Source organism: Balaenoptera acutorostrata, chromosome 2, assembly GCF_949987535.1.
Source record: "Balaenoptera acutorostrata chromosome 2, mBalAcu1.1, whole genome shotgun sequence".
In the NCBI taxonomy this organism is placed as follows: Eukaryota; Metazoa; Chordata; class Mammalia; order Artiodactyla; family Balaenopteridae; genus Balaenoptera; species Balaenoptera acutorostrata.
The window spans coordinates 127,355,265-128,508,697 of NC_080065.1; the positions used below are offsets into that span (position 1 = coordinate 127,355,265).

The window sequence follows — 1,153,433 nt, forward strand, 5'->3', positions numbered from 1 at the left end:
TAGCTTGGGTGTCAAGGAAAGCCAGTGTTCAAATCCTGGCTCTTCCAGCGGTCGCCGTGTGAGGGGCACCTGGCCTCCCAGAGTCCAGCAGCCTTGCCTATACGGAGGGGGCCCTTGCTTCCACTGGCAGACCTGCGAGCCCAGGACCACGAGGTGCTTCGTCTTCTGGAGCATTGTGGGCACTCCTTCAACGTGTCTCCTTTCCTTCATTTCAGCAAATAGACTGTTCACTTCACACCATCTCTGCTTTTACCTGTAATCAAGGGGCTCACCAGCAGAACCCACACCACGCCCCCGTGCCTGGTTTGTCTCCCCAGCCAGACGGCCTGGCTTCGCCAGGGTGGGCCCCAGGCCTGCCTTGCTCATCCCAGATCCTGGCCTGACAAGCAGTCAGCGCTCAGTAAATATTTATTGGATGAATTAATTTTTGAAGAGAAGCCCTGAGTGCTGTTCTCAGTGTCCAGGAGGCATGTTTGAAACATGTGCTATGAATCTCAAAGGCCTCCGAAAGAAAACGCATGCTCCTAAGAGTATGTGAGTGAATTAGAATCAGCAGGTACCTTATGGCCACGGGCCCTGGATACTGTGTTTGCAATATGGAAGGGGATCCCCTTATGTGGGCGGCTTCCTCCGCTTGGCCCTGGCCCTCCTGGCTCGGGGTCCGCCTCCCTCTGGGGAAATGAACTACATGTGACAGTGCACCTGCTAGGTCCTCTGCCCTTGGCATTTTACAGCCCTCGTCCCTCTTAAGCCCAACAACAACTGTGTAAGGTGAGAATTATGATCCCCATTTTTACAGATGAGAAAACCAAGGCAAAGAAAGGACAAACAACCCATCCAGATTTCCCAATCAGTGGGTGGTAGAGTTGCGATCTGAACCCAAGGCCAGACCCCAAACCCATGTTCTCTGACTGACTATCCCATCCTTCCTGCATCGGCCAGGTTAGACTGCTGTGGCTTTCAAACTGTATGTCTATCACTTTTTTTCTTGGCACCCATTTCCCAAGCTAGCAGGACCACTTTTGAAAGACAAGACCAACCCATCAGAGTTTGTTCCCAGCTTCGGACAAGCCCATACTACTCTGTGTGCTGGGTGCTGGCAGCGCTCAGCTGCACGCTTCCGACCGTCCCCGAAGGGGGTTGAAACTCAGGGCAAGTGGAAACTTCCCCCAATGTGGTGTTCAGAGATGGAATTTTTTTTTTTTCTCTCTCTCTCTCCCAATTTTGAAACAGTCAGGGATCAGGGCTGCATTCTGGCCTGGGCTCCTCCGGGCTGGATGATTTATTCATCAGGTGGCTTTGGTACGTACATTCCCCCACAGGAATTTGCTGTAGAGGGAAGTGGAGATACAAGGAAACCCAGGGGCCTTGTGACCCCCCTGCCCCTCAACCCTCACCCAGAGGTGAACAATGACAATTCTCCGGCTCTGCATCCGAAGCCGGGTGCCTGATTGCTAAAGAGATAGCATCTGGGCAGCAGGAAACAGTTAGCTGCCATTGTATTATTTAGGCTGGAGCCAGAGCCAGGTTAGAGACTGGGTGAGAGATTTGCAAGTTTATTAGCTCTCTCCTTCCGTTTCACACACAAGTGTACACTAATCCCCTTGAGCTCTGAGTTGGCTAAGCCAATAGTAAGGTCAAGTTGATTTCCTTCCTTCCTTCCTTCCATCCTTCCTTCCTCTTTGAATAGAAGTAGTTGGTTTTACCACTTATTTGGGTGGCAATTTGCTTAAACCTTGAAAGCCTCAGTTTCCTTATCTGTAAAATGGCAAAATTTATAGTACCTCGTGAGTTTGTTGTGAGGCTCAGATGAGTTAATCCATTTTAAGTGTTTGGCACCTGGCCTGGCACATAAGAAGGACATACTGAATGTAAGCTTTCACTATTACTGTTGTTGACTTAGCAGACAGTGATTATTAGCCTACCATGTGCCGTGCCTTGTGCTGGGGGTTAGATAGGGTCCGTGCCTTCCAGTAACACCCAACTAGCAGGAGGAGATGGCCCGTTAAACAGCCAATTACAACACAGAATTGTGAGTGAAATGACAGATGAAACATGATATTAGGACTTAAATGCCAGGCAATTTTTGGGGGTCATTACTTATTTCATTTAATCTTCACAACAGTCTCATGAGGCGGGTACTATTCTTTTCTGCACTTTTTGGATGCAGGAACTGAAGTGCAGAGGAATGAAGTCACCCACCCAAGGCCATCCAACTGTTGGAAGTGGAGTGGGAAGCCAGGCAGACTCTACTGGGTGCCAGAGGGGTGCCTGGCCTGCCTGGGCAGGAGAGGCTGCATTGAAGAAGAGATGTCTGAGTTGACCTGGAAGGTCCATTAGGCCAGGAAGGCCGAGCAGGAGTGAGCAGGGGCAAGGGGAACAGCATCTGGGGCCCCTTCTGCTTGGGGCTCACCCTGCTGTGGAAGGTTCACTGCTTGGCCTGGTTTCCTTTGTCTTTAAAATGGGAGCCCCACTTAGTAGTATAATGATTTGAGGACTGAACAAAAGAGTGTGTAGTATGTAAAGTGCCTGCCACAGTGTCAGGGTGTATGAGTGCTCAGTCAATTCATTCATTCATTCATCCAGCCAACATTTTTTTTTTTTTTTGATGTGGACCCCTTTTAAAGTCTTAATTGAATTTGTTACAATATTGCTTCTGCTTTATGTTTTGGTTTTTTGGCCTCGAAGCATGTGGGATCTTAGCTCCCTGACCAGGGATTGAACCTGCACGCCCTGCATTGGAAGGTGAAGTCTTAACCACTTGACCGCCAGGGAAGTCCCCATCCAACATATTTTTATTAAGTACCTGCCATGAGTCAGGCATTGTCCTGGGCATTGGGAATATAGTGGTGAAAAGAACAATCTTCTCGTCCTCATAGAGCTTACAATCTAGTGGGCAAGACAGAAGATAAACAAGTAAACAAAAAATACATATGTAATATAAGAGCAGGTAATGGTGAAATATAAAACAGGCTAAGGGGAGGCAGGAGGTTGAAGGGGGGACTATTTGGGACAGGAAGGTCTAATAAGGCCTTTCTGAGGAGGTGACAACTAGGCAAAGACCTTAATGATGTGAGGGAATGAGCCATGCAAATACCTGGGCAAAGGGCTTTCTGGTCAAGGGACCAGCAAATGTAAAGGCCCTGAGGCAGAAGAGGCTTAGTGTGTTGGCTGAACCTCCGGAAGAAAGGCCACGTGGCAGGAAGGAAGTGAGTAAGAGGAAGGGGAGTTGGAGGACATACAGTCAGGGACAGATCACATGAAGTCTCATGGGCCACAGTGGGGCCTTTAGATACTGTTTTAAATGAATGAGAAGCCACTGGGGAGGGTTTGAGCAGAGGACTGACTTCTGGTGTTGTGCTGGGTAGTAGGTACAGTCCATGACTTCTGGTAACACCCAATCTAGTGGTTAGAGATGACTCTTAGAAAACTGGTTACCATACAGCATGATGAGGGAAATGACAGACAGATCATACAACTAAGACTTACTATGTGCCAGACACTCTTATTTCATTTAATCTTTACAACAGTCTCACAAGGCAGGTACGATTATTTTCTCTCTTGTTTAGATGCAGAGACTTAAGTGCAGAACAGTGAAATCACCTGCCCGAGGCCACCTAGCTGGTAAATGTTCTCAGTAAATTCGTTCTGGCCAACTGCACGGAGAATCAGTTAACTGTCGGGGCTACAGGAGACAGCTGGGAGACCAGTTAGGAAGCCGGTGCAATAATCCAGAGGAGAGAGATGGTGGGTGGCTTGTATGGTGGCCGTGGCAGTGGAGGTGGTGACAATAGATCAGATTCTGGATATATATGAATGTAAACCTATACGATTTGCTGCTGGATCAGATGTGAGGTGGGAAATCAAGAGAGAAGCCAAGAACGAGCCCAAGGTTTTTGGCTGGAGCTATTGGGTAAATTAAATATTTACTGAGATGGGGAAAGCTGCAGGAAGAGCAGGTCGGGAGAGAAAGTCAAGACTTTGGCTTGCTTAAAATGTGTAAAAATGTTTACTGAATGGAGGAAACTGGCTGCCAAATGTCCCATATCCACCCTTCCCACACTCTTTCGTTATAGTTGAGGGGCATCTGTAGTAGTTAAAATGGTTGAAAAGTGCTTTTCAGTCAAGTCCTTTTCAAACCTGCCACCACCCCAGGGTTCCAGAGAGAGGCCCATCCCTCTGTGACCTTCTCACTTTGTTTTTACACCTTTAACTTTGTTTTGGCAGCTTTGACCTGAAGAGAGCAGTTTCAGCTCAACTTGTGCTCGGGGTCAAGGGGAGGCATCCTGCCTTGAACTCTTTCCCCGGCTCCCCCTGGGCTCCCCCCACCCCCAGGCATTTTTTTGTCTGTAGATTATAGTCCTGGTGGCCTTGAGGGAAGGTGGAGGCGGCTTGGGGGCCTGCAGGGCAGGGAAGTGTGAAGTCCCCCCACCCCTGCAGCTGTCAGAAGAAGCCCTGGTGATTCCGTGAGCTGAGGCGTCAGCATGAGGAAGGAAAATAGCACACAGCGGGGGAATCTCTATCTGGGCCATTTGTCTGCTGCCCCCTCCCCGCCATGGAGGGTGTCCCTAGGGGCTGTCAGCCTCCCCCTGCTCATGCCCTGGGCGGGGCGGGCAACTGAGTTCTGAAGAACTGCCCATCCAGTTCGTCTCAGGCCTGTTTCATTTGGGCAGTTCCTGCAGATTTTTCTTTGACTTCTCTTTATGGTGTGTGTGTGTGTGTGTGTGTGTGTGTGTGTGTGTGTGTGTGTGTGTGTCCTGCGAGGGAAGACCATTTCTTTATCCTGAGGCTCAGACCTCAATTTCTCACTGGGTTTCAGCTCAAAACATGCCTCGCTCAGAGAGGCCTTCCCTGACCACTCTCTGGCTCATTCTCCACTAGGTCCCCCGATTTCTTTTCCCTGAAGCACTTGCCACTCTCTGAAAGGACCTTGACCATCTCTCTGTGACGTGGTCCTTGTCTGCCCTTCACTGTGCACTGTGATGGTGCTGCGGGTGACTAACCCTGGAGCCCAGGCCTGTGTCTGCACGTGTGCGGCCCTGGGTCCCCGCCGGGGCCGGCAGAGTCCTGGAGCAGGGCCGGTCAGCAGGCACTGCCCCCCACCCCCCTGTTGGAGCTCCACTTGCTGTGAGAGCCCACATGAGATACTCATTATTGTGCCCATCTTCTGGATGGGGAAATGTAGGCTCAGGGAGACTTGGTGACCTGTCTGTTGCCACAGCCAGTACGTGGTCCAGCCGGAATTGGAACCCAGGTTCTCTGAGGTTTATACTCTGTGCTACGACATGGTGCTGATGGATAACAAATGCTATTCCGTGAGAACATGGGGATCTCAGGTCCACCACTCCAACAGGCTTCTAAGCAGGGAAAGAGGACGAGTGAGGAAGATGAGGCGGGGCAGGCCGAGAGGGTGTCTGGATGCGTAGGCTGGGGGTCACACCCTGCGGTCACCCCCCACGCACACTCTGCCTCTCTGAGTCCTGCCCGAGGAGAGAAGTGGGGAGCCCCTTGGGTCTCAGGCCAGGTGCTGCCTGAAGGCCTGTTTGGTTTTTTTATAATCCCAAGGCCAGAGCAACTGGGGGAAGTTAGAGCTGGAAGGGGAGAGGCAGCTACAAACTGCCTCTACCAGTTCATCTGTGACAGATGTAAGTGAAAGGCTAAGTCCAGCAGATCCTTTTTTGGAAGTGGTGAGGACAGGAATAAAACTCTCTTCTTATTCAACCTAACAGAAATAGGAGCTCTTCAAACTTTCAGGAGGGTTGAAAGGCCAGGATAGGTCAACCTAAACCACCATCTCCCAGGCTGTATTTTCAAGAGGAGTTTGGGGCAGCCTTGGAAATAGCTACTCCCCAGCTCGCCTGGCAAGTAGAAATTATTGTTAGAGAGTAAGGGGAAAAAATGCACCTCATGCATTATGCTCCCGGCCTCACCCACTGAGTGGGCTGGTGATGGTTATTTACAAGGCTGGCTTATTCATGGCCACTGAAGCTAGGAGAGGGAGGATGGAGACAGAATCGAACAAACGAGTTATTTATATCTACATCCCAGACCTCAGAAGGAAAATTCCCATACTTAGACGTTCCTAGATGGCCTGTGACACAGGATATTTAAAGTAACAATGGGCCAAATTCTTGCTCACATTTTTGGCAGTGCGCCAGTCTGAAAGTCCACAGGAGAAAGACTTGTCGGGCTGTGTAGCTTTAGCGGGGTGGAGGGAGAAAAGACTGTTTCTAATTCGGGACTTATTTAAGATCTGACTTCCCCCCTCCTTCCTGGAATTGCAAGGAAAACATGATTTTGATTATAGAGACAACAATCCATGTAATCTACTTTGGAAGATTCTGGGGGATGTTAAAGAAACAAATAGGATACACTGTGAAAAACCCTTGAACTCCTACATTCTTTACCTGAGGGTGGAAATAGCCACTACCTGTGGGCAATCTAATAGCTAAACTCTGAATGCTGCAGACTACCGTACGGAGCTAGATGGACATGGCGCTACAAAACAGTCACTGGCCCACTTAAGACATGACTTTGTGGCATTTGTTCCAAGGAAAATCTCAGAAAGGATTGAAAATGGTGACTTCTTGTACTTACACAGTTGAGATTATAGTCAAGATGATGTCTTATGGCCCCCTCCCAAGCCTATGATATTTCTAAACAACAGTCTTGTAAAGAAGTAGAAAATCTACCAGCTCTATCAGTGAGGATGCCTTTGACTGCAACCTCAAACTGGTTTAAATTATACAAAAGATTTATTCAGATAGATAAAAGAAGTCTCCAGGTAGAATGACTTCAGGATTGGCTAACTAGGCAGCTCAGTGATGTCAAAAAGGACCCAGGTTCTTTCCCTGTTTTCTCCCTGCTATCCAACTTCTGGCCTTTATCCTCAGACCACCTCCGTTTATGGTACTAAGAAGACTGCTGTTCCAGTGTCATAAGACACTACAATGTGTTCCTTTCTTCTTGGTTTGTCATTTTAAGAATGAACAAACTTTTCCCAGAAGCCTCCAGCAGATTTCCCCTCACATTCTATTGGTCATTGCTGTATCACATGTCCATACATGAACCAATCACTAGCAAAGAGACTGGCGTCAACATAATTTGATTCCACTCCTTAGGGCTTATCCCTGCAGCTGTGAATAGTTACTTTTGCCTGAACTATATGGCAAAGGGATGAACCCTGGAAGAAATTTTGGGCCGCAAACAAAAACAGGGGATGGATATCAACCAAGGTGTCTGCCACATTAGCTATGAGAGCAAAAATTTGGAAGCAACTTAAATGTCCATCAATGGGGGATGGGTTCCTTTATAAAAAGGGAAAAATTATTGATAACTAGTATTAAGTTACTAGTGCAGCACTAGTAACAAGTGCTGTCTAGACCTGCAGATATAGCAGTGAATAAAACTGCCCTTGATGAGGGGGAGACAGATAGCAAATAAGTAAATGAACACCTATGTATATCATGGCAAATTAAAATAAGCGCAGCGAAGGGAAAGACCAGGAGGACAAGAGACAGCCCAGGAAGTCCTCTCTAAGGAGGTGACATTTCAACTGAGAGATGAGAGAAGTGAGCCATGCATAAAGGAGTGGAAGAATATTTTAGCAGGAGCAAGAGGCAGTGCAAGGGCTCGGAAGCAGGAAGGGGCTTCTTGGGGTTGGGGGCAGAGGGTCAACAAGATGAGGGTGGGAAGGCCAGATTAGGCAGGGTTTTGTGGGCTTTAGTAAGGAGCTTGATTTTCATTCTAAATTCAGTGGCAAGAAACTGAAGATTTAAAAAAATATATTTATTTTAAAAACCTTTTGTAAACATTTTAAAAATTTATTTTATTGAAGTATAATTGATTTACAATGATGTGTTAATTTCTGCTGTATAGCAAAGTGATTCAGCTATACATATATATATTCTTTTTCATGTTCCTTTCCATTACAGTTTATCACAGAATACTGAATACAGTTCCCTGTGCTATATATTAGGACCTTGTTGTTTATCCATTCTAAATATAATAGTTTGCATCTGCTAATCCCAAACTCTCAATCCATCCCCCCACTCCCCTCCTTCCCCCTTGGCAACCACAAGTCTGTTCTCTATGTCTGTGAGTCTGTTTCTGTTTTGTAGATAAGTTCGTTTGTGTCATATTTTAGATTCCACATATAAGTGATATCATATGGTATTTGTCTTTTTCTGGCTTACTTCACTTGGTATGATAATCTCTAGGTCCATCCGTGTTGCTGCAAATGGCATTATTTCATTCTCTTTTATGGCTGAGGAGTATTACATGGTATATACATACCACATTTTCTTTATCCATTCTTCTGCCATGGACAGGTTGTTTCCATGTCTTGGCTATTGTGAATAATGCTGCTATGAACATAGGAGTGCATGTATCTTTTTGAATTATATTTTTGTTGGGATATATGCCCAGGAGTGGGATTGCTGGATATACAGCAACTCTATTTTGAGAAAAAAACTTTTTATTTTGAAATAATTTTGGATTTACAGAAGAGTTACAAAGATAGTACAGAGAATTCCCTATATTCTTCACCCAGCTTCCCCTAATATTAACATCTTATATAACCATAAAATTAAGAAATTAATATTGGTATAATACTATACACACTTTACTCAGATTTCATGAGTTTTTCCACCATGTTGCATGTCTTCTGTCTTTCCTAGTATGTGACAATTTCTCACTCTTTCCTTCTTTTTCATGGCCTTGACATTTTGAAGAGTACTGATCAGGTATTTTGTAGAATCTCCCTCAATTTGAGTTTGTCTGCTGTTTTCTCATGCTTCAACAGAGGCTATGAATTTGGGGAAGAATAGGAGAGGTGACATGCCTTCTCGTCACATGATTTCAGGGAGTATATGACATCAACGTGACTTTACTGGTGCTGTTTAACCTGGATCACTTGGTCAAGATGGCATCTGCCAAATCTCTCCACTGCAAAGTTACTGATTTTCCCTTTCCATGCTCTATTCTTTGGAAGCAAATCGCTAAATGCAGCTTACACTCAAGAGGAGGGAGGAGCTGGAGCGTTTTAAGGGCAGTGACAATAAAGGACTGGATAAATAAACAATGGTCACTGTGGAATACACATCTCTAAGTAGTGCAGACCTGGAGCTGCCAGCCCAGTGAAAGCTGTGTATCTTAAAGACAATTGCCTTTCGCCTTCCCTCCTGTTCCCTCCTGTTTATTTTCATGGTCATCTTTAAGGTGAATGCTGCACTACCTAGGATTTTGCCCTATGTTGGAGATGTTCCACTTGGCAGTTCTTCTGGGGAGAGAAGACTTTCCTGTGTCCCCCAGTGATGGCCCCAATGGGCTGCCCTGTGTGCAGCCCTGCCACCCACCTTGCCCCATCACACACACAGTCACGGCCCAGCGAGGCTCCTGTTTTTGACCGATGACCTCCTTGGGCAGGGTGAGCAGAGGGTGTGTCTAGTGTGGTTTAGCTGAGGTTGGTGGCTCGGTGTGGAGAGCAGAGCATATCACAGGGGAGGTGGGAAGAGGAACCTACGAGGCATAAAACAAAATAACATGCAGCAGCAGCTATTAAAAAGGAGAAAATGGAGTGACGGAGGTATGGAAGAAAGTCCAGGTGTGTTGTCGAGTGAAAAAAGCATTTTGTAGAAACAGCTTTGTGCAGTGTGATTCCATGTATGGCTTTAAAGATGGAAGGACAGTCCCTAGCACATAGTAGACACTCACTATTTGTTAAATGAACGAATGGTATATAGCAAAATGTTAAACTGAGGCTGGGAATATGGTGGGGAGTTTTTTTTTTCCCCCTGTTGTTTTCTTTTTTGTAACATTCCTGTTATAATTTGACTTTTTAAATTATTTTAAAAAATTAAATACCACCCTGATTTTTTTTCCTGAAGCTGATCAGTAATAGCTCTCATGCTGGCCTGGTCTGAGTGGTGAATATTCAGTACTGACCCTTAATTAATGCTTCTGGTAACCATACCTCTTCTAGGAGGGCCAGGAGAACCAAATAACATATGTTCCTAAACTGACTTCCTTTTTTCCTCCTTGGGGATGTTGTGTCACAGGCAAGTGGTGAAGGGAGCAGAGGGCTGGGAATTTGCCAGATTCAGTTCTGCATACTCCTGGCCCCCAAGACCTTTGCATTCCACGAGTGCTTCTACAGCAATGCAGCCAGGTCTTCCTCCTCTGCAGCCAGGGCTCCGGTCTCTTCCCACACATCAGCCATCCCCATAATTGGCTGGCCAGACACCTTGCTTTGCCTCTTCCCAGTGTCCAGGGGTGGGAGCACAGGTAGGACAGCAGAGGCTCTGTAGTCAGGCCTGTGTGACCTTGGGCATATGACTTTGCCTTCTAGAGCCTCGGTTTCTTCATCTGTAAAATGGGGGTAATAAAAGTACAGCCACAGAGTGAGGATGAAAGGAAATAATGGATCAAAAGCACTCGGTTGGCACCAGGCTTTAAATACTCAAGTGCCAGTCACACGAGGTAGAAGCTGGTCCTATTGTTTACATCATTCTGATTACGTGGTAGAAATCCAACATCCTCTCACATGGCTAGCTTTAGGACAGAAATAAAGTCTGAGGCCACTTGTCCCTTCCCCTTTGACTCTCCTCTCGGTATATCATTATTTAATTAACACGTTTAACAAATATTTATTGACTGCCACTCATATGCCAGATGCCATGCTGGAAGCTTCCCAAGGGGTGTGGTGTATATGGAAATACTGATCCCCATGCTCAGGGCAGTGGGTGTGGCTGGGAGAAGACAGAGGCCCGGACCCTGGAGTGCTGCCCGTCACTGGCAAGTGACCTGCGGGTTTACTCCGGTGGAAAGCTTCTATGTGCGCTGTGACAAAGGCCAGGCAGCCCTGAAGTCATGAACAAGAAGCCTCAGAACAAGGGCTCATCTCTAGGGGGGAACAGACAGGCTGTGAACAGACAGGTGTGAACAGGTCATCACAACGAGTTGCAGGAGGGCAGGAAGAAGCCCAGTAAAGATCAGAGAGAATCGGGGCGAGACTGAGGGGGAAGGGGGGGTGCTGGTATCATCATTGCTCTTGATGTCACTTTTGGGGAATTTTTGGTAGGAGACACTAGATTGGCTCACAAGTGCTTGAAAACCACAGTTTCCTAGAGAGACAGAAAGCCTGGCTCCTCTTCTTGGCGTTGCAGCCAACCCATTGCGTGACTTGGACAAGCTGCTTTCAGGGCCTCACCTCCCCATCCATATGATGGAGGTGGGTGGATTGGACCAGTGATTCTTCACATTTTGATGGGTCACATACCCCTCTGAGAATCTGGAAAGTGTCTCTCAGACAAAAAGCACAAACACACAGAAATTTATCTACAGTGTCAAAGGGCTCCCTCTACCCCACCCCCCTACCCCCAAATCCTAGGCTAAGAACCACTGGCTTCCATGACTTCAGATGTCCTCTCTGGGATTATGACTCTGGCACCTGTGCCTGAGTGACATGCCTACAGGGTGGGCATCCTTAGGAAGCCCTCTAGATGGGGGTTGGGACATCTGTTTTGGGTTCAACTGCCCAAGGAGACCAGTCAGACTTGACACCAGCTGGTGTCAGGAGCAGAGAGCAGGCAGATGATGTAAAAAAGAGAAGCAGGCTGGGCTAAGGGACATCAAGGTACAAACACCATGATCAATGCCAGCTGGCGCTCAGCCCAGGGGACTCGGGCAGTGAACTGGGGTGGGGGGGATACTATGTGAGAGTGAGGGGCCCCTGCCCTGTTAGCAAAAGGCCGTTAGTTGCCTTTCAGCTCTGACCATTTGCTGCAATGGGGAGCCCAGAGTTGCCAGCGTTTTTTGTTTTTTTTTAAATTTATTTATTTATTATTTATTTATTTATTTACTTTTTTAGGCTGTGTTGGGTCTTTGTTGCTGCACGCAGCCTTTCTCTAGTTGCGGTGAGCGGGGATTCTCTTGTTGTGGAGCACAGGCTCTAGGCGCGCGGGCTTCAATCGTTGTGGCACACAGCCTCAGTAGTTGTGGCTCGAGAGCTCTAGAGTGCAGGCTCAGTAGTTGTGGCGCACGGGCTTAGTTGCTCCGCGGCATGTGGGATCTTCCGGGACCAGGGATTGAACCCATGTCCCCTGCATTGGCAGGCAGATTCTCAACCACTGCGCCACCAGGGAAGTCCCCTGCCAGCGCTTTTTATTTTTCATGAGAAGTTTTAGATCTGGGCTTGGAAACCTCTTCATTTTCAAAGAACAACCAACAGTTTTTGAAAACACTGTGGGCTGTAGTCTGTGATGTCCTGCCTACGTGGTCCACACTTCCAGGCTAAAGACGGAGAAACTGAGGCTAAGAGGAAAGGAGACTGAGTTCTATTCTCCGCTGTTCTATGAGACATGTTTTCACCTCTAAGATATTGGTAACAACGTTTATGAGTGCTGCACACAGCCGCTGTCGAATCCTCCAACTTCTTTTTATTTATTTATTTGTTTGTTTGTTTATTTATTTATTTATTTATGGCTGTGTTGGGTCTTCGTTTCTGTGCGAGGGCTTTCTCCAGTTGCGGAGACCAGGTGCCACTCTTCATCGCGGTGCGTGGGCCTCTCACCACCGCGGCCTCTCTTGTTGCGGAGCACAGGCTCCGGACGCGCAGGCTCAGTAATTGTGGCTCGCGGGCCTAGTTGCTCCGCGGCATGTGGGATCTTCCAAGACCAGGTCTCGAACCCGTGTGCCCCGCATTGGCGGGCAGATTCTCAACCACTGCGCCACCAGGGAAGCCCCCTCCAACTTCTGTTAGAAGGGCAGTGACCCTCCCGAGGTCACACTGGAGAAGGTGGCAGAGCAGGGCCCTGGGCATTGGGACCATAAGGCTCAGTTGCTCTTCCCAGCACGTGGCCCTAAGAGGAGGGGCCTGCGGAAGTGGCAGTCACTTCTCAGTGAGGCCCAAGGCCCTGGCTGTGCCCACTCTCTGGGAAACGGCTCCGTCTGGATGGACACTAGCTCTTTAATCCGATTAGATCCGGCACCTCAGAGAGCCTTGGTAATCCAGGGCTGGCTGGAGCATTGCCTGGAAACTGGTCAAGCCGTAGCCTGGGGGGTTGGGAGGAACTCAGCTTATAAACATGGGGGTCCCCAGACCCTAGCCCTGCTGCCTTCCACTCCACCCGGGCTGCTGTGGCCCTGGTCTGTGCCCTCTTTGTACTTTGCCCCTGGAAGCCCAGAGGGGGACCTTCTCCCTTAAACCCTGTGTGTGCGTCTCTCCCAGAGCAGCTCTGCCGCCCCACACACCCACAAGCCACCAGACTACACTTCTGAATTAGCTGGGCCGACTTACAGCTACCCCCCTCCCCTGTTAAGATTCTTGTCTCTGGCCACCACAGCCCAAATAATTCCACAGGTCTGGGGAAGCAATTCCTCTTTTAATTGCAGAGGAAATGAGGAAGGCTGGCCAAGAGCAACGTAGGGAGGGTTGTTACAATGTCATGTGGTAACACAGCATCCTTCCTGAGATCAGTTTGAGGATGGGGCCGCAATATTTCATATGGGGTGCTGTGAAGCGGTGCTTATACCCGGGGTCCAGTCCCATCCCAATCAGTCTATGTATTCTTGTTTAAAGATCACCTACTCTACTGACTTCTACAGAAGCACTAGGGGGCATCCCAGGGGAGGTGATCTTTGGATCGGGTCTGAAAGTTAGAATAGGACCTTAGCATGCAGTACCCAGGCTGTGGAGGAAGGTCCACCACTTATCAGCTGTGTGGCCTTGGGTGAGTGACTTACCCTCTCTGAGCCTCGGGGGTTTCTCCTCTATAAAATGAGACAGATTATATCAACCTAATTTGATTGTTTTCAAGACTGTAAATGATAATGCAGTGTCTTTGCTCAGAAGCAGTAGCTTTTGTAATGGTTTCCTAAGGTCACTTGACCTGTTACTCTGTGAAGGCTTTCTAGAATACTGCAGGTATTCCACCTACTGACTCCAATAGAGAATCACCTGAAGCTCTTCTCTTGCTTTGTCACTGGTGGATTTTCTGTTCAGAGTCTGAAGCCACTCCCTCCCTCACCACGCCCAGTGGGAGTGGAGCCAGTCAGGAGACTGGTTACATAGTCTCTTCAGGTACAGGAAAGAAAGAGGCCAGACCCAAGGGAGAAAGAAGGTGGGGGAGGAAGGGAGCAGGGAGGGTTCCAACCCTTGCAACAGTTAAATGTTAATATAGGTGTCGGCAGAGGAAGTGTCTTCTAATGACAGAAGGAAACTAGGGAGTTTTTCAATCATCTCCTGCTTAAAAGATACAGATGTATTCATAATTATCCCTTGCCTCCGGCCTTGAGGCCCAGGTGGGCTCCAGAAGGCCTGTGTTCCTGCCAGACAACAGTCCTTAAGGAACATCATGTAGACAATTGGAATGCCGTTTATCGTGCAAAACACAATAAAACCCTGAGCTCTCTTCCTGTCTCAGAGACCCATAAATTATGAAAATTATACCTGCCCCAGGCCATGGACATATTGTTTTATTAAAGTTCCGATGAATAAACTTAAGATTCTTAAAAACGTCCTCTCAGCTTTCACCTGGCACACACCTCCATCACAGAGCTGTCTGCCGGGGTGCATTCGATGAGCTCACAAACGAACTTTGGGAAGTTGAGCTCATTTCAAGGTGCAGGTTCAGCAGGATGCAGGGGCCAGCTGGGGAGCTGCAGGAGGGGCTGGGGGCCTCCTGGCCTGATGACAAAGTTGCCCAAGGGGTTCTGGTTGTCTGCCATCAGAGCTGGGACCTCCCCCCAGCTTGCCCCCACTATTCTCTCTTTGCTGGACGAGTGTCAGGCTTGTGGTGCTCTCATAGGAGGTGTGTGGTTATGGGTGTGGAGAGGGTTGAAATTCTTCTTCTTCCGTCTTTTTTTTTTTTTTAGTTCTATCACTGGGTAGTCTTTTTATTCCATCCTGTGCTTCTTCCCCAAATTAAGTTGCTAAACCTTCAACTTTCCATTTTCCCGTCTACCCTTCAACCATGTAACTAACAGGCATGTAACACCTTCTCTGACCCTCAATTTCTGCATCTCTAAGAGGTAACTAACAATGGTTTTCGGCCAAGTGTGTTCAGTGCCTGGCAAAAAGGAACCATTCACTACATGCTAAGCCACCTAAGTCATTTCATAACTGGGAACAAAGAGGAACAGGGCCAGTCAAAGAAAGAAAGACAATGGAGGCACATGTGGAACTTTTTCTCTGGACACTGTATTTTAGAAAACAAGCTCACGTTTGTTTAGCTCCCGTTTCCTCAAGAGTATTTGGGTGAGTCTAAGCAGTAGAAAAAAAATTAAACCAGGGGCAGGCCTGACCCATGTCCCCACCTATCAGGACACCCAAGACTTAAAGCCTGGTGCAGTATCTGGGACCGAGCCAAGGAAAAAAAAAACCACCTCCAAGTGTCAGTTACTTGTCAGTGAAGGAAGACGCCATCATGCAGGAGTGGGACAGGCCACAAGGTCGGGCCGAGAAGGAGCAGACAAGACCACAATGAGGAAGGACATCTTTTGTGCCTTCTTGGACAGTGACCAGGGAATCTTTGGAATGCAATGGGTTTGGAGGTCTCAAAGAGGACCCCGAGGCTTTCACAACGACTTGGAAGACGCCATAACCGGTGACCCCAGAGAAAACAAGAGCTGGACCTCCTGATCTCACCTCTCCCTCCAGACCCTTCTCCCCATCATTGTTGGCTGTCGGACCCCACTTACTGGTAACAGAAAAATGTCTTTATTTCTCAATTCCTCTTTCAGCAAACAAGAGGTATGTGTTCACATAAAAGTCAAACGTTCCTTGTGATCGGCATATGAATCGAAAGTAGATCATCTGAGAAGTGGCTGCGTGGTGGGGAGATGGAGGGATAGGTAGATGGAAGGTGCACTGGAAAGGCAGAGGCAAGTCATCTAATAGATGCAAGTCTTTAGAGGTCAAAGGGGATGGGTTTTGTGCAATATGCACCAATCTAGTGAAAATAAGGAAACTGCCAAGGGCTTGTGTGTTTGCCTTCTGTAAGCCTGTATGTGTATGTACATGAAAATCTGCTTGGGGGCACCAAGGCTAAATGGAGAGTGGCAGAATTTTTGTCAACTGGGCAGGTCAGATGAACCTCTCCCACTGCCCAGTTTTGCTGTCCATCTGTTATCAATGCACCCTCGTGTAGGGGAGGGCTTGCCAGAGGATTTAGCACCTGGCAGGATTCAGCTTCGTAAGAAAGTGAAGCTTTCCTCCACCGACTCTCAGGTCATCCTAGAGGCAGGACATGGGCCAGGAGCCTTCTTCCCCTGCCTTTGTCTGCCAGAGTTCGGCTACTCATTTCCATTTGTTCTTTGACAAACGTGGCACCTTGCTGGGTGAAGACGTTGGGAGTGTGAACACACAGACACACAGAGAAACGGCAGTCCTGTGTATATTTAACAATATATATTTATATATATTTTCTAGATCAGTACATTCAGTTTTTAACTTGCTTTTTCTTCACAAACAGAAGAACTCTTACAATAGTAGACTTTCTAAAATAAATACTATTAAAATAGAGCTTCAAAATAAATATTCTATACAAAGGAAACCTTCTGTGGTAACTTTTGATGTGGGGTGAGAAGGGGTTACAGTGAAGAGGGAAAATGTGCCAGGGTGGGACCCTTGAACAGCTTTTCTGTTTGTAACATGAAACCAAACCGTGGGGCAGTGAGAAGAGAAAGCAAGATAAGACACCACACAGAGTTACCCACAGCAAAAAATGGCAGCGTAAGATTTGTCATCACCTGTCACAGTAAGCAGAGGGCATGAAAATGCTTACCGAAGGCATGAAGCAGAAGGCCGGTGAAGTCTGCGGGATGCCCTGGTGACTTGCACAGTGCCAAGTTGTGCCGCCTACACCCCACCGGACATCTCCTGGGGCAGCACAGAGACCATGAAGGTGACGGGATCTGGATGCTGGTCCCAGCCCACACTTTCCACACTTGGGCTCATCATAATCTAACTGGGCCTCGCTCGATGCCCAACAGGGATGCACGCAGACTCCGGAACGTGGAAAGAACCAGGCACATCACGTGATAGTCTTCCATCTCTGTCAGCTGTGAAGGGCCCACATCAATAGCGGGGACTGGTATTGACTCCTCCCAGCCAGCGACCTTGAGGAGCCTTGGTTGTACCCCGTCATCTACCTGCGAGGGCTGGGCTTTCCTAGACCCAGTTCCCAGGATGCCGGCTGGAGTGTTGGGCCTTCACAAACCCACCCTTGAGGGGAAGCAGCCTTGGCCCCTTAGGACAAGCATCCTGGACCCAGGTTTGTGGATCCCACCCCCGGTTCCAGGCAGAACCACCAGCCACCCCAGGTTGAACGGAAGTGGGAAGCAGCTGGCACTTTTCAAAAAAAGGTCAACACGAGGCATAATCCAGCCAAGCAAGCCATTGGTGACAGGACACGCAACCACCAGAAGCAGCCACAGAAATGTGTCGTGTTTCTGAGAGCTAGGTCCCTCAGTGGTCCTTGACTGGCCCCCGGGGGCCATGGGCAAGCCAGTTTTCTTTTTGCCAAGGAAAACATGCTGAGGGATAGCTATGCAACAAAGCTGGGTGAACCGAAGTTGAGCACACAGGACACAGAGAGTTCTGCAGACATCCATCTAGCAGGCTAGATGCAAACCAAAAAGAACAAGCCAAAACAGGGGGAAGGGAAAAAAGAAAGCCAAAACCCAGAAAAATCCATGTTTATAGCTATATACACAAAAAGTCAGGGTTCAGGAGGCTGTTTGCCAGGTAACAGGGTCTATGTAGATAGAGACTGTGGGGTAGGGGTATATGTATGTATGTATGTGTGTGTGTGTATGCACAGCTTATGTAAATCAATTCTCCACAGAATGGGCGTGTAGAACTCCAAAGATCACCAAAGTGCAACTTGCCACTGGGTCAAGTTTCCCATGGAGACATTTGAGGGAGGGGCTTTGGGAAAAGTTCTGAGGTCTCACCAAGAGAGGACGTGTGCCCTCTCTTTTTTGGGGTAACCTCTGCACACCTGTTCTGAGGAAAACATCTCCAGTCCCTTCAGTACACATCTGATACATTCAATTAGGATAAGTGGTTGGCTGAATGTGTTTTTTCTACCATTCCCTCTGATTTGTGCAAGAATATCCATACATCCATCACGACTGTGGCAAAGGTAGCTACAGGAATCAGCCTTAGAAAACGCAGATGCAGTATTTCATATTTGCCTTTTACAAGCCAGCATATGTTATATAAATAAAGCCTAAAATAATAAGACCCTCCCCTCCTTTCCACCAGTCAATAAATACCTACGGTTACAATTAACTTATTCTAAATCATAAGATGTTACTACTAGTCTTCAAGAAGGAAAAAAAAAAAAAGTCCTTGAGAAGCACTGGGTGCATGACCATCAATCACAGCTACCTGCCTCCTTCCTGGAGGCTGTTCTGTTCCTACAGAACAAACTGGAAATGCTACAAACGCTGTGCCTAGTGCACTTCCAATATCAGCTGGGGTAGCTTTTCTGACCCAGACTACTTTCTCTCATGGGGGGAAAGAGAGGGAGGCACAAAATACCATACTAAGCAAAAACCCCGCACAATAGCTAGGGAGGAAGGACCGGACACACTACAGCTTTTGCATGCAACAAGTACCTACCCACCGGACGAGCTGCACTTTCTGAGTCCTTTAGCACCTTGAGAGAAAGAGTTGCTACGTCTTTGGGGGCTGTTGGGAGGGGCTCATGTAGCCTCGCACAGAAGCAGGGCTCAATCCCAAGAAGCCCCCGGAGAATCTTTCCCCCACCCGCATTCTTCTGACTCCCCCGCCAGGGCTTCCTAACACTAAAATAGACTCTTTTTTCATCATCTGTCTATTTACATTAAAGATACAGACACTGTACACAAAAGGCTATGACAGCAAGCAGCAGAATCAGGAGAGAAGAAACCCACACCCAGCTCGCCTCAACTCTCACTCTGCCAACGGGAGGTGCTGCCTCTCTTCTTTGCTGTTAAAATCCTCTTCTTGGTGAGGAGGGGGATTGTGTTCCTTGAGGTTGCTCGCCCCCCAGATTTTGAAATCAGCCCTTCCTGGGGGTGGCCCAAAAGGAAGCAAGTGTTTTATTATTATTTCTTAAAACACCGTTAGCATCTGGTTTAATGATTCTATAAAAACATGATGACTGGATCCAGAGACCACAGCCTCAGACTCATTGGCAAAATGCTATTTGGTCTCGAATTTGCCGCCCTGGCCTTCTCTACCCATAAAGTTTCTGGAAAAGATCTGGGTAGAGAGAACTTGGGACACGTAGCGGGCGGGTGAGTCTGTGACCCAGTAAGCGCCGAAGGACGGTGTTATGAGTGGAACACCCCCAAGAGTTAGTGAGGAAGCTGGAAGGGAGAAAAGGTACTGTGCAGTGGTTCCTAAATCCATCCGTGGCTCCAGGCAGAGCGAGGAACGAGGGGGGCTCCCAAGTATATACAACAGGGATCGCCAGGGTCTACACCTTCCCCAAGATGTCGGGGCAAACCGGGGTACAGGCTGGGAGAAGAAGGTATAGAAGGCAAAACTCCAAGGGTCTTCTTCCAAGGTCCCCTGGCCACTCAGTTACCGATTCCTCCCAGGCAGCCAGAGGGAATGCAAAAGAGCGGGGAGAGAGGGAGGGAGGAGGAGGGCTGGGAAGGCATTCAAGCAGCTGCAACTTCCGGATATGTGTCCACATCTGTGTTCCATCTTCTGAAAAAGAAAAATCGCCCCCAAACCACACCACGCCCCTGCCACTATCTGTTTCACACAAAGTTCCAGGACCCTGAAAAAAAAAAAAAACAAACCCAAAGTGCTTCTTCATCCTTTTGGGGAAGAGAAGGATGGGTGATTGTGGTCTCTGTTTCTTCAGAAGCTGGGAATAGGGAGTGGGCAGACTGGCAGGGTCCGCCTGAGGATGCTAAAACCTCTGGCCTCGCTGTGGTGGTCCTTCTCAGGTGTAAGCAGGGAACCAAGTTCCCAGGGGGAAGCGCCGGGACTCGACCCCAGGTGTCAGAAAGGCTTGTCGGGTCTGCTGGCCTTGGCGTCCCCGGCGGCTGCCTTGCAGATGACGCTGTTCGTGTGCTTGCAGCGGCATCCGGGGCGGCGCAGGCGGTCGTAGCCGCGCTGGGCCAGCTTCACGCAGCCGGTGGCAGGCAGGTAGCAGAGCAGGCAGGGCAGCACCAGGGAGAGGGCGCCCATGAAGGACCAGCGGGCGCAGCAGTTGGAGCGGGAGCAGGAGCAGGGGTGGTCGGCGCAGGAGCCCTCATCGTCCTCGTTGGTGCAGTGGTAGAAGACGCCCTGCACCAGGCACATGCAGGTGCCATAGTTGACCAGCGTCTGGGCGGAGCACAGGCACTCCTGGTTGCAGACCCAGCAGGAGGGCAACGTCCGGGGGGACGCGCACTCCTTGCACTTACACTTCCCGCAGGCCTCGCACAGCAAGAAGTGCTTGTCCAGCTCTGGGGGGACGGCCGGGCCCTTGAGGTCCAGGGGCTTGCAGTGGATGGCCTTGGGCTGGATGCGCACGGCCCTCGGGGAGGCCTGGTCGGCCACGGGCGGCGGGGCCATGTGGTCTAAGAGGCGCTGGTCAGAGGACGTGCTGCTGCTGCTGCTCACAGAGCTGGGGCGCCCGCTGAATGAGATCCAGTGGTGGGTGACGTCCTGGTCACAGCGGGCGGGGGTCAGGGCCAGCTCTGGGGCTGGTCCACCCCGGGTCCGCTTGGGGCCGGTGGGGGGTGCCAGGCCAGGATTGTCGATGTAGTCGTTCTCCACGTGGCTGGTCTTCATCTGGTCGATGGGGAGAATGGTGAGGGGGTGCTGGAGCCGGCCGTGGGCCATACGGCTGTCCAGAAGGGGCTGGACCATGACTGAGCTGGGAGTCAAGGGGACGCTCTGTGGGATCGGGGGCTCCATGGGGCCAGAGGTCCTGGGCTGTGCAGAGAAACAGGCTTCTAGGGGCCCTGGAGTCGGGGGCGGAAGAGAGAATGGATTCCAGGCATCAGTATGTGGCCTGTTAACACACCCACCCCACCCCCCGTCAGGTCCTTGGGAGCCCAAATGAAATGGGAACTGAAATTCCTTCGGTGGACTCTCCAGCATTATGGCTTAGATGATTAATAATGACAGCAACAACAACAATAGTAAGTGGTAGAAATAACTTATTTAGTACTTACTATGTGCCAGGGACTCTTCTAAGCACCATATTTATTACGTCATTGACGCTTCACAATAAACCTAAAATGTAACTACTATTATTATCCCTTTTCTAGTTACAGGAAACTAATGTTCAAAGTAACTTGTCCACAGTCACACAAAACCATCAGTAGGAGAACTAGGGCTCAAACCTGTGCCGTCCGAGCTCATTCTTATAACCCCCATGAAACATGCTCCTGATTTAAGACAGATACAGCTTAGCAGTTATAAACACAGGCTCTGGAATCAGATCCAAGTTCAAATTCTCACCTCTGCCTAGCAGTGTTACTGTGAATGAGGTTGTTTAACCTCTATGCCTTAGTAGTTTCATCTGTAAAATGGGTTCTTGTGAGGACTAAATGAGAAAATGCATATCTAGGACCTAGCATTTTGCCTGACACACAGCACATACTCTAATTTATCACCATCCCAGAGAGCAACAGTTTAGATTTCCTGAGCACTAATAAGCACGACTAATAAGTACCAAGCGTTGTGCTGAGTGCTGAGGATGTGGTGACCATGACAGACAGTCCCTGTATGCTCCCATGTAGTTTCTCAGCTGGATAAACAAAAGCCGTTATTTCAGATAATCACAAGAGAAGGAAGAGCTGTATCTGAGGCCTGCACATCCAGGATATTAACTTATTACCACTACTTCTAAGAGCAGCAACATCTAGTGGCGAATAACCCCTGGGTAGGTGCACCTCTGACAACTTGGATGGGAAATCCTCCCAAGGGGCACTCACATCACCCATTGCCAAGTGCTGAGCTGAACATTCAGCCTAAATGCTATTTACTAGAATAGCTAAGCCAACCCTGGATCAGTTTCTAATTTCACCGAGAGAGTGCAATTTTAAGTTGGAATCCGGCCAGAGATTCAACTGCAGTGCCTGACACGGAACCCCAGGAAGTCACTTAAATCAAAGAGCGGAAACGGCTTGGTTCAAATTTAGAAAGTGCACATTGTTTTCTATTAGAAGTGCCATTTCCTCGCCTGCTGACCTTTACATTCAGAATTCGGCTGGAGATCAATTTAAAGAAATAGCAACAGAGGCCAAGACCTCTGCCCAAGGGGCACGATTTGCAATCCCAGAGAAAGATTAGACTCTGGGAAGATTCCACCGGGCTTGGGAGTGGAGGACAGAACAGATAGCCAGGGTTCGGATAAAAGGGGAAGATAACCACCTTTGGGGGGGGGGGGAAAGAAAAAAAAGACCATTGGGTTAACGTGCTATGGGATGGGGTTTCGGTAAATGCTTTTTCAAGACGCTAATGATGTTCTAATTTGGAGAGCTGACCCTGTACCTCCGTTATTAGGTTCACCTTGCCTCAAAGGTGATGCCTAAGAAGGGGATGTGGATAGGTTTCCACTTCCAGTTCTAACCCTGTATCCCTCCAGACTTGGGACACAGCTGGTCAATCCAGTATTCCAATCATAGGAGAATGACACCTGCCCCGAGTGACACATCCATACTTATCAATGTCTATAGTAAAGAATGAAGAGAGAAAAAAAAGGCATTCAGGGCAACTCTGTATTATACTTCCCCTGCTTGGAAACAACAGTTTAATCAGAAATGGTTAAATTGGGGAAGGGCCTCCTTAGATGCTGTCCAGCCTGTCTGAAATAAAGAGCTAGGTCTAGATGTGAAGTTCATGAAGTGGATGAAAGGGAGCTTATCCACAAGGTTGTCACCTGTATACTGCAAAAAAAAAAGCATTAAGTCTTTTCTGCAAGGTTCATTGCTCAGTCAACTGATATTTCCCCTTTGCAAAGGCATGAACTATGGGCTCATGAACAAGGGCTTTGCTCCCACAGTCCTATCTACTTAAGTGAGATGTCTGTGCATAGTTTCTCCCATCTCAGAGCGTGTCTGCCTAGAGTAGCCTGCCTCCTGTCTCTGTGTTCCCTCCACATGTCAGGAGAGCACCGTCTTCAAAGAGGAGACTTCCCCATGGCAGAGTTAGACTTAAGTGTCTGGCAGGTCTGCCTCCAAGAAATAGTCATCTGCCAAGGCAGCCCTCCTTTGGGGATCCTGGGGTCAGGGCTGGATGGGGGATGTTAGTTAAGCATTCAGAGAGAGGAGTTTTTCCAAGGATCAAGATGGCCATGGGGCAGAACTTCAGGGGAATGCTACCTCAGCCCACTTTATTCTTTGCAGGCACTCCAAAGCCTTGCTTCTAGAATAAGTGGGTTTGGGGTCAAGAGAAGAAGGTTAGGAGCCCCGGGTCCCAGACTTTGCCTGGAGGAAAAGGTGTGACTAGGCAGAAGAATGGAAAATGCTGACAGAGGCACAGGAGACGACTCTGGCGCCAGTCAAGAGGTGCCTCAGCCGTTAGAACCCCCAACCAGGACAAAGACAACGCGATTCCCTTATTCCAGAAGCTCAGGTCACAAATACTCAGGGTCCTGCCAACAAAATGTCAGTGGTAGTCTGAAGGTTGTATTGCCCCATGTAGTTGGGCTTTTTGCCTCTTAGGACTAGGATTGGGACTGGCAATGCTGTGGGTACTCCCTCCCCTAAACAGTTTATCCACTCTCCTTCCCCTGATTCTATTCCTGGGGTTCTATAAGAACGGGCACACTTTCTATGGAGGAAGCAAAAGGCATGGGCAATGCTTGGGGATTTTAATAGGCCCTGGAATCACAAGGCAGATTCATGGAAAAAGTCCCACCAGGAAGCCAGGGTGGGAGCAGCGCCTGCAGGCGATGGGGATATTGGCATTAGCAGGCTCCCATCACCCTCCAGAGACAGCTGTCAACATCTGGGCCTGCACTCAGGGCCAGACATGGGGGTGGGGGTTCAGTCCACGATGACTCAGCTCTCTTGGGACATGCTGCATCCAAGATGGCTCCAGCAGGCATATTCTAAAATGCATCTTCCCTATCATAACCCTGATGGAAGATGCCTTCCGGCCACCAGGGGCTCAGAGTTGTACCACTCCAACCTTCTCAGGCTTCATGGCCTCACCTCCCAATTAGCCAGGACCCTCCGCAGGAGGGTGGAATTCATTTGGCTGACAAGAAAAACAACTTCCCGAGAGCCTGTTTGATAACCCCTCAACACAGCTAAATGGTGTCTCAAAACCCCCGCAAGTCCTCGGCTTAGAAGATTGATCTCTACTCACTGGGACACACCCACCCTCCAGTCTGCGCAACGCTGCCGAACTTAAGTGCAGTTTAATATGTACTCTGCTTCCCCTGCAAGGAAGGAAGAGATTTATAATACAAATAGGAGAGAGGAGGCTTTGCCTCATTTAGGCTGTTTGGGAGACTGATGGCCAATTTGGAAGACTGTGGACAGAGAAACAAAGCCAGCAGTCCACTTAGCCAGAGAAGCACCTCTATCGAATTTTAGGTGGCAGCCTTATTGATTAGCATGAGGAAAGCAAACTTTTACCTCCACTCCAACCTTCTAAAAATAATTAATAATTAGGGGAGCAGCAAGCATTTATGAAACATTTCTTGGTGTCAAGCTCTGTGCTAAATCCTCAATGATTTTCTCCTTCAATCCTCACCATCTCCTTGGAGGATAATACCCATTTTGCAGAGGAAGAAATGGAAGAACAAAGGGTCATAGAGCAGGCAAGTGGTCAGGGCAGGATTCGAACCCAGGTAGCAGAGGCTCCAGAGGCTGCAACTTCAGCCCTGAGACCCTGACTTGCAATAACTTCTGGGTATTCATGGAAGGGCACGGAAGCACCCTTCTCTCTTATAGCCATGAACTCCGCCAGTCTCCCAGGTCTGCCACCAGCCCTCAGGGAACCTCATCGGGCCATCTTCGGGTTCTTAACCAACCAGCCTGGAAATGAAGCCAGACAGGGCTGACATCAGACTGGCCCTCAGTTAGGGGAATTTTTAGTGTGGAAAGCAGAGGCTGGGGGTTTGAAATCTGTCATTAAAGGAAGGGTCAGAGCGCAAGACATCTTCACTTCCATTTTCTTTGGCATCCCTTTTGTCACCTCACACACCCCCATTTTTCTAGGTGTTTTCATTTTTAGTTTTCTTAAGGTTGAATGGGTCTCATTTGTAAGATCTCACCACAAAGCAGTCCCTAAAAGGAAAGCCTAGAGTGGGCGGGAATCCCGTCTCCTCCCACCTATGAAGCTGAACTTAAGGGTCCCTAGGGCACGTTCATGGATGTGGCTTCCTGGTCCAGGTCTGTGGGGAAGGGAAGGAGGAGCTAGGGTAAAAGGAAGGCAGAAGAAGAGAGTCCTAGAATACTGAATCAGCAGGATATCAAAAAGCCCAGAGCACACTGCCCTGTATTTGCGGCTTCGTCTGTGAGCCTGACATTGCATGTGTACCTGTGGGGAGGGGCTGAGCATCAAGGCAGCAGACAGCTCAATGCAGGCTGGCTGGAAAGAATCAAGAGGCATGTTAAATGTCTGTTCCACCCATCCCCCCCTTCCCCTGGACTTATCCCAGAGAGAGGAGTTGGGAAATATTAGGAAAACCTGACAGTTGTACTTTGAAAACTACAGGTCAGCTAATGCCAAACTGGCAAGGGGCTCTGAATGAAAGGGCAGTTTCTGCATTGCCCCATTCAGTCCCAGCAGGTGCTTTCAGGGAAGGCTGTTTAAGCCTTTAACAGCTCAGAGAAAAAGGTCTCTAGGCTTCATGAGAGCCCGCCCACCACTATCTACCACTCTCGCTTGGGTTCTTTGGGACAACACTCCAGTTTAGTTCATTAAGCTCCAACTAAATAATGACTTATTGCTTCGAAAAGACTTTTAAAGGGGGGGAAGGGGGATGAGGGAAGCCAGGGACTTGCCTTCCCTACACCCCACTGAGGGAGACAATCTGCTGCAAATAAAGCATTTAGGCAGCTGGATTTGCCTGAGAAACCTTGCTCCTCCCTGCCACCCACCACTAGCACTAAGGAGCTGACCTCTGGTCATAACCTGTCAGAGATCACAAAAAAAACAGCTGCTTTTCCTCACTTTGTCCCATCCCCAGTTATCAGTTCCCAACCCTTTTCTCTTCTTTTTCCACAACCAGCTGAGCTCCAAAGCCCCAGTGCTAGGGTGAGTGGGACGGGTCTTGCTGTACTTTGGCTCTGGGCTATTCTAACCGGCTACAAACTTTGGCTTCGATGTATTCCCCTCAGAATTGTTGTCTGCTCAGATCCCCTTAAAGAGGGATTAGAAGTCAAGAGTGAGAAAAGAATGGGGCTAGAAGAAGTCTGTTAACTACTGGTACAGTTGGGGAACCACTGGCCCACATCAAAGTTTGGGGGTGGGGGACCAGAAAGCTAAACCCCAGGGGAGGACCCCCCTCTCACTGACACCAAGATCATTTTATTTGTCTCACCACCCTCCACTAAGAATTGGACTTACAATAATAGACGTTAGCTTACTCCTGGGATGGGGCAGGAAATGACTCCCCCTTCCCCCCAACCAGAAAGAGACAAGGAAAACCACTTTTCTGCAAATGGCCACCTGCCCCAGAAGGGCCCCTTCCCTCCTCCGCGACATCCAGCACATCTGTGCTCCCTCCCCGGTGCCCTTGCTTCCTCCACCGACTGTCCTTGGAAAGAACAATCGTGATCACAGCTGAACGGTGGAGCCTCTTAAACCCAGCCACATGTCCCGGATACATCCCCAGCCTTGTCAGCTGTCCGGATCTGCAGGGTGGCCCCAGGCCCCCTCGAGAGCTAAGCATCCTCCGCCTCTTACATCACACAGCACCCCACATCTCCTGTGGAGGAAGGGGCTCCCTTACAACCAAGCCCTCCTTACTAGGCACCCAGTAGTAACAAGGGGCACAGCCCCAGCCCTGCACACTTGCTAGCTGCTCAGCTGGCCCTGGCCCCTCGGGAGGAGTTTCTTCTCCCCACTCTGCAGATGGGGAGACTGAGGCCCAAGCTTAGCACATTTCCTAGCCCCTCATCTGCTTTGACCCAGCCCCTACCTTGGTCTGGAAGAGGTAATACAGTCTTCGGTTATGTTGCCCTTCATCACCTTCTTCCTTTGGCTCTTTTGAGAGAGTAAAAATATATTCCAATGAGTCATTGCTTTCCCTTCTGTCAGGTAGATCCAAGTTGACCATGAGATGGAACCTTCTCCACTCTTGCCATGTCGACATCCTAAATCCAAAATTTTTCATTCTATTCCTAGATCCAGAGGTTTTCCTCACAAGGGAACTTCCACCTCAGTAGGGCCCAGGGGCAGACAACTCTGGATGCAGAACCAAATTGAATGCTGTAACTTTCTAAGAACACTGACCTTCTTCTCTGAAGAGAAGGGGCTCCTTTCTAAGCCTCCTGGTACCATCACCCGGGCCCTACCCAAGAGGATGGCCCGGGGAAAGAAAAATGCTCGTGGGGGCCCAAAAGTGGGGGCTGGAAGATGTCACATGAAGGGACTAATAGCATCAGAAATTGGAAGAGAATCCCACACAAAGTATTTATACTTTGATGATCCCAAAGTATTAAACCCCAGAGCAACACACCTCAAGGGCCATTTCTGGAGGTGTTAATGGGTGTTTTTTCCTCCCTTAGTTTTAAAATCACTGACTTTCAAATTCTGCACTGAAAAGCTGCCTTCATTTGTTTTTCAAGTCAGCCAAACCTCTGGGCAGAGGCAATGTCAGGTTTACCAGAGTTGGGGGGTGGAGAGTTCCAAAGAGCCTGTCTCTCCACCTATTCTGGAAGCATGAAGACAAAAATGACATCTGTGAGCTCCAAATGCCCCCAGCCTCTACCCTGCTTTAACCAGGAATCATACTATTCCATGGGATCAGTCTCTTCCCACCTCGCCCTACCAAAGCTTTAAGGAGATGCTGCCATTTCAGAGGGTAATTTGGTAAAGGTCATGGGAATGAGCAGGAAAGCACTTACTCTTGAGTTCAGAATCTAAAAAGGAAGATAACCAAGAGACGTCTTTAAAGTCTTCCTCATCAAGCTGACCAACATTTGTCCATCAAGGAGATTTTAGAAATCTGCCACCAAAATGCCCCCTACCCAGTACTGGCCACGCAGCTCAGTTGGTCAGGATGTGCACTGCTCATATTAGAATTCGTCTGGAGCCTTCTGGCAAGTGAGGACCCTCCCAAGGGCTAGGAAAGAGAGAAAATTTGATTTCACACTGGACACATCAACTTCTTTCCCACCCTTCTGCTGAACGAGAAGGAGACAGAGAAAGAGGGAGAGAGAGAGAGAGAGAGAGGGCTGGGGGGGTGGGGAGAGAGAGAGAGAGGTAGGTGTGGGGGGCATTGTCAATGGCTGTCCTCCCTTTCCTAGTCCTCCCCACACCCACACACTAAGGGAAAAACCGAAACTTTCAGATGTTTATGCTCCATTCGTATGAAGATCCGGGGGAACTCTAAACATTGTGAAATCACCAGTGCAATATTGGGTAGGGCCTCAGGCCAGACTGAGCTTATTAAGAGATTGATAAACCCACATTTCCTAAATGCTCTGGGCCTTCACCTGCCAGCTTTGTATCCCCCAGGAGGCTCAGAGAGACTGGAGAGCCTTGATCAGCTAACCAGACAGACATGCACTTGCTCTCACCCCTCCCCAAACTGGAGAGAATCATGCCACTGGTTTGGAAGCAGGAAAGGGGAGGTTCATACTGGGTCTGGGCACCCCACCGAACCCACAACCTTCCTTTCATCGCGAATCATGCTGGGGGGTTGGGGGGAAGTGGTCTCTGAGCCTTGATGGGCCAGAAGGCAGTCTTCTGCCCTCATCCAGGCCTGGCAATATGGATACCCATCCAGCAGCTGGTGCATGAGGCAGCCAGCAGCTCTTCCCTCTGCCCACCATCCAGCCCCTCCAGCCCAGTTCGCTTCTCCCGTCCATCGCGCAGCCCATCAAGCCATGCAACCATTTTCCGCCTCTCCTGCCTCCTCTGCCCACAACCCCCAGCCCCCAATCAAAGAAAATTGAGAAACCGTCTTCTTGCACAAGAGCAGCTACTGTCTAAATGCTTTTTGATCATCTGTATGGAGGAGAAACTGGGCAAAGCCCTGGTCCCAGTGATGGAGCCAAGCTCCAGCTGTCCTGGCTGGCCAAATTTGCCCTCACCCCCCTTCATTGCCCCCATAGGCTTGGCGATTCAGAATTTTCAGAACGTACCGTCTCTATCCTTCTCTCTTCTCGGTGATGTCAAGCCTGGTACCACCAAGAAGGAAAGAGAGAAAGCGGGAGCCTTATCTCTCCTACGCACGCAGCCTCTTCCTCCAGCTCCCACACGCCCGGCGTTATGGAAACGCACCTTCAGCCCCTACCACAGCCCCAGCGCGGCCCGGGGGCCCCGGGACCTGGCACAGCTCGGTGCCCGGGGATAGGGAGGCACGAGGAGGCCGAGGAGCCTCGGGCCCTGCAGAGGTCGGGGAAGGAAAAGGCAACTGCAAGGCAGCTGCACAGCATAAAATGTGGCAGCAGAGCAAAGGTCAGACGGCGAGGAACCGCCTCGCCAAAGAGAGAGAGAGAGCAGAAATGCCCAGTCCCGGCCAGCCCTGCGCTGACCATCGAGGGGGAGGCAGAAGGGAAGAAAACCCAGTCCCTCACGGCTCCGAAGGGGAAAGAAAAACCTACGTCGAGCATAGGCCGCTGCGGCGGGCTGGGGAGATCTACGGCAGAGCTGGCACCGTGGGCAGCGAGCCCGGGGTGGGCGAGCCGCCCAGGGCGAGGGCGCCCGCCGGACCCAAGAGGTGGCTCCTGACGGAGCCTAGAGCCGCCTGTTCCAGCGCCCGAGGCCGGTGGTGGCAGGAGGAAAAAGGCCAGGCCAGAAGCAAACTCCTGGGACACGCACGAAGCTTCCGAGTCGTAGAGAGTGGGGAAGCCGTGCTTGGCAATGCCCGGGGGTCGGGAACGCCGGTGCCAAGCTGTGAACACCCCCAGCGCCTCGCCGGCCCAGCCGAGGGCGTCAGGGAGCTGCGGCGCACCGCAGCGGCTCCAGGAGGCGCAGGGAGAGGGAAGGAACACTGAGGCGCGCCTAGAAATAGCGCACCATTTGCCCCAGCCCGAGGGGGAGTCGCGTCGCGACTCAGAGAGGGGCAGCTTCACATTCCGAAGCCGGTCGGGGACTTACTTTGAGGAGCCGCAGAGTCACAAGCATTGCTCCACGTCTGTGTGAATTCCCGAACCCGAGTGGGTCGGACGCCGCCGTCCTCGCAGACGCCGGCCGGAGGAACCGGCACTGCTCCCTGCGCTCCTCAGCGCCAACACCGCGCTGTCAGCCCCTCTCGCTGCCTCCGCGGCGATGTTGCAACCACTGCCTGGGAAAATGGCTTTTTTATGAATGGGAGGGCAGGGAGCTCCTGTGCGCACGCGCGCAGTTCGCGATTCTATGAATGGGTGGGCACAAGAGACCCCGCGCGCGCATGCGCCGCGCTCCTTTTTTTATGAATGGGGGGCCGGAAAAGAACTTAACCCGTGATTGCTGGGGCTGACTCTCGCTCCTCCAGGGGCCGTCGTTCTTTTACAAAGAGGGGTGGAGGTTGTTGGTGCCTTTTTTTTTTTTCTTTATGAATGGAGGGCGGCGGCGACTGCTGCAGCTGGCTCAGCTGCGCGGGCTGTACCCCCTCCCAGCCTGCGAGAGGAGGTAAAGGCCACCTTCACGCCACTGCGGGCCTGGGCTGGAACCGTCAGTGTTGCTGGGGGGCGGGGGGACACTGCGGCCTCAGGATCCTGGGCTGAGAGCTGGGTGGGGGAGGACACACCTAGATCTAGGGATTTCTACCCGCCGCAGGCAGTCGGGAGGGCGGGGGAACGGGAAGACCCCTGCTGAGGGCCTTCTCTTTCTGTAGACTAGGGGCGTCGGGGGGCGAGGGGTCTTGAAGCTGTGTTTACCAAAAATTAAGGAAATGTCAAACGTCCATATCAAAGAAGGGCGGAGTGGGTACAGCTGAGTGAATCTGGTTCCTTTCCTGAGGCTGAGTCTCCCTTGAGTAAGCGCAGACCACCCCTCCCCCCATTTCTTGGGTGTGGACAGCGACTGGGCCGAGGCCTCTTCCGGCTCTAGTACCCACCAGGGTGATGCTGGCTACTCAGCTAGAGACCTGGCTCTCGCCTGGCAGCGCCCCCCTTCCCCCCAACTCCAGGGTAATGTCCGCAGTGCCCCGGCGTCCGCCCGCCCTCAGCTGCCCTGGCTAGTGCTCCCCTCTCCGTGCGTTTCCCAGCCCTCACGGGACGCGGGCCTGAGGACCCTGTGTCCTCCGAAGGCCACAGCCCTTTGCTGCTGTAGGCGCCTCTCCCCAGCCACCCCTATTTGCGCCCCTCCGGGGAAGCGGGAGCGGCCGAAAATTGGCCAGGTGGATGGGTGGAGCCGTCCGCAACGAGGATGCTGCCGGGGTGGCCACGGGATTAAATAACAACAGAGCTCTTGAGCCGCAGAGGAAATGGAAATGGCCGGGATCTTTTCTTTGCAGTTAATGATGGGGCGGCGGGGGCGGGGGGAGCGCATCAGCCCTGGGCGGTGAAAAGAAAAGCCCCCGCCATTAGGCCTGACTCCGGGAAGGCGGGGAGACCTCGCAGCAGGCCCAGCTCCGCCCAGGAACGGAGGAGGCTGTAGCCTCCGGGGAGTCCGGAGTAGGGGGTAGCTTTGATGCGGGGATAAGAGCTGGGCCAGGGTCTGAATCCCCTGTAAGGTTTGTCTTGATGGTGTTTTCGCTTCACGGGGAGGTTGTGAAGCAGGTTTTTTCTTCCTACGCCACTAAAGATCTGCGCTTGGCTGTTGTCAAGGGAGCCGATGAAAGGCTTCCAGCCCAGGCCAGAGGTCTGGCCTTGGGCTGGATCTGGGGCTGGTGCTGGTGCTGGGGCTCTGAAGACAGGCAGCGGGAGAGACATTTTGCAAACCCAGACCAGAACCCAAGGTCACCGAGTCCAGGCTAAAATGGCTTCTCGCTACTCAAACGCACCTTTGCGGTGTGATTTCCATACTCAGCTCCTGGGGGCAGAGCAGGCTCTCCCCCTACGAAAGCTCAGTCTTCCTTTCAGGGCCAAGACCTTACTTAATGCCAAGAGAAAAACTCTTTACTAGGACAACGGAGTATTTTACAGTTGTTCAGGTCTTCCCTTTACAGGCATCCAAGTTCAATATCATTATGCCTATTTGTCAGATGTAGAAATTGGGGCCAAGGGTCCTGCACCTGATAAATGAAAGTTCTAATAAATGGTGGTGCTGATTTTCTAGATCTTTGCAACCCGGATCTTTCTACTTTGCCACCACCCCATCTTCATATCACAAGCCTAAAAACCTGTTTCTTGCAAGTCACTTAAGCATGTTAAACAAGGAAAGTTGGAGCAGTGATTTTCCAGCCAGTGGTTGCTCATGGGCCTTGCTGGAACAAGTAAAAGGATGGGAATAAGGAAATCCTTTCTTAACTATGGAAGAAAGTCAAGATGAGGTAGGGGGTGGCTGTCCTGTGTCTTTAATTAGAGGAATTAGCGAAGAGACAGTGTTCCTTCCATTCCTGGTCTGTTCTCAGCTTTCGTGAAGGAGAAGTGAGGAGACCCCAGCTCTGGTGGGATGGTGGGACCATGAAGGAGCCCCCAGTCCTGAGCTGGGAGGAGTTTCTGATGCCTGAGCAGACTGTGACTCGGCGTCTGGGAGGGTGCTGGGGACCATATTCCACTCTTCCTTGGAACCTAAAGAGAGAAGAGGTTTGGGGGTAACTGTTAATGAGAAATCCATCCATCCATCCATCCATTCGGTCAGTCAGTCATTCATATATTCTGCCCTGGGGCCTGCCCTGACTCTGAGGCCTTGGTGGTGAGAGACAGACACCCCTCCCTGCCCTTGTGAAGCTCACAATTTGGGGGGAAGACAGACCGTGCAATTTGAGTCTATGATAAGTGCTAGGAGGGAGACGTAAGCAGGATTTGAGGGTATGGGGAGAGCTGGGAAGGACCTGATTTTAATTGGGGCATCAGGGGGTCTCTTTCTGACAGGGGGCTGTGGTTGTGAGTTGAGACTTGGAGACTGGGAAGGCGTGACCTGAGGGAGGATGAGGAGACAGGTGGGACAGGTCTGCATGAGGAAAGTCTGACGTGAAGGTGCCTGTGGGGAGGCCTCTCTGTGGCCGACACACTCTCGTTTGTGTTTTAACCCTGTCTGCAGCCCAGGGGCCAGAGGCTGGGGGAGAGGAGACAGAGTGAAAGATGGTGGGGAATGCAAAGCATTTGTGCCTTCACAGTTTAACGGTACCACCTTCATTCTTTGGATTGAGTGGCTGGTAGGCCTGTGCTGGATTTTTTTTTTTTTTTCCTACTTCCTGTGACTTTGTTCATTCCAAAGCTGCCCTGTCTCTTCCCCAGGTATAACTCTTCTGCTGGAGGTGGACCCTAACAGCCCTGCATTCCTGCCCGTGCTAATTATAGTCGTTTCACCCTAACCCCGGTGTAAACGTCTTCACCCCTACCAGGTCGTGTACGGGGGGAGTCCAGTGGCTTCAGGTCTGGGCGTTGCCCTCTTATCAAGCTGGGAGCTGAGTGCAGTGGGAGTGAGGAGAGGCAGGAATTCTAATTCAGTGGCAGACATTTATGGAGCACTTACTGTGTGCCGTTCCTGTCCTCGGCCTGTTTTCATATGTCATGTAGCTTTAAAAAGCTGTGCTCTGGGTCTTATCTTCCCTCCTTTACAGATAAGAAGTCACAGGCTCTGTTTTAATTATTTACTAATTCCACAAAACATTATTATACACCTATGCATCAGGCACAGTGCCAGGTATTGGGTTTACTGTGATAGATAGATGCTATTTTTGTCCATATAGAGCTTACAGTCAGTGGTGACACCATGGTGTCACATATAATCTTCATCAGCAAACTTATTTATTCCTGTATTCAATTGACCTTTCTCACTCTTATATCAAATAGGAAGCACTGGAACCAAGCCCCCCAATACAAGTAGATGACCTGCCCCCACCTATATGGAAACTCTGGAACTGCTACTGTTTATATAGTCAGGAGGGGAGATAGATGTTAAACAAATGATGATTTATTTGTTTCAAAGAGTGATTTAATTACAGTTAACATCAGTGGTGCATTAGAGAGTACAGGAGAGCAAAGGAGGGGCCACAGCCTGGGAGCCCTGGAGAAGTTTCCCTGCATTTCGCATCTGCAGAATGCAGACTCAACCAGGCAAGGGGTGGCAGAAGGAACCTTGGGGAGTGCTAGTGCAAGCGAAGATAGCCAGGGCGATGTGTCAGGCCCGAGGTTAGAACTCTGTTCTGGCAGTAGCCCCTAGGCTTTCTGGCTCATTGTGTTCAGGTGTTTCAGCTTTGGAGCCTGGAGAACTTGAAAGACAGATGTACAAACACTGACCACAGACTGCTGGGGTTCAATCTCACCTTTACAAGCTCCACAGCCTTGGACAAGTTATCCAAACTTAATGTGCCTCAGTTTCCTCCTCTGTCATATGAAAACTAATAGTAGTACTTACCAAAAATGGCTGAGTGGACCTTGAATGGAATAATGCACATAAAGCCCTTAGAACAGCGTCTTAGTGCTGAATACACATTTCGATGATTATTCAACATACCCAGCCATTTTGATGAATGGGAATGAGTTAGAATTTTAAGAGAAGCCTATTTATCTGTGTGCGTCAAAACTTCAGAGAGAGAAAAACACTCTCAAATGCAAACAAAGTTTTCTTTATCAAGAAATAGTTCAATCATACTGTGCTGTCATTGATGCTTTAACTAGTACAGTTTTTGCAGGACAAAAGTTAATATTTTTAACGGTGTGGCTGGGTATCTTAAATAGTTCACCAAAGAGTTGATTTTAGATGCTTGGATTTCAGTGGTAGCAGATAGTGTGATATAAAGCTGGGAATGATGATTCTCTTGTATCAGTATTGGGAGGGACGGTTGTTAAACACTTGGTGACTTTACATAATTCTTAATCTCTTCAGATCTCTATTGTAAAAAGGGGGATAGTCATAGTATCTGCTTCAGGGGATTATCATGAGCCCTAAAGGACAAGATATTTTTCAGGTAATCTAGCTCAGAGCCAAGGGCACAGCTAGTTTTGAGGTCCCTCTAATTGCTCTGTGTAATAGGGAAATTTTGAAGATTTTAGTTTGGTTATGATAATATAGGTCACTAGCTTCCTCTTCCCCATTCTTCCTCCAAGACCCTTGGTTTTCACTCTTTGCTGAACAGGGCCGTGGAAGGTTATGCAAAAGAAGCTTTCCTGAAGACCTCACATAGTCCAGAGTGGTTTCCTCATAGGTGTGACTCTAAAGACAGATTTGCATTGTTTCAGTTTTGGCTACTGAACCAAGATTTTTATGAATATATTTAAATGGCACAGTTCAAATTTGCATTAGTTCAAATAAAATGAAGCACACTGCTCATTTCAGATGTGGGAGCTAAATCCAGAGCAACCCCTGAGAACAGTAGGAAGAGAAGGAGAAAAAATAAAAAAGATCAAGAGGAGCTCTTTTGGTCCTTGCTTGCAAATCACAGAAATTCCCTGGTAATCTTGAAAACTCCGCTGATGCAGTGATTGGTGAGCTATGACTTTGGGAATGGACATATTTAGACTTTGCCCAAAGACTGCCACTTAATTGTTGATGGATCTCAGGTGAGTTACTGATCCTTTAGACTCTCGATATTATATATTTAATGGGCATGATAATTCCACTCCATAGGGTGGTTCAATAAATACCTCATAAGTGTCTGTGTCCTTCATACAACAGAATGGGGACCCTGAGAGAAGCACAGGGATAAGGAAGGGATATGTGGACTCTGGAGGGGTCAGCACTCTTCTGGAGGCTGAACTTGGCTTTCACATTCCACGAGAGGGATGGGGGTTGTGCATTTCTTTCTGACTTGACTTGTGATTTGGGCCACCCTTTCTCCCTTGCCTCCATATGTGCCATTTCATTTGGTCAGTCATTCATTTGTTGATTCGTTCAGCCAATATTTAAGCAGCTTCTAGGTACTAGGAACCATCCCAGGCCCTGAGGGTACAACAGTGAACAAGTTATAGGAATCTCCTGCTCTCGTATACCTTAGTCCAATGAGGGAAGCAAATAATAAAAAGTAAACACCCAAATCATAACATAAATTCAGATGTTGGTCAAATCCATGAAGGGGATAATAAAGGGATGTGACAGTGATTGGGGAATGATCTTTAGGGAGGTCAGGAAGAGCCTCTCTGGGAAGTCTGAAGGCTGAGGAACGGGAACCTTGCAAATGTCCAGGAAGGAGGCCACAGTGAGGGCAAAGAGCAGGGCAGGTGTGACCTGGTGTGTTCCAGGACCACTGGCACCTTGGGCCCGAGGCTGGGGAGGCTCATCTCTGCTCGAGGACATTCAGGCCTCCTCCAGCTGACTTGCACTACACCAGGGCTGGCTGGACTCCGGACTCTGGGGTACCCGACCGAGTGCACCAGCCTCAGGCCCTGGGGGACAATTTACAACTATCCTGGGCCTGTTTACCACCTGCCAAAGAGCCCTTGGAAGGCACAGGCTCTTTCTCATAACTAGTTTTTTCAGAGCCACGTATAATACGAAGCAATTCAACTAGGCAGGATTTATTTTTTCTTAAGTAATCCTTTCATTGAAGTATAACATTTTAGTTGGACCATATGAAGTTGCTAATATGCAGCGACTTTTCATGGACAAAGTGGCATTTCATGTGATTCAACATAAATATATTGTTTTACAACATAAAAGTGTACAAATTAGAAATGTGTAACTGAATGAATTTTCATGAACTGAACACAACTGTACAACTAGTGTCCAGGTCAAGAAACAAAACATTACCCAATTCGGGAAGCCCCACTCATGCTCTTCCCATCCCAGACAACCACCATGCCCCACCTCCACCCACAAGGGTAGTCACTATTTTGACCTTTAGCAACATAGATGAACGTAGTCTATTTTTAAAAATCTTTCTTTAAAGGGAATTATACAGTAGATTTTTCTTGGTGAGATTCAGCCATGTTGTTGCATGTAGTTGTACTTTCTTTTTTGTTGCTGTATAATATTCCATTTTATGACTATACTACAATGTGTTTATTGTTTAATTTTTAAAAATGTTTTGGCCGTGCCACCCAGCATGTGGGATCTTAGTTCCCCAACCAGGGATCAAACCCATGCCCCCTGCATTGGAAGTGTGGAGTCTTAACCACTGGACCACCAGGGAAGTCCCTACAATGTATGTTTATTCATTTTACTCGATGGACATTTAGATTGTTCCAAGCATTTGGTTTTAAGAATGCTGCTTCTGTGAACATTCTTGTACATGGCTTTTGGTTGAACGCATGTTAATATATCTGTGGATATAAACTGAGGACTGGGTCAGTGTTAGTATTTCCAAACAGTTATCCAAAGCAGTTGTACCAGTTCACACTCTCTGCACTGCTTTATTCAATGCCTCCTTGCTGCCTAGCTCTTGGGCCAGGTTCAATGTAAAGAATGAATATGGGGGGCTTCCCTGGTGGCACAGTGGTTAAGAATCCACCTGCCAATGCAGAGGACATGGGTTCGAGCCCTGGTCTGGGAAGATCCCACATGCTGTGGAGCAACTAGACCCGTGCGCTGCAACTACTGAGCCTGCACTCTAGAACCCGCAAGCCACAACTACTGAAGCCCACATGCCTAGAGCCCGTGTTCCGCAACAGGAGAGGCCACCGCAATGAAAGGCCTGCGCACCGCAATGAAGAGTAGCCCCCACTCACCGCAACTAGAGAAAGCCCGCGCACAGCATGGAAGACCCAACACAGCCAAAAATAAATAAATTAATTAAATAAAAAAATTTTTTTAACTTAGCATTTCTTTGGGAAAAAAAAGAATGAATATTGGGGTAGTAGTGGGGAGGATACATGACAGGATTCATGGGATGAATCTCAGTTTGTGTAGTGATTAAGAGCACAAGTCCTGGAACAGCTAGGCCTGGGTATGATTGTTACTATTCTCTATTTACCCTCTGCCTCTGTGACCTTGGGCATGTCACCCAATGTCACTAGACCTGAGGTCCTTCATCTACAAAATGGCCTAAGTACAGTAGCTCTTATTGCACAGGGTCTGTCACCCATTTTTTTTACTTGAGAAATGTTTGTGGAAAGCCTGAAGTGTACTGGGCTCTGTTCTGGGCACTGAGAATTCAAGAGTGAACAAGATAGATGGGACTTTGCTCTCATGGAATGTATGTTCTAGTTAGGGGAGACAGATAATAATGGAGCTAACAAAAAATTAAGATAATTTCAGATAGCGATACATGCTATGGCAGCAGTAAAACAGGGTGCGGTGATGGAGCAATAGTGTGAGGGGGGTAGGGGAGTCAGGGAGGTAGTGACTGAGCTGAGACCCACGTGACCAGCAGGAGGCAGCCATGTGTGGATCTGAGGGATGAGCACTTCAGGCAGAAGGGCTAGCTGGTACAAAGGCCATGAGGTAGGAACAAGCTTGATGTCTGAGTTGCAGAAAGAAGGTTGATGCTGCTGGAGCTGACTGAGGGGAAAGGCCGTTTGAGATAAGACAGCAGAAATCATATTCCTGTAGGGCCTTGACTGCGGAGGTAAGGAGTTTACGTTTTATTTTAATATCAAGGGGAGTCATTGGAGAGTTTTAAGCAGGGGACCAACATGAGCTAATTGACATGAAGCTTGAGATACTATATATATGTATGTATGTATGTATAAAGAACTTAGCACGGAGTAGGGCATAGAGTGATGTTCAGTAAATGTTAGTTGCTGCTACTGCTATTATTGTTATTTATTGATGCTCTTAAACAACCTAAGAACTTTCATCCTTATTGAGGATGAGGAAGCCAAGGCATAGAGCCATTACCATCCACGTGTAAAGTCAATCAAATCAGAGAACAGGATGTAGATTTTAATAATCGAAGGAAATGCTTTTGGTCCCTTTCACAAATGGGAATTTTGAGGCAGAGGATTTTTCTCTGTGGTTAGCAATTATCTGGAGCCAACCAAATGCAGCTCCTTCAGCTCCACTTTGCCAAAATGGCCAGAGTTCCATCACTTGGGTACCATTGACTGTGGCCCTGGCCACCATTTAGGGCCCTGGGAAAGGCTCACGGTTGATCAATCCATCTGCCTTTGCTCTGGGTCTGATGGGCCAAGAATGGGGAGGCACTCCCTGTTCTCCACCTTGAGTGCCCACCAGGTTTACTGAGATGCCATCCACTGCCCTGGCTTGGAGGCTCTCCCACCACGTTCTTGCCATATGTTCATAAAAGGCTTGTGAAGGAAGCTGCCCTTTGTTATCTCTGACACAGAGAAATGGCAAGTAAATAATCTGTGAATGAATGAATGCAAATTGTGTAACGAAACTGGGTAAAGCTTCTTAGGGTATATAACACTCATTTCTGGGCAAAGTGTCCTTCTCTTAGTAAGGATGTTTTCATTCCTTCATTCATCAATATGTATTGAGCTTCTGCTAGATGCCAGGTGCCAGGCAGTGTACAGTAGTGAGCAAAAAGGGTGCCATTCTTGCCCTCATGAAGCTTCCAGTCTAGTGGGACACACCTTCGTCAAATAATTGTACAAATATGAATAGAGAATGACAATAGTGATAAGTGCTCTGCAGGAGATGTATTAATGTCCTGAAGGTATATAACGAAGGTGGGGCTTTGGGAAAGTTCCTCCAGTAAGTGACACTTGAGCTCAGCCCACAAAGATGAGTGGGGATAAGAGGGTTTAGAGGGTAGAGTGAGAAGTATTCTAGCCAGAGAACAGCATATGCCAAGGTCCTGAGGTGGGAAGGAACATGCATGGTGAATCCAAGAATATAAGAGAAGGCCACAGTGACTAAAAGGCTGAAAATGAGGTGGACTCTGGTCCCAGTAAAACCTGGTGATATGGCAGAGAAGACAGGTCACAAAAGGCTTTGAAGGCTATGTTAAGGCACTTTTAGCCATCTCAAGGACTATGGGATGCTCGTAAAAGACTTGAAGCTGTAGATGTGTATGAGTGAGTGTGTGTGTTAGGGAGTGTGTCATTCTAGCCACAATGTGGAAAATGGCTTGGAAGGAGCCAGAATGGGTTCTCGTAACTGCCCGGCCCTCCTTGGCCTTTCAGTGCTAGAGGTGGTAACAGAGCCCTGTTTTTCCCAGTTCCAGGGTGTTGTGCTTTCCCTGTGGTTTCCTTACACTCTGCCCACATGTTTGCAAATAGTTCCTTTATCAAACTCGTCACATGACCAAATTTGTTCTGGTTGACTTTATGGAAAAGTCACATATGGATAAAGCAGGAGAAAACTTTAGCAGCTCCTTAAAATAGCTCTTTTACTTTACTTATAATAAGCCCCTATTATTGGATTTTGTTTTCTAGCCATTCTGACAAGCTTTGTCTTTTCAATGCAGAGCAAAACATTTCAGTTAGAATGTATTTACATAAGAGCTAGAAATTACTGAATTAGTTAGATTTCTCTCTATCTTATTTTGTGCTGTTTGTCCTGGGTGCGTTTTTTTGTTTGTTTGTTTTTAAGACATAATTTTTTTAGAGCAGTTTTAGATTTATAACAAAATGGAAAGGAAGGTACAGAGAGTTCCCATGTACCCCCTGCACCTACACATAACTTCCCCTATGTCCTGGTTTATTTTTATTTTTTCCTTCCACTTTATCTTCTTATGGATTGAATTTTTTAATCACCCCATTTTTCTCCCCATTGATTGCCTTGGAAGTTATAGTCTCTCTGTCTATTTATTCTTTTAGTGGGTCCTCTAGATATTTAAAATTTAATCACAGGGACTTCCCTGGTGGTCCAGTAGCTAAGACGCTGCATTCCCAATGCAGGGGGCCCGGGTTCGATCCCTGGTCAGGGAACTAGATCCCACATGTTGCAACTAAAAAAGATCCCGCATGCCACAAGGAAGATCCCGTGTGCTGCAACTAAGACCTGGCACAGCCAAATAAATAAATTAATATTTTTTAAAAAATAAGTAAAATTTAATCACAATTTTTACCCTCTTAAACAAAACAATAAATGACCTTAAACTACTTTAACTGAAACTCCCCCCACCATTTATTTCCTGTTGTAGTCCAGTTTTTTCACTCTTTTTTTTTTTTTCAGGACAGATGAGACATCATTTTTTTTTTACACAATCAAATGTTGTTCATTGGTGGCTTACAGAATTACCAATCTCTTTGTTCACGGTTCCTTTTTATAAGAGTATCCATCTGAGATTGGCTTCCCTCTGCCTGAAATTCATCCTGTAGTATTTCCTTCAGCGAGAGTCTGTTGGTAGTATATTCTCTTGGTTTTTGTGAGTTTAAAAATGACTTTCTTTCACTATCATATTTAAATTCTTGGATGAAATTCTCAATCGCCAGTTATTTTATCTCAGCACATTGAAGATACCATTCTGACTTCCACTGTGGCTGCTGAGAAGTCTGTGGTCTGTCTAATTGTAGTTTCTTTGTTATTGATTTGTATTTGTCCCAGGCCCTCTGCACTTTCACTTTGATGTAAGTACACATGAATATGTTTTTCTTTATTCTTCTTGGGATTTCTGAATCCAGAGTTTGGTGTCTTACAACAATTTGGAAAAATTCTCAGCAGGGCGAGCACTAGTGTATAGCCAGTGAGGGCATCAGATTTAAAAAGATGCTCATTCTTGAGTTTGTGCGAATGCAGGATTGGCTCTGAGAGTGATTATCTAAAATAAGTTTTAGGCCCTAGGCCCCTCACTCACCTCACATTAGTCCTGGTGTTGACTCTACAAGTACCTCTTCTTCCTTATTCTTTCTTCTTATTTTCTTCTGTAAAGACAATTAAATATATATTAGACCATCTTATTCTATCCTCTAATGTCACATATGTAGTTCTTTTATTCTTTATCTCTTTGTATCCCTGGTCACTTTCTAGATTTCTTCAGGTCCATCTTCCAGTAAATTAATTCTGCCTTTAACAGTATCTAATCTGCTATGTAATCCATTCTAGTTCTTCCCTGCACACCCCCACACCCCCACCCAAATTGGGTTGGTTACTTTTTATAGTCTTTTAGTCTTTTGTTCCTGGCTCATATATTTAAGGCTCACATTTATTGTACTCGATAATTTCCACATCTCAAATTTTAGTGAGTCTAATTAGTTGTTTTTTGTTTCTGCTGGTTTTCTTTATGGTACCTTGTTTCCTTGTATGTTTTGTGAGTTTTAACTTTAGGCACAATTTATTAGAACTTCGTGGGCATTCTTTGAGGCATGAGTTGAAATTGTAGTCCTTCAGAGAGGCTTTGTATTTGCTCTTACCTGTTACTAGGATTCAGTTCCCACCTGAAAGCTCCTTAAATTAAATTTTATGCTTGACGTTTTTCAGATTATATAGGGCAGCGGTCTTCAACCTTTTGGGCACCAGGGACTGGTTTCGTGGAAGGCAATTTTTCCACGGACCTGGAGGTGGGAATGGTTCAGGTGGTAATGTGAGCGATGGGGAGCAGCAGATGAAGCTTTGCTTGCCTGCCACTCACCTCCTGCTGTGCAGCCCGGTTCCTAACAGGCCTTGGACCTGTACCAGTCCTTGGCCCGGGGGTTGGAGACCCCTGATATAGAGTACAGGTAATATGAATTTAGTTTATAAACTCATATGAAGGCTGGTTTGTAGTTATGAATTTTCAGGGAGATTTTGTTTTTCTTCAGTCATCCAATATCAATGTTGGTCAAACAAATTTCCTTGCAGTCCCTTCTGTGCCATGGATTTATTTCTCACTGACCCTTAAACAGAGGTTGTAACTCTTTGTGTACCCTTTTGAGGGGTTCTATTAGACTTCTTGCCCACAGGTTTAAGCTTTGTCTCCTGTCTTCCTCATCCCTTGTATTCATCAAAATGGAAGCTTTAAGTCACCCGGTTTTGGCAGATAGCTTTAGCCTAAATCTGTCTTGGACACTCACTTAGGTTCCAGAGTTCCCTTTTTATTTCTTTTTTGGCCTTTGCATATTTCTTACTTTTTTGCCAATTCAATGAATTTTTGGAAAAATTATACATTTTATTCAATGTTTGGAATTGTTTTTATTGGGAAGGTCACCCAGGGTACTTTGGTCATGACACTGTAAGAAACTGAACGAATTTTTTTTACATTTCCAGAGAAAGAGGTAATATGGTGTAGTACAAAGAGTTTTGATATCAGACTATACTGGGTTCAAATTCGCATTTAATTCTTGTAAGAACCCTATGATGTAGGTACTATTGTAATCTCCATTTTATAGGTCACAAACCTGCCTAAGGCCATACAATGAAACCAGGAACCAAAACGATGTGAAAAACTAGAGCTTGTGGTCTTACCCTCAACCTTTCTAACAAAATAGACTACTGAGGCCTAAACATTCAATACTTATCTAAATATAAATTCACTGAAATATTCAATCTATAAGGGGAAATCAAGATAAAACTAAAGCTCTGGACAAAATACACCATGATTTTGGAATCCACTGGAAGTTCCTTGCTTGGCTATGAGATGAAAGAGAGGAAGGAATAAAAGATGACTTGACATTTTTTTTTTTTTTTTTTTTTAAAGGATTTTCTTATTTATTTATTTATTTATTTATTTTTGGCTGTGTTGGGTCTTCGGTTCGTGCGAGGGCTTTCTCCAGTTGCGGCAAGCGGGGGCCACTCCTCATCGCGGTGCGGGGACCGCTCTTCATCGCGGTGCGCGGGCCTTTCTCTATCGCGGCCCCTCCCGTCGCGGGGCACAGGCTCCAGACGCGCAGGCTCAGCAATTGTGGCTCACGGGCCCAGCTGCTCCGCGGCATGTGGGATCTTCCCAGACCAGGGCTCGAACCCGTGTCCCCTGCATTAGCAGGCAGATTCTCAACCACTGCGCCACCAGGGAAGCCCAACTTGACATTTTTGAGTGGGGACCACCACATGGATGGTGCTTTTGGGAACAGGGTTAGTCAGGAAGAAAGCTGTTCGTTTTTCATTTGTTTTGTTTAGTGCCTCAGTTTCCTCAACTGTAAAGCAAGGTGGTTGGGCTGACCTTTAAGGATTCTGTAGTTCTAGACCTCTTGAAGTTTAAGGATTGGGGAAAAAAATCAGGAGGAATTGTCTGACAGGCCGTTGGAATTCAGAGCTGGGATGAAGTCCAGATCTCCATGTGTGGATGTGTTGACTTGAGTGGGAAACCGGGGAGAGTAGGGATGATACCTGAAGCCATGGAGGTGGATTAATAGAGGAGGATGGGATCTTTGTGGGTAATAACTGTCCTACAATACAGGGAGTGTATTTGCTAGGGCTGCAATAACAAAGGACCATAGACTGGGTGGATTACACAACAGAAATTAATTTTCTCACAATTCTGGAGAAGTCTAAGATCAAAATGTCAATAGGGTTGGTTTCTTCTGAGACCTCTCTGTTGTCACTTACAGATGGCCATCATCTCCCTATCTTCATATGGTCTGCCCTCTGTCTGTGTCCTAATTTCCTCTTATAAGGATACCAGTCAAATTGAATTAGGGTCTATCCTAATGACCTCATCAATTACTTTTTAAAGATCCTTTCTCTAAATATCATCATATTCTGAGGTAACAAGGGATTAGGACTTCAACATATGGATTGGGGGGAAGGGGGAGGGGACACAATTCAGTTCATGACAGAAGGCAAGAATCAGGCACTGAGAAGAGAGACAGGAGGATAACAGAAGAATATATTCTCCCAGAGAAACCCAGGGAGGAGAAAGGTGCTGAGAGAGACATAGTGAGGAACAAGAGTGGAGAAAGGGGGACTTCCCTGGTGGCACAGTGGTTAAGAATTCTCCTGCCAATGCAGGGGACACAGGTTTGAGCCCTGGTCTGGGAAGATCCCACATGCCGCGGAGCAACTAAGTCCCTGCGCTGCAACTACTGAGCCTGCGCTCTAGAGCCCACGAGCCACAACTACTGAGCCTGTGCACCTAGAGGCCGTGCTGTGCAACAAGAGAAGCCACTGCAATGAGAAGCCCGTGCACCGCAACGAAAAAGAGTAGCCCCCGCTCGCTGCAACCAGAGAAAGCCCGCGCACAGCAACGAAGACAACACAGCCAAAAATAAACAAATAAATAAGTAAATTTATTAAAAAAAAAAGAAAGAGTGGAGGAAGGGGTGCCTGGATTAACAGTGGGGTCTCCTGAGGACTACCTACAAGGAAGACATTCAGTAGAGAGGTGGGGGCAGCTTTGAGGGGGTGGGGTGGATGCTAGCATGGGAGGAGAGTGGAGGGGGCAGGCCCAAGAAGGACACTTTTGGTTTCACTCCCAGATACAGTAGATGCTCCTTATATGTATTTATTGAATGAATGAGTGAATTTCCTTTCCTCCTTCCTCTGATACTCCATGGTCCTGGGATGCAGTTTCTCTTTAGAAATTGAAGTGAGGCTGTATTCCAGGACCTTGGCCTTAAGCTCATTCTTTCTATTTGGCTGGGTCTTGTGGTCAAGTCAGGGAGAATAGGACATCTTTCCTCCTAGGAATAGAGGGAGAGAAAGAAGTGAGAATGGAGTGATGTGAGGTTGGAGAGACCTTGGGAGTCATTTTGCAATTTTCTTATCTGCCCATCAGAAATGAAGAGGTTATTCATTCATTGATTGAAAAAAAAATGTCTTAATTAATCACCTGCTTTGGACTGGGCACTGTGCTAGGCAAGGGGGACAAGTATCAGTGAAGCAAGTATCAGAGATTCATTGACTGCTTATGTAATGCCAGGCCCTGTGTTAAGTGCTTGGTGTACTTCCTGCTCTCAAGGGCGGTGTTAAGACAGGGACTGTTGATGTTGCTTTGGCTTTTTTTACAGGTAGGGGAATGGCCTAACTGAAGCTTAGGATGGTTTGGTAACTCACTGTGGGTCACAGACATATAAGTAAGCAACTTAGACCCAGGCCAGGGGTACTTTTTCCAGCCCTAGCTTCTCCCAGGCCCCTGGGGCTTCTATCAGGGTACAGTAAGTGGCTGGCTTAGGGTTCTGCATGAATCAGGCCAAGCTGGGGATAAGCAGTCCCAGTTCCTGCCATTCTATCCTGTCCTTGGCCTGAGAAAGGAGGCGGTGGAAAGGGACGGATGCGGGCTAGGATAATAATGCCGAGTCACTGCCGATGAAAGCCCTGTGTATTCCCCTCCTCCCAGCCACCACCTAAAGCCCGGCTCCGCTACTGTCTTTGTTGTCACACTCACATCCCTCCCGGCCCCACTGACAACAGCTGGGATTGTGTCTCACGAACCAAAAACGTGTTTCCTTCCTTCTCTGCAACTTCCTCAGAGCTACCAGAGAACACAGCCAGATTCTGAAATCCTATTCCCCATTGCCAGGGATTTCCCCTGTGGTCCCAGAGAGAGGGAGAAATGGGTTCTGTGACGCGTATTGCGTGAGATCCTGAGGAAACAGTCCAATGACCTCTTCTATTCTGAGGTGAGGAGGAAGGTGGTCCTGCTGCTGACCAGTGAGTTGGTGGGTATAGGGACTGAATGCTAGGTGTGAGTGGAGAACTCAGGAGGTAGGACCAAAGGTGAAGTATCACCCCCAGTCTGCTCTAATCTGGCAATCAGAGGCCTTAAAGACTTAAGGAGTCCACAGGTTTTATATATATATGTATAAAATACATATACATATGTATGTGTATATATATAATTTATATATTTATGTATTTATATATACATATATATATACACACACACACACATATATATTTATCACAATGTTTTAGTAGTGGCAACCTACCGGCCCATCTGTAGAGGACTCATGAAATCAATGAAGGTTGCTCTCTACAAAAGAAATCTAAGTTGCCATAAAATAGTGTGTGGTGTACCTATCAAGTGTGGCTATAGACTGTTAAGTGAGTAAAGCAAGCCACAGAACGGTGTATGTGTGTGTATATGTTTCAATAGCCATGGATGATTTCTAGAAATACTCGTGAGAAACTGCCAATTGGTTAATTCCGAAGAGTAGGAATGGAGCTTTGGATGGGAGGCAAGACATTTGCTCTTCACTTTACACTCTTATATACTTTAAAAAGATTTTTTTTATAATGAGCATGTATTGCTTTTATAATACAATGAGAATGAGAAAGGAAAAGTAGAATAAAGAAAGGCATAAGAAGGTTCACAAGCCAAAGACACCTAAAAAATTTCAGCGCTGAATCCAGAAGTGCTGAGGGCAGGAAGAAAAACAAAGTGGGGCCTGAGATGACCTTGCATGATGGAACTTGCCCCTGGCCACCGTTTGCAGGGATATGCTTTGACCAGCCAAGGGTGGATACAGAGGTAGGGACTGGCAGGAAATCCCTGTTTGCAAGGCTGACTCAGTGATAGAAAGTCTAAAATAAAATCAAGGCCAAAGTTCAACTTCAAGAACAGGGATTGGAGTCTCTTACAACCCTGGCTAACATATATTGAGTATTTACCATGTTTCAAAGCAATGTACAGATTGCTTTACTTAGTGTTATCTAATTTCTCTTCCTAACAACGCTATGAGTTAGCACTGTTATTATCCCAATTTTACAGATGAGGATACTGAGGCTCAGAGGGTCCAAATTTATTGCCCAAATACACACAGTCAGTAATTGGTTAGGCTGGGATTAACCCAGGTCTGTCTGTTGCAGAGGGCACCTCTCTTAACACCTCCTGAATACTACTATGTGTTGAACTCTAAGGGGCCCTTGGGTACAAGAACAGGACATCCTTACATCTTTGCCATCAAGGAGCAGCTGGGCTAGGTGGAAAAGGCCGCACTAATCTATGTAGACTGTATAGTGATTTATTTATTTATTTATATAAATTTATTTATTTATTAAGTTTTATTTTTGGCTGCATTAGATCTTCGTTGCTGCATGTGGGCTTCCTCTAGTTGTGGTGAGCGGGGGCTACTCTTCGTTGCGGTGTGCGGGCTTCTCATTGCAGTGGGTTCTCTTGTTGCAGAGCATGGGCTCTAGGTGCGCAGGCTTCAGTGGTTGTGGGACGTGGGCTCAGTAGTTGTGGCTCGCAGGCTCTAGAGCGCAGGCTCAGTAGTTGAGGCGCACGGGCTTAGTTGCTCTGCGGCATGTGGGATCTTCCCAGACCAGGGCTTGAACCCGTGTCCCCTGCATTGGCAGGTGGATTCTTAACCACTGTGCCACCAGGGAAGCCCTGTGTAGTGATTTATATAAGGCATCCATCCGGATTTAATTGTGCTGCAAAGATAATAAGCACTATTTGGATTTTAAAGTTGGAGAGATCAGCGAGACCTGAAGTTGTCGATGAAGGCATCTTGGAGGAGGAAAGATGTACATCAGGTCTGGAAGGATGGATGGAATTAAGAGAGGGGCAAGGAGAACATTCCAGAGAAGAGAATGTGCAAATTGTGCAGAAGCCTGCTCTGTTGTTTCTGAGACAGTGAAGCATCTTGCCTAATCAGAGTGAAAGTTGTATACGTGTGATAAGTGAGCTGGTGTGTGTAGGGAGGGAAAACAGAGCATTAGAAGTCATTCTGAAGGTTGAAAACTGGGAGAGGAGTCATGACTTAATGTGGAAAGAAATTAAGAGCCTCCGAAGGCGTTTTAGACAGTAAAGAGACACTATGAAAAGTGTTGCTTCAGAGAGGTTAATCCCATAGAGATGTCAAAGTGACAGAGTGAAAGAGGGGGCCATGTGAAAACCTAGGTGTGGGGTGATGGGGGCCTTGAGGGGGGTACCAGCAAGAGGAATGAAACAGGAGGGCTGGTGTGAAAGCTGCTTGTAAAGGGAGAGGAGGCAACCGGACTTGATGATTGAAAAGAAACAGACTATGAAGGAGCAAGTCTAAGCCTAATAATTCCAGGGCTTCAAATCCAGATGTCCAAGGAAGGGAACACCTATATCTGGAAAAAGGAATCGGGAGAGGGTTTTAGTTTGCTATTGGAAGTGTGGTGGGAGGAGATGATGAATTGTGTTTTCATTCCAAACCTCTGTTTTTCCCCCCAAGACTGTAAGACAGCTTAGGGACTTTTTTTCACTTCATTTTCTTGGTGGTATAATGCATAGGACTTCCTTTGTCTGGACTAGTTCATTCATTCAACAGCTGTTTATTAAGCTGTCTTATGATCTGGTTGTTGGGAACACAGCAGTGAGCAGGGCAGACCTGGTCCCTGTCCTCATGGAAGATAGATATTGAACAAGAAATTATAAGGGTTCTTTCTGTGCTCCTAATATCAAGGTGGCATTTCTTCCCCCAGACCAATTCTGTTCTATACCCGCAAAATCTGGGGGATGCATCAACTGGTAAGGGCATTTGTTAAACACTTTATTATAGATTGTATCTCATAATAAAGAAAAAAACATTGCAACCATTCATTTATTCCTTTGCTCTACAAATATTTATTGAGTGGCACTGTGGCTCTGTATTTTTAGCCCTTATGCTCACAAACTAGTGGAGGACATAAACAAGTAAACAGGTAATGATAATATGGTGTAATAAGTGTAGTGAGGGGGTAAACACCAGGTGTTGTGGGAGCATCTAGGAGGGGGATTTATCTGGCCTTGTGGGGGGCAGCTGGCTGGGCAGGGAATTTTCCCTGACAAGAATAATGAGATGTTAGCTACACAAGGGCATGGGGTGAGGGTGAGGGTATGTGTTCCATGCAAAAGTAACATCTAGTTCAAAGACCTGGGCACTGGAGAGGCCTACACTTGGTGGGGAATGATTTACAACCTAGAATTTTATACCTAGCAAAACTACCAATAAAAATGTGAAGAAAGAATGAAAGGAAAGGCATGATCGGATATGTAAGGTGTCAAAAAATTTATCTCCTGTGTGTCTTTTCCCAGGAAACTAGAGGAGGACCTGCCCCAACAAAACCAAGGCGTAAATCAAGAGAGTAGACACCGTGGAAATAACTGCATGGAGCTCAGGTAGGCAGAGGCTGGATAAAAAGTGTTCTATAGGCATAGTGAGGAGTTTGGACTTCATTATAATGACAAAATTACTTAAAGTAATAATAGAATGAGGGACTTCCCTGGCAGTCCAGTGGTTAAGACTCTACACTTCCACTGCAGGTGGCGTGGGTTCAATCCCTGGTCAGGGAACTAAAATCCTGTTTGCCACGTGGTCTGGCCAAAAAATGAAAACTAAAAAAAAAAAAAAAAAAAGAATGATATTCTAAAATAGTGCTTTTTTTCCCCCCAAACTTTGAATTCTAGGGACCATTTTAAGCAACATTGTGATTGGCTTCAACCAGGAACCATAGTTTTAATCTGTTTTTCATATTTTGTGTTCCTTTGAAAAGAATGCTGCTAAGTTTTAAAGAATTTGGAAGTCATTGTACTAGGAAAACCTAAACATGTGTGTAACTACTTCTTAAGCAGTCTTGGGCAATTTGGTGGGGCCCCCAGAAACTCCCAGGGTCAAGAGGTTGTAGAAATTTTATTTTATTTTTATTTATTTATTTTTTATAAATTTATTTTTGGCTGCGTTGGGTCTTCGTTGCTGCGCATGGGCTTTCTCTAGTTGCAGCGAGTGGGGGCTACTCTTCGTTGTGGTGTGCGGGCTTCTCATTGGGTGGCTTCTCTTGTTGCGGAGCGCGGGCTCATTAGCTGTGGCTTGCAGGCTCTAGAGGGCAGGCTCAGTAGTTGTGGTGCATGGGCTTAGTTGTTCTGCGACACGTGGGATCTTCCCGGACCAGGGCTCGAACCCGTGTCCCCCGCATTGGCAGGTGGACTCTTAACCACTGTGCCACCAGGGAAGCCCCAAGAGGTTGTAGAAATTTTTAGGCCTATGTAGGTGGCCATAGGGCTAGGAAAGTTCCTGGAGCAGTGCATTGTGGGAGAGGGGAGAGTGGTATAGGGAGGTGATAAGGGCCAGCTTCCAAATTCCAACAGGACTCTTCACTGGTCAGCCTTCCACAGCAGAGGAGATCCCTAGAAGAACATTTCTACTAGAACAGATCTGCTTACAAATTCAGTGCTGAAGCTGCCTTCCCCAGTGACTTTCAGACTGCCAAGAAATAAAATTTAAAAATGCAAACACGGGGTAGGGAAAACACTGCATGACCAAAGCTCCTTTCCTGCTGAACTTTGCCACAGCTGGACTAAGGCAGGGTATGATTGAGAGACAGAGAGAGAGAGAATGCATGTGTGTCTGCGGGCTCAGAAGAAATTTATGGCTATGTTATATTTTAGCAAATCATGGTCAAAGCCAGAGCAGGGATCCAGGTGTTCCCTAAATCTGAAGCCAAGGAGAACATTTTATTTATGGATTCAGCAGACAGACGTTTGTTTTCTTTCTCATATCCGCATTTCAAGTTTGGATGATAAAAGATTAGCACAGAAACCAAGCAGCATGCTGTGGTGTTTGCTGGTTTTACTGGCTATAACAAAGGTTGTTCCCCAGTTCCCCATCAGCTGGGAGAAATCCTTTCCCACCGTCTCCTGGTCAACCTTTCTCCCTCCCCCTAAGCAAGTGAATTTTAAACACCACTCTAAAGTTGTTGGCTGGTGACCAGGAAAATTCCTTTTGCTTTGTTCTGCTGTTAATGGGCCATCAGTTTAAACCTCCTACCCCCAGAAACTTTCTTTCTCATAACTAGACTGAGGAAGGAGGAAGCAGAATTAGGAAGGATGGAAGGAAGGAAGGAAAGGATGAAAGAAGGAAAAGAATCCCTATTTTTAAGGGCTTTGGGAAGATTCAAAGATGGCCTGGCCCGGATGAATGGAAGGAAGGAATTTCATTTGTCTTGGCCTATCTGTACAGCAGCCAACACAAGGGCGCACGTAAGTAGGGCCTTATTGAATGACTTTGGATGAAGGTGATAATTTTTGAATGCAGCAATAGCTCAACCATGTGGGATTTTAGTGGACACAGGTCTTCTGGAAGACTTCTAATTCTGGAGGCCAAGATTCGGACTTATGTTTGAGCAGTGTAAGCTAGTAAATGTGTGAACATCATTGAGCCACTAAGGTCAGTCACCTTCCTTATTCTCATTGTATCGTATTTAAAGATACAGTTAATAACTGCCTTGGATCTTGTTACTGTTAGTTATAAAACCAATAATTATCATTGACTGTGTGTGCCAGGTATAGGGCTCAGGACACTTCCTGTATTATCTCATTTAATTCTCACTGAATAACTCTATGAGGTAAGTACTATTATTATTTCCATTTTAAAGAAGAGGAAACTGAGGCTTAGTGAGGGTGGTAGAGCTGAGACTCCCACCTGGATTCTCTGTCTTTCTAGCTTATGATCTTAACCTTGACATTATTCTGTTTATAAAGTACAAAGATCTAAGAAAATATAAATAAGAGGAAGCATCGAGTGGCCATACAGTTCCTCCCTAGAGCATGACAGTTGGTCACCTAGGCCTTGAATTTGCTGAGTTATCACTGGCGGGGACAGTTCTGCATATAATGTTATAAGCAGATCCCTGTCCCTGGCCTTTCAGATTTCTGGAATAAGGTTCTGACCACAAATCTTTTTCAGGTCTTGGTCTGTCAGATTCCATTTCTCAGCTTCCAAAACAACACATAGACACACAGAGAAATCAGAGCCTTTGAACACCAGTGCCACTCCCTTCACCTACCTCCACTGCCAAGTAGCCCCTGTGGTGATTTTTCCCTCTCAAATGAGCTTTGTCATCTCTTACATCACTTGGAGCTGGCAGCTCTTTTTTTTTTTTTTTTTTAAAGAGGGAATTTTTTTTTTTTTTTTAAAGGATTTTCTTATTTATTTATTTATTTATTTTTATTTTTGGCTGTGTTGGGTCTTCGGTTCGTGCGAGGGCTTTCTCCAGTTGCGGCAAGCGGGGGCCACTCTTCATCGCGGTGCGGGGACCGCTCTTCATCGCGGTGCGCGGGCCTTTCTCTATCGCGGCCCCTCCCGTCGCGGGGCACAGGCTCCAGACGCGCAGGCTCAGCAATTGTGGCTCACGGGCCCAGCTGCTCCGCGGCATGTGGGATCTTCCCAGACCAGGGCTCGAACCCGTGTCCCCCGCATTAGCAGGCAGATTCTCAACCACTGCGCCACCAGGGAAGCCCGGAGCTGGCAGCTCTTAAATCCACCTTCTGTAACCCAGAAATGCTGTGGGACCCTCCCTGACTGGAGGGGAGGCAGCTGACCAGGTGAGAGACTGCTACTGACATGACACACTGAGGACAAAGCAACTGTGGAAGAGCAATGGGATCATTAACACCAGCTAGAAAGCTCTGCAAAGATGGCATTGCTGGGGGTGTACCCTGGATAGAATTCCCAAGGCCCAGGGTGGGCTTTTACGCTCCCCCTTCAATATTTATCTTTATTATATATAAATAGAAGTATTTTTATCTTTGAAAAATTAATACATGATTGTTGTCAACAATTTAAATAACGTGGAGATTAATACAGAGAAAGTATAAGTATACCATTAACAGGACACACTACCCCACTGCCCTCCCCTGACCCCCACCCCCCACCCCACCATGCATCTGCCCTGGCATCACTAATGACAGTTTGATGTCTGTCCTTCCAGAAGGTTCTGCTGGTTTCCTGTGTGTGGTGTTTACATAATTATCAGTGAGAAGATCCTATTCTGTACCTTGTACATCACAGGCGTATTTCTAGTCTATCCATACAGCTCTCTTCTCCTTTTTGATGGCAGCACAGTATTCCACTGTAAGAATGGATCAACTTCCTTTTTTTTCTAATCTCTGCTGTAACAGATCTTTTACTCTCCTGGGAACCTGTCTCAGCTCCCACCTACCATGCCCTCATCTGGCTTCTGCCTCAGGAAACTGCACAGATGGGAAGGTGGTCAAGAGGTAAAAGGGGCAGTGGTGGGCCCCATATGGGAGCCTGTAGGATGAGTGTAGTCTATCCTTGCCCTGCTGGGGTACTCAGGAAGTTCTCTCTTCCTCGCCCTGCCAAATGGTTCTTCTGTCTGGCTAAGACAAAGCTGCACGTTTTATGGGAATCATCTTTGAAAGGATCAAGAGGATCATTTCAATGAAACATAAAAGACTGTCTTCTTAGACTGTCACACTCTATCATTTGGGACCCCCACTCTGGGCATGCACACCTTGGGGCTGTCAGAATGACCAGAGATCATCCAGGCCAGTCTCCTGCCTCTGTCCAAGATGGATGAGCAGCCCCTTGATTAAAGCTCTTCTCTTGGTAGCTACTTTGTGTGATTAACAACTCCATTAGTTAGAAATGTGCTGTTCCTTTTCCCTGGAAAGGCACTCTAGCTTAAAGGATTCAGGTAAGACCACTTATTAGCTATGTGCTCTTGATCCAATTTCGTATTTTCCTGTATCTCAGTTTCCTCATCTGTGGAATGGGGATATCTAATTTGGTACAGCTTTTTTTTTTTTTTTGGTAACTTAAATTAAATATTGATATATACATAGCGTATTTGGTGTATTATATAGTAGATGTCAAGCACTCAATGATGGGAATGATTATACCCTGAGTATGAATAGTTCTCAATGTGCTTTAAACCCAGACTTCAGAGATCATCTAGATCACTGGTTCCTAACCCTGGCTGCACACTAAATTTACCTGGGGAGCCTTAAAAAAAAAGCCAGTGCCCAGGCTGGTCTGAGGTGGGATCAGGGAGAAGGGTCAGTGTTTTTTGAAAATCTCCCTAGGGAATTCTAATTTGTACCAGGGTTGAGAACTACTGAGTCTAGTCCGGTGATCTCATTTTCCAGATGAGGAAACGGTGAGGCCTAGAGTGGGGAAGGACTTGCCCTGGTTATAGAGCCCCAACCAGAAGGACCCAGGTCTCTCTTATCCTGGATGCCAACCTCCAAGACTTGTCCTTATGCAGGAAACCTGTCCTCTGGGTGCCCTTCAGGTGCTGCCCCAACTTTCAGTCTCTTTCCTGAGAATACTGTATGGACCCCTCAACTAATTCTTCCCAGGAATGGTGCTTTTTCACCCTTCTGGTCCCAGTCTGATGGTCACCTGCTCAAAGAGTTCTCTGGATTAAAAGCTGCTGTTCAAGAATATGACCCTTTAATCATAGCACTTAGAGCGTGTGAAATAATCCTGTTCAGTCATTTGTTCGTTCGTTCATTCATTCATTCAAAACTTTAAGCCCCCTGGGGGCAGGGGCTGATTCTGTCTTGTTCCTGCTGAACAGCCTAGAATGGTAACCAGCGCTTAGTGAAAAATACTCATTAAATGACTGAACGAAAGAAATCCCGGGAGGGCAGTTGAGTATATTTTATTTTTCTAGTCCTAGCCATCTGATTCTCATTACTCCTACAGCTTGGGAAGCCTCTCTGTGCTTTGGCGTTTTATAAACCTCGTGTGTGTACGTCGACATTTTAACCATAAATCCAGAGTTTAGGGGTGGAAAAATTCGAGGCCAGGGGTTTGGAAGAGGTGGATAAAAACTACCCGGAGGTCTGAAGCAGGGGCGGCGCTGCCCCAGGGTTGGGGGGGAAGAGGGGAACCGTCGGGCGGGCGCCCCTCCGCCCCCTCTGTGTCGCCTCGGCGGGTGTCCCCGGGCTGCGACATCTATCAGAGGGGTGCGCAGCTGCAAACTTCTCCTCGGGTCCCGGGATGGCGTGGGAGGCGGGGGAACGCCGCCGCCGTGGGGGAGGGCATGTGGCCCGGGGGCTGCTCGGGCAGCAGTCCCCGCATTCCGGCCGAGCGCGCGCCCCGGGAGGTGGCGCCTTGGGGAGGCTGTAATTTTTTTTTTTTTTTTGGAGCCGCAGGGGAGCGGTGCGTGGGAGGGAGGGGGGCCAGTGTGTGTCCCTTTAAGAGCCCGAGCGCTGCCCCCGCCTCACAGGCGCCCGGAGCCTCACAAAAGAACAGGATGTTGTTGATTTGTCACCAAACCACAGAGAGGAAATGATTGTAAATTTCCTTTAAACATCCCCACCGCGCTCCGGCCGCCCCCGCTTCCGCCTCCGCCGCCCCCGCCCGGCCGGGCGCAGCGGGGCCTCGGCGCTCCAGCGGGGCACCCGCGCCCCGGCCTCCCGGCCTCCCAGGCCAGGCCAGGCCAGGCCACAGGCCCGGGCCGGCTCCGGGGCGCCGGCGGGAGGAGCCCCCGCCCCCCCGCGCCCCCCGCTCGCGTTCCAGTTGCTTTCTTTTGATTATTTTTTCAGCAGCTGCCGAAGAGAAAGGGCCTCAGCTCGTGTGCAGCCGCGCGCGCCACCCTTCTCTCCTCGGCATTTTCCTTCTTGAACTGAGGAGACCCGCGCTGTCGCCCCGGGCCCTGCCCAGGAAGGGCCTGAGCGCTCCCCCGCCCCGTTGAGCCTCACGACTCCTTGCACAGGGAGTGATCATTAGTTCCCCAGGGGCGGGGGGCGGGGAACTAAGGCCCAGGGAAGTTACGTGATAGCTGAAAGTCACCAGCTCCTGGAACCCCTCCGGGGGACTCTTGGGACACCCTACCTAGGTTTGGGACACCCCAACCTTATGTTTGTAACCCCGCAGCCACACAGCCACCGGAACATCCCAGAAGTCCCAAGCCATCAAAGGTAGCAGTTTCCAGTGGGAAGTCCAATGTAACAGTTACATCAGACCAGGTTATTTCATGAGGCGCATCCCACCATTTACAGCCGGACACCCGTTTCAGGAGCTGCTTGGGCCTCTGTTACACCCGTGACTTTCTGCAGCCTTACCTGTCCTGACCCCGTCCCCATTGCTTGGTAAGATTTCTAGAGGCCTCTGGTGGAGTTCAAGTTTGCTCCCAACCTGCGGCCCGTGGTGGAGTGGTCGAGTCTGGTCTGTGGTCTAGGGAAGGGCTGCCTTTGCTGTACAGTGTTCTTTGGGTTCGGGAGCAATTAATGCTTGTGACTCCGGCACTGGCTGCACTGGGCTTCTTGGCTTGAATGTTTAAAGCACCAGCTAATATCCCACGCGCGGTGGTTAGTGCGTTCTCTCATTCCATCCTTACAATAGTCTCATGAGGTTGGCATTGCTATTCTCTTTATACAGATGAGGAAACTGAGGTTCAGGGAGGTGAGGAACCTGACCAGCTCACACAGAGTAAGGTGCAAGCGATGGGACTCATTTAGTCACCACTCTCTGGTTACTGGTGGTGTCCCTCTTTGGTACTTTAAATTTGATTATTTGGTTAGGGGGACCGGTAGTAAAAGGACGCAGGGAATTTTCGTTGGGTGTTTTGTCACCCCACCCTCCAGGGAGCTCTGGGCCAGATCCCACTTTCTGGGAAAAAAGAACCTGAGTGGCTGATACCTCAGGCTAGAATCTTCCCTTCTGGGGCTGTATGAGGTCCTGAGTGGTTTGGAGGAAGAGCGGCACTTGGTGTGGAGTCTACGTTCTTTCCACTCTACTTGAATGGGAAAATAGGATCCTTGGAAAAGATTGACCTGGTGCTGAATTCCTAAGGCCAAATAGCCCCCTTCATTTCAAGACCCTGGATTCTAAGGTCAGAGCTGGTGAGGTGGATGGGGGTGGGGGAGGGGGTGTGTTTGCCTCTGGCTAGCATCGGCATCCTGTAGAACAGTCAGTGGCATCGCGTGCCTGCTGTGTGCCCTGCACTGTGCCATGTGCTGTATCTGGGCTTTTCATTTGATCCTAAGAGATGAAAAGTGGGTTTCCAGGGAGGCTGTGCTCCTAGGAATGGTGGAGTGGGGGTTTCCATCCTTCCCCACAGGGTCCCCGTGTCTGTGTAAGAGGGAGCCATCCAGGCACCCCAGAAACAGGGCTGCAGTGCTTCCCTTCAGTCGGTGCGGAAAGCCAAGAGGGTCCTCGATGCTGGTGAATTTTGTGAGAGGAGTGCAGTGGCCTTTGGCTCCTTTGTGCTGCAGCTGTCTGCAGTTCCTCAGCACTGAGCACATTTGTTGATGGATTTCCAGAGCGGCTGCGGTATCTCCACCTGTCCTTTTTGCTTTTATAGATTGCCAGTCACTGAGGCATCCGGGTCCGGAGTACTTGGGAGGGAGAGCCATCTGCTTAATTGTTTCCAGTCCTCAGATGAGGAGCACTGGGTACCAGTATGCTGAGTTGTTGGTCTGAGCCGGCTGCCTTGAGGCAGGGCAAGACACCAGGAGTCAGGGTCCCCAGCCTCCACGGCCATGCAGTTCTAGACAAGCAGGAACCAGAGGCAGGTCATCTAATGTCTCTCGGCTTCAGTTTCCTAGCCTGTGAAGAACTCTGGCCTGTGTGGTCTCTGATGGCCCTTCTAGTCATCGTCATCAGAAAAATAGCTTCTGTTTATTCATTCAGCTAATATTTATTAAATACCCACTCTATGCCAGGCGCCTCTGTTGTAGGTGCTGGAGATACAGCAGTCAACCAAACAAAAGCTCTGCTTTCTTGGAGTTTATCTTTTAGGTGAAGGAGACAAAAGATACATATATATTTATTTTTATATGTAAATTTAAAAAATATATATATGTTTGAGCCTTTACCCAGGGGTTAGGATCTCCGACCCCCGCTCAGTTGAAAATCCACGTACTACTATCTCTGCCTCAAAAACAAAGGATTCGATAAATGACTCATCCAAGGGCAGGAAGCTGAAAGAGTTTGGATAAAATCAAGACTCAAACGCTCAACATGTTCTTTGAATTCCATATATTGTGATCTCTAATAAAACACAAACTTTTCCCCACACTTAAAGATCTGTAAAACGAAAATACAGGTGCTATATTTACTGAAAATATTTGCATATAAATGGACCTACACAGTTCAAACCCATGTTGTTCAAACTGTGCGTGTGTGTGTGTGTTTGTGTAATATGTCAGGTAGTGTTTTGTGCTGTGGACTAAAATGAAGGGGGGATGCAGGGTGTGTGTATGAGAGAGGGGAGTAGTATTTTATTTTATTTAAGGTGGTAAGGGAAGGCTTCCTGATAAGGTGACATTTGAGGTTTGAGATGGAGGGGAAAGACTGAGCCACACAGCTTTCTAGAAGTTTGCTTTAGCAGTTGGAATGGCAGCACTGAGGGCCACAGATGGGAACAGGTTGCATAGCACTTAGAGTGTGTTAGGTACGGTGCTAAGTGCTCTATGTTATACGTTTTTTTTTTTTTTAATTTTTTTTTTTTTATAGCTACTTTATTTATTTATTTATTTATTTTTGGCTGTGTTGGGTCTTCGGTTCGTGCGAGGGCTTTCTCTAGTTGCGGCAAGTGGGGGCCACTCTTCATCGCGGCGCGGGGACCGCTCTTCATCGCGGTGCGCGGGCATTTCACTATCGCGGCCCCTCCCGTTGCGGGGCACAGGCTCCAGACGCTCAGGCTCAGTAGTTGTGGCTCACGGGCCCAGCTGCTCCGTGGCATGTGGGATCTTCCCAGACCAGGGCTCGAACCCGTGTCCCCTGCATTAGCAGGCAGATTCTCAACCACTGCGCCACCAGGGAAGCCCTATACGTTTAATCCTGTTATCGATGTGTTTTATTTGAAGAAGCTGAGTTTCAGAGAGGTTAAGTGATTTGCCCAAGGCCACGCAGCTAGTAGGTAGTGGAGGTGAAATTCAAATGCTCATCTTAACCATCATGTTGCTTCCCACCCCAGGGACTCTCCTTATGGAGCTGGTGTTTAATTCATGACGTGTTTTTTGTTTTGTTTTGTTTTTGCCACGCTTCACGGCTTGTGGGATCTTAATTCCTGGACAGGGGACTGAACCTGGGCCATGGCAGTGAAAGCGCAGAGTCCTAACCACTGGACCGCCAGGGAATGCCCCATGACCTGGTTCTTATGATTTCTTGGGGAGTAAGTGTCAACAGTGGCCAAGGTGACTCCTGGCCCCTGAGTTGCATGGTTTTGGCGGGGGAGGAGCTCAGGGCCTGAGGTTCCTTTTTATGAGTGGAAGAAGGTAATCTGTTTGATGCTGGAAAACCCCATGTTGTGTTTATGGCCGAGGGAAAAACACCTTCAGATTAGTGTAAACAAGAGAAATGGGAGAACGGGGTAGCCTGAATCCCTCCGCCCCCCTCCTTGGTTTTAATTTCCCCATGATGGGCCCGACACAGCATGTTGTATGATACAGCGATAATGAAAACACTTGGATTAGTGAACTGAGATTTATAGGACAAACAGGAGCCAGAGGAGAAGACGGCAGTCATCTCTCTTATTTGCAGGCAGATATCCAAATTGCCACTTGCTTGCTTTTTCTTCCTGACACTATCACCTACTCTGCTTAATTAGATCCTTTTTCTCCCCCATATCATTTCCAACGCCTGCTCAGCCGGCTGCTCGGCAGAGTTTGTGAAGCTGCACGCAGAACGCGTTCCCAGAGCCCAGGGAAGATGAGTCAGAAACAGCACGTGAAAGCCAGGGACGGGACCTGTGCATCAGGCTGTGAGCCCGCCTGTCCACTGGCATCGTGGAGCAGGACGAGGAGGGCTGGACCCAGGGCCACAGAGAGGAAGCACCACGCATTTCCCAGCTCTCCTCAGTTTCCCCCTGAGCACCCTCTTTGTTGTGGGGAGCAGAGACAGTGAATTCCCCAGACAGCAGACCACTGCCAGCGCACATTCCAAAACCACATCGAAAGAGTTCAGTCCTGCCCCAAAGTATTTATGGAATATTTTACTATGTTCAAAATATCATTCTAGACTCCGAGAGGGATGAGAGGTAGCCGGGGACTGAGATAAACAAAACACTGCCAAAACCTACAGTAGAGTAGAAAGGACAGTCAAAACTAGCTCATGAGGATTTTTGGCCAAATTCATTTCTTTAATAAATATTTATTGAGTACCTACTATGTATCAGGCATTGTTCCAGGCACTGAGGGGACCCGGCAGTGGCAAGACATGCAAAAAAGTCCCTGCCCACGTGGATTTACAGTCTACCCGAATGGGGGAGGGGCAGGGCAGTAAGTTCATTACTAAACAGCCTAAGAACTATGCAGAAAAACCAAGTGGGGCAGGTGGTGAGAGAGCCCTCTGGCTTAGCATTTTAAAAGGAAGTAAGTGAAGGCAGGGTAGTATTGTGGAGACTGACAGATCTGATCTGGGACCTGGGCTTTGATGTCTACTAGCTGTGTGATCCACTGGTCGGAACCTTATTTCTCATCTGTAAAGTGGGGCTAGTCATAGACACTCCTAAAGGGATTAAGTGAGGAAAAAAATATATAAAATACATACTTAATTAGGGGTCCGTGACTGTTAGTTGTTCTTAGTATTGTGTGTGCTTGTAATAGGGTGATGGGGAACTGAAGTAGTGGCTAATTACGTTTGGAAATAAAGGGATTATTATCCGTGTCACCTTTCTTTTTTTTCTAGGCATCAGTTTGCCCTTAACACAAGGAGAAGGCAGGAGTACGGGTGAACTCTGGAAGCTAGAATTCAGATTGGAGGGGATTTAGATAAGGGTTTGGTATGTGGGATGTAGTTGGAAGTTGGATGAGTGTCGGTATTTTGCATTCTCTTTTTAAATTGATTTTCCGCATGCTTTGTGTTCACCCCAATATTCCAATAACAAGCCTGGCAGGGAGGCCGGGGCTGTCCATTAGACAAATGGGAAAACAGGCACAGGATGTGAGTGCCCGGCCAAGGTCACCTCCAGTCTCCAGAGGAGATCTCCTGCCGGCCTCGAGATGAGTCATCCTGGAGTATTGCTCCGGGGTGAAATCACAAAGGAAGGAAGGCTTGGATTTATTGCAGGCAGTCCAGGAAGTTTCCTGTTCTTGAGAAATCTCAGAAACAGTAACCCTCCACCCGAGGGGCCTTATTCTTTGGAGGTCTGCTTCCTGCGTAGCCCCAAACCCCCAGAAGGTATGGGATCTGACTTGGGGTGAGGGAGATGGTCTTAGAAGCCTTTGGTATAAACAGAGGAGAAAGAAAGGAGATGAAAAGAGGGAGAGGGTGCAGTGATTGAGAGCTTGGGATCTGAGTTTGGTGGTTCTGCCACTTACCGGCTTGGGCAAGTCCTAGAACCTTCTCTAAGCTTCATTTCCTCATTTGTAAGATGGAATAGTAACGGTCCCTAACTCCCAGGTTGTTGGCAAAGTGACATGCAATGGTGAGTGCCAAGGGTTTAGCACAGCGCCTGGCAGGAGGAGGCCCTTAGTAATGTGAGCTGTTATTACTGGAGAGGAAAATGGGGCCGCGCTGGGTAAAGGAGTGAGGGTGAGAGGGCCGCCAGGTTACTGCATCCCCCCTGATGCTGAGCCATTTAGATGAGGTCTTGATGAAGCTATTTCCACCTGGGGCACTTAGAGTCAGTCACACAGTGGATGCGATCTTGGCCCTCAAGGAGTGTCTGCTGGGACCAGCAGAGCAGGAACAGACAAGCGTCCCATGTCCTCTGGTCCTTGCTCACCCTCACTGCCGTCGTGATTCAGAGGGCACGGCGGGCCTGCCGGGGAGGGTTCCCCCTCAGTTACCTCTCTCCCCCTCACCTTAACCTTTGCTTCTCCGGCTCAGACCTATTATTTGTCCTGTGTCTGTTGGCTCCATAGAATGAAAATAATGAGCCTGTCACCACTGATAACTGTCTACAAACAAATCAAGTCCCACCCCAGTCATCTGCCTCTGGTTGAATACCCTCTGCCTGCTGCAAACCGTCCTGCTGGAGCCTGGTTCCCAAACCCAGGCGGCGGGAACCCACAGTCTAGATGCCCTTTCGAGGGTGGTGACACCCTACTGGGCAGCCTTGTGGTTTGCTGAGGGTGCGTAAGGGTTCTGCAACCAAGGTGGAAAGCTCTAAGAGTTTTTTTTATGAATCTGCCCTTCATCTTCCAGCCTTACTTCCTCGCCACTCCCTGTCCCCCTTGGATGTAGGTTTCCTTAAGAAAGCTGATTCCAGCCCATTCCTGTTGAGCTGGAGTTGCATGGGCTTGGGGTGGGAAAGCTCCAGAGGCTCCAGGTTTTTCTGTTTTTCATAAAAATTGTCCCAAGAGCAGACCTCTTAGGAATAGTACCCCCTAGCGTGAGTGAGAAGGGCAGGGTTTTTGGTCAGAAGAATCTTATTTAATTGTATTATTCTAGTCCTATTGGTGTTTGTGTATTTTGTTAAGATACAACAATCTTAAGTGGGAAAAAAAACCCCAAAACACCGTGTGTCTTCTGCTCTTTTTTTTTTTTAAATTAAATAATTAATTAATTTTTGGCTGTGTTGGGTCTTCATTTCTGTGCGAGGGCTTTCTCTAGTTGTGGCGAGCGGGGGCCACTCTTCATCGCGGTGCGTGGGCCTCTCACTGTCGCGGCCTCTCTTGTTGCGGAGCACGGGCTCCAGATGCGCAGGCTCAGCGGTTGTGGCTCACGGGCCTAGTTGCTCCGTGGCATGTGGGATCTTCCCAGACCAGGGCTTGAACCCGTGTCCCCTGCATTGGCAGGCAGATTCTCAACCACTGCGCCACTAGGGAAGCCCCTCTTCTGCTCTTTAATGCACCCTGCCCTTTTGCCTGGGATCCTTTCTCATCTTTATCCTCCCACATATGCACATAATGTGAAGTCTCTCACCAGGAGCCTGGATTGTGCTAAACCTTTTACATATATTCCACCAAATCTCGCAATAACTCTAGAAGGAAGGAATTATCATCCCTATTCCTTTGATGAAGGGACCGAGGCTCTGAGAGATCATGTCGTCATGGTTGGCAAAACTGGGATTCAAACCCAGGTCTGATTCCATCCAAAGCCTGCAAACTTAGCGATAGGTATGATTTCTGTGACTGTGTTTTTCATTCAGCATTATAGTATAGACCTTTCCCCCGTGTGCCTCTATAGCCTTCCTAATTACTGTTTAAAATGGGAACGTAGGATTCCCTGAACCATCATTGTGTAACCATTTTCTCCTTTTGGGCGTTTGTGGGCAACGTCATTGGCTAAGGGCTGCTGAGCAGTGGTGGTAGTAAAGGGACACAGCATGGGAAGGGGGAAAGTTTGGGCTGTTGGAAACAGGAGCACACTGCAGCTGAGAGGAACACATGGAATGCACACCCCCTCGCTCATTTTTACGTTAAGAACTTGAGTTGGCAACTCTGCACTACCTGGTCATTATTTCAGACATGGGAATTGGTGTGGGGCTGGGTCACGGTGGCAGCAGTTCTCAGCTCTAGTGAGGGAGGTAGGGAAGGACCCATCCTTTTGAGGTAGACAGGAGAGGAGTTTTTAAGTTCCATTTTACTGATAAGGAATCTGATCTCGGGGATGGTAGGCGACTTGCCAAAGCATAGGTCTGAAGTGGCGAGCTGAAGAATAGAGCATTGGCGTTCGGACTCCTGGTGCCCTTCTCCTCCATTGACCTAGTGTTTGTTTCTCCTCCTCTGGTCATCTCATCCAGGCCTCTTTTCTTCCTGATACATGGGGATGCTTCCCAGGTAAACCTTAGATGTACAAATGCAGATTAGATACAGATGTTACATGGGAATTCCCTGGCGGTCCAGTGGTTAGGACTCTATGCTCTCACTGCTAAGGGCTGGGGTTCAGTCCCTGGCTGGGGAACTAAGATCCCACAAGCCACATGGCATGACCAAAAAAAAAAAAAAAAAAAAGATACAGATGTTACAGAAGGGCTAGCCCCATGTGGATAAGCTGTTTCTAAAGAAGGGCACAGTGGTTAGCAGAGAAAATCAGAACTTGTTTCCTGTAAACTTCCAGGTAGAGGCGGGTTTTTGTCTTGTTGGCTCAGGATGGAGATGGTAGCTCAATTTCTCCTTTAAATCTTTAAGATTTAAAGAAGCCTCTCAGCCTCTGCCTGGAGCAGTACTATAAACATCTTTTTCGAGTCCAAGCAGTGGCCACTGCACATTTTTCTTTCACAGTAGAAAGACTGGAGTTCTTTACAGGGATGTTTGCAAACAGCATCAAGTTTATAGAATGACAAGCCAGATTTAAATGGAAAAAAAAATGTTGTTTATGTCAGCTCTGCAGCTTATCAATATAAAATGAAGATTAAGATTCATTTATATGAATAGACCATTTTGGTGAGGGGTGTTAAAAATTGATATGCCTTTGCTAATGGAACCATTTCCACATTCACAATGGGGGAAAAAAATAAACCAAAACAAAAAAATAAGGTTCATAAAAGCTTCCCTGGAACAACCAGAAAAAGGAGTGAGTTCCTGAAAATACAAATTGGCGGTATTATCTTTGCATATTAGCAAAATTCTTTAACCTTTCAAATAGTGTATTGTGGACCTAGTCTGCTGTTTCGTGAATTTAGCATCTTCTTTTAATTCAGAACTTCTCTAGACTGTGTTTCTCTGCACTCACTCTGAGCCAGCCTGTGCTAACCCATTTTATACTCACCATGGCCTTGCATCCTTACAACTCACCTTTCAGACAGGGATCCTGTGTGCCTCGCTCCATGAACACATTTTAAGAATAGGGCTTCCCTGGTGGCGCAGTGGTTGAGAGTCTGCCTGCTAATGCAGGGGACACGGGTTCGAGCCCTGGTCTGGGAGGATCCCACATGCCGTGGAGCAACTAGGCCCGTGAGCCACAACTACTGAGCCTGCGCGTCTGGAGCCTGTGCTCCGCAACGAGAGAGGCCACGATAGTGAGAGGCCTGCGCACTGCGATGAAGAGTGGGCCCCGCTTGCCTCAACTAGAGAAAGCCCTAGCACAGAAATGAAGATCCAACATAGCAATCAATCAATCAATTAATCAATCAATCAATAAATCTTTAAAAATAAAATAAAAAAAAAAGAAATCACACTCTAATTAAAAAAAAAAAAAAAAAGAATAGCTCCCTCTAGAGTTTTGCGATCTGGGACCCTGGAGGTGTAGTTATGAGTGATGACCGAACTCTGAAAGGTTTCCAATGGGAAGTGAGTGGCAGAGCATGATTTGAATCCAGGTCTGAATAGCCCATAACACACACTGTTTGCCACTACCCAATTCTGCCTTGAAATGGGCAAATCTGTGCTGAGCCTCTTCTGTGGAGTAAGACACCCTGTTAGGAAGGCACCTCAAAGGAAATGCCGAGGTGAGTTAGACTGTTCCCTCTCTTCAAGGTACCTTCAATCTAGCGTGTGTTGGAGGGTCATCCTTTATTGTAGAGAAACACTTATTACTTTGTAATCTTCGTTTTACGGATAAGGAAACGGTGAATCAAAGAGGGCAAGCGGCTTGCTCAAGGTCACATAGCTATGATGAGACGAGACTTTTATTAGGTAGGTGCCTGTTACTGTTAAGTGCTCAGCGGTCTGAGACACTTACGTGGACCACCTCATTCCTAGGTGCAGGGCCCGTGAAGCCCTTACAGGTCACACGGAGGCCGAGGTGCCAGGGCTTGAAGGGTCCATGCTCAGCGCTCCTGAATTGAGTGGAGAGTCTAAGACAGATTTATCCCCAAGGACGCCTCTAGGCTTCTGGGTCCATGGCTGTATGTGCAGCAGAACTCAGGGCTCACCCACCTCTCTCTCCCTGTGGGGAAGTGTCCCTGCTTTGGCAAGCCGACTCAGGAGACCTCCCGTCTCCAGAGCTTCCCTAGTAGGACAGAGGCCACTGAGGCCTGCTGAGCTGTGCAGTGTAGAAATATTTGCTTTGGGCTGTACACGCTGAGGAAAGCCTGGAGGGGCGGAGTGAGGAGGCGGGTCTGGGGGGATGCCCTTTGCTGTCAGAGAGCTGCGAGCCCCGGGGCCTAGGTTTTCCAGGTCCCACCACCTAGGAGCTTCGAGAACTCTCCTAGCCCACCTGCTCCGCTCAGAAGCGGGCATCAGGATAACATGGACTCCCTTGCCGAGTTGGGTGGATAGGTGAGAAATGGCTGACTCTGTCGGACACAGGAGTTGATACTTCACTCATGTTTCTTTCCCTCCTCTTTCCTTCTTGCCTCCCTTCCCTCTTAATCTCTAGCTGGTTAATAAGCCCTGTAGGGCTTTCTTGCTGCCTTCATATCTGCAGTGACAGCACTTTCCTGTCCTATATTCTAGGCTCCCCGGAAGCTGTCCTGCCGTACGTGAAGCTTGTTGGAGCGGCACAGAAGAAGAATGAAAAAATGCTGGGGTCTCAACATAACATACCAGGAGGGGGTCCAGTGAGTCTACATTTTAGAGGCACCCAGCCTGCGTGTTCATCCTAGCCTCTGCTGCGTTGGCTGTGTGACCTGGGGTATGTTATTTAACCTCTCTGTGCCTCTGTTTCCAAATTTGCAAAATGGGAATAAGAACAGTACTTAGAGATGCAGGGAGTATTAAATGCAATAGTGCATTAGAGCCGCTGGCACGGTGAGTGCTAGGAACTGTTATGTAAAACAGACACCAAATCCAGCTGGAAGGGACTTTAGACAGCAGGGCCTACCTCTCTCTTTTAAAAAATTAATATATGTATGTAATCAACAATAACAAGAACTAAGAGCAAAAGCTAACATTTATTGAGCACTTACCATGGGCCAGGCACTGTGCTAAGTACTTCTCATTAACTTGTTTAAAAATGTGAAGGTGCCGGGCTTCCCTAGTGGCACAGTGGTTAAGAATCCACCTGCCAATGCAGGAGACACGGGTTCGATCCCTGGTCCAGGAAGATTCCACATGCCGCGGAGCAACTAAGCCCGTGAGCCACAACTGCTGAGCCTGCGCTCTAGAGCCCGCGAGCCACAACTGCTGAGCCTCTGTGCTGCAACTACTGAAGCCCATGCGCCTAGAGCCCGTGCTCCGCAACAAGAGAAGCCACCGCAAGGAGAAGCCCGCGCACCTCAACAAAGAGTAGCCGCCCCCTGCTCGCCGCAACTAGAGAAAGCCCGCGCGCAGCAACGGAGACCCAACGCAGCCAAAAAAAAAAACACACAAAAAAATGTGAAGGTACAAGTGGGGTGTGTCTCCTTCCCACCCCCAGTTGCCCTCCACAGAGGCAGTCAGTCTTAGCAATACTCTGTGTATCTTTACTGATGTCCTCTGTGGACGTACAAAGATTTAAATCTCTTTTTACCCCTTCAACTTTAAATAGAGGAAACTTGGGCTCAGGGAGGAAACACAGCAATTTGTCGTAATAGTTCCTATTCTGTGTAGGGCCGCTGCTCCCTGTGCTGTGTGATTTTTTTTTTTTTTTTTTTTAATTATTTTCCCTTTATTTATTTTTTTATTTATTTATTTTTGGCTGTGTTGGGTCTTCGGTTCGTGCGAGGGCTTTCTCTGGTTACGGCAAGTGGGGGCCACTCCTCATCGCGGTGCGGGGACCGCTCTTCATCGCGGTGCGCGGGCCTTTCACTATCGCGGCCCCTCCCGCTGCGGGGCACAGGCTCCAGACGCGCAGGCTCAGTAGTTGTGGCTCACGGGCCCAGCCGCTCCGCGGCATGTGGGATCCTCCCAGACCAGGGCTCGAACCCGCGTCCCCTGCATTAGCAGGCAGATTCTCAACCACTGCGCCACCAGGGAAGCCCTGCTGTGTGATTTTGAATCCTTCCTTCAACCCTGCAGAAAAAGCTGTATTGTGTAGCATAAACGCTCCAAGCCTTCGTTTACCTCAGTGCGTTGCTCGAGGATTAAATTAGATAAGCCGCGCGGAGGGATTTATCAGCGTTCCTGGCACATCAGAACTGCTCAGGAGGTGGCGGCTGCAGGGGAGGATCAAGGTTTTATAGGGGCCCGAAGCTTGTCCAATTTGAGAGCTGTCTTTAAGAGAAATAATGCAAAATTATGAATCCGATATTGAGAATGTTTATTTAGAGTGAGAAAAGAGCTCCAACAGTTTACATATTTTAAAAGCCATCAAATACCTCCGGCACTATAAAATCCATAAGAATAAATAACAGAACATTTTTGCTAATTAACTGCCTGACACGCCTCTACTATACTTTTCATTCCTACATTTTCTGGCTTCATAGTCATTGTGATCACTTCTTCGTTTGATAACAATTTTCTAAAATAATTTTCTGAAGAGACAATAAAAGATAATTGAGCCTTTTCTCTGGCCTGGTTGATCAAACTTTGCTTTCTGTTCTTGACAATTTGTTTTATTTTTAAAATTTTTATGGAAGTATAGCTGACTTACAATGTTGTATTAGTTTTAGGTGAACAACAAAGTGATTCAGTTATACATATATCTATATATATCTATTATTTTTTAGATTCTTTTCCATTATTGATTATTATAAGATATTGAGTGGAGTTCCCTGTGCTATTCAGTAGGTCCTTGTTTATCTATTTTATATATAGCAGAGTGTATATGTTTATCCCAAACTCCTAATTTATCCCTCCCTCCCCCCCTTCCCACTTTGGTAACCATAAGTTTGTTTTCTATGTCTGTGAGCTTATTTCTGTTTTGTAAATAAGTTCATTTGTATAATTTTTTTTAGATTCCACATATAATTGATATTATATGATATTTGTCTTTCTCTGCCTGACTTACTTCACTTATAATGATAATCTCAAAGGTCCATCCCTGTTGCTGCGAATGGCAATATTTCATTCTTTTTTTTATGGCTGAGTAGTATTCCATTGTATATATGTAACACATCTTCTTTAGCCATTCCTCTGTTGATGGACACTTAGGTTGCTTCCATGTCTTAGCTATTGTGAATAGTGCTGCTGTGAACGTAGGGGTTGTTGTTGGCAGTTTAGATGTGGAAAATGAGTAATTTCATACAGATACACTCACTGTTTGTAGTATTACTACCCGTTTGTGTCTCATAAACAGAGGAATTTTGGTGAATTCTATTTTGTACAGTTCTCATCAAAAATGAAAAAGGGGCTTCCCTGGTGGCGCAGTGGTTGAGAATCTGCCTGCCAATGCAGGGGACACGGGTTCGAGCCCTGGTCTGGGAAGATCCCACATGCCGCGGAGCAACTAGGCCCGTGAGCCACAACTACTGAGCCTGCGCGTCTGGAGCCTGTGCTCCGCAACGGGAGAGGCCGCGATAGTGAGAGGCCCGCGCGCCGCGATGAAGAGTGGCTCCTGCTTGCCGCAACTAGAGAAAGCCCTCGCACAGAAACGAAGACCCAGCGCAGCCGAAAATTAAAAAAAAAAAAAAAAAAAGTACTGAACCGAGAAGGAAACAGCAGAGGGACAGCAGCCACTTACGTCCCAGACCATTTCCCGATTAAAAAAAAAAAAAAAAAAAATGAAAAAGAAGCTCTGGTGTGTTATAATTGAACGCATGGAGGATGTTTCTGACAGAAGAGAACTTCCCCCAACTAGGGGAACCGAATCCTCTACTTAGGATTTTACAGGTCTAGGAACTGGAAGCATTTCTCATGGGCTGGCGTCTGATGCTATACATTTTAAACCTTCCTCCTTCTTCCCTACCACACACGTCCATGTTGGGCTCTGTAGAACACGTTCATGTGGCGATTCCACCACTGATGTGGCGTCAGGAAGTGGCTGGTAGGCCCTGGGTTCAGGCGGACTCCTGGGAGCTGGGCCTGCACTGGACGTTAGCAGTAATTCAGCACATGTGGAGGTGATGGTGCACCACGTAAACATAGCCCACTAAACTCAATGTCCCACCCCCCGCCCCGGCTTTGACTCCTGCGTGGGGAGTCCCTGAATGCCCAAGGCCGCTGGAACATCACCCAGCACAAGGGCAGGAGTGACAGAGGGAAACTGGAGTGAGGAGAGACAGTGCTCTTTCCCGTCATGGTTAAGACTTGACTTTGGCAAAGCTTAGAGAAACCCAAGATCATGTGAACATGTTTCTTTCCAGGCCCCCTTCCAGGACCTTGGAAGGGGCTGTTATAAGCACGGGCTCTGAAGCTTCAGGTCTTTGAGCTCCGCCAAGCACCTGTTAATGCTGTTAATCGTGTTCTGGTTAAGAGCAGTGTCGTCTGAGAGAGAGCCGTGCGGCCCGCTTGGGAGCCGTGTGATCTTGGCTTACTGATTCCCTACGTGAACCTGCTTCCTCAGGAGTAAGCGTGACACTCTTCCTAGTATTTACCTCTCCGGGAATGTGAACTCCATGAGGCCAGACACTGGTCTGTTTATTGCCATGTCCGCAGTGTCCAGGACACATAGTCCACACCCAAACATCTGTTTTGTGGATTTAATGAAATGCAGGATGTTTGGGTGTTGAGCCCCAGGCTCTCAGAGAAAAGGAATCCAAGGCACAGTGAGCTTAATTCCCTTTCCTGTACTACACGCTGCCTCTAGTCAGACCTAAGGCAGACCCTGGGTCTCTGGGCCTCCTTTCCTTCCCACTGACCCTCCCACATGAGCTGAATAGGAAGGGGAAGCTTAACTCACTTCCGAGAGCCTGAGATAATCATCTGAGTTATTCCCTCTGTTATGGACCTGAGCCAGGGTCCTTGGGTCACATCCCTGGAATTTGCTCTGATCCATGGGATCCACTGTTCCAGAGGCTCGCCTGCCCTCTCCCCTTCCCTGACCTGACCTGCCCTGAGTCCCAGGGGATGGTGGGAAGCAAGGAGAGAGTTGGGAGAACCAAGGTGAATGGTTTTGAGCCATGAAATAGCCTGAAAATCAAGTCTGGAAGATGAATGGCTCTGGGGCTTGCAGGGCTTAGCAGGGGCAACACTGGGAATTATTGACATTCCTGCCTGAGGACTCCGGGAGGCCCCTACTTCACAGCTCCCCTGGATTCTGAGAGGTCCTTGAGCACAGCTGGAAGTCACAATGTGCAGCAGAACCTTGGAGATGAGGCCGGAAGGGCCACCTCAGTGAGTAGTCACCTTGTCACTGACAGGAGCTATGATCTAAAGAGCCAGGTGGCTGCAGGTGGGCACTCGGCCAGCCGTGCAGAGCAGGCAACAAAACTCCAGTCTGGGCCCTGCCGATGGAGCTCACCTGTTTGCCCTACTTCCCCTCTGCCTGGCGTAGATTTCCAGCCAAGCCCTGCACCAGCTTCCACCTCTGTTTTATGATAAGCTGTTCTGATGGGGAGGGCCTGTGCTAGGATGCTTCCCTTTCGACGTGGAGCTCAGGGAAAGGATGGGGGTACTCACCGCCCCCCTCCCCCCCCATGCCGCCCAAACCCTGCCCCATGAATAAGACAACTGGGATGTTGCAGCCTCTGCTTCCAGCCTGATTTGATTCTCTCTCCAGCCCTTGGATAATATTTATATACAAATGCTGGCTCTGATCTCCACCCAGGAAAACACCAGCTGCTATGGAACTCTTATTGCACGTTATAGAGAGCAGAGCCTCACGTGGGCCCCCGTGAGCTTCTCTGGAGGATGTCAGGGAATGTTCTATTTGTGTTTTACAAACTTATCCCAGGGCTGTGTCCAGGCAACGGAAGGTCTGTCAGAGCCGAGAAAACATCTGATTCCTTTTAGAAAAGACAAAGGGCTTAGGTGTCCCCGGGACGTTGATAAATGCATTGCTAGTGGTTTTGATTGAGCTTTCGTTTAGGGAAGGTTGAGTGCAGAAGTGAGAACGCCAAAGACCCAGGCTGCCAGTGCTGAGAAGATGCCTGGAGACGGGCACAGATACACCATTCGTTGGTAGGGATGGAAAGTACTGCAGCCTTTTGGAGGGAGATTTGGCACCATCTTTCAAATAAAATGAGAATGACCTTTGATGCAGCCATTCCATGCCTTGGAACCTACCCTAGAATGTGCTTGCCCATGTACACAAAGACCTATGTTCACAAATGCTCACTGCAGCAAAAGTAGGAAATCACTGTGTTTCTCAGCGGGGAGCTGGCTCAGTGAATTGCGGTTCATCCTAATAATGGAATACAGTTACCATTAAAGAAGAAGAACAGGGTAAATCACAACAATGGCCAACGCATAGAGGACTTACTCTATCCACTATTCTAAGTGCTTTATGTATTTTACAATGTTAACTCATTTAATCTTCACAGCAATCCTTTGATGACTATTGTTAGAATATTTTTATAGATGAGAATAGAGGTGTTAATTAACTTGTCCAGGGTCACACAGCTAGTAAGTTGGGGAGCTGGGCTCAAGCCTGCAGGCCCCAGGGTCTATAACTACCTCACAAACCCCTGCATGTCCAAATATGGAAAGATGCCTCTGACTTATTAGTAAGTGAAAAATTCAAGTAGCAGGGATATAGAGTGTGATTTTATTTATATAAAAAAATAGTGTGTGTGTGTGTGTATGTGCACATGTGAACACATCACATATATTTGTAAAGGTAAAGTAAAAGTAAAAGTTCTGGAAGAATACATATCCAATCGTCGGTTCCCTTCAGGGAGGGATGTAATAAGTAAAAAGAATTTTTTTTTTAAACTTTGAATATAGTTTAAAAAAGTTTTTTTAAATTGAGATATAGTTGATGTACAATATTATATAAGTTTCAGGTGTACTGCCTAGTGATTCACAATTTTTAAAGGTTATACTCCATTTATAGTTATTATAAAATATTGACTATATTCCCTGTGCTGTACAATATGTCCTTGTAGCTTATTTATTTTATACATAGTTAATTAGGTACAGTTTTATATTTTCTTGAACAAGTGCCTTTGGAATTTTAGAAAAAGTAAGCTTGAGCCCACCGTCAAGGTAATCATAATAAAATAATAATCATTTGGTTTCTATTTCTCAATAGCCCCTTAGAAAGGAGAGGCTTCCTACAGACATGGGCTCAGAGTAACCCTTATGATTAACTCCAAAGTATAAGACGTACAGTGAAGCCTAATAGACCTTGCCATAAATTAGATGAAGGTAGTCCAAGGAATTGTTCCTCTGATTGGCTGAAAGGCATTTGAGATAATTACTCTTTTTTTCATTACCCTCAGAAATCTCACCTCCTCCTGGAAGCCTTGGGCCAGACAGTGGAAGAATAATGGTGATTTTCTTGGCATACGACCCCTCTCCACTCCATCTTCACTCCCCCGCCCCCTGCATTTAATGAGTTCACTTAGTGCATTATTGCATCTCAGGTAAACACTCCATGTACTTGGGCTTTGTTTAATCACTGTCCCTTCAGGGTCATCCTGTAAAAATGGACTCATGATGCATTACATTTTTAGGTGCTTTACAGTTTGTAAATCTTGTCTTCATTCATGATGTCAGTGAACTGGGGCTGGTGCCTTGTCACTGTAAAGCCCTATGTACAGTATCTCAGAGTTAAACCAAGCAGGGGCCTAGGAGAGGGGCTGATGAGGAAAATGCGGGCTATCAAAAATTTAATCCCCATTTTACACCAAGGGGGAAAGGGGTGGGGTGGGAGGAATTGGGAGACTGGGGTTGACACATATACATTATTGATACTATGTATAAAGTAGACAACTGATGGGAACATACTGTATAGCACAGGGAACTCTACCTAATGCACTGTGGTAACCTAAATGGGAGGGAAGTCCAAAAGGGAGGGGATATCTGTATGTGTAGGGCTGATGCATTTTGCAGTGGAGGCTAACACAACATTGTAAAGCAACCATACTCCAATAAAAATTAATTTAAAAAAATTTAATCCCCATTTTAAAGTCCCCAGTATTTAAATATTGATTTGTGAAATGTGACCCAACAGAAAGAATATACAAAAATAGCTCTGCTTACTGTGTCAGGTCATAAAGTACCCCATGTTTCCATGTGCTTTCTTATTTTAATTCTCAAAGCAAGTTTAGGGGATAATTATTTCCATAAGGAAGCTGAGGCCCAGGGAGTTTACATAAAGTCCTCAGAGTTATACATGTGGACAGTGAGAGATGGATTTCTCACCCAGGCCTGTCTGCCTGCAAAATCCGAGTTGCTGAGCCTCTCAACAGAGGAAATAATAGAGAAAAAAGTATCACTCAAATACCACCTCCCTAAATACTGTTAGCAATTTAGGTTTATTTCCTTTGTTTAGCTATCTAAACAAAACTAAATTAAAAAAACACCACCTTGGTAACCAGAAGTAGTCATATCAACTGTTTATATCCTGTTTTCTTTTTTTCGCTATCTTTCTTATTGCTTCGTGACGTCATTTTAAAATGATTGCATACTTCTTCCAACTCAACAGTTAAAAAAGCTAATAACCTGGGACTTCCCTGACGGTGCAGTGGTTAAGACTCTACTTCCACTGCAGGCAGCACAGGTTCCACCACTGGTCAGGGAACTAAGATCCCACATGCTGCAGGGAGCAGCCAAAAAAAAACCCCCAAAACAAAAACTAATAACCTGATTAAGAGATGGTTTAAGAACTTGAACAGACATTTCTCCAAAGAGGGCATAGAAATGGCCAACTGGTATGTGAAAAAAAGGATCAACATACCAATCATCAGAGAAATGCAAATCAAACCACAATGAGATATAACCTTACATCTGTCAGGATGTCTATTATCAAAAACCAAAACACCATTGAGCACCTCAGAAAGTTAAGTGAAAATTATATTGGAAAACATTAAAGCCCTGTTTTGTGAGTGCTGTGAGTCTGAGCTACTCCAGTCGTTGACACCTGAGTCCTAAGGACAGTTGAAGTGAATCTTCTTTCCTCGCGGCCGATTTCTTCCGTTAACTCTGGAGCATTTATTCTACTCGATAGAGGAAAGCCATGTACCAATTTGTGCTGTTTGTCAATCGTTTGCTTTTTCTTAAATGTAATTGCTCCTCTGATGAAATGTTCAGACTTCCTTGGAAAAGAATAAATAGCTGTAAACACTTTAAAACAAAACAAACAAAAGAAAAACATTGGCAAGGATGTGGAGAAATTGGAACCCTTGGACACTGTTGGTGGGAATGCAAAATGGTGGAGCTGCTATGGAAAACAGTATGGAGGTTCCTCAAAAAATTCAAAATAGAATTATCATATGATCCAGCAATCTCACTTGTGGTAATTACCCAAAAGAATTGAAATCAGAGTCTTGGAGCCATATTAGTACTCCTATGTTCATAGCAGCATTATTCACAATAGCCAAGATGTGGAACCAACCTAAATATATATCAACAGATGACTGGATAAAGAAACTGTGGTATATGCACAAAATGGAATACTATTCTGCCCTTAAAAGGAATGAAATTCTGCGATATGTGACAACATGGATGAACCTTGAGGAGGTAATACTAAATGAAATAAGCCAACCACAGAAAGACAGATACTACATGATTCCACTTGACATGAGGTTTCTAAAGTAGTCAAATTCATAGAATCAAAGAGTTGGACAGTGGTTGACAGGGGCTGGGGGGAGGAGGAAGAGGGGAGTTACTAATCAGTGGGTATAAAATTTCAAACATGATGAACAAGCTCTAGAGACCTGTACAACACTGTCTAGAGTCAGCTATGAAGTACTATACGCTTAAAAATTTGTTAACAGGGTAGATCTCATTTTGTGTTCTTATCACAATTAAAAAAAAAAAAAAATTACATACTATTCCAGGAGAGTGATGTTCTTTGGAGAGATTCCTAGACATGGAATTTGTAGGTCCAAGAGTATGAATGTTTTTATGGGTTTTTAAAAAAATTTTTAATGAAAAAAATTGAGATATAATTGACATATAACATTATATAAGTTTAAGGTATACAAAATATTTTTATGGTTTTGGATACACGTTGCTAAATTGCTTTTCAAGAGGGCTGTATTAATTTGCACTTCAACTAACAACTTTGAGTGTCATTTTCATCACATTCTTGTAGGTATTAGTTATTGTTAAAAAATGAAAACAAAAGTCTGACGTGTTTGCTTAATATATACCAAATCGTTCTCAGTGGCTAGTTTGGAGAGTGGGTTGGGGCTGGTGGTGGTGGTGGGAGTGGTGAAGGGGGTGTCCCTTTTCCACTTTATGTCATGTGGCGCTACTACAGATATTTTACTATAGGCATATGTTACTTGTGTAATAAATATATTTTAAACTTTTGAAATAATTTGTCTTACAGACAAGTTACAAAAAGAATACAAAGAATTCCCTGTATTCCCTTTGTAATATGTTTTTAAAAGATGAAATAATTAAAAGAAATGTGCCCCGAATATCAGATGTCAGACCTTCTACCACCAAGACTCTGTAAGTCAGTTTCTTTTATTTATGTACTTATTTATTTATGGCTGCATTGGGTCTTGGTTGCTACACGCAGGCTTTCTCTAGTTGTGGTGAGCGGGGGGCTACTCTTGGTTGCAGTGTGCGGGCTTCTCATTGCGGTGGCTTCTCTTCTTGCAGAGCGTGGGCTCTAGGTGCGCGGGCTTCAGTAGTTGTGGCTCGTGGGCTCAGTAGTTGTGGCTCGCAGGCTCTAGAGCGCAGGCTTAGTAGTTGTGGCACACGGGCTTAGTTGCTTCACGGCATGTGGGATCTTCCCGGGCCAGGGCTCGAACCCGTGTCCCCTGCATTGGCAGGCGGATGCTCAACCACTGTGCCATCAGGGAAGTCCCCGGAGTTTCTTATTAGGTAGAGTAGAGCCTAACAGCAACTTGGGGAAATGCTCATTAAAATGCAGACTCCTAGGCTTTAGCAGGATCTATGAAATCAGACTGTTTGGGGGTGAGCCTGAAAATCTGCATTTTAAACAGGCCCCCCTCATCCACACTCCTTTGTGCTTCTGAGGCCCCTCAAGGGCTGAGAACTACTGTTAAAAAGGTTCCTCCTTTTGATTTTATTTCCTCTAGTAATATTGTGGCTTCCTTACTTGGAAAGCCCTCCAACGTGCAGGGCTGAAGAGAAAAGTGAGTGAAATCTGAGCATCTTTTTTGCAACTTTTCACACTTTGTGCTGCTACTGCTTAGCTGCAGCCAAGCTGTCTGTAATTTGTTTCCTCAAAAGCCTGCTGTCTCCCTCAAACTAGAAAAGACCGTTCCAGGGGAGGCCCGGTCCAAAAAGCCATGTGTTGTGGATGGTGGTGATCCTTCTCCCCATCGGCCCTCTCATCCTGGATGTTCCAGGGAGTGGCGGCCGGAGGCTTCTGGTCTCCTGCCTTGCAAGTGCAGCCAGGAGGCCCTGAAATGGGGAGGGAGCCCAGATTACAGCCCCAGGTCATTCTGCTGTTTCATTTGTCTAATGCTGATGCTTTTCCGTGCACAGTTTGTTTCCCTTGGCCACCCTGGCATGGCCTTTCCCCATGTGTGTTACCTGTATGTTACCTGTATATACATGTGTATACATTGCCAGGTCGGCTTCACGGGGGGCCACCCCCCGTTCAGTTCCTCACCTGCCCCCACCTTCTGCACCCCCTGCCTCCACCGTCCCACCTTCGTCTCCACTCCCAGAGCTGTTCTTTCCAGCTCATGGATCTGACCATGTCACCTAATAACTTATCTTGGGGACTGAACGACTATGAAAAAGAAATAGTGACCAGAAGGATAGCAGAAAGCCAAACCGTGGAGAATTGAATTCAAGATGAAAGAGAATTGTTGTCGTTTTAAACTTTGTTTGGTCATAAGTTCATTGTTTTCTACATTAAAAAAGTAATACGACTCACCAGGTGTTACATGCCTGTATGACCTTCGAAGTGGAAGGAAAAAGTTAAGAAAAAAATGTACTAATGGTTAATATAGACAATTTGGAAAATAAAAAATTAGAAAGTAGAGGGGCAACAAGTTGCCAGCCGTTCCACTAGCCAAATCAAGCTACTGTCTGCTTTTGGGTGTGGTATAGCTTGGAGGATAAGGGCACAGGCCCTGAATCGGGGAAATCTTGAGTTCAGATCCCTTCTCTCCCTCATCAGCTGTGGGCAACCATTGGGCAGCTTCATTATCCTCTTGTAGCTTCTGTTTTCTCCTTCGTTAAGTGAGGATAAAAATAGTTACTATCTTGCCGTGAAGATTAAATGAGATAAGAAGGTAAAGCAGTTAGCAGGATGCTTGGTGTTAGTTCCTTTTCATCTTGTTCACTTCCTTTTAGTCCTTTCACTGTAAGTAGTGTTTTTGTTTTCACATAGTTGTGATCACACTGTATGTATAATTTTATTTCCTGCAGGTATTGCTTAACATGACAGCCCAAGCATTTTCCATGCTGTTTTCAACTCCTCATAAACATACATTTTAGTGGTTGTGTAATATCCAGTTGAATGGATATATCAGATACATCATAGTTTTGTTAACCATTTCTTTATTGTTAGTCATGGGCATTATTCCAGGTTCGTTGTTCGACATAACCTTATGTATGAACACCTTTACGTGTAAAATGTCACCCTCCTTCCCCCAATCACTACCAGTTACAACCATTTCCTTGAGGAAAATTCTTAGAAGGGAGATTATAAAGTCAAGCGGCATGAACACTTAAGTTTTTTGACCTGTCCTGCCAAATTGGTTCCTGTAAAGTTGGCCTCCACTTAGAGTTTCAAGGCAATGGAGGAGACTCAGGCTGAGGGACCTAGATTTTGTTATGCAGGGCAGCTGTTGGGGGTGTCAGGGTTGGACACAATCAGTTGGAGTTTTTTTGTTTTGTTTTGTTTTGTTTTTATAAATTTATTTATTTATTTATCTATGGCTGTGTTGGGTCTTCGTTTCTGTGCGAGGGCTTTCTCCAGCTGCGGCGAGTGGGGGCCACTCTTCATCGCGGTGCGCGGGCCTCTCACCGTCGCGGCCTCTCCCGTTGCGGAGCACAGGCTCCAGACGCGCAGGCTCAGTAGTTGTGGCTCACGGGCCTAGCCGCTCCGCAGCATGTGGGATCTTCCCGGACCGGGGCACGAACCCGTGTCCCCTGCATTGGCAGGCGGATTCCTAACCACTGCGCCACCAGGGAAGCCCCATCAGTTGGAGTTTTAATGGATGCATCTAGCAGCCATTGGGAGTGTGGATGGGGGTAGGCCAATGTTAGGGGTTACGTGGTGAGACTCTGCACCAGGGCAGTGGTACCATAACTGTCTGTGAACCTGGCCCTCTCCTCATGGCAACTGTTGGTCCCACCTATAGGAGAACCTGTGGTCACAGTCTCACAATCCCGCTTTCTTTCTTTCTTTTTCGTAGGTTCCATACAATTTGTTTATTTATTTTTTCCCTTTAAAAAAATTGAAGTATAGTTGATGTACAATATTATATAAGTTACAGGTGTACAATAAAGTGGTTCACCATTTTTAAAGGTTGTAATCCATTTATAGTTATTATAAAATATTGGCTATCTTTCCCATGTTGTACAATATATCCTTGTAGCTTATTTTATACATAATAGTTTGTACCTCTTAGTCCCCTACCCCTATATTGGCCCTCCCCCTCCCCACTGGCAACCACTAGTTTATTCTCTATGAGTCTGCTTCTTTTCTATTATATTCACTAGTTTGTTGTATATTTTAGATTCCACGTATAAGTGATAGTATACAATTTTTGTCCTTCTCTGTCTGACTTATTTTACTTAGGGTAATACCCTCCAAGTCCAACCATGTTGCCGCAAATGGCAAAATTTCATTCCTTTTTATGGCTGAGTAATATTCCATTGTGTGTAATATATATATGTGTGTGTGTGTGTGTGTGTGTATATATATATATATATATATATACACACACATACACTATGTACATATAGTGTGTGATTGATATATATATATGTATATATATCACATCTTTTTTATCCATTCATCTTTTTTTTTAATTAATTAATTAATTAATTTATTTATTTTTGGCCGTGTTGGTTCTTCGCCTCTGTGCGTGGGCTCCCCCAAGCTGTGGCAAGTGGGGGCCACTCCTCATCGCGGTGCGCGGGCCTCTCACTGTCGCGGCCTCTCTCGTTGCGGAGCACAAGCTCCAGACGTGCGGGCTCAGTAGTTGTGGCTCACGGGCCCAGTCGCTCCGTGGCATGTGGGATCCTCCCAGACCAGGGCCCGAACCCGTGTCCCCTGCACCGGCAGGCAGACTCCCAACCACTGCGCCACCAGGGAAGCCCTCCATTCATCTGTTGATGAACACAGGTTGTCTCCATATCTTGGCAATTGTAAATAATGCTGCTATGAACGTTGGGGTGCATGTATCTTTTCTAATCTGTGTTTTTGTTTTTTTCAGATACATATCCAGGAGTGGAATTGCTGGGTCATATGGTAGTTCTATTTTTAGTTTTTTGAGAAATCTCCATACTGTTTTCCACAGTGGCTGTACTAGTTTACATTCCCACCAACAGTGTATGAAGGTTCCCTTTTCTCTCACAATCCTGTTTTCTTCGTGTGCTGCTCCACATATGTGAATTTATGCCCTTTCAGTCTCGCATAAGTAGCTTCACATTGTTTTCATCCTCTGTGATCAAAATGACAAGGATTCTTCATCTTTAGGGATCACAGATTAATATAGTGAATTAGTCTGTGAGCCCTGGTGTCACTGCCTGCATTGGAATGTCAATCCTACCACTTATCATCTGTGATCCTGAGTCTCAGTTTCCCAGTCTGGGAAACGGTACCAACCTCATAGGATTAATCGAACAAGGTATTGTATGTTCAGCAAAGTGCTGCGTGTCTGGTATTATTCTTATCTATTTTCCTTTTTCTAAGTTAAAAGACTCTGGTAGAAGGAAACTAATGCAACCTCTAGATTTACCACTTTCCTTTCCTCTAAGCCCAGCAAGGGCATCAGGATTAGGGAGCAATACCAGGAAGCCCACCTTGCCAAAATATGTGCCCTTGTGAAACTGTGGGGATGGGAGGGGAGAAGCTTGGGGAGGCCACAATGATAGGTGACCAACCATCCTGGGATGCAGTACTTTCAGTGCTAAAACCCGGACAGTCCCTGGCAACCTGGGTGGTTGGTCACCCTAGCATGATGGTAGTAGGTGACAGCATCTGGTAAAGTTGTCCAAGGGAGAGAGAACCAGAATCTGGAGTATTTGAGAAGGGTTTGCTGTTCCTTTAATTGCTGTTGGGCAAACCTATTTGGAAACTCATTTCACCTGGGAGTGAACTGGCTGCCAGAAATGAGGCCCACCTGGGGTACGGGGTGGGGGAGGGGAGATAATTGCCCTGCCCCCAGGAAGCCGGGCCAGGGCGATTCAATATCTTCTAGATTTGAAGGGTGTGAGTGGAGTGAAGGCTGTGTGCAGTCCTTGCTTTCCAATCCTGGCTGGTTTTCTGCTCTCATGAAGCCTTCTTTCTTGGCAGAAAGAGAGGTCAGTAGCCCTTAGTGGACGACTGAGTGGACGAGGGTTGGTTCCCGCTTCTGCCCAGGTACCTTCCGATTCTCTGGGTCTCAGTATGAACAGTACCCCCAAGACAGAGGCCGAGGGAGGGGAAAGTGGCCACGCTTAGGCTGCCGGCCAGTGCAGGGGGTGGTCAGTAGTTGGTATTTCCTCTTCCAGCCCTTTCAAAGCATTTTAAAATCGGATTAGCTTTTTGACAAACACTTGAAGGTTTGCTCTCCTCTGAGAGGCTCAAAGGGCTGAGGAAGAGCCTTCATCTGTTTACTTTTCCTTTATGTGGAAACTTACTTGGGCTGTTTCTATAACCAGCTTCCCCTCCCCCCAGACTCCCTCCCCGAAGCTTTGGAGCTGGTGGGAACTCACCAGCCACTAGGGCCCTGGCCCTCCCTCCGTGTTTTTCGGGCCTAATGAACTCTCATGCCTTCCAGGATTGCAGCCTTAAGCAGTAGGACCCGGGCGGCTCACTCTGCCCGGCACTGGCCTTGTAAATTTGCTGGGAGTGGAGAAGTGAGCTGAGAAGGGCTGGCCTGTGGACTCCATTGCCCTCTTGCAGGGCAGCCAACAGAAGTGGCATCTTTCCTCCCGGGTGTGGAGAAAGCCAGGAAGATGGGGGTGGGTAGCGGGGGGGGATGGCGGGGGCCAAGCTGGGCCTGGTTTTAGAGAGCAGAGAGCTGGCCCCATCAGGGCTCCTCTTCCTCTCTCTTTTTAATTAGCCCCCTGCTAGGGGGTCAGGCAATGTGTGCGTTGGGAAGAGCAGGGAGAGGAGACAGGTGACCAGGTGTGTGCATGGATGTACATAACAGAGAATCCAGGCTGGAGGTGGGTGCCGGAGCTGTGGAAGGGAAGGAGGGCAGGTGGTCAAGATAGACCTCTGTGTTTCATTTTGTTAGTATGTTATATAACAAGTTAAAAGTGCATATTAAGCCAGAGAAGTATCCCCTGTGATCAGTCTGATCACGGCTAGACGAAATACAGGGTCAGGAAGATTCAGGAACGGCTTCCCAGAGGAGGTGGCAGGTAAACTGAGACCAAGAGACAAGTGGGGGTCGCTAGATTTGTACATTCAGCGAAGATTTGGGGAGTGTCTGCTGCGTGTCAGATACTGCTCTAGAAGCTAGAAAGCTGGAGGAGAGCAAAACACATAGAGACCCTGCCCTCATGGAGCTTATAGCTTATAGCCCAGTGGAGGGAGACAGATGAACAGAAAGATCCTATGATGTCGGGTGGTGTTAAAGAAACAGTCCTCTGACACCTGTTGAAGTGGTAGGGAAGCCTTGATTGAAGGCGAGTGCAATAGGGAAAAGAGATTGAGTTCAACTCTGAGCATGGCAAAGACAGCTGGGGTTTAGAACCAATCAACAGACTGGGGGTCAGTGGATGAGGCAGACATCAAGGGGAGGCGATTCTTGCTAAACCAACTTAACAGGATTCTTGCAGAAGGCAGGCCAAGGACTTAGACATCAAAGGTGGGTAATGAGGACCTTGATCGGATCTCAAGGGTAGGGGAAGACTTAGCAGGATTCTTTGCTGAAGGCAGGCCAAGGGCAGGGCCTCATTGAGAAGAGGGCTCAGAGGAGCCTGATTAAAGTTTGGTCAAGGAGAGAGCCTTTGTGGGGAAAGGTGCTGTGAATGAAAATAAAGCAGGTGTGGGGTAGAGTGAGGAGAGAGTGATGGGGGTGCTTTTTAGGAGCAAGGCCCCTCTAGGGAGGTAATTTTCAGGCAGAAATTTATATCTCGTGAGGGAGCCAGAATTTCAAACACCCCAGAAGAAGGTGCTCTGGGTAGAGGAGACAGCAAGTGCAACGGCCCTGAGGTATGTTTGAGGAATAGCAAGGAGGAGGTAGTTTGTAAGGTCAGAGGAGGGGGTGGGTAAGGGTAGAGCACAAGGGCCTTGGAGGCTGTGAAGAGAAGGGGTGAGAGGGCAGGAAGGAAGGAGAATTTGGAGCCAGGGTAAGAGGAAGCCTGCAAGGGGTTCTGGGTTGCGCTGGCATAAAAAAGAAGTATGTGCCAAGGAGCATGCTTGGGGGTGGGGGAGGGAAGGCGGCAAGGAGTATTTCTGAAATCCTAGGTGTACAATGTAGGAAAAACAAATGAGGTGGCGGGGTGTGGGGTGGGGGCGGGCCTGGTGCAGAGGAGAGGAAGGTGAGGAGCCAAACGGGGAGGGGCAGATCAGGGGCGTCATTTGCCATCTTCTCAGTCAGGGTTTCTCAATCATTTAAATGAGAGCCTCTGTCCTTGCGTAAAAATCAGGCAATTCAGGGAGGAAGGCCTCTTCCTTTAATTTCAAGGAGAACTATAGAAGCCGGAAAGAAGGGTCGGTTGAAATAAAGTTGGAACTCGTCTAGTCCCTCCGGCTGCGCTTCTTGTAAATAGCGCCCTCCCAGTGTTGGAAAGGCATCATCAGTAGGGTCGTTGCAGCTGCTGGGGAACGTCCTTCCTGTTGAGATGCGCAGGACTTGGCTGTGCGTGTGCATCCGCGTGCGGAGTGCCTGGAAGTAGGGCGTGAGAGCGCAGGTCAAGAAGTTCAGGACCCCGCGCCCACTCATTTTACCCTCGGGGGGCGGCCCCACTTCCTCTGGGGGCCCTGGCTTCCCTCTGGCAGGTCTTCAGCTAAGAAGTCTGCAGAAGTCATTGGCCAGGCTTAGAACAGATCCTTTGTGCCAAAGGGGTTGGTGGTGTGGTGTGGAGGGGTGGGAGCCCCTTGGCTGAACCAGGATGCCCTTCACGAGCGGTGAGCCCTGCTGAGCACCGGGATTTTGGGGGGAGAGGGAGAAATGGGATTGGGCGGCCAGGGTAGTTTGGCCACATGTGAGTTAAAAAGCAGATGAAAACCCACAGAGTTAACCAGACATTCTTCTCTTTGCCTGCAAGATCCTGCCGAATGCTGGAAGAGGAAGGAGTATTTTTCTTGGTTTTTAGACATTACATCCTGTGAGGGGAAGATTTGGAACAGATGGGGGCCAGGGGGCCCCACTGTATTTGCTTATTTCCCCCTCCCCTCCTCCCACAACCAGAAATGTTTTTTTTTTTTTTTTTTAAACCTAGAGAAGTTAACTCAGGGGAAAAAAAAAAAGTCCTGTAGAGTAGGAAAGTAAGATTATCAGGGGTCAGGGAGAAAAATCCACAAGGTTCCAGAAAGAATTTACTTTACCTTGCAAAGCCTTCTTCTAAGTCCAAAGATAGATAATTAACTCAAAATTTCGTTTTAGGTTTAATGGCTCTTCCAGCGACATCTGCATTTATGAGGGGGGAAAGAAAAAGGATCCCTAACAGATGGAAAAAGAGGCCCTCTGGGTAAAGAAAGGTAAGGAGTGTTTCTGAAATCTTAGGCGCACAATGTGGGAAAAACAAAGTGGGTAATGTCTTGTGGGAGCTGCTCAAGTGTTGGCATGAGTTCCACCCCCACTTGTGTTCTGCTGGATGGGTTGCCTTAGAGAAGACCGTAGGAGAGGTGATGTAAAGTGGTCTGTGATGTATTTGATTGGCTGTGTGGGGTCCCTGGTAGAGTGATGTCCCTGGCATGGCTGTGGGCAGCTGGACGGCTGGTAGGATGTTTGCCCCCAAACTGCAGCTGGTCCTTTATGCTGATGAATGGCCAGAGCAAGATTCTCCTTCTTGTGAACCCGGAAGGGGGCTCTGCCCGTGGGGTCGGATGGCAGTAACTAGTCCGGGTGGACCAGCTGAACTGCCCACTGCTGTTTTATCTGACACCCCACCACCCGTCTCAGGGAATGTGGGCTGACTGCATGTGAGAAGGAGAGGGCAGGACCGAGAGAGCAGCCTTTGTGTTTTCCTTCTAACTGTCCTTTCTGGCTCCTTGAAGCCTGTGTTGGGCTGGTTTCTTCCTTCTAGGGAGGGGATTGTGTGCTCCGGGGTCTGGTCGAAGAGACAGATTACCAGCTCAGGTTCCCAGTTGCTATGGAGAGCCATGTCTGGGGGTGGAAGGGGCTAGGAAGTTGGGTTCCTCCTCATCCGGTGAGATACATGCAAGCTTCTGCAAGAAAGACACAGCCTAAAAATCACGTGACAAGAGAGAAATAAGGCCTAGTGCCTAGATAGGATGGGATCTCCTGTCTAGATTCTCAGTCTTAATTTCTAGCACTAGACATTGTAACTAGATACAGTGCAGCTGGAGTGCTAGGCTCTCCCTCCTTCTGTTGTTAAAATCCCCATAGACGTTATCTGGTCCTTGGAAAAGATGCTAGAAGCGCAGCAGACATTACTTACCGTTACCTACTGGGCACGGCATTTTGGACTTTAGGGGACATGTCAGTGAATGAAATAAAGGTCCCACTCCCACAGAGCCCAAATGCAAATGTAAGAGCATTTCACTCTGTAGTGGCATCACCAGGGCCAGACAAGCATACACACGAGAGACCAAATGAGTTCATTTAGCTGCAGGAATTGAGCGCCTGCTCTTTAGGAGACCCTGTGGATGCCTGCAGTGGAGGACAGGACACACCCAGACCCCACCTCCTTGGAGCTGCAGTCTGGTTGGGTATATGGACTCGTAAGAGGTTCTTGAGCTACAGGCTGTGAGCAGTGCTGCAGCAGAGAACCTAAAGGGTGCTGTGGGCCCTTCATGCAGATTTGGGGAATTGGGAACACCTTCCCGGAGAAGTGAATTGCAAGTTAATGCACGAGTAAGAAGAGGTAACGATAGTGTTGACTCTTAGTTGGCCCGGTAAGGTCTTCTGGTTCTGACATGATTTTTTTTTTATTTAAATAAATTTATTTTATTTTTATTTATTTTTGGCTGTGTTGGTTCTTTGTTGCTGTGAGCGGGCTTTCTCTAGTTGCGGCGAGTGGGGGCTACTCTTCATTGCGGTGCACAGGCTTCTCATTGCGGTGGCTTCTCTTGCTGCGAAGCACGGGCTCTAGGCGCATGGGCTTCAGTAGTTGTGGCACTCAGGCTCAATAGTTGTGGCTCACAGGCTCTAGAGCGCAGGCTCAGTAGTTGTGGCACACGGGCTTAGCTGCTCCACAGCATGTGGGATCTTCCCGGACCAGGGATCGAACCTGTGTCCCCTGCATTGGCAGGCGGATTCTTAACCACTGCACCATCAGGGAAGTCCCTGTGTACCCTCTTTTACTCTGAAAAGTGCTTAATTAAGATGTTGAATTGCATGGCACCCTACTGTGTGCCAAGCAGTGCTGCAGGAGCTCCGTGATTAGAATCGTGCTGGCTCATAGTTAAGTACTCAAAACTGAGCTGTTTGCTGGTCACTTACCTCAAGTCAAAGACTAACAGTGGCTTTAATCAGAATGGCATTTATTGTTGACTAAACAAGAAATCTGGGGTTGGTGGTCCTAAGGTTGGCAGCGGCCGACCAGTGACAAAAAGACGAAGATTCTTTCTGTTCTGCCATCAGGGCCAGCTATGTAATTTGTGGGGCCTGGTGCAAAAGGAAAAATGTGAGACCCCTTTTCAAAAAGCAGGAAAAAATTGCCATTTAAGGTACTAAAACATAAAGCTTTTTTTTTTTTTTTTTTTTTAATGAGGATCTTGAATCAGATGCGTATGTTTTGATTGATTGATTGATTGATTGATTTTGGCTGTGTTGGGTCTTCGTTTCTGTGCGAGGGCTTTCTCCAGTTGTGGCAAGCGGGGGCCACTCTTCATCGCGATGCGCGGGCCTCTCACCGTCGCGGCCTCTCTCGTTGCGGAGCACAGGCTCCAGACGCGCAGGCTCAGCAGTTGTGGCTCACGGGCCCAGCCGCTCCGCGGCATGTGGGATCTTCCCAGGCCAGGGCTCGAACCCGTGTCCCCTGCATTAGCAGGCAGATTCTCAACCACTGCGCCACCAGGGAAGCCCAAACATAAAGCTTTTAACTTTCTTTTATAGCTTCTTTTGACTTGTCATGATACATTTTTTTAATTTGCTGTTGAACATTCTAGGTAAAGAAAAATTAACGTATTAGCATGAATCTTACCATTTATTTTTATCATGCAGTCCCAGTTTTAGGTGCAAACATTAGAGCATTTACCTTGCCTGCAAAATTACCCAAATTACACAGTTATATTCACAATTATATTCAAATAAGCTAATAGTTAAGTGGTCTTTTTAAGAAGCTATTTTTCTTCTGAAATGCTCAAATTTATCTATTAGAAGTAGTAAGAGGCAGAATATAATTTATAATTAATACTAACATTTTAATCAAAATTAAGAGCTGAAAGTCATTTAATGTTTTGAAAATTAAATCTTAGCTTTGCTTTTTAAAAATGTAACGTCTGCAATTACAGTGCTCAATGTCCATTTCATTTCCAAAATAAAGAATTAGTATTACGCTTCATGCATGTTATATTTCATATATATGTGAGTTGTGTATCTGCATATATGACACATATGTGTGCAACATGATATAATTTTGCAGAAAGCTGCTCAGCCACCATGTACAACTGGTGCTAATATAGGACTGATTTGTGGAACCGTGAATAGGAACAGAAACAAGGAAAGGGGTGTTTAGCACTCCTGAGCTTCTGTACTTCATTTTGCAAGAATGTGTTGCATTTGTGCTGAGACGAAGTGTTGAGAAGCCCACTTGTCTGCTCTCTTTCCGGAGTTCTCCCCACACTCCGCAGCAGTGTTGGTCTCTGGGGCTGGCCAAAGCACGGTCCACACACCTCTGCTCGATGCAGTTACCTTTAGTTTTGAGAACCTAGGGCCAGAGGTGTGACGTGTTTCCCCGGGGCCCGAACCGTGTTAGTCATCATAGCGGATGTTGAGGGTTATGGGTCATGCTGTGTGACTCTGAGTGACAGGGGTGCCCGTGTGTTCTTTAACTTGTACGTGTGGTCTGTGATAGATGGGACCCTCTAGAGCCTGGGGCGCCGGGCAGGGGCTTCTCTTGCCTCGTTCCAAGAATAGTACTGTATTTTCTAGGAGCACTCTGTAGACTTCCTCTTCCACTTCATTGGCCGGAATTAATCACGGGCAAAAAGAAGGCAGGTTTCTATAAGTTATACCAATCACGATGGAGTCCCTGGAATGAACACATGGCCCCTGAACAAATTTGGGGTTCTGTTAGTGAGGAAGAAGGGAAAATTGTCTGCTACTCAACCAGTGATATCCCCACAGTTATTGCTCCCATTTTCCTGAAGGGGAAATTGAAGCATAGGAAGGTTGAAGTCATACACCTAGGACGTGGTGGGACTGTGGTTGGAATCCAGGAAACCTGAGTGTACAGTCACCCTCACCACTCTGCTTACTGCTTCCTGTGGCTGATGAGTAGGGGTTAACCACACTGGGGAGTGAGGACATAAAGCGGGGTGAAAAGAGTATTCCAAGCAGAGGAAAAGGCATGTGCAGAAGTCTAGAGAGAGGCAAGGGATGGCATGGTCTAGCTGAAGATTGAAATATATTGAGAGAACCTTGGATCTGTCCTTTGAGGGGGAGCCATTGAGGGATGGGGCTGGAGAGTGTTTGCCGCTGGGGTAGCTAGGTGGAGACGGGAGATGGCAAGACTGGAACTAGGCACAGGCTGGGAGGCTGTTGAAAGATTCCGGTAGAGGGGAGAGAGTGGTAACTGAAATAGGGGAGGGGGAAGGGAATGTAAGCAGTCAAGAGCTACTTAGAGAACAGAATCGATAGGATTTCTTTATCAGGGAGAAGGAGAAAGAAGAACCAGGGATGACACCTGGGCTTATGGCTTGGAAACGGGTTAGCGGACGCACCATTCGGATACAGAAAACAGGAGGTGGTGCAATGGGTGGGGGCGTATGAGTCTACTTTTTTCTGTTTGGTTTGATTTCGGACCTGTCGAGTTCACGGAGATAATAGTGGAGCTGCCGCCGTAGACATGAGAGTCTGAAACACTCAGGAGAGAAGTGTAGACTCCAGAGGGATGAGGGCTTCTTCAACATGTAGAACCTCTGGGTTCCACCGTGGGTGAACATGTAACGTGTGGAAAGAGACTCTAGGACAGAGCCTCAGAATCCCAGTGTATAAGGAAAAGGAGCAAACTGGGAAGGAGCTGCCTCCACTAGAAGAAGCCAGGAGAATTTGGTGTCACTAAAGCCAAGCAAAGGGAGCCTTAAGACGGAGAGAGAGATGGCGCTTGAGAAGTGAGTGCCAAGAAGGTCATGGATGATTGTAGCAGGAGCAGTGTCCCTGAGTTCAGGAGGAGACAGCGAGAATGCAGGGAGTTGACAGGACACTGGGAGGTGGGGAAGTTGAGGGAAGGTGATAACATCATTCAAGGTACCTGAAAGTGAAGGGACAGGTAATGGTATGGGAGGATCCAGGGAAGGTTTAAAAAACTGGGGAAGGCTGGAGCATGTTGAATTGTGGGTGAGAAGTAGACCTCTGAGAGACCAGAAGTTGAAGATGCAGAGAGGAGATGGGGAATGAATAGTACAAAGAACTGAGAAGGCAGGAGAGGGTGGGATCCAGGGCTGAGATTGAGACTCTGAGGGAGGGACGTGGCTCCCATCTGAATGGGTGAGGACGAGGCAAGGAGGATACAGATGTGGGAGAGTATGTGGGACTGAGAGGTTGATATTTGTTTCCTCTGTAAGGTAGCCGGAAGAGAGGTGGCGGTAGGTCCCATGCAATATATGGGACATACTTACATTAAAAGATATTCACTGTGTATCTGAAATTCAAATTTATTTTATCTGGCAGTCCTAGCTGGGACTGGCAAAGGATGTAGCTGGTCCTGTTGGGGAGACATAGGACGGTAGCAAGGAGGTGTCACAGGCTCTGAGGAGTTTTGCTCTGTGAAGTGTCTGAGCCGGCGAGGTGTTGGGTATGGAGACTGGGTTTGCCGTGGCTCTAACTTGGGAGATAGTCTCCAGCAGGACCCAGCATCCTGAGTGTCAATGTGGAGAAGGCAGATGGTGTGGGAGGTCTGGATTAGAGAGTTTGCCATCTCACTTGGGTGAAACCCAAAGGCGTCATCACCTTGGTTTGTTTGAGGCCCTGCCCTTCTCCCACCTCATCCCCACCCTCTCCCACCCTTGCCATGCTCCCTGCAGCCTCGGGGCAGCTTGCTGTTCCTCAGACACTCCAAGCTCATTTAGATCTCCGGCCTCTGCTCCAGTAGTTTCTTCTGCCCGAAATGCTCCTCCTCAAGGTAATTGCAAGGTGTATGGCCCTTGCTTGCTGTGAGTCCCTCAGAGGCTTGCCCAGATCCCTTTTTCACAACGTCACCACCCCCTCTGCCCGCCAGGCTGCTCTGTTTTGATTCACGTCATTTCTCACCTCCTGATATATTATGTATATTTATCCAATTTTTGTTTCTTCCCATTAAAATGAAAGCACCACCAGAATAAAGATATCTTGCTCTTGGACGTAACCCCTGTTCCTAGGTATGCAGAGGAAACTTAAGTATTTGGTGAACTGTTAAATAAAATAATGATAAATATAGGATACCTTATGAATATCTTAGATCATACTTTTATAGGTGAATTTTTAAAATCCCTATTTGTGTGTGTGTGTGTATGTATCAATGATCAGCAGTAAAAGGAGTGAACTACTTGGTACATGCACCAACATAGATAATCTCGAGTGCATTCTAAGTGAAAGAAGCCAGACTCAAAAGGCTACACACTGAAGAACTTCATGATATTCTGGAAATATAACTTCATGATACTCAGTTATAAGGCCATAAAGCAAATCAGTTGTTGCCAGGGGCTGGGAATGGGGGGCGGGGTTGGCACAGAGGAATTTTTGAGGGGTATGGAAATGTTCTGTATCTTGATTGTGGTGGTGGTCACACAGCTGTGTGCATTCACTAACATTGGTAGAACTCTACTAAAAAGGGTGAATCTTACTGTATGTAAGTCATACCTCAGTAAACGTGAGTAAAAAAACCACTTTCTCACCTAGATTTTGATTGTAGTATTTGGGCATTTCTTGTGACTGTTGGCTAATAATTCATTTTGCCTGGGTGGCAAAGTAACCCCAGCTCGATGGTGTCATTCATGCTTACCGCTGCCAGTGAATACCTGTGCCAAGAAACTAACTTGTTCTTAAAGTGGAAGAGATTTGTTAAGGTGGAACTCTGTTGGTTTCCTTTCCAGCATCTCCCACTTCCTTCTAGGAAGAGAACACCTTTTCCTGTGTGGCTAGAAGGGACTGACCTTTGCCCTGTGTCCCTAGGACTGGGCTGTTGAATGTAGCCAGTTGAGTCCTTCCTAGCACTTCTCTGCCAGAGCTCTTGGGGAAGATGATGTACTTTTGCTGGAATTGGTAGGATGTAAATGTGAGCCTGTTGGTGAATCTTCTTTTTTTTTTTTAAGATTTCTTCCACTGAAGGCAATTTATTGATTCTGTTGGTGAATATCTTGCTTGCTGAATGGAGAAAGAAAGACAAATAGAGCCCTGATGTTTGAGCACCTAGATCCAGCCGTGCCTGAAGCTGGATGTGCATGCACTCTGGACAACCCAGTAATATGAGCTAATGAATTCCACTCTTCTCCACTTAAGCCATGTCGACTTTGGTGGCTTCTATCAATCATAGCTGAGTTCTGACTCATACGTTGAAAATGAGAAGTTCTTGATCTATGAGGTGAGAGGATAGTAAAAGATTAGACAGTTAACTAAATTAATGAGTTGTGAGAGGAAGTTGTCCTAATTTCTCCTAGCCTTTTTATTATGGAAGCAGGAGCAGGGACAGAGGGTTGAGATGGGGATGAATGAGGGAGATTGAAGGGTGAGCAGACAGGTATACCCCTGGCCAAATGGGGCTGGGGATGCCAGGGCCCCATGCCCTACCAGCTGGGGGTCCCTGGCTGGCTGAAGAGGGTCTGGAGTCAGTGGGATTGGCGAGAGCTGGACTGTAAGCCAGCCCTGGGCTCCTGCCCTCAATTCCTGAGCCTCGCTTTCCTTCTCATAAACCCGGAGTGCTGCCTGCCTGCCTGCCTGCTTGCCCTCTTCAGGGTTTGTGAGAGAGGCTCCAAGGAGTTGACAGTCTCTGAAAACCATTGACACTCTGTGGCTTCATTTGGTTAAAGGTAGGAGGCTGGACGAGACAAGGACTAGATAGACCCTCGGTGTCTGAGGGACTTGGGCTGTGATCTACCTTCTTTGCGCGAAGTGTGGATGACAGATCTTTGGTGAAAGGAGGGTGAGAGGAAGCATGAAAGTAGGGCCCAGGGACTGAGAGTTCCTTAGGGGTCAGCGATGTGTTTGAGGAAGGAGTTTTCTGAAGGGTGTGCTGGGCAAGGGGCCTGTGGCAGTTTTCTGGCTGGAGTTGTTAGTTCAATGCCTTTTACGTATTAGAAAGGGGGAAAGACATCTTTTTTCCTTTCTACCTTTTAAAAAATGATGTAGAGTTTTTCCAAATACAAAAGAATCGCTTATTTAAGGATTTTGAAAATACAGAAAAGTAAACATGAGGAAATAATACCACCTATGATCATGCTACTTCCAGAGATAACACTGGTAATACTTTAAAAAAAAAAAATTTATTTATTTATTTATTTATTTATGGCTGCATTGGGTCTTTGTTGCTGCACGTGGGCTTTTCTCTAGTTGCGTAGAGTGGGGGCTACTCTTCATTGGGGAGCCATGGCTCTAGGTGTATGGGCTTCAGTAGTTGTGGCATGTGGGCTTAGTAGTTGTGGCTCATGAGCTCTAGAGTGCAGGCTCAGTAGTTGTGGCACACGGGCTTAGTTGCTCCGTGGCTTGTGGGATCTTCCCGGACCAGGGCTCGAGCCTGTATCCCCTGCATTGGCAGGTGGATTCTTATCCACTGTGCCACCAGGGAAGTCCCCAGCCCTGGTAATACTTTTGTATTTCCTTCCAGTATTTATTTGTGTGCCTACGTGTATTAGCGATGGCTTATGTGTAAGATTTGATTCTACTGTCTATATAGCTTTAGAATTTGTTTTTCACTTAATAGGTAACATAAACATTTTCCTATATCTTTGTGTTTTTGTAGCCTGATTTTTTAGTTTAGTTGTATTTCACCATATAGATGTATCTCTTTTATTGGACAGAAGGTCATTTCCCATTTTTTAGGATTATAAAATATTGTGGTTAAATCTTTAGATGTATTTTTTTTGTACACATCCTTGAATAATTTTGTAGGACAGAGCTTTAGAAGTGGAATTATTAGGTCACATGGGATGTCCACTTAAGAATTTTTGTCCTCATCTAGCCAGGTTGCCCCTGGTTAAGTCAGGCCACCTTGCTGTCTACTGGTGATGCACCAGCATTCAGATTTCTCTGATCCCTGGCCCTTGCTGGGTATTACTGGGTTTTTAGGAACTTGCTAATTGATATGTGGGAAAAGCTTTCTCGTTTTTATTTTAATTATGCCCTTTTCTGGTTACCAGTAAGGCTGCCCAATTTTTTCCCCATAGAGTTAAGTTATTTGTATGTTTTTGTGAATTGCTCTTCACGCCCTTCATTCATTTTCCAGTTGCGGTGCTTGTATGTTTCTTTCTGATTTATAATGACTCTGCTTACAGTGAGAATGTTAGCCCTTTGTGGGGATTGATACGTTTTTAAGAGTGCAATGAAGTATCTTAATAATGGATCTTTTATCAAAGTCAAGGCAGAAGTCTTGGTTCTGGCGGTGGTGATGGTGGAATCTGATGATGTCCACCCGCTTCCCTGCACACAAATCCAGAAATAGAGTATCTTATAATGTCTTAGAGTGCAGCCGGGCTGTTTACCTTTATTTCACAGACTGTTACCCTTAGCCTGGAAAGGGGTAACTGGCCCAACCCCACAGGCGGCTACAGGCAGAGCCGGGGCCCTGCACTTGTGCTCAGATGACCGCTTTGCACCGCCTGGAAGGCCTCCGTCTCTTCTCCCAGGCTTCCAGACCCTCCTCCCTGGAGGCTTTGGGGCCTAGATGATGCGTATTTTTATACTAGCCACTCTACTAGAAAACAAAATCTGTTCAAAGCCGTGTTACAGGTTTTTCCAGAACTTTTAGCTTTTCAGAATCCACCTACTTCCCTTGCCCCCAGCAGTTACCATTTGAATTTCCCAATCTGCAGCTTCCTTTGTAACCGCGCGTTCACTGGGTCCAAAGGGACCTTTCCCCCAAGGGATTTGGTTCCCTGGGACGGGGCTGGGCAGGTGGAGCCCTTCCACTGACCTGGGGCAGCCTCCCCAAGAGCGCTGCCCCTCCTCAGGCATTTCTGCAGGTCCGCGACGGATGTGGACTCTCTTTCCCTCTCTCTCAAAGGTTCTTTCATTTAAATATGTGCATACATTTTTCTCCTGCCGGTCTTCCCCTCGCCCCCCCCCCCCCCCCCCCCCCGCACTAAGAATGAAGTTAGAGGCTTCGTTTGCTAAATTTAGCTCCTGCTGACGCACCATCCCTCCCGCTAGCAGTCTCCTCCTGTCTCAGTGTTTCTCTCAGCCTCGCTTGGGGTAGATGAACACCATCACATCCTACATAATGTTTAGCTCGGAGGCATTTCCAGATGGGAAATAACGTTTCTGTACTTTCGTGTTCTCTGCGTGCATAGGTGGTTGGGAAGCGGGGGGCTGGCAGCCAGCCTGTTAGAAGCAAAGATCCACGGGGCGGTGGCAGGAGAACCAGTGCAGTGGTTGTTAGAGGTTTGCTTGTGCTGGGCAGGGGAGAGAGGTGGCTCTCAGGAGATCCGGGATGGGATTTGACTGGGATGTGACTGGAGAATTTTCAGGGAGAGGAGGCCCTCCTACTTGAAGCAAGCCTTAGGGCGGTTAAAGAAAAAATTATTCTGACACTCGTTAAAATGATAAGGAGGATTCTATTTAGGGCTATTGCAATAGGGGTACTGCAGTAGTGGGGAGAGATGGGGCTCAACTCTGAATACAAAGACAGGTGGGGATTTACCCCCAAGGAACAGGGTGAGGGCCTCAGTGGATGGAAAATTACTAAGAGGTGACATCAAGGGTAGGGGATTCTTGCTAAACTGATCTAACAGGATTCTTGCTAAAGGCAGGCCAAGGACTTGAGACATCAAAGGTGGGGGATTCTCTCTAAACTGACTTAGCAGGATTCTTGCTAAGACTGGGCTATGCAGGCCTGGCAAGGAAGGCCAAGGTCAAGGCCTCATTGAGAAGAGGGCTTGGGGCTCAGAGAAGCCTAATGACAGTTTGGTCAAGGAGAGAGTCTTTGTCAGTCTGTCCTCTTGTTCAAGGACAGAGGAGACATTCTCCTTTTGAACAATGTAAGTTCATTTCACATTCAGTCACCTTTTGTTCATTAAAGACCAGCTGAACCATCTGTTGGACTTGGCAGTGGAGGATGTTTACTGGATGGTGTGAACTATCAGGCATTTAAATGAGGGAGTTCATGATCTGTTGTGGTGATGAGTCTTTTGAAGTTTTTATCACATTGTAGTCTGGCTTCACCTTGCAAGGCTTCTTTAGATCTTGGCCGGAAAGGTCAGTCACGACCAGCCTGTACTTCCAGTAAGGAACTGGGCAGTCAGGTTGTAGGGCTCAGTGAATCCACGACAGGAGGGTGGGAGAAAATGGGAAACTAGAAGAATGGAGAATTTGGTAAGGACGGAAAATGTGCAAGATGGCAGGATCCAATACAATTTACAGGGAGGTAACAAAGTAAAAGGTAGAATGTAATTTACCAAGAGGTGAAAAACAGCTCAAAGACAATGAACAGGACCAGAATTGGATACCCATAAGGGCGTGCTGTAGTCTTTTATTGAAACATAACATTTCTCTCTTCAGTGTCCAATGTTGGTCACTGAGTGGGTGTGTTAATGTCCACATGGAAGTGGCCTGGGGTCAGGCAGGTTGGGGTCAAATCCCTGAACTAGGGGCTTCCCTGGTGGCGCAGTGGTTGAGAATCTGCCTGCCAATGCAGGGGACACGGGTTCGAGCCCTGGTCTGGGAAGATCCCACATGCCGCAGAGCAACTAAGCCCGTGCACCACAACTACTGAGCCTGCGCGTCTGGAGCTTGTGCTCCGCAACAAGAGAGGCCGCGATAGTGAGAGGCCCGCGCACCGCGATGAAGAGTGGCCCCCGCTTGCCGCAACTAGAGAAAGCCCTCGCACAGAAACGAAGACCCAACACAGCTAAAAATAAATAAATTAATTAAAAAAAAAAAGAGTCTCATTAGAAACCACATCAGGGCTACCTGATTCTCCCTTACTACTAATCTAACACTGACCCTCCACTATTAAAAAAAAAAAAAAAACAAAACAAAAAAATCCCTGAACTAACTGTGAGATGTCGAGCAAATTGGTTGCCTTCCTAGTATCTGTTTCCTGGGTTAGGAAATAAGATGCAATCATGAGCTAACATTTATTGTTTCTCATGGGTCAGGTGCTGCTATTAGCATTTGACATGCTTCACCTCTTTGAATAATTATTGGGTGCAGGTGAATGATCATCTCTTCTACAGAAAAGTAAACCAAGGCTTTGGTAAATCACGTTAACTTGTCCACAGATGATGCTGACGTGCAAGGAGAGATTGGTGCTCGTGTATTTAAAGTGAGTTGGGCACTTACTAGGTGCTGGCAGAGCCCCTGTCTTCTGCCTTCTGGGGGCGGCTCTCCTGTGAAGGACAGGGAGGCTCTGACCCAGCCCTTGGTGGCCACCGGGCAGGACCCAGCTGGGGGAAGTGGCAGGGCAGCTGCAGCCACTAGAGGCTTGTCCAGAGCCGCTTCTCACTGGCTGTGCGGGCCTGGCTGTGTACCGGTGGGCCTGTATCTCCATTGCTCCTCGCACCTCTGGGGTGGGCATCTCCCACCCTACCGTGCAGATGAAATCAAGGTTCTCAGAGGGTGACTACCTGCCCAAACACACAAGAAGTGGCGAGGCAGGGATTTGAGCCCAGGTCTGTCTGGCCCAGAGCCCTTGCTCTCTGCTCTGCTGTGCACCGTCAGTGACCAAGGAGGCTGACCCAGGCTAGGGGAGAACCCGTATGGGCAGTGTGGAGGCACTGGGGAAATAGTGGGTAATGGCATGGCCTTTGAAATCAGACAGACCGGGGTTCAGAGCCCTAGCTCTGCGACTTCTTAGCCGTGTGAGCATGAAAAGTGAGTTAACCTCTCTGACACTTGGTTCCCCCTCTAAAATGAGGTGGTCATAACTACGAAGGAGAGTGTGGGGAGGACATGAGAGAAAGTCTGTACGTAAGCATCCAGTAAATGGTGGCTGCTGTGGTTATGTGGGGCTTGCTGAGCCCTTTTAGATCCTTAGCGAGGGCAGACTCTGGAAGGCAAGCCTCTCAGATGTAGGAGAGGCCTTGGGCTTTACTTACTTGTCTTGGGATGTGTCCCTGGGAGCCATTTATCAGAAATATAGCCACTAAAGTTTGGAACGATGATGGGGGAGACTGGGGCTGGGTACGGTACCCCCACATCTGTCCAACTCCACTCTTCCTGGTGATGGTGCAACAGGAGAGGCCGGTAGGATGTGGTGAGGATTAAATGCTCACGTACATGACACTCTTAGCCTTGTGCTTCACATGTGGGGAGTCCCCCAGCTTCTAACTGTGGCTCATTAATTTGTTGATTCCAGCAGTGTTTTAGATTCAGAGGTCACAGTGATGAACAAAACAAAGTCCCCACCCTCACGGAGGTCACATTCTAGCGGAGAAGATGGATAATAAACACGTAGAAAAATAGATTTGAATGCAGTATTGGGGAGTGCAGAACAGTACAGCAGTGTGAGGGGACAGAAGTCTTTTGGGGTGACCAGGAAGGTGACATGCGAGCAGAGACCCTAATGAAGCAAGGGCGCCAATCATGAGAATGCCGGGGGGCTCATCCCAGGCAGAGGCCCCGAGGTGGGGCTGAACCTGATACAGAGGGAAGGCCCATAGGAGTGTGGGCGGCAGAAGGGTAGGTGGGAAATGAGGCCAGGGTGGAAGCTACCAGATGTCATCAGGCCTTAAATGATTTTAATATGTTTTAAACAATCATTATTTCCAGATTTCCCCAGGCAGGTTTAGCTCTCCTTCCCCGTCTGCATTGTGTGTGCGCGCACAGCCATTGCAGCAGTGGTCACATGGGGTTGGCTCTTTGACCCCCACCCTGTGAGCCCTTTAGGCCAGGGACCATTGTCTGTTTTGCTTATACCTAGCACCTAGCATGAGGTACGTGCTTCACACATTTAAAAATGAATTTGAGTGATAATGGGTCCTGTCTTTCAGGGGGTTTCTATGTGCTAGTCATGATGGTAAGAACTTACATATTTCATCATCCCATTAAGTCTTTCCAGTAGCCTCTCCCCAGGGTGTTGTCCCCATTTTATTTCATTTTTTTAAATTTATTTTTTTTAATTGCCTTCTTTTTAAAAATTAATTAATTTATTTATTTTTGGCTGCGCTGGGTCTTCGTTGCTGCGCGCCTGCTTTCTCTAGTTGCGGCGAGCAGGAGCCACTCTTCATTGCGGTGCACGGGCTTCTTATTGCGGTGGTTTCTCTTGTTGCAGAGCACGAGCTCTAGGCGCGCGGGCTCAGTAGTTGTGGCCTGCGGGCCCTAGAGCACGCAGGTGTCAGTAGTTGTGGCTCACGAGCTCAGTAGTTGTGGTGTACAGGCTTAGTTGCTCCACGGCATGTGGGATCATCCTGGACCAGAGATCGAACCTGTGTCCCCTGCATTGGCAGACGGATTCTTAACCACTGCACCACCAGGGAAGTCCCGTGTCCCCATTTTGTAGGTAAGGAAATAAGCTCCAAGGCTGGCCTGTGTCCCAAGGAAACACACCTAGGAATCTGCAGAACTGGGATTTGAAGCCAGGACTGTGTTGAAGCAGCCATGCTTTCAACTATGACAAAGCCAGGAGCAGTTGTGGTTTCTGCCCTTCCCAGGGTTGTGGTGTGCACTGCCGTGGGTCCCGGCATCCCTCAGTGTTCTCGGTCCCTAAGGGGTCACTTTGCATCCCTGTGTGCCTGTGGCATCCCGTGGGGCCGTCCCTCAGCCCTCCTCGCTGCTTCATAATCCACAAATGGAAAAGTGGCACTTAGAGCAAATTTATTCAGGTGGGAGCTGCGTAAGACGTGAAAATAAGGCTTTTGAGCTGCTGCACGTAAACTGGAGTGTAAGTGAAAAGGTTTTTATTTGGTTTCGGAGCCAGACTTTGAGCAGCCAGTGGGGCCGTGCGGTCTGGAAGCGTGCATTACAGGCAGTGGGTCGGAACGGGGGCACTTTGATGGCAAGGAGGGCGAATGGCTCTGGTGCAGCTGGACCAGCCAAGAGGCCAGGATGTCAATAAACGGGACACAGAAAGCCTTTTCCGAAAAGATGGAAGGCGGGGAGGAGAGGAAAGACCGTGCCTCGCTCCTGGCGTATTTGAGAAGGAACATGCTTGAGGTAACACATGTTGGCAGCTTTTATAGCTTCCTCCCACTAATGTGCTGGGCAGGCCCAGAACAGGCCGGTGTTTTATTTTCATGTAACGAAACCCAGTGGATCAGAGGCAGCTCTCCAGCAGTGGCTTGCCTGGGGCCCTGCCCGTGGAGGGAGGCGGGGCGCCTGGGTCCAGGGCAGTGAGACGACCCCGCACACCCCCACTCCCCGCCACTGCCTGCTGCCCATGCGAGCCTCAGGGAGGTGGGGGCGGGATGTGGGCTGGGACGCCCGGCCGCCTCTGGATGCTGGCTTGGCTTGTCGTGGTCCTTCAGTGTGGTCCCCTATGGCCAGTGCTGGTGAGGGAGGTGGTGGCGTTGTGAGAAGGTAGCCGTTCTGGAAGGCAGGCAAGCGCTGGTCGACGCTGAGTGTTGAGGGTTAGGACCTGCGTAGGAACCATAGCGCCAGGAACCTACAGAATGTTCTTTGTGCCTCTGGTTGCTGCTTGCCAAGGCGCTTTCCATGACTAGATGTAACTTGCATTTATAATCTCTTCTCTTTGGTAATATGTACATATGTATGTGAGGTGTATTTGGACATGGGATTACGTGCGTGGGTAAAAATACATCTCCATTATGTTTTTGACCCACATGGGTGTGTTCCGCAACATTTTTGAGAGCCATGGGCTCGGGGACACTCCCGACTAGCTACTTTGAGACACTAACAAAACTCAGACTTCCCTTGGATGAGGGTAGGATCTGCTGTTTTGTTTTTGTTGCAGACTCTTTCTCCCAGTTTTTTTTTTAAAAGCATGTTTTATCCTAAGAACTTTAGGTTTATTTTTAACCTGTATTAATTGTGGGAAAATGAGAATATCAACAAAAATAAGAAGCTAAAAGTGTTATATATAAAATAGCTAAAGAACAAGGACCTCCTGTATAGCACAGGGAAATATCAATATATTAAATATCTTGTAATAACCTATAATGGAAATGAATCTGAAAAAGAATAGATATATGTACAACTGAATCACTTGGCTGTATACCTGAAACACTGTAAATCAACTATACTTCCATTTAAAAAAAAAATCCTATTATTCAGGATGATGGCTGCTGCCGCTTTTGGTGTTTGTATGTGCTTCCAGACACTTTCCTAATGACTATAAATTAATGTGACATAAAATCTAATTGATGATGGCTAACACTTGAACGTTATTATTTGCCAGCACTTTACGTGTATGCACTGATTTAATCACTCAACAATCCAGTGGTTGGTTTTATGATTAAACCTATTGTACAGATGAAAAAGCTGGGCCCAGAATGGTTAAATACCTTGCTTAAGGTACTAAGCTGAGATTTGAACCCAGGCAACCTGGTTCCCTAGCCTATGCTTTTAGCTACTCACTACACTATCTTTAAAAAGAATAGGGTAAAACTATCCATTCTGACTTGTAACCTGCTTTTTTTCGCTTAACATATTATGAACCCATTTTTGTGTCAGTCAGTAGCCTTACATCTAGAGCATTATTCAAAATGGCTGTGGTGTGACCTATACAGGCTGAAAATGAAATTCTGATTTCCTCTGTGGCCATCTTGGGTAATAATTATTACTGCATTAAAAAATAGCAAACATCGAGGCTCTGAGCCTGGTGCTATGCTAAGAGCTGTATACATATTATCTAATTTAATCTTCATAGTAACTAGGGCTTCTGGCAGAAGAACAAGTTAGGGAGGATCAGGGGTAGACTTTCCAGGGTATCTCATTTACATAAAACCTCAAATTTAGATTTTTGACTTTATTTTCAAATAACATTATAGCTGCAGTAATATTTTTGTGTTTGTTAATTTTTAAAACAACTTGTTATTTTGAAATAGTTTGACTCAGAGGAAGTTGCAGAATAGTACAGAGGATTGCTGTGTACCCTTCACCTTGCTTCCCCCAATAATACCTTCTGTAACCATAGCAGACTGTCAAAACCAGAAAATTGACTTTCCTATTAGGTCAGGTTCTATGTTTGTTATTAATGTTAACATTTTTAAAAAAATAAATACTTAAAATGCATCATACCTGATAACCTAGTTCAGTACTTTTTGTTAAATATATAGAGTCTCCAAGTGGAGAGGCTTGAACTTCTCTCCTGCCTCAGAAAGGTGAACACTGTTATTAGCTCGACTCAACAGGTAAAGGGTGGAAGTCGAGAGATTCAGTCACTTGCATGAGGTCACACAGCTGTAGTGAGCTTCAGAGCTGGGACTTAAGCCCTCCGATTCTAAGATCTACACTGAGCCCCCAGACTCCCAGCATCTCTCCTGGTTTGTTGCTGTTCAGGGCAAGGCTCTGAGTATAAGGTGTGTGTTTATATGCATCCATGCGTGTGCGTGCACACACACGGGTACACACCACAGACGTTGCCCTGCACTCCAGAGCTGGAGCTGGCGAGGACCTGGAGTGGGGCGTTTAGCCTCACTCCTCACTTAACAGAGCAGTAAGGCTGGCATAGGGTCGCATCTGCTGTGTCCTGTGTTGGCCCATCCCCTAGGGTTCCAGGCCGAATTCTCCCATAAACCCTCTCATTTTCTAGGTTACCTTCTGCAGCTCTCCTCGGGTTGCTGGTTTCCGCGTTTGCTGGCTTCCAGCTGCCCGGCTCTCCGTGGGCTCCACTCCCTTCTGGAGGTGCCAGGGGAGCCTGGGCGGTCAGGGGCTGAGCCTCCTGGGTTTCTCCCCCCTCCCGTTGCTTCTCCCATCTGCCTGTCTCGTGCCTCTCAGCCAGCGGCCGGGACTGCAGTAAAGAGAAAAAGCCGTTTGTGTAGGGAAGATCCAGGAAATCACGTTTTGCTAAAGTCCTGTCAGTAGGAAGAGATGGTCACCCGCACCCCCGTCAGGCCCTCTCTTTTACTGCCTTCTCTTCCAGCTGCATTCAGAGCTTTAGCTGCCTTTTAGGTGACTTTTGTCACACCCAGAACAGACAAAATCCACCCCCTTCCCCTGCCTTCCCAGCCACAGTCATGGCCTGTCAGCAAAAGCAAGGCTGACGTGTGGGATTGAACACCTGTGTTTCTTGGAGAAATCAGGGTGCCCTCTAGTTGACCTCTGAAACAGCTCTGCCCAGACCGTTACTGGATTTTGCACATGGAGCCGTGGGTGTGCAGAGCAGGGTTGTTCCAGACCCTCACCCGCCCACTTCAGGAATCCCAGATGTGCCTGCCGCTCTCAGTTGACCTGTCCATTGTGTGTGTGTGTAGGTGTGGAAGAGCGTCTGGGGGCCTGCGTGGACCTCCTGAGCGGCTGGGACCAAGCCTTTGCTTGCTGAAGCTTCTGGCCACTCTGGGTGGAAGAGGGGTCCCAGTCCAGCGGCTGCACCTGGCTGGGCCGGGGTGGAGGATGGTAACTTACAGGAGCGCCGTCTGAGACAGCGGCGAGAGCTGGTCTGCCAGTTAAGCGAGGGTTGCTAAAGGGCATCGCCACCCTAACCTCATTATGTGCTGAGTCCCGTCCCTTGCCATCCTCTGAGGCACGCAGAGAGATGGGATTTCCTCACCGGAAGCCTCTCCAGGCTGACAGGACGGAAAGGAGAGGGGATTAACTTGCTCTCCCCTTGGACCTGCATTTCCTTAGCTCCACAAAGCCTAGTCTGAGGTTGACACCTCTGGTATGCAGGGGTGAACAGCTACCTTCCCTAAACCTAGGGGCGAGCTACCGGGAGAACATTCCAGGCCAACAGGTGACAGGTGCCTGCCAAAGAGGTTTCTTTCTGAAGAGCAGCTAAATGAGGGAAATAGCAGGAGTTCAGCTGCCCTAGTTTTTAAAGTAGTTTGCAGCATTTTAATATTCACTCATTCTTCCAACCTTGGACCATGCAATATATAATACAAACATGAGTAAGACTCGGTCTCTGCCCTCAGGGATGGTCCATGGTCCAGTAGCATCAGCAGCCCCAGGGAACCTGATAGAAACAGTTTCATCCCAAGTCTCATCCCAACTTGACTGTATTAGTTTGCTTTATCACAAGCTTATATTGTCCCAAGAGCCCCCTGTGTGTCACATGCCCATTCGAGCCCACATGTTCTGCCCCTGCCTTATTCCTTCACCTGTGACAGACAGCACTCGTCTGTCGAAGAATTTTTTCACTACTTACATATTTGAGTTGGCACAGGTGGTAAAGTCTCTTTGTCATCCCTGTTGAAAAAGGAGAGAATTCACTAAAAAATAATTAGAATGCAGTGTGATAATTGCACTAAGTGAGGTACAGGCTGTGGGCAGCTAGAGGAAGGTCCAGCCCTTTCTATGGGGAGTTAGGTATTGCATTATGTCCCCCCAAAAGATCAGGGAGTCTTAACCCCAGTACCTCAGAATGTGATCTCACTTGGAAGTAGAGTCATTGCAAATGTAACTGGTTAAGATGAGGTCATTCTGTAAAATAGATAGCTAATAAGGACCTACTGTATAGCACAGGGAACTCTACTCCATACTCTGTAATGGCCTATATGGGAAAAGAATCTAAAAAAGAGTGGATATATGTATATATATAACTGATTCACCTTGCTGTACACCTGAAACTAACACAACATTGTAAATCAACTATACCCCAATAAAAATTAAAAAAGAAAAAAAGAGAAAAAAGATGAGGTCATATTGGAGTAGGGTGGGCCCCTAATCCCACGTGACTAGTGTCCTTAGAAGAAGAGGAAATGGAAAGGCAGTAAGAAGGCCACGTGAAGATGGGGGCAGAGATAGGAGTTATGTAGCTTCAAGCTAAGACATGTCAAGGGTTGTTGGCAGACACCAGAAGTAGGGAGAAAGACATGGGACAGTTTCTTCCCTAGATTCTTCAGGGAGCATATGGCTCTATTGACGCCTTGACTTGGACTTCTAGCCTCCAGAACTGTGAGCATATATTTGTTGTTTTAAGCCCCCCAGTTGGCAGTACTTGGTTATGGCAGCCCTAGGAAACTAACACAGGGGGCATGGAAGACTCGACAAAGAAGGGCAGTTGAGTGGTTTAGCTGGGCACACCCAAGGGAAAGTCATCTCTGTAGAAACAAGGGAGGCCGAGACAGGGAGGGGAGAAGGAGCAGGGGCTTGTTCACATAGTCAGGGGGTGGGTGCTTGGATTTTAAATAGGGAAGGAACAGATTTTGCTGTTTGGAGAGAGGAGCTGGGGCTGAGACCAGCCTTGCTCCTAGTAGAAAAGCAGTGAGGTTGTGTAGAGCTGCCTCAGTATAAACATACAAATACCTTAAATGCTAAAGTAGAAAAAAAATTTAAGAGGAGCAGGAATCCTCATCTGTAGGACAGATAGGTAGTAGCACTTCCACAAAGCTTTTTCGTTCTCTTGATGAATATTTGTCGTGCATCAGTGCCTGGTGCTGTGATAGCAGAGGGGTGTAGTCAGACAGGGTTCCTGCCTGGAGGAGCTTAAATTGCACGTGGAGGGCAGATGATAAGCAGGAAAGAAACATGCAAACAAGATAACTATGGATGGTGATAAAATTCTTTGAAGGGAATAACCGGGGTGATAGGAGAGAGTGATCTCACATAGGGCAGTCAGGGAGTTGAGGATTGAATGAGATAACTCCCTACAGCACGTGATAGGCACTGGATAAGGTTATTATCCTTGCTTCAAGGGTGAACATTTACTCTTTTCAGGGGTTTTTAATTTGCAGCAGTAGATGATGAATTTCCACCCCCAAACAAAACCTCTCTTTCCTTGATATGTTTGGGGCAGCTTAACATTTGTCTTACTGCCATGATGGCCAAATGGGCTTCCCAACCTCTGATCACAGAGTTCACCTATGCTGTCTCCTCTGTCAAAAACAAGAGTCTAAACGGTGTAGAGAGGATTTCAGAGCTTTCTGCTGTTTGCTCCAGTCATGGTAGTCAGCTCTCTTAGAGTGGTCTCTGATGCCTGACCCAGTCCAGCTCTGCATTTTGGAGGAAGGCTTTTTCTATACTTACACTGCCTTCTCCTGTCTTCCCTTGGAAGCCAGATCCCATTCCCCCTTCTGAGTTGGATGCACGTCTCACCTCACCACTTTTACGGCTCTGCCTGCTCACACTAGTGCCTGTTAAGTCTTCCCTTCCCTGGTCTCCTACTTGTTTGTTGAGTGCTTGTTCTGTGCCAGGCCCTGCGCGAGGTGCAGTCTCTGAGTGAAGGGGCACGGTCCCTATCCCTGGAGTGCAGGCGTGTAGACTAAGACACTTCTCACGCTGTCAAACACACCAAAGGAAAATCCCCTGGGACCCATGCTGGCAATTAGATGGGTGCCTGCTACCATGAGAGTCTACAGTGGGGCATCTAGCCTGGTTGGGAGAGCTTCCCTGGGGAACTGAGATCAAGGGCACAGCATGTGCAGAGACGAGGTGGTGAGAGAGAAGCCGAGGAGGGGAAGGGTGGAAGCTTCCTGGGGGCAGCGAGAGAGCTCTGCCTACCTTGTCTGTGCCATACAGCTCCCCAAATAACCTGGCTGCCCACTCTTCTAGCATCTGTTGTCCAATCCAACAGTCACTCGTCATTTGACCTGTGAGGACTTCCTTGGTGGCGCAGTGGTTAAGAATCCGCCTGCCAACGCAGGGGACACGGGTTCAAGCCCTGGTCCGGGAAGATCCCACATGCCACGGAGCAACTTAGCCTGTGTACCACAACTACTTAGCCTGAGCTCTAGAGCCCGTGAGCCACAACTACTGAGCCCGCGTGCCTAGAGCCTGCGCTCTGCAACAAGAGAAGCCACCGCAATGAGAAGCCCGTGCACCGCAATGAAGAGTAGTCCCCGCTCACTGCAGCTAGAGAAAGCCCACGTGCAGCAACGAAGACCCAACACAGCCAAAAATAAATGAATTAATATTTGACCTGTGAGCAGCGTTGGGCATGATTGATCATTTCCTTCTCTTTGAAACAGTTTTTCCATGTGGCTCCCAGGACACCACACTCTGCTGGTGTTCTTCTTGCCACCTAGCAACTCCTTCTCAGACTGCCTCCTTGATCCTCTTCTTCCTTCAGGCCTCACCTGTTGAGCTGTCCCAGGGTTTTGTCTTGGACCTCTTCTACCTACCCTCACTCTCTTGGTGGCCTTCAACTCTGGCTTTAAATACCCTCTCTCAGTGGACCCTCTCCAGTTCTGACCTGACTCCTCAGTGTCAGACTCATATTATCCAACTACCCACTTAGCATCCCCACTCAGATATCCAATAGGCATCTTAAAATTAACAAGAAGCAGTTTTGTCTGCTCCTCCCCACAATTTTGTTCTTCCTACAGTCTTCCCCGACCCTGGGAAGTAATTATTCCACAGTGTACTCAAGCCACAACCCTTAGAGTCAACCTTGACCCCTCTCCCCGCCTCCACTGACACTGAGTGCTTCAGCAGACCCTGTCCACTCTGCCTTCAGTTTATCTGGAGGCAGTTCGGTGCTTTGCACCTCCATCACCACGCTGGCTCTAAGCCACCGCTGCCTCTTGCCTAGAATACTGTGATCAGCTCTTAACTGTGCTTCTGTTCCCGTCCCTACCATTCTCAACACACAGCCAGAAGGATCCTTCTGAAGTATAATCAGGTCATGGTCATGCCACTCTGCTCAAAATCCTTCAATGGCTGCACATGTCACCCAGAATAAAAGCCAAAGTCTGTTAAAATGACAGTGGCCTACAAAGCCCTACCGGAACTGGCCATCTGCTCTTTCTCTGATCTCATCTACTATTACCCTCCCCCTGCTCTCTCTGCCCTCCTTGTTGTTCTTAGAACATTCTAGGCTTGCTCCCATCTTACAGAATTTTTGTTATTTCCTCTGCCTAGAGTACTTTTCCCGCTAGGCATAGATAATCCTCCCTTCCACACTTTTATCAGGTCTTTAAGATGGCTCCACCCCATCTGAGTTTTCAGTTCCTTTCTCCTAGGCCATTCCTTATCCCCTTCCCCTGCATTGTTTTCCTGCCTAGCACTTATCACCATATGAAGTACATATTTTGTTTATTTTGTCTTTCCTGATTAAAATATAAGCCCTGCGGGGCAGGGATTTTTTTTCTCTTCCTCACTGCTATGTCTTTGGCGTTTAGAACAGTGTCTGGGACATAGGAGATGTTAAAACATATTCAAATGAATTAATAAATCCATACAGATGAATTATTTATAGATTCAACTTAAAAATAGTGAGTCTTCAAATCTGTGAACATGATAGACCTCTCTGTTAAGTTTGGTCTTTTTTCTCCCGGCAGTGGTTTGTAGTTTTCAGTGTATAGGCCATGCCTGTCTTTTGTTAAATTTATCTGTAAGCATTTTAAGTTTTTAAAATGCTGTTGTAAATGGCATTATTTTTTTAAAAAATTTATTTATTTTTTATTTTTAGGCTGTGTTGGGTCTTTGTTGCTGCACGCGGGCTTTCTCTGGTTGCGGCGAGCAGGGGCTACTCTTTGTTGCGGTGCGCGGGCCTCTCATTGCGGTGGCTTCTCTTGTTGAGGAGCGTGGGCTCTAGGCGCGCGGGCTTCAATAATTGTGGCTCGCCGTCTCAGTAGTTGTGGCTCGCGGGCTCTAGGGCGCAGGCTCAGTAATTGTGGCTCACGGGCCCAGTTGCTCCGCGGCATGTGGGACCTTCCCAGACCAGGGCTCGAACCCGTGTCCCCTGCATTGGCAGGCGGATTCTTAACCACTCCGCCACCAGGGAAGCCCAAATGGCATTATTTTTCTGGCTTTATTGCCCCGGCTAGGATTCTAGGACAATGTTGAATAGAAGTGCTGAGTGGACATTTTTGCCTTATTCCTGTATGTGGACAAGTTTCTTTCCTCTCTGCCTCTCTCCCTGCACATATCTGTATCTCTTCAGCAGTTTACAGTCCCCTCTCTACTGCCTCTGAGGACCCTCACACCAGAATCAGGTGTCATGTTAGTGGTTTGGGGACCCTGCCCTTCCTGGTGATGCTGGAATGTTGCAAGAGCAATGCCTGGCTCTCCTGCGCCGGCCATGAGGCCATCTGCATCGTTCATCTTCTTAGGTGTGTAACTATAAATGAGCCTTAGGGTAGGCGGGGGCCGTGGACAACTTAATATTTTAAAATGTTGTTTTGTTTTTTGGCTGGTCCTGCGGGGCAGGACACTGATCTCTCCATGTATGGTACAGCCTTGTCATGGTCTGTGCAAGGCGCCTGCCTCTCCTGTGATGCTGTTGTTTCCCGTTCCTCCTCCTCCCCTGCTTCCACTTCCTGCTTTCCTTAGGCCACCATGTGTAGAAGGTGTAGCCTTTTCTATGCACTTTCAGAAAATTTGTATAGTTAATTTATGGGCAAATTTCTAAACCCTTTATTAATTATCTAATTGTGATATTTTAACATCTAAGTGGTATTGCTATAGGTGTCATTCTGATTCTTCACTCAGTTCAGTGTCTTTAATCTCTTTATGTTGCTAATGTATGATAACATTACCAGCTACACACACAAGATGAAATATTAATGCCATAATTGAACTAAAAAGGAGAAATGAAAGAAATCAGTTTATAATAAAACACGTAGTTCGATATATAAATGCACAGGCACAAATGTACTAGAAGACATGATGAAATGGCTGCTTTTAAGGAAAAACTTTAGATTTAAGAGAAGGAAAGATTTGACTATGATTTTTGAAACTTTTCTTAAAGTTTTTAGTACTTTGAAATAAGAGCTAAATAGATATCCATGTGACTGTAAGCAGTTGGTCCACATGAATGTTTGGCAGGACATTTGAAAGTCCTGTGGGGCATGGTGTGTGTGTTTCCTGTGCATTGTAAGACCTCGAGCATCCCTGCCCACCAGTTGCTGGTTGAACCCCTCCCTCCAGTCACTATGACAAATAACAATGCCCCCACAGGTGTTCAGATTGCCCCCCTGGAGATGGACCATAAGCCTAAATCTAAAACCTAAACTATAGTACTTCTAGAAGAAAACATAGTAGAAAAATCTTTGTGATCTTTGCTTAGGCAAAAATTTCTTAGCTATGACACTAAAAGCATGACCCATCAAACAAAAAATGGATAAATTGGACTACATCAAAACTGAAAACTTTTGCTCTTCAAAAGATACTGTTAAGAGAATGAAAAGATAAGCCACAGACTGGGAGAAAATATTTGCAAAGCATTTTTCTGATAAGGGGTTTGTATCTAGGATTTATATAAAGAACTCTTAAAACTGAGTAATAAAACAACTCAATTAAAAAAAATGAGGAAACGATGTGAAAAGACACTTCATCAAAGAAGGTATATGGATAACAAATAAACAGATGAAAAGATGTTCAGCATCATTAGTCATTAGGGAAATGCAAATTAAAACCACAATGAGATAGCACTAGTACCTATTAAAATGGCTAAAATTGGAAAACTGACCATACTAAGTGTTGGCAAGGATGTGAGTACTGGAACTCTGCTACACTGCTGGTGGGAATGTAAAATAGTATGGCCACTTTGGAAAACAGTTTGGCTATTTCTTAAAAAGTTAAGCATACACCTCCTTTGTGATCTAGCCATTCCACTCCTAGTTATTTACCCAAGAGAAAAGAAAGGAGGCAAGATGACTGATATATGAATATTCATAGCACCTTTATTTGTATTAGTCAAAACCCAGAAACAACACAAGTGCATTTACAGGTGAATGGGTAAACAAATTGTGGTAGATCCAAAATGCTCCTGGAGTGGTATTTCTCCTCTGACAACCTCAAATCCAAATTTCTAAACTTCATAGTCAAGGCCCTTCAACCTCAATTTCCATTTCTCTTTCCATCCTTCTCTCCTGGCATTTCTCTTCTAGAAGCTCTCTATATTGAATGCTCTGAGTTCTCTGAACACACTGGGTGCTTTTACAAGATCTTGTAAAATAAGGTTGCCCTGGCCTTTATTCTGGCTTTCTTTTCCCAGCAAACTCCTACTGAAGGCACTTCTCAGCTGTTTCTTCTCAGGCACCTCCATCTCCTCCAGAGTTAGATGCTCCTTTACTTTAACCTAGAAGAGCTCTTAAACTTGATGCAGAATGCATTGATGAGTATGTCTGCCCACTGAATTCTTAGTTCCTCAAGGGCAGGAAGTGAGGCTTGGTCTCTTGTTTAACCTTTTGGGCTTAGCATAGAGCTTGGTAGATCACAAGTACTTGAATGTATAATTGAATGAATGAATGATTTGGTGTTCAGTTATATGTTTTACTGTTGAAAAGCTAGTAATCTCAGCAGCTGGGATGGTTTTATTTATGAGTTGGATCTTTTATTCAACTGAAGATATGCTCCATTTTAGCAACAATACCAAACATCGTAACCCTAATCAGCTGATGGGTCACTGGGACACATACTGTCAACTAAAGTTTCTTAAGATGTACAGGACTATTGTAACATGCAAAATAGTAATAACCCAAATGTTCTTCAAGTAACTGATTAAATTTCAGTTCTTGCACATAAGGCAGTTGTGTTGATTAAAAAGACTGAGGTAGGGGCTTCCCTGGTGGCGCAGTGGTTGGGAGTCTTCCTGCCAATGCAGGGGACATGGGTTCGAGCCCTGGTCTGGGAGGATCCCACATGCTGCGGAGCAGCTAGGCCTGTGAGCCACAACTGCTGAGCCTGCGCATCTGGAGCCTGTGCTCCGCAACAAGAGAGGCCGTGACAGTGAGAGGCCCGCGCACCGCGATGAAGAGTGGCCCCTGCTTGCCGCAACTAGAGAAAGCCCTCGCACAGAAACGAAGACCCAACACAGCCAAAAAAAAAGACTGAGGTAGTTTGGTACAAACTGATATGGAGATATGTAAATGAATACAGTATTGAATAAAAACTTCAAAACTATAGAATATGATCCTGAGTTTGAAAAAGAAAACTGTATATGCACATAGATCTATATGTATACTATGTTAGTATGTTCTTGGAAAAATCTTGAAAGATACCCAAGGAGTTGGAACATGGTGGGGAAAAGTTCTTTCTCACTTTGTCCCTTTATTAAAAAACTTTATATGCTTCAGTATTATTTGAATTTGTTATGAGCATGTTTTTGCTTTAGTAATTAAAAAACCCAAACAGATTTGAAAACATATGCCTGACCAGTAAGACTTATTATTATGAACTTATTTCAGGTACCTCCAAATAACATTAACATTTTTTTAAAATTAATTAATTAATTTATTTTTGGCTGTGTTGTGTCTTCGTTTCTGTGCGAGGGCTTTCTCTAGTTGCGGCAAGCAGGGGCCACTCTTCATCGCGGTGCGCGGGCCTCTCACTATCGCGGCCTCTCTTGTTGCGGAGCACAGGCTCCAGACGCGCAGGCTCAGTAGTTGTGGCTCACGGGCCCAGTTGCTCCGCGGCATGTGGGATCTTCCCAGACCAGGGCTCGAACCCATGTCCCCTGCATTGGCAGGAAGATTCTCAACCACTGCGCCACCAGTGAAGCCCAACATTAACATTTTAGGTTTATGTAGCGTCTGCCTATAATGCAAGCCACTTTGACCTTATGAACTGATTTTCTTTTTCTTTCTTTCTTTCTTTCTTCTTTCCTTCCTTCCTCCTTCCCTCCTTTCCTCTTTTCTTCTTTTTGGCTGCGTTGGGTCTTCGTTTCTGTGCGCGGGCTTTGTCTAGTTGTGGTGAGCGGGGTTACTCTTCAGTTGCGGTGCGTGGGCTTCTCATTGCGGTGGCTTCTCGTTGCGGAGCATGGTCTCTAGGCGCGCGGGCTTCAGTAGTTGTGGCTCGTGGACTCTAGAGCGCAGACTCAATAGTTGTGGCGCACGGGCTTATTTGCTCCGCAGCATGTGGGATCTTCCCTGACCAGGGCTCGAACCCGTGTCCCCTGCATTGGCAGGCGGATTCTTAATGACTGCGCCACCAGGGAAGCCCTGAACTGATTTTCATCTTCAGATATCTTTTGGGAGAGGTGGAGTGGGGAGGTGAAGGCCTGGAAGGGTGGCTGCTGTATCCAAGTTAGTGTCTGAGTGTAGAGTGTGTCTTTGTTCTCCTACTCCTAGGAAAGCTCAGCTACCACGTGACTGAAATAGGATGATCTTCTTTCTTCAGATGGGTAAGCACATGGGCTTTGCAGTCACAAACCTGTTTTTTGACCTCTTGCTTTACCACCTACTAGCTGCCTGACCTTAGCCAAGATTCTTATAGGCTGTGAGCTGGGTTTCCTCATCTGTAACATTAGGATCCTGGTGGTATCTGTGTCCTGGGGTTATTGTGAGGCTTGGATGTGAGGGTCTGAAATGAGTGTGGTGCTTAGTAAATGTTAGCTTTTGTTGTTACTATTGTGAAGGAAAACCAGCACGTGAAAGAAATGAGACCAGATTAAAGGAAATCAAAGGAAGAAAAGGACAATTTTTAATATGGGTTGAAGATACGACTTCAAATTGCTGTCTCCCCCCACTCCCCACCCCCCTCCTTTTTTTTAAACTAAGCCTTCTGTTGTTAAGTGCTAGCAGATACATCACTGTTAGCTCAGTAAGAATTGTAGGAAGGCCTGGAGAAAACACTTTTCAGTGTGAGGAGTGAGAGGATTGCCTGGGCCGGTGAAAAACATTTATAGGCAAGGGGCTTGGAAAACCTCTTTGCAATACTGCAGTGATCCAGGAAGCCAGGACTGCTGATATGTGCCTGGCAGTCCCCAGGGTGATGATCCGTCATACAAATATGGCGGAAGGACCAGTGCACTAGCCTTGTGCTAAAAGCTCCATGAATTGCCAAGCAGGACCAAGCTTTCCAGTGGGCTTTGTGCCCAGAACATCTCTGTGACTGAAGGTGCTGTCTGAGGAGGCATCCTCAGCTGTTCTGTCTGCCTAGCAGAGTGATCACCAGCCCACTCTCACCCCTGGGGAGTGAGGGGACCAATAAGGAGAGGTAACTGATGTGCATTAACGTGCAATGCCCAGAATCCTCCATGGGTCTAGCTGCATGGTGTCCCTGAGTCTCTGGGGATGGCTGGCAGGTGGAAGCAGAGAGCACCTTCTCACCAAACCTTCACAACTGTAGGAGGCTGAGGTCTGTGGCCCCATGAATGCATTAGGGGCTAATGTATCAGAACTAAGGTCTCAAAGTGTTGGCTTATACAGGAACTTTTATTTATTTATTTATTTATTTAGGCTGCACTGGGGTCTTCGTTGCTGTGCGCGGGCTTTCTCTAGTAGCGGCGAGTGGGGGCTACTCTTCATTGCGGTGCGTGGGCTTCTCACTGCAGTGGCGTCTCGTTGCAGAGCACGGGCTCTAGGCACGCGGGCTTCAGTAGTTGTGGCACGCAGGCTCAGTAGTTGTGGCTCACGGGCTTAGTTGCTCCGGGGCATATGGGATCCTCCCGGATCAGGGCTCAAACTCGTGTTTCCTGCATTGGCAGGCGGACTGTCGACCACTGTGCCACCAGGGAAGTCCCTACAGGAACTTCTTGAGAGAAGTTTCTTATTTGTTCTACACGGTGTTTGCCAAAGTAATAGTGGTACTAGCTAAAACTTGTATGGTGTTTGCTATGGGCCAGACTCTGTTCTAATCACATATATATTATATATTTATACATACATAAATTTATATATATAATCTACATATTTAAAATTGATATAGAGCCTTTATTCCTCGCACTAGCATTATGAAATAAGCACTGATACCTGTTTTTCAGGTGAGGAAAATGAGACACGAAGAGGTTAAGTAAGTTGTCCAAGGTCACATGCAGGTAAATGGCAGGACTGGGATTCAAAAACCCAGCTGATCTGGTTCTAGAGCCCAGGCTCCTAACGGTTGTATTACATTGTTTGCAGATTTGTTGAAGCCAGTTTTTTTTTTTTTTTAATTTTATTTAATTAATTTTTTTATTGGAGTATAGTTGCTTTACACTGCTGTGTCAGTTTCTGCTGTACAGCAAAGTGAATCAGCCATATGTATACATATATCCCCTGTTTTTTGGATTTCCTTCCCATTTAGGTCACCACATGGAGTCAGTATTTTTTAGTTGGGAGATTCCATATCAAAATCTAGAGCTGGCTTCTCTTGACAGATCAGAAGAACTGGGGACACTGGGCTGCACCCCCTTGTGGGAACAGTTGCCTGGTACCCAGTCAGGCCAGGCCCCTCAGTGGTCTCAGCTTCCCCCCGACCCCCACTTGTCCTTCTCATTCCTGACTCTGAGTCTCTGCTCACTTGACCCCATTCCCATACCTGTTTGTACCTGCAGACATTTCCATTTTCAACTCCTGGGTTAAAGTTAAATAATATTTGTGGATAGGAACACTTATAAAAATGTCAGGCACTTTTCCTCCGGGATGGGGAGTATCTTCAGCCCCGTTTTCCCTGTGAGGTTATCACGTAGAGTAACACAGACATGAGGTTTGCCCTGGCTCTGTGCTTTGGTTACTGTATTATTCCTCTTCGCCTTGGGACCTGGGGGTTCTTCCGACCCTGTTAGAGATTCTATGGAAAGGCTGATATTAGAGCAGAAGAAATTGCGATATTGAAGGAACTGAGTGTAAAAAAGCCAACAGCCCATGTCTGTTTTTGTCTGTGCACAGAGTAGACAGCTACAGAGCATGGTCGGCTCTCTAGAGCTATTGGTTGAGTGAAAAACAGACCAGAAAGAGTTATTCTTGAACAGAGGAGAGAAATCTGACAATATTTCAAAAAGTTAATCAGCACCTGGTATATAAGTTTTAAAATATTTTACTTACTGAACTTACCCCCCTTTATTACTAGAGGAAACACCCTGCTTTTTGTAGCCAGTATCACCCAGGATCTTTGTTTCTTTGGAAGGAAAATATACTGTGGCCCATTTCTCAGGCAAGTTTATTTTAAAATTGCCAGAGTTCTCTTGAAGCGGTTTGAGAGTTGGAGCACACGCTAACAAGAGCAGCTGAGAAAGGAGGTCTTGGCCTGGTTATTGTCTAACCAGGTGGGTTGGGGTCCTTGAACTTCAAGAAGCTTTTGTGTTTCCAGCTGTACAGGGGATTAGTGGCTTAGTCCTACCTCATGGGAGCAAGTTTTATTGTTACCTCTTTTAAAGCTGAAACCATAATGTTAGGGTTTTTTACACAACACCATGTGCTTCAGGAGCTCAATATGCTTAGTTAGTTTTCTCCCCCCTGCGACCCCCCTTCCAAATGTATCTGGAAGAGTGAATTCACTTTGAACGTAGCAACAGATGTGCTTGGTAATATGTAAAATTCAATCGGTTAGTTTTCAATCAGTTCCATGGTCGTTGACCATCTAACACAGGCAAGGCCGTGTGCCAGACTGCTGTGAAACAAAGCGGTTACCTTTGGAAACAGCGGTGACTCAGAGGCGGTCCCTGCCTTAAGGGACCCAGTTGGGGCATATAAGGCAAGAGCATACAAGAGTATAGTAGCTATAGGAAATTAAAAATGTAATAAGAAGCCAAAGGGAGAATATGCAGCCCATGATGAATTTCCAAATGAAGGCTGCAGATGTTTAGTACTAGAGGGAGTCTGAGTTCTCTTTGATAAGGTTCCTCCTTGAGAAGCAGCAGAGTCCAAAGTGAATGTGCACAGCGCAATTAGAGGGACACTTTGAAGGGGAACAAAGCTGCTTGTGTGAGAGCGAGGGGGAATGCTAGTCTCTTCAGCATGGTCCGGAAATTCATTTTGTAACAAAGAACTGTAATTCCAAGTCAATGACACCTTCTAAATCCTCTCAGACTATGCCCAAAATTACAGAGGAGGAATGGCGAGTCAATTCCTTTCAGCCAGAACTGGATAGTTGTGTACTTTGCTCAAATGCCTGGGATCTAATGGCGATGGGACAGCAGCCAGGAGATAAAGCAAGTCAATACAGGACTGGGAGGACTCTTGATGCTGGAGCAGATAATGAGGAAGGGGCCAGGATTTGAAAGCGTGACCTCTAAGTCTTCCTGTGTAATGAACAGAATGTAATGGAGGGCTGAGATCTGAGACCTCGGTGCACCTGTGTCTGGAGCTGCCCAGCCAGCAGCCTGGCTACGTCCCTGGATAACTTGGATGAGCTGTGTGGGAACTTGACAGCCTCGGGCTACCTTTACTGCTTATTGAAAAGAGCAGAAGATCAGAGATTTCCTCTGAAGGCGATAGGCATGTGGCTTCATGGTTCAGAACTCGAACTTAGGCATCAAGGCCTGGCTCTCCCATTTACTGGCTGTGTGGCCTTGAGCAAGTCACTTACCCTTCCTGAGCTTCAGATTCATCATCTGTAAAATGAAAGAAAAAAATGATAGTCACTACCTTACAGGGTTATTATGAAGACTAAGTAAGATAAGGGATTAAAAAACCAGGTGGCAGGGTTTATGGCCCATGTGAGTGCATGATAAATCTTATCTTTATTTTTAGTAAAGGAGATGATTATGAAGATGACTATTTAAAATTGCTTTTTCATTCTTTAAGTTCGGGACCTGGATTAGAGACAAAGTGGGAATTATTCCATTCTTCCCCTCAGTTTTCCATCTGTAGCTTTTGAGATGATCAAGAAATAACTCAAGCAATGGGTTGAGGACGGGAAAAGGATTTAGGGAAGGGTCCCCACTTTATAGCCTCAAAACCCAAACTTACTTAAAATTAAGAGGGCGGATCTCTGGAGGCACAGGTGGATACTGCTGCTGAGGGCCCACAGTACTGTTATTTCTCTCTCCTTAGAGAATCTTAGAGCAGTGCATCTTAAACACTGACATGCATAGGAGTCACCTGAGAGTCTGCGTTTCTAACAAGCTCCCCGGTGATTCTCCTGGTCCTCAGACCACGTTTTAAGTAGCAAGGTCCTGAAAGGCCTTGGCTCACTGAGTCCAGTGGCATGGTTGACCCTCTTTACTGCCTCCCTGAAAATGCTCTTCCGGTTTTTGTTTGAATACCTCCAATGAAGATAAGCTCTCTACTTGCCAGATAGCCCTTTCTGTTTCCAGATGGCAGGCATGGTAGAAACCTGTGTCTTTTTTTTTTTTTTTAATTAAAAACTTTATTTCTCTGAACAGTAATTCTCAACTTAAACTGTGTGTATTTGCATGCTTGTGTGTTTTTGTGTTTGTTTTTTATGGAAATACAGTTGATTTACAATGTTGTGTTAGTTTCTGGTATATAACAAAGTGATTCAGTTATACATATATACATATTCTTTTTCATATTCTTTTCCATTGTGGTTTAATACAGGATATTGAATATACTTCCCTGTGCTATGTAGTAGGACCTTGTTGTTTTATCTATTTTATATATAGTAGTGTGTATCTGCTAGTCCCAAACTTATTTGTCCCTCCTCCACCCCCTTTCCCCTTTGGTGACCATAAGTTTGTTTTCTATGTCTGTGAGTCTGTTTCTGTTTCGTAAATAAGTTCATTGGTGTCATATTTTAGATTCCACATATAAGTGATATCATATGGTATTTGTCTTCTTCTGACTGACTTCACTTAGTATGATAATCTCAACGCCATTCATAATGGCATGATTTCATTTTGTTTATGGCTGAGTAATATTCCATTGTGTATATATATACTACATCTTCTTTATCCATTCATCTGTTGATGGACATTTAGGTTGCTTCCATGTCTTGGCTATTGTAAGTAGTGCTGCAGTGAACATTGGGGTGCATGTATCATTTTGAATTATGGTTTGCTCTGGATATATGCCCAGGAGTGGGATTGCTGGATCATGTGGCAACACTATTTCTAGTTTTTTAAGGAACCTCCATACTGTTTTCCATAGCGGCTGCACCAGTTTACATTCCCACCAACAGTGTAGGAGGGGGAATGTGTGTCTTTTACTGAGCTGATGCTTGCCTCCTTATAATAGCACCCATTGCTACTAGTTTATTACTGCTGCAGGGGTGGGTGTGGGGATATCGCACAGGTAATGCCTAATCCTGATGAGGATTTAACCTGGTTTTGGTCTTCTATGGAGGAAGTCCATGGATGGGCTTCTATGGTAGTAATGGGGGTTGGGGGAGAAAAGCGATTCCCTGAAAATATTTGCAGAATTTTGTTAGCATGTACATTTTCCTGGGGAGAGCTTCCGTAGCTTTCAACAGTTTTTCAAGAGTGTCTGTTCCCTCTAGAAGATTAAGGAGCATTGGTTTCCTTCTTCATGGAATGCTGTGTCCCTCACAAATCTTCTGTTTGGAAGGCTAGACCCTCCCAAGTCTCTGTATCTCTTGTCTGTCTGTCTCTCTTTTTAAAATTTCTTTTACGTAATTCTTTGTGTAACATGGTTTGAGGCACCCTGTTCATCCTGCTAAATTTTCCTAGTTTGTCTGTGTCCCTCTAAGGTTAGCCCCCTAGAACCATGCACAAGCTAAACTCCAAGAGTCATCTGACCAGCCAGAAGGGTGAGACCTCTCTCCTTGATTTGAGACTTCTTTCATTTCTTCTTCTTCTTTTTTCTTTCTTCCCTCCTCCCTCCCTCCTTCCCTCCCTCCTTCCCTCCCTTCCTTCCTTCCATTTTTGTCTGTGTTGGGTCTTTGTTGCTGCTCGCGGGCTTTCTCTAGCTGCGGCGAGCGGGGGCTACTCTTCGTTGCGGTGCGCAGGCATCTCATTGTGGTGGCTTCTCTTGTTGTGGAGCGTGGGCTCTAGGCGTGCAGGCTTCAGTTGCTGTGGCACATGGGCTCAGTAGTTGTGGCACGTGGGCTCAGTAGTTGTGGCTCGCAGGCTCTAGAGCGCAGGCTCAGTAGTTGTGGCACATGGGCTTAGTTGCTCTGCGGCATGTGGGATCTTCCCGGACCAGGGCTCGAACCCGTGTCTCCTGCATTGGCAGGTGGATTCTTAACCACTGCACCACCAGGGAAGCCCTCATTTCTTCTTTAAAGTATATCACCTTTGGAAACCTTAGTATACTTGACAGTATTATCCATTTGGAATGTTTATGTTGCAGATCAAAAAAAAAAAGAAAGAAAGAAAGAAAGAAAATTCAATATTTAAAGAGAATTTGTTGATAAATGTAACAGGGCCCTGGGCTGGGGGTTGGCCCTGCTTTCAGGTGAAGCTTGATCAAAAGGTTCAGACACTTTCACCAAGGACCCACTTCTTGTTTTCCCTCTTCATAGTCAACAGAGTTCCCAGTCATTTATGCATGTACTACAGTGAGCCCCATCTTCCATCATCCTGAATGCTTCGTGTTGTTTTTGGACCATGTATGCAGGACCTGATATTTATCCCTTTTAAGTGTCTTGTTAGCCCATAGTCCTGGTTTTACCATCTCTCCTATCAGCTTCCCTGTCCAGCTTAGGATCATCTTCCAGTCTGATTGGCATGCCAACAAATTAATGATGTTGAACCAGACAGGGTCAAAAACAGAGCCATGGCTTACCCCCCAGACACTTCTGCCAGGGTTGATGTCACGTACCGTTTGGACATGAATGAACATTTCTCAAAGTGTATTCTGAAGGACACTAGATGGCAAGGTGGTTCTCAAAAATGGAACCCTATAATCAAATACATGGGGATAGGGCTATAGACCATAATCCTTTCTTGAAGACTCAACGATGCTTATGAGTTTATTAAAAAAATCTAATAAAAGAAATTGTTAAACATAGTTTTCTAAAAATACTTGACTATTAAATTCTGTTCCCTTGCCTGTGGATGTCTCCCTCCTGGTTTTCTGCTCTAGCTGTTCTCACAAATCCCCTCCTTGGTCTCCATCTCTCCCTCGTCCCCTTGGCCTCTGCATGTCCCCAGGGGAAACCACTAACCTCTTGGCTCCTCGGTTCTCGGTCAATGGCAAACTCCCAGCTGACATCCACAGCACTTGGAGGTGACCTAGTTTGAGTGAAGTGCTGGCTTTTCAGTTACATCTTCAATAGGCTGAACTGGCAGCTTGTCAGCAGGCTTATGTCACCTAACGACTGCGTTAGTTCCCTCCTTGTCTGGCTTCCTGTTGGTAAGTATTCTCAGGATGCTCTTGGAACCCAGAAGGTGTGAGAGGCCTGGTAAAGGAGCCAAAAAGAAAGGGGGAGAAAAGCAGAGAAGGCCTGCCTTTCCCTGAAAAAAAAAAAAAAAAGAAAAGAAAATTGTACACTAGGAGAAAAAAAAAACAACTCAGAATGGAGGGAGAGAAGCTTGCTGAGAGCTGTCTCCCTGCAGAACAGTTTTGCTCCAAGAAGGACATTTGTTTTTTTTTAATTTTTATTTTTTGGACCCGCTCTGATCTCCTTTATCCCCCACCATGCCCTTCCTTCCTGTTTGGCACTTTTAAAAAGGTATTACTTTTCTTCTACAATAGCGACCTGCTGGGAGTCATAGCAGAGACATTTCCTCTCCTGTGGCTCTAGTTGTCTTTTTAATAACGATCCTCTCCCCACCCACTTCCCCTCTGCTGCCCTTCGTAAGCACGTTCCCAAGGGTGTGGGTGGAAAAGCTTCAGGTGTGTGCGTCGTGTACCCCAAAGGTTAGCTGAGTTTGAGGCTTGAGTTCCACCCTCTCCGGGGCTGCAGCGCCCCAAGCTTTGCACCCTGACCTCCCCTTTGCACGGTGAACTGCAGCCTTGAGTTTAGATGGTATAGACTCAGAGGTTTGGCTCTCACATTTGAGGGTAATAGCAATTGTGTGAGCGCATTCCCAGAGGAGTGCCTCTAGGGATTCTAGGCCCTTCCAGCCGGTGTTCTTGGGGTAAAAGCTTCAAGCAGTGTTGAGGGTGCTTGCCTGTCCCGCCTTGCCCGGAGCCACACAGGGTCATCCTGGGCAGTTTCACGGTCCTCTCCAAGGACTGCCTCTTTAGAGGGCAAAGTTCATGTTCGCATGAGTCAGAACAGATGAATGGGTTGGAGTTATCTGTAGGTCACTTTCTCCAAAAGCATGGGTTCATAATCTTGGAGTCTAGTCTAAAGTTTTTCACCGAAATACCATTACTCTTAGTGAAAGCGTTATCTCCCAGAGTTGAAAGCCTAAGGTAACCGTTCCTCCTTTCCCGCAGCTCTCCCTTCCTTTGATTAATGAGTTCATTAATTCGTCCATCCGTTCGTTCGTTCGTTTAGTAAACCTGGCGCCAGGTGAACAAAACAGAAAGGTTCCTCGTGAGGTGTGCGGGGCAGTGGGGGAAACAGTGTCCAGATGTAGAAGGTGACCGTGTGGCCACCTGCTGGGAACGCTGCCATGCAGGGGATGGCAGGGGTGCTGGGCTGGAGAAGCAGGGGGAGACCTGGAAAGGGTCCTCAGGCAAGGCCTATCTGAGAGGGTGACATCTGAGCCCAGACGTGAAGGACAAGGGGCCGGCTGGGGGGAGAGCTGGCAGGGTCTGTGCAGCGTTCCCAGCAGAGGGTCACCACGTGTAAACAGTCCTTGTCGGAAGTGAACTTGGCACCTTCCAGAAACTGAGAAGAGGCCGGAGTGGAGAGAGGGAGGGGGGGAAAGAGCTTGGAAGAGTTAGCAAGCCCTGGGTTTTGGAAGTCCTGTATTTTATCTTAAAAACAAAAAAACCACAAAGACCATGAGATGTGCAGCTAACTCCATAACATCGCTCTCATTTTCTGTAAAGTGGTTTGAAGAAAGGCAGTGTAGTGTAGTGGTTAACAGTGGACTCGAGCTACACGCCTGAGTCTGAACTCCACTGCTGCTGCTTGCTGTCTGTATAACCTCAGACAGCTTATTTAACCTTCCTGGGCCTCGGTTTCTACATTGGAAAATGGGGGCAACTCATAGTACCCACTGTGTGGGACCATTCTGAAGATTAAATGAACTGACACACGTGCCTGGGACATAACAAGTACTCAATAAATGTTACCTGTTGAAAAAATGCTTTAAAGTATTAGACTGACTGTCCAGGAGGGTGTCCTTTCTTATCCTGTGGATTTGTGCATTCCTTAGCATAAGCACATGCCCTCAGATGTGCAAATCCCATTTTGAGATGGGCAGTCCCAAGACTGGCATGATTGGGACGGCTGCCCAGGCCCGAGGCAGCTTCCGAGTAATGCCGCTTCTCTCCTTAGGCAATACTTGGATGTCCTCCTGTTGCTCTGAGCGTCCAGGTCCCGGGTCTCCCAGGGCCGACTGTGGGCTCCATCAGTCCGGAAGCCTTCTGTTTCTTCCCTTCCTCAGACCCAGGGGGCTCTCTGTTCAACTGCCCATTGTGATTCTGTTTGGGAGTTGGAGGTTCATTTCAACTCAGCAAACATTTGTTTTGGTCATTGGCAGTGTTCAGGCACGGTGCTAGGTGCTGGGGAGTGTATGGGATCCAGCCCACTCATTACCTGGGGGAAGGTAATACCTAGTTGGGGAGTCAGGCTTGTGGACCTGTAATTCCAGTTTAAACTAGTTAAACTGGAGACCGTGGGACCAGAGGAAGGGTCTTTGGCCCCAACTTTGGCTTTAGAGAGCACATCTTAGAGGAAGTGCCCCGGTGAGTCATGAAGAGTGATAAGAGGTAGCCAAAGATGGGAAGGGCTTTCCGGGAGGTAGGAAGAGATAGCAAAGGCCCGGGGCGGGTGGGTTGGGGGGACAGCATGGAGGGTGAGGGGAAACTGAAAGCAGCTTGATAAGATGAAGCAGGAAAGGGCAGCGTGGAGGCTGAAGCTGCTGAATGAGGTGGGGCTTACCTGCCTTCCCGGGGATTGTGGGCCCCTGGAGGATCCTAGGAAGGGGCTTCTGTGGTCTGAGCGTTCTAGTCGGACCTTTCTGACTGCAGAGTGGAGGGTGGATTTGGGGAGGGGCGGGGCAGCAGCATGCCACATCTGGGAAGGCTGCGGGGAGGCTGTGGCTCTAGTCCAGGTGAGAGGTAATGAGGACAGAGGTGGGGCTATGGTGGTTGGTGTATGCGGGGCGGATTAGAGGGAAAGGAGGAGATACGGGCAGGCTGTGGTGGAGACATGGGGGACGGATCCACGGAAGGTGGCTTTCAGGGATGTTGGGACACAGGACAAAGATACTGTTCAGGGACCTGGGCACTGATTCTGCTTCCTGCTCCCCACCCGCACCCCCCAGGGTGATGATGTGTCCTGAATGCTGAGTTCCGTTCAAGGACCAGAAGATCCCCATGTGGGCGAACACTTCCCTAAACAGAAACACAGTGAATTTTGGGCTAAATTCTCAGTTGGTGCTGTATGTGTGCATGTGTGTACAAAATGTAAAAGACAGTGATGTATAAAAATTGTCTTCTCAACCCTCATGGGACCCTTGGGGGAAGAGTGTACCATGTCAAGTATTTGGCTTGTGAAAATCTGGGGCCCAGGAGTAGGGGGTGGGGTGAGGAATGAGAAAAAGGTATGCAGCATCTGTGCCTACTATGTGTATCCACATGGCCCCAGCAAGTTTTATAACCTTGACTGAGTACGTGATGAATTTCTAGCAGGTATCTGCGTGCTGTCTCTTCTAATTGAGTCTGTAACCCCCTGGCAAGCCTGCTCTTTCATACTCTCCCAATTCCTGCAGATCATCTGTTCAAGGGAGCAGTTTTCCTGAATCCTGTCACAGTTTTAGAGTACTCTGTACAAGGTATATCATTTACAGCATGCTGGGTTATCTGATTATCTTCTTCATTTCTGCTCACCGTCCCACGAGGAAGGTGTCGACCACCATTCATGGCGATTGGAACTGTGTTTCCAAGAGGTTAAGTAACCCGCCCAGCTCACAGGCTATTGGAGGGAGGGAGCTGGGAATCAAATCTGCATTGTCGGACTGTTTTTCCACCACGTGGAGTTGCAGTTACCGTCATGGATACCAGTAGGGTAGAGTTTCTGTTTGGAGTCTTCCTTGGAAGGATTAGAACGAGTGAAAAACTGCCCCATAGTCAAATCCACAGAACCCCCAAAATTTGCATCCTGCAAATTTGCCCCTCCTGCCACCCGTGAAGCCCATTCTGCTTGTCCCACCCTGGTGAGACTTTAAAGCTGGTCCCTGAGCTGAAATGACCAGATGGAGTGAGCAGTATGTATTATTATTTAATAAAGCATGTGTTGTTCCCTACTTGGCAATGCGGCCAAGTCGCTGTTCTAGCAGGTGGTGGGTAACTGGACCCAAGCCCCCTGATCCTGGCTCAGGAACTCCCTGGTCCAGCCTTTGATAACAGAACAAGAGGAGAAAACAGTGACACAGGACACTTCCTGTCCCAAAGGGGATGTGATATAGGACACCTGAAACAACAGGCAGAAGAAAAGCTTCACTAGAGCTGCTTGGGGAGAGCTGGCCCCAGGCTGCCCTCCACGGGTCATCTAAGATCTCGTGAAGAGTGGGATTGGGCCAGCTCTTTCAGTGGAGTTCCGCTCAGTGGATTATCACTTGTGCTCTGTGGGCTAGGCACAGGCTCACCACTGACATCCCAGCTCCTGCCCTTGTGAAGGGTGTGTTCCAGTGATGGGGACCAAGAAGCAACCAGGCAATAAAAATTAGAATGATGAGGTTTAATTTTTTTATACAGAGAGGAGAGGGCTTATGGGAGCCCAGATGAAGGGTTCCTAAATTATCCTGGAGAAATCAGGGAAGTCTTCCTGGAGGAAGAGGAATCTAGGTTGGGAGCCGAAGGGCGAGTAGGAGTCTGACCATGAACAGTTGCACAGGCTCCAAATGTCATAGGTGGAAAAGAAACAGGAAAGATTAAGCTGACTAATTTGAATAAAAATAGAAAATTAAAACTTCAGTGCTAGTCTTTCCCCCTCCACCAGTTCTGTAGCTCACTATTATTAGAGGTATAATCCACATACCATGTGGGGGCAGGCAGAACGGGTTTGGGCTTATGTTTGATTGATGGTCTCTGGGCTAGATGTATGCAAACGAGAGGGCTTTTATTTTGTAAGGTAAAATGTCTGGAAGCAAGAGTCCCAGATTAAGATCACCCAACATCATTTTGATTTTTTTTAAGCTGGTGCATATCCAACCAGTAGTTCAATTCAGGGCCCTAAAGTTACCTGTTTGAGACTGTCACGAGTCCAAGTGGGTTGTCTGATGCAGTGGAAATGGAAAAAGTCAGGGAGTTTGGGTATTTCAGTCATAATCTCGACCCTGCCACAGGCTGTTCATATGATCTTGGGGTAAATCACATCACTTCAACCAAAAATGAGAAGTAAAACTCTTTTTATTTGTTTATTTATACATCTATTAGTTTATTCCCTCCCACCCCCCACAGCTTTTTACTTTGAAAAACCTAAAACCTACAGAAAAATTGCAAGGATAGAACAAATGCAGTATGTGAGTGTGTGTAGACATAAACAACTATATTTATTTTTGCTGAACTTTCGAACGTAAGTTGCAGACATCATGGCACTTCCCTCCTAAGGTATTTCAGCCTGCATCTGTGTATTCTCCTAGCTTAGAATGGTGGAATTATCAAGCTCAGGAAATTTATCATTGATACAATACTCTTCTCTGATGTACAGTCTGTGTCACAAGTTCCCTTATGGGCTCAATCTTGTCCTTTATTATTATAAATTTTATTTCTGATCCAGTCTAATCAAAGACAGATGACATTCAGTTGTCGTTCTCTGGTGCGCTCTGATCAAGAATGGTTCCCCAGCCTTGTTTCTTGGCTGAGTGGACATTTTGGAGGTGTCCGCAACAGTCGTTTTGCAGAGTCCACAGTGTATTCATTCAGCAGTTGGCAGCGATTGGACATCTCCTGTGCGCTGGGCAGTGTGCTGGTGGTAGGAAAACATCTCCATCAGGGCCAGTGAGGTCTTTTTCCTTTCGGAGCTCACAGTCTAGTGGGAGAGCGTAACGAGAAATACGCAAATTGTAGAAAAGTGAAAAATGCCGGGAGGGACTGGAGAGAATTCCTGGTTGGGGCACGCATCTGAAAAAGAAAGAAAATAGGCCTAAGATGAGGGTGAGTGGGAAGAATATTACTTCTGATGATGCGACTAAGGAAGGCCTCTGAGGCGGTGATATTTAAGTTGAGATCCAAGAGATGAGAAAGTGCCAGCAGGAGGCAAGTGGTGATTTCATTCCTGGCGAGGGAACAGCACGTGCAAAGGCCTGGAGGCTGGGGCGTGTTTGGCCTGGTGGAGGAACTGAGCAGAAGGGCATTTTGACTGCAGAATGGTGAGCAGGGGGCAGGGGGGATGAGGTGAGCTTGATGCCTTGGGTAAGGGCCAGATCACGGAGTGGCTTTTCGACTTCATGTTAGATGCAGTGGGAGCATCAGCTTGGAGAGTTGATAACTGGGGCACCTCGTGAGCTGAGACATGTTTTATAAAGATCACTGGCTGCTGTTTGAAGCACCTCTGAGGGCGGTTGCCAGGTTGGAATGAAGTCTCTTACACAAATTGAAAATACTTATACATTGAAGGTATTGTTCGCAAGAACTTAGAGGTACCACAAAAGATGATTTTAAAAATTGTCAGTTATTTCTGTATTTGAAATTAGACCTGAGTAATACCTGACTTGGCCTTCCAGAGAGCTTGGTGGGGGAGCTTGGTGGGGACATGTCTTATTTCCTCATCTTGTCTTTGGTTTGTCACTGATGGGAGCTGACATCCTCACACCCTAGAAACAACCCAGTGGTCCTGTTGCCTCCCAGGCAGCTTTTAACTTGGTGGTGGGCTAGCGTCTCTGGGGAAACCTGCCTGCTCTGGCTGTGGGGCTCTTGCCTCCCACCTGCTCTTCTGCCAACCCCTTCCCAGAGCCCACCCAGCTTTGCTTCAGGTCCTTTAAGTGGACCACACTGGAACCAAACCAAAGCTTAAGAGGAAACAGGACAGCAGGCATAGTGAGGTACCAGCCTCCTTCTGGGCACTGGCTGTTCCCTCTGCTGGAATGCTTTTCCTGCCCCACTCTCTTGCTACCCTGGGAAGCCTTCCTTCCCTGACCATACTCCTATGCCTGATCACCTTATTACATGCATGCACGGGGCTATCTCTTTCCTTCAGAGTACATGATTCTGGTTTTTTAAAATTATTTATTTGTTTATTTGGCTGTGCCGGGTCTTAGTTGTGGCACGCGGGATCTTTAGTTGTGGCCTGCAAACTCTTAGTTGCGGCACGTGGGATCTAGTTTCCTGACCAGGGATCGAACCCGGGCCCCTTGCATTGCGAGCACGGAGTCTTAGCCACTGGACCACCAGGGAAGTCCCCATGGTTCTGTTTTGAATAATGCATGCATGAATGTATGTGATCATTTGATTACTGTTTCTCTCTCCTACTTGGCTATAAACTCTGTGAGGGGCGGGAACATGTCTGCGGTTGCTCTTCACATCACCCCAGTGTACCCCGTGCTTAACACTTTGGCGGTCGGGTTCTGCAGAGAACTGCTAGGCACAGACCGAAGCGTGGGAAGCCTGTGCGTGTGGGCGGCTCCCGAAGGCTGGAAGGCAAGGCTCTTTCTCCTGAGGGCCCGAGCTGGCCTGTTGTTGACAAATCCTCTGCAGACTTAAGAGAATCCAGTAAGATGGAAATGAGAGAGGGCTGGAATGCTGAACATTAGAGAGTGTTGGGAGATACTGGGCAGTTCCTGTCCTTCTAAACAGCAGGAACGCAGGACACCTGAAGTAATAGCCACCCTCTTACCTCCAGAGCAGGCCGCAGGGCACCTCCCTCTTCATTTCGCTGATCTCACTCCCACCTCTCACCTTTTACATCTTGGCTCCTATTCCCCCGTTGGGATTTTCTAGAGAGGAGCCGGGGTGTGTTTGGTTTTTCTGTTCTATGCCAAGTCTTGGCTAGGGAGAGGAAGCTCTGCAATCAGGAGTGTTTTCCCTCCTCGGCTCCTTTGTGAGGACGCTGCTCTGAAAGAATGTCCCGTTTTATTGAAGACCCGAGCCAGCCTCAGCATGAGCCCTTATTTCACTTGGATTGTATTTATTTCCAAACGGTGCTGGGCAAACGCTTCTGTGTCCCCACTTCCCTGGGATGTCCTGCTGGACAACCTTTGGAATGAAAGCTTAGAATCCACGTGGCAGTGGGTGAATAACTCAGGAGCTGTGTGGAGATGGGGTGGTGACAAGATGGCGGGAGGGTCTCTTCTTGGGTGGTCCCAGACTGGGATGCGAGCATGAGTACCCAAGTAGCCTTTCTCCTTGACCTCCCAATAAGAATAAAATAGCAACAGTCAGAGGTCAGAGTCTCAGATGTCTATGAAGATGAGGCAGGTGGAGCTCTCCTATAGTTGAAGGCTGTATTCTCTAGTTAGCCCCAGTCTCCACCACTCCCTTTTGCCCTGAAGATAAAAATGACTGCTAGTTTTAAAGGAACAGCCTTCTTAGGTGGTCACACAGCTTAGTTTCTGTTTTGGTTGTTAGGTGTTTTGGGTGGGGACTATGGTGAACCAGAAAGCTTGTGGCTACTCAGGAGGGCAGCTGCCTCAACTCAAGACAGTTGTTGCCTTGTGAGAAGGTGGACCCAATGTCACCAGATAAACTGGGTTTTCAAGAGAAGCTAGATATCTGGATTTGTATGTAAAATTTTCTAACTTTTAAATGTTGACCACAAACCCATGTTTTGGAGAATTGCGTGTGGGTCAAACAGAGCTTACCTGTGAGTTACCTTTTGACCAAGGGTTGGCAGTGTCCGGATCAACGCAAGGTGGGTCGTCAGGAGGGCTCCATTGCTTTGGATGGTAGAACCCAGGCAAATGGATGTAGATGAGAGAAGGATTTAAACCTAAAGAAGAGCTGCAGGGAAGCCACACAGGTAGTGGGGGGAGATGGGCTTTAGTCCAGGGAGGCCCCATCAGTCTACCTCACTGTGCGTCAGATTTCCGGTGTGTGAAACGCAACCAACGGCGTTTGTTTCTTAGAGCATTTCTGGGTGCTCTGTGCGGAGCTCAGTAGCTGTCACCCCCAGCAGGCGTTCCTTCAATGTGCTCAAACTGCACTTGGCATGGCCCCTGGGTCTTCCTGCTGGTTTTTAAACAGCCCCATGCTCCCAGTCCCCAGGTGGGGCTCGGCTTTCCCCCTTGATGCCTAGGCATCCTTACTGTCTTGTCCCTCCTCTCTCTGCTGACTCTTTGAATTCCTTCCTTCCTCTTTACTTCTCCTGCCTCCATCTCCTCCAGGTACTTGCCACCTTTCCCCTGGTTTATGTTGTTTCCGTACCACCAGCCCTGCTTCCTCCCTAATCTCCCGACTCCTGACTCCTGTCTCCAGATGACTGACCTTGGAGGTGTAGCTCTGCTTGTGGCAATGTCTGCTTCCCCCCAGACCTACTGGTGGAGGGAGGTTCCTCAGCCTGGCCTGTGAGCTCCCTGCAACCTGGCCTCCCATCACTTTCTCCATTTTCTCTGCTGCCGAGCTCTCCAGACTCCTCTCCTGTTCCCCACCTCCCTCACCTCACCCATGCACCCAAGTCTCTCCACTCTACATCATTTCCTCAAATTTGCCATGTTCTTTCCAGGGTCCTGATACTTGGCACGTTCACTCTTCACTCAGCTAACCCTTACAAGGGCCTGCCTCAGATTTCTCTAGTTGCCTCTCTTTGTCTACACGCATCACACCCTAAACTCCTCGTCTCGTGTCCTAGCAGTCATGAATATACACAGGTGATGTGCATAAACTTGTCCGTCTCTGGCTTTCTTACTAGACTGAAGCTCCGGAAAGGCGGTACCAGACCGGGCTGTTCTGTACATCTTTCATGTTCGTTGAACGAATGTCGACGCCCCCTCGTGTCTCTTTGTACACCTGCCGCTGCAGAGAAACGGAAGGACTTGCTGTTCCCCGTACACACTTCAGGTTCTTCTGTGCCTGGGCACTGGCATCGTCTGCCTAGCTTTAAGTCCTCCTTCTGCCCGCTATGGGCTGTACCACATTGGACAGGTCACTTGACCTCTCCATGTCTTAATTTCTTCATCTGTGAAATGGAGCTGATAATAGTACCTACTTCGCAGCCTCCCTGCCCCACCTCCAGTTAGCTGTGTTCCCCTGGGCCGCTTTGCCTCCCTGAGCTTGGGTCTCCCCATGAGTGAGATGCAGATGGGGATGACAGTGTCATCGTCCCCATGTTGGGAGGAGTAAACGAGGGAACACAAGGCGGTGCTGGCCTGCTGCCTGGCACGCGTCCTGCGCAGTAAGTGATTTTTGCTCTTCTGATGGTCATTAATCGAGCGGTGGTTCTGGCACAGATTAGAGAGACCTGTGTTTCTGCTAATGATTCAGGGCCATCTGTGGGAGGTGAATTCGATTCTCCTGGGTCCATCCTGCACTAACCTTTTCATGGTTTGGTGGTTGGGGAGGAGAGGATTAGGTGGGAAAGACCCTCAGTCTAGTACTTCTCCTTTAACTTGTTCTCAAGCACTTATTCCTCGGACCTGTTCATTGCCTTGAAAATAAAGAATTAGCTAGATAGACTTTTTTTTGGTCACTGGTGCAGTGTTGGGCCCCATATCCCCTTCCTCGGGGCGGCCTTCCCGGGCCACCCCCCCTGAGATCCTGTCCCTGATCACTCTCCACCTCCTGCATGGAAGGAAGTTTCTTTCCTTCAGAGGACTTTTCCTGATTGATGACGTTATGGTCTGTCATCTTCCTTCCTAGACTACAAGTTCCATGAGGTCAGACTGTATGGTTCACTGCGGGAAGGGAATTGCAAGGGACGGAAGAAAAGAAAACCCTGTAGAGGTTCTTAAATTTACTCTAAAGGTCTAGGATTTGGATCTGGTGTCAACTCTGGTCTGGAGGCTGGAAATGACAGGAAACAGGAAGGCATCTCCCTCCGAGTCAGTGCAGTGTGACCTGGCCACCGGTGGATTCTCTTAATTTCACACAGATCTTCCCTTCTGTGTAGCCTGTCAATTTCCAAGGAGGACGCAAAGCCTCCTCTCCCTGTTCCAGCCGAAGATGTTTTTCTCCTTTGTCAGCTCGTGCCTGTTTGGCGTCTGCTGGCCCAGCTGTCCCTGAGCCATCTCTGGATGACCTAGATCATGGTGGGAACAGAACAGGTAGTAGGAATAATAGCAACTAGCATTCACCTGTGGAACTTTTCCTTCATGCTCAGTAACTCAATAAGGATTCTTAACTGTCCCCATTTTATGGAGGAAGAAACTGAGGCTTAAAGAGCATAAGTTATTAGCCTAAAATCGTAAAATTTATAAGTAACAGGGCCAGCGTTTAAACCACATCATCTGTCTTAAAAGCAACTGCTCAGCTGCTGTGCTGCCGAGCTGCGGCAGACTTCAAATCACTGAAGTTTGGCTGTGGGATATGCTGTGGGCAGGGAGAGAGGGGGAGAAGGGGAAGTAAATGTTGCAGATTTATCTTCCTAATTTTCCTTGGCTTCGGCTAATATTAAAATTATTTCGAGCACTCCACTGACAAAGGCGGAAGAGAGAACCCAGTTCGATATTAAATATTTGCAATGGAAAATTCACAAAGTCTTTTTCAGTGGAAGATATTTCCGAGTAATTCCCATGGGACTAATTCGGCCAGTTGTTGCTTCTGCTGCGTGCTTCCTGTGGTTGCTTCACTGTTCTCAGAAATGAACATTCCTGACTTTGAAGTCCTGGGGTTACGCCGGGCTAGATGCTGAACTCTGCCTTGGTTTCCCCGGGCAATGCGTGAATAAAGGGGAGAGGGCTGTGCGGCGCACTTAGTTGCTGGCCTTGTAATTCGGGGCTTTACGAAAACCACATTAAGCCAGGCACCTCCAGGCAGGGAAGTGGGATCTGTCACAATCGTCATAGCCCCAGTAGCTGATGCTGAGTGCTGTGAAGGGTGCTCAAGTGCTTTACATGCCCCAGCTCTCCTAATTCTCACAACTACCCTGTGGTCAAGGTCCTAGTAACCCTTAACCCTCTTTTATAGACTAAGAAAGAGAGGCTCAGAGAGGGTAAAGCTCTGGGTCCAGTTGGCATGTGGAAGAGCTGGGATAAGAAGCCAGTTCTGTTTGACTCAAAAAATCCCATGCCGCACAAACCACTGTGCTCTGTGCCAGAACCGTCTTCAGGACTTAGAACTGGTTGATGGCGGGCCTGGAGATCATTCCAGACCCCTGGCCACAGTGGGCCAGAATTGCCAGCACAGGGGAATGGGTGCTCTCCTTGTCTGATTGGGTTGGCCTGTCCCCTGCTGCATTCCCATGGGTGATCTTGGTTTGGCGTCCATCCAAGCAGGGAAAAATGAGAGTAGCTGCTCACTTGAAGTTGGTGGCCCACGCTGTGAGCCCTTTGGATGAGAAAACCCTTGAGTGTATGAAGTAGCCCTGTCCATTGCTTCATCACGGCCAGGCAGCCTGAGTTACTGGTCACTCTGCTGGAGTCTGGTTTCCGACGAGGTAACATCTGGGAAGCAAACTCCAGGCGGACAGGGATTTTGTGAATTATGTTCACTGCCGTGTTCCTGGTACTGGGTACAGCATCTGGCATGTTGTGAGGCTTTGTACACATTGGTTGAATCTTCACTCCTCGCAGGTCTTTTGCTAACTGTGGACCCGTCCAGTCTGTCTCCCCTTCAGCCAGACTTTCTCATATGCTGCTCGCTTTGCATAAAATGCTGTTCCCTCTGCATAACATTCATACTATTCCCTACTCTGTGCCTGCCCAACTCCCTCTCCCCTTCAGCTTAAATGACACCCCTTTAGATTGGGCCCTCCCAGATCTCCATGTAGCCTGGCCCCCGTGTCCAAATGGTGTCTCTCTGTTAAATTCTCTCATAACACCCTATACTTTTTCTACAAGGCACGTGTCCCAATTTATAATTATGCATATATGAGTAAGTGGAAGTGTTGAACATCTGGCCTCTCAGTAAATCATTAGCTCCACGAGGGCAGAGATCTGTCTGTTTGGCTCACTCTTGTCCTGCCAGGGTGCGGTAGGCACTCACTAAACACTTGAGAATGAGTGGGGTCTTCACCCTCCCCTCTGACACCACATGCTTGCCTCCGGAGTGATGGGTTCTAATGTATTGAATGTTTACAGCTGGATGAAGGTTTTTACAGCCCCCACCAGCCACTTCATTAGCATGAATCAGACTCACTGCATCGTGAAAGGGAGTGGTTTCTTTTCCCTTTGGATCTGAGAACACTCAGGTTCGTGGAAAGCTCTCGTCATGACACCCTCATCATAGTTACCCATCCCTAGGCCAGGGGAGCCAAGGCTGCTGTTTTGAGGGCCACTGGCTATTTCCTGAGTATTTTAGCATTCTTAAGAGTCGTACGTAAAGAGTCTTAGTTCTCAGCCATTGAGTCAGTCGGAAGGTGAAAGAAGGCGTGTATCTGCAGACCTGCCGGGCTCCCCCCCACCCCTCTCCCTCTCTCCTTTCCCCACCTCATGGTGTCTTCCTAGCTTTGAAATGAATGAAACTTGCACTGGAAGACGATGAAGAGGTGGGGAAAAGTCAAAGCCCATCATCCTTCTCATCAGGTGGGAGCTGGGTTAGTGCAGTCTGGGGTGAGCAGAGACCTCTCCTGTGTGAGGCCAGAGCAGGAGGGAAGCATCGGAACAAAACCTTTAGCAGATGGGAGCTGTTGCTGGGCTCGGGTGCCCTTGGCCTCTCTCACAAGTGACCACTCTGAAGGGTAGGACCTGCAAGAGAGACCAGAAATCCTGCTCAGGCCCCTCCGGCCTGGCTGCATCCTCCCTTCCCCTTTCTTCTTATTGACGAGCGCCACTCAGGCTCATCCTCGCTTGGCCCTTCCTCATCGGTATTGGCTTTCAGCTTGCCCGGCCGACATCCTGTGGACGCTGCAGTTCAGACAAACAGCAAGATCATCAAAGAGCGGAGCATGAATGAAAAACTGCTTTATGACATGCCTTCAAAGTGTCCTTTTAGGAGTGCAAAGGATGTGGAGAGGAGGCAGGGGAATCAAAGGAGACGGGAGAGCAATGAACTCTCCAAGGAATCATTGGGTTTTTCATTGTATATTTTCTATGACGCTTGTGATGTAAAAATCAAAAGTAATCCCAGCCCTCAAGGGTTCTCTGTGTGCAGATCTGACGCAAAGAAGGAAACGACTCACCTTGCTGGTTGGAGGGCTTTGACCCCTGCCTTCTAAGTCACCTGTTTGGCATCTGCGTTTCCTGTTTGGACTTCAGTTGAATATTTTGATCTGGGAAGACTGTCCACAGATGAAGATTGAATGCTGCTTATGTCGTTCGATGGAGGTGAATAATTTAGTCTGTGCAGAAACTCCCCATTACCTTTTGCATTTAAAGCCAGGCCAGAGTCCAGCTATAGCAATGGATATGCAGAGCTCAGAAAAGATCTGGCATAGATTGTAAGATTCCAGAGACTTCTGTTCTGACAGATAGAAGGAGAATTGAGACTCTACTTGAGGCCGGAGCTGGACCTAATTAATAAACTCATGGGAACACCATTGATATTTTGATGCTGAAATGCCTTATGCCCAGTCCACTCAGAATGTTTTGGCAACTAACATAGTGCCATCCATGGAGGGTGCTTGAATGAAATGAATGAATGACCAAACAAATGGACAGCTCTGATTTGGTAACCCTAGAGTAGATTCTTTCATGGCGATGTTTTCTCTTCTTTTGGGGCCATTCAGGCTCAGAATACGAGGACAGTCTTGAGGATGAGAATTGAATTGCTATTTCAGTCAAGTTGCCAAAGGATTTCAACTGCAAGGGACAGATACCCCAGCTCAAACTGGATTGAAGTAGAGGAGTTTTGTTGGTTAATATTATTAAAAACTCCAAAGAGAGATTTGATTTCTGGCTTGTCTGGTCCAATAGACTGAATGTTCGTGTCCTCGCAAAATTCGTATGTTACAACACCTGTAACCCCCCAAGGTGATGGTATTAGGAGGTGAGGGCCTTTGGGAGATGATTAGGTCATGAGGGTGGAGCCATCAGGAATGGGATTAGTACCCTTATAGAGAAACTCCGGAAAGCTCTTTCACTCCTTCCACCATGTGAGGACACAGTGAGATGACAGTCACCAGATACTGAGTCTGCCAGCGCCTTGATCTTGGACTTGCCAGCCTCTAGAGCTGTGAGAAGTTTGTTGTTTATATACTACCTAGTCTATGGCATTTTTGTTACAGCAGCTGTGTAGAGTAAGACAACTGGTTCAAGGCTCCCTGAGAATGTCCTCAGGACTCTGTTTTACCCTCTCCACCTCTCAGCTCTGTTTTGTGTGTGTTATCTCTCTGTTTTCTGCAGATCAAGGTGATGCCCTAGGGCACAGGAAGTACTGTTTCATGGTTAAGAACACAGTCTCGGGAATTCTGTGGTGGTCCAGTGGTAAGGACTCCGTGCTTCCATTGCAGGGGGGCATGGGTTCAATCCCTGGTTGGGGAACTAAGATCCCACAAGCCACGCAGCGCGGCCAAAAGAACAAAACAAAACAAAAAAACATGGTCTCTATAGCCAGAAGCAGTCTTGATTCAAATCCCCAGGCCATCACCTACTAGTTGCACAACCGTAGACATGTTTCTTAACATCTCTGTGCCTTCGTTTCCTTGTCTTTAAATGGGACATGATGATGATGGTGATGGTGACAGTGATAGCTAAAATTTGTTGAGCACTTGCTGTTCTGCCTCGTGTTCCTCCAAGTACTCTATGTAAATAAATTCACTGATCTTCACAACCTATGATGTAGGTGCTCTTAGTAGCCCCATATTATAGATGAGGAAACTGAGGCACAGAAAGTTTAAATAACTTGCCTGTTACACGACTAGTAAATGATGGAGCCAGAAGTTAAATCCAGATAGTCTGGTTCCAGAGTCAGTACTATTCATCTCCAAACTATGCTGCCTCGTATAATAGAACTTATAAACTCATGGGGTTGATGGGAATTAAATGAGACAGTATACATAAAGATACTTAAGGCAGTTCTTGGCACATAAGGGTCATCTTAAAAAAGAAAAAAAGCTGCCAGTAACTTTTGGCCCATATTCTGTGCTCTCAGTAACCACAGCAGGGAATGATTTTCTCTTCTAAGAGTTCCACAGAACTCTCAGAACTGAGTCTTGTGGACTCTTTTTTGAGTCATGTGTCCATTGTTGAACCAGTCACTGTGGCCGGGTGATTGCGGTGTTCTGATGAGCCAGGCTGGTGCTAGGGGTGGAACTGACACCAGCTGAACTACATCAACTGAAAAGTGAAGGAGGGTTGTTTCATCAGAGTGAAGAAGCAGAGTTACTAGAGGTAGATGGGGAAATGAGAGAAGCCCTCTTATATCAAGTGTTCACATTGGCAGTAGAGGCTGTCTGGATTTCTCTGGGAAATCAGTTTGCAGCTGACAAACAAAAAGAGCGGGTGGTCAGAGGCCCTACCTCTAAGTCTACTGAATGCTCCAGCGGGGGGTAGTGAGGGAAGAGGGATGAGTAGCTTTGAAAAGAAGTACCATCTCTAAGGCTCAACTCACTGTACCACTCAGGGCAGCACGCAGGAGTTAAGTCAGGAGGTGAAGTGCTAGTTCATCTGGATCTGCAGGAGGGTAAAGAGGACGTAATTACTCAGATGGCGTGTGGGTAAGCCCCAAGGCCACCTTGTGAGAAGTGCTGGGCAAGCATTCGCAACCACTAATGATGCCCCTGAAAGGCTTGGTGCTGCTCAGAGATGGCGCCACTGGCCCCAGAGTGCCCATTCCCATGGTCCGGGGTGAGTCAGGCCACGCTGAAGCAGGGCCCCGGCCTGATTCACCAGTCCCACTTCCTCTACTTCCTGGTGGTCCCCACCTACACAGCCACCGCGCCCGGCTTAGCGTTGACCAGTGGGTCCAAAATTAGCATCTGAGGCCAAAGTGGGAATTGTGGCCCAAGGTCCTGTGGGTGGTGGATGAATTACAAAGGGGCCTAGAGGTACAGATATCAGTTTACCAGTTTCTACTTAAGTCCCTACCAACCTCCACTTCCTGGGCACTTCCTGTTGCTGGAGGCAGCGTGCAGGGACATTGCCTTCAGTGGCCAAGTCTAATAAGCAGCTGACTCCTGTCAACCATCTCAGGGTTACATCAGGAATGTGAGCGTGTGGTGGGTACCACTGCCGTAAAAAGAGCTTGATGATAAGATCCTCAGCTGCTTTCTCACAACTGCTTATTTATATGTGGGTCCACATCTAGTCAGTTCTGCACATTATTGCCCATGCTGCTTGCTCCAAAGTCTCCTCTCCTACCTTCTCTTCCCCCTTGCACTGAGGACCTTGCTTAATAATTCATTAAAGACAGCTTTCTCTCTCACAACTCTTTACTGAGGCCCCAGAACCATTTCCTTGTGCAGACCAGGTATTTCATCCGCAGTGTTTCCTTCTCTTCCCCCCGCCCCCCGACTTTATTAATGAACTATCTTTTCTGACTCCTTCCTTTAAACCTACGTTAAAATGACCCATCCTACATGTAATCACCTTCCCTCAACTCTCCACTCTGCCTCTAGCTGTACCCTTTCTCTTCACCCAGTGTCTTGAAAGAGAAGTGTGCTTGTTGCCCTCACCTGTCAGTAGCTACGACAATCTGGTTTCCGCTTCTCCCACCCCAACCAATTTGGAGGTCTCCACATGTTTTTTTATTTTTTTTAAAAATATCAATTTATTTATTTATTTATTTATTTTTGGCTGCGTTGGGTCTTCGTTGCTGCACGCGCGCTTTCTCTAGTTGCGGCGACCGGGGGCTACTCTTCGTTGCGGTGCGCGAGCTTCTCATTGCGGTGGCTTCTCTTGTTGCGGAGCACAGGCTGTAGGCACGCGGGCTTCAGTAGTTGTGGCACGCAGGCTCAGTAGTTGTGGCTCGCGGGCTCTAGAGCGCAGGATCAGTAGTTGTGGCGCACGGGCTTCGTTGCTCCGTGACATGTGGGATCTTCCTGGACCAGGGCTCGAACCCGTGTCCCCTGTACTGGCAGGCGGATTCTTAACCACTGTGCCACCAGGGAAACCCTCTCCACATGTTTTAAATGGTTCATCCCTATCAGTGAAAAAATATGGAGGATGTGCCTCAATGAATGAATATTCATTTGCAAATTACAGTTGACCCTTGAACAACATGGCTTTGAACTGTGCGGGTCTGCTTATACGCAGATTTTTTTCAATAAACATGAACCACAGTACTACACGATCTACAGTTGGTTCAATCTGTGGATACAGAGGGTCGACTGTAAAAGTATATGAGGATTTTCTACTGCGTGGGAGTCAGCACCCCTAACCCCTGCCTTGTTCAAGAGTCAACTGTGTATACATGTGCTAATGTACACATATATTGTCTATACTATAAAATAGAAACCAAAATCAGTATTTTAAAGGATGGTTTATAGAAGTTCAAATATTTTCCCTAGTGGATAGTCTCCTTCATGCTTGGGTCTAAATACTGAGTTCAAAGTTTTTTTTTTTTTCAGCTTTGAGATATAATTGAATACAATAAAACCAATTTTAAGTGTACAAGTCAGTGAGTTTAGATAAGTATATAAAGTCTTGTAACCACTACTCTAATCATGGTGTAAAACATTTCTATCACCCCAGAAAGATCTCTCATTCCTCTTTGCAGTTAATCCCTGACCTCTACCCCAGCCCCTGGAAACTACTGACTTGCTTTTAATTACTGTAATTTTGCCTTTTCTAGAATTTTATGTAAATTAAATCACATAGTGTGTAGTTTTTGTGTGTCTGGCTTCTTTCACTTACCATGATACTTTTCAGATTCATCCATGCTGCTGGTAGTTCATTCATTTTGATGAACTTGATACCAGTCTTTTAAATCGTGGACATTCAAATGGGTGTGTAGTGGTAGCTATTGTGATTTGCCATCGATATCTGCTCTTTGAAATATGTCTTCTGCCCATTTTATTTTTATCAGGTTCTTTCTTCTTACTGTGTTGTAAGAGTTCTTCGTATATTCTGTATACATTTCTTTTCTCAGATACATGTTTTGCAGATATTTTTTCCCAGTATGTAGCTTGCTTTTTTGTTTTCTTAAGTGTCCTTTGAAGAGCAAAAATGTTTAATTTTGATGAAATACAATGTATAAGTTTTTTTCTTTTATGGTTTATATCCTATTTTAAAAATCTTCGCCTAACCCAGTTGACTTAGATTTTATCCTATGCTTTCCTCTAGAGGTTTAATAATTTTAGCTTTTACATTGAAGTCTTTGATGATTTTGAGTTAAACTTTTTGTGGTGTGAAGCAAGGTTTTTAATCTGTTTTTTCGCTTGCTTATTTATTTATTATTTGCATAGGCGTATCCAGTGGCTTCAGTACCATTTGGTGAAGAGATGGTTTTTTTCCTCATTGAATTGCTTTGAGAAATTTAGTTGAAAATCAATTGACCATAAATACATGTATCTATGACTGGATTTTATTCTGTTTCATTTATTTGTATGGCTGTCTTTATGCCCATAACAGACTGTCATGATTTCTGTAGCTTTATAATAATTCTTGAAATCAGGTAGAGTAGTCCTTCAACTTTTTCTTTGTCAAAATTGTTTAGACCTTTCTACTTTTTAACGTGTTTTAAAATCTGTCATATTGCTATTTGGTTTTTTTTGGTCCCATCTGATTTTTGTTTTGTTTTTTCTTTCTGTATTCTTTTGGATTAAGTGTTTTTAATTTTTTAGCAACTTTATTGAGGTATAATTTAGATACCACAAATTTACCCATTTTAATACAGCTCAGTGATTTTTAGTAAATTTACAGGGTTGTACAACCATCACCACAGTCTAGTTTTAGAATATTTCTAACACCCTAAAAAGATACCTTGTGCCAATTTGCAGTCGATATGATTCCATTTTATCTCCTTTATTGGTTTAATAATTTTTTTAAAAAATTAGTTTATTTTTGGCTGTGTTCAGTCTTTGTTGTGGTGTGCGGGCTTCTCATTGGGGTGGCTTCTCTTTGTTGTGGAGCACAGGCTCTAGAGCTCAGGCTCAGTAGTTGTGGTGCATGGGCTTAGTTGCTCCGTGGCATGTGGGAACTTCCCTGACCAGGGCTCGAACCTGTGTCCCCTACCTTGGCAGGTGGATTCTTAACTACTGTGCCACCAGGGAAGTTTTCCTGTGTTGATTTAATTGACTGTACCTCTTTTTATTTCTTTTCAGAGGTTCCTATAGGTTTTACAGTATACATCTTTAACTAACCACAGTCTTTTTTTTTTTTTTTTTTAACATCTTTATTGGACTATAATTGCTTTACAATGGTGTGTTAGTTTCTGCTTTATAACAAAGTGAATCCACTATACATATATCCCCATATCTCCTCCCTCTTGCGTCTCCCTCCCACTCTCCCTATCCTACCCCTCTAGGTGTTACCAAAGCACCGAGCTGATCTCCCTGTGCTATGTAGCTGCTTCCCACTAGCTGTCTATTTTACATTTGGTAGTGTATATATGTCCATGCCACTCTCTCACTTCGTCCCAGCTTACCCTTCCCCCTCATTATGTCCTCAAGTCCATTCTCTACATTTGCGTCTTTATTCCTGTCCTGCCCCTAGGTTCTTCAGAACTTTTTTTTTTTTTAGATTCCATATATACGTGTTAGCATATGGTATTTGTTTTTCTCTTTCTGACTTACTTCACTCTGTATGACAGACTCTGGTTCCATCCACGTCACTACAAATAACTCAATTTCGTTTCTTTATATGGCTGAGTAATATTCCATTGTATATATGTGCCACATCTTCTTTATCCATTCATCTGTCGATGGACACTTAGGTTGCTTCCATGTCCTGGCTATTGTAAATAGTGCTGCAATGAACATTGTGCTACATGACTCTTTTTGAATTATGGTTTTCTCAGGGTATATGCGTAGTAGTGGAATTGCTGGGTCATATGGTAGTTCTATTTTTAGTTTTTCAGGACCCTCCATACTGTTCTCCATAGTGGCTGTATCAATTTACATTCCCACCAACAGTGCAAGAGGGTTCCCTTTTCTCCACACCCTCTCCAGCATTTACTGTTTGTAGACTTTTTGATGATGGCCATTCTGACTGGTGTGAGGTGATACCTCATTGTAGTTTTTTTTTTTTTAAAACATGGTTTTTTTTTGTTTTTTTTGTTTTTTTATTTTATTTATCTATTTATTATTTATGGCTGTGTTGGGTCTTCGTTTCTGTGCGAGGGCTTTCTCTAGTTGTGGCAAGTGGGGGCCACTCTTCATCGCGGTGCGCGGGCCTCTCATTATCGTGGCCTCTCTTGTTGCGGAGCACAGGATCCAGACGCGCAGGGTCAGTAATTGTGGCTCACGGGCCCAGTTGCTCCGCGGCATATGGGATCTTCCCAGACCAGGGCTCGAACCCGTGCCCCTGCATTGGCAGGCAGATTCTCAACCACTGCGCCACCAGGGAAGCCCCTCATTGTAGTTTTGATTTGTATTTCTCTAATGATTAGTGATGTTGGGCATCCTTTCATGTGTTTGTTGGCAATCTGTGTATCTTCTTTGGAGAAATGTCTATTTAGGTCTTCTGCCCATTTTTGGATTGGATTGTTTGTTTTTTTGATATTGAGCTTGCATGAGCTGCTTGTAAATTTTGGAGATTAATCCTCTGTCAGTTGCTTCATTTGCAAATATTTTCTCCCATTCTGAGGGTTGTCTTTTCGTCTTGCTTATGGTTTCCTTTGCTGTGCAAAAGCTTTTAAGTTTCATTAGGTCCCATTTGTTTATTTTTGTTTTTATTTCCATTTCTCTAGGAGGTGGGTCAAAAAGGATCTTGCTGTGATTTATGTCATAGAGTGTTCTGCCTATGTTTTCCTCTAAGAGTTTGATAGTGTCTGGCCTTACATTTAGGTCTTTAATCCATTTTGGGTTTATTTTTGTGTATGGTGTTAGGGAGTGTTCTAATTTCATTCGTTTACATGTAGCTGTCCAGTTTTCCCAGCACCACTTATTGAAGAGGCTGTCTTTTCTCCATTGTATATTCTTGCCTCCTTTATCAAAAATAAGGTGACCATATGTGTGCTAACCACAGTCTTTAAAGGAACATCATACCACTTCAGGTTTAGTATAAGAATCTTAGAACAGTTCATTTCCACCTTTCCCCCTTCCTCCTTTTGTGCCATTGTTATCATTCATTTTGTTTCTGCATGTGCTGTGAACCCCTCAAAGCATTGTTGTTAAATATATTTCCTTTAAACAATTGCTTCTCTTGTAAGGAGATTTTTTAAAGTAAGAAAAAAGTATTTTATATTTCCTTACATATTTTTCATTTCTGGTGCTCGCCATTCCTTTGTGTAGACCCAAATTTACATTCGCTGTCATTAACCCTCTGAAAGACTTCCTTTAGCATTTCTCGTAGTGGTGGTCTGTCCATGATGAGTTCTTTCATTCTTTGTTCAAAAATGTCTTTATTTGACCTGTGTTTTTGAGAAGTAGTTTTGCTGGGTATAGAATTCTAGGTTAACACTTGGTTTTCTTTCAGTACTTGAAAGATATTACTATCTTCTGGACTGCATTGTTTCTGAAGTGTGCTATCGATCTTTAGTCCTCTTTGTCTTTTTTTTTTTTTTTTCCTTTTCTAGCCATTCAGACTTCTTTCTCTTTGTCACTGGTTATAAGCAATGTGATTATTATGATACACCTTGGTGTGGTCATCTTTATGTTTTCTTATATTTGAGATTTGTTGAGCTTACTGCATTTTATAGGTTTCATTAAGTCTGGAAAATTTTGAGCCATTGTTTTTTCAAATACATTTTTATTCCCCCACTCACGTCCTCTTTTCTTGGACTCCACTTACAAGTATAATAGCCTACTTTATGTGTTCAGTAGCTCACTGATGACTCTTTTTATTTTGCAGTGATTTTTTTTTTTCCCCGTCCGTATTTCATTTTGGATGGTTTCTGTTGCTGTGTCTTTAAATTCATTAATTTTGTTTTTTCCCCTGCAATATCTAATCTGCTGTTAACACCATCAAGTTTATCTTACCTCTTGCATTGTATTTTTCATCTATAGAAATCTGACTTAAAACTTTTTTTCTATCTTTCATGTCTCTCCTTAACATGCTCTTGCTTTCCTTTAACTTTCTTAAGCTTATAGAGTATAGTTATAATACTGTCTTAATGTTTTTATGTACTGTTTCTATCATATGTGACATTTCTGCATCTGTTGTTTTTCCTTCTTATTATGGGCTTTATTTTTACTTCTTTGCATGAATTTTTGATTGTATTCCAGATATTGTAAATAATTTTGAGTGCTGGAACTTTTGGCGCTCCTATAAATGCTGTTGGGCTTTGTTGTTCTGGGGTGCTATTAAGGTCTTTGGGGTTAGTGTGATACTTCTGAGGCTTGCTTTTCTGCTTTGCTTGGGTGACTCCAGAACAAACTTTAGTGTAATCCAGAGGTTGGCAAACTGTGGCCCACAGGCCAGCTGCCTCTTTTGGGAAGTAAAATTGTTTTGGAACACAGCTACACCCGTTTGATGACATATTATCTGTGATATGTTTTATGTTGACATATTTTATGCTCCAACAGCAGAACTGGGTGATTGCAGCAGAGGCTGTATGGCCCACAGCCTAAAATACTTAGTATCTGATCCTTTAAGAAGTTTGCCAACATCTGGTTTAAGCTAATTGGGGCTCTGTATTGAAGCAACACCCTCCTGAGGACCTTCCTGATATTCCATGTATTAGGAATTCTTTCCTTTCTTGTCAGTTGGAATGTGAACTACTCTTGGCCCCATATGAGCCTCTGGGGGTTGTTCTATCTGCTTCATTAGCCCTTCCTGCACTGCAGCCTGGAAATGCTTTTCAGGCAGTGAGCTGGGGCACCCTTAGGGTTTAATCTATTTGTTTCCCTTCTCTCAGGGGATCATTATCTTGTGCTTTCTGTTGTCCAGTGTTTGAAAACTGTTGTCTCATAAATCTCGAGTGTTTTTCTATTTGTTGAAGGTAGAGTCAGTCTCTGTTGCTCCATCATTGCTGGAAGTCAACATCCCTCAACTTTCTCATTTTAACTTTTTCTTGCCTGATTGGAAGAGTAATGTGTTTATAACCTACTGATTTCTCTGCAACGTTGGATCTGATTTGCCACTCCTGACTTCTGTAATTTGTCTACTTTCACAAACGTATCTCCCCCATCTGTGATCTGTTTCTCCTCTTCTTTGCTGGCTCTGCCTCTTCTTCTGCCTTAAATATTAGGATAGCTGACAGTGCTAACCCTGGTCTGTCCCCCTTCCTTTATCCTCCTGTAACTTCAACCACCATGTGGATAGGGATGCAATAAATGCTTAGGGATTTAAAGTACAGCTTGGAGTTGTTCAGTCCTGGATTGAAATCTTGGTTCTACCGTTTGTTGTAATGTGGACAAACTCAAGTTCTCTGGGAGTTAATAAGAATAATGTCTATTTTTTTTTTTGGTGCCCTTAATATATACCTGGTGATGCACTAAGTATTTTGTTAATGTCATCTCTAACCCTTCACAACAATTCTATGAGGGAGATACTTTTGTTATACCCATTTATAAATGGGAAAGCCAAAGTTCCAAGAAGTTAAGTCACTTTTCCCAGGTGCACAAGCCAGAATTCGGACCCATATCTGTCTGACCAGACTAGGCTGACCACCTGCCCTGGTTTTGCTGAGATTCCCCTGGTGTTATAACTGAAAGTCCTCACTAGGAAACCCCTCAGTCAAGTGTGTTTGGCCACCCTAGTAAATTGCTCTGCTCTCCCTGGATCTCCTCTCTTCTCTATACCCGCTTAATACTTTTTGTGTAGTTTAAACTCTGTCAATGCATGTGAACCACTTTATGTAGCGCCTGACATATAGTAAGGGCTCAAAAGTGGGAGCTGTTACTACTATCTGCATTTCTAACCTTTCTGAATCTCTTGCAGCAGGCATTGGTTATTCTGATTGGAGGCCCACTAGCTGAGCATCATTCTTCTGTACAGGGAGTCTCCCCCCTTATGAGGCAGGACCCATTTCCGACTCCAGAGACTAACCCCCACTCCCTGTCCCCAGCCTGGTAGCTAGAGCACAGGCAGGTGGCCCAGGCCCTACTTGTGACCCCAGCTCTGATCAGAAACAGGGCCCATGCAGAATCCGTCCTTTTGAGGATGGCAGTGGCGGCCACATTCAGAATTCAGCAGTGTCCTGGAAGCAGAGTCCTGTGTCAGAGCTGTGAGGTACAGTCTGTTTCCAGTGGTTTCCACAAGGGGTTCCTCACTGGACCAGATTAGGACGAATTTAATGCTTGCTCCTGGCTGCAGAGGTTCCAATCTCAGTTCCGTGGCCGGTCTGGAAATTCTGTGAATTGCCAGATCTCCTTTAGTAATTTCCTTATCTACTTGAATTAGCCGGAGTTTAGCTTGCTTTTCTCTGCAGCTGAGAGCTCTCATTGATACCTGTACTGTCTGGATGTTGTAGGCGTTTCAAACTTAGTGGGTCCCAAACAGAACTCATTCGCTTCCCTCAGGGACCTACAGCATTTTACTCTGAATCTCGAGCACATTTCCTCAGTACATACTGGATTTATGGAATTAGAAACCATAGTCACCGTCAACTCCTCTTCCCTAACCCCAGCCCCCTCAGTGTTTACCAAGGGAGGGTCCACCTCCCCTGGCTTTTCCTCAGTCTTCGCTGCCGCTGTCTTCACCCAGGCCTTGGGGCCTCTTGCCTTGATCATGGCACGGCCTCGGATCTGGTCTTCTTTCTGCCATTCTCAGGGCAGGAAGCAGAGAACGTCCGGCATGGCTTGCGAGGGTGGAAGATGAGGCCAGAACGCAAGGGAGACCAAGGGGGATGAGGGTAGATTCAAACCCGAGAAATTCATGCCTGGAGTGGAAGAGGAAAAAAAACTTTCTTTAAGGGTTTGAAAGGAGAAGGAGTAAAACAGTTGTTTCTTATTATTCACAGATTCAGTAGTTGGAGTTTCACCTACTCAACTAAAATTTGCGACCCCCAATCAGTGCTGGTGATGCTTTCGTGGTCATTTGGGACGTGATCAGAGTGGAGAAAAATTTGAGTCCCCTGACGTGCACGTTCCCAGCAGAGGTGGGAGAAGGTGACACTTTGCCTTCTTTTCAGCTCATGTACAATAAATGTGTCCTTTTTGCATTCTGTTCTGTGTCACATTTTTGGTACTTTTTCTTGGTGATTACGCTGTGTAAAATAGACCCCCAGCATAGTGTGGAAGTGCCGGCTAGTGTTGCTAAGTGCAAGAAGGCTGTGATGTGCGTCATGGAGAAGAGAGGTGTGTCAGATGAGCTTCCTTCAGGTTTGCGTTGTGGTGCTGCTGACCCTGAGTTTAATGTTAATCAATCATACTTATTAAACAAGGTCTTAAACGGAAGCACACATAAAATAAAGAACGTATTGATCAGTTGATGAAATGTGACGAGAGGCTCACAGGAACCTAACCATCTATTTCCCTTAGGAACCGTGGTTCGCTTTCATTAATTCAGTGTTCGCGGTGACTGTATGGCACAGAACTCCTGTGAATAAAAAGAACCAACTGCATTCTTGCGCTCACATTCAGCCCCTTGATCCTTAACAGGGCTCGATATGGAAAATGGGAAGTGGCTCGTTGCATCCCCAAGTTTACCCTCTGGGAAATGATTATATCAGTCAGGATTCAACCAGAGAAGCATAAACCAGTAGGAGATACCTATTCTAATAGATGTATAACAAGGCTTATGTAATTGTGCAGGTTGGCTAAGTGAGCCCCAAATCCGTAGGGCAACCATCAGGAAGGGAAGATGACAAGCCAGCTAGAACCCCATGGGCATGGCAGAAGCTGTTGTCCATAGCAGTCAGAAAGGGAAAATCCAGCAAAGCAGTTGTAGATCCAGCTGCTGTTGAAGTCTCTTTCTCTGCGAAAAGCTCAGTCTCTCTTAAAGGCTCACCTGATTAGGTTGGACCCATTGAGGATAATCATCCCTCCTTGTTGTCAACTGAATAGAGCCTTTGATCACATCTGTAAAATCTCTTCACAGAAGTACCCACATTAGTGTCTGAATCATTGGGAGAAGGTGTGTGCACACCACAAGCTGGCCTCTGCCCTCTTCTGTCCGTGTCACTGAGTCTAGCCAAGTTAACACCTCTAAAGATCATCACCATGATGCGTCAAATATAAGTTCTGGTGCAGCTTATTTCTCAGAGTTGGGATGATGGGTTCTGTGTGAGTCAAGTCACGTGACTTCACTTGGCTATCTTCAAATCAATCCGAGTTTTATTCAACCTCCACCTCTCTCCTAGGACCAGGCACCATTCTAAGTGTTTTCCATAGAGAAAGGTACTTTGACAACATCCTTGTTTTATGTGTGGGGACACTTAGGCACAGAGGTTAGCTGACTCAGTTAAGTGATGGAGCCGGGATTCGATCCCAGGCAGTCCTGTGCTCTGCCCCTTCATGCTGTGCTGAATCTCAACATGGCATTGCAACAAGTCATTTCCATTCTGGACTCCAACTTGTTTTGGGAGGGCAGGGTCTGTACAGGACCATATGGGAACTTGTGGGCTTTGGTGGTCTGGTGGCAGAGGGGGAATGCTCTCTTGTTGGGGACATTAGTGTCCCTTGTAAGGGTTGGGCTGTTAGACTCTACTTGCAGAACTCTGGTCACTCTGGCTTTTCTCCTGGGGCGTGTGCCACCCAGAGTCCCTTGAATCATCTCAACCTCTGTTTTACAGATTCTCCATTTACCCCACACTCAGGCCTTATTCCACAGACACTGTCCCAGATGTTTCCTGAAGCTTCCACTGCATCTCCTGGCCAGGGTTAGACCCTCCCCATAACTTTCCTATAGGGCTCTGGCTATTCATGCACCCAAGAAGCCAGTATGGGGGCATTTACTGTGTGCCAGGCACCTTGCTAGGTTCTGGGGATACAGCTGTTCATAGGACAGACAAGCCCTCAATGCCTTCAAAGCCATTACATCCCCAGGTCCCAGAGAAAAGGCCTGGGGAGTAGGAATGCCTGTCAAACAGGAAAGCTGGACCCACTAAGCCTTGCATACTGCCTTTCTTCCTCATTCAGCAGTTAATTTGCAAGTTTGTGTGTTTCTCTTTTCATAGGTGAACACATTAAAACAATTTTACATCGTTAAGAGTTCTTCTTCTTCATCTTCCTTGCCCCTTTTCTCCCCTGCCACCCCAAAGGTGACCCTTATCCATTTAATGCCTATCTTTCCAGATCTTTCTTTCATGTGTTTATAAACAAATATGAATATATTATATTTGAAAGTGTTTATAATTGCACACAATAGTCATTCCATAAATGCTTATTGGTGAATGAATGGATGAGTTTCCACATGTGTTTCTCCCAATTTCCTTGCTGCCCTCCCTGATTTCTGTACCCTCTCTGGGCACAGTGGCTACACAAATGAGGAGAGTAAGAGCTCTGGATTCCTGGTTTTCCTTGTGAACCATGTTGTCTGGATGTGGACAAAAGAGCTTGCTGTCAGTGTTAATTAGCTCAGGCTGCCATAACGAAATATCACAGGCTGGGTGGCTTAAACAACAGAAGTTTATTTCTCATATCTCTGAATGCTAAGAAGTCCAAGATCAAGGTGCCAGCGTGGCTGATTTCCAGTGAGAACTCTTCTTGGCTTGTAGACGGCTGCTTTCTGGTTGTGTCCTCACATTGCTGGGGGAGATAGAGAGATTGAGAGATCTCTTCCTCTTCTTAGAAGGCCACAGTCCTATTGGATTAGGGCCCTACGCTATGGTTTCATTTAACCTTCATGACCTCCTAAGGACCCTTTCTCCAGATACAGTCGCATTGGGGTTTAAGGTTTCAACATAAGGATTTTTGGGGGCCACAAGTCAGTCCATAGCACTGTCTGTGATGTCTGCATATTCCTCAGGGCCACCACATACAGAGCTGGGCTGCTCCAGTGCCCTGGTTCAGGCTCTGCCCCCAGCGGGCATGCTCTAGGATGTTCGTTGATGCATGCATTTCTTAGAGTAGAACTACTTGCCCTGGGACCTGGGGGAAGCTGAGGCCCTCCCAATGGCCTCCATCCCTAGCATTCCATGTGAATTAGTGGAAATTTCAGCCACCACTTTGTGAATGGTTCCAGATGTGCACGCTTGGGGAGAGAGAAATGGCTGGGAAGCCAAGCTTGAATTAAAAGTTCAGTTAAGCTTGGGATGGTAGATAGCTTCTGTCTCCTAAGGATCCAAGAAGGGGGAACAGGAGTACCATGAGATGCCTCGGGCCTTTTGAAAATGGGGGGCTAGCTCGACGCCTTGATGAAACAAGTGGCATGCGAAAGCAAGATAATTAACTTTGTCCTTGGCTCAGGTCTTGGTCGGTTTTAAAGGCTCAGAAGGACAAAGAGGCAAGAGAAGGAAATAGAGTCCACACAGAGTTACTGAGAAGGGAGAAGAGTTCACTGGGAGATTGAGGGCTAGTTAGTTTTCGGAAGGCGGTTTCAAAGGAGAAACTGTCAAGTGTCCACAGAGATTCTGTCGTGGGGACTTGAGTCACTGGGGGTGGCTCTGAGACACATTTATGTAGTGGTTCGGATGCTAGGATGAAAGAGGGTGATGCAGGGTTTTAGGAGGATGGAGTGGATGACATTTGTGGAAGAATGTTGGGGGGAAAGGAGCTGCTGGCTCGACGTGGCAAGAATGCTTACAAGGCAAGCTGAACACGAAGACTGTGTGTTATCCAGAAATGAAATGTCTGCTTGATGTGGCCCAAACATGTGGCAAATGGGACTGAAAGTTAGATCAGGAAAAACCAAAGGGTTGATGGAGTAACAGGAGGACTGTGAAGCTGGTAACCAGCTGTCTGGGTGGGTCGACTTATAGCAGCTGTGAACTTGGACTTGGGGACAGTTGTTCAGTGTGGGGCATCCATTCCAGGTACCTGCAGTGGGGACAATCACCGTGCGTCGTCAGGTAGTGTAGAAAGAATGTACCAGGATGGTTAAGATCAGACAAACTCCAGCACTTTCTATGGGCAAGTTATAATCTCTGCAAGCCTCGGTTTCCTCACTGGTAAAGGTGGATAAAAATAGTACCTACCTATTAGGGCTGTTGAGAGGACAAACTAGGAAACGCCTGGTAAATGCATGGTAAATGCTTAACAAATGTTAGCTGTAATTTCACAGTTAAGCAATACAATTTGTGTCCTTGTGATAAGGAAGGACATTTTTACTTCACTTTCTTAACTCACAAAGAATAGGCACGTGGAGAAGGAAATAAACAGAACACAGGTGCAATCAAATGGATTTTAGCCAAAGTCAGGCCAAAGAGAGCAGAGGAGAGGGCTCAAGCTGTGGTAGAGTGTTTATCAGTTAGGAGAGGGAATTGAGTAACACAGGAATGGGAGGATCGAAAGGGAGAGAAAGGAGAAAAAGGAGGGAATGTTATCATTCTGTTACTCTGGCTGTCAGCAGCTTGGGTAGAGCACCCATTCTGTACAGCGTGCCCCGTTAGATAGGGGGTTACATGGGGATAGATGGACCGGCCCTGTCACATGGTCCTCACGGCCCACCTTGTCGTGATTGGCAGAGTGAGTGTAGCAATGACAGAAGAAGTAAATCCTGGACACGGGCAGAAGCACTAGTCCAGCAGAGGCCTGATGCTGCCTGACTGAAGGCCCGTGCCCTCAGGGACTCTCTGTGTATCCAGGACAGGACTGGAGTGCCCACTTCTGTACTGCAGTGTGCCAGGTGCTCTATGAAGCATGCAGCCTGACCTCTGATTTTAGTCCAAGTTCAGAAGAAAGTACGTGGAGAGAACATTCAGGAGGCTCTGATGAAATTCCAGGAGAAAGGGGATGAACCCCAAACAGGGGCCAGTGGGATTGAAAAAGAGAGGACAGATGCAGGAGCCATGGACACAGTGTTGGCAGATATCCGCAGGACTCAGCGAGAATGTGGGAGAAAGGGCACGAAGCCCAAGGGTCTGCCTTGGGCGACCAGAAAGTCCTTTTGGCAGAGCTGGGGACACTGGAGGAACTTGGACCAGTGGTCCTCATATTTTAGGGTGTTTGAGTCACCTGTAGGGCTTAATGCTACAGATTCCTAGCACCCCTCCCAGACCTACTGAGTCTGAATTTCTGCATTGGGCCCGGAATCTGCCTTTTTTAGCAGGTACCCCAGAGGCTTCTGATGTAGGTGGTCTGCAAGTCACGCCTTGAGAAATGCTGGATGAGAGAAGATAAACATCTTAGCCTGGCCCTGCAGAAAGCAGAGTCTGAGGCAAGGGCTAAGGCGCTTAAGCTTTATCAGGGAGGTGAAATCCCAGGAGTGGGAGGGGAAGCGGGGAAGATGCAGTAGGACACGTGGAATTTTCGTGCTGGCCACCATTGCAGAATAAGCCGTGAAGGATCAGGCGGCTGACTCGGCATGGGGGCTGCTGCAGGCAGCTTGCAGGAGGAGTCGCGCCTCAGCGTAGTTGCGGGGTGATGGATATAGGGGGGTCTGGTTCTCTCCCCGTCCCGCCTGACCCCTGTTTCCCGTGGGTGAAAGTCACTGCACCGGAGCTCACTCCCCTGCCTTTCAGAATTGTGTCAACTGTCCCCTAGGTGACTTCTCAGGAGGCCAGGTCCCATACCCCTGGCAGTAGAGGGGCAACCAGGGTGGGCAGGATGCTGGCCTAGAGAGAAAGGAAGAAGGAAGCAGTGAGAAGGGGCCCAGCTTTGTCTCCCAGTAGCGGAGGGAAGTCAGGCTGGGAAAGGTGGATTGCCAGTTCCCGTAATGAATTAGAGTTTTGAAGCTGGAGAGTAAGAAGAAAGATTTCTAGGGAAATGATCTAAATGGAATTACATTAAGAATGGCAATAAGAAAGGAAGAATTTGTATCCATAGTAAATGTCTTTAAATTCTTCTTTGTTTGTATTTCTTGCCTCAGAAAAACTTCCACTAAAAGAGGACACCAGTGGTCAAATGACACGTGTGAGTGGTGGCGAGTTTTGGCAAAAGGGAGGCGGCAGAAATTCAAGGTATCACCTGTGTATTTTTTTATCCTGAATTAAGTTTCTCCCTTCTCAGCCCAAAGTTCTAGTAAAAGGTTCCACTTGGATTAAAGAGCAAATGAGTTTGTGAATCTCATTCAAAATCCCACATCTTTTTTCCTCTGAAGACCTATAAGTTCCTAAGATGCTCTGAAAGGAATTTAAAACTAATAATTGTAATTCTTAAGGGCTGCCAGTGGCCTGTGGGATTCCAGAGAGTAATAACCTCATTTAACATTTACGTGAAGCTTTCTGTCTGTGTGTTACCAGAACTTGGTTAACAGTACGCACTGGCAAATGCATTAATCTGTCATAGAAGTAGGGGGGATTTAGTCACAGGAAGTTTAAATAACCGATTGTGTCGTGTAAGGAGCCAACAACGAATAGATGCTTAGATTTATTTTCTGCTGTCATCATGAACAGAAGTATTTTATCATCCTGAATAAAAGTATTTCAGATGGCTATGAGATCAGATCCTAGGAAGAAAATCAGATCAGATCTCTTGATAGTCATAAAGATGTTGGTAACTCAGTGGTGACAAGTTGATTTTAGTTTGTATGTGCGTGATGTCTGGGGGCAGGAGGTAAAAATTTGCAGCTGCTGTTTATTTATCTATTCATTTATATATCTAATTGAAGTATAGTTGATTTACAATGTTGTGTTAATTTCTGTGGTACAGCAAAGTGATTCCATGTATGTGTATATACACTCTTTTTCATATTCTTTTCCATTGTAGTTTATTACAGGATATTGAATGTAATTCCCTGTGCTATACAGTAGGACCATGTTGTTTATCTAGTCTCTTTATAATAGTTTGCACCTACTAATCCCAAACTCCCAATCCATCCCACCCCGCCGCCCCTCCTTCTTGACAACCACAAGTCTGTTCTCTGTCTGTAAGTCTGTTTTGTAGATAGGTTCATTTGTGTCATATTTTAGATTCCACATATAAGTGATATCATATGGTATTTGTCTTTCTCTTTCTGACTTCACTTAGTATCATAATTCTAGGTCCATCCATGTTGCTGCAAATGGCATTATTTCATTCTTTTTTATGGCTGAGTAATATTCCATTGTATATATGTACCACATCTTCTTTATTCATTCATCTGTGGATGGACATTTAGGTTGTTTCCATGTCTTTGCAATTGTGAGTAGTGCTTGCAGCTGTTTTAAATACAATCACGGTGCTTGTGAGTAGAGGTAAAGGATGGGTGAGGATGGGTAGATAACTCATGATTTGAGGTAGAAGTTAAAGGACAGACAAATGAATAAAGTGTGGATTATTAAGTGCCTGTAGTCAATGACATTACTTTGAATTAAGAAGTAAAGAAAAGGTTTTGAGCAACTAAAAGGGCAAAATGGGGAATAGGAGGAAATGCCACGCTAGCATCATGTAAAGAAAGAAAAGGACGAAGAAGAGAGAGGGATTATTGCAGGAAGTAAATGTAGTCCATTAAGGAATTTATTGCAAGAGATATTGGCCATACAGAAAGAAGACTCATGAGCTGCATGTTTTAGAGAGAGTAATTATTGGGGACTGGATCTATAATGCTCATGCAACAAAGTTTTACTGAGCAACAGGTACATACACGGCACTGAGACAGCAATGAGAAGAGTTTGTGTCTTGCTTCCTTGGTCACGTCTTTCCTCTCTGGACCATCAGGTACTACATACCTGTTTAGAAAAAGAAAGACAGAAAATATGGTTAAAAAGGATTCTTTGTCCACGAGGTCTCTTCTAGCTGTAGAATTCTTTGATTCTGGGCCAAGATACCTAGAGCTCCACAGAGGCTGTAGCAAGTATATTCTCTGCAGGCTGGATCCCTATAGGGTTAGATGGTTGTTGTTGTTATTGCTTTAACGTCCTGCCTCCCAATCGTATTTCTGCCAGATAGGTTCATTTATTTTTTTGCAAATTGATGGAAAGCCTAACCGAAGCCAGCTTAAGCATGAAAGTAATTTATTGGCTCCCAGTACTGAAAAGTCATGAGTGGATTTATTCAGGAATGGCCAGATCCAGGACCTCAAGTGCTATCACAGTATTCTGAGTTCCCTCGTTCTCTCTCTTGGTTCTGCTTCCCCTGGGTTCTTTCCATTTTCAGATCTGCTCTTCCCTGTGGCAGCAAGATGACTGCCACAGCTTCAGACTCATCACCTATACACCTCCAGCTTGGATAGGGAACATATCTACCCAAGCAGGAGCTCCCACGCACATCCTGTAAGTCATGCTGATTGTACTGGTTTGGGTCAGATGCCCATCCTGGAATCAAACGCTGTGGCCGGAGGGTTTAAATTGTGCTGATTGGTCAGAACTGGGCCAGTGCTCCTCCCGGCCAGCACCTTGTGGACTGGGAAGCTTGGGACAGCATAACCAGGAGACGAGGAAATGGATTCTGGTGAGCCAAAAATTAATACTGTGCCACCCCAGGCTCAGTGAAACCTAGGGAGAGAACCTGAGGTTCTGATCCAAAAACCAAGAAGAGGTCAGAGGGGCAAGAAAGACTTCCAATCCAGAAATGGCTCCGGGATGGAATGATGTGTCCCGGGTGGCGGCTCACTGCCCACTCAGCGTGCCGTTTGTTCCATGGGCTGACCAGGGATTCTGTGTAACCCTGGTGCATAGCTGCTTTCAGGCGATGACGGGGTGGTGTGTGTGGAGCGGGAATCCTCCACTTCCTGTTTAGGATCACACTCTTCACCCTCCCCTCCCACGCAGGCCATATGTTCATTCTAAGCCTCAGCATCCAGCCAGAAAAACCCTTTGTGTTTTCTTGGCAAAACTAGGGCCCAGTAATTAAAGTCCATATGCAAAGCTGCTCCCCCCAGCCCACACTGAGGGATTTTAATTAGTATGTAATTGGTCAGAGAGGTGCTATCAAATAGCTCCCAGTCTGGCCGGCTGGAAAGGCGGTATTTGAAAAGCCCCAGACCAGAGAGGGATAATAAATGCTTTAACTTCCATCTGTTGGAATGATTTGTTTAAGGTGGAAATTTCTGTTCTGTTACTATTTTTAACGATTCTGCTCATAGTGTTTCTTCAAATCGTGTAACAGCTACCAGAGTATTCACAGGAGGTAGGACTGTAAGTGAACCAGAAGAAGGCTTAGCAAATCCATGTTTCTCCCTTCAAAGAAATTCATAAAATTCGGTGGGGATGGGGATGGAAAGAGGTGAGCTGGGCATTTGGTTTGAGTAGCTGGGCAGGAACTTCGGCTTATGTCCATTCATGACAACGACCATCAGGGAAATCAGCCCGTTGGCAATTTGTGATCTTTGAAATGAAGAGCACCTGTGTCCTTTAGCGTTGCCTCCAAAGCACCGTGTGAGTGAGTCTGTCTCCGTGGGAGGAAGGACTTGGAATTCACCTTGGTGGACAAGGGTCATCAACAGAGGAGAAGCAGTGGGAGCAGGAAGCAGGGAGGCAGAGATCTCATTGCCCTGTGGAAGCGTGCAGGCTAGACTGAAACTGCAGTGATGAGAATGATGATGATGGGGCTTCCCTGGTGGCGCAGTGGTTGAGAGTCTGCCTGCCAATGCAGGGGACACGGGTTCGAGCCCTGGTCTGGGAAGATCCCACATGCCGCGGAGCAACTAAGCCCGTGAGCCACGACTACTGAGCCTGCGCGTCTGGAGCCTGTGCTCCGCAACAAGAGAGGCCGCGATAGTGAGAGGCCCGCGCACCGCGATGAAGAATGGCCCCCGCTTGCCGCAACTGGAGAAAGCCCTCGCACAGAAACGAAGACCCAACACAGCCAAAAATAAATAAATAAATAAATAAATTTATTAAAAAAAAAAAATGATGATGATGATAAGTATTACTGTCGTCGTAGTAATGCTGTCATCGCCATCGTCATCAGGGCAGCCAGCGTGTACTCTGTGCTCACTGCACACTTGGCACCGTGCTCAGCATCTTCTGTGAATCGTGATGTTCACACTGTCTGTGACGTTGCTCCTATCGCTCCCCTGTTGCGTGGATGAGGAACTGAAGACTCCGATGGCTTGGCCGGCTTGCTTGAGGTCACCAGCTAGTCAGTGGCCGAGCCGCGGTTTGAACCCCAGTGGTCTGACTCCAGAGTCCGGGCTCTCAACCACCAGGCTTGCTCCCTCCTCCCAAAAGCATCACCAAGTGCCTTGGTTTCGCTTGAAGAACATGTCCTGGAAACAGGAAGGTAGAATGAGGTCTGTCTCAGCTCCTGTGCTTTCCTACCCAGCTCTCAAGTATGGAAGTGAGGTGTTGGTACCTGCCAGGGCCACACCCAGAGGAGGGGTTGAGAACGTGTGTGGAAGGGATGGGGGCAGAGTATGGAGCGTTCAGGCCCCTAGAAGGCCCACCTAACCTCGGATGGGCCTCTCTGTCCCTTCATGTGGCCAGAACCCTAACGGTCCCAGCAGTGTTCCCTGCAAGGGACTTTCTCTCCTGTCTTCTCACTCTGCTACTTAGGGGCTAAAAGATGGGCCCTGCACCTGCCCTGTTTGCCCTTCTAGGTGGAAGTCGTCGAGATGCTTGTGCTCAGTCATTTGGCTTGAGGCCTGCGCCCACTGGGAGAAGGCCTGGCTTGTCTTTTTCCATCCTCTTCGTGTTCTCTTGTCTGTCTGTCCGTTCATCCATTCATTCAACCCTGGTCCTTCTCTCCAGTGCACTCATTTTCTCTCCCTTGGCTGGAGAAGGTCTGGGAAGGTGGCCTGGGTTTACTCCACTCTGGGCATGGAGTCCATCACCCCATTTCCCCTGCTTGCTGTTCTCCCTCGTGTGTCACAGTGGTGGCTGGCTCTTGTTGGAGTCTCAGAACTGGGCCTGGGAGTGAATGTTCTGGATCTTCCCTCATGCTCAGCTCGCTCTAGTAGGGAGTCCACAACCCAGCCAGTCTCGCTGGAGTTTTGCTCAGAACCCGAGGCCAACGCCCACCATAATAAAGTGTCATTTGGCCTTGCTTTGTTCTCTGTGTGCCCTTTTCCCCCAGGGGCCTTGTGGGGACAGTGGCTGGTTTGTGGCAGGACTTGGGGTTTTCTGTGTCCCGGCCAATCCCATCATGATGCCGTGTTGCTCTCACTCCTTCAGACGCTGTGTGCATATACCCTGTAGTTGCCCGCGGGCGCTAGACAGACTGTTGCCAACCAAGATGGGTCAATCTGGGTGAATGGGGTATGAATTGAAGGAGAGGGGAAGAATTTGTGCTTGTGTCATGGTGCCCTGAACAGAATTCAGGAGATGAAAGCATTTGTGTAAAGCAGCACAGAACCAGGAAATGGGGAAAAGGAAGGAAGGGGGGAAATGCGGAGGGGCAGTTGTTGGAAATGACAAGAAAGGAAAGTCAGGAAGTTTGGCTTCTAGATGGAAGTCTTTTTTGAAGAGAAAACTAGTGATTGTTTAAAATGCTGTATTTAACATAGAGGGGATTAAGGCTAGAATCTAGAGTCGATGTTATTTGTCTCACACTTAAATCCTTGCTTCTAGAATGCTTTTTTCTCACAAAATAACAGTATTCTGGGTTTGGGTCGTGATGCTGTATGAATAGATGTTGGTTTAGAAGAATAATTTTACTAGCTGCCCTATGAGAGCTATTTATAGTATCTTTCCTTTCTGTAACATCTAAAACAAAGGTTGGTTTAAAAAAATCTTTGTAGCATTCCTGGTAAAACTAAAGGCCTTGCCTGACACTGCATATGGTTTGGTTTATAATCTAGGGATGGTTCCAGCATGCAGAGATTCAAAGTGGGTTTCTTTGTGGCTTGTCTGCACCTGCCGGAGATCTGGTGCACCGATTAAAGTTACAAGGCAGCTATTAGCCACCAACTGACACCAAGATTATAGGTTAAAGTCTGAATTGGTTTAAACGGTGTCATGTGTCCACCAAGGCAGAGAGTGAGGTGGGTGACATGTGTTTGGCAAATGGTAAGAAGCCACTCCAGTCTGGGGAAGGAAGTCTTCTTATTAACAGTTACGTACCAAGAGAAGTGGGGTCGGGGTAGGTTTGTTGGAAAAGCCTTGAATCTGGAGTCAGGCAGACCTAAGTTCTGAGTCCTGACGGTGTGACTCCGGTGAGCCTCAGTTTGTCAACTTAAAAATGGGAATGATAGGGCTTCCCTGGTGGCGCAGTGGTTAAGAATCTGCCTGCCAATGCAGGGGACATGGGTTCGAGCCCTAGTCTGGGAAGATCCCACATGCCACGGAGCAACTAAGCCCGTGAGTCACAACTACTGAGCCTGCGCGTCTGGAGCCCGTGCTCCGCAACAAGAGAGGCCGCGATAGTGAGAGGCCCGCGCACCACGATGAAGAGTGGCCCCCGCTCGCCGCAACTGGAGAAAGCCCTCACACAGAAACGAAGACCCAACACAGCCAAAAATAAATATAAAATAAATAAATTAATTAAAGAAATGTTTAAAAAAAAATGGGAATGATAATCCCTGATTTATAAAAAGAATTCAGTGAATTGGAAATCACATCATTCTTGCTGGCATTAATGCAACAAAGTTACACTGAATTGCATTAATAGAAAATGAGCAGCGGGACTTCCCTGGTGGTCCAGTGGTTAAGACCCTGCGCTTCCAGCACTTCCTCTGCAGGGGCGCAGGTTCGATCCCTGGTCGGAGAACTAAGATCCCGCATGCCATGCGGCGTGGCCAAAAAATTAATAAAAAAAAAAAAAAGAAAAAGAAAATGAGCAGCAGCAGCTTTGGAAGGAGGAGAATGCTGTAGAAGCTTCGAGCCTGCTGGATTGGGGTACAGTGTGATGGAGAGAAAGGAGTCCTCCAGCCCTGGATTCAAGTCCTGACTCCAGAACTTGCTAGCTGCTTGACCTTGGGCAACTTGTCTGAGCCACGGTGTCCTCATCCGGACACTGGGGACAACACTGACAGAGACCTCACAGGGCTGTTGTGAGGAGTAGATGAAGTGGAAGAAGTAGATTCGCTCCAGGTCAGTGCTGGGCTCACGGGCTCCGGAAATGCTCGCAAATGTTAGTCATCTTCGCTGTTAGTCACCTTGCTCCATCAAGCAACACTTCTCCCTCCGGCATCACCACTATTTATTCTAAACTGGAATTTCTTTCTCTTCCTACAAGCATTGCTCAGACTTCAGTAATTGGAGGCCCCCTGCCCAATTTTTGCCACCTATGTATGCCTCCTCTCTTGTTATTTATTATTGTTTACTTCAAGTCAACTTTTTAATCCTTAAATGCATTTAAAGGAAACTTCACATCACAGTGGTAAGTGAAAATCTGTGTAGATCTTAAAATAGAATGTTTATGACTCACCTGAAATTTCTGTATGCACTGCCAGACACATACGTATTATACGTGGGGTAATATTGGTCTCATCCTTTGCTAGTCGAAGTGTGGTCCCTGAACCAGCAGCACCAGTATCCCCTGAGAGCTTGTTAGAAATGCAGACTCTCAGGCCTCACCCCAGACCTCCTGACACAGAATCTGCAATTTAAGAAGATCCTCAATGATCGGTATACTTTTGGGGGGGGGGGAACACTTATTCATTTTTTTATTGAGGTGAAATTCACATATATACTTTTAAGGTTTGAGAAGCAGTGGTCTAGGGGATCTTTAAAGTTCCTTCCAACTCTGAGAACTAATGCCAAATATTGATATTTCTCCCTCTTTCTGAGATCCAAGTCCCTATTTCCAACCTAGGTGTTCTACTCTCAGCCTAAACCCTATCTCTGGCCTCTCCTAAGTGCTCCCATTCCCCCAGATGGGCCTTGAAACCATCTTTAACTCCTTCCTCCCCCACCCGCACTTCAGTTGCTGCCAAGTAGACCCAACTCGATCTCCATCAAGACGTTCTCCTTGGACTTGCCTGGCGGTCCGGTGGTTCAGACGCCGCGCTTGCACTGTGGGGGGCACAGGTTCAGTCCCTGGTCGGGGAACTAGGATCCCGCGTGCTGCGCGGCATGGCCAAAAAAAAAAAAAAAAAAAGGATCTCCTCGATTCCTGTAGCTCCCCCTGCACTGCAGGCCCCTCATCTGAGTGCTGGCTATTGCCCTCTCCCTGTATTCTTTTTCCTCCAGGGGATCCTTGCTAGCTCCGTGTTCTCGAGGCACAAGTGTGGTCATATCATCCACTCTTCAGTCACCTTGTGTGATTCCCTATTACCTAGCATGGAGCGACCAGACTCCTCAGTCTGTCCTTTAAGGCTCTCCATTATTTTACTGATATCAGGCTCCCACCTACATATACCCTGAGCTGTAGACAAGTCGTACAAGGCATTGTTTTATACAAAGCTTTCCCTGCCTCTGCGTCCTTGCTTATGCTTTCCCATTTCTGAAATGCGTTTCTCTCCAGCCTCATGATTTCACATCTCCACCTCTCAAAACTCTTCCAGTCCAAGACCTCTGCTCACGTTTCACCTCCTTCCTGAAGCCTTCCAAGGCTCCCCAGCTCCATAGCTCTCCTTAATTTCCACCGCCTATGGTGACCTCTGCCTTTTAGCGTGGTTGTATTAGCACTAATCTTAACTCTTCAAGCCTGTACAGCAGGTATGACTCTTAGTGCCACCATGTCAACTTAACTCTCTTTAACTCAGTTTCTATTCTGAGCTCCCCATCTGCTTGCAAATATACCATCCCATTCTCCATTACACTCTCTTTGGCCCCAGGCCTCATTCTCAGTGCTAGAGGATTGGGGCCAAGGCACCTGCGAGGTGGTATATCGCGTCCTCAGATGCCATCTGTCCAGCTGGCATCTACTGGAGTGTACATCATTCTGTTAAGCCTTCTATCACTGGACATGTAGGTCACTGCTGCCTTATCTCATGTTTCCCTTTGCAAGGCCTCTTTAGGTCCTGCAGCTGTGCTCTCTTCACTGCACTGGTGTCTCTCTTGGACGCACAGGGCCCTTCTGCCCTGTGCCATGCTGGAGCCATGCAACTCTGCACAGCTGCCTGACATTTTAGTGTATCACGTAGCTCTACCACTTAGCTGAGGTCTGGGTGCTTCCCCAGGCATGGGTCAGCCCTGCGCTCAGAGCTTCCAAACCTATCTGGAATTTTTGTTGTTTCCTTCTTCCTTAGCGGTCACCCAGTTGGAAAGGTTGGAGTCAGGAAGCCTTATATGATCATGTATTTTCCCTCAAAGTGTTAATTACCAGAATCTGCTCCATTCCCTACAGGGTGTAGACTTCGAAGCTCAAAAGGAATTTTTTCTCTCTGCTTTCTCATTCCCGGACTAGCCTGTCAGACTGATTAGGGCAAGGGCCATGGATACAAAGAAACCTGGGGAAAAATCCACCATTAATATTATCAACTATTATCCTGCTACATGATTTGTAAACTGCTTGGGGACAGGGAACTCTGTTTAATTCATCCTAATATGTCCCTACAGTAACTGAAATAGTGCGTGCACAGAGAAGGCACTAAACACACGGTTATTAGGCAAGAATATAAATGATAGGTTACTTTAAAAAAAAATTATTTAATTTATTTATTTTTGGCTGCATTTGGTCTTTGTTGCTGCACGTGGGCTTTCTCCAGTTGCCGGGAGCGGGGGCTACTCTTCGTTGCGGTGCGTGGGCTTCTCATCGCGGTGGCTTCTCTTGTTGCGGAGCCCGGGCTCTAGGTGCGCAGGCTTCCGTAGTTGTAGCATGCAGGCTCAGTAGTTGTGGCTTGCAGGCTCTAGAGCGCAGGCTCAGTAGTTGTGGCGCACGGGCTTGGTTGCTCTGCAGCATGTGGGATCTTCCCAGACCAGGGCTCGAACCCGTGTCCCCTGCATTGGCAGGCGGATTCTTAACCACTGCGCCACCAGGGAAGCCCTAGGTTACTTTTTTTGATTTTGTATTATTAATGTCATATTCATGGTTTTTCATCTCACTGATGCTAGCAGATATCCATCTCTCTATATATGATGATAAAATAGGAAGAGAAAAAAAAAACCTAGTGATTGGGCTGACTGGATAAAATCTACTAAATAAATGAGAATAATGATATCTGACAGTCATTTATTCATTCAGCCTATTGAATGAGGACTTTCTGTGGGCCATACACTATTGTGGGGGACATTGGGAGATATTTGTGGATGAGACATTCAAGTCCCTGGTGGGTTTGTGAGGAAACAAATAATTGACACATGCTCAAATAAACAGGGTAACTTCATAAATAGACAAGTGCTGTGGAGATGATCACGCATGTAAATGTATAATTAAGCAGAAGGTAAGTAAGACACACAGAGAGACCTGGCAGGGATGCTTGTGCCAAGATCTGAAAAAGGGGTAGGAGTAACCAGCCAAAGGAGACAGTGAAGGTGAGGGAGAGGAGGAGGGGCAGGGCGTTTCAGGCAGAAGGAAGAGCACGTGCAATGGCCCTGTGGCAGGGAGAAGCATCATATGTATACTTAGTATATAGAGAATGAGGGGTGTGTGAACATGAGGAGGGAGGTGAGCAGAGGCAAGTTCTTCCTTTCATCTTCTCATCCAGTGGGCAGGTATTTGTTGAATGCCTGCTATGTGCCAGGCACACACTGAGGCGCAGTAGTGAACAAGATGGACATGGTCCTTGCCCTCGTGGCGCTCACGGCCAGTCAGTAGAGAGCATTCTCTCTATGCTATTATGGCAAGCTAATGGCTTGTTTAATTGCTGCCTTTTATTTATTTAGGAACTCTTATCTTGCTAAATGTAATTTCTTCCTTTTAAAGGAAATGACAGCATGTTCTTAGTGCATGCTGTTTTGGAATAATATATTCCTGATGAGAACATCACTTTTCAGCTAGGTAAGTCATGAGGTTGAGACCGAAAAGGCCAACATGGGTGTTGATTGTAGTTAGTCTGCTGATTGACTTTACTTACAACCTTTGATAAGGTCTTATGAAAACTCAGCATTTGCAGATGCCAAAAGTGAGGCTGTCTGGAGGAGATGGGTAAGATCTGAGCTGTGTATTAGTTCATGGAGCACCAGCTGCCGTGAACAGATACACACCAACATTTCAGTGGCTTATTATATACAGGTTTATTTCTCACCAGATGTCTCTGGTCAGCAGATGGATCTCCTCTAAGGGGTGCTTCAGGCTCCCAGGTTCCTTCCATCTCGTGGCTCCACCCTCTTCAAATTGTAGCTTCCAAGGTCACACAGAAGGGGAAAGAACATGGCAAATTACCCGTGGGAGGTTTTAATGGGACAGGCCTGAAATGGCATCTGTCACTTCTGCCCGTGCCACTGGCCAGAACTCAGTCACATGGTCACACTGACTGAAAGGGAGGTTGGGAAATGTAGTCTAGCTACGGGCCCCAGAAGAAATGGAAACTGTTTTAATGAATAATGAACCGGTCTCTGTATCATCTGCAATTTAATTAATCCTGGTGCCTTTTGTACTTGGGTTCACATTATTCTGTGGCCTTTGTCTATTCCTTAAAAAAAGAAAAGGCCCAAGTTGGAAATATTTGCATTTTTCTTTGTTGATATATGGTTTAAATAATGACACCCCTAAGAAAGTTTCATTACTTTCACTTTCTTTTCTCTTTTCTTCTTCCCCCGCCTTCCCTTCCTTCCTTCCCTTTCTTCCTTCTTTTCCTCCCTCCCTTCCTCCCTGTGTTGAGAGTTAGGAATTTCCATTAATTCTGATTTAGAATTCACAGGTTTGAATATAGTCAGCTTGCCTTTCATATATTTGTCAGTCTAAAAATGTCAGTGAACAATTAATAAAAATTTAGAAACCACTTATCTCCATTTGGAGGGGGAATTAGAGGGGTATAGTTAGCTTTGAGAGCATAAGATCATTTGGTTTTTGGGCCACCTTATCTGACCGCAGGAAAGGAGGGGAAGGAATTCAGGCTCTTCATGACCTAAACCCTCAGTATCTGTTTCCATCCTTAATAACAAATGGGAAGGGGAGCAGTCACGGGGGCCTGTTTCTGAGAGCTATTCATTTTCTCCCTGATCATACAGGGCTGTGAAATGTGAAAAGCATCAGGGACTCTGAGCACGGTTCCCCTAAATGCCCCGTTGCCCACAGGGAACCAGCCAAAGGCTGGGGTTGGCTTCAGATGGCTGGACAGGTGGCCTTGTAATTAAAACCTTTCCCTTCTAACTGCAGGCCTTGTTTTGCCAGGAATCTGAGGTGAAGAAAATGTTCTAGTTAGATTCCTACACCAGCTGCTTTGAAAGCTTCCTCACAGCTGTCCCCAGACCACAGCAGGCAATCACATCTCTGCTTTCAGAGTCTTGGGGACTTAGTGTTATTTGAGATGGGTTAAGCGGGCGTAGAGATGAGGGAAGATTCCTTCCTGATCTCAAAAGTTCGGAGCCTTTTGGAAGACTGGAACAGCACAAAAGAAAGTCTGGAATGTGTGCATTTCCTCTTTGTATCATCTTTGTGAGATAAGGGCCATTATTAGTCCTTATGTTGTGGGTGAGAACACGGAGGCACACAGGATTTAAGTAGCTTGATTGTGGTCAAGGGGTTAAGCATCAGTCAGGATTCACATCCGAGTAGTGTGGACTCCGGGCTCAGGCATTGGTAACCTCTACTCTTAAGCAGGTCCAAAATTTAATTCCTGAGCGTCCTCCCCATATAGTCTCCACCTTCACTCCTCCTCCATCCTAGTTCACGGGCCCTCTACCCTCCCAGTTCCTCAGGCCAAAAACCTGGGAGTCATCCTTGACTTCTCCTAATCTCATTCCCCCCAGTAGAATTTACCAGGAAACTCAATTGCTTGTGTTTACAATCTACATCCAGAATCTGGGTACATCTCACCATTTCCAGTGCTACCAATACCTTAGTCAAAGCTGTATCTATTCCGTCCTCTAGTCTACAATAGCCTTGACACTGATCTCTCTGTTTCTAGTCTTGCTGTCCTCTGGTCTCTTCCTGTGAAGAGCTCTCCACAAGATCATCATGGACCTGAGCCTCCTTTTCCCTCATTCACCTTCCCTAGGTGGCTGTGTTCATCTGTGTGGTCAGAGCCGCCTCAGCTCCTTGTCTCCCAAAAAGGGAATTAGAGAGGAAATCCTGGCAAACAGTTTCCTTTTAAACAAATGATGCACAATTTGTACACATCATTTCCACTCACATTTCACTGGCAAGGAAAGAGTCACATGGCCAACTTAGCTGCAGGGGGCATTTAGGAAATGTGGTCTGGGAGTGGACTGTCATATTCCCAACTCCTCAGGAAGAGGAGACTGGATTTGGACACAACTAGCCGTGTGCCAGAGTCCAAGAGGGGAAGCAGGTAGACCTGTCAGGAGGCTGTTCAGGACCCTTAGGTAAGTGTTGACAGTAGCTTGACCTAGAGAAGAGGCAGTGAGGATGGAGAGAGATGGACAGATTTGTGATGTATTTTGGAGGTAGAATTGGAGAGTGGGGGGTGTAGGGTTGAGGAAAAAGCGGGGATCAAGGATGCTTCCCAGATATTTCTGTCCTGAGAGACACAGTGATGCCATTTTCTGGGCCGAGGAAGCAGCGTGGAGTGGCCACCTAGGGACAGTGTGTGAGGCCTGTCGCTTAGAGGGCCCGTCTCACGTCATAGTGGAAGCAACCACGCCAGGTTGGAATGGCTCCGGGGTAGAGTCTGAGGGGTGGTCTGCCCTGTGGATCAAATGTGTTTTACCTTAAAATGCTTCAAAGGAAGGAGGAGGGCAGCCTATTTTTGGTGCATTGGTAGGCCAAGTTGCTGGCAAGGTAGAGGTTGATTCAAGAAGCCGGGTGCCGTGGAGCCCAGATGGCACGTGGTTGCAGCCCTGGGTTAGGCCAGCGGAGCCGCTTTCAGTTTGGGGGAAGGGAGGAGCTCGGTAGAGGCACTTATTTTCCAGCACCTGGGCCAGAAAAGGTCATGCTCCCAGCACCTTGATGCTCCTTGACATTGAGGGCTCCTAAGTGTTTTTCTGTCTCCTGTTTGCCTGAGTTGGAGCGTGGTGTAAGGACATGTGTTTGCAATTAGAGTAGTTAAGAGACGAGGGTCTGGAAGGATGACTAACTCACCCAGCTGGGCGGTTACAAGGCCTGCTCTGGCCATTTTGAGAGGCAGTGTGGACGGGGGCGGGGGTGGAAGGCTCAGGGGTCAGACCCAACTTGAGGCTCATCAATTCTGAAAGAACCTACAAAGCCAAGTTGCTCACTCTGAGTCTGGGGCCAAGACGCTCAGCCTGAGATGAGCCCAGCTGGTTCTGCCACCTCTGAGAGTGTGCCTGGGCCAGTGCTAGTTTTTATAAATGTTAGCTATTGTTTAGTATTAATTTCTAAATCACTCAGCATTGTGCCACGTGAGTTTTTTTTCACCTTTCTTTATTTTTGGCTGCGTTGGGTCTTCGTTGCTGTGCGCGGGCTTTCTCTAGTTGCGGCGAGCAGGGGCTACTGTTCGTTGCGGTGCGCGGGCTTCTCATTGCGGTGGCTTCTCTTGTTGCAGAGCATGGGCTCTAGGCACGCGGGCTTCAGTAGTTGTGGGTTCTGGGCTCTAGAGCGCAGGCTCAGTAGTTGTGGCGCACGGGCTTAGTTGCTTCGCAGCATGTGGGATCTTCCCGGACCAGGGATCAAACCCGTGTCCCCTGAATTGGCAGGCAGATTCTTAACCACTGTGCCACCAGGGAAGTCCCTTTTTCACCTTTCTATTTCACCACTGAGAGAGGTGAAGTTCAGTCTCTAGTACAGACTACCATGGTAAGGGTTTGAAACATTGCTTGTGAATACACTGGTGTGCAGCTCACAAACTGGCTCTTTTGGCATCCACAGGGTTAAGCGTCCTCAGGGCCAGGGTAGGTCATGGCCCCCATGGTCCTGCAGTTCAGGAAAAGGGCTCCAGGCATGAGGTCACAGGCCTGGGTTTGAAGCCAGCTCCCCCTTCTCTAACTCTGGGACCGTGGGCCTTGAGTAACTTGTGTGGCCTCCTGGGGTCTATTGCCTTTCCTTTAAAATGGGGAGTAACCATTTCCCTGCCTACCTTGAGGGCATTGTTGGGAGGATGCCACGAGATGGCCCTTGAAGGCACTTGGAAGTCCGCAAACCGCAGCACAGCACAAGATGTCTCTGTGATCTCAGAGAAGTGATCAGAATACGGACATGAGGGCTACAGTGCTTTTAATTTCTGCCTGTAGTTACCATTCATGAGGAGGGAAAGGTGGTTTGATGTTGGGAAACCCAACTTGTATTTATGGTAGAAGAAAAAAATACCTTTAGATCAGTGTTAATAAGAGAAGTAGGGAAAAGCCTTCATTTCCCTGTGATGACTGATTTAGTGATAACTGAGATTCTTGGATCAGTGAATTTGTTGTTATAGCCATACTCTCACCCAAGGGACAGAACCTGTGGGACAGAGGAGTGGTCATGATCCCATCCAATAGAGGTGGTGAAGGCAGACCTGGACCCACGCTGCCATGCAGCATCTGAGTCCAGGGCTCACTCTGACCTACCAGCTGGGGAACCCGTGTTAAATTCACCCGGGACTGAGCAGGCTTGGAGCTCCCGTACCAGCAGCAGAGCCTGACTTGTAAGCCCGAGTGCTAACTTAGCAATGTAGCTGGGAGGAGAAAACCTGTGATATGCTTCTGGGAATTGCATTGTCAGTATCAAAGAACTGGATTGGTCTTAGTAAGCATGAAATCAAAGCAAAGGAGTTAGTGAGACTTGGTGGACTATTTTATCTAACCTGTTCTGGATGAAGACCTTTTGAGCTTTATATTTGTCACTGACCTTTCAGGAGAGCAAAATTCTCCAGCCCACCATAGGCAGGGCCTCCTGAGTAAACTCTGATTCTGCTCAGCCTTTCCTTGGAGTCACCAAAAACTTCCGGCATCACCGCTCTGCCTCCCCTAATCATATGACCGTTCCTGAGGGCTGACCACCTCTGCCGCTTGCTGCATTGAAATCAGTGTCTTCCTTTTGAGTTACGCAGCCTAGGAGCCTTTAGAAGTCACACACTTAGACGTCTCATTTCTTAGGTAAATTTCTGGGGGAAAAAGTGCACATTCAGCTAACCTCCTGTCTTTGATGTTGGGTCTTTTTAGCTTCCGTACAAGAATCAGGCATCTTTTAACCTGCTCTCCAAATTCTAGGTTACACCGTCTTTGACCTTGCCCCCTCCTCTGCACTGAATATATTTGACTCCATCCGGTGACTGTTTGTCAGGGGCCTCCCATGTACGAGAATAATGCTTTAGTTAAAAGGCACAGGCCTTTGGATCAGACCTGGGTTCATATCCCAGCTCCACCACTGCTGGCTGAGTCACCGTGAGCAAGCTTTTCTAACTTCAGTTTCACCCCTTGTAAAATGCGGTTAAGAGTACCCACCTGAATAGGGTTTTCATGAGGATTAAATGCAATAGTGTGTATAAAGTGCTTAGTTCAGTGGTTGTACATAAGTGCATAATAAAAATAAACAAAACTTTGAAAATGTGTATAGTGCTCTATGCATTTATTCATATGTTTCTAAACAAATTTGTATGGAGTCCCCTGCATATGCCAGACTGGCTCTAGGCTCTAAGGAGCAGCAGTGGTGAAAACAAAGTCCACGTCCTCATAGAGCTCATTTCTAGTTGAGATGTAGGCAGTAAGCAGATAAACTCATAAATGTGATGTCAAAGAGCAAAAAATGCCTTGAAGAAAAATAAAACTGGGAAAGGGGACAGAATGACAAGGGTGGGGTAGAGGTTTCGTTCCTCAAACTTGCCCTTTGATGTAGGACCTTTGCATTGGCTGTGCCCTCTGCTGGGATGTCCCCCATGCCATCCCCCATCCTCTAGGATTGTTCTTATTTCTTTCAGGTGTCTGCCTAAGCATCACCTCATCAGAGAGCCACCTCTTATCTAAAAAATGATACACACACACTAAATACATAAAGAGATGCCATTCCTTGCTTTGAAGTTTATAGTCCTATAAAACTGACAAGTAGACAAATGACTGTCCTTCTAGATGAAGGTAGTTGCTTTAACGGAAGTACAAATAACATTCAGTTAAGGGAGTCAGGAAAGGCTATATTCAAGAATAGTACTTGAGATGTTGCTTGGCATAAAAAGAACAGGGACTTTGGAATTGGAGCAAGCTACCCTGGTGACCTGGGGCATCACTCAGGGCATGAAGATAAGGACACCTACCTCAGAGGGCTGTTGTGTTCATTGAGAAACAAGTGAAATCCCAAGCGCCCACGGTAGTACAGGAGGTCGGCTCTCAATGGTGCCCTCTTCCCACTAATAGATATTTCATAGTGGTGTTTGGGGTATGTACCCATCAGCATTCAACTCTCATAATGTGCTGTTGTCTTGTGATTGTTTATCTGGGCACCCGGCTCTAACAGGAGAAGGAGAGCCTCTTACAGACCTGCACGGCTGTGTCCTTGGCTTGGGTGGCACCATGCCTGTCATGCGGGGGCAGTTGATCAAGGACAACGAGTACATCATCTTGCAGAGGCAGAAGTGTTCTGCACAGGCAGGGACCTCAAGGGATGGTCTGTTCTATTCTTCATCTCTGTACCTCAGTACCCCCAAATTGTTTCTGACAGATGGGTGTTTAGCGTGTTCTTGAAAGAAGACTCCACTTCCTCTCTAGGGAAATGCATGCTGGGTTTAACCACGTAATTCAAAGCAAGTGAAATGATGCCAGCATGCCTCCCTCTTAGAGCCTTGATTCTATTTTAATGCCCCTGGTTTTTAGAAGGAATTAAAGAATATTGATTTTTCCAGTGCAAGGACTGTAAACAGATTATTGTTATTTTTAAGATCAGAGATAGTCTTTAAGACATGGAGGTTTTCAATATCAGCGAAATCTTAGTTATCCTGGAGATGCTGAATATCAAGATAGTGGCCTTTCCGGGCATATTTCTCTTCCTGTATTGTTTTTTTTTTTTTAAAAGAGCTTTCTGTTTGTTTTTGTCTCATAGCAACGCCACCATAAAATAAACAAGACACAGAAGAGAAACAATCCGAATAATCATGCTTAGGCCATTTCATTAAAATGTGGGAAAAAGGAGAGTGGATGCTGTAGTCTACTGGTGGGCTTGGGGGTTCCTCATTGATGGTACTCGGTCATCTTTCACCTCTGTCCTCAATCAACATAGTTTAAGGTGAAAGTCACTGAGAATTTGGAAGTCACATCTGGAGCTGGACGTCAAGGGGCTCGTTTGTGTTGTTGTGGGAAACTCTCCCTGCTGCTCAGAGCTTCCACTGCGATTGCGGAATGTGGACCACAGAGGCTGGTCTGGAGCTGAGGGCCTCGGGCAGCCCTGTAAGTGCTGCAGCCCCAAACCAGGAGGGGATTTGTTTGTCACAATGAAAGCCTTGACCCTAACCGTGGGCTGCCAGGGGAACCATTGCCTTAGAATCTGCCTGATTCCCCAGGATAGAAAGTTGCCTCAGAAAAATGCCATGGGGTGCCTTCTTCCTTCCTTCCTCCTTCCCTCCCTCCCTTTTAAAAATTTTATTTATTTATTTATTTATTTATTTGGTTCCACTGGCTCCTTAGTTGCGGCTTGCGGGCTCCTTAGTTGTGGCACGTGGGCTCGTTTTAGTTGCTTCAGGCGGGCTCCTTAGTTGTGGCGTGCATGTGGGATCTAGTTCCCTGGCCAGGGATCGAACTCAGGCTCCTTACATTGGGAGAGCAGAGTCTTAACCACTGTGCCACCAGGGAAGTCCCACGAGGTGCTTTCTAATCACCAAAAATTGCTTTGGCCAACATCTCCTCTAAAGGAAGCCCAAAGGCCTTGGGTAAAAGTGGCACCAACAGTTACTGGGCTTCAGAGTTGAGTGCAACATCAGGCAAACACACATTCGCTTTCTTCAGATAGATTGATGTACTCATGGGGGAGGGGTGAGTAGAGTTAGGTTTACCGTTGCCTTGGTTATGGCAGTTGCTTTTGAGGAGAGTTCAGCATAGGGGAGGGAGCAAGACATTCATCCAAACCAGGGTCCGCACCAGAGAGGACCCAGCGACTGTGTTGTGGCCAGCTCTCAAGCGGTGCGTGGTGCTATGAGCCTTCCCCTCCACCCGCAGAGCTGCTGCATCCCCCTCCCACAGAGACTCAATATCCAGGTCATCCAGCGTGCGCTTCCTTCCCTCTGCCCCAGGGCTTGAAAGCCAGCTCTGCCCTCCACCACTGCTGCCTGTAGTTCAGGGCATGTGGCGCTACGCGTCCCCAGGCTCCGCACCCCGGCCTTCGTACCTAATGGGAAAGGATGGACACCTGGGAGCATCCCTTTGAAAGGTTACTAAGCCCCCACCTTGTGAAGGTCCGTTAGTAGCTCTCGCATTTCTGAACATCCTCGTCTGTCGACAGGTTTATCTTCACCTCCAGTCCCCCAGCCTCGGAGTCCTTTTTGTGGTGAATCCAGGCACCTGTGCCTGACCATGGCGTCTCCCTGCTCCCACTCCCTCGTCTTGGACTCGGTTCTGTTGTTCATCCCTCTAGGTTAATTTCTGTGGCCTCCTCTCATCACTAGCTTCTTTCTTCCCTTTAAAATGTCCAGGTCTCTCTGATCCTACAAAGGGCCCATGCCTTGACCCCATAACCTCTCCAGCTTCTGTTCATCCTTTCTCCTCCCTTTCTCACCTGAGCCATCTATGTGCCCTGTGTCCGCTTATCTCTCATCCTCCATCCAGCCCATTGCCATCTGCCTTTTCCCTCGCCGTGCCACCAGGGCGGCTCCCAGGGCACCCACGACTCATCTCCCCAGCGCCGTGTTTTCTTTGGACCCTCCTCTCCCTGGACCTCCTGTTGCATCTGGCACAGGTGAGCACTGCCTCCACCTCCAGACTCTTAGCTCCTGAGACTTCAGGCTCACTTGCTCCATTCCAGTTTCTCTCTCCTACGTGAACTTCTCTTTCTCCATTTCTTAAAAAGTGATGGCTCCAGGGTGTTCTCCTTGACCCACTTCTCCTTCCACTTTGTCTTTGTGTGATGGCATCCACAGTCAGGGCTTTGACCACCACCTAAATGCTAGTGACTGCCAGATGTCTGTCTGCAGCTCTGACCTCTTCCCCCTCTCCCACAGCCCGCCGTTCTGAGCAGGGCATCAGATGGAAATGCCTTCAGGGGCCGGGTGGATAAAGTTAGTGAATGAAATGGATTGAGTGTGGCAGGCCAGAGAACCTCTTGTTCTAGCTGAAGGGAATGGCTGCCCCTGGGTTCCACCCAACTGTTGACATGTAGGAATTCAGGACCCGTGTTGCCAGATTTTCCAGTTTTCCCTGAGAAGCCAGAAATACATAATCCTGTTTGGACTCTCTCAGTGATTAAATGTTGATTCAAAAATGTCTGTATAGACCAAAGCCCATCTGAGAACCATGTCTGCGTATGGACCACCTGTCTGGGATAATGTTTTGACTCATATACTCCACTGACGGCCCAACACAATTATTTCAATGCCCACAGACCCTTCACATTGAACGTGCCCCAAACCAACTTTTCCCCAAACCCTCCCCTCCTTCTCTTGGATTCTTTTGCTCAGTTAGTGGCACTTGCTTCTACCCACTCACCCAAGCTGGAAATATGGAGGGGAGGGTGTCCTTTCTTCCTTCGTTTCCCTCCTCTTCCACATTCAATCCACCACCAAGTGCTACCAACATAACTTCCTAAAGAAATCTTGAATCCATTATCATCTCCCCATCTTTTTACCACCGTTATCATAGTTTAGGCTTCTAGCATCCTTTGCCTGGACCAGTAGCCTCCCAAGTGTTTCAGGTGATGATTCAGAGGAGTTGATTCCTCCTGTGTATAAATTACTATTCTAAGCCAAATATGTCATCTTATTTCCTTGATAGTGGTTGGTTTTGGAATGGGTTTGTGGCCCAATCTGGGACAGTGGGATGGGGAGGGAAGGTTTGCTGGGAAGCTTCTGGAAAAGTTTTCCTTGCTAAGAAGGAGACCAAAGAAGAGATGGCTCCCTTCTGTCTGTGGTCTTTGCTGTGTCCATATATCACTGGAGGAGCTGCTGCCGCCTCATCTTCTGAAGCTGAGGAAAGGCAGTCTGCATGCAGAGCCAACCACAGAAAATGGTAGAGTGGAGAGAGATGGCACCTGGGCCCATGGTGACGTTGCTGAGCCACTGAATCGACCACCTCTGCTGTCTGTCATCTCAAGGCTTGCAGCTGTGTTGGATAATGAGTCTCTTGATGAATTCAGCTGGTGAGAGCCAGGGCTTTGTGCAAAGGCAGCAAAGGCATCCTGACTGGTGCCCTTGTTTCCTGCCTCCAGGTCTGTGCTCCATCGCTCCACGTGCTACCTGACCGCCAGGGTGGTCCCTCTGGATGCTAATCTGACACATTACCTCCCGCTGTGGCTCCCATTGCCCACAGGATAAAGTCTCAGGACTTTAGCAGAATATACGAAGGCTTCTGCCACAGGCGCCCTGCCTCCACGGCCCAGTCAGCTCGCACTCCGTAACACAGACTCTGTGCATCCTTTAGTCTGATCTGCTTGCAGTTCCCTGCATAGTGATGCTGTTTAACTCCTTCATTCATTGGACAGATTTATACAAGTGCCAATTCTGGGCCAGGAGCAGTTCGATACATACCAGCTACTACCCACAAATCCTCTGCTCCAGCCATCTCCTCTCCCTGGAGTGCCTCCCTTCTGTCTTTATCTGACTCCCACTTTCCTTTTCCCAGTCCATTGTTCAGCCCTTGTAATATTTATTTACACACACACACACACACACACACACACACACACATGCATATCCAAGTGTATATGTATATTTAAGTTGTTTATCCAGTGGTTTTTGAGAATTTTTAAACATATAGTAAATTAAAAGAATAGTACAATGAACGTTCGTATACCTAGATTCACCAACACTTTGCTGTACTTGTTCTCTCTTCTCCCACCCCCTGTATGTGCATATGTTATACATACACAAATATGTCCTTTTCTGAACCATGTGAACGTAATTTAGAGATCTCATGATTCCTCGCTCGTAAATAGTTCAGCTTGTATCTCCTAAGAACAAGGAGATTCTCTTATGTAACTGCAATGCTGTTAACACATCTAAGAAATTTAACATCAATACAGTAACTTTATCTAATATGTAGTCCACATTCATATTTCCTCAATTGTCCCAAAAGTTTATGGCTTTTTTTTTCATCCAGAATCTTCTAGGCTAAATTCTCACCGTCTTCGGGAGCCTTCCTTGAACCCCTTCTGTTCCTCCATGCTCTCCGATGCCTTGTGCAGATTGCCGTCAGGGGGTTAACCGCTCTGTTTCTCTGTGCTCCCTCCTCTTCACATGGCGTCCCACTTCATTCTCATCTTCATATTCTCCATGCCTAGTGCAGTGTCTGGCACATAGTAGGTGCTCGGCATTTGTTGGCTGAGTGGGTGATTAAGTGGCAGAATTGGAGATAAAGCTGTTTTGTTCTTCCTTCTATATTTAACTGCTTTTTGCAGACAGTGATGTTAATAATGTAAGAGCAGAAAGACCCACCTGCCAAACGGTGAGGAGAGAGTTAATCCAGATAGAAAATTATGAACAATGGAAAAAGCCAACAGTTAACGATGGCCAAGGCCGTGCACATATAGAAGCATGTCCCAGAGAACTGAGAGCATCAATGGAGAAAAACACCAGCCTTCTAGCAGTTGTTGCAAAGCCCTCATTGTATTTGCAGGTCCATCTTATAAACAGAAACCAGGACCCCTTCCAAGTGAGATTACTGCAAAACCCCACATCTACCCAGAGCTGTCCTTTCTCCCAGAATGCATTTGTCGGCCATCAGGATGGGTCTGATCATACCAGGCAAGGGAAGTGTCTCTTAGCAGTGTTTCTTCCCTCTCAGTTTGACATTTATTTTTGAAGTCAGGTCTGAAAAGTTATCTAAGTTTATAACAGCTGTTACCATAATGAATATTTGGATCCAGAGACTCTAAATATGAACCCGAAGAACATTTCATTCTGCTGCTGCCACTTCCTCAGCCAAGAAGAATATGGAGTCAGGATCGGGACCAGCGAGGTCGCTAAGAAAGCTTCTGGCCGTTTGCAAGGAAGTGACCACTTGCTGTCTTCCTTGGAGGGCTTGTATTTCTTTCCTAACTGGCCACAGTGTTTTTTTGCTTGGCCTCTTAAGACCCTCCTGCATTCCCTGGGAGGGTTCACTGATGAATTAAAAAATAAATTCTTTATTTATTTATTTATATTTATTTTTGGCTGTGTTGGGTCTTCGTTTCTGTGCCAGGGTTTTCTCCATTTGCGGAGAGCAAGGGCCACTCTTCATCGCGGTGCGCGGGCCTCTCACCGTCGCGGCCTCTCCCGTTGCGGAGCACAGGCTCCAGACGCGCAGGCTCAGTAGTTGTGACTCACGGGCTTAGTCGCTCCGCGGCATGTGGGATCTTCCCAAACTAGGGCTCGAACCTGTGTCCCCTGCATTGGCAGGCAGATTCTTAACCACTGCGCCACCAGGGAAGCCCAAAAAATAAATTCTTCATAAGCCACTCAAATACATAGGGAGATAGTCTTCCCGGCTACCACAGGGACTGATCCAAAGTCAGGGCAATCCAACTGCCTTGCTCTCCTGCTGGACGACAGCTCTGGGCATCTACAAAGGGCCAGGCGTTGTGGGTACAAAGGTAAATAAGCAGCTGCCTTCAGGAGCTCATCGTCCACTGGGATGAGGAGACACACAGTCTCCACGTTTATGGGGAGCGTAATGGGGAGCTGTGTGGGCCACCAGCCCAGCTTGGGGAGGGCGAGGCAAGAAAGGGCCGGTAGGTGGAAGCAGGTATAGGATAGGTAGGAATTAGGTAGGCAGCTTGGGGGCGTTCAAGGGCAAGGGCAGGGGGCAATTAGGAAGACTTTGATCATCATGGTGAACACAGGGACAAAGCAGGCATTGCCTCTGTGTGCAGGTGATGCTCGGATTTTGCCATTTTTGATAATGTAAGTTGCCAACACCAAATCTAAAGGCTGCCTCTGAGCCGACTTGGGAAGACTTTGCCTCCTTGGCTCTGGGTGACCCTTTAATGTTACTCCCACTAAGGGTTAAAGGTAGGAGACCCCCCCGCCTTCCAAAATAAAAAAAGTCAGTGAAGGTAATTACACCGCCATCTATTTAGCTGCTGAAGAATTTACCATTCAAGGAGATAGGACCCTGCCTCACCAGAGGCGTTTAACAGTCCAACACTATCACATTACCCAGATTGTATAAAGAGTATGAATGATTTCCGCTCACAGACCTCTAATGGAGGTATCTCTTTACAAAGCCCCTACTTCAGGCCAGCTGAATGCCTCAGCAGTGCCTCCGAAATCCCGCAGCCCTAATCCCTTTAGCAACAAAGATCTGTTTCTTTGCTTAGCATGAAGTAGGCCTCAGAGGTCTGTGTGTGTCTTCGCCTGTAGACCAGAAGCCTCCTGTTTACAATTTCCCTATTCCTGTTTTTAATGTTGTTCTGAGAGCAGCCACAAAGGGCTAGTTTTGTCCAACAGGAACAAGGGAGCTATTAGAGAGAGACGGAGGAAGGAAGGAAGGGCGATCGCAGGGAGGACTCCTCGAGGGATTAGCAGACACAGCTGTTCCCGAAGGGAGAGGACCTTTAGGCTGTTTATAATTTCCGTCACATTTACATTTTTAAATATTTTATTTCCTTAAATTTTTTTCTTTTTCTGATCAGTTTCCCATCCACCATTTAAAGCGAGCATCTTGCTGCCATATTGATCGACTTAGGGACGTGTTTTAATATACTTAGTTGAGATCTGGCTCTTTACTTCAGTGCTGTGCGGCTCTGGTGCGGTGGTCTCTGCTTCCCGTGAGGTCACAGACCCCAGACCACCAGGTGCCTGAGGAAATCGCTGGAGGGGACCGGTTTCATTTCTTGTCCCATTTGTGCAAACTGTTGGAATTCTTTAGGCTGTATCTGATTCATTTGGATCCCGTATACCACCTTGTCCTCACCCACTTTTCAAACGCACCTCATTTTTGTCCTAATGTTAACATTTATAGCTCGTGTGTTATAAAGCGTGTGAAGTGCAGGTAGAGACTCTCTCATATTGCGTATTGGTAAAATGCACTGACTTTAAGAAAATTATTCATGGTTTCATCCCGAAAGCAAATAAGTTTCCTTTTTTTGTCACCTTCTAGTTCTGGTCTTTGTGCATATTCAATTTTTGCACATTTGTAATAAAACCATAGAATTTCAGTTTTAATTTTCCATACTATTAGACTGTGTATATTTTTTCTATCCAATGACAATCAGTCTGTCTCTCTCTTTTTAAAAACTCTTTTTCCCTCCTTTCTCTTACTCTCTTCTGTGTTACGAAGACTGGCATCTTGTATATCTTTTCACACCTAGTTCAGTGCTCAAACAATCATATGGAAAGAAACATTTTTATCCTGGATTGGGAGGATTACCGTTGATTTTATTAAAACGGGGTTATGTATTTCCCTACATCTTGCCTTCCTCTCTTAACAGCGTACAGAGGAAATCGCATTTAATATATTTTTAACCTAGCATGGTCTGTGCAGGTTCATTTTGCCTAAGACGACTCTGGCTCAAGTGGAGATTCCCATTTATGTGGCAATTTAATTTTCACTGTGTTTTTGTTAATTTTGACTTTTTCCTGGTGAGCTTTAGTCAAGAAGCAAGGGATTTTCTCAAATGTCCACTCAGCCCACTGCTGACCCTTTGGGCTCTTGCTGCCTCAGGGTACGTTTCCAGACTCGAGTGTCTTTTAGATCCGGCTGACCTGCTACTACTGTTACAGAAGTATTCCTGACGATTGTCTCAAAAGTTAAGTGTATGCGGTTTCCTTTTGCAGCGGCCTGGGATGTGAGCTAATCTTTTAAGTCCAGGAGAGAAGGGACAGTGATTAACATTCTCTCCCAACTCAACTCAGGGACAGCTGTTCCAAACCCTTCCTTCCTGCTCAAAGTAGTAACTAGTTTTTAAGAGGAACTTAACATTTTTTTTTCTTTAAAGAAGAATATGGAGTTCTTCCAGGATTGCTCCATTTTTTTCTTTCTCTAAAGTAAAATAGTACAAACCACGTGCCAATCCAAATGCACTGTCTGAATTCGGCCTCACTGGAAATGTGGACCATTAGGTAAGATGCATAGCCTCTGGGATATTGTTTTCCAGCACTGGCCAGGAGAAAGCCACAATTTCAGTTGCTTTGATTTCCCCCCCACGTCTTAGAGAGGAATGCTAAGGATATTTGAGGGAACACGAGCCTCCGCAGTCCCGTCATCTACTGCTCCTCCTCTTGTACAGGCTCCTTTGGCGGGATGACACTTGTGAGATGGTGATTATTGTTTTGGTGATAATATGCATTTTGGGAGATCACTTTCTGATGAAAAAAGTTTTTAAGATGTCTTCCCGTTCCAAGTATAAATTAAAGACCCTGTGAATTTTAATAAATGCTTTTATTAAAAAACATAGAATTACCTAATATACATATCCTGTAGGTTATGAGTGTTTTGATTTTAATAGCCTGTGCCAAAGACATGCCCTGGGAAGATGGACCTGCCTTGAAGGAGGATCTGTCTTTCTTCTTCTGGGAATGTGGTTTCTTTTTTCTTTTGTCTTTTAATTAATTTTTTTAAATTGGAGTATAGTTGATTTACAATGCTGTGTTAGTGTCTTCTGTACAGCAAAGTGAGTCAGTTATACATACACACGTATCCACTCTTTTTTAGATTCTATTTCCGTATAGGTCATTACAGAGTATCCAGAGAGTTCCCTGGGCTATTCAGTAGGTTCTTATTAGTTATCTATTCTATATATAGTAGTATGTGTATGTCAATCTGAATCTCCCAATTTATCCCTCCCCCTGGGAATGTGGTTTCTTTGATAAGAGGTAGTGGGTACATCCATAGGACCATGATGGTGGGGGAGGATTTCTTTCTAGCCATCTAAAGAAACAGAATCAACCCTGACCATCAGTGGGTGACAGACATCACAGTGCAAGCATCTTACATTCATAAAGACTATGTAAATGAAAATGTATAGGAGATAATGCACAGGACCCTTTTATAACTATATAGTGTATATCAACTTGAATAATTCCATAGACATGTGTAGTAGTTGGATCACATTATAGGTGAAGGAAAAGGAAGAAGGACTTTATTGCTTTTATTTTTTTTCATTTGCTGATAGGCAAACAATTGAAAAGAAGTATTAACCAAAAGACAAAAAGGAAACTTGGTAAGATATTACTTTTCTTCAAGAGATATTTTCTAAAGGGTAAAAACTGCTTTGGGGGAGGTAAATAATAAAAAAGCAAATGACACAGAATCGAGCAAAGTAAAAACAAAAATCTGCTTGCCCAAATTACACTCCCCAGTAATTTCTATTTATGTGAGCCATTAAAATTCATTGAGGAGACATCAGTTCATGCTCCTGTGGCCAAAATAAGGACTAGCTCTAAATGGTGCCAACCCACTTCATTGAAAAATGAAAAAACTGGGACTTCCCTGGTGGCGCAGTGGTTAAGAATCCACCTGCCAATGCCGGGGACATGGGTTTGAGCCCTGGTCTGGGAAGATCCCACATGCTGCGGAGCAACTAAGCCTGTGCACTACAACTACTGAGCCTGCGTTCTAGAGCCCACGAGCCACAACTACTGAGCCTGTGCGCCACAGCTACTGAAGCCCACACGCCTAGAGCCTGTGCTCCTCAGCAAGAGAAGCCACCGCAATGAGAAGCCCGCGCTCCGCAACAAAGAGTAGCCCCTGCTCGCCGCAACTAGAGAAAGCCCACACACAGCAACGAAGACCCAACGCAGCCAAAAATAAATTAATAAATAAATTTATTTTTAAAAAATGAAAAAACTCATTCTGAAACTATTTTTTTCGTGTATTTGTTTATCCAGACAGTCAGTAGAGGACAAAGAAGATTATTGGGTGGGGAGTAGGGGGAGAGGGCTTCTAGAACCACTGCTTTACTAGAGCAATTTCTGTTTTATCCGTTTTATATATTCATCTTCTGCCCAAGACACTGTGTGTGTTTTTATGGCGGGGGTGGAGGGCAGTGGCGGAAGGGGAGGTGGAAGGGGAAGCATTCTGTTGTTGCGAGAAATTACTTGAAAATGAGTTTTATCTAGAGGATAGCTCTTTTTTTTTTTTTTTTTTGCAGTTTTAAAAATTATTGCACTGTTGCACTAGTTTTAATGCTGCATCGATTAATAGTATTTTATTTGGGTCTCATGTGGCAAAGTCACAGTTATGGCTATGAATGGAGTTTTGAAAAGGTGCATACTTTAGAATAGTTCAGATTTTGAATCTTTCAGGGGTTGGAGTTGATTGGGAAATATTTTTCCATGTTGAATATCAAGAGAAAAAACAAACTCCAAATGCTCTAACATCTATCTATATTACAAATCTCCCAGACCTATGAGAATATTTTTCTGTAGGAAAAAATTCATGGTGGCCATCCACATAAAATGTTAACTTGGAGTTGTTGACAAACGCTGCTAGACCACAGTCATAGTTCAACAAATTAAGTTTGTGGAGGGAAGGAATCAGAGGTCTTCCTTCCTATTTTTGATGTTTCGCCTTTTCTCATTCTGATAAAATATTCTTTCCTTGGGACTTAACCAGTGACTGGGTACAGAATTAGATCCACATGTGCCTGCTGATTTTTCCATTCTCTTTATTTCCAGTTATTTTTTCTTAAATAAGTCTGAAGAAAAGGGGACAGAACATCAACCCTGGCCATTATAATCCTCGTTTTCCTTTGCTTCTCACTTTCCAATAAGGTATCCTTTTGGGCTGAAACTTTCCATGATTAGTTTCAGCTCAAAGGTGAATTTATTTTGGAAAGTTCACACTAATCTAATTCAGGGACTTGGAAGGGAATGTGAGAGTAAAAATATACCTTCTTCGATTCTACAAATAAATGTTAAGACTTCGGTCATAGATAACTCCAGAGCAGCCAAGTAGTGGAACAATAAACAGGTCTTGGAAAATCTCTGTTAAAGTAAAGCAGGTTGAAGTGATTAATCACAAATTTCCTGCATGCACTGAACAGCCTAGGCTTCCTTGAGGCTCCATGGTCCCTTCTGAAAGACGATGGCCGCAGCGGGGAATGTGGGGGTCTATTTGGAAGAGATGAAAGATTTAGTTTGGATCAGAGCAAACTATTTTATGGTCTACGAAGTTTTTTTTTTTTTTTTTTTTTTAATTTTATTTATTTTTTGCTGCATTGGGTCTTTGTTACTGTGTGTGGGCTTTCTCTAGTTGTGGTGAGCGGGGGCTACTCTTCGTTGCAGCGTGCGGGCTTCTCATTGCGGTGGCTTCTCTTGTTGCAGAGCACTGGCCCTAGAGCGCATGGGCTTCAGTAGTTGCAGTGTGTGGGCTCAGTAGTTGTGGCGCACGGGCTCTAGAGCGCGGGCTCAGTAGTTGTGGTGCACGGGCTTAGTTGCTCCGCAGCATGTGGGATCTTCCCGGACCAGGGCTCAAACCTGTGTCCCCTGCATTGGCAGGTGGATTCTTAACCACTGCACCACCAGGGAACTCCCTACAAGTTTTCTTCCTTCTCCAATGAAGCCTTTCCCTCAACCATGTTTCAGAATCTCCATCTTAGAAAAAAATTAGCTGCTCTCATTATTAGAATTTTTAACGTAAAGAAGAGCATTGACTCACCCTGTCAGCAAAAGGTAGCACTAACCACAGCTAGCATGTGTGCCTTTTCCACCTTGACAGTGTTACTCTGTGGTGGGTACTGTCCTATCCTCATCTTCTAGGTAAGGAACTAAGGCACAAGGAAGTGAATTAAGGGGTTCAAAATCACACAGATCCCCACATCTTTACAAGGCCTCCTTACTGTCATTTCAAGGCAAAGTTTTAAATATGCCTTTAAGAATCCAACAAATATTAAGTAAGACAAGGGCTTCATCCTGTACATTGGGTAATGCAATGATGAACACAATGTCATCCCTGCCCACAGGATGGCCAATAGTCAGAAGACGTAAACAGACGTGAACCTCAGAGAACAGTGCAAAATGCGAACTGTTACTATAATAAAAGTACAAGCCAAGGGCTATTGGAGTAGAGGCTGTAGAGGCTGTTAACCTGGAATGGGAGAAAATCAAGCATGCAGATCCCCTTGGGGTACAACACTGTAGTGCCTCCTATGAGACCCGCCGTATGGCAAGGACCGTACTAGGTGTGAGGGATGGTGCTTACAGTACATTGGAGTCTAGCAGATGTGAATCAGATGATCACATGCATTTAGGTGAGAGATTCTAGATTTGAAAGAGACATGGTACCATGAGAGTATCTGAGAGACTGGACCAACTTTAGATGGGGCAGGGGTCAGGGAAAGTTTTCCTGAGGAAATGGTGATTAACATGAGAGCTGAAGGATGAGGAGGCATTGGCCAATTGAGAGGAGTGTGTATATGTGTGCACACGTGCGTGTGTGTGTACAGATGTATGTATATATGCACGTTGTGGGGGTGGGGGATGAGCATGTTTGAGGCAAAGAACCAGCATGTGCAAAGGTCCTGGGGTTAAAGAGAACACAGGGAGCACAAGGCACTAGAGGAAGCCATTGAGACTGGAGGGCAGAGAGTGAGGGGGAGCAGGGGCCAGAGTCTGCAGAGCCTTGTGGGCCTTGATAAGGATTTTACTCTTTATTGGAAGAGCAGTGAACATCATTAAGGGATTTGAGGAAGATGGGTGACACATTATCTGATGTGAGTTTTCAAAAGATCCCTTGGGCTGCAGTGTAGAGAATGGATTGAAAGGAGCCAGGATAGATTTGGAGTCATTGTGGTAGTTCAGATGGAAGACCGCGGAACACGAAGGCCCGTAAGCATATTTGCTTTTGTTCTCTTTCATTGAAAGATTTTGCTCATTTAAAAGACAAAAAAAAAAAAAAATCCAATAGGATCCCATTCCTAGTCAGCTGGTTCCATGTCTCTCTCCTAGATTTGGTGATTGCTGACAATTTTTGGCATTCCTTGACTTGTAGATACATTGCTCCATGCTCTGCCTCTGTCTTCACATAGCGTTCTTCTCTGTGTGTTTGTGTCTCTGTGTCTCTCCTCTGCAAGGAAACCGGGTATTGGATTTAGGGTCCGCCCTAATCCAGTATGCCCTCGTCTTTATTTAACTAATCACATCTGCAAGGACCCTATTTCTTAATAAAGTCACATTTTGAGGTTCCAGGTAGACATGAATTTAGGGGGACATGATTCAGCCCACGACACAGACTATCCTGACAGTGTGTCAGGATATTGTGTATGAACTTACTTTCAATCAGAAGAGATCTGCAAAAAACTCTTCCAGAAAAGCATTCTGAAGTTACAGCTATTGACTAGAGGTGAGAGTAGCTTCTCTCTTTCTACAGGCAGGGTCCCCTCTGCTTGTCACTAGCCTGCTTCAGTCATTTATATTATCTGGCTGGCTCCCATAGATGTGTGAGTCTGCAATCCCTGATTTAGAGTAAAAAGTGAACAGTATCGTGATGCAGAGAGTAAGGGAGTCTTCTGGGTAGTGTGTAACAAGGGGACCCAATACCATAAACATCGCTGAATAAATGAATGGCTCTGTTGGAAGAATGCAGCGGGGCTGTTCTGGCGACTTCATCTCTGGAAGACCACAGATGATGTCTGTTATGTCCCCGTGCGGCAGCCATTACCTTGGAAACGGGCCGTTCTGACAGCGTGTCAAGGAAGTAGTTACAGGGAATTTTTTCAGCCAGAAGAGATCTCTGCAAAGCAATCTGTTCCAGCCTACTGTGTCATGGAGTGGTCCCCATGTCCCCGACTTTTTGCTGGAATTGCAGCAGCAACCAGCATGAAGCCTACACCTGTCATGATCTAATGTGCGATTCCTGCCAAGGTTTGCACTTGGGCTCCATTAACAGGGGAGAAGAGACCTTCCAGAGAAGTGTGTTAATATTTAACCCTTTACCCACAAGTTCTCTCTCCCTGAGAAACCTGCCACTTGCCAAACTACCCCCAGGCCTTTTGGGACTTTGCTTTTTAACATTTTTTGGTTTGGGAGGTAGACTGGAGAAAGGCAAGTTAATAGAAACTGACCTTCAAGTGCAAGGTCCATAGACCTTTTTAAAAAATCAAGGAAGAATGAAGCTGAGCCTTGGCCCGGAGAGTGTTCCTTGGCAGAAATGATATAAAGCTGAGATGAGAACCAAATCTCATTAGTGTCGGATGTCTCCTTTCCCTCCAGCTGCAGCCAGAGCAGAACCTGGATGTCTGGGAAGGAGGTCAGCAGATCCCAAACTTCAAAATAACAATCTGCTGTTTCTGTGTATAGCAGGGGGTGGGGGCAGTTTTCAGATGGGATCTGTGTTTCATTGTGGGGAGAGATTGGTGGGGAATATCCCTCCCCATTCCTAACCTTTGTAGACTTGGGAACGCTCCCCATCAGGTCAAGGGTGGAGTAAATGTAGTTACGTGGTACAGAGGTTAATGGTTACGTTAATATTTGTGGAGGAAGAGCTGAGTGCCTGGAAGGTCGGTTCCTGGGGTGGCTGTGGCTCAGGGTCAGAGTTTGGAAACCAGAGCTCAGGCGTTTGGGGGTCCCCAGGGGAAAGGGGCTTGGCCTTAGGAGATATGCTGTGGGGAGTATTAGGGAGTGAAGAAACTTGAAAGAGGGAGGCTCTGTGCTGAAGGAAGAGACTTGTTTACAGAACACGGCTCTGCACATAGTAGGCCCTCAGGAAACATTTGTTAAGAGGGAGAAATCACACGGGCAGTCTCCCGGGGTGGAGGAGAGGTACTTAATTTTGTTTCTTTTAGGTATGTTCAGGGGGGAGGGGCCCCATTGCTAGAAAAGACCTATCTGATTTATTTAAACATTTTAATATAATTTCTAATTATGTAAGTAATGCACAAATACATTGTTCTTATAAACAAAGTCAGAAAATTTCAGTGTAAGACTGAAGTCTCCTTTAACTACTAGTCCAAATCCCAGGGCCTATATTCTTTAGAGGACCTAAGGTTTTTCAAATTGGTCTGTAGCCTTGCAGATCTTGATATGCCTTTACGTGTGTGTGTGTGTGTCTGTGTGTCTGTGTGACTATATAAAACATATGAATTTATGGTGAGGAATGATGACATGTAAATCATATGGTAGGTATTATTCTGCCAGTTGCTTTTGTCACTCAACAAAATGCCGTAGAGCCTCTCCATGTTTGTCTATGTAGATATACCTCGTTCTTTCTACCTGCAGCGCTGTGTTCCTTGGATTGACTATATCATAGTTTATTGATCCACTCCCCCTAGGTAGTTTCCAACTTTATGCTGTGACCAACAGTGCTATGAGTAACTATCCCCATACATGCCTCCTTGTCAAGTATGTGGATTTTACTCAATTAATTACCCATCCGGAGTATGGCTGGCATCCTGAGATGGTTGGCATCCCATAGTAAAATAGTTTGTAAACTTTGACAATTGACTGTGTGCTCTACCATAAATGGATTTAATAGGGAAGGGACAAGACATGATAACTGATAAGAAAAAGATGGATACCCCTAAGCTAGGGTCTTTGGAGACAAATAATTTACCCCAGGCAGTGTCAGCAGAAAGTTCCTAGAGTCTGGGGGAACCATGTGTCATTGCAGGAACCCTTGAGGGGTCTGGAGCATAGATTCACTGTGAGCAAACCACAGAAGAAACTCTGTGGACTTGAGAGGCACAGTTCTCTATGTCTACTACTTCGGGGCAGGCTGCCTTCCAGCCCCAATCTGGCCCTTCATCCGCCATGGAAAACCATTGTTCTCTGGATGACACATGCAATGTATGTTTGCTGGCATGTGCTTAAGGGTATCTATACTTGGTAGTGTATATGTGTGAGTATGTGTATGTCACCCTGCAAACCCAGATCTGCCTGTCTGTCGTCACTACATACGTGTGGGGCATGTCCCGGCTGTAGGTGGGGAAAATTCCTGATGGCATTTGCGTCTGTCATGTGATGTGGGGTTGGTTGTCCCTTCCATCTGAGCTGAGGCTGGAGCCTCCATCAATGAGATTTAACCCACCTACTCTATTGAGCAACAAAGACTGTATATATTTTAGACACAGAAGGAGTCAGGTCTCTTTGGTCATCTCTTGTCAGGCTGAAGCTTTCTCTGTACTGTCCACCAAATTGCCTTAACCTCTTCGGTGCCTTATGCTGCCCAATGTTAGGTCTGCAAATCATTTGTGGACCAAGTTAATAATCCCATCACTAACATCCTCATAATCTTCAGAGCAGTCTGAAACATACGTCATCTCTGTAGATAACAAATAGGGATATCATAATTTCTTACCATTTTTGTGTATGCCAGGCTGCATACTCCTGATCCAGGGCTTGGTGCTAAAGAGACAGGGTAAAGAAGTTATTGGCAACGGGAATATTTTTCTTGCACTGGATCTTTCGAAAGACAAGGATAAATAAATGCAGGTTTGATTTTCTTTTCTTTTTTTTTTTACTATTAATGAAAACTCTTCTCTGATCACTTCTAACAGTACTACTTATAGATTCTTAAAAGTCCTCAAAGATGACACCAAAGGACACGTTCTTATCAGTTTTCCTGTCGTCTTTAGTCACCTTTGACAGACTTCTCTTAGGCAACTCAGTTTACTGAAAGAGAACTTGGACTTCCAGGGAAATCCTTTAACATGCCTCTCATATTTTAATTTGCCTTTCATATTCCTCCCGGCCAGACCCAGGAACCTTCAAAGGGAAAGCTTCCCAACATTATGTCCCTAAAGAAATCAATGGTTTTCTACCCTTTTTTTTTTTGATTCAAGAAATCTATTTACTCATACATTTCTCACCTGGTATACTGAAACCCCCTCAAATTGTAATAATAATTTTTGTACCACTGCATCTGGTTTGGCTTAGCTATAAATGAAAGTCAAGTCTTCAAACTTTTCTCTATTTTTTTTTTTTTTTCTGTCTTACTTCAGCGTGACCTTTACTGGGTAAATTGAGGTAACATCTCCTTTCTCTCTGTGCTGCTTCAGTGCACAGGTTTTGGAGTGACTTTGAGTCCTGGCTCCATTATTTGCCAGCTGTGACCTAGGTTGTCATTTAAAAATTTTGTGCCATGGATTTATCACCTGGAAATGCTGATAATGATGGTCTACATTGCACGTGTATTGTGAGAGTTAATGAGGCAATGTGTATAAAACATAATGCCAGGCACACAGTAAGGGCTCAAAAATGAGGATAGAGGATGATGAAGGTGACATTATTGAGTATTTTGGAGAAATCACCAGTCCAGAAGCTGAAAGAGGAGATTGGGGGCTGGGGGCTGTGGGCAATATGGGTGGAAAACAGTAGCTACTTTTCCCCTTCCCCAATTTTGCATAACTATGCTCTCTTTACATGTGGACAAGTGATGAGCCACAAACTTGTCCTTCTGATGCTTTTAGGTGGTTTTCTAGAAAGTTTCAAGACCAAGACCTAAATAAACAAGATTTTCTAAAAACTGAGAATTCCCATTATTAATTGGAAAGAATATACGTCAAACGCCTAACCCTCCCCTTGTTCTTGCTGAGAAACTACCTGTCCCGTTGTTGTTGTGTTTTTTTTTTTTTTTAAATTAAACCTTTCTTACAACACTTCTTAATTTTATTTATTTATTTATTTTTGCTGTGTTGGGTCTTCGTTTCTGTGCGAGGACTTTCTCTAGTTGTGGCAAGCGGGGGCCTCTCCTCATCGCGGTGCGTGGGCCTCTCACTATCGTGGCCTCTCTTGTTGCGGAGCACAGGCTCCAGACGCGCAGGCTCAGTAATTGTGGCTCACGGGCTTAGTTGCTCCGTGGCATGTGGGATCTTCCCGGACCAGGGCTCAAACCCTTGTCCCCTGCATTGGCAGGCGGATTCTCAACCACTGCGCCACCAGGGAAGCCCCATTGTTTTGTTTTGTTTTTAAATTTATTTATTTTATTTTATTTACTTATTTATTATTTTTTGGCTGTGTTGGGTCTTCGTTTCTGTGTGAGGGCTTTCTCTAGTTGCGGCAAGCGGGGGCCACTCTTCATCGCGGTGCACGGGCCTCTCACTATCGTGGCCTCTCTTGCTGTGGAGCACAGGCTCCAGACGCGCAGGCTCAGTAATTGTGGCACATGGGCTTAGTTGCTCCGTGGCATGTGGGATCTTCCCAGACCAGGGCTCGAACCCGTGTCCCCTGCATTGGCAGGCAGATTCTCAACCGCTGCGCCACCAGGGAAGCCCCATTGTTTTTTTTTTTTAAATTAATTTATCTTATTTTATTTACTTATTTATTATTTTTTGGCTGTGTTGGGTCTTCGTTGCTGCACGCGGGCTATTCTCTGGTTGCCGCGAGCAGGGGCTAGTCTTCGTTGCAGTGCATGGGCTTCTCAATGCGGTGGCTTCTCTGGTTGCGGAGCACGGGCTCTAGGTGCGCGGGCTTCAGTGGTTGTGGCACATGGGCTTAGTTGCTCTGCGGCATGTGGGATCTTCCCGGACCAGGGCTCGAACCCGTGTCTCCTGCATTGGCAGGCGGATTCTTAACCACTGCGCCACTGGGGAAGCCCCGCCTGTCCTGTTTTTAAGGGAGCTTCCTGGATCTGCTCCGATGGAGCAGATCCAAGAGTCCACCCACTGGCTGTCCACTGAAGGTTGATGTTGACAACAGGTCACAGAGACAGCCAACTAAGGCGGTTAGAAGTGATGATAGAACTCAAGACCTTCGAAGTGTCTAATTCAGCCTGAGATGCTAAAAATGCAGAGTCTCAGTCTTTGGAGGGCTTTCTTATTAAGTGTATCAGCTGCTGAGAGTTTCCTGAGAAATAGCTTATTATAAATAAAGAAAAGGGAAAGAGGGTGAAAAATGTCTCCCTGAAAAAGTCATTTCTCTAGCCCACTCCATGCTGGTCCAGATATCTGGCGACTGCCAGAGTCAACATAATCTCTTGCTAGATTTCAGGCCACATCGCTGATGTGGTCGATCGCGGTATTGAGGTTGAGTGATTTCCTCTTTTTTTCCATTTTTGTCTTGGCCCGAGCACCTGAAAACCCATGGAAACTATTGTGCTAGGCTAGTGGTTTTCAAGTTTTTGAATTTTTTGCTTGTTTGTTAAGTTTCTTGATCTGACACACTGATCTATAGTCAGGGCCTGGAGGTGGTGGGACAGACACATGGGGAGCACAAATGTAGAACAGAGTTTGAAAACCAGCGTGGTAGGTAGCCTTGTCCAAAATCCAAATGGGCAGAAATACGATAGCATTTGACTGTATGACCAATGGATTCTTTCCCAAGGCAGATTTGCTCTACGCCTCAACTGATGGCATGCCCAGCATCCCACCTCACAGGAAATAAGTTGTTTCTTACCAAGCAATGGAATTTTTAATAGTTATCAGACAGGGTTTCCTTCTGGTCCATTTCTCTCTTGTTTAAGTTGGATCAGCAGAGCTGAAACCACATTGCTGCCATCTCCGGAACCTTCCATGGTATGCACTGTGTGCTGGCGTTTTCTTTCAGAGGAAACCAGTGTTCCTCACAAGCCTGTTTTATGGTTGACGTGGAATTCTTGGAGAATTTTTCCCCTGTTTATTTGTAGAACTAAAATTCATGCAAAACTTGGGCAAGGAGTTTGTTCCATCCTCATTTGAAAGCTTCTGGTGGTTGAAAAGATTCAGGGAAGGAGGGCAGTGAAGGGCACTGTTGTGGAAAAGAGAAATGGAGACCGTGAACCTGGACAGGACAGTGACAGAATCCTGCGAACTCATGCAAAGTTAGAGGGAGATGGCGGAGGGCCACTGGAGGCCGACGGAGATGTCACAGAAAGATGGAAATCCACTGGGAATCTCAGGAATGAGTTCCTCTTCAGAGACGGAAATTGCTTCTCAGCTCACCAGGGCACTGATAAAGTGTATCAGCGTCTGTTCCCAAAACAGCAGAATATCTAGTCGGTGTTCCCTGAAGCAAGGTATTGGGATCTCACTTTGGGCTAGAATGTAATTCACAGCTACTGTGTTTCCTTTCTCATGGACCATGTTGATATAATGAGAAGAGAGGATGCACAGAATGGCCTCATGACCATCTGCAAAGTCCATTCCCTGCAGCTATCTCTGCCACTCTCTTCTTGTCACCTCGGAGCGAAGAATACAGGCTCAGAAACGTGTGTGAGAAATCCCTGGTCTCTGCAAGGGTCTCTCCAGCCAGCAGTGGACTTACTGCCTTGGCACAGACCTAAGCGGATTTATTTCTTCCTCACATGGCGTGAAGGGGGCTATGCTCTGTGTGTTCCAATCAAAGAACTAAATAAGGGCAATGTAGGGAGCTAAGAATTATTGGCAAATTTGATAAACGTGTTTTTGTTTATACATTTTTTTCCCACAGTAGATTGCCCAGAAAAGTGACAAGGTCTTGCTTGTGATTGTTAGTGTTTTCGTTTTCTCAAATATATTAATATTTTAGAAGCCCTGTGTTTCACACAAGGGAGCCAAACTCATCTTCTTCTGGACCTGTAGGAGCTTTTAGAGTCGAGTTATAGGGCCGTGTGTACACTGGCGCGTGTTTCCTTGCTGCAGCCGTTTTCAGTGTGAGCTCCAGGTTTTAGATTCCTTTAGCATTAAACGCAGCACCTCACGGGAAGGCTGTTATGGATGGAGACAGGGAGGAAAGATGGAAGGGTGGATGAGACAGAGGGAGGGCGAGCAGGAAGGGTTCCATAGACAGCATGTGACAGAAGAGTGGTTTTTCAAACATGGGAGTGGGAAAGGATCCCCAGCAGAGCTATTTTGTCAGTGTAGATTCCGGAGCCCGGTTCCCAAGAACTTCCAATTCGGCCATCTATGTTCTCGACAAGTCCCCCTGGTGATCTTGACGCAGGTAGGCCACTGGCCTCACGCTGAGTAACGTTGTTATAGAAACTGCGAATGTGACTAATCAGTTTTACCTTGTAGAGCATGACAGTGGGTGGATCAGCCGCTAGAAATGTTTCCCAGAGCTGCAGTCCTGACAATGGTTGGAGAAGGAGAGTCGTTTATAGAGTTTTGCAGCGTGCTGGTGAGGGGACAGGCTGATTTACCATTTCTACTTTCAGAGGGATGTAAGGATGTAGTAATCACTGAAAGGTCAGCGTCTTTTAATCCCACAGGTAAACTTATCACCGCACACCTAGCAATTCCCTTTTCCTGGGACTCTTTGCTTTCCTCGAGATTCAAGCCAGCTGCGTCACATGACTTTTATTCAGGGAATGAGAAAATGTAGGGTACCGTAAGTTTAAACTTTGGGGAAGTCTCCACGGCTGGAGTTGGTGTGGCTGCTTCCTCAAGATGGAGATGTTATATAACCGAGCCTCTGCTGTTTGCCCCGTGCCCCAGCTCTTCTCTGGAACTCGTATTTCTTGCAAAGTGGAACCTGCCAGTGACTAACAGGATTCTTTTCCAGACGTGTTGATCCCTTGTCTGACCTCTCTCTGCCCTCACCTCCCCATGTCAAATTGTACGGGGACCGCTATTGTGCACCGATATCCTGCCAGCCTGTGTGCTAGATGAGGTGGTATTTACTTGGTGCTGCATCAACCTTTGGAAGGGTTTTCTGTGAAAATAAAGAATTCTCCATCAGTTAAGTCACTTGTGCGCTGAACTGCCTTCCACGGACTGGCCTTTGGCAGACACAAAAGATCTTTCACCCCGCGCCATCCTCGGCTTCTGGACTGAAGCAGATGTCTGTTGCTTTTGGCTTTTATGTTTGTTGCTGGTAGAGAAGGCAGCAGAAGACTCCAAATAAGCCCTGTCATTGGTACATATAGGAAACCAAAGCGACTCCTGGGCAGTTGCATTTGGAGGTCTCTTCTGCTTTTGTGACCCTGCGATCAGTGGCACTGTCTTAGCGGTCTCTGATTTGGGAAGATTTCATTCAGGATGCCGGCCGTGGGATGTGGCCGGAGGAAGTCTGTGCTGCTTATCTTATTGGAAAGGCCAGATGGCAGTGAGCTCTAGAGTTCTCAGTCCCACTTTGCTCCAAGGTGCCTGAGGAATCGCAGCCCTCTGACAGCTTGAAGTATGGCGTGCTGGGTAATTGGCTTCCTCATTTAGTAATTTGTCTGCTTTCTTTCCTCTTCCTCTGCTTCCTCTCTTCTTGTAAACTGATAGCCTCCTGCCTCTTCAGTAGACTGAGAGAGAGTCCTCTGAGCGGTGGCGGAAGGGAGGGGGTGGCCAGAGCCCCAGGTGGAGGGTCATTTGGAAACTGACACTGAAAATCACCATCTTTCTTCCTTGCCTTTCCTCTGGCTACCCATCTTGATTCTGTCTCTCTTTCATTTTCTCCTTATCTTCCTCTGTCACTGTCCCCTCTTGCCACTTCACCCTCATATTTTTCTTTTCCTTTTATGGAAGGATTTCCCTATTTTGTCCCCCTCTTTTTACTTTGTCTGTCCTTCCCTTTTTCTTTCTTTCTTTGATTCCCCTCATTCTTTGCCTTCTTTGCTTTTGCAGTTGATCTAGTTAAAGTCAATTCAAAAAAGGAAATTGCACCACATTTATTCAGGCTAACCTACCTTTTTCTTTCATTTTTTTTTTCCTCCAAGGAAGAAAAAAAATTTGGAAACACATTTCCGGCCCTTTCTGGCACCTTCATCCTCTTCAGTGTGTTTGTCTTTAGGTGTCGGAAGTCCCAGAGCACAACATCTCTGCTTCATTGAAAGTACGGATGCACTGCTTCGAGCTTTTACCCCTGGACCTGGGGAATGATATCTGGTTTCACTTAATAAGTCGTTTTGTTCTCCAGGTGGAATTCAGATTATTTCGTTGCAAACTTAGGAGCAGACCTGACCCTGGTGCTGGGAGACTTAAGTCAAATGTCTTTGCCCCTCTAGATTGCAAGCAGGCTATGTTGATGTTAACCACCTCTTCAAGGTGTTTTCCCCAGAGGTTGGGCCATCCTGCTGGCAAAGATAGAAAAGGGTTACCATCTCTGCCTCATGGTAGACCAGTTGGCTCCACCATCACAAGGCAGCCTGAGTGAACCCTATGGACAGGGACTGCTCAGAGGTAAAGGGGACAGCTACTGCAGTTTGCCACACTTCCCCCTTTTTTGTCTTTAATTATAGTTCACAGATGGCCTAGGTCGGTGGCTCCCATTCTGTTTTATTTATTTATTTTTTAAAAACTTATTTATTTTATTTATTTTATTTTTGGCTGTGTTGGGTCTTTGTTGCTGCGACCGGGCTTTTTCTAGTTGCAGCAAGTGGGGACTACTCTTCGTTGCAGTGAGCGGGCTTCTCATTGCGGTGGCTTCTCTCGTTGTGGAGCGTGGGCTCTAGGCATGCAGTGTTCAGTAGTTGTGGCTCGCAGGCTCTAGAGCGCAGGCTCAGTAGTTGTGGCGCTCGGGCTTAGTTGCTCCGCGGCATGTGGGATCTTCCCGGACCAGGACTCGAACCTGTGTTCCCTGCACTGGCAGGCGGATTCTTAACCACTGCGCCACCAGGGAAGCCCCCCCACCCCCTCCCCGGCCCCCTTTCTGTTTTAGAGAGTAGAGGGCAGGCTCTGGAGTCAGGATGCTTGAGTTCACATTTCAATTCCACCAGCTGTGTGACCTTAGGCAAATAATTTGTCCTCTCAGAATCTCAGTTCCCACATAAGCTTCATGGGGAACTTTGTCTCTGTCTTTTTTTTAAGAGCTGTATCCCCAGCATCTAATACACACGACACATAGTAGATGTTCAGGAAATGAATTTCAGGCATGAAGGTAATGCTTAAGAGCAAGGACTTCATGCCAGACTCTCTGGGTTCAAATTCCAGTTCTGCCACTTACTGACTTTGTAAAGAATAGGATTTATGTTAGTTTCCTAGGACTGCCATAACAGTTTACCATAGGCTTGTTGGCTTCAAACAACAGGAATTTATTCTTTCACAGTTCTGGAGGCCAGAAGTCCAAAATCAAGGTGTCTAAGGGCTGCACTTCCTCCAAAGGCTCTAGGGGAGAATCCTGCCTTGCCTCTTCCAGCTTCTGGTGGCTCCAGCTGTCCTTGGCTTGTGGCTGCATCTCTGCAGTCTCTGCCTCTGTCGTCACTTGTCTTCCGCTCTTCCCTGTGTCTTCGCCTCTTGTGTCTTCTAATGACACTTGGCATTGGATTTAGGACCTGCCTGGATAATCCAAGAGGATTTCATCTCGAGATTTTTAACTTAATCAAATCTGCAAAGACCCTTTTTCCAAAACAAGGTTACGTCCGTAGTTTCTGGGGGTTAGACCATCGACATAACCTTTTTTAGGGCCACTCTTCAACTCACTCCATGGTGTCCTGAGGATCAGTTGAGTTACCACATGTAAAGTGCTTACATTAGTGCCTTGCAGGTGGTGAGAGTGAAATAAGTGATTTTTTCGACTTCAGTCATCCTCCAAGAAAAGCTGAGACAAGTGTGTATAAAGTAGTACAGTGTGTGGCACACGGTAAGAGGCCAGTGAATGGTATTAATTTAGTAAGTTGGTATCAGAGGCCTACTGTGTGCCAGGTGCCCTGTTCTAAGTATCAGGAAGGCAGTGATAATAAATCATATATAATAAGTAAATAATAATAAAGGGTAAAGAACACAGAAAAGGCTTTTCCCTCGACTGTGCTTACATTCCAGTAGTTTTCATCAGGACTGTCTCCATCACCACCACCATCATGGACGCAAGTCTCGTAATACCAAACCACCCTAACAAGATGCTGAAGAATGAGTTTCCTAGGTGGAAGAGGTCAAAGCCCACAGCAGGAACCAAATTTCAGCTTGTGGTTCTAGAGGCATGAAAGATCAATTTTAGTTTTAGCAAAACTGAGTTCAAAGGTTTGGGGTTTGGTTTTCTAGGGAGGTTTTGTTTGTTTGTTTGTTTTTGCTTTTGTTTTAATTTGTTGGGATCTGGTAGGTGAACAAAGGGCGTCAATCTTGTCTGAAAACTGCAGCCGGCTCTTGGTCTGGCAGTGGTGGCAGGCTGCTGGGGGGCAGGGCACTGCCGCATCCTGGCTCAGGGCGGGCAGGGCTGTTGGAGAGGAGGCTGAGGCCTGCGGGCAGTGGGCCACAGGGTGCATTAACCTCAGAGAACAGCCTTGCTGGTCCTCGTTGCCGTGACAACAGCGGGCTGTGCCAGCAGCCCCAAAGAACGAATTAAATGGAAGGAAATTGCTGGTGCCCTCAGAAGCAAAAAGAAATTAAAGCAGGCTTCTCAGGAATCCGTGGATGTCTCTTTGACCTCCATACTCATGTTGAACATGTCAGCAAGAGATGCTCTCGGGGGTGCGGGTTGGAGGGACCTGCCCTGCCCACAGGATGTCCTTCAGAGAAGAAAGGCAGATGGCACAGCTCACGGATGCTGACTTTCCCTGGCTGGCCCCGGAACAAGAACCCCACTCAGCGGTGGCAGCCTGGGCTCAGCATTGGCGGTGATGGCCTGTTTTATCTCCCAGCTCATCCCACATCTGTTGAGTTTGCCCTGATGGGACGCGGTGACCTGGAAACTCACACAGAGCTCTGTTTCGGAATAGACTATAGAAAATAAACATGTGGGATAAATAAAGCACAGGGCAGGAAGTAATGGTTTGAAAAAGTTACCAGGAAAACCACGGGTGAGGTCAGGTTCAGCAACCGAATGGCTTTCGGAGGCCCTTGGTCCTGACATCACTCAGATTGCTCAGTAGAGGACCTCCAAGTGGAGCGGTTGCTTTTGGAGTTTGCCCAGCGCTCAGTGTGCTAGCAGGCAGAAGAGCCCTGACCTACTTTCTTTTCTTTCTTTCGTTCTTTATTTTTAAAGAAAGTTTCTCTGCTTGTTGTGAGACCTCCAACAGGGCAGTGAACTTGAAGAAGTGGGTTTTTTTTGGGGGGGGTACTATTTAATATGTCAGGTTCCACATCTCCTTCGTGGAGAGGAGCCAGCCTCCCAAGTGGGCTGTGTGGGGATCGGACCAAAATGAGAGCCTCGGCATAGTGAAATCCCTCCCTCTGGCCCCCTCAGCTCAGGCTGCATCCCAGGGCACTGCGATCCGTGTTTAGGGCTCTGCCTCGCTGAGAAAGAGATAAAATGGCCTTTCTGAGCAGTCAGACCAGAGGGCAGGCTGCAATGAAACCTCCTGGTAATTGGATCATGGGTCGTCATGCCCTCCTGCACATGCACCAGTGGCTTCCCTCTGCACTTAGAATAACATCCAGGCTCCTTGCCGTGGTCTTCAAGGCCCTCCCTGACCTGGTTCCTGCAAACAGCTTCGATTTCAACCTCTGCCTCTCTCGCGTGCCTCTCCAGCTACTCACATGTTCTTTCTGCTCCCGATGCACCCCATGCTCATTTCCTCCCCAGGTCTTTGCATGTGGTCCTCACCTCTGCTTGAGAAATTGCCCCCAGATCCCCATGTGCTGGCTCCTTCTCTGATTGGCATGCAGATGTCACTTCCTCAGCAAGACCTGTGCCAGCACCTTGTCCTGAATGGTCCTGCGCCCCACCAATCACTCGCCATCCCAACACTATGCTTCCTTTCCTGCATGGCCCTATCACTCTCTGACGTCATCTGTTTACTTCTTTGTTGACTCATTTATCGTTGTTGCCCCTCATGCTTGAATGTCAGCTCCATGGAAACAGTGACTGCGTCATTCTTGGTCGCCACTATAATCCCCCACTTCTAAAAGAGTGCCTGGCTTATTGTTGGTACTCACAGTTTTGTTGAGTGCCCGAAGGCTTACCAAAATTGTGGGCTTTCTAAAATGCTACGCAGGAGAAGAGAGATTGGAAATCCTCAAGTGGCAAATGTCTCTTGGCCCAAATGACCCCTATTTTAAAAGATGTGGACAGTCTTCACAGAGATGCTTTTGGCCAAGAGCTCATGTAAGGGAATCTGGAAATCACAGTTTGGGGTTGGAGGTAACTGTTGGGATAGTTTCTGCTACAAGAAACAGAAAACCCACTTAAAAGCAACGTAAATATTTAGGACATTTTCTAGCTCACTTAACAAGCAATCCTAGGGTAGGGTTGTTCCAGGGTTGGTTAGTGATAGTGTCAGGTCCTTATCTTCCCTCTGTCTTCCATTCTGCCATTCTCCATGTATGGCTTTTGCACTTAGATTTGTCCCCATGTCACAGGATGGCTGCCGTCGCTAAGGGTATCATCTCACATAGTCAACTAGAAAAGTAGGAAAATGGAATGGTCCTGTCTTGTGACCTTCTTAGGGGCAAAATGAGTTACTGAGCAGACTTTCCTCCTATCTCTTGGTCAGAATGGTAGTCATGCTCATTCCTAAAATAGTCACTGGCAAGAGGAATCCTACTATGTTTGGCTTTGACTAATAAAAATTCATCACCTGGTACAGGGGAGGGGCCCAGCATCCCCTGGTGCACTTGGCTTATAGATCCCTGTGTTGGATAGGGGCTGCTGGGTTGACATCAACAAGTTCCTTTACCAAGCGAAAGGCCTTTTTAAAGCATATATCACTCCATCAGCAAGTGGCAGTCCTGGAGACATCCTTAAAAACCGGATTAAATGACTCCTGGGGCCAAGTTGACAAAAGCATAAGTAGAGGGAAACAGGAAAGTGGAGCAAAAGCAGAAGTAAAAGGGGAAAGAGAAAAGAAAGTTTACATGGTCCATGAGGATGGAATTTTACCGAGAGATGTATCACTTACCTTTGTCTAGTTGCCTCGGTTGTCTTCTATTTATGGAGGCAGTTCTACAAGTTCAACAAATGCTCACCAGGCATCTGTGATACACTAGATTCTGATCTGGAATTCCTTTTTTCCCCAAACAGTATGTCACTCAATCATGACCCTTGTGTCTTCTCAGAGATTTCCAGAAAAGGAGATGCTTTCACTAACCTACTAGCCCTTCGGCCGTGACTTCAAGGGAAACTTTTTGCCTAGGGTGCACCTAGGAGAAGAGCAAGCCCTCTGGGTCTTGGAATATGGTTTGTTTGGAGACCAACCTCTTCCAGTCTATGACCAAATGTATTTTTTCCGGATATCACAGAGGATACCTTCGTTTTCCGGATTTCACACTAACTAGGCCTTCTCATTTCTTTGGGTTCTTTGGTGCTATTTTTATGACAGATTTATTTAGTAAGAAAAAGTGTAACCACATTATCTCCTGTCTGTTAAAAACACTTGGTTTCAAGGCAGCATTTCACATGTGCAGTTATCAGTATCTCCTCTGCTCTATCCATGAGTAAATACTACTTCTCCAATTTTGCTTTAACCAAATCCTGTAGGAGTTAGCCCTTGCAAAAATCTTTTCGTTTCTGCTTCCCACCAGGCTTCTTTGAAAAAACTGGTGACCTAGACTCCCACCCACCTGGCCTCCTTCCATGTATTATGGGACTATAATGGACTGTATCGGTCTTACACAACCTGCTAACATCTTTGTGGTTGATTTTTGTTTTAATTTTTAAATTTTTTTCTTGTCATTATGAAACATTTCAGCCTACACAAATAATACAACAGACATCCATTTACTCACCACTCAGATGAACATGTTAACATTTTGTCATATTTGCTTCAGATCAATTTTTTAAGACGTGAAACGTGACAGCTAGTCCTTCCCCAGAAGAAACCATTAACTGAACATTGATGTGCATCATTTGCATGCATGCTTCATACTGTTCATTATATCTAATGGTTCACCTAACAGTATATCCTATTTGTATGTTAAGGATTTATTTAAATGGTATTCTGTGCATAGCCTTTTGGAATATGCTTTTCTTCTGACATTGTGTTTTGCAGATTTATCCCTGTTACTTCAATAGACCTACTTCATCTTAATTGCTGCTGGTGATCCGCTATATGGATATAGCACAGTTTGTTTATTCACTGCCCTGTTGATGGATATTTTGGCTTTTAAGGAAAACATTCCCCTTATTTTCCTTTTTTCTTAACGTATAATCTTAAACCGTGCCAGAATGAACATTCTTATACACATTTCCTTGTGCACATATAGGAAATTTTCTTCAGTGTTTATAAGTAGAATTGATGGGTCATAAGGTAACATACATTTTACAATTAAGTAGAGATTAAGAAATTGCTCTCCAAACTGATTCAATGAATTTGTAATACCGTTAGCAATGTACAAGAGCTGTCATTTCTTAAGAGTCTTGCAAACACTTAATATCATCAGATTTAAAGTATTTTTTCCAGTCTGATGGGTATGAAAATAGTATATAGTATATAATTTTTTTAAATGTTTGCATTTTCTGGAGTGTTAGTGAGATTAAGCATTGTTTTTCATTTGCTTGTTGGGTATTTCATTTGTTTATTTGTATATTGTGAATTGTCTGTATCCTTTGTCCATTTCTATATTGGGTTTTCTATTTCCCACTGATTTGTAGAGGTTCTTTATTAAGTATGACTAGTAGTCTTCTGTCAGCTCTGAGTGTTCCAAATATCTTCTCCTAGTTGGTTGCTTATCTTTTATATTTCAAATCTTATATATAAAGAATTTTTAAAATTTCATGTAGCCAAGTTGATAAATCATTCCTTTATAATTTGTTCTTCTTGCAACTTGTTCAAAAAAATCTTTCCCTATCACAAAATGAAAAAAAAAAATTCTCCTTTTGTTCCTTGTAAAGGGAAAGAATTGCTGATTTTTCACATTTATTTTTTAAAATTTACCTGGAATTAATTTTGTGTATGGTGTGAGGCAGGAGTCACTTTTATTTTTTCACATGGGAAAACAGGCCCGTTGTCCTGACTCCGTATTTTGAACAATCTTACCTTTATTATGTATGCAGTAACCTTGGCCTGTTTGAAAATAGGATGCAGGAAATCTGTTTGTTTTCTTCCACGAGGCTCAGCCCTGTAATAGTTCTTCCCATACCCTGTGCTAGTGATTCTCAAACTCTAGGGCACCTGAGAATCACTAGGGGAGTGTGTCGGGAATGCAGAGTTCTAGGACCCACCTCTGATCACTAAATGAGAATCTGTGAGGGCGGGAACCCAGGAATCTGTATTTTAAACAGATGCCACAGGTGAGTTTGATGCAGGTGGCCTGTAGAGCACAGTGAAAAATCCTGCCTTTAATTTAATACCAGGAAGTACAGTTTTCCCTCTCCAAACTGTACATCTTCCTGGGGACACAGCTGAAAATATTATGCTTTCTCTTTTATACACACATACTCTTACCCTCATCAATTAAAGGGCCCCAACCAACCCCTTTGATGAAAATGGAAAGGATTCCAATCTTCAATCTTCTGTAATTGCTGTGGTCATGTTAATTCTCCTAAGGAAGCCAGGTAATATTTGTTAGGCTGGTAAAAATGAAATGCTAGGAGTCCAGAGAGACTAGAGATCCACAGCATAGGCCAATTTCCTGTTCAGTTTGACCACCATGCATATTCTATACTATTAATTCCTCTCTCCATAATTTTGCTGTTTGCTGCAGAATCTGTGCTGTTCACTCTGGTTGGACCTGGAAGGAGTTTTACAATTTAAAATCATAATAATTCACCCACAAGCCTCCACCTTTGGTGGTGGTTTCCACTGCTGCTGTCATCAGGGCTTTCCCAGGGGAGGGACTGTGTAGCCTACGATCTAAGCCCTTTCTTGGGATACCTAGACTCCTCGGCACCATGGGGCCGAGGCAGCCTTTCATGCTTTAGAAGCAAGAAGATTGAGTTTCTCAGACTGGCGTGTATGTGTGTGGAAGGGGCAATGTGGATGAGTTGCTGGTGTTAACAGAGGCTTGTCTGCTCACTTCAAATGTTAAAGAGGCCAGAGAAGGAACATTTCTTTCTTTTTTTTTTTTTTTTTTTAAGGAACATTTCTTAATGCAAGAGTACAGGAGCTCCATTTGCTGGGACAGTATGTAAAACTAGATGAACACTCAAAAAGCCTTCCCCAAAATATTTATTTATTTTTTACTTGTAAACGAGTCAGTGTTTTCTCTCTTTCACTCTGAAGTGTACTATTAGTTTGATACTATAATGGTTTTGGCTGTCAGGGTAGCATAGCAAGTATATGCAAATCATTAGGAAACATCTATTCTTCCTGTCGCTTCATTTTCAGGAAAATTCCAGACCCTAAAATGAGAACAATGGGAAATCTAATCTTTGAATAAATGACTCTCAATATAATTTCTAGTGGTAACCACACGTTACCACTCTGAGATCTTTTCCTTTGACTTTATTTATTTATTTATTTATTTATTTATTTTTTTTTTAGCATTTTTTTTTTTTTTTTATAGCTACTTTATTTTTTATTTTTGGCTGTGTTGGGTCTTCGGTTCGTGCGAGGGCTTTCTCTAGTTGCGGCAAGTGGGGGCCACTCTTCATCGTGGCGCGGGGACCGCTCTTCATCGCGGTGCGCGGGCCTTTCACTATCGCGGCCCCTCCCGTTGCGGGGCACAGGCTCCAGACGCGCAGGCTCAGTAGTTGTGGCTCACGGGCCCAGCTGCTCCGTGGCATGTGGGATCTTCCCAGACCAGGGCTCGAACCCGTGTCCCCTGCATTAGCAGGCAGATTCTCAACCACTGCGCCACCAGGGAAGCCCTCCTTTGACTTTAGATGGGAAATCTGATCCTTTCCATTGATGTGGAGAGTGCCCTGTCTTTTAATAGGTTTCATGGGGGAAGTATTACTTTTGTCTTTGTTCTGAGTATTACTAATTCAGATAGAGGGGAAAAGAGTGACTTATGTGGACAAATATGACCAGTTGTTGGAAAACCAGTAGGAAATCCCAGGAAAAGCGTAATCTTTGTAACAGGTGCAGTTCTCTCTGACTTATCTCTCTGGATCTCTCTTGGGAAATGCTTTGTTGTGTGTTCGCCTGGTGTTGACAACACTGAGTCCACCTCCCTCGCCACAGATAAAATAAGTTGTTCATGATTAACCTCTTGGACTTTGCACGGACACCTGCTTATGCAATTTAGTGATCCCTGGTGGCCAGAAACTCTTGGGGGTGTGGACTATCTCACATCCGCAGTGCAAATACTGAGTGCAAGGATCAGGTCACTTAACACTCACAGGTTCCCAGTGCTGAGGTAGATTTTAAAGTGGTTGCAGGACATATCAACTACAGTTATATGTACAGGGCAGTCATTGAGTACAAGAATGGAAAGTCAGATATAGAAGTGAAGTCTAGGAGACACAGAAATAGTTGGTTAGTGATCTGTGTTTGTTGTTTTAAAAATAGATAGCGCATTAGGAAGAGGCAGAACCAGAACTTGAACTTAAATCTGAGTGATACCAAAGTCTGTATTCTCATCACTAACCTGTATTGCTCCTCTAGGGATTGTAGGAAAGGCCCATGTAACTCATCATTAAGAGGGCTGACTGACCACATCACCCAGAGAAAATTCTCTTATTATACAAAGATTTTCATATATATGTATTCAACATTTTACACAGGGTGTTAAATGTAGAGCTGTTAGAATTATTGACCACGAGGTCCCTGTTGATAATTAGATGGCAGTGGGATTCTGTATCCATTGATAACTGCATAGTGAAATGTACGCTTTTTCCCCTCTTTGGGGACATGTGGAGTAGGAGAAGGGAAGCCAAGAACATACAGGCTGCATTTGAATCCAGCTATGCCACACAGTAAAGGCAAGTGCATTTTCCCCATCAGTATACAAACATGTTCTCGTAACTCCAGTATTAAACTGAAAAAAGCTTTCTTTGACCCACATCCCCATTCAGCCACTAGCCAATTTCTTTCCCATTCACAGTGTAACTTCTACAAATATTCTCCATTATCACCAATATGACGTGCCCCTTCCCTCCGGTTTTCTCCTCAAGGATGACCCACATGGGCTTCAGACCCTCACTCACGGATGCCTTCCCACACAAAATCTAAAGGTTGTTCTCTGTCTTCATCTTCCTCAAATTCAGAGCAGAGTTCAATTCATGATTCCTTCTTTTTTAAAATAGAGTCCTAATTGACATAGCATTACACATTAGTTTCAGGTGTACAGCATAATGATTTGATGTTTGTATATATTGTGAAATGATCACACAAGTCTAGTTGACATCCGTTACCATACATAGTTACACAATTTTTTTTTTTGTGATGAGGACTTCTAAGATCTACTCTCTTGGCAACTTTCAGATATGCGATACCTTACTATTAGCTATAGTCACGGTGCTGTACATTACATCCCTGTGATTGACTTATTTTATAACTGGAAGTTTATACCTTTTGACCCTCTTCACCCATTTTGCCCACCCCCACCCCCTGCTCTGGCAACAACTCATCTGTCCTCTGTGTCTGTGAGCTTGGCGTGTAGGTGTTTTTGTTTGTTTGTTTGTTTCTTTAGATTCTACATACAAGTGAGATCATACTGTATTTGTTTTTCTTGGTCTGACTGACTTTATTTAGCATAATGCCTTCAAGGTCCATCCATGTTGTCACAATAGGCAGGATTTCATTCTTTTTTATGCCTGAATAATATTACCTTATAAATACATACACCACATCTTCTTTATTCATTCATCCATTGATGGAGACTTAGGTTATTTCCATATCTTGGCTGTTGTGCATAAAGCTGCAGTAAACATGGGGGTGTATATATCTTTTTGAGCTAGTGTTTTCATTTTCTTTGGATAAATACCCAGAAGTGGAATTACTGGATCATGAAGTAGGTCTATTTAAAAATTGTTGAGGAACCTCCGTACTGTTTTCCGTAGTGGCTGCGCCCGTTTACATTCCCATCAGCAGTGCACAAGGGATCCCTTTTTCCCACATCCTCACCAATACTTGCTATTTCTTGTCTTTTTGATAATAGTCATTCTAACAGGTGTGTCAGCATCTCTTCTTAAAGCGCTTTTTTTTTTCCTCTAGGATTTTTCTCCTAGCTTACTAGATACCTCTTTGATTTCTCTTCTGCTGGCCTCCTCTCCTCTGCGGAACCTCTAAATTTTGGTGAGTCTGAGGGCTTGTTCCTGCAGCCACCTCTCTTCACCTCCTCTTTCCCCAATCCCATTGTGTTACATACGTTACATAAACTGAAGACGTCAAATCTATACCTTCAGCTCTCGCCTCTGCTTTGAACTCCAGTGTCATATATCCGGCCACCTACCTGACACTTCTTCTTACATATCTCACAAGCACCTCAGGCTTGATATGTCTTAATATGCCCCACCCCACCTACTTCTTCCTGAGTCTTCTCTATCTCATGAAAAGACACCATTATCTACCCAAGAGCTCAGGCTATAAACCCACCAATTATCCAAGCGTTTTCTCTTTGTCTCACCCACCACATCTAATCCTTTAGCAAATCCTGTTGACTTTACATTTGCACATAAATCTGTCTGCTTCTCTCCATTTCTTCTGTTCCCACCGTGGTGTAAGCCACCCCAACTCTTTCCTGGACCATTAAAGTGGCCTCATAACAGGTTTCCTTGCTTCCACTATTGATTCGTGCTACAATTCATTCCCCCATGTAGCAGCCAAAATTATTTCTTTAAGAAGTAAATAAAAGCAGAAACTAGCACACCATTGTGAAGCAATTATACTCCAATAAAGATGTTAAAAAAAAAAAAGTAAGTAAGTTCTTGTCACTGTCTCATTTAGAAATTTACAATGGACTACTTCCAGTAATACCTAACTAACTCCTATCAGACCTGCTCTCACACAGATAACAACTATAAACTCAGGAAAGAATAGACAGACAACTACCTGGAGGGACTGGTGAGCCATCAAAAGCAGATACAATTGGGAAAGAGTCTATGCTTGAAAGTGGGATGGAGCAAAGAAGAGTTGCCCAGAGTCCTGGCTGATCTTTGAATTATGCTTGCATGGGGTAGACTCCCAACAGCCCAGAATAAGGCTTTTAGAACTCAACAGAGATATCAGCTGTCACCCATGGCAGGGGAAGCAGAACTTAGAGTTTCAAGTTAGTCAAGTCAATTGGCCTGCTAAAAGTGAACAAGATAATAATAATAACACTACTTGGAGAAATATAACAGAGTCCAGAGGTTCTATAGCATTTCATTCTCTCTGGTCAGGAAATAATACAAAATTACTAGACATGGAGAAACAGAATAACATGACTTACACTCAAGCAAAGACAGTCTTTGGATACCCACCACTAGATGACCTATTTGTTGTATTTAGCAGACAAAGATTTTTACAGCAGCTATTATAACTGTATTCAAGTACCTATAGGAAAATATTCTCACAGTGAATGAACAAACGGAAATCTCAGCAGAAAAAGAGAAACTACAAAAAGAACCAGATCAACATTCTGGAACTAAAAAATACAGTGTCTGGAAAAATTCACTGGATGAGATTAATGGAAGATTGGAGATAACAAAAAAGAGAGTTCATAAGCTTGGAAGTAGATCAGTAGAAATCATCCAAGCTGAGGAATAGAGAGGAAAAAGATTTTAGAACCTCATGACCTGTGAACAATATAAAAAGGTCTAACATGCATTTGATTGGAGTCCCAGAAATAGAGGAAAGAGAATGGAACAGAAAAATATTTGAAGACATAATGGCTGAAAATGTCCTATATTTAAAGTCATACATTTTAATAATTTATGAAACCAAATAAGCCCCAAGTGGAATAAGTAAAAAGAAAACTATACCCAAGACAAAATATCATACATCTGAAGAAAACCAAAGATGAAGAGCAAATCTTGAAAACAACCAGAGAGATGGAATATGAATGACTGGGGGCTTTGTTCCACTGTTTTCAGGCTTCTAGAGATTACAATAATTTTAAAATGCTGAAAGAAACAAAAACCAACCTAGAATTCTGTATGCAGCAAAAATACCCTGTAAGAAGGAAGGGGGCGGGCTTCCCTGGTGGCGCAGTGGTTGAGAATCTGCCTGCTAATTCAGGGGACACGGGTTCGAGCCCTGGTCTGGGAAGATCCCACATGCCACGGAGCAGCTGGGCCCGTGAGCCACAACTACTGAGCCTGTGCATCTGGAGCCTGTGCCCCGCAACGGGAGGGGCCGCGATAGTGAAAGGCCCGCGCACCGCGATGAAGAGCGGTCCCCACACCGCGATGAAGAGTGGCCCCCACTTGCCGCAACTAGAGAAAGCCCTCGCACGAACCAAAGACTCAACACAGCCAAAAATAAATAAATAAATAAATAAATAAAGTAGCTATTAAAAAAAAAATTTAAAAAAAAAGAAGGAAGGGGGCACAGAGGACTTTTTCAGATAAATAAAATTAAGAGAATTAATTGCCAGTTGACTGCACTACAAGACATGCTACAGGGAGTTCTCCAGGTTGAAGGGAAATGATACCAGTGGGAAATCTATAATATCAGGAAGGGATGAAGAGCCCTGGATATGGTAAATATGGAGATAAATAGGAAAGGCCATTTTTTCTTCTAATTCCTTTAAAGTACATATGACTGTTTAAAAGAAAAATTATAACATTGTGTTTTGGGATTTATTAACAGCTCACATCTATAAAAACTAACAGTATAAAGAATGGGAATGGAGAAAATGGGTATATCGTGTTGTAAGGTCCTTAAACTCACGTGAAATGGTATCATATTAACTCTAAGTAGACTGTGAAATGTTAAGGATATATATTGTAACCTCTAGAGCAACTGCTGAGTTAAAATAAAACAAAAAGGCAAAGAGGGTACCTAAAACGCTAATAGATAAATTAAAGTGGAATTCTAAAAAAAAATGTTTGATTAACTCAAAAGAAGGTAGACAAAGAACAAAAACAGAGAGGACAGGCAGAAAACAAAATAGTAAAATGTTAGACCTAAATCCAACCATATAAATAATCATTAAATGTAAATAGAATAAGCACTCCAGTTAAAAGCAGAGATTGACAAACTGCATGAAAATGCAAGATCCAACTAATATATGCTGTCTCTAGCCATTTTAAGTATCAAGACACAAACAGATTGAAAGTAAATGGATAGATTAAGTTATAACATGCAAATAGTAAGCATAAAATGGCTGGATTGGCTATATTAGTATCAGGTAAAGTAGACTTTAAGATAATGAGTTCAAGAGAGACATATAATGATAAAATGGTCAGTTCATAACTGATCAATCATAAGTATGCATGCTCCTAGTAACAGAGCTTCAAGATACACGAACAAAAGTTGACAGCATTAAAGGGAGAAATAGACATATCCATAGTCATTATTAGAAAATTAACACTACTCTGTCAGCAATTAATAGAACTACTAGACAAAAAGATAAGTAAAATCATAGAACGTATGAGTAGGGCTATCAACTGTTTTGATCTAATGGATATGTATGCAACAGTGTGTAACAACTGCAGGATACACATTTTTTTCAAGTGCACATGGTACATTCATCAAGATAGAACACATCCTGGGCCATAAAACATGTCTCAATAAATTTACAAGGATTAAAATTATATGGACAATATTTTCTGACTACAATGGAATTGCATTAGAAGTTTAAAACGTGAAAAGTCTAGGAAAACTCCAAATATTTGAAAGACAACACACTTCTGATCGGCTCCTTTTTCTCATTTGAGCCTCACCTTAAAATTTACCTCCTTTATGAGGCCTTCTCTGACTGCCAATTTAGGGTAAGGTCCCCAATGAAGTTTTACTGTATGGCTCTGCTTTCCTTTCACCATAGCACTATTTGCATTCCCAGATATTTTCTTCTTTGGCCGTTGGTTTAACTGTTTCCGCCCACTAGTACGTAAGTTCTAAGGAGGTAGGGATCTTTCTTTATTGTTCACTGCTAGAATGGTGACGAAACACAGTAAATGCTCAATAGGAATTCCTGAGTGTGTGAACAGTAAATACGGGTCCTCCACAATCCATCATAAGCCCATCTAGATGCTGATAATGAGAATTATGATAACATCGCCACTGATAATAATAAATAACATTCTACTGGTATTATTATTGCTCAGGCATTTTAAGTGCTATAATCCTCACAGCTGCCTGTGCAGTAGTACTTCTGTTATCCCCATTTAACAGAGGGAGAGACTGAGCTACCAAGTATTGTAATCAGTGTCACTTGGATAGTGAAGAGGGAGCTAGAAAACGTGGGTTTTCTGATTCCAGAGTGCTTGTTCTGAGCCATCAGTAGTTTGTGATGGGAGAGAGGAAGGCCGGTGGTTGTGCATGCACAATGATTGGTAAATGAGGCAGCACAAGCTCTGTCAAGTCTTAGAAACAAGGCTTTGGTCCTCTGCCTCAAAGGCACAGTCTACTTTCAACTAAAGATGTAGACGAGTCTTTTCAATATTAATGTCAGTTTCATGTTTCTGTGGACCGGTCTTGATAATGACAGTATTTTAAACCAGTGGAGAAAGGAAAGGTTAGTCAGTAAATGGTGTTGAAACAACTGACTAATATTTGGAAACAGATAAAATTAGATTACTGCTTTATGGAATAAATCTAAACAATTTCTAAAAGAATTAAAGATTTAAAATTAAAATATGAAATCATACCCAAGGATGTTAGGGACAAAATGTAGGTGAATATTTAAGCTTGGATGAAGTGGCCTTTCTAAGTGTGGTAGTATGCCCTAGTTGAGCCTGAACTGGGATTCACATTTAGTGACTTTTAGTGATCCAGTGGGCCAGCACAGAAGGTGCAGCATATATCTGAGGGTTGGGAAGGAATCCCTTCACCTGTCTTTTAACAGCTTTTAACAGCTGTTCCAGCCTTCCTCTGCCTCAGGAGAGGACTCATCTCCCACTATCCAGAGGAAAAAGAGACTAGGGGTTTTAAAGTATAAAGTGATAAACTCATTCATCCTTACCTTCTTGTCATGGGTTTCAGAGGAAGTGGTGTCCATCTTCTTGACCTAAGCCACTCCTTCTACAAATACTTTAAAATTTATTACTTTACAACAAGAAATTGTCAAGCACATAGGTGCCATCCTAAAACGTGTGAGGTGATATCTCATTGTGGTTTTGATTTGCGTTTCCCTAATGATTAGTGATGTTGAGTACCTTTCCGTGTACCTGTTGGCTATCTGTATGTCTTCTTTGGAAAAATGTCTGTTTAGATCCTCTGCCCTTTTAAAAATTGGATTGTTTGGGTTTTTGCTATTGAGTTGTATGAGTTCTTTATATATTTTGGATATTAATCCCTTATCAGATATATGATTTGTAAATATTTTCTCTTGTTCAATAGGTTGCCTTTTAATTTTGTTGATGATTTCCTTTCTTGTGTGGAAGCTTTTTAGTTTGTTGTAAACTAGTTTATTTTTGCTTTTGTTGCCTTTGCTTTTGGTGACAAATCCAAAAAAAAAAAAATCACGAAGAGTGTTGTCAAGGAGCTTACCACTTGTGTTTTCTTCTAGGAGTTGTATGATTTCAGGCCTTACATTTTGAGTTAATTTTTGTGTCTAGTGTAAGATAGTGATCCAGCTTCATTCTTTTGCATGTAGCTGCACCATTTATTGGAGAGATGTCCTTTCCGCATTGTATACTCTTGACTCCTTTGTCATAAATTAATTGACTATATATGCATGTGTTTGTTTTGGGGATGTCTCTTCTGTTCCACTGATCTATGTGTTTTTATGCCAGTACCATACTTTTTTGATTACTCTAGCTTTGTGATATAGTTTGAAGTCAGGGAGCATGATGCCTCCAGCTTTGTTCTGCTTTCTCAAGAATGCTTTAGCTATTTGGGGTCTTTCATGGTTTCATACAAATTTTAAGATTGTTTTTTCTGTTTCTGTGAAAAATACTGTTGGAATTTTGATAGGGATTATATTGAATCTGTAGATTGCATTGGCAGTATGGTCATTTTAATAATAATGCTTTCAATCCATGAGCACAGTGTATTTTTCCATTTATTTATGTCTTCTTCAATTTCTTTTATCAATATCTGAAAACTTTCAGTTTTTGGTACAAATCTTTCCCCTCCTTGATTAAATTTATTCCTAGGTATTTATTATTTTTGATGCAAATGTAAATGGGGTTTTCTTAATTTCTTTCCTGGTAGTTTGTTATTAGTATATAGGAATGGGCAGATTTTTATATATTGATTTTGTATCCTGCAACTTTACTGAATTTGCTTGTTACTTATAACAGTTCTTTGGTGGTCTTTAGGCTTTAAAGTATATATAGTTATCATGTTATCTGCAAATAGTAACAGTTGTATTTCCTCCATTCCGATTTGGATGCCTTTTATTTCATTTCCTGAATAATTGCTCTGGTTAGGACTTCCAATACTATGTTGAATAAAAATGGTGAGAGTGAGTATCCTTGTCTTGTTCCTGATCTTAGAGGAAATGCTTTTAGCTTTTCACCACTGAGTATGAGGCTAGCTGTGGGCTTGCCAGATATGGCCTTTATTATGTTGAGGTATGTTCCCTCTATACCCCATTTGTTGAGAGTTTTTATCACCAGTGGATGTTGAATTTTGTCAAATGCTTTTCCTGCATCTATTGAGATGATCTTATGATTTTTATCCGTCATTTTGTTAATATGGTGTATCATATTGATTGATTTGCAAATGCTGAAACATCCTTGCATCCCTGGGAGAAATCCCACTTGATCATGGTGTGTGATCCATTTAATGTACTGTTGAATTTACTTTGCTAATATTTTGTTGAGGATTTTTACATCTATATTAGTAAGGAAATGTAAATGTAAATTTTAAATTTAAACGTAAATTTTCTTGTGGTATCCTTGTTTGGTTTTGATATCAGGGTAATGCTAGCCTCGTAAAATAAGTCTGGATGTATTCCTTTCTTTTCTGTTTTTTGGAAGAGTTTGACAGGATTGGTATTAATTCTTCTTTAAATATTTGGTAGAATTCACCAGTGAATCTGTCTGGTCCTGGACTTTTGTTTGTTGGTGGGTGAGAATGTCTTATTTATCTTTATATTCCCAACCTCTAGGACAGTGCCTGTCTCATAGTGGATCATGGTAAATATTTAAGGATAAGTTAATAATATCAGCTAACATTTATTTAATATTTACTATTTTTTGAGCACATGCTAAACACTATAGATGCACTATCTCATTTATTCTTCACAAGAACCCTGTAAGATGTGTTCTGTTATTTTCTTCATTTAGCAAATGAGGAGACCAAGAAAACTGGCTCAGAGACTACAAGGCTAGATTGAGATCACACAGTATGTAGCAGAGCCAGCATCTGACTTCTGAGCTGGTGATCTTTACACTAGGCGGCAGTTACTGTGTGACCTTGGGCAAGTCACTTTCTTTCTCTGGTACTCCACTTCCTCATTGAAACTGATGGGGCAATCTAGACTATCTCTAAAGCCCCTTCCAGTTTTGCTACTCTATTACTCCATTAGAAGTAGAAGACAAAGTTATAACAAATTCCACGAAAATGAAAATCTCCTTAATAGAAAGACTTCCAAGTCCCAGTTAGTGCTCCATTTCTCTACAAACACTAATCATTACGTTGACCTTTCCATTGAATCAAAGAGCTTCTATGGTTTCTCGGAATTCATTGCCTTCCTATTTGGCCAACCCAGTGGACAGGGACCTTGGGCAGGTTCTTTGTCGCCAGCCCCAGAACCCACTCCGGCTCGTTGAAGCAGAAATGGAAATTTATTGAAGGATATTACGTGGTTCACAGGTTCTTCAGAGGGCTAAGCAGTATCAGACTGTGGCCAGGGACAAGGGCCAAGCCACACGGACATACTGTCCTGGAAAAGCTCCGGGTTTGCCACAGCGAGGCGCAGAGTGCAGTTCACACCATGATACTGGACCCTGGGTGCCTAAGATTCCCCTGGGCTGCCCCTCAAGCACCAGATGCTTGGGCCCCTGGCCTCCCTATAAAATGGATTCTGCATGTTACTCTTGAGAAGAGAAGACTCTCTGGCTCTGATTAGAGAACACCAGTCCCGCACCTGCACTCCATCTTTAAGGGAAGCCAGGAATGTGGGTAGGCACCTTCTACCTTCAGGAAGCAGGCCTTAGGATGTGGGCCACTCCCTAAACTGGAAAACACCCAGGGGGTGCTGGATGATCACACACACACTGACACAGTTGACCACTCTGTAGATTTATTACACTGCTCTAGGAAGGCAGCTGGACCTCATCATATAAGTATGTGTCTTAAAACTGAGAACCTGTTTGAATTCCGACATTGAGATAATAGCGGCTAACATGCACTCTTGGTCAGGCCTTGTGTTAAGCTATGTACACACATTTTCCACTTAGGCCTCGCAGCGCTCCCGTGAGGAGTACACTATTGTCCTCAGTGTGGATTACCTTCCTAATCTGACAGTTGAGGATACTGAGGCCCACACAGGAAGTACTGCGTCCTCTGTCACTCAGCTAGTAAGTGGTGGAGCCTGGACTCGAACTGGGTGAGCCCCTGCATCGTTTTGCCTCAGGCAAAGAGGTTTATTGGGTTGACGAACAAACCCTGGTGCTGGGTCACATCTAGCTCTGGCCATCCTCAGGTCTGAATCTGGGGTGTGCCCAAACCAAAGAGAATTTCCCGAGAAAATTAGGTTGACCAGATTTGTAAGAATCGTTATGCATCTTCCTCTTAATGTTTTCTTAATGTCAGTGAGTTTCAGACGCTAAGATGCTCTTACGTCTAGTTAAAATTGAAGCTTTGAAAACGCTTGGGATCTTTGTCTTTCACCCTAATGTTCTGGGAACTGGGTCCTGATGGAAAACTATCACATAAACTCAGTTCCCTGGGGTCCCCACTTAGTACTGTGCTGCTGCCTCAAGTTCACAGTTGCTGTAAAGTTCTGGAAACCTGGTCTAGGGGAGGAAAAGAATTTTTCTTGACCCTCTTAGTGTCCCTGGCTGGGTCCGAAAATTAACCTGACGAAGACAACTTAACAGGAGAAAAGAATACAAATTTTATATAAGTTTTACTTGACACAGGAGCCTTCAAAAGGAAATGAAGACCTGAAGAAACAGTTAAACCTGAGTGTTTTTACGCTGGGTTTGATGGAGAGCGGGCAACCATGTAGGAATATGGTAGAACAAAGAGCATGAAGAAATAAGGGTAGTAAACTGGGGGAAACTTAGCAAGTCCTGTTTGTTTGGTTTCTTTTCCATGTTTCTCTGACTTGAAGATAAAGATGCTTCTTTCCTCCAGATATCGAGAAAGTATCTCTTACAAGAGGGTCTAACGACCTGCTTCAGGGAAGAAGGGGAAGAGGAAGGTCAGAGAGACCTTCCTGCTTCTGCCATTTTTTCAAACTCCTTCAGCTTAAAATAGTCGATATGCCAAGGTGTTGTGCGCTGGGGTAGTATGTCCTGAACGCCATCACTTGATAGAAGTGGTTCCTGTTCTTACCCCTTCACATGTATTCTTGCAGCTTTTCCAGACAGAGTCAGCAGCCACTTTGGAGAAACAAATATTTAAAACAAAACAGCCCTGACTTCCACCTTGCCATAAATACACGAGCGTAAACTCTGGTTGTGAAATTCAATGCTTATTTGGCCTGAGGCAAAACCGTAAAGGAGTTTTACGGGCCCCATTCAGGATAGAGATAAATGCACCAGTGAAAATACACATAACTTGGGGAACACATGCAATTAATGATGACCCGAGGGAAGCACCCTCCCTCCCCAGGCAGACAGCTCTCCTGCATGGTACTGGTTAGAGAGACTTGGCAGGAGGCAGGAAGAGAGGACGCTGCTGCTTCAGCTCGAGATGACAAGTGAAGCCAGGAGGGGAAGGAAGTGGGAGGAGAGGCCAGAGCAGAGGGCCATAATTTCATTATGAATTCCTGCCTATTCAGAGCAGATTGTCCCCAAATTTGTCATTAAAAGTGCAATTTCCTCTGTGAAAACTTTCCAAGGACCCCAGGAAAGATGCTGAGAACAGGAAGTGGGGCATCCAGTTATTCATGTGGGTAATGAACTTTATTAATTATTTATGAATTCTGCGTTCTATCCAATCTTTGTTTAGTAATAAAGTTAGTATTACTTTTTGTTCCTTCATTTGTGCATTTGCCCAACAGACATTTATTGACTTTCCGCTATGTTGGGACACTGGGCATGCTGAAGAGGTCCTGGTTACTTACTGTCCTCTGATGCTTCCTCTCTATCAGGAGAGGCAGACATTAAGCATCTAATTACACACCGAAGTTAAATAGTTATCAGGTTGTTATGTGCTATGACGAATCAAAGGATGTGATGAGAGCAGGTAACAGGAGAGGCTGACTGTATCAGAGGGGCAGGAAAAGTGACATTTGAACCTAAGGAAGAAAAAGCAATCAGATGCAAGGAATGGGTGTGAAAAGATGTAAAAGTGGTTTCTAAGCATGGTTTTATCATCTCTTTTTCTTATTGTCTTTAATTACATGAGAGTTTTTCTAAGTGTGATCTTTGAGCTACCTGCATCAGAATCACTTGGAAGCGTGTTAAAAATTCAGATTCCCGGGCCCCACAGCAGGGCACTAAATCAGTATCTGTAGGAGCAGGGCCCGGCAAGCTGCACTTTAAATACAGCACACTCCCAAGCCCGCCAACCTCCCTGAGATGATTCTTACCCTCACTGTTTGATTTGAAAGCAACTTCCTTATAGTAGAGGAAGCTTTATAATTCTCACAAAGGTTTCTGCTTATGCCACTCTTTGATCCCCACTGCAACCTTATATAGTACACAAGCTAAATATCATTATTCCATGTTTACAGATGATGTATCTGAGACCTGGAAAAGAGAAGGGTTTACCCCCTCATCAGTGAGCCTTGTGCCCTTCTCCTTATACCACAGTGGATTACAGTGGCCATACCTGCTTTACAAATGTGATGTAATACACCCAGGAGTGGATTGCAAGCTTGAAGACATACTTATATTTCCTTCACAGTGGTTGTTATTGGCATAGTATCACCCAGTAGTTCAGCAGGTCTAAAGTCAGACAGACCTGAAGTCTAGTCCCAGCTCTGCCACTTAATAGCTGTGTGACCTTCACTCTCTACTTCAGTTATCTCGTTTGTTAAATAATGATAAATAATAACGCCTACACCATTGGGTTGTTTCAAAGATTAAGTGACGTACTGTGTGTGAAACACCAAGTATAAAGCTTTTGAGTACTTAGTAAGTACTAAAAAGATGACAGCTGTTGTACCTATAATATTTAGGATCCACTGAATGTGCAGTAGTGTTACCTACTAACTGAAACCCAGATAAAAATCACAAGAGATGTTACACATGGAAGGTTTAAGTAACTGTTACGAGTCATTCAGGCAAAAACATCGGAGACAACTCGGTAGCAATGAGCACATCCAGCACCCAAATCTTGGTTTCTAAATACCATCATTCACTAAAGAAACCAGGTCTTCTTGAAGAAATGCTGCTTTAAGTTCTGGAGAAGGGAAAATATGAGGTGATCTGGAACATTTTATTGTGTCACAAAGTATTGAAGTGCTTAAAGACTGATGGGGACATGTCAAAAAGAGATGAGCTGGCCCAAATTGGCTCCCTCTTCTCAAATTTGGAACAGTTTGAACATCAGGAAAAAAATGACAGCGATGTTGACTGTAACACATTGAGAAAAAAAATTTGTGAGTTTACAGTGGTGGTTAAAAAGGTGGAATAGAGCCAGGAAAGCTTTTTTTTTTTTTTTTTTTTTTAAACAAAATTCCAGCAACTGTATGTGGAAGGAATTAACAGAGTTAGAAAAGTCACAAAATTTCTGTTTTGTAACACTTATAATAATCGGATTCAGGCAAGGATCATCATTGGAGGCTAAAATCTTTTGTTAAAGGTTGTTGGGGGCTTCCCTGGTGGCACAGTGGTTAAGAATCCGCCTGCTAATGCAGGGGACACGGGTTCAAGCCGTAGTCCGGGAAGATCCCACATGCCGCAGAGCAACTAAGCCCGTGCGCCACAACTACTGAAGCCCACGCACCTAGAGCCCGTGCTCCGCAACAAGAGAAGCCACCGCAATGAGAAGCCCGCACACCGGAACAAAGAGTAGCCCCCGCTCACCGCAACCAGAGAAAGCCCGCGTGCAGCAATAAAGACCTAACGCAGCCAAAAACAAATAAATAAATAAATTTAAAAAAAAAGAAAAAAAGGTTGTTGGGAAAACATATTCACAGTCTTAAAGATTTCTTATATTAGTATTATTTATTTTACTGTTATACAAAGAGAAAAGTATATCTTTCCTATGGGGAGATCTGGTAAATACCAAATAATCAAATGATCAAATTTAGCATCACAAATTATGAGACAAACTGACATTATATTCCTTCTGATGTGATGCAACAAGAAATACACAACCTCACCCATGTGGCATTATTGCCAAAATTGTCTAACCCGAATCAAATTGTAGGAAACAATCAGACAAATCCACGAGGATATTCTACAAGACAACCAGTCTCTACTCTTCAAAGAATTTACTGTGGTAAAAGATAAAAAGAAAAAAAAGGGAAGAATGTTCTAGAATCTAGACTCATGTTCTAGAATTAATGTTGTAGAATGATTAGTGATTTGGACTTAAAGGAAACTATAAAGACCTGGCAATTAAATGCAGTGTGTAGTCCTTGATTGGATCCTGGCTTTTAAAAAGCTATAAAACAACCCAAATGTTCATCACCTAACAAAGGGATAAACAATATTTGGTATTTCTGTACAATGTGATATTTTTCAGCCAGGAAAGGAATGAAATAATAATACATGCTACAACATGAATGAACTTCAGAAGCATTATGCTAAGGGAACGAAGCCAGATATAAAAGACCACATATTTTATGATTTTATTTCTATGAAATTTCCAGAATAGGCAAATCCATAGAGACAGAAAATAGACTAGTGGTTGTCAAGGGCTGCGGGGGAGGGGAGAATGGGGAGTGACTGATAATTAGTTACTGGATTTCTGTCTGGGATGATGAAGATGTTCTGGAATTAGATACGGATGATGGTTACACAACCTTGTGAATATATTAAAACTCTGAGTTGAATGCTTGGAAAGAGTGAATTTTGGGGTACGTGGATTATATCTCGGTTAAAGTTGTAAGGACATTGATTGGGACAATTGGGGAGATTTGAATACGAGTTGTCAGATGATATTTTTTCAATTTTAAATTTCCGGGATGTGATAATGGTATTGTGGCTGTATAGGAGTATGTCCTACCTCATAGGAAATATTCAGGGATGTATTTAAGTATGAAGTACTGAGGGATAAAATTGTCATGATGTTTGTACTTTGCTTTGAAAGGAATCAGAAAAAAAGTATTGGGAGAAAGCAAATATGGTAATATTTGAACAATTGGTGATCTAGGTAAAAGATATACAGGAGTTCACTGAAGTATTCCTTTAACTTTTTTGTAGCTTGACATTTTTCAAAATAAAACGATTTGAAGGGGGCCCACTTTTGGGTGTCTATTACACACCAGAAAGGCGATGAAGACCCCTGCGGATTGTGACAAGGAAATTAAGAACGTGAAGGCACAGCCCTCCCTCCTTAGCGAATCCTCGAAGGAGAGTGAACTGTATGCCTCCCTTCAAAGCTTCTCTTGGTCCCACTGGCATCAGAGACAGATGGTCAGGCTGTGTTCCAGAAAGTCATTCTGTGCTTGGGCTTCTTAGGTAGAGTGGGCGCCCTGACCATGTTGTCTGATTTGATAGCACTGTCTAGGGGTGTTGAGATCTTCCAGAGATAAAGCGTTAACTGTATCAGTGAAATCGAAAGGGCAATGAGATGCAAGTAGGTTGGGGGTGAAGGCCTAAGGACAGGAAGGAAGAAGGAGGCGGCATGAGCACCTGTTAGAGGGAAGGCAAATGGTCCCGGCCAGCAACCAAGGCTTGGCCATTGTTTGAGTAACAAGCAGGAGGGGAGGTGAGCCAATGCCCCAGCCCCATTTGCAGACTCTGAGTAATAAAACTGATTCTCGGGTGCTTCCCTGTTCGGGTCCCAGCTACTCCTGGCTGGTGGTTAGAAAAGTCCCTCAATGTCCCACCTACTCAGGTTACCCCTTTCAACCAAGGAATTATTGTCATCTGCGGCCTCTTTTTTTGGCCTTTGCTCTATTATTTTTCCCTCAAGGATGCTAGGAGAGAGTCTGCTAGAGTTGAACTAACTGGTGTTTACTCTTGGACCAAGATGGGCTGGGAGGGGTCTCAACTTGGAAGAGGGGTCGGAGATGTGGAAATGGCTGGTCAGCAACGTAAGGAAAGTTTTGTGAGGCCTACCGGGGAGGGTGGGGAAGACTGGATTTCTGGTTCATCCCTGGCACTCAGGCCTTCTGTTTTTAAAACGGACGAGCTTCATCCTTCCCAGAGCTGGGGCCAACGATGGGAATTCAAAATGCAAAGTTGCAGCCGGGGAAAGATATTGACTGTTTCTTTTTTTAAGCTAATATTCCAAGTTTCTTATGAAAGTCAACTTAGACATCCAGGACACAGGAAACAAGGCAAGAGGCCGCAGCCAGCTGCCTCAGAGGACCCGGGACACTTTCTTAATAACATCCAGATGGTTCCACAGAAATTGTTAACAACTTGAAAAAAAAAAAAAAAAATCAACTGCAGGAGAAATGAGATTCAAGTGGTTTAGGAAGGACAGCCTGGAGGAGAGTCCCAAGGGATGAGAGTGGGTCTGAAATAGAAACCTCTGTGGTGGGATTACTGCTTCCTATGGCGAGGCTGGAGGGGAGTGGGTGTAAAAGTCCAGGGTTTTAGTAGAGCCTTTGGGTTGGAAGGGAGCCCCAACAGAACTGAACTGAACTTCTGGTCATGTTTATCTATTTGCTACCCTGGGTTTGCAATAACTTTTTACATTAATATTTTTTTGTTTGTTTTTGAGAGGATTATTTAACTCCCAGCTACATCTATTACGCTTGATAGGCCCAAGGCTTAGAGCCCGTGAGATTTTAAGGGCCTCAGGCAATATTTAACCCTGAAAAAATGCTATATAGAGAGAGTATTTTTGTAATATATATGTGTATATATGTATATATATATATATATATATGACATAGCATAATATAAATGTATTTTTCAACATATGAAAAGAAACCCAGGGACTTCCCTGGTGGTCCAGTGGGTAAGATTCCATGCTCCCAATGCAGGGGGCCCAGGTTCGATCCCGGGTCGGGGAACTAGATCACGCATGAGGCCACTAAGAAGCCTGCGTGCCGCAACGAAGATCCCGTGTGCCACAACTAAGACCCGGAGCAGCCTAAATAAATAAATATTGAAAAGAAAAGAAACCCGCAAAATTTAGATCAGTAAATGTGTAATTTAATGCCTGCAATAGCTAGCATCATGGCAACTGAATCAGCTTAAATTGTGTGCATTAGATACTTTCATTGGAAAATAATTTGTATGTTACATGTTTCCATTTCCCACTCATTGTTCAGACATTAGTTCCCTAGACCCAAATAATTTTTAAAGTGAAATTTTAAAATCCTTCCATAATTTTACCAGGGAAGAAACACACGTCTTTAAGAGGGGATATACGTGTTGTGTAATGTGTTTTCATCAAGTGGGGAGGAGAGTGGAGCCCTCAAATGAAGAGCCCAAGGGCGTAGGAAGGCCTTAACACGATTCCCCTTTTTCTAAAGAGGTGTGTGTTTCTTGTGCCCTCTCCTCTCAGTCGCCTTCGCCCAAGGAAGAGGAAATGGCTTGTTTGTGGAGTGTTAACTGTTTGCACGCAAATCACTTACTTACTTGGAAACAAAAGTCGGGGAGAGGGAAGTGGGGACCACAGACTCAGGGCTCAGTCGGCATTCAGCAAGTTGCCCCACGTCACGCCTCTCACCTGGGCCACTCAAAGCCTGTTAGAGGCACCTCCTGCCTCCCACCCTGTTTGAGTGTCCCCCCCACCATAATAGGATTGGCTTCTCTGTCTGACCGAGATAACAGGAGATAGAGCTGGAGCGACTGGTGAGGGCAGGTTGACTGGCCTTCCTTGCAATTCCCATATCCTAAATAGCATGTAGGAGTGGGGAATGAACAGTAAGAATATACACATCCTGGTACTGTTGGTCTGAAATGCCTAGGGTATTTAGTATGAAAAATCTGTGTATAATTGCAAAAACAACAAAACAAAACCAAACCCCAGAACACCTAATACAGGAATCGGAATTTTCTACACCAAGCAACATTACCAAAGAAAGACCAGCAAAGAGAGTCCAGAACTGGGTTATGGAGCTCTAAACAGGTAAACTCATTAGACGGAGGCATCTCTTTCCTTTGGGAGAACATTGACATTGAAACTTTGAAGCATTTGAAGCTTCTTGGGATTCAGCTGGAGGACTCTTTGGTGGAATGCAATGACTCCTTCCTTCCTCCCCAAACTGAAATCCGGGCTATTACAATTCCAAATGGACACAGAGTCCTGCCAAGTTTATAGGAAATTGGAATGACAGTGTAGGTTCCCACCGCTGGGGATACCAGAAGCTGAAGGCTGAGAATAAGTAACATTTCCCTTGTGATTCCCAAATGAATCTATTTTTATTTTAAGGGGCTCTGTGTTTTCGTTCAGTTTTGTGAACTGAGGAATCCATATGGAATTTTCACCAGCTCTACTAAAATAAAAGCATGCAGCTTCTCAGCAGTGTACTGAAATAGCCGCTATGATAGGTCAGAGAGAATTGCAGAATTCACCTCTCAAGATCTGTGAGAAATCATCAACTGATTTTCAATGGGTACCTTCTAAGCACGTGGCAGAGTACGTACAGTATCAACTGGTAAATTCATACACAAGAGATACTGTCTTTGACATGGTATAGTTCATCATTTAAAAGAAGTTATAAAGTAACTGCTCTGAGATGGACAGCTTGTATTAGTTTAATATATATGAAATACAAGTATATATATACTTTTAAGTGCAGGATTTTTTGTGGGGCGAGGGGGTCAAAAGAGACTCATAAGTAAGTCCCCATGTATAAAACAGGTATATTTTTATTGGTAACTTTTAGAAAGATTTCTTAAAAATATGCATTGTTAATAATTATTTAACAATCTTGTTTGCTGCTTGATGGTATTCTTTCCAGCTTCTTCAACTTGAACCTCTGCCTCCCTGTTCCCTCTGTAGCCTAAACTCCACAAAACAAGGAGCTTTCCTATCTTGACTCTATACTCCAGAACCAGAATAGTGCCTGAGACATAATAGGTGCTCAGTCAATGGTTTTCCCCCTCATTCAGTCAACAAATAGAAACTTTCCTTCTCCTTCGCTTTTTAATGGGTCCGTTATGGAAAAAATGAAAAGGTGAGTTGTGAAAAAAGGCATTACACGTTTTCATATAGATGACTGGGTTTTCTATTGTCCTTGGGGCTGTTTGTTTGGTCTTATGCCACCTGTGAGCTGAGCAGTGTGCGACATCATTTGTTTTTCAGGTGTTCGCTCCGTACCAAGCACTGTTCTAGGGAGGAAATATCCTGTATCCGTGGAACTTGTTTCAGTGGGGAGAGATGGACAGTAATCAATGAATAAATATTCTGTCAAGTGGGGATAAATACTACGAAGACAAGTAAAGTAGGGTAAAGGGGTAGTTGGGGAAGGTTTCTGATTGGGGGGCATGCAAGAGCACCTTGCAGGGAGTGTAGGAGCAGACTTGGCTGACGGCTGGAGGGAGAGCAATGTGGGCAGTAGTGGGCACTTGCCTGGCTTGTGGCGGGGGGAGGGGGCTGGAGCACAGCCAGGTAAAGGTGCGGGCGGTGAGGTGGGAGAGGAAGGCTTGGAGGCTGGTATGGATGTGGACTTTTACTCCTCATGAAACGGGGAGGCCCCCAGAGGGTCTAGAACCAAGGGGTGCCCTGATTCGGCTTAGGGTTTCCAAGGTGAAGAGAATGGGTGAAGGGGGTTGGTGAGAGGAGAGCAGCGAGTTAGGAGGCTTTATAGTAACTCAGGTGAGAGGGAGAGTCTCCTAGACCAGTGGGAGTGGTGAGAAGTGGTCAGGTTCCAGATGGGCTTTGAAGGCAGGGCCCAGGTGGATTGGCTGATGGTTTGGAGATGGGGTGTGAGAGAGGGAGCTTTCAGACTGAGCACTTGGCAGAAAACCCTGGTCGTTGAGTGAGATGGAGAAGACTGGGAGATGCAGGTTTGGGAAGAACTCAGGAGTCGATTTGGGTTTCAGCACCTAAATAGAACCTGTAGGGCCCAGGCCCAGTAGGCAGTGGGTAGAGTCCTAGCTTGACACATTCGCTGGCATGATGACCACTGAGTCCCAACTAGCCAAGGGCCTAAGAACATGGGCCAAACGTGGGGCCAGTGTCCAGCTACACAGATGCTGAAACGAAGTGGTCTCAGATCTGCAAGTCTGGAGCAATGCTCCTCCATTGTTACCAGAAAAGGGAGTCTCTGATTCCCACCTCTCTGAGTCATCCTCAGGGGGCTGGTTTAGTCTGTTGCCTTCATGTCACTGTTCTCTTCCTTTGTCTCTATGCTCTTACGCTATTTCTTGATCAAGGAACCATAAAGTGACTTGTTTTTAGCAAGACAGAAGGCCACAACATGGAGGTTCACTTTTGGGTTTGAACATTTGGCTTTTTACTGCTAACCGGTGGCCCGTAGGCTGGGACACACAAAAGCACCCTAATTGTAATTCCTAGTGAAGAGCTGTCCTGTGTGTGTCTGGGAACCTGCTGTAAGTGACAGGTACGACAGGGGCAGGGACGCTTCAGGTCCCTCGTGGCAGAGACTCCCTGAACCACCGGTCTTTGGTGACTCTGAAGATGGGTGTCCAATAGGAATGCCCAGAGAGCTGCCACTATCTTCTCTGCAAGAGGAATTAGTCCCTCTTAACCTTGGGCATCTCTGAAGTCCCAAGTCCTTTATGACTGTTAACACTACTATCTGTGGTCCCCAGGGATCCTGTTTAATCAGCTGATGAATTCCTCTTTCCTTGATTCTAAATCTGATGCCCCACGGGCTTTTCCCATAGTATAAATAGTATTCTATTCCAGTGCATATCATCTTATTCACAGGAAATAGTCTCTGAATTACATCACCAACCAGTTCTACTGTATTCTGTGGACATTTATTGTGGAAGTTTCATGGGAGTGACATCGTTTCTGTCCCCAAGAGTTAGTATATCCCATTCATGTTCAAGATTATAGAGCTGGGTTCAGAGATGGGAGAAACAGGTGAGTGAAACTCCAGCACATTTTGCTGTCCTTTCATTCTTAAAATATTAGCAAAACATTTTTTCTAAGCTTATAAAGGTAGGTATATGGCAAAGCACGGTACTTTTCCTTACCTATGCCATTCAGTGAGATGATATTTATCTTTGAAAAGCAGGTTAGGGGGCAAGGGAAAGTAGGTTAGATCAGGTTGGAGAAACCACTAACCATCTCCCAGGATCTACTCTTCCCTTCTTCTGTGGTAATAACATAGACACCCCTGTTTTAAGATGTGCGTATAGCTACTTGGCATTAAGATGACATTTCCCAGCTTCCCTTGCAGCTAAGTAGGCCATAAGAATGAGTTCTGGCCAATGTGAGTAGGTAAAAGTGCCTGGTGGCAGCTTCCAGAAATCCCACTTAGGAGGCATTATGTGTACATGCTTTGCCTCTTCTTCTTCATGTCTTCCTCCATCCTGCTCTCTGAAATATAGAAGCTGCCATCTTGCCCCATGAGGTTGAAGCCATGCACGATGAAGCAGCAAGAGAAAAGGCGTAGCCCACTGTGCCCTGTCTTTGAGACCTTTGTTTCAATTTAAAAATTTTAACTAATTAATTAATTAATTTTTAACTAATTAATTTTTTAACTAAGACCTTTGTTTCAATTTTAAATTTTTAACTAATTAATTTAACTAAGCCCCTACGTGGCTTGTGGGATCTCAATTCCCCAACCAGGGATTGAACCTGGGCCATGGCAGTGAAAGCTCTGCAGTGAAAGCCCAGAATCCTAACCACTAGGCTGCCAGGAAACTCCCCTGAGGCCTTTTATATGAGCAATAAAAGGACTTTTATCATATTTAAGGTGCTGCTACTTGAGACTTTCTGGTCCTCACAGCTGAGCCTAATCCCAACTCATACAACCATATCTAATCTTTCCTTGGACTAGCGGGCTCAGGGCGCAGTGTCATTCTCAGCTGAGGAGAACAATGTACCCGTTCCTGCCAAGTCACCAATCTTTAGTCTCCCCAAGATACTGCGTTATACCTTTAAGATCATTCTTCATAAGAGCCTCATGTAATGTGCATCACTTACTACCCGAGAACCAAAAAGTGAAAATAATGGTGTCCTACCTAATGCGATTTGAGCTCATGTCCCCTCAGCCACAGGAACTTGTCCATCCCACACCATTGTCCTCAGCTTTTGTGTTTCTGTCACTTGGTCTCTAGATATAGATGAATCAAGCCAACAGAGTCTCTAAAGGCAGGTGACAGGGGCGCCCACCACTCCTAGAGACTGGTTTTTATGATCATAGAAGTAACACATGTAAAAAAGTCAAAACCATCTATGAGAAAATGTGCCCCATGCCCCCAGTCCCACTACCTCAAAGCCACAAAAGCTTTGGGGACACCCTTATAGAACTTTTCCATATGTGTAGAGCCCTTCTTTTTTTTTAAAAAAGTGAATATATACATAAATGTATATATGTATAACATAAATGGGAACATATGACATACACCATAGTATACTTTGTTTTTTAAATTAAATAATAATTATAAACATCCTTCCAAATCAGCATCTACACATTGACTTCTGTCTGATGCATAGTATCCCATTGTACAGTAGGTGTCCCATAATTAATTTAAGCAGTCTCCTGTTAATGGCCATTTCTTCCAGAGTTTTTGCCATGATAAACGTTGGTGAACAGTTTCACTTGTATGTATATCTTTGTGCATATGGACCAATATATCTGTAGGTGTAAATCATAGACTTGGAGTTGCTAGGTGAATTGGTATGTTAAATATGTAAGCAGTGCCCTCTGCATTTATACTCCCACCAACAGGATCAAGCTTTTTAAACTCAGGTTCCCCTCAGGAGCCACAACTTAACATTCAGTTTATTTCCTGTTCACTTACTACTTTTTTAATTTGGGTTTCTGTTCAAGGCAGACATCTGCCTTGTCAAAAGACAGATGAGAAGCAGGTGAGTGATCTGCTTCAGTTTAATACTGTGTATTGTTTAAAGGGGATTATGAGCAAAAGTCCCACCTTATTGCTGAGAATATGCTAGCAGTGTTTCCTGTTTAAGGTCTGGGCCTCGTGAGCTGAAGGGCTTTGGGGAGAAAGGATCAGGGGTGCAACTAGGAACACAGAGGCCAGCCTTCTGGATCCCAGACTCCAGAGTAGTTATTCCACCACAAAGACAAAAGGGACTTTGAATATCATTGGAAATAGAAAGATACCTTATATAAGGGCTGGGAGAAGGTCCAAATTTAGGGTTTATTCAATATCCCATGATATCTACCCACCCCTACATTTAACACTTCCCTTCTTTTCTCAGGACCTTTTATTTATTCTATTAAAAAAATTTTTTTTAAATTTATTTATTTATTTATTTATTTTTGGCTGCGTTGGGTCTTCGTTTCTGTGCGAGGGCTTTCTGTAGTTGCGGCGAGTGGGGGCCACTCTTCATCGCGGTGCGCGGGCCTCTCACTGTCGCGGCCTCTCTTGTTGCGGAGTGCAGGCTCCAGACGCGCAGGCTCAGTAATTGTGGCTCACGGGCCTAGTTGCTCCGCGGCATGTGGGATCTTCCCAGACCAGGGCTCGAACCCGTGTCCCCTGCATTGGCAGGCGGACTCTCAACCACTGCGCCACCAGGGAAGCCCCAAAAAATTTTTTTTAAATTAAATTTAATTTAAAAAGTTTTTTGGTTGCGTTGGGTCTTCATTGCTGTGCACGGGCTTTCTCTAGTTGCGGCGAGTGGGGGCTACTCTTCATTGCGGTGTGCGGGCTTCTCATTGTGGTGGCTTCTCTTGTTGCTGAGCACGGGCTCTAGGCATGTGGGCTTCAGTATTTGCAGCATGCAGGCCCTAGAGCACATGGGTTTTGGTAGTTGTGGCACGCAGGCTCAGTAGTTATGATGCATGGGCTTAGTTGCTCCACGGCATGTGGGAATCTTCCCAGACCAGGGCTCAAACCCGTGTCCCCTGCATTGGCAGGCAGATTCTTAACCAGTGCACCACCAGGGAAGTCCTTCTCAGGGCCTTTTAAAAAACCCCCTTAGAGTATGTATTGGTGGTAGAGTGGTGATGGGTTTTTTAAAAATGTTACCCAGAGCCCAGTAAGCTGCTTGGATAAATGCTTGAACAAAAGGAGAAGCTTTGCGACTGTTTTGCTGATATGTTCATGCTCCCTAGACTCCTAGCTGTCGTCCAGTTTAGAAGAAGAGGTCCTTGTATCAGAGGAGGACACGGGGAGTCAGAGCATTCCCCCCCCCCCACCCCCGCCCCTGCACTGGTAAAAGGGCTGCTCAGAAGCCCAAACCCCAGCCTCACTTCAGGGGACAGGCCCTGCCCAGCGTTCTTGGCGAGGCTGTCTTAGAAGTAGGTAGCACCCTCTCCTGGGCTAAATCCAAATGTTTTCCGTTTGTCCTGAAGTCATCTAGGATAATAACCGGCATCTCCCTTTCTCTGGCAAGCTCTGCCCCATCACTGCCCCCTCCTGGCCCCTTCTAGTTTTTATTTGAGTGGTGCTCTGGACTGTTCGCAAACCAGTCAACATTGGACATTAGAGATTCCAGGTAAGATTTGTCAGGGAGTAAGAACTTATTTGCGTACTTACTATGGGCAGGATACCAGGGCAGGGGTGCGAATGAAAAGAAATAAAAGCTTATAGTTACTATAGATAAGGAATATGAAGAATGAATAATTAAATCACACAAAATACTATTTTAAACAATTATAAGACAACAAAAGCACTGAAGGGACTCTGCTTATGGCAGAAATTTTGGAGTGGTGAGGGGATATTTGTTACTTAGCAGTCTCTTTATGAAATGGCAGATGCTAAAGAAGGAGCTGCCCAAAGAAAGGGGGTAAATCCTCACCCCTAAGAAGTAGTCTCTGGAAATAGTTGCATTGGAAGTTCCTTTCACTGAACCAGTTAACATACAACTGCAAATTTTAAGCCTCTGGGAACCCTTTACCACCTACCACCATTTTCTACCTTCTTTTTTCTTCACTAGACATTAGTATCTCAATGAAATTTACAGAAAACGAAAAGATTTTAATGGTGCCTTCTCAATTCTGTGTTCTAGTTGCTTTTTCATCCAGACATTTATTCTAATTGGCATGTAGGTTCTGCTTTCTCTAACTCCGTCTGTGTGCTAAAGACCATGGGCATTGTTCATTTTATCTCATAAGTCACGTCTGTTTTGCATGTTCAGTTTTCAGTGCGGCAACACCAACAAACATGGCTGTCGCTTAGTGGATCCTTACCTGAAGCCAGGCACGAAAGACGCTACATTCTTTCATTTGATGCTCACAGTTACCCGATGGGATAAGAATTATCTCTATTATCCCTGTTTTTACAGATGAGGAGTTTAAAGTTCACAGACGTTCAGTAACTTGCCCAAGTGGCAGGGATGGGATCTGACCCCAGAAGTCTAGCTCTCGAGGCCTTGTTTTTTATCTACGGTGAATATTGTCCGCCTTAGCGTTTGCAAGTAATTAATAAGTGTGCGACTGAGGAAAGAATCATGTTACCAGGTGTAGTTCATTTCATAAAGATGCGATTTGGGTATGGTGCAGTTGAGCTAGGGAGGAAGTAAAGCATTTCTGTTGGCCTTTTCTCCTGTTTTGTAAGGGAGGAGGCTGCGGGAGCAGGACTGGCTGATCCCAGCACACCCAGCACACCCCCTCAGGGTCACAGCCAAGACTCAGTGAACGTTTACCACGTCCTGGGAAGCACTCCCGCTCAAACCCGGCATGTTGTTTCATTTAATCCTCATGACAGTCTCACTTTACAAGACAGGCTCAGAAAGGTGAAGCACCTTGCCCAGGGTCACACAGCTAGTGATTGGTGGAGTCAGGACACTTGATCGCTGCTCCCCTGAACTCCTCTTAGGTGCCGTGAAGGAGCTTCTAAGAGCCGCACTTTCTCAGCCCATGAGGGAAAGGTCAGACTGTCCACCCCACGCCCCTGGCCCCTGAACAAATGTCCTGCCACCTCCCAGAGCATCCCCTCTGAAATGGGGGCGGTGGGCAAGAGGCCAGAATCTGCCAGGACTCTGTCAAATGTGTGCGCTGGGAAAAGTTCCTGGTCCTGAGCCTTTGAAGGAATGTGTCTGCTCCAGGCAAACCCAGGATGGAACCGGAAGTATCGTATCGAGGCCCAGGAGAGGACTGCAAATATATTTGGACTCTTAAGTCTGTAAAATGTGTCTTCTCATTGTCTTCAGAAGCAGGAGTGCGTCTTGTACCTAACTCTGCTGGTAGGTCATACCATTGGTACTTAAAAGATATAAGGAAGGAAGAAAGAAAGGAATGAATAGATGGACGGATGGATGAATGAATGAATGATGGACAAGGAGAAGGCAGCACCTGTGTTTGGGTAGAAGTCTGCTTAGGAATCTCTTTCTACCAGTGGTTCCGGATGCTCTTATGAAAAAATACCTGTAACATATGTTGTCAACTGGATTTTGAGTGTGAGACTCTGGAGACAGAATACTGGGGTTCAGATCCTTGCTCTGCCACCCCTAGCTAGTTATCTGCGGCGGGTCAGGGAGCCTCTCTGGGTCTCAGTATCCCCTGGAGGGTTGTCGTGTGAGTTAATATAGGTGATGCGCCTGGCTCCAGTGAGCATTTGGTAAGTGCCGGGCATGGTCATCGCAGGCCCAGCGTGCCAGGCCAGCTGGAGTCAGTGTGGCCACCGTGCTTGACAAGGGCATCAGGGACTTGCGTCCCTCAGCACGTGAGTGTAACTGCTCAGTCCCAGGGTGAACCTGAACGTAGAGCAACAAACACCTGGCCCCAAATATAATTTCCTCTTGCAGCTCACTGCAGCCGTGAGGAAATCGCAGGGGGAGGGCCGGGGAGCGTGGCGCGGTAACCCCATAATTTCCAGAGCCCTTCTCCTAGACTGACACATAATTGTCAGATTGTTTTATGAGAGCAGCTTCCTGCCCCCCTTCCTGCCTCGCTTCCAAATGCGCTCATTCCCGAGGAAGCCTCACTTCTCCCTCTCGCCCTTAATCGCTCCTTTCCTGCCCACCCCGGGGCTGGGCCGATTTCCTAAATCACTCAGAATTGGCTTCCAGCGCTGGCGCCCAGGGTGGGCTGCAGGAGAGGGTGCGTTTGTTCTAAGTGGCTTGTGACCCAGAGGTCAGAGATGCTTCCATTCTGTTTGATGTCTTTCCCAGGGGGCCTTCCTTCACCCACCCCTTCTCCTTCCCTCCCGAGCTGACTTTAATTCTAAGGTCAGGAAGAGATTAAGGAACCAAGTCCTGCTGCTTTTCCTAACCAGTGTGGCACTGGAGACCCAGGTGGGCGAGGGGCCGGTGGGTTGGGGGGTAATAGGTGCTGGAGGGCAGAATCCCTGCCTCAGTTCCTCAGCCCTTTAGCCCCTTCCTCACCCACACTCAGGGGGTTTCAGAATATTCCATTTCAAATTGAGCTCTGAAAGATTCATCCAAGAGATTCCTCTCCTTCTGGGCATTTCCCTCTCTCACCAAAAGCCCACACTTAGGAGGAAGTGATAAGTCCTAACATTTTTAGCTTATTTTTTCCCATCTGAGGAATTTCAGAGGAAGCAACATGGGGCGTTTTGTATTTTCACTGTATTTTTTTTTATTGCTAAAGCAATACACAATCACGGTAGTAATTTCAAAAGAATCATTTCCAGACGTAACCACAGTTCACAGCATTTTGTGTATCCTTCCAGAAATGTTCTCGGCACATAGGAGCATACAAATCTATATGTATTTTTAACACAAATGAGAGCAAATTGGACATCTTGTTCTACAACTTGCTATTTTTCACTTAGCATGTTTTGGCTGTTTTTTACTTCAATAAATTCAGATTTACTCATTAAAAAAAATGCTATATAGCGTTCCATTGTGTGAATGTACTAACGTATTTAACAGCTTCCTGTTAATGAATATTTAGGTTGTTTTTGCTTTATTACAAACAATGCTACCTATATCCATATTCAAGTTAGAGTAACTTCCACTTAGAGGTGTATTTTTTGGATTAAAGGGTCTGGGAAGTTAACATTTTGACAGATGTCAAATTGTCCTTCAGAAAGGTCATACCAGTTTAAAGTCCAGAATTAATGTATGAGAATGCCTGATTACCTACACTGTCACAAATACCTGTAAAATCAAACTTTTTAACGCTGTCAATCTTAAAATAAGTGTATTTTATTATTATTTAAATTAATGTTTCCTTCAGAGTAGGCATCCAACCTTACTCCCAGATAAATGACCATTGTTTGGTGAACTTCCTGCTCATGTAAATTTGACCATTTTCCTATTATATTATTTATCTGCATCTTAATGAGTTGAGAATCTCATTATATATAAAGGAAAATAATCCTTTTCTGTCGCAAGTATTTATCAGTAATTCCCCTTTGTATCAATTGCCATTTGGTTTTGTTTGTTATTTTTTTCCAGCTAATATGTGAAAAATTATTTTAATGGCAAACTTGTCAATTCTCTCTCTCTCTCTTTTTTTTTTTCTTCTGGACATGCTCATAAACTCTAACATAAACTATGATTTTTTAAAAAATCACTCATGTTTTCTATTTGTTACATTTAAATCTTTAATCCTGCTAAAATTTGGGGGGGGGAAGAATAAATGATACTATAGAGGGCAACTTTATTTCTCACTCACATAACCAGTTGTTTCATACTATTCATTAACTAATGCATCTTTTCTTAGCACTTTAAAAAATGAAACTTCTTAACATAAGAACACTTACCATTCTGTAATGATGGCTTTCCCAGTATGTGAAGCTCTTTCGAGAAGAAAATAATTTGATCCCTGACTAACTTTAAGGACACTGAGACCCATCTTCACGAAAGAAGCACAAATTAATTGCTAGTATTGGCTAGGTCTTTGTGAAACGAATGAATCCTAAGATGGATTTCCAGAGGCTGTGTTTTCCATTCATTGAGTCCAGGAGCCCTCTGTTGCCACTTTGTGTAGTGGCCTATGGGATCACAGAAATGATTATCAACAGTATTTGCCCTCAGGAAGTTTATAATCTAATAGGGAAGTAGTGGGTCTTTCATTTTGTGGAGTGTGCCTGCATTCATATGTTTACAACTCATTGAGGGGGCTTCAGTTTCTGGGGCCTTGAAAATGTAAGAAAAGGAGATTTACATTTGTTGAATCCATTCTTTCAGGAAATGAGCTATTGAGTAAGTGAAAGTTGGAACAGAACAGAAAATATTGTAAGTTAGCTGCATTTTAGGAATAGGTACTCTGTGTGTTTTCATTTGCTGTAGAAACGAAGTCCTTTCTGAGGAGAGAATTTCAGAGTTGAGGGGTCCAAAGGAGAATAACTATAAATTATTATATCCATTTTACTGAACTCAAGCTCTGTGTCTTACTCATGGTCATGACTCAGTAGCACAGGTAATCCAACTCTTTCTACTCAAGAGTTGTGATAAATAATATTGTTAGTTGCCTACCCAGTAGCTACCACCACAACCCTTTATGCCTTCATGTGCTGGGAACACTGGTTTTGTACGGGGTGAGAGTGCCAGCCTAAGACAGTCATGCTGTCCCATTTCCTTTCCTAAGTCTCCCTTTTAGAGACCTTTTGCAGCTAGGGGACTGTGTTAGTTCATTCGGGCTGCCATAAAAAACACCACAGACTGGGTGGCGTAAACAACAGAAATTTATTTCTCCCAGCCTGGAGACGAGAAGGCCATGCTCAAGGTGCTGGCAGGATCACTTCCTCCTGAGGCCTCTCCCTGGGCTTGCAGATGGCTGCCTTCTTGCTGTGTCCATCCTCGTCTTTCCCCTGCGTGCAGCATCCTTGATACACCTCAGTGTGCCAAATCCCCTTGTCTTATAAGAGCACCAGTCAGACTGGATCGGGGCCTACCCTAATGGCCTTATTTTAACTTAATCACCTCTTTAAAGGCCATGTCTGGAGTACAGCCCCATTCTGAGATACTGGGGTTAGGGCTTCAACATATGAATTGAGGGCGGGGGCTGGGGGGTGCTGCATTCAGCCCATAAAAGGGACCAAACCTAGTTGGGCCATTGAGACCTAAAGAGGAGTCTACTGGGTGCTACTAGGTTGGATTTTGTTCCCAGATCAGTGGACCCTTGTGAAGAGAAAGCATGGGATGGTGATGTCTGGAGCAGTGGCAGCTATCTTGACATCATGAATTGAAAAATGTAAGCACAAAAAGCCTCTCTCTATGCTGGGTATGATTAAGCAGAAGGATGGAAAGACCTGCAACCTTCCCAAAATTGTTGAGTTGCTGAATGAACTCTGAGATCATCAATTTCCAAACTTCTTGTAAGTGAAGAATAAATGTCCCAACAGGGGTAATACCATTATTAGGTTTTCTGTTATTTGCAGCTGAAAAGATTCCTAACTAATATGTAACTTCATTATTTCTTCAGTGAACTTTACTGACTCCCAGGGGGAGCATGGCTCAGCTCTCTCATGATAATTTTGAAACATGGGGCTGCTGCTTCTCTCAACAGCCTGCAAGGGCTCATCAGCCAAGAATTCATCTTAAACCCTCCGGAGAGCTTTTACCTTTTCTGTTCATGCCAACTCCCCAGAGAGAGAGTTTTAGGAGTTCACTTTATGCTAAATCTGGCTTTTGTTTATTTATAAAATTACTCCTGTAAAGTTCTCAGGGCTACCAGGGTTCTCATATTCAAGGATTTGGTGAACAAATCTGTATTCTCTCTGTGCATGAACTCTTGTTTTTATGGACCTTAAACATACCCCTTCTTATGCTGATGATTAGAACTAGAGGTTGGGTGTTCAGGGAGGGTTTTGATTTCTATTTTAGATCCTTCTTTATAGCTTTACCGTGTTTAAATAATAACGTATTTACCGTGTTATTATTTAACGCATGAATACAAATTGTGGTAATTTGGAAGGGGGCAGGAAGGAAACAGAGCCCATCTCTTAATCTTCCTCTTTGTAATGAGAGCCCTCATATTTTTGTGCCTTTATTATATACTATTTTATCTCTTTGAGTTACCGTTCAAGGAAGTGTTTCCCCGTCTTGTGAAGGAAAGAGATGAAATGGGAGGTGCTGTGGCAATGGCAAGGAAGAAACAGTCTTTGGAGTTATTTTTCTAGGTCTGAATTGTGCCTCTGCCCCCTACCAGTTTTGTGACCTTGGGTTCATTACCTAACCTCTCTGAGCTTCAGTTCCCTCAGTTAGGAACAGGGGAGGAAATTAGGGTTCACGTCATGGAGTTGTTGAGAGGGTTCGGTACGTACTCTCGGTCAAGGGCACGGCTCGGTGCCCAGCATATCATGAACACTTGCGAGGCGTCTGCTATTGCTTTTGCTGCAAGGTTTCCATGCTGTGCCATCATCATGGATTTTACTTTCTCAGAATTGCATTTTTAAAACTTTTTATTTTGCTATAATTTTTTAGGTTTAAAGACAAGTTGCGAAGAGGTACAGAGGGTTTTCCTATACCCCTCACCCAGTTTCCCCCATGTTTAACATCTTATATTGCCATGGTGCATTTGTCAAAACTGAGAAACTAGGAGACATGGGTACATTACTATTAACTCAACTCCAGAATCCAACCCACATTGCATTCAGTTGTCCTGTCTCCCCAGGCACCTCTGGTCTTCCAGTGGCTCAGTCTTTCCTTGCTCTTCATGACCTTAACAGTCTCGAGGAGTGAGTCCTGGACATTTGAGCAAAAGTAGAAGAACCCATGCTACTTGCCCCAGCCTGTACCTTTTCTGTTCCAGAGTCTTCTGAGCCCACAGACAAGAGTAGAGGGCACTGTTCAAAGGAGGTGAACTGCATCCTTCTGTTCTGAGGGTGTATGTACATCTGCTTTTAGAGGAGATCCTTTTGGAAGACTCCACTTGCAACAGGGTTCTGTATATTGATGGAGGGCAGAGTGGAGTGTCCCAGGGGAAAGCTTTGATATATTTGTGGTCAGTTTGGTAATTGTAAGTCTTGCTTCTCATTTCTTTTTTTTTTTTTTTGGCTGTGCCACGCAGCCTGTGGGATCTTAGTTCCCTGACCAGGGATTGAACCCGGGCCCTCGGCAGTGAGAGCACAGAGTCCTAACCACTGGACCACCAGGGAACTCCCATGTCTTGCTTCCTGTTTCTGTTGAGAACTGGGTGACATCAGAAGCTCTCTCTCTCTACCCTCACCCTGATCCCTTCCCCTTGGCCCCATTGGATAGCCCTACAGCTACCCCTTCAAGCTTTAGGTGTCCAAGGGACAAAATTCATCTATAAAGGAAAGAGAAAGTCTCCAGTTGAGCAGATCCACAGCCGTGCACACTAATACCTTCTGGGGCTTAGTAATTTTCCATTCATGGTCATGTTCAGACAATCCCGAGGGTCATCTGAGGCTGATTAAGTCCAGATTTACGTTCTTCTCCAGCAAATGGCCGTGCTTCAAAAGTTTGTTTATTTAACATAAAGTGCAATGGAAAAAAGTTTTAGGTCCTAGAGTACAGGAGTTCATGTGACTTCATGCCTCTTTTTCTAGGGTAGAATAAACAAAACAGGAGAATGGCAAAGTCTATAGGGTTTTTCCTCCGTCCTCATGGATGGCTAGTTTTTTGTTTATAATACTGTGGGGCAAAACTCCTGTGTTAGAAGAAAAAAGGAAGGTTGTTTTCTCTTGAATGGAGTTGTTTGTATTCATATTCCTGGAAGCTGATTATTTTGGAAAACCTAACTCCTTCCTTATCATTTTTTAGTTAACTTTATTCTTTCTACTTCAATTTGGGAAATTAATCTCATTGCCTGTGTATGTTCGATATCTTGGGAGGGAGGTTGGACTTGGTGGAACTGAATTATTTAAAACTGTTCCTTATACAGATGTGTGTGTCTGTGTGCTTGCGTATGGCTCAACTGTCCTCCTTAGGGGTGTGTCATAGCCTGTGGGCTTGATAGGTCCCAGAAAAGCTTTTCAGCTAACCAAACCCAGAACCCAGAGTGAGGGGATATCCCTGGGGTCAGGCAGTCCTTCCCAAAGTGAATTTCAGAGATCCTAAAATAAAAAAAAATTTTTTAACAGGTTTATTGAGATATAATTTACATACCTTAAATTCACTTTTTTAAAAATTGAGGTTTAATTGACATATTAGTTTCAGGTATATGGCATAAATACTCAATATTTGTATACATCAAGTAATGGTCACCACAGGATGTCTAGTGAACATCTGCTACCCGGAGATCTTTTAAAGAGTCTTTGAGCCAAGAGATGCCACTTTGAGATGGAGCAGGTATCAAGATAGAGGGCACAGGGAAGGCAGGCTTGGGGAGATCAGAGTCAGAGGAACAGAGAGATGACATGTAAATGACAAATGGTCATAATGGTATTTGAGAGAGACATAGGTCTTGATATGAAACATCTCAAAGCTCTATACAATTGTCAGTCATTGGGAATAATTTGTAGAAAAAGTTAATCAATATTTGACTAAAGAGTTTTTCTCTTCAGTGTATTAATACATTCAACCTGAAAAAACTCCAAGGGATTATCAGACTCTTGGGTTGTCCTAGAGTTACATGGTATTAAATATTGCTAGAAATAAATGGGTCTTGGGGGGAGTTCGGAATTATTTTTTGTTGTAGTTATATTCACTGTAATGAGATTTGGTCTACCTGGAACCAAAAGTTCCTGCTAATACCGCTTTGTTAAGATTCCCACATCTATCACAGGTTTTAAGTGGCACTTAGAGTTGTTTTTTGGAATGCTATGAAAAATTGTCAGGTTCTCATTTCAGAGGTGAGGGACACAGATTGAGAGGCTGGGCATGAAGTCATACAGCACATGGTTGACACTCACGATTCCTGGCCGCAGGCCTTTTCATGGACTCTGGGAATCCGTGTTCTGAGCTTCTTTCCTGTTCTGCAAGCTGCTGCCCTTCACAAGTAGCACTAGGAGTGGGACTGAGGACTCAGGGGTCCTGGAGGATGAGCCAGTTTGTTCTTGGGATAAATAGTCCCTGGGCAGGCGAGGTACGCAGAGGTGAGGCCAGGTCCTCGTGTAAAAGTGGTCAGCCTGGAGGTGGGCCTGATGCTGACCATTGTTACCCCTTACTGCACACATGCCCCACCCCAAGGTGCCAGGCAAGCGTGTAAAAGAGACCCCACCCTTTAACTTCCTTCCCTTTGAGACTGTGTCTTATTTTCATGTGTTTTCTCCAGTCTTTCGTCATGATTCTAACGCCCATCCTGTCAACATGCTATCTTTGGGAGTCTCCAAAAAGGCTCCACTTTTGGAGAACCTGCCAGAGGAGAGCGAGGGTAGCTCTCCATCCTGCCCCTGTCCCTGTGGCTCCTTTCCCTCAATGAGCCTGTTTAATGAGTCAAGAATATTCCATTAACCAAATGGGTGCAGCTGCCAACAGGAGCGCTCCAAAGAAAATAAATGAAAACTTGTCTGCTTTGCACTGTTTTGATGGGCAGTCTCTTTTCTCAGTCATGGTTCCTGGGCTGTTTCTTCTCAGGTTGTAGCAGAGTAGAACAAACTCACACTGAAAGGCCTGGCAATGTTTTCATGCGGTGATAATTCACAGCTCCAAATTTACAGGACTCTGCACTGCTCTCTCCTCACTACCTAAGGCACTGCCTGGTAAGAAACTAAACATTGAAGGAGGCACATTAAGTCTTTGGAGCCATTGGCTTGCTGATCCAAACTCTGAATGCAGTTACAACAACAACAAAGCAATAACAACAGTTACTGTTATTTTAAAACGTAATCTATGAGCAAACCTCATTATGAATGCCCTTATATCTCTTCAAATGACAAGTCATTGTCAACTGAGTTTGAAGGAGTGAAGAGAACTCCCATCAAATGACCAATGCCATCTTTCTCCACTTTGCAAAATATGGAGTTCTCTTGGTAGACACTGAAGACTCCAAAGCTGGAATTTTGAAAGAGCTAATGCACATCCTCAAGCTCCAAATTCTCCGGCTTGTTATTATCCCCACTTTTCAGATGAACCTGCTTGTCTTTAGTTAACTAGTCAAGAGAAGCTACGTAGTAAAGTGGGTAAGAGTCTGACTTTGTCTCAGACAGGTTTGAGTTCAAGCCCCAGCTCTACCACTCATAGCCTGAGTGATCTTGGGTGTGTTCCCTAAGCTCTCTCAGCCTGTACTTCACCTACTCCAAGTCCATCTATGTTATTGCAAATGGCAAAATTTCATTCTCTTTTACGGCTGAGTAGTATTCCATTGTATGTATACTCCACATCTTCTTTATCTGTCACCTGTTGATGGACACTTAGGTTGCTTCCATGGCTTGGCAGTTGTAAATAATGCTGCTATGAACATTGGGATGCATGTATCTTTTCAAATTAGTGTTTTTTTTTTTTTTTTTGGATATATACCCAGGAGTGGAATTGCTGGGTCATATGGTAGTTCTATTTTTTTAGTTTTTTGAGAATCCTCTGTACTGTTTTCCACAATGGCTGCACCAATTTACATTCCCACCAACAGTGTACAAGGGTTCCCTTTTCCCCACATCCTTGCCAGTATTTGTTATGTGTGTTCTCTTTGTTGATAGCCATTCTGACCAGTGCAAGGTGATATTTCATTGTGGTTTTAATTTGCATTTTAAGCATAGTTATTTATTTATTTATTGGCCACGTGGTGTGGCATGTGGAATCTTAGTTCCCCGACCAGGGATCAAACCCATGCCCCCTGCAGTGGTTACAGAGTCTTAACCTCCAGGGAAGTCCCCAAGCACAGTTATTTTAAAGTACTTATCAGCTAGCTCTGAAATTGGAATCATCTGTGAATCTGATTCTCTTGTCTGCCTATGATTTTTATCCTTCATTTTATTATTGTGGTGTATCACATTTATTGATTTGCATATGTTGACCCATCCTTGTGTCCCGGGAATAAATCCCACTCTATCTTGGTGTATGATCCTTTTAAGGTACTGTTGAATTCAGTTTGCTAATATTTTGTTGAGAATTTTTGCATATATGTTCATCAGGGTTGTTGGCCTGTAATTTTCTTTTCTTGTCATGTCCTGATATGGCTTTGGTATTTAGATAGTACTGGCCTTGTAAAATGAATTTGAAAGTATTCCCTCCACTTCATTTTTTGGCAAGAGTTTGAGAAAGATTGGTATTAATTAATCTTTAAATGTTTTGTAGAATTCACCACTGAAGCCATCTGGTCCTGGACTTTTCTTTGTTGGGAGTTATTTTTTTATTACTGATTCAGTCTCCTTACTGATAATTGTTCTGTTCATATTTTCTGTTTCTTCTTGATTCAGTCTTGGTAGGTTGTATATTTCTAGGAACTTACCCATTTCTTCTAGGTTATCTAATTTGTTGGTATATAATTGTTCATAGTAGTTTTTTATGATCATTAGTATTTCTGTGTTATCAGTTATGATGTCTCCTTTTATTTCTGATTTTATTTATTTGAATTTTCTCTCCTTTTTTTTTTTTTTTTCTTAGTCTAGGTAAAACTTTTTCAATTTTGTTTATCTTTTCAAAAAAAACAGCTCTTAGTTTCATTGATCTTTTCTATTGTCTTTCTAGTCTCTATTTCATTTATTTCTGTTCTGATCTTTGTTATTTCCTTCCTTTACTAACTTTGGGCTTCATCCATTCTTTTTCTACTGCCATGAGGGGTAAAGTTAGGTCGTTTATTTGGGATCTTTTTTGTTTCTTAGTGTAGGTGTTTTTGCTGTAAACTTCCCTCTTAGAACTGCTTTTGCTGCAGCTCTTAAGTTTTGGTATGTCTTGTTACCACTTACATTTGTCTCAAGTTGTTTTTTAATTTCACTTTTCATTTCTTCTTTGACCCATTGGTTGTTCAGAAACATGTTGTTTAGTCATGTTTCTGTGAATTTTCCAGTTTTCCTATTGTAATTGATTTGTAGTTATATACTATTGTGGTCAGAAAATAATGCTTGATATGATTTCAGTCTTCTTAAATTTGTCCAGACTTGTGGCCTAACAAATGATCTGTCCTGGAGAACATTCCATGCATACTTGAGAAGGATGTGTATTCTGCTGCTGTTGGATGGAATGTTCTATATATGTCTACTAGGTTCCTCTGGTCTAACGTGTAAGTTAAGTCCAATATTTCCTTATTGATACTCTGTCTGTTGTGATTTATTCATTGTTGAAAGCGGGGTATTGAAGTCCCCTGTTATTATTGTATTGCTGTCTATTTTTCCCTTCAGATCTGTTGATATTTGCTTAATATATTTAGGTGCTCTGGTATTGTATACATAAATATTCACAATTATTATTTCCCCTTGATGAATTGACCCCTTTATCAATATAATGACCTTCTTTGTCTCCTGTTACATTTTTTGGCTTAAAGTCTATTTTTCCCAGTGTAGGTATGGTTACCCCTACGTTCTTTTGGTTTCCATTTGCATTAAATATCTCTTTCCATCCCTTTACTTTCAGTCTATGTGTGTCCTTAAAGATAAAGTGAGTCTCTCGTAGGTAGCATATAGTTGGGGTTGTTGTTGTTTTATCCAGTCAGGTGCTCTATGTCTTTTTATTGGAGAATTTAATCAATTTACATTTAAAGTAATTATTGGTAGGCATGGATTTACTATTACCATTTTGTTCATTATTTTCTGGCTGTTTTGTATTTTGTTTCTTTCCTCCTCTTTTGCTTTTTTCCTTTGTGATCTCATAATATTCTATGTTGGTATGCTTTTATTCCTTTCTTTTTATCTTCTGTGTATTTACTATAGTTTTTTAAATTTTGTAGTCACCATGAGGCTTACATTAAAACATCCTATAACAGTCTATTTTAAGCTGATAACAACTTAACTTCCATCACATACAAAAACTCTACATTTTTACACTCCCTACCACATTTTATGTTTCTGATGTCACAATTTATATCTTTTTATATTGTGCATCCATTAACAAATTAGTTTAGTTATAGTTATTTTAAGTACTTTAGTCTTTTAACCTTTATACTAGAGTTATAAGTTATTTATCTAGCACCGTTACAATTTAGAGTATTCTGAATTTATATATTTACCTTTACCAGTTTGTTTTATACTTTCATATGTTTCCATGTTACTAATTACTGTCCTTTTCTTTCAGCTTGAAGAACTCTCTGTAACATTTCTTGTCCAGCCAGTCTAGTGGTGATGAACTCCTTCAGTTTTTGTTTGTCTAGGGAACTCTCTCTCCTTCAATTCTGAAGGACAGCTTTGCTGGGTAGAGTATTCTTTTTTTTTTTTTTTTTTTCTGGCTGCGCTGGGTCTTCGTTGTTCTGCACGGGCTTTCTCTAGTTGCAGTGAGCAGGGTCTACTCTTTGTTGTGGTGCATGGGCTTCTCATTGCAGTGGCTTCTCTTGTTGTGGAGCACGGGCTCTAGGTGTGCGGGCTTCAGTAGTTGTGGCACGCGGGCTCAGTAGTTGTGGCGTGCAGGCTCAGTAGTTGTGGTGCACGGGCTTAGTTGCTCCACAGCATGTGGGATCTTCCCAGGCCAGGGATTGATCCCATGTCCCCTGCATTGGTGGGCGGATTCTTAACCACTGCGCCACCAGGGAAGTCCCGGGTAGAGTATTCTTGATTGGCAGGTTTTTTTCTTTCATCAGTTTGAATACATTGTCCACTCCTTCTGGCCTGAAATGTTTCTCTGCAAAATATGCTGAACAAGGGTTCCCTTGTACATAACAAGTAGCCTTTTTCAAGCTGCTTTTAAGATTCTCTGTCTTTAACATTTAACAATTTGATTATAACGTGTCCTATTGTGAATCTCTTTGGATTCTTTTTAGGTATGTTTTGGGCTGCCTGAATCTGGATGTCTGTTTCTTTCTCCAGGTAAGGGAAGTTTTCAGTCGTTATTTCTTTGGATAATCTTTCTGCTGCTCTCTCTCTCTTCTCTTTCTGAGACATCTGTATTATTTATATGCATTCACTTAATAGTACGTCATAAGTCTTTTGACCTATCTTCACTCTTTTTATTCTTTTTTCTTTTTGTTCTTTTGATAGGGTAGTGGAAATCACCAAATCTTCAAGTTTACTAATCTTTTCTTTTGCTTTAGCTAGTCTGTTGTTGAACCCCTCTATTGAATTTTTCAGTTTAGTTATTGTATTCTTTATCTCTGATTTCTCTTTGGCAATTTTTTATATTTTTAAATTTTTGTTGTTGAAATTCTCACTTTATGCATTGCTCTCCTGACCTTAGTGACCATTTTATGACCAGTATGTGGACCTATCAGATAAATCACTTATCTCCATTTCATTAAGATTGTTTCTAGAGATTTATCTTGTTCTTTTGTTTGGAACATATTCCCTTATTTCTTTATTTTCCTTGACTCTCTGTGTTGGTTTCTACACATTAGATAAAACAACCATCTCTCTTAGCCTTGACAGACTGGACTTGTGTAGGAGATGAGCCTAGTCAATCAGCCCACCTTGAGCTCCTAGTTGCCTCTCAAACCTTTGTGATTGTCCAAGCCATACGACTACATATATATATTTTTTTCAGATCCTTTTCAATCATAGGTTATTACAAGATACAAATGCTATGCTGTACAGTAGGTCTCGTTTATCTATTTTATATATAATAATGTGTATTTGTTAATCCCAGATTCCTAATTTATCCCTTACTCCTCCTTTCTCCTTTGGTAACCATAAGTTTGTTTTCTATGTCAGTCTGTTTCTGTTTTATAAATAAGTTCATTTGTATCTTTTTTTTAGATTCCACATATAAGCAATCTTTCTCTGTCTGACTGACTTCACTTAGGATGATAGTCTCTGGGTCCATCCATGTTGCTGCAAATGGCATTATTTCATTATTTTTATAGCTGAGTAATATTCCATTATATATATATATATATACATATATATATACACCCCACATCTTCTATATCCATTCCTCTGTTGATGGAGACTTAGGTTGCTTCCGTGTCTTGGCTATTGTAAATAGTGCTGCTATGAGCATGGGGGTGCACGTATCTTTTTGAATTAGAGTTTTCATCTTTTCTGGATGTATGCCCAGGAGTGGGATTGCTGGATCATATGGTAGCTCTATTTTTAGCTTTTTTTAAGGAACCTCCGAAGTGTTCTCCATAGTCAAGCCACCATCTTTGTTCTTAGTGTTTCCCAGTAGATGAGGATGTGCCAAGATCTGTCAGTGTATGAAAGACATGGGCAATGCCACGTGCCTGTTCAGGTTCCCAGAGGACTACTCATTGCTTCCCCTTTCAGCCCCCTATGCAGGCTAATTGGAAGCCTGACATTCAGGCAGCAGCTGGGAAAATCAGGACATTATACGTATAGTCTAGCACCTATCAGGAAGAAACTGGGATCTGGGTATTTTTGTTTACTCCCTCTGTGCTGAGCCAGAGAGAATATTTGGGCACACAAGCACTCCCACAGACTAGAACCACCTCTTTGTTTCATGTGGTCCTGGGGCACTCATGAATGCTGAGCCCCATCAGTTCCCAGAGCTAGGTAATTTGGGAACCTGTCCCTTGGGTAGCAGCCATAATAGTTGGGGTGCTAGAAGTATGGACAAGTTCCTTCCAGGGAGAAGCTGGTGACTTGGTTTTAGTATTGGAGTGAGCCATGGGGAGACAGTAGCGGATGTGCCCACCAGCTCTTTTGGGCTTCCAGGAGGATCCCTGTCAGTTCCCACATGCAGCCTGGTTAGAAGCCAGAACCTCAGAAAGCAGCTGGAGAAGTTTGCAGTCACATCACTTCCAGGGAGAAACTGAGGGATGGACATTTTTGTCTGATCTCTCTGAGCAGAGCTGGGAGTTGGGGGGTTGGTAATAGCCATGGAGAGTCCTCATGTACCCATTTAACAACTGCTTATTTACTTGCTATAGTTTTGTGGGATTTATGAATGCAAGCCCCATTGGCTCTCAGAGCTAGGTGATTTGGGGACCTGTACCTCAGGTGGCAGCCTTAAGAGTTGGGGCAGTAGATTTGTGATCCAGATTCTTTGTTCCCCTGGGCAAAGCTTGGAGTTAAGGGTTCCCTCCGAATTGTAAAGTGCTATGCCAGGGGCTGAGTTTATGGGGAGAGTGTTTCTCAGCCTTTCCTTCCCATCTTGATGTGGTTTTTTTCTCAGTCACCAGTGTGTAGGAGTTACTCAACTAGATTTTGGATTTCTCTGAGAGAAGATTGATTCACCTGTTCCTGTATACTCAGTGCATCCATGGGAGGGGGAGTCAGGAGCCTCTTATGTCACCGTTGTTTAATGGGTACAGAGTTTTAGTTTGTGCCCAACAATGTGAATGTACTTAATGCCCCTAAATTGCACCTTCAAAGAATGGTTAAAAAGACAAATTTCATGTATATTTTACCATGACAAAATTTTTAAAAATCCACAGTGAACAAAATATCAAAATTGCCCTTTCACATTACTAATAGTGTCTTTGGATGAACAAAGTAATTAATTTTGTATTAATAACAGAAGTGTGAATTTGTAGATCAATATAATCCAGTTGGTCAGTTTTTCCCCTCTGTGGTAGAATGCTTGTGTCCTGTATAAGAAATCTTTGCCTTCCCCCAAATCATGAAGATTTTCCACTTAGTTTTCTACTAAAAGCTATATTGTCTTATTTTTCACATTTAGATCTTCAGTCTATCTAAAATCTACTGATGTGTGGTTTGAAGTAGGGGGTCAAGGTTCTTTTTTTTCTATATGAATATCCAGTCAACTCAGACCATTTTATTGAAAAGACTATCTTGTCTCATAATAGTACACACTCAGGTGTGAGTCTGTTTCATTAGTCAGTTTGTTCATTTTTGCATGAATTAGTATAGCCAATGAATGCCTTAATTAATGTAGCTCGGTATTTGGTAGTTTTGTAGCTCGGTATTTGGTAGTTTTAAGTCCCTCAATTTTGTTCTCAATTCAAGATTGTCTATTTTATTCTAGCTCTTTGTTTTTCCATATGAATTTTAGAATCAGCTGGTCAATTTCCAGGAAAAAGAAGAAACAACTATGCTGAGATTTTATTTGTACTTGCATAGCATCGGTAGTTAAGTGTGGGGAAACTTGCAATAATTGAATATTGAACTTTCCTATCTATGAACATATTGTATCTCTTCCTTTTTTAGGTGTTATTTTTCGCAGTAGTGCTTTGTAGTTTTCAGTGCAGAGGTCTTACAAATCTTTAATTTATTTCCAGGTGTTTCATGCTTTTTGATCCTATTGTAAATGGCATCATTTTAATTTTCCTATTTGTTTGTTGCTTGCATATAGAAAAAAAGTTTTTAATATCAACCTTAAACCAGTGACCTTGTTAAATTTGCTTATTAAACCTAGTAGATTCTTCTATATTATTCACATATATACAATCATGTCATCTCCAAATAGTGACAGTTTTATTTTTTCCTTTCCAATCCTAAGCCTTTTTATTTATAGCTGTTACCTCTACTTCTTCTTTTTTATTATTATTATTATTATTATTATTATTATTATTATTATTATTATTATTATTCTGAGAATGGCCTCTGACAAAATGTCAAAGTCAGGTGTTTTGGTCTTACTCCATCTCTCAAGCAGAAAGCTTTCAATATTTTACTAATGTTTCAGTTAGCCTTTGCTGGGACAAGCCACTCCAAAACACAATGGCTTAATATAATAATGATCTATTCTTTCTCACCATTCTGTGAACTGGTTGGGTAGTTCTTCTGCTGGAATTCATGCAGGTTCACTCATGTGGCTGTGTGGCTGGTTGCATCTAGGCTGCAAGATCCAAGATGGCCTCACTCACATGTCTTGCAGTTGATGAGGGCTGCTGGCCTGGGCATCTCCTTTGTCCTCCAGGAGGCTTTTCATCCTCCAGTAGCTAAGACTGGCTTCCTTAAAGGTGTCCTAATGGCAGTGTTCCACGAGGCAGCTTGTCTTTTTAACAAACCATGGTTGACAATTGCAATTAGACATGGCAGCTAGAAAGAGGGAGAAAGCAAAGCTAAAGACCTGAAATTCTATAGATAATTAGCTTATAAATAATCTAGTGTAAGAATCCTTAAAAAAAATTAAATGTCTGGGTGCTTTGGAAATAATCCTAGGTGTGAAGAAGTGGATGGAAATGTAGGAAATATGAAGAGGCACTTCACTTTTGTACAGTGGAATTATCATCTGGAATTAAGGAAGAATAGGAACTTCCCAGCCACTAACCTTTTGAAAATATTTCTCCTAGTGAAGACAAAAAATACATCCCTGCCCCAGGCAAGCCCCTGACACAGTGATCAGTGGGCCTTCCTGGCACCATTTCCATTATTTCAGAAAGTTGGATATAAAATAAAAAAATTTTAAAAAGACCCTTTTAACTAATGCATTATAAAATCAAATAGTTTTAAAGGGAGCTTTTGGATTCGTATAAACTCCAGTGATTTCCAAGGAGCCACGTGTCAGTCTCACCTCTGCTTGGGTGTTATGCTACTCTAACGTCAGGTTTCTAAGCAAAATATTTTATTCAAAACTTTTTAAGGGGAAAAAAAGCGTATTTAGTAAGTTGCCACTGCTTAGTGAAGAATCAAGGGAGAGTATCTTACAGATTTCTAATAAACCATTTTGATTATACCTGGAAAATCCCATCTTTAAAAATGAAAGTCTTGCTTAACCTTGAGACTTTCTCGTGTACTCACAAGGTTGATATACTGAAAGTTGTGTGTCTGGGTTTTAAGAATAGTTTTGAAATCACAGCTAGTTCTGTATGTAGAGTAAAATGTTAAATATTCTTTCCTTCAGAAATCAAAGAAAGTCTCTTAGCAAAGTTCACCTCTGTACTGTAATGAAGAAAACCTCAAATCTTTTGATACAAACAGAAGGTCTACTGTAAAGATGTCATCTCTTCTATATGAAATTTCACTTCTTGGAATTATTCAGTTAAACCAAAGGGGAAATTGAAAGTTTAATGTTAGGGATATAGACCAATAGATAGACATATTTTAAGTTACTTTTATCATGAAATGTGAACAAAAAGAAAGACATTAGAATTGTGAGATTGATTCTCTCTTCTCTTTGGTTTTTTCGTCTAGTAAAATCAATAGTGGGACTTTTCGTGGCGGTCCACTGGTTAAGACTTCGCCTTCCAATGCCGGGGGTGCGAATGGGATCCCTGGTTGGGGAGCTAAGATCCCATGTGCCTCTCAGCCAAAAACCAAAAGATAAAACAGGAGCAGTATTGTAACAAATTCAGTAAAGACTTACAAATAAAATCTATAGCATTCCTGTACACGGTTATTGTTGTTGTAGCATGTGTTAAGTTTTCAATTGGTGCCATAACAAATTACCACAAACGTAGAGGCTTAAAATAGTAGAAATTTATTATCTCACAGTTTTGTAGGTCAGAAATCTGAATGAGCTTGGTCCTTTGTTCTTGGTCTCACAGACCGAAATCAAGGTGTGGGCAGGGCTGAGTTCCTTTTAGGAGGTTGGGGGGGAAGAATCCACTTCCAAGCTCATACAGGTTGTTGGCAGAATTCAGTTGCTTGTGGTTTCAGGACCTGAGGTTCCCATTTCTTTCTTTCTTTTTTTTTTTTTAATTTATTTGTTTATTTATTTATTTATGGCTGTGTTGGGTCTTCATTTCTGTGCAAGGGCTTTCTCTAGTTGCGGCAAGCGGGGGCCACTCTTCATCATGGTGCGCGGGCCTCTCACTATCGCGGCCTCTCTTGTTGCGGAGCACGGGCTCCAGACACGCAGGCTCAGTAGCTGTGGCCCACGGGCCCAGTTGCTCCGCGGCATGTGGGATCTTCCCAGACCAGGGCTCGAACCCGTGTCCCCTGCATTGGCAGGCAGACTCTCAACCACTGCGCCACCAGGGAATCCCGAGGTTCCCATTTCTTGATGGCTGTCATCTGGCACTGCCCTTAGCTCCTAAACACCTCTCATGAGAAAGCCTTGCCAAAAAAAACCCCCAAAAAACACAAAGGCTTTTAGGACTTGAAGGAAGGGTCTTAACCCCTTGTAAGCCTTGCAGCCTGAGCTCTCAGGGACTGTCAAGGGACATCAAGCCCATGGCTTTTTAGATGCAGTGTCTCTTCTAGTTAGTTATTGAGTAGTCAAGGGTTTTTAGGGTTGGGGTTGCTTATTTTATGCTGTTTCCACCGTCACCACCTTTCCCGAGACTACCGTGGTACCACTTCTAGGGAATCCTTGGTGCTGAAAGTCAGCGGTCCCCAACCTTTTTGGCACCAGGGACTGGTTTCGTGGAAGACAATTTTTCCACGGACAAGGGGTGGGGGATGGTTCAGGTGGTAACGCGAGCGATGGGGAGCGATGGGGAGCAATGGGGAGCGATGGGGCGCGATGGGGAGCGGTAGATGAAGCTTTGCTTGCTTGCCTGCTACTCACCTCCTGCTGTGCGGCCCGGTTCCTAACAGGCAGTGGACTGATACCGGTCCACAGCCCGGGGGTTGGGGACCCCTGCTGTAAGTGATTATAGTTCTTTTGGCCAACCCTTACCAAATGTTGTGGTCTTTTAAATATTAGAGCCTCTATTAGACAAGCTTGCTTTCTCAAATTTTTTAAAAGTGAAATTTATTGAACTGTATTTTACATAAAATAAAAAGTACCCATCTTAAGCGTACATCTTGATAAAGGTTTGAGAGAGTTATACATCCATGTAACAGTTACCACTGTCATGAAATACAGCATCTCCTTCAACCTAAAAGATTTCCTTGCACCCATTCCAGTAAATCCTCACCCCCCACCCCTCATCCTCCCTACCCTACTGCACCCCAGGCAACCACTGATCTGCTGTTTGTCACCATACAATTGATTCATCTTCTCTAGAGTTTTATATATATATACACACACATACATGATATATACACACACACTTTGTCTGGCTTCTTTTGCTTTGTGTAGTATTTTTGAGATTCATCCATGTTGTTGTGCATATCAGTAGTTTCTTCCTCTTTATTGTTGAGTAGTTTTCTGTTGTATAGATACACCCCAGTTATCCTTTTCTGTATCACTAGATTAAATCTGCTAATATTTTGTTAAGCACTTTTGTATTTATGTTCATGAGGGATATTGGTCTGTCATTCTCTTTTCTTATAATCTCTTTGTCTGGTTTTGGTATCAGAGTAATACTGGCCTCATAAATTGATTTGGGAAGTATTAGGGACATTTACTGCTATTTCCAGGTGGCTTTTCCTGGCCGTTTGTTGGGCATTACTTCTCCAAGAGGCCCAGAGATGTCCTTCAAAGAGCTCTTTTTATAGGCCCAGGGAAGACGCAGAAGCCCCTGGCACTGCCCTCAGGTTTTGTGGCTTAGCAGCAATCCCCATTCCTGTTCAGGGTGTGGTACATCAGCAGAGTACAGATGTTCAAGTACTATATACAGCAACTCCCAAACCCTGAACTTCCAAAGAATTTCAGCCACCCTCTTGAGTACAGCTGCTTCTGCTGCTTTGGTGCAAAGCGGAGGCCACACTCCTTCCCTCTGGGATGATCTAGTGTAATCCCCTAAATCAAAAATGCAGTTTTCTTCTAAGAGTAGAGGTGAGGGAGAGGGAAGAGGCGAAGAAGGGATGGTGAGAGGGGTACGGTGCTCAGGCCTTCCTTGAGAGTGGAATGGGAAAAGGAGGCACTTTATTGTTCCCTTGTAAGTACCCAGAAACAAAAGTTCAAGAAAAAATTTAGCTTTCCCCCTAAACACTCTCTAAAAGGCAAACCAAGGAATCTAAACACACATCATATAATGTCCGTCCTCAACCATTTATCTTTTACAAATGTGGAGACTGTCTCTCATCTCTATCCGCCAGAGATAGCCAAATGTTTGAAAACTATTATCTTATAAGGTTTTGGGGACCTGAAGCAAATATGATTGCTGCTGACCTAGGCTGATTCCTCAGATATCCTGAGTTGGCATGCAGATCAGGCTCTTAGAGTTCTGGCTAGCAAAATCAGGATAAGGAACACATTATGATGACTCCCAGCTCAGGACTGAGTTTACTGCATCATGCTATATAAAATCTCATGTTCTTCAAGTGCCTTTTTGTTGATATTTTGGGCTAAATGTCACAGCAAGAATAATCATCCTCAGTACATTTGTTATAATTCTTATTGTGTGAGTGTGTGTGTATATACACGAATATATACAAGTGAAGTTATTATAGTTATGATTAAGGCATTAATATATTGAAGATGTAATATATAACATTTGAGAGTCTGTTTCCCTGTGCTGTTTGGGAGACTCACTGTAGACTCCTAAATGGGCTGGAACAAGTTACCAGAACCACGGCCATTCACAGAGACTCAAGGATGTCAATCCCCATTCCCAGGTAACTACATTGTAAACCAGACTTGTTGCTTGGATGGGAAACCAGGACTGAGTGGAAGGTTTATAAGAAAAATGGTTGTTTTGTTGGAATGGTTGGAGTTTGACCTTGACTATAGAAAGATACTTGGGTGAACCAGTTCCCATGAGCCAAGGAACCAAGATGGTTCGGGGAGGCCATGTAGTAGAGGCAAGGAGGAGCGAACCTCAGGAGGGAGGAGGGAATCAAGACCTGTTTTAAAGAGTAGTATCGTAAGAGAATGAAAAGGACATAAGATGGAGAGGCAAGTCCCCAAATTCAGGTTCTGCCTCTACCACACCGTAGTTTTGTGGCCCTGGGCCCTTCACTTACTCTCTTTGGGCCTTAGTTTCTGCATTTATAAAAAGAAAGTTAAAGAGTTTGGTGATTAAATATGTCTAGATTTCAAATTCTAAAACTGTCTGTGAGGACATAAGTGTTCCTTATTTATGTTTTCTTGTTTGTTTGATAATGCTATTGGTAAAGTCATCAGCTGATCTGAGACATTATAAATGGAAACAAAGAAAGTTTATTTTGTCTCTGCTTCAACTAGAGGCAATGGTCAGGCACAGTAGAAGAACCTCAAGGAAGGGGCAAGAATCAGAGACTGCTCAACATTCATTCCTTCTAGAAGATTTTTCTCTCATTCTTTCAACGATTTTATGTTATTTAAGCACATGGTGACTTTGCTAAAGGAAGCTATAAAAGTCCTGATATCCCAAGATGTAAGCAAACCCCACAGAAATCTTGTCATTTTCCCTACTTATGAACAATAACGTAGGTCCTCTAAATGATTATACCGAGCATAAATATGGAAGCTCTTGGAGTTGGCAGTGGATTGTTTGACCAGCCTCTCCAACTTTCAAGGGACCACTTCTGTCTCCTGGGAAATGTTCCCCATGCATCCCCCCCATACCTCCCCACACCCATCCACCTAGCCTGCCCAGGGTGGACAGGTGTGTCTGTGTAACGTGGTCACCTTCTGGCTGCCTTCTCTTTGCTGGAACTCTGTTGATTTTGAGACTAAGAAAGCATCATGGGAATCACTTCGGAGTAATTTTTGCTTTGGAACTCTGAATTTTCGTGGGTTAATAAGGAGGAGGAATAGATTCGGGACTGAGCAGGGCAGAGCTAAAGACTTTCAAGGATTTTGCTGATCACCCAGCTGGCCACGTCCGGTGGGTCGTTGAACATACAGACCCACAGCTCCCCAAAGAAGGACAGACACAGGGTGGGGGGCGTCGGGGAAGAGGCTCTCTTTGAAGATGTAGGAACAGCTGTAGTCACCCAAGGAGAGTGGAAGAGGCCAAGAACAGACCCTTATGCAAAAAAAAGAGGAAAAAAAGGCAACCAAAAGAGATGGTGAAAGATGGTTAGGGCTGTGGGCCAGGCCTGTGTCACTGTCCTTTGCTCTCGGAGGAGAGAGCCGGTGGCTCATTCACGTGTCCTCTGTCTGTTCTACAAATCACCGGTTTGCGATATTTTGCGCCTAGGATGTCAACATTTCCGGAATATATTAGTGTTCCAGCTTGTCTAGCAATCTGTCCACATGCACCATTAATTCCTAAGTAGGAGAGAGAAAATATCTGGCCTTGCTGTGTCTGCCACATTTCCCATCCCTTCCATTCTGTTCAGATTGACGAAGGTACCCATTAGACCTTTTGGAGGGGATCCAAGAGGCTGGACAGCAGTGTCACAGCCCTGGTGACTTGCTCTAGGCCAAAGGAGATAGGTAAGTGTTAGAATTAATCTTCTGGCCTCTTGATTTCTTCTTCTTCTTTTTTTTGGCGGTGGTGGTGGGAATGGGCTCTGTAACTTTCCTCTTATAGGGGACCAAGAAAGGAAGGGCTTCTGGATCTTGTGGGCAAGAGAGAATGCCCAAGATTCAGATAAGACCTAGAGTTTTAGTTTCTTCCCTTGGGCTTCTCCCTAAGTCTCGCCAAATTCTCACCAGTAATGAGATGGAGTTGGGTGCTTTTGCTCCAGTAGAGCCTAGTAGCTTCCTCCCGTGTCCATGATACCAGACAGAGAAATATTTGTTTGGTTGAGTGAATGTTTTTATATTTCATTTTATCTGTTTCAGAAAATAAATGGACATAGTTTCAGTTTGAACTATATTCCTAGGCTTTATGTAGTTAAAACCTAAGTTTAGGGCTTCCCTGGTGGCGCAGTGGCTAAGAATCCACCTGTGCCAATGCAGGGGACACGGGTTCGAGCCCTGGTCCGAGAAGATCCCACATGCCGTGGAGCAACTAAGCCCGTGTGCCACAACTACTGAGCCTGTGTGCCACAACTGCTGAGCCCACGTGCCACAGCTACTGAAGCCCGTGTGCCTAGAGCCTGTGCTCCGCAACAAGAGAAGCCACCGCAATGAGAAGCACACACACTGCAACGGAGAGTAGTTCCTGATCACCACAACTAGAGAAAGCCTGCGCACAGACAGAATAAATAAATTAAACAAACAAACAAACAAAAACCCTAAGTTTAGTTTTGCCATTGAGAGGAAAAAAAAAAAGAAATACTTGGGCTCAGTTCAAAATTCACAAAACGTGCAGCTTTTTGGTACACAGTATGGTTCAAATCCCTGGCTATTTCTTCTCAGCTGTCTCCTTCAGAGAGAAGTGGGGTAACATCTTCCCCTTTACTAGAAAGGCCTATGAAAAGTTGGTTATGATTTATTATTCCTCCTCTATTTCTCTCTGGATAAAGATGAATATTCCTAAATTTAGTGAAGTCTGGGTAGATCTTCTTCTCCTTGTCATGTCCTTCCTGTTTTATTTGTGATCTGGCACAACTCTTCTGGTCACATGGGGGGGTTCTTTTTCGGGCAAAGTGTTGCTGTTGCTTTTTCTGCTTGAGTGTTCAGGACGGAACCTCTGTAGTAATTCCCGAGGTTCTTGCCCTCGACAGAAGAACAGTGACGAGGTTAATGAGGTGTCAGAAGATGGCAAAACCAGCTCCAGAGTTACGCTTTCCAACTTTTAAATTAGGAACCTGATGAATGGCTTGCTTGGAAAGTATTCTTTCACTGGGTGACACCCCCGCCCAGCGGGGAGAGGTGAGGGAGAACATGATGAGATCGAGCAGGCCAGTCCCTCTCTGTCCGCTTTCTCCCATCTGCCCAGCTCCCACCCAGAGCCTGTAGCTGTCTGTAGCCTCCATAAATAATGCCCCAGGGGCTTCCAGAGGCTTCCGAAGACCAGGGCTGCCAGTGTAGCATGAATTGCCACAGAAACATGAGCTAGCTGGGAGCTTTCTCTTCCCGTTTTTCTCCTGCAGACCATTGGTTTGGATCCAAAGTTTCCCACAGCTTTTTGGTGTGTTTGTTAGATGGAGCATTAGATGTGGGCTCCTGTGGGACTGGCTCCTTACAGGCACTCATAGTCCTGAAACCAGAAGGTTTGGGATGGGGGGGGACTGTCCTCGTTAAACAATCTAGGAAGCTCCACTGCGAGAACGCAAATTTGCCAAGTTTGGGCCGCAGAGGAAATGCTCTGAGCATTGTGTCGTGGTAGATGTGCGCTCTGGTACTCTCCAGGACCCTGTGGACGGTAGCACCTGGACACAGCCACATTTCTTTTACCAAGTGAATCAGGTTTTGTCCAGGAAAGGTATCAAGGCTAGGAAGACAAACAGTGTGATTATATGTGGATGGATGAGGTGCAGGGAAAAGAACTCCTTCTAGGAATAGCAATATGCACCCTTCATTATAATTTTACAAAGCATGTTTTCCAGACTGTGATCTTTGGGTATTTTAAGAGGTAGAGAAATCCATGGGAAATACAGGGAGGTGCAAGAGAGGAGGCGGTGATCAGAGGTTCCAAAGAGCAGTGACAGCAATTAGTGCTATTTCTCCTTTTACCCCACTGTTTTTTTAAACTTCACTTTGCAAACCTTTTGATGAGTAGTTCTGAATTTTAACGTATGCTTAGATTCATATGACTACCACCACAATCAGGTACAGAACTGCTTCATCACCCCCCAAGAAAACCACTGTGCTATCTCGTTATGAGCACACACTTCCCTTCATCCACAGCCCTTGGCAACCACTGGTCTGTCCTCCATTCCTCGAGTTTTTCTTTTTGAGAATGTCATTAAATGGAATCTTATAGTGTGTCACCTTTGGAAACTGGCTACTTTCACTCAGCATAATGCCCTTGGGATTAATCCCAGTTGTTGTGTGTATCCATAGTTTGTTCAATTGTATTACAATTTATGGATGTACCACCGTTTGTTGATCCAGGCACCTGCTGAAGGACATTTGGGTTGTTTTCAGTGACTTGAGTCTCTCATTTTTAAAAATTGTGGTAAAAAAAAATACATATAACACAAAACTTGCCACTTTAATCATTTTTAAGTGCATAGTTTTATGGTATTAATTACATTCACAGCGTTGTGCAACCATCACTACTATTTGTTTCCAAAACGTTTTCATCACTCCACACAGAAACTCTGTAACCATTAAGCAGTAACTCTCCATTCCCTCCAGCCCCTACTAACCTCTTGCCTACTTTATGTCTCTGTAAATTTGCCTATCCTAGATATCACAAATAAGTAGAATCATACAATATTTGTTCTTTTGTGTCTGGCTTATTTCATTTAGTACAGTGTTTTCAAGATTCATCTCTGTGGTGGCATGTATCAGCCCTTCATTCCTTTCTGTGGCTGAATAGTATTTCCTTGTATGTACCACATTTTGTTTATCCGTTCATCTGTTGATGGACACTTGGGTGGCTTCCACCTTTTGGCAATTGTGAATAGTGCAGTTGTGAACATGGGTGTACAAGTATCTGTTTGAGTCCTCGCTTTTAATTCTTTGGCCACTCCCATATTTTAGTTTAAATTGGCATCTGGTGCCATGGGGGGTATATGTGAGAATTCTGTTTTCTAAGAATCTGGTGTTTGATCTAAGTCTAGTCACTGTTCTTTGTACTTAGTGTTCTTAAAGGATTTGAGGAATTCCCCCAATTTTTTGTTCATTAGCTGCCTCAGGATTCTCGGAGGAGGAGGAAGGCAGTCACAATTTGGATACAGGGCAAGTGGAATCCAGGTGATGGGCTGGAGCCCACCAGTGGAGCCAGTCTCTGTGTGCAACTTTCTCAGGCCATGGTCTGATGGCTTGCTTGGGTCAAAGTGGTCTTTGTTAAGTATTTCATGTGATCTACTTTGTGTGGTCTTTGCTACATTTCACCAACGTTTGCCATGCCAGTAGGAGAGAGCGCTTAAAGATAGAGGCAGAAAGTGCCAAGTTTCTCACTCAGAAGAATCTGCTTTTATTTGTAAGATATGTCTGCACCTACCTAGACTCAGATAACTCAGCTAATTCCTTATCCGTTTAGAATAATTGGCAGTAGGGCCAACCTAAACTATAAGTATGGGGAATAGATTTTGATTACCTTCAAGATGTACCTTTGGGACCAAGAGCTTGATAGACTTTCCTTAATTAAGAGATAGCTATAATTTAAGTCACTGCATTTGCATACGATAGGAGCTAAAGTCATTTTTAAAAAATGGTTGTATTTTTAAGTAGTGAAAAGTTTCTCCTCCAACGTTGCTAGTTTGCTTATTAAATTTCCCTTGATAAACATTGTAGAGATGGTTCAGCCCAGCCTTTCTTATCATAAATTGCCATCCCATAAAGACTAAAATGATAAGATTTTGTTCTGCATGGTTGGGCTTGCCCTCTTGGTAGTCTGAGTTGGTTGTTGTTTGTATGTTTTTTGTTTGTTTGTTTTTTGTTTTTAACGTGTAAGCATTCTTTGCCCCTAAAGGATGACAAACCCTCCCTTTTCCAGCCTCCTGCTACAGCCTGTCACCAGGTCTAGGATTCTCACTCCTGGAGGGACTCCTTTGGCTTAAATCTCTTCATTTCCAGGAAGCTGTTAAATCTGAGAGTGGTGATGGTGGTAGTGTGTGTGTGTGTGTGTGTGTTTCTGTTTCTGGGAGGATCTTTAAAAAGGGCTGTAAACCTATTTTGGATCACCTGCATGATTACCCTGTGACTCAGTCTGGCCATATTCTTTCAGTTCCCAGGTTTGCATGGGAGTTTAAGGTCACAGTGGGACCGAAGGAAGGCCATTGACATCCTGTCACAGGGTAGACTGAAGAGAAAACAGGGTGTGTGAACTGAGTACTCAGGCGGCTCCCGCTAACAGAGGCTTTCCAATCTCAAAAGCCTGGTATAGTTGGTACCTTTTTCATCACAGGCAAAGATGCAGCAAAGAGCCAACTTTGTAAGTCCTACGTTCATTAGGATTTTTGTCCTTGAATGGAATTTTTTTGGTTTTGTATTTTAGGGTACCACATTAAATTGATTAGCCTTTCAAAATAATGGAGTAGACGATATAATGGGTTTATTATCAAAAAGAACAAATTACAACAACAACAATAGTAATTTATAAACCCCTTTTTGTGGGCTAAGTACTTTGCTCGTGTTGTTGCATTTAATCCTCACAACATCCCTCTGAGTAGGTACGCATCATCTTCATTTTACAGGGAGGGGTGGGGCTTAAAGAGATTAAGTCACTTGCCCGTATCACATGGTGGGAGTTCAGCCCAGGCAGCCTGACTCCAGACCCATCACACTGAACCTCCTTTGGTAAAAGAGAAGACACACGACTATATCTTCCTGCCATTAAACACAATTTCAGTTCTTTAATCTCAGCAGAATCGTATCTATCACATTTATGTCTGTATTTTGGATTTTACTTGCATTGCAATTTTTAAAAATTTCTTTAAAAATAAATCACATACGCTTCTTTATAATTTTTGGTTTAATAGTCGTGTAAGAAGAGTTTATACCCAGTTTTATATATTTGTGTGTATTTAAGTAATTTTATAATAAAAATGGCTTAAGTCAACACAGGCAGTCCACAGTATTAAATCATTAACACCCTCAGTGCATTAACACTGTTTACTTCAAATAAAATCCCTTAATAGCCTAAGAGACTGGGCATATTTTGATGGACTGGGAGTGAAGACGTAACAAGAAAGCTCACAACAGAAGGTGCTGTTCAGAAATGACTCCAGCTGGTTACGAGGTACCAGCAGGGAGTGGGTTATTTATTTTTTCACAGCATTTTGAAGACCAGATTCTACTCTTTCTTGGCCACTATTGTGCTGAAGAGTCTGCTGCCAGTATAAATGCCACTTTATAGGTAATCACTCTTTCCTCTAGCTGTTTTTGAGATATTCTCTATGGCATTCTCCATAATCACAACTGTGGTTCTAGATGTGGATATAGTTTTATTTATACTGCATAGGACTTCTTAGGTGTCCTAAACCTTAGGATTCATGTCTTTCATCAAAACTGGAAAATTCTCAGTGAAAATCGCTCCAAATACCATCAGTCCACATTTCCACTCATCTCTCATACCACAGCTCTTCCTTTCCTTCTATTTTCCTTGTCTCTTGACCTCTCATTGATCTCACCATGTTCTGGTTAATTTCTTCAGATTTATTTTTCTGTTTACCCATATTCTCTCTTTAGATGTGTCCGTAATATTTAACCCATCTGTAAGGATTTTTTTAGTGGACAGGAGAGGTGTATTTCATCATTTACATTTTTGAACTTTATTGAGATACAGCGTATGTGCAATAAAGCATATCTGTTTAAATTGTACGATCAGATGAGTGTTGGTAAAGGTATGCACACATGGAACTACCACCACAGTCAAAACACAGAACATTTCCATCACCCCTAAGAGTTTCCTTGTGCCCATTTGGGAAGTTTTCAACAATTATTTCTTCATATATTTTTCTCTGGCCCTTTGTCTTTCCCCTCATCCTTTGGAATTCCAATTTCATATGTATTGAACATTTGGACATTGTACCCTCAGATCTCTGGGATTCTCCTTAATTTTCCCCAGTCTTTATTCTTTCTGTTGTTTGGGCACTTCTATTTTTCTGTCTTCAAGTTCTCCGATTCTTTGTTCTGCCACCCCCAGATGTGGTTGAGCTCATCTAGTAAACTTTTAAAATTTCAGTTTTTTACTTTTCACCTCTAGAATTTCCATTTGTTTTGTTTTGTCTTAGTTTCCATTTCTCTATTGAGAATTCCTAGCTGTTCATTCGATATTATACCCCAATTTCCTTTAATTCTTTGAACATATTTATAATAACTGCTTGTCTGTGTTTACTAAACCCAACATCTGGAACCTTTCAGAGTCAGTTTCTGTTGGCTGCCCTTTCCCCTGAGTATAGAGTACACTTTAATATTTCTTTGCATGTGTAGTAACTTCTGGTTGAAAATTGGGCCTTGTAGATAGTACATTATGGCAACTGTAGATTCTGTTGTATTCATCTTATATATATTTCAGATGTATATATATAGATAGATAGATAGATAGATATAGATATATAATTGGTTCTAGTAGGCAATTAACTTGTCTGGACTCCAACTGCAAACTTTGTCGCCCTTCTGATATGCAGCAGCTAATATCTGTATTCTTATGGCTTTCCATTGCTACTTTTTTTCCTGGTCCTTTTGCTACCTTTTTTCCTGGTACCTGGTGATTTTTCCTGTTTCTTTATGATTTGCTGGTTAGTCAAGGATTTCAACAGAGATAGAGGTCATTCTTTTTTGATTTTCTTCTAGGGGTTCCCTTCTGCCTAATTTTTAGCTATTTGGCTGGTTTGGGGCTCTGTCCCTTATATTTCAAGCTTATAAGATCCAACTTTCTGGCACCTGACTTGTGCATGGTTGGAAAGTTTACTCAGTTTAAAAAAAAAAGGGGCTTCCCTGGTGGCGCAGTGGTTGAGAGTCTGCCTGCCAATGCAGGGGATACGGGTTCAAGCCCTGGTCTGGGAAGATCCCACATGCTGCGGAGCAACTAGGCCCGTGAGCCACAACTACTGAGCCTGCGCGTCTGGAGCTTGTGCTCCGCAACAAGAGAGGCTGCGACAGTGAGAGGCCCGCGCACCGTGATGAAGAGTGGCCCCCGCTTGCCGCAACTGGAGAAAACCCTCACACAGAAACGAAGACCCAACACAGCCAAAAATAAAAAATATATAAATAAATAAATTAATTAAATTTTTAAAAAAATTATAAGAAAAAAAGAAGTGAGTTAGCAGCAAAGTTTCTATCCAACCTTGCCTACAGGCTCCCTGGATCTTTTAAAAAAAAAAAAAAAAAAAAGGCAGCAGACTCACAGATAGGGCTGCACATAGCTCTGTTATTCAGGAGCAGATTTGTCTCTGGCTCCTGCTCACTTTTTCACCAGGCCGCTTAGGGCCTCCTCCTACACATGCATAGTTTAGCTCTTGGCCAGGGATTTGGGCAGAGTTTATACTCAGAGTTGTATACTCCTTCTGTGGTTTTTTTTTGCTGCCAGTATTTTTCCTGTAGACTTCTAGCTGCATTTTCAGCCTTGAACTCTGATCTCTGGCACCTTAGCTGGTAAGGCTGTGGTTTTCCACTGCTATTTTTCTTTTTACAGCTATAGCTGTAAGAGTTGGGCATTACCTCAGGCCAGGAAGACATAAACTCTCAATTCTTACCCTTTACTGTGACAATTTTTTTGAGAGTAAACTCTCATTCTTCTTCTTCTTTCAGACTCTCTCCAGGGTTGCTCTTTAAAAAAACTTCTTTAAAATCGTGTTTTTATCATTATTATCTGTGTGAGCATTTCACGATCACTTCAGTTGTCTGGAAGTAGTCCACCCATTTGGTTGTTAATTTCAATATCTCTATTTTTCATTTGAATTTCTATTTTATTCCTTTCTGAATTAAATCTGCCTAGGGCCCATGATAGTCTTCTTTTTTTTTTAAATTAATTAATTAATTAATATTTAGTTTTGGCTGTGTTGGGTCTTCGTTGCTGCGCGTGGGCTTTCTCTAGTTGTGGTGAGCAGGGGCTACTCTTCGTTGCGGTGCGCGGACTTCTCATTGCAGTGCCTTCTCTTGTTGTGGAGCACGGGCTCTAGGTGCGTGGGCTCAATAGTTATGGCATGCGGGCTTCAGTAGTTGCAGCATGTGGACTCAGTAGTTGTGGCTCGCAGGCTCTAGAGCGCAGGCTCAGTAGTTGTGGCGCACGGGCTTAGTTGCTCCGCAGCATGTGGGATCTTCCCGGACCAGGGCTCGAACCCGTGTCCCCTGCATTGGCAGGCAGATTCCTAACCACTGCATCACCAGGGAAGTCCGATAGTCTTTTTGTTTCTCACATTATAAGTCCCTTTTGAAAAATGTTTTTAACTATGCTTATTTTATGGTCTATATCCAATTAATATCTAGTATTTCCAGCACCTGAAGTTCTTGGGTGTTCAACAGTGCTGCTGAACAAGTAAGTTATTGTGTCTGCTGTCTCTGTCTCATTCAACTTTTTTTAAAATTAATTTTTATTGGAATATAGTTACTTTACAATGTTGTGTTAGTTTCTGCTGTACAGCAAAGTGAATCAGTTATACGTATACCTATATTCCCTCTTTTTTAGATTTCCTTCCCATTTAGGTCACCACAGAGCACTGAGTAGAGTTCCCTGTGCTACACAGTAGGTTCTCATTAGTTATCTATTTTATACATAGTAGCATATATATAGGTCAATCCCAATCTCCCAGTTCAAAAAATGTGGAACACTTCACGAATTTGTGTATCATCCTTGCGCAGGGGCCATGCTAATCTTCTCTGTATCGTTCCACTTTTAGTATATGTACTGCCGAAGTGAGCACTCTCATTCAGCTTTTTATAAGTAGTTTTTGGATTATGAACCAGTGATTGGGAGCGCATTAAACATGGAAAAATAGTACATCCTGATTTGGGGGTTTGAATCTGCAGAGAGGTTTTTGTTTGCTTTTCCTGGTGTCCAGGGAATATCATGGACCATTGTCTTATTTTAATTTCTGAGGCCAAGGGCTCTTAGGCCAGGCATGTAGTATAAATTTGTAGCCCATATCTACTTGAGCACAGGCTCATGATTATAAATTCTTAGAGGGAAACTCTTCTTTCTCATAATACAGAACTAGGGACACCCATATCCGTAGGCCAATGGATAGACTTTTTTTTATTGGTCCATCCCTTCACTGACAGTATAGCTCTCGAAACTCCTGGTGAGCAGTAGTCTTGATAATAGTTCTTGCCTACCTCCTGCTCAAGAGTCTCCTGTGGGAAAAAAAAAAAAAAAAAAAAGATTCCCCTGTGTAACCCACTTCTCTACAGAAGCTTTTAAAACTTCATCTACTTGATTACCAGAGGCATCAGATGAATCCCCAACACTGCCAGTTCCTACTTACTGCTCTGATTTTTCATTTTCTTATTTGATTTGACTTTCTATTCTGGGAAGTTTTGAACAGAAAAGTAAAGAGAATATAATAAAGACCCATACACTCATCACATGTATTTAGTAGTTAACATTTTGCCGTATTTGCTTTATCTGTGTGCGTGTGTTTATCTGAACCACTGTAAAGTAAATTATACACATCATGACATTTTACCCCTAGATACTTCAGCATGCATCTCCAAAAATTAGGCTTTTCTTTACAAAATCGTATTACCATTTTCATGCTTAACAAATTGTATTAATTAGGGGTCTCCAGAGAGATAGAACTGCGAGAGGTGAGGGTGGGGGTGGGGGGGAGAGTGTGTGTGTGTGTGTGTGTGCGCGTGTGTGAGAGAGAGAAAGAACTGAGTAAATGGGAAGAAGAAAATTAAGACGTTTTACCAGAAAATTCCTTAGTGCAAAAGGTCATGCATTTCTAGATTAAAAGGGTCCAGTGCACACCCAACACAATAAATAAAAAGATCCACACCAAGGCACATTATTATAACCTTTCAAACACTGGACGTATTTGAAAGAGGATATTGAAAACTTCCAGAAAGGAAAAGAGGTGATACTCAATTGATCAGGAATCAGAACGGCATCACACTTCCTCACATCAGCACTGTAAGCTTGGGGGACAAAAGAGCAATGCCTTCATGTTTCTGAGTGAGAATAATTTCCAGCTAAGACTTTCATACTCAGCTAGACTGTCAACCAAGTGTAAGGTTAGCATGAAGACATTTTCAGGCACAAAGTTCTTTTAAAATAACTTTTCACGTGACCGGTTGTAGAAAAGCTACTGGAGGAAATATTTGAAACTGGGGGACTAAATAAAAAAGAAGACTGTGTGAGATCCTGGAGCAGCAGAGCTAAAACAGGAGAGAGGCACAAGAAATCCCAGGAAAATAGTGGAGGAAGTCACAGGGAGATTGTCCCACAGGAGGCCCTGAGGGCAGCCTCACAGATTAGAGGGCTCCAGGAGGGACATCTCAGTGAAAATTGAACTGATAAATAATGTGGTTGATTGTATTGAGAGGCTTATTAGAGCTTTTGTCAGAAATTTTGGGGCTGAATTAGTGATGAGAAAGTTGAAAATGAAGGAAATGAAAAACATACTTGTATAAGAAAAGACATGCAATCATCCATGTGGCTTATCTGTAACTAATGGTTACATAGTTTTAGTAATGTATACATTGAATCTTGTACTGACCAGTAATGCCATGTGAATATATAGGGAAGATGGGAAGGTCACTGGGATGGGATGGAGGCTATAATATAGCTGGCTGGGGGCTAGGGTAAAAAGCTAAATCCTTATCTTCCATAGAATGAAACCAATAGATACTACTTAATATTGAAGAAAAATCAAGAAATGAAATATCAACATGTTGTTTAGAAAAACAAGGTTAAGTATCAGGAGAAATGTTTAGAAGGAATGAAAGTGGTTGCCTCTGGGGAGCAGGAACCAGGAGTACGATAGGAAGGGGGACAACTGTTTTTTGTTAAAAACCTGTAGTACCATATGACTTTTAAAACAATATACCTATGTTAGTTTGATTTTTTAAAATATTGTTTAAATACAAAAATAAAAAATTTATTAATTTCAGAATTTTAAATACTCTTTGTAACTAATTAACTGTGACACATTTCATGATGCATTGTAATATTGCCATGTTGGTAAAGGTCGAAGTCATCCTCACCTTCTTCAAGGGCAGGGTGTTCCAAATCTTTACTTCGCATTGTCCAATGGAGTGGCCAGTAGCCATGCATGGCTATTTAAATTAAAATTAGTTAAAATTAAATAAAATTCAGGCTTCAGTTTTTCAGTTGCACTGATCACATTTCCAAGTGCCCAGTAGCCACATATGGCTAGTGGCTACCATATTGGACAGCACTGTCCTAAACCACTCTCAGATTCATCCCTTCGTCCAAGCTCATTGCCATTCTCTCTGAGGCAGTATACAGCGGTGATTGAAGGTGTGGGCTTTGGAGTCAGACTACATCAGCTCAAGCATGGGCTTCATCACTTACTAGCTGTATGACTTTGAACATATCACATAACCTCTTGGTGCTTCAGTTTCCCCATCTATAAGATGGGGATACTAATAGCATCATCATGTTCTAGGGATTGTAAGAAAGACTGTGATATAATGCCTTTAAATGAAGTGCTTAGCACCATGCCCAGCCCATAGTGAGCACTCACAAGGCTACCTGCTGTTGCTAGTACCATCATCATCATCATGATCATGCCCTGCTGCATCTCTTCAGCCACTTCTGAGCTCGCGTGCAGTCCTGGTGGACAGTCCTCATACAGACTGACAGCTTCTTATTTCAGGGGCCTGCCTCCCTCTTTTTCTCTGCCCAAGGACTTCCTTGGGTGTTACGTGACTTTGCTCAGTCGGGAGGCAGAGAAGCCCAGAAATGCCGGGACTACACATCCAGTGGAAGCTCACAACCAGAGAAGGATGGCATCAATGGATAAGTACTCACTTTCCTTGTTGGGGCAATGCTGAGGTGTCTTCTCCACTATCTCTCAGAGGCTCCCAGGGAAACTGAGCCCGCCCCCAGTCCACAGCAGTGACCTGATCGGCGATGCACCTTCGTTGGTCCTTCTGCCATCTCTGTCTTACTTTCCCTCCCTCACTCGTGCTTCTTGGGGTCTGCTCCCAACCTGTACCCATGTCATGGTCTCAGGATCTGTTTTGGTGGAACCTGCACTAAGACAATCATCACCACCACCATCATCATCATCATCATCAGTTGAGGTTCTCATTATCTTAAGGTCAAGCTCCTACAGTAGCTTCCTGGCTTGTTTTCCCATCTTCTCTTCCATACTCCAACCAGACCTATCTCAGTTTAATATAAATGTGGAGTTATGACTTACCTGCTTGAAGTCTCCATTGCTTCCTTCTTGCCCAAAGGCAGAGACTGAACTTAGTCCTGCAATAAAGAACTTTTACAAATTCCCCAGAGCCTACCTTACTAGCCTCACCTCTTGCTAGTTCTGCTGCATGCCATCCTTTAAACATACCATTCTGCTTTGCACTTCTAGGTCCTAACACACGCTGTCTCCTCTGATTGTAGTAATAATAATTGCAGTGAATGGTTATTGACTACCTACCCTGTACCAAGCAGAGTTCTATGCAGTCTGCACGGATTAGTTCATTTAATCATTAACTTTATGAAGAAGGTTTTAATATTCTCCCTGTATTAGAGATGGAGAAACCCAGGCTTAGGGAAGTCATATACTTAATAGCAGAGTTGGATAATTCCAAGCTGATGCCCTATATTTGGCAGGAAAGTGACATCACACACACGTAGGTAACTTAGAAGAAACCAACTTTGCTCACCCAGGAGGGAGAGATGGGGGAATAAAGAGAGAAAGAGAGAGAAAAAAAAGGAGAAAGATAAATAGCGTGGGTGATCTGCCTGCCAGTCTACTCCATGCATATGTGCTTCCGGGGGGAGAGGGCAAGGCAGGACTCTGCTGTTACCCACGTTTTCTGGGCCCCTTGTACTGGGAGCACTTTGCTGGCTCAGCGTGATTACAGTGCTTACTTATTTACAACGTTCATATGACATAGCTGCCCAAACACGTGCCAGAGACTTCCTGGGAGATGGTGTATCCATCTCCCTGCAGGTTTTCAGGGCTGCCTTTGACTGTGTATAACTCACCCGTTACAAGCTAACTCTCCAGTGCCTGATCCATGAACGAGGTGAGACTCCGTGGTCCTGCTTCCTTTTCCCACTTTCCCACCTGGCAGACACCTGCTCATCTCTTCCAACACAGGTCACACACCACCTCTGGGAAGCTTTCCCCACCTCCCTTGGGAAGAACCTTTCCTCCCACCTGGGCTCCTGCTGCACCCTGTACACGTTTGTTTCAGCGCTCTCCCCTGTTGCCTTCTAATGATTTGTTCATAAATCATGTTCCCCAGCTGGGGAGCGGATTGCTCATTAGAGCCCTTTTCTCCCTTCTTTCTCCAGTATCTGCTACAATCCCTTCTCTGTAGCAGCAGGAACTTTCTTCTTTGTTTGGTTGTCAGGAAGGCAGGTCTCTGTGCCTTCTAGAAAAAGGAGTGAGGTAAATTCTGAATGGCTATTTTAATCAGTCATGTTCTTACAGAATCTGGAGGCAGAAAATAATCTATTATATCTAAATTCTCTTTCTGTCTCTTTCGTTTCTTTGTTCTTTCTTTGGGGTTACTATTTGATCATAGGTCTTTTAGAAGCCAGTTACTGCAAGGGTAATGTGGTCCGTTGAGTTTTCCTCATTAGATCTGTGTAAACATTTTAAAAAAATCTATTTTCATACCCAGATTAAGACGTCTCCATCAGGCAGCCAAATCCCCTCCACCCAAACCCTGAAACTGGCACCATGCCTGAAGAGTTTCTAAGTTATCCTTCTGTTTTTCTATCGTGTAAAGGATGTGGTTTTTGGTTGTGTGATTCTTTTTAAGCTGCTTCATTTGTTTTTGGACTGATTAATAACATAGCTACCCAAACTTGGACAGAAACGTTAAATTCAGAATCTCTGGAAGCAACAGCACGAAGACACTAATTAGTTCATGTTTTCCATATGAATGAAACTCAAACACACAATCACTGCTTTCTTGTTTTCTCTCTCACCCTTGACTATGCTGGCAAACCTTGCTTCCCTTTTGGATATAAGGGGATTTGTTGGGAACAAAAAACCTTTTCCTGTACTTCACCTGCTGGATGGAATGAATAAAAGCCTCAGGGGAAGATCTAAATATTTAACAAATATAACCTCAACCCCCAAAGCTTTAAGTCTGGAATACATTTTACAGTCCAGATTTGAACCCAGGCCAGAAACATGCATGCTGATACTGATTATTTGTGTTCTTTGGCAGAGGGTCTAGAGAAGTGATATAAATTCAGTTGTGTGGGGAAGGAAGGGGGGAGAGAGAATGATGGTGTAGATATATTTAGCTTCCACTTGGTTATCTACACGTGCTGGAGAGTGGAGTCCACCTACTCCTCTTCCATCACTGGCCTCTACCTTGCTGGCTGGCTCAGTTCACCCCATGCTTTCCACTCTTGAGCCTCACTGGCATTGTGCTCCCTCCTGCCACAGGGCCTTAGCACATGCTGGTGCCTCTATCTGGAATGTTCTTCACAGCACACACTCCACCTCTTTACCTAGTCAACTCTTACTCTTCTTGCAGATATCAGCTCACTTCCTCAGGGAAGCCCGCGAAGTTAAATCCCCCCATTATATATTCTGAGGGCACTGAATACTTCTCCTTTGTAAACACCTGTCACACTTGCAGTTTTACATTCCCCTGTATGATCCTTTGTGTGAGTAGTTTCCTAGGGTGCGGCATATGTATATGGGAAAGATGATGTGCAGGTGTTCATTTTTTTCTTTTAAAGTTCTATGTTTAGTAAATACTAAAAAAAAAAAATCTATATAGTAGTAGCTTATCCCTTTGTGAATATTTCTGCTTACAGTAGGCCTAAAGTAGATAAAACTGTGAATCCACCTTTCATAAGCCATATGAATAAGAAGTACCGTGATCAGGCAATGGGCACATAGGCAAAAATTTTGGAAGCAGTATGCAAATGACTGAAATTTGGGAAATAGTATGTTCATATGTTTCCCGTCACTAGAGCGTAAGCTCCAAAAGAGAGCCTCTTTGTGCGCTGTTGTACCCACCAGGCCTGGTGCATATTTGGGCCGTCATAAATATTTGTTGAAAGGTTGGACAAGTGATTGAATGAACAATTTAATGACTCAGCAGGTGCCCCTCCCAGTGACATCAGGCCAGCCACAGGTCAGATGATTAGAAAGAAGGCCGAGATTTCTCTTGAGGATCATCCATCATCCATGTGGATGCATGCAGTAGGTTGGAACTTTGTAGACTTAGAACATCCAGCTTTGGATACCCAAAGACTGTGTAGGGTCACGGGGCTGCGGGGGACCTTTGCAGTTATCCTGCTCAGAGCAGTGCCTCTAGCATCCGGGATAAGTGTTGTCACAGGCAAGCTTCTCTGATAGCAGACTCTGAGATGAAGATTAGCATGCCAGAAGTTTATTAGGGATCTTAGGATCAACACCTGTAGGAAGGGAGGAGGCAGGACAGGGCAGAAGGAGAAGTGGAGGCAGTCTCAACGTAGAAGCCTCAGCTGACTTTATGAGAAGGTCTGAAGCTGGAATGATCCTTCAGGGCTGCCCGAAGTTGGCCAGGCAGTTATGTACATATGCAGGCCACCTCAGAGGGGCGTGCTCTTGGGCAAGGCCGCTCTCCTCACCAAGGCCATCCATCTGCAGGTAATACTGTCAGCAGCTGGGAGGGTCATTTCTGACGGGAGACCTGGATGATGCCTCACAGAGGCAACCGTAGGTGCCCATCCAGGCTTCGAGGCAGGAGTGGCAGATGTCAGTCACTGTCTGTGGATGTGCTTCAACCATGGTTGGAATGGCTGTAGTTGTTAGAAATGTTTTTTGCTTTATACTGAACCAAAAATCACTTCCTCGTCAAGTTCCAAATACCTGTATTCGTTTTGGCTGTGAGCAAGAAAAACAAAATGACCCTTGAACGATCTGAAGAGAGCCATAATATCTCATTTTAAATCTTCCCTTGACTGAACTCACCTCATTTCTTCCACTGTTTTTTTGACATATGCTTTTCTGGCCCCTTACTCTTTGTCTTTTAGCCTCCACATAACATTTTTTTTAGTTTGCGAAACTTAATATGCAGCATCTAAAATGAGAGGCAGTAGCCCAGATGTGGCCTAACCAGCTCAAACTACAATAGGACAATTACGTAACATAATCTGTGCCTTACAGAAGTAAGCTGGGAGGCAATTAAGATTCTTTTGTCTTTTTCAAATGAATTGCTGTGAAGCAACCTCTCTCCAAATGTAAGTTCATAAAAACAATCACTGGGAACCTAAATGGAGACTCTAAAAGATCATTTTAAGCCCTATCGTATTACGTAGTGTGTATAATCATATTTTAATAAAAATAATAGCAAATGTTTATTCAGTCCTTATCATATGCCAGATATCGTGTTAAAAATTCTTGCATGCCTCCATCTCATTGGAACCTCCCAACAAGCCTGTGAGGTTGGTACTATGTGTATCCTCATTTTACAGAGGAGGAAACAGAGGACAGAGGATTAAGTAACCTGCCCCAAGTTACCAAGTCAGTAGATGGAAGAGCCAGGACTCCAACGCAGCCAGTCTGACCCCAGAGTTACCTTCTTCTGTATGTGGATAGTACATTGGTTTGGGTGATTTAAATTAGTGACTGACTTAATATCTAAAGGAAGTACCTTGAACATACAGAGAAGCTTAGAGGGCTTAGAAAGATGGCATTTTTTAAAGGGGACAAAGCTGAAAAAACTTGATGCTTTCATGTAGGGACTTTCTTCACTGCTGTCACAAGCTTTTTAAGAGCGAGGACCGCATTTGTTCGTCTTCTAATTGTGTCCAGCACGGTATTTAAATCATGTTTTGATACCGGAGCTGGACCCTGTAATCATTTCTCCTTTGCCAGCAACCAGCTTAAGGTTTGTCAGTAGAGGGCGCTGGAGGGCCACTGCGAGAGGAAGGGGCTTTTCTCTGCGGTTCTTGTGCTTTTCTTCTTGCTCCTCTGGCCCAGTGGCCACCGTGCAGCTTCCTGCTGGAGACCTAGTGGTACACGACCTCCAGTGAGTGTCACTGGCACCCCAGCAAGTTGCTTCTGGAGTTTCACCAGTGTTCCAGTGGGAAGCTCCCTGAAGCACCGTCGTGAGATACTCCATCCCCTGTGGGCCATAGCCCATGAAGTCTGAATCTCACTCTCCAGAGAAGGGCCCCTCACAGATTTGTTCCTTCCTTGAATACTTTCCTCAGCCTTGGGGATAGTAACTGCTCCCTACATCTGCTGTTCCACTTATCTTCAGAGATCGCTTTACCCCTTTGTAGTCAATCCCGTTAGACTAGTTAAAAATTCTTTCCATTAACATTTTCCTGTTTAAATTATTGCCATGGTTTCTGTTTCCTGATCAGACCCTGACTAACCCAGTGCTAGACGCTCAATAAGTGGTGCGTGCATTAGTGAGGAACTGAGGAAAGATGCTTCATTTTCAATTTATTGCCGCCGTTTATCTTGCGGACTGGATTGGATGGGCTAGGCTTCTGCCGTATCGAACTCTCCCCAGATGTTTAAGTTGCTTGGGAGTTACATATTTTCAAGCAATCTGTAAAACCATCTCTCTTCTTCACTCCAATTAAATATTATGTGACATGTTCTAGTAGCACCAAGGATAAAGAAACCAGTTTCTCTCTCATTTGTCCTCTCTGCACAACCACCCTGGATTGGGTTTTTATCCTGTATTATCAGAAATACTCTGGCCAGTTCTAAAACAAACACCATTTCCCAGGTCAGATTCAGGGATCCTAATGCAGGTGTTCCTATTTTGAGAATGCCATAGATTTTACCGTTCATTTCTATAGGAATTGACTGAACTCTGAATGCAGTTGACATTCCCAGGCTATGAGCAGTCCTGCTTCTACAATTTACACAAGACATGTTAATGCAGAATAACATTCCTATAACTTATTTTGGAGAAAATGTTTGGGGCTAAGGCAAATCAGTAAAATAATCTGACATCTTGCTCTTATGTATCTCTAGGTCAGACAAAAAATGTTTCTCCTAAGGCAGGAAAACATGAAATATGAAAATCACAATGACATGTGTTTCTGTGATGATTTGCACAAATTGCCTGCCTACAGCTACATCCCAAAAGCTGCAGCCAAGTGCACCAAATCCTGAAAATGAACACAGTTCCAAAGAGGGAATGCCCAACCCTTCATTAAGGCTGATAGAAAAGCACATCAAGGACATGGTGAGGTTTTGCTTGTTTATATAATAAAATAGACACCAGTGTTTAGCTGCTGAGTGTATAAATTTAGCCTGTGTGACAGTGGGAAGCTGAGAAGGAAGGAAGCAATTTGGGAAGTACGCCCTCCCCACATCACAAACATTCTCAGACCCCTCAGAAGACCCCAAAACACCAAAACAAGGTCCTACAATATATGCGTTTTTTTTAAAGCAAATCCACTGTCTAGCTTCAGGCTGCGTGTGACCTGGTTTCTCTCTTTAATTTTATAGCTATGGTGGAAAGCTAACAGTGTAGTATGTCATGGTCAATATGTCAACCGCAAAGTGAGTACCATGTTACAGAAAGATCCCAAGGGTCACTTAGTACATTTCCCTTGTAACCTGAGAGGATATTAGATGAATCCTTGGGGTCTGGAGCGCCCGATGTCAGATCCCCACGTCTCAGGTGCTGAGTTGTCTGCCTAGATCTTAGAGTAAATTTTATGTATGGTGGCAAAGAGAGGCTTTCTGGGGGTGAAGAGACGGTTTGGGGAGCCAAGTAGGAAGGAGGGGCAGTGTGCCACTTTTTATGAGCTATCATTTCAACTTTTAACGCTTGTCAAACAAATCCTTAGTAATTTTGAAATGGAAAGCATACACGTCCCACCGCCTAGCTGGGCTTCTTACTTTGCACTACTGCTCCTGAAAAGCATTTTTTTAATTTGTGAAAGTCGAGCTAAGGTCACATCTTTGTTTAGTGTGTCACTTTTACCATGCTTATTAATATCCTAACAACCCAAAAGCAATTAAGGGTTTGAGATTCCCCTCCCCTCTTTGCCACAGGGCAGACAGGACGTCACTCGGAGAAATATGAAAGGTGACTTCATTTACATTTTTCTCTTTGCAGTCCAGTTCACCCATAAGAGGCCAAATTCTCAGCCACCCTCACCCCCTCAAACATTTAGGGCATAGGGTTACACTGTTTGGTTGGTTCAGCAAAGATGGGAATTTTTGAATCTCTGAATAAGATGTAGTCTGGTAGCAATGATGTTTATCTTGTGACTGAGTCATGCATGGTATACTCTTTTTTTTTAAATTTTTTAAAAAATTTTATTTATTTATTTATGGCTGTGTTGGGTCTTCGTTTCTGTGCGAGGGCTTTCTCTAGTTGCGGCAAGTGGGGGCCACTCTTCATCACGGTGCGCAGGCCTCTCACTATCGCGGCCTCTCTTGTTGCGGAGCACAGGCTCCAGACGCGCAGGATCAGTACTTGTGGCTCACGGGCCTAGTTGCTCCGCGGCATGTGGGATCTCCCCAGACCAGGGCTCGAACCCGTGTCCCCTGCATTGGCAGGCAGATTCTCAACCACTGCGCCACCAGGGAAGCCCTTCTTTTTTTTTTAGGTAGATAAGAGCGTCATTTCCAAAAAGTGATGGGGGCTGGGGAGGATGCTTAGAGGCCCTGGGTTTCTAGCCTTTTCCCGGCTCAGTCCACTGTTCATGTATTGTTTAGAAATGGTTATGAAATAGGAATTGTCGGGGCTAGAGAGAGGAATGAAGTGAAGACTGTGGGAGTTAAGGAGGGAATGACCTCAAGCCCCAAAGTGATGAGAATTCCGTAGCAGGAGAGAGGGTCAAAGTCTCCAGGGCTCTGAGAGCAGAGCATTGGAGGCAGCAGTGGCTGCCCGTGGGGTCTGCATCATTGCATTCATGTTGCGTTAGTAGCAAACCAGGTAAAAGAATTCACGATGCCCTCAGAACAGATGGTTCGTGGGTAACAGGATGTCCCCTTGTATTGTTTATTCAAGAACAGGCCGTGCCTTTGAAAACACTAAAGTCATAATACAGGATCCTGGTAGGGTCTGGTCATCTTTGGGAAGAAGAATGGTTGCATTAAGCCAGTGTTTTTCAAACTGTGGTTGTGACTCTGAATGTCATGACCCCATTTAATTGATCTTTGACCAGCCTCTTTTAGGGGAGTGTAATAGAAAAATCTCAGAGCATTTCATATATATAATTTTGTGACATTTTTTGGTTTCAGTTGTGTGTATGTTGAAGGTAATATATGTGCTGGGTTAGAAAATGGGATAGAAAAAATGTAGTTCTTACGGTTGCTCAAGCTTCAAAAAGTAAAAAAATACTGCCTTAGGCAACTTTAAAAAGAAAAGGAGGGATTGATGGTGATATGTAATTCGTTGAGTGAGCAAACACCGCCCAACTTTTTTTTATAGATGAATGTGCATATGTGAGCGTGCATGCATGCATATGTAAGTGTGTGCATATGTTTGCATGTGTGTGAGTGTGCATGTGTGTGATCTGATTCTGCCCCAATGTCTAGGCAATAGTGTGCTTCCTCCTAAGAATAAGAAGTCATAAGATTCGGGAGTTTATTTGAGGAGATGTTTTTTAATGTGATAATAATTTCAGAAAATCTGATGGGCAAACCTGTAGCCCCACATCAGGGTTCTGGAGATGCAAGAGATGCACCCCTTGCCATTGACTTAAAATTGTAAATAAGTCCTTAAAATTCTTTTCAGGTGACTGTGTCTTTGCCGAAGCGCAAGCTGGTCAGCTTTACAATAGTAGCATAATTTCATAGGCTACGGATGAAGAAATAGTGTCAGCTGAGTTAGTTATGGCCCTTGGCTCTTCAGGGGGCAAGCTTCCTGAATATATTTCCCTAATGGATCCCTAGAAAAGCACCATGATTGCCTTAGGTTTCTAAACAGAATGAAAACTGTTCTTCCTATCAGCCTTCAAAATTTCCTATCTGGTAACAAGCTAAGTGTAGAAATCCAAGCAGCCACACCTCAGGGATGCTGGCTAAGTCCTTCAATAGGAAGATGAGACATGATGATGCTCAATAAGTCAGAGAGACATTATCCCCTATAAGTGGAACATTTATTAATATTTTTAAGGTGCAAAAAAGAGAGAGAGTGATGTAAAATGACAGGCATCTTCCTCTTCAGAGGTCTGCTTTGTAGCCCAGGAACTTGGTTGATTTGAGCAGTATGTTCTACAAGGCTGAGGGCCTGGGCTCCGTCTCCAACGCAAAGAAAGGACCCTGATCTTCAGTGACACGTGATGTTCCAGTCAGTTTTTTTGTAAGTCCACACTGTTGGCTGTAGGAGGCTTTAATGATCACCCCTTCCAAGGAAACAGATCTCCACCACCTCCACCACCACATTGAAAACGATCCAAAAGCATACACATAGTTCCTGATGCTTTGTACAGAATGTCAGGCAATTCATAACAGTGGGCCTGCAACTGCAGATGAATCCACACGAGAGGCATCTGATGGGCAGATGCCTCCAGGACTTTCTCAAGGGAGAGGGAGAGCAACAGGAATGCTCCGTGTTTGAGGAACGAGAACAGGTTCAAAACGGAGCAGGCAGCTGCCGCTGACTCCCTTCTCACGAGATCGGACAGCCTTTTCTTCCTGATTCGAAAGTGGTCCCCCTGAACTGACACGGTTCTGCAGTTGAAATGTTAGGTTTACCTTGCCGTGTCCTCTGACACTTCCATAGAGGTTTATCTTACGCTGGGGGTTGCTAATTCTTCCAAAACCTTGGTTTCTGGGACTTGCTGTTTATTCAGCAGGAACCTACAAAGTCTCTGTTTTTACTTGACTGAAAGAAATGAATCCTCAGCATCTTGCGTCATAAATATAATGCCCTGGGAGAGAATACAGCAGCAAACCAGACAGACAAGGTTCCCAGGAGCCCCAGGACCCAGTAAAACGCCTGGGACACCGTTGGCACTTAACGTATTCATTGAACAGATACACGAATAGCGACTGGGCTGAGGTTGTCAAGGTCACAGTAGTATTTCCTCTCAGTGCCTGGGGTCTCTGCAACCACAGACTTCCATCTCATCTGTTAGCCACAGCTTTCATTTTTTTTGGCCAATGTTATACTTGAATTTGATTCATACACTAAAAATTATGGACCATTATAAATATCTTGGATTTCCTCTGTGGGTACCTTTTTCTGGCCAAATCTTCATAGTCAAGAGATGTCAAGCCACACTGCACTATTCCCAACTTGCCTGCAAAGATTTACTAAAATAAAATCAAATTGTCTCATCCAAGTTACAGAAACAAAAAAAAGTTATGAAACGTTTTGCTGTACAAATGCAGAATGATATAACTGTCGCGTTAACTTGTTTCAGTTCCTCAGTTGTAGTATCACACTGAACTTTCACAAATTGTCATTTTTCTTCCATTCAAAATAGTTCAGTTACTAAGGAATTACCTTTCAATTAATAATTGCTGCAATTCATTATGAAACATGAGCTAGCATTCTCATCAGTTTTTATGCACAATTATATCATTGCTTAAGAATCCCCATTTGCAAAGGAAAATTTATAACAGCACAGTGGGAAACAAAGAAAAATCTCATTTTCTAAGGTAAATGTAGTCTTAAGTAGTAGATAATTGAGGAGCTTATATATCATATCCTATTATTATCATTCGCAGTGGCTGAATGCTAATCAGTTTAACTGCCTTTGAGCTATATATTTTTAAATGTGCCTAAAAGGTATAGTCTCACAGTAAATGGCTTATTAAAGGCCTTTACATGGCAACAGTATCATGTCAGAGATGAATGGTGTTTCTAATTTGCTAGCCACTTGGGTCAAGTTTACTTTAAGCAGGAAGCGTATTTATATAAGTAACCGTCACACAAATGGCGTCTTGGGAAAAGCTGTTTGTGAGGGTTTAACATTTTTGAAGTATGCTTTTGTATATCTTCTAAATGGGCATTTTACAGGCATTGGGCCAAAGTGCCTTAAACCCCGACTCCTTAACTCAGGCATAACTGCTGACGCTGGCTGAGTGTGGGAAGATCCATGGGACATGCGTTTTTTTAAGGGTGTGGCCAGGGAGGGTCGGGGTTTGAGCCCCCTTCATTTGAATAACGCTTTTAGGGACTTTGCTACTTAAAGTACGGGGGCTGGGGAGAGGCAGCAGCGTCTACAGCACCTGGGAGCTTGTAAGAAATGGGAAAACTCTACCGCAGACCCGCTGAACCAGAACCTGCAGTCAAACAAGATGCCCATATGATTTGTAAGCACTGCCCCAGGACCCCAAAGCCTCCGCTTTCTGGTGGCCAAGCACAGGTCATGGCGTCCCTTTCTCTTTCCTTCTAACTTCTAGAATCATCCTCTTTGGAGGATAATGTCCCCTCAGCCCATGTTTCCCTTTCTCATCACTCCCACACCCACTCCCCAGACCCAAGTGAATGTCCCAATACCCAGCGTCCTGGCTTTTATCAAGAACCTTGTTCTTTTCTCCTCCTATCATCATCCAGGGGCTTCCTGCTGCCCAATAACCTTGGGGAAGTCAAGGCGTCGTAACGACTCCCAAGGCCGTGCCTTCATTCTGCTCTCCTGTGCCTGAGCCTCTCAGCCTTCCTTCATTGCGCACTGAGATCCCATCCTTCTAAGCTGCCCACTAGAATCCAGTCAGTCTCCCCTTGCCATTTGAATCCCTTCTGTTCCTGAGAGGGGATGTATTCGTCCCTGTTTCCACTCAAGGAAAGCTGCCTTCTTCTAACGTAGCCATAGCTTCTCTGCTAATAATCGTGGGGGATTGAAAGGATGAAAGGGAGTCGTGCCAGATACTCAGGGGACTTGCGGGCAGGGTTTACTCTGTAGAGGGAATTGCATGCAGTTACAACCCACTTGGCAAGTCCTCTGCTCGCACTTCATTTGGCTCCACCCGTGCATTAAGAGGCTCAGCCTGCAGCAGATGCCCAGAGGCAACTGGACTTCCAAACCAGACCCAGACTGGCCAGCCAGTTGGCCCCTAAAAGCCATTTGGTCCCTCGGTTCCAAACTGTGCCAGGGTGAAGGGCTTTACAAAAAAAAGTGAACTGGGCGTTTAGAAGCACGTTACAAGTTTAGGCTCTGTGGGCCAGGGGTTAGCGCAGCCAATGGTCAAGGGTACAATTTGGGGTCAACCGGGTGAGGACCCCTTCGGGCTCCTCTGGAGTGATCAGTACCCAGAACAGATTTCTTTAATCAGAGGAGACTGGCAGGGGGAGAAACAAGATTGCTTTCTGGCCGTAGTGAGTCCGAGGACCGCGTTTGCAGCTTCCGTTCTTCTTGAGACCAACGAACCAATTCTTTTCTGCATGCTTCTTGGATGCGTAGGTGTTGTAATGGTTCTCCTCCAACCTTTCCAGGAACAAACATTCCTCATTGGGTGTCTGCTAAAAAAAATAAAACCAGGAAAGAGTAGAATAATTAGTGAGTGGTTTTAGATCGGGTTCCTCTGTTTACTGGCTGTGTGACCTTGGGCAAATTAGTGAGGCTCTCTGTGCTTCGGTTTCTTCTTCAGTGACATTGGGAAAATAACGGAACCTATCTCTGAGGATAGAAATGACGACTTGGAACAGGACCCAGTACATAATGAGCCTTCAAGGTACATCTGCTATTATGTAAGCTCCCCTCACATCTGCTCTGCTCAGGACCCTAGAGTCTCCCACTTGGGAAATCCTGAATGACTTTAAGTACCTTAAGGGCAGAGCTGGGTCTTTTGTCTCTGCGGAGGCCTGGTACCTAGGTTTGACCATGAAAAGCGTCCAAAATGGGTAGAACCAGACTGTGATGCAGTGGGGCATTCCTAAGTTTGGTCTTGAAGAATAAATGAAAACCTACCAATTATACTTTACACCCTGGTGATTTTCACCAACAGTATCAGGGTTTTACTTTAGTGTTGTTGTATGAACATAAATGCTTGCATAAAATGTGTCCTAAGCATAAAACATGTCCTGGAACTTAAAGGATTTTCTTTTCAGTGAGAATAGCTTTTTTTTTTTTTTTTTTTTTTTTTTGCTACTTATCAAAAGAATGGTACTTGTAAAAAAAAAAGTCACAACTTTACTTTAAAAAAAGAAAGAAAAAAGAAAAAAATCACCCCAAAGCGCACCCACCCAGATATAGGCACCTGTTAACAGTTGATCAACATCCTTCTGTACCTCTTTATGTATGAGCACACAGAGAGACATAGATAGGGCCATATCGATAGAAACTTAGGGTATTATCAAAATGGCATACTATGTAAACATAGTATAAACCTATGAAAACATATTTAATCTCACTAGCAAGAAGATGCAAATTCAAAAATGATTTAACATATGTTGGCTATAATATCTGCAAAGAGCAAAAAGATTTACAAGTCTTAGTATTGGGGAGAGTGTGGGAAATAGTCACTGTCAGACACTGTTGGTGAGATAAGTTGGTGGAAACTTTGTGAGGGGACTTTGGCAATATATATCAAAATTTAAAGTATGCATTACCCTTGACTCAGGGATTTCACTTCTAGGAACTGACCCTTATGAGATAGTGGTATTTTCAAGGATGTTCTTTGAAGTATTGGCTATAATGGTGACATATGGGAAACAATGTAAATACCCATGGAAAGGTGATTGGTTAAGTGGATAGCGGTACATCCATACAGTGGGATCCAATGCAACTGTAAATTTATTAAGTTGGATAGATAGTTAAAACATATTAAATAGTGCAATTACATTGAAAATATCTACCAACAGTTACTTTTTTACTAAAATTCATCTGTTAGAGTGGGAGGAATCCCAGTTCTTTGCCCTTTCTGTTTGTCAGGATTTTAGAATACATTTATTATATTTGGATATAAAACAGGAGTATTAAAATACATATGCTGTGTATGGACTTTGCTCCAATTCCAAGTCGTGTGATCTCTATATTTCCTCTTCACCCATAGTGGTTGGTGAGTCCCTTTCTGGTGGTTTCCAGTCCTATTGTTTATTCTCTATTTGTGGCATGTTTGTCTGTTAGACTGTCAGTCCTACTGAGGGAAGAGATGGAATCTTGTCAGCCTTGTATCTCCCCCCAAGACAAAGAATTTTGCAAATAATAGGTGCACACCAGCTAGGTGATGAATGTAATCTGATTCCTGAGTTCTTGTAAAGTATTCAAAATAGTTACCTTTGATTAGTAAGGAACTACGTAACAGGAAGTATTCTGCCCCTTTTTCATCTGTAGTCTAGTGCAGTGACAACTGGGTGAGACACTTCAGATCATTTTGGAACAAGATGGGACATAGATGTAACATTTAATTAGGTGACTCCGTTGCCTCTAGAGGAACTCATCCAGACATTGTTGTTCGATGCACGTTGTCAAGGGTGGGAGGAGGTAGGCAGTTTTGGACCTGGGTGGGTTGCCCACTCTCCTGCAGGGAGGACTCACCCCATGACACCGCTCAGTGGGCGTCAGGCCTGTGTTCTGTGACGAAGCTCGGGGCGGCCACGTCCCCCACCTAATGTGTCTATTACACTAGAGCAGTTGACACACAGAATGGCTGAGTCACAGGCTGAGTCAGCAGGCCAAATTGGAGATGCACTATCTGTGCCTCATCCAGGATTTGTCAGTGTTTACTGTGCACTTCGTGCAATGCCACGGTCCTGGGGATTAACAGTGGATTCATGCCTATTGTTTTAATTAATTTCTTTTTTATATTTAGCATGCTTTTTCCCAATTACATAGGTGACAGATACCAACTGTAAAAAATTTGGAAAATACAGAAAGGCATTCATGTATTATAAAATCAGCCATTTACCACTCCCAAAGATAAATGTATTAATGTTTTAGAGCCTTTCAAACTTATTTTTTTTTAATAAATATGTCCTTTCCACACACACGAATTTGTATCAGGATGGATGAATATCTAAAATCGGTAGAGCATGAGGCAGAGCCCTGAGATATTTTAGAACTTATCTTTATCAATGGGGGAATATAAAAATTCTTAGGCATAATATATTAAGATCACCCTACGAATATTTCAGGTGAATCAGTGACGTCCAGGACTATGGTGGGAGAAGGGGGTGTCTGGAGCCTAGACGTGTCTGGATTTAGGGGAGTCTTTATCAAATTTTTTTACAAGTAAGAGAAGGTTATAATAAACATCAGAATTGATTTAAAGGAGGAAAAGCAATAAAATTGTAACACATGATGCAAGAAATAATGAGGGTAAGGGATTTGTAAACCGACTGCCTTCTAGCTGCCATTGCTACACCAGTGGACGGGTTCTGTGTGTTGTCTCTCTGACTCTTCTTAAGTATGTTAGTATGTTAGTATGCGGTAATTACTATCCATTACTGTCCTCGTTTCACACAAGGTTCAGAGTAGGTGAGTAACGTGCCAAAGTGGCAGAGGCATGAGATTCATTTATGAGTCTGAGACTGGATGATTGATTGGCCTGTTGATTTTACTGCTGATTGGAAGGTCCGCCTGAAAAAAAAAGTCTACTCTCTATGTACCAGTCACTGCCTAGCTCCAAACCCTTTCAGGTTGTCCAAATCAATCCATATTTCAGCAAACAGCCTACAGGAACTACCTGTTCCTCTGATGGTCTCATCTCCTGAGCCCTAGTGGGCAGCATGAAAAAAAATAAACTTGTGTTCACATCCCAAACCCTGGCTGAGATTACAGCTTCAAGAGAGGGTTTCCTGTGCCCATTGCCACTTGGCAATTTGATGTAAGTTAAAGGGAGCCCCAAACTAAAATCCCACCTACTGGCTGCCTTTTGGTAGACATCTTCATAAAAGGGAAGAAGGGGGTTTGGTGAAGCCTTAATGTTCAGTTGTTAGGCTACAGAGAAAGGACCATTGAAATCCAGAAATAATTTCAAAACCTGCAGCCATTGGCTTCAGCTCTCTTTCCATTCAAATCGTTTATCAGAGATACCAATAGGGACAAAATCAGATTGCCCCTATTCTCTTCTTTTCTCACAAAGATCAATATGTACCGAGTCAAGCATATATAAAGCATTAACTAGGAGAGAGATGGAGCAGGATTTTAGCTACTGAATAAACTCTTGGACTTTGCTTCTCCAGGGCAAGGATGTGGCTTATTCATCTTTGCACCCGCTTAGTACCCAACTGTACTTGGACAACAGGAGGCGTTTGCTCAATGTTTGTTGAATTAAGTTATGAAACTTTTTATCCTTTTAGGTGACCCTTCCAGAATAAAAGGGCTATTTTCAAAGTTTTATGCATGAAATATCAACTGCTAGAGTCTGGGCTCTGCAATTTTTGTAAAAAGCCTTAAGAGACACACCTATATAGCCCATGGTAGATGCTCAAGAAGCATTTTTGGAATGAATAATGAAGTGGGATTGGGTATTCTGGAGCGAGTGACTGGATGAGTTACTAAAACTTCAATCAATGTTTTTTCTCTTTGTCTATGTGATAATACGTTGGAGTATTTTGAGAGAATCCCGCAAGAAACGCTTTTATGTTTGTGCCTAAAATAAGGCAGGGTGGAGGGTGGGAATCCTGCTGGAAAAAATAACAAACAGAGACTAATTGATGCTTTATAGTTTGCATCACTCCATGTAACAAGATTTCTGGAAACCTCAAACCTTGGCCGAGTCTGGAAGCATGTCAGCCTCATACTTACTGAGCCGTACAAAAGCCCGTCGGTGTCCATGGCCAAGTACTGGCCAGTCTCCGTACTCTTTATATACACCTCCCCCACGCTTTCCGCACTGAGCTGCAGCTGAACTGAAATAAAAATAACACGAGCAAAAGTAAATAAACACTAAGCTTTTGCCGATAGGGCCTGGCGGCCAAGACAGTTAGCCACGGAAAATTGTGCTCATTCATCTCACAGAACCCTCAAGGATGAGCCTCAAATTAATCAAAACATAGAAATACAGTTCCTTTTTCTTTGCCCTCCAAAGAAAGCTGTCCGTTGGGAATCATGTTCTCGAGGGAAGGAGAGATGATGGCGGGCTCGCCCACCCATCTGCCTTGTTCGTTACAACGTGACCCCACGTGCACTTTACAGGGCATGGTCACAGGAGGAAACGGCATTCACTTCCCGGGCTCCATCATCCCAGTGATCTTGGGGGTATCATAGAGTCGGCAGCCGGCCAGCCTGAGGGTGTTCAGCTTCAGTTATCAACCTGCTTTGGCAGGGGTACCTTTTTATGGCCCGGGCCTTCCTGGTGTGGGAGCTTCTCGTGGACAGATTGTTATTTTTCAAAATCTGATAGTGTTATTTTCCCAGATAGAAGAGGTTCCCAGGATGTCAGATTGCTTGGCACATAAGAAACTCAGGGAACTCACCCACAATGAAGTTCAGTCAACCCCCAACCTCTGTGGCAACCCCACTGGGATACAGGCAGAGGGGAAACCCTGGCGTTTGAAAGGGAGAATGAAGCAGCCACCTGGGATGGGAATGGTGCTTCTTACCTGGGGATCATTTTGTTCTAGAGGGGATAGTTAGCCATGTCTGGACACTTTTTTGGTTTTCCCAGCTGGGGTGGGATGGTGCTACTGGCATCTAGTGAGTAGAAGCCAGGGATGGTGCTAAATAAACATCCTACAGCGCCCAGGCAAGCCCTTCCCATCAAGGAATTATTCAGCTCAAAAAGTCAATAGTGCCGAGGTTGAGAAACATTGAGGTTGAGGGCGAGGACTGAGATACCCTGAGTTGCCCTCTTTCCATTTATACTGACTGATACTCCCATGGTGCCTTGCTCACTGCTGGATACCTCACTGGAGTCCCACTTGATAATTATTCATTTGTTCATCCTCCCCAGAGTGACTCTGGAGAGAGATACTTTGATGGTTCCCATTTGGGAATTGAAATTAATTCTGGATTCTTCTGGAAAATTTCTTTGGTCGTAGCCATTGTTATGATAAGGAGTGAAATCTAGACTGGGGACCAGTGAGCACCCAGTAGTTCTCTTGGAGTCAGCTGACCTCTCTAGGGGTTGACTTTGTCAAAGTTTGAGGTGCAAGGGGTGCTAGAAGGAATACAGGGCTTCGGTTGGCACCTCTAGACCCCTTATTGCTTTTCCTTGTTTTCATTTAATTTCTTAGAATCAGAAATATATTCCCATGTTTCAGACTTGGAAACATAGAAGAGGAGATGGTGAATGTCTTCTCCCACTCCTTCCAGCCTGCCACTCCCAACTGATGGGGGTACAGGACAGACAGGATCCTTGCCCTTCCTCTGGGGCACGTTCTCCTGGGGAGACAGAGACAAACAAGTAAACTCCTCTGAGACATATTTTGAGTAGATCCTACTAGAGAGATGTTACCCCTCCTGCCTTTTTTTTTTTTTTCCTACGCAAATGGTGAGATACCATACAGTTCTACACCTTGTGTTTTTCGCTGAACAACTGACTGGAAATCTTTCCACTTCAGTAGTGAAGGAGTTACCTTCTTTTTGCCAGTTGAATTGTGTTCCATTATGTGGCTGTACCGTAATCATTTCACCACTTCCTTATTAATATGTCTGTATTTTCTCATTTCCCTCTGTTTTCCTTATCTTCTGATTCATCCTAAGGGTGATACATAGTTACATCACCCTTATTGAAGATGCAGTTCTCTTGTCCTTGGAAGTCTTAGGCACAGAAACTCAAGGCCTCCTCTGGCAAGTGGCGTTTATTTAATTCACAGGAAGGACAGCGGAAGCCACAGTCTCCTTTCCCACTGGTCTTCCTAACTCCGCTTAGCTCTGAGAGGTAGTCATGAGAGCACAGACCAGAGGCCTCCCCTCTCCAGCCTCGGGTCACTCCACGTGCTTCCTGAGTCATTGCTCCACCCCCTCCACTCCTTCCACACACTGAGCTCTCTCCTGCCTAAGGCTCTTGCACACGCTCTGCCCTCTGTCTGGTATCTCCTCTCCCCTAATATTCACAAAGATGGTCCTTTTCCTTCTGGCCTCAGCCTAAAACTCCCTCCTCAGAGAGGCCTTCCCCACCCAAGTGCCCCTCCACACTCTGCACGACAAGTCCTTTCAGCCGGGACCCCTGCCACCCTAGTCCCTGCATCATTGTCTTTCTCGGTCCCTGTTTGTTTCCTTCACGGCATTTTATACGATGTGCACTTATTTTTATCGTTTAGGGCTTTACTCATTAATTTCTACCTCCCCAGGAGAATGCACACTTGGGAGAAAGGGCAGGAATCTTATCTATCCTGTTCATCCTTCAGTCTCCAGCGCCTCCCATAGTCCCCTGTGCTCCGGGTACAGACAGTATGCATTTGCTGAATGAATGATGTTAGGCTAATCGTTGCAGAGATGATTCTGTTGGCCCATCATCAGTAAGCTACGCATTTTGAATTGTGTTTCCAATAATGTTTTGTGGAGTGAAGTAAGATGGGGCCAAGTTGAGAGTTGTAAGGGTCAAGGCTGAGCTCTGCCACTGACCAGCAGGGTGACCTTGGCTAGGCTGTTTAACCTTCAGTCTACAGTCTCCTTGTTAGTAAAATGGGAGTGGTTTGGATTCAGCCTCTAGAGTTTTTTCAGCTCTAACAGTCTAGGAATCATGTAAATACATTTAATAACAATGCTGTATACAATAGAGTATTATTTGGCCATAAAAAGGAACAAAGTACCGATGCATGCTGCAACATGGCTGAACCTTGAAAACATGCTAAGTGAAGAAGCCACTCACAAAGGACTACATATTGTATGATTCCATTTAAAAGAAATGTCCAGAATAGGCAAACCCATAGAGACAGGAAGTAGGTTAGCAGTAGCCAGGGGCTGAGGAGGGGCTTAGAGAGAGAAGGGGAAACTATGGTTAAGAGGTATAGGGTTTCTTTTTGCGGTGATGAAAGTTGATTATAGAGATGGTTGCGCAAATCTCTGAATATAAAGAAACCACTGAACTGCATACTTTAAATGGGTGAATTGTAAGGTATGTGACTTTATCTCAATAAATTTTTTTTAATGCTCTGTATTTTCATTGGACTTCATGGTTTTCAGAGAACTTTCAAATGTATTTTGTATCAATTTCTCATCATAATCCTGTATATTTAAGAGAGACCAAAGGAAGGGAATAATCGTTTACTGATTACCTACAATGTGCCAGGCATCATGCTAGTTTCTATCTTGGTATAAAGAGTAAACAAAAGAGTTTGGACTCCAGAAGCAAACTGCATGAATTCAGATTTTGGCTTGGCTATGTATTAGCTGTGTGATGCTTGGGCACGGTATTTACCTCTATTTCCTTATCTATAATGATAGTATCTGCTTCATGGAATTGTGGGGTTTAATGATCTGATGCCTGGAAGTGTCCAGTACGATTATTGTCATTTTTACTGTGTTTAGGTGACTTCATCACTCTTCACAGCATCCCTGGAGGAAGGTGGCACCGGCTCTGTCCTACAGGTAAGGAAACTGAAGTTTGGTAAGAGCATGTTTTACCAAACATTACACTTATAATCAGGGGCAAAACCATGACCAGAACCCAGGCTCACCTATTTCAGGTATCCTACTTTTTCCTCTCTTTTCGTACAATACCTTGAGCTCCACTTATCAGGGAGATTGGTCCAAATCAAGCTCATATTCACTTCCCTCCTTGGTCCCCCTTGTGTTCAAGATCAGACGTGTACCAGATGGCAGATGACCATCCAGGATCCCATTTCATAGCCGTAGAATTGAGTGATGTTAGTTGCCTGGGACTTTCTTTCCACCTACCATCCATATAAGTAGGTATTTAGTCAGACACGTTATAGGTGCAACAGCAGTCCCAAAGGGCAAATCCTTTTGGGTAATCCAGGAAAATCTTCTTAAACAGACGTTATTTTGTAGAGCGGTTTTGGGTTCACAGCAAAAATAAGGGGCAGGTGTAGAAATTTACCATATGCCCTCTCCCCTGCATGGGCATAGCCTCCCCATTATCATCATCCCCCACCAGAGTGATGCAGTTGTTATAACTGATGAACCTACACTGACACACCATTATCACCAAGGAAGAGTTTTTTTTTTAAAGCTTTTCATTCTCTAGTCCATTTCTGTCCTATGCCTTAAATAGTGCCCGTTTGTCTCTCTGTGGGGCTAAGTAGAGTTGACTTTGCTGTCTGAGGAGTCCCGTCTTGGCTGTGTAAACGCCCCACGGAGGTAAACATGAAGCAGAGCTGCCTGGCACACGACTCAGTCCTCGGCCCTGAGCCCCAACACCAGGGCTGTGGCACTGGTGAGAGTTCGTCTCAAGAGTTTCCTCTGTAAATGTTATTTCTCCAGGATGTCCAAGTTTCATAGCTCATTTTCACTGTATTTCTTTCTGGCTGGGTTTCTTAAGCATATATCCTTCTGCAAGCAGAGCTGGCAGGAAGGAGTAACACCCAGCGCGTTGCTCGTGTAACTGACTAGGTGTCCAACTCCCTAGTGTGACTTCATTCCAGTTTTCCAAACCTACATCCTCCCGCGGCTGCTGCTGGGGGGTGGGAAGCAGAGCGAGTGAGAGAGGGGGGCTCAGAAAGAGAGGGAGGGCCTGGCCAGCAGCCTGGGCGGAAGCAGCAGCTCCTGCCTCCTGGAGCAAGCAGGGGGCTCGGGGAAAGCCACCCAGTCACCACGTTTTCATGCACCGGCCATTGTGTGCTGGACGCTGTGCTCAGTGCCGGCAAGGTCCCTGCCTTCAGGGGCTGACACCCAATTAGGGGTACAGACGACCCAGAGTGATCAAGCAGCACAGTAGCAAAAACCCCACTTGTTTTTGAGCTAAAAGCAAACTAAAGTGCAACTACAACAAAAACTCTCTTTTTTTCTCTCTCTCTGTTTTCCCGTTCAAAGAAAAGCAGAAAATAATGTGCAGTGAAAGAAAGCAAACTGCAAAAGAATATTTATGGTAAATCCTCGATGAAATTTTTGTAAAAAACATAGAACAATGCACATAGCTCATGAATAGATAGGGAGTAAAAGATAAAAAGGTGCACTCATTCAGACCAAATGCATAGCAGTGGCTGCTCTGGGGAGGATGAGAAGGATTGAGGCTGGGGAGGGGAGTGGAAGGAACTTCCCCTTCATCCTAACTCTTCATTTCTTTAAAAACACAATTCTGAGGTAAGAACAGCCAGGTGATAACAGTGGTTCACTTTGGATGGTGGGGCTGCTGCTGTTTTCGTACTTTTGGGGGGTGGGGGGGCTGGTGGGTAGTTGATGTGTAAAGCCTGGTTCTTGGTTGGTGGGCAGGCACTCGGTTTCTTGCTGCTGCAGACCCCTGCGGTGCTCTATGACCCAGTGCAGGCTTGGTCTCAGGTACCATGTAGACCTGAACATAGGTATCTGCAAAAGGTGCGTCTTCTTAAGGGCAGACAGGGAGCCAGGAAAGCTGGTGAAGGGCCACTAAAGCCACACCTGCTCTGTTCATTTTCTTCTTCCAGCACCTTCCACCAGGTTAGCACCCAGCGCACAGAGGGGGAGCACCTCTTCCCTCCCATACGGGGAATTTAGGACTTGCTCTCTATGAGCGGGAAGGTCAGTGGCTCTGTAGCATCCCAAGGATGAAGGAGCGAGTACTTCTTGAAAAACGAGACAAATCATTTAGCTCTCAGGGGACTCAGTGTCCCCTAGCTCTGAAATGCAGACAGCGAATTTTGACTGAGCAGAAGAAATGGAAAGCAATTTTTAAAACGGTATTCTAGTGATAGATACAAATTTCTTAGAGAAATTCAAACTTATAAAGCACTGCAGGAAGGCTGGAGGCGTTTGCCTGGTGGCTTTGTAACCATAGTGTCCCCAGTGGAATCCAGTCCTGCTCCGTGTCTAGGAATGCATTAGGCTGTGCTGGTTTGGGAATAGCTGATTTAGCAAAAGTAAATGTCAGATAACTGAAATGTACCAAATCGCCTCTGCAGACCCTGCTCCTGCTTCATCCTTTGGACCCTCATCCTTTGGACGCCTTCATGCGCCTTTACTCAGGGGAACCTATGTAAGGAGGAATCCAGGGCTTTGAGTGGATATGCTGGTCCCCGACTAGATGTTCTTCCTTTTTTTCCTGAGGAATTATAAGCCGGTATCTCTGGCTTTCTCTTCTGCTCCTCAAACCCTTCCGTTTGCTATTAATAGTAGTTTATTCACAGTAAGACACATGATCCCTTACTTTCCAAGGACAGAAAGAAGGAACAGGAGTTAGGAGGCTGCCAGTGGCAAGAGACATGAGCCTTGGGCACCATCCTAGTATCTTCCTGTGTCCTGCCCTAGGAATTTTTACAGATAAGATTACAGCGGGTGCGTTCAGCGGGATGAACGCCTGCGGACGGAGGTTCTGCTTCTGCAGCACGTTCCTCCGTGGCCTTTAGAGGAGGCCTGCTTTCCACCTCTGCTCTCCAAAGAGAAGCCAAGAGAGATTACGTGCCTGGTTTATTCTGGGTTGGAGACTTCCCGTCCTTTGCCGTGTTTACCCAAAATGAGGTCAGCCTCATTCAGAACTCCGTGAGGTTGTTTTATGTCAGTGGCATTTATAATTAAAACGTAGCCACAAGCCGGGCGCCGTAAAACATTAGAGAAAGACGGAGTAGAAATAAAATGGAGTTTGTGGGAAAAAAAAAAGTTCCAGTGGTTTGGAATAGGCACACACGCACATATATGTATACACACACACGCACACGAAAAAGACTTTTCTTAGAATGTGTGAAGGTGTCTGCTTCTCCTTTAGGGTCTGAAAAAGGTGCCTGGGAAATTTTGATATAGTCCATGGACTGTGTGATAGTTAAAAAAAAGTTTACCTGGAAAAACCCCTTCTGTATAAGCAGATAAGGGACGGGTGGGGAGGAGAGGGAGGGAGGCCTTTGGCATGGCATCCTGCGAGGAAGAGCGTTCCTGCCTGAAGACCAGCCCCTCTTTCTGATGCCTGACAGCCTGGCCCGGCTCTGCCCACCGTGGTCCTCTGAAAAGCTGTTTTAACTTTTGGCCCAAGCTGATGGGGAGCACAGCGCCTTCACCATTAGGTGCCGAGTGGTAGCAGAATGGGAGTCCGGACTGCCCCCCAGAACTAGGGGCAGGAGGGATTCACTGAAGGGAAGGAGCCTACCCTTTCTAAAGGGCTGCAGAGTAGGGTTCTTGGGACCAGTGAAGTCCTCTACTGCCTTTAGGATGTGGTTTGATTTATAAATATTTGATTGGCACACACTTTGCTCAGGAACATTTCCATTTGTGTGGTGAGCGGTGCCGGTAATCCTGCTCCCCGTGCAGCCCTCCTACGTGCCTGGCGAGGCGAGGGGGTGCGCGCCGCAGGAGGGGCTGCAGGTTTGGGGTGCTCGTGAGCATTTTCCTATCCCTCAGTTACTGTTCCGGTTATGAATCCCGTCCAGGAATAAGTCACGGCCCCCTTAGGCAGAGAGGGAACTCCAGCAGGAAGAGCAGAATCGGGCATGGAGCTCCTCCTTGCTTTGCCCAAGACAGCTTGCCGTGCGGAGAGGTCAGACAGGGCAGGGCTTGTGGGGCTGGCGCCTGGGCATGAGGTACCTACATGCCAGGCCTTGAGAGCTCCAAGCCTGGACAGTCCCAGAGACGCTGAGATGGAGGGAGCTAGTGTAGCATTTGCCTAACTCAACAGACTCCCAAGATCATATGGTTAGATAAGGAAGGCCGAGCAAGCCTCAGGATGATGATGATGATGATAAATTCCATGTTCCAAGCACTTATCATGTGCCTGGCAGGGTGTTACACACTTTCACAAACTACCACACTTAAAATTGCTACTTTTCTATGAGGGTGGGTACTGTTGGCCATCCTTGTTTTTAGAATGAGGAAGCTGAGGCACGTGGAGGAAAAGTAACTTCCCCGAGGTGACAGGAAACCAGTAAGCAACAGTGATGGGCCCCGCACCTACACCCATCTGACCCACACAGTGGACTGTGTGAATTCAGCAGGTTCATTTGATCAGTGTGCGGGATGCACGGCTGCGGTGTTGGTGTCGGGGGTGGTAGTGGGCTATGGAGAGAGTCCTGGAAGATGCAGCTGCGGGTCGGTGCCAGGTTTCCCAGTTGCTGGCTGGTGCCAGGCCCTGTGTTCACAGCGTTAGTTCCCAGGGCAATTAGTTATGAATGATAATTAATAACCTCACAGGATCGTGGCTAAGCGGAAATGAAAGAGTCCAGTGCAGTGCTTGGCGTATATCAGGTGCTCGATAGATATTTGTGGAATATATTGTTGAATTTGAATTTACCTGCCACCAACACAGTTCATTGACTCATCAAATTAATATTTCTTGAGCATGATCCCAGCTGCCAGGCAATGTGCTAGACACACAAATTGCAGTGTTGAGCTGTAGGAGACAAAGTCCTCAGGGAGCCCAGTGAGGGAGAGAACCATTAAATAATCGCACAAGTAAATGTGAAGTGATAACCCCACGGAGGGCTGCCTGGTCCACGAGGCACTCCTCAAACGCCCCGTGTCTGAGATGGAACAGGTCCTGTTTCCCTGCCGCTGTTCCTCTTCCAGGAGCCTCCCTCTCCTGGTGACACGACCATTTACTAGCCTCCCCAGGTCAAGCCCTAGGAGTCAGCATGCAGGTTCTCACACCCTGCCCCCAATGCCCCTTCTCGCAGTCTGCAGCTCTCCTCTGTCATCCTGCCTGGCCTTCCTGGTATGGCAAAGTAACAGACATCCACAGTCTGCATTGCTCATTTCCTACAGCAGTGATTTGAGCCATTATAAAGGGGTGAACCAAAAACATCTTCTCGGGCTTCCCTGGTGGCGCAGTGGTTGAGAGTCTGCCTGCCAATGCAGGGGACACCGGTTCGAGCCCTGGTCTGGGAAGATCCCACATGCCGTGGAGCGACTAGGCCCGAGAGCCACAACTACTGAGCCTGCGCGTCTGGAGCCTGTGCTCCGCAACAAGAGAGGCCGCAATAGTGAGAGGCCCGCACACCGCGATGAAGAGTGACCCCCAGCTCGCTGCAACTAGAGAAAGCCCTTGCACAGAAACGAAGACCCAACACAGCCATATAATAAATTAAAAAAAAAAAAGTTCAAAAACATTTTGTCTGCAGGCCAGAAATTCCCACCAGTGGAGACCTTTGACTCAGGTCTACATTACAGCAGCCCATACACAGTCATCCATCGTAGTTTATACCACTCCAAGCAAGGCCTTGTGTTAGGTTCTAGGAAACTGATTCTCTTGGAGGTAGGAAGAGGACAAATTTTTGAAAACTTCCCTATCTTGCCCAGGGCAGATCAACTGGCTGGGCACAAAGAAAAGCTGTGGGTAAGACCTTCAAGGTGGTGGAGGAGTAAGATGTGGAGATCGTCTTCCTCCCCACAAATATATCAAAAATGCATCTACATGTGGAACAACTCCTACAGAACACCTCCTGAACGCTGGCAGAAGACCTCAGACTCGTAAAAGAAGAAGTAAAACTGGGACTTCCCTAGTGGTACAGTGGTTAAGAATCCGCCTGTCAATGCAGGGGACACGGGTTCGATCCCTGGTCTGGGAAGATCCCACATGCCGTGGAGCAACTAAGCCCGTGTGCCACAGCTACTGAGCCTGTGCTCTAGATCCCATGTGCCACAACTACTGAAGCCCGCGCGCCTAAAGCCCATGCTCCAAAACAAGAGAAGCCACCACAATGAGAAGCCCGTGCACCGCAATGAAGAGTAGCCCCCGCTTGCTGCAACTAGAGAAAGCCTGCGCATGGCAATGAAGACCCAACGTAGCCAAAAAAAAAAAAGTAAAGCTGTCACTGTTTGCAGATGACATAGTACTATACATAGAGAATCCTAAACATGCTACCAGAAAACTACTAGAGCTAATCAATGAATTTGGTAGAGTAGCAGGATACAAAATTAATGCACAGAAATCTCTTACATTCCTATACACTAACGATGAAAAATCTGAAAGAGAAATTAAGGAAACACTCCCATTTACCTTTGCAACAAAAAGAGTAAAATACCTAGGAATAAACCTACGTAAGGAGACAAAAGACCTGTATGCAGAAAACTATAAGACACTGATGAAAGAAATTAAAGATGATACAGACAGATGGAGAGATATACCATGTTCTTGAATTGGAAGAATCAACATTGTGAAAATGATTATACAACCCAAAGCAATCCACGGATTCACTGCATTCCCTATCAAACTACCAGTGGCATTTTTCACAGAACTAGAACAAAAAATTGCACAATTTGTATGGAAACACAAAAGATCCCGAATAGCCAAAGCAATCTTGAGAAAGAAAAACAGAGCTGAAGGAATCAGGCTCCCGGACTTCAGACTATACAAAGCTACAGTAATCAAGACAGTATGGTACTGGCACAAAAACAGAAATATAGATCAATGGAACAGGATAGAAAGCCCAGAGATAAACCCACGCCCATACGGTCACTTTATCTTTGATAAAGAAGGCAAGAGTATACAATGGAGAAAAGACAGCCTCTTCAGTAAGTGGTACTGGGAAAACTGGACAGTTGCATCTAAAAGAAGGAAATTAGAGTACTCCCTGACACCATACACAAAAATAAACTCAAAATGGATTAAAGACCTAAATGTAAGGCCAGACACTATAAAACTCTTAGAGGAAAGCATAGGCAGAACACTCTATGACATAAATCACAGCAAGATCCTTTTTGACCCACCTCCTAGAGAAATGGAAATAACAAAAATAAATAAATGGGACATAATGAAACTTAAAAGCTTTTGCACAGCAAAGGAAACCATAAGCAAGACGAAAAGACAACCCTCAGAATGGGAGAAAATATTTGCAAATGAAGCAACTGACAAAGGATTAATCTCCAAAATACACAAGCAGCTTATGCAGCTCAATATCAAAAAAACAAACAACCCAATCCAAAAACGGGCAGAAGACCTAAACAGACATTTCTCCAAAGAAGATATACAGATTGCCAACAAACACATGAAAGGATGCTCAACATCACTAATCATTAGAGAAATGCAAATCAAAACTACAATGAGGTATCACCTCACATCAGTCAGAATGGGCATCATCAAAAAATCTACAAGCAGTAAATGCTGGAGAGGGTTTGGAGAAGAGGGAACCCTCTTGCACTGTTGGTGGGAATGTAAAATGATACAGCCACTATGAAGAACAGTATGGAGGTTCCTTAAAAAACTAGAAATAGAACTACCGTACGACCCAGCAATCCCACTACTGGGCATATACCCTAAGGAAACCATAGTTCAAAGAGAGTCATGTACTGCAATGTTCATTGCAGCTCTATTTACAATAGCCAGGACATGGAAGCAACCTCAGTGTCCATCGACAGATGAATGGATAAAGAAGATGTGGCACATATATACAATGGAATATCACTCAGCCATAAAAAGAAATGAAACTGAGTTATTTGTAGTGAGGTGGATGGACCTAGAGTCTGTCATACAGAGTGAAGTAAGTCAGAAAGAGAAAAACAAATACTGTATGCTAACACGTATATATGGAATCTAAAAAAAAAAAAAAGGTTCTGAAGAACCTAGGGGCAGGACAGGAATAAAGATGCAGACGCAGAGAATGGACTTGAGGACACGGGGAGGGGGAAGGGTAAGCTGGGACGAAGTGAGAGAGTGGCATGGACATATATACACTACCAAATGTAAAACCGATAGCTAGTGGGAAGCAGCCGCATAGCACAGGGAGATCAGCTCGTTGCTTTGTGACCACTTAGAGGGGTGGGATAGGGAGGGTGGGAGGGAAACCCAAGAGGGAGGAGATACGGGTATGTATGTATACGTACAGCTCTTTCACTTTGTTATACAGCAGAAACTAACACACCGTTGTAAAGCAGTTATACACCAATAAAGATGTTAAAAAAAATAAAGTAAAATTAAAAAAAAAAGGAAAAGCTGTGAAAGTAGGTTTTTTTGTTTTTTTGTGTTTTTGCCTTGTAGAGCTGGAAGGCGTACAGTTCTACCTTGCATAATTTATGTAGATTTACCTAAATATTTGATTGGCTTTTAGAAATATTCTTCCGGAAGGAAGTCTTGGAGTGTGGCTCTCTACTTGTCACCATGGTCTCCAGTGATGCTCAAACTAGTGATCAAAGAATAGAAACCATTCCCTCGCCAGGCTGTGCCAACCACTCAGGGATCATCCACTCCATGCCTGCCCAGGTTGATTCTGTTTCTGAAGAAACTTGAAATTCAGAAGGATTGTGGCAGTACCATCACTGGACAGTAGAGGGCAACAGAACCACATTTACAGGGCGCATCCATGGTAGGAAGGGAGTCCTCTCGGCTCGACTGCAGGATCTCATAAGAGTTTTCAGCTTTGTCAGGCACACACAGGTGAGGAAACTGAGCCTCAGTGTTTTCCCCCAAGATGAGATAGCTGGGAACACTGGAGACTTTTACATTGCTAGACAAGAGAGAATGATTGGAAGGGTCTTGGGGATGGGGGATGGGAAGCTGCTTTGGCAGAGCGCTTTATGCAAAATGGAGAGAATAGTAATTGTCTAGTGCTGCTCCAGTTAGAAAGTGGAAGCATAGGAATATGAAGTCAAGGTTTCTGTCTCTAAATCTAGGGCCCCTGACTCTGCAGGGGCTATGTGGATTATCCAGTTCTCCTGGCATTGACAGGTACAGGAATGTATTTCTGCTCATTCACCCGACTTTGATTTCTGTCCTCCTTGGCCCTTGTTCTTAGTTCTAGACTAAGTAAATAGGCCAACGCAACGACTCTGAATGTTGCCAGAGAGACCTTGAATCAAAACCTGAATCTAGACCCTTGGCCTTCATGGAGGGCAGTGTTATTGAAGAGAAGAGACTAGGCAAGGTCCTTAAGTGTTGTATTGTATCTCCATGTGCCGTGTTGAATACATGGAAGTCTTGGTGGTGGTGGTGGTGGTGACAGTGGTGGCAAGAATAGCCACAAATGCTGAGTTGTTGCTCTGGGTCAGGGGACTGTGTCAAGAACTTTCACTGTGTTATCTCATGGAACCCTCCCAAGGAGCCTGTGAGGCAAGTAATATCATTCTTATTTTACACGTGAGAAAAGTGAGGCCAAAACGGTTAAGTAACTAGCCCAAGTTCACTTGGAAAGTAATTAATCCAGCATCACTTGTGTGCAGACCGCCTCACACAAACTCCTACGCTACCGTATGCTGCCCTCCAGGGCTCCTGACATCTGAGGTTGGGCAGCTGAATTCGCAGCACTATGCAGAAGTTGTCCCGAAGTTCCATACCCAGAGTGCAGTCTATAATGTTAGCAGTGAAGTCATCTACCATTTGTACAGAAATTCCAGTACTTGGAATTGGAATTGTAGCTTCTTGTTACCCCAGAATTTAAGGTTTCCCAGAAGAGCCAGCTTAACGCCGTGGAACGCATCACCAAGGTTGTTTCTTCTCCTGGGACTCTAAGGACCAGAGAGCATTCCCGTTGGTTCAGAAAGCTAAGACTTATTAGAAATGTTTAAAACCTTTGAGAAATTACAGCTTGTTCCCTTTGTGTTGTATGAGGCAGATCACATGAATTGTGTAGCTTGTCTGACACAACACAACAGGCTGCAGTCTGAGTCCATTTATTTGCAGTAAACATTGCTTCTGTATGTGTTTGACCTACTCAGCAGTCTTTTTTTTTGCTTCACTCTGGTACCTGTTTTGCATCGGGTATAAGGCATTCAGCAGGCCCATCTGAAGACAAGCCATCAAAACCAAGCTGAAAAAATCTAACCCTGCAGCGTCCAGCCCCAACCTCAGTCTTCCTGCTCCTCATCTCAAGGGTCTGCTTGGTGGGCGGGAAGGACAGGACAGTGCCGCCTGGTTTGGTCAGCGCTGGCTTCCGTCCCCACCACCTGTGCATCTGAGGATGGAGAGTGAGCGCCACTGGGGTGGCGGTTTGTGCTTAGTGCCTGCAACCTTTGGTGCATATCCCGTGAACAAGAAAGACTACCTGATACATAAACCATCACATCAAAGCCAGTGTTCTGCATTCCATTTTAAAGCCATCCTGCAGCAACCTTAATTTCCACCCATGCTATTCTGTGTCTCCTGATTTCATCCACACATTCCTTCTCTTGGTGCGTGACACGTTTGACCCTTCAGACCCTCTTAGCAGGGACCAGATCTGACTTTTGGCTCCTCTCCAACATCTAATGCCTTGGTGGTGCTCAGGGATTCCTTGAGCACATCACAGTAGGACCCAGACACCTAACATCAAACATACACACCACCGCCGGAAGTACTAAAGCAGAACGAAGAGATTTTTGTTATTAGATACTCAAGGAGATTCTTTTCTCCAAGGTCGTACCTCCATTTATCAACACCATCTGGGAGCTGGGCTGGCAGGAAAGCCCGGAAGAGATAGTCAGCCTTTGGCTGGAATCGCTCTTGCCCTTTGGTTTCTATAAGGTCTGGAGAATGACTTCACTCCTCCCGGTTACCACAAACACATCTGCACGATATGCAGAGTGAGAGCAGCACAATTTATGATGTGTAAGACTATGATTATGAACTAGGATTTCACAAATCAAGCCCAGTGGAAAGATAACCTGGAGAGTCAGTTAACTTGAAATTGAGCCCATGTCTTTGTGGGGGGTTTACCAACCCTGCCCCATGTGGCCCTTCCTGTCATGGAGCGAGCGGGGCCCTGGGGACCAGACCTCTCACTAGTTACAGAAATCTGGAACAATTGAACATTGGTAACCAGTCTGATCTCACAGCAGTTGTGTTAGGTCAACAGAGAGTCCTCTTAAACTCTTGAAATAGGACCCCTTTAGGCAGGCTGTAGCCTCCACAACTCCCCCTTTTCCACACCTAGACCCTGTACAGCTTGTTCCCCCTGCCTCTGAGTGTGTCATGTCTGAACAGAACCTTGGGGAAGAGGGTACAGCCCGTCTTTAGCTGTCCTCCCTTCTTCTGTCCTTGACTAAGGAAGACACCAGAAAGGTCAGATGGGCGCTTACTGTGCTGGTCACTCCTGTCCCGTGTCCCATCCACTGTGCCGTCTGGAAGGATCCTCAGGAAGTGGCCCCCGTTGCTACAGTAGAGGAGTTTGGGCTTCTTGTAATTCCCTGGAGGCAGATTAAACTTCTCGGTCAGGGCTGTGAAGGTTGTGATTTCCCCTTCAGCCATGGCTGAGCAGCTCCTGGTTATGGCGCTTTCAAGGCTGTAAGAAATTAAACAACCCTGTAGAATGTTCTTCCAGCGAAGGTGCAGCGTGCACTTTCAAGAAGGGAAGGAGAGCCTCAGGGCACAGGCTCCTGGGCGGGTGGTAACCACAGACTGCCCAGGTGCTGTCCACAGTAAACAGGCCTGTGCCGTGGCCAGTGGTTAAGGAAGGATGGTCCCTGGTAGGGGAGGGATTTTCAGGCATGTCTCACTTCCCAATTGGACACAGCTCTGGACCAGGCTGTGTGTTTTTTAGAACATCAAATTTGATCATTTTGGCGGAGAGGAAAAAAAATAATGTTTTGGTCCCTCCTTCTGATCCACACACATCCTCAAATTAAACGCCGAAGTTGCACTAAAATAACACTCAAGGTCTGGCTGAAACCCACAAATGCCGAGAGGCCAGCACTGAGGTTGTGCCCTCCACCCTCCCACTGTTTTGGCCAGGTGCTGAGGCCCTTGTATGGAGATAACCCCGGGAGCTTGGGCATGGGAGACCCATGGGGAAGGCGGGGGCGGGGTAGGTGGTGGTGAGGGGCATTTCCGAGACAGCCAACAGTTAATTTGTAAAGGACGGTTCTGGGTTTACTGGTGGGAACAGAACCAGAGCTGGAGAAGAAGGCACGTGAAGGTGTTCAGTGGGGTTTTTAAAGGGCAGTCACTGCCAAAGGACATTTTATGGGGTGGAGCATTTTGAAGGTTCTGCTAGCTATTGCCTGGGTCCACAGCTTCCTGTATATCGTCAGATCACACAGGGAAGATGGTAGTCTGTTCCTGGGACTAAGGCCATCTTCCTCCTAATTATTTTCTAATGAGACATACTTACTGTTGACACAGAAACCACCATACTGCCTATTATAATCCTCTAATGTTGTATATACCCACTATATACAAATTTATATTTTTAGTGTAAAAATGCATCAATGACACCGCTGAGGACTAAAAAGCAAAGCCAATAAACTTTAGTATTTTAAAATATCTACTTACCCCACCATTTAGGAGAATGAATTGGTGCTGACTACAAGGACTGTACAAGAAAGAGGTGAAGAAGAGACTGGAAAACCAACATGAGAACTTCATCTTATAAGAGTGAGTAGGTGCTCATTGTACATGTTGATTATCAGGTGGCTTTATCATAATAATGATCATCATCATCGTTAACATATTGTGGGCTACGAGGTAACGCATGTCCTCCTCACCATAATTCTTTGAGGCAGATGCTCATGTTATCCTCATTTTTTTATAAAGTGACACCAAAGCTTACAGCTGCTCAGTGGCCTGTCCAAGGTCAACAGCTAGTAAGTGAGCCTCAAAAGGGATCTGTTGAAAGAAAGCCCTAACTTGCCTTTAATCTCCATGACAAGGTTAAGTGACTTCACTGGTACCGCAGTAGTATTACTAGAAGTGGGGATTTTACCCATTGCCTGGCACATACGTCTGCCCCCATGACCTGATCATTCATTAAGTTACTCATCTGTGACCCAGGTATTGGCTGTCACCACCAGCAGCCTCCGCTTTTGCCCCCATGCATCTCTTCATTTCCCAGAGAACCCAAGTCACCAGGTGTTAGGAGCCCTGTGAACTTGACGGAAGGCCAGCCAGCCTCCTGCATTTCTCACACTCCCCATCCACACATCCTTGGAGCGGCCTCACGGAGCTGCTTGCATAGAAGGTAGTTCCATCAGAAATCAAGGGAGCAATTTGGGTGATTTGTTCTGGTGACTTTGGAATTAGGGTTCATGTTGGAAGCCTCCTCGTGTTTCCTCTGGTCTAGGCATTTTAATGTGTCTAGTACATCTCTCCCAGTCTACAGCCACAAGGGCTGTGGTTTGAAGTCCCTCCAAGGACCCCCAAAGAGAGTTTTGCATACACCATATAAACTGTCTTTAAAGTCAGACCACTCCAAATATCCCCTTCACATATGGTGAAACTCTGTCTGGCCCTTTTCACAAAGTCCAATAACAGATGGAAAATTAACTTCATAGACATCAGTTTCATAGGGCAGACTGCAGAGTTCACCTTGCACAGCACTTTGCATTTCCTTCCCAAACCCTCACTCTCTCTTCCAAAGCCCTCTCTTTATCCACAAGCCTCTGAGTCTCTGTGCCCACCTCTGTCTCTCTCACTCTCTCTCATTGTCTCTGTAATCAGTCCTTTTCCGTCCCAGCCTTTCAATCTTCCTCTCCCTCCGCTTCCTCACTCTGCTCCATTCTGGATCCCCTCAATGTAAAGCAATTTAGTGCTTCCAGACATGGGCATCTTCACCCATCACCTCTCACTAGCATACAACAATGATCCTTCTTCCTTAAATTACAGCTAAGAGATAATCCATATTTTTTTGTTCCATCAGTTTTTTTTTTTTCAAGCACTTACTGAGTACTTAATTTGGTATAGGAGAAAATAATCATATACTGGTGGTGGCCATTTCACTGTACAAAGAGCCATTTGTGTTGTCCATCTTAGACGGGCAGAATTTTGTTTCTTGCTGTCCCTGGATTTTCTCAAATGGAGGTCCCCATTAACCCTGGTTGTGCAGCAATTGCGTGGTGAGGACAGCCTCCCTTCTAGATCCAGCACCCGTGGGGAGTCTCCATTAAGCTGGTTTCTATGTGTTGCATATGGATTTGGCTCTACCCATTTGCATTCTTTCTTCCATCCCACTGGGATGAAGGGAACAGATGCACCAAAAGACTGGCCGAGGTTGGAGGCATCATTTCTGGCCAAGAATTATACTGATGCTCACATTCATGTGTGTGTAAGCCATGAAGCTAAAGGCCCTCTGTCAGAGGCCGGTGGGCATCCCCTCCCCCTTGACTGCATTGCAGCCTGGGGTTATACAAGCCCATGCCTCTGTTCTCTGCCTTCTCCCCCCAGTAAGAGGAACAGTGATGGTGTGGCTGCACTGACTTCAGATTTCTCCCATCGCCCTTAAGTTCAGATCCATACCTGAAACCTGAAGGTGACTTGCTGATGCCTGAAAATAAGCCTTGTGTCAATGTGAATTCGATAGACTATATCAGTGGGATTATGAATCAGCCAAAACATACAAAAAAAAAATGAAATCTCTTTTTGCTGGTGAAGGGAACTGCAGAGGCACAAAATTCCCCTCCCCCCGTTTAGCTTTATTTACCATTTACCTATATTTTTAGCAGTGGTTGGTCCAGAGTTCCTTGCCAATCTAGTATTGTTAAAGGATAGGAATGAAGGAAGTATATGACGTGATAAAACCATTAGGCAGCAGCCTTACCAGGCCCTTGGGGATTTTCACAAATTGCTCTAACAAGTGAATCCATTAACTATGTGAAATCAGGCATTGAGCATAATTTATAAGCCCTGCTTGTGGTTAGTATTATCATTTTGTTGGCTGTCAGGGGAAGGGGTTATCTGTGTGTGTGTTGGGAGATGGAAAAGACCAAGCCCAATGGACTCCATGTCATCGTCGTGTGCTAAGCCCAGCCCTCTTGAGATTTGGGGCCCTTGGGAGATTTTTCTGGACTTACCAGTGACACTAAAGTGAGGGGGGAACACCAAGCCTATTCGAACGTCCATGTTCAGCCTGATATATTTTGTTAGCTGTAGCCTCTGGAAGAGATCCTGAACTCTGACACATGGACAGGATGTTAAGTATACGCTCTCACGCAGGAATACAAGAGTCACTTTTCAGTGTGGGTGAGTGAGCAACACTGTACAGCCCCAGCTGCACACACATTGGCTCTGGGAGCCTGGGCAAGTCATTTGTTCCTTCCGAGATGTTTCCTCTAATAATCCCCACCCTGCCTACCTCAGGGTTGTCTGAAGGATTAACTGGGCACAGTATTCATAACACTACTTGGAAAGCTTACAACTGTGACCTGGCCTCTAGGAGATAAGAGTAAGTGGTTTTGTTCAACTAGTTGAAGCCTGATATGGTCTAGGTCAGCTGTGATTGAACGCTTAATTTAAAATAACTTTTTCAGTTGGTATGGAAATAGAGTTTTTCCTTCCCTCTCATATTTGGCAGAAATTAGCTAAGCCCCTCCTCCATCATCATTTAAGCCACAAACATAGTAGAGAAGATGGAGGAGGCAAAGGTAAGCCATCATCATGTAAGAGAGAATCCAGGTCACTGTTTCAGACTCAGTTCTCAGCTTATCGACAGTTATCGAAGGAATGTTGGTGAAGCTTGCTGTTTCTAGGACACGTTAGTGTTCAGTTTGGCCCTGGTGACTAGGTCAGAATAGAAGATGTGGTTCTAAGAATCAAAGGAAGGCAAACAGTGATGTTTATTTTTTTAATTTTGTTTTTAACTCCTGTCACTGCTTAAGCAATGCAGAATACCCATGAAGGAGGATATTTTGCAAAGTATATTAAGCCACTGAAGGTAGATGTGTAGACATCCGTTAAGGTGATAATTGGGTATGTGTCCTCAAACCCAGCATATGTAAAACAGATCTCACCTTTGGTCTCAAATATGCCCTAAGTCCTTGATCCTGTATCTTTGAATGGAATCACCCAAAAGCCTTAACTCTGCCTTAGAGATATTAATTAACCTTAGAATTTGGTAAGTCAAATATGCATGTTTAAACGTTAAGGGTAACTACTAAAAGAAAAGAAATAAAATGCATTAATTCCAGTCAGCAACTGGTAGGGATAAGGGAAAAGAGGTGAAATAAATAAAATTGTACTTATCCAAAGGAATCTAGAAAAAAGAGAAAAATAATAGAAATGTTTTTAAAAATTGCTCATAATTAGGTGGCAGAAATAAATTCAAATACATTTATAATCACAATAAATGTAAATGGGCTAAATTTACTAGCTACTGGATTTTTAAAAAGTCCATCTACACTCTGATTACAAGAGACACATTTAAAACATGAGGACACAGAAAGGTTAAAAACAAAAGAATGAAAAACAGACACACACACACACAAATAGACACCAGATGTTAACAAAAAACTAAAAGTTGGTATGGCAATATTAATATCATATAAAGTAGGTCTAAGGCAAAAAGAATGATCAGGAATAAAAGGGATCACTGCATAATGGTAAGTGGATCAATTCAACAGAAAGATATAAAAATTCTAAACGTGTATACTTAATGACATAGCCTCAAACTATATAAAGTGAAAATTGACAAATACGTAAAGAGAAGTTGTTGACCAATTCACAATGATGGTGGGGGGTTTTAACACATTTCTGTCATAAATGATAGAGCAAACAGACAAAAAAAATATTAAGGATGTGGAAGATTGAAATACACAATTAACATGTTTAATGGAATGAACCATGTAAGAGAACCCTGCACCCCACAATTAGTCAACACCGTTCTTCCCAAGGACACATGGAGCATTTACAAAAATTGACCATGTACAAGGTCATAAGACAAGACTCAGCACAAATAGAATTCATTTTGTTGAGACTATTCTTTGGTTAGAATAGAAATCACTCCCACCCATCGCACTGGTGACAAAGCCCTTTCATCTGTCCCTCTTTAATGTCTCCTAGCATCACCCTCCCTACTCCATTCTCACTGTGCTGCCTGAGTGCAGGTGCAACACCTTCTCTCACCTGGGCTGCCGAGGCAGGTGGCAGCGGCCTCTCTTCTCCAGCACTGCTCTCTTCCAGTCCACTTTCCACCCTGCTGCCAGGGGCCCTTCTAACATGTGAAAATGAGCATCCCTCTCCTGCTGAAGATCTTTGACTGTGTCAATGGGTTCCCTGCTGCCGTCAGGATAAAACCCAGACCCCACCGTGACCTGTAAGGCTTTCCTCATCTGGTCCCCACCTAACCTTGTTGCCTTTTCTCTTATTGGCTTGCTCTTCTTCGAGTCCCCCCATACCCTCACACTCACCCAGCCACGTTCTCTCTCTCCCCCTTCCTCCAGCCTTCCACCATTGCCTTTCTAAGTCATACTCATCCTTCAGAAATTCGTCTCAGATATTTCCTCCTCCAGAAAGCCTGCTTGGACACATCCCCAGCCCTGACATCCCTACTCTTCCTCCATCCCACACACACCAGTTCAGATTAGTTGATTCCCTAATGCTCCCATAGCAGCATTCCATTTACTCTCTGTCACAGCACTGGGTGTAATGGCTGTGCATATTCCCTGCTTAAAGCCTTCATTGTTTTCCCCTTGCTCTGGGATAAAGACTAAGGCCAGAACAAGGCTTTTGGGGCTCTGGGAGGACCAGCCCATGCCTCTTCCTCTGCCTCATTCCTCACCTCTTCAAACTAGCCTTCCACTTCCTTGAAACCATGCATTCCCGCCTACCTGAGGACCTTTACCTACGCTGTTCCCTCTCTCTGGAGAACTGTTCCTCTCCTCCTCCTCTTTACCCCACTCACCTGGTTAACTCCTACTTTTTCTTCAAGTCTTAGTTCAGTTGTCAGTTCCTCAAGGAAGCCTTGCCTGACTTCCCTTAGTTGGATCAGGTTCCTCTAGTTCTCACGGGACCATTTAACATTTCCTCAGAGCTGTTATTTCAGTTTCTAATTATACCTTCATTCTTGTGATTATTTAATTCATGTCTCTCTTCATGACTGAGCTGTCAGCTCCATGACAGTACAAACCAATCTGCCTTGCTCACCATGGTATCCTAGTACCTGGTAAAATGCCTGGCACTGAATGGGCATTTGATAGATATTTGTTGGAAGCGTGAATGAATATAATTTAACTATATTTTCTTGATGGTCTCCTTCATTAGTCTCTGAGGCCCTGAACAGACACTGTGCCTTTTCTTTCTAGACCCAGCCCTTAGCAGGTGGCTGTACATCATCAGTGTCTTATTCACGTTTGTTGATCGAATACCAGGCCAATCCCATCTCGGGAGCTTCTCACGGAAACATATTATCAGGACACCTAATTAGAAGGTGATGTCCTACAGGTATTAACAGAGTAGCTAAGCCAAGAGCCCACATATATTTTAATTGGGTTCAAATTAGGGCTGGAATATCCTATCCTGGGTTAAAAGCAGGGCCAAACCTGGTTCCCATCTTGTAGAAGATACTTCCTTACTTCTTCAAAGGAAATATTAAGGAAATAAAGGATCTAAAGGAAGGGGTCAGACCCTTTGGTCTCAAGTCTGACCTCCTTATCTGACCAAGAGAAAGTTGGTAGGGTCTGGAAACAAGTTCCAGGTGTTATTATTTCTGCCAGGGAGTGTCAGGTTGGCAGGGACCCACTTCATTCCTCTGGTGAGGAAAGGGAGACAGTGTGTTCTTCTTTCTTTTTTTCCTGCTCCACCCTTGGTGATCTGCACCAGGTCTGAGGAAGGAATGGAGTCATGGCTGACTGTCTTGGGCTATCACTTCCGCATGCTTCTCCTAAGGCAGTTCTCTTCCATGAGCTGAAATCTCATCTTCCAAAGTTAGCAGTAAACTATGGACGTGGCCATGGGATGGACTTGACAGTGGTGTGTAGGAGATGGCTCCTACAAGTTTGTGAAAGCCAATTATTAAATATTCATGAATTTTGCGAGCCAGTTGTTGAACCATTAGTAGCTTGAAATTGGCCCCAGTGAGAGTATTTATACCACAGAAAGTGGCAAATGCTTTAAGTCAAGGCTTTTTTTTTTTTTCTTTCTCTCTCTATTCTTCCTTTTCTCTGCCTCCCTCCTTCCCTCTCTCCCTTCCTTCCTTCTTTTTTTCCTCTGACTGCTAAACTCAGGTTGGAGTCCTGGCTGGACACTCACTAGCAAATTACTCAGAGCCTCAGTTTCCTCATCTCCAGAATGGGGCCCCATAACTGTAGCTATTGCACAGAGTTCTATAAGTCTTAAAAGATAACACATGCAAAGCGCTGAGCCCAGCACTTGAAAACTTGTAAGCATTCAATAGACGTTAGCTTGATTATCAGCCTCTGTATATCTTATTGTTTAGTTTTGCCAATCATCCGTGCTATTGACTTAGGACTGAACAAACTTGATTTTTAACATTTAGTGGTATTTTAGCAATATTTGAAAATATCATTTTCTAAGTGATAGGGTAGAATTTTTCCTTATCACTGATATACAGTGAAGCTCTCTTCTCATTTGCTTAGGTGCTCTGATATACTAGTGACCAGTTCTCAGTATATTTCTTGGGTTTGTGTGTGTTACTGTCCAGGATGACAGAGAACCTGTGGGGTCAGTAGTCTTCGTCTCCTGTTCTTTAATTTAGGATCCTTCTGGGCTTCCCTGGTGGCGCAGTGGTTGAGAATCTGCCTGCCAATGCAGGGGACACGAGTTTGAGCCCTGGTCTGGGAAGATCCCACATGCCACGGAGCAACTGGGCCCGTGAGCCACAACTACTGAGCCTGAGCGTCTGGAGCCTCTGCTCCGCAACAAGAGAGGCCGCGATAGTGACAGGCCCGCGCACCGCGATGAAGAGTGGCCCCCACTCACCGCAACTGGAGAAAACCCTCACACAGAAACGAAGACCCAACACAGCCAAAAATAAAACATAATAAATAAATAATAAATAAAAATTAAAAAAAAAAATTTAGGATCCTTCTAATCCTTAAGAATCCCGAAGTCACTGAGAATAAACTATCCCCTGGCTTCCAGAATCAGGTATTATATCAGGGAGATCAAGATGTCATACTCGGGCTTCCCTGATGGCGCAGTGGTTAAGAATCCGCCTGCCAATGCAGGGGATACGGGTTTGAGCCCTGGTCTGGGAAGATCCCACATGCTGAGGAACAACTAAGCCCGTGCGCCACAACTACTGAGCCTGCACTCTAGAGCCTATGAGCCACAACTGCTGAGCGCGCGTGCCACAGCTACTGAAACCCGCGCACCTAGAGCCTGTGCTCCGCAACAAGAGAAGCCACCGCAATGAGAAGCCCGCGCACTGCAAAGAAGAGTAACCCCCGCTCGCCGCAACTAGAGAAAGCCCGTGCGCAGCAACGAAGACCCAACGCAGCCAATAAATAAATAAATAAATTTATATTAAAAAAAAAAAGATGTTATGCTCTGGTTGACAACTTCTACTCAGCACCTGCCAGGAACAGGATGCTGCAGATGTCCTGGAAATTTACAAAAGAAAAGAAGGGGAAAAAAAGGAAAAGAAAAAGAAAGGCCTGAAATCCCTAATCTGTAATTCTGAAATGCAAAAGACTCTGAAAACCAGAAGTCCTTTCATAACTCAAATGTGGCAAAACCTGACCCAAACTGTCCTGAGACTATTTAAAGTCTTTAATTATTCTACTTCATGTTAATATTTATATAATCTGGTGCAGAGGTACTGACATGCTTGATTATAGGCTACTAGACCAGCGTCTACTGGAGTTGTTCCATAATATTACAGTATACATACCATACTACCTTTCTAAAATCGCCCAAATTCTGGATTCTGAAACATATCTAGCGCCAAGTCTTTTCAAATAAGGGATTCTGGACCTGTAGTAGAAATCACAGTGTCTGCCTTTAAGGAGTTTACAGTTTGGCCCATACCAGACTCATCAAGCTGTGCTTCAGATAAGAGGGGCATAGATGCTTAGACAGAGTGTAGCCAACAGGAAGTAGGGGATGTTCATCTAATTGGGCTGTGTCACCCAACTGCTCAATCCCAGCCTTAGCTCTCATACTCCTCAAGGAAGAGTAGAAAATATGAGCAGACATATACATTCTGAAGACTCTCCTCCAATATCCTTCATTCCTTCCCTTGATTATGGATCTTTAATTCTCTGCAGTCTGGCTTCTCCACCCCTAAAACGCTTCCCCCATAGAGCCTCATTTAGTTGGAGGTCAGGAATTATTTTAAGTGCTTAGAGAAAACAGCCTCCACTCGAGAGGAAAAAGAGAGCGCTCCCTGGCGCAGTGGTGTGCTCTGCGGGCCCCAGTTCTGTCTGAACTTTAATGGTACACCCCAGGCCAGAGCATCCTGCAGGCACTTAGCTATCCTGAAGACCTGCACACATCTTCAACGGAAATATCCTTCCTGCAGGCTGACGCTTTAAAGCCCTGGGGCTTCGAGCCAAATGCAAAGTGATTCTGCAGGGCCTCTGGCAGCCCTTGCCCCCTTAGTCTAGCCTTCTCTTACTGATGTGTCTCCAAAAATCTTTTGAATCTGTTGTGCAAGTTACAGTCTCCAGAACCAGCCCAGCAAGGACATTCCTTTCTTGAAATCAGCAGACCTTCCAGCTCATAGAAAGAGAGTCTGTTTGCTGAGTCTTTTTTTTTTTTTTTTTTCCTTCTCTCCTGACCTAGAAAATTTGGCTTCTCCAGACTCAGTCTTTTGAAGCATGTGTTTGTTATCTCTTTGGAAATACTGAGGGCTTGCCCTACCATATGTTTCCCAATAGCCTCCTATGGACATACCCGTAAATAATAAAATGTGTCCATAAATAATAAAATTGTGACCTTTTCTCGAGCATTCACTGTGTACCAGGTACTTTCTTAAGTGCTTTACATACATTATTTTTCTTTTTTTAATTTAACAGCTTTACTGGAGTATAATTGCTTTACAATGTTGTGTTAGTTTCTGCTGTATAACAAAGTGAATCAGCTATATGTATACATATATCCCCATATCCCCTCCCTCTTGCGTCTCCCTCCCACCCTCCCTATCCCACCCCTCTAGGTGGTCACAAAGCACCGAGCTGATCTCTCTGTGCTACATACATTATTTTAATTAATCTCAAAGAAATTCTGTTAGGCAGGCACTGCTTTTTTTTCCTTCTTTGTTTTTATAGGCTGGGAGGTAAATGAATAGAGTAATATTTTCTATGCAGTGATCTACCCTAGCCAGTTTGATGTCCCAGAGTTTAATTAACAGAACAGGGGAGCTGCCCTGAGCTGAACTCAAGGTATTGCTTTTTTTATTCCGCATTTTGCAGTTGCGGACACCAAGGCTCAGAGAGCTGCAGATAATTTGTCTCAGGTCACACAGCTACATAAATGTGAAAGCTGAGAGCTGAAGGGAGGCTTTTCTGACTCCAGAGTCTGTGATTTGAATTGCCAAAGAAATGTGGGAGAGAGAAAAAAATGCCCCTTGGACTGAGTGTTCCTTAGCTTTTGTACTCGTTTTACTCCACCAGCCTCCATAGGTCACAAAGCCCCATGGCCTGGGTTCTGCAGGAGGTACTTCTTTTCCTTGAATGAAGGCTTTGCAAGTTTCTGCCTTGACACATGACTGTCATCTTCCACAGTGGTACAGTGGCCCCCACCAGCACTTTCCTGATTGTCACTGTGATGCTTCCCCAAAATGACCCAGTGTTGGCCAAGTTCGTCTTGGCTTTTGTCACGGCAGGGTCATTTACCTTTGCTTTTAAAGGGGCTGGGGTGAGGCCAGAGGCCACTGGGTAAACTGAGTAAAAGATCTTCCTTCTTGACTGGGTTGGAAAGGCCTTGAAAAAGGGAAGTTCTCATAGACACGGCTTTTGGTTTCTGCTGTGTCTTTAACTACTTGCATGACCAGGCAAGTCATTTAATCTCTCTGATCCTCATCTGTAAAAGGAAGCTGTTACGAGGACCGATCCCATCATGGGGCCATGAGGAAGGAATAGAGTGAGGCCTGGGAAGGGCCTTGCAATGTAGTGAGTGCTTTGGAAATAGAAGGTATCATGAATATTATTAATAAGAGCCTATGTTTTAGCATGTTGATTATTTACATTTTTATAACACTTGGGGTTTCACAAAGCATTTTATATGAGTAAACAAGCATCTTGGGGTGTCTGTTTTATAGACTCTACGTTAAGTACTTGATAATCATTTCGTATTTGCTCTTTCTGCTGTTATACCGGATGGATGAACGGCTCTCCTTTTTCTTTAGCCAAGAGGACCGGGGCGCCCAGAGGCTGAACGGCTTATCAAAGCAAATCTGTGGCTTAGCCAAGAATAAAACCCTCAGTCCCAAGACATCAGTTTATCCTGCTGCCTCTCCATGGGGCAGCCTCGTTTCCAAGGGCCCCATGCTCACTCAAAACATTCAAAAATAAAAAATACAAAACTCCCATTTCTGCCAGAGAGAGATATCCAAGCATCTCTGGAAAAAGAGTTAGCAGTCCTGGCGTGCGGTTTTGTGTTGTAAGGTGCTTGGATGCGAAAGAGGAACTGTAAACCCCATGGAACTCGTTTTACATGTCAGAGTCTATTCTGGATCTTGAAAGCGGGCCACGGAGGCCCCAGCTGTGCCCCAAGAGCTACATTCCTGCAGAGGCGTCCAGCGCCGTGCAGGAAGCGGGCGGGGGTGGGGGGCCCAGGATTCGCAAAGGGACCCAGTGGGTGTCACAGCCGAAGGGCAGGAAGAAAAGAATCCCCCACCCCAGCGCCAGCCTTCCAGGGCCTAGTTTTTGCAGAGCCTGCATCAGGACATATAAAACTTGTTTCCTTCTGCATTATTTCTTTTTAAGGACTTTGGCTATTTTTAGAGGTTCCTTTCCCTTGCCAATTCTCTTTGATCCCACATGAAAAGTCCAAAAGGGAACAGTCTTCAGTTTGCACTGTTTGCCCTGTTTCAGCACATCTGATAGCTCTCGGGTCCTGTGACCAGGTCACTGTCACTGGTATTCCACACACAGGTCCACACGCAGCTCGGCTATTGGCAGGAACCAGATGGGCTTTATGGGAAGGAGATGGAGCAAGAGAGCATCACGAAGGCCCCGGGAAATGACTGGTGTTTGATAAGGGATGAAAGAGCTTGGAAGTGAGTTGAAATCTTCTATCCAAGAAGCTCAACTAAGAGAGAAATCTGCCCCTGGTATCTAGCGTCTCCAGGGATGTGCACATTGCAGTCAAGATGCCATTTATCAGAAAAAATCACAATGATAGCCCGGGACCAATAATGAGGACAGTACACTCATACGTCAAACATGGCCTCACGGGAGTTGTCTTTAATTTTGGCAGGTAGCCGGAAGCATGGTTTGCCCTCCTCCCTTCCGCTCCTCATGGTTTCTCTCCTTGTTTCTTTCTTTTCTTCTAACTGACCTTTCAAAGCCATTAATATCCTCCACCATCCACTGCTCCTCTCTCATGTTTTAGAGATCAAAGCACCATTACGTTGGGTGGGGTGGTTTGAAAAATGGAGCACTTCTACGTTACTGGCCTTTGAAAGCAGATTAGGCAACAAGAAGTAAGGAGAAACGTCAGAGAGACTTCTTACTTCTCTGGGCTGCCATCTTTTTGAACATAATTCCTCTTGACTTTCAAGGAGCCTACATTCCTTGGCTCCTTGACATTGTCATGTTCAAGGGGCTCCTCTGGAATTCGATAAATCTAGACATTTAGGTGGGCCCATGGGGCGGGGCGGTCAGAAGGCAGAACACTTCCTAATGTTTTCATGATAATGTTTTCATGATATTGTATTCCTAAACCCTTGATGGTGTGAATAACTTTTCTATGGATTTGTTTATACAGAAAATAGATAAATAAACGGGTGTTGCTTTTCAAAACTGTTCTGCATAGGAGCAGGTCATCAGGTTGTCAAGCTTCACATTCTGTAGGGAGCTTGGTTGATCTGATTTGTAAAAATTCTTAACAGCATATTTGGCAGCACGACTGTTCGGAGCCTCCCTGTGTCTACTTATGTTGAGCCCACCCTGTCTAGGGGCGATCCCATCCCTTCCCTGTGTGTTTGACCCAAATGTGTTTATCGTGTAACACAGACCCAAATGTGTTTATTGTGTAACATTTATGATAATTTATGATTTTATTTATGTGTTTGCTTACTTGTTATTGTCTGTCTCACACACATTCTCTCTCTTTCTCTGTCTCTCTCTCTCTCTCTAATAGAAGCCTCAGGAGGGCCCAGATCAGGTTCCTTTGGCTCACTTGGTATTGTCAGCACCTAGATCTGTGCCTGATGCATAGTAATTGCTCAGTAAATATATGGGAATTAATGAATTCAAGAAATATATTCTGAGAAAAGCTGTTGGGAAAAGGTGTAAGAAAAACCCAACTTATCAAAAATATTCCCTGTGGAAGAAGGTGATATTTAAGGTTAGCTTCCTTGCTCTACCAATCCTTTTAAGCAAGATGAATAGCACTTTTTAGAGGATAGTGTTTGCCAGACTTGGAATCACTAGTTATTCCTATAGGACTTTGAAGAAACAGTGGAAGGCCCATCACTTTTTCTTTCTCTTATTTTCCTTTCTATCTATTCATCCTTCCTTTCTTCCTATATTTATTAAATGCCTATCAAGTATATGCCAAGCATGGTAAAACAGGGGTAATAATATACCTACCTTAGAATTGTTGTGAGAATTAAATGAGATAATTGTACTTAACAGTTTTTGGCAAGGTATCTAACATGTTAAGAGCCTGATAAATTTTAGCCATTAACACTACTGTCAGAAATATTTATGAAGCAACTATTTTGCATCTTCTGTCTGAATCTCCAGAGTAAGGAGAAGGGATACTGTCTAAACCATCGGGGAGCTTGTGATGATTTATGTCATTAGTTTTCTTTCCGTAATACCTACTTCAGAGCAGAGGGTTACATGGTGGCTTGTGTTACAGGTGGGGACGGTCAGCTAGACAGGACAAGAATGAGGAAATGAACAAAATGTCAAACTTTTGCGTAGAGACAGGATCAGTTACTGATTTTTCCCTTTTGCCTCAGCTTCCTTATATGGCTTAGCACAGCACGGTTACTGATCCTTTTTTTTTCAAAGAAATTTGATATTTTGTTCATCATGGACTTTTCTGCATTAAATTTGATTTTTTTTAAAACCTTGCATTAAAATAGTATTTCTCTTGATTTCTGAGTAAATTTTGCACCTGAAGCGAGTGCCTCCCTCGTCCCACCCTGGTCCCAGCCCTGTTAGCTAGTCAACGTCTCTAAGCTCTCATGATCAAGCCCTTTGACTCTAGTTAAGGGCTATTGAATTTATGTTCTTATCATCCACTGTCAATACCCAGTCCAGTGCACCCTCAGCTCCTGTCTTAACTTCTAAAGTAGCCCCCTCTTTTGTTCTTGGCCCCCTCCATTCATTTCTATACACAGAATCAGATCTTTTAAAACCTGTATCAGATGATCACTCCCTGGCTTAAAACCCTCTGTGGCTTTCTATTCCCATAAAGTAAAACCCAAACTCTTACCATGGCCGGAGACCCTATGACCTGGCCTGACCTCCCATTCCTCCCTCCCTTTGCCCGTTATGTTCCATCCACTCCTGTCTTCTCTTAGATCCTTGAGTCCACGGTGGTCTTTTGCACATGGCTGCCTTCGTACACATGGTTCTCTCTCCAAAAATGCCCTTCCCGACCTCTTTCCGCCTTGCAGATGGCGGCTGAAGTGCCACCTCCTCAGAGGTCTTCCCTGACTTCCTGGTCTTAAGTTCTGTCCCCCTCTGCCTCTCTTATTCTCTTCTGTTGCCTCTTGTTCTTTCCCTTTTCAACACTTCCCATCATTTGTAATTTCATTGTATGTCCATCCACGTGTTTACTTGCTTGATGTCTTTCTCCCCCGACTCGCCTGTAAGCTTCTGGAGGACAGAGTCATGCTTATTCACCACCTTCTCCCCAGCCTCTAAACCATGCCTGGCACAGAGGAGTGGCTCAATCCTTTCTTGAGTAAATGAGGGAGGGAAGGGAATGAGTGAGTAAATCAGTCTTCAGCTTGCAAAATCTTGACCTAAAGACTCTGCCACACACTAAGGAACGATGGGACACTTTTATGTCACAGTCTGCTCTCTTGTTGTCATGAACTTTGCTCTTCTAAAGCAAGTGTTTTTCCTCTGGATTATTTTTATAGAAAAAGAGAAGCAAATATAGAGATAATTATTGATTCTCACTCATCAAGTCCCTGTTCCCTATCACCAACATCCTCCTGAGAGCCTGCTGCAGAATTCCTGGGAACCACAGGAAATAAGTCCACTAACCACTTGAAATGCTCTTATAAAAATAGACCGGGCTTGACCTTCTTCCTGTGGAAGGGCCTCTTTCCTCAGGGCGAACATTACAGAGAAATTCTATCTGCTCTTAGGATCCTCCTTCATCCATCAGTCTTCCAGCAGGACTTAATCTGGACAAGCTTGGAATCCTGTTCTGAAGTCGTCCCCCATCTGCCTGGGTCACCATCTGAGCAAATTCCTCATTTATTATTTCCATGCTATTGTTTTTATATTGAAATAATAAGATAAACAGACAAAAATCAAAACCTGGGGGAGCTGTTGGGATATTCTGCTGTGCACCTGGGCTGCCATCAATGGTGGTTTTACCCTCCCCAGAGGTTACCACCACTGTCCTTGGGCTTCAGTACAGGGCTGCACCTACCTCACTCTGATCGTTATGCCCTTACCGAATTCCTTACTTTTAAATTTTGTTACTGAAGTGCAGTTTTACTTAAATTCAGTTTCCTTATTTAAAGGAAGCTTTATCTCTCTAGTATAATTGCAAAAACATCCCATAAATAGAAGGCAGTCATAAAGACAAATACAGTCAAAGGACAGCAGTCACTGGCTTCTGCTTAGGTGCTGTTTCCTGCCTGCTTAGCTCTTTTGGTTACACAGAGAGAACAACAATTCTTCTAGGGGAGTTGAAAGCAAAATTGTACCAAGCTAAAGCCTCCTCCTTGAACAGTGAAAATGATGGAAGGAGACTTCAAAGGGGGCACCCTTTCTCTCAGCAGTGGTCCTGAAAGGTGTCTTAGTACCACTCAGAACTTCTCCTGTATCAATAGGGGCACATGCCTCATACTTTGGGAAAGGAAGGGTTAATACTTGGGTTTTACTGTTATATCAGTTCAACAAATAAGCAGAGGATGCCAGTCAGTCCCCTTAGAAGTCCTGAAATATGAGGGAGTGATAGAAAAATTAGAAAATACAGATAAACAGCAATAAAAAGTTTTAAAAGATTGTCCATGATCCTATCAGCCAGAGATAATTTCTGTTAACATTTCCATTCATGGAGATGTAATAAGCATTTTACAAAGTGGAATCATATATGTGGTTAGATGTGGGTTTAGGCCAGATGTGGTGTCCGTTCTTCACAGCTGCCCGGCCAGTAGCCTTGGTTACACAGGCCCAGTAGCCTTCTCTGAGAGGGATGGCAGCATCCAGCCAGCGCATGGTACCAGGAGATGAGCTAAAGTTGGATTGAAAAGTCTCACCACCAGATATACCCGGAAATATAATTTCCACAGGAGAAGGTGCTGCTGGGAGAATGTGGGCTCATTGGTCTTCAGGAGCAGATTGGGAAGTGAGGCACCTTGGTGTCTCAGTAGGTGACACAGAATGCAGGGGAGCCAGAGGGACCTTGCTGCCTGACCTGCCAGCTGGGCGTTGAGGACTCTTGTTCTTGCTCTTTTCCATCCTGCTCTGACTCACCAGATGACTGGACAAATCGTCTGTCCCTCGGCTCTATGTGTATGACTTCAAGAAATGAATCTCCGAGTCATGCTGCTGCTAACTTTATAAAATCTACAAGATGGTGTCATCTCTGGCAGGTCTGAGGGCAGGTCAGACAGCCTGGAGGGGACAAAGTGGACCAGCTGGCTCTCGAGGTGCCTCTTGGTCTCATGATTCTGTGGGGCTTGGTGACACCAGGGGAGGTGGCTGAGGTCACCTTCAGGGCACTTCACTTGTTCACTCAGGAAATGGTTGTTAAGAGTCTACTATGTTGCTGGGCCCACCCTCAGACAGTGAATGAAGTGGCAGAGTCCTGCCCCTGTGGAGCTTACATTGCAGTCACTTCCTGAGGTGTAACTGGTGACCCACACTGCCTCCAAGCTCTCCTGGTCTTGGTATTGAGTAAGAAAGCCCAAGAGTTCCTGGCCTCGAATCCCTCGGTAGCCTCTAACAAGGGTAAATGTCTTTTGGTTCCAAGCTTGCTCTCACCTCTGGGCCTTTGAACTTGCTTCGCCTTGGCCTGCACCCCTCTTTGCCAACGTTCCCCACTGCCCGCTCTCACCCAGGGTGTTCCTACTTCCCCCTAAGAATTCCCCACAGGTGTTCCTCAGACAAGCCTTCCCTGACCGCTGGCCGCAGGTCCAGGCCCAGCCCCCCAGCGGGTGCCCTTGTCCCTCTGTATTTCACTGCAGCTGCTTACTGACAGTTCCTCCCCCTCGACTTTGCTCCATCACGGCAGAGCCCTCAATTTTGTTGCTCAGCTTTTTATCTCTAGTATCTTGCACCGACTGGCACATAATACACACATAGTAGTGTTTGTTGAAAGAAAGGAGGGTGGAGGGCGGGGATGATGGTACGGGTGTGCTGTGTATTGTATCAGTTTTCCTGAAAAGTCACGTGCTACGCTTAGAAGTCCCCTCATGAACCAAAGCCTGAGAAACTATACTGATTTGCCACTTGCCATACTGAACCCAAATATGAGTATTTTCAATAGATGAAATCAATGTGAAATTCATTCTATATGTTTTCTAAAACCATTGATCCCACACCACAAAAACTAACAAACCAACCAGGGAGATGAAGAGACTGCAGGAGGAGATGAGGTTGAATCAGTCTGTTATTATTCATTAATTCATTCAACTAAATGGTGTGATTTATTGGGCATTAAGGACACATAGGCAAACAAAACAAGCAAAGTCCCTGCATTCATTGTCTGTTTTTATTCCTATGGGGGAGATATTAAGTTTTTATCCATCGCACCACTGACCTCCCTGCAATATTAAGTTTTAAAAAAGTGAACAGGGACTTCCCTGGTGGTGCAGTGGTTAATAAGAATCTGCCTGCCTGTGCAGGGGACACGGGTTCGAGCCCTGGTCCGGGAAGATCCCACATGCCGCTGAACAAATAAGCCCGTGCGCCACAACTACTGAGCCTGCGCTCTAGAGCCTGTGAGCCACAACTACTGAGCCCATGTGCTGCAACGACTGAAGCCCGTGCGCCTAGAGCCCGTGCTCTGCAACAAGAGAAGACACCGCAATGAGAAGCCCGTGCACCGCAATGAAGAGTAGCCCCTGCTCGCTGCAACTAGAGAAAGCCCGCGCGCAGCAATGAAGACCCAACGCAGCCAAAAATAAATAGAAAAAAAAAATGAAAAAAAAGAAGTGAACAGCTGAATGAGAACATCTTATTACAGTGCCAGTGCGTGTATCTCCCTATTGAAATGAGATAGCCGTGACTGGAGGCGGAGAGGGTACCAGTAGATAAGAGAGTGGTCGGGATGTCTCCGGGGAAGTGACGTTGAGCTGAGACCTTGGAGGGTGGGCAGGAGTTCAGTGGGTGGGCCCAGGGATGTGTGCACAGCTGCATGTGTCCTAATCTGTTTCACCAACTGGAGGGGACTGCATAATCCTCCTGGGTAAGGAGCTGGCACGTTTCAGGAAAGAAATGTTAGGATGCTAAACCTTCTTGCGGTAGTTAGCCCAGCATAGGCAAGGGACTCAAGATAACCCACCAGTTGGGGGGTCACAGGAGTTCATATAATCTTTCAAAGGACAGATGCATCTCCGGGGGCCAGTGCTGCCTTGTGACTGAACCTGTCCTGAGCCTCACTAAGCTGAAATTCATTGTTTCCTCCTGCAGCATCCTGCAGCTTGTTGGCTGGAGCTGTTTGTGGCAGTTACTACATTCTACCCTGCAATTATAGTTATTTGCATCCTCCGGTTGGCCTCCCTAGTGAATTTTCACCTCCTCAAGGGCGGGGACTGGATCTTATGCACTCCCTTCCCCCATAGACACACACTCTTGGCTTGTACCTAATAGATGCTCGGTGCATATTTGTTGGCATTTATTAAACGGAATAACTAAAATTTGTGGCTAATGCTTTGGAAACGTACCTATTTTAAAGAGAGTTTGATTTGGGGAATGGGAATGATCATTTTGGAGCATGGAACTCTTGCAGGAGACACACCTGGATGGTTCTAGTGGAGACCATTGAATGCCTCAAGGCTTTGTGGGGGCGGGGGGGTGCCAGGATAAGAAAAGAAAGCTGTGAGGAGCACAAAAAAGGGCTGGGGGCCAATGAGGAATAACTGGCTGTTTTGCTGTTTTGATCTTGATGGTGGTAAAAAGCCATTGAAAATCATCTTGCATTGCTTCGTCCAACACTGTGCCACGCTTGTCCGTGTTGCTCTGAGATTGTGCTGCCTGATTGGCTAGCTGGTTGATTTGGGGTTTGATTGGGGTTTCATGTCTTCTTGTGCTCTCTTTGTCATTTCTTTTTTTGAGGGGGTTTATTTTCTATATATACAGAATGTATGGTCCAGAATAATCTAGATATACACAGCTACAATGTATTTTTGTTATAATTAGTATTTTTGAAGTTGAATCAGTGTTCAATCTGGAATTCATGTCAAATGGAAACTTCGTATCACTACTGAAAATATAAAACCAGTATCACTTGCCACAGGAGGTCATTATAAGAGTAAATATGATCAAAATAATCCACATTATGAAATTTTAAAGATCAAAATATATAACTAAATCTAATGTATTTGTACTGTCTTATTAAGTATTTCATAGATATCATCTCATGATTTCGTATAGGAGCTGAAGTAGCGTAAACATTGTTATTCTTGTTTTCACAGAGGAAAAATCTGAGATTTTGAGAAATTAAGTGGCTCCCAGAGTCAGGAGGTATTTTAATTTGAATTAGTGTTTAGTTTTTTGTTTTGTTTGCAAATGAGATATTGGAGCTGAAAGGTAGAATAGAGGTGGGCCTGGAGATGATTAACTTTTAAAATGGATACTACAGTATTGTTTAACTGTTTGCTTTTGTAACTAAAAATAAAATCTAATGAAGCATGGGAAAACAAAGCAAAAAAGCAAGAGTAGAAAAGAGCTCTGTACTAGGAGGGGTGAGGTAGAGCATCCACTGTTGTCAGGGGAGCCAGCTGGCCCTTGGCCTGCTGGGCCACCACGTGGATGTCCTTGGCAGTGACATTGCCTCAGTTCAGGATGAGGAATGGTGGTCCAGGAAGAATAGGGAAGGAACCAGGTGCTTTGCTTCCCTCTTGGCTGTTACTTATTAACTAAACTCCACTCCATTTTCTTTGTCCCCTTGGACTGGTGGCAAAGTCTGATGGAGGCCTGAGGGGATAGTTCTGTGGGGCCTTTTCAGGGTCAGAAAACTCACATGCAGGCAGCTTTGTTTACATCAGCAAATCCAGCTGCATCGTGCAAGCACTTGACCGGCCAGCGACTCCTAACACAAAACAGATGCCTGGGCTGCGCAGAGGGAGCGTGCAGGGCTCCTCAACTGGTAGGAGGACTTTGTCTTGATGAATTGGGAAAAGGACAGGAGACGGGTGGCACTGGGTGTGCCAGGAGTCGACAATAGCCGCGACCGAATAGACCTGGCTTTCTGCTGGCTTGAGCCACGTGGGCTCCGGAAGGAGATGCTCAGCGGGGGCTGTGAAGGCCAAACCGCATTCCTGCCTGAGAAGGCCACATCGCTGTGTGTGCTGGACTGTGGAGGTTTGAACTGCCTGTGACCAGGATGTGGGAAGGGATGGGGTCCCCTAGGCCAGAGGAGGGGAAGTGGGATCAGAACCAGGATTCCATTTGGTGCTCGGTTCTTCAGTTCTAAAAGCTACTCTTCTACTTTTCTATCCACATAACGTTGTTCAGTGTCATCCGCATGGTAGATTGTGCAATAACTCTCTCCTGATGAATAAATGATTACCTGATTAGGTTAATCATGACGTTAAATGTTTTTCAGGTAATGCTTACCAACTAGAAATATTAATAGATAATGAAAAACCAAATCCTCCTGAAAGGACCAGGCACACACACTAGATCCAGCGTACCCCGGGAGGCCCCCGTGTCTTCTGCCCACTCATTTGAACAAAGGACCTTGCATTCCATATCATGTTCTACTCTGTCTACTGATACTCGTTTAGTAGATTTGCCAGTTTGAATACTCCAATACAATTCTCCCTTGAGGAAAAAGGTGAAATCGAGGCAATAACAATTATTTAAGATATTAAGAACTATGATTTTAAAACACAATACCTATATATATGCATTGGAGAGAGAGGCTACAGATTACACACACACACACATACATACATACATACATACATACATACATACATACACACACAGAGACCCCAAAGTGTGACCATAGCCATTATTAGGTGGCAAGGTTACAGGTGATTTTTGTTTTCTTTTCCATAGTTCCCCAATTTTTTTACAAGTAGCATGTATTATTTGTATAGAGACATTTTTATTTTAAAAATTCTTTAAAGATACTATATATACCTCTTGCTGCAATCTAGAGGTTAACACCCCGAGTTACTGGTAAAAGTACCTCACTAAAGTATAAAATTTGAAAATTTCTCAGTAGGGAGCAATAACTGACCTTAAGATTCAAAATGGTACCCATGAGAGAGGTAATAGCTAAGGAATGAGGCTTCCAATCTCTTAGCATAGAAACGAAAAATGTTTTCTTCTGTGACCACTTTTCTTCATCTGATGCTCACTTCTTTGTGTCTTCTGTCAACAGACTCTCAGTTTAGTAAAGTAAATCTACATTTGCATCCCAGCTCCACAATTTGCTAACAATGGGACCTCGGCCAAGCCATTTATAATCTTTGTGCCTCCGTCTGTTGGTTTGCAAACTAATAGGCTTATAATGAGGATTAGATGAAATAATGCATGTAAGCGCATGATAGCACAAGCAGTAAAGGCCGGTTATTATCATTATCCCATTGGCTGGTCCAAACCATCTTTTCTAACTATTTTGCAGAGAATATTTTTCTGATTTAGCTGGGCTCTGTAATCTCAAGCATGTACTCAGAACTGTGACCTTCCAGAATGGCCCCAGGAACACCAAAAAAGAAAAAAGAAAAAAAAAAAAAAAAAAGGAAAGCTCAAAACATAGTTCCTACTTACCTGCTGGCAATAGGCTTTTTTCCCCACAGAGCCTCGAAGTCTTTGGTTGAGCAGCAAACTTCACTCATTAAGGAAGTGCCTGAGAGCCTGGCTGTGGCCCTAGTGCCTGCTCACCTCAGTTAAGTCAGTGCTTCTTTAAGCTGTTCCTTTTGGTTTTTCTGACTCATTATCTTAGGTCATTCTGAGACAGCCACTGCTCCCCATCTTCCCCACTTCTACCTGTTGTCCTGGACATTTGTCATCCTTTTTGACTGCCCAGCATCTAAAGCCCCGTCCTGTATTTGAGGGATACCCACCCCCAGACACACACACAGGTCTTGGTCTGGCTGGACCCTTCTTGCAGTGTGATTCAGGCCTACCACACCTTCCCAGTGATTCTGTGGGCAACCCCGGCTTCTCCAAATTCTCTTTCTGTTTATTATCAGTCAAAGTCATTTTTGGTTGCTTACAATTAAGGAACTTAGCCAGCTCTTGCTTGTCCTATGTTGACATAAATTCTTCAGCTGTTAGTTCCCCAAACTCTCTGAGCTTCCCATGGCATATTATTTATTACATTCTCCTGGTTATGACATTTTATTGGAATCACCTGCTTATTCTTCCCTAGACTTAGCTCCCTGAAGACAAGAACTAAAGCCATGTAGATCACTGCAGTAGCTCTATCATGGAACACAGTGCCTGGCACATAGTAGGCCCTCCACAAATGCCAAATGAATAAACAAGCAACCACCCAGGAGGGGACCAGAACAACCACAGTAGTTCCACTTGGAGAACCAGTTAACTTGCCGACTTTCTGATAACCTGGCACCATTCCTAGCCTGATTCCAGGAGAAACCAGATTTCCTTTAGGGTTTGGCAAGGAAGAGGATATTCCAGCAGCATCCTGAGTGGGAGGGTGAGATGTTGGCTGCATCCTACAGTGGGTGAGTAATCCCCCAGGCAGCGCTTAGCTTTCAACCCTGGCTTATAACGCGGTCATCTCCTGAAGCTCCCAGCTTAAAATGGAAAGTGGCGTTACTCATGGTGAAGAGCAGACAATAAAAAAACATTGAGGTGGGGCCTGACACAATGGAGTGAGTATTCCCTGATGACGGATGAGAGATCTCTGCTCCGAGGGCTCACGGACCCGACAGACAGCTCAGTCATGGCAGGGCTTTTGAAGTACACCTCCAAATTAGCTCATCACCCAGCACCTCACTCTTTGGGATGTTGGAAGACATTGCGTTTCTTAGCCTACACCAGGCATGGCGAGAGGAAATGCCCCTGAATCAATATCAGAAGGTGATAGAGAGCAGTGGTTATGAATTGAGGCTTTGACGCCCAACAGAGCTGGGCCTGAATCCTAGCTCTTCTAGTTGCTAGCTCTGTGACCCCAAGTGAATTTCTTAACCTCTCTGATTTTTACATCCCTCATCTGTAAAATGGGTTAAATGGTAGTACCTACTACAAGGTCATGAGAAAAGTAAGTCAGACAGTCTGTATAAAACCCTTATCACAGTGCCTGGCTTGTAACCAACACTCAGTAGGTGATGGCTGCTGGCGTTGAGAATGTTGTTCTTTTACCATCTTCCTCCAGCAGCTCCGTTACTTCCCCATCCTTTATGTTTTTATTCTCTTTTCATCTCACTCGACCTCCATACCCTTGCTCCTTCAGGAGTCCTCCTTTACCTCTCACACCCTTCTGAGCTGAGGCCACTGCCCAGCCTCCCTCTGTGGTCACTCCTCTCCATTTCTAGCTCATCTTTCTCTCACTTTCTCAGTGTCTGTCAGCTTGTGTGCCAAGATCCAGTGTCTGACCTGTTATGGTCTCTTTCCCACTTCAGAATCCATGACCTGGCACACGGTGAAGCAAAAGGCACTGGAATAAATCAATCTGACTTTAGTGACACCTCATGGACAGATTGGGCCTAAGGTCATAAAATGGTCAGGGCTCAACACCCGTTTCCAGTGCCCCAGCATGATGAACCTGTACCCACAGAAAGCAGAGTGGACCAAAGTCCAGTCTTATCACAGCTGGGCATGGAGCAGCCGTGGTGATGATTACAAATGCAGTATTTTTCTTAGGAAAGACCGTACCACCAGCTTTTCTAATAATAGGCTTCTTTAGCGAGTTCATAAATTAGATTCAGATATTTTTAAGGAGTACACTCTTGGCCTAAGCAGGTTACATGCATTACTATTGAGAGATAAACAATGATGTACATGTGCCGAGACTCTTAGCATTGTACTAGGTAGTTCTATACCAATGATCTGGGGAGTCAGCAAACATCAGTTCCTTCAGGGTTAAGAAAACCTCCCACCTTTGATCTCCGATGACTAGATTAACCACAGGCTATCATCCCAGGACGTGTCCTAATCATTCATTTATTCAACACGGTTAATGAATAGCCTTTTATGTGCTGGGCACATTTCTGGATGTCACGGCAGATAGGGTAAAAGAGTAGGATGCAAGCCCCGCCCTCCAGGAACTTACGCCCAGCATGGGAGGTAAATACACACCAATTGGGGGGAGAAAGTGACGAATGCTACAAATGAGCTATCACGTTTTAATGAGAGTTCCCGGGAGGCATAAATCACACGAATGACAGAGATATTAGGAAGGAGATATATATATATTCTTTTTCAGATTCTTTTCCATTATAGGTTATTACAGGATATTGTATATAGCTCCCTGTGCTGTACAGTAGGACCTTGCTGTTTGTGTGTTTTCTATATAGTAGTGTGTATCTGTTAATCCCAAACTCCTAATTTATCCCTCCCTCCCCCACCCCCCGCCTTTCCCCCTTTGATAACCATAGGTTTGTTTTCTATGTCTGTGTCTTGGAAACAGTACACTTTGAATTAAGGATGGCTCATATATAATGAGTTCATGGGGAAGGGGTAAGGCTGGAAAGGTAATTTATAGCCAGATCTTATAATCCACTTCCTGCTCAACATCTCTACTTGGATGTCCAATAATTATCTTAAACTTAAGATGGTCTAGACAGAGCTGTTAGTTCTCCCCACCCAATCCCCCGGCTTTTTTTTCTCAGGTATTTAAAAATCTTCCTAAGTGTCCCTAAAAAGGAGCAGTCATTGTTTCTCTGTCCTTCACCTAGCCCCATTCAGTTCATCAGCAAGCTCTATCTCCAAAATATATCCTCAGTCCAGCCTCTTCTGTCTTCTCCACTATGTTCCAATCCACCATCATTTCTTACCTGCTTCCTTGTTTCATTTCTTGCCCTCATATAGCAGCTTGCTTAAGTCAGATCATATCCCCTTGCTTGCTGAGAACCTCCTAGCGTCGGCTTCCCGTTGCTGTATCCATGGGAAGACCGTGTCCTCCAGGCTCATGACGAGGCCCCAGCCTCTTCCCAGCCTCACCCTCTCCTCTCCTCCCTTGCTTGTCCTGCTCCATTCACACGACTGGCTTTTCTTGTCTTCCTTGAGCTCACCAAGCATGGACCTGCCGTAGCATCTTTGCAGTTACTGATCCCTCTGTCTGAAACACTGTTCCCTCAGCCTGAAGTGCTCCTCTTTCCTTAGACCTTTGCTTGTCCACCTTCTCATGGCTCGTATCTCAGCTCGGATGTCACCTCTGCAGGTCACCCCTGACCATCCTAACTAAAGTAGCCCCTTCTCAGTTTTCCTCTACCTCAGAACTCCATTTTTTCCTTTATAGCACTTATCTGAAATGCTCTCCAGTATTTATTTTTCTCTTTTATCACCATCACTTCTACTAACTTGTAAGCTCCATAAGACTTTGTCTTATTTACCACTCTGTCTTTAGTCCTTAGCACAGTCCCAAGCACGTGCTCAGTAGTCATTTAAAAATGCAGATGCCTACGCCAGACACCCAGAAATTCTGATTCATTTGTCTGGGTTGGGGCCAGGCAAAAGAGGAGTTAATTTGAGTTTTTTTTACTGTATGCATAGTTTTAACTGTGTTATACCTAGTACAATTCCCAGGTGGTTCTGATTTTTAGACAGAGTTAAGAACCCCTGACCTAGAGAATGGAAATCTCTGTAGCATCTTGCTACTCAAAATGGGGTCCTTGGATCAGTATCACCCAGGTACTTGTTAGAAATGCAGATTGTCAGGCTTTACCCCAGCCTTAGAGAATCAGAATCTGCAGTTTAACAAGATGCCCCAGCTGACTTGTATGCATATTAAATTTGAGAAGCACCCACCTAGCAGAAATACAGAATTCCTGAGGAGTAAGTGCTTTGAATTTGGCAGGTCGAATTTGCTCTATCTGCAGGACAGTGAGGTGGGTGTATCCCTCAGACAGTTGGAAATGTGGTTCTGAGGTCATGGAAAGCGAACCCAAAAGGAAGTAAGCATCCTCACTAAAATGCTTTTTGAGGGTCAGAGTGTGGGGTGTGGTGAGGTCATGAGTGGAGAGAAGAGAAGACGAAAGCATTGGTGGACCGTGGGGACAGCCCTAGTATGGGTGGGAGAGAAGGGGAGCCGAGATGAGGAAGTGGGGAAAGAAAGAGACGGGTGGAGAACGATGGCACAAGTCAGGGCAGGAGGTGAGGTCAGGAATGGGGTGACCCAAAGCATCAGATTCTGCAGAAAAGTCAAGAGACATAGAGACCAAGAAGTGGCCATGAGTTCTTTCCCCACAGATGGATGGATGGAGGAACCAAGTGAGGGGAGGAGAGGCTTGAGTCAATGGTGAGCGGTCGGAAGCAGTGAGTCCACACCACCCGCGCAGGAAGGACTGTGGTCACACCAAGAGAATTGTGCCTTGAAGGAGCAGGAATGGAGAGAAGCTTTTCTCAAATGAGAAACCTGGGAATGTTTGTCAAGAAGAAACATTCAGGGAAAGGGATTGAATAGATTGGAGATTAAAAGATTTAAAAAACGATTAAAGATTAAAAGAGAATTTAATTGATGAGACTGGGTCCCGGATGGGGTAGGAGAGAATCACATTAGACTCGTATGCTTGTTAACACATAGACTGACCTAGACGGGTACAAAATAAACATCCGGCTGCCTTCAGGGAAGGAAACTGGGTGACTAGGGAGGCAGAGTAGCTTTCTTTTTTATTTAAGAAAAACAAACAAAAATAATTTAAAAAACACCTGTGTGTGCTCTACCCAGATTTAACAAATGTTAACATTTTCTGAAATTTACTTTAGTTTTTTTTTTTTGTATATGAAGGAAGTAATTGCAGGAGACTGTAGTTACTAGTTCAAAAATAAAAGATAATTTTTGATACCCACTGGAAAAAGAAAGAAACCATTAGAGAGAACGTTGAAGTTCCTCGTTTCCCTTTTTCTGAATATTTTTGTCCTCCCTCCTCTGAGGCAGCCACTATTATGGATTGTGTGTGTGTGTGTGTGTGTGTGCGCGCACACGTGTGTGTGAGAGAGAGAGAGAGAGAGAGAGAGTCTAATGCCCATCAACGGTGCACTTTGTATAGTTCTACGATTTGCGTTTATTCACGCAACATTATATCTGAGATCTATCCATTTTGATACCTTTTATCTGTAATGTTTAACAACAAATATCATATAAGTAAATTCTAGAAATAAGTTCTGATCTTACAGGTAGCCTTTACTGTATTTGCATATATTCTCCAGGGGTGGCCATTTACGTTACTTTTAGTTTTCCACCGTTATCCAAATTCCTGCCATGAACACCCTTGCACATGGAGAGATGTATTTACAACCATCTACTCTTTTAAGCTTTCTAAATTTTTTTAACCACATGCATTTTTAAGTAGTGTTTCAAATAAGAAAAATTGATTTTCTTAAAAAATTTCTCACTGTGATCCAGAGGGCACCCAAATCAGAATTACATGGGCCTTTTGTTACAAAATGCAAATTCCTGGGTCCCACATCAGACCTCCTGGATCCACATTATAATGAACCTCCCCAAGTGATTCTTAGGCGTCCTCTAGTTTGGGAAGCACCGAGTAGACAGCTCGTTCCTCTGAGAGGAGATGGGGGTGGGGGAGGGCAGGGGCAGATAGATGGTGGAGGAAGGGTATGCCTGGGGAGGGATGGAGAGTAACGTTGATCAACAGCTCCCCTGTGCCAGGCTATGTGCTAGGGCTTGACATTTAAAGTGGGAGGGAGAGGGGATCCATGGGGATTTATCAAGATGAAATGTGCAAAAGGTTCAAGAGGCCAGGAAATGTGAGTATGGCAGTTAAATACAGTCTGTGGAGTCCACTACTTACTTAGTGGCTGTGTGCCCTTGGGAAGTCACCTAACCTCTCTGAGCTTGAGCTGCTCCATCTGCAAAATGACAGTAGTAATACTACACACCTAAAAGGAGAAGATCAAATGACGTAAGGCACATAACCTGCTCAGAACTTGACACTTCTTACATGGCTAATAAATGATGACAGTGGTGGCAAGAAGGATGCTTACGACTGTGATTGTTCAATCCCCTTTATAGTCAATACATATATTTTATAGTTTGGGTTGTAAGCTCATTATTTGAAACTCTAACGGTGGTTGATAGTAGCTGGGTATTGCTTTACTATCTCATTATGGACAGAGAAATTAAATATATAGTCCTCCGTCACTCTGTTATTTTCATGGAAGGATATGATCAACACCTATAATCGGCTACAAGGTGCAGGTTCTAGAAATGTGTTACAGTGGAGAATGGGGAGTTCTTGTGTTGTTGGAGGTGAGGGCCTGAGTCGGAGGGGAAACATTTCAAACTGTAAGTATAGATACATCGCTCACACACACGCTCATTCCAGCATGCAGACACCCAAATTATCCCCCCAGGAGCTGAGTGTGTGTTAACAAGGGGAGGTGGTAACACAGCCGCATCCATGCCTCCATCCCGTGAACCACTGGCCCAGAGAGGCGAGCGTCGGGGATCCCCCCTGTAGACCAAGGAACACATAGAGATAACACAGAGGTGCCCGCTGTCCTTCCTCCTGAGCCTCAGCCCGCTTCTTTCCTGTGCCCTGCTTCAGCCCAGAGGAGCGCGAATCTACCACCACAGCCGAGGAAAGCGGGCGAGACCCCCGGCCTCCCGAGAGCTGTGTCACTTAACCTTTTTTTCTTTTAATTAATAGACTTTTTTTTTTTTTAGAGCAGTTTTAGGTTCACAGCAAAATTAAGAGGAAGGTGCAGAGATGTCCCGTGTGTCCCCTCCAGCACACAAGCAAGCCTCCTCCACTGTCAGCATCCCCACCGGACAGGTACATCTGTTACGATTGATTGACTGACCCTGACATATTAGAGTCGCCCCAAACCCATAGTCTGCATTAGAAGTCGCTCTCGGTAGTGTGCACTCTGTGAGTTGGGACAAATATATAATGACGTGTATCCACCATCGTAGTATCAGAATAATTTCACGCTCCTGAAAATTCTCTGTGCTCCACCTGTGCATCCCTGCCTTCCTCCCCCTGAAACCTTGGCAACCCCTGGTATTTTTACTGCCTCCGTAGTTTTGCCTTTTCCAGAATGTTGTGTAGTTGGAATCATACAGGATGTAGCCTTTTTTCACGTTGGCTTCTTTCTCAGTAATATGCATTAAGGTTCCTCCACGTCTTTTCATGGCTTGATGGCTTGTTTCCTTTTAGCTCTGAATGATGCTTCATCGTGTGGACACACAACCCTTTTTCAGCCTCACTTTCCTGGGCTGTCATAAGGGGTAATGGGTAGCATAGACCAAGGGAGTTCATAATGATGATAAGCGTGAAGGTTTAAGTGCTCAGTTCCAGGCTCTCTGCGCTACCTCGTCTAGTCCTTCCTGAACCCTATGACATAGGTATCATGAACACACCCGTTTTACAGATGAAGAAACTAAAGCCCAGGGAGGTTAAGTCACTGCCCAAGGCCACAGAGCCAGGAAAGCATTGGTCTGTTATTCGAACCCAGACATTCTGACTTCAGGTGTTAGTGTTGGTGCTGTAACCTCCCTGGAAAGTTCTTAACAGTGTTTGACACGTAGTGAAAACATACTAATGTTGCCTCTTATTATTGTAAATATTTCTGAAGCAGAGCCACTTAAATGGTCAGGTTGCAATTCTTTTTTTAAAATATAAATTTATTTATTTATTTATTTATTTTTGGCTGTGTTGGGTCTTCGCTGCAGCGCGCGGGGCTTTCTCTAGTTGTGGCGAGCGGGGGCTACTCTTCGTTGTGGTGCGCGGGCTTCTCATTGCGGTGGCTTCTCTTGTTGTGGAGCACGGGCTCTAGGCACATGGGATTCAGTAGTTGCAGCACATGGGCTCGGTAGTTGTGGCTCACGGGTTCTAGAGCACAGGCTTAGGAGTTGTGGCGCACGGGCTTAGTTGCTCTGAGGCATGTGGGATCTTCCCGGACCAGGGCTCAAACCCGTGTCCCCTGCATTGGGAGGTGGATTCTTAACCACTGCGCCACCAGAGAAGTCCCTGCAGTTCTTTTCTAATGAGACATACAAAGCACTGAGATGTTCGGAAATTCCCTAGTGCCATGCTGCCAAGGGGTTACAGAACTGGGATGAAAAGCCGTGGGTACTGGAGGCTCCAGGTTGCTCTGAAGAGAGTGCTAATTGATTTGTTAGCGGATGTTTACTGAGCACTTACCAGATAGGTTATCCCATTCCACACTACAACAACCCATTTTAGGAAACAGAGGTGCCCAGGGGCCCAGCCCTGCTCTCCCTACTCCTCTGAAGCTCCTTCCATGTTGCCCATTGTGCCCTACATCCCTTCTCCCCATCTCAGCCCGGGGATCAACATCTGCAGCCCGGGCACGTGTCAGAGCGCAGAAGCAGGCTGGGAGTGCCGGGGTCTGTCCCTAGGTGTGGGTGCCTTGGCAGGCAGCACAGTCCCTCGTCATCACCCTGGTCACAGTACATGCCGGTCCGCGGGCAGGCAGCCTCGGCCTGGGCACACCTGCTCACTCCCTGTCCCCTCCACTTCCTTCTGCCCTGCATTTCCAGACAGAGTCAAAAATGGGTTCACATCAAGTGCGATTTGTCTTCTTTCAGTGTAATTTTCTATTTATAGACAGCCTTCTCTCGGGAGGCACTGTCCTCCTTCCTCTGTCTCGGTTTTTTTCTGGGTAGTTGGGGATAAACTCTTGGTGGTTGTTTTTGAGTCCTGTGGTCAGCAGTCCAGCTGGTCATTCATTCAGGATGTCTCCAGAAAGCCAGCGGTTACCCTTATTGGAGTCTTTGCTGATTTCTGTGGCCTCTGAGACCTCTATGGAACTGTGCCCATGTAGCTAGTGTGAAGTGTTAAAAAGAAATACCTGACCTGGGCCAGCAGGGTCCTCATCCACAGGCTTATCCTGGTGAGATGATGACGATGATAATTACAACATTATAACAGCAGCTGATACTCACAGGCACTCCTCTAAGTGCTAAAAGGGATTCCCTCATTCCTTCGAGGTATATGCTGCTCTGATCCCCTTTACACAGATGAGGAGATAAGCGCACAGAAATGAAGGCCATGGCTGACCAGGGGATGCTTGGGATGCAGCCCTGCAGACCTCTCTGGCCCAGCCACCCCACCATCCCCCTCCAGCCCTGTGTTCTAGCCACACCAGCTTTGGTTTGGTCCCTTGGATACACTATGTGATCTCTTGCCACGGGTCCTTTGCACATGCTTTCCCACGCAGGACCACCGTTCCCTCCACTCTACAGCGAATTTACCCTGAACCATCTTTCACATCTCAACTGCGACTTCTTCAAGGGTGTCCTACTCAACCTTCCCTGACCACATGTCCCATTAAAGCTCTGATGGTGCCGCCTGTCTCTCCTCGATGGTGCTGGTCAAAGTTTAAACTCTACTTTTATTTGTGCAATTTTCCGATTAATGTCTGGCTCTCCCCTCAGACCATAACTCCATGAGAGGCTTGAAAGTGCTGCCTTGTACATAATTCTATCATTGCACCTACCGTGCTGGACTGAAATGATTTGTTTATTCATCTGTCTCATCCCTTGGTCTGTGAATTTCCTGAGGGCAGCGTTCAGGTCTTTTTCTAACACAGTGCTCGGCTCGATAAATATTTGGTGAGTTGAATTGAATGAACTGGGTCTAATTAAACAGTGTAACTTGGGAAAGGGCACCTGAAAGTTCAGAACTTTGGATGGAGCGAGCCCACAAAATACAGTCGTTCAGAATCACCCCTTGGAAATCTGGAGCGATTTTAGAGAGAAAGTTAGCTTTTTAAAAAAGCCAAGTTCACTTATCATTTGGATAGCAGACTAGAAGGATCCATGACTTTCCTAAAGAAGCATCGTATTGCGGTTACAAATCTAAGAGAAGTGAGGACAAAAGGATGTCTGCCTCTCCGAGGTTCATCTGAAGTTTAGTAAAAGTCAGAGCATAAATAACTAGTGGAATCTCATTGGAAGTTGTGTTGGGATTTGGTGCCTTAAGCCCTCGGCCTTGCGTCATTTCCTTATCTCTCCTGGATGACCTTGCTGGCTCACTCCCCAGTGCTGTTATTGCTGTCTTTGACTCCGTAAACATTGTGGTCCGGTTACAAGGGAGCATTCCCCTCTTTGGGGCTGGTCCTTTCCGGGACCTGATGCCGCTCAGTCTGGCAAATGGGCCCCAGGTCTTCCTTGAAGGAGAAAGAGAAAAAGGGGTTCTCTTCTGCCCAGAGGATGAGTGGGGCAGGGGGCAAGTCGCTGGTTAGAGGCTGGTGCTGACCCAGCAGGGTTCATGAAGAAAGTGCCAGGTAACTGTGGGCTCCCACATCCAAACGGGGCCCGGCCTCAGCTCTGGCCACCCTGGCTCCAAGGAAAACAGGCAGTTTTTCAGAAGAGCTGTTTCCTTTCATCCTGGCCCCTCCTTCCTGTCATAACAGATTATGAGCGTGTTCTTTGGAGGATTGCATAGCCCCTTTAAAGAAGTTAGAAGCCATTTCTGAGTTGAGAGGATTAACCTAGTTAAATTTAATAGTTGCAGCACATGATAGATTAACAGGTAATTGGAAAGAACTTTATTGAGGCTCCAGTAACCCATTATGACGCTCATAGATTTTCAGCTGTTTTGCCGTAAAAACACATGAGGGATTAAAGTGACACTATCCTCCTCTTGTCCCCCATTGTGAACACCCCTGGCACATAGTAGGTGCTTGGCAATATTTGTTAAAAGAATAGAGGAAATATGAGGCTGACCTAATGTTCTGACAACTTTTCTGGAATGAGACAAAAACCCACAGTCTTAAACAGACTTTGCTCAAGTGCATTGGGTAATGACACATACAACTGTTGGACATTCTCCGTGGGTTTCTAGACCTAGTTCCCACTTATCCAAAATTATGAATTTATTCCCGACAGTTAACAAACGTACAGGGAATCCCAGTGGCTTAGCTCAGATCTAAGGAGGGTATTTTTTTTTTAAAAAAGAGTCACCAAGGAATCATTCTTAAGAGGAGGCAGAGTCCTGTGTAACCTGAAAATGTAGCACAAATATTGAAAAAGAACATCTTGGGGTTTCAGTGGCTAAGGCAGAAGAAACTCAAAGATGTGTTGAAGCTAGAATTGGAGCCGCTTTCCAGACTGAAAATCAGACTTGTCCTGCCTTTGGTGGGCTGGGCCCAGGCTGGTGCAGTGGAGCCCAGGTCCAGAAGAGGGCGCTCTGAGCTAAGTGTGCCGACCGCAGCCGGGAAATCAGGGTCCTTGAAAGAGGCTGTTATGCTTCACCTTGTTTGTCCTGCCTGTTTTTGTGTTCTCTGTAGGACTGAGAGAGGGTTTTCTCTCCTCTGTGCCAAAGAATGATCTTCTGCAAATATAATTAAACTGATGATTTCACAGATTAAATACCAAATCCTAGGCGTTTAATTTTGTTTAAAAAATTTTTAATAGCCTTCAACCTTTGGTCTCCCTGAAATCCGTGATCAAATTTCCCACATGGTGGCTCCTTTAACGTATTTCAGTGGGCCCTCGGGAATCAGTATCTTCTTCAGATATTGACTCTAGTCCTAGAAGATGGATGTTCAAACCAAGAAGAGTAGAGTGTTATTTTCTCTGAAAGTTATTTGTATCTGTCCCATCTTTATCAGGTTAATGAATGCGTTACCTATGAATAAGTACCACCCTACTCACAGCATCCTGATTAAAAAGAAAGCTGTACAGTCATCAGATTGGGATACATTAAAGCCTTGTTTTCAATTGTAGAAGCTTCCTTGGAAATAAACCTTCTTCCCTGCATTGTTTTATACCCAGGCCCTGAGGAAGAAGCAGACAAATTGAACAAGTCCTTTGAGGAAGCCGCACACTGTGTGCGGACTCTGTGACCAGTGAGTCCAATATTAAGAGTTTGTCTTATGGAGGGACTCACCCCAGGGCCCAGAGATCAATGTATGAGGTTCACAGCCGCACTGTTTGCTGTAGCAAGAGCTTGGAAACCATGTTGCATGAGTAGTGAAATGATAAATTATACAGCCAAGCAAATCCCAGGCAGGTGGAAAAAAAAAAAGAGAGAGCTGGACATACAATATATGAACCTAGATAAGTGGGGAAGAGAAAGCTCTAGAACAATATGTGTGGAATTATCCCATAACTGATTTTTAAAATTATATGTGTATGTGTAGACGCATAGATAGAAACCTGAAAAAATGATTACCTCTGGAGAGTGGGATGGAGTCGGTGAAAATACATCACAGGTATTTTTCTAATATAAAGAGAAAACAGTAATACTTGTAAAGCCCTCTGAAAAGAGAGCCAGAATGCTGTGCTCTCAGCCTTTCCTTTCAGCCCCAAACTTGCTAAATGTCTTCCACCTAAAGGCTCCTTCCCACCGTCCCTGGGGCCCTCCTGCTCCCTCCTCACTATCAGCTTTCCCCACGGCCGAGCTTCCCCCGAAAATGTCACTGCCTCCACCCCCTCTCAGTCATCCCCAGCCCTCTGGAGTCCTCCTTCCACCAAAACTACCCTTGGCAAAGCTTGCCCATGAGGTTCTCCAAAACAGGGGTTGCAAACTGGTGACCCATGAGCCAGAGGTGGCCTGAGGCTGTGTGGCTTGCTGGAGCTGCACTTTGGTTGTAGTTGCTCTTAATCGATTCAACATGTACCAGTTGGGAGATTTCACCTGGACCCAGCGCTGTCTGCCCTCTCTTTAACCATCAGAAGATCGGACCCCATTGCACCCACTTTCAGGCTGAGGGGCAGCCTGACCCAGGGTCTCCACTGCTTCCTCTTATGGACTCTCCTGCCCCCAAGGGCCATAGAACTTTCAGTCCCATTCTAGACCATTCTCCTCTGTCTGGTTTCGACAGTTGCGCTGGCTTCCACGTCCTCCTCTTTAACGGCGCTTGCTCAGCGTCCTGTCCTGGCTTCTTGTCCGTTAGCCCCCCTTTGACGTCCAGCATCCCTCAGGGGTCTGTCCCAGCTGTCCTCTCTCAATCATGTGCGTGCTCTCCTCCTCTCCCTGCGTGTCCTTGTCTGCCTCAGCGACCACCTGTGTCTCCAAAATCCCAGACTGCCTCTGCCTTAATGAGTGACGGTACAGTGGTTACAGAGTAACCCAAACTACAGACCTTGGTCATATCCCCTTTCCCTCGCTACCCACAGGCATCTCCTAATGATTTAATGACCTAAATATTCCTTACATGTTCGTTCCTTTCCTTCACTACCATCAGTGTCTTGGGTCGGGCTAGCAACATCTTGACTCCTATCCAAGGCGATTGCTTCTAATTTTTCTCTCCGTAGCTTATTCCTCTTACCTCGCCCACAACACCTCCAGCCTTGTCCTCCCAAACCACAGATCTGATCATGCTGCATCCTCACTCACATAGCCTCCGCTCATTCTTCACTGCCTGCAGGCCAAAGCCCAAACTTCTTAGCTTGGCATTCAAGGCCTTTTATGATCTGGTTCCAACCTTCATTCATTCAGGCAACAAACCAAGCACCAAACAACAAACCAAGTATGTCAGGCCTTGGAGATACTTTTGTGAAAAAGGTAAATCATTGTCCCGGTCCTTATGGGACCACATTGTACCTGGGACTTCACGGATAATACACACACCCGCACACATGAATCAAAGGGCAAAGAAAGAAAAATTCAGTCTCAAGGAACCAAGGCAGAGAATAAAGGGTAAATCCAACTCTAGAATAGTCAGGCAAGACTCCTTGAGGAGGTAACATTTAAGCTGAGACCTGAAGGAAGAGAAGGTGCAGAGATCTGGGGGTAGCTCACCAGGCAAAGCCCCTCCTTCTCATGCCTGCCTCTCTTCACTCCCTTTTTTTTTTTTTTTTTTAATCTGTTCTATACTCCATGCCTGCTGAACCACCATCTGTACCTGTATACACTGTACTCTGGGGGTGCTTCTGCCCCAACTGTGAACTTCTCAAAGGAAGGAACTTCCTTGTTCATTTGGGTCCCTGGTGCTTTGTACATACTAGGCTCAATAATTGTGAGATGAAAAAGTGGATGGATCAATGGATGGGTGGTTGGATGCATGGATGGGTGGGTGGGTGGATGGAGGGATGGATGGGTAGGTAGGTGGATGGATGGGTGGATGGACAGATGGGTGGAAACACACATGCCTTGAGATGAGCTGGGTGTAGTGTCTTTTGGGTATAGTTACATAACCAACAAAGCTGAGGCCTTGAGTTTGCTGGAGTTGCCTTGTGCTGGGGGAAGAGTCACTGAAAAGAATTCTCACTCAGTTTGGTTACTTGTCATTTTTCTATTTAACCATCCTTATTGTTGTGAAATGGGCAAGTATTTTTTTTTTTTACAAATATGAAACAATAACATTAAAATGTTTTCTTTCATAAACAGCTCTTGCTTCAATTCTAAGGGGAATTTTTAGATAGAAAAATGAGAGGCCGTATACCCAGTGCTCCAGTCCCCGGCCTCTGCAGCCAGACCACTGTGTTCAAATACTGATCCACACACTTACCCGCAGTAGATCCTGGGAAACCTCACCAAGCCCCCAGTTCCCTTACCTATAAAACATAACTAATACTAGTCCCTACTTTCACAGTGTTGCTGGGAGCATTCAGTGGCATGTGTAAGTGTTAGCACAACACCTGAAACAAAGGAAGGGCTCAGAAAATGGGAGGAGTCACAGTTAGAGGAGTGAGGTTTTCTCCGCCTGGCCCATCCACATGCCTCCGAAAGCTTCTCAAAGACTCCTAGGCAAACATGTCAAAGGACATGCACTTGGAGCTGTTTTTCTGGTTCTGGTGGAGAGTTGCCCAGACGGTCCTTGACTCCAGAAGGGACCCCTGGAAGTGGCCACAGACACAGCCACAAGCAGACTTAGGTTGGATTCCAACCACATCCTGCGCCCACTGCCCATACGGGCCTGGCTCACTGCCGAGCGAATCAGCTCACCAGTTCTGTCACCAGTTTTGTCACACAACGTGACTGGAGCTGCTCTTCATTTGTCTGTGGCCTGGACTTCCTCCCAAGACCTCACCTGTTAGGTAGCTGAAGAGCGGCATCAGTCTTATCCAGTACAAGGATCTAAAAGGTCCTGCTGGGTGATGCCTTAGCCCCTAGAGTGTCCCCCATCTTTGGCCACCCTCCCTGCTCCTCTCAGAAACATCGTCTAGCTGTAAGGGGAGCAGAAGTCGCTCAGCCTCTCACTGGAAGAGTCGAGACCCTCACTCAGGGGCCTCTGGGGCCCAAGGTCTAGGTGTGGAGCTTTCTTCCTGCTCTGTTACTGCCCACCCGCGGCCTTCACGGCTCAAGTTGAGGCCCTGGTCTCTCTCGGCTTGGTCAGGGCCCAGGGCGGCTCCTTGGCTGACGAGCTCTTGCCGGCCAGTGGGCCCCTCTGGGTCTCTGCCTCCCAGCCCAGGAGGTCTGCCCCTGGCCCTGCTACAGGTCACCACACAATGGCCTCTGGCCCTCATCTCAGCGTCTGTATCACACAGGAACAGCAGGACATCTGGAGTACAGACTACGCCCACTTGCCATGGGCTCAGGCCTGTCCACCCTCTCAGTTCTCCAGGCCTCCCCATGTTGCAGGGCCAGGGTTACCCCCCAGCTCACTAGGATGTTGCCAGAGACACAGCCACCTCCACCCCCTACACACACACACAGTCATTTCATCTTCAAGGCTGACCCCCTGTGGCAGGTGGGCATCACCTTACTCAGTGGTAGAAGCGCCACAGTCTGTCTGCCAGGCCCAGCCCTTGCTGTGTTAAAAGGGAGCTCAAGCAGTTTCTCAAATCTTCTCTCTACAAATCTTGGCAGTTGAGCCAACTGCCCTCTTTATGTGGCGTTCCAGTTTCCTTCCCTGGCTCCAGGTGACAGGGCTCCTGACCTAGCCTCCGGGAAGGGAGGCTCCAAATGGAACATGGATTAAAGGCAGCAGGATGGGGTGAGGGGGATCAAAACACATGGCTTCACTTTTGCAAAATATTCTCCCTCATCCAAGTCCTCTTCCAGGCCTGCCGTAGCTCATGGAGCCGGTGTCCTTCAAGGCACTTTTCTTTGCTCCGTTCTTAGTTATGTTCATTCAGCAACGTTATTGAGCACCTGTGACGTGCACGCACTGTGCTGGGAATCAAATCAGTGGCTGCCTTGCAAACATAATACAGATATTCTCATCTCCACGTGCAAAGACACTCAACATCATTAGCCTTCAGGGACATGCGGATCAAAACCACAATGAGATACCATTCACATCTGCTAGGGTGGCTGTAATCAAAAGATGGATAATAACAAGTGTTGACAAGGATGTGGGGAAATTGGAGCTCCTGTACGTTGCTGGTGGGAATGTAAAGTTGGTGAGCCGCTTTGGAAAACAGTTTGACAGTTCCTCAAATGGTTATCCATAGGGTTACCATATGACCCAACAATCCCACTCCTAAGGATATACCCAAGATAAATGAAAACATATGTTCATACAAAAACGTATGTACTAATGTTCAGAGTAGCATTGTTTATAATAGCCAAAAAGTGGAAATAACCCAGATGTCCATCAAATCGTGAATGAATGGATAAATAAAATGTGGTATATCCATACAGTGGAGTGTATTATTTGGCTATAAAAAGGAGTGAAGTACTGATAACATGCTACAACATAGATGACCCTTGAAAACAATATGCTAGTGAAAGAAGCTGGTCACAAACACTGTATATTATACAGTTCATTTATATGAAATGTCCAGAATCGGCAAATCTATAGAAACAGAAAGTAGATTTGTGGTTGCCAGGGGCTGAGAGAGGAGGGACCGGGGAGTGATGGCTTAATGGGTGTGTGGGTTTTAGCACAATGAAAATGCCCTGAAGTTAGATAGTGGCAGTATTTACACAACTCTGTCAATATAGTAAAATACATTGAATTGTACACTTTAAAGGGGTGAATTGTATGGTATGTAAATTATATCTCAATAAAACTGTTAAAAAATGTCCTCATCTCATTCTCTACCTGACTCTCCCTTTCCCAGTTTCTTAGCTCTCCCAGGGCGAGCATGAGTTCAACTTGCGGTTGTTTCAAGACTTTCTCCAACACACTTATTAGAGTCCAGTATTTGGTGGCTAGACTCCAATTTAATGATTTTTAAACCATCCTTTTCCATTAGAAGTGAAGCTTCAAGAGAACAGGGACTCTTGTTCATGCTTAACACTGGGCCTGGCACATGGCAGGGTACCACAAAGATGTGTCGAATGAACAGATGCTTCACGGCGCTCACATCCTAAATGGATGCAGAAGCCCAGCAGTGGCTGTGAGTCGTTCATTCCCTCAGCACATATTTACTGTGTCCCCTTGATGCATGGATGGAGTGAATGTATGAAGCAGACAGGTCTCTGCCCTGGGGGAACTCAGAGCAAAGGAAACCTGTACTGAGCAGGGGTTAGCACTTTGATCAAACATGAAAACAAATAATATTGAACCTTCAATAAAAGTTTACATAGATGGAAAGTGGAAATTTTGTTGAACTGGGGCTTTGTGGGAAGTTAGGCTGAGTTGAGACAGTCATGCAGAAAAGAAGAGAGATTCTGAAGGACAGAGGCTGAGTGAGAAGAAGCTTTGTCAGGAAAAAAAAAGAACATGGGCATTTTCCAATAAAATGATTTTGCCATTAGGAGACGTGTCCAAGTTGTGATTTTAATTTCTCGTTGAAGTGGGGAGCAATATTGAGAAAGGGGAAAGTGCCAAGTACCCTCCTTCGTTTCCAGTGTCGGGAAAGCTCTGAGAAGAGATGTGCAGGGAAAGAGTGACTCATGGCCCGGAGGGGAGGGAACAAGGGTGTTTCAAAGAGATGGGGAAGATTTCTTGAAAGCACAATTGCCTCCTTCACTGTGGAAAATCGTGGGAAGGACAGCCAAGAGGTCACGACAGTGGGCAAGCAGATATATGATGATACACAGCTGGGAAACCAAGAGGCCATCTTGTAGCTACACAGCCCACGGTGGGTGATGGAGGTCTTGGCATCAAAAATTAAAACAAGGAAAGTTGTCCAGTTGGTTTTTTCCACACATACTACCTCCTCATTCCACATCTCTTTTCCCCGTGTGTTCATTTTGACACGCAGGGATTCTAGAAAGCCTTATATGAGAAGGGGGTATGAAACGGGGCTAGGAAGTGATTAAGATGTGAATAAGGCTCTTGAACAAGACAGGGTCAGGCCAAAGAGTTAGGACACTTGGAAAGATGGGAGGAGGCAAGGAAGATGTGGGAAGAATAAAGTTCAGGGTCAAGGCTGCTGCTGCAAAATCTGGCACAAATCACCAACTGGAGTTTGGGAAAAAGGAGAGATGGGTCAGAGAAAGACCCGGGACTGAGGAGGCTTATGAGCTACGCGAAGGAAGGGCAGAGCCGAAAGATCTTCTTAAATGGGTCACCTGACCTGGCAACCAGAGGATGACGCATCCCCAGAGTTCAGGGGGAGCTTGAGACTTGGAGTAAATCCAGGCATAGATGAGCCTGTGAAGATGAACAAGACAAGGTTTTCTTTTCTCTTGAAGTCAGTGCCTCTGTAGTGTTTTTGGTTTGCTTAGCTGGCTGCCCACCAGAAGGAACAAATGACAAAGATGACCCATCTCCTCCAGAGGCAGTGTTGCCTGATGGTTAGGGACAGGGATTTGGGGCACAGGAGGTTGCCAAGGACACATCCAGGCTCTCCAGCTCCATAGCGCTGTGTCACTGACCATGACACAGCCTCTGCTGTGTTCTCCTCGCTAACAGCAGGGGTGAGAAGAAAGGGCTATTTGTTGGCTTGAAGTAAGATAGCAGAGGCAAGGCTTTTAGCACATCATGGCACATAGAGAACATTTCCCCAAGCCTCAGATGCAGTTTTCTTTTGGTATTTTAGCATCTCTAATATTAAGATATGCATTGATTTCTTAATGGTCCCTAAAATGATGGCGTATCTTACAATTTATGGTGCCTTAGGTTTGATACAGAAGGAGCCATCCAGTAAGTGACAGTGGAGGTGTTTTGTGGCTGTTCTACCCGGGCTAGATTTGTGGCTGTGTCCACATCCTGGGTTTCCTTCTCTCTGGGCTGATTGAGCCTTTTCCCTGGGGGACAGGAACCTGGGCCCTGGAGTTAGCCCTGCAGAAGGCAAGCCTTGTCTTGGCTACTACTGGACGTGAGACCGAAGCTAAACAGTGTCACCTCTCTGGACCTCAGTTTCCTCTGCTCTACAAGGGGGATAACAATATTACCTACATTCATAGGGCTATTGTGAGGATAAGATGAGATAAGGGTATATAAAGTGCTTTCTTAGCACAGTGCTGCACTGTATCAATGTTAGATGATGATACAAATAAATAATGTTACCTTATGTAACAAGATTACATCTTGTTAGAAGTATCGATATTGTTATTATTATTCCTGAGTTACCTCAGGAGCCCCACCACGAGCATCCGTCTCAGACTCTCAGTGGGAACAGATCTCAGAACCCAAGTCAGGCCTCATGCTCTGTGACTGTGGCTGGGACTGTAGCCTCCCACCGTCTCACCTTGAACCCCTCCCCCTTCCCTGTTCTCCCCCTTCCCTCTGCCTGCCTCAGTACTCTGGACACATGACTTCAGGAACTGTTTTTCTTGGGAAGAGGGCTGGCTCGCTCCCCCTTGGAAAAGGCCACCCCAAACCCTGGCTGGGGTTTTCTCAAGCAATTAATGACCCAGGACCTCCCCCAACAAGGCTCTTCTCTGTCGCTTCATCTTCCCGTCTCCTCTTGTGCCCTTGCTCACTTCACCGAGCTATCTGCCTCTGTCCTTGCTGGCATCCCGTGCCCAAAATGTAAATGGCGTGTTTTCTCCAAGCTTCTTACCTCTACCTAACGTGTCTTATGTATCAGAATCAATCAAGCTTTACATTTTTAACATTAGTAACTCACACACGAAGAGCCTCCCCATGTCTTCAGATCCCCCCTTGGTCTCGCCCATCCAGAGCTCTCCGTGGTCCTGAGAGCATCACACAGCCTTCCTCTTCAAGTGCCACAAATGAGCTTTTCCTCAGGGGACGCTGCAGAGCCTCACGGGTAGACAGACTTGGCTAATCCCTTTGTTTTTTTTAAAAAAAAAACCGATTAATTAATTTTTGGCTGCCTTGGGTCTCTGTTGCTGCGCGCGGGCTTTCTCTAGTTGCGGCTAGCGGGGGCTACTCTTCAATGCAGTGTGCGGGCTTCTCATTGCGGTGGCTTCTCTTGTTGCAGAGCACGGGCTCTAGGTGCATGGGCTTCAGTAGTTGTGGCGCGCAGGCTCAGTAGTTGTGGCGCACTGATTTAGTTGCTCTGTGGCATGTGGGATCTTCCTGGACCAGGGCTCGAACCCGTGTCCCCTGCATTGGCAGGCAGATTCTTAACCACTGCGCCACCAGGGAAGCCCGACTAATCCCTTTCTTGAGCCCTAATCTTTCTCATTATTTCGTGAGCACAGAAGATGGAGCTAATGCCTTTTCCCCAGGTTGGCTCTCTGGCAAGCCTTTCTCTTTTGAGATGAGACACGCTCCCCAACCCCCACCCCCCCACCTCCGCCAACCCCTGCCTTGCAATCTGCCTTGTTCTGCCTTTTATAATTGGCCTGCCTTGCTGCACCTTGGCTGGGGGGATTCCATGTAACACAAGCCGCTCTAGTGCGGCATGGCATCTGATAAAAGTCTCAGGCTTTGTCAATGAAACAGCCACTGCCTCCCTGTCAAGGTCATTTTCAGGGGACTGGATCTGGAGCAGCATCGTGGGCCTGCCCCTCAGGGAAGCTTGGTGTTAGGAGTCTTCACTGCATTTGTAACAGAATGACTCTCGTGGTCTAAGGAGTGTGTTCAAAAGGTCCCAGCTCCTCAAAGCTTGTTTCTGCTCACTTAAAAATCTTCAGGATGAAAAAAAAAAAAAAAAAAAAGTTCAGGATGGGGGGTAATGTGCTGGAGGGTGTGGGATGGAAGATTTCACAAAATGCAGCAGCAGCAACACGGCATGGTTGAGTCAGAAAGTAGAAAGCACGGCATGTTAGACAAGATTCCCCACATTTACTTATTTACTAGTCTGTCTGCCTGTCTGTACATGCTCTGACATGTGCAGAGAAGGACATGTGGCATTTAAGCCAAGATACGGAGCCCAAAGTGGTGTATTAAGATGTCTACAGGTTAGTAAGACGAGCAGACTCAAGGCCAGTGAAGATGTAAAGCGAGGGAAGGCTCCCTGGAGCCCCTCCCAGGCCATTGCGGGGGGAGGCAGTAGGAAGGCAGGAGTGATGCTCTCCCACTACTGAATGTCCCACGCTGCAAATGTTTTCTTCTGGGGGCTGCTCTGAAAGGTCAAAGTGCCTGATGCTCTCAGGCTTTGGAGCCGGGGGCTCCATTCCTGCAGGCTCTCGGGGGGCGAGCTCCTGCCTCATTTATCCCAGAAACGAATGGAGGGGGCACCCGGCCGGCCTGGTGGCGGCTGCGTGTTCAGCCCTCTGGGAAAGCAGCCCTATTCCTTTCCCAGCCTTCCTGTTCCAGCTCTCCCCTCTGGCCCCGCTCCCAGGACGTGGGATGCCAAGGAGTGCCTCCCTGCCTGCCTGCCCGCCCTGCTCACAAAGGCAGGTCTGTCTGGAGCTGAGCAGGGCAGGCCTACGGGGAGGACTGGCGCTCCACACCATGCCCCATCCTTAAGGAAATGGACAGGTCTAGTCCCGTGATGGGGAGAGGGTATCCCCCTCGTGAAATACCTCCTCTCAGACTCAGTAGAGAGGCCGTGGATATGTGAAAGGAAAGTGCTTTGGATGCCTGGTCCAACAAGGGCTGGGAATGCAGCCTGTCGCCACCCAAATCCAATCAGATTAAATCCTCCTGGATTCAGTAAGCCTCCATCTAATCCTTTGCCCCTGGATCAGTCAAAAATGTTTAGCTTTGCTTTGAAAACTGGCTCCATTTCCTAGTTAACACATGTAAGAGGAGACGCGGCCGCTAAACATCCTGCATTTGCCCAGCCCAGCGATTGTGATTTGCCGGATGACCTTGAGGAGGCTGCGCTTGGCTTCACTGGGCCCATTCACTTAATTGAGCCACACCTACTAAGGGCCTGTTAAGCACAGGGACCTGACAAGACACAACAAGGGAATAAAGGTGGAGTTGAGGTCAAAGGCATGAGCTCTGAAGTCTGGCTTCCTGGATTTAAATCCAGAGAGTCAATTCACCTCTCTGAGCATCAGTTACTTGACCTGTAAAGTGAGGCCAGCGATAGCACCCACCCCACATGTTCATCATGAGGGTGCAAGGAGGTAATGCAGGTAAAAGCACTTAGCACAGCGCCTGGCACATCTAAAGCATCTCATAGTTTTAGCTATTATTTTGTTGTTCAAGATGAATAAGACAAGTTCCCTGTCCTTGATGGAGGATGAGAAGCTGAATCGTAAGCAAGACAGACTGTGATAAGTGCTGTGATGAAGGTGCCAAAGGCTGGAGGGAGAAGCGGTCCAGGAGGATTTAGTGGAAGCTGTGGCAGAGGAAAGGGATAGCTTGAACAAAGGCCTGGGCATGGGCAGGTAGAGGTGGTCTGGTCTCAGCCTGAGCGACTGGTGCTGTTGTGGGGGCAGGGGGGTGCGTGCAGGATGTGCAGGATGTGAAGGACCGTGCACCTAGTTTGGAGTCACACCACCGAGGACCCCTAATGATGCCACCCCAAAGAGTGTAGACTTTTATCTGCAAGCAGTGGGGAACCACTGGAGATTTTTGAGAAGGGAATTGGGAAGATGCTTCTGGTAACATTTTATAGGAAAATCTTGGTGGGGGTGGGGGAGGGCTGGGCAGAGGCAGAGCAGAGGCTGAGGGGCACTTGCTGTGCGTTTCCATCTCAGAAAAATTCATCAGTCTTCAAGTCCTTGCTTAATCTTCATCTTCTTTACTTGACTGCAAGCTCGTGTAGGACAGGGGCCGTGTGCTTCCTTCACACAGCTGTACCCCCAGCACAATCCCCAGTGCTTCATAAATAGTTGTTGAATTGAAATAGACAAAAGATGTGAAACTAGAGCTGTGAGAGTAGAAGGGAGGGAATGGGTCTAAAATCACATGGGGAGATTGGTTCAAGATGGAGGAGTAGAAGGACGTGCTCTCACTCCCTCTTGTGAGAGCACTGGAATCACAACTAACTGCTGAACAATCATCGACAGGAAGACACCAGAACTCACCGAAAAAGATACCCCACATCCAAAGACAAAGGAGAAGCCGCTATGAGACCGTAGGAGGGGCGCAATCACAATAAAATTAAATCCTATAACTGCTGGGTGGGTGACTCACAAACTGGAGAACACTTATACCACAGAAGTCCACCCACGGGAGTGAAGGTTCTGAGCCCCACGTCAGGCTTCCCAACCTGGGGGTCCAGCAATGGGAGGAGGAATTCCTAGAGAATCAGACCTTGAAGACTAGCGGGATTTGATTGCAGGACTTCGACAGGACTGGGGGAAAAAGGGACTCCACTCTTGGAGGGCACACACAAAGTAGTGTGTGCATCGGGACCCAGGGGAAGGAGCAGTGACCCTGGGGGAAACTGAACCAGATCTACCTTCTAGTGTTGGAGGGTCTCCTGCAGAGGCAGGGGGTGGCTGTGGCTCACCATGGGGACAAGGACACTGGCAACAGAAGTTCTGGGAAGTACTCCTTGGCGTGAGCCCTCCCAGAGTCTGCCATTAGCCCCACCAAAGAGCCCAGGTAGTCTCCAGTGTTGGGTCACCTCAGACCAAACAACCATCAGGGAGGGAACCCAGCCCCACCCATCAGCAGACAAGCAGATTAAAGTTTTACTGAGCTCTGCCCACCAGAGCAACACCCAGCTCTACCCACCACCAGTCCCTCCCATCAGGAAACTTGCACAAGCCTCTTAGATAGCCTCATCCACCAGAGGGCAGACAGCAGAAGCAAGAAGAACTACAGTCCTGCAGCCTGTGGAACAAAAACCACATTCACAGAAAGATAGACAAGATGAAAAGGCAGAGGTCTATGTACCAGATGAAGGAACAAGATAAAACCCCAGAAAAACAACTAAATGAAGTGGAGATAGGCAACTTTCCAGAAAAAGAATTCAGGATAATGATAGTGAAGATGATCCAGGACCTCGGAAAAAGAATGGAGGCAAAGATCGAGAAGATGCAAGAAATGTTTAAGAAAGACCTAGAAGAATTAAAGAACAAACAAACAGAGATGAACTATACAATAACTGAAATGAAAAATACACTGGAAGGAATCAATAGCACAATAACTGAGGCAGAAGAACAGATAAGTGACCTGGAAGACAGAATGGTGGAATTCACTGCTGCGGAAGAGAATAAAGAAAAAAGAATGAAAAGAAATGAAGACAGCCTAAGAGACCTCTGGGACAACATTAAATGCAACAACATTTGCATTATAGGGGTCCCAGAAGGAGAAGAGAGAGGGAAAGGACCCGAGAAAATATTTGAAGAGATTATAGTTGAAAACTTCCCTAACATGGGAAAGGAAATAGCCACCCAAGTCCAGGAAGCGCAGAGAGTCCCAGGCAGGACAAACCCAAGGAGAAACATGCCGAGACACATAGTAATCAAATTGATAAAAATTAAAGACAAAGAAAAATTATTGAAAGCAGCAAGGGAAAAATGACAAATAACATACAAGGGAACTCCCATAAGGTTAACAGCTGATTTCTCAGCAGAAACTCTACAAGCCAGAAGGGAGTGACATGATATACTTAAAGAGATGAAAGGGAAGAACCTACAACCAAGATTACTCTACCCAGCAAGGATCTCATTCAGATTCGATGGAGAAATCAAAAGCTTTACAGACAAGCAAAAGCTAAGAGAATTCAGCACCACCAAACCAGCCCTACAACAAATGCTAAAGGAACTTCTCTAAGTGGGAAACACCACAGAAGAAAAGGACCTACAAAAACAAACCCAAAACAATTAAGAAAATGATAATAGGACAGACATATCAATAATTACCTTAAATGTGAATGGATTAAATGCTCCAACCAAAAGACACAGGCTTGCTGAATGGATACAAAAACAAGACCCATATATATGGTGTCTACAAGAGATCCACTTCAGACCCAGAGACACATACAGACTGAAAGTGAGGGGATGGAAAGAGATATTCCATGCAAATGGAAATTAAAAGAAAGCTGGAGTAGCAATACTCATATCAGATAAAATAGACTTTAAAATAAAGAATGTTACAAGAGACAAGGAAGGACACTGCATAATGATCAAGGGATCAATCCAAGAAGAAGATATAACAATTATAAATATATATGCACCCAACACAGGAGCACTTCAATACATAAGGCAACTGCTAACAGCTGTCAAAGAGGAAATCAACAGTAACACAATAATAGTGGGGGACTTTAACACCTCACATACACCAATGGACAGATCATCCAAACAGAAAATTATTAAGGAAACACAAGCTTTAAATGACATAATAGACCAGATAGCTTTAATTGATATTTATGGGGTATTCCATCCAAAAACAGCAGATTACACTTTCTTCTCAAGTGCACATAGAACATTCTTCAGGATAGATCACATCTTGGGTCACAAATCAAGCCTCGGTAAATTTAAGAAAATTGAAATCATATCAAGCATCTTTTCTGACCACAACACTATGAGATTAGAAATCAGTTACAGGGGAAAAAAATGTAAAAAACACAAACACGTGGAGGCTAAACAATACATTATTAAATAACCAAGAGATCACTGAAGAAATCAAAGAGGAAATCAAAAAATACCTAGAGACAAATTATAATGAAAACACGACGATCCAAAACATATGGAATTCAGCAAAAGCAGTTCTAAGAGAGAAGTTTATAGCAATACTAGCCTACCTCAAGATACAAGAAAAATCTCAAATAAACAATCTAACCTTACACCTAAAGGAACTAGAGAAAGAAGAGCAAACAAAACCGAAAGTTAGTAGAAGGAAAGAAATCATAAAGATCAGAGCAGAAATAAATGAAATAGAAACAAAGAAAACAATAGCAAAGATCAGTAAAACTAAAAGCTGGGTCTTTGAGAAGATAAACAGAATAGATAAACCACTTGCCAGACTCATCAAGAAAAAGAGGGAGAGGACTCAAATCAATAAAATTAGAAATGAAAAAGGAGAAGTTACAACAGACACTGCAGATATACAAAGCATCCTAAGAGACTACTACAGGCAACTCTATGCCAATAAAATGGACAACCTGGAAGAAATGGACAAATTCTTAGAAGGTATAACCTTCCAAGACTGAACCAGGAAGAAATAGAAAATATGAACAGACCAATCACAAGCACTAAAATTGAAACTGTGATTTAAAATCTTCCAACAAACAAAAGTCCAGGACCAGATGGCTTCACAGGTGAATTCTATCAAACATTTAGAGAAGAGCTAACACCTATCCTCCTCAAACTCTTCCAAAGAATTTCAGAGGAAGGAACACTCCCAAACTCATTCTATGAGGCCACCATCACCCTGATACCAAAACCAGACAAAGATGCTACAAAAAAAGAAAATTACAGACCAATATCACTGATGAATATAGATGCAAAAATCCTCAACAAAATACTAGCAGGCAGAATCCAACAACATATTAAAAGGATCATACACCATGATCAAGTGGGATTTTTCCCAGAGATGCAAGGATTCTTCAATATATGCAAATCAATCAATGTGATACACCATATTAACAAATTGAAGAATAAAACCCATATGATCATCTCAGTAGATGCAGAAAAAGCTTTTGACAAAATTCAACACCCGTTTATGATAAAAACTCTCCAGAAATTGGGCATAGAGGGAGCCTACCTCAACATAATAAAGGACATATACGACAAACCCACAGCAAACATCATTCTCAATGGTGAAAAACTGAAAGCATTTTCTCTAAGATCAGGAACAAGACAAGGATGTCCACTCTTGCCATTATTATTCAACATAGTTTTGGAAGTCCTAGCCATGGCAATCAGAGAAGAAAAAGAAAAAAAAAGAATGCAAATTGGAAAAGAAGAAGTAAGTAAAACTGTCACTGTTTGCAGATGACATGACACTATACATGGAGAATCCTAAATATGCCACCAGAAAACTACTAGAGCTAATCAATGAATTTTGTAAAGTAGCAGGATATAAAATTAATGCACAGAAATCTCTTGTATTCCTATACACTAATGATGAAAAATCTGAAAGAGAAATTAAGGAAACACTCCCATTTACCATTGCAACAGAAAGAATAAAATACCTAGGAATACACCTACGTAAGGAGACAAAAGACCTGTATGCAGAAAACTATAAGACACTGATGAAAGAATTTAAAGATGATACAAACAGATGGAGAGATATACCATGTTCTTGGATTGGAACAATCAATATTGTGAAAATGACTGTACTACCCAAAGCAATTTACAGATTCAATGCAATCCCTATCAAATTACCAAGGACATTTTTTACAGAACTAGAACAAAAAATCTTAAAATTTGTATGGAGACACAAAAGACCCCGAATAGCCAAAGTAGTCTTGAGAACGAAAAACGGAGCTGGAGGAATCAGGCTTCTGGACTTCAAACTATACTACAAAGCTACAGTAATCAAGACAGTATGGTACTGGCACAAAAACAGAAATATAGCTCAATGGAATAGGATAGAAAGCCCAGAGATAAACCCACACACATATGGTCAACTTATCTTTGATAAAGGAGGCAAGGATATACAATGGAGAAAAGACAACCTCTTCAATAAGTGGTGCTGGGAAAACTGGGCAGCTACATGTAAAAGAAGGAAATTAGAACACTCCCTAACACCATACACAAAAGTAAACTCAAAGGATTAAAGACCTAAATGTAAGACCAGACACTATAAAACTCTTAGTGGAAAACATAGGAGGAACACTCCATGTCATAAATCACAGCAAGATCTTTTTTGAGCCACCTCCTAGAGAAATGGAAATACAAAGAAAAATAAATAAATGGGACCTAATTAAACTTAAAAGCTTTTGCACAGCAAAGGAAACCATAAACAAGACAAAAAGACAACCCTCAGAATGGGAGTAAATATTTGGAAATGAAGCAACTGACAAAGGGTTAATCTCCAAAATTTACAAGCAGCTCATGCAGCTCAATATCAAAAAAACAAACAACCCAATCAAAAAATGGGCAGTAGACCTAAACAGATATTTCTCCAAAGAAGACATACAGATGGCCAAGAAGCACATGAAAAGCTGCTCAGCATCACTAATTATTAGAGAAATGCAAATCAAAACTACAGTGAGGTATTGTATTCTCACCAGTTAGAATGGGCATCATCAGAAAATCTAGAAACAAGAAATGCTGGAGAGGGTGTGGAGAAAAGGGAACCCTCTTGCACTGTTGGTGGGAATGTAAATTGCTGTAGCCACTATGGAGAACAGTATGATGGTTCCTTAAAAAACTAAAAATAGAATTACCATATGACCCAGCAATCCCACTACTGGGCATATACCCAGAGAAAACCATAATTCAAAAAGACACATGCACCCCAGTGTTCATTGCAGCGCTATTTACAATAGCCAGGACATGGAAGCAACCTAAATGCCCAGCGACAGATGAATGGATAAAGAAGTTGTGGTACATACATACAATGGAATGTTACTCAGCCATAAAAAGGAACGAACTTAGGTCATTTGTAGAGACGTGGATGCATCTAGAGACTGTCATACAGAGTGAAGTAAGTCAGAAAGAGAAAAACAAATATCGTATATTAGTGCATATATGTGGAACCTAGAAAAATGGTACAGATGAACCAGTTTGCCTGGCAGAAATAGAGACACAGATGTGGACACCAAGGGGGGAAAGTGGCGGGGGGTAGTGGTGGTGTGATGAATTGGGAGATTGGGATTGACATGTATACACTGATGTGTATAAAATGGATAACTAATAAGAACCGGCTGTATAAAAAACTAAATAAAATAAAATTCAAAAATTCAAAAAAAAACCATACAAAATAATCTCAGCTATTTAAAAATGCATAGAAGAGATTATATTAAGAAAATATACCAGGCTTCCCTGGTGGCCCAGTGGTTAAGAATCTGCCTGCCAACACAGGGGACACGGGTTCGAGCCCTGCTCCGGGAAGATTCCACATGCTGCAAAGCAACTAAGCCCATGCGCCACAACTACTGAAGCCTGTGCACCTAGAGCTTGTGCTCTGCAACAAGAGAAGCCACTGCAATGAGAAGCCTGCGCACCGCAGCGAAGAGTAGCCCCCGCTCACCGCAGCTAGAGAAAGCCTGCATGCAGCAACGAAGACCCAACACAGCCAAAAATAAAATAAAATAAAATTAATTAATTAAAAAAAAATATATATATATATATACCAATTGCTAATGATGATCTTCATTAGGATTCTGGATGAGTTCTTTTTCTTCATTTAAATTTTCTGTATATCACAATATTGCTATAATAAGTATGCATTACCCTATAGTCAAATTATATTACTTAAAACTTAATTCATGCAGTTTTGTTCATGCAAGAAGTTGAAACTATATAAAACCAGCAGAAAGTCTGGAAGTACACCAAAATATTATCTATGCTTTTTTGTATTTTTAGTTTTCTATCAATATATAGAATATGTATTTCTTCTATAGTGGCTGCCACAGCAGTTTCAATAAATGTCTATGAATGAATAAAAAAATAAAAAAAAAAATAAAGTCACTTGGGGAGGAGCATGAAGAGGATTTGGCAAATGCTAGAAACTCAACAAAGGAATAGTCAGAGATAGCTCAGGGCACGAGTGGAGAGGATGGAGGAATGGATGGGAGAATGGACAGAACCAGAAGCCCGATCAGCAGGGCAGGTGCCGAGCGCACTGTGGAGTGGGCTGCATCCCAGGTGAGAGGCACCATCCGTACAGAGCTGAGTGTGAAGCGGGACCTGAAAATGGGACTCTGGAGAGAAGCCAGAGGTGGGAGCAGATGCGGGATGGTCGGGGCCAAGGGGAGACAGGGGATCTTCAAGGGAGAACGACCTGAAGAGAGAGGTGGACAGAGGCAGCCGCCCTGGGGGACACCCCACATTCTTAGAGACCCCCAGTGCAGACGGTGATCTCAGAGGAGAAGTCACAGGAGACTGGAGGCCCCAAGGTATAGGATCACAGAATTCAGAGGGGAAGCTGGCTCTGGGCCATGCTGCCCAAATCTGCTAAGAGGCTAAACAGAAAAGGAAAACGGAAGCCATGGCCTTGAGATTGGTCTCACAGCGTTGCTGTTCTAATCACTTCTCCACACGGCCACCCAGTCCCTCTTCTAGAGGAAGACGTGCGCTCTTCCATTATCAGAAACCTTCCATTGCTTTCCACTTCCCAGACATTAAGGCCCTAAGTCCTTGGCAGAGGATTTCCATGACCCCATATCTTGTCTGAAAACCTTACCTTCCACCCTGCCCTTCCCCATCTCAGCCACGTGGGGCCCTCCCCTCCTTGTTGCTTGTCCAGGCCTTCATGAGTTGGTTCATGCTGTTCCCTCAGCCTGGAAGGCCCTTCCCTTCCAATCTCTACCAGCTAAAATTCTTCTTATCCTTCAAGGCCTACATCACATTCTACATCCACTGCAAAGCCTTCCCTCATCTCTCCAGCAAGAAAGGTCCTTCCTTCCTTCCTTCCTTCAAGGACCCATGGTGCAGTGCTTTGCCTAGCAATGCTTTGATTCCTTCTAAGATTCCATCCATTTGTTGGTTTGTCTCTCCCCTCCACTGGCTTATGACATCATGAGAGCAGAAGACATATCTTGTCTTTGAATCTCCCCTAGCGTGATCTCCACCGACACCATCAAAGCATAGGAAGAAACGAATACCTAAGGGCAGTAGATGCTGGTAGTTCTACCACTTCCAGTGATTTACTTGGAAATTACAGGGTCTCAGAGTTATTCGACTTCAGGGCTTTGACCTGCAATTAAAATCTTGGCCCAGCATTGGGTTACCTTACAATCAGATGTGTTATCTGTGATCTCCAGAGCCATTTCGATATTGAGGATACACTATTATACGTACACTAAGATTTTTCTGAACATTTCGCATATTTAGACAAAAATGGAAAAACTTGGCCTGGTCATCAGAAGTGCTTTATCACATGTGCTCCCCTGATGGAGGTTTAGAGAAATCCCTACACAATTCCACCAGGATCATAAACATATTTCAAGAGCCATGAATTAGGAGGAGAAAGTTTCCCAACACTCAATTTACAAACTCAGAAAGCATCTGTTCATTTAATCATCTATCATCTTCTTCAGCTCCTCCGAATAGGCTCTGACAGTATTTAGATGAAATGAATATACTGATTTATTTTGTGATAGCTTGCTGTTTGTAAGGAAAACATATATTCAATAAATATATTCAACAGGGTTCAGTGAGCACCTACTATGTGCCAGTAGTGTGTCTTTGTTAAACAGTGTACGATAGATGAGTCAGGTTAATTCTTCCTGTGGTCTGTGTTTTAGGGGTTAGATATTCTCTGTTTTGTTATATAAAACTGAGAGCAATTTAGAACTGTTGTAGATAGTCCTGGTTTTTTTTGGTTTGCTTTGTTTTTATTTTAGGATAGACAGTTATAAAACACAGCTGGCAAAATGGAAAGAAAAGCTACATTCCTTATGCAGCTGTGAACAACAGAATTTAAATATATCTCTAATCTAACAGACCTGGTTCTTGGCAAGGAAGGGAAAATGAGTTCATTGTTTTTTTTAACACTTTAGACTTCACACTCACACACATGTGTGCGCGTGCATACACAAAGGGTAAAAGGGCAATATAGCCAGAGGGTATGTTGAATGATTTTTAAATTCATTTTCCTCAGATCCTGCAGTGTAGGTTGGGAGGGAGTTTCCCAAAGCCCTGAACTTGTGAGGAAAGTCTTCCTCTACCTTCGTAATAATAGAAATCACCATCTCCTGAGCACTTGTTCCATGCTGGACAGATGCTAGAAGAGCTTTACCTGGTTTACCTCATTACATCCTCTGAGATATGTGTCATTTACACACAGAAACTGAGGCTCAGAACAGTGAACCAGCTGAAGGTCACACAGGTGGTTAGGGATAGGACTGGAATTTAAATCTAGTTGTCTAACTTCAGGGCCCACATTTTAGCCACAACTGGGATTTTCCTTAACCCACCTCCATTGTGGCAGAATTGCAACAAAAACATACTTGAGAGGTGACAAGTGACCAGGCCTGGGAAAATGTGGAACATTCCAGATGACATCTCCCCATCTTTAAGTGATTCTGAAGGACAGATGCAAGAAATGTGGTTGGCCTACCCAAAAGAGCCCTAAAAATAGATGTCTTCCTCTCTTTTGTATGTCAGTATATAATGTTCTTTCCTCCTTAATAGTAATAGAGCTATGCTTAAATGTTTTTTATGGCATTATTAATAATGGTGACAATGAACTGAATATCCAATAATAGAGGACTCATTAGATTATAGAGGAATACACTGCCACCATTAAAAATTCTGTTCTAGAAGAATATTAATTGGAATGGAGAATGCCCATGATACTTTGCTAAATGAAAAAGTAAAAGTCTGTAAAGACAGTATGATCCCATTTTTGTTTCTCACGCACACAGGCAGGTAAGGAGACAGACACACAAATACAGACATACGTAAACACAGGAAAAGAACTGGAGGGTACCAATATTATCAGTATTTTAACTGTGATTATCTCTGGATGATGGGTAAATTTTTATTTTCTTAAATTGTATTTTCTAGTATGACTTAAATTTCCTATAATGAAATAAATTACTTAATTATCTAAAAATCAGTTTTTAAGTAATGCATACTCATTAACTCAACAACTTCATTATACAAAGTTTTTGAGAATCCACTATGTACCAGACTCTGTGTATTCAAAACATTAAAAGAAAAACCAAAACACAGAAAAAGAAAACAAAGTTACTCATATCCCTGTTCTACTGGCATTTTGGATGATATCCTTGAGGTCGTTTTCTGTGCTGCTTTTAAACACAGTGGTGACCAAAGCAGACAGCCACCAAGCCCTGGGACGAAGTCAGGAGTCCTGCCAATGGAGGCCGACCAGCCTCCGGGCCCTGACTCGGCTGCTTCTACCACCAAACATCATTTCCCTTCCCTCTAAGCCTCAGCTCCCTCATCAGTAAAAAGGATTAAGAGTATTACCTACCTCAACAGCCTTTCGGAGGATTAAATGAGTTACAAGTAAAGTGCCTTGAAGTACACAACAAATAGTAACTATTATTACTGTTATTCTATGTAGAATGGCTACATTGCTGTTCTGTTTTGTTTTCCATCTCCTTTCTTCCAAAGAGTATAACATAGCTGTATTTCTCTTGGAGAGCAGGGACCACTGTTTAGGTCATTCAGGCATATAAAGTCACCTTTGAGTTTTGCATGTAGATCAGGTCACTCAGTCAAAGCCATTCGACCTCATATCCCAGGCAAAGTTGTAATGGATAGAGAGACCTGACGTGGTTTAAAGAGAAGCCAGAATATTTCTACACCTTTCAGAAACTCTCGGGAGCCAATGTTGGACAAAGATCTTACTTAATTCTGTTTGGAAACCTAACAAACATGGTTAGGTATAGGCAATAGGATAGGTAAACTCTGTTGCTTATTCTGACCAAGTCCATGACTTTGGGGCTTGGTGTTCTGTTTTGTCTTATTAGCTCTGTTCTTTGAGCTCTTTGGAAGCAAGATGCTTAGCAGCCAGCTAATTCCTGGAAGAGACAGCCTGTTTCTAGTTGTGGCCCTGCCTCATTCTAGCCTCTGCCCCCATCATCTCCTTTCTGCATGGCTCCCAGGCCTCCTAACTCAGACCTTTGCCTTCCCTCCACCCCTCTTAGAGTTAAATCTCCACTCAGGATCAAATGAGGGTCTTAAAATGTCCACTGCTGCATGCCGCCTCTAATTCTAATCCCCCAGTGGCTTTCAGTGCATTCAGAATAAAGCCCCAACTCTCTGCATGACTCCAGGCTGTGCATGATCTGGTCCTTGCATGCCTCTCCAGCCTCATCTTTTTTTTTTTCCCAACCTCATCTTGACCCTTTCCTCCATTGTCTACTCTCCTTGACGTATCCTGGCCTCTGCTGGAGTCTGGAACACACAAGCTCTTGCCCACCTCGGGGCCTTATCGCATGCTCTTCCCTCCACAAAGGATAGTCTTCGCGCCTTCTCTTTGCATACCTGGAGCCCCTTATCCTTCTGGCCTTTGCTTCTATGTCACCTTCAAGAGGCTTTCCCTTTCTACTCAATTTGTAACAGCTTCTCTTGTTCCAGGACCTTGTTTGTTTCCTTTGTAGATCTTATCACAATTTCTACTTATTTCATTTCTTTATTTGTTGGCTTACTTGGTGTGTGTGTGTGTGTGTGTGTTTGTATATGCTCTGTCCCCCACTCCCCTGCCTCATTAGAACGTAAGCTCCTCAAGGGTAGGGACCATGTCTCTCTCTTCACTGTTGTATCCTTGGGGCAGGACCCCTCATGGACAAGGTATCCAATACATAGGGAAGGAAGGGAGGGAGGGAGTCTCCGAAAAAGGGGATGCTTTTCCAGGCAGCCCAGTTTCCCGTGAATGTGGGCAGTATGTCCTGCTCAGCCCTAACATTACCGTGCAAGTCTAAAAATAAAATCCCTGGGTGGAGTGAGAAGCCTTTAAAGAGGATGGGGGAGAGATAATGAGAAACAGGAGCTGGCCAACACAGGCCCAGCAGGATGTGGGACTGGCCAGGAAGAGAAAGGGACCTTGACTTCAAGAAAATACTGCAAGAGTCTGATGAAGGTAGGACTCCTCATTAGTCACCAGAGGTCTTCCTCTTGGTCTGCAGCAGATGAAAAGACTTTAAAGTCACCAACTCAGGATATGCTTCCATCCTAGAGCAAGACATGTTTAGAGTTTTTTTTTAAAGAGCTATTCTTTATAGTTCCTAAAAAAGAGGGCTCCACACCCCACATCTGACTGCCATGCTGTCAGAAGAAGAGGGAAAGGCGGGAGGTTACAGGGAGGCGATGAAGCCTGCTTTGGCTCACCCTCCCCCTGACCTTCCCCAGGGCCCATTCCAGTGTGGGATCCGAACCTCCCACCACAGTAGGGTCCCGGCCAGACATCCCAAGGTGTAGCCGCCTTCCACAATCTTGGCTCAGTTCTGGGGCAGCGCAAGGCGGGGAGGGTCGGGTCAGTGGGTCGCTAGAAACAACTTGGACATCGCCTTGGAAACGCTCTCCCCCAACTTGCGCTGTGTGCATTTGGACCCATCCTGAACCAGCTGTGTTTTAAATCCTCTGGCCGCGGTGGGAGGTAGGGAGGCATCTGCGGAAGGTCAGAGTGTGTCAGGAAGGGGTCCACCTCCATGATGGGAGACCATCGATCTTCAGGCCTTAGTGAAAGGTCTGAAGACCCAGGAGAGCCACGGGCTGAAAATCCATACTCTGGGCCTGGTCTCTGTGGTGCAAGAATGGGCTGGACCGAGGGTTGGGGCTGCCAGCATCCCCTCCTCCAGACTATGACCTGGACCCCTTCCCGTAATCCATCTCTCTGCGCTGCTCCAAAAGCCAAGTGATGTGGTCATGGTCACCTAGTGCAGGGGAATATTTGCAAGCCTCTACAACATTGATCACCTCTGGGTTTTTCCATATTCCCCACTATGTGACGGTCAGGAGGGCCACAAAGGAATGGGAAGGAAATTAGCAAGTATGGAGAGAGACAGCTGGAGCTGTCCACGTCCCCTTAATAACCTCCACAAACCCCTCTCTAGAGGAACTCTTGCAGAGAAGGAAAACAAAACACAGAGAGGACAAGTTCCTTACCCACAGTCACTCAGGAGGGTGGGGCAGGGCATCTGGCAGCCTGAATGCAGAATAACTGTGCAGTTCACAGCCTACAGCAGGCCATCAAGTTCACCCTGCGGTCAGGCTTCAAATAATTTAAACTCAAAGCCCAGGGTCAGGGGACACGGAGCAAAAGTTTGAAGGAATCCATGCCCCGAGGAACCGCACGCCCCCTGGAGGGGTGGGAATCCCAAAGCCTTTTAAGGAATTGCGCTAAAGGAACCTTGCTGAAGTCGAGGCTTATTTAATTGTTTGTTGCAAACGCCTGCAGCTTAAAACTGCTGAACAGGGAGGCTTGTCTGCTCTATGCTTGAACTCTTTAAGGGGGCTATTGCTTTCTTGGCTAGTTCTAGGTTCCTGACGTGTGGATTTTAAGTGCTGAAAGAGCATAGGGTGATAATTGTCCCTTGGAACAAAAAAGACTGACAGGGGAACAGCAGGGCAGCAGGTGACCTTCATGTTCCAAGATCATTTTTTAAAAAAATTTTTCTAATAGGAATTTTAATAATAATGATTTTTGTAAAAAACAAAAACCAAAATGACAACGCACAGTGCACACACGAGCACCACAAAAGCCTAACACAAGATCATTTTTTTAGTTCAAATACATTCTTAGGAAAACTTCCAAAAAACCTTAGCCAGACTGCGAAGATTGTCAGTAGCAATAATAATTATTTATTTATTTATTTAGGCTGTGTTGGGTCTTCATAGCTGTGTGCAGGCTTTCTCTGGTTGTGCCGAGCCGGGTGTGGGGGGGTACTCTTTGTTGCAGAGTACGGGCTCTAGCCGTGCCGGCTTCAGTAGTTGTGGCTCGCGGGCTCTAGAGCGCAGGCTCAGTAGTTGTGGCTCACGGGCTTAGTTGCTCCACGGCACGTGGGATCTTCCCAGACCAGGGCTTGAACCCATGTCCCCTGCATTGGCAGGCGGATTCTTAACCACTGCGCCACCAGGGAAGCCCAATAATTAATATTTTATTGAGCAAACACTGTGTGCTGTGCATTATGTACTAAAACATTTTTGTCTCACTGAAGTCTTAAGTCAGCCCTGTGAGGGAGTAACAGCTAATGCTGATAATATAACACACTTTCTCAGACTTCACCTGTATGAATTCACATAGTACTGTCAACAACCCTAGGGTATGGGCGCCGTTATTATGTCTCTTTTACAGAAGTGGAGAGGTTACGGAACTTGGCCAGGGCTGTGCAGCTATTGTGTGTCAGAGCCAGAATTCAAACCCAAGCGGTCCTGCCCCAACCGTTATACTCCCTAGCGTCACGCCCCGCAGACTGTCGCTCTGAAATAAGAAAAGGATGCTGAGAGAGACAGGGCAGAAGTGGAGCCATCAGGAGAATTCTTGGTCTCCCGTGTCAGCTCTCTTTCCAAGGAACTTAGGACACTGCCTCCCGAGCCCTCAGCAGAGATCCCAGGACTGACCTGGGAGAACGGCAGCAAGTTCTGTGAGGCCAATGGAGCGGGGATTTTATCCTTGTGAAGAAACCATCCTGAAGCCGACCTGCATCTCTGTCTCTAGAAACATCCCCATTAGCATTTCAAACACGAAAAACCAGTGGAGGCTTAAGGAGGAACATTTTGCTCCTTTAACGTAAACAGCACCCTAGCACTAAAGGCCAAGAAGCCGGGCTGAGCCAGCCTGGGACCCTGAACCAGGGACGCGCTCTCCCAGGGCTGCAGCTTGCCGTGTAGACTCCAAGGAGTGACTCTGAAGCGTTCATTCTCCGCTGTCCTCCGGGTGCCATTTCAAAATTCTGACGAAGATTCTGAGGAAGGACAAGCGCAGCCTGGTTTTGTAGCAGCTCTTTGTGTCCCTGAGGTACTGGGGCAGCACTGTGCACGCACTGATTTATCAGTGCAGACGCCGTTTCCGCTCCCATGGGACCTGGTGGCAAAGGCGAGGATGAGCGGCTCCACCCACCTCCCTGGGTGCGAGGGTTGGAACGCGCTGGATCGATGTCTCCCTTCTGGGTGCCTGACATCACTTGTTTGCCTTTGATGCCCATCAGCCCAAAGAAGTTATTCATCTTTGAGCATGAATAATACAACTAGGCTGGATTTTTCCAGGCTCCCAAAGTGAGTTCTCTGAAGAGCTGAGATTGCGCACACTAAGCCAGAGCAGCCGACGCAAAGTATGGGGTCCTGGGGACTGTGAGGGGGCCACCCACTCGAGTCAGGGTCAGGGGCCCCGATGCGCACTTGTCAGTGCTGCTTTCAGACGTTAACGTGCCCCCTTTCTAGAGCTGTGAGGAGCGACAGAGGCTGGGGGGTCCCACTGCTGTCCTTGGTCTTGGCTTTCCCACTCCCAAGATTGAAGCAGTCGCTCATTCACTCATTCATTGGACCAACATTTACTGAGCACCTACTATGTGCCTAGGCTCTGTCCTAGGCCCTGGAGATATAGCAGGGAACCGCACAGATGAGGTCCTGCCCTCCTGAGGCTTACGTTCTAGGGGGGAGAATGAATCGTAGCAAACTTAAAAAATTGACGAGATGGCTACAGACTGGCGTAAGTGCCATGAAGGAAACAGAGGTAGGATAGGGAATAACAGGAGGGAAAGCCTCTTCAAGGAGCTGACGAGAGGTCTGCTATGTGAAGAACTGCGGGGAAGGCACTCCAGGCAGATGGAACAGCAATTGCAAAGTCCCAGAGGCAGGAAAGGGCGTGGAACAGCAGAGGAACGGAAGAGAGGCTCGTGGGGATAGAGCCAGTGGGGAACGTGAGAGAAGTGGGAGGATCTTGTTCCCCATGAGGCCCCCTGGCTGCTCTCACCTTCCTGAAAGTCCCTTCTCTTCTCCACAGTGTGTTCCACTTGCCCCAAGGACTCATCCTTGCTAAGCCAAGTCCAGTCCCTCTGCTGGAAGGAAAAGGAAGGGAATTCTTTTTGTGGCCGGCAGGGCATATGGCAAAGGCGTGGCGTTCAGTGTGACGTCAGGACTCACTCATGGATTATGCCAACAACCGCTGGCGTCGATGAGGAGTTTCCCAGGGATGGGAATGGGGTGTGCGTCTCTGGTAGCAGGGGCACAGGAGAGGGCTGCAAACCCCAAGCTGGAATTCCCACAGCTGCGGGCCCGTCTTGCTGCTGCTTGTGTGAAATCACGAATAAGGCAAATTTTGGCGTCAAGTTCTTTGCGCTCCTCCTTTATATTCTCTGCCTCTTTTCAGACCTGTCTCTGCCCACGTTCACCCCTGGTGCCTCAGGGGGTCTGCCTGGGCTTCTTGCCCCTGCCTCTTTCCCCTTCACAACTTGAATCTCGACCTTTCTCCACAGGCATGCTGAATAATTGGCCTGCTGACTGCTGGCCCTCTCCCATAGCTTCAGGCAAAGTTCAGCAGGCAAAGGAGAGGTTATATTCACAAGGCCTCTCTGTGTCCTTCAAATGATACCAAAGAAGGGGCCACCTGGTCAACCCCAGTCTGAGCCTGGCCTGGCTGCCAAGCTCACAAATTAACCTTATCAGCAGGAGACAGCTGTCCCTATTTAAACCCTTTCCAGTGGGGCCATGTCCAGCACCTAGAGCATGCTCAGCTGAGGGGGACTGTGCTAGAACACTGTTTGGGAAGTGGCCTGGAACTTTATTCCCAAATCATGACGCAGCCAACCCTAGATTTGTGAGCTCAGGAAGCCTGCCATCTTGCTTCAGGGCTGACCCACTGCTGAACCACACCAGCAACTTCTTTGTCCTTTGTTGAAATCAGAGTTTACCCCATAGAGGATCTCCTCCTTCTCTGGCTTTCTGTGGCTCTTAGCAAAGGACCTAAATGCTCATTGTGGCCACTGTAGTCCAGCCCACACCTGCCCCTTTGACGCCAACTTGCCCCCCTGCTTCCCTGCCTTCCAGCTGCACTGGCCTCCCCTCCGCTCCTTGGTGAAGCCACACTTTTCACACCATGTGACCTTCACTCATGCTCTCCCTCCACCTGAAACGTTCAGCCCTCCCCCATCTGACCCCTGCTCATCCTCCAGATCTCAGCCCAAGCATCACCTCCCCGCCGAAGCTTTTCCGGAGCCCCTGACTGGGTCCAGCACTCTGCCCTGTGCCTTCAGGGGGAGTTCCTGCACGATGGATGTCGGTGGACCCACCTAGCCTCTAACATTCATGAAAGTAGGGACTGGTGGTCCCAGGCCCGGTGGCCTGCTCCTGGCATGCAGGAGGGGCCCCACGAATGAGCTGCATGACCTGAACTGGTCAGGGATGGCCTCCAGCGTGCCCATCCTGGTCTCCACTCTCTCTTTCTCTTTCTGCTGCTGCCTCCTTTTTTCTTTGCTTTCCCTTCCCTCCTTCCTCTTCATCCTTTCTATTCATTCCTTCTTCCTTCCTGGGCCTTGGGCCTACCTGTGGCTCCCAAGAACACTATTTAAGCCAACAGAAAAGCACTCAGAATTAAAGAAAAAGTTGCCACAGCCTGGCAGCATGTGTTGGCCTTCACCTAGATCAGCCCAGACCCAGGGCCTAGAGCGGAAATCTGATTCCTAGTGTAGTCGTTTCCTAAGGCTGCTGTAACGAGTACCACAGACTGGGTGGCTTACACAGCAGAAATTTCTTGTCTCAAAGTTCTGGAGGCCAGAAGTCCAGAATCACAGCATCTGCAGGGTTGGTTTCTCCTGAGGGCTTTGAGGGAAGGATCTGGCCCAGGCCTTTCTCCTTGACTTGTAGATGGCCGTCTTCTCCCTGTGTCTTGTCACATCATCTTCCCTCTGTATATGTCACTGTGTCTCAATTTCCCCTTTGTAAAAGGACACCACTCATACTGGATTAGGACCCACCCTAATGATCTCATTTAAACTTGATAACCGGGCTTCCCTGATGGCACAGTGGTTAAGAATCCTCCTGCCAATGCAGGGGACACGGGTTCGATCCCTGGTCCAGGAAGATCCCACATGCTGTGGAGCAACTAAGCCCGTGTGCCACAACTACTGAAGCCTGCGTGCCTAGAGCCCGTGCTCCGCAACAAGAGAAGCCACCGCAGTGAGAAGCCCGCGCACCGCAACAAAGAGTAACCCCTACTTGCCGCAACTAGAAGAAAGCCCGTGCACAGCATCGAAGACCCAATGCAGCCAAAAATAAACAAATAGATAAATTTATAAACAAAACAAAACAAAACTTAATGACCTCTGTCAGGACACTATCTCCAAATAAGGTCACATTCTGAAATACTGGAGGTTAGGAGTTCCACATATGGATTTGAGGGGGGAACACAATTTAACACATGACAACTACCTTCTACCCACCCATTGACCACACCCTTTTTGACTTATTGAATGAGATAAAAATAGGGAACCACAGGGACACATCATCTTCTGAAGAAATTATATGGGAGTCTTGGGATGGGGGAGGACAAGATCGGAATGTGAAGGGGAGAAAGACACCCAAGAGTGAGAAAGGAGGGTTGAACTGACAGAGAGCTAAAACTATGTTCATAGCCTTGCCCAGGGGTTCCGTGGCTGTGCTCTGGGGATCTGCGGGGCCTGGGTTCATATCTCAGATCTGCCCCATACTGGCAGTGGGGCCTTACCCCTCACTTGTCAAATGTGATAATAATGGCACCTAACTTACGGGATGGTTGTGAAGGTCTTAGTACTGTGCCCAGCACATGGTAACGCAGTACGCAGTAGGCAGGCTGTCGCTGCTATTACCAGCAGCGGAGGTCTAGCCTAAGTAAAATGGTGGTCCAGGAAGAAGCTGTGACAGAGAAGAGGCTAATTGCCACTGATTCAGGCCCCATGACTCTGTTCTCATTAACAGCAATGAAGACAAGGGAACCAGAGCAACGGTCAGCCCGAGGCTTCTTCAGCTGTAGCCTGTGGACCAAAGGCATCAGAACCAGCTGGGCCCCAGCCAGGAAATGCAGAATCCTGGGCCCCTCATGAACCCGGCTATGTCAGGACTTGTGTGGGTAGGTCCCAGGAACCTGAAGTTTAAAAAATCTTTTTAATTATTTTTTGAAGTATAGTTGATCTATAATGTGTTAATTTCTGCTGTACAGCAAAGTGATTCAGTTATACATATACATACATTTTTAAAATATTCTTTTCCATTATAGTTTATCACAGGGTATTGAATATAGTTTCCTGTGCTATATAGTAGGACCTTGTTGTTTATCCATTTTATATGTAATAGTTTGCATCTGCTAACCCCAGCCTCCCATTCTGTCCCTCCCCTCCTCTTCCCCTTGGCAACCACAAGCCTGTTCTTTATGAACCTGATGTTTTAAAGAAGCTCCCATGTGATTCTCATGCACATTAAAGTTTGAAAACACCTGGGCCAGGGCTTCCCTGGTGGCACAGTGGTTAAGAATCCGCTTGCCAATGCAGGGGACACGGGTTTGAGCCCTGGTCTGGGAAGATCCCACATGCTGCGGAGCAACTAAGCCCATGCGCCACAACTATTGAGCCTGCGCTCTAGAGCCCGCGAGCCACAACTACTGAGCCCGTGGGCCACAACTACTGAAGCCCATGCACCTAGAGCCCGTGCTCTGCAACAAGAGAAGCCACCGTAGTGAGAAGCCCACGCACCGCAGCAAAGCGTAGCCCCCGCTCGCCGCAACTAGAAGAAGGACCATGCACAGCAACGAAGACCCAACTCAGCCAAAAATAAATAAATTAAATAAATAAATTTTTAAAAAACAGAAAAAACAGAAACACCTGGGCCAGACCACAGGTTCTGGAGCGGCAAAGATGAGTCTTGTCCATCAGTAACCCCAAGATCTACACAGCCCTGGTGTGAGGTAGGCACACTCTCACACCTGTTCCTATCACCAGCATTCCTTAGGTGAAGTCAGAGAGGTGGGCTTGAGCAATTATGCATAAAACAAATCTCTGTGTGTCATGTTTTAAACATTCAATTTAGGGAAATTGCATTGGCAAATCAGGCCTTTTACATCACTATAAACTTCACTGAGCCCAGACACTACGTTCTGGATTGCCCATCCCTCCTCTCTTCACGGCTGGAGTCACCTAGTCTTGATCTCAGGCTTAGCTCAAGATGACCTCTGACCTTAGGCTAGAGGGGTGTCAGGATCTCTGGCCCAGCACCCTTGCTGTGTCCATCTCTGTACCATTTCCCCTCTTCTTGGGCACCATCCATTGCCTGCTGCAGGAAAGCCTGAGGCCCACCTTGTCCCCCAGGGCCTGCGTTCATGTCTTGTTCCCAAACACCAAGCCCCAAAGGTCATGGGTCCTCAAGGCTGAGATTCTGTCCGCAGGCCAATTTAGGGTCCTACTGTCTCTTGGCAAAGCTTCCAAATTCTGGTCTACTTTCTAGGGCCTTCAGATCTCATCTGTTGCTGAAGTCCATCTGTCACCAAACTCCATCTGCCTCTCAGGACATCTCCAGTGATCCCCCAAATCATAGACGGCATACCGGTTAGGAGCACAGCCTGGGTGTAAGCTTGGCTCTGCCACTTGGTAACTGTGTGACTGTAGGCAAATGGCCCAGCCCACCAAGCTCAATTCCTGCAGCCGTGACAGCCCTACTTCACAGGGTTGTTACGAAAATCCGGCGAGGTCACACACGTAAAGTCAGGCACGGTGCCTGGCTCATATAAGGGCTCAAGAAATGCTGGCCACCAGCACAGAAGCTCCTCTATTCTGAAAGCTTGGAAATGCAAGCAAAACTCCACACCAAGCAAAAGCACCTCCAGCTGCCCAGAAGGTGGCACTGATGGTCACTCAGAGAGTCACTTTGGACCTTGGAACAAATGGACTTGTGAGCAGCCTTTTCAGAGCTCACCTTTCAATGATAATAATAATAGTAATAACAGTAACAATAAGAACCAGGCACTGAGCTAAGACTGTTACTCATTTGATCCTTTCAGTAATAAGGCTGGTACTTTATTACCCCATTTTACAGATGAGGAGGCTGAGGCACAAGGTCACAGGACTAGTAAGTGTCAGAGTCCGAATTGAACCCCAGCTTCTTCCTGGCTGCAGAATCTATGTACTTAACCACTGTTCTGCTGCCTCTCTTAAGTAGTAACATTTAGGAATCAAAATAATTACTATTGGGCTTCCCTGGTGGCACAGTGGTTAATCCTCCTGCCAATGCAGGGGACACAGGTTCGAGCCCTGGTCCGGGAAGATCCCACATGCTGCGGAGCAACTAAGCCCGTGCGCCACAACTACTGAGACTGCACTCTAGAGCCCACGAGCCACATCTGCTGAAGCCAGTGCGCCTAGAGCCCGTACTCCACAGCAAGAGAAGCCACGCCAACAATGAGAAGCCCGCACACCACAACGAAGAGTAGCCTCCGCTCACCGCAACTAGAGAAAGCCTGTGTGCAGCAACGAAGACCCAACGCAGCCAAAATAAATAAATTAATTAATTAAATTAAAAAAAAAAAAAAAAAGACTTTGCGCTCCCAATGCAGGGGGCCGGGGTTCGATCCCTGGTTAGGGAACTAGATCCCACATGCATGCCACAGCTAAGAGTTTGCATGCCACAACTAAGGAGCCCGGGAGCCGCAACTAAGACCCAGGGCAACCAAAAAAATAAATAAATAAAATAATAATAATAATAATTACTATTCTCTCCCTCCCTCTTCTCTTGCTGTAGGCCACTGGCCCAGATGCTTGTCCTTGTTCCTCTACCTTGGACTCCTTTACCTCCCAGCTGAGTTGGACATCCTGTCAGCCCAGGTTCATTCTCTGTTACCTGCCCCCCAGGTAAGTCCCCACCTTTCTCTATGGCTGAATGGGCTGGATCCAGTCCCATCTTGAGGTGGGACACCTTGCCAGTATTTGATGAACTTGATGAGTGAATCCTTTCTTAAGGAAAAACAGTCATTCACTTACAATTTACGTGTCCTGGATAGTTGTTAGATTGACCTAAAACAGGGTATGTCTGTAGCACGACTGACTGCAGATTATTTTTCCAGTAGCTTAAATCAAGGAGTATTGCATTAGCCAAGTAGTGCCTATTTGATGAGGTGGAAGGGACGTGTCTTCCCCTCTGTATGGTCTCTGACTGCTGGAAGCTGGCACAGGGGGGCCAGCGGCTCCATGACCCGTAATCGTTTATTCAGGGTCCACATAATGCACGTCAGCAGAGTGAGCGAGCACATCTCTGTCCTGGCATCAGACATCCCTTTGCTAGGTGCAGATAGAACGCATGGATGTCTGTCCACTGTCACCGTGGAAATATCATCATCAGAGTTGGTGCTACCTGCCTGTAAAATCAAACCATTTAATGAACTGGATACTGCTTCCTTAAATCCTTTTTGGAACCTGGCAAGCCATGTATGTGTATGTGCACACCAGATTTGGGAGGAAGTTTACAAGTAACTCAGTGTCTTGTCCCTTAATTTTTCATGTATTAACTTGGCTTTTGATGAAGTTAATTTTACAAATCTGCATTTACAAATCCATTTCCTCGTGCTCAAAAGGTAGAATCAACAGAAGACAGTCATGTACATGATCTCAAAAGGGGAATTTCCTCGGAAGCCCTCAATGACCAACACAAAGAAAACAAAGGGAGTTTGCGACTGTGAATCACAGTCTCCACCAAAATCCACATTCATTCACCCAGACAGCCCTGGGAGGCAGCTGGCCAGCCCTTTGCTAGACACCACTCGGCAAAGCTGATTTCTCTCCAACCCTTTGCCACCGTTGGGCTGGCTTGCCCTCACTCAGAGTCCGGTTCACCCTCTGCCCGGATGCTTGCATCCGCCCACTGGTGTTCACGGAGCTAAATCATAAACAATTGCATCCCTATAGCGAATGAAAGGGAAAGTGCCAGTCACCAAAGCAGGAAAGTGGGGGTGGATTTAAACACCAGAGAGAGCACAGAGCATTTGTGTCTGCTGAGGCACAGAGCAAGCTCTTGCACCTGAGAGGCGAGATAAGTGGGTGCCCTCTTGGGTCTCTGAAAAATGGGTCCGTGATTAAATGCCTGAAATTCCCACCCCAGCGCCTGGAGGTCTGAATTTTTCGAGCGCTGCGTCTAGAAGCCTTGCATACTTCTGGCATATAATAGTGACATAGGTGTGGATAGCGTCAGTGCCAGAGAATGTGCCCAGTGGCTAGCCATTCCCATTCCCTCTCTGCCGGTGCCTATCTGGAGGGGCACTGAAATGAGGATGTGATTTTCAAAGAAGGTCAGAAGGACAGTAAGAAGTAATCCAGGTGACCAGCAGGGCCATCAGCATCCCACCCTCTCAAGCACACTCAGATAATCCGATGTTTCAGCCCAACTTTTATATCAAAAGATTGACCAAATCTAAGGTGCCCACCCAGTGGACAGGATTTCTAGGTGGCTGAATTTCCAGGCTACCTAAGGGGGTAAGTGTGGCCAGCAGGATGATGCCAGCCAGGCTCTCGGAGGCCACGGCGCCCTGCTGAACCACAAAGGCTTTAATGAATGAGAACCTTCCGCCCCCTCCAGCCCTCATGGCCCAGCAGTGCAGCGATGAAGATCAAGGGGGCAGCGGGTGCGTGATTATTCTCACAGTCTCTGCACTCCAGGTGCTATTTTTACATGTCTGTGCCATTAGCCAGCCCTTCTTTTTCTTCCAAGCAGCCTTATACTTGCACTCAGGGACACACACACACACACAAACACACACTCACTCACTCACTCACTCCACCTCAGCTCTGGATATACTATAACCTGCTCAGAACAGAAACCCTGATTCTTACCTGAACAGCCTGCTGGCTGAGGGCTTCTCTGGTCGAAGGGAAAGGGGATCCACTTGGTCTCGTCCGCTCTGTGGTGTCACTGTCACCGCGCTGCAGCTGCTTCCCCGGCAGCCCCAAGCCGACTCTCTGAACCTCCCGGTGGCTGCGGCTCTGTGTGGGGAGAGGGGACGGGCCGTGGTATGTACATCAGGTTGCTGGTCCGCCTGCAGACACCGTGCCACAGAGCCGGCTCCCGGTCCCGCAGGGCTGTGTGGGAAGCAGGGAGGCAGGCGGGGGACTGATAGTGCAGCCTCTAGGTCCCCCTCTGGCCTCGTTGATCCGCAGAGGGGACCTGCCTTAGCGACCCCGCCCACAGGGATGCACACGGAGCTCTAAGGGCCTGCACCCCTGGGCAGCCAGCGGCAGGCCCAGGGGCACAGAGCTGGTGGCCAGCAGGGAAGGGAGGCAGAGAGAGCAGACGGCAGTGGCAGCTCTCCTGGGTGTTATTTTAGCGTGGTTTGTCTTGGGGCAAATGGCTGAGCCGAATGGACTACTAGCCTGTCTGAGCAGATTCCTGTTTATTTTGAGGCCTCAGTTGGCAGGGAAACAGTGGGTCACGGCTCAGAGACACTCCTCTGCAATCAGAAGGCTGCTGGATGAAAGGGAATCCTTTTCGGTTCTGGCATCTGGCATCCCTGCACAGGGTGTAGATGTCTGTGTGTGGCAGTGTGTGTGTGTCTGTCTGTGCTGTTCCCATTTTTGCAAAGCTGCTCGAGGCAGTGGCCATGCAGTTTAGGGCTGGGGAGGGGCTGCAGAGAGAATATTTCTGCCCTTCCTCACCAGTGGTCAAGCCTGTCCGTGCTGAACTAGGCGAATCATCAGGTGGGGATTTCTTCAGTGGACCATGGGCATCATCTTTGTGCCCCTGGCCAGGATGGGGTAACGGAGAGAGGAAGCTGCCTGTACAAATAATAACTCTTTGGCTACAAGGTGAGGAATGAAACTGGACTGAAAGGATACAGCTCAGGAGGTGTCTTTGAAGAGACCAAATGGAAACATGATGAATAGTTGCCTGTAATTGATGAAGAGTCCTACCTGCTTATGCAGGGATCTGAGCCTGGGAGGTGTCCCAGAGTGTGTGCGCAAGCCTGCCCACCTGGTGATTCAGGTAGGAGGTACAGATGGACCTGTCGGAACTAGAAGTATGCTCACTGGTCTCTCCCTCCTCTGGGAAGGTGGGGGTGGAAAACTGTTCTCCAAACTCATCAGGGAGCCTTCATGTGCCTCTGAAGGGACAGGCTCAGAGAAGCTCACCTCCTGTGACAGAACTAGAGGCACAGACGTCACACAGCTCCGATAACGGCGGAGACACAGCTCTCCTAAAAGGGACTTGAGAGGTACAGGAAGAGTGGATTTCTCCAAACTTTATGAACGGGAACCTCCATGAATTGCCACTTCCACATATTCAAAGGTCCTAATAATTTGCTTTTTAAAAAATAGTAATTTTGGGCTTCCCTGGTGGCGCAGTGGTTGAGAATCTGCCGGCCAATGCAGGGGACACGGGTTCGAGCCCTGGTCTGGGAAGATCCCACATGCCGCGGAGCAAGTGGGCCCGTGAGCCACAATTACTGAGCCTGCGCGTCTGGAGCCTGTGCTCCGCAACAAGAGAGGCCGCGATAATGAAAGGCCCGCGCACTGCGATGAAGAGTGGCCCCCACTTGCCGCAACTAGAGAAAGTCCTCGCACAGAAACGAAGACCCAACACAGCCATAAATAAATAAATAAACCCAAAGTTTAAAAAAAAAAAAAAAAAAGCTGATGTTTAAAAAAAAAAAAAATAGTAATTTTCTTGAGCATCTGCACGATTCCCAAGGACCTCTGGATCATAGATGAAAATATTTTGGACAGTCATCTTCTCAGTATTGGAGAATTGCTTTGCTGCATGCAGGGGGCAGGTGAACTGTTTTTAACCACATGGAATGATAGATTGTAAAGTTAGGAAACACCCTAAAAACACCGAGGACAGAGATACAGCTCAGCGTCTCACCCAGGTTGCCCCCGTAGTTACTAAGTTCTCACCGGGTCTGAAACCCGGTCTCCCACCTCAGGCTGGCACCCTTGCACCTGCCCACACAGTGCTGTGGACCATTTCTGGGCTGCTCAGCATCTCAGGGCTCCGACTCCCTCCTTCCTGAAGGAGATTCACGAGGCTTTCCGAGCCACGTCTCTCTCACAAGCCAACACGATTATGGTGACAGTCACATGTGCCCAAGTATGTGACAGCACCTTGAACACCGGTAATGCAAGTGTAAGTCATTATTTTAGTGTTATTTCTCCATTACATCTAGTTGTGAAATGCTGTTAAAAAAAAAAAAAAAAGCCAAAAACCACACAGCTCTTAGGCAAATACAACCCCTAGCTACTGATATAAACCAATTTCTTTATTACATATCAGGTGTTGTTCGGCAAAGTTCCTGTCCAAATACTGGGAACTGATTCCTCAGTTCCTTAAAGTACTTTCTGTAATATAATTCTCCTCAATATTGAATTTTTTAATGTTTTGGTTTAACTTCCCTCAAGTTCCATGTTGAAATGGAAGTGTCTAGATTTATCTTTTTTAAAAAAATTATTTTATTGAAATACAGGTGATTTACGATATTGTGTTAATTTCTGCTGTACAGCAAGGTGATTCAGTTATACATATATATATTCTTTTTCATATTCCTTTCCATTATGGTTTATTACAGGATATTGAATATAGTTCCCTGTGCTGTACAGTGGGACCTTGTTGTTTACCCATTCTCTATGTAAGAGTTTGCATCTGCTAATCCCAAACTCCCACTCTATCCCTCTTCCACCTCCCCTCCCCCATAGCAACCACAAGTCTGTTCTCTATGTCTGTGAGTTTGTTTCTGTTTCATAGATAGGTTCATTTGTGTCGTATTTTAGATTCCACATATAAGTGATATCATGTGGTATTTGTCTTTCTCTTTCTGACTTATTTCACTTAGTATGATAATCTCTAGGTCCATCCATGTTGCTGCAAATGACATTATTTCATTCTTTTTTATGGCTGAGTAGTACTCCATTGTGTGTGTGTGTGTGTGTGTGTGTGTGTGTGTGTGTGTATGTATGTGTATACCACATCTAGATTTATCATTTAAATAATATATGTTCAGATGCTTGGAGTCATGAAACATGATAATGTTAATACTTCCTGGCCCCTCTGTTATTTAGCATGGGAAGGGACAGGACGTTTCCTAGTTTAAAAGTCTGGCCTCAGAATAGCCTTCCAGCTCTGGGCTAGGAAATAGTCCATGGAAATAATAGCTGTCGGAGCCACTTACTAAGCATTCACAAGATGCTAGATCCTATAGAGAGTGTGTAACAGAAACCATATCTTCCCTCAAAGTGCTTAGACCACTTTTAAAGCCATTAAAACTATTTAAGGTGTTTAAGTGATTAAAACTTTATATGCGTGCTTACTAGCACTGCAGAGGGTGGATCTGAGAAAGGAAGAAAATGACAGATTTGGAGGACCAACAAAAATCCTAGTAGAAAAAAAAAAAAAAAAAAAAAAATCCTAGTAGAAGCCGGGTAGGTTTATCCACAGAGGTGTGCCTTGGCCAGAGTCAGCCATGTCTAGAATGTTCTGGCCGGTGCTGGAGGTGAGATTTTTCCTTCCGTGTCCTAAGAGATTGACTCACTACTAAGCACTTCAGTGGCAGCTATTACAGAAAGTGGTTCTAAACTTCTTATAAGAGCTTTAGAAGGACGAGAAAGGTAGAATGGGGCGTTTCTTCGGTTTTTTCTTATTCTGTGCTCAGTGCCTCTGAAAAGCAGACGTAAAACTGTCACTTTTTAACTGCACCAACATGAAAAAGGAATCAGAGCGTGATAGATTCAGCAGGACTCCAAATGTCCCAGAAAATAAATTTTCTTTCTCTCCCGGCATAACACATAAGCCCTGGCTTCTTGTTCTTGAATCTTGAGGCTGACATTCAGTATTTGCTTTAAAATTTCCCCTTCATACATCCTGTTTACATAAACGGTACAGTTATGTGAAATGCATACCAGACACACTGCATTTTCTTTCTAATCTCATTTGACCTTGCTCGGACTCAACAAATCCTAATCAGCTGACAAGAGAAATCAGATACTGCCTGCCACTTTCTCCCCGAAGTAAAGTATTTCCTTCTGTTTATGCCCAATCATGCAATTAAATGAAGGGCATGCTGGCCTCCTGGCGAACCAGCTGCCAAGATGACAGAGGGGAGCAATTTGACAAATAGGGCACAGGGAACTACAGCAGACATTCACAGGAAATTGTATTCGTTGCCCAAGGAGACCCGACAGACACAAACATCACCAGAGCTACAGGACAGAAATGGGGTCCAGAGGTCCTCAAGTGAGAAGGTGCCTCGCTCTGATCCCACTCTAACCTGAGAACAGGAACTTGTCCCAGTTTGTCAGCCTGGCTCTCAGCGGCTTCAGGGGAGGATGCCTAATTAGAGAGGGTTACACCCATGAGAAGTAGGCTTCCTCTTTCTGATATTGGTCACCCATTGCCTATTGTATGTTTTCCTCGACCTCAGCTTTTCAATTTTTATTTTAAAATATTTTATCTTTAAATAAAAGTAATGCCTTGTGCACATGTTAAAAATGCACAATGTATAGAGAGGTATAAAATGACCCTCACTAACCCCCTTCTTCCCAAGATAACCACTATTTACTTTTTTTTCTGGATCCTTTGAGGGACAGAAATGTCTTTATACACCTGAATGTGTGTATGCTTAAAAGCAATTTACTAGGGACAGTGTCCTGCATTGTTTGTTTTTCACTTAATAATAGATCTTTGCACATTGGTCTGGTACATCCAAGTGCCAATATTCCTTGCCTGCGTTATTGCAATACCTCCTCGCCGACTTCCCTGCTTCTACCCTTACCCCCTACAGTTCATTCCAGAGGGATCCTGCTAAAAGGTAAATCAGATCATGTTTCTATTTGGTCAAAACTGCCCAGTGCCTTTCTCTGGCACTAAGAACAAAAGCTAAGCTTGCTGTCACCACCTGCCTCTCCAAATCCATCCCCGATGTATTCCTCCTTCTCACTGTGCTCCAGCCTCACTGTTCCTCATCCAGGCCAAGTGTGGTCCTACCTCAGGGCCTTTGTACTTACTGTTGCCTCTGCCTGAAGTGCATGCATTTCTTTTCTGCCCCTTGATTCTCTACATGGCTGGCCCTTCCTTATCATTCTGGTCTCATTTCAGACCTTCCTCCCTGACCACCTGTTCGAAATCAGCCCCTCATAGATCTTTTCTTTTTCTTCATAGATTCTTTTTACTAGTTGAGAATTATCATGTTCAGTTATTTGTTTACTTATATGTTGTCTGTCTTCTCCTACTGCACACACTAGAATGTAAAGTCCATGAGGAGAGCAGGGATTTTATCTGTCTTTTCACCCTTATATTCCCAGTACTTGGACCAATGGTTCTCAAACTTGAATGTGCATCAGAATCGCAGATGACTGTACCCCAACTCCAGAGTTTCTCATTCAATAGGTCTGGAGCGGGCCTGGGAATTTGCATGTCTAACAAGTTCCCAGGTGATACTGACGCTGCTGGTCCACGGACCAGACTTTGAGAACCACCAGTCTAGGCAGTGCCTGGCACACAGTGGGTGTTGCTTATACGTTTATTACGTGAACACATGAGTCTGCACGGAAGGGTCTGCTATTTTCTTTGGAATGGCAGTTTTATTTTCACTATATCATTTATTTATATTTATTGGACAGGAAACCTCCTCCAATTCTTTGTGACAGGAGGGCCCCAAGTTCTGTCAGCTAAAATGATGTATCAGCTCCATTGGTTTGTCAGCAAATGATCAGAAACCTCTAAAGTGTTATAGGCCCAGGGGAGCCAGTGAGAGGCACCCCTCGTTCTCTGCCTCAGTAACGCGTCAAAGCCAAAGGGGGTGGGGTTCTCCCTTCATATGTGACAGAGAACTTTCCCTATGGGTAATCACTCAGGCCTCCCCTGTAATTGTTTAACAACTGTCCTGTTGACTTGGATTAGGCCTTGGTGCGTTGGAATGTATACAACAAACACACACACTCACACACACACACACACACACACACACTTTTTCATACTGAATTTCAGGAAGTTACAAGATGCCCCAAGTCCATTTTAATCTCAAATTTTAAAACTCCTGATCTAATCATTGGCTATCTATTTGGCAAAACAAACAAAAACAACCTGGATCCCCAGTTTGTTATTTAAATTCCCAATTAAATAAGAGGTTTAAATGTAATAAGACAAACCTTGGAGGACAACATTAGAGAAGAGCATTAGAGGAAAGCATTAGGTAATGAGATTTACCATCAATGCTTTTTGAAGCATGATTTGAAACCCAGAAACAAAAATAGAATAGTGAGATTGATTCCATAAAATTTAAAATGATCTGTACAAGAAAGAAGAAAAAAGATCCTCCAGTTTAGACTCTGGGGAGAAATCTGTGGAGCCTATCTTTTCCGTCTATATTCTTTCCACTTGAATTGAATGGGTGGCCTGTGGCCAAGCGTGGTGGGATGAGACATAAGCTTATCAGAGCAGACGGGGTAAGACCACATCCTTCAGCAAAGCCCTGTCACTGGGTTCATTATTTCATTAGCCATGGTTTGGAGGTTTTCTGAGCAATTTTATTGAGATGTAATTCACATACCATGGAGTTCACCCATTTCAAGTATACAATTAAGTGGTTTTAGTATGTTCACAAAGTTGTGCAACCATCACCACTGTCTAATTTAAAACTTTTTTTGTCATCCCCAAAAGAAACCCCATACCCATTAGCAATCATTCCTCATCCCTGCCCTCCCGCCAGGCCTACCCAACCACCAGTCTACTTTCTGCCTCTGTAGATTTGCCTGTTCTGGCCATTTCATATAAATGGGATCATACAGTGTGGGTTTCTTTTCCTTATAAAGCATAATGTCTTTAAGGTTCATCCACAGTGTAGTTTGATCCATATTTATCAGAACATCATTCCTTTTTATTGCTGAATAATATTTCACTGGATGGGTATGCCATATTTTATTTGTTCATCAATTAATGGACATTTGGCTTATTTCCTCTGTTTAGATATCATGAGTAATGGTGCTGGAACATTTGTGTTGTATACAAGTTTTTGTGTGAATATTTGTTTTTATTTCTCTTGGATCTAGCGGTGGTTTTTCTCTTAAATATTTACCCAAAGCATATTACTTAGCCTATTTAATTCTTTTGGTTTTAGTTTTGTTCTATCATGACCGCGTGGGGAAGCAAGCAGGCTTGGATCCTAAAGACCTCAGAGGCCCGCTACCCGGAGTCTGGGCCCCTCCCTGTTTCTGTGTAATTGGGGATGTGTTTTCATCTCACTGTGCCTCACTCGTGCGGATGCCAGCTCTCTGAGCCTCTCAGGGATACTGTGAGGATTAATGGCATAAACCCAATAGGATCTGCTCTTGAAAAGGTGCTAACCCACAGGAGAGGGTTCATGTGCATCAGAGAAACAAGATACCCTCAGACCAAGGGCTCCCAGCACCACAGGTGATGGCATCAGCCAAGAGGCCAGTGGCTGGATGCAGAGGCACAGACGTTATTAAAAAAATACCGTTTACTTAAGATTTGGGTTTCCTTTGAGATCTGAATTTGGTGAATTTGGTTGCTTTCCAAATCCTGCAAGCTGCCCTCTGAGGGAGGCCTCTGGCCTGGTCACCCTGTTCAGGGGGCAGGAGAAAGGACAAGGCCATGCCTAGTGATGGGCAGCCAGACGGGCAGACAAATTCTAAAGCCCACCCTCCAGCTAACGTTTCCCCAAAGACCATTCTAATCTAAGAACTCATTTAATCAAAAAGCACTTCGCTCTCTGCAGAGCCCCAGAGGTACCTCCTTTTGTGAAATTCCCTTGCCCCTGACCTTCTTGTTGGCTCTGGGGTAGGGGTGTGACCTCTCATCCCTGGGCGAACCCCCTGTAGAGGCACTGGGAGCCCCGGAGGCAGAAGAGGGGCCTAAAATATCTGAACTTCCTCCTGCTCTCTGACCAATCACCTGTGCCCCTCGCTCTTTCAAATCAGGCAGCAGAAAGTACCACTGATAAACATGTAACTGAGGAATCTAATAGGAAAGGAGATGGTAGGCTTGCCTGGGTTCTAACTCCCAGGCTGCCACTTACTAGCTCTCTGATCTAGGACAAGTGACTTAAGTTCTCTGAGACTCAGTTTCCCCATCTGTTAAATGGGGGATAATAGTGGTATTTACCTCGTAGGGTCACTGTGAGGATTACCTGAGATGATGCCTGTTAGGGGCTCCAGTATACATTCAGAGCTCCATCGGTGTTTGTCATAGTTATTATATTACTTATACAATCAGAATTAAGGATCTCAAGTAATCTAGCCGTCCTCTCTAAGCTATTTAGGGAGGCTGTTTTTATTTTTATTTATTTTTATTGGTTGGAAGCACCTAATGCGTGTTAGACACCACAGGGAGGGCTGGGGATGGAACTTAATTTTCCCCAGGAATGTAAAATTCAAGCTGGGAGAGAAACTAAGATACACGCAGTTCTTAAAGAACAGGTAAACAGTGGACTGCAATGCCGAGGGGCAACGCTGTCCCAGTTTGGAGAGAACAGAAAAGGCTGGGTGGGCCAGATGCGGCCTCGGAGGGGAGGCAGCACAGAATCTGGCCCTTGAAAGGCAAGATGGGTTCACATCAGCAGAGCAGAGGGAGGAAGAAGTGGGCAAGGGTGGGTGAAGGGAAGGGGAGGCCCGTGGGAGTACAAGCAGGTTGGGGGCCCAGTGGGTCTGGGCATGGTGGGTAGTCTGGAGACTGAGCCAGAGACAAGCCTTCTGGTGTCTTTCCCACTCTCGGGTCTCTAGGGATGACATACCATGGGGTCTTTTAGTCACCTGTTCTACTAGTAATTATCCTTTCTATGAGACTTTCTGTCACGCATACATTTTTGTGCAGTGTAAGAGGGAGGAAAGAAGAGGGGTTATGTTGGAGGAGCTTTGGCTCTTAATCTAGACGATCACAAAAAAAGCAGTACAAAGTGACAACCAATGACCTTGGCCATCCTGCATGCAGCCCCCTTGATTGTCTTTGGGAACCCAGCCTTTCATTGCTTTCAGGCCATGTGGTTTTGGGTGGGGATGACTACACCCCCATGGCAGGGATGGCACAATACCCACGTTGGTTCAGTGAAATGTGACCCTGAGACTCTAGCTAGAACTGTTGGGAAAGGGAAACACCTATTCTTGTAGGATGGCTGGGCCAGTAGGACGTCAGCCCCCAGCTGCTGGCAGCCATCTTACCACCAGGATGAGTGAGTCTTCCTGGGAGTAGAATGACACAGGGATTCAAAGCAAGAAATGGAGAGAGACAGATTCACGATAACATCATCTGGGTACCTGGATCCCACCATATCAAAACCCTGGCTGTTTCAGTTACATGAGGAAAACATTTTCCCCTTGTTTTGTTTTGTTTTTGTCTAAGTCTCTTCAAACTGGATTTCAGTCCATTGTCACTAGAAGAATCTTGACTTATTCAAGGAGTTATCTTGTTCCCAGCAGTGTTCTGTTGGCTTACCCTTAGCATAGATATTTGTGGTCCTGAGCCGAGGGGTGGTGTGTGTCAAGGAATAACGGTATGCGTGTGCAAGCGATGGGGACACCTATCCATACCCTCCAGAGGCACAGGTACATGTCACCTGCTCGGGTGGCAGAGATGTTAGAAGGAGAACCCAAAACTCTGCAAAATGTCATTCTTCTTTACCCCTTGACTCTGCTTACAAGCAATTCTCCCCAAACCCTTGATTTTATTCTTCTTCTTCTCAGCCAAAGAGAGTTCTTGGATCTGTTAAGTATATTTTGCAGGGTTCCAAAGTCGTCAGGAAGAGATGGGGAAGGGGGGTGAGGGGAAAGGAAGCGCTGCAGATGCCATTTGTATTTTCTCCCTTTTGCCCAATTACAGGGAATCAGCTGGCATCCTTTTATTTATGTCCTATTCGATGCAGAGCTTTTAAAAAACTAAGCATTAGCATTACTGCAATGGGATTTGTCTAATGATTTTCTGGGAAATGTCTTCTTGGATCTCAGCAAAGATAATTCACTTTGTAGAAACCCTTTCCTGCTTCCCTGCTAAGAATTCGACTCACCCAGTTCTTTCGGGAAGCAAGCTGGCCTCCGAACGAGAGAAGGGAGTACAGGAATGCTTTAGTCTAGCATCCATCACACAGCCTCAAGCCTGCCACCGACTCAGATCAGGGAGAAGGCGGGGAGGGGGTGGGGGGGAGCGTTCATGCAGAGCGCAAGCCTGAAGCCAAGCGGAAAGTCCACAGCAATCGGAGCCCCTTGGAGAAACGGATGCACTCACCTCTGTACTTTGGCTCTGGGGCACTTTCTTTCTGGGGTGATGGCAGCTGTGCAGCCTACGGCATCCACACTGTCCTACCAGGACCGCTGCAGGCAGGTCACCGCAGGAGGAAGGGAGCTCCCATCCTCCATCAGAAGGGAGTGGCCTTCACCAAAGGAGGCAATGCCCTTATTCCCCTGGAGTCCAGGCTGTTGGAGCTGCTTGTTCTCTCTCTCCTGCTCCCTCTCTGATGTGTATGGAGCTCAGGGAGCCCCCAGAGAAGGGCTGTGTGCACACCACACACCACACCCGCCCTGATCCAGGTGGTCTCCCCAGCCTTGGGGAGCCTGGGGCGTGCGTTGTAAGGCCACCCTCATGGGGTCCCTACCAGTGCGGCTGGTGTACCCACAGAAAGCCCAAGGACAAGCACTTGTGTATTTATTTCTCCCCCTCTCATGTGATCTTATTTTTGGATCAAACACAAAAGCTATTTGGGGGCTGGACAGCTGCCAGGTGAAAGGGCAGTTATCTCATCCAAGTTGTCTCCGTGCCTCTCTCTGAACTAGTCCCTGTTACCTTTCCGGGTATAAGGCAGAAGGGGGGGAGGGGGGCTTGCTCTGAACCTTACTTTTAATGTATCTGAGCTATTAGTCCAAATTACTAACTTTATTTTAACCAGTTCGTCCCCATCCTTTGAGGTTTCACAGAAGATCAATCTAACGAACAAAGTCACAGCTTTTATATCTGAGGCTGGTGGGCATGTCCTACAGTCAACACGCATCTGGCCGTTGTCTACACACTGCTGTAGACACAGAGACCCTCTTACCCACCCCTGGAAGGCACTTGTGAGCGATGTGGAGGAGTGAGTCTCTAACACTGAATCACACTGATTCTGGCTGTTTCCCCTGGCTGTTTCGGATTCTAATTCCTAGGCTTGTAAAACTTAAAATATTTAAAAAGCTTGGGTTTTCGCCTCTGCTTCTTCCTCTTCAGACCTGAATGGGAAGCTTTGAAACCCTCATGCCTGACAAAATGCCAATTCCATATCATCATCTTCGCCATCACCACTGTTATTTCTTGAGCCCTTGCTAAATGCCGTTTTCATGCTGAGCTCTTTTCTTGCGTTGTCTCATTTATCCTTGCAACAGCTCTGTGGGGAAGGTAATCCTGTTCCCATCTGACAGCCAGAGAGGCAGAGGCTGGGGAAGGTGAGCTTGCCAAGGAGAGAGATCCCAGCCCCCATCGTCTGACTGAAGGGCAGGAACTTTCGGTCACTTTGCTCCCTGTCTCCTGAAGCTATAAATTATTGAGATTTCACTGTTGTTTTCATTTTATAAGAAGAATAACAAAAACCTCACATTAGATTCAGACCCATGACTTCAATCCTCAATTTCTTTTCCCAAACTCAGTTCTGAAGGGGAAAAAGAATAAGGTTTTCATCTGTTTACAGTCCCAGGCCCTGATTCTAGGTACAGGATGGAGAGTCTGTGGCCTCCATTCTCCGTGGAGCCAGTTTCCTATGAATAATTCACTGTGCAAACACACACACACCAGAGAGGACTGGGTGGGGCCGCCCAGGCTGTGGTCCCCACTGCATCCAAGGTGAATTGCCCTTTCTGTCTGCTACCTTGAGGGAGAGCCAGGGAGATGGAGCCCAATAGCTTGTCCAACACTGCCCTCTGCTGGCCGCTAGCATGCATTACCCCTAGGATGGTGGTCTTCAAGACTTTCCAGTGGGCACACCAGGGATTATTTTTAGAGAACCAATTTCCAGGTTCCCAGTTTCTTTAGGTACCTTTTCCTAAAACTGATTTGCCTGAGAACATGTCTGTGTTCATAATAATCCTACCTTTACTGGAAAGCATACCCCTCACTCTTCAAAAATCTTACTAAGGAGCCATATTCCTGAATGTAAAAATTTCCAGGTCCAGGTTCTCAAACTGGAAGCTTCCTTTAAAAATTTAATTCAACTTCCCTTAATAACTAATTAAGGCAGTTTTTAATTTAACAACTTTGTCTCTTCCATCCCTTGAATTTGAGGGAGAGTACCGTGAAAGTTGTAGAGAATATTAGAAATAAAAATAACAGATTAATAGGTACATTTAAAGAATATTGTCACAGCTTAATTTTTTTTTATTAATTAATTAATTTATTTTTGGCTGTGTTGGGTCTTTGTTTCTGTGTGAGGGCTTTCTCTAGTTGCGGCGAGCGGGGGCTACTCTTCATGGCGGTGCACGGGCCTCTCACTATCGCGGCCTCTCTTGTTGCGGAGCACAGGCTCCAGACGCGCAGGCTCAGTAATTGTGGCTCACGGGCCCAGCCGCTACGTGGCATGTGGGATCTTCCCAGACCAGGGCTCGAACCCGTGTCCCCTGCATTGGCAGGCAGATTCTCAACCGCTGCGCCACCAGGGAAGCCCACAGCTTAATTTTTTAATTCCAATATTTACAATATGCTGGAAGTTATTATCTTGAATCCATATGAACTTAGTGGTGAACATTTAACGTCAGTTTTTAAATGTGAGTATAAGTAACATTATTTTTCAAAATTGTTTTAGAAGGCACTAGGGCAAAAATGGGTGAAGACAGACTATTGCAGCCTAGGGGTGGCCCTTGTTGACTGATAATAGGCTCTTATCTATCCAACCATCCATCCATCCCTCCATCTTTCCACCCATCCAGCCAATACCCATTGAGCATCTGCTATCTGTCAGGCATTGTTTTGGGCACTAGATATAAAAATGGTGAGCAAAAACTGACATGTGACATGCCAAATTCTTACTTATGAGTCCCTCTCATAGGGAATTGGAATTGAGTGAAGGGAAACAGATTAATTGAGTACTTTCTCAAATAAATGTAAAAATTCACATTTGATAAGTACTTCCAAGGAGGGGTATTCAGTGATGAGAGAATGTATAATGAGGATTGTATGTTACAAAGATTGACCTAACTCATGGTGGAGATGTTAGGAATAAGGAAGGTCTGAAGCCAGAAAAAGGTATTCAGCAATCTCTGTGAAAGGACTGTGAAAACCCAGGAAGAAAGGCCATTTTAATGTGGGAGGATTGGGGAATAGGATCAACCTTTGCAGAGTCAGTTGTTTTTAGAAAGGGCCTTTGCCCTTACACAAATACAGTCCATATTAAAAAAATCACTGGGACCAAATTTTCCCCAGGGAACATTTGGCAATTTCTGGAGACATTTTTGGTTGCCGCAACTGGGGTTGTGCTCACAGCATCTAGTGGGTATGTGCAAGGGTTGCTGCTAAACATGCTGCAGTGTTCAGGATAGCGCCCTCCACAACAACGTATCCAGGCTGGCCCTAAAGTCAATAGTACTGGGGTTGAGAAAGCCTGTTATAGATGAGGGCAGGGCAGGCCTTGTCCAGCTGTCTACAGTGGATGTGGACCTATTCATCCATTCATTCATTCGACAGGTGCTTATTGAGTTCCCACTATGTTCAAGACACCATTCTGGGCATAATCGAGGCATACCAGGCACCCCCTAACCAAAACTGTCATCTCAAATGGCCTACCTGGGTGTGTTCCTGTTACCCAGCCCAAACTTTTCACCATTAAAATGGTGGCAAAACTGGTCTTGCTGTCTGTAGAAAAAGAGACAAAAATCTATGGATATGATTCACAATATGGTTGCTGCAACATTGCAAGAGTGAAAACAACCTAAATGTCTGTCAACAGGGGAATAGCTACATCATTTGGTACATCCATACAATGGTATACTGAGCAGCCAATAAAAAAAGAAAGAGGCAAATTTCTTTGAGATGACACAGAAAATAACCATGAAGATATTAACTGGAAAAAATTTTCAGAATAGCAGGTTAAATGTGATTGATCTGAGTTGTGTTTTTAAAATTGGTTTATGTGTGTGTGTGCTTGTGCATGCAATTGCTGGGAAAAGTAGCACCAAATTCTTAAAAATGGCTACCTCCAGGAAGTGGGGAAAAATGTGTAACATGTTCACTGGGAAAAGTCTCCCACCTAATTCCCTCCTTTCATAACAGTTAGATTCTCCCCAGTTCATCCTCTCAGTTACTACCGATATTCAGCCAGTCACCAACTTCTGGAGAACATTCAAAAAACTTCCAGGACAGTATCCATTCCTTATTAGTAACCCAGGGTCCTTCAAAACTTGCCTCCAGCCAGTCTTCATGGGCTCTTCTTGGGAGCCGCTCTTACTGCGACAGCCCTGTTCCCACCCCCACTCCCCAGAGCTTAAGTCATAGTGAACTCACCAGGACTTGTCACACCATACTCTTTCAAGACAGGCTCACCTCTGTGCCTGAAAAGCAGTCCTTTCTTTTTCTACTTGTATTAGTCAGGATAGACCAGGTTATACTACATTTATAAATAATCTCCAAATTTTAGTGACTTAAAGTAACAAAGGTCTATTTCTCATACATCAACATGGACATGTCCATGTGTAGGTTGGCTGGGCAGGTCTGCTCCATGTCGTCCTCAGTTGAGGGCCCAGACTGAGGGAGGTCCAGCCCTCTGCTTACAGGAAGGAAAGGAGAGAGATGTTTACTGTTACAGTAGCACCTGGCAGTTACTCCTACTCACACTTCATTGGCCAAAATGAGTCTTATGGCCACACCCAACATAAAATGAGGTAGAGAATTTTAGTCCTATTATTTGCTTGGAAGGTGAGGAGGTGAGGGTCATAAATATTTGGGGAACCTGAATTCTATAATTGCTGGGTGCAAAATACATATATATATATATATATATATATATATATATGTATATATCTCCACAAAGTCGAGTTTACTGATCACGTTCAAACAATCTATATCCTTACTTATTTATCTGGTCATTTCTTGTGATTTTTGTCCATCTTAGCTTCATATGTTTTGAAGCCACATCATAAAATGTATACAAATTTTATAATCACTCTATTTTCCTTGTGAATTGAAATTTTTATCATTATGATGTATCCTTCTTTAGCTGTAGTAATGCTTTTGGCCTGAAAATATGTTTTGTCTGATACTAATATATACTATAAATATTAATATAATTTTGCTTAATATTTATGTTTTGTCTACCCTTTACTTTCAGCATTTTAAAATTAATATTTTAGATGTGTTTCTTATAAACAGTATATAGATTTTTAAAATCCAGCTCAATACTCTTTGACTTCTAATTGAAGTATTTTGTTCATTTACATTTAATGAAATTACTGATATATTTGGATTCAAATCTACCATCTTATTAAATGTTTCCATTTTTCACATGCTCTATGTTCTTTTTATCCTCCTTTCTTTTTTGCTTTTGGAGTGACTAAATATTCTGTTTTACCCTCTCTTACGTTGAAAGTTATATACTGTTTTTTGCTATTCTTTTAGAAGTTATTCTAGAGATCACAATATGTATCTTTGATTTATCACAGTCTAATGTTAATTAACATCTTTATCTTCTTCCATAGTAATACAAGGACCTTAGAACATTTTAGTTCCATTTACCCCTCCCTCCTTACTTATGCGTACTTGTTATATATTTTAACTTTTTTTTTTTTTTTTTTTTTTTTTAATTTACCATCTTAACCATTTTTTTTTTCAAATTTTTATTTATTCATTTATTTATTCATTCATTCATGGCTGTGTTGGGTCTTCGCTTCTGTGCGAGGGCCCCCTCCAGTTGTGGCAAGTGGGGGCCACCCCTCATCACGGTGCGCGGGCCTCTCACTGTAGCGGCCTCTCTTGTTGCGGAGCACAGGCTCCAGACGCGCAGGCTCAGTAATTGTGGCTCACGGGCGTAGTTGCTCCGCGGCATGTGGGATCCTCCCAGACCAGGGCCCGAACCCGTGTCCCCTGCACTGGCAGGCAGACTCCCAACCACTGCGCCACCAGGGAAGCCCTATATTTTAACTTTTTAAATCCCCAGTGGAGATTGCCATGTTGTTTTGTACAGTCTACTTCATTTGGATTTCCTCAAATTAATCTCTGCATTGTTCTTCGTTTTTTCCTGCACCTGTAATCTATCATATTAAATCATCTTCCTTTCCCTTAAAGAACATGCTTTAGTATCTGCTGCTGGTAAAGAATCCTGAAAATGTCTTAATTTAACCTTTGTTATTAGAGGCTCTTTTCACTGGGCATGGAATTCTAGGTTGGCACTTCTTTTCTTTCAGCACTTGAAAGATATTTAAATTCTACTAATTTCTAGCTTCTATTGTTTCTGTCAAGAAGTAAGCTAACTTACTATTCCTTTTTTCAAGTAATGATAGCTGCTTTTAACATTTTCTTCTTCCCTTTGTCTTTGGTTTTCATATATTTTACTATGATGTACCTAGGTGTAGTTTTTATTTATCCTGCTTGGGGTTCCCAGGGATTCTGGAATCTGTGGCTTGTTTTTAGTCAATTTTGGCGATTTCTCAAATATTTTCTCTTCAAATTATTGCTACTGCCCTATTCTCTCTCTCGTCTCCTTCTAGAACTTCAATCTTCACTCTATCTTCCATATCTCTTATTCCCTCCACTGTATTTTCCATCCTTGTGTCTCTCCATGTTTCATCCTGATGTTTTCTTCTGACTTCCCAGTTCATCACTTCTCCCTTTGACTGTGTCTAATCTGCTTTAAACCCATCCACTCAGCTCTTTACTTTTGTTATTATATTTTCAACTCTAAATTACTGTTTGGTTATTTTTCAAATCATTATTGTCCCTTTTTTTTAAGCTTCCAGTTCTCTGCCATATTTTTAAATCTCATCTTTTATCTCCTTTGCACAAAGTCTGTGTCCAATAACTCCAAAAGTGGAATTCTCTGGGATTGTTTCTATTGTAGTTGTTCCTGTTGGATCTCATTCATGTTGTCTTGTTTCCTCATGTGTCTGGGTACCTTCAGACTGAATTGTATGTGAAAAATTGTTAGTAGAAGTAAAGTGAGACATTATGGTGTTGTCTTCCTCCAGAGAGTACTGTAAGTCCCCTACATATGAACAAGTTCCATTCTGAGAGTGCGTTCGTAAGTCCAATTTGTTTGTAAGTGCAACAAAGTTAGCCTAGGTACCCAACTAACACAATCGGCTATATAGTACTGTATTGTAATAGGTTTATAATACTTTTCACACAAATAATATATAACAAACACAAAAAATAAACATTTTTAATCTTATAGTATAGTACCTTGAAAAGTACAGTAGTACAGTACAACAGCTGGCATACAGGGGCTGGCATCGACTGAACAGGCAAGAAGAGTTACTGACTGGAGGAGGGAGAGGAGGTGGGAGATGGCAGAGCTGAAGGATCGTCAGCAATAGGAGACGGAGGGCAAGATGCAATTTCACTCACGTCCGATGTTGATGGCACAGGTTCTGGTTCCTTGCTGGATTCAGTTCTATCTACCCTCTTTAAAAATCGATCCAGTGATGTCTGGGTAGTAGCTCTTTTTTTTGTCATCGTAGATGACACAGTAGCACTGGATTGCATTCTGAACGGCTGCTGCAACCCTTGTGTACCGTTCTATGTTCACGTCCTGTGCCTCAAAAACTAGCAGTGCCTCCTCAAACAGAACTAAGTTAGGTGATTGGACACTGGAATGCACGTTCGCATCTTTGAAAATTTGCAACTTGAAGGTTCGTATGTAGAGGACTTACTGTACTTACGTTTGCTTCTGCTAGGCACCTGGGGATACTAGCAATCTGGTCTGGCCAATCTGGCCTTAATCCAGTTTGAAGAATTAAGCTCATTGGAAGCTGGGTTGGGACTCTGCAAAATCTGGTTATTTTCAGTTCACCTAGTCTTAAGGTGCAATCCTTCAGGGTCTTTGTCTAAAATGAGGAGTTACAGTGCCCCGGCTCCTTTGGTGGGCACTGGATCCCAACTTGTGTCCCCTTAGACATGCAGAGCTGCCTAGGTGCTGCTTAACCTCTCAGCTTCTTAGTTGTCTCTTCCTGAGGCAGCAAATATCCCGAGGGGGAAAGAGCCTCCAGTTGTTGGGCTTGTCTCCCTGAATGGCCATCTTTTCCCAGAACTTGGTTTGGCAATTCTTCATGATCTTATTAAGTTTTTGGTGCCTTCAGGCTGATCTTATTCTTATTTTGTCCAGCCTTTCTAATTGTCCCCAGCAGGAAAGCAGACCCCAATGATCTAGTCTGCCGTTACCAGATGGTAAGAAATATAAATGTAGGAAGTTGTCCAGGTGTTTGTGCACGTGCACACCTTATGTGAGTGGTGGGCACTGGGGTCAACCAGAGAGCATGTGCTTACTTTTGCCTTATGGGGATGAAAGTCTCATGTTGCCAGATTTTCCAGTTTTTTCAAGAGAAGTAGGAAATGTGGGCTTTTTAAATGTGAAATCCCAATTTTCAATGGTGGTTAAAAAAAATTAACTCTCAATGAGCCAAACAAGATCCATCTGGGGTCCAAACCGAGCCCACTGGATACCAGTTTGAAATAGCTGGACTACAGTCTGTGTTGATGGGAGAAGTGGGGTGAAGGGTGGCTCTCCTTTACCAGTAAATGCTAGCCTCCAGCGGTCCAGGCTGCCTTGAATAAACACCAGGCCCTCATACAAATAACTTTAAAACCACTTTATGTCTCTACGGAAATCTCTTAAAAATGCCAAGGGGGAGGATGGATTCCAGTCATAACACCAACAACATTTCTGAAAAGCCTTCTCCCATCTCTCTCCCAAATCCTCCTCGTGGCAGCTCAGCAGCTACTCCAGTCCCCCAGAATTCATCTCTTTAATTCCTCCCAATTCAGCCCATCCCTGGCTCTTATCTCTCTTGTCCCCCTTCTCACCTTCTGATCTGTTCTGCTTTTTCCATTAGGTGATTCTCCGCCTTTGGTTCGGTGAACCCATCAAGTCATCTGAGTCACAGCACCGCACAGTTCAGAACCCCTTCCCATAGTTTCCTACCTTCTGCACAAGAAAGGCTCCAAAACTTAGCGGGCCAAAGCTAAATCCTCCTTCACAGGAAGTGGGGACAGGGAGAAACGATGCTGTAAATATTCTAAAATATGTGTGTTTTCCTGTCCCATCAGCTACGCCATCTGGGATGGGGTGAAGCCAGGACAAGATGTCATTTTGCAAAGGAGGCAGAGCCCATATCAGGATGCTTTGGCACCAGGGTGAGTTTTCAGATGGCTGCCATCTCCTTGTCACTTACCTTCTACTGAAAGGACAGGGTCCCACCCAAACCACGACCCCTCCCACAAATGAGGAGGGAGAAGCCAGAAGGAAGCAAAATCAAATGTGGACTTTTTCTGATGTGTCTAAAAATAGAAAGTTGGCAAAGCATGTCACAGAATACAAAGTATTTGATAAAAATAGCATCTGTTGAGCTTGGAACTCAAGCTAGAGATGCATGGAAATGAAATTTATTTCTTCCTTTAGTGTTTCCATATTAGTGTAACAATTCTGTCTCTCTCATTGATGAGGGTTCAGATGCTGCTTTCTGTGGCCAAGTGGCTTCCTTTCCCAGGGTCTGATGGTGGAGGAGGTGCTGGCCGAATTAAAGAAAGCACTAGACTGAGAGGGTCATGGGTCATGGGTGTGGGTCCACCACTCTCACACCCATCCTTGACTTTGACACACAGTGTCAGGGCTCACTTACACCAGCTTGTGAGCTTTCTAAATAAGCCAGTGTTGCTGACTCACAGGAGCCTGAATAGTAATAATAACTGTGTAGTAGTATTACTCCCCCAGAGAGAGGCCACTTGCCATTTGGCAAGTCCACAGAGGCTGCTGTCTCCCTTCCCCTCCCGCAAGCAGCTACCCAAGGTGTCTGGGGCTCACATTCTCCTCCTGCTACTGAGGACCCCACAGGGCTGTCCCTCTCAGGTCAGGATGGGACTCAAGACCTGCCCTTTCTCAAAGCACATCCCATAGCCCAGGGAATTACTAGCCACAGGGACTGTTGCCTCTCACCAGCTCTTCCAGATCCCAGCTCCTCAAATGTCCTGCTCTCTGCTGAGTTTCCTTTACCGAGAAGCAAAGCTGAGCCAATCTAATAATAAATGAGAACAAGGGATCAAGTGGCCCCTTTTAAATGAGCTAGGTTTTTAAATTAGTTCTTTTAATTGTGGTACGATACACATGACATAAAGCTACCATCTTAACCATTTTTAAGTATACAGTTCAGTGGCTTTAAGTACATTCTCATTGTTGAGCAGCCATCACTGCCATCCATCTCCAGAACTCTTCTCATCTTCCCAAAATAAACTCCTTACCCAGCAGACAGCAACTCCACATTTCCCCCTCCCCCCAGCCCCTGGCAACCACCATTCTACTTTCTGTCTCTATGGATTTGACTACTCTAGATAGCACATATCGATGGAATCATACTGTATTTATTGTTTTGTGACTGGCTTATTTCACGGAGTATAATGTCCTCAAGGTTCATCCATGTTGTAGCATGTATCAGAATGTCCTTCCTTTTTAAAAAGGGCTGAATACTATTCCATTGTATGAACATACATACCACCTTTTGTTTATCCATTCATCCATTGATGGACACTTGGGTTGCTTCTACCTTTCGGCCATTGTGAATTATGCTACAGTGAATGTGGGTGCTCTTATCCTGCTTGTTTTGAGCCATTTGTATTTTAACAGGATTTTTAAGGAAGGTAATCCAAATGGTGCAATATTTCGGGGATCTGAGGCTGACCCCTTGAGAGCTGTTTTAGGTGGAGACAGATTTGGTGCTCTTGCATCAAACTATGTCACGTGCATATGGGGCTGCCTGGGGATATGTGTTCTGGTATCGTGTGTTGTGTGCTTTCCTCACTGACAAGGATAGGAACTTATGTCCAGTGGAAGGAAAATGTTTCTGACTATAAACACTTCTTAAGCTACTTGGCCATGGGAATCTTGACAGTGGTTGATTGGCAGACAGTGACAGTGGGAAGTGATGGGGTGATGCAGATGCAAGAAGGCTTTGATATCAAACCAGCAAACATGTGTCCCCCACATGGGCTTCAAACACCTGCCTTGTCCTGATTCTTTAGGGTCCTTGCTGATTCACATCCACCCCCTCCCCAAGATCTCCTGGATCTTTAACTCTTAATTTCCCCACCGTCAGCATTGCAACATGCTCAAGTGTAATGAAACAAAACTGCAAAGCAAATCATAACCTCCCTCCCCCCACCCCGACCCTGAGCCCTATCACACTTCTTCTCCCACCGTTTCTCCCTCTCTTCCTCCTGGAGACCTGTCTTCCCTCCTCACTTCCACATCCCCACCCCCACCCCCACTGACTCCTAAACCCATCACACTCTGGCGCCCATGCTCTCCTGGCTCTGGGTTCCGCTATGACCTTGCTGAGCCTCCTGATTTGAGCTCCTGACAGACCCGAGTCTCAGCCCCCTGTTCAAGGCAAGAGCCCTGCATCCTGAGTGGTCCTGGCATCTTGCTTCAGAGGCAGTCCCTAGAACACCAAGAATTTTATATTTTATTAATTTTTTAATTGTTATTTTTACACAGTTTTTAAAGGTTACACTCCATTTACAGTTATTACAAAATATTGGCTATATTCCCCGTGTCGTACAATACATCCTTGAGCCTGTCTTACTTCCCCACCCCTACAATGTCCCTCCCCACCCTTTCCACTGGTAGCCAGTAGTTTGTTCTCTGTATCTGTGAGTCTGCTTCTTTCTTGTTATACTCACTAGTTTGTTGTATTTTTTAGATTCCACATATAAGTGATATCATACAGTATGTCTTTCTCTGTCTGACTTATTTCACTTAGCATAATGCCCTCCAAGTTTTTGTAGCTTAGTAATATTAACTTGTATATATAAACCACATCTTCTTTTTTTTTTTTTTTTTTTTAAGGATTTTCTTATTTATTTATTTATTTATTTATTTATTTATTTATTTATTTATTTTTGGCTGTGTTGGGTCTTCGGTTCGTGCGAGGGCTTTCTCCAGTTGCGGCAAGCGGGGGCCACTCTTCATCGCGGTGCGGGGACCGCCCTTCATCGCGGTGCGCGGGCCTTTCTCTATCGCGGCCCCTCCCGTCGCGGGGCACAGGCTCCAGACGCGCAGGCTCAGCAATTGTGGCTCACGGGCCCAGCTGCTCCGTGGCATGTGGGATCTTCCCAGACCAGGGCTCGAACCCGTGTCCCCTGCATTAGCAGGCAGATTCTCAACCACTGCGCCACCAGGGAAGCCCAACCACATCTTCTTTATCCATTCATCTGTTGATGGACACTTAGGTTGCTTCCATATCTTGGCCATTGTCAATAATGCTGCTATTATTTATTTATTTATCTTCCCCATCAAGAGAAGGAGATGTAATCCAGAACCACACCCTTACAAACTCAGGAATAAAAGCAATATTTGCAAGTCACTTTTCAGACAGTGGAGTGTAGAGATGAGGCAATCACCTCTATCATTAAACAGACTTTGATACGACTCCCGGTTCTGCTAGTTGCTAGCTGGGAGACCTTGGGCAAGTTTCTTAAACGCTGTGCCTCCTCTCCTCACCTCGAGATGCAATTGTAGTTGCACCTACCTGGTAGGACTATTAGGAAAAGTAAATAAGAAAATGTGTGTCGACGGAGCAACTAAGCCTGTGTGCCGCAACTACTGAGCCTGCGCTCTAGAGCCCGTGAGCCACAACTATTGAGCCCATGTGCCACAACTACTGAGCCTACGTGCCTAGAGCCTGCGCTCCACAACAAGAGAAGCCACCGCAATGAGAAGCCCACGCACCTCAACGAAGAGTAGCCCCCACTCACCGCAACTAAAGAAAGCCGGTGTGCAGCAACAAAGACCCAACGCAGCCAAAAATAAATAAATAAATAAATTTTAAAAAAAAAAAGGAGAAAAGAAAATGTGTGTCAAGTGCTGAGCACAGCGCATGGCTTATAGAAAGCATTTCATAAGGATGAGCTCTTATTACTCCTTTTTAGTTGGTGTAAGTTGACCTTAGTACTTAAGTCTGTCTTGCTTTTCATACCTGTAAAATTTGAACGAACAAATGTGCTAAGACTAAGGGGTTTAATTGCAAAATTCTCTAGAGAATAAATGGTTTCCTAAGAGATCAGAAACATTTACTAAAGACTGCATGAGAACTGCAGGGAGAAACATCATCTAGAGGCTGCTGAAAGGCAGAGTCCCTGAATGAGGGTGAACATTCCTAGATGTTGGGAGATAAACCAAAAGACTCGAGAGTGTGATTGAACGTGTGCCTCGGTGATTAGCGTCAGATAAGATGAATGATCTCTATGATGCAAGTACAAACACAGACTGTGGGAAAACAGCCACTGGAAAAGCTATTGGAACTAAAATTAGATGATAGTCAACAGTCTGGCCACCAGATGACGAATCTACTGTTTGATAAATTTCACAAAACTGTAGCCCTCATTTTAAAATAAGTAGAGAGATTCCAAGAACAGATGGCAGGGTCCATGAATAGGTATAGCGATCTGATAAAACAGCTGAATTGTAGGCAGAAATTGAAGGACATTGAGGTAACACTGACACATGCTGTTCCACACATGGAGGCTGGAGGGCGGCTGGACTGAGGTGGAGGGTCTAGTCCTGTGTGGTGCTGTGTGGCAGCTGGGAGCATGTGTGGCTCTCCAGTCCCTGACCTGTGGCTGGTGGACACTGAGAGGTGCTGTGAGTGTAAAAGGCGCACAGCTTTCAAAGGCTGAGTAAAAAAAAACAATGTGAAATATATCAACAATGTAAAAAATATTAGTTGCATGTTAAAATAACAGTTTAGATGTAAATGTTGGGTGAAATAGAAGATATGAAAATTAATTTGACTGTTTATACTATTTTAATGTGGCTTCCAGAAAATGTAAAATTACACACGTGGCTCGTATTTGTGACTCGCTTTATATTTTTACTGGACTCTGCTAGTTGGTTCAGCTCCACACTCCCCTTGCTCCACCCAGATCCAGCTGGTATTAACTATGACCTTGGACAAGTTATTTAACCCATGGAAGCTTCAGTTTCCTCATCAGTAAAAGAGTAGTTGTAGGAATTAAAGGGGGTAATTAAAAAGCATTAACAGTGTGCCTTGTCCAGAGTAGGTAGTCAACAAATGTAAGCTATTTTTTTCTGTTGTTAGTTAAACCCATAGAGCTGGAAGTTTCCTATAGGTCAGTAGCATTACGTATTTAAGGCAATACTAGAGGATGCCGTCACAGTCTACCAAATGAAAGAGGAAAATCTGCCCACCTTTTAGAGCAGCGGTTCTCAACTGGGGACGTCACGTCTGGTGATGCCTGAGAGGGCTGCTACTGGCTGTCTAGTGGGTAGAGGCCAGGGATACTGCTAAACATCCTACAACATACAGAATAAACCCCACCCCCCAAAAACACACATGCACCAAATTATCAGGTCAAAATATCAATAGTGCCCAAGGTGAGAAACCCTGAATTAGAGGCTCTTAGTTATTTGCAACTTATACTGATTAATGGTCAAGGTCCAGAACATGTGTGACATAAAAACTACAAATGCCATCCAGGTGCATGGCCCCAAACCAGCAGCATCAGTATCGCCCAGGGAGTTATTAGAAATGCATATTCTCAGGCTCCATCCTAGTCCAGCTGAATCAGAATCTCTGGAGGTGGAGCCCAAAAATCTATGGTTTAACAAGCCCTCCAGCTGATTCTAATGTACTGTGAAGTCTGAGAAGCCTGCTCAGCTGACAGTTTCCTGGTTACCATCTCCTGCACATCCCAGGCCCGAGCAGCAGGTGGCAGCAAAGCCTATAAGGATGTTGTAACGCTTGCAAAAAGCCGAGAAGCTGCGTGCTTGCGACGAATCAGTTGGTAACCGAGCTGGGTGCCAGAGTGTTTTTACACTAGATCACAGTTAATAATGCCAGCTTTCTAATTTCAGGAAAGTCAGAGGAGAAATGGTTCATAGTCATCCTAAGGTCCCTTCTTAGTCGTATAGTGTTTGCAGGGCTTTGAGATTGTTCAGTTCTAACGTCTGTTACAAAGGCGTCTTCTCCAACAGAGAATTTAGTGAGTAATCCGGTTTGGACTATTCTCCTAAAATACTTCTCACCCTATGAAATCCCAAAGCCGTGAGAATAAATCATTTCTGCTGTCCCCAGGCAACTTTGGGCCAAGTATTCGACCCATCACCCGCCTTAATGGACCCTTGGCCCCTCCTCTACACGTGGACCAGATCTAGTGAATGATGAACATCTCACGTTCCCCAGGATATTTTGTCCAGCAGGTAAAACTAAATTTGTTCAGTAATCTTTATTAAGGGTAAGAGCGAGCAGGTTACAGTTCATGTAATTTTCCATTTGTGCCACATGGGGGCGCCCTCCACACTGCCATGGGCATCCATGGTCCAGGTGAAGGCGTTGAAGCAGAAGGTTGAGTGACCTGTTAGGCAGTGAAGGGCGGGGGGAGGGAACAGTTACTTTTCTTCTATAAAGCAGCTGAGTGATGTGGCTTCCGTTAGACCTCAGCCCTGCACTCTAGAGCTGGGTTTCTCAGAGGGTGATCCCGGGTCCAGCAGCATCAGCATCACCTGGGAAGTAGTTAGAAAAGCAGATTCTTGGCTCCATCCCAGACCAGCTGCATCAGACGCTCTGGAGGCGGGGCAGTGATCTCTTTTAATAAGTGGCTCCACCCCCTCCCTCCAGGTGATTGCGCTGCAGGCTCTAGCTTGAGCTCCACTGCTCTCTAGTCTGGAGCATCTCCCTCGTTACTGGCTGGGACGCAAAACCACGTTGCTATCTGATCTCATCACACTTCTGCCAGGAGGTGAAATCTAGGAGCCCACCTTCTTGATGCCCAACGTCTTCTTCAGGTCACTTACCTGAGAACACCTGAGGATACTGAGGTCAGTCACTCTGCATGAACCTGTGGAATCCCTGGGCTCTGAGGGATATAAAAGAGCGTTAAGTAGGGTTTCCGCCCTCACGGAGCTTCCACTCTTCTGTAGGAGATGGGATTGCCACTGGGAACCAAAGACCGAGAGGGGCCCGAAGGCTGTATTTCTGGCTACAGGGGGAGGCAGCGTGGAAGCACACACCTGCCAAGTTCCCTTCTCTGTCCTTGGCCTTCCATTCTCTCCCGTTGCTGCTGCAGCCCGTCCTTCTCTCCTTCCTGCTCAACTGCCTGCCCTAGGGTTGCCGTGGTTTTCTCTTCCTTTTCCCCCAACCTCACACATCTCTTGTCCTATTTCTCCCACTCCATTCTGGTTTTGTTTTAAATCCCAAAAGTCCAGGGATAGGTCCATCAGGGACGGGGACCCCAAGGGGCAGGGGGAAAGGAGAGAACCGAGTGGACAAGGGCAGATTTCCACGTGGGGTAAATCCCGAGAACCCCTGACTGCACTGGGATCGTGGTTGCTCTTGCCCCAAGCGCTGTGCAAGCCTGGGGGAGGGAGGGCACTCCAGGATGCAGAGCATGGGAGAAGCTTGGGGCGGGGTGTGGCTGGACCTGAGCTAAGCTTTGGCAGGGGCTTCGGGTGAGCAGAAGGGAGAGAGGGCCCGTGCCAGCCCAGTACCAGGAGGAGCTGGGGTGTGATGGGGAGTCATGGGAAGTGAGGCTGGATGGGTCCCCAGATTGAGGAGGTGACAGTTAAGGTTTGAGTTTAACGATGGAAGTACTAGGGAGATATACTAGATTCTTGGGCAAAGGAGAACCGTGCATAAGAATAAACTGTTATTGAGAAGGCATCACCTATGACAGGGGTTACAAACTCAAATGCCTATTTTGTGAAGCGGGCCAGGTAAGAAGCAGTAGGGCGTGGGGAGGGGGGGTGCTGGGGGAGCTAGAGAGCTGGTGTTTGCTCGTAATAAACGAGCAGTTATTACACAAATCCGGACAGTTATCACCATGGGGAAGTAGAAGCCCAGAGCTGCCAACTCTTCCTGCTTCTCAAGAGAAGTCAGAACTCTGGATTTTTTTCTTAACGTGAAGTTTCTTAATTTTTAGATATGGCAGCTAATTACAAACTTGAAAGTCTGGGCCTCTGGTTGGCCAATTCTCACCTGTATTTTTTTTCTAACTTGGTGGTTTGTACCACAGTCTCAAAATACTATCTCATTTCTTCCTAGTTTCCTCCCTCACTCTTACTATCAAATCCATATATTATGAACAAAAAATAAATATAACATTCACCAAACATTAACAATGTGCTCCTTTAAAGGCTTCACATGGATTATCTCATTTAATCCTCCCACAACCCTGTAAGATTAGTCCCATGTACAGATGGAACACAGTGTCAGAGAGGTGAAATCAGTGGTTTCAGATCACATAGTTACCAAGTGGAGGAGCTGGGACTCCAACCCAGGTGGTCAGATTCCTGAGTCATGTATTTAACCTGTGTGCCTTTCCTGTGTAGTTTTGTTACCATATTTCTGTCCTGTTTTTCTCTCTTCTGAGCATGAGTGATATTCGTGAGGTTACGTCTACCCTCTTGTATTAAAATATCAGGCCTGCTTCTTTTTATTGCCTATACCCTGATGCATAAGGCATGTGAGTCAGTTCTGGTCAGTTTGACAGACATTTATTGGGAACCCATCATGTGCCGTGTACAGGGATGGGCACCAGTACAACGTCACGAAGCCATTTTAATAGGGGATTCTGACAAATAGAAATGCCATCTGTCATACTATGGGATATCACACTGGGATAAAGGCATCCTCAGTATGCAGTGAGATCACACTGTGGAGTCGTGCATGTGGGGAGGGGGTGGGCCAGGGGTGTCTTCCTGGGAGAAAGGTTGTGGAGCTGAGTGTCAGAGAACTCTGAACAGCACTGGGGCTCAAGAGGCCAACCAGTGGGCGAGCCGCAGGGTGGAGGGAAGATCGAGAGAGTGGTGACAAGGCGTCAGGAGGAGCCAGGAGAATCTACCTAGGAGGGCTGGTAGATAGGAAGAAGGGCCAGTGCCAGAGGGGGCAGGGTGGATAGGCTGAGGGGCAGAATGCATAGAAAGAATAAAGGTTTGATTGTAAAGTGAACAGATCAGTGAATCCACCAAAAGGAAGGAAGAGGACATTGCCTCAGCTCAGCCCGGCACACAGGAAGGGCTGACCGTCCGGCAGCCTGCTGTATCTCTTATTGGTTGTGGCACCTTAGGCAAGCTGCTTTGCCTCTTTGCCCCAGTGTCCTCATCTGTAAAATGGAGTCCCTCGCTTATATAGTTTAGCGAGAATTGCATAAGACGCCCATGCCAGCTCTAGCCCAGTGCCTAGCCCAGGGCGATCACTTAAACAGTGTGAGTTAGATTATCATTGTAGGCGCTTGGTAAATGTTTGTTGAATGAATGAAAGAGAGAGCAGTGGCTTAAGCATCCCCAGTGATACCCGCTGGAGGTGGGAGATCAGGACAGGAGCTTAAGCTTAAGAATGACCCATGATTCTGCTTGTCTTTGACTGGCAGATGAGGGTTACATTCATTTGAATGAAACATCAGCTTTATCATAAACTCCAAATGAAGCCGTCTGGTCCCCTTGAGAAGCATCCCACCTAACAGGCAAGTCTGACCACAGATTCTGCAGTTGAATCGGCCATAATTCAGTGCTGAGGCTGCTGACTTTCCCCAGTGGACTTGTCTGCAGGCAGGCGAATCTGGCATTCCTGCAGGTTACATTGTTCCCACCAGGTGCAGTTAGCCCCTCCGACAGAGCACGCTCTCCAGGGCAGTTGCAGCAACCTGACACCTGACACCTGACACCGCAGAGCCAGCCCATCAGGTGCTGATGTGCAGCTGTTCAGGATGAGCGCCAGCCTCGCTGACTCTGGGTGATGGACAGATACAGCTACCGCCACTGCCTCCCTTGCTCCTGAATACCCTGGAGTGGCCAGTCTCCCAGCCAGGTGGGTGGCTCCAGGTGGCCGCTTTCACCTTGGGAATTCCCACGAGACCCAGGAAAAGACAGAAGAGCTCTGTAAAATGATCACAATCATGCTTTCCATTTCTGTAGTCATTTTTGTTAAGGATCGCGACTGCTGGGGCACATGGGACTTTTTCTCCAGGGTTTCTGTGCCGACAGCTGTCGTACCTTGATTTTCAGCGGGTGATGGGTGCCCCTGGACGAAGAGACCTCAAAAATGAAAGTCTGGCTGCTTTTTTCTGAATGAAATGCTTTCTGTGGCAGTGGAGCCCAAGCTGTGTGCTGGATTCCTCTGTGGAGAAGGACACACACAGAGCTGCAAGTTCTCAATCGGTAGGTGGGTGGCCACACCCAGACACTGAGATCGTTAACCAGCTCCTTAGGAGGCATTTCTCACAGTGTGGTCCGCAGGCTGCCTGCATCCAGTCTCCTGGGCACTTGTTCAAAAATGCAGGGTCCTTGGTCCCAGCCCAGACTCACTAAATAGACAGGGTGCAGATGGCTTCATGTTTAACAGGTGACTTTAACCACAGGTCCCTCAGCAATTTGAACACATTTCCATTTGAGAACTGCTGCATAAGTAATGCTGATGTACCAGGACACTTGGAAAGCCACTGTTCTACAACAATTAAGCTTGAATTTCTGTCCCACAGACCTTAGATTTTTTTTTCCTGACTCAACTAGACTTCCCTCAGCAACTTAGGCAAGTGTTGGCCAACAGAACACAAAGAAGCAAAGAAAGTAGAAAAATGATGTAATCTGAGGCCATGTTGAGTCTGAGGCCAAGAAATTGTGATGGAAAAACACCAGGGCTCCTCACCTGGCCTGTGACAGAGCCTTGGTGGGTGAAGGGGAGTGTGTGAGAACTTTCAGAAAATGATCCACACCACTCTGTTCTTTGTCTGAAGGAAGGAGTCTTGTGTTTTATTTTTATTTTTTTTAATTTTAATTTTATTGAAGTATAGTTGACTTACAGTGTTGTGTTTCAGGTGTACAGCAAAGTGATTCAGTTATACATATACATACATTCATTCTTTTTTAGATTCTTTTCTCATATAGGTTATCACAGAATATTGAGTAGAGTTCCCTGTGCTATACAGTAGATCCTTGTTGGTTATCTATCCTATATATAGTAGTGTGTGTATGTTCATTCCAAGCTCCTGATTTATCCCTCCCCCACCCCCCGTTTCCCCTTTGGTAACCATAAGTTTGTTTTCGATATCTGTAAGTCTGTTTCTGTTTTGTAAATAAGTTCATTTGTATCACTTTTTAAAATTAGATTCCACATATAAGTGATGTCATATATTTGTCTTTGTCTGACTTACTTCACTTAGTATGATAATCTCTAAGTCCATCCATGTTGCTGCAAATGGCATTATTTCATTCTTTTTTTTTATGTCTGAGTAATACTCCATTGTGTATATGTACCACATCTTTTTTTTTTAATTATCTCTATTTATTTTTACGTCTTTATTGGATTATAATTGCTTTCCAATGTTATGTTAGTTTCTGCTGTACAACAAAGTGAATCAGGTATATGTATACATATACCCCCTCCCTCTTGAGCCTCTCTCCCACCCTCCCCATCCCACCCTTCTAGGTTATCACAAAGCACTGAGCTGATCTCCCTGTGCTATGCAGCAGCTTCCCACTAGCTATCTGTTTTACACATGGTAGTATATATATGTCAATGCTACTCTCTCACTTCTTCCCAGCCTCCCCTTCCCCACCATGTCCTCAAGTCCATTTTCTATGTCTGCATCTCTATTCCTGCCCTGCCACTAGGTTTATCAGTACCATTTTTCTAGATTCCATATATATGTGTTAACATATGGTATTTGTTTTTCTCTTTCTGACTTACTTCACTCTGTATGACAGACTCTGGGTCCAGCCACCTCACTACAAATGACTCAGTTTCATTCCTTTTTATGGGTGAGTAATATTCCATTGTATATATATACCACATCTTCTTTATCCATTCATCTGTCGGTGGACATTTAGGTTGCTTCCATGTCTTGGCTATTGTAAATAGTGCTGCTGTGAACACTGGGGTGCATGTATCTTTTCAGATTATGGCTTTCTCCAGATATATGCCCAGGAGTGGGATTGCTGGATCATATGGTAGCTCTATTTTTAGTTTTTTAAGGACCCTCCATACTGTTCTCCATAGTGGTTGTACCAATTTACATTCCCACCAGCAGTGTAGGAGGTCTCCCTTTTCTTCACACCCTCTCCAGCATTTATTGTTTGTGGACTTTTTGATGATGGCCGTTCTGACCGGTGTGAACACCACCCAGTTCTTTGGTGAAGGGGCTCGTGGTAGCTGGCAGCCTCCTCTGGGAGAGGAAGCCGCTGCTGCTTCCAGACCTGAGTGGCTTTTTCCTCTGCCCACAGACTGGGGGCAGGACTGTGTGAGCAGAGAGATTAGGAACTTGGACCCCAGAGGTCAGAGCTCTGGCCTCAACCTGCAAGGTCCGACCTCCAGGGAACAGAGGGCGCAGTCCTCGTGTCTATGTAGCGTTTGGGGAGCCTTCACCCCGTGTTCCCTGTGCCCATGGTCAGTGTGAGCCCTATGAGTCTATGACAGCCAGTGCAGAGCATTCTCTAGGAACCTGGCAGACCAGACAATGGTAGCTCTGTCCCCGTGTTTGCTGGAACCCAGGCAGTTAACCCAGAAACTGCCCTTGCGCCCTTCGGGGCGGGCAAATTTAAAGGCTCTCCTTTCAAGTTTAGCCTGACATCTCATAGGCTGAGAAGATGCACTTTTCTCCCCCAGATCACAGTTTTTCCACACTCTTTAACCATCAGGCCTTCAAGAGGTCCCCTTTTCTTCTGCTGCAGCTCATAGTCCCTGGGAGAATTCATAGAACTTCAGAAGAGTTCCCGCAGGATCTCCTGAGGCCAGGGGACCCCATGTCCAGTGATTTGGGCTGGGAGCACTCCAGTGTCCTTCCCCACCGTCAGGACAGCCAGACGTCAAACAGCCATCCCAGAAGACCAGAAACTGGAGACATTTTAAAAATGTGTTCTTAGTTCATTTCATTATACTCAATGTCATTTCAGAAACTAAGGCAGCTTGCCAAAATGCACACGATATAGCTCAGTTAAAGGGATAAAACAAAGGGAAAACAAAGGAAGGGAAACAGACAAAACCAAGTTCTTGCGTGCATTCTCGACTATACTTACTAAAGACGGCACCCAGATTGGTTCCAAGCTTTCTAGCAAGGAAAAAAGCGATCAATCTTAAAGATGACCCAAATATCCTCAATTCCTTCACCCTTTCCTTTGTTAAAAATAATCTACTCTTTATTGAGCTTCTCTGTGCCAGGCACTGTCCCAGGAACTGAGGATAGAGCCATATGAACAAAATTAAGTCCCTGTCTTCCAGGAGCTTACTTGCTAGTTGAGAGAAATAAACAATATGCAAGGAAACAGTGAAACATATGATGGTAATATATCAGGCGCTGCTGAGTGCTAAAAGAGAAATGAAACCGTGTACAGAGGTCTATCTATTTTAGATAGAACAGTTAGGGACGTCCTCTTAGGGAATGATGTTTGAGCGGCAGCCTGAAGAGTGAGGAGGAGAACCACGTGGATGTGGGGGGAGAGTGCTTTGAGCACAGAGGGCAGCACGTGCAAAGGTCCTGACATGCAAGGGCAATTGGTGTGTCCGAGGAACTTCCGAGCAGTCAGAGGGGCTGGAGCACAGTGAGGGGGAAGGAAGGTAGGACGTACAGGATCCCCTAAGGAGTTGTGCAACCTGAGCCCTGGGAGGTGATGAGGGCAGAAGGAGAATGGGACCTTCCAGGCCACATGAGGAGTGTGACTCTTACTCTGAGTGAAATTGGCAGCAAATGAGAATGTTGAGCAGAGAGGTGATATGATTCTACAAGATCTCTCAGGCTGCTGTGTGAAAAATGCGTTGTAGAGGGGTGTTTTGCTAGTTGACTAAGATTACAATAACAAAATACCACAGACTGACTAGGTGACTTAAACAACAGAAATGTGTTTTCTTACAGTTCTGGAGGCTGGAAGTCCAAGATCAAGATGTCAGCAGGTGTAGTTTTTTCCGAGACCTCTCTCCTTTGGGTGCAGACTGCCTTTTCCATGTGTACTCATGTGGTTTTTCTCTGTGCATGTGTATCCCTGGTGTTTCTCTGTGGGTCCCCATTTCCTTCTCTTGTAAGGACATCGGTCAGACTGGATTAGAGCCCACCCTAATCACCTCTTTCAGGGCTCTGTCTCCAAATATAGCCACATTCTGTGGTATTGGGGGTTAAAACTTCAACACATAAATTTGGAGGGGGCACAGTTCAGCTCATATGGGGCAAGGGTGGAAGTGGGGAGACCAGTTAGGGGGCTAGCAAGAGATGATGGTGGCTTGGACCAGAGTGATAGATATGTAAATGTGAGAAGTAATCAGATTCCAAAAATATTCTAAGGGTAGAATAAGATTCATTGATGGATTGGATGGAGGGTGCAAAGAAGGACAAGAGTCAAGGATGGCTCCAAATATTTTGGCCTGGGCAACCGGAAGCATGGGGTTGGCATGAGATGGAAAAAACTGTGGGAAGAGCAAATCTGGGGAGATGCTGAGAGTTCAGTTTGGGACATGTTAAGTTTGAGATGCCCATTAGGTGTCCAAGCAGAAGTGTCAGGTAGTCATAGGATGTAACAATTTGGAGTTCAGGGGAGAGGTCAGGGCTTACTGACATATCATTATTCTTTCTCAGTTGTATGTTTTTTTTTCTTTTTTTATAACCGCTTTATTGAGAGCTAATTCACATACCATAAAATTCACCCTTCTAAAGTAAACAGTTTGGTAGATTTTAGTATATTCACATGATTGTGCAAACATCACCACTGTCTAATTTCAGAACATTTTTATCATCCCAAAAGAAACCCCATACCCATTAGCAGTCACTGCCCAGTACTCTGTCCCCTCAAGCCCTTGGCAATCAGTAATCTACTTCCTCTCTATATAGATTTGCCTATTCTGGACATTTCATAAAAATGAAATCATATAACTTATGGCCTTTTGTGTCTGGCTTCTTTCACTGAGCATGATGGTTTCAAGGTCCATCCATCAGTATCAGTATTTCATTATTATGACTGAATAATATTCCATTGTATGGATATGCCATAATTTGTTTATCCCTTTATCAGTTGATGGATAATTGGGTTGTTTCCGCTTTTTGGCTATTATGAATAATGCTGCTATGAACATTTCATGTACATGTTTTTGTGTGAACACATGTTTTAGTTCTCTTGAGTATATACTTTGGAGTGGAATCCTAGGTCATAGGGTAACTCTATGTTTAATTTTTTGAGGAACTTTAAAGCTGTTTTCTAAACTACCAATTTAAATTCTCACCAGCAATGTATGAGGCTTCCAATTTCTCCAGATACTCAACAACACTTGTTGTTGTCTGTCTTTTTGATTATAGCCATCCTAGTATCTCATTGAGTTTTGATTTGCAGTTCCCAGAAGATTAATGGTGTTGAGCATTTTTTCATGTGCTTATTGGTCACTTGTGTATCATTTTTAGAAAAATACCTATTCAAATTCTTTGCCCATTTTAAAAAACGTTTTATTTTATATTGGAGTTTAGCTGATTAACAATGTTGTGATGGTTTCAGGTGCACAGCAAAGCACCTCAGCCATGCATATACACGTATCCATTCTCCCCGAGACTACCCTCCCATCCAGGCTGCCACATAACATTGAGCAGAGTTCCCTGTGCTATACAGTAGGCCCTTGTTGGTTATCCTTTTTAAATATAGCAGTGTGTACATGTCAATCCCAGACTCCCTAACTATCCCTTCCCTCCACCCTTCCCCCCACCCCCCACCCGGCCCCGGTAACCATAAGTTCATTCTCTAAGTCTGTGAGTCTGTTTCTGTTCTGTAAGTACGTTCATTTGTATCATTTCTTTTTAGATTCCGCATATAAGCGATACCATACAATATTTCTCTTTCTCTATTTGACTTACTTCACTCAGTATGACAATCTCTAGGTCCATCCATGTTGCTGCAAGTGGCATTATTTCATTTTTTTTTATTCTTTGCCCATTTTTAATTGGATTATTTGTCCTTTTATTTTTGGGTTCTAAGAGTTCCTTGTGTATTCTGGATACAAGTCTCTCTCTGAAATATGATTTACAAATATTATTCTCTATTCTGTGGGTAGTCTTTTCCTTTCTTGATTATGTTCTTTGAAGGACAAAGTTTTTAATTTTGATGAACTGACATATAAATTTGGGAGCCATCGGCATACAGATGTTACTTTAAGCCACAAGACTCCATGACATCCTCTAAGACGTTAGTTTAATAAGGAATTAAAGGAATGGAAGAATCCAAGGACTTGCCCATCATTCACAGGTCCAAGATGTGAGAAGACACCAGCAAGGGAGAGTAAGAAGGACCCCACTCCCACTTTCCCTCTTCTGTCAGTTTTGGAGTGTTCATCTCTTTCCAAGGTGGCAACAGAAAATTCAGATTTCTTGTTCATTTGTTAGGCAGTGTCTCAATTCTCTCCTTTCAGGCCAGGTGCACTCCAGGAGCCTCTCCCATTCCAATAAGGAGCCCTTTTGCTTCCATGATGCTGATCAGATGACCTGATGGTTTCAGCCCATAAATCTCTATATATTCTCACCTCAGATTTCTTTTGCTTTCACACAAAATGGGTGACCACATGCATCACTTGCAGCTGTACCTATTGAGAAGATTTTCTGTCTCCTTCTCATCCATTCAAGACCACCCTCGAATGTGGCTATATTGCAGCCGCCATCCATTTTTGCCTTGTACCTGACAACCAGGCCAACTCATCTATAAAGCCAGCTAGGCCTCCTTCCTCTGCCTGCAGCTGATCTTAAGGACACCCAACATGGCATAGGTGTAAGCTGGAGAAGGGATGCTTGTGCAGCTGTGATAGGTGACCTGGGAGTCTGGATCCATGCAGCTTGGTCCCAAATACACCATTTCCAACTTACATTGTACTGCTGCTGGGCCCACCCAACTCTGTGACTTGGTGGATCTGACAGACCCCAGCTCATAATAGGCAGTTGTAGACTGTCTCTACTGGGACCCAGCAACACAGCACGAGTTGTTTCTCCAAAGGTGTATGCTTGTCTGCTGTGGATTGCTCGGCCCTGCCTTGGAATCCTGGAACTGCATCATGATTCTCCCACTGGGTCTGTCAGCAATTTGTCTCTTACTTTAGAGGGGATGTTCTGATACATCTCTGACCAGTGGACCCCTAAAAACTTCACAGTGGCTGTGGCTGGTCCCTGGATCTTCACAGCATTCGTATCCTGCTCTGTGTGATGCACTCGTCTTCCTAAGTCTTCCAGTGTCTTGCCCATCCTGCTCTGGCTCTTCCTGTCTTATCAGTCTGATGCCATCAGTGTAATGAATCAGTGTAATATTAGTTCCATGGGATGTCCAGGTGGTCCAGATCTCTTTGGACTGTATTATTACAGAAGGTGAGAGAGTTATAAGAGCATGGAAGCAAAACTAAATAAGTGTCAGTTTTATGATAATGTGAACTGTTTCTGATCTTCTTTTCTAACAAAAATAGAAAATGCATTTACCAAATCAAGAGCTGCATACCATGTACTTTAGGCCTTATTAATCTTCTAGAATAAAAATACCACTTCCAGCAGAGTAGCTGTAATCAGGGCTACTAATTGGTTGAGGTGCAATAATCTACAGTCATTTTCCAGATCCATCTGGTCTCTGCAGGGCTCTAACTGGCAAATTAAGTGAAGATACAAGAGGGACCGCCATCCCTGTATCCTTTAAGTTTTTAATGGTGATGTTAATCTTTTCCATCCATCCAGGATGTATTGATAGTATTTTTTATTTACATTCTTGGCCAGGAAGGAGGGGGCACCTTCAGAGGTTTCCATTTGACCTTCTTCACTATGATAGCTCCTATGCCAAAGGCCAAGGACCCAATACAGGTATCATACCAACTGCTGAACTTATCAATCCCAGTTTTACACTCGGGGATGGGGGAAATGATCACTGGGTGGTTTCACAGACCCAGTGGACCTACCATGAGCCAGACGTTATACCATGATTCCATTTATAACCTGATCCCTACAAGCCACTACTCTATAGGGGGACCATGGTAATGCTTTGTGTCTCTGGCTATCATTGTCACTTCAGATCTGCCCAAGGGTCTCTTAAATATCTGGATATTCCCATTTTCTTAGTGTACAATAACCTGAGTAAATGTTCTAGTGTATACTTGCCATGGTGTTGCTGGGTCCTTTCTGTTAAGGACCCATCTACCTCTTCAACCAGCAGGTTCTGGATCTGAAAACTGACTTGATCCGGAAACTGAGTGAGGGACCATGACTCTTTATTGGGCCAGTTGCCCCCCGTCTCCTGCTCCTCCACTCTTGCTTTGTTGTTGTTTTTATAAATGGTGTCACTCTGAGATGCCCACCTGTTCTGCATCTAGGAATGCCTTGCTCTGTCAACAATCTGCACAACCCCCTGTAGGTCTGTCTCCCTTGGCTGCCCCTGCAAACTTGCCAGTGGTCACGATGAAAGCCAGCAGAGCTGGCTTCTGACGATTGCTATCTGGCTTCTGTTACTTGAGAATGAGGGGTCATCCCCATGGATATTAGCAAGCCCAGCTCTGTGACTGCCCCTCTGGCCTGCAGAGGAGAGCCACCACTAAACTTCATAGTGACACTGAGTTAATAAGGTCCTGATGGTCTTAGTTAATGGTGTGTCATCTGGACCCTCCCATGGAATAGTATCCTGTGATCCGCTGGCCTCACATAGTGGATCCACTCCAGCATTCAGCTTCTTTACTCCTCTCTCTCCTGTCTTTTAGAGCAAATCAGGCATTTCCATTTTGTTCAGCGTGGCTCACTCACTCTCTCCAGCCTCCTAAGAGCTATTGGATTTGTTGTCTCTTGCTATGGAACAAACCCCCTAAAACTTGGTGGCTTCAAACAACAAATATACATTATTTCACAGTTGTTATGGGTCAGGTCGGAAGTGGCTTAGCTGAATGGTTCTGGCTCAGGGGCGCTCATGAGGTTGCAGTCAAGGTGTCAGCCGGGGCTGCATCGTCTGAAGCCTCGGTTGGCAGTGGAGGGGCTGTTCCCAAGAAGACTCACTCCCGTGGCTGGCAGTTGGTGCTGGCTGGGATGTCGTGGTTCTCTTCCACATGACCTCTCATCCTCCAGGACCTCCCTTCTCCATGTGGCTTCTCCTGCAAGACAGTCTGGACATCTTTACATGGTGGCTGGACTCTGTGAGAGAAGCAAAAAGTGTGTGTTCAGGAAGAAAGAAAGAGCACCAAAAGGAGAAAGAGAACCGGAAGGAGAGAGAGAAAGGCTAAGACTTAAGCCAACCTAATCATGGAAGTACCATCCCATCACTTCTGCCGTAGTCTACTTGGTAGAAGTGAGTCATAAGTCCAGCCTGTAGTCCAGCCTGTAGGGAAGGGATTACACAGGGGCATGAGTACTAGGAGGCAGGGGGCATGGGGGCCCTCTTGGAGGCTGCCTACTATAGCTACCCTAGCAGTAAGTTTGCCTTGACCCCTGGGGTACTGGACAGGAAGTATTAACTCCCATGTACCAAGAAAGTATCTCCAAGTCAAAATATTTAGAGTCCCACGTTCTTACCCTTTGGTCAGGAACCCTCCAATCGAATCCCTGAGGTCTCCAGCTCCTGCTGGCACATGGTAGCTAAGTCTTACAGCTCTCATCATACAGCCTCTTTCCTCCCTTATCAGGCCCAGCACATCCTGGAATTTAATCCTTATTAGCGAAAGGTGAGCGCAGCTCCCGAGAGGCTTTGTGGGGAGAAGCCTCTGCAAGACCATCCAGCACAGGGAAGTGCTAACTCTTACTAGGAAGAGAGGGGAGCTACCTCTGCGGAGGCACCTTCTAGAGCATCTGTCCAGATGTCCCCATCCCACCATTTCAGGGGCCAGATTTTCAAGCCAGGGTTTGACCTTAGCACAACAGCTAGCCTAGGCTGAGCTTTTGAATGCCTCTGGAACTCTGAAACTCAGACAATCAAGTCCTGCTTCAGTTCCTCGGCTCTGTTAGCTTTTCTACTGCAGGAAATAAGGGCCTCTTTGTAAACTACCAAATAAACCCTCTGGCTCTCACACTTAGCCTTTAACTGTTTGTTTAACTGTTTTTAAGGACCCTGGGTTTCTCTTCCCTGGCTGCCCTTCAAGACAACTTAGCAATAACCAGCTAACTCTGCCCTTCTTGTAGATACTAACCCTCCCCCCAGTATCATTCAAATTCCTCGACCTGTCAGGCTGTTCCCTTCCACCAGGACACCTCCCCAGGCCACCACCAGTGAAACTCAGGCACTAGGCTGCCACCTTGTGCCAGTGATTCTCTGTGCCCCCTATTCTACTCAGGATGATGTCCTCAGCCTTCCTGGTGGTGAGTGAGGCAGGCCCCAAGCTCCATCTTTCTGCCTGCCTTCTCAACCATTCCTGTGCTAGTTTGGGTTCTCTGAGAAGCAGATGCCAAGATGTGATGAAGTGCAAGAGATTATTTGCGGAAAAGGGAGGGAGCAGAATTGGGCAGGGAGTGTCTTCAGACTGTTCTGCTGGTCTGATAGCTGTTTAAGGAGACCTGGGGAAGGATGATTGTTAGGAATGAGACTCAGACCACAGTGTGGTTCTAAGAAAGCTTCAGCCAGGCCAATGGAGGGTCCTTCAGCCAGAGTTAAGAGTCGTGGGCTAGGACCCCACCATGCTCAGTCGTTGCTGGGAGCAGCTCTGGAAAGTGCCTGGGCACCAACCCTGGGGAGGATTCAGAGGGGCTGTCAGTCAACTCCACACCCGACCCCTCCCCAGCTTCTGGAAGCAGCAGCAGGGCTGAGCAGCCTTTTTTAAAAAAATTTTTATTGGGGTATAGTTGTTGATTTATAATGTTGTGTTAGTTTCAGGTATACAGCAGTGAATCAGTTATACATATATCCACTTTTTTTTTTAGATTCGTTTCCCATATAGGCCATTACAGAGTATTGAGTAGAGTTCCCTGTGCTATACAGTAGGATACTGAGCAGCCTTTTGATGGCCCCCAGTCCACAAGTGCCCCGACTACCAAGAACTCCATTGACTAAGCCTGTTAACTGAGCCTGGTGAGAATATGTAATTACCCTGAACTGCCAAGTATCTGACATTGAGGCCACTTCTGCCCTAGAAGCTCAGCCCGTCTTGTGCTGCCCCCACCCCTCCTCACTGGCCCTGGGCGCAGGCCTAGTTTCACGAATAAAAACTGGTAGCACATGGGATTGTGGAGAGGCGGGCAGAGACAGAGTGGGGCACATATGGCATCCTTGGAGAGTCTTCTCTAGGATTTACTGGTCAGGCCCAAAAAAAGCTGGGATGGGGAAGCTCCCTCAACGGCCAAGCCGATTCCTCAGGCCCCAGCCAGAGACTTGCGTTGTGATGTGATGGGGTCCCAGCTATTTCCTGCCCTGCCTTTGTGTCTGAACTTCCATCACTGGAGTCATTCCTTTGTCCAAAACATAATCTTCTCTAGGCTCCTCTTTTTAAATGCTATTCCTCACCCTCATCCCCATCCTGCCCTCACTTCCCAAGAAGGAAGTGATTAAATCTCAAATGCTCCCATATGAACTCATTTTCCTGGATCTTTCCTCCATCCAGGAAAAACCCTGGGCAGTAGGGCTGCACTGGGGGTGCAGTGAGGAGTGTGGTTAGGGCAGCAGATGGGAAGCCCCAATGATTTAAAAAAAAAAAAAAGATACACTGCGTAATAGATTGCTGTTCCTTGCTAGAAAGGTGCAAGTGATCATATTTCTTTCTATGTGTTATTTGCCCACTTCACCTGCCTCCAGGTATTCTAGGAAGAGATCTTTGTGTCTTTGAGGCAAGAAAACAACCTTTAATATCATGCAGTGGGTAGGGAGGAACTGCTAAGATCAGGCAGTGTTTCTGTCGCCTTTGGTGCCTCCAGCAGGTGCTGGGGGAGGGGAGGACTCGGGCCAGCTCACTCCACCTCAGTGCTTTCGTGTTGTAACCTCTTCAGGGTGAAAATTATCCCAGCCCAAACCTCTAGAGGAAAGCAATCCCCCACCCCCTTCCCTTGCCCTGCAGACGTGCGGGACTGAACACCTTGTTCCACCCGGAGAGCAGACTCGGGGATTGTTCTCATCCACAGACAGGCAGGCAGCCCGCTCTTGCTTGTTTCCAGAAGCAAGACAAAGAACTGATGCAGAAAGCCCTACCTAGCCAGGGGATTAGCTTTTGGTCAGGAGTTCACAAGCCTCGCAGGCAGAGGGGGAAAGGGCAGGGGTGCAGGTCTCAAGGGGACTGACCTCAAAGTGGAGCCGCCTCTGGGTGGTGAGGAGCAGAGAGCCCCCTACTCTGCCACGTACCCCAGAGGGACCTGGAGCTGGCTGCCAAGCATCTCTGGACCTCGGCTTCTAAATCTGTTAGTAGATGGATAGATAGATAGATAGATGATAGATTAAATAGATAATAGAAAATGATAGGTAGTAATGATAAATAATAATGATAACTATTAATAGATAGTGACAACTAGATAATGATGGTAGATAGATAGATAAATAGATAATAATAGCACCTCCCTCATAGCCTTGTTTTGAGGTTTAAGGGGAGTAAGGGTCAAAAAGTGCCCAGGCCAGGCCTGGCATTCTAAAGTCTTAATAAATGAAGGTTGCTGTAAGTGTGGGTATTTCTTTAGTAGGTATTGGAGCAACAAGTGGAGTGTTTCCAGAACTCACATGCATCTGAAATGTCCCATCGCTTCCTAATTTTTAAAAAATCAAATGAAATCCAACTCTAAGCCCCCATTCCATCAGACTTTCAGGAGACTCAGTGTCGGTTATTATTACGGGTTTCACAGGGTGCCCGGATGTGAGGGAGATGCCGATAGGGGACACAAGGACTGATGCATGCGTCTTGTCCAGGTTCAGGTGAGCATTTGACGTCTGCGGACCCTGCACTTCCATGCCTCTAGGGCACAGGGCCAGCCTTCACACCTGTCTCCAGGAGCCTACCACAAAGCTCTCCCCCCCCACCCCATCCTGCAACTCCCAGGTCTCCAGGTGACCCCAGGGAATGTCTCCAGGGCCTCATCACTCCCCAACCTGCGGTCCTGCTCCTCCTCTCCCCATCAAAGCCAGGCCGCTCACCCTTCCAGCCCCCTGAGTCCCCTACCATCTGCTCTTCAACGTGGTAAGATCTTCATGAAAGAGAAGGGCAGGCTGGCTTCAGGCAGCTTCTGCTTATAGCTCCACATCACAGATTCCCCAATGGCGGGGCAGTGGGGAGAGCGGAGGGTTTAAGAGACTGAGATGCACATTTATTGACTTATTTATTCAAGAAATCTTTTCCGTGTGCCAGGTGCCACTGTAGTCCCTGAGATTCGTTCGTGAACAAGTTTCCTCTCTCCAGAAGCTCAATCCTGGTGCAGGGAGGAGGAGTCAGATGATAAGTGTATAAACACACATAGACGGTGATTTTGCCCCGTGGTACCATGCTAGAAAGTGATAGAATAGAGAATGGGGCGGGAGGATGAACAGTTGGTTGGGTGGTTGAGGAAGGCCTCTCCAGGAAGGTGAGGTCTGAGCAGAGCCTCACATGCTAGGAAGCCAGCCAGGCACAGATGCGGGCAGGGGCGGTCCAGGTGGACGGAACAGCCCTGCAGCAGGATGATGGTGCAAAAGGGGGCCGGAGAAGCAACGGGAGGCCAGATCGTGACCTTTCAGGCCATGGCTGGGAGAGTGGATTTGACTTGAATTCCAGCAGGAAGTGCTAAGAGAAGATTTGAAGCAGAGCAGTAACATAATCTGATTTATAGTTTTAAAAGATAACTTTGGCTGCTGGGTGGAGGACAGTTTGTATGGGGGCCTAAGTGGGAGCAGAAAAGCATGAAGAAGCTGTCTGCGTGGTATCGGGGAGACCAGGGCTCCTGCAATAAAGCAGCGGAAGCAGTGTTCTCTGGCCACATGGCTGCCTCAGTGCTTTGATACTACAGCAGCATGGCTTTCTGTCCCCCTTCCAGTAGACATGTTAATTCTCCTCTTTTTTTTTTTTTTTTTGGCATTTTTTTTTTTTTTTAATTTATTTATCTTTGGCTGTGTTGGGTCTTCGTTTCTGTGCGAGGGCTTTCTCTAGCTGCGGTGAGCGGGGGCCACTCTTCATCGCGGTGCGCGGGCCTCGTATTATCGTGGCCTCTCTTGCTGCGGAGCACAGGCTCCAGACGCGCAGGCTCAGTAATTGTGGCTCACGGCCTAGTTGCTCCGCGGCATGTGGGATCTTCCCAGACCAGGGCTCGAACCCGTGTCCCCTGCATTAGCAGGCAGAGTGTCAACCACTGTGCCACCAGGGAAGCCCCTCCTCTTTTTATTTAGGAATAAACACATGAAGTTTCCTGCCAAGTTATTTTAAATGTTATCCTCTGTCACAGTCAAATGAATTTGTGCTTATGGGTAGACGTGTATTCTTACGCTGGGCTCTTTCTCTTCTCCATCTTCCATTCCTGTTTGGTGTTTCAGAGCCTTACTCATTCATCCTCCTCTTCTCTCTTCCTTTATCTCCTTATAAGGTATGGATTTGGTCAAATCTTGCCCCATTTCTGTGTCAGTTCCTCTTTGTACTGTTAAAATATAAATGGAGCCATATTAAAATTTTTGAGAGTTTATTTGAGCAAAAATCATTTCAGATCAGGCAGGGCCCATCCAGAAGTGGTTAGGAGCGCTCCTCTGACAGGGGCTAGGGAGAGACTTACGGAGAGAAAATGTGGAAGCAAAGAAAAGAAGTTCTTTGATTGGCTGTAGCTTAAAGCCTAGTTGGCTGTTTGTGATTGGTTGTCCTTAGGTTTTGATTTCGTAAGCTTGAGGTACTTCCAGGCTTAGATTTTGGTTTGCTTACGTAGGCCGTCACATCATGGCATTAGAACCATCTCAGTCGAATGGCCTCCTTGTTTAATTCATTTAATAGTATCTTTTGATGTTCTGCAGTGGGGAAGGACATCAAAGGTAGAATGAAGATTGCTACAATAAAAATCAGTCATACTTAGTTGTAATCATGCATTTCTTAAGCACTTACTGTGAATCAGGCACCAAGCTAAAAATTTGCTTCATTTAATTTCTCATGGCAACCTATGAAGTGGGTATTGGTTTTGTCCCCGTTTTACAGAAGAAGAAAAGCTCTGGAAAAGTAAGCACATTTCCCCCAGGGCTCGTACTAGAGTGAGTGGCGGGGCCAGCATTCAGACCCAGGCTATCTGATTCCAATGTGCCCTCTTGATTAAACATCTCACTCCTTCCTGCGCCGTGGTGGGTTGTTTTAGGCTTGGCTAATGAACCCAATTTGAAATTAGAAGGATGTGGGGCTATGTGAGCATAGAGTGCAGTTCCCTTCTCTGTACCTAAGTGAAATAAACAACATGCAAATTCAAGTCTGAATGCAAATAAGCACCTATTTGTTTTCCGAGTCAACCATTCAAGCATTTTCTGTAGCAAGTCTGTGGCTTTCTGGGTCAGACTAGGACTCGATTGAATGTGATGTTGCTGTCAGTCCAGATTTGTGCCTACACATGTGTGACGGTCCCCGGAGGCCACACAACACTTAGATGTAGCCCAGCAAAGCCTCTTGCCCACTGTACCTTCCCCCCAAGAGCACAGAGCTGGTGCAGCTGCCTAGCCCGTCCTAGCCTAATGACTCTCTTCATTTTCCTCCCTTTTGTTAATGATATTTGGCCATCACACACACACATACACACACTAAATAGAATTAGGATGTACTGGAAAATGTGACTTCTGTATAGGGAGTTAAAAATCCAAAATTGCCATCTGGATTTTATGTCTTCTTACACAGTAAGGCTGCCTCTCGAGACGGCACATTTTGGGGGCTGCTTGGCAGCGTCGTTGCAGCTAGCTTCCTCTCCATCCTTCCTGCTCCCAGCTGCTGAGTCCAGCTCTGTAGCTTGTGGGGTAGGAAATAGGTCAGTGGATACAGAATCCAAGGCTGTGCCTTCTTGTTCTCTGACTGTGACCGCTGATGGGCCAGGATGCTTCTCTCTGTCTTTGCTCAGGCTACCACGAAGGCTTCTTTTCTCTTCTTTGAAATCTTAATGAGGGACTTCCCTGGTGGCACAGTGGTTAAGGATCTGCCTGCCAGTGCAGGGGCCATGGGTTCGAGCCCTGGTCCAGGAAGATCCCACATGGCGCAGAGCAACTAAGCCCGCGTGCCACAACTACTGAGCCTGCGTGCTGCAACTACTGAAGCCTGCTTGCCTAGAGCCCATGCTGTGCAACAAGAGAAGCCACTGTAATGAGAAACCCGCACACCGCAACTAAGAGTAGCCCCCGCTTGCCACAACTAGAGAAAGCCCGGGCGCAGCAGCAAAGACCCAGTGCAGCCAAAAAAAAAAAAAAAAAACTTAATGAAACCATCCGCTAGCAAAGTCTGGCCCTCATTCTCTGAATAGACAGCCCTTAATTGTTTCACATATTTTATGAAAGCTGATACAGCTTCCCAGAGGAAGGCAAGCAAGGAGAGGGTAAGCATAAGCTCTCACTAAATGCTAACCATTACTACTACCACTGCTACCACTGGTAAAATCCCTGATGCAGGTTCCATGCCTTGTAAGTCTCTTATATTTCTAGAAGAGTGCTGGGTACACAATAGACATTTATTAAACACTTAGTGGCCTAGCTGTATGCTTCTGTGTCACTACCTGTAAAATAATCATCGGTGTTTCCCAAACTTCAGTCATTTCCTCATTACCTTTGCGTATTGGTATACCATCTGTATAATTGTTTTTTTCACTATTCTTCTTTAAATCCATGGATCACTTTAGTTTTACTTGATTTCTTTTACAATTTATTTATTACATCACTTTCACAAATGGAAAAGCAACATCTCATGCATTAAGTAAAAGGGAACTTTAAACCTAATTTATAACTATTTAAAAAAAAGTTTGTCCATTTGCCATCCAAAGACTTCTCCTATATCACCTACGAAATAGGATATTGATGTCTGAGCTTTACTTGAAGGAGGCTGTAGCAGAGGTTCATTGCCCTTTAGACCTTACTTCTTCCTTGTGCTCTAGACCTTTCTAACTGCCAGGATCTGCACCTGTGTACTTGAGGGCTTTGTCCAGGACCATAGAAGGCCACCCATGCCTCTGCCCTGCTCTGTGGGCTCTCAGGGAATTCACATCCCTGAGAGTAGCCTCAACCAATGATAATGGAAATTGGTATAAAAGTACCATAGCTCCCTCACCCCTCTGGTGGGCTACTTCTGAGGCATGGCTTTTATACTGTTTCTTAGAGTTTCTCTGTAGGGTTCAGTTCCAGTCACTTGCTGTAGTTGCTGACTGACCAGCACACCCCTTGTTGGCTGCTTTCCTTCCCTCTATCACCTTTACCTCCCACATCAACTAGTTGCTCTCAAATCCAGGTCTGCTTCTGGGGGAACCCAAACTCAGTCAGGGGTTGCTTGCAAATCAGGAGTCCATGGTCAAGTTTACACTCCCCAGCTGAGGTTTGCATGTGTGCTCTGCATGACTGTGCACTGTCTATGCAAATTTATTAAATCCTGAGTGGGAAGAAGTGTGACCACACTTTGACAAATATTTATCCAGGTAACATGTTTCTACCAAAGCAACAATTTGAAAATATTTTCCAGGAAAAAAGAAATTGAACGAAGTCTAAACAGTTGCTAGTAGTAATGGCTCTTTCCAACACACACAAGTAAACATGAGACAAAGTTTTATTTGGATAATGTCCTCCCATAGAGGAAAGTCAATATGCTAAAAGCCTGGGCGTTATTAAGCAGAGAAATTGGTTATAAATGTAAATAATTACTTTGAGAGAATAGTTGAAGGAGATGTTCACCAAATAGTAGTATCATCACCATAGTGACCATGGTTAATAATTCCAAAATTCTCACAGCTTTATCGTTTGTGCTCTCATTTAACTGAACCATCTGTATAAAAGCTGTGCCATTGTCTCCTGCAAAAACTTAGTCCAGGCGATGAAATAACAAGACAGCTTGGGTTAAAAGGGCAAGTTTATTCTGCTTTGTTGTTGATCTAGATGCTCGGCTTATTTTCTACTTTGTCTCTTCAGAGACTCCAACATTAGTGCAGTTCCTTTGAAGGACTCCTGTGTGCTTTCTTGACATTCAGACTGTTTTTTCAGTCATTGGTGGGGCCAATTAGCAATGGAATTCAATGGTCACCCCCAAAATCTAGTCCAGATTTCTAGGTGCTGGGAATATAACAGCGAGCAAAGGAGAATGAGTCCCAGACTTCCTGGAGCTTATAGACTATTAATCAAACAAGTAATTATAAAGCTGAAGTTCTGTGAAGGAAACGGACAGTATGTTTTGAGAGAGAAATCAAGAAAGTACTTATTTACTCGTGTGAGGATTATCAGTGGAGGTTTTATTCAGCTAGGAGTAACAGAAATCCAATGAACAGTAGCTTAAACAATTTAGGGTTTGTTTCTTCCCATTGGAGGATGAGAAGTCTGAAAGTAAATAGACCAGGGTTGGTATGGCAGCTCTTCAGTGTCATCAGAGTGTTAGGTTCCTTCTAACTTTCTGCCATCATCAGAGTATTGTCCTTGACCTCATGCTGAGTAGAAGGCTGCTGGAGTGCTGTTCGTCATGACAGAGGTCCAGGAGCAGGAAGGGTCAAATGCAAACAGGGCTAGCTTGCTTGCTGGTTGAATTGGCCTCCCTTTTAGGAAAATGTTCCAGAGGTACAATCTTAACAGCTTCTGTTCACACCTCATTGGCTTAAACTGTGTCACGTGGCTACCCCCAGTTGCAAGGGAGGCTGGGAAACGTAGTGTTTTACTGGTAACTTCACCACCAACAAAATCAGAAGGATGCACCTAACAAGAAAGAAGGGAGAATGAATCCTGGATAGGCAACTAGCAATCTCTGCTACAGAATAAAGGTTGGAGAAAGCTCCTTTGAGGAAGTAACATCTAAGCTAATATCTAAAAATGAAGAAGAGTATCCTGTACTAACAGCAATGGGAGAGGCATTGCAGGAAGAGAGACCAGCAATATAGGAGAGAGAGAAAGGAGTAGGAAAGAGCTTAGCTCTCCAGGTTGAGCATCCCATCATGAGCAAGGTGAGAGGATTCTAGCCCTTATCTGGCTTCCAATGAAAGGCACGAGGACTGTAGTCAAACAATAAAAGTATGCTGAGTAGGAATATATATATTTTTAAATTATTAGCACCTTCAATTATTATTTATTTATTTAATTTATTATTATTATTATTTTTGGCTGTGTTGGGTCTTCGTTTCTGTGCGAGGGCTTCCTCTAGTTGTGGCAAGCGGGGGCCACTCTTCATCACGGTGCGCGGGCCTCTCACTATCATGGCCTCTCTTGTTGCAGAGCACAGGCTCCAGACGCGCAGGCTCAGTAGTTGTGGCTCACAGGCCTAGTTGCTCCACGGCATGTGGGATCTTCCCAGACCAGGGCTCGAACCCGTGTCCCCTGCATTAGCAGGCAGATTCTCAACCACTGCGCCACCAGGGAAGCCCCTGAGTAGGAATATTAAACGACTGTTCTCAGAAAGAGAATATTATATATCATCACTCCTCCATGACTCATGCCTTCCCAAATATCTTCAGTTTTGAGCACTTAGTACTTTTTCCACCAGAAGTATGAAATGGTGGTCCCTCTTCCTGCCAAACTTCACGTCAGCTTTGTTCTGGGCGTAGGAAAAAAAGAAATCCTGTTTCCTGTCCTTTGTTTCCTGGCTGCAGCCTCTGGTTCCGCCCCCTTCTTGGTCTCACAGTATCTATTTCCGCCTGAGGCTCTCAAACAAGCCCACAGATCCCTTTTCTCTTCCACAGTTACTAGTTAGTCACACAGAATTATCAAAGTGGAAAATAACTTCTCTCTCTTTGTGAGGTTTTTTTTTTTTCCCCTTGGATCTTTTTGTTTTGCTTTATTCTTAGGTTAATTTCCCAGGCTCTTCTTTGCAAAGCCAGGAAGAAACTAAGCAGGTGTTGAGGGCCTGGTTCTCCTGGGGAATATACTGGAGCAACCGTTGGTTCAAGACCAGAAATGATATAATCAGGTCACTGGCAACAAAACGAAGACAAGGAAAACTCCAGGGTTTTCCATCTTGGGTGTGGAAATTGAGATCTAACACTATGGCCAGGAGGGAGAGTAAAGGGTACCTTGTCTAAGAGAACAGCTTCTGGGTTTGTATAAGTTTTCCCATGTCTAGGCTGGCCAACTTTCGATAAAGTTATTTGACTGTTCTAAAGTTTGTTTTTTGCATTCGTAGAAGAGGAGATAATAGTTCCTACCTAATCGAGTTGTTGTGAGGATTAAATAAAACAATGAAAGTAAAGTGCTTGTTGAGTGCCACATTGAAAGCACTCAACAAATGATCATCATTATTATTACTAGTGAGATTTAGATTGGGTGCATTTTTAATTAAAATAATAATGTTATTGATTCCAACAATGAGAAGAAAATATATGGAAGGTTACTGATTCCTTCATGGAGAGGCTGGCTTGGGAATCGAGGACATGTACAAGATTGGTATCACCCTGAGCCCTTTCTCTATCATGAACTCCTTAGAGTGCGGGTTACTTAGCCTGGATGATATATCCAAACGTGTTCTCAGTTTGAGGTCGGTCCCAGCTGTCCAACTCCCCCTGGGCAGTGCCAGAGGATGAGGGAGAGACAACCTGCTCTGGGTTCTCTCTAGGATGTCAGTGGACTAGTCTATAGGTAAATGAGAATTCCAGATTTAGGAATTGCGTTTCTCACTCTCACGATGGCAGAGAAATCTCTTTGATCTCTTTTGGAAAGGTCTCTTTGAATCTTTCCACTGGTCTGTTAAAACTCTTCTGACGTTGACTGATTTTCAGAGCTTCATTTCTCCATCCCACCAAACCACTAGCTTCTGGAAATTAACTGTTGACCAAGATGAGAGGATTTAAGCATGGCATCACGAGTATGCCTGTTTTCCATGTCACCCGCATTTAGATCTTTGCTGCGTCAGTTGGGATAAGCTAGGTTGTGCTCTAGAATCCAGTGGTTGTAAAATCTCTGTGGCTTCAAACGACAAAAGGTTATTTTGCTCACACTACACATCCAGATCAATCTCAGCTGACCCTGGCAGGGAGAAGGGGGACATATAAAATCATGTTCTGATTCTTAAAGAGTACTGCCCGCATTTCAGTAGCTCAAGTAGGTCCAGGTAACCCCACCTAACTTTAGAAAAGAGTTCTCTCGTCCCTGTGTTAGGATTTTTCCCATTCAAATGGGCCTACCTGTAGCCAGTGTGATCTAGTGGGTTTCTTGAACCTTTGAAATCATCTGGCTTGAAATTTTCAAGGACTGACCAGTGATCTAATGAAAATGAGGGAGGATAGGAGTTTCGAAATGCCCATTAAGAGTCCCTTTTGAGAAGGCAGTAATGTTTCATCTTTGCACTATGTTCAAAATCAAAACTGTTCCATGCCTCACATTTGAGCCTTGAAATAGAAACAAAGTTTGGGCCATAAAACAGTCAAGGTTTGTGCAATACCAATGGTTATTTTCCTTGAGAAATGATCAAAGCAATCTTTGTAAGGGTAATAGATTTAGTTTATTGAAACTTTTCCAAGGGAAAGTTCAGGACAGAAGTGTTATGATAAATATGTCCATGTAGCTTCATTGCCTTATTCCCAATTAATTCTGCTCATAATTTAGAAGTTGAGAAAGTAATCTACATGGTTAAAGGATGACTTCAGATCACACCTGCCACTTAAAACACCAAGAGCACACACTGGAGTTCTGGACTGTTTTGAATGAAATGTGTAAGTGGAGCCAGCAGAGATATCACTATTCCTAAGTCACAGTTTACTGCCTACCTATCACGTGCCTTGCACTGGGCAAATCATTCTGTACACATTATCACATTATCATTCTCCCAACAACAGGCAAGACTGCTGAAGCTTTGGGAGCTTACAGTGTTCTGCCCAAGGTCACTTGGCTGGTACAGGGCCCAGCCAAAGGCCTGAATCCAAAGGCCAAACTCTGAATTAATAGCAGGGAATGAACAAGACTCTACTGAGGGCACCGTATAGACTTGGTGGGAAATTTTAGTTGGTTGTTTATGTCCTTATTTGGCTGTTTTCCACATTTGAGGAACTGAGGCACAAAAGGATATAAATGGGTCTTATATCTACCAAAGATCAGCTCTAGTTCTGAAACTAATAAAATAACATTACACTCCCAGTCCTCAACAGAGAGCATGATAGCTGGATTTGAGCATTTTGTGCGCTAACCAGCCCTGGAAAAAGTGTGATTGATACTTCAGCCTTTAGCTTATACTTCCCCTTTCAGATTTTTAGAAACTTCCACTCCTCATAAACTCAAGCTGAAGCATGACTGTGCCTAAAAGATGGAAGAGAAAGAGCTTCCAAGGGTCCCAAGTTCAGAATCATCTGATGCTATTTAAAGGCTTAACCAAACTTTTACATTGGCTGAATTTTCTAGGGGTACCTGAATTTTCTATTTCCTGGGAAGGGGCTTCTTGACACTAGCCCTTCTTTCTCCTAACCCCGTGCTGGTCCCTAGGTCTGAAGACCCTACAAAATAGTTGTTGGTTCCACAATAATTTTTTGAGCACTTCCTCCATGCTAGACATGTGTGGTGAAACCGTGTTGGACAAAACATAGTTCCTATCTTCCAGTACTTTATAGTCAGGAAATAGAACATGACACAAACAGTGAGTTCAATTGCCATTGTATTTGAGATGCAGTGCCTCATTTAATACTCTTTCCAATGATGCTTTGGACTAAGCAGGCACCTTCCATTTAAGGCAATAGGGCACAGTGGAAGGAAGGCTTGGGGACAGATAGGGACACACAGATAATAAATGATTAAGTGATTCTATTGCCCACTAGCCCTATTGTTTAACGTTACTGAATTCAGTTTTCCCCTCTGTAAAATGGGGATAATAATATAACTATGAAGGGCCGTTACAAGGATTAAATGAGGTAATGCATGTAAAACATCCAGCATCATGCCTGGTTCACAGGAAGTGCTCAATAACTGTTAGCTAGAATCATAATAATGAAGATGTCAACAAAGGCAAGAGATAGTAATAACTGTAACAATGAGATGGGGTAGAAATAAAATAGAGGCTGCTGAGAGGAAAGGGTTCAACCACTAAACCGCTAAAGCTGTTTCCTCTGTGGTAGTTATGCCTTAAAATGCATATTTGGATGCAATTTCCAGCCTTCTTTTAAGTACTTAAAGTGTAGGCCTTTTCTTAAATTTGTGTGTAAAGGTTGAGATGCAGCTGAAGGAGAGATGGTTTAAATGGAAACCAAGCTCTTTTCCTTTTTCTCTTTTCTTTTCCTTCCCTGAGGTCCAGAACAATGAACCTCGTTTAGATAAAGAGTGTTTACCCAAAGCCTGTTTGCATTTAAGATATTTCAGCAAGACAGTGAATAATCTCTTATCTTATTGAGGAGGTTTTACTGTCATTACTGGAACAAAGATGTCATTATTAAAATAAACTCGACTTCCCATAGAATGGTCACTTTAGTTAAAAGAGGATTATTCATAATGGCTTTATAAGAATGGAAGCTATGACATCATTATCATATAGAGCACTATCAAAGATCTCGATTCTAAGAAACAGGATTCCTTGGTGGCAAGCAACAGAACCAACTGTGGCTCATTTAACCAAAAAAAAGAAAGAACTTATTAGAAGGGTATGGGGTTGCTCATAGATGCCAAGGAAAAGCTGGCGAACCAGGTTTCTGAAAGCACAGGAACCAGAATAGCTCAGGGAGCAGGGTCCTTGGTCACCCCTACCAGATGAATCAACTTCATTTATTTTCATTTGTCCCAAGATTTAATTCCCTGGGAAAGAAAGTCTGGTTGGCCAAACTTAGGTCTTGGGCCTACAGGTCAGCCAGGGGGCATAGGAACACCTTGATTGGTATTCCCACCAAGCCTACCTGCAGTGGGAGAGGGGTTGTTAGTCCCAGGAGAAACTGAGGTGCTGCCACCACAAGGGGGACTAGATTATGGGAAGGCAACTAGAGTTTTATGACACAGAGAGCCTCTGGGGAAGAGATGTTATGGAGGGATCATCACCACATGACTTAATGGGGAAACTGAGGCCCTGAATGAAAGTAGTTTGCCTGAGGGGTCACATGTAACAACAGAAATGAAACGTTCTGACTCCTGCCAGCCATATGGGAATTTCTTCCTTATTCTGTCCAGCTTGCTAAAGCAATGGTTCAGAGACCTGGCAGTGTCTCAGGATTACCTGTGGAACTTGTTAAAAATAGAGGAGCTGGGTTTGGCATGGGGCTGGTGCCTCTGTATTTTTAATAAGCTTCTCATCTGATTCTGTTTACAACCAACTTGGAGGCCCACTACCCCAAGTCTCCACAGGCTCCAGTATAGAAGAGGAACATTGTAGAACTAAAAATGGAAGAAAGTGATTTTAGGGAAAAGATTCAGGTTTGTTGATAAAAATGTTTGAGGTCCAGTGAGTGTTAGCTATCTTCATGGTTTGGGGTTTGGGGCATGTGAGGACAGGGAGGATTCTTCCGTGTTTATGACGAGCCTAGGCCAACTGGATCAGGAGGTTAGGCTGTTGTCCCAGGAAGCACTTGCAATCGAGCACCGGAGAGAGAGGGCTGGGGCCCCTTTGGGGCTGTCCTGACTATCTGTGGTGCTGCAGGAGAAGGATCAGATTATGTGGGTAGATTACCCAAGTGCTAAGATCTGGAGCGCAGAAAGGGGTTGGGAAAAAGGCCTGAGCTGGCACAGACAGGAAAGGGATCTGTTACCTTTATCTTTTTGTCTCATCACAACTGATGACAGGCCAACCTAAGTCTCTTAACCAACTTGGAACATGGAGGAGAAGGAGGAATGCTATTCTTCTGCTGGGAATCTGCATTCCTCCACTTTTCACCTGGCTACTCATATCCATCCTCCAGATCCATGCTTAAAGATGGTCCTCCTTCCTGGTCCCCCTAATCTAACTAGGCCCCCTGCTGTTCTCTCTTGTGGGCACCTGTTCTTTTCCGGGGCCAGTTTCTTGGCCGTGCAACCTGGGCAAACATACAGGGCCCTGTACTTAGAGGGACTCCATGCTTAGTTTAATGCTCTGCTGTTGCCATCTTGAAATTCTTCATAATTTTTGAACAAGGGGCTTTCCGTTTTCATTTTGACTGAGTTTTGCTGATTATATAGCTGGCCCTGTTCTTTCCTTTCCTTACACTTAGCACCATTTAATTGCAGTAGCTCTAACATCTAGCTCTATGCCTACCACTATAGTATAGGTTTGCTAAATATTAACTTTAACCATTCGAAATTATTGTTATTTATGTTTGACTTATTAAAAAAAACATTCATATGGTTCAACCTAAAATACTCTGGATGGATGAATAAATGAATGATAAGAAGAAGAAAGATACCTTGAACACAGTGGGTTGCTGACCCAATATCTACTTCCTTCCTTCCTACCTTTCTTCCACCAGTTTTGATCAAGTGTCCATCCTTTCCCTAGTGGCTCAGAGGAGGAGACTCCATCCCTAATTCCAGGGCAGATCCTGATCCGTCTACATATTCTTTCTCCTAATAACCATCTTTCTTCTTCCTCTAGACATTGTCAGGTTTGAAGGAGACTCCAGGAACTGCTACAGCCATCTGCCAGCCTAACAAGGAAACCAACTCAAAGCAGAGAGCAGAGGCCAAGGAATTTCAGGAAAGCAGGGCCAGGATATGTTGTGGATGGACCCTAATCTACCCCTGAACTTCTTATTACGTGAGGTAATAAAATTTCTGTATTGTTTGTTTTGGTCATCTATTGCTGTGAAACAATCATCCCAAAATGGAGTGGCTTACAACAGCACCCATTTTATTACAGTTCACAGTTTTGTGGGCCAGGAAGCCAAGGAGGTGAATCTTCGGTTCCATGTAGCATCAACTGAGGTCACTCAGTGGTGTTCAGCTGGCCGATGGCCTATCTGAAGAGTCTAGGATGGCTTCCCTCATATTTGGCATCTTGGTGTTGATGGCTCGAAGTTTAGGTTCAACTGGAACCTTCAACCAGAGCACGTCCACGTGGACTTTCCTGCGTGGCCATCCAAGGTGGTCAGACTTCTTGCACGAGATGCAGGGCTCCAAAAGTGTTGTAAGAGGCAGAAAGTGGAAGATGCCAGGCTCTTCAGGCCCAAGCCTGCACTGGCACAGGATCATTTCTATCATGTACTGTGGGTCCGAGCAGGCACAAAGCCCACCCAGCTTCAAAAAGAGATGACATAGCTTCTACCTCTTGATGGGAAAAGTACCAAAGAGTTTATGGCTATCGCTAATCCTCTGTGTTACATAAGTCAACTGGAAACAGGTTTTCTGTTATTTACAGTCAAAAGGATCAGAAATCATTAAAGAAATTCAAGGTTCTCTCAAGCCTGGGAAGGTATTTCTTCCTGTTCCTCTAATATAGCGGTCTGTAAACTTTTTCGCAAAGAGCCAGATAGTAAATGTTTTAAGTTTTACAGGGCACACAACCTCTGTTGCAACTACTTGGCTTTGCCAATGACATATGAAACCAGCCATGGAAAATATATAAATGAATGAGATGTGTTCCAAAAAATTTGTATTTATGATCACTGAAATTAGAATTTTGTATAATTTTCATGCGTCATGAAATTTTTTTTTCCAACCATTTAAAAATGTAAAAGCCATTCTTAGCTTTTGAGCTATACAAATAAAGAAGGCAGGCCGAATTAGGTCCCTGGACCATATTTTACCTACCCCTACTGTAATGCAGCAAGCTTGCTGCAAGCTCAGGGCCTTCGCATGTGCTGACCTTCTGTCTTGAGTACTCCTCTCCGAGGTCTTCATGTGGTTTGTACCTTCTCTTCATTTGGGTTTTTTTTTTTTTTTTTTAAATGAAAGCTTCTTTCTTTCTTTCTTTATTTTTGGCTGTGTTGGGTCTTTGTTTCTGTGCGAGGGCTTTCTCCAGTTGCGGCAAACGGGGACCACTCTTCATCGCGGTGCACGGGCCTCTCACTATCGCAGCCTCTCTTGTTGCGGAGCACAAGCTCCAGACGCGCAGGCTCAGTAGTTGTGGCTCACGGGCCCAGTTGCTCCGCGGCATGTGGGATCTTCCCAGACCAGGGCTCGAACCCGTGTCCCCTGCATTGGCAGGCAGATTCTCAACCACTGCGCCACCAGGGAAGCCCCATTTGGGTTTTAACTCAGATATTACCTCCTCAGAACAGCCTTCTCTGATCACTCTATCTAAAATAGTCCCCTAACTCTGAAACATATTATCCCCTTATATTTTCTTTTTTTTAATGTCTTTTTATTGTGGTGAAAGTCACATAATATAAAACATACTATTTTAACCATATTTAACTGTACAGTTCAGCGGCTCGAAGTACATTCACATTCACATTGTTGTGCAACTCTCATCATCATCCATCTCCCGAATTTTTCACCTTCCTAAACTGAAACTCTGTCCCCTTCAAACACTAACTCCCCATTCCCCCCCTCCACACCCCCCCTCACCCCCAGGCCCCTGGCATCTACCAGTGTACTTTCTGACTCTATGAATTTGACTATTCTAGGTACCTCGTATAAGTGGAATCAAACAGTATTTGTCTGCACTTAACGTATATTGGAATGCATTTTAAAAATTAATATATATCCTGCAAACAGATTGTACCTGTTTTTTTTCCCCCTGTGCTATACAGTAGGCACTCACCAGCCAACTACTTCATATATAGCAGTGTACATACATCAATCCCAATCTCCCAATCCATCCCACCCCTCCTCTCCCCTTGGTGTCCATACCCCTTATATTTTCTTGATAGCACGTCTCATTGTCTGACGTTTTGTTCATTTATTTGTTACACTTATGTGCTACCTCTTTTTAACCTTCACTGGAGTAGGACCTAGAAGCAGGCCTCTTGCCTGTCCTATTCTCTTCTGTACACCCCTTACCTAGCACAGTGCCTGGCATGTAATAGATGCTCAATTAAATATTTGTTGAATTTGAGTTGAATGGTTACAACGCAGTGCTCTGGGGCTTGACAAGAACATGGAAGGCTACTGAATTTATACTTATTGAATGAGAGAAAGATAATTAAAGCAGAAGAAGGAGATCACCTTGTCATCTGCACTCAGAGAAGCATTGGTCCCTTTGTTATTTCCCTGTGTTTCAGGAAAAAGCCAAAGGAAAAATTCTTATCCTCTTATATAATTCTGAAGAAAGTTATTTTCCATTCTTGGCAGGTGTCTCCAAACAGGTGCCTTGCCTGTTTGGAGGCAGGAAAAGGGGATACAACCTTATTTGAGGAGAGAGAGTGTCATCTTGGTAGTTGTGAAATAGTGTTTGGAAGCTAGATTCTTCTAGACCACTAAGGTATGATTTCCCAGAAATTCCCAAGATTCCTGAGGGAAAATGGCAAAGGTCCTGGGTGCCATGGCAACAGTAGAGATGACAGAGTTGGGAATCACATCAGGCTAAACTTGTCATCAGGAGAGAGGGGAAAAAAAGCAGCAGGTACGACATTTGAGACAAGAAGACTTGAGCTCAAACAGAGTGTACCGAGTGGTGTTGGGTGGTGGCCAGAACCCAACCATTTGGCAGTGGGCTTTCCAAGCCTGGGCACAGAAGTAGCTTCCATCCAGTCCTGCCTCTACTTATTAAAACAAACAATTGGCAGGGTAGAAAGAGCCTGTTGTAGGTGAATACAATAAACAGGAAGAGTCCGTGGGAAGCAGTGAGGGCCACAGCGGTGGATCTTAGAACTTAGGGCTTTGTAAGTTCAGTGAGTTCAAGTGGTGAATAGAGCTCTGGGACACAAAGTAGAGAAGTGGAGAGGGAGGCTGATGCAGGAGGTGACGAGAGGCTGACCTGAAAATGCCGAGTGTAGTGTGGATTGCATTCATAGGATGGCTGGCCGAAGGAAATGACTTTGACTTTAGACAGTTGATTTCCAGTTGGTGGGTGAAGCAGAAAGAAGAGAGGTGGTATTGTGTCTCTCATGTGGACTTTTTGGTTGCAAGTGGTGGAAAGGCTAACAAAATGTTGCCAAAGTTTAAAAAGGGAATTTTTTAGTTCACGTAATTGAGAAGTGTAGCTTCAGGTGTGGCCAGATCTGGGATTTCCAAGAATGCCTTTAGTACTTAGTCTCTCTCTCTTTCTTCATCTCTCAGCAATTCTTTCCTCTGTATTAGCTTCATTCTCAGACAGGCTCTCCCCATGATGAAGTGGTTCACGTTAGCTCCTGGTGTATACCCATCCAGCTTTAAGTTCAGTAAAGAATATCTTTGGCCTGGTCTCTCTAGCAAGTCCAAGAATACTATCTCATTGCCTGATTGGTCATGTGCCCGTTCTTTAGCCGGTCACTGGACCCAGGGGGTTGCAGTGTTTTATTGACCAACTCTGGGTCACATGCCCTCTCCTTGAAGCCCAGTGCAGTCAGCTCCACCCAAATGACCTGGACTAGAAATGGGGAAGAAAGTGGTTCCCCAAGAAAAACTCAGGTGCCGTTACCATAAAAATGGGTATGGATGCTGGGTAGGCAAAAAACAAAACAAAATGAAAACAATCAAAAACCAGATGATCAGATGTCTGCAACCAGTAATCACCACACTCACATAGAATTGACCAGAAGCCACCATCTCTATCACCAGCACATGAAAATAATACTAACTAAATGCTATCAGCAGGTCTTATACATTCAGTTCTCATACTGACAAAGTTATATCCTCTGGTTTAAATCAGCATTAGGGAGTTAACACCAAGAACAGAAACTAATCATTGTAAATGGAAAAAAAAAACAGTTATCCAAAGTGATTTAAAGCAAAAGCACAGAATAGCACAAACTTGGTAATTAAATTTGGTAACTAGAAATTCAACTATTGCCCAGTAGCCCTTGGATTTCAAGGTTCCAAAACTCTAGAAAAAAAGAAATGCTCATTTTTATCTAGATTTTTCTAGAGACCTATTTCACCTTCAACTTAGAAATCATTCATGAAGCCTTTCTAATACCTGATAATGTGTGTGTACTTGGGTCCTATGTGTACCTCACTTTATTTCCATGACACCACACCCTTCCAGTCCCCCACATTTCTGACTACTCCATTTCTGTATCCTTTGCCCAACCCTGAACCATTGATGTTTTCTAGAGCTTCATTGTCGATTCCCAGCTCTTCTCTTCTTACAAACTCTCACAGGGTAGCTCTTCATTCATTCTTTTCAACAGGTACCCAAGGAGAGCGTCCTTTGTGCCAGGTACTGTGCCAACCATCCTTGAAGGTTAACTCCTGACCATCCCATGTGCTAATGACACCCAACTCTCTGAAGTCCGGACCCCTCTCCCTTCAGATTCACGCTTGGACATTCACAAGGTAGGTACTTTATAAATAGTTCTTGAATGAATGGACAAATGAATGAATGCTTTTACCTTAATGTTTCAAGTTCAACATACCTAACAATGAAATCATCTTCCTGCCTGATCCTATTACTACTTGTACTTGGTAATACCCTCAAGGACAGAAACCTCGGTGTTATCCTTGTCTCCTCCTTCTTGTCTCCTTCACATCAAGTTCCACTAATTTTAACTCAATATTTTTTAAGTCTGTCTCCTTCTCCCCCATCTGCCCAGCTCCTGCCCTAATTCAGACCTGCAGCACCTTCTACCTGGACGCTGCCATAGCCTCCCTACTGGTCTGCCTGCCTCTAAGCGTGTTCGTGTAGCAGTCACACTCTCCTGCTTCAGTGGCTCTCTGTTGCCTATGAACAAAGATCATACTCCTTAAAATGCTAAATAAAGTTCCCTGTGTCCTGCTCTCTGACTTCCTTTCCAGACTCACCTGAAGAGTGGTTTGCCTCGAACGTTTGTGGTTTCCTACACACAGCACAGAGATTCCTGGCTTTGCTCATGCTGTACCTCCTGTTTGGAATATGACCTACCCTATACCCCCGTTTCTGCACATAATTTAAGCTTCAGCTGAGGTTCCATATCCTCTAGGAGGCCTTGCCAATCCTCTTCAGGCTGAGCTGGGTGTCCTCTGGTCGGCTTTCATAGCACACTGGGCATCCCTCTGTCATTGCACTATTAAGATCAGGTCCTCTTGCTGCCACCCGGTTTCTCTCGTGAGTTCCTTGAAGACATGGGCATGTCTTGTTCACCCTTGATTCCCCAATGCCTAGCCAGTACCTGAAACACAGTAGGATTTCCATAAATGTCTGTTGAAAGTCTATGTTTCCTCTTAAGTAGAGCAGGTGTTTTAGCCTTGGTACTTTTATAGTGTGAAAAAGGCACCCCTTAAAATACTGAAAGCTAAAGGGTATGTTATTCAAGACCAAGATCAAGATCGTCCAGGGTTATCAGCAGAAACTTGGAGGTAATCTAATTTCCATTTTCTGGCCCAAAAGATTAACTCCAGGCAAATGTTAAAGACCCTAAAATATTTATGCTGATCTGATGGGATCAGAGAATGACTAATTAAAAAAATCAGGCATTTCTCCAGCGTAAACAGTTTATTTACTTATAGTCAGATCTTTTAAGCCTTTTCCCAAATTTTCAGACTTATATTTTCTAAATTAATTTGAAGTCCATATGGATTGTCAACCAGTTGGAGCAGAGTGAGTTGGGGGAAAAGATGGAAATGAGATGAGAAGAGGTACCCTGGGTCAGATCATGCTTTTCCTTTACTTTGGAAAGATGGAAAACCATTGGAGGGTTCTGCTCAGAGGAGATTATTGATGCAATTTAATGTTTAATGTTCAATTTAAATCTGGCTGCTTGGAGGAGACTTAACTACAGGCAGCACAGGCAGAAGTAGAGAGACTAGTTTGGAGGCTGCCGTAATAATCTAGGCAAAAGAGGATGGTGGCTTGGACCAGCGTGGTAGCCAGGGGGTAGAAAAGTAGTCAGATTATAGGTGTATATTGAAGACTCAGTCAAGAGAATTTGGCAGTGATTAGATGTGGATTGTAGAGAGGGAAGAAAAGGACAGCTCTAAGGGTTTTGGCTTGAACAACTGCAAGGATGGATTTGCCATTGGGAAGAGCAGGTTTGGGGAGAAAATCAAGAGTTCAGTTCTGGTCTCTTTTTAAGTTTGAGATGTCTATTTAGATATGTAATACAAGGAGAGTATTGAGCATTCAAGTTGTGTGTACCTGCCTGGAGTTCAGAAGAGAGGTCAAAGTGAGGATAGATATTTGGAGGTTATTAGTGTGCAGATGGTATTTGCAGCCATGAGGCAGGTTGGGGTCATCTAGGAGGTGTGTATGGAGTGGAGGTTTGAGGATCAACCTGGAATGATCCAGTGTTCAGAAGTTGGGAAAATGAGGAGGAATCAGCAAAGGAAACTAAGGAGGAGAGGGACCAGTGAGAAAGGAGACCCAAGAGGCAGTGAGTGGGTGGTGACCCAGAGGCCAAGTAAAGAAAGATTATTGTGCCTGAAATAAGAAACAACCTACCAAGTTCTAATTTACCCCAAGTCTCACTGGATAGTGTATTTCTGTATGCATGCACACATGCGTGTGTGTGTGTATAATTTTTTTGGCCTGGGGTCGCCCAGCTACCATATATTTCCTTTGTTCCCTCCCCCTAGAAATTCTGAGTCCATGTGGTCCCAGACTTCATTACTGGGTCTGGGTGGTCGTGAATTTTACTAGTTCTCTTTTCCTCTTGTGGCCACTACAAGATCAGTTCACCTTCGTTTCTACACTTCTAAGGAAAGCCTGAAGCACTGAGCACCTGCCAGGGCTGCCCATTCATAAAATCATTCATTTATTCATTCGTTCATTCATTCACCAGATAGTTACTGGGAATTTACAATACACAGACACTGTCCTAGGCCCTGAGGTTACAGCCATGAACCACACAGTCGCAGCATCACCTTAGCCAACAGGGAGCTTACATTCTAGCAGAGTGGGGAGGAGTGGGAGAGAGGGAGACAATGTGTGTAGGGGGTCAACAAATAAACAAAATAACTTCAAATTGTTATGTCTACACTGAAGAAAACAATCAGGGGTCTGAGATGTAGAAGAACAATGAAGACTAAGACTGGGGACTAGTTTCCAGTAGGAGGACAGGGAAGCTTCTCTGAAGACTAAGATCCTGATGTCTCCAAAGTAACCAGCAAATCTTTTTCTTTTAGGTCCTGAAATGAACCTGGGCCTCTTATAGAACAAGGGCGGAAACCTACCTCCAGTTCCATCTTTACGTGAGCACCCGCCCTCGACAATTTATGGGATTATGCTGAAAAATCAATCTTTTACAATTTCACCTAACATCTGCCAGAGGAAACAAAAGATTATTAAAAGGGGACTTATCAGAGTTCATCTTCCAACAAAGTGGTTAGTTACCATTTAATTTAGCTAACATTTTTTTGGGAACACTTACTGCAGTGCAGACACTGGTCTAAGTAAGCTTTTTATATGCATCCTATCATTTAATCTTCACAAAATTCCTGTGAGGTAGGTACTGTTATTATCCCCATCTTACATTTAAAAATCTCGAGACTTAGATGGATTAACTCCAGGGTCACACGGCTAGCAAGTGGCAGGGCTCTGGTTAAAACCCACGTCTGTCTAACGTTCAAGATTTTGCTTTTGGCATTCCTTTGAAAAAGATGATTTGAGGACATTCTTAACTAGGTTTTAAGTACTACATTCCTTATCTTCACAAAATTTTGTCAGGTAAGAAACAAAAATACAAGTTTAGAGGTGCTAGGATTTCTCTGTAGTTGAATAATCTTTGGGGTATTTCACTGACAAACTTGTTTTAAGTGGTGTCAAGCAAATCCCTTCCTAAAGTGAAAGTATGTTGGTGATTTCAAGTTTGAAAACAGCCTTACGTTGTCTTCCAGGAATGCTATAAACAGAAATTCAAGGAAGTATTTCAACTAATAAAGATAAAAATATTTTTGGTAGAGCATCAAATGTTTAGGTCTTATTTCTTAGCTCAGCTTAAAAACCACAAATTTAATATTTTTTTTTTAGCAGGTGTGGTAAATTGTGAGATTTTAAACGTTCATATAATAGAAATTCAAGTTATAATTTATTGAGCATTTATTGTGTGCCTGACAGTGTACTGTGTATATTATTTTACTTGTTCTTAACTATAATTCTATGAGATATTAATTATCATTCCTGTTTTGAAGATGAAGACATTGAGACTCAGTTAAGTAACTGAGATTCAAAACCATGTGTCAAAGCCGGTGTTTAAACCTAGGAATGGAAACCCTATGTTCCTTTCATTATAAGACCTTATTTCTGATTCAGGCTTCAGAAGGTATCTTTTCTTATTAGACTATTTTCATTCTCTAAATAAGTGACCTTGGGGAAGTATCTTCCCTAGTATTCAGTTTCCTTGCCTTTAAAACAATGAGATTGCACTGGATGTTTCCCATAATCTCTTTTTGTTCTTCTTCTTTTTAAAATTATTTATTTATTTATTTATTTATTTATGGCTGTGCCAGGTCTTAGTTGCGGCATGTGGGATCTTCGTTGTGGCATGCAGGATCTTTTTTTTTTTTTTCTTTCTTTTTTAAATTGTGGCATGTGGACTTCACGTGGACTCTTAGTTGCAGCATGCAGACTTCTTAGTTGTGGCATGCAGACTCTTAGTTGCAGCATGTGGGCTTCTTAGTTGCAGCATGCGAACTCTTAGTTGCAGCATGCGTGTGGGGTCTAGTTCCTGAAACAGGGATCGAACCCAGGCCCCCTGCATTGGGAGCACAAAGTCTTACCCACTCTACCACCAGGGAAGTCCCTCTTTTTATTCTGAAGCTCCACGGTTCTGTAATTCCATAAATAGTTCAGTTCAAAGATAATTCATTGGCGTTCAGTGGGACTCCTGCTTTTATCATTTTTTAAAATTGAAAACAGTAGGAAATTAAATCTTTTAAATCAATTTAGTAGATCTATCTACTGTCAATATTTTCTCTTTTATATTCACGGATATATTATTTGATCCTTCTTAGTTGCAGAATGTTTCCCCACTGTCATTTATAATACTTATCAGTAACAGTAGCTCTAAGAAATAGATTTGAATTGCTTTCGCTAACTTAGAGCTGGGAAAACAGGTTATTCCAGTGCTTTAATTTGGTCATGGTTACTCAGTGCCAAGGAAGGATTGGGACCTACACCTCTGGAATTTCTAGCCTTACTCTGTGTTTGGTCACTCATTCTTTCATTTGGTTAGCCCAAGGGTCAGTATCCTATGGTCTGTGGGCCAAATCTAGCTCACTGCTTGTTTCTGTATGGTCTACAAACTAAGAATAGGTATTACATCTTTAAATGGGAAGAATAATAAAAAGAAGAATATTTTGTGACACATGGAAATTATGTGAAATTCTAATTTCACTGTCCAGAAGTAAAGATCTTTGGGACACCACCACCAAACTCCTTCATTGATGTAGTCTATGGCTGGTTTCCTGTCACGACAGCAGAGTCAGGTAGGTGCAGCAGACCCTGTGGGGCCCTTTATCGAAAAGTCTGCCAACCTCCGGTTAGTCTGTGTTAAAGAAATTAAACAAGGAGGCCAAGGAGGCCATCAAACTGAGGTGGCTCTAATGCCTTGGTGGCCTGTGTAACCAAAACCTAAACCAAGCCAGTCAGTGCACTGGAATCTGAGAAAATGAAACTTAAGAACAACCAATCACAAACAGCCAACGAGGCTTTCCCAAATAAGGCAACCACTTAAGCTATAGCCAATCAAATAGTTTCTTTGCTTTGCTTCCGAGTCATCGCTCCTCGCTCCTGTGGGTGGAGTGCTCTTAACCACTCCCAGTTTCATGCTGCCCAATTCTAATTGATGTTTGCTCAAATAAACTCTTGAAGATTTTAATGTGCCTCAAACTTTTAACATCTGTCAAACTGTGTTGATAGTCTACTATTGCTAGCCTCTCTGCAGGTCACAGGGAACACAGCAGCCAACAAGACACACAGGTTCCCTTGGACCAAGTCACTTTTTCTTAACCATCAAATAAAAGATAAAACAAACAATAAACAAAGTTGGAGGGACAGAGGACTTCCAAGTTTTAATTTGCCAAAGGATATTTAAAAAGACTACAGCTACTATCTTCACTCATCATCTTAAAAAAAAAAAGGAGTACGTTAATACCAAAAAATGAGTATACCAATACCAAATATGTAGGAAGGACATATCTCAAAAAGCACTCATTTAAGTGGAATACATGTAGCTTCATAAAAAACTCATTACACAGTCACTGGTGGTTTTTTTTTTTTTTTTTTCATTTCATGACAGATCAGAGAAAACTTCTTTCTGGGCAGGCCCAGGTCATCAGACCAGCTTTGGGAAGCATAGGGGTAGTTCACACTGTTACTTTTTAGACAACGCAACCTTTAAAATATGTCTAGTTTTTAAATTGGAAAATGTTAGTATTTTAGTTTGAGAGTATTACAGCCATGAGTTTTGTAATAAAATTTTTTTATAGATGAGTTTTGGGTAATAAAAATATAATGATGGGGAATTCTGGAAAAGAAATACAAAGGGAAGTAGGGAAGAAAATAAAAGAAATCTGGGACTTCCCTGGTGGTCCAGTGGTTAAGAATCCGCCTTCCAGTGCAGGGGATGCGGGTTCAATCCCTGGTTGGGGAACTAAGATCCCACATACCGCAGGGCAACTAAGCCCGCAGATTGCAACTACTGAGCCCGCGCGCTCTGGAACCTGTGCACCACAACTAGAGAGCCTGTGCAAAGCAACTAGAGAAGCCTGCACGCTGCAATGAAGAGCCCGTGCAACGCAACGAAAGATCCCACATGCCGCAATGAAGATCCCGTGTGCTGCAACTAAGACCCGACACAGCCAAATAAATAAATAATAAAATAAATTTTAAAAAAATAAATAAATCTGCCATCACCCACTGTTGTAGATACAGCAGATATTATATCCTCTTTGCCTAGTGTTCAGATGAAGGTAACCCATTTTAGTATTGATTTTTCATACTGGCTTCTCCCTAGAAGAAAGTGATGGAATAATTTCTCTTTTGAAATATTGCCCTCCTCTGCCCCCAACAGTGCCACCTTCAATAGACCCAGGCACCTACTAAAAACCACAGCATCACCTCAAAACCAGAGCCATCTAACAGAATATGAATTCCCATGGAAGAAAAGTTCATCCATTAATAAGTATTTAAAGTTGGATATGGTAGTTTTCTAGTTGCTTTAGAAAGTTTATTTCCCCATGACAAAATTTCTATTTTGTAACCACTGAAATGGCAACCAAAAGATTAACAATTAACCCTTTCTCCTTATGTCCCTATTCCTGTTGTCTGTGATATTGTTCATTTCCTGAATGTGTTTCCTAGAGCACTGTGTGGAATGTAACACTGGAGGAAAAACAGGATTCTGTGTTCCAAGAAATATGAGAAATACTGGGTTAAGCAAAATCTCACAGGATTATTTACTGCAGGACTTCTCAGGACCTCTAATATGCTAATGTGCATTTAAAGTATGCACATGTATGAGAAGATCCAGAGGCAAGAAAGAGAGCAAGGTGTACGGGCCTACTTTAGTTTAGGTTATTTTGTGTAAGTAAGCTGATTAATGGTCATTTCAGCAGCAACAATGGTAAGAAATAGGCCAGTTACTTTTATTGATCCAAGTGACCCTGAGGCTGTACTGAAATTGTCTTCTGACAATTTTCTGGTTTCATCTCAGCTTTTGAATAAGTTTATGTTTATTAATGGTTTATTGTTTTTCTTAAATATCTTTCCTCATTTAATACACATTCCTGCCCTGTAAATCAGATATTGTCTTTACTCTAAATGTTTAAGAAAACTTTCTTATAAACTTGACCAAGGAGGTGAAAGACTTATAGTCTGAGAACTATAAAACACTGATAAAGGATACTGAAGATGATTCAAAGAAATGGAAAGATGTCCCATGCTCTTGGATTAGAAGAACTAACATTGTTAAAATGGTCATGATCATATTACCCAAAGCAATTTACAGATTTAATGTGATCCCTATCAAATTACCCATGACATTTTTTCACAGAACTAGAACAAAGAATCTTAAAATTTATATGGAACCATAAAAGACCCAGAATGGCCAAAGCAATCCTGAGGAAAAAGAATAAAGCTGGAGCATCACACTCCCAGACTTCAGACAATACTACAAAGCTACAGTAATCAAAACAGTTTGGTATTGGCACAAAAACAGACATATGGATCAATGGAACAGAATAGAGAGCCCAGAAATAAACCCACACACCTACGGTCAATTAATCTTCCACAAAGGAGGCAAGGATATACAATGGGAAAAACACAGTCTCTTCAGCAAGTGGTGTTGGGAAAGCTGGACAGCTGCATGTAAATCAGTGAAGTTAGAACACATCCTCATACCATACACAAAAATAAACTCAAAATGGCTTAAATACTTAAATATATGACACCATAAAACTCCTAGAAGAGAACATAGGCAAAACATTCCCTCACGTAAATTGTACCAATGTTTTCTTAAGTCAGTCTTTCAAGGCAATAGAACTAAAAGCAAAATTAAACAAGTGAAATCTAATCAAACTTACAAGCTTTTGCACAACAAAGGAAACCATAAACAAAATGAAAAGACAACCTATGGACTGGGAGAAAATATTCGCAAACAATGCAACCGACAAGGGCTTAATTCCCAAAATATACAAACAGCTCACACAACTCAACAATGACAACAACAACAACAACTCAATCAAAAAATGGGCAGGAGACCTAAATAGACATTTCTCCAAAGAAGACATACAGATGGCCAACAGGCACATGAAAAGATGCTCAACATTGCTAATTATTAGAGAAATGCAAACAAAACTACAATGAGGTACCACCTCACAGTGGTCAGAATGGCCATCATTAAAAAGTCTACAAATAAAAAATGCTGGATAGGGTATGGAGAAAAGAGAACCCTCCTACACTGTTGGTGAAAATATTTATAAATTGGTGCAGCCACTATGAAAAACAGTATGGAGGTTCCTTAAAAAACTAAAAATAGAGTTGCCAGATGATCCAGCAATCCTACTCCAGGACGTATATCCAGGGGAAACTCCAATTCGAAAAGATGCATGGACCCCAGTGTTCATAGCAGCACTATTAACAATAGCCAAGACATGGAAGCAACCTAAATGTGTATTGACAGGTGAATGGATAAAGAAGATGTTGCATATATACATAATGAAATACTACTCAGCCATAAAAAAGAATGAAATAATGCCATTTGCAGCAACATGGAGGGACCTAGAGTTTATCATACTAAGTGAAGTTAAGTTAGAAAGAGAAAGACAAATACTATATGATATCACTTATATGTGGAATCTAAAGTATGACACAAATGAACTTATTTATGAAACAGAAACAGACTCACAGACATAGAAAACAAACTTACAGTTACCAAAGGGGAAAGGGGGTGGGGGGCAATAAATGGGGAGTTTGGGATTAGCAGATACAAACTACTCATATAAAATAGATAAACAATAAGGTCCTAATGTATAACAAAGGGAACTATATTCAATATTCTGTAATAAAGCATAATGGAAAAGAAAAAAAAAAGAAAACATCCTTAAAAGTAATAATTTTCCATTTTGGAAACTACCTAAGAACCACATATTAATGCAGATGACCAAATTTCAGGAGGAGGTAAAACAGTAGGTTTTGTGATTAGTGCATTTTATCAGTTAGGGGTGTGTTTGGCTTTGAGTAGCAGCAAACCCCATGAATGGAGCTTAAAGAGGTTATGTTTTTTCCCCCTCATGTGATGAGTAGTTGAGAGGTAGGCACTTTGGGGATAAGCGTTGTGGCTCACAGAAGTCACCAAGGCATCTGGCTCCCACTCTCTTCCTCCATCAGTCCTTAGCATGTGGCATTCCTTCTCATGATTGCCAGATGGCTGCTGTTCCTCCATGCATTGGACCCACATTCTAGGCAAAAAGAAGAGGGAAGGAAGGTGGGCAGAAGGTGTGTGTTAGTTGTCTCCTTATGAAAAAAAAAAAAAAACCTTTTCCAAAACCCTACCCAGTAGATTTCCAATCATATCTCAATGGCCAGTAAAGTGGCCCATGGCCACGAGCAGCTGTGTGAAAGCCGGAGGAATTGAAATCTTTAGCTGGGCACTTGAGGTTCTGCTAGTAACATAGCCTAAGTCTGGAGCTACACTACCAGTTAGAATCTCAGCTCTGTTGCTCAGTGGTTATGTGACTATAGGTGATTCATTTTCATTTTCCTCCCCTATAAAATGGAGATAAGCTAATAAGAGTGTTGTTATGAGGTGAAGTTTTATAAAGTGTTTAGAAGAGTATGTGAAACATAGTAAATGTTATATAAGTACTTCCTCAGTCTTTACTAAAGACGATGGGAGAATGGACATTGGGTAGAAAAGCAGCAGGCATAGAATAAATAAATTATTAAAAAATGGAGGGCTTCCCTGGTGGCGCAGAGGTTGAGAGTCTGCCTGCTAATGCAGGGGACACGGGTTCGAGCCCCGGTCTGGGAAGATCCCACATGCCACGGAGCAGCTGGGCCCGTGAGCCACAACTACTGAGCCTGCGCGTCTGGAGCCTGTGCCCCGCAACGGGAGGGGCCGCGATAGTGAAAGGCCCGCGCACCGCGATGAAGAGCGGTTCCCGCACCGCGATGAAGAGTGGCCCCCACTTGCCGTAACCAGAGAAAGCCCTCGCACGAACCGAAGACCCAACACAGCCAAAAATAAATAAATAAATAAATAAATAAATAAATAAAGTAGCTATAAAAAAAAAATGGAAATAAAAATATTGCTAACATATAAAACAGATTTGTGTAGTAGAAGTAATATGAGTTTCATTGATTTCTTGAGCCAAAGAATGTTAATTAAGTGCTGTTACCGCCCTTAAAGAACTGCAAGCCAGTGGTTTTATAAGGATAGATTACTCTTTTCTTTGGAGGAAAATGAGAATTTCATGTCTGCTTCAATCAGTTGCTACTACACGAATTGTAGGCCCTGGGATTTAAAGCCAAAACAAATTAGAGGCTAGTATAATGATTGATGTATTGGGGACATACTAGCAAAAGGTCCTGGAAAAACACATACAATTCTCCTCCTCTGTCATTCATGTGTGATTTTATTCCATTTTTAGGTATTTGGCTATTATTATCAATTTTTTAACATGTGTAAAATGTCTTTCTGATAGACACCTTGTATGGAGATAGTTATTGAAGGCAGATAGATTTGAGTAATAAGCCTAGTTCCACCACTAACTATGTGACCTTAGGCACCTTACATCTCGAAGCCTTAGCTGCTTTATCTATTGGGTGGGCCAAAAATTTCTTTCGGTTTTTTCCATAAGATGGCTCTGGTAGCACTTAGTTGTCTTTAACTTCATTTGAAACAATTTTGTTAGATTGTATGCGACAGCTGTCATATCAGCGTGCATTTAAAAATAGACTTAACAAAGTTGGTGAATTTTTGTGTAGCCATTTTAATATTGAAGATGGAAGAAAAAACCAGCATTTCGGCATATTATGCTTTATTATTTCAAGAAAGGTAAAAATGCAAATGAAACGCACAAAAAGATTTGTGCAGTGTATGGAGAAGGTGCTGTGACTGATCGAACGTGTCAAAAGTGGTTTGCAAAGTCTCGTGCTGGAGATTTCTTGCTGGATGAGGCTGCATGGTTGGGTTGACCAGTTGAAGTTGATAGTGATCAAATCGAAACAATAATTGAGAACAATCAACGTTGTACCATGCGGGAGATAGCCAACATACTCAAAATATCCAAATCAAGCTTTGAAAATCATCTGCACCAGCTTGGTTATGTGAATCGCTTTGATGTTTGGGTTCTACATAAGTTAAGTGAAAAAAACCTTCTTGACCATACTTCCACATGCGATTCTCTACTGAAACATAATGAAAACGTTCCGTATTTAAAATAAATTGTGACGGGCGATGAAAAGTGGATACTGTACAACAGTGTGGAATGGAAGAGATCGTGGGGCAAGCGAAATGAACCACCACCAACCACACCAAAGGCCAGTCTTCATCCAAAGAAGGTGATGTTGTGTATATGGTGGGATTAGAAGGGAGTCCTCTATTATGAGCTCTTTCTGGAAAACCAAACATTAATTCCAACAAGTACTGCTCCCAATTAGACCAACTGAAAGCAGCACTTGATGAAAAGCCTCCAGAATTAGTCAACAGAAAAACGCATAATCTTCCATCAGGATAACGCAAGACTGCATGTTTCTTTGATGACCAGGCAAAAACTGTTACAGATTGGCTGGGAAGTTCTGATTCATCCGTTGTATTCACTGGACATACCACCTTTGGATTTCCAGTTATTTCGATCTTTACAAAATTCTCTTAATGGAAAAAATTTCAATTGCCTGGAAGACTGTAAAAGGCACCTGGAACAGTTCTTTGCTCAAAACGATAAAAAATTTGGGGAAGATGGAATTATGAAGTTGCCTGAAAAATAGCAGAAGGTAGTGGAACAAAACAGTGAATACGTTGTTCAATAAAGTTCTTGGTGAAAATGAAAAATGTGTCTTTTATTTTTACTTAAAAAACCAAAGGCACTTTATGGCCCACCCAATATGAAGGGTATCAGTACCTATTTCCCAGGATTCTACTAAAGGTTAAGTGAGGAAATACAGTAAAGTGCTTAGCATGAATCCTACTACACAGCAAAAGCTTAGTAAATATCATCGTTAACATCACCACCATCATCATTTTTTAAAACCAACTTTATTGAGGTGCAGTTTATATACAATAAAATGCAGCCATGAATTTTGAAAAATGTTGATGCCTATGTACCACAATCGAGATATAGATTTTCCATTACCCCCAAATCAGTATTTTAAAATAGGAAAATTCATGTCTTATCCATTAAGAACACAAAGGTGAAGTCATGTGTAGAGAGACATATGGTATCAACTATACAAAAGAATGCATAAACGCTAACTAGAACTACAAAACCAGGAGAATGTAGCAGAAGGAGCACTCATCTTGAGGGGGGGTTGGGGGACCAGTCAGGTGTACTGCATATTATTGCTTCTGCCTATTCAGCAGCAATTAATTCTCTCTTCTGTTAACAGCACTTGGCTTGTCCTTTGCGGGAACAACTCCTCCCAACGCTTTATGGGTTAGGAGTGGGGCTGTTTCACCTCTGGTTTCAGTCTTGTAATTTCTGCTAGACTTCTTGGAAAGACAACTCTCTTACTGCTTAATAGTACTTGATGTAAGTTTGGAGAAGCAGAAAGAGCCACTGAAAATGAAGGCATCACAGAGGACGGTCAGCTGGAGTGATGGAGAGAGAGACCTTATACTGATGTCATCATCTAAACTGCCAGAAGCTGCCCTGAAGCTACACTATCCCTGGTCCTCAGTTACGTGAGGACTGATGAACTTTCATCATAGACCAGCTCCGTTCTCTAGCTTGTGTTCAGGAATCATGAGCCAGTGACCCTTGCCCACCTCCGATTGTGTGGGCTTGGAGATAACATATGTGAGAGTGCTTTCCTGTTTTCTACAAATGGGAGGTAATTGTATGGTAGATATAAAGTTAATTGGAGGGACTTCCCTGGTGGCGCAGTGGTTAAGAATCCACTTGCCAATGCAGGGCAGGGGACATGGGTTCGAGCCCTGGTCCGGGAAGATCCCACATGCCGTGGAGCAACTAAGCCCGTGCGCCACAACTACTGAGCCTGTGAGCCACAACTACTGAAGCCCACGCGCCTAGAGCCTGTGCTCCGCAACAAGAGAAGTGACCGCAATGAGAAGCCCATGCATCGCAACGAAGAGTAGCCCCTGCTCGCCACAACTAGAGAAAGCCCGTGCACAGCAAGGCAGACCCAATGCAGACAAAAAAAAAAAAAAAAAAAAAAAAAAGTTAATTGGACAATTGAAGGCAGAAATAATATGGATTTAAAATGCGTTGATATCAAAACTAGAAGTATTTGAACTAACTGGTTAATTTGAAGGAATTCAGATATTCATCCAAAGAAAGCAGGCCAAATCATTTTGCCTAAATAATTTCTCTATTTCATATGACAGTGATTTCTGGGCCTTAACTGCTCTGTTCTATTTGCATTCATGGCCACAACCTATGTTGTTACATGAGTCATTGTTTCTTCCTTATTAAACAGGTGCCCCTCCCTTTGGCATTGTGCAGTTTTGAAGTGCCCTTTGCTGTCCTAGGTGCTGGGGGTGTATAGTGAACACAGAATCTCTATCTCATGGAGCTAATTTTCTAGGGAGAGAGAGACAGCTGCACCTTCCAGGGGCCAGTTTCTGTACTCAGTACTTCTACATTCTGATTCTCTTCTGATAATATTGCAGAAAGTGTGGGAGGTCTTTGTGGAAATTCTGGATTAAATTCATAAGAAGTTACACACTTGTAAACAGGCATATTAAGGTATATGTTTGTGTATGTGTATGTGCCACACACTCTTCTTAGCTAGGTAACCTGGTTCAAGTTACAACTCTGGGCCTCAATTTCTCATCTGAAAAATGGGCATTATCCTAGTACCAGTCTTACCTTGTAGGGACTAAATGCATGTACGTAATTTTAGCATAGTGTCTGGCACAAACTAAGAGCTTAACAAATGATGGGTAATATTTCTTATTATTCTTACTAATACGTATATGTTTATGCACGTTTGCCCAATATTCCTCAATAGAATAAAAATAAATAATTGTGGACCTCATTTTGTTTCATTCATTTAACATGTATTGAATACTTTGCCTTGTGCTAGGTCTGCAGTGGCAGATTGGTTTTTTTCAGAGATGGCTGCATTAATATCTCCCTTTCTTTTTACTTCCCCATCTGGAGGTACAGTCTAATTACTCTCTCCTTAAATCTTGGCTTGTGACTTGCTTGTACCCAATGAAGGTGGAAGAAGTGTTTGACTTCCAAGGCTACGTCATAAAAGGTAATTCAGCTTTCCTCTTGTGAGCTGGGACGTTCACACTGGGGTGCTGAGGCTGCCATGCAGTGAGGAAACTCAACTAGACCACATTGAGAGACCACACAGTGAAGTCCTGAGCCCACCGAAGAGAGGGAGATGCTCCTGTTACCATATGACTGCAAACATATGCGAGACCCCAAGCCAGAATCACCCAGCCAGGCTCTCTCCCAAATTCCTGACCCACAGAGATTATGAGAGAAAATAAAGTGATCATAGTTGTTTTAATCCATTAAGTTTTGGTGTGATTTGTTATGTATCACTTAAGAGCCAGAACACCTACTTTTAAGTGCTCAAGATATTGCATTAAACAGATTTAGTTTCATGGGATTTCCATTCCACATCTTTCTCATTCTTGGCAGGTGAGGAACAACTATTTTCAGGGTTTTAATTATCCATCTGATAGCTGTTTGGGCCTGCTGTCAAGTCTGAATTTGTAGCTACAACTGGCAAATAGATCACATTCATTCATTTATGCATTTAATAAATCAGTACCTTGACATCGATGCCTTCTCTGGCCCCCTGAGCTAGCAATCCCTTCTCCACGTTCCCGAGCACCCAGGCCTTCTATCCTAACTTACCATGCAGCATTGCTATTGCTTGTCGCTTGTCTCTCCCACTAACCTGTAGCAGTCAGGTTCATTCTGTGTTATTCATCTTTGCATCTCTAGCATCTAGCCTAGTGCCTAAACATAGACCTATGTGAAAAACAACAGCAACAAAACACACACACACACACACACACACACACACACACAAAACCACCTAACTGGAGGGCTGCTAGTTCCTAGACATACAAATAGTTTATTCCAAGACAGTCCCTATCCTCTAGGAGTTCACAGTTCAGCACTAGACACTGTGGGATCCAGCCTGGCAAGTGCAGTGCGTGAGCTGCCTGGATTGATTCCTGTGGTGGAATCAAAGGGCTACAGGGCAACGCACTGGGGGTGGGGGTGGGGTAGGAGGTGGAGAGGGACACGGGAAAGGATCCATTCATTTATTCCACAAATATTTATCAATCGCCATAGCACACGTAGCACACGGTAAGCGCTCAATATCTGTTATTAGATGCCGGCCACTGTTCTAGGTGTTAGGGATGCCGCAGCGCACAAGAAAACTGCGGTGGCTCGTGTTCTTGAAGCTCACGGTGCAGCAAAGGACGACAGGCAGTGGACGCAATTATGTAAAATTGTGTTAGGTGCCCAGCAGTGAAACAACAGGCGGCTGAAATTCTCGTAAGGATGTTAGATCCTTCGGCTGAGAGCAGCCGTGGGCGGGTTTTGAGCAGGAGTGGCCGTGAGGGGGCAGGACTGTAGGGGGCGGGAAGACTGCAGGCAAGAAAAGCTGGTAATTTTAAGATGCAAATCTTTTCTGCTCGACTGGAAGAAGGAGCTTGTTCCTAGGGGAGATGTGGTCGCTTGGTGCGCTCGGGGTTCCTCTGGGGCAGGGGGCTGCATTTTGAGTGCAAGCTCGATTGCCCGAAGTGTGAGGGGGACTGCAGCCCTAAATTCCCAGATTTTTCATGTTCAGCACATCTAGGCTCTTCCGCTCCCCAGACCTTCAGACGCACCATCTCGGATGCGAGCCGGCAAGGTACGGGGCATTCCGCAGCGCTCACGCTCGGGGCTCCGGGTCTGCAACACCGCGCGGGCGGGTGCGGGCGGAGCTTGTGCTGCGGACCTAGGCAGTGGCGTGGGCCCCGCCCTCTGGCCCAGACCCCGCCTCCGGACCCCGCTGATTGGGTCATGGCCACGGAAGGGCCGGGCGTACCCGAGAGGCCCGGGGGTCGGGCTGAGGCGGGGCTCTGATTGGCTCGGCTGGGATTAGGTCATTGCTAGCAGGTTAGTGCGGCCTGAACGCCGGCGGAGCGGCCCAGGCTGCTGTGAGAGGGCGCTCGAGGCTGCTGGAGAGCGAACAGGCGAAGGAGGCGGGGAGGAGGCGGCTGCACTCGCTCGACTGCTCGTTCCCTTCCCGGCGCCGCTGCGGGTCCGCCGCTGCGCTTCCTGCTCCCCGGTCGCTCGGTTGCACGCCGCTGGAGCAGCCGCCCTTCGTTCGGGTCCCGGCTCGGTTCGGAAGTCGTGCGCGCCCGCGGACACCGCGCGCAGGGCTAGCCGGCGCCACACCTGTGGAGCCGGCGGCCGTCGCGGGTACCGGCCGGGGTCCCGCCGCGTGCGTGCTCGGGGCTGCGGGCCGCCGGGGCCCCGGGGGAGGCGCGCCCCCCGGCTGGGCGCCGCAGACACCATGGGGCTGCCCGCGCTCGAATTCAGCGACTGCTGCCTCGACAGCCCGCACTTCCGAGAGACGCTCAAGTCACACGAAGCGGAGCTGGACAAGACCAACAAATTCATCAAGGAGCTCATCAAGGACGGGAAGTCACTCGTCAGCGCGCTCAAGAGTGAGTGCCCCCGAGCCTGGCGGGGACGGAGTTCCGGGGCGGGAGGGGCCGTCGGGAGGCGCTCAGCCCTGGGGGTCGCGTGTCCGGCTGGTTTTCTGCCCCCGGGCGCTGAGGGACGGGTGTAGATGCTTGTAGTGGGGCGGGAAGGATACGTAAAATGGGCGAACTAGCAAGAAGACGGTGAGGGAAAAGATCCGTCGTCCGGCCGTTTGCGTTCCGGGGTAGCTGGGAGGAGAGCGAGCGCGAGTGGCGCTCCGGGGCGCCGCGGGCGGGTGTGCGCGGCACACAGGTGTCCTGGGAGTGGGACTGGAGTGCCTGGTGCGCCGCAGCCTGTTGGGAAACCCCTTCGCGTCCACGACTCCCGCTCCCTTGGGGAAGAGTTGCTCACCCCTGGGTGCCCAGCCTTGGGAATGGAGCGGGCCCCGCCAAGGGGGCGCTGCCTCCCCTCGGAAAAAGGCGGGTTGTGCCTGCTTCGCTCCCTGGGCGCAGTGCCAGCCTGCTCAGGGCCGCCGTGCTCTCCGAAAGGCACAGCCGCTGCCCAGAGAAGGGCTGGGTGGGATGGTCGGTCAGCTCGCGATTCTCTGGAGTACTGGCATCCTGTACCCCCCAGATCTAGAATCAGGGCCATGTACGTGTGCAGGTTCTGATTCTTGTGTTTAGCAGAAGGTGGTAGGGGTGGGAGTACAGAATCAGAGTGTTCCTTTACTCTAAACTGTGGGCGAGGGTTTAAAAATAGAACGAACATATCCTCTCCCTCTCCCGCTCCCTCGCTTCCCTTTTTACCTCTCCCAATATCCTTGAAAACTCAGAAGTCTGAGAAGGAATGTCCTCGGTCCTCACTCAGAAAGGAGAAGTTTAAACTCATAGATCCTCAAACCTTTTGTAAAACAATTTTTGCAAATTTCCCTTTGGCAGGGGAGAAATGAGTTTTGCATTCTGTGTATGATTTGCCTTGTCTTCTGCAGAGCAAGGGAATGTCTCCTGGCCAAACAGGAGTGCTCTAGGGAAGAGCGCCTTGGATTGTTGAGATCTTTTTATGGGTGCCTTTTCAGTCTACCCATTTAAAAATAGTTTGGTCCATCTTTTAGTTTTGAGAATCAGGAAAAAAGGCAGACAGTGGAATTGTCTTTGACTTTTCCTTCCTCTGTGATGGATTTCTTAATAGGTGGTATCTTTCAGCTAATAAAGCTTGCATTGGCAGAGTGGGGCCCTAGCTGTGAGAATTGTCCCCAAGCCTCTATAAAGGAGATGTAAAGTCAAGTGCCTGAGGTGTCATTTTGTGAGCCTGTTGCTTCTAAAAATGAAGAGGGAGACAGTGGAGCCCCAGGGCAGCAAGTGCCAGTGTTTTGGGGTGAAATAAACATGGAACTTTGATGTGATAAGGCTCCTCAGAGGCAGGGTCTCTGCTGGAGGCTGTGACCTGAAGCATATGAACAGACTCTTCTTTTGTCAATGACCAGGACCATCGTAGGTTCTGGAATATGTGACCCTGGTTTGGAGTAACTTAGGGGCCCACTTATAGGTTGGGCCCATGAGTCACCCTGAGTGACTCTCAGGCTGGCTTTAATTGGGCCTCTGCTTTATTCAGCAAACATTTGGAGTGCTTGCTGTGTGTTAGATATTGCCCCAGGCACTGAAGTAGTAGTGACAGTTCTGCTGCCCCTGTAGATGTAAAGACTTACTCCATGCCAGGCACTGCTTCACCCACAAATTATCTCATGTACTGTTACTCATTTTACAAATGAGAAAACAGACTTGGAGAAATCACTAGCCCAGAGCCGCACTGCTCTAACTGCAGGGCGGTTTCTGAGCCTCCACATGGTCTGAGCCAGAGATGGAGTTCCTGCTGATGCTGAGCTCTTAATTCTGCCCCATCCCTCTTGCCCAGAATGGACCCCCTGGACCAAGCCTGTTGGAATTTGGACTTGCATTTTGTATCTCAGCCTTGAGTTTGAGGAGGATGCATTTGTGTGACTGGCAGTTTATTTGCCTGCTACTATTTTTTGGAGGAGTGGGGAGGGCATGTAAGAATTCTTTGGGTAGGAGGAAACAGTGCAGTGATAAAATTAAAGAGTTATTCAAATTGTCTAGTGGAATGGACCAGCTCTGTAACTTGGGGGAGAACTAGGTGTTCTAATCTCTTAATATCCAGCTCTACTACTAACTGTACTCTTCTATTCTTACTACTGCTTGAACAGGTCATGTGACCTCTTAAAAAGGGTGGAGGTGATTACTATTTACCAGACTTCGGGCATTGTGTCGTCATTAGGTGCTTCTTGCATCGTATACCACTATATTAGTATTTGTGTATTCATTTTCTTTGGATCATCTTTATCACTACTGTAAATGTAAAGCCAGTGTTTTAAAAAATACATACGTAAAAATAAATACATAATTGTGTAAGTAACACTGGTTTAGATGATTTATAGGCTTTTCCAGCTCTAAAATTTTATGGTTTTATTTTGTAATTAATTTTCACAGATCTTTGGGTTAAGGTTTCCGTTGTGTGTTAATCTGAGACAATAAAACTGGGATTGCTGAAGTTCAGCTAGATCATTATTCTTGCTACTTCCACTTTATGAATGAGGAAACTGACGCTCAGAGAGATTAGTAACCTGCCCAAGGCATCACAGCAACTAAGCTGTCTGATTCCAGAGCCTGTGCACTTAACTCTGAAGCAAAGCTGTTGTGTAGGTCTGTTGTCTCTTGATTCCCCTTGATAATCTGATAAACAAATGAACTCCTTGAAGTCTTTCCCTGGAGTTCGAACCTCTGGGCTGGACACATGGAAGATAAGCAATAAAATAATTTGGGACCTACATTTCAAAAAATCCTGCTTTTGGAGAAAGTTCTTGTTTAATGTGGTGACTCCGAGTCACTTTTTTCTGTGCTGATTTGTCCAGGCCTTTTCTGTGGGCACTCTTTCCTTGATTCATCTGTGTCTCAGTCAAGAGGATTCTGTGTGTTTTAGTACTTTTTTCTTTCTGTAAAGATGATAGAGGCCAGTGATGAAGTTCAGACTTGTAGAATTAAGAGTTTTAGGATTTTCTGTGTTCCATTCTTGACACCATCACTTACTGATTGACTCTGGGTGAGTCACTAAGCCTGAGCTCCTCCTGTGTAAAATGGGAGTAGCCACTCTGACCTCCTAGGGTTGCTGTGAGCACAAAATGAAACAGTGTATGTAAAGAAAGCACTTAGCTTGAAGCCTGGTGCATAGCATTGCTCAATTAATGGTAGCTGTTATTATCTTCCAGCATTCAGGGTTGTCAAGACTCGGAGCAAGAGTCACTAAGAGCAGAATTGTCCATCCAAAAGAACATTTTTTGATGTGGATGCAAGGAGTAAGGCCCATGCCTTCTTCATGCCAGTTGTTGGTAACTTACACAGTTGTGTATGTATTAACCACTGGTGGGAAGAAGCCTGGTAATCCTATTTGTATAAAGTCATGGTTATGACAAAAAAAAGCCCCACAAGTTAAAGAGAAAAAAAAAAAGTCTCTCAACATCTGTTGTCCCTAATAACATTCTGGTAGCTTAAATTTTCCATCTTCTTGCTAGATGAACCCCTCTATCCCCCCACCCATCCAGTGGCTGAGCTGGCTGCCTCCCTTTGCCTTGCAGGAAAAGCTTGCAGAATGCACTGGACTTCATGTCTGGCTGTCTCATGGACTCGATAGCAAACCAAATGTGGTTTCCCAGAACTGAAAGTGAATTAGGCTGTTGGTTTTGAGAGGTGATGTGGGTTTTCAGGAACTGTGTTTCCACCTTCAGAGTTGGTTTATGGACTTGCTGCTGGGGATATACCCCTTTAAGTTTGACTTCTTTCTGAGATAGAGTGAGTTCTCTTATTTTGATAGTCTTAGGTGGGAGGAGTGGGGCAGGAATGCACATTTTAGAATATCTTTATTGAGATATAATTTGCCTTAGTATACTGTTCACTCATTTAAAGTATCCAGTTCAACGGTTTTTAGTACATTCGCAGAGCTGTACAGCTATCACCACAATCAGTCTTAGAACATTTTCATCGCCCCCAAAAGAAATCCCGTTCCCATAAGCAGTCATTCCCCACCATTTGCTCCCAACTCCTCCCTCCCCATCCTCCCGCCCTCCAGCCCTAGTCGACCACTAATGTATTTTCTGTCTCTATGGATTTGCCTATTCTGGATATCAGAAGTGTAATTTTAGTAGTTTTCTCTTAGATGGTGGTGAGCATCTTGAGGCACAGTTTTCTTGATTGGAATTTCAGGTGGGAAACTTTGAACCCATAAGCTGCTCTCCTTCAGTGGGGTTTAAGTAGAGGTGGAGTCCCAAAGACTGAACCATGTCCTAGGGAAAACCCAGGTGTCTCACGAGGGGGAGGGGATGGATTCATTCTCGTTCATGGTACTTTGAAGGATGCAGAGGAGTCTACCAAAACAAGACCAAGGATCCAACCCTTTCTGTCAGTGAGCTTTTCAGTCAAGTTGGGGCAGGGTGTGTGATACTGAAAAAAGCCTTACTCTGGGGTTGGTAGCCTGCCGGGAGACACTTTTTTTTTTTTTTTTTTTTTTACAAAAAAACTATGAGACCATAGTTTTTATGAGACTTTTTGGGGATGACATGCCTTTTTCATTGTATTCTCGGAGGTTAGTAATTCTGACCTGCATCACATCTCCAAGGCAACCACGGAGAATTTTAACAGAAATAAGTAGTTTTATAAGAATGCCAGCAAAAATCACAACAATAAATTTTAACTGCTATTTGTCTGTCAATAATCAAATCTTAAATTCAACGGACATTTATCTTTTAACAGAAATAGGGTTGTATAAATCTGTAGTCATAACTATATATACAAAGCAAAATTCTATATTTTGGAACTTGAACCCTAGGTGGAGAGACAGATAAAAAGTCTGATGTACTTAAGTGAGATCACACTTATAAGATTTTTTGCTAAGGCATGAAGAAAGAACATTTAGGTAGTGCATTACTTAAGGAAAAAAAAAGAATGAGATCTAAATAGTTTTAATAATATCTGCTAGAGGGCATTCATGAGGCTCAATAGGGACCCTAAACTCACAATACAGAAAAAAAAAAAAGTAAAAATTATATCTACATTCTTATATAGTGCAAGCTGTCATTAATTGCCATAATCTAAATGCCCAGTCTGACAGATGTGTTCCAGAAAAAGCATATCTGTCTTAAATGTTTCAGAAATCTTCTCTGGTCCTGGGTTGATAGCCACTCATCTCCACGGATAATGCCACATTTCAGAGTGGTCTGTATTCTGGACATTAGTAATTCTAGTGGGCATTGACATAACATTCTCTTTATAGCAGTCCTTCCACAAGATGCCTTCCAAGAATGCATTTATATATGGCTCCAGCCCTTTTATGTAGATAGGGAACACATCAGTATTGAGTTCATTTAAGAAGTGGACTCGGAGGAGTTAACTTGGAGCCCATAATATGCAGCCTGAGGAGACCCAGATCTGGGGAGCATAGCGCAATGCAAGGAGCCAGGCCTCTGTTATCAGGCAGACCTGATGTTTAGTCCAAGCTCTACCACATATACGCTGTAAAAACCTTGGGGGCACTGTCAGTTTCCTCAACAAACAAACAAGCAAACAGAAAACCTGAAACCTTGCCAGCAGCTCTTGTTTATTGAACACTCACCAAGGGCCCGGCCCTATGCTAAGTGCACACATTGTCTCGTGAGTCTTTATACCACTGTCTGGTGGGATGAATACTCTTATTTGTGTGCACGTTACAGTTTGGGTAACTTGTCTAAGGTCACACAGCTAGGAAGTTGTGCAACCAAGTTTTGAAGCTGACCACGGACTGCAGGGCCTTCTCTTGAACATGACCCTTCAGTGCTTCAGTAGACACGCTGGCAGTGAAGATGCAAATTGTTCGGAGATCTAGACGCTAGAAAGAAGAAACATGCAGCAGGTGCTAGATTAAGTGAGAATATTGTCCCCGTTGTTTTTCAGACTCTGAGTCCTGAGTAGCAAAGAATAGCTAAGATTCTGTATTGTGCTCTGAAGTTTTGTGTTTCTCTCTTCATCATATGATTAAAGAGCCATTGTAGGCTAGTGAGACAAATGAGGGTGTCTGATTATCTCTTGGCTTTTTGAAGCAGTAGAGTTGCTCTTTGGGGGTAGCACTGATTACCAATGAGTCTCTATCTTTTTTTTTAAACAGATGGAGAGAGCATGGCAAACCTTGTGTTTACATAGGGACACTGTGATGGGCATGGCATGTGGTATCATGTGATGTCTTTTTTTTTTTAATTAATTAATTAATTTATGGCTGTGTTGGGTCTTCGTTTCTGTGCGAGGGCTTTCCCTAGTTGCGGCAAGTGGGGGCCACTCCTCATCGTGGTGCGTGGGCCTCTCGCTATCGCGGCCTCTCCTGTTGCGGAGCACAGGCTCCAGACGCGCAGGCTCAGTAGTTGTGGCTCACGGGCCCAGCTGGTCCGCAGCATGTGGGATCCTCCCAGACCAGGGCTCGAACCCGTGTTCCCTGCATTAGCAGGCAGACTCTCAACCACTGTGCCACCAGGGAAGCCCCTCTCTTTTTTAATATTTTTTAGAAAATGCATACTTTCCTAGCATTCATTTACTTTTTTAATTAAAAAATTTAAAAATTGAGATGTAATTGACACAGAACATTTTTTAGTGTTAGGTGTACAACATAATGATCGCTATTTGTATATAATATGAAATGATCGCCACAGTATGTCTAGTTAACATCTGTCACCATACATAATTATGAATTTTTGTTCTTGTGATGAGAACTTTTAAGATCTACTCTCTTAGCAGCTTTCAAATATACAATTATAGTACTATTAACTATAGTCACCATGCTGTACATCACATCCCATGACTTATTTATTTTATAACTGAAAGTTATTCTCTTTTAACTGGGTAATAAAGCATTGAACATGGAGGCCAAAAACTTGTTCTTGAGTCTGATTTGTTAAGATAAATAGTTCATCCTCTTTGCTCATTAAAACAAGAGTAAAAAAAAAATCAACATCAAGAGTTGTGTGCTTAGAGCATGTCACCCTTTTATACTTCTTTAGGACTTGGTATAGGCTTTTTTACAGTAGTGAGGTGAGTCCTTCATTAATGGTATAAATTCCCAAAGGCTGTTCAGTGCCAACCTGCTTTGTTTAGGAGTAATTATATTACTCACAAAATCCTAATGGAACAAATGCTTATGGAGTTAGGTAGCAAAAAGTTTTTTCCCAGCTCCTTTGCTTTCGCACCTTTCAAATAAAAGAAAAAAAAAGGCATTTCCTAATTATTTGTAAATGGTGGTAATTTGCAGTACTGACATTTGGAGTATTTCTCATACAAATATAAACAACGGCAAATTATATCCAAACAAGATTTTGTAGTTTTTATATAACACTGGCTTTAAAAAAAGTCCTTCCACTTTAATCCAATTATTCTGTTCTCAGTTGGATTGAATAAATTGCATCTAATCTGTTGCGCTCAGTCCACTGATTGAGGCTTAAGTTCTCCCCTCCCTCCTTTTTTAAAAAATATAATTAATAGACTTTATTTTTTAGAGACGTTTTAGGTTTACAGAACAATTGAGTGGAATGTATAGAGAGTTCCCATAGAGTCCCTCACACCCTTTCTTCTCAGGTGGTACGTTTGTTACAAAAGTGATATAGTGTTATAACTAAAGTCCATTGTTTACATTAGGGTTCACTCTTTGTGTTGTACATTCTATGAGTTTTGACAAACGTATAATAACGTGTGTTGGCCATTACAGTATAATGCAGAATAATTTCAACCCTTGAAATACATGTCTTTGTGCGGACATGTGTTTTCATTTCTTATTTCATTTCCTACCTAGGAGTAGAATTGCTAGGATGTATGGATAAACTTATGTTTAATTTTTTAGAAAACCTGCCGAACTGTTTTCTGCAGCAGAGGCATCCTTTTAAATTCCCACCAGGATCATCTGAGGGTTTCAATCTCTCCACATCATCACCAGTACTTGTTACTGTCTGTCTTTTTGATTGTAGCCATCCTAGTGAGTGTGAAGTGATATCTCTTGGTTTTAATTTGCATTTCCACGATGACTAACGATGATGAGCATCTTTTCATATGATTAAGGGCCATTGGTGCATTTTCTTTGCTGACATGTCTATTCAGATCTTTTTGTTGGGCACTATTTTATACCTTGGATTTTTTTTTTTTATCCTTTTACTTTGTCCCATACAACTTTTTTTTTCTTTTGTCCCATAAAACTTTTGATGATTAAATGAACACCACTCCACTCGGTAGATTTTCTCCATTTGCCCTCATTTGGGGACTTTCTGCTTCCATTTGCTTCAACCTCAGATGCACTTGACTGATCAGTTTCACATCCCAGGGCTTGGAAGGTGATTCTGACACGGCTGTGGTTCAGATCTCTGCTCCAGCTAGGCCAGCCAGCATCCCTCTGGGCAGAGGCCTCAGGCTGAACTTCCTAGTGCTGGCCAGTGTAAGCTAATGATCACAAACCCCAAGAATTGACAACATGAGAATGGGTCAGGGAGGAACCGTTATCACCACCAAGCTATTGGGGAAAGCAATTCATGAAGGTGACTTTGCTACCCTGTTTAGGCCATTGCATTTTTAAAAGTTAGCCAAAGGAGGGATGCCGGTATGAAGCTAACAAAGTGGATTTTCTAGATTAAATTTCTGACTGACCCTAGTTGCAATTTTTAAGATTATAACCCAGTATGTTCCAAATTATATATCTTAGGCCACCAGAGGAAGGCTTTCATTTCAAATATGGAGCTTTGCTCCACTCTTACTGTGTCCTCCAAGCCCTAGCCTAGAGTAAGGGCTTTTGAGGTGGTGGTAACAGGTGCAGAATTCGTGAGGCGGGAGAGATCATGGGGTGTCTGAGGACTAGCAGGGAGGCCAGTGTAGCTGGAGCAGAGTGATGGCAAATGAACAGGGAGAGAGGTCGGGAGCCAGGTCCTAGAGGTCTTGAGTCCCAGAAAGGACTTTGGGTTTCATTCTAAGTGTGATGGGAAGCCAGGAGGAGGTTGTGACATCATCCTGCTTGTGTTTTTAAGAGATTATGGGGGCCACTGTGTGGAGAATAATTTAGTGGGGCAAGAATGGAGGCAAGGAGAGCTGTTAGAAGGCTGTTATAATAGGTGAAGTAAGAGGCAATGGCACCTTGGGCTAGGGTGGCAGCACTGGAGATGGTGGTCAGATTCTGGGTGTTTTTGGAAGTAGAGCCCACAGATTTGCTATTTGATTGGATTTGGGCTTTGAGAATAAAAGTCAAGAATGATTAGGGACTTCCCTGGCAGTCTAGTGGTTAATACTTCGCCTTCCAATGCAGGGGGTGTGGGTTCGATCCTTGGTTGGGGAGCTAAGATCTCACATGCCTCAGGGCCAAAAAACCAAAACATAAAACAGAAGCAATATTGTAACAAATTCAATAAAGACTTTAAAAATGGTCCACATCAAAAAATCTTAAAAAAAAAAAAAAAAGAATGATTCAAATGTTTTTAGCTGGAGCAATTATGTGAATGATGGCGCTATTTTCTGAAATAAAGATGACTTGGGAAGGATTAGGTTTGGGGGTAAAATTAACAGTATTAATGGATGACCTAATCTTACAGTGCAAAGACAAAAAAATTCATGTACGCAGTTCATGAATACGTTCTCATAAAAGAATCACAGAGTGTGGAACTATACAGAGTAAAGCACCCACTTGGCTGAGTTAACCACTGGTGTGCTTTTTTTCTTGTCCGTTTTCTGTGCATATTTGTTTTTTTCATAGGTGGGGTTATAGGATATGAATTATTCTGTGTTTTGCTTTTCTGGTTGAGACTCTCTTTTAGAGATCTTCCATGTCAGTACACTGTTTTAGAGATCTTCCATGTCAGTACACATACACAGTGTATTCTTTTTAATGCCTGCAGAGAGCTCTGCTATGTGGAGATACCATGGCTTATTTACCCCGTCTCCTGGTGAGGGATATTTGGATTGCCTCAGCATAGAAGGTGCTGCAGTGATTATTTGCACACCCACCTTTGTGTGTGGGTCCCAGGAGTTCCATGGGATAGATTCCTTAAAGTGGAGTTGTTGCCAGCCTCCATTTTTTAAAGCTCTTTGACATCGACTGTTTAGGTCCTTGCATCCCTGTAGCCAGTTGGTATTTTTCTGGCACTGTTTTGAGTGTGTTGTTAGATTATGTTTTGAAGCTTAACCTTTTGCTTAAATTGGAAGCATCCTTAACAGCACAAGCCCTTCTGTTAGGCACTGACACGGATTCTAAAGGAACCGGGGTGGGGGCGGGGGGAGAGAGAGAGAGAGAGAGAGATTACAATTAATTGGCTGTGTCCTAATTAGCCTTGGACCTGTCCGAAATCCTTTCTGAGCTGCAAGTTCTTACAGATAAAATGGGAGATGGGATGTGGCTTTGCCCATATATAATAGGCTATTCTGACCTCAAATTTCAGGGAAATCACATTTGGTAGGGTGAGGAAAACAGCCTTAGTGGCCAGAGGAATATTTACAAATTCTAGTCACTGGGGTTTACACATTTTTGTAGAAACCCAGAATGGAGAAAGAGAGGAAATAGTAAGGAAAACAGCTTGGCAGTGTGGGCCAGAAGCTGTCATGGTGTGTTTATATCTGGCTCATTTCACCTCTGTTGGAAGGCACAGAATGCTACAGAGGGTGAGCTTGGAGACTGGGCAGTGCTTACTATATTTAGAAAGAGGAGATTCCTGGGGCTGGGGGGGGGGTCTGTGTGTGTGTGTGTGTGTGTGTGTGTGTGTGTGTGTGTTTTCTTTGCCAGATGGACAAAAGGTTGAGGGGCTTGGGAATTCTGGATCAAATCTTGTTAACTGGCTGGCTTCTCTGGGCCAAGCCAGTAGCTAAGGTTTGACTCCTGCTGTTGCCACACAGGAAAAGCCAAGATAAACCCCATTTTACATGGTTTGTAAAAACACCACAGGTAGGTTTCAAAGCTCATCTGATCTTGCTATCAAATGTGCTTTTAAGTTTATTCCAGGCTGATTTGAACACTTTGAAAATATGAACTGGCTTCTCCCATGAGACTTTAGATAGATTTCCAGGCAGATTGAGTTGAACTTGAGGCTGTTTCTGTGCCACAGAGACTGTCAAGCAGATAGGACCCAAACTGTAACAGATTCCTGACTGCATAGCTCACTATTACACTTGTGGGTCAGGTGTAGAAGATGATTATCAGTTGAGCAAATGAAATAAAATTAAAAAAAACATTTTTATTTTAATTTATACCTATGTTTCTTTTTCGAAAGTTTATGTCAGTATGTAATACCTATAAATAGTACACAATTTAGAGGGGACAAGAAGGAATGTGAGCATCCTCAAATTTCTCCTGTCTCCAAATCCTTAGTTGTTCTACTGCAGGCAACATTTTACCCATTCTTGAATATTTTTCAGATATAATTTATGCATGTGCCAGCAAATACAGATTTATATATTTCTCCAGTAGCATACCATATGCACTGTTTTGCATATTTTTGCATTTTGCACGATTTTAATGTATTTTGAATATTATTCAGCATTGGTACGTATAGAGCAAATTCATTTTTAGCATTGCATTGTATTGCACTGTATGGACATAACATAGTTTATTTAATCAGTCCCCAAATAATAGACATTGAGATGATTTCCAACCTTTTACCATTATAAGCAATGCCGCTGTGAACCTCCTGGTACCTGTCATGGGCGTATGAGTGAGTAGATCTGTAGGATGCATTCTAGAAATGGAACTGCTGGGCCAGAGGGTATGTACATTTTTCATTTCAATGAATATCTCATAGGAGTGTTTCTGAAAAGCTCTGAGTGAACTGAATTTTATAAATCACATTTTAGAGTAGAAAGGAAACTCACTATTTGGTTTATTATAGGGTGGCGTCTGTAATAAAACAACACTTAAAATTTTCTCCATTTCCTACTCCCCAGTTTGTAGGTACTGTTCATTCTGGGATCAGAAGTCACAACAAAGTCATTCCCTAAAATGAGACAGAGCTGGACTGGGGATCACTTGCATGCGGGGCGCCAGAGAGCTTGTTTGTGGTTCTAGTGAGGGTGCTGTTGAGTTTTTCTCTTTGTGCAGTGTGCGCGTTATTTCGGAAGTTTGGGAGGTGTAAAGGAGGGCAGTCTCCCACCTTTGGTGACCGGAGACCGTGACTTTGGGCCAGTAGGCACACCTTGTCTGTCTGCGAAGCTTCTCTGGGGAGTGGCGAGGGAGTTGGGCGCTTTTGTCCGACTTGTCTCTTCTGGCTGCCTCTTCGGCAGAGCTTAGCACTTCCCCTGATGGAAGGCACGTGTTGGCTGTGGTCTCTATTCCAGTGCCTGGGACTGCTCACGTTGGGGTGGAAGGCTCCTGGTAGTGGAGTTCTGGGACAGGGCGGGCATAGTCCCTGCTCTTCAGGAGGCCAGGGAAGAACAGACAGTCCACAGTACAATGATTCCTATCAGTTTAAAAGGGTCTCTGGGGGAGGGATCAGAGAACTTGGGGAGAGGCAAGTGAAGACATCAAGTCCAAGGAAGCAGTGTTCCTGACCATCAGTCTTTTAAAACCACCTAGGTTATTTCTGCCCCACCTTTACCACATGTATTTATTTTGAAAAAGTCTACTCATTAAAAATTATGTTTATTTCAAAAGGGAACTTTATAGCATTCTGAAATCATAGGTTTGATGTGGTTAGCAATATATTTTTTTCTAGCATATCTTTATTATTTTTTTTTTTTTAGCATATCTTTAAATAGTCATTGAATCATAATCATTAAATTGAAAAGTATTTGTCATTGTGTCATCTAAAATAGTCCTATATTTTACCAGTGATTTGAGCTCCACTCTGCTTCGCACTGTCCTGAAGCAGAAGTGTGTGAGAGAACGGACATCATGTGGCCATCATGCCGGGAGGGGAGAGGAGGGAAGGGCAAAGATGTGCTTCTCAGACTAAGGTACAGGTGTCGGGGTAGGTGGCAGTGTGCCAGGGAGTATGCAGAGCAAGTGGCAGGGACTACACTCTACTGAAAATCTGTTTTGGTCAATGGAATCGTTATTTGAATATTCAAACAAACGCCTGTAAGTTATAGAGGAGAAATCAAGATTCCATGGCACTTTTCATGGGAGACCTGCTGGTGTGGCTGAAGAGGAGAACATAGTCAACAGTGGACAGAGGAGGGAGGAGCAGGGGTGTCCCCAGGGTTTCTGTCTTAGGGCTTGAGGCACTGGCTGAACTGTGCACCCCAGGAGAAGAACCACGGTGTGTGATGGGGGATACAGGGCTAAGTGTCCTTGCTGAGTTGTTTCCATGGGACCTACAGGTGGAGACACCTACCAGGTGGTGGGAAGCACAGGTCAGGTGCTCTGGAGAGAGATGGGGGTACTGCTGTAGGTTTGGGTTTCACCAGATGCTATTAGAGGTCCAGGCAGTGGTTCTCCACCTTAGCTGTCCATTGAAATGCCCTCCAGGTAGATGAGTCTGGGACTCATCCCCGGAGATTCTGATGTAATTTTGTCTGGGCTGCAGCCTGGGCCTGGGGAATTTTAAAGGTTCTCCAGGTACTGCTAATGTGCAGCATAGGTAGAGAACCACTGGCACGGAGTAAGAGGAGAGAGTGGGGGCTGAAATTGTGGGGAATATCCGCATTCCGCAGAATAGGTGGGTAGAATGGGGATGGAGAGATTTGTTCTGATTAAGTACGAGGTGTGTCATCCTGGCAGTCTGGGTGAGGGCTTGCTCGAAGGTCTTTGGATTTTCCCTTTGGAGGTGAAACTAGAGAAAGCAGTTTAAGTGCGAGGGTGATAAATATTCACCTTCCAATATTACTCTGAGGAATAAATGAGATTCTCGTAGGTATTGTGAATAGCAGGGTAAGCAGGCCCATGGTAAGTGCCCTGTAATCGGAATGTCATTATTGTCGTTTCTAGATGGTCCTTGTTATAAGGTAGTGGTTCTTAAATGTGAATGTGTGTAAGAATTTCCTTAATTGCAGATTCCTGGATTCCCCCCAAGGAGATTATGGTGCACAGGCTCTGGGGTGAGGTCCGGAAATCTGCATCCCTTGCAGGGACCTCCTCCGCAGGTGGTTTGCATGGAGGGGGTCCTTGGACCACACATGAAGTCGAATAGGCCTGAGGAGATTCTACATAAGCCTGTCTCAGATCCTTTGTCCCCCCCTTACGGTGCACAGCTGTGCCGGCCAGCCTCCGGTATCTGGAAGGGGACGTGATGGCAGGTCAAGGAATGATGGGGGGCTGGCTCCAAAGGGTGCGAGTTCTCCCGACTCCAGAATGTCTCAGCGTGTGGCTCCACGCCTGGGATCCAGTTGTCCCGCGAGCCTGGCCTGTGAGCCAGGACCCTCCTGTGGCACTGGGGGTCGGAGAAGCTCCTGAAGGGAAACTTCATGCTCGCGGGCGGTCACAGGGCACACATCTTCCCACAGTGAGTCCTGTCAGGGTTAAAGTCATTTGGGGTCAGAGCCTGTAATTACGTTGCACATTTTTTTTTCTCCGAAAACCTTGAGGAAGCATAATGAGCTGGCTGCGCCGTTGCACAGCTTGGGGGGTGGGAGCTCTGTCTTGGCGAGAGCAGTAGAGGGACTGGCGGATGGTCCCGGAGGGTGAGGTGCCCCAAACCCAGAGAAGGCTCATCTTCACCTGCTGCCTCAGAGCTGCCCTCGGGCAACTCATTTCTGGCAACAGCTCCCTCCTTATCTCTGTTCTGATCTCAGCTGGTTCTCAGCCTCTTTGGGAGGGCTGGGTGACAAAGCAGACCACAGCCACTGCTGGTGGAACCCCGGGGTGTTGGGCCGTGCAGCTTTCCTGCCGCCTGTTGTATCTGACTAGTGCCTTGAGATGTTTGACACAAATCCTGCCCTGGGCCAGTACCCAGCAGAGCATCAGTCTCACAACTCTGGCTGTGGGAGGTATGGAGGCCAGGCAAGCCCTGGGGATGGATGCCTCGCCCGGTCCCGGCTGCGCCCGAGGCATCTGGTCCTCTGACCAGGCCTTGGAGACTACAGATGGCTTTGCTTGCTGCCGTCTCCTGGCCCTCTGATCGAAGCCGCCCTGAGCTCAGTGTGCAAGGTCAGCAAGCTACCACTGTTGCCAGCTCTGTGTAGAGCTACAAGATGGTTCTGTCTCTGGAAAGAAATCCCATTTCCTCTTTACAGAGCCAGCATGCTTGGAATCAGTTTCCCAGCAGGGAAGCTCTGCTCCATTGCATAGAAAATTGGAGTGGAACTGAGAGCTTTTGGCCCCCATTTCTTTTGGGATCTGTCTTTGGCTTGCTTCCTTCTCCCCCACCTCTTCCGGCTGGCATGAGTTCACACCATACTGCAATGAAAAGACAACCCAACAGGCCTTGGGTTTTTTTTTTGAGGCACAGAGTTCAAGCGTAAAGATGGTCATCAACTGACAAGAACCCCAAATTGGCTTGTTTTCACAAGTTTCAGTTTTGAATGTTGGGGTCTCATCTTCCCCCTTCCCTCAAACCTGGAGAACTGAGTCTCTTTAAGAAAGAAGATTGAAATGTTTTTTGGTGGTTATCTTAAATGAAAGACTTGTGAAATGTTACAGAGGAGAAGGATGATGACTCATGTCTCTTACTGTGACACCTTAAGCAGCCAGATACTGAGCTCCTCAAATGTGCCAGCATGGGGTTAGGCAATGGTGGGCAGAGACCTTGGAGGTCCTGCCTCAGGATTTTTTAAAGCAGCTTAATGAGATATATAATTCACATACCACACAGTTCACTCATTTACAGTGTACAGTTCATGGCTCTTAGTATGTTCACAGAATTTTTCATCCATCTCCACAAGTAGTTATAGAATACGTTTGGTCATCATCCCCAAAAGAAACCCTGCACTCCTTAGCCATCTTCGCCATCCTTCCCATTCCCCCCAGCCCTAGGCAACCACTTCCTCAGGATTTTAACCCATGGTCCAAAGTGTGGTGCTCTCCTGTCTGCTTTGTCCTTAGATCGTGTTAAGCTACACATCCTTTTCCTTCAGTGCATTCAAACAATTTGCGCTTCTCCAGAATGCTGCAGTTTCAGTGCCAGGGTGTTTGGATCTGGAACTCACTTCTTCTCTATTCTGTTCACCCCCCTGACAAATGTGCTAGTGCGGCAGGACTAATTCATACTCATTCCTGAGTGCATGTAGGTCTCTGGTTAGGACTTCTTTTATCCTGTCTTTCTCTGGGTTTTGATCTTACTTTGGAGAGAGTACTCTCCTGGTGTTAAGTGGGAAGGAATACCCAATATCCAGTAGATAGATGCCTTTGTTTTGAGCGGAAGAGAGGAACATTTATTTCTACAGAGGAAAAACTTTCAGTGATACACTGATTTGGATAGTCACATTTGGAGGGTTTTAGCTTTATTTTAGGAACTGTTGGTAAAGAAGTAAGTTTCATATGTGCTGAAATGGCAGTGGTTTGGGGCTGTCTAAGGTGTTAACATGAAAGTCCTTCTTCCCTACAAAAGACCTTGTATTGTTCTAGGAAATGCCAGCCCAGATGTAGCTAACACATTTTCCACCATCTGTTTGTTTTCTCTTTCTCTCAGTTGCTTCTGTCCCTTCTTTTTCTTTCCCTTCTTTTTTTCCTCTCATTCTTTCACTGTGCCCTCCCCCCACTCCATTTTGCCTTGCTAAAGGGCCAAAAAAGTGACTGATCTCTAACCTCTTGATTTTGGGAAAAACAAAGCCTTTTGTAAAGGGAATGACCTGAAACCGATTTCCAGAGTTTTAGGGCTGTAGTTAAAAAGACTTCTAGATTTGAGGTGACTGTGAATCTGTAGAAGCAGGAAGAAATGTGGGCTATCAGTGGTCCCATCTTGTAGAAAACACTGTGTGGGGTCCCCTTTCCTGTTACACTTCCTGTGTTAGGTTCCAGAGGTGAAAGGATGCTCAGAACCAGAGAGGGTATAGAACGGCTGGCCAGCTGGTTAGCTGCTCTGATGGGGACCTTATTTTTTTCTTCTCTAATGGGAACTGATGGCAAGCCTCATTTTTTTATCATTGGGATGGGGGTGCTGTTAAGATTGTCTTCAACAAAAGTGGGTCAGTGATTTATATTTCACGAAGATAAATTTGGGGACGCTGAATGAGAGCGTGGTATTTGGGTTAGTTGAATAGGTCCAGATATAATTATGTATATTTATAATGCCAATTAGGGACCTAGAAACCTATTTAGGATAGGTCAGGAAAGTGGGTATGAAATCTGAGTCTTTACCGGTAGAATCTCTGGAAATAATTTATTTTGGACATATGTAAATGAGACCTGGATCAGATAGCTTACATCTCTCTCCCTCCAGCTGACAGCTCCATGGTTCACAAAGTCGTTAACATGAAAATAGCAGGATGCACCTTCTACCTTCTTCTGAGGTGTATATCCCTGGCCTTTTTCATCATGTAGGCTAATCATTAAAAAAAAAAAAAAACAAAAAAAACCAAGCATTCCAAAAACAAACTTGTATTTTTTTTTTCTGATTATACCAGTAATGCATGTTGATTAGAGATAACTTAGAAATTACAGATGAATAAAAGAAGAAAATGCAAATCATACCAATAGTACTGAATAGAGATACTCATTTTGGTTTTATCATCTTTTCTACTCAGGTTATGATCATCTTTCCATATCATTACCCACTCTCTAAGATTGTTTTTAGTGGCTGTGTAATATTCTATGTGTGCTGTTTCAAGACTTACTAATGACCTACTTTTGGACAGTTAGGTTGTTTCTCTCTTTTTTCCATGATCATTAACCAATCTATAATGAACTTTCTTTTAGCTATGCCATCATTAGCTTCTTAAGCAAATTTATATAGGCTGTCCCATTTCTTTCCATATCTTTAAGATTCAGCTCCCATCTCTCTACTTGTTCCCTTTTTTTCCTGCCGGTTGAGCAGAACCTTGGAGACAAAGAGAAGATGTCTTTTTAGAGTTCCACAAAATGAAGAGTCCCATATATTGAATGCATGTGATTACATTCATTTGAACAGTAATAATAGTAATAGCATGTTTGCCACCATGTAACTGTTTATTATATGTCAGAACCTTTTGTTACGTGTTTTACAAACTTTATTTCATTGCACCTTCACAACGGTATTATATGGTATGTACTAATACCCCAATTTATAGACTGGAAAACTTGAGACACAGAAAGCAAAAGTAACTCATCCAAGTAAAAAGTATTGGACTCAGGATTGGAACCTCTATCCACTGTGAACTCTTTTGCTCTCAACCAGTGCTATGCTGCTGACTGTAATCTTAGCCCATTCCCTTAAATCTTCTCTTTCTTCATTTAACAATTTTTTTCCCATTTATTTATTTATTTATTTTTGGCTGTGTTGGGTCTTTGTTTCTGTGCGAGGGCTTTCTCTAATTGTGGCGAGTGGGGGCCACTCTTCATCGCAGTGCGCGGGCCTCTCACTACCGCGGCCTCTCTTGTTGCAGAGCACAGGCTCCAGACGCGCAGGCTCAGCAATTGTGGGTCATGGGCCCAGCTGCTCCGCGGCACGCGGGATCTTCCCAGACCAGGGCTCGAACCCGTGTCCCCTGCATTAGCAGGCAGATTCTCAACCACTGCGCCACCAGGGAAGCCCCAAAAAGTTGCCTTTTAGATAAGTGTTGGTGTTAAGTGGAGGTTGGTGCTCTCCATCCTCTGGTCATGAGTTATTCCCGTTTCGAACTCCAGTCCTTTTATTCCCCCCCGCCCGCCACCTCCCCATCACTCTTGTCTCTCAGCAGACTTGAACTCTCTGGTGGTTCTGAGGAAAACAACAGCACGCGACATTCTGAGACCCTATCTAGGTTGGCTTCTCCAGGGATTCAGGACAAGGCACTTTCTAGCCATAGGACCTTTCCATTGCTTGGAACACCTTTGCTACAGCTCTTCATGGGGTCGGCTTCTTCTCCTCCTTCAGGTTTCAGCCAAAGGTCCCCTTAAAGAGTCCTCCCCTGACCACGTGACCCCCTCCTCTATGCCGTTACCCCATTTTATAGGTAAAGTACCTGTCCCACCCTTTAAACTCCCCAGTGCGTGTTGAATGAATGATATCAAGTGTCCCTTCAAAGAGCCCATCTCGACCATTTGACTGTGTGTTCTGAGAGCAACTCTAAGTGTTCATGGCCTCAAGCATCTCTTGGTTCTCTTTAGATTTTATTTTGTTTAAAGAGTCCTTCTTGGACAGATCAGATGTGACTGCTCTGATTGGATGGCAATCCAGTCTACCTTTGGGGTAGCACAGGAAATGATGATGAGTTAGAAAAAACAAGAATCAGAACGAAGAGTTGATTGATGCTTCACCCGCCTCCTCCTTGCTGCCCATCCCTCTGTCTCTGCTGTCTCTTTTTCTCTCTTAGATCTTTCTTTACCTCTTTATCTTTATGTTTATGAGGCAGAGGAAAGGAAAGAGAAATCTAACGTTTTAAAATCTGTGTCATAAGTAGCACCAAGCAAGAGGCCTAGGTCCTGCTGGTTGGGCCAGTTAACCTTCTATGAGGTGATTCTTTTCATAATCTTCACACCTAGAAGAAAGGGACTTACAGCTGATTCTTAAATCAACAAGGCTGTTTGTTCATGTCTTTTTCTTTAAAAAGAGAGATTTAAAAAAAAAAAAAAAAAGATTTTGAAAATTAGGGTAGTCTCTGTACCCTCTCACTTAAAGGTATTAAGTTTTTTTTTTTTTTTTTAATTTATTTATTGATTGATTGATTTTTGGGTGTGTTAGGTCCTCGTTTCTGTGCGAGGGCTTTCTCTAGTTGCGGCAAGCGGGGGCCACTCTTCATGGCGGTGCGCGGGCCTCTCACTATCGCGGCCTCTCCCGTTGCGGAGCACAGGCTCCAGATGCGCAGGCTCGGCAGTTGTGGCTCACGGGCCCAGTTGCTCCGCGGCATGTGGGATCCTCCCAGACCAGGGCTCGAACCCATGTCCCCTGCATTGGCAGGCAGACTCTCAACCACTGCGCCACCAGGGAAGCCCCAAAGGTGTTAAGTTTTAATAATCATTTTAGTTAAGTAGCACAAATGGGAAGGCATCCTTTATAAGCCTCATAATCAATTTTGAAAGACCTGTTTTTCATTTTCCTCTAAAAAGATTTAAAAAATATTTCTTTTGTTCATGTTGCAGGCTGTATGTTGTTTGCTGACAGCGTTTCTAGCTGCAACCACATTGTTCTCCCAGGGTATTACTCCCACCCAGGCATACTGTCTGTAGAAAATTTTTCTGAAACCTTGCAGTGACTTTTTTTATAAGATTTAATATCACTTCATTTGGATAGTTTTATGTGGACAAATGGGTCTTAACAGGAATCAGCCAACAAAAGACAGTGCTTCCCGTACAGTCCTTTACTTTCTAGGACTGCTGTCTTGCTAAATAGAATTTAAGCACGAGCATCAGTTTCTTGTCCCTGTCTCTCTTGGGCTCTGTCTCTGTTTTGTGTGGAAAGCCACCGTTCTTAGATATTTAATTTAGGAGTGGGCAGGGAGAGAGAAGAAACAGCATCACGTCTCTCTGTGTGCACACATATGCCCTGCTTGGCGACATCTGAGCACTAGAGACTCACTGACCCACATTCTTTCCCTCCCTCCCTTGCAGTGTACTGACTGTGCAGGGCTCTGGTGCCACAGTTACTTCTAAAGTGTGTTGCCAAATGCAGAAATCTCTGTCCCCACTGACTTCTCAGTTGTTGGAAATGAGCTCATGACCTAGAGTCACAGAGCATTGTGGCAGTGCTTTCGGCATCCAGATCCTTGGAGGTGGCCAGGGAATGCACAGGGTCATGGAGGATTCCAGAAAGTCCTGAACCTGAAACACCAGCTGGCCCGTGTTTTCCTGACTGTGCACCATGCCCTCCGCTCCCTGCTGATTTCTACTGTCTTCATAAATAATAACAGAGTTCTTTCCATGTCAGAACCTTTTCTCTGTTTTGCTAACAAGCTGTTTTTGGAAGTATTTTTAATCTGTTTTGGGGACACATCCACAGCTTACGTTCGTTGAAGGGGAACGTTTGAGGCTGGTGTGGGAGAGCCCCTGAAGACAGCAGGTGCTCTGTGGGCTGGATTTGGCCAGTTTTGTAGAACAGCATGAACCCACCCCTGCCCTGGAGTCTCGGGGCATAAACAGGACATGCTGCGTGACCTGGAGGTCTGACATTTGTTCCTTTGCTCTTCCACAGGAACGATAAGGCTGAGGCCGGTTGCCAAGCAACCTTGGACATAATAGAAGCAAGAGAACTCACCCACTGACTGTTAAATTCCCTTTGCCTTTTTTCTCTGTTTTCCCTTGGAGGCTTGAGGGATACTAGTTTTGGGTGGGAGGAGATCAAGTGTACTAATTTGAAAGACTGACTGTGAGAGTCTTACTGTTTTAGCCTCACTGGTCTCAGCTCTAATCAGATAACTCGGCCTTAAATGAGAAAGACAGCTCTCAGGGAGCCCCACATTCCGGGAGCAGTTGGGAGAAGAGAGGCGAGCTTCCCCTGCTGTCAGCATGGACGTGGAGTGTTGGTGAGGTGCTTTGCTGACTGTGAAGGCAGCTTTTGTTATCACCATCCTTGCAGTCGGTTTGCATAAAGCACATTGTAGACATGACGATTCCATTCCACTCTGACCGTGCCAGACAGGCCACTTTCTATCTCGAGGGAGGGAGGACCCAGTCCAGGCTGCTTACGCAGGAAGAGAATTGATTGTAGTCTGGAGCTGGAAAGCCCAGGGATGTTCTGACTTCCGAGCAGCCCGGGTCCCGTGGCTCACACGGTGTCTGCAGGCCCCAGTCTCTCTGCATCTCTCCATGCTGTTTTCCTATAGGTTGATGCCATTCTCAGCCTCTTCCCTCATGTTGGCAAGAGGACCTGTGGCCAAGAGTTCGAACCGAAGCCCTGAGTGTGGTTCTCATTGGCTTTTTGTTGAATCACGTGCACATCCTTGAGATAATCCTTGAAGCTCCCCTGGCCTGAGCCCAGAGTGGAGTCAACAGCATATGAGATACATGTTCCAAGTGTCAGGAATGGATGGTTTCCCAGAGGAATATTAGAGTGCTGTAAATACAGAAGAAGAGGGGATAGCTGCTGGGCTGCCAGGGCAATGAAATTCCTCCACCCTGGCCTGCATAGATTGAACGGAGTCATCCAGGGAAGAGAAAGGGCTCTGCTTCCCAAATATCTCATGGTTCTTGGCCATGTTTGGATAAGTTAATTTGGGCTATCAGGCTATTTTTAAGTAAAGTAACCCTGGAAATTCAGATTTGGAGGGCAAGAAATGAGACAGTTAGGAAGCCCTGGGGACCACCAGGATTGGGCAGACCATGGGCAGCCTGAGAATAGTGTTTGGGAGCCACGTGCCTAGTGAGCAGGGGATGGGGTGTCCGGTGGATAGGAGGGTGAGAGGGGACTGCCCCTGCTGGGACAAACTGTAAAAAACACAAAACTCTGTATGAGAACTATTAAGTAGTGTAGCAGATCCATAACCTCCCAGGCAACAGTTGATTATCTTACAGCCCAGCCAGTATGCGAAAATAGTTCTCCATTTTCCAGAGCCTGTTTCCCCTTGTGATATTTATGATTTGGGAAGCAGAATAAATATATCCTGTAGTGCTTGTTTTGAATCTGCTGATGGCTAGCGTAGTGGATTAGACAACAAGGATCAGTGAACATTTTCTGTAAAAAGCTAGATAGTAAACGTTTTAGGCTTTGTGGGCAACATACAGTCTCTGTTGCATAGTCTTCTTTTATGCCTTTTTTTTTTTTCTTTTACAACCATTTAATAAGGTAGAAACCATTGTGGCTCAAGGGCCACAGTTTGCTGAGCCCCAGTATGGGTTGTGGAGTCAGACCTGGGTTCCATTCCTATCCATGTTGCTTGTGAACTGTGTGGGCATTTTAACCTCTCAGAGACTCAGTTGTCTGAGTTTTCTCATCTGTAAAGTAAGTCTGATAGAAGTACCCACCTCATTGGGTTATTGTGAGGATGGCTCAGAAAGTATTGGCTCCTTGGAATCATGATGGTGACCCTTTGCCACTACACAGCATACTCTGGGGGGAAGATGGGGTTGAGCTCTAAGAGTTTTTGTAATTTCCATTGTTCTTCCTCTTTTGATGCCTGCTTTTTCTCTGTTCTGGACAACTCATCATCAGGTTTTGGGAACTTGGTGCCAATCTCAGTTTCATTTCTGGTCTGTTCAGGAAGCGACCCACATTTTAATCCATATTTGGCAGTAACCGAAATAAATTGTCTTGGTTCATTATCAAAATGCAGAATATGTACTTGTTTTGCTTCCAGCCTGAAATTCCCTCCTTATCCACTTTTTCACCAGTTCATCAGCCTATCAAGGCCTCTTATTAAAGCTGGAAGGAGAATTGTTTTTTTCTGTATATCAGAGAGAATGTTAGAATTGTGGATTTTTGTTTGTTGAACTTGGTGGATGGATGTCAACCTATTACCTGCACTTCGTACAGGCAAATTATGATGGAATGGATAGAAATCACATGACCTTTCAAATCCTCAGTATCCTGCAAGCTCCCACCTTCTTTAAGTCTTTGCTCAATTGATACTTTTTCTGTGAGGTCTAACCTGGCAGCTCCTCCCATCCTACTTCTCCATTCTACTTTTTCTTGTAGTACGTTTCTCATTCTAACATACTATATAATTTATTTATTATGGTTTCTTTTTTGTCTGTCTCTCCCTACTAGAATGAAAACTCTGTAAGGCCAAGGATATTTATCTTTGTTCACTTCTGTATTCCCCGTGCTTTTAATGGCATCTGGTACATAAATAAATATTTGTTGAACAAATGAATGAATGCTTTGATTCCTATATCGGAATGTTTACTGCATCCTGTTCTCCCTTGCCTAGAAATCCATGAGACTTGGGTTTGAATATTGACTCTGCCACAAATTGCCTCTGTCTTTGAGCAAATCATTTAATCTCTGGGGACTCTAGTTTTCTTATCTTTAAAATAAGGGTTTAGAGTAAATGATTGCTAAATTTTCTATTTGGTCTATAGTTCTGTGATTATAATCTCTGGTTAAAAGAGACGATGTACTACTATTAAAATTGCCACAGGGTTTCCCTGGTGGCACAGTGGTTGAGAATCTGCCTGCTAATGCAGGGGACATGGGTTCGAGCCCTGGTCTGGGAAGATCCCACATGTGGCGGAGCAACTAGGCCCGTGAGCCACAACTACTGAGCCTGCATGTCTGGAGCCTGTGCTCCGCAACAAGAGAGGCCGCAACAGTGAGAGGCCTGCGCACCGCGATGAAGAGTGGCCCCCGCTTGCCACAACTAGAGAAAGCCCTCGCACAGAAATGAAGACCCAACACAGCCAAAAATAAATAAATAAATAAATAAATAAAATTAAAAAAAAAAAAAGTAAATTGAAGTTGAGTTCTTTAACTCTTAAAAAAAGTCTGACATAGACAACATATCCCCCCATTGTCTCCACAGACTTGAAAAAAAAAAATTGCCACAGATATTTCCTGAAAACAGTTTGAATTTCTTTGGTGAGCACAGTGGGTTGAAAGAGATTCACAAGACGTTTTTAGAGGTACCTTCTGCCTTCCCTAAAACAGTTCTCAAGTATTATAGTCTGGTTGCTTTCAAGAACCTTTTCACTAGCCCTTTTAGGATAAAGTGCAGATGTCTTGATAGTACTTTCTGAGCCCTGTGTCCTCTGGCCCCTGCCTGCTCCTCCAGCTTCACATTGTCTTCATGTCTGTGCTCCAGTCCTCCTCAATTTATTTTGGTTTCTCCAATGGATGATGGGTTCAGCCCATTGAATATTCAGCCCATTGAATATTTCTGTTCTTTCTGCCTGGTATTCCTGCTGCCTTCCCCATCCCCTTTGGCCAACGCCTACACATACTTTGGATCTCAATACACGGTGGGTATGGATTTAAGAGGGATTGGCAATAGGGTTCCTAGTAGTAGTGAGATTCTACTAGGAATCTCACTAGCTAAAGCAGAGACTGAAAAGGCCTGAGTTTGCTCAGGAACCATAACCAGCCTGGGTTGGTTGGAGCATCTATGCAATAAGCATGCCAGGGTTTTGGGGATTATAGACTATAGAAGGCTTGGGTGCCACAGTGAAGAGACTGTCTTCATTTAGTGGATACTGGGAAGCCAGTGTAAGTGTTTTGAGTAGCACAGTGACATAATCAAAGCTATATGAACTAAATAGCACAGATGTACATCTAAGAGCATTGAAAACATCATTTCCCTAATCCCTAAAGCATACTTGGGAGCATAAATGCTAGGGTTCCTGTTTTGCAGTTGGGGAAAAGCTGGGACACATAATGATTAAGGGACTTATTTTAGGTGTCACAGAAAAGCAGTGATTGAGCCAACAAGTATCTTTATAATTAGATAGCATTGTAATCTGCAAGATTGATGAATGTTGCAAGTGGCTTCGTTCATTTTTCAAGTGGGTAGCAAGGTGAATAGTTGTGTGAGTGTCTCTCAAAGGTGACTGACTCATAGATGTTTCTGGAAGCTTTGGCAGAGGCTTGGATTCTGTTTAGGTGATAACTGGATCCTTTGAGGGTGGATAAAGGATGCTTCAGTGTGTCATAGCTGTTGTCGCCCTACGTGGTTGCTATATGTGTAGATTTAGCAAAGTCAAAGAGCAGATAGATGCCAATTTCCTCTCCTGGCTAGTTTAGGAAGAGTTCTTTCACAGCAAGCCTCGTCTGTGATTCCAGTTTACTTAAGCTTTAAGGGAGGTGTTGGGTTTTGCAGCTTTGTTACAGACTGGGTTTAAAAATACAAGACATCAGTGGTATAATTGATGATCTCCAAAGACTAATTCCCAGCCTGCGTTGGAACAGTGCTTCTCAACCTTCAATGTTCATCCAAGTTGCCTGGGGACCTTGTTAAAATCAGGTTCTGATATAGGGCTTGGAACTCTGTATTTCTCACAAGCTCCCAGTTGATGTTGATGCTGTCAAGTTGCAAGGGAAAGACCTGGATCTCCCTTCACCTGAACTTTCTTCCTTTCCTATCTTCCCCAGTCTTCCTCCTTCTTGGTCTCTCAGACACTTGTCTCCATTTTGTGGCTGCTAGTATTTGCCACCAAGACTCATTGTTTAGCTTGTGACTACCTCTGTAGCCAGAATGGTCTTTGCAAAGTGAAAATCTGATCATGTCACCTTACTGTTTAAATCCCTTTAGCGGCCCCCAGTGCACCCCCGTTTCCTGGTCTGGCCCATTTGCCTTTCCAGTTTCATCTTGTACCATCTTTGCATTTTCCAGCTGCGAGGTGCCTTTTCTGACCCCTTTGATGCTCACGTGCCTCCCATCACAGGGCCTTGGCACACAGTTCCCTCTGATGCTGCCCTCCTCTGCCTCCTTTCCCCTAACTACTACTCCTTCAAATCTCAGCTCAAGTGCTACTTCCTCTGGAAGCTGCCCCAGGCTTCCCTGTTCAGTGACCTTCTGCCTTGGCCTCTTAGGCCATTGCCAGGCCCCTTTGGTCTCTACCTGGGGTCAGCAGCAAGGAAGCGGGGGGTTTGGCTGGGGCCTAGCTGGATATTATGTTCCAATAGTCCACTCAGTTCAAGCATCATGCATCATTTTAGGAAGTTGTAGATTGCCCAAGAGCTGCCTTTCAAAAGCACTCTGCCTGGAAGGGTGGTGATGGCGAAAGTGTTCTTCGTAGTGTGAAGGAGGAAGAGGAAGAGCACAGAGTTTCCACTAGGAACCAAATCATGTCCTCTTAAGCTGGCTTTCAGGGCTGTTGTTTGTGTGCATGCACTCGGTGAAATGGTCCTGTGTCCCTCTCTCTGCTCCCATGCTTCTCCTTTTTCTGTTGTTCTTGCAGTTTTATAATTGCAGAAACTATATCCCAAAGAAAGCAATTGCCTAGCTCAGGGCTATAGGACATAAGGCTGAGCTGAGAGAAGAATCCAGGTGGGATTGCTCCTGGGCCTCTTCACCTGCTGGGCTGTGCTGCTCTGCATGGGTGGGGGGCTCTCCTTAAAGCCCAGCAGCACTTTGGCAGCTTCCTGGGCATGCACACAGCCCTGCTGAGGTGAGGCTCTTCCTTCCCAGCTGGCATGCCTTGAAGGGGTACCCGGAATGTGTTCTGCGGCAAACCTACCAAACCTCAGTAATGTGGTCACCTTTCCTGCTGTGTCACAACTCTAACAGCAGTGAATACTATCATGAGTAACAACTGTGGGTTTTTTTTTTTGAGGTAAGATCTATCATTTATTATCCCATTAAAAATTTTTTTTTATTTGTGTACAATTTTTAAAGGTTACTTTCTATTTACAGTTATTGTAAAAGTTTGGCTATATTCCCTGGGTTGTATGATACATCCTTGAGCCTATCTTACATCCAATAGTTTGTAACTCCTACTCCCCCGCCCCCCCCCATATTGCCACCCCCCACTGGTAGCCACTGGTTTGTTCTCTATATCTGTGAGTCTGCTTCTTTTTTGTTATATGCACTAGTTTGTTGTATTTTTTAGATTCCACATGTAAGTGATATCATTCAGTGTTTATCTTTCTCTGACTGACTTATTTCACTTAGACTAATGCCCTCCAACTTCTTCCACGTTGCTGCAAATGGCAAAATTTCGTTCTTTTTTATGGCTGAGTAGTATTTCATTGTATGTGTACCACATCTTCTTTATCCATTCATCTGTTGATGGACAGCAACTATGGGTTTTTTTGTTCTTTTAAAAAATTTATTTATTTATTTACTTATGGCTGTGTTGGGTCTTCATTGCTGTGCGCAGGCTTTCTCTAGTTGTGGCGAGTGGGGGCTACTCTTCCTTGCGGTGCGCGGGCTTCATTGTGGTGGCTACTCTTGTTGGGGAGCACGGGCTCTAGGCGTACAGGCTTCAGTAGTTGTGACACACAGGCTTCAGTAGATGTGGCACACAGGCTTAGTAGTTGTGGCACACAGGCTCAGTAGTTGTGACACATGGGCTTAGTTGCTCCACAGCATGTGGGATCTTCCCAGACCAGGGCTTGAACCCGTGTCCCCTGCATTGGCAGGCAGATTCTTAACCACTGTGCCACCAGGGAAGCCCACTATGGGTTTTTTTAGAGGCATATTTTAATGTGTTCCCCCTATCCCCTTTGGAGATTTGTCCTCTGTATTTTGGATCCTTCTCGTAACTTTTTACGACTTAGACTGAAGGGTGCACTTAGATTCTAAGCTCCATGAGGTCAAGGTCTGGGGCTCTATCCTCAGTTGTCTGCACAGTAACTGGCACATAATAGCCGCTCCACAAATGGTCATAAGGAGAAACTTATTAATTTGCAATATGGTGAGACTCCCAACCTCATCCGTCCCCCGCTGACCTGATCTTTCAGCAGCCCTACCAGTGATGCTTTGAGGCTGAGAGCATTCGTACCTGTGAATTCCTGCACAGGCTTTGTTCTGCCAGCTGTAGGGAATGACACGAGCCACAGGAGCATCGTTGTAATTGGCTTCACGGCTGCTTATTGTCTGGCTTGACCCACTGGCCTGATGCAGTGGGACGCACAGTATTAAATGAAATGGCTGATCCATCGGGGCAAATCTACAGGTGGTACCTTGTTATCTTCCTCCTATCCTTGAATGCGAGCTCTGAGAGGAGCCGTGCTTATCTTGCCTTTGTCTGGCATGGTGAATCAGAGAGCACTGGCTGCAGAATAAATAACTATAAAAAACCCAGACTAAGTGGATGAGTGATGAATACATTTGTCCTAACTTAAATGTTGGGGTGCAGAGCCGGGGAGGACCGTAGAGACACACAGCTTACTCACGTCTGTTCTTTATGACTCATCGGAATACCCCCGCTCCCCGGCCCTTTATTTTGGGCTTCTCATCCGTTGAACTACCTTCAGAAGGCCAAGCTCTTTTTCTCTTTTCTTGTCTAATTCCATTATTTGTGCTTCATTAATAGACCTGCTTGTGGTGGTAGTGCAGTGATTTCCTGACTTTCTGCAATTCTTCTTGGGAACCCAGCAGCGTGTTTCCAATGCTCACGTGTGCTTGGAACCTCCTAGTCATGTGGTGTCTGTCTGCTGGAAGGTCTTGGCATCAGGGTGGGAGGAAAGCAGGGGTGGTGGCAGTGCAGATCAAGATGATGAGCCAGGCTTATTTCTTGTTCCAGTCTAAGCAAGTGTCTAGGGAGTTCCCTGGCGGTCCAGTGGTTAGGATTTGGCACTTTCACTGTGGAGGCCTGGGTTCAATCCCTGGTTGGGAAACTGAGATCCCACAAGCTGCGTGGCGTGGCCAAAATGAAATTTAAAAAAAAAAAAAAAAAAAAAAAGCAAGTGTCCAGACCTCCCCATCCTATGAGGAACATCAGGGCACAGACAGGCTCCAGGTGGAACGTGTGTGTTTGTATGCATGGTTCAGTCATCAGCTCACTGTAGGTGCTGTTTCCTGTGCTTGAGGCACCTTTAATTGTGTGGTTTCGTTGGTTGGGGCCCAGGGCTGATTGCTTTTTCTTTGTTTTTAAAACTGTTTTCTGGACATGGCTTTAATTCACTTCTTTGGTCTTGAGCTGGGGAATTTGCGCAGGAACCTTTGAGTCGTGTCTTACACACCGTACAGTTCTACCTCCTGTCATCTCTAAGTTAACATCCATGCTCCTAGTGCCGTGCTGGGGAATAGTGACAGTCCTAACTAATACGTATCGATGACGCCCTGCGTGGCAGACTTCTGTAAATCCTGTACACGCTCTCAGTGAATCCTCAAAACAACCTTAGAAGGTAGTGATGCTATCACCCTTGCCACTGTCTCCATTTCATAGGTGAGGAAAGTCATGAGATCCACATGGAAAGATATTAGATGCCCTTTTTTGATTAAAAACAAACAAAACGAAACAAACTAAGCATCCCTTTGAGAAAAAGGAATGGGTATCTTGCCTGAATCACAGGCATATTTTCTAGGCTGCCAGCTAAGGTGTAAGATTTAGTAGAGGCTTTTTTTTTCTTCCCCTTTTTCTTTTTTAGAATTGTTACCAAGGAGATATATTGCCTCCGAAAGGCAAATATGATGAAGAAATCCCCTCCGCTTTTGTCTACTCCCGTGTTTGAAGAATGTCGCCATACCCAACTGTTTTCCTTATAGGGAATAAGGATGAAAAGGCCTTGTCCTGAACTCTGGTGGTTAGAGTATAGCCCACACGTCTCAGGGAAACACTGCATTCTTTAAAAATGATTTAAATCCATGCCATTCATGCTCATCTGTAATGCCAGCCATTGGTTAGAGTATCCATATAAGCAGTGGCCTTCAGTCTGGTGAGACTAGAGTGGGCGTGGGTCAGATTCAGTAACCTTGGAGAAAGTGGATAAAAACTGGACTGAAAAGAAGAACGTCAAAGAGGATCTGTTCCCTCTTAAACCCCTGGCAGCTCTAGAGACTGTGAGCCTTGGGATGAGAAAAACTGTTCTGTGGTACCTTCTGTAAGAATGAGGCATTTGTTTACAATGAATGTCCAAGGAATTTTCTTTTTTTTTTTTTTTAAATATTATTTATTTATTTATTTATTTATGGCTGCTACTCTTCGTTGCGGTGCGCGGGCTTCTCACTGAGGTGGCTTCTATTGTTGCAGAGCATGAGCTCTGGGCGCACGGGCTTCAGTAGTTGTGGCTCGCGTGCTCAGTAGTTGTGGCTTGCGGGCTCTAGAGCGGAGGCTCAGTAGTTGTGGCACACGGGCTTAGTTGCTCCGTGGCATGTGGTATCTTCCCGGACCAGGGCTCGAACCCGTGTCCCCTGCATTGGCAGGCGGATTCTCAACCACTGCGCCACCAGGGAAGTCCCCAGGGAATTTTCTTTTTTACAGTAATGGCTACAATTTTCTCAATTGTAGCCCAGCCCCATGATCACTGGTGATGATGGAGATAAATGGATGTGTTGAGTTGACATTTTTCAAATTTCATTTTGATTCTAGTCTTATTTTTAGAGCATCCTTTAACAGAGCTGTATCCGGTTAGAAGGATTTAACTCGTTTAAGGTTTGGTCACCTTTTTGTTTTTTCTGTCCTTAATTTTAGCGGAAAGGCTCATTAGAAGTGAAATTGCTGAGATCTGGCAGTAGAATGGCAGAGAGGAAAAGCAATTATAATCATCAGCCGAAGTGGCTCTAGAGTGTTTTGTGGATTGAAGTTTCTCAGTTTTATTGATAGAGAAGTAGATACTGGATAAACATTTTTTAACAGCTTTTATTGAGATATAATTCACTTACCAGAGCATTGGAAATGTGGAATTAGCTCAGGGACACCTGATAGATTATAGGCTGAGTCTGGGACTCTGGTGAGAGGCCTTGAGACTTAATAATTTTTAGGTTCAAATTGAGAGGCCCAAACTGGGGTTTGATTCTGTCTCCCCTAAGCCTCAGTTTCCTCACTTGTAAGATAGAGATAAAAGTACATGCTCCTCCCTCATAGGGCTAATTTGAGGATTCAGTGAGCTAATAGTGCATATAAAGTGCTTAGCAAAGTGCTGGTTACAACCTCAGTAAATGGTGGCTTGTATAGACCCCTTAATTCAGCTTCATACAGAGACTCTCACTAAATTTGGAAACCTTATCTTTCTGGCCTGCATAGTTTTTCTGTGGTTAAAGAACAGTTAATTGAATTGAAGATGCATTCTCCTGTGTCAGAGAAATAAAGTAGTTCTGTGGTACCAATTTAATCTAGAGTTACCAGATGAAATACAGGATACCCAGTTAAACTGGAATTTCAGATAAACAATGAAAATTTTGTAGTGTCGGGTCAGTCCCTAATATTTGCTGTTTACCTTAAATTTAACTGGTTGTCTTGTATTTTTATTTGCGAAATCTGGCAACCCTAATTTAATCCCACTGTTTCCCCTGTTTGGAATCATTGTCTAACTTTATGATTACTACAAATGAGTTGAGGAATTTTGAATAGGATGTAGGGATAGAATTTTATTTGCTTCTCCCCTGCAGCCACCATCCTTTGTTGTTGCCAGTAGAAACCCATCCTTTTCCGAATAGCCCCATCATCCACTGAAATGCTTGTTGCATAGCAGCCGGACGTCTTTATTGAGAAATAAGCCAGAAGGAAATCTCTCTGATGGCATTTCCTCTACTGCATGGTATTGCTGAGCTTGTGTTGAGGAGGATGTTGGGAATGGAATCGCAAGAGTCCTGCAGCGATGTTGGCAGTTCACCTTGGAGGAGTTGGGGGTCCGCAGGCAGGGACTCTGGTGGCATCCAGGGAACTGTGTTCTCAGGCTTCAGGAGCCATTTGGAAGCTTTCCCTGGGCAGGACTCCAGCAATGAGCGTCCTTTGTCTGCAGGTCTAGGGAACACAGAAATACAAAAAGTCCCAGTCCTTGATAACTGAGGAATGTATAGTTTCATAGAGAGATAGGATCAGCACGTACCAATAATTGCTGTAATTTACTGAGCACTTCCTTGGTGACTTTGCCTCAGCACTGGTAGGTGCTTTCCATGCATTGTCCCAGTAATCCTCACAGCATCCCTAGGAGCAAGGCCCTATGATTATCCCCATTTTTCTGCCAGAGGAAATTGAAGCTTCGAAAATGGGATGGAGCCCGGAGCCACACATAGGGTTGGTCTGACTTAAATGCCTCTGTTCTCTCTTGTCTCCTACATCAAAAATTGCATGTATAGGTTGAATCACATGACATTACCAATATTCTACCAACCATTTTTGACCTACAAAAATGACAATTTCATATAGTTCAACCTAATCCAAAGATTTAGATGATATAGGTACACACATATACATACACACATCTGCACACATATATGTAACACAATTCATTGTTATATAACTGTTACACATAACTTGCTGAGGCTGACAGGAGTGAATGAAGTATGTGGACCTGGTTCAGGTTGCTAGAGAGGGCTTCTGGGAAATTAGTTTTCATTTGTTCACTCATTCACTCACCCACTCACTCACGGGCTCCCTCACCAAATAGAAACTTACTGAATTCTGCCAAGCATCATATTAAGCATAGAATTGGGCAGGGACTTTTTTTTTTATTATTATGAAAAATGTCACTCTTGCCCATTTGTAGTCAATCCCGCTCTCATTTGTAGGCAACCACTGATCTGTTTTCTGTATGCTGGTCTTTTCTGGACATTTCGTAGAAATGGATTCATATTTATATAATATGTGGTCTTTGTGTCTGGTTTCTTTCACCTACCACATAATTTTCAGGTTCATCCGTGTTGTAGCATGTATCACTAGTTCATTCCGTTGTACAGATGGACACATTTTGTTTTTCCATTCACCAGTTCATAGATATTTGGATCATTTCTGTTGTTTGGCTATTATGTATATTGGTACTATGAACATTCTCTACTTTGTGTGGCTTTGTTTTCATTTCTCTTAGGTAGGTAACTAGGAGTGGAATTGCTGGGTCATATAGTACATTTCTCCTTGAGCAGATTTTTGAGGAAGGAGAGTAAAAAATGGGTTTACACGAAGGCTCAAAAGTGGAAATGAGGTTTGGATTAGCCAGCAAGGCAATGATGACTTGGAGTAAAATGCCAGAACCCAGAAGGGTGAGCTGGACAGATTTTAAATTAGGACAGTTAGGAAGGGCAGCTGGAGTTAGCCAGAAAGATCCTGATGTCCACAGAGGCTAATGCTGCTTCTCTTTTCATATTTGGCGGAGTGGGCAAAAGGCTTCTCTTTCCATTGCTGTTTTTGGACACAGGTATTGGAATACATTTTATAGTCTTCCCACAGTGATAGTCCTTTACAGAAAAGTAGCAATGTCTCCTTCTGGAGCGTCAGTTCTCAAATGCTGAGTCCCACAGTTTTTGCTGAGAAAAATACAGACAATAGAACGGGTTCTTCACAAAGCTAAATTTATATAGTGTGTCTTATTCTGAGAATGCATCTCTCCTATTATTTTGGAAGAGTTAAGACTGTTCTTTTTATATTCAGTGATAGTGATAAAAATTTTTTTTAATGGTTGTGCTTGGAATAGTAAAATTGGCACCCAAATGCACGCGTGTGTGTGTGTGTGCGTGCACGTGCACGTGTGCTTCTGTATTTAGTTTAAGTTGGTTGTTGAATCTGGGAACAACTTTTCCAAAGAAGGTTTTGGGAAAGAGTCTGTTGGCATCCATGGTGGCCCTTGTGTTTTGCCTCCTTCCTGATTTTCTTATATAATTGTGGATTGTGGGCATCTGGAGTGATGCCTGGGTGAGACCAAAATAGAAGATTAGTGAAACCAAGAAAGGACTCTCCTAAGCATGTCACCCGCTTCCTTCCTTAGCCGTCTGACTCTGTAAATATGTGCAGTGGATGGGCTCATGCCGTCTTCAGTCTCTTTGGTAGAGTGAGGAAGCCAGGCTAAGCTCAGGATGGATTTCTCAGGCATGTTTGGGGCTACCCGACAGTTGATTCTCTTCAGGGTAGGCGGTTGTTTTCTTTGCATCTTCTGCTGAGGCTGGAGGCTCTGTAGAAGAACTGTGGTGAGAGCTGTGGGACAGAATAGCAACCCTGGATCCAGAGGGGGAGGGGCGCCCCCAGTCTTGCTCTCCAGGGCCTACACTCTAGCCTGGGGTCAGGGAGTAGAATTTTTTCTGTAACATGATCCTTAAGTACACATAGCCATTTTTTCCAATTAATCACAAAAGTGTTGGTGCGATGCATGAAATTAACAAGAATGCGGTGCGTGGAGCCCAGCACAGGGCTAATAAGTGCGCTCAGGCATGGTGTAATTTGACCCTAGCAACAATTGTGTTAGAGAGGTGTGGTTATTCCATTTTTGTGTGAAGAAACTGCTGGTCAGGAATGCTTAGTAACTTGTTCATTTAACTTGCCACTGCATGAGAGATGAAGAGCCAGGATTCAAACCTAGCCTGTTCTCTTAAAAACCCGGGCCCCTCAGTTCAGCCATTTCTACCTCAAATCTCATTTCCAGAGGCCCAGCACTTTGGTCCCCCTTCACTGCGAAGGTCTCGTGTGTGAAAAGTTTGCTGAGGTTGGTTGCCGTGGGCCATGCTTAGCAAGTTCTCCCTGTGGCAGCCCACACAGCTCCGGTGTGTCTGACATACTCTGTTTGCTGCCCCTCTGTCTACAGATGGCTCTATTGATTCAGCCTTGGGAAGTCTTTGCCCTGGCTGCCCTCCTCACCCCTTTTGTTGATACATCCCCAGAACGTTCAAGTTCACACCCGAGGTGCAACCCTGGCTCCTGGGGCTGAGGGTAGGATATGAACGCCTGTCCCGGTGCTCATGGGTGTCTGCGGGACAGAGGGTTCTGCTGGGCCATGTGCAAGTGGCTCCCCCTTGCCTGCCCTTGGGAACCGGGGGCTTCTTATCCGCTGTCTTCATGCAGTTCTTACAGGCCACAGTTTAAATGCTTTGCCATTTCCTATGGCTAGAAAATGAGAAATTGCAAAGTTCTATCCATTTCTCTTCTAGTTTTAAGTTTAAGAATTCTGTATTTTAGGTAAACACTGGACCGAACAACAGCGTTGAATCTCTTTTCTGCTTGTTACACTTAAGCCATTGTGAGGTGGTGGAATCCCATCCATCTAACTGGTATCAAATTTTGCTTAGTGGTTCTTAAATAATTTCTCCCTTCCCTTCCCTTTCTTCCCCCTCCCAATTTAACATTTGCCTTGGTTTTTATGCTCAACAGCCTGTGAGATATGGCTGATGTTACTAACTTCTGGTAAAACGGAGTGACCAAGGCATGCAGTCGTTGAGTTGTGCAGGGTCTGGCTAGAACTGGACCTCGAAATTAGGTCTTTTGATGGCTAGATCAGCTGCTTTCCTTGTCACCACTTTGTGGAACAGACTGGCCATTGACAGTGAGGTCCGAGGACCGGGCAGAAACGGAGGCCCTTCTTAGCCGGTGGTTACGAGCTGCTTAGAGCATGGTCCATCTGTTTGGGACCGGGGTTGGACCCCCAAATGGACCAACCAGCCCCACGAAGAAAGGAAAGCTCTTCTATCACTACAGAGGGTACCCTGGCCCCTATTGGCTTCTGGAGGTTTCTGCCCCAGGAAAGGGTTGCTGCGCAGCTTTTCTTACTGTGGATGAATTAGAACATATGTTTTAACTATATATGGCATGTTACTTATTAAGCTTGTGTCCTTGTACTTGTCTAATCCTCTGGCACTTCGCCCAGCAGTTAGTTGCCCCTTTTATAAGATAAGTGCCTGTATGACTGGGTGTTCTGATTTTAAGTCATGAGCTTTGACTTTTATCAGAAATTTACAATTTGCTTTTCAAAGGACTTAGTTGAGTGCAATTGCATGACATGGCAGTGTTAAATTTTGTAATGTAGAAACGTTCAGGTGAAACTCTATAAAATATGCACTTTCAGTGTCCTTTTTGAATGGTCTTATTTGTGTGTTTCATCAGTCTGTGTTAGACATTTTTATAACTCAAGTAATCTATGTTCATTGTAAAAGGATTAAAAAATGCAGATAAGCAAAGAGAGAAAGAGGAAAAGGAAAGGAAAAAATTATATTCTCTAAATAAAAGTCCCTTGAGAGAAGCCAGGATGTGAAGGACTTTGAACTTTTCAGAAGGAGGAGTCAAGTCCGTTGGTGCAAGTCATTATCATTCTCAGGATTGCTCTTCTCTTCCTTGGTCCAGAGATCAAGACACAAGTTGGGAGTGTCTGAGCATGTCCTGGAGAAAGTCAAAGTTGCATTCGGTTTGCTGCATTCTGCTATAAGCCCAATTGGTTCAGGGGTCAAAGGTCCTGCTGTTAATCCACCACCTGCTGGGGGTGGCTGTGAAAAGGGAAAAGTAGCCCTTTGGGGTCTCCTGTTTATACAGTTGCTAGTTCTCAAGCAGAAAGGGAGAAAATAATCTTACAGTCATACTTTTTCACTTACTCCTTCCAGCACTGCTGGGGCCATCCATCCATCTATCTGTTCACTCACTCATTCACTCATTGACTGATTGACTGATGGATTCATAATACGTGTTTACCGTGCACCTCCTGAGCACCAGACACCGATTATGTTTGACTTTGGAGTCAGACAAGCCCCTGATCTTGTGGAGCTCATGTTGGATTAGAGCAGGTGGTGGTACCATTGCTTCCCTTTCAGCTTTTCCTTACATGGCCTTGAAGGCATTCTTCTCTCCCAGGAACTGGCCCGACTCCTAGGTTCCGTCCTGGAGCTCAGCTTGTCCTCCCACCCACAGCCGACCTGAAACTTGATTATCCCCAACAGGGAAGGTGAGGAGGAGAAGGCCGCATGTGGCTGGCAGAATTCTTCTCAAAATGGGACTTTACTTTTGTCTGGGAGGAGCAGGGGAGCAGATCACAGAGGGAGGCGTTCCTGGCTTTATCAGAGAGAGAAGGCCTCATTGTGTGTTGTTGTTGGAACAGGTCCCAGAGACCTCAGTACGATTCTTTGGACAGGGCTGAGCTCAGCTACCATGCAATAAAATAATAGCCGAAAGAATCGGTGTGGAATTCAGGATAGTATCAAAAGGAGCTCTGTGTTACAGCTCTCCCCAAGCAGAGGGCAGGGCTTTAGCCCCGGGTCAAGCCCTGTTGTTAACTTCATAATATCTTAATGAACATGCCTTTTGTGTTTGTGTCTGTGCTCTCTCTCTCTCTTTTTCTGTCTTTGTCTCTCTCAATCTCTCTGTCGCTGTCTGGGTCTCTCATGTGTAGTCATTTATTAAGGAATTTTGAAGGAAATTCAAAAATTTGGTTTCTGGAAATTCTCTTCCTTTTGAGCTGTGGCATGTCTGGGTGGATGCGTGAGGTGCAGGGATGGGAACATTTGACACAGAGAACTTAGAAAGTTCCAGGAAACCGCAGTTCCCAAACTTCAGTCACTCACGTACTTCCATGATGATTTTCTGTCACATAACGCCAACACCTATTGTTTACCTAATGTGTTTACATAAATGGGAGTACTGTTCTTTTTGAAAGGCCTCTCTTTGTTTGAAAAGGTTATTTTATAATTTGGCCATAAATAAAGTACCAGTATACTTTGGTCAATATAGAAAGTAACCTCAGAGATCAATATATCAGCTCTAATGTGTATTTATGTGCCACGTAAGATGATTTTGTACACTGCGAAGTTGGATGCTCACCGTACTTTGGGAAGTTCTGTCGTATGCTCTATTGAACATATTCCTGGTGAGTCAGATGAATCAACCTCTCTCCTTCCAGTCACTTTCCCTCCAGCTCCCCGTTCCGCACTCAGGTGAGTTACTGGATGTGACGCAAGTTGGTATGTGAGGCCTCAGGGAGCGTCACAGGTATGAGGGAAGGGCACGCTCTTGGCTGCCCCTTTTTCCGATCATCTATGGGCCCTGGCCCCTTGGGTGACTTTGCTGTGTACTCTGGGTGCAGAGTAACATTGCCTGTGCTAAGGAGCAGAAGGTGTAGACGCTGAAAAGTGCAGTGGACCAAGCTGTCTTCACACCAGGTGGTTTCCCCAGCTCTTTAGCAAGCTTTCTCCATCCTGTGTGGCAGAGCAGAAGCTGAGAGCGTGGGATCTGGCACCGACAGCATGGGTTCAAGTCCCGGGCCTGCTCCTTCTGTGACATTGACCTGTAACCTCTGTTTTCATTGATTCACCTAAAAAATACTGTGTGCCTGCTATGTCCCAGCCACTGTTCTAGGCGCTAGGAATATACTAGTGAACAAAATAGGGAAAAAACTCAGGCTTTCGCAGAGGTTATATTCTGGTCTTATTTTCATGTGTTGAATGGGGGGTAATGATAGTTGTCCCTCCTATGGTGGTTGTGAGGTTTCAGTGAGCCGGTGTGGGAAGTGTGCTTACACAGTGCCTGGCTCAGCAGTTGCCTCGTAAATGCCAGCTGTTTTGTTATGATACTTAGGTGCCCAGCATCGTACCAGGCTTTGAGCCCATTGAGCCCACTCCTGCCTGCCTTTGCTTCCGCAGCGCCCCACGGAAATATTCTCTCCTTGTTTCTTGGCCTTTGAGTAATTCTCGAAGCCCCAGAGCCTCTGGGAAACTTGCATGGCTTGGAGCCTCCTCACCTAATCATAGGACTCTGAGAGCTCCTGGCACCCCCTGAAATAAGCTTACTCATCACCTCACTGCCGTGGAGAGTTGACGTTCTCATTCCCTGGATGACGTCTTTTGCCCTTTCGTTAAGGCTCCCTCTCTCCTGCTTTTCCCCCAGAGCCGCCTCCTCTCTTCCTGTAGTAGGAAGGTTGTTTGGGCAGAAATCCTCCCCCTGCAGTGTGCTGTAAGGGACTGTTTAACACAATTCTTTATTATTGCATATGGGAAAAACTCACCATAGCATGGTTGGGCTAAAACGGAGGTATTGGAGCTGGGCCTTGGCACCTGTCCGTGGAGGAGTGTGACTGCATTTGAATTCCATTCATTTCCAGAAGGAAAAATTCTATTTATCACCTTTGTAATTAACTACGCAAACATAAATAGTTTTGTCCTGGGCTCCCAGTCCCAATGACAAAAGTCTCCATTGACTCAAGCACTCAGTACCTGTCTGATCATGACTTTTGTGCCCAGATGCCCTGCTGTATGTGCCCAGTGTCTGACTGCTTCAGAGGGGAAACCAGTCTGCCTGTGCCCTGCCAAGAGTGGGTGACGGGGAGTGACTTGGAGTTTGGAGCAACTCAGATAGTGTGCATATATAGTTTGCTGGGGCTGCCATAACCCAGTACCACAGACTGGGTGGTTTAAACCACAGAAATTAATTTTCTCACAGTTCCAGAGGTTCAGTGGCTGAGATCAAGGTCGGCAGGGTCGGTTTCTTCTGAGACCTCTTTCCTTGGCTTGTAGATGGCCGTCTTTCCTCTGTGTCTTCACATGGTCTGCCCTCTGTCATTGTCTAAATGCTAGTATCTTCTTATAAAGAAACAGTCGTATTGGATTAGGGCCACCCATATGACCTCATTTTACCCGTATCACCTCTTTAAAGGCCCTCTCTCCAAATACAGTCACACTTTGAGATACTAGGGGTTAGGACTCCAACATATGGATTTTGAGGGTGGGGGGGGGGGACACACTTCAGCCCATAACAGTGTGGTTCAGGAATGCAGGTCTAAAATACACTCCTATCACCTAGGCCTTGAGGTGCTCAGATGGGTCTTTGAGGGTGTTAGGCAGAATCATAAAGCCAGCCAGCTTCAGGCTTGGGCGTTGGCTCTTTGGGGGCCACCATTACTGATTTAATGAGATCCTGCTGGTGTCTTACTTAGGCCACCACCACCCTCCTCAGGAGGGTCAGCCAGGCCTCAAGTAGGTGGACAGTTTTACCCACAACAGGTAGGTAAACTTTGATCATTTACCCTGTGTCCTGGCTACTTCAGACAGGATTTGAGAGAGAGGAGTAGAAATAGATTGGGGAAGGATTTGTTGACAGGGAAAGCATGATATTGTCCTTCATAGACAAGACTCAGAACTTGTCAAGAGTTGGGAAAACCATGGCAAGAGCTTTCCAGTAATCTGAAACCCCCTTCTCCTTCCGGTTAGATGTACTGTAAACAGCGACTGCCTACGAGAGGGGTTTGTAGTCTGTTGACTTTGGCTGAGATGTGGCCTGAGAAGATTCATCGGTTTCCAATTCCTGTTCTCTCAGGATATTAAATATTGCAATGAACTGGAAAACTTTTCTTTATTAAAATTGGAGGAAGAGTTGGGGTGTTTTGAGGGAGACCTAGAACAGGAAGGGAGCTGACACTAGAAGTTTCATTGCATTCCTTCAGAAATTGTTTCATCTTGTTTGCAATGTCCGTGTTTAGTAGCTTAAATATGGGGGGAGGTAAAACAATAAATACAATTCCAGAAGTGCTGACATTATAGCTGGCTTGTGAGGCAGTGTAGCATGGTGGTTAAGGGTAAAGCTCTGGCGTCCCACTGATCCTGGTACCGTTCATCACCTTTGTGACCTTGGACCAGTTATAAATCTCTCTGAGCTTCAGTTTCCTTCTCTGTAAAATGGAAGTGACATTAGTACCTGCTTCATGGGATGTTGTGAAGATCAAATGAGAGAATGCAGGTAACACTCTTAGTTAATGCTCAACAGTTGTTAGCCAGTGGTTAGCCTCTATTCTTATTATTGATGCAGGATGATTCACGGGCTGTTTATTTTCCCAGTCCGGTGGCCAGCTTCATTCTATTACTTACGGAGTTATATGATTTTTATCAGGTTCCAGCCTTGCTTGCTTTTCCATTCCTAGCTAGGAGAGCTTTCTTTAATCTTTTTCTGGGAACAGCGCTCACGCTTAAGGAGGAAATTTCTTTCAAATGGGAAAGAAGCATATATATATATATTTCTTATCTTTAGTGTTCTGCTATAGAGCTAAGGTTAGTTGGTTTTACTGACTAAAAAAAGTATGCTGATTAGGTGTAGGTCATGTATTCATATTCACTCCACACATTTACTGAAATGCCCCAGTCACAGTGCATCCTCCTGTTTCCTTCACATTGTCCAATTGCAGTGGCCTGCCATTCTCACCCACCACAGGGCCTTTGCATATGCCACCATCGAAACCTGGAGCACTTTTGCCACTTCCCCTTCTCACCACTCCTCTTTCAGACTCGTCCCAGTCTCACTTCCCTGGCTGGCCTTCCTGGCTCCCCGTGCTTCTGTAGGACCCCGGTTCTTGCCTACTGCAGCACAGAGCCATGCTGACTGCACACTCATCTGGGTAAGCGCTGGTTAAAGTTTGTCTCTTCACTAATTGGGAAGCCCGTGAGGGTGGGAACCATGTCTTCTTTGGTTCACCATCATATACCGAGCACCCTGTAGCACCTTGGGACATAGTAGATACTGGGTAAATACGTGTTGAATGAACGAATGGATTATTGTTTTGGTGAAAAGAGCTGTGTTAGGTATGGTGGGGACTGCAGAGATAATCCTGTTCAGTCCCTGCTCCTAAGGCACGTCCAGTTTCATAGAGGAGGAGAAGGCAATTCAGTAGTGCCATCGGAGGAGTACACGAGGGACGCCCGAGTTCCCAGGAGGACACGGTCATTCTCCACAGGGGAATAAGCAAATGCATCTTCCAGGAGGTGCCATGCCTGCACCAGGCCAAGGAGAAAAGAGGAGGTGAGTCTGAAGAAATGGGAGAAAAAGGCACACTGGATGGCGGGAACTGTGTGCCCAGGCTTGGAAAGCACAGCCTGGCTTCAGGGACAGGAGTCACGTGGTTTGGTTGGAGCCCAGCAGGCTGGCGGGGAAGCAGTGAGCAGCAGTATGTTGGAAGGTATGTGAGAGCCAGTCTGTGGCAGGCCTCCAGGGCCAGACAAGGCAATTGGGGTTGGCATGGAGGAAAAGGGGAGGTGCCGTAGAAGGTCCTGGTGACGTGGGTGCTGTGCTTCAAGAAGATAGTGTCTAGTACGGTGTGTCTGCAGGCAAGACCGTGGTGGGGAGGCCAAGTGGGAGACACTCGGAGTGTCTTTTTTTTTTTTTTTTTCATGGGGACATGAAAGTGTTTTACTGTACCAGGAGTTCCCAAATCTGTGGGCAGCACACACCAGTGAGGATTGCATGTCACTGGGGAGGGCAGATGGGGTGGTGCTCAGGATTTGGACAGAGACAGGGACAGAGCCCTTGGACCCACTGTTCACACAGCTTCACATTGGGAAGGGTCAGGGGAGAAGGAACAGGCCGGGTCGGGTATAGCCCAGCTGTGGGTTTTGGAGAGAGATTGCATAGCTCGTTAAACCCGGTCCTTTTTTTTTTTTTTTTACTTTGCCCTGGGCAACCAGGGTGCCTGCCCAGCACTTGGACAGTGAGATGAGAGAGAACGCTGACGGGGCGGATCACTGATTAGCTGCCAGAGACAGAGGCAATGGTGGGAGGCTGTCATGATTCTTTTATAGCTGTAGGAGCGTGGAGAACACCCAGCACGGTGCCTGGCAAGTGCTGGAAGTTCAGTAAATGCTAGTTCTCTTCCCTGTGCCAGAAATAAGGAACTCAGGCAGAGAAACAGGTAGGAGGGGAGGGAGCAAGATGGAGGTGCCAACACAGCACTCAGGTGATGAAGCTCAGCAGGTGGCTGGAAAAGCAGGAGTGGAGTTGGCCAGGGAGAGAGGTGCGTGCCACCTTCGCAGAGTTATTGCTGCAGCCAAGGGAGGGAGAGGGGGTGTCTTAGTGCGTCTGGGCTGCTATGACAAAGCACCACAGACTGGGTGGCTCATAAACAACAGAGGTTGATCTCTCACAGTTTTGGAGGCCGGAAGTCCAAGATGAGAGTGCCGGCATGGTCTGGTTCTCGAGAGGGCCCTCTTCTGGGCTGCAGACTTCCCATTGTATCCTTACCTGGCAGAGAGCAGAGGGAGGGAGCAAGTGCTCTTGTGACTCTTTAGGGCACTAATCCCATCATGGGGCTCCACCCTCATGACCTCATCTAATCCTAATTACCTCCTGAAGGCCCCACCTCCTAAAACCATCACGTTGGGGAATAGGGTTTCAATATGTGAATTTTGGCAAGGACACAAACGTTCAGTCTATAGTAAGGGGTTTGGGCAGCACTTGGGGGACCATCTCCCTCTGAGGGTAAGAGAAGGAAGCAGGGAGCCGAGTGAGGAAGACCCAGAGATACAACAGGTGGGACCCTGAGGGGATGGTGCCTTGAAAGCCTTGGTTTATAAGATGGGTTTTCCTGTTGTCTACATGATGAAGACTAAGTGGACCTTAGGCAGTCTATGGGTGGCATTGGATCTTGGGTCGGCCACCGGGTCGGCCGCCATTTCAGCCAGCATCTTTGTTACTCAGGTTCCCTGACCATAGACTGCAATCCCAAATCCCGGCAGCCATCCAGTAAGTGCCCACCTCTTGTGAGCTGGTGAGGACAGCTTGGTGGGACTTCAGTCCTTGGCTCAGTGCCTTGCCCAGAACAGTCATGTCATCCAGCCTTGTCAAATCGCACTGTTCACTCCTCCCACAAAGATGGTGAGAAGTGGATGTGTCAGCACTGTTTTCATAGGAAAACTTGCTGCACAAACATTGAAAAGTTCAGGTGCCTTATTTAAAATTCCTGACCACACTTGAGATCTACTTGGAGTTTGGGGAACCTGTCACCTGAACTGTGACAGGTTAGCTGTCCGCTCTGGGTTTCAGGTTTTAGGAATGAGATATGAATAACAGGGGTATCAGAGCAGGCTCTGGGGTCCTGATTGAGGTTCTGCTTTCCCCCCCTTAGCATGTCATCCAGTCCCAAGCCCAGGAATATGATTTCTGTCCCAGTATTAGGAGCTCTGATAGCATGGCTCTTGGACAGTTTTGCTTAGATCTGCCTGACCTGGGAGTGTATCTTCCCTTCCACCCCATGTGGGACCACAGAGGAGATGCCAGGTACCAGTTACTGTTTTAAAAAAAAAAAAAAATCACTCTACTTTAACCCTGTGTCTATGATCTGGACCCAAGCCAGGCTCCACTGGGCCTTGTTTGGGCCAGCCAAACCACACCCCAGCCAGGTGGCACCCCTCTCCCGGCTTCTTACCTTTGCACACCCTTATTTTCTTGGTGCTGTGCCCACAGGTGTGGCACTGCTGGCTGGGGTCAGGGACTGGCACAGGAGGCAGGGCTGCTGGAGGGAAGACCCTTTGGTGGCTGCACCTTCTGCTGTCACTCAGACACGAGCTCTGCATGGGGTCTCTGTGCTGTCCTTTAATGTTGTTTCATAAAGCAACGTAGCATGATGGGTAAGAGCTCAGACTCTGGAGCTTTATCACCTTGGCAAGCACTCAGCTTTTCTGAGTCTGTTTCCTCATGTATAAAGTTGGGAACGTAACATTACCACCATCCTTGGGCTCTCGGGAAGAATAAATGAGATCATAATTGTAAAGAGCCTAGCTCATATGCCAACACTCAGTAAATGTCAGCTGTGTTTGTCATCTTTCTTATTCTTTGCCCACCTTCAGCAGGGGGAAGAGCTCCATGCTCCTTGTGTCAGCTCCTGCTTGTGAACCTCTCACCTGGAATGCTGTGGAGGGCACCCCCACAAGAATCCCCCTTCCGTGTGCCTATGATAGGGTTCCAGCCTCACCCTTTCTCTGGGTGTGTCTGGAAGGGTGCCTGCCCTGGCTCTTGCTCCTGGCTGTTGGCCCCTGGCCTTTCTTCCCCTCCACCTGGTCATCTGAGCCAGGGCTGTGCAGCACAAGGAGTCTTAGTTTAGCGGTGATTGGGTTGCAAGGAGCAACTGCCTGCTCAAACCAACTGAAGCCAAGAGGAGAAATTTATTGCTGGGATGCTGGCATGTCCCATGGACCCTGAGGGCAGGAAGTGCAGCTGGCCGGGAACCAGGAATTGGAAAGTCTGGAGCCGGGTTGCGTGTACTTTCTCTCTGGGGCTGCTGCTATCTCCTCTGACTTCCCTCCACAGACCAGCTTTCTCCGCTCAGTGTGTGCACTAGGGAGAAGGAGTCCGCCCCAGCCCAGTTCTGAATCACTCCCCAGTTTGAATGCTCAGCATCAATGAACAGGCTCACCTGTGCCCTAATTACAGATTCCCCAAAGAGAAGCAGGTTGGCCCTGCTAGCCCAGATGCCCACCTCTGTCCCTGCAGTGAGGAGGCAGGGCTGGGGACGGTATGGGCGTATCTCACCTCATTGATGGGGGCAGGCCGGTCACAGAAAGGGCATGTGGACAGGTCAGTGTGTCGTATCTCCTGGCCTTCTGGCAGGAAGGAAAGCCCTCTCTCCCAGAGCCGGCTCTGCCAGGCATACGCAGACTGAGGCTGTGAGGTTGTCTGGGGTTTGCCAGGATAGACAGCCCCTCACGCCACAAGCCACGAGTGCCTCGTAAAATCCCCCAGTGGGTCCGTATCTCTGGATGACACTAAAGTGTTTCCCGAAGAGGGGTCAAACTTATGTCACTTAGGTGACGTGGGAGATGGTTTTAGGATATGCAGTAACAATTTTTTTGGTATTGATAATTATATATTTTACCTGGAAAACTTACAGCTAAGGATCAAACCCACAATTTCACAGCTATTACACATAAAATTTCCTTTCAGAATACATGTAAGTAAAAATGAGTTTATTTAAAAAATTTAAACAGTATGGATTTGGAAAAAGAAAGCGAAGGTAGTATGTGAATGACTATTGTTGGGAAACAGTGATTGGTGATGTATAGACAAGGAAGGAGTTTTTACCTGTGAGGCCAAGGGAAGACTTCAGAAGGTCTGTGAATCCCTTGAAGTTGTAGGCAAAATTTTGGGTGTATTTATTTGTCTGCCTTTTTTCCTGGCGGGTAGGCCTTAGCTTGGTTTAAAATTTTAGTGTGAGTTGGAACTTTCTGGGGGTGATTTATTAAAAACTGGAGTTTCCTTCCCCAGAAATTTTGATGTAGCAGTTGGAGTGGAACCCAGGAGTGTGTATTTTCATAAGCATTTAGGTGACTAAAGCTGGTGATTCTTGGACCTTGCACTGAGGAACACTGGAGCTTAAAGAGCTCCAGGAGACCCCAAAGTTGAGTACCCAATTCTTACCCACCCCAGTGTCCTTAGGATTGTTGTGCAAACTAGTAAAACTTTCTTGTTAGAGTTTCTGAGGTCTGTGGACAAAAGGTTGCTGGATAAATTAACATCACAAATTATTAAGGGTTTCGTACCATTGTGGCTCTTTTTTTTTTTTTTTTTCTTTTTTTTTTCCTGAACAGCCATTTCGTGTTTGGGTTTGGCCTGGTTAGTTCAAGATGCTAATAAAAACTAAGGCTCGTATTGAACAATGCCAGCCTGGAGCTGGAAGCTTTGGATATGATCTTGATTCCGGTGGTAGAGAGACACAATGCCTGGCCACAGTGGTTGTTAAAAGACAATCACAGTGTATTTTACCACAATAAAAAAAAGAAGCAGAAAAGACAGCCACAGGGTTTGTGAGTGGCAGCAGCAGCCGCCAGCATGGTTCTCTGATGGCTGTGTGTATCTGTGCAGTGGCAGGACAGTGGGAGCTGGCCTTTGCCCCACAAGGTGCAGCATAGCATTTAAGTTCTTCCATTTAGAAAAGAAAGAACTCTTTCCTTGGGAATGGGTCTTGATCTCTGCAAGTTCATAAAGGGCGTAATAATCAAAACATAATAATAAGGAAACATTTTTAAAGCACTTGCAGTGTGCCAGGCCTATCCTGTATGCACTTTCTTATTTTTCCCCAGAATGCTATGAAATGGCATCTGTTCTTAATTGCATTTTACAGGTGAGGAAACTGAGACTTCAAGAGTAAGTAGGCTTTGTTATAAAGCAGAAACTAACACACCATTGTAAAACAGTTATACTCCAATAAAGATGTTTAAAAAAAAAAAAAAAAGAGTAAGTAGGGAGGAGAGTCTTCTACTCCTAGGTCTACACTAGAAATCTAATCATCTGGGAAGGCAATGCCACATAATGGTGGGATTCAGACAGCCTCTGCTCTGCTTAGGACAGACAGAATGCCAGAAAGGAAGGTTCCTTGAGGTGGAACTCAGGCTCAAGGTGAGTCAGCCATATCTTGGAGACAGATTATGGAGCTTGCTGATATTCTTTCTTTATTTCTCATTTATTATGCGTCATCTTTATGGTGTCTTAACTGTGTTACCTTCAACCAAGGGAGGAGCGCATGAATTGCTCACACATGGGCCACAGTGGTCAAGGGGATGGCATCCCTCTGCCCCACACCCAGCTTATCTGGTGTTGGCAACAGTAACCGGCAGGCTCCTGAGGCAGAGGTTCTTATCTTGGGTTCCATGGACCACCTCACAGAGGTGGGGAGGCTCCTTCAATTTTGCGTGTATGTGCCCATGCCTGCAAGTGCACACGTGCATTTTTCTAGGTAGTGGAGTCCTTGGCTTCCACTGTACTCTCTGAGCCATCTATAACCCTGCACAGATGCCTCACTGCAAGGGGGATGTTCATTGCTGGATCATGGCTGGCTGGTCTGGGTCCTTGCCTCTCCAGGTATGGCTTGTGGGCCAGTAGCTTCCGTATCTTCTGGGAATTTGTTTACAAATGCAGAATCTTGAGCCCCACCTGATACCTACAGAATTGGAATTGGCAGTTTAACAAGATACCCAGGTGATTTATATGAACATTAAAATTTGAGAAGCACTGGTCTGGGTAACTCTCTCCATATGGTGAGTGAATCAGTTTCCAATGTCAGCTCTGTGCTAGGAGGAATGTTTGTTAAAAAACCATATTTGCTTAGAATCTGTTTTTAGGAAATAGGGTTCCTTGATGTGTAATATTTCTCATCTTTGTCCTTTGCTCTTTAGTGCTCAGCTGATTATAAATTGAGTTAGATCTAGATAAAGGGATTTTTGACCTGCTTTGGTTAATTCACGTGAACTTTTATGTTGGCCATAAAGTGGCATCTGACCCAACCCTTTGAGGCAAATAAATTGGAGGTGATAAACTATTGATCTGCTGAACAAACTCCATTCCCCATAAGGAATTTCTTCAAAGAGTATCACCTTGGGCTTTAAAGAAATAATTGAATTGACTTCTCAGCTGGTCATCATTATCTTGGGGTGGTCTTTGCTCGTTCATTTTCTTCTAGAGTTGACTCACTCTTCATCTTTCTGTTGCACTAACTTTTTGATGAATTGTCCGTTTAGTCTTACATTTGCCTAGAGAGTTGCCTGATGACTCATACTCATAGTTAATAAATGCAGCCAGCTGGATGTCTATGAGTCTTTAGTCTTGTGATTGTGCGTTTTCTGGTGACATACACCCTGGACTCTGTTCATCTCTGAAGGGGGAGGCTATCTTCATTTTGGTGTATATTGATCTGGCAGCTCCTCCAGTTCGTGCTGAACTTTAGCCCACTGTTGAACATTAACTCTCTGTGGGTATGTTGGCAAAAGCAGTGCACGGTTGAATCTCAGTATAATTCCTGTGTAAGGAACAAATATCATATGGTACCTGATATGTATATATATTTTTTAAGGAATTCCTTTATTTTTATTATTTATTTATTTATTTATTTATTTTTGGCTGTGTTGGGTCTTCGTTTCTGTGCAAGGGCTTTCTCTAGTTGCGGCAAGCGGGGGCCACTCACTATCGCGGCCTCTCTCGTTGTGGAGCACAAGCTCCAGACGCGCAGGCTCGGTAGCTGTGGCTCACGGGCCCAGTTGCTCCGCGGCATGTGGGATCTTCCCAGACCAGGGCTCGAACCCGTGTCCCCTGTATTGGCAGGCAGATTCTCAACCACTGCGCCACCAGGAAAGCCCCTGATATGTATATTTTTGACCCATGTCACAAATAAAATTCATTCTAAATTATGAAAAGGCATTTGTACTGTTTTATTGTGTGGGTGTTTTTTGTTTTAATCTGGAACCTTGGCCACCGTACTGGTCATGTGCATGTCTCCCCAGCAGACTGGAGTTGCTGAAGTTTGAGCCGCACGCTACTCACTGTTGTATCTCTAACCTCTAGCACGGTGCCTGGCACTTGCGGGAGCAGTCAGTAAATACTTGCTAAATGACTGAGTGGATTAACTACCTTTGCTGCTCTGGTTCACAGGTGAGCCGCCGTTTATGGAAATACTGATGATGTTGCCAAGAGCAGCTGTCATTTATTGAGTGTTCTTGCTGAGACAGGCCCTGTGCTAAGCACTTCCAGTACATTCTGTCATGTAATTCTCTCAACAATCTTACAAGGCAGGTGGTATCACTATGCCCGTTTTACAGCTGTAGAAACTTATAAAGTAACTTGGCCAGCATCACGTGGCTCGTAAAGGTAGAGTGGGGACGGGACCCCGAGCCATCTGACTTTGAAGCTTGTGCTAAGTACACGAGCATTTAACCCTGTTCAGGTAAGGACACTGACCTGCAGAGAACGATGGGGTACGTGGGGCTGTGGCTTCTGCTTGGCTCCTTTAAAATGTAAACAGATACAGATAGAAAGTGTTGGCTGCCCAGGTGCTTGGTGGAAGTCCCCACTCGGCACGCTATTCCCCTTCCTCTCTGCAGAAGTAAAGCCACAGACTGGTAAGTGCGGCCCCAGTTCCCCCAGTGTCCACCCCGAAGCCTGGTTGGAGGGCCTCTGTGACCTTAGACACTGCTGTCTTTGTTTTTGGAATACACCGTGTCATCCTGCCATTATCTAGTGTTAGTGGCAAACCAATCTCAAAGTATTGGTCAGAAGCAAGTATTGTGATTTAAAAAAAAAAAAAAAAGAAGCCCGTTTTCTTTCTCAAGACATAGGATTAAGAGTCTGGTTTGGAACATTTTTTTAAATTAACCTAAAAATCTGTGCTCTGCTGTCTTTAATGTGAATGTCATAATGTGTGTGTTGACAAGTATTTGACAGCTGTAATTGCTTGTGACAGCTTGCTGATGGTTATTTAAAGGCAGTCTCTCCTTAGGTTAACTTCCCCCTACCACTGCAGTGAGCAAAACAGTTTGTCCTTTTGTAAGGTCTGTCATGGCATAATTGTCACTTTTTAAAAGTGGGCATCTTATTTGTCACCCTGAAAAGATCTTTTCTTTCAGTGGTTTATAGGTAAATGGCAAACACAATAAGTAAGTATTGTAAATAGTTTGAGAACCATTTCACTTATTTTCCTGTGGTCCTGGGCTGGCTGTGACTCATACATTTTGGAACAAGCTCCGCAGTTAGTTTCACATCACATATTTTGGTTGTTTGGTTGCGGAACTCTATTTAGGTTTCAAAATGTTTGTGGTGGATGCCGCTGCAGTTTGCTTTCCTCTCACTATGTCTTACAGGTGTGTGCTGGGATGTTCCTGCCATCCAGGTTTCTGGGAGTATGTGTTGTTGCTTCTTGAGGAGAGCTCTGTCTGTTAGTCGTGCATTTGGCTAAATAGGAGTATTTAAAAATCCCCAAGGAGCTAGGCATGGAGTAGGAAGTATAGACTCTGAGGGTCACCTCTTATCAAACACCTCACCTGGATATTCCTTGGCAGGACAGAGCTGGAAAGTGTGTGGGCCCCGAGACCCTGGTACCTGCCATCTACCTGCCATCCCGCAGGACTGCAGCCCTAGCATCAGCAGCTGTATAAGCTCCAGGGTGGGTGTCCTGGCAGGAGAGCCAGACAGGTGATTTGTTAAATTATTACCCATGTGCAGCTTCTGGCTTCTGGTGCCAGGCAGCACGGAGCTTGGCAGGATTAAAAGCAGGCTGATTATGCATCCAGCAAAGGTGGGAGGTGAGACTGCCGGCTGCCACCATGCTTAACTGTCAAGACGCCCACAGAAAGTGGTCCCAGCAGCTGTGTCTCTGTGGGACTTCAGAGCATGTAAGAAATGAGAGATCCAAGCGCAAAGCATTGACTAGAAAAGAATTTCCCAGGAGGCCTTACTAACGGAACATGGCATCAAGAGTACCACCGTAAGGTCTAGGCTTTCAGCAAAATGTCCAGGAACTGTTTTTTAGGAGTTAGGGGAGAATCTGGCTTATGTTAAACAAATACTGATTGAGGGTCTTCTGCCCTCTGCTACTCCAGGCAAAGAAGGGAAGAAGTGGGGTGATACCTTTTCCTGGGATAACTAGTGTGAACACAGGCTAAGAGCTCGTTTTATTCATTTATATTTATTCATTGCCTCCTGTATGTGAGACCTGTGTTCTGCCTTCCTTCCAACAAGAAAAAGAGGCTTCTTCCTCTCTCCTTCAAGCTTGGGAAGTGGGCTTGAGTGAAGAGTATGGTTCCCTAGTTGTGTGATCTTAGGTATAATAACATGGCCTCCTTCATAGGCTAGTTGTGAGAATTTAAATCAGCTAATACATTTAAAGTGCTTGCAACAATGTATTACACACAATGCTAACACACAGTGCATACTCTGTATTAGTAATAATAATTCTGTTATCAGAATTATTAATATCATAATATCATCATCATTATCGAGCGAGGAGGAGAAATTCTGGAGGAAGAGGGTGGTTAGATGCTTCCACCGACTGCCAAAGGGTCTGGCGGGGTGGGGGCGTCTCACTTCTTGTCCCGCCTGCTGGAAGTGGACATGAGGATGGGGATAAGGAGTCTGAGAGGGAGGACCCCGAAGCCTGGTCCCTCCCCATCGCCCAGCCCAGGAGGGGGCCCAGGTCAGCAGCCTCTTCCTGGAGACCGCCCCCCACCCCGCACCACAGCCTGCAGCAGTGTCACTGGCTCCTTTGATTTAATCTCTTCCCTGCCCCCAGGCCACCAAAAGTTCAAAGGGTTTTTATTTTTCTATTGTAATTCTTTAGAGGGACGATAAATTCCTCCTGGGACATTCAGGACAGTTTTTTCTTTTTTTGAAAAGCAAAATTGGCAACACTGACTGAAGGATAAAGCAAGAAGCACTTAGGAGCCAATATTCTAAGAAGGCCTTTCTGTCTAGCAGAGATTCTAGATCAGAGAGGAGGAAACTTTTCTTGAGCCAGAAAGTATCATTTATAGGTGTCCTTGATGGAATCAGTGCTCAGAACACGTTTTAAAATCTGCTTGTGACTTTAAGTGTTGCTTTTCCTCCTGTAGTTGGTCCGTCCGGCCTGGGATTTGTAGAATTCTGCACAGGATGCCTGTGGGTATTCAGTTTCCAGTGGCTGAGCAGAGATGACGAGGAGGAGGAAGCAGAGTCAGAAGGTCTAGATTTTGTTATCGACTTGCTAGTTAGCCCAGGGAAACTTACAGCTGTGCCCCGTGTCTTCATTTGTAAATTTTAGAACATCTTTCTAGCTCACAAGGGTATTAATGACCAGTGAGACAGTATTGAATTTGGGGATTATTTTTCGAGGAAGGGTGTAGATATTTACTCAAATTGCAGTTCATATATTTGAGAGGCTGGGGCACTTGTGCTTCCTCTGTCCATTTTCATAGGGGAATGGGGGCTCCTTCATAGGTCAGATTTCCAGGTAGCTGAAGATGAGCTATACAGATGTCACAGTACAGTAAGGCTCCTATGCAAGCTTTTACAGAATTAACTCGTTTAATCCTTACAATTCCATAATGTAGGAATTGTCACATCTACTTTGCAGTGCAGGAAAATGAAGTTCAGAAACAGTGAAGTAATTTATTCAAGATTGCATGGTTTCATTCAGTCACTGAATAATCATTTACTGGATTTCCTCTGTGTGCCAGGCACCAGGATTATCATCGTGAGCAAACCAGACACGAGTGGCCGGTGGGGTAGTTAGGACTCACCCTAGGATTGCCTGGCTCCAGAGCACATGACTGGTCACTGTACCGTGTTCTTTCTCATAGAGTTCTCGTGGTGGAAGGGAGAGGGAGGCCCACCCCCTTGCCGAGGCCCCTGAGGTGCGGTGATTTCCCTGGGTCCCTGGCCACAGAGCTGGGCGTGCTGCAGCTCTCAGCACTGAAGCCCAGGGCAATCCACTGTCCTCTATGCCTGTTTCCACCAAGCCCCTCTGCCTCTTACTATTTCAAATGCCAAGACTTGAAAAATTTGAAATACTTGATCAAAACCTGGTTTAAATGTTAGGCATTTGCCTGCCTTCAAAAACAGAGGATGCTTAAGCAGAGGCGAATTTTTTTCTTGGTGACTCAGGTCTGTTATTATGTGTTTCATTCATGTACCATGTAATTTTGTGTTTTCATTTTCAGTTTTTCATTTTCTTCCCCTTTCTCTGTCATTTGTCACCTCACCTGCAGTCACTGAGATTGTTACTAACTGCCTCTCACTCCCTTTGGGTTGATTGTTTCTAACCTGCTGTGAATGAGGGCACTGAGCTTCTGGGCTTTTTATTCTATTTGTGTGTGTGTGTGTGTGTGTGTGTGTGTGTGTGTGTGTGTGAGAAATAAAAAGCAGGAAGTTGCTGGGTGAGACTTGAAGAATACAAGCCAGTGACTGTGACAGCCAACTCTGGAGTTGGCCTCCTGGCCTCCGTGGTTGTTTGTATTCAGGTCCCCTGGCCTGTGGTCACGGTCTTGTTACAGCCCTGGTGTCTGCTGGAGGGATTGAGAGCTCAGCCTTTGGAGTCCAAGGGACCCAGCTCAAATCTGGGCTCCCATACATATTTGAGGTCTGAGTCAACTTAACGTCTCTAAGCCAAAGTTTTCTTATCCTGGCACGGCAAGCCTTCCATAAATGATGTCCTCTGTTATTAATGGTGATAGTAGAATTTATCCTATTGGTGGAGAATGGGGCAGCATGACCAGCGATAGCATTCAGGTAACTGTGTAGAGTCTGGGTTAAGAGCATGGCCTTTAGGGCCAGGAAGACCTGGGGTCCAGTCCTTGCCTCCCCTTCCGCCAGCTGGGTGACCAATAATAGAAGGATATATATAATGTAGAGGTCAACAGTGCGGGTACTTGAGTTAATGTGGGGGTCCATTTCTAGCTCTGCTGACCGAAATCTAGAGGTTGCTTCTGGTTTTTCACCTCCAAAATGAGGATGGTAGAAGAACCTGCCTCTCAGGATTGTTGGGGGATGAGCTTAGTGCATATAAGTGCTTCACTTAGTGCCTGGCACATTTAAGAGCTCAATAAATGTCAGTTGTTACCAGCTATGACTCCCCCTGGCATCCAGGAAGTGTTGATATGCTTTTTATTCCTTAAATGTTGTGGTTTATGTCCTCTTTTCCAGCGCTGTAATCAATTTCAAGATCACTCTTCCTGGTCTTTGTTCCCTTGGCTTTTCGCAGTCTAGCAAGGATTGAAGTAGGACTAGTAGATGGTTTGTTTTGGGAACAGTTGCACACCCTCTTCTGGGAGAATAGACGCTTTGCTTTGGGAAGTTCCTTCACGGGTAGGAATTACCTCCGTATTGGGGTCCTCAGCCTGGAACTGCCTGGAAAGCTCTGGCAGGTTGTATGAAATGCTGGAGATACTCAGGAGATAAGTAAGGAGATAAGTTAAAAAGGAAAGTGTTGTCCTCGTTGACATCTCTGCTCGTTCTTACAGAAAAAAATTGGAGTGCATTTTAATGGAAGGATTATTCCTGCACCTTGTACTTTTCTACTTTTACCGATTTAATTTTTCTTGTCACAGACTTTTCTTGGGCTTACAGAATATGTATCATAAAACAAGTCATTATGAATTAAGATTATTTTATTCCCTTTTTGTTCCTTTTAAGCCCAACACATAAACCAAGGTCCTTCCTGGCCAATTCTAAAATGGTTGTGAAATTGAAAATTAAAAAAATATATTATTCTTTTACCCAAAGGCTTTTGTTTTGACACGAATTTGCTTTCCTTTTCCTGATAATTAGTAACTAAAATACTATATGTCTTTGGGTTAGTTTAAGAAGAAAGGCTTTCCTCTCCTGTGCAGGGGACTGGTGATTGACAGCTGCTGTGAGGCTGGGGATGGTCTGATTTTACAAGGATTTGTCGTGTGGGTGATTCTCTGTATTTCAGGGGGTTGGCAGCACCCTTAGCACTCTCAGGGAGAGCTGCCACGTGGCTCTTATGTGGTGTTGCCCAAATCTGGTTTTTGCCTCTCCTACCAAGACTCGGACTGTTGTGCTAGGTGATTGTGACAAACAGAAGGTGCTTCTCGTTTCTCCGTCAGCCTGACCTTGTCCTCAGCCCAAACCAGCTAGTCTGACTGCATTTCTTCTTGACCTACCTAGGTGCTTCTGTGCTCAGGGTCCTCACTATTGCTGTTATTGGAAATGGGCCACTGTGTTCAAGGGAAAGGCACGGTTTGATGATGTAGTTTAGTAAGTGCTGGTTAGGCGTGTGCTTTTGTGGAGTCAGGGAAAGGCTGGTCCTGAAAGGGAGGGGAGGAGGCTTTGAGGTTACTGTAAGATTTCCTTGATTGAAACCTGGTAGAAGGGAGAGAGAAGGCTCTATACCCACTTCCTCCCTGCCGAGGACCCAGCCAGGATGGACTGTATGTTCTGGGTCACAGCTGCTGTCTCAGAATGATTATTCATAGTGCCCCTTTTCTCAAAACTGCCCTGGTTTGGATATGGTCACCCAATGTATGGATCACATCAGGTTCCTTTGAAACCTTTGTCGATAGGAATGAGCATCAGCTTCCAGTGGGGTTTTTCCCCAGTAGATGATGATAAGAGTGAGGCTGCCTCCTTGGCCTCCACCCGAGTCAGCAAGAAGGAATGGTTCTGGAAATGGTTGTTACAAGTTCCACCCTTATTAACTTGAAAAAGCTACAGATCTGCAGAGCAGTGAGCCCTTTAGATCCTCACAGTGGGAGAGAGGAAGGGACGACGTGATGGGATTGGGGTCTCTGGATTGAAAAAGCAAAACTTCAAGGCTAATTGGCTAAAATCAGATATGTTAATTGGGAAGAGTATGAAACCTAAAGGAAGTGAATGATGAGCTTACCCAGTATCACCCAGCCTAGTAGGTAAGGGTGAACCCAGAGTGGGTGCCCAGAGTGTCTGGCTCTCTCTGCTGTCCCTTGCTCTCTGCCATATCGGCCTAACGTCTTCAGTTCATGGCTCTGATATTCCCATCATGCAGGGGATGAAACTGATCCAGACCCTGAGCCACTGTTCCAGCTGGGAAGTGGCAGAGGCAACATTCAAACTCAGAGCTTTATACTGTTGTTGCCTTGGAGAGGTACAAATGATGGCTGTTTTTGGCCTGATGAGAATAGTAGGAAGGGGTGATTAGTGTTAGGATATATTGATCCATGGTGCACCTTTTTTGAGCCTATCTGTGTGCGTTAAGTCTTTCCCTAGAATGCTGGGCAAGCCTCAGGAACACAGCACGTGGGGATGTTATTCATGTTCAATAAATGTCAAACAGCATCCACAGATTTTTGGGTTTCTAAATCGAAAGAAGCTGCTATTACCGGGGCTTCTTGCAAGCCCTGAATTGCTAGCATTTTTTAAAAAACAGTTCTAACAGAACAGCTCATCACTTTCAAGTACGGTTTAAGTATCTGGCTGAGAAAAGCAAGGTGATTTTTGTATCTTTTAATTAGCGCAATTGAGGACAACTATGGTGATAATAAAAAATTATTTTCTGGTGGTAATGAGTTGTGGTAGAGGGTAAGAAGAAGAAGTGAAGGATTTCCAAAACCCCCAATTTTCCCATTTGTGTAAAATTTCCACGGGTTGGAAATATTTCTGAGAGTGTGTTGTACTCTGTTTTTCTGTAATTTTCTACTATATTTTTTTGTAGTTGTGTTGACCTATGAGTCATCACACTGATCTTTTTCAATGAATGGTCTGCTGAACTCAGACTTTTTAATTAGTATAGCTGTGAAGGTGGATAAGAAAAATCAGCCTTCAAAAATTGTTACTAGTAGTACAAGTTTGCACTGGGGCTAACTGACCACATCAGCATGGTTTTGTACGTTTTTCTCTCAAGCAGCTGCTGTGGGAGACAGAGAGACAGACAGACAGACACACACACACACACACACACACACACACACACGCACGCACGCACACACACGGAAGCCACTGGGAGTTAAATCCATTTGCCATTACAAACATTTTGATGGTTGTACTTAGTCCAGCCAGACCACTCCATACTCCACCCCCTCTCAGTTTGTATCATTTTCTTTGATAGTCTGTTTCCACCTACATGCCTGCTCTCAGATCTCCATAGCTACATCAAAATATGTATGAGGTTTGTTTTTTCAGACAGGCAAATGTGACCTTGTAGATATGCTCCTTTTATTAAGTTTTACACCAAATGCTCTGAATCCAAATTATAATAGCACCTACTTTTGAGGGATGTTTGTGAGGATTAAAGGTGATAATCCATACACAACTCCTGTCGCGATGCCTGGCACACCCATAGGTACTCAGCCTGTTAGCAGCTGCCTCTTTCTCGCTTTCTGGGGCTACCTGCTCTGCTCTCCCTGCTGTTTTTTTTTTTTTTTAAATGCTCAATTGTTGTTTTTTTTTTTTTTTTAACTTGATTTTATTTATTTATTTATTTATTTTTGGCTGTGTTGGGTCTTCGGTTCGTGCGAGGGCTTTCTCCAGTTGCGGCAAGCGGGGGCCACTCTTCATCGCGGTGCGGGGACCGCTCTTCATCGCGGTGCGCGGGCCTTTCTCTATCGCGGCCCCTCCCGTCGCGGGGCACAGGCTCCAGACGCGCAGGCTCAGCAATTGTGGCTCACGGGCCCAGCTGCTCCGTGGCATGTGGGATCTTCCCAGACCAGGGCTCGAACCCGTGTCCCCTGCATTAGCAGGCAGATTCTCAACCACTGCGCCACCAGGGAAGCCCCTCCCTGCTGTTTTGAAACAACTTGTCCAAGGGTCCCACTGATCACGTGGAAGCCAGATCCAAATGCTCCGTCTCAGCCATTCGATGTCTCTGTGCTCCTGCTGGTTCTGAACACTCTATCCAGCCTGGAGACATTGCTTTTCTGGTTCGTGGCACTGCGTCACCCTGATTCTCCTGCCGCTCTGACCTTTCCTTGTTTCCTTTCCTTGGTTCTTTGGCCTCTTTTTCTGTTGTTTGAAGATGATGGTCTCTGAGTTTCTGTGCTCAGTTCCCCTAAGTTTCCTTAGCTATCTTACTCACTTCTGTGGATGATGTTCAGGTATCCACCTCTGGCCTGACGTCTGGGGTTCATTGCATCCATTTCCAGCTGACTGACTAGCATCTCTACCTGGATTTCGCCTGGCAGCTCAGATTCAGCATGCCTCACATGCAAACCACCCGCCCATTCCTTCGGCAAAGCAGATTCTCCTCCTCCCATCGCTTGATGTTTGGAGGGATGGTCAGCTCTTCCCCAGCACCCCCACAACCCAGCCCTGACATCCTCCCTTCCCCTTATAACTATCTTTGTCGCTTTTTCCTTCTCTGTGTCTCTCATCCAGTTGGTAACAACTTCCTGTGGATCTGACCTGGGTGATACCCCTTGCATCTACTCTTTCCTCTCTCTCCCTGCTACTAGCACCATAGATATTCCTACTGTCAGCACCACAGCACTCAGTTGACTCCTGAAATGGCTTCTAACGGTAGTTCTCACCTCCTGTGTTTCACATCTGGATCCAGACTTACTGCTTCCTCATTAATTGTTCTAAAGCACAGGTTTGGATATATCACATCCAGGTTTAAATTCTTCCTTTCTTTAAAAATTAAAAAAAAATTTTTTTATACAATTATTTATTTATTTATTTAATTTTATATTTCTGGCTGTGTTGGGTCTTCGTTTCTGTGCGAGGGCTTTCTGTAGTTGCGGCAAGCGGGGGCCACTCTTCATCGCGGTGCGCGGGCCTCTCACTATCGCGGCCTCTCTTGTTGCGGAGCACAGGCTCCAGACGCGCAGGCTCAGTAATTGTGGCTCACGGGCCCAGCTGCTCCGTGGCATGTGGGATCTTCCCAGACCAGGGCTCGAACCTGTGTCTCCTGCATTGGCAGGCAGATTCTCAACCACTGCGCCACCAGGGAAGCCCCTGCGCCACCAGGGAAGCCCCTATACAATTTTTAAAAATATTTATTTATTTATTTATTTATTTATTTTTATTTATTTATTTATTTATTTATTTATTTATTTAGGTTGTGCCAGGTCTTAGTTGCGGCATGCAGGATCTTTAGTTGCAGCATGAGGACTTTCTTAGTTGCGGCATGCGAACTCGTAGTTACAGCATGCAGGCGGGATCTATTTCCTTGACCAGGGAACAACCCAGGCCCCCTGCATTGGGAGCGTGGAGTCTTGCCCACTGGACCACCAGGGAAGTCCCTTTTTTATATAATTTTTAAAGGTTACTTTCCATTTACAGTTATTGCAAAATACTGGCTATATTCCGTGTTGTAAATACATCCTTGAGCCTATCTTACAACCAATAGTTTGTATCTCCTACTCCTCCACCCCTATATTGCCCCTCCCCCCAGCCCACTGGTAACCACTAGTTTGTTCTCTGTATGTGTGTCTGCTTCTTTTTTGTTATATTCACTAGTTTGTTGTATTTTTTAGATTCCACATATAAGTGGTATCATACAGTATTTGTCTTTCTCTGTCTGACTTATTTCATTTAGCATAGTGCCCTCCAAGTCCATCCACGTCGCTGCAAACGGCAAAATTTTGTTCTTTTTTATGGCTGACTAGTATTCCATTGTATATATAAACCACATCTTCTATATCCATTCATCTGTTAATGGACACTGAGGCTGCTTTCATATCTTGGCAATTATAAATAGTGCTGCTATGAACACTGGGGTGCGTTTGTCTTTTTGAATTAGTGTTTTTGTTTTCTTTTGGATATATACCCAGGAGTGGGATTGCTGGGTCATATGGTAGTTCTATTTTTAGTTTTTGATAAACCTCCATACTGTTTTCCACAGTGGCTGCCCCAGTTTACATTCCCAGCAACAGTGTACGAGGGTTCCCTTTTCTTTACATCCTCGCCAACATTTGTTATTTGTGTTCTTTTTGATGACAGCCATTCTGACTGGTGTGAGATGATATCTCATTGTGGTCTTGATTTGCATTTCCCTGATGATTAGTGATGTCAAGCATCTTTTCATGTGCCTGTTGGCCATCTACATTTCCTCTTTGGAAAAATGTCTATTTGGTTCTTCTTCCCATTTTTTAATCAGGTTGTTTGTTTTTCTGATGTTGAGTAGTATGAGCTGTTTACATATGTTGGATATTAATCCTTTATTGGTAATATCATTTGCAGATATTTTCTCCCATTTGGTAGGTTGTGTTTATACTTTGTCGATGGTTTCCTTTGCTGTGCAAAAGCTTTTAAGTTTAATTCAGTCCCATTTTTTTTTTTTTTAGCATCTTCATTGGAGTATAATTGCTTTACAGTGGTGTGTTAGTTGCTTTATAACAAAGTGAATCAGCTATACACATACATATATCCCCATATCTCTTCCCTCTTGCATCTCCCTCCCTCCCACCCTCCCTATTCCACCCCTCTAGGTGGTCACAAAGCACAGAGCTGATCTCCCTGTGCTATGTGGCTGCTTCCCACTAGCTATCGGTTTTACATTTGGTAGTGTATATATGTCCATGACACTCTCTCACTTTGTCCCAGCTTACCCTTCCCCCTCCCCGTGTCCTCAAGTCCATTCTCTAGTAGGTCTGCGTCTTTATTCCCATCCTGCCTCTGGGTTCTTCATGACCTGTTTTTTTTTTTTTTTAAATTCCATATATATGTGTTAGCATACGGTATTTGTTTTTCTCTTTCTGACTTACTTCACTCTGTATGACAGACTCTAGGTCCCTCCACCTCACTACAAATAACTCAATTTCGTTTCTTTTTATGGCTGAGTAATATTCCATTGTACATATATGCCACATCTTCTTTATCCATTCATCTGTCAATGGACACTTAGGTTGCTTCCATGTCCTGGCTATTGCCAATAGAGCTGCAATGAGCATTGTGGCACATGTCTCTTTTCGAATTATGGTTTTCTCAGGGTATGTGCCCAGTAATGGGATTGCTGGGTTGTATGGTAGTTCTATTTTTAGTTTAGTTTTTTTTTTAAATTTTATTTACTTATTTATTTTTGGCTGTGTTCGGTCTTCGTTTCTGTGTGAGGGCTTTCTCTAGTTGCGGCAAGCGGGGGCCACTCTTCATTGCGGTGCACCGGCCTCTCGCTATCATGGCCTCTCTTGTTGCGGAGCACAGGCTCCAGACGCGCAGGCTCAGTAGTTGTGGCTCACGGGCCTAGTTGCTCCGCGGCATGTGGTATCTTCCCAAACCAGGGCTTGAACCCGTGTCCCCTGCATTGGCAGGCAGATTCTCAACCATTGCGCCACCAGGGAAGCCCTATTTTTAGTTTTTTAAGGAACCTCCATACTGTTCTCCATAGTGGCTGTATCAATTTACATTCCCACCAACAATGCAAGAGGGTTCCCTTTTCTCCACACCCTCTCCAACATTTATTGTTTGTAGATTTTTTGATGATGGCCATTCTGACCAGTGTGAGGTGATACCTCATTGTAGTTTTGATTTGCATTTCTCTAATGATTAGTGATGTTGAGCATTCTTTCATGTGTTTGTTGGCAATCTGTATATCTTCTTTGGAGAAATGTCTATTTAGGTTTTCTGCCCATTTTTGGATTGGGTTGTTTTATTTTTTGATATTAAGCTGCATGAGCTGCTTGTAAATTTTGGAGATTAATCCTTTGTCAGTTGCTTTATTTGCAAATATTTTCTCCCATTCTGAGGGTTGTCTTTTTGTCTTGTTTATGATTTCCTTTGCTGTGCAAAAGCTTTTAAGTTTCATTAGGTCCCATTTGTTTATTTTGTTTTTATTTCCCCTTCTCTAGGAGGTGGGTCAAAAAGGATCTTGCTGTGATTTATGTCATAGAGTGTTCCACCTATGTTTTCCTCTAGGAGTTTTATAGTATCCAGTCTTACATTTAGGTCTTTAATCCATTTTGAGTTTATTTTTGTATATGGTGTTAGGGAGTGTTCTAATTTCTTTCTTTGACATGTTAGCTGTCCAGTTTTCCCAGCATCACTTGTTGAAGAATCTGTCTTTTCTCCATTGTATATTCTTGCCTCCTTTGTTGTAGATTAATTGACCATAAGTGCATGGGTATATTCCTTCGCTCTCTATCCTGTTCCATTGATCTATATTTCTGTTTTTGTGCCAGTACCATACTTTTTTTTTTTGGCTGCGTCACATGGCATGTGGGATCTTAGTTTCCCAACCAGGGATTGAACCCGTGCCCCCTGCATTGGAAGTGTGGAGTCTTAACCACTGGACTGCCAGGGAAATCCAGTACCTACTGTTTTGATCACTGTAGCTTTGTAGTATAGGTTGAAGTCAGGGAGCATGATTCCTCCAGCTCTGTTCTTCTTTCTCAAGATTGCTTTGGCTATTTGGGGTCTTTTGTGTTTCCCCATATTCTTTCTTGACTTGCTGTTGTGCATGAAATTATGAAGACATACCAAAATCTTATACCTGTCTTTGGTGCACCTTATCAGAAGACACATAGGATGAAGTTTTTCAGCCATTGTTCTGGTCACAGGTAATAGTCTATGTTTGGTGTCACCTTAATGGTCCACCGGTGAGGTGAAATGTCAGTTTTCATTTAATAATGATATAGACTGAATTGTGCCCCCCCCAACTTATATATTGAAGCTTTTATACCCAATGTGACTCTATTTGATAGGGTCTATTAGGAGGTAATTAAGTTAAATGAGATCATAAGGGTGGGATTGGATAGGATTAGTGTCCTTATAGGAAGAGACATGCGTGTGCACGTGTACTCGCTTGTCTCCTCTCTCTTTCTCTTCCTCCCTCTCTCTCCTTCCCTCCCTCCCTCCCTCCCTCTCTCCCTCCCTCCTCCCCCCCCCCCCGCCCCCTCCATGCGTATGCACGAAGAAGAGGTCATGTGAGCACACAGCAAGGAGGTGACTGCCTGCAAGGCAGGAAGAGAGTCCTCCCCAGAACCCAACCATGCTGGCAGCCTGATCTCAGGCTTCCAGTCTTCAGAACTGTGAGAAATAAATATCCGTTGTTCAAGCCACCCAGTCTATGGTATTTTGTTATGGCAGCTTAAGCTAAGACGAATAACAAATACTTATTTTGGATTTTTTGTGTGCCCAGCATGGGACATATAGGAAAACATGGCCACTGCTGCCATGCAGTTTAGGTAAATCCTCTTGTCGTCACCCTGACATCCAGCAACTTTCAGTCAAAATATATTGAGTGCCCATTAAGAGCAAAACACTATGTTGAGCATTGGGTTTACAAAGAAAATGAAGAGCTCAGAGCCTAGAGGGAAAGAAAGATAGATAAATATATTATTGTGATTCAGTGGGAGTTGAGTCTGGTAAAATGTTCAAGATATGTAAACAGCTGAAGTGATGATTCCAGGCAAGGAATGTAAGTAATGGATGAAGTTATAAAGAGATACTAAAAGAGAAATAGATTATAATATTAATCACCTTTATTTCAACACGTTTTTCCAGTTTTTTACTTTCTTTTCTCTTTTGATTAAGTAAAAAGTGAAGGATACTTGTACCTTGTAGAAAATTTGAGAATTACAGAAAGTTATAAAGAAGTAGGAAGAAAGACACTCATAATCCTACCACAAAGAGAGAACCTCTTTTCTCTCTCTCTCTTTTTTTTTTTTTTTTTTTGGCCATGCCTTGTGGCTTGCGGGATCTTAGTTCTTAGATCTTAGAACAGGGATTTAACTGGGGCCGCGGCAGTGAAAGCACCGAGTCCTAACCACTGGACCACCACTGGACCACCAGGGAATTCCCTCTTTTCTCTTTTTAAATGTCATTTTTAAATGTCATTTTAAATGTTTGTGTATTTCTACTTTATGGATATAATATAATTTCCTTATCTAATCTCCTAACTTTAAACATTTAGAGTATTTCCATTCTTATTTCATACGTAAATCTTTGTCCCCATTTAATAAAATCATTTCCTTTGAATAGAGTCCTTGAAGAGGAATTATACTTAGTCAAGGGATATAAACATTGTTAAGGGCTTTGGGGATGTCCTACCAACCACAGACATTTGTTGAGTTCTTTCTGTGTGAACAAGTGACTCTGCTTGGCTTTGGCATGAGAGTGCTGGGACTGGGGGACAGAGAGGTGAGAAAGAGATGTGGCCTTATGGAGTTTGTGTGATCTCTTGCAGAATGTTTGGTCCATGCCAAAAAGTCCTTGAAATTTGGTCCTGTCCAAAACTTTCATTGAGACATTTGGTCCATGATTTGTTAAATGATATAAACATTTACTTAGTTAAAATTTTATTTACATTATTTTTATTGTAATTCATGATGAATTTTGGGTTTCACATTTATTCTTGTTCATCCTCATCATGAAGTTTGTCAGGGTTACTCTTAAGTCATTGAGCAATCTTTCAGGTATATATTGACCTGATTACTGGTTTTATATTCATTATATGCATAAACAATTTCAGTAATATGAATTTGATTTTGTTGGTATTGTGTAGTTGGTGGCTGTATTTGAATGTGACTGCCAAGAGCCTGGGTGCTAACTTGTTGATTGCTTTGCTGTTCATCTTTTAGTATGTCAGCAAATCTCCAGATTGAGGTATGGTGCACTACCATCAGCTCTTGAAATTTGCTACGTCAGCATAGCGTTGTTCATCCTGTGATTGCCATTCAGTACTGACATATATATATTCCGAGTTTCTGGTGGAAATATTGGAGCTTCTGGTCATCTTCTGCCATGCCTTCCATGGGCGTACATTTTCTCAACATAAGCCATAGGTCACCTAACTTTTCTTTTGCGTTCCTCACAGTGCTTAAAAGTTTCATTTACATCTTCTAAAGGCACAAATGGAAGTCCAAACAACATGGATGACACTTACGGGTGTTACTTTCCATTGTTGTATGCTCGAGTGTTAGACCCAAAGAAGGTATGTTTTGTCACAGTGATTGTGAAAAGTGAAACAAGCATCCTCTCACTTGTGCATTTGTTGGGAGTAGTCTAATCCCATTTATATTTGCAAATCTGAAATCCATCATGGGCAGTGAAGGGTTAATGTTGAGATTTCTTTCCCTTGCAAATGCAAGTACCTTCTCATAAGTAAATCTGTGTCTTACACCTTTTCATTGTTAGTGCATGAATCAATGGCATAGTCTAACCCAGTGCTACACTGTGCACAGTAAATAACTGAGTGAACTGTGTTGGTGCCCCCTTGAAGGTGCCATTATGGATAATGTGGGACTGGCACTTAAATATTGAATATTGTCATAAGTTATGTAAATAGGAATTCTGTCGTCATCTTGAGCACAGGGGTCATGCATAAGAAATGGTTTTCTGCGTCTGGTCACTTTATGATATTCCTCTGGAGTTTGAATTCCATGCATTGGGTTTGGGTTTGAAGTTGGGTTTAGAGGTTAAAGTCTGCTTTCAATTCTATTTACTTGCCTCTTTAACGAGTTTCTTTCTCCTAACATTAATAGGACCTCATCAACATGAATATCATGAAGAGTTCTTAGAAGTACCTGTGATAGTGTTGCATTTGGTTCCTCTTCTGTGTCCTTTTATCCTATTCAGGGTTTTCCTTCCTTCCCTTTAGCACCAATGTTGTGCTGCTGTTTTCCTGTCCCATCTTGACTGATTGTAATGTTATCCGAATCCTGACTAGTTGTACATCAGGCATTTTAAGTTCTCCTCTCCAAAGTGCCAGTGCCTTTTAGTCCTATCTCTTTTAAGGAAATGGAAATGGTAACAAAAACCATTATAATGCAGCATTGGCTTTTCTATTGTGAGTATACTATTTCTGCCATATTCTGGTGGAATTTTCAAATAAAGATGTTACATTGCCAAGCAGCAGAAGAAGGGTTATTATTGTTATTATTTTTTCTTTTGCAGCTGTCTGACCAATGGTCAGTGGTTTACTGGTAGGGGAAACCTTACTAATGTCTTATGGATTCGACACCTGATTTGGTCAGGCTGAGTCAGCCAGTAGGTAGGCACTAGCTGAGGGTGTGGTGGTCCCCACCAATTGACTGATAAGTGTGGGAGTCACACCCACTAAAACCTCTCTAAATGGTGTCAGACATTTTTGTGGGTACTGTGATCGTACCTCCATAGGGCACTGATTCAAGGTAAGTATTGCCTCTTAATCCTGGGTGATGGGGTAGTTGTATGGGAGTTAATTAGATGCCTGGTATCCCCCTCATGGTGACTCTCACACCCAGAGCTCTATGTGGTAGGAGACAAGCAAGGTACTTTGTAAAGTGTTTACATTACACTTGCCTCCCGTTTTACATAGCAGCTTGACCAAGCTCCTCTTTTCAAACTCAGCTCTTATTGAATGACCCAGCCATATCCAGCCAAATGCCCAGTACAACATATTAATGCACCATACATCACGAGATTCCATCCTCAACCTGTCAGTCATCCTCTGTTCATTTCTCTAACTGTAGGACTCTTCCTGGCTATGCATAGTTAATATAAATCCTGCTCTTTTGCAGGATTTGAACCCTGACCCATCTACCTCACCCCACGTGGCATTGCCAGCTAGACTACTGAGGCAAGAAGGGTTATCATTGGCAATACAGCCTCAGTACAATTATTGGACCAGTAAGACATGGTAGTATTTTTTTATGTATTAATCCTGTAAACCAAAAGTGTAAGTAAATGTTACGGGCTATTTGAACCCAGGGACATTTTCCAAGCATGGGTGTTTTTGGCCGGGCCAAACATCAAGGACCATGTAGCATGGACCAAATATACTCATGGATTCTTTTTTTTTTTAAATTAAAATATTTATTTATTTATTTTTGGCTGTGTTGGGTCTTTGTTGCTGCGTGCGGGCTTTCTCTAGTTGTGGTGAGCGGGGGCTACTCTCATTGCGGTGGCTTCTCTTGTTGCGGAGCACAGGCTCTAGGCGCGAGGGCTTCAGTAGTTGTGGCACACGGGCTCAGTAGTTGTGGCTCACGGGCTCTAGAGTGCAGGCTCAGTAGTTGTGACTCACGGGCTTAGTTGCTCCGCAGCATGTGGGATCTTCCTGGACCAGGGCTCGAATATCCCCTGCATTGGCAGGCGGATTCTTAACCACTGCGCCACCAGGGAAGCCCGACTCATGGATATTTTTGATAGCACCAAATTTCAAGGAACTTTTGGTGTGGACCAAATGTCTTAGTGGATGTTTTGGACAGGAGCAAATGTCCACTAATCATGTGACCTACCAAGGGAGACATACCTGTGAGTGCAGAAGCTCTGAGGACCTTTTACTTTGGAAATGATTTATACAATCTGAAATGACATGAACATTTCAGCACTTGAATATCTTGGCCTAGGCATTACAAAGTTTCCTGGGGTTTCAGGGATGTCTTTAGATTCATAAATGGGTCATGTTTTTGGCAAGGAAGAAACATGCTCATATTTAACAAGTGAGGTTCAGTTTTTAAAACTGGACTTGTGTGTGTTATATGCTTCTCTGAGGAAATTTTGATCAACAGATAAGAAATTGTGAGCATGATCATTTATTTCCTTTAGCTACATACCTTTTGCTTCTCAAAGAGACTTTGCCAAGAGACACTTATTTTAAACTTAAAAATGGAAGTTTAGTACATATCCAAAAAAGTCCACAGCTTCAGGATTGCACAGTTTGATTATCACAAAGTGAATGCGCCCGTGTAATCACTGCTCAGGCCAAGAAATAAAATTATCAGCATCCCATAAAGCTCCCATCCCATCCCTCCTCTCTTAAGGTAACCACTGTTGCTAAGTTCCAGCAACCTAGCTTTTGCCTGTTCTTGAGTTTGAGAAGTTTGAGATAATTTTTGAAATGAGTTTCCAAAACAAAGTAAACTCCGGTTAGTGTACCTGTATCCCTTATCTCTTGCTGTATGACCAATCACCCCAAACCTTTGAGACTGAAGGTGACCATGGTGTCTATCCCGGCAACTCAGTAGATTGGCTGGGTGCTTCTGTTAGCCTCTGCTGGGCTCACTCATGCAAGTGTGTCTGGCTGGGACCCAAGGCCTCTCCCATGTGGTCTTTCTTCCTGGGCTTCTCCATGGAATGGCAGTCTCAGGACAGTGTTCCAAGAGGGCAGAGGTGGAAGCTTCAGGTCCTCTTGAGGCCTGGGCTCTGGAATCCACGCGGCATCAGTTCCGCCGTGTTCTGCTGGCCAAAGCAAGTCACAGGGCCAGCCCAGATTCAAGGGAGTGGAGAAATGGACTCCACTTCTGTATAAGAGGAATGGCAAATTCACATTGCAGAGAAGCTTGCGTTAAAGGTCTGTGGCCGTTTAACAATGTGCCATGCTCCTGAAGAGTGCTAGTCCTACTGTGTAGACCAAGATTATTGTTAGTAACAGAACTTTACTTACGACATTGAGGCTCTGGTCCACCTGGTCCACAGGTGAACACTGTCACTTGTTAGAGCAAGGTAGCCTGGGGCAGGTGGGGCGTCAATTTTATCTTCCTCTGACAGAAAAGGATTGGATCAGAAATAGAAAGACGTGCTTTTAGGGATTGACTTTTTTTTTTTTTTTTTTTGAACCAAGTTTGAGCTTTATCACATCTTTTCTTTTCTTGGTATTTCTTTCATGGTTGAGGTGGCCTCTGCCTAGCTCCTGAAGTGATACAAAGCTAATGCTTTACCAGCACGCAAGCTTTTCTGGAGTTTAAATAGGTGTTCTCAAAGCGCATGGCATTTTGAACCATCAGAGGTAAGATTTGTGGTACAGAGACCCCTTCTCTTCTCTTCTGGCCATAGACTCCCAGTGTAAGAGAGTATCAAGGAGGCCTTATTCATTTAACTCCTGGGTCCTGGAATCTGAATTAAAATGAAATATTCAAGGTAATATCAAGGCTTGATACAACGAGAGGCTCTGACTCATAAAAATACCCAATTTATATGTTACCCAATAGATGCTAATGGGTGATTTTCTTTGAATTGTTTTTACCCAGGTGTCTTTTTAGAACTGAGTGAAGGGGTGTTTTGGGCTTGATTGAGTGATGATAGTAGCAAGAGTGGGTTCCCTTTGTTGAGCCTTTTCTATGTTCAGGGAGAGCATTGAGCTCAGTGCTTTACTCTCATTGACTTATGGAGCTTTGGGGGACTAAAGGAAGCAACCTATGGTTAGCACATGGTACAGAAGAAAACCCCAATAAGGGCTGGCTAATAACACAATGAGGTAGGCAGTAATAGCTTTCATTTAATTGAGCACTTGCTGTGATCAAGGCTCTTTATTTGTATTCACTCATACAGTCCTCACAAAACTCTTTAAGATTGGTTCTCTTATTATACCCATTTTGCAGATGAGGAAATCCAGGCACAGGGAGTTGAATTACAGAGCTAGTTAATGGCAGAGCCAGGATTTAAGCCCATGCTGAGTCCAGAGCCTTGGTAACCATGCATGCTTCTCTCAGGAATGGAACCCTTGCATTCCTTGACATGATGTCTGGATTGTTAGAGAGCAAAGGCAGGATAGCTGACCCTGTTTCCCAGACCCCAGCCTCCTCTGTTGTTGAATTCCAGGGCCAGGCACCCTAGGCAGTGGTTAAGTCACAAGGCCCTGAACTGACATGCCAAGTCACTGCCTCACTCGGTTAATGATCTCTCTGGGGTTTGGCTTCTCCCTGAATCTAGGGTTCATTCTTAGCCCCTGGAGAGAGGTGCTGGCTTCCTGAAAGCCTAACAGCCTTCTCCTCTGTGATGAATGAGTCCTATAGATCATTTACAACTTTAAAGAAGTTTTCCTTCCTCCCAGTACTGGAATTCAATATAACACCTGTAAAGCAAGAGCTAAATGCCCTTACCTGGGTGTGTTTATTAGGCCACCTTTTCTCTTTGCTCTGTTCTGGGCTTCAGATGATACTGAGTCTCTTATGCACCCAGTCTGAAGTAATCACCATGGTTTTCATTGGCATCAATGGGTGTTTTGACACATCTCAAAGGCATTTGTTTTCACTGGAGTTGTCCCTGGGTTACTTAGAAGAGTGAAGATTGGAAGAGAATTGCAGGGTGCCCCCATCTTTAGTCTCCCTGCTGAGTAGTTTGAAGATGTCTGAAACTGCACAAATATAAATAAGACTTTATGGCTCATTTTTTGCTTACCTCTTTCCCAATTTAGAAAAACTTTGGGTCAGATACCACGTTAGGTGTCTCATATACATTAGTCCATCTGTTCTTTAAAACAGGTCTATGATGTCGGTGTTATTGTGCCCATTTTACAGATGTGGAATCTGAAGGAAGATGATGTAACTTGACCCAGGTCAGATAGGACGTATCCCATGTGGTGCTGGGATCCGAACTTGGGGTTTTCCGATTTCAAGTCCTGTGCTTTTTCCTTGTGACTTACGCCAGGCTGCCTGTCCTTCAGACGCCCCTTTAAATCTCTCACAGAACAAATTTGGAAACCCAGTGTTTGTATAAACCCATTCTCTGGAACTTGCCATAGTGAATACTCTTTTTCCTCCTCCGCACCAGCTTTCCGTTTTCCCTCTGAGTCCCCAGGATGAAGTAATGAGGTTTGGAGGCGAGAGGCCTGGAATTAGGTTCCCTTTAAGTTACTTGGCAAGAGAAAACAAGAGTGGACATCATGAGAAACTTTCCCATTGTATCTCTAAGCACGGTAGAGGATACTCTGTTGGAAAGTCCTGTTCTTCCCATAAGAGGAATTAAGAAAGGGAGGGAAGATCTTGGTGAAATACTATTTGTTCACCCTCTCCCGCCGACCAACCTCAGTGCTTGTGTTCACTTCTTTGCTCTCCTCTTTTCCCACCTCCCTTGCAGTTCCTCCTACTAAAGACATCATTCTGACGTGGTATCTTGTTTTTTGAACTTCATTTGAGCTCTTTTGGGATGATAAGAAGACCCACTTTTTCTGCTGTGGTTCCCAGCTGGCCCACTTTCTCTCCTCCTCTGTCCTGTTCTTGTCCTTTAGTTCTTTGCAGAGCTGAGGAGTATAGGCATTTACCTTTAATTCTCAATGGAACAAAACAAAAAAGAAATGCAAAGAAATGAATTTTGCAGTGAGACAGCCAAAGGCATAATAAGAACACAGGTGTCGGGTCAGGTAAACCTGGGCTAGAATCAAGGCTCTGCCACTTACTGGCTGTGTCACCTCAGGCAGTTATTGAACCTCTGATGGTTGTGAACATTAAAAATAATTAAATGAATGAAGCATCCCAGGCAGTGGTCTTGCACACAGTGGGGCTTAATATATTAGAGCTCTTAGTTCATTTGCTACAAATGCACAAAACAAGGGGGTATCTGAGGGACTTGGTTCTAGTGGTCAGCTTGTGGGATCAATTTTGAGAAGGAGGCACCTTTGGGATTACCTAGTCTGAAGCCTGCATTTTATTGAGACCCGGAGAAGTTAAGGGACTGTGTCTCAGCTGTAGAACTAGTTAGAGGCAAAGCTGAGACTAGAAGCCAGAACTTCTGACTTTGAGCTTATGCTCTTTCTGTGGCATCCTGACTGATTTAGTCCAGATATTTACCCCAGCATCTCTAGGGTAGGGTTTGTTGGAGTCACCTGTGGGGGTGTTAAGAAAGCAACTTCCGGAGGCTTCCCGGGTAGCCCAGTGGTAAAGAATCCGCCTTACAATGCAGGGGACTCGGGTTCAAGCCCTGGTCAGGGAACTAAGATCCCACATGCCGCGGGGCAACTAAGCCTGCGTGCCACAACTACTGAGCTCGTGTGCCTCAACTAGAGCCCACGTGCCGCAAACTACGGAGCCCACGCGCTCTGGAACACTCGTGCCACAACTACGGAGCCCGCGCGCCCTGGAGCCTGCACACCACAGCTAGAGAAGAGGAAACTCGCACGCCACAACTAGAGAGAAGCCCGCACACCACAACGAAGAGCCTGCACACCGCAACGAAAGATCCCACATGCCTCAATGAAGATCCCGCAACTAAGACCCAATGCAGACAAAAGTAAATTAAAAAAAAGAAATAATAATAATAAAAAAAAAAGAAAGCAACTTCCTGGACTCCATCCCAGACTATTAAATCAAAATCTCTGGAGGTGTAGCCAGGGATCTTCGTTTTAACAGACACCTCTGATGATCCTTATACATCTTATGAGTTTACAGTTTTATGAGTTGACTATAAATTTGAGCCTCATGGTTCTTGTGCTGTAATAAGAGTTGATACTTACAGAGTTATCCCAAAGCATTATGGCTTCAGTCATAGGAAAAAATCGTCATCTACTGATGTTAACATTAGTAATAATGATGCTCATGGCAGCCGCTGCTTATGGAGTACCCACCCTGGGCCAGGTATGGTCTGAGTGCCTTTGGGCACTTAGAACAGTGTCTGGCATATGGTAAGCACTTTATAAGTGTTAGCTATACTCACTCACCCCTTTGAGGGTTATTATTATCTCCATCACAGGTACAATAAACTGATGTACAGAGAAGTTAAATATCGTGCCTGAGGTCACACAGCTGCTAATTGGTCGAGCTGGGATTTGAACTCATGTATGTCTGATGCTGACACCCATGTGGGATCATAGCCATATGCATGTGAAATGTTCTTTCAATAAATAGTGAAATTTAAAGGATTTTCCTCATTAGAAGAATATCCTTCCAAGTTTGGTTGGTTAAAGTCTGCCAAAACAGATCTAAGAGAGCTCTCACACAGGTAAATAATCCCTATTCTGGCTTATTCAAAACAAAAAAGTTCTGGAGTAAGGCTTTTCTGAGAGTGAACAAGCTGGTAAGAAGAGCTTGCTCAAAAGGGAAATGTTCTCACTTTCCATTCTGTTCGTGCGAATGAAATGGACAGTGAAGGGGGAAAATGGCAGCTGGCCGAAGAGCCGGACTCAGCTTCTTTGAGTCCAAAGAACTCAGAGACCGGAGAACTTGGAAAAGCTTTGTGTGCTGTGCGGTTCTGTATTTTTTCTGCTTCTTGTTTTATGACTTTCCTTGACCCAGAGATTTTGGGATTGTATATTTGTATGTAAATATACACTGCATGTGGACTGAAGTGTTGTTTCCCTCCCCCCCCCCCCCCCCATTAAGACATGGAGGTGAGAACTACAGATGAGGGACTGTTATTACTGATTTGGTATGTTGTTCCAGCTATGGTGGCTGAAAAACAAACTACCTCAAAACTCGATGGTTTTAAAGCAACGAGGTTTATTTTACTCATGGATCTGCAGTGTAGACAGGGCTCATTAGGGACACCTTGTTTCGGCTCTCCCCAGCGTCACCCAGGGTGACCTGAGGGCTGGGGCTGGAATCACCTGACTCATTGGCCCACTCACATGTCTGGCACCTGGGCTGGGAGGACCAGAACAGCTGGGGGTGGGAGCAACTGGTCATCCCTTTATGTGGTCTCTCCAGCTCCACAAGGTGGCTACGGGCTCCCAAGTCATGTGTCAAGGCCAGGAGGGAGTGCACACCGGGCAGATGCCATCTTGGCTCTTGATCTCGCCTCTGAAGTTGTGCAGTATCGCTTCCGCCATGTTCTTTTGGTTGAGGCTGTTGCAGTGGCCCATTTGGTTCAAGGGGAGGGGAATGTAGTCCCACTGCTTGATGGATGTCTGTGTCTCACTCATCGTAAGAATAGCATGTGGGTTGGGCTGTGTTGGTGTGGCCATCTTTGGAGAATATAATCTGCCACGTATATGTTGCCTCTACTCTTGCTAAATAGGCTCATTCAGGGCCTGGGTAGTTTATTGAGTCCCTGTATCATCATGGTTAGTGTGATTTATGAATTTGCAGTTGTTACAAAGGCTAAGCTTACACAGTTTTTGGGTAGAACCTGAACTGAGTTTACCCACAGCCATGTGAATATATGATGGGGAGGGGCTGGCAAAGCTTTACCTCATCATGGAGGAATAATCCATAGATTACTTTTTTCTTTCAGGAAGAAACAAGCCCATCGTCTTTGTTCAGAAGCCTAGGCAACCTCACAAAGCACGTAGTTACTGTTAAGTTCCTTTGACAATTGTTTAATGGGGCCAAAAATGTTCTACATGCTTGTGAACAAGGCAGACAAAGCTCTACTCTTATGAAACTCAGATTCACGTGGAAAAGACAGACGGTAAACAGATAAATGGATAGAAATTTCAGATAGTTATAAGGTTCCTAGGTAAACAGATGGGAGAGCCCGGGGTAAGTGGTAGTTGCCATGATGTTATTTCAGCCTCGTTAGTTGGCCAACAGAGTCAGCAGAAAAGATATCTGTGGAGTTTCACATAGCCTTCTTCTTGGGCTCCCCGTATACATACTACATTCATAAGCTGGGAGAAAATTTTCAAGGAATGGCTAGGGTAAGTGTGGGCTTGTTCACAAAATCCTAGAATAATAGTTGGATTAGCCACCCCTTTAACATCTATCCTGCAAGTATTTTCCCTTCTGTTTCCCCTCTAAGAAAAGGTTCAATAGAGATAATTTAGGAACATAAAAAGAAATGTTCCTTTCACACGGTAGATAGTAAACACATGTAATTCATTTATTTCCCCTGACACTGAAAGTGTGAAAAGTCGTAAGAACAGATTTTATAAATGTATGAAAACTGGATCCGTAACAGGTTATTTCGGGAGGTTAGTAACATTAGGATATATCTTTTACTGCATGAGGATCTACAAGGGCTTCTGTGTGGTTTTCCTCTCACCATCTTATCCCACCCATACAGTAAATATTAGTTATGTGCCTTCTCTGTGCCAGTCTCTGGGGGCTGAGGATAAAACAGGAAGCAGGGGCCTTGTGTTCATGGAGGCAAGCAAAAAGGAGGGCAACCAGGCAAAATAACTGTAAGTCACAAAAATTTCCAGGAAAGAAACGAATCATGGTTGATAGAGAGGGACCGACTTCAGGTGAGGCGTCAAGGAAGGGCTCTAAGGAGGTGGTGAGTGGTGTCAGTGGTGGTGCTAAGCCAGCCGCCTAGGCTGGAAGACGTATTGGGCCAAATCCGAGACCTCACTGGCGCTACGCTTACACTGTAACTGAGGACGGATTGGATGAGCACTGTGGGTGCTGTGGTTGCTGCAGTGTATTGAGTCCTTGAAGTTTAATAAGAACCCTTTGCCCTGACCTGGGTGGTCCGGGGTGACTCTTCAGTGACACCGAGTGAGGCCACCTTTGCAGAGCTTCTCTCACTCTGAGCCCAGGTCTGATGGAAACTATGGATTTCTTGGCTCTGCTTGAAGCTTGTCCCGTGAGTGCGCGGGAGCAAGAGCTGTCAAAAGTCTGACTTCATCTTGGCTTCCTAGTTGTGGTTTCCCAGTTTTCCTTAGTATTTTGTTGGAGAGTAGTTGCTAAGTGACAGACCTCTCCGGCTGGAGCAAAGGAGATGGCCAATTGAAGAGGGTGTGAGTCCTGTTGAAGGATGACCTAGGAACAGAAATCCAGAGAGAGAGAGAGTTTCATTTCCAGAGGGCGGTACTGTTGCAGAATTTCCCACGTTCATTGTGTCTACCTCTCCCCACTGCTCTTGTGATCTCTGCTCTCGGTTTTGGGATTCATAGACTTTTGCTGGCTTGGTCAGAGCCAAGCAAACCTCAAGTCTGGTGGTAATTACTGGAGTGAGGTGGCCTGGTGTATGAGAGTGCATTTACCCTGGTAGAACATTGTAGAACTCTTCAAGGGGGAAAGGGCCTTTAAATGGGAACATTTGGTTCAAATTATTTTGATTTGTGTTAATGGGTGGGTTCCAAAGTCATGACTTGCTTTGGGAAATTAATGGAGAACACTTGCGGGGTATTATATGTGCGCTTTTTTTTCAAGTGATATTTCCTCTCCATTCTTCTTTGGTCACCTTTCCTTATTCTAGAGACACTCTACTAACATTTTGGAGTTTTGTTCTCTTTGGAGAAGGCATCTTTTCTTGAAATTGTTCTTGAGAAGAGAGGAGTGTGGAATGTTCTGGGTATGTCGGTCTGTGTGACAGAAGGTTCATGGTCACATCCTCCTTTACCTCATCTGTTAATATCCTCACCTCACATATACTTTGTATTATTTAAGCCCCTGTCTTGTGTGCTTCTGAGCATAACTGATGCTTGGCTTAGTGGAGTTTATCTTGGGTTCAGTACCTAGCATAAAAAGTATTTTGGATTAGGATAGAGTGGAATAAGTAAGTTCCTCACTTTCTGGAAGGGCTAGGAGAAGTAGATGTCTAGAGGCCCCATGGGTAGAACCCAATATTTTATCTGAAAACACATAGTAGTAAGAGCAATCTCTTTTGTCACCTACTAGCCCTATGACTTTGGACAGGCTGCTTAAACTTTCCAAGGCTAATTTCCCATCTGTAAAACAGGGATGGGAATTCTCTCAAAATTCCATGCATTTTGAGGCTTAGATGAGATAATATATGTAAAGGACAGTGCAGAGTATAATTATTTAATAAACGCAGTTGTTATTGTTAATAGTTGTTTTATGTGTGGAGACGTCATCGATGGTGCTAGAGTTGGTATATTCTGGCTGTGAAGAGTGGGTCCAACTCATGAAAATTATCTTCCTTGAAGAATCACATCAGTTAGATGTGTTTCTTGTAGGGATGAAGGGGCTGTGAGTCAGTGGTCTCCCAAACCTTTGTTCTCCCAAGCCCTTGTCCACCAAAATCCTGGCTTTTTCACCTGTTGGCATATCTGGCTCAGAGGTGGACCTGCCCCACCTTTGAGAGCTTCCTATACTTATTTTCTGTTTTTCTTTTCAGTATCTGGAGAAGCCTGCCATGAATATTCCCTACCTCCTGTAATCACCCTGGAGGTTTCCAAGACCTCTCTGCACCTCAGATGATGTCGGAGAGTTGGCTCTGGGACCCAGGCTTGCTCCCAAGTCTTGCTGGCTGCCGCAGCTGGCTTCCCTAGCAGGCAGCTGGAGGGGAGGGTGTGATCACTGCTGGGAGCCAAAGTGAGGACTCTCTTTCAGCAGCATTTGAGCAGAGTTCAGGGACACAGGGAGGTGGGCTCATTGAAGCAAAGTGTGGGGTTCATTGACATAAAGATGGTACCTTCGATCACTAGGACATGCGATTTCACCAGATTTTAATAATTACAGTGGTGCCCTACCATTCATGAATGCTTACTGCATCCCAGATGTGCATGGAGTAGTCATTTATAATCCCCAATTTTCCAGCAAGGAAATTGAGGCTTTTGGTACTGATGTAACACACCCAGCTTTCTGTATACTTCCTTACGACTTCTTGTTTCTTTCCTGACATCTAGAAAATTTCTCAGTGTCAGTGTGTGAAGACAGGAAGGATGGGTGTAGTGGAAAGATTGTTGAACTGTAAGTCAGGTTCTAACCCCCGCCCACCCCACCCCCCTTCCCGTCTGCCCTTCCTTCCACCCTTCCTTCTAGTTTGTAAGATCTGGGGCTTGGCCTGGAGAAAGTGACACTATGATGTGGTGACGAGGATCCTGAGCCCTGGCCTCAGACACTCCTGGGATTGCATCCTGGTTCTGCCATTTGCTCATCCAGGGGCCTTGGGAAGTGGTATCCTCTTCTAAGCCTCAGTTTCCTCATCTGGGGATGGTGACGGTCATCTTCCACTGTCGTGGGGACTGAGTGACATGACACATGGTAAAGCACCTGGTAAGTATCATTACATGTGAACTAAAAATTAGAGATCATTTTATGTTATTCTCTTTTTCTCAGACATTCTTGTTTTCCCTTAATGAGTTGGTGGTTTTAAAGCCTTTTTCTGAGGGGAGTATCACAGACCGTGTTGAGAGTCTGATGGATGTTCTGGACTGTCTGCCAGGAAAGTACATGTTCACCCCAAATCATATTCAATTTCAGAGGACTCAGGCAGGACCTTCTAAAGCTCCTTGTCTGTGAACTCCAGAAGGAAACGCGCTCAGACGATTGTGGCCCCCTTTCCGGAGGGACCCTGCCTTATCTTCCCTCTGCCCCCTGGCCCTTAGCTGAGGCCGGGGTGCATGGAGCAGCCCTCCCTGGGGACCGGGGGAAGGGCTTCCTTTTCCCCCTCCACTCCATCTGCTAACAAGCAGCCTCCTGCTTGCTTGGCCCTGGCGTTGCTGCCCAGAACACACACCAGCAATGTCCTTCAGGAGTGAGCTGCCCGGGGAGCAGGGAAAATCAGTCTTGGTCTTCCTGGCTGGCTTATTTCAGGGATAAGAGAGGGGTGAAGGGAGAGGGAGACCCTGGGATTCCAGGAATGACCAAGCTCCTGTGTATTGACGGCCTGCTGTGTGCCAGGAACTGTCCTAGGTGCTTTGCAGTCTTTTTTAAAATAAATTTATTTATTTTATTTATTTTTGGCTGTGTTGGGTCTTCGTTGCTGCCCGCGGGCTTTCTCTAGTTGCGGCGAGTGGGGGCTACCCTTCCTTGCGGGTGCGCGGCCTTCTCATTGCGGTCGCTTCTCTTGTTGCAGAGCACGTGCCCTAGGCACACGGGCTTCAGTAGTTGTGGCATGCGGGCTCTAGAGCGCAGGCTCAGTAGTTGTGGCGCACGGGCTTAGTTGCTCCGTGGCATGTGGGATCTTCCCGGACCAGGGCTCGAACCCGTACCCCCTGTGTTGGCAGGCAGATTCTTATCCACTGTGCCACCAGGGAAGTCCCTTTGCAGTCATTTCTGATCCTCACAAGAACCCTACCAGGTGGATGCGGCTCTCACTCTCACTTTACAGATGAGGAAACTGAGGCTGAGAGAAGTTAACTGAGCAGGGCAAGTGGCAGAGGTGGGAGTTAGGTCCAGTCTGTCTCAGTAGCGGAGAACCTCTGTGCCGTGCTGTTCCCCGAGACAGAGTCATCCTCCGGGGTGAAGGGTAACTTCACACCCTTTGCTGTTGATAAAGGAAATGCTTTTCCTCCTGGGGCCCAGACATCTGCAGATGCCGGCTTTGTTATGGGCTCTAGATGGCCTTCTCAGTGCTGAACTGCAGATGTGTATTTTTAGAAAAGGAAGAGACTTCTGTGTCTACTGTTTATGTACAGAGACATATCAGTTTCTGAAGACTAAAACCAGCTAAAGCAGCCAAGTTGTCTGCCCTGGTTGATGTCCAAATGCTGGTGGCCGATCTCCCGGTTGGCTGATATTTGCTGTGATGGCTTGAGGGGCAGGACTGACACTCGGGTCTCTTTTGTTGATAGACTGAGCGCTGAGTCCCCGAAGGGATCTGTGTCTGCTTTCTCCTGAGTCTGGGCTTGCCACCAGCACAGCTCTTGGCATATCGGCAGCTGGTTAGGCGACATCCTTCTCTTCCGCTTCCCTGTTTGCATTTTCCCCTTTCGATCCCCACCCACTGGTCTTTCCCCCTCTGTAAGACCAGCTGCATTTTAAGTTCTTGTTATTGTCAAAGAGGTGTCGTTCATGTGCCACACTGAGATTGGCCACATAATTCCTGTAAAGAACCATGCACTGGTTGCTTGGAGTGCACGGGGCCAAGCTGCCATTCCTGGAAGCAAGGGCAGTGCACGGCGATGTTGGGGTCCCTCTGTGTCCCCACTGTCTGCCTACGTTTATAGCTGACAGACACCAAGCGCTCCTTATGTGCCAGGCACTCTGAGGGTAGTTCTGGGATTATCTGGATTTTCCAGATGAGAAGAATGAGGCTTGGATAGGCCTATGACCTGCCCAAGGTCACATGCTGGGATAGTGCCTGCACTCAGGTGGGAGCTGAGGTGCATGCATGTGTGAGGCGAGGATGAGTCAGCTCAGAGCAGGAGGAGGGTGGGGTGTGCCACCCTGAGGTGTCTTGCTCCCGGGAGGCTGTCCTTTGGTGTGGCACAGGTGAACCAGAATTCCAGGTCCTCTGGAGGATTAGTCTTGTTGACCTTCTCTGCCCTGACAAAGAGGATTTGGATGGGATTTCTCTCCGGTGGGGATTTTGTCTTAGGGAGGGCTGCAGAACTGGGCCTGCTGCTCCTGGGAGGTGCTGTGTCATTCCTGCTCACCCCGCTGCTGTCACCTCTCACACCGTTCCCCCTTAGAACAATGCATCGGAAAGACACTGGGGAGAAAGAGGCTACATTTTGTGCTGCCCTGTGAGGGTCTATATATAGAATGTTAAGTAACCACTTGTAAGACGCTTCCTTCTCTTATTTTGGTAGTTTAGCTGATGCCCTTCATTCTTTTCGTTTCATGCATTCATTTATTCATTCATCCATTATCTGTTGATTAGTATGATTAAAGCACGCACATATGCCAATAGCTCTCCCTTAAAGGATGCTACCTTTCTGGGGACAGAAAGACCCAGAACCAGTCAGTGTGCTAAGGCCTTTTCCTGTATTATCTCAGAACAGCCCGGTGAGGTAGGTAGGAAACTGAAGAAAAGAAGGGCAGTAGAGCCTAGTGATTAAGAGAGGTCCCGGGTGGAGGGCTGCCAGAGTGGGAACCTCTGCTCTGCTGCTTGGTGTCTGTGGACTTGGGCAAATCACTCAGCCTTTCTGATCTTCTGTTTTCTCATCTATGAAATGAGGATGACAGTGCCTGCCTCATAGGATTTTGAGGATCAAACGAGACAATGTTTGTAAATTTCACAACATTTCTCTGGTACATGGTAAGAACTCCCTAAAAGGTGGCTATTTTTCCTTTTATTATTTTTAGGTATTCTTATTTCCCTGTTTTAAAGATACAGAAACTGAGCCTTGGGGAGGCTGTCCCAGCCCAGCCCAAGCCCAGGTCACAGTGAATACTGCAATGGACAGTAACATATTAATTGCCACTACATGCACAAGTAGAGTGCCATGAAGAAGTTCAAGGGAGGGGAGTGACGCCTGCTTTGTGTGGGTGGAGGGAGAAGCTGCAGTCGGGCTGGTGTGGCATTGGGGTGGACTTCATGGAGGAGATGGCATTGGACGGATTGGTCCATCTGGAAGAGAGGAAACGGGGAAGTTAAACATTGTTGGTGGAGGGAACAGCAAGGGCAAATGCTCAGCCAGGAGGGTTGGGTGGTGGTGTGTGTGTTTGGGGACCCTGGGATCCCTCTGATTCAGAAGAGAGCAGGGCTGTGTAAGCCCCAGGAGGGTGGCGCCTGGGCTGGGTTTGTTCTCACCTAAAATAGTGCCTGCACCTGGGAGGGGCTTCATATAGAGTTGTTCAGCCCAGCTGAATGGCAGTGTCTGGAGGGGGTGGAGTTTCAGTTGGGGAAGGGGAGTGACTTGGGAGAAAGGAATTTTGAACTTCAGTTGGAGAAGTTGATTTCTGCCCACAGTGCGACCTGGGACTGTTTGTTTCTGCTGTAGAACGCCAGCCCTCTCAGCCGCCTTACTTAAACTGTAAGTCACTCTAGACACTAGTTTTGATTTTGCCTGGACCGTGAACAGATACTCCCTGAGCTTTTGGTCAGCATTCTGACGGTGATAGAACATTACAGGACTGCGTGGCCACCTCTCTTCCTGGGGTCATTTAAATTTGAGACCATAGGACCTTGAGCCAAGTAAAAACTTGTTTGAAGTAAAGGTCGTGGGTGGCCCTGTGGTTTTCCCAATCATGTTTCCCTCCTTTACTCTCTTCCAGTTTTTCCTTATATTTTGTGGTCAAGCTCTCACCATAGGTAGTTCTCAAGCCTTAGCTCATCAGCCAAGGTGAATGCTCCTTGCTTCATGTAACATGGGGTTAGAGAAAGGTCTATTGTGTATGTGGTGTGGTTGCTGCCTAGGTGAGCACTTTGTGAAAGAATCTTGCCTACAGTGATTTCTTTGAGAGGCAAAAAATTACTTTAGTTTTTTTTTTAAACATAGTTATTGGAGTATAATTGCTTTACAGTGGTGTGTTAGTTTCTGCTTTATAACAAAGTGAATCAGTTATACATATACATATGTCCCCATATCTCCGCCCTCTTGCATCTCCCTCCCTCCCACCCTCCCTATCCCACCCCTCTAGGTGGTCACAAAGCACGGAGCTGATCTCCCTGTGCTATGCGGCTGCTTCCCACTAACTATCTATTTTACATTTGGTAGTGTATATGAGTCCATGCCACCCTCTCACTTCATCCCAGCTTACCCTTCCTCCTCCCTGTGTCCTCAAGTGCATTCTCTACGTCTGTGTCTTTATCCCTGTCCTGCCCCTAGGTTCTTCAGAACCTTTTTGTTTTTGTTTTTTTTAGATTCCATATATATGTGTTAGCATACGGTATTTGTTTTTCTCTTTCTGACTTACTTCACTCTGTATGACAGACTCTAGGTCCGTCCACCTCACTACAAATAACTCAATTTCGTTTCTTTTTATGGCTGAGTAATATTCCATTGTACATATGTGCCACATCTTCTTTATCCATTCATCTGTCGATGGACACTTAGGTTGCTTCCACGTCCTGGCTATTGCCAATAGAGCTGCAATGAACATTGTGGTACATGAGTCTTTTTGAATTATGGTTTTCTCAGGGTATATGCCCAGTAGTGGGATTGCTGGGTCGTATGGTAGTTCTATTTTTAGTTTTTTAAGGAACCTCCATACTGTTCTCCATAGTGGCTGTATCAATTTACATTCCCACCAACAGTGCAAGAGGGTTCCCTTTTCTCCACACCCTCTCCAGCATTTACTGTTTGTAGATTTTTTGATGATGGCCATTCTGACTGGTGTGAGGTGATAGCTCATTGTAGTTTTGATTTGCATTTCTCTAATGATTAATGATGTTGAGCATTCTTTCATGTGTTTGTTGGCAATCTGTATATCTTCTTTGGAGAAATATCTATTTAGGTCTTCTGCCCATTTTTGGATTGGGTTGTTTGTTTTTTTTGATATTGAGCTTGCATGAGCTGCTTGTAAATTTTGGAGATTAATCCTTTGTCAGTTGCTTCATTTGCAAATATTTTCTCCCATCCTGAGGGTTGTCTTTTCGTCTTGTTTATGGTTTCCTTTGCTGTGCAAAAGCTTTGAAGTTTCATTAGGTCCCATTTGTTTATTTTTGTTTTCATTTCCCTTTCTCTAGGAGGTGAGTCAAAAAGGATCTTGTGATTTATGTCATAGAGTGTTCTGCCTGTGTTTTCCTCTAAGAGTTTTATAGTGTCTGACCTTACATTTAGGTCTTTAATCCATTTTGAGTTTATTTTTGTGTATTGTGTTAGGGAGTGTTCTAATTTCATTCTTTTACATGTAGCTGTCCAGTTTTCACAGCACCACTTATTGAAGAGGCTGTCTTTACTCCATTGTATATTCTTGCCTCCTTTGTCAAAAATAAGGTGACCATATGTGCGTGGGTTTATCTCTGGGCTTTCTATCCTGTCCTATTGATCTATATTTCTGTTTTTGTGCCAGTACCATACTGTCTTGATTACTGTAGCTTTGTAGTATAGTCTGAAGTCTGGGAGCCTGATTCCTCCAGCTCCGTGTTTCTTTGTCAAGATTGCTTTGGCTATTCAGGGTCTTTTGTGTTTCCATACAAATTGTGAAATTTTTTGTTCTAGTTCTGTGAAAAATGCCATTGGTAGTTTGATAGGGATTGCATTGAATCTGTAGATTGCTATGGGTAGTATAGTCATTTTCACAATGTTGATTCTTCCAGTCCAAGAATGTGGTATATCTCTCCATCTGTTTGTATCATCTTTAATTTCTTCCATCAGTGTCTTGTAGTTTTCTGCATACAGGTCTTTTGTCTCCTTAGGTAGGTTTATTCCTAGGTATTTTATTCTTTTTGTTGCAGTGGTAAGTGGGAGTGTTTCCTTAAATTCTCTTTCAGGTTTTTCATCATTAGTGTATAGGGATGCTAGAGATTTCTGTGCATTAATTTTGTATCCTGCTACTTTACCAAATTCATTGATTAGCTCTAGTAGTTTTCTGGTAGCATCTTTAGGATTCTCTGTTTATAGTATCATGTCATCTGCAGTGAGAGCTTTACTTCTTTTCCAATTTGGATTCCTTTTATTTCTTTTTCTTCTCTGATTGCTGTGGCTAAAACTTCCAAAACTATGTTGAATGATAGTGGTGAGAGTTGTCAACCTTGTCTTGTTCCTGATCTTAGTGGAAATGGTTTCTGTTGGCTCTGGGTTTGTCATATATGGCCTTTATTATGTTGAGGTAAGTTCCCTCTATGCCTACTTTCTGGAGGGTTATTACTTTAGTTTTGAACACCTGTGCCCTAACATATGATTCTTTGGGAAGTTTTCATCATTGGGTTTTCCAAGAGCAAGATTGGAAGCTCTTTAAAACAGGGATCTGCTCCCTCACTGTATGTGGTCCAGCCATGGCTTGTGGGAATTAACCAGTGGATTTCTGATCTCTGGGCCAAGCAGTCCTTCCTTCCTTCCTGTTTGGTTTCTTGGCCTTATTAAGAAGTGACTGTCAGAGGATAAATATTGGTTTGTTATAGATCCCAGGAGCAATTAGTTATCTTTGTACTAAATTGATTTTAAACTGGAGATAATGCTCCAGATCATCTTTTACTGACTGTCTCTGCTGTGATATTTATCCTTTCCATGCTGATTCCATTCCCAGCTCCAACTTGATTTAAAAAGAATGGTGGGGCTTCCCTGGTGGCGCAGTGGTTGAGAATCTGCCTGCCAGTGCAGGGGACATGGGTTCGAGCCCTGGTCTGGGAAGATCCCACATGCCGCGGAGCGACTGGGCCCGTGAGCCACAATTACTGAGCCTGTGCATCTGGAGCCTGTGCTCCGCAACAAGAGAGGCCGCGATAGTGAGAGGCCTGCGCACTGCGATGAGGAGTGGCCCCCGCTTGCCGCAACTAGGGAAAGCCCTCGCACAGAGACGAAGACCCAACACAGCCATAAATAAATAAATAAATAAATTAAAAAAAAAAGAGTCTCTTATTAAAAAAAAAAAAAAAGAAAAAAAGAATGGTGTTATCGGGACTTCCCTGGTGGGGCAGTGGATAGGACTCTGCACTCCAAATGCAGGGGGCCTGGGTTCCATCCCTGGTCAAGGAGCTATATCCCACACACATGCCACAAGTAAGGAGCCCTGGAGCCGCAACTAAGGAGCCTGCCTTCTGCAACTAAGACCCCATGCAACCAAAGAAATAAATAAATATTTTTTAAAAAAAGCTTTTATCACCATTTTCTCTGAACCACAAACAGCACTTTAAAGGGAGGCAAAGGATGGGAATGAAGATCTGCAGTTTTAAATAATGTTATGAAAGATTGAAACCATTAAGAAGACAGGATAACTTTCATTTTAGTGGAAGCAATTCAAGTAGGTTTTCATGGTGAGTAGGAGTGGACTCTCTCCACTCTAGTTTCCTCGTCCTTGAGCGAAACAGGTTCTCATACAAAACAAGAACAAAACCAACAACAAACACAATAACCAGAAATCACAAGACTTCAGAGCAGGTGAAGCAACTGCAGCCACATCTTTTCTCTTCCCTCCCAAAGCACTCATGTTTGTGTTGGCTTGTCTTCCAGAAAGATGAATGGTGCTCGGGAAGGAACGTGTGTTCGTTTTCAAATATTACCGCCATGTGGTTTCTGAATAGCATATGCTCTATGGTTGGAGATGCAGTTAATCAGTAGAGAAGATGGTCACCCTGCTGTCCAGGGAAAACCTACTGGTGCTCTTAAAACTCTCCCTCTTTCTTGCAATCCTCCTCCCTCTCTGGACACTTGCTCTGTTACTGTAGTGCTCAGTGCATGCTCCTTCCCCCCACAGTGCATCATTACACTCTCCTCCTTTTCCAGTGGCATATTTTCCTCCTTGTCTGCAAACATGCTGAAGTCTTTATTATCTTTTAAACAAGAGAGAACAAAAAAGCTAATCCCAACAAAACTTCCCTTTGTACCTCTCCCACTTATGTACCATCCTGGGCTGCTGCTGCTTTCATAGCTAGACTGCTTGAAAGAGTATTCCGTGTTTATTGCCTTTATGACCGAAAGCCCTGAAGTTTGGCTTCTGCCCATAGTTCTCTTTGACCCTGCTGTCTCAAAGGTCCCTAGGACCGCCCAGTTAATTAAACCAGTGATTGTTCTTGGTGTTCTTCTTCTTTCTCGAGACTCTCCTCCTTTGCGTTCATCGACAGTGTGCTCTCCAGCTTCCTTCACCCCTTCTGAACATCCCTTCCTAGCTCATTGTTTTTGTCCTGTGGCTCTTCCCAAGGTTCCTGGCTGCCTTTTCCTCCCAGACCAGAGGGTCTGTCTCTTTATGTTGTCGCTAACCTCTCCAGTCCCTGGCTTCAGCCATCACCACATGGACATGATTCCCAGACTTCTCTCCAGCAGCCCCCTCCCTTCCTCTGTTCTCCATCATCCTGAGGTCCAGAGAGGTCAGGAGGTCTGCCTGAGTGGTAGCAGGTTGTTCATAGGGTCTGTATATTTCTAGAGTCCTTTTTACATAGACACACGCCCCCCTCCCCAGCCTTGGAAAGACGGTTGACTGTGGCCAGAAAGATAGAAATGAAACTGAACTCTAGCAGTAGTTTGGATTTGCTAGTTGTCCTCCATCCAGAGCTTGATAAAGTTATGATAAGCACTTGTTCTAGAGGGTTCTGCAGGTTTTCTGTGCAGAGGCAGGTAATGCTGGGTTGAGAAATATAAATGAGAAACAAAAGGGTCTTGTGAGTGAGGTAAGCAGTAGGGCTAAGTGTTAGAGGACCATTTACCAGGTAGGGGCTCTGAGCAGCCGAGGTAGTTTGGAAGGGGCGGGTCTCAGATGGGAGGCACTTAGCCTTTGAGGCATTGTGGGATGTTCACAGGTGTTAGTGGGTATTATCGAGGGGACCCCATTGTCCTTTGGAGACATGGGACCAGCCCTTTGCACAGTCATTGCCGGACTCCTCTTGATCAATGTGTCTGCTGGCCAAGGTAAAAGGCCTTATTAGAAAAGAAAGTGTGGCAGGATCTGGATTCTTAAACCCATCCTTGTATCTCTCATGACATTCAGAGAGTTTGGTTTCTTCATGGAGGCTGTCTTAGAGCAGATTTATTTTATTTTTCCCTGAATGACTCTAATGATAGGAGTTGTGCTATTAATACAGATGCCTATGACTTGTCGTCACAGGGGTTTTTATCATTTCACACATGCATTCTCACACGTTGATGCATTTTTGGCTCCTTGCTGCGTGTGAACTGCCAGCAGTTGGATTGATTTTACACGATCTGGTTGAGCCCCTGGATGAGGGCTGATGGAGAGTTTCTCTGATCCAGAGGAGGTCTGTGCTCTGTGTTCCTCTGGACTCTCTGTCATCGTTATAACCATGATCTCTCCCAGTAAGTTTGTGTCTTACCTGTGCCTTTTTTTTTTTTTTTTTTTTAGTATTTATTTACTTGGTTGCATCGGGTCTTAGTTGTGGCATGCATGTGGGATCTAGTTCCCTGACTAGGGATCGAACCCGGGCCCCCTCACCTTGGGAGCGTGGAGTCTTATCCACTGCGCCACCAGGGAAGTCCCTTACTTGTGTCTTAAAAGACCAACAGAACAGAAAAGTTTACCAGCCAGAAGCCTTGGGTATCACTCTGCCTGCAGCCAAGGAATTGAACTGTTGTCTTTCCATGCACCATTGAGCCCTTCTTTTGGCACAGAGAGATGTCAGAGTCCATCTCTCTCTCGAAGAGTCTTGCTACTCTGAAACCTGTGACCTCCCTCACTTCTCAAAATTGCCTTTGTCAAGCTCCAGAGGTGGTGGAAGTACTAATGGGGGAGTGTCAGAGAATCTGCTCAGTAAAATTTGGACTGGAAGAATCGCTTAGACTATAAAGTGGCTTTCTGGGGCAGTTGATGGGCAACTTATCCTTTTGCTGCTATAGCTTAGATTTTATTTTTTTAAATAAATTTATTTATTTATTTTTGGCTGTGTTGGGTCTTCGTTTCTGTGCGAGGGCTTTCTCCAGTTGCGGCAAGCGGGGGCCACCCCTCATCGCGGTGCGTGGGCCTCTCACCATTGTGGCCTCTCCTGCCACGGAGCACAGGCTCCAGACGCGCAGGCCCAGCAGCTGTGGCTCACGGGCCCAGCTTCTCCGCGGCACGTGGGATCCTCCCAGACCAGGGCTCGAACCCACGTCCCCTGCACGGTCAGGCGGACTCCCAACCGCTGCACCACCAGGGAAGCCCTATAGCTTAGATTTTAAAATTGTGGGATCTAGAGCCTGACTCTGGGTTTATATCTTGGTTCTGCCACTTAACTGGCAATTTTCCCATTTGTAAAATGGATTTAAACAATAATACTTATCTTAAAGGATTGGGGGATATTAAATGACATAATACCTTTAAAGCACTTAGGGGCTGGGCACATAGTAAGCTTACAATAAGTTGTTGTCTTTCATGATGTTGAAAATTCTTCAGAGTAGCCTTAACTCCGTGTTCTGAGAATCTTGCAAGTCCTTCTCAGTATGTAGACAGCATTCTGCTTGGGTGTGCATTTGTAGGAAGCTACAAGCTCCAGGAGAGCTGGGTTATATATGCTTTTGTTTGTCATATAATGGAGAACACAGGGGACAGTATCTGACCTGTAGTAGGTGTTTAATAAATCCTTGTGGAATGAATGAATGAAGCTGTGAGCAGATCAAGAACAGGAATATGGCTGGGTGGGATGTTTGGGGTAGCTAAGTCATTTTTATTAGTTTGTAGCTACAGGAACCTTCATCATCCTGGAGATCATGAGAGGTAGGTAGCAAATTTGGGAGGAGCGGCGGAAATTCTTCTTTTTTTTTTCTTTTAAACAACTTAATTGGCATACAGAAAACTGCACGTGTTAAGTTGTACAATTTGATAAATTCTGACATCTGTATCCACCTGTGAAGCCATCACCACAATGTTAGGGGAATTCTCAATGCCTGTCTCAAAAGTCTTTTGTTTCTGAGTGGGTGATCAGCCACTTCCCCCTCTGCCTTGCATGTGGCTCTCTGCCTCATGGGGAGGGAGGGAGAGTCTGCTTTTCTCCTCTTTACATCATTCCTTCCCAGCTGCCATCCGCATTTTTACATTCTTGCCAGTGAACTTTTAGATGATTATAGTGTGTGTGTGTGTGTTTGTGTGTGTGTGTGTGTGTTGAGTGTCTATCCCCACCAGGTTGCAGTTTGGGGAGCACAAGGAGTATTATCAGTTTTGTTCAGTGTTTTATTCTCATTGCCTCCCACGGTCCCTGGCACAGTGGAGGCACTCAGTGGGGAGGTAAAGCATGAATGAATGAACTGTTGCTCCAGAAGATACATGTTGCTGTTGGGCCTGAATTGGGAGCAAAGGAAACAGTTGTTCTGAGACTCAAAAGTTATTCTTACCTTCAGCAGAGGGAAATCAAAGGGAAGAAAGGCCTCCTTGGGTCTGAATGACTTAAACTTCATTACTGACGGGAGACCAAGGAGAGCCTGGAAATGCAGGGAATCTAACCTGATACAAGCCAGACCCAAAGATGAGGTGCATGGGGATCTCGTCTGTTGTTCTGAGACTCAGCTGTTCTATACAAGGGTAAACATTTATGTTGGGGCTCTGTTAGTTGTGTTTTGTTTGTTTGTTTGTCTTACTGCAAACAGTTTCTCTACTACAGGCTGCCATAGAAGGGGGCTTTAACCAGACATGCAGTCAGCAGGAACCCCCCGACCCCATCCTTTTTCTCTCCAGCTTGTGGTATTTCTACCTGCCGCCCCACAGCCCCCCACCCCCAGGTGTAAATGGTAGTAAATTTTCAGAGCCAGCTCTGATTCCCTTAGAGAAAAGTCTCTCTTAGATACTTAAAGGAAGAATCACAAAAATAATAATTAAGAATGACACAACCAGGTAAGTGGTCTGTGGTGTGCATTTTGGCAAGAGTCAACATTTTAGAGCAGTAAATACTCACCGTGGTGGAGAAGAATGAACAAAACAGCCTTTTAAAACCCCCATTACAGAAAGAAAGGGGAGGGGTGGGAAGCAAGAGAGAACATATTTGTGCTGGTGAAGCTGATTTTCTAAATATTTGCAGAAGAGGTGGATACCAGATTCATTTAGAATTATTATTTCTTTCAGATGCTAGGAGGCAGCTGGTTGGTTTGGGATGAAATGAGGTGGTTCCAGAGGTACCACTTAAGAAGGTTCTGGAACTTTTTTGCACTATGAGGTTGTATTTTGTACAGGTTTCATCCCAGGTGCTTTGCTCCCTAGATATCCATCCATCCATCCTTCCATCTGTCCATCATTATTGACTGCCTGTTATGTATGAGGCTTATCCATACACTAATCTGTCCATCCATCCATCTGTGTATCCGTTTATCCTATTATTGAGTGCCTGTTACATACCAGGCACCGTCCCCACCCCTCCTTCCATCCATCTACCCATTCTCAACCTATTCGTCCTCCAGCCATTCAGAATTATTGATTGCCTGTTATGTGCCAGGTGCTGGTCTAGGCCTTAGGAACCCAGAGTAGGAAATAATTTAGCAGAGGAAACAGGCTCATGAACAAGATTGGTTTATTGTTTTTCAGCTTTGTTGTGAGGTTATTAATGACTGACTTACACCTCATCATCACCATTTGTAATGCTATGAAGTCACAGGCTGTGTCTGCTTTTTGCTTACATTTGTCTCTCCAGACTAGTGTATCAGGCACATGGATGCTCAAGACATAGTTTTTTGAATGAATAACAGAATAAATGAGTGATCTATATAGTGTGGGACACGCTGTAACAGGAGTATAATCACAGCTGTGAGAAGTCACACAAGGCAGAATTACTGACACCCATCCCATTTCTGGGCCGAGTAATGAAGAACGAGGGCTGGACACGCATGCCATTGCTGTTTGTGCATTGGCTTATGCACTTGCTGACATTTTTGAGCCGCTCCTCTGTAGTGACCTGTGGTGGGCAGTGGGCTGTCATTGAGTACAGGACTAGCAAGGTCTCTGACTTCTTGGAGCTGCCACACTGAGTAAGTGTGAAAGGTGCTCAGAGGGAGAAATCTGGGTGCCCTGGGCACACACGGGGGCCAGCCTGGGCCGGTGCAGGATGGCGGGGCAGAGTGTGTGCAGCTGGCCGGGATGGCAGGTGCTGGTAGTGTCGGGCGGGGTGGAAGAGGGCCTGGGAGTGCACTGATATCTGGGAGGGAAGCCGGGACTACCTGAATGTGGAGAGCTGCTCTCAGTGAGTCCAGGGCCAGGCCGGCTAGGGTATCTGAAGAGCAAGCATTCCTTTTTGTGTTGTTGCAGAAGCCCTAGATTTTGGCCACAATGTGACTTAAAGGCTTAGGTTTCCTAAGAAAGGAGGTGTATTAGCGTCCTGGGGCTGCCATAACAAATTACCACAAACTGGGTGGCCCAGAACAACAGAAATTTATTCTCTCATGGTTCTGGAGGCTAGAAGTCTGAAATCAGGGTGTTGACAGGACTGTGCTCCCACTGAAGGCTCTGTGAGAGGATCTTTTCTTGCCTCTTCCTAGCTTCAGTGGCTCCTGGCCATCCTTGGCGTTGCTTGGCTTTTAACTGCATCCCTCCAATCTCAGTCTCCTCCTTCCCAGTGTGTCTGTGTCCTCTCCTCTGCTTATGAGGACACCAGTCCTTGGATTTAGGTCCCATTCTAATCCAGTGTGACCTTATCTTAGCTAATTACATCTGCAAAGACTCTGTTTCCAGATAAAGTCATGCTCTGAGGGTTCCGGGTGAACATGAACTTGGGGGACATTATTCAGCCCACTGCAGGAGGGGATATTGAAGTTGGTGGAGGCGTGCTGAGAGGCTTCCTGTGGACCTTCTCATTCCTCAGGGCTTCTGGGTTGACAAGAGGCAGGAGACAGGTGGTGGGGACGGTGGGCCAGCAGTGGCTAGAATTCCAGTCTCTGGGGCGGGCTCCTGGCTATATAGGACCCTCCTCAGCCTAAAGGAAGCTGTGAGACCGCAAGAGGTGGCCCTGCTCGTGCATTCCCTGGCTCATGTTCACCCTGTCCTTCCTGCAGCGAGGGGGACAGATGTCAGGGTTCCTTACTGGCTGTCCCAGAGCACCTTGAAAGAGGAGGAAGTGTCCACAAGAATAAAATGGCCAGAGTAATTAATGACCCTAGCCGACAATGACCTAGGGTTTTTCCAGGCTCCTTTTCTTCTCTGGGAACAGTTTCCTGCTTCTTTCTTGGAGGCTTGTTGCCAGGGACTTTCCGGGTCCAGGACGGGACATCGCTTTCCTTTTCTTTCTTGTGTCCCTGCTTTCTCAGGTTCAGTGTCAGTAGTTTCCTCCAGTCCCCTGGCATTTAAACAAATGACTCAACAATGTCTTCCTATAATAGCGGTTCTTAAAGTTACTGTGATTTCCAAATTTGATTGCCGATCTGGAAATTTGATTTTCAGATCTGATTTCCAGATTTGATTCCCAGAATTTCTGATTCAAAAAGTCTGGGGCGATCTGGTTCAGGTGACCTTCCAAAGCCAAATCAAGAAACATTGCCCCCAAAGGTATGTTTCTGTGTGTGTGTGTTTTCCCTCAAGTGGTACCTGGTGTATTAGAAAGGATGGCTTCTGCATTTGCAAGATGTAATTTGTCACCAGATTATGTATTTTAAGTTCTGACCTAGATATGCTGTCTAGGTATACAAATGCAAATTCTTTGCCTATCATTTGCCTATAGGCAAAGTGATTTTAAGATAGAAATAGTGGTACCTTGAAAACATTGTAGGCATTCTGTTGGATGAGGAAGAAAGTGAGTGGGGAAAGTGTGTCTTGTGGCTTCAAGGCTAAACCTAGGAAATGGGGTTCCCATTGTTTGATTTCGTGAGTGTAATGGAGTGAATAAAGGGATGGTTGATCTTCATTTCAGTGATCCATCTTTCCCTTTATGTAAAAAGAGGGTTGCAGGGTTTGTCACTCTCTTGACTCAACTCTTAAAAAGAGTCACTTGAATTAATTTATTTATTTAAAAAAGTTATTGGGGGCTTACTTACTACATACTAGGATTGTGATAACTGTCCTTTTATGAACAAAACACATTGGCTACTGCCTGCTTGGTGTTTCTTATGTCATTGGTGGTACACATTAAACAGCCACGAAAATCAAAGGAAATTACCTATCGTGTAAAGGGATGGAAAGGGAAGTTCTAGGAGGCGGGAGAGCTTACCATTGAGAGTGGGTGGGGGATGAGAGGAGCCCACTTCCCTGAGGAAGTGACCCTCTGAGCGGAATCTGAACGGTGACAGCAACAAGGTGGAGAGGGTTGGGGGAGTGCTGTGGGCAGAGGGAACGTGCTGGGCTTTGTGGCTGGAGGGGTCCTGGCACATTAGAGGATCTGAGCTGGCCAGAGGGCCGAGGGAGGGCGAGGCCAGTGGCATGTGCCCTTGAGGCCAGTTTCCCCCACCCACAAACTCTAGTCAGATTTGTAGTTATTTTGAGGTGAAAGGGAAGAGTTACAGTTGGGAAGGGTTTGGAAGGGGCCGTGACAAGATCAGATCTGCTTTTTGAAAAGGTCATCTTGGGCAGCTGAGTGACACATGGTCTGGAGGGGAGCGGGAGGGGGTGGGCAGACCAGTGAGGAGTGCAGGCCAGAGACAGTGCCAGCCTGGGCCCCGTGATGCCACAACAGTGGAGCTCTTCCTCAGGGTGCCAGCTGGAGGAAAGGAGAAAGTTACTGCAGGTGGGAAAGCAGTCTAGGGCATGCCTGTGCCCAGGGCTGGCTACCTCATCTGTGGGGCCCCTTGTTCGTAAAGCCCGAATGAGTGCTGGTAAAGGTATTAAAATGTAAGGCCTTTTCTTTTATGGTCTCTCTCATAGGGTGTGTTTGTTTGTTTGTTTGTTTTTTAAATTATTTATTTATTTTAATTAATTAATTTATTTTTATTTTTGGCTGTGTTGGGTCTTTGTTTCTGTGCGAGGGCGGGCTTTCTCTAGTTGTGGCAAGCGGGGGCCACTCTTCATCACGGTGCGCAGGCCTCTCACCATCGCGGCCTCTCCCGTTGCGGCCTCTCCCGTTGCGGAGCACAGGCTCCAGACGCGCAGGCTCAGTAATTGTGGCTCACGGGCCCAGTTACTCCGTGGTATGTGGGATCTTCCCAGACCAGGGCTCGAACCCGTGTCCCCTGCATTGGCAGGCAGATTCTCAACCACTGCACCACCAGGGAAGCCCTGTTTGTTTGTTTTTTAATTTGTTATTTAATGCTATTTTAAAAAAAAGAACAATCGAAAATTTAAACTATTAGTCTGAATTTTACTGTTCATCTTGATATTGTGCAATGCCAGTTTTAAATGTAAATTTGAGATCAGCTGACTTGTAGGTAGAATCATTGAAATTATACAATTCGTATTGCGTAGCTCATATGCATATTAATTTTGCTCTGACCAGAACACTGCACAAAATGACTCAACTGGGTTTTTTTTGTAAATAGCTTTTCTATTGAGATATAACTGACATATGACATTATATTAGTTTCAAGTGTACATTGTAATGATTCAATAGTTGTATATATTGCAAAATGATCATCACAATAAATCTAGTTAAAATCTGTCACCATACATAGTTACAAATTTTCTTTTCCCTTGTGTTGAGAACTTTTAAGATGTACTCTCTTAAAAACGAAATTCAAGTATGCCACGCAGTATTTTTAAGCATAGTAACCATGCTGTACGTTACATCCCTATGACTTTATTTTATAATGGGAAGTTTGTGCCTTTTGACCACCTTCACCCATTTTGCCCGTCTGCCACCCCCTGCCTCTGGTAACCACCAGTCTGTTCTCTGTATCTATGAGGTAGTGATTTTTTGTTTTTTGTTTTTGTTTTTTTTTTCCCTTAGATTCTACATATAAGTGAAATCCCACATCATTTGTCTTTCTGTGACTTATTTCACTTAGCATAATGTTCTCAAGGTCCATCCAGTTTGCCACAAATAGCAAGATTCCATTCTTTTTTATGGATGAATAATACTCCAGCGTGCGCGCACACACCCCCACACACACCCACACACCCACATCACATTTTCTTTATTTATCCATTAATGGACACGTAGGTTGTTTCCATGTCTAGGGTATTGTAAATAATGCTGCAAAGAACATGGGGTCCATATATCTTTTTGCATTGCAGATCTTCCTTGACTTATGATGGGGTTATATCCTGATAAACCCCTTGTAAGTTGAAAATGTAAGTAAAAAATGCATTTAATACATCTTACCTACCGAATATCCTAGCTTAGCCTAGCCTACCTTAAGTATACTCAGAACACTTACATTAGCCTACAGTTGGGCAAAATTACCTAATGCAAAGCCTATTTTGTAAGTGTTGAATATCTCATGTAATTTATTGAATATTGTACTGAAAGTGAAAAACAGAATTGTTGTCAGTGTATCATTTGTTTACTCTTGTGATTGTGTGGCTGACTGGGAGCTATGGCTTCCTGCCACTGCCCAGCATCATGAGAGAGTCTCATATTGCATACTGCTAGCCTGAAAAAAAATCAAAATTCAAAATTTGAAGTACGGTTCCCACTGAGAGTGTTTTGCTTTTGCACCATTGTAAGTTGAACCATTGTAAGTCAGAGATTATCTGTAGTGTTTTTGTTTTCTTAAAATACATATCCAGAAGGGGAATTGCTGGATCATTTGGTAGTTCTGTTTTTAATTTTTTGAGGACCCTTCATACTGTTTGCATAGCGGCTGCGCCAGTTTACATTCCCGCCAATAATGCACAAGTGCTCCTTTTTCTCCATATCCTTGCCAAAACTTGTTTCTTGTCGTTTTGATAAACAGCTGTTTTAACAGATGTGAGATAATATCGTATTGTGGTTTTGATTTGCATTTCCCTGATGGTCAGTGATGTTGAGCTTCTTTTTATGTACTTGTTGGCTATCTGTTTGTCTTCTTTGGAAAATTGTCTATTCAGATCCTCTGCCCATTTTTAAATTAGACTGTTTGGATTTTTGCTGTTGAGTTGTATGTATTCTTTATATATTTTGGATATTAGCCCCTCTTCGGATATATGATTTGCAAATATTTTCTCCCATTCAGTAGGTTGCCATTTCATTTTGTTGATGGTTTCCTTTGCTGTGCAGAAGCTTTTTAGTTTGATGTAGTCCCACTTGTTTATTTTTACTTTTATTGCCTTTACTTTTGGTGTCAAATTCAAAAAATCACCTCCAAGACTGATGTCATGGGGCTTACCATGTATGATTTGTTCTAGGAGTTTTATGGTTTGGGGTCTTATAGTCAAGTCTTCAATCCATTTTGAGTTAATTTTTGTGTATGGTGTAAGACAGTGGTCCAGTTTCATTCTTTTGCATGTGGCTGTCCAGTTTTCCCAACACCATTTACTGAAGAAACTGTCCTTTCCCCATTGTATATTCTTAGCTCATTTTTAGTAGATTTATTGACCGTATATTGTGGGTTTATTTCTAGGCTCTCTATTCTGTTTCAGTGATCTGAGTGTCTTTTTTAATGTCAATACCACATTGTTTTGATTACTATAGCTTTGTAATATAGTTTGAAACCAGGGAGTATGATACCTCCATCTTTGCTCTTTCTAAAGATTGCTTTGGCTATTTGGGGTCTTTTGTGTTCCATACAAATTTTAGGATTGTTCTATTTCTGTGAAAAGTGCCCTAACGGAACTGTTTTTATTTCACTTCCTGATACTTGCACATTCTACCAACACTTTCTCCCTTTGGCTTCCTGATGAATAAACAAGGACTGAAAGTAAATGGGACTGTGTTTCTACATCCTTCCCTGCCCTATTATACTGACCTTGACTGCCCTGTCATGGACAGTATAATAGTTCACTTATCCAGGGAAATACTGTGAGTAAGGAAGGCCGTGGCAGGGTTCATCAGTCATTCATGTTTCTTAGGATGCTCTTGCCACCTTTTTGCATTTCGCGAATTCTGGTTTGAAAGGAAAGCGTGGCTTCTCAGGGCTGTCAGTGTTCCCGCTTATTCAGTTGTAGACATCACACACTTACCTTGTGCTCGCTCTTAGTCTGGCTCAACTCTCACACATTGTGGGTCCACCAAAGTCCTTTATTCAAGGGGCATCACACCCTATGCACATGGGGCCAAAAGGAACCCTGGCAGACATGCATGACACTCATGTTGTAGCTCTTGCCTCAGCTCATATACATGCTCTACCATCGTACCAGACTTCACTTAAAAAACTCAAGTTCAAAGATAAAAATTAAAGAATCTCAAGATGATGACAGGATAGCATTAAACCAAGCAGGCCCTTCCGAGTGTGGGTCCCTGAACGAGGTTGCACACCCCGGAAGTGCCTCAGGTACTCCTATCTCTCGGGCCCTGTGGGCCTGTATCCTGGATTCAGTGCAGTCTGTGTCAGGTTTACTGTTTGCAGGCTCAGAGAAGATTAACCAGGCAGAGCCTGTATTGGCAGCCCCAGCCCAGGCCTGGTCCAGGAGCACTTGGATCCCCAAGCGCTGAAGGTAGCTGCCACTTCTTTGGGAAGCCTGATTTCTGGATCGGTTTCTAGGCAGTCAGGGCCATTCTTCAGCTCCACGTGCCGTGAGCCTGGTCTGTACAAATCAAGTCCTAAATAGAGTGGCTTTCCTAGTTGGTTGTTTGGGCTTCACAGTAGGAGATGTGATTGGGAACATTCTTGGGAAAAGACTCAGGGTTCGGAATTTGTGGTTTTTAAATTGAAGTGTGGTTTTCCCTCCTCCCACCTCTACTGTCACTTTGGGAACATTTGTAAACCTTCTGCCAGAAGTCAGAAGTTCCGGCTTGCTCTTTGCAGAGGAGCTCCTTCATGATCTGGAGAGGTTCCATTATTGGTACGAGTACAAGATGTTCTGAGGGTTCAGGTGGTAGCAGTTTTCAAACTTCAGCATGTATGAAAACTTCTGGGGAGTCCAGATGCCTGGCCCCTAGCCCCAGAAGTTGAATCCAGGTAGCTGGCCTGGGCTCCCTAGGAGCGTCTGTCACAAGTGATGCTTCACTATATTTTGAGAAACACTACTCTTTGGTCCCTCAAATTCTGTGATGGTGTGGGGTGAGGGGGTACTCTGAGAACTAGATGAAGCCTGATTTCTTATGTGGACTGGGGGACAGCGTTGGGGAGGGGACAGTTGGGGAAGGAGGCAGTACAGCGGGGAATAGGGTTCCTGTGGAACCTGCGAGGAGGGTGGAATGGTGCCCACCTGGCCTTCCCTGCTTGGTCCGGGGGCACAGCCTCCCCTAAGGGGGCAAGCAGGGAAGTGGCTCATTAAACAGGGGATAAAAGAAAGTGAAACTAACTTCTGAGAACATTATCAGGTGTGGCTGTGTTCAGAATTGCTAGGTACTTTCTTTTTTCCCCTCAGGAAGCATGAATTTAATCCAGGGGCAACAGGCAGATTTTCCTTTTTTAATTGAACTTTTCTGGTGCTGAGGCGTGGTATTAGTGAGGAGGAGAGTCTGAGCTGTGCCCAGGGATTAGGTGGATTCTTTTTAGATCACAGGAATGGTGGGAGGTCAGCCGGGTGGTGGACGTAAAGGTGGGTGGAAGGAGGCCGAGTGGCTTGGCGGTCCTCTCATCTTTACCCAGAAATAAGTCAGCCTGACATTTGATTACGTTATTGCGTAAAACTCTATACTACAAATACCTATCATTTATTGCCTGCTGGCTTAGCCAGGCCTGGTGCTAAGCACTTCTGAGCATCATTTCTTTCTTCACAGAAATCCCCAGAGGCAGCTTTCCTTTCTTCTCCATTTCCTACAGGTGGAGACTCAGTACAGAGACCATGTAGGGGGCTGAGGTGGGCTTTTGAACCTTGTGAGTTTGTTCCCAAAGCCACAGCCCTTACCCACTATTCTAGGCTTATGTGGCTGGTGGAAAGCCTCGCTTTACTCACCGCGCCTTGTCTTGCCTTGACTACCCTTAAATTATCATAGTTGCTGATGAGAACCACCGGTGATATAGCTGATTTTGTGTTTCAGCTCCAGGTTTTGCTGCCCTGGACTTTCTGAGTTAATAACAGTTGAATGGAAGTTGAGCCCTGATTCTTTTGGTTTGTCTGTTGTTTTCTTTTTGTCCTTTGCTGGAAAGGGTTTGGGGGTTACAGGGAGGTGATGGGCCTTGGCTTCCCTTTTCCTGCTTTTCAAGTGAGGTTCTTGCTTGCCTGAATTTGTTCAGAGTGAACGTGATTTCACAGACCCGGGAAGAGGCAGGCCTGAGGGTGTGGAAAGACGGTAAATTATAGAACTTATAGATGCTGCATTTTCTTTTCCCAATTCCAACTCCAATCTAAAGACCTTGGAGCAGGAAGATCTGCATCCCAGTATGAGCTGTACCATCCCTAATTTACTATTTTGCAGTCGTCCTCTTTTTTATTTAAAAGCTTTACAGTTCTTTTGCTAAATCTCTTAGAAGCCTTTTCTGAGGGAGTAGTATTAGTGTCCTTTCATTATATGCATGAAGGAGGCATGGAGAGAGGACAGTTGCTTGCTAACTCCCTGGTAGAAGTGATGGCACTCAGATCTGCAGCTGTTTAACCAAGTTCTGGATACACATCTGGGTGATGGGCCGTGTCTGTGTGGACCTAGGATAGGGCGGCCCTGCTCCAGTTCCTCATCAACTCAGGTTTTCTGGCTCCCTGTCCCGTCTTTGTTTTATTGGCAAGGCCTCTCTTTTACTTATACACCTCTTCCAAGAAGGTCTGGCTTTCACTGTAAATTTATGACCATAAATTTTGAGATGGTACACGTCACTCTGTTAATCTAATTGAGCCAGCACATCATTGTGAAGACATCATTTTATTTGGGGGGTATTAGTTGCTATGGTTATTCGCCAAGACCAACAGAATCTGTGTTCTCTCAATTGGATTTTTGGAAACTGCTGTCTGAGAATGACAGAGGTGTGCCTTGCTGGAGGAATATCTAGTATATATCCTCACCATTAAAATGATTCTTTATAAAAGACACAGAAAAAAATATTTTGGGTGGAGTTTTAGAGCTAGAAGGCCTTAAAGATCAAGTGGTTCATCCTTCTGGTTTTCAAATGACTTTCCTAAGGCCGAGCACGTTAAGTAACTCTCCCTAGGTTCACATGCATGGTTGGTGGATAAGCAAGGATGCAGCCCATTTATGGTTCTTGTTTTAGATTCTATTCTGTCCTTTCTGCTACAGTTTAAGTCCTCTCAAGGAATCCATTCTTCCCATATATATATTGAAGTCCTGTATGCCCTAAGCACTGTCCTGGAAGGATAAAGACACTGTGATCTTTGCTCTCAGGGTCTCAGGTGGGAATCCCAACCCCTGGAGAGTGTGGTGCTTGGACCAGCAGCACTGGCATCACCTGGAAACTTGTTAGAAACGCAGTCTCAGATTCCCAGGCGTACTGAATCAGAATCAACATTTTGACAAGATCCCCGGGTGACTGGGTGCATCTTAAAGTTTGAGAAGCTCTGCTCTAAGAAGGGAGGACATTCTAGAAGCAAAGCTAAGTCTTGAGGCCCAAGCTGGGCCTAGTTGCACCTCCCCCAATCTGTTCCTCTGCTCAGTCTTGAGCATAATGCAGTGAGGTTGACCTAGAGGACACTCACCCTTCTCAGCCTGCACTCTAGCTCCGCCCCCCTGACCCCTCCTGGTCTTCCCAGTACTCCTCTGACTCACTCTCCCTGCCGGTCCTTTGGTCTGACTTGTGTGGTCTCTTCTTCATGTCCCCCTCCCACCGTTTTCTAAAACATGCCTGTTTTAGGGGCAAAGCACAAATTTCAGCTTCTCAGGAAGCTAGGCACTTCAGGCCTGTGAACCCTGAAAATCCCATTTAGCTTGATGTCATGTGAGCACGCTCACTCTTTTATCTGTTTCATCTGGGTCTGGGCTCCCTCCTTCCCCAGGCAATTGACATAAAGGGTTTGATGATACCACTCTTTCCCCAATACATTTAAAAGGTACCACTTGAGTTTAATAAACTTCTCAAGAAGAAACACATACTGCTTTGAGTTATAGGTCAGTTAAAAAACAGTGTTATTTAGTCCAGGATTTTTGCCTTTGCTTTCATCTGCAATGTGTGAAAGGAAAATTTTAATTTGTAGATGCATTAGGGTTTTCTAAGCATATGAGGAAAACCATTAAGGACTCAAATGTGTTTTTCATAGTTCACTAGAATGGGGTTCTTTGATTCGTTTGGTGAATCAGTGAGGCAAAAATTTCTTAACTCTTATCCTAATTAAGATTCTCCTTTTGTCGATTCTATTATCTCTAACCTGCAAGTAAACTTCCACTCAGCCTGTGCTGTGAGCATCTAAGCTACCAGCATCTAAGGGCTTCCCTGTGCTTTGCTCTTTCATAATATATTTTCTATTTCTCTCTTTCTTTCTCCCTTCCTTCCTTCCTTCCTTCCTTCCTTCCTTCCTTCCTTCCCACGACAACCCTGTGAGGTACATATTATCCTCATAGTTATCTGAACATTTGGGAAGGTTGAGTAATTTGCCCAAAGTCAGACATCTAGTAATTGGCAGATCCAGGGTTTGAACCCCTGTTCATGGCATCCATGCACTTCACACTCTTCTGAATTGCCCTTGACTTTGCTCTGTGCGTGTGTGTGTGTGTGTGTGTGTGTGTTTGTGTGCGCATATTTGTACTTGAATGGCCTGGAAATACCCTTTTTTATTCCTTTCACTTGATTAGTCCCTCTCAAAATGGATTTCTTTGTTTTAACTAAGCAAACCATCACTCTTTTCCTTCAGGGAGTTTTTCCTGTGCTGATCTGCTGTCTTATAAGGTCTCGGGGCATTATGTAAATGTAATTGTTCTGAATCCTGTACCTCAGTGTTCTGTGTCCTTGTTCTGCTTTGTGTCAGGGCTGAGCAATTCACATTTAAGGCTGGAGTCTTTAGAGGTTGAGTTTTCATCTGTTGACCTAAAACAAATAGACTGCCAGTTATTTTTCCAGCAAAAATGGGTTTATTCAGGATCAACAAAGAATTGCAATTTGGGTTCTGCAACCATGGTGAGCCACATGTGAGCCCCTGCCCAGCAAGGAGAGGTGAACTCTTTTAAAGAGGGGAAAAGGAAGTTGGAAGGGCTATAGTAAACAAAGAGTCCATTTGGAGGAATTGAGTGTTTAAAATATAGTGGCTTTTCATAGGCTGAGTTTTGACAGTGTCTCATAGTATGAGCTCTCACCAACAAGAAGAGGAAGTCTTTCTACTTCCTTTTGGGCTCTGCTATCACTGTAGGGTGTGAGAACTCCCCCTTCTGGCCTCCCAACTCTATTTTAATTGAGGTTTTGTTTATAAATTTTTTCATTTCCCCCTTTTGATCAAGATCCTTCTCTGAAAGCATCACTGGTCAAGAGTTAGGTTTTCTGGTTTTAGCAGCTTTTTGTCCCTCAATGTAAGGAAGGACCTTTTCTGAGTGTAGTGTTCCACATCGGAGGGAAAGTGCACAGAAACCTACTGAGGTCACATCCAAGTAGTAAGAAGGGGTAGGAGGGGGAACTCTCAGGCACTTTTATCTAAAGTCCATATGTTATCAAGATCATAGTCATTGGATACCATCTGAAATATTGTGTCATCATCAAAGGTTTGGCAGACAAACTTTCTGCAGTCCTGGTCCAGATATCTTGGAAAAGCTGTCTCATCAGATATTGTCTGCTTCAGTTCCGGGGAATCTTTACATTCAGGTCACCAGATGATGTGCAGATCCAGTTTGGTTTGCTGCTTTCTTTAGGTGTGTTATGTAAATACAAGAGTCTGTTCCCTGGATTTCGGCTGCACAAAGGTTAGTTAGTAGTACCTGATAGGGGCCTTTCCAGTGAAGTGAAGAGAGTCTTTCTGGAGGTGTCTTTGCCAGTAAATGAAACATCCAGGTTGCAAGGTGTGATACTTAAGGTATTCACCTCCTGAGAGTGCATTGTGAAAAGACTGCTCTACCAAAACAGTTTTTTTTTTGAATTTTATTTTATTTATTTTTTTATACAGCAGGTTCTTATTAGTTATCCAAAAATGGTTATTTTTAATAGAAGCAATTAGGCCTTTGCAATATTGAAGTAGCTCTCCTTTTACCATTTGTGAGTTAAAAGAAACATGAGCCAAGTGCATTGGGCATCTTGCGACTGTCTCAAAGGGTGAAAGTTTGAGTTTCAGAAGGGGTGGATCCCAGATTTAGAAAGGTCAACGGCAATGCTTTTTGCAAAGGTATTTGGAGGGCCTCTACAAATTTTTCCAGTTGAGTCTTAATAATGCCATTAGTGCATTCGACTAAAACAGAGAATTGAGGGTGATAAGCTCAGGGAAAGTGTTATAAAACCAGCCAAGCTCAGGGAAAGTGTTATAAAACCAGCCAAACAGTGCAGACTTGTTGAAGTACTTGATCAGTAAAGTGGGTTCCATGATCATTATGAAGGTTGAGAGGAGTTCCCCAGGTAGGGACAATCTTTTCCAAAAGAACTTTAGCTGCAGAAGAGGCAGTAGCCTGTCTGCAAGGGGAGGCTTCATTCAGTCCAGTATGAAAACATACAATGACTAAAATATATTTATATCAACAGGAGGGAGGAAGCTGTATGAAATCTATTTGCCAGACTTGAATGATCTATTAGGCAGTTTAAAATGTTGAAGAGCAGTACCCAGGCTTCCCTAGGTTGTACTTTGGACAAGTGGGACAAGTGAGGTAGGCACTTTTTGCAGTCTTGTTAATCTTTCCCACCAATATTGATTCACAAATGCTATCATTTTGTCAGTAGACCAATGGCTGAATGGATGTGCAGTGGTGAGGAGTGGGAATTTTAGAGTCTCCAGTAGGACTGGTTGTTATTTGGGATGAACCAGTGCTTTCTCTTTTTATCAAACCAACGATTGTTTAATTTTCAACCTTGTTTTTCCTTTTTTGAGGCCAGTTGTTAGGCTTCTCTAGCCAGCTTTTCTAAGTTACCATTTGGGGAACTATTTATTTGGACTATGACAGAGGTTTGGCTACTCTTGGTTTCTTTAAGGGCAGCATTCCTTGCAGAAATGTCAGCAGGTGATTTCCCATAGCTTCCGGAGAATCAAGTTTAGAATGCCCTGGAATCTTAATAATAACTAAAGTGGTGGGTTAAAGTATCACAACTGATAATTCCTGAACATAGGGGCCATTTAAAATTTTATTTCTCCTGGAAGTAAGGAAGCCATGTTGCTTCCACAGCATTCCAAAATCATGAGCTATTCTGAAAGCATATATACTATCAGTATAAATACTGGCAGTTTTGCCCTTGCCGAACGTATTGGCCTGTGTAAGAGCGTATAATTCAGCCTGTTGGGCTGAGGTAGCCATAGGTAAAGATGTTACCTCAACAATATCAAAAGGAGTTGAAATAGCACACCCAGCACAACGTTCGCATTGTCATCTTTTATTTATTTATTTTTTTAAAAAGAAATTCACGGTCTTTTATTTATTTATTTATTTATTTATTTATTTATTTATTTATTTATTTATGACTGTGTTGAGTCTTCGTTTCTGTGCAAGGGCTTTCTCTAGTTGCGGCAAGTGGGGACCACTCTTCATCACGGTGCGTGGGCCTCTCACCATCGCGGCCTCTCTTGTTGCGGAGCACAGGCTCCGGACGCGCAGGCTCAGTAATTGTGGCTCACGGGCCCAGTTGCTCCGTGGCATGTGGGATCTTCCCAGACCAGGGCTCGAACCCGTGTCCCCTGCATTGGCAGGCAGATTCTCAACCACTGTGCCACCAGGGAAGCCCTGTCATCTTTTAAATAAGAAGCATCAGTGAACCACGAGAAGTTAACCTTACACAAAGGAATTTACTACAGGTCATCACAAAGAGTCAGGAGGTGATCTATCAGCATTGAGCAGTTGTGAGGGACTTTTTCGGTGACATAGGGGAGAAGAGTAGCTAGGTGAAGTGTATTATAATGTAATAAGTGAGGAGCAGTTAACACAAGGACTTCATAGGAGGTGAGGTGGCTGACAGAAATGTTGAGTGTGATGAAAATTCGGGAGGGCTTCTACTGCATGAGGTACAAAAATGGTTAAAGGGGATCCCACAATGATTTTCTTGTTGGCCTTAACCAAAAGGGTAATGACAGTAATGGCTCTAAGGCAAGAGGGTTTTCCCTGTGCCATAGCGCCCAGTTGCTGGCTGTAATGCTATCTGGTCGATGGTGGTCCCCATGTTTTTGGGTGAGTACCCCAGGGATGTTCCCTTCCGTTCATTTCCCTATACAAAAAGGAAAAAGGGAATCTGATAAATGGGATGCCCAAAGGCAAGTGGGTTCACTAAATTCTCCTTTAAGGCTTTAAAAGGCTGTGTTGTCTGGTTCTTCCCATAAAATTAGGTCAGGGTGGTTGTTCTTCAGTAAAACACACAGAAGTTTGGCCATAAGAGAGAAATTTGGAATCCAGTTTCAGTAATAACCAACTAGCCTGAGAAAACCTCACAGTTGGTTGCTTAGTTTTGGGTTTTGGGAAACTTATGACACAATGAAGCCTATCTGGATCTAGGTGTAGCCTTTGTTCTGATATCAGATACCTTAAATATTGAACCTGGGTTTTGGCAAACTGCAGTTTTTTCTTGGTGACCTTATGTCCCTTTAAGGCTAAAAGCTTTAGCAAGTGTACGTTATCTTCCAGTGAGGAGGCTTGAGAAGAAGAACAAAGAAGTAAATCATCAACGTATAGCAACAAAATAGAACTTCCAGAGAACTTTTTATCATCCAAATCAGCCTTCAGGATTTGTGAGAAATAAATTTCTGAGGCATTACTGTTCAGGTGAATTGTTTTTTCTTCCCAAGTGAAGGCAAAGAGGTGCTGGCTAACTTCAACTGGAATACTAAATAATGCCCTGCATTCATCAATTACAGTAAAGAATTTGCTTCCGTGGGAATGGATGTTAGTAATGTATGAGGGTTAAGAACAGCAAGGTGTCGAGGGATAATGTTGTTTCTTGCTCAGAGGTCCTGGACAAACCTCTACCCTCGGCCCTTAGATCTTCTTACCATAAAAATAAGAGTATTACAGGAAATAGTGCCTAGTGCAAGGGATAATGAGGCCTTGAGACTTGTAATATTCTATTATGGGCTTTGTACCTTGAAGGGCTTCTTATAGGGTATTGATTAATTCTGGGGAGAGGTTTTGAGGGATCTATTTAATCTTGATGCGAGGTGCGCTATGAATTTTGTCAATATCAGTTGGAGATTTTGCCCCTAAGAAGGTTGGTAGCTGATTCAATAGGGACAAATGATCAGTGTTTCCAGAATCAGCCCTAGTATCATCAGAAATGGAACAAATATAAGATGTGAAAGAGTCATTTAATTCACCTGGTTAGCTGCTTTGATGACTACTGTCAACTTCTAGAGTTATTTTCCCCTTTAGGAGAAAGAAATTTCAGCATGATACTTTTCTAAGAAATCTAAGCCTAATAAATGGATGGGGCAGAGGAACTACAGAGAAAAGGGTGTTATCTCTCAAAGAGCCTACACAAAAGGGAGTAGGTTCAGAGACAGGAACCTTTTGAGGTTCATTAGAGATCCTCACTATTTGAACTCATTTAGTATCCTGAGGCTAGGGCTGTTTTGTCATAGTGGGGTTGGGCACCGAGAGTGTAGCTCCAATGTCAGGACTGGAAGAGATTCATCCATAATCTGGAGAAATATTTCTCCTAGCCGATTAAGAAGGAGGGTTGGGAAGAGCCTCTATAGTTCGTTGCAGCCCCGCCATTGAGAATTGGGAGGACGTTGGAAAGGCTGGTTTGAGAGCTGAAGGTAACTGAAGTGCTTAAATTTGTAGTAATCTCTTTTCCAATGTCCTGGCTCTTTACAGTAACAGCAGAAACTAGGAGGGTTTTGGTTTCATTTTGGGGCCTTCATTTGCTGTAGTTGAAGATTAAGAATTATAGCAGTCTTCCTTTTAGGTGACTCATCTACAGTGTGAGAGAGCTGGTTTGCCAGATTAACTAAATCTGGAGTGGACATAGTTTCCTATTCCATCCTGGTCCTTTTTACTAGAAGGGAAAGGTCCCAGTTTAGCCCATTAATAAACATAGAGTTAAGAGCTGTGTGAATGGAATCAGTATCTGAAGGAAGACCCGAATTTCTTTTAAAAATAATCTGAAGTTAGTTGTAATACTTATGAACAGGTTCATCAGATTTTTGTTTGAATGCCTGAATTTTGTTTTGATCAACAGACTTTGGAAAAGCCCTAGGAATTCCCTGATGAAGTTGCCTAGTGATTGCCTGAGCCTGTTAATACAGTAAGTCAGTGGGCTGGCCTCCCAGTTGTAATTCTAGGGACCTTCAGGATTTTCCCTATTAGCAGTTTTCATCCAATGCTGGGCCTGGCCTTCACCTACAAGCATATGACTAGCAGATATAAGTCAGAGCAATAAGGTTGATAAATTTGAATGGCTATATTAAATTCCCCAGCAAATCTGTGAGGATTTTTGGTTACTTTGGGAAGATCTTTGACTGTGGTTTGCAGTTCAACTTTAGTCCAGGGAATATAAGAAATTAAGTGTTTGGCCTCTGGATCCTCAGAAAACTTAATTAGAGGATCAGGTTCTGATAGGTTTAGAGGAACAGGCAGTGGTAAAGGGAAGTTCGACCAGAGACTTATTAATATGGGGGAATTGAGGGTATAGAGGTGTAGGTGGCATAGAAGGAAAGGAAGAAGATGGCACCAGAGGCAGAGCCTGGGACAAAGGAACCCGGGAAGAGGAGCTGGAGGCTTCAGAAGCCACTTTATCTTTCTTTAATCATTTGTTTGTCTCAGTTAATCTTAAGATCTTATTTTGCAGAAAGGCAATTTTAGGCTTCTGATAATGTTTAGAAGCCTCAAAATACCAATCAAAATAGGCATTTCATTCAGTTTTGGAAATTTTTGAGCTGTGGTTGTCCAATTCGGTTTTAAGAAAAGTTTGGGGATTTCAAAAGTTCCCCATAATGGCTTTGATAGTCTAAATTGCCTTTGGTTAGGTAGGTCCATTTAGTTAGAAATGCACCTGAGGAAGGATTGTGGTATTTAAAGAAAATTGGCTGGAATCCCGATGTGGGGAGTGCCCTCAAAATAGTCACAAAACTGGGCTCCCATCTCTCAGAGGTTTTTCTCTTGAGCAGAGAGTAATTTTCAAACAGCCTGAACAGCTCAAACAGCCTGCAGGCCGAATACCAGCCAGTGCTAAGGGAACAATCTGGTCCTGAAAGAGTTGGGCTGAAGGCCGCACAGCATAGCTCTAATGACACAGCCTAATTCTGAAGGAGTCAGGCCAAAGATATAACAGCACAGTTCCACTACAGCAGTTCAGTCCCCAAGGAGTTAGGCCAAAGGCTTAACAGCACAGTTCCAGTAGAACAGCCCCAGCCCCTACTTCAAAAGGAATCAGGCCAAAGGCTGAAGTGGCACACTTCCAATGAAACAGCCCCTATTCCAAAAGGAATGGACTGAAGGCTAGCACAGTTTGAGTTGGAACAGCCTGACTTCAAAAATCGGGCTGAAGTGCCAGGTGAGTGCTTGAATATAGAACAATGCCTTAACCAGAAAGGACAAAGTCTTAAAAATAGATCCCAAATAAGATCTGCAGAGGTTCAAAACGCAAAGAGGGCAGAAGCTTGGATTTGGAGAGAGGGAGAAAAACTTACCCTCAAACCCCAGGGTTGGTGAGAAAAGCAGTGAGCAATAATGGGCTTGAAGTGGGTGTCACACCTGTTTGCTCACCAGCCTTGGAGTCATTGGGGGCCTTCTATGGATCCCCATTTGGGCCACCAAAATCTTGAACTCAAACAAATAGACTGCCAGTTATTTCTCTAGTACAAAGTGGGTTTATTTGGAATCAACAAAGATTTTCCCTTTGGAGTCTACAATCATGGTGAGCCACATGCGAGTCCCTGCCCAGCAAGGAGAGGAGAACCCTTTCAAAGAGGGGAGAAGGAAGCTGGGAGGGCTATAGTAAACAAAGAATCCATTGGAGGAATTGAGAGTTCAAAGCATAGTGGCTTTTCATTGGCTGACTTGTGACAGTCTCTCATTGGCTAAGTTCTTGCCAGGCAAGAAGAGGAAGTCTTTCTTTTTCCTCCTGAGCACTAAATTTGTAGGGCATGAGAGCTTGCCCTCTGGCCTCCTGACACTATTTTAATTAGATTTTATTAATTTTTATACATTGTAGGTCTGATGCTGACTCACTTAACATAATGATCATTGATTAGCAAATGTTCATTAAGCACCTACTATGTGACATGCACTGTCATTCAGCTAGTCCTTGATTTCCTTATCTATAAAAGATCAAATGTAATCACTTAAACTCTCAATATTCTTATGAGGAAAAGCTAATATAGCACTTGGGAAATACAAATGTCTTTGTATACATCATTTGTATATACAGTTGACCCTTAAACAACGTGGGTTTGAGCTGGGTGGGTCCACTTATATGTGGATATTTTTCCATTGTAAATACTACAGTACTACATGGTCTGTGGTTGGTTGAATCTGCAGATGTGGAAGAACTGTGAATACGGAGGGCCAACTATAAGTTATATGTGATTGACCCCCGTGTTGTTCAAGGGTCAGCTGTAATTATGTATATACAGTGATGATGCTATTGATCACTCATAACTGGACCTGAACTTGGAGTTTTTAGTAGGGAGCAGAGTTTCTTTGAATCCCTCATGCTCTCCTTATCTCCAGGCTGAGTGGTGGGCACCATTGTCCAGGTTGAGAGGTGTCATCCCACAGGGAGAAAGCCCCTTGACTGTGGTTGTGTGTTCTTGGGTGAAGTGGGATGGAAAGTCAGAGTAGAAGTTCCCAAACTAAGTTCTGGGCTAGCTCCTTAGTGAAAGGCTTAATCAGTGTTTAAGTTGATCTAGTCTCTCTTCTGTATAAAAATCTGGTTTCCATTTCCTTGGGGATGAAGTTCAAATTCGTTAGCTTGGCATTCAATTCCTTTTAACTTCTCTTCCCAGTCTTATCTCCTATCCATCAAGCTGGGCTTCCTGCTATTTCTGGGTAGGTCCTCTCCTTTTGCATCTCTTTGCTTCCCATTCCTGCTTCTAGAATACCTTCCCATCCCTGCCTCCCTGCCCTGCACCTCCTCCCATTTCTAGATATCCAAATACTACTGAACTTTTAAGGTGCACTTCAAATGCCACTTCCTATTTTTTTTTTTTCCTGGGAAGCCTCCTTCAGTGGCCCCAGCTGAAATAGTATCCCTCTTACACTTCTGTGGCTACTTTTTTTTCTTTTAACTCTCAGATTGCCTTAGCATGCACTGCTTTAATTTATGTTTGTATACACAGATTGACCCTTCTAAATTGTGTTCTCCTCCAGGATATGGAATGTGTACGTGCCATCTTTTTATTCCTTTGAGCACACTGATATTAGATTCTCAAATATTTGAGTAAATTAGACAATATGGTATAATAGTTAAGAGTTTGGGGATCAGAGAGACCAGGTTTCTTAAACTACTAGTTATTAACTGTGTGGCTCTGACAGGTTGTTTAACCTCTTTGAGTCTGTTTACCGGTCTGCAAAATGGGAGTAATAATACGTGCTCAGTACGATGGTTGTAGGGACAAAATGATTTAAATTGCTTAATAGGTACATGTTACACAGTAAATATCCAATAAACTAATGCATGATATATTTAAAAGTTATTTTGATATAGATTAAGGTGGGTTTGGTCTCCCATATTATTCTTGAAGGATGTTTTCATGCAAATAGAATCAGAAACCTCATCTGGAAAAGGATGACACAACCTTTCTTTGTTCTCTATTTGATTTCATTTTAAAAATCAGCTCTGAAAATTTAATTACCCTTAGTGCTCTGGTTGAAAAAACAGATTCTCCGGAGTGAGTGCTGGCTATGGCCTCATTTAGGAAATGAAGTTCTAGGGGAAATGGCCTTAGGGAAAGCACGCAGATGTGTAATCAGAATGCACATTATATGTCGTGCTGTGGCTGTTGTGGTTGGTGGGCATATCACCCTTTGGAGAGATGAGAGGTTTTCCGAGTCTTCTCCAGCCAGATTTGAAAGAATGCAAGAGACACTTCGGTGGTGACTTCATCCCTCCAGCCCTTCTCCTCCATGTCTCAGGCTTGAATGGATAAGATCAACACAGCTTCTTGGAATGTATTAGGACACTTCTTCCCCGATGGAGGCCAGGGCCCCTCCCTCCATTGCTGATTGACAAATGTCCACTGGACATTTGCTTCTCCGATTGGTGTCTTCATCAGTGGGACAGGTTGAAGGTTGGCCCTGTTGTTTATCCTTGAGTCTTGGCACACCTTCTCTGATACAGCTGCTCGCCATCTAGAGGCCACAGGCAAGACTGCACATCACAGAAACTAGACAAATGTTAGTATTGTAAGATTTGGACATGGTCTGTTTCTTTTTGCTTATACAATATAGGGTTCAGGCGTTTAACAAGGGGACGTCGCTTGTTTTTCTTACAGTTACTCAGTTTAAAATGCCACCTGCAGACCTGGGGAAATGCCTCTCTCCAGGCACAGGTTTTGGTAGGATGTGTTCTCAGCTTGCCCAGATACGGGGAAAGAGAGAAGAGTCAACTGGGAATGCTCCTTACATCTGTTTTAGCTCCAGGCTTAGGGACGTGCTGGGGCTGAAAGGGGACACCTAGCTGTGACCAACAGTTGGCGTGTTTGTAGCTCATTTTCCCTGGTCACTTGGTGTAGAGAAGGTTTTACTTTACATGCATGCTGCCAGATCTTTCTTCAGCTCCGTGGGAATCTTCCTCAATGGAGAGCATCAGGGCAGGTGGTTGTATGTTAACAGCAAGCACATTCTTACATATGTAAGCTCCAGCCAGACTTACATAAGTTGGAAAGTTTCACCTAATGTACCTAATCTGCTGCTTTTCACTCATCAAGCATAAAATCGGGAATTTCACCTTTGAGTGTGATGAACTAGTGGAGTGCCTGACTTCCTCTCTCCCTTTGTTCTTTCCGTGACACCGCTCTCAGTCAGGCACTGCGCTAGGTTCTGAGGATACATGATCTGAGGATACAGTGGTGAGCATGAAGGGGCACAGTCCTCACTTTATGGAACTTACAGGTCAGGGAGATACTAATCAAATAATTATCTGAGCGATATAAAATTGCTGTGAGGAAGAGGTACATAGGATTCTGGGAGTGAAATTGGGGTGGGGTTTGGTCTGATTAGACGAGTCAGGGAAGGCTTCCTGGAGGAAGGAATTGTTGAGCTGAGGGCTGCCGGCAGGAGTCGGGCCTGTTCCAGGAACTGGCAGAGGCCAGGGTTTCTAGAGCCCACTGGGAGGTGGTGGCCCAGACCCTGCAGGACCTCTCAGGCCTTGGAAGGGACTTTGGTCTTTGTTCTTAGAGCTCTGGGAAACCGTTGCAGGGTTCACTGCTGGAGCCGACACGATTGGGTGGAGAACTGCCGGAGAGACAAAAGTGGTTGTGGGGAGACCAGGGAGGGGCAGCTGCAGTTATCCAGGCAATGGGGGTATTTGGTTTAGGGGTTGCTGGTAGTGATGGAGTGTGCAGAACCAAGATACTTAGGAGGCAAAATGGACAGACTTGGGAAGGACACCGTTGCCGTCAAGGACGACGCATGGGTGTCTGACTCTGACTTGTGTGGCCGGGTGAATGATGGTGCCCTTTGCCCAGTGAGGGACATAGGAAGGGGCCCTTGGTTGGCTCTCTGGGGAGCCGGTAGGAGGGGAGAGAGAATTTCATTTTGAGTGTGTTGAGTTTTACCTGGGAATGGGACTTGTGGGGAAAAGCTGCAACCTCTCGGGCTCACGTCCACCTCTCAGCTCTCATCGTGGGTCCTCTCATCTGGGGAATCTCAGACACTCCAGACAAGCCAAGTTGTGTTGCTGTGGCCAATCAGATGGATGCAACAGGTTTTGAGGGCTACCTTGTTCAGCCCTTTCCTAGGCACTCATTGTGCATTGTGATACAAAACCACTCATGAATAGTTCCAGAGTGCATTCCAAATGCAGGATGATGGGGCACAGAGTGTAAGTGTAACTGGCTTTCAGAGAAGGGAGAGATTAACAAGGCCTGGGGACTTTGGTGTTCTTGTGTTTTAAGCAGCCAGGAGGCTAATCCTGTTGCAAGTGCTTCTTTTGGCAGTTGGTCTTTATTAACTGTAATCAGTTTCTAAGTCCAGGAACATGTGACAGAATAGCAAAACGTTTTAAGGGTAGTTATATCCAATCTTGGTAACTTTGGAGGTCAGATGCACTGAAAATACATACAATTGTAAGGTTACCTTGAGTCCTTCATTATGTGCGTGTTCATGAGCCTGTGTGTTTGTGCACATGTGTGTTAAGTTTTACCAAAGGAAAAAAAGGAAGTGGCTTGACTTGTGCTATTACTGGTAAAGCTTGTGTAAATCAAGGTATATTCTAACTTAAAAAATTAGGATAAGCCAGCTGTTTTGGTGAAAGAAACGTTTACGCTTGGCTTACTCTCTTAAACTCTGCAGAATTAGTGTCTGCTGTGGCAGAGCATGGCATCTCCAGGAAGAGAAGGGCACTTTTCTCTGGTCCCTGAGTGAGCAGGCAGCTTTAGAAGCAGCCCGTCGTGGCCCAGACTTCCAGCTGCTTCCATATCCCTACCCGCCTGGTCTCCTCACTCAGCGGCAGAGCCTACTTACTCTGTAAAGCAGATCCTTGTCCTCCCTGGAGGCTGCCAGTCACGCCTTCTCTCTACTTTGGCCAGCATTCTGCCTTTCTAGCAACAGATGTTTCTGCAAAGTAAATATTATTGCCTCTGCTTGGCTCCTCGCTGTGTCTTGCACTGCCTGAACATGAAACAGTGGGGTTATATGAGCAGGGGGCCACGAAGCTTGGCATGCACCCAGCACCAGCCTCCCCGCCTTCTCCTCTCCTCTTACTGGAATGTGCGTGTGAGATTCCTGTGTGCATCGGAGTGAAAGGCTCCAGAAAGAAGTCTCTGTGCAGCTGCATATCCAACATGATCACCTACATAAGATGCCAGCACTCTTACTGGGTGGCAGTAGCCAAGAGGCAGTGGCTTTTGGGTGTTCTCTTTTTGATGTCCTCTCTGTTGTCCCAAGTAATGGAGAGGAGTTGATCTGAATGGGGTGAGGCAGCATGGTGTGCCCACAAAGACCTCAGTTCAGAGGACTTGGTCGAGTTGCAGATCCACTTCTTAGAGGTTGTGTGCTCTTATGTCAGTCCTTTAACTTCTCTGAGCTCTCAGTACAGGTAATCATGCTTCCCTTCCCTGGGTCCTGTTACTGGAGGACTTATGTATTAAGGAAGAGTAGCCCAGCCTTGCCTAGAACTGAAGCTGACAGCGTACAGAGTGCTTACCCCATGTGTCTCGCTGGCTCTCCTGACAGCCCCGCAGCTTAGGTAGGTCTCCTCACTCAGAGGCTGACAACTTCTGTGAGGTGAGTTGACAGAGACTTTATGACTAACCCAGGATTAGTTACATAGCTGGTAAATGGTGGAGCTGAAACTCGAACCCAGGGGCCAGTGGAGGTTGCGGTGAGGGCAAGGGGCTGGGGAAGGGGTTGACCAGTGTAGAACCAGGACCCCATGTAGCGCAAGTGGAGAAGGGAGGTTCTTCAGAGCAAGCTGGAGATGATGTTCCTAAGGCCGGGGAGTAGATGCTGAACAAGGAAACAGCAGGTGTCCACTGTACCTTTACCCAGAGAGTGCTGTGTCTGGCGTGTGTCGTTCAAGCCCATGGTGAGTTCTTTTTCAGATTCCAATAACTGGGCTTCTCACTCTACCCAGCTGTCCTCCTGGGCCCACAGCCCAGTATTGACTCCATACCAGGACTCGTTACCTAATCTCCCATCCAGGGCACCGGCCTCTTTATCGGCTTCGTGGGGCCTACAGCGCTTCTCGGGGTGTGCTGTGTGCCACCGCACAGGGAAATCAGGTTACCTTCTGGTTGTAAGCTAACAGGCCTGCTCCTGGTTCAGTGGGCCTCCTGTGGAAGGCCCCACAGAGGCCCCGTCGTGCAGTATTAGCCACTCCTTGATCCTGCCTGGCAGCTGCCCCCAGCAGCGCGGCTTTTCAGGTGTGCGCTGGGAGCTTTCCCAAGCCTGGCTGACTTTTCTCTCGTTTTCCACTTTGTTGAGAAGATGGTCCAACTTGAGTCCTGCTTGCCCCATTGGGGAGGCACAGGGGGGTTGCTGAATGGATAGAGAAGCAGTCCTGTTCTTGCTCTTTGCTCAGGTCTTTCTCTGTGAGTTCTGATCAGGGGAACATTCTGGCAAAGCCAAGACTGAGTACCACCTGCCCACATTCCATGCACCCCACACGTGGGGCCTCTTGGAGGGCTTTGTCTTTGTCTGGGAAAGATTATTCTCCCTCGTTTTCTTCCTGCCTGCCTGCCTGTGGCCGCCCCTGTCCTTCCTCCCCACAGTGTTCTGACTTTCAGATGCATCTGTTTCTTTCTTGACTTGCCAGGGAGTGATGTGTGTTCTCGGGGATCTCCTCAGCCTGGGTTGGCCAGTCTTAAGAGATGCCTGATTTCCCTGTCAGCATCTTTGGACTTCTGGCCAAGAACCATTCCATTAAATTGACCGAACCAGGGAGAGACCAGAGACTGCTGGCCGTTGGCTTCTGTGTTCTCCTCCACTCCAAGTGCCTTACTCTTCTGGTGTCGAGCCAGTGGAGGGCCTTGCACAAGCCACGGCTAGCTCGGGACCCGCGTCATCCGAGCTCAGGTTGGGAGGGGGGTGGTCCTGGAGCAGGAGCCCCTGGTATCCATACGGTGGTCTGAGCCTCAGACCTGAGAACGGCAGGACGGCCCTGCTTGGCTCTTCCACTGGCACCATTGCTTGGGATGAACACTGGGATCGGTGAACTCAACACCGGCAGCTGGATTTGTGTACAGTCCCCCAACCCCCTCCTCCATACACGCGCATTATTCATCATGTGCTGAGCAGGGTGCAGTGCCAGGTACCTGGAGAGGAAACAAACAGACCAGTAGATGGAAAACACGTGACCCCTAACCTCGAGGGACAAATCTAAGAGCTAAAGAGAAGGGCTGAGGATCATGGATGCTTATATTCCAAGAGGCTCTGTTGATCTGTGAAGCCAGAATCCCCGCCCTCCACTCCCCCCAGTACCTTATTAAAGCCAGACCTCGTTGCCAGTTATGCCTCATATTTCCGTCCTCTGGGAATTTGAACATAATGCCATTTCCCCTTCAATGAGGGAAACACGTCCGAGGGTAATTTGAATGATTAGCCTAATCTGCAGGAAGGCTGCACATGGAATTAAGTTAAGCACGTTTGTGCCGAGCAGCCTTGGCTGTCAGGCCACTTAAAGGTGCCTCGGTGGTTTATACCCTTAACAGAAGCTGAGGGTTCAGGAAGGATCATTGGCTTTTATTACTGTCTTAAACGAAAGCTTATTTGTTTAAATTTGACAACGACCTCCAAGAGGTTTCTTTATAGATACCATGTGTGGGGTGTGTTTTTACCCCAACTCAGAACATTGCCAGGGCTTTGTTCTCGGGGCAGCAGTGGAACGAGGTGACCCAGGAAACTGGTTCAGGTGGAGATTCGTCAGGTTGGCGGCTGCTCTGCTTTGAGTGGAGCCCAGAGGGTTCTGAGAACTCGGGCCTCCTGCGTCCTTGAGTTGGAAGGGGAGGTCCGGGTGCTCCTGTGAAGTTCCAAGCCCTTTGTGCCAGCTCCCTACCCAGTGCCGGTGCGTTGCGCTGGGGTGGGGAGTCTTGTTGAGTCTGATGTGAGGGCAGCTTCACTGACCCCCACTGGTGTCAGGTGGAGGCGGCAGGACTCGATGTGTGGCCTGAGGAATTAGAGAGTGAGGACCAGACTTGTTAAAGCAAATGTAGCAAAAATATTAACTTCTGAATTATTTCATGTTATAAACAACTATTCACTCTTTTGAATTTACATTCTTTTGTGCTCTGAGGTGGACTCAGGAACAGATCTGCTAGCTGCTGTATTAGTAAAAGGACTAAAAAATGCAGGAAACATGAAAGCAGGTTTATTTCAGTAATTCGTATTTTTTACTCTCTCTCTTTTTTTTTTTTTTGCTAGATTTGTCTTCAGCGAAGCGGAAATTTGCAGATTCCTTAAATGAATTTAAGTTTCAGTGCATAGGAGATGCAGAAACAGATGATGAAATGTGCATAGGTAAGTCATAACCACATGCAAGAGTTTAAAAAGTTCACTGTGTACCACAGCTTTCAATGTCCTCCCTGAGTCTTTCCCCTGGAATAGGGAGTATGTAAGAGTTGTAAATTAAGAAGTCAGTATTAAGAGTGGAGCGGGCAGAGTTGAGTGAGGGTCAGGGCCCGGGGCTCTCCAGGGCTTCTCCTCAGAGTCCTGGGATTGCAGTGGCTCTCACCCTGCGGCCTGAAGGAGAAAGCAGGAAGGTTCGCTGTGGGGCTCCTATCTCCGCCCTCTGTTAGCATTCTGCTTCTGGCTGGCTGTGCAACGTTCTTCCCCCCAACCACAGTACTTTAGAATTAGAGCAAAAGCAGAACACGGGTAGATGGGAGAAGAGTTAGATCAGAGGTTGCAGGTGATGGCTCATGGGCTGAGGTCCTAATGCAGCCATGTTTTCTTGGGCACTCATTTTTTAAAATTGTATTACCATATAAGTTGAATTTATGTAAAGTTCCAGTTTTCTAGCTTCTTTGAAAATTGGGGAGCCTGAGCAGCCGGCCCCTCATTCTGCCCTGGCAACAGTTGGCTAGAGCTATGTAGCTGTCGCTGCCTTCGGATGGGGAGAGGAGCTTCGTGTCTGGGTCACGGCCCCACCTCTCCCATGCATTTTCCTTAACAAGAGGCTGAGAGCGGAGGTTACCATTTGTTAGCTTGCTGCCCCATGTCGCTCTTCACCATCCCCTGTCCATCTTCTGTGGGCAACACTGAGCACAGAGGATTTGCAGTGTCAAGACACGTGTCTTTGTCAGGGCCTAGTCATTGCACCTTATTCTTCCATTGGGCATCTTGGTTGACTCCATTAAGTGAGCAAAAGTTGAGCAAGTTACATTGAATTAAGTCACCAAATGCTTATGGATTCCCTGTTAGCATCCAGAAAATCAGGATCTGGGGATGAGCAGAGGGAACTAGGAGACAGCTGAGAGCCGTGAAAACGTATCATTGTTGTAACTCCTGAATATACAGATGTTTTTCCCAGCATTACATGAATGTCTCGAATATCCTTAGGGCTATTGTATGCAATGCTTATTCCCTTTGGAATAATTCCAGCGAAAGAGACTGTCCACATCTGACTGCTGTGCTGCCAGCTGTGTTGCAATAATAAGGGGCTTGAGGGCTCAGAGAGGAGGAACCCAAGGAAAAGCCAGAGACATGGCTTCCAATGCCAGCAGTGTTGTTTGTTTAGCTCTGGTGCAAAGAAAAGGTTGGGTTCTGACGCAACCCCACAACAAAGGTTGAGGAGGTCCAATCCTGGGCAGGAAATCCTTGAACTCCGAAGAGGAACTCTGCCTGGTCCAGCCTGGAGCCTGGGAGCTGGCCAACATCCCATCAGTCCTGGGTTCTCTCAGGAACAGGCAGGTCTTTTCCTTGAAGGAAACCCTTCCCTAGCTAGAGTGCCCGGTAGATTATCCTGCATTTCTGGGTCATCCTTAATGGTTAATGATGAAAAGATAAGGGGAGCCTTGGGAAGAGTTGTCTTTAGGTCTCTGCATATGCCAAGGGATTTCAGTCCATAACACAATAGCTGTATCTGGAAGGGTTCCCAAAGGCCTGTCACTCTACTTCCACCTCATGGCCCCTTTCTCTTTTTCAGCAAGGTCTTTGCAGGAGTTTGCCACTGTCCTCAGGAATCTTGAAGATGAACGGATACGGATGGTGAGTATGGCTGGGCTGCCCTTGGTCCTGGACAGTGTGGTCACATCGAGGGAACACAGGATTTGCTGTCAGAAGAACAGGGTTTGAGTCCAGGCTCTGCCGCTTGAGTGCTCTGGGCTCACGAGCAAGCCTCATCTTCTCACCCTTGCTGGGTTTGAAACCTTTTGTAAATATTTAAAGGGTTACCCTGGATAACGTAGAACCACATTGTTGTCCTAAAGATTCACTATAAGGTGTATATATAAAGTATATGACTTAAGGTGGATCTTTTGAATTATTTAACTTTTGGGAGCCTGAGATTCCTTACTGGCAGAATGGGAATGAAGGTGCCCCACCCTGCTCCCCTCCTCCTCACCTTATTAAACCCATCCAAGAGCTCTCCTTCACTTTTAATTCCAGGGTACCTAACACAGTGCCTGCCATGTTGGTAGGCATCCAATCAAGGGGTACTTAGTAAATGATGGGAACTATAAGAAGTTCTTCAAAGACAGGCAGTGTGCAACTTCAAGAATCAAACACTGCCCTCCAGGTTCTTAAGAGAGATTTTCTGTACAAGGCTTTATTCTGATGTGGTTCAGCATTCACAGATGAGGGATTTTGGATCCACAGGAAGCTCTTTTGGGCCTCCCTCTTATTCCTGAGCCATCAGGAATGAAGCTGCATGCTGATTTGTCGCCAGGTGGGCTTGTCTCTAGGCAGCAGTGCTCCAGAGGCCCAGGGAAGAGTCATCAATGAGGATTTTCCTTCTCTTCCCATACTAACAGCCAGTGGTTTCAGGACTAAGTCTACTGTGTTAGTCTGCTCGGGTTGCCGTAACAAAGTTCCATAGGCTGGGTGGCTTAAACAACAAACATTTATTTTTCACAGTTGTGGAGACCGGGCAGTCCAAAATCGAGTTGCTGGCTGATTTGGTTCCTGCTGAGGGCCCTCTTCCTGGCTTGCAGACAGCCACCGCTTTGCTGTTTTCTCACAGGGCAGAGAAAGGGTTGGGGAAACTCTCCTGTCTCTTACAAGGTCACTAATCCCATCACGAGGATTCTCTCCTCATGACCTAATTATCTCCAAAGGCTCCATCTCCAGATATCAATACTATCACATTGGGGGTATTAAAAGATAAACTGAGGCATGTTTAATTTTTAAGTTTATTTAAACAAAAATTGATTCAAATTGGGCAGAACCAACCCGGAAGTGGTTAGGAGCACTCCATCAACAGGAGGTAGGGCAAAGACTTTTATATAGCAGATGTGGAAACAAAGCAAGGAAATTATTTGATTGGCTCTAGCTTAAGCGGTTGCCTTATTTGGGAAAGTCTAGTTGTTTGTGATTGGTTTCAGTTTCTTAGATTTCAGTTTCTTAACCTTGAGGTTTTGGTTTGCTTATGTAGGCTGCTAAGGCATTAGAGTCACCTCAATCTAATGGCCTCCTTGTTTAATTTAACAGGGGTTAGGGCTTCAATATATGAATTTTGGAGGGGATGCAATTCAGTTCACAGCCTCTACCAAGGCATGTAGCCATGCATTTTCTGTTTTAACCCTCATGATGACTCTGTTGAAGTGGGACCTTTATCATCACCGTTGTCCAGATGAAGATACCAAGGTTTACAGCTATTAAGTAACATTCCCAGGATCACACAGTTATTAAGTAGCACAGCCTGGATTCAAACCCAAGTGCATGTGATACCAAAGAAGCTGGCATTTCTTTAAAACTCTAACCAGAGCAGAAACCTCTCACTTTCTGCTCTGCAAAGAGAGACACTATTTGCCTTGATTGCTCACTGCTGGGTGCTTGAACCAGAATCAGGAGGGCGGCGGCAGCGGCAGCAGCAGGGATGGTAGTGGGTGGAGGCAGAGGAAGGCTTGTGTGTTTGTGCACGTGCTAGTGCCTCAGAAAGGGAAGTGATTCTTTTGAGTCTGATTCTTGGCAGAGTTATTATTTGGGGGTGGAGGGTATGGTGAGCAAATCACGATGAATACCCTGCAGGTTGCTAAGGTCTGGGGTAAGGGAACAATGACTGGATTATACTTTCCAGCTTGCCTCTGCAATTTTATTATTAATGTCAGTGAATCGAGTTTCTACTGTCTGCGTCTGAGTATCTGGCCATCGCAAGCCCCTTCCTTACCTCCTCACCCTGTGACGGCTTCATCATCAATTCACCTTAGCCTAGCAAAGCTGTACCTTCTTTGGGAAGCCTTCCCTGACTCCCCGGGATATTTGGCCATCCTTTGTGTTTTCTGAATGTCTAGTTCATGCCTCTGATTCTGCATGTACCACACTGTGTCCTGATAGTCACTGCACGTGTCTGTGTCCCATAGGAAATATGAGTTCTTGAAGGGCAGAGAACGGACTGCTGTGCCTCGAATATCAGCACAGTGCTTGGAACTGAGTGGAAATTACATAGTCATAGATTCTTAGACCCAGACAGACCTTATTCCTCACCGTGTGCAGTCCCTCGTTTGACAGCTAAGAAAAGTGAGGTCTCCTGAAGGCTGATAGCGTGCTGTAGCAGGACTGGGACAAGGACTTGGGTGTCCTGATTCCCAGGTAGGAAGTTAGGGCTTTTGTATATTTAGCATCTAGTTAGGGCTGGATTCTCCCCCATGGATGCCCACTGGAACAACTTGGGGAGTTTAAAAAACACTGATGCCTGGATTGAAGTACAGAGATTCTGATTTATTGGTCTGGAACGTGGCCTGGACATCGGGCATCTTAAAAGCTCCCCAGGTGAGCCTAACCTTCAGCTAATGTTGAGAACCAATGGCTTAGTGGCTCAGAGCTCCATTGTGAGTTTCAGAGACTTGCACTTTATTTGTGGAAAAGACTGAAATAAGTGAGCCAATAAAGCAACATCAAATGACAATAAAAATCAAGCAAGTTAAATAACATTGCAACACTCTAGAGTTAAAATGCTCTCTTTTAAAATAAGCGCTCTCGAAATTGAAGAAAAGGCAAATGGCAATAAATTTGGAGACCTGCCACCTTCTACCCCTCACATTGTCTAGTTAGTTCTTTGCTGTCTCCATCTATGGCTTCTGGCATTTACTCTGTTGGTTTCATTGCAATGGATAGGCATGTGATTTAGAAAAATAATGCTTTGTTGCGACGAGATTCCTGAAATAATTAGTTGAGTGATGAGTGAGCAATGAATGACTTAAGAGGAAAGATTGTAAAATATTGTGCTGTCTTAGAAAAGACCATAGAATCTTAGAGCTGGAACAATCCACCCCACTCATTTTGCAGATGAGGAAATTAGAGCCCAGAGAGGTTAAATGTTTTGCCTGTGGTCACACAGTTGGCAGCCAATCAAGAAATCATTCTTTCATTTAGTCATTGAAAAACGTTTGAGTGCTCCTTTGTTTCAGCACTCTTCTGTGTTTTGGGGATGGTGGTGGACAAGTGAACATTTACGAGAGAGTGGCATGTGTGTGTGCGCATGTGTGTGCATGTGTGTGCATGCATGTGCATGTCTTGTAATGCTGAACCAGAAAACTTCAGCTGGCTTACATCTTCTGAAGAAAACACTTGGTGGGGTAGTGGGAAGTTTCTTTGGATTGCATTGGTGGTCAGAGAAGACCTCTCTAAAGAGGTAACCTTTAAGGTGAAACCTGAATTACAATAAGTAATGAGTTGTGCACACAAGGATTTGGGGACAAAGCATCTGCGGGAACAGCCAAATGCAAAGGCTCAGAAGTGGGGCAGGTTTGGCCCATTTGAGGTGCGTTCGGGTGACCGTTTAGTTGAGGGCAGGACCTGAGAGGGTGAGTGCGGTGAGATGAAGTTGAAAAGCAGCCAGTGGCCAGGAGGCACAAGCATCCTGATCCCCGTCCAGAACTGGTAGGGCTACACAGAATCAGGCTTGGGTGGTTTTCATACCACCAAAAGTGGAGGTTTTTTTGGGGGGAGGGTTAACCTAGACTCAATGTTGACCTACTTTAAATATATCTACTTAAATATAACTTGGCTGAATGAGCATTTACAAGAAGATGTCACCTGAAGCTTGAAATTTAGACCCTACTCTGCCACCAGTTCCGCTCTGCCTTCAATGTGGTTGCTTACGTTTTTAGAGGTCCTCGTTTTTATTTTTAAAGAACCTCTCTTACTCATGCACAGGAAGAATGTCGTGTTTTGGACTGATGACTAGATTTCGATTTGGCATGCTGTTGGTTCAGGTGTAAGGAAGAGGTGACACGTGCACCATTGTGCTTACTGAGATCTTATACTGAAGCATGGGGAGGCCTTTTGTGCCAGGACTGCTGCAGTTCTTTACTGACCCTGCTTCTCTGTCCCCCTCCCTGACCCCTCTGCTTTTCCTCTCCAGATTGAGAATGCCAGCGAAGTGCTCATCACTCCCTTGGAGAAATTTCGAAAGGAGCAGATTGGGGCTGCCAAGGTGAGAATTTCGCAAGCCTTGTTCTTGGATTTTAGGGCAGGAGGTCTGGGAAACACAACACCTTCTTCAGAAAATCTAAGTCCACCATTTTCAGGGAATCCTGGGCGAATAAGCTTAGAGCCCAGCTCATTTGTTCTTCACAAGTGTCTGAAGTAAGACTGAGGGGTCAACCCCAGAGCTGTCATTCTAGTGTTTTGACATCTAATCGTGTTGTGCTAGTTCATAAATCATCCAAAGGTAGAAACCACGCCTCTTTTGTGTGAGTAGATACCTGGTGTGTTTGGACACCATGGAATCATATTGTTTGTGGAGGTCCAGGACTGGAGCCTAGGACAGGGGTTGCATATAGGCCCCTGTGGGCATGGGGACCCTCTTCTTAGCCCACTTTAGCTGTGTATGAAAAGGAGCCCTCTGTCGTTAGACCTTTACATTTTTTTCAAGAGAAACTGAAAAAGAGTTTCATATGAAATTTCCTGGCTTTAAAAAAATGCTGGCAAATAATTTAAAAATATATATTACACATTGTGCAAGTCAAAAAGCGGGACTGCTTCAACCCAGAGGTCACCATTTGTTATAGCTGACCTGGAGGGACTATAGCTGAAAGTTGGCTGACTCTAACCTGTTACTGAAAGACTGAGAAGGGAATTATATTCATTTATTAAAGGTGGATTCTCTGGGGTCCCCCGCCCTGTGATTAAATCACTAGACAACCCTAGCGAGATTGACCTTCAGTAGAGTGTTAGAGACCACCTGTGGGCAAGATGTTTTCATTGGAATCAATGAAAGCAAAAAGATTTTCAAGATTTTCTTCCTGTTTTTTTTTTTTTTTCCCCTGGAGCTGAGTCATTCGGCCGCAGTCCCTTGCGCCACCTGCAGGGGGTTTTGGGCAACATCACCCTCTTACTTGTGGAGAAGGTGTGGATTTTACTCAGTTGTGAAATGGCCTTGAGAGATGCCTGCCTGTAGGTGGGAAAAACATAGCTGAAGTGTAATGAAGTGGGCTCTCCCCTCAGCCCCCAACTAAGTGCATCTGCTTTCTAAAAATGAATATCATTAGGGCGTGACAGAGATGTTCGGTTCAGTCAGGGTTATTCAGAGGGAGGAATGGCCCTAGTTTGAAGGAGGGACCATGGCCAAGATTTTTCTTCCACTTTTACAGCACTTCCCTACCAATTTTACAGTTTTCATTTATGAAGATATTGGAGCTCGTTGGTCTTCTATCAGAGGTTAAGGAATGTATATATATATATATTTTTTAATTTTTTATTTATTTATTTACTTTTAGCTGTGTTGGGTCTTCGTTTCTGTGCGAGGGCTTTCTCTAGTTGTGGCAAGTGGGGGCCACTCTTCATTGCGGTGCGCGGGCCTTTCAGTGTCGCAGCCTCTCTTGTTGCGGAGCACGGGCTCCAGACGCGCAGGCTCAGCAGCTGTGGCTCACGGGCCTAGTTGCTCCGCGGCATGTGGGATCTTCCCAGCCCAGGGCTCAAACCCGTGTCCCCTGCATTGGCAGGCAGATTCTCAACCACTGCACCACCAGGGAAGCCCCAGGAATGTATAATTTAAAGGAAGTCTTATTCTGCTAAGATTTTGTCCGAGACTTTGAACAAACCCAGGGATGGATGGGAAAATGCCGAGTGCCCCTCCCTGAGTTCTCAGACCCAAGGAGCACCTTCTCTTTCGTGGCCTTGGGGCCTGTGATTTCCCCTCCCTCAAACACACAGTGGCTCTGCAGGTTCTGAAGAGCTTGGAGGCAGAGGCGGAGCAGACCCATTCACTGAGTTATCTTTCCAGAAGTCACTTCTCCAGTAGGCGTCTCCTGACGCCTCTCACTCCAGCCTCTTCCCTTGGCGGCGTGGGGGTTACCATAGTTACCACGGAGGAGGAGCGGAAGGCCCAGTGGGTTCCTTTGGGGTTAGTATCAGTGATCCGAGTGACAGGAGCAGGTACTTTTCTGGGGGCTATAGATGGTGAGGAACACAAGAATTAAACAATTTATATGAAATAGTCACTCACCAAAACATGTTTCCCCTCACACACATCCTCTTCTCTCTTTCCTGTTGAAGAATGAGGTGATGACGTTGGGGATGATTTCTCATCCCTCCCCCTTCGTTATTTTATTTTAGTTTTCAGTCTACCTGTTCCTCTTCCCCACCCCCCATCCCCGTACATGTATATCACAGTATTACATGTGTTTAAGAGAACACAAAGAGACAACCCCTCTACAAGGCCATCTAGGGAGCAGACTCAGGAATACCTCAAAGACCTTACTTCTGAAGTCTGCCCGTGTGATGCTAAAATTACCCTTCCTCCTCCTCCCAGCTCTGGTGCACTTCGGTTGCTATAACAACCTGTTGCTACTTGCAGGAAGCAGAAGTTAGAGTTCTGGGGGTGAAGGCTGCATGCGAGGAGCATTCTTGTGCTAATGTGGCTGCTCTGGGGTAGGGCAGACCCTGGGGCTTGGCATAGCTGTGGCCCTGCTTTTAGATTTCTGAGTTTGGGGGAGCTGATTTTTCCTGCAGCCGAAGCTGGGCTCTCCAGTGAAAGTAGAATAGACATCAGAGAGAGTGGCTAAGAGTGGGACTGCTTGAGTCCAAATCCCACTTGTGCCGCTTGCATGTAAACGTGGAGAGGTTACTGACCTTCTCCACACGTTTCCTGAGCTGAGAAGTGGGGATACTGAGAGTGCTTACCTTACAGAGTTATTATGAGGAAGAGATGAGTGAACTCCTATAAAGTGCCACTCAGAACACTGTCCTAAAATCATTTGACGTTAACCATTCTATTCGATACACACAGTTCATTCATAAAAAACAGGGGAGAGCCTGCTGTGTGCCTGGCACCGTGCTCCACACTACTGTTCGGTGCATGTAAATGCAGATGTGGTCACCATGCTCATGGTGTGCAGGGAGAAGGGCACTGGACAGAATGATATGAATAAGCGTATGATCGCAAGTTGTGGTGGGTGCTGTGACGGGTCGCCTTCGTGGACGTGGAACTTGGAAAGCAAGTGGTGTCCTAATAAGGAGGAGGTGGGGTTAGATGATGGACTGCATCATTGCCGCCACCACCATGACTGCCACCACCATCATCAGCACTGAATTCTATCGAGCACTTTCCATGTGCCAGGCACTCTGCCAAGCACTGGATATGGTTTATCTCATTTAGTCCTGACAGTCCTACGATGGGAGGAGTGTTCTTATGCTTTTCTTGTTAGACAGTCTCTGAGCTGAAAGGGGAGACTTGAGCCATTGTTTCGTCTAGTCATCCTCAGTTTATAGATGAGGGAACTGAGTCCCAGAGGGGCAGTGGTTTGTATGGAGTTGGGAATAATTTCCAGAATCCTAACTCTGTCCTGGATCCATTTCACCACCCACCGTGGACTCCCTGGAAGGGGAACACCATCTCGGTACCTGAGTGACTGAGTCTTACCACCCTCCCGTCTTAAGAACATGATCTCAATCCTAGAGGAGTTATTCCCCCAAAGGTCGAGTTGCCAGAAAGTCACAGAATGCCAGTGACTCATGTTGCTGAGCCCTTTCTCACCTCTGGCCCGCTGGACTGTGCTGGCGCAGGGTTCTCTTTTGGGGGTTGTCGACGAGGCTGGTGGGGTGCCTGTGCGAGCATCAGGCAGAGTTGGAACCCCAGCTCAAAGTCGCTGACTTCTGTGAAGGAAAAGCATTGCTTGAGTCAAGTGTCTTGCCTGTACCTCTCCTCGTTGGAAGGAGTAATGTCTCCTCCAGCTTTTGTCTTCACATGCTTCTGCATGTTTGTTTGTGTAGGTAAAACTTTCCAGCAAAATTCAGATTTGTAGAAATGGACACATACCAGCTCAGATGGGTACATGATGATTCTGCCCACTCTGTGAGGCTTAAGAGTCTTGCCGTTGACCAGATAAATGGTGTTCTGACGTCGCGGGTGCTGTTCAGAGCTTCCGGTGACGGCTTCTTGGTAATGCCTCCACGCTTAGGCCCAGTGTGTTCTGCCCAGAGCATCTGCACTTACCAGTCTGGAAGGCTCCACTCTGCCCCTCACGAGGTGAGCAGGTCTTGGATCATACTTCCCCTCCCCAGTGAGGCCTCTCTGGAGCACTTATCTGCAAGCATCTCTGGGACTGCACCCTGTTTGTTTCCTTCATGGCACCTGCGGCAGTCTGGAATCAGGCTGTTTGTTTACTGGTTAATTGTGTTTCTCCTTCTGCTGGAACATCCCCACCACGAGGGTGGGGCCGTTTCTGCCTTGTATTGTATTATATTTCCAGTGCCTGAAGGATCCTAACACAGAGTGCTTGCTTGTTATATTGTCATTAAATGAAGAGATGTATCTGAGCTTCCTTATCTGGCCGCAAATTTTTTTCCCCTCTTGTAAATGTAAGCCTTGGAGTTGCAGAAAAATATCTGCTGTGGGCTCCACGTGAGTCAAAAGCTGGAATGATGCACCCAGTTAGTACATTTGATCCTGTTTACCAGGCCGTGGTAGACCTTCTTTCAGCCCCCTTGCCCGCCATCCCCACTGAAATGTGGAGGGAAGAGAGACCGCCTATGACAGTGTTTCCAGGTGTGGCTGAGAATGTGGACTTGGAGGCAGCTTGTCCTGGGCTCGGACTCCAGCTCTGTCACTCTCTGTGACTTTTTACAGAAGTTAACTTCGCGCATCTAAGTTTTCTTATCTGTAAAATAGGGAATAGAAATAGAACTTCAGTGACTTTGGGGGAGCAGGGATTATTCTGTGTAATATGATATATATATATATTTTTTTAGTTTGAAAGCAATAATATAGGATAATAAACATTTCCCAAATGGAGGAAAAAAAAATCACCCATTATCCCATTTTCTTAACTCAGGTATTTTCACTGAAGTATCTTCCCATCTAATGTTTGTCTGTAGGTAGACGCATTCTCTGTAGGATGCACTGAGTTTGTATCATGCTAGCCTTCCTAGTTATGTTTATTGGATGCCCCATACTTTAATTATCCCAAATTCTATTCTTGGGCAGCAATGTTGCTGTTGCTGGTTTTTTTTGTTTTTTTTGTTTTTTTGCTATTATAAATGGTGCCACAGTGAACATATTTGGGAAGATAATGTCTTCTTTGTTTTGAATTATTCCTCAGCTTAAAGACCCATATGTGATATTATTGCATCAAGGAATATTTAGGTCTACAAATTAAGACATACTTTGTGAACACAGTTAAAGCTGGATCTACTCTTAGTCTAGACTTGTCCCACTTAAGGTGTAAGTAGATCTTCCTGTTTGGGGATTAGCTTCACAGGTAACTTCCCTTCTTCCCTTGGCTTTGAACATCCTTGTGAGTTAGAAACTAGAGATTTCTGTTTTACAACTGAAATTTTTAGAAGGTGGAATCCTGGCTCTGCCACTCTGAATATACTGGTATTTACCTCATTTCTGGCATAGTAGTGGCGCCTCTGTGATAGACCCTCAAAATGGTTGGGCTGTTGTTGATGGGTGGTTGCTTGGTTTCATGGCGTTATTGGAAGAGTAGGAGCTGGGTGGTCTGCCGCTGTTCTGGGTCTGAGGGAATGACCAAGCCATGAAGATGAGCAGGAAGAGTTTGACCCAGGTTGCTTTCATTCCTGCAACATTTTAGTCTTTTTCTCCTTTCCTCTTTTTTTTTTTTTTGCCAGGAAGCCAAAAAGAAGTATGACAAGGAGACAGAGAAGTATTGTGGCATCTTAGAAAAACACTTGAATTTGTCTTCCAAAAAGAAAGAATCTCAGCTTCAGGAGGTAAGAAACTTTACTCGTGTCTGAATAAAGTGTTTAATCTTTCCATGGTGCTGTGGATGTGTTCTGGTTACTCTCTGCTGGAGCTTCATTCTGATCCCTCATTCCACGCTTGCTGCCCGCATTGCCTTTGTCCCTTCCCGACGCAGCCACACTGTACGGCTGTCGCGCCTGTCCATGGCGAGGAACATGCAGCTGGTCAGGATCACCCTAATCACCAGACTGTGCTTCTTCCTTTCAAACTGAGATCTGTTTTCCTATTTCTCTCACCCTTGACCTTGATTCTGTAGTCTCTTGCCCTGCCTTTCGACGTCCTCCTCACATCACTGATTTGAAATGTTAGCATCTGAAGCACTTTGGTCATCCTTCCTTAATGTGAAATGAAAAAGAAATTATTCCAACCAGTACTTGACATTAGTCTTTTTTTTTTTTTAAGCAGTATTTTACTGTCTCATGTATTTTGTGCTTAGGTAACTTTGTTTCAAAAAAGTAAATTCTCTGGTCTGCCCCTGTTTTTTTTTTGGATTTGCATGGGGTCTTTTTTAAGAGTAGTTCTCTTGGAAAGAGAAGTCAGATTTGCGGCCTTGGAGCTGTGACCATTTTTATTTAGTTCATGGAGATTTGCATGGCTAGGGGGTTTATGTTTTGGGGAGACAGGGCAGTTTGCTAGTGGAACTCCAAACTTGGCTACATGAATATCATCTTATTTAGCTCTTAACAATTTGCTTGAACTGTCTCAGGTGTGTGCTAAAGCGAGGCTATGGCTTCCAAGCTAGCCCTCATTCTTCAGTTTCCTTTCTTTTTGAGCAAATTCCTTGCCAGTACTTCTGTTCATATGAAGATGGTAGGGTCAGAGGTTGAAAGATGAGGATTACTCAGGAGATGGTGGAGTCCAGGATTTGTTACACACCCTCAGTTAGGAAGTGTTGTGCTCAGAACTCTTTCTTTGAAATGAGTGTTTGAATCAGTTGTTTGAGTGATGGATTAGGCTTAGCAACAGAAGTGTTTATAGTGGGCTTTGCAGATCAGTTCTTGGCCAACCAACCAGCAGCAATTGTATTTGGGGTGAGCTGTAGGAAGTAGAAACTGCTAACCTTTCCTTGAAGATCTTTTGCTTGAGTTAGGGAGAAAGAAGCCAACGCAGGAGGAGGAGATTCTTGAAGTAGCAAAGCTGCTCGGGTAAATCTTGTCAAATGTGATTGAGAAGGTTAAGGAAATGCTGATTTTCATTGGATGATACATAAAAGGCTATTCCCAACTCTACATGGGGCTATGGGCACTAGGAGATACCCAAGGATATGTGAATTGTCCGTGATAAATACATAATTCCATTTAGGATCTGTCCTGATCGGTTATCATTCTTCTAGCATCATTTGGCATTTAGGGTTTGGAAACGATAGGGAAAGGCATTTTGGCTGCAGCTCCCAATGACCAGATCTGGCTAACTCTGCAGTTCCTAAGCAGTTAGGTGACCGTGCACCGTGAGTGCAAGTATTCACAGCTGAGCTAGTATGTGATTGTTATAGCACCTAATGGTACTGGGAGGCCTGCAGTACAGTTATCCTACCTGCACGGCTTCCCCAGAGTGAGGCTGCTTCTCCCGGTCTGCTCTCTCCATGCCTGGCTCCTGGTAAGTTGGTCTGGAATGAGTCCCACATTTTCTTTTAGGGCCGTGCCAATAGCGTCCCCCCTGAGATAGCAATATGGGGACCAGAACGCTGGACTGGCAGAGATACCTTCTTTTCAAGGCTTGCTCTGCTGTGTAGTTGACTGTGTGACCTGGGACAAGTACTTGGTCTCTGTGAGCTCTAGTTCCTTTGTAAAATACTCATAAAATACCTGTCCTGCCTACTTCATGTATGAGAAGGTAAATTACAGCTGCTACACAAATATAAAGTATTATCCCCATAACTGGCCTGTTCCTCCCCCTCCCCTGCTCCCAAATTGGATGGCATTCTTCCTGGCTGCCTTAGTCTGTTCAGGCTGCTATAACAGAATACCCTAGACTGGGTGGCTTATAAACAACAGAAATTTGTTTCTGACGGTTCTGGATATTGAGAAGTCCAGGATCAAGGCACTGGCATATTTGGTGTCTGGTGAGGCCTGCTTCCCGGTTTGTAGATGCTGTCTTCTAGCTGTCTCCTCACATGGCAGAAAGGGTGAGGGAGCCCCCCTGCCCTCTTTTTTAAGGACTCTATCCTCATGACCTAATCACCTCCCAAGGGCCCCACCCAAATGCTAATCACACTGGGGATTAGGTTTCATCATATGAACGTAGTGGTGAGGTGGGCAAACGTTCTGTCTGCAGCACTGACTGTCAGTATTTATCTTAGTGGAAACTTTTTCATTATGCTTTTTTGTTACGATCCTTGTCTTTTACCCATTCACACTTCCTAAATACTTTGAAGGCAAGGAGTGGGCTGCAGGTCTTTCTTGCAAGTCCTGGTCTGTTCTCAAGCATTGCTTTTTATACCTAAGCTGAATTAAATTGAATAAAAAAATCTCATAATAATAACAATAATAATGATAATATTTTTACTAACAACAACAACAATAATAGCGGCCAGTGATTATTGAATGCATATTTATGTACCAGGCGCCATGTTAAGCACTTTATGTGGAATCTGCTCAAATCCTCATAACCACCCTATGAAGTACAGATGGATTCCCTCTCTTTTACACAGGAGGAGACTGAGGCCCAAAGATGTTAAATAGCCTGCCTGTAGCTAGTCAGCAAGGATTTGAACCTTGGCTCCTGACTCTGGAGCCGTTTCCCTTAACCCAGTAAGCTCTTCTCTGTCCGTCTTGCAGGGAAGGATGTTGCTGGGCTGCCTGCCAGCCATTGTTATTCAATGCTGTCAAGCTAAGGGAATTGGAGAGCGGGAGGGACTTTGGTGATCCTCTGGTTAAACCTCTTAGAATTTCGTGTGCAGGACCTGAGTTCCTTGCAGAGGTCACGTGATTTACTCAAGGTCTTGCAGCTATTTAGTGATGATTTTCCTTACATTTATTAAAAGATCAACTTTTAACAATATTATGAATCACCTACTACACATTTAACGAAAGCTACTTCCTTTGATGGTCCAGAATTATTCCCTGATTGCAGGCCTGAATGCATACTTGTAAATTCTAACCCATCCTGGACCTCTGGTGGCTGAAATGACTGGGCAGCGATGTGGAGTGACACTGCCATCTAGTGGATGACTTTTTAAAAGTCAGTGTTTTCTTCAGTGGCTCAGAAGCTGGCCTCAAAGATAATAAATCATTCCTTGGACAAATTATTTATTGGACGCTCCTGTGAAAGTCCGTTCAGAAGTTGGGTGTATTGTGGGGAGTGAAATGAATGATCGAAACTTACAATCTAGGAGAATTTTTCTTTTCCAAGAAGCACGGAATAGTTGGTGGGTCTTGGACAAGCTGCTAGATTGACAGCTTCTTAAGTAACAGGGTAGGGGAACTGCCTGCCCAGGGGTTGGAATCCGGCTTCTGATTCCATCACAAGAGGAGCTGAGGATGTGGTGAATTCTATGGCCCAGATGAGAGGGGCATTGGCAGGAGCAACCTACCATTCTACTTGGGATTTCATCTTCCTTTTCCTTTGGAAATGCATTCTGTTATGCTTTTCTTCTCAGTGCTGGGCCACATAGAGATCAATTCATTTATTCCTCAAGCATCAATTGAATGTTTGCTGTGGGCCAGGCCCCGTTCCGGGATCTGGAATGGAAAAGTGAGGCAAGGTCTTTGCTGTCATCGACTTTATATTCTAGTAGGCAATACATGAGAAAAGAGAGGAGTAAGTAAGAATTTCATGTAGTGATAAGGAAATAAATTGGGAGATAGGATAGAGACTCCCTGGGGTAACATACCTAAAATAATGTCACTGCAGGCTTCTCTAAAGAGGTGACATTTGAATTGAGACCAGAAGGAAGAGAAAGAGCAAGCTGGGTGAAAAGCTAGGACAATGTTCTTTAAATTGTGGGTGTGTCATAAGATCTGAGTTACTGGGTCATGACATAGAGTAGGCTAGAATAGAGTGAAAAATATGAAAGTGTGTTGCACCTAATTATAAATGTATGTTTATTGGGTCATAATGTAAAAGGTATTTCTTGCTGTGCATTAAAGTTTAAAAAAATTGAGTATTTATCTAGGGGAAGAGGTTTTCAGGCAGAAGGAACAGCAAGTGCAAAGATTGCATGGCAAGAAAGAGTTTGGAGTGTCGGAGCCCCAGCTGGAGCTCAGTGGGAGAGGGGTAGGGAAGGAGGGCTGGGCCGGTTCCTCAGGGTCTTCAGACCATGATAGAGGCCAGGGTAAGGCGTTGAAGGAGCTGTGAGAACAGCTGATGGAGATTTTAGGAAAGGTATTCTGGCTGCTGGGTGGAGGCTGGATTGCGGGAGCAGAGAAAGAAAGCAGGGAGGCCAGTGAGGAGAGGGTTGGAACCGCCCAGAGAAGATGTGGCTGGCTTAGGGTAGGAGCAGGGATTACAGCCCATCTGCTTAGATGTCCCTGGTGATAACACCCAGTGTGCACAGAACACTTCCTGGTTTTCAAATGTTCACATCCTTTAGCTTACTTTCTCTTTGGAACAGCTCTACTCAGAGCAAGGGCAGATCATAGCGTCTCCAGCCTTCAGGTGTGGGGAAGAGACCCGGAGAGGATAAGTGACTGGAGCGGGTCCCACCAGCTAGAAAATGGTAGAACTGCAACTCCCACCCAGGTTGTTGCTCTCCTGGCTCTCCCACTGAGGCTGGGCTCTGCTCTTCTTCTCAGAGGACTTTGCTCCTGGCTCCTGCAGCCCTGCCTAACTTGCAGCTTTTCCGAATGACTTTTATTTCTGTTGTGTCTCACTTGGCAAGCTCAAGCAAGGAGGATGTATCGGGGGTGTGGGGGAGGTCAGGGAAATAGATGCGTCCCTAGGTGTAAGTGTGTTGGATTTGCACTGAGAAATGAAGCACTACAGGAACTTACGGGCCTTAGCCGGCAGGGGCCCAGGTGGAAGGTGTGTCAGGCACTGGTCCACCGGCTACACCTGGCAGGGGGCGTGGTGTATGCACTTTCTGAAACCTGGTCTCCAAATAAAGCTCTGTCAGTGCTCAGACATCAGCTCTCCTGCTTGGAGGCTTAGTTGATGCCCCCAGGCTTAGCCCTTCATTTTGGTTTTGTGCAGCTGTTACTTATGGGACTGCCTTCTGCATATTAATATGGAAGTTGCCCCGCGAGGGAGTTGCTAGCAGGAGACTTGAATGGAGTCTTTTGGGTTGTTTCATGGCACCTTGTGCTTTTCCAGAGTTTGTCATTTTCTTTTTATTTACATGATTATTTAATTATCTCTTTTCCTCGTCATGCTGTGAACTCCATGAATGAATGAATGATTTGCCAACTCCTTAAGATGTCAGGTTAGCAATACCATATTTGGTATAATGAAGTAAAAGGTCTGTCCCAATTTTGTTCTGCAGGAATCTTGACAAAGGAACACTGAAAGAAATACTCCTTTGGGGGCTTTGTCTTTGTAAAGTATGTTATCGAATGACATACTTCATTTCTAAAGAAAATAGTGTTTTGTTTCCTACTAGCAGGATATCCATTTTTGTTTAAAAGAATCACATTTATTCTTGTGTCACTGAAATGTGCTTTCAGTGTAATTATCTGCTTTAAAAGCGTGAGCTGACTTAGCCATGGTTGTGGAAAGGGTAAGAGCTTTATAGTGATAGTTGAGATACTTCCCAGCACAGGATCTTGCTACTCCACACATGCTCATTTTCTCCCCTGGGTTCTGGATCCCAGACCAGCAGCTTAATTGTAGCCAGGTGTGGGCCTTTACAGCCCACACACCTGCACAGAGAGGGAGGTGAGGTTCCGAGGCAGCAATGTAATTACTCTGCTTGGGGTAAACTAATAGTTCATCCTTGTCCAAAGAAAGTATGTGGGACGTGTGAAAATGTTCTTTTCTGAGGTCCCCTGCCCCCTATCAGCTTGTTTTGTTCATTTAAAAGGATGGAAGGAGGATGGCTCTGCATGTTTTCTTTTTCTCTTTAAAAAATCTGTCTTCCACGGAACCTAGGTCGGCCCTAGGGTGTGGGAAGGCAATAGAGTCTAGTGGTTTAAGAATGTGCAGGGGTCTTGGAGGCAGATCAGTCAGGACAGAAATCCCAGCTCTGCCTTGTACCAACTATGTCAGATTCCTTAATGTTAGCAGATTTCATTTACTTCCTGTAAATTAAGGGTAAGGATATCTTCTTTTTAGGAGCTTAATGAGGGTGAAATAACTGAAATTATAATGAGGATTGAATAAGATAATGATGTACAGTTTTATGGGCATGGTTCCTCGCACAAAATTAGCGCTCGGGTAACCATGATCATTGTTCTTATTTCTGCTTCATGCAACTGGATTTGTTTTTAAAAACCATCTCCAGAGATTTTTTTGCCTGCTTGCTGAATCCTCTCCTCAGATAGTGACCTGATTTTTCTCTGAAATTCCATCTTGTTTGTAGGCAGACAGCCAAGTGGACCTGGTCCGGCAGCATTTCTATGAAGTATCCCTGGAGTATGTCTTCAAGGTGCAAGAAGTCCAAGAGAGAAAGATGTTTGAGTTCGTGGAGCCTGTAAGTAGATGCTCAAGGTTTCATTGTGTACCCAGACTTTCATCCCCACCCCTCATTCCAACTACCTAGATGATGAAGTGCTCTAAGTTGTTAATGAAGAGATTGACCAGCCCTGATGCTGTGCCTTCTGCTGGAAACAGTGCTTGGTCAACTGGCTACCCTGGGTTCGTCCCAGTACAACCACGGGCATGGGTGTAGGGCATTCAGCAATGGTTCTGTCCTCTAGCTACCTTGCATTGTGCTGGTTGGTTTCCAAGTCAAAGTAGGGGAGGGGAGGAGTTTTCATCTTGCCAAACAATAGTGATGACACCTTAACTTTCCTCCTTCCTCCCCCCACTTCTTCTCTCCCTCAACCCAAATGTAGCAGTAACCCAAGGAAACCATTCTCTTTTTGTCTCCTAAGTTCAAAGCCCCTCCTTATCCCAGTCATGTATTAAAATGATGTGATATAAAGCAATTTCTCACTCTAAGTTTGTTATAACCAAGCAGCATGGAGATTGTTCTGAGTGAATCGTGATGGGATTTGGACTTGGACAGAATGTTCCAGTGGGCGTGAAGGGTTGCAATGTGGGGACACGTCTGGCTGTAGCTTAGGCCACCCCAGTGTGGTTGTGGTTTTGTGCAGATGTGGTATTGCTCTACTCCTCTGTGGCACTAGTGTTCAGAATCCATGGAAACACCAAATGAGCATGTGGGCCTCAATTTAAAACTCTTGCAGATCTTAAATTTTTCAGCTGAATGCAGCCTCTGATCTAGACCCAAGCCTGGGGTCTCTATACAAATGAGATTACCTACTTAGATTTAAGAAAGTGATTTTCTTAAGCAAATAACAAAACTATAAGAAACTGAAAGAAAATGACCGCTCTTTTTGGTCAAGAATGTTCTGTGCCCTGTTTCTAATTTATAAACTTTGGGGATGCTTTTTAGGCACGTAGACTTGCTGGTAGTTTCAAGACTCCATTTGGCCTTGGAATTTGATGCGTCCATCTTTTACTTTGCTGGAACTATTTTGATCTTGGGAGTCTACTCCCAGCCATCTCATCTGGCAGATTCTTCAAAGCTATTAATTACCTCAGTCTTATCTGAATAATGGAAACTTTAGAGCCAGCTTCCTTTCCAGCAGTGATCTCTGCCAAGATCTCAGGTCAAAATCCACATCTTTCTGCAGGGTCTGTGAGATGGGGAAAGCCATCTGTCAGAGAAAGCAAGCTTGTTGATTTCCCTGCTTGGGGCCCAGAGGTGTTAAAACCAGCCATTCAATCACAGGTTGACTAAAAAAAAGTCTCATCTCTCTCATGGCTGGAGCAGGAATTCAAATGCTGTCATGAAGAATTAGCCTTTGGCCTTTTTACTTGCTTTTACTAGAATTTCTAGAGGAACAAAAACTGTGATTCTCATAATCTTTATGTATACTTTGGTCGATATTATTCTATAAATACTTGATTTTGATGAATTGCATTTTAATTGACCCATCGTATTTTTGAGTTGTTTTTTTTTGTGTCCATTTTGATGTCTCCATATAGTGAATGAGATATTGTATCTGTTAGCTTTTGCTGACTAACAAATAACCATAAAACCTTATACAACAATAGACGTTTATTCCTTATGCATCTGTGGGGTTCATCCAGTCTAGGCTGGGCTCAGCTGGTTGACTCTGCTCATCTTGGTGGGCTTTCCTCTCCTCCTCCCCCACCGTCTCCTCCTCCTCCCTTTCTTCCTCCTCTTTTTTTTTTTTTTTTTTTTTAAAGAAATCTATAAGGATTTATCCTTCTGTTTCCTGGCATGCTATTGTAGTATATCAGTGTCTTAGGTGTTTTGAGAGGCAGTGTAGCATCATCGTCAAGGGCTCTGGAACCAGACTGCCTGCATTTAAATTCCAGCTCAGCCATTTTCCAGCTACGCATTCTGGGGGAAGTTATTTTTTGAGCCTTAGTTTTCTCCTCTGTGAAATAAGTATAATAATACCACTTATCTTATAAAGATGTTAGGAGGATTACCTGAGTTTATCCAGGTAAGATGCTTAGAATAGAGCTAACCTAAGTAACACCCAGTTATTATATAATTGCTTATTAGGACCCAGTTAGCGATTATTTTTTATTCTGAAGTAGAGGAATATATCAATTTTGGCTACCCAGGGTCTCCTCAAGTGAGCAAATGAGTCAAGTGCCAGTATTAACAGGGCCTATTTGGTTTAATATAGTCTTGGTAAATCCAAAAGCATTTATTTTCTGAATAGCATAGAAAATGCTGATCACCCAGCTGCTCTGGCTGAGGAGCTCACAGTCTCCTTGGGGAAGCAGTGTCTATGGTAAAGAGCTAGCCAAGGTAGCAAGCAGTTCAGTGCCAGCATGCATAGGATGGATGTACCAGAGGGATTTAAAAAGTAGAGAACCATTGTGGTTTGCAGATGTTTTTGAAGTCATAAAGTGAGGCACCTGGAGAGCTAATGAAAAAAAAGGTCTGGTCTCATGTTAGAGTGAAGAGAAAGTGGTAGGGGCTTGTCCTGAGTTAAGTTAAATGAGTTGGCGGAGAGGTTGGATGTAGATGTGTGACCTTCACTTTTCTATAGAAGTTCTTGTTTCTGAGCACACCAGTTGATAGGCAGGTGAGTGGCTGGAGCTATGGGTAGGGAGAAGAGAGTCACACAATGAAAAAGCTACTGACCAGATCACTGGTTCTCAAAGTCTTAGAAATACAAATTCTCAGGCTCTACCCTACACCTGAAATTTGGGAGTAGGGCCCAGTCATCTATATTTTTGCAAGCCTTCCAGGCGATTCTGCTGCACATTAAAGTTTAAGCTTCTGGCCTAGATAGTACAAAAGAAGAACGTGAAGTAACAGTCGATGATATCAGCTGAAACTCTGTCATGTTCTGTGTGACTAATAAGTGCTTTACCACATTATGTCATTCAATCCTTATATCATCTCTGAGGGTAGGTACCGTTTTTTGTTTTCAGATAAAGAAATGGAAGCACATTTATTTACTTCTGCAAGGTCACACCTAGTAAATAGCAGAGCTGTAGTGGTCTGACTCTTAATCTCTATGAAACAGCATTTGACTACTTAAGGGCGGAAAGGAAACAAGCAAAAAAATCGATTGAACTAAATTGTTGGGGTGCCTGGTGTGGATGGATAGTCATGTGTTGAGTTGGTTGCAGTCAAGGGAATCTTCCAGCCATTCAAGGAACCTTCATGCACATCGACTATGTTCATTTGTTTCTTAGAAAGTAACTTCAAGTGCCAGAAGTTATTGACCTTCAGAAAAAGAAACAAAATTTTAGTATGCTAAGGAAGAAAAATCAGACTTCTGGGATCTAAACCGTATATTTTTGTGTGCCCTGGAAACCTTAATTTTCTTGTTGAGGTACTAAATGTTCTGGAGATTGGGATCGCAGATAATGACATACTGGCTTCATGAAGGTGAGGCCATGTTCCGTCTGTTCCCTGGGTGTTCATAATTGAAGGTTACTTACTGCTGCAGAGAGCTCACTCTCTACATTCGTCATGCTCCACGGCCTCTGAGTTTCGCCTCCAGAGTATTTCTTGGTGCTGTGCCTTCTGGTCCTTTCTTACGGCTTCTGCCCCATTGCAGGTGGTCATTCTTTCGCTTTGGTCAGTGGCATCCTGTCCTGACCCTGTCAGCACAGTGCCTTTTCTGACACATCGGTCTGATTCTGTCCTTCTTGCTGAGCAGCCCCTGCCAGCACACCTGTGCTAATTAAGCCCATTACATGGATGATCTCAATCTCTACCATAATCCACTGCGGTAATAGGGTAAAGACGAGTTAAAGGGAGTTACCTGGCTTGCCCAGCCCAGCTTTTCATCCCTTTACTGTCTGCCCTTCTCTTCGTCGTGTGAATGAATGGTTCTTGGTAGCTGTATTCTTCTGCTAGGGATGCTGTAACAAAGTACCACAAACTGGGTGCCTCAGAACCACAGAAATGTATTGTCTCATAGTTCTAGAGGCGAAAGGTCTGAGATCAAGGTCAGCATGGCCCTGCTCCCCCTGAAACCTGTAAGGAAAAATCCTTCCTTTCCTCTTCCTAGCTTCTGGTGGTTTCCTGGCAGTATCTGGCATTCCTTGTTTTATAGATGCATCACTTCAATTCCTCATCTTCACAAGACTATCTTCTCTCTGTGTTTGTTACTGTGTCCAAATTTCCCCCCTTTCTAAGGACACCAGTCATTTTTGATTAGGGCCTAATGGATTCATTTTAACTCGATTACCTCTGTACAGACCGTATTGTCGCATAAAATCACATTCTGAAATACTGGGGTTTAGGACTTCATATCTTTTGGGTTTGGGGGAAAAAAATTGAACCCAAAACAGTAGCTCTAGTCTATAAATGGAAAAAACTTAAATTTATCATGTAGTCCAGAATGATGTAACCATCACTAATAACACAGTTACATTTTTGTTTATTATTTTTAAAAAAATCTGTGTTATCAGCTAGGAAATAGGAATAAATTTTTCTTACAGTTATTCTCAGAGGAAAACAAGGAAGGGGAAGAAGGCAAAGGAGGGTTGGGAAGGTCTTTCTCTGGCACTTCCTTTGTCATGCTGTGATTGCGTGTCTGGCTGTCCAGGGAGGAGCCTGGGTGGACGTGCTGGCTTCTCTTACCTGATAACCAGGTGAGGCTACAGCAAGCGCTTCCTCTGTGTGTGTGAGTAGAACCATTTCTTTGAGGCAGACAGATCCTTCCCTCTCGGGAGTCCTTCTATGGGCCTTGCCCAGCTCCCTGAGCAGTGGACTTTCATTTCCCCTGGGGTCATAGGTTCAAAGATTCATACAGTGTGTGGGAGGTAGGGGAGGGGACGAAAGATGCTGTGAGGGGAGAAGGAAGGAAGTGGCCCAAAGATAACAATACCTAAGGCATCATTTCCTGTAGAAAAAATGGACAATCAGCCATGATACCAGAGGAAGTGAAAACCAAAATAAACATTGGCAGCTCTCTGCCTTTAGAGTGCTTGTGTGTATACCCAGGTGGCATCTTAGCAAGCTGTTTGAGATAGTTAATTACCCTGAGTAAGAGAGGCCCTGTTGACTTTAAGTGAAGCATAAATCAGCGTTAATAGAAGGAATGACTCGAGAATCAGCTGCTTATCTTCTGCATTATTCTCCAATAGAGGGTGACTCAGTGCCCTGGAAAAGTGATGGGGCACAGCCTTCAAGGACAACAGGGAGGGAAGAGATAAGAAAGGACTGTTGTCCTTGTGAATACTGGCACTAGGTTTGGCATAAGAGCTCCTTCTTCTCCATTACTGGAGCCATTTGGAAGGAAAAGTGTGGGCCACATTCTCAAAAATGTATTTTACATAGAGGGCTTTGCAAAGACTTTGGTCATCTTTGAAGAAAAGAGTTCAGTGTTAGTCTTTGGTGACTCTCTGTGGCTTACCACCCATTCCTTAATTTAGGTGAAGGATGTATATATGGTGCCTCTAGATGTTTTTATAGCCAGAGGACCCAGCAGTGCCTGTTCCCTCTCCTCCTGTGAGGATCTAAGGGAACAGACGCTCCAGGGACAATGGCAGCAGGAAGTCAAGGGATCATATTGTTAAAGGTGGGGTTTTGACTGACTTCCAGTGCAGAGCTCTTTGATAAAGTGGGCTGGGCATGTGGCTTTGTCTGAAGACAGGTCATTATATACCTTGGTGCTTACCGTTCCTGCCACAAGCAAAGTGTGAGAGTTTCCTTTACTCTCATTATTAGGGCTGCTTCTCAAAAAAGGAAAGTAGGTGAAACAAAGTGAGATTGTGTTTAATAAGTAAAGGTATGTTCATTTAAGGACTAGAAGATTAAACACAACAATATAAAGTGATGCAGCTGTGTCTTGGTGTAACACGTATTTGAGGCAGGTCAGAGGGGACAACTCAGACAGTGTGGGTCGGCACTGAGAAGTTGAAGTTAGAATGGGGCTGGTCCCCAAATGTAGTAGAACTGAGCTTGTGATGGAGGTGAGGTTCTGGTTCTTCTGAACCTTGTTCAGGCTTTAACTATAATCCTGTCTTCAGGTTGAGATTTGGGACTGAGGCAGGGTATGTAGAGCTTGGGACGGGGCCAGGGAAGCATAACAGCAGTGAGGTTTACATATGGGCACTGAGAGGAGAGACGGCAGGAACGTTTACTTAGCTTGGAGAAGTGAAGGCTGGCAAGGGCTCAGGGTGGGGACATCAATGGTTTTTAAGTATATGAAGGCATGTTGTGAGAATTGTAGTGAACAGATGTTTTCACTCCTCGCTAAAGACAAGACTAAACAAGGAATGGGCTTACCTTTTAGGCTGTGACACTTTAAATGAGAATTTAGGGAAACCACCTAAATGAAAATGTGGGAACATGAGGTTATTTTAATAAAGGAATCCAGAGTGTTTACTTCTGCAGAGCTTCTGGAAAGTACAGAAACACATTTGAGCTGAAGTCTGATCTGGATGATTTTCTTTGATTTGACTTTGCCTGTTAGACTGCAGACTCAGGACACACCAGCTGCCTTTTCTCCCTTCCGTGTTGGTTATCAATATAACCACACCCTTCTGCATGATAACCTGATATTATGAATATACTAGAAGGAGACTGAGTGGGAGCCCTGGTCTTCAGGTTCTGAAGAAGTGATTTTCTTAGGAGGTGATGAGGCTCACAGGGTAAGAGCTTGGATGTTGGTGCCAGGAGACCTGGTTTCAAATCCTGGCTGCCACTTACTGTGTGTTTTGGGGCAAGTTAGTTAACCTCTTTGGATCTGCTCCCTTACTAATAAGTTGGAGATGTTAGTAGTGTTCATTTCATAGGTTGTTATGAATATTTAGTGAGACAGGGCATATGAAGTTACAGTGCCTGGCATATAAGAAGTGCTCAGTAAACGATAGCCATTATCATTACCTTATTCTAGACTTGCAAACCGGGGCTGGGAACTCAGATACAGCTCCATAATACCTTTTGAACCTGCTTATGTGAAGTTTGCCCTTCTGCCTTCATTACAGCTACTGGCATTCCTACAAGGACTCTTCACTTTCTATCACCATGGTTATGAACTGGCCAAGGACTTCAACGACTTCAAGACGCAGTTGACTATCAGCATACAGAACGTGAGTAGGCGAGGGGACAGGCTTCCTTTCCCTTGCTAAGGGAAGGAAAAACAAAATATGGGTCTGGTTGCATACAGATCACTTAAATGGACTGAGATGCAGGTGGGGAGGATGGGTCTTGCTCGGGTTCAAAGGGCAGCGGGAATCAGGCATCTCTAGGGTGCTTGATGGTCCCAGGTTAGAGCCTCATCCTCTCTGCCATCATTTCAAAGCACTATTTATGTTCTCGGAAGTGCTGCTGCTGATTATGTTTTAAATCTGTAGCGCCAGAATCAGGATTTCCTTTGGCAGTGGAAGTCCCAGCCCCACCCAGCCCAGCCTCCCTCTGTGCATCTAGCTGCCTGGCCCCATAAAACCATAGAGTGTGTGTGTTCAGGGGATGAGGATGGGGTACACATGCTGGCCTTGGGCTCAAAGGATGTGCTGCTGTTCAACTCTCAGTGAGGCTGCCAGGAAATCCAAGTAGGTGCGCCTTACTCCCAATCTCCTTTCCCAAATTGTAAGCAGCAGGACCTTTGGGTGCACAGAATCCTGCTTAGGACTCTGGTTAGCGGTCACTGGGGCTCGAACCCCCTTCTTCCCTGTGTGATGGGGTCACATTAGTCTGCATGTTGTCTTTGTCTCTGGATGATCCTGTGTCCAAATAAACCCAAGTGTGTCCGTGTGGGTTGGACTGCGGGTTGGACTGCATGCTTTTAGAAGCCTGAGCTTGCCCCCTCATGGTTCTCTGCAGTGCCTCAGAGAACAGGAAGTTGCAGGGTCTTGGATGAGATGTCACAAAGCATGGCTTCCCTTGGGCCGGGTCCCTCAGAAGGCAGGCTCTGAAGTGGAGATTTATACAGAGCAGGTCCCCAGGAGGCAGTGCTGGCAGAAGCACCTGTGACAGAATGAGGGCAGCAGACCCTGCCGGAGGAGAGGCTGAGTGGTGAGGACTCAGCCGACGCCCCGGGCCCCCTGGAGCTGGGATGGTCCCTTGACCCTCCCCCTTTGGCCCCTGGCTTCGCCTAGTTGCTGGGTGCAGGGTGCCCTGGGGGAGGGGTAACCTTAAGTGAAGCAGCTCCATTTGAGGAGGGAGCCATCAGCAAACAGCTGGAGAAAGAGCATCTCTGTCCTGGAGGGAGGTGGAGGGCGTACCCTGCTGTGGACCATCTGAGTCAGAGTGGCCTGGGATGCTTGTTAAAAATGCATATGTCTGGGTTGAGAGGCGCTAAACTTATCTTTCGGGGTGAGAACTGGTCATTTGCATTTCCTGCCGGTTCCCCAGGTGATTTTGATGGTCTCTAGAGTTTGAGAGTCATTCTGATGTAGGGCTTTAAGGCCAAAGTATATTTCTTAAAAGGGAACATTTTTGCCTGATTCCCAGATGGCTGAATGTTCCTTACCTGGTTTTAGATCTAAGAATTCTGTAGGTTGATGTTCTGAAGTGCTAGAGATGGGAACAGGGTTTCATTTCTTTGATTTGAATAAAATTCCTTTCATCCTAGACAAGAAATCGCTTTGAAGGCACCAGGTCAGAAGTGGAATCCCTGATGAAGAAGATGAAAGAGAATCCCCTCGAGCACAAGACCATCAGTCCCTACACCATGGAGGGGTACCTCTACGTCCAGGAGAAACGTGAGTGCTGGGTCGGCCAGCAGTGTGGGTGTACTCATGCCTTTTTCCCAGGAGCTGGGGTGTGTATCCAGTAGTGCCTGGCCTGGAGTATGTATTTGGATGAAGGAGAGTGATTTTATAGTTAGGTTTCCTAGGGGAGAGAGGCTGTCCACAAGGTCTTGTCTACCTCCCAGTGATGTGTTGTTTCCTTTGTAACTGGGAATTTCCTTGCAACCTGGAGTTTTTTGAGGCTCTGCGGTGCCACTTCTCTCCCTGGTGTCACTCTACTCTTGAGGTTCCTGTACCTTCAGTGTAGCTTTATATACCACACCCTTGGTGTAGAGGCCTTGGAAAGGTCTGGCTGGCTGGACCTTATTGTCATATCCTTCGGTAGACTTAATAGTTGGTGATTTTGTTTTCATTTGAGACTTGTTTCAGCAAGGCCCAAGCAATCATGACTTAGGCCCTTTCTCACTTCTCCTCAACCCCTGTCATTCCAACACTTAAATTTTATGAAAAGTAGAAACAAAAGCTCACTTCAAGAGCCAGGAAGAAGAGCCATTGACTTGCCCATCTGACATCAAGGAAAGAAATGCCAGGTGCTGCTAACCCAGAGTTTTCAACGATGACTCAGATTCGTGCACTGGGCTATAGCACTCCCAGACTTAATTCATGCGTGCGGTGCTAGAGGTTAAAGAAAGTGCATTGTTTTTCTTTAATGGATAGCTCTTCTTGTAGTCTCCCACCTGTGCTTTCTGACTGGGCACTGTTGATTTAGGATTAGTTAAATATCTTCACTCCTATCTGCTTCCTAATGGAACAAAACACTCAGTTTCAGTGATTATTCTATTTAGTGATTACTTGAAAATTTTCTTGGACTTAAAATTGTTCCCTGGTGACAAAGGTGTAGTAATGGGGTTGGAGGTTGGAGCATCGGTTGTGATGAGAGTTTTATGTCCCTTATTCTTGCAGGTATGAGCTTGTTAAGGCTTGTAAAAAACAGAAGCTACTTTAATTGTGTGTTATACCTGAATATATGGTCATATCTTCTTTGCCCAATGAGAAGACCACCCCCAAAAGTTTTAAGTCAACTTGAAAATAAAAATTTTTAGGACTATAAAAATACAGTTCAGTGTCCACTCATAATACTTAATTTATTAATATTGGTCACTCCAATATTAATATTTATACGTGTAAAGTCAGTATAAGGAGTCACATGACATTGTACAATTTTATTCAAACACTTCATGTGTTTTTTCAACACTAATGTCTTGATTATCATTAGAACCATATTTTGATTCTCCAACACAGTGGTCCAGAGCATATCATTAGAATACAGCTTTTTTTTTTTTTTTTAATTTGGAAGTTTTTGTAACTTATTATTTTGAAATAGTTTCAAACTTACAGAAAGTTGAAAGAATAGTATAAAGAACGACCATATGACCTTTACCCAGATTCACGAATTTTTACCATTTTTCCAGTTAGAAAAACTCTCTCTCTGTATGGGTGTGTGGGCACATCACAGTCACACACACACACACACACACACACACACACACACACTATAATTTTTTCTGAACTATTTGAGAACAGGTTGCATGTACCAGGCTTCTTGACTTCAGTGTGTATTTTCTCAAAACATTCGTTTATGTAACCACAGTTACAGATCCAGGAAATTTAACATTGATAAGAAATTTCATCTAAACAATATTTCATATTCCCATTTTGTCAGTTGTCCCAGTGATGCCCTTATAGAGCATTTTGTTTTCCTTCAGTACAGGAGCTTGTACAGCATTTAGTTGTCATATGACGACTTTAGTCTCCTTTACTCTAGAACAGTTCCTCTGGTGACATTGACGTTTTTGAAGAATATCGGCCAGTTCTTGTATAGAATTTTCTTCATTGTGGGTGTGTCTGATGTTTCCTCATGATTAGATTCAGGTCACGCATCCCTGGTCAAATCCTACATAAGTAATGCTGTGTTTTTCCTGGGTACCACATCCGGAGCAAAGGATGTTCCTCTGCCCTCCATGGTCTTGTTGATTTTGATCACCTAGTCAAGGTACTGTCTGCTTTCCCCACTGTGCTGTCACTGTGTTTCCCTTGTAACTGATAAGCGGTCTGTGGGGCGGACACCTTAAGACCATGCCCTTCCCTCATCAGACTTCGCCTCCCATGGAGTTAGCTTCCATTGAGAATCCTGGCCTGGACTGACCTTTACTGTGATGGTTGCAAAATGGTGATTTTGCAGTTCTGCCACTCCCTCCACATTTATTAGTTGCCTTTTGGTGTACTATAAGGAAGCGTCCTCCCCCTTTCTACCTCCCTCCTTCTCTCCTTTCCTTCCTTCCTTCCTCCCTCCCTCCCTCCCTCCCTCCCTTCCTTTCTTTCTTTCTCTCCTTCTCTCTTTCTTTCTCTCTCTCTCTCTCTTTCTTTCTTTCATCTGTCTATCCATCCATCTTTCTACTGTCAGTATGGACTTTTGAGTTCCCATTTTGTTCATTAGGCTAAATCCATTACTGTCCTTGTTTATTATGATGCTCAAAGTGTCCAAGATACAGCACTTTTGAAATCTTTGTGTTGTGCTGTCACTGGAATTTATTCTCTAAGCCACAGAAACACAGTTGAATGGTTGGTGTTTTCATTTGTCCTTGATGCTCCAATGTAGACACTCTTGCTTTTTAACTATACTAAGTGACATCCAACACTTGCAATGGGCATTCATACTCTGAAAAATAATTATTAAGTGTCTGCTAAATCTGTTTTCATGTTGTCATTATTGTTTTTAAATCATATCTGCTATGTGATCTCTATAAGCATCCAGAACTCGTATTGATTGAGGTCCTTGCAGGCTAATAATGCCAGTCATGCCTTCTTCCTCTAACAGTACTTTGTTGTTTGAAATAAAGTAATTGGCCAGGCATCTGATAAAATCAGATACTGTCAGAATTTGTCTGTAGGGCATCTGCCTCTTTCCTAAGGGATAATTTTGAGGGACAAACTCCTTAGATTACATTTGAGCATTTACAGTTACTTCTGTTCCACATGTCTGGTGTCTCTGGGTTTTCCTTGTCTGCTTTTCAGATCTTCTTGAGTTCTGCTAAAGTAAAAATTAGGGGTTTGGAAGTAGGTCAGAACCCCTGTACGTGCGTGCACATGGTCGCAGAGCAGGTGTGTGGGAAGCGTGAAGTCATCACACCAGATGGGAACGGTGACAAGCACTTTGAGGAGCTTTTCTGTGTTCCTTCTCAATCATCTTCCTCCTGTCAGGGGAGAGAAAGGAAACTTCAGATGGAGATTGATAATATGGGAAAGTGAATTAATTTCCCCAGGGAACCTCTACTTCCCTTATATTTTAAGACCCATCGGATGCAGCATTTAGTGACAAACAGTCTTCCTTGGTCCTTGGGGAAAGCCCTGGGTCGGTTCCATTTCCAGCTTGTGGAATCAGATTTCTGCCTGTTCATGTCTAGCTGGTGTGGAGAGTATATCGCCCCTAGAAACAGTTTAAGGATAGGTGAGCATTGTGAGTTACTGGTTGTGTGTTTTTCCAGCATGCAGTGGACGTGTAGAGATGTTTTATGGGGAATATTACCTTGCAGGTCATTTTGGAACTTCCTGGGTGAAGCACTACTGCACATATCAACGGGATTCCAAACAAATCACCATGGTACCATTTGACCAAAAGTCAGGAGGAAAGGGGGTGAGTTCATTTTTAAATTTCATGCTTGATTTGCTTGGTTAACATATGATGAGTATAATGCATGTTTGAAGTAACACCTCCAATTTTCACTGTAATTTTCTTAATTTTTATACAGTAGTTCCAGGAGGCATGGCACCTGAAAAAGTAAATAAAACAAGATGATTATTTTGAGCACTAAGTTACATTGGCAGCTGCAATTAAGAAAGCTTTTTGTATTTCACATATATACAGTGTTAAGTGTGTATAATGTGTTTAGATGCTAGAAATTCTTGGATGACCTCATCCTGTGAAACTGATTCTTGTCACTCTCACCCAATACCCAGAGGGCTGCCAGTTGGCAGTTTAGATGTCCCAATTATCTGTTGCTGTGTAACAGGTCACGCAAATATGTACCGACTTTGAAAACAACACCAGTCATTTTAGAATTTCCTACAGTTTCTATGGGTAAGGTCTTTGCGGAGCATTTGGATAGATGGTTTGGGCTCGGGGTTTCTTATGCTGTTTCAATCAGACAGTGACTGGAGCTGGACCATAAGGGTCTGAAGCAGCTCTGGGCTGGTCAGATATAGCTCTCTTCCTTTCTCCTGACCTCCTCTCCCATTCTCTTCCTTCTTTCCCTCTTGCTCTGTATAGTCTCAGGGCCTGTCCTCTGGCCTCTCTACGTGGGCTATTTTGGGTTTCCTCACAGCACGGCAGCCTCAGGGCAGCTAAAGGATTCAAGAGTGAATATTCCAGCAACAAAAGCAGACCCTGCAAAACCTTTTAATGACCGAGGCTTAGAAGTCATATTGCCTTAGGTTGGCCCCATGTGTTGGTTGAAACAGTCATAAAAGCCCACCCAATTTCACTGTGAGAGGACATAGGCCCTGCCTCTTGATGAGAGGAGTATCAAAGTCACATTACATTGAAGAGCATGTGGGATGGAAGATATTCTTGTGGCCATCCTTGGAGGAGATAGTCAGGCTGCATCTGCAGGGTCCCCACTGCTGGGAGCTCCTTGCTGTGCCCCAGTGGTTCTCCTTTCCTCTGGGAGCACTCTGTGTGTCTACATTTTCTTTTTAGGTGATCTGTCTTTTCTCTCTGGCTCCTCATAATATCTTCTTTTTTTTTTCTTTTGGTATTCTACATTTCATTATGATAGTCCTTTCTGTGAATTTTTTTCTTTTTTTTCCCAATCTGTTGTGCTTAGGCATTTTGGCGTTTCTGGATTTGAGGATTGGTGTCTTTCAGTAACTTTGGAAAATTCTCACCAATTATCATTTTGAATTTTGCCCCCCTCCCCATTCTTTCTATTATTCAATATCTCCTTCTGGAGATATTTAAATATTTTTTAACAAAAATATTTATATGTTTCATTTCTTTGAATCTCTGGACTCCGTTCTGGATAATTTCTTTTGTTCTATCTTTAGTTTAAATAATTTTTCGGCTGTGTCTAATCTGTTGATAAAGTAGTCCTCTGTAAGTATTCCAGTGCTGGCCCTCTTCTCTGTGGCAAATTTTTGTGCATTCTCTTGGGTTTGCATATGTGCGGGCATTACAGTGTAGAGGCTAAGAGCACTGGCCCTGAGGTTCGACTGCCCGGGTCAGTGATGTGACGCTGTTGTCATTACTGTTAGCTACTCCCCCGTCCTGTCCCCTTGCTCTCTGCCACTTCCAGTTTTTCTTCCTGGCTTTCTTTCTCTTAGACCACAATGCAGGAGTTGATCAGCATCTCTGTCCTTCCCTGTATCAAGGCAAAAAAAGCCAAGGCTCTCTTAATGTGTCTTGTTAGGGGTAGAGTTGACTTATAAATAATCTCAGGAAAGCAGATATGTGAAAATATCAAAACATAGAGAAATTACAGAGTTAGAAGGAGTATTAAAGATCTCTGTTAATAGGAGTTCCCTATTATTCATGAAATGGAAATAGAGTTAGGTCTGCCTTTCTTGGGTCAAGTCATAGTCCTTTTCTAACTCCTGGTCCTTCTAGAAATCAGATTCACTGAGTTATTCTCTCACACAGTCTTTATTTTGGGACTGTTTATCTTGTGCTTTCCTAAACCTGGAGTGAAGAACTCTCTTGTATTTTCTCTACTCCTTTCTTACCACGCTTGAAAGTGAAGGGCAGAGACGAATTATGGTGGGTGTTTGGGACTCCTTAGACTTTAGTGGGATAATAGGAAACACCTCACTGAGTTGTTAAGAGGCTTATATGCATTAGTGTATATAAACTTCTTGGGACTGAGCCTGACACATAATAGAGGCTGCCATATTAGGAGCTTGATATTATGTGAAATAATTTTTCTAGTAATAATTACTTATATTTAGATTTTTTTATATTTTTCTAAAATATTGTCCTTTATCATCCTGTTTTATCCATTTTTCCTACTTTACAAAAGAGGAGATTGTGGGTCAGAGAGAGAGAATGATTTCTAAGGATGTATGTTGAAAGAGTTACTTTGAACCAGTGCTCAAACCCTGATTCTGGAGCCTACATCTCCTGATTCTGAGGTTCATCATCATAATAAAAGAGAATAATACTGTATATGTGTAAAATAATAGTTTTGCATGACGCCACTCTGTTTCCTCATCCTCAGGGTGAGGAAATGTGAAGACTGGCTGTCCAGAGGTGATGTCTTCTCAATTTATACAGGAGAATCATGTGACGTCATTGTATGTGTGCTTGTACAAAGCTCTCCTAGGAGCTGGCGGCAGACTTAACGTAGAATATAGGGTGTTTTCTTTTCCTAACACGTTCTTTGTCCACCCTGTTTCTCCTTCCCTGTCCCTTTCATTTGGATTATTTTCCTTTGAAAGTACCTGCTTTTCTCTTAGCTTCAGTCCAGGAGATGTGAGCGGATTTTCTGCATCCTCTTGGAGATGAGGCCTGTGTGTGGTGAAAGACAGTTCCCCATGTTCTATCTTGTGAGATGAGGACGCTCTCTGCGGGAGCCCTGGAGCAGCCCAGAGCTGACCCCGTCCCTTTCCTGGCTTGAAACCCTTCATATGTTCCCACTGCTCACAGGATACAGACCACAGTCTGCATGATCTGGTCCCTGCTTCCCTCAAGCCCTTTCTCAGTCCAGTTTCCCTCTTGCATGGGGATTCCAGACACACTGGCTTCCCTTCAGTTCCTCCAGGGCTCCATGGACCCCCGCCACAGGGCCTTTCCACCTGCTGTTCTCCACCCCTGATCTGTGCTCCTTGTTTTTATCTCCTGTGGATCCTTCGGGTCTCAGCCCAAGAAAGCCTTTGCCGACCTTCCTGCCGAGGTCACATCCCCTTAATGTAGGCGTTTTAGCACAGCATGCCTCTTTTATTGTAGTGTTTGTTACGGTTGTAACTCTTCATTTATTTGTTTAAGTGATTGTTATCTCCATCCCCTGTTTTTTTAACCACGAGTACTTGAACAGATCTTCTTTATAGATTTTTCCTGATATGGAATGGTCGTCTTGGGAACAGCGTCTTATCTTCTTCTTATTTCTGCTTATATTTGACAATCTTTTATAGTTCCCCTGTTTTCTCCTATTTCTCAGGGACACCTCCCCCTAAGCTTTCAAAGTGACAGGTAGTCCAATGCCATTAAATCAGAAATAGAGTTAGACATTAACATGGTCAGAAGTCCATATGTTTGGGCATTTCCAGTCATACATTTACGTGTTGCAGAAGGAACAATTCTCAATCTGAGAAATTAATCTTAGCCATTCAGTAAAAGACAATAGATGTAAGACTTGTGAATATAAACTGTCTCTTCCTAGGTCTTCTGTGTTTTGTGTGCTATTCTGATATTAGTGGGTGGTTAAGTTTTACCATACGCAGTCACATTTCCTATTATTCAACAAACTAGGCAAGTTTGCTAATTTCCCCCCTAGTTTAGGAAGAAAGATTGGCAGATATAGGAGAAAAAGGAACCCTAAAAAATTCCTACGTGACAGGAAGAGAAGAAATCAGGGGCAGAAACCTCTATGTTTTTAGACAATAAATTAGTGTTGTGTGATAAAACTGTTGCATTCCATTTGTACAATGGAATACCACCCAGCAATAAAAAGAAATAAGCCCTTTTTTTTGTACCATGGATTTTAAAAATTGCCTTTATTGTTTTAATGTTTAATTTTTTTTTTAATTGAAGTATAGTAGATTTACAATATTACCTAAGTTTCAGGTGTAAAACATAGTGATTCACAATTTTTAAAAGTTATACTTGATTTATAGTTATTATAAAATATTGGCTATGTTCCCTGTGCTGTACAATATATCCTTGTAGTTTATTTATTTTATACATAGTAGTTTGTACCTCTTAATCCCTATTCCTATCTTGCCCCTCCCTCCTTCCCTAGCCCCACTGATAACCACTAGTTTGTTTTCTATGTCCATGAGTCTATTTCTTTTTTGTTCTATTCACATTTGTTTTATTTTTTAGATTCTACAGATAAGTGATATTGTACAGTATTTGTTTTTCTCTGTCTGACTTATTTCACTAAGCACAATACCCTCCAAGTCCATCCATGTTGTTGCAAATGGCAAAGTTTCTTTTTTAATGGCTGAGTAGCATTCCATTGTGTGTGTGTGTGTGTGTGTGTGTGTGTGTGTGTGTGTGTGTGTATGTATACACCACTACTTTTTCTTTTTTTTAACGTCTTTATTGGAGTATAATTGCTTTACAATGGTGTGTTAGTTTCTGCTGTATAACAAAGTGAATCAGCTATACATATACATATATACCCATATCCCCTCCCTCTTGTGTCTTCCTCCCACCCTCCCTATCCCACCCCTCTAGGTGGTCACAAAGCACTGAGCTGATCTCCCTGTGCTATGCGGCTGCTTCCCTCTAGCTATCTATTTTACATTTGGTAGTGTATATATGTCCATGCCCCTCTCTCACTTTGTCCCAACTTACCCTTCCCCCTCCCTGTGTCCTCAAGTCCATTCTCTACGTGTGTCTTTATTCCTGTCCTGCCCGTAGGTTCTTCAGAACCTTTTTTTTTTTTTTTTTTTTTTTTAGATTCCATATATATGTGTTAGCATACGGTATTTGTTTTTCTCTTTGTGACTTACTTCACTCTGTATGACAGACTCTAGGTCCATCCACCTCACTACAAATAACTCAATTTCATTTCTTTTTATGGCTGAGTAACATTCCATTGTATATATGTGCCACATCTTCTTTATCCATTCATCTGTTGATGAACACTCAGGTTGCTTCCATGTCCTGGCTCTTGTAAACAGAGCTGCAGTGAACATTGTACACCACTACTTCTTTATCCATTCATCTGTTGATGGGCACTTAGCTTGCTTTCATATCTTGGCAATTGTAAATAATGCTATGAACATTGGGGTTCATGTATCTTTTTGAATTAATGTTTCGTTTTCTTTGGATATATACTTAGGGGTGTAATTGCTGGATCATATGATAGTTCTATTTTTAGTTTTTTGAGGAACCTCCATACAGTTTTATGCAGTGGCTGCACCAATTTACATTCCCACCAACAGTGTACAAGGGTTCCCTTTTCTGTACATCCTCACTAACGTTTGTTATTTGTGGTCTTTTTGATGATAGCCATTCTGACAGGAGTGGGGTGATATCTCATTGTGGTTTTGATTTGTGTTTCTCTGATGTTGAGTGATGTTGAGCGTCTTTTCATGTGCCTGTTGGCCATCTGCGTTTCCTCTTTGGAAAAATGTCTATTCAGGTCTTCTGCCCATTTTTTAATTGGGGTGTTTGCTTTTTTTGTTGTTCAGTTGCATGAGCTGTTTTTATATTTTGGATATTAACCCCTTATTGGTCATATCATTTGCAAAAAGAAACTTGATTTGTACAACATGAGTGAATTGCAAACGAATTATGCTGAGTGAAAGAAGTCAGACGTAAAAGAGCATTCCATTTGTATAAAGTTACAGAATATGGAAACTAATTTGTGATGACAGAGAACAGATTCAGTGTTTGCCTGGGAATGGACTGGGTGGAGGGATGATGAATTACCAGGAACTTACCAGGAAACTTTTGGGGCTGATGGAAATGTTCACTACCTTGATTGTGGTGATGATTTCACAGATGTATACAGATGTCAACTCATAAGTTGTATGCTTGAACATGTACAATATATTATACATTTAAAAATTATACTTCAATAAAGCTGTTAAAACATAGTTATTGCACACCTACTCTGTTCCAGGGCCTTTTTGGTCTCTGGGGACACAAGGGTAAGCAAAAACAGACACAGTACAGTATGCCCTCAAGGAGCTTAGAGCCTAATGAGGAAAGAGACATTATTTGAATCATCACTTACAGCAACAGCAAATCTCACCTGTGATCAGTGCTGTGAGGGAAGGAGGGGTACATGGTGCTATGTGAACATGTCTGGGGGTGTTTGACCCAGTCCAGAAATGTTTTCCTGAGAAGTGACCTTTGAACCAAGGTCATAGAAGTCCAGAGTTGGAAGGAGACCTCAAGGTGATCTTGTTTCAACTCTTATCAAACCTATAAATTAAACTTATTTAAGCCAATATCAACAAGAATTTAACCTAGCATGGGTTGATGCTGTACCATCATGATCTATTAGTACTCAAGACATTGGGCTCTAAGTATTAAACATGGCTTACAGATTTTATTTGCATGAGGCTGTGGTCTGAGAAGGTTTATGACCAACCTTCCACCTCCTGTGGTCCTGAACACTCAGGTTTGAGAAGATGAAATGATCGCTTCTGTTTATGTGGCACGTTTGTCCTGGGGAGGAGCATGGCCCGAGTTCTGGCCTCATCTTGATAGTCTGTGTGTTCCCAACAGGGAGAAGATGAATCAGTCACCCTCAAATCCTGCACACGGCGGAAAACAGACTCTATTGAGAAGCGGTTTTGCTTTGATGTGGAAGCAGTAGACAGGTGAGTAGTTGTCACACTTTGTCTCAGGAACAAATATTGCTGAATTTGGATTTCTTTTCCATTCATTCAAAACTTTCTGGTTTTTTCCCCCTCTTTCCCTTCTCCATATAGACCTCAGGCCAGTTACTGATTTGCAAGAATCAGTATAGCCTCCCCATCCTATAGATTCAGCCCTGAGCCCCTGATTGGTTGGTTTAATTTTAATGTCAGGGCTTCCCTTCTTGGGAATATGTGTTATGTCTCAGGAGGATGAATATATGTTTAAAGAAAACTGACTGTTTAGCATGACTGTTTCAGCTATTTAAGATTTTTTACTTAAAAATTTTTATGTAATGATTCAAAAGGAGTTAGGTAAAGGGAAAAGTGGAAGAAGTTCTATCAATTAAAGAAAAAGCTTTTATGAGAGAGTAGCATTGACATGTATACACTACCAAATGTAAAATAGATAGCTAGTGGGAAGCAGCCACATAGCACAGGGAGATCAGCTCAGTGCTTTGTGACCACCTAGAGGGGTGGGATGGGGAGGGTGGGAGGGAGACGCAAGAGGGAAGAGATATGGGGATATGTGTATACGTATAGCTGATTCACTTTGCTATACAGCAGAAACTAACACAACATTGTAAAGCAATTATACTCCAATAAAGATGTTCAAAAAAAATTTTTTTTTTAGTTACAGTATTTCGCCTCCCACTGTGTGTGTGCATCCAGGAAAGAAAGCAAACCACTTTCGACATCAGTCTTAGGAGAGGGAGCTCTGTGTTGTGTTCCTCAAGATTTACAGTCTCATTAAGTTGTACCACTTCATGGTGTTAAGCTAGTTTGACAGCATTCCAGTTCTTTGAGACACTTTACTTGGCAACAGGTTAATTCTTTGAATGAAAGCCATGAGTTAAGCTTATTTGAGCTGTCTATTCAAGATCAGCAGTGCTAGCACAAAGATCCTTAAATCTCAGCATGATTGTCCTATAATGCTGTTAATTTATCCCCTTTGTTTAAAAAAACAAAAAAAGCTACACCACTTTGTCAAGCCAGTATCTACCCTCACTGGGACGTTTACCTGTGGCCACTTTACGGCAGCTCTAGAGGATCTGGAGCGCGAGTACCACCTGGCGTGTGCTGCTCCGTGTGCTGCCAGGTTTGAAATGCCTTCTTGTGGCATGATGTGTCCCTGTGTTGTGGCCCCTGAGGCTGCTAGAGCGCCCGTGGAGAGAGCATGCCTGTTTAGCGTAAATCAGACGTTCATGGAAACTAACCGTGTCTCATTAGCAGTCTAGTTATTACAGCTTTGGCTTTCAAGTCAGGCAACCCGGATCTAAATTTTGACTTTGCTGCTTAGTAGCCATGTGACTTTGGGCAAGTCACTTAATCTTGCAGGGCCTTGATTTCATTCTCTGGAAAATGGAGATGGTTATAGTACCTGCTTCCTAGCATTGTCAGGATTCAAGAAGAGAAGGCATATGAAACACTTTGCAGACTGGCAAATAATAAAAGCTCAACAGTTAGCCTTTATTATTTGTTAATTAGCATGTCCTGCATGTTTACCTGACTTGATATTTCAAAAGCTAGACTCTAAATGCAGAGAAGTCAATATCATTTGTAAAGAAAAGAGAGTACCCCAATCGTTCACCATGTGTGGGTTGTGAGAGGGGAAGGGAGTGGAGAAGGGCTGTATGGTGGGGTAGGTTGAATTGGGGTAGCAAAGGGGGATTGCACAAAGTGTGCCTCAAACTAAGATGATTCTTGACTTAAAGCATCCTGACTCAGGATTTGTTTAAAGCCCTTGTAGGCATCTCCTCTATTCTAAGCATGGAATTTACTGGAGTTCGTATTGTTGGAATCCATGAAAGATGGATTAGCAGATGTGTTTGTGTGGAAATGGAGCCAGTTGTTTGATGCTGGTCAGCCGAATAGTTTCCAGAGATGATTGTCTGTTTGCAGAACTACCTGGGTGAGGGCAGTGCCCTGCATTGCAGCTCTTGTTAGATTTGGAAATGAGGTCAATGATTCTTTCTGAAGCTGAATTGTTTTCTTCTTCAGAAGTTTCCCAGAAGTTGCTGAGAGTTGCTTTTTAGGCAATTAAAACTCACCATGGTTCCTCCATCTCATTTCCACCCTTGCCAACACTTCCTACCGCCTTCCCCCTGTATTATGCCCAGAAAAGCTTTGCACGTCCCAATTATAAGCTGAGAGCAAATGTGTCACATTCAGCATACTGAGTGGGTTTGGGAAGTCGATTTCTTCTAGGTCATCATCTCTGGTTCCCTTGGCATGAAGTGGAGGGGCTGCAGTTGTGGTGCAGAATGAGGCTGCTAAATCTCCTCTTAATAAGCAGGAGGGGAGTAGATAGTACTGTTGTATTATTTGTAGTTTTGATGTTCTGTGTATTGTGATGCTTTCTGCCTGGGGAGAGCCTGCCGACCAGTTCTTAGAGTCAGCCGAGGGCTCAGCATGGTGAGCGCCATTGATGTGTGGACTTCGGTCCAGAGCCACAGCGCCTCTACTGGCTCCAACAGCCCAAGAGGCAATATTCCTCTACCAGACACCTAGGGACCACTCCCACAGCCTATTAGCACCTGTGAAATTATTCAAACCAGCCACTCCTAAACGGTTTACCTATCCCCGCCTTGCCTTTGCTGCAGAAACTCTTAACAAAGGTCGTGGTCTAGGCTCTCCCCTCCGACCACTTCTGCCTCCTGGATGATGCTGGTGCTTTCCCACGTGGCCCTGTGTGGTGTGCCAAGTGTCCTGTTTCTAACACCTGTGAATATAAGAAACTTGGTTTGCCTGAGCCCCTTCTGTGTCTCCTCTTGTGGTCACACCTGACTGGCCATCACCCGAAATAACACAGAACATCAATGAAACCCCTTCTCTGCATTTTCTATACAGGTTGTCGTCTTTGGTCTCAAAGATTAGGTTACTGTTGGCAGTATTTTCTTTAGTGTCTTTCTGCATTTTCCGCCCACATCCAGGAAGGGACTGAGGTGAGAGGGAAAAGGCATTTCCATGCACTCAGGGGCGGCATCCCTGGGAACTCTGCCTGGAGTCCTGTTCTTTGGAAGACTCCTACGCCTTGGCGTTTTCACTAGCGTACTTTAGCAAGGAGGGCGTGCTGCTAGCTGTCGTGCTGTCTTTTCAACCTTCCACAGACTTCTCAGCTTCTACCTGCTGAGCTGGAGAGGCAGAGGGGCAAAATGCAAAGTTTAGCACCTAGGAAATGTGAAAGTAAAAGAGGGAATGGTTATATTTAACAGCATGAGGTTTTAGAATGTTCCCAGCGTATGTTAACTGTAGCATGTATAAGCATTATGTAGTATCTATTAATGTTTTATTCTATCAAAATATTAATACATGCTAAAGTGTGGATTATTTGAGTTAGAATATGTGATGTTGTGTGGTTTTAAGGTTGAATACTTTTATCCTTCAGGCTCAGTGATGGTGTTTCACGTTGCCCTGTAGCAGAAGCTGTAGCCTTTAGGAAGTGATGTTCGAGGAGGTCGGTGTTGCAAGCTGATGACATCAGTGTCTCTTACTGTGTGGTGAGAACCGCACACTCTCAGCCTCCACAGGGGTGCTTGTTAGAACTACAGCTATAGGCCCCAGACCTATATAATCTGACTTTCTGCAAGAGAGACCCTGAAATCCACTTTTTGAATAAGCTCTTCTGTTATCCTCTATTCTTAGTCATAATTGGTACATTCAACAGCAGGCATATCGCAGTACAGTTTTCTCAGAGCACATGAAAGCATTTTCCTTATTAGAAACATAACAAGCAACAGTAAAACAAAACAAAAATAAAAAACCCTCAGGCTTCTTTACTAAGGAGCTTAATTCTTAGCCTTGTGGAGGAGAATATAGCTAGTAGTAAAGGTGATCACCAGCCTCTGTTACAGATTACCAGGAAAAAAGCAACAACGATAACCACAGTAAAACCCACTTTTTTAGTTAACTATGGAGGTGGGGTGAGGGGACCAGCAGTAAGGGAGCACTTTCTGGAAGCTGAGCACTGTTCATGTATTTCATGTAATTCTCATGTAATCCTCACTACAGCCCAGGGTGGCTTGTGCTCCAAGTATCTCATGTTACTGAGGAGGAATCTACAGTTTAGAGGGTGAGTCTTACCCAAGTTTCAGGTGGGATTTGAACTGAGGGTCCTAGGACCTCACTGTAGGGCGCTTTGCTGCCTCAAAACTCAGGGTTTTTAGAAACGTTTCGGGTGATAAGGCCAGTGCTATCTGTACTTGGGTTTCAGGGCCACCACTGACAGTCACCTTGCTGACTGTGAAATCTGAGGAGGGCTTTCTCACTCTCATCATTGGCATTTGGTGCATAAACTAATGGTGGGTGAACTAAAGCAGCACACTTGCTTCTGTTCACATATTTCCTGCCCTGTACTCTTCAGAGAGCCCTCACGTGACTAACAGTTTAAAGAGGCACTGCAGAGAGAGCACGGGCCAAGCACAGGGCACATAGTTCCATAAATGCTATGTATTTTTTGTACATCTCTTCTTTTACCTTTTATTCTTAAGATGACACTCATTTCTGTTTATCTCAGGAGACTAGCATAAGTAAAAAATCAAAGCAATAGTGCCATTTATCAGTTGATTGTTTTCATTGTATCCCAGCGCATTGCCGTCAATTTGTTAATCCTCAAATCCTGCTGGAAAGGGGTTAATCCCTGACATTTCCGTCCTCTAGGAAGAACTGTTGTGACTCTGACCCATAAATGAGCTAGAAATCAAATTAAGGGTTAATCCAGAGCTTAGGGATTTAGATTTATAGCTCTTGAACTTCTTGTGTCAAAGATCCTCTTTAATACCGTGAATACATTTCAGAACGTTACTTTTAATTCTTACATCTAAGTTCTCTTACAACTTTGACATCACAAAACTAGACCTGTACTCCCTTCTCTGTATCCTCCATCCTTCCAGATTGACTTCCACATAATTATATAACTCTGCGTAATTACATCTCATCTATCCCTTTTCTCTAGTGTCTGCCTTTTCTTTTTCCTTTTTCACAGAACTAGTTTTGGGGGGAGGTTCAGACCTAAGAAGCTGCTGAAGACCACTGGACTCTTCTGAGCAAATGTTGCACAGGCTCATATTAGCTCTTCAGGCCTTTGGCTTTCTTTGAAGAGAATTTTATTGTTTGCAACATTGAAAAGTGAAAGTTAGTAGAAATTCTTGTGACTTCAGTTCCAAACTGAAAAATTGCTTAGATCGAGGTATCATGTCCATCAAATCAATGTGATGCTTCTTTGAATTTCCCTTCTGGTTTTGTTTTTCAATTCATTTTCAGGACTATAGCATTTAGAATATTACATGGCTTTAAATGAACATGTGTGGGTTGTAGTAGTTGTGGGTGTTGCTACAGCATTCTCCAAAGAAGAATATTTTCTTATTTTCCTAGAAGATATTTGTTATGGGTTGAGTCGTGTACCTCCCAAATTCATACGTGGAAATTCTAATCTTCACTATCTGACAACAAAAATTATTTGGAGATAGGGTCTTTGCAGAGGTAGTTAAGTTAGAATGAGGTGATTAGGGTGGGCCCTAATCTGGTATGACTAGTGTCCTTATAAAATGGGGTAATTTAGACACAGAGCCAGACAGGTACACAGGGAGAATGCCATGTGACCATGAAGGCAGAGATCAGGGTGATGTGTCTTCAAGCCAGAGAACGCCAGAGATTGCTAGCAGACCACCAGAAGCTAGGAGAAAGGGATGGAAAAGATTCTCCTTTCCATACTTCAAAAGGAACCCATCAGCTGACACCTTGCGCTGGAACTTCTAGCCTCTAGACCTGTGAGATAATACACTTCTGTTGTTTATGCCACTCAGTTTGTGGGTCTTTTTACAGCAGCCCTAGCAAACCAATACAGTATTGAATAAGAGGGCCTTTCTCACTGAAGCAGCCATAAAAGGGGCCTCCGACAGCCTTTTAGATGGATGGCCCAACACACACTCCTTAAACAATCCCATTGACAAGGAGCCCCACTTCACAAAGCAGCTCTTTCACGTAAATTATCTTCCTTATTCTGGATACTCTTTACAGTAGCCTAAGCTTTCATTAGCTTTTTAAAAAGTCATCCGTTCTTATCCCTTAATAAAGAAGTATTCTTTGGTGCCTTTGTATTACCTTACCATAGAACCAAACGTTTGAAAGTTTATATGTTATATTGGTTAATGGACTAAAGAATAGATTTATCATTTTTTCTTTAAAGTGTGTTAACTCTTTTTGAGGGAGCTTAGTGTAAAATTCCTGGGTAAAAATGGGACTTCATCTAAAAACAGCTGTTAGGGGTAGTGGCGTGTGATACTTGCCAATGTCTGTCTTCAGTCACTTTGAACAATTAACTCCACCGTACAGTAACTTATGGAAATGAATGAGCACATGTAGGGGAAATATTTGTTTAAGCTGAAGAATCATGGTGGTAGTCATCTCCCAGCATATCTGCATTTGTTTATCTTTAAGAGATGTCTCACAGATGTATGTGACACATGGGTATTTTCTCCCAAATGTCTTCCAGGAGGGACCACTAAACCATATGGAAAATAATAGAAACAAAAGGCTTCTTTTTGATGCACTGAATCAATGTAGTCTCTTGAGGGGTGGTGTTTATACTTGGGGAAAGGAAATAATTAGAATGCTTTATGTTTTCCAGGACTAGCTGACCCCAACAGAAGCCCATACATTCGAAGACGTTATGTAGAGTGTTGAGTGCCCCATTCCCACCCTTGGTACTCTCCAGAGGTGGACAGCAAAGGACAGCTTATTAGGATGACAGGGGTACTGGGTGCTAGTGGTGTCACGGGGACCAAGACAAGCATAGTCCTTGCCTTCATGGGTCTTACCATTGATTGTAGAATGGGCAGGCACATACACATACATTCGTGCAACTGAAGGTATAAATACTGGTATGTTGAGTGTTCCAGCAAACTTGGAGGACCAGAATGCTGTAGGGAAGATGTAACACACAGAAGGACTTCACCCTTCTACTCTTAACAGAGAATGATGGCATGACTAGAATGCCCTGAATTTTCATTCCCTCTCTCCTCCCCTCCCTTCCTCATTTATTAACCATAACTACATACTGGAGACTCTACTGACTGTGGAGATATAAAGTTTAATGAAGCATTAGGAATCTAATGGACTTTCCTTCTTAAAAGTCATCTGATTTTGCTTGCAAACCAAATCCAAAGTCCTCCTTCTGTGAGCTTTCCACGAATAGGTAAAGAGAGACAGCTTTCTTCTGAACCAGTCCCAGCCTGGCATGTCATACCCACTGTCAACTCTATCCTCGCGTCCCACCGTGTACTGTGTATTTGCACAGTGTACGAGCTTTTCTTTGTATTGGTTGGCTGGTTGTTTAATTAGGTATGTTTTATATAACTCTGTTCAATTCTAAATATCTGTCTCAGGTAATTTGCTCCCAGAGGCAGAATAACGTTATTTTATCCAGCTTTTAATCCAGTACTGTGTGCATGTGGTTATTCAGTTTTATTTTTTATGGTAATGCAATATTTGAGTTAGATTATTTTGTTCTTTCCTTTGGGACTTTGGTGAAGTACTGTGTAAGAGACTACAGGAGCTGAATCATGTTAGTTGATATTTAAACTAAAATTTGAGCGAGTACACACACAATCTACATTTCTGTATAGGTAGGACAAAAAAAAAAAACAGGAAAATGGGAGATAGGTAAGAATAGTGGCGGCTAGAAAGATTAATGGAAAATCTGAATAATCTGCCCCAACCCTCCAATGAGTCACCACTCTTATTTCAAGTCCCTTTTTATAGAAGGCTGCATGATGCTGGTAAAAGATCGAGCAGCCCTAAGTTTGAATTTGAGATCTGCTTCTTTACTAGCTGTGTGAGTCTGGGCTGGTGGTTTAACCACATCTGTAAGGTGGGGCTAATCATACCTACCTTGCAGGATTATTTTGTAGGTGGAATGCTTTAATATTCTTCCCTGATGTAGTTCTCTGTCGGAAGAGGTTGTTCCTTTGAAGTTTTTCGCTCTACCCTAAAACCTGGGACTTCCTTGTTCTTAATGGTGAACCATAGCTTTGGAGGGTATTTCTTTGAGCCCGTTTGTTTCATTTTGATGGCGTGCCTTTTTCCTATAGTGCCATGACTCTTCAAGTCATCTATAAGCTGAGGGTGAATACAGGTGCTTTAAGTATATATCCGCAAAGGGGCTGCCAGGGGAAGAATCTGTTTTCAAACTATATATGCGATAACCCGTTATTTATCTGTTTTTCCTATACAAGATAAAAGGTCTAAGCCCCTCCTTCCAAGTTATGGTCTACAAAAGGAAACCGTACTAATTTTAAGTTAAAATAATACTCTTTTAGTTTGGTATGTGGTGTGTGTGCATGTATTTGTTTGTGCGTCTTCGTGAGATTGTGTGAGTGTTAAGACTGTGTGTTTTCCAAAAAGGATCATCTTATGTAACAGACTTTGTTTCAGTGCTCAGCCTCTAGATGGCAGTTTTGTATATGTATTAGTAACTATTAGCTGGTCCCGTTGAAAATTAGCTGTCCTTTATACATTGACATTTAGTAGTCAGTGGTGTGTGTGTTTGTGTGTGTGTGTGTGTGTGTGTGTGTGTGTGTTTCTGTGGAAGAAATGATCATGTGAATATTACCTCTTAAAGGAAGCGTATTCTAAGTGACTCATTCTTTCTCTAGAAATTCCTTCCTCCCACCCTTTTGTGATAGATCATTTCATACCCAGTTTCCTGCAGAAGCAAGCATGCTCAGTTAATGTAACTTCTGTTTAAACGTTACATTTAACCTTGCTTTCTGAGCTCAAGTGTCGGGCTCCTTGCGTCAGGGACAGCTTATTTGAGGATGATGAAAACAGATGAGTGATTGGGACGGTCCAGTGTGTGTGCTGGGAACCAGCCAGTCGTGCTTTTCCCTCTTGGTGTGGCCTGTCTTTATCTTTTGCAACAGATGAATTCATTTTTCCTGGTTTCAAACTTCCCCTCCCCTCCCCTTCTCACCCCTTGTTTGAAATAATATTTGATTTTGCCTTCCTGCTGGTTGGTTAGAGTGCTGGTCTCAGTGCCATTGACATTTTGGAGAGGAAATGGCTTTTTCCTTCCTCAGAGGGTGTTCTCCTGCTCTGACTTCCATGATTTGGGTGGGGGTGTGTGGGGGGGAAATATTGTACTTTCTGAATTGCTCCTTGGCTGTTCTGTAAAATGAGCTAGTTAAGAAGTTCTTAGAATCTTTAGAATTCATGTATTTTTTAAATTACTGGGTTTTTTCCCTTTTAAAAAATTAAATGAGAAAGCATTCGCTGTTTGATTCCAGTTTAAGTAAGAGTGGGATGTGTTGGTTAATGGACGGTGGTGTGAAATAAGGCAACCTTATTTATATTATTTCTGTTACTTATTTCTGTTCTTATTACTGTTTCTATTCTTTAGCCTGCATAGTGAAATTTGGAGTTTTATTGATTGAGTATACCAGTTTATTTGCCAGTTTCTAAATATAGAATGAGTTTATTTTTTAAAAATCGAAACCAAAATTTTGCTATTACAGAAGTCCAAAGAAAGGAGGCGGTTCAAGCAGCAAACTCCACTTACCTGCATGTCTGATCATCATGAGATAGAATACTAACAAAGAAAAATTGATAAATGACCTAGATGATTTCTTGAATTAGAGTATTTTTCATAGTTTGTTATCAAAATAACAAGTGTTTGCATTCCCCCTGAGAGTTACTCATCCTGGCAATTAATAATGCTTTCTCCTGGTGCTGGGCGTTGAAATGTGCTTACTCCTATGTCCTCGGTGCCCATGGCATGCGCATCCCTGGCAGTCAATATGTTTCATTTAAGACCATGTAACTTAATGTGCCAAAGATGTCTTTGTCTGGGCTTCCTGATGTTTCATGACTTCAGTCTCCTTTAAAATAAAAATACAGGAAATTATCTGATGTGATTGGCAATATTACTCTTCAGACTATGATCATTGCTATGGTCCTAATTATTTTAGGACCTTTCCTCCCAGGACGTCACTGCTGTAGGTTATAATACGTTATGGTTCATTCATTCATTAGGATCAGATCCTTTCTATATAATTGATTAGAAGCCTGCTTCTGAAAACTTCTTAAGGGGTGTGTGTGTGTGTGTGTGTGTGTGTGAGAGTGTGTGTGTGTATATGTTTGTTTGGGGCGGGGGGCGGGGGAGAGGAAGTCCCTTCTTCCCTCTCCCCTTTCCTTCCTCCAGAGAGAGAGAGAATGAAAGAGAGAAGTGCCTTCTTCCCCCTCCCTCCCTCCTTCCTCCTAAGGAACTGGTCACCCTGGATCCCCAGGGCACAGACTCTGCCTGCACAAGGGGGCAGTACAGTGTTGTGCTTAAAGTATGGGCCTTGCTTTAGAGTCAGACAGACTGGGTTCAAGTTGAGGCTTTCCTGCTACCTAGCAGTGCAAGATTGTGCAAGTCATTTCTGAGTCTCAATTTTTAAAAGAAGTATAATGATAGTACTACTTCATTGCAAGGAACAAATGATAATGCAAGCAAAGTCCTTAGCCTGGTGCTTGGCCCATAATAAACACTCAGTAAACCTTAGCTGCAGTTGGTGGGCCACTGGTTTGCAATGTCTGGTTTCCCTCTCATGTTCTATTTCTCTCACCTGTACCCCACCCAGGTTACCATGCCATACGTATTCTTCTCATGTGCAAGGATATGTAATGCACAAGGATCGTCAATGGTTGATTATCTCAGAGCATGCATAGTTCTGCAGATTCATAAGTTTTTGTCTCCAGATAGTAGATGAATGTTGCCCTCCTGTGATGACACTGGGTCCTCAGTATTGGAAAAAATGGGAAAGTATCCCAGGTTCCCCCTTCATTGATGAACTGGAAAGGCTTCTGCTGAGTTGCACTGTGAGGTGCATCAAGAATACAGATATGCATCATTGTTGGTCCCGGTGCACGAGATGACGTTATAACATGTGATGGCCTGGGGTGGAGCTCAGGTAGGGAGAGGCAGAGAAGGATGAGCGCAGACCCCAGAAATCGCAGGCTGGTGGTCCACAGACATGTTTGGTTTGGCTTGAGTTGTTGAAGGCAACATTTTAAAATAGGAAAAATCTGTAAATGTTGATCGTGACTTCCCATGTGCCAGCTGTTTATACGGCTGAATGGCGGATGCCTCCTTTGGGTGGGGTGTGTGCTCGTCACTTAGCTGCAGTCTCCACCATGCCCTGTTGTCCCCCATCATGATGACAGGGGACAGCTGCCACTTTGCCTTGCATTTGCACTGTTATTTTTCTCATAGAGGGGAAACCCCCTTTGTTCCTATGACTCTATCAGAAAGCAAAAGTGCAGAAGAATAACAGGCTGCATGTTTTAAGGAAAATGAGACCAAGCCTATTTTCCTTGGGGCAGGGAAGAATCTTATCCAGTTTCACTCATTTTGCTTACTTGCCTGGTCACTATAGATGTTTGACTCTGTAATTTCATACACACACGGAAGAGATATCATTCTCCAGTATTATCCTGCGTTGGCCATATCTTTGTGTAAATGAAGATCTGCCATATGTTTGTGTAAATGAAGGTCTACTGAAACCTTGAACACTTAAAATTGCCAAGGAACGGCTAGGGACCAGTTTTCCAAGTAGCACTTTAAAAGCAAAGGACCACTTCCTTTGGCGCTTGCGTATCTCTTTTCACCTGTGGATGGCAGTCCATTCTCCAGACCTTCATTGTTTCCCTCTGTCTTCCTATCTAAACGTAGTGAGGTAGGTTTCATGTACAGGCTGTGAGTACATGTGTTTCTGTGGATGCCACAGTCCTTCTTTTACTCTGAACTTGACCCTTAAATGTGCCATAGTGTGGATAGAAGCTGGGGAATGAACTCTTGCCAGCAGAAGATTCATAGTCTTATGAATGAATAAACCCAAGATCTTTGGAGGTCGATTTAGAAAGAACAGTACTGTTAGATTCTGAGTGTGTTTGTTTCAGTGGGGTGGAGTGAGTTAGTAATAGCATTTCCTGGTCCAATAGGAAGTGGGTGAATTGCCAAGCCACTGAGCTCACCATTGTTGACTCAGATTCAGGAATAAGATTAGAGTAGGGAGGCTGTCGAGTAAGCCTGGAATCAGGGCTGGTTGTGATTCTGCTTGCTCCTGGCTGATGAGAAGGCTGTGTGCTGACATCAGTAGTCCCGGGTTCCTGGATGTGCTGATAAACTATGTATTGATTTTATGAGGGCCCTTTGTGGAGGCCAGAGTTGGAAGGAGATAGGGCGGTGGGTAGCAGTTTGCCCTGTGATAGGTGAATAACTATTTTCTGCATTGCCTATGTAGTGTGAGAGGTGAGGTGCTTAGAGAAAGTTGCAGATCCTTGTTCATGCTTCTCAAGCTGATCCAGATATAGCACTAACCAAGGACATATTCAAAGTGAACAGGAGGTACTGTATTTGATGTAGAATTTTAGGATTGAGCCACAGAAAGGATTGTAAATTATTTGTTCCTTCTCTCATCTGGTGGGTAGTGGGAGCACCCTGGCAGATTTTCTAGAATTTGCTGAAGACCTCTTCTTTGTCCTTATCAATTATCGGACATTAATTCCAAAAGGGGGAAGTAGGCCACTGTGATGCTTTATTCAGGAGGAAAAAAGGAAATGGCTGTGATGTCAGAACCTGTATGTCAGTCTTTGGCCTGGCTTGCTTTCTGGTAGAGGTGTGATTTTTCAGTGCTGTGTGACAGTGTTTTGGGGGTGAGGTCATGCGTATCAGAAGCACCCTGGCTCATTTCTTTTCCTTTTAACCTGCTCTTCTCCCTCCATAATTTTGACTGTACTGACACTTGCCGTCCATTCCTTCCACTGACCTGCCGCTCATTTGCCCCTGTGATAACAACTAATTTTTGGAGCATTTACTGTGTGTCTGACACTTTGAAATGCCTTATACGTATTTCACTTAACCTTCACAACAACCCCATGAGGTAGGCACTCATTATCTGCCTTTTAAAGAATAGCATAGAGTAGTTCAATTACTTGTCTGCTAGGAAGCACTAGAGTCAGGATAACTACTGAGCTTAGATGAGAAGTAGTATATCTTGGGTTTTTTAAAACTTCTTTATTTTTATTGAGGTGTAATCAGAGTGAAATGCATAAATCTTAAGTGTCTTAATGGCCACACACACACACACACACACACACCACCTGCATGACCACCCAGGTCAAGTTATAGGACATTTCTGTTACCCCAGAAGGTCTCCTTGGGCCGCTTCCCAATCACTGCCCCTACTCCTTCCGCAAGACAAAATCACTGTTCTGACTTCAGTCACCACAGATGACTTTCGTGAGTATTTACACATCATATAAATGGAATCACACCGTTGGTAGTCTTTTGTGCCTGGCTTCTTTCCCTCATTATTATATCTTTGAAATTCATTCATGTTGTTGCAGTAGTTGGCTCTTTTCTGTTGTCTGTTGTTCCATTGTTTAAATATACAACAGTTTATTCTCTTATGAATGGATATTTGGGTTTTTGTTGTTGCAAAATTTGGCCATTATGAATAAAACTGAGTATTCTCGAATGTGTCTTTTGGTGGACATATGCGCTCATTTCTCTAGGGGATAAATCTAGAGGTAGAATTGCTAGATCAGAAGGCAGGTGTCCATTTAGTTTTAGTAGATATTTCCAATGTGGTTTTATCACTGTATTCTCTTGCTAGCAATGTATGAGAGTTCCAGCAACTCTGCATTCTTGCCAATACTTGTTATTGGTGGTCTTTTGAATGCTCTCCATTCAGAAGGGCGTTTGTTTTATTTCATTGTGGTTTTAATTGCATTTTCCTGATGAGTCATCATGTTCACTCTGTTTCTTATGCTTGTGACCACTGGTGTGTCCTCTTTTATGAAATGCCTATTCAAGTCTTTTATCCATTTTATTAATTGGGTTGTTCATTTTTTTCCTATTTATTTGTTGGCATTCTTTGCATATTCTGGATATTCATCTCATTGGAGATAAAAATCACAAACATCTTCTCTTACTCTCTTAATAGTACCTTTTGATGACTGGAAGTTCTTTATTTTGGTGAAGTCCAATTTATCCTTATTTTTTGTGATTAGTGCTTTTTGTGTTCTTTTACAAAACTCATTGCCTTTCCATCTCTTGTGTATTTAGAGGCAGAAAAAATTGTGGAGAACCACTGCTGTAGAAAGTAAGCCACAGTCACACTGGCCATTATTGGATTCGTGTTTTTGGATTGGCTGTTTGCCTACAGTGGTGTTCTGAGCCCTCATATTTATGAAGCACTTTAGGTTTCACAGAGCTCTTTATCATTCACCCTCATTTGATCCCAGGCAGGAGCTCACTAAAGGCCTTGCAGGAGCGTCTAGTCCCTTTTGATGGCAAGGGACGTGGGTGGTCAACACGAGCTCTCTGGGGGCCGCAGTATCTCCACGTTTCCCGTGGCTTTGTGCTTGAGGGCAAAGCATTAGACTGCTTGGTTCAGATCCTGGCTCTGTAACTGTAGAAAAGGTACTTAACCTATTTGAGCCTTGATCTTCTCATCCGCTAAATGGGATAATGAGAGTATACCTCCCTCATGATGTAGTTGTGAAGATGAATTAATTAATAGATAATGCTTAGCACACTATCTGGCACACAGTGCTGGGTTATTATTGTAGTTGTTCTTTTATTATATTGTTTGATAGGGTCACAATTGTTTTTTTTAAATTGAAGTATAGTTGACTTAAAATATTAGTTTCAGGTGTACAACATAGTGATTTGATATTTTTATAGACTACACACCATACAAAGTTATTATAAAATATTGACTGTATTCCCTGTGCTGTACATTACATCCCTATGACTTATTTCGTGGTTTGTACCTCTTAATCCCCTTCACCTATTTTGTCCCCCCTCTCACTCTTCTCCCCCCTGGTACCCACTAGTTTGTTCTCTGTATCTGAGGGTCACAATTCTTTGCAGAGCTGGAAAGAGCTCTGATCATTTACTCCATTTCTCTTTTATTGTGTCATATTTTCCTTTTCTCATTCCACACTCCCACCTCATGAGTTCTGTCTCTTTCCCTCTCTATTTCTTTCCACTTTTGTTATGAAAAGCCAGATGCATTTCAGAAATGAACTAAATTGATACCCGAATGAAAGCATACTGTCTTACAGGGACTGACATGGAACGTGTAGGGCCATTGAGAGTTTTGCTTGTTCTCTTTTGTTTTGAGGGATGGTGGTTAGTAGGGGCATAGGGACGGTAAATATGGAAAGGAAGTTAACTGCTTGATTCCAAAATAAAGTTGACCCATTTACCTTGGTTCTAGGAATTACACACATAAGAGATTTATGTAATAGTGGTTTAAGTTGTAATAAAGGAAAAGAAATTTGAAGCTGAGTGTTTTCTAGATGCCTAGAAAGGATAGTACATACAGATCCAGATGTACATACACCAGGCTAAGAGAAAGTTTTCTGAACTTGGGGTGATAGGATTAGAATCAAGTGCGTTAAATCTACTTTATTCAGCTCTCCACCACCCCCTCCCACAATAAAAAAGGAGAACAAAACCACATGTGGAAAAGAATGTATATTTTGATATTTCTTCTCGAAATGAAAACAAATCCTGTTGACTTTCCTGGTTACTGAGGCCAAGTGGCCCACCCTTCACAGCCTCTGAGTTTGTCTGAACTTCCTCTTTGTGGCTCTGGGTAGAAATTTCACACTGTGTGCCATGAAGTTGCCTTGACATCTGCGAGGTCCCTGAGACCTTGGTCTGCTAGGCAGCTATTGTGGTCTCACTGTTTGCTGGTGAACACCTAGCAGGAAATGAACTGGAGACACGTTGGCATGTAGAGAGTAGCTCTACCCCAGCGGGGAGAGGAAGGTGTCTTTGCTCTCCAGTGTGGGGGGAACAGGAAGGAAAAAGGGGGGCGTCTGGGTGAGCAGAGGGGCCTCAGACCTAACTGTGCCTCAGGATCACCTGGGGAGATGGTTAAAATCCGAGTTCGCAGGCCCAGCCCCGAAGTTCAGGTTCAGTGAGGTGGGGCTGGGCTGGGCGCCTCTATGCTAAGGGCATGCATGATTCTGAAGCCAGGGGTCCAGGCACAACAACGTTTAGAGCAACACACAAAGGTCCAGGCCCAGGGACTAGAGAGTTCCACAGTGGACTGCAGCTTTGTAGACTTTTTATCTCAAAGCCGTTAAAGCTTTGTGCGTGGCTTTAAGGTGGAAGAGTAGAATCAGTCCACCCAGCCCCCAGCCGTAGGGCTGTGGCTGCCAGCAGTCTGCAGATACCCAGCGGGTCACGCACACTGGATGTGCTGATAGTGGTGGGAAATGGGCACTTGGGCCTGAGAATGAGAATTTCTGAGAAGAAGAGGGAGTGTCCTGGCCGGTGCAGGGAGTCACTGTGTCTTCTGAGTCACTGTGTCTGGGTGCCAGCACCCAGTGTGGCCTTCACAGGAGTGACTGCCCTCTCGGGAATCAGCGTCCATCCCATCACCTGCCTCTCATCCACCCTCTTACCTACCCTCCCACCCACACCCCCCCAACCCCCCCCTCTGCTGCTTCTCCCCCCGTCTCTCTGTCCCCCCCCCCGCCCCCCGCCTTGTTCACCACCTCATGCACTCACACCCGCACCCCAGTGCCCCTCATCCCCAGCCCCTCTCTACTTACATGTTCACATCTTTGAAAACTTTTTTTCTTCAGGGATGTTGAGGGATGATGACTGAAAGGAAACAAATGTGATATTTAAAATACATTCAACGTAAGTATTAATAGATCTAGCCTATTCATTGGAACTATGGAAATAAGCCAGGAACAGTGACTGTAGGTGGGTTGAGTGAACAGGCTTTGGTGCTTGTGGGCCCAGGCTTGTGCTGCACAGGGCATCGCGGAGCTTGTGTGTGTGTGTGTGTGTGTGTGTGTGCTCTTCTGTGATCCTGAGCAGTGCTGCAGTCTTAATTCTTGCTCAGTGGACTTCGGCCTCCCTTTTAGGCTTTCTCAAACTTTAAAGATGAGGATTTGAGTCATTAATTCTTAACTTTTTGTGGGTTGCAGTTTGAATTGTTTGTCCAGAAAAATACATATACATTTGGTGGGGGAGGGTGGCTTTTAGACTCTCTGGGGCCCATCTGTGGACCCTAAGTCAAGAACTCCTGCATTAATGAACATAGAGGACTTGTAGCCCCTTCTCCCAAGTTCATGTTTGTGGCACACACCTCTTCTTGTGTGACATCTGTAAGGGGTACGCAACAAACACCATTTGATACTGCGTGCATGCTTTCTGAAGGGTTTGTGCTCAATTTGAAAGAACAAGCAGATTTCAAGGAGAGAGTGAAAAGAGCTAATGCATGTAAAGACCTTAGCATCTGCCATGGTAAAGATTCACTTAAAAATGCTGTATACATTTAGTATAATCATAATTATAACGCCCATTACCCCCATAAGACTTTTTCATGTCAAAAGCAGTTTAGAAGCATTGGACTAGATATTAGACCAGGATGCCTCCAGCGTGGATGTTCCCCCTCTTTTTATTGAGTCCAGTAATTCTCTTCACTTCAGAATGTGTTTATTGTACTCCTACTGGGTGTAAAGTACCGTAGTAAGCATTTTGGAGAAGAGGAATGAATATGATCTCAAACGCCGAAGGGAATCACTTGACTCCTCTGTGTCCCTTACCTGTACGTAGAGTCCTGTCTTCTGTGTTTCCTCCCACCTCCCTGAGGGAGGTGGGCTTATTGAGAGGGATTTGGGGGTGATAGCTTTGCTTTCTGAGGCTGGAAGGTGGCTCTGAAGAGCTGAGGGGTGCTCTCTCTCTCTGTGCCGTCAACCCCAGCAGGCTCTCACTCGCTCACTTAGATGTTTCTTCAAGGCTCACCTTCATCAGGATCTCTCTACCTGTGGCGCTGGGTTCACATCCGTGTCCTCGTTTCTCCGCAGGCCCGGAGTTATCACCATGCAGGCATTGTCTGAAGAGGACCGGAGGCTCTGGATGGAAGCCATGGATGGAAGGGAACCTGTAAGTAACAATTCAGGGAACTAGAGCAAGAATAAAGGTCCCGAGTTGTTTGTTGTTTCCTTAGTGCAGTGATTTTTGCCGTTGCTCTAAATAAAGCCTTGGGCTCTTGAGACCAATGTACCAGAGGGACTTTTTTTAATTCCTGAACTGATGTTTGTGGATATTGATACTGCTTCTGTATAGATGCAACTCCTGAGCTTTGGCCTCTCAGTCTAAGGCATGGGTCCTGCACGATGCCACACCAGAGACCGCCCCCCTTCACTGAGGCAGTTGTAGTGCCCCGAGGACTCTTAGAGGAAGCACAGTCCAGTCTGGCTTACTGAATACCTATCGATGCCTCCACAAAGTGCAGCGCAAAGCGTTACCTCAGATCCATTTTAACAGGTTAGATGATGATAAAAGTGTATACAGATGGTGCAGAACCTTTACTCATTGCCCTCTGGTTCAGCCTCCCATTGCCGTAGTTGGCTCACATTCCATTCTAAGCAGTGGGATTACCCGGGCCCATGAAAGGAGTTAAGCCTAGTAATGTGATCCATGCTCCCATTTCAGAGATGCTGGTCTTTGCTGGGTGATGTAATCTTGTGGTTTTTCTGCATCTTGTGACTTGTGAAATCCACGGAAAAACCTTGGGGGAAGTCCCTAGAGTCACAGTAGTCATCTTAATTTGCGGCCAAGGATCTCAACTCCAGTATTCAGCAAATCTCAAGGTTACAGAAGTCGTAAGAGTACGGTCTAACCATGTCCTACCAGTAAAAGATAAAAAGAATCCACATTGTCAGAGGGCCAATAATTGGGCCAATAATGATCACTTATGAAGGCACTGTCAAAAGGGGGAAATATGTGCAAGGGACATGAGGCATGCATAGCCTCCATTGACTGTAGAACTCTGTGCATCAAGTGGGGTGTCCAGTATAGATGATTCCAGTTCATTTGTGTGTCTCTTTCTTAGCCTACCCTGGTTAGGTGTTCTGTATCGATTCATGTCATTTTCTACTCAGGTATTTTGTATCCAAACATGGAACTCAATACAGGCAACTAAGCATAAGCAAATAACTAGTGTTTGTATAACATTTAATAATACAGAGCAAGATTTAAAGAACTATTTAAAGATTTAAGTGCAGTTTGCTAAACTCTAGTTAATTAAACGTTATTTAATCTTAATCCTTCTGCTGGGCTAAAATACAGGATATCCCCTGATTTTCCCTGAATACTTTGTTACTGATAACTTTTGATAGCGCTCTCAAAAGCAGATACACGTTTCTACCTTCGGGGCTTTGTGGGCACAATAGCTGCTTGATGTCATAGGCCTTTGGAAGCAGTTTCCTAAGTAGTCCTTCATATCTTTGCTGTTGTCACCTACCGTTAGTTGTATGTAAGGCACCGATTTGGCACGTGACATCTCTTAACCCATTGATTACTCTTAGTGCCTTACAAAGTAAATGTTATGATTCCATTTCACGGATGAGGAAACCGAAACTTAGAAGAGGTTAAATAACTTGCCCCAAGTTACACAGATTGTAAGTGGCTATATTACTAGGGTACAGGCTAGGTCGCTGTAACAAAGAGACTTCAAAGTGCAGTGGCTTAAATAAGATAGAAGTTTATTTCTGTCTCAGAGTTCAGAAGTGAGCAGTCTGTGCCTAACAGGGTCATTGTGCTGAGACGGGCTGGGACCTGGGGCCCTTTGCTGCAGTGCTGCAGTGCTTGCACCTGGACACACCTCTCCTTGAGCAACAAAATACAAAGAAACTATAAGGGACTGAAAATAACTGGGTGCATGCGCAGTTGGGGCAAATTCTGGACAAAAGATACAAAGAGGACAAAAACCTCACTGCCACTTTTGAAGAACCCAGAGCAAAAACAGGGGGTCGGGAGCAAAAGCCCAGTACTGCGCATGCCCCCTGCACACAACACCACCTAAGGGGTGGGCAAACCACTTAAGCTACCCCTCCAGCCCGACCCCTGGACACACCCCTACCCTCACCCCATATAAGGAGCAATCTCGACCCCCCTCAGGGACCTGTTACTTGTTCTCGCTCCCCCTCACCTGCTGCAACAGTGGACCCAATAAAGCCTTGCCTGAATTTCTTGTCTGGCCTCTAGTCAATTTCTATTGATTGGGGAAGGCCAAGAATCCTGGTCGGCATCAGTGCCATCCTCAACCCATGGCTTTCCATGTTCCATTCATTTCCATTTTCCAGGCAGATAATGGAGATGAGAGCATCTGGGAGCCAGAAGATGCACACCTCACTTCTGTTGGCCCCCAAATAATTACACGGCCACATATATCTACCAAGGAGGATGGGAAAAGTAGGCTGAACATAGGCAGCCATGGGCCCAGCCGGAGCCCAGGGGATCTTATCACTTCAAGGAGGAAGAACAGAAGCTGTGGGGTGGTTCACAGTTTCCACCACAGTGGCAAAGCTAGAATTAGAACCCATATCTAGCCCTAAATGTCTTTGGTTTTCATCTTTAATAGAGGTAAAATGTCAAATTGCCTTCTAAGAGTCCTCAGTACATTTTTACAGTACTTTCTCTGACTCTCTTGAATGTTTCTTCAACTCATAGGGGAGAAAATGCCCAGGAAGAAAAATCCTGTCAGGGCATACTATTCTTCGTATGAGTGGAAAACCCACGTGTGTGTGTGTGTGTGTGTGTGTGTGTGTGTGTGTGTGTGTGTGTGTGTGTGTGTGTGTGTGTGTGTGTGTGTGTTCCCTCCAATAAGCTGGAGTTCTAAAACTGCTCCACTCACTGCATTTTAAGCCTCCCCACCTCCCTCTCCCACCACTTGATATTTGTTCTCTGTCTGCATATGCTTTCTTTTCTTACTAAGCACCTTAGTTTTCCCGTAGATTAACATCTGGCCTCTGCAGATGGAAAGTGTGCTGTTGAGAGAGACATCTCCTTGCTCCAGAATGTGCACATTAAAATAAGTTTAAGCACAAATAATTGTTTTCTAAACATAATATAAATTTATTTCCTCTCAGCAACATAGAGTTTGTGTTGAAAACCACACCTCCGTGTGCTTTTAAGTTTCCTAAAGAGAGAGAGAAATACAGACATGTGATGACAGTATAATTGGCAGGAACATTAGGCCTCATTTTGTCTCCTATTGCTGAGAGCCTCTAGGGAGCATTGCTGGCGATATATACCCAGTAGACAGTTAGCAGCTCCGGCTTTAATCACCATCTCCCTAATTAGTTAAGGCTGTCCCCTTGGGAGTTTTGGCTTTGCTAAGGGAGCAGAAACCTCTTTCTCTAGTTGATCTTAGAGTATTTCCCTTACTTCAGGGAGATGTTAATGGCAGCACCTATCTTTTGTTTTTATACTTACAGCTCGGTTGTTCTGTGATTGATTATTCAGTGTTGGATATTTTCTTTTTTTTTTTTTTTTGGGAGCTGTTGGTAATCTTGGTTTCCACCCTTTCTGTTCTTTCATTGTTCAATAACACCTCATGATGGTTGGTTGGAAAAAAAACCGTAAATGAACCCTGAATCAGTTGATTTTACAATGTTTTAGTTAACTGTTAAATAAATTATAGTTTTTAGCACCCAGTGACATTCTAGTCTAAAGAAAAGTCGAATGTCTTTATGTTATTGATGGATGTGTAATGGAGGAAGAAATTAGAGTTGTGTTTCTATGATGAGCATTATGGTTTTGATCCATGTGATGAATTTGAATTCAAATGAAGGAAACCCAATTCAAATTTGTCTGAGAAAAAGCTGGAATTATTGGCTTACATAACTGAAAAATATTGGGGTATAGTAGTTCTGGCCCATCTGAATCCAGGGGCTTCCATAATATTTGGAGTTGGTTTCTTCTTTTGTATTGGTTTCATTTCCAAGAGGTTCTTTCTGTGTAGTGGTGATATGCTTCCTAACTGTTTCAGGCTTACATCTTATTATCAAGAACAGGAGCCAGGAAACTTTTTCTGTAATGGGCCAGATAGTAAGTAGTTTAAGCTTTGGGGGCTGCATGGTCACTATGGCAGCTATTCAGCTTCGCTGTTGTAGCTCAAAAGCAACCATAGACAATATGTAAGTGAATGAGTGTGGCTGCATTTCAATAAAACTTTATTTATAAAAACCGGTAGAAGGCCAAATTTCCGTCATGGCCTGATATCCCTGGTCTATAAGTATAGTAGAAAGAGAGCTTTGCCTAACAATTCCAAAGAAGTCCCATATTTGAATTTTAGTGGACTAAATACTTGGACCAGAGGATGGGATAGGTGAATTGACCAGATGTGACTCACCTGCCCACTGCACTAGAACTGTATTAACGGTGGAGGAAGATTGGCTTCCCCTGAGGAGAAATCAAAGCATTGTTATGTGAGGAAGAGCAGTAGACATGAGGTAGGCAAAAATGACACAGTTTCTCCCAACTCTGATATCTATACTCCATTAAATTTTCAGTTCAGAGAGCTTGTTCTTTGATACTTGGCCAGGAGTGAAAACCGCAAGTTTACCCTGAACATCATACTTCATGGTGAAAGACTAGATACTTTCTCCCTAAGAATGGGAACCAGGCAAAGATGTCCACTCTTACCACTCTTATTCAGCATGGTACTGGAAGTCCTAGCTAGTGCAGTAGGGTAAGAAAAGAAAAAAGGCCTACAGATGTTGAAATGATTCTGCTGGATTTTCTTCATTTTCTACTAAATCTGGGTTGACAAGCTGTAGAGTCACCATTCCAGCCACATAAACTTTCATTTTAATATTCAGTGGCCACTGTCTCAGGCTTGAGAATAGACTTTCCATATTAAATGGGACACAGAACCTTAGTTCAAGCTGCATAAATACTGCAACCAGGAGAAATTTTAGAGACAGCAAATTTCCTTTCTCTTGGCTCCTTATAACTGAAGTTCTCTCCTTTTCTCTTTGTATATTGCTCATAAGCATGTTCATTAAATTAAACAAGCAGATTAGAATCAGTACCAGTCCACCGTCATTACCAACACATATACACCCAACCTGATGTATTTATTATTCTCTCTCCCCCATATGGAAAGATGACTCAGCATGTCAGTGGGACTAATAGGGTAACCTGGAGTCTCAGAACCTGGACCACTCTGATCTTTAAACTGTGTTCCCATATATTCCCGCAGCTGTGATTAGTGGTGTGTGTCTGGAAGTGCTTCTCTTACCTCCTTATTTTAGAGGTATTAGTCTTCCTTCCCACCCAAAGATTCTTTAGTAAGGTTAAATATTTCTCCACTTTGAGCCAGTACTTGAATCTCTTTTGACATCCAGAAAGTTAGAAAGTTGGCAGATGCCAGAATTATGTGGAATTAAATTAAGAGGGAAGAAACAGGTGGTGTAGCATCAAAGATTGTGTGTAAATACATATATACGTTTGAAGCTATGAAATTGCCACTTTTGTAAGTCAAAAATGGCCAGATATTGGCGAATTCATATGGCTCAACCTCCTAACTGTGCAGCAGAATGAAGCCCACAGCCAGGCCAGTATCACGCCCTTATTTATATAAGCAGGAACACTACCTAAAAAGGCCAGTCAGTGGTTGATCTTGGGTCAGTAATCCAGGTCTCCTAGCTTCCAGCTCTGTGCTCTTTTTACTACAACCTATGCACTGCTGAATTATTAGGAAGCCATAGTTGAATGGCATCTACCCATCCTTTTTTTTTTTTTTTAGAAATTCATGTTCTTTTATTTATTTATTTATTTATTTTTGGCTGTGTTGGGTCTTCGTTTCTGTGCGAGGGCTTTCTCTAGTTGCGGCAAGCGGAGGCCACTCTTCATCAGGGTGCGCGGGCCTCTCACCATCGCGGCCTCTCTTGTTGCAGAGCACAGGCTCCAGACGCGCAGGCTTAGCAATTGTGGCTCACGGGCCCAGTTGCTCCGTGGCATGTGGGATCCTCCCAGACCAGGGCTCGAACCCGTGTCCCCCGCATTGGCAGGCAGACCCTCAACCACTGCGCCACCAGGGAAGCCCAACACCCATCCTTTTTAAGTGGAGCTCCTCTGTTGTGGCTGTTGCTATGGAAGAAGGAAAAAACGGGGAGACTAAGGAAAAACCACTCCTCTAGCAAGTGGACAAGACAGCATGGCTTCCTACTGCTCACCTCCATTTTAAAGAAATCTTCCATTTTAGTCCTTGTGGACTTTGAGACTGAACAAAGTGTGCCCTTCTCTCAACCTTTTCTGCTAAGCCCAAGTTCCAGTCCATGAGTTCTTAAAGAACTCGTAGAATAAATGGTCAGTTGCATTGCATCTTACAGTCTGCACCTGATATCCAAAAGAGTGAGCTGGTTTTTAAAGGAAAAAATAAGATTGATGACTGTTCAGATGAGATCCCATGGTCAGAGGCAAAATGTCATGGTGGTTAAGAATGTGGGCTCGGGCAGCCTGGCTTTAAATCCCTGTTCACCACTAATAGCTCTCTAACACTGGAAAATGACCTAATCCCTCTGAGCATGTTTCTTTGCCTACAAAATGGTGATAATAATAGTATCTTTCTATAAGATTGTTTTGTAAGGACCAACATATAGGTCAAGTGCTTAGCACAAGGCCTCTACATGGTGAAGTGCTCTTTAAAAGTTAGTTTTTACTGTTATCTTTTTGGAGAACAGAGGCAGGGATACCTGGATTCTCCTTCTAGCTTGGTTTCTAAATTACTTGGCTCATTTGAGCACAGAATTTACTTACTCACCTTGCCCAGGCTCGCCAAAGTGTAGGGCAGGAACTGCTTTCACTAGTATGGAAAATGTGATTTCATTTAGCAGTCAGTCTGAACTTTCAGGCTATGAGTTGGACAAGCATGAAGTAATCTTTAGCCTCATTTGCTACGATGCGGCCCAGGCCTGGTAATTTGTAATCCCAGTTGTATGCCAGGCTCAGCTCATCACTCTACCGCTGATGCTTACATTTTCCTTTCTTAGTAAAATAAGCAATCAAAGGAGTATGGATGGTTAGGAAGGTGTGGGTGGAATTGCTAAGCTCCTGTGTGGTGATGCAGGTCTCACTTCTTTCTGAGTAGAAGGGTGGTTTGGAAGGATACTTCCACCCATTTTGTGAAAGCTCTCTTTGTAATGTCACATAGTGTGAACTGATGAAGCGTCTGAAAGCAAGGTTCCTAATTTACTTTCCATTTCCCCACCTCCCACCCCCACTCAGCCCCAAGCTGCTGGGAAATTGGATTATACCTACATGTTACTTGTTTGTGTTTCTTTTTCTCTTACTGAGTTAAGAAGCTGGTTGCAAGCTTCATCTTTGAATCATGTGTGTGTTTTTATATAGGTAGAATTCATAACAGTACATATACTATCACACCAGTGTGCTCAAGTCTTAAAAGAAATTTAGTAATATTCACATCTTTCCTTGTTCCCTTTGGTTAGATGAGATGTCCTTTAGAAGAACAGTTTCTCATGAAAATCATAGAATAGTTAATTGAGGAGCCTGAGCTACAAGTTGGGAGAAAAGAGGAGGAGGTTAGGTGAAATTGTTTTGTGATGGAGAGTTGATGAAACTCTTCTAAGAAATGGAAATGTTGATGGCCAGAAGATTTTGGCTTGAACCACACAATTCAGTAACACACTGGTGGTGCTTACTCAGGTCTTAAGCATTCTTATTTTAAACATTTAGCAAACATTTATAGATTGTCCACCAATTACCTTGATGAACAATGAGGATACCAAGATGAGGAAGGGCCACATTAATAGAAATTTCATTTGTTTGCTGCAGTTTCCCCATTGCCGAGCACAGCAGCTGGCCCAGCGTAAGCACTCAGCAAATACTTGTTGAAAAACTAGAGTCAAAACTAAGGGGAGGGGTTGAGGATGACTGAGGTTATTTTTCTTCGCAAACCATGTTGCTTCCATTACTTGAGACTGTGTGGGTGGATTTGAAGTTATTTGAATTTCTTGATTGTATAGTTCATTTAGATACATATCTACTTACTTGTACCAGAATTTAGCTGAGTGACCATTAATCTTTTTTTGTGCCATGGATGCATCTGGCAATCAGGTAAAGCCTTTAGATCCTTTCTCAGAGTAATTTTTTAAATGTATAAAATATATGGCTTACAAAGGAAAAAATATAGAAATATAGTTATCAAAATATTAAAACCAGTTGTGATATAATAAATATATACTTCTTTATTACCACAGTAAATAATAAGATATGAGGGCAGTCTGACAACTCCTATAAATGATATTTCAAGTTACCTGCAGCAACAGTAACATTATATGAAATATCTGTGATTTCTACTGGTGGCAAAGTTGCAGATACTGCTAACACTAATGTGGTTGTTGCCCACGTTCATATTTGAAGGAAATGCTAAATTTCAGTTAGAGGCTAATGTAGATAAAGGTTTATTTTCTTCCCCCTGCCATTGAAGTTCATGGACCCTTGTATGCTGTCTATGGACCCCATTTCTCCATTTCTTTGCAAAGATGTTTTCAAAGACTTTCTTTCTGACTTCCAAGCCCTTGTCCCAGCTTATAGTTGTACATCGATTAGTGTGATTATTTGATTAATATCGGTCCTCTTGCGTGGATAGTCATCTTCCAGAGGACAAGACCATTGTCACTTTTTTAAAAGGTTTTTGTATCTTTTATACATAGTGTCTGGCACAGAGTAAGTGTTTAGTATCCACTTGTCAGATAATCAGATGACTGAACCTAAGGAAAATGAAAGTATTGGTTTGGTATGATGTATTCTAAACTGAGGCTGTTTCTTGGTGATTCCCCACCTACCTTTATAGACCTGCACAGATCCACTGTTTAATTCTCACTTCTTTGTTCATTTTTTGGGTCTACATAGAACATAAAGGCCCTTTTGCTTGTCTTTAGCATTTTCTGCAAGCCTCAGATCACTGTCGGCTTCATCTCCACACTGCTGCCTTTCTAGGCTTGAGCCCCTGTTATAACGTGTCCTCCTTTACTCTCCTTTCATTATTTTTGTCTTTGTTATTTTCGTTTAACCTTAGAGGGTGTAGGATTGATTGTGAGAAGGACTTCTGAATTGTTTGAATTTTTCACAGTCCGCATGTGCTAATTTTGTTATTAAATAAAAGTAATAATGGAGAGGGTCCCTGTGAGTCACATTTATTCTTTCAGTCATCTCTCATTCTTCCTTTGTCACTGGCATTAGTTACTTGGGTTGTGGAACCTTTCATTCCTAGCCATATTTAACTCTAGAGAAGTCCCTCTCTAGACTTAAATGTGTAGTGTGTGTCCCTCTAGAATTTTCTCTGAGTATTTATTCCTGTACTTGTACATCTAGAAATAAAATTCTTCTATTTTGCAGAATTTTTGAGTTAGTATAGATTTAATATGGATTAGTAGACAGTCTTTGACATTTAGGTTGTTTTCAGCTTTTCATTACAAACAATGGTGTAATGAAATCCTCGTTATGTACTTTACTGTCTACCTATTTGAGCATTTTTCTAGGATACTTACCAAATGGAATTGCTGGTTGAATGGTATATGCACATTTAATGTTTTAATAGATATTGACAAATTACTCTCTCCACAGAAAAGTACTAAATTATGCTCCATCTTATGAGGGTACCCATTTTTTCCACACCTTTGCCAGTACTGTATTATTGTGAGTCTCTGTGTGTATGTACATGTATGTCAGTCTGACGGTGGAGAATTGTCTCATTTGCATTTCTCAGAATTACTAATGGGATTGAAAATCTTTTCTCATGTTTCCCAGCCGTACATATTTCTCCTTTTTTATACAGTAATGTATGTAAAGTACATAGAACAGTGGCACATGAGTCATGCTATATATAGTAGTAGTAGTAGTAGTATTTCTTTTTCAAATTTCTGGCCTTGGGATCACACCCATCATTTCTCTTAGTCCTGTTTTCTAAAGCCCATGGTAGAAACCTAACTTTTTCAGGTGTCCTTTCCTTGGTTGATAGGACTTTTTCACTTCATTCTTGTTGGCACCCAACTCCTGCTGCTCAGGTTCAGAGTGGTGAATATAAAGGGTACTTCTTAGGTCCACCTGAGCTGCTGCTCTCCAGGTCCACGAGGCTGCATGATCTGAATGGGGACCTCAGGATGCCTGCACCTCTGTCCTCCAGCAGCGGTCAGCAACCTGTCAGACGCCCCCAGGTGCTAACAAGGCCTGTCTAACTCCCAAGTTGAAAATCTTCCTTGTCTTCTCAAGGAGCCATGGGAGCTGCAGTCTCTAACAGCTACAAGGGCTCTCAGCCAAGAGCCCGGAGATAGTGTGCCCCTCCACCTGGCTAGTGTGTGAGTCCCTTTCAGCCCTTTTGCCTGTGGGTCCATCTCTGAGAAGAGATAGAAGATGCCTGCCGCTCTATATTCTAGAGGGCAGTCACTATTCTGCCTTCTCCCTATTTTGTTAACGCTACACATAATTTCATATTTTCTGGAAGTTCTTTCCTCCATTTTTGTGGCCTAGGTTAACTATTGCTTGACCTTCTCTGAAGAGGTTGGCATAGGCGAGGCTGTAACTCTGAAGGTTTGTCGCCAGTTAGTTTTTCATTTGTGCAGAATTAAGGCCAAATTAAAAGTTCCCTATTTTGTTTCCTCCATCTGCAAGGTAATGTTTTCGTAAGTCAAGAATTTATCAGAGGCTGTATGTGTGTGTGTATTAGCTTGTTTTTTTTTAACTTTTCATTTTAACATTGTTTCAGACTTATAAAAATGTCACAGAAATAGTACAAAGAATTCCAGAGTACCCTTTACACAGGTATCCCAAATGTTACATCTTACATAACCACAGTATAATTATCAAACCAGGAAATTAACATTGATGCAATATTATTATCTGTTTTACAGATCTCAAATTTTGCCAGTTGTCCCACTAAAATATTTTTTTCTAATCCAGCTTTTCACCATGTCACATCTCCTTAGTTTCGTTTAACCTGGAACAGTTTAGAGGTTTGGCTTTTTAAAGGAACATTACCATCAGCAGATGTCCAGATGGTTGAAATCAGGACATCATCCTTATGTCTGTTCCCATTTTGGGGTGGATTTGAGGACTGTTGTCAATATCCTCTCTCCACCTAGATAATAATTCATAACTTTTACTTATTTTTCTATCGTCTTCCAAAGATTCTATGATACATAGTCCGTCTCATGCTTGTAGATTTTCTTATAATACATTTATTTCTTTTGAACTTTTTGTCTTCTACCCTATCTGCTCACATCATATATTCTTCCTTGTGCGATTTACTGTGTTTATTATTTATATCATAGTTGTGGGTTTAGAGACATTGAGGCTGTAATATGGTCTTAATAGACATTCCGTAGAGGGACCCCCTGCATCTCACAGCAGCACCAATTACTGTTGGCCTTCTTTCAGATATCATGGCAGGGATTCATGGGAGTGGACATTATGGTTGGAGTAGTTTCAATTTTTTTTTCTTCTGCAGGAAAGGCAGTCGATAAAAGAGAGATCTTTTTTGAATGACTTTGTTCATTTGAAGAATGATTGAACTGTTCTTAGGTCTATTTCTGCAGCCTTCTCTTACACCCTAAAAGCCAGAAAGTGGTCATATTTCCTAGTGATTTAAGTCAAGGGTGGTATTTTTTAGAAATATATGGACAGAAGAAGGATTTGGAGGCATTTTGAATATTAGGAGATCTGTGAGTTAGGTTGTGGTGAGGTGTGGAACAAGATACGCATTTTTGGGAGATTATCTTTGGGTTTGCTGAATCGGGCTCCAGTGTGGTCAAGTTAGGAAGGCTCATGATACCATTGTGACTGCATTCTTTTTAGGTGTGTTCCCAAAAATCCTGGCCCACCATCTTGGAAGAAAACACCAGAACAAGTAAACAAATCTGAAAAGCAAAGCCATTTTTCTATTATGGTTTTAAAAATCTTTCCTTTTGGTCATTGGGAAAATAGCACAGACGTGTGGTCTAGTGGTTACAGCCAAAGGCCTAGCAGAAGGAGAGTGGCCCCGGCCAGGCCCCAGCCAGCTGCTAGGGCTCCCGCGTGCTGTGTGGTCTTGACCCAATGCCCAGAAAAGCAAGCTTCCCCCTATCTTTACCTCTATTTTTAAAGGCAAAAAGAGAAGGGGGTGAGGGGAACCAGAAGCTGAGCTAAGATTCCTCAGATTAGAAACATGCCCTCTTATAATTAATCATTGCTAATTAGTTTTGCTTTTACCATAAATCTTAAGAGAGCTTTACTTCTGCCAGACTAAGGAAATCATCAACATTCTTGGGGTAAACGGACGTGGATTTTTTGGTTTTGTCTTTTTATTTGTGGGGAGGGGATGCTTAGTGTTGAAATATGTTGGAGTACTTTTTAACTTTCCCTCTTGGAACTACTTCGCAGAAATGAATGCCATATTTCTCCTAGTGGTTGTTGGCTCTGCCAGACATCTGGATGGATTATGATACCTGGCTGTGGCAGTTTCTCCACCTAGTTCATACCTCTGTGTGTTGTCATCTCAGGAGGATGTTGACTTACTTATGGCAGAGAGCGATTATATTCTTTCTGTCTTTAATATTACTTACCTATAGTGCTTAGTGGTTGGAGTGCATAATAAGCCCTCATGACTCATTGAATTAACTTGGGGGCAGTGAGTTGAGTTGGGTTCTGTTATGTACTCTACAGTTGAATTCATTTGTTGAATGTCTTGGGTTCAGGTCACTATTGGGCCACTCTAAATAGAAATCCGTGAAGGCAAGGATCTTGGTGTTCTTGTTCTTCCCTATTATCTCTAGTACTAGAATAGCCCCAGGCCAAATATCACTGAGCATATTGATTGAGAACCCACATTAAATTAATATTTTTGGAATGAATGAATGAATGAATGAAGAAAAGAATACCCAGGAGTGTGTTCCTCTTTTTAGCCACAGGCTTTGAATTTAACTACATTTACTTCCACGCTGCTCAGGAGTTCTCCATTTCTTAGTGATTTTTTTTTTTTTTAACATCTTTATTGGAGTATAATTGCTTTACAATGGTGTGTTAGTTTCTGCTTTATAACAAAGTGAATCAGTTATACATATGTTCCCATATCTCTTCCCTCTTGCATCTCCTTCCCTCCCACCCTCCCTATCCCACCCCTCTAGGTGGTCACAAAGCACAGAGCTGATCTCCCTGTGCTATGCGGTTGCTTCCCACTAGCTATCTATTTTACGTTTGGTAGTGTATATATGTCCATGCCACTCTCTCACTTTGTCACATCTTACCCTTACCCCTCCCCATATCCTCAAGTCCATTCTCTAGTAGGTCTGTATCTTTATTCCCGTCTTGCCACTAGGTTCTTCATGACCTTTTTTTTTTTTTCCCTTAGATTCCATATATATGTGTTAGCATACTGTATTTGTTTTTCTCTTTCTGACTTACTTCACTCTGTATGACAGACTCTAACTCCATCCACCTCACTACAAATAACTCCACTTCGTTTCTTTTTATGGCTGAGTAATATTCCATTGTATATATGTGCCACATCTTCTTTATCCATTCATCCGATGATGGACATTTAGGTTACTTCCATGTCCTGGCTATTGTAAATAGAGCTTGGTATGTGGCAGAAGTCAGTGTCCTGAACCAGAGAAAGTCTCAGGTTAGAAGTCTTATTAGAGACCAAAGATCTGGAATTGGTTGAGAAGTTTGTAATATTCTAACTGTTGTATACTGTCTGTAGCACTAACAATAAAGTTAGGATTCATATGTGTATCTATCTATATAGAGATAGATATATACACACACACATATGTATATATAATATTAGTATATCCATGTACTTGTGTATGTATTGTGTGTGTGTGTGTGTGTGTGTGTGTGTATCTTCTTGCTGCTGGCTTTCCTTTAGTTTATGCAAAATGCATAATTATGCTCAGAGCTATGTTTTTTAGTGGTCAGGTTGCTATGTTGTAGGAGAACCTGTGACCACTAGCATCCTTGTGGCCATGCTGAAGAAGCTAAGAGTGATCGGTTAGGGCTGACCTTAGCCTTCCATTTCCTGAGATGATTTCTTTACTTTGGCCCTTTATTTATAACGTAAAAAATATATACCCTAAGAAAAAGTGTGTGCGTGTGTGTGTATATACACATGCACATGCGTGCATGCACACACATACCTGCAATGATAAGGTACAATAGAGATGTTGGCACTAGTCATTTATTGTAATTCCACAAATGGGTTTCACTCTGTATGCAAGTGGATTCCTATTGTCCTAGTTCACTTTACTGGTGGGAGGAAAAGTGTTAAATGCATGGGTTTTGGAGTCAGCCAATCTGAATTTGAATCCTGATTCTACCGTGGACCCTTAAGTAACTTACCTAACATCTCTGAACCTCAGTTTACCCAGCTGTAAACTGGGGAGAGTAATAGTACTTATGACGCTCGAGGAGATAACACACTGTTTCACATCAATTCTATAAAAATTAGCTGTCCACTTAAAAGTGAATTCTAGAGACTTTTAGATTTTATATATGCCTGCACATAGATTACATCATTGTCTAGAGACTTGCAAGATCTACCCCGACTCTAGACTGACTGCCTTTTGGGTTAGTTATAGTCAGTGGAACTATAATGATTTATAAAATCCTAAGTATGATGTGCTTTATTTTTATTTATTTTTTGGAGCAGAGTTTGGAATAGGATATAAAGCAAGAAAGCAAAAATAGTAATACTAAAAAGCAAACAAACAAACAAAAAACCTTGGGGCTAAAAATTGGAGGAAAATGTGATTCTCAAATTGTCAGGCTAGTTTTGTTCATTTATGTCAACACGGCAACAGTACATTAAGCAAGCACGGAAATGTCCTGAGGTTTAATTTCCACATACCATTGAAGTATCTTGGCAGACAGAATGATGGGGTACTCAGGGTGTACTACGGTCCAGTCTTTGTTGCAAAGGGCTCAGAGGCCTAGTGATTAATACCTTCCTCCGTGTGAGCGGGCTCAGGACCAGAGCCGTTATCACTCTCACCATAAACGGAATGTGTGCTATTTCTTTGGGTAGGTGTATCAGTCAGTATTCTTACTGGGTTGAACACTGTTCAGTAGATTGTTCTAAACTCCATCCACCATGTAGTTGACTTGGTCTGTGTACTCATCACAATCCACAGAGGATTGGTAAAAGCAAAGGAATTAGACACAGAAGGCAAGTTTGAAGTGTGAGGAGGTAGCTAGAACTTGAGTCACTTCCACTGATGCGGTGAACAGGGGCTGCTAACTCTGGGATCTGAGGATGGACTAGAGGAGGGGTGTAACGGTAATGTCTGTGAATCCTCTGAAGTGGCATGCAAGATATCGGTATGTGGGGTGCTAAGGAAGAACGCTCATAGCGTTTCTTAGTTTGTCAGGGGGCACTGTGGTCCACTGCCACCTGGTCATTTCATGTGGACCTGGTTGTTTCATGAGGATAAATATTTGGGGGAGGGCTCTCTCTCTCTCTCTCTTCTTTATTTTTTTCTTTTTGTTGCTGTTTTTGGCTGCACCACAAGGCTTGTGGGATCTTAGTTCCTTGACCAGGGATTGAACCTGGGCCCATGGCAGTGGAAGCGCTGAGTGTTAACCACTGGACCACCAGGGAAGTCTCAGCTCTCTCTTCTTAATACCCAGTGAAGGAATGGCATATTGTTTGGTCTGGGTCCATGAAGGAGACTTTGGAAGGCTTTACTGCTAAGTGCATTTGTCTACTGTCTGCTTGCATTTTGAGCTTGCCCAGAGATAAAATATAACCACATTTCTATTATAGATGAGTTATACAAAGGACAAACTTTGAAGAGTGAGTGAGTGTGTGTTTGTGTACGAGAGAAACAAAGAGGGAGGGAGGGTGACAGGCAGGGAACCGGAGGCAGAGGGAGAGAGGGCACACACATGCATTGGGGGGTAGTTTTCAGTCGCACCATTGGGCTTCTGTGTTAGGTCGGTACCGATATTTACCTCATTTTGGTTAGTGCTTGTATTTTCCTTTTTGTGGCTGCCACAATTAACAATTATGCTCGGGCTAGTGGTGTGATTTTTTTTTTTTTTTAATTTTTGAATAGCTTTAAAAAGTTTTGCTTGCAAGAAAACTAGAATCACCATTGCATTTTCTTTTTCCTGAACAACTCTGTTCCTTTCAGTTTCTATTCCCAGTTCAAACAAGAAATCCTTAAGGTGATTCTTTCTTTTCTGCATGTTATTTCTTGTTTGGATGCATTGTTCTTATCAAAGTGCTGTGTTTCTGGCACTGACAGCCAGTCTGAGTTATTGACCAAGGAAGTCAACTTCATGATTGTAAGGTCTGCAAATCTGCCCTTGTTTTAGTTCAACTTATCCTAGGCCGAGTTATGATAGAGATCCCGTTGGCACTTGGCAGTTACTGTACTTGCTTGTGTGTTTTTATTAAGATGGTAGCAGCCAGATGGCACGGAGAGGAGGATATAGCTTTTAACACCTTGCCCCAGCCAGTGCACTGAAGTTGTGCTGTGGTGTAACTTGATAAACTGAGCACCCCGTACCACCCAGGATGTCCCTCCCCACTGTCACTCTCCTTCATTGACACACGAGAGGATGTAAGCTGCCCTTCAACATTTTGAGCCTCTGGAGTTCACGTCAGTGAGCATGTATTGGGTATAAAGTATGTACAGCCACTGTGTAGGCATTGAGAGAATTAATTAACAAGCCAACAGGTTAGACACCTGCCCTTGTGCCATAAATAGTTCCCTTTTCCCATCTCTTGTCATACCTTTTTCCAGTCCTGTGCACTACAGTGGCTAGTTGTTTTAAACTTAACAACTTTTTTTGTTTTTAAAACCTCCATGCAAGAGAGTCTCTGTGCACCGAATGTTTATGGATGTGGTGTTTCATAGCTTCAGAGCCTCATTTCCCATAAGTTGGGAGCTTTTGCCAGCCTATTTCAAGCACCTGCTGGTTTCACCACCTCCGTCCTCTCTAACTGGCTGGCCCTTCAAGTCCTGACCTTGGGGGACGCTGTCTATGTCCTGCTAGTTCAGTATTTCAGGACTTGCCAAAATTGAGGCAGCCTGTCTTATATGGACAAGACTGTCCTTTTATTCTCTTTTTATTTTTTGTGAGGTGGGACTTATGATGGGGTACCAGTTGACAAGAGACCAGCCAAAAGAGTTTTGCTGTAAGATGCTGTGACTAGGTATTCCCTCTGCCTGAAGGTGAGCTTCAACTGTCCACCTGGGATGGGGCTACAGAGCTGTCTCAGTTTGGTACAGGAGATTCCTGCAGAACCTTCGGACCACTGAGGGGCAAGTTTCCACCTATCCTTTTACAGATGGTTACAAGGCCAGCAAGTGCCTAAACAAAGGGGCTTTTACAAGGGATTTGCGAACACTACCTGTTCTAGTTCTGCAGCCCATCTCTGGGAAGGGCCATCTAGACTTTGGGGTGGTTATTACAGACTACCAGACAGTAGTCAAGATCTGTTAATTACACTCTTCCTAGGAAGTAGAAGAATGTTACGCCCCATAAGTGGGATTTTTTTCTGAGGACTTATTATAATGTTCACCGATTTAGAGCTCAGATCAGGCTATGCTTTTTTTCCTCTGCTCCTGATGTCAGAGTCCCTACATCCACCTTCTTGGCTTCTAGTAGAGTCCCTTTGTTCTTATAATTGAAAATTCACAAGGATACCTCTCCTCTGTGTTATAATATGTTTTCTAACAAGTTGATGAATTACCCTCTATGCAACCTCAGCCCTTCTGGAGTCATTCATTTGGGCCTGTTTTCTCTCCAGGTCTCTTTTCTTTCTGTCCTAAAAACACTCAGCTTCCTTGTTAGTTCAGCCTACCAGCTTCCCTTTGGGATCTCTGTATCCTCCCTCTTAGGAACTTGTCAGGTCCTCCTGCCTAGATCAGTAACTTTTTCCAATAGCACAGTATCTGGGACGTAGTCCACTTAGGATACGTTGAGAAGGTGCTTGAAACTTGACTGGTGTCCAGTGGTGATAGGACATCAGCTCAGTTGTGTTTCAGGTGTTTTGATGCCCACCCTGTGTCCTCATGGGGACACTGAAGTATCCGTCTTAGGCTTTTTGTTTTTTTATTGTTTGTTTAGGAACATGCAATTTGCCTATTTACTGATATATTTGATACAGGGCTAATTCCTATATAGCTTAAATGACATCAATTCAGAGGCACACTATCAGTTTAATAATCACTTTCGGCGAGCCAGAAGGAAACATTTTATTAAATATAAACAAGGATTATGAGATGCGTTCCAATTTCAGGAAAAAAAGTGTTTAGAATTGAGGAAATATGGTCTATATGTAAACTCCTACTGATGTACTGGGATTGGCCTGGAGGAAAATTATGTAGACAGGAGGTATTGGAACAGAGGAGGGAGATGAGAGACTGTTTTAAAAATCCAGTGGATACTGTGGACTGTGTGAAAAATGAATATATCCAAATAAGAAGTTTTGGCATAATATTAATGGGCGTTGATGGATCCTCTGCAAACGCCCAGGTTCAAATCTCCAGCATCACACATTGTAGAATAGCATGTCCTCGTTTGACCCTGTTGGGGAAGCTGTCCAAGAAATGACTGAAGAAGACATCTTGCAATGTTTTGTGTCAGGAACCTTGTTTAGGTTAGTAACGCTAAACACTCTGTAGGCCTCTAAAAGGGAGAGTGGAAGTAGACGATGACCGGTTCCAGATGTTAGTGTCCTCGAAGCCTGTCTCTCTGGCCAGGACATGTCTCAGGCTGTCCCCATGCAATATGCAGCATGCTCAGAGTGAATCCTTGTAAAGCTTGTTGCTTCCTTGGCTTGGCTCACTCGGAATGCCAGAACCCTGGCTTTGGCAAGGAGTGGAATCCAGCCAGCCCAGTTATTTCTTTAGAACAGTCTCTGGAGGGCTTCTTGTACTTATTACTTTAGAAGACAACTGAGGATTAGTTGGGAATGCTTAAACCCACACTACGTAATGAAGCTAGGCACGGCTTTAGGCATAATTATGCAGGCAGGAGTATTTGTCTGTGTTTTCATTATGTGAGTCCCTGAAGTTAGGAGCTTACCTATAGAAGCAGAGGTTACGATTCATTGAAAACATTAACTGATGGCAGACCAGTAATAAAATTAGTCACAGCTTAACCCATTGTCCTCCTCCCTTCATACTTTTGTTTGTTTTGAGACATCTTGTCTGTGTCCTGGTCTCACTCTGAATGGCAGATAAAAATTCAAAAGCAGGGCACAGGGAAATTGTAAATCTCACAAAAGCTGCAGGATTTTATGAAGTCCACGGAAGTGGTATTGAGTCATATTGAGTGGTATTGAGACCTTTTTGAGTCTTGTGCCTGGTCATGGACAAAGGAGGACCTGGGGGTGTTAGACCAGTTAGCAGCTGATGAGGAGAAAACACCTGAGGATGGCAACTTGATAGACACTTGAAATGAGAATGATTTGAATCAAAGGATTAAGAATGGACCTTGGGAAAATTGATGAGGCTCTTAAATGCAATGATGACCATTTTTTTAATTGTGCAGTTAAAGTTGAACTTAAAGACTATCTTACGGCATTATCATAACATCTTGTCCGAAAAATTTTACTTTTCATCAACAGTTAGTCTGTTAAGATTTTGTGCACAGGTGAAATAAGTTAAATCTTGGAGCTTCCCTGGTGGTGCAGTGATTAAGAATCCGCCTACTAAAGCAGGGGACATGGGTTCAAGCCCTGGTCTGGGAAGATCCCGCATGCTGCGGAGCAACTAAGCCCGTGAGCCACAACTACTGAGCCTGCGTGCCACAACTACTGAGGCCCGTGCGCCTAGAGCCTGTGCTCCGCAACAAGAGAAGCCACTGCAATGAGAGGCCCGTGCACCACAGCGAAGGGTAGCCCCCGCTCGCCGCAACTAGAGAAAGCCCACGCACAGCAACGAAGACCCAACGCAGCCAAAAATAAAATAAATAAAAAGTAAAAAAATAAAATAAAATACAACTTTGTCATGAATGTAAAAGCTAATAAATCTGGGATTTTCTAAAAACTTCTTAAAAAAAAGTTAAATCTTATATAAAGAAAGCTTATTTTGATTATTTGTTATTTCATTTTTCTAGATAAAGTCATGATCAACCCCCTTACCCCCACCTAAGACCCCCATTTGATCATAAAATGTCGGTCCCCATGTTAGGGATATTCACCTTGTGGCTTTGATTTTGTACCAATTATCCCTCGTGATAACGAGGCCCTCCTTCTGATATATGCGCACAATGCACGCAGACAGGCAGGTCCTCCTCACTAAGAAGGGTCTCTTTTCTGGTTTGATCTAGATTTCTGTGCTGCCCTTTCTTATTCCCTGCTGCCCTGTATTGGGAAGTATCTTCTTTTATTGCAGCGCACGCTGCTTTTTATAAGAAGTCCTCCAGCACTCTTACGCGACAACTCAGAGTTCAGCTTGAAGTGCAGAGAATTTAGCAATTGAACTGCTTAGGAAACTTGTGCCTATCTAAACACAGCAAAACCCTCTCTCCCTTGCGCTCTCTCTCTCTCTCTCTGTCTTCTCCCCACAATAATTCCTCCCACTTTCACACAGTATCTTTTCATTCGCACATGCTCAGGTTTCCAATGTGGAAAAGTACTTGAACTGTGACATAAGCTCCACACAGCTTTTCTAGAGAGATTTTTATTTCATAGTGTTTCATTTCAGAATGACTTGCAACTTTAACATGGCATGAGCACATTTGAAATAAGAGTGGAATATATGTAAGGGCCCTTCTCTCTTTGTTTGTTTTAAAATATGAATCAGTAGTGATAAATTCAAAGGATAGATATGAGAATTTGAACAGAGGTCCCCAAACATGTACGGTCATTTTTTATTCAGGGAACATTTTTTAGGCTTTAAGTTGTGTATTTAGATATCTATCTTCCCTCCCCCCACCCCTAATTTGACATCCAGATTGTGTTTTAAATAAGTTTTAGGATTGTGTTGATTCAGCTTTTACACAAAGATGAGCCGTGTAGACTGCCTAAATATTTAGTTAACTATGAGATTGAAAGCCTCTGAGGTGCTCTTACAACCAGCACTAAAAATAAATGCAGCAGTCATATGTTGAATATATTTACAACAAGAAGTATTAGCAGATTTTTGTTCTGCAACCTTCTTTAAATATTGTGACCCGAGACACAGGTACACTAGTACGCAGGAAATGATGAGTATCATTTGAAAGTAAAATATATAGAGAAAAATGTGCACGTTTGTTTTTAGTTCACTTTTCTCGTGTAATAAGGAATGATTCATCTCACAGAATGTCAGAGCTGGAGGAGACCCTAACAGTCAGCTTGAACATTTCCCTCATTTGTAGAAGAAGAAAGGCCAAGAAGGAGAATGAATTCCATGCTGAATCCTGCAAGTACTTAGTGGCAGAGCCAGGACTAGACCCCAGGGCTGCTGGCTCCTAATTTTATGTGCTTTTCATTATGCTGTGCTCTTACATGGACATTTGTAGGAACGGTATAGTGAGAGCTCATCTATTTATTCATTTTATCATTATTTGGCAGACTGGATACCTGCTTCACCCAGTATATTAATTTTCTGTTGCTTGGTAACAGATCACCACAAACTGGGCTTAAAACAACCCCCATTTATCAGCTCATAGTTCTGAAGCCCAGAAATCCAGCATGGTGTGTCTGGGTTCTCTGCTCCAGCTGAAATCAAAGTGACGGCTGGCTGTGTTCTCCTCTGGATTCAGGGTCCTCTTCCAAACTCAACCCTGGGATGGCTGGAATTCAGTTTCTGTTGTTTGTAGGACTTGAGTCCACAATCCCCACGTTGCCATCAGCCGGGGCCCACTCGAGCATCCAGAGGCAGCCCCCCACTCCTCATCACGTGGCCTCTTCCATTTTCAAGTCTTCAGCGGCATGTGGAATCCTTCCTGTACTTTGACTCTCTCTTTTTCTTTTGCTACCAGCCTGAGAATACTCTCTGGTTTTAAGGGACTCGTGATTAGATTAAGCCCGTCCAGATCATCTCTGTTTCTTAAGGTCAGCTGACTTGGGACTTTAATTGGGAAAAAGTCCGTCACAGTTGTACGTAGACTAGCGTTTGAACAACCACAGGACCAAAGTCTTGGGGGAGCCGTCTTTAGAATTCTGCCTACCATATCCACTTGATCTGGTGGCCCCACTTTGGACAAACCCTGGCATCTGTGACACTTTTATGAACCTTGAAATAAAGGCAACTATATGGGGTTGATCTGTCCTTGTGTTCCAAGGGCCTAGTGATGGAAATAGCCTTTAGGCAGCAATAACTGTCACAAAATCTATGCATTTGATTGCATAGAAGAGGCAGTGTAATGCATGGCCCAGTGGTCATAGCTGAAGTTGTTTCCAGTAAGGCAGCTGGGACAACCTGGTGGAGTGAGAGTGACTTTTGGTAGCAGAGGAAGAAGAAAGAAGTTGGATTATAAAAGCCCAGTGATCTTGGTTCAAACGCCTCTGTTCTCCCTGTGGATGACAGCACTAAAGAGTAATGGATACTGAGCCCAAGTCAACAAGAAAAAGTTAAGCTCCGCATCCTCAGTTTCAGAAAAGAAAATCTGTGATCTAATGTGAAAGAAATTCCTGTCAAAAAATGGTTTCACATTTTGGTACCTAAAAAGGCTAAGCTTAACTTAATGAGAAAAGTAGTCCACTTTTCGTGGCACCCCAGTAGCTTCCTGCTCACTTAAAATAAAACCCAAACTCCTGATATGGCCAGAAAGGCCAGCTTCATTGGTCATCTTTCTGTTCCCAAGCACACCAATCTCTTTCCCTCCTCAGGACCTTTACGCAAACCATTCTGCCAATCAGCTTTCACGTTTTTTTTTTTACATAGCTCACTCTTTCATCATATCTCAGCCTAAATTGCACGTTCTTAGTTTCCTAATTGCCCTATTTATAGCATTACCATCTTGCCTCTTCCTAACCTCTGGTACCTTCTGTCCCATCACCCTGTGTATCTTTGGTACACTCTACTCCATTTGCTTGTTTATGATTTGTTTCCCACCTTTAGGATGACACTCCTTGAATTAGACCTTCTCTAACTCACCTTTGTCTCCCCAGTGTCTAGATCAGGGCCCAGCACGTGGTTGACACTCAGTCACTATTTGTTGAATGTTGAAGATGTCCCGAGACATTAAATGTTCCTTTGTCATAAAGGGAAATCATGGCGTAACAGGAGTAGCACTGTTAGTTTTAGGCAATTTCAGCCTGTCACTGGACCTGTTGGTATTCCTGATGACCAGTTTGGCAATCGGGGTAAGAATGGCTTGATGACTAGCCTGAGGTCATACAGTTAATCAGAGGAAGAGCTAAGATTAACCTCCCCAACGCTTGATATTTTCCATCCTCCCACAAGGAACTGGTCTGTGTTGAAAATATTCAACTTTTAGAGGTCTTGCCTTTCTTAAAATTCCATTACTGATAGTCTTCTAATGTCCGGTTTGAACTGTTTCAGTTCACCCTCCTTACTCTGTTCATATTTTTTCTGCTTGTAGATTCTCTTCCAGATTTGTTGTTTTCATTTTCAATGTCTATTAAACAAAAATGACGACAGATTCACCTCCCGGTGGAAATTACACATCTTTTGAACTCTGGCCAGTGTTCCTAACCCTCAGCACTCCTGGCTTTGTTAAAAATATCATTTACCCTTTAAGATACCTTTGTGGTTGGTATCGAGACTGAATTAATGAGTAACTTCAAATGTTCATGCAAAGCAGGAGAGATGCGGGTGGTGGAAAAGTACATGGAAATTATTTCCCAAATAAAACTTTCCTGTGCTTATCTTCTACAGATGATGCCAGATATTTCTTTCTCTACTGAAGCTTCTTTCATTTAGGCACCTCCGCATGAATTTTATCCTGACAAACGTGAAACTGCTTTCAGTTTTTTGTTTGTTTCGCTTTTTTGCATTCTTTAACCCCCCCTCACCTCTCCCCTCCGGAGTTTTCTTGAGTAAACAGGAATGTACTATTTGGGTGGGGTTGCTTTTGGCTCTTGCCTATGTAGAAGAATAGGGGGGGAAAAGAATAGGAAAAGCCAAGACCCTTTTTGCCAAGTTTCCAGATCATCTGCATTGTTGGGCAGTGATATGATGACTTATATTTGGTATCTTTATAGTCTTAATATATTCCCAGTTTAGGGGCTGCCAGCCAGAAGATCTGCAAGAATTTTCCTTGTTTGACTAACAAGACTGAATGGTGACAGTCTTTCTTCCTCTCTTTTCTTTTTTTTAAATCTCCGGTTGATAAATATCACTATTTATGTGCGAAGCATTGCTTCTACTTGAGTGGTAAGAGAAGCTTCATGAACCCCAAAACAAGCAAGCCAGATGAACTGAGGGTAGAACAGAGTGGGCACAACCTTTTACGTAACTACAGAGAATGCTTAATTAACCTTTAATGTCTGAATATCTTAGAAACATAAATTAGGGGCAAAACAACTTAAATGTCAAAAGGATTCCACATAGTCATACATTATAAAGGGATCACCTGTCTATTTTACTAGAATGTCTACAGTATCCATTACAGATGATCAAATAATTAACAAGGGGGAAACCTGAAAGCTGAAGGGTTCCAAGCCCTTAATGAGCAAAAAGCAATCAGAAGTCAAGATAAACAAAGTTAAATTATAATGATTTTTTAAATGGACAAAAAGATCAATGAGAAATCAAGATAACAAATATGAAGTTACAGTGTTTTCATTGGACTCACTATGTATAGTTTTAATTTTTTGTTTTAACTGACAGAAATTAGAAATGCTAGATGATTTGCTTCTATATAGGTTTCCTAGCAGTTGTAGTAAGACATGATATTAAAATATAACCCTTTCCACTTAAGGATATAACAGTTATGCTGAAGAGATGAAGACATACAAAAGGTGACAAGTATAAAATGTAAATAGGCCTAATGCAGTTTTCCAAACTTCAGTTTTTCTCTACATCCTTCTTCATTTTCGTCACATTCCCATAACACTTGTCCTATTGTCTTTGATTCGTTTCACCTTCTTTACTTAACAAAACTTCCTTTTAAAAAAGAAATATAGGGCTTCCCTGGTGGCGCAGTGATTGAGAATCTGCCTGCCAATGCAGGGGACACGGGTTCGAGCCCTGGTCTGGGAAGATCCCACATGCCGCGGAGCGACTAGGCCCGTGAGCCACAATTGCTGAGCCTGTGCGTCTGGAGCCTGTGCTCCACAACAAGAGAGGCCGCGATAATGAGAGGCCCCGCGCACTGCGATGAAGAGTGGCCCCCACTTGCCACAACTAGAGAAAGCCCTCGCACAGAAACGAAGACCCAATACAGCCATAAATGAATAAAAGAAATAAATAAAAATAGTGTTAAAGGTGAGGAAATCAATGGTGGAATTTTTTAAAAAAAAGAAAAAAAAAAAGAAATATATTTCTTACTAGGTGAACTAGTATCACTTCCTGTATAAGGGAACCCTAAAAATAAATAAAATGGAGACAAACCTATATTGTTAAATTTTAACTAGATACATTTACTTGCTAAAACCTCTTAGTTTATGCCCAGCTTTTCTCTCTGTTTAAAAAAAAAAAAGTGTTAACAACTGTTAAATGTTAAAGACATGCCAGTACCAGGTGGAGACTTCTTTTAGATGTACACAAAGCTTAAGAAAGAATAGCAAGGGAATATCTTTCTTACATTGTAACACAAGTGTTTTTCAAGGATGCACCCCTGGGCCAAATGAAATCGTCTTGCACAGGAGCATAGGTGCCACATGTGGGGATGCAGGCTGAGTGTAGGATACTGCTGAGATCCAGCCATGGTGATTTCGTCGGTTTTATGTGCACTTGGGAGTAGAGGCAAGCTTTTGAAAACCATCCAATGTAAATAGGAGGAGCATGGTGATTTAAAGGGCTTGTAAAAATTTGTAGTTTAGTTTAATCTTTAGTAGACAGTTTTAATATAAGACATTTATTTTATTTTATTTTCTCTCCCAGTCCTTTTCCCCTTACATTTTAGACAGTTTGGTTTCTGTTTTTAGTGATTTGCTTTGCAACATACAGAATGGCAATGATTCTGTATGGCTGGGCTGGTGTAGAAAAGAGTACAGAAGGGAGTCAAATATTGACACACACTTGCCTTTTTCTCTTCGAGGACTCAGAACCAAGTGGAGTCACAAATAGGAAAGCTATTCCAATGGCATTCACAGCATACCATAGGAGAGGGCGTGCGTGCGTACGTACACAGGCAGCTCTCAGGTATCTGTGTGTAGATGACTTCTGGCCTTCTTAGAATTCCGGGACTGATGTCCCCTTGCTCCCCAGCAGCATTCAAATTTGTATTGGTCTTTTAATATTTCAGAGTACTTTCGACATACCCGATCTCTTTTTATCTACGTGCCTTCTGTTGGCATGTGAAGTGTAATTAAGAAGATAAATAATCTGTAAAAGTATGTGTAAATATTTGACCTCCCAATTGTAAACAGAAATAAGTTGGATTATCCTCAACTCTGCTTCCTTCTGTTAGTGTGGATAATAGTGTTGATTGTAGGCACGTTTACTTGTTAAAACTCTTTAGTTTAATAGCCATATGGCTATTAAAAGCCTTATTTTTTTTTTCTTTCATAGCCTTGGTCTGCTAATCCCAGGGCTGGAAAAATTTATTCCAAGTCCATAATTGAAAAGAAGAAAAGGCATATATACAGGAAGATAACCCATCAATGAGTTATCTTTTAAAATGGAAGTCATCTATGTTTCCATCAGTAGGGCAATAAATATGTAACCTGTGGTATGACAACTCTTTGAATGTTTATACCGCTCTTAAAACCATAAATAATGAATGCAGAAAAGTGCTTACTCAATAAGTAGAAAAGTAATATGAGAGTTTGTGTTATGATTACAACTGTGTAAATTGACACACACACACACACACAACACATACAAAAGCACAGAGAAGATGCGAGAAAATGAAACAGCTGCTGTCAGGGTGGTGGCTTTTTAAAAAAATTATTCTTCTTGGGACTTCGCTGGTGGCGCAGTGGTTAAGAATCCACCTGCCAATGAAGGGGACATGGTTCGAGCCTTGGTCCGGGAAGATCCCACATGCCGTGAGGCAACTAAGCCCGCGCGCCCCAGCTACTGAGCCTGTGCTCTAGAGCCCGTGAGCCACAACTACTGAGCCCGTGTGTCACAACTACTGAAGCCCCCGCACCTAGAGCCCATGCTCCGCAACAAGAGAAGCCACCGCAATGAGAAGCCCGCGCACCACAACGAAGAGTAGCTCCCGCTCGCTGCAACTAGAGAAGGCCTGCACACAGCGACGAAAACCCAACGCAGCCAAAAATAAATTTAAAAAATTAAAACAAAACCCAAAAAACAAACAAAAAATATTCTTCTTAATGTTCTTTTAGTGCTATAATATTTTGTCCGGAATAAAATTCAGGAGAAGAAAAAAGAAAGATACAACTTGACCACATATGTATTAAAACAAGTGACACTAAGACAAAGTCAACTCCAGTTGTATAGGGTAGTCGAGTAATTGGAATCTTAATAGATCCATTAAACTACACGGTTGTGAGAAGTTGTGTGCAGTATCAATTTAACTTTTGATTCTGTGGCGGTACTTCCCAGTCTCAGTTGCCCACCCTGGCTTAGCACCCAGCACAATGCTTGTCTTACTATTGTTAATCACTAAAGGGTGGGTAGGTGAATGGATGGATGGCTGGCTGGATGGATGGAAGGGAAAATTGGAGTTTAAGGTTGAAGTGGTAGTGAAGAAGAATAATATGCCTCAAACATCAATATATTTAAAGACCAGTCTAGGCACTAAGATATGTAGAGTGGGAAGGGATAGAAAGGAAAGGAAAGGGAAGGAAAATAAAACAGTAATTAGAACCAGGAGGATCTACTTGGGTAAGGCTTAATGCACACCACAAAGACAAGGGAAGAACCCAGTTTGTTGGAGAACAGAGGAATTTCAAGGCTGGAGAAGTAACATACTTGTAGCTATGGAGGTAGGAGAAGGTAGTGCATGGATGTGGATTATACTGGCTGGGAGGGAGGTAAACTGATGGGGTTCATGATGAGCAGGAGTTTTCTAGAAGCTCCTGATACCCTTGGAGATGTGGACCTTGCTGCTATGAGAGGAATGGATCAAAGAAAGGCCGGAAGGGCTTGAGTCAGGCTTGTACTTAGAGATGTTTCAGACAGGGCTCCTTGTTCATGGGTAGTATGTCTGAGGCAGCTTGACCTCCTTCTTCTCCAACAGGATCATTATCACCTCCTCCCCCTTTGTTATTAATTCATCTAATCCTCACAGCAACTCTATGAGGTAGGTATTCTTACTAGCCTCAGTTTACAGTTTGGGGATCTGAGGCACAGAGAGATTAATTTACCTAAAAGCACATAGCTCATAAGTGACAAAGGTAAAATTTGAGCCCAGATCATCTGGTATGACAGCCCGTTCTCTTATATATTGTTATATGGGACCATAGCCCCTGGGGTGAGCAATTATTATTCAGTCATTAAAAATAAAGACCTACAGCTTCTCCTCAGCCTCTCTTTTCTCAAAAAAAAAATCACATTAGATCTCCAGCTTGGTTTTTTTGTGATACGTTTCAAAAAAATTTTTAACATGCAAATATTATATATATATGCTCACTCTTAAAAATCCTGATAATATGGTGGAAGTAATATGAAGAAGATAATAGTTACCCAAATTTCCACCTTCTAGAGGTGACCGCAAGTAACATCTGTTACATTTAGTGGCTGTCATTTCAGTCCTCTCTAAATACAGTTATACTTACTAATGGAATTGGACTCATCCACTGTTTTGTACATGTATCTTTACATGCATGTGATTGTGTGTGTGTGTGTGTGTGTGTGTGTATTAATTAATGGGATTGTGTTTCGTATGCTCTTTTGGTTTGTGTACTCTTTGAATGGCCGTCACAGAGATTTTACCATGTTAGTGAATTTAGATGTAGAGCTTTTATTTATTTACTTATTTATGTTTGGCTGCATTGGGTCTTCGTTGCTGCTCATGGGCTTTCTCTAGTTGCAGCGAGCGGGGGGTACTCTTCATTGCAGTGGCTTCTGTTGTGGCCGAGCACGGGCTCTAGGCCCATGGGCTTCAGTATTTGTAGCACGTGGACTCATTAGCTGTGGCTCTTGGGCTCTAGAGTGCAGGCTTAGTAGTTGTGGCGCACGGGCTTAGTTGCTCCGCGGCATGTGGGATCTTCTGGGACCAGGGCTTGAACCCGTGTCCCCTGCATTGGCAGGCGGATTCTTAACCACTGCACCACCAGGGAAGTCCAGATGTAGAGCTTTTAGATTTGCAGTTGTGTCTCTACTCCCCAACAGAGCGCTGGCACATAATAGATGTTCAGTAAATCTTTGTTTAATGAATCATGTTGATTGCACTGTCTTATGCTATAATGTTTAAATGACCTTCTTTCTAATGAACATTTAGTTTGTTTCCTATTTTCCACTATAATAAATGACACTATTCCCTCATTTCAGGTAGGCTGGCCATTTTGTGAAGAAACCTTTATAGGTTAGCAGGCTGGGCAGGGTGAGCATGAAGCTCTTTTCCAACTCCATCCAGCTGGACATTTGCAGGCTGCCACTGATCATTCCATTAGAGACAATTACTCTTGAGAAATTATTCCCTCTTCCACCAGAGGCCAGATTTAAACAAACACATAAATAAAGCTTGATTTTATGTTGGCCTCTTCCATGGAGACTCTTTATCTTTTGTGGGTAAAAGAGCTCCAGTTGAATTATTTCTTGTCTTTTTCCCTGAGTTACGGTCATTTTCACCTAACTGAATTAGCCAGGGAAGAGAAACAAAATGCCAGAAATGCCATTTGTATCCTTTAGAGCAGTGGTTCTCCACCTTTGTGGCATCTCAGACCCCAGTGAGAACGTAACCCAGTTGTGGATCATCTCTGTAGAAGATCGCAGACGTGATCAGAGCGGCGCTGCCCTGAGGGTGAGGCTTACAGGTTGAGAAGCGGGGCACCCAGCCAAGCTGTTCCCTCTGCTTTCGTTGCCTTCCTGCTGTGGTCGCTCTGCTCTTCTCATGTGATGGTGTTTCAGTGACACTGCTTTGGAAACTTTGTGGCTTTTGTTGTTGTTGTTGATAGTTTGAGGTTGGGATGTATATAGAGAGTTAATAAATGATGGCTCTTTTGTAGCAAAAAGGAAGAATGCAGCATTTTGTTTTCCATCAGTGTGTACAGACAGCCCCTAATCAGATCCCTTTTGTGCATTTTGTTAGTCACATTAAGCTAATGAACCGGGTGCATATGAAGCTTTTCTTGAATAGGATAGTTGGTTGTAGGAAAATCCCCCCTGAGCACAGTGCTGCCACACATATTGAGCCAGGCCTTCTGCTAATTATGGGCAGAGAAAGGCAGTAAGACATAGTTTCTGCCCTTCATGGGCTCGCAATCTTGTGGAGGGAGATGGGCATGTGAAGAAATCAGTGGAGCCAAGCTGTATTTGTGAGCATGTTTGCTTCCAAATACCAGCAACTGGCCCAAGGCAGAAAAGAGAAGTTTTGGGCATATGTACTGAAAATTCCAGGGGTAGACTTTGTCTGTTTCCGTTTTCCTCTCTATTGGTTTCATCTGTAGGTTGCACCTCTGCATGCGTGAACTAACAGCCATCCACTCCTGGTGGCCCAGTCTTGCGTCATCATCATCACCAGCAACCCTAGTGAGAAGACCTTATTTCCCCCATCTCCCCTGGAGTTCCAACAGAAGTCCTGAATTTGGATTCCATGCTCAGCCCTCAGCCAATCACTGTGACCACAGACAGGAAGGACAGAATATGTTGTCTGGCCAGATCTGGGTCGTGTGGGTAGGAAGGTCGGGAACCATCTACCTGACATTTGAGGACATTGAGGTGCCATTACGAGAAGTGGGAGTGATGTGGGGCAAGTCAGAACAAGGACCACAACAGTAATCTACTGTGAATGTTACTGGAAGTTATGGGTGGGCAAGGGAGGAAAGGCTTTCTGGGGAAGGTGGCACCTAAGTCTGCAATGAATGAATGAGTCAAAGACTAAATTAGCCAATTTTCAGGATAAGAATACTCTTACATGAAACTTTGTGTGATTCTCTTAGTTTAAATTCAAATTTCAGTCCCACTTTGGTGCAATCCAAGATTCTATAAGTTCTTTAGGTGACATTGGAGATTTGAGTTTGAATGAATTTGAGGACTGAAGTATAGACTTAAAAGTCATTTTTGTCAGAGATGTGCATTATAATGACACTTGGTATGGTGTTATGTGTGTTTGATACATATTCTAGGTAGAAGAAAGAAAGTTATAGGTGTTTCTCTTTAGCACCTCACATTTGCAAGGGACTGTGTTAGAAACTTTAAACTCTTGATTACTTAGCAGGGCAGAATTACCACGGTTAAATAAAATAAAATAAAAATAACATTTTTGTGGAGAAACCGAAATGGCAGAGGAAGGAAAGCATCTAAAAGGTTCCGATTGCCTGGAACTTGGCCGTAGTCAGTAAGTGTCACACACTATCTTTTGCACCATGGAGACACCCCGCCACACACCCCTTTTCTAGTCAACTGTGTCCTTGCCTCATTGCAGCCCTGGATTAGCTGCTATCTCCTGGGCTGAGGAGGCCCCAGGGTATAACTAATTAGCCGTACTGCAGGAAGCTTGAGCAGGTGTAATCATATCTCTAAGCAAAAATCTATTTCTTCTGGTAGTCAGAGCCAGAGCACTCTTTTCTGTGCCTGCTCATTTTTCAAAACTGAGACTGATGATGTCAAAAGTTGCCGACACCTTCTGAGCCCTTATTGCGTACCATTCTTTCCGCCAAGAGTGTCGCGCATGTGTTATCTCACGGTCCTGTGAGGTCAGTACAGTTATTGTCCCCATGTCGCATTTGAGGAAATTGAAGCCTAGAGAAGCCATATCCTGAAATGTTTCAGTTCAGCACCACGCTGATCTGGGGGAAGTTGTTGGGGGGGCGGTGCTCTCTGATGAGTGACATCTGAGACAAACAGATGTCTGTGTCCTGTCTGGGAGAAAGACATTCGAGGGAACTGGCATTAAGCAGGTTAACTTAGTTTCCTAACTATGTGATACCCGAGGTTTAGGATACTAAGCAGAGATAGATGGTGCTGAGGTCCCTTGATGGAGAAGAGCAAGTGAGAAGCAGTGAGGGCCACTGGCTGGCTCACCTTCAGTCATTGGAAGGCCTGCTCCCTCTCAGCCTCTGATGCCAGGTTGTTTCAAGAGAGTGGTTTGCTCAGAGACCAGCTGCAATCCCTAGGCTCCCTTCTAACACTGGAGGAAAAGAAAACTCACCTGAATAGGGGACTTAGAGACAACAGGGACTGCCTTAAAAGGTTGTTACCACTTTGGATCTTTTTTGTTTTTTTTTTAAAGTATTTGTTTATTCGTTTATTTATGGCTGTGTTGGGTCTTCGTTTCTGTGCGAGGGCTTTCTCTAGTTGTGGCAAGCAGGGGCCACTCTTCATCGCGGTGCGCGGGCCTCTCACTATCGTGGCCTCTCTTGTCGCGGAGCACAGGCTCCAGACGCGCAGGCTCAGTAATTGTGGCTCACGGGCCCAGCTGCTCCACGGCATGTGGGATCTTCCCAGACCAGGGCTCGAACCCGTGTCCCCTGCGTTGGCAGGCAGATTCTCAACCACTGCACCACCAGGGAAGCCCTGGATCTTTTTTTAAAAAGGCAAAGCTTGTTCCCAAATCTTTATATTGTATTGTTTTTATTTTTATTTTTCTATGATGATTTAAAAGTAGTAAATATTTCTATATATTGGATATCAGGTTATCCAAGTAAGTTTTCATTTATTCCATTTTACACCATAGTTCAGTAAGTTTTCACTGGTTTTAAGGATTGATTTTTGGGTTGTTTTAGAGAAGTATTTCCCGACCTTTTTAGTGCAGTTAGTTAACTGAGAGTTAACTGCAGGATGAAAACAGACCCTTACAGCTCAGAGTGGCTTAGAGCGAATGCTAGGGATGCAGATAAGGATGTTCATTGCAGCTTGTTTGAAAAAGCTAATAAATATAGTAGGTAGATGGATGGATGGATAGATAGATAGGCAGACAGATACATAGACAGATAGGCAGACAAAAAAGGAATTGCTCACATGCCTTACTAGCATGGGACTGGTTTATTCCGTTACAGTGCGTCCATACAGCGGATTACTGTGCAGTGCTTTTGACGTGATGCAGGCCTGCCTGTACTGATGGGAAAAGCAATGTGACAATGGTGACATCCAAAACATTTTGAGTAATATGATCTCCTTTGAGTAAATAAAACGATGTTTATGAGTATGCGCATGTGCCCTTCCTAGTATATAAATAATTCCTTTTCCAGGGATGATACTAAAAAATTTAAAGGTTACATCTTTTGTGAGAGAGTCTAGAGGACTTTAACTTTTCATTTTTTATTTTTCTGTGTAGTTTGATTTTAACCCATACATCAGTATTACTTTTATGTAAAAAATAACAGTATTGAAAATAATACCCGTTGGTTATGGCTGAGTAAAAGGGAGGTTTAAATAATAAAATAAGCCCCTTTGAACTCCTTAATGAAAACCATCAGTGTGTTTTGAAGGAGTGAGTTCTGTCACCTACCCTAAGACACAGGACATTTCTCTTCTTTTCTCTCCCTCCTCCCAGGCTTTATGAAACTATGCTTATTTATACCATGGATATTCAAAAGTAGGTCAGCAACAAAACCAAAAAAGACTCTCCTTTGGCTTTGGGTGGTGGTGGGGAGAGTGCTGGCAGAGGATGTGAAGTTTGCTTCCTTGACCTTCCTTGGCTTTTTGTGTTTATTGCTGGCTTCTAATTCCTTCCCTCTCCTTTTCCACCTACATTTTGAAGAGATTATTGTAGAGAAGGCAATTCCCTAACACTTTTAACTTTTCCCTTCTGTATCCTTACAGCATGTTTAGAGTCCATTTGTTGTCTTATTTCCTATTTGATCAATTACATTATTTTATATATAGTGTTTTATTCTTAACCTGATTGCTTCTGGTATATTTAGGGGGTGGGTCTGATTTTGGTACTCCCCTGGCTATCTTCTTCGTCTGTACTTAAGTGGTTGCTTTTTGAATATCTGGGTAGTTCAGTGTCTCTGACCCAAATAACCAGTGGAGCTTTTCTTGGCTTGCCGCGTTGCAATATCTGAAACAGTGTAACCAAGAACCCTCGGGCGGGTGGCCGGGCAGGCCTCTGGTTCTCTGTGTCTTGTTCTCCTGACTTCGGAATCTTGGCAGGCCGATGCCTACAAACGCCCTGTTAATGTTGGAGAATTGGAGGCAAGAGCCCTTTTGACATTGGCTTTTCATGGGAATGGATTAATTCACACGCAATGATTGCTTACTGTTTTGTTTTTAAATGCAGTAACTTTGTATACTGGTTTAACATTTGCAAAGTAGTTTTCTAAACATTAGCTCATTTAATTTGTTGGTAGTTATAATTGCACTCATCCTCTGTGGATGAGTTAGCAGAGCCTCCTCCTGCATCCAGGCCTTGTGATGCAGGCCCCAGGCCTGTGCTTTTCCCTCCAGACACACGCTGTCTCCTCTTGAGGACTGTTGAACGTGTCCGGCAGGCGTGTCTTCAGGGAAGCTGGTACGTCTTTTTGGAAATAGGTTTTCCTTAGCTATTTAGCATCCCTAACGTGTTCTCCTTCCGTTCCTTTCTCCTTCTCTCCCCTCCTGCTTTAGGTTCTGTCCCTTTCCAAGACCTTCCATTCAGTTTCACTTGCCACCCTTCTCCCAGACACACACATCTCCACTCTCACACTCTGCGTTTCACCTGAATGACTTTTTCCATTAGTTCAGTTCTGACTTACTTTGTAAGATCTAGCACCAAACAAAGTCTTGCCTGACCTGGTACAGCTGACCTTAGTCTTTCCAAATCTCCATTAGCCTTTTGCACACAGTTTTGAGATATCACATGTTATGGACGGGGGGTGGGGTAGTGGAGGGGCCGATTTGTCATGCATATGGTGGCACACTGAGTCAGGAAAGTCAGTGTCTTGCCCAGTGATGCATTAACTGCATGGCCTTGGAAAAGTTGCTTACCCTCCGTAGGCCTGCAATAATGAAAGGGGGGGGAGAATAATCTCTAGATCGGTAGTTTTTCAAAGTATGTTTCAGGAATCTCTGGGATTCTGTGGTTGTTGAGGTGAAAAGAAGGTTTTCTCCCAGCTTCTGCCAGAGCTGCCTCGCTTTCATCTTTTTAGTGTATGGAAGTTTCACATTCGATTGAACCAATGGATTGGTAGATTTTTGATAAAAAGAATTCTGTACTAATAGGTTGAAAACCACCAGATTAGATCGTCCTGATATGATCCCTGTCTCTTACACACAATTAATTACTACTCACAAAGTATTTTTAATTTGCCTTGGCTTTATTCCTTAGATGTTTCCCATGTACATAGCCCACCCCCCCACAGTGTATAACTTCATTATCCCTGGTACCTAAGATTGCTTAATAAAGGACTATATAGGGTGAAGGCAACTCCAGTCTTTGTGTTGTGGGTGACGTGGATAGTGTTAAGTGAAAGCATAATGAAATTAGTTGAGGTACATGCATTTATCTTAAGTAAATTCAACTGTAAGCATCCTGCAAGCAACACCACTTCATTGTGGCCTCTGAACACAAGCAACTGCTTTGACAGGTGCTCAGTGGAGGGAGCCACCAAATGGGGGAAAGCCTCTGTGGGACTGATTGATGGGCAGTACAGTACAGTTTAAACAAAGCAGAGTGCATCATGCTATGTGTGCAGCTTAAGGGCTTTGCAAGAGAAATTCTCACTCTATCTCGGTTTTGCCTTAAACGTTAGCTTTCGAACCTTATACCCAAGTTAAGATTTGATATCACCATATTCTATTTCACTTCACTGGCAGTCCTTTCCCATGAAGGATTCTGCAGATTTTTATTACATGGTGATAATTCCATAATACTGCTTTACTCCTTACAAGCATTTTTGAAAATCTGCCTGAAATAGGAATATGAAAACATTTAAAAAGCACCTCCTTTAAGGAAATCATAAGTTTATAAAAGAAATAAGTGAACTGATGTCATACTAGCAGTCTGTGCAGAGCAGCTCCTGTTTCTGAGGGGCAGGGGCTTTTGACTGAGGAAAGGACAGATCCTCTTGGTTTGTGCTTTTGCTGACCCTGAAAGTAACCCAAGGTTATGGTGTCTGTCATGCCAGGACGTTTGACCCAGTCATCATTACTATATTTTTGTATCATCTCCATGAAGTCTTTAACATCCATATGTAATAAATATATCCATTCAACATAAATTCAGCCAAGGAATAAAAGCACACCCAATAAGACTGTGTATTGAAAAATGCAGGGTTCAAAAGATATCCTGACAGGGAAAGAGATATTTTTGACATGCCAAAAATATAAATTGAGAACTTACTAAACTAGATTGGAAAGACAGTTCTGTAGAGACATCTGGTTCCCTGTAGGTGGAATTTCAACTCTTAAAAACAAGCTTATCAACTTAAGTAGTGTGTGAACTACAGAGGATTTAGAGTCTGAACCTGTCAGCTCCTGCTTTTCTTTGCTTGGCATTGTGCTCAGGTAGGTGCTTCTCACTGTGTCACACACACAGAGGCCCCTGTACACCAGCAGCTCCTGGTTTGCACTCTACCCACGTAGTACCCTCAGCACAGAAGAGCTGCAGTTCCAGCAGAAGTCCTGGGGCTGACCGTTTCGTTGGCTTGGACCAGGTCCATTCCCTGAAGTGGTCACTGTGACTGATGGGCCAGACCTGAGTCCTATGCGAGCCCAGGGGTTGGCTCCACCCGACCACATAGAGATGAGGGAAGGGGTAGTTCCCCAAAGGAAAATTGAGGAGTGTTAACAGTAGAAAGGGGACTAGATCCTGGGCAGGCTGAGGAACAGATAGATGGTCCCCTGAATGAGCAGCTGAAAGGGGTCATGTAGATGTGCTTCAGAGGGGGCTATGGGTGGTGATGGGTAAAGAAAGCTATATAAAAGTAACACGTAAGCCCTGGGTTCATCCTTGAGACTCTGGCTTTGCTTGGTTCGTGATCTGTGCCATTTGTTTTGTGGCATCGCTCAGCCAATAAAGGGAACTTAAAACAGATACACAACACTTCGTTACTGGTGCACAGTCATCAATTAACCTGATGCTGCAAAGAAAGGAGGCAAAGGAAGAATCCTCTTTAGATTTCTTGGTTTGTTTCAAAGGCACATAGAAGGTTGGCAAATTGTTTGTTGAATTGAGTGTACTGGAGGTCACAGGGCTGCCACAGGTCAGCCCAGGTGGGTTTTTTTTCCCCTGTATGATGCTGATCTTTGGACATTAGCCTCAGGTCTTTGTGCTGAATTCTGCAGTTTCCTGGGTTAGAAACTGACATTTGTGAGCTTGACTTTCTCCACTTGGCAGGGTCCAGTGCATCTGCCTCCAGAAGGCCTAGCCATCTCCTGGCTGGGGAAGAAGATGGAAGGTGGTAGGGAAAAGAAGCAGAAACAGTTCACATTTGGTCCCCCCCCAGAGACAGATCTGCTATCCTCCCCTGACCACAGAAATTCACTGAGGAAGTCGGTGAGTCAGAGACGCACCAGGCTGGACATCGTTAGCACAGTTCAGTGATCCTCTGGTATCCTGCGTTTTTCTGTTTTTACTGTTATTGCTTTCCTTCCAGGGTAAATTCACCAGCACAAAAAACATGAGTGTTACCTTGAAAGGTTTCCTCAGGCGCTTGGGCGGGTGGTTGATGGATCACCTGCAGAGGCATGGGAAGGTGACCCGGTTCCTCTTGACCACTCTGGCTTTATTTTCAATGATTCTGACATCTTGACAACATTTTCCATTTCATCCCTAGGCTCTTGCAGACCTTCCCATGAATGAGCACATTTGAGTCTTAAAATTTTCCTTTCTGTGTTAATTGCAGTGGGGTCAGGTTTTTGTCTCATTAGGTCTTAGCTGTATTCAGAGGGGCTATATGGCATGCCTGAGGTTCAAGGTCATCAGTGGGGGTACCTCAGTGGATGCAGTTTCCCTCAATAGCAGTTCTGCCCCAAATGTGTTTTCCCATTTCTTTGCCTCTCTTTCTCTCCAGTGATGAGGAGGTATGAGATAATGTCTGAGAAATCCTTGGTTCCCTTTGGAGAAAGGCGTGCTCTCCATTTACTTGTATCCCTGTCTACTGGCCAGGGTTAGCCAGTAGCCCCTGCCAACCTTGATCTAGGCTATTCAAACTCAAAATTGAAACACCAGTAGAGAATGATGATGAAATGTGTGGTCTGGTTTTAGACAACCTGAAGTTGAATTCGGGCCTCATCACGTATTATTTGAATTATCTTGTGTCCCAGACTCTTTTTTTTTTTTTTTTTTAATTTATTTATGGCTGTGTTGGGTCTTCGTTTCTTGTGCGAAGGCTTTCTCTAGTTATGGCAAGCGGGGGCCACTCTTCATCGCAGTGCGCAGGCCTCTCACTATCGCAGCCTCTCTTGTTGCGTAGCACAGGCTCCAGACGCACAGGCTCAGTAATGGTGGCTCATAGGCCCAGTTGCTCCGTGGCATGTGGGATCTTCCCAGACCAGGGCTCGAACCCGTGTCCCCTGCATTGGCAGGCAGATTCTCAACCACTGCGCCACCAGGGAAGCCTGTCCCAGACTCTTAACCTGTTAAGTGGGGATAATTACAACACTAACGTTTCTTCATACCCTCTCCATCATTTATTGTTTGTAGATTTTTTGACGATGGCCATTCTGACTGGTGTGAGGTGATACCTCATTGTACTTTTGATTTGCATTTCTCTAGTGATTAGTGATGTTGAGCCCCCTTTCATGCGTTTGTTGTCAATCTGTATATCTTCTTTGGAGAAATGTCTATTTAGGTCTTCTGCCCATTGGAAATGGAAATGTCTATTTACGTCTTCTGGTACTTGGATTGGGTTGTTTGTTTTTTTGATATTGAGCTGCATGAGCTTTTTGTGTATTTTGGAGATTAATCCTTCGTCAGTTGCTTCGTTTGCAAAGTTGCTTCGTTCTCCCATTTGGAGGGTTGTCTTTTCGTCTTGTTTATATTTTCCTTTACTGTGCAAAATCTTTTAAGTTTCATTAGGTCCCATTTGTTTATTTTGTTTTTATTTCCATTTCTCTAGGAGGTGGGTCAAAAAGGATCTTGCTGTGATTTATGTCCTAGAGTGTTCTGCCTATGTTTTCCTCTAAGAGTTTGATAGTGTCTGGCCTTACATTGAGGTCGTTAATCCATTTTGAGTTTATTTTTGTGTATGGTGTTAGGGAGTGTTCTAATCTCATTCTTTTACATGTAGCTGTCCAGTTTTCCTAGCACCACTTATTGAAGAGGCTGTCTTTTCTCCATTGTATATTCTTGCCTCCTTTATCAAAAATAAGGTGACCATATGTGCGTGGGTTTATCTCTGGGCTTTCTATCCTGTTTCATTGATCTGTATTTCCGTTTTTGTGCCAGTACCACACTGTCTTGATTACTGTAGCTTTGTAGTATACTCAGAAGTCAGGGAGCCTGATACCTCCAGCTCCGTTTTTCTTTCTCAAGATTGCTTTGGCTGTTCGGGGTCTTTTGTGTTTCCATACAAATTGTGAAATTTTTGTTCTAGTTCTGTGAAAAATGCCATTGGTAGTTTGATAGGGATTGCACGGAATCTGTAGTTTGCTTTGGGTAGTATAGTCATTTTCACAATGTTGATTCTTCCAATCCAAGAACATGGTATATCTCTCCAGCTGTTTGTGTCATCTTTAATTTCTTTCATCAGTGTCTTATAGTTTTCTGCATACAGGTCTTTTGTCTCCTTAGGTAGGTTTATTCCTAGGTATTTTATTCGTTTTGTTGCAATGGTAAATGGGAGTGTTTCCTTAATTTCTCTTTCAGATTTTTATCATTAGTGTATAGGAATGCAAGAGATTTCTGTGCATTAATTTTGTATCCTGCTACTTTACCAAATTCATTGATTAGCTCTAGCTAATTTTGGTAGCATCTTTAGGATTCTCTATGTATAGTATCATGTCATCTGCAGACAGTGACAGCTTTGCTTCTTCTTTTCCGATTTGTATTCCTTTTATTTCTTTTTCTTCTCTGATTGCTGTGGCTAAAACTTCCAAAACTATGTTGAGTAATAGTGGTGAGAGTGGGCAACCTTGTCTTGTTCCTGATCTTAGTGGAAATGGTTTCAGTTTTTCACCATTGAGAATGATGTTGACTGTGGGTTTGTTGTATATGGCCTTTATTATGTTGAGGTAGGTTCCCTCTGTGCCTACTTTCTGGAGAGTTTTTATCATAAATGGGTGTTGCATTTTATCGAAAGCTTTTTCTGCATCTATTGAGATGATCATATGGTTTTTATCCTTCAATTTGTTAATATGGTGTATCACATTGATTGATTTGCATATATTGAAGAATCCTTGCATTCCTGGGATAAACCCCACTTGATCATGGTGTATGATCCTTTTAATGTGCTGTTGGATTGTGTTTGCTAGTATTTTGCTGAGGATTTTTGCATCCATGTTCATCAGTGATATTGGCCTGTAGTTTTCTTTTTTGTGACATCTTTGTCTGGTTTTGGTATCAGGGTGGTGGTGGCCTCATAGAATGAGTTTGGGAGTGTTCCTCCCTCTGCTATATTTTGGACGAGTTTGAGAAGGATAGGTGTTATCTCTTCTCTAAATGTTTGATAGAATTCACCTGTGAAGCCATCTGGTCCTGGGCTTTTGTTTGTTGGAAGATTTTTAATCACAGTTTCAATTTCAGTGCTTGTGATTGGTCTGTTTATATTTTCTATTTCTTCCTGGTTCAGTCTTGGAAGGTTGTACTTTTGTAAGAATTTGTCCATTTCTTCCAGGTTGTCCGTTTTACTGGCATATAGTTGCTTGTAGTAATCCCTCATGATTCTTTGTATTTCTCCAGGATCAGTTGTTACTTCTCCTTTTTCAATTCTAATTCTGTTGATTTGAGTCTTCTCCCTTTTTTTCTTGATGAGTCTGGCTAGTGGTTTATCAATTTTGTTTATCTTCTCAAAGAACCAGCTTTTAGTTTTATTGATCTTTGCTATTGTTTCCTTCATTTCTTTTTCATTTATTTCTGCTCTGATGTTTATGATTTCTTTCCTTCTGCTAACTTTGGGGTTTTTTTCTTCTTCTTTCTCTAATTGCTTGAGATGTAAGGTTAGGTTGTTTATTTGAGATTTTTCTTGTTTCTTGAGGTAGGATTGTATTGCTATAAACTTCCCTCTTAGAACTCCTTTTGCTGCATCCTTGGGTCGTAGTGTTTTCCTTGTCATTTGTTTCTAGGTTTTTTGATTTCCTCTTTGATTTCTTCAGTGATCTCTTTGTTATTTAGTAACATATTGTTTAGCCTCCATGTGTTTGTATCTTTTACAGGTTTTTTCCCATAATTGATATCTAGTCTCATAGTGTTGTGGTCAGAAAAGATACTTGATACGATTTCAATTTTCTTAAACTTACCAAAGTTTGATTTGTGGCCCACGATATGATGTATCCTGGAGAATGTTCCATGTGCACTTGAGAACAAAGTGTATTCTGTTGTTTTTGGATGGAATGTCCTATAAATATCAATTAAGTCCATCTTGTTTAATGTGTCATTTAAAGCTGTGTTTCCTTACTTATTTTTATTTTGGATGATCTGTCCATTGGTGAAAGTGGGGTGTTAAAGTCCCCTACTATTATTGTGTTACTATCAATTTCCCCTTTTACGGCTGTTTTCATTTGCCTTATGTATTGTGGTGCTCCTATGTTGGGTGCATAAATATTTGCAATTGTTATAACTTCTTCTTGGACTGATCCCTTGATCATTATATAGTGTCCTTCTTTGTCTCTTGTAATAGTTTTTATTTTAAAGTCTATTTTATGTGATCTGAGTATCACTACTCCAGCTTTCTTTTGATTTCCATTTGCATGGAATATCTTTTTCCATCCCCTCACTTTCAGTCTGTATGTGTCCCTAGGTCTGAAGTCAGTCTCTCATAGACAGCATATATATGGGTCTTGTTTTTATATCCATTCAGCAAGTCTGTGTCTTTTGGTGGGAGCATTTAATCCATTTACATTTAAGGTAATTATCAATATGTATGTTCCTATTACCATTTTCCTAATTGTTTTGCGCTTGTTTTTGTAGGCCTTTTCCTTCTCATGTGTTTCGTGCTTAGAGAAGTTCCTTTAGCATTTGTTGTAAAGCTGGTTTGATGGTGCTGAATTCTCTTAACTTTTGCTTGTCTGTAAAGGTTTTCGTTTCTTCACCGAATCTGAATGAGATCCTTGCTGGGTAGAGTAATCTTGGTTGTAGGTTTTTCCCTTTCATCCCTTTAAATATGTCCTGCCACTCCCTTCTGGCTTGCAGAGTTCCTTCTGAAAGATCAGCTGTTAACCTTATGGGGTTTCCCTTGTATATTATTTGTTGCTTTTCCCTGCTGCTTTTAATATTTTTTCTTTGTATTTAATTTTTGATAGTATCATTAATATGTGTCTTGACATGTTTCTCCTTGGATTTATCCTGTATGGGACACTCTGCGCTTACTGGATTTGATTGACTATTTCCTTTCCCATGTTAGGGAAGTTTTCAACTATAATCTCTTCAAATATTTTCTCAGACCCCTTTCTTTTTCTCTTCTTCTTCTGGGAACCCTATAATTCGAATGTTGGTGCGTTTAGTGATGTCCCAGAGGTCTCTGAGACTGTCCTCAATTCTTTCATTCTTTTTTCTTTATTCTGCTCTGCGGTAGTTATTTCCACTGTTTTATCTTCCAGGTATTTATCCGTTCTTCTGCCTCAGTTATTCTGCTATTTATTCCTTCTAGAGAACTTTTAATTTCATTTATTGTGTTGTTCATCAGTGTTTGTTTGCTCTTTAGCTCTTCTAGGTCCTTGTTAAACGCTTCTTGTATTTTCTCCATTCTATTTCCAAGATTTTGGATCATCTTTACTATCATTACTCTGAATTCATTTTCGGGTAGACTGCCTGTTTCCTCTTCGTTTGTTTGGTCTGGTGGGTTTTTACCTTGCTCCTTCATCTGCTGCGTATTTCTCTGTCTTCTCATTTTGTTTAACTTACTGTGTTTTGGGTTTCCTTTTCACAGGCTGCAGGTTCGTAGTTCCCATTGTTACTGGTGTCTGCCCCCAGTGGGTGAGGTTGGTTCAGTGGGTTGTGTAGGCTTCCTGGTGGAGGGGACTGGTGCCTGTGTTCTGGTGGGTGGGCCTGGACCTTGTCTTTCTGGTGGGCAGGGCCATGTCCGGTGATGTGTTTTGGGGTGTCTGCGAACTTAGTATGATTTTAGGCAGCCTCTTTGCTAATGGGTGGGGTTGTGTTCCTGTCTTGCTAGTTGTTTGGCATGGGGTGTCCAGCAGTGGAGCTTGCTGGCTGTTGGGTGGAGCTGGGCCTTAGTGTTGAGACGGAGGTCTCTGGGAGAGCTCTCGCCGATTGATATTACGTGGGGCCGGGAGGTCTCTGGTGGTCCAGTGTCCTGGACTTGGCCCTCCCACCTTGGAGGCTCAGGCCTGATACCAGGCTGGAGCACCAAGACCCTGTCAGCCACATGGCTCAGAAGAAAAGGGAGAAAAAAAGGAAGAAAAAATAAATTTAAAAAAATTATTAAAATAAAAAATTTTTTGAATAATAATAGTAAAAAAAAAAAAAGAGAGAGAGCAAGCAAACCAATAAACTCCCCCTCCTCTCTTAAGTCTAGTAAATTCTGAGGTCCCAGCTGGTGTCTGGGTTTTGCTCCACTCCAGTTTTATCTGTGTCTCCAGCTTGAGTGAGTCTGCCCAGAAAGCAGATTCTTTCCTGCAGGGAATTGAGGTGCCTCCAGCAGGTACTGCGGTCTTCCTTTTGACTCAGTGTTTTCACTTAGGATTTAACCCACACAGATGTGCCTCTTGAGGACTAGGAATGCCACTGATGGGCTGCCCTGTCAAGCCCCGGAGAAGAACATAGCAGAAGCAGACTTATAGCTTTTCAAAGATATAAACATTTCTTCCATACACCATCAAAAGGAAAAGAAAAATTCAGGGACAAAGTCCCCAGATTTGATTCTGGCTACATTATTTATATGGGGGGGGCAAAGAGGGTATTTGTGTGAGAATTAAGGGAAACTGCCCCACTGTGAGCCCACTCCCAGGTGCTAATCCTACAGTCCCTGTGTTAGACATGTAGGAGGGGAAGGAAGAGAAGGGAGTGGGAGGTTGGCAGAGTCCTGTTTGCCTGACCAGTAGCTAGAAACTCCAGAATAAGGTCTTCTGGAGAGAAATATCAACTCAGGGGTCATGCTTTACTGTCACTTTCAAGCCAAATTTATAAATATCTATTCACCACCCAGATCAAGATATAAAATATGTCCACCACCCCAGAAGGCTCCCTAGTGCACCCAGTCAGTACCTCCCTTCATCCCCCACCCTCTAGGGAACCACTGTTTTGACTCCATAAGCATTGATTAGTTTCCCTATTGAGCTTCGTGTAAGCAGAATCATGTGGCATATACTCTCTTTTGTGACCTCTTTCCCTCAGTGTATGTCTGTGAAGTTCACCCATGCTTGCATGTAGTACTAGTTTGTTCTTTTTGTTGATATAAAGCATTTCATCATGGGCAATATATCACAAGTTTTTCATTCTTTTGTTGATGACCATTGGGTTGTTTCTAAATTTGAGCTTTTACGAGTAAAGCTTCTAGGAGTATTCTCGTACTTGTCTTTTGTTGGCCATAAGCACTCATTTTTCTTAAGTATATCCCTAGGAGTGGGATTGCTGGATCACAGGATAGACGTATGTTTACATTGGTAGATATTGCCAAAAAGTCTTGCAAAGGGTTGAACCCATTTCCCTATCCACCATCAGTGCACGAAGGTTCTAATTGTTCCGCATCCTCACCTACACTTGGAACTGACCATCTTTCTAATTGTAGCCAATCTGGTGTGTATATAGTAGTATCTCATTAGGTGTGTACTTGCATTTCCTTGATGAGTAATGATGTAGAGACCATTTGGATATCTTCTTTTGTGAAATGCCCATACAGTCTTTTGGCCATTTTTTTCCCAGTGCAAACTTGTCTTTTCTGTAAAGGCAAGTAGTCAACCAGGAAGAGAAAAATGCAGATAGAGAGGCTGCATGTGGAGGCAGTGTCACCTGGTTAGTGATAAAAGGCGTGGGTGTTGGTGTCTGACACCACCAATTCCAGTCCCAGCCTCACTAACCTGCAAGTTGGGTGGTTAAGTAACTTTCTAAACCTATTTCCTTACTTTAGAATGCGGATAATAACAGTACTGTCTCAGCAGTGTGTTGGGGGGATTAAATGAGATATGTGTCACTTAAGGTGTGATGCCTGGCACATACTAAGTGATCAATAGATATTATACGTGAGTAGCCATGCCAGTGGTGATGAGGGGGAGGCAGGGGAGGCTCCTTTGGGCGCTCGGGGTATTGTAAGTGTGTGAGCATTCAATCATTTTTAGCATCAGTGGTCGAGCAACTCCTTTCTCCCACTCTATCTGTCTGGTCGAGATCTAATAGTCCTGCTGTCCGTTTTTACCCTGGCCTGTCCCAGCCATTTATCGGCAGGGCCTTGGGCCATCACCCTAATTCTATGGACAGTTCAGCTCCTGAACTTCTCATTCTAGCTCTGACCCAACCTTTTTATTTTTCTTCCACTTTGAGTAAGGTGGATAATGCATTTATTAAGCACCTAGTTCTTAGACACTGTGCTAGAGTATTTCTAGGGAATCATAACCATAAAGTCCTGATTCCAGCTCTTAGGAAACTTCCCATCCAGTGAAGTAGTAATAATAAGTAGTTACTCCATCGTTTCAGCGTTCATTATATGCCAGACACATCTAGATTTGTTCATGTATTAGCACATTTAATTGTAACAGTATTCTGCAGAGATATGTACTATAATTATCTCTATTATCAATATGGGGGAATATTACCCAAGGTCACATAGCCAGTAAGTGTCAGAACTAACAGCTGAACTTAGATGCAAACCCATTCCCTTATTGCTATACTGCCTCTCTTAAAACATCTCTCCCTGAAGCAACTTGGGCCAAATTGACAAAACATTAACAACCCCAAACCACAAATATAGTCTAAATGTTCTACTGGTCTTTCGCTACTGGTGCATGCATATCCCAGAAGTGGAGAAACCATGGGCTACCCTCAAGATGAGATTTCCTAAATCTATAAAGTCTGTTTTATTAGGTAGGGTACAAGTTAATGTTTGGCAAGTTCTTTGAAGGACTGAGTGTGCTCCTGGTAATCATTATAAGCAGCGGGTTGGCTACTCTTCTCCAGGGCAGAATTATCTTCAATCACGTGATCTTTCTGTATACTTTCTACTTAAAAGGACTAATTGCTTCCTCCTCCTCCAGAGCTGCGGGCCAGAATCAAACTGGAGTTGCCTTTGTCCCTGGTTGGGGAGAAGGTGCTTGAATCACGTATGGTGTCAGCACACCCCAACCTGGCTTAGAGCTAATTCAGCACTTCCCCCTCCTTTTTAAACTTCAGAAGTTATTGACTAAGGGAAAGATTCCCATTTTCCTATCGTCTGTTACAGTTATGCATCTGCCTGTATTTTACTCTGTAGCCTGTTGACATAGAAAAGGCACTCTTGGAGGCTCTCATTGTATTAGCCCACTCAGAAGTCTTTTCTCCAATCCATTTGACCTGAGACTCCTTTTTTTGCTGTTGCTGCATGTAAGCTAGTTCGATCCAGTTCACCTTATGTTGCTTTCAAAGGCTAAAAAAGCCCTGTGAGCAAATGTTTAGCAGGCTGTTCAGACATGATGGACTGACAGCTCCATCTAAGTCCGTTTCCTGCCTTACACACTCCCCCTTATCCCCCAAGCCAAAGGTGGAAACCCAGCAAGTTACATAAGCTGTTGGAGCAGTGCAGATGGCTGGCTGCTGGCCCAGGCAAACTCAGCGTTGGAGCACTTGGGAATGCCTGCACTGGCAATAAGACATGGGCTCGTTTTTAATGAGAACAACCATTTCATTTAGCTGTGTAAATTAGAGTAGTAGAGCAGAATCAGGGCAGTGATCCCCTAAACATGGCTGCTGGCTCCCCTCTGGGGCAAGAGAGGGGATGTCTCTTGGTGGGATGGGTTTGTCACTACTGTTCAGACTTTACAGGGAAACTCTGCTGTTTAAACAGGGAAGAGTGGGCAGGACGGCAGGACAGGAGTAACGCGGTTATACAGCCTGGCGGACCCGTGGAGTCCCTTGGGGAATAGAAGGAAGGAATCTGAATTCATCTGAAAGGGAGATAATTGTGTTTGTCCTTGATGTCTGAGGCTGATCCTCCTTGCTACTCCATGGTGAATCAGGCTCAAAGATGCTAATCCTTTGTTTCTGTTGTTTTAAAAATGGTCAAATGTGTAAAATGACCAAAAGCATAAGGAGGAAAATGAATATCACTCATCTCACTCACAGGGAATAGGGGCTTCTTTTTGACGTTTGTGTTTTCAACGTTTTTTTCTATCGTAAACAAAATGGATCACTTTTACACATATTGTACTGTAAGTAGGATTTTCATTTAATATACTATATTTTTCTCATATGTACTAGTTTGGCCATGAGTTTTGCTGTCAACAACTGAAAATCCACCAATGAAATGGGGGATATTTAGGCTTTAAGACATAGGATAGGCAGTCTGGGACAGATGGGTGGCTCTGTGAAGCCTTCAGGGACCCAAATTCTTTCCATCTTTCTGCTTCTCCATCCTTAGGGTATAAGCTTTTGTCTTGTCGCCTCATGATTGCAAGATGGTTGCTGCACCTCCTTGCCTTGTGTCTGGGGTTCAAGCAGGGAGAAGGATGGAAAAAAGAAGAGTTGATGTGTGTGTCAGAGGAACAGAATTTTTCCAGAAATCCCCAGCTTGCATCTGCTTGTGTCTCATTGGCTGGACCTGACTCACATTCCTACCTAAGAGAATTGTAGTGTTTTCAGCTGAATGACATTTTGCTTCTACATAATCAGGGGTCAGTTCTTAAGGAAGAGGGGAAGAATGGACATTTTATAGACAGCTAGCAGTGTCCATCACACCTTGTTTCTAAAGATTATTCCACAACCAGAAGTTCTTGGGTGACTTACAAACTCCTTTGATGATATTAAAAAAATTGTGTGCACTCTCCTCAGAAAAGTGTATAAACACATAACACTTTACATATAATATCAGGAAGGTTTATGTACTCACTAAAATTCCTCTGTGGGCTTCTGTCTATGATTCTCTCCTTAGCATAAATTCATAGAAGTGTCATACTTGGTGAACACATGGATCCATTTTTGAAGCTTGTTCTTCAATGAAGACTGTCAATTTATACTTCTGTAAGTCACACACGGGAATGTCTGTTTCCCTGAGCCCACATCTATACTGTTACCGTTTTTAAAAAATCTTTTAATTTTTTCAAAAGCTAAAAAATAATATCATTGTTATAATTTCAGTTTGTTTTGTGTCAAATTTGAATATTCTCCATGTTTATTGAATACTTGTCCCCCTTTTGCAAATAGTTTATCCTTTGTTCCATTTGTTTTTCTATTTACTTTTCTCTTACAGATTATAAGAACTCTTTATATATTAAGGCTATGAGCCACTTTAAGTATTTTATCTTTGCTTGAATGCATCTCCATTCTAAGGTAAATATTCACCTGAGATTTGTTTTGGCATCAAAACAGTGTAAGGTAGAGACCTACCTTGATTTTTTTCTGTCCAGATGATTATTATTATCACAAAGCCTTTATTTCTGAACTGATTTGAAGTGCTCCAAGATGATTTAAGAAGAGTAGCAGTGATTTTTTAAAAATATTTATTTATTTGGCTGTGCCAGGTCTTAGTTGCGGCACAGGATCTTCGTTGCTGCATGCAGGATCTTTCAGTTGCAGCATGTGGGATCTTTAGTTGCTGCATGCAGACTCTTAGTTGTGGCATGTGGGATCTAGTTCCTTGATCAGGGATCAAACCCAGGCTCCCTGCGTTGGGAGCGTGGAGTCTTAGCCACTGAACCACCAGGGAAATCCCAGTAGCAGTGATTTTTAAGCACATGGAGTATGTAAAGTTTAGCTGCCATAGAAGAAACCGCGTGAGCTGCCACACGGCTTTAAGCGACCCTGTTTTTTTTCATGGCTGACACACTTCCTGGGAGTGAGGAAATTAGGTTCTGTGCCTTGCCCTGATGCTGACTGCTTAACTTTCTTGGTGTGACCAAAACTATAAGCGAGCAATTTGATACTTAAAATGCGGATACAGACGGCAATTTGCTCTTCCCAGATTTGAAGGGTTCTCTAAGTCCTAGATTCATTTTTAATTTTGTAACTTGTTTGGGTGATTGGATTGGCGCTTTTTAACTTAATGTAAACTGAGTCTAGGATGTGCATTGACAGAACTTTAAATGACTTTGGTTCATCATGTCATTCATCTGATGTTTATTGAATGCCAGCTGTGCACAAGGGCCTCTGGGATCTACAGGGATAAATCTGTTGCCTTGCCTTTATTTCAGAGTGGAAGTGATGCATGTGAGGTGTGAACACAGTGTTTTGAAATAGAAGAGATGATTTTAGACAAGGGAGTTGAGGACAGCTTAGGAGAAGAGGCACATATAAGTAGGGCTTTGAAGGCTATGCATAGGCAGGGATGAATAGAAGGGCTTTCTTGGCCAAAAATACAGGAACAAGGATTCTTAGACAGAACAGCCTGGGGCAGATGTAGGAAATAGCCAGTTGTTGTGTGTAGCTGGGGCATGAAGTCGGGGAAGAGAAAGTAGGAAGTAAGATAGAAATGTTGGGGCCAGCCTGCCAGAGGCCTCACATAGAAATTTGGACATTATACTGTCAGGGTGATCTGACCATAAAGGTTTTCGAGCAGAAGTGATTTCAGAGCTTTGGCTACATGAAGGACGTGTTGGCAGGGGGAGGGCAAAAGTCAAACCAGTTTGAAGACATTCCAAGTAAGAGGTACTAACTCCCCAAAAGTAGTCTTGGGATTAAAAAGGAAGGAATGGATATGGTCATCACTTTGAAAACAAAATATCGTTGTCACTTGATTAGATGTGGGACTAAAAAGACAGAATTTTCAGCTTTTAGGTCCAGGTTACTGAGATTAAAGTGATGCCATTAACCAAAACAATGATTATTAACTACTGAGCATTTTACTAACCATGTAATCTATGCTGGGCACTATGTCAGCAGCTTTCCTGCTGATGTCTCATCCTTCAGTTTGGGTGGAATAATCCCTATATAATAGGTGGGGCAGTGAGGCACAGAGAGGTGTCACAACTAGAAAGGAGCAGAGTTGCTGTGTGAAAATAGGTTTGTGTATTCTTCTTCCTGTTAAATGGCCTTGTATCAGCCAACTGAAAACAAGTTCTAATTTAGCTGCTTGTTCACAAGTTTTAAGGTGTCACTCCTCCCATTGTCTCAAGAAACCCTTCTTGGCGGTGGGAGGAGGAGCAGATGCTGGGTTTGAGGTTTAGGGAAATTCCGAGATGGAGACGACCAGCAAGCAGTGAGAAATGGAGATGTGCTCCTCAGAAAGCCAGGGCGAGGTTGGGGTTACATGTTTAGAGATGGGGAGCCATTTGCATAGAGGCATTTGTTAAAGCTGCGGAAACGGATGAAATTTCCAGGTGTTGTGTGTGGAAAGAGAGTGGGATAAGTAAAGACAGCCAAGGAAGGAGCTTTGGGAATTTTTAGAGTAAGCCAAGGAACTCTCAAAGTATGCTGCTGGTGGAGTATAAATTGGAAAATCCATCCAAAACTTAGTAAGGTTGAACATGCACATACCCTACAATGATCTGTGTTGGAACGACTCGGCCCTGCTGTCGTAGCACAAAAAGCAGCCACAGACAATCTGTGATTGAGCATAGCTGTTTTCAAAAAATCTTTACTTACAAAACACAGGGCTGACTGGATGTGACCCTCGGGCTGTAGTTTGCTGACTCTTTTGCCAAGAAACTCACACATGAGTACAAAAGGAGACACGGGAAAAGGTTGTTTACTGCAGCGTGGTTTGTAATAGTGAGAAATTGAGAATAACCTATATTGTTACGGATAAATATACGATGGCTTATTAGTGGCACACTTTACAGTGGATAAAATGAACAAACTTGATCTGCATGTATCAATGTGGATAAATCTTAAGAACATAATAGTAAGTGAAAAAGCAAGTTGCAAGATCAGATACATGTATGGTATAATCTATGTACATTTTAAAAACATAAAAATAATGTCTGTGGACATGTGCACATGTAGTAGAAGTATTGAAACACGTGTAGGAATGGTACATACCATCTTTGGGGTAGGGGAGGAAAGGGACAGAGATAAGGTTAAGGGGGTATGATATTCAGTTTCTTTAAGATCTCAATTAGAAACAAATTTAGAAAACTGCTAATATCTGTTAAATCTGTATCATGAGTCCCTGGGTGACTTTAGTCATTTTGTAGTTTTATTATGTATGCTCAAAATATTTCATGTGTATGTGTGTGTATGTACCTAACAGTTAATCCCTGTTATTCGCAGATTCTGTATGTGTGAATTCACCTACTTTCTAAAACTTCCTTGTACCCCAAGGTCAATGCTTGTGGTGCTTTCACAGTCATTTGCAGATATGTGCAGAGCAAAGAAAAACTTCAGTTGCTTAACACACATGTTCCCAGCTGAGGGTGGACAAGGTGACCCTCTGGCTTCTTGTTTCAACCCTCATACTGTAAATAAGTGTTCTTTTCGCTATTTAGTGCAACATATTTTGTGTTTTTGTGCTTTTTTGCTGGGGATTTCACTGTTTAAAATGGCCCCCTGCACAGCGCGGACGGTGCCAACTACTGTTCCTAAGCACAAGAAAACTATGATGTGCCTCACGGAGCAAACACGTGTTAGATGAGCTTCGTCCAGGCATCGGTTACAGCGCTGTAGCCATGAGTGCAATGGTGATGAATCAATGGTGTGTATTAGATAAGGTGTCTTGAAACGGAAACACGCATAAAACAGGGTTCTATATTGATCAGTTGATGACAGTATTGCGACCAGAGGCTCATAGGAACCTAACTCATGTCCCCTAGGAGCAGTGGTTCAGGTTTGCTAATGGTCGTGACTTTAAAGAACATAATTACTGTGAATAATGAGAATCAACTGTGTGTGTAAATATGTATGTATATTTTATATTTATAATTATTTTATGTTTATGATGACTGCATTTGTGATGATTTTATACGCATATATAATATTTATGTACAAATCCCTTTTTATCCAAGTTAAGAAAGATTAGCTCAGGGCAGAGGAACCCACAGAGTTGCCTGGGGAACTGGGCCGGAAAGGTTCAGGCAAAGTGAACATTTAAAGGACACGGGCTATCAAATGTATATCACCCATATCAAGAGCTGCAGGAAAGGGCCCAGAAGCGGCTTTTGATTTGTGTGTTCACCTGCCATGCTCTCAAATTCAGGTCAGAAGTAAGGCATGTCCTAATCTCTTACGTCCGCCACCCTAGGGAGGGGATCCCAGCGGGCTTACCCTCCCAGTTGACTTTGGTGGCTGGCTGTGCTCGTAACTGAGCTTCGTGGCTCTGTGCATGGCGTGCTTTGGCTCTCTCTGCAGAAGAAGCAAGAGAAGCTTGGGTTGGGCACTTTGTGCTTTTGATGTGAACACTGATAACAACCCCTTTCTTCCTGGTCAGCTTTAAACCATATTGTTCAGTAAGCTGAGCTGGCCTCTGATCAGCAGCCTTCCAACCCTGCCTCCTTTTCCTTTTCAGTCCTTACTCCCTGTTCCTCTAAACTTACAGGACCTCATTCTTAATTGTCAGCAAATTCCAATTTAACAGGTTGCTGATAAGATATAAGGTGCTACACTTCCACTGTAATGGGAAACCCTTAAAGTGAATGGGGTCTTGACATGACCCCTTCAGGCCCAAAGAAGTTTATTTTTGACGGTGGGCTATTAAAAAGGTTAGGAAGTAAGGGAGTCTGGAATTTTTAAGCAGGTCTATTTCCAGCCTCTCTTTTGGTGGATTAGGAAAATAAGATTCAGAAAGAGGGAGAGGCTTGATCAGGGTCACACAAGAAGTCAGTGGCTGGTCGAGAACACTCTACTTGTCGGCTCCCAGGCTCCCTGCCTATTCAGATCATAGCTTATAGGTAGCCATGTAGTTAGCTATGTCCCTGAATATTAGCCTTGAGCGTATATGTAGGTCTTTACAAAGTTCAGCATACTTGTCCTGAGCCGACTGGGTAGGGAGCACATATCAGTTAATAGTGTGCAGACCCCCAGAGGTGCTATGGATCAATTCCATGTGACAACTTTCTGGGGGGTGGGGAGAAGGGGAGCAAGGCTGGTTAGGGCTACTTGGTCCTAAATTTGTATTTTAAACCAGTGAGTTCCAAATCCGGGCTGTGACTCAAAAGCAGCTGTAAATTATGTTTACAAACTAGGGGAACTAGGGAAATTAATTCAAGATGAATCATAAACTTAAACATAAAAGCTAAAACTATAAAGCTTCCAGGAGAAAACACAGGACAAAATCTTTGCAATCTGGGGTTAGCATTGGTTTCTTAATAGGATACAGAAAGGAATAGGCCTACCCAAAAATGAAAAATTTGACTTTATTAAAATTACAAACATGTGCTTATCAAAAGGCACCATTGAGAATGTCAATTGGCAAGACACAGAAGGGGAGAAAATATTTGCAAAACATACATCTGACAAAGGACTTATGTCCAGAATGTAGAGAGAGCTCATAGAACTCAGTAATAAAAGGAACAACTCAATTAAAAGATGGGCAAAAAGCTTAAAGAGACACCTCATGAAAGAAGATTAAGAATGTCCAGTAAGCACAAGAAAAAGTACTCAACATCACTGGTCATCAGGGAAATGCAACTTAAAACCATAATGAGATACTACTACACACCCACCAGAATGGCTAAAATTAAAAGACTGACAATACCACATGTTGGTGAGTATGTGGAGTGCTCAGAACTCTCATACGTTATTGGTGAGAGTGTAAAATGAGCATTTGGGAAGAGCTTGGCTGTTTCTTATTTAATAACAAATTTAAAAAGCCTGCCCCATAATCCAGCAATTGCAGTCCTAGATATATACATGAAAGAAAATAAAAACATAGGGGTCCTCTAAAAGATTTACACAAAGACATTCAGAGCAGCTTTATTTATGATAGCCAAAGAGGGGGAACAGCCTAGGTGTCCATGAACAGGAGAATCAATAAACAGTGATATATTCAAATAATAAAATATTACTCAGCAATAAAAAAGCCCAAAAGTATTAATTTAGGCCACAACATGGATGAATCTCAAAAATTTTATGGTGAGTGAAATAAAGCAGCCATAGAGAGTACATTCAGTATTATGCCATTTGTACGATGTTCTAGAACAGGCAAAATAATGGTGGGAGCAAATGAAAATGCAACAGAACAATGGTTGTGCATGCGTGTGTGTGTTTGTGTGTGTGTATGGGGGTAAGATGAAAAGAGGCCTGAGAGAACTGTCCAAAGTGATGGAAAAGTCTCTACTTTTATAGGGGTTCAGGGAACATGCACATATGGCTTTGTCACAACTCCCTTAAGAATTGTGCATTTCGTTGTAGGTAACTTTTGCCTTACAAAGACTGATAAATGTTGAACCTTAGTAAATGATAAGCTTACTGAAGTGTTTAGATGAGAAGTCCTGATGTCTGCAACTTACTATAAAATTTTAAAATTTGTCGAAAAATAAGATGGATTGGTGGATGAGAGAGAGATGGCCAGATATGTGATAAGGCAAATGTAACAGTATGTTAACAATTGTAGAATGGAGGTCATTTTCCAAGGTCCCAACCTTACCCTTTACCCCCATCACTGTGTGGGAAGCCCCGTGGAATCTTGATAAACCTCCTCCCTTTCACACTGTGTGGAGATGAGGAAGGGCTCAGCCTAATAAGTTCTAACCTCTGTAAAACCAGAAAGAATTCTAGAATCTGCTCTTCTACTTTGCAAACCCCACTCTGTTCCTTGGAGATTGTAGGAAAATACAGAGATTCCTGATGTCATAGAGCTAGGGATCCCCTTTCTATGAGCTTCAGAGCAAGGAAATCAGAGTGACTATTCCCAGAAACCTTGCTGCATATGCATGGGTTGGCATCAGGATTATTCCTAGATTTAGGATAGGACCTGCATCTGAGGGAGCTCGGCTTTGAGTCATCTATCTAGAAATGCGGTACTCTGACCTCGCAGTTGTCTGTGGCAAAGAAAGAAGTCCCTTGTGTCTGTGTCGAATAAATTCACCTCCTGCTTCACAAAGGGACATTGTGAGGATTAATGAGATCAGTGTAAAGACACTTGCCTTAAGTCCTCTGGAGGACGGAGGAACTGGAAGTCGAAAGGAGTGGATTTTGTGCAGTGACTCACCCTCTGGCTGTCCTTCCTCCTGGGCAGGGCCCTGCTCCGGCAGCAGGACCTCACATGCTCCTACTTTGGGATCACGTATACTGGACCGAGGAGTTTCTCATTTGCAGTTTTCCAAAGCACAAAAGAACAAGGTTCCTTCTTCTGTTGATGGTGCTGTGTCACTATTTCCACAGACACACAGAGAGAGACAGAGAGAGAGGGAGGAGCTGGGGGAGAGAGGAACACAGAAAGACATCCTCTGTTTAAGATTGCAGTCTTTGTCTGGGAGATGGGGAGGTGATCCCTCCTCTCTGCATGGAAACACCATGCTGATGGGCTAGTGGGTTCACACCCTTTTTAATGTTACATGAGCATGAAGCCAGGAAATGTTAAAGCCAGAAGACGCCCCACATTATGAGCCAGCCACATTCCACACACATCAGCTCACACGCTGTCTATTTAACTGTCATGCATTTGATATCGAGTGAGCTTGTGTCCTTTCTGTTGCCTTTAAAATTTGCCTGCAGTATTTTTCTGTACGTTACTTTTTTCCTCTTTTGCGTCCAGTTTTTGTTTACACTGGCTGTGACTCCGATCTTGGGTTGAAAGTTAGGGAAGTTGCTTATATGGGTTTTCAGGATTTCTGAATATGAAATGCAAGGAAATTGCATAATGTTGCAGAGTTTCCTCTTCTTGTTGCTTGCTTGTTACCCAAAATACAGTAGTTCCTTCTAGAATCTTGAAGGAATTTGGCAGGTCTCACCCGCTGATGATCTATTGTGGTCTCGAGAGTCAGTGTTATCCTGATTTGAGGTTGATTTTTTTCTTGAGGTCAAACAGCAAAGCTTCCTGAATTGTAACTATGGCAACAGTGTTTATATAGCATGCAAATCGAAGTCCTGTGGGGTTAGGGGGAGCACTCACCCACAACATTCACTGTTAGTAACCCCAGAAACGTTTCGCTCGTGCTTAATTTACCAGGCCCGGAAATAGGTTAAAATAATTAGCCTAGACCTTCACTGGATATCTGAGTGGACCCCACCACCTGCATGCTCCAGGAGGGGCTGTTTCACCTTTTCCCTTGAAATTCTATCAGCTTCATTCGAGACTTCTCGCAGAGAAGGGCAGTAAGTGCCAGCAACACTCCAAGTAGAAAGCTATAAGGATAATCTGCTTATCAAGGTCATTATGACCGGCTTCTGACCCACGGAGGAAGACTCAGACAAGAGAGCGTGCATCCTGGGTCTTAAGCTCCTCTCCCTCAGTCAGGAGCGATTTCTTGGACTGAATATATGCCCAGCCCTGTGTTAGATGCTGGGTGGACCCCCATAGAAGTGTAAGACAGAACTGGCCACTGGGGATTTATTTGGAGATGAAAAATAATGGGAAATGAAAAGCTGTGTCCTGAAGCATTATATTCTATAGAGTGGCCTGTTAGAGCAGTGAGAGGTCAGAGAGAGGAGATGGCAGGGAGGTCTGCAGCCAGTAGGAACCCTTTGTGGAGGCAGAGGAAAGGGAAATTCCATTTTTGAGCACTTTCAGGCACTGTGAAACTATTTTTAAGTCTCCCAATACTCCCACAAAGTATTATTACTTAGCTCTCCTTCACCATAAGAAAACAGACTCAGAAATGTTAAATAACCACCCAAAGGCACACAGCTAAAAAGGCCCATGGAACCAGACCTGCATGCCAAGTCTCCAGGGCCCACAACACACTCTGTCTACCTGCTTTGCCTCAACCAACTCCATTTCCCCTTGTTCTGGAATCTATCCAAGTCTTGTACAGGTGAAAGGACAGGCTAACAATAATGAAACCTCAAATGAAGCTGAATGTGTCAGCCCAGGAATGCCTAGGGCTGCCTTCTGGACGAAATGGGGCTTAGCCCTTTGTGTGGGAATGACATTCAGTCAGTCTGCTTGCTTTAGTAGACCAGGAAGAGCTCTTAACTGTCGGATATTTTCATCCAGCTGAAATCTGCCTTCCTGGGACTCCACACTGACTTTCATCTCCATTCAGAGCAGTAAGTCTTCCCCTTCTTGGACATGACAGCCCTTCAGGTATTTGAAGACCAGTATTGTGATGTCTTGAAGGCTTCTCTTCTCCAGCCGGAGCTGTAGTTCAGGGCAACACATCTGGCGGGAGCTATGTGTCTGATAGATTAGAGCAGAGACAAGAGAGAGGGACCAGCGAGAACCGGGAGAAGGCCAATGTCGAGATCCAGATGAGAAGACAAAACCTGACCTCAGGCAGTAGGAAAAGAAATGGGGATGATGGATAGATTCAGGATACATGACGGTGAGAAATCTTGTTACTGGACAGATATGTGAGGTAGGCGGAAGGGGGGAACTCAAGGATGAATGAATTTACTTTCTTTCCGCCTCTACTTTGTTGTGTATTTTTCTTTGTTCTTCATTCTAGAGTTCCCTATGAAGCTTAACTAGGCTTTTCTCTCATGAGCTTTTTTGGTAATTGCCACGGCTCTTGGCTGCAAGCAAATAGAAACACAACTTAAAGAGAAAAAGATGTTTTGGTTCACTCATGGCAAGAGCAGGGATGACACTGAGCTGCATCCTGAGGTTCAGACAATGCCATCAGAATCTGGTCTCCCTTCCTATCACAGCTCCACTTTCCTTTGGCCTGTTTTACTCAGGCTTTGCCTCTGTGGTGGCAGGGGTTGGCCGCAAAAGCTCCAGGCATGTGTCCTATTCTCCTAGCAACATGACAAGGCCTCGTTCCCTACAGTTGTGATAAAAAACATTAAAAACAAGTCCTGTTCACTGCATTTGGCCTGGGGCGAATCACATGCACACTAGGATGCCAGGTCTCGATCCCCTGGCCAAACCTGAAGATGGAGTTGGACTCAGCCCCAGCCCCCGCCAATAGCGTGGTGGGGTGGCTCCCAAGGGAAGTGAGGGTGGAACCCCTGGAAGTAGAGGAACCTGGATGCTGAGCAGAGGGAGCTGGGAGCATGTATTCTGAGCACTTTGCCTCCCCGCACTGTTACTGAGGAATTGCACAAGGGGTAAGCCCTTTATAGTCTTAGGTGCAAAGCAGCAGGCAATGCTTGAACTAATAGAACAGAAAGTGTGTTTTTCTACCTATCGTCATTGTCATAATCATGAACAGCAAGTGGTCATTGTTACTCACTGGCTTGCTGGTGTGTTGGTGAGCAAGTCTTCAGGGGCCGTCAAGAGACTATCCAGCTGGCTTTGGGAGCACAGCCGCTTGTGCTGGGCCATTTTTCAAGAGACTGTCTTTGTCCTAAGGCGCCTCTGCTGCATGGGGGAGGGATCCTCGGTACCTTGCTCTACAGTGACCCCTTCCTGGTGATCCCATGGACTACTAGTAGCATTTGCTGTCAGTTTTTGGGTGTAGAGCTAGCATTCAGTGGTGTCCCATAGAAAATAAGTGGCTGTATGAGGGATTCTGACAGGCTTGAGTCAAACCAAATAAGATAAATGTACTTTATCTTGTCTCGTAATAAGACCTGAATTGTGTATTTCCCTTTCTCGCGAAGGTAAAGATTCCTAGAGAATTTGCCAGGTGTTTAGAAGAATGAGATATACCCACTTGGAAATGATAGACCTGGCTTACTTTTTCTGTCTGGTTGATGCATCAACGCATTGTCCTCCTTGCTTCAACATGAGGATTTTTTTTTTTTTAATTTCCATCTCTCTTTTATTCCTCTACCCACAAACTGTTCATCCAATCAGTACTTACTGAGTGGTCTGCTATATTCCAGTTAGTAAACCTCTTTGCATGTAATTCTGCAGGGCAAGAGCAAGGTCTTCATGTTTGTTCAGGAACAGGTCATTGGGAAGAGCCATCAGATATATTTTTATTGGTTTCACTTTCAAAAGAGCCTCCCTAAGACAGCAAATGCAATACCGGTAGCAGTGGAAGAGGCAAGCCAGAGGAAGCATTGCCAGGTGAGAATTAGAAAAGCAGCAGCAGCCATTTTACTTCCTTCTCTGGAGCACCTTCTGTCACTCGGGCTGTGGTGACAAGAGGCCTATTTCTAATGGGAGAAGGAGGAACCAATACCAGCTCCCCAGTTCTGGACCTTCGTGTTGAGACATATCCTCATTTACTCCAAGCTCTTCAAACTGGTTTTATCCCCACAGGCTGAAGATTCAAACAATTAATTTTTTTTCCATTATGGTTTATTACAGGATATTGAATATAGTTCCCTGTGCTATACAGTAGGACCTTGTTGTTTATCTGTTTTATATATAGTAGTTTGTATCTGCTCGTCACAAACTCCCAACTTATCCCCCTCACTCCCTTTCCCCTTTGGTAACTATAAGTTTGTTCTCTATGTCTGTGAGTCTATTTCTGTTTCGTCCATAAGTTCATTTGTTTCATATTTTAGGTTCCACATGTATGTGATATCACATGGTATTTGTTTCTGACTTACTTCACTTAGTATGATAATCTCTAGGTCCATCCGTGTTGCTACAAATGGCATTATTTCATTCTTTTTTTTTTTTTTTAAAGGGCAGTTTAATATGGATACATGGGAGCCATTTTTTTTTTTAAAGTATTTGTTTATTTATTTATGGCTGTGTTGGGTCTTCGTTTCTGTGCGAGGGCTTTCTCTAGTTGTGGCAAGCGGGGGCCACTCTTCATCGCGGTGCGCGGGCCTCTCACTATCGCAGCCTCTCTTGTTGCGGAGCACAGGCTCCAGAAGCGCAGGCTCAGTAATTGTGGCTCACGGGCCCAGTTGCTCCGCGGCATGTGGGATCTTCCCAGACCAGGGCTCGAACCCGTGTCCCCTGCATTATTGGCAGGCAGATTCTCAACCACTGCGCCACCAGGGAAGCCCCTATTTCATTCTTTTTTATGGCTGAGTAATATTCCATTGTATATATGTACCACATCTTCTTATCCATTCATCTGTCGATGGACATTAGGTTGCTTCCATGTCTTGGCTATTGTAAATAATGCTGCTATGAACCTTGGGGTGCAAGTATCTTTTCAAATTATAGTTTTGTCTGGATATATGCCCAGGAGTGGGATTGCTGTATCATATGGCAACTCCATTCTTAGTTTTTGAAGGAACTTGCATACTGTTTTCCATAGTGGCTACACCAATTTACATTCCCACCAACATGTCAGGAGGATTCGCCTTTCTCCACACCTTCCCCAGCGTTTGTTATTTGGGGGTTTTTAAATGATGGCCATTCTGATTGGTGTGAGTTGGTACCTCATTGTAGTTTTGATTTACATTTCTCTAATAATTAGTTATGTTAAGCACCTTTTCATGTGCCTATTGGCCATCTGTATGTCTTCTTTGGAGAAATGTCTGTTTAGGTCTTCTGCCCATTTTTTGATTGGGTTGTTTGTTTTTTTGTTATTGAGTTTGTATGAACTGTTTGTATATTTTGGAAATTAAGCCCTTGTTGGTCACAAATATTTTCTCTCAGTCCGTAGGTTGTCTTTTCATTTTGCTGATGGTTTCCTTTGCTGTGCAAAAGCTTATAAGTTTGATTAGGTCCCATTTGTTTATTTTTGCTTTTACTTCTTTTGCCTTGGGAGACTGACCTAAGAAAACATTGGTACAGTTTATGTCAGAGAATGTTTTCCCTATGTTCTCTTCTAGGAGTTGTATGGTGTCATGCCTTGTATTTCAAACAGTTCATTCTTTTTTTTTTTAAAGGCATTTTTTTTTTTTTTTAGAAATTCACGTTCTTTTATTTATTTATTTATTTATTTATTTATTTATGACTGTGTTGAGTCTTCGTTTCTGTGCGAGGGCTTTCTCTAGTTGCGGCAAGTGGGGACCACTCTTCATCGCGGTGCGCGGGCCTCTCACCATCCCGGCCTCTCTTGTTGCAGAGCACTGGCTCCAGACGCGCAGGCTCAGTAATTGTGGCTCACAGGCCCAGTTGCTCCGTGGCATGTGGGATCTTCCCAGACCAGGGCTCGAACCCATGTCCCCTGCATTGGTAGGCAGATTCTCAACCACTGCGCCACCAGGGAAGCCCCCCAAACAGTTCATTCTTGAAAGCTTTTCTAATTGTGGCCTGTGGACCACCATGAGAAGAGAGGGCCTCCTCGATCCAAAAATTCATGTCCGTTATTGGTTGGTGTTGCACAGGCCAAGGGTGTCTTACTGGTAACTTCTGGTGGGTGTTACTAAAAGTTCCTACATTAATCCTGTTTAATAGAGTTTGCTTAGTATTCGAATGTGGTGCTCTACTCAAAAATCTGCCTACCACATAGTCCTGGGCAAAGCTGTCAGTTCTCTCTGTCTGTACTCCTAGCTTTTTTTTTTTTTTGAATTTTATTTTATTTATTTTTTTATACAGCAGGTTCTTATTAGATATCCACTCTATACATATTAGTGTATATATGTCAATCCCAATCTCCTAGTTCATCACACCACCAACGCCCCCGCCACTTTACCACCTTGGTGTCCATATGTTTGTTCTCTACATCTGTGTCTGTTTCTGCCCTGCAAACTGGTTCATCTGTACCATTTTTCTAGGTTCCACATATAGGCGTTAATATACGATATTTGTTTTTCTCTTTCTGACTTACTTCACTCTGTATGACAATCTCTAGGTCCATCCACGTCTCTACAAATGACCCAATTTCGTTCCTTTTTATGGCTGAGTAATATTCCATTGTATATATGCACCACTTCTTCTTTATCTATTCGTCTGTTGATGAGCATTTAGGTTGCTTCCATGACCTGGCTAGTGCAAATAGTGCTGCAATGAACATTGGGGTGCGTGTGTCTTTTTGAATTATGGTTTTCTCTGGGTATATGCCCAGTAGTGGGATTGCTGGGTCACATGGTAATTCTATTTTTAGTTTTTTAAGGAACCTCCATACTGTTCTCCATAGTGGCTGCATCAATTTACATTCCCACCAACAGTTAAAGAGGGTTCTCTTTTCTCCACACCCTCTCCAGCATTTGTTGTTTGTAGATTTTCTGATGATGCCCATTCTGACTGGTGTGAGGTGATACCTCATTGTAGTTTTGATTTGCATTTCTCTAATGATTAGTGATGTTGAGCAGCTTTTCATGTGCTTCCTGGCCAACTGTATGTCTTCTTTGGAGAAAAGTCTGTTTAGGTCTTCTGCCCATTTTTGGATTGGGTTGTTTGTTTTTTTAATATTGAGCTGCATGAGCTGTGTATATATTTTGGGCATTAATCCTTTGTCCACTGATTCATTTGCAAATATTTTCTCCCATTCTGAGGGTTGTCTTTTCGTCTCGTTTGTGGTTTCCTTTGCTGTGCAAAAGCTTTTAAGTATCATTAGGTCCCATTTGTTTATTTTTGTTTTTGTTTCCATTACTATAGGAGGTGGATCAAAAAAGATCTTGCTGTGATTTATGTCAAAGATTGTTCTTCCTATGTTTTCCTCTAAGAGTTTTATAGTGTCCAGTCTTACATTTAGGTCTTTAATCCATTTTGAGTTTATTTTTGTGTATGGTGTTAGGGAGTGTTCTAATTTCATTCTTTTACATGTAGCTGTCCAGTTTTCCCAGCACCACTTATTGAAGAGACTGTCTTTTTTCCATTGTATATCCTTGCCTCCTTTGGCATAGATTAGTTGACCATAGGTGCGTGGGTTTATCTCTGGGCTTTCAATCCTGTTCCATTGATCTATATGTCTGTTTTTGTGCCAGTACCATATTGTCTTGATTACTGTAGCTTTGTAGTATAGTCTGAAGTCAGGGAGTCTGATTCCTCCAGCTCTGTTTTTTTCCCTCAGACTGCTTTGGCTATTCGGGGTCTTTTGTGTCCCCATACACATTTTAAGATTTTTTCTTCTAGTTCTGTAAAAAATGCCATTGGTAATTTGATAGGGATTGCATTGAATCTGTAGATTGCTTTGGGTAGTATAGTCATTTTCACAATATTGTTTCTTCCATTCCAAGAATGTGATATATCTCTCCCTCTGTTTGTGTCATCTTTGATTTCTTTCATCAGCATCTTATAGTTTTCTGAGTACAGGTCTTTTACCTCCTTAGGTAGGTTTATTCCCAGGTATTTTATTCTTTTTGTTGCAATGGTGAATTGGATTGTTTCCTTAATTTCTCTCTCTGATCTTTTGTTGTTACTGTATAGGAATGCAAGAGATTTCTGTGTATTAATTTTGTATCCTGCAACTTTACCAAATTCACTGATTAGCTCTAGTAGTTTTCTGTTGGCATATTTAGGATTCTTTATGTATAGTATCATGTCATCTGCAAACAGTGACAGTTTTACTTTTTCTTTTCCTATGTGTATTCCTTTTATTTCTTTTTCTTCTCTGATTGCCATGGCTAGGACTTCCAAAACTATGTTGAATAATAGTGGCAGGAATGGACATCCTTGCCTTCTTCCTGATCTTAGAGGAAATGCTTTCCGTTTTTAACCATTGAGAATGATGTTTGCTGTGGGTTTGTCGTGTATGGCCTTCATTATGTTGAGGTAGGTTCCCTCTATGCCCACTTTCTGGAGAGCTTTTATCATAAATAGGTGTTGAATCTTGTCAGAAGCTTTTTCTGCATCTATTGAGATGATCATATGGTTTTTGTTCTTCAGTTTGTTAATATGGTGTATCACATTGATTGATTTGCATATATTGAAGAATCCTTGCATCCCTGGGATAAATCCCACTTGATCATGGTGTATGATCCTTTTAATGTGTTGTTGGATTCTGTTTGCTAGTATTTTGTTGAGGGTTTTTGCATCTATATTCATCAGTGATATTGGTCTATAATTTTCTTGTTTTGTAATATCTTTATCTGGTTTTGGTATCAGGGTGATGGTGGCCTCATAGAATGAGTTTGGGAATGTTCCTTCCTCTGTAATTTTTTGGAAGAGTTTGAGAAGGATGGGTGTTAGCTCTTCTCTAAATGTTTGATAGAAGTCACCTGTGAAGCCATCTGTTCCTGGACTTTGTTTGTTGGAAGATTTTAAATCACAGTTTCAGTTTCATTACTTGTGATTTGTCTGTTGATATTTTCTATTTCTTCCTGGTTCAGTCTTGGAAGGTTATACCTTTCTAAGAATTTGTCTGTTTCTTCCAGGTTGTCCATTTTATTGGCATAGAGTTGCTTGTAGTAGTCTTAGGATGCGTTGTATTTCTGTGATGTCTGTTGTAACTTCTCCTTTTTGATTTCTAATTTCATTGAGTCCTCTCCCTCTTTTTCTTGATGAGTCTGGCTAATGCTTTATCAATTTTGCTTCTCTTCTCAAAGAACCAGCTTTTAGTTTTATTGATCCTTGCTATTGTTTTCTTTGTTTCTATTTCATTTATTTCTGCTCTGATCTTTATGATTTCTTTCCTTCTGCTAACTTTGGGTTTTGTTTTTTCTTCTTTCTCTAGTTCCTTTAGGTGTAAGGTTAGATTGTTTATTTGAGTTGTTTCTTGAGATAGGCTTGTATTGCTATAAACTTCTCTCTTAGAACTGCTTTTGCTGCATCCCATAGGTTTTGGATCATTGTGTTTTCGTTGTCATTTGTCTCTAGGTATTTTTTGATTTCTTCTTTGATTTCTTCAGTGATCTCTTGGTTATTTAGTAACGTATTGTTTAGCCTTCATGTGTTTGTGTTTCTTTACGTTTTTTTCCCTGTAATTGATTTCTGATCTCATAGCGTTGAGGTCGGAAAAGATGCTTGATATGATTTCAGTTTTCTTAAATTTAGTAAGGCTTGATTTGTGATCCATGTTGTGATCTATCCTGGAGAATGTTCCGTGTGCACTTGAGAAGAAGGTGTAATCTGCTGTTTTTGGATGGAATGTCCTATAAATACCAATTAAATCTAGCTGGTCTATTGTGTCATTTAAAGCTTCTGTTTCCTTATTAATTTTCTGTTTGGATGATCTATCCATTGGTGTAAGTGTGGTGTTAAAAAGTCCCCCACTATTATTGTGTTACTGTTGATTTTCTCTTTTATAGGTGTTAGCCGTTGCCTTATGTATTGAGGTGCTCCTATTTTGGGTGCATATATATTTATAATTGTTATATCTTCTTCTTAGATTGATCCCTTGATCATTATGTAGTGTCCTTCCTTGTCTCTTGTAACATTCTTTATTTTAAAGTCTATTTTATTTGATATGATTATTGCTATTCCAGCTTTCTTTTGATTTCCATTTGCATGGAATATCTTTTTCCATCCCCTCACTTTCAGTCTGTGTGTGTCCCTAGGTCTGAAGTGCTTCTCTTGTAGACAGCATATATATGGGTCTTGTTTTTGTCTCCATTCAGCGAGCCTGTGTCTTTTGGTTGGAGCATTTAATCCATTCACGTTTAAGGTAATTATCAATATGTCTGTTTCTGTTACCATTTTCTTAATTGTTACAGGTTTGTTTTTGTAGGTCCTTTTCTTCTATGGTGTTTCCCACTTAGAGAAGTTCCTTTAGCATTTGTTTTAGAGCTAGTTTGGTGGTGCTGAATTCTCTTAGCTTTTGCTTGTCTGTAAAGCTTTTGATTTCTCCGTAAAATCTGAATGAGATCCTTGCTGGGTAGAGTAATCATGGTTGTAGGTTCTTCCCCTTCATCACTTTCAGTATGTCTTGCCACTCCCTTCTGGCTTGTAGAGTTTGTGCTGAGAAATCAGCTGTTAACCTTATGGGAGTTCCCTTGTATATTATTTGTTGTTTTTCCCTTGTTGCTTTCAATAATTTTTCTTTGTCTTTATTTTTTGTCAATTTGATTACTATGTGTCTTGGCGTGTTTCTCCTTAGGTTTATCCTCCTGGGACTCTCTGCACATCCTGGACTTGGGTGGCTCTTTCCTTTCCCATATTAGGGAAGTTTTCGACTATAATCTCTTCACATATTTTCTCAGGTCCTTTCTCTCTCTCTTCTCCTTCTGGGACCCCTATAATGCAAATGTTGTTGCGTTTAATGTTGTCCCAGAGGTCTCTTAGGCTGTCTTCATTTCTTTTCATTCTTTTTTCTTTATTCTGTTCTGCGTCAGTGAATTCCACCATTCTGTCTTCCAGGTCACTTATCCATTCTTCTGCCTCAGTTATTCTGCTATTGATCCGTTCTAGTTTATTTTTCATTTCAGTTATTGTATAGTTCACTCTGTTTGTTCTTTAATTCTTCTAAGTGTTTGTTCTTTAATTCTTCTAGGTCTTTGTTAAACATTTCTTGCATCTTCTCAATCTTTGCCTCCATTCTTTTTCTGGGGTCCTGGATCATCTTCACTACCATTATTCTGAATTCTCTTTCTGGAAGGTTGCCTATCTCCACTTCATTTAGTTGTTTTTCATGTGTTTTATCTTGTCCCTTCATCTGGTAGATAGTCCTCTGCCTTTTCATTTTGTCTATTTTTCTGTGAATGTGGTTTCTGTTCCACAGGCTACAGGATTGTAGTTCTTCTTGCTTCTGCTGTCTGCCCTCTGTGTGCTCTTAGCTTTTTGAAGGATGTTTTTTGGGTATCCCAAAGTGTCTCAAGCTGGTTGTGGTTTTCAGTTACTGCTATACTTGTATGTATTAATGGAAATTTGTAGAATTACTGTTATGTTTAAATTGGGTGGAAATTCTGTTCTTACATAATGGTTGTGTTGTTGCGATTTTAATAACTGCTTAGCTTCTTTTGAGTTCTTTGTTGGTCACCAAGCTTTTTTTTCCTTTGGAAAGTGGGACTGGGTGGGGAAGTTCTATGAAGTTGTGGTTGAATACAGATCTAGTCTAGAAGACTCTGGCACTTGTTAGCTTTGTAACCTTTGAAAAGTTATTTAACCTACAAGATGGTGTAAAGTGGAGGCAGTGGTAGTACCCCATCAGCTGGAGGATGAAATAAAATAATTCATGTAAATGCTGAGTATGATGCCTGGCACATAATCGGTGGTGGAAAAGTGATTGTGGTGAGTAGTTACTTTTATATTTAACTGCCATTTAAAAAAACATTGAGAACTCTTGCTAAAGTTGACTTTAGATTTTATGCTTTCCGTTAGTCCTTTAATTAGTTTCATTTGGTTAAATTTCAATGCTAATGAGGCCAATGTCACTGTATCCCTCAAACCACATACCCATCCTTAGACATTTATCCCGTAGGGGATAAGTATTGATATGAAGAGACAGAAAGATGAGGATTTGGTGATGTCACATATGGCACTCGGTAAGTGCTGGGTAAACAAAGCCATTCCCACTTAGTGCTATTCCTACGCCAACATCTGGCCTGGTGATGGTGATGAAAGGTCATCTTTACAGAATGCTCTGTGGGCCACAGAATTTGTATTCTACTCTCTGTGTTAAATGTTTTCTATTTATTGTCTTATTTAATTTTCACAGTGACCCTAAGAGATAGGGAACATTAATGTCCCTATTTTACACTAGCAAAGACTGAGGTTTAGAATTGTGAAGTGATTGGACTGTATAGCCAGTAACTGGTAGATCTGGACTTTGAACCTAAGCAGCAGATAAGCACAAATCTGTTACCCCTGACAGACAGTTTAAAAGAGCAAGTCCTAGTGATGGTGGATCCATTGTGTCACACAGAGAGGAGGGTCAAAAATTATATCTGATGTTGTAGAACCAGCTTGGGCAGTGTTTTGGGGTGTGGGCACGTAGCTCTGTTTTGTGTGTCCCTACATGTGCGCGTCCAAGGAACAGGCAGGTGGGAGGGGTTTAGATGTTCCAGGCTACTTGGAAGAGACCTCTGGGAATGACAAAGCTTAGGTGTGAATTCAAGTGCAGTTGAAAAATGAGCAACAGATTTAAGTGAATTTGCCCGTGAATCTAGTTCTCCAACACTTTCATTTTGTGCTGATTTTGATCCAAAGTGTGATGTGGCCAAGTGCTGATGCAGCTGTGTGTCAGAGGGAAAAGTGAGATTGCTTTGTCTAATTATTGCTCTATTTATGCCTTTAATTTATAAGTTTAAAATAATTTCCTTTCTGTGCTTTCTTGGTAAGGCCTGGATAATGGTAATAAAGGACACCCGTGGAAAAATTCTGGGAACCCAAATGACTCTGTATTCTCTCTTAATTCTCTAGGGACACGTAAATTGAATTGGCTCAGCAGTGAACAGAATTGATTGCAAAATCACATCTTAGTGCAGAGGGAGCATATGAAAGCTTTGCTCACCCTCCTTTGATTTAATTAAATTGTACTCCCATCATAGCTTCTGGGTGAGGACTCATAGAATTACAATGCCCTGTGATTTGTATCAAAGACCTACTTTCCTGCCCTGGTGTTTATCTTCAGAATCGAGCCCTGTGGTTCAAAGAATATGAAGTGTTACTTCTGTGTTAGGTGCCAGCTGGTCACGTGGGTTAGTGGTGAATGCTTCAGGCTGGAATCAAAGGCCATTCCCAGTTTCATTTTCTCTCCGAGTCGTGGCAAATTCTTTCTAACAGTGACTCACCTTCCCTAGCTGCGCACGACATCTCATCACCTTTAGCGTCGTCATCATCATCATCATCATCATCATCATCATCATCATCATCATGATGTCTTATGTATCACGTGGTTAGTGGTTCAGAGCTTGGGCTTTGGAGACAGACTGTAGGAGTTTCTGTCTGGATTCTGCCCAATTCCAGCTGCCTGACCTTGGGCAAGTGACCTAACCTCTCTAATGCCTCAGTTTTCTCATCTATATGTCAGGAATAATTAGGTTGGTGTGAGGACTAAACAAGATAAATGCATATAGAGTGCTCAGAGTGGTGTCTGACACATAATAAGGCTTTTGTCACCATTGTTTGTATTAATCCGTTATTGCTGTTGTAATTATTTTATAATGAATCTCAGATGGACCCTGATAACATAAAGTAAACATATGTAATTTGTATTCTCTGGAAACATGCACTTGAAAACAAATGTTCATTGGTATGGATATGTAACAAATTCTCATACACAGTGTTCAGCAGAAACTAGTGCATCCCTGAATGAAAGTACTATAGAAAGTCAGAGGGCTCAGAGACTTGCATGTGGCCAGGTCTTAGAGTACTCTGGCTAAGCAGGATGGTTAGACTTTAGCTTAAGTTGGGTTGTTGAAACTGTGTATTAACTGATTTATTCTTCCTAGGAGCCATAATTCAGGAATTGTTGAGTGACTCATGTCCCCTTGAATTGATCCTGGACATTTGAGTTCTATCCTTTTAAGACAAAGGCTCTTGAGAGGCTTACTTGAAGGCATACAAACCTAAGATAACTCTACTAATCAATCCTAAGACAGAAGCCACTGCCAAAGAGACCTTTTATTTTAGGAAATTGCCCTTGTCTCTGAACCTCAGTCTGACATTAGTGGGCAACTATGAGATCTAAAGAAGGTTTCCCCAGAACAGACTGAGCATTTCTAAAGGGCGAATCGCATGCCCTCTGCTTCTGCCAGAATGGAAGGTATTTACAAACTATAGACTACTGGTATGGCTTGGTAGTTGTGTGCATTTGTCACTGCCTGGAAAAGTAAATGACAGTTGGAACATCCCTACAACGGCAAGATAGACTAGTACACCACCTTCCAGCTTTGTGTTCTTGGACAAACTATGTAACCTCTCTGGGCCTCAGGTTCCACACCTGTAAAATGGGAATAACACTAGTACCTAACCCACAAGGTTGTTAAAAAGATTTGATGACGTCACGTATGGCACTTGGTAAGTGCTGGGTAAACAAAGCCGTTCCCACTTAGTGCTGTTCCCACGCCAGCATCTGGCCCGGGTGATGGTGAAGCTGCCCCCCCCACCCTGGGCCTTCCTTGTTGGGCCATGTAGTCACGCAGTCCTGGCAGGCATGGTTTGTTAGCTTCATTTCAAACTCATTCTCCTTGGCTCATTTACCCAAACCAGACAGAGATTAATGGCCTGGCCTCAGAGGATCGGGCGGCACATGTTCTTGGTGCCTTTGGCTCACTGATATCGCCTCTCTGATTTGGGGAATGCCTGGGTGTTCCAGGCCTGGGCCTCCTGAGCCCCAGGAAACATTAAAAGAAAGTAATTTGGTACAAATTCACCTCCTAGTTAAGGAGGGCTGAAAGCCCTGTATTTTGTTGTTCCTTCTGGATTTTGCCATTTAGAAACAGGAGCAGGTTTCTCTGGGATAGGATGTTTGAATTTAATGGGAGATATGAAGTGAGCAAGGATGGCTGGAAAAAATACTTTCCCAAATATTGTCTCTTCCCCTGTGTTTCCATTACCTACCTGTCCGATTTTAGTGCATGCCATTGACCGTGAATGGCTCGTCCTCGCTATTACGAGGTTACCCACTTTGCTCTGCAGGATTGTGCCGCTGCCTCTCTCTTTGCCACGTCCTCATCTCCTGCCCTTCTCTTTCGTGCACTAGTTGCCAAGTGCACTGGCCTTCCTCCCTCCAAAAGGCCATACCAGGCTCACAGTCTTTTGACTCCTTTTATGCACATAAACTGATGCCTTTTCATTCATCAGACAATAATGCTTGAAGTACAGAAACCCCTTTATTCTCATCTTTCTGACCTTCAGTAAGTGCCTGTGTGTCTTTGTAGTCTTCTTCAGGAAATGAATAATGATCATAAAATGGAGTGGTTTGTTAAATTATCTGTTTGATAATTCAAAGACCTTCTTGGCTGACTCCTTGAGTTTATAGATGGGGCAGTAGAGACCCACAGAGGGTGAGAGACTTACCCAGTGACACAAGGCAATCGGGGGGCCATGTTGGAACTATCACCCAGCTCTTGACCAGCATCTCACCCATATTTCCTAGCAGGTAAAAAGTCCCCTTAGGGTGTCATGGCTCTTTTTTCAGAGATGCTTGGCTCTGTTCCTCAAAGGGTTAAATAAGTGGCTCTCAACCAACAGTGGCCATGACAATCATTTGGAATATCCTTTTTTTTTTTTTTTTTTTTTAAGTTATGACCAGTTTCATGCTATGCCTTTTCATACCTACAGAATCATAAGCACCAAAGAAAGATTTGGGCACTATGATTTTTTTTCTAAAGCAGAGGCTTTATTATCTTATTTAATAATGTCAGCATATCAGGGATTGGCAAACTATGGCCCACAGGCCAAATCCAGCTCACCACCTACTTTTGTATGGCCCATGAGCTCAACATGGTATTTACAGATGAACATTTGCAATTGACTTGATGATGAGAAACATTTTGAACTCTATTTAAGCTAAATGTTATCCTTCCTCTATAAAAAATGCTGTTCTTCTGATTAGTCAATCTGTATTTCAAAAAATTGTACTCCTTGGAAAAGATACTCCAAGTGGTTGTGCTGACCACTCTTGCCTGAGAACCAGTTCTTTAACCCCTGGATGAACCAAGCCAAGCATCTCTGAAAAGAGCCATGCAACCCTAAGATGGATTTTCACCTGCTAGGAATATTATACCTGTATTTTGAAAACTTACTATATTTTGAATTTTGTCAAGAAAAAATTGTGGGAATTTGTCTTCTCTCTTGTTTTACAAGTACCTGTATAATATCATTGATTTGACTTGCCTCCTGGCCTGCAAAACCTAAAATATTTACCAGCCTGTCCTTTATAAGAAAAAGCTTGCCGACTCTTTCAGTGTGTCATTGTTTTTTATTGGGGTACATTCCCTTTTATGAATTCTATAAATCATTAAAGGGTTTTCTATTGTAAAAGTAATATATTCTCCTTATAACATTCAAATTCACGGAAGTATATGAAGTAAAAAATGATTGGTCTCATCCCCCAGTGTTAGCACTTAAGAGTTTGTAATGTGTCTCTGTCCAGACTTTGCCACGTACTAGCTGTGAGACCTCAGTTAACCTCTCTAAGCCTCTCAAATTCTCCATCTGTAAAACAGTGATAATAACCGTTCCTACCCAACAGAATTGTTGCATAGATAATTTGAGATAATTCCTATAAATTGCTTAGCGTGTTGCCTGGTGTGCAGTTAATGCTTAATGATTTGTAACTAATTACATTTTTTTCTTCCTTTTTAGTTTATATACAAACATAAGTTTGGGGTTTTTTTAAAGGAGGAATATGATTTTTTTTTCTTTTTTTACAATAAAGTCCAGAGGTGATTCTGATGTGCACACACTTAAGCGCTGAAGTAAATACTGGGAAGTAGGTAATTATAGATGGGATTTCTATTTGGGGGCCAGAATTGCCTTCCATCGTCTAGCACAAACCAGGGAAGAGGAGAAGGTAATGGTTTTCTTCAGCGAACCTGTAGGGTAGTATAAAATTCACACAAGTAAATGTTATTTCTGTTTTCCAGGTCTACAACTCGAACAAGGACAGCCAGAGCGAAGGGAGTAAGTATGTTGCTTGGATACTTTTCTACAGGTGGGGGTGGGCCTGGTCCTGGAGAAGTTGCTATTCTGGGGAAGAACCACCAGGAGGTGCTGTGGGCATGTTGGGTCGCCCCATTCCCCCAGTGCAGCCAAGCTACTTCTGCTGCAGCTTACGGTGTCAGTGACTCCAGGATGGTCAGTAAGCCTGACTGGCAAGGCCGTGATGACATCTTTCACTGTATAACCCTTCACACTGTACAAAGAATTTTTATGTACATTATCTCAGTTAATCCTTTGTTGTCTTAAGAATGTAGCTCCAGTCACCACTTAAAAGTCACTTAATCCGATAACACCCAGCTCCCCCAGCGCTCTGTCCTGTGGGAAGCCAGAATTGACTTTTCCTCCCTCACAGTCTCGCTCCAAGGACTGGAGAGCCAGAACCATCTTAGTGATCGCTTAGTAACTAACTCTGTGTTCCTTGTTGCCACTTTGGGGAGTTAAGAGTGGAGACGAAGAACTCTGTCATAATATTCCTCTTTGCTGGGAGTGACCCTGGGCAGCCTCTGTAGAATATACAGCACATTTCCTCTGCTACTGGCTCTGAGCACTCTGGTTAATCATGATTTCCAAGGGCACCTGTAACCTTGTAAAGATGATGGGATTAAAATGAAACTGCTATTGCTAGAGTGTTTGGGCTGATTATCTCCTTGGTGCACAGGGGAAAAAACAAATTCCTGCCACGTTGCTACCAGAGTACAAAGGAAATTCTGTCCCCTTGCCTCAGATTTGCTTTGTAAAATCCTCTTGGAAAAATAATTCCAAGATAACCCTACCATGAATTCCAGTAGTGTCAGTAAAACAGTACCTCTTCATGTGGACAAAAGGCTGGGCTGTTTTATGTGTGTGTGAAATCCATTCTAGGACAGAGATTTTCTTTCTTTCATTCCTTCCAAAATACAGATTCTACCAGAAGTTTTAAATAAAATATTAAGTAATTTGGAATGGTTGCTATTGGTAGGTTAAGAGGCCTTTAGGAGAGGAAAAAATGTTTCTTTTTTTTCCTTCAGGAATTGAACAAGGGGAAATTTTTTTCAAGTAAATATTCAAGGAAAAAAGTCATTCCCCCCCCACCCCGTGTCAGGTGGGATTGTTTTAGAATATCTGAAATCAACTCTGGTTAACTTGGCCTAAAATAACAGTACAAAAATAATAATAATAATAATAATAATGAAAGAATACAGAAGCCTTCAGTGTAACTCACAGTAAGGTAGGAAGACCTGAAGAACCAAGGCTTGAAAACAGACCAGTTCTGGAGACCCAGGGACCAATGAGAAAGGGTCTTCTGGATGATATTTGCAGGATGGTAAAGCCCTTAAACGGTTTTTTAGTCCTTGCCTCACTCTTCTGAAGGTCCAGATTCCCAGGAAAGATAGCATCAAGGTGGTCTAGCTGTGGTCCACCCAGGGGAAGACAACACACCTTGATTGATGGTTTCAACAGTATTCATAAAATGGGAGCAGCGTGGTTTACCAAAGGGAGATCAGGGAAGCCACCGGGACAAGAGAGGATAGATGCCAAGCAGGCTGAAATAACAGATGCCCACACCATGCCCTAACCTGGGAGACACTTCTATCATGAAGGACCCAGGAACTGTGGGGGACGAGATGCATATGAATGGAGAGCCCCCCACTTCACCCCACACCAGAAGTTTGCCTGTAACTTTTGACCTTATGAACCTACTTCTCTCCCCTTGAGATAAGTGCCACTAGATTTGAAAGACGACCATGACTCTGCTGGTGGGCGTGGCAGGTGGTTGTACTGTTTTGTAAGGCCTTTGGGGCATATGTATCGGAAGCCTTTAAAAAGTAAATATCCTTTGACCCAGCGATTTGTCCTAAAGAATAGGCTGGAGTGCAAAGATGTTTCTGTAAAAAAGTTCACTGGAGCATCGGTAATAATAGTGAAGAATTGGAGACAATCTAAACGTTCAATAGGAAGTCCATTAAAAATATCATAAAGTACTATGTAGCCTTCAAAAAGAACAAGAGAGATCTTGGTATATTTGCAGAAATGGTATCCACAGTATACTGTTCATTGAGTTTTTTAAAATTCAGGTTGTGGAACCATGCATTTATTAAAATAAAATAGTTGACTCATCTAGATACATTGATAGGAAAGAAGTCTGGAAATACATTTATCATTAAACTCTTACTCAGGATAGAGGGCAGATTATTGCGAGACACTGACCTTCTACTTTAAATATTCTGTGTACTTTGCATTGTCGACAAAGAGTATGTATTTTACAATAATGGCGATTAATAGGTAGCGTTTATCGACTGCTTACTGTGTTTCAGTGTGTTTTATCCATATTAGCTCATTTAATGCTCACAGCACTGACTGAGGTAGGTGCTTTTGACCTACGTTGTAGATTAGGAAATTGAGGTTGGTGAACTCAAGAGATGTGATTTAATCTGAGTTCTGTCTGATTCTAACGTCTTTGCTGTTAACCACAAGAATATTCTACCTCCCTAGGAAAAGAACAATACAGAAAGTTCTATCTTGGGAAACACAGACACTTGCAACATTTTGCTTTCGGCGTCCCATTATCCACGGGGTGCAGAGAGTTGGCTGCCTCGAGTCTCTGATGATGCTTCAATGGCTTATTACCCTTTCATTTAGGAAGTGGGAAAGAAAAAGATGTGCTAAACATCTTGGCCACTTTTCCAGGAGTACTTTTGATAGAAACAGGTTTTCTAGGGTATTGCTATTCTTTTTTTTAAATAAATTTATTTATTTTTGGCTGTGTTGGGTCTTTGTTGCTGTGCGTAGGCTTTCTTTAGTTTCGGCAAGCTGGGGCTACTCTTCATTGCGGTGCACGGGCTTCTCATTGCGGTGGCTTCTCTGTTGCGGAGCACGGGCTCTAGGCTCACGGGCTTCAGTAGTTGTGGCATGCTGGCTCAGTAGTTGTGTCTTGCGGGCTCTAGAGCACAGGCTCAGTAGTTGTGGCGCACGGGCCTAGTTGCTCCGCGGCATGTGGGATCTTCCCGGACCAGGGCTCGAACCTGTGTCCCCTGCATTGGCAGGTGGATTCTTAACCACTGTGCCACCAGGGAAGTCCTGGGTATTACTATTCTAAAAGATGTTCTGTTCACTGATTTCCAAGCTGGCAAAATCAGAGGACTGTTCTGGGTTGGTGCTTCCTCCCGTCCTTTGGCGTTAGGAACCCCTGTTCACATCACACAAGCCTTAGGTTGTCTTCCCCTCCCCTCTCAGAGCGCTTGTCTCTTTCGTATTCCTCATGGCAGTGATTTGCAGTTTCACTGCGCTCATCGCCACAGGTGGCGCTATTGCCCAGGGTCTGATTGTTCTGCAACTCTGTTTATATGACAGTCAAAATTTTTTAAAGGTAAGAAGTCAATCTGATAGGAATTTAAGAGCAGGACATTGCACTTTTCGCCTTTAATAGCCATTTCCAAATGTCTAGCATTTTCCTTTCTAGAAAATATTTTGGTGGGAATTTGAATGCCAGCATTTTATCACAGAACCAGAATGTTTTCAAGAGACAGGTAGCAAAAGGGAATTCCTTTGGGGACACTTCTGAATTTGTTGCTTTTCTCTTGAAGTTTCTCTCAGGCCGTACAGTGCCTGTGGGGTATAAGACAGGGCCGTAAATAATGTCTGGCAGCTGCTGGTATTTTCCAAATGGCCCAGTTGCCAGGAGACGATGGCAGCAGATAAATGCATGCACATTTCTTTGCAGAGCCTTTTTCCCCCTCCTCTTTCTTCTCTGGATCTCAGGTATAGTGAGTGATTTAATCATAATCCCCGGTTTGTGGCACATGATCATCACAGGCCCCTCCCTTTCGCCCTTCATTCATTCATTTATTCATTCACTCACTCCCTTTTAGTTCTTTTCCCACCTCCTATTCCTGTCCTCCCCTTCACCGTTCTAATGTGTACCTTTAAAGTGTATTCTTGGACAATGAGTATCTTTTATCTCCCTGTGTTTTTAAGTTACATAAATGTTTGTCTTGTTCTGTTTCCTGCTGTGCCCCCTCAGCATTGTGTTAGGAGCCGTCCATATTCCCCTGTCTACCTCCAGACTGTGGCTTCCGTCTGCTGCACACTCCACGGTGTGTAACACTGTGCAGAGATGCACTCCACTGCACGTGCCTCCCAGTCCTCATCACCACTAACAATACCACAAGGAGCGTCTTTGTACATGTCCACCTGTGTGAGAATCTCTTTGGGGTTTACCCTCAAGGAGAGTTGCTGGTTAGCCAGAGGGTGTGTGTGTACTTAGTTTGAGGGAAGGCTCTCACCTTGTGACCTAGACTGGCCTTTCCCCAGTCCTCCCAGCCCGACAAGAGTATTTCCCCATTTCTGCCAACTCTTCTCATTATATTCAGCTTTCTAATTTTTTCCCAGTCTAATAGATATAAAATGGTAGCTCATTGTTGTCTTAATTTGTATTTCTCTAATAATTAACGTGTTTGAGTATCTCTTCATATGCCTGTTTACTGGGTGTCCTCTCCTGCTTTTTGCCTATTTGTGTCCTTTGCCCATTTTTCTATTGTAGTTACCATTTTTTTTTTTTTTACTGCTGATTTGTAAAGTTCCTTCTGTATTCTAGATATTAGTTCCTTGTTAATTGTAGATTTTTTTTAAAATTTATTTATTTTTGGCTGTGTTGGGTCTTCGTTGCTGCATGCGGGCTTTCTCTAGTTGCGGCGAGTGAGGGCTACTCTTCGTTGTGGTGCGCGGGCTTCTCACTGCGGTGGCTTCTCTTGTTGTGGAGCACAGGCTCTGGGTTCGCAGGCTTCAGTAGTTGTGGCATGTGGGCTCAGTAGTTGTGGCTCACGAGCTCTAGAGCGCAGGCTCAGTAGTTGTGGTGCCCGTGCATGTGGGCAGAGCTTGGTTGCTCTGCGGCATGTGGGATCTTCCCGGACCAGGGCTCGAACCCATGTCCCCTGCATTGGCAGGCAGACTCTCAACCACTGCGCCACCAGGGAAGCCCAATTGTAGATATTTTAAATATATCTTCCCATTTTGCCATCTGACAATTAATACTATGTGTGATATCTTTCCTTGAGTATAAAGTCTTACTTTTTATATATTCAAAAAACTTTTTGCCTTCTGGTTTACGATTTTCAAGTTGTGTTTTGAAAAAGGCCTTTCTGACCCATGTCACAAAGATATGCACCTACATTTTCTTTTATTGGCTTCATGATTTTGTCTTTCACACTTTGGTTTCTAATCCAACTGATATCTACCATTGTATATGGTGTTTCATGAAGATTCAGTTTAGTTTTTATCCACATGAAAAGCCAGTTTTCCCAACAACATCTACCAAGCTATCCATTCTCACCCTCTTTGACTTGTGATACCAGCTTTATTGTGTATTAAGTTTGCACATCTGAGCTCTGTCTCTGAGCTCTTTATTTCCTTGGTCTGTCTGTTCTTGTGCTAATACCTCTCCAGTTTTAATATGATGACTTTGAGGCAGGTCTTAATATCTAGTAGCTTAAGTCTCCTCTCTTTACTCTCCTTTTTAAGGGTTGACATAGCTGACTGTGGACCTTTATCCTTCTATATAAATTCTAGCTTAAGTTTGATAAGTTCCTCAAAAATTTAAAATTTTCATTTTGGATTGCATTGAAGTGTACAGGTTAATTTGTGGAAAAATGACACTTTAAAAAATATTAGTAATGGTTTAATCATTGAATGTTGTTTCTCACAGTATGCTTTACAAGTAACAAATATTTTTTAAAATAAAAAAATTTTATTGAAGTATAGTTGATTTACAGTATTGTGTTAGTTTCAGGTATACAGCAAATTGATTCAGTTATACATATATATTATTTTTCAGATTCTTTTCCATTATAGGTTATTACTAGATACTGGATATAGTTCCCTGTGCTATATAGTAAATCCTTGTTGCTTATCTATTTTATATATAGAAGTATCTGTTAATCACATACTCCTAATTTATCCCTCCCCCACCTTTCCCCTTTGGTGACCATAATTTTGTTTTCTGTGTCTGTGAGTCTGTTTCTGTTTTGTAAATAAGTTCATTTGTATTATTTTTTGGATTCCACATATAAGTGATATAATATTTGTCTTTCTCTGTCTGATTTATTTCACTTAGTATGAGTCTGATGGTCTCTAGGTCCTTTCATGTTGCTGCAAATGGCAATATTTTTTATGGCTGAGTAATATTCCATTGTGTATTTATACTCCTTCTTTATCCATTCATCTGTCAATTGACATTCAGGTTGCTTCCATGTCTTGGCTATTGTAAATAGTGCTGCTATGAACATTGGGGTGCATGTATCTTTTCAAATCAGAGTTTTTGTCTTTTCCAGATATATGCCCAGGAGTGAGATTCCTGGATCATACGGTAACTCTATTTTTAGTTTTTTAAGGAGGCTCCGTATTGTTCTCTATAGTGGCTACACCAATTTACATTCCCACCAGTAGTGTAGGAGGGTTCCCTTTTCTCCACACTCTCTCCAGCATTTATTATTATTATTATTATTTTTTAAAGGCATATTTTTCTTTTTTTTTTTTTTTTTTAATTTTTATTTATTTATGGCTGTGTTGGGTCTTCGTTTCTGTGCGAGGGCTTTCTCTAGTTGTGGCAAGCGGGGGCCACTCTTCATCGCGGTGCGCAGGCCTCTCACTATTGCGGCCTCTCTTGTTGCAGAGCACAGGCTCCAGACGCGCAGGCTCAGTAATTGTGGCTCACGGGCCCAGCCTCTCTGCGGCATGTGGGATCCTCCCAGACCAGGGCTCGAACCCATGTCCCCTGCATTGGCAGGCGGACTCTCAACCACTGCGCCACCAGGGAAGCCCCAGCATTTATTTTTTGTAGACTTTTCGATGATGGTCATTCTGACTGGTGTGAGGTGATAACGTCATTGTAGTTTTGATTTGTATTGTCTCTAATAATTAATGATGTGGAGCATCTTTTCATATGCCTGTTGGCTGTCTGTATGTCCTTTTAAAATTTTTTATTATTTATTTATTTTTATTTTTTATTTTTGGCTGCGTTGGGCCTTCGTTGCTGCACACGGGGGCTACTCTTTGTTGTGGTGCGCAGGTTTCTCATTGCAGTGGCTTCTCTTGTTGTGGAGCATGGGCTCTAGGCGCATGGGCTTCAGTAGTTGCGGCTCGCGGGCCCTAGAGCACAGGCTCAGTAGTTGTGGCACACGGGCTTAGTTGCTCCATGGCATGTGGGATCTTCCCAGACCAGTGATCAAACCTTTGTCCCCTGGATTGGCAGGCAGATTCTTAACTGCTGTGCCACCAGAGAAGTCCCTATCTGTATGTCTTGTTTGGAGAAATGTCTATTTAGAAATGTTCTAACTTCATTGGTTTACATACAGCTGGGAAAATTGACACTTTTATAATACTAAGTCACCTCCTCCAAGAGCTTTGAATGTCTTTCCATTTATTCAGACCTTTACTTTTCTGCCTAGAAGTCTTCTGTTTTCTTGGTTAAGTTAATCCCTACATACTAAATTCAAAAACCAATCTGCTATTTTTGGCAGTCGTATGAGCTGCTCAACGGTGGATCTGGCTGCCATCAGGAACCTTCCCTGGGTTTGTTCCTGGAATGTCAGGAATATACGTCAGTGACACTGAGTTTTCTCTAGTTGGTCAAATTCTTACCCAGTAGTGGAGGGAAGGGAAAAGATGGGAGTAAGAATAGATACAGAAGAAGGAAGTCTGGTTTGTTGCTTCCTAAGCTTCTTTACTGAGAAGGTGATCACACCAGTGTCAATCATTCTAAACGGCAAATGTCTGTCATTGATTTTCCCCTTTATTATTACAAAGAACAGGACTCTGCCCTGGGCAGGGACCCCTCCTCTTCCCATCTTACCCTTTGCCACCTTAATGTGTATCTCCTGAGTCTACATGTCCTGTTTCTTGCTTTACGTTGGCTGCAGTTGTGAGAATTACTCCCCAAAGGCTCTATGAGAATTGGTTCATTCTCCTTTGAAATGAGCCCAGGTCAGAAGTAGAAGGGGGAGCTAGGAAGGGACCTATTCTCAGCCCCGCTGCTGTTGTCCTGTAGTCCCACCTGAGAGACAGTTGGGAAGCCGAGAACTTGTCAGAGAGGGTACACAGTCCAGTGCATGAGAGCAAGGGAAAGGCAGGCTTTTCTAGTGTGAGCTCGTCTTTACCAAGTTTGAAGTTTTAAATAATAAATGTCACTGCCTACTTAGCTCTGAAAAGATTAGCTTGTTTACAGAAATGCTGCTCTCCCGCTGCTCTGCCAGCTGTTTGGAGACTGACAGACTGAGACAGAGAGGGATGTCTCCTAATCTTGGCTTCTAGTGCCACTTCCCTTACTGTGAGTATTAACTCGAATTCCATGGGTCAGTCGGGTCATTTAAAAAGAATATGCCTGAGTTGCCCTAGGTGTGCCTTGTCACACACTGTTGGCCCCAGCTGGCTTTTGAGAAGAATATTGCAGCCATTTTCTCTGCTTCCCACTCTTGTTGAACATGTTCTTTGCATCTACCTGAACCTCTCACTAGACGTAACTGTAGGAGTCCAGGCTTCATTCAACTAATACCTCTTGGAATTCTTAAGAGCCATGACCCAGGGGGACATGAGTACTGAGGGGTAAGGACACCAACCAGCAGTACAGTTGCCTCTACCTTTAAGGAGTATATGGTCTGCTGATGAAGTTAAGACCCCTGGGAGATGATAGACCGATGGCCCATCACACATGTGTGGGTGTGTAGTACCCGTGCTCTCTGCAGATGCACTCATGTGCAGACAGGTGCCCACAGCCAATTGGAATGGGCCTCCATCTAGGCTAGAAAGACTTAAAAAGTGCCCTCCCTTCTCTCCAGAAGAAGGAAATATAATTCTTCCTCTTTGCTTCCCAGTCTTAATCCCTTCATTCCTTCCAGTTTGTTTTTTATTTTTTTTTAATACAGCAGGTTCTTATTAGTTATCCATTTTGTACATATTTTATTTATTTTATTTTTAGCTGCGTTGGGTCTTCATTGCTGCGCTTGGGCTTTCTCTAGCTGCGGTGAGCGGGGGCCACTCTTCGTTGGGGTGCGCGGGCTTCTCATTGCAGTGGCTTCTCTTGTTGCGGAGCACAGGCTCTAGGTGCACAGGCTTCAGTAGTCGTGGCTCACAGGTTCTAGAGCACAAGCTCAGTAGTTGTGGCACACAAGCTTAGTTGCTTTGCAGCATGTGGGATCTTCCCGGACCAGGGCTGGAACCCTTGTCCCCTGCATTGGCAGGTGGATTCTTAACCACTGCGCCACCAGGGAAGCCCAGTATATTTTCTTAATATAATCTCTCCTATGCATTTTTAAATAGCTGAGATTATTTTGTATTTTTTTAAAATTTTTGAATGTTATTTTATTTATTTTTTATACAGCAGGTTCTTTTTTTTTTTAATTTTATTTATTTATTTTTGGCTGTGTTGGGTCTTCGTTTCTGTGCGAGGGCTTTCTCTAGTTGCGGCAAGTGGGGGCCACTCTTCATCGTGGTGCGCGGGCCTCTCACTATCGCGGCCTCTCGTTGCGGGGCACAGGCTTCAGACGCGAAGGCTCAGTAATTGTGGCTCACGGGCCTAGTTGCTCTGCGGCATGTGGAATCTTTCCAGACCAGGGCCTGAACCCGTGTCCCCTGCACTGGCAGGCAGACTCCCAACCACTGTGCCACCAGGCAAGCCCCCAGCAGGTTCTTACTAGTCATCCATTTTATACACATCAGTGTATACATGTCAATCCCAATCGCCCAATTCATCACACCACCACCACCCCCCGCCACTTTCTCCACTTGGTGTCCATACGTTTGTTCTCTACATCTGTGTCTCAATTTCTGCCCTGCAAACTGGTTCATCTGTACCATTTTTCTAGGTTCCACATATATGCGTTAATATACGATATTTGTTTTTCTCTTTCTGACTTACTTCACTCTGTATGACAGTCTCTAGATCCATCCATGTCTCTACAAATGACCCAATTTTGTTCCTTTTTATGGCTGAGTAATATTCCATTGTATATATGTACCACATATTCTTTATCCATTCATCTGTCAGTGGGCATTTAGGTGGCTTCCATGACCTGGCTATTGTAAATAGTGCTGCAGTGAACATTGGGGTGCATGTGTCTTTTTGAATTATGGTTTTCTCTGGGTATATGCCCAGTAGTGGGATTGCTGGGTCATATGGTAACTCTATTTTTAGTTTTTTAAGGAACCTCCATACCGTTCTCCATAGTGGCTGTATCAATTTACATTCCCACCAACAATGCAAGAGGGTTCCCTTTTCTCCACACCCTCTCCAGCATTTGTTGTTTGTAGATTTTCTGATGACGCCCATTCTAACTGGTGTGAGGTGATACCTCATTGTAGTTTTGATTTGCATTTCTCCAATAATTAGTGATGTTGAGCAGCTTTTCATGTGCTTCTTGGCCATCTGTATGTCTTCTTCGGAGAAACGTCTATTTAAGTCTCCTGCCCATTTTTTGATTGGGTTGTTTGCTTTTTTAATATTGAGCTGCATGAGCTGTGTATGCATTTTAGAGATTAATCCTTTGTCCGTTGATTCATTTGCAAATATTTTCTCCCATTCTGAGGGTTGTCTTTTCATCTTGTTTGTAGTTTCCTTTCCTTTGCAAAAGGTTTTAAGATTCATTAGGTCCCCTTTGTTTATTTTTGTTTTTATTTCCATTACTCTAGCAGGTGGATCAAAAAAGATCTTGTTGTGATTTATGTCAAACATTGTTCTTCCTATGTTTTCCCCTAAGAGTTTTAGAGTGTCCAGTCTTACATTTAGGTCTCTAATCCATTTTGAGTTTATTTTTGTGTATGGTGTTAGGGAGTGTTCTAATTTCATTCTTTTACATGTAGCTGTCCAGTTTTCCCAGCACCACTTATTGAAGAGACTGTCTTTTCTCCATTGTATAGCCTTGCCTCCTTTGGCATAGATTAGTTGACCATAGGTGCGTGGGTTTATCTCTGGGCTTTCAATCCTGTTCCATTGATCTATATTTCTGCTTTTGTGCCAGTACCATATTGTCTTGATTACTGTAGCTTTGTAGTATAGTCTGAAGTCAGGGAGTCTGATTCCTCCAGCTCTGATTTTTTCCCTCAAGACTGTGGCTATTTGGGGTCTTTTGTGTCCCCATACACATTTTAAGATTTTTTCTTCTAGTTCTGTAAAAAATGCCATTGGTAATTTGATAGGGATTGCATTGAATCTGTAGATTGCTTTGGGTAGTATAGTCATTTTCACAATATTGATTCTTCCAATCCAAGAACATGGTGTATCTCTCCATCTGTTGGTTACGTCTTTAATTTCTTTCAGCAGTGTCTTATAGTTTTCTGCATACAGGTCTATCTTTCGACTATAGTCTCTTCACATATTTTCTCGGGTCCTTTCTCTCTCTCTTCTCCTTCTGGGGCCCCTATAATGCAAATGTTGTTGTGTTTAATGTTGTCCCAGAGGTCTCTTAGGCTGTCTTCATTTCTTTTCATTCTTTATTCTGTTCCACGGCAGTGAATTCCACCATTCTGTCTTCCAGGTCACTTATCCGTTCTTCTGCCTCAGTTATTCTATTATTGATTCCTTCTAGTGTATTTTTCATTTCAGTTATTGTATTGTTCATCTCTGTTTGTTTGTTCTTTAATTCTTCTAGGTCTTTGTTAAACATTTCTTGCATCTTCTCGATCTTTGCCTCCATTCTTTTTCCGAGGTCCTGGATCATCTTCACTATCATTATTCTGAATTCTTTTTCTGGAAAGTTGCCTATCTCCACTTCATTTAGTTGTTTTTCCTGGGTTTTATTTTGTTCCTTCATCTGGTAGATAGCCCTCTGCCTTTTCATCTTGTCTGTCTTTCTGTGAATGTGTTTTTTGTTCCACAGACTGCAGGATTGTAGTCCTTCTTGCTTCTGCTGTCTGCCCTCTGGTGGATGAGGCTATCTAAAAGTCTTGTCCCTTCCAGTTTGTTTTTAACCTAGTACTTTGACAGAAATCCTTTGTATTTGCATAATGCTCAAGAACCCACTGCAGTTTACCAACTTGTCATTCACAGTGGCAATGAGGGGAAGAGCAGTGATAGGAGAAAGTTTGCAAAGTTGGAATAAGGATCTAGTTATCTGTAGGGTGCAGACATTGAATCTCTGAACCTCATTCCTAAGGGGGTTGACAAAGTTGTATTTTTGCTTATTATAAAAATATTATGAACTCATTGTGGAATATTAAGGAAATTGCAAGGATTTTCAAAAATTCAGTAAAACTCATCTATAATATCATCCCCAGAGATACTTCTTTTCTTCCTTGTCTTTTTTTTTCATGATGTCTTATATTTATTTTGCCAATATCAATATGTATTTTGACTTAACTGGCATTATACTGAATATGCTGTTGGCATTCTGCTTTTAAAAATTCTCAAGCATTTTCCCAGTTGATGAAAGCCATTTATAAATATTATTTGTAATGGTTGTTGAATGCTCTGTCATAATTTTACATCCTAATTTGTTGAACCATTTCCTGTCAGTGGTCTTGAATGTCCTTTCCAGAGTTTTTCTTTTACGAATGACATCAGACTGAGCATCCTTGTGCATCAGTCTTTGTACATATTTCAGGTTATTTCCTGTGGGAAGGTCCTGCTGGGTGGACTGGGAGAGCTTTTGTTTCCGTGAAGGGTAGTGTTTGAATGGTGCAGATTATCGTGCAGGCCCAGTGGCCATGGAACTGCAGGTCAGTGCTGGGCCTCTCTAAGCTTCTGTTTCATCGTCTGTAAATGGAGATAAATCACAACCCCTGCCTCATAGCCTTGCTGTGAGGATAACAGCTCAGCACATTATCTGGCATATTAGTGAATAAGTGCCTAATTACCGTTGTTGTTGTCCTTATTGTTATCTGGTCATGCCTCTCCCATATGAGGAGGAAAGAGCACACTGGATTGGCTAAACTGCTTCAGAGGGGAGCAGGGGAGGAGAACGAAGGGCAGCAGCCAACACCCGTGCTGATTCGGGCTTGATGCCTTATGTTAATTCACTGAATCCTCACGACTGCATTTTTCAAAGTGGGGTATGTGCACTGTTGGTGATACCCAAGATCATTTTGGATAGGACCGGACAAACATTTTCAGTTGCCATTTAAATTTATATATTTATTTAATGTGTATTGGGGGCAAGGAACACAAGTAAACATACCCTTCCCCACCCCCCCGCCCCAGTTTTCTAAATGTTACTGCTTAGCACAGGGGTTGGCTTTTTCAGGAAAGGGCCAGATTTTCAGATTTGCGGTACCGTTTAACTCTGCTATGGTGGTGTGAATGCAGCCGTAGACAATACGGAAACGCAGGGGGTGGCTTTATTTACAAAACAGGCAGTGGTGAAGTTGGCCCATGGGCTATAAGTTTGTTAACGCTTAGCGTAATACAAAAATAGGTTTTTAAATATTAGTCTATTCAAGACAGCATGAGGTTATGGCAGGGAGCGTGAGTGTGGTACATGGATGGGTACCTTTTGCAGAAATGCTTTTCCCAAGTGAGTTGCAAGTGAGCAAACTAGCTTAAAGAAGTCAAGGTACCAGAGTTGAGAAGTAGTGGAGCTGATGTTCAAACCAGAGTCTGCCTGATTGCCAGCACCATTTCCCCCACTATTCTTGATGTGCATGAGATCTTTGCTCTGCCATGCCATCTGTCATTGTGTGGCCAACCCCTTGGGGCTGGAAGGAGTTTCATCATCAGCCTCCAATACCTAACCCACCTGGCTCTTTGCCACCGAGGGGCCATCCCATGTTTCTTCTTAGTGGGCCTCCTCTTGAGAGCCATCTGTTGCTCCTCACATGTCACGCATGATGCTGGGAGAGCCAGAGTCACATGTTTCAGTGACTCGAGCTTCCCAGGTACAGAACTGTAACATGACCCACTACTCTCCCATGGGCCTTTGACAACACAACCAAAGCTGCTTTATATGTTGTTTCTGTTACATATGCTCGTTCTTTCGGCCATTATTCAGGTCAGACTCTCTGATGGTGCTGGGTCAAGGCTTTTCTTGTTTCATGAGGACAAGATTGAGCACTGGGAGAGGAGATGGGAAGGGCATCATTACCTTTGCTCTGCTTGCCCATTGCCCTGCCTGTGGTTTCTGCATTCCCTTCATCTCTCTGCCTCAGCTTCCCTTGATCTGTAAAACAGAAAAAGAGATTGAGTCTTGAAGCTCGCATGGGAAGGCTTGATGGGATCACATGGGTCACTCTTTTTAAAATGTTCTAAAGCCTTCAGCCATCACTAAAAGTCCAGCAGTCTCATGAAAGTAGCGAAGGGCAGGAAAGAGGCTTTTCTTTTGCCTTTTGCCTCCAGTTGCCTTCAGCCTTTTGCTGTGAGAACACCCACAGTTGAGAGGCCGGGGAAGGCAGCCACGGGTAACCAGGATCCCTATGGGATCAGAGCCATCCAGCGGCTGCCAGGTCTCCGCTGGTCGGTGCCTTATAAATAGAACATTTCCCCTCTTAAACCTGGGAAGGATAGACGGCATTAGTGGGCATGGCAGCCTGGCCTCCTGTGCGCTGGCCCACGAGGCAGTCAGCTGAGGGCACCTTCCCCTCCAGGTTTTTTTCCGCGCCTGCCAGGCCAGGCTGATAGAAGACAGGTGCTCACTCCTTCCCTGGCCTGTGTTCCCTTCCCGCTGCCCCCAGCCCCTCTCGGCCCTTCTTTCTCCTTTCCCCTCCATGGCAGGTTTCCGTCACCACCACTTTTCGTCTCCTGAGCCACAGTCAGGGGAGATGGCCTCTTTCTGTCTCTCCGCAAGTGCTGACCCCCTGCACCCTGCTTTTCCTTATGAGTTGTGTGCACGGCACAGCTGGTTGCTGTGGCCCTTGTGGCGCGGCAACACCCCAGCTTGAGTGTGCTGGGGTCTAGCAAGAGAGGAAGGAGAAGCAACGGGTAGTTGTCTCAGAGATACTATTCTTTGGGTTCCCGGCCCTTTTGTTGGGTGACACCCCATCCCCCAAGGACATGGCTGGCCGTGGTGCTCCTCAGACTCACCTGGACAGTCAGAAGCCTTTCTGCTTGTCCTAGATGACACTTCACAAATCCATCCTCTACTCAGCCAACTTTAGACTGACAGATGCAGCCAGTGTGTGACTTTGCTGTGGCCTAACATCCCCTTCCGCTCAGCGGGGTGGGCTCTGGACAGACAGCAGGCTGCCGCCTGGCAGGTGCCAGCTGCCCCTTGGCATCCCAGTTTGGGCTTCAGCCAAGCAACAGTGAGCAGGTCCCTGGTGGCATCTTTAACTCGTAAAGCCCAGTGTAAGGGCTGTTGAGACAGAGACTGAAAGATTTTCCCCACTGCCACCAAGTGCAGGCTCTTGATTAATGATATCATTAATGGTAAACATTATCATTAGCACATGCTATGTAGGGGGCAATGTGCTCAGTGTCTGACCTACATTATATTATTTGATCTCTGTAAGAACCCTATGAGACAGATGGTAGTATTGACCCCATTTTCACATGAGAAAACTGAGGCTTCATCCTAAATGCAAACTTGTGGTTACTCAAGATCATTCCTTCAGACCCTAATCAGTGTTCAGAGTGTGAAACTCCCATTCAACATGTAGGATTTAGCGGAGGCTATCAAGTACTGTTGCCCACAGCGGAGGGATGGGGGGGAGCAGTGAGTAATGGTTGGGAACCTTGGCTCTGGAGTATTATTACACGCGTGGGTTGGAATCCCAGCCTCGTGGCTTGCTGAGTGTGTGGCCTTGGGAAATTAATTTCTCCAGGCCTCGGTTTCTTTATCTGTAAAATGAGGATAGTTTTACTGCCTACATCATTGGTTTGTTGAGAGGATCAAATGGGATTAGAATGGAAATTCTTAAATCAGTGGTGCCTGGTATTCTAAGCAGTCATTAAATGTTGCCCTCTGCTGTTATTATCAATAACATCATCGTTATCTGAAACCAGAGGCTATTTTTTTTTTTTTTTTTAGTATTCAGGAAGAGTTTAATGATAAGTGACAAAGACTGTGGGTCGAAGATCTTGTTTCCAGTTGTAGCATAACCAAGGTTGGCTGGTGGAGATGGAGTGACAAAATCTCATCTCTTCAGGCTCTGTTTGCTCATTTTTGAAGTAAGAAGGGCAAGCTAGATGCATGCTAGGGTCTAATCCAATTCTAGGACCATTCTGGATTCGCTCTTCCCCTGGCCCACAAGATCCCTCATGATCTGGCTCCTGACAAACTTTCCAACCTCATCGTGTATCCCAACCTCACTCAGCTCCAGCCACGTGGGTCTCTCTTCTGTTTGTTCCAAAACACTAAGCTCCTTCCCAGCTTAGGGCCTTTCCACTAGCAGTTCCCTCCACAGGGAAGCCCTTTCCCTGCATCATCACCCGGTTGGCTCTTTTTTGTCATTCAAGTCACCGATTAACGTCTTTAGTTAGTCTGTCCCCAACATCTCAAGCTAAGTTATTCCCACACCCCAGCACTAACTCTCCATCAATCACCCTGATTTACTATCACCTATCACCATCTGATATTTTCTTGTCTATTTATTTGCTTATTTGTTCATAGTCTGTCTCCTCTCACTTGGTATAAAACCCCATGAGAGTGAGACATTGTCTTATTGTCTTATCTCCAGTGCCTACGTAAGAGCATAGCAGCCACTGAGCTCAGCAAATCCAGTGCTGACCATAGGGACAAAAACAGTGCCTTGGATCTAGACGCAGTAGGATTCCTTTCTGAGAGCCACATCATGGAGTAAAGAGCTCGATTAATGCTACATTTCCCCTTTTTTACTCAATTTAGTAGTTTCAGAGTAAACATCAGGGTGACTATGCACAGACCCCCATCACAAGAGGTATATTTGTACATCCTTTCTCTCCTGCTGACCTACTTCTCAATGACAAACCATGAATCTTCAGTGACATCTTCTCCATTTATATTGTCTGCCTAACAAGCAGAAAATAGCATATCCAGCTAAGGAGACCAGCCCCTCGCTGCTGTGGACAGCTGTGTAGTTCTGGTTCTGCAGATTCTGGGCTTCAGAATCTGAGTGAGGGAGGTTCAAGTCTAGTGGTCAGAGGGCCTAGAGAGTCTGGATTTGGAGCTCTACATGGTGTTCTGTGATGGCAAGAAAGGTTTCAGGGGTCCTGCTACATCAGTTAACTGAACATTAACTGAAGATGATTCAGTGCTGGTTGCTGCCCTGATGCAAGGGCATTCCTTCTCTCCTAATGGAAGAACAGGGTACCAAACAAGACCACAGCAAACATCTGTCTTGGGTCTCTGACCAGACAGAGAAAGCCACCAGAGGCTATTTTTATAAAAGCCTGACACTGGACAGTTTCTTTTAGAGTTCCTCAGAGTGCCTTCACAGACATTGCTTTATTTGATTTCTACCATGCCTGATCTTCGAGATGAGGAAAAGGGTCAGAGAGGTGATGTATGCCCACGTCATACAACTTCATGGTGACTCCAGGTGCAAATCTTAGGCCTCAGATTCTGAATGGCATCTCTTTCCCTGCCTTTTATTGCCTCAGAGTTTGTTGTGATCAAAAAATAGCTAAACCGTTCCTAGGGCAGATAAGATGGGAGGACGGTTAGGTAGAGGCCGGAAAGGGATCTAGCTTGACAGAGGCAATTGGTTTTCCACTTGAAACACTTCCACCTTCGGAAAGCTGGCGGTGATCTCTATTGGTTGAGAAATCAGTGCACAGCCCCCCAGGCCTCAAGGCAGAAAGGAATTGAGGCCACTGGACTGTAATTCGTTCTCAGGATGTCCAGAGTCCCAGGTAGGCGGCAAATGGTCCTGATTAAGATGGTTCGCATTACCCAGGCTTGTGTGAAGCTGTGCTCCTTCGCTGCTATCCTGATTAGGAATTTTAAGGGGGACTAGGAGATTGCAGATGTAAAAGCCCACAAGGAAACAGTCCTCCCTACCCCACCCCTCCAAGCTGATCTGCAGGCCTCAGCCTGTACTGTGCAAGAGCCCAGACGCAGCCACTTTGGCTGCCCGTGTCTGGCTGAGAACTGGAGCAATTTACAGCTGTCTTCGAACCTCCGTTGACTCAGGCTGAGAGCTGGCAGGTTTATTCCAAGCCAGGCAGGGATTTCATCTCTTCTCCTGCTACCTATTTTACTTGCTTTACTCTCAGTCCCTCTCAGCTTATTTTTTCTTTATGTATGTCCCCAGAAACCATGAAAAAGAAGATAGGCTCCTGTGTATGTGGTTGGCTAGGGAAGAAAGTTCTGATTGGTGGTGTTCATGTGTAGAGGCCGGGGGATGAATGAGGTCCCTGTCAGTCCTGCTGGTCTTGTGCTTCCCCCTGCAGAGCCCCTGAACTCTAGAAGGTACCAGTGTTCAGCCAGCGGCTCCCCATTGATGTTCCTAGGGTGTGAGGACTTCTTTACCTATTGATTTCTGGTGTCTCTGCTGGTGAAAATGTGGGTTGTATTTGTTGCTTCATTCAGGAAATGTGTATCGAAGCTACAGTAAAGCTGTCAGTCAGGGACTTTATCTGCCTTGTTGAGAGAAGCAGACAGCAAACAGTAAGCAAGCAAACAAAGGGAGGCTTCCAGGTGGAGAGAAGGGCCATGAAGAAGTAAGAGCAAAGGGATAGAGAGTAACAAGGGAAGGGTGGCTATTTTATTTTATTTTTAATTGAAGTATACGTGATTTACAATGTTGTGTTAATTTCTGCTGTACAGCAAAGTGGCTCAGTTATACATATATATACATTCTTTTTAAAATCTTTTCCATTATGGTTTATCCCAGGATATTGAACATCGTTCCCTGTGCTATACAGTAGGACCTTGTTGTTTATCCATTCCATATGTAATAGTTTGCATCTACTCATCCCAAACTCCCAGTCCATCCCTCCCCTGAAGAGTGGCTATTTTAGACACCAGGAGCAGAGGAGGCCTCCCCCAAGAGGTGACATTTGAGGAGAAACCTGAACAAACAGAGGGAGGGTGGCCTGTCAGGAGCTGGCAGAGGAGCCAGCACGTACAGAGGCCCCCGCGGCAGATGGGACGAACTAGCTGTGTTCAAGGAGTATCAGGAAGGACCCTTGTGACTGGATTGGCAGAGGCCGGAGGGAGCGTGGTCAGGTAGGCTGGACCATGTGAGGCTGTGGTCAGGAGATAGGATGGTGTTGTAAGTGTCATGAGAAGTCCCTGGAGAGTTGTGATCAGGCGAGTGACATGAGCCAATGTATATTTTTAAAAGATGATTCTGGCTGCCGGCAGAGAATAAACTGTAGGGGGCAAAAGGAGAAACAGTTGAGAGGCCATTGGAGCAGTCCAGGCAAAAGATGATGGTGGCTTGGACCAAGGTATTAGCAATGGAGATGGTGAGAAGTAGTTGGATTCTAGGTGTAAGTTATTACTGATGGGACTGGCTAACAGATTGGATATGGGGTATGAAAGACAGCAAGGAATCCAGGATGACTATTGAAATAAGACAGCTTGCTGGTAGAATGTGGTACCCTCCCGTCTTGTCCTTTCAGCTAAGTTGAAGGTGGTGTGTGGTACAAGTTAGGACAGTAGTTCCCAAATGTGTTGTTTGTCACCTTCATTATTTTTTTAACATATACATATGCCACCTGTAATATTATTTACTTACTATTTTTTTAAATCAATTCACTCTTTTTAGACTACATTTATTTAAAAAACATATCATGCTTTGTGTGATAAACCAATAAATTTATAATGCTTATTAAAATAAGTGTATAACTATCGCAAATATTTATTTGTGAACTACTTAGAATCATTTCATATACCCCAATGGCACAAGCCAACATTACATTTTGAGGTACATAGCACTGGTGAATCATTATTATCAGATGGGGACTGTGGAATAGATATTACCCATTAATTAATAGTCAGTAATCATTTGTATCTGTCTTTAGTGATAATAGTTTTAATTGCTTGGTGTACAGTGTACAGTACAGTGTTATCCGGTGTGATTCTCACACCTACTGAAGCATAGCCTCTGGGAGGGCACCCAGAATCTGCATTGCAACAAGCATGCCCCTGAGTCTGTGGTCCGCTAGATTTGGGAACTGCTATGGAGTAGAAAGGGCAGAATCCAGAAAATGTGACCCCTGCCCCAGTCCTTTTCTGACTAATTATGTGAACTTCAACGGAAGAGCAGGGAATAGAAGAGGATGAGCCGGGAATAGAAGAGGATGAGCCCTGGAGTCAGCCCGAGTTAGAATCCTGGTTCCACCACTCACTAATGCCATAATCACATAGAAGTTCCTTAGCCTTGTTTGAGCCAAGGTTTCCTGCCTACAAAATACGGATGGCGATGATGATAATATGATGCAATTAAGTGCTTAGCCCAGAGCAACGCTGTGTGCTTAGTAAGTGTTACTACTGCCATCATCATTGTTGGTACCACTTAACATCATGAGCCTGGCTTTTCTCATCATAAAAACTTAACAGATATACTGGAAAAATCAAGTAAGCTATAATTTATTAACTTATTCCATAAACGGTAATGTATTGTCCTTCATCATACTTATTTGTGTGGAAACACAGCAAGAAGTTATTAGTAAGAATAGTACTAATAGGTACCCCATGGGATTATTGTAAGGTTAACATGAACTTGGGTATGAAGAGTTTTTCATCAGCTGGAAAGTTTTTTTAATATTATTATTATTTTTTTAAATTTTTTATTTTATTTTATTTATTTATTTATGGCTGTGTTGGGTCTTCGTTTCTGTGTGAGGGCTTTCTCTAATTGCGGCAAGTGGGGGCCACTCTTCATCATGGTGCGCGGGCCTCTCACTATCGCGGCCTCTCTTGTTGCGGAGCACAGGCTCCAGACGCGCAGGCTCAGTAATTGTGGCTCACGGGCCTGTTTGCTCCGCGGCATGTGGGATCTTCCCAGACCAGGGCTCGAACCCGTGTCCCCTGCATTGGCAGGCAGATTCTCAACCACTGCTCCACCAGGGAAGCCCATCAGCTGGAAAGTTTGATTCAAATATTATTATGTACTGTAGTTACTACATCCTAATATTGTAGTACTGGTAATGACCATTATTGAATATCAAGTAAGTCTCAGTTGCTGTGCATTTCATTTGACCCTTGCAACACCTAGGTGAGTTCTCCCCACCAAACAGGTGAGGAAGGTGAAGCTTCTCGCCTAAGATCATATCCAGCCAGAGGTGGCAGAGACAGGATTCTAAGCCAGATCTGTCTGGCTTTAAAGCTCAGTGTTCTTTTTCCAGTACATACCGCTTCTGTCTGTGTGACTTCAGTTAATAATAAAGTTCATTCGTATTCCCTGAGTACCTAGCTGGCGAACAGAGTCTAGGGCAGTTGGCAGTGGAGTGGGATGGGACACAGGATTAGGGAGCTGATCTGGGATTAAAAACTGGCTCTGGGTAGTTGCCAAAGGAGAGAACTCACACCTTTCCTGGGCCAACTGGAAGCTTCATGAGGATGGTTTCCCAGGGGCCACAACCAGGGAGCCCTGGCAACTCTGGGGCTTCACATGCTGAGGAGAAAGGGTGTGAGCCCCTCTGAGTGTGTGAGCCAATTGGAAATCTCTTCTCCAGATGGAATTTTGTATTCAATTCAATGTGGGTGTTTTTCTTCATGGCTTTTAATGATGCTGAAATTGATTAAATTCAGAATGAGCGAGGCAGGTCGAGCTTTAAAGAGCAAATCACGTAGGGAAATTGAGTAAATTTCTGTGGTGAGAACATGCCCCGGGAACTGTCCATAAAATGTTGGGCCGCTCTCAGCAACTCCAGACAACCTCCTGTATCCATCCATGTTAAAAGTGCAGCAGTGACTTCCTTTACGTCTCAGTTCTCTTGTTTTTATTTCCAGCAAATTCCATTACTCCCATAAAACACACTTGAAAGGTGGTTTTTTGATCAAAGGAAAGTTGAATAAATTTCCTAGGGAAAGTTTTTCAGACTAGGAAAATCTTGTCGAATACCAGCTTTAGCAAAGTGGTATTTCCATCTAATTCATGCTGAGCCTAATTCAGGTAGGTCAGCTCCTCTCCTTTTGAGAAGGAGAGGTCTGAGGTCTGTTAGAATTCCTGGGATGCACATATGGGGTAACTTTGGGCATATCCCAAAGCATCGTTTTTTCAGACTATATGTCCATCAGTCAACCTATGATATGGAAAGGTCCCTTCTATTCAGAATTGGTGATTTGGCCACTTGTTGCCTATTTTCTGGGTGTTGTGAATACTAAGGATTTGGAGATAGGCAACAGCAGGTCAGTAATTTTTAGCAGAGGGGCTCCTGGACCTGATGAGTGGGTAGCACAAAATTCTAGAGGGGAATGCTCTTGTCTTCTAGAGCTTTCTTGATGCTCAGGCCTGTCTGACTGTTTAGATGGCTCAGTTAGTATGACGTGAAAGAAGTAGCCAGCCTAGTTTCATACCACATGCAGCACAGTGATAGTGATGCCTCAGTGGGCAAGCAAAAGATTTCTAAAAGTGTCCAGGAAACCTAAACTTGATTTTAGCTCTTCTATTCCATGTCTTGGCTTGCACAGCTTTCGTTTTTCCCTTCTCTCGGACTGATTCTTGGGGCTGTACTGCTTGGTGGTAATACCTCTTTGTACTGATACAGGAAGGAAGGAAGTGGTTAGATTAAGCCATTCATTTCTTTATTTAACCTCTATATCCTCACAAAAGATGGAATAGCTGAGGACCAGAAGCTTACTTAACTCATCTACTTTCATAGGGTTTACATCAGTTGAAGTTTGAAAGGTAATTTTGACTCTAAGACACTGCCCCTCAGCAACTCTTCCTGCCATTCAGTCACCAATTTACCTATCCTTGCATCTAAAATGAAAAATTACACCAAATGAAAAGTTACAGGCTTCCACTTCATTTCTAGCACTATAGGGGACAGTGAAAGACAGAGATATAGTAGTGAATAAAATAAATAAGTAAAGTTATACATGGACCATTGCCTTTATGAATGCATATCTAGTTTGGTAGACAGACATTTTTTGCAGGATCATACCATTTATTCATTCATTCATTCATTCATGCCATACCACGCAGCTTGTGGGATCTTAGTTCCCCAACCAGGGATTGAACCTGAGCCCTTGGCAGTGAAAGCACGGAGTTCTAACCACTGGACTGCCAGGGAATTCCCAGGATTATACTAATAAAGGTAAACCTGTAATTGTGCTGCATACTCTGAAGGAGAGGTTGATGGCATTATATTCAAGTGCATGATGGAGGCTTTAATCTAGGTGGAGGGGTCAGAGAAGCTTTTATGAGGAGATGATACTTGATGGGGGAGACCTGAGAATTCTGAGTTATTTGGGCCAAGGGGCTCCCAGGTGAAATCCACAGCTTGTGCAAAGGCTGAGGAGAAATCGTGGTCAGTTGGATACTTGGAGAGGAAGCCAGTGTGGGTGGGATGCTGAGACATGGGGGAGGGACTGAGATGAGGCTGGGGCCAGACCATGCAGGGCTGTGTGGGCCATGTTAAGGGCTTGGGTTATCGTCCCAAGAGCCGTGGGGTGTCACTGAGTGTTTAAGCAGAGAGGTGATGTGGTCTGGTTTTGTCAAGGTCATGGGGACTGCGGGGTGGAGGGCAGCTTGGAGGGAGCCAGAGGAGGTGTGAAGAGACCAGTTAGGAGGGCCTTGCAACCATCCTGGTAGCAGATGACCAGGACCTGGTCCAGGACCAGGGTGGGTGTGGTGAAGGCAGAGAGAACTAGATAAAATTAAGACTCAGTAGGAGGTAAAATTGAGGTGATGATTTGGATATGGGGGGTAAGAAAGAAGGGGAGTGCTGAGGGTTAGACTCATGATTTTACTGGAGTTCTCACCCTCTACCATCACCTACATACCTCTTTTGTTTTTTTTTTTTGTTTGTTTTGTTTTTTTTTTAAAGGCCAGGCAGTGTCAGATGAGGTAGTGTGAGGTACTAGAAGCTACAGAACAGGGCATTGAAGGTTATGCTAAAATCCTGTCTGTACCTGGCCCGCCAGCCTCCTTCTTTTAAACAATTTAACTGAACCTTACAGTATGTTGTTGTTTTAAGCCCATTGCAGTAAAACAGTCAGTTCCTGAATTTAACCTGCCTCCTTCCTCAGAGTTCATACCCTGGGCATGATAAGCATAAGCCCCAGTGGTCTGCCAGGCCTCCTCCTCCCACTTCAGCCCTAATATTCTCCAGGTTGGCTGAGAGTCAAACCACCTGTCTCATGTCCTCCTGTTCTCCAGAGAGCTTTGAGAAAATAGGTTTGTGTGACCCTGGCCCTTTCCTTTCTCTAAAAGCAGACAAATAATGCTTCCAAAGTTGACATGACAGTTAAGAGGATGACCCTTTTCTAACTTGGTGGGTCAGCCTGAGTGTTTGGTGCGAGCTCTGTGAACATTCATTATACGACAACTGTTTGGCGTGCCCCGTGCGTAAACCTGGGCAGAGGTGAGCTCGGAGGTGAGGCAGGAAGGTGAGCTGGTCCAAGCCTTAACTGCCAGACGGTGGGTGTCAGGCCTGGGAGCCACCGGCCCTGCAACAATTCATCACCAGTCAAATTAAGGGAATAATGCAAACCTAGTAGATATTTAATGAGAGATTATTTCTGGAGATTATAAGGATACAGCAATTGCAAATAAATCCCTGACCTTTTCTGAGCCTGGGCTCAGTAAAAGAGCTGAATCACCTGCTTGAAGGGATTAAGGACAGCCGCTTCCATCTGGCGGGCTGCTCAGACTTCTTCTGTCATTAGAAAACTCTGCTCGGTGGTGATGGTGTTCTAAACCTTTTAGTGGAAACTGGATTTTCCAAGTAGGAGATCTCAATTAACTTAGATTATGTACCTGCTGGACAGAGATCAGGACTAATGATCTGGTTATGGATGCACTGTAGTCCCTATCACATCGGTGGTACTCGGTACATGTTAAATAAGAAAGCAGTTGTTCATCATTAGTAACCTAATCATAACATCAGCAGGAAACTCAGGTTGATGAGAGTAGCAGTGAAACCTGTGTACGTGCGTGTGCATGCGTGCATGCGTGTGTGTGTGTGTGTGTGTGTGTGTGTGTGTGTGTGTGGTGGTGGGGGTACCAGAGACAGAGAGATACAGGGAAGTGCCAGTGCAGGGGGCAGTGTAATAATTTATACCAGTTCCAGTTCAGAGATTTGGAATAATGATAGGTAAACTGTATTTCATGAGTTCCTTATTGGGAACTGTTGTTTGCTATGAATTCCATTTCTTAACACAATTTTGTTTATAAAACTGCAATAATTATCAGTACGCAACTTGAACACATTAGAGGCTAATAGAGAGTTACCTTGCGCTCTTAGCATTTGACTTTGCAGTATGTGAATTTGTTATATGTATTTGGACTTAGACATCTAATATAGACTAATAAATACTGTTACATGTGTAATGTGGAAGGCCTTTATGTGTAGCATCTGTGTAAGATTTATTTCAAGAAAAGGCGTTTGCTGGTGTAAAACAAAATGGAGAACTTCTAATGTTGGGAAAACCAAAGAAGGAACATTTATTCAGAGATTTGGGGCGGGGGGACGAGGGGTTGCTTTGCCATTTTCCAAAATAAATAATTGTAGTTAATGTAGGTTAGTGGAATTTAGATTTTTTTCTGGATATACTTGGGAGGTTCCATTGTGTTCTCTTCCATTAGCTGTTACTTACCTAGAAAAGAATCCAGCTTCCCACAGTTCCATGAGAAAAGGTCAAGGACTGATTTGTCTCTACAGGGTTATATCTAGCTTTGTCCATATTTCTTCTGCTAGTTGGGCTGGTGGCTTTATGACCACATATCTTCTGGCCACTGGGGTCATCACTGTCAGCTGCCAGGTTATTTCCAATTTTTCAAAACTTTTATCCATGTTCACAGGGTAAGGAAGCAAAATACTCTTTGTCCAGAACAGAAGTTCATCAATGCCTAGAACAAGACCATGTTCACAAACCTACTCTTAAAATTTCCAAATTTGGGATCTGTCTCAGCAGCTCCCCAGAGCACTGTCCACAACTGCAGTTCTTAATCTCCCAAACTTCTTTGACTATCATTCCTAGGCAAGGATCCTCTTAAGCACATCTCAAAAGAAGAACCAAAAGGCTTCAACTGACTATTGAATCACATTATGGACATTTGGGAAACCTCCTTAAGTATAGAAAGTAATTTCCCCTCTAACAAATACTTGCCAGTAGGCTCTGTTCTGACTATTGTATAAAGGAATGAAAATTCTCCCCTACACGTGAAAAGGTGCCCAACATCATTAGTCATTAGGGAAATGCAAGTCAAAACCACAATGAGATACCATTTCACATGCACCAGAATGGCAATAATAAAAAAGACAATAACAAATGTTGACAAGGATGTGGAGAAATTAGAACCTTCATATGTCGCTGGCAGGAATGTAAAATGGTCCAGTGCTTTAGAAGGTGGTTTGGCATTTCCTCAAAAAGTTAAGCATAGAGTTACCATATAACCTAGCACTTCCACTCCTGGGTACATACTGAAGAGAAATGAAAATATACGTCCACACAAAGATTTGTACGCAGGTGTTCCTAGTAGCATTATTCATAATAGGCAAAAAGCAGAAACCAACAGCTGATGAATGGGTAAATGGAATGGGGTATATCCAAACAATGGAATATTATTTAGTCATAAAAAGGAATGAAGTGTATTAATGCTACAACATAGAGGAATCTGGAAAACATTATACTAAGTGAAAGAAACTAGATACAAAAGACAGTGTATCATATGGTTGCATTTATATGAAATGTCCAGAATAGGCGAGTCTATAGAGACAGAAGGTAGGTTTGTGGTTTCTAGGAGCTGAGGGAGTGGGGGAAATAGGGAGTTACTGCTAATATGTATGAGGTTTTTCATGGGGGATGATGAAAATGTTATGTAGAGAGTGGTGATCTATATATTTGTAAATATACTAGAAATTAATGAATTGTAAGCTTTAAATGAGTGAACCTTACAATATGTGAATTATATCTCAATAAGGTCGTTATTTTTTAAAAATCTTGCCTAGATTCCAACAGATATTTAGACTGTGTATTACAGTTTGTTACAAAATTTGGGAAAAGTCTGTGGTATGAGTTGAGTTTCATTTGGAAGAATGATCTCGATCTGAGTCAGAAAGCTTGATACAACACAATTTGCAGACTAAACACTTGGTTCATACTAGAAGAAGCAAGGGATTGAGTTAGTAGGCTCCTTATAGCTTTAAGGGAATAAGAACAATGGTTTGTGTAGCAGGTGGTCTCCAGGAAGAAGAACATTGTTTTCCTCCTTTTCTGGTACTTTACTTACTATCCTAGAGGCCAAGTATATTTATTAATAAGTACCACCAAGTGATAAGTACACATGTAAGAGCAAGAGCTGGATTCTCTTTGGGAAGAGAAGTTTGGGGAAATTAGAATTCCTTTTTAATTTGATTTGGGGAATTTTCAGTTATTTTTTTAAAGGATTTTTTTCTTCATTGGACCTACATTCACCCATATATATTAAGAATTGGAAAGATTCCATTTGGGTTAGATCCAAGCTGAGTTCAAGTTCAGCTCAGTTCTCATATTTTACAAGTTTATTTCTTGCCCTGGGATGATGACAAATGTTTATAAATACTCACCTTCCTCCTTTCTGCCATTCCCTTTTCCACTCGGAACACTGGTTTGTAGAATGTCTTGTCTTGATGTCCTAAGGAGGTCAAAGATGAACCCATTCTTAAAGATTACCACCCACATCTAATCATTGGGTAACCAAAGCATGGGGATGAATTTTGGTGTGTTTCCAGCCCTGTTGCCAGGTTGGCAGTTGGTTCTATGCTGTGGAAAAAGTTGCTGCTATTTGTCATTTATTTTCTTAGTGACATTAGGGGGTTTTGGAGCAGATGGAGAACGCTGTCACCACCTGCTGATTTACCACACAGAGGATGGCTCTTCTGCCTTATTGCTTTTTCCTTAGATAGCTTCTTTGTCCTTGGCTGTTTTAATTTTCTTCCTGGTCACTTTTCCTTTTTTCTAGTCATCTGAGCAGAATTTTATTCCTCTCTTTAACTCAGAGTCACTTTTTTTTTTTTAATGTTTACTTTTATTTTATTTTTCAGTCACTTTTAAGGCAGTTAAGGTTGTACAGGCTCTGGAGCGAGTCTCCCACATATTAACTCTGCAACTTTGGTCAAGATATTTAGCTTTGCCAAATCTCAGTTTCTTCATGTGTAATTTGGGACTCATGATAGTACCAACCTAGAGGACTTGCTAGGATTAAACAAGGTGAGCTCTGTGGAGCACTTACCTGACATTTATTGAGCATTTACTTTATGCTTTTTGAAGGAGACCAACAAGCAGTTAGTCCTACAGCTCCTGATAATAACAAAACAAGTTAAAGTTTGCTTAGTTACTCCTTCAGTCAAGTGCTCATCACTCTGTGCTGCAGTTTCGTCAGCTGTAAATAGAGGATAACCTTGCAGAGAGTTACCATGAAAATTAAATGAGATAGTATGTGCAAAATGGTACTTAGCACTGTACCTGGCATATGGTAAGCTCTCCATGAATGCCAGCAGTTTTACATTTTGAATCATTCCTGTACTTTCAGTGGAAAAAATGAAAAGGCTACATGGCCGCACCATGGGACTGAGCCATTCTGGGTTGGTCAGGCACTGTTCCGGGGTTGGTGTGCACGACTAGCAACTTGACTGCCCCTTTCTTCCTCTTTCAGCTGCACAGTTGGACAGCATTGGCTTCAACATCATCAGGAAATGCATCCACGCTGTGGAAACCAGAGGTAAAGTAGTTCAACAGATGGCATTGTTCTCAGTGAAGGTTACGCATCTGGTGAGGTGGCAGACCTGCTACCTGCTGTTTCCCAATTTCAAGTGACTCATTAACTCTCCAAATGCCATTGGCGGTGTGTTTCCACAAGTCCTGTTGCTCTGAAGCGCAGGGGCTCTCAACTGATTTAGTCGTCAGCCTCTTCGGCTGGTCAGAAGATTGTTTTAAATGCATGCATATCAAATACATAGGATTATAAGGAATCCAGTTACTGAAATTCAGTTAAAATACTAAAACCATGGTTGTGATATAATAATATATGTGTTTCTTTGTTAACACTTTCAGTTACAGCGGTGGGTCTGATAATTAGCATAATTCAGAAATAGTGATAGTTCAGGGTGTCTGTAACAACTGTAACGTGTTCAGAAAATATCTGTGGTTTCTGACCAAATTGCAGGTACTGCTAATGCTGTGATCTGTTGCTTATATCGCAGTGGAAGGAAATGTTTAATTTCACTTATAGGTTAGTGGAAATAAAGGTGTGGTTGTTTTCCTATGGAAGTTGATAGACACCCTGAATTCTCTAGTGGGCCTCTTGGGGTCTGTAGACCGCAGGTTAGGAACCCTGCCCTGGGCACTATCTGGGTAGGGAGAAGGAGTCAGGCCCCTGTTTTCCTGCCATGGTGCTGCAGTCAGGCCCTGCCTAGTCAAACATTGACCTTTCCTGGGGTCCATAGGAACAGCGCTTTGAGGTCAGGGAAGCTGGTTCATCCCCGTGATCTCCATCCCCTCCGCAAAGATCGCCGCAGAGGGGATTCCTCAGTTCTGGCAGTTTCGAGCTTTGAATGCACTGTCTGTTGTACGCAGAGAAAAGCTGATCACTGTCTTTCCACTGGATTTGATTTGAACCATTGTCAAAGATGGGAATCTTATTTATTCTACAGCCTCTCAACCCTCCAGCCCTTTTTATTTGTTTGAGGAAGTTCTGTCTTTTAAAACAGAAATATGCCAGTTCAGAAATATAAGCATGTTTATAAAGGCTATGAAGCACTGAGTAGAGGGGAAGAAAAAAAAATATCCTTATAAGTTCTATTCCTAGGTATCTAGTCAAAAAGTATTCTTTCCAAGGTAATTATTTTAACGTGTGCTAACATTCTTTTAGATGTTTCCTTATTTCTGCTATACCTTCCTTCAATGAAGAGTTAAGGTAGCTTGCAAAGATATGTAAAATATAGGCAGAGAATGTAAAGTAGTAGGTGAGATTTCTGGGAACTGATCTTGAGGAAATAAGGTCATGGGCCGACTTGAGCCACAAAGATGTTTATACAATGGTGTTAAGGTAAAAAAATCAGAAACTGGCCAAATGTCTCAAAAATTGGTTAAATCAACAGTGTGCTACATGCATGCAGTGAAACACTGAATCACTAAAAATGCAGTTATTGAAATCCAAGATTTTCATTATTATATATTAAGTGAAAAATGCAAGTTATGAAAGAGCCTGCCCACTCTGAACTGGTTCTGGGGATAGTGGGGAGGGGAGAGATCATACCTGCACAGGTTGTCAGTGGTTGTCTCTGCTGTTTTTCACTATCTTCCATGGATTTGTCTATTTTCCATAACTGCAGTTTCTACTTTTTTTTGAAGTGTGTATTACTAAGGTAATTTTTCAACAGCCATTTGATTTTTGCTCATCATTTTAAAAGAAAAGAATGAGAAATCAGAGGTGCAGGGTTAACAAAGGTAAAGGCATAAAAATGGAGCCAAAAATGAGTTCAAAACAGAAGTCCCCTCCCCTCTACAATGAAGTTCATGTACGTGCCAGAGGTGGGCCAACCACTTTGTCTCTCAGTTTTCAGCTGCCAAAACCAAAGGGCCACCTAATCATTTAAAATCCTTCCCAGAATCTGTGTGATAAATGCAAACCCATAGCTCAGGAGGATGACTTTTTCTGATATAAAACCAGAAAATATGTGCAATAAGCAGTAGAGGAAGAAGAGGGTCACCAGTTGGTCTGGTCTCTTAGCCTCTGCCTCCTTGTCCCCTCCCCCTCTAAAATGAGGATGAACATGATGTATTGTAACAGCTAGAGAAGTTTTCATTTAGCACAAAGAGGAATCAAGGACAGTGTGTGTTAAATGCCATTTTTGCATAAATGCTTGGAAGGAAGTAGGTTGTCTCCCTACTGCAGTACGTGTATGTACACACATATTGGTGGTGACCAGAGGTGAACAGACTTCCCATACTCTCTGAGGTCCGTTAATCATCCAGCAGGAGCTGGGAGTGTGTCAAGCTCCAGGAAAGCACAAGGACAAAAGAAGTAGAGATGTTTCAGAAAGGATAAGCCCTTCAAGCCACCACATGACTGAATAATGGTTCTGCTACTCAGTAACTTGGGGCCCATCCCTTAGGAGACCCGGGGTCTCCTAGCTGGTGAAGCAGGCAGGATGATGTACATGCTTTTTTTTTTTTTAGCTGCGTCAGGTCTTCGTTGCAGCACGCAGGCTTCTCTCTAGTTTCAGTGTGTGGACTTCTCTTTAGTTGTGGCATGTGGGTTCTCTCTCTAGTTGTGGTTCCCAGTCTCCAGGGTGCATGGGCTCTGTAGTTTGCGGCACATGGACTCTCTTGTTGAGGTGCGTGAGCTCAGTAGTTGTGGCGCAAGGGCTTAGTTGCCCCGCCACATGCGGGATCTTAGTTCCCCTACCAGGGATCGAACCCACGTCCCCTGCATTGGAAGGCAGATTCTTTACCACTGGACCACCAGGGAAGTCCTGATGTACATGCTTTTACAATCCATTTGAGCTGTAAAATCCTCTCATTCCAGACCACTTCCTTTTGTTTATCAGTTCCACTTTTGTAGAGGTCTTGTTGAAGACACTGCAGAATCAGCCTTTTCCCAAGTTTTTTCCAGGAAATTTTGTTTTGGCCCCAAACTGATGAATGTTTTATTCATTCTGTCCTGTATTGTAGACTAATCTAGGTGCTGGGGATATAATGGTAAAGAAGACAGAATCACTGTACTTAAAGTTTACATGGTAGTTGTGGGGGAAGACAAACAAGAAACCAAATAAGAAAGATGATTTCAGATACTGTTAATAACTACTATAAAGAAAAGAAAACTGGGTAAGGCAGTGGCCAATAGTGTTGGTCATTGGGATGCTGTCTATTGAAGAGGTTGCATGTAAGCTGAGACCTGAATGATGAAAAGATCTGGGAGAAGAGTGTTACAGGTAGAGGGAATCTTGTGCAGAGGCTGAGGTTTGGAGGCATGAGCTTTGTATATTGGAGTAATAGGAAGGCCATTGGTGCTGGAGCAGCATGAAGGTGGTTGATAAAGCAGTCAGAGGTGAGCCTGTGCTCAACCATGTAGGGCCTTACAGGCCATGGTAAGTTTTAATTGTGATCCAGATGCAATGGGAAGCCATTGGAAGGTTTTTAAGAAAAGAGATGGTTTGAACTGATTGACACTTTGAGAAGCTCATTTTGGGTACTGGGTGGAGAATGGACATCAGGGGAATAAGGGGCAGCAAGAGACCAGTTAGTTGAGAGGTGTCAGATATGATGGGCTTAGGACCAGCAGGAGAAAAGTCATTTCACATCACTTGGTCTGAATGTAAATGATACAGTGATGATCTAATCCTTGCAGTTAAATGAACAAAGTACTGAGGCGGGTTAGTTTTGGTTCTTTGTTTGGGTGTTTGAAGGTAAACCCCTTTTAGTCTATTTGAATGTTTTCTTGGGTTCAAGAAAGGTGATCCTCTTTTTTCTTTATGAAGAATGTTTGCACCACAAATGAATGGATTTTCTAATTTCTCAGTTTTGGCTAATAGTGTCCAAAATTAAAAATGCCCCAACACCTCAATATTTGCCTTCTCTATGTGAAAGTAATTTGTAAAGTGTTCATCCTTTTCTGTAGTACGAATTTTTTTTATCATTTCATTTTTGTCTTTTTAAATTAAAAAACTGGTTAAATATGACATGTTTAAAAGTATATATTTCGCATCTTTCAAAACTCTTCAGATGCTGCCTTGGCAAGAGAAGAGGGAGGTTTCCTGCCCCTCTGATGACTGAACTAATACGAGGGCTGAAGTGTGCAGCACATCCATGAAATCCTAGACAGTTGTACCAAATCCCACTCCTTCGCTAAGAGCAGAGCTGAGTGACAGGGAACTTTAATTAGAGCAGCTTTTAGAAGGCCCGAGAAAATGAAAAAAGTGCATTTGGCTGGGTTCGCCTGACTTGTGTTCTGACGTGCCTCTAATTAAATCATCACTGTTTCTCTTCTCAGGGATCAATGAGCAAGGGCTCTACCGAATCGTGGGGGTCAATTCCAGAGTGCAGAAGCTGCTGAGTATCCTGATGGGTGAGTGCAGTGGCTCTGCCAGGCAGTGCCCAATGGTTGAAGGGGGAGCCTCTTGAGAAGGAATCTGGGTGTCCAAGAGGTAAATCCCAGAAATCAGCTGACCCACTCACCAGCAGTCATGGCTACAGGCATTACTGGAAGAGACACTGAGTGGAATTGGACAAAACAAAAAATGGCCGGTCCAAAGCGCCACACCCTCTCTGTGGACTTGGTTGCCACCAGTCCAAGTAGCGCTCCACCACTCATGTGACCGCCACACCCTACTCTGTCTTTAATAGCTCATGACTCCCTCTGTCCTCTGGAGACCGGCATTTCATGGGGCACACCCATTGCCCAAGGAAGCTCATCCTTCTAGCCTGCAGAGGACCTCAGCTCTCATGTTCCCAGTGACTGAGGAGGTGCCATCCCATGACTCCCAGATAAAATGTGTAGAAGCAGATAAGTCTTCTGATCCTCTTTGCTGCTAGATTTCCGCTTAGTCTCTGTCATTTGAGCAGCAGAAGCTCCTTTGCAGCTGGCTGGTATAAATATAAAACTACTCTCTCTAAATGTGCAGCATTTGAATCAAAAACCCATGAGCCAATGAGCCAAATTTGCCTAGGCTGCAGATTTCCTGTATTTTTAGATATGAATGCAGATTTCCTGTATTTTTAGATATGAATGCAGACTCGGTGAGTCACGTGGCTCTAAATGGCAAACAGATCAGATTTCACAGACCCGTGGCTGTTACTCATCCCCATGGAAGCCTAGCTTGTGCACTCTTAAGAGATAGACTGTCGCTCAGGGTCCCCGCTCAGTGTTTTGGGCAGGGACGCTTCTCTTTGTTAGTATTTGTCATTTTTTTTTTTTTTTTTTGCCATCCCAGTTTCTGAAAATAATTTTTATATGTATAGAAATATCGTCTCTCATGTTGATCAGAAAAACTATCTCTTTTCGAGAGAGCTACTCGCCTCTTGTAAGCAAAAGTCTCATGTATGGTAGTTGCAGTGAGATCAGTTTGTTTAGCCATTCACCCTATGAAGGACAGCTGGGTTATTTCTAGTCTGGGGTGAATAATGCTGCTGTAAACACTGTGTACAGGTTTTTGTATGAAGATTAATTTGTTTCTGTGGGATAAATGCCCAAGAGTGCAGTTGCTGCGTTGTACGGTGATATGGTTAATTTTTTAAAAGTTCTAATGTAAGAAAGAATGAAGAGTCTAACAGGTATCAATCCTCAGTCTTTCATTTCCAATCAGAGCTGCAAACATTTGTGGAGTGTCTGCTCTCTGAAGCAGATTGTCAGGTGCTAGAGATGAAACTTTAGAAAGAGTCATTCTTTTTTTTTTTTTTTTTTTTAAACTTTTGTAGTTCATATATTTACTCATTCAAGTTTTCGTCACTTTTTTTTTTTTTCCTTATTTATTTACTTTTGGTTGTGTTGGGTCTTCGTTTCTGTACGAGGGCTTTCCCCAGTTGTGGCAAGTGGGGGCCACTCCTCATCGCGGCGCGCGGGCCCCTCACCACCGCAGCCTCTCCCACTGCGGAGCACAGGCTCCAGACGCGCAGGCTCAGCAATTGTGGCTCACGGGCCTAGTTGCTCCGCGGCATGTGGGATCCTCCCGGACCAGGGCTCGAACCCGTGTCCCCTGCATTGGCAGGCAGATTCTCAACCACTGCGCCACCAGGGAAGCCCCGAAAGAGTCATTCTTTGTTTGCAGAGTATCCAGGTAGGGGGAGTTATGCAGGTGTGTGAAAGCTGTAATGTAAAATACGATGCTGGCACCCAGTGGGAGCTGGATCTAGAAGATGGAGTAGTGAAGGAGAGAACAGAAGAATAATTCGGATTCAGGACATGTCATGAACCAAGAGTATTGATTTCACTAGTAGTAATATTATTATTATAATATTTCAAAGTACTTGAGGCTGGAACAGGAGAGTGAAAGCTGAAAAGCTGAAATGGCCCCTTTGGTTGAGGAACTTGAATATTATGCTAAGGAGTTTGGGGTTTTTTTTTCTCTGTAGGAAGTAAGATGCTATTAAAATTTCAAAGTAGTGGAGTTGTATGTGTTAGTACTCTTTTTACACAAAAGTGTCAAGAAGACAATTCAGAATAGTCATTTATTTGTTCACATTACTGGTGAGTCCAAGATGACAGAAGCATGGCAGGGTCTGGTGACTCCACGTTTGTTGGAGGCTTTCCCACTCCTTTCTTCTGGCTTCTCATTATTTGTAAGCTCTACTTGTCTTCATATTGACTATATTCTCTGTGGGAAGGTCCCAGATAATCCAGCCTCAGTGGTCCTTGAAGCTTGTATCACTGAAAGGAGAGTGTCTTTCTTGACGGTTTTGACAGAAGGTCCCAGGGCGGATTTTGATTGGTCCATATGGGGGCCATTCACATGATTCATTTCACAGTCTCAGGCCAATCACATGACGTACAGAAGATTGATCCCGATGGCCTGGATCCTGTGCCTGTCTCTGGTGATCCCATGCCACCTCTAGGAGGTTGGTGGTGGTGGGGCGAGTAGGGTGTGTGACGGGTTAGTCCATAGAACCCTGGGGACTGAGCAGGATTATTAATAGAATGATGGAGGAGTGCTTTTCTGAAATAATGCTACTGGGTGATTTTTTTAAAAAGTATGTCCAACATAGGTGTAACTCTATCAGATGCTAGTTTTAGGAGGGTAATGCTGGCAGCAATGTGGAGCACACATCTGATCATGGAATCACATGGAGGAAGAAGACAGTTGGGATAGATTAGGCAGAGCATACCTGATCAATGGCTGAACCAGATAGCTGCTCTGAGGTCAGGAAAAAAGGACAAGCTCAAAATGATTGGAGAAAGAGAATCAATGGGACTTTGTAACCAACTAGATACAGGGGAGTCAAAGGGGCAGAGAGATTTCAGAGGCAGCAGATGATTATGTAAGGTGACACTAATGAAAAGAAATACGACATTTTAGACGGGTTTGCTAATTTAAAAAAGAAGCATCTTAGCTCTTTTGTGCTAAGCAAAGAGTGGTATGAAAAGATGTTGTTTTTATCACTTCCCTTAGTGACCTTTGAACAAGATATTTGTCCTGTTCTCTTCCTCAGTTTTCCTAGGGACAGACAAAATAATCATGACCATCTCAGAAATGTCATGAGAAATAAAAACCAGCAGCTGAAAAGTCACAAGGCCAGCTGTCTCTGCCAGGAGGACATTACAGATAGACTGGATCCCAAACTGAGGTTCAACCAGAGCTGAGAGATGACCACAGTGCAAGATCTAATCAAAAGTGTTGAGAATGGTATCTGGGATTCTTACTATCAATTAAGTTAAACATGAGATAGTTAAACATGAGATCTTGAATTGAGGGATCAATTAAGTTAAACATGAGATCTTGGAATTGAGGGATCACCCATTAGGCCAGAGAAACTCCAGACCTGAAGGCAGAGCCCTGTCTCCCTTCCCCTTTGTGAACATGCTCTCATCTTCATCAGTTCTTGGTACTTGTACTATACTGGGTTAGCCAAGAGTGTAAAAAAATATGGCTCCTATACTCCAAAGCCTCTCCCTGACATGGCTGGGCTGAGTGTGAAGCATTCATTCCCTATTCTGGGTTCTATATTCACTGGATGCCCTATTATGTACCAGGTACTAAGATTTGGATTATTGGTCAGTCTCTCAGAAATGGAATAGTGCATTTTTATTACTGAAAATATGAGTTAGAATTAAGTAAAACCAGAGGCTTCCTTTGATCACTTGGAGTTGGCTTTGTGTACTCTTGATACATTGGGGGACTTTAGGTAGGAGGAAGAACAGAAGAGCCAGACTATGAGAACATCATATTTTGCTGATTAGGATTCCTTAAGAAAGCTTGCCAGAATTTCTCATAGCATATGCAGTGTGGCCTCCTGCTAGTGTCATACCAAGTGCTGCCCCTTATCCCTTCCTCCTGGCAACAGAGGTCGTTAGTCTTTGAAGAGTGAAGAGGAGGAAGACTTGTAGATTCCTAGAAATAGAGTGGCTTCCATGTGTGTACTGGTTGTTTGTTTACTTTTTCTCCCCCCGTATGTTAAGTAAAGATAAATCTTTCTAAGGTTTAGCTCAACATTTAAAAAATATAGACAGCTCTGTCTGTGCATGTTCAGTACATGTCTGTCTCTCCCTGTATAGTTTTTTATAAGAGATTTTTAAAAATATTTATTTATTTTTGGCTACATTGGGTCTTCGTTGCTGTGCGGGCTTTCTCTAGTTGCGGCAAGTGGGAGCCTCTCTTCTTTGCAATGGCTTCTCTTGTTGCGGAGCACAGGCTCTAGGCACGCGGACTTCAGTAGTTGTGGCACGTGGGCTCAGTAGTTGTGGCTCACGGGCCTAGTCGCTCCGCAGCATGTGGGATCCTCCCAGACCAGGGCTCAAACCCGTGTCCCCTGCATTGGCAGGCAGACCCCGAACCACTGCGCCACCGGGGAAGCCCCCCCTGTATAGATTTTAAATACCTTTTTCTGATTAAAAGTTATAAGTGGTCATAGTAGCAAATTTGGAGAAATAGAAAAAGTAGAAAAGAAGAAAAATAAAAGTTGGGCAGACCAGAGACAATCTTTACTGACCGTTTCATCATATGACTGTCACCTTTTAAATATAATATTCTATCATATAACATAAAAAATACAAATTGGAATCACACTGTGCATATATACTGCTTTTAGCAGTCTTCTGTCACATAACAATACAGTGTCTATTTTATGTTATTCAGGTTCCTCTAAAGTGCGACTTTTTTGGGTCATGTATTGTGTAGGTCAGCCCCCTATTCCCAGATCCATAGACTGATTTCAGTTCTTCATCATTCTAGAAAGCACTCAGGTGAACATCCCTATGGGACAGGATAGCAGAGGTTTAGAGTGTACATTTTGCAGTTAAGCAAGTTATAATTAAACGGCTTGTCCATTTGATTTTACACAAATTATTTAAGCCCGTCTAGTCTTCTATCTCATTATCTGTAGTAATAGCCTCTGCCTCTGTAATAGTGGGAGGATTAAATGAAAAGATGCATGTGGGTTGCTGAGTCCAGAGCCTCCACATGTTAGTCAATAAATGTTAGCTGCTGTTATTTTTAATTTTTTAAATAAATTTATTTATTTATTTATATTTATTTTTGGCTGCGTTGGGTCTTCGTTGCCGTGTGGGGGTTACTCTTTGTTGCAGTGCGCGGCCTTCTCTTTGAGGTGGCTTCTCTTGTTGCGGAGCATGGGCTCTAGGCGTGTGGGCTTCAATAGTTGTGGCTCACAGGCTCTAGAGCATGGGCTCAGTAGTTGTGGTGCACGGGCTTAGTTGCTCCACGGCATGTGGGATCTTCCCAGACCAGGGCTTGAACCCATGTCCCCTGCATTGGCAGGTGGATTCTTAACCACTGTGCCACTAGAGAAGTCCCTATTTTTAATTTTTATATGCATATTTAATTATTTCCTTAGGGTTTATTTTAAGATGTTGAATTGCTGGGTCAAGGTATGTACATGTTTTCAAGGCCTTTAATTGATATTCCCAAATTTGCTGTCAGCAAAGTCTGAGGTGAGTGTCCTTTACCACACACATCCTTGCCATACTCTATTACTTTTTTGCGTTTAAATTATAAGTATTTTTTAAAAGTAATTCTGGTGGAGGCTGGCCATTTTTCCTCTGTTTCTTGCCACTTTTTATTCTTTCATGAATTGCCTGTTTGTGTTCTTTCCCTATTTTTCTATTGATGTATTCATCTTTTGAATTTAAGACCTTTTTAGGTATGGAGGCTATGTTACCAATATTATTTTTCAGATTATCATCTTGAACTTTATTTATGGTACTTTTGTTTTTGTTTTGTCTTATGAATATTTAAAATTTTCATGAAGTCAAATCTTTTATGAAGTCAGTCTTTTTCATAGATGGATTATGCCCTAAAAGACCTTACCCGTTTCAGGACTACAAAAACTTTTTATTTTCCTTGAAATCCATCTGGAATATATTCATGCAAAAAGGAAACTTAACTCTCCTTTTCCTCAAATACTTATCTGATTGACAAATAACCATGTAAGGAGAAAATTTCTCCCTTTCCACTACTTTAAATATCACCATATAGTCATTCTCTTATACATGTTGGGGTCCAGTGAAGGAATTTTCACACGTATTTTTCTAAAGGAAAACAAATTCTTTTTCTGTTTGTTATTCTGCAATTCTCAGTCTTTAAAAAAATAAATCGTCTTCATTTTTCATCTTTTAATGTTTGTTCTTCTCTTGATTCTTTGCATTATAGCAAAATTCTAAAACTTGCACCCTATATCCATGCCATTTATTTAAATTTCTTTTGGGCTGATTTTTTTTTTGCTGCTTATAATGCAAATTTTAATTTCGTAATTGAATTTTCAGTGTTTTTACTAACTTATTTAGCTCTTTTCATTTCTACCTTTCAGCTATCACCTTTATTATTTCACTCTGTTCGTTTTTTTGCTTTGATTTCTTATTTCACAGCATCCATATTTTTCTGAATTTTATTTATAATACAGAACAGATGCTTTCTGACATGTTTTTAGAGTGCTCTGGTTTCTGTGTTTCATGAAAAGTATTTTATCAGCTTTTTTATCTTCTTTTTCATTAAACCTGAACACAGAGACGTTTATAAATCTTTGCAGTTAACTTCACTGTGGGTAGATTCTCCTCTCTCTGCTGCAGTTTTCCTGAGTCCTGTTAGAATCAGCCTCTCACCTGATATTAGAACACTGTTGTACATGGTTCCGTCCAACTTTCTGGCGCTCTTAAATCTTTCGTTTAGTGTGGACCTACCTGTACTCATGAAAAGATTTCTCCTGGTTCTGCTATTTGGTCATGGCTCTGGGAGAAGTGGAGTTACTTCCTGGTTAATCTGAAGTGTGCTGTGGTTCTTCACTTGTCACTCTCATGTTTCTTCTAGGACCTTCCCCTTCTGAATTCACTTCCCTTTATATAAGCAGACACCCCTCCACTTCTGTCCCAGTCTCATTCTCATTTCACTGCCCGGATCGTAATCTCAGGATACTGAGCTGTGCTCTGGTGGCTTCGGCTATACTTTAGGGTGGGCGGAAGGACGTCGCCTATCGCATTGTTCCCCCAGGTGGGTCTTCCTCCGGGCTTCACCTGAGCTTTGCCTGGTGGATATTCCTCTCGGGACAGGCAGAACGTTTACTGTGAGCCTCATTTTCTGTGCTGTTGAAACTTTCTGTCCCTTTGTGTGTGTATGTGTGTGTGTCTTTATTAGTTTCTCACAGTGGTGGTGAAGGAATGCAAGTTTAGTGTTGCTATTTTTTCTCTTCTTATCCTGTAACTTTTTCCGGTTTTGTTTTGATTTTGTTTTTTGTTTGTTTGTTTGTTTTACTAATGTTTAAAGTCAGGTTGGTGCTATAGAGAACACATGGAAGGTATTAAATTGTGATGCTTTAAAGCACCAAGTTACAGTAGCATGCCTCACCCACTGATATCTGATCCAGCCATGAACCATCCTTCTGACTCCTCTGGGACCTTCATTTCTCACACCCTTTCACAGCACGGCATAAATAAAAGCAAGCAAGAGCTTCTTCCCTAAGAAACCCTAAAGTAATAGATATTTTTCATGACAACTTCTAAGACCTAAAGGCTTGCAGAAACAGCCCCAAGGTTTGAAGACTAGCCTCATGGAAGCGGCAGAGTCATGCACGTTGTATACTTCCAATTTTAGCCACCAGTAAAGGGGAGCAGACAAATGATGACCAGGACTGGGAGAGAGTAGACTGCTTGGATGAAGGATTGATCCTTCTGGGAACTAGTAAGGTCTATTAACCACAGTCTGGACTTCCCAGAGAATGGAGACCACAGATGGATGCTCACCTTCCTGTCTGCTCCTCCCACTGTCGTCTTTGCTTATAGGGATGCTTCAGGCAGGTTCTCCTAAGACAGGGACTTGAGACAGCAGTAGCTTTTGGATCTCAGAACAGAAGTGGCTGTAAGTACTCTGGATTCTTAGGCACTAGATATGGAAGGTGTTTAAAGTTTTTCAGAGGTACAACTTTTATAATCAGAAAAAATTTGATAAGCAGATTTGCTTATCAAATTGCTAAGTATTAAATCTAGCCTTGCAAGAATTGCCTGTAGAAGAACAATTGCCTATAAGAATTGCCTGTAAGAATTGCCTTGCAAGAATTGCCTGTAAAAGAAGTCTTATTTTACACAGAGGATAGTATACTTACATGAACAACTTCCTCAAAGATGTAATGGAGATGGAGGATGTGAAAGGCTCAAGAAGAGTTTAGAAGAAGACAAACAAAATACAACTAATGTTTAAATGCAGGAAAGCAAGACGATATTTTCTTTGGAATGATATATAGGTCAGTGGAACAGACAGGAGAATCTAGAAATAGGACCCACTCATATATGGTCAATTGATCTGTGATAAAGGTGTCAGAGTAATTCAATAGGGAAAGGACATTTGTTTCAACAAATGGTACTAGTACAATTGGACATCCATATGAGAAAAAAATAAATTCAACCCTTATCTTAAACTATATACAAAAACTAACTCAAAATAGATTATAGTCCTAAACCTAAGGGATAAAACTATTAAACTTCAAGAAGAAAACACACAAAGCAGGAACCATAAAAGAAAAATCTCATAAACTGAACTTTACCCAAATAAAAAAAAGCTTCTGCTCCTAAAAATATATTAAGAAAGAGAAAAGCCAAGCTACAAGAGAAAATATTTGCAAAATATGTATCTGATAAGTGATTTGTATCCAGAATGTATTAAAAATAACTCCTGCAATTCAGTAGTCAGAATGTAACCACCCCAGTTTTTAAAATGGACACAAGATTTGAACAAACAGTTCACCAAAGAAAATACACAGATGGCCCAAAAGTACATGAAAAGATGACCAACATCAGTAGTCATTAAGGAAAAGCAAATTTTAACAATGAGTTATTTCTACACACCTACTAGAATAGCTAAAATTTCAAAATTAAACACATGACCATATCATGTGTTGATGAAGATGTGAAGCAACTAGAGTTCTCCTCTTGGCTGGTGGGAACGCAAAATGGCCCAACTGTTTTGGAAAACCATTTGGAAGTTTTGATAAAGTTAAACATATTTATCATATGACCCACTCCTACATATTTGTACCCAGTTCCACTCCTAGGTATTTACCCAAGAGATGAAAATGTAGTCCATAAGACCTGAATGCAAATATTTACAGCTGCTTTATTTGTAACAGCCAAAAACTGGAAACAACCCAAAGTCTACCAACTGGTCAGTGGATATGTCCATAAAATTGAATAGTGCTCAGTAATAAAAGGAACAAACTACTGGCCTATGTAACAACACGGATGGATTTCACAAGTATTATGCTATGGAAAGTGGTTGCCAGGGGCTAGAGATGGAGGGAGAGGGGATTGGCTATGGAGAAAGAGGCACAGGAGAATTTTGTGGGGGGGGGGCCTGATGACAATGACTTACATCTTGACTGTGGTGGTGGTTACCCCATGACTGTATATATATTTGTCAAAAATCATGGAAGTGTATACTTTAAAAGGTTGAGTATATCTCAGTAAACTTGACTTTAAAACACACACATAGGAGAGGATTCTCAATTTTCCTCCTCAGTAAAAAATGCAAATTAAAGCAGATGACTTTTTTTTTTTTAACCTATCAGATTGACTAAGATCAAAGTGTTTGATTATACATTGTTGTCAAGGATTTGAGGAAGGAGTCACACTCATGCTTAAATGTAATGGTACAACCTTTGAGAGGTTAATTGAGCAGTATCTTTCAAAATTAAAAATACACATACTTTCTGATCCAGAAATTCCACTTATAGGAATTTTTTCTCTAGGTAAGACATATACAAGGGAACAGGGGTTTATATCATTGTTTACCATAGCAACAACCAGTGAACAACCTTCATCTCCATGAATGGGGGCATTAACCATGGTACAGTGAAGTACTGTAAGGTAGTGTACTTATATGGAACAGTTTCTTAAGATATTGTTAAATGAAAATAGCAGTGCACAGAACGACATCTATAATGTGCTTCCATTTGTGTTTTTAGAAAACTGTACATATTTATAACTGCTTGTTTATGTACATACTGTTAGAGATTGCATACGTGCACAAAACCAGTATTGAGTCATCTCTAGCACAGGAAAGGGTTACCTTTTGATGTTTATCTACTTGTTTTGCTTGATTTTTTTTTTTTGGCAGTGTTCATATATTACCTTCACAATTGAAGAGAAAAAAAATTTTTTTTTTATTTTTGAATTATATATATATATTTTTTATACAGCACATTCTTATTAGTCATCAGTTTTATGCACATCAGTGTATACATGTCAATCCCAATCACCCAATTCAGCACACCACCCCCCTCACCCCCCCGCCACTTTCCACCCTTGGTGTCCATACCTTTGTTCTCTACATCTGTGTCTCAATTTCTGCCCTGCAAACCGGTTCATCTGTACCATTTTTCTAGGTTCCACATATATGTGTTAATATACGATATTTGTTTTCCTCTTTCTGACTTACTTCACTCTGTATGACAGTCTCTAGATCCATCCACGTCTCAACACCACCCAATTTCATTCCTTTTTATGGCTGAGTAATATTCCACTGTATATATGTACCACATCTTCTTTATCCATTCGTCTGTCAGTGGGCATTTAGGTGGCTTCCATGACCTGGCTATTGTAAATAGTACTGCAATGAACATTGGGGTGCATGTGTCTTTTTGAATTATGGTTTTCTCTGGGTATATGCCCAGTAGTGGGATTGCTGGATCATATGGTAATTTTATTTTTAGTTTTTTAAGGAAACTCCATACTGTTCTCCATAGTGGCTGTATCAATTTACATTCCCACCAACAATGCAAGAGGATTCCCTTTTCTCCACAACCTCTCCAGCATTTGTTGTTTGTAGATTTTCTGATGATGCCCATTCTAACTGGTGTGAGGTGGTACCTCATTGTAGTTTTGATTTGCATTTCTCTACTAATTAGTGATGTTGAGCATTTTTTCATGTGCTTCTTGGCCATCTGTTTGTCTTCTTTGGAGAAACGTCTATTTAGGTCTTCTGCCCATTTTTGGATTGGGTTATTTGTTTTTTTAATAGTGAGCTGCATGAGCTGTTTATATATTTTGGAGATTAATCCTTTGTCTGTTGATTTGTTTGCAAATATTTTCTCCCATTCTGAGGGTTGTCTTTTCGTCTTGTTTATGGTTTCCTTTGCTGTGCAAAAGCTTTGAGGTTTCATTAGATCCCCTTTGTTTATTTTTGTTTTTATTTCCATTACTCTAGGAGGTGGACCGAAAAAGATCTTGCTGTGATTTATGTCAAAGATTGTTCTTCCTATGTTTTCCTCTAAGAGTTTTATAGTGTCCAGTCTTACATTTAGGTCTCTAATCCATTTTGAGTTTATTTTTGTGTATGGTGTTAGGGAGTGTTCTAATTTCATTCTTTTACATGTAGCTGTCCTGTTTTCCCAGCACCGCTTATTGAAGAGACTGTCTTTTCTCCATTGCATATCATTGCCTCCTTTGTCATAGATTAGTTGACCATATGTGCGTGGGTTTATCTCTGGGCTTTCTACCCTGTTCCATTGATCTATGTTTCTGTTTTTGTGCCAGTACCATATTGTCTTGATTACTGTAGCTTTGTAGTATAGTCTGAAGTCAGGGAGTCTGATTCCTCAGCTCCGTTTCTTTCCCTCAAGACTGCTTTGGCTATTCGGGGTCTTTTGTGTCTCCATACACATTTTAAGATTTTTTCTTCTAGTTCTGTAAAAAATGCCATTGGTAGTGTCATAGGGATTGCATTGAATCTGTAGATTGCTTTGAGTAGTATAGTCATTTTCACAATATTGATTGTTCCAATCCAAGAACATGGTATATCTCTCCATCTGTTGGTATCATCTTTAATTTCTTTCATCAGTATCTTATAGTTTTCTGCATACAGGTCTTTTGTCTCCCTAGGTAGGTTTATTCCTAGGTATTTTATTCTTTTTGTTGCAATGGTAAATGGGAGTGTTTCCTTAATTTCTCTTTCAGATTTTTCATCATTAGTGTATAGGAATGCAAGAGATTTCTGTACATTAATTTTGTATCCTGCAACTTTACCAAATTCATTGATTAGCTCTAGTAGTTTTCTGGTACATCTTTAAGATTCTCTATGTATAGTATCATGTCATCTGCAAACAATGACAGTTTTACTTCTTCTTTTCCAATTTGTATTCCTTTTATTTCTTTTTCTTCTCTGATTGCCGTGGCTAGGGCTTCCAGAACTATGTTGAATAATAGTGGTGAGAGTGGGCATCCTTTTCTTGTTCCTGATCTTAGAGGAAATGCTTTCAGTTTTTCACCATTGAGAATGATGTTTGCTGTGGGTTTGTTGTATATGGCCTTTTTTTTTTTTTTTTTAAATAATTATTTATTTATTTATTTTGGCTGTGTTGGGTCTTTGTTTCTGTGCGAGGGCTTTCTCCAGTTGCTGCAAGCGGGGGCCACTCTTCATCGTGGTGAGCAGGCCTCTCACTATTACGACCTCTCTTGTTGCGGAGCACAGGCTCCAGACGCGCAGGCTCAGCAATTGTGGCTCATGGGCCTAGTCGCTCCGCGGCATGTGGGATCTTCCCAGACCAGGGCTCGAACCCGTGTCCGCTGCATTGGCAGGCAGACTCTCAACCACTGCGCCACCAGGGAAGCCCTTTTGTATATGGCCTTTATTATGTTGAGGTAGGTACCCACTACGCCCACTTTCTGAAGAGTTTTTATCGTAGATGGGTGTTGAATTTTGTCAAAAGCTTTTTCTGCATCTATTGAGATGGTCATATGGTTTTTCTTCTTCAATTTCTTAATATGGTGCATCACATTGATTAATTTGCATATATTGAAGAATCCTTGCATCCCTGGGATAAATCCCACTTGATCATGGTGTATGATCCTTTTAATGTGTTGTTGGATTCTGTTTGCTAGTATTTTGTTGAGGATTTTTACATCTTTATTCATCAGTGATATTGGTCTGTAATTTTCTTTTTTTGTGATATCTTTGTCTGGTTTTGGTATCAGGATGATGGTGGCCTCATAGAATGAGTTTGGGAGTATTCCTTCCTCTGTAATTTTTTGGAAGAGTTTGAGAAGGATGGGTGTTAGCTCATCTCTAAATGTTTGATAGAATTCACCTGTGAAGCCATCTGGTCCTGGGCTTTTGTTTGTTGGAAGAATTTTAATCACAGTTTCAATTTCATTACTTGTGATTAGTCTGTTCATATTTTCTATCTCTTCCTGGTTCTGTCTTGGAAGGTTGTACCTTTCTAAGAATTTGTCCGTTTCTTCCAGGTTGTCCATTTTATTGGCATAGAGGTGCTTGTAGTAGTCTCTTAGGATGGTTTGTATTTCTGTGGTGTCTGTTGTAACTCCTCCTTTTTCATTTCTAATTTCATTGATTTGAGTCCTCTCCCTCTTTTTCTTGATGAGTCTGGCTAATGCTTTATCAATTCTGTTTATCTTCTCAAAGAACGAGCTTTTAGTATTATTGATCTTTGTTATTGTTTTCTTTGTTTCTATTTCATTTATTTCTGCTCTGATCTTTATGATGTCGTTCCTTCTACTAACTTTGGGTTTTGTTTGTTCTTCTTTCTCTAATTCCTTTAGGTGTAAGGTTAGATTGTTTATTAGAGATTTTTCTTGTTCCTTGAGGTAGGCTTGTATAGCTATAAACTTCCCTCTTAGAACTGCTTTTGCTGCATCTCATAGGTTTTGGATAATCGTATTTTCATTGTCATTTGTCTCTAGGTTTTTTTTTTTTTAATGTAAAGCCTTTTTTTTTTTTAATATTTATTCATTTATTTATGGCTGTGTTGGGTCCTTGTTTCTGTGCGAGGGCTTCCCCTAGTTGCGGCAAGTGGGGACCACTCCTCATCGCAGTGCGCGGGCCTCCCACTATCGCGGCCTCTCCCGTTGCGGAGCACAGGCTCCAGACGCACAGGCTCAGCAATTGTGGCTCACGGGCCCAGCCGCTCCGCGGCATGTGGGATCTTCGCAGACCAGGGCCCGAACCCGTGCCCCCTGCATCGGCAGGCAGACTCTCAACCACTGCGCCACCAGGGAAGCCCTCTCTAGGTATTTTTTGATTTCCTCTTTGATTTCTTCAACGATCTCTTGGTTATTTAGTAACGTATTGTTTAACCTCTATGTGTTTCTATTTTTTACAGGTTTTTTCCTGTAATTGATATCTACTCTTATATCGTTGTGGTCAGAAAAGATGCTTGATATGATTTCAATTTTCTTAAATTTACTGGGGCTTGATTTGTGACCCAAGATGTCATCTATCCTGGATAATGTTCCGTGCGCACTTGAAAAGAAAGTGTAATTTGCTGTTTTTGGATGGAATGTCCTATAAATATCAATTAAATCTATCTGGTCTATTGTGTCATTTAAAGCTTCTGTTTCCTTATTTATTTTCATTTTGGATGATCTGTCCATTGGTGTAAGTGAGATGTTAAAGTCCCCCACTATTATTGTGTTACTGTCGATTTCCTCTTTTATAGCTGTTAGCAGTTGCCTTATGTATTGAGGTGCTCCTATGTTGGGTGCATACAAATTTATAATTGTTATATCTTCTTCTTGGATTGATCCCTTGATCATTATGTAGTGTCCTTCCTTGTCTCTTGTAACATTCTTTATTTTAATGTCTATTTTATCTGATATGAGTATTGCTACTCCAGCTTTCTTTTGATTTCCATTTGCATGGAATATCTTTTTCCATCCCCTCACTTTCAGTCTGTATGTGTCCCTAGGTCTGAAGTGGTTCTGTTGTAGACAGCATATATATGGGTCTTGTTTTTGTCTCCATTCAGCGAGCCTGTGTCTTTTGGTTGGAGCATTTACTCCATTCATGTTTAGGGTAATTATCGATATGTATGTTCCTGTGACCATTTTCTTAATTGTCTTGGGTTTGTTTTTGTAGGTCCTTTTCTTCTGTGGTGTTTCCCACTTAGAGAAGTTCCTTTAGCATTTGCTGTAGAGCTGGTTTGGTGGTGCTGAATTCTCTTAGCTTTTGCTTGTCTGTAAAGCTTTTGATTTCTCCATCAAGTCTGAATGACATCCTTGCTGGGTAGAGTAATCTTGGTTGTAGGTTCTTCCCTTTCATCACTTTAAGTGTATCATGCCACTCCCTTCTGGCTTGTAGAGTTTCTGTTGAGAAATCAGCTGCTAACCTTATGGGAGTTCCCTTGTGTGTTATTTGTCATTTTTCCCTTGCTGCTTTCAATAATTTTTCTTTGTGTTTAATTTTTGCCAATTTGATTACTATGTGTCTCAGCGTGTTATCCAGAATGGGACTCTCTGCGCTTCCTGGACTTGGATGGCTATTTCCTTTCCCATGTTAGGGAAGTTTTCGACTATAATCTCTTCAAATATTTTCTCAGGTCCTTTCTCTCTCTCTTCTCCTTCTGGGACCCCTATAATGTGAATGTTGTTGTGTTTAATGTTGTCCCAGAGGTCTCTTAGGCTGTCTTCATTTCTTTTCATTCTTTTTTCTTTATTCTGTTCCGCAGCAGTGAATTCCACCATTCTGTCTTCCAGGTCACTTATCCGTTCTTCTGCCTCAGTTATTCTGCTATTGATTCCTTCTAGTGTAGTTTTCATTTCAGTTATTGTATTCTTCATCTCTGTCTGTTTGTTCTTTATTTCTTCTAGGTCTTTCTTAAACATTTCTTGCATCTTCTCGATCTTTGCCTCCATTCTTTTTCTGAGGTCCTGGATCATCTTCACTATCATTATTCTGAATTCTTTTTCTGGAAAGTTGCCTATCTCCACTTCATTTAGTTGTTTTTCTAGGGTTTTATCTTGTTCCTTCATCTGGTAGATAGCCCTCTGCCTTTTCATCTTGTCTATCTTTCTGTGAATGTGGTTTTTGTTCCACAGGCTGCAGGACTGTAGTTCTTCTTGCTTCTGCTGTCTGCCCTCTGGTGGATGCGGCTATCTAAGAGGCTTGTGCAAGTTTCCTGATGGGAGGGACTGGTGGTGGGTAGAGTTGGGTGTTGCTCTGGTGGGCAGAGCTCAGTTAAACTTTAATCTGCTTGTCTGCTGATGGGTGGGGCTGGGTTCCCTCCCTGTTTGTTATTTGGCCCAAGGCAACCCAGCACTGGAGCCTATCTGGGCTCTTTGGTGGGGCTAATGGTGGACTCTGGGAGGGCTCATGCCAAGGAGTACTTCCCAGAAATTCTTCTGCCAGTGTCCTTGTCCCCACGGTGAGCCACAGCCACCCCCCGCCTCTGCAGGAGACCCTCCAACACTAGCAGGTAGGTCTGGTTGCGTCTCGCCTGCGGTCACTGCTCATTCCCCTGTGTCCCGATGCGCACACTACTTTGTGTGTGCCCTCCAAGAGTGGAGTCTGTTTCCCCCAGTCCTGTCGAAGTCCTGCAATCAAATCCCACTAGCCTTCAAAGTCTGATTCTCTAGGAATTCCTCCTCACATTGCCAGACCCCCAGGTTGGGAAGCCTGACGTGGGGCTCAGAACCTTCACTCCACTGGGTGGCATTTTGTGGCATAAGTGTTCTCCAGTTTGTGGGTCACCCACCCAGCAGTTATGGGATTTGATTTTACTCTGCGCCCCTCCTACCGTCTCATTGTGGCTTCTCCTTTGTCTTTGGATGTGGGGTATCTTTTTTGGTGAGTTCCAGTGTCCTCCTGTCAGAGATTGTCCAGCAGCTAGTTGTGATTCTGGTGTTCTCGCAAGGGGGAGTGAGAGCACATCCTTCTTCTCCGCCATATTGGTTCAGGGCACATCAACTTTAATTTTGATACATTATAGTGTGTCATTAGGAGATTAGGAGTACATAGGCGACTTTCCTACTCCCATCCTCCAGAAGGTCCTTAGTGTCTTTGTCAGGAGCACAGCAGTGGACCTGGGTCTTGTCTGATCCAGTGTGACATTTCTAAGACTACTTCCCCTTGTAACCACCACTTCCAGTCCACATCTCCTGGTTTTCTGAATTCACGTGGGAGTAGCTTGCAGAGGAAATGCACTCATTTGGCTGTATCCGCATGATGCCTTTTTGTACATTGGACTGCTCCTCTAGCTCTGGTCAGTGTTACTAAGTCCACAATGGTCAAGTGACCTGGTTAGGAGATATGTACTGAGTTCTGAAGAAAATTGTCAAATATGTCTCTGCATCATATGCCAGGAAGCTTCTGTAAGTGAAGGGAGCATCGATAGGGAGGGATGGCAATTGGCGACGGTGTCTGAAAACGGGGTAGCTTGGGAGGCTGTATTCAGTTTAGTTTGGACATTAAATGAATTGAAATGGACGTGCTCAAGTTATGAACCTTGCCTCATCAGTGCTATAAAAACCCCTTTAGCCGGGCTGTAATTTGACTCTCCTCTCTGTAATGTTATACAATATTCCTATGGTTACAGAGCCTGAATAAGTGGAAGCTAATCATTAGTTTGCTAAATGTGGTTCATGGAACAGTTCACAACTCCCAGACCTGCCAACTGCTGCTTGTTTAGTGTCCTGTTCGCTCTTCTTGGGTAGAAGTTGGTTTGTTCCACAGAAAAATGTACAGTAACATTTGTCTCGCGTCCAGGAACCACACACTATGGCAGCTCTCCATGCTTCTTGGAGATGTGGAGGGAAAAAGGTCACACTAAGCAAAGTTTTTTGGTGCATACACTTCCACAGGAAGAAACCATTAAAGGAGTGGGAGATGGCAAAGCAAGAAAAGAATTAAAGCTGGAGAGGTTTTGGATATTTGGAAAACCATACTTTGTTACTTTTCAGAAATTTGCTGTGATTGAACTCTGGAGTTTACAATTCTGTGGCCCTAGAAATAAAATCATGCTCTTTAGGTTCTTCCTTGTTTGTTTCATATGACAAGACAGGCTTCATTATTGACCAGGATCACCTGCAAATAAACAGCCGTGCTGCCATTAGGAGCCAAACACTTATTGAACCAGGGCCCTATCCTCTCATCTTGCATTGTGTGTTAGGGGAACACACTGAGAGCAGTAGGTACCAGCTGGATTTGTGTCCTTACTTGGGGATTAGGGCCTAAATCCTTAAGGCACTCGTGATTATTTGGCCTCTTCCTACTAGGATGAAAGTGGGTTCTTTCCCAGTTAATAGAAAATGTGTTGTGCCCACCTGTGACTCATTCCCCTTCCCAGCTGAAAGGCCGTGGGCCCTGCAGAAGGAACCTGTTTCTTCTCAGAGACTGTCCAGAAAGAGACAGTCTAGTGGCTGTCTCTACTATATCATTTAGACCTCTGAATTATAAGAAACAGAAAAGCTGACCTCAACTAGCTTAAGGAAAAAGGGAATTTATTGGCTTACGTGATTAAAAAGGCATGGCGAGACGCAAGGGCTCAAACCATGTCACCCAGACCTGCTCTCTCTGCCTCTCTCATCTTGGCTGTGTCGGTCAGGCTCTACTCTCAGGCTTCACGCAGTGGCACCTAGAGCAGCAGTATAACCTCCCAGTGCAAGCACAGCAGCAGACAGCAGGTATCTCTTACCCTGTCCTGGAAAAGTCCTGGATTTCATGCTGCCCAGTCCTGGACCATCCCTGAACCAGTCCCGGGGTCCAGAGACATCTCATTCCCCACCCCTGGAAGGGTGGGGCCTCACCTGAGTAGGTGTGAGAAAAGGGTAGCAGCCCAGCTGAAAACAGGAACGGGAGCTGGGAGGCAAATCGCCAGAAGCTGGATTCTCCCTTCAATGCACTGAGAGACTCTACTTCCAACCACCTCGCCAGCCAGAAGACGGAGGTCTGCTGGTTTGTGAAACAGTTCAGCCTCTGCCTCGTACTCTCACCTGCCTGTGTGCCGCTCAGAAAGACTACAAGAATTATTTCTTCTTTTACAGTACACATTTATCTGAAATACACACATTTGTTTGGAAGTCCACACAAGAGGAAACAAAGGAAGAAATGATCAGGAGTTGATATCATTATGGTGGTTTTGTTGCACGTCTTGGTTTAGGGCAATTTAAAATAGATAAGTAATGGAATCAAGTCATAGTTTAGAAAATATAAAAACCACAATTCTACCACTCTAACCTTACCACTCTTTTCATTGTAGAGTATTTCCTTTCAGCCTTTGTTCATTTGAGTTTCTCACAAACTTTTAAATCTTTTTTTTTTTTTGCTTGACATTACATGATAATTCAGGCATTTTCCATTTTGCTATATAGTTATCATTATCATGTAAATGCAACATGATATTCCATCAGGAATATACCATGATGAACTTAATCATTCTATCATGGGCTATTTAGGTTGTTCTTTTAAAATTTGTTCTGCTAAAAAAAAAAAATTGTTCTGCTGTTATCAAGAGCAATGTATGTTGAACATTTGGGATGTGTGTAACTTTCTCATGCCTTATCTTATTTCCTGAGGATGGGTTGTGAGAAGTGGGATTACTGCTTCAAAGTGTATAAACCTTTTTAGGACTTGATACGTATTGCCAAATTACTTTTCAAATCTGTTGCATTTATCTCATCTGCCTCCAGCAGTTTCTTAGAGGATCAGTTTCATTGCATTTTTGCCAGCAGTAGATATTTGGATTTTTAAACATTTTTCTAATTTAATGAGGAAAAAAATAGGTGTCCTTTTTTACTTTGGATTTCTTTGTTTAGTAGGGAGGTTGAATGCTTTTATGTATGCTTGTTTTTTAGCTGTATTTTCTGCTCTGTTTTACCCGTTGTCTTTTCTTCATTTTAGACCCCAAAACAGCTTCTGAAACAGAAACGGATATCTGTGCCGAGTGGGAGATAAAGACCATCACTAGCGCTTTGAAAACCTACCTAAGGTAGGGACTTTCCATTTGCGGGGCATGGTGCCAGCTTGTTATCACGCAATCAGGAAGAAAGTTTTATTTTCAGCCTCCAGAGAGCTGTTGGGTGGGTGTTTGAGATGTGGAAACAGCTTATGTGTGGGTACCATTAGCTCAGCTGGTCCAACCGATTATAAATCATCCCTAGTTGATGGGTTGCCATTGTGCAATGGTGCCATGAGTGATTTAGGAAGCTTTGCTGTTTTTGAGAAGCCACTATGACGATTAGCCTTTAACAGAACCTCAAATGTGGTATTCCCTGCAATCCCTGAATAATCTGCTAAGAAAACAAGGAATTGCGTATCCTATTCTGTTGAGAATGCGTGATTACATACCCTACGTATTTGGGGAGCTCTGCGCCTTGCACAGATAGAGTATACTGCTGGCCTTGCTCCTCAAAAATGAGAACTTAATGGCGCTCCTTTTTGACTCCTTCTGCTTAGATTGGAGAATATGACTTCATTGGAGAGGAGACTGCTTTCCTTGTAATAATACGTGTAATATTCCTGCTACCTCCCACCCCTCCCTTGGTTATTAAGGGAGTGGGTGATTGACCAGCTGCTCACATCTCAGTTTCCCGAGTAGACTGAAAGCCATGCTGGACGTGAAGTATAGGAGTATTATCGTTCTCCACTGTAGTTCTTCTCACACAGGAAAGTGGGGTCTAGTCTTAAACAGAGAGGAGAACTATAATCACGAATTGCATAAGCATTTGTACAGGTTTGTCAAGATTTAGTTGGCTCGAAAGCCACAGAAAAGGAATTGGTGATGCAGGTTTTATTGGCTGTTGGGGAATTGCTGGAAGGCTCTTGGAGTCAAGAGTAAGATGTCATGCACGTGATGACTAAGAGTTGAAGCAGGGGATCCGATGAGAATAAAATAAAATTCTGAACCAAGAATCATGGATCATCTGTTGAGAAGCTTATCATTTAGACTATCAGTAAAAAAACCCCTCAAGTTTACAGTTAAACATGTTCATAAAACATATTCATATCCCAAATACTACCATTGTAGTTTACACAAAACCAAATGGTAGAGGTTTGTATTTGGTACTTATTTGTGCATGTTGATATTGATTAGCTAATGGACAATAAGTATAAAATATAAATATATTTTAAATAACAGATAAAATTTGATCGTATCATGCCTAATATTAAGGGTTCTAGCCCTTTGGCATTCTGGAGCAACACTCCATAGTGAATTTGCCACAAAAACACCTACAAAAGTCTTGCATAGTGTATCCAGATGAAGTGACTAAGATGCCAGGAAGACGAGAGTTTAAGAGCAGGTGATTGCAAATGTTGGGTTAGTTGCCTGTTTCTCGGACACATCTTAAAATGCTCTTGTGGAGGGCAAGTCACTGACTGAAAAGGAAATCTCTCAGTTTGTGCTAGACTTTTGCATTAGCACTTTTCTGGTTGTGACTCTATGAGACCTAAGTTGTATCCATTCCCTTAAAAAGGAGAAAGAATGAACATTTCAGGTGAAATCTCAGGACCCTTTCAAAAGGGGAACTAAGTTGGACTAAACTGAGTTGCTGTTGTTTGCCCGTGATCTTTGTCTTTGAGAAATGTAATACGGTCTGGCTGTCTCTAGGCTGCTAGGTAGCGAGAATAGGATTGTTTTCATTAAGCTGACTAGTGTGTATCCTTTTATTTCAGAATGCTTCCAGGACCACTCATGATGTACCAGTTTCAAAGAAGTTTCATCAAAGCAGCAAGTAAGTTTTCTTTTCACCACAGTTTTAAGGGGAAAGGAATAGATTTTTCTATTTCAAAGAACAGTCAGTGTCCCAAAATAAGTATTACCTAATCCCTCGTATTCTGCATGTAAACTACCCACATAAACACTCATGAGACTGTCACAGAATAAAAGCGAAACCAAGTCAGATTGCTAAGGGCCTTGTTAGCATGTTGAATTTACAGTCGAGGGGAGAAACTTCAGAAGTGAGTTTGAGTGTGATGGAGAGGTGAGAAAAGCAAGTTCGCCTTTCTAATTTTGATTATTGGAGTTCTAACTCCTTGGGTTTTTTCCAGCCCTGGAGTAGGATTTTTTGGAATGAATCAGACTCTGCCCATTACCTAAATTGAGCATCGGACGTATTTCCCTGAATCTGGCACCATTTATATAACTTCCCAGTTCTCTTTCTATCACGGTTTGCATTTATAGCTTCTGATCATTCTTCAGCTATATCATCTAAGCCCTGAGTGTCCTATTACTGGTATTAAAATACATAGGGTTTAGGTGCAAGCCACCCTAAGTATACTGGACTCTGTCTACGTGGGGCAGGCCACCTGTAAGGGGCAGTAAGATTCTCTGTCAGATTTAAGTCTGGCATAAATCCCCACTGTGCTTTTATGTCCATAGCCTGTGCCTCTCCCTGTTTCCTTTAAGCCATCAGAGTTTGTTTACCCTGGTAGCTACTACTGGCCTAATTTAGGAGTACCTCTGTTCTGGTGGCCTTATCCACACATAGCCATCCCCGTAAAGCAGGAGAAAGATCTGGGAGAAAGCTGGAAGTGAAGATGCTGTTTATGTGATTTCTTTCTCTGAGAAATTCCAAACCCATAGCAACCATTCTCTAATTAAACCTCACCTCAGTCCTATAAATAGGTGTGATGAGTGCCATCAGTGTATTTCCCAGAGAAATGAAGCCACATACCCAAGTTCAACCAAGAGAACGTGGCAGTCCATGATTTAGGTTATAGGTTGGCAGAAACATTTCCTTACTCTATCTGCCATTCCTTTCTTCTCCCAGGCTGGTTGTCACACATGACTTGAGAATAACTGGACATTTCCCTTGATGTCTTTGATGCTGTCTCGAGGTGTTATTTTGACATTTGAGACCCTTGCAAGGCTGTTCACGTACAATTTGTTTATCCCTTGACGAGTGCATAAAGTTCCTTCCTTCCTTGAAACGAAGCTGCCACTCTGTATAGCCAGCTGCTCCCGAGTTTGTTCCTGCTCCAAGTACGCGGCTGACTGGCTTCATTTCATCACATCATCATTCTGGCGTGAACTTTTTGACGGTCATTTATTTTTCACAGTTGCTCGTTCACATGTTTATTTAGCAAACATTTATTGGGCACCAGCCACATACCTATCACCGTGTTAGGCACTGGCTAGAAGGGAAAATGGAGGCCCAGAAGTGTTAACTGACTTGCTAGAAGTCCCTTGCTGAGAACCTCAACTTTTTGATGCCTGTTGGTCTCAGAAGATAATTTCTGATTTTTTAAGGGAGATCAGTCATGTTGACAGACATCTTTTCTTAATGAACTCTGTTACGGAAAGCAGCATTAAAAGCACTTTTAGATCTAGTCGGTCTAGTCACAAGTACACAGAACAGGATCTTATACCTCTGAGAAATCCTCAGTCTCTTGTCCCAACATTTGGTTTCCTCTGATTTTTGTCTTGTAAACTGATTTAACTGTGGCCCTGATCCAGTATTGCCTCCCTCCTTCCTTCACAGAGCTGGAGAACCAGGAGTCACGGGTCTCTGAAATCCACAGCCTTGTTCATCGGCTCCCAGAGAAAAATAGGCAGATGTTACAGCTGCTCATGAACCACTTGGCAAAGTAGGTTTAAGACTGATTGCTGGCCTTTCTCTCAGCCCTGGAAAGTTCTTATCTTAGCACTAAAGCTGGTCTCAGTTCTGCTTATGTTTCCTTCTCCCACTGTTGCATCTGGTATGCTGGAGGCTCAGGAAAGAAATGTGGGAAATATTAACTGCAGTGGGTAACAGCAGCACATGCCAGATGGGCTTTGCAGCGGAGGCTGGGGAGGTGCCCATGCCACCAGGCCACCAGGCAGAGTTTGCAGGGGGGTTTGTGTTCTCGTGATGATCAAGGCCAATAGGAGTGTGTCCTCCATGATACCAGATCACCAAACAGATTTTTCAGGAGTTACATGTTCTTGTGATGATTAAGAGCAAACAGGAATATGTTACAAGTTTACAGACCTTGGATTTGGAATAAAGGGGCCTGGCTTCTAGAGTTGATTCTGTTCTTAACAAGCCACTTAACTAGCGCTGGACAAGCCACTGACCCCTCGATTCCTTAGTTTCTTCATCTGTCAAATATGGGTAGTAGGCTCCCCCTTCTCTATAATGTCATTGATTTTAAATGTTACGTGTATTAAAGCCTTTGAAGAAGTATAAAGAATAGAGGAATTGGCAAATGTCCATTTGCCCTCTGAGAGAATCAAAGAAAATCAGTGGGGGCCTGATTTTCCTGCTAGGAATATTTATACTCTTGGAATGGTTTGGATTTTTTTGTGTATTTACTGTTGCCTGAGCTGCTTTGGATTGGCCTTGCTGATACCCCTTGCTGTATCAGGCATGTGTGTATGTTCTAACCTTGTCTTAACTTTGATGGATGTTCTTTATTGGAGACTAGCGCATAAGAAAAGACAGACTATAACAGTTAACCTAAATTGTTGAACTCTACATGCTGTGGAACTGACGCGTTATAATTTCAGCTCTTACCCATACTTTGTTCTGGCATTAAGTCATGTCTTTGGGATAATTTGATACTCTGCCGAGGGAGATTATGATGATTTGTTTTCATGTTTCTACCAAGCATTTGATATTTTGGAGAGAGAGTATAGATGTTACCATAAAGATTTCCATAGGTCTTAATGATGAAGGAACAAGAGTTTTGCATGCTGGTGAGAAGCAGTTAGGCTGAGTAAAGGGTTGCTCCATTCCAGGTCACATAGTTTTTCTTGCCATGCCATCTCTGAACTGCATGTTTAGAAACAACTAAGTGTAGCTGAGAACATGCAAGTTTTCAAGGAGTATATGCACCTCCCCCCCAAATGTCAAAGAATCCTGATGAATGTGTTTAAAATAATGGGAACTGGGCTTTAAAAAGTAACTCCAGATGCTCTGACATGACGGTGTGGTGCCTATTCCACACAAACCCAGTCAGGCATTTGTGAAACGGGAAAGCTGGCTTAGATCTTAGTTGCACACTTGAAGGGCCTGCACCAACACAGAGGAAGTTCCAGGTACATCGTCCAGCCAAGCATGTGTGGCGATGCTCCTGACTGTTTTATGGCCGCTGGGTCTTAGGGAGGCCTCCATGCCTTCTGGGAGCCGCTAGAGAAGGGATAGGAAGCAGCTGAAGGCAGTCGGGCTGTTCAGGCTGTGCAGTGTGATGAGAGCTTAATTGGACTGAGAGAGAACAAGAGTCATTGGTGATCCAGTAAAGCCAGAACTGACTCTTCCCATTTTTAAAATGCCCTGAGGATTGTTAGGAATCCTTAAAGAAAAAGAAATAGAAACAAAAAATCCAAAACCCTTAAGGTGGGTATTGGGCCAATGAACCTGTTCATCTCCTGGTGGATGCTTCACTTTCTCCCTCTGGTTCCACCCTCTTCTCTCCCAACCTCATTTAGTCCAGTCTTTGTCCCTAAGCCGAGGAGAAGTACAGCTGGAATGTGCATGTTAAAGCTGTGGCCTTGACTTTTTGCCTTCTAAAGAATTTAAACCAATTTTGTTGCTGGAGTTATTTATTTTATAGCATTTCTGGAGCATTGTGTGTTATCTTTGACACTTAACAGTGATTTTCTTTGGTTCTGTGAGGTTAAGTGGCATTTCTTTGTTCATGTGACCATTAAGAAGTCTACATATAGACAAGCCCTCATGGCTGTAATGTGAGTTGGTCATGATGGTAGAACACACAGACTCCCGTTACCAGCGTGCTGTGTTCTTGGTCTCTGGAGCCTCTAGATTTAAAATGTCCTGGAGGAGATGAGTATAAATGAGCACTGCTGAATCCAGTAAGGAGTATTTACTTCAGTTTGAAAAAATGTTTTGGCACCCAGAGGAGTTCTAAGATTCTACGTAAACTCTCTATTCTCATTTACAGCACTGTCCTATTTTAAAATCGAACAGGAAGGGAAAGTTAACTTGGGACAAGGGGCTTGTCTGTTTCATTCCTGTTTTCTCAGGTTCAGACTTACCCAAGGATATGCCTGAGCTATTGTTCCTCTGGTCTACTTACTTAATGGTCAGCTTCCTTCCTAAGTTTTGGTTTCAGGGTTGGTTCTGCTGGAAAACCTGGTGTTTACTTCTCTCATTACTTACTGTGTTTGCCCTGTACATCCCAGGCATCTGGTTCAAAGGGAAGATATTTTGTGTATTTTTTAAAGTACTCTTTTGAAACACTTTACAAAATTGATTTCCTTTAGCTGTGGAGGAAGAGTTAAGACATTTTATATTTAATCCCAAGTAGAAACGCATTCAGAGGGGAAAGAATAAAAACTCCAGACCTCCACGCAAATGATTACCAGGATACATCCAAATCACAGAGCTCTTGGATTTGTTTCAGACCTCAGAGGGAACATAAAAATTATAGGCAACTCTGCACATATTTTTGTTGTCCCAGCTTAAATCTACTATGAAAATTAGATGTTTTCTATTTGGAACCTGGAATCTAGTATACAGTCTGGAGTCATGTGCCTCAAAGGATGGTTACACTCACCTGGGGTGCTTGTTTACATTGACATTTACATTGCTGGCCCCCCCGTTGATCTGCTGAATTGGACTCTGCCTGGGACTCTGCATTTTTAATTTACTTCCCAGGCAAACAGTCTTTTGAGAACCACTGGCCTAGAGAATGGGCCATATGCAGGGATTTTCTAGGAGGGAGAAATCGTATTGAGAGGAGTGGATTGGAATTTAGGAGGTTGTTAGAAATAGGGAAGAAGAAACTCAAAGCAGTGAGTTCAAAAAAGGAGATTTTATTTGCATAATTAAATTACTAAAAAAAATCGGTTGTGATTTCCCATGTCTCTACAATTATTTGCCTTTCATTAAATTGAGTGTTCAGCACATGACTTTGTTTTAAAATCACACACAAAGCATTTTTAATAATAAAGAAAATTGCCCCCAGCTGGCTTTGGGACCTTGTGGAAATCATTCAACATCTCTGAGCCTGGTTTTGTGACTTCCCTTCCAATCACGTGAGTCTGTGTTTTCATCAGATAGAAAGGGGGCAAAAAAAGAAACGAATTCCCAATCTTATAATTGTAGAAGGAAATAAGAGTAGATGAGTAATGAAGACTAATTTCGTGGTAGCTCCCCAATGTTTGCATACTATTATGACTCCAAGTATGTTGTATATCCCCACACATACCATTCACAGTGGCTCATTGGAACTTTATTACAGTGTTTATGCTGCATGGGAGGATTTCAAAGAGCTCTTCATACATCCGGAATGGCTAATAACAATACCTTTTCACAGCTGGTTTTCCCGAAACACTTACTGAGAAATAAATCTTAGTCTCTTTTCTTTTTTGAAGCAACTACTCCTTTGTTGCCTGTGTGTTGTCAGGAAGCCAGAGCCCTTTTCTTGCTTCTCCAAAGAAGAATTGTATCATTTTAGATGCTTCGGGCTGCAAGAAACAGAAAATCCAATTCACAGTGGCTTAAACAATAAGGGAATCTGTTGTGTCATTACACAAAATCAGTCCTGAGGGTTGGTTAATTTCTTGGCTCATGAAGTACTTGTGTTATTTCCACGGTCCTGCTCACAGCCAACTTCACTGGGTTGGCTAGCTCCTTTCAGGATCATAAGATGTTGTGTTGCATCTCTGCACATGAGCGGTTGTCCAGGGCAGAAAGGTATTACAGTTGATCCCTGAGCAGCACGGGTTTGCACTGTGGGGGTCCACTTATACATGGATTTCTTTTTTCACTAAATATGCACTGTTTATATGCCTAATGCAATATGGTTGGATCCATGGATGCGGAACCACGGATATGGAGGGCCGATATAAAGTTATATTAGGATTTGCAACTGTGTAGAAGTATGGTTCAGGGGTAACTGTATTTCTTCTCTGAGTCTCTTTTTAAGAGATGTGATGATACTTTTCCCAGAAGTTCTCCAATAGACTTCCTATCGCATCTCATTGGTTTGTAGCATTCACTAGCAAAGGGAATGGGACCACTGTGATATTTTACCCCAAACGGGATTTACCTGGGTCATTTGTGGGAGGCATGGATACCCATATAAAAGCAGGGCTCTGAGTAGGCAACCCATAGTGCCTACTGCAAGTAATCCAGGTAAAATAACATTTAACAAAGAGTATGAAGTCTCTTGAATGAGCTTTGCATGGTGTGCTAACTCGATCAGGACATGTGGGACAAGAAGGCCAATTTGGGAGGGGAGATGAATACACCTGCCATGTGGGCACATATACCGTGAAATACCAAGATTTGTGGGGATGGAGGGTGAGAGAGAGAAATGAAGAGGGCAAAATCAACTTTAGTCCGATTGCCACTTGCCGATTCTCTGTTGTTCTTTTCATTACCCAATTGCTTAATGTTTATTTGGGTAATCTGTTACGTGTGACTTTCCCAAAAGGACAAAATTCTATAGATGGCAAGGATCAGGAAGGAATATTGTGGGGCAAATGCTTGGCATACAAGTGAGACCTTATCAAAATAATATGTAGACTCCATTGCTGTAAGTTATCCATGGTTGAACATCCAGTGGCTTGGCTGTTTTCTCCTTCCTGTGACTGGAGTTTGAGTACTTCCAGGCATCCCTGCAAGTCAGGAAGGACGTATTCACATTTCCTTAATGTTCTAGATGCAGAGTGAATTGGGTTCATGTAAAGATGCCTGTGGTTATTAAAAAAAAAAAAAAATCATTGCTAGGCTTTGGCACCAAGGAGGATGGGCCCTGGTAGTTAACTAGCATCCCTTAAAGTTCTCAAGAAAGGGTCAAAATAAAAGGAAGTGACTACTTGGCATTAACATATATCTTATAGATACTCTACTATTCCTTCTTCCTCCATTCCAAGTCTAGACGATAAGATTTAGCTTACTGGAGAGCTGCTGAACATACGAGAAGCGCTTCTTATTTCCTTGCCATCAAGACTAGTCCAAACAAAATAGCCGTGGAATTTTACAAAGCACATTTAAAAGAAAACAGTACTTTTGAGATGATGTCTTTCTAAGATGGAAAGCTCCGGTGAACTTCTCTGGCAGCCTTCCCTCAGCCATACACCCTGGCTTCGGAACCTTTCTTTTCTCTAGTAACCACTAGACACCCACGGCTGCCGGCACAGAATTGCTTGGCTGCCGGGCCACGGGCGTTGTGGCCTGATAGCCCCCCAGAGCCACGTTGACCACATTCTCCAGGTCCATTTGGCTTCTGCCTCACTGACTCCTATCCTGAACCGATAGTTCTGGTGATTTTAACCCCTCACTGTCTTTTGAATCTGTCCACTTTCCTCCGTGTCCATCACTACGTCCCTAGTCCGAGCTGTCATCATCTCTTCCCCAGACTGTTTGCAAAGGCCTCTTGCTGGCTTGCTCTAGCTGGTGGAGCTCTGGCTCCCTGCCAGGCCGCAGAATGCATGCTCTGTAGCTGGGGAACTTGGAACACTGCGAATCCCAACTTGTGATTCCCCTGCTTAAAAAAACGTCAAAGGCAGCTTTCCCCTTGCTCTTAAGACAAAACTCTGGATATGGCCTCCACAGGACCTTTTCTGGTCTGGGCCCTTTCAGACTTTGCAACCTCGTCTGTGTCCCTCAAGATCACACTGCATCCCTACTGCATGGTGCACAGTGGATGCGCATGAGTATTTGTTGGGTAGAAGCATGAAGCATCTCTTAACCATCTCTCAACTATCCTCTTCCCCGCTCCCTCTCTTTTTTTTTTCCCTCTGTTTGGAATGGCCCCTCCCCACCTTCTGCCTGCCAAAGTCTACTTCATTCTTTAGCCTCAGCTCCAATGCCACTGCCTACAAGAATCCTTTCTGCTTCAGGTGCCCTCTTGCTTTCCTGAACTCGCATAGCCTTTGCTTATTCCTGTCTTTCAACGTGTATCACATTCCACCTGTGGGACAGTTTACAAGGTATGTATCTTCTCACTCCTACTAGGTCATAAGCTCCCGGGGGACAGGCAGTCTGTCTTCCTTTATCTTTGTGTCTTACCTAGAGGTTGCAAACAAGGGCCTCTACCAGAGCAGCCCACACATGTGCTCGATTTGGTATTGTCCCCCACATTGCTGTTTTTAAAATTTGGACAGGTTTCCAACATTTTTAACAGGGGTCATTTTACTTGGAAAAATTCAGATCTCCTTGCTAGCAATTGGCTGGAAGTAAGTGAGGTCCACACCCTATCCCCCTGGGCATACCTTCTTCAGTTTGCCTAGTTCCTAGTAGTCCCTAGTGCCTGGCCATGGCGTAGACATTAGGGTGTTCAGCCCTTGACCTATCTGTCTGCTGATCCCAGAAAAGGGACTTGATATTTGGTGATCACATAATGAACAAACAGAAATGGGCTGGGAGAATTATTTCCCTGACCAGCTCTGTTTTCTTCCTGAAAGATTTATTATTTTTGATAGATTGGAGATCCCTGGAAGAAGTGAGAGATACTGCTTCCAGGCCTGTTTATGTGTATGGGGCAGGGAGAAGAGTGTATTTTTTTAAGACTAAGAATGGGATTCTCAAAGGACCTTCTCTAGCTATTTTTGGCAGAGCCAAAGGAAAATCTATTTAAAGGGACACTGCAAAGAGGACAAGCACATATTTTAAAGCAAACAGGCAACTTAGCACTTTAAATTAATGGAAATGCAGAAGAAATCAGAGCTCAACCCTTATTCAGCCTACTTGCCAGACTTTCACTTACTTTCAACCCAGGAATTTCTCTCTTTTGTGGCCTTCCAGCCTTCAGGGTTAGGAGAAGGAAAGACACAAGTTCAGTTTAAATTCTTTGCTTTAAAAAAAAAAAACAACAAAATTCCTGAATTCAAGGAACTAAATCTTTCACATCACAAGAAATGCCCATCGTGAAAAGGGAAATGCTCGGCTTCAAGCTGTGAACACTCAGCAGTCTTAGAGCCCCTTTGATTTGGGTCTCTTGTTTGTTATGATTTGTTCTGCTTCTGTTTGGGTGAATTTTTTCAGTGACTTTCCTGGTTTTTGATACACCTCTGATACTTCCTTTTCTGAACCCATGGAGTCACCTATAGAGTTCCCTTTCAAATTCAGGGAGGAGCAAAGGAGAGGATGCTATGTTTTCCTCTCTTAGTGGCTGCCCCCTTTTACTTCAGGGTCTTATAGACGTTAGAGTATTAACAAGCATGGACACGACTTTGTTTCCTCTTTGCCAACCCTTATCAGAGCCAGATTTCTTTCCGTCCCTCCTTACCTCCCCTGCTCCTTCCCTCCCCACTTCCCTCCCTCTCTTCCTCTCTTCCTTTTCTGATTTTGAGTCCTCTCTCTTTTTTTCTTGGTGAGTCTAGCTAAAGGTTTGTCTGTTCTGTTTATCTTTTTAAAAACCAGTTCTTAGTTTCATCGATCTTTTCTTTGTCTTTTTTAGTCTCTCTTTCATTTATTTTTGCTCTTATGAGCCAGATTTCTTATGTGTTGGCCATGGGGGTGGTTTCATTAAATGTCTCTCTTTGGTGGAGTGTCAGTGACTAACTGATTCACTTGCACTTTTTTGAGCACTGAAGCCCTCTCTTGCCATATCCTCTTTGCATTGCATGGTGAACATTATCTGTGATATTTATTTTCTTACACTGACTGGTTTTCCAACCAACTCACAACTATTGTAGCTCAAATGTGGCAGCTGCAGCGAGGCAGCTGGCAGACTTCAGGGTAATTGCAGTTCATCTGTAGGTGCTCGAGAGTTCAGTGATAAAGAGAACATTCTGGAGCCAGACTGCCTAGTTTTGCTCGTCTCTTCTGAAACCTGTGTGAAGTACTTCAGTTCTTTATGCCTGAGTTTCCTCATCTGAATAAGGAGATATAATAATTGTATTAGAAACATTTAAATTAGCACATCAGATTCTCTTGGCTTCTCCTGTACGTATTTCAGCCACCAGTGTGGTGACCAGTTGTGTAGCCTCCAACTCATTTCACGCAGGTGCAGCCTGATAGCTTGTAGCCTCATGCCCTTACCATGTGCCTCCTGCCTCTTACCTCCCACCCAAGGGAGACATGACACAAAGTGCCGTCCACACGTGTACAACCTGGAAGCAAAGGAGTATTAAAAAGAGCAAAGGAGTATTAAAAAAATAAAACTTTGACTAATGGGAGGTGAGAGCTGGGCATACTGAATAGCAGTCATTAGGTAGCCTCTCAGAAGATGGTCCCAAGAGATGGAGCAGGTATTAGTGCTTGAAGCAGGTAAGGGTTAGCTTCTCTGCCTCATTCCTCCTGAGAACCCCCTAGTAGAATAGAATAGTGTCATATAAGCCTTCACCTCAGACTCTTCTTTCTGGGAAACCTAAAGACAACAATAGCACCTACCCTCTTAGAGTCATTGTGAGGATTAAGTTAATTCATCCACCTAAATCTCTTAGGAGAGCATCTGGCAAGCAGTATAATGTAGGCTTTCAGAAAAATCAGGGGATGGAGGAAGGAGGGTCATGGAGCTGTACCTGAAGGTGTGGGAAGATGGAGAAATTGTTCTAACAATTAAACCAAAACAAGGCATTCTTACTGAAGGGACGGGGCTTTCTTCACAGTTCTGTTCTTGGCAAGCAAAACCCTTAGGGCTGAATGCCGAAAACATAGCACACATGGCTCTTACCCACTTGGGAGATTTGCATGTGTGCATATGTTTACTTTTGCTTTGCTTTTGTTTTCTTGGCAGTTTGTGTGTGTTTGGGCCAAAGGGCTGAGCATCTATCTCAGTCTTCGTAGCAAAGGGTGAGCCAGCATTGGGTCAGCTGGGAGAAAGCCATTGATATCTGCTTTCAGGTCACACCTTACACCAAGCCTTACAGTTCCCTGTGAGTATTCGGAGCTTTTCATGAGTCACATGCCCTGTGGAGTGGTGCACCTGTTTGAAACAAGCTGTGTGGTGCTGATTTCCACGGGAGGTCAGTAGCTTCTCACCCTCGCCCTCCTGCTTCTTGGTGTCGCAAGGCTGATTTCATCTCAGAAGCAGCTGTCTTTGCTGCAGTTTAATAACTCTTAATTTCCTGGAGGGGGAACGACACGTTTTTATCATGAAGAGTCATCTTAGTCTGCATGATCTGGAAATTTCCACTCATCTTTGTGATCTTTGAAATGTTTCTCTTTGTGGAAGAGTCTGACTTGTCTTCTTTCTTACTCAGTGTGACTGCCTTTCAGATGCCATTCCCAGATTATAGAGTCTCATCCAGTGTGAGAACGGTTCTCTTTGCCTCCGGTTTACCCCTTAGTGTAGTCTTCATGTGGGTCTCCCTCCCTGAGTCACTGAAATCTGTAATGAAGGATTAATCTACGCTCTAAGAAGAGTTGTACATGTATTTGTCTTCATTCTGTCTTGGTAGACACTTTGGCAGTTTAACTCAAAAAGGGGGTTTGAAGAAATGTTAAGGCGATTTGAATTTTGGTGTCTGTCTTTTCTGCTTTCTCACATGTATTGAAATGCTTTTCTTTAAGCAGTTTAGCATGCTGATTTAGTGTTTCCACTTTAGTATTGTAAGTATAAATCATTATTTCTTGGTTCTGTGCAAGGTGGTAGAGGAACCCAACACGTCTGGCTTGTTGGTTTACTGCAAGACTCTTCCTGTTCACTTGGAGGTGCATAGGATTTGATAGAACAGAATCACTGTTTCATTAAAGTCAGGATTTCAGTGAGAAAATCGGGTAACCCTAAGGCCCCAAGGAAGAATTGGTGTATTAGGTCTTTGGTTGTAAGAAACAGACGTCAACTGTGGCTAATTTTAAAAAAAGAAGGGAATTTACTGACAGTCTTCTTGGAGTAATTGAAAGCAGAGTTGAACCATCAGACATTGGAATGCAACCTCAAGGGCCCTTATGTGCCTCACATCCTACTCCATGTCCCTACACCATTCACTCTTCTCTTCTAGATGATAGTCTCAGATTTTGCTTCCTGTTTCACTGAGAAAATAGATGTGACAGGAGAACGTCCACAAGCCACCACACCTGCGCCCATGTTCCTGTCTTCTCTCCATGGGTGATAGAAGAACACTCAGTGCTTCTACCTAAAGGCAGTCCCATCACTGGGGCACTAGAGCTGATCCCCGATTGCATCCAGCAGGATTTGTCTCCAATAGTTTTCCCCTCTGTCTCCTTACATCATTGACTTTGTAGTTTCTGCTGAATCTTTCTCATCAGCACTTATAATTTCTGTGATCCTTTACAAATGGAGAACAACAACAACGAAACAAAAATCCTTTCTAGATCTTGCATCCCTTTCTAGATACCATCCCTTTTCTCTGTGCTCTTCTCAGCAGAATGTCTTAAATAGTTGTCTGTGTCACCGTGTCCAAATCCTCTCTGAACCTACACCATTTGGGCTTTTTTTTTTGGCTGCACTGGGTCTTCGTTGCTGCGCGTGAGCTTTCTCTAGTTGCAGCAAGCGGGGGCCGCTCTTTGCTCCGGTGCATGGGCCTCTCATTGTGGTGGCTTCTCTTGTTATGAAGCACGGGCTCCAGGCGCACGGGCTCAGTAGTTGTGGCTCATGGGGTCTAGAGCGCAGGCTCAGCAGTTGTGGTGCACGGGCCCAGTTGCTTCACGGCATGTGGGATCTTCCCAGACCAGGGATCGAACCCATGTCCCCTGCATTCGCAGGTGGATCCTTAACCACTGCACCACCAGGGAAGTCCCACCACTCGGGCGTTTATACCTACTGCTCCACTGAAATGCCTCCTGTTGGTGATGCTAAGTCAGTTTCAACTTCCCTTCCCTGATGGTTCTGAAGGATTTAACACAGTTTCGCACTCTCTCCTCCTTGAAATACATTCTTCACTTGGTTTCCAGGTCATCATACTCTCCTGTTTTTTTCCGCTACCTCCTTGGTTGCTCCTTTTCAGTCTCATTTTCTATGCCCCAGGATTTTTTCAGTCCTTTGATCCTTAGACCTGCTCTGCCCACTTTCCCTCCTCTCTCTCCCCAGTGAGGTCTTGCTCTAGGATTGCAACCTCCAGCCCCAGTGCTCCCTACCCACAAGCATTGCTTAATTTTTTTCCATAGCATGTATCACCATCTAATATACTGTATATTTGACTTATGTATTTATTGTTTTCTTCTCACTGAAATGTAAGCTCTGTGAGGATGAAAATTTGTCTGTCTGTACACTGCCTGCAGCAAAGCTTTGCACATAGCAAGAGGCGCTCTCCATAAATATTTGTCGAATAATGAAGGAAATTAAGGGTGGAAAATATCCAGGGAACTAATGGGTGGCCCTGGAGCACTACCTTTTGAATGTCTCACCTCTGAACACCTTTGTCTTCTTATGATTCCACTACAGGTTAACGTTACTAATGAAGAGAGAATAATGGCCTCCCTTGGGTAATGCACTCACTTCTGTGGCGAGGCGGTAGCGGGGTACTCAGCTGACATTCTTGGTAGGACCACATCTAATGGGAGAGGGGCAATCCAAGGAAAAATTGGAGTATTTGTCTTTCTCTGTCTGACGTATTTCACTTAGCGTAATACCCTCTAGGTCCATCCATGTTGTCACAAATGGGAAAGATTTCATTATTTTTTATGGTTGAGTAAAAATTCCAGTGTGTGTGTATGTATCATATCTTCTTTATCCATTCATCCACCATTGAGCACTTAGGTTACTTCCATATCTTGTCTATTGTAAATAATGCTGCAGTGAACATTGAGATGCATATATCTTTTCAAATTAGTGTTTTTGTTGTCTTCGGCTAAATACCCAGAAGTAGAACTGCTGGATCATATGGTATTTCTGGTTTTTGAGGAACCTTCATACTATTTTCTGTAGTGGTTGTACCAACTTACATTCCCTACAACAGTTCACAAGGATTCCCTTTTCTCTCCATCATCACCAACACTTGTTTCTTATATTTTTGATAATAGCCATTCTCATAGGTGTGAGGTGATATATCACTGTGGTTTTGATTTGCATTTCCCTGATGATTAGTGATGTTGAGCATCTTTTCATGTGCCTGTTGGCTATCTGTATGTCTCCTTTGGAAAAATGTCTATTCAGGTCCTCTGCCCATATTTTAATCAGATTTTTTGGTTTTCGATATTGAGTTGTATGAATTCTTTATATATTTTGGATATTAATCCCTTATCAGACATATCGTTTGCAAATATCTTCTGCTGTTTAGTAGGTTGCCTTTTCATTTTGTTGAAGTTTTCTTTGCTGTGCAAAAGCTTTTTAGTTTGATGTAGTCCCATTTGTTTAGTTTTGTTTTTGTTACCCTTACCCAAAGAGACAGACCTAAAAAAGTATTGCTAAGACCGATGTCAAAGAGCTTACTGCCTGTTTTCTTCTAGGAGTTTTATGGTTTCAGGTCTTACATTTAAGTCTTTAATCCATTTTGAGGTTTTTTTGTTTTTGTTTTTGTGTTTTGTTTTTGTATATGGTCTAAGAAAGTGGACTAGTTTTATTCTTTTGCATGTAGCTGTCCAGTTTTCCTAGCAACATTCAATGAAGAGACTGTCTTTCCCCCATTGTATATTCTTGCCTCTTTTGTTGTAAATTAATTGACCATATAAGCATGGGTTTATTTCTGGGCTCTCTATTCTGTTCCATTGAGCTATGTGTCTGCTTTTGTTCCAGTACCATACTGTTTTGATTACTATAGCTTTGTATAGTATAGTTTGGAATCAGGGAGTGTAATACCTCCAGCCTTCTTCTTTCTCAAGATTGCTTTGCCTATTTGGGGTCTTCTGTGGTTCCATACAAATTTTAGGATTATATGTTCTAGTTCTGTGAAAAATGCCATGAGTATTTTGATAGGGATTGAATAGGTAAGTTTTTTGGGTAGTATGGACACTTTAACAATTTTAATTCTTCCAATCCATGAGCGTGGAATATCTTTCCATTTATTTGCATCATCTTCAATTTCTTTCATCAATGTCTTACACTTTTCAGAGTACAGGTCTTAATTTCTCTTTCTGATAGATCATTATTAGTATATAGCAACACTGTAGATTTCTGTAATATTGTATCCTGCAACTTTACTAAATTCACTTACTAATTCTAAAAGTTTTTTGGTGGAGTCTAGGGTTTTTTATATATAGTATCTTGTCATCTGCAAACAGTGACTATTTTACTTCTTCCTTTCTTATTTGGGTGTCTTCCTTTTTTTTTTTTTTCTTGTCTGATTGCTGTGGCTAGGACTTCCAATACTACATTGACTAAAAGTGGGAAGAGTGGGCATCCTTGTCTTATTCCTGATCTTAGAGGAAAAGCTTTCAGCTTTTCACTGTTGAGTATGATGTTAGCTGTGGGTTTGTCATATATGACCTTTATTATGTTGAGGTACATTCCCTCTATACCCACTTTGTTGAGAGTTTTTATCATAAATGCATGTTGGATTTTGTCAAATACCTTTTCTGAATCTACTGAGATGATCATATGATTTTTGTCCTTTATCTTGTTAATGTCATGTATCACATTGATTGATTTGTGGTTGTTAAATCATCCTTGCGTGCTTGGGTTAAATCCAACTTGGTCATGATGTATGATGTTCTTAATGTATTGTTGAATTCAGTTTGCTAGTATTTTGTTGAGGATTTTTGCATCTATGTGCATCAGGGATATTGGCCTGTAATTCTTTGTTTTTGTACTGTCTTTGTCTGGTTTTAGTATCATGGTAATGCTGGTGTTGTAGAATGAGTTCAGAAGCATTCCTTTCTCATCTATTGTTTGGAATAGTTTGAGAAGAATAGATATTAACTCTTCTAAATGTTTGGTAGAGTTTACCTGTGAAGCTGTCTGTTTGGTAGAGTTTACCTGTGAAGCTGTCTGGTCCTGGACTTTTGTTTCGTGGGTGTTTTTTGATGACTGATTGCTAGTGATTGGTCTGTTCAGATTTTCTGTTTCTTCCTGATTCAGTCTTGGGAGATAGAATGTTTCTAGGAATTTATCCATTTCTTCTAGTTGTCTGATTTGTTGGCATATAGTTGTTTTAGTAAGGTTATTATTCTTTGGTATCAGTTTTAAGTTCTCTTTGATTTCTGATTTTATTTATTTGGTTCTCCCCCTCACCCCCACCATGAGTCTGGCTAACATTTTGTCATTTAAAAAAAATCTTTTCAAAAACCAGCTCTTACTTTAATTGACCTTTTCTATTGGTTTTTTAGTTTTTATTTCATTTATTTCTGCTTTCATCTTTATTATTTCCTTCCTTCTGATAACTTTGGGTTTTGTTTGTTCTTTTATAGTTCTTTTAGGTGTAAAGTTAGGTTATTTGAGATTTTTCTCGTTTCTTGAGGTAGGCCTGGATCACTATGAACTTCTCTCTTAGAACTGCTTTTCCTGTCCTATAGATTTTGGAAAGTTGTTTCCATTTTCATTTGTCTCCAGGTATTTTTTAATTTTCTCTTTGATTTCTTTGTTGACCTATTGGTTGTCTAGCACCATGTTGTTTAGTCTCCATGTGTTAGTTTTCTTCTTGTAATGAATTTCTAGTTTCATACCACTGTGGTTGAAAAGATGCTTGATATGATTTCAGTTTTCTTAAATTTACTGAGACTTGTTCTGTGGCCTAACATGTGATCTATCCTGGAGAATGTTCCATGTGCACTTGAAAAAAAATGTGTATTCTGCTCTTTTGGAGTGGAATATTCTGTATATATCTGTGAAGTCAATTTGGATTAATGTGTCATTCAAAGCCAATGTTTCCTTATCGATTTTCTGTCTAAATGATCTATCCACTGATGTAAATGGAGTATTAAAGTCTCCTACTATTATTGTGTTACTGTCAGTTTCTTCCTCTGTTTCTGATAATATTTGCTTTATGTATTTAGGTGCTCCTATGTTGAGTGCATAAATATTTATGAATGTTATATCATCTTCTTGGGTTGACCCCTTTATCATTATGTAATGCCTTTATCTTTTGTTGTATACTGTCTTTTAAAGTCTGTTTTGTCTCATATGAGTATTGCTACCCCAGCTTTTTCTGTTTGTTTGTTTCCATTTGCATGGAATATGTTCTTCCATCCCTTAACTTTCAGTCTGTCTTTAGATCTGAAGTGAGTCTCTTGTAGGCAGCATATAGATGGGCCTTCATTCAGCCACCCTATGTCTTTTGATTGGAGCATTTAGTCCTTTGATTTTTAAAGTGATTATTGATAAGTATATACTTTTTGCCAGTTTGTTAATTGTTTTCTGGTTGTTTTTGTAGTTCTTCTGTGTTCATTTCTTTTCTTAGTCTCTTCCCTTGTGGTTTGATCATTTTCTTTTGCATTATATTTAGGTTTTGTTCTCTTTATTTTTTGTGTAGCTCTTGTAGGTTTTGGTCTGTAGTCACCATGAAGTTCATATATATCGACCTATATAGATGTAACAGTTTATTTGAAGCTAAGAGTTGCTTAAGTTTGAACACATTCTAAAAGCAGTAAATATTTCCTCCCCTCTCCATGTTTTGTTTTTTATGTCATATTTTAATTTTGTGTATTCCTCAACTACTTATTGTATTTACAGTTGACTTTACTGCTTTTGTCTTTTAACATTCATACTTGCTTTTTAAGTGCCTGATCCACTGCATTTACTATATATTTGCCTTTACCAGTGAGATTCTTTTTCTTTCATTTTTAAAAAATTTCTAGTTATGACCTTTTCTTTGCCACTTAAAGAAGACCCTTCAACATTTCTTGTGAAACCAGTTTAGTAGCGGTAAACTCCTTTAGATTTTGCTTGTCTAGGAAACTCTTTATCTCCCCTCAATTCTGAATGATATCCTTACTATGTAGAGTATTCTTGGTTGTAAATTTTCTCCTTTTAGCACTCCCTTCTGGCTTGTAAAGTTTCTGCTAAAAAATCAGCTGATAGCCTTATTGGGGGTGGGGGGTTCCCTTGTATGTGACTTGTTGTTTTTCTTTTGCTGCTTTTAAAAATTCAGTTTTTAACTTTTACCATTTAAATTATGATATGTCTTGGAGTGGATCTTTTTTGGTTTATCTTGTTTGGGACTCTCTGGACCTGGACCTGGATACCTATTTCTTTCCCCCAGGTTAAGGAAGTTTTTAGCCATTATTTCTTGAAATAAGTTTTCTGCTTCTTTTTCTCTCTTTTCTCTTTCTGGGACCCCTATAACATAAATGTTAGTACACTTGATGTTCTCACTGATGTCCCTTAAACAATCCTCATTTTTCAAAATTCTTTTTTCTTTTTGTCATTCTGATTGGGTGATTTCCACTATTTTGTCTTCCAGATTGCTGATGTGTTCTTCTGTATCATCTAATCTGCTGATTCATTTCAGTTATTGTATTCTTCAGCTGTGATTTGTTCTATCTTATATTTTCTAATTCATTCTTGAATTTCTGTGTTCTTCCATTCTTCTCCTGCATTCAGTGAGCATTTTAATAACCATTACTTTGAACTCTGTATCTGGTAAATTACTTATCTCCATTTAATTAAGTTTTTTTTTCCCCCCTGGGGTTTTATCTTGTTCTTTCATTTGGAACATATCCTTCTGCTTCTAGTTTTTTTTTTTCTTTCTTTCTGTGTTTGTTTCTAAGAGTTAGGCAAAACAGCAACCTCTCCCAGTCCTAAAGGCATGGCCTTGTGTAGGAGTGTTTCCTTTGCAGACTGCATGTGCTAGGTGGGTTTGGCAGGCTGGTTGGCACTGGAGTGGGCATGGACTTGGGTGGGATCCCAGGGCACACGGGCCACCCTGGCAGAACAGCTAGACCTGGAGTATGTAAGGTGTTATGATTCTTGACATGAATAGACCTATCAGGAATTGTTTTATTCATGGTTAAGTCTGATCTTACTCAGTTGAAATGTAAGGCAAACCTAATGCAAATGTCATGAGGCTTTCTGTTCTTTGTAATGCCCCCCCTTACGGCATGGGGAGAATCCAGAAATGAATGCTGGATAAACTAACCTACAAAAGACCCAGAATTGTGCCTCATTTTAAAGTAAAACCAAAAGAATATTCCAAAGTGAAGCACTTTCAGTAGCAAAGATTCTAAGCTCTATGTCAGTTCCTATTAAAGGAGGCTGTCCTTGTATCCCTGTGGTCTTTGGGATTTGGCAGCATGTTAAAAACTGTGTTCTCTGGTGTTACCGATAATTAGCAGCTTCTGTGATAAAGCTGGCTTGGACAGAGCTTAGATAAACAGGACAGCCCAGTTGGCATCATTCATGCCACCATGTATTAATTTATTGAGCACCTGTGCTAACAAGGCACTAACTTACCCAAGATGCTGATGATTTATTTCTATTAGGAGGTGGTATGAGAAAGCACTGGCCCAACAGGTAAAAGGTACAGATCTTGAGTTTTTACAAACTCATTTTATTCATGATCTTGAACAAGTATACCAGGGCTCAGGTTTCTCCATCTACAAAATAAAGAGGATTATATTTGCATTAAAAAAAAAAGCACACACACACACACACACACACACAGATATACATACACACAGTGCAGTTAAGGAAAACAGAGTCTAGAAGGATAGCCGGCAATATCTTAACTGTTGTTTTCTGTAGGTGCTTATGTTTTCTTCTCTTGCCTTCTTTATTTTTGAATTTTTATAAAATGACTATGTGTGCTATTTACAAAGTTATAATTATTTTTAATGGATGGAGCAGATTCTTTGATTCTGAGCCTCTTTTAACTTTGAAGACATCTATGATTTTATGCACAAGACTTGGTAAAACAGGACAGGACAGTCAATGCTTGGGCATTCTGAGACAGAATCCCTTTTGTCTGCTTTTACTCCCCATCTTTTGTCCACTTCCCTTCTCATTTGCATTTCTACCTGAGAGTGGGCATCAGAGAGAAAGGAGAATATATCTTAGCAATGCTTGAGATAGGGGTAAAACTTTAACCTGAAAAGCTTTTGTTTTTTTCCCAACTAGTCTCACTAATGACTTTTAACTATACCAATTTTTTTTTTCTGACTTCCTTAGCCATTAGTTCATTGAATGTGAGCTTGACTGTTATAGTAGAACTGGTTTAAAATAAAAGAACAGCAGCAAAAAAACTGCATTGTTTTTTGTTTCTGTATTGTATCTTTTTGTCCCATTTTTAGGTACTGTGAGGGTCCACTGGCTTTTCATTCAACATAGACCCCTTTCTTCTCTTCTTAGACTCAGTCTATTCCAGCCTATCTGGTATCTTGAGCTTCTTCCTCCTACCTATACTCCCAGATCTGCTAGAGCTGGGGTTGGAAAACCCTGCTGCTGGTTTTTGTGTGGCCCACAAGCTCAGAATGGTTGTGTACAGTTCTCAATAGTTGGAAATAGTCAAAAGAAGAAAAACAGTTCAGGACACATGAAAATTATAGGAAATTCAAATTTCAGTGTTCACAAAGTTGTATTGGAACAGAGGCACATTTCTTTATTTGTGTATTGTCTCTGGCAGCCTCCGAGTTACACTGGCTGGTTGAGAAGTTGCAAGAGAAACCATATGGCCCTCAAAGCCCGAAATATTTACCGTCTGGTTCTTTAGAGAACAGGTCTGCCAACTCTGTGCTGGAGCCTCCTTTTTCATTGGATGTCTTCAAGTCTAAGACCTGTTCAGACATGCTAACTCATTCAAGAGCTATTTGTTGAGTGCCTACAGCTTGCCAGGCACTATGCTAGACACTGTAGCAAAGAGAGCATGATGCCTTCCCTGTTAGGAGGAACTCACAACCTAGAGGGGAGCGTGGATATGACCACAGGTAAACTACAACATAGATCTGTGCACTAGTGCCAGGTGTGAGGTAAGGGCTATGGGAACCCTGAGGGGGTGCCCTAACTCTGCATGGGAAAGCAGGAAGAGAGGAGGTCATCAGTAGGTAATAGATAACAGAGTCTTGATAGCTTAAAACTGTGTTGTTCTACATTGGTGACTTTTATTTAGTTTTTTTTTTTTTTTAATTTTTATTTTATATTGGAGGATAGTTGATTAACAATGTTATGTTAGTTTCAGGTGTACACAGTGATTCAGTTATACACATACATGTATCTTATTGGGGGTAGCTGCTCCAGGTCTTAGTTGTAGCACATGGGAATTTTTTTTTTTCTTTAGTTGTGGCATGCGGGATCTTTAGTTTCAGCATGTGGGATCTTTTAGTTTTGGCATGTAGGATCTAGTTCCCTGACCAGGGATCAAACCTGGGCCCCCTGCACTGGGAGTGAGGAGTCTTAGCCACTGGACCACCAGGGAAGTCCCACACGTATGTATTCTTTTTCAAATTCTTTAATGAAAACACTGGAATTGTTCCGCTAAAGTTAATTGTTACCTAGAACAATGAGTTTTCATAATTTTAATGAGTGTGCCTTTAACATTTCAATTGTACATTGTACAATGTAATTATTGTCCTGTTACAGGATCAACATTTTATAGAGCTATGTAAATAAACATTGTATAGAATGACTTTAGGTTATCATCATCAAAATATAAAATTTTCTTTTAAGAGCCACTATTAGCTATCTACTTACGGGCGAAGGGGAATAGGCTTTTACATTAAAATTGCAGTTTTCATTTACTTCTTTATTTTTAAATGTTTCTCAGTACTAAAAGGCTTTATGGTACTAAGGATATATATATTTTTCTTAATGAAAAGGAGATTACTGGGCTCCATTCACGATTTCCTGATTCATAATGTTGGGGGCTGGGGTAGGGAGGTTACGGACTTCTATTTTTAATAAACTCCCAAGTGATTTCCATCTACACTAAAGTCTGGGAACTACTACTAAGGACAGTATTGATTAAACATGCATTTATAAAAGTTATTCTTAACTTCATTTTTTTTTAATGGTGTTTTTTTTTTAAAATTTATTTATTTATTCATTTATTTTTGGCTGTGTTGGGTCTTCGTTTCTGTGAGAGGGCTTTCTCTAGTTGCGGCAAGCGGGGGGCCACTCTTCATCGCGGTGCGCGGGCCTCTCACTATCGCGGCCTCTCTTGTTGCGGAGCACAGGCTCCAGACGTGCAGGTTCAGTAGTTGTGGCTCACGGGCCCAGTCAGTCCGTGGCATGTGGGATCCTCCCAGACCAGGGCTCGAACCCGTGTCCCCTGCATTGGCAGGCAGATTCTCAACCACTGCGCCATCGGAGAAGCCCTTAACTTCATTTTTTTAAAACTCTTTTCTCTTTCCTATCACCTTCTATCAGCCTTTGACATACACAGAGCTTTTTCAAGTTCCCTAAGACAAATGAAGGAATCCTTCTGATTTCCTAAAGCATGCCCTCTCTCCCTCTTCTCTTCCTTTTTTTTTTTTTTGAAAAAAAATAGAGCAAAATGTATATATTTGTAATATATATTTGGTATGTTTTGCTGTAATTTTTCATGTGTATATTTAGACATGTATATATATTGATGTGACAGTTAACATTTTTCTTATTTGTTCTCTCTCCCTCTCTCATGTTAACACTGAAATCCTCTTTGGGGTCCTCCCCAGTTTCATTCCCTTTGCCCTCCAGTGGAAAGTTAACATGAATTTTAATGTGTATCCTTTTGAACTCCGTTTTCATACTTAAAATTGATTTTTTGTGTCCACATACAACCATCTGGTATGTGTGTGTGTGTATGTATCATACTGTCCGTAAATGGTATCAGAGTGTACTCTCATTTTTCATGTGTTTTTCACTCAGTTTTATCTTTTTGAGATAAATGCTAGTTCAGTCCTGTAAATGCTGTGTAAAAATGACAGATTTATTTATCCCTTCCCCTACTGATAGACACTTAGAATTGTTTCTCATTTTTTACCATTGTAAGCAGTGCTGCAGTGAACATCTTTGCAGACATCCTTTTGCACATGTGTGAGTTTCGACATGATGTATACCTAGCACTGGAAGTGAAGGCATATACGCAGCTTTGCTTTTTTTAGATACTGCCAAATCATTCTCCACAGTGACTGAATCAGTTTATCTGCCTGACATAGTTTTCATTTGGAGCAGTAGGTTCATATAGATACAGAATACTGTACGTGGCATGTCTTGTGTCCCAGGCAGTGCTCTCAGTTCTTTGAATGCGTTCAGTGTGTGGGAGCCAGTATGTTACCATCTAACCTGAACTGTTAAAGATTTAAGCAGAAGTTAGCTAGGATATGGAGGTTGGAGTGGAGGTGGTGAAATGGAGGCCTAGAGTATCAGGAAAGAGAAAAGGACCAAAGGGATGAATCTCTTCATAGGCTGATGGACCAGCTGATGTTGAACCACCCAGAGATCTGACATAGAGATACCCCAGCACCTGCCTTTCTCATTGTCCTCACTGCAGCCTTGGCAGGTCCTGTTTATTCTACAATAACGAACTATAGAAATGATCCCTGAAAGTATAGTCTTAGGTCCTGTTTATTCTAAAATGTGAAGGCTTTTAACCTGTGCCACAGCCTCCATAAAATAGCCCTAGCACCCCTGAGACCAAGAAGCTACAAGTCATAAAGGCCTCACTGCAGGTGAGTGGACTCCAGGGGTTCCCGGCTTAAACAGGTCTCCATGGCTGTGGGGAGCTGTCTTTTCTGCTTGCAAAGATGATAAGGCCCTGCCAACTTCTTTGTGGAAGTCTCTTTTGAGGATGAGTCCAAAATTTCTAACTGGTACAAGGAATTTGTAACAGCAAACTGTGCAGACTTTGGGTCTGCTTAGCCATCTGGACCATCCAGAGAGGTCTAAGGCCAGGACTACTCATTGCTCTGTGGCTTCTCAGTGATGGGAGAGGGGCTCTAGCTGTTGGTCCCTGGCTCTCATCTTCTGGGGTACAGGCTGAGAACATCTCTCTTTCCCCAACCCTGGTTGCCAGGAATATCCTTAGGCCCCTGATTGCCAGCCTCTAAAGGCCAATTAATGTCTGCCTGCCTTGTTTATTCTACCACCATTAAAGTGAACCAACACATAACTACTCTGTTTCCTACTTTCTGTGAATGAACAGGAAGTGGAAGGAAGGAAGCAAGGAAGCTGATGAAGAGAGAAAGAGAAGTCTTAACAAAGACTTGGTTCCTGCATTAACCAGCCAATAACATTATGGTGACTCAATAAAAAATGTTTGCCAGTAGGTAAAGTAAGCCAGGACACCAAGATGATGTATCTAGCAGGGTTGGGACTAGGGTGAGGGAAGAGAGACACCTGGGATATACAATTTAAGGAGACGATGACCCTTAACAATCCTGAGAGGGAGAGCCTCTTTAAATTTAAGTAAGTGCTAAAGATGATTAATTTTTTTAAGTAAAAATATATGTGAATGAGTTTGTGTGTGTGTATAAGGAAAAGGGCCTGGAACATGCACCAAATTGTTAGTAACGGTGACCAGATTTTCACGGTGGTGACAATGGGGGAGATTATATTTCTCAAAAATGTGGCAAAATTATGGATGATTAGTATTACTTTTACTTTCACCTTTTTTATTTTTCAAATAACAAAGGTTAGAAGGAAAAAAATGAAAATATTTTAAAATAAAGTTTTAATCTTAACCTATTAAAAGAAATAAATAAGGAAGTGCTAAGGAGATACTCCCTCTCAGGCTGGTTGTAGGTCATCGCCTCCTAAAATCGTGCACCCCACCTGTCTCTCTTGCCTCACCTAGTCCTGGCCCTGGCTGGGTTTAACTTCCCATTCTGGGCGTTTTGTCAGCATACGGACCTGAGTCCTCCCTCTCATTTCCCTCATCTATGGGCCATGATTAACAAGGCTAAAGAATAGATGTTGGTTCAGTGTGTCATTAGTTTGCCATTTCAGATTACATCTGAAATTTTATAGCAGTCAACGGGAAAGGGGGGTTTCAGATACAGAATTTCAATTTAGAGAGAACTTTTCAGGAATGTGTATGTTGCAGCTTAGCATGGATAATTGAAAATTGTGCCCCCCCCACCCCATCCCTTCTATTAACATCAATAATCGAAAGCTGGCTCTGGGTACCACTGTGGCGAAATAGGAACAAGTGGGTTTGATTTGCTTAGGAACTAGAAAACCACGTTAGAGACTTCTGCAGCATCAGAGTTCTTTGGGCTTCTTAAGTACTTTGCCCATGGCTGGCTGGTGAAACAGGTAGTTGTGGTGGAGCCATTTAAGCGAATCAGTGGTAATAGAACAAATGAAATTTACATGACATTTTTGTTTCAAGGAACCAGTCCTCCAGTCACGCACATTATCTCCTCGCCATGCTCTGCAAATCTGGACCCCAAAGGCAATTTCCAGCTGAAGTAGGCAAGAATAACATTGGTCATGGAAAAGGTCCTGGGATTACCAAATTATCACAGTTTTAACTTTTCCTTTGGTTTCTCATAACCAGTCCTGCAGAAGACCTTCCCCTCCTTCAGCTTATGTTCTGTTGGGAGTACGGAGGAGCTTAGCCACATCTGAGTGCCAAGTCAACTTGGCAGGGGTAAAGGTGTGGGAGGGCACAAGGATTTATATAGTTGACAACAAAACAAGTTAGGTGGGGTGAGCCTGTAAAATTTTTAAAAAAATTATCCTGACACTCTGAAGTAAGCACCTTCTCCTTTGGGGACTGCTAGAGCAGAAACTCACCTCCCACCTTCTCTTTCCCCTCTCTCTTTCCACCCTGCATGCCTGTAAGCACCTCCGCTTGCTGCCCTTCACTTTAGCCTTTGTTCTTCGGTCTTTGCACTTAGCCTGGGAGTAAGGCATATGGGGAGATCACCCAGGAAGCTCCGTTTGCCATTTCAGAGTTAACTGTGCTGTGCAGCTAATTTGATTATCACATTTAACTGAAAACACCTGCAGGGGCTGTCAGAGTACAGCCAGCCTGGTAGTGTGGGCCCCATACAAACCCTTCTCACTGTCAGACTGAATTAAATGAACGTGTTTTTAAGCGTTTGGGCCTTGGAGCAAGTCCTTGCATCGTTTTGGTGGCTCCTTGGGGTAGAGCTAGGATGCCCAGAGAGCCTGTCTTACTTTTGGACTCATGTCCTTATAGCCTTATCAAGGTAGTGTTTGTGGGAACTGACCCAATGGTGCAACCTGTCTGGGGAAAATAAGCTTGTTTGATGCAGGCTTTGCAGGGCCTGGGCAGGATCTAGAGATAGGGGGTAAGATGCAGAATTCTCTTGATGCCCAAAACCTGGGCTCTTATTGCCTCATACTGTCTTCTCCCCTTTTGAATGACCAAGCCAGCTGTCACTCAGCTTCAGGACATCTGGGTGGGGAAGTTCTAATGTGAAGCCCCAGGATTGGGACCTAGCTCTATGTAACGGGGCATTTTGAACTACTCCATCATGAGTTCAGATGGCCATTCCAGTAAGGGAGTGCCTGTTAGGTGCACCTACTCACTATTATGTCCTGTGAACACAGCAGTGAGGTTTTTTTAAAATATGGTATAAAAATACAGACTAAATCTATTATAAAGATAATTTTAGAAAGTGTTAAGTGCTCTCAGGGAAGGGAATGCAGTTAGAATGATGGGAGTGGGCAAGGAGCTGTTAGATCAGATGGTCAGAGTGTGACATTTAAGTCACTACCTTAATAAAGTGGGAGAGCAAAGCCATGCGAAGAATTAGAGGGAGATTCTTCAAGGCAGAGGGAACGGTAAGTGCAAACTCCCTGAGAAAGGAACCTGCTTGACCTGGAAACATATGTGGCTTGTTCAAGGAATAATGTCAGTGTGTCACAAGCTGAATTTGGACAGCTAAGCAGGGGCCAGACCAGGTAGGGTTTGGGGAGCCATGGGAAGAAGTTTGAATTCCATTCCATTAGGAAGCCACTGGACGGTTCTCAGGAGTGAGTGACGTGATCTGTTTTTGTTGTTGTTCTTTTCTCCAGTGTTGGTCTGTTGATATCTAGAGAATAAGCTGAATTGGGGCAAGAGCGGAGTCAGGGAGACCAATTGGGAGGCTATTGCAGTAGTCCAGGTGGAAGATGCTGGAGGCCTGAGCTGGGATGTTGGTGGTGGAAGTGGTGAGAAGTAGTCAAATTGGGATCTACTTTGAAGATAGAGCCAATAGGATTGACTTAAGGGCTGGACGTGACATGTGAGAGGAATCAAGGATGATTCCTGGGGTTTTGGCCTTCTACAGGAAAGAAAGGGGGTTCTAGTTTTGTTGTATGGGTGTGGTGGGGCAGGCAGAGATCAGGGATGAACATACCCAAGGTTCTGTTGAGAGCTGTCAGCATTCGGACGCTTTTTCTTACATATATATCACTGTGGAACTGATGACATCACTGAGGACATCTGTAGAGGTAGAGGACAGGTCCCAGGACAGAGTCCCAGGCACTGTAGCATTTAGAAGTGGGGAGAGAAAGATCTAGCAACGAAGACTGGAAGGAGCAGCCTGTGATCAGAACAGAAGCTCCTGGATGTGTCCTAGTTAGGACTCACACCTTATAGAATGAACCAAAATCGAACTCACAAAGACTAAGCCTGTCTTTTGGGGAGTCGATTACTTACTTGGTTTATTTAAGGTAATGACCGTGTAATTGGTTTACCACTGATGTATTTGGAAATGGTGTGTCGTTTAAGAGTGAAGCCCTGGAGTCAGACAGACCTGAGTTCAAATTCCACTTACACCACTTACACCACTTACAGCTGGGGGCCTCCTACAATTATCTGACATCTGGGCCTCTGTGTCCTCATTTATAAAATGGGGGGAACAATAGGACCTACCTCAGAGTCATGTTGTGAAGATTGAGTTGATGCATGGAAAGTGCATCATGAAAGTTGATGCTTGCAAAGTACCTGTCTGGCATGGAGTCAGCGCTCAAAAATGGCAACTTTTACCTCATTAACTGTTGTCAGGGTCTTTTGCTGGGAATGTTTTAATGCTTTATGGAATACTGTATTTTCTACTTTGCATTTTTGGGTCTTCATTTGCTATTTATAATGGCTGTTTGGTATCTGTTGCTGGTTCTCAGCTTGTGTTAACGCCCCAGTTGCTTCAGCCTTGACACTTGCCCTGACCCCCGAGAGACAATAATGACATCACCCTGGAAGGGTTTGGAGAAATTCCTTCAGGGTGACCGAGCTGAGTGTCCTCTCTGGACTGTCTTAGGGATTTGGAGCTGCGTTGACTCTTCCCATCTAGGGAGAAAAGCTCCTATCACTATTTGTTCCTGCTTAAAAGTCAAGAGGGATCAGAATTCATGCTTAAGAATTTATGAACATAAAGAGTTGAATAGGAAAATTGCTTTGCATTTGTTGAAGATCTGCCATGTGTCAGGTGCTTTTACTATTCAGTATCTGCTATCATTGCAAAAATCCCCAAAAGCAGATACTGGGATTTTTAGTTTACAGAAGAGAACATTGAAATTCAAAGAGTCACACATCTTGCCCGAAGCTACACTGCTACCAAGTTTCAAAGTTAGGATTTGTATCCATGATCCTATCTGAGTTCCAAGCATGTTTTAGTCCTCACTACGTTCCACCTCCACATAAGCGTTAATTACGGATCTGAAACCAAGATGATGGGAATTGGTATAGAGCTCACTTTAAGCAGACCTTTCCTTCTAATGTATTTTATTTCCTTTTGAATTTCATAAAACAAGATTATTCCTTTTCAAACCAAAAAAGTCTTAGGTGATTTAGTTTTTCCCATGGTGGCTATTTAAATGATCTTTTTCTACAGAACTCCACGAATTTTGATGAGTGTGAAAAATGGAGGGAAAAGGTTGATGTTGCTTATCTTTATTTGGGTATTCGTAGCTAAGTATTTTATTGCATTCCTTAAGATAAAAGGTCATCACTGTTGAGCATATATTTTTCTTAACCACACCAATAGGTTATAGTCATGAAGAATCTCAGCAGAGTGTATTTACCAGTTGAGGGCAGTCCTTAATGCACCTTGAGTTTTTTTCTTTCTCCCCTAGTCCCAGGCTGCATTGTTTCCTAGATGTGGTCTAGTTTACATTATTAATGATCTAAGCCATGGGCAGTACTCACCTTCCTGAGGAAGCTGGTCTACCATTTAGAAATACATCTAAAATTCTGGCTTCATTTTCACCCCAACTGTACACTGTAATAGCTGGTCCAATGATCAGTTTTACTGTAGCCAAATTTACCTTTGTCTCCCTTTCTCCCCTTCATTCCACTTGGATGTTTCTTCTGGGTTGGGAGATCAAATCTTATTTGCCTGAATATCCCCAGTATCTAGTCTGTTGGCCACATTGTAGGTGCTCAGTAAAAATTTTTTGAATTGAGAAGAATCTCACCTTTATGTCCTCTACTTAACTTCTTACTTCGTTACTTCTTAACTCAGATTCAGTATGTCTTTATCCCATCTTGTATCTTGGGGCTTATCTCTCTCATAAGAAGTCCTTGAGATACTTCATTTGCAGAGGACCAGTTTTAAGTCATTACACATGATAAAAATTATAGCATGATTTTAGAGCAAATAAAGTTCTCCAAGACAAGACACTGTAGCTCTGCCCACGTTTAATTTATTGAAGGTATCTCGGCAGGATCCATCCATCCATGTTGTTGACATTTGTATCATGCCACCAGCCCAGTCTATCCATATGCATTCAAAGTATAGTGAAAACTATAATTCAGGGGGAATTTAACAGTCTGAAAAAGATTTTACTTTTAATCATATGAGTGTAGGGGATTGATTAATTTCCAAGGAGATTTGGGATTACAACCACGGTCACAGTATTCCTGTTGCTTAATCCCATGTTAAAAAATTTAAAAAGAAGTTTCTTTATCGTAAGCTATTAAAATAGAAAAAGAAAAGAAAATGAAATTGAAGCAGATTGGGCTGTCTGTGCCCCACTGTGGGCTCTGGATTCTCAGCTCCCTGTGCTGATTGATTTGTGATGGCTCATACAAGTGAATTTGGTTTGCAGGGAAAAGCTGCTCACTCCTTTTTGCTCCCTTGAGCAAAATGCATGGAGTGCTGCTGGGAAATCTGGCAGGAGAGCAGGGGAAGGAATACGGGCTGAATTTCCACAGATTTGGAGGGAGACATTTCTGTAAGCAAAAGAGAACCCTGCCCTTTTCACTGCCCTACTTAAAGCCACAGTCTGCACTCTGCAGCGTGGCATATGAAGGCAGGCTTCATCTGGAAACTGTTTTCCTTTTAGCTTCACTCCTGTCCGCTCCATGCCAAAGGCCTGACGCTCTGGGAACCATCAGCCGCTTGCAGTGCCCGCAGACTTGTGCACCTCTCTACCTTTGCTTATGCCCGTATCTCCATCAAACACTTTCTGCGCAGGTAAAATTTGCTGTCCCCCGCCTCGACCCTGTGCATTGTGCATGCTGTGGTCACAGCCTCTGAAACACTTAATTCACCAATTTTTATTCCTGTCTGTTATAGGACAAGCTCCTTGATGACAGACCCAGTGTCTGCCTCATCATTGGTCCCACTCTGCCTGGCCTGCTGTAGATGCTTCACAGAGCATCCTCTGGTGGGAGCGAGTGGGGGAGGCCTTCACCAGCTAGTGCCATATACACATGTAATGACAAACTGCGGCAGAGTTCACTCCCTTAGTGACAGGGAGTTGGGTGGCTTTGGGGTTGAGCTAAGAGCCAAAGGATTAGTAGAAGTTAGCTGGGTAAAGAAAAAGGACATGAGGGAAGAGGCTCCCAGATAATGGCATGTGAGCAGTGTAGTTGGAGCACAGAAGGGAAGAACCAAGGTGGAGATTAGCTTAGGAGAAGTAGGCAGGGGCAATAAGTGTGTATAACGAATAATTTCTAAGTGAAGTCATTAGTTTTGAGCTTTATAACTAGACAGGCAGCACTGAAAGCCAGATCCTGTTCAGGCAGTTCTAGACTTTAAGGTAGGTGATGGCAGATGCAGAGTGCTCCAAAGCATTTGTTCAGCTAAACCAAGTGTTGATCCCTTCCAGCTGGATTTGAGTGAGCGCCAAGTTAGCTGAGGAGCCCCAGCCCTGAGTGGCTGGTGAGGACAAGGAAGGAAGCAGACCTTTTAACCAAAAGAACGCCCTGAAATTCAAGTCCGGTGGAAATTGCCTTGGTTGTTGAGACTGTCTCTTAACTGTTTTTTATTATAATGTTTGTAATATTTAAATAATTTTGGCTGCATTGATCCCTTTTACGCAAGGGAACTTTCAGCCTCTTAGGGCTGATAGATTGTTCATCGGTGATTTTCACAAAGAAGCAAGAGAAAACTCCTGTTTTCATCCCAGTCTTTGTCAGAGCTGGCTATTTGGGGTTCCAGACAGTGGCTGCTAATGCAGCTTCCACTGACCGTACGTCAGGAAGTTGATCTTTGTTGGAAGAATCCTTTTCTCTCCAGAGTATCTGGAAAAAGAATTGTAAAGCTGGAGATAGCCATTCAACGAACTAGAAAACTTCCAGCCCCCTCTGGCATTGCTAAAATGACACAGACCCGTTGTCTGTCATTTATTTAGAATTTTGACTATGGAGGAAATGAACCTGGACCTCCATCTTTCTTTTTTATCATACAGGCAACTTTTGCCAATACACCTAAATCCCCAAAGTGATGAGAAAGTAAGAAATTACCTCAAAGAGCCATAAATTCTAACCTTGAGTTCTTTTCTTTTCACCTTGGACATTGCTTTAGGGTTTATTAGCTGGAGATTGAGCCAATCTTCCCTGTTTAAATCAAGATATTTCCTGCCCTTCCTAGCTCTTCAGGCTGCTGCTGAGATGCTTCCAGTGTAAATTCTCTTCTGCAGCCTAACTCCACATCGTGATTCTTCCCTCTCCCAGGGGCATCTTCATACCCAGGGATTGACTTCGTTTTAGTCAATACAGAGGGTACTGCTGGGCATAATTGGTTCCTTCCATGCTCAGACATCCATGAACACCTGGAGCTACAAAGCTGTGGATCCAGTTCTCTCTCTCTTCCTCTGTCTCTCTCTGTCTCTGTCTCTGTCTCTGTCTCTGTCTCTCTCTCTCAAATATTTATTGATCTCATCTCTTTGGTGCAGCTCCTGCAGAGCAGTCTCTGGAGTTTGGTAGGTTTGCTGGGTCGGGTTCCGTTCAGTTTCCCAAGCACTAGATAACAGTGTTCACCACGGTCAGTGGCATTGTGACCCACATTTATTATCAGGGGGCTCAAATACACCGAGCCTAAAGATTTATGCAGAATCCAGAGTACAGTCACTCGCTCTTGAGAGTTCTGACCTTCCTGGTAACGAGGGCCCTCCGAGGCATCAAGAAGTTAATAAGATCTCTTACACACGTTCAAATTAAGGCTTTGCAAAGCTGCCCTGTTGTTTCACTGTGGGGAACCAGAGCTGTTGCCACTTGTGCTATAAGAACTTGGTTCTTTCATTGGAATTAAAGGAATTTGCCCTTCAGCAACTATACAAGGATGAGTATCTAACTGTTGGGTTTGTTGTTTTGAAAGCAGTTTAGTGCCAGGAAGGCCTGCCTGATAGAGTTCAGGAGACTACAGTCCCTTCTAACCCCTCTGTTTACTCATGCCCAGATTTAGTGTCTGCCAGCCCCTGAGAGCCCCTGTACCGTCCCCCCAGGCTCTTCCTGTTCTGGCTACTATAGCTTTCTTCAGACATGCCCTCCTCTCTCTATCTGACCATAGGGTCTGGGTCTGTTACGCCTGCCAGAATACTCCTTCATCGAATGAACCCCTATGCATTCTTTAGAACAGTGAGTGCTTCTTAAAGGGGAATCACCTGGGAAACTTGTTAAAATGCAGATTCTCCTTCAGTAGCTCTTGGAAGGGTCTGGGATCTGGCTTTTCTGACAAGCTCCTGGGTGAAGCTGGTGCAACTGGTCCTCTGGGACTCCTCCTTCCTTCTGCAGTTTAGTCAAGTCTTCTATTTTACATGCTTCTGACGTTGTGCGCCTTTCCTTCATAGAGGACTCTTGACTACTGTATCATTTCTCTAATGCGTGCCGTTGTCTGATGAATGTTTTTCATCTACTAAAGTGTGAGCCCTACAAGAGTGCAGAGTGCAGGGACCACCTGTGGTTTTTGCTCACCCCTTTGTTCCCAGCACGTATCACAGTATGGTGTACAGGGTGCATTGTGTCCTTAGGATGGGCAGATAAATAGTTGACTATCGTACTGGCTTTTGACAGAATGGTTAAATTTATTGGTCTGAGATGAATGAGATTATAAAACCCAGGAGTTTGGGCCAAGTTGTAAAAACTCAGTCATGGTCTTCATTATTTTCAAGGAAAAGACCTCCTGGAATATTTAAATTTCATGTCAAGCAGAAAGAGCCTAAGGTAATTTCAGACTGAGGTAATCTCATGGTGGATAGTAAATGGCCCTTAGTATTCATTCTGTGAAAGGGGTTGTGCCAGACCAGCTGGACTCTTGTGGTTCCAAAGTACTATATTCTTTATTTTTTAACATTCTTTTTTTATTGAGGTAAAATTCATATAATATAAATATAACCATTTTAAAACATAGAATTCAGTGGCATTTAGTACATTGACCGTGTTATATAACCATCAACTTTATTTCCAAAGCATTTTCATCACCCCCAAAGGAAAACCACACCCAAGGTATTATCTTTTTAGCTCAACATTTCTAAAATTTTGTGGTCTCAGCACCCCTTTACACTCGTAAAAATTACTAAGGGCTCCAGCAGCCTTAGTTTTATATGGATTATATCTATCTGTATTTACAGTATTTGAAATTAAAACTGAAAAAAAATTTAAAGATTTACTTATAAATTCATTAAATGACATCTTACATTTTTGTAAATCTCGTTAATGTCTGACTTAGTAGAAGTTAACTAGATGATAGTATCTTCTTTATCCAACCTATTGCCGTACATTTTGTCGTTGAAGGATTTGGGGAAAAAATCACACCACACACATGTACGTAGTTTGAAAAGGAAGAAATATTTTTAAAAACCTTTTCAGGTGATACTGGATATTGTTTTTTGTTATTACACCAAAACTCAGCAAGTGGTAATTAAAGGTTTGTTGAAGTGTGGAAAATGAAATCATGTCAGTGAGCTTTTTACTCACAATTGCACTAAAACCTAGTGGGCTGCCTTGCACTTTGAATAGATCTTTTACCCATGCATGATTTTTTAAATGCACAGTGGTCGTTTGGAAAATATTGATTCACATCTTCCAATGTGGACATATTTCATCATATAATATTTTTTTAAAATCATATTTATTAGTATCACCACTAATCTCATTTTTTAAAAGGTCATTAAGTATTGCGAAGCTGTCAAGCTCATGGTGGCAAATCCAAGTTTTCTAAAATTATACTTACCGCTTGAAAGAATGAATTTTATCATTACACCAAATACTGTTAGTTGTTTTCCTTGAAGTGACAGACTTACTTGGTTCGTTTTTGAGAATATGTCTGCCAAATACCAAAGTCTGAATAACCACAGTTTCTCAGTTGTTCTTTGAAGCTAAAATGGTGTTTTATAAAAAAAGAGGTTTGGTTGCAGCTCAAATAATTGCACAACTGCTTTTCCTCAAGTCAGTTTTGGTATGCAGCAGAAGTGCTTTGTGCCGATTTCCTATTTCATTACAATGTAAAAAAGATGTGTGCTAAAAGGTCAAGACTTAATCAGATTAATAATTTTTACTACTTTAGGGTATTTTAAAGTAAAATTGTGTTTTTGTTTTTGTTTTTTTTTTAACATGTGGGTTTGTGGTAGTGAAGAATACAGTGACTGTTGGTGCAGCTTGGTGCCGCTGCCAGATTAGTGCTGAGGCATCAGCAGTTTTACCTACACTTTTTTTGCATCTCATAGAAGCCTTGAAGAGGTCTTGGGGATCTCTCAGGAGTCCGTGGACCACACTTTGAGAACCACTGTCCTAGCTAAAATAAAAATCACAAAATAGCCTTCCATTAGATCTGATTATTTCAGCCACTTCTTTACAGGAGTACAAGGTAAGAATTAGAAGAAATTTCCCTGTGAGTATGTTAAAGCAAATTTACTTAATTCTATAAAAAGTAGTACCCTGAGAATTTGACGAATTCTATCATTGCAGAACTAACCTGAAAATTCCCCTATGTTGCCTATTAATATCTAATATTTTTTGATTCAGATATATTCAGTATATTTTGTTTGATGACAGTTTCAGTGGGACATATTTCTTATAGATTACAGAAATCTGGAGATTCTCGAAAAATGATTTTTGCAGAATTTCAGTTTTTAAAAAGTAGCTCAAACTTGGATTCCTAACTTCTCAGAATTCTATACATTTTTTTTACTGTTGAGAAGAGGTAGTCCTTTACAGCTCTTTCTTGTTTTTTTGTTTTTTGTTTTTTTAATGTAAGAACCTGTCTAATTAAATAACTTAGACTTCGAAGTTTAGAATTCTTATTTTAAGTTTCCTTTAAACTCTTCTTGTTATAGAAATGTGCTTGGTATATTTGACCGTGAGGTATAATGTTAGAGTACAAACCATGTAGTCTTCCTTCATCTTTGTGTTAGATAGCATACCTGTTGTGACTTTTTTTTTTTTTAAACGTTTCTTTAATTTATTTATTTATTTATATTTATTTTTGGCTGCGTTGGGTCTTCGTTTCTGTGCGAGGGCTTTCTCCAGTTGCGGCGAGCGGGGGCCACTCTTCATCGCGGTGCGCGGGCCTCTCTCTGTCGCGGCCTCTCTTGTTGCAGAGCACAGGCTCCAGATGCGCAGGCTCAGTAGTTGTGGCTCAAGGGCCTAGTTGCTCCGCGGCATGTGGGATCTTCCCAGACCAGGGCTGGAACCCGTGTCCCCTGCATTGGCAGGCAGATTCCCAACCACTGCGCCACCAGGGAAGCCTGTTGTGACTTTTTTTAACTGTCAGTTTCTTCCAAGCATAAAATTTCCAGTCTGATTTTAACAATATCGTTAAGATACACTTTTATTTTTTAATTTTGTTACTGTTTTAATAATTATGTTATTTTGGTGTGAGTTCAAGTTTAACATAAAATCGGTTCATGGGAATAATCAATAGGAGGTTTAGTTGAGTGTAAGGTAAATGTGAAGCAACAGATTGAATTATCTACCTTGAAAGGCTAGTGTGATTTTACCATTGTAAGCAATTATACTCCAATAAAGATGTTAAAAAAAAAAAAAAGGTACAAGACTAAAGGCCATAAGGAAAGCAATTTGACAAAATTTAGTAAGAAAGTAGAGAAAAGAGGCTTAAGTATACGGTAATCATTGTTAACTATTGTAAATAACCAAATATTTAATATCAAAAGAAATAAATGTATGTTAAGTTGTGGGCTTTTGTAGACACACATGTCAAGAGCTGATATGTTAGACAGTCTTATTACCTTAGTGACTTGATAAATGTCCTCTATTTAAAATTTGAATAAACGTGTAATTGCTTAAAAATAAATAAATAAATAAATAAAAAGCTAGTGTGATTTTAATCTACATTAGCTGGAAGGTTTTGTCTTTAAAAGGGAAGGAACGACTCAGTATTAACAACAATGGGTAGATGTTATAGGAAAATAATATTCAGTTCATTATATTATGAAGAAAAAAGAACATGAGCATTGGATTTGAATGTGCCTTCATGGCTCAGTTCCTTCTTGGCTAGGTGACCTTGAACAGGTTACTCAGTTTCTCTGGGCCTCAGTTTCCTCATCTGTCAAAGTGGAATAATCACCCCTCCCTCATGGGAATTGAATTTAATAATATAGCATATTTAAAGAAGTTAACACATTGCCTTATACTTGATAGATTTTCAATAGAATTAATGTATAACTTTCAAAAAATTTTTTAAATATGACTTTTTAAAAAGTATAGAATGAGCACATACCAAAGATTTATGAGGCTACCAGTAGAAATATAAAGCTGACTCAAAAGAGGATAGGAGAAACTTATTTACATAGTTGATGAAAGAAAGAACACTGAAAATAACATGTGAGTTAGATTCAAAACTGTTAACTTGTTAATGTTCAGTAGGGCAATAAAACCTTAACTTTTGAGATTATCCTGTCTCCTGGACAGAAACTATTTACGTCTCTATCAGACAAAAATATTTACAAACATCAATTTTAACTCACATTGAAATCTATCTTTCCAGAGACTGAGTCTTCATCAGTAGTAAACAGTAAGACAAGCAAAAGTTACATTTCCCTAGAAAATTAATTAATAAGGGCCTGCTGACATTGCAGCTGTCCTAGGAAGGTAGAGATAGGGGTTGGGAGGTAGAGAAATGTCGGGTAATCAGTGTCAGTTACCTTGGGTTTTAAAATCATGTGGGGAAGGAGGTGAGACTTGGGGGCCACTTGAGGATGGAAGGAGTTAGAAATGAGACCCCCGCATTAATCAGGGATTCTGGACAGGCTTCACCCTCATTGAAAATGTGAACTTTACTTTTCTATCTCAAGCCTGGGATCTGTAAGGAAATTTGTGACCACATTCAAATGTATTCTACTAATAGGACTCAGTGATACTCCTTGAGTACTGGCTGAAGAGTGCCTGCTCGACCTGAAGTACCTAGGATTTCCATAACTAAAACTCCTCTGCAGATAAGTTCAGAATCATAAAGACACAAGGAAATAATCCCTTATCAACTAGAGTCAGTGGGAGTAATGTATCAAAGTGGGAGTATTGAAATTCACAAACTTCAAATAATGAAACAATAATAGAAAAATCCCACAGAGACCATAAAATAAATGTGTTTAATTAAAAACAGAGAAGAGATTAAACCCCAAAGAACAGGCAGCATTGGAAGAACCAAAAAAGAACTTATAGAAATAAATTTTAAAAATCATTAAAATTAAAAACTCCAAATAAATACCAGATTAAACAAAGCTCATGAGAGACTTAATGAACAGGAGTATAGACCTTAGAAGATTGCCAGAATGCAATCCAGAGAGATAATGAAATAGAAAATATTTGAAGAGCCCTGGAAGATAGAATGAGAATGTCTATAGGATGTGCTAGAAGGTGAGATATTTGAAGAGATTACGGCTGAGAATTTTCTTAACTTGAGAGACCTGAAACATCAGATTCAGTAATCATACCAACTTCCAAAAGGAGGAATAAAACTTAAGTCCACACAAATATGCATCCCAGTGAAGCTACAGAACACTCTAGACAAAGAGAAAATCTGTAAAGAATTCTTGAACAATAAAGAAGGGCCAAACGGCCATGGCACACATGGCATTAGGAAGTAGTGAATGAACTTCCTGTCACTAACCTTGCCTTTGGCACCGTAAGTCCTGGTACAGCTAAGTTCAGTGATGCTGGCTTTCTTCTCTTTGAACTTCTCTGTTGTGAAAATGGTTTTTGACTGCTATGCATTAGGCATGCCATTTTATAGCTGAACATTGTTTGTTCTATACTTACTGTCACCTCTAATTTTAGGCTTAATCACCTCCAGTGGTCTAAGTTGGGGGGGTTAACTTTCTTTCTTTCAGCTTTAGGTATTCTGGGCATCAAACCAGAATAGTTGCTGCTTGGCAGTCGCCTTGGGGACTCCCCTGGCTTTGTGGAGAGGAAAGGAAATCTCTGTCTTTGGTGTGGGCTTGACTTTGCTAAGCTTCTCCTTTGCTTCTTATTTCTGCATGTGAATCAATACACCTATCTCCATTTTCTGGACTTAATAGAGGTCTGAAGCTTTCCCTCACTTGGGAAGCATCCCCGGGAGGGAGTCACATGCCAGGACGGCTCACTCACGGACAATAACAAGAGAGTTAAGAGAGAATGAGAATGAGAATGAATGCTAGCCGGAGGGATGCCTTTTTAGAGATAAGGACAATATAGAAAGTTGCTCCCGTCATGGTATAACAGTCCTTATTTCTTTCTCATTATTTTTCGTTTTGCATTCCATGCTGGGTACCAACAAGTCGCATAATATAGGGTTGTGACTGATACATCACCCTTGATTTCTCTCCAGGGGACTAGTCCTTAAATGTGTCTTTGGCTGGGCTTCCAGACAGCTCTTACTCTTTCCTTTGGCTTCTGTTAACAAAAGGAGATTGTTTTCTCAGCCCTCTGGGGGACTCTTTCTCATCAGCCATTACCATTACTGGCTTTTCTCCCTCTCTTTTCCTCAACATCCGACCAGACAGTGCTTTGGTGTCTCTCAGATCTAATATTCTTCAGAGAATGTCTTTCTTTAATTACTTTTCATTCTTTTTTTTTTTCTCTTCCTAACCCAAACACACACACACACACACACACACACACACACACACAGACTGTTGCTTTGAACAGTTATTTTGTACTTTCCCTCTTTGTGGAAACGGGATTATTAATTTTTCTGTCATTGCTGTAATTGAAATGCCCACATTTCAATTTCTGCTGTGAGCACTACTCAGAATTTAACTGGACAAGACAGAGAGAGAAGCTGGAGGGGAGGTGAAACATAAAAGCTTTTTATTTTCATAATGGCTTGGAGTGTGCCCTTCCTGAGAGTGGGGAAAGCAGCTACCATGGCAACAGGTTCTAGTTTCCAGGAGGGCTCTAGTGGCTCTGGTAGTACAGGAGTCTGGAGGGTGTGGAACAGAAATCAGGAGCAGCAGTAGCCTTTCTAACAGGAGCTTGAAGTCGCAGGCTTCCTTCCAGTGATTACTGCCATGTTTCATAATTGAGTCTGTATGTTATATATACATGGCCAAGTTGTTAGTGGTTCTGCTTCGGAGCCGCATGGGGAGCTGGGAGACAGCAGGACCAGGAATCAAGGGCACGGGCCTTTAAGCCCCTCTCTGTCCCCATCTTGTAGGTGCCTGGGTGGAGAGACTGCTGTGCTCTTGGAGCAGGCCTGATCCCTTCCAGGCCATGCAAACCACCACCGCCTCTTCCTGCATCTCAGGCGTGGGGCTCCTGCCTGGTAAACTCCAATCTGCTTGATCAGGAATTACCAGAGTGTCGATCTTTCCTGTCAGCTCTTCCTAGAAATGCCACCTCAGTTGTTTTCAGAGGTTCACCTTCACCAAAGCCTGCTATGCTGGCCCCCGAACATGCAGAAACTGTATGCTTTTTTTTTTGACTCTTTCCTAGAGTAAGTTCTTATAGGGAATTTTTTTCTCTCCCAAGTCAGAATGCTGATCCTCATAAAACTTGCACAACAATGCTTAGTTCTGCTAATTGCTAACTTCCTGCTGGACCTTAAATTGAAAGATCTGAAACATCAGATTCAGTAGTCACAGCAAATTCCAAAAGGAGAAACAAAACTAAATCCACACACATACACATCCTAGAGAAGCTGCCGAACACTCTAGACGGAAAGAAAAATCTATAAAGAAGAACCCTTGAATAATCAGCAAGAGCCCAACAGCCATGGCCCACAATTAAAAGTTGGTTTTCAGGACTTGGTGGCCTGGTTACCCTCCCTGCCTCTTGTATCACCCTCCCAGGCTCCAGGGAGACAGGCTATGTCCGTGCACAGCTTACAGAATACCAGAGAAGAAAGCCTTGTTTCGTACCAAGGCCTGCTTCACTGTAACAGTGTCTGCGTGTGCTCATCAGTCCTGTCTCTTTGAGTCTTCTGTTTAAACTTGTTCTCTGCCTTCTCCTCCTCCTCCTCATCCCACTTTGCACAGCACCAAATAGTTTTCAGAACCCTTTTCACCTCTCTTGCTTTGTCCTTACAACCTCCCTGTGAAGTAGATCAGAGAGGTACGATGATCCTTTTTTGGCCTCTTTGGCATCCACAAACGTTTACATGCTGCCTTCCAAGTGCCCTGGTACACATTGGCATGGGTGGGATATATTGAAATCAGTGGGGCTGATACTCTGAAGCTCGGGTCCCTTCAAGTCCCTTGGCCATCAGCCTGAGGGTAGCCCACAAATATCTATTAAGTACATGTCCTGCCAGGTACTGGGCATACATTGATGAGCAAGGCAGATCACTACCCTCCTGTAGACACAGTTGTTCTCCTGCGCCAAATGCTGAGGCAGGGAAATTCACCTTTGCCTGGCTTCATAGAGAAGAATTTGATCTCAGGTTTTTTTTTCTTTTTTTCTTGCCCATAAAATTTCATGAAAAATAGATGAATTATAATTACAAGAATACTTTAATAGATGTAGAAATGTGTTTATTTTTAAAAACATAGAAATAAGGTTCCATCCTTGCCAGATACTTTTGGTCTTCTTTGCAGGAGACTAGTTGTTATGTCTGGACCCTTAATAAAGTCATTGGGTCTATAAACATTTGGAAAAAAATTCATATCCTAATTGATCAAAGAAATGCAACTTAATGAGGTGGATGGACCTAGAGACTGTCATACAGAGTGAAGTAAGTCAGAGAAAAAAAAATACCGTATGCTAACACATATATATGGAATCTAAAAAAAAAAAAAAAAAGGTTCTGAAGAACCTAGGGGCAGGGCAGGAATAAAGACGCAGACGTAGAGAATGGACTTGAGGACACGGGGAGGGGGGAGGGTAAGCTGGGACGAAGTGAGAGAGTGGCATGGACATATACACGCTACCAAATGTAAAATAGATAGCTAGTGGGAAGCAGCCGCATAGCACAGGGAGATCAGCTCGGTGCTTTGTGACCACCTAGAGGAATGGGATATGGAAGATGGGAGGGAGACGCAAGAGGGAGAAGATATGGGGATATATGTATACATGTAGGTGATTCACTTCGTTGTACAGCAAAAACTAACACACCATTGTAAAGCAATTGTACTCCAATAAAGATGTTAAAATATATATATATATATATATATATATATATATAAAGTAAAATTAATGGAAAAAAATGGGATAGGTACAATATTGTTTACTACTTATTATAAAAATTTCAAAATGGTATTGCCTTAGGGCTCAGAGAAATAGGCATGCTAAAGCGTTCTAGGTGAGAGTGTAAATTGATAGAAGTCTCCTAGGTGACAGTTTGGTAATGTGTATTAAAAGTGTTTATGCCCTTTCATCCAGAAATTCCATATCTGTGAATTTATTCTAGAGAAAGAGAGATGTGCCAGTACTGAAAACAATTGGATTGTCCAGTAAAAGGGGATTTCTTAAATTATGGAATATCCATACAGTAGAATACTGTAAACCTTAAGTATGTAGAACAGCACAATGAATGATACGTGAAAAATTCATAGTAGAGCAGTAAAAACAGGTTATAAAACTGTGTACATACAGTATGATTCCAGGTTGTTTTCAGATATGTGTGTCCATGTATGTGTGTGTGTCTAGGAAAAGCATAGGACATAACATGTAAACCTGAAAAACTAACTGCGTAAAATTTAGTTATTTCTGATTGGTAGAATTATGAGTGAGTTTTATTTTCTTTGTGTTTTTCTGTCTTTTTCAATTGTACCACAATGGATGCTTTTCACTTATAATACAGAAAAGCAGGGGGAGGGGCATAAGTCTTAGTTTTTTTCCCCTGATGATAACACCAAGAGAAAGAATAAAGGATAGCTATTTTTAAATGGCCACTACACCTTAAAGACCAAACTGACGTGTAATGACATTTACTGATTCTGTCTTATGGGAGATAGAAGCATTTTATTTCGTAAATAACACACTCTGTGTCTGTACTGAGAGTGGGGGAGTCATACATGGGGGTGTATATGTTTAAGGGAGTGTGCATCCAAGTAGGTGTGTGTGTGTGTGTATGTGTGTAGCCAGGTGTCAGAGCCTCACAAGGCCGTGGTCCTTGGGGGAGTCGCAGAGATCTGCATATCCAAAGATACTGCCTGTGCTGAGCTGACATTGTGGTTCACACCCCTGACTCATGGCCATGTGCTCTCTCATTTGATGCCCAAGGTGCACCTGCAGGCATCCTGCCTTCAATGGGTCAGGAGTCTAAAAAACTTTCAGCTGCACTGAGGCTTCATGAGACAGTCAAGTCTAGAACTGATGCACTCGTTTCTTGAAGCCATTTGCTGTTTGTTGTTTTAAGCACCAATACCAATGCCAATTCATAGAGAAGACTTGTTTTGGTAAGTTCAAGTGATTTTTTTGACATTTATATAGTGAACTCTCTGAATCCTACCTTCCGTAGAGTAGCAGGACTCCCTGAACCCTGCTACTTTCTCCCCTCAAATTTTCCAGACACACTTCATCTTTCTAAAGGTTCCTCTTTTGCTTGTTTCCCACTCTTGTTTAATGATTATTTAGCTTTTCACATAGCCCAACCACATGCTGGCACCTGTCGCCAAGATTGCAGTGTGGTTCTCTCCTTCTTGTAAGCTCCTGGAAGGTGGCCTTCTGTTTGCAAGACTGAGCAGTAGGTCTACTAGTGACACGTTTTCAGGAAGAGCCACTTCCGAACTGGGTTGGGGCCACAGAGGTGGATGGTGTGGGGTGAGCCGCTGAAAGCTGCGGGGCGTTCTCATCATTGTGTGGGAAACCATAGGGGTGGCAAGGATCCCAGGGCTTCGACTTGTGCTAAAGAACTGTTGACACAGACTTTGGAATTCCTGTGGAAAAGGAAGCGAACTCCTCTAGCATATAACTTTTAAAGAGGTCTCAGGCGGGCTCTGATGTTTGTGGTTGAAGATAGGACTTCTTACTTGCCTGTGTGTTTGCACGTGCACTTTGTATTCTCCTCATCTGTAGACTTCCAGACTGCACTCTGATGAATGGGCTCAGCTCACACATCTCCCCCTTAGAGGCCTTTCCCAGCCTGCCTAAGTTGGTTCTCCTCACTGCTTTTTTTTTTTTTTAACTTTTATTTTATTTATTTATTTTTTAAACATCTTTATTGGCATATAATTGCTTTAAAATGGTGTGTTAGTTTCTGCTTTATAACAAAGTGAATCAGCTATACATATACATATGTCCCCATATCTCTTCCTTCTTGCGTCTCCCTCCCTCCCTCCCGCCCTGCCTATCCCACCCCTCTAGGTGGTCACAAAGCTCCGAGCTGATCTCCCTGTGCTATGTGGCTGCTTCCCACTAGCTATCGGTTTTACATTTGGTAGTGTATATATGTCCATGCCACTCTTTCACTTTGTCCCAGCTTACCCTTCCCCCTCCCCATGTCCTCAAGTCCATTCTCTAGTAGGTCTGTGATTTATTTCTGTCCTGCCCCTAGGTTCTTCCTGACCACTTTTTTTTAGATTCCATATATATGTGTTAGCATACGGTATTTGTTTTTCTCTTTCTGACTTACTTCACTCTGTATGACAGACTCTAGGTCCATCCACCTCACTACAAATAACTCAGTTTCATTTCTTTTTATGGCTGAGTAATATTCCATTGTATGTATGTGCCACATTTTCTTTATCCATTCATCTGTTGATGGACACTTAGGTTGCTTCCATGTCCTGGCTATTGTAAATAGAGCTACAATGAACATTGTGGTACATGACTCTTTTTTGAATTATGGTTTTCTCAGGGTATATGCCCAGTAGTGGGATTGCTGGGTCGTATGGTAGTTCTATTGTTAGTTTTTTAAGGAACCTCCGTACTGTTCTCCATAGTGGTTGTATCAATTTACATTCCCACCAACAGTGCAAGAGGGTTCCCTTTTCTCCACACCCTCTCCAGCATTAATTGTTTGTAGATTTTTTGATGATGGCGATTCTGACCGGTTTGAGATGATATCTCATTGTAGTTTTGATTTGCATTTCTCTAATGATTAATGATGTTGAGCATTCTTTCATGTGTTTGTTGGCAATCTGTATATCTTCTTTGGAGAAATGTCTATTTAGGTCTTCTGCCCATTTTTGGATTGGGTTGTTTGTTTTTTTGATATTGAGCTTGCATGAGCTGCTTGTAAATTTTGGAGATTAATCCTTTGTCAGTTGCTTCACTTGCAAATATTTTCTCCCATTCTGAGGGTTGTCTTTTCATCTTGTTTATGGTTTCCTTTGCTGTGCAAAAGCTTTTAAGTTTCATTAGGTCCCATTTGTTTATTTTTGTTTTTATTTCCATTTCTCTAGGAGGTGGGTCAAAAAGGATCTTGCTGTGATTTATGTCATAGAGTGTTCTGCCTATGTTTTCCTCTAAGAGTTTGATAGTGTCTGGCCTTACATTTAGGTCTTTATAATCCATTTTGAGTTTATTTTTGTGTATGGTGTTATGAAGTGTTCTAATTTCATACTTTTACATGAAGCTGTCCAGTTTTCCCAGCACCACTTATTGAAGAGGCTGTCTTTTCTCCATTGTATATTCTTGCCTCCTTTATCAAAAATAAGGTGACCATATGTGCATGGGTTTATCTCTGGGCTTTCTATCTTGTTCCATTGATCTATATTTCTGTTTTTGTGCCAGTACCATACTGTCTTGATTACTGTAGCTTTGTAGTATAGTCTGAAGTCTGGGAGCCTGATTCCTCCAGCTCCGTTTGTTTTTCTCAAGATTGCTTTGGCTATTTGGGGTCTTTTGTGTTTCCATACAAATTGTGAAATTTTTTGTTCTAGTTCTGTGAAAAATGCCATTGGTAGATTGATGGGGATTGCACTGAATCTGTAGATTGCTTTGGGGAGTATAGTCATTTTCACAATGTTGATTCTTCCAATCCAAGGTCATGGTATATCTCTCCATCTGTTTGTATCATCTTTAATTTCTTTCATCATTGTCTTATAGTTTTCTGCATACAAGTCTTTTGTCTCCTTAGGTAGGTTTATTCCTAGGTATTTTATTCTTTTTGTTGCAGTGGTAAATGGAAGTGTTTTCTTAACTTCACTTTCAGATTTTTCATCATTAGTGTATAGGAATGCAAGAGATTTCTGTGCATTAATTTTGTATCCTGCTACTTTACCAAATTCATTGATTAGCTCTAGTATTTTTCTGGTAGCATCTTTAGGATTCTCTTTGTATAGTACCATGTCATCTGCAAACAGTGACAACTTCTTCTTTTCTGCTTTGGATTCCTTTCATTTCTTCTTCTTCTCTGATTGCTGTGGCTAAAACTTCCAAAACAATGTTAAATAATAGTGCTCCTCACTGCTTTTTATCACATGCTCCTGTTCATTTCTTCTGGCCACTTTCACAGTCAGATATTCTTACTGATGTATTTGTGTACTGTCTTCCCAATTGGAATATACTGCAAACATATTGAAAGCAGGGATCTTGCCTTTCTGGTTCCCTGCTGCAATGCCTAGAAGGGGATGTGGGATCTCATGGGTGTTCAGTCATAGTTGGGTATGAGCGGACGTGGTATTTGTAGGGGCCTGCAGAAGGCCAGGGAAGTTGGACCTTGAGAGTGAGGGCAGAACAGCATGACAAGAGGTTGGAGAGATAGGCAGGGTCAAATCACATGGGCCACAGTGAGGGGTTTGGAGTTACCTGAGAACCTGATGTTCATTAAGTTATTTCATCTCTGCGGGTTGACACATACCCAGATTGGTCTGCTAAAGTCACTTCTTGATGGCATTTCTCCTGGGCTTTGTGCACCACTGGGTCCTCAAAGTGTTTCTTCAGCCTGCGCTGCATTCTCTCCCCCGTCTCCACTGCCAGCAGCTTGGCATTCTTCACCCACCTTTCTGAAGAGCCCAGCAAAGCAAGATGACAAGAGCTAAGGTGTCGGGGTTTGATGCCTGCACAATTGGAAGCATTCCGGAAGCTGGTCATTAAACACCTTGACTTCCCCATTGAAAAGTATTGGGTTTGGGCTTTGCAGATGATACTCACCAAGAGTCTAAATGACGGGAGATCGGGACCCAGATCTCATCTGCACTGTTTGAATCATTTGTGTCTCTGTTTCTAGACATTATATGCTGTTCTCTGCCTAATGATATGTTGGTTTTCACACATTGGATCTGTAATTCGTGTTTGTCGACACTGTACTTTGTTTTATAATTTGCTCCCAAAGTAGCAGAATTCAGTGAGTTTCCAGTTTTGTGCTGCCTATGAGGAGGATAAATCAGGTTTTGCCTGGCATGCATTGAAAAAAGAACTCTCCTGGCATAATTCCCTGATGAATCTATTTTTGTGATTAAGGCAATAAATGTAACAGAAGGGTTTGTTTCTTCACTCTTATTCTAACATGTACCACTATATATAAACACAATTATTTTATATGTATAGATAAATAAGATGAGCTGCTGTTTCACTTAGGCTTGGACTACATTAAAATTTTGGGAGATAACAATTTAGGTGCAGCAAGGAGCTAGGAGATGTTGTATAGAACTTCAGGAATGGGGAGATGTAGTAAGATGTCATTCACTCAGATTTTTATTCTAATTTTTATGGGTTGTGAAATGTATGTTGTTGGGGTTTTTTTGTTTTTTTTTTAAGAATTCTATTCTTTAGCATCAGACATGTAAGCATAAATAAAAATGTGGATGTTCTGCCCACATAATTCTTCACGGATGTTAGAGATCTGGGGTTTCATCTTTCATGGTTAGTACTAATTGCTCTCCGGAACTTTTCCAAGGAGTGTCAGCTCTTGTACATGAACAGCCATGAACTTTTCAGGACACCTTGAAATAATTGTTTTCTCTATTAATTGCCTATCCACATGTAATTCAGAAGTTTGTTGATAGTACATATAGATTTATAAATTACAGTCATTTTGGTACATTGGCCCTTGAAATAAAGCCAGCTTTTTCAACCTAAGCCTCTTGATTTGTTTCAGACTCATGGCAAGGAATGTAATTTTCTGTCCCTGTTTCCTTTTTGAGGTGAAGGTACACTCCTTTTCAAAACTATGCCAGTCAGATGGGTTACTTCCCTTATTTGAAAAATCTTCATGAAAGGGGATAGATTACCCAGGGCATATGTGTGTGTACATGCTTGCATGTATGGATGCGTGTTTCTCTCTCTCTCTCTCAATCTGTCAGTTTCTCCCTCAGTAACATTTCCCATAATCCCATCAGTGGATTTGGAATCTTGATTCTACCTCCTGAAAGGATTATCGTCATTTCATAGAAGCAGCAATGAGGTTAGCATTTCATGGAAAGTGAGAACCCCTGACTGCTCAGTCTTAGAGCCATTATTCTTACTGGAGCTAAGTCACATGGTAAAGGGCCAATCCCTTAACCTTTGATGTAGCTCCTTTTGTCCCTGACCTTTCATCTGTAAAATGGGTCTAGTAATATGGATCTGTTCTTGTAATTAATTAAAGGTTGTTAAGATGGTTCAGTTCAATGGGCTTTATAAATGTTTACATAACATGTTTTATATTGGTGTTCTTTGTGGGTGACTATTAGCTAGGTAGCAGGTAACTAGCACCTAGAGGCTGTTACTTAGACTCTAGGCCTCCAGTTCATTGGCTAAACATTCTGTTCTTTTACAACCTCCCAGTGGGGAAGTCGGGGGAAGACTTAGCATGATGACAAAGGGAAAAATGTGGAACAACTTCAGAGACCTACCACGTTAACACAGACATAGATGCAAAGGCACGGTGCCTTACACATTTCAGTTACTCAAATAAATATGAAAAGTAGCATATGCTGGGTTTCGCGTGTCTTGAATTCTCTCACGGGGCCTTATGCTAGTTTGTGAAGTTCTTATATCTCTTGTGCCCGTGGAATTGGAACATTTAAGTCTTAGTAGGTGAGACCTTTCTGCGTCTGCAGAGAGGCATAACTAATTATGTTATCCCTCTGATCAGAATTTTCTCATGGCTTTTCATCTCGTTGAGTGGAGAGGGAGGCTCCTACAGTGGCCTGCAAGGATTTCCCGCCTCTGAGTCTGTGACCTGACTGCTCCTGATACCTTCCCCTTTGATGGCTCTGCGGCAGGTACTCTGGCTTTCACTGGTGCTGCCAGCGTGCCCCACAGGTTGCTCCCTGAGGCATCTGCATCTGCTCTTTGCTCCCCTGGAGCTCTCTTCCCAGAGATCCACGTGGCTTGCTTCCTTCCCTCCTTCAGGTCGCTAGCACATACCTCCCTCTCAGTGACCCCTTCCCTCACCACTGTGCCTAGAACTGCAGACAGTCCCCCAGTGCTCCCTTTCCACCCTAGATTTTATTTGCTTATTGTCTGTCCAACCCCAAAAGAACGTAAGCTTTTAAAGCAGGGAATTTGTGGGTTGGGGGTGACGGTTTTGCTCATGGCTGTATCCCCAGCACTTAAAGCAGTCCCTGGCACATAATAGGCAGTAGAAAGTCCTAAGGCAATTTCTCCATGGCCTGCCTTTTTGGACAGTGCTCACCTAAAGGTGAGAGGCTGAGCCATTGAAGGAAGTGTCACCACCAGCAGGAACTGATATATTTGCAGTGCTCCGTGACATCAGGGTGGCCTGCACCGGTGCAACTATTATGCCTCCTCTGTGCTCCAGCATCTTTCTAGAGACTGGAGAACATAAGCCTCAAAATCAATCAATCAACGATAATGTGAAAGGACTTTTAAAACTGTAAAATGCTTTGGAAATGACAGCTACACTGGACTTTATAATGGATTGTTATGTAATTTGAAATAGTTAAGTAATTTTCCAGGAAACGGAGTTCCCTGGACCAGTGCTGTGCTTCCCCATCTGGGCCTGTGGACTGGGTCCAAGAATACAGCTACAGGCCAGAGCCTGAACCAGCCAGGACCAGAGAGGGGAAGTCCATCCAGTAACCCCTCGACTGAAGGGATGTGCCTTCCATGTGCACAAAACTATTCAAATACCAAGCAGCTGAGACCATGTAGGGCAAGTAGAATTCAGGTTGGCCTGGTGTTAGTCTCTAAACAACTGTGACTAATTTAGAAAAATTAGGCAGCTTAGCAGCAAAAGTATAATTCTTATGGTTAATGAAACCTGGCCTGTTCCGGAGGGGGCCAGTAATTCCCATGACCCAGATTAGTTTTCTCCCAATAGAAAAGCTTAGGGGTTTTATACTGTTGATGGGCAGAGATGAACCTAATATCCTTGTTTGCTTTCAAATCCTCCTTTTAAAAATAATCCAGTTCTCCTTTTACCCATGTTCTCTTTAAGGCTAGGCTATGTAGAAAAGAAGAGAGCAAGTGAGATAAAAATGGCAGATTATATACTGTATATATTATATCTCACACATGTTTACACACACACACACACACACACACACACACACACACACTCACACGCACTGCATTGTACCAGAGAGCATCTAGGAGCAGTAGCTCTGGACTGCAGACTGCCTGACATCAAATTCCAGCCCTACCACTTGTTCAGTATGTGACCTGGGACAAATTTCTGGGTTTTCTGAGCCTTAGCCTCTTCATGTGGGATAGTATTGGAACTTACCTCATAGGGTTATTGTAAAGATCAAATGGGGTAATCACTGCAGTGCTTAATGCTTGTCTCACAGGAAGTGCTCGCTGGGTCAGTATCAGTTGCTGTTATTGTTGATGACGATGTTAATAATCTAAGGCAGGCAGGAAATAAAGGGATTTCAGAAAGGGATAAGAAAAGGAAAAGTGAGATGCAGGAGACACTATCCTAGAAGGTTTAAGTATATTGGAAAGAGACTGGTATAATATGGTAAGCTTATGCTGTATTTTATAATGCATATTAGATCACTCATGTGATAATGATAATTATACCCTATGAGTACTTTATGGCCTTCGTACCTTCCAGATTAGCACTGTGGCCAATGAGAGCTGCCTGGTTTATTCCACGCTGTCGGGGTCAGGGTGAACTGCTCTGGCCACTCCCCTGACTACTGTCCCACTTAGCAAAGGTGCTGAGACACCAGTAGATTATGTGGAAGTTTAAACCAGGCATTCAGTGCAGCTGAGCCTTGAGAACCTCAGAGGAAGGTGGCCTCCCAAAGCATGCACGTGTTCTTTTTTTTCCCCAACACCTGATAAGGGCAAACTCTGTGCTAGGCCCTGGCGATGGGACAGTAAGGGAGGATAATGCCATCCCAGTTTTCTTGGAACTTCTAGTAAGTGGAGGAGACAGACAATGACAATTCTGTGAATAGTGACACAATTCACCAAGTGCTAGGAAGGAGAATTGAGGAATTAGTTTTGTAATGAGGTATCTGACCTGGTATGGGGCGTCCAGAAAGACCTCTTTGGGAAGTGAGAGTGATAAGTTAGGAGAGAGCCAGTTCAAGAGGGGCTGCAGGGCTTCCCCGTCAGGGAGCATTAGCATTAGGAAGGAAGGCACCCAGGCCTAACGAGAGTTTTAGCCCAGTTTTAGCCAAGGGAGGCATGGTGGAGAAGGGTCTAGATCATGTGGGATCTTGCAGGCCAAGCGTTTTTAACCTGTAATTAAAAACAGTCAGAAGCCTTTGGTGGGTTTTAAACAGGTAGTGGTATTGGATTGGAGGAGACCAGAGGGGAAATAGAGCTGGTTGCACGCTCAGATTTTAGAACAATCTCCACTTTGACTGCAATCTATATGCCAAGAGGTACCTTGACTTTGCTGCATTTAACCAAATCCTTTTTCCTTTTCTCTGAAGAATTTTCAGTACCAAGTGGGCTTCTGTAAGCGGGCGTTAAAGTCGATGTATATGATACTTGTCAATACTTAACATCTTAGCAGTGATGTTTATCCGTCTGAAATATAGTTGACACATTTCACCAGAAACAGAGAAGACGTTGGTAGTTATTCACAGAGCTTTGAGACCCTTGGTTGAAAGCAGAGCAACCTGCAGGGATGCACATACGGCCATAATTGTCTTTTTGAGGGGGCTCTCGAAATCATCCATTTGGCCTGTCCTCCTTTCTTCCTTTTAATTCATTCTTCTCTCTCAGTCTTAAAGTGTTCACTCTTTCATTATTAGAAAGCAGCTCTCTGACTCTGCCAGCCAACTACAAATGGAATGCTGTCATATTTGAGGGATATTTCATCATATTCATGTTTTTGTCAAGCGTGAAGCCACTTCAGGAAGGGAGTAGAAATGATATTTAGTCCAGTATCACTCTCATAGGCATACATGCTTTTCCTTCCTCTCTCTTGCTTTTTCTTTCCTTCTTCCAGTTTAGTAATTTGGGTGGTGAATGAGGGAGCAGCTTTTTTTTTTCTCTGTTATAACCACTACTTTTTCTCCCACATGCCCAAGCATGTAACTGCTCCATGTATTCATTTGTGGTTGGATTTTCTGAGGAAACAAAATGCCTCTTTTAGCCTAGCTGAACTGACCCTTAGTTGTGTGGGAGCAGCAGAGTGCTAAGGTGAAGATTATGGGCTCTGCAGCCATCCTGAGTTCCTTTCCTGGCTCTGCCCTTCATTAGCTGTGTGACCTCAGGCAAATTACTTAACTTCTCAGTGCTTCAGCTTTCTCATCTGTAAAATGGTAGTGATAGTCTTACCTACTTGTCTCAAGGAGCTCTCTTGAAGATTATACTGGGTAAAAGTATCCATCATAAGCACTCAGTTATTCAAAGCTTCAAATCTGGCTTCTCCCTGGATAACCATTCCCAGAAAGATGTTAAATATGGTTGGTGAGCATGACCCCAGTAAGTACACGGAAAAATTTATTTTAAACTCTCATTCTGGTGCCAGCCATCAGGACAGCCCAGCAAAGCTGTATTTATGGCTCTGATGCATTTCCTTGGCAGAAGCCTCCTCAGCACCATCCAGACTGGTCCCGTCTCACCGAGTTCAGGTGGTATCCAGGCAACACACACACACACACACACACAGTCTGACTCGGTAGAAAACTCGCAGCCAGTGGTGGTGAGGATTCCCCCCACCATTTCCCCACTCTGTACTAAGGATGAAGTTGAAGTTGAAGTTGGTGGAAGGAGCCACACTGACAACCCTTGAAACTAAACTTGCCTTGGAAAGCCACAAAAAAAGTATAGTTCCAGCAGCTTCATTTCCAGCTAATCCTTCTTGGCCCCAGAGCTTGGAGCTTCTCTATCCCTGAGAGGGTAGTAGAGAGATAAGTGATATTTACTGCAGCTTAGGTGCCCACCCACTCAACTACTTTCCGAATTGGAAACCTGGGGCCTACCCAGTGCCTGCCTGTGTGCTGCAGGGGATGCACTCCAAGATCTGGATCCAGCCCCCAGTCCTGAGACACTCATGAGAAGAGAAGCAGTCAGGGTAGAAATGTCCCACGGGATTGATTGTGAACATAATCACTTAGAGCTCTGTGTGGCCTCCCGTCAGGGAGGTGTCTAGAACTGGGCTTTGCAGGCAGGTGGGCGGGCGGTTAGGGGAGGACTCGCCAGGCAGGCCAGGGGCAAATTGGTGCCCTTGAAGGCAAAGTGAGTGTGGTGGGTTTGCTGTAGCTTCCTAGGAGGCTCTCAGCCTGTTCATGTGAGGTGCTTATAGGGTCATGATAGAAAATAAGTAATAATATAGTTTGAATTTTTCTATGGATTTGAAGTATTTCATAATTTCTAAAAAAGAAGAAATGGAAAAAAAGGATAACCAGAAGAGAAAGATAGCCCTTGAAATACAGGTGGAAGAGACAGGGTTCCTTGTGCCAGGCAGAAGCAGGACACCAGGTGGCACCACCAATTTACAGTGTGACTTAAATTGGCACTTGCTGCTACTTTCACCACTGTCATCACCACTACCCTGACCACCACCATGAACAATACTAGCTGTCGTTTAGTAAGCCATTATTTCAGGCCAAGAGATTGACTCACCTAGTCTTATTAATCATCCTTCAACTTTATGAGGTAGGTACTGTTGCTTGTGTTTTATAGGTGAAGAAAGGGGTTTAGAGAAGCCAAGTGACCTGCCTCCTGTCATCCAGCTGGGAATCTCTGTATGACTCCACTCCCTGTGCTATCCTGTCTCCCTTAGCCTTTTTTTCCCCATATTTATAAATTGGAAATAATATTTGTACTCCATACCTATAGAATGGCGTTTTTCAAATTTTAAGTCATGACACATTAGTGGATTGTAAAATTGATTTAGTAGCAGAAAAATGACCAGAATAGAATAAAAAATAACAGAATTTATCACACGTACTGTTTCTGAAACTTGTGCTTCTAGTAACTTGTGTTTCTGATATGCAAGTATGTATGTGTGTGTACCTCTCTCTATGTGTGTATATATGTATATATGTACTAGTGAAGTGTTATATGGGAAAATATGTTTCCTACCATGGGTTATTGTCAGAAAGTTTGAGAGCTACTATTCTAGACTTATATGAAGTTCAAACAAACATTAAAAAGTGTTGCAGAGCTCCTATAAACTCTAAAACACCTTACAAGTCTAAGTTATCATTACTTAACACTGGAAGCTGAAACAAACAAATAAAGGATGGCAGATAAAAGTGTTGCTGTGCTGTAACCTCCACCCATCTGGTTCATCGCAGATAGTGCTAATCTGTCACCACATTGTGTCCAGTGGAGCCAGGATGCAACTTTGACACTCCTCGACATAGCACTGCAGGCCTCAAGATGAAACCTATTTGCAGACCTAGCAACAGGCTTAGGTATTGTTGGTACATCAGGACCAGTCTGTGGTTATAAAGTATTGCTCAGCACTTCCAGAGCTCTGACTCTCATTTAAATGCTAGGAAGACAGATGTGATCCCCAGAACAGCATGGGCATCTCTGCATTACAGGCCCCAAAAGAGTTGCCTCCACTCTCCTCCCCTCATAGTACTCCCCCACCACCATCTTCATCTGGAAGTAATTTACCTCCTTCTGCCTCTCAAAGGGTATCAGACCAATCCAGAGTCCCCATCCATTTTCCCTTGAAGCAAAGGTGGCAAGAGGCCCTTCTGCCATGGCCATTTTCCTTGGAACATGCTCTTTCCTCATGAACCGTAATTCACGAGGGAACCACAGGGAACATGGGGTGCCGATCCCCCACCAACTGCCCTGAAGGCATGCCCCTCAGGAGATGCCCTGCTTCTCAGCTGATGTGGCAAACTCTTAAGAGTCACAAAAGGAACCGGGCTTTCCCTTAAAATTGCATGTGGAAACTGTTTCTCTGCCGCCTGCAAAGGAAGCCTGTAGAATTGGCAGTTGTCTTAGAAGTCTCCACAGAAGAGTCCGCGTGGACCTAGGGAAGGCCTGTCAAAGACTCCCTCAGTGGAATATGCAATGATGCATAAGAGACTCTTGTGTGTGGATTTTAAGTCAAGACTCAACATGACATTCTGGGCTGTGTGGGGAAGAGCTCAAGCAGCCAGCTCAGTTACCAACCCGGAAAGCAAGTTCTCTGTGTTTTATAGACCTCACTAATGAATGAGCCCCGTGGCCTCGACTAGACCAGGCTTCCCAGTGCTCTGGCAGCCCTCCTCCCACACATGGGTAAATGCATCAAGTTATAATGGATGGCTGGTACCAGCAGAGACTGAGGTCTGCGCCTTTCTCTCTGGGATACATAGCAATCTCCAGCCGTTAATAATTCATTCTGGAGTAATGAACATAGCTGTACCAAGTTGTGAGCAGTAATAATCAAGCGATAGATCAATTTGTTACCTCAGTGTGCCAAAAGATAATGGTAGTTAGTCATGAAAGGTATAGCCTTTTTCCCCAAAAGTTTCATAAGACTGAGATCAATGTGTTTTTTTAAGTCCTAAAATAAAATGGATCATTAAAAAGGAAATGAGTTATGTTGGGTAGCCTCAAGCTTATTTATATTCAGAGATGCTTATCCACAATTACCATAGCTTTTTTCCAAATGCCTTTGGTCATTTGGGCCAGTAAATCGGAGTAATTATTGCTCATTAATTAAATCTAAGAAATGGAACACAGTTCCAGACTTTGAAAAGGGAGGTTGGGAGAGTTGAGATACATTCCCAAAAAATCATCAATAATAATTTGAGGTTTTCTGAGTAAGTAGCTGGGTTGAGAATTATTGTTTAATGTCTACTCAGAAACTCCCGTCATCTTTTAACACCTCATTGAACATTTGTTGTGTTTCTCCTGGGCCGGGCACTGCTCTCAGCGCTGGTGCTACCAACTAAAATAAGCACGGTCTCTATCCTAAGGCAGCAGTCGAGACCTTAATAACATGTAATAAACCCAGGGGCCAACACTCCTGCCTTCATTGAGGGGTGGAGGGCTGGGGAGAGACTAGACAGAGACTTCAGAAGGGAAGGGAGCCATTGGCGCTGTGCCTTGAAGACCAACAGTTTGCCAAGCAAAGAAAGAAGGGTAAGAGAACGTTCTAGGGAGAGGATTGACAAAGGCAGATAGATGTGAAAGTGGAAAGAGGATGGGTAGTGCATGATTATAATAATCATCACTGCATTTCCCACACGGGAACACATTTAACTGATACAACAACCTCATGAAGTAGATGTATTATTCCCCTCACCCCCTTTTTTAAAAGATGAGGAACCCAAAGCTTAAACATTGAGTCCCTTGCTCAGAGACCCAGAGCTGGGAGGTGACAGAAGGCTTAGAGGTGAGTTGGAAAAGCTGTGCTAGGTCATAGGAGTTTGACATTAGAAACAATGGAGCCCACCAATGGTTTATGGTCACCATTATCAGAACCTTCCAGCTGTGCAAGCATTGCTGAACACTGCACATACACTGTGTCACTGTGTTCTCTCTCAGCGACCCAGTGAGGTGTGAGGCCATTGTAGTTTTCAACAGAGGACTGCCTTGAGTGGAGCTAAGTTGTAGACAGTAGCTGGTGGTGGCAGGCAGGGTGCGGCCAAACCCAGAGAGTCTAGTCAGAGAGCCTCGTTAAGAGGCTGTTGCTTTAGTCAGATTGTTGTGTTGAGAAGCGTGATGGTGAAAGTGATCATCATCCAAACCCTATATTTTTATATTGGTCTACAATTTAAAAGTGCTTTCATACATAAATAGCTTGTTGATTCATTTACACAGGGACTTTTGTGACAAGAGGGTAAGTCTACTGACTTGGCTCATTTGGGAGGGGAAGTATAAAGGCATGGAATTCACTTCCTGCACAAAGGAACTGATGTTGAAAGTAGTGGTGTTACAAGCAGCTTGTAAATACGCAGACTTGCTGATTGACTGAGGCCCAGAACCAAAGCCTTTCCCCTTCACCAGCCTTTCCCCTTGCTTTAACGCTTTCAGACTAGAAACCTGATACAGTTTTGGGTAGAACGGAAAACTGTAAGTAACATCAGGAGATTCAGCTAGAACTCAGAAAATGTTTGTAAAATATTATTACGTGGACCAGAAACAGGCCAAGGCATCAGTGGCAACATCTCCTTGCTGCAGGTATTGTTTAGCAATCAGAAAGCAAGTTCCTTTCCTGACTGGGCTGTTCCACAGTTCATGTTTCATAGACCTAACCATCCCTTTCAGAGGAGGAGCTTTATATGAAATTAGACTTTTAGCCCTAGAAAATGAAAGAAAAATACACATCTGCTGATAAAATTGGTTAATGTAGTATTCAGTAAAGGCTGTTTCAAAACCAGCACTTAAAGCAGTAGAACCTCTTTTTCCTCCTACAAAATAGAAGTATCCAAGAGAAACAGTGCAAACATTTATAGAATTGTGTGAAAAACAAATACTCAGTATAAATAGCACTAAATGCCAGGGAGGTATGTCTGTGCAAACTGCCATCTCTGCCCAATTTCTCTCTAGTTTCTAGTAATGAATAGTTTCCTTCTTCGAACAGGTGGAAATATTAGGTGGAAGCCCCTAATATTTTCTTAACAATACTGAGTGGCCTTAACTTTTAACTTATTTGTTGTCAATAGATAATTTGTATATTTTTGTACATGGGACCAGCAAATGAACAATGAAATTTTATGGCTAGGTCATGGTGCCCTGGGTGTGGAGTTCAGATATATGTTTTGAGTAGTTGTTTATCCAGAAATATGCATATGTGTTTAGCAGTTTACTCAGCCCCAATACTCCTGACCCTGTGTGTTCCTTGGACTTTGAGAGTAAGTGACAATATAAACACGGCCATATACATGGATATACAGTAGTGCATTTTTATCTCTGTTTATGCAACATGTTTGGCTTAATGTAAGCCACGTGTCTAATATGATGGGGCTTTAATACTTTGAGCCTAAAGTGCTGAATTTCCTGACTGAGATCTACCCATTTAAAAAAATTAGGTCTATTTTGGGCCTATATTTGCAAATGTATTAAAGCCATCAGGAGTTTTTAATATTTGCACTAGAGAAAATGCTAATGATCACAGCGGTCTAAGCAGCAGCCAAGTATAAAAGTTGTAACTAAGAGGGATTAGCAGTTACCTGGATTTGCAGAATAGAGGTTCAAATGTGCAAAGGTTCACATTTTGGAAGGCAAGCTGCTTTGGTTGGTTGGTTGGTTGGTTGGTTGGTTGGTTGGTTGTTTTAGGCAAAATGGAAATTGTAAGGAGTGTCGTATCCTGAAATAGCAAAACAGCCCAAACACTGGAGATTTCTGAACCTTTGGTAGACGAAAATAGGAGTAGAAAAGTCTCTCTTTGGACTCCAGAGGCATCCGAACATGTCCCCAGACCTGGCTCCTACCAGATGAGGCGTCTGAAGATAGGAAGGGTACAGGAGGTCAGCTGTCCATTCATACACTATTCCTCTCATTTGTGCCATTTCTTTTCCTTCCTTCCAGCGTTGCTAACAACCACAAGCAGAATTTGATGACGGTGGCAAACCTTGGCGTGGTGTTTGGACCCACCCTGCTGCGTCCTCAGGAAGAAACGGTAGCAGCCATCATGGATATCAAGTTTCAGAACATTGTCATTGAGATCCTAATAGAAAATCATGAAAAGGTAATATATCATTGGTCACCACAAGTGGAGAATTTACTTGGGGGGGAGCTGAGTTAAAACTGGCCTACAGGGTTGACTCAGGTTCACATCCGTGGTGGCTTTTACACTGTGGTGATGATGACGAAGCTGCTGGTGGTGGTGATGGTGGCGGTGATAGTCATCTTGGGATTGCAGCAGTGGCAACGGTGGCGGTTGTGGTGACGGTAGTGGTGGACAACATATTGGGCATTGCTTTCGTAACAGGAACTGTGTGCTAAGCACTTTACATATGCTGTCCTTTTAACCTCATAACAATCCAGTGAAGGAGGTACTACTAGGAGCCTCATTTTGAAAATGCCCTTTACCCATTTTTTTTTTTACTTGGTTGTTTTCTTATGAATTTTTGAGTTTTTTAAAAATATTAGGAATAGTAAACTATTTTCATGTGTGTTTCAAATATTTTTCCTAATCTAGTTTCCTTATAGTTTTATAAATGGTATATTGTTTCATACCATGTGTGTGGTGGGGGGGGCGGGCGTGTCTGTCTTTTCCTTTAGGGCACTGGAGTTTCTGGTCTGTCTTAAGAAGGTTGCCCTCACCCCCACGTAATGAAGTATGTCAACACAGCTGCCCTTAAAAACTGGGGTAGGGGGACATGAAACTCCACCCATCTATCCCACCTCAGTTCCTGGTAGCACATCCCTCTGAAGCTTCTCAGAACCTGCAGGGCCCCCTAGGGCACCATTTGACAGCCCAAGGTGCTGGGATATGATAAAAATGCTGTTCCTCCTAAATAAAACCTTTACCTAGAAAGGTGAATGAATTGCACTAGGTCACCTGCCAAATAAATCTAGCATCTGACCGCTAACCACCTGCACTGATGACACTCCAAAATAAGCCATCATCAGCTCTTGTCTGGATTTTTACAGGAGCCTCCTAATTTGTTTCCCTGTTCCCACCCTTGGCCTGTCTATAAGCCACCAGAATGAGATTTTTTTTAGTGTTAGATCAAATAGTATCAGTTGTCTGCTAAGAACCATCCAGTGGCTTCGCATTTCACAGAGTGAGAGTCAGAGCTCTCCCAGGAGCCTTGAATGTCCTACAGGGTCTCTGCTCTCCCCTCTGTTACTTGCCTCATCTCACCTCCTACAGCCTTCTCCTTGAGTTCCCTCCTACGGCCACCTTGACTGCCTTGCTGGTCCTTGCACACGGCACACACTCCCGCCTCAAGGGCTTTGCAGTTGCCGTTCGCAGTACCCGGAACACTCTTCGTCCTGGCATACTTCTTCACCTCCTTCAAGCCTAAGTGAGGCCCACCGACATCTCTCTATTTTAAACTGCGGACAGTCTCAACCCCAGCATTCCCCCTCCCCTTGATCATGCTGTCTCTCTCCATAGCACTTATCACTTTCTGGCATACTATATAATTTACTTATTGATTACACCTATTGCCTTTCTGGCCTCTTCTAGAATGTGTGTATCATGAAAGCAGGGACTTTGGTCTGTTTTGTTCTGTGCTTTGTCCCCAGTTCCTCAATATGCGCTCAGTGCATATGTGTTGGATGAATGGATGGGCTCTTGTGATAGCTAACCTCCAAAGTGGCTCCCAGGAACCCCTGTCTCCTAGTAGTCGCTCGCTTTTGTATCTTCTTCCAACTGTGAATAAGCGATCGGCACTGATCCCAATGTGATCAGTAGGAATTGATCAATAGGAAATGGCAAAAACAATGGTCTGTGACTTTGCTGAGCAGTCCTAAGACCTCGTCGCATTTGCCTTGGTGTCTGGACTTGCTCACTCCGGGGCAAGCAAGCCTCCATGTCGTGATGGTGGTCACACAGCCCAGTGGAGAGAAAGTGAGGCTGCCTACTAACAACCAGACCAAGTTGCCAGCCATGTGTAAGTCAGCCACTTTGGAAGTGAATCCTCCAGCCCTAGTCATGCCTTCAGATGATATAGCCCCAACTGACACCTTGAGTGCAACCACATAAGAGACCACTGAGCTAAGCTTCTCCTGAATACCTGACTCACAGAAAATGGGAGAGGTATTAAATGTTTTAAGCCACTAAGTTTGGGGGATAATGTGTTACAGAGCATGAGTAATTACTAAAGAATCTCTGAATATAAACTTTCACAGAGTAACAGAGGTCTCCTGCAAAATTGTGTAAACAACATAGCCTTTTTCTTACATGGTTAATAAAGAGATATGAAATCAGATAATTTATTTGAAGAAATTATCTTCTCTTTCTCTCAAACTTTGGACTCTGTCCAACCACTTCCCACAAATATAGTAAATCAGGTATAAAAGAAGATTATGTTATGTATGATGAAAATGAACTTGGAAAAAGGGAATATAATCAAATAGCAGTTAATAACATATTTTCTAAAAACAAACCACTCGGATTTAAATCTGTTACCTCTTAATAGCTGTGTGACCATGAGCAGATTACTCAACCTCTCTATGCTCATAAAAGTACTTTCAGTACAGTGTAACTGCTGTGACAAATAACCCCAAAATATCAGTGACTCAGGACAATAGAAGTTTATCTCTTGCTCACATACCAGTTTACTGTGGGTATTCTGGGGGTGGGATACTGCACCATGATTCAGCAACCCAGGTTCCTTCCATCTCGTAGCTCTCTGCCTTCTGCTCTGCAGATCCCTGCAATCGACCAGTTGGTGGGGGAAATGAGAGAGCAAGGGGAAATGAGAGAGCAAGGAGAATTGAGTAAGATTATATGGGCCAAGCCTAGAAGATGCTTTCCTTATTTTCTCTGCCGTTCCATTGGCAGAACTCAGTCATGTGACCCCATCCAACTGCAAGGGAGGCTGGGAAAGCACCCAACTGTGCAGAGCAAAGGGAAGCAAGTTTGATGACCAGCTAGCCAGTGAGCCACCTCCCTTCATCTGGTTTGTTGTGAGGATTAGATAAGGTGATATACGCAAAAGACTTAGCCAAGAATCCAGCAAGGAGTAAGTGTCAATAACTGTAAACCATTGTTTTTAGCAGTCTCAACAGAATTCTCTGAAAATAGAGCATAAGTCCATCTCTGAGTGTCACATATGCCCCTTTCTCAAAATGATAATTTTTAAACTTAATCTTTTGTTAAATAAAATAATATTAAATGTTGAGACAGATTTCTAAGGAGTTTGATTATGTTTCACATCCCTAAGGGGTATATACGAGCTTATAGCAGGCAACATCTAATGATTTTTGAACCTTAACTATTTTTTGGTGTCCTTGGGCCTTTAAAGCCAGAAAACATTCAAAAGTAGTGTGATAGGAAAAAGACCGGATACTGCTAATAACAATATTGAAACTTGTGTAAACAAGCAGCCATCCCGCCTTGAGCACAGAGTATAGAAATAGAAATGAAATATGAAATGCATGGCCAGGCCTGCAAGTATATGGGCAGGAACTGGTGAAAATACTCATCTGGTTTGGTGGATTATAAATTATGTTCCTCTATGCTGTGTATCTGGTGAGGTACATATTAAAAGAGTATTACAGTGCTTCATTATATGTTCTTCTTCATTAGTCTCTGCGAGAGAGTGGGATGATTCACAGCGAGATTTATGTTCCTGTGGAAGCCAGTGCAGGAGTGTCAGTGGAAACATTCCTAGGATGAAGGCTGCAGCAGAGTGTATGTCTCCAGTCCTGAGGGAGCTAGTGTACCACCATGATAGAGGTTTTTAACCTGGGATCCATGATGGGCCAAAGTTATATGCAAGACCTGTGTATGTACATGATTCTGGGAAGAAAGTCGTTAATATTCATCAGGTTTGCCTTTCTGGTAAAAACAACTTAGAATAAGGCAGTTTGACTCCTTTTCAAATGTCGTTTCAGGCCTGATCTGGTATAAAGTCAGCAGATGCTGCCTTAGCCTCCTTTGGAAACCTGTGATGTTCACCTCACAGGAACCCAAAGCATACATGGCCACGTCCTGAGAGCCCCTGGCTTTCTGGAAGCAATGCTTTGGAGGAATTTCCTGCCAAGGGAATTTGACATTATCCATCAACAGAGCATGTTTTTGTCCTCAGGTGAATATTGTCATCTTCCTTTAAAATCCACAATATGAAGATCTTAGTTAACAGTATTTAATGAGCATTCCCTTAGGCTTGGCTGTAATTTTCTAGAGACATAAATGCACACACAAATGTCGTAAGTGACTGGTTCTCTAACTTTATTGTCAGAAGTTGGACAAAATCCTGAAACCTCTCTTGAAGAAATGCTTTCCAACAGCATCATTTCGTCTTGTCCCCCAACAAGCATTTGATAGCAAATGCCCTCTTGCTTGAACAAGCCCTAAAACAGGTGTTAACTGTATGTCTCCCGCAGTTAGTGGTATAATCCTCTCTCTCGTGTTGTTAAGAACATTTTACATAAGATGTGTACTTTGTGCCTTGGAATAAAATTGGGAGGGACCCAGGAATAAGTAGAAGACAGCACAGGAGGGTATAGAAACCCAGGCATGTAGCCTTTGGAGCCACTCAGAGAGAGAGAGAGAGAGAGAGATAGGGAACCATAAGATGTCTGTTTCAGTTATCTGTTGCTTCATAACAGATCATCTACAAACCTAGTGACGTAAAACAGCAATGACTTTTTTTGCTCACAAATCTGTGGACCAGAAATCAGGGGAGGGCTCATGTGTGTTCCAAGCTGCAGTGGTTTTACTGCAACTGGTGGATCCAAGATGACCTTACTCCACATGTCTGGGACCTTGGTACTAGCTGTTGGCTGGGACACCTTGGTCCTCCTCCACATGCCCTCTCTCTCCATGGGATCTCTCATCATTTAGTAGTCCAGGCCAAACTCAAGAGGGCAAACACAGAAGCCGCAAGACCTCTGAAATCCTAGGCCTAGAATAGACAGAGTGTCACTTCAGCTACATTCTGTTGGTCAAAGCAAGTCACAAGTCCAGCCAGACTGAAGCGGCAGGAAATGGACCCCACCTCTGGATGGGAGGAGCAGTGTGCATGCACAGGTGTGGGAGGAATTGTGGGCTGCCGTTTTTGCAGATGATCTCCCAGAATGCCTCACTCCCCATCACTGGCAGGTTTGCATGTAGTTCCCATTGGAGAGGCTTCCCTTTCTTATTAGTGGCTGCAACTGCTCAGCGTTTCTTTTTTCTTTTTTTTTTTTTTTAACATGTGAACATATTCCCCCCCCTCCTTTTCTTATTGGAGTATAATTGCTTTAAAATGTTGTGTTAGTTTCTGCTGTACAAGCGAAGTGAATCAGCTATATGTATACATATACCCCCTCCCTCTTGGACCTCCCTCCCAGCCCCCCGCATCCCACCCATCTAGGTCATCACAGAGCACCGAGCTGAGCTCCCTGCGCTATACAGTAGGTTCCCACTACCTATCTGTTTTACACATAGTAGTATATTTATGTCAAACCTAATCTCCCAATTCATCCCACCCTCCCCTTCCCCCGTGTCCACACGTCCATTCTCTATGTCTGTGTTTCTATTCCTGCCCTGCAAATAGGTTCATCTGTACCGTTGTTCTAGATTCCACATATATGCGTTAATATGTGATATTTGCTTTTCTCTTTCTGACTTACTTCACTTTGTATGACAGACGCTAGGTCCATCCACATCTCCACAAATGACCCAATTTCATTGCTTTTGATGGCTGAATAATATTACATTGTATGTATGTACCACATCTTCTTTATCCATTCATCTGTTGATGGACATTTAGGTTGCTTCCATGTCCTGGCTATTGTAAATAGTGCTGCAGTGAATATTGGGGTACATGTCTCTTTTTGAATTATGGTTTTCTCAGGGTAAAGGCCCAGTAGTAGGATTGCTGAGTCATATGGTAGTTCTATTGTTAGTTTTTTAAGGAAACTCCATACTGTTCTCCATAGTGTCTGTAGCAATTTACATTCCCACCAACAGTGCAAGAGGGTTCCCTTTTCTCCACACCCTCTCCAGCATTTATTGTTTGTAGATTTTTTGATGATGGCCATTCTGACTAGTGTGAGATGATATGTCATTGTAGTTTTGATTTGCATTTCTCTAATAGTGATGTTGAGCATCTTTTCATGTGCCTCTTGGCCATCTGTGTGTCTTCTTTGGAGAAATGTCTGTTTAGGTCTTCTGCCCATTTTTTGATTGGGTTGTTTGATTTTTTTTTTTTTTTTTGATATTGACCTTGCATGAGCTGCTTGTAAATTTTGGAGATTAATCCTTTGTCAGTTGCTTCATTTGCAAATATTTTCTCCCATTCTGAGGGTTGTCTTTTGGTCTTGTTTATGGTTTCCTTTGCTGTGCAAAAGCTTTTAAGTTTAATTAGGTCCCATTTGTTTATTTTTGTTTTTATTTCCATTTCTCTAGGAGGTGGATCCAAAAAGATATTGCTGTGATTTATGTCAAAGAGTGTTTTTCCTATGTTTTCCTCTAAGAGTTTTATAGTGTTCTGTCTTAAATTTAGGTCTTTAATCCATTTTGAGTTTATTTTCGTGTATGGTGTTAGGTAATGTTCTAATTTCATTCTTTTACATGTAGCTGTCCAGTTTTCCCAGCACCACTTATTGAAGAGACTGTCTTTTCTCCATTATATATTCTTGCCTGCTTCATCATAGATTAGTTGACCATAGGTGCGTGGGTTTATCTCTGGGCTTTCTACCCTGTTCCATTGATCTATTTTTCTGTTTTTGTGCCAGTACCATATTGTCTTGATTACTGTAGCATTGTAGTATACTCTGAAGTCAGGGAGTCTGATTCCTCCAGCTCCGTTTTTTTTTTCTCAAGATAGCTTTCGCTATTTGGGGTCTTTTGTGTCTCCATACACATTTTAAGATTTTTTTGGTTCTAGTTCTGTGAAAAATGCCACTGGTAATCTGGTAGGGATTGCATTGAATCTGTAGATTGCTTTGGGTAATATAGTCACTTTCACAATATTGATTCTTCCAGTCCATGAACATGGTATATCTCTCCATCTGTTTGTGTCTTCTTTGACACAGACAGGTCTTTTACCCCTTTAGGTAGGTTTATTCCTAGGTATTTTATTCTTTTTGTTGCAGTCGTAATTGGGATTGTTTCCTTAATTTCTCTTTCTGATCTTTCGTTTTCAGTGTATCAGAATGCAAGAGATTTCTGTGCATTAATTTTGTATCCTGCAACTTTACCAAATTCATTGATTAGCTCTAGTAGTTTTCTGGTGGCATCTTTAGGATTTTCTATGTATAGCATCATGTCATCTGCAAACAGTGACGGTTTTACTTCTTCTTTTCCAATTTGTATTTCTTTTATTTCTTTTTCCTCTATGATTGCCATGGCTAGGACTTCCAAAACTGTGTTGAATAATAGTGGTGAGAGTGGACATCCTTGTCTTTTTCCTCATCTTAGAGGAAATGCTTCCAGTTTTTCACCATTGAGAATGATGTTTGCTGTGGGTTTGTCATATATGGCCTTTATTATGTTGAGGTAGGTTCCCTCTTTGCCCACTTTCTGGAGAGTTTTTATCATAAATGGGTGTTGAATTTTGTCAAAAGCTTTTTCTGCATCGATTGAGATGATCATATGGTTTTTCTCCTTTAATTTGTTAATATGGTTAATCACATTGATTGATTTGCCTATATTGAAGAATCCTTGCATCCCTGGGATAAATCCCACGTGACCATGGTGTGTGATCCTTTTAATGTGTTGTTGGATTCTGTTTGCTGGTATTTTGTTGAGGATTTTTGCATCTAGGTTCATCAGTGATATTGGTCTGTAATTTTCTTTTTTTGTGGTATCTTTGTCTGGTTTTGGTATCAGGGTGATGGTGGCCTCACAGAATGAGCTTGGGAGTGTTCCTCCCTCTGCTATATTTTGGAAGAATTTGATAAGGATGGGTGTTAGCTCTTCTCTAAATGTTTGATAGAATTCACCTGTGAAGCCATCTGGTCCTGGACTTTTGTTTGTTGGAAGATTTTTAATTACAGTTTCAATTTCATTACTTGTGATTGGTCTGTTTATATTTTCTAAATCTTCTTGGTTCTGTCAATGGTCTTCTGTTTCTCCTCAGCACTGCCATTTTTTACATAACCAGGGGGCATGCAACATTTGGTGGTAGTGACAAGTTCAGTCCTCACATACCCTTTGTAAGCCTCAGTATGGAGAGCTAACTCATCAGTGTCTAAAACTGGGAAAACATCTTTGTGTTTAAAATTGACATTTAGAAGACAGTGAGTTTTCTCCTGGTGAGAAAATTCAGTTTCGTTTTCCTCATAAAACATCTTTTTTGAAGAGAAGGAAAAAGGCTTCTGTGCTTTAACTGGCTAAAGCATATGGCCTTTCCTCTCCACCCCTCCCTTTTCTCCTCCTCCCCCTCCTCCCTCTCCCTCATTGTTTACTGAGGATTAACACTAGACATTCAGACAAAGGGTTAAAAATGAAGATAACTCCTGAACTGCTTTATGTTGTCCCTGGCACATCCACACACCCTCAAGACAGCAGCTGTTTAGAAGCGAAAAGAGCCTGAACCAAGATGGCAGAGTAGAAGGACATGCTGTCACTCCCTCTTGTGAGAACACCAGAGTCACAACTAACTGCTGAACAATCACTGACAGGAAGACACTGGAACTCACCAAAAAAGAAACCCCACATCCAAAGACAAAGGAGAAGCCACAAAGAGGCAGTAGGAGGGGCGCAATCACAATAAAATCAAATCCCATAACTGCTGGGTGGGTGACTCACAAACTGGAGAACACTTATACCACAGAAGGCCACCCACTGGAGTGAAGGTTCTGAGCCCCACGTCAGGCTTCCGAACCTGGGGGTCTGGCAACGGGAGGAGGAATTCCTAGAGAATCAGACTTTGAAGGCTAGCGGGATTTGATTACAGAACTCTGACAGGACTGGGGGAAACAGAGACTCCATTCCTGGAGGGCACACACAAAGTAGTGTGCACACTGGAACCCAGGGGAAGGAGCAGTGACCCCAGGGGAGACTGAACCAGACCTACATGCTAGTGTTGGAGGGTCTCCTGCAGAGGCAGTGGGTGGCTGTGGCTCACCATGAGGACAGGGACACTGACAGCAGAAGTTCTGGGAAGTACTCCTTGGCGTGAGCCCTCCCAGAGTCCGCCATTAGCCCCGCCAAAGAGCCTGCAGGCTCCAGTGTTGGGTCGCCTCAGGCCAGACAACCAACAGGGAGGGAACCCAGCCCCACCCATCAGCAGTCAAGCGGATTAAAGTTTTACTGAGTTCTGCCTACCAGAGCAACAGCCAGCTCTACCCACCACCAGTCCCTCCCATCAGGAAACTTGCACAAGCCTCTTAGATAGCCTCATCCACCAGAGGACAGACAGCAGAAGCAAGAAGAACTACAATCCTGCAGCCGGTGGAACAAAAACCACATTCACAAAAAGACAGACAAGATGTAAAGGCACAGGGCTATGTACCAGATGAAGGAACAAGATAAAACCCTAGAAAAACAGCTAAATGAAGTGGAGATAGGCAACCTTCCAGAAAAAGAATTCAGAATAATGATAGTGAAGATGATCCAGGACCTCAGAAAAAGAATGGAGGCAAAGATCGAGAAGATGAAAGAAATGTTTAACAAAGACCTAGAAGAATTAAAGAACAAACAAACAGAGATGACCAATACAATAACTGAAATGAAAACTACACTAGAAGGAATCAATAGCAGAATAACTGAGGCAGAAGAACGGATAAGTGACCTGGAAGACAGAATAGTGGAATTCACTGCTGCAGAACAGAATAAAGAAAAAAGAATGAAAAGAAATGAAGACGGCCTAAGAGACCTCTGGGACAACATTAAACACAGCCACATTCACATTTTAGGGGTCCCAGAAGGAGAAGAGAGAGAGAAAGGACCCGAGAAAATATTTGAAGAGATTATAGTCAAAAACTTCCCTAACATGGGAAAGGAAATAGCCATCCAAGTCCAGGAAGCGCAGAGAGCCCCATACAGGATAAACCCAAGGAGAAACATGCCAAGACACATAATAATCAAATTGATAAAAATTAAAGACAAAGAAGAATTATTGAAAGCAGCAAGGGAAAAACGACAAATAACATACAAGGGAACTCCCATAAGGTTAACAGCTGATTTCTCAGCAGAAACTCTACAAGCCAGAAGGGAGTGGCATGATATACTTAAAGTGATGAAAGGGAAGAACCTACAACCAAGATTACTCTACCCGGCAAGGATCTCATTCAGATTCGATGGAGAAATCAAAAGCTTTACAGACAAGCAAAAGCTAAGAGAATTCAGCACTACCAAACCCGCTCTACAACAAATGCTAAAGGAACTTCTCTAAGTAGGAAACAGAGGAGAAGATAAGGACCTACAAAAACAAACCCAAAACAATTAAGAAAATGGTCATAGGAACATACATATTGATAATTACCTTAAAAGTGAATGGATTAAATGCTCCAACCAAAAGATACAGGCTTGCTAAATGGAGACAAGGACAAGACCCATATATATGCTGTCTACAACAGAACCACTTGAGACCTAGGGACACATACAGACTGAAAGTGAGGGGATGGAAAAAGATATTCCATGCAAGTGGAAATCAAAAGAAAGCTGGAGTAGCGATACTCATATCAGATAAAATAAACTTTAAAGAATGTTACAAGAGACAAGGAAGAATACTACGTAATGATCAAGGAATCAATCCAAGAGGAAGATATAACAGTTATAAATATATATGCACCCAACATAGGAGCACCTCAACATATAAGGCAACTGCTAACAGCTATAAAAGAGTAAATCAACAGTAACACAATAATCGTGAGGGACTTTAACATCTCACACCAGTGGACAGATCATCCAAAATGAAAATAAATAAGGAAACAAAAGCTTTAAATGATACATTAAACAAGATGGACTTAATTGACATTTATAGGACATTCCATCCAAAAACAACAGAATACACCTTCTTCTCAAGTGCTCATGGAACATTCTCCAGGATAGATCATAGCTTAGGTCACAAATCAAGCCTTGGTAAATATAAGAAAATTGAAATCATATCAAGTATCTTTTCCGACCACAACACTATAAGAGTAGATATCAATTACAGCAAAAAATCTGTAAAAATAGAAACACATGGAGGCTAAACAATACATTACTAAATAACCAAGAGATCACTGAAGAAATCAAAGAGGAAATCAAAAAATACCTAGAGACAAATTACAATGAAAACACGATGATCCAAAACCTATGGGATGTGGCAAAAGCAGTTCCAAGAGAGAAGTTTGTAGCAATACAAGCCTATCTCAAGAAACAAGAAAAATCTCAAATAAACAATCTAAGCTTACACCTAAAGGAACTAGAGGAAGAAGAATGAACAAAACCCAAAGTTAGCAGAAGGAAAGAAATCATAAAGATCAGAGCAGAAATAAATGAAATAGAAACAAAACAATAGCAAGGGTCAATAAAACTAAAAGCTTGTTCTTTGAGAAGATAAACAAAATTGATAAACCATTAGCCAGACTCATCAAGAAAAAGAGGGAGGGGACTCAAATCAATAAAATTAGAAATGAAAAAAGAGAAGTTACAACAGACACTGCAGAAATACAAACCATCCTAAGAGACTACTACAAGCAACTCTATTCCGATAAAATGGACAACCTGGAAGAAACGGACAAATTCTTAGACAGGTATAACCTTCCGAGACTAAACCAGGAAGAAATAGAAAATATGAACAGACCAATCACAAGTAATGAAATTGAAACTGTGATTAAAAATCTTCCAACAAACAAAAGTCCAGGACCAGATGGCTTCACAGGTGAATTCTATCAAACATTTAGAGAAGAGCTAACACCCATCCTTATCAAATTCTTCCAAAATATAGCAGAGGGAGGAACACTCCCAAGCTCATTCTGTGAGGCCACCATCACCCTGATACCAAAACCAGACAAAGATACCACAAAAAAAGAAAATTACAGACCAATATCACTGATGAATATAGATGCAAAAATCCTCAACAAAATACTAGCATACAGAATCCAACAATGCATTAAAAGGATCATACACCATGATCAAGTGGGATTTATCCCAGGGATGCAAGGATTCTTCAATATATGCAAATCAATCAATGTGATACACTATATTAACAAATTGAAGGAGAAAAACCATATGATCATCTCAATCGATGCAGAAAAAGCTTTTGACAAAATTCAACACCCATTTATGATAAAAACTCTCCAGAAAGTGGGCATAGATGGAACCTACCTCAACATAATAAAGGCCATATACGACAAACCCACAGCAAACATCATTCTCAATGTTGAAAAACTGAAAGCATTTCCTCTTAGATGAGGAACAAGACAAGGATGTCCACTCTCACCACTGTTATTCAACATAGTGTTGGAAGTCCTAGCCACAGCAATCAGAGAAGAAAAAGAAATAAAAGGAATACAAATTGGAAAGAAGTAAAACTGTCACTGTTTGCAGATGACATGGTACTATGCATAGAGAATCCTAAAGATGACACCAGAAAACTACTAGAGCTAATCGATGAATTTGGTTAAGTTGCAGGATACAAAATTAATGCACAGAAATCTCTTGCATTCCTATATACTAATGATGAAAAATCTGAAAGAGAAATTAAGGAAACACTCCCATTTACCATTGCAACAAAAAGAATAAAATATCTAGGAATAAACCTACCTAGTGAGACAAAAGACCTGTATGCAGAAAACTATAAGACACAGATGAAAGAAATTAAAGATGATACCAGCAGATGGAGAGACATACCATGTTCTTGGATTGGAAGAATCAGTAATATGAAAATGACTATACTACCCATAGCAATCTACAGATTCAATGCAATCCCTATCAAATTACCAATGGCATCTTTTACAGAACTAGAACAAAAAATCTTAAAATGTGTATGTAGACACAAAAGACCCCGAATAGCCAAAGCAATCTTGAGGGAAAAAAGTGGAGCTGGAGGAATCAGACTCCCTGACTTCAGACTATACTACAAAGCTACAGTAATCAAGACAATATGGTACTGGCACAAAAACAGACATATAGATCAATGGAACAAGATAGAAAGCCCAGAGATAAACCCATGCACCTATGGTCAGCTAATCTATGACAAAGGAGGCAAGGATATACAATGGAGAAAAGAGAGTCTCTTCAGTAAGTGGTGCTGGGAAAACTGGACAGCTACGTGTAAAAGAATGAAATTAGAACACTCCCTAACACCATACACAAAAATAAACTCAAAATGGATTAGAGACCTAAATGTAAGACTAGACACTATAAAACTCTTAGAGGAAAACATAGGAAGAACACTCTTTGACATAAATCACAGCAAGATATTTTTTGATTCACCTTCTAGAGTAATGGAAATAAAAGCAAAAATAAACAAATGGGACCTAATGAAACTTCAAAGCTTTTGCACAGCAAAGGAAACCATAAACAAGACAAAAAGACAACCCTCAGAATGGGAGAAAATATTTGCAAACCAATCAACGGACAAAGGATTAATCTCCAAAATATATAAACAGCTCATGCAGCTCACTATTAAAAAAACAAATAACCCAATCCAAAAATGAGCAGAAGACCTAAATAGACATTTTTCCAAAGAAGACATACAGATGGCCAAGAAGCACATGAAAAGCTGCTCAACATCAGTAATTATTAGAGAAATACAAATCAAAACTACAATGAGGTATCACCTCACACCACTTAGAATGGCCATCATCAGAAAATCTAGAAACAAGGAATGCTGGAGAGGGTGTGGAGAAAAGGGATCCCTCTTGCACTGTTGGTGGGACTGTAAATTGATACAGCCACTATGGAGAACAGTATGGAGATTCCTTGAAAAACTAAAAATAGAATTACTATATGATCCAGCAATCCCACTACTGGGCATATACCCAGAGAAAACCATAATTCAAAAAGACACATGCACCCCAATGTTCATTGCAGTACTATTTACAATAGCCAGGTCATGGAAGCCACCTAAATGCCCATCGACAGATGAATGGATAAAGAAGATGTGGTACATATATACAATGGAATATTACTCAGCCATAAAAAGGAACAAAATTGGGTCATTTGTTGATATGTGGATGGATCTAGAGACTGTCATACAGAGTGAAGTAAGTCAGAAAGAGAAAAACAAATATCATATATTAACGCATATATGTGGAACCTAGAAAAATGGTACAGCTGCACCAGTTTGCAGGGCAGAAATTGAGACACAGATGTAGAGAACAAACGTATGGACACCAAGGCGGGAAAGCGGCGGGGGGGATGGGGGGGGTGTGATGAATTGGGCGATTGGGATTAACATGTATACACTGATGTGTATAAAATTGATGACTAATGAGAACCTGCTGTATAAGAAAATAAATAAAATAAAATTCAAAAATTCAAAAAAAAAGGAGACAGAAGCTTTGTTTAGAAAAAGAAGAAAAAAGACAGCACCTGTTTGTCTAGAAACATCCCCTGCTGATCATCTCTTGTCACAGAGAACCCACCTGTTTCTCGTTCGTGGGAGCCTTAGTGATGTGTTTCTTAACGACATTCAGTTTGGTCAAATTAAATACACTAACCACATACTTACCCTGTTGTGATGCTTCTGAAACTTGGTCCTTCACCTCCTGCACAGCCTTGGGGAGGGGAGCAATGTTTGGACCAATTTGTACAAAATATATATCCCAAAGTAAGTGAAGGCAGAGAGGAAAAAGCCAGAAGATATGGATTTGCATGGGGGCTCCTGATAATTGTTCTTTTTCCATGTTGGTAATACATACTGATTTATTTACTCAGTTGAAGGTAATGGGTCTTTTTAATATACATAGTCTAGCAGTAATAATAATAATGATAGTAATAGCTAACTTTTACTTACAGCTTATTGTCTGCAAGGCATTGTGCTAAGCAGCCTTATATTCATCATTTCATTTATTTTTCACAGCAACACTATAAGGTCAGTATTTTTAGCTCTATTTTACAAATTTTGAACCTAGAGTCCAGAGAGTTGAAAAAACAGCTTGTTAGGAGAGGAACTAGGGTTGAACTTAGGACTCCTTTCATAACCCAAGCTATTAAATCTATTCTTGTTAATCTCTAGTGACTGCATTTATTGAGCACCTACTCTTGACCTAAGATAAATGAGACAGGACCTTTTTTTCCAAGGCCCTCCTGTTTTCTCAAGATATAACTAACCATAATATAGTGTGCTAAGTGACATCCAGTAAGATGAATGAAGTGTGTGGTACCACTGAGGAGAAATAATTTAATTCTGCTTGTACCTGGCTCTGACAGATAAATAGGCAATTTCTAGGCAGAGCAAGAGTGGAGATGGGGGGACAGCCTTCCAGAGGAACATTAATCAGTTAATCAACATCAATCAACTCGTGTGTATTAAAACGAAATGGTTGTGAAAGAACTTTGGGTTATGTTAGCAAGTGGTCAGAGATGATGCCAAAGATTGGATTGAGCCTATTTTTCAAGGGTCTTGAAAGCTATGGGAAAAGGTTGGCATTTACTTCTGAAAAATGGGAGCTCTCAGGGGATTCCAAGTAGAGAGGTAAAATGATTGTATCAGCACTTGAGAAAGACATCCCTGGAAGGTGAACCAGATTGTACTCTGGTTGCTGATATCAGAATCACTCATTAAATAAAAACAAAACCATAGAGTTTACCACACTGTAGTAAACTTGTGGCTATATATTTTTAAAGTCTTGCTTAGAGACTGTAACCTTTGACCTACAGCCTTTACTTATTATAGGACAGAGTAGGATCCTAACAGCTTTTATTTGGGTCTCTTTGCCAGACTTCCTAAAGGGAAATAGTAGCTCATGGCATCATTTCCCATCAACAGCTCCATACCCTGGACTCGACTTGGATTATCTGAAAGCTAAAGAACAGACTTGAGAGTCTGGCTCTTTTTATCTGTAGTCAGATTTCAGAGTTAAAAGTTCAGAGGGCAAAGACTTTGGCTCTTTCTCTGTTTGTTTTAAGGTAATAATTATTTTAAGTTACCATTTCTATATGCACAGAATCTTTACCCAGCTCACACCTTGTCACCCTGAGCCTTAAAACATCAATAAGCCCAATACTTGGGGTTATAGTGGAAGTTATCAATATTTATATGCATCTAGTTAAGATTTCAAAATACTGAACGCTGTCATTGTTCAAGATACCGAAAAGCCCAGAAATTCTGCGATTTCTTACAAGGTTTTCCTTTTATTTCTCTTTTTAAAGGTTAGCTTGCCAATGACTTTGAAAAATTTAAATGTCTAGGAAAAACAATCCTGTCAAGAATCAAACTGCCACCTTTTCATAGATTTGGTTAAAAATGAAATCTCAGATTATGTGTATGTCTTAACATCTTCCTGTTAAGTTCCAACATGTAATAGTAGGATTGTTTTGAACAGTCCACGATGTTTCTTTTGACTGTGGCATTCAAAAGGGTTTCTGCACATGAAGCAGGACATGGGTGTGTACATGTGCCCATGCACCATGTGCTTTTATCAGTATTGTTCCTTTTAATGGCTATTGATGTTTTACAAAATAAGTTATCATGATTCTTTTTCCAGTCTATCAGTAGGCTTTGGAAGAGGTAAGAGTGGTGATCTTTGAGTTGTTAATTCTTAGAAACGCCCAAAGATCAGTGCCCCTTTTTAATACATGTTAACTTTTAATCTTATATGTCAAGGAGAAGAGCGAGCAACGATGGATGTCCTTACTTAACAGCTAGTGTAAGCAGCAAGTCCTAAGCAAACTTGCGTTCCTGTTAAATTGGTAGTGTCTTTCAAGGTTGTCTTGATTTGAGTTGATTTGGGCCCACCAAACTGCCTTGATCTGCTTTTACCAAGATGTTGGTGGCTTTGGAATCCATTGTATCAGTGTTGGGGTTTGTACACAAAATGTGCATCAATTAATAGAATGCAATTGATTTGAACAGTTTCTGGCAACTGACAAGTGTTGGGCAGTTGTATTTCATTTCCTTGTTATTTCAAGCGGCTGTTGATATGCAAAATTGATGATGATGGTGATGGTGATGATGATGATGATGATGATGATGATGATGAAGAAGAAGAATGCCTGCACACTTTACTCCTGTTACTGTGGCCTGCTTGGGAAGCTAATCTTGTGCCTCATGACCATGGCTTTTTTCATTTGTTCGTTGATTTATTGTTGTTGTTGTTACCTTTCCTTACATTGGTTTCTGAGTATATTCTTTTCGGTCCTGTCCATGTTAGGTTTAGAAATAAGCTAGATTTACTTATATGCTCAGCTGGAATGCTTCTGTCACAGGCTTTTCTTCTATTTGCAGTGTCAAGTGCCGTGCAAACAGTTCTTCATTAGTGTCCAAGGTTGTGGATCTGAACATCTATATTCTGCAGTCCCCAGCCAATAAAGCCCCAGATAAACCAATCATTGTTTGAGCTCCTTTAATGGTTCTCAAATAAGGGTGGGGTTTTGTTATGTTTTAATCTACTCCTCTCTGTCAGCAAAGATAACAGGAAATAGAATCTTTCTGGAGATTAGGGAAATCACAGCATCCCATGGATTACCCAGGTTGACTATATATACTGCCAGTTACTAAATGGAATTGTTTCCTTTTGAGGGACTTTTAATAAAACTACTCAAACTGCTTTCTAAATTGTTGTTCCCTGGGCCAAAATGCTGATATCAACAAGACATCGGACTTCCAACTCTCCTTAAAAAAAAACCTCTTTGTGGCTGTAGCCTCTGAATTTGGCTTCTTAACTGGTATATTGAATTAGCCCTGCTAAGACTTGCCTGGCTTTCCAGCAGAAAGGTGCTGGGTTTATGGCTTCTCGTGCCCTGAGCAGTCCTGTTCTACAGCCTGTGGATAGAAAGAGTGGGCAGTGTGTGAGCCACGCTCCATAGGCTTAGTCCTCCACCTCCAAAGCAGATACTCCTCAGATTAACCAAGCCCATAACTTGTTATTATTTTCTGTTACTTGAAACCCTGAAACATTTATGTTTTAGGAAAATGCTTAGTCTCTTCTCTTATAGAAGCCTTTCTCTTTTGCCTTGTAATCCCAGGCCTCTGTCATTGATTTATTATCTCAGAGCTACTTTGCAGTTACAGACCAGGAACTCTTCATCATGACCTAATTTTCCTCCCATAAAAATCACAGCACGTAATAAAGAGTACACCACACATGTTACGGGAAGGCTTCTAATCCTTGTAAATTGCAGGAGCATGTTACAGATGGGATTGGGAAAGGTATAAAAATGTGTATGTGACATGGCTAAGAATAAATTCCACAAGTGTCAATGGTCTCCAATGTCAAGATGGGCCCAAGGGGGGGCCAGTGAAATTTGAATTTTGTAGGCAATGCAAGGGGAAAAGAACAGCAAATTCTAACGTTGTAAGCAGTTGAGATCGATGTTATACAAAGAGCAGTAATTAAATTTGCACTTATAAATTAAATCCTCATGTCCTGACTGCAGATAATTCATTGTTGAGTCTCCAGTTATTTCCCTTCTTATACTTTTTTGTTGAATGCAATCATGTCTTTTGAACACTGAGTGTCAAACAGTGTTAGGTGCTTCCGTCCTCGCCTCAGTCCCGGGAGTTTTTACAGATGTGACAGCTAAAGGTCAGAGTTATATAACTTGTTCAAAGTCACAGAGCTAGTGAGTGACTAAAATCAGATCCATCAGACTCCAGAACTTATGATCTTTGAATTTTGTCCTCTGTCTCTCAAATTACTAACACGTATAAAGGCCACAGGTGGTTAAGACCCAGACAGTCCAGCTAAGCTGTCTTAAGTCCCAGTCCAGCTGTACTCATTTATGTGACCTTGAACAAATCAGTTAGTCTCAGTGAGTCTCAGTTTCCTCACCTACAAGATGACAAGAATAATAGTAGAGTAAAATCCTGAGATAATCCATGTAAATTACAGCATGATAAACACTCAATAAACTTTGGATATTTTTATTGTCACTTATACCACCACTACCTCCTGCCCACTCTGTCAGGTTCTGTGCTCAGCATTTAATACGCATTAGCTTTTCAGTATCCCTGCAAGACAGGTGTTAGATCCCCATTTACACAGGGAAACAGTCTCAGAGGGGTTAAGGCTCTTACCCGAGTTGAACCCAAGTCTGTATGGCTCCAACACCTATTTGCTTTCTACCCATATAATGACTGTAAATTCCTTTCCTATATATATATATTTTTTTTTTGGATGGTGTTTAGGTTTATTTTTTAATTAATTTTTATTGGAGTATAGTTGATTTACAATGTTGTGCTAGTTTCTGCTGTACAGCAAAGTGAATCAGTTATACATATATTAGGTTCTCTTCCCATATAGGTCATTACAGAGTATTGAGCAGAGTTCCCTGTGCTATAAGGTAGGTTCTTATTAGTTATCTATTTTATATATAGTAGTGCGTCTATGTCAATCCCAATCTCCCAATTTATCCCTCCCTCCCTTTCCCCCTTGGTAACCATAGGCTTGTTTTCTACATCTGTGACTCTATTTCTGTTTTGTAAATAAGTTCATTTGTACCTTTTTTTTAGATTCCACATATAGGTGACATCCGTGACACGGCAACGATGCCAGTGTCTCTGACGGTGAAGTCAGTGTAGCTGTAGGTCCTGCCCCCTGAGCAGCTGGATCAGGCCTCAGCCCAGTTCTGTGTGACGGCAGAGGCCAAGCCACCCCTGACCACTCTGCCGCACAGCTTAAGGAGAAACTGCAGCTTGGTATTTACAGGTCTGCTAATTCCACTTATAGGAAGCTTGACACTGGGGATACTTGGGAGCGTTATCCAGAATCATATTTTTATTTTACAATCTTACTCCCCGGTAGCTTCCAGAAGGCTTCCAGCCTTCCTTGTAACTTTTATTTCTAAGGCATTCCTGACTAAGTCAGAATTCATTTGTAAGTTTGAACAGAATTAATGGGGCACTTGGGGCACAGAATAAATCCCCCCGTTTTGTGTTAAGTTGGAAAGTCTCTGTGAAATGAGTAGATTATTCCAGCCACATGGTAGAGCTCCATAAATCCATTGCTCAGAGATTACATGAGCTCATGCTTCCATCGTTCAGCAGAGACATTTGTACAGTGATTCTTCTCAACAGAATGAAGGGAACTTCATGGGATTCTCTTGAAGTCACCCCTTCCAAACAAAACAGGATTGGAACAACCAGCAAAACTGTGAATCATTCGGATTCTCATCAGAATTCAACTCAAGCTTTTTTCACAGAGGCATCTTTTGGCCTGGCTGAGAAGGTGGCCAGACAGTGAGCAGCCTTTTAACAACTTGCATGTATTCAAGTTTCAGAGTGAAAGGAACAAAAGTAATTTGGGGAATGATTGCCCAGACTCCTTAATGAAAGTCTGTGTCTTCTGCTCTGACTTGGTCTGATTTGCAGAGGTGCCCTTGTGCCTGGGAAAACCATGTGTAATAATAGTGGTGATAGTCCCGTGTCTGGCACTCCACATTTCGCAGCAGGCCCCACTTGCACTTTAGTGCATTTGATCTCAAGAATAGCCCTGTCGGAGTTCTTCAGAAGCCTGGGCCTGGCTCACACTGAGACCCAGAGAGCTGGCCTTCAGGACTATAGCTCTGGCCCATGGTGAAAATCTCCATCTCCTAGAACTGATTCTAGTATGCTCCAGTAGCTTTCCTTTTAGAGAAGACAGCCAATGAGCAGAATGTAATTCTCATGTGTTCCCGTGTCTCCTCCCATTTGCCTGTGTATAAACACTGTTTTGGAAGCAATTTTCCACGCATCTGTCTAAATCCATGGTCCTTCCTCACGACTCACTCGTCTTTGTTTCTCCAGCATCTACGACAGTTTTTAGGAAAGAAGAAATGCTCACATTTCTGGTGACAGTTGAAATGAAAATGCATATGCATTATCTTTGTTCACATTGTGGTTGAGTGAGGATCTCATTCTCAGTAGCTCTTTAGGAAAAGAGACAACCTAACACAACATTGTAAAGAAACTATACTCCAATAAAAAGTAATAAAAAATAAAAGAAACAAGACGAAAAAGAAAAAAAAAAAGGAAAAGAGAGACAAAATTTGGAGCCCAGACATAAAGAGGTGGGGGCCTATCAGTGTGTCTGAATTCATTTTCAGATGTTTTTTAGCTCAGATTGCCGAAAATGTTGTACTTAAGGCCAGAGGCAGAAGGGTGCTAAAGGATATCATTATTTGTTGAAATCTGTACTTGTGGGTTTGGGCACCGGCTTCTGTAGTGTAGATGAGCTGGAGAAGATGAGCTGAATGCTGAGGACTGCTGCAGAGGTGGGGAGTGGAGATGTTAGAAACTGCAGCCCTAGGGTCCCATCCCAGCCCCTCTCCTGCTAAGCCATGTGGCATTAGGAAATCTCTCCTTGTGGAATGGTCATCCTGCTTAGTACCTTTGACTTAGAGATAAGTCATGTAAAGGACCTTGCACAGTGGCTGGCAGGGGCAAACACTCCTATATAAGAGCAAGTGCCAGTGGTAATGGTGCACGGGGTGTCACTTAGGAGCAGCCCTGGCTCAGCGTTGTTGGAGGACAGAACAAAGGGGGAGAGAGCTTCTGAGAAGCTTAGTGGTCCTTGAGCTCAACAACAACCATAATTTCTCTTTTCTTCCCTTGAAGGTGCTCAGAAGGAGCCTGGTGACATGTGTAACACTGGTACTTATTTTTAGGGGTTCCAACTCCTCTGGAAGCCAGGAGGTTTTTGTTGTTTTTGTTTTAGGCCCCCTTCTCTCCTTACCTCCTCGCCCCAATTGAACTCAGCTATGTAGTGATTCAATTTATTTTGTTGAAAATTCAGTCCCCTAGGGAAAATATGATAATGCTGTTTTCAGACAGCTGTGTTTGGTTGCAAGACTGACTGAACCAGCTGGCTGGCATCATTGGAGCCCAAGGACCTGCCAACTCATAGAGAGCAGCTGTTTTGGCTGAAATTCTTATCATTCTTATGACTTTGCTTCCTATATCTCAGCTTCTGAGTTCTGCTTTCAAATGCACGCACAAAGGAGAGAAAGCCATGAGAAAGACCCTGATGTGTCTAGGGCCACCCATAGGTGAGGGGAGTAGAGGTGCCACCACTGTGCTCTCATTACTCGTGATTGTTGGGAAAGAGAAAATCCAGAAGGAGACCAGCTCCAGAGAGTAAAAGATGATAATAAGTGGATCAATAAATATTGATATCTTAATACAGTGGGTGTGTTACGCAACCAGGAAGAATCAGGTGTGAAGATTTTCTTCATGAAGGGGGAAATGTTACAATATAATGTTAGAGAAAGCATATAGGATACAAAACTGTATAAAGAATAGAATTCCAATTATGGAGAAGTGTGTTTTAACATTAAATGAGATAACTCATACAAAGCACTTGACGTGGTAGATACTCAGTAAATCACAGCTACTAGATGCAAATTCTCTAACCACGGGAGACATGTTGGCCTCAAGCACTGTTGTACCCAGAGTGCCTGGTATAAAGGAGATGCTGAAAAGATCTTTCTAGGTTGAATGAATTAGTGTTGTTGTTATTATATGCATTTTAAAAGGAATTGAGAAAATCTAGGGACATATGTTTCTATGTTATCATCTGTAAGTGTATCTATAATTGTGGCAGCTTAACCTCTCTGCCTCAGTCCTTCATTATAAATGGTGAGGACAGTACTTGAAGCTCAAGGTCACTCAGAACTGAGTGAGCTACATGGAAAATACACGCAGTGACTGGTCCCTAGGGAGCCGACCTTGCATGGCAGTGACTGTAATCATGGTAAGCGCCATGTAAGTGGTAGCTATTATAATAATTCTGTCGTACTTGGATCTGTAGGAAAAAAGACGAGCATTGTCATGATTTTTATCTATCATTTTCTCAATTTTTACCATGGACTTTTTTTTTTTTTTTTTGCAATGAAAGCTTAAAAGAAAAAACCTCATATGAAAATAAAACTCAAATGCTAACAGTGGTTACCTCTAAATAGTGGAATTGGGAGAATTTTTCTATTTTCTTCTTGATGCTTTTCTACATTTTCCAAACTGTTTGTAGTATGTATGTTACTTCTGTCATCAAGATTTGGGGGAAACAACATTTTTTCCCTTTTTTAAATAAGAAAAAGAATGCTCAGCATCAAAGATAACACAAAGCTGCTGAGCTAGACGCTCCATCTGGGGATGATTGAAGACTAGAAGATGCTGCCCTGTTCTGGGCTTCTTTTGGGGGATGTTATTTAAATGCATGTTTCGGGCTTCCCTGGTGGCGCAGTGGTTGAGAATCTGCCTGCTAATGCAGGGGACACGGGTTCGAGCCCTGGTCTGGGAAGATCCCACATGCCACGGAGCACCTGGGCCCGTGAGCCACAACTACTGAGCCTGCGCGTCTGGAGCCTGTGCCCCGCAATGGGAGGGGCCGCGATAGTGAAAGGCCCGCGCACCGCGATGAAGAGCGGTCCCCGCACCGCGATGAAGAGTGGCCCCCACTTGCCGCAACTAGAGAAAGCCCTCGCACGAACCGAAGACCCAACACAGCCAAAAATAAAAAAATAAATAAATGCATGTTTCACAGCCTCAGAAAGTTGTGAAGCAGTTGTTAAGAACTGGGAAACCGAACCAATGAGGAAAAGTAAAGTAGTTTTAGTTCATCCGTTCTGGACAAAGGTGGTCAAAAAACTTTAAGCCCTCTTCGCAGACAATGGCTTATATTTAGCACAGAAGCTTTCCATTGGCTCCGGAGAGAACAACAAAAAGCAGATCTCTGGAAATGCTAGCAGAAGGGGTGAGAAGTGGAAGTGAATGGTTCCCGAACCTTGGGACGCGCTTCCAAAGGAGGATGTTTCGTGCCAGTTCCTAGAGATGTTTAAAATAGAGTCCTGAGCAAATCCTGGTGGTCTTCTTCAGTCTTTTTCTTGCTGATTCTTAGACTCCATCAAGCTTTTCGGTCGTACTTGTCTGGACCTGTGCTGTCTCCCCAGTTCACAGTAGCGTGTAACCTTTTTATGAAACTATTTTGCAGATATTTAACACCGTGCCTGACGCGCCCCTCACCAATGCCCAGCTGCACCTGTCTCGGAAGAAGAGCAGTGACTCCAAGCCCCCGTCCTGCAGCGAGAGGCCCCTGACGCTCTTCCACACCATGCAGTCAACAGAGAAACGTGAGTCCCACTACTCAGGGCCAGCGTGGTCCCCGGGGGACATCCAGGCCTCCTTCCAGCTGCCCGGGGTGCTCACCTCCAGCCTCTCTGTGTGCGTTGCTGCCTTTTGTGTCCTTCAGGACACTGTATCGGCCATTGTACCCTCCCGGGTTCCGTGGCTGAGTAACCTCGACAGGACAGGAAGCAGGGGTGCTGAGGTTGAAAGGGAGGGCCGCGCCGCCCAGGATCCTCTTTCCCACTCCCCTGTGGGCAGACAGCTGAGCCCCTTTTCCTCCAGCAGCACAATCAGATCTAAGCTCAGGCGTCGCTTCTTCGGCCCCTCTTTTGTTAGCGGCTCCCCTAGAACCAGTTTCCCTTCCATTTCTCGGGTTGTAACTCAGTGCTTATTCGTGTGAGTCACACGCCCCACTGGAATGGGGCTCTCTCTGCACAGGGACCTGGTTTGGCTTGCTCGTCCTTCCCCTCCACCTCTCCTGGGCCTGACGCACAGTGGATGCTTAGTAAATGTGTGGAATTAATTCACAGATTAATAGGAGAGCATTGCCCTCCTTGTTCCAAGTAGCAGAGTGTTCTCACCACAACTGTATCGAATCTTGTTTTCACCTCTGGATTTCTGAGTTCTTTGCAGCAGTTGGGTTACTGGGCCCTCAAATCTCCAGTCTGGTTTCAGCCTTTGTAATGAGGGAGTCCAGTGGTGGAGGGTGGGAGTCGAGGGTCCCAGCTGTGCCCGAAGGCAGGCAGCCCTGGGTCCCTGTGCCGGCGACAGCATTCAGGCAAGCCTCCTATCTTCTCTCAGCCTCGCCTCCTACCTTCTCTCAGCCTCAGTTTACTTGTCTGTCAAGTAGTGATAATAGGGCCTACCTCAGAGGGAAGTGGTGCGGATTCAATGAACTTATGCAGCTAGGCAGCTGGCACAGGCCTAGACGTGGCAAGGGCCATCGACTGAGAGCTGCTGCTACTATTATTAGTTCCTGTTTAATCACACGCAGACACCAAGGAGTATAAAAAACGTGACCTCGTCTGTAAGGAGCTCACATTTGAGTAAAGGAAGTAGACAAGTGAATAGGTAATGGTGAGTCGGCAGGATAACTGCTCTCAGATGTGTGCATTCAGGGAGCCAGGAGAACGCGGTGGTTGAAAGCACTCATGGGCACCAGGCGCCTGGGTGAGAGCCCTCCTCGGCTGCTCTCTGGCTGTGTGACGTGGGCCAGTTATCTGCCATTGCGTGGCCTCAGTCTCCTCTTCTGGAAAACAGGGATAACAGTTTCCTTATAGGCTTGTTGTGAGGAATAAAGCACTTCAAATGGTTCCCAGTAAGTGCTGGGAGGTGTGGCGGTGGTATTATTATTATATACTTTTTATATTTTTTATGTATTTATATGTATTATATATGTTTATTTTATATATTTACATAAATATGGTATTTACTATATATATTATATATATATAATATTCTCTATGAGTTACAGTAAAGGCGCAAATCAGAAAAATGACCCTCTTTGCTTTGAAGAGGAAAGAGACTCCATATCTGGATTGGCATCTCCTCTTTGTTACGGAAAATGTTTTTTATCCCTTTGTCGTTCAGAAGCAATGGCCTTCCTTATCATTACTGCTGAACACAAATCTTCCCCACCCTTGGAGCATCACTGCTTTTAAAGAGGTCGTCATATCCCATAATATGGCTGCACGTTGGTGCAACCGCTGAGGTTGTTTCAGATATGTTGCTTTTTTGAGTAAAGCCACTATAATCATCCTCATAGCTAAATCTGTTCATGTTCATGATTATTTCCTTATGATCAATTCCTGGAAGAATTTCTGGGTCAGCAGATAGGCACAGTTTTAGGGCTTTGACCCGTACTGGGATTGGCTTCCCTTCGAACAATAGCCTGTGTTCCCCTTAAGTATCTGGCTGGGGTCGTTCTTGCTGTGGTCTGTAACAGAGAACACTTGGAACAGGCCTGGCCTCACCCACATATGCCACAAACACAGCATCGAGCTGTGGGGTGAGATGCTTCTCATGTTTCCACGACAGCCACGGTCACCTAAGGTTTTGTACTAAGCAATGTACAGTGCAGATCAGGACAGATCAGACGATATTGGTAAATTCCTCTAAGCTTGAAATAGTGCCGAGTTTATGGTTAGATGGAAACAGAGGCAGCTCTGGATCAGGTCTTAAAGCATATTCTGGGAGCATGTAAGAAAGAAGATGGCGATTAGGAGAAAATCAATTAGATCCTTGCCCAAGATTAATTTTATCACACGAGGCAGCAGGTGAAAGTTAAGGATGTGTGAAAGCAGACGTGCCTAAGCTGCAGATCAAGCCATCCCTGTCTGCACACAGGGGACAGGAGGATGGGAGACGGGAAGACAGTGAAGCACTACATCTTCTCTCTGAACACAAGGAGACGCTCCCTGGAAACAGGGCTGGAATCTCCATATGCGCAGATATTTGTGGGGTGCTCAATTTTCCTCCCTTTCTCTGGAGAAAAATTTTCATTGCCAAGCACATAGGGGTGCGTGTATACATATACTTTTTAGAGTTGATTTTAGAAACCCTTATTTTCCTGGGAAATTAGAGTAATGTCCAGGCTGGCCTGGAAAGGCACCATAGGAGGAGTGGGTGAGTTGGTGTTGTGAGGAAGACTGGCCAGAAGCTGGAAGGTTCTGCCAGCTCTCGTCCCTCCTAGGTTGCGGTGCAGCCAACTTACCACCATTAGATGAGCAGGTCACAGTGTACTGTTTTCACACGCGAACCCTCCCCTTTGTCTGGTCTATGGACAAAGATAGAAGACTATCAAAGCACTTCGCTGAGTTTACTCTTTGGAGTTAAAATGCTGGGGAAGACTCTGCAGGTAATTTGTGGGGGAAAAAAAAATGCTGTATTTCCATACAGTGATGTTTTTCACATTAAGGCCTCTTGCCATACCTAGCTCAGTACTTCCCAAACTTGAATCATTTACACAGGCCTTCATTCACTCTTTGGGCCATAACCACATAACTTTTGCACTGTTGTTTGTTTAATATATTTATATAAATCAATTTGAAAGCAGCTCACTTCTTTACACGGCCTCATCCTACTCAGTAAAATTTCTACAGCGTGAATTTTATTGTCTTACTGTATTACTCTCTAATATACGTTAAAATAAATATGAAACTGTTCAGCCAAAAAATGTTCATCCACATTTGACCTTAGAATTGTTGTGTGTCCACCTGTGGAATACGTACCACAGTTTGGAGTCCACAGAGCTTGCTCTAAATTTCTGACTGGCTCAGATCCTTCTTCTTAACATAAACACACAAACTCAAGATTCCTTTGTCTGCTCAACTGGAACTGGGCTCAGATGTTGTCCGTTAGCTGTTTATATCACTGTGAACACTCGCCATTCATCTGTCGATTTCACGTTGTGCACTCTGGGTTCGTTGTGACACCTCTCCAGGTTTCACATGACCTTACCTTTCTTCAGATTCTTGCCACAGAGTAGATATCTTGTTACAGGGATCGCACCTGTGAGAACACACATGCACACACAAACACGTACACCTACACAATATCTCCATGTACCTCCCTTCTACCTTCAGACTTCATATGATACTGTCAGAACCTCATTTCCTATTATATCTGTGTGCCTACTCTCTTTTGAGTTCAGTTATGTTTTTCCTCCTCATTGGCATACTTGCAGTTTAATATTTTTTCTGTGATCCATGGGTCAGCCCTCTCTTCAGCCCCTAGTTGACATGCTTGATGCGCCCGAAGCTCCCAGAGTAGTTCCCTTGTGTGCTTCCCATCAGCACACGTTTTCCCTTCACCTCGCTGCAGTGCCCCTGCCCTGTGCAGAAGTTGGAGCCCATTCTTATCTCTTAGAAGTGAATCTATGCCAACACTCTGGCCTCAGATTGTCATGGAAGTATCTGGCATGTTAGTTGATGCTCACTGATGTGTGTTTTATTTTCCAGAAGGAGTTTTTCATTCTGTGTGGGTAGACCAGTTGTGTGCCCAGGCACCTCCGTAAATCTCGTCCACTTTAATCTGAGAGTGGTAGTGGAGTCTTCTCCAGGTGGCTTTTTCCTTTTCCCAGTGTTATGTCATCCTTATAACTGGTAATCACCCCATGAGGTAGGTTCTCATCATCCACATTTTACAAACAAGTAAACCAGGGCTCGAAGGGTTAAGCAGTCACACAGCTGGCGAATGGCAGAGAAGGGATTTGTACCCAGGTCATACCCCTTCCCCATGCCATGTTGTCACTTCTTGAGCTGCCAAAGTGAAAACCTTGCTAGACTGAGTTAAGGAAGCAATAAAAACCATCTGTCCCAGAGTCCAGCGTTGCCACGGAGGCAGTTGAACCACATTGAATGGGCTCCTCAATACGTGTGGTGGCAAGCAGGAGCCGCACGACGACCCCCCCATGTCACCCCAGCTCTGCAGCGAGCAGTGTGCATTCAGCAGTCACTTAATATGCTGGGCCAGGGCAGTCTCTCTCATTTGTGATCACTTTAGAACAGATGGAAGGAGGTTTTTCAGCTGTGCTGCCAGATGAATGGTAGCAAAGGAGATTACTGTTTAATCTCCAAGTTAACACGCAGATACATCATGCAGCAGAGACTGGACTGGTATGTCTAGGTGAAAGCTATACTTTTTCCAGGCAACTGCAGAAGGTAGAGCCAGAGGATTAGAGGGGACCAAGCACCCAGGTCTTGTACTTTTTAAGATTTCTTCCAAAAGATTGCAAGGTGACACTTATCACTTATTTTGTCCCGAATTTTTAGTACTTAACACAAGCATACCTCTTTTTATTGCACTTTGCTTTTTTTCACTTCGCAGATACTGCGCTTTCCACAAATTGAAGGTTTGTGGCAACACTGCGATGTCAGGTGATGGTTAGCTTTTTTTGGCAATAAAGTTTTTTGTAATTAAAGTGTGTATATTGTTGTTTTAGACATAGTGCTATTACATACTTAATAGACAACAGTGTAGGGTGAACATAACTTTTATATGCACTGGGAAACCCAAAAATTCATGTGACTTGCCTTATTGCAATATTTGCTTTATTGCAGTGGTCTGGAACCAAACCCAAAATATCTCCAAAGTATAGCTGTCCCAAGGTGTTAAAATATGTTTCTTGGAAGTGCGGTTCTTAGACTTGGGTGTGCATTAGAATCATGTAAGGAGCTTGTTGAAAGATACAGATGCCTGGTCTCCTCCCCAGTACATTCTGAATCAGGTCATGCCTGGAGCTCAGGCCTCTGTAATTTTAAAAGCACCCTGGTGATGCTGATGCCAGCTAAAGTTAGAGAAGCACTGGCTTGGGGAAGGGAGGGATGGTCAAGGTTGCTTGTCTTCTGTCATTAGCAGAGTGTCTCTTAGACTCTCTGTTGGGGTTTGGGGCAGCCTGGTGGTGGTTGGAAGCAGGGGCTCTGTAGTTTCAATGCTTTTTTTCAATGCCATCTCTATCACCTACCAGCCCTGAGACCTAGAGTCCATTACTTTTCATTTCTGAACCTCCATTTGTTCATCTGTAAAATCAATCACTAATAATAGCTTCCTTGGAGGGAAATTACCGTGATTAAGTGAGCCAGTGCATGTGAAGTACTTGACAATGGGCCTGGAACATACTCAGAACCTAATAAATGTTAGCTCAGATTACGATGATTACCATCAGACTATAGTCTTACTTTATGTTTGACTAAGAAAATATTCCCCCTCTGGAGCCTGCAGAGTCCAAAGGAGAGGCCCATATGTGAGGGTGATGCAGAGTCTCCCTGGCCCCAGAGAGAGTCCATTTGATGCTGGAGTGCCAGTACTTCAGCAGCCTGGGATGAGTTGTGCAGCCTTGGTGGGGTGGGAATGGATTCTTGGGCTTTATTTTACATGGATCTTGTTAACTGGCAGCTGGGATTATCGCTCTGATTAATTCTTTTAGTTCAGTTAATTCATCCTGGACCCTCTCCCAGACAGGCCCAGGGAGAGGTTGAGAATTCAGCTCATGTACTTAACATGTGTGTCTTCCTTGCTGAAAAATAACTGGGAATCCGTACTGTTCAGAGCTTTACGTAATACCTCTCTCGGAGCCATCAAAGCTGCAGCATGTGTCTTTTCTCAGGTTGCCTCTGCAGATCCTGGGCGCTCTGGACACACCTGTTTGTTTTGGCAGACGACATGTTTATCCACAGGGATTCCTATTGTCACACAGACTGTAAGGTGTAATGTAGTTCTTATCTTAATTATGTATGGTTACCACGTGTGAGTGAGAACCGCGTAGTTGATGCGGCCCTTAAAAAATGATGCCGTGGAAAGCTCATGGCAGGAAAAAAGTTCAAGGTAGAGCATTAAATAAAAAAGAGCATATTCCAGCCTCTCATCTCTGGCATTATCACTATGTGAAACAGGTATTGTAGCATTAGGCATTATGTAATCCCACCTCGTTAAAAGAAAAAAATATGTGTCTGTTTCTACGTATAGAAAAACAACTGGACTTTTACACACCAAAATACATCTAGGATATTTGTATGCTATTCTGTACTTTTCAGTTGGAGAGGAATGCATATTTATTATGTATTGCCTAATTTTTACATGGTAAAAACAAAACTCTCTAATCATACACTCCATTTACTATCTCAAACCCATTTTGCAATGAGTCATGGCATAAAAATAAGTAAATATATCATTTTCTTCTTTCTCATGAGCATTGGTGTAAGCAGTCTGTATGTGGGCTTCCTCAGATACCGGGGAACCATAGACTAAAGGGAGAGTGTCCCTCCTGAAAAGTGAGTTCTCAGGGAAGAAGGAGGGCTGTGTTGTGAGTAGCAGAGTGTCTGCTTACCTGTGACCATTCAGTTCCCTGTCCAGCCGTTAATTAGAGGCGCATTCCTACACCGTGGTTTTTGAAATGCTGTTTCAGGAGAGGCTCCCCACTGTACCTCCATGTCTCATCCCTGTGAATCACTTCCGTCCTGGGCCAGCCACAATGACTTCCCCATTCTTTCGTGCACTCCATTCTCATTGGCATTCTTTCCCTTTGCAAAGCAGAGGGTTATTATGGGCACTATGGGGAGAGAATGTCAGTCAGTCCACAGGGGGCCAAAATCAGTGGTGGTTTTGCTGAAGACAACCTGCCAGAAGTTGTGATATCATGTCCTGCATCTAGGGTCCAAACAACCTTGACCACATTTTTCACTTATCACCTCCCTGTTTAGTCCATCATTGCCCCAACTACATTTTAAGATTATTTTTTAAAACATTGCCCAACCTGTTTTCATGTGCTCAAATATGCTGCCCAAACTACTTCTTAAGATTATTTTTATCCTAGGGACTGAGGCTGGGTCAGTATGAAATCAGACCAGCTCAGATTTTAGTGGGGCTTGGCACGCCACTCTTATCAGGAGCAAAAGCTACAGAGGAGAAAAATTGCTTTAGAAAGTCTGATTCCAAGCTTCCTGTGTACTTGGGTGTTTCCCAGAGATGGTAAACTCAGAAATTGCTGTGCACTCATTTTTTATTGCAAAATTCATTAAGCTGCTATGCTATTATCATTCTGTCTTGTCAAGATGATACATTACAGACTTCATTGCAAAACTTTAACGAGCAGGAGAAAGTACACCTCTCGCTCCACCATAGCCTGGGAAAGCCTCTGGGCGTTTTGCTTTTGCAAAACGTTTTGCTTTTAATATTTTTGGTGTAACGCCCTGGGTCTCTGCAGAACCTCCATCTGTCTTGCGATTCCCTTTTCTTCCTGTTTGATCATGTGGAGAGTGAGTTCCCTCCTTTGGGCTCTGTGAGGCATCAGGAGCTGCTGTTAAAGATCAGTCGCCTTCCCTCTTCTTTCTGACAGCTAGTCTGAGACCTCATGGAAAGCTGAGATATCAGCCTCTATGATGACAGACTTCTGTGCGTGGTGAGAAACCTCCCTCAAAGTGGCATCGAAGGTCTGTGTTTCCTATTTACCCTCCAGCTCTGAGTATTCGGTGGGCCAGACGTGTTCAGGCCTGCCGAGCCAGGCGGATTTGGCTGGGCTCTGCATGTGCGTTCCTGGCCTCGCCTCTGAGTTCTGTGATCAAGAGACCCTGCGTCTTGTATGTGGCACGCTTGTCATCAGAGCGAGCGGGAATCACTTGGTAAATATGGAAAGTGAAGGAGCTTAGCTCCCAGATTTCCATGGCAACCCCCAGAACAAGTACAATATCACCAAAATTATTCTGTGGTTGCTTTTTTTAGTTGCAGTGATTTGGTTGCATACTCATGTTTTTCCGCTCCTGATTTGTACAAAAAACACAGACTCTGCCCACTGTAACTAGTACTTTGGTTTCAAGGACGTAAGTGGTCCCTGCCCGAAGCACCTGAAAAATTCAGTCACACAAAACTGCCTCCTGTGTGCTAACAGAATACATTCTGATGGTTTGTGTTGCCTTATTTATGTTTATTATTTATGTCATGACTGTTGTGGAGCTTTAATCTCTACTGTGCATGGCCTGGGCACCAGGAATGTATGAGCTGACACTGACTCACCGGTCATCGTCATGGATGCTTGATGTAGTCTGTGAGGGCAGACGTGGCCCTGCCCTTCAGTAGTGTGCGTTTTTGAGGACCAAGTCCACATCCAGTTTGTCACTCCTTGGAGAACACATGTTCATGAAAGCATCCAACATGTTACCCATGCATGTTTACAATTGTTTGGGCTTTTATTTTATCATTTCTTTGTTTCTGGGCTCTTGTTTTCTGTGACTAATATGAAGAGAGATTCTTGTTGACAAACATGCCTGAGGAAAGCAAGCATTCTCACTGCCTTCAACCAGTTCCAGAAGACTCTTGTATTGGGGGCATTCTTTCTGTTTTGGCCATTTGATCTTGTCGATTTGACTCACAGCTGGTTGTTGTTTTCCTTTTTCAGCCCACTAGCCTGTAATTTTTTTTTCTTCAGCAATATAATTGCCATCAGTCCTTCTTTATACCTTCTAATGCGGATGCCAGAGCTGGTTTGAATCATCAGTGACTCAGAGAAGTCCAGCTCTGTATTTGAATGATTTGGTTAATTAAAAAAAAAAAAAAATCTTTTAGGCTGCCTGTTCTCATTCTGTTTTTCTGTCAGGAGCAAGTATTCATTTGCCCACCTGACAGAAGTCCTCCTGTTTTGAGTGACATTACTGAATCATTTTCTCTTTATTTCTTAATTGATTGCAAATGCTTTAGAATTTGTCGTAGTATAGTTTGCCTTAACCACTAAACATTTGATTTGCTATTGATTTTACTCCCCACTCCTTCTCTGGAATAATCACCTTCCTACTCACCCTCAGGAAGGATTGTCAGCATTTCAGCTTAGACATCTGTCTGCTTAGAAGCTCTCAGTCTCATTACGTGAGGTCTCCTGTCAAAGAAAACTGTAGTGATCTTGTAGTCAGAGAGTGCCAGGTTTCCAGATTTCCTTATCATATGGCCCATTGAGGGATATCAGTAAAGAGTCTGCATCTTAGGATGCATATTTGGCTATCTTGTCTGCAAAACTATGAAATATTATGGTTAATATTTTGGCTATTAATTAATTTTCTCTTTGGACAAAAAACTCCTTTCCCTGATCTTTTGTTTTTGTTGTTGTTTTGTTGTAGGTTACACCATATGTGACGGGTCCTAGATATCTAAATATAAGTCAAAATATAATCTCAAAAAGAATTTATTTCTTTAAAAAAGAATTCTGTGTCCTCCAGTAAATGAATACTAGAAATCCTCAGGCTCAGTTTGGGTGTAGCCACCTGTTTTATTCTATTGACTTTGCCAGTCCAGGGAGAGTCGAGTCCTCATTATCCACCCATATCCTCGTTCTCTTGTGGGTTTACAGGAGTTTGGGATTAACACACACTACTCTACATAAAACAGATCATTGACAGGAGCCCACTGTATAGCACAGGGAACTCTACTTAATATTCTGTAATAACCTACATGGGAAAAGAATCTGAAAAAGAATAGATATATGTATATATATAACTGAATCACTTTGCTGTACACCCGAAACTAACACAACATTGTAAATCAACTATACCCCAATATAAAATTTTTTAAAAGTAAACGAGAAAAAAAAAGAAAAAAACAAATATGTTCCACATGCTACAGCCTTCCTCATTAGCTCGTGGAGAGACCCAGTCTATAATACTGTAACGGGAGATATGTTCTTAAAACTTTTACCTAAGTCCATTTTTTAGAATCAGATCTTTTTATGAGCATTAGGATTCTGATAAAATATTTTATAAAGCAAAGCATCTTTATATAACTTTTTTTTATTGTGATTTCAAAGTGTTGTCTGTCACATGCGCAATCTTAGGTTGCCTATAGTCTACTGAGAAAGGTAGACCTATGAACAAGTGAATATGTGCAAGTTGACCAATACTCTAGTATACATCTGATTAAAATACCAACGAATTAGTGTCAGAGTCTGGTGTCTGGGGGCAGGGTTTGGTATCCAGGAGGAGCTCAATAAATATTTATTAAATAAATGAAAATCGAAGAAGGTTTCATTTCAGATACTCTGTTTTTCTAATGCATAGTAAGGCAGAAAAAAAAAAGTCCTGATAATATTTTAGAAAAGCTAATATTCTTTTAGTATGACATTATTTTTAATTCATAGAATTATAACCCTCTCATGGGCAAGTAAATGTAATCACAGAGAACTATGAGCTTTACTTATACTCTTCTGTTTCCTATGAATTCAGATTATTATGTCCTGCAAACTTGGCCTCAAACCAGAGTTAATAAAACTCTTCATCTCTCCTACCATATGAAGCAGAATACGTCGCCCCTTAACTTTTTATTTTCTGGAACATATTATCGTTAGTCACTAATAGTCTTTTTTTTTTTTTTTGCTGATAAGAATGAATAGCAGGAGCAGCATTTGTTAAACCAAATCTAATATGAAACTGACTCTTTCTTGTGAGTAAATTTGAATTTTGAAACAGTAAAACAATAAGGTTTAATATAAAGCAAAATAAATTTCTTATGTTTATGATCTGCCAATTTCCCAGAAAAAGTTTTGTGGTGACTTTAGTTATATACCAGATACATTAAAATCACCAATGGACAACACATCTTTTATTCAGGTGCCATCTGAAAGTTTTAAAAATTTGTTGACTTAATATCACTGAACTGTCCACTTTAAAATGGTTAAAATGATACATTTTCTGTTGTGTGTATTTTACCATAATTTTTTAAAATGTATTGTTTGAAGATTTTTAGGTTTTATAAAGGTATTGTATTAGCATAACAATGAAAAATTTAAAAGACCACCTCTAATCTCATTATCCTATCAAGCAATATTTACATTTTTATTTTCTCTTCCTGTTGTCTATAAACATAATTCCACATAGCTTCAATATAATTTGCCATTCTTATCTTTTCATACTAAATTTCAATTTTATGATTCATAGTTATACTTTTTAACATTGTATTCACAAGGTTTCATTGAGTTGGTCAATTTTTTAAATTGGTGAAAAATTGGAAATAACCTGAAATAAAGTATTGTAAACATCTTCATAAATACAGCTTTTTTTTTTCTACTTAAAAAAAAAAAAAAAAAGAATACGTCTCCACTGAGCCCCAACGAAGTGTCATCTTTACTCCCCTTGGAATGAAGGTAGTCCTGGGCTCCTCACACTTTTTCAGGAGTCTTGATATGAGTATTTCGTCCAAAGGAAAATTTTACTTATACTGATTCATACTGATAAATGGCATATCCATTCCCTCAATGATCCTCTAATTATGTAATTTTAGAGTTGTTTTTTTTCCTGGTAGCAAGTACCCATTTGCAGGCCCTGTTAGTCCTCCTACATCTTGGCTCAATGTAACTCTTTTGATTTCTCTTTCTTTGTTGTTTCTCTTTGGAACTCAAGCTTTTGAAATACGAATAGTTCTAAACCTCAGGAATCAATAATCTACTTTTTTCAAAATCTATTTAGAGTTCAGGAATCTCCCATAAGCCTCACGGGGTTTTTAAGTGTTCTGTAGGGCTTCAAACATGGCATTGAGAATTTGCCAAGATACTAGGTGGTATTGGTGTATACATGTGTGTTTGTGTGTTTCTGTATGTGTGTACCTAATGTGAAGATTACTCTAACATCATTTCATAAGCATATTATATTTTTACATACATGAGTAGTGCAAGGGAAGAGTATTTTTTATCATGACCTCACCCCCTTTATTGCCTAAAGAGAGCCAGGTTCACTTGTTGACCTCTAAACTACCATAGCAGCGAGCCTAGTCTTCTTCTTAGGGATATGGTATACCTCTGGCTCATTTCAGAAAGGTCCATTGAGGATTAACCCAGACATGACATTTCTTGATACGTAAACTGATTGCCCAAAACATCAGTTGATTCCAATATGGTGTATCTGTAAGGAATGTGGAACAAGAATGACATTGTATGTCTCTAATGTTTTGCTGCAGCAGTGGTGCCCATGCCATTTGGCTAAATCATCCCCAAAGTGTTTTCTTCAGTGCATGGTTCCAAGTTTTTAAAGATGTGAAGAAACAGAAAGTTCTTTTCTTTGAGCAAGGTTCTGAAGTTTACAAAACGCATTCTTGCATGTGATCCCACTTGATCCTCATGACAGCTCCCCGAGCTGTGTAAGGCATTTCTCATGCTCCCTATTTTATAGAAGCATTAACCAAGAAACAGAGAGTCAAGGGATATTCCCTGACTCCATACAGCCAGTCAGTGGTAGGAACTCAGGTTTTCTCCCTTCTGACTTGGTAATATTCTCCAAGCACTAATGTGACTGCTTGGAACATGGACTCAGTTTTGTATATGCAGACTACTCTGTAGTCCTTACAGATCTATTGATCAAAGAACTAACTGGAAGCTCAACATCAAATACTTGGAGCTAGAAGCAACCCAGAAGAGTCTATCTGGGGAGTGGTCAGGGGTTTAGACTGCAGAGCCATAAGGAAGTGGATGTCCAAAGAGTAGATATTTTATGGCATGGTACTATAGGGTCACAGGTAGGACATGGCTTAGGCAAGTAAGACCATGCTGGGGGCAGGAGTTTTAGAATAAAGGGTGAATGTCACCAAACCAAGAGGATATGATTGATTGCAAGGGGGCTTTGAAGGCTCTTTCTGTTCTGACCATCTGCCAGTCCAAAGAAGACACAATTCATGGTGTGGTGGTGGGTCCAGTCTTAGGAAAAGGCTGGTCATATGAAAGGGGAGATGTGTCCTGTCAAGGGAGATGTGTCCTGTCTGTCAAGGGAGATGTGTCCTGTCAAGCGGAGGACGGAGTTTTGCTCTAAAGTTTCAAGTCACCTGTCACTCTTGGGCTCTTCCTTTCCCACTTGTAATTCTTATCCTTTCCTATGTCCTTTTCGTAGCCTCATTGGCACCAGAGAGCTCCATCTAATCTCTTTATTTGTAAACTTTTGTATAGGTAGGAGCAGACTATCCCTATGGAATAATATTAATATGGGGTTTGTGGCTTTTTCTTCCCCCAGAGGAACAAAGAAACAGCCTCATCGACTCCAGTTTGGAATCTGTCGTCTCATCAAATGCAAACAGCATCCTTAATTCTAGCAGCAGCTTACAGCCCAACATGAACTCCAGTGACCCAGACCTGGACGTGCTCAAACCCACCCGGCCCAACTCGCTGTAAGTATGACGTCTGGCTGCCGGCCACAGGGCGCCCTTGGTCAGCCATTCTGCCCAGCATGTGCTCTCTGGCCCTATCTGACTTTGAGTATTGTCCCATGAACCTGGTTTAAACCTTCTCCCTCAACTTGGAAGCTTGGCTAAGTTTGTTTTGGATTTTTTAAGCATCATCACCTCAAAGGGGAATCATTATTTGTAACATACTGCTTCTTGGCCTTGGTGATGTTTGATTTACCATCCTGCTGAGATGGCTTTGGTGATGGCTCATTGCCTGTGCTGGCTGCTGGGCATGAAAAGCAATTTCTTTTAGTTTTACAAACATCCGGGCACTGTAGTAGCTCAGTAGATTGGTAGCTAAGTCTGCTTCACTCATTTGTGTTGTCACAGTTTCCCTTCTCCCTGACTATGTTGATTATGTTTAGTGCTATCTCTGTGTCCACTTCCAGAAAAAATAGCTCCCAGGTGCTCTTCGAGCCTTCAACTCCTCAAACCTTAGCATGACCGTGATCACAGAGCAAATTCTCTAAAGGAGAAGAACCTCTGTTGCTTCATTCTTGGGTGTTGAGCACCCACAGCTGAGACAGGCAGTTTTGAGGCTGGTTGTCCAACCCTCCACGGAAACTAGATCTACTCTGCTTGGGCCAGAAAGTTCTCTTTTGTGGTTACATCCCACATTACTTAGCCTGCTTCTTCAGACCACCCCATAAATCTTGTCCACTAGAGCCTTTGCATAAAGAATGTGAGGCCATGACAAAACAGCTGGACTCTCCGGCCACAGTTGTATAAGACTCAGGAAGAACAGAGTTGACTTTGCCTTTCTCTGGTGAAAATAGTTTGAGGTTCGGCCACAAATTGCCTTCAGGACAGTTGTTTCTCTTGGTGAGACCCCAGGATGTCAGAACCTTTTCCTGCCCCTCTCCCTGCTGTGGTTGTATGATCGCGCTCCGCCATTCTATCGTGCTAACATAGTTACAGATCTGCAAAATGGGTCTAACAATTTTTGCCTTAGAAGGGACTAAGGGATATTAAGGTTTGGAAGGAAAAATGACTCTAAAATGGATATGAGGCACTTAGAAAATGCAGCAACAGTGTAAGATGGAATTGTACATTGAGAAAATCAGGTCTCTTTTTAATTGTTGGCAGCTTTAAGTCCTACCTTGATATTCAAGAAATGTAATTACCTGTTATCAGGTAGATGATGTGTTTTTTTTTTACCAAGAACTAGCCTCAAATGCTCAGAATAATTTAACTTGTTCAGCTTGTGGGCGGTGAGTCCTTTCTGGTTCTCCACGGCCAAACTTGCCTGTGGAGCCTCCCTTCCTTGATGGATGGCTCTCTCGGGTACTCCTAGAGCCGTTTTCCTTGCAGTTGCTGAAGTTATGTGTTGCTCAGCATGAGCAAGGTTGAATTTCTAGCCCAAGTTGCTTAACACTCCCTGATTTTAGCCGGCGGCACCAACTAGTGGTCTTTAATCCTTGTTTTCAGCTGCTGGGGGGCTGGGAGCCCCCCAAGTCACCATTGAGTACAGTGTGTCCAAAGAGGCTGCTTTGGCAGCTATGTGGAAATGGGGGGTTAGGTCTTTTAAACAGGTCACGGAGGAGGGGGCTTGGGATTTTTTATTTTTCAGTTGTCTAGATGTGATTTGTTTTACATAAAACACTGGGGGTCACTTTGCCTGCTTCACACCATCCACCAGACGCCATCCCTACCTGGTGTATGTTTCGGGGGGCTTTCCAAGGAAGGGAGGATGAGGCCAGCAACCGTCCACTTGTTTGCCTCTGGTGGAGGTAGGAATGTGGGTGTGTTTCCCACAAGACTGTTGTCCTCCAAGCCGAGTGAATCGCTAACTGATACCTGGAAGTCTTGAGCTCCAGGAAGGCTGCTCTTGAGGTGGAAGCAGTGCTGACACCAGCGTTTGCCGTGGACCTGATGAGGGCCATGCCGTCAGCCCTGCACACTCTGCAGCTGGTTCTCCACCCATTGCTGAAACCCAGGCCAGGAGTTGTTGTCGCCCAGTTAGTGCCTACCAGATTTTTTCTGCCTGGGATTGGCCTGGCCTGGGATTGGACCACCGACAGATGGATGAGCGGTCATCCCGGCAAATGGAAGCCACAATACTTCCCTGAGTCAGTGAATTCTGAGGCACCCTCTGCCATGGTGCTTGGACTCAGTTGCAACCAGCCGAGACCACTTGGGTCTCAGCCTCGGTCCTGGACCCTTTCATTCCTTCCGTCGTTGTTCGCTTGGAGGTGCACAGAGCTCCTTGAATGGGGACACTTAATGACGCAGATGAAAACACGAGACCAAGTCAAGGGGTGGGGGATTACCGTTACCTTGACTGTAAATTAGGCACAACGTGGGGAAACCAGTCACCAGAAAACTGTCCGTTCTTTTTATTTCATTCATTTGTTTTTCATTGTTTTCATAATGACTGGAATGATCCTTCTGACCACATAACAATCATAATGAAAGAAACTTGTTTGTGACTCAGCACCCCTTGGTACTTTGGAGGCCACATTTTGCTGTCTCCTTGGTAAATCTTTCCTAATTCTCCAAGGAGATGAGGGTCCTCTTGTTTGTGTGGACATAATGATAAATCAGGCATCAGAATCAGAGATGCCACCATTTCAGGCTTGCCAGGGCAAGGCTGCAGGGATCCTATCTTTGGCAGGTCCTCAGCTGGACCTCTTGAGGTAGCCGTCTCTCCTAAAGATCAAAGGACACTTGGTGAGCTGAGACCAAAGTTTAGCTCATCTAAAATGGTCAGCAAACATTGCTGACCTGGTTTATGCTCAGAACTCTGCTGAGCTACCTGGGGTAAAGGAGAAAAAGAGGATTCCTGGCCTCCCCGGGAATTTACACTCTGGCTGAGGAGGAAAGATGGTGGTAAATGGCAGTGCTAAATGGGGCTTAGAGCTTATAAGTGCATTTAGAGTTCAACAACTCTTAACTGGGTATCTGTTAGGTACACAAACCGGTCGGTGTCGGGAAAAGTGGAGTAGATGAAGTGTGAGGTGGGCACCAGGTAAGATGATATGGGTGGATGAAGAGCATTTCAGGTAAGGGGGTGAGAGAGGCAGAGATAATCCAGGATGGAGAAAAACAGTCTACAGACGTGTGTTGGGGGAGGGGGAACTTAGTTCTTCCCCCACCACGACCACCAAAAAAAAAAAAAAAAAAGATTGAACCAACCGTTAAGGTTGATCAGGTCACTTCACACAAAAATCCAGATTTCATGCTGGAACCACTAGACATCCACACACACACACACAAAATAATGAATTTAGACACAGACCTTACAGCATTCACAAAAATTAACTCAAGATGGACCATAGACCTAAATGTAAAATGCAAAACTATAAAATTTCTAGAAGACAACATAGGAGAAAATCAAGGTGTCTTTGGGTTTGGCAAAGACTGTTTAAAGACAACACCAAAAGCATAATCCATGAAAGAAAAAATTGGTAAGTTGGACTTCATTTAGGCTAAAAGCTTCTGCTCTGCGAACGACATTATTAAGAGGATGAAAAGCCAAGCCACAGACTAGGAGAAAGTATTTGCAAAACACATATCTGACAAAGGACCAGTATACTAAATATATAAAGAACTCTTAAAATGCAACAGTAAGTAAACAAACCACCCAGTTAAAAGCTGAGCAAAGGATCTGGACAGACACCTCACCAAAGAAGGCACACAGATGCAAATAAGCATATGAAAAGATGCTCAAGATCTATGTCATTAGGGAACTGCAAATTAAAGCAATGAGATATCATTCCACACTTATTAGAATGGCTAACATCCAAAACACTGACATCAAATGCTGGTGAGGATGAGGAGCAACAGAAGTCTCATGCCTTGCTGGTAGGAATGCAAAATAAGAAAGCCACTTTGAAAGACAAGCTGACGGTTTCTTATAAAACTAAACATAGACTTATCACACAAAACGATCAAGCGATCACACCCTTAGGTGTTTACCCAAATGAGTTGAAAGCTTAGGCCCACAAAATCCTGCCCACAAATGTACATAGCAGCTTTATTCATAATTGCCAAAACTTGGAAGCAACCAAGTTGTTCTTCAGCAGGTGAACGGATAACCAAACTGTGGCACGTCCAGACAATGGAATATTATTTGGTGATATAAGGAAATGAGCTATCAAGTCATGAAAAGACTTGGATGAACCATAAATGCATATTGCTAAGAGAAAAAAGCCACTCTGAAGAGACCACAGTATGGTATGATACCAACTATATGACATTCTGGAAAAGGCAAAACTATAGAATCAGTAAAAAGATTAGTGGGCAGGAAGGACACAGGGCATTTTTAGGACAGTGATACTCTTCTGTATGATATCTAATAGCAGATATTACTAAATGCATAATGCAAGACATTATGCATTTGTTGAAACCCATAAAACCCATAGAAAAGAAAGAGTGAATCCTAATGTAAACTGTGGACTTTAGTTAATAGTTAATAATAATAGCAATAATAATAATGTATCAGTATTGGTTCACCAGTGGCAATAAACGTACCACACTACTGAAAGGTGTTAATAACAGGGGAAACTTAGGGAAAGGGGAGAGTTCTATGAAAACTCTAAGTTATTTTGAGCAATTTTTCTGTAAACCTAAAACTGCTCTAAAAAGTAGTCAATTAGTAAATTGTTTTTTAATCTAGATTTCCAGCTTCTTCTGAAAAGTTAAAAGATTTGGCCACACTAAATTCATATGTTGCTTGGTGACAGATGATACTCCTCTTTAGTCACTATCTTCTTACGGGCCCACTTCACTCTTTTCTGTCTCCAAGGCCTGTGATAAATTAAATACGGCCAAAGAATCTTTGCAGCCCCTCCCATTAAGAGGTGGAGTCCTTGAATCTAGGCCGGCCTTTACCCTCTGACTTGATTTGATCATTATGTGACTTCCAAGCCCAGGCCACAAGGCCTTGCAGCCTCCCATCTCCTCTTGGAACCCAGCCACCGTGTAAAAAGTACAGCCTAGCCTCCTTGAGGAGGAAGGACTGTTAGAGAGAGGAGGCCCGCTGTCCCAGCCAAGCCCAATGCCCAGGCCATCAGTCAGCTAATGCAGCCTCATGAGTGAGTCCAGGAAAGACCAACAGAAAAGCTGCCCAATTACCCCACAGATTCGTGAAAAATAATACATTGTGGTTGTTCTAAGGCACTGAATTTGGGCCAGTTGTTTCAGCAATAGTTAACTAACACAAGTCAGAGTCACGGGCAGCTTTCTTGGGATGGCGCTGGGCGGCCTGGGTCAGGTATGGCAGATTCTCACTGTAGCATAGTGGCACGTGGAGATTAGCCTTTCCATTTTCAGAATCTTCTTTGAAAGAAAATGACTCATAAATGAGATTCTAAGAAGTTCAGAAACAAAACAAAACCCATAGCTGATGGCTGAGGCATGGAAAGCAGGAAGCCCTAGGTTTTAACCTTGGCACCAACATTGACTGACTGGCTGGTGCTCTTCCTCAGCCCTGAACATGCCCCTGAACGTGCCCATTGCCCGCTCCCGGTGGTGGAAGGAGTGGGGCTGACCTGTCTCTAAGAACGGAGGTCATTCACTGGGTGCTTAGAAAGGACTGCAGAAATAAGTCACTCTCTCCTCTCCCAGTGACCAACAGAGATGGCCTCGTGCCACCGCTTTTCTGGGAGATAGTGATTTTTAAGGAGGAAGTAAACAAATGCTGAGAAAGAAGTCAGGGGACGTCCCACTAGGGACTTAAGATACTGCAGTAATTCCCCCAAATTAAGACCGACTAGGGGAATGCTTTATTCAAACCGCTGGGGTAGGGATGGAGGGGCTTGTTAGGATTGAAAGAAGGCCAGGAGAGCAGGGGAAGATTCCAGCAATGGAGGAACCCAACCTTGGAGTTCTCCCTGCTTAAGTGGTCCCCACCCCTAAAAAATAACTCACTGCCCAGTAGCCCCATCAATAAAACTAATTTTTCTCATCCTTTCCGCTTAACACACACACACATGCATTTCCAAGTTATTTCTGGTTACCTAAAAGATGTGTGCATGCCAGACGCCTTCAAATTCTGCCAGAGTCAACCGTCCTCTCTGGTTTTAGTGGCCAGTGAGAGGCGGCAAGAGAACAGTGCCTGGAATTCAGAGGATAAACAAGGCCTGCTTCCAGGCAGAGTTGTTTCTCTGAAGCACTGTTGGCTCCTGCTGCATTTGATTCAGCGGCTCTCATCTCATCTGAAACCTGGGGACAGCTTGCCTGGAGAGAGATCTCTAAAATTTTACTTCTGTTTTACTTATTCAGTCAAAATTCACTCAACAAATATTGTTGAACACTGACTGTGGGCCAGGTGTTATTCTGAGTGCTGAAGATAGAGTGATAGAAAGATTAGAGTTTCTGCTCTCATTGATTTTATATTCTAGTAAGGTAACATCAGTATCTCAAATATCAAATGTTGAGAAGTTCTGTGGAGAAAACCAACATAGAGTAAAGGAGGTACAGATTTGGAGGGGAAGGAGGCAAGTTACTTTAGGACTTTCTGCCTCAGTTTCTTCATCTGTAAAATGGGGTCATCATACCCTCTGCAAAAATGTGTTGTGACAGTTAAATGAGATCACCTTTTGTCATACCATTTACATGTACAGCACTGTGAATGGCAGTTATCGGTAATGACTCAGAGGCCCTCTTCCACACCATCCTTTCTCTCCCTCTATTCCGTCAACCCTGCTGTGTATTTTTCGGGTGCAGAGAGATGTCCCAGGCTGTTCTGCTCATCTCTCCGCACAGGCTTCCTATCTTGGTAGCCTGGAGCTCTCTGTCAGGTCAGTCTTTGAGTATCAGTGAAAAGGAGGGGACTTCTACTGTAGAGGCAGGTGCTGCCCCACCTTAAACCTAGACCAGCTGGGGTAGGCAAGCCTGTTCCTGAGACATGTGGGAACCTCCACATCCCGTGGGGTACCTGATAAGCTGCATGCCTAGCTGTTATTTACTGGGACCAAATGAATCACTAAAGGAATAAGAGGCATTAGACAACTGATAACTAATGGCATATTTTTTAAAGTAATTTTACCATCTAAGTGCTATGTTATGCCAAAAGAGTTACACCCAAACAGGCAGCTATGATTTTGCTCCAGTGATCTTTATTTTGTCATTCTTTGGGATGCAGGGATTTGAAAGAGGAAGTTTTCCTCTGTGGTTGAGTCAGTTCGCTGTGGGAAGAGGATCTTTCCTGTTAGATTGAGGTACTGTTTCTCACCTACCTCCAAGCAGAAAAGGTCTCTTCAGACAGTTTTGCCTGAAAATTTGGTGGTATTCCCCACCTTGAAAAATAGCTCAAAAGCGTAATGATTTTTCACGAGGAGTCATTTGCCTTTTCTTGTTACTCCTCACCACCCCCGCAGTGGCTCCAGCCTGCTTGGTCGTGGTTGTCTCTTGGACAAGCCCAGAACCATCCCTCTTACATCTCAGGCTCCTGGGGCCACCATGGCCACAGCTCTTCCAAGTACCAGGCCAGCTTCCCTTGACATTTGCAGAGATTCGTCACTGACATGACCCACATTCTTGTTTCCTGAGAGGCCTCCCGTCAGCTTTTCCCATTCCCCAGCCAAGATCTCCCGGGCCAGTCAGGAGCCCAGCTGGCTTCACTTGGTCGAGGGTGGAGATTCCTGCCCGGTGACCCATCCGATTTTTATTGGATAAATGTGTTTGGTTATTAGCGGTTCTTCTTTTTTTCACAGAAAAATTGATCAAGGCAGGCCTCACGCTTCATGACCCAGCAGGATTTCTTTCCCAAGCACCAGGGCTGTCCGTGGGCTTGGATCTCTCCAGCCTGTCAGCAGAGCGGGTATGGGAGGAGGCGGGGACTGGACATCATTCCAGTGCTCGGCCAGCATCCCCGTTTTCCAGCAGAGTGGAAGTCACAAATGGAACAATGTTTTCCTTCACACAGATTGTTTTCTTCCCCCCTTTATGAGCTAAAAGCATATAAAGGGTCTGCATTTTCTTCTGTAAACTAATTAATCTTACCAAATAATCTTAAACAGTTCCCCCCATTTGCCATGACATGGAGTAGATGCTGAAGCCTTGGGGTTTAATTAAACATATGAACGAACGAATTTCATTCTGGATTTAGCTGCATTTTATATGTGTAAGTAGGTGTTAGGCATTTTAAATCTCCAGTTTTTGGTAGTGTCTTTAGGGAACGAAATAGGCTTAAGATTTTACATGGCTTTCAACACTATTATGCCTGTAAGTGGACTTGGAAGGAACTCTGAAAGGCCGTTTTTCTCTCTTTGGGTTAGATCTGGGATTGTTTGTCTCCCTCCCTGTGTATATAATTTGGAGGAATCTTATTGGTTGATCCAGATCCTAAGTTGGGTAAATTAAAATCATATTAGAGTTCAAGTACTGCTTTTTAAACCTTTTTAGTCAGTCTGGAAAGCAGATGCTTCCTTAGCTAGGAACACATTTCTAGTTGGAAACAGCCTTGGGGTCTTATTTTTAATGCCTTCTCTGCATTAAGAATATAGAAAACCATGTACTGTAGTCTGCTTTGGTCTCTGCATGCTGCTCTTCCAGGGCAGGGTCTTAGCTCAGCACAGTGTTTGCCAGAGTGTGGCCCCATGACCAGCATCATTGGTGTCACCTGGGAGCTTGTTAGAAATGCATGTTTTCAGGCCCCACCCAGACTTATTGGGTCAACAACTCTGGAGGAGGAGCCCAGCAATCTGTGTTTTAACAAGTCCTGCAGGTCTTTCTGACACATGCTCAAGTCTGAGAACCGTGGTCATAATGCGTTAGGCTGATAGACTTCCACAAGAAAAAAATCTGGATATACCTCAATGTAAAACTCGCAGGGCCAAGCGTGTGTCATCGCTGGCACTTTGATTGTCCCTGCAGTGATAACAGTAGTGGAGCTTAAGAGCACCCTGCCCTTGGCCCTCAGGGGAACCCAGTTAGCTCACCAGTGCTATACTTTACAGCTCACCAGGGAAGCCAGCCAGCTGCTTTGCAAATGCTTGCCTTTTGGTCGTAAATCAAGAGAGGGTGAGTACATCAATTAATCAAGCCAATAGATATTTTTATTGAGCACGTACTATGTGTGTAACACGAGAAAGTCAAGACCCTTGCATTGACAGAAGGAGAGATCTCAGGGTGGGTGGTACTGAAAGTGGTGGGTCAGCATCAGCAGGTACAAAAGATGTGAGACTTCTGGGTCAGCATTCCCCAAACTGAGGCAGGAATGGGAGACAGGTGGAAAGAATGGAGTTGGACAAAGTTCAACAGATTCTTGACAAGAGGACTTCTGTGCCTTTAATATGTCCGTTGTGAATCTCCCAAGGGGCAGGTCTTATGCTGCATTTCCTAAATGTATTTGACCACAGAAGATGGTTTTACAGTGCTTCTCTTCAGCCTCTTAAAACAGGATCCCACAGTTTAGGACATGCTATTCTAAAATACTCTATTTTTGAGGGGGAAAATGTATTTCTCATAATGGATGGTATTATTATGGCAGAGATCCTTCAAAAGAATAGCGATTTCGTTTATAATAGATGTATGGCCACAAATAGCTATCTGAAGACTGGATGGGCTATGTCATAACATAATGGGTTATATCACGTACAAAGCATCAGTGAGCCTTGGGGTCCAGTGTAGGGAAAAACCCATGTGGCCTGGGCAGTGAAACCTTAGCTCTGCTATATCCTGTGTAAACTTGGGCAAGTTATTTGCCCTCTCTGAGTTAAACCTCTTCTTTGAAATGGTAATAATAATAATAATACCTACGTTCAAGGTTTTTGTGAGGATCAGGTGAACTATCCCTGCATAACACTTAGTAAATGGCTTAGTTCATAGTAAGTGGTCAATAAAAATTGGTTGCTACTATAATTTCTTTTATTACCTTATCATCATTGGCTCTTAGACTGCCCCCACCATGACCAGTGAACAAGCCCCTAGTGTTGATTCCTTTCAGTTGTAGCAGTAGATAGACAGTCATTGTTTGTTTTTGTTTATTTAGTCCTGGTGTGACACAAAGCAACCGGATTAAAAACATTGAGATAATAATTTTAAAATAAAAGAACTAATACTAAATCAACTACAAATAATCAAATACACGGAAATCAGTAGAAGCACTCCTTTTACAAGTCAGGCTTCAAGCTCTTTGCTCAGAGTCATCAGGTTTAGGTGTTGACTCTCGAGAGTCTTGTCAAGCATCTACCCTATTGTTTCTCCATTGGGTGGAGCCAATTGGAACTATACTAATTAGACTGTAACGTAATTACAATCCTGAGTTCTCACTGAGGGATAATTTAGCCTCAGGAATTGCTTTCCAGCCTGCGAATCTATATAAATTTGACTGGCACTATGGCAAAAAGTCATTTCTGGAAAAAAAAAATCATCCTGAAATTCTGCATCTTAGTCATCCACTGCCTTTGTTCTAGCTGGTTCTCTTCCAGTGCCTATCAGCTTCCTTCTGAAGGAAGCAGTGAGGGTCTCCCTAAGCCATTGCTTCAGTATTTCTTCCAGTACTCCTAACACACTGAAGAGGTGATAGGGCTGTTCCTTGGCTGTTGTCAAAAATGCTCAGAAAAAGGGATAAAATAGCTGCTTTAAGGTAACCTTATTACCGCTTGTTGCCCTTTTTGAAGAAGCCATGTTCTCAGAGGGAACCAAGACAGTATCGTCCACAAAGAAATAAAGGCAAAGTGAAGTAAGTCAGAAAGAGAAAAACAAATACCGTATGCTAACACATATATATGGAATCTAAGGGAAAAAAAAAAGGCCATGAAGAACCTAGTGGCAAGACGGGAAGAAAGACACAGACCTACTAGAGAATGGCCTGAGGATATGGGGAGGGGGAAGGGTAAGCTGTGACAAAGTGAGAGAGTGGCATGGACATATATACACTACCAAACGTAAAATAGATAGCTAGTGGGAAGCAGCCGCATAGCACAGGGAGATCAGCTCGGTGCTTTGTGACCACCTAGAGGGGTGGGATAAGGAGGGTGGGAGGGAGGGAGATGCAGGAGGGAAGAGATATGGGGATATATGTATATGTATAACTGATTCACTTTGTTATAAAGCAGATGCTAACACACTATTGTAAGGCAATTATACTTCAATAAAGATGTTTGAAAAAAAAAAAAAAAAAAGAAATAAAGGCAAAATACCCGTCCAAGGTTGACATATTAGAATCCTAAGAGGAAACATCAGTACAATGAAAATAGCATAACTCAAGGAGAATTTATTTACAAAGAGGTGGGAGCAAGAGAATCACAAGAGTTAGAACACTACCAGGGCTAGTAGCCACCAACTAATTACCATCCTTAGGCCAAAGGGACGTGAGTAGAAGAAAGTGGTTACCAGAACCCAGAAGGGGAGAGAGTTCTATCAGGTGGGCACCTGGAAAGGACCTTTGGTCAAGGGACTCAGCCAAGTGGAGGTGACCTCTCAGGAAGGGAGACAAGGGAATAAATACCTTGGCTCTCTCCTTCCTCCTGCTGATCTCCTGCCAGAGCTCCCCATTGGTGAACCCAACAGGAAACCCTGTTGATGAAATCCATGCTGGTTAGCTCCCGGCGAGGAGGGTGGATGGGGAGTGGATGCTGTCCGGCACAGAGGTGTAGCGTGGTGCCACTTATAAAAGCCAGAGAGTGGGGCCAGAATGGATAACCATCAGTAAAGCGCGGCCTAAATAAATCGTAATGTAGACTGCTACCCAGGACAGCAGAGGAATGAGGTCATTCTATATGTGCAGGTATGGAGCGTGAAGGGAAAGAGCAAGGTGTAGGGGAGTGTGCAGCTGTGGTTCTCAGCCCAAGATGCACATTAGCAGCACCGGGGGAGCCTAAAATGAGAAATCCCAACGTGCAGGCCCCTTCCGCGGAGCCTCAGAGTTCATTGATCTGGGGTGGGATCCGAGGTTTGGTATGTTTCTTAAACTTCCTAGGTAATTTGATATGCAGCTACTTTTCAAAACCATTAGTGTGCATTGTGTGATCCTACTTACATATTAGAATCCAGGAGTATATACACAGACAGATGTGTGTACCTGTTTGTAATATTTCTGGAAGGATACAGGAGAATGAATCAGTGTGGCTTTCTCTAATGCAGGCAGATCAGACAGTGGCTTGTGCTGGAAGGGGTACTGACTTTTCAATACTACCCTTTTATCGTTTCGGAATTCTTTTACTAGCGCGTGCATGGATTTTTCCGTTTTGAAGACTCAGTTAAAATAGATTTACTCATTTTTGAAATTGCCATTCTTTTATTTATTCTCTTAAATTTGTGGAGTACATCTTTGTGAGAAACAATTCTCTTTTTTAACCTTTAACATTTGTTGTATCCTCAGTAACTAATGATCTGAGTGAGATGCCTGCTATTTGATTGAAGAATAAGGGTCCTACAGAAAGGTGATGCTTTTGGTATGTTTTAAATGAAATTAATGCTATTTGAATCATTCATTCAGTGGCCAGATGACTCCTCCACTCCAGGCTGGTCTGTCCAGGACTCCAGGTCAGTTTAGCAAATGGTAACTCTTGTAGGACAGCAGAGGAAATTTGTCTCAGGGAGCTAAGTACAGTGGATCCAGTTAGACCTCTACGTCTGGACTGATTTCAGATTTTTATTAAATTGGGAAGCCCTAACTTAGGAAACAAGAAAGTCAGCTAGCTACTCATGAACTCCTCTCCCATCCTCTCAACCAACATTGTGAAATTTAAGTAGTTTAATTTTCTTGAGCTATATATAGTTCTTTCACCTGATCTTCATCTGTCATTCTCCATCTGCCATCTACCCAATTTCCTTTAAAAGCCCCATTTTAAAGCAGAATATATAATGGAAAAACCTTAACTCCTGACCTTTATGGAGGTACGCTAGAGTTACTCCATAATAATTTGCAGTTGCTCTGGTAACCTCAGACACATGGCCTAAATCACCTGTGTTCGTCACTATCCATTCCCCACCTTCTGGATAGTAAGATCACATGCTTCCTGCTAATGAAAAAGGAACAATTTAGTAATTTTATCATTCTTTTAAGCTTCTATTTTAAGAGTAGAGGAAGCGATACTGTTTGTGATTAGACACACTAAAAATAGGTGTTTTGTTTAGTTTTTTGGTGACTAAAGCAGTGACGTAGGAGAGAAATCATCTTGGGTTTTGAGCAAGTTAGAAAGCCCTGTTCAGTCTATTTTGTTCACCACTATACTCAAAACCTGAGACAATTAAGCAGGTAAAACTTGCAGATTAGAATTTAAGGACAGCGGCACCCAGGATGGAATGGGAGAAGGAAATTGCCAAGGCTGTCGCCGTATCAAGCCAGACATCACTGAGAGGGATGATTAAAGCCCACTAACTTCAGCGTTTAGACTTGAAGAATACTGCTTGCAAGTTGGGAAATCCAAAGCTGAAGCACGGGAGAGATTTCTGATCTTCAAATAAGTGTGTTGGCTTCAACTCTGTCTTGGAGGAGGCCTATACCCTCACCTCCCCTAGCTTCCATACACCGTACCTTACAACACAGATGTGGTGGTAGGAGCGCCATGTAGCTCCCTGCTTCCTCTGGGGGAGAAACAGCCCCCCACCCCCTCACACACACACATCCTCTTTCCCATTCTTCTCTTGACCCTTTGTGTGAAAGTGGAATTAGAGGAAATATGCCCTGAGTCATCCTGTGGGGGTACTTATGATGTGCAATTGTCACAGTGAAAATAAACTGGCAGAAGATCAAGAATTAAGAAGTGGAATCATGGGACTCCTGGACACACTAATCCAGTAGAGACAAGGTCCACGTGTTAGTGACCGACAGAGCCAAGGTGATCATCGCAGACAGCAGTTAGACCCAGCGCTGTCCCAAGTGAAGGCTGCAGTTTAAATAATTATTAGCAGAGGAACACCACCGACTGCTTTTGCTTGAGCTTCTACCCCTTCTTAAATCTCAGGGACAGAGACTTCGCTCTGCTTTATGTGTCCTCTTGGCGTATGGTACCACCAGTTGAATATTTGCCAGTGTAGCCTACCTGCTCCTGGAGACCCCACCAACCTCAGCCTCAGCCCCACCAGAATCAGCCAGATCTGATGGGCAGTCCCTTCCCAGGCAGCCAGCAAACACATAATAACACATAATACATACATACATACATACAAACACATAATAAATACCTTCTGTTTAACGCACTGTTCCAGGCACTAGGAAAGAGACTGAACAATACTCTCCCCTCTAATCTCTGACAGTCCACATGGGGGAAATCAGATCTACGGACATGAGGGGAACATTGCTGCCAATGAGAGACAGATTTTAAGTCATAAGTGAGTGGTCTGGTCATTCATTCAAAAATATTTATGGTTGAATGAAGTGCCTTTGCAATTTACGTTGTACAGGCAGGGTTTCCAATAATCTCTTCTAGATCTGCTTTAAGTATGTAGCTTCCTTGTCTGCCTTGGTCCAGTTTACTGAGAGCGGGGGAGGAAGAGTTCTGGTTTTATGACCCAACCTTTTTATTCTGTTACCTGGGAGACTTTCTACCTCTCAGACTCTGCCTATTTTCAAGCATTGGGCTTATGAAAGAAAATGGTACCATTCCCAATTGTTTTGTTTTGTTTTTTTCCACTATGGATCTAACATTTTAGATGCCTCAAAATTTAAAATTTGGAGCATAAGAATGATGTAGAGAGAAAAAAAAATATTGAAAGAAATGAAAAGTTGGAATTTGATCATTTGAATATGTTACACTTTAAAATTTTTTTCCACCCCTAACAAGAGGATTTCTCATTAGGACAATTGTACTTTTCTTCTTCCCCCAAAACTAGCAGTTTACTAATACTTGTTGCAAAAACCTGTAACAATTTCTTGTGTAAAGCCCTACACCAAATAATACTGTTAAATTGAAATTTAATTCATACTTTGAAGGATTGTTTTCTGACCTTATATGGAAAAGGAAAGTTCTTGAGAATTAGTAGTTCTTTAAACTCTGAATCAGAGTAGCCAGGAAAAATAAGTAAAAAGAGACTATGCCTTGCTGTGGGTCAAGAGAAGTTTTACTAGTAACGTTTCAGGCAACACCTAAATCTCTATGGAGGGGTGAGGGCTCTTTTTTCTGGTTCTTTGCCTAAAAGGAAATTCTACGTTAAATTCCCTCTGCCTCACAAGCCAGTTATTAATTCTGCCTTTAATTTCAGCGTGAGTCAATTAGGTGATATGTCCACAAGCAAACACCCTGGTTCATCATTGCAAAGAAAGAAACTCTTCTTGCAGTATTTTTCTTTGCAAAGTCAGCTGATTTTTCCAGGCTTTTCTTCCACTTCCACAAATGTCAACTCCTGGAGTTTATCCTTTTCAAGGTGTGGTTCAGTAACCAATTCCAGTGGTGGTACAAAGGGAGACTTAATAGAACCTGAGCTGAGTTGATACTTTGAATACAGCTTGCTCTGAATCGGGCCATAGAGAGCTCTGTCAGCAATGACCTGAATGCTCCTGGCGAAACACAGTCCGAGCCGGCTTCCCTCCTTATTCCTCACTTTTGGTGCACCTCGTACGAGCGAGTTCACCGTGTAACCCACTGAACTTGGCACCGCTCGGGAAGAATTGGGTCTCTGTGTTCAAAATGTTCAGCAGAAACCCAAGACCCTCCTCTAGAATATGAATATGTAATCAGTATGCAGGGCCCCCAAAACAGGAGAGCAGTGTGATTTCCAGCAGAACCCTGGATGTGTCCTGCCACAGCCTCAGACTTAGCTTTACTCCAGGTTCATCGAGAAATACAAGAATTTGTAGTAAAGGGGACTTCCCTGGTGGTCCAGTGGTAAAGAATCCGCCATGCAATACAGGGGACGCCAGTTCGATCCCTGGTCGGGGAACGAAGATCCCACATGCCACGGGGCAACTAAGCCCGCACGCCACAACTACGGAGCTCGCACGCCTCAACTAGAGAGCCCACGTGCCCTGGAGCCTGCGTGTCACAACTAGAGAAGAGAAAAACCGCACGCCACAACTAAAGAGAAGTCCATGCACCGCAACGAAGAGCCCACATGCCTCAACGAAGATCCCGTGTGCCGCAGCTAAGACCCGACGCAGCCAAAAATAAAGAAATAATAAATAAATCTTTAAAAAAAAAAAAAAAAAAAGGATTTGTAGTAAAGAAGAGAAAGAAGATGCTGTCTCTGCTCAGATGAGTTGACCTGTGTTTCTCCACCTCTAAAGACATTCCCTTTTCTATGGAGGGAATGTGATACTTTCCCGACTGCATTCCCACGCTTCACCGCGGGGCTCCCTTTGCTCCATGTGGTAGCTGAGAGACTGGAGTGTGCGTCTTTGCAAATCTGGAAGTGGGGTCAGGACTCCTCAGGGCAGGCTTTGGCTTTGTTGAGTGGGGCGTCCACGTTGAGATTTTTGGAGGCTGGGGAGAGATGAGGGCATTGTCAGTTGGGTGGGGAGCTTTGAGGGAACAGAACTATCTCAAAGGAAATGTTAGGAGTTTCTCATAAGTGGTGTGTGATGTGACTCCTCTTCCGTGTCACCTCACGAAGTCCTCGGTACAAGTCAGGTTTTCATTATTCAGGCTGTCACAGTGTTAAGAGCGTAGGCTCTGGGACAGGCTTGAGTTCATGTCCTGACTTTACTGCCTATGAGCTGTGTTGCCATGAAGAAGTTACTTGAGGTCTGTAAGCCTCGTCTGTTTGATAGGAATAATAATAGTGTCTACCTCATACGGTTGTTCTGAGAATTAAATGAAATAGTTCACATAAAGCACTAAGTATGGCTTTTAGCACTAATAAGTGCTCGGTAAAAGTTACCTGCCCTAATGAATGTCATAGTTGTCATTTTAACAATAGTTGAGGACATGAAGCGTCTTTGGGTGGTTGTACTGAGGTGCTGCGTCTTGCTTCCTGGTGGGCACGGGGTGAGAAGGGATCCAGCATATCTGAGTTACAGAGTATCACAGCCCCTCCCCCTCTAGACCAGTCCCAGTGCACACCTGGCAGCAAGCACCAGAGCACTCTGAATAGCTGGAAGAGCCCACACCTTCACCTGGTTTCTAGCCTGGTGGGATACCCTCGGGTCACTTGAGGGGACTAAGGGAGTATGATGGGCAGAAACACAGGTCAGGAACCCAGGCAAGGCTGGAAAGAGCTGGGGCTACAGGGAGGTAGAGCCACTTGGAGGAAGGCTGGGACCAAAACGAAGTTGGGTGGCTGTTTTTGCTCCACATCACCACCCTTCCGCTACCAGGTGTGTTGGCCCTTGTGGCGTCCAACTGCTTCTGCTTGATGCTCACACCTGGCTTATCCTGTGTGTGCATCTTTTTCCCCTTCATGGCTTCTGCATCCATAGCTTTGGATTTCCATGGCTCCAGTGGTACCCCATAGCTTCACTCTTCACAGAATTTCATCTTCTGCTTCTACCTAATTCTCTGATTCCCAGCCCGATTTCCTGAGAGTGAGACTGGCTGACTGAGTCCAGCTTTCTGCCAGGCCCTGTCCTTGGCTGGTGGCCAGTCTCTGGAGCGGAGACCCTGAGGCAGCTAGCTGCTTCTACAGTTTAGTCATCTGTGGCCACACGGGCTTGGTTACAAAACTTTTCAGCAGGAACAGAGGGGAGAGCAGGTTCTAAGATTGCCCTGTCCAACATATATACCTTATTTTGCACACAGTTGTAACAAACTTGGCTCCAAGATTTCCCATTCTCCAGTATTTTGTTATACAACACTTCACTCTCTTCATTCACAGAACAAAAATTAATAATTACTGATGAGACAAGGTACAGAGAACTTAGGAGAAAAAAATACGTAAAGATGGTAATAATACAGAGGTCTGGATAAAGAGCAGGTCACCCTTCATACCCAACAGTCCCTTGGGTCACAACCATATGACAGCACAAGACAGTAGTTGACATTTATAATCCTGATTCCTCAACAGAGTAAACTCCACTTGATATATTCTGGTTTTGAAAGTAGAAAATACGTGTGCTGTATCTTAGAAAGATGTCCGCTGGTTATAATAAAAACATGGGTGCTTAAATAATTAAATTTGATTTGTTTGTAGAGTTACTTGGTGGGAAACCTCGTTCCTCACTGATAGAGATTTTGTACCACGATTCTGGTAATAGTGTGGGGAAATGGGGGTAAGGGTACATGACCAAGCCAGGCCAACCCTAATATTTTCATGGGGATTATTTTAACTGGAACTGGGTTAAGAATCTATTTTACCCCCTAGAATGGTGAGCAGCCATGTTCCCCCACAAGGAGAAGGTCCAGGTGCTATCATTCCAATGTGCATAGAGAAACAAAAGATAGAGAGGTGGCTTCCTGTGCCCCTTTTTCCTTCCTCTAGTTCACGGTGTTTCCATCTTCTGCAACCAAAGTATTCCTCAGTCATTCAATGGTATTTACTGAATGTCCTCAATATGTAAGCACATTATGTTAAAGATGAGCTAGATGGGGATAGTACCCTTAAAATGAGAGATCCCAGAAATATATAACATATATAAATATATATTAATTTATTATATATATATAAATATATATATAAATATAAATATATAACATATATAAATATATATATATATAAATAAATAAAAAATGGATGAAGGGGGTCAAAAGGTACAAACTTCCACTTATAAATTAAATCCTAGGGATATAAAGGACAGCATGGTGACTTCAAAGATGTTAAAAGAAAAAAAAGAATATATAGTCACTTTATATAATCATATATATTATTGATATACAAGATATACAATTACTGTAAAACAAGACTCAAATGGTCTAGATGCTGCAGGATGAAGTGCCGCTGGAATTCCCCAACAGGAGAGATGACTTTGAGCTAGGACGATCAAGGAAGCCTTTGTGATCAGATTGGCACTTGAACCTGGGTCTTGAAAGATGGGTTGGATTTAGACAGAAGGGACCAGGGGTGTTCTGGGCAAGGGGAACAGTAGGGAAAGGCTCAGAGGCAGGAACATACCAGGCATATGTGGGGAGCTGCTCGTAATTGACTCTGTCTGAACATACGCTTTTCATCTATAATATTACAGTTGTTTTGTTTCTTATGTCAATATGGTTCTTTACTTCTTTAGGTGCTACAGCTGGGAAGGCCTAGTAATGTTGTCTTCCATTCCAGAACTTTATGCTAGCTGGATCCCAGTGGAACATCTTCTATCGATTTATCTTGTGTAATTGACTTGCCTGAGACGTTCCCTACTTTCATCCCACTTTTGCTTCACAGTCAAATAGACCTCACCATCTGGAACTCCTCTTTATTTTTTTTAGGCCAAATTTTCTTCCACAAAGGGCCTGTTTTCATTTCTAAATGTCACACAAGACCCTACAACATTCTGCTGCTGCTTTTATGCTTGGAGTTTTCTGTTGTAAAAAGTGAACAAAACAGGTCTGAAAATAAGCTGTATTCTTCTTGTCTGTGTTATAGTCCAGCACCAAACACATCAGACAAATTCTGACACCTTTAGCTTTCAGCAAGGGCTGCTTACCTTGGAGTTAGGCGATAGCTCAAAGAGAGTAGCTCTGAGCTCACAATGGGGAAAGCAGCTCGGAGAGAATTGGGGCAGGCCAGAGTCTTAGTGGGCTTAATAAGGAGAGAATATAAATAGGGATCACATAGCCTTACAGAAAATTCCTGCTTATTTTTACTCCTTAGACAGAGTTGCTATGTTTAGCCTTCAGTTACTGTGCTAAACCTACTAAAGTGAGCCTGGTATTTATTTTCATTCGGATCAGTAACATCCATTCTCTTTCTCAAATTATAAATGAATGATGGAAACTGCATCCCCGCTGTTCAGCTCTAGCTGACACATTGTCACAAAGCACCATGCACTGTAGAAGTTACTGTCCGGCCTTTGCTTTTGGAGTGTTTGCATTTCTTGCAATCCAGGGCCTTTCTGAGCTCTCCTAAGAGCCGACTATTCCTGTCCTCCTCACATGTTTCTGGAAATTGAGCACTAGTATAAACTTCCCTAATAGGACATCTTCTCAGTGAATAGGCAGTCATTATATTCAAGACCGTATGTGTCAGCTTGAGCAAATTTACCAATCAGGATTCTTGATACAAGTAACAGAAAACTCAGCCCAGCTACCTTAGGCTGAAATCCAACTTATTGGTTCAGCTACATAATTGATAAGCACAGGAAAATCTGCTCCAGGAATGCATGGATCCAGGCACTCAGGTCTTGCCATCTTGCCCCTGGGACGCAGCTCTTGCCATCTCTCAGCTCAGTTTTCCTCTATGTTGACTATTCTCTTAGGTAAGCACTTTCCTTTTGATTGTAAGATGATTGCCACCAGCTGGACTGACTTCCTTAAAACTCCAGCTCCAGGAGAAAAGAACAGTTTGAACAGTCTTCCCTAAAAGTTTGAACAGTCCTTTGGGCCTGATTCTTCTTGGTCCAAACTGAATCACCTCTCTAATCCCTTACGCAGTGTCTGTGGCCAGAGGGCGTGATGCTCTGCTGGGCTGGGCCTGCGTCGCCTGTTCCTCCTCGTCTGGGTGGAAGGAGGTGGATGGACACTCAGAGCGCACGGACTGTGAGAATGGAGAAGGGGTGGTGCCCAGAGGAGAGGCAGCCCAGACCGCAAGTGTCTACTCTGCAGGTCTTTCTGACATGGATTTAGTGAAGGATCTGGTGCCTTTACATGCCAGGAGGCAAATCTGTACTGCTTTTTATTGTTCCCAACAGTTCCTCATATGTTCTCTGAAAATGTCCCTTTTTTGAGTCCAAATGGTTGTTGCAGAATTTCTTATTTTAGTCCTAGTTAACTGGCTCCTTCCAGAGTAGCATAGTTTATGGTTTTAAAAAATGAAGAAAATGTCATCTTTATTACTTAGCTCTGGACAAAGTTGATTCACTTAAAAAACAAATTTCTGGGAAAAGGTTTCATTATCAGTGCCCATTACAGATCATTAGAGGACGCGTGGCAGACACTGGTGTGCCAGGGCCCAGCCTCCATTAGTGTTAATGACAGTGTGCGGAGGAGTGCATCTAGCATGTGATTAACCGGAGGAAAGGGAACCTCAAAGCACTGGCCCCTTCTCTTCTGTGAGAGCCGTGAACACATGGGGACAGTGTATCCTCGGGCTCAGCGGCTCTGGGAGCTCCTCAGGCCACTGGGTGGTGGCATCTTCTGGTGGCCTGCCAGAAACGGCAGGGCAGCCAACAGCCGACTCCCTGAGCTGTGCGCCAGTCTCCAACTTGTGGTGACGTTGTCCAAAGCCTACGAGACTGGATAAGAGGCGACTCTTCTGCCAGGATCACATAGAGCTGCTGGAAAATTCCACCTTAGTTTGATCCTCCAGGGCCTGATTCGTATTCCTGAGCACAAATTTTGCTCCCAAGGGTTGAAAATATTATGAGGGGAGGTGAAGTCTCCATAAAATATAGGATGATGGTGGTGACAGTGACGGTAGCTAACATTCAGTAAGCACGGGTGTGCCAGGTACTTGACATGTGTTTATTTATAGCATCATCATAATGCATGAGGGATTATCACCCCAATTTTACATGTGAGGAAAGAGGACAGAGAGGTTACCTAGCTTACCTGAGGGTGTAAGTGGGATTTGAACCTGGGTAGTCAGATTCCGGTATTTCCCACCCCCAACCAACCTCTATGCTTGATTGCTCTGTTAGAGGTGGTCGGGTGAAGACAGACTTCTAAGGTTGGGCTAGAAAAGAGATAGACTGCAGCAGCCCCTCCACTGGTTCTCCCTTTCTCACCCTCCATTCCCTATATCACTGAAGTTCAGGTGCTGGGCAAGTTAGGGGAGCTAAGAAGTACGTAGGAGAATAAGTAGCAGTGAATGAGTGCCTGAAAAAAGAGGTCAGGCCAAAGTTTAAGAGAAGGAGGGAGGGAGAGGAGAACAGGAAGGAGGTGGGATAAGCTATAACAAAGGACAGAGAATATAAAGGATGACAATGGGGGATTCCAGGGAGGAAAAAGGGTGAATGTTTAATGGCTGTCTACTGTTGCCAGACACTAGTCTCAGGATTTTACGTGCATTATCTAATCTTCCTTACAACCCAGCGAGGTAAACAAACGCCACCAACATCCCCGCTTTACAGATGGGGAAACTAGGTTTCAGGTAGATGAAGTGACATCCCCAAGATCACTGAGCTGGGAGGAAGCAGAACCAGAATGTGAACAGAGGCCTGTATAAGCCCCCAGGCCAACAAGTCTTCCATCGTCTTGAGGACCAGTCCTTCCTTCCTGCCTGTGACTTGTAGCCTGGACACGAGCCACACTTGAGATCTGGAGCTTTGGCAGATACTCAGAGATAAGACTGATACAGCCCATCCTTGGCCGGAAGGCAGTGGCTGTTTTCTCCCATCACAAGGAAGGAAGGGGAAGGGAATGCAGTTTTAGAGCACGCATCCTTCTAAAGTTTCCAACTTTCTACAGCCAACTCTTTAGACTGCAAGTATGTTGGCAGAGGTGCTAATCTCTCCTTAAGCATTCCATAACCCTCTAATGTCAGGTAAGCAGTGTTTTTTCATACTCGTGAGATTTCCTTTCATTTGTTCGTTTTCTGCCATTAAAAACAAAACTAAAAACTTTCCCTCAAAAGCTGACCATCTGTTTGTCACTTACACTTCCCTCCAAAATGAAGAGGGGGCAGTAGGACGTTTGCAAGTCCAGCCTTCATCTCTGGTGTCGGCACAATCCCGGAACGTACTGATTGCAGTTCCAGTTTGCTCTTAGGTTTGCGATTTGGGGATTGAACTTCCTCTTCGTTTTTTCCCTTTCCTTCCTTTTATTGCTTGGAAGGTATAACTGTGCCCTGAAGGGCTGGAGTGATTTCAGTACACTTATCAAAGGAGGGCTTTACAGCTTGGGCGTCGTATCCATTTCAAAAATCTGTGCAGCAGCCGTTACATACACAGTTGGCTCCTGTTGCCAGCTAAAACTAGGACAGCTTTTCACGACTCGCAAGCCTTTACCAAGTGCAGGCATTTGTTTTTTACTTCAAGTCTTTGTGTGCCAACAAGTTCTGTATGGTGTTTGTGCGTTTAGAGCACAGTTGGGTAACAGTGCAGGCAAATGTGTTCCATGTGCCAGGTATCTGGTGACACCTGCCCTCCAAGCATTGTTGATAACCAAACAAAAACGTGAGGCTCATTACTCTTTCTCAAAATACGGATGCAGTAGAGTAAACTGAGAATAAAGAATAGCAGCTTAACAAAGGCTCAGAGAAGAAGAGGGTTATTCACCATCAAAGGGCCCTGAGCTACCTAGCAGCTATGATGAAGAAGGGAAAAATATGACGGAATGTATAATTCAGTTTTCTCTTCAAGCAAAGCATGCCCGTTCAGCAAGAGTTGCAAGTTCTGATATTAATTTGTCATATGAGTCTCTGCATTAATGACTTTGAATAGGGCAATAGGCCACATCTTTCCTAGCAGTTTTATGCAAAAAATAAGTCAGGCTCTCTAGATACAGCTGTTTCTCCTATTGGTTCTGACTAATAGTAGAGTAAAATGCTAAACTGAAGTATTGAAAGGTCGTTTTTACTGTGCTGCAAGGAGGAGAACAATCTCAACAAAATGTGTGGTTTTCTGGTCACTTGCCTGGTTACGGGAATGGCAGGTGGAAGGCAGGAGCTCTCTTAGAGGAAGGTTGTCCTCTGTCACCTCAGCCCTGCTTTTGACAGGTGACTCTAAATTGAGGTTTTTAAGAGTATTTAACACCTGAAGTGCAGATACCTGTGTTGTTGATTGAAAGAATATACTGGAAGCATAGATTATGTTTTATTGAGGAAATGAAGCAGGCTGACGGGAATCCTTGTCATCATGGGGTTCGTTTGAATTCAGCAAGCAGTTACCAGGTAGCTATGGCGTGCTAACATTGAGCTGGGTGCCGGGAATTTAGGGTTCAGTTCCTACAAAGACCTGCTCCCAGGTCCCTTCTAGACGGCTTGACAGTGCTGTGAGGGAGGTGGGCTCAGGACGCGGTGGGATCCAGAGGAGGGACACTTAGCCTCACCCTGTGGGCTGTGTCTTGGGAAGTGAGTAAAAGCTGCCCGTGTGAAGATGGGAGACTTTGTAGGCAATTGGAAATGCTTGAACACAAACAAGGAGGCGAAGATACTGTGTGCTCAAGAAATGGCAAGCCATTCTGCAGGGTGTGTAAGAAACATGGGGCCTGGAGAGAGAGGAGTCAGGAGACCAGAGCATCACCCTAAGGCCAAAATTCACCACAGATCTGTTTTTAAGGCAGGGTCAAGATGTTTCTCAGAAAAAAAAGAAGTGGCTTTGGATTGTTTTATTAATAGTAGTTAACATTTTCTTGAGCCCTTATGAAGTTCAGGCACTTTGCTTAGCAATTTACCTATGCATTATTTTATTTAATCCTCACAATTACACTCTGAGGTAGGTATTACTTTCCCATTTTACAGAGAGGAAACTGAGCCGTGGAAAAGTTAAGTAACTTGCCCAAAGTCCAGGCAGTCCAGCTCCAGAGACTTTTTCAGCACCTTGCTGTTTAGCGATTTTTTTTGTCCAAGGCCTGTGTAAGTACTAAATTAGAGCCCCAACAGAATGAGAGTCCTGCATGAGGCTATGTGGAAAGGAGGGGCGGCTGTGACCTAGATTCCACACTAGGCTCCCTAACCTAAGAGGTTTACCTTACAGAGAATTTTTGTTTGATGGAGGTTGCCTGGGTGCCCAGGCTGGTCTGCCCAACAGGATGAATTGGGTTCTGGCAAAGCCAGCAGCTCCTCCTACCAGGATTCAGCTGCTGCTCAAGGGCAACGCCAAAACTTCCTCAGCTTTGGAAAACAGTGGTTAGCTCTAGAAGAGGGGAGAGGGTTTATCTTTCTGTGTGTAGCAGCAGGAAGGCTGACATCCATTTCTTCCAAATAGTCTCTCCATGTTGTTTAGACATCGGTGTGTTTTAAAAGAAGGATGGCAGTAAGTAGGACAAAACGTCAGTATTTATGCAGTGCCCCTTCTGTCCCATTCCAGCTCAGAGATTCTGTCCGATTAGAAGGCAAAAGATAGGAAACAACCTGCGTGTTCATTGGTAAAGATCTAGTTGAATAAGATCCACCTCTGCAATGGTATATGCTGTAGCCACTAAAAAGAACAAGGGGGCAACTCTTCATGGGCTGATGGAGTGAGCAGTCTGCAGGATATATTGTTAAGGAAAACAAGCAGTGTTCAGAACAATGTAAAAACTTGCTACTATTTGTTCTTAAAAAGAAGGGGGACTGGGAATTCATCACCTTTCCCAGGTGGTGCATCCTTTTGTAGCTGGATGAGAATTGTGGGGTCCTGATCCCTCTACACATACTCCCTGGGAAATTTCCCATCCCTGGGAAATGTTCCCTGGAAACCTTCAAGTCCCCTAAGGAGACCACTGACATTGCCAAGTTGAAAAATCCCATAGGCTGTTATTCTGCAACCTTGCTGGACTCTCAGTCTCTGAGCAGTGATGGGTTCAGTGTTATATGTGATAAATACTGTATTTTGTATTGTTTAAATTGCATCTCCCACATAATGTGAAAATGGTCCAGAAGAAGGCAGCTTTCTATATGCAGTGTGCTTTTTTTTTTTTTTTAACAAGTCACAACTCCTTTTGAGAAACAACAATTTCTACTTTGAAGTCATATCAATGAAAAGATGTATATGCACTTATAATTTTCCTAATAAAGACAGGTACTCAAATGTAAAAAAAAAAAAGAAGGGGGAATCGCACACAGGCGCCCGTACAGGCACATCCACACACATACATACACACATAAGCTTGTATGTTCATGTAATATCTCCAGAAGGAAATACAAGAAACTCATAATGATGGTTACTTCTGAAGAGGGGGTCAGTGGGAAGGGACACTTATTTTTCCCTATCTACCTTTGATATTGATACCCTTTTATAATGTTTGGAAATGTTATCAACTGAGGTAATATCCATTCAAAGCCATCGATTAATGTAAAAATTAAAGAGAGAAACCTCCCCATTCTCCAAACCAGTTGAAGGGTATTCATATATTTTATTTATAGGTAGAGAGATAGACCTCTAGCCCATGGCTGTGAATTATCCATCATAAGAGTATTTTTTTTTTTTAATTTATTTATTTATTTTTGGCTGTGCTGGGTCTTCGGTTCGTGCAAGGGCTTTCTCTAGTTGCGGCAAGTGGGGGCCACTCTTCATCGCGGTGCGGGGACCGCTCTTCATCGCGGTGCGCGGGCCTTTCACTATCGCGGCCCCTCCCGTTGCGGGGCACAGGCTCCAGACGCGCAGGCTCAGCAGCCGTGGCTCACGGGCCCAGCCGCTCCGCGGCATGTGGGATCCTCCCAGACCAGGGCTCGAATCCGTGTCCCCTGCATTAGCAGGCAGATTCTCAACCACTGCGCCACCAGGGAAGCCCAAGAGTATTTTAAAGCTGTAGTTTAGGGCTTCCCTGGTGGCGCAGTGGTTGAGAGTCTGCCTGCTAATGCAGGGGACACGGGTTTGAGCCCTGGTCTGGGAAGATCCCACATGCTACGGAGCGACTAGGCCCGTGAGCCACAACTGCTGAGCCTGCGTGTCTGGAGCCTGTGCCCCGCAACGGGAGGGGCCGCGATAGTGAAAGGCCCGCGCACCGCGATGAAGAGCGGTCTCCGCACCGCGATGAAGAGTGGACCCCGCTTGCCGCAACTAGAGAAAGCCCTCGCACGAACCGAAGACCCAACACAGCCAAAAATAAAAATAATAATAATAATAATAATAATAAATAAAGTAGCTATAAAATTAAAAAAAAATTGCATAAAACACATTAAAAAAAAAAAAAAGTTGTAGTTTATAACCAGGCAACCCTGGAGCAATATAGGATTACCTAGGATCATAGGTAATTGGAGCCCTTATCCAAATACTGGCTGATACACTACATCTGAGTTTCTAAACAAGTGAGCAATGAAGTACTATGTTGAACTCCTAAGCCTCATGCCTGTCAGGGACTGATAAGTGCCCATGGGCAGGTTCTTTGATATGTGTCCAAGTCCATTACCAGAGATAAGCAAGCTTAAGTGTAAACCTGTGATTTAACGACGTTTCAAATTTGACATGGAGCTACGGGAAGAAGGCCAGAGAACCCACATGCTCAGAATACATCTGTTGCTCCAGCTCTTTAAAAAGATTTTCCTTTCCTATGTAAAAGGAGCCCCAAAGTCTGTCTCCTGTTTATGGCTGTTTAGGTAACATAAGGGCTAACTCTTACTAGTGCTTCACTAGTGACCTCAGCAGTTGTATTATTTTAACCAGGAAAAGTTCAGGCATCTAGGGTCATGCTTGCAGCTGGCAGAATTTATAAACAAAGGGATTGATAAACATCATGAAAGGCAACTCATGGGACACATTAAGCAAAATGCCTAGGGACTGTGGTACTCTGGTGACACTAACGGAAAATCTGTTTGATATCATCTTGTCATGAAGAAAGGATGTCTGCCATTCCACCGCTTGGCATGATGCTTTTCTTTTGCAAGTATGTGTTTTCAGAAATGTTTTAGAATAGCTTTTGTTTTTTTAACCAAATTTTTAGTGTTTATTAGAAAAGGCTGAAAACAATTATACACTTCCTGTTATGAAGGATTATGGATACCAAAATGTAGAAGATTACGAATATATACCTGGTCCAGAAATTTTATACTGTCTAGTGTACTTGATGGGGGGAAGGGGTGAGGTTTTTTTGTAAAAACAGGCTTGTGTTTCTTTCTGAGTCTTTTTTTAGGTTTGGGAGAGAACTGACATAAGGAATTTTTAACCAACTTTGACTTTTTCTCCTCTTCACTTTTTAAGTTTCTCATCTGAAATATGACATGTGAAATGAGACAGAATCATCTTTATGAGATATATGTCTTCTCTAAGCCAAAGGTTGGCCAAGCATTTGTCCCTTAAGAAAGATGGAAAGTTATGTCACCTGTGTAGTGAGACGTCTACTGCTTTGTAGACTGCAGATAATCTGATATCAGCATATCAGGCCACCAAGTCTAGTTGCATGTTTATGAACAGAAGCTCGCTTCTTAGATGGTGGGCTTTAATCCAAAGGGACTTTTCTTTGAAAGTGAATTTCACGTGGGGAATTACCTGCAGGCCTGGCAGGGGAGCCCTTTAGGCAGGAGAGTGACTTCTAAACCCCATAACACATGGATGTCTCCAGCATATGTTTAGTCCTTCCTCCAGTTCATCTTTCTGGGAGTATCACCTCCACGCTCACACACATTAAAGTAGAAGCCCTTTTACCACTGGATATAGAAAGCGAGTCTAAAAATGAGAAATTAATTTGGCTTAGCCCTAGGGTAGCTTGGAGAACGCTTTTACATGTTAATATTAAAAAGCACTTAGAAAGTTCATTTTGGAGCCTGAGGAGGAAATACCTTTAGATGAGGGTTTAACATAAACGTAAGTGGCAAGTCATCAGGCAGAAGGGTAGAAATGGCATGGAAACTTAAATTTCAATACTATAATGTAAATTTCTGCCATTTAAAAAAGAAAAGGCTCAAGTATCTGATTATTATCCTTATGCAATTTTCAGCTCATAATCTTGAAATCCACAAAGGCGTTTAGGGTCCAATATGAAAAAATATATATATATTGCAAGGAAGCAGGAAAGGAGGTAACTAGTTTCCTGGAAAGCAAAAACGTGAGTTACATCGAATCAGGCTACAGTATCAATATGCTTTGGTTCTGGGACTTCCCTGGCGGTCCAGTGGTTAAGAGTCTGTGCTTCCACTGCAGGGGACACAGGTTCGATACCTGGTCAGGGAACTAGGACCCCGCTTGCCAGGTGGTGCGGCCAAAAAATATATATATATTGATTCTGACATTTATCTGCCATTACTTTGAATGAAAATTGGACCCCTATATTCTATCTAGGGACCATATAGCTCAATTTATGGTTATAGCCCAGGTATAAATTTAGCAGTGTCACCCCTCTTTCACGGTCCTGGTTTGAGTGATAGATGATATTATCCCTCCAGTTGGATACAGCATAGCATTAATTATAACACCTCTTCACCTTAGTGTCCAGTGTCTTTTTAACTAAACTGATCATCTTTGGACCAGGAGCCATCTTGTTTGTCTTTGTACCCTCCTCCTCTCAGGACCTCTCTTAGCTGATGTTTTGCCACAAAGTACATGTTGAATAAAGGGATCGGCATATCAGACTGCATCACAAGCCTTTAGGGTTTGGATCCATGAAATGTATGTGATATCACCAACCATAATGCTACCCAGGGTGGGCAGGCCTTATCGAATGCCAAGATGCTCTGTCACAGTTGATTACCAGACCACAGAGAACCTGGCAGCATATATAGAGCGGACATATACACATATTTGATGTACACGTTGACCCGTAGCTGCCTTGGAAACAAGATGCCATCAGCAGACTACAAGTTTGGAAAACTTCCTGGGAGATTTAGAATCTGGCTAGCAGTATTAGAATAATACTACAGAATATATTGATAAGGCTTCCCGCTTTTCAGAGCCACTTCATATAGAGTATTTCATTTGATGTTTGCACTTACACCAATCACAGCACTTTGCACACTGTACTCTAGTTGCCCGTTTACTCCTCTGGCTCGTGCACTAAGCTGTACCATACCTCACAGGCATGCCTGTCCCTGGTGCATGATTGTGTCCCCTGCACTTGGCAGTGTTGTTTGTAGGTGTTTGATAAATAGGGACTGGCTGACGGAGGAGTGAGGGCAGCTAGCGCCTACCTTTTGTGAATGAGAGGAACTGAGGCTGAGAGGGCTTGGGTGGTGTGTTCTCATGGGTGTGGCAATCTTAAGCTGGGAGGCTGCCCTCCAAACCTGGACCTTCTGATTCCAAGTCCTGGGCTCTTGCTGTGGAATCAGCACCAGAAAAAAACAGCATCGTATTCATTGTGTGGGGTTAACAACTTTGCGAGAGACGTAGAAAGACAGGAGATTGCAGTTCCCCATGCCTGGTGTCCCCCACCCCACCTGCACTTGCTGACGTCTGCTAGCCCTCCCAGGATCCACTGTGAGCACCGCTGGGGAACCTTCCCTGACCCCCTTGTCCTTGACTGCACGGGGTACTGCTTTTCCGAGTTGTCACAATAGCCAGGGCCGATTTTTGTCATTAGCACAACAGCTGCCGCCATCTGTCCAGGGCTCCCGTGGTGCCAGACAGTGAGCTGAGACCTTCACATTTACTCACCATCGCCCAGGAGGCAGCCTGCTATGACCTCATTTTTCGGATGGGGAAGCCGACGCTCAGAAAGATCATTTCCCTTGCATAAGGTCACACAGCTTGCACAGGGCAGACAGAGAAATCCATCCTATGACTCCAGGCCGCTGAGCCCACCACGCTCCCCTTAACTAACTGCAGAACATTCTTCTGTGTAAATACCAGGTTCCCCCACTGGACTGGATCTCACTGCCCTTCGGTGTCCAGTACTTCTCCCGGCATCAAGGTGGTGTTTAGAAGATAGTTGTTGGATAGACAAGCAGGAGAGGCAGCGAGGAGAGAGCTCTGGGACCCCAAGTATAATCAGTAACCGTGTCAGCTTTTTGGACCAGCCCATGACCCCCTGTGATGCCTTTCATGACCATGACTTTCTCTCCTGCTGGCGGTGCTCTCCTCCCCTGCGTGCTGCCCTTGCTGCTCAGAACGGACAGTAAGCTGCAGTTGAAGTCTGGTTCCCTGGCATCACCTCCCCTATACCTGGGGCAAAGCTCACCGGGAGGGACGCAGGGTCCTTAGCTCCAGGCTGTTGGGCCGCCACCCCACAAGGCATTTGAAGGGAGACATCTTGAGAAGGTTTCTTCAGCTTTTCTTGCCTCAGGCAGTTTCCTCTGAAATGACCCTTTTATTTCCCATTTTTTATATCTGGAGTTATTTCCAGTGTTTGGAAAATCCACATTTGATTTGTTAATGTGGGGAAAGTTCTGTGCTGAATTTGTTTCATCCCTATTTTTGAGACTAAATATAGGCATCCCTCCTGTCTCCACTTCCTCCCCCCGACTCCACCCTGCCCCCCGCTCCACCCTCCCCGCTCAGCCGGGGCTTTGTCCCTAGCTACCCTGCTGACGCTGCTCAGGTCACCAGTGTCTTTCCTGTCACACCTCACGGACCCTTCTCAGCCCCCATCTTGCTTCTTTTCTCGCAGTATTGGACATGGTCAACGGCCCCCTCTGTTTAAAGCCCTCTCTTGGCTTGTCTTGGGTGGTACCACACACTCTGGTTTCCGTGTTCTTTCTCTGCTTGTCTCCTCTGAAGGCTCTTAAAAGTTGTTATTTCTTCTTCTTAACTCTTCAACGGATCGCACCACTTTCTGTGGTTCTGGTTGCCAGCAACATGCCAAAGACTGTCCGTATCCCAGACCTTCTGCCTGTTCTTTAGACCCATGTGTCCAACTGTCTGCCGAGCCCCAATGCTGGCTGACTTCATGCACGAAGGCTTTCTCTCACAACCCTGTGCCCATCCCTCTTCCTCACCCTGTGCTTCCTGTTTCCATGCATTTTACCACTCTCCATCTGGTGCCTGGAAACCTGGCCAGCTTTCTTTACGGTCCTTTTTATTGATCACTGACTTCTCATCAGTCATCTGGACCTGTCAATTCGGCCCCTCTCACACCAGCCCACTTGTCTCCATCCCTGCTGCCTCCACCCCTGCCCAAGCCTTGCCCTTCTGGTCTTCTTGACCCTTGACTGGTCTCTCCAGCTCATTCTCTATACTGTAACCCTTGGGATGTGCAAACCTGAACTCCCCTGCTTTAAAGTCTTGATGCTCCTCCCCCACCATTGATACCATAAACTCCAGAATCCTTATTAACTGAGAGGCCTTGGGTGATACACCCTTGCTTGACTCTGTTTAAACCCTCTGCTTGGACCCTACCGAACTTGTTTCACTTCCTCAACCTTGCCCTGTGTTTTCTCACCTCCAGGGAAGCTGTGTTATTCAACATCACTTCTTTCAGAAAGCCTTTCCTAATTCTCACCACTCGCCCCTACCCTCCCTCCTAGACTGGGTAGGGGAACCCCTGCATATTAGGGAAGCACGTATCCCCCGATAGTGTGTTATCACAGCAAGTTGTCATCACCTGGTTATTTGTCTCATAGTCTCTGTGGGCCAATGATGTCTTCTCCATTGTATCTCCTCAGCAACCCAGCACAGTGCCTAGAACTTAGTAATACAAATTTGTTTTTTATAGGAATGAGTAGACACATAAAATACGTTGACAAAGATTTCTGGACAATCAGTTTTGCAAAAAGTAGAATTTGGGCTCCCCACTTAGGAAATGGTACTCACCTTTGAGATTTTCGGGGGTGGGTGGTTTTGTTTTGTTTTGTTTTGTTTTTTAATTTTTAATTCTATAAATACATCAAATGTTTATTAACGCTTCAGATCCAGGAAATTGTTTAGAACTCTCCAGTGCCTTCTAGTTGCACACAGAATAAAATCTCAACTCTGTATCCTGGCCTACGTGACCTGGCCCTTGCTGATTACCTTACCTGACCTCTCCGGCTTCACTTCACATGGCTGTCTCCTTGCTTGCCATGCTCTTGTGCTTACTCCGTTCTTTGTACAAGTCCAGTTCATTCTTGCCACATGACCTTAGCAACAGCTGTTCCTGCTGCCTTAGAAGGTTCTTCCGTGATCCTCATATGCCCCGGCCTGCCCTGACCCTTCTGACCCCCACCCATCACTGTCTACCACATCTCCCTGTTTTATTTTCTTTATAGCGCTTTCCCTCTGAAATCTTATCTTGCCTCATAACTCACTTACTTGTCCATCTCTCCTCAAGATGCTCTAAACCCCATGAGAGTAGGCATCGTACTGTCTTGTATATCATAGGATCCCCAGCACCCAGGACAAGGCCTGGCTCAGAGTAGATGCTTCATAACTATTTGTTAAATAAATCCATTTTCATTTTGAAAAAAATAAAACTTGTTTATTCATGAGCTAAGAATTCCTTTATCCAGAGCTTGTTGTTAACACAGAAGATGTACAAGATAATTTCTCACCTGCCTGAAGTACTTGGCCTAGAAATTAGCCACATAGCAACTGAGTTTTATATGCTCGTCACCCGATGTGTCAGGCCAGAATGTCCTGAAGTTTCCTAGAAATAGAGACAAATCTTTTGCTCTCACTGGATGGTGGCCTGGCCATGCCAGTTCTTAAGTAAATAGTCTCTCTATCTTTAGCCACTCCATTCTCAAATTCAAATCCTTTGTAAGTAGCTGTTTCCATAAATCATGTCAAGGAAACTATTTTTGCACGGTACGGCCCTCGGTTAATCACAGTGCACCTGATCCTTTAGAACACAGGTCCTTTGGAAAGCTGATGCTGCCACATGCTGAGAGCCCTGCCGGGCATGCTCATCTAGTTTTGTTGACTCCATCTGAACGCAGCACATCGGCATCCGGATGACTAGTTTGGCTTTAGAGTTATTCTCCTATACCCCATGCAATTTAAAAGTGGCACGTGAGCCTGTTTCTTTTCCTGGACAGGGCCTGTAGGGGAATTTGGGCTGTTTCTTGTGGCAATATAACCTCTCAAAACATGTAAACACAACACTTGGCCGAGTACTTCCGGAGATGAGGGCAGCAGGTGGGTTGGGGATAGACCCAGCACAAAAAAACGTCCTGGAAGATTTTCTGTGATTTTCCAGAACACCAAACTCATATACCCGGGCTCCTCATCTGCCGGGTTTGTGGCAGGGAATTGAGGAGATAATGAGAATGGAGCCCTCCGTGACCTGCCTTGAAATGAGCCCTGTGTAAATATAAACTCTTACTACTCTTCACTCATCTCAGCTAGTATTCTGGAAGGACACAAGGCCCTGGGCTTTGGCACTAACCCACTGGGAGTTTGCCCCCCACCCTGAGCAGTTGCAAAACACACCGACGGTCCGTCATCTGTTGGGGAGCAGCTTGCAGAATGAGTTGGCTCCAGGCAACTCATTTCTTGAGCTCTTCCCTGCCTACACGTACTGTGCTTTACCCAGAGAGCAGCAGCCGCCCCCCCCCCCCACCCCGGGGAAATTCCCCCGGACCGCTCACTGCCTCTGGTTATGGGCAAAGGCGCACCAGGGGAATGGCTTCCCTCACCCGAGCCTAGGTGTCCAGCACAGGCCCCCAGATACCAGTGCAAAAGCCCTGAGGCTCCACGGCAGTGACCCTGCTCCTCGCAGACATCACAACAAGCCTCGCTCGCTCTGTGGTCCTTGTAAGCAGGCAGAGATTCTGATGGGGGAGATGGTAGAAGGCACTTGCGGAAGCACTCCGTTTTCTTAGTTTCCGTAGAATTTTGGATAACCTGTAGTTCTTGAACACTGTTTGTTCTGTCTCTTCCTCTTCCCTGGTAGCCACATCATTTGAAGTTCCCTTTGCCCCTGGTCAGAAACTGACTGTCCACTAAGTGGGTAAAGCATTCAGATTCTGAAAGTTTCACGGAGGCAAAGGGGTTAAGGGAAAACAGCATATGCGTGCACACGCTGATGGTCTGAATATTACATTATCTATTTCAACAAATAAACCTTAGACCAGATCAGTCTATCAAATACAGAGACAACATTGATCTTTCAGGAGGAATTTGCCAACTCCAAAATGCCAGCTGTCCCTTCTTGACCATCGGGAGTTGGAGAAATGCCTCTTTTTAACTAGCTGAAATACTCATGAATATTTGAGTCTTCAACCCAGATTAATTTTTTATCACATCTCCTTTTGTCTCCCCTTTAAAAAAAAAATGCATGAGGAACATTCCCCCTTGAGCCCATGAGGGTTATGAAAGGACATTTTACCTGCCGGAGTGTCTCCAGGGTCACATGTTTGTGCTCAGCATGTGTGTACCTACTATATATAAGCTCATTCATTCCCTTGCTGTAGTTCAGTGTTCAGACACGGCTTGCTGATTGATGAACTGGAGGAAGCCAGTAATTCTCAATTCAGGAGAAGAGGCTGAGGCAGAACAAACCTCCCCTCCCTTCTCTCACCACCCCCTTGTTCTGAAACACTGCAGTGGTTCACAGCAGTCTCCTCTTAGAGCTCACATTTATTTTGGAGGAATGATTTGAACCTAGATTAGATCAGCCCCATTTTTGTCTCAGTGGTTTGATGGGCTCGTTTGACAGAAGCAACAAAATCCATATACCCAAGAGACCGAAGAAGGGGAGGTCCATGTGTGAGACCAAATTGACCCACTGTGGGTGGGGTTCTGAAACAGCATGACCTTTCTTGGGAATAATATGGAAACAGGGGTCAGATGGCTTCAGATGGGCTAACCCGTTGACTCAGTAAGTATTTATCGTAAGGAAATAATCACAGGTATTTGCAAAGGTGGATGGACTTTCATTGCAGTATTATTTATAATAACAAAAAAAAAAAAGAAAGAATTTCAGTGTCCAACGATGGCGATGATTTGCTAATTATCACACAGCCATGAACTACAGTGCAACTATTAAAAATTATGTTGCTGATCAGTTTTATTGGCATGGACATACTTTTATAATAAACTACTTCGTTGAAAAAAGCAGAATAAAAGAGTATGTAAGCTATGGTGCTATTTTAATGGGGAAAACAAATACGCATGAATGCATATGTATACATGTAAAGGTTCTAAAACAGTCAGCCTGTGGTGCATGTGGGCGGAAACGTTGATAGTTGGTTTTGTTTCGTTTTTTGTTTTATTGAGGTATAATTGATCTGTAACATTATATTAATTTCAAGTGTACAATATAATGATTTGATATTTGTACGTATTACAAAATGATCACCACAGTAAGTCTAGTTAACATTCAACACCATACATAGTTACAAAATTTTTTTTGCTTGTGTTGAGAACTTTGAAGATCTACTCTCTTAGTAGTTTTCAAATATGCAAAAAGTATTATTAACTGAAGTTACCATGCTGTACATTACATCCCATGACTTATTTATCGTATAGCTGGACATTTGTACCTTTTAACCCCCTTCCTCCATTTCCCTCACCCCTCACCTCTTTGCCTCTGGCAACCACCAATCTGTTCTCTTTATCTGTGAGCTCAGTGGATTTTTTTGGTTTTGGTTTTGGTTTTAGATTTCGTATATAAATGAGATTATATGGTATTTGTCTTTCTCTGTCTGACTTATTTCACTTAACATAATGCCCTCAAGTTCCATCCACGTTGTCACAAATGGCACCATTTCTTCCTCTTTTATGGCCAAATAATATTCTATTGTATATATGTACCACAAGTTCTTTACCCATTCATTCGTTGACGGACACTTAACGTTGTTTCCATATCTTGACTATTATAAATAATGGTGCAATAAACATGGGGGTGCAGATATCTTTTCAAGTTAGTGTTTTCGTTTTCTTCAAAGTGGAATTGCTGGATCATTTGGTAGTTTTATTTTTAATTTGGGGGGTTTTATTTAGTTTTATTTTTGCCTTTCATTGTTTCTTTGATTTCTACATTGAGCACAAATTGCTTTTATAGCTAGAAACAGGAACAATAGGTTTTCTTTCTGTATTTAAAAAAATAAATATTTATGTATTAAAAAATATGTATTTTGGGACATGCCCCCTTTTTGTTTTTGTTTTTGTTTTTTACCAAAAACTATGGGGTGGGTAGGAGGAGAGAAAGTAAGGTGGCCTTGGATATGTGAATTAAGCAAAGCCCTGGCATCCTTCTTCCTGGTTAGTTTTACTTTGGAAAGGCAGATATAACTGCCCAGAACCTAAGGTTATTTATTCCTTTCCTTAATTCTGCTAGTTTGTCAAGCTCAGGAAGTTATCAATGCTTGCTATTATGTCGGGGGCACTTTCTAGTGCCGGACGTGGCACCCGGCCCTTTATGGATATGGTTTCATGCAGTGTTCACTGAGGCCCTTTGGGGTAACATTTTCCCTGGTTTTCAAAGGAGAGCGAGGTGAAGTCGGAAGGATTCCCGCCCTCGCTCCACCTGCTCCTAGAGCCCTTAACTCTTCCCACTCAACCTTGCATTCCCTGTGGGAAGTTTCTCAGTGAGTCTTCCCTTCGTCTTTCTTCCTAAAAGAGCCTCCCTATTTAAAGAACCAGTATTTAGCCTGTTGGTGGAGGGGTGAGGACAGGGATGGGAAAGTTAGATGTTGAGAAACCTGTGGCTTAGAAGGCAAAGAAGGAAGGGAAGCTGCTGCAGTGGCCTGCCCACCACCCCAAGAAACTAAGCCATTCATTGAGCCCTAATGTCCGAGGGTCTGGCTCAGCCTACCTTGTCCACTTAATGATGGCGACCCTGGCTGCTCACCTTGCAGAATGTTATAAGAACGAGCAGCACCATCTCCAGCAGCTTTTGTGTGAAACCTGTGCAGCGCTGCTCTTAAGAGCGTGTAATCATCCTTGGGGGAAGGCCCACGCCAAGAAGGAAGTGTTATCCTATTACTCTGTCTCTTCACCCGCCCTCTCCACGTGGGCTTCTCAGGCAGCTGTCACAAGTGCACCCAGGAATTCAGATCCTCTCCCTAGACACGCCCAGAATGAGTGTGGGCCGGTGGGCAGCGCCTGTCCGCCCACCTTCCCAGGCCCACTTTCCGTAACACCACCAGCTTTTCTGTGAGAGCCGACGGAAAAACAGACACCTCCTGTCGGCCTGCCCTGAAAAAGAGGCTGGGGCTTAATTAAGGTCCCTAGATGAGCCGCAGCTCAGTATTGACACCTCCACTTGAACATGAACTTCTGGGCTTTGGGCGTAGGTTATTTGATCCCGGTGGACTGATCTGCCCTGGTAACACAACCCGAGTGCCTCTGAACTTGCCTCTGTGTGTTTTCCACTGGGGGCTTTGCTGTGCAGACACAAGTGACAGGGCTATGCTAAGAGGGGAGATGATCCTGGGATGAAAGCCCTAGAACTGGAGGCAGATTACTTTTTCTCTCCTTTTGGTGCAGGTACTGGTGCAGTTTCATCTTTATTTCCACTTCTGTTTGAATCAGTGCCTTCAGATTTATAGATGGTACAAGTACTGCGTCCTTAAGTCCACGTTTCATTTTAAAATAAAAGAATCACTTTTTCAGGACAAGTCAAGCATATCCTAATCATCATAGCTACCGTTTAGTGAATGCTTACGGCGTACCAAGCTTCAGTATGCTAAGTGTATTATGTGTATGATCCCCTTTAATTCTCACCAATCCTCTGAGGTAGAGTTATTATTGATTATCCCCATTTTAAGCAGGGGAGGAAAATGAGGGGCACAGTTGCCCATGGTCACACTGCTAATAAGTGGCAAAACCAGGATTCAAAGCAGTATTGGAGCTCTGTCTGACCCCAGACTCTTGCACTTAACTGTTAATTCACTATTGTTAAGAATAGTGTTTTCATCTAGAAGTCTGTTTATCAAATACGGCAGGTATTCTCTGAAAACAGACAACCAGTGAAAGTGTTCAGAGGCTCCCAAACCGTTTTTCTTTTATTTTCTATGTAATGTTATTTGTAACATTTGATCTTGGAACTGGGATTTACCTGCTTTAACAGATTCTAGGGCGCTTCAAGCAAATTCCCTTTAAGTGGGCTCACTGTGTTTGCATCAGCCATCTCCAGGCACTTCTGTGCACCGGGCCTGTGGAGTATGCATGCCCAGGGCTCTGTGAGGGGCCAGGGGGAGGCTGGAGGGGAGCGGCGGGCACAGGTGTTCAGAAGAGGCTGTACTGGAGTCAGGCTGCCTCACTTCAGTCTCAGCACCACCGCTTTCTGGCTCTTAGAAAACGACTCAACCTCTCCAAACTTCCTCTTACCCCTCTGCAAAGTCAGGGCAGCCCTCTTGGGTTATTGGGACGAGGCAGAGACCAAAAGTGCTCAGCCCAGAGCCTGACGGGTTGTAAGCAGTCTACACCAGCGGGAGTTGTTATTTTCAAAGCAAGGCTGTGTATATGCTGTTGCCACGTCTTGTTTCAGCAGAGAGCGGGGGGCTCATTTTGCCCTTGACACCGATTCTCCTTTCCCAGCTGCAAGGCTGACCACAGCCCCCTTAATCTGAAACCCCAAAATGGAAAATGGGAACATTCCAACTCAAGGGAAACTTGCCCAAACTCCTCCAGCTTAAACTGATCCGTCTCCTCAGAACTCCTTCAGTTCTTTTGACCAAATCACAGATAAGCACTGACACTTTATTAATACACTGGCGAAGAAGTTTACACATACTTGCTGTGTCAAAAATAATAACAAGATCCATGTGAATAAATCAAAAATTTTATAGGAACAAAATAATCACCAAGGTGCATGCTACTAAGTCCCTGGTGTGTTCGCATTTCCCAGTAATCTCCAAAGCTGCCTTGGAACTCTGTAGAAGCCAAGGATCAGTGGTTCCCATCTCTGCTTGCATATCAGAACCACAGGGCTGGGGTTGGAGTTGTGGGCAGTGAGGAGAACATTTTTTAAATACAGATTTTTAGGCCCCAACCCAGCTGGACTCATTCAGCTACTGGATGGTGCAAGAACTTCTTATTTTGGAAAATATATTTTATTCGCTTTCATTTTTGTATTTTCCTAAATTGTATGATTTGCAATATTCTTCCCTTGGGGAGATTCTCCTTTCCTTTCCATAGTTTCCTGGGAGGATGAGAGAAAGGTTAAGTATATGCAGAGTGCCATTTTGTCCCTGTAAGCCTGGGTGATGATAAGGGGAGGAGCTGGCAGAGACATGGTGTGGGCCTTGGAGGATGACATCGTAGAAGGCTTACCACAAATACCCTTCTAGGCGAATTAACATGAATATAGTGACAAAAAGTGAGTAGAACTTCAGAAATGTTATATACCTCAGGTAGTGAAAGAGTGATCCAGAAAACCGAGGTGTAATATCTAGGGTGTCTAACCTCGTCCTCGGTTCTGTAGGGACCTGGAGATGCAGCAGTTCACACAAGGGAAGAGACGTCTGCAGGCCGTTTGTCAGTTGGTTTGGGATTTATGTAATTCCTTTCTTCTGAAAAGAAACAAGCGACATACTTATTTTAGGGCACATAGAGACTTCATTGAAAAGGCACACACTTATTTCCCCCAACGGAATGACTTTTTAGCTTTACCAGGAAACAGCTTCTTGCAGAGAAACTATGTTTTACTGTTACCAGCCACTACTGGGAATTCTGCTACAGCCAGGCCAGCCTTTACTACTGATCTTCTTTCAATAGTTCTTCCCTTCAAAATGGGACCCTTGGGCTTCCCTGGTGGCACAGTGGTTGAGAGTCTGCCTGCTAGTGCAGGGGACACGGGTTCGAGCCCTGGTCTGGGAGGATCCCACATGCCGCGGAGCAACTGGGCCCGTGAGCCACAACTACTGAGCCTGAGCGTCTGGAGCCTGTGCTCCGCAACAAGAGAGGCCACGATAGTGAGGGGCCTGCGCACCACGATGAAGAGTGACCCCCGCTTGCCACAACTAGAGAAAGCCCTCGCGCAGAAACGAAGACCCAACGCAGCCAAGAATAAATAAATAAATAAATAAATAAAATTTAAAAAAAAAAAATGGGACCCTTTCCATTAAGTTCACACGGTGTTCTGGGAAAAGGCTCTATGGTTAAGCAAAGAGACTGTGAGGGTGCTTAGGAGGAAATGGGGCTTGGTTTTTGTTTTAATCCCAAATGGTTAAAATTAAAAGATGCCCTGGTGTTGAAGAGAAGGAAGCTTGAGCACTCTCCTGCGTGGACCTCTCAGCTGAGATGTTACTCCTGAAAGAAGCAGCCCCATCCGTGGAATCCAAATCACCCCACCCACCCTTTCCCACTTGGCAGTCACCTTCACACTGCTTTTTTTATTTTCTTCGTAGCTCTTAATACCATCTAAAATGATGTGTCGTTTACTTGTCTGTCTGTTAACACAAACACACAAGAATAGTGTTTCCTAAACAATTTTAATCACTAAAATGATCGAATACTATCAGAAAAAAATATTTGGGGCAGATACCTCTAATATGTGTCTGTTGTTTTTATTTACCTATTTATAAAGTATTTACTTATCCTACTCATTGTTTTATACACATCAGAAAGCATATATAAAATACAAATCTTATAAGGATCGGATGAGGAATGCAAATGGGCGTTTTGATATTTTTCCTCCACCCAGCCTGTGCTCATACCCTGCCTTGAAGTTCACTGTGAGTGAACATAAGCTGCTTGAGAGCAGAAGCCTTTCTCCACCTGTTTTCTTCTGTGTTCCCAGTGCCTGCAAAGCACCTGCCATGTAGTTAAGTGTGCAGGAAATATTTGTTTAGTAAATATTTATCATTGAGTAACAAACAAGATTAAGGCACAATTCACTCTGCCAGGCTTTGGAGAGCTGAGGTTTTATTGCATCTGTGCAGGGCAAGGGGATAAAAACCCTGGGTTTTAGGGTCAGAATGCCTTCCTAATACAATATGTGCTGAATAAGGGATTTACTGTAATGATTCAAATCCTTCACCAAAGAGGTAATTACAACTTCCTTGATAAGAGCAGAGCTCAGGCAGACAGACAGGTGGTTTCTAGTTTCCCTTATAACAGATGGCACAAATGGACCAGCTTGAGGCTTTTTGAGGAAATTTGCTCATAAACAGCCTTAAATATATTATTTTTTATGTCTGCCAATGCATGCTTTCTAAATAAAGTGAAAAGGCTGCAGTAGATTGAGGGCAAGAGCATATATGATGAAGGATACTGCGAGGAACGGGCCTCTTCCGGTTTGCCTGGGTGGCAGGAGCAGCGAGCCTGGAAGGCGGAGGGGTGGGGTGGTCTGTACCCCATGGCGGCTCGCTGTGCTGAGAAGGTGCTGGAGCGCCCACTGTGGTGAACCTTCCCTTCCAGGCACCCTCAAAGGCTTTTTCCCTAGCACTGTGAACTGTATATTGCTTTCTCCTATGAGTTGAAAAGTTTTTGTTTGTTAGTTTGGTTTTTGGTTGTTTTTTTTTTTTTTAAAGGAAAATCTCAGTTGGTTTCATCTTGAGACTTTTTTTTTTAAACACCAGGCAGATAGCATAGTGGCTAAGAGTTAGGGCTAGTTTCAAATCCCAGCTCATCCACTAATTAGACAATTGACTTTAAGCAAAGATCCTTAAACTTTATGAGCTTCTGTTTTGTCATCTGAAAAATGAGAATAATAGTACCTATTCCTGAGGTTGTTTGGAAGAATTAAATAAGGTAATGCCTCCCAAAGCTTGGCAGAATGACTGGTACATACCGAGTATTCAATAGAAGTTAGTACTCAGTGTTTGTTACCATCTTCATTTCATCTTCCTTTTGAAAGCTGTTGGCCCACTATAAACATCTGCAGGTGAAATAAGCCAGACAAAAAAGATCACACATTGTATGACTCCGTTATGGTGAAATGTTGGAAAAGGCAAATCTCTAGAGATAGAAAGTAGATCAGTGGTTGCCTATGGCTGGTTACAGGAGCAGGGCTTGGCTGCAAATGCCAGGAGGGACCTTTTGTGGCTAATAGAAGCATTATAAAACTGGATTATGGGTGATGATTACACAACTCTCTCAATGTTGTACACTTAAAATAGGGGGTCAACTTCATAGTATTATCCCTCAATAAAACTACCTTTAAAAATCCTGCTCTCCCAGGAATGCAAAACACAGTAAGTAAATGTTGACATGATAATGATGATAGTATAGACAAATGATATCAAAGTTAAGAGGGGAAAAATATTAAATGACTGTCAACACCTTGCCTGAAATGGACATAACACATTTTTTATTAACTAATTTTGCTCTTTGGAGTAATTAAATAGATCTTGGGGAAATAGATGCTATGTTTCTGCAGGAGGAAATAAAAAGATTGGTAACTGAGAACAGAAATGTCCAAAATGTGAGCCTTGTGGCACTGAGGTACTTGAAAGTTTTAAATGGTGCCTGGGCGAATTTTTCTTCTTCATTTTAATAATAATGAGGTTTTATTATTTAGAATGGACTAACGTAGATGCTTCTGTTTTATTAAGAAGATCAATTTAGAGAAAAATATTATATATTAACATTATATACTGTATGTTATAGTATCTGTTGTTATATTAAAACACATACAATGGTAAGAAGATTGGAGGCTGAGGCCCAGATGACTGCGTTTGGGCAACACTACGCAGTAGTCAGAAGGGACTGCTGACGGCTCACACGAGGGAGCAGACTGAGACACAGGAGTCCATCAAAGTCTAGACCAACGTGCCTGTCTCCCGCCCCACCAGGAGCAAAATGTCCGAAATGCCCCTTCTGTCATACTCGTTGGGCATAACCACCCTACACAAGCAAACAAGTGGCTGTACGTACAGCTGTCATGGCAACGCTGGAGTGAGAGCTGTTCTGTTTTATGATGTCAGATAATTCTGATTCAGAAATGTCTGGCTTCCGTGGCTTACCCTGTGCTTCTGGTGGGTCCATAAACCTTTACTAATTACTTCAATCCTGTGGAGTTTTTTTGTTTCTTGGGGGTTTTCTTTGTTTTTTGTTTTTTCAGTGTAGCCTTTAGATATTGTCAATTCCAAAGAAACTGACTAAGCATTCACAGTGTGCAAGAGCTGCAAGAGGATTAGGATAACTACAATGCAAGGTAGGGTCAAGACCGGAAGAGAAATAGAGTCTTTGAGGATTCAGGGGAGAGGACCTCACTTTGTTGTGGTATCAGAGAAGCCTCAGGTGGGAGTTCACATTTAGATGGGCTTTGAGTGGTGAATGGGTAATAGTGGCAAGGGAAGAGACGTTCCAGGGGAGAAAAACATCACCAGCAAGAACATTGCAGTGAAAGGCTTACAGCATGCTCATGGCTCGTGTAAACCAGTTTGACTGGAAGAGGGGTTGGAAAACGATGGCCCATGGTCCAAATCCAGCCTGTCACCTTGGTTTTGTTTGTTTGTCTGTTTGTTTTTATTTTTACTTCGCAGCTCATAAAATAAGAATGGTTTTTACATTGTTAAACTGTTTCATTTTAAACGTTTATGTAAGGAGCTATGTAATACCCTGAATTTTTGCCTCTTGTTCCACAGTCTAAAATATTTACTAAATGGCCCTTAAGAAAGTTTGCTGACTTTACTTGGAGGCAAGTAATGACTGCAAAGAAGAGCATTGAGGACGTCTTGTGAAAGACCTTCAAATGACAGAAACCCAAGTAGCTTAGGGAAAAAGTGGAAGTTATAAGCTTACAATTTTGTGAAATCTCGGGGTGAATCTAACCTCGAGCACAATTGAATCCAGGAGCCCAAATTATTATTTTGCTTGGCTCTTCTTCCCTCTTTTAAAAAACAAAACAAAACAAAACAAAACGAAACTTCATTTGCAGGCAGATGTTTGCCATGTTATAGGAAAAAAGGATCTCTGGTCACCCTCAGCGAGTACATTTAGATTTTGCATCCATGAAGAAGAACATTCATATATTAGACCCCATGGATGAACTCTGATCAGTTACCTGTCCATCACTGACCCACTGTGGCCAGGAGGAAGGGGGTCCTCTCACTGGCCAGCCTGGATCACATGCCTGCCAATGCAGTGACATCAGTGGGACACTGGACCCACCTGTATTGCTTGGGGTCTAGAAGAACTTCTCCAAATGAACCAGAAGAACGGGAGTTAGAAAACTGGTGGGCATGAGTAAATTGTAACTACATATTCCACTCTACTAGGGCAAGCAATTTATTCTACATGCAGTAGGTATTGGTGAGCTTATGAGTGGGAAAATGCTATTTGTTGAACAACTTTCAACAAGTAGTTATTAAGCTATGTGCTTAGGAGGTTCATGTAGTTATGATGTGCAGTAGGATGGATTCAAGTGGTAAAAAGGTAAAGAAACCAGGCTAGCGATTCTGAGAGTAGTCAAGGTAGGAAGGCCTTGATCTTCACCCTAGAAACAATGGGGAATCATTGAGTGAGTATTTTATGCAAAGACATGACATGATCAGATTTGCATTTTGAAATCATCACCAAGAATGGTTCTTTTAGGTTAAGCAACCTGTATTGAAAAATCTTCTTGACATTGTAAATTGGCTTAGTCACTCATAGATTGTTCATAGTATATTTGGATCTACCTCAGATCTGAAAAAAATAGAAACTTTAATTTTGTGAGATTAGAATTAATGGTACTTTGCTGTGTCTGTTTTCATTGAGTTCTTAGTGGGTGTTTGGTTTTGTAATACAAGAACTAGAGAATATATAAATCATTTTCCTTCAGTTTGTTTTTGTTCACAGATGTTAAAACTCTTTTTTTCCACTGGAAAGGGTGACTTTGCTGGAAAAATCATTTAAAGTTTTCTCCAGTCCAGTCAATAAGCTCCCCAGAACCAAATGAACAAGGGGTGAAAATCACCATGAAGCCCAGTGGGATTGCATTTCTTCGCTGCAGCCTGAGCCAGCCACTGTGGAGGGCAAGCATGGTCATAGGGAGAAAGTGGGGTTTGGGTATTGTCACACCGAAGGAGCAAGACCAGGGATAGATGATATAAGTGGAGTGGGGAAGACATTTGAGGAGGTTAAAATCGGATCAGAAACAATTTTCCACATGTTTAGACTAAAGAATAAACACTAGAATTTGCGAGAAGCCAGCTATTTGCTTGCAGGGAGAAAAGTCCAATGGCCTTAGCATCAAAGTTCATGTCTCCTTATCTCTTTGCCTCATACGCCTTTCATAGTATCCGGACCAAGCTTTGTGTGTTGTAGGAGTTTAATTTAATTGTCCTGGATATTATCTTTAGCAGAAGTGCTTTTTCTATTGCTGAGAGTAGTGAACATAGTGAAATATTTTAGGCTTCTTTTTCAAGGAATCCTCTTTCCCTAGGGTTACTGTTAGGCCACCCAAGTATCTTGGGCCACCACTTCTAATTTTAGACACCCCTTTGTTTTCATCAGTGGACATTTAGGTTCTTATTAAATCCTTTTCCCTCCTTTTCCTCTCCCTAGTCCAAACAGGAAATACTCCCTGAAAGCAGACCGTATAGAAAGGGATGCCAGATGGCCAAGGACTTTCAGCCAGTGTTGTTAACTTGTCAGCAGACTCAGAATGCGACATCAGAGATGTCCTCCTCGACTTCCCCATGCGCGGGGGAAAGGAAAACACCATTGATTTACTGTAATAACTTTACCAATAAAAAAGGCTCTAGAGGAGTCAACATAATTCCTCAGTGAGGACAGAAGGATGGGAAATTTAGTTCTTGCATATGGAAGGCACTCAGTAAATATCTGTTGATTGTATTTGACTGAAAAAGAAGAAAAACAGTAAAAACAGTTGGGAACTGCCAACTGTGTCATGCAGCCTAAACCACGGATTGGTGCAACAAAGACGGAATTGTCATTTTGCCCCTATTAAAACATCCTTCCTTTAGAGAATAAAAGTAGCCATTTGTATGATTAGGGAGAGTATTTCTTCTATTAACATGTATAAATTTTTTTGGTTTTAAATGTAACATATTAATTGTAGAAAATATGGAAAATATTTTAAAAGCACAAAGAATAAAGATTACATTTACTCTCATCACCCAGAGAATGCTGTTAATACACTGATATACTTACTGTCCCTAAGTGTTTTAAGGTAGGTTTGCACGTATTTTTTGTTATATAGAAAAGTACGTGAGATGTATTATACAACTTCACAAATTACTGTTTAGCAACTGCCCCCCAGGTCAAAAATACAACCTTGCCAGGACCCCAGAAGCACCCACATCTCTCACTTTCTCCTCCCCTATCACAGTCCTTCCTCTCCTTCCCCACAGGGGTAACCACTAATCTGATGTTTACGGTAATCAATTCCTTGTTTTTATTTATATTTTTAGCTCTTCAATACAGTTCTTGTTATTTGCAATAGTAACAGTCCATGAAGTAACCACAGACACTGAATTCGTGAATATCATACCATTGCTCCTACAGGAAATACAGGGTTAGGTTCCTACAAGCCTCTGGTTACAACTTTTTTGTCAACCCATCAGTACATAGCCTTGTTTTACATGGGTTTCTATTTAAAGACACCTTATTTAATATTACTATTGATTCATTAACATTAAACTCAGGACGAACAGTGCTATAAGTCATGCCTGAATGAAACTTACTAAGCACATGTTTTCTTTGTAAGGCATGTCACAGCCTTCTTGCACATAGGGACACTACAGAGCTGGAACAGAAGGCAGAGCATCCCTTTGCTTGACCTCAGCTGGGAGTGTGCATGTTGGGTGACTCAGGGTGACTTAAGTTTTTCATCGTTCCATGTGTGTCCACAAATGACTATGAAAGCACCTTGAGTATTGATTCAGGACTTACAAATAAATTTAACAAATAGGTGAATTCACGACTGCAGAATCTGCAAATGATGATTGACTTGGTGCATCCCTAAAATGTAATAGTTTGCTTTATTATTTTGAGTATGGCTTCTTTTGCTCAATAGTTTTAAAAGTCATTCGTGTAGCTGTAGTTCATTTATTTATTTTCATTGTAGCAGAATGCATAATTGCATTAATATACTAAAATTATTTCTCCATTCTACTTCTGCTCAACTTCTAGCTTGTTTCCAGTTTTTGTTTTTACAGATAAATTGCTCTACACATTCTCATATATGTCTTCTCATATATACACAGTGTGCTCTAGGGCAGTGGTCCCCAACCTTTTTGGCACCAGGGACCAGTTTTATGGAAGACAGTTTTTCCACGGACTGGGGGGTGGGGGCAGGGGGATGGTTCAGGTGGTAATGTGAGCAACGGGGAGCAATGGGGAGCGGGAGATGAAACTTCACTCTCACTCGTCCGCCACTCACCCCCTGCTGTGCGGCCCGGTTCCTAACAGGTCGCGTGCAGTCCCTGGTTGGGGACCCCTGCTTTAGGGTATACATCTGGGAATGAACTGCGGGGTCATGGAGAATGATAACTTCATTTTCGCTAGATAATGCCAAACTGTTTTCCAGAGTGGGTGGACGAGTTTACACCCCTCCTCCAGCAAAGTATAAGAATTCCAGTTGTTCCATGTTTTGTAAACACTTGGTATTTTCAGCATTTTGATATTAGCTATCTTAGTCGTTCTGGTAGGTGAGCGGGATCATCTCACTGTGGTTTTAATCTACGCTTCCTGCATTACAGAAAGGGTGAGCCCCCTTCTTCTGCATTTTCTCTTCTAAGTCCCTGCTCAAGTTTCTTGCCCATTTCCCACTTGGTTGTCTACCTGTTTCTGACTGATCAGTAGGAGTTCTTTGTATAGTCTTGTATGTGCCCTTATGTATTTATATGTGGTAGGCTGTCTTTTTACTCTCTTTTAAGGTTGTCTTTTGATACATAAAATTTCTTATTTTAATGTAGTCGCGTATATCAGTATTCTCCTTTATGCTTAGTGCTTTTTATGCCTTGTTGGATAAATCCCAACCCCAAGTTCTCAGAGGTATTCCCTCATTTATTGTGTGCCTTTGGCAATTAGATCTGTAATCCACCAGGAAATCATTTGTTAGGTATGATATGAGGTAGAAGTTGTGTCACTTTTTCCATATAGATATCCAGTTATCTTAGCGCCATTTATAGAAGAGTGCTTTCCACTATTATTATAAAATAATATAGGCTCATGATTTAAAAACTCAAACAGTACAAACAAATGTAAAATATAAAGTGAATGTCCAGTCTGTGCCCATGTACCTGGTCCCCATTCTCAATCCCCTGAGGCAGTTACAGTTTCTTGCTTGTAGATTTTAAGAATAGTTTAAACACAGCCAGCATTAGAATGGTGGCTTTAGAGCAAACCTAAGTTATGCCTCAGGATAGTAGAGGATTGAATCTAGTGGCACTATTGCTTTTCTGTTTAAGTTACAGTGAATACACTTGTTTTTGCGATATCTTCATTATATAGAGAATGACAGTTGTACTGCCCTCGGTATAGTAAGGAGATGCTGGGATTTCTCAGCAACGATTCCAATCTTTTGAAATAGCAAATGTCACCTTATAGACCCTTCAAAGTGCTCCCAAAACACTTCCCTGTTTCCTTAAAAATAACTTCATAAATTGTGAGGTTATTTAGTTGAAAGAAAGTAAATACATTTTATTTTTAGAACCAGTTCTGATGTAGCTGAAATGTGATTTTGAAAAGATTGAGGGGCTATCCTCAGGTTTAATTAAGAGGAAAGAAGACTCCCCTCGATTAGTATTGTGCGGCGCAGAGCACAATAGAGACATCTGTTCCATTTACCCTGCTGGTCCTTTCTCTCCCTTGAGGGTTTTTCCCCTGCAGTGAGCAGTTGAACTGAGACCATTGTCCAGGCGTCTTTACTTCCAATCCAGAGTTGTTCCCTCTACCTTGTATTTCTTTGTTATTCTGCATGAGAGGGTTCGAATTATTGACTTGGAGGAACCTTAAGGATAACAGATTCTCTATCCTAAGATTTTGGATTTTATTTCATCGCAGAATTATATGCCTTTTCCAACATACTCCATCTGAGTTTGAAACTTATTTGGAACTTAAACTTCAGAAATTTTTTTAAAAGCTGGAAAAGCAGAACCACTGCCCTGTAGACTTGTCAAGCTATTTTAAGAGCAAATTATTTAAGAACTATTTTAAAAGCAATTGCATATAATTGCTAAGGCCTTAAGGGGATTTCACCAGCTAGTCTCATTAAAATAAGAATCAGGACTCTGTTATTGTCTGAATAAAAATGTGTATTAAATTATATTAGATGTGGGGAAAGAATCTGTAAATACTGTGCATACTTGTAAGAGTCAGAAAAGAATACAGAGCAGTGCAACTCAGGGGCATGTGGACTTTTCCTCTTGTAAAGTCGTGAAGCACAGACTGAAAATTCAGGACATAGATAGGATTTCTGTGTTGTAAAAGCTTCAGCAGACACGTAAAGAATATGTTCAAATTTTCAACAAGTGGAAATTGGTTTTTGTGTCATTTACTCTGATTCACCACTATCCAGCTTACCAGTACTCCTTTTGACCCTTTTTCCCAACTGGAGTTTGATTTTCCCTCTCTTTTTATGGCACTTTAACTCAGGACATAAAGGGATATTTTCCAAGGAAGAAGAAGTCACTAATTCAGGACTAGATAAGATGGGACTTTACAGGTTTTCATGGAATTTTCTATCCTCTCTCATTATAGGGGGAAAGAAAAAAAATACAGGCAGTCCCCCTTGAAAGTAATAGCACCATCCCCGTTCCAGGCCTAATGGGGAAAGGGGACTGAGGGAGTGAGCATTCAGGTCAGGCCTGAGATCCATGACCGGGAACCCAGCCTGTAGGTCTCAGACCACTGCCTGGCAGAGAGATGTCGATGCCAGTTTTGTGACCTCTCCACAGTACGCAGCTGGCGAGACACTCTCTGGCTCCCCATGTGTACCTCATCCCTCCTACCTAGCCCTGTCTTGGAGAGTCCTAGACTAAGCCAACCACCCACCACTCCCCGTTTCTCTTGGATCAGCCATGCCACATGGCCAGGGGTTCAGCAACCCCCAGGCTGCGGTTGTCTGTCTCTCTATCCATCTGCCTGTCTCCTTCCCCACACTACCTTCTTGGCAGAATGCCCTTTAGAAAATTAAACATTGCTTGCAGATGGAAACAACACGGGAGAGGAGTTGTATTTGTTTTTGCCATTGGAAATGCTAGGAAAGAGAAGAGTCCAAGGTGACCTTTGTGGACTGGGGAAAAAAAGTCCATCTGATTTTTTTAATTGCTCATTCTCTGTGCTGGTGGGGCCATGGTGAGAGGGAAGGGGCAGCCCCCATATGCTGTTGGTGGGAGTACAATTCAGTCGAACCTTTCTGCAAGGCTATTTGCTAGGATGTATCAGGACCCTTAAAAAAGGCTCCTAGCCTTTGACCCACTAATTTGACTTCCAGGAATTTATGCTAAGGAAACAATTGGAGACACAGGCAGTGATCCTCTACAAGAATGTGAGTTATAGTACTATGGCCGAAGAGGGATAATCTGAATGTACACAGTAAGAGAAGGGGTACATAAATCAGGGTATACCATACAGTAGAATATCCTGTAGGTCTAAGAATACTCTGGGGTTTGTAGAGAGGTCTTCAGGGGGTCATCTGCCAAGATTGTACTTTAAAAATGATTTTCTCTGAACTAATGTCAGTTGTTTGTTATTTTTAGCCTCTTTAGTGGGAAAAGAGTTTTATGATTTTTAAAATATATCAAAGGCTACTTAATGACATCAGAAAATACTTAAGTGAAAAAAATACGCTACTATGTATGTAGTATTATCTGCAACACCACCCCACCCAAGACAAGTGAAGAAATTTGGCAAGCTGTTAACAGTGATTATCAGTAGTATAAATTATGTATGATTTTACTGCTTTTCTTGTGATATTTTCCAGTTTCCTACACAGCCATCTGTAATTTTGCATATCAGAATTAAAGAAGATCAGCTTTCTGATTAATGGTCTGCCGACTGCTTATCTTATACCAGCTCAGGTTTTTCACTCCCATGGTGTGGAGTCATGAGAGGGTCTGCCACATCCGTGATCAGATAGGGAGCCTGCTGGGACAGCCCTGTCCACGGCCTGGTAGTCATGCCCTGGCTGGTACACCAGATGCCCCATCAGTCAAGTGAGTCACCACAGAAGGGTGTCAAGCTGACGATATTGCCACACACTGTACTTGAACGCTCAGCCACATCCCAGCATGCTGCCAGGCCTTTGAGCCTTATCTTCCTAAACCATTATTTCTTCCCTGTCCAGTGAATGTCAAAGCGACTGACTGGGGCTGTGTGACTCCTTTTGAGGACACCGTGGACTGGCAAACTAAAGCCGATGCAAGCCTTCCACTTGAATCCAAACCAGACCAGCAAATGTTCCTTAAAGTTTAAGCTGCTGTTGCTATAGTTGGGCCTTGATGTGGGGGGCCTGGCAGGACCCCAGGAATATTTAGGGTGAAAAATATGCTGGGGCATTCAGCTGGACTCTGAGGTTGTAGAAAGGCCTTCGGGGATCATCTGCTAAGATGGTAGTTATAAAATTATTTTCTCCTATCCTAACACCAATCATTTATTATCTTTGTCCTCATTAATGGGAAGAGAGTTTGAGAATTCGATATTGGAGGTTTCAGAGCCAATACCAAAGCTGGCCATTTTTCGTTTGTTTTGTCTTGGATTTTTTTTAGGAGTAACCTATAACCAGACACTTCTGTGGTCAGAGTATAAGATTATACAAATAGTCTTGGGCCATTATCATCATCCCACCTGTGTGTTCTCTAAGTTGCATCAAAACTGATATATAATGTGCTCTCTGTTTCTCTGAGGAACATTTATATGTTTACAGTCATTCTGTTGCTGCAGGCATCAGTCATTGTGGTGTATAACAGTGCTCAGTAGTATTGTCGACGTTGAGTTTTGTTGATGTGCCTCTGGAGCACAAATTAACAAAGAGTATATTTCCAAGCAGTAGTTTAAAAAATCATAGAAGTACTGTGGAGTATGCATTTTACTGTTACACTGAAACATAGTGGTAATAAGTTTTAGATTGTGGTTATTTTATAACAAATCAATGTTATTGCTATGACCAAAACACAAGCAAACAAATGAAATTCTATTAGTTCTTAAAAATCACAGTTAATACTGTGGCAATGGACATGGAGATTGAAGAGTAACTTCTTATAATCGTTATGAATGTCCTGCATTCCAACCGCACCCCCAGATAATTTCAGCCATGTACTAAGTGGCCAAGAACCACTTAGATATCCAGGGATGTGAAAAAACATTCAGAACCCACATTGTGTTCATAGAATATGTTTCCAACTATGCCTTTAGCCAAAGGCATGATTCTTGGTACACTTGAGGTAGGAAGCTGGAGGTGTTTCCTACTTATAAAAGCCACTAAAAAGAAAACTCAAAAAAAAAAAAAAAAAAAGTCTTAAGGACTTTTAAATTGTCCTGTGTTGGCCACTGACCAAAGGAACAGATTAGTTCAGGCCTCTGGGCCTGGGCTGCTCTCATAAACCTCCAAATTGTCCCTGGTCAGAACTTGGGTTCCCAGGCTGGGCTGCAGTTGGAATAGCCAGGCCTTGCCCACTGGGTCACTATCTAAGGGGGCAGTTGTGGGGAGGGGACTGAGAAAGCGAGGCCCTTCTTACCAGCTGCAGTTATGGATTAACCGAGGACTGACTGCCCAGTAGAAGGAAGGCAGCACTTCCTTCCGGGACCCAAGACAGAATCAAGTGTGGGAGCAGGTATTAAACTAATCATAGGGTAACTGATCCCTTAGCTGATGAAGCTTACTTACTGTCTTATATTACAGTTGTTTTTTAATCTGTCCCATCTTGTCAAATACACTGTAAGCTCTTCAAGTCAGGGACCTTGGTAAATGCTAAGTTGTATTCCACTTACTGTCTTGATCACACAATGTGTTCAATAAGTAGTCATTGCTGGAATAATTGAGAAGAAGAGAAAAAAGCCATACTCTTTGAATTCTGTCTCTTCTGTTATATGAATTCCATCTGCTATATGAATCTACCACACACAAGACTGGAGGCAGAATTGGGGATTTTGTTGGAATTTACAATGTGTTGAGTCTTGCTGGGCCTGTCTGTTGCTGCATTCCCGTTTTCCCTTGCAAATGTGGTAGGCATCTAAAGGAAACTCATAAATCAGTGGTTAAGGTTTCTAGTGCTATGGCTGGGTCTGTAAAGAAGCTTGTACAGCCTAGAGGATCAGAGCAAGTCCTGCTACCCCAGAGGTGGTACACTGTGGCGGCAACAGCCCTGGGCTTGGAGCCAGGGGATTGGGGTCTGAACCTCAGCCCTGACACTTACAGCCTGGATATCTTCAAGCAAGCCTCAAATTGGCCCAAGTTCCCACATCTGTGAAATGGGAATTATAATAGTGCCTCTTGGCTAGATGGTTGGGTTAAATGAGATTCATTAATTTACTCAGTATTTATTGAAATCCTACTGGGCACTATTTTAGGCATTGGAGATACAGCAGTAAACAAAACGAACAAAAATCCCTTCTCATGAAATGTATATTCTAGAAATATAATGCATATAGTGACATTTAATAAATGTTTCATTCAATTAGTCCGAGGTTATCTGATGAACTCACACAATGGGTTTTTACTGTATATTTCCATAGGAATTTATGTTATAGCTGTAGCTAATTAAGGCCATTATTGAGTCTCTCATCTGAATTGAAGATGTGTCATTCAGTAGGACATTTATGTGTTCTTGCTAAATCCCAGTATGTTTAGAAAGTCTGTTCCCCTGGAGTTGGATTGCTGTCATTTTCACCTCTGTACAGTGCTTAGGCCACATAATCCAGCCACCGGCTGGGACTCAGGGCTGCAGGTGGTGTTGTGGCTGGGTGGTTTCCGAGTTGTTTTCTCAGTCATTGGTGTTTGTTTGCACTATCTGTGACTTAATGCAATTTTACAGAGTTACTAAGATGTTTATTTGTGTAATTTGTGGAAATAAGTCAAAGGGCTAGCGTGACTAGTTAAAATCCACAAACCATATTTTAGTGAGTAATTTCAACCTTTCCTCTCCAAACTTTTGATCAGCCACCCATCAAAGAACAAAATGACAAATTTAAGCTTTCAGTTCCTCATTTTTTCATTGCCTTCCATCTGGGACTTTTTCTTTGAGCGTCAGAATGCCCAAAATCCATGAAAAAAAGAAAGTATAAGCCTGGAAAGCAAACCTCAGAGGGACAACTATGCCCTGCCCATAGCTGTGTGCCCTCTCCTGAGAGGTGCGTGCCCAGCCCTGTCCTCCATCCACTATCACTTTTCTAATGCAATCCTTCTCCGGGTCTCCAATGGCACACGGCCCCTTTCGTTAAAAATGTAAACAGGAAATTGTTTTCTGGCGGAATGGCCTGTGTGGCCCAGAAGAATGGTCATTTTTGCTGAGACATGACTTTAAAAACACTCACACGGTGGAAGCCGAAGGCTGGTTATGAGCTAGCCCTGCCCCAGATGGAGGTCGGTGATAGGATGTGGGTGTGGGAACCCATGGACATGGGTTCAGGGCATTTTTCACCCATGGCCAAAGGCACAATGGACACAATTGAGGAAGCTCCTACCACCTAGAAAGCAGTTGTTCTGCAGGGCGAAGAGACATGTTAACACTCCGAGGAGCTCCAGAGCAGGCATTACTTGGAAGACACGGAGTTTGGTCTGGAGAGATGTGACTTGGCACTGAGGACAGTTTCAGTGCTCCTCCAGTCTCTCCAGTTCCCTGTCATTTGGCCTCCCCTGAACCTCCTGTGCTCCCGTTGTGGTTTCCCTGTGTGCTGATGAGTTTTCTGGTGGTTATGTCTTGCAGCCCCCCGAATCCAAGCCCAACTTCACCCCTCTCGCCATCTTGGCCCATGTTTTCGGCGCCATCCAGCCCTATGCCCACCTCATCCACGTCCAGCGACTCATCCCCCATCAGGTCTGTTGCAGGGTTTGTTTGCTTTTCTGTTGCTGCTGTTGTTCTCTCATTGGCTTGGTCCTCTCTTCATGCAGTGTTCAGCCTCCTCGTCAACTTTGTTCCCTGCCATCCAAACCTGCACTTGCTTTTTGACAGGCCAGAAGAAGCAGTTCATGAAGACTCCAGGTAAAGTCACGGATGATGACCAATCCGTTCCTGCTTATCCAAAGCTGATCAGGGATTCCAGCCTCAGAGACCAAAGCTGGGAGGGACTATTTGCATGAACCAGCATGGCATTTTCCACACCTTTCTGAGCCCTTCCTCTGGTTACTGAATTTTTCTGTGATGCGTAGAGTTTGGGGAGAGAGTGCCTCTTGAAAGGGCTCCTGTTTGGATCACTCTCTGAACCATGGGGCTCTCTGTGCTTTAGCATAAGATAGTATCAAAGGGAGCAGTGCTGAGACACGTACCGGCCTTTTCTTCCCTCATTTTTATCAGTTAGCATCAGGCAACATTTATTTGTGGGGTTGGGCTTTCAGCCTTGTGTACTGACACCTAGTTGATGAGACCCAGACCAGTTGGGAGAGAGATGAATATAACACAGAATAAAGGCTTGGGATATGAAGCAGTTTCTCTTTAAGTTGTTCATGGCTGCCTCCTCACCTCCCATGTAGCCCCAGGAATGCTCAGTGCTCCCAGCCTGCATCTGTCTCCACGTGTCGTGAACCCTTAGCTCTCACGGGAACAGGCGACACCTCATTCTGAGGGTTGACCTAGTTCCTCCCCCCAGAGGCCAAGCTATAGTTTTTCCCTGCTTTGATGACACTTAATTCTTCACATTTGATTTTTTTGGAGAAAAGAAGCTGTTTAAATCCAGGAAAAAGAATCCCTCTGCTATGTAGGTCCTGAGCACGTGTGTCTCTCGAACTTAATCTCTGCTTTCAGACAACCAAAACGCAGAGCCCAATTGAAGCATCATAAGTATTTTGGGCCTTGGCAGTATTTTTTCATCCATCTTTTCTCATAGCTGGTTTTTTCCTAAGGGGTGGTGGGCCCAGCATAGGGGCTTAAATAATTTATAAAGCTGAGTCTCACTTTTAAAAAAAGAAACCCCATGCTATTTATACATACATATATATAGATATACACACACACACACACATATGTAGATGTGTGTGTGTGTGTGTGTGTGTGTGTGTGTATATATATATATATATATATATATAAACTCAATTCTCCTCCAGGCACTTCCATATCTATCATTTCATTCTATCTTCGTGTGAGAATGAGAAGAAATGGCCTGAACCCTATTACAGAGAAAGAAAACTAAGGCACAGAGAAGTGACTTGTGCATGGTCACATGACTCATGAGATCCAATCCAGAATTCAGGACTTCTTACCCTCAACCAGCACTCTTTCCTCCAAACACATGGGTGGCCCCAAATTTAAGTTTTCATGTTTCCCGGCCCCAGAGCCTGGCCTGCTCCTCTAGGTTTTCTGTCTAGCTTTTCCCTTGAAGATGGAAAAGATAGCTTTTCACTATATTCTTTTATCCTTACCCTGGGAATAAGATAAAAATTCAGAGTATACTTTTTCTGACACTCAAGTTATTTCCTAATTATTTCTTAGGCATATTCTGGGCACTTTGGGAGATGTTAACTTTCTAGGACACCAGATATGGTTTGGGTTGTTCTGGTTAGATCATTGATTGCCCCATGAGACCTGAACCAGAGCCAAAATGTGGCCCCTTCAATTTATTCAAAACGAAGTAAAATCTTTAGAATATTGGCCCCTGGACAGAATGGGTTGGGGGACTCAGGACAGTAGAATCATTCAGCTAAAAAACTGAAGTGTACTCTGCTTTGACGGTATTCACTTTTTTTTTATATCTCTAAGCTTCGGGGCCCTATTGCCTCTCCAGTATCTCCACCTCCCCACTCCCATCTTCCAGGATATTTCCAGGTTTTACTTCTTTAGCTACTCCTTTCCCAGAGTATTGATATTTCCAGATTGGCGGTGGACAGTGGCAGTAGAGTCTGCTCACCCCAGGTGTTTGGGTTCATGGTTACACAGTACTGTTCACTCTGGCCATCAGTATAATGGTACCATTTGGATGATGCAGTTCCACAAGCCTGTAGGAAGCTGCCTTTTTGAAATAGGCAAGGCAGAATAGGGCTTGCAGTTGGCTATCACTGAGCTGACCACGTGTGCCAAGCTGAGCACGGATGGGGACACAGCTGGGGAGCTAGCCAACAGAGAGGGCAAAAATCCCCTAATTGCTGTTGCAGTGTGCAACCAAGAGGTGGGGGCATACACCCATTATTCAGGTCCAACGAAACGTTCCCCCAAACCCACTTCCAGAACATGAACCTTCAGATTTCCTTCCCTGGGCAGAGCCTTTAAAAATAAAAACTTAATTAGACCTAATAAATGGGCCCATGAACTTCTATATAACATCTCCTCTGGAAGTGGCTTGGTCTCCCCTCTCCAAAGCATTGTTAGTGCTTGTTAGTTCAAGCTCAGGAACGGAGATGCCTTTCACAGCACAGCAGAGAAAGGGGACTGGAGGAGCAGTTCCCTTTCCTTTCACTTGTACCCCTAGAAAAGCTCCCAGCCCCGAACTCATAACTTGGATTCACACAGGGGCTCCTGGAAATTATGCCTAAATGATCAAGCCGTTGCATCCTGCCAGTCTAGCTAAGCCCAACTCCCTGTACAGTGCAGAGTGGGTTGTCATATTGCAGGGTTTGCAAGGGCAATTGAGGGAAACTCCTCTGAGTGCTTTTCCTGGCCCTGTGCCACGCTCACAGGCGAAAATTAACAATGAACAAGCAGAAGGTTCCAAGCTTGTTCATGCCCTTGAAGGCCCTGCTGAGGTCTGAAGGGCGGTGTCACAGAAGAGTCACAGGCACCTCAGGCTCTCTGTGTGCAGTGTGGAGATGCTTTGCAGAGAATAGGGAGCTAGGGAGCCCAAGAACCAAAGATGCTTAGGGGGGATTTTTTTTATTTCTTTAATCAGAGCCAAAGCCTACAAACAAAACCTCTGTGCCAGCAGGATCTGTTTTGGTAGAAACCCTATCTAACACAAACCGCTCAGGGCTTTTGACAGGGAGAGAGTATGGCATGGGACACAGGACTCGGGCTGACAAACTTTTACAAAGAGAAGACTTTCCCCTGAGTAGGGCTGCCAGATTTAGCAAATAAAATGAAAATACAGAATACCCAGTTACATTTGAAATTGTAAACAACAAATGATTTTTTTTTAAGTATAAGTATATCCCATGCAATATTTGGGACATACTCATACTAAAATAGTATTCCTCATTGATCTGAAGTTCAGATTTAACTAGATGCCTTGTATCTTATTTGGCAACCATAGTCCTGGGGAACAGGAATAGCTCCTTTTAAAAGCACCCCTCTATCATCCCTCCCATTCTTGTGCACATCCCAAGGGGGCAGGAGGAAGTCTCGGAGGAAAAGACCTTCTTGCAGACTGTCTGTCACCTCTTAATTTGAGAGAAAAGCAAAAAAAAAAAAGCTCTTTCCTCACCTTTGTTTTCATTTTTAATGTACTGTTTTATTGAATGTTATCATTATTAAATTCCTAAAACCAGATATTAGTGGAAAATTACTCCTCTTGAATGATAATCTTGGGCACTTGAGCCATTCCCTCTGCTTACTTCCTGCCAGATACCCCAGTTGGTTTCCCTGGCTTGTCCCTGTTTTGTCCCATTCCCTTTATTTGAGGAGGTTAATAAGTAACCTCTGTGAAAATCCAGCCAGAGGAGCCTTGCCTCAGATGATTTTCGCCTCACCTTTTATCTCCCTGTCCCTGGTCCCTGTGCTCTCTCCCCATCCTCAAGGGACAATGACCCTGGCTCATGGCTACTGGATTCTCCTTCCACCTTCCATGTCATCACAGGCTCCACTTGCCTGTCCGTACGGAGTTTTGGCTGTTTTAACACGTTTCACAGCCAGATGACTCCTCTCTGTTCCCTACTCCCTCCAAAAACAAAAACAAAAACAAAATTTTAGCAGCGCATTGGCTGTTTGGCCCTTGCTGGCCAACACACAGACTTGGTTTACTTAGATCACAGAATGTGCCCCTTGTCCTGAACTTGATTGTGACATTAATGATAATTACACAGGGGAAGCTGGTGTCTAGTTGGAGCCGTCACATTCTAAAGGCTCTTTTTCCCTTCACTACCAGTGAACCCACTTCGTGTTCTCCCACTTGCCCAGTTTTCTCCCACCCAGTTATCATTTCCTGGCTACTAGAAGACCAGAGAGAACACCAGTAAACTGCACCCTGGCAACAAATTCTGGATAACCATTTATCTGTACAACAGACCCTTTAAGTCATCTTTCCTTCAATTTTCATGGAACCAAGACTAAAAGTTTTAGATTTCTGGCCCTGGTATAGGTTTCCAGACATCCATGGCTCCTCCTTCCCAGAGGGAAGCTGGACTTGGTGACTCCAAGAGCAACAGTTCCATAAGGATCCAAAGTGCCCTGTCCCTTCTGATCCTATCTGGATTTACCTGAGACCAACCATGCCTCAGCTAAAACTCATTCAGCCACTAGAAATAAATACACCATGAAAGTTTAGCATCCCTGGGTCCTTGAGGCTCTCCATTAGCCAAATAAAGATAAAGCAAATAATATATATCCCTTGAATAATTGTCTAACCCAGAGGACCTACTTGCTCTTTTGTTACTCTGCCCTAGAGCCCCTAAATATGCTGGCTTTGAGGAAGAGAGAGATTGCTTTCAGCAAATAAAGAGCCAACTTTTGACTGCTAAATGTCATTTTTCTTGTGACCCTTGAGAAGACCATAGCTCATTTGGGACTGGTCGGATGTCAAGGCAAAAATTGATTTACCAGTACTTGCGACTTGCACTCTAGAATGTGGGTTAGCAATCTGCGGCCATTAGGTCAAATCCAGCCTGGCCCCTGTGTTTTGTAAGTAAAGTTTTGATGGAACGCAGCCACACTCATTCATTTACATGTTGCCTGTTGCTGCTTTCGTGCTACAATGCAGAGTTGGGTAAATGCAACAGAGACCATACGGCCCATGAAGCCTAAAATATTTCCTGTCTGGCCCTTTACAGAAGGAGTTTGCCAACCCCTGCTCTGGAAGGATGGTTCTCAGCCCTGGTTGCTCACGAGAGTCACTTGGAGAGCTTTATAAAAATACTGATATCTGCAAGTCAGGGTAGAACCCAGACATCTGCGTTTTTTAAAGTGATTCTGATTTGCAGTGAGAGTGGCTGTCAGCACTCCTGGGATGATAAGAGCCCCAAAAAATTGCATCATGCCCCCTCTCCCTTATTCCTCCTCACACAAGTGCACACGTATGCTCATACACACACGTGTGTAACTGCTCACACCCACACCTTGTCTGCTCCCTGCCCTACCCTGGGGGTCCGGGAGTTGCAGCTCTGGAATCCTGCTCCACCAGCCCAATGAGAAATAAGTAACATGTGGGAGAGCTAACGTCAGCCCGGGGCCTGGAGCTGAAACCTGGCTTTGCTAGAATTTCTCCTTCTGACTCACTGAGCATTGGCCACTTTCAGCAGGGTCTGCTGTGACTGTTCTCCAGAGCAAGTTAGGGGTTCTTTCCTGCCTCCACTGCCCCCACTAGCTAGTCCTGCTCCAGAAATGGGGTCCAGCCTGCACTCCCACTGTTCAGCTCTTACAAGTCAGGTTTAAACTTGACACAAGGTGAGCCCACGAGAAGTGTGGTTTTTCCAGGCTTATGGCTGTTCTCTGCATATTTCTCGTTTCTGCTCTGGTGACCTTTGCAACTTTTCCACCTCGTGTTTTGCCATCTGCCTTGTCAGGCTCTTCCCGCGAGAGGAGGCTCGGTGGCTTGCAGGGAAGGGGGAGAAAGAGAGATTAAATATCTTTCAGAGGGTTTTTAAAAAATGCTAAATAAACTGCTTTCCCCCAGCACACCATTCCGGAAGGCAAAAGCCTTATATGCCTGCAAAGCGGAACACGACTCAGAGCTCTCATTCACGGCAGGGACGGTCTTCGATAATGGTGAGTTTCTCAAATAAATCACTGGAGTTGTTAAAGTTCCTTTCTACCTAAGGAAAATCTCAACAGAACAGGTAAGACTAAAAAGGAGCATGGGGTGGGGTGGGGTGTCTTTTCCCAAAATAACAGAGCAGCGGCAGAGCTTTAGGAGCCACTATCAAAAGAGGACGAGTGGAATCCCCTCCTCACTGTGACAGAGCCAGTATCATCGAGGTGTCGTGGGCATTAAATGGGATGGTACCTGCACAGGCTTTGAGCATCTGTGGGCTGGACGGAGGGAGGAGACGAAGGAGTGGAGAACGGGGATCCTGAAAGTGGTCAGAAGCTCAGGGAGGAGGCTAAAGCCGCAGGGTCTATGCCCATCCTTGGGTTCAGTGGGATTCACTGTCCATGGCAGGAGAGGCCTGTTTCTGAGACGGTGGGGCATTGGGTGAGCTCCGGGCAGATAAGCTGCGCTGCGTTCCTGCTCGTCCTCCCCCAGCTGCCGGGAGTGGGTAGATGACCCCACAGTGAAACCAGCCCTGCCAAGCACCAGCTGTCCTGCACAGGCATCCTGATGGGAAAATGGATTCGGAGCACTTGCCCCATGGGCCTGGGACTTGCTTGATGCACCATTTCCTTGTTTCATTTGTTTGTTTTCCTCCCTAAAAAAAAAAAAAAAAAAAAGGAATATTTTTCAAAATGCAAATTGATGGAATTGTTGTTATAATTTGTCATAACTTATTATTTGCCTACGAGGAAAATCAGGATTCTGGGGAAAGGCCCAAGTTTCTGTTACAGTTGAGATTTCCCCCAGATGTAGTTCTCCTTTGGGTTTAATCCTTCTGGATCCCTGGGTGAAAGGGTCTGTTTGTTTTGCTCAAAGGAGGAAGCAAAAACCAGCTGTCTGGTTTCAGGAACTGGACATTTTCTGGGCCTCCCTTCTTGACCTCAGGTGGGGTGAGGCAGGGTTCTGTGGCAGGGGTGAGTGCTTACTACCCAGTGTTCCTTCCCCATCACGGCTGCGCGGTCCCACCCAGGTCAGGACCATGCCTCCTACCACCCGCCTGAGACCCAGAAATGCAGGGCAGCCAAGGCTCCCATGTAGCACTGGAGAGCCTGAACTCTAGATTCAGGCCACCATAGCGCAGGCCCCGGCTTGACCACTTGATTCTGTGTGACCTCAAGTAGTGACTTAACCTCTCTGTGCCTCAGTCCTCTCCTCTGTCATAGAAAGATACCAGACAGTTTTGAGAGAAAATTGAGATAGTGTGCATCACATGTTTAAAATAGTACTCAACACATATTAAGCTTTCAGTATGTTGTTATTGTGACGATGATGATCATCATTTCGTTACGTCCATCTCAGAAAAAGACCTTGATGCTCTGATCGTTCACAATGAGAGTTTTTCCTTTTTAGCTGCTACAGCCCAGCTGGGCAGTAGGTACTGCACCTAGACACCCTGGGTTCTGGTTATTTGTAAGCGCCCTGAGGTCCCAGCCAGAGCAGAGATGGGCTCCTGGGGAACAGCCTTGACTGCATCCATATGCAAAGGGACTGCCCCCCTGTGTGGCCAGCCCCTGCATTCAGCATGGCAGAGATAGTAATCAGGCATGGGTAGACAGAATGGGAAAGAGGTCACAGAGCACCTGGGGGATTCCCAGGTCACACTCGGCAGACCTTGATCTTCTGAGCCAGCAGGGCTGGGGATGAGCCCACAACTGCATGTGGCCTTCTGGGCCTGCATCCTCACTTAGGGTTCTCAAAGCCTCTAAAGCACTGTCCTTAAACCTTTGTTCCATTAACTTTCATTTGGGTCCTTTAAAAATCAAAGCATACAAACAGCCAGCCCAACTGCCTCTCCTGTCAGCAGCTAGAGCTTTTAGGTCCTGGCACACCTGTAGGAGTGGGTCCACTGAAGGCTGTCTAAGGCCATGTCCTTGGAGAGTGTCCCCTGAATAGGCCCATGTGGGGGAAGTCACAGCCCAACCATAACATGACACAGTTTGCATGGCAGACGAATCAGAGTGGGTGCATGCACAGGCTCTGTGTCCTATGCTGTCGACAGGGGAGGGGCTTCTGCCTACCAGTGAGCAAGATTTGAGAGATGCCTACATCTACAGGTGAGTCCAGAGCTGAAAGGTCTGTCCTCTAAACCACAGTCCACTACTCCCATGGGCAAGGGACTGCCGTGTTCCTATCAGCTCTTCACTCTGACAACACAAAGGACCCCTGATCCCGGGGGAAGAGTCGGTTTAAGCTCTCAAAAGGTCTGTATGTGTGAGTGTGTGTCTTGTTTGGGACTCCTCTTCCTGAGTGCAGCCTTCTTCCATTTTTAAAAGAGCTTTATTGAGGTAGCCACGTACCATACAAGTTACCCATTTAAAATGTACAGTTCAGTGGGTTTTAGTATATTTAAAGTTGTGCAACCATCATCACTATCTAATTCCACAATATCTTCATCACCCCCAAAGAAACCCTGTTCCCTTTAGCAGTCATGCCCCATTTACCCCAACCCTACTCCATGCCGCCTAGGCAACCACTAGTCTACTTTCTGTCACTGTAAATTTGCCTGCTCTGGATGTTTCGTGTGAGTGGAATTATACAGTACATGGTCTTTGCAACTGACTTATTTCACTTTGCACTATATTCAATGTCATCCATGTTGTAGTAGGCCTCAGAACCTCATTCCTTTTTATTGATGAGTAATATTCCATTGTATGGATATACCACATTTTGTCTATCCATTCATCGATTGATGGACATATTGATTGTTTCCACTTTTTGGCTGTTATAAGTAATGCTGCTATAGACACACGCATACAAGTTTTTGTGGGGACATAGGTTTTCCGTTCTCTTGGTGATACACCAAGGCATGGGCTTGCTGGGTCATATGGTAACTCTAGGTCTAACTGTTGGAGGAACTGCCCAACTGATTTCTAGAGGGGTTGCACCATTTGGCATTCCCACCTTCTTCAGTTTTTAAGTCTCCTTTTTGAAGTAGTTTAACTAGCTAACCAAAAAAAGAAATTAAAAGACACTTGATTTTTAACTGCCAAGTCCTTTCCTTCCCAGCAGGTTCTGTTACTACTCCCGCCCCTCCACTCAGTAATTGTCATAAATCCTACAAGGACAGATGAGAGCAGGAGAGAGTCAGAGGCCTTACCCCGCCTTCCCGTGGTCTCCAGGGGCCACGGCAGCGTTCATTGACACTAGTTTCTTTTTAACTAGCAATGTCAGTGACCTTTCCAATTCCCTGAAGAGCAAAAGGCCAAATTAAGCCCCAAAGACAACACCTCACAGTGTTGACTGAGCTGCAGTCGAAGAAGGATCTGACAAAATGTCGATTCAGATTTTAGACTGGTTGGATGGTAGAAAATGCTACCTCGACCCTACTTTCCCCATCCCTTTGCCTCTTTAGGAGTTATCGGGCATTAAAGGGGGAAAGCACTATTCACATATTAGAGAGATCTTTTTCCTTGTTCTCTCTCTTGGTAATTTGTTGCTGAAGATCCCAGGTAAGGACGATGTAAGTTGGATGCTCTGTAGCTGTCAGATTAAATCATCAGACCAATCAGAAGAAAGTTTCCTAATGACAGAGTTAGAGTGAGTGAGTGTGTGTGTGTGTGTGTGTCTTGTCTTTTTCAGGATCAAGAAGAAGAAGAAAGGAGGAGGAGGAAGAGGGAGGGGCACCTTGAGGGGAAAGTCTGTTGTGCATAACGATTAATCTCCAAGCCTCTGGATTCCAGGGGCCCACTGTGAATCTGGAGAGGCTGCTCAGTCAGCTCTTGGACTTTGTGCAGTGGGCAATGGCTGTGCAATACTCAGAAATAACTCCAGTGTCAGCCCTTGCCAATATACTAGGAAACTGGCCATTTCACCAAGAGCACCTCACACAGTAACTGGAAGGAAAAATAACTCATGTTCTCAGGAACATTAGTCATCTAGAAGCAACCTGATTAGTGATACCTGGAAAATTCACATGCCGTTCACTAAAATTGGGTTCTTGGGATACTTTTATCAAGATTTGACATGGGCTGGATCCTTCATTGCTGGGGTACCGGGTGCAGTGTGAGTGCAAAGCAGGGCTGCCCTGGGTTTCCTTTGCTGATAAAGGATATCTCAGGCAGTGGGGTTCACAGAGAGTTCCTCGGTGGAATCTTTCAGCCTCCCCCGCATCTCCATGTCTCCCCCAGGCGTTTCCACCAGCTGCTTCACTGGTCTTGCTGCGTCCACTCTCGCCCCATAACCCAGACTCTACACAGCAGCCAGATTGATCTCTGAAAAATGGAAGTCACATCATGTTATTTTGCCTCCTGTTCTTAGAATTACTGACAAGGACCTGCAGGTCCCGCCCCTGCCGTCTGGCCCCCTCTCACCCTCCCTTGATACAAAGCAGCCTCTCAGGCCTTCTTTATGTTCTCGAATAGGGCTGGCAAACTATGACTTGCCAGTGAAATCCAGCCCGCTGCCTGCTTTTGTAAATAGAGCTTCATTGGAACACAGCCACTCACGCCTTTGTGTTTACATATTATCTATAGCAAGACAGTGGCAGAGTTGAGTAGTTACACATTGACGAGCTGGCTTTTTAAGAAAGACTTACACACCACTGTTCTGAAACCACAACAAGCTTCTCCCCATCTTGGGGCTGTTACACTTGCATTACTGGCTGGCTCCTGTGGATTATTTGGGTTTTAGCTTTTCGAACTCTTGGCCACCCACCCGCATCGCTATCCCAGTCTCTTTCCCTCCCCTCATCACTACCTACAATTACATGCTTACTTACTATAGATGGTCCCTCCCCAAGAGCAGAATCTCATCTGCTTGTTCTATCCTATGTGCAGGGACCTAGCACAGTGTGTGGCTCGTGGTAGGTGCTGAATGAACGTTTGTTAAATGAGTCCATGCATTCAGCTACACAGGGGTCTGCACCTGTGCCAGCCACTGCTCCTTCCCTGGGGGGCAGCCAGCCACTAGAGATCTTAGTCACACACTTGCTCCTGGTCCACCGTGAGCGAACGAGCGGGGAGAGCATGAGGTGCCTGTGCAGGGGTGTGTGGAGTGTATATGGACTGAGCTGAGAGAGAGTAGTTGGCAGGAAGCACGCCCGTGTCAGCAGCAGCTTATATTTATTATATGCCTGCTGGGCTGGAGAGCTGCCCAGGCAGCTCCCTGCAACACCTTGTGTGTTTACATAGCACATGGGACACTGGTGCGATTCAGAAGGTTGGACATTGGTGCGATTCAACCCAGCAAGTACTTACGAGCATCCTCGATATCCAGAGCATTAGGCTAGGCCAAAGTGGTAGTGCTTAAGACCACAGACCCTAGGGTCAGATGTCCTGAGTTCAGATCCACCTCCATCATCTACCAGCTGTGTAATTTGGGGCAAGATGCTTAACGTCTCTGAGCCTCAGTTTCTTATCAGTAAGCTGAGGATAATAGAACCAACTCCATAGTCCTTCTGAAGATGGAAGGAGGTGATGCAGAGGCAGCACTTAGCAAAGGGCCCACTGCTTAGCATGTGCTCACCGTGAGCATCACCACTCTTATCCTCAAGGATCACACTCTCTGGTGGGATAGAGGCATCATGTAGTGGAAAAGGGCTTGGTCTCTGGGATCAAACAAGCTGGATTCAAATTCTGGCTCTACCGTTGGGACCCTGAATAAATTAATTTACCTCTCTGAGCCTTAATTTTCTCATCTGTAAAATAGGGATAATAATAGTACAAGCTAGGATCCTTAGGTCCAAATGAGTCAGTAAATATTTAACTCTCTGAGTCCATGGCTGTTTCCCAGGCACCATTTGTAGCGTGTTCGCTTCTATCATTGTAATTCACCAGAGGGGAGTCAGTGAAGAATGTTGAGTGATAGAATACAAAATTAAATGCACTAAAAAACTAGTTAGGGAAACAAAGTTAACACATTTGAACAGCATTAAAAGGACCTATGAACATTCCGGAAGCCAGGGGAAGGGAGGGAGCAGGTAGATGGCGTTCCATGATGATATTTATGGAGGAGGTAGGGCTTCAGCTAAGCCTTCAAGTGTGAGGAAGGGAAACAAAAGACAACAGAAAGCCAGAGGCATCTGGGGCTGCCTCTGTCCTCCATTAGTTAATTCTTATTATCACCCTCATTACAGAGGCATTTTGGCACAGAAGAGTTATAACTTAACTTTCTGTGAATGAGTTAAAATGCAGATCCCTGAGCCCCACTCCTAGAGATTCTGCTGTAACTGATGTGTGCTGGGGCCTAGGAATCTGCAGTTTTAATAAGCATCCAGGTGGTTCTGTTGCACCTGGTCTGGTACCATCCCTTACTAAAGCCTGACTTGCTGACTTCTCTGAGTCAGCAATCCGACCCAAAGGCTGCACTGTCCCCTGCCGTCCCCCATGACATATCTCTTGTTCTCTAGTTTGGAGGGCCTCCTTTGTCCCCTCTGATTCTCCCCTTATTCTGCAAATTCCATTTCTAATGTTTGCAGACGTTACCACCTCTGCACCTGAGCTGTGTTTGAACAGCTGGCCAGGAAGGGAGAAAGTCTGAAAGAGATGGACTCGGTGCATCCGGTAGAACAACAACTCAACTAGGAGCTTTGCTGTCAAATGGGGGCGGAGGGTTTGTCTTTTTTTGTTGTTTTTCATTTTGTGTGTTTGGTTGGTTTCTTCTTTCTAGGTCTTTTGTTTTGGGGAGTGAGTTTGATTTGTTTGGTTTTGGTTCTGAACATTTGAGATTTCCCCAAGTTTAGGTGGTTGTTGAGACCAGGTCCTTACTTGGTTTTTACTGCTGACCATTCTGAATGACCGATCAAATGACACAGGGTCTCCTACTGACTCACCTGTACTGAGCATTTACTGTGCTTTCTCCGTATTGGTTCCTGAACCCTCACAAGAACCCAATGAGGGGGGGAGAGTTTTATTATCACTTGATAGGTTGAAGAAACTGAAGTGATCTTGGCAGTATCAGCTGGATGGATGGGCAGAAGGCAGGGGTGTTTGGGTGCTAGCATTTTAGCGGTGGGCTGGAAGATCTTGGTCATTGGAGAGACCAGGTTGCTTTTAAGTTGTGTTGTGTTCTTTCTTCCATGGCACTTCTCCCCCAGACTCCTCCTTGTGTCATGAATCCAAAGTACCCTCGCTACTTGGGTTTATTCCTGAAACCTAGAGATATGAAATCAGGCAAACGTGTTGGAGGCCACCTCATAGATGTTTGACCTTGTCTTTTCCTAAAGAAGCCTTCAAGATCTAGCCAAGGTTGACATTGATCTTCTGTGAGCCTCAGTGTGTGTCCTTCTGTTGCTTCTGTATTTACTTCCTTTGGTCTCTCTTCTTTCTTATTTCCCTACAAACTGAAACTAGAGTTTTATAGTAGTGTTGGGGGCGGAAATGCTTTTCTAAAACAAGCTCAGGAAGTCACTTAATTGGCCTAGGAAGGGAATAGAGGAAAATTCATTCTCTCCAAACAATCTCGGAGGATTGGAGTTTTCCTAAAACAGTAAGAACAAATGTCCTGCCTAGCCCAAGAGTTATTTGTATATTCCCAGTTCAAAAAACATGAACAACCCTCCTCTCCAAGTCCAGGATTCCTTCTCTCTTCCTTCCTGCTGTTGGCTGCTTTGCAGACTCAGCTGGATTGTATATAATTTTTACAGTATCACAGTAGTTTCCATGGAGATGGCTTGTGACATCACAGAGCATTGGGTATATATTCTTTGGATATGGAAAAATCAAAAGGGTAGAAATTTTTTAAATTGCAATAGAGAGAGGGAGAAGACAGCTTTCAGACTCGTATATAGGAAGGAGGAAAACTCCAGAGAACAGGAAAGAAAATTAAAGAAGGGTATGGTTGGAACCACGAGAGGGCTATTTGAAGACTATAAAATACAAAACAAAACAAAACAAAAATGCAGAGGGAATTTGCAAGGAAATTAGAAGCAGAGGGTATGGATTCGGAGGGAAGTAAAATGCATGATTAGGAGCTACGTTTTTTTTTTTTTAATAAATTTATTTATTTATTTATTTTTGGCTGCGTTGGGTCTTCGTTGCGGTGCACAGACTTCTCATTGTGGTGGCTTCTCTTGTTGCCGAGCACTGGCTTTAGGCGCATGGGCTTCAGTAGTTGTGGCTCGCAGGCTCTAGAGCGCAGGCTCAGTAGTTGTGGCACATGGGCTTAGTTGCTCCACGGCATGTGGGATCTTCCTGGACCAGGGCTCGAACCCGTGTCCCCTGCATTGGCAGGCGGATTCTTAACCACTGCGCCACCAGGGAAGTCCAGGAGCTACATATCTTTAAGGACTAGTTCTTAGCAGTCCTCCATAGGTACTTTATCTGGTACATAGTCAACACTGGGTAGGTAAATGAGTACAGGGCTGGATGGATGGATACCTAGGTAAATATATAGGTGGGATATCATAACTGTGACCTCTAAACTAAAATGCAGGAATCTGTTACTTCTTTACAGTTTAAACCAGGAACTTCAGAAAGTCCGTGAAACTCCTAAAATTGTATGCAGAATTTTGAATGCCTGTGTCTCTTCCCCTTTTAATTATGGAGAACGTTCAGAATGACCTTCACCAGGTCCCCCAGTGGGTTGAGAAACTCTGGTTTAAACAAATCCGAGAATGATGTAACTTAACGGGCGACTGCACCCAATCTCTAAACTTCCTTCACACACGCACAGTACGCGCCCACCTCCTACCCTATCTGTAACGTCGTTTCTTGTCGCTCTCTCCCCGCCTCCTGTACAGTGCATCCATCTCAGGAGCCCGGCTGGTTGGAGGGGACTCTGAATGGAAAGACGGGCCTCATCCCCGAGAACTACGTGGAGTTCCTCTAACCGTGGGCCCTGGCAGAACTGCTGAGCTTTTCATGGTGTCCATGACAACTGCTGATTCCAGTGTTGTGGGCCATTGCTCTTCGCCGCTGAGAAGTGCAGGGTGACTGACTCTGCTGCTACCTGTCAACACGAATGTTTCTGTGAACTCTGGTGTCACCCATCCCCATGATCATCTCAGCTGACGTGCGGTGATACTGCAAGAAGCAGAAGTAAATCAGCGGAGGAGGCCGTTTGATTTTGATAACAAGAAAGGCTTACAAAGCCATTCCTCTCATTTAGCACCCTACGTGGGGTGTGCTCATTTTGTTTCAGTAGTCATCCAAACCCCAACCTTCTGAAAAAGGAAGTAAGTGAGATATAAGCAGTCCCCAGGAGCTTGCAGTATAGCTGGCTCTGACAGGGCTGGGCAGTGGCCTGAGACCCAGTCTGGATCCACAGCTATTGTTTACAGTAGACACTCTCTCTACCCCACCTCTAAATACTTGAGACCTGCCCTGCTATAGGCGGCTGGGTCTGTTTGTTTGCATGCAGGATAGAGAAGGGTTATGGCGCTGTTTACATAAGATCCAATCTCTCACCATCTCTCAAGCAGCCACTGGCCCAGCACCAGCAGAATTCTGTCCAGTCCTCTCATGCAGGGGAGCACACACACCCCCACGGCCCCCCTCCCAAGCTAGGAACTTCTCTGCCACCGAGGGCTGCCATTGCCTCGTAACCACGGCAACCCAACCTACTCTAAAACCAAACCAGAAAATAACACACTCTTTGCATGACGTATTTTTTTCTCCCTGCTTTTTGGCCGTTTTTTGAATGGTTTTCCAACGACCTGAAGGCGAAGATCAAGGTCTACTTGGGGGCAGATAGAATAGCAGCTGGGAACTGCTCCCTTTCTGATGAATTTCAGCAGCACCAGGATATATTTGGAACAAACTCTAGTAACCTCTTGAGATTAAATTACATACAGGCTTAGTATTTCTGTTCTTCCATGCAACTAGTGTCTGCTTTCTAGAGGGCAACATGCTGCCTCCCAAAGGGGAATACCCTCCCAATGACTCATTCCCTCCCATTCACCTGTCCCTTCCCCTGTCCTTGCCTGCTTGTAGCCCTTCACTGACTAGCCCCCTGGCAGTGCCCTGGGCTGCTCAGCACTGGTGCCCTGGCGGTTTTCAGGCATGATTCCTGGACTAACCCCATGGCCTCTAGTTTAAAAGGACATACATGTTCACTGCCACTCAGAAAAAGGGAATTGTTTCTCAGGCTTTTGAGGCATGAGACTAATATCATAAGCCATTGTGATTTAGGAGGATGCCGGAAGGTTGGGGCATGGAAGGTGGGATGGGTACCTTCTGAGAAAGAGAATTTGCTGGTCCAGAAGGGGCTGGGTCATGTGGAAGACCGCTTTGGGTAGGGAGGTTTGGCCTGGACATTTCAAATTCACTTGGCTTCCAAAGAAGAGAGTCCCAGTATTTCCACACTTGAATGTCCTTGCAAGAGTGATTCTGGGCAGACAGACTCTGAAGTGAGGGACTGTCAAGCTCTCCAGGACAGGAGCCCCTCGGGATGGTGGCATTGTTCCAGATTATGTCCTGCTTCTGGAATTCCTCTTGAGGGAACTTTAAAGAGGAAAAGAAAAACTTGAATTGTGTTGAATTACTGTATCTTTTACATTTTTTTTTGAAAAGATAAACATGTAAATAGAGTGATTTGAAATACTATATGGCAAAGTTCTATATTTGATATTCTATAAGTTAGTTGCTTCACACATTTAAGCTTTGATTGCTGAACAGGTGTGTATACGAGGGGGAGAGGGGACACAAGGTCGAAGAGAGTCAAGATCATCCCTTCTCTGGCCTTGAGGAAGGAGAAGATATTTCCACACACTCTGCTGGCTCTTGTTGGTGGGCATGACACGTTAATGGTGTTCAGTCTTCTTTATCCAGATGTGGTTTTTTGAGCATTTCTTGGGCTTTGGATTTGGAGATGGAAGGAGCATCTTCAGGCAATGAACTTTTCCGAGAACTCCTATCCAGTAGTAAGATGAAGCTCAGGATTTAAACAGGTGAGGCCAGGGGTTAGATTTTTTTTTTTTTTTCTTTTCATTTTTCTTCTCAGGTGTATTTCTTGGTACCCCAAGGTACCAGGACAGAAGATGGGATAATTGCATGCTCCTTGTATCTTACTCTTCTGCGCATCTTCTAAGGCTTTATAAACGAGTTCAAGCTAGTTTGCAAATGTGTGTGTCTAAGTTCCAAGAAAAACTGGCTTCTTAGGATCTTTAGTTCTTGACATGCTGCTTCTTCCCCTTTCCCTAAACATGTTTATTCATCTCAGATTCCCTATAGCTCCAAAATAAGACAAAGAAAAACCCCCAAAGAGGGGTGGAGATTGTGCTGTTAATAGCTTTCTAGATGACTTTAAAGTTAATAGGAGTTTGTCATTGTGATTCATTCCATCAGCTCAAGGATGACACAGCTATTACCCAGGAGCTCACCCAGCAGTGAGCGAGACACCACCACTGAATCAGGGAACAAGAATTAAGACTGGAGAAGACCAAGATAGGACTCAGGAAAGCTATCATTGAAAACCCAAGAAGAAAGGGCACATATGAGCAGGCTATACCTACTCCCTGTGGACTTTGAACAGCCTGGGGACCTGTTCAAAGGGGCTAGAGGGACAAGCACACTCTATACCACTGTGCTTTCCAAATAGAAAAGTGCAACATAATGCTTTTAACACATTGGACGTTTTAAATCACCACCTGCCCCATTGGAACCTTAACTAGAGCTAATGTGGGGACGGCCAGAAGTCCCAGGCCCTGGCTTTGGGAGTTCCTCTGAAGCTTACCTGCCAACACTTGGCCCCAGCTTGACCACTTGGAAGCATGTGCCTCCCTCCCCATTTGGCTCTGATCCAAAGCCGAGGGAACTGGAGCTACTACCAATGGGAATTTTAGGTAGACCCCTTCCCAGCTTCTCTGGGCCGTGCTGGGCCCTGACAGATGGCTACTCTGCTTCCCTTTCCCTGGCCAGGCTCCCCTCCTCCCCATCATCTACAGAACTGGAGACACTGTTCAGAATATGAGCCGACAAATAAGAAGGAACTTGAAGGCTGAAAATGGGTTTTACCCTCCACTATCTTTACTCCCCACCTCTAACTCTGTCTTCTGGAATAGGGAATCTTAGGGCAGATTAGGAGAGTGAACTGGGTATCAGAGTGGAATACTATTGACCAAAATCCCTGAACTTTCCCAGGAGCCTCGTGTTGCTTTTGGAAGGCCCTGGGATCAGGTAGGCAGACATAGCCTGAGTCTTTTGGGGGCATCAAGATCAGTCTCTCACACCTCCTCCAGGTACTCAACAGAGTTCTGTAGTTACAGAATGCCATGCCTTGAGAAGACAACTAGTTTCACATTCTTCCCCCACCCCCCAGGCAAGTAAAGTCCTGACTTGCTCAAGACTGATGATATTCTCTTCTGTTTTCAAATCTGAACATAGAGGGATGGACCCTGTATAGCACTGCCGGCCTTTGTATCCTAGGATTGGAGCCAGTTTTTAGCTTAGTGTTTTAGTATTTCTACAGCCAATGTGTGTTTTCTTCTGTCACACCAAACTGGGGTTTGTTTGTTTGTTTTTTCAACATAATTCCAGTTCATGTCCTCTTGCTGAGTGCTTTTTGGATAGAAAGGCAAAGAGAAAGAGAATAAATGAACAATCAGGTATTGGCCAATCGACATTAGCAACACAGAGTCATGCTAGTGACAGGGTGATTTCACTGTTTGCCAGGACTCTGCAGTTATGAGTGCCATACCTGTAGCTCAAAGGGAAGTCCTTCTACCATCAGAGTTTGCGTCTCTTGAAAACAGCAACCCTTGTCGCACCAAAAGCTCTGTCTTGACTGTATAGACTCTAAAAACATCCATGATTGTGGAGTAGGGAGACAGAAATAATCGACTGAACATAACATGATCAACTACTCATGACTGTCTTTTGGCACCTTTCATCCTCTGGCTTCTGTTTCTAAAAGAAGCAAGTCTGGACCCCCCAGTTTTATAGACCCAGGACTCCCAGGTACAACAGTGGCCATCATGGCACTCACAGTTCGCCCTAGCATCGAATGTTTTATGAGCAACCGTGTTACCCAAGTAGGTAGCCAGCCCTGAAGAAACTAGCCACTTAGCTACCTGACTTTAAAAGGAATGTCCTGGGTATACTGTCTAGGGAGTTAATCTGTCATGACTGGCAAACTTGACAGTAATCATTTACCTAGACAGCCCTGCCCCACATCTAAGTCAACTGGGTGTCCTCTCACACACCCTGTGCCGGCGTTTAAAAAATGTATCTTATCATGCTCAAATGTGTTTGGCAGCCAGGCTGGTGTGCTGGGTGCTGAACCACTTTTCTTTAAATGTAGCCTCCAAATGACAACAGCCGTAGAATAATGGACCTTGCACAAACCTACAGCATGCCTGAGACCAGACTCCACCAAGTCATAATTAGCTTGTTTCCTTTCACCGCCTACAGTACTTGTCTAACTAAAGGGCTCCCCAAAGCACAGGGAGAGGCCATACAGAGAATTCAGACGTCATTCAGAGCCAGCCCTGGCTAACATGTGATCTCCTAATGGAAGCACTTGTATTCTTAGGAGAAAAAGGATTGGGTATAAAGTAATGCTAAGAGCAGAAAGAGAAAGGCAAACCATACTGAAGAACTTCGGATTTTTTTAAAGAGGGATAAATATAGTTCTTAATAGGGGGGAAAATCTATCACGTAAAAAGCTCACAGCTAATTTTTTTACAGAAGTTTTACAGGACGCTACAAGATGAAACCATTTTTCAAGGCAGAATGCCTTAGAGAGCAAAGGCTTAGCACAGTCCTGGACCCGTGTAAGTATAGGAATTACTATTACATCAAAATTCTATTTAGTGTAGTCAGTGAGAACCAAGAATAGTGATAAAGTGTCAGAATTACCTGGAGAGGCCAAGACATTTGACATCAATCATTTCTACGTCAACCATTTCTACAAAATTGTCCAAACAGACCCTACACGCCGCTTCCTTGGGTATCCAGATGCCAGGGTCAACCTTGAACCTGTGAAAAGAGGTTCATCTGACGATTCTTAAGTGTATACGTATTAGTATGTGTTTGTGTATGTATGTGTACAGCTCACATTTACATGTGTAAAGATACAGACTGTCTTCTAGAAACCCACATAAGCTGGCAGTTGCTGAGCCTTGACAGCCTTTAAGATTTGAAGTTTGAGAATCAGAGAAACAAGAGAGGCTGTTGATTGACTATCAGAATGATCAAAGATGTAACTTAAGTGCCATTTGAAAACTTTGTTCATATTTATCAGATGATTACTATCTATAGCTATATTCCTTATTAACTTATTAAGAGTCATGTTGAAAAAAAGATCAAACTCATAAACAATTAGTGGTTCATAGTAGGCTAGTCTTCACAAGCACTCTAAAAGACATTTTGTCCATGTTTTGGAGAAGAAAATATTTGCATGTTTAATTCACAACTTAGGCTACCTTTGAGTATATTATAAAGTGCTGTGTGATATAATATCAATAAAGTACTTAAAAATGGCACTTTAATGTTTTTTTTTGAAAAACATAAATGCACTGTTTTAAACTTCGATTCAGTATTGAATATCGACTGGTGTGTAGAATCCTATTTAGTAATTAAGAAGTAACTTGTGACTAGAATAGAACTTTTTCCCTGTTATTCATGAAACAGTTTTGCCATGTTCAGGCTTGAAAAGAAAAAAAATGTGCTTTTGTGTCACTAAGCATATCTGTAAAGAAAATACAGTTTCTGTTGGGTGGCCTCTGAAACTTGGCTTTCTTACTTTTGGTTGGTTTATGTGACAATCCCTGTGAAACTAGTGGAAGTATGATTTTTGAATTAAATGACTTTTCCATTTGGTGGTATGTTTGTTTCTTGAGTTTCTGATAAAGTTTTGACATGATGCGTATTTTAATATTTTTTTCAAATAAGCAAAGACCATGATCAAAGATCGCAAGTCTGGGCTCCTGAGGTCACTGGTGACAACCACAGTGCTGATTTCTGATGTGCTCTGGGGAGCTCTGGTTTCCTTTAGGGAGAGGTCAACTGCTCGTGAACTTGAGGATAAGCTGTCATGCACGTTAAACAGTTAAGCCCCAAAGAGTCACATTCCAATGAATGTTTCTGACTTTATCTCCTACGATACATATTTTATTCTTCCTAAATTTGATTGTCAAATCAACCATTTTCTTGAACTTCATTAACACAGGATGGAATAATCAAAGAGCCAAAATACAGACAGTTCCACCACACAGCTGGGCGTGTCCCCCAGGGTTGTAAATCAGTCACTTGTAACATGCTGTCCCAGGCCAGCTTGTGTTACTGAGTTGTCTCATTCATCATATCCCCTCCAGGTACATCCTGAGTTGCAGCCTGGGACCCAGGTTTACAATTCACTCCCAGCTTCTGCTGTGAGAACAGAGGAGCCAGAAGGAGAGGGCAGGGGAGCCTGGACTCTGGGGATGGAGGGCAAGGCTTCTGGCTCCAGAAGCTTGCCCTGGGCAAGCAGAAGGCGAGTGAGTATCCCCTGGTGCCTCGTTCTGAGGGGTGACTAATTGAATATGTGGGTCACATGTGAACTGTTTATACTGTCCTCGTTTGCCACTTAATAAGGGCTGGTTTACCCCTGTGAACAGCACGGATTCACAGCACCTCTGCCTTCACCGAGCTTACACCCTGTGCTGGAAAATTGTCCCAGCATCTGAAGCGTCACAGATGTGTGGGGTCATACGGTACCTAGGTGAGACCTTCTGAGTGGCACACGTGTGTAACTGATGCCCATCGTGTGGAGAATGAAATGTATGTATGGATTTGTATCTTATCTATGTCCTTGCCCTTTCCACCAGACTCCCCATCACTCCCCCATCACTTCTACTCTTACAGTTTTTCTAATGGGAAAGGTTTTCATTCTCTTGTTGCTTTTAGCAGCCAGAGCAGAGCTCAAATTGTGTCACATCATGTGGTTGGTTTGGTGTTTTTCGCTTATTAGCTCCGGCCGCATGATTGGTCCTAAGAGCACCTTGGTTAGACATGGACTTGATTGACACTTGAAATCACGTAAATGAAAGATTTTCTCAGACCTCAAACACATTTGCTCTTTTGGGAATTAAATCAGGGTTTTCATTCCTTCTTTTCTCAATTCTTTCTCAACCTCTCCTCGGATACCACACGTCTCTCTTACCCAGATGTGACAGTGTCTTTGGCTCGCCCTGCTTTTAATAGCACTATGCTAAGCTGCAGCTAATTAACTGTGCTGGGCTAGTCAGGATTGCCTGAGTTCAGCCTGCACAGCAGCCAAGGGAGCCTCTAACCCACGTGGTTCCTGCTCGGGGTGGGTGAGGCTCAGCGCATGGGAGAGCCTGCAGCCGTACCCAGCCAGGCTGCATCCTTCACAACCACCACCCCGTGTTACCCGGTTACCTGGCCGGGGTCAGCCAGTGGGGACCAAAGCAGGACGGTTTTCAGCTGAAATGATCAAAACCTTGACTCACTCTATCCCACAGCACTTGGCAACAACTGTCACACTGTGTATTGTGACATTGACCCCAGGAGGCCTGCCCCAGGCTCTGTTTGCTAAAACCCAGGTAGCCGATATGCCTTCCCAAGACCAACCGGCAAATTTAGTCAAGACTTGAATTCATAGGTCCTTTCTCTAGGCACCAAACCACATTCGGTGACCTCTTGGTCTTGTGTGTACCCTAAAACTAATAGGTTCCTCTTGACACAGTGGCTGTATGTCCTTTTTGCATTTGGGGGCGTGGATTATTGGAAAGACTTTTTTTTTTCAATTATTAAATGTTTTTCTGCCTTTTCTGAACCTTTATCTGTGAAAGAGATGTGGGAGAGTAATGCTTGCTTGCCTGTGTGAGATGGAGGAATGATAGTGAAGGGGAACCATCTTTCTTTTTCCACCTTTTCTCCTGATCACACCATTTTGCCCTTTCATAGTACTTTCTACCTATAAGTAACTCATTATTTGTCATCAAATGTTTGACATTTTATGTTGCCTTCTTAATACCTCCATCAGGACAGGGCCTGGCGTGTGACAGGGGCCAGATGGCCCCTGGGGGGCTGACCATGTGACAGGAGGTGGGACAGCACTGCTCTGGACTCCAGTCCCTCCTTCCTGTCTTCCTCTACACTTCCGGTTGAAAGAAAGAAATCGGATCATTAGACGTGGGTGCTTGAACACACGGTGACGACGTTGTGGTCCTTGACAAGCTACTCTATTCACTCGCGTCCCGGGATTCAGGCTTGTGGGAGAGACTTCCCAGCCTCCATTCAGACACACACAGCCACATTCTTTCCCAGCCTCCTCGCTAGCACTTGGCGCAAGAAACCATCTGGATGGCCAGCTGACCAAGAGCCCAGACCCTTCTCTGTCATCTAAATTACTTATGGGTGGTTTTATGAACTTCAAACCAGGCTGGAGACCTGCCTTCAAGCAAACCCACATCAGAATCACCCACAAAATAAGAAGTATTCCTTTTTCAAGACCCTTAAAGGAAATTCCACACTGTCCCATGGGAACTTGGTCTGGCATCTAACACTCTCACCAAGGGAATTCTTTGTGTCTAACTGAAGTTTCCCAGGATGCAGCTTCTGTCCATTTCCTTTCTGTTTTTCCTTAAGAGAGGAGCCATCATCGTTTTAGAGCAGTCACCCTCTGTCTTCATGCTTCCATTCAGCAAACACTTCGTGATGACCTCTTGTGTGCCAGGAGCTGTTTAAACCGGGAAGTATAAGACATGATCTCTGTCCCCAGGGAACTCACAGTTGGCCTCAGTGATGGCAGGTCTACAAGAACCGGAGTTTACCATGTGCAATTTGCTACACTTTCTGTGTGTGGTGGGTAGTCCCGGGCTCCAGGGAAGATTGATCCTTTCTCTTTGGGAGGCAGGTACCAGAGAAAGCTTCACAAAGAAGTGACATTGGAGATCTTGAAAGGTGGAGAGAAAGCACAAGGACAGCAAGGACTGAGGCATGAAGGGGAAAGAGAGAAAGAGAAAGAAAGAGAGGTGAGTTCACTATGATTGGAACATGAGGAGATGAGGTCTTTCTGAGAATTGTACCCCTACTCCCTTAGCCTTTAGCCTTCTGTCTGCTCTCAATAAATGACAATATCAGCTAACATTTATCACTATCTTACTAGGTACCAGACACTACTATACATGCCTTAACTCAATGAATCCTCAAGACATGTGAAGGAAATACTATAATTTCATAGATGAGGAAACTGAGGATCAGGGAGGTCACACAAGCTAAGAAGTGGTGAAACTGAAATTCCAACATAGGTCTGTCTGCTTCTAGAGCCCATATGCTCTTACATTTTTTTTTAATTTTTCTTTATAGATATACACACGTGATTTTACATAAATGCGTAAACTTTTTTAATTGGGTGGAAGTTTTTCCTTCCATTTTTGACTTGGTTCTTCAATCCCCCACATCAGCCTCCTCCCTCCTTGGAACTATATCAACCACCTCCTTACGGCCTTTGCAGTAGTGAGCCCTTCAGAAAGTACAATTTCTGACAAACAGCTTGGTTTTACAGTGGCTGGAGTAAGAGCAGGCAGTTTTTTGATTAAAAACTTTCTTTTCTCCAAGGAGCCCTTTGCTCCCTCATCTTGGGAGAAAAGCTCCCCGCTCCTGGAGCTCTGTGCAGACACTCCTGGTTCTCTGGGCAGCCCCAGGGACTCCAGCTGCAATCTTTGGCCAGTCCCAGCATCCTTGAGGACACAGCAAGGAGGCAGTCCCTGCAGAGGACTCAGCCATGTTTTTTCTGGCTAGCGATATATAATGTGCAAATTTTTAAAAATTTAACAATTTGAAAACGGTCCCTTTCCCCACCCCAATCCAGCTGCCGACGACAGACCTTCAGGCTGTTATGGGACTGCCAGAGAAATCCCACAAGCATGTGTCTTCTTGTGGGAGAGCCAGTGTTTCTAGTGTGATCTATTAATGCTCCAAAATAGAGAATTTTGGCATTTTAACCCCCCTCTTGAGCTTCATGAGATCTTAAAAATTCAGAGCTTGAGGAAAGGGCATGAGAACTCAAAGCAGACGGTGGGTGGGTGCTTTTAGGATACAGAAAACATCTGACTTCCACTAGGGTCTGCTTATAGAGTGAGGCTCTCACCCAGGTCTTCTCCAGGGAGTGGGGCTGAATGTTGCATGTCAAGATGACAGTGACCTAGTCAGTTTCATTTATGGAGCACTTCCGTTATACTAATTGCCTTACGTGCATCATCTCATTTAATCTGCAGATCAATCCTATGAAATAGGTACTGTTGGTACCCTATCCTACAGAGGAGGAAGCCAAATATTAGGTTGGGTAACCTGTTCAAAGTCACTGAGCTAATGAGTAACAGAGCAGAAATTCAACCCCAGCGGGCAGATGCTCTTAACTCCCACACTGTTCCAACTCTGGGGAAGGTTTCAGGAGCTCCAGCCCTCAGATGTCCTTCACTGCCCTCACCCTTTGTTGGGAGGAGGGAATCCTTGTTGTTTTTGCCTGTTTGGCAGCCAGTACCCCTTCTTCTGCTAACAGCACCTCAGTTTTTCTTTGGGGAGCCCCACCCTCAGGTTCCATGGGGTTGGGTGGGCTCGCATCCATCCTTGATTCAGTGGTGAACCTGTGACCCTGGCTGGGGCTATGAGATCATCACATCCACCCAACCAAAGTGTTTGGTTGGTTCAGGACCTAGTGAAACACACAGTGCCAGGGCTTCATCCTGGGACAAGGTATCCAGGTCACAGCGGGGGAATTTATCATATCAGGGAAGCATGGTTAGCGCCGTCCCCTCCCCCCCATCCTCAAATGACTTCTTAGCATGAACTCTGTCTGCTACTTCTCTTTATTTGAGAGACCTCATACTTTATGTTGAGTATTTATTTGTTGAGATTTTAGTAGTGCACCTCTTAGAAAAGTTGCTTCAAAAAGCAAGCAGAAGATCTGAAATATTCATTGCAATATAAAATGGGCAAGCACTGCTCTAGTGTGATCACTCCTGGAATGAGTTCAGCAAAAGAGGAGCCTTGATGCCTGAACTCAGCAAGCACAGCTTTTTTTTAAAAAAATAATTCTGACATTTGTTCTCCATTCTGGACCAGAAGCAGCCATGACTGCTCATAAGAATAGGGAGGAATCGTGTCGTTCAGAGCCCTCTGCTCATACACTTCCAACCCCAGTTGATACAAGTCGTTGCTTGACGATTTGGCTCATCCCGGGGGTACATTAGTGTTGAGACATTTCACCCTGGAATTCTCGTCAAGGACCCCCAGTCAGTTGTGATAGAGAATGCCCATAAATCACGCCTAATCATGACATGGAATTGCATGGCGTCAAGTGCTCCTTGGTTAAGAAAGATGTTCACACACCCTGAGGGCTGCACCCAGACCTGTTCAACCATCCCACAAATGTGAGTCTGAGAAACTCCAGTGTCTTGGAGTTCAGACCTTCACCTTCATCTGGGTGGGACTACATACTTGGAGGCCCTGAAAGGGTGCGGGTGTATCTAATCAGACTTGGATAGCCTGCTGCTACTCTTCCCCATGACGTGCTCGCAGTTTTCTTGTCTCAAGGACTTTGAGATAAAGGGATTCCACATCTTACAGGAAAACCTTCACAGGCAAGCAGGGCACTCCTGGCCCACAGAAGATAATGCTCTCACTTAGTATAGCACTTTAAAATTTTCAAGGTTTTTTTTCTCCTCCAAATTTTGACCATGACACACCCCTGATCAAAAAACCTTCAGAAGCTCTCATGGCCTGAAAAAAAGCAGCATGGCACACAGGGTGCTTCTCAGTATGGCCCCAGCATCTTTCCTCCAATGTTCCTTTATGTATCCTATGCCCCAGAGGCCCCCACTCTTCATTATTTTACAACGGTCTGAACCAACATTCATTCATTCATTTATCAATATTTATTGGGCACCTACTCTGTCCACACCCAAGTGCAAGGTGCTGTCTCCCACTTGTGCCCCCCGGGGTTCTCTCAGGCTCAAATGCTCTTCATCTTTTCCACCCCAAGGGGAATAGCTGTTGTTTTTTGCCTGTTTGGCAGCCATTACCCCTTCTTCTGCTAACAGCACCTCAGTTTTTCTCTGGGGAGCCACCCCTCCCTTACTCTCAGGTCCCAGGATTTTGGGTAGACTGACACCAACCTACCCTGGATCCAGTGTCTTGTAGTTCAGACTCCAGGTGAACCTGTGACCCTAGCCAGACCTATGAGATCATCAGATCCATCCAGCCAAAGTAATGGGTTGATCCAGGAATGGGCCCAGGACCTAATGAAGTCTGAGAACCAACTTCTGGATTTCTTAGAATGTCATGATGAGAGACTTTCTCTTTCTGGATTTGAAGCTGTGAGGACTGCTGGCGGCCCTCTTGTCTCCTTGTTGGGGAAGTCTGCCTACGAATTGGAAAGCCTCGAAGTGGTGCCAAGAGAGACGATACCAGCACTCGATACCAGCACTCCCTGTTCACAGTAGCCAAGACATGGAGACAACCTAAAGGTCCATGACAGATGAATGGATAAAGACGTGGTACCTGTATACGATGGAATACTACTCAGCCATAAAAAAGAATGAAATAATGCCATTTGCAGCAACATGGATGCAACTAGAGATTATCATACTAAGTGGAGTCAGAAAGAGAAAGACAAATACCACATGATATCACTTATATGTGGGATCTGAAATATGACACAAATGAACCTGTCTATGAAACAGAAACAGACTCACAGGCATAGGGAACAGACTTGTGGTTGCCAAAGGGGAGGGGGGTTGGGAGAGGGATGGAGTGGGAGTTTGGGGTTAGCAGATGTAAGCTATTATATATAGAATGGATAAACAACAAGGTCTTACTGTATAGCACAGGGAACTATATTCAATAGCCTATGATTAACCATGATGGAAAAGGATACTAAAAACAGAAAGAATGTGTATATATATGTATAACTGAATCACTTTGCTGTACAGCGGAAATTAGCACAACATTGTAAATCAACTACAATCAAAAAATAAAAATAAAATAAATAAAAAAGAATACCAGCACTCCGTGTCGAGTCCAGATGTACCTGAGCTCTTCTGTTACATAAGCCAATAAACTCTCATTTTGCTCCAAAGTTGGAATTGAATTCTTTCACTTACAACTGAAGTCCTGAGCTCTAGACAAAGCTTCAGAGTGGTTTCTGTGCAGTCCTTTCTCCCCCTTGATTGTCTGATCCTTTCCCAGGAGGAAAGAGCACTGGATTTGGAGTCAGAAAACCTGACATGAAGTCTGGTTCTGCCATTTCCAAACAGCTGGACCTTGAGGTAATCACTTATGTTCTCTGAGTGTCAGTGTCCTCATCTGTAAAATGGACCTAAGAATGCTTCTAAGGTTGTTTCCATTAAATGAAATGACACTTACTAATGTACTTTATAAAATTTGCCATCCTCAAAAATCAATAATATAGTATTACAATATGGATTTCTTCAATACCTTGGAAAAAGTTGGCAGTTTCTAGATGTTTGTTGCATTGTTTCATATTCATTAGTGTGTCCAGTCTACCAGTCTTGGGAAGCACCTAGGGCTGTGTGGGCTCTGCCCATTGCCCCCGTAAAGGACAGCCCTGCATATCATGTGTTTCTCCCCACTTTCGTCTCCAGTCACGGCCAAAATGAACACACCTAGGCAGACACCAAAGCCATAACTTGTCAGAATGCAGTGTCCTGTGACTCACATGGCTTGGCTTAAACACATGATGTAGGTCAATTAGATTTTCACTCCTGTAAATTTGATCTCCAAGGGAAGTTGCCCTTAGAAGATGAGAACTCTTGATGTTGATCAGAGTACTTGAGGGGTGATGCATTCCCTCTGCTGCCTGCTTCCTGCAGGAGGGAGGAGATGGGAGCCCTCCCCAGGCTCATTCCCCAAGGGCAGTGAAACTGGCGAATTACCCTTCCCTTGATAACTGCTGTGGGCAAGAGGCAAGGCAGAGGTCAAGTAGCCTAAAGGCTGACTTTGCTGGTATAAAGCCAGCATCATTGTGAGTCCTCAGGAACAACGCTGGGTCAGAGGCCCTAGCATCCGTTTCCACGTTAGTGAGCATCAGGGGGTCTCTGGGAAGCTTGCTAAAACTGAAGAATTTTGATTCAATGGGTCTGGGACATGGCCCCAGACTCTGTGTTTGTGTTGTTGTTGTTGTTGTTTTTATAATTTTATTGGAGTATAGCTGGTTTACAATGTTGTGTTAGTTTCAGGTATACGGCAACGTGATTCAGTTACACATATATTCATTCATTTTCAGATTCTTTTCCCATATAGGTTATTACAGAATATTGGGTAGAGTTTCTTGTGCTATACAGTAGTCCTTGTTGGTTATCTATCTTACATAGAGTACTGTGTGTATGTGGATCCCAAGCTCCTAATTTATCCCTTCCCCCCACGTTTCCCCTTTGGTAACCATAAGTTTGTTTTCAAAACCTGTAAGTCTGTTTCTGTTTTGTAAATAAGTTCATTTATATCATTTTTAAACTAGATTCCACATATGAGTGATATCATATGATATTTGTCTTTCTCTGACTTACTTCTCTTAGCATGGTAATCTCTAGGTCCATCCATGTTGCTGCAAATGGCATTATTTCATTCTTTTTTATGACTGATTAATATTCCATTGTATATATGTACCACATCTTCTTTATCCATTCCTCTGTCGATGGACATTTAGGTTCCTCCCACATCTTGGCTATTGTAAATAATGCTGCAATGAACATTGGGGTGCATGTATCTTTTCGGATTATGGTTTCCTCCAGATATATGCCCAGGAGTGGGATTGCTGGATCATATGGTAGTTCTATTTTTTGTTTTTTAAGGAACCTCCATACTGTTCTCCACAGAGGCTGTACCAATTTACATTCCCATTAACAGTGTAGGAGGGTTCCCTTTTCTCCACACCCTCTTGAGCATTTATTGTTTGTAGACGTTTTGATGATGGCCATTCTGACTGGTGTGAGGTGATACCTCATGGTAGTTTTGATTTGCATTTCTCTGATAATTAGTGATGTTGAGCATCTTTTCTTGTGCTTTTTGGCCATCTGTTTGTCTTCTTTGGAGAAATGTCTATTTAGATCTTCTGCCCATTTTTTGATTGGGGTGTTTGTTTTTTTGACATAGAGCTACATGAGCTGTTTATATACTTTGGAGATTAATCCCTTGTCAGTCGCTTTGTTTGCAAATATTTTTTCCTATTCTGTGGGCTTTATGGTTTCCTTTGCTGTGCAAAAGCTTTTAAGTTTAATTAGGTCCCATTCGAAAACAGAGCGGGAAGAATCAGGCTCCCTGACTTCAGACTACACTACAAAGCTACAGTAATCAAAACAGTATAGTACTGGCACAAAAACAGAAATATAGATCAATGGAGCAGGATAGAATGCCCAGAAATAAACCCACTTACCTATGGTCAATTAATCTATGACAAGGGAGGTAAGAATATACAATGAAGAAAAGACAGTCTCTTCAACAAATGGCACTGGGAAAACTCAACAGCTACATGTAAAAGAATGAAATTAGAATATCCTCTAACACCATACACAGAAATAAACTCAAAATGGATCAAAGACCTAAATGTAAGGCTGGACACTATAAAACTCTTAGAGGAGAACATAGGCAGAACACTCTTTGACATAAATCACAGCAAGATCTTTTTCGATCCACCTCCTAGATTAACAGACTCTGTGTTTGTAATGGGCATCTGGGGTGATTGTAAGTCTGGTGGTCCTGAAACCTCATTTTTGAGGTCACCTGGGGTCAAAGCTGGACATGATTGATGCTTTAATACATGCATTTCCTTTTCAATTAAATATCAAAAATGTCTGGGTTCTCCTTAGGTAGCTATTAGCAACTCTCCTTGGCCTACAGATTCATGAATGAGAAGTTTCTTCACTGTGCTGTGATTAACACAAGAGTAGTAATGGAAAAGTCCATATTTACATAGACAATAAATCCAAGGGTGACTGTATGATGAACGACCTCACCAAAGTCTTCCTTAAAAACTGGAATGAACACATTCACCTTGAGAGATTAAATTTTTTAGTAACTCAGTTGCCATGAACTTCCAAGAGCACCAAAGATTCTGGCAAGATCTAAGTCACCACAACTTCCTAGCTTTGGTGCTGATTAGAATCAGGGTAGCTTTTAGCCAAAGCAAAAATAGTTACAAATGCAGGCTATGAGTAAAAAAGCCACAGTTTTACCTCCTCTGTCCTGAGTAGAATTAAATAAGACTAGATGCTTACGGATCCCATCTGCAAAAGGAAAAACAGCTTAAAGGGGCAACGTGGTCTGCTGAAAAACAACATAGGATTTCAAATAGGCCTCCGAATTCTCATCACAGCTGTTGTGACTGATTACTTAACCTCTCTGAGCCTATTTTCCCATCTTAAAATGGGAGGGGAGGGGATAATTCCTATATGGCAGGGACATCAGGAGGATTGGGGGGGAATTTCATATACCTGTATATGTACATATATATCAAGCATTTGGCATCAAAATTTGGAAACTCCACCAATTAAACATTACAAAAGTTAATCTCTCTGAGTTTCAACTTCTTTGTCTGCAAAATAGAGATAATCATAATCCCCACTACATAGAGTTGCTTTGAGAATTATATGAAATATCTTACATAAAGTACCTGGCAGACATTGGGACAATTTGAGTGTCAAAATAAAAGATGGTAGTAAAGAATTATAAAAAACTGAATAAAGTAAGAATTCATGAGTCCATGCCAATATAAATAAATAAGGCGTACAAGAAAACTCCTCCTTACAGATGAGAGCCAACTCATGATGGTAGAAGGAATGACTGAATTAAAATGCCACCATTTGGCAACCATAACAGTATTTGAGTCAGTCGAGAATCATCAATGGATGATTCATCACAGGATATTTGCCTAGTCTCAGAGTATCTCCTCACAAGAGACCCATTGATCGCAAGGATAAAAGAGTGACTTTACAGTGGAGAAAACCAGCGGACACTACCTTTTACTAGGACTAATTGACAGCATGTCTCTTCTGTGCGGCATTGAGAAGAACTCATCATGTCTTCAGTGGAATTCCTAAAAAAAGTACATAACCTGAATCTCACCATGAGGAAGACAAACCAAACGGAGGTGTGTTCCTTTCAAAAATGTCAATGTCGTGAAATAGAAGGATTCAGGAATTGTTCCAGATGTCAAGACACGTGACAAAGGGAATGCAACACCTAATCGTGGATTTTCTTGGGCTAAAAAGAACATTACAGGGACACTTGGTGACATCTGAGTAAGGTTTATTGATTAGGTAACTAATGTATTGCATCAGTGTTAATATGATTTAGATAATTGCATTGTGGTTTTGAGAGGCAGGATTTGTAGGCAGACTTTTTGGAAATGTACACAAGTACTGAGGGATAAAGGGCATTGGATCTACAACATCTTAAATGGTAAAAGAAAAAAATGATTGATAGATAAAGTAAATATAGCAAATGCTAACATTTGAGGTGTGGGGGGAAAGGGTGTCCAGGAATTCTTCACTATTTTAGCAACATTTTGTAAGTCTGAAATTATGTGGGGTTTTTTTTTTTTTAAATATCCAGCGCACAAAGTAACTGATAGCTGTTTCTATTGTTAATCAATTAACAACAGTAATGAAACTCTCGGTGTAGTCTAAAGAGTTTAGAAGCCAAGAGGAAAATGAGTACAAAACCAACATGAGGATTTGCTAGAGAGTGCGTTTTGGGTTTGCAGTACAAAATGTGACTCTCCATCTGCCTTCTGTGACTCACTTTGTTTCAGTTCCTCTTGGCAGCTGTGGTCCAAGGATTGGGGTCCCTGTGTGGTCTTATAGGAAATGCAGGTTTTATGAAGTGCATCCTGCATAAGGTGGAGGCCAGTGGGGTTGACTGATGCTATGTCTCAGGCTCGTATGCCTGGAAGGGACAGCAGTGTACCAAATCCTGGGTCTCCCTTCCAGCCCCAGTGAACTCCATAGAAAGCCATTTCAAGTTAAAAGTTTAGTCCTGGCCCTGTCGCTGTCAATTTGGAGGACATAAATATGTGGCAGTGCTTTTAGCAGCACAGAGTGCCGTAAAATACATCAATTACACACATATGCTGGGGAGCCTGTGGCTTTGTGGTTAAGAGGGCACCTCTGGAGTCAGACAGACTGCTTCCAAAACTCAGATACACCACTTATCAGATAGACAATTTCGGGTAGGTCATTAAACCTCTATGCCTCCAATTTTCCTCATCCACAAAATGGGGGTAATAACTTTAATACAGAGCCAAACTCGCAGGGATGGTGTTTAGTAAGTGAGATAATGCAAATGACATAGCTTTTATGCTCATGCATCCTGACACATCTTCAGGTATAAACTGATGTTATTCTGAAATTATCTAGAATCAGAGCCATTCCATTAAAATATGCTGGAACTTCTTTCCTTCTCCTTTACCTGCCCTGGCCAGCCATCTTCTGATAACACCAATCAGCAACTGCTTTTAGTGTTGATTTTCTTCTGACTCCAGTTCCTACTGGGGTCCTGGGAATGGCGGGGGGTGGGGGGGGGGAGAGAACTTCTTCCTCTCTCTTCCTCTCCCATCTCAAGGTTCCAGTTTGCTAGCTGAGCCCTGGGGTTCTGGAGACTTCTGTGATTCTGCAAGAAATTCATCTTGTGTGAGAAGTTTACCTGGAAAACATGTGGCTGAAGATGGAACTTCAGTGCTAGGCCCCCGGAACAGTGGAATATGGTTTCACTTCCACTCTCTGCCAGGCACACGAGCCTGTGCAAATTCTGGTCCCCACACAGAGGTAGAGGAAGAAACCCGCCTCGCTCTTAGGACTGGGAGACTCTACACCCAGGATCTCAGAATAGCACTCCCCCCACCAATCTGTCCACAGTGGCCTTAGCCAAACCCCAGGAATGGAGGCTTAACAGGAATGTGTCATAAGAAAGTTATTCCTCCAGACTCCTCTCTCCCGGGCTCCACACCCATATTTCTGCCTGTTTGCTGGACATCGCTAGATGACCCGCAGGCACCTCAGCCTCAGCATGTCCAAAATGACACCTCGCCCCCCTTTCTCCTATGCCCTCTGTTTTGGGTGATGTCACAAGCCAAGTTGGAAATCTCAAAATCATCCTCCCCTGAGCTGTTCCTTTAGGAAGGTCCTGTCCATTCCAAATCCCAAACGGCCCAGACCTGATTCTCCCTCTTCATGTCACATGTCGACATTCAGGTCTTTATGATCTCTCTCTCTCCCTTGGACTATTTCAGCAGCCTCCTACCTAGTTTCCCTTCTACCAGGTCCCACAAGTCTGGTCCACTCTTCACATTAAGGGCAAAGTTACCTCCGGAGTAGGAAATGTGATGATTCTCCCACCATGGTGAAGCATGTGCTGGCTCCCCCAGTGACTCAAGGATGGAGTGTGGACTCTCGAGTGGGCCTGCAAGGCTCAGCCCATCTCTCCAGCTTCATCTTTTCCCAAATCCCCGCCCTCTAGCATACCAGGCTGCTTGCTGGTTCCCTGAATCCTCCTTATTCATTCACTAGTGAGCCTTTGAATGAGGTCTTCCTTCTGTTTGGGCTCTCCTTTCTCCTCCATTTTTTAACCCAGAAGATCCCTACTTACCTTTCAAACTCAGCTCAAAAGTCACCTTCTCTGGAAAGGAAGTCTCCTTGTCTCTCCCTCTTCTCTGCTCCCAGAGCATGTTTTCCGTGCCTTTGTTAGTATAACCCGCGAGTCTGCCTTGTCGTTGGTTGTTTCTATGTTTATACTGTATCCTCTTCATGATCAAGGATTCTGTGCTGTTGACTTCTGTACTCCCAGCGCTGAACTTGCCTGTCTTGGGGAAAAGACGTGTATAACGTGCCTAAAGTACCACAGAGCACGACTGTGCTCGCCTTTTTGCTGTAGCTTTATAATCTTGCCTAAGTACTAGAATGTTGGTTCTTATGCAAGGTAGAGTTCAAGGCTCCAAATTCACCTTTATCTCAACCTTCTTCCAGGTGAACTTGTATTCTTTCTTTACCTGTCTTCCTAATCTCCTGCCTTCTCAGCAGATCTCTGAGGGGATGTCTCTGGCCATTAAAAAAAAAAATGTATCCTGGATATGCTGGCTGGGGTAATTTACTTTCTATGGGATCAGAGAAAGAGCTGATCTTGTTAAAAGGCTTTAGCTATTATCCCTCAGAGATAGAATAATATGTAAACAGCATAAAATGCTGACATGTGAGGTGTCCATTTGCACACATGGTCATGTTTTCCTATGATATTTAGAAGCAGGGTTAGACTGACCCTGGCATTCACTTAACAGCCTTCGTTCTAATTTCTTCCACCCTGAGTTTTGTTCCAACTTTCTAGTCATTTCTACTTTGGGAGGTGGCCAAGGTCCAGGCAGTACCTGCGGTCGCGCCAAGACTCTGCGCCCCTCCACCCCGGGGTCTTGGTCTGCCTCTTGGAGTGCATGCATTCTGGCAGATGCAGTACATGCAGGGGGCAGACCCCATAGTCTGAGGAGATGGGCGCCTCCTGCACGGGATCTCATTTTTCTCCATCTGCACAACCATTTGGGGCCTTGGGCTTTGTGATTCACACAATGACTATCCATCTGCCCATTTACTCCAGAAAGGAAGAAGGATGTCTTCACACACAGTTGGCCCAGATTCAGACATGAGCTGAGTCATCCTGTCACATATTCTGGAGCCACCTGTCTGACCCATACACTGTAGTAGATCTCCATCATAATAAGGCTTCCCATTACATGAAGATGAGTATTACCTTGTGTACTACCCTCTACACTCCCAAACCAACCTGAAATTCCCAGCCTGGGCCAGTAATGGGATAGGTCAGGGCTGGCCGATGCTCGTAGCTCCCGCCCATCGGTCCCTCCCTACACCTGGCAGACACGCTAATTGATTGATGAACTCTCCTCCTCTGAGCCCAGTAGGGGCTTCGGCATCGTCGTCAAGACGGCACTCCTAGAAACGGACCCTCACAATCGGTCGGACTTGGCACCAGAGATTAAAGCATATTGATACCTGAAGGTTAGATTGGGAAGACTTGGTTACTTTCTGGGTGCGGAGTGTAGTCTCCTGAAGGCTGCTTTTATTTGCTTGTATATATAATGATTTATTGGGGGTTGGGGTGGGGAGCTTGGAGGAACTCGGAAGGTAATACATACACACACTGAGTCCAAAATTCAAAAGGTATAAAAGAAAAGTGAAAATTTTCTTTCCCGCCTCTATTTCCCTCCGTGGAGGCAACCCATATCATTGGGCTTTTTGTGTGTGTTTTTGTCCACACACACACACACACACACAGAGGCTGTATTAGCTTACCAAGGCTGCTGCAGGCTAGAAGTCTAAGAACAAGGTGTTGGTAGGGTAGGTTTCTTCTGAAGTCTGTGAAAGAGAGTATGTCCCATGCCTCTCTACTGGTTTCTGGTGTCTTGCTGGCAATCTTTGACATTCCTTGGCTTGTAGATGCATCACCCCAATCTCTGCCTTTGTGTTCACATGGCGTTCTCACTCTGTGCATGTGTGTCCAAATATCACCTTTTTATAGGGATACCAGTCATATTTAATTAGGGTCCAATCTCATGACCTTATTTTAATTAATTACCTCTGTAAAGACCTTATCTTCCAAGTAAGATCACATTCGGAGGTACTGGGGGTTAGGTCCTCAACGTAAGAATTTGGGGATGACATAATTCAACACATGTAACACGCATTTAGATATATGCTGATTTTTAAGTAAATGGTAGCATGCTCTAAACACTCTTCTGCATCATGCTTTCTTTAATATTCTTGGGAATATTTCTATATCGATACATAGAGACCTTCCTTTTTAATGGCTACGTAGGGCTGCATCACATGGGGATGTAGTTATTTATTTATTCAACATCTCTTAGTGATGGACATTAAGCTCCTTTCAATCTTTTGCTATTACAACAAGTCTTCCCTGAATGTCCTTGAACATGTCCTTTCACACTTTGAATGCAAATGTAGCTGTAATAGAGATTCTTACACAATTCAAAGGGTAAGTGCACTTTGATTTCAATATGCGTGTAAACTGCTCTTAATTGCCGAGAGAAAAGGCAGAGAAGAGGGGTTTATCTGATTAGCTAATTGCCACAATGGATCCCTTTCCGGGTTAAAATACAGGACTAGATTCTTCATGGCCTTTTTTTTTTTTTTTTCCCCCCTTAGATTCCGCATATATGTGTTAGCATACTGTATTTGTTTTTCTCTTTCTGACTTACTTCACTCTGTATGACAGACTCTAACTCCATCCACCTCATTACAAATACCTCCATTTCATTTCTTTTTATGGCTGAGTAATATTCCATTGTATATATGTGACACATCTTATTCATCCATTCATCTGTCGATGGACATTTAGGTTGCAGAACCTAGTGGCAAGACGGGAATAAAGACACAGACCTACTAGAGAATGGACTTGAGGATATGGGGAGGGGGTGGGGTGAGATGTGACAGGGTAAGAGAGTGTCATGGACATATATACACTACCAAATGTAAAATAGATAACTAGTGGGAAGCAGCCGCACAGCACAGGGAGATCAGCTCGGTGCTTTGTGACCACCTAGAGGGGTGGGATGGGGAGGGTGGGAGGGAGGGAGATGCAAGAGGGAAGAGAAATGGGAACATATTGTATATGTATAACTGATTCACTTTGTTATAAAGCAGAAGCTAACACACTATTGTAAGGCAATTATACTCCAATAAAGATGTTTAAAAAAAAAAAAAATACAGGACTAGAAAGAGCCCACAGAAGGAGGGAGGAGGACCTTTCTAAAACTGGCACTTGTGAACCCCCAACTGGAAATGACATCCTTAGTCTGTGCCACGGACAGGCACTTCTCTGAGTCTGCAGTAAGACTATCTCCTCCCTCTGAGCCCAGAGACTGGAGCTGAGTCCAGGGACTCCTGCCTGCCTGAGCTTTCAGTCCAGGGCTCTGGGGGGGAGGGGTGAGAGGCTTGGGGGACTGGAGGGTGGAGGGTAGAGCCCCAAACACAAAAGAAGATGCTTCAGCTGAAGACCAGGCCTAGTGTGGTCCAGTCGCCTTTATTCTTTCTCCCTGGTACCCTTCCTGTTCAGCTGTTGTGGCATGCTAAACCTCCAGTTGCATTTTGGCCAGGAATCCCCATTCCGATGAGGGCTCTAACCTTGCTGAGGGTGTGAGGGCATCTGCAGTCAGTCATCCGACAACGGCATGGCACAGCTTTTGAACATAACTGCCAGCTGGAAACTTGTAAGCCCTCCCTCAGTTTTTGCTTATATGTGGGAGCCTGACTCATGGAGGTGAACTTGTCCGGGCTCTTTGTAGCCCTCTCCTCACAGAATCACAGAGTTTTTAGTATTGTCAGGTAATCCAGAAGCTTGTCCTTTGTTGTTGGAGAAGCTGAAGCCCAGAGAAGTGACATGGGTGAGACCCACTCAACACCCACCCGCTGGGGCCCAGGCGCAATGCTAAATCCTGGGGTTACAGGTATGATTAAGACAGATTTGACCCCTCCTCTCCTCACAGCCCTGTAGAGAAGACAGCCACGAACAAATGACTTGCATTCATCAAATGTGCACAAGTAAAGAAATGAACAAAAATGAAAGCTGTGAGAGTTGTGAAGGAGACATTCATGGTGCAAGAAGGGTGTGTGGGGTCAGGGACAGCGCCAAGCGGGAGGCAACATTTAAGCTGTGACTCAAAGAAGGCTCCATCTGTGAAGAACAGAGCTGCTGAAAGGGCCTTGTCCCATGGTCATCCTGTCGGGACCAGCAAAGTAGGACAGAAACCATTCCTCTCACGGGCCACTCCAGACTTCAACCATAAAGGAGAAAATTCCCTCTGAAGACAATTGGCTGCGTGCTTTTTTACAGAAGGCTTCTATAGGGAATTTGCTGGCCCAGGAAGAGTTTGGAAGATTCTTCCAGGATGAATAAAGGATTGTTTGCTGCAGGATGGAGCGCTCATGCCTCCCTTCTGGGAAGGGACTTAGAATACCTTGCCTCTACCTTATTGTTAAAAAAGAAAGCAACCAGGTTTGTGTGGAGGTGGGAGGCCACAGCCAGGCAAAACAGCTGCTAACTCTTCAGGCCCAGCTGATGCTTCCCGCTTGACAGATGAGGGCCTGCTGGCCTCTGCCCCGGGCCAGGGCGGGAACAGCGCTGGAGGGGAGTTTTTCTCTGTGCTCATCAGCCTGACCTTCCTCGGTCCCTGTTTTGTTTTGTGCCAGCCATAATTACCTAATTTATGTATTTCTGGTAAACATGAGTGTAGCTCGGAGCCATTAAAGACATTAGTACAGGTCTGAGACCCAGGATGTCTGGAGTTGAGCTCGAGCAGGACCGCTGACCAGGTCAACGACCCAGCGAGTGCCCCACGGGCCTCTGTTGCTGGATTGTATGAGTGTGGAGATGTGGGAAAGGAACTTGGCAGGCAGTAATCTGACCTGGTAACTGTCATCCATGAACACTAAAGAGAGAACTTACTTGACTCCCTTTCACTTTAGCACCCTGTGAAGCTGGTACGATGGGCTCCGTTTTACAGATGGGAAGACTGAGGCACAGAATGATTCGTCCAAGCTCACAAAGCCTGTAACTGCTGGAGCTGGTGTTTGAACCCAGATCTTCAGACACCGGACCTTGCTTATAAACAGTCGTCTAGGGCCAAATGCCCAACAGAAAATCAATCTAATAACACAGTGCTTTTGTCCTTCTCTACCCCTTCTTTCTCGTCAAGGTACTTGTTTCAGCAGTTCACTGCCCAGCAGGACCAAATTAAGGGCGTAGGCAGAAATGGAGAGAGCAGCCTTTCTGTTTGTTTTACAACTAACCCAGGGTAAGAGTGACTAAAGGGAAAGATGTTTGGGGTGGGGGTGGGGGGATGGGAAATGCAGTGGGGATTTTATTGTTTCCAAAACAGTCATCTAACTTTGATCAGGGAGGGGCGGGTCTAGGGTCTCAATCTTATCCCTCATTGACATATGTGAAACTATAACTGCTGGTGGACCCCTAATCCAGAGATGTCCGTAAACTGTTTTAGGGACAGTTTCCTAGCTTTTCATCCACAAAAGCCCTTCTGAGAACTCCTGATCTTAAGATGGTATGTGCCAGTGTGAAGCGGTACAAGGCATTTGGTGAGATCTCTGCTTTTCCAACCCAGCTCTTCAGCTGTGTTTGAAACAAAGACGTGGTCCAAGTGCCAGAATCTCTGCCTGGATAAAAATAGACTAGTCTTTTGAGCTGATGGCTGTGGCTGAATCCTTGAGCATGAAAGCAGTAGACTGAAAAAAAACTCCCCACTCATACCCACACCCGGTGGATAGCAGAGGGTACGGGAACAGAAATGCCCCAGGCCCATGGAGGATTTTTATTTTATGTTGCTCATCTGTTTCATGGGTTACTCAGGCACTCTGCTGCCCCTTCTTAACGCTTCTCTGAACCAACGCAAGTCAGACCTTGGCCAAATTTATTCGCTCTCCAAGTCTTAGTTCCTTATTGATAAATGGAGTGATTGAATTAGAGCCTTTCTGAGATCATACGCATTTCAAAATCTATGATTCCTCTTCATTGACTGTACGGGACCAGGGCAGAGATGGGGAGTGGGGATGGGGTGGGAGGGGACAGTGGGAGCAGTGTGCCTGGGGCCACCAATAAGGAGATACATTGTCTATAGAGAATTCAAACAGCTAAGAGCTGGTGTGCTTTTTTACTGAGCTGGCAATTCTAAAGCAGGTCATGATAAAATATTCCTCCCTGCAAGGTGTTCTGTTCATACCACCCTCCTCTTGGTATGCCACTGAATAAGACTTTTTTTTTTTAAGATGAACTGGTTTTCAAGGCAGAAATAGAGACACAGATGTAGAGAACAAACGTATGGACACCAAGGGGGGAAAGCGGGGGGTGGTGGTGGGGGTGGTGGTGGGATGAATTGGGAGATTGGGATTGACATGTATACACTGATGTGTATAAAATAGAGAACTAATTTAAAAAAAGGTTTTTTTTTGATGTGGACCATTTTTAAAGTCTTTATTGAATTTGTTACAATATTGCTTCTGTTTTATGTTTTTGGTTTTTTTTTTTTTTTGGCCAAGAGTCATGTGGGATCTTAGCTCCCTGGCTAGGGATCAAACCCTCACCCCCCATATTGGAAGGTGAACTCTTAACCACTGGACTGCCAGGAAAGTCCCTGAATGAGACTCTTTCGGTTGGTAGTGATAGAAACCAAACTCAGAATGGCTTAAATAAGAAAGGATTTTGTTGGCCCATACAAGTGAAGAGACCAGGAGATGCAACTGCATTCAGAAATGGTTGCATCCAGATGCTCAGTGACATCATCAGAGAGCTGCCCCCTCCATCTCTTCCCTCAGCTTTATTTCATTTTCAGGCAGGCTTTCTCACATTACCAACATAGCCACCAGTAGCTCCAGGTGGGCATTCTATCAGCTAAAGTACCTCAGAGAGTCCCTCTGTCCCCAAAAGTTCAGCAAAACTTCTAGGTTTTACCCTGGACCAACTTGGGTCCCATGACCACCTCTAATCTACTGGGATGGAATATGCTGACTCATCATCTGCCTACTCAAGCTCAGGGGCAAGGTCAGCACGTGAACTGAGAATGATAGAGGGTCCTTTCTCCCAGGGAATATGGAGGGAGTGTTACTAGAAGAACGGTAAACAGATGTTCAGCACCAAAGCAGTAACTGTCCATCATATGTTCCTGTCCCCAAAGATGGGCTCATATTATTCCTCTGGCATATCCCCCCTCCCCCACCTACTTCCTTCCCTGTCTTCTTCCCAGAGCTGAAGATTCCACCTCCTACTCCAGTGAGGTCTTCCAGCTCACAGTAGCCCATCTTCCTGTCAACTCCAAAGAATTGTTGTGCATGCCTGTCACTCTGATACTTAACTAAGATCAACTGCTTATTTGTTGTATTGTAAAAGTAATACGTGTCTATTTTAGAAAAATAGAGAAGAAACAAAAATATTATCTGTGGCTTGCCTTCTTAGTGGCAGGGCATCCAGGATGGCATTATCATAGAACAGGACCAGTCTACCTTATATGAGAGCAGCCTGCCTTCTCCCAATTCTTCCAGCTAATAAGAGGACTATTTTAATGCTTTATCAGCCAGAGAACAGGTGCCTTTCCTCTCCTAGTTTCACATACAGTTTCCATGAAAGTAAAGCTGATTTGGGATGGATTTATTGTGAATGGTAATAACGGCTAGCATCCATTAAATATTCAGTATACTGACCATTCACCTATGTTTTATTATTGAATCCTCACAAAAACATTGTGAGGTAGGAACTGTGGTTTCTCCATTTGGCAGATAAGGAAACAGACGTCCAGAGGTTAAGCAACTTGTCCAAGATGACATACCTAGTAAATGGTAGAGACAGGATTTGAACCCAGGCCTGTCTCCAAATCCTGTGCTCTTAAGCCCAAGTTACACTCCACATACTGCCTGACTCGTACTACTTGATTGGTAATATTAATGGTGGTCTATGCCTAATTGCTGATAGCTTTCCAATGAAGTCATTTTGGGTATACTCAGGTGACTGTAATTATATGGAACTCAAATCAAAAGCAGCACCCCCCCCCCCCCCACCACGTCCTTCCCCGGAAAAAAAAATCCTTCAAAAAGAGCACATATTCCATTATATTATAGATTCAGCCATTCATTACTCCATCCATTCCTTCACCAAATATTCATTTACTGGGTGCTTTGTAATAGACAGTGCGATTGACTCTGAAGCGTCCCTTCCACCCATTGATTAGGCTTTAAGTCGGTCATGATTAGTCAGCTCTCTCTGGCTCCTGATTGGTTGAAGGGTAGGCAGGCCCAAGCCAGTTTGGGCCAATGAGAAGCGAGTACGGGCTCTTAAGGCCTTCTGGAAGGAAGCCCTGCCACTCTGCCGCAGGCAAACTGGTGGTCGGCGCCATGTTGCAGCCCGAGGGAGAAACCTATTTTGGCCTGAGGCGGACGTGTGCAGAGCTGAGTGCTGCCAGAAGCCGATTTTGAGCTTCAACATCGTACTCTCTGAGGTACGGCTTTTTGGTTTTTTTTTTTTTTTAGTATTGCTTAAGCTGGTTTGAGTCGAGTTCCTAGCACTTGCGGCCCAGCTTTTGAAGTACCTGCCCAGGTGTGTAGGGTGCATCTCACACTGGCTAGGCAGGCGTTCAGCCGCAGCCGGGCCTGCCCAGTGATAGGTCTGTATAGCCGCTCAGGCTGCTCATCTCCTGAGCCTGACTGTACGTTCCCCGAGGGCAGGGACACCCTAATTCTTTTTGGCATCCTGGATGCACGTGCTGGAAAACTGCCGTGGAAAACCTTTGTGGAGTGTGTGTGTGTGTGTGTGTGTCTTTGTTTACCTCTGATAGCAGTGACAGGTTCAGGGAGGGGATTTACGTTTTTGAGTATCCGCTCTCTGTGCCAGCTGTTTTACATATACAGAAGCTAATTTCTTCCTTGAGCAGATCCCAAGAGTCAGCTGCGGTGATGATTACGTGTTTTATCGATGAAGAGCCCAAAGCCTAGACGAGTTTTAAGCTCACGTAACTTGTAGGTGGTGGAGGTGAGAGCCTGCTGTCTGTTCACGCTACACAGTTATCACAGGATACTGTAGTGCTGCCTATAGAGCCTTCATTATCGGAAAGTGACCCCAAACCAGAGGAAAGCCTTTTCACTACAGGTATAATCTGTTAACGAGACACCTAGGATTTGTCCTCTGCTCTCTCTCTTTTTGTGTTTGTACGGGAGGTCCATTGTAAACACGTGTGGCCAGCTTGTCCCTAGAACCTGAGAACAAATGACTTCATTTTAACCCTTTATCATGGGGTCAAAAGAGAATAATAATCAGTCCCTTCCTGTGGGCAGCCTGGCTAATAAAGTATTTAACTTATCCGAGCTCATCCTTTGCCCCAGATGCAAAAATGATGGTAGACTTCTATTGTACAGTATTTCTTTGTACTTATTTAATTTGTTCTTGGAAGAGTGACTATAGTCAGTATGTGCTTTAAAAGGGAACTTGAAAAATCCCTCTAAAAGTTCTCTTCCTAGATATATGAGGGATATGTTATATTTTTTTGAATTCCCATTTTACAGTGGCTTAAGGTCATTATTTTAGATTGGATTTCATCAAACATTTTAAGAATATATTACTACTAAAGTGCTAATCACTGTGCTAAGCCCTGGAGGTAGGTGATCAACACAAACGTAGGCCTTTGCTCTGAAGCACATGTAATCTGTGGTACTACAAGCTTGGTTTGAGTGTCTGTGTTGACTATAAGAGCCCCTGCTAACATCCTACAATTTTGGATTTGGAGTGTAAACACTAAAGGCATAATCCTTTTTCTTTAAAAGTGGAGTGCTAAAAGCTGTTGTCAGTGAATTTTAATGTTCTGGTTAATTGGCCCTTTATTGACCCTCATTATAATTGAAGGTCAACCTCTGCTGTAGTCAATAGCTCTTTTCCAGATTATTGAATATCATTGGTGATATTAATTACTATACTTGGGACAAATTTCTTCCCCTCTACCCATAGGTGGTAGGGGAAATGAGTCCTTTTAGGATCATATTTATTACAGTGCCTTATTCCCATGTTGTAGACACAGAACACAGTTTCTTATAAAACACTTTACTCAGTCAGGAATTTAGTATATTCTGGAAACACTCACATTCAAGGTAAAAATAATGCTGAGACTTTCTTCCTGTGGTTCTGAAGACCAAAAGATGGATCTGGCTAGATCAAGGAGTGCTTGGGAAAAATATTTTCTCAGCTCTGGACTTAAATGTGTATTTATTGATGAATTCTTGGAACACATCAACCATAAAAGAGGTTTCAGCAAATCCAGTCTTTCAGCTGAATCTCTGGCAGCTTTGTACATGAGGGGTGGTGTCATATCAGCTTTCTGGTTCATGTTTATGATTTGACAGTGTCTGTCTTTGATTCTTGGCCACAAGAAGGTATGTAATTTGTGATATACAAATTGGGAAACAGCTAAACTGTTCATGGCCCCCAGGTCACAGAGATTATGCCTTGTTTAATCAGATGTATCACCCTGCTCTGAGGCACTGTATCTTTCAAAGTGTACAATTCAGTGATTTTTAGTATATTCACAAAGTTCTGCAATCATTAGCACTAATTCCAGAACATTGTTATCACCTGAAAAAGAAACTTTCTGCCCATTAGCAGTTATTTCCTCTCTCCCCGCTTCCCTTGCTCTGGCAACCGCTAATCTACTCTCTATCTCTATGGATTTGCCTACTCTGATATCTCTTATAAATGGAATCATACAATATGTGATCTTATGTGACTGGTTTCTTTTACTTAACATGTATTTAAGGTTTGTCCATGTTGTAGCATGTAACAGTACTTTGTTCTTTTTTTATGGCTGAATAATGCTACATTGTATGCATATACTACATTTTATTTATCCACTCGTCAGTTGATGGACGTTTGGGTGTTTACACCTTTTGGCTATTGTGAATAATGCTGCTGTGAACATTCGTGTACAAGTTTTTGTGTAAGAATATTTTTTCAGTTCTCTTGAATATATACCTAGGAGTGGAATATCGGGGACATACTGTAATTCTAGGCTTAACCATGTGAGGAAGTGCCAAACTGTTTTACACAGTGGTGCACCATTTTACATTCCCAACAGCAATGTATAGGGATACCAGTTTCTCCACATCCTTGCCAACACTCTTTATTGTCTGTCTTTGTAATTGTAACAATCCTAGAGGATGCTGACACACTGTATTTCAATGGTAGAAAGTATATTTTCACATTTTTAGGATTAGAGGTCTATTCACTACAAAATCAGCATTTTTATCTAAATCTTTGTTTTATTTTTGACCTCCTGAAGGCTGCAATTTGAATAATTCTACTATTGTGTTATTTGCTTTCATGTACAGATTAATCTTTGAAAATTCTTAATTATAGCTTGAGATTTGCCAGCTCTCATGTGGGCTTTATTGAAAGTACCAGCTATACTTGAGAAAGCTCATAATTTAGATAAAAATTAAAAATTATTTTTAGTCTTTTGACTGCATTCCCCTCCCAGTCTGTTTTTAATGCTCCAGACTGTTAAATAATGTTATTGAAACAACTGCTAAACACAGATTTTCAAAGGCATTACTAAACACATGCAGTAACAAAACTTTCTTCTTTGCTTTATAAGTCACCCTCGCCGTTGACTTTGAAGGTATTTCCAAATTATTTACTGACATTGTACATTAAGCTCTTTCTTCAAGGAGGGCTCTGTGAGCCAGAAAAATAGTAAATTTTTCCTACCCTCGTAACAGATTTTTAAGTGTACAATACAATGTGGTTAACTAGGCACGGTGTTGTTCAGCAGATCTTCATCTTGCATAACTGAAATTTTATGCCTGTTGATTAGCAACTTCCTGACTTTAACCCCCTCCCCCCAGCCCCTGGCAACCAACATTCCACTCTGTGATTCTATGAGTTTGACTATTTTAGATGTCTCATGTAAGTGGTATCATACATTATTCATTATTCTATGACTGGCTTATTTCCCTTAGCATAATGTCTTCTGGGTTCATCTATGTTGTTGCATGTTGCAGAATTTTCTTCTTTTTAATGCCTAAATAACATTCCATTGTATCTGTATACCACATTTTTCTTTACCTCTTCATCCCCTGATGGACATTTACACTGTTTCCACGTCTTGGCTGTTGTGAATAGCAGCTGCTGTGAACTTGGGGGTGCAGATATCTCTTCAAGATCCCGATTTCCATTCTTTTGGAGATATACCCAGAAGTGAGATGGCGGGATCATATGGTACTTACATTTTTAATTTTTTGAGGAGGCTCCATGCTGTTTTCCACAGCAACTCCACCATTTTGCATTCCCACCAACAGTATACGAGGGTTCCTGTTTACCCACATCCTCACCAACACTTGTTGTATTTTGACTTTTTGGTAATAGCCATCCTAACAGGTAGAAGCTTTGTGGTCTTAACTTGTATTTCCCTAATGATTAGCGAAGCTGAGCCATCTTTTCATATTCATGTGGGCCATTTGTGTATCTTCTTTGGAGAAATGCCTATTTAAGTCTTCAGCCCATTTTTTTTTTAAACTGGGGTATAGTTGTTTTACAATGTTGTGTTAGTTTCTACTGCACAGCAAAGTGGAGTTTCCTGTGCTATAGAGCAGATTCTCATTAGTTATCTAGTTTATACATATCAGTGTATATATATTAATCCCAATCTCCCGTTTCATCCCACCACCCCTTTACCCACTTGGTGTCCATACGTTTGTTCTCTATATCTGTGTCTCTATTTCTGTCTTGAAAACCAGTTCATCTCTACCATTTTTTTAGATTCCACAAATATGCATTAATATATTTGTGTTTCTCCTTCTGACTTACTTCACTCTATATGACAGTCTCTAGGTCCATCCATGTCTCTGCAAATGACCCGATTTCGTTCCTTTTTATGGCTGAGTAATATTCCATTGTATATATGTACCACTTCTTCTTTATCCATTCGTCTGTTGATGGACATTTAGGTTGCTACCGTGACCCAGCTATTGTAAATAGTGCTGCAGTGAACATTGGGGTGCATGTGTCTTTTTGAATTATGGTTTTCTCTGGGTATATGCCCAGTAGTGGGATTGCTGGGTCGTATGGTAGTTCTATTTTTAGTTTTTTAAGGAACCTCCATACTGTTCTCCATAGTGGCTGTATCAATTAACATCCCTACCAACAATGCAAGAGGGTTCCCTTCTCTCCACACCCTCTGCGGCATTTATTGTTTGTAGATTGTCTAATGATGACCATTCTAACCAGTGTGAGGTCATACCTCATTGTAGTTCTGATTTGCATTTCTTTAATAATTAGTGATGTTGAGCATCTTTTCATGTGTTTGTTTGCCATCTGTATGTCTTCTTTGGAGAAATGTCTATTTAGGTCTTCTGCCCATTTCTGGATTGGGTTGTTTGTTTTTTTCATATTGAGCTGCATGAGCTGTTTGTGTATTTTGGAGATTAATCTTTGACCATTTATTCATTTGCAAATATTTTCTCCCATTCTGAAGGTTGTCTTTTCATCTTGTTTATGGTTTCCTTTGCTGTGCAAAAGCTTTTAAGTTTCATTAGGTCCCATTTGTTTATTTTTGTTTTTATTTCCATTACTCTAGGAGGTGGGTCAAAAAAGATCTTGCTGTGATTTATGTCAGAGAGTGTTCTTCCTATGTTTTCCTCTGAGAGTTTTATAGTGTCCGGTCTCACATTTAGGTCTTTAATCCATTTTGAGTTTTTTTGTGTGTGTATGGTGTTAAGGAATCATCTAATTTCATTTTTCTACATGTAGCTGTCCAGTTTCCCCAGCATTGTTTGTTGAAGAGACTGTCTTTCCACCATTGTGTAGTGTTGCCTCCTTTGTCGTAGATTAATTGACCATAGGTGTGTGGGTTTATTTCTGGGCTTTCTATCCTGTTCCATTGATCTATATTTATTTTTGTGCCAGTACTATACTGTTTTGATGACTATGGCTTTGTAGTATAGTCTGAAGTCAGGGAGCCTGATTCCTCCAGCTCCATTTTTCTTTCTCAAGATTGCTTTTGCTATTGGGGGTCTTTTGTGTCTCCATACAAATTTTAAGATTTTGTAAAATTCATTTTTCTGTGAAAAATGTTATTGGTAATTTGATAGGGATTGCATTTGAATTTGTAGAATGCCTTGGGTAGTATAATCATTTTGACAATATTGATTCTTCCAATCCACGAACACAGTATATCTTTCTATCTGTTTGTGTCTTCTTGATTTCTTTCACTAGTGTCTTATAGTTTTTTGAGTACAGATCTTTTACCTGCTTAGGTAAGTTTATTCCTAGGTATTTTATTCTTTTTGTTGCAGTGATGAATGGGATTGTTTCCTTAATTTCTCTTCCTGATCTTTCGTTGTTAGTGTATAGGGAATGCAAGAGATTTCTGTGTGTTCTTATTTCTACAACCTTACCAAATTCATTGATTAGTTCTAGTAGTTTTCTGGTGGCATGTTTAGGATTTTCTATGTATAGTATCATGTCATCTGCAAACACTGCCAGTTTTACTTCTTCTTTTCCAATTTGTTTTCTTTTATTTCTTTTTCTTCTCTGATTTGGAAGCTAGGACTTCCAAAAACTATGTTGAATAAAAGTGGCGAGAGTGGACATCCTTGTCTTGTTCCTGATCTTAGAGGAAATGCTTTTAGCTTTTCACCTTTGAGTATGATGTTAGCTGTAGGTTTGTTGTACATGGGCTTTATTATGTTGAGGTATGTTCCCTCTACGCCCACTTTCTGGAGAGTTTTTATCATAAATGGGTGTTGAATTTTGTCAAAAGCTTTTTCTGCATCTATTGAGATGATCATATGGTTTTTATTCTTCAATTTGTTGATGTGTATCACACTGCTTGATTTCTGGATATTGAAACATCCTTGCATCCCTGGGATAAATGCTACTTGATTGTGGTGTATGATCCTTTTAATGTATTGTTGGATTCAGATTGCTAGTATTTTGTTGAGGATTTTTGCATCTATGTTCATCAGTGATATTGAATTATAATTTTTTTTGTGGTATCTTTGTCTGGTTTTGGTATCAGGGTGATGGTGGCCTCATAGAATGAGTTTGGGAGTTTTCCTTCCTCTGTGATTTTTTTTTTTAAGTATTTGTTTTTATTTATTTATTTATGGCTGTGTTGGGTCTTCATTTCTGTGTGAGGGCTTTCTCTAGTTGTGGCAAGTGGGGGCCACTCTTCATCGCGGTGTGCGGGCCTCTCACTATCACGGCCTCTCTTGTTGTGGAGCACATGCTCCAGACGCGCAGGCTCAGTAATTGTGGCTCATGGGCCCAGCTGCTCCGCGGCATGTGGGATCTTCCCAGACCAGGGCTCGAACCCGTGTCCCCTGCATTGGCAGGCAGACTCTCAACCACTGCGCCACCAGGGAAGCCCTTCCTCTGTGATTTTTTGGAACAGTTTCCGAAGGATAGGTGTAGCTCTTTTCTAAATGTTTGATAGAATTCACCTGTGAAGCCATCAGGTTCTGGACTTTTGTTTGTTGGGAGTTTTAAAATCACAGTTTCAATTTCATTGCTTGTAATTAGTCTGTTCATATTTTCTATTTTTTCCTGATTCAGTCTTGGGAGTCTGTAACTTTCTAAGAATTTGTCCATTTCTTTCAGGTTGTCCATTTTATTGGCATACAGTTGCTTGTAGTAGTTGGTTATGATGCTTTGTATTTCTGCAATGTCAGTTGTAACTTCTCCTTTTTCATTTCTAATTTGATTGATTTGAGTCCTCTCCCTTTTTTTCTTGTTGAGTCTGGCTAAAGGTTTATCAATTCTGTTTATCTTTTCAAGGAACCAGCTTTTAGTTTCATTATCTTTGCTATTGTTTTCTTTGTTTCTAGTTCATTTATTTCTGCTCTGATGTTTACGATTTCTTTCCTTCTACTAATTTCAGGTTTTGTTTGTTCTTCTTTCTCTAGTTGCTTTAGATGTAAGGTTAGGTTATTTATTTGAGATTTTTCTTGTTTTCTGAGGTAAGATTGTATTGCTATAAAGTTCCCTTTTAGAACTGCTTTTGATGCATCCCATAGGTTTTAGATCATTGTGCTTTCATTTTCATTTGTCTCTAGGTATTTTTTGATTTCCTCTTTGCTTTCTTCTGTGATCCATTGGCTGTTTAGTAACATATTGTTTAGTCTCCACGTGTTTGTGTTTTTTATAGTTTTTTTCTTGTAGTTTATTTCTAATCTCATAGAGTTGTGATCAGAAAAGATGCTTGATACGATTTCCATTTTCTTAAATTTACCAAGGCTTGCCTTGTTGCCCAGCATGGGGTCAATCCTGGAGAATGTTCTGTGTGCCCTTGAGAAGAATATGTATTCTGCTGCTTTTGGATGGAATGCTCTATAAGTATCAATTAAGTCCTGGTTTATCTGTCCATTGATGAAAGTGGGGTGTTAAAGTTCCCCACTATTATTGTGTTACTGTCGATTTCTTCCTTTATGGTTGTTAGTATTTGCTTTATATATTGAGGTGTTCCTCTGTTGGGTGCATATATATTTACAATTGTTATATCTTCTTGGAATGATCCCTTGATCATTATGTAGTGTCCTTTGTCTCTTATAACAGTCTTTATTTTAATGTCTCTTTTGTCTGTTATGAGTATTGCTACTCCAGCTTTCTTTTGATTTCCATTTTTGTGGAATACCTTCTTCCATCCCCCACAATTTCTAATCTGAGAACCTTTATTTGAACTCTTTTTCAGTGCCTAATATTCTTTAAGAAATAAGGACATTTAAGTCTATGTCTTATTTTTTTAAGAGCAGTTATATTAAGGGTTTTGCTTTTTGAACTTCAAATTTATTGAGGCATAGTTTACATACAGTAACGTTCACCCTATTTAGTGTACAGTTCAGAGTTTTTTTTTAATTTAGATTTTATTAATTAATTTATTTAATTTTGGCTGTGTTGGGTCTTTGTTTCTGTGCAAGGGCTTTGTCTAGTTGCGGCAAGCGGGGGCCACTCTTCATCGTGGTGCACGGACCTCTCACTATCGCGGCCTCTCTTGTTGCGGAGCACAGGCTCCAGACGCGCAGGCTTAGTAGTTGTCTCACGGGCCTAGTTGCTCTGCGGCATGTGGGATCCTCCCAGACCAGGGCTCGAACCTGTGTCCCCTGCATTGGCAGGCAGATTCTCAACCACCGCACCACCAGGGAAGCCCCAGTTCGGAGTTTTGATAGACATGTATGGTCATGTAAATATGTAATCACCACCACAATCAAGGTACTACTCCATAAAGTTCCCTCCTTTACCTTTGTGGTCATTCCCCTCCTCTTATCCCCATCCCCTGGCCACCATGATCTGATTTCTGTTCCTATGGATTTGCAGTTACAGAATGACATATAAATGGAACCATGCAGTACGAATACTTTTGTTTGTGACTTTTTTCACTTAGTGCAATGGTTTTGAGATTCATCCATGTTAATGCACGTGTTAATTATTCATTCATTTTTATTTAGCATTCTCATAGGTGTGTAGTGTTATCTTACTGTGGTTTTATTTTGTATATTCCTAATGACTAATGATGATCATTTTTTTATGTGTTTATTTTCTGTTCGTATTTCTTCTTTGGTGAAGCATCTATTGAGATATTTTGCCCCCCACTTTTGTTTTTTATTGTTGTGCTCTGAGTGTTCTTTGTATATTCTGAGTAACAGTTCTTTATCAGATTTCTGCTTTGCAAAGATTTTTCTCTCAATTTGTGCTTTGTCTTTTCATCTTCTTAAAAGTGTGTTTTAAAGAGCAGACATTTTAAAGTTTGATGAAATCCAGTTTATCAATTTGTTTTTTAATAGAGTGTGCTTCTGGTGCACATCTAAGAAATCTTTGATGAACCCAAGGTCGCATAGGTTTTCTCCTACATTTATTCCACAAATTTTACAGTTTTAGATTATTCATTTATGTCTGTGTTCCATTTTGAGTTAATTTTTGCATATGGTACAAGGTATGGATCCAAGTTATTTTTAAAACATGCGTGGCCAATTATTCCAGCACATTTGTTGAAAAGCCTTTTTCTCTATTGCATTGCCTTTGCACCTTTGTTAAAAAAAAATCAGTGTCTATATAAATGTGAGTTTATATCTGGACTCTGTAGTCTGTTCCATTGATCTATTTGTCTGTTTGTATGCCTATACCGTGATGTTTTGATTACTATAGTTTTATAATAATTTTTGAAATCAGGTAGTTAGCTCTCCAACTTTGTTGTTTTATTTCACAGATATTTTGGTTATTCTAGGTCCTTTCATTTCCATATGAATTTTAGAAAGTGCTTGTAAATTTCTACTGAAATTCAAATTATAATTGGATTACACTGAAACTATGGATCAGTTTGAGAAATGACATCTTAATGATACTGTCCTTAATCATATGAACAGATATATTACTCCATGTATATAAATCTGACTTTTCTCAGTGGTATTTTATAGCTTTCAGTGTATAGGTTTGTCACATATTTTTGTCAGGTTTGTCTCTAAGGTTTTCACAGTTTTTGAAGCTATTGTAAACAGTATTTTAAAAAATCAATTTCTAGTTGTTTGTTGCTGGTGCATAGAAATACAGTTAATTTTTATATGTTGATCTGGTATCCCAGGTGTCAGCAGACTTTTTTTGTAAAGGGCCGGATAGTAAATATTGTAGGCCTTGCAGGCCGTATGTCTCTTTCACAGTTACTCAGCTCTGCCTTTGCTATACGAAAGCAACATAGACAACCCATAAAATGCATGTCTCTGTTTCAGAAACTTTTTTTTTTTTTTTTTTTTTTTACAAAAATAGACAGTGGGCTGAGTTTGGCTATATGACATAGTTTGCTGACCCCTGTTGTATCCTGCAACCTTGCTAAACTCACTTATTAGTTCTAGTAGCTTTTTTAAAACTAGTAATTTATTGAGATGAAATTAATAAAACATAAAATTAACCATTTAATTCAGTGGCATTTAGTATATTCTCAGTGTTGTGAAACCACCATCTCTGTCTAGTTCCAAAATATTTTAATAACCCCAATGTAAAACCCTTACTCATAAAATAATTTCTTCCCATTGTTATCTTCCCCCAGAGCCTGCCAACCAACAGCCTTCTTTCTATACCAATAGATTTGTCTATCCTAGATATTTCATGTGAATGAAATTATACAATATATCACCCTTTGTGTCTGGCTTTTTTCACTTAAAGTAATGTTTTGGAGGTTCATCCACATGGTAGCATGAATTCGTACTTCATTTCTTTTTATGGCCGAATACTATTCCATTGTTTATACATACTACAATTTATTTAACCATTCACCCATTGATGGTCACGTGTGCTATTTCCCTCTTTTGGCTCTGGTGGATAGTGCTGCTATTATGAACATGTGTAAATGTATTTGCTTGAGTACCTGTTTTCCATTCTTTTGAGTTTATACCTAGGAGTGGAATTACAGGGTCATGTGGTAATTCTGTGTTTAACTTTTTGAAGTCTAGTAGCTTTTTTGTAGATTCCCTAGATAGATGATCATGTTGTCTCTGAGTAAAGATAGTTTTACTTGTTCCCGCTAATCTCATTGCATCTTGTTTCTTTCTTGCCTAATTGTATTGGCTAAAGCCTCCAGTACAGTGGTAAATGGAAGTTGTAAGAGTATATACATCCCTGTTTTTTTTTTTTTTAACTGAAATTAGGAGGAAAATGTTCAGTGTTTTCCCATTAAGTATGATACTAGCAGAAGGTGTTTTATAAATACACTTTATAAAGTTGAGGAAGTTTCCTTCTATTCCTAGTTTGCTAAGAGTTTGTTTTAAATTAGGAGTGTATGTTGGGTTTTGTCAAATGCTTTGTCTGTATCTATTTGGATAATCATATGGATTTTTCATTTTCAGTTTTTCACTGTTGTGAATTGCATTGGTTGATTTTGAAATGTGAATCCAATCTTGTATTCCTGGTGTAACCCTTTGATCATGATGTGTCATCCTTGTAATTGACTGTTAAATACTATTTGGTAAAGTTTTGTGTAGAATTTTTCCATTTATGTTCACAGGGGATATTAGTCTGTAGTTTTCTTTTCTTGTAATTTTTGTCCAATTTTGGTATCAGCATAATGGATTAGAATGGATTGAGAAGTATTCCCTCCTGTGCAGCTTTGTTTTTGGAAGAGTTTCTGTAGAATTGGTATTATTTCTTCCTTAAGTGTTTGGTAGAAATCACCGGTGAAACCATGTGGGCCTAGAGTTTTCTTTATGGAAAGGTTTTTAACTACAAATTCAATTTAATAGCTATAGGGCTAACTAGGTTATCTATTTCTTTCCTTTTTTTTTTTTTTATAAATGTATTTATTTATTTTTGGCTGTGTTGGGTCTTCGTTGCTGTGTGTGGGCTTTCTCTAGCTGCAGCGAGCGGGGGCTGAGTGGGGACTACTCTTTGTTGTGGTGTGTGGGCTTCTCATTGCGGTGGCTTCTCTTGTTCCGGAGCATGGGCTCTAGGCGCCGCGGGCTCAGTAGTTGTGGTGCACGGGCTTAGTTGCTCTGGGGCATGTGGGATCTTCCCGGACCAGGGCTCGAACCTGTGTCCCCTGCATTGGCAGGCGGGTTCTTAACCACTGTGCCACCAGGGAAGTCCCTCTTTCCTTTTTTTTAAACATCTTTTTTGAGCTATAATTCAGATACCAAAAAACATACCCAGTTAAAATGTTCAATTCAAAGGTTTTTTGTATACTCAGAGTTGTGCAATCATCAATACAAGTTTCTTTTAGAACATTTTTGTTACCTTATAAAGAAGGTTGGTACCCATTAAGCAGTCACTCTTTAATATCCCCTCCTCCTCCCCCAGTCCCTGGGAATCTCAAATCTCCTTTCTGTCCATAAGCCATTTATATTAAATATCCAGATTTGTTTATTCTGGACATTTAATTTAAATGGGTTTATAAAATATGTGATCTTTTGTGACTGACTTCTTTTACTTAGCATAGTATTTGCAAAGTTCATCCAAAAAATGTATGTATCAGTATTTCATTTCCTTTCATTGCTAAATAATATTTCATTGTATGAATATACCATGTTATTTATCCATTTATCAGTTGATGGACATTTAGATTGTTTCCACTTTTTGGGCATTATGAATAATGGTGCTGTGAATATTTGTGTAGAAGTTTTTTGTGTGGATATGTTTTCTATTCCCTTGGCTATGTAAAATTTACAATTTTGATTTTTAGCTCAGATTGTCCTCCCTCTCATTAATAACAGTTAATGAAATTTAGTTCACATTTATATGCATCAGTTACAGTGACAGCTTTGGGAAACTCTCCATGTGGGGTAAACAGGCTGGTTCCCTTTCTTTGCCAGACTTCTCATTGACCAAGAAAAATTCTGCACAGAAGACTTAGATCAAATCTATAACTTCCCACTTCTCCTTTGATCTTATTGCCTTGGCACTGCTCTTCTCATGCTTTGAGATATGGGTTGGAAATGGAAGACCCTTTCTGAAGGAATGTTGAGTGCCTCTGGATGACCCCTGCCAAGGTCTGGTAGTTGGGAATGTACAGGATAATGAAAATGCAGGCCAGTAACAGAACAGTGTGACTTTTATTAATTAGGATATGTGAGGTTGGAAATTTGTATGCAGTTCTGGTGTTCACATCACTCTTCATCTGATTCACCTTGACCCTTTATGCATGTTTTTTGGGAGAGCATTAAAAACAAAATTCCCCTCTTCTTTTATTTTTTTTTTTTTTATTTTTTATTTTTAAAGGATTTTCTTATTTATTTATTTATTTATTTATTTTTGGCTGTGTTGGGTCTTCGGTTCGTGCGAGGGCTTTCTCCAGTTGCGGCAAGCGGGGGCCACTCTTCATCGCGGTGCGGGGACCGCTCTTCATCGCGGTGCGCGGGCCTTTCTCTATCGCGGCCCCTCCCGTCGCGGGGCACAGGCTCCAGACGCGCAGGCTCAGCAATTGTGGCTCACGGGCCCAGCCGCTCCGCGGCATGTGGGATCTTCCCAGACCAGGGCTCGAACCCGTGTCCCCTGCATTAGCAGGCAGATTCTCAACCACTGCGCCACCAGGGAAGCCCCCCTCTTCTTTTAGATTTCCTTAGATGTCTTAGATTTTTCTCTTATATTTCCTTGAAATCTAACATGTCTTGAGCACTTGCTGTATGGTAGGAACTGAGCTAAAGCAGCTTAAATATGTCATATCTCATTTAATTCTCATTCCTTTAAGATGTTGGTATTAGTTCCATTTTTCAGATGTGGAAGTAGGCTTAAAGTGGCTGTAGAATTTTCCCAGGATCACAGACTTAGTGAAGGACAAAAGTAAGGCTTGAACCCACATTTGTCTCATTATGAAGTTGTAACTACTAAGGTCTTAAATTATTAACAGTATTTGTGCCACACATTCTTTTGTATTTAAAATGAGCAGTCTTGTGTATGCTATGAGTTTTTTTTTATCTGTCACGTTGGCAGTCTGTTTGTGCATGGTTGCTATCTCAGGGTGAGTACAACATATAAAAGATTGGAAGAGAAATCTATTAATATTAAATGAGTAAGTCCTTGTCTGTGCTGAACTTCAACTCTTCCTTTAGCACCCAGCACAGTGAAAACACCTTTTCATAGGCTTTCCTGAAAAACAGCTGCACTATGTATTCAAAGTACTTTGTACCAGCCTCATATACAGTGAACGGCAATTATACTTTGCTTGTCCACTCTTAGATATTTTATATATATGTATCCATCTATATATCTATATATAATTTACATACCATAAAATTTACTCACTTTAAATGTACATGTTAATGATTTTTATTAAATTTACTGAGTTGCAAAATCATCATTATAATGCAATTTTAGAACATTTTCATCTTCCCATAAAGTTCCCTCCTACCTATTTTCACTTAGGCCCTGATGCCATCCCCAGCCATAGGAAGCCATTGATCTGCTTTCTGACTCTATAGCTTTGCCTTCTCTGGACATCTCATATAAGTGAAATCAAGCAATATGTGGTCTTTTTTGTATGACTTCCTTTACTTAGCATAATGTTTTTGAGGTTCATCCATATTATAGCATGCATCATTCTTTTTTTTGTTATTGCTGTGTAGTATTTTATTGTATGGCTCTGCTACATTTTGTGTATGTGTTCATTCATTAATGTTGTGTTTATGTTGATGGACATTTGAGTTCTTTCTCCCTCTTGGCTATTATGAATAATGGTGCTATGAATATCTGCATGCAAGTCATCGTGTGCCCATGTTTTTTTCCTTTCGAATAGGCACAGAGCAATGGAATTGATGAGCCACGTGTCTCATCTTTGATTCCTTGAGGGCAGGAACATCACGCTGAAGTTTTAGTATTGGCTTAGTGGTCTTTTAATTGGCTCCTCTAGCACGCCTGCCACATAGTTGGTAGGGAAACTGATCAAGAGGTATTTATGATATAGTTTCATGTTTTGTGAATCTTTGTTTGGTTTTTATGCACACTATCCCCTATTACCGCCACTTGGAAAGAGTTTTATTTTTATCTCCATTCCTTGCAATGCTAGCAAACAACCCTAATGGTTTTGGATGACCTAGATTCTTATTTCCAGCATAATCCCGTGTATACTCAAAGACAGTACTTTCCAAGACAATGCCACATTAATAGAAAAGCTATGGCTTATTTACATTGTGTACACATATTATTCTATTGACTATTTATGGTGAGGGTATAGAAGGTGAACAGTATAAACTGTCTTTTATTCAAGTGGGTTGGATAGAGTTAGGAAAGTTTTTTGGGTTTCTGATGTTGTCTATATCAGCGGTCCCCAATCTTTTTGGCACCAGGGACCGGTTTTGTGGAAGACAATTTTTCCACGGACCTGTGTGGGGGGAAGGTTCAGAAGGTAGTGAGAGCGATGGGGAGCAATGGGGAGCAGCAGAAGCAGCTTCGCTTGCTCGCTCGCTGTCGCTCACCTCACCCGCTGTCGCTCACCTCCTGCTGTCTGGTTCCTAACGCCGACTATCAGTCCACGGCCTGGGGGTTGGGGACCCCTGGTCTGTATGAACTGTTTTGTTCTGAGATTAGCATGTCTGTAACCGAATAAAGTAAAAAATGTTTCCCTAGCAAAGTATTGTTTCACTTTAACTGGGAAACAGAAGCTTGATAAAAGAGAAGGAGACTGCTATAGTTCCTAATGCTCTTAAGAGCCACTTACTGACAGTTAATAGAGATTAGCTGAAGGTCTAAAAAAATATTCAACTAGTGTAAATGCCTCTGTATTTTCAACACCCAAAATCAGGCTCTTACTTGCCAAACTAAGAATAAATTTTGCATCAATTTTCATTTATAAACAACTGTCTTCCTCATTTTGAGTGTAGCCTATGTGCCTTATATAGCTTGAAGAAATAAGTTTGTTGATTTTCCTTTAGGTGTTAGTGAGACAGGTTCCTTGTATATTTGACAAACCAAAGGGTATTGTCATCTCTGGGCAGCTGTTTTTACCACCAACATCCCCAAGGGATAGGACACATGTTTTTTAAAAAACAAATTTATTTATTTATTTATTTATGGCTGTGTTGGGTCTTCGTTGCTGTATGCGGGCTTTCTCTAGTTGCGGTGAGCGGGCGCTCTTCTTTGTTGCGGTGCACGGGCTTCTCACTGTGGTGGCTTCTCTTTGTTGCGGAGCACGGGCTCTAGGCGCACAGGCTTCAGTAGTTGTGGCTCACGGGCTCTAGAGCGCAGGCTCAGTAGTTGTGGCGCACAGGCTTAGTTGCCCCGCAGCATGTGGGATCTTCCCAGACCAGGGCTCAAACCTGTGTCCTGTGCATTGGCAGGCGGATTCTTAACCACTGTGCCACCAGGGAAGCCCAGGACACATGTTTTTAAGAGAAGGAATTATCATTGTTAAACGTCTAAGTCAAAATTGATATGGTAGTAAAAAATGATTAGATTAAATGAGATCATGTCAAAAGGCTGATATAGAATGGTCAATATGGGTTCATTTAATCTAGTTAGGAGCTTCGTATTAATAATTTCTCAGTAGTGCTTAAGAGCATGGACTTTTGAGCCAGATGCCCAGTGTTTAAAAAAAAAAAAAGTCATACTTAACCACTTCCAAGCTTTGTGACCTAGGCAAGTTAGTTGTTTAAGCCACAGTCTCCTCATAAAAATACAATGAGGTTAATAGTACTACTTTATAGTAGCACTTTATAGGGTTGTTAAGTTTAAATGAGATAATATATTGAAACATGATGCCTGGCACAAAGTAAGTGCTCAGTAAATGTGAAACACTAGCTTAGTTTAACAACAGAAAAACACCAGTTCCCTGGGAGCTTGTAGACTAGAGGCATGTTCTCTGACACGTGATAAATGTGGCCTCATTACAAAGATTTTTCATTCAAACTTCAATAAAATGGGAGTTAGTTAGCAGGTATGAATCAGTTTAAACTCTGAGCTTTTCCCTTTATAAAACAGAGTTAGTATCTTCCTCAGAATTTGTTTTTGGTTCATTCATTTATGGGGTAGGCGAGGATTAACTGGTGTAACGTATGTGAAAGTGTTCTACAAACGTAAGGCTAATAAATACTTGAAGTGAATGGTAAAGCAGTAACGTGTACCGGTGCCATATCGCCTGGCATTTCTGCACTGTACCTGAAGACGCTGGGAAAGGAGGTTTGTCGTGTACACTGTCGCGAGTGACTGACTGACGGTAGCAACAGTATTTTTCTTGTTCACATTCTAGCCTCAGCATTTATTATATAGTGGGTACCTAGCGAATACTTGGTGCACATAGGATGGGTAAGGCAAACTTGGTTTTAAAATCGTAATTCCCTTTCCTTAGGGATGGAGGTCACTTGTGGAGAGAAGAGTGTTGATAGGAAGGTTTGTTAGATCATCCAGTTCATGGATATGACTTGAACACAATATGCTTTTGGAAATACGATATAGATTGTATAGAATAGCTAGCTGGCTTACCATTTTACCCCTTCTGCTTTTATTGTCTGTAATGTGCAACGCTGCTATATTTACTAAATGTTTATGTCCTTTTCTGGAGAAAGAGCTGATTTTAAATTAAGATAAGAATTTTGACTAGATAATACATTTATTTACATAAAATATCAATTTTCATGATAAAGAAAGACTGTTACAGTTGGAGAAGGCTTAGGAGTGAGTTCTTCCTTCCCTTAATAGCCTTTGCAGTAGTTGGTACATGACCATTTGAGGCACAGATGGGACAGTCTTTGGGTCTTTGAAGCCAGGGTTAAGCTCATTTTGAATTTCTCCCATATTAGCGTGTAACCGTTGCCACATTGACATTTAAATGTCCACTTTAGCATCTTAAGCTTCCTGAAGTGGTAACTCCACCTTCAGTAGAAGAGGGAGGAAAAAAGCAGGAAAATTGGAACTGCATGAGTTCTACAAAAGCATGTTGGAGTCATATAATGAAAAAGCAGATTTTTTTTTTATTATTATGTTTCTCCATATTTGGCATTGCTGTAAATGGCTAACTAACATTTACTGCCAATTCAGTACAAATGTGTGGTTTGGTAATACCAGAACAGCAACTTTAAATGAAAAATAAAAGTTAAACATTTCCACACAAGATTTTACAGTCTGACATTTCACTGCGTAGGTAAAAAGACACTTTTTTTTTTTTTAAACTACAGATTATTATTCAGCATGAATAAAAAACTACAACTTTTATTTTTAAACAGGAGTCACTGGTTTTAATTTTTACACATTTTAAAATTACTGTGATAAAAAATAATGAAAAAGCTTCTTAATAATGCCATACACAGTATAATATAGATTTGTCCCCATTATATAGCATTTGTTTAATATACAAAATAGAATATTGACACACTTGAATCTATGTGTAGTTAAGCAAGTTATTCGAGGAGGGTATTTTCATACAGCCTTTCATCAGAAAATAAAATCCTTCTTTCAGGCATCTTCTAGAGAGAAGGTAATCCTTTCCCAAAAACCTGGTAACTAATCCTTGGTGGACCAGGCTGACTGAAAACGATAAACTTCCATTCCAAGTGGTTAACATGTCCTCCTTACACTCTTACTTTCTCTTCCAATTCTCAAACCAGGCACAGAAAAACACTTTCATCTACAGCTACAGTCTTTTGGGTGATCCACCAAGATCAAAATCTCACTGAGGGCTGCCACAGTTCTTGACTTCTATCAGATCAAAGTATAATAATATTGTTTATCTCATGGTGATGTAGTTTTAGGATATTTAACAGAGAACTAAAATGATAAGACTTAACGATAATAGGTTGTGTAGATAGATAAGTGAAATTGGAATTGCTCCTTCTCCCATCCCCCAGTTCTGAAGTGAGGCTGGCTTTCCTTTATATGCATATCCAGAGCTCATCCTATGCTAAATATTAAGCTCTTCATAAACACTAATCATGCTACTTTTCCTTTTGGGGTGTCTTTTTTTTTTTTCAGGAGAAGGAAGGTGCTCTTTTAGGGTCCCCTCCCATAGTTTTAGACAGTTGGGTATACATATCCCAAAGCACTTGTATAGTATCCCATAGCAAGGCCTAAAAATACAGAGAGGGTCACTTTTTTCTACCAGTAATTAAAAATACTTTTCAGGATTTGTTGTGAGTCACCTAGGCACGTCACCTCTCGCTGAAATTACTACAAACGTCAACAGTTTGGGATGGCAAGATACAACATACATAGAAGATGAAGCTGCTTTCAAATAGCACCATAGCTTTCTTCACTTAAATCCATAATTATACTCACACATAATTCAGGTAAATTTCTTCTTTCCCACATATCCTAAATTGTCACAGCTTCTTTTTCCATTTAATGTACAGCCTCCTATAGTTTTATGAGTGTCAGTCCATTTCCTTTTAACCACAAAGTGCACATATCTTTTATTCACTGAGCTCTATTTCTGGGGAGCCAAGGTTGTTGGGGCTAAAGTCCAGATTCCCGTGTGATGTGCTTTCTGCAGCGTTCTATAAATGAATAATAATTTATCTTTCAGAAGCTCTTTCTGAAACGTAACACTGTCGCTGATGATAATATTCAAGCGGTATTTCTTAGGCACCAAAAATTTCACATCCAGCTGGGTTACAAACCATTTTAAAATACTTTGAGATCAATTTAAACAATTACAAAGGAATAGCCCCTTTTAGAGAGCATTCAAAAAGCAAATGATTACATTTTTTATTAAATAATTTCTCTAAAATACCGAAAAATAAGAACATTCAAAAAGCATTCAAAGAAAACATAAACATGTCCTCATTTGGAAAGGAACTCTTGTAGGAAAGAAAGGAATTAGTGTATTATTGGCAACCTATGAGATTCTGCACTATTTACATATTGCTGGTACCTCTATGCGTATTATTGCCAAACTTCTAAAGCCTCTGTTTTTATTAAACTGTTGGAGAGGCTGTACGTGATGGTGCCTGCAGGTGTGTAAGCACCGCCTTTCTGTCCCGTTTAAACACTTCAGCGCAAGGGGAGGTTCAGTAAACTAAACCTGCGCGGACAGACTCACTGTTGGAATGAGAAGGGTGGCCATTCTGGGAGGCAGAGGGTTACTTCCTCTCTGACCTCAATGGGACGGAGCCTCGAGAACCTTCATAGCACACAGGGCCAGTCTCCATTTCCCTCTTCCTCTAGAGCAGACCTGCTTGGTTTCTGAGCCCACTGCTGCCTGTATGAATGCTCGCACACATTATAAATCATAGAGGTTATCCGTCAACATTTCTTTGACCCCTACAAAAAATATATAACATGTCATGATAAAACAATCTCATCTAAAAATCATTCTTATTTTACACTATACAAGCTATTTTACAATCATTTTAATAAATTGCATGTAAAGCTGCAGTAGCCCTTCCCTTCCCAGATTAGTGAATACCAATATGATATATATCTGAAACTATAACTAAATATAAAAATATATTAGAAGTTTCATATTTTTAATATTAGATTTTCAGTTTTCTATTACACAAATAATTTGGCCACCTTGAATAGAAATCAAATTTCTTGTGGCTTAGTAAATACAAGTTTTGAGTTTACAGAAAGTTGGTAAGGTGCACACAGAAAGGGCTACTACAGCTTCTATCTTGTTTAAGATGATAATTCTCAACAGTGAGGAGGAGAAATTCACATGACTTTTGTTGAACTCCATGGCACACATAAGGATGTGAGGGATGTATAGTTTTACGAACACGGAAGTCTGACGTATAGTCCTAAATCAGAAAAATCAGTAGCTGAGCTTTCCTGTACCCCCAGGAAAGAAAGACCAATTGGTGACAAATGGGAATGTGAAAATGGGTGTCTAGCCACTTTTGCCATATTACAGATTTTGGGGGGGGGGTGTAAAGTTTAGAGGGAGGAATTACTTGGACAGATTAAAATCTTCTCAGCTGTGTTTCAGCTGGTTATCTGGAATCATAACTTTTAAGAAGTTATACAAACTACAACAAAAGGTCCTGAAAGACAGTTTACCAACTTTCTTGCCATCTAACCATTGCAGAGATAGGGCGTTAGGTACAAACAGGGCCTCTTGGTAGTTTTATTTTTTTTATTTTTTAATTTTTTTTAATTAGTCTTTTGTAATCCATGGTTTACCCAGCAGGTCACTGGACTAGGTGCTCTACACCAGTTAGGACGGTTAATTTGCACAATCTATATAATTCTCCACTGAAGCAGATATGTACAAAATATGAGCTTTTTTGACAAGAAAACTGGAGATTTGAGTCAATTTTTGTGGTCTTCTGATAGCTAAGTGCCATCAGGTTAGAAGCACCAACCCATTTTCACACAGAAGATTAATGTTTAGAGTTTATTTAGGAAAGCTATGAACTAGCTGCCCATCTTAAACAGCTATACAATAACTTGAATACAAAAATTATGTAAGAAAAAATGAGCAAGCATAGTTCACTGAATATAAAGGAAATTGTTAAAACCAGACAGTAATAGCTATAAAAGGCACAACTTCCCTTTTCTGATATACACTTGTAAACTTTTTTCAGGTTTCCATGCATAAATCAAAAAATGCTATCCTAACTATACAGGGGAAAATACACCAACAAAAAGTCTAGAAAATCTTGTCCAGCCAACTGTGAAAAGTATGAGCAGAAGGTTCATCACGCAGACTTCGGGCACTGGTGGTTTAGGTGCCATCCTTCTCTGAAAGTGGAGCTTACCCCTGTGTTATTGATTCTAATTTCTGGGATCCACCAACTATCACTTTCTACTTTTCCCATCACTGAAAAGTGATGGCTCAACTGCTTCTGTTGCCAAGTCTTGGCCCTCTATAAACCACATGTAGTGCGTATTTAAAACAAAACAAAAACCAAAACCAGACAAAAACAAAAAAGAAAAACAAAACTGCTACAGGACAGATTGACAGTGTGTACAATAAAAGCTATAAATTCAACTTTCTTTAAGGCAACCCTTCTTATTAAGGCAGTCACTTTTGATGAAACAGAAGTTTTTTGATATTTCCACTTGAATATTTTGGTATCTGATTGGTGATGATTTCAGCTAACATCTCTGGGAATTCAATACTCATGGTCTTATCCAAAAATGTTTGGAAGCAATAGTTAAGGAGATTTTCAACCACCTGCAAGAGAATATATAGTAATGATCAGTCTTAAAAACTTAGCAGTAGGGATATCTCATGCTTGTTGTTGGCCTCTATTTTTTTTTTTTTTTTTTTTAATTTCTGACTTAGAATATACCAATCTCTGCTGGAATTCCCCAGGTGAAAAAGAAGTTTACCCAAATAAAATGAGCACTCAGGTACCAAAGATCTTTGAATTTCTTAAATTGTATATAGAATTATATGGAATTAAGTATTTTGTGAAGAATTGCAGTACCATAGTATATGAAGGACACATTTGAACTTACTGGATAAATTCATACAAAAATAAGGAATTCTACCTTTTAAAAAAATAGTGCTGTTAAATTCTGTACTAGCATCATGATGTTAGATGCACATAACTAGATGAAACAGTATTTCATAATTGGCCTTAGGAGAAATATGTGCCAAACTGAACTTTATAGGTTGAAATCAAACCATCACGAAAATCCATAAATGGGAAAAAAAAACCCCCAACAACTACTGGTATATAATTATACACACTAATCAGGACATACTTTATGTCTCAGAAAATTCTTTTGATATTTGGATTTTTGTTTGACACTTACATCATGCATGGAGTCCAAGAGTTTTGTCAGCTGGTAAAACCGCTGCCAGTTCTGACTGGAGTTTCCTTCTCTCTTGACGATGGCTTTTCCTAGCTCTTTGATGTAGGTCATTCTAATTTCATCAAATAGCTCTTGACTCTTCAAACCTTCCTTAGGAACTAAAAGGTTAAGATGTAATCAATTAAAGAATTTTCTTGTGATAACTTTTCATTTATGCAAGTAGGGCATTTATTAGTAGTAGCACATTTCATGATTTACATAGTCTATCTGTTCTTAATGCACTCCATTAAAACATAAGCATTTTCGAAGGATTATGAAACTACAGCCATGAGAGAATATGGGATAATAGAACACTGGAGGACTTAACTTTTGGTTTATCACTTTGTTTCTCATTTATGAATGCACCTGGTAAGCACCTTCCTCCTTAGTTCACAAAGCTAATTTGAAGACCAAATGAATAATACATTGACTGTCATTCTGCCCTTGAGTTTTTAATTCTAGTACAGACATAGACGGTTTCAACAAAACAGTGTTTATTCTTTCAATTACATCTTGGAATATCTGTGATATCACCAGTCAATGAGGACCTTAAAATCAGCATGCAATACATTTTATTAATCAGTGTGTTAACATACTGAGTTGGTACAATTCCAGTCTAAAAAGAAACTTGATTTTTTATGTGGCTTATATATATGCCTTACTGGGGAGCAAATATCTGCCTTTCCTTATGTACAGAAATAGAGAAAATACCTCATGGATCATAAAGTTGGTATAAAATCAGTTTTTTACATTACTCTTCAAAAAATGATACCAGTAAGAGGGACTGTGAACAGAGTGTTAACCACGGTTTCACTTAGTCTTGCAGAGATCATGACTTTTGTGGATGCTACATTTCTTGAAGTGTGCTCCTAGGAACTCTGGTTCTGTGTTAATGATGATTAGGGAAAAAAGGATTTGATGGTCAGAATTTAGCAAAACTAAGTGTTTAATACAAAGTTAGGCAGATTTCTGGATTTCAGGACTTCTCAGAGCTATAATTATGCACTCTCCAGGGAGGGGAACACATTGTTTCCGGAACTTAAACTTCATTGCTGCTGACATCTTAGAAAATGCTGGAATAGAGGAAGAGCAGTGGGTTCAGGAGAAGGAAGTCTTTTTCATTTTTACTTGCCCTGTGGACTTGAGTATAACCTCCCTGAGCCCGTTTCCTACTCTTTCTCAGTGAATTAAAAAAAATTTTTTTATTTAAAAAAATTTAGATATAATTAATATATAACATTACAATAATTTCAGGTGTATAACACAATGATTTAATATTTTTATATATTGCAAAATGATCACCACAGTAAGTCTAGTTAACATTCCATCACCATAAATTGTTACAAAACTTTTCTTGTGATCAACTTTTGAAGATTTTACCCTTAGCAATTTTCAAATATACAGTATCATTATTAACTGTAGGCACCCTGCTGTACATCTCCATGAATTATTTATTTTATAGCTAGAAGTCTGTACTCTCTAAACTCTTCACCCATTTCTCCCATCCCCCAACACCAGCCCCCCAACACACACACAACTCTGCTATCCACCAGTTTGTACTCTGTGTCCATGAGCTTTTGTTTTTAGATTCCACATACAAGTAAGATTATATGGTATTTGTCTTCTCTGACTTATTTCACTTAGCATAATGCCCTCAAGGTCCATCCACATTGTTGCAAATGATGAGATTTCATTCTTTCTTATGGCTGAGTAATATGCCAGCAAATATATATACCACATTTTCTTTATGCAGTCATCCATCAGCGGACACTTAGGCTGTTTCCATATCTTAGCAATCATAAATTATTCTGCAGTGAACGCGGGGGTGCACTTCTCTTTTCCATATCTTTTTTCGTTTCCTATGGTTAAATACCCCAAAGTGGAATTGCTGGATCATACAGTAGTTCTATTTTTAATTTGCTGAAAAACCTCCATACTGTTTTCTATAGTGGCTGCACCAATTTACATTCCCTGAAGAGTGCACAAAGGTCCCCTTTTTCTCCACACCCTTGCCAACACTTGTTGTCTTTGGGCTTTTTGATAATAGTCATTCTAATAGATGTAAGGTGTGGTTTTGATTTGCATGCATTTCCCTGATGACTAATGATGTTAAGCACCTTCTTAGGTACTTGTTGACTGTATGTCTTTGTGAGATGTCTGTTCAGGTCCTTCACCCATTTTAAAAACCAGGGTATTTGTTTTTTTGCTATTGAGTTGTATGAGTTCTTTATACGTTGTGGATATTAACCCCTAATCAGATATATGATTTGCAAATATTTCCTCTCATTTGGTAGGTTGCCTCTTCATTCTGTTGATGGTTCCCTTTGCTGTGTAGAAGCTCTTTAGTTTGATATAGTCTCATTTGTTTATTTTGCTTTTGTTGCCTTGGCTTTTGGTGTCCAATCTGAAAAATCAACCCCAAGACGGACATCAAGGAGCTTACGGCCTATGTTTTCTTCTAGGACTTCTATGATTTCAGGACTTATGTTCAAGTCTGATGTATTTTGAGTTAATTTTTGTGTATGGTGTAAGATAGTGGTCCAGTTTCATTCTTTTGCATGTAGCTGTCCAGTTTTCCCAACATCTTTACTAAAGAGACTGTTGTTTCCCCATTGTATACTGTTGGCTCCTTTGTCAATATATGCACGGCTTTATTTCTTGGCTCTCAATTATGTTCCATTGATCTATGTGAATGGTTTTATGCCAGTACCATACTGTTTAGTGACTACAGCTTTATAATATAGTTTGAAACCAGGGCGTGTGTTCAGCTTTGTTCTTCTTTCTCAAGATTGCTTTGGCTATTCTGGGTCTTTATGCTTCCATACAAATTTTAGGATTGTTTGTTCTGTTTCTGTGACAAATGCCATAGGAATTTTGATAGGGATTGCATTGAATCTGTTGATTTCTTTGAACAGTATGGACATTTTAACAATATTAATTCTTCCAATACATAAGCACAGAATGTCCATTTATTTTTTTTATTTCCTTCAGTTTCTTTCACTGAAACGTCTTAGTTTTCAGCGTACAAGTCTTTTACCTCTGTGGTTAAATTTATTCCTATGTTTTTTATTCTTTTTGATGCAACTGTAAATGGAATTGTTTTCTTAATTTTTTGTAAATTGAATTTGTATCCTGCAACCTCACTGAATTTATTAGTTCAAACAGTTTTTTTTTTTGATGGCATCTTTAGGGTTTTCTATATATAAAATCAGATCATCTGCAAATAGTGAGGGTTTTACCTCTTAAGAAATTTTTTTTTCTAATAGTTTTATTGATTACAATTAAACAGGCAGTAATAATTAGACCACCCAGGATGTGCAGACCCCAGTTAGAGTTTTACTTCTTCCTTTTTGATTTGGATGCCTTTTATTTCTTTTTCTTCCCTAACTGCTCTGGCTAGAACTTCCAGTACTAGGTTGACTAGAAGTGGCTAGAGTGGGCATCCTTGGCTCTCACTCCTTATTTCAGAGGAAAAGCTTTCAGCTTTTCACCACTGAGTATGACATTAGCTGTGGGCTTGTCATATGTGGCCTTTATTATGTTCGGATACCCTATTTCTATACTGGGTTTGTTGAGAGTTTTTATTATAAATGGATGTTGAATTTTTCTTTTTAAATAACATGTCTATTGGAGTATAATTGCTTTACAATGGTGTGTTAGTTTCTGCTGTGTAACAAAGTGAATCAGCTCTACATATATCCCCATATCTCTTCCCTCTTGCGTCTCCCTCCCATGGATGTTGAACTTTGTCAAATGCTTTTTCTACATTTATTGAGATGATCATATGTTTTTATCCTTCATTTTTTTAATGTGGTATATCACTCTCATAGGATTTTGGTTAGGATTAGACCAAAGAATACATATGAAAACGTCTTGATTCCATAAAGCAAAGTCGACACTTCTGAGATGTCAGTATTAGTGTGAAAATGAAGGCCACTTAATCAGGAGTGATACTCTTATTACTGCCATGTTTAAAGTGGGTTACAAATAATCTAGTTATTGCTAATTTTTAAAATAATGACTGCTTATTTATAAATTTTTTTCCCTGCTGGTTGTCCTCATTCTAAAAATAATTAGGGGAGAAATCCTATTCAGTATTTATATTTAAAAGAATTTCATCCATTCCAAATTACCCCCAATAATCCTTGGAATTTTTGCTTTATGTAGTTCAGGGCCATATATTCAGAATTATTTTCCTGGTGAGTAGAATGCTTTATCTAATGAGTATCTTTAAATATAGAACTGTTTTGGGGGGCCTTACAGTCTATTTTGATAATAATGTAGCTGCTTCAGCTTTCTTTTGGGTAAAGCCGTGGTCAGCAATGACCCACTACCTGCAGCCTGTTTTTGTAAATAAAGTTTTACTGAAACACAGCCATGCCTGTTCTCCTGAAGTATTGTTGATGACTGTGGTCACGTCACAAGGGGCAGAGTTTGAGTACTACTGACAGAGACTGTATACAAAGCTGAAAACATTTACCATCTGGCCTTTTACAGAAAGTTTGCCACCACTGGGTTACACTATGCATAGTATATCAGCCACTCAACATCTTTATTTAGGTATATCTCTTGTAAATAGCACAAAGTTGGATTGTTTTCTTAATCCAGTCTTGCACTTTCTATATCTTTTTATCTTGGAGCCTTGGAGCATTTAGTCCATCTATATTTAATGAAATTGCTGATATATTTGAATTTATTTGTACCATCTATTTGTTACTTCCTCTTATCATGCCTTTGTTTATGCTTCCCCACCCACCGCCTCTCATTTCTTTTATTCTTTTGGATTGGTTTTTCTTACCATGTTCTCCCCCCAACCCCTCATGGTTTGGTATGTACCTTGTATACTCTGTACACTCCTTCTATTTCTTGTTGTCATCCTTGAAATTTAAACACTCATTTTTAACTTATCAAACTTGCCTTTTTTTAAAAAAATAAATGTATTTATTTATCTTTGGCTGCGGTGGCTCTTTGTTGCTGCGCGCGGGCTTTCTCTAGTTGTGGCGAGTGGGGGCTACTCTGTTGCGGAGCAGGGGCTCTAGGTGCATGGGCTTCAGTAGTTGTGGCACGTGGGCTCATTAGTTGTGGCTCGCAGGCTCAGTAGTTGTGGCACACAGGCTTAGCTGCTCCGCGGCATGTGGGATCTTCCCGGACCAGGGCTTGAACTCATCTTAACCACTGCGCCACCAGGGAAGCCCACCTTCTTGCATGTATGTAACTATTGTGTACTTTAGTTGTATTTTTTAACTCCCCAAAGACACTATTACTGTTATTTTATACAGTGTTAGTTTAAATGTATCTAAATATTTACCACTTTCTGTGTTCTTTTTTCCCTCTTCAAAGATGGGATTACTTTCCTTAGCCTAAGTATATCCTTTAATATGACTTTACTGAGGATCTGTGGTGGCAAATTTTCTTTTGACCTTCATTAAAAATAAATAGAACTATTGGTATATTTAGGTCTTTCAAATTTAAAGTGGTTGAGATATTTGGATTAATATCTACATGTTTGTGACTGTTTTCTACTCACTGTTCTTGTTATTTCCTTTTTTCTGCCTTTTCTAGTTTTTATTGTGTTTCATATGATTCTATTTTTCTCTCCTCTCAGTATATCAATTATTACTTCTTTTTAAAGTTGTGTTTAGTGGCTGCCCTAGAGTTTGCAATGTACATTTACAACTAATCTACATCTCCTTTCAAATAGCACTGCACTATTTTATAGGTAGTGCAGGTATCCTTAAAACAGAGTATTCCCAATTCTTCACCCCCATCCTTTTAACATTGCTAACATTCATTTCACTTATCCATATGTTATAATTATCCCATACACTGTTGCTATTATTACTTTAAACAGTTATTAGATTAAGAAGAAAAATGAAATTTTATTTTCATCTATTCCTTCTCTAGAGCTCTTCCTTTCTTTAAGTAGATCCGTGTTTCTGAACTAAATTAATCTCCTTTCCTCAGCAGAACTTCTTTTAACATTTAATGCAAGGCAGGTCTTCTGTGACTAATTCTCCCAGATTTTTGTCTGTGAAAGTCTTCCTTTTGCCTTCACTTATGAAGGGTACTTTCACTGGACACCAAATCTTACATGGGTGATCTTTTTCTTTCTTTCAACACTGAATAAATAGTTCACTACCTTCTTGCTTGCATGGTTTCTAATGAGAATTCTAATGTAATTTTTATCCTTGTTCCTTTATAAGGAACAAGTAAGCTGTTTTTTCCTCTGGCCTCTTTCAAGATTTCCTTATTGTCTTTGGTTTTCTGTAATTTGAGTAAAATATGCCTAGGTGTAGATTTTTTGCTGTTTATTTATCTTTCTGGGTATTTTCCGAGCTTCCTGGATCTGTGCTTTGGCGTGTGTCATTAATTTTGTAAATTTATCAGCCTTTATTGCTTCAAATATTTCTTCTGTTCCTTCCTTTTTTTTACTTCTGATATTCCCATTACTTGTATGTTACACCTTTTGTAATTGTCCTCACAGTTCTTGAATGTTTTGTTGCATTTTTTTCATTCCTTTTTCTCTTTGCATTTGAGTTTGGGAAGTTTCTACTGAGGTATCTTCAAGCTCAGTGATTCTTTCCTTGGCTGTGTCAAATCTGCTGATGAGCCCAGCATTCTTCATTTTCATTACAGTATTTTTAATTAATTTCTAGCATTTCATTTTGATTCTTTCTTAGAGTTTCTACCTCTCTGCTTACAAAACCCATATATTCTTGTATGTTTACTTTTTCCATTAGAGCCCTTAATATATTAATTGTTGTTATTTTAAATTCCCTATCTGATAATTATAACATCTGTGTTATGTCTGAGTCTGGTTTTGATGCTTGTCTCTCCAGATTGTAGTTTTAAATTTTTTGCTGAGAGCTGGATATGACATATCAGAACTGAGGTAATTAATTAGGCTTTTAATCTGGTTAGGAGCAGGTTGTGTTTAAGGCTTGCTGAAGCTATAGGTGTTAAGAGGTTTCAGTTTCCTCTAATTTCCTTGTTCTTATTTTTTTCCCCCTGTTGTCTTTGAGTTTCCCTAAGAACACCTTCTTAAATAGCTGTGTTCTGTAGGTCTCCCAGTTGTAATTCTGGATTATACTGGAACTCTGTTAATATGATTGTAAGGTGTTGGGGATGTGGAGTGTTTTATACTTTTATGGTTAAATCTCAGGTTTTTCTTTTTTCTTTTTTTTAAAATTAATTATAGTAGGCCTGAGTCCCTAGGCTCTGACCTTTAGACGTGCTTCTGAACCTTTTTTTTCCCTCCTCCTTCTCCTCCCTTACATGAGATATGAAGGTAAAGGGGGCTGGAATTATCTATTTGCCCGTTTTGCCACGTCAGAAACATGAGGGAATCTTTCTCTGATCTTCACCTTAAAAACCTGGTGGGGCTTCTGGAGGTAAACCCCAGAAAACTGTGGGGGACAACCCCCTTAAGACTGGGTCCCCAGAGTTTTTAACATGCCAGCTTTTCCTCACTTGATCTCCAGAAATTCATCAAAAATACTGTAAGTGTTCCTATGTTACTGGCTCCAGTGGCTTCTGTTTCCAGAAAGTTGATCTTGGCTGAGCTTCTCTGTATTTGCCTGTTTCTCCAGATTTTCAGGTAGTGGTTTGCCCTGTGACCTTACTTCACTGATGGATCTAAAAAGAAGTCATTGACTGTCAGTTTGCTCAGCTTTTACTTATTTGTGAGGATGGGAATGATAACTGCCAAGCTGTTTAATTGTGAGAGCTGAAACTGGAAAGCCACCCTCATTTTTCAATTTTTTTTTCCTTAGCTTTCTGAAAAAACTTACTCCACTTTCTTCAATTGCTGCTGTTCTGGAAAGTTTTCAGCCATTATATCTTTTCTCCTTTCATTTTGGATCTCTGATGATTATAATAAGACCAGAGCTTTTTTCAGCTGGTGTGCTATGAATGGGTTACGAATGTGTTGATAATGTCTGTTATGCTGGTTGCCACTGGTTGCAAGTAGCCTTATTCATTTACCTCATTGTGCTATGTATGAATGCTATTTTTTATGTTCATTATGACATGAAAAGAGTTGTGAAGCACTGTTTTAGACCTCCTCCCTCAATCATGCCTCTTATTGTTGTTCATTTACATACATACATAACACACATATATAAATATGAATACATGTACATGTATACACACATATATATGCATCTTAAAAATTGTATTCTGGCTAATTTCTTCAGATATGTATTTCAGTTTAAAGTCTCTTCAAATGCATCTAATCTGCCTTTAGAGCCATCTTTTTTTTTTTTTTACAATTGCACTTGTCTTTAAACTTACTAAGTATACTAATTTACCAGGCTTTGCAAATATCCTCAAGAGAAAGCTAGCTTCAGAGTGCAGCTTACCTCTTTCAGTACCTGCCTGCACAAAGTTTTAGTCTAGCATTTTTTAGTGGGAGGTAAGGATACCTATTTCAGTGTTCTGTCAGAGTAGAAGTCTAATTATATCTTAAGGTATGTATTTTCATTCTTCTGATTTTATTTTATTTTTTAAAGAACCAGTGATATATACTGGTTCAATTTACTTTTTCTTATCATCTACAATGAAAAAAAACATATAGCTCAGTGAGTCTGGAATGTATAAAACTTAAAGCATCATTTTTTACCAGTAAGGTTAGTCAGTATCTTAGCACTGACCTGTACCTGGATATTACCAATCAAAATGATTCATGATCAGAAATTTAACTGTTTCCTCAAACAACATCAAGCTCACTTCTTTAACAAGAGTACTGCTATAGGTAACCTTAAAAATTAGTATTTTTAATGGGTTGTGGAAATTTTTCTTACTTTGATTGAAATATTAATATTCCTTAAATCTAGTGACATTAAACAACCTTTTGTAAAATGAAGATAGTATGAAAGCATTAATATTGATGTGTGCTTTGGAAAAGCTTAAACAGATACAGTCATGTGCAGCATCCATAGCTTACAGTTATTTAGCAACTTTGAAACCACAGTTGTTACTAATGGAATGAAGGCTTTTTTTAAAAATTGGAAAGCTATTTGTTTGTATATGAAAGAGGTACTCAGCTATCAACTCTGTATTTTATAAATACTAACCTAATCATTTTTTACTGGAGTGACCTGAAGTTTATAATGCTAACTGGTTCACAGACCTTCTTTTATTAGTTGTTGAAAATGCCACATTTTTACTAAGATAGATAGATGAGATACTTCGTATTTTTCAAAAGTTTTCTAGTATGCCTTTCCTAGCTGAAAGTAGTCTCACTGAAGTTCATATACCAATAACTTCATCTAAACTTTCAAGATTGTTCTATAAACTCTAGATAGAATACATCTGTCCAGCAGTCCAGCTCCAGTGCTGCATTAACCAACCTTCTAATAGTAATCAAGCACACCTTTTGTAGGTTATATCTTTTTCTCCCATAATTTTTTTTTAAATTAATTTTTACTGTAGTTGATTCACAATGTTGTGTTAGTTTCTGATGTACAGTAAAGTGAATCAGTTATATTGTATATATACATATACCCACTCTTTTTAGATTCTTTTCCCCTATAGGCCATTACAGAGTATTGAGTAGAGTTCCCTGTGCTATATGGTAGGTTCTTATTAGTTATCTATTTTATGTATAGTAGTGTGTATATGTCAATTCCAATCTCCCAATTTATCCCTCCCCCCGCTTCCCCCTTGGCAACCATAAGTTTTTCTACACCTATGACTCTTTCTGTTTTGTAAATAAGTTCATTTGTATCATTTTTTATTAATTTATTAATTAATTTATTTATTTATTTTTGGCTGTGTTGGGTCTTCACTTCTGTGTGAGGGCTTTCTCTAGTTGCGGTGAGCGGGGGCCACTCTTCAATCGCGGTGCACGGGCCTCTCACTGTTGCAGCCTCTCTTGCTGTGGAGCACATGCTCCAGACGCGCAGGCTCAGTAATTGTGGCTCACGGGCTTAGTTGCTCCGCAGCATGTGGGATCTTCCCAGACCAGGGCTTGAACCAGGGTCCCCTGCATCGGCAGGCAGATTCTCAACCACTGCACCACCAGGGAAGCCCCATTTGTATCATTTTTTAAGATTTCACGTATAAGCAGTCATATGATATTTGTCTTTCTCTGACTTACTTCACTCAGTATGACAATCTCTAGGTCCATCCATGTTGCTGCAAATGGCATTATTTCATTCTTTTTCATGGCTGAGTAATACTCCATTGTTATACTCCACTTCTTTATCCATTCCTCTGTTGATGGACATTTAGGTGGCTTCCATGTCTTGGCTATTGTAAATAGTGCTGCAGTGAACATTGGGGTGCATGTATCTTTTCGAATTATGGTTTTCTACAGATATATGTCTTGGAGTGGGATTGCTGGATCATATGGTAGCTCTATTTTTAGTTTTTCAAGAAACTTTTTATACTGTCCTCCATAGTGGGTGTATCAATTTACATTCCCACCAACAGTGCAAGAGGGTTCCCTTTTCTTCACACCCTCTCCAGCATTTACTGTTTGTAGATTTTTGTGGTGCTAGCCATTCTGACTGGTGTGAGGTGATATCTCATTGTAGTTTTGATTTGCATTTCTCTAATAATTAGTGATGTTGAGCAGCTTTTCATGTGACTCTTGGCCATTTCTTTGTCAGTATTTCTTCTTTGGAGATACGTCTATTTAGATCTTCTGCCCATTTTTGATTGGGTTGTTTTTTTGATATTGAGCTGCATTAACTGTTTGTATATTTTAGAGATTAATCCCTCGTTGGTCACTTTGTTTGCAAATATTTTCTCCCATTCTGTGGGCTGTCTTTTCGTTTTGTTTATGGCTTCCTTTGCTGTGCAAAAGCTTTGAAGTTTTATTAGGTCTCATCTGTAATTCCGTATACACAGTAGTACTCATTGTATAACTAAAATTTTTCACCAAATAACAGTGTAGTAGAGAAACAAAAATCATTCTTGTTGGCATTCCTTCTCTGTGTCTTCTACACTGGCATTGTCAAAGGTTGCAGGGCGGAAGAAGGCTGTAGATATTCCAGATCAGTAGAGACCTCCTCCTCCCTGCCATGTGATTCATGTACCTCTCCATTTCTCCATGATGCCTGTCTGTCTTATTAATCTTGGTATCACTGGCTGTACCTTTCTAAAATTTTACATTTATGAAAATCTAAGGTACCTGACTAGCAGGAAATAGTAGACTTGGTATAGTCATTAGTGCTTTGTATACAAATAAACCTTTGTTTCTAGACTTCTATATTTTACGCTTTTGAATACTTAGGTGACTATTTATTAGAAGAGAGTAGGTGTTCTACCAACCTGAAGAGAGAAGCAGTAAGGTTTTCATACAGAGATACTCTTCATAAGATACCTGAAGTCTGTTTAACTCAGAGGAAACATATAGCATATGTTTACATTGGTCATACATGCAGGGTAAAGCCATTCTCTGCCTGTGAAAGACAAATATCAGTGTTTGAGTTAGGAAGAAATAATTCTGGTTCCCCAAAAAAGTACTTTTTTGTTCTATTTTGCAAAGCCATGAACTCATCTAACTATTGCAATTAATGCTAATTCTCTCTGGATTAGAATTTTGGAAAACTTTCCTTAATATAGTGGAGAAATTATTTTTCTACATTTGTTTTATTTAAGTATTTTAGAATTTATTTCTACAGAATTTATTACCAGGTTTTATGGTAGTATTTGAATATGTCCAGTTAGACAACACAGTTTTTAAATCCTACCCATTTGAAAATCAAACGGTATTTTTTTTCACAGCATTCTGTTCTAAAGACAACTATATGTGATACTGTTTACAGTTATGTAGAGGGTCAGAATTAGAACTTGACTGTAGGCTTTCTGATACCCAAAATCCGCCTCTGACTGACATTATGCGACTGAATATTCTTCCAACTAAAGGTACCCCAAATGAATTCTCAATTAGGATTCTCAACAGTTAGTATCTCATCTATGATTTTCAAACAGACTCTCAAACACTCAGAGCCTGAAACTGAGCCTCATTCATGCTTTTAAAAATGCCTCAAGATCTGGTTTTTTTTTTTTTTTAATTTTCTGACAGAAAGTGATCTTGGACTTAACAGAAAAAGAAAAAAGATGATTATTATCACAACAGCATAAGGATACAAGAATGGGAAATAAGAATGCCCACTTAAAAGCTGTTGTTTCTGTAAGCCATTTATCCTCCAATAAAGTTGAACACTGAGAAAAAATTTCTGTTAACTCCTACTTTATGTAAGAAATACCAGGTTATGCTATAACTGTTTAAGTCTAAATTTGAGTGCCCCCCCCAAATAAAAACTCTGAATTAGATTAATTTTATAAAAGAGGACATGTTGGTGTTTCGTTGGTGTTTCATATAAATTCAGAGTTTTAATCCCAATTAAATGACTTCAAATTGCCTTTTAGAAAGTGACTATGAAGAGTAAATATAGTCAACAACATGTTGTTTTGGTTTAAAGATTTTTTTTTTTTGATGTGGACCATTTTTAAACTCTTTATTGAATTTGTTACAACATTGATTCTGTTTTATGTTTTGGATTTTTGGCTGCGAGGCATGTGGGATCTTAGCTCCCCAACCAGGGATCGAACCCACACTCCCTGCATTGGAAGGCGAAGTCTTAACCACTGGACCGCCAGGGAAGTCCCTGTCGTCAACATGTTTTTAACTTTTTAAGTAAGCATGGTCAGATTCTGAAATGAGCAAGTACTAAGAAATTTCAAATGTCTTTGAATATACATATAAGCTACATATTTTGATCAGTTAAATTTGATCAAACAACTTAAAATCTTGTCAAATTGTGATGCAGTGGTTTGAGCAGTCTTTTTTGGCAATAGATAGTCAAGGTGACTTCTTTCTTTGAAGTAGATACCTAAGAGTATGTGTGGAGATCTGGTCTGGTGAACCACATGGCAGTGCCTACTAACTGAGAGCAGAGATATGGCCCCTTCTTGGAATACAAAGAGTCTGATTATAGTACATATTTCACATGCCTCTTGTCATGTTTCTTCTCACTATGAAGACTGGTCTTCTCCTTCAGGTCTCGCTCAGCTCAAATGAATGACACCTCCTCCAAGAAGCTATTAGCCACCCTATCTGAAAAAGACCTCTCTCTATGAAAAAGACCTCTCTCTAGTAAAAACTCCATCACAGTCTGAGATTATTTTATTTGATGGTTATCTGTGTCTCCCCAACTAGAGTGTAAGCAATAAAGGTCAGGAACTTTGTCTTGTCCTCTGCTAATACTGTACCAGGCACATATTAGGAGTGTGGTCAGTATTTGATGTTCCCCTGTAATCCATTTTCCATCATGTTTTCCTGTTTGAAACCCCCCCTCCCCCGTGCACTGGTTTCTTCATGCTCTGAGAATAAAATCTAAACTCTATTTCATGGCCTACAAGATGCTGCTTGACTTGGTCCCTGTCCACTTCTCTAAACTCACAGAATATCCTCAGTGGCTTTCTCTCAGTTCCTTACACATGCCAAGGTTGTTTCCAGCCTTTGTACTCATCTTTTCTGCCTGAGATGCCCTACCTTTCCTATAAGCTTGTTCTTTTGTACTATTTAGTGCTCAGCTGTTTAGAGAGGCCTTCTATGGTCCCCGAATCTAACGTAGCCTATACCCCTCTCCCTTCCCCTCCCCACACACTATTCTATCATGGCTCTCGGAAATAATTTTGGTCATTTATTTGATTTTCCTCATCAGTATGTTAGCAGGGGCCTCATCTATTCTATAGCTCAAGCCCTTAAATAGTGTCTGGCGCTTGGTAAGTACTCAAATATGATTATTACCAATAGAGCAACAATACCAAGTTTAACTCAATAATTCAACCTCTTTTAAAATAGTTAGAGCTAGCATCATCCAGTCTCTACTAAAATAGATACAATAATTCGAGCTTACTACATAAGGCAAGCCCCCTCCCATTTCACACTCAGCTCAGCTCAAATAGATGCTTTTCTATAACTTCTACCTGTTATTTTTGTGCCTGGCATACCCAACAGATAAATCACTATGTTTGCTTTATCTTCACAGGATATCTTTTTAGGCTGTCCTCATCATTCTCAAGTGTCCTTTTCTCCTTCCTCCATTCATCCTCTGTTCATCAGTTGATGTTAATTTCCAAACTCCTTGCCACTCTGGACATATTTACAATTGTCAGTCAGTCACTGTTACTTTTAATATGGCATCCTGAACACAAACTACTAATGCCATCATTAACTCACATAGAGTACAACAAGACTATTATTCTAATAATGTGGTTTAAGACTTCATTAATTTTTTTGGAATCCTTAGTCAGTAGCACCCAGAGCTCACAATTTTAAAATCTCTACCTTTTTTCACATGAACACGAATCTCCTTCATTTTTCACTCTGCCCAGACCAATGGGTATGTATATATGAGTGTGTGACTCTCCTGTTTGCATTCTAATAAAGGAAATAAGCTGTGAGTACTAAAAGGTAGAAAGTGATAAGAGCTAGGGATGTACAGCAGAGAGGCTTTACATGGTGGTATGAACATCATGAGCTAGGGGTATGTTTGAAGAATAGATCATTCTGAGTGGGAACAAAGAGTATGTGAAGGAGAACGACGAGAGATAAAATTAGGCCGGATTCTGGGAAGCCAGAAACCATGCTGAGTATGCACTGAGTGCTCACTGAAGACACCTGTGTGTTGGGGTGATAACATTATATGATCAAACTGCGTTAGGAAGAAAAACTTAGCATGATGGAGGATAAAGAGGCGGAAAACTAGTTAGAAAACAACTGCAATGGGTAAGGGGGAATGGATATCTGAAGTATTTCACAGGCCTAGAGGACTAGAGAATAGCTGATTTATCAAATCTTAAAGCGTGGTTGGTTCTCTCCCAAATTTAAAAATAAAATCTTGTTCCCATGTTCTTTCCAAGTCACAGACATTGAGTGAGCCTTGCCATGCAAAGAGATACCTCTTGTCTCTGGGTCCAGACCTGTCATCCCCTCATCCTAGTTGTCCTCATCTGTAATTGTCCCTGCTGAAAGCAAGATCAGTATGAATTGCATCATGCAGTGCAAACACTGCATCTGTTTCCTTTCTGAAATAGGGTTATATAATTAAAACAACGCCACAGTAAGATTCCTTTTTACTTGCTGTAGACTTTACTGACCCAAAGCAATGCTATTTAAAAAAATATCCTTAAATATGTCCTGGTACAGTAATAATGCCACATGTAATTTGCTCTGCATTACACTTGGCCTGCCTTAAGCACTGATAAACTCTATTTCAAGTTTGCCCAGTTCCAAGACACCTGGTAGGATTGATTCAGTCCTGAAGGAATATGAATACAGGGAAAATGACTCACAAATGACTTACTCATTAATAATCAGATCAGGAGCAAAACACAGCAAGTTTGAACTTGATTGTCTATATGATCTCCACCCCAGGGCGAATGACATGAGGAACATCCATGAATATTGCAGTAGGGTCATTTGGTCATCCAGATGTAAGTTCCTGAATCCTGAATTAAGAGGAATAAAGGTATGAGGAAACATTCTAGTTGCCAAAGAGAAGATCATCTCTCTGGGAACTGCCAAAGACAGTTTTGGAGGACTCTTACCAGGTAGAGGAAATGAAGGACAAACTGGGCACAGTTTTCCTTTGTCATCTGACATGTTAAGCACCAAAGCCCTCAGTACTTTTTAATAGCATTCAATGTAAGAAAACTTAAGAGTTGCCAGTTTTTGTCACCTTTTGCCTATGTGAGTAAACATGGACTAAATAGTAAAATGCTATACTAAATAGTAAAATAGAAAGCCAAGAGTCCTGTCCTGGGATGTTACTCATTCAGTGAATTTAAGTTAAACAAACTTCCCCTGATATTTATACCTCTTTCCCCCTTGATGGAGTGGGGATGGCAGGAGGCCATGGGACCAGGGCGATAGAAAGCCCGAATGTTTTATTTAAAAGATTCTTAAGACTTGTGCCTTAGCTACGTTATCTTTGCATCTTACCTGGTATCGCCTTCGCCCATTTCACCGCTGCGATCACCTGCCGCCCACCTAACATGTTGAGTGTGGTCATGATCCGCCAAGTTGTATCTGGAATGGAGCTGTCGTAGCCCGCATATATCACCTCCGGCTCAATGACCTCCAGCAGTGACACCAGGGTAGGGGTGAGTTGCGGTAACGTTGCAGGGACTATTGTTTTGTTAGCAGAATTTTCAGAAGTTTCTTGTGAGACTCCTGTAGTGGCCTGCTGAATTCCTTTTATCTTTTTCTTTGTTTTTCGAGCTGTGGGTATATTAAAAAAAATACACAGAAATCAGCTGTAATGGGAAAATCTGGGCAGCACAGTTTATTAAAGAGGTATTTTAATTTCTGCAACTATTTAATTTGAAAGAGGAGAAATCTTTTATTTAGCAATTATGATAAGAAGAGAAAAACACATTTTTGCCTGAAAGCAAAGGATCAAGAGGAACCCATTTATTTATTAATTTCCTCTACAGATAAGCCATTCTTCATTATAGTTATACTTTATATCAAATTAAGTGTCTTACAACACTATGTTAAAACAATATAAACAAATCACTCACCTAGATTCTTCCATAAAGTAATTTCTGTCTCAGTTTCACCCCAAAGTAAAAATTTTCATTAGTTATACAAGGCAAATTACTTTTATTATCAATTGAAAGAAAGAATCTCAGTTTGTAATCCCAGACTAGTAACTGTGGCTTACGGTTAATCTAATTATGGGTATATGTAATGAAGAGAGTGATACTGTTTATACGCTTGCAAAAAGTCCACTTCTTATCAAGACAGTAAGATGACATAGGAGATCACACACTAAAAAGAGTATTAGTTCTAACAGCAGAAAAATCCACTTTTTACCTTTATATGATGGATACTATATGGGACTTAAAAACCTTTGTGGAGATGAAGAGAAAAACTTTAAATTTCTTTACATAAATTACCAGTGGGTAATTTCCCTTTTATAAGAGATTTATATTCATGACTCTATAAGCCTAAAGTATCCATTTTCATGTAATATATAAAGTAACTAAAACCATCTTTTATTTTTGACTTAGTTTGGAACAGTACAGTCAAATTACAGCATGGATTCTATAGATTTTTTAGTCTTCATACTCTTGAATTTACTTGTTCTAGTGACAAATAAAAATATTAGGCAAGAAAAGAATTTTAGTATTCCTAAAGAGAAAGTACTCAGAACTCCAAGGAAGGGCAAGGAATGTAATTTATATGAAAGAAGAAGTGTACCTATCTCAGTTGTCAGGTATGCGAACCATTTTGCTAAGGGAAAAGTAAATGCTAATCAAATTTAAAAATAATTATTAGATCCTCTGTCCCTGAAATGCCAAAGTACCTAGAGTTTGTGGAGGACAGATGTGGTGGCGAGAACTATGTATCTCAACATACAGTGTTAGAAAGGGAAAAAACCCTGTTGTTTACATTGAATAGAATGGTCCCATTTCTTATTGTGCTCTGTGCTGAGACATTTAAGAATTTTTAGTTAACATTTCAAAACAGAGAAACAGGATCGCGATAGATCTGTTCTAATTTATTTTACCATGCTCTATTGAAGATATAGTATGCTGTAGCAGTAGAGAGAGCATAAATATGAAACCAGCATGTTTGAATATAATCCTGACTCTGCCACTGAGTAGTTGGGTATCTGTGCAAGTTACTCCCTGGGCCTTAGTTTCCTCTTCTGTAAAATGAGGATAATATTAGTACCTACCTCACAGGGTCCGTTGATAATTAAGTCAGTTAAAATATATAAAATGCGTAAAATAGTTCTTGGCATATGTTAAGTGCTATATAAGAATGATCATTGCTGCAACTGGTAGTAAAATACAGTTGTAGAATATTTTGAATTCACGTAGTCCAAGTCTACAGAGAAGTGATGAAGTTTTAAAAAAGGAAGAGCTCCTACACGTAAGGAAACCCTTTAAACAACCAAAGGTATCTCACTGACACCCAGATCTCCAAATCGTGGAATGTACTTTGTTGACAAAGTAAACAAGAACATGCATATCCCCAATCAATACACTGAAACAGTACTGTAAAAACTTCAATTAACCATAACTTTAAATTTGTCTAGAATATGTGTTCCTACACTCCACATTAGAACAAAGAAGAAAGGACAATGACAAACTGGAGGATTTTAAAGTCTTCTCACCATAAAACTAGAAGAGAACATAGGCAAAACATTCTGATATAAATCATACCAATGTTTTCTTAAGTCTGTCTCCCAAGGCAATAGAAATGAAAACCAAAATAAACAAATGAGACCTAATCAAACTTACAAGCTTTTGCACAGCAAAGGAAACCATACAAAAAAAAAAGAAAAGACAATCTACAGACTGGGAGAAAATATTTGTAAATGATGTGACTGACAAGGGCTTAATTTCCAAAATATACAAACAGCTCATACAACTCGACAACAAAGAAACAAACAACCCATTCGAAAAATAGGCAGAAGACCTAGATAGACAGTTCTCCAAAGAAATACAGATGGCCAATAGGCACATGAAAAGATGCTCAACATTGCTAATTATTAGAGAAATGCAAATTAAAACTACAATGAGGCACCACCTCATGCCAGTCAGAATGGCCATCATTAAGAAGTCTACAAATAACAAGTGCTGGAGAGGGTGTGGAGAAAAGGGAACCCTCCTGCACTGTTGGTGGGAATGTAAGTTGGTATAACTACTGTGGAAAACAGTATGGAGGTTCCTCAGAAAATGAAAAATAGAGTTACCATATGATCCAGCAATCCCACTCCTGGGCATATATCCAGACAAAACTATAATTCAAAAAGAGGGATGCATCCCTATGTTCATAGCAGCACTGTTCACAATAGCCAAGACACGTTAACAACCTAAGTCTCCATCGACAGATGAATGGATAAAGAAGATGTGGTACATGTACACAGTGGAGTACTACTCAGACATAAAAAAAACCAAAAATAATGTCATTTGATGCAACTAGAGATTAGCATACTAAGTAAAATAAGTCAGAAAGAGAAAGACAAATGCCATATGATATCACTTATATGTGGAATCTGAAATAGGACACAAATGAACCTATCTACAAAACAGAAACAGACTCACGGACACAGAGAATAGACGTGGCTGCCAAGGGAGAGTGTGGTGGGAGAGGGCTGGATTGGGAGTTTGGGATTAGCAGATGTGAACTGGTACATAAAGAATGCATAAATAACAAGGCCCTAATGTATAGCACAGGGAACTACATTCAGTATCCTGTGATAAAGTATGACGGAAAAGAATATGAAAAGAATGCATATATATGTATAACTGAGTCACTCTGCTGTACAGCAGTAATTACCACAACATTGTAATTCAACTATACTTCAATAAAAAATAAAAACGTGGGCTTCCCTGGTGGCGCAGTGGTTGAGAATCTGCCTGCCAATGCAGGGGACACGGGTTCGAGCCCTGGTCTGGGAAGATCCCACATGCCGCGGAGCAACTGGGCCCGTGAGCCACAACTACTGAGCCTGAGCGTCTGGAGCCTCTGCTCCGCAACAAGAGAGGCCGCGATAGTGACAGGCCCACGCACCGCGATGAAGAGTGGCCCCCACTCGCCGCAACTGGAGAAAGCCCTCACACAGAAACGAAGACCCAACACAGCCAAAAATAAAAACATAATAAATAAATAATAAATAAAAATTAAAAAAAAAACGTAAAAAAATAAAGATCAAAGGAAAAAAATGAAAAAAATCATCTTCTATACTCAATATATAATCAGTTTAATTTCTTACTGCTTATCTATAGTCCTAAGAGAGAACTGATGCTTCTGAATAAAGCTCAGAAAGGCCTATTGAGCCCAACTGTGTTGTGCTATGTACTATTTTCACATAACTGGGGCAAGGAGTCGTTAATTGAATTAGTTAAGCAATCACTATTTTTAATCACAATTTAGTTAATAAGATTTTACTCTAAAGTTCCTGACCCCTTGGAGCATACAGGAGATTAGCAGTCAATATGTGATCTCTACAGAAGTGTTCATGAGTCTGTGATAGCTCCATTTCATTCTTAAGAAAAGTAAAGAAATCTTATTTAGCTTAAAACTTAGCTTAAAAATATTAGTTATGAAATCTGATACCATAAGCCTCCTTGCCTATAAGTTCCACTTGACCCTTATGACAAAAATAAAACTATAATTACCTTAAAATGAAAAAACATTTAGGATCACCGTTAAAAACCCTACTGTACTCTAATGCCAGGCACTTTAAGCAGTGAAGAAGGCTGCCTTAAAATAAATCTTGAGAATCACTTGGTATGGAGCAACAGTATCACAATACAGCACTGGCAGTACTAAATTACATTTATGGAGAGCACTGGGCTCTGAGGGAGTTGACTACTTCTGCAGAATTACTCTGGCGCTATCGTGAAACTGCCTGGCTTAGGGGAAACACTCCGATGAACAAGAGAACGTTTTTAAAGATTGTTTAAAAAAAAACAAAGAAGAACAATGTAGTTCAGCCATGTGTTTCATGCTTAAGTACTAAGTATTATTGCCCGCCAAAGACTTCTGGGACACACACATACCTACTCCAAATAAAAGTTTTATATATACTGGAATAATTAAAAACAAAAGTGAGGCTTTCACACTAAAACCACATACACACAAAAACTCTATTAGATTTTTTCAAGCCTTTCTTTAAATTTTTCTACAAGTAGAGTTACATTATCAACTGCATGATATGTGCTACCTAATAACTAATATATTATTAAATAACAAACTAGAACTGTGTAGTGTAAGTGGGCAGAAGGTTAATCTTGGTTCTACTTGAAGGTGGTTTCAATATGAGGGTCCAAAATAACCTGTTTGAGTAGAAGAATGTATATCAAAGACTAGCATGTAGTAGCTCTTGACAAAGGCTAGTTTCCCCACTATTCTGATATTTTATATGACAACTTATAGAAGCATGCAGTGTGGTTGTTTTTTATTTCAGTGTTTTGAGAAATTGCAGCTTAGTTTAAAGTGTACGTTTAAATTTTATTCATTCAAAAAAGTTGACTTTTCAACGGATTAGAAATGGCAGTGATGGTATATTTGATAATACAGAGAAAATGAGATGTCACTCGCTGCCTTGGTCTTCTGGTGAGGTAAAGGCAAAGGGCACTACAGTTGTTACTAAATTGTAAGAAGGAGGAGAAATGGGACAAACTTACTAACCTGGTCCATCAGAATCATTATTTTATAGGTGATATATCTTATTTCTTTTGAATAAAAAAATTCCCTTATACTTGGGATAGGGAAGGAATTGCTCAAAAGAGCATTATATGCTTAAAGCTCCAAAGATCAAAGTTAAGCTTGATGTGTATTTGGGAAAGCATCTAAAATGTTACTGGGTAAGCAACCACACTATATTATTAGTGATATGATAGAATTTTATTTGAGCTTGTCCTTTGAGTAAACTTATTTCTAAATATAAAATAGCTGAGATGAAAACATGGGGATTAAAGGAAAGTAGTAAAACTGGGGCTGGAGAAAAAAATATATAAACCAAGCACTAAAACCTGACATGCGTTAGTATATATTTATTTAAATGGTGAGAGAACAGGAAAATGAAACTTAAAATATGCACAGAAATGTGATATGTAAGAAAGTTAGGAATAACTATCTGTTTTTTTTTGTAACAAGAAGAAATTATCCTTGTGGCACTGAAAGTGAACTTCTACATGAATGTGTAATCAATCTCTGTAGCTTTTGTAACACCTACAAGAAGATGGGCATTTATCATTTTCTTTTTTCTTTTTTTTTTAACATTTTTGGGGTTTTGTTTTTTTGGCCACAGCATGTGGGATCTTAGTTCCCCAACCAGGGATTGAACCCATGCCCCCCGCATTGGAAGCACAGAGAACCGCTGGATCGCCAGGAAAGTCCCAGCTTATCATTTTCTTTAAAGCAATGTTTAACATGTTGATACTCTGTAATAAAGTGATTGGTGTGTCATGAAGATCTGTAAACATGGTGAAGAAAAGACTAATTTAATCTGTCTTTTTTGCTATCGAAGTAATATGAAGAACTGAGAAGATAATGTTGTGTGTCTGGTTTGGGGAATCAGACTATAGTCACACCCATAAATCTACTTTATATTTAAAAACATATACACACAGTGTGTCCTAGATAGCACCAACAGTCTCTCTTCTGTCAAAAGAACCACATGGTTTCCATTCTCCCTCTAATATCACCATATTAGACAAGATTAGTCTTTCCAAAATACAAGTCTGATCATATCTCTGCCCTTATTTTCCACCTAACTCCTAGATTTAAAATTCAATGTTGCTTCTTCTAGGAAGCTTTCCCTGCCTTTTAGGACAGAATTAGGTGACCTTCCTCTTGCTCCTGTAGCTCTCTATTTCTTTTGTAGTGTGCTGTACCATTTTGTGATTGACTCTGCAACCTAACTAGACAGTAAAGTACTTGAATACAGGCACTATTTTACTGATGTTGAATGCAGACACTGTTTTATTCGTTTTATGTCTAGTGCTTGCCTTGGTGAGTACTTGCTGAATCAAAGTGCACAGGGGTTATTAGATCACCACTACCACCTTCATGGAACTTGCAGTTTCAACTAAGGCAAAATTCCAAACTTTTTTCCAGAGGAAAGATTTTAAATGATGAGATCAATTTTAATTATACAGCTTGTTATATAAACCAGGATATGAAACTTATAACTAGTTTCAGATTTCTTCTTTGCTTGAAAAACAAAACAAACAAAACCCATCCAATGCCTCCTTGAGGAGTTTTTCCCCCCCCTATAGATTTGTAACAAAAGATTTATATATACACATATGTGCCAAGTAAAACGTAAATAACAGAATAATGGACATGCAACTATATCTGGTATAAAAACATTTCTAACCCTAGCAAATAGTTTTGAGGTTGAAAAAAGAAATAAGAAAGATCAAAGTAATGTTTCTTCAAGTCTTATAAGTTTCATTATTACGTAATTTTCTTTCTTAGCATATAGTCTGGCTACACTGAATTCAGTGTGTACAGTAAAAGTTGGTGAATAAACAAGCAGAATATGAAATACTCATTAAAAAATCCTGCTTTTAATTATTACATCTGCTTATGTATATTTTAAAAAGTAAAACAATAAATTTTTATATGATGCAGAGACAGTTCATTTTAGATATTTACATTACCTTCCAGGTTCATTCCTGCTTGAAGACATTTTCTATAGCGGCATGCTGGGCAGTTTTTTCTTCGAATTTTATCAATGATGCAATCATTTCTTCCAGCACAAAGATAATTGTGCTGTCCTATATGGAAAATAAAGGCACTGTTAAAATTTCACAGGCCTTAAAGGATATTTTTATGGAGAGGCTCTTTGCTGTTGTTGTTGTTTTGGGTGGAACATAGCCAAGGACCAAAGGCACTGATTAAGGAACATATAGTGTACTTTCTTACATTCATTACAAAGTTGAGAGGTCAACTTAAAATAAAAAGCCTTTCGTATTCTGTTTGACATAGTTCATTAAAAAAAACTTTACTGCAGTATACATATAGAAAAGCTCACAAATCCTAAGTGTACCACCTAACCTAATAAATTTTCATAAGCCAAACACTTCCATGTAATCAGCTCTCATATCAAGAAGCAGAACGGTTCCCCCACAAACCCTCTTCTTGCCCCCTTCCAGTCACTACCTACCAAGGGTAACGTCTTTCTTGATAAGCTGTTCTTTAAATTGTGCTTTAAACAGTTTCTTCTTCTAACAATTATAGAAGATCTCTGTATTTTATTTATTTATTCTATTTATAGAAGATCTCACTATTTTATTATGACTTCTAACTTAATGCTAAGGAGGACTAGAGAAAGAGGAAACTGGTTTAAAAATACTGTGAGAGTCCCAAAGGGAAAATGACTTTAATTCAGCACTGTACCACCGTATGCAAATAAAGCGTGCTCCCCTTCCAAATTTTTAAATAAAGTGATAGGTAAACACTTAAATTATGTTAAGGTCGCCAGCAATTAGTTAGGTGTATCACAGACTTGGCAAACTAAGCTACTGTATATAGGACTTAGGGAGATTTGTTCATTATTTCACATGCTTTTTGACTCCAAATACTGAAGATCGTTACTGTCTAAAATCTTCTGCCACCCAGTATTAAATGTGCTAAGAGGTAGAAATGCAGTTTTCACCTGTCAAAAATTTTCAAGGAAAATTTAAAAGGGAAAGACAGAAAGTCTTCCTACCCTCTCCCTCCCCTCAATTGTACCCTCTTTTGTTGAAGAAAACTATCTGAAGATTTGCTAGCCTGGCAAAAACTGAAAGAATCCTCCTACACAAGGCCAGCATATCTAAATAGATACACTAGATAATTAAGAGTCTGTGTCTTTACACTAGAGGGGATGGTCTTCAGAAGACTACAGGACATTTGTCTTCTCAAAAATAAATCATGTTCAAAGAAAAGAGAAAACATCATAATCATCAGTTCATTAGGTTGAATATACCTAGTCTGATTTCTGGGAAAAGATACTTTATGCATAGAATAATCTACTTGACTTGGATGAAAAAAAACTATATTCATTTCTTCCTAACATGTTAAATCACAGTGCTAACTGTTAAGCATTAGTTTGGGGTAGATGGTTAACTGTATCAGGTTCAATTCTTTGTGAGAAATAGGCCACAGAATTGACTAACGGTCTACAATTCAGCTTTGTTCCAGAGTTGTTCTCCAATGCCAAATGTCTGTACGAGCTGTTTCAATTCCTTTCTGTATTGTGTAAGTTTGCTAGCTTCTTTACTTGGACATGAAATGGAAGCACTAATGCAATAATTCTATCCTCTATACAGTTTAAGTAGGAACAACAGATGCCATCATAATTGAAGCAGTTATAATACAAAGAAGTTCTACCCCATAAGAATATCCCTGAATCATTCTCCTGTAGTTGATTGAAAAAATTACTCATTGCTAAACACAGAAAAAGTTTCAGTGCGTTATTTATATCTAACCAAAAGATGAGAATGTTCATGTTATGCTAATAATGATTTCTTTATCCCAGGCATGTCTTGAGCACAATTAAGAATCTGAGCTACACGATCAGGGGGCATTGTACCTTCATAAGTTCAAATCAGCTCTATCTGGTTATTAGTATGAAGTTGGACAAGCCTTTGGGTGTCTTATCTATAAAAAGAGGAGTTTCGAACAGTGGTCACTATTTACAAGGCATGGACATGTACCACTAATAGTCACTCCCTGTCAGTCATTTTGATAAGACAATAAGACATCTTAGTTTGGAATTCCTGTGTCTTCTACCACTTGGTAAATTCCCTTTCTAACTAAAAAGAGAGAGTAGGTGTCAGGAGAAGAGCCTTCGGGCCAGCTGGAATTTCTCAACATTGTTTTGTTTGCATTGTATTTATTTTTATGGTAAAAATCTATTTTTGGCAATTGATTCTATTTCTATTTCTGGTAGGTGTGGTAGCCAGCCTCCAAGATGGCCCCCAGTGGTCTCTGTTTCCTGGTATTCACACTCTTAGATAGTCCCTTCCCAAACTATACCAGCACTGGTCTGTGTGACCAATAAAATACGGCACAAGTGACAAGTATGTCACATCTGAGATTAAGTTATAAAGATATTATGTTCCCATATTCATCACAGCCTCTCTTGTGGATCATTTGTTCCAGGGGAGGCCAGCTGCTATGTTGAGAGCGGCACTAGAGGAGGCCCACATAATGAGGAACTGAAGCTTCCTGTGAAAAGCAATGTTAATGGGCTGGGAAGTGGATCCTCTAGCCCCGCTCAAGCCTTCAGATGACTGCAGCTTCTACCAACAGTCTGAATGTAACTTCATGAGAGTCCCAGGACTACCCAGCTAATGAGCTGCTCCCAAATTCCTGACTCTCAGAAGCTGCGTGATATAATAAACATCTGTTGTTTTAAGCTACTAATTTTGGGGGTAATTTGTTACACATCAATAGATAACTAATACAGTAGGGATAGTAAAGTTGTTTTAAAATAAAGTTATAAAAAAGACTGATCCAAGAAAAATATTAGGTAGTAAATAGAACAGTGATGCTTGGACATGATCAAGATAATGAAAGTGGTATAGGAAATGGGCAACACAGCAAAGAGGACAAATGAAAAAAAAATTTTTTTTAATTCCTGTATTTCTGTAGTTTGTATACCCTATTGGAAGTATCCAAGTTTCAAATGTGAGCTGTGACTGTCAGCTTGAGCATCTTTCGTTTACTGCTCTCAGAAACAGTGTGGTATAGTGCAAAGTGCACTTGGCAAAGGGCCAGGAAGCCCTTGGTCTGATCTGCAGCTCTACTGCCTAGCTGTGTGATCTCAGTAATGTTTATTAACCTTTCTGAACCCCCTGTTTCTCCATCTGTAAAGTTGGAAAATTAGCACCTACCTTGCTGTGCTTCTGCAAGGGTTAAAGGCAGTTGTGTAGAAGGTTCTTAAAATAGTGCCTAGCACATTGTAAGCACTCAATAAACACTAGCTATTAAATAATTCCCTTGTTATTACTTTCATCTCAGTATTTAACTAGATTATAAACTGCCAGGAGATGTGATTTTTATCCTTTCAGGAAGTCAGTATAGCATTGAGATTGAGCCTGTTTGGAGACAGCTATGTTTGAATCCTAGCTCTGTCAAACTGTGTGAGCTTCAGTTTCCTAGTCTATCAAGTATGGATCATAATAGCATCTAAGATCTCACGGAGCTGTTAATTAAGTGGTATGACATATAAAACATAGTGCTTGGTACATCGTAAATTAAGGGTAGCTGATATCCATCTCCATTATGACCCACCAACAAAGATTATATGCAATTTGTGCAAAGGGAACATAAGAAAAAGGGACTCGGCGAAAAAAAAGATCATTCAGCTAGTATACATCTAAAGAAATGGAGCTACCCAAATTCTTCTCTGTATGCAAAAAAGCAACTCCCAGAATAATGAATAAAAAAATTCAAAATATCAATCCTCGATCTGGGTTGTATGGATAATAAATAAGTAAAACTTCTGCAAATTTCCTAAAAATATTTAAATGTTTGGGTATTTACAATACTTTGCCAGTTTGGTGGGCAACCTATAATTTCTAGCAGGTGTTAAAAATGGAATGAATGTAGTGTAATGAAAATCATACAAGCTTCATCTTTGTAACTGTTCAAGAAAGTGCTCCAAAATATGTATCTGGACTTAAAAACAGATTTCCATCATGTCTAGAAGGGAAAAGTAGAACTGCCATGAGTTAGGTTAGCAAATGATTACAGAATTTTAGAGCTGGAAGTGACCCTGGAGAAAATTTAAGTCCAAATAAAGGATTTACTTAACACAGTTCACATTTTAACCTTTTCTTATTAATCATGTAATCTAGCCATCGTATTTAACTGAAATACTTATATGATATACATTTTGAAATAGTATAGCTAATATTCAATGAAATTTTACCTTAAAACAAATATAAGAATTTAATTCTAAAGCAGAAATTAAGCCCAGAGGGCATGTGGCCTGCAGTGATGTCTTATTTGTAGTATGTTTAGCTTTTTTTTTCTTTTTTAAATTGCATTTGGATGCTTTTAGGTAGGGCATGCTTGCACTCTCTAACATAAATAACTGCCCTTCTTTGCCCAGTTGTATTATATTTGGCCAGAATGACCCACACTCAGTCCCTGTAGGCATTGGAATTGGAATTTGTAGCCCTGTTTTAAGGAATGATTTTAGTTAAAATGAGGACAAATGAAAAAAAAAATTTTTTTAATTCCTGTATTTCTCTTAAGGCTCCATTGTCTCATTCTGAATTTCACTTTCAGAATTAAAGTTTGTCAATATTATTTTGATATACAGGAATACTGTAATACTGTTACCACTGCATTTATATATACCATGGAAAGAACTAATCAGTGAAGAAAGTGCTGAATAAAGTAAAGTGAGGACAAGAAGAACCTTCCGTCTGTGGTGAATAACATCTACTTTGTTAGAGACATTGCATTAGTTAGGGGTGGGCTTTACTTAATGACTCTACTCAGTAGTTGGATGATACCAAACTGGTTAAAGCCTGCATCCCTGTGCTCTCTGCGGGATAACACAAGTAATTTTATAGTTTGTTAATATACTAAAAGCAATCCAAACAAAAGAAAATGACTCATCTAACTCTTAAGGACATGCAAACTCAACTGAAGCCAGATAATAATAATAATCTTTCTCGTACTGTGAATGAATATGTTAATTTTTAAAAAATATAATTATCTAATCAGAGGTTTAGGTAATCCATTCAGGCCACACTGCCTTCCAAATGCTTTACAAATAACTAAATTACAAAACAGTTTTTTTCTAAGACGATTCACTGGTAATATTAAAAAATTTTAGTGTGACTTCCAATAATTTGCTTATGGAATGAATTTTTCCTTCTTTAAGGAGCTGATGTGCAGGCTGAACCTGTAACAAGGGTAAAATTTATATGAATATAATATTTGTCAAGTGAAATCACCTTCTCTAAAACACCTTCTTTCCTGACCTCCTCAGGCAGTTTGTCACTTGCTCCTCTGTATTATAATCTCTGTACCTTGTAACTGTTAACTCATCTTTCACTTCCAAGTACACTGTGACCTCCCAGAGAGCAGGGATCAGGTCTTACACCACATTTATATCACAAAGCACAGCCCTGGCTTATTGGAAAACAAAACAAAACACTTTCCCCCCTCACAGTTCTCATTATCACTCATTTTTGCCAGACTGGAATAGTTGGTGGCTTTAAAACCAGCTAATTCATGGGAATTGAAGCCCATAATACTAACACAATGAGCACTAATTACTGCTGAAACCTAACACCATCATTTCACATGATAGCACTTTCTTAGTTATCTTCTGTTCTCTGACCATACTCCCTCCCTTCAGTTTATAGTTTTCTATTTTATTCTAGTTTGTTTTTTAAAGTATCTCTTCCCCACTAGAGCACTTAGGAGCTACCCTCCTCTCCCTGCTTTTACTGACTTCTAGCCTTAATGGGCTTTGCATATAATAGAAATTTCAGAATCCACTCTGAGAAATAGGAACCAAATAGAGGAATAATAAAACTCTTCAAAACACACACTACCTTCCACTGCTCTTTTGAAGAATACTTTACAGCTTCCACAAGTTAAGACCCCATAATGACATCCCGAAGCTTCATCAGAGCACACTAGGCAGAGTTTGGGAGGTGGTCCCGTTGCTGCTGAGGAGCTGGATGGAGGAGAGCTTACATCTGGTCTCATTCCAGGGCTAAAAAAGGAAGAAAGCAGTGTTACAATTTAATTGTCATGACTGTCAAAGAAGTATCAAAATACAGTTCTCTTGCCTTCTCACTCCACAGTGAGCATGTTCACACTGAACTCTGGCTTCGAGTACTAGCAAGCATTAAAATATTCTACCTAGATATAGTCAAATAATGTTTTATTCTTCTTCTGTACACAATTAAGAGCGAAGTAATTTCTTTTTAAGTATTCCTTGGGAGTTCCCTGGTGGTCTGGTGGTTAGGATTTGGTACTTTCACTGCCATAGTCCAGGTTCAATCCTTGGTTGGGGAACTGAAATCCCAGAAGCCATGTGGCGTGGCAAAGAAAAAAAGAAAAGTATCCCTTTAAAAGAATGGACTTAGATATTATAATTTTTAGTTGCTTGGGAGTTGTTTATAATCACCTTTACTAAAGTATCATTTACATACAGTAACATTAACCATTTGTAAGTGTACAATTGATGAGTTTTGTTAAATGGATAATTGTGTAACTACCACCATGATCAAGAGATATAGTATATATCCATCAACCGCCAAAGATTCCTTAGGACATCATTTTTTTTCCTCCAATTTTATGATATTGTACAGGCATAGGACAATTCTTTAATTGCTTAGGACATCATTTTTTTTTCTCTAATTTTAAGATATTGTACAGGGATCTTTCTAATTTCATTCAAGTCTCATTACAATTCTACCCATTCCTCTACTTGAGTTAAAATTTCTTACAATACACACATAATTTATTCTATTATGCTTCACTTTATTGCACTTAACAGATGCTGCAAAATTGTCAGATGATTAGTATATTTTAGCAAGAAAGTATTTTATTTTTTTTTGAATTTTTGAATTTTATTTTATTTATTTTTTATACAGCAGGTTCTTATTAGTTATCTATTTTAGCCATATTAGTGTATACATGTCAATCCCAATCTCCCAGTTCATCACACCACCCCCACCACCACTCTCCCCACTTGCTGCCCATAGGTTTGTTCTCTACATCTGTGTCTCTATTTCAGCCCTGCAAACCGGTTCATCTGTACCATTTTTCTAGGTTCCACATATATGCATTAATATACGATATTTTTCTCTTTCTGACTTACTTCACTCTGTATGACAGTCCCTAGGTCCATCCACATCTCTACAAATGACCCAATTTCGTTCCTTTTTATGGCTGAGTAATATTCCATTGTATATATGTACCACATCTTCTCTATTCATTCGTCTGTCGATGGGCATTTAGGTTGCTTCTGTGACCTGGCTATTGTAAATGGTGCTGCAGTGAACATTGGGGTGCATGTGTCTTTCTGAATTATGGTTTTCTCTGGGTATACACCCAACAAAGTATTTTAAAATTAAGGTATGTACATTGTTTTTCAGACACACTGCACACTTCACAGACTATAGTATAGTGTAAACATAACTTTTTTATGCACTGGAAAGTGACTTGCTTTACTGCAACATTTTCTTTCTTGCTGTGGTCTGGAACCAAACCAGCAGTATCTCTGAGGTATGACTGTATTAAAGTTTGGTCCAGCATCTCTCATTCCCTACGTCATCCTAGCTGAAATAACAGTTTTTTATGACTTAGAAGAGAATGATGCAGAAACATTACCTCCTATAACTTTCTAGTCTGGCTTGCAGCAAGTAAGACTTTTTTCCAGCACTGGGCTTTCAACAGTAAGAACTATGCTGCCCTCCCCACTCTGTGTACATATGTCCTGGAGAAAAAGATGGAAAATGGGAATCTGCTTCTCCTGCTAGGTCTTGTTTTCATTTTGTAGATTTCTCACCACAAAAGATAAATATTCTTTTTCTAATTTGTTGTTTTGAGAATTTTCAAACACTCAAAAGTTGAAAGTATTGTGCAATGGATATATAGCCTTCACTTATACTCACCAATTCTCAACATTTTGCCACATTTGCTTATAAAGATATATCTTTATAAACCAATGAAACAGTGATCCCTTTAATGCTAGAGGAAAAATTAACTATAAAACCTTCATTATAGATGATACAGTGGTTTCCAGTGTTGTATATTTCTAAGGAATGTTCATCTTACATGCTAACTTTAGAACCAAAACTGTATTGTATAACTCAAAAGAGTTCCTAACCTTTCTAACCTTGTGTAACTAAAAAGAGTCCCTGAAAATAGTTTGTAGAGACTGCTAATTCCTTCTCCGGTTATGTGTTCTTCAAAAATATGGATGGTAGCAATCTGTTGATTTTGGAACTTTACACATTAAACTGTATTGTTCATCACCTATATAAGAAATCTCTCTGAGATTTTCTTTATCTGCCTATTCTCTAAAAGAGATGGTATTTAGGAATAAATTATCCATAAATAATAAATTATTATTAAATCTCAATTACAAATACACTTAAACTAAATCACAGAGCAAACTGACTTAAGAAATTGTTTGGGTTATTAACATGGTTAGAAATTATATTTATTAAGTAACATCTTTTTGTTATTCTGTTTTTGGAATAAAAGTTAAAAGTTGGACTTCCCTGGTGGCATAGTGGTTAAGCATCTGCCTGCCAATGCAGGGGACACGGGTTTGAGCCCTGGTCCAGGAAGATCCCACATGCCGTGGAGCAACTAAGCCCGTGCGCCACAACTACTGAGCCTGTGCTCTAGAGCCCGTGAGCCACAACTACTGAAGCCCGCGTGCCTAGAGCCCATGCTCCGCAACAAGAGAAGCCACCGCAATGAGAAGCCCGTGCACCGCAACAAAGAGTAGCCTCCGCTTGCCGCAACTAGAGAAAGCCCGCGCGCAGCAACGAACACCCAACACAGCCAAAAATTTTAAATAAAAAAAGTTAATTGTAGAATGACAATTTGTTTTGTAAATGTCACTTTAAATAATTAGGTCGATAAACTCCAAAGCTCCCCCTGAATTCTGTCCTCAGAGGAAGCTAGCCAACCCTATGTTTATCTAGAGGCTTAGCGAATGACAGCATTCCCACCACTCCAGTTCTGGGAATAGGCCCCAGGGTTTCATATTGTTCTCTGAACACTGTCAAGGAGAATTTCTGGATGCTTCCGTATCACAAGGCATTGATCCCCTGCTAGATTTGGGAGAGTGTACTGAGTGCATATTGAAAGCCTACAATGGAAGAGAATTACCTGAAATGACTCTGCTGTAGGTCTGGCATGAACCATCCTTGATTAATGGAAACTTGTGACTAATGTAGCAGAGCTGCTCTGGGCCAGAGTTTTACAGAGAAGTAGGAAGGTCTTGGAGTGAGTGAACAGAGCAATGTGTTAGGGAAGCAAAAAATTCCTTGGCTTCTGTTCTGAAGATGCTCCTATTCCTGCTCAGCCAGTCTCTGTCATCTGACATCTATTTTTAGGGACCAACCAGTTGTTTGTATATTTAGTTTATGGAAAATAAGTGCAATATTTATTGATTTGAAAGGTTAACTCTGTAATGTTTCCTCAACTAATTTTATATATACACACACACACACACACACACACACACACAGAGAAATACATATTAAAAATGTCTAAACAGTACTTTGGTACTATTTTATAGTTTTTTTTTTTTTTAATTTTATAGCTACTTTATTTATTTATTTCTTTTATTTTTTTTTGGTTGTGTTGGGTCTTCGGTTCGTGCGAGGGCTTTCTCTAGTTACGGCAAGTGGGGGCCACTCTTCATCGCGGTGCAGGGACCGCTCTTCATCGCGGTGCGCGGGCCTCTCACTATCGCGGCCCCTCCCGTTGCGGGGCACAGGCTCCAGACGCGCAGGCTCAGTAGTTGTGGCTCACGGGTCCAGCTGCTCCGTGGCATGTGGGATCTTCCCAGACCAGGGCTCGAACCCGTGTCCCCTGCATTAGCAGGCAGATTCTCAACCACTGCGCCACCAGGGAAGCCCTATTTTATAGTTTTAAAACACTTTCATGAATAGAATCTCATCTGTCCTCTCAACAACCCTGTGAAAAGGATGCCATCACATCTAGATGAGGTCACGTAGTTGTTGGAAGTTGATCAGGGAGCCTGTTTGTGGTCAAATTGACATGTTTCAGATCCCAGTTCTACCATTTCAAAGCTTATGTGACCTTGGATAGGTATCTACTACTTTGAACCTCTGTTTTCTCACAAGTTAACTGGAAGGACATCACCTGTGTGTGTGTGTTGTGAAAACAAGAGAACACACAGAAAGTCTAGCACATAGTTCCTCCCTCTAGCAGGCACCTGATAAATGTTCATTCTTTTCTCTTTCAGGAAAATGAGATTTTATGAGAAAGCCTGATATAAGTATTATGTAAGTAGTATTAAGTCTAAAATCTAGGACAGTATTCCCAAATTCTCAGTTATAATTAGAGCACATGCAAAACATGTTCAGGCCACTCAACTGTGAGCTAGAGATGGCAAACAAAAGAGAAAGTTAAAACTAAATGAACAGGGCTTTCCTGGTGGCGCAGTGGTTGAGTCCTCCTGCCAATGCAGGGGACACAGGTTTGAGCCCTGATCAGAGAAGATCTCACAAACCACGGAGCAACTAAGCCCATGCGCCACAACTGCTGAGCCTGCACTCTAGAGCCTGTGAGCCACAACTACTGAAGCCCATGCACCTAGAGCCTGTGCTCTACAACAAGAGAAGCCACCACAATGAGAAGCCTGTGCACTGCAATGAAGAGTAGCCCCTGCTCGCCGCAACTAGAGATAGCCCGCAGGCAGCAATGAAGACCCAACACAGCCATAAAAAAAAAAAAGAAAAAAAAAAAAACTACATGAACAAATGGACTGATCAAACTGCAACTAAGAATCTGGAACTTAAGTCAGGCCTTCGGCATCCCTTCTGGCAGTCATTCTAGGCTACATCAGATAAAAACTAAATACGTGGAAAGCTGCTAAGTGTACCATTGACATCAATGGAAAAAAATCAGTTTTTGTCACACAAATATGAGCACTATGATGGCCTATAGTGAACACCACTGGGAGAAATGAATGAACACAAAATGTTATTCAATTGCAAACGTGACCCTATGATACTGCTAAAAGGGCTGGGGTTCAACAAAATGGTTAGAACTCAAAGGAAAACCATATGGAATCATCATCTTTTAATAAGGATACATGACAACAAGAAAGAAAAAGCACACCATAATAAGACTGCATATTACACCCCTTTTGAACAGAAAAGCTGAAATGTCCCGGTCTTTGCTCAGTGTGTGTTTACAGCTGTGTCAAACATTCTGAAGATGCTAAGAGGTTCTATTATGAACTGACTGTATCCAGAGTGCTTTCTTTTAAGTGAAGAGTGTAAATAACAAAATGTGTTGTTTCAGGTGAATACCTGAATGCTGTCTCCCACTCAAAATGGAAAGTGTGCTGGACATCAAGTTATTCCTGAGGCTACTGAGTTTACATTAGAGAGAGAAAAGACACATATAAAGCAGGTTTTTCTATTTAATTGTCTTGCAAGAAAGACAGTTGATGAAAGGAGGATCACGGATGGATGGAAGTTACACACCTTGAGAAACGTGTAAAATGTGCAGGTAAATTACACCCTTTCAGCACATGATTCCTGGCATCTGAATGCCAGGCACTGTGAGGATACAGAGGTCATATCCTATATGGAAGTCATATCATACCTGAAAATGTGTTACTGAAATGATAGTGGACCTAGAAACTTTGATCCAGGTAGGAGTAGCAGAATATTTTTGGCTGCTTCAGTGTCATGGTAGCACTACTAGGAAGTGATTCAGCTACATATATAGACAAATCTGGGTTTACATCCTAGCTCCAGTGCTTTAACAACTGTGTGACTGTGGCTAGCTGATAAACCCTTGACTCTTTTTCCTTATTAGTACCATTTTAGGACTTTCTGTGTAGATTATATATTTGAGTTACATAAAGTACTGGCACACACTTGGTGATCATCAAACAATATGTTTCTCCTTAACCCTCAGGCATTAACTTCTTTTTTCTCCCTCCCCCCAACTTCTCCTTCCTTTCTGGAGGATCCCAAGGAATGAGAAGTGCTTTGAAGAACCTTCCCTGTGAGCCAGGGGAAGGTTAATGGTCCTCCAGAAACTTAAGTTCAGGTAATTGTAGATATTCTTTCTTGATTCTGCACCAAAAATCGACAATTTAGTTTTGTAAAGGTTAGTGTTGCAATGAGGAATCTAAAACCATATCAGTGCACTTTTTTGTATCTATGTTACATTAAAATCCACTGGTCTGTTTTGAACTTTGAATGGATCTTTTACCCATGCATGATTTTGAACTATCATGCATTAGTCATTTGGAAAATACTGGTTCACTAAGTTATGCAGATCTTCCAAATGTTGACACAGTTCATTATACAGTATAAGAGTTGTATTTGTCAAGCTCACAGTGGCAGATACAAGGTTTCTAAAATTCTGAATTTTGTTTGGAAAACTCTAATTTTTATTGATTGGCAACAAGTACTGTCAGTTGTCTTCCTTGAAGTGATAAGCTCACTTCAGTCATTTTTGAGAAAACATTTGCCATATTCCCAAGGCTGAAAACCCGTAGTTTATCCATTCTATACCATGAAAAAAGTAGTTTGTTCAACTCACAACTTAAAGAAAAGCACATGTAAGACTGTTTGAGACAACCCTCAAATACTATATGCAGCATAAGTGCTTTACACAAAATGGATATTAAGAAGACACATATATTAAAGGGTGGAGATTTAAGTGAATTAGTATATTGCTTCCTCAAAGGTATCTTTAAGTGGAACTGGCTTGCTTTCTTCTTTAACTGTGAGTATACTGCAGTTAAATACAATGACTACTGTACCCTAAGACACCAGCAGTTTTACTCATCATTGGTTTTGGTACCATCACTGCAATGTCAACAGAGTGAAAAATGCAAATAAAGACTATGTATTATCATGAAAATAGTTTTGAAAGGAATGGGGACTCCCAGGGGTCCATAGATCACATGTTGAGAACTGCTGTTACAGAGGATAGTGAGAACTTTAAGTCAGACATGCTAGAATTCATAACCTAACTGCAATGTAGTAGCTTCATGACCTTTTAATGTCTCTAAATCTCAATTGCCTTATTTCTAAATGGGGACTGTAATGTACTTGGCAAAATGATACAGTATTGCTTACTAAGTGAGAGGCTTTCCCCCACAGAGGAAGGAAGAGAGATGATAAAACTACTATAAACCCAAATGGTGTGGTTGGCTTAGCCTTCAATTTAAGTGAATTTAATCAACAATTTTTCAATGAAATGCAAGAAATTCATTTTGGAAAAAAGCAAAACTGATATTATCTCAGAAAGCAAATATTAATTAACATGGGAAAAACTCCTGGAAATAAAGCTGCTACAACTCGATTAATTTTTACCAACTACAAATGGAATAGGTATATTCTCACTGGCTTACCAGTTTCTGTCCTTATACCATAAAGCAGTGGTTCTCAATTGGGAGCAGTTTTACTCCCCAGGGGACATCTGGCTACCTCTGGAGACATTTTTGGTTGTCACAACTCGGGAAATGCTACTGGTATCTAGTGGGAAGAGGCTAGGGTGCCGCTAAACCTCCTACAATGCACAGCAGACAGTCTTCCACAACAAATTATTATCCAGCTTCAATGTCAATAGTGCTGAGGTTAAGAAATCCTTGCTATAAATCTTTAAGCAACATAAAAGTGGAAAAAAAAAAAAAGAAAATTCAACAAGGACCAGAAACTTATTGTAAAACCTTCTAAACTATCTTTTAAAATGGAACAACTGCCCTACTGAGGTAGCTGTAAATATTCTTTGATTCAAGACAAGTCCAAAAAGAGATTCAAAACAGAGCTGAGGCCAGGGACTATACAAGTTTAGTGATTAGCTTGAGTTAGTAATTTACTTTTATTTTTCCCTCTAGCACTAGCATTAAGAGGTGATTTTTACACATTAAAGTCACCTGCACTTTTCTTATCTTTGTTCATTAGGAAAAATGTAAATACTCAGCTGCACACACCAGGTGATTATATTTTCTGACTGCCCATTTATCCCTGCATTAGCTAAAGGATTACTGATTTGTTTGATAATAAGCTATGGAATAGTTTTCAAATCAAATAGAAAAATACTCTGGGGGAAGGCTTTCACAATATTTCTGTTAAATGGTTTTAGCAGAGTGCATTTTATCTTATTTAGCAAGCCAAAAAAAAAAAAAAAAGACTGATTAAACTCTTTGTATTTGTTGAGAGAGGTTTCTATTGGTTTTAACTTTAGGTGCCTACTAAGACAGTTTCCTCCAACTATGCATCCTTCATACTCACTCATCTTAGAGAGGAAGTTACAGCAACAAAACCTGTACTGTAGTGACCAGGAACATTTTCAGTAAAGGATGACTGTTAGAGGAGATGTCTTTTTTTAGATCTCTGAGACACCAATGGCCTGTCATTTAACATCTCTGCACTTAGTTTCCCTGTCTGTAAAATGAAGGTGTTGAATCAATAAACTCCAAAGAAGCTGTCACTATTTCCCAAGGTAGGGGTAGGAAGTAGGCAAGAATATACTTGGGTCTGTGAAAGACTTCTTTGGACCTGTGTTTTTATTTATATGAAGAGAGAATATGGTCACCCTATCTATATGCTCCTTTCTTAAAGTCTAATCTAACATGTTTTCCTCTGTTTTTCTTTCTCTCTGGAAGGATCAGTCCTCAGTCTAGTGATTGTGCTGAGTAACTTAGTTCCTAAGAGATGAAATCTTGTTTCATGTTTTCAGTTCCGTTTGCTCAGGCCTGCACTGAGGGACATGAGTTTCAATGAAAGGAGGAGTAATGATGCTCTAGTAACAGAACACTAAGACCAAGAGTAAGTAGCAAGCACAGTGAGGAAAAAACTTTTTTCATTACATGGTTATTTCTAGAATGAAGACCTGATTTTGTTCTATCTGATGCTTTCTTGCTTCTTAAGAGCACACAAGAATAACTATGATTTCGTACATGCAGAATTATGAATGTGACATCTTCAAATAAGGCAAGAACAGGTTTGAGACAATGTTACACTTACTGCCTTCTTTTTTTTTTTTTTAACATCTTTTTTTTTTGTTTGTTTATTTATTTTTATTTATTTGTTTATTTATTTATTTATTTAACATCTTTATTGGTGTATAATTGCTTTACAATGGTGTGTTAGTTTCTGCTTTATAACAAAGTGAATCAGCTATACATATACATATATCCCCATATCTCCTCCCTCTTGCGTCTCCCTCCCACCCTCCCTATCCCACCCATCTAGGTGGTCACAAAGCACCGAGCTGATCTCCCTGTGCTATGCGGCTGCTTCCCACTAGCTATCTGTTTTACATTTGGTTTACTGCCTTCTTCTAATATATATATTTATATATCTAGGGTTGATGGCTGTGGAGTTGTATTTTTCAGCTTGAATCTCACGTGTGATTAATTTTTAAAAATGTCCTTTCATGACTTGTTTTTTCTCATATACCAATGTATTTGTAGTTTTACTTGGGTTTTATTTTTAGGGAGTGGGGTGGTAATACCTTGTCTTCCTACAGTACTATTCAGTAGGTAACTTAGGAGTCAAGTCCCATAGCTGAATGCCGTTGTTACTATAATTATTTGTAATTCCATTATAAGCTTTAATTGGGGCTTGTACCTGCATCTTTTGTATTTTGTACATTCAGTTATTTGGACTTTGGGAGTCCTCTTTGGTTTTAGTCATGTGTGTCTACTTTGTAGATTTCACCAACTGTGGTCTATTTTGGGTTTGTACTTTAATTTAGAATAGTGTTAAGTTGATGGTTTGTATTTTATTTCATTTTACATTAGTTTGAAGTAAATTATTGATCATTTACTGTAATTTGTAATATAACTGCTGTGAAATGCTTGACAAGAAAAAACACTGTTCATTTCCACCTCAACTACAACCACCACATATTTCTAAATATCTTACTCCATTCTCAGAGAGACTTGACTTCCTCTCACTATACTTAGTAACCCTTAGTACTTAGTTGCCAATTCCAACCCTTTTCCACATCCTATTTATTATTCCCTATGATGTACCTTTCCCTTTCTGTCCACTCTGCCTCCATCTTAATGCATGTCTTCCCTCACCTCTTGCCTTAACCACTGCAGTGGTTTATACTAAGTAGTCCTCCTGGCTCTGGCTGCTTCTCTTTCCATTATGCCCCCTACAGTGCTAAAACTCATTTTTCTCATCATCATTAAAAATCTCCGAGGCTCTTCCATGTAATAAGCAGTACAAGCCCAACATGGTCCACAATCTGGTTCCTCTTTCTATCTCCAATTATATGTTTTCCCACTCCTCTACACGAACCATTTGGTTTCTTTATCACCTTAGGGATCCTGTATTCTAAAAATATTTATTTTTTATTTAATATTTATTTTATTTATTTATTTGGCTGCGCCGGGTCTTAGTTGTGGCACATGGGATCCTCATCATGTGTGGGATCTTTTTTAGTTGCAGCATGAGGGATCCAGTTCCCTGACCACAGATCAAACCCAGACCCCCTGCATTGGGAGTGCGGAGTCCCATCCACTGGACCACCAGGGAAGTCCCTCTACAAATGTTTATGAAGTGACTACTATGTGCCTCATTTCCCTCGAAGCTTGTCCTAAGATCGCTTCTTCCAGCCTGGAGTGTCTGCCATGGCCTTTCTGACCCAAGACAACCTCTAGACTCCCTTAAACACTGCCATGTAGCACTTTACACATGATATCTTTTGATTTATATTTCCATCAATAATTCCTTTTAGGTAGGGTCCATGTCTTAGGCCTCTTATATCACCAGCATCTTGTTACAGTGTCCAGTATATGTTATTTTATTTAGCTTATTTATATGTTACATCTTTATATGTTCTGCAAACGAACTTGAGGCAGCTAACATGTTAACTGTATTATGGGTACAATCTCATAAACATCTATCACCTCACTACTACTAGGAGCTACTCTGCAAGCTCTTTCTTTATATACATTATCCCCTTTAATCCTCTCCACAAACGTACGAGGCGGGTACTGTTTTCAGTGTTTTACAGATGAGGAAGCAGATTTAGAGAAGCTGACTTGCCTACAGTGACACAGTAACTAGCAAAGTCAGGATTCAAATGCCTATCTTTCTGACACCAAAATCGGCATTCTTAACCAGTATTCCACCTCCCTCACTACAATAAAGTGGCAAAACTGAGAAGACGAGGTAGATCTAGGTCTTCAAATTGAGGAATGAATTGCCTTCTACTTTGAGGGCTGAGGTTTGATCTCTCAGTGATATACAGCAAAAGGAAGCAAATTCCCTGTGCCTGCTTCCAAACATGATCTGCAAAAGATTTTTGCCCAAATAAGGATTGCCAGAGCAGGTCAAATAGGTAAAAACAATTGCCTTAAAATTGTGCGACAGTCTGTGTATCATTTGAAAATTTAGTCAAACTAATGTATATCTCATACTGTACAATTAGCACAATTCCTACTAAGATGTTTATAAAATCAAACAAAATGCAGAACAGCTGTGTCTACATTCATATTTATTTTAGTATAAAGGAAAGAACAAAACCCTCAAAACCAACCTGAACTTGGTCTAAAGCCACATACTCCCACCTTCAGTCAAAAGCCAAGGCTTGATTCTTAAATTAGATTCTTAAATTAGTATGAGAACTTCCTTACTTATATACATTTCCCTCAGGTTTTGATGACGATGCTCTCACTTCACACCCTGATTCTTAGATATCCACTGAAACAATTTAAAGGAATAATTTGAAGTATTTATATACAGTGAGAACATTGGTAAACTTGTCCCTAGAAGAAGAAGGAAGAAAGGAGTAAGAAATTAGTCTCTGGAATGATGTAAAAGTTACTTATTCCTTTCTTCCTTCCTCTTCTAGAGACGTCTGCAATGCAGGCAGTTAGATGAAAAATTTAAGACTGGGAAGGTTTTCAGGTAGGTGGAACAAAACACTCCCATCATAGTAATAATCATATTGGACACCAATTTGTTGACTTCTAGTTCTACAAACCAAGATCCATGGCTAAGTACTTTAATAAATGTATTATCTCAAATAATCCTTACCACTAGTCCATTTTACAAATGAGAATACAGAAATTAAGCCATGTGTTTGGCCAAAGTCGCATTAGCACAATCTGGATTTGAATTCAGCACTGTCTGATTCCAAAATCCAGGCTCCTTACCCTCATCACTGTGTTACCTGGCAGGGACCCGCAGGGTAATATCTGTTCAGCTTGACAGAGTTTTTAAAAGTGTGTGTGAGTCATCAAGTAGATAGTCTTGAGGTAAAGGTAAACATCAAAAATAATTTCTGTTTTTCCCTCTTCTGACTATCCTGGTTATCACAATGAAGTAGAAATTATCTATAATTAAAAAGATACAAAAGTATCCTAGTCACTTCCATTTTTCCTTTAGATTCTTATTATACTGACTTAAATCTTAAATTAGCACATTCACATTCTACATTATTAAGACAATGTCACACGAGCCATTAAATACTGAATTAATAACACGGAGACCTCGTATCAAAAATACAAAAATAGAAATAGGAGTGTTTTGCATATTCAAAACACCATTTTTGCCCTTAGAGGAGCTTTGAAGCAGTTATGCCTGACTTAATTCTATTAGACCTTAGAATTTTTTGAAATGCATTTAATTTTTATGAAATATACTGCTCCACCAAAGTATCCAGCTGGGGATATACAATGATGTGAATAATTTCTGCATTATTTTGAAAAATGCATAACACTTAATAGGATCCAGCCTTAACTAGAAAGGAGCTGTCTAGCCACAGTACCAGTTTTATAGATGGAAGATTTACATCTATTGACTAGAAGAAAATCATGGACATAAATTAACATGTCCACTGATGTCAAGAAGACTGATAGAGCCAAAAAAGAAAAAAACTGTAGTTATTTAATTTAAAGGTGCTAAGGTAGTAGAATTATATATTCAACTGGACTACATAATAACAGCTACCATTTAGCACTTCTTATGTCTTAGGCACCTGACATACTCTATAATCCTCATTAATATCCTGAAAGCAGATGTTACTAATCCCATTGTATAGAAGCATAAATTGAAACTCAGAACTTAGAAATTAAAGCTCAACTAGTTAGAGAACTAGTCCCAGGACCCTTTATACAAAATCAGTACACAGAAATCTGTTGCATTTCTATACACTAACAATGAAAGATCAGAAAGAGAAATTCAAGAAACTATCCCATTTACCATCACATCGAAAAGAATAAAATACCTAGGAATAAAACCTACCTAAGGAGGCAAAAGCCCCGTACTCGGAAAACCATAAGACGCTGATGAAAGAAATCAAAGATGACACAGACGGAAAGATACACCATGGTCTTAACCTGGACGAATTAATGTTGTCAAAATGACTATACTACCCAAGGCAATCTACAGATTCAGTACAATCCCTATCAAATTACCAATGGCATTTTTCACAGAACTAGAACAAAAAAACCTTAAAAATTTGTGTGGAGACACGAAAGACCCTGAATAGCCAAAGCAATCTAGAGAAAGAAAAACAGAGCTGGAGGAATCAGGCACCCTGACTTCAGACTATACTACAAAGCGACAGTCACCAAAACAGTATGGTACTGGCACAAAAACAGAAATATAGATCAATGGTACAAGATAGAAAGCCCAGAAATAAACCCACGCACCTATGGTCAATTGATCTACGACAAAGGAGGCAAGACTATACAATGGAGAAAAGACAGTCTCTTCAATAAGTGGTGCTGGGAAAACTGGACAGCTACATGTAAAAGAATGACACTAGAACATTCTTTAACACCATATGCAAAAATAAACTCAAAATGGATTAAAGACCTAAATGTAAGACTGGATACTGTAAAACTTTTAGAGGGAAACACAGGCAGAACGGTCTTTGACATAAAGTGCACCAAGATGTTTTTTGATCCATTTCCTAGAGTAATGGAAATAACAAAAACAAACAAATGGGCCCTAATTAAAATCAAAAGCTTTTGCACAGCCGTAAACAAAATGAAAAGGCAACCCACAGAATGAGAGAAAATATTTGAAAATGATGTGACCGACAAGGGATTAATTTCCAAAATTTACAAACAGCTCATGAGGCTCAATATCAAAAAACCAAACATTCCAATCGAAAAATGGGTAGAAGACCTAAATAGGCATTTCTCCAAAGAAGACGTACAGATGGCCAAGAGGCACATGAAAAGATGCTCAACATCATTAATTATTAGAGAAATGCAAATCAAAACTACAATGAGGTATCACCTCACACCAGTCAAAATGGCTATCATCAAAAAATCCACAAACAATAAATGCTGGAGGGAGTGTGGAAAGAAGGGATCCCTCCTACAATGTTGGTGGGAAAGTAAATTGGTGCAGCCACTATGGAGAACAGTATGGAAGTTCCTTAAAAAACTAAAAATAGAGCTGCCATATGACCCTGCAATCCCACTCCTGGGCATATATCTGGAGAAAAACATGGTTCAAAAGGATTCAGGCACCCTAATGTTCACTGCAGCACTATTTACAATAGCCAAGACATGGAAGCCACCTGAATGGGTAAAGAAGATGTGGAACATATATACAATGTCATATTATTCCACTATTTAAAAGAATGAAACAATGCCATGTGCAGCAACATGGATGGACCTAGAGATTATCATACTAAGTGAAGTAAGTCAGTTAGAGAAAGACAAATATCTTATGACATCACTTATATGTGGAATCTAAAAAAAAAAAAAAGATATAAATGAACTTATTTACAAAACAGAAACAGACTCACATACTTAGAGAATGAACTTATGGTTGGGGGCAGCGGGGATAGATTAGGAGTTTGGGATTGACATGTGCACACTGCTATATTTAAAACAGATAAACAACAAGGACCTACTGTATAGCACAGGGAACTCTGCTGAATACTCCGTAATAACCTAAATGGGAAAAGAGTTTGAAAAAGAATAGACACATGTATATATATATAACTGAATCACTTTGCTGTACACCCCAAACTGACACAACATTGTCAATCAACTATACTCCAATAGAAAATAAAAAATAATACTATTGAGAGGCAAAGTCTAAATCTGTTATCAAAATTCAAATTTAAAAATTTATTTAGATTTATTTTCAGTTTATTTGAAAAGTCTACTGCTTTTTAAATTTTTAGCACATACAGTAATAGACTTCTGGCTAACTATATGGTAGATTAAATTAGTACAACATTATAGTGATAATAGGATGTTAAGAGCTCCTATTTCAGATAAACTAAGGTCAAGTGATACCCAAAGTAACAGTTACCATAGATCTAGAATTACTACTTTTCACCAGTTCTCACTTATTATCTATTTACCGTGCATTCTCCAGGCATAGATAAAAAAGGCTGACTACATTTTGAAAATACATGTGAATTGTTCTAAAATTCCTGTGCTAAATTATATAATTAAATATCAGTCTAAACATACTGAAAATATAATGTACTATGACTTCAATATGTTTGTCTATGTACAGATTTTCTCAATAAAATTTCATAAATAACAGTGATAAGCAACATAAGCTATCATATAGTTTCACTTTGCTGAACTTAACAATAAAGAACAAGCAAGCTTTAATTTTTCTGTAGATTACTGCAGTTCAATTTAGAATATTAGACAAGTAACTTGTTTCTTCTAAAATGGTGTCTGCTAACATTTCAGAAACCATATGGGAATGGAAAAGAAACTTTGAAAGCAAGTGATGACATGATTTTTGCTTTAGAAAGTTTTGGGGATATTCCTAGGAGTATAAAAATTTCAAGGGCACGAGCAGCGCTTTTTTGAGAACAGATAAATGGTAGCTACTGTTGTAGTGGGAAACTTGCAATCTGCAAGCTCTGAATTTGATATGCAATTATGATCAAATAATAGTAATTCTTTTTCTAAAATAATTTGCAGAAGATTTAAAAACAAAATCAACGCTGTATTCTCACAAACTTAAACACTTTATCAAAAGTATTACAAAAATTGTTTTTAACTAAACCACATCCCTTCCTTAAAAGAATAAGAACGTGAGTAGTCAGCCATTAGAGAGTGTTTTAAAATTGAGTTCTTATGTAAGCAGTTAGTTGTGTATGCAGGAAACAGAACGTGCTGAATACCAGTGCAGATCTGACATCCCTGTTTGAAATTTCAATTTTTCTCACGGTCCCCAAAAAGAGTAATATAAAGGAAAATTTTTATTTCTGAAATGTAGTGTAAGCCTGAAAAGAATGAGAAACAGTTTTACGATAGAGAACATGAAAGGCTCACACTTTCTTGCCACTGCAGTGGGTAGCTGAAATGACTCGTTGACTCTATTTGTGGGCTTGACGGTCTCATTTGGAATAGAAAATTGCTTCTCTCCCTGCAAGCATCATGCGCAGTAGAGTGTTACTTGCTAAGGCGGTTCTAGGTGTGGACTTGCCCCATTTTTCATTCATGTGGGAAAGGAAAACTGAATAAACTCAATACAACTATGATCCCCACACTGAGGAAAACTTGTTACTATGTCCATAAAAAGCCCAAACTATTTTTTCCTAGTTTATTTCTTTATATCTAATCCATAATCTACTCCAGGATTATTGCTTTACATTCATTTAGAAATATACAAGTAGATACATTAAAAAAGTAATTTGCCAAATAAAGCTAAACTGGAAGATACTTTTAAAAATTATAAAAATAATATTTAGTTAAGAAATTTGGAAAACACCAAAAAGTTTAAATTAGAAAAAAATGCCATCTTACTTTTGTCAGAGAAAACCCAGCAAACACTTCTATACAAATCCTTCATCTTATTTAATTTATTTTGGGGATAGCACTATAGATGGCTCAGCGTTTTATATGTGAGACATGGTTCATTGCTGTTCGTTACTTAGCATTTTGAGAAAACGTCCTATATGTCAATAGATAATCTTTTATTACATGATTCTCTGATGGTGGCAAAGTTTTAACTTAGCCAGTCCCTCGTTATTGGTCATTCTTTGTTTTTATTTTTTCACTATTATAAATACCACTGCATAAACCTTTCCCAACATCTTTGATTATATACTTAAGTTAAATACCTAGAAGGGCAAGGAAAGCCAATGGACAATTTAGGGCTTTCCACACATGGTGTTAAGCTGCCTACCCTCCCTTGTTCCAGGAAAGCAGGCACATGCATGTCCCTACATCCACTCCAAATAGAAAACAAATCTGGTCAGCTGTCAATTGATGATCACTGCCTATTTCTCTACTGGGGTATTTGTCTTCTCTTGATTTGTAAGAATGTTTTAGACATTAAGTATTTCAACACTTAGTCCATTGAGGATGTATCTATAAAGCCCTAATTTTAAATCAATTTAAAAATATTTCAAGTCTGATGGTACGGTCTATGATCATCAGAGCCTGTACTATTGCTCACTTGATACTTCTTTTAGCCATATTATTGTTTGAAGTGTCTGTGAGCTTGAAAATAAAATGACCATCCATCTATATAGTTCTGGTTAAAGATGATATTTTTAACGCAAGCTTTTATTTCAGCTCCCTCTGGAGCCCAGTAAAATAAGAGTAATGACATTTGTTTTAAAAGGCATAAACCTCTAAGAATAAAGATAAGAGAAGTGATTTTTTGTCAATTATACCACAATAGCGCTGGGGGGAAAAAGAGAAGAGATAATACCAGCAATATTTTATATTGGATTGGGTGTTCTGGGGTCTGTTAAGTTACCAGTGGGGAAAGCTAAGGAGCAACCTAATTAGTATGACAGAACTTCCAAAAAGCTCAGAAACTTGGGTTAAAGGTAGGGTCAAAATCAGGAAGATTGGTTCAAAGTCTGTTGAGCATTTACAGCTTTCTTTTTATAGAAATGGCAGGCCAGGTTATGGGGCCAACTTGCCTGACAAAAACAAAATGCTGGATAAAAAATTTTTTGAAAAATCACCTTAAAAGCACTAGTGAGCTGACAAAATGATACAGGATTTAGGCTAAAATCTAAGGAAAAGCACCCTAGCCACTTGTCCTCTGAGAATATTTACAAATTTAGGTTTCAAATAAAAGGACAGAAAACCTGCTAGAAAAAAATGGACAAAAAACTTATACTTTATAAAATAGGAACTCCAAAATTTTATCAGCCTTGTTAGTAATCAGGGAAATGTAAATTAGAACCACTATGAAATACCATTATACACACATACCAACCAGATGGCCAAAAATTAAACATTTAACAATAAGAAGGAACTGAACTGAGTTTAAATGGTACATCACTTTTAAAGGCAGTTTGGCATTACCCAATAAAGATGAAGACAAGAATATCCCAAGATCCAGCAACTGCACCACCTGACATATACCAAGAAATTAATATTCATCAAGACATTAATGTGCATATACAGTAAAATGTATACCAATGCTGACAGCAGCATTTTTTGTAATAAACCAAAACTAGAAACTACTCAAATGTTCATAATAATGGAATGGATATATAAACAGTGGTACAATTCTAAACAGCAGTGAACTACCGTTAAATATAGTAACATGGATGAATTATGTAATGTAGAGTGAAAGAAACTAGACACAAAATAATACATGGAATATTATTCTATTCATTAAAGTTCAGAAAGATGCAAACTAAGATATTGTTTAAGGATGTATGTATAGGTAGTAAGGAAAGCAAGAAAATAATTATCACAAGTGTCAGGATAGTGGTTACCTCTAGGGAGGGGGAGCAAAATGGGACTGTAATCTTGGAAGTTCATACTGCAGGCTTCCAGGGTACTGGCAATGTTCCTTTTCTTTTCCTGATGATACTGACACAAGTGCTAGCTTTATAATTATTCAATAAATTGTATATACATGTGTTTTGTTTATTCTTTTTTTTAAAAAAATAAATTTATTTATTTAATTTATTTATTTTTGGCTGTGTTGGGTCTTTGTTGCTGGGCGCGGGCTTTCTCTAGTTGCGGCGAGCGGGGGCTACTCTCTGTTGCGGTACATGGGCTTCTCATTGCGGTGGCTTCTCTTGTTGCGGAGCACAGGCTCTAGGCAGGCGGGCTTCAGTAGCTGTGGCACGTAGGCTCAGTACTTGTGGCATGCGGGCTCTAGAGCGCAGGCTCAGTAGTTGTGGCGCACGGGCTTAGTTGCTCCACGGCATGTGGGATCTTCCCAGAGCAGGGTTCGAACCCGTGTCCCCTGTACTGGCAGGCGGATTCTTAACCACTGCGCCACCAAGGAAGCCCTGTTTATTCTTATGTATGCTTTGTTTTATAGTAAATTCTTTTTTAAACTCTAAATAAAATAAGTAGGGAAAGGCACAAATAACTTAATCGCTATATTACATCTCCTATTCCAATCCCTGATGATTTCTTTCCTTTTGTTGTCTGCATTTTCTCTTTCTGGAACTCTTTGGTCCTCTCATTTTCTCTCCTATTTTCCATTTCTTTGTCTCTTTTTTCTTATTTCTGGGTTAATATCCCAATCCTTCTACTGAGCTTTGCACCTATGCTGTCACCTTTTTAATTTCCAAGACTTTGCTTTTATTCTCCAAAACGTCTTCCCTTTTTTAAAACCCCTTACTCTTATTTGATGAATGCAATATTTTTCTTATCTCTGAGCATACAGATGATAGGTTTTTGGAAAGTCCCTTCTCTCTGCATATTTTCTGTTTCCTCCAAGGTGGATTCCTCTGTTATTTTGATCCCAGTTTTTGAAACTAGAAGTTATCATCCTTCCTTTCACCCTATCTATCCCCTCCTAGACAGAAGATTAAAGGCCTTTCTCTGTAAAGAGCAAAATAAAAGGGCTCTGGAATGAAGGATTCCAGACAGAGCTGAGGGCAGAGGTACCTTACAAAAAAACAGGAGGATTAAGTGAACTGTTACATACCCAATATCCATGGAATTTTCATATGGTCTGAAGAACAGAGAGGTAAAAAAGACTTGATGAAAAATTAATAGTACTTAAGGGACCTGAGAGACGATATCAAATTGCCTAACATACATGTAAATGAAGTCTCAGAAGTGGAAGACAGTGAGAACGAAGCAGAAAGATATTCAAAGAAATACTGGCTAAAAAGAAATTGGAATAAATCAATAAATTTAGTATGGTGACAGAGCACAATATATAAACCTCAACCCTCTTTCTATATATTGCAACAAACAATTCAAAAATGAAATTTAAAATTAATGTCACTTACGATTACAGCAAAACAAATACATATATATACACACAAAACATAGGAATAAATGGGAAAAAAAGGTAAGAGCTCTAAGGGAAAATTAGAAAACATTGTTGAAAGAAACTAAAGAATATCTAACTAAATGGAAGGATATAAAATGTTAGTTACGTGTGTTCTCACCATATTGATTTATAAATTGAATGCAATACCAATCGTAATCTCAGCAGGCTTTTTGTGTGTGTGTAGAAACTGACAAGCCGACTCTCAAAATTTACATGGAAATGCAAAAATTTAGAAGATCCAAACCTTGGTTCTGCCTTCTGGGAGGGTTAAATATTTTGAAAGATGGTATCATTCATTTACCAAATATTTTTGAGTGCCAGCCATTAAGTATACATAATGAAGGCAGCTCATCCATTAAAAATGAAACAATTTTTCAATCTGTGGGCGTATGCAAAACTCTTCTTTCAGATGTTTTATAAGCTCTTGTAGTTTCAAAATATTAACCTATATTACTTGGTTTAGTCAAAAGCCTGAAATATACTAAACAAGTCATTGCTCCAAAGAAAAAAATCAGCAAAAATTGACAGTGGAATGTTAAAGGAAAGAAAATCAACTTAAAGGAAAGTTCCTTTTGCCAAAGGCTTGGTTGGATGTGTTGACTCCGAATTATAGCTGTTCTTTTATTTATGAGGTTCTCATTTGAGTACTTTAAAAAATTAAAGGTAAGTGCTCTGATGGCTTATAGTAAAAGGAGGTGCTCTACTTAAGCAAAGTCATTAGAACAACAGTGACTTTGAACAGAAGAAGTGAAAACAGAAGTCAATCACTCAGCAACCAGAATGACAATCACAAAAGTACAAAGAACTACATCCACCATTGGTCTTTTCAGGGACATCTGTATATACTGTTCACAGCTGCCCTAAGGAACATGCCTTTTCAACGCCAGAAGACAAGTCTTCTAACTGCCAAAACTCTTTTAACAGGACATATGCTTCATATCCTTTAGTATTAATACAGTTATTTTGCTTTACAACCAGAAAGTTGAAAGTGAAATGACATTAAATACTTAATATAAACCTGCTCTTAAATATTCTTAGAGAATTATTATTCTTCCATTATTAAAGTAGTATCCTTGGGAAAGAAAAGGCCTATTTGAAATAAATTATGACTGAATATAGCATTATTCAATTTACAACAGATAATATACACAAATGCCCTCAATTTTTATTATGAATCGAGCTGAAATGTTCTTACTATGGAACATTTGGGCTTGACATGACTAGAGTTTTGTGGCAAAGAAAACACAGAGAAGGAAGAGAGGAGAAATGAATGTCTTTCATCACATCATGTCCTGGCTCACACCCATTTGATGCTTGTCCAGGATGACGTGACTGATGAGTCATAAGCTCCTCTACTGACGCCACGTTCAAAATGACAAATTGGTCTCTCAGACCTTCAGCAGGAATCCAGGACGGCCACAGTCAAAACAGTATGAATAACAAAGAGGTGCCTTGCAGGTGTTTCACAGAAAAAAAGGCTCTGAAACATGTTCTAACAGAATTTCTTTCCTGTTGGTTACCTCATGTAATCTGTTAATTTGCTAATTTAATCTACAATTAATTATTGTTAATTTTCACTTAATATGTGTTACGTACTGTGCCAAATGCAGCACAGGAATTATCTTGATTATTTTCATCTTGGTGACATCTTTCAGAATGGGCTCTACTACTATCCTCACTTTAAGAATAAAGAAACAGGGCTTGTTTGAATAATCCAAATGATGCTGAATATATGTTGACTGAATGAATAAATAATTACTGAATGAATAAAAAAAAAAAAGAAAGAGGGCTTCCCTGGTGGTGCAGTGGTTAAGAATCCTCCTGCCAATGCAGGGGACACGGGTTCAAGCCCTGGTCCATGAAGATCCCACATGCCATGGAGCAACTAAGCCCGTGCACCACAACTACTGAGCCTGTGCTCTAGAGCCCGCGAGCCACAACTACTGAGCCCACGTGCCACAACTACTGAAGCCTGCACACCTAGATCTAGCCCGTGCTCTGCAACAAGAGAAGCCACCGCAATGAGAAGCCCTCGCACCACAACAAAGAGTAGCCCCCACTTGCTGCAACTAGAGAAAGCCCGCACGCAGCAACCAAGACCCACCACAGCCAAAAAAAAAAAAAAGAATAAAGAAACAGGCTCAGAGGGTCAATTGTCCAAGGCCACCAAGGTGGTAGCTCTTTGAGAACTGGAATCTAGATTCTCAAACATCTTGCTGAGGAGTTTCTTTACTGAGTTCTGTGCTCCTCTGCATTTTGATGACAGATCAATAACATTTACTATGCATACACATTTGAAGAATCAATTTTTAGGAGAAGTTGGAAAAGCCATCAAAAGGCAGTAAGATAAAAATGATAGCAAAACCAAGAGAAGGAGATGCCCCAAAATGTTTTGAGATGGAACCATAAAGTCCTGAGCAAGGAAGGAAGGATGACCTAATTCTTAACCAGGAGCTATAGGAGATAGGAAACGTGCTACGTACTTAGGATTACAATGAGAAGTTAGATAGACACAGATTCTGTTTTCATGAAGCTTCTATAGCCCACTATAAGAGACATGCAAGGAGATGGGCAGTTATAATATTCTATGATTCATGCTGCCATGGGAGAATATGGTAGGACCTTTAGGTAGAGAGAGGTGCCAGGGAAGTGTTCCTGGAGGAGATGACATCAATGCTAAAAGCTGGAAAGGTAAAGAGAAGAGGGAGTGAGGTCAAGGGAGAAAAGATAGCATGTGCAGAGGTCTTTTGATATAGAGTATGGCTCTTTTGGGAACCTCAAAGTAAAGACAACAGAACAGGACCAAGAAAAATACTAAAGAACAGTAGAAAATACTGTCTAACCAAGGTCCCAAGAGATCTGGAAGCCATGAAGTGCAAACGTTAGATAGCATCTAGGGAAAGGTGGTAAGACAGAAATTTTAGTAACAAATGGTCATAGTGCATTTTCATATTTAGAAAGGCACAGCATTTTAGTGCAAAGCAGATCCCTGTCCCCCCCATTCCCAGAAATAGGCAACCAGAGAAATTCCAGATGTCTTACCACCAACTCACTGAGTGACCATCGATAACTTATTTAGCTTCCCTGGAATTTCAAGCTCCCTCTTCTGTGACTCACAGATAAAGCCACTTATCTTGCAGGTGGCAGGAGCTGGACCTGATACTTTTCTCAGGATTCTTTCAGTTGTAATATCCATGATTCTCTAACTCAGACACATACATAATGGCAAACAACCAGAGATGAACAACAGTAACACTATCTTAGTGAGAACCGGTAATAGCAGGTGTGTATTACGGACCAAGCAATGTGAGTGAACTCGACATTCCTTACCTTAATCAATCTTCACCACTGCCATATGAGGTAGGTACTACTACTATCCCCAAACAGACAAGGAAGATGCAAACTCAGAGAAGTTACCTGTCCAAGGTCATGTAACTAGCAATTAGTGGAGCCAGATTTCTCTTCTAGGCATTCCAGCTACAGAGTCCATGCCCTTAACCAGCAGCATGTGCTCTATGCTGCCTCTCTTTTATGCACTGTTAGTAGCAATAGTCCCAGTACTGTCATCCTGTGTATACTGATAATACTTAACCTTTTCAAAATATTTTCACATTAGCAATTTGTCTTATTTTCATAATATTCTTGGAAGGTAAACAGTATTATTATCCCTATTTAGAGATGAGGTAACTGAAGCTCTGCAAGGTCCCGAGGGATTTAGTGATGGCACTAGGACTAAAATCCAGATTTTATGACCTCCATTTCTGTGCTCTTCCAAATACAGCAAGTAATATAGATTTAAAAAGCCAACATCATAGAGAGATAAATTGCATATGTTCTCACTCAACTGTTTGTGGTTAATTAATTTATAAAAGGACAATTAAAAAGTATTTACTTTTATAAATCAATTTTAGGCTAGCATTTTTTCTGAATTATAGTTTTATTAATTATGTTCCTGTAAGGCATAACATGGAGCAGTCTTTAAGTTACTTTACTGTGATATAGTACTTAACATTTAAATATTATATATTACTAAATCTAGTTTGGGGAATCCAGACTTTAAAGGGACTAGGATAAATTAGACACGAAAGAGAGAAAAATAGACTCCCAACAGTCTTCCACTACTTATCATCATTGTATAAAAGTTTGCTTTTCTCTAACATGAAGTCAGTTCTTAAACTTCATTTCAGTGTATCCTGTTAGCACACAAGTCAACCACATAGAGCCATATCAAAATAATAGCGATGATAACAATTAATATTGAGTAATTACTATGTACTAAACACTGGTCTAAGTATTTTATAAATATTAGCTCTTTCTAACCCTTACAAAAACCTTACCTTATTCAATCCTCACTACAACCATATGAGGTAGATACTATTATTATCCCCAAATAACCAAGGAAAATGCACTCAGAGAAGTTACCTGCCCAAGGTCATATAACTAGCAATTAGTGGCGTCAAATTTCTCATCTTGCACATGCATTATTATTAGCCCCATTTTATGGATGAAGAAATTTAGGCTCAGAAAGGTTAGGTAATTTTCCCAAAGAAAGTGACACAACTAGAAAATATCTGTATCTGGATCCCAAATGAGGTAGACTACTCCAGATGCCACTCTCTTAACCACTATGCTAAACATACAATGTCATACCTTTAATAAAGGGCAGATTATTAAGAGGCATACATTGCATGCTGTCAGAATCCTAAATCTAGGTTATCAAAGTAAGTTACTGAAAAGCTAGAGACAACTGGCAAGCGATTGAGCTGATATCCACTTGGTTAAATGAGACAGTGGCTGTGGTCAGCCAAGGGGCTATGTCAGGGTCACTGTTCCACTGTTTCCTTTTTTCCTCCTTCCTCACAACAAACTTAAAATTTTGGGCATTTGCCATTTCAGGTACGGCACAGTCTCCTAATTTGTTCCCACCGAGGTCCCACCCGCAGACCTCAAATCTTCAATCCATACAGAGTGGTCTCCCAAAGGAAAGATGAGACAGGATCTCATCTTGGAAAATAGGTCTCTATCCAGCTACTTAAAAAGTCAGCATCAGTTTGTGATTTTTCCATCTACTATGCCATCAATACATTAAAATAATTTGACAAAAGGCCTAGGGCCTTGAACAATATATAGGAAACTGGATTTTTGTGTCTCTATAATAAAATTATAAATCTAGAAAATTAAAATTTCCCAAATTTGGATACTCTCAGGATTACAAGGAGAAGACTGCCACCAAAATAACTTTCAGATCCCAGGAGTGGTTAAAATGAAACATTCTTAAAAGATGTTAATAAAGTATAGCAGCAAAACTGAAATGACGAGAAACTTCAAAACTTAATTATACTTTTAAAAACTAAAAACGTAGCAAGCAGTTTTTAAATTTAGGGAGAAAAAATCAGAATCAGAAAATCAAATAAGATTCTTTTATAATTAAAGGTTGCTTGGCAGAAACACAGTACATGTTACAAAGGTTACTGAAAACTGGTTTCTAATGTTACCAAAGCAGCAATAAGAGGGTGACCTTGTATGTGCTCAGTGTCTTATGATTTACAATACAGGCTTCAGTAAGTAGCACTGTAAAAGACATCCCTTTTCAGAGGAGAAGCTCCTCTTAATAAGAAGTCCCCCCTCAATCTTTTCCTGATGCTTAGATGTAACAGTATATAAAATGTATATTTGATACAAAAAATGCCACATATCCACAAATATAAAAATCTTTTGCAATTATCTTTAACTGCAATTTATTCTAATTGTCTTTTATTAAAGTGGTAAGAAAGTAGAGACTAAACTTCAAAATATTCTCATTTGTTACAAAAGGGAATAAAACCTGTAACATTTTTATAAATTGCAGTCACTACCATTTGTAAGAAATGAAATTGGAATTAGTACTGGCATTTCCCCCTTACTTCTATTAAAAAACAAAGAGAAAAAAACTTGCACGCGAAAACTTGTAACTTAAGCCAGTGCCACTACCTCTGTGCCCCAAATCTTATGTTAATTATTTTTACAGGGTTATCACACTGTTAAAGAATTAAAGGCCTTCTTCTTCTCTTGTAAATTCCACTTAAATTATATGACATTTCTGATATCTGTCATAGACATGAGAGGGCATACACAATGACTTTTTGGGAAACCCATTTTACTATGCATAGAAATGGAGATTGCCAAGAGCTTAATTAGGTAGGAACTTTTGGTACCCACGAATTTCAGCTCAAAAAGGCCAACACCTCTCCCTAGTCAAGAATGTGCAATCGCACTCCCATGGTAGAAACTTAGACCAAACTGTACACGGAGGAATATCATTTGGTGAAATGACGTTGATACTTTCAGGCAGGTAAAAGCTCTATCAAATATATGTCACTAAAATGCAGTTTTGGGGGCTTCCCTGGTGGCGCAGTGGTTAAGAATCCGCCTACCAAGGCAGGGGACATGGGTTCCAGCCCTGGTCCAGGAAGATCCCACATGCTGCGGAGCAGTGAAGCCCGTGCGCCACAACTACTGAGCCTGCGCTCTAGAGCCCACGAGCCACAACTACTGAGCCCACAAGCCACAACTACTGAAGCCCACGTGCCTAGAGCCCGTGCTCCGCAACAAAGAGAAGCCACCGCAATGAGAAGCCTGTGCACCGCAACAAAGAGTAGCCCCCGCTCGCCGCAACTAGAGAAAGCCCACGTGCAGCAACAAAGACCCAACGCAGCCAAAAATAAATAAATTTATTTTAAAAAATGCAGCTTTTATGCAATCCCTCAAAAACCAATAGCTTTGCTTTGTAGAAGATGGAGGCCAAGTTTCTTCATTTAGCAAATACAGCTCTCCACAGCCTGTGCCCAGTCTGCCTTTCCAGGTTGAGCTCTTGCTCCTTTAAGTACACACTCCAGTGTCAGCTTTCAAACTCTGTCCTCTGACCACATTATCTGAAATCCTGTCCGTTTGTGTCTTTTTGGTCTGAGGCCTAGACCCTCAAAATACAGGTAGCCTGATAGAGTTACCCTGCACACGATTCTATAGTATTCATCTCAAATCTCAGGACCTCCATGAAGGTTTAAAATTTTTTCCAGCTCAAAGTTATGATGATAGATATCTGTTGATTTTGCCTCACATCCTCAACTCACCTTTCGTATAGCATACTTTGGGACTTCAATTATAAGATATGAAACGTGACTTCTGATAAAACTACTGAAAATGCCCACTGAAACTATAAGCTACAACACTGACTAAAAATCAGGGCAGGTTCTAAGGTACTGTAAAACTACTTTTAAAAACTGATTTAATGATCAGATAAACTGGTATAGGTGATTCTCATTATTTGCAGCTTCCGTATTTGCAAGTTCGCCTACTTGCTGAAATTTACTTTTAACTCCAAAATCAATTGCTCACAGTGCTTTCCTGGCCTTTTGTGGATAAGCACAGAATGGTGAAAAATTTGAGTTGCCTAATGCACACGTTCCCAGCTGATGTCAAACAAAATGACACTATGAAACACTATGTTTCAGATCTCATACTGTAAACAAGTGTCCTTTTTGTGGTATATTTAATGCCATGTTTTTGCATTTTTGTGTTTTTTGCTGGTGACTTCCCTGTTTAAAATGAACTGTTTAGTATTCCTAAGCACAAGAAGGTTGTGATGTACCTTAAGAGGAGTGATACAGTATCAGAAAAGCTTTGATCAGGCCTGATTTACAGTGCTACTGGCCATGAGTTCAATGTAAATGAATTAGTGATACTTATTAAATAAGGCATCTTTAAGTAGGAACACACATGAAACAAGGTTACATATTGATAGGTTGGCAAAAACATTGTGAACAAAGGATCATAGAAACCTAACCCTGCATTTGTCCTAGTAGTATCTGCCTCTCAGTATTTGCTAACTTGATGTTCACTGAGAGTACTCTGGAACATAACTAGAGTGAATAATGAGAACAGACTATATATATCCATATGATAAATATCATACACCCACTGAAAAGAACGATTAGACGAAGGGTCAGCAATTTTTTTCTGTAAAGGGCTAGACAATAAATATTATACGCTCTGCGGACCGTGTGTCACGTACTCTTTGTTTACTTGTTTGTTTTTACAATCCTTTAGATATGTAAAAACCATTCTTGGCTCATGGCTTTTGAAGGGCCAGGTTTGGCTTGTGGGCTGTAGGCCTGCCAACCCCTGATGTAGATCTAGATGCATTATCCATACCCATCCATTATCCTTATCATTATGCATATCCGTCCATCTATCCATAAATACGTTCATGCATTTATCCACTGAATCACTCCTTCATTCAACACATTATTATATGAATATACTTTTTTGTCAGAATATTAATTGCTTTTCCTTTTTAAAAAAATCTAAGGGCTCAATTTAAAGTTTGTTATATGAATATAGAAAGAGAATGGGTTTTACTATATTGTAAATATTTTTCCACAAATACTCCTTGGATTGGCGGAGGAAAACATCCAAATAATTACTTTTCTCTCCATGCATGCCATCCTAGTGACATTTTATACAAATTCCTAATTATTGCTGAGTAACGTGTGGTAAAAACTGAAATAAGGAATGGGTGGAGGGTAGAAGCTTCTTAAACTCAGAAGAATTCTTCTCTTCTTAGCCCTCCCAAGTCCCTGAGAAAGGATGGAGAGTCAAAGATGATCATACTGTCTTTTTTTGGTGGTGATGGTTAAAAAATGTTAACACAATCTTCCTTAGCTGCACTGCTTTACAAAACACCCAAGCTTCCCCATTGGCACCATTTTCCTTACGACACTGTCTGACGATGGCTACTCCTCCTCTCACAGCTTCAATCTGAGATTAAAGGCCAAGAAGAGGAATTAGAAATCTCTTCCTTCCCTCTGCCACTGCTGTTACTCTCTTTACCATGACTCAGTAATCCCTTATGTGCCAGAGCTGTACGTGGAATAGGCTTATCTTTCCATCCCCTAATCCTCCTTGCTAGTATTTATCATTTCAGAGGATTTTAATCCTTCTTCTAGGTCTACTTTGGAGCTTGGATATCTTTCCATTCTGTCACCTACCACTATCCATTGGTTGAATATTCTGCCCACACCCAGGCCTCAGTTTTTTGCTTCAGTTACAGTGGTCTGAAACACAGTATTTCCTAAAACAAATTCAACTCTTCTACCTCTTATCCTGCTCCTTTCCTACATCTTTCATAGTCTTGTTTCCTTGCCTTCCAACTTCCTCTCTCTTCCTGCTCACTTTTTCATATTTATTTTTTGCATAAATATTTTGAATATTTATTTAATATTTATTGAGCACCCATCATGTACCAGGCACTGGGTATATCACAGTGAAAAAGACAGACACAGTCCTCTACTCTCACAGAACTTTTAGACTAATGGGAGACAGAGATAAGTAATGCTAGGATAGAGGAAATGCCTGGTACTGAGGAGGGGCATCTAACCCAGATGTGGGGGATCAGGAACGGGCTTGCTTGAGGATGTGAGTTTTAGCTGGCTTTTGGCTACCCAGGAGGAGGAGCTGGCTAGCCAGGTGGAAAGGATATGGGGTTAGAGGTGGGGTGATGTATACAGAACAGCATTATGCAAAGGCACAGACTCAAGAAAGAGGGAAATAATAGCAGTTTGGAAAGGTTACACAATAAAAAGCTTATTGCCAGATCCTAAAAATCCTTGAAATCACGGTAAACTGTTGGACTGTCCTGAAGCAATGAAGACCGTAAGGCATTATAAAGAGGGGAGTGATCTGATCATTATCTGTATGTTTGAATGCTCTAGCTGCAGGACAGGGTATAAGATCAAAGAAGGAAGCAAAAGGAAGCATGGCTTGGAATAAGTTGAATTATTTTGGACGTGTTGAGCTTGAGAGGACTATAACTCATCCAAGAGAAGACAGTCAGTAGTTAGTTGGAAATAAGGGTCAGGAGGTCGAGAGAATGCATCTGAGCTGGAGATACAGAAAATACGGGTGTCCACTGCATGTGGACAGGTTGTAGCCAAAGCAACAGAAGAGATAAAGATTATTCAGGAAGAGGGAGAAAGTGAGAAGAGGGCCTAGTTCAGAGCTCTGAGAAACTCTAAAAGGAAGAGGAACTTGCAAAGAGGAGGCCAGAGAGGTAGAAGGAGGAAAACTAGAAAAGAGTACTATGTTACAAAAACCATAGGAAGAAGCCTTTACAAATAGGATCCTGGTATCTAGCACAGGGCTGGTCCACAGTAGGTTCCTGGAAAGTGTCCACTGGATTTAAGAACAAGAAGGTAATCGGTAACTTTGGAAAGATGTCAATAGTGTAGACAGAAACCAGTGATTCTCCAAGGTCAATCGGTTGCCTCATCATATCTTCCAAGTGACTCTCACGTCTGTCCATGTATTTCCTTCTCCACTGCCACTACTCCAGTTCATGCTTTTACTACTACTTGCCTGATCTTTGTTAATGGCTCATATAACCACCTTTCTATATGGTCTCTCTTCTGCAGCTCTCCCTTCCTCAAATAAAACAAAGCAATATATAACTAATCCTACAGGTGACTGCCAGAGTAATTTTTTTAAGATACAGCTTAGAGCAAATCAGTCCTGGGTCAAAAACATAATGGTTGGGGCTTCCCTGGTGGTGCAGTGGTTAAGACTCTGCCTGCCAGTGCAGGGGACCTGGGTTCGAGCCCTGGTCCGGGAAGATCCCACATGCCACGGAGCAACAAAGCCCGTGCACCACAACTACTGAGCCTGCGCTCTAGAGCCCATGAGCCACAACTACTGAAGCCCGCGTGCCTAGAGCCCGTGCTCCACAACAAGAGAAGCCACTGCAATGAGAAGCCTGCGTAATGCAATGAAGAGTAGCCCCTGCTCCCCACAACTAGAGAAAGCCCGTGCGCAGCAGCGAGGACCCAACACAGCCAAAAATAAATAAATAAATAAATTTATTAAAAAAAAAAACAAAACAAAACATAATGGTTCTCTACTGCCTTCAGAATAAAATCCGAAATCCTTAGAGTGACACTGAAAGACTTCCATTATTTTGTACCAATCTGTGTCCAGTCATTTTGCCCACACTCTTAACAGCCCACACTCCACACACTTGACTTTGTAAAAAAATGATCTTAAAATTTTTTTAAGACATTTTTAAGAAGTCAAGATTTTAATTATAAGCACATAGGTGAGAGTAATTTTTTCTTTTATTAAGAAAAAGGGGGGTGGATGGGTCCGGGGCTGTATTTACCCCACCACCATCAACAAAAACATCTGACAGAGCAGAACTGTCATATAACTCAGATACTCCCTGTTGTGTTATGGCATGAAACATATAGCTTAAAGAGGGAAAATGGTGTTTTATTTTTTTTTATTTTTTGGAAATGGTGTTTTAAACACTTAAAAATGAATTTTATAAATACTAAACTATTTGTAGAAAATATTTCCACCCTCTTATCAGTTCACTCATTCTACTACATTCTCAGCTAAGTAAAATGACAAGAAATAATGGCTTTCTTTTTAAAGGTTTTCCCCCTACCAATCTTGTAGAAGCTGTCCAATGGTTTGTAATTGGAAGATAGTAGTTTGTACATACTGTACTAGACCAGCAAGTGTCATAGCTTCATAACTTTCCAGTTATACCACATGCTTATTAGGAAATAATTATATGGGTCAAAAGCCATTTAAGACTTTCAGACCAATTTTACTCCAAACAGATCAGAGAGGCCTGGGACACATCTAAGAGATATTAAAGATGACCTAACAGGTCAAGTGGGTTTTGTTATGTAATTTTAGGCATAGCTGAATCCCTCACAACATTCCCATTCCCTTAATTTTGGGGTTTTTTTTGGTGGCTTTCTAAGATTTTGCACAATGACATATGTGGGTAAACACACACTTGATGCAGTGCAGTGATGATAAAAATGCTTAGCAATATGTTGCCCTTTCATAATTTATGCTGCTTGCCTTGGTACTACATTACGTGGTGAATGAAATAAATGATATACAAATATAAATGCATATATATGTTCACATATATATAGATATATAAATGAAATGATCCTAGGATCAATCAGAAGATTACTGTGCACTTTATAAATCCTATATCCCAAACAAATAATATTTATGAAAAACTTTTTCTTACTGAGATTGGTACAGCAAAAATTTATTATTGTGGACTTAAAATTTCACTTAATAGCATGAATTGATTATCATGAACATATCTCCTTGGTTTATAGAGGAATGCCATGAAGTCTGTTCCCCTTCTGTAATTGTAGTTTATCATGTTCTCAATTAGAGAAAAAACATTTTCATTCATATTGCTGAAAATCTCAACATCTTCTATAACGTGTCTTTTTTACATGCCGGGTTAATTTTTCAGTCACAAAATATTGTTAATATTTAAATATGACAGAATACTCCTACAATGGCCACAGCTATCATGTTAACAGCAATTCTCAGAAGAAATATCTGAAGCATTTAGAAGGCTTTATCAATATATAAATAACCAATCCTGAGCCCCCAAATTTGAATTTATTAAATCTGCTATTTTCTCGGCAGCCTGAGAATTTCCCAGGGGATTCTAATTTGGTGATTAGCTACTTTTTACTCATCACAGTCGTTGCACCAGTTAGAAGTGACAGAACATATAATTTATATGTTACATACTTGGCGCACACAATCAAAATAATTTAGTGCCTCTGTCATTGCTAAATTCTAGTTTAATTCAAATTAAGATAAATGTCTTGACTTCACGTCTTTTTGGTAAACTGCCATGGATACTTTTTAGAGATAATGGCCAATTTCTTAGTATTGTTTACATCATCAAATATCCTAATTTTTAGCCCATTACTACAGTTCAAAATAAGTAAAGCATTATTGTACAAAATGGCAAATGCTAATCCCAGCTCTGACCTGCTTTTTTAGTTTTCAAGAGGAAAGGAGTTTCACGTTATTTGAGTTCCGTAAACTTTGGTAACAACAGAGATGTTCAAACCTAACCCTTCTAGATTTTATTCTTTCTGAAATGTTGACAGAACCATAGGGCTTATTTATTAACTTGAGTTTCATGAATGAGCTTTAGCTAGTTCCAAGAATTTCCTCATTGGTAAAATGATAAAATATTGTATGTATCTGTGTCTCGTGAAGTTTTTCTTTGGGAGCAGGTCAGTTACTTTCATCAGATTCTCAAGAGGGCTTATGGCCCAAGAAAACTTAAAAATACTGATTCAGTGAGAATTGAAACATTCACTAAAGTACACTGTATGCTCTAAAAAAATTATTTTCATATTTTAACAATGAAAGAAGGACAGGCTATCTAAAATCAAATGTCCTTCTGTTTACAGCTTGCAGTTATATTAGTTTTAAATGCATTGAAAGAACAGACAGGAATTTAAGTGATCTTAAAAGGGAAACATATGCCACCTCAATAAATGTCTCCTCACCGAAAGAAAACTTACTGATTTGTTTTAATAATCAGGTATTACACCATGCAGTTAAATCCTACCTGAAAGACTTTCAGGTATGAAAGAGGTTTTAAAGTATTTAAGGGTGAAAGATACAAACTAATGTATCACTTCATTCTTAAGTGATAATATAAGATTTTACTGTCAAAAGACACGTATTTTTCTTAGATTTTAATGCTTTAATTTTTTCTTAACATCTTTATTGGAGTATAATTGCTTTACAATGTTGTGTTAGTTTCTGCAATATAACAAAGTGAATCAGCTATATGTATACATGTATCCCCATATCCCCTCACTTTTGCATCTCCCTCCCAACCCTCCCTATCCCACCCCTCTAGGTGGTCACAAAGCACGGAGCTGATCCCCCTGTGCTATGCGGCTGCTTCCCACTAGCTATCTATTTTGCAACTGGTAGTGTAAATATGTCAGTGCTACTCTCCCACTCCGTCCCAGCTTCCCTTTACCCCTGCCCATGTCCTCAAGTCCATTATCTAGGTCTGCGTCTTTATTCCTGTCCTGCCCCTAGGTTCATCAGAACCTTTTTTTTTTAGATTCCATATATATGTGTTAGCATATGGTATTTTTCTCTCCCTGACTTACTTCACTCCACATGACAGACTCTAGCTCCATCCACCTCACTACAAATAACTCAGTTTCATTTCTCTTTCTGGCTGAGTAATATTCCATTGTATATATGTGCCACATCTTCTTTATCCATTCATCTGTTGATGGACACTTAGGTTCATTCCATGTCCTGGCTATTGTAAATAGAGCTGCAGTGAACATTGTGGTACATGACTCTTTTTGAATTATGGTTTTCTCAGGGTATATGCCCAGTAGTGGGATTGGTGGGTCATATGGTAGTTCTATTTTTCGTTTTTTAAGGAACCTCCATACTGTTCTCCATAGTGGCTGTATCAATTTACATTCTGAACAACAGTGCAAGAGGGTTCCCTTTTCTCCACACCCTCTCCAGCATTTACTGTTTGTAGACTTTTTGATGATGGCCATTCTAACTGGTGTGAGGTGATACCTCATTATAGTTTTGATTTGCATTTCTCTAATGATTAGTGATGTTGAGCATCCTTTTATGTGTTTGTTGACAATCTGTATATCTTCTTGGGAGAAATGTATATTTAGATCTTCTGCCCATTTTTTGATTGGGTTGTTTGTTTTTCTGAGATTGAGCTGCATGAGCTGCTTGTATATTTTGGAGATTAATCCTTTGTCAGTTGCTTTGTTTGCAAATATTTTCTCCCCTTCTGAGGGTTGTCTTTTCATCTTGTTTATGGTTTCCTTTGCTGTGCAAAAGCTTTTAAGTTTCATTATGTCCCATTTGTTTATTTTTGTTTTTATTTCCATTTCTCTAGGAGGTGGGTTAAAAAGGATCTTGCTGTGATTTATGTCAAAGAGTGTTCTGCCTATGTTTTCCTCTAAGAGTTTTGTGGTGTCTGGCCTTACATTTAGGCCTTTAATCCATTTTGAGTTTATTTTTGTGTATGGTGTTAGGGAGTGTTCTAATTTCATTCTTTTACACGTAGCTGTCCAGTTTTCCCAGCACCACTTAACTGAAGAGGCTGTCTTTTCTCCATTGTATATTCTTGCCTCCTTTATCAAAGATAAGGTGAACATATGTGCACAGGGTTATCTCTGGGCTTTCTATCCTGTTCCACTGATCTATATTTCTGTTTCTGTGCCAGTACCATACTGTCTTGATTATTGTAGCTATGTAGTATAGTCTGAAGTCAGTGAGCCTGATTCCTCCCGCCCTATTTTTGTTTCTCAAGATTGCTTTGGCTATTCGGGGTCTTTTGTGTTTCCATACAATTTGTGAAATTTTTTGCTCTAGTTCTGTGAAAAATGCCATTGGTAGTTTGATAGGGATTGCATTGAATCTGTAGATTGCTTTCGGTAGTATAGTCATTTTCATAATATTGATTCTTCCAATCCAAGAACATGGTATATCTCTCCATCTGTTTGTATCGTCTTTAATTTCTTTCATCAGTATCTTATAGTTTTCTGCATACAGGTCTTTTGTCTCCTTAGGTAGGTTTGTTCCTAGGTATTTTATTCTTTTTGTTGCAATGATAAATGGGAGTGTTTCCTTAATTTGTCTTTCAGGTTTTTCATCATTACTGTATAGGAATGCAAGAGATTTCGGTGCATTAATTTTGTATCCTGCTACTTTACCAAATTCATTGAGTAGCTCTAGTAGTTTTCTGGTAGCATGTTTAGGATTCTCTATGTATAGTATTGTCATCTGCAAACAGTGACAGCTTTACTTCTTCTTTTCTGCTTTGGATTCCTTTTATTTCTTTTTCTTCTCTGATTGCTGTGGCTAAAACTTCCAAAACTATGTTGAATAATAGTGGTGAGAATGGGCATCCTTGTCTTGTTCCTGATCTTAGAGGAAATGGTTTCACCTTTTCACCATTGAGAATGATGTTGGCTGTGGGTTTGTCATATATGGCCTTTATTATGGTGAGGTAAGTTCCCCATGTGCCTACTTTCTGGAGATTTTTTTTTTATCATAAATGGGTGTTGAATTTTGTCAAAAGCTTTTTCCTGCATCTGTTGAGATGATCATATGGGTTTTATCCTTCAGTCTGTTAATATGGTGTATCACATTGACTGATTTGCATATATTGAATAATCCTTGCATTCCTGGGACAAACCCCACTTGATCATGGTGTATGATCCTTTTAATGTGCTGCTGGATTCTGTTTGCTAGTATTTTGTTGAGGATTTTTGCATCTATGTTCATCAGTGATATTGGTTGGTAGTTTTCTTTGTGACATCTTTGTCTGGTTTTGGTATCAGGGTGGTGGTGGCCTCGTAGAATGAGTTTGGGAGTGTTCCTCCCTCTGCTCTATTATGGAGGAGTTTGAGAAGGATAGGTCTTAGCTCTTCTTCTCTAAATGTTTGATAGAATTTGCCTGTGAAGCCATCTGGTCCTGGGCTTTTGTTTGTTGGAAGATTTTAAATCACAGTTTCAATTTCGGTGCTTGTGACTGGTCCGTTTATATTTTCTATTTCTTCCTGGTTCAGTCTCGGAAGGTTGTGCTTTTCTAAGGATTTATCCATTTCTTCCAGGTTGTCCATTTTATTGGCATATAGTTGCTTGTAGTAATCCCTCATGATTCTTTGTATTTCTGCAGGGTTAGTTGTTACTTCTTTTTCATTTCTAATTCTCTTGATTTGAGTCTTCTCCCTTTTTTTCCTTGATGAGTCTGGCTAGTGGTTTATTAATTTTGTTTATCTTCTCAAAGAACCAGCTTTTAGTTTTATTGATCTTTGCTATTGTTTCCTTCATTTCTTTTTCATTTATTTCTGATCTGATCTTTATGATTTCTTTCCTTCTGCTAACTTTGGGGATTTTTTGCTTTAGGTGTAAGGTTAGGTTGTTTATTTGAGATTTTTCTTGTCTCTTGAGGTAGGATTGTATTGCTATAAACTTCCCCTCTCAGAACTGCTTTTGCTGCATCCATTGGTTTTGGGTTGTTATGTTTTCATTGTCAGTCATTCGTTTCTAGGTATTTTTTGATTTCCTCTTTGATTTCTTCAGTGATCTCTTGGTTATTTAGTAGTGTATTGTTTAGCCTCCCTATGTTTGTATTTTTTAGTTTTTTTCCTGTAATTGATAACTAGTCTCATAGTGTTATGGTTGGAAAAGATACTTGATACGATTTCAATTTTCTTAAGTTTACCAAGACTTGATCTGTGACCGAAGATATGATCTATCCTGGAGAATGTTCCATGAGCACTTGAGAAGAAAGTGTATTCTGTTGTTTTTGGATGGAATGTCCTATAAATATCAATTAAGTCCATCTTCTTTAATGTGTCATTTAAAGCTTGTGTTTCCTTATGTATTTTCATTTTGGACGATCTGTCCATTGGTGAAGTGGGGTGTTAAAGTCCCCTACTATTATTGTGTCACTGTCGATTTCCCCTTTTATGGCTGTTAGCATTTGCCTTATGTATTGAGGTGCTCCTATGTTGGGTGCATAAATATTTACAATTGTTATAACTTCTTCTTGGATTGATCCCTTGATCATTATGTAGTGTCCTTCTTTGTCTCTTGTAATAGTCTTTATTTTAAAGTCTATTTTATCTGATACGAGTATGGCTACTCTAGCTTTCTTTTGATTTCCATTTGCATGGAATATCTTTTTCCATGCTCTCACTTTCAGTCTGTATGTGTCCCTAGGTCTGAAGTGGGTGTCTTATAGACAGCATATATACGGGTCTTGTTTTCATAACCATTCAGCCAGTCTATGTCTTTTGGTTGGAGCGTTTAATCCATTTACATTTAAGGTAATTATTGATATGTATGTTCCTATTACCATTTTCTTAATTGTTTGGGGTTTGTTTTGTAGGTCTTTTCCTTCTCTTGTGTTTCCCACCTAGAGAAGTTCCTTTAGTGTTTGCTGTAAAGCTGGTTTGTTGCTGCTGAATTCTCCTAGCTTTTGCTTGTCAGTAAAGGTTTTAATTTCTCCGTGGAATATGAATGAGATCCTTGCTGGGTAGAGTGATCTTGGTTGTAGGTTTTTTCCCTTTCATCACTTTAATATGTCCTGCCGCTCCCTTCTGGCTTGCAGAGTTTCTGCTGAAAGATCAGCTGTAAACCTTATGGGGATTCCGTTGTATGTTATTTGTTGCTTTTCCCTTGCTGCTTTTAGTATTTAATTTTTGATAGTTTGATTAATATGTGTCTTGGCATGTTTCTCCTTGGATTTATTCTGTATGGGACTCTCTGCAGTTCCTGGAGTTGACTATTTCCTTTCCCATGTTAGGCAAATTTTCAACTATAATCTCTTCAAGTATTTTCTCAGACCCTTTCTCTCTTCTTCTTCTGGGACCCCTATAATTCGAATGTTGGTGCGTTTAATGTTGTCCCCGAGGTCTCTGAGACTGTCCTCAATTCATTTCATTCTTTTTTGTTTATTCTGCTCTGCAGTAGTTATTTCCACTATTTTATCTTCCAGGTCACTTATCCGTTCTTCTCCCTCACTTATTCTGTTATTGATTCCTTCTAGAGAATTTTTCATTTCATTTTTTGTGTTGTTCATTATTGTTTGTTTGCTCTTTAGTTCTTCTAGGTGCTTGTTAAATGTTTCTTGTATTTTCTCCATTCTATTTCCAAGATTTTGTATCACCTTTACTGTCATTACTCTGAATTCATTTTCGGGTAGAATGCCTGTTTCCTCTTCATTTGGTCTGGTGGGTTTTCACCTTGCTCCTTCATCTGCTGCATATTTCTCTGTCTTCCCATTTTGCTTAACTTACTGTGTTTGGGGTCTCCTTTTTGCAGGCTGCAAGTTCATAGTTCTCATTGTTTTTAGTGTGTGTCCCCAGTGGGTAAGGTTGGTTCAGTGGCTTGTGTAGGCTTCCTGGTGGGGGGACTGGTGCCTGTGTGCTGGTGGGTGGGACTGGATCTTGTCTTTCTGGTGGGCAGGGCTGCATCTGTGTGTGTTTTGGGGTGTCTGTGAACTTAGTATTATTTGAGGCAGCCTCTCTGCTAATGGGTGGGGTTGTGTTCCTGTCTTGCTAGTTATTTGGCATGGGGTGTCTAGCACTGGAGCTTGCTGGCCGCTGGGTGGAGCTGGGTCTTAGTGTTGAGACGGAGATCTCTGGGAGAGCTCTTGCCGACTAATATTACATGAGGCTGGGAGGTCTCTGGTGGTCCAATGTCCTGAACTTCCCTCCCACCTCAGAGGCTCAGGCCTGACACCAGGCCAGAGCACCAAGACACCGTCAGCCACATGGCTCAGAAGAAAAGGGAGTAAAAAAGAAAGGAAAAAAAAATTTTTTTAATAAATAATTAAAATTTAAAAATTATTAAAATAAAAAAAAATACTAAAAAAAAAGAGAGCAACCAAACCAATAAAGAAATCCACTAATAAGAAGTGCTAAAAACTATACTACGATAAACATAAAAATCAGAAACAAGTCAGTCGCAGAAAGCAAACCCCAAGGCTACAGTTGCTCCCAAAATCCACCGCCTCAATTTTGGGTTGATTCATTGTCTATTCAGGTATTCCACAGATGCAGGGTACCTCAGGTTGATTGTGGGGATTTAATCCACTGCTCCTGAGGCTGCACGGAGAGATTTCCCTTTCTCTTCTGTGTTTGCACAGCTCCTGGAGTTAAATTTTGGTTTTGGCCCCACTTCTGCATGTAGGTTGCCCTCGGACTTCTGTTCCCACCCAGACAGGACGGCGTTAAAGCAGTGGCTGATTAGGATGCTCTGGCTCACTCATGCCGGGGGGAGGGAGGGGTACGGTAGTTATAATCAGAATGCGCGGTGAGACTGCAGCAGCAGAGGCCAACACGACATCGCAATAGCCTGAGGTGCGCCGTGTGTTCTCCCAGAGAAGCTGTCCTTGGATCACACAACGCTGGCAGTGGCGGGCTGCACAGGCTCCGGGGGCGGGTGTGTGGATAGTGACCTGTGCTTGCACGCAGGATTCTTGATGGCTGCAGCAGCAGCAGTAGCGGTTCATGCCCATCTCTGGGGTCCGAGGTGATAGCCGCGGCTCACACCTGTTTCTGGAGCTTGTTTAGGCGGTGCTCTGCCTTCTGTGGGCAGACAGGGAAGGAATCCCCTCTCCTCGCGCACCCCGACAAAATGGTCTCTTGCCTCTTAGGCAGGTTCAGAGTTTTTCCCGGACTCCCTCCCGGCTAGCTGTGGCACACTAGCCCCCTTCAGGCTGTGTTCACGCAGCCAACCCCAGTTCTTTCCCTGGGATCTGACCTCCGAAGCCCGAGCCTCAGCTCCCAGCCCCCACGCACCCCAGCGGGTGAGCAGACAAGCCTCTCGGGCTGGTGAGTGCTGGTCGGCACTGATCCTCTGTGCAGGAATCTCTCTGCTTTGCCCTCTGCACCCCTGTTGCCGCACTCTCCTTCGTGGCTCTGAAGCTTCCCCCCCGCCCACCCCGTCTCCGCCAGTGAAGGGGCTTCCTAGTGTGTGGAAACTTTTCCTCCTTCACAGCACCCTCCAGAGATGCAGGTCCCGTCCCTATTCTTTTGTCTCTGTTTTTTCTTTCTTCTTTTGCACTACCCAGGTACGTGGGGATTTTCTTGCCTTTTGGGGAGTCTGAGGTCTTCAGCCAGCGTTCAGTAGGCGTTCTGTAGGAGTTGTTCCTCATGTAGATGTATTTTTGATGTATTTGTGGGGAGGAAGGTGATCTCCACGTCTTACTCCTCTGCCATCTTGAAGGTCCCCCCTAATGCTTTAATTTTTTAAATAAATTTCAATTTAGACAAAATGTCCTCCATCCAATTTCCAAGTAAATAAAAATCTACAAAAATCTTTTAGAAACCTTCAAATTAATAATTTGATTCCACAAAACTGCTCTAACCTTAATAGAAAAAAAAAAAAACTAACCACAAGCATTTCTTGAATTGTGGATACAGTATGATAGAATATTCAAGAAGACCATTAGGCCTTGACTAGTTTTTCAATAAAAAATTGTACAGAATTCAGGAGCCTCCACTTTTCATACAGGAATGACCCTCAGTTGGCTTAGGTGGTTAAATGATTCACCAGCTCCAAACAACTGCTTTGGGCATAATACATCTTTAAAGGAAAGGTAAGTTCTTTCCCTCTTTTACAAGATATTTTTGGGTTTATCTTATGTAAGTAAAAAAATAAAATGAAAAAAACTCAGTTTTTTATATAATATTTTTTTCCCAAAATAGTGTTGGCCAGTAAATTAAATCCTTTGAAACTAGGTCAGAGAAGCTCCCAAATAGAATCCCAAATAGACAAGGTGAGGGCAAGCCAATTCGAAAAATTTGTTTTAATATTTAAAACTGCCTTTTAAAACTTATCATTGTTATGTGAGAGGTATTCAGATCCAGTGAAATAGTACTGATAAGTTCCATGGGATTCCTAAAAGATCTTGTAAGCCTTGAAAGATCTTATGAGGTACTTAAATCAGTATAGTTGTGCCTTTTTTCCCTGTTTAAAAGAAGCGGAAATGAATAAGTTAAAAGGCATTTTCCTAACCCTGACTGCAAATCACAAGCTTGAGGCTGCTTGAAGCCAGCTGGCATGGTGCCCATTTACAGTAAGTTGTTTACTCCTTGTCGACCAATCATGCCACAAAGAATGAATGCCTACAGACAGAGTCAGACTGTCTTTTCAAGACAGAGCAAAAGAGAGGTTTATAAGCTTTATTAAATTCTTAGAGGTATTACTTTTAATACTGCTCTAAAATATTATAATCCAGTTTCCATAACCTCAGCGTTTTAAAGTCAAATAATTGCCCCTCAATAGACAATCTTAAAATAATAGTTTATCAGTGGAATGAGTGGTGTCCTCTAATCATTTTAAGTACCTTTTAAGTATAACTTTTAAAGGCTACAATATCTATCTTAAAATGGATTTGAACTTAATTAGACTGAAACCTTTAAATACACAGTGTTTAGCACGCAGATTGAGAATAGTAAAAGAAACAGAATGTCCAGAGGAAGAGTGAAAAACATAAAAAATGAACTCTCATTAACAAGAGAGACGTGGGTAAGAATAACACGATGATTCAAACAAGTGATTCCTGGTCTGCCCTCAGAAATCATGTTTGCTACCTGGCACTTGGAGAGCCTCTTCCCACCCACACTGGCTAGTTTAGGGAAAACCAGGTAGTAATAAACCTTTTTCTTTTGGACCAAACTTGTCTACTATTGCTATTCCCTAAATGTCTCCCCAGGGTTATCTGCCATCATTGTTATCAGCTGCCATTGAAAAGTTCAGAACATATCTTTCACTCAGTGTGTTCAATGAATGTTAAAAATGAGTGACAGACATAAAAAGGGAATGTCTCATCAAATAATCCTAGAATCAAGTCACCAACCATTTTGAACAAACCCCAGCTCAAAGGGCCCCAGGAACCAAAAATACTTTTTTTTTTTTCAAAAGTACTTTTAAAGCTGCATATCTGGAGCAAAAAGATGACCAAACACAGAAATGAGAGATACCTTCAACAGCCTCTGTGGAAAGAGGACGAAGCTAGTAAGACCACAGAAACATCCAAAGCTAACTACTGTAAAACAGAAAGCACTATTATGTACGACTTGGCATCTCTGGCTTCTTCCTTATATGCTTCTTGAGTCAATTTTTCAGTAGGTTCTAGAGACTTACACCTTTTACTATTAGAGGACCCTAAACAAATCATTTCATGACAGACATTTTCTAGTTATCTCAGTAATTTTACCTAATTTCCAAGCCCAAATGGCAGAGTGAATCATTTTATTAAATGTAGGATTATTTAGGCTCTCGGAGCTAGTATGGGTTGTTTTTTGTCTGTTTGTTTCTCCATGTTCTAAGTCCGTTATGCCCAGTAAATTCGGAGTGTTAGTTCCTGCAACCTTTGGTCCTATGATAATAATTCTTCTGCCATGTCTTTAAGTTTTTTGTGTTTCTCACTTTCCATTTTTAAAAAAAAATCATGTGCAAATTCTATCAAATAACTTACTAAATTATCCTATACTACTTTCTAAAAAAATTAGGGGTGGGGGGTTTAGTGTTAATGATCGTCATACTTAGGTTAAATTTCTCTTCTAAGAGCCCCGAAAGAGGCCCCGAAAATATACACAGAGTACTGGGACTAGTTACAGGTCAGAGTACATGATATTTCTAAGATCTCACTAGGGTGTGAGGTTTAAATTAGACTTCACTAGGTAAATAAAATCAAATTCTATCTTTGTTACAATAGTTAATACCTGGAAAGGTGCCACACTCATGGCCTTGGGAATTACATAGTTTATAAACAGGATTTCAAAATAATGATGAAGCAAAAGTGGTACTTCCTCACTTCCTCAGTCACTTCTAAACCCAAAGGGCTAACAATCATCAATTATTCATTAAATAGGTTGAAAGTTTTATTTTATATGGGTAATGTATTTCCTAGTACATTTGCTACAGGACAGCAAGTTGGTTTGTCAACACAATGATAAATAGCCTGGTAATAAGATTATGCATAGTATTGACAAAATTCAAATTTAATAGGTTGATAATTAAATATAATTCTTCTATAAATAGTTCCATTTTTCAGATAAATTTCTAACCTCACTTTCCCTTTCGATTTTAACCAATGACAAAAACATAAACAAAAAACAGTTTTGTTTAACAAAACAACTCTATTCCATACAAAATTGAGCATCAAAGCATGAGAAAGCTGAAACTGAAGGAAGTCAAAAGATGTACATTTTACCTATTAAGTGAAAAATAATTCTATAATTAAAAAAATTTAAATGAATTCTGTAATCCTCATTTTAGAGCTGAACGAAAGAAGGGCAATGTAGGCAATACAAATAGGGTAATGAACTACAAGTAGGGTAATGCCATAGGCTTTTTTTCCCTCCTTTTCTTCACCTCCCCCACTATTTTTTATAAAAGTTTTTCAGAGTAGTACCTTCAAATTCGCATTTTTAACATTCAATAAGAAAGAAAATTCTGTGGTATTAGTTGTCCTCACTGAAAAATACATACCTTCATAACTGTAATTTAATTGTCTCATATTAAGGTGGTATGTATTCCTAAGTATCATCTCATCTTCCCCCAAGCCTCAACTTCCCTTATATAGTTGTTAGACATCCAGAACTAAAAGTAGTTCTGAAATTTTGGTTAATAGGTAACCAAAAAACCTGAGGTAAACAAGAAAAAACTTTAGCAGATATTTTCTTGAATATCTTTTCAAGCCAAATGAACAGTTCTTTCATCTGAAAACAGCCCAGTTAAGATGCCTTGATCTTTAGGTTATTATGTGCTACTGAATAGGAAATTTATTTTCAGTAAAGTATGTCAGGATTTGGCTAAATGGGGCTGGGCTACAAGGAAATGAAAGTAGACATCTCTTCTCTTCGTATCCTCTCTTACCAGCAGCTCTTCCCATTCCCCACCCCAATAAACAAAACATTTATAGAATTGTTAAGTTTTGTTCTTTTTACTTCTTTATTCATCCTTTCAAATATTTTGCTGCCATTTTCCAAAAGACGTTATTATTTAACATTCAGTATATACAGAATTCTCCATCAGAGAATTTTTCTTAATCATATTCAGTGAGACCCATGTTAGTTCAGCAGTGGACAGGTCACAAGAGGACATGAGAAAGGAAGAAAGGCTCTGGGACACCTGCATTAACAGCAAGTATTCCACACAAGTAAATGATGTAATTTTGAAGAGGGATAGCCTTAATGTCATTTTGATCATGAGTCATGAATATCGTAGCATCCTCTGAACACCTTAGCCATTACAACCGTCTAATATCTGGTACCATTAAATATTTCTGAAAGGAATTCTACTGTGTAAATGTTACCAAAGAAATCTGAACACAGAACCTCATAACTATTCTCTTTGTCTGTAGTTTTACCTGCTTTAATCCATTTTCCTAAAACAAGAGTTTTCAAGCCCTTAGCTGCAAAATCCTTCGTTTTAAAAAGTAAACCTTATGCAGAACCCCCAACACATAAAACAGGTAGAAGTGATATTATACTGATAAAGCATATTTTATACAAAATCATAATACTAATCTATATAGGAAGCAATCAGATCAGTGAAGCTGTTTTGCTAAAACCAGTAAAACTGAAATTGGAATGCCAGGCTTACCATCAAACTTGTATTTGTATTTAAACAGAGTTTGGAAACCACTGCCCTAAAACCTCACATTGTCTCCATTATCAGCCCCAAGCCTCATTTCCAAACCTCTATCAAACCTTCTTTTCCTTGTAAAAATAAAGCCCGAACTTTAACAAGGCCCACCAAAATGTGGACTGTAACATATCTCTCACAAATTTCTTGTGGCAACCGTCTTCCAGTCAGTATGTTTTCTCAGTGTCCCTCAATATGCCAACTTAAATTCCCTCATTCATTTACTTAACGTATATGTTCTGAGTGCCTATAATGAACCTCTAGATTTTTGCTTATTCTGTCCCTTTTTGCCTTAGAATCTTCCTCAATGATCCTCAACAAAAGCTTTCTCCTTATTTCCCAAAGTACTCAGTGACTTCTGCCACTCATGAATTCTGAAGTGATTGCCTTTATTAATTAATGGGCCACATGGTATATAGTCAATACTAATAGAGAAATGTACCAAAGTACACAATTGTTTCCTCAGTTTGGATTTTTAAAAATCAAGCTTTTATTTCTACTAAAGAAAATAAAACCATTTTTGAATTTCAAAATTAAAGATTTGAGTTTCATATATTTTATAGGAAAAAGCATACATGAATGCATAGTTTAAGTGGTATGTGTGGTTTCAGCTTACTCTGTTGAGTAATTAAAAATTTAAAAGCCACAGTGACACTGTGAAAAGCTTACTAAGTTGCAAAAGAAAAGCCACATTTTTCACATACGTGATTAAAGAATAATTATCCAAGGTATTTTTTATAGCACAATATTTGATCAAAATTTTGTAATATAAAAATTTTGTTTTGAAATATACTAAATGCATGAGTTCTAATCTCTGCCACTATTTGCAAACTTAGTAAAACTACTTCTACTGGATTATATATGATTTGGTTTTGAAAGATGTTTAGATTTTTTTCTCTGCAATTTTATGTACTATCAAGCTATTTTTTAAAAAAATTGGTAAAAGACACCAGCCTTGTTTCAGAGAGGACTTGAATCAGCTTTAAAAGATAGGTAAAATTCAAGGTGGTAATTTTAAAGAGGGTGAAGTTTTCAAGCTCATCAATTACATTTCTATAGGAGTAGCTTACTAGATCACTGTTAAATTATTTAGACACAAAATATTCAGGATACTCTCAGACTTTTTCTTTGCTGATTAATATAAGACTAATCTAAAATTTACTACTGCCACATAAAACATCAATATAAGAATAAAGAAATTTACCCATATTTAATCACATAGTTGCCAAAAGTGGTACTAGGCTTTGTCTTACCTGTAACATATAATGAAACATTAAAGACATTGCTCCACCTACTGATGTTTCTTTGGTTTCTGTTATCTCATTAAGGGACCCCTGTAAAGCAACTGATAAATAGTAAGCAGAGTGACTTCCAAGTTAAGCACACAGCCTAGCTCTACTGTAAATTGTCTCCACTATAAACTGACAGCTACTGCTGTACAGCACCTAAAGAGTTTTGTCTAGAGTCTATCCAGTGAAAAATAAAAACAAACAAAGCACACAGAAGTTACAACATACTGATTACTATTTAAAATAAGTTAAGGGCTTCCCTGGTGGCGCAGTGGTTGAGAGACTGCCTGCCAATGCAGGGGGCACGGGTTCGAGCCCTGGTCTTGGAGGATCCCACATGCCGCGGAGCGACTAAGCCCGTGAGCCACAATTGCTGAGCCTGCGCGTCTGGAGCCTGTGCTCCGCAACGGGAGAGGCCATGATAGTGAGAGGCCCGCGCACCGCGATGAAGAGTGGCCCCCGCTTGCCGCAACTAGAGAAAGCCCTCACACAGAAACGAAGACCCAACACAGCCATAAATAAATAAATAAATAAATAAAATTAAAAAATAATAATAATAAATAAATAAAATAAAATAAGTTAAATACCCCACAGAAGAAGGAATGGGGATGAAGAAAAATAATCATGTCGCAGAACAATTCTGGATGGAGCATTTTCCTTTCAGCAACTGGAGAGTACTGAATATTTAGGTTGAAAACAGATTAGAGCTGTTTATCTAAACTCAGTCAATAGCTTTCTTTTTTGATTGTTAGATTAAGCTAGTTTTATTGACTCTAAGTAGGAAGCACTGCTGAATGACAGAAGACAAACTAGGCAGCAACGATACAGGAATTAATGTCCCTGGATTAAGACCTTTGGATTACGGCATAATTAAAAATAATAAATTTTAATAGAATTATAAAAGAAAAGGAAATGAAAGATAAGTTAATTGGCAAAAGTCTTCTATCAGTTATTTCTTAGACTATGGAGAGTCTTATTTTTTTCTTTTCATTGCCTCTTTGATCAGGTCTTTATTCAAAATCAGCTGTCCAAAATGATTTGACCTTTACAGAATAAACAAATGTAAGTTTACGCAGCAGCCTTCTTTTCCTCTGTGGTGGGTTTTTTTTCTGTGGGCTTCTTTTTAGTGGGCTTCTTTTCAGATGCTGGTTTCTTGGTCACTGCAGCCTTTTTTCCCACCAAAGGCTTCTTTGGTTTCTTCAGCTTCTCAACGCAAACAGCCTTCTTTCCTTTCTTTTCCACCACAGGCTTCTTGCCTGGAATCCCCTTCTCATCTGATTTGGCTTCTAGTGCTGCTGCTGCCCTATCCATCTGGATTTTGTGGTTCTTGGCCTGGCGAAGAATGGTGTTCCGGCTCATCGTCTTTGCATGTGGGTTTAGCTTCAACACAATTCTCAGGTTTTTCAGTGGATTCTTCTTTAGGACTCTGCGATGAACCTTCTTGCATGGTGCCCGGAGGGCTCTTTGGATCTCTGGGCTTTTCAAGATTCTGCTAAGGTGTGTGTTGAGCATCTTGTGCATGGGGAGGTTGTAGTTACTCCTGAGGAGGCAGCTTTATGCCAAGTGCCATACAGCTCCTCTAACTTGGGGAAAGCACTTGCAGTCCAAACGCAGGAACGTCCCACACGCCCACTAGGAGCAAGTTTCAAAATGTTCCGTTTGCTTACATTAAGCAGAGTAGTTCCAGGGATGTTTCTGAAGGCCTTGATGATACCACTGTCCTCATTATAGATGATGCAGGGTCCCCTGTGCTGGATATGGCGACGGTTTCTCATTTTGCCTTTGCCAGCTCTCATTCGCTGTGAGGCGTAGAACTTTTTGATATCATTCCAGGCCTTAAGTTCCTTCAGAAGCAAAACAGCCTCCTTGATCTTCTTGTAGCCTTCAACTTTATCTTCAACCACCAAAGGAAGTTCAGGAACTTCCTCTATACGATGACCTTTAGACATGACCAGCGCTGGTAAAGCTGGGGCAGCCAACGCAGAGCAGATGGTATATCGCTTCTGCATTGTATTCACCCTGTGGTGCCAATGTCGCCAGGTCTTGGTTGGCGCAAACATGAGCCCCCCCCCCACGACACATATTTCCAAAAGCACCCTGGCCAGAACGGTGAGTGCCGCCACCTTGAACCCTGGGAATTCAAGCCACAGCTCTGCCAGTACCCCAAGACTCAGCACTGGTTTGATGACCTGCTAATTCACTGGCAGCATAGGGCTGTCTGTTGTTTTTGCACAAGTTGGTGTGAGCAAGGTTCACAACATCTGGTTGAATGGGAGCCTTTAACACAGCAGGCAAAGTGACATTTTTGCCAGATGACTCCCCCTTTTCAGAGTACGCTGATATCAGTGGACGAGCACACGCCATGGCGAGGAGAGGAGAAGACCACACTCCCCTCAACCCGGCGGCTTCCACAGGAAAAGCCGATGGAGAGTCTTGATTCGGTGATAAATCAAGCATTCCCTGTTTCTATACACAATGCTTTTTAAAAATCATTTGTGATAAGTGAAAAGACACATGTTTTACAAGGGGGTGTGGGGATGAGGTGGGTAATGTCCTATTCCAAGAAAGCTAAAGTATACTACAGAATCCCTAGTTGTACTTCATTCTAAAGATACAATATTCAGTGATATATTTCTATACTTCACACGTTCTCTGATTTTTTTCCCCCTTTATTACTGAACAAAAAGTACACCTGATTAAGTGTAAGGAGCACGCAGGTAAAGCCAGAGATTGACTATTTGGTGCACACTCACAATTTCTATCACTGTCCTAATTTTGTTAAATATAGAAACCCAACATTTTAATCCCTAAATCAGCACCATAATTTTTTCTATTTTCAATTAATTTCACTAAAATTACATAAAAATATAATATAACAAATGGCATTTGAAATAAATTTTAAAACCCTAGAACTCTTTCTTCAAAGAAAAGCTTCACTGGAAATAAGGTATGTAATAAAACCTGGGTAGATTTCTCTGTGTTAGACCCCATCTCCTGGAGTTACCACTATAGTTCGTGACAGTTCTTCAGAGTAGTCTGAAAAACACTACTAAATCAATTAGTTGCTCAAATACTACCATACAGATAAAGATGACACTACTACTGAAACTTTTGGATAGTGGGCAGTACCACCATAGAGTGGCTTGAAATGTTTGTCAGCTGCTATAAGAATTTTCTAGGTTTACCAAGAAAAGCAGTTTGGTGGAAAAGGCATAAATATGTACTTTTCAAACAACTGCAGCTTCTTTACAAAATAGCTCATTTGTTCCAAAGTTGAACTTGTGACAGCTCAGGACCACTTGTGTAGTAGCCAATATACAAGACGATAGATTGTGAAGTTAAGACCAACAGTAAAACAGTTTGCAAGAGCTCTAATGCTGGCTTTTGGTGAATATGAATTCATTTTCCAAACCAAAGGGCCATAATAGTATTTTCCATTATTCAGAATTGGAGAGACTTCAGAGAAAACACATTTGGGTTTTACAAAAAGCACTTTTAATATAAGAGTGAAATTAGCACTCTGTAATGACTTAAATGGAAAAAGAATCTAAAAAAGAGTGGATATATGTGTATGTATAACTGATTCACTTTGCTGTGCAGCAGATACTAACACAACATTGTAAATCAACTATATTCCAATAAAAATTTTTAAAAAGAGAGTGAAATTAGCAAAAATGGTGGAGTAAGGAACTCCAGATTCCACCCCCCACACGAGCAAAGAATAAAAAGGCACAAACGGTCAGAACCAATGTTTCTGGAACCCTCAAAGGCTTGCAGCAACCCAGACAAAGCTTATTCCAACACCCACCCCCCCGCCACAGCCCCGCCACTGATTCTTGGTTAAGAATAGCAAACTTTGTGGTGTTTTTAAATTACCCAGTCCCATCCCCTACTCTCCAGCTTAGCAGTAGTCATGAAAATAACAGCCCACATTCCTAGTACCAGAGGTAGTAAAATGAACCGTATTTGCAAAGAATTCTAATTATTTGTTCTGACCATTTTGGTGGCTCCCTAGAAGACCACCTCAAAAAGACTGTCTTTATTTTGCCTAACTCAGACCTGGCTCAGTGCTAAAGTGCTATATTTCAGCGGTAGGGGGCAGGGTTGCAATGTGTGGCTGGGGGTGAGGGATTTGTTGGCAATGTTCATGCTAATGTCTTAGTTTGCTGTTGCTTGGGGTGATGGATAACAGTTGGGGGCAAACAATACACTAACCAGAAAGCTTAGAAGGAAAGTCTGGAGCTTTGAAAAGGTCTGACATATTCTGGAAATCTAGAAGGCCGAATGCATGGCCTCAGGAAAGATCTAAGAAGGCCCTAGGATTTCACCTCCTATTGACCTTGAAGCTCCACGGAAGCTGGAAGTAAAGGCTAAGGCAGAGTTGTAAACTCCAGGAGTTAAAAGTTAAAGGCTCACGCTAACACACACACTGAGCCCCCGGGCAAAGATTGGAAAATTTTATTGTTTCCAGATATTTAATAAAACCACTGTTCAATCATTAATTGACACTAAGCAAATGGAACAGAGACTTCAGGGTCCACAATGGACAAAGAATACAACCTTTACAGAATTAGTTCAAACAGTCACTAAACAAACAGCATCTACAATACACATCGAAAACAACAAACACTGCAAAGGGGGAAGAGGTACCATATTGTAATATTTGAAATATCCAGTTTTCAAAAAAAATTACAAGGTACGCAAAGAAATAAGAAAGTATGGCACATGCACAAGAGAAAAGAATAGAAGCGGACTGAGGAAGCCTAGATGTTGATCTTTCTAGACAAAGCTATTTTAACTGTGTTCCATGACATAAAGTAAACTATGTCTAAAGAACTTAAAGGAAAGTAAAAACAAAAATGTGTCATTAAATTGAGTAGATTAATAAAGAGATGTTATAAAACTGAACCAAATGGAAATTTTGGAGCAGAAAAGTATAATAACTGAAATGAAAAATTCACTGTTGGGGCTCAAAAGCAGATGTGAGCAGGCAGAAGATTCAGTAAACTTGAAATGGAAAAAACAAACAAAAACACCAGAGGCTCAGAGACCTGTGGGACACCATAAAATACACCAACATATGCATAATGGGAGTCACATAAGGAGGAGAGAAGGGGAAAGCAAGAATATTTAAACAAATAGTGGCCAAAAATATGCCAAATTTTATGAAAAATATCCAAGAAGCCCAACAAACTCCAAAAGAATAGACACAAAAAGATCCACATATAGGCACATCATAAACTATCAAAAGCTAAAGACAGAATCTTGAAAGCAGCAAGAAAGATGCAACTCATTATGTTCAAGTGATTCTTAGTAAGACTAACAAGTGATTTCTCATCAGAAACTACACAGGGGCAGGCCAGAAGACAGTAGGATGACATATTCAAAGTGCTATAAGAATTCAGAGTTAGTCAAGAATTCTATATCTGACAACACAATCCTTCAAAAATGAAGGAGAAATTAATACCTTCCCAAATAACAAAAACTGAAGCAGTTCATCATTAGAAAACCTGCCCTCCAACAAATGCTAATGGGAGTTCTTCAGGCTGAAATGAAAAGACACTACACAGTAACTCAAATACACATGAAGAAATAAAGTACACTAGGAAAGGTAACTACATAAGTAAATGCACAAGACAGTGTAAATGTACCTTTTGTTTATCACTCCTTTCCCCTTTCTTATTGAAAAGACAACGGCATCAACAGTAATTATAAATCTAGGTGGATAGGCACACAATATATAAAGATGAAATCTGTAACAATAACAGACAATCTAATATAGAGATATATATAGACAATATGTAATCTCCAGGGCAACCAGTAAGAAAATAACTCAAAAAATAGAGTAAAAGAAATGACAAGTGAATTAAAATTATCACACTAGAAAACTTTAATACAAAAGAAGATAGTAATGGAGAAACTAAGGAACAAAAGAGTCCTCCTTGCCAGTAATTATATTAAATATCAACAGATTAAACTCTCAAATTAAAAGGCAGAGGATGGCAGAATGGATTTAAGAAAATGATCCAACTATATGCTGTCTACAGAGACTCAGATTTAAAGACAGAAATAAACTGAAAATAAAAAGATGGAAAAAGATATTCCATTCAAACAGCACACACGAGTGGCTACACTAATATCAGATAAAACAGACAACACAAATATTGTCTCCAGAGACAAAGATGGGCAGTGTTTAATGATAAAAGTGAGTAACAAATATAAACATATATGCACCAAACAACAATATGAAGCAAAACCTAACAAAAGAGAAATAACCCAGTAATATTAGTTGGAAATTTTAATACCCCCACTTTCAATAATAGAACTAGAAAGAAATTTAGCAAGGAAACAGACACTTGAACACCACCCTATAACAATTAAATCTAAGAGACATCTGTAAAACACTCCAAAAGAAAAACACTACAAAAGAAAAATATTAATTCTTGTCAAGTGCACATGGAACATTCTCTAGGATAGATGATACATTAGGCCATAAAACAAGTCAAATAAAATTTAAAAGGCTGAAATCATACAAATTATGTTCTCTGACCACAACAGAATGAAGTTAGAAATTAACAGAAGAAAATTCAGAAAATTCACAGGTATATATAAATTAAACATTCCAAATAATTAGTGAGTTAAAGAAAGAAAAAAAAAATCACAAGGTAAATGAGAAAATACCTTGAGATAAATGAAAACAAAATATAAAACATACCAAAATTTATGGGATGCAGCAAAAGCAGTGCTAAGAGGGAAATTTATAGCTGTAAATGTTTATCTTATAAAGAAGAAAGAACTGAAATCAATAGTTTTATCTCCCACCTTAAGAAACTAGAAAACGAAGAAGCATAAATAAAGGAATAATAAAGACTAGAGTGGAAATAAATGAAGTAGAGAATAGAAAAACAATAGAAAAGCTCAACAAAACCCAAAGTTGCTTCAATGAAAAATCAATAAAAACTTTAGCTAGATTTGACCAAAAAAAAAAAAAAAAGACTTAAATGACTAGAATCAGAAATGAAAGTGTGAACATTACTACTGACCTTAGAAAAATAAAAAGGATTATAAAGGAATACAATGAACAACTGCATACCCACCAATTAGATAACCTGGATGAAATGGACACATTTCTAGAAACTACCAAAACTGTCTCAAAAAGTAACAGAAAATATCAAAGACCTATAATAAGTAAAGAGATTAAGTTAGTAATCAAAAAAATTCCAACAAAGCCCAGATGGCTTAGCTGGTGAATTTAACCAACTGTTTAAAGAAGAATTAAGAACAGGAGAGGAGGGAACACTTCCTAACTTGGTCTGAGGCCAGTATCATGATATCACAGCCAGACAGATACCTTACAATGAAACTACAGAACAATATCCCTTATAAAGATAAGTGCAAAATCCTCAACAAAATACTGGCAAACTAAATCTAGATGCATACAAAAACCGTTATAAACCATAACCAAGTGACAGTAATCCCAGGAACACAAGGTTCGTTCAGTGTATTAAATCAATTAATATAATAAACTATACAAACAAGAGACTGAAAGCAAAACCACATAATCTTCTCAATAGATGCAGAAAAAACATTTGACAAAATCCAACACCCTTTCATGATAAAAATACTTAACAAACTAGGAAAAGAGGGAACTTTTTCAATCTGATACAGGATATCTATGAAAAACCCACAGCTAACAACATACTGAAACTGAAAGTTTTCCCTCTGAGTTCAGGACCAATACAACATGCCCACTTTCACCACTGCTATTTAGCATTACACTGGAGGTTCTAGCTAGGGCAATTAGGCAGGAAACAGAAGTAAAAAGCATCCAGATTGGAAAGGAAGAAACAAAACTATTTCTACTTGGAAATGACAGGATCTTATGTATAGCAAATCTTAAAGAATCTACCCAAAAAACTTACTAGAGCTAATAAATTCAGCAGTTGCAGGATACAAAACAACACAACATATCAGTTGCATAACTATACTGTAGCAATGAACAACCTGAAAATGAAACTAAAAACAAACACAAAAAAACAAATTTACAACAGCTTCAAAAAGAATAAAAATACTTAGGAATAAATTTAACCAAAGAAGCACAAGAGTTGTATACTGAAAGCTACAAAACACTGTAAAGAAATTAAAGATCTACACAAATGGAAAGATATCATGTGTTCATGAACTGGAAGACTTTAATATTGTTAAGATGGCAATATACCCCAAAGTGATCTACACGTTCAATGCAATCTCTATCAAAATTCCAACTGCCATTTTTCGGAAATGGACAAGCTGATTCTAAAACTCATGTGGATCTGCAAGAAACACAGAATAGCCAAAATAATTCTGAAAAAAGAACAAAGTTGGAGGGCTCATATTCCCAATTTCAAAACTTATGAAAAAATAGTAATAAAAACAGTGTAGTACTGGCATAAAATCAGGCATGTAGACTGATGGAATAGAACTGACTGTCCAGAAATAAACCCATACATTTATGGTTGGTCAGTTGATTTCAACCAGGGTATAGAAATCATTCAATGGAGAGATTAGTCTTTTCAACAAATAGTGGTGGGACAACTGGGTATCCATATGTAAAAGAATAAAGTTTGATCCCTACCTCATACTATATACAAAAATTAACTTAAAACAGATCAAAGAGTTAAATGTAAGTGCTGAAACTATAAAATTCTTAGAAGGCAACACAGATGAAAAATCTGTGACCGCAGATTAGGCAACATTTTTTTAAAGATATGACAACAAAAGCACAAGCAAAGAAAAGTAAATTGGACTTCATTAAAATGAAAAACATCTGTGACTCAAATAACACGATCAAGAAAATGAAAGGACAACCCTCAGAATGGGAGAAAATATCTGCATATCACGTATCTGATAAGGGTCTAGTATTCAGAACATATAAACAACTCTTACAAACAACAATAAAAAGACAACCCAATTAAAAAACAGGCAAAGGATTTGAACAGACATTTCTCCAAAGATATACAAATGGCCAAGAAGCACTTGAAAATATGTTCAATTTCATTTGTCATTTGAGAAATGCAAATCAAAGCCCCAATGAGATACACACGCCCACTCAGACGGCCCTTATAAAAAAGAGAATAACAAGTATGGGCAAGGATGTGGAGAAATTAGAATTCTAATATGTTGTTTGTGGAACTGGAAAATGGTATAGCCACTGTGCAAAAGTTTGGCAGTTCCTCAAAAGGTTAAACATAGGTATCTATTAATGCCCCTCCTAGGTATCTATGAAAGATAAATTAAAAACATATGTCCACACAAAAACTTATACACGAATGTTCGTAACAACATTATTCACAATAGCCAGAAAGTGGAAACAGCCTAAATGCCTATCAGCTGATGAGTGGATAAACAAAATGTGGTATAGTCATATAATGGAATGTTATTTAGTCATAAAAAGGAATGGAGTACTGTTAAATGTGACAACACAGATGAACCTTGAAAACATTCTAATTGCAGGAAGGCAGACACAAAAGGCCACTTATTGCATACCATTTATGTGAAATTTCCAGAATAGGCAAATCCATAGGACAAAAAGATTAATGATTGATAGCAACATCCTACAATGAACAGAACGTCCCCCAACGTCCCCCAACAATATAGAATTACCCAGTTCAAAATGTCAGTAGTGCTGAGGCTGAAAAATCCTGTTCTAATGTGAAGTTTAATCTATTAAATAGGAAAAAATAATCCATCATGTAGAATTATATTAATATGATTTTGAGACTACTCCAAACTTACTAGAGCTCTAATTCCTCATACATTTTGACAATATCAAATCAGATGGTAAAGGTGTGTTCAAGTATCAGTTTCAAGTTTAGAGTGTACCTTAAAGGTCACCTATTTTAAGACATCCTTAAGATTTTGCAATTCAAGTAAGTTTCTTTTTCTGAGAAGAGTTCAACCATATTGGATATAAGGATTCTGGGAAATTTGAAAGCCATCACAGTGTTTTTAGAACTTGTTTTAAGGATGTTTCATTTGTAGAAATCCCCTACCTATTGTACATTTACCTCTACTCATTGGAGAAGATGAGATTATGGGTTTTGCGGTTGGGATCCAGGACTTCATATTTGGCTTGGTGATCAGGTCATCTGGGCATGGTGCTGAAGAGGCTCTACACAATAATGTGTGTAACTGTAAGAAAGCTGTGAGCACACTGGTACCTGTGCATCTTTTCTAATCAGTTTCCCTGGAACTGGAATCTGACCAATCACTAGTCATTTATTTTTCTTTGAAAGATGAGATAAAAGATGTTCACAAAAGCTTTCAAAGGGAGCTCCTTATGGATGAAAGTGTTTGAAAACCATGAATATGGGCAGAAATGCCTTAATTTACAAAATCAATGTACTTTTGAATGAAAAATATGAGAAGTAAATATTCATGTTTATAATTCTGTGAAGCAGAAAGCACTCAAGTATAGTGGGAAAAGGCACAGACTCAGAAGTAATGACCTAGTTTCAAATCGTGGCTCTGCTGAACTAACATCCAAGTCACTTAATCTCTCTGAACCTGTTTTCTTATTCAAAAGAATAGGGATAATTTTATATTTGCTCTAAGTACCTCACCAGATTATGAGGATCAAACAATAATATAATTTGTGAAAGGTGTTATAATAAATACTTACTTGCCTAATAAAGAATGTATTTCAATGGAGAGGTTTTTTTTTAATGAACAAAGTTAAAAATTCATGGAAAAGGAGATTAAAATGGAATCTTGCTCTTTGGTTTAAGATACTAGTACAATACTAAAGCAGCTCAGTGGATCTTCATGATAGTAGTCCCTCCAAACCCTTTTCCCCCAACCCTCAAAAAAGATGTTTTCTGATATCTACTCAAAAATAATAGCTCTGAAACACGTTGCAGATGCTATCAACTTAAGTTTACTCTCTTTGGCTGACTTTATGTCATCTTGGGCTGGCAGCTAGGAGCCAATGACAAAATGGTACCACTTGCACAGTCTCCAGGCAGAGGAAGCCTATTGACTTTTTGTTTTTAAAAGACCTACAAAATGGTAACTCTGAGGTATAATGTGCATTATCATCATCCTTCTCAAAAAGCCACTAATTATAAATAAGTCATTACTATTTAGCCAACTTTACTTAAAATTTTGAGGGAATAAGTTAATTTTCAGACTCTCTCTTCCGGGGCAGAATGATAATGAATTTCTTAAGCTGCATATTTACAGAAGGGAGTCTTGAGACATGAAGCCAGTATATTAAGGACACTGGCTACAGATGTGTGTTTTACAACACATTGGTCTTCCCAGGCTTTAGCAATGACTGGCCTTTAGCTGAGGTTATGTTGGTCTGGCTTCAGGCTATTATTGGTTGTACCCCTACTCAAACACCTACTCGCCTGAGCAGTTTCATGACAGATGCAGAAGCCCCAAAGTTCTCACTTACAAGTTTTTATTGACTCCCAAGAAATCAATAAAATGGCTTGAAGAAAAGAAAACTCAAGTTCAAATACAATGGAATTAGGTCTATATAAAAGCAAATTATCAGGAACTATAAGTAGTTAGAAGCTTAGTATCTGAGATCGTGAAGGCAATCTGACACTAACGACGTATCAATTCAGAAAAACTGTTAAAATTTGTTTTTTAAATGTCCATGAATTCTTTAGACCACAGCCAAACGAAAAATAAAATGAAAAGTATGGAGGGCTATTAATATAAGTATAGAAATACAGGAAACTAAATGTTTTCCATGAGTCTTACTCATAACTAAATGAGTCCTTGGGCTTCCCTGGTGGCGCAGTGGTTGAGAGTCCGCCTGCCAATGCAGGGGAGACGGGCTCGAGCCCTGGTCTGGGAAGATCCCACATGCCGCGGAGCAACTAGGCCCGTGAGGCACAACTACTGAGCCTGCGCGTCTGGAGCCTGTGCTCCGCAACAAGAGAGGCCGTGATAGTGAGAGGCCCGCGCACCGCGATGAAGAGTGGCCCCCGCTTGCCAGAACTAGAGAAAGCCCTCACACAGAAACGAAGACCCAACACAGCCAGAAATGAATAAATAAATAAATAAATTTAAATGAGTCCTTAAGTGACCAAAGACCAGAAAAGGAAAAAACTGTATTTTACATTTGGGTGGTAGTCTTTAAAAATGTTTTTGTTTTTTCATTATATGTACATCCATGTTACATTACGTGGCTACTTGAAGTTACCAGACAAATTAGTAATACTTTAAATACCAGAATGAAAGTGTTTTTCTTAAAAGAAAACTCAATTAGAATTTTGAAAATAACTTTAACTTTCAATTTTCACACTTTTATTCCATTCTGGAAAGTGCCCTTGATTTCTGATTTACAACTAAAGCAGATTTGTACTGCACAGTCTAGCATTTAATTAGAAACCATTTTGATCTCTTCTTGTTACATTATCAGTCTTTTTCATCATTCCATAAGACTGTAAGCTCCTGAGCAGGAATTCGGCTTTTTCTTTTTAGTCCTTACCAGGATATCAGAGTGCTCAGAGAACAGAGGAGCAGTGCTTGCTGACAGACATTACCCTCAGCAGAAACTGCAGCTGTGATGCTCAGGAGTAACCAAAGTATGAAGCAAAAGAACCGTGAGCTTGAGAAGAAGAGCCCTGAGGATGCACCACATCTCTGTCACTTACCAGATGGGTGTCAACTTGTTTCACCTCTCTTACCTTTTGTCTCTTTATCAATAAAGCAGTGGTAAAGGATACATTCTCCTAGCATTATCATTAAATGAGATCAAAAATGGGAATGTTCTGTATATTGTTAAGAATTCCGTGTTACTATAACTTACAATTATCTACGCCGCCGTTGCTACGGTAAAATACTAATCACATTTTTCTTTCCTTTCCCAAAGAATTGTTTTGTCTACCCACAAACTGCTCAACTGATTCTCTCCAACCTTTTTTCCCACCTCTCTTCATTAGCCTTCATTTAACACTTGTAGTAAGTTTCACAATTTTCTGCAGTAGGCCCCTATGTTTTAACACAGCTGGTCACCATCATTATCATCTAACGTGAGTCTTTAAAGCTTGCTGCAACTTTTAGCAACTAGAAGTTGGGGAGGCCGAAAAGGACCCACAGCACGTGTCCTTAGTACAGTCACTCAGAAACAGCTTACTATCATTCTGTTCAATAAGCAAAATTACTGCTCTGACTTCTAAACCATACATGTGTAATTTAACCTACTAGTTTTATTCAATGAGGCAGAGTAGCTCCAGAACACCAAAAAGACTTCCTTTTAGGCACTTTTGTAAACAATGTTTATTCCAAGTCCTAATCTCAATTTCTGCATTAAAAGAAAACAAGCAAAAAAAACAAAACAACTGCCTTGATTTCTAAATATTTTTTAAAAATCTACTTACATGGCACCATGAAAAACCAAAATGTAAATATTTCACATACACCAAACTGGCACACAAGACCAGCACTACCACATGCTGGTGAGCATGCGGGGCAAAAAGAATACTTATAACACTGCTTGGAAACAATCTGGAATTATCTGTAAGTTGTGGATGTGTATACCTTCTCACTGAGTTGTTCCACTTCTAGATAATTCCCTAGGAAAACACTCTTACAGTATGTACACTAAGAGACATTTTCACAGCAGCATTGTTCGAAATAGCAGAAAACTGGAAACAAACCCAAATGTTCATTAACTGGAGAGCAGATAAATGTACTATATTTATTCAAAAGCATAACATACATCTGTATTAATATACTTCAGATTATATGGATGAACCTTAAAATATTGAATTAAAAAAAATATGTTGTAAAGACTACATTCAACCTGAGTCCATTACATGAAGTTAAAAAACATCTAAAACAGGGGCTTCCCTGGTGGCGCAGTGGTTGAGAGTCTGCCTGCCAATGCAGGGGACACGGGTTCGAGCCCTGGTCTGGGAAGATCCCACATGCTGCGGAGCAACTGGGCCTGTGAGCCCCAACTACTGAGCCTGCGCGTCTGGAGCCTGTGCTCTGCAACAAGAGAGGCCCGCGCACCGCGATGAAGAGTGGCCCCCGCTCGCCGCAACTAGTGAAAGCCCTCACACAGAAACGAAGACCCAACCCAGCCAAAAATAAATAAATAAATAAATAAATAAATAAACTCCAAGGAGACCCAGTTATAGCGGAGCCTCCACAATTTAAAAAAAAAAAAACATCTAAAACAAAATTATGTATCATTTGGGGATACATAAATAGGTAATAAAATCATAAAGCAAAAGAGAGCAAAAACACAAAATTCAGTATTATAGTTACCAAAGGTTGGGCAGGAGGGTGATATGACTGGGAAGGGGCATGCAGTGAGCTTCGAAGGTAATAGTAATGATCTCTTCCTTACGTTAGGGAGGTGAGTACAAAGAAGTGTTTGCTTTATTATTCTGTAAATCATACATATGTTATATACGTTTTTTGACATGTATGAAATAATTCATTTAAAAAGGTACCTATGGGAGCCTGAACCAAGACGGCAGAGTAGAAGGACGTGCTCTCACTCCCTCTTGTGAGAACACCAGAATCACAACTAGCTGCTGGACAGTCATCGACAGAAGACACTGGAACTCACCAAAAAAGATACCCCACATCCAAAGACAAAGGAGAAGACACAATGAGATGGGCACAATCACAGCAAAATCAAATCCCATAACTGCTGGCTGGGTGACTCACACACTGGAGAACACTCATACCACAGAAGTCCACCCACAGGAGTGAAGGTTCAGAGCCCCACGTCAGCCTTCCCAACCAGGGGGTCCGGCAACAGGAGAAGGAATTCCTAGAAAATCAGACTTTGAAGGCTAGTGGTTTTTGATTGCAGGACTTCGGGAAACAGAGACTCCACTCTTGGAGGGCACACACAAAGTAATGTGCGCGTCGGGACCCAGGGGAAGGAGCAGTGAACCCAGGGGAGACTGAACCAGACCTACCTGCTACTGTTGAAGGGTTTCCTGCAGAGGCGGGGGGTGGCTCTGTTTCACAGTGGGGACAAGGACACTGGCAGCAGAAGTTCTGGGAGGTACTCCTTGGTGTGAGCCCTCCCAGAGTCTGCCATTAGCCCCAGCAAAGAGCCCAGGTAGGCTCCAGTGTTGGGTTGCCTCAGGCCAAACAACCAACAGGGAGGGAACCCAGACCCACCTATCAACAGTCAAGTGGCTTAAAGTTTTACTGAGCTCTGCCCACCAGAGCAACACCCAGCTCTACCCACCACCAGTCCCTCCCATCAGGAAACCTGCACAAGCCTCTTAGATAGCCTCATCCACTAGAGGGCAGACAGCATAAACAATAAGAACTTCAATCCTGCAGCCTGTGGAACAAAAACCACATTCACAGAAAGATAGACAAGATGAAAAGGCAGAGGGCTATGTACCAGATGAAGGAACAAGATAAACCCCAGAAAAACAACTAAATGAAGTGGAGATAGGCAACCTTCCAGAAAAAGAATTCAGAATAACAATAGTGAAGATGATCCAGGACCTCCGAAAAAGAATGGAGGCAAAGATCGAGAAGATGCAAGAAATGTTTAAGAAAGACCTAGAAGAATTAAAGAACAAACAAACAGAGATGAACAATACAATAACTGAAATGAAAACTACACTAGAAGGAATCAATAGCAGAATAACTGAGGCAGAAAAACGGATAAGTGACCTGGAAGACAGAATGGTGGAATTCACTGCTGCAGAACAGAATAAAGAAAAAAGGATGAAAAGAAATGAAGACAGCCTAAAAGACCTCTGGGATAACATTAAATGCACAACATTCACATTATAGGGGTCCCAGAAGGGGAAGAGAGAGAGAAAGGACCCGAGAAAATATTTGAAGAGATTATAGTCGAAAACTTCCCTAACATGGGAAAGGAAATAGCCACCCAAGTCCAGGAAGCGCAGCGAGTCCCATACAGGATAAACCCAAGTAGAAACACGCAGAGACACATAGTAAGAAAATTGGCAAAAATTAAAGACAAAGAAAAATTATTGAAAGCAGAAAGGGAAAAACGACAAATAACGTACAAGGGAACTCCCATAAGGTTAACAGCTGATTTCTCAGCAGAAACTCTACAAGCCAGAAAGGAGTGGCATGATATACTTAAAGTGATGAAAGGGAAGAACCTACAACCAAGATTACTCTACCCAGCAAGGATCTCATTTGGATTCAATGGAGAAATCAAAAGCTTTACCGACAAGCAAAAGCTAAGAGAATTCAGCACCACCAAACCAGCTCTACAACAAATGCTAAAGGAGCTTCTCTAAGTGGGAAACACAAGAGAAGAAAAGGACCTACAAAAACAAAAACAAAACAATTAAGAAAATGGTCATAGGAACATACATATCAATAATTACCTTAAATGTGAATGGATTAAATGCTCCAACCAAAAGACACAGGCTTGCTGAATGGATACAAAAACGAGACCCATCTATATGCTGTCTACAAGAGACCCACTTCAGACCTAGGGACACATACAGACTGATGGAAAAAGATATTCCATGCAGATGGAAATCAAAAGAAAGCTGGAGTAGCAATACTCATATCAGATAAAATAGACTTTAAAATAAAGAATGGTACAAGAGACAAGGAAGGACAGGACGCTACATAATGATCAAGGGATCAATCCAAGAAGAAGATATAACAATTATAAATATATATGCACCCAACATAGGAGGACCTCAATATATAATGCAACTGCTAACAGCTGTAAAACAGGAAATCAACAGTAACACAATAATAGTGGGGGACTTTAACACCTCACTTACACCAATGGACAGATCATCCAAAATGAAAATAAATAAGGAAACAGAAACTTTAAATGACACAATAGACCAGATAGATTTAATTGATATTTATAGGACATTCCATGCAAAAACAGCAGATTACACCTTCTTCTCAAGTTCGCACAGAACATTCTCCAGGATAGATCACATCTTGGGTCACAAATCAAGCATCAGTAAATATAAGAAAATTGAAATCACATCAAACATTTTTTCTGACCACAACGCTATGAGATTACAAATGAATTACAGGAGAAAAAAGGTAAAAAACACAAACACATGGAGGCTAAACACTACGTTACTAAATAACCAAGAGATCCCTGAAGAAATCAAAGAGGAAATCAAAAAATACCTAGAAAAAAATGACAATGAAAACACTATGATCCAAAACCTATGGGATGCAGCAAAAGCAGCTCTAAGAGGGAAGTTTATAGCTATACAAGCCTGCCTCAAGAAACAAGAAAAATCTCAAATAAATAATCTAACCTTACACCTAAAGGATCTAGAGAAAGAAGAACAAACAAAACCCAAAGTTAGCAGAAGGAAAAAAATCATAAGATCAGAGAGGAAATAAATGAAATAGAAACAAAGAAAACAATAGCAAAGATCAATAAAACTAAAAGCTGGTTCTTTGAAAAGATAAACAAAATTGATAAACCATTAGCCAGACTCATCAAGAGAAAAAGGGAGAGGACTCAAATCAATAAAATTAGAAATGAAAAAGGAGAAGTTACAACAGACACTGCAGAAACATAAAGCATCCTGAGACTACTACAAGCAACTCTATGCCAATAAAATGGACAACCTGGAAGAAATGGACAAATTCTTAGAAAGGTATAACCTTCCAAGACTGAAACAGGAAGAAATAGAAAATATGAACAGACCAATCACAAGTAATGAAATTGAAACTGTGATTAAAAATCTTCCAACAAACAAAAGTCCAGGAGCAGATGGCTTCACAGGTGAATTCTATCAAACATTTAGAGAAGAGCTAACACCCACCCTTCTCAAACTCTTCCAAAAAATTGCGGAGGGAGGAACACTCCCAAACTCATTCTATGAGGCCACCAACACCCTGATACCAAAACCAGACAAAGATACTACAAAAAAAGAAAATTACAGACCAATATCACTAATGAATATAGATGCAAAAATCCTCAACAAAATACTAGCAAACAGAATCCAGCAACACATTAAAAGGATCATACACCATGATCAAGTGGGATTTATCCCAGGGATGCAAGGATTCTTCAACATATGCAAATCAATCAGTGTGATACACCATATTAACAAATTGAAGAATAAACACCATATGATCATCTCAATAGATGCAGAAAAAGCTTTTGACAAAATTCAACACCCATTTATTATAAAAACTCTCCAGAAAGTGGGCATAGATGGACCCTACCTCAACATAATAAAGGCCATATATGACAAACCCACAGCAAACATCATTCTCAATGGTGAAAAACTGAAAGCATTTCCTCTAAGATTAGGAACAAGACAAGGATGTCCACACTCACTGCTATTATTCAACATAGTTTTGGAACTCCTAGCCTCGGCAATCAGAGAAGAAAAAGAAATAAAAGGAATACAAATTGGAAAAGAAGTAAAACTGTCACTGTTTGCAGATGACATGATACTATACATAGAGAATCCTAAAGATGCCACCAGAAAACTACTAGAGCTAATCAATGAACTTGGTAAAATTGCAGGACACAAAATTAATGCACAGAAATCTCTTGCATTCCTATACACTAATGATGAAAAATCTGAAAGAGAAATTAAGGAAACACTCCCATTTACCACTGCAACAATAAGAATAAAATACCTAGGAATAAACCTACCTAGGGAGACAAAAGACCTATATGCAGACAACTCTAAGACACTGATGAAAGAAATTAAAGATGATACCAACAGATGGAGAGCTATACCATGTTGCTGGATTGGAAGAATCAATGTTGTGAAAATGACTATACTACCCAAAGCAATCTACAGATTCAATGCAATCCCTATCAAATTACCAATGGCATTTTTTACGGAACTAGAACAAAGCGTCTTAAAACGTGTATGGAGACACAAAAGACCCCGAATAGCCAAAGCAGTCTTGAGGGAAAAAAACGGAGCTGGAGGAATCAGACTCCCTGACTTCAGACTATACTACAAAGCTACAGTAATCAAGACAATATGGTACTGGCACAAAAACAGAAACATAGATCAATGGAACAAGATAGAAAGCCCAGAGATAAACCCATGCACCTATGGTCAACTAATCTATGAAAAAAGAGGCAAAGATATACAATGCAGAAAAGACAGTCTCTTCAATAAGTGGTGCTGGGAAAACTGGGCAGCTACATGTAAAAGAATGAAATTAGAACACTACCTAACACCATACACAAAAATAAACTCAGAATGGATTCGAGACCTAAATGTAAGACCGGACACTATAAAACTCTTAGAGGAAAACATAGAAAGAACACTCTTTGACATAAATTACAGCAATATCTTTTTTGATCCACCTCCTAGAGTAATGGAAATAAAAACAAAAATAAACAAATGGGACCTAATGAAACTTCAAAGCTTTTGCACAGCAAAGGAAACCATAAACAAGACAAAAAGACAACCCTCAGAATGGGAGAAAATATTTGCAAATGAATCAACGGACGAAGAATTAATCTCCAAAATATATAAACAGCTCATGCAGCTCAATATTAAAGAAACAAACAACCCAATCCAAAAATGGGCAGAAGACCTAAATAGACATTTCTCCAAAGAAGACATACAGATGGCCAAGAAGCACATGAAAAGCTGGTCAACATCACTAATTATTAGAGAAATGCAAATCAAAAGTACAATGAGGTATCACCTCACACCAGTTAGAATGGGCTTCATCAGAAAATCTACAAACAACAAATGCTGGAGAGGGAGTGGAGAAAAGGGAACCCTCTTGCATTGCTGGTGGGAATGTAAACTGATACAGCCACTATGGAGAACAGTATGGAGGTTTGTTAAAAAACTAAAAATAGGGGCTTCCCTGGTGGTGCAGTGGTTGAGAATCTGCCTGCCAATGCAGGGGACATGGGTTCGAGCCCTGGTCTGGGAAGATCCCACATACCACGGAGCAACTAGGCCCATGTGTCACAACTACTGAGCCTGCACGTCTAGAGCCTGTGCTCCGCAACAAGAGAGGCCATGACAGTGAGAGGCCCGTGCACCGCGATGAAGAGTGGCCCCCACTTGCCGCAACTAGAGAAAGCCCTCGCACAGAAACAAAGACCCAACACAGCCAAAAAGAAAGAAAGAAAGAAAGAAAAAGAGAAAAGAAAAAAAAAAAAAACTAAAAATAGAATTACCATATGATCCAGCAATCCCACTACTGGGCATATACCCAGAGAAAACCATAATTCAAAAAGACACATGCACCCCAATGTTCATTGCAGCACTATTTACAATAGCCAGGTCATGGAGGCAACCTAAATGCCCATCGAAAGACGAATGGATAAAGAAGATGTGGCACATATATACAATGGAATATTACTCAGCCATAAAAAGGAACGAAATTGGGTCATTTGTTGAGACGTGGATGGATCTAGAGACTGTCATACAGAGTGAAGTAAGTCAGAAAGAGAAAAACAAATACCGTATATTAACGCATATATGTGGAACCTGGAAAAACGGTACAGCTGAACCGGTTTGCAGGGCAGAAATTGAGACACAGATGTAGAGAACAAACGTATGGACACCAAGGGGGGAAAGCCGCGGGCGGGGTGGTGGTGGTGGTGTGATGAATTGGGTGATTGGGATTGACATGTATACACTGATGTGTATAAAACTGATGACTAATAAGAACCTGCTGTATAAAAAAAAAATAGAAAACACCTATTTATTAGGTTTACAGACATGTGCAATTAAAAAAAAAAACAAACCACTACTGTTACCTTGAGAAAAAAAAAGGTACCTCTGGTAAAACAGAAAAATGTGTTTTCAAGATATCACATAGATTCATTTTTTTCTTTCCTGTCTTTCAGCTTCTACAACTGTCTTATTTAAGCCACTCTATTAATATATAAAATATGCCACTGCCTTTATTGTCTTTTCCAAACGTTTGTTCACTCTTCAATATTTATGTCATTTAACTTTCCAATATTCTACATTATTAATAACTTGCCTCAGCCTCATATCAGCCTAGGGAGTGTTTTACAGAGCAGCAGGATTAAAAACTCATGGTGAATCAAAAAGAAAGACAGAAGATGGGACTTGAATTGTCAAGTCACGTTTTCATTTAGTATCTAGATTATGCTACTTTTCCTAAGCTCCTTAGGCCTTCATATTCTACCTGTTTTCAGAGGCCCCATCTTATAACTTGGGATAGTTATCATGGAGTGATGAAAACCACAAATCTCAGTAATGGGATGTTGGCATGCAGGGAGATGCTAGATTCAACACAGTACCTTGCCAGACTCCAGGCTGACATCAGGTCAGCAGCTATATTTGAACTTATCCAAAATCCTTCTCAGGCCCTCACTCTTTCAGCTAAGAAAGTCTAGTCATCCCACCTATTCCTTTTTCTTTTTTTTTTTTTTTTAATTATTTATTTTTGGCTGAGTTGGGTCTTTGTTGCTGTGCGTGGGCTTTTTCTAGTTGCGGTGAGTGGGGGCTACTCTTCGTCGCGGTGCTCGGGCTTCTCATTGCGGTGGCTTCTCTTGTTGCAGAGCATGGGCTCTACACACACGGGCTTCAGGAGTTGTGGTGCATGGGCTTAGCTGCTCCGCGGCATGTGGGATCTTCCCGGACCAGGGCTCGAACCCGTGTCCCCTGCATTGGCAGGCGGATTCTTAACCACTGCGCCACCAGGGAAGCCCCCATCTATTCTTAAACCAAAGATTTTAGGAATTTTCTGCAGAACATGTTAGTGAAAGCTAATCATTGGAGGACACATAATTTTTAAAGAAAAATACAAGAAAGCTATTTAATGCTTATGTTACTTAAGGCAGTTTCAGAACTTTTCCTTTCTAAGACTTAAACCTACAGAAACACTTGAAAGAGTGAGGGTGAAAATATATGTATATAAACAAACAGAGAGATGAACACTGCAACACTGCATAGCAACAAATGAGTTAATCTAAATTCCCTTCAGTGGAGATCTGGTTAAATATAGTATATCCATTTAGCTGTTAGAAAGAAAGAAGCAGATCTACCATATGATCCAGCAATCCCACTCCTGGACATATATCCAGAGAAAACCATAATCTGAAAAGATACATGCACCCCAATGTTCACTGCAGCACTATTTACAATAGCCAGGACATGGAAGCAACCTAAATGTCCATCAACAGAGGAATGGATAAAGAAGTGGAGTATAACAATGGAGTATTACTCAGCCATGAAAAAGAATGAAATAATGCCATTTGCAGCAACATGGATGGACCTAGAGATTGTCATACTGAGTGAAGTCAGACAGAGAAAGACAAATATCATATGATATCGCTTATATGTGGAATCGAAAAAGGGTACAAATGAACTTATCTACAAAACAGAAACAGTTACAGATATAGAAAACAAACTTATGGTTACCAGGAGGTAAGGGTGGGGTGGAGGGATAAATTGGAAGATTGGGACTGACATATATATACCACTATATATAAAATAGATAACTAATAAGGACCTACTGTGTAGCACAGGGAACTCTACTCAATACTCTGTAATGGCCTATATGGGGAAAGAATGTAAAAAAGAGTGGGTATGTGTGTGTGTATATATATATATATATATATATATATATATATATATATATATATATATATATATATATATAACTGATTCACTTCGCTGTACACCTGAAACTAACACAACACTGTAAATCAACTACACTCCAATAAAAATTAAGAAAAAAGAAAAGATTTGTTTGACATAGAAAGATGTCTGTGATACATTTTTAAGAGACAAAATTTTTATATATACACACATTTTACAAATTAGAATGTTACTCAAATTTTTATAATATTTTAAAGAACTGAAGATCATGTACTTTCATTTACAAATTGTCAACTTCTAGAAAGCACAAAAAATATCAAAAGTAATCAAAAGATCAGCACCTATCATAATAGCACACCGCCACTTAATTTCTGTCAATCTACTTCTCTGAGAACTGACTATCAGTTTGCATTACTTGCCCAATTGATTAATGAAAGAGAAATAAAAGGGTTAAGTGTAAAGTGCTTTTTTAAAAAACTAAGAAAAAAAATCTTTATTTCAAAAAAAGTCATGTTAATTTCTTAATGGTCTCTGGATGAATATTTGAGAGATGCAAAAACAGGGCAGGGTTTGGTATTTGGCAACTTTTCGCTATTTTTCCCTTTTTAAAGGAGGCACAGTGCTCTACCACAGTTTTGGAAACCCTCAGTGTTATTTATTTAGCTTTCAAGTAAGGCTTCCTGAAATTAGGTCTGTGCCAATTAGAATTTTTCTAAGGCAAAATAGGAAAAGTCATTACCCAGTAGAAAGTTGAAAGGTGTAGAGGAAAAAAAGAGTAAACTTAGATAATTACAGGAAGCTGAAAAAGTTCTCATACTTGACACACAAGAGAAGTGGGAGAAATAAACTGAGAAATTGAAAGGGGTTAAAGCATAGCCTTTCTGTGTCTCACAAATGCAGTAACAATTTGATTGCTAAGAGTGGTAAGGAACCTTAGGTAAGTTCTCAGATAAGGACTTGGAGGCCCTACAGATCTACGACATTAAGAGAGCCTCCTCTTGTACAGGATTCTTTCTATCTCACCTTCTCCGTCTTGCCCTGGAACACTCTTCAGCACCTGCTACAGTTCATTGTTTCTTAATTACTTTATGGATCTATACATCATGTCTCCCCAGCTAGATGGAGGCTCCTTTGAGATCAGGCAGAATATGATTTCTCCACCTTCCCTGAAGCACAAGTGCAACACTGAACAGGTGGTCCTCAGTAATACACTTAGTGACCCACATGATCAGCAGATACTAGTGGGGAGAAACACTCTTCTACTGCCATCTCTTTATGACCATCCACTTCTGAGTACTGAACTTTTTACAAGCCTGACAAAATTTTCTTCTTTCCAAGTAACTGTCCTTCCAAACTAAGGTTCTTTCCTTAGCACAGTCTATTTTTGTTGGTTTGGCAAACATGTACTGACATGAAATTAGCATTAATGTTTCGGGAAAATATCCCTGGATCCTAAGTATATTTGGGGAAGCTGGTTTCCCTTGGTTTATGGTTGAAAATGGTCTTTGTAAAGAATGAAATTGGGAAATGATCCAAAAAAAAAAAAAAGCAAAGATTGAAATCCATAAATACCAGTAGCTTAGCGTTAAAAAAAACTAAGGGCTTCTAAACTAAACACTTTCATTGTCCACGCTAAAATATTTTATTTATCATTAATCAAATAAGTACAGTTGACCCTTGAATAACATGGGGGTTGGCTGCCAACCCCCATAATGCAGTGAAAATCTGAGTATAACTTTACAACTGGCCCTCCATATCCCCTGTGTCCTTGGTTCTGCATCTGTGGATTCAACCAACGGTGGATTGTGTAGTATAGTAGTGCATACTCAGATTTTTTTCAATAATATAAGTGGACCCTCAAGATTCAAACCTGTATTGGTTCAAGGGTCAATTATATACCCAAATGTTCTTATCTTAGAATAATGTGTAATTATTAAGCATGAAAGGTGGCTGAGGTACAGACAGATCACCTGACTTGTGTTCACACCCTTAGCTAATGCCAGAGGTGGTTCAGTCTCAGTTTTCAGTTTTTGAGAACATGTACCTGGGTACCCTCCTAGAAGAGGCAATAAGAACTCCAGCTAACGTTTCTGATTGTCTGGATTCTGAAATACCTGGCTCTTTGTGTGCGTTGAGCTAATTTAATTTTACCATATAGATATGTGTTTGTGTGTGTGTGACCTTTCCTATTTCCTACTAGTAGGATAGAGAGATTTGTGTCTAGTTGCTACCCAATACAACAACTGTTTTCAACACAAGGAAAAGAATTCATGTGATTTTATTTCTAGGTGGCTCCTTTAATTTTTTAAAAGCAGTCTACTTAGAACTGTTACTGTGGGATGATACTGCTCTTTTCCCTATCTCATGTAATACCTGATTTAGGTATGACAGTTCCCAAATCTGATGTTAAGGCACCCAGTGTGTCTAAGAGGGGCCAGAATTCTTTTTTTTAAATGTAGATTTGGATTGTGTCTAATGTTACAACTCTCACCCCATGAATCACAGTGAATCCTACCCAAAGAGACCTATGGATTTTTCTCTCTTAACTATGGGTCTCAGCCATTCTTTTCTTATAGGGAAATACCCCAGTGAATGGTCACTTCATTTTTTTTTTTTTTTAAATTTATTTATTTATTTATTTATTTATAGCTGTGTTGGGTCTTCGTTTCGTGCGAGGGCTTTCTCCAGTTGCGGCAAGCGGGGGCCACGCTTCATCGTGGTGCGGGGGCCACTCTTCATTGCGGTGCGCGGGCCTCTCACCATCGTGGCCCCTCCCGCTGCGGGGCACAGGCTCCAGACGCGCAGGCTCAGTAGTTGTGGCTCACGGGCCCAGTTGCTCCGTGGCATGTGGGATCTTCCCAGACCAGGGCTCGAACCCGTGTCCCCTGCATTGGCAGGCAGATTCTCAACCACTGCGCCACCAGGGAAGCCCCGGTCACTTCATTTTGAGGCCACAATTAGTCAAATATTCCTCTTCCCTTCCCTAACACGCTTTCCCTTCCTTTTTATTCCAAAGAAGTAACTGAGTCTTACACCTTGATTAGAGTATGGGAGCCAGGAATAAAAGCAATTTTTACCTTGCATGAATAAAAGCAATTATTTAAGTACTTAGCAGATACCTAACCTAACCCTTTCTTTATAATAAATTACACATAAAGAATATGAAATTCAGGTGAATCAACCATTACTGAGTGCCTACCAGGAAGGTTAAGTAAGTTGTGCAGGACTGCAGAAATAAGTGACAGAGCTGGAATTTGAACCTCAGTCTCTGAATTCCAGGCTTTTATCCTTTTGATCACAATGACTCTGCCTTTCCACCCTGGGCAAGTTTCATAAGCAATTAGAGTATCACCAACCGAAGGATCACAATTTCAAATCCACCCAGTTCCCATAACTGTTGGGACACAACGCAAAAGAGGACCCCGCCCTCTAGTCATGCCCTTTGCAGTGTAACTTTGCGGCTCCTGCACCTCCTACCTGAATCTTGACCTGGACTTATAACTTGCTTTGACCAACAGAACCTTTGACAATAGGCAGAAATAAGTCTAGGCCTTAAGAAGCTTTGCATGCTTCTGCTGGTTCTTTTGGAGCCCTGCTGGTACACTCTGAATAAGCTCTGGAGAGCCTGTTGGATAATGAGACATGGCTGTCAGCCTTCATCACTACAGTCAACCAGCCAGCTGCCACAGACACACTGAGTGAGCCCAGCTGAAATCAGCTGAACCTGGCCAGATCAGCAGAACTGCCTGCTGACCTGAAGACTCATGAGGAAAAAAAAAAAAGGTTATTATTTTAAAGGCATTAAATTTGGGGATGGTTTGTTATAGAGCAAGTACTACCTGATACAGCTATCAAACAAATTCACTTTGAGAAAGCAGAGAAAGTGAAACAAAGTTGCTCCTAAAAGATGGCTCCAACACGGAAAAGCTTGTTGAAATATAATAAAGTTAGATATCACAGGAACAATTAGGTATTTGAAAATCTACATCCAGAAAGTAAAGTCCTTTTAATTGTGAGATTTAATTCATTCTGAATCATTAAAAAACTATTTTCTTAAAGTCCCTCTTTGAAGAGGTAGAAACTTTATACTGTAATATGACTTTTATAGAGTTAATATTCTCCTTAAGAAGAAGCTAAAGATACATAAAGAGATCAGATGATAGAAGCAATGAACTTACTTATAAAACCGCACAAGTTTGTCAAGACATGAGAGGCTTGCCCTTCTTCAGTTATCCTGGTTTACCTTAACGGAGTTCCTAAGAGGTTCGAGTAGTGGCAGAGTGACTTGGAGTAGAGGGACTCGGTGGGGAGGGAGGACGGAGTAGAGGGACTCGGTGGGGAGGGAGGACGGAGTAGAGGGACTCGGTGGGGAGGGAGGACGGAGTAGAGGGACTCGGTGGGGAGGGAGGGCGGAGTGGAGGGACTCGGTGGGGAGGGAGGACGGAGTGGAGGGACTCGGTGGGGAGGGAGGGCGGAGTGGAGGGACTCGGTGGGGAGGGAGGGCGGAGTGGAGGGACTCGGTGGGGAGGGAGGGCGGAGTGGAGGGACTCGGTGGGGAGGGAGGGCGGAGTGGAGGGACTCGGTGGGGAGGGAGGGCGGAGTGGAGGGACTCGGTGGGGAGGGAGGGCGGAGTGGAGGGACTCGGTGGGGAGGGAGGGCGGAGTGGAGGGACTCGGTGGGGAGGGAGGGCGGAGTGGAGGGACTCGGTGGGGAGGGAGGGCGGAGTGGAGGGACTCGGTGGGGAGGGAGGACGGAGAGGACAGGGAGCCAAAAGGGAAGCACTCTGCACTCACTTTAACAAAACATCCATCACATATGCGTTTTTCAGTTCCTCTTCAAACTTACGGCCAAAGAATCTGATAATGGTACCAGAGGTTAAAGTCTCCATTATGTAACTATAATTACTTAGTTTGAAAGTTAAGATCATAATGAAGCTAGTTTAAGAATTACCGTAATTAAAAATGGCTTATGAATAGCATGGTATGGCATAATGGACACAGTTCTCAAGCAGGAACCTTTGGCATTTAAGGAGCTGTCTAATCTTAGCCATGTCACTAAAATTAGCTAACAGTTTCATAAGTGCTTTACAACTGCCAGACACTGTGCTATGAGGTTTATACCCTTTATCTCATTGTGCCCATTTTAAAGGTGAGGGAGCTGAGGGCTTACAGGGTTACAAACTTGCTCAAGGTCACACAACTGTTAAACAGTCATACCCAGAGAATTTGACTGCAGAGTCCTAATTCTTACCCACAGTACTGTACTGACTGTACTTGGCCTTAGTTTCCTCATATGAAAAGTGAGGACTGGACAGAAAGACTGGCTTCCGCTGAAGTGAATGACAGGAGCACACTCCTTAGTGGTTTGTGTTTTAGGTAGCGATGGGGATTGGCACCCTTCCTGAACAAGGAATGCCCTTGGAGTACGTGCTAACATTAACTACTCTGTCTATTCCTTTGCTGCTATACACAGGTACAGAAACGGTGAAGCTAGTTTGGGAAACAGGTCTATCACCAACAAGCAGTCACTCTGGTTAGTTTGCTGCCTCTCAGCAAAGGTCTGGCTGCCTTTGGGCTTTCTCTTCAGTGCCTGGCAGAATTGGCACTAAATGCTGAATGAATAGATAAATATTCCACAGCCTCTGCTGGAAAGAGCCTGAAATTGGACACCACTGTTTTAACATTTCCTACAAATATTTTAAATGTAACATCCATAAGACCGTAAGCTTCACAAAGACAGAAACAACACTGGCCTTTCTCGCTGCTGTATCCTTTGCAACTTGACTTGTGCCTTGCAATATAGCAACTGCTGGACACAAGTGCTGTTACTGTTATTGCTGGTACTGGATTCTTACAGTTCCAATTCGTCCTAAAAGGGGTAAAATATATGACTAAAGGTAAAACCACGTTATTTGCTCTTCTTCTCTGTGGTTCTTTGTTTAAAAAGCCAACCTAAATTGAGTATCTTAAGTGCTAAGTGCTGTAGCATTAGCTTTGCTTCTTAAAAGAATGGATCTAGTTGAAGAGATAAATAATAAAGAAAACAGTATTAGTCCAACAAGTATTTACTGGGCACCTACTATGTGCTATATCACTGACTTAGGTATAAAAACCTGTATGGTTAGTAGTTGCCATGGGATACCATCAGATGAGGGAAGAGGCTGCTACGGGATGGGCTACGTAAAGGAAAGTGTACAAAGTGAGTGGGCAGCAAACTGGTCTAGAAGGTCACACAGCGTTAAAAGCAGAGGGGATGCGGCTGAACTCCAGGCTGCAGTAGTCCTCAGCGACATCATATGGCACGCTGGTATGTTGTGATCAATTTTAGGATTTGTGGCGAGGAATCTGTTATTAATAATGATTTACCTATTTTCATTATAAAGTAAAAACACTGCCAGCTTAGACTGATTTGCTGCAATCCTTGTGAAAGGATTTTGGAAATACCTGTCAAAAACGTTAAGTGTATATACCCTTGACTCAACAACCCTACTTTGGGGGAATCTATGTTTAGAAACAAAGTTGCTATTTGTAAGGATACACAGAAAAGGGTGTTTATTGGAGCCTTGTTTGTAGTGGCAAAAATCATGAAACAACCTGAATGGAACATTGTACGACTAATTAAAAAGAATGGGATCTACATCCGTTGATCTGGAAGGATGTTCAGAGTGTACTGTTAGAAAAGCAAGCTGCAGAGAAACTGGTATATGATGATCCTATTCTTATTTAAAAACAAACAACCCAGAACGCTTTATATGTGCGTGTGTATGCTTATATGATTATACGGAAATGTGGAAGATAAGGGGAATCAGGAAAGGAAAGGAAGGAAGAAAGAGGAAAGGAGAGACAATGAGGAAAAGTTTATTAAATTTTCTTGGTATAATTTTGCTGAAGGGAATGAACACATTATTTTTGTAAATTTTGAAAAGGCATTTGTAAAAATAGTAATAAACAAAAACAATCTTTAAAAGAGCCAATTCACAGACTATCCTATGATCTCAGTTACACTCAGATGTGCTTTCCTGGATATGACAGATCAGGATACAGCTGCATGAATTGCGCATAACCCACGTTCTCCAAGGGTTCTGGAGTATCCATGTGGCTGCTATTTGGCATATGGGTTGTGGTGGAAAGAAGATGGAGAACCACAATGCTGTAAGTAACAGAACCACTGACATTTTTTGATTAGGGGAATAATAGTGAAAGCAGTGTTGCAGTCAATTTGAACTAGGGTATGGCCAGTTTTTTTTTTGGTTTTTGTTTTTCTGTTGTGCTGGCTTCTCCGGGAACAGAAACTTAATTCCCTCCTGGTTTCCTGCCTTTGTCTCTTACTCCTAACCCAGTGTCAGGGTCTTTGTGGTCTCACAAGCATGTTTCTTATTATCCACTTCAATATTTTCATCTAAACTTGAAAGACTGATTAGGCTCTCAAACTTAGGGTTTCTTCCTTTCTTTCTGAATTTAAATAACTAAATTAAATCTAGTTGTGTTGTTGTTCCATTTAGGATTTCACTGATTTCTCTTTGACTTTTGAGAACGTTTATATATTTTAAAGACTGGCTTCAACAACCGTCTCTCATATTTATGATATTCTGTTCTCTCTCTTCTACCCTAGTTGACTTGACCGCATATACTACTCTCTCCCGCCCCAATTTAAAATTGCTGTCTCCTAATTCTCCAGCTATTATCTTTTGTGGCTGCTCTCTCTGGATGCCTTCCAGAGCACTGTCCTTGGTCCTCCCCTCTTTTTTTCCTGAATACTAAAGCAGTTCATTCTTAAATGACCACATCTGATTTTCTGGCTTTAGCTAATACCTACTTACCTTACATTTTCTCTTTTCTGTGACTGTCTTTACCATATTAGGTTGAACTCTCCTACCACTCTTAGTAGAAGAGATAACTTATCTTACTAACTTTGAATTGCTGCTATATACCATAGATAGAAGAAGTCAAAACTATAGGTAGAATAAGTCAAATCTAAATAAGCTGAAGAATGATAATTTGGAAGTTCAAGCAAAAATAAGATACCGCCTCTCTTGGAGTATTCAGTCATTATACACACAGTTATCTGAAAAATGGGCAAATTGATTTCTTGCCTGACTTGTCTAGATAAATCAACACAAATGTATACATTAGATGTCTGCAAGCATAACCTCAATTCTTAAACAAGTGAAAAACATAAAGATGAAAGCTACAAAAGGTTACTATCTCAAGCAGGATAAATTTTAAAAAGCCAAACCTCAAACTCTTCATTTCAAAGCTTTGGTTACCCTAATTTGTTCAATGGTAAATGTACCAGAGTTGTTGTAAGACACTGTGAAAAAGCAATTCATTTCAAAGTCTTAGAGGAAACTTAAAGGCTGACAACAATTAAAAATAAAATTCTTTATGTACACTTTGTCTCTGGATACATAAGCACTTACCCATCTTAAAACCTGTTTCCTATCTGGAGAAGATAACCTGGGCTATCATTTCTCAGTGATACTCACTTTCTGCTGACATTTCCTTTCTCTGGAAAGACAGCAGTGCAATCCATCCTTATACATCTTAGTTGACACATCAAGTTTGTTTATTCATACATTCAACGTGCATTTATTGAGGTCTTACTATGTGCTAGACGCTCTTCGACTTGCTGGGATATAGGAATAAGCAAGGCAAACAATATCACTGCTCTTATGAAACTTAGATTTCAGCAGGTGAGCAGATAAGACACAAACAATTAGGTATATAATGTTGAGGGGAAGGGAAGAGTATGTGAAAGATGCTACCATTTCAGATAAAGCAGTCAGAGAGGTCTCTCTTAGGAGCTGATGTTTTAAGTGGAGACCTAAATAAAGTGAGAGAAAGAGCCATGTAGATATCCGGGGGAGAGTGTTCCCAGGCATAAAATGCATCAGGGGACCTAAAAAGAGGGTTATGCTTCTTATAGAGAGTAAGGAGATATTCTGAAGTGACTAGAAGACAAAGAAAGTCTTACACCAAGGGTGCATAACCTGAGGTTATGCACTAAGCGTGCAAATCATGTTTTCTCCTTGTCTTATATCACATAATGTATAGGGTGACAACACTGTACATATTAGTTTCCTCCACAGGTGACAAAGTCTCCTGCTGGCTCATTCCCAACTACTCATTCCTCATCTAGTCAGCTCATTCTTTCCATCTGTCTCAGACTCCTTGTTACCACCTTTTTATTCCAAATAACTGAGGCAACTCCTGTTTCCCAGGCATGCACACACTCTCCTCCTCTGTGAAGTTTCAGTTATGCCTTCTGGGGTAAGTGGACATTTCAAAAAGCAAAATGGATGTGGAAAGTTGTGGGGTGGGGTGCAGTGGGAGGCAGGGTGGAACAAGTATGAAGGTCTCGAGAAGATCTGTGAAGTCGCGGTTGGGGATATTTCTCTTCTTTATCTGTGGATGCCCAATGCCTAGCTCAGTAAGTGTTTGCTGCTGCCACGGCAGCTGGAAGGACCTTTGAGATGTTCTGGTTAACCTCCCACTCCACCCATCTCAAGAATTCCCTTCCTAGGACAGGCCTTTGTGGCTCGTCCACCTATTAACACAGTGCAACTAGGCTGCTTATATATTTCCCAGTACTCATACAGAAGCACTTAGGCATTAGAAGAATCAGATTCAACCAGGCACTGGAACTGGCATTTAGAACTTCCATTTTCTTCTTCCATGGATTTCTTAGTTCTAACTTTTTCTTCTGGCTTCTCTGTTTTCTCTTTCAAATAATGTCTTTGGTACCCCCAAAGCACTGCACAGTCTTGTTAAGTGATTATTATCTTGTTAAATGATTATTATCAATTAAAGGATCACTCACCCCTAATATATTGAATTAGAGATTATTTCACCTATTTTTCTTACCTTTCCTTTAAAAATACTTCTTAGATTATATTCAAAATCTAGTACTCATAGACTACACCTACACCAGCCCATTGTATGTGTTTAGTGATAAGAAACTGCCACTTAACGTGTTTCTGTACTTGGTTCTTTGTTATCTAAAGAGATTTATATCTTTGGTTTAATCCACTAAATTTGTTTTTCTGAAGTTTTTTTCAACCACTTTATCAAAAAGAAAAAAGTTAGTAAATAAAGTCAAATGAGCTTCATAATTCTCCCAAATTTATGAACTTAGGATAAATTTTGGTATTCATTATAGTCAGAAGCTCTTTTTCTCACAGCATTTCAAATTAAAGTTTCTTAATGACAAAGAATCTTTGCATACTTGATTTTACAAGAATACCAGACAGTGAAACAGAAAGGGGGGTATTCTAGCATTTATTAAAAAAAGATAACAATGTGATTGAAGTTATCAGTATGGCTATTAAATTTAGATGGCATTGAAAAGCTAACAAAAACCTCAAACTGAAAAATATATCAATGTAAAAAAGTGATCTTGGCACTAGAAAGTTTTAAATATATTAGTCCTTATAAAACTGGGATCCATGACCCTTCAGGGATTATACATAGTAGACACTGGAAAAGTCTTAGTGCTTGATAAATAGGAAATACCTACATAGGCACAGATGTCCCGATGTACTTAAGCCAGTGAGGGTCATGCTGGTTTGAGCTCAGTAGACTTTGCAGAGCTTTAAGAATTCCACGTTGAATTTTAATAGTACTTTTTAATTTTCAAAGTAAACAACCATGCACAAATCTCGCAAGCAAGAATGCTGGATGCTCTCACTATTTTACAGAAGCTGAAACTGTGACAGGGAGCAGTAAGTGACTACACAAATATATGCAAGACAGCAGAGAGGCATGATCCCATTTCTCCTGTATATATTGTTTAAAAATTCACTGATGACAAATAAAAATTATTAAAGATCCAAGAGGGATTTCTAACACAATATTAAATATTTCCCTTCAGATCACTATTAAGTATTCCTATTTTTTTCTCTTTTTCTTTAAATGTCTCAAATTTCCCCACCTATAAAATTAAGGTAAATAACAGCTGCCTTCAATACTACGAAGCTATGGACAGAATCAGTAACAATATAGAAACTAGAATTAAAAATCTTCATAGGATTGTTAAGAGGTTTAAATGAGATGAACGCATACAAAGTCCTTAGCATAGTGGTGCCACAAAATTATATTAAAGATTTTTAATAATCTTTTTTCCTAAGATTTTTAAGGTTAAAAATATATAGGAAAGAATATGGATAATATAGTTAACTTCAAAGTAACTTCTGTAGAACACCTGCCTAATCTGTATTACGTTTCAGATCTCTACAACCAGAGACCAGATGTTGAGAGAAGCCTGCTGAGGAGCTTAGACTATTGAGAATTAGGTATTCAAAGTGTGATACCACTAATTCTGTGATCTTTCTCTAGACACTTTCTATAGGTCTCATTTCCTCATCTCAGAAATGAGAGTGTGGGGAGTAGATGAGCTCTCAAGTCCCTTTAAGCTCTAATCTAAAATCATTGTACCAAACATAGAAAGCAAGCTTTGAGAACCCAAGAGCCCCACCTCTCTGGCTCTACCAGCAACAGTGTTTACATATTATTTTCTATGTACCACCAACTACATTATTTTAAATCTGGGTTCATTCTTGTCTTGTACTTCTTGATAATGTACAAAGACCCAGTTTTAGTATATCATTCCCTACCCCAGTTGCCTCCTTCACTAAAACAATAGGTTAAGATGATAGTAGAATTTTAGAAACAGAAGTACATGTTTTGAAAATAATTCATATATAATTGTAAAGAAAATATTTTGACTCTAAAACACCTAATTACTCAAGGTCATAGATTGGTTCAGCTCAGCCTTAGAACTCAAGTCTTCTAATTTTTAGTCTAGTTCCTTCTGCTATGTCTACTATTGAATAACTAAATTAAATTGTTTGGAAGGGATTTGAAGATTGAAAAAAAAACCCCACCAAATTTGCAATTTATATCATCTTAAAATTAAGAAAATCCTTATCCCCAATAATTACGAAAACACAAAAACATTAAAACAACAACAAAGTAAAACAGTGTCCATAGCAAACTGGTAGAGCTTTAAAGTTCAACATGTGACAATCATAAGGTCATAAGTCATTGCATTGCCCCAACCAGCATGAAATAATAAAGCATGTACTAAATTAGATGTCATTTCACAACAGCTTTAAAAAATTGGCTATCAAATATACTTTCATAACAGCCACAGCTAAATATTAAGAATTATGAAATCAACTAGAATAAAGGTTAATTTTATTATAAAAAGAAAAGTTAACATTTATTGCAACAAACTGTATGTCCTAAACACTGCATACTTAAGTTGAACTCTCAAATTGTTAAAAACATAAAGATTCAATGTAAGATAATGTGCTAAACATTTACAACTAATCATATCATTAAACCTTTCTCTCCCCATAGATATTTTTGGAGCGCTAACAGCGTGAATGAAAAAAATTCTAAAATAAGAGGCTTTCACTAAATTTGTTGTATTATAGACATTTTTAATCTCGCTGAAACTTGCTCAAAAGAAAAAAGTTTTAAAGCACTCAATATTAATATTTGAGTTACTCCGGAAAAGTATGTTTAAGCATGCAGCTCTACTAAGATAAGTCATTAATATTTAAACTGGCCCAGAGATAAAATTAGGTGATGACACATTTCCATTCAAAATAATTGGCTTTAAGGACCATATTGCAATATAAATTGTTTAAATGACCATCTGGCAATTGCAGAATCCCATAATTTATTATATATATGTAACATAAATAAGAACTTATTTCCTTAACATTCCAGCAGAAAAATATGCAACCCATGGAAATATATTACTAAAGAAGAGGGTTGTACTCCATAGTCAGATGACAGTGTATGTCAAAGTGCACTAGGAAATATAAAGTGGTTTTATCAACATAACACATCGTTTCAACTACATGCCAGTAATTAGGTTTTTATTGATTAAATAGCAGCCTATAAAAATGGGGAAAATATGAACTTGATCTTAGCTGAAATAATCTAAAAGGAATTAAAATTTCCATTCCATCTTTTTTTTTTTTTTTTTTTGGTAATAAAGTATAGCAAAAGACAACAACGTAATCCTATAAACATCAGGGTTATATTGCCACAAGTAGCTTTAGATTTTTACCTCAAATAAAAGAAACTAAATTGTAATCCTGGTTAATGCACTCCTTTGTACATAAACACAGCCCCAAATTTTTCTTTTTTTAGTCCTCTGAATTCATGACAGCTGATTCAAATTGTTGGTTTTTGGAATTGCTCTTGATGTTTCTAAACTTATCTTCCACCTTTCCACATCTCTACTGCTCCTCCCTCTCTTGCCTCCCTTCCCCCAATACCCTTTAATTCACAAACTCCACTGGAAACCCGTATTCAAGGGACATTTGTGACGGTAGTGAGGAATAAAAAGGCAACCTGTCAAAATTAGGTGTTTGGGGGTTGAAATCACTCTCTACAACTAACTTTTGAACCACTATAAAACTGCTTACTTTCTAAAATATAACTTACTGGGTAAAATCAGTACAAAAATTACCATTAAAACTCACACTCTAATCCAGGTTAACATAAAAATGATCATGCACAATTCAAAGAGAGAGGAACACTTAACAGATCTTTTCTTTTTTTCTTCCCCTAAATGGAAGTTCTCCATAAGAATATTTTTATTTACTTGAAAATGCAAAACACGAGTAGAACAAGCCAGAAGGAAATGAGAGCAGTTCGCTCTCTGAAATTACAGAAATAAGGAGAGCATGGGCTTTTAAACACTCCTATAAAGGTCAATAAGTAATTAATTTTTTTTCAGTTATAGTTTAATTCAACAAAATATTTCTTGAAAATTCTTCTGCAACAGGATTTACCAATATACATTTTCCTTGACTCAGAAATATGGAAGCAAGTGCCCATTAATTTGGCAAATACCTGTAAAAATGGCATTACACAATTACCAGGATGTCCTCAGAAGGGTAAATGCTATTAGGCACAAACCTATTTTGTCTATTGAATTTGCTCAGATAAATAGTAGTACATAATGAGAACTTACTGCTCAGTAAAATTAGGTGTGATTTTAAAAGTAAGAAAAAGTGGGTTTTAAGAAATACGCCCCAGGCTTATTTTAAACCCAACGTAAATTAAGATTTCCTAACAACTAGCCTATTACAATCACCTGCAGGCCAGAGTGGATTAAGACTTATAATCAACCAATTAATACAGATGTTCTTTCACATTAGCCACTCATACTAAAATAAACCCTTTTGATCCAATCGCTCCTTCACTAAAATCTCAAAAAGCCCCTAAAGTGATCTCTACACACATATGAATTTTACTACTATTACAATTTGCATTTAAGCTGCATTTATGGAAGGTATGTTTCAGAGTAGGTCTTTCATAAAATTTGTAAACAGTCAACATAATATTGAAAGTGGTCAGATTAACTAAAATATCTGTAACATCAATAGATAAAACCAAAACAGCATTGTAATACAAATTATTTTATCAGTTATAAAAATATAATGGACTAGCCAAAGAAACATCACAAGAAGTAATTTCAATAAAATCTGACCACACGCTAATCACACATTTCTGTACTGGAGTCATTCCACACTAAATTGACACACCTGAATACACAATGTGTTTTACCTTGTGGGGTTTTTTTTTTCCTTTTACTAATAATATAGCCATAAAGAAGTACAGGGTTTTAAAAAAAGGAAAATATTATCATAAAGCTAAAAATAAACAAATAGCCAAAAGCAAATCTCCTTTAACATTCAGAAATCATTTTACGAGTGAATATCAGAAACATTAAGGTTAAAAAAGACACTGATTGAAAGACTCACTGCCAGAACCTTTGGAAGGAGAGGAAAAAGGTAGAAAGTAAAGAAAGTATCCATTAAAAAGGGGGAAAATCAATAAAAACTCTTCTTTATGCCTCCCTTCTCTGAGAAAACATTCAACACGATGTTAATAAGAAAAATAAAAAAGGGACAGAATTTGCTTCATTCATCCTGTGTTTGTACAGGTCTTCATTTGCATTATGTTAATAAAATTAGACATAGGTACAATTAATAATGAGATGTTAAAATCTACATAAATTTTCAAAGCTTCATTAAATGGCAACCAACAGAGCCCTAAACTCCACCTAAGACTGAATTTACAAATTCATCTTGCATCATTCTTTCTCTCCGATAATCATACCCTTCAGAAAACGATCAACTTTTTAATACTAGTTTCAACGTAATCCCAATAAAAGCTCTAATTCTACCTGAAACCATTTACTTCTTTGCCTCTTTTCAGCACTTTCACCATTAATGCTCAAGTGAAACAATGCTGAAAATCAAATCATGCAGAAATCTGCCTTCATCAATGTTACAAGTTTATGCTAAATTTACTGAATTTCAGAATATAAAAAGCATATTAAGGTAGAATGGCTAGTTCGTTTTACTTAAAGAATGTATTTGAGTATCAATAAGGTTTCTCTTGTTTTACTATCAATGAACTTAAACCTTAAAAAAAATACTTTACTATGCTCAATCATGACACTCATAATTTTACAATTTAACGTAATAACGGGATGTTGTGCTATGTTGACACATCAGAAGGAATTGCCTTCCCTCCCAAAACAGAGTGTAAAGTGTCTTTTTTCAAGCATACTAAGAAAAAGCAATTTTAGGCGACATCTTAAAAAGCCAAATTACAATTTTTGCTTTAAAAACACTTAAATAGAATGCAAGTTATTAGTGGATTTAATATTTCTATATCTAAATTCAGAAAGTCAGTATTCAGTATAGTTGTGGTCTCAACATGTTGATTTACCTGCTGATTACTCAGGGTCACTGGTCTTAATGTTTGGCTGGAACCAAACAGTAACATATAGAGAAGAGAAAGCAACCAATTTTAGTTATATCAAGGCTATTGTTTGGAAACAACAGGCTAATTCAATGATGGTAAAAAAGAAACATTGTTTCAATTTATTTGGAAGAAGCTTTGTTCTGGGTAATCACAGATCCCAATGTTAATCCCATAAGGTACAAAATTTTCAAACTTTCTCAAACTATCCTATAAAGATATTATACCTTTTCATTAGGACACAAACTACTGATTATAATTCCAAATCACACACTGGCATAAAATAATCATTTCACTGGATATTAAAGAATCTTGAAAGAGCCACATCATCATTGCTTTGTCTACCATCATATGGCTGTTATGAGGCTGACACACTTTAAATGTTATAAACTACTAGAAAAAGTATTAAAATGATCTTTAATGATTTAAGGATAACTATATTCATCTAAGACTTATTCTACAGATCCTAGATTCTATAGGTCTTAATGAAAGTTCATTGTGAATGGAAAATAAGTTCTTGTTCCATGCCTTTTTTATAGTAAGGAAAATGATAACATTACCATGCTGATTATCAGAACAAAAAGCATTAATAATCACCAAGCTTTTCCTAAGATATATGATTTTTCTTTGTACAACTACATGTTTTATAAATCAATGTAAGTTTCCTACAGAAAGCTTAAGTCAAACCAACTGTACTTACTCTTTCAAGACAAACAAGCACATTCAATCATGAATTCCACTGCCAAAAATTTGAGATTGAAAAATTTAAAACACAGCATGTCTTTTAACATTTAAACACAACAGCTTATGCGATAATATCTCAAATCTCGTTACTGAAAACATTTTAAACCTTCAATTCAGAATGATAGCAATAAAAAGTTGAAGTGTTCTTCTAAGTAAAAGATAATTATTATTTTAATAATAGATTAGTAGGTAGTTTACATTAAGACACACAAGAACCAAGGATTTTTTTTTTCTTTTGATAAGAAACATCTAAGCCTTTTAAAGGAACAGAACATAGCCTAAATCTAAGTCGAAATTTTTTCCCCAACAAGCAAAGCTTCCTACTTAAAGAGGAAAGAAAAGAGACACCTCAGTATTAGAATATACCCTTAACAGAAAAAGCATTTTTAAAGATTGTTTTAAATAAAATCTTCAATGACTAGTTAATGTGAAGTGACTATCACTAATATTTAAGAACTTACAGTACTTACATACAAAGAAATCAGTGTCTACTATGCCCTTCCTCCCCCCTCCAAAAAACCCACTGATTAATCAATCTTGTGTATCTACAATTACATTTTTATATTTTCCTTCACAACTAAAATGTGATATACATTTATCTGAACTGGGGGTGGGGGTGCAGGATAGAGAACTTAACCCCTATGGAGATACACCTACATTTAGAACTTTCTCCTGGTAATTACATTTTAACAGACCTTTTTGAGGTCAAACGGAAATGTCAATATACTTATAAATGAGGGAGAAAAAAGGAGACAGAGAAACAAATCAAACACAGCTGAGACTGAAGCTCAACAACATTGGCCATCAGCTAATATACTTGAGAACTTGTAGGAACATTTGAAAGTAAAATCAAGCACCGTGTTGCCACCAATTCCTTTCTTAAAGAGACCAATCAGCAGACACAACTTACCTGCTTTAGGTCAGGAACTCTGTGGGCAAGTCCCACGTCTAATACTCTTGTCAGGTACACTGTGCACTGACTGCATTGCTTTAGCAATCTCAGAACTCAGATTCTTCAAGGTTCAGTTTGAAGAAAAGGGTTCATTGTTAGTACCTCTAATTTTTAACCCTTTAATCTCCTCAGGCTAACACTTCACAAATGTACAAATACAGCACAACGTTTGATTACGTGAAGTATTATGGGTGTTTTTCATCGTAATGTAAGAGCATATTCTAAAACAGCTTAAAAAATATGCACAGTAAATATATATTTCTAAACATTATACCTCCTTGAATTTACATAGTTTTTACTAAAGACACCTGTTAATGAGCAGTATTCTTTTAAATTTTTACATAAAAATTTCAATTACTGGCCAATGGGACACTAAATACCATTATTTCAGGGGAAAAAAAAAAAACTGGGAAGGGTTTTGTACAGACCAATCACTTAGGTTTTCTACCATGCCTACTTTCAAAAGCCCGCTTAAACTTATTCACATGAAAAAGCACTTGAATTGTTGTCGAACACATTCAAATAAATGAATATTTAAACCTATCAATTGATCTTAAATGTACCATTCTCAAGAAACAGAAAGCATTAATCTTACCTTGAATAGCCATTAGAAAAAACCGATCGACCGGAGAAGTTCAAAGTCCCTAAGGAAGTCAAGTTATCATCTCCAGATCCTTGGCATCTATTCCAATTTTCTGAACCAACAGGAATTGGTGGAATGACATTAAAAATAGGTTTCTGATCCTGCTGTTGAGAAAGGGATGCTGTATTCATGTCATAGTGGTACATCTGTCCCCCAGAGGTACTCACACCATGAACAGAAATGGCAGACATTTTATTACCAATTATATTTGCTCCAGAAAAGCTGGCCTGACAATAAACTGGGCCCAGTTTCTCCTGCTTAATTACTCCAGGGGTGCAGAGTTCGATAAAATCTTCTTTTTCTGTTTTCACTTGGGGCAGTGGCACACTGTTAGGGCTTGATAAGATAAGATCTCCATTATCCTTAATTTTAGGTTTAGTGTCCGGTAAAACAAGAGGCTTACGGTCCTCTTTCGAGTTTCCTTCCAGAAGGAATGGATCGTCCTCTCCTGCCAAAGGAGAAAGCAAACAGTTTTCATCTATCAAGAGGTCTGAGCTCCAAGGACTCTCACTTGTCTCTTTACCTGGGGACCCAGAAGAAAACTCCAAATCCTGGAGTTTTTTCCTCCATATGTCAAAGGTGCTTTGGTCTGTGGTATACAACTTCACATTACCCCCATTAGTGCCAGTCTGGCCCTTCAAATTTTGCTGTTCTGAAGATACATCAGAGTGAGTTTTTGGAAACTCCTTCTCTGTGGGGGCAGCCGAGGCAGCAGCTGATGCTGAATTCTTGGGGTTCTCTGGAACACTGGTCGACCTATTGAGGTTTGCGATGCTTTCTTCCAGAAGCCGAAAGTCTGTTTCCCCAGAGGAAAGGCTCATTTGGCCCTGCTGTGGGAATCCCAGGTCATTTCCCATCACTTTTGTCTCTGTCTCTCCCATATACAGTCCCATTGAGAGTGAAACTGCCTTGGACAGATCTGGCTGCTGCGCATTGCTTCCTGAGCCTTTTGGAAAATCAACCAAAAGTCTTTGCTGCTTGGAGTCTGCCTGAGAAGCAGCAGCCAGTGAGGGTGAAGATGCAGAAACCTTCACAGTAGCTCCTCCCCTTAGGGTTTTATAGAAGTCCATCACATTTCCCCTCTCTCGACCAAGCACACTGCTGGGGATTTCTTCTCTACTGGGGGGGCTTAATGATTCCTTGGGGTCCATCAGTGAATATCAGCTACAAAAAAAAGAGAGGCGGACATAATAAGCTATAAAATCACATTATCTCTGTGATCCAATTAGTAAGAGCCTGTTAAATGAACCTTTTAGTTAATTCCGAATCTAATTCCTTGTTATCAGAAGAGTAGATTCTGTCTTCCATAATATAAAAGCCGTGTCTTCTGCTCCCATTCAGTGTGCCACATTTAAAAGTACAATGCAGTCCATTTGCACAGCTGAGAACAAAACTGTATCAAACTAAGCTTGGCTATTCATCCTGCCACTCACAAATTGGTAACTTTGTTAATCACAGACATTATAATTCATTACATCTGATTATTCTGAAGGTTCAAGTTGATGTCAAAGTATTTAATTAAAAAAAAGGAAGTATGATCATTGAAATTCCTACCTCTTTTCAACCAGTCAAGGCTGTTGGCTTTTCTGAGAACTAATAAACATAAAATCTGATAAACACTATGCTAGAATTCTCTATCTCTGATTACTCCCAATTCCTCTCCTACCGGCTGGTCACACATCCAAACCTTTTAGTACAATCTACTAGTGAACCATGCACTTCACTTGGAAAATAAACAATGATGGTCTGCTCATCTTCCAGTAGGGTAGGAAAAGGCTCCTATTTTTAACCCATATTTCTTACTGAATGTGCCTAATAGTGCCTGCTTTCAAATTTTGGACATATGAAATGAAACACACTGTATACAGGCTAACTAAAATTTAGATTTAAAAAAGCAGAATGTGTAGTAGCTTCTCATTACAATTTTTAAAATATGGTATAAGAAATATAGCTCTCTCAAACCCTTACAACACAATAAATTCTAGATGAAGCTACATTTTCTTTTAAAACTGCTTAAGACCCTCAGTATGAAATACTATTATGTCTGTAAATTAAGATTTTTCCTTTCCAAATATCGAAGTATTGAAAAACAAAGGGGAAAAAAACCACCCCAGAACTGTAAAATCACATTCATATAGATCCAAGTAAAATAAAACATAATACAATGCTCAGAATAATCCTCCCTGCATTCTAAACCTTCACCTATCCTAATTCTGAGCTTACTCTAAAGAGGGTTAGGTTGCTAGAAGATTGTTGACAATCAAAGATGTTTTAAGAGGCGGGCAGAGACTTTGATAAGCATATTTGCGACAGTATAGTCAAATCCTGTCCAATGAAAGAAAACTTTTCCCGTACAGAGGCTTCAAGAAGCATAAACTTCAGTGGCCCTCGCTAAAAGTGGAGCGTGATTAAGGTAGACAGAGAGGTGGGGACGTGTCTCTACAAATCTTGAGGGTAAACTGCTTATCTCCCCGCCCCTCCGCCGTGTTTAGCTGATAACGATCTCTAAACACAAGGTATCAAATGGAGCCTAATGAATTTCCACGCCACTTTGACAGCTGCCTTCAAACTCGAAACCAAAACAATACTTCATAAAACGAAACAATCCCTCAAACGATTTTATCCCCCCGTTTAAATTGCAAATAACCCTGTCACAGTAATTGGCCTTAATGAACCATGCCAAGGGGTCTTAAGCGGCATTACAAGGCTGTAATTACCAAGTCTGCAACCTCAAAACGTCCGACTAGCGCTTGTCAAAAATCGCAGCACGAAACTATTACGGTTAGGGAGGGTCTTCTTCCAAAAGGGGCCACTTCAAAACGTCAGGAGCGAAGTGATGCCAAGCGCTAAAGAACAAACCCTCGCGGGGGCCGGGGATAGAAAAAAGCGCGAGGTTAAAAAAGAAATGTGTCCAGACCTGTTGAGTTCTTTCTCCGACACGCCCACTTCCACCAGATAACACCAGCCCTGGCCGAAGTCTCCGAGTAGCAGGCTGTCAGCCCCCTGCGTGTGTACACGCGCGCACACACACACACTCACACACACCCCTGCGCGCCCGCCAGAAAGGAGACGCGCTGGAGCCTCGACACAAACCCTGCTCGCGCTCGGGCGCTCTAGGGTGGAGCGGACAGAGTCGGGCGAGCAGGATTCAGACGCGGCTCAGCGTTCACCAGAAAAATGGGTGTCTGGGAGGCCCCCTGGGAGGGAAAAGAAAAGGGACTTAGAGAAGAAGAAGAAAAAAAAAAAAAAAAAGGCCAGGATTCCTCACCAGGGAACGAGAGCCTGGAAACCCGGACGGCTCGACGAGGCTCCACTCGTAGAGAGCTCGGGTTCCTCCCCCTCGGCCAGGGGACGGCGGTCCAGGGAGAGGAAGAGGCCAGCGCTGTCACCCGCGCGCTGCCCTGTCGTCACCGTCCCCCGGCCCTCGCCAGCCCCCACCCCCACTACCCGAAGCTAATAAAACTTTGCAGGCTCCCGCGGCGCCCCCGAGCCGGCCTCCCGGCCCCGGCCCGCACCTCGGGGAGCGAGCGCCCGTGGGGGCCCAGCCCCCGGCCCTCCCCTCCCCTTACCTCTGCCGGCGGCGCCACTCACCCAACACCGTCCGCCGCTCCCACCGCAGCCGAGATAAACAACTTAGCGTGTGAAAGCAGGAGGAGCAGGAGCGAGAGATTTTTTTTCTCTAAAAAACGGAAGTAAACAGCCGCCCCCTTCTTCCATGGGGGGAGGGGAGAGCCCCTATTTGAGAAAGTCTCCCATTTCCCGGCTGACAAGCCAGCTCCCCGCCCCGCGCCCGTCTTCGCGGGCCGGGGCTCTCGGGCGCGCGTCCTTCGTGCCGGCGCCCCGCCGCTCCCGCCGCTCCGGCTGCGGCGTCTCTTTCCACCCACTAGAATCCGTCCCCGACGGGCGGGCGGTGACTGGGGCTCCCGTCACAGACTCTAGCTCGCAAAATGGAGGAGGAGGAGGAGGGGAGGCAGCGCGGACACGCGAAAGGGCCGCCCGGCCGCTGCAGGCGAGCGGGACCGAGCGGGGGGCGGGCGGAGGCGGCGCCGCGGCGCGCACACACACGCGCTCCCACCCCACCCCCGGCCGCTCCCCGCCCGAGGGGCCGCGCGGCGGCGCGGGGAACGGTGCAACCTGTTGGCGACGCTAGGCAACTGCAGGGGCGGCCGCGGCCCCCGCCCCCACGCCCTCCGCGCGGGCCCCGCCACCCCGGCCGCGACGGCGCCTGCCCGCCCGCGGCCCCCCGGCACAGCCCCCGCCGAGGCTGCCTCCCTGGCGCGCGAGGCTTCTCCTCGCCCCCCACCCCTCACCCCCCACCAGGAAAAAGGAGAGGAGGCGGCGGCGGGGGCCGACCTGGTCTTTCTGGGGCGGGCTTCGGAGGGAAGCCGAGTTTCTCTAGTTTCTCTTCTCGCTGCTCCTTCCCGCCCCAGCCCAGCTCCGCGACTCCCGACCCACTCCGGAGCTCGCCCGGTCCCTCGGCGGCAACCGTCAGCGCCCCTACGGGTGACAGCGGACTGGCTGGGGGAGCCGGGGCGCGGCCCGCAGCAGAGCCGCGAGGGTGGTCCGCGCCGCCGCCCCCGGGCGAATTGAGCGAAGTGTGTCACTTCGCACGAGGCTACAGGGTTGCACGGAAACGGTGCAGCGGCGTCTCGGCCCCTCGTAGGGCCGGACGGCCAGACACGCCCTCTGGGGAGGCTTCAGGGAGGGGAGGGCAGGGAAGGGGGTCGGCGCATACATACTCTGGGCCGGGGGGGGAGTCGCGTGCCGGCGGGTCCCCCACCCCCGCATCGTCTGGGCGGCCCAGTCTGCACCCGCCGCCGCGTGCTCGCACCGGGAGAGAAGTTGCAAAGCAGAACCCACCCTCCCCTGCGCCCCGACTGTCCCCCACCCTCTTCTCCGAGCCTGCGAGGCGGCGGCGGCGGCGGCGGCGGCAGAAGGAGGCACCGCCTGCCAAGTTCAACCCCCATCCCTCCCTCCCTCCTAGCGCGCTCACACTTGAAGGAAGTTGCACGCCAAATGCAAAACCTCCAGCGAACTGGATTTCTTTGCAATTTTAAATTATTATTCTTAAGGAAAGCGGGAGGTGGCAGGCTTAAAAGCAAGTTGCAAGCGAAACAGTAAGTTGCTTGCACAGTACGCCCTCCTTCCCCCCACCCCAACTCCTGACCTCTCCTTCCACCCCCTTCGGGGCTCACGTCCAAGTTTCCCGCGGAGGCCCCTCCCCCGAATCTTGACATTTGCTGCACTCGCCTCAATACGTCGCCCACTCCTTCGTGTTCGTGGGACCCCCATCCCTCCAAATAAAACAGAACACACGCAGCTTTAAAATGTCAGCATTAAACTCCTTCCAGCTCTTCCCGTTACGTGCCTCCCCCTCTGTCCGAGGGAAACACGTGGCCTGTCCCCAAAGAGAGGGGAGTGGGGCTAGAGGAGTCCGCGCCAGAGGCCCCCGCCCCAGCCCCCTTCCCCAGCTCGCCGCGTCCGCAAGGCTTGGGCGACGCCGGGATCGAGCCTCCTACCTTGGGCGGCACATATTATGATTTGTGTGACTCGGAGAAAGGTTGTCCTGTGTTGCTTTAGGGTTTGGGGAGGTAACTTTTGCGACCCCGCAGGTGACAGCGCTTGCCAGCTGCAGCCGGGGGCGGAGGCTGCCGCAACTCCACCTAGCCCTGCCCGGGCGCTCGGCCGCAGCCACTCTCTCTCCAGGCCGCGCTCAGACTGGCGGCGGCTGCTCTGCCCTGACATGTTGCAGAGGATTTGGGGGGAGTGCGTGCCGGAAGTCGCCTGCCGCCATCTTGGTAAAGGCAGCTGACACCGCCCGGCCGCGCGTCCACCATCTTGGCAAAGGTTCTCGCTAGCGGGCAGCCTAGGTCGCCCTTCCTCGGTTCTGGGGGTGTAGGCGCTGCCCCGTGTGTCGTTCGAGATGACGGGAGTGAACTAGGCTATTAGCGAGCCGCCTGCCCGGAGGCGATCTGCGCGGGCCGCCTCCAGATGATGCCAGGGCCGCCATCTTGGCAAAGGAAGATACGCTCACAGCGTCGGAGGAGTGAAGGGAACCAAGACCTTTGCCAACCCTCAGCCAACCCTGGCTGGTAGAACCCTCAGCCAGGAGAATTTTTATGAAGGGCGCCGAGCAACCCAGTTGTTAACAAAACCTCTCTGGATACAGACGAGATGACTCCTCTTTTCTTTCCCTTGGCTTAATTCAACTGGAGGGAGGCCCCTGTCTTGGGTGCTCATAGTGGATACTAAATGAGAATTGACTCGAGAACGCTACTTTGCCTACTTGCCAGGTGTCCTACCTTCTGAGTCTCAAATACTAGAATCAGATATCTTGACTGCATTGGGTCCCCAAACAACCAACAGCTTCATGAAAAAAAATCAAGACTCAAACCTACAATACATAATGTTACGCATGTTTTTAAAATGAGTTAAATAACATACTGAAATGATCATCCTTGTACATCTGCTTAGAAGTTATAGTAGGAACTATTTATATATGTAATATATTATATATAATAATTTGTACATATATATGTAAAGGGACCATAACAGATACCTAATCAAGTACCTCTTCCCATACCATAAACCTATTTCATAGTTGAATCTGTGCTCTAAAAAAAATCCACCTCATCTCTCTTACCTGTTCACATTGTAGGTGGTGGATACCCTGCTTTTAAACAACATCTGCTTTTATAAGAGTTCCCAATTAACTTTCTCCCCACTCATTTTTTCCTGCAGGTCCAGTGGATCACTTTAAAATGGGAGAGGACACATCATTTCAAATTAAAAATTGCCCTTGAAAACACTTTCAATGGAGCAAAAGTGTGGAATTTTCCTGATTTTTTCTTTTCAGTGGTCTAAATATGCCTGTTAATTTTTAAATTTGATAGAAAAAACTCTCATTCTTTAGTCTTGCATGTTCATTTGAAAGCATGCACAAACTGTAGATTAGCCCAGTGTTTGCTTTTCAGAGTTAGAATTGTGCTTTATGGCTAACATTTACTGATTAACCCAACACACACATACACACACGTCTGCTGCCCACTTCTGCTGACAATAGCTGAATAGATAGGTATTACTCTAATTTTTCAACATGAGGAAGCTGAGGCTTACAGAGCTTGAGGTGTATCCAAGATCACACAGCTAAGCATGGAGGACAGAAATAGACAATATTAAAGAGATTTTTCTTCACTGATCTTGTAACTTCCATGAAAGAGTATGTAAATTCCATGATAGGCTTGCAGTAAATGTGTATGGGATTTAATTCAAGAAATGAAATCCAGTGTACCAGAAAAGACATGAGATTAAACATTGTAATAATAAAAGCAATTCTAACAGTAGTTAATATTTATTGAACTTCTACTATCTGCCAGGCACCATTGAAAGTGTTTTATATATACTATCTTAAATCTGTAGATATGAAAATTACTAATCTGTAACCTGGGAAGTTATAATTACTACAGGAGAAGAAATAGGATGAATCCCCATCTGAGGGGGAATATATTTGATTGTCTCAGAAGCAAAGGTGAGAATGAAGGTAATATATCCAAACTCCATCAAGGCAAGAACCTTTTCTGTCTTGTTCATTGCTATATGTCCCACTCCTAGAACAGAGACCAGTACGTAGTTATAATAAAACATTCAGTCAACTAGTCATAATATCACTTTTACTGAATTGTTGTGGAGGCCAAATGAGTTAATGAAATGTGTACAGGTAGTACTCAAGATCCTCATTTTAACTGTCTTATGTTTAAACACCTGAGTACTCCTTCCTAAAACAAACAAACAAAGACCTATTACTGTTTGTTCCCATTACTGTCCTGTACTTTACTTTGGTAGCACATTACAGTGATAGTTTGTTATTTCTGGATTCATTTGTTAAATTTCTGTGTCCCCCACTAGAATATAAAAGCCCTGTGGTGGCAGAGCCTGTGTCTGTCTTTTTCATCGCTATACCACTAGTGCCCAGTGGATATTTGTTAAAGGAATGAGGGAAGGAAGGAAGGAAGGAAGGAAGGAAGGAAGGAAGGAAGGAAGGAATGGAAAGGGTCTGAGACTGTATCCTAAGGTCGATAAAACCTTAAACCTGAATAGTAACCAAACCACTTTTTACATTTATACAGCAGTTGATATATTATCCAAGTGAGTTCTCCCATTTTGTTCATCTCTTGTATCATTTCTACTAAAATAATCCAGGCCTCACTGCCAGATTACTCCTCCAAATCAATTAAATCCTGTCATGCTCCTGCTCAAGTATCTACAGTAAATCCCTATGCCAGTGTACACAGATCTCAACTCCCATTCTGGTATGTATTTAAGACCACCGTTTTCACTTGCCCCTTTGTAGAGGGCAAAACCTTCTCACTGATGGGATTGGACTGGTATTTAATTCAATTAAAAAGTCAGTTAAAAAAAAAAGTTAAAGCAAGGAAATCGTAAAAAAAAAAATTATACTTGGAAATTTTAAGCTTTAAAACCTACAACCTGTGATTGAACATTTATTTTCTAATCCTCTGATAAAGGTCTAAAGCTTTGGGGAGCCCACTGACTGGCGTTCCGTGTTTTCATTCATGTATAAACTGTACCCACATGGCATCAGTACAGCATAGCTGTTAAGAGCCAGACTGGCTGGCTGGCCTCCACCACCTCTATGAAGAAAGTAACCTTGGGCAACCTAACTCTCTGTGCCTCAGTTTCCATCATCTGTAAAATGGGGATGATAATAGTACTAATTCAAGTTATTATAAACAGTAAACAAGTTCAATATATGTGAAGTGCTTAGACTAATTCCTGGGGTATATTAAGTGTTCAATCATCATTAGCAATTATTATTAATATGTAGTATTACTATTTCCCCAGTTTTCCTTAAAGAGCAACAAATTAAAATACTTACAAAATGAGTGTAGATTTCTAAATTTTTATGGTTCATGCCCCCTGCCCTTGCCACAATCTTTTAAAGTAGTCTTACGTCCACCTAGTTTGACAGCAATTATTTATAGGGCGTTTTTCCATTTAGATTTTATAGAACAACAACTATTTCTTCTATTACTCATATTTCATCATTTTACTTAATATTTAATTAAATCGAGTAATTACAAGAATGACACAAATGGAATAAACATATTTTTTTGGGGAAAAAACTCCCAAAACACCAGGAAGTGTTGGTAAGCATAGAGCATAACTGATGGGAATAGCAATGTGTGGAGTACAGGAAGACATCTTGGCCCCAGTGTTCAGCCTGCCGTGCATCAATCAGTACGTTTTCCAGGGAGAATGGAGAACCTGGATTACTTGAGATGAATGCATTCAGTAGTTTCAGTTAAGAGACAGCCTGATGAAGAAAGAGCACAGCATATACCACATTCATTCCCACCTTTACTGTTGTTTATCACATATATTTCCTTTGACATAAGGAGACCTTGTAACTTATTTTCCTATAGCCCATGATTCCTTGTCGTGGCTGTAGTTTCCATTTATTCTATCCTCCTATCCCTCCACCCCACTTTAGATCTATGATATTAAATGAAAATTGGAATCAAATAAATTTTTATCATTTTTGTATGTATTAATAATTTTGAATATGATAGTTCACTGAATATGTTAATTTTATATTAAGCCAACACAAGCATCTTGTTTGGGTTGTCAGAACTTACTTTAAAAAAACTGTTCCTGGAATGTCTCTGTGTGTCTCATGGTTCTGCTCAGAATCAGCTAGGACCCCGTTTGACCAGGACATCTTATTGCCGTGTGGCTGACAGGGTCTTGGTGCTACAGCTGGGTGTCAGGTCTGTGCCTCTGAGGTGGGAGAGCCGAGTTCAGGACATTGGTCCACCAGAGACCTCCCGGCTCCATGTAATAGCAAACGGCGAAAGCTCTCCCAGAGATCTCCATCTCAATGCTAAGACCTAGCTACACTCAATGACCCACAAACTACAGTGCTGGACACCCTATGCCAAACAACTAGCAAGACAGGAACACAACCCTACCCATTAGCAGAGAGGCTGCCTAAAATTATACTAAGTTCACAGACACCCCAAAACACACCATAAGATGCAGTCCTTCCCAGCAGAAAGACAAGATCCAGGCTCATCCACCAGAGCACAGGCACTAGTCCCTTCCACCAGGAAGCCTACACAACACACTGAACCAACCTTAGCCACTGGGGGCAGACACCAAAAAAAACGGGAACTACGAATCTGCAGCCTGCGAAAAGGAGACCGCAAACACAGTAAGTTAAGCAAAATGAGAGGACAGAGAAACACACAGCAGATGACGGAGCAAGGTAAAAACCCACCAGACCAAACAAATGAAGAGGAAATAGGCAGTCTACCTGAAAATGGATTCAGAGTAATGATAGTAAAGATGATCCAAAATCTTGGAAATAGAATGGAGAAAATACAAGAAACGTTTAACAAGGAACTAGAAGAACTAACGGGCAAACAAACAATGATGAACAACAAATTAATGATATTAAAAATTCTCTAGAAGGAATCAATAGCAGAATAACTGAGGCAGAAGAACAGATAAGTGACCTGGAAGATAAAACAGTAGAAGTAACTACCGCAGAGCAGAATAAAGAAAAAAGAATGAAAAGAATTGAGGACAACCTGAGAGACCTCTGGGACAACATTAAATGCACCAACATTCGACTTATAGGGGTCCCAGAAGAAGAAGAGAAAAAGAAAGGGACTGAGAAAATATTTGAAGAGATTATAGTTGAAAACTTCCCCAATATGGTAAAGGAAACAGTCGAGCCCAGGAAGCACAGAGTCCCATACAGGATAAATCCAAGGAGAAACATGTCAAGACACATATTAATCAAACTATCAAAAATTAAATACAAAGAAAAATATTAAAAGCAGCAAGGGAAAAACAACAAATAACATACAAGGGAATCCCCATAAGGCTACCAGCTGATCTTTCAGCAGAAACTCTGCAAGCCAGAAGGGAGTGGCAGGACATATTTAAAGTGATGAAAGGGAAAAAACCTACAACCAAGATTACCCAGCAAGGATCTCATTCAGATTCGACAGAGAAATTAAAATCTTAACAGACAAGCAAAAGCTAAGAGAATTCAGCACCACCAAACCAGCTTTACAACAAATGCTAAAGGAACTTCTCTAGGCAGGAAACACAAGAGAAGGAAAAGACCTACAATAACAAACCCAAAACAAGAAATTGGTAAGAGGAACATACATATCGATAATTACCTTAAATGTAAATGGATTAAATGCTCCCACCAAAAGACACAGACGGGCTGAATGGATACAAAAAAGAAGACCTGTATATATGCTGTCTACTAGAGACCCACTTCAGACCTAGGGACACATACAGACTGAAAGTGAGGGGATGGAAAAAGATATTCCATGCAAATGGAAATCAAAAGAAAGCTGGAGTAGCAATTCTCATATCAGACAAAATACACTTTAAAATAAAGACTACTACAAGAGACAAGGAAGGACACTACATAATGATCAAGGGATCAATCCAAGAAGATATAACAGTTGCAAATATTTATGCTCCCAACATAGGAGCACCTCAATACATAAGGCAAATGCTAACAGCCATAAAAGGGGAGATCGACAGTTACACAATCATAGTAGGGGACTTTAACACCCCACTTTCATCAATGGACAGATCATCCAAAATGAAAACAAATAAGGAAACACAAGCTTTAAATGATACACTAAACAAGATGGACTTAATTGATATTTATAGAACATTCCATCCCAAAACAACAGAATACACTTTTTCTCAAGTGCTCATGGAATATTCTCCAGGATAGATCATAGCTTGTGTCACAAAGCAAGCCTTGGTAAATATAAGAAAATTGAAATTGTATCAAGTATCTTTTCCGACCACAAGGCTATAAGAGTAGATATCAATTACAGGAAGAAATCTGTAAAAAATAGAAACACATGGAGGCTAAACAATATGTTACTAAATAACCAAGAGATGACTGAAGAAATCAAAGAGGAAATAAAAAAATACCTAGAAACAAATGACAAGGAAAACACAATGACCCAAACCCTATGGGATGCAGCAAAAGCGGTTCTAAGAGGGAAGTTTACAGCATCACAATCCTACCTCAAGAAACAAGAAACATCTCAAATAAACAAGCTAACCTTACACCTAAAGCAATTAGAGAAAGAAGAAAAAAAAAACCCCAAAGTTAGCAGAAGGAAAAAAATCATAAAGATCACATCAGAAATAAATGAGAAAGAAATGAAGGAAACAATAGCAAAGATCAATAAAACTAAAAGTTGGTTCTTTAAGAAGATAAACAAAATTGATAAACCATTAGCCAGACTCATCAAGAGAAAAAGGGAGAAGACTCAAATCAATAGAATTAGAAATGAAAAAGGAGAAGTAACAACTGACACTGAAGAAATACAAAGGATCATGAGAGATTACTACAAGCAACTATATGCCAATAAAATGGACAACCTGGAAGAAATGGACCAATTCTTAGAAAAGCACAACCTTCCGAGACTGAACCAGGAAGAAATAGAAAATATAAACAGACCAATCACAAGCACTGAAATTGAGACTGTGATTAAAAGTTTTCCAACGAACAAAAGCCCAGGACCAGATGGCTTCACAGAGGAAGTCTATCAAACATTTAGAGAAGAGCTAAGACCTATCCTTCTCAAACTCTTCCAAAATATAGCAGAGGAAGGAGCACTCCCAAACTCATTCTAAGAGGCCACCATCACCCTGATACCAAAACCAGACAAAGATGTCACAAAAAAAGAAAACTACAGGCCAATATCACTGATGAACATGAATGCAAGAATCCTCAGCAAAGTACTAGCAAACAAAATCCAACAGCACATTAAAAGGATCATACACCATGATCAAGTGGGGTTTATCCCAGGAATGCAAGGATTTTTCAATATATGCAAATCAATCAATGTGATACACCATATTAACAAATTGAAGGATAAAAACCATATGATCATCTCAACAGATGTAGAAAAAGCTTTTGACAAAATTCAACACCCATTTATGATAAAAAATCTCCAGAAAGTAGGCGTAGAGGGAACCTACTTCAACATAATAAAGGCCATATATGATAAACCCACAGCCAATATCGTTCTCAATGGTAAAAATATGAAACCATTTCCACTAAGATCAGGAAGAAGACAAAGTTGTCCACTCTCACCACTATTACTCAACATAGCTTTGGAAGTTTTAGCCACAGCAATCAGAGAAGAAAAAGAAATAAAAGGAATGCAAATTGGAAAAGAAGAGGTAAAGCTGTCACTGTTTGCAGATGACATGACACTATACATAGAGAATTCTAAAGATGTTACCAGAAAACTACTAGAGCTAATCAATGAATTTGGTGAAGTAGCAGGATACAAAATTAATGCACAGAAATCTCTTGCATTCCTATACAGTAATGATGAAAAATCTGAAAGAGAAATTAAGGAAACACTGCCATTTACCATTGCAACAAAAAGAATAAAATACCTAGGAATAAACCTACCTAAGGAGACAAAAGACCTGTATGCAGAAAACTCTAAGACACTGATGAAAGAAATTAAAGATGATACAAACAGATGGAGAGATATACCATGTTCTTGGATTGGAAGAATCAATATTATGAAAATGACTATACTACCCAAAGCAATCTACAGATTCAATGCAATCCCTATCAAACTACCAATGGCATTTTTCACAGAACTAGAACAAAAAATTTCACAAATTGCATGGAAACACAAAAGACCCCGAATAGCCAAAGCAATCTTGAGAAACAAAAATGGGGCTGGAGGAATCAGGCTCACTGACTTCAGACTATACTACATAGCTACAATAATCAAGACAGTATGGTACTGGCACAGAAACAGAAATATAGATCAGTGGAACAGGATAGAAAGCCCAGAGATAAACCCGTGCACATATGTTCACCTTATCTTTGATAAAGGAGGCAAGAATATACAATGGAGAAAAGACAGCCTCTTCAATAAGTGGTGCTGGGAAAACTGGACAGCTACGTGTAAAAGAATGAAATTAGAACACTCCCTAACATACACATACACAAAAATAAACTCAAATGGATTAAAGACCTAAATGTAAGGCCAGACACCACAAAACTCTTGGAGGAAAACATAGGCAGAACACTCTATGACATAAATCACAGTGAGATCCTTTTTGACCCACCTCCTAGAGAAATGGAAATAAAAACAAAAATAAACAAATGGGACCTAATGAAACTTAAAAGCTTTTGCACAGCAAAGGAAACCATAAACAAGACAAAAGGACAAACTTCAGAATGGGAGAAAATATTTGCAAATGAAGCAACTGACAAAGGATTAATCTGCAAAATTTACAAGCATCTCATGCAGCTGAATATCAAAAAAACAACCCAATCCAAAAATGGGCAGAAGACCTAAATAGACATTTCTCCAAAGAAGATATACAGATTGCCAACAAACACATGAAAGAATCCTCAACATCACTAATCATTAGAGAAATGCAAATCAAAACTACAATGAGTTATCACCTCACACTGGTCAGAACGGCCATTATCAAAAAAGCTACAAACAATAAATGCTGGAGAGGGTGTGGAGAAAAGGGAATCCTCTTGCACTGTTGGTGGGAATGTAAATTGATACAGCCACTATGGAGAACAGTATGGAGGTTCCTTAAAAAACGAAAAATAGAACTACCATATGACCCAGCAATCCCACTACTGGGCATATACCCTGAGAAAACCATAATTCAAAAAGAGTCACATACCACAATGTTCATTGCAGCTCTATTTACAATAGCCAGGACATGGAAGCAACCTAAGTGTCCATCGACAGATGAATGGATAAAGAAGATGTGGCACATATATACTATGGAATATTATTCAGCCATAAAAAGAAACAAAATTGAGTTATTTGTAGTGAGGTGGATGGACCTAGAGTCTGTCATACAGAGTGAAGTCAGAAAGAGAAAAATAAATACCATATGCTAACGCATATATATGGAAACTAAAAAAAAAAAAAAAGTTTCTGCAGAACCTACAGGCAGGACAGGAATAAAGATGCAGATGTAGAGAATGGACTTGAGGACACAGGGAGGGGGAAGGGTAAGCTGGGACTAAGTGAGAGAGTGGCATGGACATATATACACTACCAAATGTAAAATAGATAGCTAGAGGGAAGCAGCCGCATAGCACAGGGAGATCAGCTCGGAGCTTTGTGACCACCTAGAGGGGTGGGAGGGAGACGCAAGAGGGAGGAGATATGGGGATATATGTATATGTAGAGGTGATTCACTTTGTTATAAAGCAGAAACTAACACACCATTGTAAAGCGATTATACACCAATAAAGATGTTAAAAAAAAACACAAAACTGTGCCTACAGCTATCATAGCTATTAGATGTCTCTTTAAAATAGTATCTTGTCTTTGGGAAACACTGCTGTTTTTGTTTAACTTTAGAAGGTAAGAGGTTCAAGGGAATCCAGCTGAGCTTCGAATGCCCCATCTCTCTCTGTTTCAATATTTGCATGTTACACCAGACATGCCTTTTATAAACAATTCACACTTAGAACAGCAAGTTCTTAATCATAATGAATTCCACTTCGGCACTTCTTTTTGTAATTGGAATTAACATTCTCACATGAACTGGGAAATGTTAAATGGTTATCAGCATCCCTGGTGTTTTGCTGCTTCTCACGATGCTTTCAATGATTTCATCATAAGCTACCTAAAATATCACAATTTGTACTCGTATGCATGATATGCTTCTGAGTGTCCTGTTAAGTCTGTATTCTTTATGCCGGCAGAACTTAGTCTAAGCAGTACCTGATTCAAAGTTGAAGTAAATATCAGCAGATAAATGAGATAAATGTTGCAGTGAGCAGGAACGTAATGTTTTTAGTGTCTGGAGATATTACAGCAAGCACACTGAATCATTGTAACAAGTATTATGTACTTTGTTTTTCATCCGTGGCATTTGTGGCTGGCCATTATGTCATTAGCTTTCTTCCTCTTCTGATTTAATCTCCTTTTATATCCCGTGTTCCTTTGGTAGAGATTGTCTCAATTGGCTCCATTTCTAGGTGGGACCTCAGCTCATTTTTGAAAACCTACATTTCCATTTTAGTGCTTACACCTTATTTATTTATTAGGTCACCCTGGGCTTTTGTTTTGTTTTAAGCTAAGTTAGAAATAGTGGCGTTAAAAGATCAAAACATCCTTGGCATGGGGGGGGGGTCCCTTAACAGGATATGAATGTACTTTATATCAGACTCTGAAGTGTTAAAAAGGACATTGGTTACAACTTCTAAATTTGATGTCAGTATTAGTCAGTTAAATTTTCTGTAGCCTCTTGTTTGTCAATATGAGACCTGAATTTGAAATCCAGTTCTGTCACTGGCTTAACTGAATCAGCTGGGGCCAGTCATTCACTTCTCAGTCTTGCTTTTCTATTTGTAAAAGAAGCATAATGATATCTACCCCTGCGACCTCACAGGAATCTGTAAGTCAAACAGGATGATGCATACAAAGGGGTTTTTAAACACCAAGTTTGGGAAAACAGGGAGCAATGTGTAGAATTTTTTCATTGTTAATTCACCACAACAAAAGTAATTATTAATTTTATAGAGAATTGTCATTGCCTCTCTTTACTCATTGCCCAGATAATCAGTGCAATGGGTGGCCTGAAAGTTTGAGCAGAGGAGTGACAATTCAGAAGAGTGCTGGAGCCAGCTGTATCAGCTTGGGGAGCTGATTGCTAAATTTTCAGGACTTCTGTAAGTCAGTTGTTCATCATGGCCAAGATTAAAAATGAAATTATTTAGAAACTTTCAATTAAATAAAATACTTTAAAAAGAAGGGTAATAAATGCTCAAAACTTTACTTAATTATGTTACTATTATCTATGCTTTAAAATTATTTCTGTCCGTCCTGCATAATGGATATCCTATATAATTGGTGTGATACAGCATCTCTTCCCAACTTTGCATTCAGAAATGTTATTTCAGTAGTTTGAAATCAATCATGGTGTAGTATTTACACTATGGAAATTGGAAAACACTGCAAATCAGAGCTTGATTTATTGTGTTGATTGTCTAAACCTAAGAAAGTGATAGGAGAAAATTTTAACAATAAAGATTGAACTTCAAAGTGTGTTCCTTTATGAATAACACAAAAAATTGAGGAAATATTTTTCTAGTACTTGAAAACTATTATCTGATCAGCAAAGAAGCACTCATATTGTTGACAAAGTGTAGTCCGAACGTACATCTTTGCTGTTTCACTTTCATCTCGCCCATTAATGTGAAGAAATCACCAACACTCATGTTTGAACTTCAGTGGCATGAGCACCTTCTTTGCTGAATTGAATATTCACCAAACATGATCTGCTTTTGCCAAACATAATTGAATTGCAGCTGTAGGTTGACTATGGATACAAGAGTTTGGCAAAAATCATTGAAACCATTCTGTGAAAATCAATGGGTTATATATGGATAGAATTTACTGTAAAAAAAAGTGTTGTATATTTTATTCCTTTTTGGTAAATTGTGTGATATGCATTCTTTATATCAGTAAAATGTATAATAGATACACAGATACTCTCTCCCAGCAGCTGTTAAACATTTATCAGCACACTGATTATGGATGTAATCTAATTTACTACTTGAAAGCTTATTCCGCCTGTAACGTGGAGCCTGGGGCGCAGAAGCTAAGACAGGAAGCAGGGAGAGCAGCGAGGAGGCGGGCGCATTGGTCCAAGGTAAGACACAGGTTTGTACTGGGGTGGTGGCAGCAGAGGTGGGAAGATATGGTTGGACAGGGGAAGCATTTTGGAGGCCAAAGGAAGGCGCACCAGTCATTTAGCAGCTCCATGGAAGAGATGGACTTTCAGAAACTGCCCTTGCTGAAGGAAGACTGTCTGGCAAAGACTGAGAAGGCCCAGTGGTTGGAGGAAGTGAGTGCATAGAAAGCTGCACCTGAGAGAAGGAGTCGGGAGCAGCATGTGGAAGGAGGAAAGGAAACAGAGGCAGTGCTAGAGCTCAAGTCCAGATCTTTGAAGCACATGAAGAAAGTTAGGCTTGATTGCTCTGCAGTGGGAAAGGGGAGGGGAAACCCCAAATACCAGTAACATGTCATAACTGGAACTCAAGTACTCAGAAGTTTTCTTACTCATCTCGAAATTTTATTAAGATTTTTGCCCATATATCTGGAGAAATTCATAATTCGAAAAGACACATGCCCTGCAGTGTTCATTGCAGCACTATTTACGATAGCCAGGACATGGAAGCAACCTAGATGTCCATCAACAGAGGAATGCATAAAGACGGTGTGGTACACATATACAATGGAATATTACTCAGCCATAAAAAAAGAACAAAATAATGCCATTTGCAGCAACATGGATGGACCTAGAGATTATCATACTAAGTGAAGTAAGTCAGACAGAGAAAGGCAAATATCATATGTCATTGCTTATCTGTGGAATCTAAAAAAAGGGGTACAAGTGAACTTATCTACAAAACAGAAATAGAGTTATAGATGTAGAAAACAAACTTACGGTTACCAAGGGGAAAAGGGTGGGGGAGGGATAAATTGGGCGACTGGGATTGACATATACACACTACTATATATAAAATAGATAACTAATAAGGGCCTACTGTATAGCACAGGGAACTCTACTCAATACTCTGTAATAACTTATATGGGGATAGAATCTAAAAAAAGAGTGGATATATGTATATGTATAACTGATTCACTTTGCTGTACAGCAGAAGCTAACACAACATTGTAAATCAACTATACTCCAATAAAAATTAATTAAAAAAAGATATTTGCCCACATAGAGGGATTATTTTTTCATCCCAATGCCTTGATCCTATCCCAATCTGCAGTAGATTCTTTTTTCTAGAGTTCGCCCATATTAATTGTAAAACTCACTCTCACTCGATCACCCTGTGCTACACAGAGAGTGCTGCCTCTTTTTATACTTCTCAGGATCTTGTTATTCTTTGCTTTGTCACAGAAGGCCCCTACTGTAAGACACTCTACTGGATTGCCTACTAGTTACCAGCAAGCTTCTGGCTACCACTGCTCTCCCTGCTTCCACCCTTACAACCCACAACCTATACTCCATGTTACAGGTTGTATGTTTCAGTCTTAGCATTTTGCGAGAGGTTATTAAATTTTATGGAATTTAAAACATAGCCGATGTTTTGCAAAACAGACAAGCAAACAAAAACAACAACCACCTCCTTCCCATTCACCCAGCTTCTCAATCCTAATGACCAGAGAAAAGACAATTTCTCAACTAAACAGCCACCAACGACTGACAGTTTGAGGATTCAGTTTGGTGTACTTTGGTCTTCTGATACTAGTTATTTTATCCACAGTTCCCATTAATCATGGAATCTTTATTAATAGAAGGGACTTTTCCAACTACTTTTCTCTCCCATTCATTCATTTCTTCAGCAAAATACAATTTCTTCAACAAAATAGCAGCTATTACATGTTAGGCCCCAGTGTAAGGCTGCAGGGATATAAAAATTATGAAGATACAATCTGTGTTCTGGAGGACACGGAGACAGACACAGTAACAAGTCATTATCAAATAAGGCAGACTGGTAGAAATGTGGTGATAGCTGCATCTGCACTACATATGCATCAAGTCATCTGGGTGTTTAAGGGTAGGGAGGAAGGTGTGGGTGTAGAGATGGTGGTCAGGGAGGGCTTCTAGGAGGTGAGCATGACTCGTTTGAATTATGAAAGGTCTTCTCCAGCTTATTTGGTTATTTCTCATGGGAATAACACAAAGAAAACTTGCCATTAGTATTTTATCAGGACATTTTTGTGATGGATTTAAAAGAAACCCAACTGTTAAAGCATAAAGAAAGTTTCTTGATTTACTTAAAAGTCAAAAGGAAGTTTAGTTTTAGGCATGGTTGGATGCAGGGGCTCAAATGATATCAAAAGAACTTGAACTCTCTCTCTTAGCTTTACTTTCCTCTGTTTTGGCTCTATTCCTGGGCAAGTTATCTCCACCTGGTGGCCCGCAGCACCTGGATTTAAAACACTCTACCAGCTTAGTAACTTCAGTGGAAAGAAAGTTCTCTTCCAAAAATTTTAGTGGATGTCCTTGGGAGGAGCTTCGTAGGTCTAGTTGGGTCATGTGCTCATCCCTGAAGCAATGACTATGACCAAGAGATGTAAGGGATGTATATTCTGATTGCCAAAGCCTAGGTCAAGTGCCCACCACTGACATTTAAGAGTAGGGTTCAAATGGGAGAGAGCGAGAGAGAAGGAGAGAAGGACAGAGAGAGAGAGAGGAGAGATGCTCCTCCCAGTAATTGGGCTTTTAAATTAAAGTAGGAGAAAAGGCCATGCAGAAAACAACAGATGTCCACTACAACAGCTATTCATCAAAATACAGTGACACAAATATCATATTTTACATTTTAAGGGAATTAGTCATGACCTAAAATGTTTGTCAGCAAAGAACCCTGAAAACTAAGTATAGTTGTTACAAGTCCTACTGATTCCTCTTCCCAACTTTAATAGAAGAATAAGGATTTGTACTTTAAAAATTTCAAATAGTGTACAAACAAACTATCGCTTTGCAGAAATAATACCTCTAGTAATCGGCTCTTTTCAGTTGATGTAGTGATGTTTACAACTTTTAAGCTAGTTTTATAGTCTTTCACAGAAGGAACTTATCTCACTTGCTTGTGATTCCAGTGAACGTGATGGGGTATTAGAAGGCTGCTGTGAGCCTCTGCCTGCTTATTTTGCTCCTTCTGTCTTGACAAGCTGACTGTCACGCAAATGTCTCCAGCCTGGGCACTGGGCAGGCAGGAAGCCAGAACCAGTAATAGAAGCAGGACGCACTCCATGAATACTTGCTGATTAATTTTAGCTCCATAGGCCTGATGGGTTTTCCATCCCTATAATTACCATCAGCAAATAGTTATTGAATTATGTCCAGCATATTTTTATTCCTCTTTCCTTGGTCCTGATTTTCATTTCCTATTTTACCTCCCTGTGATTTCACATGTGTTTCTGTTCATCAGACCAACAAATCTGTTTCGAATTGCTCAATTTCATTCCACATATGAGATATCTATCTATCTATCTATCTATCTATCTATCCATCCATCCATACATCCATACACCTATCCATCTACCTAAATTTAGTTTTATTATAAAGAGTTCAAGTACTCCCTGATATTAGTGAGGGGATAAATTGTGAGGGGGGAAAAAAATAAAAGGTTATTGAATGGCTATTCTGTTAGTACATTCCACATATGCCTTACAAGTCCATCTTTATTTATTTATTTATTTATTTATTTATTTATTTATTTATTTATTTATGACTGTGTTGAGTCTTCGTTTCTGTGCGAGGGCTTTCTCTAGTTGTGGCAAGTGGGGACCACTCTTCATCGCGGTGCGCGGGCCTCTCACCATCGCGGCCTCTCTTGTTGCGGAGCACAGGCTCCAGACGCGCAGGCTCAGTAATTGTGGCTCACGGGCCCAGTTGCTCCGTGGCATGTGGGATCTTCCCAGACCAGGGCTCGAACCCGTGTCCCCTGCATTGGCAGGCAGATTCTCAACCACTGCGCCACCAGGGAAGCCCAAGTCCATCTTTTTTATTAGAAATAATGCCTAATAATGCTGTAAGTCTCGACTGGGTCGTTCTGTAGAGCAAATGGAGAGCAGTGAGGAGTGAGGGTATGAGTTATGAAAATGATAAGTGGAGAAAGATTTTACAGAGGGAAGATTGGGGGCTCCCAAGAAAAAATGACTATCTTCGTATGGATGGCATTAGAAGAAGAAAACATAGTTTTAGATATTACTGCTGTCTTAAAAAAAAACTTTAAAATATACATGCTAAAAAATACATACTTATTTTTAAAAATCCAAACATACAGAAGACAGAAATGCATAAATTAAAAAGTAAAAACTCTCCCCCATATGATCCCATCTTGCAGGTGTAACAGTTTTAACGACTTGGTGTGCATTCTTCCAGACCCTTCTTGTCTATGCATGCACACACAGTTTCTTAAGAAAAAAAAAATGGGATTTTACTATACGTTTTTTCAACTTTATGCATCAAGTAAGATGTTTCTGGACGTCTTTCCATAAAACATTTTCAGGTAATACAGCACAGCTTTCTACTGTTTAGCTATAATTTATTTAACCTTTCCTTATTGACAGATATTTAAGTTGTTCCCAATTTTTCACGATTGTCAGCCATGCTGCAATGAATATCTTTGTATCTATATCTTTAGGCACCATCGTGAAAGTATTTCTGTAGTATAGAATTGGAATTACTAAGGCAAATGTGATTCATGACAACCATTAAGCACCCAAATGTGCCACACTTATGGGCTTATTAAAAAACTGCTTGTCTATTACCAGCTCACTTTCTACTTTCATCTTCCTCCAGGCATTCTAGAAAAATTCAGTTAGAGCACTAGTCATGGATGGCTATGCAAAACAAGCTACCACCTGAAGATCCTTCACGTCTTGCTTATGGATCCAGTTTTGCTGGATGCATCCTTATGTTAACTTATTATAAATTCAAGAGGATTGGTTTACCTATGAACTAAGAAGAGTCACCTGCATGGGATCATTTAGGGGCACCACAATGCTTCTGATGCTCAATCTCCATCCTATGAGGGTACCTGGTATGTCTTCTACGATAACCAGATGGGGTAGATACTGTTCATGCCTGCCACACATTCACTCTCCACATATGGTACTAGGACCTCAATTTTCCTTTGGAAAACTATCCTCTTCCCAACTTGAGTCCATGTGTTTGTGGGGGGATTAACCCCATCCCAAACTCTATCCATGGGATAGGACTGGCCTTAGGTCAGAGATGGGCATGTGACAGGCACAAATGAGCCTTCATTCTAAGGCCTTCAGGGACTTGCCCTTTTTCAACAGGAGTAGCTAAGCTGATAAGATTCCAGCTTGGAGCAGCTGTATTCTACTACTTAGAACCTCTGTCAGGAAGAGGTTTACAAAAAAAATAAGAAAAAGGAAAGGGATCTGGAGATAGACAGATTCTCAATTACATAATATGAATGTCTAGATCCTCAGGCTAGGGCTACCCCAGACTTGACGATTACACACTCCGATAAATTCTTTTTTTTTTTTTCACTTCTGCCAGTTCGTGTTAGCTCTTTAACACTTGCATCTGAAAGGATCCTGACATAAGAAGTAAAGGTCTCAAACACAGGGCGCTGCTCCTTCTGGAAGAGAGAGGCAGGCTAAGGTTACTAGGCATCTAGGGTGACCCCAAAAGAGAAGCCAGAGAGAGAAGCCAGTTGAACGCCTGAAAATAAACTTTACCTGCTTCATGAGTTTGGCTAGAGTTTCCTGTTAATGATTAACTAGGTGAGATGGTCACTCTCCTTCTTTATTTAAAACACATGTCTATAAATGAGAACATCAACCTGCAGTTAATTCACTCATTCTGGCTACATCTGCCTCAGATTTCCATTTTTTTTTATTAATATAGAAATTGCTTCTCTATTTTAGGTTGTGCTTTAAAAAAAAAATAAAGCCTGGTAATATTCCAAAAGAAATGTCTTACCTAGTTTCTCTTTAGGGAAGCCTAAATTATTACTCTGCTTTCCATATTGATCCAGCCTTATATTTTACTGCTTTGTTTATAGTAGACTTGATAATATATTAACTGAAATACAGTATCTGTAAATACAGCTTAGTGAAGTATATATTAAAATATTTTTATATCTTCTTCTAATTTGTGTTTTGAAACTCTAACTTGATAGCTGAAGGAAAACCTCCAATAATATGAAAAACCAATCCTCAGTTGAATTAAATCCACAATACTTATACAAATATTGCTACTGTTTTCCATATGCAAGCTTTATACTTTTCTCTCATCTGTAGTAGGGGAATGAGAGGTGGTGGTAGATAGGGATATCATTAATTGGATTCAGTAAACATTTATTTAGTTATTAATAGCTCCAGCTCTCTCTGAAATAAACTTGAGACTGTACTTCTTAGTAGACATGTGTCTTTAGGCAAGTTAGCTAACCTCTCTGAGTCTTAGTTTCCTTATTTGAAAAATAAAGGTAATAATAGTATTTGCTTCATAAGTTTCTTATACAGCTTAAACAAGCTATTCTATGTTAAGCATTTAGCACAGTCTCTGACATTTCATAAGTGCTGTTATGTTACATGATTATTGTCACTAAGCCCTGTGCTAATGACTGGCAATGTAAGGAAACCAACAAATCATAAGCCCTACGGAAAGTGAGACGGACACATAGGCATACACCAATCAGAAAGGACACACACACACACACACACACACACACACACGCATGCACTGCACTAGCTTCCTTCAAATTGAGCCACTTTCCTCCTTACATCATGGAGTGTGAAGTGAGACTTGTTGAGCACCTGCTGGGGATTCTGTAAAAGAAATTCAGCTGGAAAATTTCACTGTATGATTTATCAGGCTCCCCAGAGCTTTGGGGTTCTATAATTGTATAAACCACACAAGTTACAGATCACTGTGGGATTCTATCCTTCTAAAACCCAAGAGAACCGCAGATTTTCCCAATCCAGCTGAGCATGCTCAAATAGAGAAAGACATTTAAAAGCACAGAAGCTGATAACATGCTCTTTAACCAGCAAAATTCCACAGCCCAAAGAAAGAAAAGCACAGAGAAATGGAATGATTTGACTGGAGTCTCACTGATTTGCCAAGGAACCAAAATGAACATGCAAGCTTCCCTAACTCCTGGTCCAGTTCTCTACACAGTAAACATAGTGACATATAATCTTCAGATGTCAATATTTACCTTTTATGAATTTATTGTTGGCCATGCGTCAACCCACAAATTCATTTGTTTACTTATATCAGTGCCATCAAAAGCCCTTTCAGGGGCTTCCCTGGTGATGCAGTGGTTACGAATCCGCCTGCCAATGCAGGGGACACGCGGGGTTCGAGCCTTGGTCCGGGAAGATCCCACATGCCGCGGAGCAACTAAGCCCATGCGCCACAACTATTGAGCCCGCGCGCCGAAAGCCCGTGCTCCGCAACAAGAGAAGCGACCGCAATGAGAAGCCCACGCACCACAACGAAGAGTAGCCCCCTGCTCGACACAACTAGAGAAAGCCCGCGCAGTAATGAAGACCCAAGGCAGCCAAAAATAAACAAACTCACTTCACCATTAATGTTTGTATAACACAGTGGACAAAGCACTGAGCAGGGGAACAGGGACTGGGTTTCGGTTTTGGCTTTGGGGACCGCTTCTTGCCACACCCTCAACTACATGATCTTAGGAACGTTTCTTTTCCTCTTTTCAACTGTCTTTCTCCGCTCTGGTCCCTGGACTTCTCCTCCCCATCTCTTTCAACCCATGCAGAAGTAATCCTGTTCCTAGCTGCAAAGTTTTTACTGGACAGCCCATATTTATTGCGCTCCTCCTGTATGCCTATATGTAAGGCACTGCAGATAGAGATAAATAAGGGAAGCTTCTGACCCTCAAAGCTCTCCCAGTGAAGAGGGGTCAGAAACACAAACAGATGATGTGATACAGTAAATGCAGTAATGAAGGTGTGTACAGGGTGTGACAGGAACAAAGGAGGTCAGGGATCAGGGAAGTTTCTGGAGGAGGCAGATTGAGACTTAAAGGATGAGCAAGAGTTGGTGTCGAGTAGGGGCAGATAGTTATAGTGTGAGCCTCTTGAGAGATGACAAAGCTCAGGCTGTGAGAAAGAAACTGGCTTGGACTAGGGCAGAACCAGAAAGAACACAGGCTCTGATGCTTCTGATCTGATATGTGATCTTGACTTAGTTACCTCAGTTTCCCAGTCTATTAAATAGGCATAATGATTGGATTCCCTCTTAGGGCTGTTGTGAGGATTCAATGAGATTATTTATGCTAATTTTAGCACAGTACTTGATACTAATAACAGTAGTAGTAATAGTTAATAGTAATAATAATAGTAGTATTAACCAATTTACTATCACCAAGAACATATGTGTCCCTCTTCCAAGGACACAAACATATTCATATTCTGCTATTAAATGTATTTTGTTTATAAATATTTTTAGGGATAACACCGGAGTATTTGAAGCACTGTGCTTGAAATGTGAACATTTCATGCAAAGCGTGAAGAGATCATGGAGGAGCCATTAATTATAATGGTTTCCCCCAGATCAGTAGTTGTCAACTGGGGGTAATTTTTGCCCAGTGAACAGTCGGTGATGCCTGTTTATCACAGCTGGAAGGGGGGAATCTCACTGGCATCTGATGGGTAGATGCCAGGGATGCTACCAAACATCCCACAATGCACAGGACAGTCACCACGACAAAGAATTATCCAGCCTAAAATGCCAGTAGTGTGGAGCTTGACAATCCCTGCCCTAGACGTAACCCACTCACTGCTGGCTTTCAGTCACCATCAGGAAACACAGCAAAGCAATGTTTCTAAAGATTCTAAGGTCAGATGCAAAAGTATATCCTCCAGACCTTTCACATGTCTTAACTTCTCCAGAGATAAAAGGGGCTCCTTCAGAGCTCCTGGTAGCATCATTCAAACTTTTCTTGCTACCGAAATAGTGGTAATTAAAAAAAGTCATTTTCCCCTACCTAGATAACTCAGGACAAGTACATTCTTTTTTTTTTTTTTTTTTTTTGGATGGTTGCTTTAATGAAATTTACCAAAAAGAGACTCAATTAACCCTAATTTGGGAGTCTTAGACACTTGGAACAGTCTTGGCTTGTCTCCACTGCCACAGGAGTCCAAATGACCAGCCACCCATGGTGGCCCCTGTAGTCTCTGGGAGGAGGGAGCTAAGTGCCCTTTGGGCTCCCATGGTCTTCCTAACATTCCTGCCAGAGCTGGGCCAGCAACAGGTGGCCTCAGAAGGGTTTGTGTGTTCACTTCTCTCAAATGAAAATTCGCAACCAAGTCACTTTTTTTTTTGGCCACACCATGCACCATGTGGGATCTTAGTTCCCCAGCCAGGGATGGAACCTGTGCCCCCTGCATTGAGAGTGCAAAGTCTTAACCACTGGGCCTCCAGGGAAGTCCCTCCAAGTAGCTTTTCCGAATCGCACCGTTAATGGCCTCATCCTTCATTCCTTCTTTTTTTTTTTTTTTTTTTTCCTTCTTTTTATCTTTTGTCTAGAAGCAGCCTGAGAGTGTGAGCTCTTGTGCAAAAGTTCCTGGGTTTGAATCCGGCTCTGCCATTTATTACCACGTGACCTTGGCAAGCTTCTTAACCTCTGTGTACCTCAGATTCCTTACCTGTAAAACGAGGGAAGACAATAGTACCTGCCCCATAGGATTGTTATGAGAATTAAGTAAGTTCTTATATATCAAGCATCTAGAACATAGCCTGGCATATAATAAGAAGTAAATAAATGTTAGTTCTTTCTCTTACTATTCGTTCTTATTTGCCCTTATGGTTCATTCATTTGCTCATAGGACGCTCTGAAATCCTAAGATTTTAGGTATGATAAGGACTTGGTAGAAGGTACGTGTCATTGCAGGATATGCCATGCAGTGACAGCCGGGCCAGCTGGGGGCCAGAGTAGGGGGCGGCTGACGTGGTGATCACTGCTCGGTCAGTCCTGCTTCTTGTGTAGACTACCAGTAGCTTGTGTTTTTCTTTCCCCTTCGTCTTTACTAGTACCCAGTTTTCTCTTGCTTTTCCTGGTGTTTCCTCCCAAGTGTGACATCACAACAAAATCCTCCTTGCTGTGACCCTCCATTGTGTTTTATTTGGCCATTCCTTACAGCATCGGTTTCCAACTGAGCTCTCCACCAGATCATTTGGGACTTTGTTTAAAGTACAGATATCTGGGCACCACCTCAAACCTACTGAACCAGTCTCTAAAGGGAGCCCAAGGATCTTTATTTTAGTCTTTATTTGAGAGGCAGCCTGGCGTAGTACTGAAGAACATGACCAAGGAGCCAGACTGCCTAGGCTACTTGCTAGCTGTGTGACTTTGGGCAAATTGTTGAACTCTGTCACTCATGCTCTTTTTTTTTAATTAATTAATTAAATTTTGGCTGCATTGGGTCTCTATGGCTGCACGGGCTTTCTCTGCGCGGGCTTTCTCTAGTTGCGGAGAGCGGGGGCTGCTCTTCGCTGTGGTGCACAGGCTTCTCATTGCGGTGGCTTCTCTTGTTGCGGAGCACGGGCTCTAGGTGCGCGGGCTTCAGTAGTTGTGGTGTGCTGGCTCAGTAGTTGTGTCTCGCGGGCTCTAGAGCTCAGGCTCAGTAGTTGTGGCGCGTGGGCTTAGTTGCTCCGCGGCATGTGGGATCTTCCCGGACCAGGGCTTGAACCTGTGTCCCCTGCATTGGCAGGCAGATTCTTAACCACTGCGCCACCAGGGAAGCCCCGTCACTCAGGTTCTCATCTGTAAAGTGGGGATTATAGGACTACTTATCTCATAGGGTTGCTGTGAGAATGCATGAGATAACGCCTCTTAAAACAATGCCTGGAACATTATAAACATTTAGTAAGTGTTAGCTATTTCTTTTCTCTTTCTCCTTTACTTTGCTTCCCTTCTCAAGCATCCTCCCTTCTTTCATTATTGTCTTCTCTTTTTCCAACAAACACATATTGGCCCTCTACTCAGGACATGACTTTGGGGATCCAGAGACAAATTAGACATGATTCTAGTCCTCTATGGGGTTATAGTCTAATGGGGGGAAATAGACACATAAACAAATAAATATAATAAAGTGTTCCAGGTGCTGATAGATGTATGTACAGTGTATGAATGAAGAAGTTACTGGTTTTCTTAGAAAGGAGAAAGGGTTGAGGAAAGGCTCAAAAGAAGAAGTGACTTTGGCATTCAGAATTAGATTAGAGATTAAATCAATCCAGTCTATGCAGTAAACATTTCGAAAGTAGCATATACCAAGCATAGGTCACAGTGCCTGCTTGAAACTGTCTTTCTTTAGTGAGTTGCAGCTTCATTTTTAACTTGATGTTTTAAAAAGTTATTAACCCAGAATAGCAAAATAATCTTTTAAGAGGAGAGTAAAGTTGGAGGACTCATAATTCCTGACCTCAAAACTTCCTACAAGGTCATGGTAATCAAGATAGTGTGGAATGGCATAAGGATAGACACTTAGATCAATGGAATAGAACTGAGAGTCCAGGAACCTTTATGTCCATGGGCAACTGATTTTTGCTGAGAATGTCAAGACTATTCAATGAAGAAAGAATAATCTTTTCAACAAACGGTGCTGGGACAACTGGATAGCCATATGCAAAAAATGAAGTTGGATCCTTACCTCATATCATATACAAAAATTAACTCTAAATGGAACAAAGAATTAAATGTAAGAGCTAAAACTATAAAACACTTAGAGAAAACACAGGGGTAAATCTCCATAATCTCGGATTAAGCAATGGTTTCTTGGATATGATACCGAAAGCACAAGCAAACAAGGAAAAAAATTGATAACCTGGACCGCATCAAAATAAGAAACTTTTCTGCTTTGAAAAACACAATGAAGAAAATGAAAAGACCACCCACAAAATTGAAGAAATATTTGAAAATCATGTATCTGATAAGAGTCTAGATGCAGAATATATTAATAACTTTTACAACTCAATAATAAAAAGACAACTTTATGTTTTAAAAAATGGCCAAATGGCTTGAATAGACAGTTCTCTAAAGAAGACATACAAATGGTCAATAAACACATGCAAAGATGCTCAGCATCATTGGTCATTAGGGAAATGCAAATAAAAAACACATGAAGTATCACTTCAAACCCATTAAGATAGCTAGAATTAAAAAATAAAAAAGGAAAATAATAAGTGCTGGTAAGGATGTGGAGAAACTGGAACTCCCAAACATTGCTGATGGGATTATAAAATGGTGCAGCCACTGTGGCAGTTCCTTACAAAGTTAAACATAGAGTTGCCATATGACCCAGCAATTCAACTCCTAGGTATCTACCTAGGAGAAATAAAGAGATATATTCACATAAAAACTTATACATGGCAGTTCATAACAGCATTATTCATAATAGCCAAAAAGTGGAAACAACCTAAATGTCCATCAACTGATGAATGGATAAACAAAATGTGGTGCATCCATTCAACAGAATTTTATTCAGCCATAAGAGGGAATAAGTACTAACTGATATATACTATAACATGGATGAACCTTTAACACATTATGTTAAGTGAAACAAGACAGACACAAAAGGCCATATATTATATGATTCCATTTATGTTAAACGTCCAGAATAGGCAGGTCCACAGAGACAGAAAGTTGATTAGTGGTTGCCAGGGGGTTTCAGAAGAAGGGAATTGGGAGAGACTGCTAACAGGTGCAGGTTTTATTGTTGGGGTGATAGAAATGCTCTGGCATTGAATAATGGGGATGGTTGTACAAAATTAAGACTATACTAAAACCCATTGAATTGCACTTTAAAAAGTGGTGAAGTTTATGTTATGTGAATTATGTCCATAGTAATAATAAAAAAGAAAAAAATTATTAAAAACCAAAAACATATGCTTTCTATTTTCTTTGGAATGTTGCTACTTTATTACAGATCAGCTAAAAGAATAAAGCACAAGAGTTATTCCATTACTATTTGTTTTGTAAGAATACACGTGTTCCATTCTAGGTGAGAAGTTAAGGTTCATTTAGATTATGATCAAGAGTAGTTACGGGGCAAGGGAGGGCCAAGTTTAAAGGACCTGCTTGTTAAGAGTCTGTTGACTAATTTTTAAACTCCCACATGATAATTCATCTGCTCATTAAAGCAGCACTTTGAAAAAACAAAGTTTATTACAACTTTACGGTGCACTAATTCGTGGGTCAAACACTGTCCCAAAGTCACAAGTTCGTCCTTTTGAGAGACGTGCAGGCTCTGAAGGGCACTGAACAGCTGTGTATCCGGGGCTAGCCCATGGGGCCCCGTGGTTACTGGCCCCCCCAACATGTTTCACAGTGAAGTACCTCGCTTGTTCTCTGGGTGGTGCATCCACGTTAGTAGATGGAGGATTTGACTTGTTCGTGGGGATGTAATTCATAAGTCGTATGGACCCCGTTTTGTTTACTGAAGCAGACCTTTTCCTCCATTGCTGCTTTCTTTGAAGGAGTTCAAAAGTTGGATGCTCTCCCCAGTGAATATTTCTAACCCTTGAGTAAGAGCCCTGGTCCACACTGTTAGAGATAAGGATTTTCATTATTTAGTGGGACAAACTGTGTTCTTCTTAAACATCCCACTTCAGATAGGGCTGCTTTCTTTCTTTCTTTCCTTTTTTTTTTTTTTCAGAAGGATATAAATAAGGATTCTGAAGCACTTTGCATATTACTAGGTAGGGATGATTAATCATGTTTGGGGACTGCCCTGATGGTGGGGTGGGGTGGAAGGAATTACTCTCATAGTTTGACTATGAAATTCACTTAAAATAGATGCAAAGTCCTCTAAAGGGGCAGAATGGCAGATAAGACCAGATGCAGAGGGAAAAGAGAGTTGGCAAAACAAAACTCAGAACTGCTTTCTTAGGCCCATCTAGGAGATAACAGGATTTGGGAATGCCTGTTTTAGCAGGAAGGCCATGGCCAGGGTGGAAGTGGGTGGAAGGTTGTAACCAAAGGACTTTGTGAGGTGAGGACCAGCTGGCAATATCACTCTTCTGTGAAACGGTTGCACCTTAAAACTGGATTTTCTGCCTTCCTTTCCCTCATGGATTTAATGTCCCCTAGCAACCTTCTGAGCATATTTGCCTTCTTTGGGACACCGTGTTGTAGCAGTTAAGAGCCCCGACTCTAGTTTGTACCGCGTGGTTCAGTTCCTGGCTCTACCGCCCACTAGATTCGTCATCTTACAAGTTACATAACCTCTGGCTTTCTCTGTAAAGGGGGCTTAACCACAGTTCCTACCTGATAGGCTTGTGGTGAAGATGACACAAGGTAATCAGGCTGAGTGCTTCATACCATACTCAGCACGTGTTAGTAGGTGCCAACCATTATGATTATTGTTATGTTATTCCAATGTAGGCATGTCAATGGGGATAGCTCACCTGTGGCAACTACGGTTTTCATTGACAGTTACTAAGCTGGGCTTCTGACTTAACACGTTTATCACTTGAACTTAGTGTAAGTCTGACAGGAAGAAAGAGATGTGGGCTGACAGATTCGGGGTTCCGATACTGCCTTGGATTAATGCTAAAGCCACGGCAAATTCACCAAGGTTATAAATGCTGCCTCATGAGGTGCCTTGGGGTCTGGCTGCTGATACCACCTCAGTCAGAAGCTTGCTCTGAGTTTCCATAGGAGGCTCTACAGAGGAAGTAATCAAGGGGGACCAGTGGTTCACATGGGGATTGAAAACTGAAATACTGGTCGACTGAGGGCTTATACATACCAGATCATACTCTTTCCAAAACCCTATGAAGGCGTCCCTTCTGCTCTTCGGGTAAAAAGAAAACTTCATGCTGGGGTCCACAAGGTCTTTCCTACGGGGCAATTTCTGCCTTTCCAGCCACGTGGTACAACTCTCCCTTGCTTGCTGCGCTCCAGTCCAGGGGCTGGCAAACTACAGCAAAGTTTCATCAGGTTGCATTGGGATATAGCACACGCATTTGTTTGCATACTGCCTAGGGCTGCGTTCATGCAGCAGTGGCAGAGGTGGGTGGTTGAGACCGAGACTACCAGGCCCACAATGTCACATAGTAACACTTAACCGCAGGGGACCTGGGACATGAGGTCCACTTGTGGGTCCAAGGAGAAATGGTTTTGTTCATCAGCTAACAATTTTTGCCATGAAAACAAAGCTATGTTCTTGGTGGGGGGGGGGGTGGTCTTGAAATTCCCATTGCCCTTACCATTCAATTTAGCATGCCGTTCCCTACCAGGTCCCTGGGGCACACTGCAGAACTGATAACTTCCAGGCGCACATTTTGAAAAGCACTGACTTTACTAATTTGCTTGGGCCTTTTGAATAAAGTTACCTCGGTCTTCTGATAACATTTGTAACTGCGTGATATAGACATACTCACACCACCAGTGCTTTAAGAACATTCAACGGGAAGCCAGTGACTTCCAAACAGCTTCACCCTGAGCCTAAATCCACTGCTTAATAGTAAGTTACAATGACAATAATAGTAACTCACGTGTGCTACATGCTTTAAAAGCATGATCTTACCTAATCCTCACCTATGAGGTGCTTTTGTTAGCCATTTGATAGATGAGGAAATGGAGGAAAAGAGAAGTTAAGTAACTTGCCTAAGTTACATAATAATAAGTAATGAACGATGGATCCAGAAATCAAAATCAGCCGTCTGAGGCAGAGCACTGATGAATTCACTTAGCTCTATAAGCACATTATATGGTTAAACGAATGCCTCATCTTGTGTAGGAGTTTACCGTTTACAAAACCCATGAGGTTGTCCTTGTTTTCTACATAAGGAAACTGAGGCAGGTCAGTTAAGTGATTTGACAAGGTCATGTATCCACTTTAAGATAGAAGAACATTAGGAACTGGGTGTCTGGATTCCTCCCACCAGAAACAAAAGCTGAAGTTGAACCATGTGCTGCTGCCTGTTCTCCAGCCCAGCCGCCCACCTAGAACCCAGTACCACATCACAACCGGCTGTTCGCATGGCATTATACCCACAAATGCCAAATATCTATCCCTTGAGAAAGAAGTTCTGCTGCTAAGTATATGTCCTACCTCACTAAGAATAAGAGAGGCACTGTGTGCTAATAAAAAACTAGAAAGCACCCTAATCTCAACCAGTGGGAGAATGGTTAAATAAATTATGTTGCATCCGTAAGATGGAATGCTGCCATCATAAATCATGATTTCCCCTTAAAGGAAAACGACATTTTTTCTTCTCAAGCTAGGACAGGTAACGAGAACTAATAAAGGGTCAAAGAGGATTTTTGCATGTGAACATGCAGGTTTTGGTTAACTCTGTGTCTATTTAATAGAAAGAATATGCTATACCTGAAACATTGTGATCTATTGTTATTTAATAAACAAACCTATCTAAAAAACCCCCATGATTTCCTAATTACCTGGGGCATGTTTGCAACCTTGGAGAAAGGCACAGTGGCTGTGACTTGGGAGAATGATAACCCTATAACGGTAGGAACACATGGGCACTCAAGCAACTTTGCAGCGGGCCCCCTAGCTGAGTGTACTTCAGCAACAACATCCTTTGGCTTGGCATCCCAGTTAGCCTGGCTTGGGCACAGAGATGACTCTCCCCGAGGAGATGAGGGCCGCTGCAAAGGTGACAGCAGCAGAGTTTCAACCTTGGAGATGCAGTGCTCGGGGAGAGCTGTCAGGGTGTGGGCTGACAGCGCCCTGCTTGGCTTCCCACACCCCCGGGTGAGGAAGCCCTACCACGAGCCACTGTGACCTCTGAGGTTGAGCACATGTGCCGTGGGACTTTTGGCTGAATGTCACCCCGAGCGTTCTCCTCTTGCTTTGCTGAGTGGGGAAGTGACAAGAGCTTCCAGTTTAGGGAACTGGCAGGTATTCCCAATTCACCAGGATTGCAGGTGGTGGTCACTGTAACAGCCACGGGGATGGGGACAGACTTCTAGCCCTGACGAGCATCTCTGGGGAAGCGTCAGAGTCTGGGTCCATGGATTCCCGCCATGGTGGGGACACTCAGCCAAATTATTTCTGATCACGTGTCAGTATCCCTGGGCATTTCCAGAAATATTTAGGGGAAAAGAACTCTGTAAAAGGCTGAGGTAATGTAGGGGCACTCATAATTAGAGAAGCATGAGATGTTTGGGGGGAGTTTGTTTAAACAAAGCAAGCCAAAGGGGCTATTAAGGCATGCTATTCTCCATGAATTCAACGTTTTTCTGAAACAGTTTGGCTTCCGTAGCTGCTTGTTGCAATTATTTCAAGGAGGTGCCCTTCTAGGACTGCATTATTATTAGATGAGAGAGACACTACGACGTGAGGCAAATCTGGATAATATTTCACAATAGACAGAATTTATTTTTGGAGGTTCTCCCTGCAAGGGATCTTCTCAATCTGTCCGCAACATACTCAGCAACTCCCCAGCTGTCGCATTCTCTGCCCCATATTTATTCTTTCCTTCCTCCCATTCAAACTTAAGTCAGCTATAATGGCAGAAAGGCAACCTGATATGTAAATTCACCCAGAATGGCAAATGACCGGCAGTAGCTCGAGTTAGAGTTTCTGTTTTAAAGGAGGATGTCTGGGGTCCACGATGCCTGAACAGGGAAAAATCAGACTAATTGTGAAATCCTTTCATCATGAGAGGCCATTAGAGGGAGACTTTTGGGCAGGGGAGCTTCCTGGAATCTATTAATGATACCCCAAAGGCAACTCAGCTGACTCATAAAGTTAACTCTGAAGGTGCTTATGACGTTAACTAATAATCCCTAAGCCTGAGCTGCCTAAATTCTAGAGTTTTGTTCAACACCTCCTTCTGAAGTAAGTAGAGAGGAAATGACTATCTCTAATTCTCAGCCAAGATACTGAGGAGCCCTCACGTGCCCTAGTCTCTCACCTAGTAATGGGTGGAACCAGGACTAAACAGATAGTCATCTCGTCAGGCTGAAAGGCCGAGTGTCCAGGAGAAGGGTGGGTATTCCTTCGCCCGATGGGTATCCTGGAATATGAGGTTGTAAGGGATTGACAGCACAGCTAAGTTTTCTGATCTGCAAGCCTCTCTTCCTTCTCATCCCCCATCCTTCAGCCAAGCCTGCAGACTTCACGCTGAGAACCCATGCGGAAACAAGCACCTTCACCAGCCCCTCTGCTCCAACCTCCACCTGAGGCTTCACCGTCTCTCATTTACAGGATAATTTTCAGCAACGGCTTCCTGACTGCCTCCCTGCTTCCCCTCACCTTGCTCCAGTCTCTGCACACACCAGCCATTGGGATCCTGTTCAAACTAAGTCAGGTCATGGCAAGTCCTTGGCTTAAAACCCTTGATTGCTCCCTGTCTCACTCAGTGTCAAAGCCAGAGTTGACCCCCTGGCCCCTGGTGGCCTTGCTGGCCGCGTCTCCCCACCACCCCAGGTTCTGTGTGCTCCGGCCACGCTGCTGCTCAAATTTGCCAAGCACCTTCCTTTCTAATTGAGGTTCCCCTGCCCCGAGTCCCCCAGGTAACCACATAACGAGCTCCTTCCCTTTATTCAGACTTCTGTTCAAATGTCACCTCCTCAGAGAAGCCTCCCACCCACTCCATCTAAAACAGCCCCCTCCCAGCATGCTCTATCCCCTATGTTTTCCTTTTCTTCATAGCACTTTCCACCTGATGCACCATATATTTTTTTTAAAAATGCCTTGTCTGGCTCTCTTATCTAGCACCATATGAGTTTCGTTATATCCTCATTGCTAGAATAGCGCCTGGGACCTACTTGCTGAATAAATGAAACCGAGAAACTCAGAGGAACACATTTCTTTTTAGATAAGAATGTTTTCTTCCTTTTCATTTTAAACTACTCAGCTACATGACATCAGCCCTGTGATCAATTTTTTTTTTTTCTGAAGTTCTGACCTCTGGGCGACCTTTAGCAAGTAACGTGACTTCGTTAGAACTCACTTTACCCAGCTGTAGAATGGGAATGAAAATACCACTTACCTCCCTTCCCTGACACTTAACTGAAGCAGCCTCTGACATGCCTTCTTTGTTCTTTGAGGGAAGTAGCCACACACAAGAAAATTCTCCTCACGAAGTTACAGTTAAAAGCCCCAAGAGGGTAGGAGCTGTACTTTGTTTCTCTCCATTCTTACACAAAGTAGGCCTCCATTAAGTGCTTATCAAAGTTAGTATCTGTGGGACATAAATTGCACCTGCTTCTGCAGCCCTGCTCACAGAAGCTGGCCCCTTTCTGGGCTAACACTCAGAAATAGCAGAAGAACGAAATCTAGCTTAGTAGTGACGCAGATTCCTTTTTCCAGAGGAAGCCAACTGCACAGCCCTTGATGGACAAATGGTGACCATCGATGTGTTCTTTGCTTTGAACGTGGAGCAGGGAATTTCACAAGATGAGAAAAATTCAGATCAGAGGATTCTTCCTCTCGGCTATAACTTTTTTTTTGGAGTGACCCTGATTAATACCATGATTCTCTTAATTTGGGTGAATTTCCTTGTTCAGCTCAGAGCTACTGATTCAGCAGATATTCCCAGAGTCAGACCCTAGTGGAAACTAACATGTGACATCTGGTGCCAGGCACTTCCCCACGCTCAACAAGGATTTATAGATGAGTGCGTGGATATTCACACCACACTGTTTCTGTCTTCATCTCCTTGTCTTTCTTTCTTCTTCTCTTCCCTTTCTGACTCTTTTTTATTCCTTCCCCATTTATGCCCCAGTGCTCCTCTGAGACACGTGGGCATTTTATGGTTTTGTTGGTCTTGACAGATGACTGACCTTCCAAAGCCCAGTGATTTGGTATCAGAAGATCTAAGTTTTTTCCTTTTCTCCACGTTATAAAGAAGCGTGCTGTAGTTTCCCCAGCAGAAGTGAAAGTGATTAGTGGGCGACGCAGATGTCTGCACAGGCACAAGAATGAGGCGGAGAGGGGGCAAGACAAGAGGAAGAGGGGACTTTTGGAGGGGCTGAGAGCAAATCCCCACACACGTTGTGACTACCCAGTGGAAAGAAATGAAATCCTGTGTTCCAGGGCAATATTGCCATTGATGATAATTCTCTGTCATCCACCAGGTGCCAGGAAAAAAACCTTCATTTTGATTTTTATACATTCATTTTAACAACTGGGACTTCCTCATTTGCCTGAGGAGGAGGTATACAAGGGTGCACAATTTATAGTTAATTTGAAGATGAATAAAATATTAGCATATCTTTTGTTGCCCCTAAAACACAAAACCTAAATTAGCACAGTGCCCTGATTGCCATCCCCGCACATGCATTTAGATTGTAAATGAGCTCCATTTCAAGCACATTTGTAACGGTTGAGAAAGTGAGGGACCAATTATGTGGCCATATTGATACTAATGATGGTGACGTCCAGAGAACTGTCCCAGCCTAAGAACACCCACAGTGCAACCAACAATCATGGCTTCAGTCCCAATCAGAAGGTTTTCATTCAGTCCTAATCATAGTGGAATCTGTCAAATGGATTTGTTTCCAGAAAGCTTGCTCGACACAGGTCAAATGGCAGAAGTTGCAAAAATGTCATTGTTTAACATAAAATATCTGCAGAAATTACACCTAGAAACTGTTGCCCTTTTATCCCATTAACTGGCATATACAAAGTAACAGCCAGGTCAAATGGTTACCATGGTGGCAACCATCATTTTATGGTACATTTGTAATTGTTCTAAAACAATTAATATGAAATAAAAGTTACCAGAATTAGGAGGTGATGTTTTGCTCAAGAAGGGGAAAAGGTGAACAATTCATTAAGAACCTAAGAAGAAACTGGTTCTAAGAAACGTGTTATTGTATTTGTTGAAAGAATATTGTCAGGGTCTTTATCCATATTATGTGTCTCCACAGAACATAGCTTCTTTAGATTTTAGTCTTAGCTTCCACGATACTGCTGGTTTATTTTAACCTTATAGAAACTGTAGGTTTTTATACATTATCATATTTTCTTCTTTGCTTTGGTTGGTAGGGAGCTCAAAACCAAACTTATAGACTATCTCTAATGACTCTGCAGAACTTCATGTTTGCATTTGTTTTTCTTTCTTTTGCTGAGGGAGGTGAATGGTTGTGTATTAATTTTATCCTTCACTTTATTTTCTTATCAATATTTTCTCTCTGTTTCCTTCACTTGTTTCTTTTCTGCTTTTCTATTATATACATTCTTAAAAGCTATCATACAAGGATATGGAGCATGAATATATAAATAAATCTGGTCTCAAGGTGATAAATTTAACACATCCAAATCATCATCCTGGTGCTACTATTTATCCTATCTTGCTATCTTTTTAGAACAATAAATTTAGAATGCTGTCCTCCTTCTTGAAGTTATAAAAACATTTTTCTGAATTAGCATATACTGAACTTAGGTTTTCCTCTTAGTCTTTTAAATTTTGTTCTCTCTTTTTTTATCCTTTGCCTCAAAATAAATTAATGTGAACTATTACCCTAAGTTCTATTAGTCATCAGCTTGGGGACATACTGCTGCTACACTGGCTACGCTTATTTTTTTTTAATTGTTCCAAGAGGGGTGATGAATCTATCCTGAGCCATCACATTCTTTTACTCTGTCTGCCCAGTGGATGTCTCCTTGCATTTACTTCTTTACTTTCCAACTCAACTTACCTATTTATTATTTGGCCATTTCATATTCTCTCTCTCTCTCTCTCTCTCTCAACAAACCACGCCCCCCCAACCTTTGCCTAGCTTTTCCCCTTTAGCTCTCTTTTTTTTAAAAATTGAAGTATAGTTGAGTTACAATGCTGTGTTAGTTTCAGGTGTACACCAAAGTGATTCAATTATATATATATATATTCTTTTTCAGATTCTTTTCACTTATAGGTTATTACAAAATATTGAGTAGAGTTCCCTATGCTATACAGTACGTCCTTGTTTGTTATCTATTTTATTTATAGTAGTGTGTATATATTAATCCCAAACTCCTAATTTATCCCTCCCCCTGTTCCCCATAATCATAAGTTTGTTTTCTATGTCTGTGGGTCTATTTCTGTTTTGTATATAAGTTTATTTGTATCATTTTTTTTTTTTTTAGATTTCACATATAAGCAATATCATATGACATTTGTCTTTCTCTGTCTGGCTTACTTCACTTAGTATGATAATCTCTAGGTCCATCCATGTTGCTGTAAATGGCATTATTTCATTCTTTTTTATGGCTGAGTAATATTCCATTGTATATATGTACCACATCTTCTTGATCTATTCCTTTGTTGATGGACATTTAGTTTGCTTCCTTGTCCTGGCTATTGTAAACAGTGCTGCAATGAACATGGGGGTGCATGTATCTTTTTGAATTATGGTCATATGGTAGTTCTATTTTTAGTTTTTAAAGGAACCTCCATACTGTTCTCCACAGTGGCTGTACCATCCCTTTATCTCTTTCCTCATCCATCCATCCATCCATCCCCTCCTCCCTTCCTTCATCTCTCCCTCCCTCCCAAGTATGCTTCCCCAGTTAAAAAATAACAAAAGCTCATATACAATCAGGCCATGAAAACATAAATAAAATTCTAGAAACCATAGGAAAGGAAGAAGAAACATGTACAACAAAAATCTAGTTACAGTGACAGTCAAACTCAGTCTGGACTCTGTAAACTCATATGAAGGGAAAATCAGAATAGATTCTGTAAGGCCTAATGGCAGACAACTTGTATTAACATATTGGCTGTAAATACAACTGGACCTGGGATGGGTGGAGGTAGAGAAGAAGAGGGTTGTGGTGGATGTTGAAGATTTATGTGACTATATAATGGAATGAAGGTAACGAGACCGTACTGAAATCATCCTGACTCCTCCGTTTCTTTCATACCTCACATGCAGTCCGTTAACAAATTCTCTTATTTCTAGTCTCAGTATATCAGAATCTGCCACGTACTTCCTTCCCCAGTACTATCATGACACAAACCATCACCTCCTGCCTGGATTGGCATTGTCCCTTTTGGTGGGTCTGCCCCTGCCCTTGCCCTTCTTGCTGTTCTCCACTCAGCAGCCACTGTGATAGTGTGAAAATGTGGATCACAGCCCTCTGCTCGAGCATCCCCAGTGTCCTGTCTTTTCATCTCACTCACAGTTAGAGCCAAGGTCCTTCCAATGGCTACTCAGCCCTACAAGCTCTGGGCACCAACCTCTCAGCTCTCCGCCTCACTCACAGTGCCTCCGCCACTTAGCCCAAAGGTCTCTCCTCAGGTTTGTTCCCTTCTCCTGAAAGAAGCCTCAGATAAAGTCAGCCCTCGGTATCCGCAGGTTCCACATCTGTGGATTCAACCAACTGCCGATGGCAATTCGATCACTTTACATAAGGGACTTGGGCATCCATGGATTTTGGTGTCCACCGGGGATACCAGAACCAAGGGACTGTATACCTGTGTCTCACTCCTTATCTCTTTCAGGTCTTTGCTCAAGTGTTTTCTCATCAGAGAGCCCATCTGCCTCGGCTCCTTATCTTCCTACTGAAAATTAAGGCTCCTTTACTACCCCTGCCCTTTCCAGCCCCTTGTTTCATTTTCACCGTAGCACTTATTACTTCCTAACACACCATATGTGATCATACCAATTTATTTATGGTCTATCTCTGCCCACCCTCCCACCCGAGTGCCAATTCTGTGAGGGCAGAGTTTTTAATCTGTGATGTTTATGCTGTATGCCCAACACCTAAAACAGTACCCAGTGGGTACTTGGCTCAATACGTATTTGTTGAATGAATGGATGAAACTAAATACTCTGACGGCATTGGCACCAATTCTAAACAGCTAAGATAATATAGCAGAGTGCCATCCAAAATAAATTAATAGAATGAAGCAAGTTCCCCATTGCCAAAGTAAAATAGAAAGTCAAAGCAATAACTGGGTCATTTGTAGAGACATGGATGGACCTAGAGACTGTCACACAGAGTGAAGTAAGTCAGAAAGAGAAAAACAAATATCATATATTAATGCATATATGTGGAATCTAGAAAAATGGTACAGATGAACCGGTTTGCAAGGCAGAAATAGACACGGATGCAGAGAACAAATGTATGGACACCAAGGGGGGGAAAGCGGGGGGCAGGGGGAGGCGGGGTTGTGGTGGGATGAATTGGGAGATTGGGATTGACATATATACACTAATATGTATAAAATAGATAACTAATAAGAACCTGCTGTATTAAAAAAGTAAAATTCAAAATAAAAATAAAAACGGGCTTACAGAAAAAATAACTGGTTATTTAGGGCAAAGGGAGTTTTTTTTTTTTTTTTTTTTTTTTTTTTTTACCGTTAGAGGATCATAGAGAATCATAGGAGTGAAAGAAATCTGAGCTCTCACTCAGTCCTGCCTCCTGACAACAAGAATGAGGGGCACATTTACATCAAGTGAAAGGGGATCTTTTCTGTGTTTAAGGGCATTTGGAGAAATACTATGGTTTTCCAGTCGTTCATAATTTTTCCTTTTTTATTTTTTTTATTTTTTTTATTTTTTGGCTGTGTTAGGTCTTCAGTTCGTGCGAGGGCTTTCTTCAGTTGCGGCAAGTGGGGGCCACTCTTCATCGCGGTGCGGGGACCGCTCTTCATCGCGGTGCGCAGGCCTCTCACCATCGCGGCCCCTCCCGCCGCGGGGCACAGGCTCCAGACGCGCAAGCTCAGCAGCTGTGGCTCACGGGCCCAGCCGCTCCGCGGCATGTGGGATCCTCCCAGACCAGGGCCCGAACCCGTGTCCCCCGCATTAGCAGGCAGATTCTCAACCACTGCGCCACCAGGGAAGCCCCCAATTTTTCCTTTTGATGTTCAACCATTCACCATCCACTCCCCTTCTTAGGAAAGTCATATCTTGAACTTAAATCACACTCACTGAAATGAAAAGCCAACTGCAATTACATCCACCTCCCGCCTCTCTTTCTCTTTGACTATCTGTTCCTAAACAGCAATAGAAAAAAGCACAATGTTTCTCAGGTATCTATGGCACAAAATCAAAATTCTACCAAATAGTAATGAAGACTTTGGCCTTTTCCTAAGTTAAGTCATTGCCTTTGAAATACATTTTTCTATTATAGGTTGCAAACAGCTTTCCCTTTTAATTTTTTTTTTTAAAGTAGGAAGGAACTGCTAGCTCATTTGTTTTTTTTGGTGTTTACACATTATAGGTCAAATTCTGTTATGACAATGTGTGATAATTTAAAAAAATCACATGGGGTAAGATTTTCTGGTCTAGCAAAAGGCCCACTTTTGGCTATAATATTATTTATGTTGTAAGTTGTTTGAAGTCAACTCAAACCAATAGCAAGTTTCCAGTGAAACAAAATGTGAGAGAGGGTATATTAGACTGGAAGTCAGGAGACTAGGCTGGAATCTGATTCTCATTCGGTTATGAACATGCTGTGTGAGCTTGAGGGAATTTACTCAACCTTACTGGGCTTCAGTTTTTCTTCCTGCAAAAGGAGAGCTTTAGATTTAAAGGAACTTTGTATTCCCTTTCATTCCTAGGATTTATGATTCTTTGTATAATTGAAATGAATTTAGCCTGAAGTTTTATATTTTGATTTCTCTTTCCGCCCTCCCTCCCCCCCTTCCTCCTTTTCCCTCCCATCTATCCATCCATTTACCCATCCATCCATCCATCTTCCATCTTTACTTATATTTTGATTCTCTTCTTTCTTTCCTTCTATTCTTTCTCCCTTTTTTACCTTTCCATTTTCTTTCAATAACTTTCTTTTCTACTTTCTTTGTCTTTTTCTTTTCCTATTTCTTTCCTTTTCTTTTATTCTGTCCTTTCCTTTTCTCTTTGTTTATTTTCCCTCTCCCTCCTTTCCAGCTTTCTTTCATTCTTCTCTTTCTTAAATTCTTTCTCTCAGCAGCAAATCACTCAACATTTCAACAAATCCATAAATTAGTGGTAGTTTTATGGGCTGGCGTTAACACCTATTCTGATCAACCAGGCATTGCAAACTGATGTGAGTGCTGATAGATAGTGTGGCTCAGGCCTTGCATGGAAAGTAGCCAAATCAGCACATGGCTATTATTTAATGATGCCAGAGACTACTAGGAAGTCTTCTGCAAATTGTCTCACAAATTATACAGTGGTTCCCTGCCTTTTCGTTATTGGCATGAAATAGATTTGTGAAACTAGGCTTAACATCCAAATTCTTTCTCTGTTATAGGAAGTATCAAAGCTACCTTTTTAAACATAAAAATGAAAAAATAAATTTTTACAGAAAATGCCATAAACAAAGAAAGTATAAATGACAAACTTGGGAAATACAGTATAATGACAGTCAAAAGGTCTAATTTCCATAACATATAAAATGTTCTTGCAAATTATTTATATATACACACATATGTTTCAATACAAAATGGCAAATTTTACGGATAATTCACACAGAAGGAAATAAAAATGGCCAACAGACATAGGACACTCAACCTCAAGAGTTAAAGAAATTCAGTTTGAAAGGTCATGTTTTCGAAAGAAAATTTACTATTTTTAACAAAGTGTAATGCTTTAAATTAGCCTGAAGAATAATATTAGTATACATTTTATCAACTTTTTTTTAAAAGGAATATAAAACTATTGACCACTGTTCACCAGTATTTACAATAGAGTAAACAATATATAGTTGAATAATATTCTGATTACTACAAAGTTATTGTTTTTCCTGGCTTCTGCTGAACCAGTAACCCCAAATACTGAGAAGATTGAGCCTACATGTAAGAAATGGGTTGGGGTAAAGTTTGAAAAAACATGCAGGTCAAGTTTAGATTAGAAAAGTTTGTTCACTCATTTATTCCTGCAGATCCTAAATTGCCAACATCTCTAACCATCTGATTAGGTTTCCATTAACAAGTCTGAGACATTCCATGTATCACAGTCTTTCAGTAAACACAGCACGGGAATTTCAACTTCTTATAAAAGAATGGTTTGCCAAAAGGAAGCTTTAAATGTCCATTTAACTAAGTCTTGCTTGGCTAATTAAAACATACCAGAATTTTTCTAGTTTTTTCATTTGGGTTGACAGAGATAAAATTTTCCTTTCAGGGGTTTTACATATAAAACTGCATTTATATGATGGTAGATACAGATGCAGATTCTGATGGGGCTGTTTTTAAAAATTATCCAATTTAAATTGTTTACATTAATTTGTCTAATTAATTAGAAAATTATTTAATTTGAAAGGTTAAGACTTAAATTTTCAATTTAAGTTGAAGTGATTTCTTATATTGCTCAAAATGACAGAATCCCAGAAACATGGGCTTATCCATGGTTTTGAAAGGCTGGTTTTGCTTTGGTAAATGTATTTAAACAATAACCAAAAAAAACCCCAAACCATTTACATATGTATTTTATGTATACACATACAAAAAACCCAGAATGGTCCTTAGGCATATATGAGTTAAATGCAAATTCTAAATTCTGATTAAGTAATGACTATGGAGATTTTCCCCAACATTTAGAAAAGCTGTTCTCTAATGCAGAGGAAATAATATACCGTGGTATCAAACGTTCTTTTCTGCTAAAGGAAGCAAGTACAGAAAGCTTTATTTGTTCAAAGTAACCAGTGCTACAGATGCAAAAAAAGCAAAAACAAAACCCCCCAAAAACCCCCCCAAAACCCAACAACTTCCCCAATACTACTTCAAAACGAACATATCAAACTTGATTTTCATTAGAATGTACTTATTTCTTCACACTAATAAATCAAAAAACCAAGACCCAGATTTTATATATACATATAAATATATACAAAAAGCAATGCAAACAATTATTGAGCTTCATCTTCTGGACAAGAACGCGAAGTTAGTCTCTCTTCATAAAAAGCAATTACAGTTTGAGGACACTTCACATTTGCCTCTTTTGCCAGCACCAAGTCCGCCTCATCTGAATCTTTGCATTTCCTGAGAAACATGAATCCTCCACTGCTGTCTGTGGCACCAATTATTCGCTCTGGGTCGAGACCTCTGGCTAAGCCTCTTGGTTTATCAGCAGCATCTCTTTTCTTCTTTGATTTGCTATCATCAGGTTCACTGTCAGATAAAGATTTTCTTTTTGTTCCATCTTTCTCTTTACCAGCTTTTTGAGAATTAAGAAATGCTTCAATTAACTCCGGACAATCTAAATTTTCTTCGGGTTCCCAAGTATTGTCTGCATCTGTCAATCCCTTCCACTTCAGGAAATACTCCACCTTCCCATTCACTACACGACGGTGCAGTACTTCTTCTACCACAGATTCTTCAGGTTCTGCCTCTTCGACTTTTTTACTCTTTCCATTCTGTTTCTTTCCCATTTTTTGCAATGTCCTTTTTATTGGAGGCCATTTTTTATTGCAGACTTGAAGAGCTATTATTCACTGCCTCTGAGTTGCTCCGGGTCCCGGGTCTGCCGCGTCTCTGGCCCTGCACGCCTCAAGCTCCAGCCACATCTGAGGCGGAGGGGGCTGGGGAACTATTTTTCCTTAACTTTTTTAATCTCGCCATGCACACCTTTTTTTTTTTTTTTATAAATTTATTTATTTATATTTTTGGTTATGTTGGGTCTTCGTTGCTGTGCACAGGCTTTCTTTAGTTGCGGCGAGCGGGGACTACTCTTTGTTGCGGTGCACGGGCTTCTCATTGCAGTGGCTTCTCTTGTTGCGGAGAACGGGCTCTAGGTGTGTGGGCTTCAGTAGTTGTGGCACACAGGCTTCAGTAATTGTGGCACACGAACTTCAGTAGTTGTGGCTCACGGGCTTAGTTGCTCCACGGCATGTGGGATCTTCCTGGACCAGGGCTCAAACCTGTGTCCCCTGCATTGGCAGGCGGATTCTTAACCACTGCGCCACCAGGGAAGTCCCTAACCATGCACACCTTTAAATGTGACTTTTAAAAAATACTGTCTCTCAATAAACAATTTTGCCAAATCGTCTCCCCTTCCTGTTCTCTTAAAAATGTAGGTTATAAAGAAATGGGGGATGTTTTTCTAAGTAATGTTTTACTTAAGCCCAATTCTTCAGACTGGGCTGCCAATTATTCTTCCCCATTTCCCATCCCTACTGAAATACTCAGAATATTAGGTATCACTGCCATTTTTCAAATATATGTTTTAAAACTTAATGAAACAGGAAGGAATTGGGTCACCTTTGAGATCCCCTTCATGTTTATCTCTTGCTTAGTCAGTACAACGGCAAGGTAAGATCACAGGATTTGGAGTCAAACCGAACCTGAGTTTAATCTTTGCTCTGGTATTTAGTTACCTATATCTGATATCTGATATAAGTTTCTTATTCTCTTGAACCTCAACTTTCTCATCTGTAGAATAGGACTAATACAGGCATGTGTTTCACTACTCTAAGTGATACAAGGCATGTGGAGCACTTAGAGTAGACAGAGTAACAGAGGACCAAATAAATACACTGCTGAGACAATGATGGTGATGATGACGGGGGTGGGGATGATGGTGATAATGACGAAAGCTTAAGAACATAAGAGAACTGATCAGAACTATGAGGGGAACTCCAGGTCGTACCTACTTAATTTAGAAGGAACAGATGGAATCTCACCTAAATGCTAAGAAAAGAACTTTGCAACTTATTCAAGGCTTGAATCTAAGTCCCTTGAAATCTCACTGAGTCAGTATAATACAGAATATCTCATTCCGGTAAAGAGCCAGGCTTTAAAATCTTTCATCAATTTAAATACAGTAGAATGAGGGAAACAGATGAGAAAAGAGAGTGAGAGTAGTCAGAGCAGTAGGGGAGGCAAACACACATCCAGGTCTATGTATAATTTTGACACAATATGGGTCAACATCTAATAATATTTCAAAGATGATGAGGGTAACCTTGACAACCTAGCTGATTCAGGCACTGAAAGAATAAGAGATTCACAGGGAGACCCAGGAGAAAATCTGGGCCATTTTCTTGGTTGACTGATGGCTCATAGCTTTTACTCTGTAGAAAATTTGTTATAACTCGTAAAGCAGTCTTTTTTTACTTAACAAACATCTATTAAACGTGTGTAACATGCCAAGACACTGTGCTAGGTCTGGGGGATATAGAGACATTCCCTGCCCATGAGAAGCTTCTCAAGAAGGACATTCCCATTTACAGTCAGCTAGAATGCAACCCCGCACTTCAACCCCACCCAGGAACCCTGCAAGTCATGGCTTATTAGTGCCATTTTATCGACCAAGGTAACTGAAGTTCAGAGAAAATACAACTAGAAAGGGCCAAGGCTAACATTTCAACTTCACTCTGCCTGGGCTCGATTCTCAGGAGAAGAGTGACAAAAATGAAGTGATTTATTTTGATTGGGATAATGCTAATAATGAGAATAAAAATAGGCTAGGTTTGTTGCAGCAGCAGCAGCAGCAAAAAAAAAAAAAAAAAAAAAAAAGCTTCACATCTCAGTGGCTCAACACAATTTCATCTCTCGATCATGCGCCATGTCCATGTAGGCTGGCAAGGGACTCTATGACATGGAGCTACTGAGCTCCATCATCTAGAACCGGCAACCGCCTCAGTTGCAGAGGCAGAGGAAGAGGGCATGGAGGATTGTCCAGTACTGGCTCTTGAGGGTCACTTCCAGGTGCAGCTCACTGGCCAGCCCTTGTCACATGGCTTTACTCGGGGTTGGGACGAGGCTAAGAGGAGTGAAGCCCTTAGTGTGACATCTAAGGAGCCCACTGGCTCTTTGGGTCATGCAAACACAGGACTGGCACTGGTGTGACCCCAAAAGCCAGTGGCTCCTTATATTTTTTACCTTAGGCAACTTACCGGTCTCACCCTAGTCCCAGTCATGGCCCCCACCTAACTGATAGGAGGCTGGGAAATGCGGTGTCTCTCATGTTTGGGAGGGAGAGATAAGGTGGATACTGGTGAGGACTAGGAATGTCTAGTAACCTGGGCTTGAAACCTAACCTTCATCTGTGACACTGACTTCTGCTCCTTTTCTCCCTACCTCTCTACTCCAGGCAGTTGCCAAGCTTTGGGATTTTAACCAAATATAGCAAAAGCTGTATGTCAGATGCTTGCTGTGTGTCAGGTATTACACTATCCATGCTTAGGCTCATCAGTGCATTTATTCATTCCTCACAACAGCCCTCTGAAGAAGTTCCTATGGGTGGGAGGGGAGGGAGGTCCAAGAGGGAGGGGATATGTATAGCTGATTCACTTTGTTGTACAGCAGAAACTAACACACCATTATAAAGCAACTATATCCCGATTTAAAAAAAAAATTCAGTTTTTAAATGAGAAAACTGAGGCTTAGAGAAACTGAATAACTTGCCCAGGTCATTTCTATAAAAGGTAAAGTCGAGATTTGGACTCATATCTAACTAGAAAGACTTTTTTCCTGCTCTTTAACCCTATGCCACCCATCCTTGTGGGAGCTTACAGTTGTGTTGTATTCCAAGTTTATTAAATGAGAGTGTGGTTACATCAGCCCAACCCATGAGACAGCTGGAGAGAAATACTGACTTGCCACTGGTGGGAAGTATCTGTAGCATCATCATCAGTGATACTAAGCCTATGTCATTGATACAAGGTGATGGGATTCTGTTGTTGTTGTTTTCTTTTGGTTTTCCGAATGAAAATTCAGTGCCGTCTGTTATTAGCAGATGTGAAATAGAGAATGAGGGTCAAGATGTCTTTACCAATTAGATGTATGATTAGGGCAACTCTCTCTGTTTTGCCAGCTACCAAAAAAGGGGGCTGAATCAGATTTCCTAAGGTCACCTCCACTATTGACCTTACAAAATTCAGTGTCGATGGCAGAGATAGGTAAGATCATAAGGGTGGAAAATATTTTATTATTATTTTTTAAATTTTATTATTTTTTTTAATTTTCTAAATAGATCTTTATTGGAGTATAATTGCTTCACGATACCGTGTTAGTTTCTGTTGCACAACAAAGTGAATCAGCCATAGGCATACACTAGTCCCCATATCCCCTCCCTCTTGAGCCTCCCTCCCATCCTCCCTATCCCACCCCTCTAGGTCATCGCAAAGCACCGAGCCGATCTCCCTGTGCTACGCTGCTGCTTCCCACCAGCCAACTATTTTACATTCGGTAGTATATATATGTCAATGCTACTCTCACTTTGCCCCAGCTTTGCTCTCCCACCCCATGTCATCAAGTCCATTCTCTATGTCTACCTCTTTATTCCTGCGCTGCAACGAGGTTCATCAGTCAACTTTTTTTTTTTAGATTCCATATATATGGGTTAGCATACAGTATTTGTTTCTTTTTGACTTACTTCACTCTGTATGACAAACTCTAGGTCCATCCACCTCACTACAAATAACTCAACTGCATTTCTTTATATGGCTGAGTAATATTCCATTGTATATATGTGCCACATCTTCTTTTTAAATTTTTTTATAAAACCTTTTTTTATCTTTATTGGAGTATAATTGCTTTACAATGGTGTTAGTTTCTGCTGTATAACAAAGTGAATCAGCTCTACATATACATATATCCCCATATCTCCTCCCTCTTGCATCTCCCTCCCACCCTCCCTATCCCACGCCTCTAGGTGGTCACAAAGCACTGAGCTGATCTCCCTGTGCTATGTGGCTGCTTCCCACTAGCTATCTATTTTACATTTGGTAGTGTATATATGTCCATGCCACTCTCTCACTTCGCCCCAGCTTACCCTTCCCCCTCCCTGTGTCCTCAAGTCAATTCTCCACATCTGCGTCTTTACTGCTGTCCTGCCCCTAGGTTCTTCAGAACAACTTTTTTTTTTAAGATTCCATATAAATGTGTTAGCATATTTTTGTTTTTATTTCTGTTACTCTAGGAGGTGGGTCAAAAAAGATCTTGCTGTAGTTTATGTCAAAGAGTGTTTTTCCTATGTTTTCCTCTAAAAGTTTTATAGTGCCTGGTCTTACATTTAAGTCTTTAATCCATTTGGAGTTTATTTTTGTGTATGGTGTTAGGTAGTGTTCTAATTTCATTCTTTAACATGCAGCTGTCCAGTTTTCCCAGCACCACTTATTGAAGAGGCTGTCTTTTCTCCATTGTATGTTCTTGCCTCCTTTTTTGTAAATTAGGTACCCATATGTGTGTGGGTTTATCTCTGGGCATTCTATCCTGTACCATTGATCTATATTTCTGTTTTTGTGCCAGTACCATACTGCCTTGATTACTGGAGCTTTGTGGTATAGTTTGAAGTCAGGGAGCCTGATTCCTCCAACTCTGTTTTTCTTTCTCAAGATTGCTTTGGCTATTCGGGGTCTTCTATGTTTCCATACGAATTGAAAGATTATTTTGTTCTAATTCTGTGAAGAATGCCATTGGTAGTTTGATAGGGATTGCACTGAATCTGTAGATTGCTTTGGGTAGTATAGTCATTTCCACAATATTGATTCCTCCAATCCAAGAATATGGTATATTTCTCCATCTGTTTGTGTCACCTTTGATTTCTTTCATCAGTGTTTTATTGTTTTCTGAGTACAAGTCTTTTGTCTCCTTAGGCAGGTTTATTCTGAGGTATTTTATTTTTTTTGTTGCAATGGTAAATGGGACTGTTTCCTTGATTTCTCTTTCTGATTTTTCGTTGTTGCTGTATAGGAATGCCAGAGATTTCTGTGCATTAATTTTGTATTCTGCAACCTTACCAAATTCACTGATTAGTTCTAGTAGTTTTCTGGTGGCATATTAAGGATTTTCTATGTATAGTATCATGTCATCGGCAAATAGTGACAGTCTTACTTCTTCTTTTCCAATTTGTATTCCTTTTATTTCTTTTTCTTCTCTGATTGCTGTGGCTAGGACTTCCAAAACTATGTTGAATAAGAGTGGCAAGAGTGGACATCCTTGTCTTTTTCCTGATCCTAGTGGAAATGGTTTCATATTTTTACCATTGAGAATGATGTTGGCTGTGGGTTTGTCATATATGGCCTTTATTATGGTGAGGTAGGTTCACTCTGTGCCCATTTTCTGAAGAGTTTTTATCATAAATGGGTGTTGAATTTTGTCAAAAGCTTTTTCTGCATCTATTGAGATTATCATATGGTTTTTATCCTTCACTTTGTTAATATGGTGTATCACATTGATTGATTTGTGTATGTTGAAGAATCCTTCCATTCCTGGGATAAACCCCACTTGATCATGGTGTATGATCCTTTTAATGTGCTGCTGGATTCTGTTTGCTAGTAGTTTGTTGAGGATTTTTGCATCTATGTTCATCAGTGATATTGGCCTGTAGTTTTCTTTTTTTGTGACATCTTTGTCTGGTTTTGGTATCAGGGTGATGGTGGCTTCGTAGAATGAATTTGGGAGTGTTTCTCCCTCCACAAGTTTTTGGAAGAGTTTGAGAAGGACTGGTGTCAGCTCTTCTCTAAATGTTTGATAGAATTCACCGGTGAAGCCATCTGGTCCTGGACTTTTGTTTATTGGAAGATTTTTAATTATGGTTTCAATTACATTACTTGTGATAGGTCTGTTTATATTTTCTAATTCTTCCTGGTTCAGTCTTGGAAAATTGTATCTTTCCAAGAATTTGTCCATTTCTTCATGGTTGTCCATTTTATTGGCATATAGTTGTTTGTAGTAGTCTCTTAGAATCCTTTGTATTTCTGCAGTGTCAGTTGTGATTTCTCCTTTTTCATTTCTAATTTTATTGATTTGCATCCTCTCCCTTTTTTTCTTGATTAGTCTGGCTAAGGGTTTATCCATTTTGTTTATCTTCCCAAAGAACCAGCTTTTAGTTTTATTGATCTTTGCTATTGTGTTCTTTATTTCTATTTCATTTATTTCTGCTCTGATCTTTATGATTTCTTTCCTTCTACTGACTTTGGGTTTTCATTGTTCTTCTTTCTCTAGTTGTTTTAAGTGTAGGGTTAGATTGTTTATTTGAGATTTTTCTTGTTCCTTGAGGTGAGAATGAATTGCTATAAACTTTCCTCTTAGAACTTCTTTTGCTGTGTCCCATAGGTTTTGGGTTGTTGTGTTTTCATTGTCATTTGTTTCTATGTATTTTTTTATTTCTGCTTTGATTTCTTCAGTGAACTCTTGGTTATTTAGTAGTGCACTGTTTAGCCTCCGTGTATTTGTGTCTTTTACAGTTTTTTTCCTGTAATTGATTTCCAATCTCATAGTGTTGTGGTCAGAGAAGATGCTTGATACGATTTCAATTTTCTTAAATTTTCCAAGGCTTGATTTGTGACCCAGGATGTGATCTATCCTGGAGAATGTTCCGTGTGCACTTGAGAAGAAAGTGTATTCTGCCACTTTGGGGTGGAATGTTCTAAATATCAATTAGATCTATCTGACCTATTGTGTCATTTAAAGCTTGTGTTTCCTTATTTATTTTGTGTTTGGATGATCTGTCCATTGGTGTAAGTGGGGTGTTAAAGTCCCCTACTATTATTGTGTTACTGTTGATTTCTCCTTTCATGGTTGTTAGCATTTTCCTTATGTATTGAGGTGCTCCTATGTTGGGTGCATGAACATTTATAATTGTTGTATCTTCTTCTTGGATTGATCCTTTGATCATAACATAGTGTCCCTCCTTATCTTTTGTAACAGTCTTTATTTTAAAGTCTATTTTATCAGATACGAGTATTGCTACTCCAGCTTTCTTTTGATTTCCATTTGCATGGAATATCTTTTTCCATCCCTTCACTTTCAGTCTGTATGTGTCCCTAGGTCTGAAGTGGTCTCTTGTAGACAGCATATATATGGGTCTTGTTTTTGTAACCATTCAGCAAGTCTGTGTTTTTTGGTTGGGGCATTTAATCCATTTACATTTAAGATTATTATCAATATGTATGTTCCTATTACCATTTTCTTAATTGTTTTGGGTTTGTTTTTGTGGGTCTTTTTCTTCTCTTGTGCTTCCCGCTTAGAGAAGTTTCTTTAGCATTTGTTGTAAAGCTGGTTTGGTGGTGCTGAATTCTGTCAGCTTTTGCTTGTCTGAAAAGCTTTTCACTTATCCATCGAATCTGAATGAGATCCTTGCTGGATAGAGTAATCTTGGTTGTAGGTTTTTCTCTTTCATCACTTTAAGTATATCCTGCCACTCCCTTCTGGCCTGCAGAGTTTCCACTGGAAAATCAGCTAGTAACCTTATGGGGATTCCTTTGTATGTTATTTTTTGTTTTTCCCTTGCTGATTTTAATATTTTTCTTTCAATTTAATTTTTGTTAGTTTGATTAATATGTGCCTTGGTGTGTTTTTCCTAGGGTTTATCCTGGATGGGACTCTCTGTGCTTCCTGGACTTGGGTGACTATTTCCTTTCCCATGTTAGGGAAGTTTTCCACTATAATCTCTGCAAATATTTTCTCAGACCCTTTCTTTTTCTCTTCCTCTTCTGGGACCCCTATAATTCGAATGTTGGTGCATTTAGTGTTGCCCCAGAGGTCTCTGAGATTGTCTTCAATTATTTTCATTCTTTTTCTTTCTTCTGCTCCTTGCCAGTTATTTCCACCATTTTGTCTTCCAGCTCACTTATTTGTTCTTCTGCCTCAGTTATTCTGTTATCGATTTCTTCTAGTGTATTTTTCATTTCAGTTATTGTGTTGTTCATCTCTGTTTGTTCTTTAGTTCTTCTAGATGTTTGTTAAACATTTCTTGTATTTTCTCAATCCATGCTTCCATTCTATTTCCAAGATTTTGAATCATCTTTACTATCATTACTCTGAATTCTTTTTCAGGTAGATTGCCTATTTCCTCTTCATTTATTTGGTCTTGTAGGTTTTTACCTTGTTCCTTCATCTGTGACATATTTTTTTGCCATCTCATTTTTTTTTTTTTTAATGAATGGGATTGTGTTCCTGTTTTACTGGTTGTTTGGCCTGAGGCTTCCAACACTGGGGTTTGTAGGCTATTGGGAAGAGTTGGGTCTTGGTGCTGAGATGAGGAACTCTGTGAGACCTCACTCTGATGAATATTCCCTGGGGTCTGAGGTTCTCTGTTAGTCAAGTGGTTCGGACTCAGAGCTCCCACCGCAGGAGCTTCCCCCCAACCCTGGGCTTTCAAATCAAGATCCCGCAAGCCATGTGGGGTGGCAAAAAAAAAAAAAAAAGAGAACAATAACAAAGTAAAAAATAAAATTAGACTAGGAAACTAACAGATATGTTAGAAAGAATGTAAATATAAATGAATCAACAACTGGAAGGTACATTAGTACCACAATAGTAAAAAAGAGGAGGAGGGAAAAGAAAAAAAAGGGGGGGAAGGTCTTGGCTTTGGAGGGCAGGGCCTAAGCAAGGGTGAGGTTTGGGTGGTGGGCAGGGCCAATGCTCAGGACCCACAGGGCTGGAAAAGGTGCTGGGGGCTGTGGAGGATGGGGCTTAGGCTCAAGGAACAGAAGGGGCCCAGGCCTGCCCCCCAGCCCGGTCTCAGATGGCAGGGGACCTCACCTGGGAGCTAGCAGGCTTCCTGGGCTTGAGAGGGCAGGGCAAACGCCCTCCTCTCCTCTTCTGCTCCTCCAGTCTGGGGTCTGGGAGGGCCCCTCCCACCTGCCTCTCCTGATCTCCCCCACCTCAGGGGCACAGATCTTCTGGAAAATATTTTAGAATACATAGAAGTATTCTCTAGCAAAGCTGAAAACCTTGCTATGTGAAACAAAATAGAGCCTGACTGCTAATACGGATGCAAACTTATCATAATATTTCAACACAGAGTGTAGAATCATCCCTTAATGAGACAAAACTGTAAGGTTAACTGGAGAGAGAACAGCAGTTTCACATGTTAATTTGCAGTGATTGAGTTCTTGTCGGTCAAAAAGCTGAAGTGTTTACTCTGGGTTTTAAAAATATAGGATGAGTGTGAGTGAAGCTGTTTGACCCCTCCTGAGGGCACACGGGGCAGTCACACATGGCTGAAATGCTGAGAGTTTGTGAAGATGGAGACAATAGATGTTCTCTACACAGGAACTGGGGGAGAACTAATTCACTTAATTAAGGAAGCGGAGCATTTTGAGGCAGTTATTAAGGATGAAGTCATATGCACCAATGCACACAAAAAACTTTGCCTTACACTTTTTTTTGGTGGAAACATCTGGCAAAAATATGTTGAGAAAAGAGAACTTTTGTGTAGCAGGATCTTGCTGTGAAGAGACGAAAACTTGAGCTAATTACAGGATGTCTGTAAAAGGAAAGGGCTAGCTTTATATTTTAGACCCATTTTTCTCCCGATAGGGTAAACATCTAATGTAAAAGCAGTGGTATGCTGTGGGAAATAAATATGGGGTGAGAAACAATGAATTGCATCTAATATATAATACTGTACCATAAAGGTTATTAAAATAGCATTCAGTTTATACTTGCTTTTATAAGTGTGCCAAGAGAAAACCAGACAAGTCTGAAACCTGTATGATAAAGACCACAAAACTGCACAATTTCTTATATGTAGAATGTTGCAGACCTCTTAATTAAAAATGACCCAGCTAATGTCCTATTTAGAAGTAAATAATGCACAGTTTGGAATTTTGCTTCACATTTATTTTAAAACTATGATGACCCCAAACTCTTCTGAAATCTCCTCTCTCAATGTCCTTTAGCTCCTTTTGCCTTTCCCTATAATCCTACCTTCATTCTGTTCCTTACCCAGAGTTCTGTGATGCTTCAGCCTAAAGACCAAAATTTTAAAAAAAGAAAAATTAAAAAAAAGTTGGGTGGTCCTAATCTCTCTTGGAGCATCCCATGTGACTCTGTCAAGACTCTAATCATAGGCATCCAGGAGATTAAGACCAACCCCAGCCATTTAACAAGTCCTATAGACATTAACCATTCTAAAAGCACTAAGATTTAATCTAGCAGAGGGATGCTTAATTCTATTGGCTTCTTCCCACAGGAACAAGATACTTAAAATCACCTGGAGAGGAATTTTCTGACAGTCTTCTCAAGACGATTGAATGAAAAGGTTTTTTTTTTTCCTTCCCCATCTCTATAATTTGGGTGAATATTACAAATATCTTTATAAAGAGGTAGGCCAGTCATTATCGTCCTAGTTGTGCAACATTGCCTACACTGTCAGGTACGTGGCTGAGCCTTGTGGGCTCAGGGACTCAGGGAATATGGCTCCTATAACCCAGTCTTCTGGAAATCATACTATATCTTACCCATGGCCCTCGCAACTGCCTGCCACCCTCTGTCCATTACAAGCACCCCACTGTCGAAAATCAGTTCTCTTCAGACTGATCTGAGCCAGAAATCTCAAAACCATTCGGAGACTGTGCCACCTTTACTGTTCAGTAGTGGCATTCTCCTCTCCAGCGAACCACACTTCTTACCACGCACTATTGTCTCTAAAACTGAGACTATAGTGTCTGCCATTTACTAGCATTTTTATAATGCTGTATTTTTTTAAAGTTGAGAATGATTTCTCTATAACTATGTGTCTACCATAAGTGGGAAAATTAGAGAGACCAAAAAGATTGTGTGGCTTTTCTGACATCTGCCTGTTCCCTGTGAGTTTTTGATTTGCAGTCTTTGCAATAGGACTCTTGTCTTCATGAGGGCCATGACTGCACCTGTCTTTGCTCATCTTTGTTCCTTCTTCCAGACCCTAGAACTGTTTTTGGTACCCAGCAGATGCTTAGAAATTTAACCTGTCAAGTAGAGGATTGAATGCATCTACTTTGGCCATACATTGTGCTAGGTGCTTTGAGTATAGATATAAATAAGACACAGTTCTTGCCAGCAAAGCCTGACAAAGGACTAATCTTTCCAACATGACTTTCTGTGCCGTTGGACTTAAGCAAAGCAATTTAAGTGGACATTCCCATTAAAGCTCTGGTTTAGGGATCCTAAAGGAAACTCTGCTCCCAAATGTCTCCCCCCTGAGCCAGACAGCACGTAATATTTTCTGCATTTATTAACAATGGTAACAGCCATGGCAAACATGACTTGTGGGTGCCTCTCCTATGTTGGACACTTGTACAATGTGCCTTGCATATATTCTATAATTCTCACAGTCTCCCCTTTATAGGAGATGTTACGATCATTTTATTGATGAGGAAAGAGAGGCTAAGAGAGGTTATGTGTCCTAGTCGGTATACCAGCTACACGACTGGTAAGATGAGGTAGCTGCTTTCAGCCTTGGCTGGTCAGATTTCAAAGACCAGACCCATAACCACGCTCTGTTCTACCTCCCACTGAGAAAGTAATTTTCTCAGGAAAGGGCATTACATTGACAGGTATTACTTGGTCTGACTCTGTCACTTGTGAAAAACAAAATTGGGTACCTTTTGATTTCATTCTTCCAACCATTCTTTGATATGCGGACCAAGTATTGTACTAGTACTTTGTATAGTTGAGGGACTTGGGACTCCCCAGAGTCACATGGGTAACAAGTAGCAGACTGCTGGTCTGACTAGATGCCTGTACAGTATTCTCTCCACTGTATAGGGAGGGGAGCCTCCAGGCATTTCAGAAAGACATTTTCTGTCCCATGTTTTCACCAAGGGATGGGACTCTATGAAGCATTTTGGCATCCAGTCCAAAGTGGTTTAAGGAGACCAAATTGATGATTGGAAAAACATATGACCAAAAAAGCCAATGATGGGTCTTGCCTCATCTAGGTCTGCCTTTCTTGAAGGATGAAGAAACAGTCTCTGCCTGCTAGCTTCTCCCACCCTCTAAACCAACGGTTCTCAACAGTGATGATTTTGCTCCCTGGAACACGTGGCAATGCTGGGAAACATTTTTGATTGTTATAACTCTAGCTGGGTGTATGCCACTGGAATCGAGTAGGAGAGGCTAAACCTCCTACAATGTACAGAACAGCCCCCCAAAACAGAATTGTCAGGTCCAAAAACACTGCTTCAAAGTAATGTTCTACCTATCCCATAAAAAATCCTTATTCTTTCAAAAAGTATAGAAAACCCAGACAGTTCAACAGCCTGGATATCTAAATTAATCGTATAAAATATGACGCGTAGGACCATTGAAGAGAAGGGAGATGTTTTACTTATTTATTTGAACATGATGTTCTTAAAAATTACTTCTCTCACTCCCAAATAGGAAAGACATGTATAGTATCCTAAATTTTAAAAAAATCCAGTACTTTGAAAACAAATTATTATATAGCAACTAATAAAATATCAATTGGGGTCCTTTTTCTATTTAAATAACTTAGAACAAAACAGAATGTTGCAGCAATTTTTTTTTAATACAGTCAGTGACGTAAACATCAAACAGCTGCACACGGAAAATTAAAACAATTTCCTGTAAATGAAAAGAAAAGTGAAATGAGGTTAATATAAACCTTTAATTCACTGACTCCTTTCTGAGGCTTTGAGAAGCATTATTTTTAGCAATAATTCTGCTTATGTGGCACGTAGTCTGTGCTTCGTTCCCTCTGCTATTTGTTTTGGGGACATATGTGGGTAACCAAGTATTCACCCTTAAGCATCCTGCGGCAGGAACTGGGACCCCAGAGGTGCCGTTGCTAGGGGCCCAGGGCTTCAAACCCAGAGGGTGGGTGGTATCTCTCCAGGGACAGCAACAGCAACCTGTTTTCTTCTTCTTCTTCTTTTTCTTTTTTTAAGTTGCAGTATACTTTATAATCTTATATTACCTTCAGATGTACAACATAGTAATTCAATACTTTAATAGATCATACTCCCTTTAAAGTTACTACAAAATAATGGCTACATTCCCTGTTCCTTGCAATGTAGTATTCTTGTTGCTTATCTATTTTATACATAGTAGTTTGTATCTTTTAATCCCATACGCCTAGTTTGTGCCTCCCCCCTTCCCCCTCTCCCCTGGTAACCACTAGTTTGTCAACATGGCTAATCGTCAGGGAGATGCAAACCAAAACCACGAGATATACCTCACACCTGTCAGAATGGCTATCATCAAAAAGACCGCAAATAGCAAGTGATGCGTAGGATGTGGAGAAAAGGAAACCCTCGTACACTGTTGGTGGGATGTAAATTGGTGCAACAACCTGTCTTCTGAAGCCAGGCTCCTCATCTCAGTCTTCTCAAGGCTGTGTCCTCTGCAGAGTAAATGCTTCTTCTCATTAAATATTTCAAGAAACATTTATTTATTTTTTGATGCAAACCAGGCACTGTGTGAAACACTGAGTATGTACAGCAAGAAAATGACGGACGTGACCCCTGCCTTCAGGGAGCTGATAGCCCAGTCAGGGAGAGAGAGAGGCAACTGATAATCTCGTGAATGACTATTTACAAATGTGATTAATGTGATGGGCTAAATAACATAGGATTTGGTGAGGGCATATACAGGGGACCCTGATCAAGTCTCCATATCTGGGGGTAGGAGTGGGGTAAGGGGGTGACGATAGGGTTGACTAGGGAGGTTTCTTCAGGGAGGTGACGATTAAACTGAAATCTGTCAGATTAATGAGCAGTCTGGGGAAAACGTGTTCCAAGCACAACGAGCCACCTCACAGTTTGTGCTTGCTTATACTTCTGGCTCAAATGTAAATTTACCTTGCACACAGGTCTTCCTGCCTTTTTAGCTGCTGCTATTTCTGCTTATAGCCTTACTATCGAATAGTTCCTCCTTCATTTCATAAGGGCAGCTGGTGAGGTTGGTTCATCTTTTCACCCTTGGCCTATAGGACTTTTGAGTTATTCCTATTTCTGCAACTGGAGTCAAATTTTTTCTTGGGCAGAAGCCAGGGTCTTCAGATAATCTTGCTTTGCGTACTCTGGAAATCTTCCTGGCCACACGACAATCCCTCTTTCATATGGGCAAAGAGGGAGTTTTGGACTGCGTGGCAAATGCACCACTTGGGCTAATCCAATGTCATGTGTAATTTCCTTTGTGACAATGAGAGGTGGAAAGGAGAACATGAGATACTCTTCTACATCTTTATATCTTTCTCTGAATAAATCATTTGGGGCACAAAAGAGAGAGAGGCATGTCCTCCCCCTACATCTCCACTGAGCTTGACTATAGATGGACCTCTCTATCTGTGCTTCTGAAAATAGGGTATGATCTTGTTTGGATTTCTCAAACTATTTAAGTAAGATGCCTTATACTTAGAACCTGAGAAACAGCGTGGCTAATATCTTATTATTACTTAATATTATCTTGAGTAGAAAATAAAAAGTCTTTATTGAAAAACGCTTTTGGATGATTCCCATCCTTGAGAGTTCACAATCTTTCACCCAATTACTTAATTTAGGGTTGACAAGGAGAAGGGGATCTCTTATGTCAGGCCATGAATTATCCTAAAACACACAGGGATGCCATCTGATACTTCTTTTGTATTCACGACAATGCACAGTAGGGTCTGAACAAAAGGTGATGCCTAAGAAGACCGCCCCATAAATATTCAGCTCAATGAACAAAAGAGGGACAGCATGAAGTCTTAGCCCTAACTCTTTGGAATCTCACTGACACCCTTTCCCAGAACATTTTCTCATTCTTCTGTTGTAGCACTTACATTACACAATCATCAGTATTATTATTATTGTCATCATCATTGCCAACACCCATTCTGAGTTGCCTACTAAGGGTTGTTACTAAGGGTGACCTCGGCATGATTGCAGAAGCTTGACTGTCTCGGTCATTCACTTTTCTGTCCGTCCGTCCATCCATCCATCCATACATCCATCTAATCATCCAGCCCTTTAAATAAGAGCGTCAGGTCCCTAAGTTATTTAAAGTCTGAAAGCACCCTTTTGACCACAGACAACTACTTCTTAGTGGTTTGAGTCCTTAAGATACATACAATGGGAGAGTGGGGTAGAGTGGGGGACATAAGAGAATGTGTGTGTGTGTGTGTGAATATGAGTACTCATAGTAGCAAGGACGTACAGATTCCCTTATCAGCTACTTTTGAATGAGACCAATAAATATGTAAAACTGTTTTAGAGATTTACATGGCTTTCTCTGGGAAAACCCCAAGGTCTTGAACAAAGACCTTATATGAGAAGCCACAAATAAAGAAAGCCACCTGTTTAAAGAAAGCATGCACAAAGAGAAGAAACTAACTCAAGGGAAACGTTGAGAAACAGGGAAGCATTGAGAAACAAGGAAGAACTTTAGTGAAGAGGAAGTAGGGTGGGAAGGGGGTAAGCAAAACCCATTATGCTTAAAAAAATTAGTGTCACTATTTTACTTCTCTGCCAAAAATAATCTCAGGCATTGAGGCAGAAAGTGGGACTCCGGAGGAGAAAGGACCCTGACTCTGGCCCTGAAGAATTCCTTGCAGTTTCTCTAGACTCTGCACCCCACCCTGCCACTCAACAGCACTAAGCCTGTTTTTTTAATCTCTGTGAAGCTGTCCTTGATTTTCCAAGTCAGTATAAGGCATAACCTCATTTCTGCAACCATAACTCCCACCCTGTTCATCTTCCTACTAAGAATTAATTGTTTTATCACACGTTATTTACTTGTCTGGACCCCCTCACCTGGCTGTGGACTTGTGGGCAGGAATTCTGCCCAGGTTGTCTTTTGATTTCTAGAGTTTAGCACAGACAACCTGTTGATACTTAATAAACATTTGAGAAAGGGAGGAGAATTAAAGGAGCAGTTAGATGACTCTATTATAGTTACTAGATAAAAAGACACATTCCGTGAGACTTTAGACATTCATTCATTCATTCATTCACTTGTTCAACCAACCAACAAATACCAGTATTTACTAAATGCCAATCACTGGGATAAGATGTGATTCTAGCCCTTGAGGGTTTACTCTCTATTAGGGGATTCACACTTATCAATAGGCAAGTAAAATGCAATGTGATACTAAGAGGTAGGTAGTAGTAATGGTTGCACACATTGTGAATATGATTAATGCCATGGAATTGTATACTAAGTGATGGTTAAAATAGCAAATTTTATATTAAAAAAGAATATATATATTTGTGTATAACTGAGTCACTTTGCTGTACAGCAGAAATTAGAACATTGTAAATCAACTATACTTCAATAAAAAATAAATAAAATTTTTAAAAAATGGCAGAGTTTACTGGTGATTACATGGGTGTATACAATTGTCAAAACTCACCAAACTGAGCATTTAAGATCTGTGCTTTTAATTGTGTGTTACGTATTTCTCAGTTAAAAAGTAAGGTAAATTTTTAAAAAGGAGGTTAGGAGAGGCGTTTATATGAGCAACAGGAAGGGCACCAAATCCCCCTAAGTGATGGGGGTCAGAGAAGGCTTCTTTAAGGACAGACACCTAAGTATGTGCAACATCAAAGAGATGTTTACACATTTGAAGGAAGGGAAAAGAGACTCAGAGATGGGAAGTGACATGTTCAAGGTCACACCTGGCTGATGGCAGAGCTGGAAAGAAAACCCAGTGTTTTGATGCCTAACCCAGGGCTCATTCCCTAAACCTGTTGTTCTGGTTATTATCTAAGGTCTTTCAGCCCCAAGCTCACTGCCCCATGTTCTGCTCTGTGATACTGCATTTCCCAGACATCTGAGTTTCCAAGTTAGGTTCTGCCGGTGGGAAGCAGTGGTGGAAATTTGGAAGGCAGGAGACAGGAAGGGAGAGGGCACAGCGTGAAGCTCTAGTCAATTGTTTCTCAGTGTTCCAAGTACCAGTGACAAACATCCATTGGAGGTCTGAGCACCAGCCCTGCAGTTTTCCCACAGAGGTTCAAGTACTAGTCACCTAGTGATCCCACTGGGAGGTCCCAGTGCCAAGGTCCTAATGCCAGAGGTATGAGTTGAGGTCTGAACAATGAAATGAAAACCAAACTCATGATCTTTCCCCCCCCCCCCCCCAACCAAGTCTTCTTTTGGTGCTTCCAAGCTTGGGGAGTGACAGGTTATCCAAAGAGTTACTCTTGACACCTGCCTCTCCCTCACTCCCTCTGTCCAAAACCAACACCAAGTCCTGGCCATTCTACTTCCTAGAAGCCTCTTAGATATGTTCACTTCTTCTTCCTACTCTCACCCTAGGCTAGGCTACCATCATCTCTTGCCTGGACCTCCATAATCAATTCCTAACTGATCTGGCCTTCACTCTGTCCCTCCTTGTTGACTTTCCATTCTCCCTTGATTTAATGCATTTTTCAGCCACTGAATCAGGAGACTTGATGTCTAGTCACAGCTCTGTTGGTATCCAGTACAGTCTTGGGCAAGTCAGTTAATTTCCCTTATTACTAGTTTCCCCAAATATAAAATATCAGGATCTATACATACACCAATGTTTTTATGAAAAAGGAAGGTTTTACAGAGGAAGTAGCACTGGACCTGGGCATTGAAGGGTGAGAGGCTTTTGACCTGTGTTTCAAGTGAAAACTATGGCCCAAAGAATGGGTAACGTGTCCTTGTGTGTTTGGAATAGCACAAAGAAAATAGCTGACAACTGTATTACAAAGTTGATTTCCTGGGATATGTGATGAGATGGCCTAGAACAGTGCTCCTTTCCGGCTCCCTCATCTTATTAAATGACACCACCGTCTAGGAGCTGCTCAATCCAAAACCATCATCTGTGATTCCTCTATTTTTTCCCCACCAACCCACATTCAATCCATCAGTAAATCTTGTTGACACTGTGGCCAAACCCAGTCAAACTCCTTCCCACCTCCCACTTCTCTCCTCCGCTGCCACTCAAGTCCACGCCACCACTGCAATTGCCTCTTAAGTGCGTTCTCTTCTTCCACACTCATCCACTTCAAATATGTACATAAAGCAGCCAGACTACTCTTCAGAAAGGTCAATCAGATGATTTTTCTTACTGCGTAAAACTCTCCTTTGGCATCCTCCTTCACTTGGAATAGAATTAAAATTCTTTACCATGACCTGAAAGGCTCAGAGGGATTTGCTCCTACTGTGTTTTGCTGCCCAGATTCCCTTCCAGGACAAAGGACTTCTCCTCCCAGCTGTTGGCAGTGCTGCCATCTGACAGTCCTCACCTATCAGCACTAGCTGGCAGAGAGCAGCCCCGGCCTACTGACTATTCAACATTGGGGCATGAAGGCTGTCCCCCTTGTCCCAGCACTGAAGGGCATCCCACTTCAGAGCTCCCTGCAGAGACAGCTGAAGTCTTCTTGTGACCGCACCATAGCCCAACTTCTCCATCCAAGGAATCTTAGTCTTTCCTCTTCTCCTCCTAGTTGGTGATCCCAAGAGCCAGGGGACCCACCTGACCACAGCCCTGGTGTAGCTTGCATGCCGTTTCCCTTCTCCAAGCCAATCCCTCACTCTTCTTCGCTTCCTCTATGGCACCATGGTCCTTCTGGCCTTGGGGCCATTGCTCTTCTGGTTTTCCGTCTCTGTCTGCTTCTTGCCTGATTAGTTCCTACTCCATCAAAACTCAGTTCCAAAGCGACTTCCTCAGGGAATTCATCCCTGATCTGTCAGACTAGGGCAGGGGTTCCCGTTACAAACTCTCACAACACCCTGTAACTTTTCCTGGCATTTAGCTCTTAGGACATGTTTAAGATCGACCTTTCGTGCTAGAATATAAGCTTCAGGCAGGTGGTGACTTTGCCTGCTTTTTTTCCATCGTGTCTGCTTAGCACTGAGCAGGCTGCCTTACGCTTAATAGATGCTTAATACGTTCATTTGTTGGATGAGTGAATGCGTGAACGATTTAATTCCCTTGTTTTGGCCCATGGTGATAGGCGGACAAAGGCAATGATAAGGGTCTCTGAGTAACTGTGGCTGACAACTGCTTGTTTTTCCTGCTCATGAGAAAACAAAGCAAAACAAAGAAACGCAACAATAGAAACAAAAGCGGCAACTTAGAAAAAGTGTCTGGACCACAGCCAGAGCGAGAAACATGAGTTCCCAGTTAGAGCTGCCATCATGCTTCAGCCAACGGGATAATCAAAGTAAAATGTCCCCAGGCAAGATTAGCAAGATTCCTTCTCTGTGTCTAATGTGGAGTTAAGTGGGTCCCCAAACATGCAAAATGTGTCAATTAAATTGGACTCAATTCAAGTCAAGAAGCATCTGTCGTTTCTTTTAATACTCCCGAGGTTTCCATTTTTACAGTGAAATCTTCCATCTTTTTGGATTGTTATCTGTTGTACAGTGAAACAGCCAAATCAAAAAAAAAAAAATATGAAGGCCTTAATAACTATGACTCAAAATCTAGTAGCCATAAAATAAAAGATTAATAAATTAAAGTATGTAAAAATTAAAACCACTTTGCCTAGCAGAAACCGTAAGAGCAGAGAATAAATTCAAAGGACACACTGAGAAATTGCAATTCATACTGAAAAGTATTCATCTCTCTGATATATAAGGAGTGACTTGAAACTGAAAAGAAAAAGGCCAACAACTGTAAAGAAAAATGGGCAAGGGATAGGTATAGACAATTCACAAAGAAGGCAAAACAAATGGTATATAAACATATAACAAGAGTCTCAGGTTCCTATAAGAGAAACTACATTGAGACACCATTTTCTACTTATGATTTTGGTAGAAATCCCAGTGTTTGATCACTCATTTATTGGCGAGGCTGTTGGGAAACAAGCAGTGTCATTCATCGTTTGTGGATATATAAATTGGTAAGTTCCTAGGGAGGACAATTTGACAATATCAATTAACAATGCATAGATTCTTTACCCCAGAAATTTCACTTTTAAGAATTTATACTACGGTTGTACTGGTACGTGTGTGAAAGGCCTGTAAAAAAGTTTTTCACTATAGCATTTTTGTAACAGCAAAAGATTGGAAATAACCTATAGCACATTAATCAATGGGACATTTTATGATTGATTTCTATGAGTGATTTGCAAAGAGGTTCAAAATATATTGTTAGTTGAAACAAAACAAAATGCACAAGTGTTATGGTAGCTACCTTTTATGTAATGAAGAGGGAAAAATAAGAATACGTATCATATTTTCACAGAGAAATATGTGGAATAACAGGAGTTTTCTCTTTTTTTGGTGGTATTGGGGGCATGCGAACCAGAGAGAAGAGAGGTTGGGAAGAGACTCGTCACTGAATATTTTTTAATATTTAAAATTCTTGAACAATGTGAGATTCATCACAATATTCCACCTTAAAATTTTGTACTACCTATTCACAAATTAAATAATAACACAGAGAAGCAACTGTGGAATACCACCTGGGTACCTCCCGTACTCCCAGGGCGTGGAGATAGCAGAGAGAGTACTGGCCTCAAGGAGCTTGCAGTCTACTGTGGGGATCACATTTAAACACAGGGAAAAGGAGGAGAGTGCTAGAGGGCTCTATGAAAATGTGAGGTGGAGAAACAAAGTGCTGAGCAAGAGAAGGATCAAGAACAAAGTGGTGAGGGCTAGAGTTTAAGAGGGTGAGTTCATAGAAAAGATACAAGGACTAACTAGGTCTTCAAGACTGAGCCTATTTGGGAAGGCAGGAGATCAGGTCAGGCACTGTACTAAGTGGTTTCAGGGGCTACATTCTTTAATCTTCCCAACAAACATAATGAGATTGGTATTATCATCATCTCCATTTTTAGATGAGGAATGTGAGTTACGGAAGGGTAAGTAACTTGCTCAAGGTCACTTAGCTAGTAAGCGGTCAAGCCAGGATTCATAGGTACATCTTCCTTCAGCAGCACCCTGTCTCCCCTTTAATAGAAAAGGGATCATTGTTTCTACTGAGGTAAATTTTACATATGGTGAAATGCAAAGATCCCAAATATTTGTTCAATTTGGTGAGCTTTGACAAACATACAGACTTTTGTAACCAACACTCCAATCAGGATACGGAATGCTTTCATTACCTCATTATTATTTCATAACCTTATTATTACCTTAGAAAGCTCTCTCGTGCCTCCTTCCAATCAATCCTAATCTACTGCAGAAAACCACTGCTCTGATTTCTATCACAATACTTTTGTCTATGTTGTTGGACATATCAGTACTGTGTTCATTTTTATTGCTGAGTAGTATTCCATTATACGAACATACCACAGTTTGTTTATCTGTTCTCTTGCTGATGGACATTTGTTGACAGGTTCTGGATGTTAAGAATAAAGCTGGTATGGATATTCTTGTATAGGGTTTGTGTAGACATATGTTTTTACTTCTCTTGAATAAATACCTTGGAGTAGAATTGCTAGGTTATAGAATAAGAGTATCTTTAACCTTATAAGGAATTGCCAAACAGATTTACAAAGTGGCTATTCCATTTTGCAATCTCACCAAAAACGTATGAGAATGCCAGCTGCTCTACATGCTTACCAAAATTTGGTATTGCGTTTTTGATTTTAGCTACTCTAGTGGATATGAAATTGTATCTCATGGTTTTAATTAAAGGTATTGAGCACTTCATGTGTTATTGGCCCCTCATACATCTTCTTTGTGAGGTATCCAAGTTTTTTTGCCCATCTTTACTGTTTTTTTAAATTAATTTGCAATAGTTCTTTATATATCTGGATACAAACCCTTTGTACATAATCTATACATTATATTTTATCCCTATCTTTTGATGAGCAGAAGTTTTAAATTTTCATGAAGTCTAATTTATCATTTATGATTAGTGCTTTTTGTATCATCTAAGAAATCTTCATTTATCCCAAGCTCATGAAGATACTATCCTAAGTTTGTTTGTTTGTTTTTTCCTAGAAGTCTTCATGTTTAGGTCTAAAGTTCAAGCTTTTATGTTTAGCTCTAGGATCCATTTAGAATTAATTTCTGTATATGGTATAAAGTCCTTCCTTCCTTCCTTCCTTCCTTCCTTCCTTCCTTCCTTCCTTCCTCCTTCCCTCCCTCCCTCCCTCCCTCCTTCCCTCCCTTCCTTCTTTCCTGCATACTTATCTAGTTTTTCCAGGACAAATCATTGAAAAGATTTTATTTTCTCCAGTAAATTGCCATGGGTTCTTTGTTGAAAATTAATTGAAAAATACGAGTAGGTCTACTTCTGGATTCTGTATTCAGATTCATTGATTTGTTTACCCTTATACCAATGCCACACTGTCATGATTCCTGTAGTTTCATAGAAAGTCTTAAAATAAGGTAGTGTGAGGCCCTCCAAATTTATTTTTCTGGGTCAAAATTGTTTTGGCTGTTTCAGGTTCTTTGCATTTCCATATACATTTTAGAATCATCATATCACTTTCCTCAAAAAGCCAACTTGACTTTTATTGGGATTGCTTTGAATGTCTTTCAAGGAAAGACAAGTTATTTTTCAAGGAATTTGTCCAATTAATCTAAGTTGTCAAGTTTTATTGGTATAAAGCTGTTTATAATATTTTCTTATTACCCTTTAATGTCTGTAGGATCTGTAATGACATGCCTTCTTTCATTACTGACATTTGTAATCTGTATTCTCATTCTTTCTTCGTTAATCAGTCTCGCTATGGGTTTATCAATTTTATTAATATTTTCAAAAAACAGCCTTTTTGTTTTGTTAAATTTTTCTATTGTTTGTTTTTCATTTCATCTCATTGAATTTTGCTCTTATATTTATTATTTCTTTCTTTCTATTTACTTTGGTATTGATTTGTTCTTTTCTTTCTAATTTCTTAAGGTGTAAACGTAGATCACTGATTTTTGCCCTTTTTCTTCTTTTCTAAATAAGCATTTAAATTTACAAATTTCCTTCTAAATGCTGGTTAACCAACATCCCATACATTTTGGTATGCTGTGTTATCTTTAGCATTCATTTTGAAATATTTTCTAATTTCTTCTTTGGTCCATGTGTCATTTAAAAATGCACTGTTCAGTTCTAAAATATTTGGAGAGTGTTAAGATATTTTACTGGCATTAAGTTCTAACTTAATTTCATTGTGGTCAGAGAATATGCTTTTATCTTAATCTTTTAAAAGTTATTGAGACTTATTTTATATTTGAGGATATGGGGTATTCTGGTGAGTGTTCCACATGCACTTGGAAATAATGTATATTCTGCAGTGATTTCATATGGTCTATAAATACCATTTAGGTCAAGGTGATTAATAGCATTTGCATATTCTTTATACATCACTTGCTCTATCAGTTACCGTCTACTTGTCTACTTGTTTTACCAATTACTGAAAGAGGGAGGTTAAGATCTCCAACTATAATTGTGACTTTATCCTAATTCTCCCTTTAGTTCTGTCAGCTTTTGCTTCATGTATTTTGAACCTCTGTTTCTAGGTTAATACACATTTATAACTGCTATGTCTTCCTGATGAAATGACCCTTCTATCATTATGAAATGTTTGTCCTTTTCTCTAATGTTACTCCTAAGTCATCTTTGTTTGATATTATGCAGCCACGTTAGCTTTCCTATGCTTACAGTTTGTATGTTATATTTTTCCATCTTTTTGCTTTTAACCTTACTTGATATTTAAAGTGTGTATCTTACAGACAACAAATAGGTTTTGCTTTTGTTTCACGTTTAAAAGTCTCTGCCTCTTAATTGGTGGCTTAAGCTATTTATTCTTAATGTAATTATTGATAAGGTTGGGTTTAAGACTACGGTCTTATTATTTGTCTTCTATCTGTCCATTCCTCTTCATTCCTCTATTTGTTCTTTCCTATTTCCTGTTAGGCTAATCAGGTATTTTTAAATATTCCATTTAATTCCTTTCTTGGCTTTTTAGTTTTTTCTCTAGGTATTTCAATAGGCATTATCTCCTAATGGTAGTCTCTTTAGAATTAATATTGTACCACTTCCTACAAAATACTTCGAAAAGTATTTTATTATCTCTATGTCCTTTGTGCTGTTCTTGTTTTGCATCTTCCATCTGTCACACAGTAGGAACATGATAAATATGTATTGAATGAATCGATGGCAGGTCAGAGTAAAATATCCAAGAGAAGAGAAATGTCTCATTATAACTTTGACCACAGTTAGTCTTGCTGTGTTTTCCTAAGTCCAAGGTTAGTTGTACTCGTATGACTTCACTGCAATCATCATTTTCAATTAACTGCTTACTGAATATCTAGGGGGTGCAGTGGTGACAGAGCAGAAAGAGGAGGAAACAGAGTCAGGACTCTTGTTTTGCAAGTTAAAGAAACCCATGTCAGTGTCTTTATTCCCGTCTTGCCACTAGGTTCTTCATGGCCTTTTTTTTTTTTTTTTTTTTTCCCCTTAGATTCCATATATATGTGTTAGCATACTGTATTTGTTTTTCTCTTTCTGACTTACTTCACTCTGTATGACAGACTCTAACTCCATCCACCTCATTACAAATACCTCCATTTCATTTCTTTTTATGGCTGAGTAATATTCCATTGTATATATGTGCCACATCTTCTTTATCCATTCATCTGTCGATGGACATTTAGGTTGCTTCCATGTCCTGGCTATTGTAAATAGAGCTGCAATGGACTTGAGGATATGGGGAGGGGGTGGGGTGAGATGTGACAGGGTAAGAGAGTGTCATGGACATATATACACTACCAAATGTAAAATAGATAGCTAGTGGGAAGCAGCCGCATAGCACAGGGAGATCAGCTCGGTGCTTTGTGACCACCTAGAGGGGTGGGATGGGGAGGGTGGGAGGGAGGGAGATGCAAGAGGGAAGAGAAATGGGAACATATTGTATATGTATAACAGATTCACTTTGTTATAAAGCAGATGCTAACACACTATTGTAAGGCAATTATACTTCAATAAAGATGTTTGAAAAAAAAAAAAAAAAAAAAGAAACCCATGTCAAACTGGTTAAGCTAAAAACAAAGGAGAAGGACAGGTACTGATCAGCTTTCATAAATGAGAAGTTTAGGAATGCTTTCTCCAGAGGCTCAAACAATGTCATTAAGCCTCTCTGGGTCTTTCTCTCTCCCCTCTCTCCCCTCTGTCTCTGCTTCCCTTTGTTTGTTGGCTGGAGGTAGACTCTCCCTATGTGGCAGAAAAATATTTTCTGGAAACCCCAGGCATGTATTTTTTCAGCTTGTCAGAGTTACAGATTTTGATTGGCTCTGCCTAAGTCACATGGTCTATTCTGACCCCATCACTGTTCACCAAGGAACTTGGTATTGTGATTGGCCACCACTGAGTCATGGCTCTCATGCTCATTGGCCAGGGAATGACTGATACTCCCAACAGGGTCTCGTGGAATGAGGAATGAGTTCCTCTAAGGAATCTGAAGAAAGCAAATGGGAAAGTCTGTTGGGCAAACAAAAACTGGCCACTGCAGGGTACTATAATTTCCTTTAAAGTCCTGTGTCCACTAGCTTCTCTACGACTTTAGCCAAATCACTTCCCTTCTCTAGCTCCATTTTCTCATCTGCACAATGATCTCTGATATTTATTCTATCTCTACTTTGGAAGCAATATAAATGTCTCCCAAAAGTGGAATGAATAAATTATAAAATGCTCCTATAATGAAATACAACACAGTAATGAAAATGAATTAACTAAAATTACATATTCCAACACAGATAAATCTTAAAAACAAAATGTTGACCAAAAATGTAATTTGAAAAAGGCTATGGACCACACTATACCACTTAAATAAAATTTTAGAACAGAAGATAAAAATATAAAAGCATGATTAATACAAAATTTGGGACCATAGCCACTGCTATGAAGGGAGGGATGGGAATGGGAGGTGGGAAGAGTACAGAGGGGGCTTCAACTCAGTAACACCTGGAATGTTTTGCTTCTTAAAAAAGATATGAAAAAATATGGCATAATATTATGATTTGATAAAGTTGAGTGGCTGGGGCATGAGTATTTGTTACTTTCTATGCTAAACTTTTCTATATGCTCAAAATATTTCAAAATGCCAATGCCAATAGCTATCGATACAATACTATTTATCATGTTCCAGGCATTCATGTAATGACTTTACATAAATTATCTCATTTAATCAATGTATTAGCTATCTATTGGACAGCACACAGCATGACTGGGAAACTCTGAGCGACTGTGCAGGCAGGTAGTGGGAGGCAGGTCTAGAACTACGGGATGTAGTGTAGTGATGGAGGCCAAGAATACCAGCCCAAGGCCTAAGGAAGTCTAGAAAGATAGCAAGGCGGAGAGAGGCACCTCAGAGCTAGGCTTTAGGAAGGACAAGGGCAAACTGGGAGATTAGAGGGAGGAGCCTAAAGTATGGAACCAGCCATGAGGCTATCCAGCGAAGGGGGGGGGGGGAATGGAGGTGGTGGTTGACAGTTGGACAGGTGGAGACGGACCAAGAGTGTCCGAGAACTGAACTAAGTGTTCTACAGTTGCTGTCTTGTTTAATCCTCACCAAAGCCCCATAGGGTAAGTACTATAACACCCATTTTGTTGATGAGGAAACTGAGTCCCTACTCTCTGAGACCTGGTTCCTGATGGCGAATCCCTCTGCTCTAGAAGGAAAAAAAAATCTATGACATCTACCTTCTGTCAGCCCTTCCCAACGTGCAGTTTCTGAGAACTTCCCTGCAATGACCTAAAAAAAAAAAAAAATCTTCCTTGCCGCTAAATATAGACCAGTGAAATTACTCATTATTAGATTGTTCTTGCCTTAAAAAAAAAATCTACAGATAGATTCCTGGAATGGTGGAGTAGAGAAGAAAATAGCCTCATTTCTTTAAAAAGTAAATGGGACTGTTAGAAGTGGCTCATGCATTGGAGTTTCACAAGGAGAGTTAACCTCAGGTAAAACTGTGTGCGGCAGGAAGTTTGCTTTGGTAGTGCTGTGCCTCTCTGTTCAGGAACTTTTAGGAAGAGAGGTGGTGCTTCCTAGAAGTTTTTCCCGGCAGTGTCTATTACCAGCTTTAATGAAGACCCACTGCAGGCCAAGCCCTGTGTGTGGATGGGTGGTACAGGACCCTGCCCTCAAGCTGCTGATGAAAGCTTAGCCACAGATAACAGCAGGGCACAGGGCACAGAGAACCTTCACAACTATGCTCGTAAAATTAAGTTTGTCAGTTTGCCTGTCATCACATCCCAGGAAACAGCTGGATAGACTTTCATGATATCTGGAGGGTACGTTTGGGATAGTCTGACATAATACGTAGGCTCTATGGAGTAGACAAAAATTAACTTTGGATGCCAAGGAGGGCATTTCAAATAGATGGGCAATTACCCTCCAGGGCACCTGAAACTGGACAGAACAAGTCTATGAGACCAACAATTGGGAGAAGTATGGCGTGGCATAATAATACTATTAAGAAGAGCTAATGTTTGTTGAGTGCTTACTTTGTGTTAAGATGAAGCGGACAGAGTACCAAAACAATGGCTTTATATATGAGCCTCAAGAGGAAAGACACTGACAGCAGATGCTCCCAACTGTCAACACTTATTAGCAACGGTCTAGTTGCTCTCACCAGGGCAAATATATACAGTGCTTCAGGATGAGTAGCAGCAGGAATTCATTTATTTCACTATACTTATTAATTCTCCTGAGCGATGTCAAGGAGGCCCATTACTTCTTCTACTACCATCATTAATAATAGCTACCATTTGCCATGGGCTTGCTACGTGCCAGGAAATGAGCTACGTGCTTTTACATTGGTTATCTTGTTTATTCCTCACAACAACCTATGAGGCAGGTACTATAATGATGCCCATATTATAGAGAAGGAAACTGAGGCTGAGTAATGAACCACTAACATGTGCTAGGCTGCCACGATTAGGATAAAACCTTCTCAAACCCCAATCAGACACATGGAATGACAAAATATCTCTGCGTGATTTATGTATTTATAAGAATTTTAACCAATGTATAAAAACTCACACTTATTCAATAATGAATCACTTCTATTGAAAATATTAAAATGATATCAAATTAACACTGTCCTTGGAAAGTCTGGGCTGGAGGGTTATTGGTTTGGGGTACAGAGGGGGAAATCATCCCTATCAGAGGGATGCCAGTGCCACTTGATTCCTCCCTGTACCACCTCTGCCCTGTTTTGAGCATCTCTGCCCAGACTTCTGTGTTTTCCATGACTCCAGCCTCCTTCCTTTGCCAGTCCTGAAATTCCAATCCAATCGCACTCCTCTTCTGCTAAGAAACCTTTAATGATCCATTATTTTCAGAATCAAAGCCAAACTCTTTAACATATCTTCTGGGGCTGTTCATAGTCTTCTCGCAGCCTGCCTAATCAGTCTCTATGCAGCCTCACACCAAGAATAATTTTAAATATTTAAAAGTAATTTAATAATTTAAATTAAAATTTTTTTAAATAAAAATAATTGTATTGAAATAAAATCATACTTAAATCCCTTTCGTATCTGTGGTGTGCAGCAGAGTTTAGAAAGTACACTCACAGACATTAAGCCATTTAATATTCATAACAACAATACCAGGCAGGCAAGCAAGTGAGCATCCCTATTTTTTAAAATAAACTTTTCATTTTATAATAGATTTAGATTTACAGAAAAGTTTAAAGACAGTGCAGAAACTTCCTAATACCCCACAACCAGTTTCCACTATTATTTATATTTTGCATTAATGTGGTACATTTGACACATTTATGAACCAGTGTTGATCCATTACTATTAGCTGAAGTCCATACTTTCTCCGGATTTCCTTTCTTTTTCCTCACTGTCCTTCTTGTGGTCCAGGATCCCATCCCGGAAACTACGTTACATTTAGTTCTTACGTCTTAGGCTTCTCTTGGCTGTGACAGTTTTTCTGACTTTCCTTGTTTTTTATGACCTTTGCAGTTTGAGGAGTACTGATCAGGTGTTTTGTAGAATGTCTCTCAATTGGGATTTTTCTAATTTTTTTCTCATGATTATTCTGAGGTGATGTATTTTTAGGAGGAAGACCCTAGAGAAGAAGCACTTTTCTCATCCCATAGTACTAAGCGTGCATACATTCAAGATGTGGTACATATATACAATGGAATATTACTCAGCTTTAAAAAGGAATGAAATTTTGCCATTTGCAGCAACATGGATGGACCTAGAGATTGTCATACCAAGTGACGTCAGTCTAACAGAGAAAGACAAATATTCCATGATATCACTTACATGTGCAATCTAAAAAAGTAATCCAGATGAATCTATTTACAAAACAGAAACAGACTCACAGACGTATTAGAAAACAAACTTGTGGTAATGAAAGGGGAAAGGGAGAGATGAGGGATAAATTAGGAGTATGGGATCAACAGATACACACTATTATATATAAAATAGATAAGCAATAAGGATTTACTATATAGCCCAGGGAACTGTATTCAATATCTTGTAATAACCTATAATGGAAAATAATCTGAAAAAATATATAAAACTGAATCACTTTGCTGTACACCTGAAATTAACACAATATTGTAAATCAACTATACTTCAATAAACAAAAAGATGGCTTATCACTTTTGATGCAAGCTTTGGTCACCTAGCTCAGTCAGTGTTTGTCAGATTTCTCCCCTGTGAAGTGACACTTTTTCCTTCCTTTTCCACGCTGCACTGTTTGGAGGGAAGTCGCTATGCACAGCCCACCTGGTGGTGGGGACAGATGCCCTCCTTCTTGAGGATATTTACTTAAGTTATTTGGAATTCTTCTGCATGGCAGATTAGTTCTTTGCCCCCATTTATTTATTCCATCCATCATTTATATCGGTGTGGACCTATGAGTATTTATTTTTTACTTTGGGTTCTAATTCAATACTACTTTATTTCTTCCTCAAATTGCTCCACCTGGGGCCACTGGGAGCTCTTTCAGCAGCTCCTATGCTCCTCTGACAGGCTCAACTTGTAAATTTCCTGCCCCAGTTCTAGGGTGTGTCATTTCTCCAAGCAGCCCTGGTTCCCTTCATTGGAGGATGGTATTAGAAACCGAGATCTAGGCATTGGGAGGTAGTTGCTCCCAGGCCTTCTCAGCTAAGGTAGCTATCACCCCTATTTTCTGTTGGAGAACAGTAAGGGTCCAGGATATTTTCATTATTTCTTGAAAACATCAAAAAACGTCCTACAGTCTCACCGCCTTTGAACACCTCTGCCTCACTCTTCTGTGCGGTGAAGTAGCTTCCGGGGTGCACCCTGTGAGTTTCCTCCTCTGAAACGCCCTCTCCCACTGCACTTGTTAATAGCATCAGCATATGTTAGAATTAGTTAACATCTGCCTGATCAGCTGCTCTGTGTTGCTCATCTAGCATACCTAGTAGGTGCTCAGTAAACACTGAATGAACTGTGTTTACAAACACAGATACTATTTGAAAATAAAGAATAGGCAGAGGTATGAAGAAGATGCCTTGCAGGATGCCTGAAGTCCCCTGACCTCTGCCCTCCCCACTTCCCACTAAGAATTCTTCCATTTAGTTAAGATTTATGGCATCATAGGTGGAAGACAGGGCCATCGCGTCCTTGTAGGTCATCCAGGTAAGGTTTTCTTGGTCTGAGTCCTATAGCAGCTATTCCTAAACATGACTACACATAAGAATCCCCTGGGAGCTGTTAGTATACTGAGTCCTTCCCCCAACCTCCCCTCCAGAAATGTGGTTTCTGAATGTCTGGAATGGGGACTGGAGAACTGTATTCAACACCCTCCCCCAAAGAAAGCAAGCCAGTAAAGCCAAAGCAGACTGTCTGCAATCTAATAATTTTGGAACGTCTGTGAAATACAGCCTCTCCAATCCAATCTGTAATATTTGAACAGTTAAAAAAACTGCTGCAGGAACCTACATCTCCTCCCATGGTAGACATACAGGGGAAGTAAAATATACCAGCTTAAGTGGGGAGGCTGCCTCAGAGGATCCTGTTGAAGACTTTTCAGTATTATAACCTTAAAATTCTCTTTACAAGGTTCAACTGGGCCAAATCAAATTTGAAAGGGACAGTTCAGAGTCTGATAAGTGGGCAGTCCATCTAGTCTCAATGGTCACGATTTATTTGAAGCTCCCTCATCCCGTGCTGTGGTTTTGAGAAATATTCTGCTGGGAACAAAGGACTGAGTTCACAGGGTAAAATCTGCCAGTCCTTACAGCTGTTCCAAAGTTGCTTAGGGATGTGGCCTTACTCATCTTCCACAAGCAAAGATGGTTTTACAGTAAACCTGTTTTCTAGCAAATATCTTCTTTACAAGTAAATTTATAAAAGACTTTTCTTTCCTTTCCTCCTTTCCCTTTCCTCCTTCCCTCCTTCTATACTCACAAAACTCATTTGTTTGAATTCAGAATAGGGTAAAACCTGAGTTTTAGAATATTTTTAAAAGAATTACAGTTTATAGCTTTCAACTATATTTAGTGACACAAATGAAGCTGGAAACATTGACAGAAATGTTGATACAATGAGATTTTTCAAAGCTAAGCATTATAGACGAGCACACTTGTAACTAGTTTGAATGCACCATTTCTGGGAAATTGTTTTTTGTAAAAATTAATGTTGTTGATGTCTTAACATTTTTTTAATTATAGAAGTATACTCTTCCTCTCACAACCTTGCTTATTTGATGATTTTTCTTAACAGGATGAATTTTTTTCATAGTCAGTTAAATGTAAATACTTCAGTCTGGTCCCAAATGACCACACATTTTACTAATTTTTGTGATGATGATGATTATGATGATAATAATAAAAAGTCAATGATTTTGAGTGCTTGCCTTGTGCCAGGCACTTTACACGCATTGTTTTATCCAACCCTCATATCAACCCCATGAAGTGGATAGATATTATTATTATTCCCATTCTCAGAGAGGTTAAATAACCCGTCTAAAGTCAAACTGCTAATCAATGGAAGACTTAGCTTGACTCTATAGTACAAGAGACCACACTTTGGACCATTACGCTACAGCATCTCCAGTGACTCATACAGGAGCTAGGGCTGTACACATTGATATGAAGATGACAACAATGATGATAGAAAAAAATTTATATACAAAATTTTTAAAGTCTTCTCAAGCTTTCACTGAAGAGTGACATCAGCAAAATGGTGGAATCAGAGTTTTCAGCTGTCATCCCACCCACAGAACATCAATTTTGACAACTTCCATGGATGAAAGTACCATTGTGGGAGTCTGAAAATCCAGCAGAGAAGTTCCAGCACATGACTGGAGAAAAAAGTAATCCATGAATACACACAATGAAGAGGGTAAGAAGAACAGTTTCACTTTATCAGCATCACCTCGCTCCCAAGGTGGCACAGCCCGATGCCAGGAAAGACCTCCTCAGCCCCAATTTCTCCCACAGGGGAAAGTGAGAGTGTAGCCAGTAAGAGCCCAGCTTTCCAGCTGTATGGAATTTAACCCAAGAGGCACACTTGTTTCTCCCTCACCCAAAATACTGAGGGGATCAGCATGGCTAAATGGTTGGGAGAGACTGGGAGCAGGGAAGAGAAGTGGGGACTCATATAGCCACCAGGATTCAGAACTCAACAAAGAGGGCTGTGGGTCCCGTTAACTGCTTTACAGACCCCATCAGGAGGTCATCCTTGCTTGTGGACTCCCCAAATGGCCCAGAGGCACCCCCAATTTTCTGGTGCCTCCCCCCAACCATAGCTGGTTCCCGTGTGCTCCCCCACCACTAGGTGAATGCGAGTTTTTGCAGACAGCTCACAAGCAAACACAGAAAGCTGGCTGTGGTATTGGGAGAAGGCACACAAACTTGAGCATGTCCAGGTAGCACCCTGGGGAAAACAAACAGAAGGCTCCTTGTTTGGTCTTGGTGATGATTTTTTGGGTTTGACAGCAAAAGCAAAGGCAACAAAATAAAAAATAAGTGGGATTACATCCAAACTAAAAAGCTTCTGCACAGCAAAGGAAACCATCAACAAAATAAAAAGGCAATGTACTGAATAGGAGAAAATATTTGCAAATCATATATCTGATAAAGGGTTAATATAAAAAATATATAAAGAACTCATGCAACTCAATAGCAAAAAAACACAATCTAATTAAAAAACGGGCAGAGTATCTGAATAGACATTTTTCCAAAGAAG

General features: G+C 42.9%; 5 protein-coding genes, 1 long non-coding RNA gene, 3 other non-coding genes and 1 pseudogene across 26 annotated transcripts; 2 read left to right on the plus strand and 8 right to left on the minus strand.

The window, feature by feature from the left end:
* Positions 1–16,428: 16,428 nt before the first annotated feature.
* Positions 16,429–30,410, minus strand: SPRY4 (sprouty RTK signaling antagonist 4). Of its 4 annotated transcripts, XM_057539781.1 has the most exons (4): positions 30,227–30,410; positions 27,099–27,163; positions 21,169–25,543; positions 16,429–20,955 (listed from the first exon to the last, which is right to left on the minus strand). In XM_057539781.1, the coding sequence occupies exon 4, from the start codon at positions 20,906–20,908 to the stop codon at positions 20,006–20,008; it is 903 nt and encodes a 300-aa protein (XP_057395764.1). In that variant the 5' UTR covers positions 20,909–20,955; positions 21,169–25,543; positions 27,099–27,163; positions 30,227–30,410; the 3' UTR covers positions 16,429–20,005. The 4 variants fall into 4 exon arrangements, with proteins under 4 accessions (XP_057395764.1, XP_007194217.1, XP_057395765.1 ...); XM_007194155.2 differs by lacking the exon at positions 21,169–25,543; XM_057539782.1 differs by lacking the exons at positions 21,169–25,543; positions 30,227–30,410 and adding an exon at positions 28,027–28,101.
* A 163-nt stretch (positions 30,411–30,573) lies between these two features.
* On the plus strand, positions 30,574–439,071 carry LOC103019822 (uncharacterized). The gene is made up of 17 exons (XR_009007067.1): positions 30,574–30,739; positions 49,848–49,931; positions 66,792–66,969; positions 76,576–76,700; positions 80,621–81,034; positions 81,703–81,768; positions 84,950–85,044; positions 152,370–152,460; positions 283,553–283,612; positions 296,289–296,378; positions 359,863–360,013; positions 362,671–362,780; positions 384,121–384,207; positions 419,562–419,728; positions 424,180–424,324; positions 427,088–427,286; positions 438,806–439,071. It is a non-coding gene; the product is annotated as an uncharacterized LOC103019822 (long non-coding RNA).
* Positions 234,140–234,212, minus strand: TRNAE-CUC (transfer RNA glutamic acid (anticodon CUC)). The gene has a single exon. It is a non-coding gene; the product is annotated as a tRNA-Glu (tRNA).
* On the minus strand, positions 259,921–260,027 carry LOC114235523 (U6 spliceosomal RNA). The gene has a single exon (XR_003621679.1). It is a non-coding gene; the product is annotated as a U6 spliceosomal RNA (small nuclear RNA).
* Positions 271,524–375,521, minus strand: FGF1 (fibroblast growth factor 1). Of its 3 annotated transcripts, XM_007194160.3 has the most exons (5): positions 375,139–375,521; positions 364,752–364,901; positions 295,085–295,287; positions 279,884–279,987; positions 271,524–275,655 (listed from the first exon to the last, which is right to left on the minus strand). In XM_007194160.3, the coding sequence occupies exons 3-5, from the start codon at positions 295,251–295,253 to the stop codon at positions 275,461–275,463; spliced, it is 468 nt and encodes a 155-aa protein (XP_007194222.1). In that variant the 5' UTR covers positions 295,254–295,287; positions 364,752–364,901; positions 375,139–375,521; the 3' UTR covers positions 271,524–275,460. The 3 variants fall into 3 exon arrangements, with proteins under 3 accessions (XP_007194222.1, XP_007194219.2, XP_007194221.2); XM_007194157.3 differs by lacking the exons at positions 364,752–364,901; positions 375,139–375,521 and adding an exon at positions 317,987–318,078; XM_007194159.3 differs by lacking the exons at positions 279,884–279,987; positions 364,752–364,901; positions 375,139–375,521 and adding an exon at positions 317,987–318,078 and having other exon boundaries at positions 275,554–275,655.
* On the minus strand, positions 305,934–306,057 carry LOC114235524 (small nucleolar RNA SNORA36 family). Its single transcript, XR_003621680.1, has one exon. It is a non-coding gene; the product is annotated as a small nucleolar RNA SNORA36 family (small nucleolar RNA).
* Positions 439,072–440,770: 1,699 nt separating the features above from the next.
* On the plus strand, positions 440,771–912,885 carry ARHGAP26 (Rho GTPase activating protein 26). Of its 4 annotated transcripts, XM_057540934.1 has the most exons (24): positions 440,771–441,273; positions 558,077–558,172; positions 559,800–559,861; positions 564,177–564,248; positions 569,888–569,989; positions 576,475–576,585; positions 583,560–583,664; positions 585,149–585,278; positions 588,860–588,960; positions 595,723–595,817; positions 613,734–613,812; positions 686,212–686,248; positions 714,917–714,982; positions 719,255–719,329; positions 739,041–739,128; positions 740,814–740,872; positions 742,622–742,727; positions 799,069–799,228; positions 823,153–823,291; positions 836,756–836,909; positions 892,011–892,121; positions 892,257–892,286; positions 898,054–898,145; positions 906,869–912,885. In XM_057540934.1, the coding sequence occupies exons 1-24, from the start codon at positions 441,120–441,122 to the stop codon at positions 906,955–906,957; spliced, it is 2,313 nt and encodes a 770-aa protein (XP_057396917.1). In that variant the 5' UTR covers positions 440,771–441,119; the 3' UTR covers positions 906,958–912,885. The 4 variants fall into 4 exon arrangements, with proteins under 4 accessions (XP_057396917.1, XP_057396916.1, XP_057396918.1 ...); XM_057540933.1 differs by having other exon boundaries at positions 892,011–892,286; XM_057540935.1 differs by lacking the exon at positions 892,257–892,286.
* A 40,115-nt stretch (positions 912,886–953,000) lies between these two features.
* Positions 953,001–1,079,946, minus strand: NR3C1 (nuclear receptor subfamily 3 group C member 1). 10 transcript variants are annotated; one of them, XM_057539955.1, is made up of 9 exons: positions 1,079,737–1,079,946; positions 1,074,170–1,075,381; positions 986,847–987,013; positions 980,943–981,059; positions 973,753–974,031; positions 973,115–973,259; positions 969,069–969,199; positions 957,753–957,910; positions 953,001–957,165 (listed from the first exon to the last, which is right to left on the minus strand). In XM_057539955.1, the coding sequence occupies exons 2-9, from the start codon at positions 1,075,366–1,075,368 to the stop codon at positions 957,013–957,015; spliced, it is 2,349 nt and encodes a 782-aa protein (XP_057395938.1). In that variant the 5' UTR covers positions 1,075,369–1,075,381; positions 1,079,737–1,079,946; the 3' UTR covers positions 953,001–957,012. The 10 variants fall into 10 exon arrangements, with proteins under 10 accessions (XP_057395938.1, XP_057395943.1, XP_057395941.1 ...); XM_057539960.1 differs by lacking the exon at positions 1,079,737–1,079,946 and adding an exon at positions 1,079,468–1,079,511; XM_057539958.1 differs by lacking the exon at positions 1,079,737–1,079,946 and adding an exon at positions 1,078,957–1,079,075.
* Positions 1,034,487–1,035,958, minus strand: LOC103020589 (60S ribosomal protein L4-like; annotated as a pseudogene).
* Positions 1,079,947–1,119,461: 39,515 nt separating the features above from the next.
* Positions 1,119,462–1,120,192, minus strand: LOC102997669 (chromobox protein homolog 3-like). The gene has a single exon (XM_057541188.1). The coding sequence runs from the start codon at positions 1,120,102–1,120,104 to the stop codon at positions 1,119,583–1,119,585; it is 522 nt and encodes a 173-aa protein (XP_057397171.1). The 5' UTR covers positions 1,120,105–1,120,192; the 3' UTR covers positions 1,119,462–1,119,582.
* Between the last annotated feature and the right edge of the window lie 33,241 nt (positions 1,120,193–1,153,433).

Bases quoted from the DNA above. Each gene is read 5' to 3' on its own strand.
- SPRY4 (XM_007194156.2), bottom strand. From the start codon at position 20,908: ATGGAGCCCCCGATCCCACAGAGCGTCCCCTTGACTCCCAGCTCAGTC.
- FGF1 (XM_007194157.3), bottom strand. From the start codon at position 318,054: ATGAGTGAAGTTTGCTGCTCAACCAAAGACTTCGAGGCTCTGTGGGGA. The intron at 295,288-317,986 runs GTAAGTAGGAAC...AATTTCTTACAG, and splicing joins AAAAAGCCTATTGCCAGCAG to CCTTGAAAGCGCCATAACCA. The intron at 275,656-279,883 runs GTAAGTATGAGG...TATTTTTTTTAG, and splicing joins ACGGGCTTTTGTACGGCTCA to CAGACACCCAATGAGGAATG.
- ARHGAP26 (XM_057540933.1), top strand. From the start codon at position 441,120: ATGGGGCTGCCCGCGCTCGAATTCAGCGACTGCTGCCTCGACAGCCCG. The intron at 441,274-558,076 runs GTGAGTGCCCCC...TTTTTTTGCTAG, and splicing joins ACTCGTCAGCGCGCTCAAGA to ATTTGTCTTCAGCGAAGCGG. The intron at 558,173-559,799 runs GTAAGTCATAAC...TCTCTTTTTCAG, and splicing joins AGATGATGAAATGTGCATAG to CAAGGTCTTTGCAGGAGTTT.
- NR3C1 (XM_057539955.1), bottom strand. From the start codon at position 1,075,368: ATGGACCCCAAGGAATCATTAAGCCCCCCCAGTAGAGAAGAAATCCCC. The intron at 981,060-986,846 runs GTGTGTGTTTTG...TTTTCCATATAG, and splicing joins CAAAAGAGCAGTGGAAGGTA to GACAGCACAATTATCTTTGT. The intron at 969,200-973,114 runs GTAAGTCATTTG...TGTCTTTCACAG, and splicing joins CCTGATCTGATTATTAATGA to GCAGAGAATGGCTTTACCCT.
- LOC102997669 (XM_057541188.1), bottom strand. From the start codon at position 1,120,104: ATGGGAAAGAAACAGAATGGAAAGAGTAAAAAAGTCGAAGAGGCAGAA.